Source organism: Desmodus rotundus, chromosome 7, assembly GCF_022682495.2.
Source record: "Desmodus rotundus isolate HL8 chromosome 7, HLdesRot8A.1, whole genome shotgun sequence".
Lineage (NCBI taxonomy): Eukaryota > Metazoa > Chordata > Mammalia > Chiroptera > Phyllostomidae > Desmodus > Desmodus rotundus.
The window spans coordinates 110,883,061-112,013,022 of record NC_071393.1 but is presented as its reverse complement, the minus strand read 5'-3'; the positions used below and the strand labels follow the sequence as shown (position 1 = coordinate 112,013,022).

At 45.6% G+C, this 1,129,962-nt stretch overlaps 10 protein-coding genes, 4 long non-coding RNA genes, 2 other non-coding genes and 2 pseudogenes across 42 annotated transcripts; 11 read left to right on the top strand and 7 right to left on the bottom strand.

The window, feature by feature from the left end:
- The first annotated feature begins 40,729 nt into the window (after nucleotides 1-40,729).
- Nucleotides 40,730-49,090, top strand: ZFP36L1 (ZFP36 ring finger protein like 1). Its single transcript, XM_024568027.3, has 3 exons — nucleotides 40,730-40,854; nucleotides 43,139-43,898; nucleotides 46,295-49,090. The coding sequence occupies exons 2-3, from the start codon at nucleotides 43,842-43,844 to the stop codon at nucleotides 47,252-47,254; spliced, it is 1,017 nt and encodes a 338-aa protein (XP_024423795.1). The 5' UTR covers nucleotides 40,730-40,854; nucleotides 43,139-43,841; the 3' UTR covers nucleotides 47,255-49,090.
- A 134,583-nt stretch (nucleotides 49,091-183,673) lies between these two features.
- Nucleotides 183,674-206,927, top strand: LOC123480528 (uncharacterized). Of its 3 annotated transcripts, XR_006656570.3 has the most exons (5): nucleotides 183,674-183,910; nucleotides 185,523-187,573; nucleotides 189,138-189,215; nucleotides 200,083-203,523; nucleotides 205,023-206,927. It is a non-coding gene; the product is annotated as an uncharacterized lncRNA (long non-coding RNA). The 3 variants fall into 3 exon arrangements; XR_008427403.2 differs by having other exon boundaries at nucleotides 200,083-206,927; XR_008427404.2 differs by lacking the exon at nucleotides 189,138-189,215 and having other exon boundaries at nucleotides 200,083-206,927.
- Nucleotides 206,928-213,454: 6,527 nt separating this feature from the next.
- On the bottom strand, nucleotides 213,455-213,585 carry LOC112312023 (U4 spliceosomal RNA; annotated as a pseudogene).
- Nucleotides 213,586-235,025: 21,440 nt separating this feature from the next.
- LOC128781417 (uncharacterized) lies at nucleotides 235,026-251,531 on the top strand. 2 transcript variants are annotated; one of them, XR_008427402.1, is made up of 4 exons: nucleotides 235,026-235,143; nucleotides 248,089-248,324; nucleotides 250,544-250,713; nucleotides 250,957-251,531. It is a non-coding gene; the product is annotated as an uncharacterized lncRNA (long non-coding RNA). The 2 variants fall into 2 exon arrangements; XR_011651447.1 differs by having other exon boundaries at nucleotides 250,544-250,717.
- A 51,952-nt stretch (nucleotides 251,532-303,483) lies between these two features.
- On the bottom strand, nucleotides 303,484-818,583 carry RAD51B (RAD51 paralog B). 9 transcript variants are annotated; one of them, XM_053928933.1, is made up of 12 exons: nucleotides 818,478-818,560; nucleotides 816,940-817,050; nucleotides 814,927-815,037; nucleotides 813,516-813,629; nucleotides 811,147-811,263; nucleotides 795,261-795,397; nucleotides 782,204-782,323; nucleotides 780,995-781,178; nucleotides 467,607-467,703; nucleotides 363,623-363,726; nucleotides 325,981-326,059; nucleotides 308,904-309,322 (listed from the first exon to the last, which is right to left on the bottom strand). In XM_053928933.1, the coding sequence occupies exons 3-12, from the start codon at nucleotides 815,008-815,010 to the stop codon at nucleotides 309,273-309,275; spliced, it is 1,086 nt and encodes a 361-aa protein (XP_053784908.1). In that variant the 5' UTR covers nucleotides 815,011-815,037; nucleotides 816,940-817,050; nucleotides 818,478-818,560; the 3' UTR covers nucleotides 308,904-309,272. The 9 variants fall into 9 exon arrangements, with proteins under 9 accessions (XP_045057828.2, XP_053784908.1, XP_053784907.1 ...); XM_045201893.2 differs by lacking the exons at nucleotides 308,904-309,322; nucleotides 816,940-817,050 and adding an exon at nucleotides 303,484-303,745 and having other exon boundaries at nucleotides 818,478-818,583; XM_053928932.1 differs by lacking the exon at nucleotides 816,940-817,050 and having other exon boundaries at nucleotides 818,478-818,583.
- On the top strand, nucleotides 417,775-423,641 carry LOC128781416 (uncharacterized). The gene is made up of 3 exons (XR_008427401.1): nucleotides 417,775-417,881; nucleotides 420,773-421,122; nucleotides 423,572-423,641. It is a non-coding gene; the product is annotated as an uncharacterized lncRNA (long non-coding RNA).
- Nucleotides 818,584-819,667: 1,084 nt separating the features above from the next.
- Nucleotides 819,668-879,373, top strand: ZFYVE26 (zinc finger FYVE-type containing 26). Its single transcript, XM_024567618.3, has 42 exons — nucleotides 819,668-819,739; nucleotides 820,224-820,500; nucleotides 821,959-822,037; nucleotides 825,572-825,661; nucleotides 826,973-827,501; nucleotides 827,864-827,994; nucleotides 828,580-828,744; nucleotides 828,889-828,977; nucleotides 829,912-830,075; nucleotides 831,239-831,442; nucleotides 832,440-833,051; nucleotides 833,293-833,379; nucleotides 835,701-835,769; nucleotides 836,696-836,847; nucleotides 838,888-839,089; nucleotides 840,204-840,467; nucleotides 842,246-842,365; nucleotides 842,460-842,624; nucleotides 843,184-843,402; nucleotides 844,012-844,114; nucleotides 844,946-845,691; nucleotides 847,036-847,232; nucleotides 848,391-848,495; nucleotides 850,019-850,141; nucleotides 850,529-850,705; nucleotides 852,080-852,326; nucleotides 853,031-853,129; nucleotides 856,106-856,269; nucleotides 857,525-857,661; nucleotides 859,601-859,632; nucleotides 860,257-860,393; nucleotides 861,330-861,550; nucleotides 864,092-864,239; nucleotides 864,479-864,688; nucleotides 865,139-865,357; nucleotides 869,450-869,647; nucleotides 870,346-870,545; nucleotides 871,382-871,523; nucleotides 871,816-871,875; nucleotides 873,618-873,800; nucleotides 874,404-874,448; nucleotides 877,314-879,373. The coding sequence occupies exons 2-42, from the start codon at nucleotides 820,307-820,309 to the stop codon at nucleotides 877,515-877,517; spliced, it is 7,632 nt and encodes a 2,543-aa protein (XP_024423386.2). The 5' UTR covers nucleotides 819,668-819,739; nucleotides 820,224-820,306; the 3' UTR covers nucleotides 877,518-879,373.
- On the top strand, nucleotides 822,279-825,380 carry LOC139441069 (probable ribosome biogenesis protein RLP24 pseudogene; annotated as a pseudogene).
- Nucleotides 834,355-834,483, bottom strand: LOC112312111 (U11 spliceosomal RNA). The gene has a single exon (XR_002975555.2). It is a non-coding gene; the product is annotated as a U11 spliceosomal RNA (small nuclear RNA).
- Nucleotides 879,374-884,204: 4,831 nt separating the features above from the next.
- RDH12 (retinol dehydrogenase 12) lies at nucleotides 884,205-902,700 on the bottom strand. Of its 6 annotated transcripts, XM_053928883.1 has the most exons (10): nucleotides 902,546-902,700; nucleotides 896,702-896,816; nucleotides 896,200-896,275; nucleotides 894,823-895,091; nucleotides 893,282-893,400; nucleotides 892,624-892,779; nucleotides 891,855-891,959; nucleotides 890,577-890,786; nucleotides 888,656-888,845; nucleotides 884,205-886,372 (listed from the first exon to the last, which is right to left on the bottom strand). In XM_053928883.1, the coding sequence occupies exons 4-10, from the start codon at nucleotides 894,888-894,890 to the stop codon at nucleotides 886,270-886,272; spliced, it is 951 nt and encodes a 316-aa protein (XP_053784858.1). In that variant the 5' UTR covers nucleotides 894,891-895,091; nucleotides 896,200-896,275; nucleotides 896,702-896,816; nucleotides 902,546-902,700; the 3' UTR covers nucleotides 884,205-886,269. The 6 variants fall into 6 exon arrangements, with proteins under 6 accessions (XP_053784858.1, XP_045057950.1, XP_053784859.1 ...); XM_045202015.2 differs by lacking the exon at nucleotides 896,702-896,816 and having other exon boundaries at nucleotides 902,487-902,700; XM_053928884.1 differs by lacking the exon at nucleotides 894,823-895,091.
- A 5,498-nt stretch (nucleotides 902,701-908,198) lies between these two features.
- RDH11 (retinol dehydrogenase 11) lies at nucleotides 908,199-920,698 on the top strand. 3 transcript variants are annotated; one of them, XM_024568249.3, is made up of 7 exons: nucleotides 908,199-908,361; nucleotides 910,683-910,801; nucleotides 911,138-911,293; nucleotides 912,415-912,519; nucleotides 913,083-913,292; nucleotides 915,609-915,798; nucleotides 918,870-920,698. In XM_024568249.3, the coding sequence occupies exons 1-7, from the start codon at nucleotides 908,294-908,296 to the stop codon at nucleotides 918,970-918,972; spliced, it is 951 nt and encodes a 316-aa protein (XP_024424017.1). In that variant the 5' UTR covers nucleotides 908,199-908,293; the 3' UTR covers nucleotides 918,973-920,698. The 3 variants fall into 3 exon arrangements, with proteins under 3 accessions (XP_024424017.1, XP_045057873.1, XP_053784793.1); XM_045201938.3 differs by lacking the exon at nucleotides 908,199-908,361 and adding an exon at nucleotides 909,139-909,235; XM_053928818.1 differs by lacking the exon at nucleotides 908,199-908,361 and adding an exon at nucleotides 909,566-909,590.
- Nucleotides 920,699-921,939: 1,241 nt separating this feature from the next.
- VTI1B (vesicle transport through interaction with t-SNAREs 1B) lies at nucleotides 921,940-964,435 on the top strand. 3 transcript variants are annotated; one of them, XR_008427278.2, is made up of 8 exons: nucleotides 921,940-922,452; nucleotides 935,128-935,186; nucleotides 936,862-937,053; nucleotides 939,681-939,854; nucleotides 941,284-941,345; nucleotides 942,973-943,269; nucleotides 948,853-948,995; nucleotides 963,041-964,435. XR_008427278.2 is itself a non-coding variant. In XM_024567619.4 (6 exons), exons 1-6 carry the CDS (start codon nucleotides 922,338-922,340, stop codon nucleotides 943,067-943,069), a joined length of 699 nt encoding a protein of 232 aa, XP_024423387.1. In that variant the 5' UTR covers nucleotides 921,940-922,337; the 3' UTR covers nucleotides 943,070-943,303. The 3 variants fall into 3 exon arrangements, 1 of the variants encoding a protein (XP_024423387.1); XR_008427277.2 differs by lacking the exon at nucleotides 948,853-948,995; XM_024567619.4 differs by lacking the exons at nucleotides 948,853-948,995; nucleotides 963,041-964,435 and having other exon boundaries at nucleotides 942,973-943,303.
- ARG2 (arginase 2) lies at nucleotides 943,258-982,868 on the bottom strand. The gene is made up of 8 exons (XM_045201377.2): nucleotides 982,629-982,868; nucleotides 981,075-981,147; nucleotides 951,820-951,997; nucleotides 948,581-948,740; nucleotides 947,433-947,527; nucleotides 947,150-947,254; nucleotides 946,039-946,175; nucleotides 943,258-943,738 (listed from the first exon to the last, which is right to left on the bottom strand). The coding sequence occupies exons 1-8, from the start codon at nucleotides 982,734-982,736 to the stop codon at nucleotides 943,533-943,535; spliced, it is 1,062 nt and encodes a 353-aa protein (XP_045057312.2). The 5' UTR covers nucleotides 982,737-982,868; the 3' UTR covers nucleotides 943,258-943,532.
- A 177-nt stretch (nucleotides 982,869-983,045) lies between these two features.
- Nucleotides 983,046-988,843, top strand: LOC123480512 (uncharacterized). Its single transcript, XR_006656549.2, has 3 exons — nucleotides 983,046-983,290; nucleotides 983,587-983,954; nucleotides 986,676-988,843. It is a non-coding gene; the product is annotated as an uncharacterized lncRNA (long non-coding RNA).
- A 310-nt stretch (nucleotides 988,844-989,153) lies between these two features.
- PIGH (phosphatidylinositol glycan anchor biosynthesis class H) lies at nucleotides 989,154-997,073 on the top strand. Of its 2 annotated transcripts, none has more exons than XM_024568072.3 (4): nucleotides 989,154-989,442; nucleotides 993,360-993,569; nucleotides 994,061-994,141; nucleotides 995,536-997,073. In XM_024568072.3, exons 1-4 carry the CDS (start codon nucleotides 989,263-989,265, stop codon nucleotides 995,626-995,628), a joined length of 564 nt encoding a protein of 187 aa, XP_024423840.1. In that variant the 5' UTR covers nucleotides 989,154-989,262; the 3' UTR covers nucleotides 995,629-997,073. The 2 variants fall into 2 exon arrangements, with proteins under 2 accessions (XP_024423840.1, XP_024423839.1); XM_024568071.3 differs by having other exon boundaries at nucleotides 994,058-994,141.
- On the bottom strand, nucleotides 996,977-1,050,130 carry PLEKHH1 (pleckstrin homology, MyTH4 and FERM domain containing H1). The gene is made up of 29 exons (XM_053928489.1): nucleotides 1,049,953-1,050,130; nucleotides 1,040,315-1,040,473; nucleotides 1,026,332-1,026,394; nucleotides 1,025,344-1,025,493; nucleotides 1,022,272-1,022,355; nucleotides 1,020,354-1,020,435; nucleotides 1,019,352-1,020,109; nucleotides 1,016,436-1,016,514; nucleotides 1,015,719-1,015,810; nucleotides 1,013,892-1,014,042; nucleotides 1,013,561-1,013,703; nucleotides 1,012,505-1,012,615; nucleotides 1,011,216-1,011,302; nucleotides 1,010,725-1,010,886; nucleotides 1,009,697-1,009,777; nucleotides 1,009,200-1,009,382; nucleotides 1,008,672-1,008,780; nucleotides 1,007,739-1,007,851; nucleotides 1,006,943-1,007,119; nucleotides 1,006,499-1,006,596; nucleotides 1,005,877-1,006,054; nucleotides 1,005,198-1,005,353; nucleotides 1,003,969-1,004,069; nucleotides 1,002,930-1,003,071; nucleotides 1,001,493-1,001,635; nucleotides 1,001,235-1,001,364; nucleotides 1,000,233-1,000,307; nucleotides 999,790-999,936; nucleotides 996,977-998,373 (listed from the first exon to the last, which is right to left on the bottom strand). Exons 2-29 carry the CDS (start codon nucleotides 1,040,438-1,040,440, stop codon nucleotides 998,212-998,214), a joined length of 4,083 nt encoding a protein of 1,360 aa, XP_053784464.1. The 5' UTR covers nucleotides 1,040,441-1,040,473; nucleotides 1,049,953-1,050,130; the 3' UTR covers nucleotides 996,977-998,211.
- Nucleotides 999,007-999,145, bottom strand: LOC112312099 (small nucleolar RNA SNORA1). Its single transcript, XR_002975544.2, has one exon. It is a non-coding gene; the product is annotated as a small nucleolar RNA SNORA1 (small nucleolar RNA).
- Nucleotides 1,050,131-1,092,328: 42,198 nt separating the features above from the next.
- Nucleotides 1,092,329-1,104,754, top strand: TMEM229B (transmembrane protein 229B). Of its 6 annotated transcripts, none has more exons than XM_053928741.2 (3): nucleotides 1,096,562-1,096,693; nucleotides 1,096,895-1,096,983; nucleotides 1,101,386-1,104,754. In XM_053928741.2, exon 3 carries the CDS (start codon nucleotides 1,101,404-1,101,406, stop codon nucleotides 1,101,905-1,101,907), a length of 504 nt encoding a protein of 167 aa, XP_053784716.1. In that variant the 5' UTR covers nucleotides 1,096,562-1,096,693; nucleotides 1,096,895-1,096,983; nucleotides 1,101,386-1,101,403; the 3' UTR covers nucleotides 1,101,908-1,104,754. The 6 variants fall into 6 exon arrangements, with proteins under 6 accessions (XP_045057808.1, XP_024424077.1, XP_053784716.1 ...); XM_053928742.2 differs by having other exon boundaries at nucleotides 1,101,383-1,104,754; XM_045201873.3 differs by lacking the exons at nucleotides 1,096,562-1,096,693; nucleotides 1,096,895-1,096,983 and adding an exon at nucleotides 1,092,329-1,092,465 and having other exon boundaries at nucleotides 1,101,383-1,104,754.
- The last annotated feature ends 25,208 nt before the right edge of the window (nucleotides 1,104,755-1,129,962 follow it).

Sequence of the window (1,129,962 nt, the reverse complement as noted above, 5' to 3'; positions counted from 1 at the left end):
GGCACGGTGTTGCAAGGGTTGAGGAGAAGGGGCAACTGTTCCCACCACGAAGTTTCCTAAGCCCAGGGGTCAAGCACTTCCATGTGCCTCAATTTCCAGAGGTGTGATCAATCAGCCTCCTTCAGTGCTCACTTAAAAAGGTGTTGCCCTGGCTGGTGTGGCTCAGTGGACTGAGTGCCAGCCTGCGAACCAAAGGGTCACCGATTCGATTCCTAGTTAGGGCACATGCCTGGGTCGCAGTGGGGGTCTCCAGTGGGGGACATGCGAGAAGCAACACCACATTGATGTTTCTCTCCCTCTCTTTCGCTTTCCCTTCCCCTGTCTTTAAAAATAAATAAAATCTTTAAAAAAAAGAAAATCAGTTACCAAGTTATTCTATTTACAACTATTAGAGAAATGCCCTTATTTGCATTTCTCAGTGTTCAAGGGTATTTATGTGTGTGCAAATGGCTATAGTTATTTTAAATACAATTTCAGTCTGTTAAAGGGGTGAAAACTTAAAAATCTAAAGCTTGTAAGGTCATCGTGCACATCTTGTTATATTGATAATGTATTTTTTCTGTAAAAATAAGAACACTCTTGCTTGTCCTAATCATTCAGACGTTTAACAGATTAAATTCCCCCAATTAACCCAGTTTACAAACATCGATATATTCCTTTAAATATTTTAAACATATTTCCAAGTTTTCGTGATTCTTCCCAGGACATCCCACCCCAGGCAAGATTCAAATCCCAACAGGAAGTCTTGCTCAGCACAAGGCAATTGAAGCAGAAATGGAGGAAGTCGAGTCCTCTGGAACAGTCAGTTCAAAGCTTTTCAGCGTTTCCTGACAATTCTCTGACACCTCCAGAATTGGAGTCACAGTCTCTTTCAGTTACACATTTCAGGTGAAAACCACACAGTTGATTGTACACACCAGGTTCTCTTATGTGTTCAAGCTCCCTAAAGCAGTCAGTCCACAGGTTGTCCTGATTTGTACAAAACTGCTGAGCACAGCAGAGTATTAATACTAAGAGTTTAAAATACTTCATTTATTTACTTCTCTACAGGCGACTTTCAATCCCCTTACTACTTGTCGCTGGTTTGGGGGTCAAAGGTTCAGAATCGGGGTACACTGTTAGATCACTTGGAGGTTCTAAACCAGGGCATGGGGGAGCATGATGCTGGTTCCGATACACGCTGTCTGCTGTCACCTGAGCCTGTGCCCTTCGTCTGGTATCTGTTTCTCAGCCCATTGTGTTGCTCACTCCCTGGGAATCTTTGGGATTTTGCCTGTGCTCAGTTTTCATTGTAACCGGCTCCAGTGTGCTTGGAGTGATTGGTTAGATGGAAGTCTCCACCCCTACCCAGGTGGTAGTTCATCGTTCCTGCATCAAAGGGATGCTTCGTTGCACCTCTTCCCTGCCTGTGTGGGGCGTGCATGCCTTTTGTATTTTTATCTGCCCCTGCCCAGGTGTTTGTAGGGCCTTTGTTAACAGCTCTGTGAAGGCCAAGTATAAAAATGGCTCCTCTCTGGCCTGTCAACTCTTAGCAAAATCCTAATGACCATCCCAGTATGAGGCTTGTCTTCAGGAGCATGCTGTCTCCTTCATCATTGGGCCCAACACATGCAAGTCACTAGGCTGAGTTACGGGCATTGAACAGGTTGGGGTGATGTGAGGCCAGAAGACAAGAATGCAGGCAGGCCCTCGAAGCTGGAAAAGGCAAGGAAGCGGATTCTCCCCTGGAGCCTTCAGGAGGAACCTAGCCCTGTGGACCTGTTATGGATCTCTGACCTCCAGAACTAGAAGGTAATAAGTGTGTGTTGTTTCATGCCACTCCGTTTGTAGTCATTTGTACAGCAGCAGTAGGAAACTAATACATACTCCATTGTCCAGGCCTCTGGCAACCCTGGCTGCCTCCCGGACTTCAGTGCCACACATTACAGGCTTTGGAGAACCCGCCCAGCTTCTCAGGCCTGAGCTTGCCACGCTGGTCCTTGGGAGTCTGCCTTAGAGCCCGTAACCCTAAAAATGCTAGTCCACAGGGCTGGGGAGATGGATGCTACAAAGCTCTGAACCCCCCAAAAGGCCAGAATGATGGCTCAGCAGAAGGTGGGTGGGCTGGTTAGTGGCACTGGGCTGAGGCACTGAGGGCTGTGAGCTAATCCCTGGAGTGGAAGGCCTCACATGGAGAAGGTCCCCAAGGTCACAGGATGCCTGCTCACCCCCAGACTAGACCAAACTTAGGGGGACAGAACAGAGGTACCTAAATAGCAGCACTGCCACCAAAACCCCTGACGGACCCCATTGCTCCGCAGTGCCCTGGAGATGACATGGGACAGACGCCTAACCAGCCCCTTTCATACCTGCCACCTGGCAAGCCACTACGTCAGAGCTGGACACGTACACTGAGGCCAGGAGGCCCCAGGTTTACAGGACACTGCCGGAGAGGGCCCTTCAGCTACACCACAGCTGCAGAAGCCACTTTGTGACCACTGAGGCCTTCAGTGGTCACAAAGTCCCGAGTGTGGTGGGAGCACTCTTGTCTGAAATGCAGTTAAGACCTGAGCCAACAGCTTCAGTGCTGCCAAGGGGCCCTTTGCCTGGAACACAGACTAACCAGCTAGCTCACAGACAAAGCAGAAATAGTATTTTGGGGTGTCACGGAACCAGAGCTAGATGGCAGCCCAGCTTCAGGTAGGGATGAGCTGCAGACCCCAGAAGCCCCTCAGGAAGCTGCGTTCTTTCCACCTGATCTCGGCCACTCCTGTGTGGCGGCTTCACTCCTCTCTCCTGAGCCCAGCTTTCTCTGGTCATGACCCCCACGGTGGGAGAGACCTACCTTACCATGTCCCTGTGTTTACATTTCCTCTACACGAGAGGCCAGTCTCAATTCCAAGTGTGCAGGAGCCACTTGGGCCAGTCTGGGCCGGTCTGGCACGATGGTGCCTAGCAGTGGGTGAGGCTTGGGGTTTAGGTGGGACAGAAAACCCAAAAGGTGGCCGTAGAAGGGCTACCTCAGTTTATCCATTTCCACGTCTCTTTGCTTGGGATGCAGTTCACAGCAAACTCACTATAAAATTAACAGCGTCTGGCCCTAGCCAGGTAGTTCAGTTGTCTAGAGCATCGTCCCTGTGCACCAAGGTTGTGAGTTCGATCTTGGTCAGGGCACATACAAGAATAAGTGGAACAACAAATCGATGTCTCTCTCCCTCCCTCTCTCAAATCAATAAAATAATTTTAAAAGAATGAACAGTGTCCTACCATTACTTCCGGTCGGCTGACCATATGATACAGGAATGTGAGTCTCAGACTGGCATTGAGGCCTTCCAGCAAGATCAAGCACCAGGAACCAAGCCGGCAGGATGGGTGTGCAGAAGGGAAATCGTGGAGCCCCACGCCGGGTCCTCACACAGTCTGGACACAGCCGCCTGTTGGAGAACACCCCCCTGCTGCCGCCTGGAGAAACAGCAGGTGTGAGGGAGGGGCTGCTGGCTCGGCTGCCTCCCTGTTTCTTTGCCACAGCCAGCAGCTGGCAGGCGGGAAAGAGGTACCTGCGGGAGGGGTGCGGGTCCTGGTGATCAGGCACGTGGGACTCAGAAACCTGTCCCTGGGCACCTGTGGGAGGCCCCAGCCTTTTAGGAACAAATTTCTCATTTTATAATTCACGGCAATGGAAAACAGGGTTCTTTATGTAAAACCTCTTTATAGTTTTTATTTTAGAACACCTCTATTCACAAAGGACTGCCTGGAGGAGGGTGGATGTAAGTGAAATCCTGGGAACAAAGCAACTAGCCCTGAACCCAGGAAGCCCCCATGAAAGCTTCCACCTTCCCCTCACAACTACCAGAAAATGCTGCTTTTGAGAAACTGGGTCTTAAAATGAGGTGGGTGGGTGCTGCCCTCCAGTGGCCAAATGCATCCTTACAGCGTTTCACAGAGCGGAGCAGGGAGCAAAATCACAGCCCTCAACCCTCCCGGCTTCCATTTGGCCTGCTCCTAACTGGTTCCAGCTGGGTTACTGCTGGGACGGTGAGAAGCCTTGATGTGTGCCACAGAGGGACACTGGCACAGGCCAGAGGCAACCAGGCACCTTTAGCAGGAGCAGAGCAAGGGCTGGCATTTGTTGAGCCCGTCCTTTGCACTGGCCCTGGTGTTGTAGGGGCCCTGTGCACTGGGGCAAGGGGCACAGCCTGAGGGCAGCATAGTAAGTGCCCCATCAGCCATGCACAGGCCTGAGGGAAGGTTTGCTGGACCTACAGAGCGGCAGCCCCAGGTGTCACTAGGGTAGCATCTGTCCTGGGATCCGGAGCCGCTGAGCCCTGGGAAAGGGCCCTGCAGGGAGATGAGGTGCTGTGACAGGCGGTTCGGGAGCCGAGCCCTGTCACTCTGGGGCAGCTTCTCAGGGGAGCCCACAGAGTGCTAGCAAATCAGGACACATCCTCCGCCGGGGAAGAGACACCGTGCAGGTAAGTCCAGTGTTCCTTTTTTTTTTTTAATTTAATCTTTATTGTATTTTTTCAATTACCATTTAATCCCCTTATGCTCCCCTCCCCCAGTAATCACCACCCTGTTGTCCATGTCCATGAGTCCTTCCTTTTTGCTCAGTCCCTCCGCCCCCAGCCCCGCCCCCTCACCACAAGTCCAGTGTTCTTATGGGGCAGGAACCAGAGCAGCGGGAAACCCCAAGGCGGGCTGGCAGGGGGAGCCAGCTTGCTCACAGCGGCCACTGTTGCACCCAGTTGAAGTTCTGGCCGGCCTAACAGCGAGTAAGGGCACCCAAGGGAGATGGGAAAGCCCTCTGGAGCAGTGGCCACAGGCCTGATGGCTTCCCAGGTGCAAGGTCTGGAGGGTCTTGGTGGCTTCTGAATAGACCTCCAGTAATTTGGGCAGGAAACGAGTCCTCCGACCCTGCTTTGTGGAACAAGGACTGAACCCCCTGGGCCGTGTGGGGGAGGGTTTGGCTCTGTCGGGCCCTGAGGGCGAGAGGACGATGTACCGCTAGCTTGTCCACTCCGACCCGGAGGTCAGGCCCTGCAGCCTGAAATGGCCTAGGTGTTTCTGTGGCTTGTGTGTGAAAGGCAGAGGGGCTTGGCATGGACACCCCACTGCCATGGAGGATGGAGCTGGGAGCATGAACAGTGTAATCCCAGCTTCTGCGGCACACGTGGGTGGCAGCTGCCAAGCTGTAAGCTTTACCTGGGGCCTTAACCCTAGGGGGCAAGGGTAAATTCTGCTACCCGGAGGGCAAGGGGCTGGTGGCTGATCCAGCTGCTCTGACACAGATGGTGGGTCCCTACGTTGGAGGCTTGCCTTCACAGTGATCCTTGCTTTGCTTCTAAAAACCAACAGGCCCTGGCTGGTGTGGCTCAGGGGATTGAGCTCTGGCCTGCAAACCAGGAGGTGGCCTGTTCAATTCCCAGTCAGGGCACGTGCCTGGGTTGTGGGCCAGGTCCCCAGTTGGGGGTGTGTGAGAGGCAACTGATTGATGTTTCTCTCCCTTTCTTTCTCCCTCCTTTCCCCTCTTTAAAAATAAATTAAAAAATATTTTTAAAAAGCAGGATTGCCCTCCCACTTCTCCTCTCCCCCGGGACCAGAGGGCTCCCCTCACTCCCCCCATAGTGCTCCTTTCTTTAGTGTCTGCCCCTCACAACTTCCTCTATTTACCTTTTTGTATTACCTGATTTTTGTAACTTTTTGCATGAAGCATGTGTTATTTGATATATATATATCTTTTCATTTGGGGAAAGCTACAAATTGCATGATCCTCAGAAAGACAGGCTAACTCAACTAGAACAATAATTTCATTTATAAGAAATACGTTCTCTTGGCCCTGACCAGGTGGCTCAGTTGGTTGGAGCGTCGTCTCCGCTGCGCCAGGGTTACGCCAGGGTTACGCCAGGGTTTTGGGTTCAATCTGCAGTTGGTTGGTCAGTAACATGCAATAGTCAGCCAATGAACACATAAGTGGGTGGAGCAACAGATAGATGTTTCTCTCTCTCCCTCTCTCTTTCTCTAAAATCAATAAATAACAATTTTAAAAAATATATGTTTTCATAGATTTCTAAGAAAACATCCCAGTAACCAGTTTGAGAAAATCCTAACTTGGAAATTTAAGGTTTTACTCAGAGTCAATGTCTTTTAAATATGAAATATCCATAGAAAACCTTCGTATTTAAAACTTGTAACAAAACCTTAAGATTATTTATGAAAACACAGAACCTAAGGATGCTTGCGGATCTGTGGTCCCCGAACACAGGCAGACCCAGGGACCGCGGTCTGAGAGGCACTGCCAGCCGGGCAACACCCAGAGCCCCTCTTTCTCCCAGTGCGGCTGAACCCTGGCCCCCTAACAAAGACGAAGTGTCGCCCGCAGTTGTGCCGGAAGAATCCTGCTGGTGTGGAGGGATGCTTGAAATGTAAGCCCAAAGTAAGATATAGAGGAAATAGATCATAGGGTTGAGAAGAGGAAGAAATGTGTCTTCCCTTCTGCCCTCCTAGGTTCTCAACTGGGGCCCTGTAAGGAAAGGCAGATAACAAGAGAAAAGCATGTTAATTTATTTAATGTAAGTATTAGGTGACACGGGAGCCTTCATAAGGAAATGAAGACCAAAAACATGGTTAAACCTGAGCATTTTTATTTCAGGTTTGATGAAGACCGGAAAGCCTAGAGAAATAAGATGGGACAGAGGGTGCAAGCTCGGTGGGTCAGCCTGGGGGAGCTCAGCGAGGCCATGTGTTCGGATTCCATCTTGTAGTTAAGCCCGCACCCCTCCTGGGGCACAGGGAGGGCCCCTCCCACGTGCCCTTGACGATCTGCTTCAGGGGAAGGTCAGGAAGTCCTTCCTGCACTTGCTGTCTCTCAGGTTCCTTCAGCTGGAATACTCAGTGTGCCAGGTGCCATATGACATAGCAAACGAGCCCTGTCATCTGAAAGCTCGGGCTCTGGGGTCTCACTGCGGATGTTCAACTTGAGGTCTGCTCCCAACTGCATGACCTTGGGCGACTTAATTAATTTCTCATGCGGTTTGTTAAAAACAAGACAACAGCCCCCAAATGGAGTCACTTATGCTGCTGAGCCCCATGTCACCAAACCGAGACTTAATTATGGTTTTGGCTCTCCCAGAAGTGGAATCTCACACCAGTCATCGGCCTGATAAGTCCCCGCCATCCCCCAAAGAAAGTGACCTCGCCATAGCCGGCCTGCCTTTGCCTGTGCCCCTTCCTGTCCCTGCCCCTCCTGCCTGTAAGAGAGTTTCACTTTGTGGAGCTTCTTTCAATCTGCTAGACTGGGTGGCACTTGATTTGAATTGATATTTGCTCAAATACACTCTTAAAACTTTTTAGCATGTCTCAGTTTATCTTTCAACAAGTTCAGAATAACGCTAATGGAGGCCCTTTAGGAGGACTGAAAGGGGGTGAGGGGAAGCAGAGCACCTGGGCCTCCATAGTAGATACATTCCACCCCCAGAGCGTGTTCACCTACCGGTGAATGACTGTGCAGAACATACACCCACAGTGCACAGTGTTTATTTCCGAGTGGCAGTATCGTGCTGACTTTAAGTTTATACTTTTTCAACCTCTTTATTAGAAAAAGTGTCTTTTTAAAATAAAAATTTAAAAAAATTAATCATTTTTTTCCTACAGAAAAAAGTAAATGGAAAAAACCGCGGGCCGTGGAATCAGGGGTGACGTCTATAGTTCCTGACTCCAGAGCTGCCTCAGCTCGTTTCAGAGGGAAGGGCGAGGGTTTTGCGGTCAGGCCTGAGTGAAAAGTCCAGCTTTCAAGGTCCATTTTCTGGTCTGTAAAACGGGAATAAGGACACCTGAGCGGGGTTCCTGGGAGGGTGCCGTAAAATACCCTATGCAGAACCGTCTGCCTGTCTGCAGATGCCCTTTTCACTAGGCATTTGCAATTTGCTTCACCAGACCAAATGTGGGCGCTGGGAGGACCTGGGCAGCTTCTGTGTGCCAGGGCTAGGTGGCTGTCCTGTCTAAAGGGTGCAGACTTGTGCCCCTCCCTGAAGCCCCAAAGGGCTAATCCTAGGTGGAACCCAGAAAGGCTGACTTCTAGCAGTCTCTTGTCCGCTGTGTGCCCCGCAGAACAGTGGCCGGCTGTCTTTGGGTCTGGGGATGGAGACCCCAGCTCAGCTGGAGGAGGCACAGGGGCCGCAGAGCAGTGGGGAACCCATCCCTTCCCCCAAACGCCCCATGCAGCCACTTGGGCAGCTAGACTGTGAAGGCTGCAAGGTTTGCTATAGAGAGAGACACTCGTACATATTCCTGGTGCCTTAGTCCTGACGCAGGTCCCATTTCTCCAGTGGAGATGGACCACGGCCCGGACTCCTGGGCTGCACCTCAGGTGACTGTCAGGGAGGATCGGAGTTCACAGTTGCTCCTGGCTGACACCTGTGGGCAGGAGGGCCACAGTGTTGCTTTGCGTGTCCCTGTTCACCCATGAGCTCTACTTCTGTCCCCTGTTCGAGCTGGTGGGGTTTTGTTTCACAAACCATCTGGGTTTCTTGCTGAGACTTTGTTTGAGGCTTTGTCAAGGCTCAAGGATGGGGATGGAGGGGAAGTGACTGGCTTCCAAAATGTCTTGAGAAACAGCTTTGCAGTGGGAACGGGGAATTTCCCTGTATATAGAGAGTGGCCTCGTTGGGTTAAGTTGCATATTGCCATGAGGAAGCCTTGCTCTGTTGGCTCTGAGCTCCTTGGCCGAGCTGACTGTGGCCCTGGGGCCTGAGGGCCATGTGGGGCCAGACCTGAGGTTCAGCTCCCAGGGGTGTGGGTCTTGGGCTGATCATGCTATTCGGCAGAGCCTCGGTTTCTTCATCTATAAAACGGGGTCGAGGAAAGAGGAGATAATGGCATGTGAAGGATTGTTGGGCATGTCCCTTATTTTTGAAAGTTTCAGGTCCAATTCCTCCCACAGAACCTTCTCTGCAAAGCTCCCACGACACGTCTACCATCTGCTCCCTGAGCCGACCCTGTAGTGACTCTCAAGCTTCTTTTTCATTTGTGCTTAAGTATGTGACAGAATTTACCATCACAGCCATTGTGAAGCATGAGGTCTGTGTTGTTAAGGACACTCACATTGTCATGCAGCCGCCAGCCTCATCCAGCTCTGGAACTTTCTCATCGTCCCTAACGACACTCTGCCTGCTCAACGTGAACTCCCGGGTTCCCAAACTTTATGGTCTTAAGATGCTTTACTCTGTTAAAGGGTATTGGAAACCCCTAAAAGCTTTTGTGTATATAGGATATATCTATCAGTGTTTACCATGTTATAAATGAAAATTAAGAAAAATTTAAAACAGTGAAGGGGACGGAGTTTGCCACTCAAGATATGCCTTTTAGGATATTGATTATTTTAAGCTGGTTATTTTCAAGAAACAGAAGACTCAGGAAAAGGCTTTGACCTTCTCCTAACTGACTGAAAGAATGTAGATAGAAGACCTGCTTCAGGAAGGAAGATACCATCACAGATTAATAGTTTGACGTGAGCTAGTGTGACAGACAAAGAGGAAACTAGCAAGGTCCACGTGACCAAAGTCCTCCCTGCGTCCCCTTGTGAAAGATGGCCCAGCAAACTCTTATTTTGTTTTCTTTTTAAAGATTTTATTTATTTATCTTCAGAGAGAGGAGAAGGAAGGGAGAAAGAGAGAGGGAGAGAAACATCAATCGGTTGCCTTTCGCACCCTCCCAGCTGGAGACCTGGCCTGCAACCCAGACATGTGTTCTGACAGGGAATCGAACCAGTGACCTTTCAGTTCGCGGGCCAGCACTCAATGCCCTGCGCCACACCAGCCAGGGCTTAGCAAACCTTTCTGTACCGAACATTTGCTTTTCTCTCTCCATGAGAACTGCCTTCCTGCCCTTGATGCTTCGAACCCCAACCTTCACTTTTCTCCTTAATTCCAGGTGGCACGTAAGCCTTCGGTGCCTGATCTGTGCTCAGGTCCCACGTGCTTATGGAACCCCCGTGTGTACATATGCAGTAAATTCGATCATTTCTTTTCCTATTAATGCCTCCCGTCAATTTGACTACTACTCCAGATAGGAGAATTTAAAAGGGCAGGAGGAAAAAATTCTTTTTCCTCTCCCACAATAGCATTTAATGATTAAAAATAACAAGGAATGTAACATTGTCACATTTACAATAAAATACTTCTAAAGAAAAACAACCTATCTTCCAAAACCAAAAACATTAGTGAGAAGGTCAGTATTTTATGTAGGTTTTTGCAAACCTCTTTGATGTCTTGCTTAGAGCCACATCTGGACTCCCGCCTGTGCTTCTGCATTGAGTCTACTGCCACATTTCACTCGCGCAGCATCTGGGAAATTCTCCTGCACGCTCATGAGGGAACCAGAGGGCAAGACACGAGTGTCTTAGGTTTGTTATCGACACAGTTTTGATCTCATGGATTTCTTGAGAGGGTCTCAAGGACCCAGTGGGCAGCATAGCAGAGCCTGCCCACTGGGGACTTAGGCTGGGACCCTGGTGCGCCCCCACCCAGGCCTCCTTGGCGGTCACCTCTCTGTGAGGCTAATGGCGAACTGCTCCCTCTCGCAGGCGGAGGGTCTTTCCAGGAGGTGGGAACAGGCTGGGTCCAAGCCCAGAGACAAGGCCTCCCCCAAGACTGACGGGTTAGTGGACGAATGCTCTGGCCTCCGGGGGACTCTGTGGATGACTGAGGACTGCTCTTCACTGTCTGCCATCCCAGGACGGAGCTCCAGGTGCCCACAGTGTCAAAACGGTCTGGGATACCCCCTCAAATAAGTCCCTTCCCTTCCCTGCCACACCACTGTCATTCCCAGAGGTCACGCTCCACATAAACCACGTGTCTTAAACCCTCGTCTCAGCGCCTGCTTAGCGGGGAGCCCATCTCAGGCTGGGGAAACCCACACCCAGCAGGCCAAGCACTGGCCCTCCCCCGGACAAAGCTCCCGTGGTGTCCCTCCTGCAACTGGCATACTAGTGCCCGTTCAACAACGTGCCATCTAGGGGGGAAAAGCCCTGGTTTGCAGCGCTTGCTGGTTTCTGCGGTGTAATACTCCCAGCAGGGCCGATTCTCATCTGCCGGAGGGCAGCATGGGCCGGGCCACAGAACAGAGAGAGGCGCTCCCTGCCGGGGCCCCAGGGCCCTGTGAGCCAGCCCTGCAGCGTCCTGTCACCGCAGCACCGCTCACCGTAGGCACAGATATTTGTGGAGCCACAGTGGTGGAATAGGTGAGGAGTGCAGGCAGGGAGGGGTGTCTGGGCAGCGGGGATCGGGACCCACAACCTGGGACAGCTGAAGGCTGCCCACGGGTGGCCTTCCTTCGGGGACTGGAGAGCCAGGCATAAAGATCAAGTCCACCAGGCCAGGAAGAAAGGCAGGAAGAAGCTGAGCACACAGGGGTCAGGGAGAACAAAGGCCAGGTAGGGCGCAGAGGGAGGGTGTGTGGGGAATGTTGGGGTCTTGGGGAGGCGGTGGGGAGCTATGGTACAGAGGAGGGGGAAGGAAAGGTGTCCCAATTTGGCCAGCTATCTACAGGTTCTGAGGCTGGGACCCAGCCAGGTCTTGCCAGGGGACCCTTCTGTCATCAAGCTGTTTTGAAAGTGTGAGCCCTGGTCCAACCACCCTCCCAGCCAGTTCCAGTTGGACCAGAGAACTTGCCACTAATGTCTTTTCTAAAACTGCCACCTTTGAGAGCTGCTATGGCCTCTTTACCTGGGGCCAGGGGTGGGCGGAGGTTCAGGGGACAGGCTGGTCAGTAGACCCAGTGGGTCTGGGAAGGCAACAGGAAACCCATAATTAGAGCAGGAGACATTAGGGCGTGGAGACAGGCCTGGGAGGCCAAGTTTACTGCACTCTCTAGAACTGTGCACCGGGCTCCCTGGAAGCTTCTGAGTGGGGAGCTGAATAATAAGGATGCAAACAGAGCTGACAGAGGTGACCTTCCTACCCTGGAGCTAATAAGCAGCAGAAGCAGGATTCAAAACCAAGTTCACTGGGCTTCAAAGCCCTATGTTTCCCACTATATTAACCTAGTTTCCTTCCTTATACATAAAGTGGGGGGGACAAGGCCAAACCAGTTTGCCACTTCTGTTCTCAGGTCCTGGATCGTTCTCCAGGGTACGAAGGTCACTTGTCAGCTCTGTTTAGGACATAGTGAAACAGGCGGCAGGTTCCATTGGCCCTGGCTGAGCTGTGGCCCTGACCACTTGTTGATTCAGGTGCATGGGGGCCTCTGTGCCTGTTGCCACCCAGACACAGGCCATGACTGGGCCCTCTCATCAGCTCTGCTCTGTCAAATGCTTCCTTGTAGTGCCTGACTCTGGACTTTACTTCCTTCTTGCCAGGCTGGTGACTATGAATCAAAAATGAATCAAAAATTTGTTTCCAAAATTATTGTTGTTTTGCTAATTTGAGATGTCTTGGCTAAATGGTTGATAGTTCTTTTTTTCTCCTGTATGAAAGTTATATCTAGCCCTGGCTTGTGTGGCTCAGTGGATTGAGTGCCGGCCTGTGAACCTAAGGGTCGCTGGTTCGATTCCTAGTCAGGGCACATGCCTGGGATGCAGGCTAGGTCGCCAGTTGGAGGCACGAGAGGCAACTGATAGATGTATCTCTCACACATTGAGGAGCCTCTCTCTCTCTTTCTCCGTCTCTGAAAATAAATAAATAAAATATTTTAAAAATATTAAGATTATTTCTTATTCTATTTAAATTCTTGGGTCAAATGTTGCTATGGCAACTGTGGCATGATGAATGCAACTAATAAATAATTTATTGAAAGAGTATGCATGCTCATAGCAAAAATATATATAGGACAAAGTGTATATAATAAAAATTTTCCCACCCCAAGAAGCAACAATTATTAGATTGTTAATATATTCTTTCAGAATTTTTTATGCATATGCAAGCATATATCATTAAATATGTACTTTTTATTTAGTTTTATGGAAGAAAATGTTACATATTATGCTTTGTGGTCTTTTTAAAAAATAGCTTTATTGAGGTATAATTTGCATACCACAAAACTCACTCATTTGAAGGGTACAGTTCAGTGATTTTAAGAGTAAATTTCACCATCACCACAGTCCTGGATGGGGCTTCCTCACTTAACACTGCAACGTGGAGGTGGGTCCGGATGGGCAGGTATGGGTCCCCATGGTAGTGTCCCTCGCAGGCCACCATTTACGTCACCAGCGCTATGCACTGACTGGTGGGTCCCAGTGCTTTGCCATTGCTGGTGGTGCTGCGGGGGCAGCTGTGCGCCTTTGCGCTCCAGGACGTGGACGTGTCTGTAGGGTTCATTACCAGTGAGGAAAGGGTTGCTGCCTCGGTGGGCATGGCTTTCCATGACTTGAGAGTTTGAAAATTGCTTCTCATTTTATGTTCCCAGGAGTTGGAGAGTTGAGAGAGCCCATTTGTTTACAGATGAGTTTAAAAACAATCTAATAGGATGAAACCTGCATAATCTGATTTGACTGAAGAAGTGGTAGAGATGGCTGGCAGTTAGATGTCTTAGTATATTTGTGTGTGTACAAATATATAACTGTTTCATTGCCTGATGTGTACAGAGTGTGTGTCTGGCCCTTTTTAAAAAAAACTGCTTTATTGAAGTTGAAAGAGCTGCAGATACAATATCTACAAAACGTTTACAAAAAGCTGTGGATGTTGAATGTATAGAATGTGATGTGTCTGTGTCTGGTATGTTTTAAGTCACAAGTTTATGTATGTGGGGGGGCAATCAACTGACATCACTGTTGTTGTGGGCTCTTAAAGTGGAAAGATTGAAGCTGGCTTGCGGGGCTGAGCCCCGTCTGCCTTCTTGTCCTGAGTGGGGGCCCAGGGCTGTGTCTCTTGAGGACAGTGCAGGGATCCTGCTTTCCGCCAGCAGATGGCGCCAGGGTCCCCAGTGGCCACCCGACTGTGACTGTGAAAAGGAACTTAATATAGTAACCCCACGTTGCCCTGAACATGTAATTTTCAAACCTCCTATCCCACCACAAGGAAAACCTCAGAGGATTTTCTTCTGGGAAGAGCAATTAGACTAACCTCTTAGGAGGAGAAATTGCCTCGCCGAGCTTGACTGGGAAAGTTAAATACCCTCCCTAAGTGGCCCTAGGTGGGCGGGGAGACTGGCAGAAGGAAGGCGCTGCAGGAGGAGGCGGAGGCTGTGGGAGGCTGGGAACAGCATGGCAGGGGTTAGGGCCTGGAGCGGGAACCGCCAAGGTCTCAGGACATCCAGTCCCCAGCCTGGGGTCCCTGGGTTGGGCCAGAGGGTGACAGAGGTGCTGAGGAGGGCACAATTAGGTGGGATGGGGGGAAGAAGGAGCCTTTCTCCTGAGCTCTGCTCCGACCTCTGGGACCCGTGGGACCCGGCCAGGCAGCCCCATCCCCCCATCCTATGGTGACTAAATGCCACTGTAGGTGAGCTGTGTCTCAGAGCCTGCGGAGAGGGGAATGTTTGGGGGGAGAGCGGAGCAGCCTTCGGTGGGGTCTTGTCCAGGTCAGGGGTGGCGGCTGTAGACCCTGGGCCCCTGGGGATTGAGAGGAGACTGAAAAGAGGGACTGGGAGCAGAGATGAGCTGGACCACAGGGGTGCCCTGGCAAAGCCTACACAGCTGGGGGACAGGGCCAGCTCCTGGGGGTCAGTGGGGGAGAGGGGGGAGGGAGCTCCAAGCTGTAGGCACCCACACCCGAGCCTGGTGGGAGGGGAGCGCGGAGCATTATGGCCCTGTCACAGGTGAGGCTGGGAGTTGCTTGTCGCTGAGCTGTGTCCTGTGTTGCAGACCAGGGCCTGCTCTGGCAAAAGCTGTGATGGGGAATGGGGGGCATTATCCTGTCCCTATCCTCAAGGACAGTGTGGTCTTGGTGGAAAGGGAAAACACGCTAGTACCTGTAAACACCAGGGCTGTTACCATAAGGCTGTCAGCAACTGGAGCCAAAGGAAGCACCCAGCTAAGCTGATGTGACCTTGGGTAAATACTTAACCCAAGGTCACATCACAAGTTCTCTCTGCCTCCGTTTCCTCATCTGTAAAACGGGAACAATATTTGTATTGACCTCATAAAGTTGTGAGAAGGATTAAATACAAGATAATGCTTATAAAGCATGTAGCACAGTCCCTGGCACCTAGTAAGTTCCCACAACTGATTGTGGTTTTAATCATTTATCATAATTACAGTTTCCATCTACTAGATGAGGTGAGCATCTCCTATCTCTAGGGCCAGGTAAGCTAGCTAAAGCTGAGTTGTAGGATTGTGATTGGTGTGTGGTAGGTTTCCTTGACACTGACGCATTTCCCGTCAGTGTGGGCTGGCTTAAGTTTAGATCTGTGTTGTGGACTGGGCCCCTGTGGCAGCCTACGTTTTGTGGGTCTGATGTGTGAAAATCCTTTATCAGAAGGAAATGTTCTTGGTCCTTGTTATTCAAAATGTGATCCAAGGACCAGCAGCAGCATCCCCTGGAGCTTGTAAGAAATGCAGGCTCTGAGGCCCCAGCCCGGGCCTGCTGGCTCAGAATGCGCATCTTATCAAGTTGTCCGTGTGATTTGTCTGGGTGTCGGAGTGTGAGAGGCATCGCTCTCAGCCACAGCCCACGGGAGTTCAGGGGGGCAAGAGAAGAGACTGGAGAGGCAGGCGGGGACGATCAGTATACTTCCCCCTGGATATTTCCACATGCAAGTCGTTAACTGGAATTTAATATTTGCTTATAGTATTTTTTCCTTTGAGGTAAAACTTATATACCACAAAATATTCATGTTAACATATCCTTTGAGTTTTAACAAATGCATCTACCAATGAAACCAGACTGATCAGGATATAAAACATTACCAGCAACTGGAAAGTTTCCCTGTGCTTCTTCCCATCCATCCTGCCCCTGACATTCTGGTTTCTTTTTTCCCCTCTACAGATTATTTTGCCAGTTTTAGAATTTCATACATATAGACACATACAATAGGTACTCTTATGTAACATTTCTTTCACTTAGCATAATACTTTTGCTATGTCCATGTTTGGGGAAGGAAAAATAATTTTCTTTCTACTCTTCTAAGTTCTGTTAGTGGTGCTGTTCGCTCTTGGTTCTCGAGTTCAGCAAAGAAAGAATTCAGAACCAAGAATTCTAGAGCAAGAGGAATCTTATTTAGCATGAGAGGTGAAAATACACTCAAAGAGAAGATTCAAGCAGGCTGCTCAAAGAGCTGCCTTGGCCTTTTGGAAAGAAAGTTACAGAAGGGGTGAGCCAGCTGGGCCAAACAGACTCAGGAAACAAGTTACAGAGGCAAAAGAAGGGCCCTTGGAGACAGGGTCAGGGGGTTATCCTGGGGTGAGCAGCCGCTGCCTGCTGCTCCCCTGGTTGCAAGTCTAAGGGTGGGGACCCTTAGAGCCTAAGAGAAAGAAAGTAAAGATAGATGCGTGAAGAGAGAAGGCATGGGGGTGCTAGAGAGAGAGAGAGAGAGAGAGAGAGAGAGCGAGCATGTGGGTGCACATGCACTGGGGTTTTGTCTTAAGGGTTTTAATCTGTTTTCTAAAGGCAGGAATTTTAGTGGAGGTCTCGGGAGAATCTCAATAGAATGTTCATCCATTTTCCAGGTGTATCCTTTAATACGCTGATTCATCAAAATGAGCATGATGGGTCAGGGTCAGGGTCTCTACTAATGGGTTTGTGCTAGGGCAGAGGGTCATGGGTCAGTGCGTCTAGTTCTGATACCAGCCATGGCATCCTTCCATCTGGTTTTGCTGCTTTTCTGGGCCTGGAGCTGAAACACAACAGGAGCTGAGGACTGGATGTTACCTCTAGTTTGACCAAAACTCTATGTTTCTGGTCAACAGACCTGAGGCTTTGTTCCTAAGATCCTCTGATGCTCATCAGAACCTCAGCGTCCTGAGGGCTTACTGCTAAAGCAAGTGGACCTGCAAGGGAGAAGGAGGCGGGTGCATCAGAGTGCTGGATGCGGCCAGTTTGAATCAGCCATCCGTCTCAGTTTCCCCATTGCACTTGCTGCGGAATTTTCCTCGCTTCTCATGACCCGGCCTTATTTATACTTCCACCAACAGTGCACGCATGTTCCAGCTAAACCCCCGTTAGCATGGGGTGGTTTTGCCAGCCTTTTTAATCTTAGCCATTCTGGTGGGTGAAGAAGCATCTCTGTGGTTTTGTTTTGCATTTCCTAATGATGACTAATGATGATGACTAATGATGCTGATTATCATTTTTATATGCTTCTTGGCCATTCACAGATCTCCTTTTGAGAGCATCTGTTTACATTTTTTGCTTGTTTTTAAATGGGATTATTTGTCCTTTTGTTACTGAGTTATACGAGCCCTTTCCAAGAGCTGGATACCAGTCCCTTTTCAGGTAGGTTTTGCAAATATTTGGGGGGAGTGGATTTTTACAGGAATCTCAGGTATTGGGGTTTAGCCCCAGGTGGGGCTTATGTGAACACAGTGCTGAATGTCGAGGGGAGCCCTGACTTTGGGGTTGTGTGTTGTGTGAGGCCACCCCCCCGCCCTCCGTGTCAGGCCTGGTGTGGAGCACAGAAGAGGTGACACAGGTAAGAGTCCTTTGTAAAGTGTACCAAGATAAGCAAAGATTTATCACTGGCCCTTTTCACCATGAGAGGAGGAAGAGCCATTTCCCTGCCATTTGTCCCACAGGGCAGTTTCTCTTGGGAGGAGACAGGAAAGAAAAAGCTTCCCCTTGGCTGGAAACAAGGCTTTTTGTTAGGATCTCAGCAGTTGGAGCCTAGAAAACAGCACGAGTTTGGCGTCTCACCTGCGTTCACACCCCAGTCACTATCTGCGTGCTCTTGTGCAAACCCCTCGTTTAGACTGAAAACGAAATAACAAGCCTCCCTCACTGGGTCATCCTGAGGATTAAAACAGCTTTGACCTTGGTGTCATTATTATTATTGTGGAACGCATTTCTAAAAGGGCTGCAAATGTGATGCAGTCCTCATAATGTCCTTTTGATATAAGTAGGACCACTTTCTTTATTTTTATTTTTTTAAGTAAATTGCGGGTTGGTTCTAAGATGCTCTTCTAGGCTGCTGGAGGCTGCGGTTCAGGCTGCTACTCAAGAGTCCTGGGTCAGGAGTGCGGCTCTATGCGCCTGCGCCACAAGGAGCCACCAGAGGGCGCTCGCCTTCTTCTCAGGGCCGTGCTGAGGCCAGGTCCCCCTGACCCCAAACTCTTGTCTCCCGCTTCAGCTCTGCTCCATGTGCAAACTGACCTCTGTGGCACTTTCTTGGGTGGAGTGTACTCTCCAGAAAGTCCCCGTTTGGGGGTAGGGGTATAACAAACACGAGAGACCCTGCACCAAAAGACCATACCGAGGGCAGTGCTGGTCTCTGTCCCCTTAAATAAGGTTTCCTGGAGGAAGGCCAGAGGGCACAGCAGAGGGAGCCAAGTGATCCAGCAGTTTTGTGGGTACCCTGCCCCCACCCTTCGCAGCTCCCTGTTACCTCCCTGGACCTCAGGTAGCCCCCACTGGGGGTTGGGATAAGAACTCGGGCCTGGGGCTGGAGGGAGGGGACTAAGCCTGAGCAGGCGTGGCCCCAGAGTTGAGCAGGGCCTGGGGCTTGCTCTCCTGACACTTGGGACCCCACCTGCCCCTTGCTTACTTCAGTCTCCCCCAGAGGGTTGGCTGGGGCTGTGCTGGGTGGGGGAGTCCTCTCTGTGCCCTTTAACTCATGCAATTGCCCTCGACTTGGTCCAGTTACTTTCTCTGGCCCTCCCAGCGGGCATTGGGGGCTAGGCTCATAGATCTGTAAGCCCCCCTGCTCAGATCTAAGATGCTAAGATACACAGCCCCCATTTAGAGCAACAGCCTCAGCCTGACCCCCTTTCTGCCACATTACCCCACTCTTGGGTCCAGTCCAGCCTGCCCCACCCCCCAGTCCAGAGCCCAAGTGGGGCTTGATCCCAGAAGAAAGGCCCTTGACCCTCCCAGAGCACAGCAGTGACCTCTTGGTGAGCGGTTTCCATGCCAGCTCGCACCCACCCCCTTAGGCAAATAGCCCAGGCACTGACCCTGGGGCCCAGGGGCCATCACGCAAGGTGCCGTCCTGGCCGGAACCACCTGCTGGATCAGGGCAGCATGGAGGGCCTCCCGACCACCCACCCCCCTTTCCCCTCAGGCAAGGACAATGGATCTCTGGCTCCTCTTTTCCCCCCAGCAGGGTACACAGGTCGATACCTGGTCCAGGGTCCTCTAAAGCAAGAGCGCTCTCAATGGCCCTTTGCTGACTGACCGGGCCAGTTCATTACTCGGTCACTGAGCCCCTTGCCCTGCAGACTTGCTGTCTAGAGAGATCTTGAGACCCAGGGGTGCTCTTCATGGTCAGCTGGCATCCCCAATGGGCCACTGAGTTTCTCAGAAGCCAGATCCCTCCCTCTGTCTCAGAGGCTACGGGAAGAAGCAGCATCACTTCTCCATCCAGCCGAGCCCTTTCACCATCCTGCCAAGTCCTTACTAGTCCTCTCGTCTACTCGTACCCTGTCCCACTCCCTCGCCCCCACATCTGCCCACTTGTTTGCTCTCTTGCCCGCTCACTCCCTCATCCACCAGATGTCTGGACATCTCAGGTACCAGGGCTGCAGCCCGCAGGGAAGCTCTAGGTGGTCAAGGGCAAAGTCTCTGGGGCCAGGACTGGTTGTGAATTCTGACCGTACTGGTTCCTGCGGGAGCATTTCTCAATTTTCTGAGCCTGTCTCCTCATCTGTGAAATGGGGACTTGTGCACCTTCCTCTTCCCAGGATGGGTGTAAAGATTAGCTTCTAGATTAATATGTGTAAAGTACATTAACCAAGGCCACCTCACCTGCCCCCGGCTACCCCTGGGACAGCCAGGGGCTCACCCTGCCTCTGGGTCAGGCTGTGTTTCCTGGGCAGGTGGCCCCCACACCCACCCCTGAAATGGAGTAGATAATCACAGGCCTTCCCATGCACCTCTTCCCTCCGCCTTCTTGCCCAAAGGGCACTCTGGGGTTGTGTGAGGTCAGCCAAGACACCTGGAAGATGCAGCTTGCTCCCTCCCCTGCCAAGGTCTCCACGACAGCTGTGGGAGTGGCAATAGGCCCAGAGCATCTGACCCCTTTGTCCTTCCATCTGAAGACTATACATGGCCAGGAACCAGTCAGCACCCTACCCCAGCTGCCATGGGGGCTTCCTGGGGGGCAGAAGGTACTTCAGGACTACAGAAAGGCTGGCTGAGTGGAAGGGTCAGCTGGGTGGGAGGGAGATGAGGGCCAGAGCATCACTGGGGGGGCTCTGGGTTGAGGGGTTTCCTCCTTCTCCCCCCAGCAGCCTGGCCAGAGTCTGCGCAGTGTCCGAAGGAGTGCCGTGTGCCAGCCTCGGTTGGCAGAGATGTGCGGGGCTGCCACGGGGGACTTAGGAGTGGATCAGAGCAGGCTATAGATTCTTTCATCGCTGGTAAAAGTCTTAGTGGGTTATGGGAGGCATGTGCCATGCTGAACATGCACCTGGGACCTAGGAGGTGCCCCGTTGTCAGGGGTGACGTCGCTGTAGGCAGTGGCTGTGTATTGGCCTGGGTGAGTCCCCTGGCCATGGAGCTCAGCCCAGCACCCCCACTGTTGCGTCCTAGAGTGAAGTGATGGAGGAGCTCTGGGGGGCTCTTCCCTTCCTGCCAGCCAGTCCTTAGGGGCACCTTTGGGAAACATTTTCTTTCTGGGGAAAGCCACCTGCACCCTGGTAGGGGTGTGAGTGTGGGTGGTGGTTAAGGAGCCCAAAGCCCTCAGACCCAGTTTTCGGCCTGATTCACTGCGTGGGCCTGCTTTTGGGGGGATCACAGTAGGCATGGGTTCGGCTGTGGGCCGTATGTGAGCAGGTGTGCCCCCCATTCCAGCTGCAGCTGCCCACAGGGCAGTGGTCCTGGCCAGGTGGTCATTGTTGGTTTCCTTTGTCTGCTCCCAAAGGACAGGGCCTTTTTTCTTCTAACCTTTGGATCCTTGTTGCTTAGCAGTGTGACCGTTATGGACTGAATGAGTAAAGTGAATGAATGGAACACCTACCTGGGGATGCCCCCGTTGGCTCATCCATGCCCAGGCAGGACACAGTCTTCCCTGTCCATTTATGTTCAGACCATGTGCCTGCCTAGTGCCCATTCAGAGTCCCGTGCCTGCCACCTGTAACTGAGGTGGGAGGTTGGTGAGGTGGCAGGTATGCAGCCTCCGTGACTGACGTCAGGGATTCCCTACGTCCTGCTCCTTGGTCCACTCAGCCCTCCATCTTTCTCTTCGCTGCAGGACCTCTTCACAAGCATCCACTTTTCTTTTAGGCGGTTGGCAGCTTCCTGAGAAAGGGAGCACCTTAAAGGCGGGGGCCACATGGCATAGAGTGGGTGCTGAACACATGCATGTTTATTGAAGTGTCGGCTTTCTGGCTGGGCCTGGCCGTTCTGCCCAGGGGAGCTGGCTGGGGACAGTGCCCCTGACCTGGCCTGCCTACCAGGTTGGTCCCAGGGTTGAGGGACTTCCCAACCTCATGACCCAGTTGAGAAGGAGGGTTTGAACCCTGGGAACCCTGGCTCGTGGGTGGCCAGGAGCAGGAATTGTCCCTGAGGAGGTGGCCTCTTGAGCCATGATTGCTTTGCCTGGAGCAGGCTGACTGGCAGGCCACCTTGCCCACCCCTGTGAGCCTGTGCTGGGAAGAGTCTGGGGACAAGTAGCAGCACCCGCCCCCAGCGGCAGCCCCGCCCCCTACAGGCTGTGCTCGGATGGGGGTCTCCGCAGAGCAGGGTCCTGCAGCCACATTGCCGCTGTGTGGACTCGGGTTGGGGTCAAATCCCTGCTCTGCCAGAAACTGGCTGTGACCTTCGCATGTTGCTTATTTGCCCTGTTTCCTCATCTGTAAAATGGAAGTGCTTACACACAAGGGAACACTATTCAGCCACAAGAATTGTTACAGTGTAGACCACTGCAGGGTGATGTGTTAGGGACCTCCTGCTTCTCGTATTTATTGTCTGTCTTCCCACAGATTGCAAGCTCCCCAGGAAGAACCCCTTGATCTGTTTTGTTCAGAATGGCATGTCCAGCATCCAGTGCCTGGCGCACAGTAGGTGTTCAGTAAGTGTCTGTTGAATGAACAAATGCACAAGCCATCACTCTTTACACAGTGGGTGCCAGGGACTGCCTGCACTGAGTGCCGTCAGTTAGTAGCCGAGGGGTCAGGTCTGTCATTATCCCCACTGCAGATAAGGACGCTCAGGCTGACACCCGCAATGGCTGCCCTGGGTCTGGGGTCTCCACCAGGCAGCCCAGCGTCAGAGACCTCGCTCTGTGTCCTGGCCTGGGAGCTTCTGGGCTGGGAGGCCGCCTGGGGCCTGGTGCGTTCTGCCCCTTCAGCCACCTGGCTCCTCCCACTCCCAGAACCTGGGCGGCCTCACGCCCGCCCACCGCCTCGGAGCCTTTTTCTCAGGCTCGCTTCCCTGAGAACCTCTGTCATAAAGCAGGCGAGGCACTGATCCGGCCTGTCTTCCGCCCCCGGGCCTTCCTCACCCCAGGCAACCTTGGTTATAAATATGGGGGTCACGCCTTGCATGTGTATTAAGCAGCTTTCATCTGGGGAGCTCCCGGCTGCTGGGAGGCTAATTAGCTGCTTTCTGGGAAGAGTGAGTAAGAGCTGAAGTCCCAGCCGGGACACTGGCTAACTAGACACCAGTTGCTATAGACTTGGGACTAGCCCTCCTGGGAAGAAGTGGGGACGCCATCAGCTCGGGCTACTCACCCCCCACATTTCACTTTGCTGCAGGACCTCTTCACAAAGGACCCTCTTCTCCGGTTATTAATGAAAGCCACCATTTGTGCAAGGCCTCGCTAAGCTCCTTCTGTCTACTGAACGTACCCATGTGCACAAAGAACCGGGTGCGGGCTGTGGTGAGCCGATAACACCGTGGTCCCCATTACAGAGCTGTACTCCTTGCCGGCATAAGGCAGTGCTTCCTCCCGCAACCTTGCATAATTAATGAGAAGCCCTTAGCTCAGTGTTTTGCATGGAATAAGCAGTTGATAACTGGTAGCTATTACTGTTAATCTTCAGAACAACCCTATGAGGTAAGTACTATGTTATCTCCATTTCTCAGAGGAGGAAGTTGAAGTTCAGAGAGGTTAAGACACTTGCCAGAGATCACACAGTGAGTGAGGAGAAGAGCCAGGACTTGAACTGGCTTGGTTTAACTTCAAAACTGTACCTAATTTTTCTTGTGCTTTTCCCTCCCTCCCTAAGAAACCCCAAGGAGGCAATAATCCCAAGGCCTTACTCTGTAGGGTCACCAGATGGGACACGTTCTTCTCACCCATCTCTCCAACAATGTGCCGGTGGGCTAGGCTTAGACCAACCTTGGGGACCATCTAATACAACTCATTCCCACCCCCCATTTTTCAGGTGAGAAAACTGGGGAAGGGAGTGACTGTGCAAGGTGACAGGCCTAGCGGGCAGATGCCTCCTCGTCACAGCGTGAGGAGTGAAGACACAGTGGGGAGCGGCAGGGGCTCACCCACCTGCTCCCCTGCAGCTGGTATGGATACTAAGCAACCTCACAAAGGAATACACTATCCCACATTTTTCAAAAGCTTGCCTGTTGCCACTTCACTCTTACAAAGGCCCTACATTAGCACGTTTCTGTTTTCGCCAACTGAAAGAAATCTGAAGAGGATTTTCGCTTTCACCAGGAAAGGTGAAACCTGAAAGTAGCGTTCAGCCTCTGTTTTGCAGCCAGCGTCATAGAGGCAGTGCACACCCTGAGCGGCAACAGTGGCGCCACCAAGATCCTGACCCGGGAACTACGCCTAGCGTCAAGTTGACAGAGGTCTGTGAGCATCTGTGCTTTATGGCAATTTATCTCGTGCATGCCTGATTTTACTGTATGTTACTTTAGGTTTTATGTGTTAGTATGATTTGGTAGGTTTTGGGGTCTGGGAACACTCAAAATATTTTCCATATAAATTAATAGTAATTGTTTTGCTCTACGCCATTTTGGCTTGTGATAGGAATGTTCGATTTTTGAACAGTGGGAGGAACCGGCACCTGGCTTTCACCTGCCAGTCCGGTCTACTCCCAAGGGGCTGCCACAGGCACCTTGGGCGGTGCTTGCAGCAGACTGGGGCAGGGATGGTGTACTTCTCTTACCTGCCCTGCAAGGTTCTTGGAGTGGAGGGAGAGCGCAGGCCCGGCCTCATGCCCTGTGGCATGCCTCCCCAGTCACCGCAGCGACTCCAGTACACACACACACACACAGGAGGCGCTTAAAATGCTCCCCAGAAAAATGGCCGTAGGAGAGGAAGGAGGAGAGGAAGTGCTGGGGGCACGGGTGGGGAGATGATACACCATGTCTTCCCACCATCACCTTGCAAACCTGAGCCGGTCAAAGGTGACTCTCCTTTAGGCCTTGGGAAGGAGCCTACACAAATCTGGTCCATGCAGCGAGAAGTTCATGGGCAACAGGCTGAGGTTCCCGAGGGGGGACACCATTCTTGGGCACTGAAGGAGGCGGCTAAAAGCGCAGGGTTCAGCTTGTCTCCTCCCCATCTCTGAATGTTGTGCCTTCTGAAGAGGCGGGTCTCTGGGTACCAGATGCATAGACCTCGGTGCTCTGACCCTCTGCCCCACCACACCCCCCCTTTTCAAATGGAATCTTATATATTTTTTAGATTATTTGTTGAAACAAGTCTGTCTCTTCTGTTAGTCTAAACCCCATTTAGTGGGGTTGGAATGTGGTCACGGGCACTTCTTGTCCTGCATGCCCACAGGTTCATTGCATTAGCAGCCAATGAGTGAGCGCCTAGTTCTGCGAATGTGGTCTCAGGAGCATGGGGCCAGTGGCCGCAGCAGCACCTGGGAACTTGTTAGAAAAGTAAGTTCTCTGCCTTTGGGTGTGGAACCCAGCAATCTGGGTTCGAACCAGCTCTCCAGGGGATTCAGGTGTGTACTAAAGTTTGAGAACCATTGGAGGAAGCAAGTCTCCTGCTGTTCTCTCAGTGTCCACTGTGGCAAAGGACAGCTGGGGACAAGCACAGCCATGTCTTCAAATGTAGCAGCCCACGTCTAAACAGGCGCCAGCCCAGTGTGTGGACGCTGGGCCATCACCTCTGGCCCCAAACGGGGCCCACGTGTGCTATTTGGTGGGTCGGCCACTGGAGGGCAGTGTGACCACGTCCATGGAGCCTGTGCAAAGACTTCAGGTGGAGCAGCCTTAGGAGGCCTGCCTGGAAGACCAGCTGATGGGGGGGCCTCAGCCAGGAGCCAAGAAATAGAGAGGGATCTGGTCCCAGGCAGCAACCTCGGCCTTGGCCCACTGGGCCCAGATGTTCTTAGAAGCTAAAAAGGCTCAGATGGTGTGTACCCCTGGACCTAGTGTCTCTGAGGGGCCCTCTCTGCTTCGCCCCTCCAGAGCCTGGCCTTGTGCTGGAGTTTGGCCCACTTTGGACCTGGAAGGTTCCTAGGCCCAGGACTGCAGGACGTCCAGGGGAGGAGACACTGTCAGGCCACCTGGGGCAGAGTGCCAGGGAGGGCAGCAGGACCTTGACTGCCTCCCCAGAGGCAAAGGGCAACCTCCCTCGTGACCCCCTCTGAAGTGCAAAACAAGTCGGCCATCTTCGAGGGCAACTTAACCCTCTCCTGGCTGGCGGAGGGCAAGCATAGGGCCTGGAGGCTGAAATGCCGTGGGAATGGGGAGGAATTTCTAAGCAGTTCAGGAAAACCTTGGACCCTGGCAACTTCCCCCGGGGTGTTTGGAAATCGCATTCCAGTAGCCATTAGGAGCCCGAGCTTTTGTAAGTGAACTGGTTTTTTTCCAGTCATCTTTCTTCTTGCCCCACATTCAAAGGACACAAAGCCAGAGGAAGCAAAAGTCGCTCCTACTGGTCATCAGGTGTGTTTGTCAGCCACCCAGTGTCAGGCCAGTGGATCACTTATCCAAGGGTGGTGCTCACAACCCAAAGTGCAACTCCTTTCCAGGTCCCCGAGTCTCTAAGCCAGGGGTCAAGGGCTGGCAGCCTGGAGCAGAATCTTCTAGGCTGACTCAACTTTCAGCCCCTCCCCACAGGAGGGCTTTAACATCCATTGGAATGTTATTTGAGGGGCCACAAGCCCTCCAGGCCACCCATCCTGACCTGGTTCACACACTGATAATATCTCTCTGTCATTTGGGTACTTTTCAGCTTCTAGAATATTGTTTCTTCTTAATATTGTCAACCCTTCAAGGTCCAGCTCAAATATCAGCTCCCCCAGGAAGCCTTCCTCAGTCTCCCTCCTTTGTTTCCAGTAGAATCTGCCGCTCTCCCCCTTTGCCCACCTGTAGTACTGGGAGCCTCTGTTGGAGGGCACTCTGTTTTCCCTGCTGCCCTGAGGGCACCGTGAGAGTAGGGACCCTGTGATACTGGTCTTTGTGGGCCTCACACCTGTGGGTCATTTAGGAAAGGGCTGTTGCAAGAGAATAGTGAAATTATTGAATGGGTTTTGTGCTGGAAACAAAGTCCCATCATGTTTTGAACCTTGGGCAAAGGAACATGGCCTGGTGTTTTCTTTAGCCCTGTAATGGAATCCTTTTGTGTTTAATTGCTTTAAGTTATTTTTAGTGTAAATATCAGGGTGCCATAGGAACAAAAACCTTGGGCTCTAGCTTGACCAAGAGGACTAACCACTGAGTCTTGTGTTGGTTACTTCCTCTGTGTGGCCTTGGGTTGGCGCCTGGGACATGGGATGGCTGTCAGCACATCAGGCCCCAAGAACCAGCCCAGGAAGGTCTAAACTGGGCTCGAGGTCTTGATTTTAAGCTGAGACCTTGCGGGGAGGCGGAAAAAAAGCAAGTGCCTTGAGAGTCTCTGAGGGAAGGCTGAGGCTAAAAGGAAGAATCCTTTTTTCCTTTTCGAGTCAGCCAAAAGTGCCCTAGGAAGGACTCCAGAAAACCCCTTTCATGCCTCACCCACAGATGATTTGCTGAACGCTCATTAGGGGGAAAACAAAGAGGTGGTTTTGTTTATTTATTTAAGAGGAAAAATAAATGAGCTGTGACAAAACAATTTGAAACCAGGCCCCTCCGAGACCTGGGCTTTCACTTCCTTGATGGGAAGTAAAACAGAGAATCGAATCCCCCTCCAAATAAAAGTGAAGTTAATAATCAGACAGCTCGAGCCCTGGCCACATCCTGTGTCAGCTCCCTCCCTCCCTTGGCTCACTGTTTATAGCAGCAGAGCCCTCCTCCAGAGTCCAGAGTGGGCTTAACTCTTTCCTCCCCTTCTCCGCGAAGCCCAACCCTGCTGAGGCCGGCAGGCTCCTGGCCTGCTCTGGGGCAGCCCTGTCCGGCACAGGGCAGCCGTCTGCCTCTGAGCCTCTGGCTCACGCCATGCCCGTGAGAAACCCAGTGAGATCTGAGTGATGTCCTCTGCCTGTCCTGCACAAAACCCAAAGTGAGCACAGGAGGGCTGTGCCCAGTACGGGTTCCCTCTCCCTGCTCCAGGAAAACACTGGGTAAACCCATCCTGCTCCAGACTTAGGTGGCTCCTCTCCATGTAGCCCCCATAGCCTGGAGGTTTACCTGAGCTGCTGCAGCTCAGGTAAAGAAGCACAACTTTGGGGGAGCTCTTGGTCTGTGTTGATAGCTGTATCCCACTCACGTCTCTGAGTGGCTTTCTATGAAAACTTTACACTTCCCTTAGTGCAGTTATCTCTCCGTGGACCTGTGGGGTCATTAGGAGCACATCCCCACTGAGCTGAGGAGGAGGCCTTGCTGATGTTTATGGAGAATTTTCTACCTGCCAGCCACTATTGTAAGCAACAGCTCTTCCCTATACAGCCACTGTCCTCCTCATTGCACGGAGGGGGAAACTGAGGTGGGGGGGTAAGTACCTTGCCCATTGATATAGGGCTGGTAAATAGCAGAGCTGGGATTCGCACCCAGGCTTGGTCACTCCAAAGCCTGTGCCCTTCGCCCCTGTCCTCAGATGGCTCTGTTCTCTGGAGCCAGGGGGCTTTTGGGAGTTTAGAATAATCCCATGAATGCGTGTCAAGGGTCCCAAGCCCAAGGACCTCTGGAGAACATTGGCACTTTGTCCTGGGTGCCCCTCCCTCCCTCTCATTCTTCTGTTTCTTCCTAGGGAAGAACGTACAGAGACTGTGCAGGGGTTCGGTGGGCAGTGGCCGCAAGAAGAGACTGGGCGTGGAGCAGGTTGGCATGCGACAGACCCCATTGCTCGCCTGAAGTCACAAATACTGGCTTCTTCCTAAAACTTGTCTCATAGGAAGCCACTACCCAGTTGCCTGGGGCAAGTGGCAAAGACTTAAAAACTGGCTGTATGGGACCCCTGCCTGGCCTGGGCTTCCTCCCTCGGCATGCCATGGCTATTTAGATTTGTTCGTGGAAATGTGTCTGTGGCCAGGTCACCTTGCCTAGCCATTTGGCGGGTCCCTGTGATCGGGAAGGGTGTGTTGTGCTGCCCCCTGCTGTCTGGAAACCTTCATGACCGCTTGCCCCCAGACTCAGCTGAGGAAGGCCCCAGAAGGCCCCTGTGAAGGGTGCTTCTGAGAACAGGGCCTGCTCTTGGTCTGTGTACCCGAACCCCCCTGGCTCCGTCTTTGGGGATGAGTTGATCTGCCGAAGGTCTGCTTTCTCGAAATGCATTTCACCATTCTAATCTGCGGCACCGCGTGAGTGGTGCCCTGTCCCTCATTTTTCCCACTCATTCTTCACCCAGAGAGAAAGCACTGGGCGCTCCATCCCATGTGGCCCGACCTGCCCCAGAGCGGGGGTGGGGGGTGGGGGGGGGGCTCCTCTGAGAGGGAAGGAAGACAGCAGTGACTTCTCTGTGACTCCTGGAGGGGCTGACATCAGGAAGATGCCTGCAGCCAGGTGAGCTCAGAGTATGTGTGCCTCGACTTTTAACGTAGATGTTCTAAGTGTAGGTGTCTAAGTTCTACGACTCAGACCGAGTGAGCGCCCAGCGTTTGCCAAAACCCCTCACATCAGACCCGCCCTTTGGCTGTGCCGACTAGCACTAGGGCGCTGTGCGCACATCTGTCTCATCAACCACCCCCCTAGAAAATGGGGGCAGGGTGATGGCCCCCCAATTTCCAGTTGAGGAAAGTGAATTTAGAAAGGCTGAGTAGCTTGCCCACTCTGCTGGGGTAAAAAACAGTTCACTGGGGTTTAAAATACATTGAAACCAATTTAAAAATCATTTTCACTCGGTTCAAAAGCAGTACAAAGTGGACAGCAGGCCCTCGGAATGTTTTTTCCAGCCTGAGGGGCCCCGAGGGGGAGGGGGTTGGAGGCGCTGGGGGGGGGCAGTCTGCCTGTTCTGCGGCCCTCCCAGCTCCTGCAAGACCTCTCCACACAGCCTCATCTCTCGGACAAGAGCACACGTCCTCAGGAAGTGAATATTGTGTTACAAGAACCAATAAGACAAGACTCCCTGAGTGACGATTCGTGCAGCTTCTATGAACTGAGAACATTTTAGTATGGAAAATTCCAAACGTACACAGGGACAGCATGGAACGATGACGCCCCATGTACCCATCACCAACTTCACCAAATCCTGGTCACACTTGTCCACTTCCATCGTCATCTGCCTCCCTGCCTCCCATGTAGTGTTGAAGTACTGTATTTTGCCATGTATAATGCACACTTTTTTGCCCAAATTTTTGAGGGAAAAATAAGGATGAGTATTACACATGTGTATAATGATCACATCCAACGGGTACAACAAACCCTTGTATAATGTGCACAAAAACCACTGGTGAGCATCATACACAGCAAAATACAAATCCCACACATCGGATCATGTCATTATCAACATTTCAGTATGTAGCTCTTTGGACTCATTACACTTAACCATCCTTATTGCAGCTAAAGATTAATAATACCACCTAAATATCACCAAGATTCAGTTGGTGTTCACATTTCCAGAACACTTTAAAAACTCTTGCCTTTTCTTCTTAAGGAAAAAAGGTCCAGCTCTGAAATAAAAATGTCTCAGCATCCGGGCACGTCCTTACAACCCAGTTCCTAAAAGGGCAGGTTTCGGAATTGGTGCAGACGTGCTCGGTTATTACGGGTCTGCGGCCACTGAGCCCTTTGTAGCTCACTTCGTGCGTTGCAGCTCTCTGCCCGCCAGGTTAGAGCTGCGCACATCGTGGGCCCGCGTGCACGGCACGGAGTTCCAAAGCCGGATGAACGGATGAACACCCGCAAGGGTGGGGCTGCAGCCCCGTTGAGCCGTTGAGCTAATGCGGGAGGACCACAGAGCAGCCCCCTGCGTCCTCCCACCCACGCGGACGTCCCGGCTGTGAGTGCCTGTCCTTGGCTTTCCGTGCAGCGCTCCACCCGCCAGCTGCCTGGGCCTCCTCTGGGACCTCCTTCTCTCTCTTGCTCAGGATACTTGACTGTGTTCCAGTGACTCTGTGGAACCCCACTTTGTGGGGCCTCCAACCTTCGTGGTCTTGCCAATTCACTGTTTAACATACAGCAACAGTTGACTAGGGGTGCCGTTAGGGAGGGAGGCTGCTCACACGTGCCAAGTGCTTTGCTCATCTGTCCTTACAGCAGCCCCGGGAGATGGGTATTACTGTCACTGCCATTTCACAGTAGAGAAGACTGGGGGAGGGCAGGTGAGCCCCTTGCTGGCCCAGGAAGTGGCAGAGCCAGGATCGGAGTGTGGTCAACCTGAGCACTGGGTGCTCTCCACTGCAGCACACAGGTTCCGAAATGCTGAGGCTCCTTCAGCAAACTGCTGGGCAACTTGGCCAAGGACCAGACACTCACCCTTTTGAGGACAAATCTTGACAAGTCGGGATGTGCAGTCACCAGGCACTTTCTTCCTGCGATGTTCACATCTTCCAGAACAGATATATTATGACTTCTTATTACACACACCCTTATTAGGAGATTAGCTCAGCCGAATGGAATAAATTTTAGGTCATTCAGCCTCTAATTTCCTGGTTTGTCTTTTTTCACGGTTAAATAATCGTTTGAGTCATAGATTATACAACCCAGACAGGTTTGAAGGTTAGGAAGGATGGGAAGAAACTGGGTTGAGTATCTAAGGCCACAACCTAGGCATCATCCCTTCTGTATATTTTGTCACATCTCTCAGTTTTTGAGAGAAGCAAAATGTGACTTACAGAAAGTACAGACGCAAGGGCAAGTCCTTGAGAATTCTTAGAGGAGAAAGGCTGGCGTGGGCACCATTTTCTTTGACCCAGTCGACCAGAGTTCAGCCTGAGTGGCTTCCCCTTGGCTGAACTCTGGAGGAGCAAGGTTTAGGTGGCTTGGTGAGGCTCAGACCCCTGTCCGTCAGGAGCCCACCGCACCCGCTGCAGATGGCTTGAGCACGCCAAAGCTGCGTGCTAGACCAAACTCACTTGCAGTTTTACTGCCTTTGCTTCTCAGTTTTGCCTTGGTTTGCTTCAGCTTTCTCCCCACCCCTGCTGCCCTGGAGAAACAGAAAGAGTGGGCGGAGGTGGGTTTGACTATGTACGGGAATGGAAGAGCCCAAGCAAAACCCAAGAAGAGAGGCATTGGCTAACTCACAGAAGAAAGAGGCAACAGAGGGCTGAACAAGGCCAAGCAGACAAAGAGAAGGGACCCAGTATCTAAGTACTCAGTTTGTGGACACAAAGTGAACTTAAAGTAACTGTTCGTCAGTTGCAACAATGGGAAAGCTCTGGCTATCTTAAGTCTCCTTGGCAATGCCTGGAAATTAATTTAAATCATCCAAGTTGTTTCCAAAAGTGGCACTTGCTGGGCTACCTCTGGCTGTGCATAGAGTTGGGTTTGCCAGTCTCCCTGCTGTTCCAGGATGTCATTTCTGTAGGTTGGTTTAGCCCTGGTCTGCAGAGAGGTGGCTGGATAAGCCCCTCCCTGGAAGATGCAAAGCCGGTAACACCCAGTTCCATCACACCTAGTGCTTCCCCTGCCTGACTTGGCGCTCCTCCTGCTCAGATGCTCCATGGGGCCCTCCAGAGGACATCTTGATGGAAGCTACCAGACTGGGGTGAACTGATAGGGCTTTCACCTCACCCCAGGAAGATCAGTCCTCAAGCTGCAAAACAGCAACAGTTGAGTTAAGTTGGGAAACTTAATTGCAGGAAAAGCAAGGGCAAGGTGGAAAGCGTGCTTTTCTAGGCCGGCCTTTGCTCAGTGTTCAGGAGAGACTGAAATCCATAAGAAGCCGTAAGACTCAGAAGACTCAGGAGCGTGGCTGGTAGAGGCACAAAGCAGTCGTTTTAAATTCACTGCTGCCTCTTTTTCTCTCCTGGGTCTCCACTTTTATTCTTCTGGTGTTGTTTGCTGTCACATTCTTCTCTCTTTGCAGAATATTTATAACTGCCCCCTTCTCCTTTTTCATTCTCAATTCCCCTCCCCACCCCACGCTGCCTTCTTAGCATACATTTCCTTTTCTTTTGGCCTTCCTTGTTTTACATCTGGATTCCCGGATGGTTTACTTTGTCTGTTTCCTGAATTTCCCTCCTCTCCCATTTCTTACAGCCCTCCCCCCACCCCACTGCCCTTTTCCTTCAGCTTCAGTTCTTTCCCCTGAAGACTTCCTTGGGCCACACAGGCTTTACTGTTGCTCATCTGTTTAAGCAGTGCTGGCAAGGAGGAGGCCACAGCCGGCAGGCAGGGCCACGGAGGCAGGAGAGGGCCTGGGTGTCTGAAGAGTCTCCCCCAGCCCCGGTGTCCTTTGAAGAGGAGCTTCCTTCTGGAGAGGGGCTCCCCCTGTGGGGGTGGACATTGGCTGCCAGGCCAGGGCTGAGGGCTGGCGGCTGGGGGCAGATGGTGTTTCTTCCACGTTGTGTGTGCCTGGGCCCCATTGCTCAGGGAAGCCACAGAACCCACCCTTCTCCGGGTGTACAGGTGGGGGATTCACTAGCTTCTACCCAGAGAGGCTGGGGTTCAGGGGAGGTGCACCCCTGGGCCTGTATCACTTGTGAAGCGCTGTGCTGTGGGTGGGATGCCTTGCTGCACAGGGTCTGCCTCTTGGGGGAGTCTGGGATCCTCTGATCCATGCTCTCTGGCTGAAGTCGGCCTGGGCATCTGGAGCTGTCTGCTGGGGAGACACAGGCCATTTTCCAGCAGAAGGTCCCTCCGTCCAATGCCCCTACGCCTGGCCAGTGGGCATTTTCAGGACACAGGGGGAATGCAAAAAAGGGCTGACGGTTGTGAGGTATCTTAAAGGCTCTTGGGAGCAACACAAACCCCACCTGTGAGAGGTCCTGAGGGTCAGCCCTGGTACTGCTAGAAGCAGGTGGCACTTCTGGATGGGTGTGGTGGCAGAGAAATCCTAGAAGTTGCAGCCGCACCCCTCCTGGTCTGGAGCGGTGGGGAGGGGTGTGAGGAGCGTCCCAGCTCTGCTCCCCAGCTGTCTGAGGCAAATTGACTGGAGTCCATCTGGCTGTTGCCCCAGGTCCAGGCTTGCTTCCCACCCCGGGGTGTCAGTGCCACTGGGCGCTGGCTGGGTCCTCAGCAGGCCCAGTTGAGGGGCGGATGCGTCAGTGCTCTGCCTGGAGCACACCTGGGGCTGCGTGGTGTCCTGGGGCCCTAGGGCACCAGCTGGACGCCCATCACGCTGTCCTTTTTTCCTGGGCGCTGTGATGACGGTGGCCAGATGCTTCTCTGCAAGTGCCATCAAGGGCCCCCTGGCCTTCTCCACACCTTGTTCTTTTGCCAGGTCCCATCCATTCCTCCTCTTCATCTTCATCAATGCACAATGTGCTCTGCCCCTTTAGAAAAACACTATCGATACTATAGAAGGCTGAGAAAAATCTTTGCTTAATTTTATATTCTGCTTATAGTTTATGTGTTTTCTAAGCCTTCCACCCTAGAGTCCAACTCTTGGAATCCAGTAGTCTTCAAGACCCTAGAACCATAAGACCCAGGAGCCCCCGGGCCCCTACCCCTGGGCCCTGTGGGTTTGGTTTCTCTCTGGTTCAAGGGTTATCCTGGACAGGAAGACCGGTTAGGGGACTGGTGATGCATTTTTTCTAATTCTTCCCTCAACTCTGCAAGGAGAGCTGGGGGTAAGGACCAGGTCTCTTTGATGTAGGAATTCAGGTGGAGATTAGGATCCCAGCCACCACTCGCCCTTCCCACCTGAGGCTAAAGCACAGGCTCCTTCAACCTGCGGTCTCAGTGCCGCCCCGTTCCTGCCACCTCCCTCTGCCTTGCCTCTTCCCACGCACCACGTTGTATAAATATTTACACCCCCGGGCTGGCAGGAATCTTTCTCCAGCTGCTTCCCTGGTTTCTGGGAGAGCTTGTTCTCTCACTGAACAGCTGCAGCAGATCTGGTTGCCTTTGGTCAGACAAGGGCAGGCCCTGGTTTGGGGGCCTGCAGTCCCTCTCCCCTCCTCCCGCCCCCGCCCTGGGGTGGAGGGTGCAGTTGGCGGGAGAAACTCAGATCTAAAGAAGTCACAGGGCTGTGGCAAACGTCCATCCTCTCTCCTCCGCCTGCTGCCCACGTGGCGACCCTCCAAGAGCTGTCTGATCCCTGCTATGGCTGGGGAGGTGGGTCCTGCTCCTCAAAGGAACAGCTTCCCAGGGTGGGGTCCGCTCCAGTTTGGACTGGGGGATCATTCCAAAGCAAACTGGCCAGGGTTAGGACAAATAGGAAGTTGGTTTACTTGTGAGCACTTTACAGTTTACAAGTATGTGCTATACCCTTGATGATGCTGAAGCAGACCCCCTAGTTTGGAGCAAGAACCCCCTGGAGATGCTGCATCCTGGGCCTCTCCCCCCTCCCACCAGTCCCTGTGCAGGGTTCCTGGGAGCCAGGGGAGTGAAAGGGACAGACGCTGCTTCTCCTTCTTTCTTGGTGATCCAGGAATCAAACCAGTATTTGCTAGGTTCCCATGGGCTGGGCACTGTGTGTGGTACTTCCCCATATTCTCACCGAATCATTCAAGTCTTAGGCCCAGCAGAGTTTTGAGCTTCCCTGTGCGTCTCCTCTTCCTTGCCGCTCTGTGGACACTTCATACAGTGTGCACAGAGCAGCCAGGTCCCACACCCGGGTCCTGCCTTTCTTTGGTCCTTGCAGGGGCAGCACCTCCTAGAGCCAGCCCGTGCACACTGACCTCACCTCACCGCCATCGGCGCAGGTCGCCTGCTGCCACCTCCCCTCCTGTGCCTCGGTTTCCCCCATCTGTGGGAAGAAATTGACCTGCGCTCCATAAAGTAGGCCAAATTCGGCACAAGAACAGGTTGTTTAAAAACAACACGGTGGTTTCATTGAACTCCTTTTTCTACACGGGGGCTGGGGGGGGTGGGTGACACAGGAGAAACTGTTGAGGCATCAGGCACGGAGAAGGTGTGTTCAGTGCTTTGGGGAGGCTGAGGAAAAGGAACACAGGGAAAAAAAGGCCTGGGTTTCATATCCAACAACTCCAAAATTCAAGTCGTGGAGCCGCTGCAGGTGGAGGGGTGGGACTGGGGAGGGGGTTCTGGTGGGGGCTGCGGACAAAGGCTCCAGTCTCCCTAGACCCACGCTTGTGCCATAAAGCAAACAGGCTCTATCTAAATCTCATTTTCTGCCTCTCTTTTCATGCTCAGACCCCTTCTGGGAATGGGAGAACATCTAGTGTCAAAGGTGTCTGCATGAGACTGCAGAGAAAGCCCTCCCCAGGGCTGGGGACAGAGGACCGAGAGCCATCAGAAGGCGAGGCAGGGGAGCAGTGGGCTGGATGTGGCCTTGGGGGGGTGGGGAGCGCACAGGGAGAAAGGTGGGAAACCACAGCTCAAGCCAATGCAGCTGTGAGATATTCCTGTTGCCTGCCTCCCCACCCCCGAAAGGTAAAACAAAACCCAAATAAAAGCCTGACCTGGCAGATATTAATACCCCAGAGCCAGGGCTGGTGTGCAAGCCGCCGCCCCCTTCTTCCCCCTTCTGTTTCTATAAGCGGCTGAAATAAATTTAGCGAAACAACCCCACCCGTCTGAGGGCCTAAGATTTCAGAGCAGGGGACTCTTTACCCTGAAAGCCCCTGTTTTTCAGAGCTGAGAGCTTTTTGTTGAAACTCCCTTTGGCAATGGAATGCTCTCAACCTAAAACGATTATTTTGCTGCAGTCCTCTACTCCTCTTGGACGAAGTCTTTGACACAGGACGGCGTGCTAGCAAGTGGATCTACAGATGCTCTACAGCTTAGCATTGTCGACTCCACGGGCCGATGCCGGTCGGATCCGCTGGACTATTTATTGCGAGGTTATATATTTTTCGTGATATCTCTGCAGTGTGTTCAGCTAAGATTTTCTGTTGTCTGTCACACAGACTGGCGGTTATGGCAAAGTTACTAAGGCAGAGAATTACTTATTGATGGCCTACTGTGTGCTAGGCACTGTGCCAGGCACTGAGGGTTGACTTGAGAGTAGAGACAGCCTGCTCTTGGAGAATACACCCTGGTGGGAAGGGAGATGTCAGAAAGTGAAATGATTACAAAACCCCGGCAATCATACTCAGTGGGGAAAGACTGAACACTTTCTCCTGGCAATGTGACGAAGGTAAGGGTGTGCCCATTCGACACCATGCCCATTCACTGGAAGTCTTAAACAGGGCAATGAGAAAAAGAAATATAATGTATAGTATTGAAAGAAAGAAATTAAACTATTCTTGTCTTGCAGATAATGATAGTCTATGTTAAAAAAACAAACATGTAGAAACAAAACTCAAACAATCTACCCAAAAACCTTCTTATAACTGAAGTGACTAAGATTATAGAGTACAAGGGAAATATACAAAAAGTCAACTGTATTTCTATGAACTGGTAATGAGAAACTGCGAAGGGAAATTAAAAAAAAATTACACTAGTTACCTCCCCAAAGAGAAGTATTAGGTACAAATCTAACAAAACATATAACATCTGCATGCTAAAAACTATAAGACACTGATGAAAGAAATAAAAGGAGACCTAAATAAGTGGACATACCATGTTCATGGATTAGAAGACTCAACATTATAAAGACGCCATTTCTTCCTGAGTTGCTCTATAGACTTAATGCAGTTCCAGTGAAAATACAAGTATGATTTTTTTTGTAGATACAGACAAGGGGCTTCTGAAATTTATATGAAGAGGCAACAGAACTAGAATAGTTAAGACAATTTTGAAAATTAAGAATAAAGCCGGAGGAATTACACCTAATTTTAAACACTTACTTTAAGCTACAATAACCAAGACAGTGTGGTATTGGCAAAGGAACAGACACACAGATCGATGGAACAAAATAAAGAGACCCATTCCGATATGCCCACTGAGTTTTGGCTAGGTGCAAAAACAAGTCAGTGGGAAAATGATAGTCATTTCAACTAACAGTGATGAGATTGGACATCCATAAGCAAAAGAAAGAAGCCGGTCTCCTCAACCTAAATCTCACATTTTACATAAAAACTAACTTCAAATGGACCATAGATACACATGTAAAATATACACTAGGAAACTTTTAGAAGAAAACAAACGATCTTGACCTAGGGTGAGGCGAAGAGTCTTTAGATGTGACACAGAAGGCATGATGCAGAGTAGATAAACCCAGCAAGTTAGACTTCATCAAAATTAACAGCTTTTGCTCTGTGAACACACTTTTTTGGGAGAATGAAAAGATAAGGTACAAACTGGAAAAAACATTTGCAAATCGCATTTTGACAAAGCAACTCTATCTCGAATATATAAGTAACTCTTAAAACTCAACAGTAAGAAGTCAAACAATCAATTTAAAAATGGGCAAAAGACTTGAACAGACATTTCACCAAAGGACATACAGGGGGCAAAAGAGCATTTCAAAAGATGTCTAACATTATTATGCATGAGAAAAATGCAAATTAAAACAATGAGATACCACTACACACCTATTAGAATGACTAAAATAAAAAATACAATTGTAAGTGCAGGTAAGGAAGCAGAGCAACTGGAAACTCTCAAGATATTGCTTTTGGCGATGCAAAATGTTATATCCACTCTCATATATGACCTGGCAGTTGTGTACAAATTCCAATATACTCTTACCATATGACCCAGCAGTCCTACTCCTAGTTACTTACCCTAGAGAAATAAAGATTTATGTTCCCAGAGAAATCTGGATACAAATGTTTCCTGCAGCTGTATTCACGATGGCCCCAAACTGAAAATAATCCAGTGCCCTCCAACAGATAAATGGCTAAAACATTGGTGGTATACACGTACAGTGAAACATTATTTTTCAATTAAAAGGAATGTACTATTAACACAGGCAACAACACGGATACATCGCAAAGGCATTCTGCTGTGTGAGATCACACGGACAGCATGATTCCATTGATAGAGCATTCGGGAACAGGCAGACTTACAGTACAGAAAACAGGTGGGTGGTTGACAGGAGAAGAGAAGAGGGATGAGGTGACTGGGAGGAGTGGATGGAGCTACTCTCTTTCTGATCAGGCGGTGGTTGCATGGGTCTATTGACATGTTAACGTTCATAGAACTAAACTGACCAAATAAAGGACAATTTTATTGTATGTTAAATTAAAAAGTCAGGCTTTATAGGAATGAATGTCTGTTCACAAACTCAACTACTTTGAAGGAAATAAACATTCTGTGAGGGCAGAAAAGAGAAAGCAGGCACCGTGCCTTGAAGGTAGGAGCTGGGAATCGAGAACAGTAGAGGAAACAGTGCTTGAGCTAGGTTCTAAAGGATGATTGCGAATTGATTTTGGTCAAAGGGAGCTCAGTTCAGATAGAAGAAATGGTGTGTGTCAAAGCCCTGGGGCAGGAGGAAGGAGGCTTCCTTTTCATCTGAAAGTGACTAGAGCACAGGGAGTAGTGCCCTGAGGGGTGGGAGAGGTAGTGGTGGGGAAGAGGAGTAGTAGAGCCGGATTTTGTTGGGCTAAGAATTTGGTTCTTATTCTAACAGGGATGGATGGCTAAGGGTTTTTGGCAATTGTAACACAAGATTAGATCTAGGTTTTGAAAAACATCACTTGGACTGCCCTATGGAGAAAGATTTGAGAGAGGGTGAGGATGGAGCCTAACTACCTATGCAGAAAGCTTGGAATTGGAAAAAAGCCCCTAAAATAGACTTTCTCAATCTTGGTACTACTGACATTTTGGACCAGAAAAATCTTTTTGTTGTGGGGACTCTCCTGTGCATTGCAGGGCGTTTAGCAGCACCCCTGGCCTCTACCCTCTTAAGTGCCAGTAGTACTGACCTTTCCCCCTCCAGCCGTGACAACCAAAAACCTCTCTAGACACTGCCAAATATTCCCTGGGAGGCAAAGTCACCCCTGGTTGAGAACCACTGTTCTAAAATAACTGAATCTAGTGTTTCTGGCTTCGGAATAGAATTATCTGAAGAGCTTAGAAAATACAAATGCTGGGCCTCGCCCCCAGACCAACTGCAGCAGAATCTTTCAAGGCGGAGTTAGGCAGGCAGTTTTTAAGAGCTCTCCAGGTAATTCTACTCAGAGTGAGGTTTGAACACCACCACTTGCCTAGTCCAACACTCTCTATCTCTACAGGTCAGAACACTGAAGCCCAGAGGAGAGAATGGTCCCCTGAGCCAGAGACAAAGCGGCTCTAGAATCCAAGATTCCTGACTTCTCGGCCAGTGCTCAGTGCTCATTCACCGGACCGCGTTGCTAGGGCCCTCTCTTCTTTCCAGGCCTCTGGGCCTGCCTCACCCAGGCCTGGGGGTGGGGTGAGAAAGTGACACAGATCAAAGCTCACAGTTGGCCATTTCATGGACAACTGTCCTGAAGAATCCTTTTGCAAAATGAATACTCCCCAGAATTTTTGTGGGGTCAGGAGGCCCCAAGAATGGTTTGGTTTACATACTATGGCTAGGCATATTAAAGATTTCAGCTAGGCCTGAAACTGGGTACTTTACTGGCCAATTTGAGGCCTATTATTATCCCTATTTTAGAGATGAGGAAACTGAGGCTTTGGTTAGTGTCTTGAAAAGTCACAAAGCCAAGGTTTGGATTCAGAATGGCCCAATTTTTAAGATTTTATTTATTCATTTTTAGAGAGAGGGGAAAGGAGGGAGAAAGAGAGGGAGAGAAACATCAATGTGTGGTTGCTTCTCACAACCCCAGACATGTGCCCTGACTGGGAATCAATCCGGGGCCCCTTTGTTTCGAAGGTCAGTATCCAATCCACTGAGCCACACCAGCCAGGGCTTTGGCACACAGATTCTTAAACCTTAGTGTTTGAGTCACTAGCAGAAAAGTTACTGAAATGCAGATTCCTGGCCCCACCGCAAACGTCTGATTCACTGGGCCTGGGTCCAACCTAAGGAATCTGCATTCCACAAGCACTAAAATTAAATCTAAACCAGGCACCTCTCTGGCAGCACCCTCCCCTCCTCTCTAATCCAGGGATTCTGCGGCTGTCCCAGGGTTTCAGGTAGCAGAGGTTGGGGTGGGGGGCGGGGCCCAACCCGAAGAATTTGGGGGATTTTGCGAATGACCTGAAGCCCGGGAGGAACTGTGACATCGCAGGGGTCTACGATAGCAGATCCTGAGCTGCAGCCTGGGCCAGGATGGGACTCTGGGGAGGGTGTGCCTGGAAAGCGCTGGGTGACAAGGCCTTGCGGTCTAGGGTTCAGCGGCCCAGCGCCCCACACTCTCACCTGCCACGAGGTGCGCCCGGGGTCCAGATTGGTCAATGGATATGTCCGTCGCGTTTCCCTAATTCCGAGGACTTTCACTTTCCCCCTTTCACAAAACCTAATCCCCCGAAGCCAAAAATGCCGGGCAAGGCCCTCTCCGCGGGGGGACCAGCTCCCAGCGAGCAGGGAGGACCCGGAAGCCCAGCCTGGGCCGGACGACCTGGCCCGCGGCCGCCCTCCGCAGTCGGAAGCGGCGGGACAGGTGAAGGGGCGGCCTCTGTGCGCGCGGCGCGGGTAAGGAGCCGGAGGGCGGGCTGCCCCGCGCCAGGGGTGGAGAGGGCCGCGCACGCCTCCCGTCCGCCTTCCTGCGCGGGTCGTGGCTCGCCGCGGTTCCCGCCACCAGCGGGGACTGGCCGGCTCGGGCCCTGCGACCCCCCGCCCTCCCCGGGCCTGCCGGACGCCGCTCCCCGCCCGCCGCGGCGTGGACGCCGGGCCAGCGAAGGGTTAAGGAGGCTCGCTCCCTCCCCTCGCCTTCCTCACCCTTGGAAAGTCCCCGAAATGACGTTTGAACCCGACAATTAAAAAAAGGGTTTAATTATAGAGGCCGGCTCTGAGCGCTGGAACAAACCCGGTCGGTCCGCGGGCCCGGTAAACAACTACGGGGCGAGCGGGCCCGGCTGGCCGCCGCCCCGCGGAGCCCGCGTCCCGGGGAGCGGCGGAGGGGGGCGCCCTCTGGGAGGTGGAAAAGCGGAGGAAATTCGAGGAATAGCGTTCTCTTTGGGGGGGGGGGGAGGCTTTTTAACTAGCCCGGGGCGCCCAGGCCGCGTGCGGGTGCTCGGGCCGGTCCCGCAGCCGCGGGGGGAAGCGCCGCCCCCCGGAGAGGGGGAGCGGTGGGTGCGGGCCCGGCCCTGGGCGGGGAAGCAGATTCCGCCCGCCTCGGGTCCCCTCACCCCGAGCTTCTCCACCTCCCCCCTCCCCCCAGCACGGCTTCTCGAACCCTCCAGAGTTAGAGCAATGGGCCCTTTTTGGGGGGCGGGGAATGAGAAACCGAAATAGCTTCACATCAGGACGCAGACTAACCTTGTGGTTTTAACGCGCGCCCTACTCTGCGCTGAAATCTGGAACTCATTACCTCATCCCCAAGAAACTGCGCGAAACCGCCTCCCACCCTCCTTCTTGGAGCTGGGGAAAGGGGCGAGCAAACATCCCTTTAAGAAAGAAACCTACATTTGATTGATTTAACTTAAGGTGGATGGAAGTTATTTCCCTTCCTGGCGCTTGCCAGATTTCAAGAAAAGCTGCAAAATGGGAGCAAAGGGAGGGAAGCAACAGGCGGCCGGACAGCAGCAGCAGAAAAAGCAGGGGGCAGCAGCCGGGTTAAACGCGGGGCCATCCCTTTAAGTCAAAGAAGACAGACCAATGAAAGCAGACCGGGCTGGGGGTCACGGAGGCTCGTCGCGGCAGCAAAAGTTGTGTGTTTCGCGAAAATGAGAAACAACCAGTTCCTAGAACAGTTGTGATTGAAAGTTTTGCCTGGGTTTGCCCGGAGGCTGACGAATAAATAAGAAATGCAGTAAACTGTGAGTGCGCGTGTGCGTGCGTGTGTGTGTGTGTGTGTGTGCGTGTGTCTGTGTGTGGCGGTAGTGGTGGTGGGAGTGCGACTCGAGCGCTCCGCTTGGCCCGCCCTGTCCTTTCCAAAGAAACGTGCTCATAATGGGGTGACCTAATTACATCGCAATGGAACCCGCTCTTAGCCACTCAGCGTACGGGGTTTCATAACAGAGCCGGCGGCCTCCAGTGCTGGGAAGAAACGTGCGAGGGCCGTGGAGGCGGCCGGGCGCGCGGGGGACTAGGAAAGAAGCGCAGCCCTGCGGTTTCCGCCGGGCCCCTCATCTCAGCGCGCCCGAGAACGCGCGGGGGCGGGTGGGGAGCACGTTAACAACTTTTTATTTGGGTGAGTGGAGGGGCATCCGAATATAGCCGTAAATAAATACAATTTTACAGTTTTGAAAGGAGTAACAATCTATCCGAGGCCTTTCGGTTTCGAGGATCCCATGCCCCTTCCCCCCATCCCGCCCAAACAGCGCAGCGTGACAAGCCATATGTTCCGTTCCGGAGGGGGCGGGGGAGGAACAACAATAAGTTAAGTGTCGCCTCCCCCACCTCTTTACCTTCGTTCTTGTCAAAGTAACTTTTTTCATTGTTCAAGCGTCTAGGCGTGTGTGCGTGCGTCTGTTTCGGCGCGGCCCCGGTTCAGAGCGCGCGTGGAAAGTTGTGTTGCTGGGTGGGTTTGGGGGGGAAGGAGGGGACGTTCACGAGGATTTAGGTTTACTTTATAAAGAAGTTTAAAGATTGGGTGCGTGAAATAAATACAACTCCCAATCCTGCTAAAATAAACAGTCCGCCTGGGCGGTGGTCGTTTTCGCTACCCCCGGCCTTCCCTACGTCCCCCACCCCCCGACACTCCCGCCAGCTGAAAAGAAAAAAAAAAAAAGCCCCCCCAACAAACGTGAAACCCTAGAGTTGAAGGCTGTGTGCGTCCCAAACTTCCCAATTTCCAATCTCCTCGCCCTGCCAGGTTTGCGGAGGGGAACTGAGTGCGGACGACCCCTCGGAGAGAGTAAGTCGTGCGGGGCCCCTGGAGAAGTTTGAAGAAAGATCTGCTCAAGATGGAAACAGCAGCGGGGCTCGGGACAGGCTCCTGCTCCCGCTTGCAAAAAGAGAAAGTTGAGCCCGCCTTCCTGCCCGACGAAAAACAACAACACAACAACAAGAACCCCGAAGAGGGAGGAATGAGTGATGTCACAGAACCTAGGTCGCGGGCTGACAAAGGAGGGGCGCGCGGCTGGGGAGCAGGGCGCCGGCTAGCGAAGCGAGCGGACTCCAAACTTTTCCTCTTTAAGAAAAAAAAAAGTTGAGCGCGGCTGGGAGGGTTTTTTTTTTTTTTTTTTTTCCCTCGCCTACTTTTCACGTCTCCCCTCCCCCTTCTTCTTTTTGAAAGTTTTTTTTTCCCCCGAGTTTGACCGCATGGCTGATTCAACTTCAGTGTCAATCAACTTTTTTTCCTCCTCTTCCTTATTTAAATAAGTTTAAACTCCTCCTCTCCCGATCTACTATAAATTGGTCTTCGCGCGCCGCAGCCGGTGAGAGTCAGAAAGGCGAGGGGCCCCGGGAGCAGGCGTGTGGGACTCCTGACCGGAGAGCCGGAGGCTGCGCCTTCCCCGCACCGGGACCTTCGCGACACACCGGATCCTCGTCCCTGCCCCGCGCGAGCGCCCACGATGACCACCACCCTCGTGTCTGCCACCATCTTCGACTTGAGCGAAGTTTTATGCAAGGTAAATTGGAACGGAGCGCTTACTTTTCAAAGATTTTCCCTTTTCCTTTAAAAAGAAAACCCCCAAAAGTTTATGTCTGGGAAAGCAGGGGGGAAAGGGAGAAAGTTAAGATAGTTTTCGAATTTCCGCCCCGTTCCCCCCTCCTCCCCACTTTGAAGGAATTTGGCCCTCTCCTCCCCACCATTGGAGTTCGAACAGTCCCTGCGCGCGGACTGCATGGGAATGTAACCCAGAGACCAGAGCTTTCAGGGGGGAAGTTTGTGTGATGGGGCTCCCCGAGGGGCGCCAGGCACAGGCTTGGATTGGGGCAACTTGGGGCGATCACGTGCTGCTCGAGCCCACTTTCGCTGGTGCTCGTTTCGCGGTGTGTGCCCCGGGCATCGCCACCATCGGGGGTTCGAGTCTCGTTGGACGCATTGCGGCCGCCGGGGTTGGGAAGAGGCTCCCTTGGGGAGGTGAGTCTCCGGGCGTTTTGCTGGGAGATTCTCTCCTGTTTTGAAAGGGGCTGGAATCCGCGAGAAAAAGGCCAAGAGTTGTCATTCGGAAGGATGTTGCAAAATTGCAGTGGGGCTTCAGTTGGCCCCAGCTCGGCCAGGCTTCCTCTTGGGATGGGCGGTCGTGCTGCGAACTTTGGGGGGTGAAAGTGGGACTTCGGTAGGCCCGCTTGCTTGCTTTCTGGCGGACTGCGGCTCGTAGATGTGGGGGGTGAGGGGGACACCATAACAAATGCCGGTCTGAATTCAGGGGTCTTCTCGAGGAAGGATTTAATGGGGACGTCCTTAAGCCGTGTAGCTTGCCAGCCAGTGTGAGAAAAGCAAGTTTTAAGCTCGGAATGTTCAAGGAGGGCGGCTTAAGTGTACATAGAGAAAAAAGCCTATGGGTGTTAAGTTTTTTCGCTACCTCTCCCCAGTTTTCTTCCTAAAGAAATAAGGAAGCTGCTAGGCTACTTTTAATTGCTAAAGTATTTTTGCTTTCTTTTAAACACGTTGGGTCATGTTGCTCTCTTTTCCCAGCTTGCTTCTCCAGTCGGCGCAGCTGCCAGGGCCCCAGGGCTGCGGGGTTGGGGTGCAGGGACGCCGAGGAGCTGAAGAGAAACATCAAAAATTTGGAATCTCAGCTTCTTTCCCTCCCGGCGCGTTCCGAAACTCCAGTTGCCCTGGCTGCTGCCTGAGTTCTCCCGCACTTCTCCCTTCTCTTCCCAGCTCTCTCGCTCTTTGATCTATTTCCCTTTCTCTTGCCCCCTCCCCCCACAGGACTTTTTAAATGAACCTCATTGTTGGGAACCGGCTCTCAACTTGGTTCCTGTAATCCGCTCTCCGTGGGGTGGTTGCTGTTACAGATTCCCGATCCCCCGCAGCTGATCCTAAGGGACCAACTTTAGAATTTGCACAATGACACCCACATGGGCCGGGAGCCAACTCCCAGGTCATTCGCCCTCCTCCCCCAGCACCCTTTCCAAATCTTGGGTACAGTTTGAGCAGGTGACCAGGGTCCCATTGGAGCAGAAGAAACCTGCTAGTGGTGGCTTTGCCCCCACCGCCCAAACCCATTATTGCCTGGCAGGCGGGTGGGGGGATTTGGTGCTTGCTTTTTCCTTCCCACCTGCAGCTTTGCGTTAAAGATTAAACACTGGTGCTCTTATTCCACCCTGCTCTTGGAGCCAGAAGACTAATTGCAAAGGCATCTTCTCAGTGGAGGGGAGTGGAGTGGGCAGGGAATGTTGGGGAGAGAACCGTGGAAGGCAGCTCTTTCCCGAGCATGGGGGAATGAGTTTTATTTTCAGGAATCACATCTCCTTGCCCAACCCCAGACAGGGGACAGGGGATTTCTCTCCTATCCCCCTACTGAACCCCCCCCCCCCCCCGCCGGCCCCCCAGCAAGATAAAAGCAAAGGCAGTCTGGAAACCTGTTGCCAAAGGAAGGGAGCACTTCTGAAGGAGGAAGTGAAGAGTCTTAGGCCAGGTTTGGGGGTGGTCATTTAAGCAGGGACAGGTCAAAGGGGGATGGGGCTCATGGGCTCCCATGGTTTACTTGCTTTTGTTAGGGGGAGGGGCAATCTGGAGAGGTCTACATAATGTGAGATGTTTTGAGCTTAGGAATCTATTTGGGAAGTAAAGATGGTAGGTTTTATGGATACAAGTGGTAGCTTTGGGTACAGGATATGGAGGGCCTTTTTTTTTTTTTTTTTTTTTTTTTTTAAATGCAGGGGCCAAAGTAAACCAGGTGGCTCCTCTGTGGGAGAGGAGGGGAGGGGCCTTGCCAGTGCATGGGCAGAGTGGTTCCTTAGAGGTGGGCGTTTCTGATTGTAGGGGGGCTGCCCTCAGTGGGTGCTCTCTCTGGGCCTGGTGGACGGCCTTGTCACTAACCATCCCCTCCCTCCTCTCTCTCTCCTCCAGGGCAACAAGATGCTCAATTATAGTACTCCCAGTACAGGGGGCTGCCTGCTGGACAGGAAGGCGGTGGGCACCCCCACTGGTGGGGGCTTCCCCCGGAGGCACTCTGTCACCCTGCCCAGCTCCAAGTTCCACCAGAACCAGCTCCTCAGCAGCCTCAAGGGAGAGCCAGCCCCAGCTCTGAGCTCTCGGGATAGCCGCTTCCGAGACCGCTCTTTCTCAGAAGGGGGCGAGCGGCTGCTGCCCACCCAGAAGCAGCCCGGAAGCGGCCAGGTCAATTCCAGCCGCTACAAGACGGAGCTGTGCCGCCCCTTCGAGGAGAATGGCGCCTGTAAGTACGGGGACAAGTGCCAGTTCGCACACGGCATCCATGAGCTCCGAAGCCTGACCCGCCACCCCAAGTACAAGACAGAGCTGTGCCGCACCTTCCACACCATCGGCTTCTGCCCGTATGGGCCCCGCTGCCACTTCATCCACAATGCCGAGGAGCGCCGCGCCCTGGCTGGGGCCCGGGACCTCTCCGCCGACCGTCCCCGTCTCCAGCATAGCTTCAGCTTTGCTGGGTTTCCCAGTGCCGCTGCCACCGCCGCTGCCACGGGGCTGCTGGACAGCCCCACGTCCATCACCCCACCCCCCATCCTGAGCGCGGATGACCTCCTGGGCTCACCCACCCTACCTGATAGCACCAATAACCCCTTTGCCTTCTCCAGCCAGGAGCTGGCGAGCCTCTTTGCCCCTAGCATGGGGCTGCCCGGGGGTGGCTCTCCCACTGCCTTCCTTTTCCGGCCCATGTCCGAGTCCCCTCACATGTTTGACTCTCCCCCTAGCCCTCAGGATTCTCTCTCGGACCAGGAGGGCTACCTGAGCAGCTCCAGCAGCAGCCATAGTGGCTCAGACTCCCCCACCTTGGACAACTCAAGACGCCTGCCCATTTTCAGCAGACTTTCCATCTCAGATGACTAAGCCAGGGTAGGGAGGGACCCCCTACCCACTCCACCACCCCACCCCATTCCCACATCCCCTCCCCTCGTCTCCCTGACCTACCCTACAACCTCTACATTAACAAGGTTAAGCTCAACCCTTTTCCCCTAGAACCTTGGAATGCTCCCCACTTCTACCCCTTTTATAACCCCCTAACATAAGGACAAGTCAATTTGTCAGTAGCTTCCTCTGGTTTGAAACCCCCTCCCTTGATTTTATAGCCCACTTACCATGCATAAGAGACAAGTACCATATTTGTCAGTAGATGCCTTTTCCCCCCTGGCTTAAGCCTTAAGTGCCAAATCACAAAAGAAAAAGCAGTAACAGTTTACAGAAGCAACTTAGTGCCTTGTAATCTAACTTTGTCACTGTGACTACATTACCTCTTCAGCGCCAGAGGGCACCCGTGGGCCTCCCAGAGCCTCTGCCCATGGGGGGGTGGGGGGGAGGGGACCCAGACCAGCAGCTCCCTCCACTGGCGACACAACTGCACCTTCCCGTGTTTCAGTCTCCCACACACTTCCTCCCCTCCCCAGTGAGCCCGCCCCACACCCCCTTGGGAGAGTTGTTGCCAGACTTGGGTTTTTGGGGAAACCTATCTAGACATTCAAACCCTTTTTCTTCCCGGCCTGAACCTTTGTTGACTAATCTTGCCTGGGTTCTAGTAGGTCTACAGGAAGGAAGACTGAAAAAAGTGGATGAAGATTGTGACAGAAGTGGGACTTTGTGATTTAATTTTTTTCTTTTTCTTTTTTTTTAAGTGGGGAGGAAGGGGAAGCTAGATGGACTATGAGAGACTTGATTTTGGTGCTAAAGTTCCCCAGTTCATATGTGACATCTTTTAAAAAATGACAAAAAAAAAGAGAAAAGCTAAAAAAAAAATGTAAGGGGTGAGAGTTAATGGTATTCATTCCACATACAATATCTGTGTAAAACGATTTCCCGTAGAAGTAGCTTTAATGGTTTTTGCTCTAGAATACCGTAGATCTACCCGTAGAGCACTCACGCCATGCTTTTTTCCCTGGGTTTTTAACTTCATATAACTTTCAGAAATTGGAGAGCAAAAATTTTGCTTGTCACTGCACATCAATATAAAAAAGCTTATTTAACTTATCAAAACGTATTTATTGCCAAACTATGCTTTTTTTTTTTGTTAATTTTGTTCATATTTATCGGGATGACAAATCCATAGAATATATTCTTTTATGTTAAATTATGATCTTCATATTAATCTTAAAATTTTGTGACGTGTCTTTTTCCCTTTTTTCCACAGTTTTAATATATTATTCTTCAACGACATTTTTGTAACTTTACACTTTTTTTGGTTATTTTATTTTAAAAAAATGAAAAATTAATTTAAAAAAATGCAAAAAACTGTTGGATTATTTATTTTAGAAATCTCCCCCCTTTGTGTTGGACTGCAAATTGAGTTTCTTTCTCTTTAGGCCTTTCACAACCAGGACTGAGAATGTATGTAGAAGTTCTGTGAGTACAGAAGGAAAACACCTTTGTATGTATAGCTTCTAAAAGGGGAAAAAACGAAAAACCCTTTGACTTCCACGTGCCCATCTCGAGACATTCCGATCGCAGATCTGAGGTTCTGGATTCCAGGTTTAGTTTTCCAATGTTAAGACAAACAGAACTGGCACACACACATTAAGATGAATGTAATTATTATTTCTCTTGCTGGTCACTACCGTCGCTTTCTATTTCTTTTTCTTTGTGTGAATTTATTTAAAAGAAAAAAAAACTTTTTGTAACGACTATTTGCAGTTTAAAAATCAATAAACCCCATTTTTTTTTTCAAGAAATACTGATGGTGAGGCTGGTTTTACTTGGTTTGGGGTTGTACTCTGTGGCTTTGTCTCCTATATCTGTTGCAGGTAAACGAATGGCTAGCTCCCTTGGTCGATGCTGGAAGTCTGCTGAGCTTAAAGAGGGTGGGGTGGGGTTTTATTGCAAAACAGTCTGTACTTCTGGATTACCTGCCCGGTGTGCTGGTGGTGGACCAGGGGCCAGCCTTGCCCACCCGTGTGGAGTCAGGTTCTTCAGGGCTGCTGAGGCACGGAGGCTTCTCTGCATAGCCTGGGGATGGTGTTTGGGGTTTCAAAATGGTAAAGGGGGAACCTAGCACATTGCACACCAGCAAACTTGGATTTGGATGAGCGATGTGGCTGCTTCTGGGCTCATTTTCACGGGAAGTTGACCTGAAGCCCTATCCTCAAAAACTACCTGGAGTGAATATGAAGCATTACAGGCTTAGTGCATCTAGGGTGGTGAGGGGCTTGATCACAGGGCCTTGGGGATCGGGGTGGTTTCACCTGGATCTGCCTTGTGCTTACGCATTGGGAGGGCTCTTGAGGGGAAGTGGGTATTAAGGCCAGCATAACAGGAAGTTGTCCTTAGGTCCCTCTCCCTTAGTCTGTGATAACCTGATGCCAGGCAGAGTAGGGAAACTCACCTTTGGAAGGGTGATGTCTCCTTGGCTAGAAGCAGCTGAGCCAAGGCCAGATGCCCCCAGAGAGCAGATGTTTTGCTTGCTGGAGAAGATGGGTCCTTCTGAAAACCCCAAGTCTGGTTCTTGGGATGATTTTTTTTGGAGGGGAGGTGGAGATATTGCTATTTGAGGCTCTGCTGCCTTTGGTTCCTTGCATTCAGTAAGTTTTAGGGAGTAAGCTGAATTTCCAGCTTGACTCCACCTGGCCAAAGGCAGGTAGGTCTGCAGAAGACATTGGCTGGGTCGGGGCTGTCCCTGAGGCTGGGGAAGGCCTACTTAATGCACTCTGCCAACTCTTCCTTCCCAGGCCAGCCGGTCTCTGCTGGGGGCGGTGGAGGGGGGCAGAGATATGAAGTAGAAAAAAGGGACACTTACCTCTTACGGGAAAGGGTGGTGGAGGAAGAGGGAGAAAAAGCAGCCTTCTGGAACTGGACTGAACCTCTGTCCCTTAAGGTGGAATGACAAACTCTGTGTGGGTTTTGGGTGGTAGTGTTGGTGGCAATGGCATGTGATCTTCCTCTGACTGAAAGCAAAAAAGACCTTTAATCACTCACCTTGAGCTCTTTCCCCCAGGCATAGATGGGCATATGGCAGACATCTAATTTCCTGGCTCCTGGTTGGGCTCAGAGGGGACTGAGCATGCCCACTGCCTGCCCAGACTTTCCTCCGCTGAGTCCTTGGGTGATGACAGTCCTTGGGTGATGACGGAGGAGCCCCTGGGTGGGGAGGGGGGGGCGCTGTGAAGACAAGGGGAGGCTCCCTATGGTCTGGGAAAGCTCTCTGTTCCAAGGGAGCTTGGTTGCCCAAGATCCTGGTTTTTCTACCATCTAGATCTTAAATAGAGAAGTGATAGGTCCAAAGCTACTTGTGAAAGGAAATGGCAGAATTTTGGTCCCATTCTGTGACCAGGATGTTAGAAGATGAGAGGGCCTCCACAGCTATCCTGTGCTCTGGGGCTGGCAGGGCGTCTAGGGAGGTGTGAGCCCAGCTGGCAGGGGACCTCCATCCTCATCTATAGTCTGGGGAGCATAGGAGCCATGCAGAGAGAGCTGGAGGCAAAGACTACACAAAGGGAAGTGGGGCAGGAAAGGCCAGGCCAGCCTCAGTCAGCTGACTTCCTGGGCCATGAGGCCTACTTCCCCATCTCCTGCCCCAGACTGTGGGGCATCTCTGGTTTGGGGGCCTGCACAAGGTCTGCCCTGGCTGGGCAGGGTCTCCGTGGCTGTCAGCCCTGCAACCCATGGACTGGCTCTTGGCTAACAGTCTTCCCTTGGAACAGCTCAAAGAAATGAGTTAGTTTGGCCACTGAGCAATGACTCAACCTTTTTAGGCCTGGAAGCTTCATTTTAAAGAGGAAGGCTAGGAACCTGTTGTTCCTCAGTGGCATGCTGGTAAAAGGAGGGCCTTTGAGAGAATGTAGGGGCAGACAAAAGCTGGGCTTTGCAGCCAGCTGGATCATGAAGCACTGGTTACCAAAGAGGCAGAAGGGTCATGGCAGGAGGAAGGAGGGATGTTGAAATCCTTCAACCAGGGTTCAAATCCCAGCTCCCCTTCTACCAGATTGTGCCTTGGGCAAACGACTCAACCTTGGATTTTCCCCTGTTATTTCACGTGGTTCAAGTGGTGATTGTGAGGATCAAGTGGACGTTAGCCGCGACAACTCTTCCTAAGTGCCAGGTAGTCTGAGAACTTCGTGTGTGTTGACTGGTCAAGTACTCAGTGACCCCATGGAGGACGTTCTAAACTATCCCCATTTTACATATGGAGAAATTGGGGTGCAGAGTTCACTAACCTGTCACACAGCTGGAAGTGTCAGGATGTGAACCCAGGCAGGCTAGTGCCATCATTGCATGTCACCACCGTGTCACGGGCTGGTGTACTGAACACATTTGGCGCAGTCCCTAGCACACAGGAACTGCAAGTTGACCTGTGTCAGTTCCTGTCTCTCTCGGCCTTTTGTGGAGACTTTGCAGGGACATGAGAGGCAGCCAGTTGGGTGAGATGACTCTGCACACACCCCTCCACCGACTGTCATGATCTCATGTCCCACGAGGCCCCGGATTGGTGTGTTTGGAGGATGGGGCCTGGGAGGAGGGGGCAGGCTCCCTCCTTGGACTTTCCCCTTCTCTGCCTGCAGCAGGGTGGCTTCGGTTAATGATCGACAGAAAAGGGTGCCCTGGGTGCCTGGGGAGTTGGCTCTGTGCCCTTCTTCCCCCGGGGTCTCCCTGCCCTGCATGTAGCCAATCATTTAATCATGTCTGGCTGGACCGACTGGAACTCTACCTGAGTTCAGAGGGGGAGGGGGCCAGGGGAGAGCAGCCAGGCTCCTTGCCACCTGCTTGCTGCCTTCCAGGCAGCTCTCCTCAGGCTGGTCTGCTGGGCAGGAAGTAGAAATGCAGAAAGTTGGGAAATGGGTAAATCACAGCCTTTTCTTGAGGTCAGGTCAACCCTGGGGGGCCCTGTGGTGACCACCCCTTGGTGGGTAAAGCTTGGGCTACAGAGAAAACTTCTAGCCCTAGGGCCTACAGTGTTTTCTGGATGAGTCCCAAAGGGTTACCTCTGAGTTAGCATTGTGGGGGATTCATGTCTGAGGAGCCAGGGCAGGGGCTGCCCACATGCCAGCCAGGTGCCCACCTCCTACCTGTGAGACTCAGCTGCTGGTAAAGGGACGAGGATGGCTCCACTGAATTTAGGCTATTTGCAGTTGTATGACGTGTTGGCAAAGGCCAGGTCTCAAGGTTCAGGGCTGTTTGTGATGACCTTAAGTGCGCTGTCAGCTTGGGGCACAGTGAAAATAAATATTGGCAATGGCCAGACCTGAGGCAATATTCTTACCACCTGGAGCCAGTCAGGTAGCTGCCCCCAGTCAGGTAGCTGCCCCCTGACTCCCAACAGTACTGCAGGGAGAAGAGCCCATGACCCCACAGGACAGAGTTCATTTCTGCCCTGCCCCCCCCAGTACTCCAGGGAGCGGGAGACTCTGCTGCCCAGGTAGGCAGTGGATTTTGGTGTTAGCGACCTGGGTTTCAGTCCTTGCTCAGAGTCGACCTCACTCTCTGACCACAGGCTAAGAATTTAGTAGGCAGCTCAGAGTCCCAGTCTCCTCAGTTGCAAAATGGGATGATGGTGACGATGACACCTAGTTCACTGGGTAAACTGTGGCGTAGGCACACAATGGAATACTGTACAGCTCTATAAAAGAATAGATGCCTTATATGTACAACAATGTGGACGAATTGCAAAAACATAAAGTTGAGTGAAAGAAGCCTGCCACCAAAGAGCCCATATTGTGAGTGCATTTACATGAAGTTCATAAGCAGGCAAGACTAATCTACATGGATAGAGATTTGATTAGAAGACAAAGTATAATGCACATAAAAATGATTTGAGCTGCATGCTGAAGATTTATGCACTTTATTGCGTATAAGTTACACTTCAAAAATAACAATGCTATAGAGTTGTTGTGAGGGTCAAATAATACACATAAGAAAAAAAAAAACACAAAAAAACTCAGTACCTGGCTCATTACAGGCACCCATTATGGCTGGTTTTTATAACAGCAACAACCCGAGGATGGTGGTACTGTTCCCTTCCCCGCAGGTCAGTTGCCCAGGTGAGGTGGGATTGGAATCCCAGCAGATTAGCTCTCAAGCCTCCAGAGCTGCCCGCTACCCTGGAGTCACCCTTGGTGCGCAGGTGTTGTTTCTTCGGAGAAGCTAAGTAAGTGGAAATCCAGGCTCCAGCAAGCTGGCTAATTAATACATGTAATCATTCACATTAAAAAAGAGTGCTCCTCTTTGCAGATTCAACATAAATCTCCTATAGCTAGTAGGTGCCTCGCACACTTTGTGTAGAGTAGGAGGAGGCCAAGTTGGGGCCCAGCTGGGCTCTGAGGGGCTGGAGAGAGGAGAGCTTGGCTGGGTGGGTCAGCGTCAGGTGGCCACCATCCTGGGAGGGGCCCCTGTGGCCTGCCTGGCGTGGCCCATCGCTCTGTAAGACTGATGGAGGCTGGCTCAGTCTGTCTTCCTTGACCCTATGGCTCAAGGGTGCGTGGCAGCCTCATGTGGCCGTAATGACACTGCTCCCTCCTGTTCCATCTCACTCTTGTGGGAAGTGTTTCTGGCAGCAGGGCTCTGGGAAAATGTTCTTGGATCCTGAGAGAGGGAGCTGCCCGGCCCGGCCAGTAGGTCTGGCCTCCCCAAGGCTCTGGGTGCAGGATCTTGCAGGGCTGCCCTGCAGGTGCAGTGTGCGCAGGCAGCACTACCCTGTGCTCTGGGAAGGGCCCGTGGCTTGGGGTCAGGCATCAGGGCAGAATTTAAGGAGGTGTTCACTCTCAGAATTGTGCAAGTGAGTTCCTCCTTAAATTCTGTACCCTGGCACCTCACTTGCCTTCCTCTCATTCCAGTCCTGTTAAGCAGGCCTGGGTTTGTGACTTTGCTGTGTGACCTCGGGCAAATCACTTGACCTCTCTGAGACTTGTTTTTCTCCTCTAAGCAGTTGCTCAAGAAGCATATTCGCCCTGCTCGCCCTATAGGGCTTGGTGAGGGTCAGATGAGATGGAGAGGAAGGGCCTTGGGAATGAGAAGACAGTGGATAAAGGTGGTATTGGGAATGTGGGAGCAGCTTGTGGTCCCAGGGTGACAGAGCCCTTCTTCCAGAGAAGGTTTAGTGCTGCAACCTGGCACACTAGGTTGCGGACTTACCGTACGTGCCAGGCAGTGGGCTTGGCCCTCCTCACATGGCCTCATTTGATAGCACCTCTCATTTGATAGCATCATTCTTAGATCCATCGTACAGGTGGGAAAAGTCAGGCTCAGGGAGAAGTCGCTACTCCCAACCATGACCAAGCCGGGCCCCTGGTCTGTCTCACCCAACACTCAAGCTCTCAGCCCCGACACTCGACTTGGGAGGGATGTCAGACAGTACTGGGGTCGCTCAGCAGGTCTGGGTTCCGATATTCACTGTCCCCTGGGGACCCAGAGTTATGGGAGAAAATGTGTCTCTTTCCAGCCCATCCCTCCCTGGGATGTTTCTATCCCATCTGGTTTCCCTCTCTGCAGCCCAGGGGATTCGGGTGGTAAGTGGGGGGTGGTTTGTCTTATGCCTCTTTTGCAAATGGGGAAACTGAGGTACACTATGGCACCTGTAGGGGGCTCACCCTCAGGTGTAGCAGCTGCACAGGAAACCAAGGCCCTGCTTCAGCTGTGAGGCTGCAGGGCCAGTGGTGGATGGCGTAACAGTTTACGACTCAGAGGGTTTCATCCTGCCCGATGAGAGATGGAGAAACCCGGGTAATGCAGCTACCAGCCTTACTGTCTACATGAAACTTGGGACCTTGGGGTCGCTCTGGGAGGCACCAGTTGGTGGCTGGAGTTGGAGTTCCTGATTTTGGTGCTTTCTTTTCTTGGAGCTGCTGCCCAGATTTATTGAATGGCAATTCCAGCATTCCCCCTGCCCCGGCCCCCCAAGGAAGTCATGTATTCCTCTTAATCCAGGGGTCAGAGGGAGAAAAATGGTCCGTTCTCAAGTTCCAGCTGCAGCAGAGGCCAGTGAGGGCAGGAGAGGGAGGCACGGCCAATCAACTATAGCCACCGCTCAAGTCCTCCCCAATTGCTCCAAGCTGGGAAGAGGAGGAGGGCTGGGGCTCTTCGTTCATTGGCTCAAGGAGGCCTGTGTCCTCACACATCTTTCTTCCTGCGTTACTAACCACTTTATTGCCCAGCCTAGAGTGCCCTGAGGCATTGTGGGCGGACTTCCAGACTCAGGTAAAAGCAGAAATACTTTTGGCTTCTATGATGTCCTTGACTTCCACTTTTCTGGCTGCATCCTACAGCTTTTGCCTTGGTTTGGGGCAGGACCTCTGTCTTTCTGCACAGTGGAGGGCCCTTGCAGACTGGACAATGCATGCCACTTGGCCCTTTCGGTGTGTCGTCACAGGTTTGGAAGGTTTCTGGACTGCCGGGCCACATGAAAAGGGAGCTAGGGGGCTGGGCTTTCTCTTCTCAAACATGCATTAAAAATCATGGGAGGATTGAAAGTTCGTGCCAACACGCAAGCAAACCTGGGGGTTACCATTAGTGCAACTGCCCACAGCTGCCCAGCCTGGTTTGGGGGCTGCAGGGGACATAACGTGCTGATAGACCTGGGTGGTCACTTCTTCTTTCCGGCCTCCCATTTCCTTGTCTCTGAAATGAGAAGGTTGGACCAGATAAGTTCTTGGTTCTATGATTCCATGAGTGTCTCAGAAAGCACGGAGCCAATTTTCCTTGGCCATGCCGAAGGATCGGGTCCTGGGGCCAGCAGTGTCTGGGCTGTAAAGCCCTGACTAGAGTTCTAGATAGAAGAGAGCTGATGGGTCTTGTTAATGATGCCAGGGGCTCACAGGGGCAGGTCTGGGGCTCCAGGGGTTGGCTGTCTTAGCCTCCTTTGAAGTGGTGGTTTGAAACACCGTTATGAACTGGGGGTTGGATGAGAACATGTACGTCATCTCCTTGGTGTGTTGAATTTTCCCCAAAACATCATTTTATTTGTTTGTTTGTTTATTTTTAGAGAGAGGGGAAGGGAAGGAGAAAGAGAGGGAGAGAAACATCAATGTGTGGTTGCCTCTTGCACACCCCCTACTGGGGACCTGGCCTGCAACCTAGGCATGTGCCCTGACTGGGGATCAAACCAGCGACCCTTATGGTTCGCAGACCTGTGCTCAATCCACTGAGCCACACCAGCCAGCCAAAACATCATTTTAAATTAAAACACTGAAGCAACTGTCTTATACTTTGCATTTGACAGGCCCTTTAATGTCTGTTAGCTGATTGGTTTCTGCGATGCCCACTCAGAGGACGAGTTACTGAAGCTGGAAGTACCATGAAGGCACATTTCAGCTGGGTCCCGGAATGGACGTTTTAGCAGGCTGAGCGGGCCATCAGAGGTAGTGAATTTCCTGTCGGAGGTAATTAATGTTCAAACCACCCCCATCCTCCCTACCCCCCCAGACAGGGACATTGCAGAGGGGTTCCCTGAACCCCATCCAGAGCAGCTCCCTCCTCCTCACTCTGTTGAACCATCTTGGTTTAGGATTTTAACACTTATCATTGTCTGAAAGTGTCGGGTCCGTGAATTTTTTTACTCGTCGATCATCATCTCACCAAACTCAAAGGTGTATCTGAAAAAGCTGGGGGGCCTGGGCCCTTGTTCACAGTTGGATCTCCAGTGCTTCGTCTCTTGGCACTTACTAGACACTCAGCAAACACTGAGTGGACGCAATTTTGCTATCCATGTAGCTTTATAGCTTTCCATTTTTCGAGCCCACCGTCCTGTGAGATTCGGACTGCAAGGGCCTGCCTGCAGGTGTTTGAAGGAACCCTGGTGTCTGGAGGTTAATGAGAGCGGAGTGAGTGGGGACTTGGTGTGTGCAGTCTCTGTCGCTGGCTGTGTGTCCTTGGGCGAGTCTTGCTTCATCTTGAAAGGAGAGAGCTGGATTGTTATTCTCTGCAAGGCTCTTCCCAGCCGGACTGCCTTGTGATTCAAGCACCCTGTGTTTGCAGTTACTCCTCTGGGCTCAAATTGTTTGCTCCACTCTCTTTTACTGGGGGTTCTAGGCCTCGTAAAACAGAATAAAAAAATTAAGTAGCCCTGGGAAATGAAGAGTAAATGCATCTGCAGATGAATTATTTTATGCTGCATAACAACGTACAAGGGCTACAGCTAGACCCCAAGAAACAGATGATGTAATTAAATAATCAACAGGTGAAAGATAGGTCATTCATCTCAGGTCTACATGAACAATTAAGGACTCTTTTTCCCTGATATACTTTTGTCACCTAACAGTGCACTCAGTCTCAATGTACCGAATAGTCTCTGATTTTAAATATACTTTATAAATGGAGACGGTTTATACAGCCTTTGTTCTCTCTGGCCCCTCTAGGAGGTGGCCAGTAAGCTGAGAGGATTCCATTTTACTGGGGAGAAAATGAAGAAGAAACTACATTGAAACAGCCCCTGCTGCAGGGGAGCACTGTGGCTGGCATGTGTTGACGTGGAAGGCGCAGAGATGGCCAATTTGTTTGATGTTAGATGCATTTAAGACTGGCTCCTACATAGTCCTCTTTCTTGGTGTTCCTGGGAGAGATTTCTTCTGTATCCTGAGGTGTTGCCACCCACAGTAGCAACGCATTCAGCATTACCTCTGTGATGGATCCGTCAGCATGGGGAGGGGGGCACGGGATATTAACAGAGTGTAAGCGGGGCTATGTGGTTCAAAATGACATAAAATGGGATCCCTGTCGTGAAATTGACCTGTTAGTTGGGGAGGAGACAAGACATACACTAATGAAACCATCCATTAATGAGACTCGATTTGTACTTTGATAGCTTTGTATGCTGATACAATAAAAGACTAGCTGGAGATAATGAGAGGATAGTAGCTTTGGTACTCGGCTAATTGGGTGGTACAGTTAGTGCCAACAAGACAGAGGAGGGAGAGACTGGAGGGCCAGCGTCTGTCTGGAGAGGGGCTTGCTTGAAGCTCCACTGGCCTGGCTCTGGAGGGGAGGGGGACCCTGCCATGCTCTGAGCCATTAGGCTCAAAGAACTGAGTGGGAATGGCGCCCCCTGGAGCTGTGTAGTGTGGCAGCCCGCATCACGGACAGCTCAGACTGCAGAGGCCTAGAGGTGAGCCAAGGTTGGGGAGGTAGCAAGCACCCATTACAATGCACTGTGCTCTACCCACTATTTCTAAATATTTTGAGCCAACACTTAACGCATCAAGAGATTTATTATAATAATCCATTTTTTTCTGGTATCTCTTGAAAACCCCATTGGGATATCTGGCCCATATCAATGGGATACCTAATGAGTTTTATATAATCATTTAAGACTCATACCTATGAGTCTTATATAACACTCATATACCCCCTAGAATCAATTGAGGCATCAGTCATGGGGTCGGTCAAAGTGGTGTCGGTGACTGTTAAGACATGGTTGTGTGCTCCAGCCTGCCCCAGTCCCCGCCACTCCCTACGAGTCCCCAGGACTGCCAAAACATTGTTCTCCTAATGACAGAGACATATTTCTCTGTACTTGATCATGAATGAAAAAAAAAAAAGGCCAAGAGGGCTGGGTGTATGTGTTTTAAAGCAATGATGAAAAGCCTATTTCTTCAGAGAAGTGAAGAAAATGCGAATAAAGGGTGGCTATGTTGAAGGAACTTAGCCCACCAGCCTCATTCATGTTCATTTCTGCGGGGCCCCATGCCAGGGGGCTTGTGGGAAACACGGTGGGTTGTAAAACAGAAAGTCACTACTTTAATAGTCCTAATAGCTAAGGTTTATTAAGGGTTTATATGTGTCAGGTGTCACCTCATTTAGTCTTCCCAGTAACACTGTAAGATGGCTGCTGTTACGTTCCCTGCCTCACAGGAGGAGAGAGACACAGAGAGGAGTTCCCCTTCGTCCATACAGGCCACGCACCATGTCCTGTGGCAATGGGCTTTTGCTACCTAACAGACCTCCCCACAACTTAGTGGCTTAAAATAACAGTCTTTTGTTTGGTTCCCAGTTTGGTGGGTGGGCAGTTTGGGCCAAGCTTAGCTGTGAAGTGTGCAATATTCTTTCAAATGAATTTCTGTTTTGCTTGAACCAGACTTATTTTTTTTTAGAAACAAGTCTTTTTATAAAAAATAATTTTTTAATTTATTGATTGACTTTAGAGAGAGAGAAACATCGATTCGTTGTTCCACTTATTTATACACTCATTGGTTATTCTTGTATGTGCCCTGACCAGGGGTTGAACCTGCAACTTTGATGTATGGCGACAATGCTCTAACCCACTGAACTACCTGGCCAGGGCCAAAGCAGCCAGACTTTTTGTCTGTTAATTGGAGCTAAGAACCCTATCTTGTATGGTGGGGGTGGAGAGGGAACATACAGAAAGAAGAGGTGAGGTTACAGAAAGGAGAAACTGGGTCTGCTTCAGTAGTTTGCCTGATGCTGGCCCCACCAAGAGTTGGAAAGGAAACCGGGTTAACTGTTTTTGAAAGCACGTCACAGTTTATTAATTAAAAAAAAAAAGAATTTCAGGAGATAACAGATTGCCCCTCTGCGAAGCCAGTTGGAAAACCAAGGGGTAACTGTCGAGAGAGGGGCTGACTTGGAGGATGTTGCATGCTTGGGTTTGGAGCCCTGGAGCAGATGGAAGTGGAGGCAGAGAACTGTGGGGAAGACTTGAAGCACAGTCACGGATCCCAGAGTAAAAGGACTGAGTGTGTCCTTCATTATTTTTCTCTGAAGAGACTGAAGGGTTGGATGGGGACACGCTGAATCAAGAACACGTAATTTGTATTTAGTGGTTGACTTTTTAAAAAATACATTTATTTTTAGAGAGAGGGGAGGGGAGGGAGAAAGAGAGGAGAGAGACATTGATGTGTGAGAGAAGCATCGGTCACTTGCCTCTTGCAGGTACCTCGTTTGGGGAAGGGCCACAGCCCAGGCATGTGCCCGGAACAGAAATTGAACTGGCGACCTTTGCAGGGTCATGCCCAACCAACTGAGCCACACCAGTAAAGGCTAGTGGTTTACTATTTTAAAGGCCTGTGCTGGCTTAGCTAATAAGCATTTTTTTTTTCTTAATAGAAGTATTTTTATAGAAAAATAGGTGAGTGAATTATAGGATGTTACTGCTTCCCATGGTTGATAAACCCGTAAAGTTTACTTTTGAGCTTAAGGAAATTCAGCAGCTGCTTCCGATGTAGGTGGCATCACCAAGAGGTACCAATTTACTTCCCTACGTGAAACACACAGGAAATATACTTACAAAAAGCCAATTCGAAGAGCCTCACCACAGTGTACAATGTGACCCTGCTGTTTACCTTGGGGGACCTAGCGATAGTTCTTGTCAGAGGTGGGGTGGAGATTGGGGGACAGGTGTCCAGCCGCGGTCTGTTTCCTGGGCTGCCTGGGGTCACACCTCTACCTGTGGGTCACCCACCTCTCCCCATCGCCCAGCCTGTGAAGTGCCTCCTGAAGAGCCCTGGCCGTTTCTCCTTCACTGCACTGCTGTTCCTGATTTACCTGCAGTGCCATGCAGAACCCCAGCGTGTTCCTTCAGCACCGTCAGGCTTGTCCGGCAAATCCAAGTGGTCCCCGAGGTCCGGGGCTACAGAGCCCGACCTGGCAGAGACGATGGAGACACAAGGTCAATCCTTCAGAGGGAGGAAGTCCTCCCACTCGCAGGAGCTAGATTTCTGCCTGAAGAAAGGCTGCAAGTCTCTGGCTCATCATTGTTCCCTGAAGGCGTGGGCTTGCTGAAAGATGGAGAACACCTTTGATATGAAGACATCAAGTCTGCGTGCGCCCTGACTGGTGTGGCTCAGCGGTTTGGGTGCCAGCCTGCAAACTGGCAAACTGAAAATTCAACGGTCTATTCTCCTGGATTGTGGGTCAGGCCCCCAGCGGGGGGCGCGCGAGGCACGGCGGATCGGTGTTTCTATTGCACGATGGTGTTTCTCTCCCTCTCTTCCCCTCCAAAAATATTTTGAGAGAGAGAGGAAGGGAGGGAGAACGAGGAGAGAAACATCGATGATCTTATTTATTTTTAGAGAGAGGAGAAGGGAGGGAGAAAGACGGGGAGAGAAATATCGTTATATGGTTGCCTCTCGCGCGCCCCCCACTGGGGAACTGGCCCATAACGCAGGCTTGTGCCCCGACTAGGAATCAAACCAGCTACACTTTTGTTCTCAGGCGGTTGCTCAATCCACTGAGCCACACCAACCAGGGCTAAATAAATAAATCCTAAAAAAGAAAGAAAGAAAGAAAAAGAAAGAAAGGAAAGGAAAGGAAAGGAAAAGAAAAGAAAAGAAAAGAAAAGAAAAGAAAAGAAAAGAAAAGAAAAGAAAAGAAAAGAAAAGAAAGACATCATGGCTGCAGCGATCGCAGTGCACGTCTGTTCTTCCAACCCAAGCAGCAGAAACATTCTTGCAGCATCTCTACATGGGACCAGCTGGGTGTGAACTAAGCATGCAGATTTCCAGTGTTCCTAGGTCAGGACTGATCTGTGTGAGTGAGTGGCCCTCACCTACAGTGCTCTCTGTGCATCTTGGAAGCCAAAGGCACCTTCTTCCTGGCTCTTGGTGCCCTTGACTGGGGCTCTTCAGATGCTCAACCATCCCATAGCCATTGTGAACATTGGTATAGAAACTCTTTACCTTGAAGGGCTCTCATTGCTTTTGCTCCTCACCACAGCCCCCATTTTATAGATGAGGAAGCTGGGGCACCTAGAAGTCAAAGGATTTGCCCAAGTTTACAGAGGAGTAAAGGGGGGAAACCAAGTCTTTTAGTCCCAAACCCAATTCTCTCTTTCTCTTTTTAAATCTGGAATTCACTCAAATATTACATCGAAATGATTTAGACATTTGTGAGTTGTCTTCCTACAAAATGTCAAACACTCGAGGAATTTTTCCAGCCACCTTTTTTTTTTAAGGCATCAACCCTGTGATGGTTAATTTTATGTGTCAATTTGACTGGGCTAAGGGATGCCCAGAGAGCTGGTAAAACATTTATAGAAACGTTTACTTCTGGGTGTATCTGTGAGGCTGCTTTGGGAAGAGACTAGCATTTGAATCGGCAGACTGAGTGAGGAAGACGGCTCTCAGCAAGGCGGGTGGGCATCACCCAAATTCATTGAGGGCCTGGATAAAACAAACAGGTGGAGAAGATGAGTTTGCTCTTTGTTTGAGCTGGGATATCCATCTTCTCCTGTCCTTGGACCTGGGTGCTCCTGGCTCTCAGGTCTTCAGACTCAGGATGGAATTTACCATGGGCTGGACCCCCTTTCCCCCCTTTCCCCCACCCCCGTCCCAGTTTCTGGACCTTTAGACCTGGATGGGGACTGGGGCTTCCCTGCCTCTCGGCCTTCTGGTTTGGTTCAAACTACACCACTGGTTTTCATGCACCTGATGTTTGCGATGACAGATTGTGGGGCTTCTCAGCCTCCGTAGTTGCGGGAGCCAGGCCCTCACCGTCAGTCTCTTTCTCTGTATCTCTCTATATCCTATTGGTTCCATTTCTCTGGGTTAGTTAGAACCCTAACTAACACAAACCCCAATTCCCCTTCCCTACGCTCTTCAACAAGGGAAAATTTGTTGCCGCCTCCATTCCACATGGCGCTCATGTTTCCCCGACAAGATATGGCCTGTGTCTCAGCACTCTTTCCTCTCCCCTCACCACCTTCAGGGCTGTTGGTGGTGGGGTATCAGGGAGCTTGGGAAATCGCAGGTCAACAGACCCATCTTCCCCTGCCCTCCACCCCCATCAATTTTATTGGAAACGATTTTGTGGGCGAATAATACTATAATATATAGCTACCTACTATGTAGAAGAACATATACTTTCAAGACTGGTGTTTTTTATCTTTCCATTTAATGTAAAGAAAATATATTTTAAAAAAGATTTTATTTATTTCTAGAGAGAGGAGAAGGGAGGGTTAAAGAGAGGGAGAGAAACATTGATATGAGAGAGAAACATCCATTGATTGCCTCTTGTATGTGCCCTTCCAGGGACTGAACCCACAACACAGGCATGTGCCCTGACTGGGAATTGAACTGGCAACCTTTCTCTTTGAGGAATGAAGCCCAACCAACTGAGCCACACCAGTTAGAACAATGCAAAGAAATCTTGCTTGCAACTGTTTCCAGACAACCCTGGGTCTCCCAGTGATGGCTCAGTCTTACTGGCAGGCTGTGGGGGTTTCTGCTGAAAGAGAACCCTCGTTATCTGTGAGGCTTACTGGGTATCTACCATATGCCCCTGGACAATGTCCTGAGCCAGTTTTTTCTTGTGTATTGTTAGATGACTTTTCTTGTCAACTTTGTTAGGTTATACCCTCCTTGGAGCTGTTGTAGTAATAACAGCAAGTACCTATTCTATGCCAGGAGTAGGGCTGGGACTAGGGTGAGGCAAGTAAGGCACCTAACACACAACATTTAAGGAGGTGCCCCAGTGCCAACCATGCACAGCTCTGCACCCTGAGAGAGGGTCTGTGGTTGGATTTTCGCTCCGCAGGCTCCTTGCTTGCTTTACCTCGGTCCTGGCCTGGCTAGACTCTTTAAATACATTTTCTCCTGTAATCCTCACAACAGCCTCATTTTATAGATGGGAGAATCTGAAGCCCACGGTGGGTAAGAACAGGCCCTAGGTCCCACGGCTGGTTCCAGTACACGGCTGGGTGACACTGACGTCATCTCCTTCAGTTTTACAATGAACCTGAGAATTGGTCATGGGTGTTGTTGAGTCAGTTATTACACCCAGCCATTATTAAATAGTCAATTATGCAAAACTCATAATGAAATAAATTATATTAAGAGTAAATGTAATAAACACCCCCATTCATCACTTCCTAAATCTGATTCTCCAGGATCAGGGTGGGATCCTGCCTTTGCCCCTCGCTGGCCCTGTGACTTTATGCTGTGAAGTCTACACAGGAGTGGGGGAGTCCTGTGAAGGATGGAGGGTCTGAAACCAGGCTCTCCAGGCTCAAGTCTGGCTCCACCCCTACTGTCTGTGTCAGTTTTCTCGTCTGTAAGTTGGGAGCAACTTACAGAAAAGGAAACTGACCCTGACGGTAGTGGCTGTTGTAGCTCTCACATGCTTTTTGTTTTTTAGTCTTCACCCGAGGACATGTTTGTTGATTTTAGAGAGAGAAGGTGGGTGGAGGAGTGAGAGAGAGAGAGAGAGAGAGAGAGGTGAGAGAGAAATATTGATTGGTTTCCTCCAGGACTATTCCCTCAACCCTTGCCAGCACCCCGTCCCCCGCCCCGCCCAGGGATCAAACCCTTTTGGTGACAGGGACAGGATGATGTTCCAACTAAGCCATCCGGCCAGGCCCCTCTCACTTGCTTTTGAACATTTGCTCATTATGTGCCAAGCATCATTCTAAGCCACTTGCTTATATTTTCTGATTAATGTTCCAGCAACCCAATGAGATAAGTATTATTTTTCTCCCATTTTCAGATGGGGAAATAGCCTCAGGACAATTAAGTACCTTGCCTAAGTTCACACAGCTGGTAGGTGGCCAAGCCAGAGCCCATCTGAGAGTCCCCTGTACCTAGGACATGCTCAAAAACTCTTCATTGATGGCTCCCCCAGCCCCCATCCAGGAAATGTCCTGGACCTCTGTTTCATTTTCCTGGCAGCTCCCAGGTCAAGTGTCAGAAAGCTTGGAGCTCCTTAAACTTTTCAGTTAGTGGGTTCCAAAGCTGGTCAGACCCTGAATAGGCAGGGGGCAGAATCCAGACCCTACACCCAAACCCTCTTGTGTTCCCAGCAAGACTGAGGCAGCTATTGCTTTGGAGCAAAATCCTCCTCTCTGAAGGGCGGGAAGAAGCGGCTCCTCCCTGTGCCAGGCGGAAGCTGCTTCTTCCTGTCATTCTCCAGGGCGGATACACTGTAGGAATCAGCCACTGAGGCCACAGGGAAGAAAAACACCCGCTTCCCATGCTCCCAATTCGGGTGATGGAAAGCTCCAGGCCTGAGCAGCCTGTGACCTCTCCCTGGGTCCCAGAAGAAACAGGCTCCCCACTGGGGTGATGCACTTTAGTAGCCCACAGGTCCTAAAGGACTAGACGAGAGAGGCTATTGCTTCAAGGCTAAGGAGGCAGTGGGCCTGAAAGAGGGAGCATGGCTTTGGGCACCAGCTAAGCCTGGGTTGAATCTTGCCTCTGCCTCTTACAAGCTGGGTGTGCTCAGTTAACTACTCCGAGCCTCAGTTTTTCCACCTGAAAAATGGGAGAATATCTACTTTATGAACTCTTATGGAGTAATGGTTTCAAAATCAAAGAAATGTGTGTAAAGCATATGAGAGGTAAATGGTGGAAGAAATGGAACCCGTGTTAAGTGAAAGCAAACCCACAGCAGTTGTATGCCAGGCACTGTGCTGGGCAAGAGAGAGTCTACTGGGGGTGGACCAGAGTCCAGGGCTCTGTGCAGAGGCAGAGAAACAATCCAAAAGAGTAGGGGGTGTGGACACGGTGTGGGGAAAGAGCAGGGACCATGAGACACTTCCTAACTTTCCCTGAGCAGGTAATTGCTGAGATCTGCTATATGCCTGTGGGCATTATGGGGGATGCAGCTCTGAATGCAATTCAGCCCTTTTTCCTCAGAAATAAAACCAATAGGCCTGACAAGTTCAATGACAATACAACCAATAAAAGCCTTAGAGACAAAGGTACAAGAAATCGTAGAGCTAGGAGTGTGTGTTTGGCTGAGCAACAGGGAGGACGCTTTGTTCAGGCTGGTAGGAGAGACCTGCAGCTAAGGGGCTTCTGGAAAGGCCTGAGTTCTTCTCCATCTTCCTTTAGCAAGGTGGAGGGGACAGAGGGGCCTGGGTCCCATTTGCCTTCTGCTGCCCTAGCTGGTCTTCCTCCAGCCTCAGCAGCAGGGCTACGTCTGCTTCTGCTGCTGCTCCGGGTCCCCCGGATTAAGTCAGGGGACCCTGGAGCAGGGAGCCACCTGAGGGCTTCCGGGACACTTCCTGTTGTGCGACTCCAGGAAGATCACCGAACCCCCTGAGGTGTGCTCCTCTCTGTGGTGGGAGCTACACGCCTGACCCATCTTACAGAGTTGCTTTATGTTGGGGGAGGGTCTGCATGATGAGGAGCGTGTGGTGAGTGCTCAATAAATGTTGGCGGTTTGGGTGGCTGTGGCAGGCTGGAGTGTAGGGGTTGGGCAAGGGACAGGAAGGTGACATCCATTTCCACGTGGCTGTGTCTGTGTTTCTCTCAGGAAGCCTGGTCCTGGGATGATGAGCAGCCGCCAAGGCCAGGCTGGTGTGTTTCCCTCTGTGCTACAGCCCTCCCAGAGGCACCCTCCCCGCTCCTTTGCCTACATCAGCTGGGCCATCGGTCACATTGGGTGGGTTTATGGCTACCAGCCATGACAGAACCATACTCATTTTGCAGCCTCCTCTGTCTAGAAGCTTAAACTCCCCCGTTCTGGGATTGTGGGGCCACCTCCTCTCACGACCTGGCCATGTTTTCATTGCTGACCGTCCCCGCTAACCCAGAGCACTCAGGTTCTGGTCTCCGGCAGAATCCCCAACACCTCCCACCCCTGCGTTGCTGTGGTGGTCGCTCACAGAAACCAGAGGCTGATATCGGATGACTGGCCAGGTCTGTTTGCTCGGTCCTTTTCTGAAAGGCCCCTCTGGTCTGGTTTTCTCAGCTCTCAGCAACATCAGTGCTCCTCGACCGTCTGTCTACTCTGGGCCACTGAGGGTCATTGCACTGAAGCTGGTGACCAGCTGTTCTTCATCTCCTGGGGACAAGCAGGGAGCTCAGGCCACAGTGAAGAGTGGAGTCAGAGAGGGGCCAGTGGGAACCGGCCTGCCGGGTTGTTGGGCTGCAGTGAGAGTGCTGGCCCTGGAGATCTTTCACAAACAGGATAGAGTTTCATCTCTCTGGAATGTGTCAGGGCAGCAGGGCCTACCCTTTCCTCCCTGCCCAGATGAAACGCGTCCTCCATGAAGATCTGGGCCCCACTTCCCAGCTCCCCAGAGCTCTGGGAACACGCAGAACACCAAGCACCACTCAAAGTCTCATCATACTTGAACCATAGCTTTCTCCAGGTATGTGTTTCTTTAACTCCCTTGAAGGTGCGAGGACCCCATCCCATTGATATCCACATGCCACTTATCACAGTCCTGGCCACTTATTAAGCATCTCCTGAAGCCTTATTGCAGTTAGGGGGCTGCTAATGAGAGCTGAGCAGAGAGGATGAGTCCCAGGACTGGTAGGTTTGGAAGAAGCTGTTAAAGGCCTGGAGTTTGGGGTGCTACTTAAGGAAAGGGGCTCCATGGTGGGGCAGGGCAGAGGGGCTCAGAACTGTGAACAGCCAGAGAGTGTAGTGGCCTGGGGAGAAAAGACTGGGGTAGAGAGAGAGGTGCTGGGACAAGGAAGGACCATCTTGGAAGTCCCCCACGTGGATCAGACCAGCTAGGCCTCTGCTGGATGGGAGGGGGTGCAGGGGGAGCATGAGTGAGTTGTGGCTTTGAAAGAGATGGGGACTTGGGTGGGTAGAAGCAAAGGACAAGCACCCTGGCCAGGAGGGACATGGGAGAGACTAGGCATTCAAAATGCCACAGACCAACCATAGAGTTTGCTGGGGATGTGGCCAGGCCCTGCATCCCTCAGGAGAAATCGAGTTCTGGGTTTGACAGAGAGTGAAGAATAAGCAACCGTGACAGTCCTTTATGTTTGTGTGGAGTTTCATAGTTTACAAAGGGCTTTCTCATCTATTAGCTCATGAACTGGGTGAGGATTGAGGAATTTCAGCTGCCTCCACCCCATATATTCTCAGGAGGGCCTTAACCTTGGCCCTCCCATCTCTCCCCTCCCTGCTTCTGGGACTGAGGACTTGTACTGGGCTATGCTGTCATATGCAGCTTTGTAGCAGGGTGGCAGGAGGGGATAAGCTTCTGGAAGGGTGCTTCTCCCAGCAGCCCCTTTACTGCCCCTTAATTCGGCCCCTTTCTTCTTCCCAGAGATGTGTCCCCACACCTGGCTTGCCTGGGTTCCCTGGAAGGCAAGGAAGGTAGAACCCATTTTCTTGTGTTTCCCAGAGGGGAGAAGCTCTGGGCTAAGAGGGGGAACAGAACTCCTGGACCCTGTAGATATCTCAGTAACCCCTGCTGCTTTCCTCACCTGTCCTACTGACTAGGTCCACCCATGGCTTTCCATCTTGCTCTGCCAGTGTTCTGCGGGTCTGCCAGCCATGTGAGGCAAAGGTCAGTACCTGTCTCCCACACTGACTCAGGCCTAGCCTCCTTCTTGCCAAATGGCACAGACAGCAGCCCCAATCCTGGCCTGGATAAACGCCCCAAATTCCCCCATAAGCACAACAATCCTTCCAACTTGAGGATTCTAGCTTTTGGACACTAAGCCAACATTTACAGCCTGCCCCGGAGTGGTCAGGAAAGTAACAGTCGGAAGAAAGGTGTGCAGAAGCCCAAAAGACAAATGTCATTGACAAGAACACTGGGGCAGGCACTGAAGAACAAGAATGCTGGCCACAGGGGAAATGGCTTCTCCTATAGAGATGGGGGAAGTGGGCCAAGGTGCAACCCTCCGCACGTTGAGTGTGGGATGAGGAAGAGAAAGGTCAACGGGGCACCGATGTGTGGGTAACATCTGGCTACATACAAGGCACAGATGAACTTGACATATATGGCTATGAACTAATAAGACTGACACATGAGGACATAGACATACTTCATATAACCAGTGGACTCTGCTGGAATTTTTAGGCTAGAGTATGTCAGTATGAATTAGATGTTCCATCTATTAAAAAATGTGATGTGACAACCCAGCTCTATGAGACATTGTCCTTTGAGAGTGGCAAAAGAAGGCTTGGGGAGCTGTGAGTGTAACAATCAAGCAGAATAAAGAACCTGGGAAGGCCTGTGTTGTACAGGAAGTGTGGTGAAGGGTCCATGCAATCTATGGACACTTTAATGTCATCTGCTAGAATTATTTTCCCAATGAGAGTCAGTGGGGAAATTAAAAAAAAAAGTCAACTTTACTGGGACACGCCTTGTGTACAAAAATGAAGTCAGGGTGCGCGTGGCTGGGCTGCGGCAGCCACCACAAAATCTTGACGGTCCACGATAACGAAGGTTATTTGTCACATGTGCCACACGTGCCACATGTCTGTTGTGTGCTGGCCGTCAGTCTGTTCAGTGGTTTTCACTCTTGGGCTGATGGAAGGACATCGGGACTTTTTGATACGGGACGCTGATGGTTTTCCTAGCTGAAGCAAAAGAGACTAACACGATGAATCACTCACTGATCCTCAGAACTCTGTCTGGAAGGGACACCTGCCACTTCTGTTCACTTTTCATTGGCCAAAGCAAGTCATATGGCCAAGCCCAATCTCCTCTGGGAGAGGGAAGTAAAATCCTCCTCTACTGAATCATAATAAAGTCTACCGCACAGAGGTCCCTAAAGTCAGTTCTGCGTTAGGCCATACTGGGGTCCAGCCTCATTCCTTGTGAGAGGTAGCAACCTCAGAATCTGGCTGAGGACAGATGTCTGGAGGTGGAGTTATAAACCCATCCCTGGAGTATAAGCTTCACAAGGGACAGTTCTTGGTCTATTTTGTTTGCTGGTGTGTCCTGAGGGCCAAGAACAGGCTCTTCAACATATATTGGTTGCTGAATGAATTATAAATGAGTTTAAGATGCAATTTGACCATTCCTGTCTCAGCCAAGGAGTATCTGTGTTCCACACTCTGGTATGTTTGGATGCGGAGACATACATACTCAGAGAACCCATAGCTCTCTGATGGAAGCAGGTGAGTTGGGACTTTACCTTCTGCTTTGGGATGCTGTGCTTTTAGCTTGTTTTGGTCTATCCCAGGAGTCAGGAACCTTTTTTTTTTTTACTGTAAAGAGCAGATATTAAATACTTTAGGCTTTGGAGGCCATGTTATATGTTCTCTGTTGCAAGCACTCAAGTCTGTTGTAATGCAAAAGCAACCATAAACAATATGTAAATCTTCGAAGTCTGTCTATGTTCCAATAAAACTTTATTTACGAAGACAGGCAGTGGGCCGGATTTGGCTGGTGGGTTGCAGTTGGCCTATCCCTAGTCTAGCCACAGGGATGGCCTTGCAAGCTGTTGCTTTCTCTAGGATCACTTTCAGGACCATCGTAGGGTCATACACTTACCACTTCACTTTCTTCTCCATAAAATGAAGGGCCACAGTATTGTATTTCTGAGACCTCCTGTTGTCTGCTTTGAGTGTTTAAGCTTTGGTTTATTTTTGTCCAGGGATTATGTTAATCTCTAAACGTCCCGGGCCTGGCCAGGGTTTAGGTCTCACGGTGCTATTGTAAATCCCAGGTGCTCCACTCCACCAGTACCCTCATCTATCTTGCGTTTGGGTCATGAGTTCAGTCGCTGTTTGATTTCTCCAAGGGCCCCCTAGACTCCTGTAGGGGGAAGACAAGGGCCTGTGGTTGATGAAGGGGGAGGAGCTTGCCTCTCCCCTCACAGTTCAGTTGGTCTGAGAAGTATAGCATCTATTTTCTTAGGGATGTGGCTAGATATTTTCATTTCATGGAACCTGATACCTCAGACTCACAGATTTTTTTCAGGCTGGAATGCCTCTGGTATAATATGACAGTCCGCAGAGTATTAGCCAGCCACCCCCTCTTTCTGGGTCAGTACCAGGCTTGTGTAATTAGAAGTCCAAGGAAGAGACAGGCAGACAGGCAGACTCACCGCTGCCAAGAACCTTCCCCCGCAGCCTTCTAGCTCGTAAGGGATTTTAGAGCAGGAAGAGACCTTGTACCTAATGAACTCTTGTCCATCTGATTCCAACTGGATCTTGAACATCGCAAGGACCCAAATGCAACCCTCTTGTCCTGCGTGCCAAAGCCAGAGCCTTTCCCCATGGGCACTCCACACCCTTCAACTAATTTCCAGACTGCTGCCCACCACCCCTCCCCATCTCCTCCAACAAGATAAACACATCTGCCACCCCATCCTGAGGGAGCTGGGAGGGAAGGAAGGCAGGAGGAGGGAGCCTCCCCAGTGCAGACAATCAGAGACACAGCCTTGACTTGGGCTGTGAAGAGAGAACTGCCTCCCTTCTCCAGCTGGCAGAGCAGGGACCCCAGGGAGCTCAAGCTGTGGGGGAGGAGAAATTGGCCAGGGAGAAAAGATAAAGGAGAAAAGGGGAGGAGTCTGGCCAGCTCCCACCTCCTGGCTGAGGGTCCAGCCAAGTGGCTGAGCTGGAGAAAGAGAACTGATAGCAGATAAGGGTGCTTGCTTTCCTGTGGCCTTGTTTACACAAACTTGGATTCTTGCCACTGGTCCACGAGGGTGGGAGCAGAGGAGCTATGTGGGTGGAGGACAGTGTGGCGTTCCTGGGCTGAGGCTTGCTTTCAGCTGGCCAAGGCCTGAGTGGCTTACATATTTCCCCCTTACTTCCTGCAAGAAGCCAGCTAGGCAATGGCTTGAGCTGCACCACAAGGATTTCCACACTTGGAGTGAGTCTTTTCACCAAAAAAGCAGTGGACGTGGTGGCATCTCTGCCTCTCATCTGGCCTCCTGGGTCTCTGGGAGCCTGGGAAAGGATTTCCAGCCATACAGAGGTTTATGGTAACATGCTTAAGTAAGCTAATTCTGCACTGAGTTTTCTGCATTGCATGGCTCAGCCTCCCAGAAAGAAACTGAATCTGAACTGTGCTGTATCTGAGGAGCTGGAAATGATGGAAGAGCTGCTGGTAGGTGCCAGTGCTGTGCTAGGGAATGGGGACAGAGTAATGAACAAAACAGACACAGTCCATGTCCTCATGGAGATGAAAAGCAATGAACTGATTATACAAATCATGGGCCAAAGCAGGATGTGCTGTAGAAGCATGAGGCAGGGACCTACCCTTCCTGATGGTTGGGGAAGACTTCTAAAGGGTAAGCAGGATTGTCTGTCTCCCAGGAGTATCCAAACTTTTGGCGTCTCTGGGCCACACTGGAAGAAGAAGAGTTGTCTTGGGCCACACATTAAATGCATTGTGACACAAAATCACAAAATAAATCTCATTATGTTTTAAGTAAATTTACGATTTTGTGTTGGGCCGCATTTACAGCCATCCTGGGCTGTGTGAGGGCTGCATGCTGCAGGTTGGACACCCCTGGGACTCTAGACATTGGAGAGGGGCCAGGGAAGGACATCTCAGGCAGAGGAAATACTGCAGATGAAGGCACCGAGGAAGTAAAAGGGAGCGGGCTATTCAAAAAGGAAAGAAAATAGTGGTGTTTCACGAGACCCAGAGGGGGAGAAGCAGCAGTGAGAAATGGGGCTGCAGAGGGCAGGTAGGGGCTGGATCTTGTGGGGGCAGAGAGAAGGAAGAAGGGGGGACTGGAGGGAGGGAAAAAATGGGAGCTTTGGTGGCCAGGTTGGAAACGGGAGGTGGGAGGACTCCAGGAGACTGTCCTCTACAGGGAAATGGGAGCTACTGTCATCGCTGAGATATTCCTAGAAGGTAACTCCTGGAGCCAGAAGTCCCTTCAGTCCTACCTGGTTGCCTTCCAGAGTCAGTGCTCAGCAAGTGCTTGTGGGCTTGGGGCTCCTTCCCGTGGGTGTTCCTGCTGGCCTCAGGCCTAATCTGTGAGAGGCACGTGTTGGTCCCTCAGCCCAGCCTTGGATGGTGTGAGATAACCCCAGACTGGTGATCTTGTGCTGGGTGGTCAGCATCCCCGAAGCACGATGGTCAGCGTCCAGACTGAAGGCTGAGCTGCAGCTCATCCAGGGAGGGCCTGTGTCCTCTGCTGCTGTCTGCATCTGCACGCCATTCCCATGTTGCCCTTGTAGAGTGGCAGTTAGAAGGATCCAGAACATCTTGCTGATGGCCAGCTCAACCCTTTCAGGTGTGTACTCACCCCCAGGACCCCCACAGCAAATCATCCATTTGCCCCCCACTCATCCCTTCCTTTCCTCCATTCCAGCCAATGGTTATTGCATGTTTTTGACTCTCTGGCACTTGCACATAGTAGGTACCTTCATTGGTTCAAACTCCATCCTTTGTCCCGGAAGTCCCAGAGCTGTTAATATTAAGTTAAATGGGTCAGGGTCAGGCTCCAATATCAGACCCTTGGGGTTCAAATTTCCTAACTATCTCAGTGACCTGGGGGAAATCGCTTTTGTACCTCAGTTTCCTCATCTTGAAAACAGGGAACCTTTCTACCAATTGCATAGGCTGTTGGTGGACTGAATGACAGCCTCCCTGTAGAGGCTTTTTGCATAGTAAGTGGTCAATGAACACTCGTCACTAGTATTATACACACCAGCCACTCCCTTTGCGAATGCAAAATTGTTAGGAAGGAACTTGTTTGGTGTTTTTTACTGAAAAGGTAACACAACAATATTATATTGAAGATCTCTACCTAACAGCAACTGTTTTTACTTTTTATATTCACTTCCAGTATTTATCGTGAGATCATAAAAAAATCCCGAAGTCCGTGGAGCTTTATGCTCTTTTCTTTGCGTGGGCTGCAGTCACCTGCTCTTTATAGACTCAGGAAGTGACTTCTGTATGTGGTCTGCCCTCACCCCAGCACAGAGGTGAGAGCCCTGGATGTGTATTTCTGTTCCCTCCCTTCTGTCTCGAGTGATTATGGATATGTTTCCTAGCATCTCGGAACCTGTTTCACCTCCTCTGTTAAGCGGAGATAATAATACCCTCTGTGGGTTATGGGAAGTAGCGCGAACATGGGCAAAGTGCCCGGCACGTAACAGAGGATTAGTAAATGCTCATTCCTTGCCCCTCCTCTGATTTAGTGTGGGGTTCAGAAAATGAGAGGTGCCCAGGGGCTGTTGTTATCAGGCAGCCGGAACCCTCCTTCAGCCTTCCCACAGGAAGACTAACCTACCTGAGACAGTGGGGGCTCTGCTGTGCCTTAAAGACCAGGGGTCAATGAGACTGACACCTGTACAGGAAAAGAAGGGGCTGAGCCAGCTTCTCCAGGGCTTCCCCATCAGCTGGCCCATTGCAGGGGGGGGGGGGGGGGAAGCTGGGACTGGGAGAAGGCAAGGGAAACCCTTTCTTGAGAGCCCTGGGTGGGGCTCCATTGTCTGTGATCAGGGTGGGCTGACAACTGTTGGGGAGGGGGACTGTGGGGGTGTGGGTAGGTGGGCTGAGAGTGCAGAGTTCAGAGAGAGCTGAGGGAATGAGCCAAGTACAATGAGAGAGAAGTTTCCATGACAAAGAGGGGGGCTCATGAAATCAGGCTGGAGGGAGCAACCTGGCCCAGTGATCCCGATCCCCCTCTAGTCCCTCCACAAAGGGCCTTTCTCAAATGCCAGGAGAGCATTATGTTAATAATGAGTAATTGCTTATGTTAGTAGGACACTTTACAAGGCCCAGCCTTCTTTTCCCTCCATTTTCTAATTTCATATTTCATAAAGAGGCAGAAAGGGGGATAATATTGTTTGACACATTAGAAAACTGAGGCTCCAAGGGGCTAAGAAACTTGAGCTGCGCGACCTGAAGCTGGGCTATCCAGGGCCAAGGCGCCCACCACACCCGAAGGAGGAGTAGGAATTCTCCAGGCAGCTAGTGAGTTGTCACTCAGGTAACTTAGAACTTTCTAAAAATAAAACAATTAGAACTTTATTCATTAGGATTTTTTAAAAATGAAAGTGTTAGCCAGCCCTATTCCTTCTCAGATTCTTTGACTCTTTTCTGACCGGGAGACCAAATCCCTGCGTGGAGCAGCTCTCCAGGGAGCAGAGAGGCACACAGTCCCCTGCAGGCGGGGGGATTTATGGCAGGAGGGTTTCAGGGCTGCCTGTTAATAGGTGACTAATTGAGGTTACAAAATCCTACCGTCTGGACATCCGCTGTCAGCAGCAGGATTAGGGGGCTCTGGTCCAGTTAATTTGTATCTAAGAGCTCACACCAACAAACAGTGTGAATGGGGGCCTTGGGAAGGCCCCCTTACCTCCCTGGGCCTCAGTTTCCCCATCTGTAAATGGATGAATCTTGTTCTCCACACACCCCCATCCGCCATCGCTATTACTTTAATTTGACTTTCTGTGTGCAGGTTGGTGGAACAAACATTTCTTGAATTCTTGGAAACCAGTCCGACTCTGCTATTACCAAATGGTGGCCCTGGACCTGTCACTTAGCTTTTGTGGGACATGGTTTCCTCATGTGTAAGATGTGGGGGTTAGGGGGTCCTTGGTTTTTTTCCTCCAGCATGGAGGTTGTCTGCAGAAGCCACATACCAGGGGTGGGCCTGGAAGGCTGGGAGGAAAGTGAGGCCTCGGGGCTGGTCCAGGTGGTTCTGAATGAGGGGGCTGGGCAGATGAGCAGGGGGTCACAGCAGCCAGGGGAAGGAGTCAGGGGAAAGGACCCAGAAAGGCAGAGTTAGGAGCAGGGTGTGGTGAAGAGGGAATCAGGGCACCTTCTCAGGACCGGCCCATTCTAATGGGCCACCTCAAAAGAGGTTCCAAGGTCTGGGTCCAGCCTGGGAGACCTCCCAAGGAAGCTGGAGTCAGCTAAGAGACCCTGCTCATGGATACAGGCTTTCTGTGCCTGGCCAGCTCTCTGCTGAGCAGATCTGTCTGAGGTGGGAGAAGAGAGAAATCTCCCATCTGGCCCTTGACGTGGAGCACAGCTGGGCTAGTGTAGGCTTAAAACCCAGCTCTCTGGGCAAACAGCATCTTTGCTAGCAGGTTTGGATCCTAGCATGGAGGAGAGGCGGAGTCTGTGGGTGGCCAGTTGTGTCCAGAGTGGCTGCTTAGGGCAGGGCAGTTGTGGGTGGGGTGCGGGAGACAGGCAGGCCTGCAGATAATGGCGCAAGTGTGTTCACTCTGGCTATCCGGTCTTTCTCCCACCAGGGTCACCGCCTTTCTTTAAGCAGGTGTCCTAGAGTCACCTCCAGTCCAGCTACTTTGAGAGACCTAGACACTTGTTCATTATTTCTCAGACAAGGGGGAGGCCTGGAGGGGTCTTGTCGCCCTGGATTCTTGGCAGATCATGGGACCTGATTTTAGTTCTTGCAACTCACTTCTGGCCAACCCACTCACCTCCCCTTTGGCAAGGCCGTTCCTTCTGGCTCATGAGGGTATCATGTGGGTATATGAGCCGCATGGTCATGGTTGTCACAGAGCTGTGGGTCCTTAGAGAGACCCTAGGAAAATGTGGAGGTTTGATGTTCAAGATGAGCCTGGTGGTGTTATTACTCATTAGGTCCCTGCCACCATACTGATCTCACCCGGGACGTGATTGGCCAGGCCCAGACTGAGCAGGAAGCCAAGGGCACTTCCTTTTTTTCTGGTACAGCCTCAGAAACTTGCATCTCTCAGCCCTCAGAGTCAGCTGATCCTCCTTGTCCAGCAGCCAGGGTGGGGGTGTGGGTATTGGTTTCTGCAACGGAGCCCCTGGGTCCTCCTGGGAAATAAGGCCTGGCTGTAATCAGCCCCACAGGCCATCGCCAGGTGAAAACTGTGACCGTGGGGCCATTAGCCTTGAGAGTTTGGCACCTTCTGCTGTGTAAGGGTAAGAGGTGGGGGAGTCGGAGACCAGTGTCCTACATCTGGAGTCCGTAGGCAGGTCCCAGCTCTGCTGTGCAGCAGCCCTGTGACCTCTCTCATGCACATCAGCTCTCCATGCCTCAGTTTCCACATGTCTTGTGGGGTTGGTGTAAGAATTAAACATGAACTAGAATGCTAATGGTGCCAGTAGAACATTTGGCACATCGAAAATACCCAGTAAGTGTTCTAGAAGGGAGAGAAGATAGAGGGCGAAGTAAAGATAAGCAGACAGAGAGCACGCCCTGTGCCCTTCCCCAGCCTTGGAATCCCTGAATGAAAATCGCTTGGGGTGGAAGTCCAGCAAAGATCCAACAATACGGCTGAGAACATCCATCCAGTGGTATCTGACCCAGCCAACAGCATTCTTTAGATAAACTTATTTGGATTAAGGGAACACGGGTTACAGAGTAGGGGCAGTTTCCTCCTCTCACCGAAGCCCACCAGCCGTTGGAGGCAGGTGTAGGGAGAGAGGGCAGGTTCTATGATCAGAGCCCAAGGCTGGGCAGGGAGGGAGACTTCTATTCTTATGGAAGTGTCTGTTACATCACCTGGAACAAATTTCTGAATCAGTTATCCCTGGGCAAAAGGTGAGGCTAGAGAATAGTAGGTCTTGCTGCTTCCGAGCTGAGTGACCTTGAGCTGTCATTTGACCTCGCAGAGCCACAGTTGCTCATCTGGGATGGTGATCCTAACGGAGCCTCCTTTGGATTGTTGTGAGGATGGAATGAGATCACCACGTGCACTGGCAGGTGAAGGGAAGGGATGGCTGTGAGGAGCAAGCTGTACTCATGTCAAGGGGCAGGGCTGGTCGCCACTGGATCCAGCAGGAAGGGATTCTAGGATCTCCAGCGGCCACAAGGCTGAACAAAGAGGGAAGTTCCCAGGTAAACTCTCCAGTAACTTTTTGGTGCCACCTTAAGAGAAATCACTTAGGAGTCTCAGTTCATGTGTAAATGGAGCAAACCCTACCGCCTTCCTAACAGAAGGGACAAATAAGAATTAATTAGTAAACGTGGCTGTCAAACTGTGGTCGGTGTTATTATTAACTTAATGTGTTTGTTTAAAAGGGGAGGCAGCTTGCTTCAGTCTAGGCATGTGAGCTGCCAGCCAGCCAGGTTTGATGGGAAAGCCTGGAGATTGTTTCCACATGGGAGTTTACAGCCCAAGTAATTCGTTGCAGCAGTGGAAGGCCTTGGAGGCAAGGCTGGGGGTTCTGATGACGGATTTTGCAGTCCTTCAAATAAAATGCAGAGGCGGTCCCTAAGGGGGGGAATTATTGTGCTGGGAGCGTGGCACCCCACGGGCTGAGGCACCGAGTTCTGAAGCTAGCAGACAGGGGGACCAGGGGGGCGGTGTGTGTGTGGGGGGAGCAGGGGATGATTAAGAGAAGACTGGTGCCGAAAGGCTGGTTTGTAATGAACAACAAGATCTTTCCAAAATGTGCTGGGGTGTGAGGGTCAGCTGATAGCATCTGTGCTCTTAGTGTCACTTTAACTGACTGTGGCTTCGGCTTCACTCACTGTTCTTTTCCTCTGGATGCTAGGTTCCCACGCTTCTTAGTCCTTTCTCCCAACACAGTACAGTGTAGTGGATACAAGCCTGGACTCTAGAGCCAGGCTGCTTGGATTAAATATTGACTCTGCCACTTACTTACTAGCTGTGTGACTTTGGCCAAGTTCCCTAGCCTCTCTGTGTCTCAGTTTCCTCATCTGTAGAGTGAGGGTGATGATATCTTATAGGCTTGATTGTGGGGACTGAATAAGTTCATACTGTACAGCTCTCAGACCCATGCCTAGCACTTGGTAAAGGCTCTGTAAAGGCTAATGAAGCAAATGAATGAATTCTCATCGCTCTGATCTGTGCAGAGTGGGCTGCTTAAGGTTGCCCGTATTGTTGCATTATTTCCTCTTCCCCAAGCTGTTTCAACACACAGTCTAAAAACAACATGCTTGCTATGCACTTGCCATTTCGTTCTGTGGCTCTTTCTGACACCCGTGGCAGCCCATAAGCTGCCCTGAGCTCACTATTGCTGTGAACAAATTTTCTTTGCCAGAACCCCCAATCCTGCCAGCTGCTGTGCTCTTTATTTTTTGAGAGATGATTTCCACTCATCAGGGAGGGTAAGCTTAGCCTCTACCTACACCCATCTCCCGGTGCCTCTGCCTTCAAGCGTCGGTCATTCCATGAATTGAGGAGAGCACTGTCTTTATGGCCCGGGGATGCGTGTGTTGCTGTGCTGCTGCGTTAATTTTCAGTTCTGGTTTGTATCTGGAATCCTGGAAGTGCCTGTGGTTATCTGCTGCCCTGGGTTTCCATGGGGTTAGGCTAGAGTTTTTTATGCATCAATAAAGGGCATTTTATTGACTGTTTGCTCATTTCTTGCCTACTTTATTGTGAGCCAACTCAATATTTTTGGTAATAAAGATAGATCACTGTTGAAAAGAGAACTGGAAAACAAAAGCTAGTATAAACCAGGAATATAGATAAGTAAATGGCCACTGACTTTTCCCTGAAACCTGAGCAGACTATGCTTAAAGATGTGCACAGGAGTGTTTGTGTTTATCAAGAGTCTTTTAATTAATTAGTTAATTAATTAATTAGGGGGAGGGAAGGGAGAAAGAGAGGGAGAAACATCCATTGGCTGCTCCCTGTGTGTACCCCAACTGGGGACTGAACCCAGGCACGCGCCTTTGTTTCGTGGGGTGACATCCAACCGACGGAGCCACACTGGCCAGGGCTGTCAAGAGTCTTTACAGGTTCACATCTTTGACCAAATAGTATCACTTTTGGGAAAGCATCCTGAAGAAAGGCTATAAAAGTGGTCAAGTGCTTTATGCACAAAGATGTTCTTTACACAGTTATTTATAAAAGCAAAAATTGCAAATGACTGAAATGTTCAGCATTGGGTTAAGGGTTATACCAATTTCAGTGGTTTTCAATTTTTTGTAACTTTTATCAGTTGCTTGAGAAGCTTATTAAAATGAGGATTCCCGGCCTCCACCCCTAGAGGTTGATTTAAGGGTTCTGGGATGAGATCCAGAAATCCGCATTTTTCACATACCCCATGTAATTCTGAGGCAGATGTTCTGCAGTTCATGTCTGAGAAAACTGATCAGCTTGCTGGGGTGCTTTGCAGTCATTTCAAATGATGTTTACAGAGAGATTATAATCACACGGAGGAAATGCTTTATATTTAAGTAAAAGGGTATGTAAGGTTGTGTATGAGTGTATAACTCTGTATCCACTTATGAAACATGACCATGTAAAACAAAGCAACAATGTACAAAAAAGTAAACAGAGAGTCATGGCAATTTTCTTTCCCCCACCCCGACATTTTCTATATTTTTCAACATTTCTAAACGTATATTTTTTATCTTAAAACCCCTTAAATTCATACCTTTAATTTGTCCTTGGAACAAATTAAAGGACCTCCTGTTTCCTGGGATTCATATACTGAGGGGTTTCACTGTATCTGTGAGCAGACTGGGGACCCTGAAGCAACGCAGCGCTGGTTCTTCATCTGCAGATGGGCTCAGGCCGCTCTGGGAAGGGCCCTCCCCACCGGCTTCTCCTACACACATCTGATAAAGTGCTAGAGTTATCCAAGAAGTTCCACCTAAAGAATTCTCAGTCTGGGTGGTACCACTGATTACTCTGCAGAGCTGAACCATCTTAGTGCACGTCTCTTGAGAATTATTTTGATGATGTTACTCTTTGTATGAGATAGCAAGGTCCTCTCTCAAGAAGTTGGAGATAAGGAAACGAAGCTGTGTTCTGAGAGATATGCATGTGAGTTTGCTAGGGCTGCCATAAGAAACCGCAGACCGGGTGGCTTAGACATAGAAATGTACGGTCTTAGTTCTGGAGGCTGGAAGCCCAAGGCGTTGACATGGTGGGTTCGTTCTGAGGGCTGTAGGGAAGGGAGGGTCTGTTCCAGGCCTGTCTCCTTGCGGATGGCCATCCTCTTCTCCCTGTGTCCCCACATCGCCTTCTTTCTGTACTTGTTTGTGTCTGAATTCCCTTTTTATTAGGACACCAATCCTATTGGGTTAGGACCTGTCCCAAAGACCTCATTTTAACTTAATTAGCTCTTTAAAGAACATATTTCCAAGTATGGTCACATTCTGAGGTACTGGGGGTCAGGATGTTAATATGTGAGTTTTGGGGGGACACAGTGCAGCCCATGCCAATGCCTTACTAGGCAACGGGTGATAGGAAAGCTGTACAAAGACCCCTTGTTTCAAGAATGAGAATGGGTCCCTGACACGTCAGATTTAACTGCTGGAATGTGTCAGACAGCTTGAAAATGAAAAGGTAGAGGCAATGCGGCCTTTTGTCACTGAGCCCTGGACCAAGGAGAGTGCGCTCTGGGCCCAGGGTGGCCACCTGTCTGGTCCTGGTGACAGGTGTGTGCCTCTGCAGTGGAGATGAGCGCATCTGCTTAACCTGATTCCCGTGTGGCTCACCGACTTTCTGGTCACGTAACTGGAGGCTGGGTCAGTAACCTCTCCGTGCCTTCCCTGTAGAAGTGGAAGTAAAAATTCCTGTCCTGCCTACCTTGCAGGCTGTTGTGAGATAAAGTAGCAAAGGCACTGTGGGAATTGCAAAGCTCTGTCTGTCCCCAACAAGCAGACAGAGCCGTGAACACCTTCTCTCACCTGGCAGCAGGTGAGCATGGTGCCCTCTCTGCCAGTTTCAGGTTCAGTCATGCTCAGAGGAGTATGGAACTTGAAACGGTGCCCCGGGTGGGGGAGATGGCCTTGACCCTGGTCACAGCATAGGTCTGTTGACACAACACCATGCCAAGGCTCGTCACCAAAGACCTCTGTACATGCTCAAAAAGAAAAAAAAACAACCTTATTATGAAAGTCACATATGTTTCTTATAGGAAAATTTATAACTTAGAAAAACAAGTGAAAGTCCCCCATTCTCTGCTCCTCTACCTCCTTCCACCCAGAGCCCCTCCCCTAAGTAACATAACATCTTGATGTTTCCCTATGCTTATTATATATATGTGTGTGCACATATACACATATATACACACACTTTAAAACACATACACAATTTGGTTTATACTGTTTGAAAACTTGTGTCTCTAATTTAATGAGTAATTGTTCATTTCTTCCCATGTCATTTGACATAGATGGGTCTTAACATTATTGAACTGCCGCATAGTATACCACAGAACAGCTAATTCTGACATTGTGTAACTAATTCTTCATTAATGGATGTTGAGGTTATTTTCAGTTTTAAAAATATTATTAAAATGACTACAATGCATATCTTTGCTCATGTATCTTTGAGTACTTGTGTGACTGGATATAATTCTAGACATGAAGTAACTGAGTCAAAGGGCATATTTATACATTTAAAATTTTGATAGGTTTGTACATTGCTCTCCAACAAAGAGTGTGTCAATTTATACTCCTTCCGGCAGTTTGTGAGACTTCCCGTTCCTCCCTCCTCGCCCGACCATGGGCCTCATGCGTTTTGGCCATGCATTCTTCAGTGCGTTGAGGCTGAATGTGATTTTGAGACTGTGTTCTTCCAATGTCTTCTTAAGGAGAGTTAAAATCATAATCACAAGGCCTTTTGGAGAGCAGCCCCTAGGTCTGAGACCGCGGGAAATTGTCAACAGATTTCCCAAGGAACCTGTGAGCACAGGGAGCTTATTCAAGGGTGACCAGGATTTTCCACCTGAACCCAGACACTGCAGCAACGCACGGAGAAGCTACACATCCACCATGCTTTTCATGGGAAGGGAAAAGAGAAACAAAGATGAATTTGAATATCCAGCTGAACCCACTGACCTTGAAACAGTTCTCAAGTTATTTCTATCTAGTTATCTCATGGCCTCATCAGCTTTTCTGCTTCTCAAAATAGAGTTCGGAAGGGGCGCCCCTATGAGATGCCCGGTCAACTCCTTCACAGTGGAAAAGGTCTGGGACATGGCAGACACTGGCTGCCACCTCACCTAACCCTGTGGGCAGACCAAGGGCCACTGTACCAGCAGGTCAGGGCAATGAGAAAAAGAAAATAAAATGCAGCTTTGCTCAAGTTATCCAGAATACTGTGTTTGGAAACATCTGGAGAGATGCAATTTTAACTTCAGCATCCACGCAAGCTTTGTGTTTAAGGAGCTTGTGTCTCTGCTGTGGATCACATTGCGGGGCGGTGCCCTGAGTTTAGAGTTTAGGATTTCTGAAGGTCTGAGCTGGCTCCTCCTGTACCTTCCCCCCACACCCAAGTCAGGAGGGATTGCGTTTGTGCTGAGGCTCTGGAATTTTCCAGGCCTTCCGGAGGCCCTGCCTGCTGGGTCTGTAGAGGTGGGACTGCATCTCAGCGATGTGTTTAGATATGGCGTCACAGGGCGGCGGTGGGGATTTCATCGGAACACACGCACATGGAGGCACTGGGAGTGTTGGTGCTCAAGCAGGGTTCACTGCCTCCCCTCACGATAAGCTTCTTCCATCTGAATCCCGGGATTAATGGAGCAGGACTTCAAAGACTTTAAGAAGTCCTTTATTGCTTTATACACAAAGTCCTAGAGAAACAAAAAGAGGGAGGTATGGAGTTGGATTTTCACTGTGTCCTCCTTAGGCTGTGGCACATACCCATGCCCACGGTAGGGTTCTTATACACAGTTTTCCACTGAGTTGAGTTGAACTGAATGGAACCATACTTGAATATGCCCTACCCAAGGTCAAATACGTGTGGTTCATGATGGGGGAAAAGTTCTACTCCTTCCTAAGGCTTCTTAATGTTTACCATTTCATTACCTATGGGAAACTTCTATTCCAAGTTGGAGGGAGGGAAGTAAAAATGTGCATTTCCATCAGGTGCAAAGCATAGTGCCACATTTTATAACTGAAGAACCAGAGTTTCAACCATTTCTCCCCAGGGCCACACAGGCGACCAGGGGCAGAGCAAGGATTCAAACCCAGGTCTGTTCTCACCTCACTTGCCACCTGCACGGAGTCGGCCTGGCCAGAGTAAGTCCATTTCAGGAATGTCGGCTCCTTACTGAGTTTCAGCTCTGAGTATGAACAGAATCCCCGGCTAACTAACGTACCTGCAGGTGAGCCCCGGCTTTGTTCGGCCACAGAACATCAGGTGGCTTAGCCTCATCGACCACCGCTGTGGGATGAAGCCATGTCATCCAGGCCACAGGAGGTGGGCACAGAGGGACAAAGGGCCCCTGTGGTGGTCATGGGGATGTGTAGCCTCCTGCATGGGCCAGGCTCTGATGACGATCCTTCCAGAGCCCCTTTCTTAGGAGAGATCCACCTTCTTAATTAAGCCCCACGGGAACCCAGCAGTTTCTTCCAACCATTGGTCCAGTGACTCTTCACTGAGGTCCCCCCTGCCCCCCACCCTTGAAGTAATGAAGGAAGTCGCTGTCCTCGCTCTCCAGGGGCTGGCTAACCAGGCGGTACTCAACAGTCAGCAGTCCCAGAGGGCATGTGTTGATCACAATTTTCTAAGCGTGACAAGGAGAAGAAGCTGCACAGAAATCTAGAGATAACATTTACGCTCAGACCTGAAGGGTGAGCTGACGTTGGCCAGGTGAACAGGTGGGAAGAGCATTCACTGAATAAACATACTAGGCGTGTTTTAGTGCCATACAAATACTAACTCAGTCCCATAACAGCCCTATGAACAGGTACTCCTCCTTTTACAGGTGAGGAGACTCAGGCACAGAGGTTAAATGACTTGTCCAAGGTCACCCAGCTGGGATACAAACTCAAAGGCACATGAGAGGTTCTCAGAGTGGGAGCAGGATGGGGTTGCCTGGGATGAGCAGTCAGGAAAAAGAGAAGCCCTGGAATGGAGACTGGAGTCAAGTGGATGGAGAACAGTAGCCAGGGAGGGAGGGTCAGAGATGGGGCGGTGGGAGAAACAGGAGGAAGAATTTCTGCCGAGAGGGAGAGATAGGCTGGCCCAGTGCTGCTGAGAGGTGGGGGAGGTCGCCTGAGAGCTGACCAGTAGATGCTGTTGTGACCCTTGGTGAGGGGCATGGTGGGGAGCAAAGCCCAATTGTAAAGGGTTCAAGAAATAAAAGGAGGAGAGGTGGTAGGCACTGCAAAAATCGATAATTCTTTTGAGGAATTTTATTCTAAAGGGGAGAAGAAAAATGGGGTGGTAGCTGAAGAGTGTGACCCAGTTCCAAATGATACTGTTTTTCTTTTTCTTTTAAGACGGGAGGTAGTAAAACATGTGTGTGAGCTGCTGGGAAAGCGTCAGCAGAGCAGAAACTGGCCGAGTAGACAGCACGCCTGGTGCAGCGCGGTGCCCTGGGCAACGCGAGGGGATGGAGTTTGGGTGGGATGCAGGGCTGATCTCAGACAGGGCGCGTCAGGGGCCACCGTGGGTAGGCTGACAGCCACCACCCTGTGAAGCCGTGCCAGAGCCCTGAGCAGCACCCCCTCCTGGGCAGCACCCCCTCAGAGCAGCATGGTTTGATTTTCCCCTTGTACTCACTGTGATCTTAGCAGAGGCACAAGGGGTAGGCGACAGAAGTGCAAGGGTGGAGGGGCATCTCCAGGCATTCTGTCCTGGGTGTCACCAGCATTGCAGGCTGAGAGGAGAGGGGCTGAGAGTGACGGGTGGGGGTCATGAGCCCATGTGGTTGGTCCTTGGGGGGCCGTGAGCTGAGTGAGTGGGAGAGGGTTAGCTACATCAGCGAAGGGAAGTTTTCCAGAAGGCTTGCATGGCCCTTGTTTTTCAGGGGCGCTGGGGGGTCCTGCTGTCACATCAGAGACTGGGGGGACACCTAGCATCGGCCCATTGGACAACCAAGATGACCATGAACTGTATTCCAGTAAGTTACTTAAACTTACTTTCGAGCTTCCAATGCACAAAATTGGCCAGTCAGCGACCTAGGGTGACTTTCTCTTTTTCAAGGTTTGGACGGACGAGCACAGCCCACAGTCGGCACCCCAGGTTCCGTCTCTGTCCTCCGAAGTGACCTCTCAGCCCGTGTCTGTTTAATAAATTAATACACAAACAAAAACAGGGGAGGAACTAAATTAGGAGATGTCAGAATGCAAAATCAGGGGATTCCCCATTTTAAAAAAGGCCTCTAGTTAAGAAAGAAGAATCGGGTGCATGAGGCAGAAACACCAGTGGTATAAGACCCCAGCATACCACAGGCCTGGTTACTTCATTAACCACATTCTCATTTCAGAAAAGAGTCTTAAAAATAATATGTAGGGGGATATATATATCCCTGATCCGCCACCCAGAGGAACTGTTCAGTTTCTCTTTCCCCCGATTTATTGTAGGTTGTATTATAAGTCATCTTGCTACAAGGTAATAAAATGTACATGTGGGTTTTAGGTTTGCTGATGTTGCGGGCTGGCTGAGTGTGAGCTCCCTGCCCATGGTGGGTGAAGGGCCTCTCAGGAAGCTGTGAGACCTGAGGGGGAGGCGGAGAGGAGAAGGAAACAAAAGTTCCAGTTTGAGAAAACTGGGATTGAGGGGTTTGTTGTGAGCTACAGACATCAGGGGACATCAGAAGTGAATCTATACATTAACCCTCAGAGGCAGGTCGGTTTAAAAAGGGCTGAAAGCAGTGAGCAACTCCTTAGGAAAATCTCTCCAGCTGCAGAGGAGAAGAGGAGGGGCTGCCTCTATTGGAAGGTGGGTGGGCCTGAGCTTGACCCCTGCTGAAGAGCCCTTGTAGAAAGGGGGCCAAGAGAGGGCAAAAGTGAAAGGCCAAAGTCCACAGTGGAATAGGATTCAGCCTGAGATTCCCTGTGGAATATAGTGGAACAGGATGAGGCTGAGGTTCCCCATGGAACATAGTGGAACGGAACACTGCAGGTCCTTGGTATGGGGACCCATATTTGCCCTGGCAGAATGCTGGGGGTGCCTTCCATGAGCTCATATTCTTTTAAACCCATTTTCCAATTTATAATGGAAATAGTGGTAAGAGAGGATTTGTATAGAAATTTGCTGAAAAGCAAATTGATTTGGTAAAATAAAGAATACATTAAGCTCCAGGATAAGATTCCTTCACAAAAGATGATTTGGGTTTCATATTTCTGGATGGAAAATCCAACTTTCCCTATACTCTTAAGTCAGGCTGGGCCCAGAGGGGACTCCGGGGCAGCTGGGGACCCACCAGGATGGAGGAAGGGAGGGACAGAAAGGGACGTATGCAATGGGAACGATGCTGTAACAAAACCATCAGACTGTGGAGAACCACAAAAGGAATAAGGAGGAGTTAGTAAGTGAGGTGAGTTAAGTGGACATAAGCTGGGCAGCAAAGCAGAGGAGAAGCCGGAGGTGTGCATTTGTAACTGTTGCCAGTTGGTGAGGGCCTATGAGGTGTTGCCACATTATAACCAGGGAAGTAGAAAACGTTATTCTTGCCCTCAAAGAGTTGACTTAGAAATCTGGGGCAATGGAGCAGAAATCAATGTAAAACGATCCCGGATTGTCCAGTGCCATCCCATGGGTTGTGGGGTACAAGGGAGGGAGTTAGGTCTTTGTGGGATAGTAGGGAGGACTTCCAGAGCCAAGGCTTCCTAGGAAAGAGTCATCAAGCACATACTACATTCCAGGTGACAGAGACATCCAAGTGTTAAATATGAATAATAGTGAATAATAGTGACCTAAAAATAAAGCTGGCTTTTTTTGTGTGTGTCAGTTTGGTACCAGATCTTATCTGGCAACAAAACTTGACCTGAACGGCGAGGTCTTTATTGTCTTTATGCCTCTCCAGGTGCGTATGGACGTGTTCTCTGCAGAGCCATGAATGTGTCCCACTGAGGGGCCCTGCCCGGGCGCCCACCAAGTGAGGTATGTGGGAGATGGTTATGTACCATGTTACCTGCCGAAAGAAGAAAAATCGAGTGCAGTAAGTCAAAGAAAGACAACTAGTGTCTGATCTTACTTATATGGGAATCTAGAAAAAAAACAAACAAACCCAAAACACTGAACCCACAGATAGGAGAGAACAGATTGGTGGTTGCCGGGTAGGTGCTGGGCAGAGTGGGTGAAAGGGGTCCAAAGTTATAAATTTCCAGTTATAAGATAAATAAGTCCTGAGGAAGTAATAGTCACTATAGTTAATAATCCCGTATTGTGTATTTGAAAGTTGCTAAGAGAGTAAGTAGATCTTCAAAGCTCTCATCACAAGAAAAAACAATATCACTTTGTGTGGCGATGGATGTTAACTAGACTTACTGCAGTGAGCATTTCGCAATATGCACACGTGTAAACTCATTAAGTTGTACACCTGAAACTAATATGATGTTATATGTCAATTATATCTCCATTGTAAAAAAGAAAAGTTATGACCTCTGGCCCCAAGGGTTTTGAATGGAGGATTGATAACCTGTATTCATCACATGCTAGACTGTGTGAAGCAGGCATTGTACCAAGTGTTTTACCCTCATTACCGCATTTCACCCTCACAGCAACCCTAGAGCCAGGTGCTATTATTATCCCCACTGTGCAGGTGAGGAAACTTAGACCAGAGAAGGGAAATAGCTTGGTCAAGGTCACAAACTTAGTCGTGGGGCCTGGCTTGAAGCTAAGGTGTTCCTGTTTGGACAATAGCATCTTGGTGATGGCCTTGGTGAGAACAGTTTAAGAATCAAGGTAAAGATGGAAGTCAGACTGTGGAGTCCTGAGTGGGAAGGAGCTGGAGGGGAACTGGAACCCCAGCACTGAGTTACCCATCCAGGTATTGACAACAAGGGAGGGCAGGTGAGGGTCTGAAGTGATGTCCAGGCCATGTGGACCCAGGTGAGTAGCCAGAGTTGAAGGCTGCAGGGGGTGGGGCTTCTTGGGAGAGAGTCTGGGCCCCCTGTGGCTGAGGTTTGGAGAGCACTGAGTTCCAGAGACCCTGGATTCTGGGTCCCCAACCTTGGCCTTTAACTTGTCACCTACTCTCAGGCACAAATGGCAATCCTCAGCCCACAGCCATTCCCCTTTTTGTTGAAAGAGGAAGCAGCCCCAGAAGGTCCCCTTCACCCACTCTCTGTGGTGGGAAGAAGAGGAACCTGAATCAGATTTGGAGTTTTTGAAGAAATCTTGCTTTGATGTAGACTGATTCAACTTCTTCATTTGCTAATGTGACAGGGACCTTGGTGTCTGTACCTCCTCAGGGACTGGCCAAGGGGACTCTCTCAGACAGGGACCCCTGAAGGTGGAGTTTCCCATCCTTGGGGTGTGTCCAATTATCTCCAGGCAAAATTTAAATATTGAAATAAATGTGCTGCAAAAATAGATCTATGGGGAAAAGAACAAGCCTATACCAACCAGTCTTTTTATGGAAAGGGAAGGGGAAAGAGAGCTATAATCTTTTTCTTTTAATTTGATTTCTTTTTATTTCATTGATTTGAGAGAGAGAGGGGGGAAGGGGAGAGGCAGAGAGAGAGAGAGAGAGAGAGAAGAGACATCGATTTGTTGTTCCACTTATTTATGTGTTCCTTGGTTGCTTCTTGTGTGTGCCCTGACCAGAGGTCAAACCTGCAGCCTTGGCATATTGGGACAATGCTCTAACCAACTGAGCTACCTGGTCAAGGCTGGCATAATCTGTTTTAAAGATGCCAGTATTCTAAAAACATGGCTAGCTAGGCACTGTGGGAAGGAAGGAAGGACTGGATTCTAGTCTTGGCTTCATCATTTCCTCACTGTATGACTCTTGACATATCCTTTTAAAGTTTTAATAAAATAGGGCTAAAGATGGTTTCACCAAGGTTGCTGGGAGGATTAAGCAAGATGGGGTCAGTGAGTGCGCTTTGTAGATTTGAAAGCACCAGAGTGGTGAGAGGGTCAATGCCGCCTGACCACCAACTCTGAGCAGAAATCCTGCCATCTTACCTGCATAGATTCTGCTTTCCTGATGGGGTGGGGAGTATCTGATAGGTATCCTTCAGGGTCACTCAGTATCCATATTTTCTTCTCTAGGCCTTGATTTTCATATTAGTCAGGTTAAGCCAGGCCGTGATGCAGTGACAAATGAACCCCCGAGTGCCAGTGGCTTACCGTGATCCAGCTTTATTTTCTGCTCTGATGAGGATGGATAAGACTTCTTCCATCATGTAGCCATGCTGTCAGATCATGTAGGCTATGAAGTCATAATGGCAGGGTAGAGAGGGTTGGAGGAGGTGTATCGCCTCTTCTCTGTTTGGCCCAGAAGTGACACATGTCACTTATAGTCTATTGGCCAGAATGAATCGCACGATTTCTGCTAACTGCAAGGGAGACTGGGAAATGCAGGGGGAGCACATGGATTTTCAGTGAGTATTAATAAAATCTGCGAGTTTCCTCAGCTCTAAAATGGGAGGGTTGGACTAGATGACCTCAGAGCAGACACCACCAGATCTGGCCATTGGGTTGGATGAGCCAGACACCTGGAAGAAGATGACCTGTGGCAGGTTTTAGCTTCCATGGGAAGAACTATATACCAGCCCCTCCCCACCAAATCAATTTCATTTTCCTCACTTTCTCCCAGACCCTTCCCTGAGCTGTTTCTTCTCTGCTGCCCCTCCATGAGCTTCCAAGTCCCAAATTCTCCAACCTGTGACGTACAATGGCCTTCAGGCGACCCAGATCAGTGCACGTGGTTTGCTTTCTGAAAGAAGTGGAGCCCGCCTTGAAGCAGGACACTGACGAAGAACAGGAAGCCAGGCTGCTGGCAGGCCAGGGCTGCTGGAACCACTGGGCCCTGGGGCCCCACCTTCCCTCTCGCATCTTTAGAGGAGCTTAGGATTACTTTATAGACCTTCTCCATTTGCTTTCTTTATCGCTCTATTGATCTGTGCACTGGCTACTTTCCTGTCTGGCGAGAGCCACACTGAACTCAGATGGTTAGAGATGGTTCATGTGCATTTAAAAGGCACGAGGATCGCTAGAAACTGGCAAGGATTCAAGGTGTGAATTGTCAGATCAGGAATATGCCCACAGATATAATATTGGGCTGGCCAAAAAGTTCGTTTGGGTTTTTCCATAAGATGGTTCTAGTAGCACTTAGTTGTCTTTAACTTCATCGGAAACAATTTTGTTAGATTGTATTGTGACAGCTGTCATATCAGTGCGTTACAAAAAACTTACTAAAATTGGTGAATTTTTGTGTAGCCATTTTAATATTGAAGATGGAAGAAAATACACATTTTTGGCATATTATGCTTTATTATTTCAAGAAAGGTACAAATGCAACTGAAATGCAAAAAAAGATTTGTGCAGTGTATGGAGAAGGTGCTGTGACGGATCAAACATGTCAAAAGGGGTTTGTGAAGTTTCGTGCTGGAGATTTCTCACTGGACGATGCTCCACGGTCTGTAGACCAGTTGCAGTTGATAGCGATCAAATCAAGACATAATGGAGACCAACGTTATACCACGCAGGAGAGAGCCGACATACTCAAAATATCCAAATCAATACAATTATTGGTGAAAATGAAAAATGTGTATTTTATTTTATGGAAAAAACCAAACAGGCTTTTTGGCCAACCCAATATTTTAAATTTCAGCCTGGGCACTGGGTAAACTCTCACGCATTCTCCTGAGGAGGACTGAAGGTGCGCAGCTGGACCTGTTGACAGCCTCATGTCCCACGCTGCTGGTCTGGCCCGGTGCACACCCCCGATGTGATAACTGGGCTTCTCTGCCTTTTTCAGGAGATCCACCTTGAACTTCTGTTCTGTTAGAGGGTCCTTGTCGTGGTAGCCTGGTCTGTAGTCCTCTCTGTAGGAACATCAGAGGCCTCCAAATATGGCTTCTTCTTGATTACTTCTCCCTACCGAGTAGCCTGCTGGCCAGAACGTACACCCTGACTTGGTTGGAGCGATGCCACTGTACGTGCTTCTGCACTTGGGTGCGGGCTCTTGGAGTTGCCGAGGCTGTTCTAAAATTCTGGGACACTTCTTCCATCCAGAGGTGGGGTCTGTGTTCCTCCCCTTCAATCTGATAAGTGTGTGACTGCTTTGACCAGTGGAGAATGGAGAAGGAGATCCTCTGTGGCTATCGAGGCTTGTGATGAGAGGCCCCACAGTTTCTTCCTGCTTCTCTTAGAGTGCTCGCTCTGGGCGCCCCGCTGCCATGCTATGAGGCATCCAAGCCACATGCAGAAGTCACATGTAGGTCTATGTGGGGCAGTCCCCGCTGAGCCCAGCCTCTGAGTCATCCCAATGCTGGTGTCAGACATGTGAGCCAAGAAGCCCCAGGTACCTTCAGTCCCCAACTAGTCAGGTCACATCCCCCACCACCGTCATCTCCTATTCCTATCTGAAGCCCTAGACGTGGTGGAGGAGAGAAAAGCCATTCCTGCTGAGCTCTGCCCAGATTCTTGACTCAGAGAGTTTGTGAGCCTAGGAAAATGATTGGCACTATCCACTGCCGAGTTTGAGCTGGTTTGTTCCATAGCGACGGATAACCAGGAAACCACCTGGTCCTTGGGGCCTTTGGCATGGTGATGAGGGGACCCATGTCAACTTCTAGGAGGGTTGTCTTTGGTGGTGGGCTGCAGGACCCATTCCTATCCAGCCACTTTAATGACGAAGACTTACAGGGCGCCATGACAACGGCAGCAGTACCAGCAGAGGGTTGTTTGGACATGGGGGCTGTCACACAATGAGGTAGACAGGCATGCCACTGGAGGGTGGGGTCCGCATCCTGGAAGATCTCAACGGGCTAAGCTGAACCTAAATCCTGCACTTAAGTTTTAGAATGCAAACGCGGAAGTACAGGGTGAAGTAGTTCGCCAGGTGGAGGGAGAGGCTGGCTATCTCAGCCCGGAGGGAATACCTGGGGAGATGGGTGAGGCATTGGAGTCCTGAGGGAGGGTCACATGGGTGCAGCACCGAGGTTGGGGAGTGACTCAAGTGGGCAGGGTCGTGTGAGTGAGGGCCTCAGGGCCACAGTAAGGAAGTTGTTAAGAGGCACTGGGACCTGGGGTCAGTCCCCTGGCATCCTTGCCCTTGGGACCGCGGGAGTCTAATGGACCTGGCTGTTCAGCATCTGGGTTACCAGTCCTCCCTGAAGATCCTAAAATGGAATGGAACTGGGTAAGCCAAGACGGCATCTAAACATACGATGCAGGGACCCAGGACCAAAAATTCCTGGGCTTCCCAGGAATTCATTATGTCAGGTTCTGTTGGGGTCTCCCCACCATCCAGTCCACCTATAGCTCGGGACACACAGCATGCTGGAGTGGCTGCAGGGAGAGACTGCTGGCCTTGGGGTGAGGGCCCTCCTGACCCCTTCCCTTGGGAACAGTCACCCTGGCAATGCTCTTAGATTATGTTGTCAGGGGTCCCCATCTCTCTTCAAGAAATTCCTGGAAATGCCGGGGTGGGGAGAACCCTGATTGGGGTGAATTCCTGGGACAGCCACGTCTGAGTCTGGAATAGGAGCACTGTGGACACCTTTTTATGCAGGGTCTGGTCTGGGTGAAGGGCCTGGGAAGGAAGGGTGAGTGGCCTGCCAGCTCAGAAGAGGACCGGCGTCCTCGGTACCAGTGAAGCACAGCACAGGCCCAGTCTGGCCTCTTGCTCCTTCTCCAAGCTGACCAGGGGGCTGTGCCGTATGCAGGCTCAGTCCTCCTCCAGGCCTGCATGCCAGGATTACAGAAGAAACTAGAAACTAGCTTGCTAAGCAGGCAGTGACTGTGTACAGAACAAGAGGCCCCCTCCAAACTGCCTCCTGTGCCTCGTGGATTTGTTTTTCCAGGGCCAGGAGGTGGAGGTACTTTTGGAGGCACCAAACAAGGAGCAGAGGGCCTTTTCTGTCCCCTGAAATTCAGGAGAGAGTGAGGCCTGCACTGAGACTGAGAGCTTGACTGGCTGCCGGATGTACTCCCTCACCTGTGGCTGCCACTCACCTGAGGCTCCCCAAAGCCAGCCCATGCACCGCCTGCCCGCAGACCCGGGTCCGCTAGGTACTGGTGCTTGGGTGCTGGGATCTGCAAGGTAGGAGGAAGAGACTGACTGTGACCACTCTCTGAGCATTTGATTATTCCAGACAGAATTTTTATAGTATCACTTAAATGTAGTCCTTATAGTAATCCCCTGAAATAGGTATTATTCCCATTTTGTAGATAAGGAAACTGAGACTCTAAGAGGTTACGGGGCTGACACGGGTCATACAGATTGTTCGGGGCTGAGCAAGGACACAAACCTGCCACCGCTTGACCCTAAACCCGGGTTTCATAACCAACACACAGTGGCGATTCTTTCAAGGGGAGCCACTGAACAGCGGGTGGAGACCCCCTGGGAACAGGAAGCAGTTGGGGGCGTCCAGAACTCTGGATCAGGAAGTAACCTCATGTGAGATGTGGAATGGCGGCCGGCACAGGCGCCCCGCCTCACCCCCACCTTCCCCACTTCCCACCTGAGCCCTGCAGTGGAGCTGAGGCACGGTGGATACCTTTTGACCAGCTCTCAGGAGTCACTCAACTGTGACTTGGTGAGAGGTGCCTCCAGGTCCGCAGAAGCTGATGCCCAGGACCGAACCTCCCCTTGCTTCCAGGCTGCTCAGGGCTGGGGGAGGGTGGGCGCTGAGGCTGTCAGTGTGGGCAGGTTTGGGGCTGGGAAGAGGACAGCGGTTCTGATGGAGGGCTGAGAAGGGCTGCGGTGGCTGAGGGGACCCTGGGGTGGTGGAGCAGCTTATGGGGTTTTCCCATAGTGAATGTGGCCCTGGGCATCAGCTTTTGCTGCCCCGAGGCCCACAGTGAGGGACAGCCAGAAGTGTGGGTTCTGGCAGTCGAGTGAGCTGTCCTGGGCCTGGAAGGGCCTGGTGGGAAAGCCTTTCTCCTAAAGGCTGAGGCCTGACATCCCCTTTCTTTGCAACATCACTTTCTCCTCCATCAAATGCACTGTTTTAAGTTCCTCAGAGACCTTGTTGGGTATGGTCCCTGAGGATGAATCTCCTGGGGTTGACAGAAGGTTTAAAGACATGTGAGGTGCAGTGGGGAATTTGAAAATAGCTCTGGGTTTGGGTGACAGGTTTGGGTGTGGAGTCAGATAGGAGTCAAGAGCTGGAGCTGGCCTGGAAGACACTTCAGGTGTTCCAGTCCTCAGGGTTCTCATCTCTTCCCCTCCCCTCCCCCCGCCTCTTTGTCTCTGTCCTTCAGAAACATATCAGGAAACTCCCTAGCTACGGATAGTGTAAGAATTCCAGAACACTTTGGGTGAAATAGCCCAAGGCACGACACTGTGTTAGTATGGTTTTATGCTACCTTGGTTCACAAAAAAGAATGGAAAAAGCAAATATCTATGGGTATATTTGTCTGTAATTATGTGAAGAAAGTCTGGAATGATGTGTAAGAAATAAATAAAGTAGCCACATGATCATAAGAACTGGACAGATGAGGGCTGAGGTGGGAGTGTGATATTATTTATCCCTTTTTGTTTTCATCTCCAACCACAGAATTGTACCCCTTATCCAATTAAATAAAATAAAAGGTCCTTTTTTAGTTCTGACCTACCCCTGCCCCCCGCCCAGCTCTTAGGGGAGTTTCTGGGCCACCGCCTGTCGTTTCCTACCCCTATTCCCTGCTCCATTTTTGCTGACTTTATCACTGCTTCCTCAACCTGACTCTTCCCCTCAGCCAATTCCAGGCCTCCTCGTCTAAAACAAAACAACAAGGCTTTCCCAACCTAAAACCTCCTCTGGGTGCTTGCCTTGAACTGAGTGGAGAGCGCCCAGGCAGTCGATCCCTTCCCCTCATTGGCTCCCGGGCTCCAGAACCTGATGGTCCGGCCCTCCTGGGGCAGGCGAGGCCGCAGCGGGCCTCGGCTACCTGCCCTGCTGACCAGTCATTTTCAGTCCACTCTGGGACCATCCACACCTCTGTCCCCGTTTGGCCCTCTGTTCTGTGGTCAGCAGGTGTGGGAACAACCCTCTGCCATTGGCCATCAGACCACCAGTCCTCACCGACTTCACGGTTCTCCAGTTGCTTCTTGGTCCTTTCCTCGCCAGGCAGACCGCTCCCATTCTCACCCCTATGTTTACCACCCAGTCATCATTACTCGCTTTCGTTTTTGTTTCAATTCCTCCAAACAGTTCTCTTAATTTTTATTTATTTTTTTAAAAGGATTAAAAAATTGTTTATTTTTAGCAAGAGGGAAAGGGAGGGAGAAAGAGGGAGAGAAACATGGATGTGTGAGCGGCTCTCGTGAGCACTCCAAGGGGGCCTCGGCATGTGTCCCAACCAGGAATCAAACCGGCGACCTTTCGCTTTGCGGGACAATGCCCACCCAGCTGAGCCACACGGGTCAGGGCTTTTCTTAATTCTTAGAGCCTCCATTTGATTCCGAGAGGGTAAGTCCTAAGTCCAGAGAGATCAGTAGAGAGATTGCTGTAGTTTCTCTCTGCCTCTCTGCTTGGATTCCTGTTGAACAGCCTTTCACATCTTTTACGTGACCTTGGACATGGCAGTCTGTGGAACACCAGCCCCTTTATCTCAGTCCATCAGATCTTCTTACTGTCTTACTATTTCCACTGATTCAGGCTAAGCGTGGTCTTTATTTAGATTATCTTTATCATACCTGTGGGTTGATCTTATAAGAGGACTTAGCACAGGTTTGCTTGTGGGTTTCCTTTTAAAAGGTCAGTGTGAAACAGGAAATGTGACTAAGAAAATCTTCTTCCTCCCTGAAGCCTCACTTCACTAACTGGAAAAAGGTCCCTGTCCCTTCTCCCCCAATACTTACTCATAGCCCAAACAGACACATTTCAAAAGAACAAATAGTTCCCAAACACTGAACTGTGCATACTAAGGCTCCTGTGTGGAGTAAGTGGTTATTTGTCAGAGTTGCTCTGTCCGGGGTCCTTCCTTGGGCCAACATGTACTGCCTGTCACTGTTCTTCCCAGAGTCCAAGGGCGGGCAGGGACCTGGGAGGTCTGGGAGCCCTTGCGGCTGACTGAGGAGGAGAGTGGAGCTTTGGGGCTGGAATGGTGGGCAATGCTCTTAGGGATGAAGGCCGGGCCAGAATGGGAATCGTGTCTCCTGACTCTCAAGCCACGTTTGCCCATCGAAACCACCTGCCTACCTCCTAAAGCCTTCAGAGGGGCCCCTTGCATCTTTCTTTTTGTACTCGATAAGCCAGGTGATGCTGCAGCGTGGACACAGGGTTGCTGGGAGAGGACTCTAGCCTTTCTGACTGGGCCTCCATGGGGCGTCTGGGTTATTTGCTCAGTATTTGTTGCACATGGGATCCTCCAGTTTGCAACCTTGCTTTGGTTTCCTCACCCATAAAGTAGAAAAAGAGTAGTCCTTACCTTATGGAGTTGTGAGTAGATATGAACACACAAAACCATTTAGAGTACTCTTGGTGTATGAGCACTCGGCCAGTGTGAGCTATTATTATTCTGATGGGTTGGTCAGCTTTCCTCCATTCTATTCAACTCAACAAGAACTTGGCACCAACCGTGGACTTTGCTGGGGCTGTGAAAATGGCCACACTGAAGCTCCACCTTAGCCCTGGCCGGTCTCCCAATGGCCAGCAATTTGTCTTAAGAAAGGCTGAAAAAATAATACAGATGGTCCAATGCATAGTCCACGCTGATGGGGGTACGGGTGTCTTTTCAGACAGGCATGTGGCAGGGAGCCCACCTCTGCAAGGGCCTGGCTCAGGGCTGCCAGCAGTGCCCACTCCTCAAAGACCTTGTGTGAGTGGGGCGGGGGGGCCCAGAGTTGATTCTGGCTTGGCAGCTGATACTATTCCCGGGAGTATGGCTGGAGATGCAGGAGCTTGGGGCTCCATGGACCAGGACCAGAGACAGAGAGTGGGTACGAGGTGATGTGAGGGGAGCTGCAGCCAGGCTCCAGGGTGCTGAGCCCCAGCTTGACTCAGCGTCCATCTGCTGCCGTCATGTTCAAGCCCTGTGTCTGTCTGCTGGGAAATTCCTGGGGGGGTCAAACCCCAACCCCGTAAGGCACGTAGACACTTCTCCAGAGCTTCAAGTTGCTTCATTGTGCCTAACAGCTTCCTGAAAATGTAGTCTTGCCACACCAGAGGAAGGACAGGCCATCTGCAGTGTGGGACCCCCCGCCTTTTGCCAGAAGGATTCACTGTGTGTTTGGCAGGGCGGGGGTGGGGGGGGGGGCAGAGCTGCAGCGGATTGGGTGAAAGTTAACAGGACTACAGTTTTAATAAAACTGTTATTTCTATGGCTCTGATGTTAATTATATCTTCAATAAAACAAAAAAACTAAAAACCAACCCCCAAATAGAATGCACGTGGCATACAGCGGGCATTCAATAAATACAAACATTTACTACCTAAAAAAAAAAAAAGAAATTTGCTCTATTTCTAAATAGGATCAGAACGATCCTTAAATTCTTTTAGGGATCCCTACCCAAAATCCATTCAATCTTAAAACAAAATGACTATGGGTTAGACTTCTCTATTGATTTCTAACTGATTGGCGATGAAATTAAATTCCTGAGAAAAAAGAATTTTTTGGTAAACTTACAAGTGGGGCTGCTAGGTGTTTTCCCATTATTAACCTAGTATTGAAATGCACTTTGTCTTGATTTCCCTGGCTTTTGCTTTGTCTGGGCCCCTCCCTCCTTCCGGAGTTTCATATGCAGATCTGGGAAGAAACAGCAGGGGGAGAAGAGCTGGAGTTGGTTTGGGGGTTTGAAATGGGGAGGAGGAGACATCTCCAGTTCCCAGCATTCCTATTTCCTGAATATCTTCTTAGCTCTTGTCCCCCCCTCTGCAGCTGTGCTTGTGTCTCCGCTAGCCCCTGGGCCTCAGTCGCAGGGGAGGGGTGCACCTCCAACTCCCAGCCTCCTGGGCACGGGCTTGGGGAGAGATGTGTGTGCAGGGCTGGGAGCTTCACACCCTAATGGGACCGAGCGGGCCACACCGCCTGTCTCTCCCAATTAGTTTCCCAAAGGGAACAAAGCCTTATTTCTTTCCTCTCTCTCTGTTCCCAGGCACTGGCTGGGGAAAAACAATCCTTGGCAGCTCAGGGGTTAAAAATAAAACACAGCGAGGGGGAAAACAAGCCAGGCAGCTGCAGCGGCTCCTCAGAGCCCACTCCAGGCTAAACAGAGGCCCCAGCAACTCCTTGGAGACTTGAACCCTGGGCGATGGAATTTTCCCTTTCATGGAGGCTATTGTCCCCGGGAAAGGGCCGGGGCCAGAGGAGGGCCTGGGGAGCACTGATCTCTCTGAGCCCACAGCCAGGGAGCTCCTGAGAGCCCAAGGGCTCCGTGCCACCCAGCTGGGGTTGGGTGAAAAGGCAACAGGGGTGCAGCCCACCCTCCCCCTTTGAGAAAGAGGGGGTGTGTGGCGAGGGGCTTCCCAGGGCCTGGGCACCAGTTGTTACCTCACTCCTCAGCCCCAACCAGCCAGTCACTGGGATGGAATAAAAGGCTTGGTTTCCTTGGCAACCGCGGGATCTATAGTCTTTCATGGAGTACAGGATGGGCTGGGGGTGGGGTAGGGTGGGGGTTGGGGGCACTGGCAGAGGGGTGAGAGGAAGAGGGATGAGCAGCCTGCTTACCAGCTCTGTTGGAGGGAAGCTGTTGTAGGTTCTGGCCTGGGAAGTACAGGATACCCTAAGTGTGTGGGACATTCCTAACTGCTTCCCAGTTTTGAGCCACAGGTGATGGGAAGGGGACTTCGTAGGCTTCATGTTACCTTCACTGATGGCTCAGGAGCGTTCAGCAGAGCCTACCTTCATAGGCACCAAGGCCTGGTCCTGCTTTATAACTGGAGACCCCTGGAAGTGTTGATAGATGCTCGAGGCCATAGAGAGCTATTTGTGAAGCAGAGATTAGAATAGCAGGCGCCTGTCTCCCGGGTCTGATCTCAATGGACTAGACAAAGCTATTTTTAATATTGAGCCCTGGAGTTGCTGAAATATGGACAAAGTGCAGAACCTGGGCTGACTCTGTCTCAAGCACTGACTTTGTGAAAGGAGTTAAAAAATCTATTCACATCCAAACAGATGCGTTTAGCCTCAGTGGAAACAGGTGATAAGGGACAGGAGACCTTGACCCAGGACTTTGGGATGAGCGGTCCCAGCATGTTGCCACTAGCACAGAGGTGTGTGTGGGACTCTCGGTGTAATCCTCTCTGAGGTTTTGGATTGTGAGGGTTCCCAACCTGGCATCCACAGAAAGTGCCTCTTACGATGCCCTTAAAAGTGTGGCATCTACCAAGTGGGACAAAAGAAGCAGAATCATTAAGTTGATCTGGTGGCTGAAGAAGAAAGGTGGATAGCATAAATCAGCACACTGTTCAGGAGTCTTAAAATGCTTTAAAAAAAAATGGAAAACGAAAAACCAAACCAAAACTCCTATCGGGTATAAGCAAGCAATTCTTGGAGACAACGAGTACCGGTGTCCATGGCTGCTTCTGGTGGAAAGCTTGCTCAACTCTTCTGCTTTTGCTGGAGGATCTGGGGGAAGGGAGGGGGGGGGAGAGGTCATTGTTTCCCTGAGAGAGTGGCTAGGGCCATTATCAGTGAAGTACTTCCTCATGCACACCAGGGCCAGTTCCTTCAAAGCTCAGCTCCAGTGGGTGGGTCTCATCTGAAAGACACAATGTGAGGAAACCTAGAGGGTGAGCCCTAAGATGAGGAAGCACCTGGGTGTCAGGTCCTTACTCTGCAGCTGCTTTGCATGCACGACCTATGGCCTATCCGATGGCCAGCTGCGTTCATCATCATCATCATCATCAGAATAATGATGATGACGATAATAAAAAAGATCAAGGAATCACTTATTACCTAATTAATTGACTTGCTGACTGGTGAATTGGCAGAGAAAAAGTCTGGGCGACATAGAATAACAACACATTTAGAAAATACACAGAGAATGGGAATCTAGATAAGAGAAACTAACATGAGCTCACAGTGTATGTGTGTGTGTATAAAATCTCATTTCAGTTTTATGACAATTCGATGAAGTCAGTGGGATTATTATTCCCATTTTATAGATGAGAAAACTGAGACCTTGGTAGGTAATTAACATGAGCTAGATCTCTAGTTGAAATGGAGGGAACTGAGTTTTAAGTCCTATCTGATTGTCCCAGAGCTATAGAACAGCCTCTTTCAGATACGAAATCTCAGTTGATTCTCCAAACTACTAATTAAGGCAGGAGATTATTCTTGTTTATAGCCTCAGCCGCTGAAGGTCACGGAGTTTACGTGACTTGTCCTGATCACAAGACCAGTGTGCGGTAAAGCTCTGACTGCTCTGGGGCTTTTCCTACAATGGCACGTAGCCTGGTCTCAGGTTCCATTCTCCTGTGTCCGAGAAGGTTTTAACGTCCACCATTCACGCATTCACTTATTCATTCCATCATTTAGCTAATATTTGCTAAGGGCCCACCATGAACAACACATCAAAGACATAGAAAACAAATTAGATGTTTTTAAAAAGTCCCTGTGAGTAAAAGGATTTTATAATCTCTCAGGCTTACATCTGCAGTCATGGTTGTCAATGGGAATTTTCCAAAATCAATGTGCTAACTGATGTGTCTCATTCAATAAGCTGATGCATTTACAGCAGGAGAACGAACACATTAAGAACTATTGAATCATGAACACTCCAGGAAACTACGCTCCTTAAAATAGACCGAGTAATTCAGCAAGCTTTGGCTGGACTCACAGTGACACCTGAGTGGAGGTGGAGGGCAATGAGTTTTGGCCAAGGCTCCCCTGGGCGGTCCACGTTTGCACAGCCCGTCAGCCTAGCTAGCATTCCTGTCTCCCCCCTCCCTGTAGACTCCATTGTGAGGTGGCCCCTCCCATGGAGAGACTTCCTTCCATATCTGATTTCATGGTCTAGCTACTTCCTGGACAGGACCAAACGCTTATCAGATGCCTAAACTTATATCAGCCCAAGTCAGGGTGTATGCTGGTCATATTTCCTACTTACCATCTGTACAGGATTACTTATTAAAGATGATTTCTCACACGGAACTATCCTGGGAAAACCGGGTCCCCCAAGTGGCAGCAGTCACCATAATATGTACAGGGGGGCGAGAAGCACATAGAAACAAGTGGGACGTTTCCTGTGAAGAGCATGCAGTGTCAGGCAGGCCCACGAACAGGTCCATATGGTAGATCCTTCCCCGTCCATATGCCCGACATGCATTAATTCATATGTGTCAAGGTGTGGGATTTCTTTAGAGTGCAGGGTGGCGGGGGGAGCTAAGGAGAGGTTTTTAAAATTATTTTTTAAAGGAAATTGGAGATCATCATGGACCATGGAATGCTGGGGAATGGCTTTTGAAGAGAAGTGGTTGATTCAGGTATTCAACAAATATAGCCCCTGAGCTCTTTCCCTGGGACCTGGTACTGCTCTTGTTTATGTGGTGCCTGGAGCCCAGTAGGTTTCTGTGGCCTGAGGATGGGAACAGGGTGCATAGGCTGTCTCAAGAATGGAGGGTGATCTCTGGGAGGGTAGAGGGTAGCCCAGGAAGAACCTGAGAACACAGGAGCTTTTAAGGCTGACGTTCATCCCTATCCCCCTGTCCGGGCTTTGGTTGCCGAAAGGCACCCAGGGAACACTCCTCAGGAGGCACTGTTACCTGCCGTGATAGGAAACAGTCTACATTTCAGAAGCTCGATTTGAAAACCTTTCACATTCTTTTTGGTAAACACTGATGATTCCATTATTTATAAGTGAGACCCAAACTTTTTTTTTTTTAAATCTTTCACATTTTGCTATCACTTTACTTCCTTCATTGCTCAGAGTCTCTGCCTCTTTTCCCTTCCCCTCTCAGGTAGGGCTGCTGAATTTAGCAAATCAAAATACAAGAGACTCAGTTAAGTTTAAATTTCAGATACAGCCCTGGCTGGTGTGGCTCAGTGGATTGACTGCCAGCCTGCAAACCAAAAGGTCGCCGGTTTGATTCCCTGTCAGGGCACATGCCTGGGTTGTGGGCCAGGTCCCCAACTGAGGCTGTGTGAGAAGCAACTGAGATGTATCTCTCACACATCAATGTTTCTTTCCCTTTCTCCCTCCTTCCCCTTATGTCTAAGAATAAATAAATAAAATTAAAAAATTAAAAAGAAAACCCAATCATACTTAAAAAAAATTTCAGATACACAACAAATAATTTTTTAGTATTATTTGTTGTGTATCTGAAATTAAAATGTAACTGGATGTCCTTTATTTTACCAGGCAACTCTGCCTCCAGCCTTCCACACCCACATCTCTTTGAATTGATTTTTATTGTGTGTGAATACGCAGCACTTCTCAGGACAAAAGGTTGCAAGATGGACCCTCTTCCGTGGGAAGCAGCGGCGTGAGTTGTAGACGCCTCTCTTCACTACGTGTTCCCTTTCCAGCTGTTTCAGGAAATGGTATATTTCTGCTGAGTTTATTTTTTTTACTGATTCTTGTGTGTGGCGCATCAGGATGATGCTCTAATGAACTGAGCTTCCTGGCCAGGGCCTAGTCTGTCTTTAATTCTGTGGAGGTCTGCATTCCCATTTGACTGTCCAAGCAGGAAAGTGCGAGGCACGTCAGACAGTTTTCACAGCGACTTACAGGACCCTCCCACCTTTTTGGTCACCTCTCCTCAGGTCTTTGGTAGAGGCTTCTGAATGGGTAACATCCAACAGTACAACTAATCCAGTTATAAAGACCCAGGGGGATTAAACATTGGCAGGGTAAGATTCTCTAAGGTTTGCCCCATTCCCTTGCTGTTAGATATCCCTACTAGTCAAGAGCTAAGTGTTTACTGAGCACATACAAGGTTGGTGAGGTCATAGGTAGCATAGGTCCATTTGATAAAATCCTTGAAGTCTACACATTTTGCATTTTTCCTGCTTCTCCATGTGTGTGTGTGTGTGTGTGTATGAGAGAGAGAGAGAGAGAGAGAGAGAGAGAGAGAGAGAGAGCGAGAGAGAGAAGCCTGTAAAACAAATGAGAGAATGAAGAAGGGACGGCAGGTGAGAAAGATCATATTGTGGTTTCGATGGTGCTTTCGTAGCAAGTAAGAGTACACCACGGGGACGGTGGCTGTGTTAGGAGGGTACAAGTATGATTTTTTTTTTACCTCTCTTTTCTGCTTTCCAAACTTAATGCAATGTTTCTCTAATTGCAAAAGAAAACATTTAAAAGAGTCCTTAACTTTTTATCTTTTTTTTAAAAAAGACAAGGTCTTGCTATTAAAATACCACTGACTATAAAAAAAACCATGGCGTTATAAAATTAACAAAACGTGTAAATGCTTTATAAGGTTTACATACTGTTTTGTGAGTAGCTCTCCACAACTGCACAGCTAAATGGCAGTGTTGCTGGAACTGGAACTCGTGTCTGCCTGGCTTAAAACCCAGGCCCCTCCCTCCATTATGTCATCGTAGGAACTTACCAGTTGGATCTTGAGGAATGTGTTCCTTCAGAATCTCAGGATCGAGAGTCACGTGGATTTTAGCATTTTATTACTTAATTATTTCTCCACACTCTGAAGTCTAACATTGCCTATCTACACAATGAAGATTTTCATTACTGGTTCTTCAGAACAAAGTTTCTAGAGCCTATGAATGAACCAGCAATGAAAAGTCAACTGTAACAATGACTCCTTTTCCTGGATGCCTTGCACCAGGTACTGGGGGGAAATTTTACTAATTTCATCCTTGCAAAATTCTGAGGTCAATTCTAGCCCATTTTAGAGGCGAGGATATGGGGATTCAGAGGTATTAAGATCGTGCAGCTGCAAGTCTGGAGGCTGAGATTCCGAATCAAAAGCCTAGTTAGGTGCAAAGTGTTTCCTTGCATGCCAATCCTTTAAAAATGTAGTCACCCTGTGGAGAGTAGTAACTATGCATCAGAAATGGAGACTACTTGCCCCCCATCTTCCCTCTCTAAACCGTGGGCCTTAAAAGAAGAGAATAAGATCCACAGGGTTGATTTAACCCCTTAGACGGATACAATTAAACTGGGGAGGCAACTTCCTGAAGGGTCTGCAAGTTCCAGATCTTTCTTATGCACCCCATTAAATTGCCCCTTCCCTCGGAGTTTGTGTTGGGCATGTTGCAGGGAAATCGGCTTCTTCATCTCTTCCCAGGCCTTGGTAGGATCATTTTCCATATTAACCAGAGCACCATACATCGCTGAGAACCACTCTCCCACAGACTGGTTTTGACAACCGGGAGGGAAGGTGGGGGGCCTGCAGGATGAGCGGCGTGGAAACTCAAGAGGATCGAGGAAAGCTAGTGCCAAAGAAGTGTTGATTGTGTCTGATTGTTTTTCAGATCCCTCTAAGGCTTTTCAGGGAGCAGCATTTATCAAAGGGGAGACACCTGGCTCTCTAATTACTTCCCCTCTTGTCAGAGGTGTGTTCAGAGGCCTCTATACCGTGATAGTGACCTGCTAACCCTCGTGCTTCTGGTCAAAGGTTTGTTTATGTGTTTCAGTGAATAGGTCGGGCATTTATCAACCATTACCGGTGTTTCACAACCATTCCTGTTGGTGTTGTAATTGGAATTCTTTTGCATTCTCGAATGTGGACAAGTGGTTATTTTTTTCTTAATAGGAAACTTTGGTTTCAAACTCATGCAATTTCTACCTTTGTGCGTTTGCATGGGAACATAAAAAGAAATTGGGGAGAGAAGGTTCTCCTAGGACTTTTTTTCTCAGTGTCTTCTTTCCAGTTTCTTAAAGCTCCACTTAGTATTCTTTTGGTAATCGATTTTGTCATAAGTTATAGATTTCCTTTCCTTATTATCTCTAGGGTAGGCATTATTCCCTATTTTATAGGTAAGGAAAGGGTATTGCTTGAAATCTTATCGATTTTGCTTTCCCACCTGAGTAGTACTTTTCATCATTATGTAGCAAGAATATCTACACAGATTTATTGGGCAAAGCTTCTATTCAAAGGTCCAGGTACTGATTAACACTGCTTGGCCCACTGAACAATGGGCGTTAACCTGGGCTTGATAAACCAAATAAGACCTTTGTCTTGTTTTGCTGGCTGCTCAAAATTGCCTCTACCATAAAATCATTCAGCCTCCAAGGAGTGGCCAGGGCTCTCTTTGTGAAGACCAGGTGTTTACTTCCTGTCTCGGACATAGCTGAATACAAGTGGGGGTGCTGAGAGGAAAGGCCTCCAGGACGCGCGTGGGTGTGTCTGAGCACATGCTCACAAGCACACTACTTCCCACAAGGGTCTGGGTTGTGGGGGACGGAATGGTGAAGCAGCTAGTTTCTGCCCATCAGGTGAAGCTTGGACATGAACTGTTTGTGCCAACTCTTGCTCTGAATTATCCACATCCTCTTGCTCACTTCCCCTGATCCAGGCTGCTTTGTCCCAGTGGATAAAACAAAGATCTGTGGAAGCTGCAGCTCTGTAGTTTCCTGAAAGAGCTCCTCGGCTATCCTCCGAGGTCCCTGGAAAATAGTTCAAGTGAGCACAAGTATGTGACTAGACTCACACAAACCCACCCTTCTCCTGGGGAAACTGCCTGGGCTCATTCCCGATTGCGGTCAATAGTGTCTCACTTGTTTCCTAAAAATACCTTAACTTGCTAAAAACTTTTTATAAAAAATAAAATCCTCTACACCCTAGTGCATGCCTTAACATCCCTCAGAAGCACAGCCTATACCTTTGAGCAAAACCTGAGTGGGTTTTCTGCCTCTATCAGCCCCTGACATGGACCTGGTTTCCTGACAAGGGAATGAAGCATTAAGAAGACCCCATTCCCGTGAATTCGATGCCTGGCCGTGGCTATGTTTTCTAACGCATTATTTGGGGGAACAGGGAATGCTTAGCCTGGGGGGAAAAACGCTCAAAAGGGATCAGGCTTGTGGCCTTAAAAATACCCAAAGATCTCTCATAGAGAGGAGCAAATATACTTATTCAGACTATGACTGAAGGGTGGAAGTTTCTGGAAGGAGTATTTTGGTTCAATATAAGAATAACTGTCTAACCATCATTCAACAATGAATGGAAATCTTCCTCGAGGTGCTGAGAAAGAGCAGAGGACAGCAGGGATGTCGTCATGTGAGTTCCAGAATTAGGCTCGAGGTTCAACTGATGACCTCCAAGGTTCTGTCCAGCTCTAAGATTATATGATTCTATATCTGTAACTTTCCATTTCCCTATTAAGAACAAATTTTCCACATTCAAAGTTGTTTTAGTATTTGATCATGTTTGTGGGAGGATTTCTGCTCTGTTTGCTTTTAACATGGGGCTTATTCTCTTGCCCCGTGGCTTAACAAGACATAAACACATCAGTGCTATTTGCCAGGCAGAGGAGATGGGAGTGCACTGCTGGGTGGGAAGGTCCTGTTTACATGGGGCCTGGCGTGAAGGGGTTGGGAACTCCATATCTTGACTCATATCCAGTCTCTGAAATTCCACCCCAAAAGCACCTGGGCACCTTAGCCCAGTCTGGATGGTGGATGTAGCAGAAGGGATCTGGAGTCTGACTGTGCCTTTCACCACCTGCCTGGGCAGTCCTCTTAGTATCCTCCCAGTCTGCCACAGTTCCGTAGCCTGCTCATGAAGCCTGTATGATAGCAACACCCTAAGGAGTCTCCTAAAACTCTTAACTCTCACATCACCTCTCTTTACTTGAGGACAGACCAAACTTTCTTTGAAAAATAACTGACTCTTTTTAAAATGCTCATTCCATTAAGCTATCAAAAAGAATAAAAATGTATATTTAAAAAAAAATGAGGGCCCTCACTTGTGTGGCTCAGTGGGTTGGGCATCATACCACAAACTGAAAGGTTGCCAGTTCAATTCCCAGTCAGGGGACATGCCTGGGTCGCAGGCCAGGTCCACCCTTGGGGGCATGCGAGATGCAACTGATCACTGTTTCTAATGCTTTCTCCCTCCCTTCCCCTCTCTCCAAAATAAATAAATTCTTTAAAAAAATTAAAAAAGTAAGGAACACTAACCTAAACACCCATTAAATACTATGTTATAATTTCACCTGGCTTACTGGTAGCTTTTCAGTGGAGATTTCTTTTATTTAAACATAGTTTAATCTTCATTTTGAAGGTTGACTGGTCAGTTTTTTTTCCCTACAGTTACTTTAAGAATACTCTTTTCCCCTCTTTCTTGGGTTAAGGACAGGTTGCAAGGAGAGTTCTAGAAGTTAGAAGTAAAATACCGATGATTTGTAAATGAATAAACTTCTACCAATTGATTTTATATCATTGTTCACTTCAATTAATAGAGCGTGATCAAGGATCTGGGCTACAAAGACCTCAGCCCTGATGGGACCCCATGTGGAACCCAATCCTCAGCTCTTCCAGCCATTGCCAAGGAGAGGTAATTATTAGCTATCAGATCCCTTTAGCTAAATTTCAAACTAAAGGCAATGAACAAAGGTACTCAACATAATTAACCACCAGAGAAATGCAAATCAAAATCACCATGAGATACCAGTACACATCCATCAGAGTGGCTAAAATTTAAAGAGACCAACATACTCAAGTGCTGACGAGGATGTAGAACAACACAGAACACTCATGCACTGCTGGTTGGAGCGTAAATTGGTACAACCACTTGGGAAAACTGTTGGTGACGTCTACTAAAGCTAAAAGCAACCCAAGACCATCAGTTTCACTCCTAGGAATATACCTAAGAGAAATGAGTTCTATGTCTTCCAGAAGAAACGTACAAGTTGGTTTTTTGTTAACTCCAAATTGGAAGCAACACCAATGTCCACTAGTAGGTGAGTAAATAGATTGCAGCGTATTTATACAATAGAACACGACACAGAAATAAAAAAGAACAAACAGCTGAAGCAACTGATATCACAATGTTTTTTGAGTGAAAGAAGCCAGGCACAAAAAGCTTATATGCTTTATAGTTCCATTAATATAAAGTTCAAGAACAGGAAAAGTAGTCTGTGATGATGCAGAACAGGGATAACTTTGGGTGAGGAAGTAGTGACTGGGAGGAGGGAAATGTTCTATATCTCATTCTGAGTGGTGACTTCATAGCTGTAAACACTTGCAAAAATCCAACAGGCTGTTAATTTAAGATCAGTGCACTTTAAAATCACAATGAGATATCCCTTCATTACCACTAGGAAGGCTAAAACAAAAAAAGACAGACAATGGGAAGTGGTGGTGAGAATGAGGGAGAATTGGAGCCCTCATAGATGGTTAGAAGGATCATAAAGTGGCTTTTATTTAGAAAACAATTTGGCAGTTCCTCATAGAGTTACTATATGGCCAACAATTCCACTCCTAGCTGCATATGTCCACACAAAAATCTGTACATTAATGTTCACAGCAACATTATTCAAAGTGGCCCAAGGTGGTAACAACCCAACTGCCCATCAACTGATGAATAGATAAACAAATTGTTTTATGTCTATATTGTAGAATATTGTTTGGTAATAAAAGCAATAACGTGCTGATACATGCTATTACATGAATGAACCTTGAAAATAGGCCATGCGAAAGAAGCCTGTCACAAAAGGCCACATATTGAATGATATCATTTACAGGAGATGTCCAGAAGAATAGAAAGAAGGTAGATGGATGGTTGCCAGGGGAGGGTGCCATGGGGACTGAGTGCTGATGAGTATAGGGCTTCTTTTTAGGGGGGATGAAAATGTTCTTAGATAGTGGTGATGGCTGCACAATTCTGTGAATGCAGTAGAAACCACTGAACTCTTCATTTTAAAAGGGTGAATTTTATGGCATGTCAATTACATCTCAATAAAGCTGTCATTAAAAAAAGATTAGTGCATTTTACTGCATGAACTTATACCTAAAAAGGCGGGGTGGTGGTGAATAGTAAAGGTGAATTCTTCAACTGAAAAACCAGGGAACGGGGTGTGGGTTAAGAAGAGAGGAGAAAAGAACTGCTTTGCTTGAACATCTCAAAGCGCCAAGTACTTTATAGTGGTTTTTTTCATTTAATTGTCAAAAAGCTATTACATATGTATTCCCAAGGTAAAGGTGAAGAAATGATCTTCCGTAATTTGCTAATATTTCCAAAGCTACAAGATGGGGTTTTCTCCTCCATCACACTGCTCTGCCTCTCAGATGCATTCCCACTGGGGGTTAGAGTTTGCCTTGGAGCTGACTTTGTCTGGAATGTCCATTCGGCAGCAGAGGACCCTGAGACCCCGACATTCAATGTGATGTGTACGGTCCCACGGGCAGCCTTTGGCACAGCTCGATGAAACCCTGACGTATCAGAGTAGAATTGTTTTGTTAATAGCTGATAAAGTTAATAGCACTAACCCAAGCACTTTATTAAAGAGATCTGTCTGGTCTAGTCATCCCAGAGAGCATTCTGGAAGGGTTCAGGGCCTCGAGAATGTGTCCACCTAGGGCACAAAAACCCCTCCAGAGACTCTCATGCAGAGCGGTTCTTGCGTGGGCCCTCAGCACATTCGTTTTGGCCTAGTTTATGGCAGCCTAGTTCTCCCTCGCCGAGTAAACAGGTAAGTCAGTTGTGGTGGGAGCACACGATGGAATACTCACAGCTCTTAGAAGAAGGGGCAACATGCATGTACCATGATAGGACAATTACCTTAGAGCTAGGAAAAAAAGCAGCAACCAAAGGCTATTCGGAGCATACCATTTTTGTAAGTTAAAAACACAACTCCCCACAAAATAATAGCACATAATTTACAAGGATTTATATATACCAAAATGTATCTAGAAGCACATTGGTGACCAACGGGGTGAGGACAATGCAATGGGCCTAGTGTTGCCACGAACAAGAATTAGCACGACTAACTCAATTCTCTACCCCTGAGGCCTAGGACAACATTTTTTTAATTGCAGCATCAGATATTTTATGGAGAAACAAATTTATCTCCTTTATTTCACTGACAGAGGCCTGAGTTTCCCTGAAAGTATCTAAGTCTAAATCTACGAACCATGCCTTTGGAAGTAAGAATAGGGAACTCCAAAGAGAGATAGATGGCCTTTAGCTGGGCGGTATCTGGGGATCTTCCGTAGGTGTAGCTGCTTTTCAAGGACCGCTCACAGCAGGCTCTTTACTGCTTCCTACTCTGCCCTTGACGTTCATTACACAGGTCTTTTTTAAGGCATAGGACCATGCTGTCGTTCTCAGAAAGCCCGCCAGCCTAGAAATCGGTTCCAAGGGAGAAAAACAGAGGCACAGAATTAGGACTAGGGAACATGATTTGGCCAAGACAGGTTTAATGGGCTGAATTGCACACAAAATTTGTATGCCGAGGTCTTCATCCCCAGTACCTCTGAAGGGGACTATGTATTTGGAGATAGGGACTTTAAAGAGGTAACTAAGTTAAAATGAGGCCATTAGGGTGGCCCTTAGTCCAACCCGACTGGTGTCCTTATTGGAAAAAGGGAAATTGGGCACACAGAGATACACGGAGGTGGGGCACGCGTGGGGCATGTACAGAGAAAAGGCCGTATGAGAACACAGTGAGAAGGTGGCTATCTGCAAGCCAAGGAGAGAGGCCTCAGAAGAAACCAAACCTGCTGACTCCTTGATCTCGTATTTCCAGCCTCCAAAACTGTGAGAAAATAAATTTCTATTGTTTAAGCTGTCCAGATTATTGTCAACTGCCAATAATTCCTTTCCAAGTGCCACGGGCCTGAGTAAAGATGTAAATATGCTTAATCCTGTGGATCTTGTTATGGCAGCCCTAGCAAATGAACACAGTAGGAATTAACAGAGCTGGGGACTCGCCTCACAAGTTTAAGAATAAGTCGTGGTCCCGGGTTCCCTGATTAGTGAAGTTATGCCGTAGGTCTTGCCTTAGTGAACAAAGCTCCGGTCAGGTTTTCCTAGTAAAGACACTCCATCTCTTGGGGGTTGGAAGAACTGATTAAGGTGGATCTCGGAAAGAACTGGAAGAATTCTATGAACTCATCACCCTACTGGGTAGTAGTTAGGGAAGCCTTGAGCAGCTGGCTGATGGGTAGGGCACCTGGAGGTTATCGGGCCCCAGGTGAGGGGAGTTGCCGCGCCTTGGGAGAGACATTCAGCTGGAAGTGCCTCTCAACCACCAGTAATTTCTTTATCAGTGCCGCAGGCCTGAGTAAATGTGCACTTCTCTTGCTGGGCTTTCCTAAAGACTGCTCAGTCAAACAGGCCCATTGTAGTGTTTGAAAGCACAAGGTCCTTCTGATATCAGACCAGAGATTATTGTTCCTTTATCAACGGATAAATGAAGTTCAACAAGGCTCAGGAATGGAGGGGCTGGGCCTGGGTCAATAACGAGGCTGGGAAGCCACACCAGCACTAAACACAGTGGGAAAATGTCCCAGCAGGGAGTGAAAATAAAGGCTACTCCTATATTCTTGAGGTTTAGCCATGACAAGGCAAAGAAATGCTCAGTGTCCTCGATGTAATGCATATTGGCGGTTGGCAGTCATTAGGAACCAAGGATTTCACTGGTCAAGGAGAATAGACATTATTGTGTGTCTGTGTACTTGTGGGGAGAGCTTCTGGCTGGGATTTGGGATATATGTATGTGATGGGAGGGTGGGGATAAAAATGGGTAGAAAGGAAGGAAGAAGGAATGGCTCAAGCTTCATCAACTTTCCTCAAAGATTTGACAGCCTTCTGAAACTTGGGCTCTTTCTCAACCAGCATGTGCTATTTAAGAGCCTGCTTTGATAAGGGCTTGCTACCGCCCTCCCGTTGGTCTGTGACACGCTAAGCCAAGTCCTACGAGGTTGAGGGCAGTCCAGGCCTGCCTGGGCCTATGTACTTGTTTGCTTGACTGGTCCAGTTAAGCCACTTGTTGAAGAAGTGTCTCAGCTTATCTTGGTTCAAGGGAGTTTCCATCCCTGTGCAAGGCACAGTGTCTGAAACCCAGCCTCCCAGTCCTGGGGATTCAGATTCTATGTCTACAACTTACCTAGTGTGATTCCTTGGTGAGCTGCAGAATGCTTGAGCCTCAGTTTGCCCAACCACAAAATGGGAGAATAATTTTTATTTAACCATGGCTGAGAGGAATAAGTAAAATAAGATTATAAAATGCTCTTGGCACAGGGTGGGCACTTAAAAATCTTAGTTGCCTTCTCTTCATCCAAATACCAGCTGGAAGTTTGTGCCGTTCATGCATTTATTCAACAAACGTTTATTGAGTGCCAAGTAAATGCTAGTGAATGGTGCTCCCTGCACTTAGGCGGCCTGGTGGCTCAGAGGTCCCTGCCCTTGTGAAACACATAGTCTAGTCGGTAATGGCCAAGTCAAGTCAGGTGTTAGGGAAGTTGTGGCATCATGTTTTCTCAGCATTGTTCTTTGATGTCTTGCCATTTGGCCATGAGGCTAGACGTGAACATGATGCTCAAGGGGAATTCTCTGAACTGACCATGAGAACAAGTCAGTAGTGACTAAGGACGGGTTCGTGTCTGGCAGCTGCAAATGAAGGGCTGGGGAGGAGGAGTTCAGGGAATCAAGCAGCTGTCACAACAGTCATCATCATCTTCTCTTTGTGTGGGACTCTTATCCCCTTGCAAGCTAAGTGCTTTATGCACATTACTCAGTAAATTCTCACGGCTTCCTCGTGGGGCAAGGAGGAGGCAAGGATGATTAGAGATGAGGAAACAGGCATGGCAAAAAGATAACTGCCTTGCCTGACATCATGCAGCTGACAGAAATGCTAGACCCAGAATAGGGTTGCCCAACTCATAGTCCATTGGCTCATGCTCTGACCATCAGGGCAATGAGGTCAGGATGCTGTGTGTGAGTGTGGGAAGCAGGACTTGCTGGTGGCGGGACAGCCTTCCAGCTTGTTCTGGTACTTCCTGAATACGGGTTCTAATTCTATGCTCTATTCTGCTCAGGTGGCTCTGCGCATTACCTTTAGAAATGCCCCAATGGTGGCCTCTTCCCTGTCCTCTGATACTGTCCTTAGGATGTTAATGTGATGGGGGTAATCCAACCCAATCCCCTTGTGCTATGAATGAGGAAACTGAGGCCCAGAGAGATGAAATGACTCCCTGAAGGCCACACAGATAGTAAAGGCTAGGCGAGATCTAGAACTCAGCTTGCTCAGCCACTTCCAGCCCAGGGTTCTTCCTCCTCCCCCAGGAAGGTTCCCAATAATGGCTTTGCTTCCAGCCCTCTCGGTTCCTGTCAGTAGCAACTCCTGACATTCCTTGTTGGAATTCCAAGCTTCCAGTTGTGCCATCAGGGATTTCTCTAGGAGTATGGCCTGCCTCGAGGGCTGTCTTGAATACTAGCTGCAGGACAGGGGCCTGGAATTGCAGTGAATCTTGGAGCTCCAAGAGTGGGAGGCTCAAGCTGTTCCCACTCCCGCTTTTTCTGCAACATCAGCCTTCTGAATCTTTCTCACTGAAGTGCAGACAGCACTTAGCATATGTGGGAATATTTTCCATTGAGAGGGATTTCTTCTCCACCATCGATAACATGTGTTATAAACTCTTCTACCTACCAAGCTTGTCACTTCCTTCCACCACACTGTCATACTACCTAGGAGGTCTCCATCATGCAGTCAAATTCAGTCAAGTGCCAGTGGCTCAGGCCTCTGTCTGCTGACTGTCCTGCCTCCCATCATTTGCTTCTGACCCTTGAGGACCAGTCAGCCAGATCTCGTTCCCCTTCTTCCTATGGCATTCCCACACTCGAAACCCTCTGGTGCCAGTGTGGGTAGATAGCTGTTGGTGGCAGTTCTGGTTGACAGAAAGGCGGGAAAAGAGACAGACAGGAAAGATCCAGGTGCAGAGGTGAAGAAAAATCGCTAATTCTGTTGATGAAATGAGCACCCCTGTCCAGAGGGGGACGCTGTCTCATGACACAGCTGCAGAATTCTGGAAGCATGAATGGCCGGCCTCCCTGGCGAGATGAAACGGAGGTGACCAGGGCTGTGCGGGTGCTGGTGTTGGGGGTCTGGGTGCTGGGAGGTGAGTGTTCTTAGCACACCCTTCTCAGTCATGAGACATCTGCTTTGGGGGCCTGCTGATTCTTCACGCATTCTCTGCCCTCTTGGGGTTATCTGGTGCTTCTCTTCCTTTATGCTCCAAGCTCTTCACATTTATCTCACTCATCTGTACACTCTGAGACATGGGGACGGGACAGGTATTATTACTGCCATCTTGCAGAGAGAGAAACTAGGGCATGGGGCAGGTGCGGCACATGGGTGGGGCCAGGCTGAGAACACGGGTCTGACCCCTGCTTGCGGGACATACTATGTCCTCTCCCATCCACGCTTTCCTCTAAATGAAACAGCAGCAGCAACAAAAACTGCTTCAGTGAAAAGCCTTTTATCTGATGGCAAACCTAATATATACTGATTATAAAAAACTCAGATGGTCACCAAATTTGGGATATGGGTTCTTCTGAAGGGGAGGAAGCGGGAGGGGTCATGGTATCAGGATAGTCTGGGGGCTTCCATTCTAATAATAATGGCCTGGGTTTTGTTTTGGATTTACTTTTTAACTGGTGAGCATATGGGTGCTATGTTTTTCTTTATTTCTTTTCTGTATACCTTAAATACTGCATACTAAATTAAAATCACTTGGACAATACAAAAAGTGTAAGATTATTGTTCAAAATAAAAATATTTTACTTATTATTTTCAATACCTAGGGCATTAAGGATTGGAAGGAGGTGGTGTACTGTTAGTGGGAAAGGGAGAGGAGCATTCATTATGAAGTCAAAAGTTGAAGGAGGCATGCCACAAATATTTAGTGAGGGCCTCCTATGTGCCCAGCACTGGGTTAGGTCCTAAAAAATGTAACACAGTTTCTTTTCTCATGCAGATTTGATTCCAAAGAGAAACAAAAGTAAAAATAGGTCAGTAGTCAGCAAATTTTGTACAAATTAGGCTGAAGATAATAGGAAGGGGCTTAGAGATAAAAGTTTAGAAGGAGAAGCCCTCTTGGAGGTGGGCATCCCCAAGTGGACCTATCTCTTGCTGCCAGAGGGCTCCTCAGTTATCTCCGTTGGGGAGAATGAGGTGAAGGCGGGGACAGAGCTGGTAGGAGGAGAACCTAGGAGGCCTACAAGCCTGAAACCTGACCAGTCCGGCTGCTGGTTCCACCCTGGGTGTGCCCAGGGCCTGTGCATTATACTCTAATGAGGGGTTGGGCCAGTGGTGGTGTGTTTCTTTCTTTCTTCCTTTTTTAACGTGAAGTGCTGTTTTGCATAGATAAATACTGTGATTGTGATGTGGGAACCAAAAGGCAGATCATTATGCAAAAAGCACCAGCAGAGGTGAGATTGTGAAACCAGTTCTGCTTCAGGACTGCTGCCTGAGCGTGGGAACTGGGAGGTGTCTGTCTGGGCCTCAACCTGGGCTGACTGGATGGTGGCCGCCCTCTCCAGCTCATCTCCTGGCAGCGGGGCTGGGATGGGACTCACTCCTGTCCACTTTTTACTTGAGATTCAGAATACAGGAAGGGGAAGTGGATGGGGAGATGCTGTCGTCCCCACCTGACCATTAGGTCTGCAGTCGGTGGGACCAAAGCTCTGCAGGAATCAGTCTATGGAACAGATTCCTGATTGTGGTAAAATAAGAGTGGGGGCTTCAGTATCCCACGTGAGGCTCAAGTTGGTCCTAGGCCTGGGAAGAGGCAGAGAACAGGGAAAGGAAGAATGTTCTTGGCTCTGAGTTTATCAGCTGACTTCTTAGCAGGGGTGGCAGGATCTCAGATGAGGAGGTGGAGACCTGAAGAGAGCCACTACTGGAGCAGCCAGGGATAAGAATTCAAGCAGGCTGAAGAGAGGTGCAGAAGGCAGCTGAGGAAGAAGAACCAGGGCTTCAGTTTCCAGCCGCAGGTGCTCCCTTGGTGCCTCACAGAAGGAGGACTCTGCGGCTGCCGGGGGCTCAGCCAGCTGACAAATGTACTGAACCTATTTTGTACAGGATGTTTCACGACAACTCTTTGTTGAACACCCACTATGGTGTTAATAAGACAAAGATTTTTGTCTTCATGGAAGTAAAATCAGAATAACCTTATTTTACACATCTGGAGAGCAACCAGATTGTTCCTCCTGGGTTTTCCCTAGTTCCTCAACACACTGTTACATCAGCTTTAAATGGGAAGTGAGACTTGGCTAATGGTCTTCATTATGTCCAGACTTCCATTTGTGTCTTCCACTGGTGGAGCAGCTGAGGGCAGGGTAGGGTGGGAATTGGGGGAGTAGGTTCCACCCTTTTCATAGTCTTGGGACTCAATGGGACACCTCTGGATAGTACCTAGACGTGCTGGGTGGTGTGTAGCAAGGAGTGTTGATGATGCAATTCAATTAGGGCAGGCTGTTAATGAGCTAAGTGTTGTATCTTTATTATGCATCAAATACTGGAACATTTTAATTACCTACAGTGTCTCAGGCCTTCCCGACACATGCTGCACTAAGACCATGGTTCTTCAGAAGTTCAGAACTCCTACTTGTCCAGCTTCTTCAATGACCTGACTTTAAATTTATCTGTAAAACTGTGACCCTTATTCTTAGGGCTCTGTGAGAGTGACTTAATAATGGAGGACCACCATATTCATGTGTCATATCATCTCAGGAATAATCTTTGGACCTTTTTTTACTCTGTTCTCCCTGTAGGGAACCACTGTAGACTCCTACCACTCCACTAATTCTAGTCCTAGAAATCAGTTCTAAGGAAATCATTTAACAGAAGCAAAAAACTGCATGTTTGAAAGTGTTCGTTGCTGCTAAAAATTGGAAACAACTTAGGACATAGGGGATATAAAATATTAGAGGACTAGAACAAATTAGAGCAAATCTGTATATCGTACAATCTTTAGAAAGGATAATAACACCTTTGCAGAATGTTGGAAAGTGTTTTTTATATGGTAGTAAAGGGAAAAGGTAGAATATACATTTGTGCATTTTGGCAATCTGTGAAGTATGCAGTCATGTCGAAGGCTGTTTACAAAAAGGATAATTGTGTTAGAATGGTGGGATACAGGTGATTTTATTATTTCACAAAATCAGTGTTAAGGTTAGATGTAATTTTAAAGCATGTCAAAAGAAGCCAAAATAGGCCACCTTAGAATATCATAGTAACTCTTCATGAGTAGCATTTCCCCTTTACCCCGAAACTGATTTTCAAAGTGAGGGGTGGGTTCTACCAGCATCTGGATGATCTTGGGACCATACTCAACATCCTGATCCCTGGGCCCCACTCTACTCATATGCAGAATCCCTTGGGGCTATAATCCAAAGTCAGCAATTCAGCCAAGCTTTGAAGTGATTCTAATGCACATTTACGTTTGAGAACCACTGTTCAGGAAGTTCTCAGAATCACATTATAACTGAGAAGAGGGAGAGATGGTTTTTCTCTCATGAGATGCAGGACAATTCTCTGAAAGCCAAGATACTCAGGAATCAATGCATCAATTCTTTTTTTAAAAGATTTTATTTATTTTTAAAGAGAGGGGAAGGGAAGGAGAAAGAGAGGGAGTGAAACATCAATGTGTGGTTGCCTCTCACACGCCCTCAACTGAGAACCTGGCCCACAACCCAGGCATGTGCCCTGACTGGGAATCGAACCGGTGACATTTTGGTTCGCAAGCCAGCACTCAATCCACTGAGCCACACCAGCCAGGGCAATGCATCAATTCTTTGAATTTACCAGATTTACCAAAATTGTTTTAGACAATAATCTTCTGAAGTATAGTCAATGAATATATTTTCCATGAACATCTGATTGTATTCTGCTTGAATATGTTAGTAACTATACATTAAAAATATATTCTTATTCGAGTCAATATATTCTTTTTTAAAAAAATTTTATTGCATTTTTTCCATTATCATTTAGTGCCTTTTTACCCCCCATGAGTCCTTTTTCCTTTTTACTTGATCCCTCTGCCCCCTAACTTTCCTTATCCAGAGCTGTCACCCTGCTCTCTATCTATGAGTCTGTCTCTATTTTGTTTGTTAGCCTTGTAAGTATGTTTCCTTGTAAATATATTCATAAGAAAAATAAAATATTTTCATTAAATAAAATTTAAAGGAAAATATATTCATGAGAAGAATATATTTATGAGAAAACTAAGTCATTCTAGGTCTCTGAACATTTGACAAATTAAATATTTCTTAAATTGCTGGTAAGAAAACATATTCATTGAGAATATTCAATACGTTTTTGTGAAATTAGTGAATTTGGCGAATTCAAAGAGTTGTCATTCAGCAGATTTATTCTTTGGAGATTCAACTGTTGTTGACTTGACCTAGAGTCCCTTCAAAAAGCCCAAGGGACCCCAGCCATGCTGAGGTTCAGGAGCAGTTGGGGGTCTGGGGGTCTGAGGCTGTGTTGGCAGGCTGCAGAGGGGTCTGGGGTGTGGGGTGTGTCTCTCACCAGGCCCGGTGCTCACCCTTTGAGTTCTAAGGAGGCCATTGGTAGCTCTTTCTCTGTCTACATCCAGTGGGGTATGGAAGCTACAAGCCATTTCATCAGATGGAAAGAGAGGAGCTCTTCCCATTCTTTTAAAGATGTGAGACCCATTCTTTCGGGAGCTTCACAAAGGAGGGTAAAGGTTTGCAGTTTAATTGGAGAAGGTGGGGACAGTCTGAACTCAAAGAGGAAGCCACTGCTCGTATATCTTGAGCCCCCCCTCACCTAAGATGGGACTTCCCCACCGAAAACCTCCTCTCTCCCTTGAGTGACCCTTATCTGTGATGCTGCCAGAGCTCTGTTCCTTATCAAAATTCACACATGACCACCACTTTGGGCTTTTTCCTAACACCCCTTGAAAGGGGATTGTGCTGGGGCCAACAGCCATGGACAGCCTCAATACCTTCACTCCGTGCTTTCCATGTAAGAGCGGTGCCCTCACCCATTTCCTGGTGCCGCCTCATTTAGTTCTCACCCTAACCTGCTAAGGTAAGTAAGTAAGTGCTCATCCCTGATTTACAGATTGGGAAGTGAGCCCCAGAGATGCTAGACCGTTGCTGGAGGCTTCACAGCCACTCTGCATTTGACTTGATCTTTGAAACCCGGCAAGTTGGCCCCAGAGCTTCTGCCTTCTTTGGTTAGTGAGAAACTCTCAAGTTTTATTACCTGAAACCCATCTGCTGACAGTGCAGTCTTGAGTACAAGTGTTTAAAGAGAAAATAGAAAATCAAAGGAAGAGGTGTTCTCATAGGTGGCCTCCTATGAGCTTGTTACAGATGTTCAGACGGACCAAAGGCATTTGAGTGGGCTCTGGGCCTCGGGGCCAAGAGCAGATGAAAGCTGGTGGTTCTCTGCTGAGTGAAAAAGGAGTTAGTCAACAATCCAGGTCCTGAGGAACTTCTCTGAGTGTCTAACCCCAAGGGAAATGGAAAGCACCAGACTTAGGCTTTCTTTGTTGGGTTGCCAGAGAAAATATGGGACGCTCAGTTACATTTGACTTTCAGATAAACAGCAACTAGATTTTTAGGAGTAGTGCATTCCAAGTATGATATGAGATATACTTATATGAAAAAATTTGGTTGTTTGTTGGAAATTCACATTTAACTGGCAGTCTTATATTTTTGGGGGAGACAGCTCACAACCCAGGCAATGTGTCAATAAGGACAGAGTGAGAAGCACAGGTAATGAGGCCTTCGGAGAAGGGAGAACTCTGAATTGAAACCCAAGGCGGTGACGTGATCTCCTGGGTAACAGACTCGGTGGAAGAAGCCTTGTGGTGGAAAGGCTTCCTGGTGGAGCTGGTTTCTAAAGATAGGTGGGAAGCATCTGGAAGGGTAGAAATGGAGGAAGGTCCAAGGCACACGCTGGGACAGCAAGCAGATGATGAAATGTCCAGAGGAAGTTTCATGTTGGGTAGGACCAGAGGTAGAAGATTGGTTTCTGGAGGGTCTTGAATGTCCTACTAGGGCTTTTGGACAATGTCCTTTAGACAAGAATGGGTGACCAATTGAAGTAGTATTTTAGGAAGGTTAATTTGGTGATGATGGCATGTACAATGGGTGGGAATGGTGGGTGGGGAGCTCATGAGGTGATAAGGCCTTGTGGGAAAGGAAGGGTGACCAGAAGGACATTCCAAAGCAATGGCCTCATCTTTCAGGTAGAGTATCCAGGTGTCCATCAAGAGAATAGGTGGTTTAAAGTGGCTGTCTCCTAGCAAGTGGGAGATCCGGGCCCTGCTGGGTATAGAAGAGGAAAAGGCAGCCATGGGTGCAGAATCTCAGAGAAAAGATTTTATGTTAGAGGTACGCTCTAAAGCCTATTGCTATAGGAAGACAGCTATAGGAAGGGAGAGTGTTACAGCTTGTTCTCTTCCACCCCCGTCATTGCAACACACAGAGACACACACCCCACTGTGTGCTTATTAGGTTTACATAGATTCCTACAGAAAGTGAAAGCCTGCTATAATGTCAAATAATATTTATTAGGGATGCAGCCTTTGGATTCTGTTGTGTTTCTTCCCTTGGAGCCAGTCTTTTAAAGCATCTCTTCTACCACCAAAGCTGTTACCTGCTTGGCATGTGACCCTTCTTCTCTGGGTCCTCCTACAGCTGGGATAACCCCTATTTCTTATAAAAGTTTTCAAGGTCTTCTAAAGAACTTCGGCAGCACATGAGACTGCCTGTCCTAAACATCCTGCTCAGCTGTTCTAGGTCTGCCGAGAAGAGCTGCCTGAGCAAGAAAGGAGAGGTCCAGACATGTTGGAAATGGAAACTGTTCCAGCCCTTGCCCGGGACTGGGTAGGCCGGGGCAGACCCACAGGGGTGGGGTGGGTGGGAGGAGGCTCCTCCAGCAGGGGCTGAGCCCTGGGTGCCCCAGCTCTATCAGATCCCTACCCTGCCCTGGGGTGATTGAGGGCTGGGCTTATAGCAAGGGTGACTTTCCAGAATGGCCTAGAGGAAAGGTGTGGCCCCAGTGGATGGGCCAGTGTTTGGTGAGGAGGGAAAACGTTAGCCTCCCAGTGGGTAATTGGTACTCAGTGAAAGTAAGGTGTTCAGGCCCTATCTCAAACATGCCATTTCCTCCTGCCTCCTGCCATAGGGCCAGGCAACTGTTACCTCTTCCTCCTGCTGGGCAGGGTAGAGTGGGGTTGGGGAGGGGGCTGGGTCTCGATGTCTTCCCCATGGAATAACCAAGGCCAAGTGTATTTGGGGTTAGGTCTCTTGTAGGAACAATGGCTAGCTTGCTCAGACCAGGACAGCTTGACCTTGATATCAAGGTGACCTGAATGTCAATGGTGGAGGCGGGGAAGCAGACTGCGCATTCAGCCTCACAGCCACCAGCCCCTTTCCCATGGGAAAGACTTACCCCATCCTCACACCCCATTGCCCAAGAGCTAAACTGTGCTGCCCACCACAGTCTGTGGGAATCCTATACCAGCCCCGCAGACCTGTGGACTTTCCCTGTGCCTTGGGCAGCCCTAACCCATGCGTGGACAGTGTACCCTTTCCCGGAATGCCCTTCCTCCACAGGCTTCTCCTGCCTGGTGAACTCTTCCTCACCTGACAAAATCTGCTCCAAAGTCACTTTGTACACCTTTTCCTTAGGGGTCTTTTCTGTCCCTTTGCTGGAGAGAGAGCTCTTATAAAAAACCAGTTGCTTTGGTGGCTTCGTGCACCGCGTCCCCACCCCCACCCAGCCCTGTGTGAGGCTCCTCATGACCTCCTGACTCAGCTTGGGTCCACTGAATGTTTGGGGTCTAGCCTGGCTGGACTTTCAGGGTCTCCGGGAGGCAGTGCCCAGCATCTAGGGCTCTGAGCTCCCTTTCAGCTCCAGATGGGCTCCCCAGGGGTGGACTGCTTAGCAAGCAGCAAGTGCCCAGGTTGGGGTCCACACATACCACCTGTGGCCTTGCCTTAGCCTCACACCCTCCTTCTCTGGCTCGTCTTTGAGGCCCTGGATTCTTTCTTTATCCCCCAGACTCCTCCACTGATGGCTCCCTGGCCCAGCACTGGCATTTCTTGCCGAGTCAGCCAGTCCGCTAATTGCCACCAGCTGGGCCAGGCGGTCTTCTTGAGATGCAGTGAGCTGCCTGAACTTGGAGGCTGGCTTTGGGCGGCCCATTTGCTGGGGAATTGGCATTGCTTCCTCCAATGAATGTTGGCAAAGGCACCTCAGCCTGGCCTGGGGGTGGGGTGAGGTGGTGGGGGAAGGCTTAGGAGAATGTAGGGAGATGGGAAAAGGACCTGGAAGGTGGGGGACCAAGGGGCCCTCCTCTACTGCCCATAGCCTTTCTTTAGATCAATTGCTCTCAACAGGGGCAGTAGTGATTTCCCACCCCTCCCCGGGCATTTGGCAATATCCAGAGATGTTTTTGGTTGTCACAACTGGCAGGAAGAGGGGAGTGCTACTAGCATTTAGTGTTAGAGTTTGGAGATGCTGCTAAACATCCTACAATGTGCAGGACAGCCCCCCAAGTTGAGAAGCCCTGCTTTAGAGAGAAGAGGCTGGGGCCAGTTGGGATGAGGAGGCCTCAGGCCTGAGAGGCGGTCTCAGGTGGCTCCCATGTGTCCAGGATGACTTGTTCTTAGAGCGCATGTGCAGCCTTCTCTGCCCCTTTCGAGTCCTCACATAGAGCCATAGTTCTGCCTGCAGCAGTCCTGCTCCTCACTGTCCCCGCCCCTGCCGCCCTCCCTGATCCAGGCCAGGGGACAGTTTATATAGCCAGTGGATGGTGATGCTGAGAAAACCTCTGACCTTTTATTTTGCTCCAGATCAGCCCATAGTTTCAGAGGAGCAAGGAAGTCTATACACCTACTCTATATAAATTTTTTCTTTTATCGCTATACAGTATGATAATAGTACCCACTACCACTCATTGATGCTTATTTTGTACAAGAACTTTCACATCCTTAATATATCATTGTTGCAACCATCCTATAAGATAGGTATAGGATTATTCCTTGAGAAAAACCCCAGCTGAGGTCCAAACTGGTAATGTAATTTGCCCAAGTTACATAGGTATGAAGGGCAGTGTTGAGATTGGGGCTGAATCTTGGCCCCCAAATCTGTAATTAAAACAGCCCTGAAGATTTGTCCTGTAGGAAGTCAGTGTCATAGAGAAATGTTTTAAGTGAAAAAAACCCACAAAGCCCCACAAGGACTCCCCTGTCTGGCTGGGTTGCAGGAGTCTGGGTAGTGGGGACTGGGAGAGAAGTTTCAGGCAGGTAACATGGGGGAGGGGTTCCCTAAGAAAGAAGAGGTTACTACAGGACAGGCTGATTCTTGAGAGAGGGTGATGAATGCCACAGTGAGTCAGCCTGGGCCTGGGAAGTGTCCCCTTCCTCCTCCCAGGCCCATGCCCTAACCCTGGGGAGGCCGGCCTATGCTCCCTAGCCCTGGGGTTGATTAAACTGCGTAAAAGGAAGGACCAGAGTGGCCCTTTCCCACCAGGAGAGCAGTCCTCTGGCCCCTCGTCTGTCCAGGCATCCATCCGGGGAGCTCTGGCTGGGCTGCTGCTGGAGCTTGGAGGCCACGGGAGGCAGTGGGTAAACAGGAAATGGTTAAGTAAGAGCAGGTGGAGCACAAGGGTGCTGGAGCAGGGCAGGAAATAGCTGAGCAGCTGAATGGACTCAAAAGAATGCTCTGCCCTCCTCCCCAGGCTCTGGCAAAGGCGCTGTCCACCCACTCCTCCCTGCCTCACAGTGTGAGACGCCCAGCGTGGCTGCAGCCTGATGGCCCCCCCTCACCCCCCCGCTCCTCAGCTCAGCAGGTCTGGGGGAGGTGCTGGGAGGACAGGGGCCCAAGGCATCAGGAAGTTCAGCCTGGACCAATGGGGCAAGAAGGAGGGAGTTCCTTCCCTTGCAGGACTGTGAGTCAGGCCCATCTCTAGTAGCCCAGGGGTGAGGGACTTTAGGAGGTGGGCAGAGAGGTCTCTCCAAGAACCAGGGTTGTTTTCCTCTTCCTTGTTCTTATTTCCTAGAGGGCCCTTTGCATTGACTGGGACTTCCAGGAATGCTATGCCTTACTCTGGGTAGAGCACACAGCCCTGTGTTTGTGTCCAGCAGCCAAGAAGGAAGGAAAGGTGCATGGGGTTCTCTGCTGCTCTCCCCTTTGCTCGTACAGCAGCAGGTGCCAGGCAGGGAAGTGTGCTACCCTTTAAGGGGAGATGGGGAACCTGAGCCCAGGGAAGTGACTTCCACAGTGAAGGGGAGCTGGGGCTTGAACCCTCGTTCTGCTTCTATGCTTTTCTCCTGCACTTCCCTCTGCTTCTCAGATTCAGATTTTCTTTCTTCTTTTTTCTTTTGCTCTGCCTGGGGAATAAAATCAGTGCTCTGGGTACCATCTTGACCTCCTTCTCAGAGGGTCCTAACCTCATGGGCAAACAGGACTCTGTTTCCCAGGGTCTCCTTGCATGCTGAGTGTGGGCTTCCTCCCTGCATAGCAGGTGGTCTAGTTGCTCTGGCCTTGAGGGGTCACTGACCTGTAGCTGTCTGAGGACTCCAAGCACCCAGGTATCCAGGTAGGAACTCTCGACTCAGGCCTCATCAGGCAGAGACTGCCCCATTGCTGGGCACCTGAGTGGACACAGGGATGCCGAGGCAGGGGATGGTCTGTTCCCACTGCTGCTGCTTGCTCCCTAGCCTGTTGCTCCTGGGAGCAGTAGTGCTACAATGAGCAGATGATGGCCTTGACCCTCGCCTGAGTGGGGGGTTATCAGTGAGGGAAGAAGCTGTACTCATATGTCTTCTTGACAGCAGTGGACACCGAGGGTATCTCAACCCCAAATGATGATAACAATCCAAGTTTGTTGGGTATACATTCTATTCGATGTACTTATAGTAAGTATGTACTAAAGTATGTACATCTGCTTATATGTGTGTGTGTGTGTGCGTGTGTATAGACTTATTTAATCCCTACAGCAACCCAAAGAAGAGGTGCTTTGATTATTCCCATTTTACAGATGAGGAAACTGAGGAACAGAGGAGGGAAGTTGCTTGCCCTAGTTGCAGGGCAGCAGTGGGTGGGTTCAGGTACTCTGAGTTCGGACCTGGGCAGCTGCCTCCAGTCCACATTCTGGCCACTATGCTGAATTGCTGATGTGGGGAGCCTTTTGAGGAGGCCATACTGGTTCCCTGGATGTCCCTAATGAGATCCCTATTCTTTAGGAGAAATTCCTATTTTTTCGGGAGCCAGAAGTTTCTGAGCATCCTTTTCCACTAGCTAAGGCTAAGAACGCCAGGGGAGGGGAAGAGAAAATGGTGGAAAGCTTATCATCTTTCCAGGCCGAGCTGTGAGTGTGGCATCTTCTCATGGTCAATGTCATGGGGCCCTGAGGAAAGTCTGCCATTGATTCCGTTCATTCAGGACCCATGTATTGGCACCTACTTTGCGCCAGGCTCTGGGCTGGGCATTGGGAGGAGCCTGCTAAAGTAGACACAGTATGTGCCCCAGGGGTGTTGGTTTAGGAGAGGAGACAGTCACTTCATGTGTCTATGGATTAAATATGGTAGATGCTGAAATAGGGGGATACATGGGTCCGGGGGGCGGGGTATGAAAGCAGGGAGCCTGACACTCAGCCAGCCTAGGAAGCGGGGGAAGGTGTCCTGAAGGTGAGCACGCCTCAGCTGAGTCTTGAAGGATGATCCAAGTTAACCAGGAGAAAGAACAGGGGTAGGGTGGGGCAGAGGCAGGGCTTTCTTGGCAGATAGCAGGCAAATGCTTGGAGGCCTGACATTGTGAGGTAAAAGCAAAGAACATAAGCACATCCGAATTCCTAGAGGCAGTGTGATAGGAGATGAGCCCGAGAGGTTTGCATCACAAGGGCCTGCAAGGCCGAATCAGGGCCCTGGAGCTTTGTCGAGCCTCTGCCTCCTGGCCTGAAAAACAATGCAACTAGGTGGACTCACACTCCCTGATTTCAGAGTTACTGTGAAGCTAGAGTAATCAAGGCAGAACTGATGGACATTTATAACAGTGGACCACAACAGAGAGTGCAGAAATATACCCACACGTGCTGGTCAGTTAATTTTTTACAAAATGCAAATGGAATTGAAGGGAGAAAGGGAAATCTTCAAAACAAAAATGATGCTGGAAAATGTATACATCCATATGGAGACAAACAAAACCCCACCTTGGCCTATAACTCAAAATGAGTCGTAGACCTAAGTGTGAAACAAAGAAGTTTGAAGGAAACATAAGAAAGTATAAATGAAAAAAAGCCCTAGAAGTATAAAAGAGAAAAACATAGGAGAAAATCTTTGTGACCTGAATTTGTCAGAGATTTCTCAGATATGACCCCCAAAACATGATCCGTAAAATAAAAAGTTGATATATTGGACTTCTCAAAATTAAAAACTTCTGTTTTTCAAAAGACATTGTTAAGAAAATGAAGACAAGCCACACACTGGAAGAAAATGTTTTCCAAACTTCTATCTGGCAAAGGATGTGTACATAGAATACATAAAAATTATCATAACTCAATAATAAGAAAAGAAACAGCAGGTTTTTTAAAATGGGCAAAATATTTGAATGTATACTTCAGCTCAGGAGAACTATGGATGGCTAATAAACACATGAAAAGATACTTAGCATCATTAATTTCAAAATTAAGTTTCTCATAATGAGAAAGCTCTTTATACCTTTTAGAATAGCTAAAAACAGACAACTGACAATAACAAGTAGGGAAGGGGATGTGGAGCAACTGGAACTCTCTTTCATTGCTGGTAGGAATGCAAAACGGTCCAACCACTTTGGGAAACAGTCTGGAGGTCAAGTGTAAGGTTACCCATACATTTATCGTATGACCCAGTAATACCCATCCTTGGGTATTTACCAAGAGAAATGAACACTTACATCCATGCAAAAACCTGTATGCAAATGTTTATAATAGCATCATCCATAATGGCCCCAAACTGGAACAACCCCAATAGCTTCCCATCGCTGGATGGATGGACGAACTGTTACACCTCATGCAGTGGGAAGCTGCTCAGCGATGAAAACAAACTGCCGATACACACAATAACAGGGATGAGTCTCCAGTTCAACCGGGCTAAGTGGAAAAAGTCAGATTTGGGGAGGCTTCATACCATATGACTCCATTTATACAACGTTTTGGAAGAGGCAGGACTACGGTAGGGACAACAAGCCTGCTGAGGGGTTTTCAGGGGCCGGGGCCGGGGGCGGGGTTTAACTGCAAAGGACACACTGGAGAATTTTGGGGGCGACAAAACTGTTCTGTGTCTTAATTGTGGCTATGGTTACCTGACTGCATAGATTTGTTGAAACTCATAGAACTATATTTTAAAACGAATGGACTTTGCTGTATGTAAATTATATTGTAATAAATCTGACTTTTAAAAAACAGTGCAACTGGGTTATAGAACCCACCTTGGGCCTGGTTCCTAATTGCTTTTCTGCCTTCTCAGACCCCGTCCTATCCTGGAAGGACCCCTCCCCCCACCAGCTCAGACAGAGACCTGGCTCCTCAAGGTTTTCCAGGGCTGCAAAGGGAAGTCTTTATTAATGAGCCCTTCCTTTGTCATGTGGGGATGCTTCTTTCTATTAAATGAAAGTGCCCCTGGGAGGGTGAATAGCTTAAGCTGAGGAAGGCTCTAGCACAATGAGAAAGAGGGAGGGGTTGGGAGGGGAGACAGTTTCCAAGAGGTTGGAGAAGGGTGGGGGTGGTTGGCTGTGCCCCCTCATTGGAGGCATGTCAGGGGTGGAGCTTAGGAGCTCTGTGGAAAGCAGAGCCCCCCTTCCTCCATCATTGTTTTTGGCTTAGAATGTAAAGTCCTCCCTCCCCACCTGGCAACCACAGCCCTTGCCTGGGCTTCCTTCCCAGCACCTTCCCCCCACCTCCTAATTATCCAATTCCAAGTACAAATTGCCCAGACAGGTTTGGGGGATTATTTCTTTACAGTAATCAAACACAAAAGACCTCAGCATCCTTTCTCAGTATATTTCCACTCCCCTGGGTCCTCAGGCCTTCAGATCACCTTTTGAGTTTCTGTCCTGTTGGGAGATTCCTGGCCAGGGAGAGGAGCAGAGGCCCTGAGTGGGCACCAAGGCCTCAGGCTGCCGTGGTCTGGTGCTGCAAATTACGGGGTGGGGCGATTGGATGGGGCAACTGTTAGGTCTCTGTAGCTGGTACTTGTATTTTTTTCTAGAATGCTTTCTTCAAATGTGCTCTTCGCCTCCCCCCCAATGGGGCCTGTGCTCATACTGTTCCTTGTCTCTGGGGTCCTTACCCTCTGAAGTTTGATCAAGCCACCGTTTAGTGTGCCTTGCTGGGTGCATGGGGCCAAGGAGCAGAAATAAGTAAGAGGGAATTCCTTATGTAAAAGAAGACTTTGGCGGGAGGAGAGTGGTGATGACGGTGGTGGTGGTGGCAGTAACAGCAGCAGCAGCAGCAGCAGCAATGGCAGGGCTATTTAAGGAACTTACTACGGGTCAGCCCTTTATGAACACAAGGTCATTCAAAACTCACTGCAGTCCTACAAGGCTGTCATTATTATTCCCATTTTGCAAGGGAGGAAACTGAGGCTCCGAGAGGTTAAGTCACTTGCTGAGCAGGTCCCTGACTGGAGTTGCCAGAGACGGAAGGGAACACAAAGATAACATTAATCTATCTCGTGTGACGCAGGCTGCAGCCGGAGGTGGCAGCCCAAGACTGTGGGCAGAGGAGGGCTGGGCCAGGAGGCTGCACCCATGGCCAGCCAGCCCCCGAGACCCTTCTTATTCATCAAATTCTTGGGGGACCTTTTCCTAAGGTGTAAAATGTAGGACTGGCTGTTTAGGGGTGACCAGAGGCCCCGGGAAAGTGCTCCAAGGATGAGCCTTCCTGACTCAGCACTCTTGCACTCCATTTTTTGAACTAAGGTAAGGCATGTGCTCGATGTGGGGCCCACAGTAGACCAATAAGTCATGCTCAGGGTCCCAAAGCCCTGGTTGAGCTCTGCTGTCTAGTAAACCAAAGACAACCATTTATGAATAATGCGGGTGTAATGTTGTGTAATAGTGGTGGATTGAGGGGTGACTCACTTCTGAGGTCCTCGAATCAGAGCAATGATATTTCCTTTGGCTTCCAGTAGACCCCACCCAGACTCCCCCAAACACCTGCCTCCATCGCTGAATCAGACTATGAGGGCTCTGGTTGGGGATGGAGGGCTATCACCTTACTATGACCCAAGACCAGTTAGAGAGAGACATTGTTGGGGACACGATGTCCTGGAGTCAAGGCTGCACAGAAAGGCTGGTGGGGCAAAGAGGGGTGAGGAGGCCCAGCCCCAGGGCAGGGCGTGTACATATTGAACCCACAGAGAAAAGGGAGTACAGCATTTTGATTGAAGCCAAGAAAGCTCAGAGGGAAAAGCAAAAGATGATCCTTGAGCATGATTAGATTTCCTTTGTCCCTCCCTCTCTACCCCTCCTGTCATGAGGAGGTGGACAGAGGAGAAGCAAAACTAGGAAAAGCCTCTGGGTAAAGACAGCCTTTGGAAAGGCCAGGGCTCCGTGCCCGCATTGCAGATGCCTTAAAACAACTTTGAGTGAAATAACTTTGACTGAGACCTGACCAGGCGGGGCCCAGAGCTGGTGACCAAGCTCAGCCTGCATGGGGCTGCCGGGCAAATAGCAAGCTGACTGCCCACAGCCCAAGGGGTGGGGATACAGCACCCCCAGAAAAGCAAAACAGGGAGACCCTCCACCTGGGGAAGCCCGCTGAGAGCAGGGTGGAGTCTTCCCTTCTCCTTCCCTCCCTCCCTCTCTGCCTTCCTTCCTCCCGTGCTTCACACCTTCAGTGCCTCCTGAGATTTGAATAGAGTAAGCACATGCTCCTACACGCTAAAAGGCCCAAAAGAGTGTGTGGAAGAAGACCTTGGGAAGGTGACTCTGGGGCTGGAGATGCTGGCAAGCCAAGGTGGAAGGGCAAGATTTAAGAGGGACGTTTGACAATCTGTGTAGGTCCAAGTGGGAGGGGTCCGGTCACACACAGTCGGTGCTCTTGTTATGGTCAGGGACGGTGCTGGCTTTAGGCAAATCCAAGATAGATGACAATTATCCAGATCGTATGAAAACACTGTACAAAAATCGACCCTTCCTGAGATATGTAGAATTATTACTTGTGAAGGGGAGCAAAGTCTGTGCCACTTTGGCATGTGGATTATTTTAAAGTGAAGGTAATCAAGACTCCGCCCACTCAGGAAAAACTTTTACCTTTCCCTTAACTGCCTAAAAGAATTTAGATGAGGGGGGGTCTGGTCCAGAAAGAGAGCTATTACCAAGGATAACTTTTCATCTGGAAGACTTAGCTGCACAGCAGGACAAAGTCATTACCAAGTATCTGCTCTTCCTACCATCCTGGGAAGCGCCCTCCTCACGTTTGAAGTCTCCGGCCCCCATCCCATTCCTTAGCTCAGGAGGGCATATGAGCCCCAACTGCCTGACTGCCTTTGGGGCTCATGTTTTTATGGGGCTCCTCTATGTATGGATTAAATTTATTTTCCTCCTGTTAATCTGTCTCTTGTCAATTCAATTATTAGAGTAGTCAAAGATCCTAGAAGGATAGAAGGAAAATCTTTCCTCTCCAACCCTTGAATCATACCGTTTTAACCCCCAGACAGCTTTGGGGAACATATCTATTGCATGAAGTCTATTTTTTTCATGTGAAATGTACAAATGGCAGGTCATTCACTTCTTGGTCTTGAGGAACATCATAAAAATGAGGACTTGGAGGCCTTGCTATGCTCTTTGTTTTGCTCCCCATTTCCTTCTGTGGCTTTGGAAGTCCCGAGATCAGGGTGATTTGCTTTGCAGAGAGCCTGGGCTCTTTCTAGGGGGCACAAGCTGCAGAGACGGGAGGCCTGCTGCGTAAGGTTTGCTCAGCCCCGGCTAGGCCTGGGGCTGGGGTGCTTATTGCCTTTGCAATAGGAAGCTAAAACGCTAACTGGGAGGGCTTCCCTGCTTCGGGGACCATTCTTGGCATCACAAAATGTGGCACTGGAAGGGACTTGAAGGCCCTAGTCCAACCCCCTCCAGCAAGTTTCTTCTATAAAATTCCAAAGGCTGCTCTGGGGCTGGTGTGGGGCATGGGCAGCTCTCTCATTCATGTTGCCCTACCTCCTCTCGCCCCGTTGTCTGCACACCTTGCCAGGCCTTGTGTCATTTGCTCTGAACCTTCCCTGTTTCCCTCACCCTCTCCCCAAAGAGAGGGGGTTTCACTCGTGTGTTCTATTGACGCTCCCGGCTCCTCCGAGGGGGTGGAGATGAACCCTTTCTGTAGCAAGGTCTCCCAGAGGACAGCCTGACTCACTCCCCAGTGGAGCTGGGTAAACAAAGGCAGGTGTGAACCTATGTGGCCAAAGAAACTAGTGGTGAGGGTAACTAGGAGGCCATGGGCTAGAACACTCCACTTGTTTCTCTTCCCAAACCATTTCTTAGGTCCCTCAGTACCCTCTTGAGTTGCATCTGCTCTGAAGCCCAGCCACAATTTCCAGGTGCCTTCGCATGGCCTTTGCACCCCCACTCCTCTGCCCTTGTAGGCTCACCCTCAACCTCCCTGCACATTCTTGTGTGTTGGCCACGCTGATCTGCTGAACACCAGCACCTGGAATGGGGCTTGGGTACCTATGTGCTCTTGCACCTGCTGTCCCCTCTGCCTAGAATATGCTTGTTTCTCTGATCAGCTCCTATTCATCTTTCACACTCAAATCAGATTCCCCACCTGAGTCTTCCTGGATCTAGGGAGTTAGGCAATCTCAGCATGCCTTGCCAGCCTCTTTTTGGGAGAAAGGGTGAATCTAATTGCATTGTATGAATTGTTGGTCTTACTGTCTAGTTCCCTTGCTAGAAGAGTGACCCATTCGGGAGCTCCTGCTGCGTTGGGCATGCAGTAGTCACTCAATAAATGGTCACGTGAGCGAATGAATGGAAAATGAGAAAAGAAAACGGAGGTGTACCCTGAAGGGAAAACCTGTCTCCGAGAACCTTACTGGGCTGTCCTCTCCGGGGGTTGCCTTGGTCATGGCTTCCCCTCCTCCCGCCCTCATCCTCGAGATGCCACGCTGCCTGCCCCGCCTCCGTCAAGGATTTCTTCGTTACTATTTGCCTGTGGTTTTTCTGGTCAATTCAGTGAAGGACTTGTGCATTTGGTGGGGACTTGATGCCCCAAAAAGCCTGGGAATCAGGTCTGGGTGAAATGAGAGGAAGGACCTTACACTCTGCAGGGAGCTCAGGGGCAGCAGGAGTCCACAGGAAGGAGGGGTTCCAGGGTTTGGGGATGGTTCCTTGGGGGACAGGAAACAATAAGAACACTTTATTGAGTTGAGGTTGGGTGGGAGGGGGCGTGGGGCTGGTGGCAGGGGTGGGGAGAGAGTGAGTGGGTGTGTGTGGGGGTGGATGTGGGAAGGAGGGTGTAGGTGAGGTTAGGAGGGAGCAGGTGACCCAGTGGCCCAGCTGTACAGCGGCTGAGTAGTAAGTGCCTGCACAAGTCTGAAGTGAGAGCTGGAGAAAGGAAATGAATCAGGGAAGCACAGGGGCCGGGGTCAGATGGAAGGGGCACCGTCACTGGGTCAGTGAGAGTCCTTGGCTTGGAATTGCTATGCAGGCCCAGAGGTTGCTCAGGGCACTGGTTAGGGCCCCCAGAAGAGGTAGAGGGAGCAGGAAATAGACATTAGGACTTGGTCAGTGCCAGGAATGGTTCTGTGCACCCCACTTTCCTTACAACACAGGGAACATCAGGGATTCGGGGGCCAGTCTAGTCCCCTGTGGGACATGCCCCAAGCTGCTGAGGACACCGGCAGCCAGTTTCTTCATCAGTCCCCTTCCGCCCCGACCCCACCCCCCAACTAGTTCCCTTACCCGGCAGTTTATGTACTAACAGCCCACAGCACTCCAGGAGGGGGTAAATCGGGATCCATTTGTTTTTCCAGGGTTTTTCCAGGGTTTGACCTCTGGGTAAAACTCTTCACCCAAAATGTGCCAATTTAAGTGAAAGCGATAAATCAGCCCCTTTGAAATGCAGAAGCAGCTTGGGGATGCCCCCTTTGATATGCAGCTTGGAACTGAGGCACTTAAAACCTGGGTTAATTCTCTGGCTTTATTGGAGGTAGAGAAAGGGAAGAGGAGGAAACCCAGGGCCAGTCATTAAGTCTGGGCACTTGAAAAGCCTGCGGCAGGGGCGCAAAGGGATCACGAAGGCCCGGCGGCCCTGGGAAAAGCGTCCTGGGCCCTGAAGAACTAATCCCGGTTCCCACCCAGACAGATGAGACGGGTTGAAGGGCTGTGGAGAGGAGGGGCGGGCAGAACTGGGGAGAGGCTCCCAAGGATGGGGAGGCGGTTGCTATGGAAATGGAGTGGGGCCTTGGGAAGGAGAAAGCCAAGGGCCAACTTGGCAATTTCCTGAAAGGAGCTGAGAATTCAAGTGAGTGTGTGTCCCATTCACTGGGCGGCTCTTGCTTTCAGAGGCTGGGGACTGCAGGCCCTCCAAGGGAGCCAGGGCCCAGGCTTGCCTGTTACCTGGGTGGGAGGTGGAGGGGGAGGCGGAGCGGGGAACCCTGGTCTGGTCACTCATTAGAAACATCTGTTCCTGGAGGCGCTCCTCATCACGGATCACAAGGCTGGGGGAGGAGTGACGCCTGAGGGCTCCACGCAATGTTCACACAGGGGTGGGGCTCTGAGGACGCTTGGCTCCCCACAGCCCACTCCCAGAAGGGTGTGGGGAGCCTGGGTGTGAACACACAAGAGGCCCCAAGGTCAGTTGGTGCTGGTGAGGTGACCCTGCACCCTGGATTTCAGGATGGTTCCTACTCTTATCCCTACAAGGGACAAGGTCAGGTCTTGGACTTGTTAGGCAAATGCTTCAGTTTGAGGCTTGGGTCAAGCAGCCCCTGTGACTTGACTTTGTAGCAGGATTGCCCAGAGCTCCTGAATGCAGCACCCACAGCTGGTGGCTGGTCCTGCCTCTTCCAAATGGCTGCGTGGGCCGCTTGTCTACCCCTGTTCTGCTTGGTCTGTGCTCTCTCTTTTGTTTTTGAGGCAGTTGGGGGTGGAAGATGGGAGCTGAGAAAAGAAAAACATTGACCCCCCCTTCCCAGGGGTGTCCAATCTGTGGCCCACAGGCTGCATGCAGCCCAGGATGGCTGTGAATGTGGCCCAACATAAAATTGTAAATTTACTTAAAACATTATGAGATATTTTTGTGATTACGTGTCGCAGTGTATTTAGTGTGTGGCCCAAGACAACTCTTCTTCCAGTGTGGCCCAGAGATGCCAAAAGTTTGGACACCCCTGCTGGAGCTTGGTCCTTCCATTTCAGACAGGCCAGGGCGGAGGATGGCTGCCAAGCGCTTGCCACCCCCGCCCCCTCTGACCTGGGGGTGCTGAATTCTGGGGAACGCATTGATCATGCAGTTGGGCTGGTATTTGCTGCACAGGTCCTGGTTCAATGGGCTTGGGGTTCACATACACAGACACTCAGGGTAAGCTTAGCAGCCAGTGACGGGGGCTTTTCCTGAGTCCCCAACACTACTCACCCCCACATCTCAGGAATTGGGAACCCACATCCATTTGGAGAAGTTTCTCCTCCGCCTGTGCCTCCCATGTAGACACCAGGCCACCTTGGGTCCAGCAGGGCCTCAGGGGCCTGCCCACCCTCCCAAAGCCTTTTCCCGTCAGGGTATTACGCTTATGACTGTGGGCCTCAGACAAGGCATCAGTTAAACAAATCACAGAAATAACATTTAAGCTCTTTTAAGTCAGGACAAGCTGAGAGCCCCTAGAAGGCAAGGGCAAAGCAGTGATTTATCTGTGTGCCACCTTCCACCCTCCCCCCCCCCCAGCAGATGTGAGAGAGGAGGGGCAAAGGACCCTGGGCAGGCCCCGTCCTGCACGAGGGGTGGCCCAGAGGTGGGAGGCTCCTTCAGCGCACTCTCTCACCATTAGTGTCCAGATGAGATGGGTTTACACAACTCCGGAGCACTTCACCTGAGTCAAAGCAGCAGGAGCTGAGCAACTTCAACCCAGTCCCATGGCCTTCTGGAAGTCCAGGGTGGAGGCACCATTTTGTTGTCTCCCCTCCCCCTACCCAATGCTGGGAAGGTTGGGCTTGGGAAAGCAGGTGTGGAGTCAGGCTCACAAAATGCCTGCTTGAAAGCAGAGCCAAGGGGGCTTAAGAAATGGGGGCAGGCCAGACGGTCTACCAAAGGCCCCAGAAAAAGAAAGAGGGCGGGTGCAGGAGGCACAGGGGTGTGGGGTCTGGGAGAGGAAGGCAGGAGAGAAAAGGCAGACCACAGTGGCCCAGGCGATGTCAGAGCCAGCCTGGAGTCAGAGCTAGTGAAGGCCAAGTTCGTGCTGTCTGAGGTTTGCTGGGAAAGGATCTGCGGCAGTGGCGTGCGTGCACCGCATGCCTTTGTGTGTGCACGAGTGTGCAGAGCTACAGGGCAGGCCAGTGCCAGAAACTGCTGCATTCCTCTTCACCCCAAAGCCAGCCCTCTTTCCAAAATGCTTTCTCATTATTCGCAGGCACATTTTTCCCCACCGCACTTGGCTCTTGTTTCTGTATTTCTATATGCTTGCTGCAGTTCAGACTCTCTCCTGCTCTGTAATGCAACTGTGAAAACACCTGCATTTTATTAATGCTGCCTGGAGCGGGCCTGGGCCTGGGCCGGCCCTTCTGCTCTCGCAGCCCCCCTCCCAGCTCTCCTCTTCCACATGCTCAGTGAAGCAAAGCCCAGGGGTTAACCCTGTGTGTCTGGGTCTCTGTCCTGGAGATGTGGGCACTCATGAGGGGGTGCGGAACCTGCAGAAGAGGTGGAGGTCTCCTCGTTTCTCTAGACAGCTTGGCAGGTGGTGTGGGAGCTCCCCTGACTCCATGCTTCCCTTGCCCAAAACTTTTGGCCTGTTCCTCTTATAACTGACCCTCAGTGTTTCTCTTCAGAATAGGAGGACATCATTCTGTTTTGCAGGGAATTATTGCAAAGTTCCTAGAGAAACTCCTAAGAAGGCTGTCCCTTTAAGCATCTACTCCATCCTTTCGCCTTTAGGAGCCAGTGGGACTCCCAGAAACCATTCCAGAAAAATAGCTGCTTTCCTCTTTAAAATATTTTCAATAAGGAAAGCATAAAGAATATAAAAATGGCCCATAGTTCTATCACCCTGAGAGTCTTGTTAACATTTCTTTCAATACAACACATGTGCACAGCTTTAAAAAAAGAAGGAAAACAAGTGTAGGAAGGTACAGCAGAACACTTGAGTTTCTCTCCTCTCAGACCACAGTGGCTCCTCCCAAAGATAATGATTGCTAACGGGGCAGGAATTTGAGTGGATACTGACATCTTTTTTTCATTAAAAATAAGTCTGAGATTATCACCGTATCGGCACATGGAGCCCCTCTTCGTTCTTTTTAACAGATGCATATTAATTCTTAGTATGGCTGTATCATAGCTTAATCAGGGTCCTGGCGATGGGCACGGAAGATGCTTCCAGTTGAGAGGTTTTACAAACATTGCTGCAGTGGGGGTCTCTGGACACATGCCTTGGGTGTACTTGCTTGAGTGTATCTTCAGGGAAAGTCCTATCAGCATAGTTGCGGTGTCAAAGGATGTGTTTATTTAATATTTTGTCTACTCTTTTTTTAAAACAGTCATTTGTTTTCCTGCCCTTCTCCATTTTTTTTTTCTACCAGGCAAACTCCTAGTCATCTGTCAGAATCCAGCTGAAATTTCACCTCCTCTGTGAAGCCTTCCTGGATTGATCCAGGAACCCACTGGCTCCCCCTTCCATGCTTACCTAAGCCTGGTTGTAGGTCGCTTTAAAAAGAATGTCTGCTCTCCATACAGGATCATGATACAAGCACATTGACATCATTTCTCCTAGGGCACAAAGTTTTTGTCTTTTAGCATCTTTCTTTCAGGGGACTTGAACATGTATTTGTACACCCAAGTTAATAGTAGTGGAAGCAATCCAAAAGTCCATCACAGTTGGACAGATAAAATGCGGTCTATACATACAGTGGAATATTAGTCAGCCTTAAGGAGGAATGATAATTTGGACACATACTACAACATGGATGAACCTGGAAGATATTTTGCTAAGTGAAATAAACTAGTCACACACAAACAAGACAAGTGCTATATAATTTCATTAACAGGAGGTACATAGAGTAGCAAATTCATAGAGATGGAAAGTAGAATGGGGGTTGCCAGGGGCTGGGGAGCGAGGGAGTGGGGAGATAGAATTTAACGGGAACAGAGCTGCACTGTGGGAAAGCGAAGAGTTCTGGAGACAGATGATGATGGTCGCACAATAGTGTGAGTGTACGCAATGCACTGACCCATACACTTAAAAATGGCAACTTTTACTTTTTAGTGTGGATATTTTACCAAAAGAAAAGTTTTTCTTTCTTCTTATGAAAATATACCATCTCATAGACTCCAAGTTCCTGGCAAGCTCCCTCCATGGGTCCGTGTGCCCTTCCCTGCACCTCAAGGCAATGCTGACCCATCCAGGGTTGGAGAGTACTTATCCTATTTTCAGATATTTCCAGGGAAGGGAGCCCATTACATTATTAGGCAATCTTTTCCAGTGTCTCAAAACCCCAGACATTCTTGGTACCAGACCTTTCCTGCTGCACCTGAAGTTAATTTTTCCTTGGTCAGTAAGTGCTTTGTCAGGCGCTGACTCCTCACACACTTGAAGGCTCCTGTTACATCATCCCCCAACTTGAGAACTGAGGCCACCGAGGAATAGGCTGATGCGCAGACTCTGAGGGCCTCACGGGGCTTCCTCAGAGGCTCTGTCCTCACCCGCATGTGCACTGACATTGCTGGGTTTTGATTCCTAAGCAGAGTCTGGTGCACAGGACACTGGGGCCCTGGGAGGTGAAACAGTTCTCGGATCTCTTCCCTAGTTTGGGGTGTGGTTTGCTGGGCACATAGAGCTCTTTCCTCTCGGCTCTCTATCTGCACCCTTCTGTGGAAGGTCTTTTGCTGACAGGGAAGAGCTCCCCAAAAGACAGGTGCAGAACGAGTGAGTCATTTCAGCGACCCCCTCTGTCCTCCAACTAGAGATCATAGGGCTACTGAATCAACTGCTTGGAACTTGTACCTGGCGGGCACGTTCCCACAGTGTGGAAGATGCTGACCTTGTCAGCTTAGAAACATCAAAGGGCTAATGAGAGTGGAATGAGGGCTGAGAAGACCTCCTCACCTGGTGTCTGTCGACCGCAGGCTTGCAGGGCCTGATGGGGCTGAGAAATGTTGTCACAAGCTTGAAGGAAGTGGAGGCTTCTCTGATGAGAGGACCTGTCCTCAGCCCCCCTTCCGGGGCACAGGAAGGGAAGAGGGTGCAGCTAAACAGTGGCCCCATGCTCAGTGACTCAGATGTCACTGCTACCACAAAGGGAAATCCGTGTGGGGGTGAGCCCCTCCAGAGACTTCACTCACCTGCCGTTCGAGGACAATAACATCACTTTTGTGTTCATGTGCCGGTCCCGTGAGCCTGGGAACATTGGTCGACGAGCCTGTGTTGACATTTCTGATTTCAACTCATGGTTTGTATATAGGACTTGGCCTCAAGAAGGAGCTGAGGCCCGAGGAAAACAACAGCTCTAAGGTACTTCCTGCAACAAAAGCTGAGATGAGAAAGGAGAGTTCCCACGGGTCAGTCCAGTAGCTGGAGTTTCATGTGAGCTAGGTGATAGGCATTAACGTTAATCTAGTTCATGAGTCATGAGGTGGTCTTGGTCCTTTCCATTTCCCAATAAGCTGGAATGTCTCACACAGCAAATTTCAGATGCCCTGGTAGAATTTTCATTATGCTGAGGTTGCTAAGGGACTGTGCTCTATCTACAAGCATTTGGAAATGCTAGTACTAGTATTTGGTTGTTTTGGTTCTTTTTGAAAAAATTGTGGTGTGTGTTTATTTTTTGTTGTATTTGTTCCTGTCCCACCCCTCAACCCCCAGGCTCACCCACTCAAATTGCTGGTTTCAGGAAACGCAAGAAATCACGTGCTGCAGAACATATGGGAGAGGCTGCCCAGGTTTTACAAGAAGAAAGGGACTGTCTTGGTGTTAGTCGCCATTGCGTGGCCAGTACCTTGCACATCGCAGGCACGTAGAGGCTCCGATGAATAGTTGATAAGTCTTGAGTGGAGGAAAAAATAGTCAAGAGAGTTCACTTGAATTGTCTGAAATTCCACAGCAAATCAACAAGAAACCAGGAGAATCTGTCCTTCCAACTCACATGCCAGTTCTTTGCAGGAAGCCATGCTGTGTCTCTTTTTAAGTCTCCTTTGCATGGTTTCAGGCGTCAATTTGCTCTCCCAGGGGAAGCAGCAGCCAGGGCTGGGTCTTAAAGCTCAGGGTGTAGCCATCAGATGGCATCAGGGCTGGCTTTGAGGCTGTGCCTCACACAAGATGGACAGGGCTCAAAGACCTGGAAGAGCTGGGAAGGGCTCTGATCTTGGTAAAATTGAGCCTTCCTGCAGCAATCCGTGTACGGATTGACTTGGTCTTTGGGACTGGAGTTCCCTCGGCCTGGGATTGCCAAGCAGCCAAATTGTTAGGACCTAGTCATCGGAGGTGTTTCTGGAAAGGGTCTTTTCCCAGCCTGGCCCTGTGGAGCTGAGGTGAGGTGGGCTCTCTCCTGTAGGACAGGCTTCAGAGAGCCCAGAACAAAAGGACTGTGCATCTACCTGCCTTGCTCCTCTCTGTTCTCTTTCTTAAGGAGAAAACTTCCTGCTCTTTTTTTTTTTTTTTTTTGTCAGCAGTATTCAGAAAGCTCCCTTCCCCATGGACAACTTTGACGGGATCAGCATGTGAGTAGGAGGGAAACCATAACTTTCCAGTAGTGCTCTGAGCTTAGACTGACCATCACTTTGTGTCCTGGTCCTGAGAGCCATATGACTGAGAGCATGAGACACAGGCAGTGTCTGCCCCAGGCTTTAGAACATCTGTTTGCTGTGCCTCAGTATCTACCCAGGGGCATGTCGTCCAAGGGTTTTGGAAGGCCAGTCCAGGAAAACACCCGAGGTTTTAGGCAGCTCTGGTCCTTCCCCAGGCCCTGCTGTTGAGAATTCCCCAGAGTCAGATGCCCTTCCACATAACTTATTGTTAAATCTATGGCCCAAACAGCCTAGGGCCTGATGGCGATTTTGCCGAGGCCATCAGAAAAGCTGGTGAAGCATGTTTGGCCACTGGCTGGGCTCATGCAGCACTCACAGAACTGAAATGGGCTGCCACAGGTTCCCTGTGGGACAATTCCCTCACCCACCTACAGTCCGCCAAAGGGCTTTTCACCCTCCCAGTCCCTTTCTGTTCATTTTTCCTCTCCCCTTGGGGCTGCCCTCCTCACACCCACTCCTACAGTCCCTCCTCTTCCTAAGCTCTTTCTAGGCACCACAAAGACCCTGCGAACTGGAACACCTCATGGAGCTTTTTTCAGTCCAGGCTCCGTCACTGGGAAGAGACTGAAAGCTTTTTCAAGATGAGTCGGGAAGAGGGTTAGACATGAGTACAGAGAAGTTGTGCCTGTTTCTTCCGTCTTTTGCTTTCCCCCTCTGGGGCTGAGAGACCAGGTCTTTTTTTTTTTAAACTTTTTTTTTTTACAGTACATTTTGGCAGGCCCCATTTTTTTCTGACAAAAAAAATAACAGGCATATTTTGGGCAATTACTCAACTGGGGTCCTTTGTGACAGGATGCGCAGCTGCGTGACTAATGGAGCTGGCTTTCTCCTGGCTTCCTTCCCCTTTCAGAGCTCTTGTTTACTGCCCTATACCAAAAAAAAAAAAAAAAAAAAAAAGCCATAAGCTACAGATTTTTATTTTTAAAAAAATGCTTTGTGAGATACTCAAAGGCAATAAATCCTTGGATATTCCATTTCCAGGGCTACAAACTCCACGCCCACTTCCACTTTTTCTTTTCAAACACACACGCTCTTGACTCATGACATGTGAATCTTCTTCTCCCACCCCCACGTCCCTGCTTTCTTCTGCACATATGCTCAGCAGATCGTGTGTGTATGTTGGGGGTGGGAGTGGGTGTGGGGGAAGGGAGCAAGATGGGAACCATATTTTTGGTGCTTAACTCAGCAATTGCTAAAGGAAGGAATAATGACTTCCAGGGGCCTCGGGACCTTTTTCCCCCCCAAGGCCTGTGTGTTTCCATAATCTGTGACAATTTTGTGCTGTAAGCAAAAGTTATTACAAAACATGGAACTAGCTTAATGAGGAAGGGTATGTTCCAAACAGGGAGGGGCTGTTTCTTTATAGAGGAAACTTAAGTTTGGCTGGCTTTGAAATTCAGGATCTTTGGGCTTCTCATAGAACTTGGGGAAGAGACTCTCTAGTCTGTAGCATTTGACAACTGGAACAGGCCTTTTGGTGTTTTTAGAGATCAATTGGCTTTTTATTTCAAAAGGTGTCTGGTTTATGGATGGGAAAAATTGACTAGCTTGTTAGGCTTGACAGAGACAGATTGGTATAGATGAGGAACAAGATTTGTGGCCAAGGGATGGGTTTGAGCCTCAGTTGTGATCTGGAGCAAATCATTTAACATCTGCAAGTCTCAGTGGCTCTGATGTTACATTTAGGATGGCGTCCTCTCCTCCTAGGTTGCTGGTGAGAAAAATGAGATGCTAGAAGTCCAAGACAGGGGAGGGAAATGTAAAATAAAGCATGCAGTGACCACTTCTCCTGCTTCCTCATCCAAAGAGCTAGCTCAGGCTTTGAACAGAGGAGAAAGGCTTGTTCTGTGAGAGCCACAATGTCATCTGATGAAGACAGGAGAGGTTATTTGTACAGCAGCCCAGGACAAGTATTCCTGGGGTGTCTGTGAGGTCGGTGTTACCTCCAAGTTTGCCTGCTCCCTAAGTCCTCTTCCCCACAGGTCTCAGAACCAGAGCTTTGGTCATATTCTTTTCCTACTCAGGAAACTGTCCCATCAAACCCAGACAAAAGGCACCACTAACCCCACCTCTCCTGCCTGTCCTGTAACTCACTCATGTTTGCACGTACTCTGTACTAGAGAAGTGAACCCTGGACACGGTTCATGCTCTAGCCCCCGAGCCAACATTTTTCACTGGACATTGCTTAGAGGCCCCCCTCTCCTTTATCTTCCTTCTGGTTTTCTTCCTGCCCTTCTCTATTAAACCTTATTAATCTATCATTTCCTATAAAATGTCATCTAAAACATGCCTCTCCTGGAGTGTCCACTGCCTAGGAACACATCGAGCGGATGCTCCAAACCCTCTACTAAACCCTGGAAACTATCTTTTTTACTCCCCGTTACTTGAGTCTAATGTCCTCGCCAAGGGCAGCTGAACTGATTTTGCCAGTGGGTAAACTGAGGCACCAGCCAGGCAACTAACTGGTAGAGATTACACAGCAAGTCCTTGACACAGACAGGAATAGAAACCCCACATCCTGATTCCAGTTTGCCTGAAGTCTAAAGAGGCACCTTAGCTTGGATATCCCAGAATAGCTTCTCCCAGGCTGACCAGCTGTGAAGTGATGTGTTGCAAGGGTTATTTTTTGCCTTGGCTTAACTCTTAAAAAAACAGCCCAAGCTCCTAAAATTGGCCTAAGAAAATCCATTTCTCACAATGTCATCTGCTTGCCAAATTTAAACCTAGTATATTACATCATGAACGCCTTCGGTCCTCACTCTCAGCTTACAGCAACGCTCAGGTACCTGAATTAAGTTCAGAAATCACAGTTTATTGAAGGAAACAGATCATTAAGTCACTCCACTGGACTGAAGCTGTCGACGTTGCTTATTTGGAGAAGCTGAGCACTGAATAATGTTTTCTTGATTTATGCGGACTAGGGCTAGCCGGAGCTATTTAACAAAGGGCGTGGCCATCACATGGCATGAGGTCTGTGGGGGCTGCTAGGAAGAGGCCGAGGAACAGTGGTGTTCTGCAGTTCGCTCGCATGGACTGGTTATTACATTTTCAGGAATTTTGCAAGCAGGTTGTTAAGCACAGCCATTATGACAAATTAAATGATATACACTTATAATTAAATTATACCAAAACCCAAAAAATAAATACTAAAAACAGATCGCAGCCTAATTATGTTGTTCCAATTTACCATTACCTGTGCTCTTGAGTTATATGTGTATGATATCAACATGGTGGGAATACACATACTGTGCATCTCTTCCCGGTTCCATACTCAGTAACACCCCGTTGGTTAGCTTAAAATCAGCCATGGTGAGAATATTTAACCACAGTAAATGCTACAAATCAGGGCTTGTTTTGTTGATTGCCTAGACTTAAGAAAGTGATAGAGCAAATGTTAATAAATAGATTACATAACATAAAAGTGTGTTATATCTGTAGCAATGACATTGTGAATTGAGGTAATATTCTCCCAGTGTTGAAAAATAGTTATTCAGTTCAGCAAAGAAATCATTCCTGTCATTGACAAGTGAATGAAATTCTGAAATACATCTTTCTTGTTTCATTTTTGCCTCACATATTATTGTAAATGAAATTATCCTCCAACAGGCATGTCAGTTCTACACTTGGAAAGCTGATTTTTAAATGTTTACCGTCATACTCCTGAAAAACAACGTATGTGGACTACTCCCTCGGGGTCTCTGCAGGAAGACCGTTGTTGCATACCTACAGCCTAGCAGTAAGAGGCACATCTGAGACACCTGTATGGAAGAGGAGATACTAATTGCTGGGAAGAGGGCAACATGGCCGATACCATTTAGATTCTGCAGCCAACCAGGGGTGTCACGCTCATTTTCACCGGGGGCCACATCAGCCTCGTGGTGGCCTTCAAAGGGCAGAACGTAATTTTAGGACTATATACATGTAACTACTCCTTAACAGTTAAGGGAGAGCTCAGTGCTGCCGCTGGGTAGAAACGAGGTGCCGAGCCATATTAAACAAGGTAGAGGGCCTGGTTGGGCCCGAGCGCCTTGTGTTCGCCACCTGTGGACTAGCCTGTCAGATCAGGAAGGTAGACAGTAAACTAGATAGGCTAAATTGAAATATACAGCTGGATGACAAGGTCAGATAGTAGAAAAACAACAATGACTTCTAAATTCAAGTTGAGGGTTAATACCGTATAGTCACAGTGCCTTAAAGTCGTAAAAGTTCTCCTTATACATGAGCTCATGTGACTTCCAGAACTATTAGCTATCAGCATCATACCCATTTTACAGATGGGGAACTGAGGCAATTGGTGGCTAAGTAGTTTGTCCATGATTATTCTTTCTACATAAATGGCTAAACTGGGACATGGTGGGGAAACAGAAATAGCACAGACTTTGGGGTCAGACACCCCTGGGTTAAAAATCCAACGTTGTCATTTATGTAACTTCGGTAAAGTTAACTTTACTTCTCAAAGTCTTGGCTTCTTTTCACTTACAAAATGGGGATGATAATGCCTTGGTCACACATTTGCAGTGAGGATTGGTTTAATTGAGATAATAGGTACTAGGACTTGGCAGGCCGTTAGTAAATGTTCATTTCCTTCTCCCTTCCACCATGATGTTTCATAATTATTTATATTTGATTTTGAAACACAGTATAAGGCTCTTTTGGCTAACATATTCACTTTCATAATTATAGTTTTTAGGATTAGATGAAATTACTCTGCGTGGTTTTAGGCCAAGCCAATTTGAGGAGGTCGAGGCGGGGACAGGGAGAAGGGAGGAAGGAGGAGGAGGGCGAGAAGAGGGCTAGGCTAGGTTCAGGTTTTGTAAAGAGCTCCTTTGCTCACTGGCTATTGGAGAGAATCCGTACACCCTACCACGTTCAGCAAGGCCGTTCTGTGCAACAGAGATAGAGCTCCAGACGGACCTCCCTTTTCCACACCTGGACCTCCATGTCACCACTGGCGGAGATGAGCAGGCCCAGCCTCTTACCCCTCGGTCCCCTAAGACACTCACAGCCTCATCACCAGTGTCTAGGCGGCCTGAGTACATCAGTCACTAGGTGGACAGTCTGTCTCCCGAATGGTCCCCCTGGGCCAGCCTGATTCAGGCCCACACATCCCTGTTCTACTTGGTATTTTAAATATTGTGGGAGCTCAAGGCAGTATGGTATATCTGAAGATATTTCTGGAATGAGGGCCAGGAGATTCAGTTTGAGGTTTCTGAAATTTCATTTTGCAACTCCCATTTTGAGCCTCAGTTTCCTTACCTGGGATGCAGGAGCTTGCTTAGCTCCTTCACAGGGTCAGTGCCACAGCCGGGTGAGGGAAAGGATTGAAAGTACGGGCCAACCTCACAGGCTTGTCTCTGGCCCGCCTTTGGGTCTGGGCGCTCTGCAGATCGCTCACTCCAGCGAGCCCACCAGGCCAGTGCGGCCCCACGAGAAGAGCAGAGCTCCCCTGGTTGACTCTGACCTCCGGCTGGCCTGCCTACAAGTGGAGACATAGTCCCTGCATGCTGGGTGGAGAGGCTTGTCAGCCAGTCAGTGCAGCTCAAGCGCCAAGTGCATGAATGGATGCCTGCAAAGCACTCCAGGCTCTTTGCCTGAAAGCCACTGGAGCGAGACAAAGAGTGCCTTCCCCTGCCGCATTCCTCAGTGGGGGGCGAGCCCCACCTGCCTCACCCAGAAGCACCTGTGCAGGTGTGGACATGTACACCTTCCTGGACGCTGGCTCTACCCTGATAGTGTGTGATGCAGTTGCATATTCCGCTCTCCTACAGCGACTTCCACAACTGTCGTGTGACACATAGCTCTCATCCCCACAGGTGTGCTTCCAGAGCAGCGAAGTAGCAGCCATAGACACTCTAAACCCTCCTGTCTGCTGGGAAATATTTGGAAAGCTTTAAGGATGGCTTTAGATTCTCTGGGACCTCTCTGGGCCAATCTGCCTTCCCCAACCAAATACAGCCACTCCCTTTGTCCTAGCTCAGAGCCTTTGGTGTCCCCAGCTGTCACCTGCTGTAAGGGTCTAGAGCCAGCCTGCAAGGAATGGGGTTCTAGCTTCCACTTGCTAGCTGTATGACCCTGGGGAAGTCACTTTAACCTCTCTGTGCCTCTACAAGGAGGAATCGTAATTGTACTTACCTCACAGGCTGTTATGGATATTGTGAGTTCATGCAGTTGAGTCACACGTTAGCATATGAGTTAGCACAAGTGTATGAGTTCATACAGTATATGTAAAGTGCGCAAACCAGAGCCTGGCACATAGCAAGACCAATTACAAGTGATAATAATCCTGTTGTTATTACTATCAATTTCTACCAGTTATTATCCTGGTCCCATTTTCCTGACTTTCTAACTACAGCCTCAAGGCCCGGCCCTGCCTACACTAGGCTGGCTACTACCATGAACACTCTAAAAGGCATGGAAGAGAGGTTGTGTAAACAAGTTGGGATGGAGGACTGAGATGAGGATGTGGCTCAAGGGAGGGAGGGGAGAAGAGAAAGGCTGTGGAAACCAGGATGGGGGAACAACACCTGGGCTAGCCTCGCAGGGGCCCGACAGCCCAGTGCAGTAGTGGAGTGTCTGTGGGATTGCTCCCCAATCTGGGCTCCGTCAGCATCTCCCTTAATCTGATTGTTTTAGTCACACACATACCATATGGTATACAATGAATTAAAGTCTCTAGACTTTGAGTTCATTGGGGGCGAGCCGTCATCTTTGCCTTCCTCATGCAGGTGGGAACTCAATTTGCTCTTGAGTTGAACTGCATTAGAAAGTCTATTTACCACTTACTCCTCCCTTGACGTAGACTAGAAGGTTGAGAATTACTGTGCCCTCTCAGTCCCAACCCTAGGCTTTTTCTTTGCCCTTCTGTGATGCCCCAGGAGGGAGTCAGGAATCCCCTCGACACCCAAGCACACAGTGAGGAGTGCGATCTCGTGCCCCTTTGCCTAGACCGTGCCACCTCCCTCTGTCGTTTCTAAGGTACCCCATGGGCCTTTGTTGAATCTGTGCCAGATAAACCCAGGAGACTTGAAATCTCCTCGAACTCTATCTCAGAACATCAACCGGATATTTTTAGATTTCCCCCAAACTCCCTCTAGATGTTAATAACACCCTGATCCTCAAGATATAATCTCTAGGATGGGGGACAGGAGAGGCCTAGCTTGTCGAACCACACTGCCTCTCTACCTCTCTCCGATGCTTTCCCTCCTGGCCTGGAGGAGCTGTCTACGCTCCCTTCCCACCCAGAGGAACTGCCCCCAGTCTACCTTCTGCTCTGTGACTTACAGTAAAGTCCTGTTACCAGACTTCTTGGCTTTGCTTTTGTTGTCTAAAAGCAAGGTTTTTAAATTTAGGAAATCTTTTTCCACAAGCCTCCAGCAACTCAAGAGAGTCAGTATAGACCCTTGTGGCTAAGCAGTGGCCCCTTGTCCCAGGTGGTGTCCCTCCATAAGAAGAAGGCATAGCATGGGATGACCCACAAGGAAAAGAAAAACACAATGGTTTGAGAGGATCATTGTGTGACCTCAGAGTAGTTATGAAATAAAACATATGGCATGATGCTGTATCTGTATATCTGACATATCATCTTATTCTTATGTGTGTATATTTTAAATAAGTGGGAAAGGCATATAGCAAATGAAAGTGGTCTTTCTTAAATAGTGGAAATAAACATGATTTTCACCTCTTTTGATTCAAGCATGTTTTCCGATTTTCTATAATTAATTAATATATGTTACCTTAGAGTAAAAATGAAAAGACAAAATTGATGATTTCTTGCATTTTATGTGAAATAAGCAAATACATATTTTGTAAATAAATATATAAAAATACATAAATGATTATATGTAAAAATTCTGTATACCTCTTTATATAATTTTACATTATCATACATTATACATATATTATACAATAATATGCACTATACATTAGTTTATAGGTGACTATTCATAGTGAAATACTGGAAGGCAGCACAAAAAAATACTAACAGTAGTTTTCCTGCTGTATTTTTTCTGCATTTTCCAAGCTTTTTGCATTGAGCATTTATTATTTTTGTAATTTGGAAAACTAAAACTGTGTATTTCACTTGGACAATACAAATTCTCAAGTTACTTTTACATCATTATTTTTGTTTTCCTGGTACAGGTTATTGGCTTGTCTTAGCATGGACGCAGGTGCAACTTTTTTAGACTGATAGTTTTTAAAACACAGCGGCAAACACAAGGCCCGCGGGCCAAACCTGGCCCTCCACCTTGTTTTATCCGGCCCCCACCTTGTTTCTACCTGGCGGCAGCGCTGAGCTCTCGCTTAACTGTTAGAATAGTTACATTTATACAGTCCTACAATTACATTCTGCCCTTTGAAGGCAACCGCGAGGCTGATGTGGCCCCCGGTGAAAATGAGTCTGACACCCCTGGTTTAAGATCTTGGCTCAGACCCTGCAATCACTACAGGACTTAATGTTTCCGTCTGGCCACATCTGACTTCTCCATAGAACTGGTCAGTGTGGTGGACTGTCAATGAGCATCCGGAGTTGTTTACACACCGTGAAAAAACACGCAGTAGAGAATGTTCTGGACTTCATTCCCATGCATGAAACATTCTGTTGGGCAGGCGCTGCCTGTGTGTGTGTGTGGGGGGGGGAGAGTGTATGGAAGATGAATCCAGAAGGCTGCTTGTTGCCTAAAGCAAGAGAAAGGTGGAACACCCTCAGAAGGGGGATTGCGAGGCTGCATCCTGGCCATTCAGGCCCCCGGGAAGCTGAACACGATGATCTCATGGTTATTTTCCATCCCCTAAGATCTATGGGACTTCCCTGATGCTTGTGTAGCTGTTTGTAATTTGTTCTTTGGCTAGTACTTTCTAGATTGCTCTGAGGGAAAACACTGATTTCTACATTTATATTCTGGGCCGTTGAAACAGCAGAGTTTTCAGTTCCCACCCTCTGTTTATGGATTTGCCTTAGGACCTTTTATCCAATATAAAGATGAGCTCAAGAGAAAGGAGGGTCTTAACTAGACTCTTCAGACCCTCTGGGCCCAGGTGGGCCCATCTGCCCACACGGACTTACTCTTCCTACGCCCAGCTGCTGCTCTTGGACTTCTCTGAGGGCAGATAGGCTCTTCTCTCTGCCTAGGATTTTTAAATTCTCTGATGGAAGATTTGGTGAAATGACAAATGTCATCTCAAGGCTTGAGAGTTTTCCACTCTCCAAAGCCTATTGTTTTCCACTCATCGCCAGTCATCCTTCTACCAAGCAGTTTTAAATCCTTCCTCAGCATTAGTAAGGATTGAGAAACAATAGAGGTTTCATGCTCTTGTCCAAACGGCATGGAAAGTTCCAGGGGATGAGGGTGGGAAGGATGGGGAAGAGAATGAAAACAGAATGTCAGGATCTCAGGATGTCCAGCTTAAAATATTAGCCTCCGGGACTCACTGCTTCAAACATGTCACTGAGTCTATAAATACCGTTCTCATCACCTGGAGTTGTAAAAGTAACGTTGTTTAGCTCCCTGGCTTTACATTTATGGTCTTGCTTGATTGCAGCATTCGTCCACTCAACCACCACCTTCCGTAGTCCTCTGTGGAGTTCTAGGACTCTGGGGGCACTGCCTAGAAAGGAAAACCTGTTACCCCACTGCCCTCAAGAAGGGACCACCTGAGTCCACACTCTGTTCCACTGAACATTTCTACAGTTCTGGGTTCAGCATCTTGCCGATCACTTAAATTCGTTTATTGTATAACCAATTGAAGTATTGTCTAAGGCCTGACAGTGTTCAGAGCACTGAGATGGGGGCATCCTTGGGGCAAGAATTCTGGTACAAGGGTGGGGACACATAGACTCAGAGATAGACAAAGGCCAACGCATCTGAAAGAGAACAACTGAGGTGGTCTTTGATAAAGAAGCAAGCTGTGTGAGGAGACCAAAAGTGCTGTGAGTGGAGAAAGAGAAGGGACGTAGTCTCCAGGCTTCCCAGAAGTTTGGTCAGGAGTCAGAGGTGGGGGGAGAGGAGTATTGGAGCTGGACCTCAGAAGACGAGCAGTCTAGATAGATGTTGTGAGCACAGGGAGTGCCAGGAGCCACACACCCCTTCCACTGGAAAGAGCAGGGATGGAGCAGGAGAGAGGGTGGGTTTGTAGGTCTGGCCAAGGTGGAATTCATGTGGGAGAGGGGATAGCAGGGCAGATGAGAAGCACAGGGCTACCTCATGGAGAGCTTCAAAAGTTTATTTTCCACTGTTCCTGTGTGCTTTTTTTCCAGATAAAGACAATGGCTTGTCCAAAAATCTGACATTTGCCTCAGACCTCTTCCTCCTGTCTTCTTCCTCATTTTGACTCACCAGTAAGCCCTCAGGCACCAAGCAACCCAGGATGGGTGGTTTGCCCAGTTATCGTGGGTGCCTCATGGGTGCCTCATGGGCAGTCCAGGCTGGATTTTTCTTGGCAGGGAGTTTCATTTTGCCAACAGAGCTGGACCAGGAAGAGGCTGGATCAAGGGTTTGGGCTATGTCTCCACAGGCTACCATCTTGGGAGGGCCAGTGGCAGATGCCAGGAGCTGGCTGGCATCAGGGTGCAATCTGGTAGCCACTGGAGAGACCCTCATCCCTGGAGGGTGTGTGAACCCACAGGCACCTGCTTGGCTCGCTTTGGCTGGGAGCATTTCCGGCTGAGATGAGTGGGAAATGGATGGCCGATTGAGAGCAGACAGTGAGAGGGATGAAAGGGTCTTCAGTGCTGAAATGAGATATTTGTGAGCCCCGCCCTATCTATATATGGACAAGGGCTGGCCTTAGAAAATGGCTCTGGCAACCTTGAATCAAGAAGCACTTCAGTGGATGATGAGGGTGGAATGGACCCACCAGGGCTGCCCCCCACGTGAAAGGGAGGATTAAAAAGAGCAAATGACGGGAGAGCAAGGTGGACCGTACAATGAGACAGAGGATATGAAGGGTCAGGGTGTGAGAGTCAGAGCCATTGCTAGCCACTGCTGGGGCCTCAGAGCTCTTAGGGATGGGAACTTCGGTCGCAGTTCCTGGGCCCTTCCCATGTCTGGGCTCCTGGCCTGCTGCCCTCTACATGGATTTATGAGACCAAGAAGCAAAAGTGAGGGAAGAAGGACTTCTCAATAGAAATGCCCCATAAACAAAGACTTACCCCACCAGCAGTGCTGCAGCAGGGGGGACACTTGCCACACCTCCCTGCCTCATAACCATGACTTTCTCACTCAGACCATCCATCTGTCCAGCCGTTCCGCCAAGCCCCAGAGCCCCATGCTGGTTTCCTTTGGAAGAGCCCCAGCTCCCGGGGCGACCTCGGCAACAGCAGTGCCCACGATGGCTCCAGTCCCAAACTTCCCATCATAGGCAAGGGTTGGCCTGTCCCGTGGAAGTTAAAATAACACAGTGGCTGTTTATGAGCAAGAGCCCTCAATAAAGTCATCGGGACAGTTTTCTCAGCAGCATGTCTAATCTTCTCTGGCTGCCTTTCTGGGCTCTGGGCTCCCGATCCATTTCAATTTTTTTTCTTTGACTCATTCTGGGACTTCTGTGCCATAAATCTGAGCCCCCTCCAGTGCCTGGTCCCATCAAGCAGGCAGACCATTCAGAATTAGCTGTGGTCATGGTTGTCCAAACTGACAGGCAGGGAAACTGAGGCACAGCAGGCTACAGGGCCTTGTCCCACCTCCTGCAGCGACCCAGCAACTCAGCTGCCAGCAAGGCCCAGGGTTCTGGCTGGGACTTTGACACTGGAGTTTGTGGGAAGGATGGGGGGCATGTAAGCTGGGCCACACTTGGCCGCAAATCCCAGAGCTGTGTGGCAGATGAAATTGCACTGGGTGTGTGTGTGTGTGTGTGTGTGTGTGTGTGTGTGTGTGTCTGGCAAACTTGATGATGGTGTTTGAAATCCTTCCCATGCCTGGAATTTGACAAGCACAGAATAAAGATGGACCAGAAAACCCAAAATAATGGGGGAGCGAGAACAAAGACATGGTTTAAGCCATGGTTTAAGCTGTGGGCAAATAGTCTTCCTGTTTCTCATGCAAAGCCCCTGCCCTCAGGCCCAAGGGGCTGGCTGGGCTGGTTTGGCCAGTCCAAGGCGGTGGCTGAACTCCTGATTCCAATCCCTCCTCCTGCCTCAGGCCTCCCTGGGTGCAGGCCTACGTGATCTGGAGAGGGGAGTCTGGAAGGAGGAAGGGGGGAGGCTGTTAGGGTTTCAGACACTTTCTAGGTGCCTCTGGGGACCTACATATTTCCTATGTAAAGTTCAGTCTGTTTGCAATTAGGCCTCTCTTCTTTGCTTATTTCCGGAGAGATTAAAAATAGCGAAATCAGCTTAATCTGGACTCTCTGAGATCAACAAGGCCACTGTTTCCAACAGTGTGAAAATACCAAGCAGCCCCACCCACATTCATGGGTAACACAGTGTGGCAGGCCTGGTAGGCTTTCTGTAATGAAGGAACCTTAAGTGGCATGAATTCTCAACAGATAAGACTGTTTTTGACCCCACCAAGGATATCTTCAACTAAAATGGAAGAGGTTTAGCCCTGCTGAGGGCCTGACATCCTCTCTTTTCTTCTAAATGAGCTCAAAACTGTGAAAGTCTACTTGGGGAAACCCACATTGTTTCAATTACTTCACCAGCTCTAGCCTTCCCTTAGGAATCTGGGCACATAGAGGATCCTGGGCAATTTCACATACAATGCACTGCTTTTGACCCATCACCATCAGCCCAAGTGTCCGAGGTTGTTTCATCAGAAGTTGGAAGAGATGTCACCGATCACCAGCCATCCTAGGGAGGAACACCCCCAATCTGTGAGATGGTTTGTGAGCTGAGGAGGACAATGGGTCAGAAGAATACTCCCTTTTTCTGCTCTGTATTAGTCAGAATGCAAAAGGCTATGCTGCAGTAACAAATACAGACCCATATCTCAGTTGTTAGGCCATCTGAAGCTTGTGACATCAAGATTGCTGGAGTCAGAGACAATCTGGAGACAGAACTGGAGAGTTACGGAGATGTTTTTAAGGGCCAGCTCTGTAGGTGGCTGACATCACTTTTGTCCACATCCCTTTGGCCAGAATCCAGTCATATGACCTTGACCTAACTGCAAGGGAGGCTAGGAATATAGGATTTTTGGTGCAGGCATCATCAAAGGCTTTGACTTGGCATCATCAGCCATAGGCACTGAAGCTTAAAGGACATTCTCAGCAAAACCTCTGATGGGGCTGCAGGCAGAGTGATATTGAGCACTGACAGGGCCTGCTGATTGTCCTCCCTCCATTCCCTCCTAGCATAGATGTCCACGCAAAAAATGGCTGCTTCAGGGAGGTATCTTGGAGTGTAACCCTGGGCAGAATGCCAACACGGAGCTCATAGCAGGTAACTGGAGAGAATACAAATAAGTACCTGAGTTATCAGTGTAAGTAGATGTATCCCAGATCATCGAAAGGCAGGGAGAAGCCCTGTAGTTGACAGCATGGGAATGGTAATAACTTGTTCGCTAGCAGGCCCAGGCCACGGGAAATATCGTCTTCATGTCTGCTTTACACAAGGCTCTCCCACAGGCAGCACTCACAGGGCAAATGTTTTCTCCCATTGGAAGTGCCTCGTCCTACCACCCCAACGCTATTCTGTCTGGATTGGGACACAGTGGATTCGTCCTCAGCCACTGGGTGCCATGGTAGGGCTCAGGTGCTTCTCTGGAGTAGTGGCTAGGAGGAGAATTCTACAAACAGTGACAAGAAAACGAAGGGAGATTTAGTAAGAACTGATTTACACACTCTAACAGCAACATAAATGATGAAGCTGTCGGTCCAGACTGAATTGAGTGACCATGGATTTTCTTACATGCTAGAAACGAATAGAGCTTTGACAAGGGATGTTATCTGTAGTGGCTGCCTAAGAATCCAAAGCTGAGCCCTCACTAATATTCAAACTGGATTTCTGATGGTTAATTTTATGTGTCAACTTGACTAGGTTATACTGCCTGGTTACTTGCCCAAACACTAGTCTAGATGTTTCTGTGAAGGTGTGGTTTTTTGTTTTTTGGGTTTTTTTGGTTGTGATTAACAATCAGTTGATTTTAAGTAAAGCAGATGTCCCTAGGTAATGTGGGTGGGCCTCATCCAACCAGCTGAAGGCTGTAAAAGAAAAGGCTGAGGTTTCCTGAAGAAGAAGGAATTCTGTTTCTAAAATGCAACAGAGAAAGTCTGCCCAAGTGTCCAGCCTTTGGACCCAATATCACCTCTTACATGAGTCCAGCCTGCCTGCTCCCCTGCAGAATTCAGACTTGCCAGCCCTTTAACCATGAACCAATTCATATATATATCTTATTAATTCTATTTCTTTGGAGAACTCTGATTAATACAACCAGAGGGAAGAAGATTAAATTAAATATATTCATGATTAATAGATGTTTTCATTAATTCACAGGGAAAGGGAGAAAATTATAGGGAACTACAAGTTGTGATGGTATAAACGAAGCAGTAATATTTATCATTACATGCAATGCACAAAGTGGGGTCTAACAGACTAAACCAAATGGGAATGGTGTGGAGCTTGCTGGGGAACTTCCTGTCTGGGTACATCCTGGTGCTGCCCGCTCACGCTGAAGTGTGTGATGAGTCTCTGTCTGTGCACCTGAGCCACAGACTTGGCTTCAGATTATAGGCCTACTGCTGGTCCTTCCTGCTTTCTCTTAGTTCCATCTACACTGTGTATGTAGTTTTAATCAACTGTCAACTATGGCTCTTTGTTTGCCAGGGACAGAAAAATCTGCTCCAAACTGCTTTAGCAAAATGGAAAGCTCATGGTTCATGCAACTGGAAGATCCAGAGTTAAGGTTAGCCTCAGACACAACTGGACTCAGGGCTACAATAACACGTTACCAGGGCTTGATTACTTTTTGTCTCTCAGCTCTGTTCTCTGCTATGTTGGCTTCAGAGGCAGGTTCCATGGGGCAGGAAAATTACAGCAGTTTCAGGTCTTACATCTCTCAGATTTGAGGTTCCAGGGAAAAGAGTGACTTTCTTTCCCAGAAGTCCTAGTGAAAACCTCAAGATATCTTTTTGGCTCTGATTGACCAGGTGCCCATTCAGGAGAATGGACTGCACTGATTGGCTTAGGTCTAGGTCATGTGCTTCATCCTGAGTTGGGGGTGGTATCAGCTGCATTGGAATCTCATGGACTGAGAAGAGATAACAGTCTGGGATTCTCCAAGAGGAAAATTGGGCATAGGTGCCAGAAAAGAGTAAATGAATTCTGAATTCTTAAAATGATGAATAAGAAAGATGAAACATTCATAAGCTACTTATTTATGGGGGCAGTGCCAGTGTGAAGTTGGTTCAGCCTGTTTTTGACTGCCCCAGGATCCTTGTTCATAAGTGCTTGGTACAATTGCCACTGCCAGGGTGATGCCAGTTCTATTAGTGAAGTATTTTTAAGTCCCTTTGCCAATACCCAGCTCTATTTCCAGAACCTGATTATAAACACAGTTGGGGAAAAGGTGGGGGGAGTATATTTCTGACAAAGTGATGTTTCCATTTTACACATATGACTAATAAGGAACTTGGCCAGGAATAGCTCTTTATACAGTTTTGGAAACCCTGGCCTAGACCATAAATCACTGAATCAAGCTCTATCCACATCCTTTAACTTTAAACTCAGTTTCTGTCTTCCCTATATCCTGCCTGAGGGGCGCAGCCACGGAAGTGCTGACATGGAGTGTCCAGTGGTGTCATCCCACTGGGACAGCCCTCAGGCCTGTGGAGAGGTCAACATTCCCATGGCATCACCCGTAGCAGCAATCTGGGGTCAGGCAGAAACTCTGAGCTTGATCCTTCACTCTCTTCTCCTTGCTGTTTTGCCAATACAAGCCTTAAAAGTCAGGAAAACATTTCTGTGTTTCTAAGTCAAGGGATTTTTGCAATGGAGGTTAGAGAGTGGGAAGTCACATAAGAGTATGTAGAAAAGCAGACATCTCTTCTGTGCAGGAAGATGCTTGCCCTTGGTGCATCTATGTGAGTAAGGGGAAAAAGGGGCTGAGAGGACAGAGGGAGCAGGGCAGTGCTTGAGGGGTCTCAGGAGAAAGAAATAGGTAGTGAAGAGCCTTGGCAGGGAAAATAAGTGTGTCTATCTTGAGAATCCAGGATCCTTCTTCAAACATTTCTATTAGGATAGACATCCAGAAAACAATAAGCTTCCAACTCAGGAGCCAGAGCATAACATGGCAAGAGATGGACCACAGGATCCCCTGACACATTAATAGTTCAACAGGAAAGGCTCAGTTGTAAAGGTTGGGGTTGGAATGGCAAATGAGCAGACCAATCCAATGTGATCTAAGGCAAGCAAGGCAGAGCCAGTGGAAGATTTGTTAGTGGTGAATAGATATCTTGGGGCAATGAAGGGGGGAATTGTTCTGTCTTCCAATGGGGAGAGCTGTATCCCTCCATCTTGGCAGAATTTCCACATTGCACAGGACCTAGATCTTTGGGGAACATTGTTTTGCCCTATGTCAGCTAAAAATAGTTGAGAGTTGAGTGAAATGTGACTGACCAGAGAACCTTTGCCCTCTATCAGGTTTAGCTTTTGGACAGAGTTAAGAGACTCTCTTCTGAGCCTAATTTTGGCAAGAGAATCATTTGGGGGTGGGATAGAAAGAAGCTCTGTAAGGGTAGGTTAAGAGGCATGCCATTTCTATGCCTTAAATCTGTAGGAACTGTACTTTGTGGTTGAGGGACTTTAAGAGCATGCCAAGAAAGGATAGGAAAGGGGTATCAGAATGTGTAAAACAGCTTCCTACTCAGCCATAAGAAAAAAGGAAATACTGCCACTTGTGACAACGTGGATGGATCTTGAGAATATCATGCTAAGTGAAACAAGTCAGACACAAAAAGTCAAGACCCATATGACTTCACTCGTATGTGGCATATAAAACTGAAAGCAACCAATGAACACACAAGACAAACAAACAAGAAAAAGCTCATGGACACAAACAACAAAATGGTGGTCCCCAGAGGGAAGGAGGAGTGGGGGAGGGGGAGTAACGGGTAAAGTGGGGTCAAACACATGGTGATGGAAGGAGATTTGACTTTGGGTGGAAAATACACGATGCAACATACAGATGATATATCGTAGAATTGTACACTTGAAACCTATATAATTTTATTAAACAATGTCAATAAATTCAATAAAAAACAGCTTCCTAGAACACTGTTTGCTAAAAATTTCTCTTGAAAATATGTAATAGACTTGAAAGCCTCTCTAGCTACTAAAATAACAACAATGGTAATGCTTGTGTTTTCTTTGTCTTGTAGTATGTGGGCAGATGACCTGGGGCCCCAATTCCCTGGTAGCCATAGATAGTAAAACCTTGCAGCATAGTGCTAACTTATCCTAGCACCAAAGCAACAACCTCAATGGTTAGATTCTTCTCTTAATAATAACCTGGAATACTCTAATTTACTGAGTGCTTATAATTGGTTTGATGATAAATGTGGTGCCACAAAACCAGAAAATGGAAGAGATAGAACTCAACCCTGGTCAGTTAGACTACAAATCCTGTGTACTTAACCCAAGTTAAGTCACCAATGCCTACACCCCCTAAGTCTTTAAGCAACATGATTCAAAATATGAGTTCACCATCAGCATCATGGCAAGAGAGATGACATATTCCAATGGGGGTAATGGGGAAGAATTTAGAATTTACTTACAGGTATGAGTAAGGTTAAAGGAAACTGACAAGGCATGGTGAGGTCTGCAAGGGCTAGTAGGAGTGAGAGGCATGAGAGGAAGTGCCTTAGGAGGGAGCCATCCAACAGGATCCACGGCCTCAGGCAGAGGGACAGCAGAGAGACACAGCTAAGCAGGGGCCAATAGAGAGACACCAGGGGGATACATACCCTGACCATACCTCACCCTCTTCTCTCTTGTTAGCACCTCCCATTGACTGAACCCAACTGAAACTAGAGGGCAAGGCTGCTCAGTAATGCAATTTGCAAGGTCGGGGGCACAGGTCAGGGGCACAAAGCAGGGTTAGAAGGACAGAGAGGGAATCTGAAGGAGAAAACAGACATGCCCAGCATAATGAGTTAACAAGTCTGGCTGTGGGAAGGCAGCTTCTGCTTTCATCTACAGGCAGAAGGATGGCTTCTGAAGACTTAAGAAACAAAATACTGATTACTAGGAATCAGCCTGGACTCACCGAGAAGGGAGATGGTCTGCCAGTTGCATTTGGGGGCGGGGCATGGCAATCCTAAGTTGGGAGCTCGTGGCATTGCAGTAGGCAGAACCATAGGCACCTTAACGGTGCTACTAGGGACAACGCGGGCTGGATGGCAGCACCAGTGGATGGGCTGGGGATGTGCTGAGTGGAAGGTCCTATAGGTCTGATAAACAGAAGAACATCAGCCTGGATGGATGGCCCCATCCAATGTCCCAGTGCTCCCCCATGGTCCTTACATTTTGACCATCCCATCAGAGACTAGGAAGAACTTTCAAAGGTCAGACTTACTTATTTGCTGTTAGAAGGCGCTGTAGCTCTTTCCTAACTGGCAGCCCCAACTCCATGGCCTGCCCCACCCCCCCGCCTCCCCGCCTACTAACTTTTCCTTGGAGACATAACCCACAATTTGGTGGCAGTGGGGGAAGTCAGGTGGGGTGGGGAGGTTGGTGGCAGTAGCAGGGTAGCCACTCTTTCTTAGCAGGCAGGCCCCTGACCCCCTGTTTTTGTGGTCTTGGGTCCTGATTCTACAGAGTTGTCCAAGGTGGGGTGGGAAGCCTTCTACTTTTGGGATTCATGATCGGCCTGAACAAGTGGGTATTCCACTTATTTTTCCAGGTTCGGCTTAAACACTGCTTCCTCTGGGAAGCATTGCCTGATTTCTCTGTCCCCTGAACATTTGTTGCCACATGACCAAGCACTGTCAAGGGTTAGTGTCATTTCCTGCGTCACTCTGTCTCCCCAACCACAATGCAAGCCCTCCAGGGCTGGGACCAGGTCTTCTGATTTTCTGAATCCATCATATTGTTTAGCTTCATTTAAGGAAGACAGTGGGTCCCCAATAAAAGCTTATCGTTTGATTCATGTTCAGCCTTCCCCTCACAAATCCCTTTGTTGAGAGCAGAAGGAGTAAACAGCAAGTTAGCATTCATCCGTCCATCCAACATTTTGCAAATGTCTCAAACCCATTAAAACCTGCCCACAGGCAGGCTGCATGTGTCTGACAATGTTGCAAAATTTAAAAAGTCCTGGAGATTTTATAGAAGACTCTGAATTTCTGGGTTGTCTTAATTATTCAGTTGAAATGAGTTGTGACTTCCCCCTTTCCACATGTCTGCCTTATTCAGGTCACGACTGTCTCTACCTTGCTTCCCTCCTTTGCTTCACTACCAGCCCCAGTAGGCATTGAGTTTAGTTTAAGAACTACTGACATCGGCAAGAATCTCATGAAACTTTGAGCTTAGAGACAACAAGTTTCCTGGCTTCATTCTCTGACCCACTGTAGGATGTGCTCCTCCAATACCCAATTCAGCCCAAGATTCTTTCTCCCTTTGCAACAAATCCTAATTCCCACCGTGGGTGCCCACGGCTCCCATCAGTCTTGCTGACAGCTCTGCAGGCCCAGGACCCTGCCCAGCTTATAGGGAGCACTAGGTGGGCAGGTGTGTGGCCCAGCAGGGCACGGCTCCAGGTTGGGTCCAGAGGGCCCCAGCAGCTGCTCCCCATGTGTCAGTTCCCAGGCAGAGGGAGGCTGTTTGGAGAGACCACCCACTCAAAGGCTGGGCTACTTCTCTAGAACCTCCTTTCAAAGACACCCTGGGATGTGACCCTCCGCTTGGCCCGGTGCAGCGACCTGAGGTTGCCCACACTCTTGGGGCAGTAGGGACCCTGCTGAGGTCCTGTTTCCTGCCCTCTGCAGGCCCAGATTTCAAAGCTGTCCATTCACTCTTCTTTCTCCTCCTGCCTGCTTCCCGCCTTCTCCTCCTCCCCAACATTCTTTGCTTCTTGTTTATATTGCAGAAAACATCTGCGAGAGTAAATGACTGAGATGAAAGATCTTGGCAAAGAGCTATTTTTCTTTGCTTGGCTTGAAAGGGGGGAGATGAAGACTTCAGCCTTCCCCTCGCCTCCCTCAGTGTGACTCCCTCCCCTACTACCCTGATAGGAGAGAAATGGGATCTGAATGAAGACAGACCAGAAGGTGGCCCAGCCGGCCCCAAGTCCCCAGGCAGTGTCGATTGTTTTTCCAGTGGAACAGGCTGGCCCGGAGGAAAAGACAGCACTGAGGGTGGAGGGAAAGGCGATCAGGCATGCTTCTACAGCTGGTTCTGCACACTGTTTTTCCTGCTGGCTCCCCACTCTGCCTTTACTCCAGGCAGCACGGCCACCTCTGCCTGTGGCAGACTCTTTGTTCTGGGCTCTGTGGCAGTTATGGAGGAAAGACCACCCTACTGGTTCTCTGGCTCTCCCCTGATTGCTCTTCTCTCCTGATGGCTCTGCAGTGTTGCAGAGAGTGACAGCCTGGGCTTCACACCTTCTCTCCCACCTCAAAGGAGCTGTGTGGTTTTGGATGTCAGTAACTTCTCGTGTCCTCAGTTTCTCCATCTGTGATATGGGGACAATGATATCTAGTTCACAGAGTTGTAGTGAGGATGGAATGATATAACAACACCTAGCATGTAATAAATACTTAATAAATGGTGATGACGATGGTGATGATGAAGGCCTGATGGGATGTAGGGTGGGAAGGAGGGAGAAAGTTAATGCTAAGTCTCTAGGTGACTTCCTAAACCTCCATCTTCTGTGGGGGGAGCTGCGTTCTTTCTGCCCTGCCCTTTGTAGAGGGACGGGGATGGTGAAGTAGTGCTCCACAGACACAATGGGGATGAAGGGTGACGGGGAGACAAGACTTTGCCATCCTTGACATAGTCAGGGTATTTGACTTTGTGTCTGTTGGCTCCCTGGCACTTGCCAGCTCTTCTGCCTGGCCACCGTCACTAGTGGAGGTAGGTCAGTGGCCCTTGTCATCTAGATGAACCCTGGTGTCATGCACTATGAGGACAGCTGGGGCTCAGTGTCTTGGTATGGCAGCCCTGGTTGACATGCCATGGTGGCACCAGACTTTCCAGGAGGCTGGCTCAGAGGCTCCCACAGAAAAAGGCAGAGGCTGTGGCTGCACTACGAGAGCAGCTTCTCCCACCCTGACTCACCTGAACCTGGTCCAGAACCACCCGCCTTTTCCACGTTGCCCAGCATTCCTTCTCTTGGAGGCCCGCACTGGCCATGGGCTTTTTGGAAAGGGCAGGGACAGATCTTCAGAGGATCAAGGCAAGGCAGTTGTCATTCGGGAAAATCACGAGCAGATTCTTACCAGGATAGGACATGGGACAGAAAACTTTTAACTCGGGTACAGGAAGAAGAAAAGTTGGTGCATGGACATGGCTTTGGAGAAAAGCAGCTGTCAGCTGAGGACCAGGGCAGGAAACTTCCGCTTTGCCACAGCATCGTCCACCCTGGGTCCCGCAGTCTCACCAACAGAATCCAGGGACGTTGGTTCATGGAAGGTCAAGCTGGTGGGTACAGAACAGAAGGTCCAAGCCTAGCGACCTGTCCTGAGGCTCCCAGACCTGCCCTGTCAAGTCTCCTAGGCACACAGGCCTCCCTGAGTGGAGAAATACAGGCTTAGGAAAAGGTCAGATCTGTCTCCTCCTCCTAAACTCAGAAGCCTGAAGCTCGCATTCAAGTCTCTGCTGGGAGAGGTGAAGGGGTGCACGCTGGCCATGGCAGCTACCAGCTCATCTCTGTTCCTGTGCTTGGCTCCCACCCAGCTCACTTGGTATCATTATTAATAAAGGGTACACTGACTTCCAAGAGTTTGAGCAACACAGGCTAGGCACACAGTGGTAAGTATAAGTTATAGTCAGGATATGAACCTGGGTCTGAGCGGCATCAAAACCTTGGTGTCTCCTCCTTACTATACCAGCACTGTCCAGTAAAGATGTCACTAGCCACAGGACATCCACACGTGACTTAATTAATTAAGCCAACAGTTCAGTTCCTTAGTCACACTAGCTACATTTCAGTGCTCAGTAGCCACCTGTGGCTAGCGACAGTATGTGGACAGTGAAGATATGGAACTTTCCATCTGCGCAGAAAGTTCTACTAGACAGCACTGTGGTCACACAGTCTCATCTGTCCCCAAGGAAAGGGTGGGAACTGTCCACACCCTCTGGGAATGAAGGGGCATACAGCACAGCAGAGGGATGGGTTCTCCACGAGGGCCAGGACCCGAGAGTTCACCTGTCCTCCCTGCCACTCTGCATATCCTATGCTCTGTCCGTGCAGAATTAGGGCCCAGCTGGTCCCTCCAAGGCTGGAGGGCTTTGGGGCCTAACTTCCTCCCCCACTGAGGTGGGCCCAAAGGTCACTTTGCCCGCCTGTGGTGGCCCTTTCAATCACTTCGCTCTCTGAATAGGACCCTGTGAGCGAGCTTCGTACAAGAGCGTAGGAGAAAGGGGCTCTGTCTGGGCGTCTGGGTGCTACTCTGAGCCCCGCACAGAGGGCAGGGCTGTGCAGCACTGCCCGGGGAGTCCGGCTGCGAGGAGGTGGCAAGCCCCAGCATCACATATCTGCCTCCCTGTTCTGATACTGGCTTGTGTGTGATGGACCGTAATCCTGTTATCCTCTTGGGAAAGGTGTCGGGGAGAGAGGAATATTAGGAGCAGACAAAGGTTGGAGATGTTGCCAAGGGATTTTGTGCACAGTGTTACCTGAGCCTCACAGCCATCCTCAGAGGTAGTTGAGGCCCCTGTGGTCATTCTCACTGGTGGATTGGGATGACTGAGGCGCACGGAGAAATGTGCCCCAGGACACTCAGCTAGGTCACAGAGGAGGAGGCTGCCTAAAGCCAGGTGAGCAATCACCTGGTCCCTCAGAGAAAGTGAAGAACTCAGATCTGGACTGTCCTGCCCACACTCCCTTCACACTGCTCTGTAACTGTGGGTTCTCTGTTAACCAGGGCTCCCAGCAGGCAGAAACCTTGTTCTGCTCGTTGCCCGGACTGTGCCTGGCACTTAGAAGGCCCTCAGCAGCATTAGATGGACAGCTGGGGTTGAATGTGGGTAAATGCATGGGGCAGAAGTGTCACCTGGCTTCTGTCTGCTGTGAGGCTGTTACCTGCCTCCCAGAAGGAGAGTTGATGTCAGAGTCTGGGAAAGTGCCATTTTTGTCCCTTCCTTTACACAGCACCAGGACAGAGAGAAGAGATATGACCAGTTTGTAAAACCTGGCCTATTGATACGCTCTGTGCTCCCAGATCTTAGGGACCGTCTCCACCTCCTCTCTGGCCCCTTGGCCCTGGCTGTTGGAAGCCAGAGGCTCCCTCCAGAGGCTGACTTCCGGTGAGGGCTCCCTGGCAGGCCCAGGGCTGGGCGGAGACTCTGTAACTGGAGTGGGAGCTGCGTGTCAGAGGGGACAGGCTACACAAGAAGACCTCAGCCAGGATGAAATAAATCTGCCCATCTCCCCCCACTTGCCTGCCCTCTCTCCCGACCTGCACAGGTTTGCAATTCATCCGCCGTCCTCAGATGCTGTTCCTGCTATCAGATGATGAAAATGGAGATTCGTCTTGAAGTAAGAAAGAAGTAGCTCGCTTTCCCCCTTCTCAGTCTATTTGAGCCCCCTCCCTCCCCCCTCGCCATGTGTTCCTGAAACCTGGGGCTGTTCCAAGTCCTAAATGTGCTGGAAAGTATATCCCTGAGCAGCTGCGAACCTGCTCAGGCTGCAGTGGCCTGGGGTGAATCAGAAACCAAGAGATAGGCAGGCTAACAAAGCAGCCCCTTGTTCCTGCATCGAGAGAGATCACCATCAGTGCTGGGGCTCCTGGGAGTGTGGGGCAGTGAGCTCACACACACTCACACACACACACACTCATCAGCACATACATACCCAAGCACTCACACCCACCATTTGCCTCCTGGCACCATCCGCCCACCCTGACCCTCAGAGCAAACACTGGGGAGACATGTCCCCTTGCAGGCCTGAGGCCATCATGACTGGCCAGCTGGGCTAACCTCTGAGTTGACTCTATCCCAGCCTCCTACTCTTTCCTTTCACTCTAACTTGACTGGGAGGCCGGGAGGGGAGGCAGGAGGGAGGGTTTGCATGAAACTAAAAGGAGTGGGCTTGCCTCAAAGCTTTGCACTGAGCTGGGGACCATGAAGGGCAGTGGGATGCACAGCCAAAGGGGCGTCTTGGAGCCTAAAAAGGTTTTGGGAAGACTATTTGCAGACAGCAGACACCCTGAAAAAAAGAATTTGCAGGCAAGTCTCAAGGCAGGCTTGGTCACAAGTTGGCAGCCACTCAAGGCCGCGGTGGAGTCAGGGGGCCTTTCCATCAGGCCTGATTACAACCACTCTCAGTCCTGGCCAACTGCAGGCATTAAGTGCCAAGTACCTACGGGGGTCTGAACCACCCACAGAAGCTGCCCTATTCACGCTCACCACATCCTGGCGAGGCGGGGGTAGTCTCCTCCAACCACAAATGGACAAACTGAGGCTCAGAGCCACCTGACTGCCAGTCACTGGCTGTGACAAAACTAGAAGCTCAGTTTTGGGGCTTAACCCAACTCCTAATGGTTGGATTCTTTCCACCAGTTATTTCCCATGAATCTGGTCTAAAGGCAGGCGAGGGAGAAGGATTAACAAAAAACTCTCCAATGTAAATGTAGCCCTAAAACCTCATCTTCTCATGTGAGGTGGGCACAGCCCAAATTCCAGAGTGTTTGCTGGCTACAAAAAGGCCTCAACTTTAGGACTGATGCAGAAGGATTCCATCCACCCTGAAGCATCCGGGTCATCTCCAGCTCTATTTTCTCTCTTTGTGCCCCGTCCACCGCGTGTTATGTCTCAGAAAGAACTGTCAAATCCTTCCCCCTCCCTCCACCCCCTCTCCCCAGCACCCCTGCCTTAATTCAAACTCACACCATTTCTTCCTGAATTACCACCCTAGCTTCTCCCGGTCACCATCCTGTTGTGCTGACAATGCACCTGCTCTTGATGCTCCCCAGCTTAAAATTCTCCCTGTTTTCTCGTATCCCCAGGATCAAGTGCAAGCATCTTAGTCACACAAGGCCCTTTGTAAACTGGGGCCAGCACCAATCTGTCCTCATGTCCTGTTATTTCTCCCCAGGCATACCAGGCACATTGAATTTTTCTGCTGCTCCCATGCCTTTGTGCACGTTATTCCCTCTTCCTAGAATATCCTCCCTCTAACATTGTCTCTACCCAGGAAACTCGTATCCACCCTTCAGAACACAGCTCAGGCGCCCTCTGACTCCATGCACAGTCCTGTGTTCATGTCTCTGCTATAGGGCTTCTTTGAATTGTAACCATCATTCATGTATTGTCCAGCTTATTAGACAAATGGTTCTCAACCCTGGGGTGATTTTGTCTCCAGCAGACATTTGGCCATGTCTGGAGACATATTTGGTTGTCACAACTTCGTAGAAGAATGCTACTGCATCTAGTGGGTAGAGGCCAGGGATGCTGCTAAACATCCTACAATGTTCAGGACAGCTACCCGCCCCCACCGCCCCCCCACCCCCAAGAATTACCCAGGCCTGAGTGCTAACAGAGCCAAGGCTGAGACCCTGCGCTAAGATGTATGTCTTCTGAAGTGAACTCTCATTTGTGTCTTCTCAATGCTTGGCCTAAGGAGCATGCAATAACTGTTGTGTGTGTGTGTTTTTTTTTAAATAAATAAGTGAACAGATGAATAGTTTTATATACTCTCTATCTGTAGCACGTGGGTCGCTTCGAGACCACCGAGTTAGAACTTAAGAAAGCTGACCGATAGTGAACAAGTCTGTCGAAAAGAATGGAATAAAATGCATATGTGAATCTAAGTTGGCTTTAGAAAAGGACCGACATTAACTCATTGGAGTGCATCTCCAGTTACTCGTGAAGACACGTTGCTGTGGTGCTTCTTTTTTTTAATTAGACAGGGGCCTGTGATTGAGAAGTAGTAGGTGAATTCCTCCAACAAAGTCACACAGCAGGAGATAAACCCTTATGAGGCCTGAAGACTCAAGGCCCAGCTCCACAGCTTACCCAGGATCTGGCCAACTTGGAGATGGTACAGACAGAATCCATAAAAATGATCAAAGCTCCAGACACCTAGGCCTGGTGAAGAAAGGCAAAAGGAATTGATATTATTTGACTTCAAGGAAGTGACCGCTGAGGTGTATCTTAGTAGCTATTCTCCAGTAACACAGGAGGTTGCTACGTGGATGGAGTGACCAGCTACTCTTTGGAGCCCAGGACCCAAGAAGAAGAAGCCATTGAGGGGGATGGGGGTTAAATGCTTTCTGGACGGAGCAAGTAAGTGAAGGAATGGCAAGGCCTCATGGAGGCTCATTGCTGAGGGTCTGAGAGGACCCTGTGTCCCTTGCCTCTTCCTTAGGTGATATCCCTACTTCATAACTAGCATTGTCAGAGAGCTGGGGAGTACCAGGACTTGCTTCTAGAACTTTCTTATGAATGGGAAAGCAGGAAAGACAGGAGGAGCCTGGGAGGCAGAGGGCAGGAGTATCGGGCAAGGGAAAAAAAGGTGAGAGAGAAGGAGAAGGGAAAGCAAGAGCAAAGAGGCAGCTGGAAAGACACCAGGAAAATGTCGGGGCCTCAGCATCTGGAAAACAGACTGGGGGCTATATTTAGACTGCCATGACTTGCAATAATTTGTGTGAGGGGGAAAAAAGGAAAATGTAAAGTTGGCGTCGTTTGGGGGAGGGAATGAGTTATAAGAAAAGAATGGTTGATAGGGGAGAGCAGTGCGAAGCCTCAGTCGTTGGACCTTAGGAAAGGACGTCGGAACAGCGCCGGCCGTCAGCAGTGAGTGATGGTGTTTACTCAGCCTAATGCAGCTCATGCCCCTGGCCCCAGATGGGCCCTGTGCTCCCCACCAAGAATGTGGGTGCATTCCTGGGCATGCCAGGCAGCCCGTGTGCCACAGCACCAAGACGTGTCTGTGATGATGCAGGGTGTTCTCAGGGGAAGTGAGGGCCAAGCCAGGGGCTCTGCGTGGGGGCTGAGGGCTACGTGAGCAGCACTCTGCAAATCCTAAGAATTTGTATACATTGCTGAGGCCTTTCTCCAGCTGGATTATAAATAGAGGATTAGTTCAAAGGCAGGCAGCCTTTTAAAGAGATGGTGCCAAGTGAAGCCTGCAAACCAAATACAGTAAAACCTCCTTAAGCCCCTATTGGTTTATTCCAAATAGCATATACGTCAAAGCAACAGCATTTCCCTGGCTGAGAAGGTGCCCTATTTTCTTTTAGGGAAAAGTCTAGAGAGTTCAAATGGAGCTACAGTAAATCCTCAGTTATCCAGAGAGAAACCTATCATTCTAGATACTGGAACTTTCCAGCTAGCTAAAGATTAGCCCTTTGAAACGTCACATTTAAAAATTTAATTATTTTGGATGGAAGCCTTTCTAAAAAAAAAAAAAAAAGTCACATACTTCCCAGGTTTTAAGATAGGATATACAGATCTTAATTTAACAATTTTGTTCTGCTTACGGTCATCTTCATAAATTCAGATACTATGCTATTCATTATTCCAGTAGTCCCCCAACCTTTGTGGTAACTAGTCATTTGTCTCTATTCTAAGTCACTTCATAGCACTATGCATGTGGGGTTTCTAGGTCTACTCTTTATCAGGGAGCGTGTCACCTTACCTGCAGTGAACTCATGACCCGACTTTTTCTTAGTCTGTTCTAAGTTGAGAAACCAGATAGGCAAACTCATTAAAATTCTGTGTAAATAAAAAGTAAATAGATTGTGAGTGAGGAACTTAGCCTTTTCTATCCCTATAGGATTTATCCAGTCTTTCTTAGAGGATAATAGTTCATCCAGCCCTCTGGGGACAGTTGCTTTGAATTATATGCTACTTTAAATAAACCAATATGAGCCTACACAGATCATTTTGGCTGCTTAGATGTCCCTTGGCTCATCTCCAGGTTCTGGTCTGATTTTAGATAGTTAGGTGTCTGGGAAGTTGTGTTTTGGGTAGATGAAGCCCTACTATATTCTGAACTCTATGTTCTCAAGGCCCTTCCTTGCATTTGAGTTAACTGTTTTTTTGTTTTGTTTTGTTTTTTTGCCTGCCTATCTTTGAGACTGGTAGTATGATTAAACCGAGCACAGGAAAAAGACGGTAAATAATGCTCCCAACCTCTTGTTCATTAATGTCTTGTTTTCTGTATTCTAGAAGATGATGGGGATTTCTGGGCAGGATGCTGAGCAGAACAGCCACATGTAGCATCCAAGAATGGGAGGATAGTGACGCAAAGGTATTGGGTGGTGTGTTGATTCAGGGAAGCCGGTAGAAACTGGATAATCAAAATGGATGAAAATAGGCCTAGTCAACCTGTGAAGGCCAAGGTCTTTGGGTTGTTTTTGGCATCTTCTGGTTAAGCAGGGAAATTTTGTCTGTGGCTAATCAGATTTGGTGTTTCGTAAAGCCCTCGAGTGGCTGATCTCCCATCAGCAAAGATCAGACATTACTGGCAATAAAATTAGGCTCCAACAGGGCAAGTGACTTTATAGTCTCCTAGGCCAATGGGCCAAGAGGTGACTCTCAGAGGCTCTGTAGGCCAGGCCTCACAATAGGGATAGGCTCACATTATTTCAAAGAGTGTCCTGTAGAAGAACCCAGGGGCAGACTTATTTTGTTCTCCTATCATTGTGGCCAGTCTGCCCACATACTGATCTGAAGAAAATCTGCCCTAAGTAGCCATGTTCCAGAGCACATGCCCCATGTCCTCTCCTCACGTGACCAGGGGTGGGAACTGGACCCTAGGGTGACCCACCAGTGGTGACCAATGATTGGGTGGCGTGGCTCAAAAAGATGAGCTAGGCTAAATGCATCTTATCAGGGGAATCTAGAATTGAGACTGGACAGATGAGGCCAGTTGGCCCTGGACAACAACACTGAAAATGTAGCTATAGAGCGGGGGCAGAGGCTGTCTGTACGCTGACCTTACAGTGAAGTGGAAAGTAGGAGTGAGAAGTGGAGAGCAGAGGTTCAGAGGGAGAACATGCAGAACATAAGGCGGTTGAAAGACAGATGTCTGAGTTCCTCACAGCTTGTCTGTTCCCATGAATCCTGGTTACACTCACGTTCCTGGAGCAGGCCTTTATTCTTTGCAACAAAGAGACCTTCATCTAAGGCTGCCGCAATCTCTATAAAACAGTTGCTCAAATGCCAGGAGCTCGAGGCTAGATTCATCTTCCTATGTCCTTCTCTAGCCCGAGGGATTCCACGTCTTGAACTTTTTCTCAGAGGACCCATTTTTTCCAAGGCTTTAATCCATATGTGTTCTTTCTCTGATCTGCCTAAAGATTTCCAAATCCTTCATGTCCCATTGCTCTGACTGGTGCCAGTGTCGCCACTGGGGACGGCCAGGATTGATTGTAGTGCTCGCTGAGCTTCTGGTCATCAACCCCAGAACTGCACTCTGTTTGATTTCCTAATGACAGAGCTGTCCTGCTGACTGACACGCAAATATGCTTCTCACCTAACCCGAAACCCCCCCAGGGTCATAGCTGTTACAAAATGTCAGTGCAGGAAGGGGCCTGGAGGTCATCGAGCACAACCCTGTCATTTTAGTAATGAAGTAACTGCGTCCCAAAGAGGCTACAGAACTTGCCCAAGGTCAGGCAAAGTTGAGTAACTTGCGTTTTTCTCACCGTGTGGATGCACGCATGCGTGGGTGCTTTAGCCAGGATTGAGCTTTATCCTACTAGGTTACAAATTCTCCTTCAAGCTTCAGAGGGCATTTTGAATTGTGCATATTCAGATTCAAGTGCGATGTCTGTGCTGCTCCATGACTGAGGGAAACGAGTGTAGAGATGTTCTGCTGAGCTCTGGATAGGTCTGGGGCAGAGTGTACCCACAGATACTCATCTTCTAGATGACTGCTCTCCAGAGTAGAGCACATGCAAGCTGATGGGTTGTGGTGAAGAAAAAAGATCAGAATGTCTATTTTTTAAAAATTTAATTTGGCGTGTTTTACAATGTCCTCCAACATTTTTTATTAATAGGCGTGTGCAATCCAGGCTAACACATAGTTTAGTGTCAGAACTGCTGTTTCACAAGCACCACATGATATAATCTGGTGTGGGGGGCACGTATGCACCCTGATTCTGCCTCATGCAATTTTACTAAGCGGGGATTATTTGTGCTTCAAAATTGGAAACTCATGAAGAATACGGATACATTTAATAAAATTAATTAATTATTCCTGATTTATTTTTTTGTTAATACCTCTTAGAAATGAGAAGAGGCAATTACTTTTGTAATACGAAAATTTTTTTTCTTAAATCAAAAGCCATGGCTTCTTTTCTTTTCTTTTCTTCCCTTCTTTTCTTTTTAAAGTTATTTATTTATTTATTTTTAGAAAAAGGGTAAAGAAGGGAGAAAGAGAGGGAGAGAAATATTGATCAGTCATCTCTTGCATGCCCCCCAACCAGGAACCTGGCGTGCAACTCAGGCATGTGCCCTGACCAGGAATCAAACCCACGACCTTTCACTTTGTGGGATGATGCTCAACCCACTGAGCTACATCTGTCAGGGCACTGTGGCTATTTGTTAATGGCATAAAACTAAAGGCATTCTTATTAAAAGTAGAGGGAAAAATAAGGATGTTGGCTATTACTTTTACTGTGTAGTTTTGTTATGTAACAACCATTTGGCTGTTTCCTCCTGTGCAATAAGATGTGATATAGCAATGAGAAGTAAAACTCCTGGAATGGGGATGAATAAATTTAAGTTTCAGTAAAACAGATTAAAATAAGACATAAGTAAAAACCAATACTGGAGCAAATTATGTCAATTACCTCCAATGATCCAAGAATAAATAAAAGTTTCTTCATATTTATAATATTAATTCTGGAGGAAATCTTAAATATGTATTTGATGAACAGTTAAATGTCATAAATAAGGTCACTTTTAAGAAAAATGGCTTTTTCCTTATGTATAAAGCTCAAGGCACCACAAATCATTAAGAAGGAAAGAATTTTATTCAGCAAATAGAACTGGGACAAATTAGAGATTTGTGCCAAAAATTAATTTATAAACTCATTGCACATCATTTCCAAATAAACTCCATATGGTTTAAAGAGTTAAATGTAAAAAACAATAAAAGGAAATCAAACAGCTTTCTAAAAGAAAATACAGGTAAATAGATATACCTAATCCCTAGATGAGGAAGGACTCTGGGCTAAGAGCAACAAAAAAACCGTGAAAGAAGTGGAGATTTGACAGGATATAAAATGTCAAATACCTTTACTTTGGAGAAGAATACAAGCCTGATTAAAATGCAAAAACAAGCTGGGACAAATATTTGCAACAAAATGTGAGAGGCACAATATTATTATTATCCTTTAAGAGTTCATATAGTTTGACAAGAGAAACAAAACGATTAATCAGTTAAGGACACGAACACCGTTTACGTTAAAGGAAGTGCAGAAGAGCAGCCTTCAGAAAAAAGGGTCAGCTTCACTGATAGTCAAAGCTTTATGAATGATCACTTTCTACCTTTCAAAGAAGCAAACTTCAGTTTCTTTTTAAATGAAATAACTCAAAGCTGCCAATTTGTGGAGAAATAGGCGTTCTTACTTACTATTGGGGGATAGAAAACTGACACCATTTTACTGAAAAGAACTTTGGCCATATGCTTCGAGAACCTTCAAAATGTTCATTGACTTTGATCCGTTAATTCCATTCCTGCGAATTCTACCTATGGCATGGTTGCTAGGTTTAGCAAATAAAGATATAAGATGCTCAGTTAAATCTGAATTTCAGATATACAGTTAATAATTTTTAAAAATAAATTTGTCCTCAGAAATGTTTTGGGCTATTTATACTAAAAAAATATTCATTGAAAATTCCAATGCAATAACTTGCTTTTTCCTCATGATGTGTGTGCGTGTGTGTGTGTACTTTTGCCATTATTGAGTTTTATCCCATTAGGTTAAAAATTCTTCTTCAAGCTTTAGAGGGCATTTTATCTGTCAATCCATGCTTATGCAAATAATCCAAAGTATAGCAAAGATTTTTGCATAAGATTTTTCTTCAGGAAGGCAGAGAAGTGACAGAAGAAACAGGTAGGTCCTGTGGCCACATGGGACAGGAACTACATCAGGGTCCTGGGCCACAGCCTGGGCGCCAGAATGGGGATAGACACCATGTCCCTGCACAACCCTCCATCATCCCTGAGACCTTAGGGGCAACCTTCACGTCTGAGCACTCAGTAGGTGCTCATTGCAGGGGATTGCATGGGGATTTAGATAGTTAGGTGAGCAGGTAAATCACGACGAGCAGGTAAATGCTTGTTGCATGAATTTGGATGCCAGCGATGCCCTGGGCAAGCACAAAGCAAGGCCTGGAAAGAGAGAGGGAGGACAGAGAACCCTGGGCAGAGGAGGAGGGAACAGATGGAGGCAGTAGGGGAGTGTGAGGCAGGTGGTGGCAGAGTGCCCCTCAACAAAGGGGAGGCAGCCCTGGGAAAGGCTGGTGGCAAGTGGAATGTGAGAGATGACAGGCTACCGGAGCCGGGGCTTTCTCCCATCTAGAGAGAGGCCCACGTCCCTCCATGTCATCAATTTCATGTTTCTCAGTTGTCCCCCTGCAGTGGTTAGGTTTCTGGCTTTGGGTTAGAATCTTGGCTCTCTGCCCCTTACTAGGTGTGTGAACTCTGGTGGGTTACGGACCTCTCTTAAGTCTCAGTTCCGTATTTGTAAAATGGATGTAAAAAAACAAGGAAAGATGATGCATGTGAATGTCTCAGCACAGGGCTGGCACGTGGTGCATATGCAATGCCTGGTAGGCATGATAACAAGTAGCCATTATTCTCATTACCACCGCTCTCACGGACCTCTGTCAGCTTGTATCTGAACTAAGTCTTGGGCTTTTTTGCCTCTAGTCTCCTCTCCTCAAATCTCCCCTCCAAATAGCAACCTGGGTAAGCTCACTATGTACACTGGACCATTATCAGTTTCTTTCTTAGAGCCCCCGAAGGTTACCTGTTGAGCAAGTCCCTTAATACCATGGATAGTCTCCAAGTTCAGAATCCTGCCTACATTTCCCATCTCATCTGCCATCCCTTCTGCTTCAATTTTATGGTCAGAGATGACAAACTCTCAGATTCCTGCACCTGCTCCAACACACACACTGTGCTGTTCTAGTGGTTCCTTAGACCCGGAAGCCTCCAGCCCACTCTCGGAGAACTCTTTTCTACTAATAGCTAGCCGGTCACCTCCCCTGCCAAACCAGCGCTGGGTCTCCCTTTCTAGGAATCCCTCGATCACTGCATATACCATGCTGCATTTGTATATTTTTTAAGAAAGATTTTATTTGTCTATTTTTAGCGAGAAGAAAAGGGAGGGAGAAAGAGAGGGAGAGAAACGTCGATTGGTTGCTTCCCTCATGTACCCCGACCAGGGACTGAGCTTGAAACCCAGGCATGGGCTCCAACTGGGAATCGAACTGGCAACCCCTCACTCTGTGGAATAACGCCCAACCCACTGAGCCACCCTGGCCAGGACAGTCCCCCCTTTTTTGGTGTCTCTGCAAGTGCTGACTGATTCTCTCTCTTTCTGCTCTAGCTGCCTCCTTTTGCTTTCCTTCTCTGGCTTCTCCTCCTCCTAACTCCTGTATGTAGACGTTCTCCCTGCTTCCCCCCTTCTCATTTCTGTTGCTGAAATACCCCTTCAGATCTTCGTCCTTGTCCCTGTCCTTGTGGCAGAGATGACCACCAGATTGTCCTGCTCCCAGGGAAGCTGGCCAGCCAGGGTTTACTCATCCAGGACCCCTGCTTGTGGGTGGGGCCATGTGACTGAGTTCTGGTCAATGGAATGCCTGGCTCATAAAAAACCTTCTTCAGCATCCTCCACGCTGTCCTGTGCCAGATGGATGCTAATCGCAGGGTGACCCCAGGGCCACATGTTGAAGATGGCAGAGTGCTATCCCCTCAGATCTGTGCCAAGTTAGTTTTTTGTGAGCAAGAAATAGACCTTTATTGTGTATCAGAGGTCTGCGAGTCTGTTGCAGCGGCTAAATTGCCTTAACTAACACAGACCCTCACTGATCTTCGTGGTCTCGGGCTATCCCCATCCTTAGAGGCTCCCCATTGCCAAGTCAACCTTCCTTCAATCTATCTGGGTTGCATTGCTGCCTTCCTCCCAACTCTTCAGTGGCTCCTCTTTATCTACAGACTCCAGGACAAGCCTCCGGGAGAGGCAGGGAGACCCAGGCTCCAAGACTCCTCTTCCTGGCACACTCTCTTTCACATTCTCGCACTCCCATCAAATCTGAATGCTTAGAGCTGCTCACATCTGTCCTGCCCAATCTTTGTCCAAATCCCCCCATTTAAATCCTTTTTTTTCTAAGATGGACTTTTCGGGTTCTCTAACCACATGGAAGGATTCCTCTAGGAAGGTTCCTAACCTTTTGCTTGTCTCTCACGTGGGGTCCATCAGCTGTCACCTTGAACTATAAGGATGTGTGCTTGCTCAGCCCCCCTCCCCTCTCACTGGACTGCCAGCCCCTGAGCACAGGCCTGGGTCTCCATTGTCCCTACCAGGCCAGGCACAGCCCAAAGTGGGCCCAGCTCTCCACCCCTCACCCAACAGTCCTCCGTCTTTCTTCCTTGAGGCTGAGGCCAAGGGATTGCAGAGTGTACACAACCAGCTCATCCATCTCCCTCCTCCCAACACACTGAGAGGACTAACTCTGTGACCTTGTGCATCTGTGGATTCCTCTCTCTCGTGTTTTTTCTTTTCGAGTACAAGGTCTTGCTCGGAGGCCTGGGCAGGCTGGGAAGAAGTTGGCTGCTCTGTTCTATTTAGGCTAGCAGAGACATCAATCTAAGCCTCTTTAAAAATAAAGTCCTGTTTCAGCTGGATCCCCAGGCATGTCCCCACCTACTTCTATAATAAGAAGTTCGATCGCCTCCTCTGGGTCCCCAGTCTCAATTATAGACTTTTCATGTGGCCCACACCTGTGTGAACGTGTGTTATGATGTCAACGAACAATTGCCCAATCTGCCCTCATTTAAAGGAGAATTTATGTCCTCTTCTAGGCCTTCCTTCCCTGGGCTTTTTTCTCCTTTCTGTCCCAGAAGACCTTGCAACCTTGTTGATGGAGAATATACTGCCACCTCATCTGGAGTTTCTGAGTCCCTCCCTGCAAGTTCTTTTCTTCATGGCCAGGGAAGAAGCAAACAAAAGACAAAGACCAAAAACTGAAGCTTTTGAAACCCTGAAGAAAACAGGGTTTGCAGTTGTGCTAGAAAGTGAGATGGGGGTCTTTGAATGAATGCTCCTTGTGGGCAGCCTGTGCGTGCGAGTATACGTGTGTACGTGTGTGACTGTATGTGTGTGCATGTGTGTAGCACACTGAGGATGTATGAGAAGCAGCACATGGGAATGCTGGGGCTGACCCTTCCTACTCCTTGACTTGGCTACTGCAGCCCTGGTTCTTTTCCATCCCCACTGATGAAATGCTTCTTTATGTCTTATTCACATCCTGTCTTGACTACCACAATTGTCTCCTTGCCGGGCCCACATGTCTCTCATCACCAATGGGATCCAAATGTTGCTGACAAAATAATCTCACTGTCTTTGTGCTGCAATCACATTCCTCCAACTTTTTCAAATTCTTCTCTGTCTCCCATTATGAGGGGATCACACACACGCACCACCATCCCTCCCTGCTTCTTCACATCCCCCTCACCGTCCCACCCCACCTCTCCCTGCCTTTCCTACCAGCTCGTTCTCATCTTCTTGCTAGTTCTAAAATCACAGCTTTTTGGGGACTGCCCAGTATTTCTGGCACGACCTTCTAGTATGATTTATTCCATCAGCAAATGTTTATTAAGAGTGGCAGGCACTATTCTAGGCACTGGGATGCTGCAAGAACAAAACTAAGGACAGTAGTCAACAAAGCAAAACATAATAGCATGTCTGAATTATAAGTACTACGAAGACAAATGAAGCAGAGAGAGCAGCTCTTACACGGGGCAGTCACGAAGGCCTCCCCGAGGAGGCCTGAAATCTGCTCCCTAACTTCCTCCGTTCGGGGTTCAGGACTGGCATCTCTAATGTCCTCCTGCTTTGCCAGAGGCCTCCCATCCCATCCTTCTCTTTGTTCGTATCATGTTTATCTTGATCTTCAGAGCGGGGGAAGCTCTGGGCATACCTCCGCTGCAACAGGAGTCCTGCCGCATTATTAACTCATTAGACGACCCGCTATGGGGAGAAGGAACCGAGCACACACAGATCCAGTCCTCTTCTGTCTCCCTGTCCAGAATGCAAATGGCCTTTCAAGTATAGTGTCTGAATGCTGAGTGGGAGCTCTTCCCGAGTGTCCCATCAATGTTCGAATTGTGTTTCCTCTTTCCTGGAACCAGGGAGCACCAAGTGGCACTGGTGACCCAAGTCCGGGTCTGTCTATTCCAGCCCCCACCCCATCCCCACCCCCTTTATTCGAAGTGCAGCGGAGCTCACAGCATAGACGCTGGATGTCAGTCAGCGCCGTCTTCGCTCTTAAACAGCCCACAGGAAAAGCACCCAGTGATAGAGCCTTCCATAAACAATTTTATTAGCAAGTAAAATGACAAACATTACATTAGCAGCAATAAAAATTGCTGCCACTTAAAAAAAAAAGCCATTGTGTATATGTGTGTTTTCCTTTCCTTCAGGGAAAGGCTAGGGGTGGTAGGAAGGTGAAGGCTGAGTCTCACCTTTGGCTGGGAACGAAGTTGTGGGTTGCTCATCTTCTCATAGAGCCCCTCTCCTGGCGGCCAGCTCCGGGGCAGCCGTGCCGCCCACGCAAGCTGTCCTTGCCCAGGCTTCTCTTCCTGGTCTCTCTGGATCTTCCCTGCCCTAGGACAGCCACCACCCACCGTGGGACACAGGACACCTGGAACGTCTGCATCCATACATGCTGTAAGTGTAAAATACACCGGCTTGTGAAGACTCAGTACAAAAAAGCAAATGTGAAATACCTCCCAAATAATTTTTATATTGAGTACATGTTGAAGTGATATTTGGGGGCTACATAAAATGTATTATTATATTAGTTATAATAAATATTCTATAAGTATTTAAAATTGTAAGTGAAATGGAGTCTTAAAATTAATTTCACCTGTTCATTGTTACCTTGGTCACGTGGCTGCTAGAGAAAATAAAATTGCTCACGGGCTTGCCTACGGAGCTTGTGTTAACATTTCTGTGGACAAGTGCTGGTCTAGCCTCAGACGTCTGGTTTTTAAAACATTGTTTAAGGCAGTTACACATCTTTTAATGGAAATCTTATGAAGAACTCCACTGTATAAAGCCGGTAAAAGTTGAGCTGCCCAGGTGGAAGAGGGGGATATTTGTAGGGAGAGGAGGTGGGGGTGCCTGGTGGGGGCTGGGAGTGTGGGAGGAGTCCTGTCCATTATCAGGGCCTGGTCTGGCTCATTTATTATTGGATTGGATCTTCCATTCATTTGAAATTGTGGGGAAAATACTGGAAGGAGGCCCCCCATTCAATCTTCCTAAGTGGAATCTGATCATTATCTTGGGATAAACATTCCAAATGGAAGGTGAGTGCTGGGAGATAAGGAAGATAAGGAAACCACATGGCCCTGTCCTAAGGCCTTATTCTTGAAAGGATTAATGAGTCCAAGGGAGGAGAGGGGTGTCATCTCAGTTGTGTTTTGAGGAAGCAAAGGCCCAAAGCCCCAAATAAGAACGTGAACTGTGCCAGGCTGGAAGAACTGGAACTCAAAACTCTTGCCTTTCCTGGAGTCTCCCCTCCCCACTGTGTCCATCCCTCTTCACAACAAGGCCCTCAGGCTGGTGGAAATGGAACACTAATCTCTAAACTGCACTCAGCATCCCAGGCCCCCCGGGGTTTGGAGTTTGGGATCTGGATGCTCCCCTACTTCCCTCCTTGATCTAGCAAAATTTCCAGAGATTCCACCTCTGCCTCCCCTATTTCCCTCATTGGCCGTAGGTGGCTGCCAGGGTGGGCACACAGGGGAGAGGGGGCTTTCCTGGCGGGTGGGGTTTCGGTGGTCCTGCTGGGCCATATGGCAGAGCTGAGAATTGACTGCCATGCGGAAGGGTAAGTAATATGAGCCCTGGAGAAAGGGGTCTGGAGCTGAGGGGAGGAGGAGACAGAGGCAATGCGCTTTCGAGCACGTTCTCTCCTCCCCTATGTCACAAGGCACTTCATCCTTCATTCCTCTGGCACTGCGGTCTTGCACAGCTGTTCTCTGACCCACAACTGGAGGCTGTCGAAGGCATTCAGTTTAAAAACAAAAGTGGGTGCTAAAAGCAGAGACGGTGGATTCACAATGGTGCTACAGCGGGTACTGATAAGCACAAGAATAATACAGAGAACAACCAGTATTCATTGCCGGCTCATTTTGTGCCAGTGCTGCCTTGACTGCCTCAATAAATACATAACAGCTCTATGAGGTAGTTGTCATTTTACCAAGGGGGAAAGAAACTGAGGCTCAGAGACACTAAGTCACTTGCCCAAGGTTGCACAGCTAGTAGGAGCAGTAAGAGCTAGAATCAAGAATCAAGCCCAAGAGGCTGAACTTTGGGGTCCAAGTTCTTGATGTAGACAGGGGCCCAGGACACAGTTATTCCTGTCGATTTTCAGCAGCCTTGGTCAGTGACAAGCACTTAGAAGAGACTTCCACCCATATTTTGGACCACCCTAAGTAACATGGCTGCCAACCAAGGGAGACCCAGCTGTGGCCTCACACTTATTTGGTGGGACATCCCAAGGCCACTGTTGTCCAAACAGCTCTGATGGAGAAGAGGCCATCCCCTTACCCCACACTCCCACTACGCTCACATCTTAGAGAGAGATGGGAACAACTGGGATGGAGGGGGAGGCAGGTGGCAGAGGTCCCATAGAGATCCAGCTACAGGCTTCCCCGCCTCAGGCTGGCCCTGGCTGATGGCCTCCATTTGGGAATTTTCTGTGCTCTGAGCACATATACACATTTGGAGAAAAACAAGAAAGCGAACAATAGAGGCTTGTGGGCTAGAGGACAGGGCTGACTTCCCCCGGGACTCGGCACTGTTCATAAACTGCCCCAGCTGCACTCTCAGGTTGGGATGTCACTGGAGCCTGGCTGAATGGCAGCCTTGTCCTCGCTGGGGGCCAGCTACTGGCTCCTTTTATATATGGTTGGGGGGATGCAAATGCCAGTGGGGGAGCCGGGCACTCTGGGGGAAGGCAGGCTTTCCTGCCTGAATTTTGGGAAATCACACAGCAAAGATGCGCCTGAGTCCTGGCATTGTACCTCTGCCAAGTTGTCCCCCGGCCGACATGTCTTGATTGGGGCTGTGTGTCTCACAGGAAAAGAATCAGCTTTCCATCGAGTGGGCTCTTGGCACCGCCCCAGGGAGCTTACGATCCTAAGGATCTGGAGAGTAAGTGGGACTCCCTGGTGCTGAGACCAGTGTGGATGGCTAGAGATGGCCGTGGTAGCTCAGAAAGAGGCCTGCAGGGTGTCATGCTGGGTGGGCCAATGGTGGGCTTCTCTGAGCTGCTCCCCTTCCTCCACCCAAGGCTTTTCAGATAGTGCCTCTCTTTGTCACAGCCCAGGGCCGCAGGGCAGGGTGTGCTAGGACGAGAGTCAGTGGGCGGAGGGGTGTAAGCCAGGGCTGAGACCCTTCCCCCTTCTCATTCACAACTGACTAGTGAGGCCAACAGAGACCCAGGCAGGCGAAATTCCCTGCTCGCCACACCTATCTCCCGGACCCCCAGAGAACTCAACTGTGAGGGGCTGACGCAGAGTGTCCCCGTCTGGATGGCCTCCCTGGAAAAGGCTGGAGTTTTTCTAAAGAGGCTGTTCAGACATCACATCACAGTCCCAGACGGCCGAGAGCTTCTTGCACTCCCTTGGCCGCTCTCCCTGGGAAATGCTTTGGATCAGACAGCACTTCTGGGTTGTTTGTGCCTGAGGAAAGTGGTAAGAATCAGCAAGAATCCCACAGTTGAAGAACAAGTCAGTGGATTTACTTACGAAAGGTATTTGTAAAGAACCATCCAGGGGGTGTGAAGGGCAGTGTTACAGGTGGGGACTGAAGACACCAGAGTGGGCAAGAAGGCCCTCGGAGGATGGGACTTTAGGGACACAGAGAGAGGAACTTAGAGCCAAGTGGTTTGGCTTCTGGAGAAGAATAAAAGCTTTTTTTTAGGATTTAAGAAGTTCAGAATGGCTGTGCAAGGCCACCCCTGCAAACACCAATCAGCAGGGTTGTGCTGAAGAGGTCTCCCTGAGGGTCCCCGCTCCTTCTGTCCTTCTGTCCCTCAGCAGACACATACTGAGGGCCACCAAGCCTGGATGCTGAGGGTGTACAATGAATAAGAAACCTCCTTGCCCTCAAAGCTCTCACAGGCAGCCGGTGATGGTTACGCAGTGTGGAAAGAGCAAGGACAGAGGGTGGGCAGAGAGAGCCCAGTGGGAGCACAGAAATGGGAGCCGGGGGTGGGGAGCTGCAGCCTGAGCTGAGGCTTCAAGGATGAGCTGGGAGTCAGCCAGGCATCTCGAGAGGAAGGACAGCTAATCCAGGCAGAAGGCACAGGCTGTGCAAAGACTGGGAGAAAGCATGCCCCACCCCCCAACCCCAGAGACAGCTGGGACAATGGCTATGCTGGGAGCTGGAGCCCGAAGAGGAAAAGGCTGGCCCCATATTCTTTGCTTTTGACTCTCATAATTTTCTGTCCACCGGGCAAATGTGGGCTGAGAAATTCTCCTGGCACAAGGGCCTCTGTTAAGTCCCATCCCTTCCAGCACATTAATTGAAGGCCTTGCCCATGGCTTTGGTGCTGGGTCACCCCCACAGAGAATGTGTCTAGAGAACATCCTCTCCTTTCCTACCTAATGCTTTCCTCACAATCGGCTGGTCTGACGAGCAAGAGGCATGCAGCAGGCATGCAGCAAGTTATAAGGGAAGGTTCTGTTCCCAGGAAGCTAAACAATATTATTGCTGTATTTTCTTGATTTTCAGTCTCACCTCTCCCTCACCCCAGCTCCAAAAATTTGTCATTAAATCAGTGCAGCTTTAGGATTGAAGTAATATGGGAAACCCCTAATCACACCCCACCTTTAGATACGATCTTTAACCAGGTACGTCCAGAATTTCATAGGTGCTCTCTAGTTTTATTCTCTTCCTTCACAATTGAGCACGCAGTCAACTGGCTTAAATCCAATGAGCATTTGATTGAAGCTAAAATCCCCCCGCTTTTGGCGTGCCTAATGACTTCCACCTTTGTCTCGATTCCGTTAGGTGTAGGGGGAAGTGCCCTTCTTATCACTAGCATCAGCACTTCATTTTTCCATTTGCCACTCATTCTTATAAAATAATAAGGTCAAAATGCAGTAAAATATTCAAAGACTTGCACAAACACCGCTGAAACTGAGCTGTTGGTGGCCAGGCCGCTTTCCCACGTGGTGGCTTAAATGTTAGTTATCAAGCCAGCCTGGGAGAGCTTGCAACCAGCGGTGCGCTCGGGGCTCTGGGTGGAGGTGGTGGTGCTATGGGTCAGTGTAGAACGTATTTTTTAAAAAAGGGCGTGCGAAAGTCAGACACTAGCCGAAGGTCATGTGGAATGATCCCACCCTGTGAGGCCCAGGGGGGTATATATTCTGTCGCCTCCTGGCCGAAGGGGCAGTCACCACCACACACTGAGGCTGTTGATGGCAGCTTTTCTCTGAGCAGTTCGCACTGAGTCACAGACGCGCTCCTGTAAATTTTCCAGCATCTGTGAGTTGGCAGGTGCGAAGGGAAGAGAGCAGGGAGAGGGGTCGTAGGGACCACTGTCCTACTTTACACCTGGGGAGATTCTGCACCCCCGCAGAGGGAAGTCAAGTTCTAGGTAACACTTTCCCATACACCTCAGCTGCAGGCTGATCTGCTGCAGGGGGGCTGCAGGCTGCTATCATCTCCAGATAGGGGGCTTACTGGCCAAAAGAGTGGTGAAAGGACACTTAGTGTTGCTTGAAGAAATTCCTCAGATACTGAAGAGGGCCTGGAAACAGACACCCAAGAGGGCTCTGCCACTTAGCAAGCCTGGCAGCGGAAGGTGACTTATATCTCTAAGTTTATAGTTAGTGTGGCGCTTGCAAACTCAGCGGTTCTAGGGGATATACGGAGAAGAGATGCCGAGTCTCCTCAGAGCTGCCTGCGTACCTACAGCCTTTCCTAGAGCTTCTTACTCTCAAACAGAGTCTTACATGGGGAAAGAGTTTTGTGAGGAAGCGGTTGGTGAAAACTCGGTCTTTTAGTCTGTGGCTGACTAGCACATAGGAGGAGAAAGAATTTAATCTTGGGCATAGGAGGCTTGGCTTACTCTCCTCAGTGGCCTTGTCTTATCTTTCTGAGTTTCTGGACAAGTTCCCTCGTTTGCAAAACAAGAGGGTTGATCTATACCATCTCTCAGCTCCAACCCTCAGAGTGCCCGTGAATGAGACAACATGTGAAATGTGAAAATTATTATAAAGTATGATTTAAAAAAATATGTCTCAGGAAATATTTATGGTCCTCACAGCTGAGAAATGTGCCAAGGCAATCAGTGTAAGTCCAACCCTAAGATTTGTAGCAAACCATGAGGGAGGATTTTGGGGTGCTCAGTTAGGCCTAGAGCCACCACCAGAAAACTATAAAGCCCTTTGCTTCTGAATCAAATCACCCCAAACCAAGTCCTCCCTCCTCCTTCACCTGCCCTGGGTGGGAGGGTCACACTTTTCCTTCAAGATTCTGAGGGGTATGGTAGCTTTCTTTGCAAGTTGGAATAGGAAAACCTCTTTCTGATTAAACTTAAGACCAAACATACTTTTCAGAGTTGGTACAGCTCACATTTTGTATTTTGCTTTAAATTTCCAACATCTAGCCAGAAAATGGGAAAGAGAGGTGGGTCTTGCCATTCTTATTTTGCAACCCCCCTGCCCCCTCCCCGCCAGAGTGCACGAACTCCTCTTTTGCAACAGCAGCAGGTAAACAAACACCTGAGCCGGGAAGGAAAACTACCTGGTAGTCTGCAGGGAATGCCAGCAAGACAAGGCAAGGGAGGGGTTGGAAGCAGGGCCAGCTTTCCTGCCAGCTGAAAGCCTACTTTTGTTTGAACCCCATCCCAGTCCTCACCTACCAACCCTTGGGAGGGAGGGGCCATATCAGGGGAGGTGTGACTTCCCCAAGGGGCCATTCCTAAAACGAGGTGGGACCTGAAAGCTGTAAGTGCAGAAAGCCCGTGGTGATGTCCTTTCCGCAGCGTCTCTTGGGCCCCAAACTTGGGGGAAGGAAGGATCCCCTGCCTCACCCTGTGCGGGTTGGTTTGCGCTGGAATGCCACGCGTTTCGAAGTGTGTGAGTGATTCGTACTTTCTAAATATGTACAGCCATGGACAGATAAGAAGTCCAGCGTCTGGCCTCGCGGGTCACGCTCTGGGGGTGGCCCAGGCGCCTGGGCTGCGTCGCGTCCCCCTCGTGCTTTGCTGTAACTCCAGCACCTCTTTCCAGGCCTGCTTTGGAAACCGTTCTGTTCATTCCCAGGGTCCCCATTTTCCAATTTTTACTTCTGGGACTGGGAAGAAGAAAAAAAAAAAAGACGATGAGACACCCCCACGACTCAGCCCTGGTGACCCAAATGGCTGAGTCAACCGGGCGAAACAGGAGCGTCCCCAACGGACCGGCCGCCCCCAGCCCCCTTCGCCCCTCGCTCGGCCCCACAATGCGCCCTTGTGCCGCGCCTGCAGTCAAGCCCGGGGATTTGGCGCAGGGACGGGGGGAATAGTCGTCAGATATTTAAAACAGAGCCAGTGGAACAAAGCAGGCCTTTGTGCACCGAGGAAGCCGCGAGCGGGGAGTCGGTGGCCGCGCAGAGGGCTGCCCATGCGCATGCGCGCGGCAGGCCGGACCGCGCTCGGGTGACCGAGAGTTTTCCACCCCCGGCCGCCGGGCCTTCGTTAACCCCTTCTCGGCTTGCTCCCGGGGGCCGACGGAAAGAAGCCGACCTTCATCTGCTGGTCGTTACATGTTTAATTGAAAAAAGAAATTGTCATTTTTCATGTTTCTACAGGAAGCACGGATCATTAAAATAAAATGACATACCAATTGGGAGCTCAGAGTTTAAATGACTGGGATTTAATGGGCCGTGTGAAAAAACGAGGCATTTCTAAAAGACGCCTTCTTCAGACACTAGCGAAACCTTTTTAAAGGACTAGCTTCTGTCTTGTGTGTGCTGGGTGACCGGCTGTTTCATTTTCCTGTTTACTGTCACTTGGGATTTGGAAGATATGTTGGTTATTATCAAGGTCTTGGCTTTTGTTTGGGGCTGTGGGATGGCCGGTGTTTGTTTATTTTTAAAAAATAACTAAATAGAATTGGAGTGTGCATGGAACAGAGATGGGATTGGGTCATGAACCAAGGAATACGAGTATATAATTAATCTAAATTACTCATGAGTTTCTTATAGAGAGAGGGAGGGAGGGAGGGAGGAAAGAAGATAGTGGTTAGTAAGCACATTTTGTTGTTGCTGGGGGAACAGACTGAAGAGGTATCTCAGGTAGGATAGACCAGGAGCAGTTTATTGCGGGGATGGGATGGGATGTGCAAAGTACCCCATCCTGTTTTATTCTGACAATAATTGTGCCTCCCCTACCCCCAAATATGTAATGGAGGAGTGATAGGCAGAGGCTGGACAAAGCTAGCTGCAGACTTGGAAGTGAGTTATTATGTTTGAATTCTCCAGATGGATGGGAAGGGCGGTCTCAAACGACCAGGTGATTCCATAGCCTTCCAAACAAGGCTCCTGGGCCCAAGTCCAGCAAGGTTAGATGGACCAAAGCAAGGCAGGGGTGGCCGAGGGAATCAAAGGGACATCACATGATGTGTACGTTTGGACTCTGCACCAGCCCACTCTGCTCTGCCTGTGTACACACATCCGAGGAATTTATGGCTCTTTCTCTTTCTTTCGTAGCTCAATCACCAGGTGTTCACAAGAACCAAAGAGATTTCTACATGACATCATCATGGCAGGAGGCTCCCTTACTATCCTTGACCTCCAGGTCTCCAGGGCAACCACTACTAGGACGTCATGGGTACCGGATTGTGTCCCTTAAAGGCCACACTGCAGCAAGGGCAGATAAACAGTTTTGCGGCCAGTCACATAGCAAACTCATTCTCAAATGAGGGCTGATGAGTTAGGATGACATAAGTGGGTTTTTTCCACTCTTTTCCACATTCTGGCCCAGAATTCTGGGCCTAAAGTGTGGTCTAAGAATGTACTTTGAGATGTGAAGTAAGAGAACAGTTTGGGAGGACTTGGAGAAGTACCTTCTTCTAGACAGAAGGACAGAGTCTCTTTCCTCTCGGCTTCCCCAGCCTGTGGTTCATTTCGTCTCCCTCTCCCAGCTCAATAAGGGAATGTTATCTTTTTATAAAGAGAGCTGTGGTAGACAGTCTCCAAGATGGCGGCCCTCAATCTTTCCCGCTGGGTTTTTGTGTGTTGTTTCTCACCTCTTGAATTTGGGCTAGCCATAGTGACTCGCTTGACCAACAGGATATGGTAGAAGTGACATTCCAGAACTTCAAGGCTTGGTTATAAGAAACCTTGTGATATCTACCTGGGTCTCTTGGACCCTGCACTCCTGGGACACTTGCTCTAGAAACTAGCCACCATTCTATAAGAAATCCAAGTCAGGCAAAGCCCCTGCTCTCAGGTTAAACACTGTCTGGGGAAGTTGTGTCTTAGGCACATCTGTCACCTATACGGGCAGAATCAGGGGAGCCAAGGTCTTCCCTCATCATTTTATCCCAGTCTTCTGGCACCATTAAAGACCTGGAATTCCCTATGCTTTGGCATGGTAATAGGTGTGGGCCCTAAAGCCACAGGATCTGGGTTCAAGTCCTGGCTGCACCACTTTATTGGCTGTGTGATCTTGGGCAAGATGTCTGAACCTCTAATTCCTCATCAATAAAAATAAAAAATAGTAACAGTGCTTCATCTCAGGGTCGTATGGGGATTTGACGAGATCCTGCTGGTGAAGTGAACATTTAGCTCCTAGCCTGGCACCTGTAGGTGCTCAGGAATTGTTGGCTCCTATCGTATGTACTTCCCACAAGGCACAGGAAGGCTCTCGGTGTGAAATTATCTGCTAGGTCCTGACAGGTGGTACAAGTAGGTTTTGTTTAGAAAAAAAACAAAAGGGATTATCAGGAAAGAGAAGGGAGTCTCACTTGGGAATAAACTTGGTCAGCCGAGGTCCTGGCTGCCCTAGTCATCTGCTTCCTGAGAGGATTACACAAGACCTATGTGACAGCAGTCTGATTTTCCTGGCCAAGATGCTACGTGTGTCCTGCCACCAAGAACTGTTCCTGTGTACTCTGAATTCACAAGGCCCTGGGAGCCTGGGCCTTCCTCAGGCAAGACGGTCCAGGAGACACTGAGAACTTGGGTCTATGAGGACAGGGAACTGAGGTTAGAGGCACCCCAGAGCCTCAGGAAGCATTTGGGATCCACCCCTTGACCCCACTTCCACCTTCAGCCTATGGAAACACACAGAGAAGCACTAGGAAAGCTGTGGCTTGCAGGGCCTGCTACTTGCTCATCTTTTGTCACTGCTTCCCCAGGCCATACCTCATTTTTTGACCTCCAGGAAGACTGGGCAGATGGGCAGGTACCAAAGGAGATCACACTGGGGAAGCATTTCTGAGAGGTGGTAGCTGTCCCTGCACATGGGTATGAGTTACCTTTATCACATGTCCCTGCAATGTAAAGCCACCAGCAAGGAGACCACAGCCCTTTCTTCTGCATCTATTGAGCATGCACCAGAACCCGAGTCCCTCTTCCCAGGAGCGCATCTGTATTGTGCCGCCAATGTTCATCTGGCGCGGTTAGCCGATCATCCTGAATGTGGAGTGTTTTTGCTGGTGAGAAGCCTGGCGCTTCCTGGGAAGGGTCATTTTCCTGAGAGAGTGCCCATTTTAACTCATTTTCCAAGGGCTCACTTCCTGACCAACAGGCTCAAGGTAAGTGAAGCTAGAGCCCAGAGTCTGGGAAAGGTTCCAGACCCCTGGTGTTTCCAACGCAGAGGGGTTATGTGTATTGTAAATCTTTACTCTCCTTAAAGTAGTTAAACAGAAAGCAGACATTTGATCCTTCCTTAGTACATCTCAATAGTTCGATTTTTACTGTCATCTGAACTCAAGACTTAGAAAAATAAAACATGAAGCCTTACCGGGCCTACTGGTTTATCCGTCATACTCTGTTACCTTCTAAGAAATCTGCCTTGTTAGCATAACTGCCACTTGAGGAACACCTGGTTAGACTGTGTAGGTGGTGGCAAGGGAAGGATTGGCTTATGTGCCTCCCCAGGTGTAATTCTTTGGGCTCTCCACCCAGGGTCACTGCTAGCCCATTTGGCACCTACATGCAAATTAGAAAAGGCACCCCCTCCTTTGTGTGGATGCAGCCATGCCAGGGGGCACAGCTTGGCAAGCAGAGTGAGGACTGGATTTCTGTCCCCACCCACCCTCTTGTGCCGAGAACAGCCTGTGTACAGTGACCCTGCCTCCAGCCGATGTCACTAACCCCATTTCTCTTTTGGGAGAGGTGCTTACTAGAGAGGGAGGGGGAAGAGGATGCTTCTTCCTGTACATAGGTCCCTGGAGGCCCAAGAGCAACACCTTAATGTGGGCGTGTTTTGGTTCTGGGAGAGTTGGGGACATTGCACACTAGGGCCCACTTTTACTGGGACAGAGAACGCAGTCTTTGAAATTAAGACAGTCCTGGGGGATGGAACAGCTGGTCAGTCTGCCCATAATCCTGCTGGGAAACCTCATAGCAACTAGCTCTGGATTTGCTCACTTGGACGCTTTACGGGAATTTCCAGGAACCCTTTACCCTCTTCTGAGAGAGAGGGTAGGCCCGTGGTGCTGTGCTCCCCTCGCCTCCTCTTGAGCTTTGGTCTGTGGTGAGGACATCTGGGTGCAGGGAGTTTTAACCCATCTCTGCTTTCAGAATTAAATCCAATCACCTGTCAAGGGGCTGGCCTTCCCTGCTTTGATGAGTCCATTTACAGAGTTCTCCATGGTGTGATTGCCCAGGAGGGGCGAGTCCGGAAGACTCCCTGTGGGATCTCAGGGGTATCATCTTCCCCAGCTGTGACCCAGCACACTCACCCCTAAAACAGAATGAACAGCACACAGCATGTCCATAACATGAATAGACCTCATGAGGACTCATGACTTCAAGTTTTGTTGGTTTTTTTGGTAAATGAGTACATTAATAGAAACAGCACCAAATCCTGTAAGTAACCAAGGGTTCTTAGGCAAACTAGAGATATTTGTTTGTTTTCTCATCCATTCATTTAACAAAGCTTTACTGCTCTTCACCATGTGCTGGCCTTGTGCTAGGCTCTGGGTGAAGAGGCTACTGAGAAAAGCACACTCCTGACTTCTGTTTAAATGCCGCCTCCTAAGGAAGCCTTTTCTTGATTGCCTCTTCCCTAGACTTGGACCCTCTGTACATATTCCCTTTTCATAAATAGCATCACACTTTAATTACTCGACCCATTTCTGTCTTTCCTCCTAGACAGCTTCAGGAGGATAGGAACCATGTCTACATTCATCAAAATGCATCTGCACCAATGTTGGCCTGATGTAGCCCCAGGTAATATGAGTTACCTGAATCCATTTGGCTCCTGCCTAGTGCTCTGGAGTCAGGATGGCTCCCTCTCCTGGGATGCTCCTGTGCTTAGGAAATCCAGGTCCTGTGGAGGGTCTAATTCCAGTCAGGCTTCCATCTGCTTCTGAGAGGGTTGGGACCAGATGATTGCCAAGATCCCTCTAGCCTAAAGCCAGTAATTCTAGGGCAGATGGGGCTCTGGAGGACTGGACAGTAAAGGGATAACCAGAGCATGGGGTCCAGGCCAGGCCAGGGGCATGCTTGCAGAACCATTCCAGATGACCAGGCTCCCGGTTCCCTCTTCAGGAAAGAAATAAAGATATGAACTGAGAACACAGCTCTGAGCAGGATCTCTCGGCCTAAGGCTGGCCTCTCCTTAACCCCCAGCCCATGTGCTCCAGACGGGGGAAACTGACCCCCCACAGGTCTGCCGGAGGCAGGAGGAGACAGGGGAGAGGGACGCAGGGCCATGGTTGCCCAGCCTGCTTCCTGCACGTCAGAGCCTTGGGTCTGGCTACACTCACTGTCACTGTGCACAGAACCCGGGTCACTGCTGGAGGGAGATTAGCTGGGACATGGTTGCCAGCAGCACTGTTTTATTTATGCTGGGCCACCAAATCCTGGCTCTGTTGTTCTGTTGTCAAGAGCAACAGGAGGAAAGACAGATTTTTCTGTGTTGGGAGCTTATGTTTTCTCCTATAGGATGGGCTATAACCGGCCCAGAGCCCCAGCATGGAGGTTTGATGCCCTGGGTGCCCCAGTGAGGCCTTAAAACCCAGATCCTGGTGGTCAGTGTGGAAAAGGTGAGCTTAATTCTGCCCCAGGCAACCTGGGGGTGGTTGGGGTGAAGGGGGCTCTGGGAGTGGGGAGCTATCAGCTCTTCTAGGACTGAGCTCAGCTGCCCATTTTACTTTTGAATGTCTACAAAAAATTCATGGCATTTTCCTTAAAGCATACAAAGTGGACAAGAGGAAAAAAGGAAGAGGAAAGAGGAAAGAAAAAAAAGAGGAAAGAGGAAGAGGAAAAAAGGGAAGAAAACTGAAAAGGAGCTTAAGAGTAGAAGAGAAAAGGATGCGGAGGAAATGGGAAATGGTGAAAGGTGTTTGTGGAGAAATGCAGTGATGCCATCAGCCACCTTGGGCGTCATCTGTGAAACGAACCCTAAGTAGAGTGACCCCACAGGCAGGGATGAAAACAATAGGGCTTTTCTCTGGCAAAGGGCTTTTGCTTCCCATTGGGAAAGAGCTGCCATGATGGAAGGGTGAATGGATGGATGAATAGGACAAAGATCAGTGGGAAGGGTTTGCCAGGAATTCAAGGAATGAAAAGGGGGAAGAAATAGAGTGAGAAGTGAGAGAATCCAGTGTTGGGGTGAAGGACTGTTACAATGTTGGTGCCAAGGGGTGATTTGGGAGAGCCTTCTCCCTTCCCCTTCCAATCTCTGTTTTAAATACACATGCAATCTAAGTGAAAAATAGTGTTTACTATACAAACATCCTGGATAAACCGCCCCCACCCGCTTCTGCCTCACCCAGCTTTACATCCCTAAGCCCTCGTTTGGGGAATCTCCAGAGCTGCTGCTGGTCAGCTGCAAGGCATTGTGTCTGATTTCACCTAATCACTCCCCAGACCAAGTGATTTAGCCTGTGGACAGACAGGTGAGGGCCTGAAACATGATTAGAGGAGGCGGGGGGAAAATAAGCTTCGGATTAGTTTGAGAATAGGAAGAGTTAAAGAGCCTTAAGCCTTCCAGTCCCTCCTACTCAGGGATTTGGAGTATTAATTACTCTAACAATAGCAAATCATTGAGTGGATTGTCTCTTCTCTCCCTTCAGTAAAAAATGTTGAGTATAGGCTTATTCCCAGGAAGGCTAAGGGAATGGTTCATTAGGGTCAGAGTCAAGGGTTAAGGGTCAAAGGGTAACACCCTCTAAGCCTTGAACCAATAGTAGGGGTGGCTGGCACAGGAGTGAGCAATGCTTCTTTCATGGAAAGTCTTTATCAGAAACTAGAGCTGCAGAGAGGGACACTGTGAGTCAGCTTTCAACAGCTACCCTTGGTGGGGCCAGGTCAGAGGAGGTATCAGTTGGAACTGTAGGGAAGGGGAGCCATTCTTAGGCCTCTACTACCCCTGGGGCCTACTGACTCACTCAGGAATCCCAGGGCCTCCTGGGCAGATCCAGTCCTACAACCTGCCTGGGTGTGTTCTCAGTTAAATCATGGTTGTCTTTAATGCCAACAAATAACAGGGAACCACTGGCCTTTTCTTTAAAAAGATGCAATGTTATGTTCAAGCCTATGTAAGAATAAGAGTGAGGAGGTCTGATTCCCAAGGAAGTCTAAACCTCACCTGAGATCTTGGAGGGAGCCTTAGGGGGAGAGGGGCTAATCCAGGAGTAGTGGTCTTGGGGGCTTTCCCACTGAGTCCCACTGTGAGCATTATACATGGGTCAAGGGTGAAGTGAAACTCTAGGAAAAGACATCAGCGCTGGAGAGTGAAAAGGCTTGTCGTATTAGACTCCTCAGAGGGGGCTTACGTGTTCATTTGATCAAGGAGAAGACACAAAGGTGCAGAAATGACCTCCCCAGGAAGGCAAGTAAGTTTAATGGGTTTCACAGAAGGGTGGAAGGCGTTTTATCTTCCCTCTCTCAGGACAGAGCTGGGGGCACTGGGCTGAGGAGTTACATGTTTGTGATCTTCACTGTGGCCTAATGTCTTTCAGTGCAGACTGCCACTAACTCTCGTTCTTCTTGCCCTTGGATCCCTTCCACCATTCCTTTGGTTTCCATTTCTAAATCTCTTTCTGCCAGGGGGAGGTAGCAGTGCCTAGCTCTTTCTAACTTGCTTTCTTGACCTCAGGACTACTTTTAAGTAACTCTATAATTTAAAAAAAAAATCATGACTTTTGCCCATTTATTATTTAAAATTTTGAACAGTTTTCTTTATACATGCTATTTATCTGTTTTCCTAGTTTAAAAATAAAAATAAATCTTCTCCAGGGAGCATGTCGTAAGAGGGGGAAAAGCTCCTTGAATGTTAAGCCCTACTGGCCTGGGCTACAGGTTGAGTAACTTGTATGAACTTGACTATGATCCCCACCTGATGGTCATCTCTATCAGTTGGAGATTACCTGTGGCAATCCTAGCTAGCCCTCACTGGGGGGAATCTATTGCTAAAATCTGGAAGGAGGTACTTGGATTACTTTAGGAGGCATAACAGCTAAGCCAGGAATTGTAGCGTGGGACTAGAAGATAGAAAAAAAGGTAAAGGATGGGGAGGGAGCACTATTTGCCCCAGAATACTGCTGTGGTGCAGCTTACTGAATTTGTACTTCTGATTTGTCAGGCCCCAAATAGTAGGGGCTAGGCCAAGAGCAAACTGAGGATAGAGACAGTGAAGTGATCTCCTAAGGTCATACAACCAGTGGGCAGCAGATTGCTCACATTTAGGGGCAGCATCAATAACTGTCGTATCGGTCAGGTGTAAAAAAGAGAATTTAGTGAGGAGATTATTTGGTAAGGTATGGGCAAGGTTTAGGGGAACTCACAAAGGGTGGTGTGATACTGTAGGTTTGATAAAATTGAGGAGGTATTACCACCCCAAAGTCTGAAGGGGAATGAGGAAAGAATAGTTACTAGAACACAGACAGAGTTCCTGTAAGTAGAGAGCTGCCTGACAGGACTTGTGCCATTTGGTGGAGAGACAAAACCAATCCACAGTAATTTGGAAGGGTAGGCAAGAGGGGAGTAAATGACCCTGTTGCCTTCAAGTTCCCTGCTGTTTCCTCCTTTGCCTGAGCACAACTGGAAACCACAGTTAAAAGAAGCCCTGTTGATGCAGTATAGACAAGCCAATCCCCAGGGTACAGGGCAGGGTGAGGAGGGGAGAGAAGATCTGGAGGAGCAAATGGAAGCAATCCAGCTACCTGAGAAAATAGGTGATATCTTTTTTAGTAGCCTCCACATTTTTTTTTCTTTTTTCTACATTGGCATACCTGTTCCTACATGGCTTTCAGATGCTAGAATTTTTCTGCTGTCTCCTTATACCCTGGAGTCCCTGGCCAAGTCAGCAGTGCCTAGTTTCTGGGTTTGCCCTCTTTCACTACTACTTCTTTATCATAATTAGTTCGTAAGATTTTTGCTTCTGGTCATGACAGAGCAATAGGAACAGATTTACCCTCCCGCCACAAGCAACTAGAAAACGAGACAAAAGTACTGATGGCTGCAGATGCTGCACGACAGGCAGCATAAGACTGTGATCTCTGACATAAAGGAGGTAAATTAGGTGAGCCCTATGATCACCTCCAATTCTGACTGGAGATAAAGTCAGGACTATCTAGCAGAGAGAGGCATCCCACACAGAGTAAGGCTGATTTGCTGAGTTGAAAGACAGAAAGTGAAGGTCAAAGAGACTCTGGATGGAAGTTGTAGGGAAGAGTTCTAGAAAAGAGAGCTATGTGGAAAAAGCCCCAGGAATCTGCATAATATTTCTCAGTACTAAGATGTACACAGAGAGTAAAGCTCCACAGGTCTGGGCAAAGAATGACCAGGAACTATAAGATGAATAATTCGTAAGGTTACAAGGAACTGAGAAGTGTTCAAATATCAACCAGCTTGATACCCAGGGCATTTAGTAGAGAACCCATAATGGTCATCCCTATCTAGTAGGAGTAAATTATCCCTAGAGAAAAAGAAACTTTAGACTCACTCCAACAAAGCTTAAAACAAGCCCCTAAAGGATCAATCTTACCCATAAGTAACCTGACAACCAGAAAAAAGCCCAGAACTCTTCGAAGGAAAATAACAGGACACTAACAATCAACAATGTAACTTTGAAAATATCCAACATTCAATCAAAAATCACTAGACTCACCAGGTAGCAGGAAAATGTGACTCATAAACCAGAGAAAGCTCAGTCAATACAAACAGACTTGAAATCGATGGAGTTGAGAGAATGAGCAGAATTAACACAGCTATTATAAAATATGTGCTCAAGAATTTAAAGAAAAACATAAATGTAATGAGGAAACAATAGAAGATATATTTTAAAACAATCAAATGGAACTTTTAGTAATGAAAAATATAATATCTGAAATGAAATGTAAGTGAAGTTTAAAGCAAACTGGACAATACAGAGAAAAAATAACTGAAATTGAAAATGTAGCAAAAGAAACTATCCCAATGAAGCACAGAGAGAAAAAAACAAAACAAAATAGAAGTAAACAGGAAAAAAATGAAGAGAATCTCAGTAACCTGTGGATCAATATCAAGTGGACTAATATATATATATATATATGGAGAGGAGAAAAGGGAGAGAACAAATTTTTTATGAAATGATGGCCAAAGTATTTTCAAATTTGATAAACACTAAAAATACCATAGATTCAAGAATCACGATGAAGCCCAAGCAGTATGTAAGAAAACCATACCAAGGTACATTGTAGTCAAATTGCTAAAAGTTAGTGATAAAGAACAAATTTTAAAAAGCAGCCTGAGATATTTCGTAGAGGACCAAATATAAGAAATACTACAGACTTACAATCAAACTATGCAAGCTGGAAGAAAATAGAAGGACATCTTTAAATGTGCTGAAGGAAAAAAAAGATCAACTTAGAATTCTGTATCCAGTAAATACCCTTTAAAAATGAAGGCAAGAATAGAGACTTTATGAGACAAATAAGACTTTAGAGGATTCATCACAAAAAAACTGCACTGTAAGAAATGTTAAAGGAAATCCTTCAGGCAGAAGGAAAATACTTGGACTGACACATAAGCATGAAGAATGCCAGAAATGGTAAACATATGGGTAAATGTAAATATGAAGGAGTTTTTTAAATGGAAAAGTCCCTTTAGAATATTAAAGCAAAAATAATGACAAAGTACTGTGGAGTTTCCAACACATGTAGAAGGAAAATGCATAACACAACAGCATAAAGGACATAAGACATGCAAAGAACACCCCACTCGAGAGCAGCAGAATTTCTTTTCCAGTTCCCATGGAACATTCATCGATACACTATAATTTGGGTCATAATGAAAGGCTAAACAGATTTTTAAAGTGTGTAATCTCTTCACAAAACAATTAAATTAGGCATAAAAGCCAAAAATGTTTGCAAAATACATATTTGGAAGTTAAACATTACATTTTAAACAACCCATGGGTCAAAGAAGACAGTGCAAAGATCATTTAAAATTATTTTTTAGTGCATGAAAATGAAGGCATAACATATCAAAGTTTATGAGATACCACTAAAGCAGTTTAAGTAGAACTTTAAAAACTCTTGTTAAAAAGCTATTTATTGAGGTCTAATTTATATAATATAAAATTCACCTTTTTTTTTACCCTCACCTGAGGACATGCTTATTGATTTTAGAGGGAGGGGAAGGGAGGGAAAGAGAGAGGGAGAGAAACACCGATTGGTTGTCTCTCATACATGCCCTGACTAGGGACTGAACCCGCAACTTAGGCATGTAGCCTGACCAGGAATTGAACCTGTAACCTTTTGGTTTATGGAACAATGCTCTAACCAACTGAACCACACCAGTTAGGGCTAAAATTCACCTGTTTTTAGCGTATGATTGAATGATTGTAAGTAAATGTATAGAATCATTCAATCACCACCACAATCTGGATTATTTTCCTAGGGTCCCCCAGAAACTACTGTTACATCGCAACTGCAATAAAGTTATGATCGTCAACTTCTTACCCACGCAACCACCTCAACATTTAAAAAATTGAGATATAATTCAGATAGCATAAAAAGAACCATTTTAAAGTATCCAATCCAGTGTTTTATCCTATATTTACTATGTTGGGAATCACTATATAATTCCAGAACATTCTCATCACCCCAAAAAGGAACCCCACACCTATTATCCCCTGGGAATCATTAATCCACATTCTTTTTCTTTGAATTTGCCTATTCTGGACATCTCCTATAAACGGAATCCTACATTATGTGGCCTTTTGTGTCTTGCTTCTTAGAATCCAGATGGTAATTTAAAGTTTTAAATGTTTAAATTAGAGAAGAAAGATCTGTTTTTGACATGTTTCCCAAGATAATTCAATAGGGATAAAATAGTCTTTTCAACTGGTGGTATTGAGACAAATAGATATTCATATGCAAAAGAATGAAGTTGGGCCTCTACCTCACACTATATACCAAAATTAACTCAAAATGGATCAAAGACATAAACGTTAAGAGTTAAAAACATAACCCTCTTAGATGAAAACTTCAGTGTAAATCTTTGTGACCCTGGATTAGGCAATGGATTTTTAGCTGTAACATCAAAACACAAGCAACACAATGAAAAATGAGTTAAACATCATTAAAATAAAAAAACATTTGTGGAAAAAAAAAACCCATTTGTGCATCAAAGTATACTATCAAGAAAAAAACAACCCATGGATTGGTAAAAATATTTGCAAATCACATATATGATGAGGGACTTATACCCAAAATATATAAAGAACTCTTACAGGGAAATAATAAAAAGATAAACATCCCAAATATTTAAAATATGCAAAGGATTTGAATGGACATTTCTCCAAGAAGATACACAAATGGCCAATCAGTACAGAAAAAGACCCCCAACGTTTTTAGTCATTAGAAGAATGCAAATCAAAATCAAATGAGAAGGCTCTTCACACCTACTAGTATGGTTGTCATAGAAAAGACAGACAATAACAAGTGTTGCAAACATGTGGGGAGATTGGAACCCTCGTGCAGTACTGACGGGAATGTGAAATGGTGCAGCTGCTCGGGAAAACAATTTGACAGTTCCTCAAAAAGTTAAACACAAATTACCGTATGCACAGAAATTCCCCTCCTAGATATGTCCCTATGAGAGCTGAAAATACATCTACACACGCACTTGTACACATTAGCTAAAAAGTAGAAATGACCAAATGTGCATCAGCTGATAAACGGATACACAAAACGTAGTATACCCACACGATGGAATATTACTCCGCCACAAAAAGGAATGAACTGATGTCATCCCAATACGTTTCATAAAAATAATAAGAGGAGAATGAAGTTCTCATACATGTTACAACATGGATGAACCTTATGGATGAACCTTGAGAACATTATTCTAAGTGAAAGAAGCCAGACAGAAAAGGTGACATATTGTGAAATTCCATTGATACAAAATGTCCAGAATAGGGGATTCTATAGAGACACACAGTAAATTGGCGGTTCCCAGGAGCTGGAAGGAGGGAGGAATGGGGAGTGACTGCTAATGGGTATGGGATTTCTTTCTGGGGTGATAAAAAATATTCCCCATTAGGTAGTAGTGATGCTACACATAACCTTGTGACTATACTGAAAACTACTGAGTTATAAACTTTAAAATGGTAAAATGTATGGTATGCGAGTTAAAAATATAAGGGTCCTAAAGGAATGACCTTATGCCCCAGTACTGATGACTGATAAAGGGTTGGTGTGCCACTCTTCTCACGAATGTCTGCTTCAACCTGGGCCCTCTGCCAAAGGCTGCCTAATTTATTTTCTCAAAAAGCCTAGTTCCTAGGACTTTTTATTTTATTCTCACCCATGGTTGCTACTGGGCCTCCTCCAAAGCCTGTCTTATAACAGGCAGTGCAGGTTTAATTTGTATTTGAAGATCTAGGCTACTTTCCTGCAGTAGAAATTCTTTAAAATTATTGCTAACTTGCTCCCGTGGGCAGGCTCAGTTGAAAGGATGAAAGATAATGGGGAGGCGCTTTACAGTTTATGAGAAGCATTTTCATACTCACCCCTCTTTTGATCTTAGGCCTTTACATTTAAATTGGGCATGATGACTGACCACCCCGTGGCAGGCCCTGAATTCTAGCCCCAATTTGTCCGACTCCAAAAATCTAGCTTTTCTTTGAACAGCCCAAATGCACTGTGGAACAGGTCATGGAGACAAGGCCTTCCATACCGCCCTCTCCAAGGATATCACGCGGGTTCTTTGGCACTTGAACAACAGTTTGCACCGAGAAGATGCCACTGGTCTGCGTTATGGGGAATGACCCCGCGTGAGTCACGGGGACTGCTCAGAGGTTAAGTATCGTGGCCCAGTACGCTCACCTCCTTGACCGTGCTGTTTGTGGATCCAGTCTCACTCCTGTGAGACCACGTACACCCACAGCATACTCGTGCACGCACACACACACACACACACACTTGTCTGCTTTGGGTCACGTGTCTGCTTTGCCTCAGCAGTGCTGTGACCAGGGCTGAGTTCCCACTTGTGTCTTCCCCCCACCTTTTTTATTGTGGTAAAACGTTTATACATATAACATACAATGTGCCCTTTTAACCGGTTTTAAGTATATACTTTCATGAGGTTGAGTATATCTCCACTGTCCACCATTCATCTCTAGACCTTTCTCATCATCCCAAACCGAAACTCCGTGTCCACAAAACACCGGCCCTGCTTTTCCCCCTGACCAGCCCCTGGTGACCTCCATTTTACTTTCTGTCTATGAAGCCGACGACTCGAAGTACCTCATAGAAGCAGAATCATACCATGTTGGTCTTTTTGCCACTCGTATTTCTTGATAGCACAGAGTCACCTGGTCCCAGAGCTGGCCCCTGGGACCCGGTGTCTGAAGGGGTAAGCAGCCCAGGAGGAGTGATAGGGGAGTCCAGAGCACAAAACAGCCCCGGTCGAAATCAGGGGGGCTTTCTTACCCTGACGACAGCTGGAAATTCTTTCTGCTCTTCTCTAAGTCTGATGTTACAAACAGGCGACTTTTCAAGTCCAATCCCAAACACAGGAATTCTCCCCTCGTCTGTCTGTCTCCTGGGCCCCAGAGAGACAGCTGGACTTCCCACGCAAGCGAAAGCATTCAACTGCCAGTGCCCTTTCCTAGGTCAACCTGCTCCAGCTTACCCGTGGGGAGAACAGAAGCTTCTTCAGAGCAACGCCTTCTTTTCTCTCCCAGGTCACATAGAATGTGGCATGGAGGACTTTCAAAATGTTCGTTGCTGCTACAAGCAGCAATTGAGACAATCTACGCCACCTCAGTTTGGCCCAAACAACTGTATTTACTCAGTTACTTGAATTTCACGGCAAGGATTCGAGTCTCCTTCAGGATCCTTCCACTGGTTTTTGTGAAGTTGAATGAACCCTTCCTTATTACTGAGACAGATGAAAGAGAGAATCCTTCCCTGTATTGGAGGGAAGGCCCCAGCTAGACAGGAAGCAAGGAGATTGACAGTGAAGGTGGATCTAACCGGCTCTGTGTGGTCCAGGCCAGAACGGTGGTGGAGGGTTGAGTGCGTTGTGTGTGTGGGCACCCAGGCACAAAGACTGAAAACCTTTGCCAAGTGAAAAAGCTGTTTTCTCCAGTTCCCCTATGAAACCTCATGTGTGATTACCCAGTGTGGACAGCAAGAAAGACAGGTGGTGTCCTATTGGAGTTTTACAAAACACACTAGTTTGTTTTTATATGGTACATTTTTTCTTAGGAGCTATAAGCCTTACCACGCTTCAGAAGTACTACGATGAAGCAATGCTGCAAGGTGGGCAGGAGAAGCCCTTCGCACCTCTGCTGGAGGGCCAGCTGGAGGAAAGGAGACACTGCAGCATTGAGGGTTGGGGAGTTGGGAGGCAGAGTAGGGAAGAGGAAAGAGAGATTTTTCACTGGAGACATTGTAAGGCAGTAACTTTGCTGAAGAAGGTGAGAAAGCAATTTCCCTGGAGGTTCAAAAAACAGAATTAGACTGTTTCGTATTCAGTGTGGATAGACCAGCTGGTGGGGGGCCGGGGGCAGGGTTTGGGGGGCGGGGGTTAGTATTAGGCAAAAAGGCTAGTGACTCCTGGCTGCTCATCGGAGGTCTTTCTGTTCTGATTCTAGCCTGCCCAGCTGAGGACCTTGGGTATGTTGTGGAGGACACGTGTAATCAGACCTTGGCAACTGAGCCTGAAATTCCTTATTTTCTGAGTATTGCACCAGGAAACCGGGAGACGAGGGCTGGGATGCGATTCTGCCCCTGACTGGCATTATAAGACATTGGGCCACTCTGGCCACCGTTCGATCATCTGTAAAATGAGGGGACGGGACCTGATTCAAATGCAACAAACTCTTTAACAATGTGTAGGCTAAAAATTTAGGTAAGAACTATTCTTTAGCTGGTAGGATCACACAACCAGAGGGATCTCTCTCTCTCTCTCTCTCTCTCTCTCACACACACACACACACACACACACACACACACACACACACCAATGTACACTTGGATGCAGTTGTAATAGGAAAAAAACACTGCTCTCAGGGAGAATGTGGAAGGGGGAGATGGGTGCTGCCTTTGGAGTCTTGTAGGTTTCTTGGAGGAGGCAGGCCATGAGCTAGGCTGTGTGGTTGCATCAGGTGCTGAGAGGGGATATGGGAGCAAAGAAGAAGAGGTGCCTCTGGCAGATAAAACAGGTGAACAAAATGAAGAACCAGCACGCCGGGTGAATGCAGGGTGGCAAGTTCTGGGAGTAGAAAGTAGGTGACGATGACCTGAACACACGTACACGTCACACAGTAGGTCCACAGTCAACATCTGCTGAGTGGTGATGGCTGCAGCGAGGACTGGGCTGGAAGGGCAGGCAGGGCTTCTCCCTGACTGGAAGCCATAGCTGTGCCGAGTCCAGATGGGAGGCAGACCACTATGATCGCGTCTGTGTCCGAGGACATGAGGCCCACAGCTGAGAGAACACGTCTAGGGGAGGGATGACGAGAGCTTGAATTTAGATAGCAACATTGAAGTGGGAAGGGATTTAAAAAACAGTGCTAAAGAAAATTCTGCAGGCTTTCAGAGGCTAATCAGATGTGCACGGAGAGGGAGAAGATGGAGATAACAACAGTGTTCAGGTTTTGGGGACCCGGGCAATGGGGAGGGTGGAAATTCGTGAACAGAGACAGGCAAGCTCGAAAAGAGAGATGGGTTTAGAGAGGATACGATCAGTTTAATTTCATGCAGGAAGACTTTGGGATGTCTGCAGGGAGCCTGTGCAGAGAGGCCAGCAGACACGTGGAATTGTGGCAATTTCTGTAGCTGGAGATTCAGGGCTCATGGTTGAGGATGTGGACATGGATGAGAGGGAGGGGATGCGGTGAGAGGAGAGGCTGGCTGGGCAGAGGAGCAGGTGAAGGCCACTTGGAGAGGAAAATGTAAGCCTGGCAGGAAGTAACCAGGGGAGCCCAAGGAAGGAGTTCGATGGGTGGGTGCGGCCCCAGCCACGTGAGGAGGTGGCGTAGGGTTGGCTCCCGAGGGAGGCCTGTGAAAATGCCTTAAAGCAGCAGCCAGATGCAAGGGCCTGAGGATTGGGAATAAAATAAGCAGGTGTAAGGGACCTTATAAAGAAGTTTGTAATAAAGACTGATAACAGGAAGATGGGGGCCTGAGAGAAGGCAGGGCCATTGGAAGCCATTTTAGGATAAGTGTGACGTGGCCATGCACTGGGGCCTTGCTTCTGCAAGTGATGCGCATTCAGATTGTCCAGAATCCTGTTAACATCAGCTTCTCATCCAGCCGTGAGGACAGGGACGAAACAGCATGGAAGAGACAGGCACCGATGATGCCAGCTTGGACCCAGGTAAGTCAGTAAGGTTTGCAAAGGGGCGGGGGGATATCAGTGGCTCTCAGACCGAGAGAAAGGAAACAAAGGGGTGATGTGAAGGGTCCATTTGGTGGGGGAAAGGAGACATAGGGAGTCCAGTGGAAAGGTCTGGCCCCTCTCAGTCAGGTGAGTGGTGAGAGACCTGCAGACAGAAGGGAAGCGGGGAGCTGGGGGTTTGGAGGAGAGTGGAAGGCTCGGGGACAGTGGTCCAGCTGACTTGCTGGCCCAAGAGGAGAGAGGGACCCAGGTGAGTTGTGCAGCCAGTGTGGTGGCTGTGTCCCTGCAGGGCCTGGGTGCTGCAGAGAGAGTGGGCAGTGGGGCCCATCAGAGGCTGAGGGGCCAGAGGGTACTTGGCCGAAAGGGAAGCTCCTAAAGGGACGTGGGATGGGGTATGGGCACGAGAGCTTGGGTGAGAGAGGAGGGCAGGAGAAAGGAAGTGAGGGGAGGAGAGTGGTTGGAGGTGTCTGAGGATACAGCAGAGTGGAGGGACGAGGAGGGATCCCAGCATGAAGGGGAGGGCTGGTCTCCCGGCAAGGTGATGAGTGACTGGGGAGGGACCAGGGCCCAGCAGCACCAGAAGGGGTGGAGCCCAAGGCCTGGCTGGGAAAATTGTTGTGGAATGTTCTTCTACTCATTAGCCACAACACCTGTTGGAAGCCAGGATGACTCCCAGAGGCAGAGGGGGCCTGCCCTGTTCTTCTTCACTCAACCCCCACTTCTTGAGGCTCCTTGAGGGAGGTTTTGGGCTGCGATGCTGAGGCTGAGTTTCATGCCTTTGGACATGGAGAGGATGGTGCGATGACAGGTGACTCTGTCAGCTGCAGACCCACCACCCTGCAGCCTGCTCAGGATCACTCCGTGGTCGCCCCAGCCAGCTACCTGCAGCTGCTCTCCCGGGTCAGAGAAGGTTAAAGCCCCATTCTGAGATCAAGCGCTTAGGCGCTGAGATTCCAGCAGTTCCCACTTTCCCAGCTCCTGGGACGCCCGCCCCTCAACCCTAGCCCCCAACTGCAAGGCCCATTTTGAAGCAGGTGAGTGTCCCCTGCATGCCCCTGAGCTAGGGAACTCTGCTAGGGAAGGAGAACAGGCCATCAGCACTTCCTGCCTCCAGAGGACAAGCCAAGAGCACGGCTGGACATCCCGCTCTCAGTTTGTTCTGCTCAGTTTGATTCTCTTTCTCTCCCTGGTGAGTCCCAGTTTGGAGTTGTTTACTCTTCATCAGCAGCTTATGGAAATGCTGGTGTCTGGGGAGGAAAGAGGAGAGGGAGCTCTCAGATGCTGTGCTGGTGCCCAGCCATGCTCGGGGTGGCCTCCATGGCCGATGCCCACGCCCAGCCCTCAGACCTGCGGCCCTTGTCAGACCGGCCCTTCAGTGTCCTTTCCAGGTCCCTGGGGACCGCTGACCTCATACCACCCCCTGCAGAAACCACCATCGGCCCCTTCCCTTCAAATCACAACCTTCCTTTCTTTATTTTCTCTGCTAAGGCCAGAGTTTCTGTGATTTTCAGCCTGGCTCTTCCTGCCTATGGAGGGAGGTCTTTGCAAGAAAGAGGCAGCAGGCAGGGCGGCTGGCCTTCCTCCGCCTTGTTGTCCCTGGACAGTCCTCCGGGAAAATCTCTATAGCTGGTCCTGTGGAGCCATCTCCTCTCTTGTTCCCAGCTCCACGTGGGACAGCCTCTGGCCCTTCCTGGTGTGTGCCTCCTCCACGTCTGTCCATTCGTCTGTCTGTCCCTGTGCTCCTCACCCCTTCCCTGTGCCCCTGGTTATTTGTCCGCAGAGGGGAAGGAACACTATGAAGGATTTATGTGGAGACCCTGGGCAGGAGAAGATAAATGGAATTTGCAATAAATCCAGGAGCAAAGTTGTAACTTGACTTAAAAACAAACAAAAGGGCCAGAACTGCACTTAAGCTCAGCAGAAGCTCATCTCCCAGTGTAAACAGAGCAGGGCGGATGGACGTGGGTGGAGGAGCCTCACTCTGGCCTGGGCCAGCCAGGGAGGGAGGGGTCTGGAGCAGCTGGCCGCCCACTTCCTCTGGATGGGATGGGTTGTGGGGAAGGTCTCTGTGGCCTTGTGAAAGGAGCAACGCTGGCACTGCTGTTGTTTGTCATTCACTTTTTCAGGCCTTACCCTTTTGAAAAGACGTTGTCAGGGTTGGGACTAGAAGGTTTTTCGGGGAGAAGTGCTTTCTTTGCTTGTTACTGTGGCTCAGGCTGGGCAGATAAAAGCTGGGAGCAGTGAAGGGCAAACTGAAATGCTGGATGTGAACTCCCAAGACCTTCGCCTTCTCTGGGACATCGGGGGTTCACCTGGACCCCTGGAGGGGCCACTCTTGCTGGATTCGCCATGGCTCACCTGGAAGTATCAGGCTGTGATTACCACAATTAGAGTGCGTTGCCTTTACATATAACTTTGAAGTGCTTCCACACAGACCCTCTGAGGTGGAAGAGATATCATCAGCACTTTATGGGCAGGAAAAGTGACGCAGAGAGGTACAGGGTCCTATCCAACGTACAGGGTCCTATTCAACATCACACAGCAGATCAGCAGTTGACCTAGTCAGCGCAGTGGCACAGGTGGAGCCCGAGGCCCAGTTCCCACTCGGTGAACCACAAGCTGTGTGATCTTGGGTGACTCATTTTACCTCTCCGTGAGCACAGGCTTTCCTCTGTAAGATGCAATTCCCTCCAAAGTTTAAACGGATCGGCTGCCGCCCCCTCTGACTCTCTGTGGCTTGGCTTTTGAAAGTCAGAAAACTTGGGGGGGCCTAATGGTGTGCCAGGGAATATACGAAGCCGCAGTTTAAACATGGCACATCTTTCTGGGGCCTCACGTCTATACTTGGATACTTCTGAAGGGAGCAAAGCCAGTCTTTTAAAAAAATTGCAGAACAAGATGGCTATGCTACAGAAGAAGATGCAAAATTCACACTTTAAAGTCGAACAGGAAACACTTCAAGGACAGTTTGTGCTTGCTGCTGTCTGGGTCAGGTCCCCAAGTATACATTCACTCTTTCCTGCAGCCTGGGATGAGGCGGGAATGCTTCCTAATGGGCATTGGGGAGCACCAGGCAGAAACCCATATTCCTGGTGAACTGGGGGTGGGGGGGAGGGTATGGTAAGGGGGCTGCATTCCCTTTCCTGAAGAGAGGTGTTTTCACAGCATCTGACACAGTTTTTCTCATTCCAGGCTTTACAGAGAATCACCTGAGAAGCTTTTGAGGCACACCCATGCCAGTTCCCACCCTGGCTAAGAGAAGCAGAATTCCTGGGGGTGTGGTTAGGGCTCCATGTGTTCTGAAGCTCCCCGGGTGATTCTGAGATGCAGTGTTGGCTGGATATACTGACTTGCCCTTCAGTCTTGGAGTCCAGGGAGCCCCAGCGTGTCCATGTCCAGGAGGGGAAACAGAGGCTGACAGACAATCTCCTACTCTCTGCCTCCCAACTACTGCTTAGACCAGTGGGCAGAAGCCCTTAACCCAACTGAAGGAAAGGACAGGGAGGTGGGGGGAGGTGAAGAGTAAGACAGAACTTTGCTGGGTGGGGCAGGAAGACTACCGGGTTGGATAGTGTCCCCCACACCCCCAATCATGTCTTTCCTGGAATCTCAGAAGATGACCCTATTTGGAGATGGGGTCATTGCAGATGTAATTAGTTGAGATGATAGGTTGGCCCCTAATCCAATATGACAACTGTCCTTGTAGGAAGAAGAGATGCACAGGAGGAACACCACGTGAAGATGGAGGCAGAGACTGGCTCTTGAGCGAGGAGGTTGGGCCAATGAGCACTAAGATTTCTACCGGTTCAGATATCCCGTCACCAGACAGGAGCAAGGAGGCTAGCCTGGTTGGGGGCCATCATGCTGCCACCAGGGCATTTTGGGGGACTGCTGCTGTCTCTCCCTGGGCCAAGCAAGGGCTGCAGGGGACACAGGCCTGTGAGGACGTGGAACAGGGCCCCTGCTTCCCTCTGTGGGCAGAGATGATGAAGCAGGCTTTACTGGAGAGCCAAGGCGGTTGAGGGCAAATGCTGGCCCCACATGGCAGGACACTATAGGTGGTGAGACAGGCCGTGGCGGCCACCACAAATTGTACGAGACTGAAAAATCTCAAGAATATTTTCAGCCCACTTGCACTTATCACATATCACACTGGAAAGCCCAGCAATTTGCTAGGGCCCTTTCCAGAATGAGGGGGATTTCACAGACTTGGCCTTGTGCAGGGTAAGTTTCTTGGAATTTCAGCCTCAGAGCAGACCTGGCTTCCTTGGTCTGATTCACCCACCCTCTCCCAGGGCTGCAGCCACCCCCAGCACACCTGGCTGCACTGTCCCGGTGACCTTGAGACAGACTCCCCAGCCATGGATATCTGCGTTCCTCTGGCACTTTGGTTTCCCCTTCACATTTTTGGGAATTCCGTGGCACTTGGCAGCCAGTGGTTCTGGCAGACTAAGAAATACAAAGTTCAGAGCCTGAGGCTGCTGTGGCCTCTGCTGTGGTTTTTCTGAAGCTCCATTTCATTTGGGCTAGAGGTGAACACTTCCCTCCGGAGACCCCAGCAGGCTGGGTCTGAAGCAAAGTTCAAGGAACAGTCGCTTCCATGGAGGCTGGGTGTTGTTCCTCTGGCAGAGATGCAGTCTGACAACATGCAGACAGGCCTGGGAGCGGCAACGAGGCCTGCAGACTGGAGGAGAAGCTCGAGGGGAGATGCAGGCTACCTGGCTTCCCTGTTCCCAGCAACGGCCTAACAGCAGCTGGAAGCACGAGCTCCCCAAATGCTTTTATTAAAAGTTCCATGTTATCTGATGCTTGAACATAATTAAAACAGAATAGCGATTTGTAGTCCACTTTATCTTTTCTGACCTCACGGATTTTTCAAGGATGTCCCAGAACACCATCTTTTCAAAGGGAAGCAAAGAGGTATGCTGAGGGCCTTAGGAACAACAGAGAGCAGATCCCGAATTTCTTCATACTCATAAATGATAAGAAAAAACATGAACTTTTTTTTTTAACTTTACAAAAGTTAACACATGGTCATGGAGGACAATTTGGAAGACACAGAAAAGACTACCAAATCAAGTAGAAGCCACCGGCAACCCCACCCCTAGAGACAGCTGTCACTGTCCTGGGGACATGTACTCTTCCTGAGTGTGAACATATCTCTTAACATCTGTACCTTAAAAATAAAAGTGGAAACAGATGTTGGCACTACAATTCATAACTTCATAAATGAGTCCCTAAAATCCTCTACTTAAGGTAAATTTGATATAGGGGTCAGCAAAAAGACTCAAATTCATTAAACCACAAGTAATCGAGGGCCTGCTTTGTTTGCAGCACTCCGTTAGGTACTGTGGGGGATTGGAGACTTGCAGCATGGCCCTGGCTCAGGAAGGTGGAGGGAAAAGGCAGAACGCGCGCGTTTGATATTTGTATCCTCAGCTTCTAGCTCAGCTCGCCATTGGGCCCTCAAAATGATCTGCTGTGTTGAACTGACTGGAGCCCATCACAAAGGCCCTTCGTTGAGCATTCACTCAAGTTATCTGCCACGTGACTAGGAGGAGCCTGGGGTGAAGGTGCTTTAGGTTTTAGAGCAGGGAAGCATCACGATGAGAGTGAGGACACGGGGGATTTATATGAGCTCTGGTTTACCGGATGGATGGTGTGATGGTTAATTATGTGGGTCAGCTTGGCTAGGTCATGGTACCCAGATATTTGGTAAAACTCCTGTCTACATATTGCTGTGAAGGTACTTTTTAGCTGTGATTAACATTTAAATCAGTGGACTTTGAGTAGAGCAGATGACCCTCCATAATGTGGGTGGGCCTCACCCAATCAGCTCAAGTCCCTCAGAGAAAAGACTGGCCGCCCCTGAGAAAAAGAAATTCTGTCTCCACACTGTGTTTGGGCTGCAGTTCCAACATCAGCTCTTCCCTGGGTCTCCAGCCTGCCCTGTGGAGTTCAGACTTGCCAGCCCCCACAACTGCATGCGCGATTCCTTACCGTCTCTCTCTGTGTATGTAAATGTATATGCACATGTTTGTGTGTGTGTATATGTGTGTGCACATGTGTACGTGTACATACAGGGTGGGGCCAAAGTAGGTTTACAGTTGTGAGTACACAAAATAGGGTGTGTTCTTGTATTATTATGTATGATTGTATTGTTTTCCATATGAACAAATGAAAACCTACTTTTGCCTCACCCTGTATGTCTGCTCCCGGTTCTGTTTCCCTGGTTTTGTGTCCCTAATACAGACGGGAAAGGAGAAAGACAGGAGTCTGGAGAAGGGGCTACGCGGACGGGGAGAGGGAAACCAGTTTCAGCCTGTCAAGTTTCTGGGAGGGCAGGAAAACGTGTGTGTGGAGGTACATGTTGTCTGTCTATGTACGTGTGTACATCTGTATCTACGTATAGGAGTACCTGTGTGTTTATGTACATCTACACACACACGTGTGTGTACGAGTTTGTATGCGTGTGTCCCTGTGTATGAGTCTGTCTGTCCGAGTGTGGCTCTCTCTTTCAGTATGTTTATATGCTTCTGTGCATGTCCGTCTGTATCTACACAAGTGAATATGTGTGTCTATATGTCTGTGTCTGTCAGGGAGGACATAGGCAGGGGGTGAGTCGGTCATGGTGCCCTAGGAAAGGACCTCTTTTGCTAGATGTTCAGTCAGTTCCACGAGCTTGCTGGGAGCAAGTGCGGAAGCTGGGTTTGGGAACCAGACAGGAAGGTGACAGGTAGGAAAGGAGGTCTTGTGGTGTATGGAGCCGGAGTGGCCAACAGCAAGGGGGTAGGAGACACCTGGGGGGGTTGGGGAACTGGAAGGCCACAGGTCAAAGTGGCACAGAGAGGTCTGTGTGGCATTCAGGGACATACCCATGTCGCACCTGCCTCGAGTCTAGGGGTTTCTTGGGCCAGGGGAAGGATTTGGCAAGGACCAAGCAGGCTGGGAGAATAAGGGCCTGCACTGAGGGGTGGTGATGGAGAGGGGGATCTGGAGGCTGGGCCCTACGAGGCTATGAAGAGAAATAGGCAGTCAGGGTAGGGATGATGATGACTTCAGTTTCGACCTGTTGGGGTTGAGGAAATCACAGAATAAAACTTCCAAAGATAAGGAGGAGGTACTGACCAGTGTCACACTCCGGAAAAGACAAGGAGAGTTAGGAGTAAGAAAAAGCCATGGGGCTTGACAGTTAGGTGGTCTTGGTGACCTGAGTGGAGGAGATGGGAGCTGGTGAAAGGGACGGAGGCAGTAGGCGAGCACGGGAGGAGGGTAACATCTGTTGGACCTGCTATTACACATAAAATGAAAACAACAACAGCACTAGGATAATAACATGAGTGGACGGCAGAGCTGAGTGATGGGAGCCCTGTGCATATCCGAATAAAGAACGAAACTCAGTCATCAAGATGTTCAGCCCTGATCCCATTAAGTACTTCCTCTAAGAGTTAGCAAACTATTATCCTTTAATCATGCCTGATATTTATGAAGGCCTTTCTCCAAAGAACTCCAAGTGCTCAATAAACAGTAATTATTTCGCTCTCCTGTTCTCCTTCAGGGAGAAGTCGGTGGCAGGTATCATCGTTATGTTTACAGGCACGGAAGCTGTGGCCCAAATGAGAATGACGCCGGCAACCCGGGTCACAGAACCAGTCGGGGTGGGAGTTATGGTACCTGGCTCTCCTCCTTCTGCTGCTAGATCATTCCTCAGTTCCTTACCCCTGCCAGGACCCCCAAGTTACTGGCGAGACTTGGCCATGAAAGCAACTCCAGGGTCCAATGCTTCAGGTGGAGGCTGCAGGAAAATTCCAGAGGGACCCCGGACCAGCCAGCTGTGAAAGGTCAGGGAATAAATCTTTTGGATGGTCAGTCCTGGCCACAAGGAAACCCAAGCAGCTTATTCTGCTGAGTCCTTAAGGGTCGCAGGCAAACGCTGAGTGTAAGCAACAACAAAATTGCCAAACTCAGGAAAGCAGGCAGTTGTTCCATCTGCTTCATGGGTGGCCTCACACAAGCGATTCACTAGTGGCCTCAAGAAGGGAAATAGCCCTAATCCTTATGCTTCAGGGTGTGCAAGGTCCAAGCATTCGCTCAGAAGCAAAATCATCTCTAAATGCAAAGGATAATCAAGGACAGCCCACTAGGAAGAGGATTTGCTCACCTTGGGTGGTGAGCTTGGGCTTTATCAGGCCAAGAAATGTAAGGAATCCCTGAGGTCCCAATGGCAGAGATGGTCCACACAGCCCCCCAGCTGTGGCTCCAGAGAGTGCAGAGGTAGGGACCATTCAAGCCACTCTGTACTTCCAGGGTGGGGGATGCCGACACCTGCTGATCCCTGAGAGCAGGCTCTTCGCTAATGAGGACCGGCTCTTGTGGGATCAGTTAAACGGTTCACATTCCCAGTCCAGTGTTTATGTCACTTGGGTGGACCTGGGAAATTCAAGGGGCCACCAGCACATTGGCCCAAAGCCAGGGTTTAATTTAGCCCTAAATCTCCTGTGATTCCACCGGGGGCCAGATCCCTGTGAGGCCAGCCAAAGGGAGATGCCTGGGATCGGCTTTTGAGTCCTCCCCTCAACCCATTGCTGGCAGAGGCCTTGCTCATTGGTGCGAGCAAATCTCCTCACCGTTGCTGGGCCTGCCTGCACCAGAATCACTTACCTACGGCGCCTATCACGGCAGGTGTAGGTCGTTCCCCACACCTGCGAGCTGCGGAATGTGGAGATCCATGAGGAAAGAGGGGCTAGATTAGCACAGTAACACTTTCATCTTGGGGTTTCTGTTTAAGAATCCCTGGTGCTTGGTGACAAATTACCAAAAATAGGTTTTGTTCAGGAATGGAATGACTCGGGCTGACTATTTGAACTGGAAGGCCCAGAAGGCCCAGCCATCCAGCAGGGCAGAGGCCTGGGACCCACAGGCCAGGCCTAATCTCTGGGGTCCCATAGACCCCTGGGAAGGAAGAGGAGGAAGGGGAGTGTCTCTGAAAGGAGGGAGGGCCTGGGACGTTCAAGGAATTGTCTTCTCCTCATGCCCCTTCCCCCCTTCACAGCCTCGCAGCAGAGAACTCCCAGCTTCCTACAGTGCAGGTGAAGAGGCCCAGCCCCGGAAGGGGCAATCACAGTGCAGCTGCCTCACGTCTGGTGGCCAAGGCTGAGAATGCCATTTCCACGAGCTGGTTGAGAAAGGACATGGGCGCCAGTGTAACACAGTTAGGCTGATCGGATGGCAGGCTGTGGGAAGAGAGCTGGGAAGTCCGGGCTTTCTCTGCCTTTCTTCATCTGAAGAGAGTGCTCGGGTTTTAGAGTCAGATGGCCTGAGTCTGCACCCTAGAAAATGCCCCTTGGAAATGTGGTCCCACTTGGTTTGGGGCCTGCAAGCCCCGTGGTTCCTCTACCTGCACTGAGGCCAACGGGTTTCCCAGAGAGGGCGGGGCTAGATTTCTGCCTCTTGGCCTCTCCCTTCTGCTGCAGCTGGGGAGGTAGGTAGCCTGCTAGCCTCTCGGGGGTTTATGAAAGGAGTTATGACACCGTGTTAAAACAGCCTCTGGCACACAGTGAGTTCTATGTGTTGGTCCGTCATCATCATCATTCCGAGCCTGGGGTTGATTGGACGTGGAGATGCGTCCCCACTGCGCCAGCAGCGGCAGCGTCCCCGTGCTCACGGAGTGTGGGAACAGGGTGCTGGCCTGTGTGTGACAGCCAGCATGGCCGAGGGTCATAAACCAGCGGCGGAGGGAGCGGCCAGCCAGATAGGGCGCTGGAGATGAAAGCCGCCGTGTTTGCCTTTCCAAAGGGCTGCTGTGTTCCTGAAGGCCTGCAGCTTCCTCTGCCCTGCTGAGTTTTTTTTTTCTTCTTCCCAGTTCCTCTCAGTGATATCTTAAGAGGCAAACTTCCAGCACTAACAGGAGGTCTTTTGTTCTCCTTTTCTCTAAGTGGACTTTAACCCAGTTACGACAGATGAGTCACTGTAAAAACAAACAAATAATAATACTCCATTTTCTTAAAGGACCTTCCATGCCTGCTGACAGAAAAGGGGGAACCTGATGCTGTGCTGGGCCTGTGGGGCTTCTCCTGGCCTCGACTTTCTGGAGGTGCCCAGGAGATCCTTCTAGAACACATTGGAGACCAGCACTGTGAAAGTACTCGGCAAGGTTCTGGTTGGTTTGGCATTTCACCTGATTTGGGGTGGCCTGGCCTCTGAGGAACTTTGGTCTCAGCACAGTTCTGGTTGGGATTTACACTCCTGGATCCGCCACACGCTAAATTCTGGAATTGCTTCCCTTTACACTTGAGTTTCTTTATATGTGAAACAGGGGTATTAGACACTCTTCGATTTTATCAGGAAGGACTTTGCAATAAAATAACCTGCTCTGTTAGAAGACTCCAAGGTATGCTAAGAGCTTGAGTGCAGCCTGCATCCAATCAATTCAAGTTTGCCAGACAATTAGGCACTGGGTTCACAGAGAAGAGAAAGACCCACCTCCTGCCCTCAGGGAGACAGGGGTGTAAATAAATGAATGCAGTGATTTCTGAGACAGGTAGGAGGGGACAGGTGCCAAGGGTGGGAGTGGGGTAAGAAAGGGGATGGAGGTTTGATCCTGGAACGTTGGGAAAGTCTTGTCAGAGAGGACGGCCTCCGAGCTGAGCCTTGAACCATAAGTAGCTGTTCAGTAGATGCTTGGGTGGGGCGGGGGGGGGGGGGTGGATAGGGCAGGCAGAGGGAGCGAGGGGCATGACCAAAAGACTGAGGCCTGTGGCCAGTTCAGACCCACCCTTGTGCAGGCCCTATCGAATCTTTGTCTAGGCATTTTTCCCTATGTGTTTAAATAGAACTGGACCCTCATTTTCCTGAGAAGACACCGCCCCTGGATGACTATGGCACTGGCCTCAGGACTCTGGTCCGAGATGCCTCTTGGCTGCATCACACATCAAGGCTTGCTTTGGGCCACTGAGCTCCTGGGATCACTGCTGAGGAACACAGCCATGCTCCTGATGCGGTGGTGGTGTCCACCGTCACTCCCTGGAACTCTGACACAGCGTAACACGTTCATGTCTACAGAACAGTTCAGTTGCCTGGAAAACTCCTTCTCACTGTCAACCCCACTTACAAGTCTCCTTGACTGTGAGCCACCCCCAGAAGCCATGGGCAACCTAAGAAGTTACTCACTTGCCTTTGTGCTCTGTAGCCCCTTCTTACTTGGCTTTGGGCTCTCACACAATCGATTACAATTTCAGTTTCCCTGAGTGCCCTCCTCCCAGGCTGTGAACTCCTGGAGAGGGTGGCAGGTCGTGCATAGCATTTGGTTCATGCACATACAAGGTACTCAATAACGTTTGTTAAACGGACATGTGAGTGAATGAATGAGGTTTGAGTTAGTGTGTTTTACATAGTCTAACAAGAATATCAGCTGAAAGCTTCACCTTCATCATCTTCTATAAGAAAATGGTAGGGCCTCAGGATTTCCTTCTGAGAGCACCACTTAGTGCATAAGCAGATTCTCTCCCCAGAAACTGCTTGCCCTAGAGAATTTAGATTTAACATCAGATTGAACCCACAGTGACACTCTACTAGGGTCCTCCATTAAATCTGTGCAGTTCGCAGCCCCTGAAATACAGTCCTTTACATTTCTGTGTAAACCACCTGAAAAGTGACATCTTCCCATCTTTTGAGCTGGAAGGATATAGTTTTCAATTAGCAATGATTGCACCTTGGATAAACCTCATTGGCTACAATGCTGCCACTGCGCAAAGCTGATCTGGAAGGATATATATAGTAGGGTAGACTTCCTTCAGTCTATCTATGTCTGTCTGCTGTCTGTCTGTCTGTCTCTCTGTCTGTCTGTCTGTCTCTCTCTCTTTCTCTCTTTTTTTTAAGGAGTCTTATCAAGGGCCAGGTGGTGAGAGCCTTATTCTATTATTCTACGTGCTCTTCAGCTGGCCCCTCCTTTCCCACTGTGTACTCTGCCACCCTCAGGTCCCCAGGCAATCAAGAGTAGATGACACGAAACGGTTTCGGTGGCAGGCCGAGTGGGTGTGGGCCCCGGACTCGGTGCGCAGCCCAGCCTAGCTGCAGCTTGTTTCTTCTCTGCTTGGGGAGAACTCAGGCCCCTGCCTCAGACTTTGTCTCCTGGGGTTGAATTACAGCTGTGAAAGGATGAGTGAAATATTCCAGGAACAGGCTTCTCAATGACAACAGCTGGTTAATTACTTCTGAGAAAATGGAAACCTTGGTCTCCTGACGGGTGCAGTGACAGGCACAAGGGGAGTTTTCCAATACAAGAGGGAAATGAATTTTCCAAGGACAGGGTGACTGACAAGAGCCACCATCTGACCATGCACCAGAGTTAGGCAACGTAGTGCCCCTGCAGTGGCAGAGTTGATGGGCTGGAACAGTGGACTGGAGGGACAGCAGCGTTCCCCAATACATTCTAGGTGCACCACCAAGATCTGCCACTGATGGGAACGGTGACTTCAGGACCGGCAGAACACTTGTGGTGTCATTTCCTATGGTGAAGTGAGATGACCTTGACTATTCTGCTTTGGAAGAAGGTGGTGATGAGGAACAGCTAAAGGCTAGACAGGGTCTTTAGACCTTTGCCAGAAATGGTGTGCAGCAAGGCCGGCCTCTGTTCTGCAGCAGCGGCCCGCCTGGTCCCTCCTCGGAGCTCATTTACTACTCCTTTCGTCCACTCTCTGGCACTTCTCTGTGCAGACCGCCATCCATGAATTGGACAAACAAAGCTGAATTGTCTCAGTCCCTGAGTTTGGTCCTCTCCAATGTCCTTCATCATTCTTCCATAGAAGGAGAAGAACCGTGGTTCTCCCAACCCCTTTCCCTCTCCCTGTGACAGCAAATTTTCAAACCCCCAAGGGACAGAATGCTGTAGAAAGGCCAAGGAGCAGGGGTGAATCACACTCGTGTTTGAAAGCCCACGGAGCAGCTGTTGACTTTTGTAATTGTCTTCCATGAGCCCCTCTCCACTTATTTATGATCTCTTGGAGAAGCTCATTCCCAATTAGGAAAAAAATAATGGCTTTGGTATGATTAATTCCCAGCGCTAGGTGAAAACAGAACCTTTCCAAAGCTGTTACTGTCGGGGAGGAATTCTCCTTGGCGATGCTGTTTAAGCACATCGGCTGCTCTGGGCCTTGTGCTCCATTTGTGTCTGTGGTGGGGAGGGCTGAGGAATTCGACCCTCCAACATACAATGGAGAATAGACAGAGGGTAAGGAACAGGAAACACATCTGCTGATCACTCAGATAATCTTTTTATAACATAACTTTTCCCTGATTTTGGAATAATAAATGTTCATGGGAGACAATTTGAAAAATGGAGACAACCCCCCCAAAAGAAAATAAAAGTCAAGCCAAATTTTATTACCCTGAGATAGCACAGTTAATGTTCTTATACATATTCTTTTAGTTAAAAACTGTACACAATGTTTTTTTTTTTTCTTACAAGGCTGCTATAGTTTGTGCATACTGCTTTATAATCTGTCTTTTCCCCTTAAAGGTATATTGTGAACATTTTCCCATGAGATTAAGCCTTCTTCTAGCACATAGTTCTAATGACTGCCTAGTATTCCATCATGCGGTTGTTCGTTCAGCTAATACCCTGTGGGTGAGCAGTCAGGTTGTGCCTATTTCTTGCTATTGTAAATAACATAATGTACACACTGGGGAGTCTGACTCAGTCTGCTCCATTGTTCTGGTCATAAGTCACTTAGTCCTTCCTCAAAAGCCATTTGTCATTTTGTGGGCCAGAGAGACTACATCACAGCTGACTTCACAGCCCTTGCTCAGGACATAAGCACAAACTTAATCTACCCAAGCTGGGAGTAGCCCTGAAATATCTCTTTAATTCCACAGAAATAGCCACCCATGGGAAAAGGTTGTTGTACTCAACACACTCATTCATAGATGCATTACTTCAGACAAAACAGGGTGCCTTGACTGGTTCCCCTTTGCCCCTAGGTCATTTTTAAAAAAAATTCTTACCCAAGGACATTTTTTCATTGCTTTTAGAGAGAGAGGAAGGTGAAGAGAGAAACATCAATGTGAGAAAGAAACATCGATCGGTTGCCTCTTGTATGTGCCCGGACTGGGATTGTATACTCCCAGACCAGGGATTGAATCTGCAACCTATGTATGTGCCCTGACTGGGAATTGAACCCACAACCTTTTGATTATAGGGCAACACTCCAGCCAACCAAGCCACATCAGCCAGGGCCTAAGTTATCTTCTGACAATGAAGGCAAGCTCATTGTAATAGCAGAGGAAGCTTATAATTAGCAGGGTAAGTCAGTAGAGGTAACTGGAAGCATGCATTCTGGATGAATCATCCATCATTTTGAATCGTCTTCCATGTGCAGTATTTTGGTGTCAGCGTTCTGCTCCATTAGAGTGGATAACCATGAGTGGAGCAGAATAAAGACCTGGGGCTCCATGCATGCCAAGGAGTTTCTCAAAAGACTGTGGTAGGCCTGGGCAGAGGGGCAAGATGGGCATTGAGCAAACTCTCAGTTTAGAATCTGAGGAAAAATCTAGGCCATCAGTTCCTAGTTCAGTTCAGTTTCAAGAAACTTAAGCTGTCACACAGGGTGTGCCTTAGACACCTCCTGTTTCCATATTATTGGCACTTAAGCCCAGCAGGAAGCCATGGAGGAAATACACTCTGAGGTGAGGGGCAGGTGCTGTACCCCTGTGAGGTTGGGTGTGGGTGGGCCGGATTAGCTGACCACCTCCCGTGCTATTGCCAACATCTCGCCTTAGCAGCTATGCACCCATCTTCAGCAGTCGTGGGATGATGAGATCTCGAAGGAAGAAGTTCTCATTCCAAAGTCCAGACCCTCTTGTCATCCTTGGAGGCCCCGAGGCTTCAGAGAGAGGCTGGTAGAGAAAGACTTCGTGAAGAGAGAATGAGTTCAAGGAGAATGTCATGGGAATGCACACTATGGTTGAAATATGCAAAAAAGTGTGAGAAACGAAAAATAGGTGGGGAAGGAATAGTGGCGTGCACACTCTCACAGTTTAATGGGATTTCTGGGAGAGGAAATTGTGGTTTCCGAAGTATATGAAGACTCCTAGGGGGACGCTCTCTAAAGAGTGTCGGGGTGAGGAGCTGGACGAATCACAAGATTCCTCTCAGGCAAACATGTTTGTCCCACTTTCAAAAGGCCGACCTCCATTCTCAGTTGCTCTCATATGTCATCAGACACCCTCACCCAGTCTGACAGTCCATGTCCCCAAATAAAGCGCCCCAGTGAGCCATTCCTTTCCCAAGCTTCTGAGGGGTCTTCTGGGGGTTAGGAAGGATTCTTTCCGGGCTGATCCAGCCCTGGCTGATGAGCTCAGCTGTCTCCTTTCCTAGCAAAGCAAGTAGGGCTTCTGGGAAAGATTTACTGTAACAGAACACGGCTGCCTTCCACCACTTGCCCCGGCCACCTCTGTCTTTCTTCCAAGCTGGAGACAGAGGTTGGGGAATTTTATAGAGGGGATGCCAGAGATAGACCAATATTCCTGTCCTGTGTGATTGAGAAGCTGTGTAAATGCAGTGGGAGCCTCTCTTCATGCCCATAATTGGACAACAGGGGCACCACCAAAAATGCCAGCCCAGAGAAATTCTTCATTTGCAACCAGCCCAGGGACCAGGCGCCTGCCTTTCGCTTCTGGCAATTAAGAAGGAAGAACCCCATGCCCATTTGCCAATCTGCTACACCAAGGGTGTGAATTCTTTTTCTATCCCATTAGATTTCATCTCTCCCTCGCCTTGAAGCTGACAGGGGCAGGCCCTCATTGGTTCCTTCTACAGTTTTCACCTCCCTACCACTGGTTCAACTTGGCCTCTACCTACAGCCTCTGCCTCCCTCAGCCTCAAAAAGCCAGTGTGACCATAGGCTGATAAGAGTATGGAAGCTGACCCAGAGAGCCATCCATGGTCTGGGCCCAGTTCTAAGGTCACCTCATGTGTTCACTCATTTAGTTCTCACACAACTCTATGAGATGGGTACTGTTATTATTCCCATTTTCCAGATGAGGATACTGAGGCCCAAAGAAGTTCATTAACTTGCACCAGTCACACTGCTAAAGAGGAACAGAATGAGAATGTGAACCCAGCAGCTTGGTTCCAGAGTCCTGCCCTTACAGCCCCAGCGCAGGTGGAATAAAATGGCTTTGGTTCTATCTGTCCTGCTGCTTGGGCCTCGGTCTGACGACAGCATGCTGTCTTGCTCCTCTGCTTGGGTTCCTGCTCTGGGGGCCTTCTGGCCTGCTCATCTGTCTAGGATACACTAGGGTGCCTATTCTTAAATCTCCCATTTCAAATTCTGAGATCCCACTCCAAGCCCATTCTGATAGTCACGGCAATGGGCTTGCTGATAGGTCCCAGAAAATAAGATCGTGTCTTACTCAACTCTGGATCCCCCACAAAGCCTCTAACAAACAAGAGGTGTTGAATTTACATGGAAGGAAATCAAGGTCAAAATACGTTGTGCCTCAGTTTCCTCATCTGTCCAAGGAGATCATGGTAAGTAGAGTTTTGCAAAAATAAATTAAGTAAATCTGTGTAAGGCACTCACAACAGTGTCTGGCACATGACAAGTGCGCCCCGGTGTGGGTGGTTATCATTACCACCTCATGTAGTTATCGTTGTCATTTCTATAGATGCGTAGAAGACTTTGGGTGCTGGGTCAGAAACCAGGGTTCTAACCCCGGCTCTGACACTTCTCACATCTATGATTATGGACAATTGACCCAACTTTTCAATGCTTATTTTCCCACTTGAAAAATTACATAACACTTGTACCTCACAGGGTTTGTGTGTGTGTGTTGAGAATATATTTGCTAAGGGCATGACACAGAGAAAGATCTCACTAAATAATAGCCAAAAATTATTAGTATTACTTTGTGATTATTTAAAAACTGGGATGCATATGTTTAAACCATTTGAGGCCACTCAGTCATCTTCTTGGGACAGATTCCTCTCTTCGAGAGTCAGGAAACACCTGCTCAGCTCCTCTCTGCTTTTCCTTGAACACCGCCCCCCCCCCGCCCCACTACACATACAAACACACACCACACAACTCCTCACACCCACACAACCATACAGCACACCCTCCCACTCTCCCCACTAACCCCCCCCCCACATTGTACCTCTACCCTCACATTCACTGTGCACTTAAGATCTCTGGGATTTTGAAGGTCCCTTCTCAGCCCATGAAAGCAGGGCCTTCTGATGTAGGGAGGGGATTTGACTCTTGGAATCCTGGAGAGCACCCATTTCCTCATTCTTGGTGCAGAGGGACACAGTATCACAGCCATCTGGAAAGAAGGGATTGGCCAGGTCCCTCAAACTTCGGTGAACAGAGAGAGTGAGCATCCCTTTGGCCATATGAAAGTCACTTGCCACCCGTGTCTTTGCCTGGTTCCACACAGTTCTACGGTGGCAGTTTCTCAGGGCTCCATTCTTCCAGCGGGATCCAGCAGTGACAGGAGACAAGGGGAGTGAGAGGAGGAAGTGCTGGGTGCCTGGGTGGCTGGACAGTCAGTCCCATCTCCAGGGCTCAGGCTTGCAAGCAGCACGCCTTCCAACAAGTGGGAAGGTGTCGTGGCAAATACTTGTGTGGGGAACCCTGGGGAGGAGCAAAAATGCAACAAGCAGTCCCCATTTTCCCCACAACTCCTCCACCTGCATTTACATGAGGAGGGCTTGGCACTGGCAAGGGGGAACACCTGGGGAAGGCGAGTGCCTGAGCAATGGGGCCATTGGTGTTGAGGTGCTTTTAACCTTCAGGAGGATCTCTGGTTGTTTCTGGGGAAGCATACATGCCGGAGGGGAATTCTGGAGGGACTTACAGAGGGAAAAGCCCAGGAGAGAGCCCCCCTCTTCCTTTTGTGGGTGAATGTGTGGCAAGGGGAGCAAACAGAAAGGGGCGTCCTCAAGACTTTGTTCGAGGAGGGAGGCTGCTCTTCAGCATGCCCCCCCTTCCCTGGCGGATCCTGGTGTGGAGGACCATCACTCTTTTCGCTCCTACTTGTGGGTCTTTTTCCGACCTCCACTTCCCACTGTCCTTGCGTGTGTCACCATACTCCTGGAACCCAAGGTCGTTTCACTGTTGCCTATTGCTCCGAGCAGCCTCCCTTAATCCACTGCGGGGAAGGTGTCACAACCCAGTGCCCAAAGCACTAACAGACTAGAACCAGGGTTTTAACTTGTTTCAGTAGGAAGGAAGAAGGAAAAGGGTTATGGGTGAGATGCACACGCAATGCTACCACAATGTGGAAAGGGGTGGCAGAGGCTGCTGGGCCCTTCTTGGGTGGGGTGGTCACCTAGCGAGGGCTCCATGGGCTCCGCTTAGCCACCCCCACTGCTCCTCTGGGAAGGGCCCTCATGGTGAGAGTGTTGAAGATGGGACATTCTGAAGGCTCCACCCTCCTCCATGGTCAACATCAGGATAGTCTGTAGTAGTTGATAGTTGTCAGCTCAATTCTGAACATACCCTGAGAGGTGAGCCTGTGTCATTAGGCACTCAGGCAGAAATGTTGCAAAGACATGGAGAAATTAAGACTGGATGCTCCTCAGGGCAATGGGCTAACCCCAGGTAAGGCAGCAGGTGGTGTCGACATTTAGCACTCCAGGTAGATGCAGTCGTAGCCCCAGTGGGGGCCCAGAGGACAAATCCAGGTCTGCTCCTCAGTCTTGGAGGCAGTAAGGGGTTCTGAACTCCAGGTGCCTACACCGTGGACAGACCTTCAGGTGAAGACTTGACGTTTTCAGGCTTTCTTTGCTCTGGGAACCAAACTCTGAGACAGGTGAACCCAAACCCTGCAGGGCAGGCGAATGGGAACACCTCACCATGCCAGCAAGCCGGGTGAATATGGGTGTTGATGTGAGGAGCGGCCAGACTGGTTTCAAGCTTGTCACCTAGCCGTGGAAAACTGGTTCCATTTTTTCACGACTGTCAACTTGGCCTCACCTGAGCCTGGGTAGCCTGGCTGGCGGGGCAATTTGAAGAGATGCGTGGAGATTGTGTCTCAGCTCTCACTCCATCAATCAGCCGAAACCTTCCCCAACCCACAGAGCCTGACGGACAGCAGGGCTCTTCCTGCCTCACTGGAAGGACAGGCAGGGAGATCCAAGGCCAGTCCGAGGTTTCAGAATCAGCATCTGGGAGGACACACCAATGGGTTGCCCTGGGGTGACGTGTGTGGGGACATGCAGGGGCTGAATGTGAGGTGTGGGTGGAGGCAGGGAGGCAGGCTTTGAAACGGGGCTAAGTCTAAAGTGAAACTGAATGTCAGTGCACGCGAACAAACACACACCATGAGCACAGCTCTGCACGCATGTGGAATGTGCGTGAATGTGTGTGTGTGTGTGTGTGTGTGTGACCTGAAGAACTAAGGAAAAAGGGAGGGTGGGGGGCGGGGGAGAAAAGAAAAAGGAAAAAAAACGTTCTCCCTATCCCTGTAATCATTAGAAAGAAAATGAAGTCCAAATTGCGTTCAGGGCTGCTGGGACAGAGGAAGAGAAGCAAGAATGGAAAAAACAGGCCATAAAGATGCCAGGGCTGCTTAAGCAGAAACATCTGTTGAAGTCATAAGACTAGAGGCCTGCTCAGGCTTCTAACAAACCCAGGAAGAGGAGAGTCTGTGCTGGATCAGGACGAACCTGGCCCACCCTGTGCAGGGCCCCTGGGACCAGCTTACGTGTGTGGAGGAGATACCTTCTCCAGGGCTCAGCCTGGGCCTGGCTTCCAGCAGGAGAGGAAGCGAGAGGGAAGGGAGGGAGAGCCATCCCCAGGTCAGGAGGGGCCTGCAGCAGTCATGGGGGCAGGGATGTGACAGCAATCTTGAGCGTGTATTTATTTAAAGCTTTAAACTCACCGGGGCAGCCTGGTGAGCCACATGTCTCAACTCCGGCAGCCAAGGAAGGAAAAAATGAAGGTGGGGGAGGGGACGATCTGTTGCTGACTTGCACAGACTGGAGAGGCTGGGCTTTCTGTTCGCAAATGGAAATCACTGTCTTACTTGTGATTTTCTACCTAGGCCAACTGTCCAAGGCCCATCTCTTCTAACAGAAATGGCAGCTAACATGGATTGATTGTATATCTCTCTCTGTACCACCTTCTTTGTAAGTATCGCCCCATTTAAACCTCCAGAAATCCCGTTTCTCCCGGAATAGGTAGAGACTTGCATGGCAACTTCAGGGAGGTTCTCCTATTAGCATTGTTATCCTAGGAGGAAACTGAGGCTTAGTGAAGTTAAATGACCCACCCAGCTGGCCAGGTCGCCAGCCAGCACATTCCAAAGAACACCCATGGGCTGTCCCTCTCTCTTCCCGCACCCCCTGCCCCAAACTAATTTGAAAAGCAGCTTCAGCCAAGCTCTGTTGGGAAAGCAGCTCTGCAAAATGAGCCCAGCATTCACGGAGACCTCGAGGTCCCAGCAGGCCCCTGTGGCTTGTCTCTCCAGCACTCTGTTACATTAGCCCAGGAAAGTGGAGGGAACTATAGCTACAGAACGCACCAACACAAAACAAAGGGAAGTGGCTTAGTGCCTCAGCCCCATGAGGACGGAACCCTATCGTCTCTAAGAAAATGCAAGGATGGTAAAAGAAATGAAATCCAGACTCTATACTACTTGCCCGTAGGAAATAGCCAACATGCCGTTTATAAGGCTCCATTACCAAAGTCAGACACTGTGTCTCCTCTTCCTCACGACCTGGACTGTCCACATTCACGAAGTTCCTTCACCCATAGCTATCCATCCTCCCCACAAGGGCACTCAGGATCTTATTTCACGTGGGGGGTGGTGTGACTGGAGATGAAAGGCTTCAGGGTTCATGGTCAGGGGTCTATAAATGGCCCCAGAAAATACAAAAGCGACATAGCAAGAGGGCTGGCCAAAACCCCAACTCCTGGGTGGCTGGCTTGGGGGAAGAGAATGATCTGACTGTTCCCTGAGCCACCAGCTCTGTGCTGCTAACAATGACCAGGGTTAGAGTCTGCTGGTGCCAGGCCCCTGCCTCACGTCAACCCTTTATGGTAGGTAACATCACCTCTGCTTTAAAGGTGAGGAATCTGAGGCTCACAGAGTGTGCTTACCTGACCTAACGTCACAATTACTGAGTGACAGAGTTGGAATTAGAATCCACGAGGTCGGAGATGGAAGCACCCCGTGTATGTTCCTCCCTGGGCTCTAGTGTCTCACCCACTAATGTGCCTCCGATCAGCTGCCCATCTTATTAAAATGCATCCCCTAATTCAGAAGGGGCCTGGGATCCTGCATCTGTAACCAGCTTCCGGATGATGGCCACGCTGCAGGCCCCAGGATCACACTGGGCGGAGTGAGACTGTGTTACCCATGCTTGCCTGTGCCGTTGGGGCTGGCACTTCTCTGCCTCTTCAATACACCTTTGCCACCAGAACGGACCAAAAAGCCATCTGTGCAGCCTGTTTGGCTACACTATGCACCTAATTATCGCTAATTGTCTCACTCTTCCCTGTTACTTGACTGAGTGTTAAACTCAACATCGGCTTTGGATAAGAAAGCCTGGCGGTGGCCAGTGGTGGTGGTGTGGTGAGGATGGTGGCGGAGGTCCCGCTCCTCCAGGGCCAGGGTAAGACTTTGATACGATTCTGGGCCTCTGGGGGGTGAACTGATGTGAGGAAATCTCTCCCTAACTCCCCCCACCCAGCTCCCCACCACGCTGCTGGCCTCTCTGGAATTTCCTGCTCAGACCAGCAGAGGATCTCTGGGTTTGCTCCTCCAGGGCCCATCTCAGTGGGAAAAGGAACAAAAGGCAAGAAGGCAGGCGCAGCTTTGGCCTGAGCCCAGAGAACTCGGGGTCCTGGTTCTGCTCCATGGGTAGCTGAGAGGGTCTTCTCTGGTTTTTTATTTGCAGTTCCCTGGGCTGGCTCCAGGGCTGTGAGTGCAGGTCTTTCAGGAGACCTGCATTCCACAGAAAGGAGGGGCTAGAAGAGGCTGGGGCTCAGGTTAGCTCAGGAACACAAAGACAACCTGGAAAACCCAGCCCCTGCCTCCCGCAGACAATGCTCCTTCTTTGTCTCTCTTTTCAAGACACATTGCTGAGGGCCTCCCATGCACAGGGCTGTGTGAACGCTGGCATATATTGGAGACCAGGATTCCCTGGCTGTGTCTCCATGGAGCTCACAGCTAGAGGGAGCCGACTTTAAACAGACCAGAGGAGTTCCACGGGTCAGTGCCGAGAAGGGGAGTGGCGGCGATGCTGGGGGTACAGGCTTTGGGTGCACATTCCCTGCCTGGCCGGCCGTGCTGATCATGTAGCCTGGCTGTCTCCTCTCCAAGATGAAACCATCACCTCTTTGGTTCCACACATCCCCCTCTCACACTGCCTTGCAAATGTGGGTCTTCCTTTCTCCCCTGACCAGACTCCACCTCCCCTGACACCACCCTTGCAGAACCTACTGGACACCTTGGTGAAAACCAGAGACACGCACAGGGTGCACTTCAGTGGGCATCTGGAACTTATCAGAATGAGGATTGGCGAGATCGTTCCTTGGAAACTCTGCAAATGTTTGCCTGAGTTAAGAACAAAGGTGTGTGTGGAGGGGAAAGGTCAGGTCAGACAGGGAGTAGATAAGAGTCCAGGCTATGTGTGCAGAACGGAGGGGCACTGGAAGTGGAGTGCCGATGCAGACTGGTTTGGCAGGGCTCCTCAGCCCCCAGCCTCCGGCAGTGCTGGGCCAATGGCTGCCCTTGGACCAGGACCATTGCAGCTCTGCCTCTGCCAACCAGACCAGACCAGCCGTAGAGAGCTGGAGCTGGATTGTAGCTCTTCTCTCCTTAATTATCTTCTCTTCCCCAGGTTACAAGGTGACAGGGCTGAGGGGAGGGAGTTCAGAGGAAAGCTGATGGCAGCAGATTCACTATTAAAGGAAAAGAGTAACGTGCTGTGGATGCTTTGCAGGGCGTGATGGGATCTGCAGCAGATGAGCAGTTGCCTTGGCGACGCTAATGAAAAGCAGGCCTTGGAGAGGTCCAAGAACCCCCGTGGGCTGAGTTATCTCCCCCCTCTGCCGCTCCCCTGGCCTCACTGCCACCATCCTCAGATCAAACTCCCTGAGTATTTATAAAATCTCCACCAGAAACAGAGAAAGTCAGCCGCCCAGCCAGGCGTCTGCCCACGTCCTTCCGGAGCTGCTCGGGTGACACTCTCCGACGTGGCTCATTATTCTACTTTTCTTCCTTGCAGTGAGCAGGGCGACCAGAGAGGGAGGAAGAAAGGAAAAATGTTTGCCCTACCCTATTCTGGCTGATTTTGAAGTGGGGAGTTTACTTGCGATTCAGGGGTCTCATTTTGGGCAGGTCACCCTGTCCCCAGAGCTCCCTGCTCTTCTGCTTCTACTCTGTTTTTCCTTGCTCCACCCACTGATAGAGCCGGGCTCCAACCTAGGCCCTCCACTCCGTTACTCCTTGGTTGCTCACTCAGCCTCACTCAGCCCCTTTCCCGTGGTGGCCACCAACCTTCTGCCTGGGGCTTCTCGTCAGCCCCGGGGGAAACCTGGAGGGGACACTTGCTAAGATGCCTTCTAGGCTTCCAAAATGAACACATAAGGGATTATGGTGACTGGCAGCAGGAGGAGGTGGCCCCTGCTGTGGGGGGGGGGCAGGAATTGGGTTACCCTCTCTGAAGAAACTGGCAGACCACAGGGAACTGGGCTGGCCTGATAAAATCTGGGTGACCTTTGGTAATCATTTTTTTGGGGGGGGCAGGTGGCTATTCAAATGGATAGAAAAGAACTTGAAAAAATGGGGTATACAGGGATGGGCTGCCACAGCGGGCTCTTTCCTGCCAGGTACCAAGGAGGCACCATTTGCTAGTCAATGACTAGAGCACGCGATTGCCCTTCATGACCACCGCCTCCTGTGGGTGACACAGATTGCAGGGTGATATGGGAAATTCCTGGATTGGGTCAAGAGGGTTGAGTGCAGTTTAAGTATAATTCCAGCAGGTTCAGTCTGGCTAAGTTATGAAACCTTTCTCTTCCTCGGTTTCATCTTCAAAAAATGAGGATTGGACTAGGTGGTCTTTAAGATCCTATGATTTTTATGTAACAAGGAAAGAATAATAATGTCATATGGTAAAAGTGCTACCATGAATATAACTCATGGGCTAAATGTGGGGTCCAGGTGGTAAGCAATACAGGTGATAAACCAGGGGAGGTGTTAATGGAAGTATTAGGAGTATCATGGAGGTGAAGCTTAAAGTAAGCCTTGAAAGATGAAAGGGATCTGGACAGAAATACAGAGAAAGTTGAGACAGGAGTAGATGGGCAGATGAGCAGATGTTAGGAGCAGGGAGAAGCCCAGGGGAGGAAGTGAGCTGGATGGAGTCGAGACAGACATTGGGACACTGGAAGGTAAATTTCAGCTGAGAAGGCTGGTGCATGCAGTGGGGGCGGAGCATGAGTGCAGGAGAGAAGAGAAGAGGCATGCTCTAAGCAGTGTAATAGCACCTGCTTCTTTGAAGAGTGATGAACCTGCTTTGAATGACTTCCACCAACACCCCAGCAGTGAGAGGTGACAGGAAACTGGGTCAGTGATTGGAGGTCAGGACCTTTGCCATTGCCTCATGTGGTCCAAAGGGGCTTTGCATTTTCCCTGAGGGATTTAACTCTCCAGAGACAGGTCCTTTGTCACCTTTCTGCCAAGGAGGCCAGCCAAGTGGCATAGGCTGGTGGGGATTAGAGTCAGGGAGTGTGAGAGGAGGGAAACAAGCTCCCTACTGTGTCAGGAGGTTGAGACGGTGACACCTGAATGACCCTGAGGCACGAGGTGTTGGGCAGACACCCAGCCCAGACAGGGAGGGGCATGGGCATTTTGAGGACTCTTCTAGGAAACCTCTGAGGCTCCTCCTTCCCATTTTCATCAGCTACCCTCACTCCCACCGGGCACTGGCCCCTACATTAGGGGTCTGCTCTGGCTCTCCTTCAGCCCCAGCCCAGAAGCCATGGGCCAGGCATCTATGGGTTAAAAGGCCATGTCCACCAAGAGCCCACATGTATCATGCTGCTAGACCTTGCTTTGGGTACTGGAGTTCCCTGCCCAGTTTCCTGAGCTTAACCCAAAGGCTGGTGCAGGTCTCTAACCCAAGTCTACCCTGCCAACAAGGGTGGACTGTGTTATGATGTACATACCTGTGGGCCTTAGGGTGAGCAAGAGGTGACTTTTAGGGGGTGGTGTGGATGTGAAGCTTGGACATGTGGGCTGAGTGTCCACACACGTGTGCGCAAGGCCCTGTCTAGCACAGGATGGAGCTGGGTATGAAGCCAGGCCAGAGCTGGCTCTTTATAGCCTGCCACGTTCCAGTGTGGAACTCCAAGAAGTCTGCCAAAAATTCAAACTTGGCCTTCAGCATGTCATGAAGGTATATCCATCAAGGTAAGAAGAGAGGACATGTTATATTTAATAATTTGTTAGCTTGACCAAATATTTAGACATTTAGAAGCTGGCCTCCACTGTGTTCTTGCCCAGACCCCTGGACAAAATCAGTGGGGGTGACTGAGGGAGCCATTCAGTGGAGCAGCAGCGATGGAGAACAACCCACATATACCTATAACAGTGTCTTCCTATGCTGGCCACTGTTCTAAGAGCCTCCCATGTATTAACTCATTTCATCCTGACAAGGGTCCCTGATTACAGGTGGAAACTGAGGGCTGGGGTGCTAAGTATTTTAAGGTCACACAGCTGGTACAAGGCTACAATGGAGTTTGAACCCTGGGAGACCAACATGTGCTAATCACTATATTTCAGCCAAACCCGGCTAGTCTGTGAGCAGGAGGTGAGGTTGTGGGGCAGAGCAGCAGGGCCTCCTGAATATGGTTTCCACCATTCAAAAACTGTCCATAAGATGTCCATGTCCAGTGCCTTCCAGAACACTGCAGGGACTGAAGAGGAAGAAGGGATAAATCCAAAGGGCTAATGAGACGGTACTGGAGCCCAGGCCCTGTTTTATCCTGGGATAGTGGGGCCAGTAGAGGCCTCGGGATGACCAAGGCAAGAGGCTGCTCTGATTTGGGAGTTGCTGGTGTGTTTGAACTGCGCAAATAGGGTTGCCTGATAAAACACAGAACACATGATACAGTTGGAGTTTCAGACAAGCAAGGAAAAATTGTTCAGCTTAGTGTGTCCCAAATATTTTATGGAACATACTTAAGCAACATTATTCACTGCTTATCTGAAATTCAAATTCAAATGGGTGATCTCTCTGTTTACTTGCAAAATCTGGCAATGCTACTCTCAAACACAAAGCCCTGGCCTGGCCCCTGGGGCTCAGACAGAGAGCAGCCCAGGCTGGTGCTCTGCCTTTGATCTAGGGGTCCTGCCTGAGTCCTTGTGCTGCAGGAATAAAAGAAATCTCTGAGCAGCCTCTGTTCATTGTCTGAGAAGCTCAAGTGCCGAGTGGAGAGGTCCCTCTTTCAGCTCGCTCTGGTGGGGCCTATGTCTCTGCGGGTTAGCTGGCTGGGGGCAGAGGGGGAGTCTGGCGGTTTGGAAGCAGCCGCACAAAGGTCTTGAAACAGAAGACCAGGAGCTGCGTCCTCACATGGAAGGCTCTGCAGTGACTTGTTTTCAGAACCTTGAATTTTTCAAAGTGAGTCCATGTGTGCAAAGGGAAATGGGTGGTGGTCTTTTTAGAGGGAAGCCAAGCCTACAACCCAGATCACTGAATACCCCAGTACTTCCAAAAACGTAGGGAGGGTGAAACACAACCTATTAGACAACCCTCAAGGGCATGCTCCTTTCCTCCTTTCTCTGTCAACCCTCAATCTACCACGTGTTGGCAGGCACGTGGGTTGGGGAATGATGTCTAAATCCAGGCCCCCTTCCTTGAAATTTCTTCTGGATTTTGGTCCTCATGGTCTTAGGACCTACTCCTTCCAATGGTCTCAGAGGTTAATTATCAAAGCCCTTTCCCTACAAATCGATATATCCTTCAAATAGGAAGATTATTAAAAGACATTCAGGACCTGGGGCTCAGATGTGAAGTTTTGCTTGTTTGTTTTTAACTAATTGCATAGCGGATCATGCATGAGGAGAGCTGGACTATTCAGAAACCTCTACGAAGGCTACTGTGTCACACACTCCATGGAGGGAAATTATTCATTTGCTTCTTTGCTTTCACTTCCATCAGCGACAAGTTCCAACAACCATCACCACATTCCACTGCATAGGCAGCAACATGTTTGACAGTATGCCAACGACAGACACACACCACGGAATTAGGAAGGTCAGTATGTTTTTCAGGAGTTTGCCTGATGGCAATGACCCAAGTGCTGGGCCAGCTTGAAGTCCTACAGAGCAGTAGACACACCCAACATCCCCTTTGCTTTGCACCTACCCTGAGGACTGTCTAATTTCCATTCATTTGTTCATTCAGTAAGTACCTATGGAGCACCCATGACACGGAAGGCACTATTCTAAGTGTTGGGGATACAGGTTTGGAGAAAATAGACAAAGCCTGTGCCCACATCATGTGTGTGCACGTGTGTCTGTGTGTGCGCACGCGTGAGGGGGAAATGATTAAAAAGCAAATGCAAATATATCAGATGAAAATAAGTGCTATAGAGAAAAATAAAGCAGAGGAGGACAGAGAGTGCTTGGTGGTGGCAAGGCTGCCTTTTATATAGGGCAATGAGGAAGGCTTTTCTGATAAGGTGATGTTTTAGAGACTTGGAGTGAGGAGCTTGCCATCAGCATGCAGGGGCTAGAACATTCCAGGCGGAGGGATCAGTGAGGACAAGGGTCCCGAGGTGGGACCGTACCCATTGTGTTGGAGGAACGCAAAGAGCAAGGGCTGTGGGGGAAGAGGGGTAGGGCCATACAGGCAGGGCCCTGCAGGCCATTGTAAAGACACTGGCCTGTACTCTGAGGGAGGATGGGAGCCCCTGAGAGCTTTGAGCAGAAGTGTGACTTGATTGGTTTATGTTTTGAATGCTCATGCTGGCTGAAGCGTTGAGAATAGATTGAAGGGGCCCTCGGGGAGGTTGGAAGCAGAGATCCAGTAAAGGCTTTCACAGTAATCCGGGCAAGAGATGATAGTAGCTTTGAACAGTGAAGCAGAAATCAAGGAGGTAAGAGGTTGTTGGGGGTTATTTTCAAGGAACTGCAAACAGAATTTGCTGAATGGCGTAGATGTGTGAAATTCCCAGAGGAGGCAAGGGTGGCTCTGTGACTTTTGGCCTGAACAACTGGAAGCGTGGAATTACCCTCTGCAGATACTGGGAGACTGAGAGAGGAACATGTTGGGAGGAGAATCGGGAGTTTGATTCTGGAGATATGAATCTGAACATGCTCAGTAGATATCCCAGGGGAGATGTCAAGTTGGCAGTTAGCTGTGCAATTCTGGAATTTAGGGGAGAGTTTCAAGCCAGAGACTCAATTTGAGAGTTGCTAGCTGACGGATGTCATATACAGCTATGAGACAGTGTGAGATCATGCAGGGAGTGAATGAAGATAGAGAAGAGCAAAAGGTCTGAGGGTGGGGCCCTGAGGTCTTTCCCTGCCGGTCACCAGCAATACCACAGGGCCATGCTCAGCATTCAGTGGCCAGGCAGGTCACCCACAGTAAGAGCTGACTTTTCTTTGGGTGTAGGTTTTCTAAATCAAGAATAGTCTTAGGAGTGAGTGATGGCTCTGAGATGGACTTTACACCTGTTCCGCTGAACCTGGAGGAGGAGTTCAAGGAGATGGGCAGATCTTCGTGAACCTATAGCCAGGTTTCCACCTGGCAAAGCAGGCAATGAGACTTAATGTGTACCCAGTGGGAGACCCTCTGAGGGCATGAAAGCCAGGCTACATAGGCAGGGCTTGCTTGGAGATGATCGTGTGCTGGGAACCAGAGGTGTGAGCCAAGCAATGTTTAATGAAGTAGATCCTAAGAGGGCAGCTGTGCTTGGGAGAGTGGGTGCTGTAGGGAAGGGTCTACACAGATGAAATGTGAGAAGGCAGAGAGGAACCTTTTCATGTCGTGGCTCTGAGAGTAGGCTCTGCTGTCAGAGACCTGGGTTCAAGCTGGGCAAGTTACTAAGCCATGCTATCGGTGAGGAGCTTAGCACTCCGCCTGCAAACAGCGAATGATCAATAAATGGTAACTGTTAATAATTATCCTTCATGATTGTAAGATCGTCTGTCTACATCCAGGCCTATCCAGGTCAAGACTGGAGTATAGATTTCAGAAAAAGCAAGGACAACACACTGTTCCTCTAAGACAGGCCAGTTTCTAGAAATGGCTACACTGAAGGTGAAACAAGGAGGAGATTGGTTCTCCTGAGGTGGGGAATAGCTCCCTTCCTGAGAAAAACATACCTTGGAAGAACCTGACTCTTGGCAAGAACACATTCTCGTCTCCAAGTGTGACAAGAAAGGGAAGAAGGTGAGGCCTGATTGTCTGCAGCTCGGAGCCACGAAGGTGGGGCAGATGGCTGCAGTTGGTCACAGTATTAGCCAAGAGGCTGACCTCAGCTGCGGGAGACGAAGGAGGTGCCACCAGACAAGTTCTTTTTAGAGGAGGAAGAGGGAGTGCACCTGGGGCCAGCTTCACCTTTCCATTTTGAGAGGAAATGTGTCTGGAGCCCGGACTCTCCGCAGGTGGGCAGAGGGGCTGAGGCCAGGTCCTGGGGAGGTGGAAGCTGCACAGTGGGATCCAGCCTGAAGTGTCAGGAAGGTGTGAAAGTGAAGAGTAAAAGGCAGGAACCTCGGCTCACGACCTGGAATTTAGAAGCCCATGGCAATGAGCAGCCCTGGATTAGGGTGTTTTTTTTTTAATTTTTTATTCTTAAGTAGAAATCACAGGAACAAGGGGTAAAATCACAAGCATAATAATTTTACATTTCACTATAAAACATCTAGACTAAAGGAGAGAGGATTTGTCCTTGGTTATTTCAAGTCTTGGCCTCCATTTTCAAAATGGTTAAAATCATGGACAAGTGCCACAGGACAAGAAGAAACCAGTGGCTTTGCTCTAGTTATCCTGTGTGTGGGGTGGAGGGTGGGACAGCCAGTTCCTTGGGTTCCCATGAACCTGGAACAAGCAAACCTGGCATTGCCTCCTCTCTCCTTTCCCCCGGTGTCTCCTCTTGAGTTACAGTCATCATGGAGATCAGTTTGGCTCTCTGGCTTTTAGGCTAAAGGTCGAGACCTGAACAGACTTGGAATCAAACTGGGAATTCTGCTCTGCTCTCCATGATTCCTTGTGAGCTTTTGAGCGCCTCCTGTTTCTGCAGGTGTTGGAGAGGACGCCGGGCTTCTTGTGTCCTGACATAGGCCCTGGCCTCCTCAGCTTGCCTTCCAGGGAATCTCAGCAAACCACAAATAGAACGGCACTGTTCGATCCTCCTTTATCCAGGCTTTCTTCTAAATATAAGAGTAAGAAACTTAAATGTTCTCTCATGCTCTGAAAGTGTATGTACGCTGGGCTCTGCTGGGCTCACACAGTGATGAGCTCAGCAAAGAGCATGAATTCTGAGTCAAAAACACAGCACCCAGCCCAGGCTCACCTCTGATTCTTTGCTTACATCGTTCCCCCGCCCTAGGTCAAGATCCAAACCAGATCTTGCCTCCAACACAGTCCATGCAACAATAGAGTTCTGAGGAGCAATACTGATCTAATAGTTAAGGGGTGGTTAAGGGGTGAGGATGTCTCTTACCCTAGAAACTCTAAGGTACCAAGGCCTGGATCCCGCCCTGAGAATGTTTCCCTGCATCCCTCAGAGTCAGTCATGTCCATGGCTTTAGTGTCTCTACTTGCAAAGGAAGACTCGTTCCTCATCACCAGGTGCCATGGACAGGGTGCCAGGAGACTTGCCTTAAAACAAGGGCTTTAAGCTTCAGGCATCCTCAACCTTTTTTGTGGAAATCTTGACATCTCATTTCCCGAAGCCTGGAGATCCACAAAGGATGAAATTGGCTTCCTACTGAGCAATCAGCCCGGGTGCCAGAACAGCTGCTAGTTTCTAGAAATTTCTAGAAGGAGCAGGACAGAGGGCCCTGGCAGTTGCTGAACCTTCCTCTGGGATAATTCCTACTCAACAAGGGTGTGTCTGTGTGTGTGTGCCTGTGCGGAGGTGGGCAGTGGAGGAGAAAACCAACAGAACCTGTGTTCTGGAATCTACCAGGCAAGATTTGGGGATTCAATGGTCAATTTTAACTTCCCAGATGGGGCTCAAGACCCAAAGAAGCAGCCGCTGAGTTCATTTCACTAGAAATCATCTGGATCCCAAACCTGTGTAGCTTCACAGACCTGGGGGAAAATGCAGTCGGCAGTCTGGTGTCCTCCAGAGAGACAGGAATCAGGGTGTGATGTATAAACTTTGAATTCAGACAGGCCTGAGTTCAGACTCTGGCCCCACTATTTAGAAGCTATAGAGGCTTGGGAAAATCATGCAACTCCTTAGAGACTCAATTTCTTCATTTTCCAACTGGGGATAAAAACAACTACGTACAGTGTCAGGTGGGTGCTAGACTTATTGGGGTGATCACTTCATAAGGTGTATCAATGTCTAATCCCTAGGTTGTACACCTGAAATGAATATAATATTGTATGTCGACTGTCATTGGAAAATAAATTAGTCAATTAAAAAATTTAAAAAGTTACCAGAAAAAACCCAAAGCACATCCTCCTAGGGTTGCTGATTCAGTAGTTTTGACTGAATACTCTTGGCTGGGCAGCTCCCAGTAAGGAGAGGTGCCGAAAGGGCTTGCAAAGCAGATGCCCAGTAAATGGTCCACTTGTTATTGCCTAAGCCCATCTTCACAGCTTCCCATTAGAGAACCAGTATTTCCTAAGGACCTTCTTAGAAGCCAAGGTGTTTTTAGTTAAGACTTAAGATAACTAGAAAACCAGTCACGGACACGTTTTCCTTTTCTCTAACCTTGGAGAGTGTTTGGACCAGATAACTTCACTTACCCACCTGCCTCTTTTACCCCTTGGCCTGTTTCTTTGGTCCTTCCACCCCCAGAAGCTCTTGAGACAAAAATCACTGCTAAAAATATTAGCAGGCTTTCACCCCTCTCTGAAGAGCTCTGGAATCGACTGGAGTTGCCTCAGGTGCTGCCTTGCCACCAGCCATGAGGAAAATAAAAACAAACTATGCTCTATACTCTGTTGGAGAATGGTGATGGGGGACACTGGCCCAGAGTCAACAGTGGGGAGGGGTGCGGAGTGCCCCAGATTCATGCAGGTAGCCCTCTGGGTGCCACCCAGACATGCTGCCGAAGTTCTGGGTGGGAGGACAACAGCTATCTTTTGGGGGGAGATTGACAGCGACTTCTCAGTTTGATTATTTTAAATGTCCAAGGGTGGGACAGGCTTTTGAGGGCTGAGAGTCAGACCCACGTGGTCAGCGGCGTTGTTAGTGAAGACATAGATGCTTGTCCCCCCGCCGCCAGCTTGCTGGAGTCCGGGTGAGGATAGAGGGAAGAGTTTGGGATTCTCTTCAACAGGTGAGTAAGCACCAAAAAAACACAACAAAAACAAAAAACCAAACCAAACCAAACCAAACCAACAAACAAAAAACAGCCATGAGAGAGAAGCGATCTTAGACCAGAAATCCGTGCTGCACGACCTTGCTTGCCAGGCTACACGGCGGGAACTGCACGCCAGGGTGAAGCTAAACCTTCATCTGTGAGCTGAATGGAGGGTCTTCCACCTGGTGGCCCAGGAACAGGCAGAGGTTGGGACCTGGGTTCTAGATGGTGGCTGCAGCCTCCAGGGAACTTGTTCCCAAGGGGAGTCCTGGGGCTTCATCCATTCATTCAACAGGCATGTGCTGAAGCTTTGTTCCCAGCGGGAAAGACCGATAATAAACAACAGGCACATATCTCATGTGTTATTAGGTGACAATTTTATGGAGAAAATAAGCTGGTAAGGGGCATAGGGAGCCTGTGGGTAGGGAGGTCAGCAAAGGCATGGTGTTTTTTTCTCTTTGTGTAAAGTGTCAACAAAGATCTCCTTGAGAAGGGAACCAGCCACAATATGGCAGGGAGCGGGGAGCAAACGGGGGAGGACTAGCAAGTACAAGGGCACTGAGGCAGGCAGGGCCTGGCTTCCTGCAGGAGCTGCAAGGAATGCAGTGTAGCAGGAGAGGAGGAGTGTCAGGGGGAGGGAGCAGGAGGTGATGGCAGAGAAGGAACAGGGTGAGGTCATTTGGGTCTGCCGGCCACTGTCAGTCTCTGGCTTTTAGTGAGTAAGACTGCAGCTACTGGAGGGTTCTGAGCAGAAAGGGGACGTGATCTTCTGTACACAGATCACATTGGCTGCTGGGAGCGGACGGTAAGCGGGGTAAAGTGGAAAGAGGGTGATAATAGCTAGAGTTCCGGAGAGGTATGATGGTGTCCTTCAGCCTGGGTTTGAATACTGATTCATCACAAAAGGCCTATGTCACCTTGGGTGGGCTATTTAATGTCTCTGTGCTCTGTTTTCTCACCTGCAAAATGGGCTAATACCCATTTTCCCTAGAGTTGTTGTAAGGATTAAATGAGGTAATACAGCCACAATGCCTGGCATGTAGTAAAAGCTCAGACATTAGCTGTTATTACAATGCTGATGTTGCTGCTACTGTAACACAGACAGTGTGGAGATGTGACGTCAAGGTTTACAGGTGCAAAGGGGTATCAAGATTGAAGTCACCAACTGGAAGGGCGGTCATGGAAGCCAGGGCTCACTGGGAGGTCGGGACAAGCAGCAGGTCAAGGATGTGTGGGCAGCCCAGCTCCAGAGGCCAGGTAACAATCTGCTGGTGGGCAGTGGGGAACACCCCAGGAGGTATCTGGGGGACTTCCCGAAGAGCAAGCCTCAGCTTCCAACAGGTAGAAGGCAGTGCAGCTGTTGCCAGTCCAGCTCGTAATATGTGAAGTTGGGGGGCCGTTGGGCAGGGGCCACTAGGCAGGGTTGGCGCTGATGTGGTAGAGAGACTTAAATCCACTGTAGAGTTGAGAGGCTCCAGGAGACCGCTAGACACTTAGCGGAACCCACCTGTGTATTTGGATTAGAGATAATATTCCAAAGGTTGACTAGCCATTTAAACATGGAGTACAGATATCCCTGCTTCTAAACCGGAGGACACTGGGCTGAGACCAAGTTTTTGTCTGAAGTATGAACTAGAAGTGCGCTGGAGTCCCAGGGGGTGTGTGGGCTGACAAACTTCTCCAGAATGGCGTGTTTTCTAGTTCTTGGGATTGTACTTTATAGATTTATTCTGGTAGGCAATGAGATAAAAATCAGCGTTTGCTTCCTGTGTCTGCCTCCAGCAGCTCCTACTTCCCCTTGAGACTGCTCACTCTTGCTTTTCCCTTCTTCTAACAAACTTGATTATCTGGCTCTTGGGTGAGGACCGGAGGGGCGTGTCTCAAAAAACAGTTAAACAACAAATAACCAACTAAACAACTAATAAATAACCAACTAAACAACTAATAACTAACCTACTAACCAAAACTGGTAGGCAGAATAATGGTCCTTCCAGAATGCCCACGTTGTCATCTCTGTAACCTATGACTATGTTACTTACAAGGCAAAAGAGAATTAAGTTTGCTAATCAGCCAGCCTTAAAATGGGCACACTGTCCTGGGTTATCTAGGTGGGCCCAACGTAATCACAAGGGTCCTTAAAAATGGAAGAGGGAGGCAGAGAGGAGGCTTTGCAGATGGAGGAAGGGGCCACGAGCCAAGGAGTGTATGCAGATTCTGAAAGTAAGGAAAGGGAAGGAAATGGGTTCTCCCCTGGAGCTTCTGGAGAGGAATACTACCCTGACAGCACCCTGACCCTAGCCCAGGGAGACTCCTGCCAGACTTCTGATCTCCAGCACTTTAAGATAATATATTTGTATTTATTTAAGGCACTAAATTTGTGGCAGTGTGTTACAACAGCAGAAAACAAACCCGCGAACCCTCCAAACTCTCTCTCCATCCTGCAGGGTGTAGCCCAGAGCTGCAGTACATGGGGCCCTTAGCCTGGTTCTCTAGCCGTAGTTCACATGGTCACCTGTCCTGTGCTCCAGCCAGTCAGGGCAACTTTCTGCTCCCGGACCACCCCTGCCTCTCCCCTCTGCCCATGTTGGAGACTCCTCCTTGAAGGGTTGTTAAGTCTTACACTTTCACAGAGCCATCAGGCTTACAAAGCCCCTTCAGTGGATGGTGTGAAGTTGAGAAAAAATGGCATACATTTGAGTTCACAATGGAAAGTGAACACAGTCACGAAGGAGGGAGAGACTTTACGTGTCTGTGACCCTCTGCCCATCCAGCCCGAGGCCTCTGAGGGCCCCAGAGCTTCTCCTCTTAGCAGGCTGCCCAAAGTGTCTTACTCAATGACATGTAAAATTACCCTCTCACTGGATTTGAAGCCTCTCTGAGGGCAGGGTTTTGGACTTAGTTATTTATCTTGGCAACTCTCAGAGGGAGAAACTTTGCTGGGGTAAAAGTGGGCATGGGGATGAAAACAAGAGGGTCACAAGGTCACAACAGGTGGCCAAGGGCATTGGCTCCGCTGCCTGGCTTGGTCACAGCCCCAGACTCAGACTCCCAGATGACTGGGCCATGCTTTAGCCCTTTTAGGTAGAATAGGCTGTTCAGTAAACAGTGGTTGGAAACCGATTTCTCCCAGTATCTTCCCCTGGTTTCTTTTAGGTCCTCCCATGAACTCCTCTAGATGCGTCTGGTCCTGGCTACCCCGGCCTGTCTTAGGCAAGGCAGCAAGACCAGTTTCCCACAGCCTTGTCTGATCCCAGGCCTTCATACCCAGAGCCGAAGGACCCCTTGGAGAGAGTCTTAATTCTGGGTCCTCTCTTAATCTCAGGCTCCCCCATAGGCCCTGTTCTGGTCTTTGCTCCAGGCAGGACAACTCTCTGGCTACTCTTTGTTCCCAGAGGTGAAGGGAATGGATGCCAGACAAGGAGCTGCAGGGCAGAGAGACCTAGGTCTGGGGACCAGGAGGCCACCAGGGCAGGCCCGTTCTTCCCTCTTGCTGGCACAGCCTGTCCCATTACTCTGGACCACTGTAGGTAAACAGGGGAAAGAAAACAATGATGGTTAGTTACAAAGCGAACCCATCAGGAAAGGGGTGTTATTGCCAAGTGTTCTCAGAGGGCACGGCAGACAAAGGAGGTGAAAACCTGTCTTTACCCTCAGGGCCCGCTTCTGACCACGGCCCCTGGCAGCCTTTCTATGAGCAGAGGCCTGGTGGTTCTGAAAGAGGGACCCTTTCTCTCTGCTTCCTCTCACTTTTCCAGGATTACTTGGCCTATTCCTTCAGCTGCTAGGTGAGGGACTCCTGCTGAACAGCCAGTTGGGGGCAGAGGCTGCTGGGACGCGGGCTGCTGTCAGGGCCAGCTGGGTGGCAAACCTGAGAGTCCATGGCAGTGTGGTTGCTGGCTCTGCCCTTTCAGCAGCGGCGTTCCCATCTCCAAGGAGGCAGCCGCATCAACACAGGACCTTCGGCACTTTGTCCCCTGGGCAGGCAGAGGTGTCCCATAGCAACTGGGGCTGTGATCTGCATAGGACAGCACATTGCATCTATTCACGACTTTCTTTCCCCTGCTTTCTTTGAAACAAGCTTGCCCTATATCCAAGTTCCCTGTGAGCCCCAAACAATGAAAACAGCAGTTGACAGGTTCCCTGTAACTCATGAAATCTGAGTGCATCCAAGGGGAGAAAGAGAGTGCTCATTACCGAAACACAAAACGAGCCCCTTTCAAGGCACGGCTGGTCGGCCCTTCAGTTTGCTGCCGCTGACCCCACTGCCCTTCCAAGCACAATGAGCAGAGGCAGAGCGAGGTCTTTACTCCGTAAGTTGCCAATTGATCACCCTCCTAACCCCTATGGGGGCTTCTTCGTCCAAACAATTCAGGTGACAGAGGTCAGGGCTGCAGCCCATTCCTCCGGGGAGATCTTAGCTCTCCCTGAAGGGACTTTCCCAGGTGAAACAAAGCCGAGCTCTAGAAGCCTCAAACAAACTCCTGCTGATGCCGCAGAGGGGAAACAGAGAGAGGGGAAATTAGAGGTGCCCAGAATCACAACACTGGCCCTCGGCCCTTTCATGCAGCCAGACCCCAACAGTCTTTTCTCACCCTGGGCCTGGGCCATGCAGTGTGGAAGTGCAGTCAGGTCTGAGCTCCAGCACAGAGGCCACTGACCGACCACCTAGCAGCCGGGGTGGAGAGAGGAAGCCAGGTAAGGGGCGGAAACTGCTCTATTTATGCCCACACTGGCTTTTAGCTGGTGAAACCAGATTTCTAATATCCAAAATATCAGAAAACTAGAAAGAAGAGGTAGAGGAGGCAGAGGAAGAGGAAAAGGAGGAAGAGGAAGAAAGGATTTTTGAGGTAGGGTAAAACAGTGCAAGCACCTACAGAAAGCCTGTGGAAAACTGCCCATTCCTAAGGCTGTCCCGTGAGGGCCCTGGAGGATCCAACTCCATTGCTGGAATACTGTCGGGCACAGTAGTATTGGGCACAAAACAGCACGGCATAGTGTAAAAGAAAAAAATACACTGGGACTCTGGGGCTTGTCCCACCGGTCCTCAGAAGAGCAAGCGATGGCTGAGCAGGAGAGGGCTCTATTCTTTGGTTTCCGATTCCAAGCAGTAACTGAGGGTGAACACACAAATCCCACAGTGATTTGGTACAGGTTTATTTGGGGACCACAGGTAATCATTTAACCCCTGGGCTTCCAATTCTATCACTGGGACACACACTGTACCACTTGCAAGTCTCTAACTACACCATGCACTTTCATTTTTCCAGTGCCGTCCCTTCCTGCTGGATGCCTTCCACCCACTCACCTACCTGGCAAATTCCTGCTGAGTCTTCACACTCCATGTGAAGTGCTATATTTTTCAGACATATTCGTATCTTAGCACTGTTCACATTGTATTATGGTGATTGGTTTACTTACTTTTCTGTCACAAGACTATAATTCTTTTGAGGGTAGAATTATTGTTTTATTAATTTTAGTATCGTTGCTGGTTAGCACATTGAGCTATTCAGTAATCACCTAAAGATGGAACTGAATCATGATGATGAGGTTAACTATTTCTTTTTAAGGTCCTAGGTTGGGTTTTATTCAATCACCAAGGACTTATGAACAAGGACTTATGCATAACAGCAGGGCCCCCATTCACATGTGAATGAGGCTCCTAGAGTTCTGCATTGCAGTGGCCCTGCTTACGGAACTCCTACTACGGGCCAGGCACAGTGCTAGATGCTCACTGTAGTTATAGAGACAGAGCTGATATGGAGATGGCACAGTTGAGGGCGGGCGCTGCAGGAGTCCCAGGAAAGGAGAGATCTGTGTGGACGACAGCCATTGGAAAGGGCTTTGTGAAGGAAGCAGAACTTGCACTATCCATGATGACTGGGTAGAAAATAGAATTATAAAAGGAAGGTGCGGAAAGCACAGAGGTGTGGGGGCAGTGAAACTCTTCTGTCTGATACTGTACTGGTAGGTAACCTGTTGTTATACATTTGTCAAAACTCAGAGAATGTACAACACTAAGAGTGAACCCTGACGTAAACTGAAGACTTTGGGTGACAATGATGAGTCGATGCGGGTTCATCGATTGTAACTAATATGCCACTGTGGGAGGGGATGCGGATAGGGGATTAAGCAGGTGTGAGGACAGGAGGTGGATAGGAAATTTCTGTATTTCCTACTCAGTTCTGCTGTAAACCTAACACTGCTCTAACAAAAGAAAGTCTATTTAATAAAATAAGAAAACAGAAGTACGAGCCTATTGAGGGATATGAACAAAAACAAGCACATTTAAAAAGGAAGACGCAGGAGACGACAAACAACGTGGCCTGACCGTAGACAGTGGAAGGGAGCACACACTGAAGGGTAATGAGAAATCAGGTTGGATGGGTAAAGTGGGGCCATACTGAAGAACACGGGAGGCCAAGCAGAGAAGTTGGGACTTGATTTTGGAGAATGCAAAAAGGCCTGATAGGCTTTAGAGCTGAGAAGTGATATAATAAAAATAGTGATTGTAGTAGTGGTGTTTGATGAAAGGTTAGAGAGAAGAGAGACTAGAACATTCTCTCAGTCATCCAGGTACCAGGAGTGTCTCCCAGCTCAGTGTCTGTGTGCTATGATCTCACGACTACTGATGAGCAGAGCTAGGGAAGAGCATGGTTGATCTGGCAGCAGTGGACGAGACCCCACAGTGCTCCATGAACATGAGCCGTCTACAAATGGGTCAAGGTCACATGATGAGTGAAACTGGCATAACAGCATGTGAGACAAGGAACACTCAAGCTTGAGGGGCTGGCCTGGCCTTGCTGCTTACTTGCTGTTTGAAATTTGGCCTTGATGTTCTTTTCCTAATATCTGACAAGGATGATAAATAAGACAGTTCTGTGGACAATGGCCCAGGCTTGCCTTCTTATTTATTCTTTGGATTTTTAGTACAGACTGTAAGAGATAAAGGTGTGGTTTTTAGCATCTTTGGAACCAGTCAGTCATTCAACTCATAGCTAGAGACTCTGAAGACAGAGCAGCAAAGAATATAGACAAACTCCCTGCCCTCCCAGAGCTAACATTTGAGTAGGAGACCATGTAAAGTTTCTCATCAGCTTAGTCAGGGGTGAATCCTGGAAATGCATAAGCTGGAGAAGCCAGGGGATAAGGTGACAAAAACCAGGGAAATGTGAGGGGTTGGCATGAAGAAGGAGCAAGCTTACCTTGTTCTAGGAAAGTAGTCCTGAATTTTCCACCCAACATACCCAAGGGATGCAAGCAGATGCACCTCCCTCAGCAACAGTGACTTTGACCACAGTGGTACTAGGGAAGGATGCGAGTGGCGAAGCCCCCCAAGGAAGGAGAGGCCCAGGAACATGCCCCAGATACATGCACTGGGACAGCCTGATGGAGTGAGACACATAAGGGAGCAGCACATTCTCTGAAAATAACATCTTTTCAGCAATATTTTAACAGATAATATTGACATGAAGATGTTAAAGCCCATCATGAAAATACATTAAGGTGAAACCAAGAGTCAGTCTGTCCAACACATAATCAAAATACTAACGGTCAGGTATGAGATGTAGAGAGAAGCAGAGGGAGGAGGGCTCAGCCTTTGCCGTGTGTCCGCTCTGCCTGATACCGGAATCTGGCCACACTCTGCCCAGCTCTCAACAATCACTGTAAAATGGAGTCAAAGGATCAAAGTCGCAGAGTGGCACATTCTACCTCAATATAAGAGAATTTTCTGAGGAATAAAACCTTCAAACAATGGCTCAGATGTCTTTACAAATAGTGTGTACCCCACCCCGGGAGAATTCAAACCCCAGGATGGTCATCTGTTGGAACATCCTGTACAGGCAGGAATACTGGATTCCATGACCAATCAAAGGCCTCCAAGGCTCCACATCTCAGATTCTGGTCATGGGAGGCAGAGGTCCGAGGAGTAGGAGGAATCCAAGCACTAGTCGCATGCAGAAAAAGAGAAAAAGCTCTCAGCAGCAATCATAGAAGCCCAAAAGGTCATTCTTAAAACAGTGTCAACAGAATTCATTACCTGCTCTTCACCAAGGGCTTGGCAGCCATTTCTCTGCACCATTATTTGCTGCTCAGAGGCATTTTAAAGATGGCCGAAGTGGAGTGGTGAGAAAGGGAAGGGCCTAGTTCAGAGGAGGGCCTTGGCTGGGACTCAAACACAGTGAGCTTTGCTCTCAAGGTTCTGTGCAGAGACTTCCCATCAGAAAGGCCTGGCTCTGACAGACTCAGATCTCAACTGCCCCTGGGCCCTCCTTAGCCTCCTCAGTTGGTTGAACAAATGGCTGCAAGTCACCTTTTGCTGGAGAAGCTTGGTTCTCACAGGAGGGCCTGAGATTGGCCCCTGATAAGGCAGCACGTCCTGTCTGGCTGCCCGTCCACACCCTTGCAGCTGGGCCTGCTGTGGATGTCACAGAGTTCAAAGGCACGGCTTCCCTTGGACCCACATCAAGGGCTGGAATGAGAAAAGGGTCCTCTGACCTTCTCATACTGAGAGATGGGACCACCTTTGTATAGTGTGGGGGGGGGGGGCTGGGGGGAGTGGATTTTTCCTGTCATTATTGTGTTTTTATGTACTGGATGTAGAATATCTGAAAACAATCATCGGAAATAGTCTTTCACCTACGGCCAGAGGCTGGAGCCTGGCCCAGGGTGGGGAGAGGCTGTGTTCATCCAGGGGAACCTGGTGGCCCATGTTAAGGATGCTCACTAGGGGGCATGGCTGGGCTTTCCCAGCCCCTGCCCCAAACATTGGTGCTCTGAGATTCCCTTGAGATTCCCTAAGATACCGACTAGGCCTCGGGCTCTGACTGGAAGTGCCTTTTGCTCACCAGCTCTCTCAATCGAGACATCCATCTGGAGGCCAAACCTTACCCTCAGACACATAATCTACCTCCATCTCCAGGTTTTCCACTTCAACTTCAACCCAATTGAATCAAGACCCTTCCAGGGCTGAATCCAGCTCTCTCCTGGGTGCCTAGGAAGGTGCCTAGTGGTGGTGGCAGTCACGTGGGAAGCCAGTAGGATTTTTCTCCCATCCTGAGATGAAGGGTACTGGGGGCTGGTGGTGGGGGCTGATGAACTCTGTGGCTTCAAATAAGAGAGAGGGAGGCTCCTTCAACCCAAGCCCCCCATTCAGGGTACCAGCTTCCACTCTAGGAAAGGGGACCACCTTCTTCTTGTTTCCCACATGCTGGTCCCAGGCTGGGACAGACAGCCCAGCTCCAGAGGCCTCCTGTTAACAGAAAGTACCACAGAAATGCTAACAGGGACTGTCCAGGCCTCTGCGGTGTGACCTCCCCTGGAGGGAGCCTGGCCAAGCTGTGGGCCAACACCCACAGGCCGAGAAGGAGGAAGGAAGAATGAGAAGCATGAAGAGTTGTACCAGAGGGATACTATGAGCCGCAATGGGCCTCTCTGCAGGCTTTCTCTGCCATTCTCCGTCAGCCACTAGGTTTAAAGGATCCGGTGAAGAAAAATTGGATCTCAAACTAATTATGGCCCAACTTCCCCAAAAGACACAGATTACCTCTTTTCTGCCCCAAACACCAGGCGGAACAAATGCTATTAATAACCGCAGCCCCTCCCCAGTCCACGCAGGGTATGCAGAGCTGGAGCCTGCTTCTCCGACACAGCCAGCTGTTCCGAAGCAGGTTTGGGAAAGTGATCTTTGGCACATAATGAAAAGGGTGTGTATGGTGTGGGGTACCCAAGAGTTCTCTATCAGGGCCAATATTATTTTTAATTGCCGAGAATCGGCCTGTGGCTGTTCCTCAAGGCTATGGCGCCCAGGCTTGCCAGGGATCGGAAACCAATTTCAAGGGAGGTAAGAAAGCATGTCTCAAGGACTGTTCATTACCAAGCTGTCATTTCTTATGGAAAATCAGGTGACGCCTCAGAGTTTATACAATCCTCTCCCTGCCACCTCTCCCTCCTTCTTTCCCATCTAGAAAGGGAATAGCAAATTTGAGCAATCTGGGAATTTTGGTTTCTGCCCTCCACCCCCCTGCCCCCCTAGCATGACCGATGGCCCGTTTTTCAAGCCAGATCTCACCCCTTGAAGGCAGCTGTCAGGAAACCACAGAGGTGCTTGGAGGAGCACAAGGAATGGCTGGTTCTAATCTGGAGAAAAAAATGAATTAACAAGGCAGCTACTTATGGAAGAATGTTTTCTTTTCTTCAGCCTCAGCCTGCATATTTTCACAACATGTGTACTCTGTTACCTTGTCACTTCCTTGTTTTCTTTGGGTAAATAACTGGGCTCTAGACTTAGGAGAAAAAGAAAGAAAAAAAAGCCAGCTCAGGAGTATCACTGGGACGGCCCGCTTGGCTGATCGGGAAGGGAAGACTGGGCGTGCACCGGGGGTGAAACAGGCTTGTGGCAAACCCGGCCTGGCCCGCTCTGCATGGCGCTTTTCACTGAACTCTGCAAGTCACAGTGTGGGGGTCTGAGAAGGGAGGGGAGACCTGTTCCCTGAGCCGTAGGGCTGGCATGCCTGGAGGCTGAGGGAAATAAAGAACTTTTCTCCTCAGCCAAGGCAAATGGGAAGCCCTCTCTGAACTTGACAGAGTCAACACGGCACACCGTGGCTCTTCTCTCAGCCTCTGCCTTCCCTCTGGCCCGGGAACCCCCAGGGTGGGGGAGGTTGGCTGGCTGGTGCTCCCGTGGTGAACGCTGGTAGGACCCAGGTGCTCCCATGGAGCACAGGCATGAGGTCTTCCACTGTGGCGACACATGGCAGGTGTTTGGATGTGTAGGCAGCGATCTCCATCTAGAAAATGCCCAAAGGTTTTTTGAGTCTGTGTTGCAGAGGTGTCGGTCTGTCTTTCTTCATTTCTCTGGCTCAGGAATACTCACCTTGGGATGTCTGTGCCACACACCAGGTGAGTACAAAACAACACCGTTTTCACTGGCAGAATACTCTTTAGTTATGCTCTGGTGAAGAGGGCCCAGCAGAATGACAAGCAGTTGGTTGGTTACTCTGCTAAGTTGGGTCTTTTATGGATAAAGCCATAGCAACTCTTACCTGCTTAGTCCTCATAGCGGATCACTTAGAACAGAGAGCCAATAGTCCTATTGCTCCTAATATCGCACAGTCCATAAAAGGAGTTGGTTTACGTTGTGCCATAACACACCTGTGGGTGCTGGCTCTGCCCTGCAGGAGGAAACCGAGGCAGCAAGTATGCAGAGGCTGAAACCGGCACCAAAGCCCTCATGGCTGATACCGGGGATCAATTGGGTGCAGTGTGGGCCTCTGTGAATGTTTCCTGTCTCCATCTGCTCAGGAGCCTTTGATTCCAGCCTGGAACTCCCTATCTCACCTTGTAGATCACGCAGCCTTCGTCGGGCAGAGGTTTGGAATTCAAAACCAGAGTTTTCAGTTGCAAAGGTCTGGCCCCCATCTGTTACGCGGTTCCTTCAGTATCGCGGGAAGGGCTGTAAGTGTCCCATGAGGTGGGGTCACTTGGAGAGGAAGGGGGTGCCTATTGCAAACTGGCACTCACAGGTGTTGAGGGCTTTCAGAGGGAGCAAAAGAGAAACCCAAAAGCTTTCTGGGAACAGGGAGACAAAGACATTCATGGGCCACCCAGATTATTCCTGTGGTCTAATGCTGCAGAAGACAGCTCCAGAGATGGGCTGTGAGGCAGATGGAAGGGAGCCGCTGGGAGAAATGGCAGTAGCTCCTGCTCATCCAGCCCTCGCTGCCTCCAGGACTGCTGGGTACTTTGCAGGTATTACCTCACTTAATTTTCTCAATCACCCTCTGAAGTGGGTGCTATTGTCCTCCTTTTCCAGATGAGGAAACAGAGGCACAGACAGTGTCTGTAACTTGCCTAAGTTCACTCAGAGAGACCAGACAAGTGACGATCACTCAGGCAGGGTGATTCCAAAGCCAGGATCTTTATTCCCCATGCTGTGCTGCCTCTGAGGAGCCACTTCCTCAGAATTATGGCATTCAGGACCAGCTCCTCAGAGGAGGCTCTGTAATGCCCACATTGGCCGCAGAAGATTTAAACATCTCTCCCGTTAATGTCCCAGTAGTTTCCATGTGGAGCCCTACAGTGCTGGTCCCTGAGCAGTCACACGTGGAAGTGCCTGCCCTTCTTCAATTCACCTCCCAGGCCTAATCCATGCCCAACCCATGCCCACACCTACCCGGTTTATATTGGTGCCCCAGTCTGTGCTCTCTCACTTTGGGTCTTTACTTCTTTTTAGTTACTTCCCCCTGTGGGAGGCAGAGACCCCATGTCAGTGCACCTGACCAAGAATGAAGCCATTTTTCTTCAAGGGGGGCCCCTAGTCTCTGAGCACCAGAACTCAGATTCTCAATAAGATTATCAACTATAGGACTGGATGTCTGCATTTTTAACACTCCTCCCACCCCCCCACTGAGAGAATCTGATGTTCCCTAAAGTTTGAAGCCTGCAATTTAGGCTTTTTCTAAATTGAGGTGTATTGAATCAGGCAGAGTCATCCTGAGCTCTGCCTCTTGTCCACTAGAGGCTGTGGTGCGGGCAATGTGCAAAGAGCTCAGGCTCAGTCTGGGTCCAGGCAGGGGTTTTTCAGATAGGAGGCTGGGGTGAAAGGAAGTGTGGAATGGCAGAGGAAGGTATAGGAGGGTGCACAAATCTCTGCCAGTTTGTTGAAAGTCCTGGATGGGCGAAGGTCATGGCAGAAAATTCTACAGCAGAGGCTGCAAGTTGAATGCCTCCAGAACCCCATGAAAAAGCATTCCTAATGTGGCCCGGTTCCTGGTGGATGATCCCAGCAAGCAGGATGGAGAAGGAACCAGGCCTGAGAGCTTGCAGAAGGGAAGCCAGCAAGCCTTATACAATGGAGAGAGCAGGGTTGGGGGGACCCAGGTAGGCCACCTGGGGCACAGCAGTGCTTGGGAGCCTGAGAGCCTTTCCAAGGCTTCTGAAGGTCATTTTCTGGGAGGCTCAGGAAGGAGGCAGCCCCTGAGAGACCCGAATCTCCAAATCATTGTTAAAAGACATCCCAGGCAGGGCACTGTGTCTAGAAAATGAGACAAAACTTTTGGTTAGTCAGTTTGTAGTTTGAGAAATTGAAAAAAAAAAGCCCCCAAAACCCTTTATAAAATTGAAAAAGGAAGTACCCCCCACCCCGTCTCACCCAGAACTCCAGAACAACTGAACACAAAGTACTTTAAACTTGGCATGTAGTAAGACCTCCATGAAAACAATTTCTCAGCTTATTTGAAGGGAAAATAGTGCTATTTTTGTGACCACCTATAACATTTGGGCATGCTCAGTGCAAGAAATTCAAATGAAAACCCAACTATTAGTTGGAAAAGTGGGGCAAGGAGGAGCTGCAGAAGGCAGCGGTGTGAGTCAGGGGCGCCTTTGGGGCATAGAGATGTGCTTCCACTTCTGGAACTGCTGTGCTTGCATGGACTTGGACAAACTACTTCATGTTTCTGTTTCTCCTCTGAAACAAGGTAGAGAAGGACTCTGCGTGGGCAGCAGAGTTGCTGTGCTGGTGCTGGGGACAGCCAGGCAGACACACAGCACCTCTCTCTATCCCACATTTGAGTCCTCTTCAGAGTCCAGCTGGACAAGTGCTGGTGTCTGTGGCACAGACAGACTTTTTCCGCCAACTCTTTAGTAGGAAAACCATAGGAAAAGCATTAAGAGCTGCTCTGTGGTCTTATACTTTAGATTAATAAAATGAGGCCATTACTCAGAATTGCTTTTATGATTTGTTTTCCTACAGCATCATGAGGTCTCTCCAGAAAAAGTCCAGCCATTGTTAATATACCAAGGATGGTTTGCACCACATTGATGTAACCCAGCAGCCAAGGAGAGTGGACTGGAATGCACATGTGTGAACAATGACGACTTCACTGTGCTAGTCAGTGGTGGTGGTTGACACTGTTGAGTGAGCACGTGTACTGTGTGGCCGTTGCATTCAAAATGACTGGGCCAGTACAGCAATGAATCTGCATCAAGGTTTGCATTAAGCTTGAACGTTCTCCATGGAAACTATTCAGATGATTGAGAGGCCATAGCTGTGGGCAACTGGTGATTGGCAGCTTCATCACAACAATGCACCCCCTCATGCATCATGTCTCGTGCAGAGATTTTTGGTGAAACATCAAATCACCCAGGTGGCTCAGATGCCCTATAGCTCAAATTTGGTGCCCTGTGACTTCTGGCTTTTCCCCAAACTAAAATCACCTTTGAAAGGGAAGAGATTTCAGACTGTCAATGAGATTCAGGAAAATCCAATGGGACAGCTGATGGCAATTGGGAGAACTGTGTGAGGTCTCAAGATGCCTAGTTTGAAAGGGCCTGAGTCGTCATGGTCCTATGTACAATGTTTCTTGTATCTTCTTCAATAAATGTCTCTATTTTTCATATTACATGGCTAGATACCTTATGGCTAGACCTTGTACATTTATTAGTATCATATATATTTATTTTATACCATTTATCACACATACAAATCACAAATACCTGTCATTTGTATTTACATAATGTCATATATATAGTGTCACATGTATTTATACAGTGTCATACATATTATATAAGTATATTATATAAATACAAATCATATTATATGTACATATAGGTAAACATCTATTATATTATAGGTATTTATATATACACACATATATGTATAGGTATTTGTGTGTATATATATGACATTATATAAATACAAATCACAGATACACACACCCACGTACACACACAGTCGCTGATTAAGTAACCTAAGTCTCCCCAATGTGGCCACAGACAGCAAGCATTTGACTCCTGCTGTGGGTTGAACTGTGTCCCAAGAAGATACATTGAAGTTCTTACCTGTATATATGACCTTTGGAAATGGGGTCTTTGCAGATATAACTATGATGCGAATTAAGAGGTTATACTAGAGTAGGGTGGGCCCTTATTCCAATATGACTGGTGTCCTCAGAAGAGAAGAGACACAGAGAAGAGAAGAGAAGAGAAGAGAAGAGAAGAGAAGAGAAGACATACATAGGGAGAAGACACAGACACACAGAGAAGACGGCCACGTGACAGTGGTGGCAGAGAGTGGAGTGACGCATTTACAAGCCAAGGAATGTTGTGGATTGCCAGAAGCCCCCCAGAAGACTGGAAGAGCGGGGAAGGAATCTTTCCAAGAGCCTTCGGGGCTGACATGGCCCTGCTGACATTTTGACTTCAGACTTCTAGTCTCCAGACCGCGCTAAGATGCATTTCTGTCGTTAAGCACCAATGTGAGGAACCCTGTTAGAGCAGCCCTAGGAAACTAGCGCCGCCCACTGCAGGGTGGAAGGGAGTCTTGGTGCCAGGCAGGCTTTTGCATCTGCTGAGCCCCCAGTTCTTGGCCCCTTTCCATGGCTCTCCCCCTCTCTGTTAGGAGAAGTGGGGGTGGAGATATTTAGCTGTTTCCAACTGAAACCAACACTTAAAAGGTTATGAAGGCCCCTGCACCCCCTGCTCCTCTGTGGTGATGGCTGATGGCTCAGGCCACACTGCCACCACCCTAAACCCAAGTTTGATCATCTGGAAATGGGGAGCTGAGAGAGGACGGCACATCACAGCCTCACTCTCCCTGCCCCACTCCCTCCCGCCCCCGGACAAGCCCTTTGAGCTCTCAGAGGGTGGTGAAAATTTATGGTCAGTGTGCCTCTAGATCAGAGTTCCTGCTGTTAGAGAGTTTTCTTTTTTCACTTTAATGGTACATAGGAATTCTTCCCTCCCTACCCCCCCCCCCCCCCCAAACAGCCACACATCTTTTTAAAATTTGCACCTTTTTTTTTCAGGCTGGTTTCCTATGGTGAAGGAGAGGCTAGGAAATGCCCAATAAATCATCTGTCTGTCCTCACTCAATTGAAAGGCAGGAAATGCAGAGAACAGTCCCCTTACCTTTTTCACTTTGCATATAACAAGAGCTATCAGGACCCTTTGAATGGCAGTGCCTCTGACAGCAATATGAATTCTTCAAGGCCACTGGAGTTGTTTCTAGGGACCAGGCCCAAAGGGGGCAGGACCGTTTGGGATGCTGACTGCCTAGGCTACCAGCCCCTTTCCCTGGCTGCCTCTCCGGGGCTTGCTCTGGGAAGTTGATTCAATCAGCAATGATTTAAGGGGTTCCATGTGCATGGCATAGTAGTAACTCTGTGCAGGTTAAAAAGAATTTTAATCCCTTGTTCTTGTCTTTAAAGGCTTTACATCTAGATGGTGCAACAGCTAAGTCAAGAATGTCAAGATAATGACCTCCATACAGGGGAGTTTATGGAAAATGTTCCAGGAGAGGTTGGAAGGGCATGTGGGGAAGAGCAGAAGATGCTTGCTGGTTGAAAGAAGTGGAGAAGGCTGGGTGGAGGCTTGAAGAGTAGGTGTGGTTTGGGAACACAAAAGAAGGAAGAATGGCATTGCTGAAGATGTGGGGACACCTGAGAACAGCAAGGAATGGGGGGTGAAAGAGGCGGGAAAGCATGTGGCTTGCACAGGAGACCGTGAGAAACTCAGGGCGTGTGGAAAAGGTTGGGTGGGTCTGGATGCACTTTCATGGTTGGGGTCTGTCCCCCTTACGTGATTGGGAGCCACAAGTCTGTGTCTGTTCTCTTCCCCAAAGCTTCTCCAGGCACCAGCGTGGCACCAGACACATGGTGGACGTTCAGCACACATCCACTGACGAAAGGAATGTCAGCACGAAGGGATGAGCATGTAAAAGTAACTCAGCAGTGCCCCATGGAAGAGAAGGGACCCTTTGTAACTCAATTGCAGGTGATAGGTTTAGGACACGCTACCCCCAGATATGGCATGTTGGCACATTCAGTATTTAAGCTGAAGGAGCCTGAGGCAACAGCAGAAGCGGAAAAGTCACTTTGACCTTCCCCTAGGCCTCTCCCCTGAAAGACGTCATAAAACCCTCAGGTGAGAGGTGTCGTTCCTATACCTGGAAATATACCTTATCTCCGAAGACAAGGGACACCAACAAGAATCCCAACCAACAGGCCCAGCTATGTTTCCCCCAGCTGACTGCAATCCCCTCGTGATCCTTGAACACCCATTTCCTCTGCGACTGTTCAGTCTTCATCACACCCAGGGGCATAAAAACACCCAGATCTGTTTCTTTGGGGCTTCATTTTCTATGAAGGCTCCCATGTCACAGAAAACTGAGAGTAAATAAATGCGTATGCTTTTCTGCTGCTCATCCGTCTTTGTCAGTTTAGTTTTCAGGCCCAGCCAGGGACCCTGCGAGGGTCGAGGAAAACCTTTTCCTTCCTTACACGGGACAGTGAGCAGAGACCCAGGATTCACCTGCACAGCTGTGGGTGATTGCGGCAACCCAAGTAGGTGGAAGAGAGGGGACCCTCACTCCATCGGGGTCCCTGGTCCTGTCTCCCATTTCCCTCGCACTGATGTTGACCTGGGTGGAACCAGAGACAGCATTGGAATTGCCCTCTGAGACCACACTTCCCCTCACCTCTCATTAGATGGACCAGGAGACCCTGGCTGGTTCAGGGTGTGACTCTCCCACTTGAGGGCTAGTGTGGGTTATTTTTCCCCTGCAACAGTTGCTTCATGGGCTGCATGTCAAGGCTTCACGGGTTATCTCTTCCAGAAGTATTTTAATTTTAAATGATGACTGTGCTGGGCAAATAACATTTAACACAGGGGAGGGGAAAGAGAGAAAGGGAACCAACACATAGGGATTCCCTCTTATGAACTAGTCACTGTGCTAGTGCCCTTAAGAATCTATAACTTATTCTAACACCTCTGCTGCCATTCATTCAATTACTTTTTGAGCACCTTGTATGTTCCAGGCATGGGGAAACAGCAGGGAGTAAAACACACAAAAGTCAGGCCCTCATCACACTTTCATTGTAGCAGAGAAAACAAATAGTAAACAAGAAAATGAATAGATTGCACAGTGTGTTAGAAGGTAATCAATGCTATGCGGAAAAATAAAGCAGGGAAGGAAGATAGGAGGTGTCAGAGGTGGGGGTTGGCAGTGGGAAGGGTGCAATTTAAAATAAGGCTGTCAGGGAAGGCACCCCTGAGGAGGTGACAAGAAAGCAAAGACTTGAAGAGGTTATGGAATGAGCCGGGGCCACATCTGGGAGACAAGATTCTGGGAGCAAAGGCAACAACCCTGCGGCGGGAACGTGCGTGGTCTGTCCGAGGCACAGAGAGGGGACCAGTCAGGTAGGTGGACACCGAGCTGCGCTCTAAACACGGAGAGCACTGGCTGTTCCCGGTGGGTCACCTGGGTAATTCATCTGCTCAGGTGGTCCAGGTCACAGACGTAGTATAGACTTGTTTTCCAACAAAAGTTCTCTTTCAAGGACAGGAGAGACTGTCACAAGAAAATAAACTAGTGATCATATCTCTGTCCTTCATGCTGGTCTGAGGCCCGGCTCCACCGCTGCTACCCGTGTGTCCTGAGGCCAGTCTTGCTCTCGGACACTCAGTTTCTGTTCTGCAAAAAGCAGGAGGGAGGGGGACGGTGTATTTAATAACCCTCCCTGAGAGATTGGGTGCACACAGTGGGTAAAGCACTTTGTAAATTGTGACATGCTATAGAAATTGTTCATTGTTGTTGAACCATAAAAGCAACGCAAGGTCTATGTCCAGCTCACATTGGCTCTGTAAAGCCACTTAGTGGGCAAACTTTTAAGACCTGTTTGCTCAGTTGCAAAGACTATTTTTACTGTTTTTACTCCGGTGTTACAGTAATCTTACTATTTTAGGCAGAAAAAGACTTCATGAGCCTCTCTGAACTTTGGCTGGATCTGTTAGGCCAATTCTTGAACCTGAGATAATCCTCCCCTCCCCACCCTCACCTCCACCCACCTCGGCTGCTGTCACTCAGCCTCCCTGGAGAGAGCTGCACATCCCTGCCAATGGCCTGTATTACGAAATCCCATGGTGTGACCTCCACTGGGCTGTCCATGTTGCCAAACAATTTCCATCTTTTGGTTAAGTCCTTGTTTGCTTCCTGCGGTGAGAACTAAAACCCAAGCCCCGGAATCCACATCCTCTCTCCCCGCTCCAGGAAGATGACCTGGCTTGGGCCACACTAACAGGTGCAAGTTCAACAACGTGGGCTCTTCCCTACTGGGACACTCCTTGCCAGACCTCAGTCTTCACTTTACTCTAGCTCCAGAGCTGACATCATCTCCAACACCAGTGGAAGGGATGATTCCTTCTTATGCGGGCAACCATACCACACTTTCTATAGAAATCATCAGAGTGGCCCATAAGGGTTTCTGAATAAGGAAGTTGGTTGCTGCTCTGTTAATCACGGCAACAACTGGGAAGCAACTGTACGTTCAACAAATGGGCATTGGCTAAACTGATTATGGGAACAGCCGTGAGTTGTCAAGGAAAACTTTATAGGCCGTGCAATCTCCGTTTTGCTAAAAGCCAAACAAAACTGCCAACAACAAATGCAAATACACACCTAGGGGAAAACATGACTGGAAGGAAATCTACAAAAATATTAGCAGTGATTATGTTCAGGTAATGAAAGGATGAGTAATTTTTACTCATGTTTAGTACTTTCCCATATTCCGATGTTTCTACAGTCACCATATAGAATTTATATAATTAGAACAAAGAGCAAAAATATTGCAAGCAACATTTCTCCATAGAAAGGCTGCACGTGACTTAGTTCTTCTTGCTGTCTCTTTAAACGCACCCTTCCCTGGGTGGTGTCTGGTTGACAGCTGCACAGTGACTCTCGTGACATGTAGGGACTAGAAGCAAAGAAAACCATAGCCAATTAACATTACAGCAGGAACTGAGGCATGCAGAATCGAAATGCCTCAACGGGAACGTGTTATTACTCATTTTTTTCCACTCTGGGACAGGTGTTTAGGGGAATGAGCTAAACTTGCTCCAGATAATTTACTTTTAAAAATACTATGATTGCTTTATTTCTCTGCCTCTGTTTTCATGGGAACTTTCAACATGCAGAACCATGCCTTTATGGGTGTTTTGTCCCAATAGATTGACCCTAAGGCCACCGGTGACATACAGGGTTATCTCCTAGTGGTTCCCCACAGGGGTTAGTGTGACACCCGCCACCAAGGGATTTGGGAATATGTGTAGAGGTGTTTTTGATCATCGAAATGATGGAAAGAAGGAAGGGTGTTACTATCTTAGTGCCAGGTTGCTAAACATTTTGCAATGTGCGAGATGGTCCTATGTAACCAAGAATTGGCCAATCCTCAGGGCCGACACCCCGGGGGAGAAACACTGAACTGCACGGTGCATGCAGACAATGTCTGGGAGGGACAGAGGGAGAGGAGGGGACATCTGCTTCTCAGCAGCAGCCTGGCATCGCCACGCTGAGATTCAGGGTCACTGGATCTCCCAAGTTTTCCAGCAAAGCCAGAAATGTAGATGATGATGTAAAATTTCCTGATTTTTAAAAAACACTGTGTAGGCCAAACAAAACACATCTGTGGGCCAGATTTGGCCCTCGGGTTGCCAATTTGCAGCCCTGTCTTTGGAAGAGACATAGTCCTGTCTCCGTGAAAAGAGCATAACAGAGCCCTTATGAGCTCAAGTTCAGGTCCTAGAGTGGACAAACCTGGGTTCAAATCACAACTCTGTCATTCACTACCTACAATTTCAGGCAAGTGAATATCCTCTGAACCTCAATTTCCTGCCACATAACAAACAAACAAACAAACAAACAAACACCCCAGAACTGCATGGGAACACTCAATGGTTTGTTATAAAGACTCATCCAGGCGGGAAAAGTCCTTGGTACCCTGCCCATGGGAAGTGTTTAACAAGGCAGAGCTATTATTATTATTAAGGGCATCACAGTCTAAAAGAAGCACTTACTGTATACAGCACATTGTGCTAGGTGCAGAGGGCTTGTAAATAAATGTTGGAGGAAGCCCTGGGTCTGGAGGTGTTTTCGTTCTGCAAAGAGGTAAACCCTGGACATAAACATGGTGAGCGGCCAGATATGAGAATGTGACCTACCTCAGACAGTTAAAGGAGACCAGAGAGGCTGGTGAGAGCCTCATGAAATCTTTTCCTCCCAAAATAGTGAGAGTACTGTAACACCAAAGTGAAAATAGTCTTTGCAGCCTCTCAAACAGATCTTAAAAGTTTACCTACTAAAATGGCTTTACAGACCCAACATAAGCTGGGTATACACCCTGGGATGCTTTTATGGTGTAATAATAACAACGAACAATTTCTTTTTTTAAAAAAAGATTTTATTTATTTATTTATTTTTAGAGAAGGGGAGGGAGAAAGAGGGAAAGAAACAGCAATGTGTGGTTGCCTCTCTCATGCCCCCTACTGGGACCTGGCCCACAACCCAGGCTTGTGCCCTGACTGGGAATCAAACCAGTGACCCCTTAGTTAGCAGACTAGCGCTCAGTCCACTGAGCCACACGAGTCAGGTTACAACGAAAAATGTCTACAGCACATTATGAGGAGGTGGGGGGGTGATGTCCAGACAGAGAGGGACAGAGAGGAGTGGCCTGAAGCAAAGGATGGGTTATAAAATCATAATAACAACTGAGTGCTTACCACATGCCACGCACACTCTCAGTCCTCCAGCGGGTGGTGAATATGCTCCTTGGCCTCAGACATATGAGGGACAAGGCATGACTCTGAAAGGCTTTCTCCTAAACAATTTTTGAAAAATTTGGAAGCAACTCTTCCTCTCGTTAATGTGCTGTTCTTTTCAGATCTCTCCAGAAAGCCTGCACTTACGCCCTAGCTGACCCCCTTCGGCTTCACTACAACATAGGTCACTGCTGCGGTTGCCGACGATTTGGCTGCAGCGAAGCCTCCAGAGTCCTGACCCACCAGGCCTGGCTGCTATTGGAGGCCTGTACCACATGTGACAGAAGGCTGTGCTTAGCGAATTCTGTGAAACAGTTTTTTCCAGGGGGAAATAGTTAATCCACTAAAAGAACAAGCTGTTTCTAAGTGCTCCAACACCATTCATGTTCCAACAGGCAAAATGCTGTTCTCACAGAAGGCCCATCTATTTTTCAAAGTTGACCAGGCCACACCTTTCCCAGGGAAGATTCTATTAGCCGTGGTTCTGATTTATGCCATGGGATGGACAGGCATGAGGCTGTTTCACTGGGATGTTTGAGGTCTGAGGCTGTTTAGACCATAACCTGGGTGAGTCCAAACCAGTGCGGGTTCATGGCAATGCATCGTTAGCATGAAACCTGCGGAGAATAATCCCTTACTCGCTCCTTCACCCCAGTAACTGTTGTACAATTGTCTGTTGAAAACACACACCTGAATGGTTCTCCAGGAAAAAAAAACCCTTGTGTTGATATTTCCTGGAGGAAAAGGAAACAAATGTGGTGTGTGGTGGCCAGACACCGCGTGGGCCAGGAGGGAGCACTCTGCAGCTTAGACGCAGGAGGGGAGGAGGGCGTGGGATGATCCTGCATGCTGCACCCTCAGAAGACGGCTGGGTCCCACCAGTTCTCTGGCCCCCGTCAGGGACCCCCGCCCCTCCTCCCAGGCCTGTCCCCACCAGGGAGACAGACGCTGGTAGACAGCAGAACAGCTCGCAGCAGGGAAGAGTCATCAGACAACAGCCAGAGCCGACCCATATTTTCCTAGGCTGCCTCGGAGATGGCAAATTTCCGTTTACAGCCATAGGCGAGCAAACCTCAGCTCAACGTCTATCAGCAGAGATAGCAGCGGGATTGCGCTGCGGCTTCCTCTAGGAATCAGAAACTGAGAAATACTGATCAGAACCCTTCTGTCCTTCTTCTAGAACCTTCTATAAAGATGTGTTTATGGCAGGGATGAACAACCAGATATGGGCTAGCAGTACTGTGGTTACCTGGCCCCTGATTTGGCGCAAGTCACTTCTTAGCTGCCAAATGGGGGTTTAAGGCCCAAAGAAATCTGAGTTGGCTCCTGGGCTCCAACATTCTATGACTTACAGATACTGGCTCAAACACTGGAACTCTTCCAACTCCCACTCAGAGCCTTGGAATTAGGATTGGCCTCCTGAGTGGAGGAGGAGCTGGAAGTTTATCTGGAGGCTTTTGAAGAGTCTGACAAGGCTCTGGGCTCAAAACCCTCTCGGCTCCCACCCTGCCTCCCCTGGCTTAAAACGTCTGCCTGGCAGTCGCTCCCTGGAGATCTGAATCCACCGACTGTTCTGTGTTCTGTTGGGGTGGGGGGTACTTTAATCAAATGCAAATTTTGCCTTTAAGCACCAAGAAGGTGGGAGGAGGGATTAGCCAACAACCCTGGGAGCACTGCCTGCCTGAGTCCCTTGGGAGTGACAGCCCCCCACAGGGAAGGTCAGGAGGGAAAGAACAAAAAGGAGAGAACTCTGGAAGGGTCAGACACCTCCAGTGGCCCCCACTTCATCCCCAGTGTGCCTGGAGCCTGGCCCTGGGTGGGAGGGGCTAATCCCCAGGCCTCTGGCCCTTGCATTGTCCTTCCGGGTCAGGACCCACACCCATGCGTCACTGGCTGCACTCCTGGCGCCTGGGCCATGGTGCTCCTTGCTAACCTGCAATTCTCCAGGCAGACAGCCAAGACACATCCCCTCTGTCCCTCTCACTCCTCCCAGGCTCAGGAGTCAGCTCCGAACACAAAGAGAGGGGGCCCCTGATGGGGCCACAGCTTGAAGAACAGGGGCACACAGAGAGTGGCAGAACCAGCTTGGAACCAGCTCCAACAGAGTAAACCAAACTGCTCTCCTCCCTGCCCTGCAACCCTTTCCAATCAGGGAGTCTAAAATTACCATATTTACAGCATCTGCAGCCAAGCCAGCACTAAGCAAGATGAATAGCTGTGACGCACGAGCTGGGTAGAAGTATGCAGAAGGGCTGGGCTGGGCACCAGGGTGAGCGAGCCACAGGGGGAGAGCAGGACGGGCCCAGGCAGGGTGGTGCACAGGGTTTGCCCAGCACTAACGGGAGGTAGGAGCTGGGTAAGGAAGCTCAGCATGTCAGTTTTCTAGAAGAGATGGAGCAAATGGAGCAATATACACACACAGAATATGAGAGGGGGAGAGAGAGAGAGAGAATGAGACCATGAGGCTAACTTTAGAAAGCTTCTCCCTTTCTTCCTTCCGTTTCCCACCCTAAGAGGAAACTGTTGAGGCCTCCATGACAGGATCCTGTAAATTTTGTGTGTGTGTGTGTGTGTGTGTGTGCTAGGGATGGAACAGCCATGTCTGGAGTCCTTTTCCCACACAGCCTTTTCCAGGGGAGCAGGGAGGCTCTGGTCAACCCACGCACACTGAAGGACTCCATTCACAAAAAGGGCCTGAAATTCTGGGTGACACAGTTCTGGAAGTGACCAGGTGGGAACGATCAGCACGTGTTCTGTGTCAGGTTGGCCCCAACACTCTGTCCCAGCCCTGCCTGTTCTTCTCCCGGGAGGGCAAATGCTCAGGGAAAGAGAGTGGAGACTCATGACCTGCAGACGCTCTCTCAGAGAATTTCAGAGTCAGGAGGGACCTAAATATAACAGAGAGGGGGACAGGGCTGAGCTAAGGCATCTAGGCCCACAGACCCCGTGACCTGTGCATTTCTCCTGCCTTCCAGGCTCACAGCAGAGGCCCTGGTGCGCTGGGACTCACTCAGAGCAGGACTCCTGGGCCCTACACGCCTTCCTGCAGCTAGAGCAACCCCACTTTGGCCTATCTACCATATTTTGCCACGTATAACGTGCACCTACATTCTTGGCCCAAACTTTCATGAAAGAAATCTTTCATTTCAATTTTTTAATTCAATTATTTATTTATTTATACTTGTGGTTTTTTGTATTATAAAGGAATTTTAGCATTTAGTTTTGAACATATTATGGCACAAGAAATTTTATGAAACAAATAATTACAAAACACAAGAACAGATACAAGGTATTTCAGGTGCCACCCATGTATAACGAACATCCTTATTTTCCCCTCAAAAATTTGGGCAAAAAGTGCACATTATACACATCAAAATATGGTAGATTCTGGGCTTGCCTTTAAGTTTTCATTTCATTTCCACAACATTTTCAGTGACTAAAGTAAGTGTGGAAACCACTGGCCTGTATTAGTAGACAGGAAGGCTAGAAGGAAGGCAGAATGAGGCTCCTAGAGAACCAGGACTGGTTGCGGTGGAGGACTCTGAAGAGAGGGGAGGGGAGGTTGAGGTCAGCGCTGACATGTGAACCAGTGCCCAGAGGAAGACAGCTCCCCCCAGGGAACTGGAACTAGCCTCTGTCTGCCCTGACCCTGCTGGAACCTGAACCCAGACCCCACAGTGGGGCCATTTGTTAAGCAACTGTCTTGTCCAGAGTGTGTGAGCCATTCTTGGTAGGAGGAGTTGTCTGCATTTGAGCTGAAGTTGCCCACCCAAAAGACATTTCCAAGCTGAGGACATCCTCCGGGAAGCACACCATTCAGTGCATAACTAAACCTGCCACCCACCCACTGCCACCCTGAGGGTCTGTTAGAAGGAAAAAGTCCTGATAAAGCACACAGATGTGTTTTTGTTCTCAGTGGCCCAGAGTCACTAAGACCTCCCTAAACCACTAGCATGGTAAGAAATGGGCAGAGTTAGCCACCCAAAATGACACCTCCTATTCACACTGCTCTGTCCCAGGTGGGGCCTCTATTTCTCAACAGTGGCCATGGGTCCCCCTCTCTTCTCTTTTCCTCCTACCTCTTAGACCTTGCCTGTGGTTCCTCCACTGGCTCCTCTTTCCTACCCTCCCATTAAATTGTATTTCTTCCAGGTTTGACGCTGTTTTCTTTTCAAACACTGATCCCCTTGAGCAACCTTAGTCTCTGCTGGCTTCATTCATCACTAAAAACCCATGACCTCAGCCCCAGCCATCCCCTGAATTGCCCGCATACATTTCCAACTGTCTGTTGAGCATCTCCAGTTGGACTTTCTCCAGTTGTCTCAAATCACACATGTCCAAAACTGATCTCGTTATCTACGCTCTCCTGATTCCCACGACGGGTCCCTCCTCGGGTTCCTCTCCTATCCTTTCTCTCTCAGTCAATGATATCAGCAGCCACTTAGACATTTCAATGGAAACCTTAGGATCACCCTGACCCTGCCCCCCACTCCCCTTCAAGGTCTGTCAGCATTGACTCTGATGAATCCTTTAAATGTCTCTCCCTTCCATCTATGCTACTGGAGCCCCAGACCAGGCTCTTAGAATCTCTCTTCTACTCCAATCCATCCTACGGATTCTCCCAAGCTTGGATCTCCCTCCACTCTACAGACAGCAGATCACTGCCTAAACACAGACCTAATCCAGAGAATATTTGCTGAAGGCCCACTTTGTGCCCAGAACTGGGCATGTGGCACTGAATATGACCCGTAGGCTCCCTGTCCTTACGGGCTCACATCCCATTTGGGAAGCCAGACAAGAAATTAGCACCAAACAGATAAGTGGATAAATACTTCTAAATTGTAGTAAGTCCTATGAGAGAAATAAGTCAAGGCTAGGGTGGGAAGTAATGGGGTAGGGGGCAGATGTCTGTGCCACCACAGCAGAAAGACCTTTGAAGGACCCTTGTCGCCTATGGAATGAGGTTCGTGTTCCTCAGCTTGGTATAGGCCCTTGCTAATTTGGCCCCAACTATTTTCCAGTTCCTTTTCCACCACCTCCTCTCTCCGGCCTCCCCTCTCCCCCATGCTCCCTGTCTTATTCATCTCTGAGTCTCAAGCCCCTTGTTCCTGGCAAATAACAAGCAGGTAATACATGTTCGGGGAACTGATGTATGGATGAATGAAAGAATGATGGATAGGGTCCTTTTTATAGTCGCAGCCTCTTGCCTGTCTCACATCTGCTCGTTGGCAAAGCTTATGTATAGCGGCTCCTACCTCTAAGTCTCCGTAGTGTTTCTCAGAGCGTTTCTGCCCCAGGTACCTATAGGACGTATTTGACTGGCTCTCCTGTTCAAGTGCTAAGGCATTGAGGACAAGGGCAGTTCCATTTAGAAAAGAATGCACATAGTGGGCCTGAAACACGCCACTAAGTGGACTGTGAAGAACATGAAGCAAAGGGAAGTGACAATTGTCCTTTTAAATTGTTTTCTGTTAAAAAACAAAAACAAAAACAACAACCCAAAACTCCAGTGGCCAGAATATTTGGGTGGAAAGAAGTAGTGTGGAGACCTCCATTGCCAAGTGGACAGCCAGAGGCACATGCCTCCCCTTGCTTGAGGAACAGCCTCGAAGAGCCCCTGTGTCACTTTATCTTTGCCTTGGAAAATACTGTTGCATAACCAAAGCCAAGAACAATGGAGCAGGTACATGACCTTGGAAGCTGATGCTCAAAGGTCTGCCTGTATCCATTTGACCAGAAACTCCCCTGGATTGGGAGTTGGTTCTAGGACTCAGCTTATCCCTTCACCAGATCTGTGAAGAATCAGCTCAATTTCCATCCTAGCAACCTAGGGTACTTGTTCTGTCCAAGGGCCTTGCATGAAACCTAACTTCTCTGCTCTTTCCACACCCCGTTTTTGGAACTCTCTAATCATTATTCCTTCATACCAGAATAATTGAACACAGAGGTCTGTTGGTCTTTGGCAAATACATTCAGAGTCCCTGCCTCCTTTGGTGGGGTGGTAGGGGTGGGGATGGGAGTGGAAAGTGGACAGGGAACCAATCATAAAAAATTTCAATAAAAAGTCTGATTAAAGGTAAGAATAAAAAAAAAAGAGGTAGATTTTTTGAATTGTTTTAGGCTTGGTGCCTGCTCTCAGAAAGGTACTGGGCATGTGCCAATCTCCAAGGCTTTTCTGAATCAACGTTGGTTCGTTCGAATTTCACACATGGTCACCTCATCCTTCTTTCTTTTTTTCAGTCTCCCCAGAAAACACCCCACCCCTGACCTGAGCATTTCATTAGTCCTAGGGTCTAGGACTAATGGTCCGTAGGGACCATTTGAGATTTTTCTTGACAGTCTTTTTTATTCACTCTGGTTCAAGGTTGCCAATCCAACTGTCCTCAGCCAAGCCTCCAAAGGAAATATGATCCACTTACTGCGTCAGATCATTTGGAAATAGATACGATTGGCTTGGAGTCACTCCATGAGGGGCTGTAAAATTGTTCTCTCTCCTTCTAAGTGGGTTGGTTCCAGCCCAAACTGGGGCGAGAGGTTTCCAAGGAATACAGAGCAGAGGAGTGTAGTAAGTGATGGTGATTCAGTCAGTGGTCCTCTTGCTTCTGAGTCAGTATTAACCTTCCCCTGGCAGCAAGTATGCGGAGGCAGCCTTCACAGTCAAACGGAGCAGTGAGGTCTTCAACCCTGGGGTGCATGAAGCATTTTACAAGGGTAGCGGGGATACAAGCTTGGTGTGAATCTCTTCGTTCAAGCCAAGTGCTAATTTAAATTTTTGTGTTTCCAAGATAAATGAAAGTTAGTTAAATTGAGTTTGAGATTTATGTATCTTATGCAAAGTTGGCCAGGTGTCTATACTTCCATTGGGCCAACTCCATAAAATACCCTTGAAATTCTCACATACATTGTCCTAAGGTCTCTTTGGAATTTTAAATGGGATTAATTTCTTCTTTGAGTTAATTTTGCACTGTGTCATTTTTGTCTAATTACTTGAGAGGCTGTCTCTTATAATGAAAGAGGCTAATTTTGGAATCAGAAAACCAGAGCTGAAGTCCCAGCTATCTTGGGGCAGGGCAAATCATTTAACTTGCCTCAGTTGCCTCATCTACAAAATGGGAATCGTGCCACCTGCTTTGAAAACCATAAAGCAACATAGAAAGATATGAAGGTTTTAGCCTCACCAGTGGCTGCGTGGTAGAACATGAAGGGAATCTCCAGGATCTGTTGAAGCTATAGGCCCAAACAAAGTGACAGGGACATGAATGTGGGTGGTCAGGCAAACAGGACACTGACTGCCATGTTAGAAAGCCTACTTCCAACTCAGGCCTAACCCTGTAATCTTATTATTAGAATCCTTACATAATTTTCTATTTGGGATAATTCTTAGAAGTCAGCCATTTAATCTTATACCCAATAAAACAATTTCTCTCTTCCCATCAAGAACATCATGATAATGCTTGACAATCAAGAACATGTCTTTAATGAATAGCTTCTAGGTCCCAGACTTCTAGCATCTAGGGACTAAGAAGAAGAGTCTTTGGCTTCAGGGCATTCAGTATTTTGGGGAAGACGTGTTTTAAACAGACAATCATGGAGAAAAAGCTAGGAGAGGGAGAGTTGAAGGGTGACAGGCTCTCCAGGGCAGGGTTGGCAAACAACAACCCTAGGACCAAATCCAGCCACTGCCTATTTTGATAAAGAAAGTTTTGTTGGAATGTAGTCACGTTCATTTGAGTGTGCGCATATTGTCTATAGCTGCTTTTGTACTACAATGGCAGTATTAAGTATCTGGGACAGAGACAGTATGGCCTGCAAAACTCAAACTATTTTCTATCTGGCCTTTTATAGAAAAAGTTTGCTGATGTCTGGTCTAAGGGAATCAGGCCTTTCAAAGATTTAACTTGGGTCCTCAAAATTAAGTAAGAATTAGCCAAGTAGAGAACAGGAGAAAAGCATTCTAGTTGGCTGAAACAGTAAGGAGGACGAGTGGAGTTATTAAAGGATGTTTCATGTTTAGGAAGCAATGGAAAGCCTCCATGGTGCATGACAGAAAACAATGGGAGACGAGGCTGCAAAGATGGGCTGAGGTTGGACAGAGAAGGTCCCTTTAAATCAATGCTAATGTGTTTGAAATTAATTCTGTAGACCTTTGGTCTCCAAATGGGATCCACACCCCAGAGTTGCACAAGGTGATCCATTAGAATTCAGGTAGAAATTATTAGAATTTTAGATTTATTTTCATCTAAGAAATTTGTCTTTGTAATACATAATATACATATGATGATGGGGTCCTCCCTCCCTCCATGGCATATGGCCACGCGTCGCAGTGGTTCATGAAATGGAGCATCCTGCAGCAAGACTCGGGGTTACCCATGGCACAGGGGTCGCTGGTGGTGTCCTGAGCCCTCGCTCCTCCCCAGGCTTTTAACAAACTAGGAGCCAGCACAGTTTACAGGGGTTCGGTTCATTAGATCACGAATAATATCTAGTCTGACCTAACATGCACAAAAGTGAACAAGGGGACTACATGAACACCTGCATAGAAACAACAGCTCCAAGGGGCATTAGTGGTACAAGCACAGATGAACGGTAAGAACAGTGGCACCGACACTTCTCCCAGAACGGGTTCTCTTCACCACATTCTAGTTGAGAACAAGGACCGAACCTTCAGATGTGACCAGAAGTCAAGCCAAAACAATCAGAAAATTCCAAGAAAACTATTAGACCCATGTATTTATATTCACCGTCCTTTATATTGAACCTTGGCCGATGTATTTGTTGTTTTGTGATTAGTTAACGATCACATGAAGAAGCCAGCATAATTAGCAAGATATTTTAAGCTATTGCTCACTTCATCTTTATTTCAGCTTTTAAAAATTTTAATATGTGTATATTTTATAATGTACATAATGTATTAACAAAGTGATACATGGGTATAATGTAAAAATAAATACACATATTTGGGAGTACATATTTAAAAATTGTTTACTCTTAGAAGGTTCAACAGAAGAAAGTTTGGAGACTATTTCTACAGACAACAGAGAACCAGCAGAGGTCTCAATAGAGAGACAGAGGGCTTTAGTTTTGTTTCTGAGGAAGGTGCCACAGGTTGCCATGTGGAGAGGGAGAAACCGCTGCCAAGTGGCCACGTCAGCCGTTTTTAAGTGCTTGGAGATCTTGAAACAAAAAGTGCAAATACTAAGAGCTGTTCTTACAAATTCCACTCTGCCAGCTCTATTTTTTTCAAAATGAATGGTGTTAGGTCCGAGCAAGGCCACAGAAGAGCGCACTGACAGCGTAGCTGTGCGACGAGCTATGTTAGCTGGGCGACATAAAAGCACGGAGCAGGTTTCGGGGGTGAGAAAACATACCCTAAGAAGACTGCATGCCATCCGGACTCAACTTTCCCCTCTGACCCGCATGAGTTTCCAAGGCAAAGGATTCCACAGTCAGGAGGGATGCAGCCACTGTGTCAGCCAGAGAGGGCCATCCCCGCTGCTGACAGGCATGATTAATTAATTCTGACAGGCAGACACAGCCTATCAAGACTGTGCCTGTAGGATGTGGCTTCTGGGAAGGACTATGGCTTTTCTGCTTGGAAAGGGGCCATTAACCTATTACAGCCCTTTCTCCTTAGCCATCTATTCATTGCCGCAAGGACCCCAGTTGCCAGATTTGAAGAACTTAGCCTATATCCTGCCAAGTCTTCAGGAAAAGAAGCAGCTAAAGCGAACTGGGCAGGGTGAGGCTCGGTGGGATTTCCGGAGGATACGGCCTGGGCAGTCCCTGAGAAGGAACCCGCATTGGTCTTGAGACTAAACCTAGAAACCCTGAAACATCAAAGAGAGTTTCTGTCTCTGTGCTCCATGAAGGAGGGCATGCCTTCTTTCTTTCTTTCTGCCTTTCTCTTTAAAGCACTTGCGGGAGGGGTGGGGGGCAGGGATGAAAATAAAAACAAAGCAAAAGCAACAGCCACCCCTTTTTATGGCTCAAGATGGAGTTAGAAAGGAAAAAAAAGCATGCACTGGCTATCACAACTCTACATCAGTTTGGCTTTACTCGGCAACTGAAATCTTCAGTCTTCTCCCTCACACGGATTCTTCATTTCAGCAGTGCCCATTCCCTTCTCCCAAACACACCATCTAATTTAACCCTTTGCTTGTGGTTGAAATTCTATTCAACCCTGGAGCACCCCCAAGCCTCTGCGAGCTTCCTGAAGCTTCCCTTGCTGCTCAGACCCAGTCTCTCTTCCTTCTCCAGGTCAGCCAGAGTCTCACCTTCAGTTAGGGCCCCCTGAGTGTTTCTCTAATCATTCCGGGTCTACCCAGCTGACCTCGTGGGGGTGTGGGAGGGGGTGATGTGTCATTATGTATTTCCATGCAAGCTAGAACCACGCTAACCCCAAATTTACACATACTCACTGTTTGACCACTCAGTTAATAGTAAGTGTCACACAGAGAAATGAATGATCAAGTTGGAGAATAAAAAACCCTCTCATTTCTGTTTGATGAGCAAGATCGGGGGAGGGTGGCAAGTGATTCGAGCTGAATAGGGGGAGGTGGACTAATAATTCTCCTGGTTCATGGGGTCAGAACTTATTTCAACTGTCAAGGATTTGTGGCTTTTAAAGACTTCTGACGAACCCCACACTGTTGTGAGGTCTGCAGTGAAACCCTAGGGTCTTGAACCTCAAAATGAGTGCGAGGAACTCAGAATCCTTCTCCTACATGTGACCTGAGCAGCTCATTCGATTCTTCTAGATCTCGCATCAAAACAAAACACAGGAACAAGATGGGGTTCACTCCTGACCAGGAAGCCCTTGGAAGGGGCTGAGAGCAGGCAGAGCTGTCTACGGACTCTCTCCGTCTGTGTGGCTTCGGTACAGCTGCTGGGGACAGATGCCAGCCCAGACATGCTCTTACAAGGACTCATCCTGCCAGGGTTACAGGGCCTAAAAGAAACATCAACACAGAAGACAAGCCTCACACCCTTTCTTAGTGCATCTGTGAAAAAAAGCAAATGAGCAAATGCGGGAGGCTTAGCCCACAGCAGCCTGGAGGAGGTGGGGCCCTGCTGGAGGCCACAGTTTAGCATCCTTTCACTCAGACGAGGGAAAAAAGTCCCTCCTTTCTCACCCCTTCCCCAAAATTAAAACAATGAAAATCAGTTCTCATTATCCCGATAATTAAGTCCCATTCAACTAGCTGACAGCGGCCAAAGAATGATTTTTCTGTGCTGCGCTGTGTGGCTGCCCTCCATGGCCCGATTCATGGGCCACTGTGTGCATTTAATCACCCTTAGCCGGCTGAGCTAATGAATGCTGGGGCCTTGCCCTGCCCTGACCCTGCTGCTATTTCTATCTGAGCTCAGCACGTCCTTTGCTTGACAGTTGCAACCGAACAAGCAGATTTTTCTCTCCCATCTATGGAGTGTAAAGAGCCTATTTTGGCAGCCTGTGGGGCTGCGGACCCTGCTGGAAACCCAGTGAATGTCCTTGGAGGTTAACTTGCAAAGCTGTTTTCCAGACTGATAGGCGGGGTGGAGGAGGGGGTCGAATGTTGAGACCTGAAGCCAGTGAGGACTGTGGCCCCCACGCACAAGGGAGGAAGGGCAGGGGCTCTTCTGGGGCAGGAAGGGAAGATGAGCCTAGAAGAGTAAGGGGCCACGCAGGGGGCCAAGCTGATTTATCCTGACGCAAACCCGAACAAAAGCTCTTTGTCAGTTATCAAAAATCTCCCTCCCTCACTGGGGTCAAAGTGAGAAAATCCATTCCATTTGGTTTCCAGTTCACATGGCCTGGTGGGAAGAGGGTGATCCCCTCCAAGACACTGCTCTCTTGAAATGCCTAGCTGTTGTTTTAATGATTCCCCAGGATTCAGAAGTTAGGGAACAGGATGCTAAAACTATAGGCAATTATCCAAACTGAAATTTAGGGAATTACACTTAGCTAATGAAAAAAAAAAGACAGTTTTCTTAGAGGAAGTTATAAAGAAGAGGCAAAAAAATGATTAAATGTGTTAGCATGGTGGGTTTACACCAAAAGAACATATCTCATGGACTTAAATCAGGGGCGACAAACTCGAATGCCCCCAGGGGCCAGAGAGGTCACCAAAATGAGCGAAGGGAGACAGGTGGGAACTGTGGCCAGTGGGAAAACATCTGTGCCATCCAGAGCAAGCAGTCACCGCACAGCCCCAGACCCTTCTGTCATACAGGTAGGTAGGCCCTGAACAACACGAATTTCTGTGTCTCATTAAAAAGAGAAGCCAGAAATCTCACCCTGGCTGGGTGGCTAAGTTGATTGGAGTGTCATTCCATTACACCAAGAAGGTTGCAAGTTCGATCCCCGGTCAGAGCAGGTGTGAGAGGCAACCAATCAATGTTTCAGTGTTCTCTCTCCCTCTCTCTCTTCCTTCCTCTCTCTCTAAAATCAATGAACATATCCTTGGGTGAGGAATTTTTTTTAAAAAGAGAGAAACCAGAAATCTCCATTCTTATATGAAATCTCCTAATTGTTAATGTTGGAAACTAATTCAAGATGTTAAAAAAAAAAGCCAACCCAGCATGCTGGCCAAGCAACTTATGTTGGCACCCTGCACGCCCACCCCTCACATTTGCAGAGCCTGGGGCAAAAGTACCAGTGGAGGCCTACACGTCATATGCCTAAATATTCAAAAAGTACAAATCAAGCTCACTAACTGTTAAAGGAAATATGTTCTGTCTGCCAGCAACGAAAAGATATGCTTTCTTAACAACCTGCCTGGAAGCCAGGTGTGCACTCACAGTTCTGGGACACCTTGGAGCTCCTCACAGAAATGGGGCAGTAGGGGGAGAGCTGTCTCCTGACCCTTGGCCCTTCTCTTTCCACCCCCAGCTCCATCCTGCATTCCCAGGGGCCTTGCACACCCATGTGGACACTTCAGCCTACAAGTCCCAACTCTGGCTATCCCCATCACCCAAAATGGTCGCCCCATGGCTATCCTTCCGGTTTAGGTCCATAGCAAGGGTGCAGCCTGCCCTTGAAAGGATGGACCCAAATGAGTTTGGAAAATTTGACAGACATCTCCTGGGACCCAGACTGTGGTCTAGATGGAGGAGCATAGGCTCTGGGTGGTCACTGCTCTTTGGCCCATGGGGTGAGAGGTCCTTTAAAGTGCGGGGTCCAAGGCAGCCCTCCTATCCAGCCACCCCCCAAGATCTAAGTGTGGTACTGGCATCCGTTTGAGATCCCTGACTTAAGTAATCAAGTGCCCACAAGTGAAGACATTTTGATTCTTGGCCTGGTTTTATGACTGACTAGCTACGTGACCTCGAGTAGTCACAATCTTTTGATAAATCAGTTTCTACCTGAATCAAATAAAGACAAATACTTTTTTTCACCTACTGATTTGAGAAATAAAAAGAGATCATGCAGTAAAAACAATACTTCAAAAGTAATAACTAAGTAGAGAAATAAGAACAACGATTAAGAAAATAACTGCCACAGACACAAATTATCAAGAGGGACATATGGGTCTCGCTCATAGTATTTCATTAAAATACATCTTAGAATAAGATACAGGCAAAGTCTAGAACTGAAATTATAGTGCTTTTCATTGAGAATCTTCCCTCTCAATGAAAAAAAAACACCCTAAAATTTTCCACAAGAACCTGTCCATAATAATTTAGGAATTTTGTTTGTAAAAACTTAAGGAAAAATAACATTAAACCACACAGGGGGAGACAAAGGGTAACTTGGTATAGCAGGGAACATTTATGTGACAGTAATTTTAAGAGTTCCTTCCAAAGAAATATTGCTCAATATTGACAATCATGTCAAAGCATCCCTAGCCCTGTACTAAAAGATATTGTCAGTTTGGACCAAACCGGGGCTGACTCTGAAAGTACAGCAGAGAGGAGATAAGATTTTGTGTCTTCTTAAATATCCCTGGAGAAGCTGGGGATCGTGGGTGTTTGTTGTGTTAGAACACCTAGCGTCCATTTCCCCTTCCAAGTAACACCCTGTTTCCCTTTTAGGGGGTAATCTTTTCCCTGTAGGATACAGTCTGTGAGTAGAACTTCTAATTAGGAAATTGGTGACCCAAGTTAGGCCGATCAGATGCTCCCCCAATGGAATGTGAGTTTTGAGCAGAAGGACGGAGGGAATGGAAACACTAGGAATGTCATCCCACCCAAGTGGTATGTCCTGACTAGACTTTTGTGACCTTTGTTGTGGTGCTTATTTCCTTGCTTCTTGGAGCTTGATTGCTTCTTGCCTGTTTCTGAGACTGGTTCTTCCAGTCTTTCCTTTATCTTGTAGGCCCTCTATATTCTTTTAAACTCGCTTTGGCTAATGTTAGAGGAGTTTTTGTTGCATGCAACCGAAGGAACTTAGTGGATACAAAAGCACCAATGCACCATGGGTAGTGACCTTCAGTCCAATTTACCAGATGCTTATTGAGACCTTCCATGTGCCCTGACCCCGGGAGAGCAAATATCTCATGAAGGGAGATGATGCAGAGGCTTAACACAGGAACAGTGACACTATCCCAGGCTTCCTGTACCCAGTTACACACACTCATTTTCTTTCTTGGTTTTCCTGACATGTTGGAATGTTCAGTGAGTTCTCACTTCATAGTAAGATGAGCTGTTCATAAGCTGGCCAGAAGAATCTCAGCGCTTCGAAAGGCGCTCCCAGAATGAGTATGTAGTTGGAATCGGTATGACAGTGAGTCATCCTGGTGATCCCAAGGCCTGCTGTAAGATCGATGTGTCAATATCACATGTTCAGAAACTCGGTTCCAATGCGCCTGACTGCCTTGAAAAAAACTTAGTGGAAAAGGCTGAGGTTTTTGCCAGGTGGAACTAAAAATAACGAAGAAGGGAGATATGAGGGTGGGGTGGGGTGTGTGAAGATGTGGAGGAAGGAAATGAAAAGAACTGGAACTGATAGCAGAGAGTGCCTGTGTCACAGTGGGAGATGAAAAAATATCTGACCTTAGGGACAATAAATGCCTTGTACTGCCTTTAGGTAGCTTTTGAAATCAGTAGTAATATTTATTGTTTAACTTTTAACCTCATAGCTATTTGGTCATTTACCATCACCTGGACTCTCCTCTTGATATATCTCTGTCCTCCAACCACAGGAAAGTGGAGCGATGTGGAGGTTAAGAATACAGGGACTCTAGAGCCAAACTACGACTAGAATGTGTTTGAACTTCAGCCTTGCTACTTGCTAGCCCTATAAACTTAAGCAAGTTATTTATCGTCTTTGTGCCTCAATGCCCTCATCTATGAAATGGGGTAAAAATAACAATACACACAAAGCACTTAGCTGTATCCTGGCAAATTAATGCTCAATAATTATTAGCTACCATTATTCACTCAAAAAATACTTATTGGGCATCTATAATGTTCCAGGCACTATTCTAGTCCTTGGGATACATCAGTGAACAAAACAGACAAAGATCCTCACCCTCACGGAGTTTATATGCTTGTGGGAGAGAGACAATAAAAAAAGTTGGTGCTGTTCTTAATATCTGACCCACTTATTATTATTATCTGACCCAATGCCTGCCTTCTCCACTGACCTTTCTAGAATTCCTTTAAATCCTTATCTTCATTATACGTTTTGTTCATCTTAGTTCCTTAATTTAAACCTACTTGGCCCTGAGGGTGTGGTTTTCCCCATTGCAGTCAAAAGTGGGATGTGCTTTCTCTCTCACTCTCCACAAATCCCAGAGCCTAAAGATACGGAAGTTTTCTTCCGTGCTTCCCACTGCTACTCCCATTCACTTCCTCCTCCTGATCCTCTAAAAACCACAGTTCTTTGGATGCTCACTCCTTCAGACTGTACAACTCTTCTCCTATCTGGTTGCTATCACCAGCCTCCCCATTACTCATTTACCGAACACTGGAGTGCTCAGCTCACCCTCCTCCCTTCCACCCCTACTTCCGTCATCATTCTTGGTGACCTTAACGTCTTGGTCTCCGAGTTTCTTGACCTCCTAACTTCCACTGACCTGTTCTTCCACCTTCCTCGCTCTTTTTAAATGACCATAGCCTGGACCTTTTCATCACCACTTTTCAAGTCTCAATTTTAATCATCATAGGATTCAATCACCAGTTTCTTTCCAGCCAACTTTTTCTGGTATTTCTCCTCCAATCAATTAATCTTACCTGCTTATTTATTTATTTTTGTTTGTTTAATCTGTTTTGGTCTATTTATTACCCTCTCACATGTCCTTGTTCTTCTCTTTACCCATCATCAAATCTTCAACTCATTATTATGAACACGGCCCACAAATACCCTCAACTCCTTCAACCCTCTGGCTTAGGCTACAATGGCCCTGAGCAGTTTAAAGTTAATGGAGAAAATAATACACTGAGTTGACTGATCATACTTTAAATCCATGACTACTGCGGTTCTCAAATGAGTACTCAATATTGACCAGAAATCCTACATTGCTTCCCTAGGAAGTTCATTCAAATTTTCCCAAGAGCACTCTGCTATGGATACTCTTAACGGCACCCTTCTTTTGGTTAGTATTTCCTGGTGTACGTTGTGCCATCTCTTTATTTTAACTTTCTGTGTGGTTTGGTCTATGCGTGCCTTTGGAAAATACTGCTAGATACTTAAAAATTCTAGCCCTAGCTGGTGTGGCTCAGTTGGTTCGAGTTGTTGTCCCATAAACCAAAAGGTCATGTGTTCCTTTCCCAGTCAGGGCATGAGCAAGAGGCAACCAATCGATGTTTTTCTCTCAAATTGATGTTTTTCTCCCTCTCTCTTCCTCTCTTTCCCTCTCTCTAAAATCAATAAGCATGTTCGCAGGAGAGGATTGAAAAATTCTAATCTGATAATTTCTGATTTTTCATACGTACATTTAATCCATTTATATTTATTGTGGTTACAGTTATATTTCACTTGTTTCTCCCATTATATTTAGAGTTTTCCATTTATCTTTCTTCTTTGTTTCTTCACTTTTCTTTCTTTCTTGCCTTCTCTTAAATCCATAGGATGTTCTATATTCTATATTTTCTTCTTTCTTGGTTTGGAAGCTATAGATTGAAGTTCTTTTCGGTTCATGATTACCCTAAAGTTTCACCATGCACATTTAACTGTAAATGTTTCAAAGTGTAAAGATTTTCATCATCTTATCCTCCTCTTGAACAGGCAAGGGTCTTAGCACATACTATCTAATAAATACTCCCTCTCCCATTATATTATCTTGATTAATATTTTGATTTAATCTTTATTTTAAACTACAGATATATTTATTTTTATAATCAGTTGAAGTGCATTTTAATCAATTTATTTGTGCCCACTATAGTTTTTTATTTGTATACCCTACTCAAGACTCAGTTTTCTTCTTGTTATAATATACTCTTTAAAGGCACTTTTAGTAAAGATCCAAAACTTCATTTTTTTTTAATTTCTAAAAATTCCCTATTTTTAAGTCACTTTTATATGCTAGTTTAGCTAGGTATCAAACTCTAGATTAACAGTTTTTCCCCTCAGATCTTTGAAGATACCACTCCACTGTCTTCTGGAATCTGTTGTTATTAAGATGCCTATTATAAATGCAATTTTAATTTCTTTATACATAAATAACTTCTTTCCTTTCTGGTAGCTTTAAATATTGTCTTTTTTATCTTTGAGGTTCTATAGTTTCACTACAAAACATATAGGTATGGACTTAATTTTTATTTATTCTGCTCACTATTCAATATGCATTTTTTCAGTTCATATCTTTTCAAATGTTGCTTCTTTACTATCCCTTCAAAACCTTTCTTCCAGAAATCCCACTAGACATAAAGTGGAGCTTCTCAACTATCTTCTATGCCTTTAACTCTGACTTTGGCTGCATTTAGGGTGCCTTCTTCAGTACTACCTTTCCACTCACTAATCCCCTCTTTATCTGTGTCCTGTCTAGAGTTTATCCAGTCTATAGATTTTACCTTTCTAATTGGTTTTTATTCACATTTAACAATTCTTGTTTCATTTACACCTGATTTATTTCACAATTTCCTTTTTAAAAAGATGTTATTCCTCTTTGAGTACTTAAACACACTTAAAGTCTTTGTCAGATTGTTCTGTTAGTTTCTTTTGGACAAAATTCATCTAACAAATGTTAATTTTGTCAACTCTTTCTTTTAGTGTTGAATATCTTTGCTTGGATGATAATTTGAGTGGGGAGATCTCTTTCTTTTTTTCCTCTTCATCTTTTCTCTCCTTGACATTTTTATAAAGGTCTCTGGTTCAGAACCAAGCGATAGTGTCAGGTTCTGCCTAGCCATACTATTAGTGGTCTCTCCCTGAGTAGTGGCCTTAGGCCTGTTCACCATTTCAACATAATCCACCAAGAAAAAAGAAAGTCAACTGCATATGTTGAATCAGAATAGGTTTGGGAATTATTTAGAGTTGTCCAGACCAGGGTGGCAACCACAGATTCATCACTTACTAGTTGGGAGACTGGTGGAAAGTTATCTAATTTCTCTGAGCCTCAGTTTTTTTCACTCGTCAATTAGAAATGATAATACCTATCTCACCAGATTGACAGGATAGAGTTTGAAACAGTTCCTGGCACCTAGTAGATTCTCACAGCATGCATTAGAATGATTATTAAACAATCATTTTAAAAGGTAAATATTTAGTCTCAAAGAGCTCCATATTCGCAGTCAGAATTTTTTCCTCACTAAGTACAAGAACTTGACTCTGAGACTTTCTTCTTCCTGCTCTTCATGCTTCATTCCTGGTACTTACTGGTCAAGATGTTTAATAACATGAATTTGACCTCATTTCTTTTTAAAAGAGATCAGGTAAAATTTCATTTATTTTGTTTGTACTTTATGATTTATAGCCAACTTTCAAAGAATTCTCAAGGTAGTTTACAACAAAAGATGCATGCATAGTAGGTTGGATGAATAAGAAAAAGAGAAATTGAAGCCATAGAGAAGGGAAAGAAAATAATTATGCCAAAAACCTGAGCTAATCATTACTGTAATTGAGCATTAAATTTGTTCAAGGTTTCTCGGCAGCTAAAAGGAAAAAAAAGATTGGGTGACATAACTCTCTGTTGTTTAAGTTTTCTCTTAAAGAGTTTAGTAAGGTCACAATGGGCTGGAAACCCTTTGGGGTTTAAGCTCCATTCGAGGCACCTGGTATAGAAGAAGAGGGAATTCTTTACAGGTGAGTGGTAGACTCTATCCTCTTGGCTTTAGCAACAGGTTGGACGACTCTGGTTTTAGATGGCTTATACAAATCTAACTGAAACCAGGAAGCTGGGATTGAGGACTTCTTAAACAATAATGTTTAAAATTTTTCAAATAATAAAAACTAACATTTTTATTGAAGGTTTGGAAAATAAAGAAGAAAAAAAGTCCTCATAATCCCATCATCTAGAAACAATTATTACTAAAACGGTGATGCATTTCCTTTCGGACTTTTTTCTGTGCATACTTATTAGCTGACTTCTTGCAGTTTTCTCCTAGTTAGGTGACTCTGTAAATCTGGTGGCCTTTGGCCCAACTGGTTGTTATATTCAATAGTAAGAACAGCTACTATGCACCTATTGAACACCTAATGTTCCCCATACTATATCATTATTTCCGGGCATTCTAACATGAAGTTTTTCCTATTTGCAGAGAGATTATGTCACTCGTCTAATTCACACACCATGAGAGGAGAAGCAAAATCACAAATTTGGGTGTGTGTTCTGTGCAGCGTGTCTCTTTCCCCTACCAGGTGCTTCTTCCCTGAGATACAGGTATGTCCCTGACTCCTGCTGTTCACCTGGGACTCCTGGCCATGGGGGACACCTGCATCTGACATCGGCTCAGTGTGCTCAGGACCCCAAATGGCCAACACAGAAAGCAGAAGGAGCTCATTCTTTCCTACTCTCTTTTCTCCCCTTCCCCTATGTGCTAGAGGTCAAGAAGCTAATTTGTCTAGGCTTCCCGGTTAGCTCGGGCACCTATTCTCATGGTTTTTGCTTTGATAAACTATTGTAATTCAAACCTCTTTCATGGGGATAAAGGAAGAGAAAGTCAAGAATCCCAGTTCTGTTGTTTTCAGTCTCAATGATACCACAGAGCACGGAGGATTTTTGTTTGTTGTTACTATTACTATAGTTTATAATCGAAGCTTTGTGCACACATAGCTTTCTTCTCTCTTGAGCTCCCTTATCTGCTCAGAAACTTGGCCTGAGCCACTCACAGACCAAGGTACTCTGCAGCAGCCCCAAGTAGCCACTGAGAGCCTGCTCTCTCCATACACACCCAGGCCAGAGCAGGCTGGCTGCCACACCCAGAAGGGACGGGCTATTGTGAGGGGCCTCTGGTCAACACAGGCAGTGTTCTGGGTACCAGGGGGAATGAAAGCTGGCTGGTTTTCTCCCTTCACTGTCTCCACTTTTGGGGACCTATGAGCTGAGTCTTGAAGAACCAAGGGGCCTAAATGACAGGGCTCCTGGTTGGCCACACAGTGAGCTGAGACTCTCTGAGTAAGTGGAGAGCTCTGAGCAGTCCGGATGAATCAGGCTGGGGTGCCAGTGGGTGTGAATCAGCCACTCAGATGCCCTCTCTGCAGGACACTTGCATAATAAAAACACAGTGTTGTCTTTCCCATCCCTCATCTGGCCCTGATGCACAAGTGCCTGCCTCCTGAAGGACTTTTTGTTTGCGGGAAAAGAGTTCTAGAACAGGATGTCACACACCTGAGCTTCCATACTCTGTGAGGTGGTAATTCATCTCAATTGCTGGAAGTATAATCCGTGGTGAACCATGAAGCTGGTTTTCCTGATGTGCCAAATGACTTGACCCTGAGGTTTGGGACCCATCTAATAATAAAACAACCAGAACAACATCATCAATAGGAATAACAAATAACCTGTAAACAGCACGAAATGTGTACCACACATTTATGAACTCGTGTACTTCCCCATTTTACAGATGAGAAAACTGAAGCACGATGACATTAAATAACTTGGCCAATGTCACAGAGCTAGTAAGAGGCTGAGCCAGAATCCTGGGAATTCTAGATCCTTAATCCAGTTCAAAAGTTTGACTCGGATGTTCTTGGGGGAGGAATGGTGGAAGACTGGAGAAAAATCACAAATTTTCCAAGAAAGCTTCTCAGACCCGAGGTTGTCCCCCGCACGTAGCCTGTCTAGGTTCTGTCATACTAATTCAATTTTCCAGAGCTCGAAGAAGTTGTAGCTGGCTATATGGAAGGGGAGAAAAATCCCCCAAACCTTGTGCTGGCCAGAAGTGTCTGGCCTTTGGGATGAGTGTGAAGAGCAGCGCACTGTAATGCCATGGGGTATCTGGACTACACTGGGGGAGGCCCCGGTGACACTGTGCAGAAGTGGAACGTCCCAGTTGAGAAGAAGCACAATCCAAGGAAAAGTCTAATGGCCAGAGTGCACACATGTAGATGGTGCTTGGCTTGGAGGGTGGTGAGCGTTTCCAGTCATTGGGAAAATGCTGAGGTGGCTCTCGTGGTTTTCAACCCAGTCACGGGACCTGGAGGAGGTTGTTTCAAGTTGCAGCTGTCAGCCACACCCTGGGTTAGTTTTTCTATGGTTTCTATAACAAATTGCCACAAATGTAGTGGCTTAAAGCAATACAAATTTATCTTACAGTTCGGGTGGTCAAAAGTCTGACACTAATGTCACTGGGCTACAATCAAGATATTGGAAGGGCTGTGTTCCTTTCTAGAGGCTCTAGGGAAACACAGATTTCCTTGCTTTTTCTAGCTTCTAGAGGCTGCCCACGTGTCTTGGTTCATGGACCCCCTCCATCTCCAAAGCCAGCAATGGCCCATTCAGTCTTTCTCATGTCACATCATGCTGGAGCTGACTTTTTTGCCTCCCTCTTCCACATTTAAGGACACTGTGATTACATTGTGCTCAACTGGATAATCTAGATAATATTCTTATTTTATTTTATTTTTTAAAGATTTTATTTATTTATTTTTAGAGACAGAGGAAGGGAGGAAGAAAGAGCTAGAGAGAAACATTAATGTGTGGTTGCCTCTCACACGCTCCCTACCAGGGGGGTGGCTTGGCCCACAACCCAGGCATGTGCCCTGACTGGGAATCGAACCAACCACCCTTTGGTTCGTAGGCTGGTGCTCAATCCACTGAGCCGCACTAGCAAGGGCTAATATTCCTATTTTAAAGTCAATTGATGAGCAACCTGAATTCCATCTGCTCCCTTAGTTCTCCCATCTCATATAATAAAACATATTCACAGGTTCCAGGGATTTGGACATGGATATCTTTGGGTGGCCCTTATTCTGCCTACTACAGCCTAGCGCCAGTGGAAAAGCTGAGAAGCACTCTCATGAACATTCACAGCCCAGCTGAGAGCCTGCCAAGCTGCTGGCAGTCTCTATTGCATGCTGGAGAAGACTCACTGGGGACCTGCTTCAGAGAAGAGGTTGGGAGATCGTGTACATGATGGTTAAAGAGCTACAGGGGAAGGCATCTTCTTGAGAAAATTCAGACAACTGGAGGTCTCGAGTTTCTGTGCTTGTGCGTATCATCAGAACCTTAATAAAGAACTATCCCATGGGGTCAAACCAATGACACAGGCAGCTGGAATCCTCCTGAACAATGACCGAGAGAGACAGTTTATAGGCACGAGGGACAGTTTACAGGAGAATGTGAACATTCTCCACAGTTAATTCAGCCCTAAAAAACCTAAAAAGTCTGTACCCAGGACATTTCTTAGTCGTGTGTTTTGGATCTGTCAGGCACACTGTATTTAAAGCCAGCTTGAGCCTGTGGACATGTCTAGCCCATCCACAACCTAGGACGGTAAGTGTAGTGCTTGCAATGTACCTGTATTTCTTGGTCTTGAAACAGCTCCTTCAGGAGTGTATGGGAGTGAGGACTCTAATTCCAACACTCTATGGGGTTACCCACTCAGGATTTACCCTCTCCACACACTTTGGTCAGACCGCCTGGAAAGGTTGGATTTTAAAATTTTAAGCATCTTGGGTTTAAAAAAAATTATTAAAAAAATTTTTTTGGTGTTTCTAAGACACTCTGGGGTCATGACGATAGCCCTCTCTGTTGGTCTGTCATGAGTACTGATTCTGTGTGTGATATTGGGCAGGTTGCTTGACTGCTCCCTACCTCAGTTTCCTTATCTGCAACACGAAGATAACGATAGCACATACCTCACAGGGTTGGAGCAAGGAGTCAATGAGTAAATGACGCAAAGCCCTTAGAACAGTGCCGGGCACTTGGTAAAGCTGTGATACATCGTGCCCGTTGTACTTATCAAAAGATCTAATCAGACACGAGCCTCTATTCTCGCAGTCACAGAACTGGCCACTTTGATGTCTCCCGAACACTGATATTCACCTCACCTTGAGCATAGCAGACACATTCCTAAGCAAAGTTCCTTTTTGCTTTGCTCTATGGGAATACTGTTCCCATGAAGGCCATTTCTTAGAGTTGAAGGGACACATCAAGGCCCACAGTCAAGTGGGTGAGTGACAGGCAGATGGAGAGCTGAGTACTCATGCCAGGGCCAAGAAACTCTCTTCTCAGCTTGGGGAAGGGGCACAAATACAGCATCGTGAGTTCTCTTGGGGCTCGTTGGTACCCACAGTCTACCTTACTCCATACTCAAAAGGAGCCTCTGGGAATAGTGTCACGTTGCCCTAACAGTCAACACAGTCCTATTAATTCAAAAGGCCACCTGGACAGTCCTTCTCATGAACAGATCTTGGCTAAAACCATCCTCACCTGGCTTCAAACCTCATGCTCCATCTCCACTCCCATCTCTGCACTTTGTGGTACGGTGTTGAACGCCACAGATCCGTCCTTAGGTTCTGTAAGGAAGCATGAGTCCCCAGGCTTCATGCCTCACCCCAGGGCTGCTTGCTGATCTCTGATCTCATGCCCAGTATTCTATTTTCCACCCTCATAGCCGTAGTCCCTGTCTCAGGATGGTCAGGTTCCACCACTAAGGCCAGAGAGCTTCAGGGCCAGAGAACCTTAATTCCCAATAGCACACAGGCCACAAAAATACCTCAGCTATGCACCCCCAACAAATGTGTCCTTGGGGATTCAGTTTATCTCACCGAGTTTCAGTGGAGGGAATAACATTCTAATGGCATGTAAGGAAAGCTGTCAGAGAACTGTTTTGCTTAACATCAAATGCATTCCAGGACTTATCTAATCAGGGAGTCTTCTTCACAGCTGATGCACAGGCTGCTGCTGCAGACAGCCCCTGAGCCAGGGAGAAGGGCCTTGATTTTGAATATAAAATAATGGTTCTTTTGGCTCAGGCAAAGTTGGTGGGCAGCTGGAGATTTGGGGTGACCCCTGACCCTCTCCCACAGTTCCTCCTGAGTCCCGCTGCACAAAACTAAGCCAGCCTCAAATCCCAGGCTCTAATTGGCTCTGGTTTGTTTTGCTTTTCTATTCTATCCTGAGCTTCAAAAGGCGCTTCCATAATTGTCTGAGGCATGAAAAAGGCAGGTTTCAGCTTTCCTAACTGGAATTGGAGGTAATTACTGTCTTGCACACACGGGCCGGTACATGCTTCAAATCAGATGGTTCTGGGTTGTTTTATAAAGTGTAGCTGGGCCCCTGAGCCAGGAGAGGGAGGATTATGGAAACTTCCAAAAGCTCTGTTCCAGAGAGAGAATTTGGACTTCTCAGAAACAGGCAGGGAGGCTTCCATGTTCTCCCGCAGTCTCTCCAAGCTCTGCCTGAGAGCTTTGGCCTGAGGAGGTTGTGTCCTTGGCCTCATCCTAGAAAATTCAGGAGGCATTTTTTTTTTTGGTCCTTTCTTTCTCTCAAGAGACAGAAGCTGACACCCCACACCATCCCCATCTTGTTTGTAATCAGCCACTCTGGACTTGGCCTGGGCTGTCCCCCCGCGAAACCTCAGAGCGGGGCCACATCAAGCCAGGCATAAGATCAGAGAACTGGATCGAGGATTCACTTCTGTACTCTCAGGACAGCAAACCCAACGTGGAAAGTCTCAGACTTACCTCCCACCCACACCAGCCTGAGTGGGGGCTAGGGAGCAAGTTTCAAATGTCATCTTAGTAGCTGTATGTCCACAGGCAGCTGACTCACATCAGTAATCCTCCATGGCTTCACCTGCAGATCAAGAATTGCGACTGGCTCCACCTCAGAGGGTTGTTGTGACATCCAAATGAGGTAAACCCATGCAAAGTGCTTGGTATAGTGTCTGTACATAGTGAGAGCTCATTAAGCATCAGGAACGGTCATGGCTGCCAAAGGAGCTACTCGGAAGGCGGTGGAGGGGTTCAAGACTCAGGATCCGGCAGTGCAGGAAGAAGGGAAGCTGCTGCAGGAACAATGTAAGGAAGCTGGGGGTCGGGGGGAGTAGAGTCACAGACCCCATCTCAAAATGTCTTCTCTCCTAAGGCCCTCGCCCTAAACATATCAGATTGTTGAACTTGAGGAACTACTGCAGCCTAAATGTCTGATATGGGGAGTGCCTAAATTATATTCAAGGATGTGACCAGCTCTCAGTTATCCATCCCAGTGGATAACCTAATAGTCAATGACCTAATAGTTTATAATGTCATAGCTTATAATCTTGAAAGGTTTACAGGATTCAGATTACATTTCTGAATTTGCATTAGGATATAAGGAGCTCTACTGGTTTAAGAGTCAGTACTGGGAACCCAGATGTCCAATGTCACTCTCCCAGGTGCCTTAAGGACTCCTATTGGGCTCCGCCACGTGCAGAAAAAAAAATACTGCATTGTATTCTTTTGTGAGGAAAGTGCTTTGGTCTTTTTCAGCCATAAGAATTGGGGTCCACCCGGCAGTTCTTTCACTTACTAGCTCTGTTTTCATGTCACATGGCCTTGTCTCTGTAGTCTCATCAATATCTACCTCCCAGGACTATTATGAAACGTAGCCAAGTTCTCAGGAAAAATTGATCTGAACCACTTCCTCAGGTAGATGCAAAATAAGTCACACGCAGAGCTGGGCCCTCCACAAACTTTCTGTTTCACATCTGAGAAAAGATGTGAAACATCTTCCCTTCTTCCCCTTCTCTTCCCTTCTTTTCTCCTCTTGTTCTTTCTGCCTTAAAGGACTCTCTCTTCCAGGCTCAGTGGGTTCAAGTAAACAAAGCCCTTGCCTTACAAACCACCTCGGACCGTGAAAGTTCCGGCTAATGCCCTTGCACGTCTGAAACAAACAAACGCTGTCCTGCGCCAGCTAACGTGGAGCGCTGGCCAAGGGCCCTCCCTGGGCTGCATGGCCCAGTGACAGTACAAACGATGGGGACTCTCTTCATGCTGCTGCACATGTCTGGGCACTTGCCTATGTTGCCTTGAATCCAAGTCTCAAGGTTGGAAAGCAGAGACAAACCGAGATCCAAGGCAGAACCGACTGTGTTGTCAGTGGGTGGCTGGGACCCCAGAGTTCCCACCTCCTTTTCTTGTCATGAAGTTTATATCTCGAGGGAAAACAGCTGTCCATTCTCAGGCCAACTGGGACTGAAGCCAGCTGTTCCTTCCAGATGCCAAGAGCCAGATGTACACCCACTCTTCTCTCCCACTCCCTAAGCCTCAAGTCTCAAACTTTATTGAATTTATTAATAACCATCAACTTGCTAAAAAATGCATTTCCCCAGGCCCCACGCCCTACACCCCCACCCTGCCGCCACAGCATCTGATTCAGTTAGTTCAGGTTGGCCAGAAAATCTGCATTTTGATAACACCCCCCACCCTTCTCTTTTCTCTAGGACATTCAGATATAATTAGTCTGAGAATCACACTTTGAACAACAGTCTCTATAGCGGAGGCACTGGTGCACTGGTAAATGTTTAACAACTAGTTTTAGAGGGGAGAAAGTTTGGTCTGCAGCCCTCTGATTTCTGTGATGTAAGTATTCCCACCGTGGTCCCCTCAACCTACCAGCATGGCAGGATGGTTTTAGAGCTGGGAAAGGGGTGTGCAGGCAGTCCCTACCAGCTCAGAGGGACCTCTCCCAGCAGCCCACTGGATGCCCCTGGCTGCTGGTTCCTGGGCTCGGGCATGAGAGAGCCACTGTCCAGCCCGTGATGTCTCAACCCTTAGTTCTTTTCTCCCCTCTAAGTCCTTAGCCCTTTGATTGGTTCATTTTGGTGACTGGCTCCCAGAGACCTCTGGGAGTTCCACACAGAGAGGACAGGGAGAGAGAAGGAGCTCCAGGAAGGAACATGCCATTAGTGGGAGATTCTGGCCTCAGCCGCACTGGCACCCTCCTCCCACCAGCTCTCGGCAGGGAGGAGGTTTTCCACCCCCTGTTTCTGCCTTCGTTTGATAAGCTTTTTGGTCAACTCGCGTAAACCTGATCCTGTTGACCTGGAGAATGATGAAAAGGCTGAGTGTTGGGGACCTGAGGGGATGAAAGGGACGGGGCAGGACCACGGGGTGGTCATATGACCCGGGGTCACCAGTGGCTTAGGGCTTCCCCTTTGTCCCCCTGCTCTGGCCCCATGTTGGAAGGTTTTGGTGATTTTCTCCAGGCCCCTGCTGGGCGAACACATGTGGAAAGGTCTCCAGTTCCCAGGGCTGTGGACACAAGCTCTTGTTGTTTCCGCCTGCAGATGGGCCCAGCGATCACAAATGGAACAGCGACACAGTCACTCACCGGAGTGACTGTGGCCAGTCTGGTGCATGGCTCCAACCTACTCTGAATGTCTGCAGCTAAAAGGGTGCGTAAGCTAAACTGAACAAGGGTGAAAACTAACTGCTGCCCCGCTGTCTTGCTCGAAGTCCACTGTACAGGGATGCTGAGGGACCTCAGGAGAGGCGATTCCTTTAGCTCTCCCACAGTGACAACTAGTTCTCTGGATGACATGACCATTTGAGCTCGTGCAGCCTTTTGGACCCTCACCGTGGGTACTGTGGATGTGAGACCTTTACCATTTCAAGCTTGGAGCCTGACGGATCCAGTAACTCTGAAAAAGACATGTTTTCACTGCTCATTGGATGAAAAGGAGAGAAGAAAAGGGTTACAAAGGAAAGGGTGCTGGTGTTAGCTTCTTTCATTATTCAGCACCAACAGACTGAGGAATTGCTCAGAGCCCAGCTTCCTATTGTTATCCACACACTTTTTATAAGTGGGACAAAAAAAAAAAACCCCGTAAAAAAGGCCCCTAACCTACTGTAAATAAAGAACCTGTGTCATATCTAGTCGACCCACAAGACTAAGCTGATGTCTAATGAAATGTTTTCTAGCTCATGCAACAAATGGTGGCCGTTACAACTTTGCACAAAGAGCTGGTTCGTGCATGTCCTAGCAGGGAGCACATTCACTCAAAATGCTCCCAGTGATGAACAGCACCCATTGCCCTAAAGCTATAATCTTCAAAACGAGGTCTGTGGTCCCCCTGGGGTCCCTGAGACCCCATCAGGGTATGCACAAGGGCAAAACTGTTTTCATAATAATACCAAGATGTTATTTGCTTTCTTCGCTGTGTTGACATATGGGGACAATTGCCGGCGCCAGACACTGTGCTGGCAGTCATCACGTTCTTCACCGCCACAAAGCTCCAGGACAAAAAGAAAAGAAAAAAGAGACCAGTTTCACTTAAGAATGTCCTATATGAAGCAGCAAAAATTATTAATTTTATGAAATCGTGTCCAAAATATTATTTTTACTGCTTCCTGTGGTGAATCAGAAGGTGAGTAGGCAGCATTTCTGGTGCATCCCCAAGCACAAAATTGTGTGGATCGAAAGCTCTTGTGAGAGAGTCGGGGCTGTGAGCTGAACTAGCCGCTTTCAGGGAGCGCCGTGCGTGCGGGAGAGGCCCCCACAGCTGAGCCACTCAGACTCGGCTATGCGACAGACATTTTCTCTGAAGTGAACAAACTGAGCCTGTCACTTTAAGAAAGATAATTGACAGTACTAGTTGCCAAAATAAGGCTTTCAAGCAAAAGTTAGAATTTTTGAAAACATGTCTTTGCCACAGCGAGCTTAACACCTTCCCAATACTTATGAAAGTTTCTTAGGAGCTCAATGGGGATAGCAACAAATGGGAATTTCTAGTTTTCATCATGAAATAGTATCACGTTTGAAAGATCTGCATAGTTTAGTGAAGAAATATTTTCCAAGTGACCCGTGCATAATATTACAAAATCATGCCTGAGTAAAAGATCCATTCAAAGTGCAAGACACACTAAATGGATTTTAATGTAACTGAGTACAAAAAGTTCATTGATATAGTTTCAGATTCCCGGTTGCAACTAACCTTTCATAACCTGTTTGTGGAGCTGCGGTATAGTGTCAAGGAAGAATACCCACAATCATCTGGAAAGGCTATTAAAAATATGCCTCCTTTCCAGGGATACATGTGTGTAAGGCTGGGTTTCCTTCACATACTTCAACCAAAGCAGCATTATCGCAGCTGATTGGATGCAGAAGTAGATACGAGAATCCAGCTGTCTTCTATTAAACCAGACATTAAAGACGTTTGCAAAAATGTAAAATACTGTTGCTCCTCTCACTACATTTTGTTCTGCTATGCTTGGAAAAACACAGTCATTTTTACAATAAGACTGTTATTTTTAACCTTCAAACAAATTAATAAATATAAATTAGTTCATGTAAATAAATATTACATGGATCGGCAAGTTAATATGAAATATTTATTAATGTTGAATGTTAATCTTAGTAATATTCATTTAATATTTAAAATACTACAATTTTTGTGTTTTAATATGGTAAATGTGTCATCTATGCAGATAGGGAAATACTCCAAAACCTAGTCACTCGAAGGAACGATCATCATCATCATCATCTCCCCTCAGTTGCTGTGGATCAGGAATTCAGGAGTGGCCTGGCTGGGTAGTTCAGGTTCGGGGTCTCCCAGGAGGCTAGAGTCCTCTGATGGCTTGACTGGGGCTGGCAGATCTGCTTTCAAGGTGCCTGGCTCACAAGCCTGGCCGCTTGCTTCTGCCTGTTGAGAGGGGGTCTCAGTAGGTCTCTCCATGTAGGTCTCTCCCAGTGTAGTCAAAACATGGTGGCTGGCTTTCTCCAGTGTGAATGATAGAATAGACCCTGTGGGAAGCTATAGTCCTCCTCGTGTCCTACCCCTGAAGTCACACCTTTACTTCTGTCATTTTCTATTGGCAACACGGACCCGCCTGGATTCGGCATAGAAAGAGAATACCTAAGGGGGCGTGAATGCTAGGAGACAGGATCTTGGGGGCTGTGTATCCTGGAAGCCAGCTACCCCAGGATTTCTCAATAGATACAGCCCACATATACAAAGGATTTTTAAGGTCTGCAGCAAATTTGAAGGGTATAAAGGAGTCTTTAAAGCAAAAAGATTTGGGAGCTGCTGGCCTGTAGGACTGCTCCATACGTTAAAGGGTCTTTCCCCATCCCCCTCCTCCTTTCTTTTGTCTTGTTGCTTATAGCTATACCATCTTTAGACAACTTCTTGTCCATTTACCCTCCATGAGCTTGAGGACAATTCCTTCTAGCTCTGTTTCTTCTGAATTTGAATTCATTATGGACTCTGTTATGAGTTTCACCTTCCCCACAACCTTGGCTTGCTGGGTTCTTGGTCTGCCAATGCTTGGGGCTCACCGCAGTGCTAGCCATTCTCAGATCAGGCTCCCTGAACAGCCACTGTCTCCAAGAGGGAAATCACTGGCAGGCAGACTGGGTCGCTGCAAAGATGAGCAGCTCCGAGCCCAGGGTCCCCTGGCACGGGAGAGAGAGCAGTGAACTAAACAGACCGGGTGCTTGCCCTCATGAAGCTTAAAATACCAGAAGTTAGGAGAGAGAGAAACAAGAAACATTACCAATACGTAAATTATGTAGTATGTTAGAACATGGTAAGTGCTGGGGGGAAAAAGGTAGAACCAGGTCGAGGTCAGCGGGAGCACAAGAGGGTTAACTAGGGTGGTCAGAGTGAGCCTCGGTGAGAAGGTGAAATTTCAGTGAAGACTTGAAGAGGTGAGGGGACAGCTGAAGCAAAGGCCCTGATGCAGACACATGTCTGGTGTGTTTGAGGACAGCAAGGAGGCCAGTGTGATTGAAGAAGAATGAGTGAGGGGTCAGGAGAGGGAGGGAAGGTCAGTATCAACAGGGGCCAGATCCTTTAGGGCAGGGGTGTCAAACTCATTTTCAACAGGGGTGACATCAGCCTCGCAGTTGTCTTCCAAGGGCCAAAATAATTTTAGAACTGTATAAATGTAACGACTCCTTAACAGTTAAGGAGTTGAAATTACATTTGGCCCTTTGAAAGCAGCTGCGAGGCTGATGTGGCCCCGGTGAAAATGAGTTTGACACCCCTGCTTTAGGGCTTTGGTGGCCACTATAAGGACTTTGGCTTTTTACTCTGAATGAGATGGAAGTTATTGTGAGCCACCTGGGGGTTTGAAGCAGTGGGGCGAACTGCTTTGGCCTGGCTGTCATCTTGAGAATCTACTATAGGGCAACTAGTGGTGGGGAGACCAGTTAGCGGAAAGTGGACAGAGAGAGACTGGGAGGAGGTTGTTGACCAGGGAAGAGATGGTGGTGGCTTGGACCAGGATGGTGGCAGTGCAGATGGTGAGAACTGGTTGGATTTTGGACAGATTTTAACAGCAGAGCCAATCAGATACCCCAGCACCTTAGAAGTGAGCTGTGAGAGAAAGCCTGGTCAAGGATGATTCCATTTAGGTTTTTATTTTTATTCATTTATTTTTTTAATTTTTTATAAATAATATATTTATTGATTATGCTATTAGTTGTCCCATTTCCCCCCTCTATTCCCCTCTGCCTTGCACACCCCTTCCCACCTACATTACCCCCGTTTAGTTCATGTCCATGGGTCATACAGATAAGTTCTTTGGCTTCTACATTTCCTACACTATTCTTACCCTCCCCCTGTCTATTTTCTACCTACCATTTATGCTGCTTATTCTCTGTACATTTTCCCCCTCTTTCCCCCTCCCACTCCCCTGCCATTTAGGTTTTTAGCCTAAACACCTTCAAGGCTGGAGTTGCCTATCACTTGAGAAAGTTGCAGGTGAAACAGTTTGCAGCGGGGAGGGGTTTAGACACTTCCATTAGATACACGTAGTCCCTTAGTTTTCCATAAAGCCCCAGTTGCATTTGCTCCCCCACATCCTAGGCACACCTCCCCAGGCTTGTACGGGTCCTTCTACCACCTGCTTCATAGAACACAGTAAAGGAAATCACTCACCGCAGGCAATTTTATTTAAAAGAGTACAAGAATGTTGTTCTTCAGCCTCTCACTCTTTTTTTTCTTCCCCCTTTGTCTTTCCTATTGGAAATGAGAGAAAATAGCCAGGGGAGATAGAATCTCAGGTCTAGAAATCCTAGCAGGTAATTTGGGAGTTGAAAACAAATCTCCCCTGAAATGCAGTAAGCAGGTGAAGGGGATTCCAACTTCAACTCTTAAACTACACCTTATCCTGGCCTAGAAAATAACTTCCTTACAGCCCCAGGCAAATCCCAGTTTCCACCCACCAAATGCCTGCAGTTAATAAACCGTTAAACAACAACAAAATCCCCAAGTGGAGAAAGGAAGACTGATTGGAGGCCAAGATACGAGAAGCTCTGCTTGAGAGCCTCTCCCTGAGGGCTGCACCCATGAGAAAACTTTAGGCCAGGAAGCCAGGGGACCCAGGACGTGACTGCTTTCAGAGCACCAGAGTGGCATAAATATCTGACTTGAGTCAAAATAATTATTTTTCTTGATTAAACTTGCCTCTTTGTTTCACTAGAGCTTTCAAACTCCTCAAAATAGCTAAAAATCTTCAGAATCCATTATCGAGCTACATTGTTAAGTTGTGCTTCCTGCTAAGTAAGGCAAGTTAGCTGAGAGTCAGCAAAGAAGTTCTCAGAGGTCCAGGGAAACCTGAGAAAGAGTAAGGGTCATGTTATGCTGCGAGGAGTACACTCAGCAGTGCTTATCATTCCCACTTTACAGGTCAGAAAACGGAGGCTCAGAGAAGTTGAATGACGAGCCCCGCAGCTAGCCGGTAGCAGAGCCGGGACAGATTCCAACGAGAATCGTGGTGACTGTCGATTTGCCGAGCCCCTAGAAAGAGACAGGCGAAGTGCTCTGTGCCTTGTGTGTGTTCACTTGTTCATTCTCATGGGCCGCTTCTTCTTAAAGAAGTGAAACTGTCCAATCGAACTTCCTGCCACGATGAAAACGTTCTATATCTGCTGTCCAGTACCATGGCAGTCACCCGTCCCACGTGGCTATGGAGTGCTTGAAATGTGCTGAGTGGGACGGAGGAACTGATTTTTTAAAAAAATTCATTTCATTTTAAATGTAAATAGCCACTTGTAACTAGTGGTTACTATTTACTGTATTGGACAGCACAGTTCTAGAAGGTTCAGTAGATTTTCCAAAAGCTTGTTAAGTGGCAAGGCAAGGGTTGCATCCCGGGGCTGCATGATCTCAAAGTCCATGACTTTCCCTTCTCCCTTCTGCTCCCCAGTGAGGTGGCCTGCATTTGGCCAAGTGAAAGGCCCTGGGAAGGAATCTGACCAGACTGTATACAGTCAGCCAAAGTAAAGCCAGACCCTCTAAAGGCTGGGTCTGTATTTGAGCCAGCTTTTTCTGAGTATGTCCGGCGGTCCCAATAGAGGCCCTAGCAGGCAGCCAAACACCGCATCTGGGGGCTTGAGACCCTGCTCTTGCAACTTCTCAGAGCCTACCAGTGATGGTCCGGTTGACCGAACATTCTATGACTCATGGGTCCCAACCCTGCTATTTAAACAGCAACATTTCCTTTGTTGGGGCTTAAGACTAACTGGTAGAGAGGAAGTGAGCTCCCAGGCCCAGCCTTGCCCCTGCTGAAACATGTAGCCCTCAAAGGTTTTGCACGTCAGGCACCACCCACGAGTGCAGCTACCATCTGCCATGTGTCTGAGTGCCAACGTTTAACTCGAGCCGGGCCATCACTGTTCCTCAGCCTCTCCACAGCCTTCTGATGTGCACCTACACCGCATCACTCCCCCAATTCAAGGCCTTCGAAGACAGCCGTGATGCTCAGAATGAAAGCGAATGTCTTCAGTCCTGGAGCTGGCCACTGCCCACTTCTCTGACCTTATGCCCCATTGTGGTCCCCATCACTCACTCTGCTCCAGTTCCAGACCTTGCTGTTTCCCAACACATCAAACTTGTCCCTGCCCCAGGCCTCTGCACTAACAATTCCTTCTGTGTAGAAGGCTCTTTCCTAGGATCAACCACGGCTTACGTTCTCCTCATTCTTCTCTGCCAGTCTCCTCTTTAGAGCAGTCTTCTCGACTCCACTCTGTGTGGAACAGTGCACTCCTCACACCGATCTCTTTACCTTGTTTTACTTTTTTCGAGGAATATATATAGTTGGTTGGTTGGTTTGCTTATTGCCTGTCACCACCACTACAAATTGTATGGAGAGTAACATTGTCTTTTTCACCCCGAATCTCCAGTGTCCAGAATAGAGCCTAAAACACAGGTGCTCCCTGAGTATCTGCTGAGTGAATCAATGAATCAGTGGATGCGTGCATGTGTGCTTGCTCAGCGTGAGTGTGAGGAGGTGGGGGTGGGGTAGGCTCCGGCTGGGCTCATTCTACACAGATCAGTGCATCCATGATTTGGGTACTGAGCCATGAGAAACAAAGAGATTTGTTGGCCTAATTTCTTTTGCCCTGGGAAAGTTAAAGATCACAGATAATCCAAAACTCTGTGCCAGGTTCTCTGATTTAGAATTGAGGAGTTGTTCACATAGAGGTAAACAAGAGCAAAGGCCCGACAAGTGAGCTGCAGCAGGAGAACAATGGGAAACAAACGGAGGGACCCACACAATCTACACGCCCTCATCTGGTCTGGGTTCCCACCAGCATCAGTCAAACGTGGACCAGACAGTCCTTGACAATTTTCACCCCCATCATCCTTTGGGCCAGATTTCCCAGGTGGCTGTTGGGGGTATGGCAGGGACTATAAGCACAGGCAGCCTAGGTTAAGTCCCATCCCTACATGACAATGAAACTTCCTGGCCATCTAAAAGGCACACCCAGAACGGAAAGTGTTTGCTGATGATGGCCAGGCTCAAACAAACAAACAAACAAACACATGGATTTTGGGGCAAAATTGAATAAATATTGAATGAATGAATGAATATACCAAGGCAAAGGGGAACCGTGGCCCAGGGAAGAATGGTATAGTTGAGCAAACCCTGATAGTCAGAAACCAAGGGCTGGACCCTCAACTCCAGCTCCAAGGCCTCAGTTTCCCTATCTGTAAAACAAAGGCCTGTGCTAGCTGGACTCACCTTTCCCTCCCAGTTATGACACACTCTCTAATTCTCTGAACGTGGATTCATAGCTTTGTCATGGACCAGGTCTTAACTTGTGTCCTACTGAAAGCAAGGCCTGGTGCTCTGGAGACCATCCATTGTTTTTAAGCACCAGAAGTTATTTAATAGCAATTCTCCCAGAATATTTTTCATGAAAGAAGGTTCTGGAAGGTAGCCATCATCAAAACAGGAAGTAAGCCAGGCCGGTGTTCCATTTATCAGATAACACAGACTTAACCAAAGTTCCTGTCACCCCATATGGTGATTCTGGGAGGTTGACCAGGTTTCAGAGGTTTATATTCAGAGTGGTAAGAAATCATCTCTGTGGCTTGTGGGATTTGGTACCTATTTCCCTCCTTTCCGCAGCGCAGGCCTGTGGGTGCCAATGACAGCTACAGTGGCTCTTCTCCTGCCAGCTCAGTGTCTGAGGAGAGCTCCAGCAAAACGCTCAGCATGGCCCGATTGCTTCCCTGTCCACCGCAGCATTTTATTTAGGCGGTATGTGAGTCTGACCATTTCTTCCCACTCTTAAAAGTGCCTCCCAGCACCAGTGCAGCGAGGTTGGACTCCTTCTCACCTTCCCTGCTCTGCTGGCAGCACTGATGCGCCGGGAGCAAAAGGTACATTGATCGGGAGTCCAAGAGTGGGAGTCTAGGCTGGCTTTGGCGGAGGCATCTCTCTGGGCCTCAGTTTCCTTAGATGGGAGGTCAGGACCGGGTGCTGGCCTGTCACCCTGACTCTTCCAGCCTTGTGACTTCCCCTGGGCCAGGAGCAGAGCCAGCCCTTTCCCACGAGAGAGTCACAGCATGTAGGTCACGTAACTTCCATAAAGGCGAGGGGCTCTTTGTCTTTCCTTTTTAACGTTCGCAGATACTCCAGGAAGAGAGCAAAATTTTGATGATCCCAGTCGCCAAATAATGTCATGAAAATCATGGCAACCATCTGTCTAATAAAACCCACAGTGGAAGCCTCTGCATTCCCAAACAAGACCCCAGGAATCCAAAGCTCTCTGAAGCCTGAAGGGGCCGGGCCTCGTGAAGGCCTGGGGATGCTGGCTGATGGCTGATGAAAGGGTTTTAACGCGCCACTGAAATTCTCTTTTCCAAAATAACCTGTTAATTACAGACACACAACCAGCCCCAACCTCCCCCGCCCCGACCCTCCCCGACCAGGACGAGGGCCTTTCACCAGGGAGAGCACAGCTCCAAGGCTGGCCGCTTCCATGATACTGCACATGCTTTGTGTTGGGTGAGTTAACTCCAGGATGAGAATCCAAATTAATTAAAACCACATGACCCCTCCCCTCCCCCCCAACCTCCTACCCCACCTCCCTCCCCTGGAGACAGAGGCCAGTTCAGTCTAATTTGGTCCAGTGTTTTTGTTTCCTAAAATCTGTCTTGGGCTCTGGGCCATTAATAGATTGCAGCTGATTTTGATCTATATGAATCAGAGACCTTGCTTCTTTGGTTTTAAGGAGATTACAAATTGTGTGTCCCACAAACGGGAAGGAGAAAGGCCCTGGGTGGGGAGGGGCGGGGAGGGGGACAGATCAAAACTCTGCTCTCCATTAAGCGGATGGGTTTGAGTGAGCCTGGGATATCTCAAAGCTGGGGGAGGGGAGTGGGAAGAAGGTGATGGTCTTGCCTCTGTGACCCCAAGGCAGGAGCACAGAACCTGGGCCTGTGGGAACTGAGGAGTCTCAGCTCGCTTCTCTCTAACAAGTTAGTTTCTCAAGGCTTGTTGGGCACCCATGGGGGCTAAAGCAGGGGCCGGGTCCCTGACAACCCCGCACTCTCATCTCACAGGGCCTTTGGTGAGGAAGTGAGTCACTTTGAGAAGCCACTCCTTGAAGGTCACATGGGAAACAGGCAGCAAGTTAGGAAGCGCTGGGCCTCTGAATTACAGAAAGACATTCTTCTGTTCAATGAAGGGAGCTGGGGGTCTTTAACATAATTCCACTCCCTTAAGTGTGTTCCACTGGCCGTTTTACAAGGTTATTTTCATGTCTGGTTCTACAAACCATCCAGTGAGGGGCTCAGGGTAATGCGTCTGCATTGTTGAGGTGGAGAACTGTAGCAGTGAGCATCAGCGGGTGGCGTGAGAACCAGGCCAGACTGTATACGCCCCCTTGAAAAGAACTGTTAGCCAAGGTCCAACAGTGAGTGAGTGCTGGGGGTACTCAGCCCAGGCCTTTGGGACCCTTGGTGACCCTCACTCAGTCAGGACCCCAGGCTGCACCCCCCCTCCTTTAAGTGTGCTTCTGGGACGGCTCTTGGCCTTCAGGGGCTGCCCGGCTGTCAGGGGAACACACAAGGAAGGGGAGAATTATAATTCCATGATAGGCACAGGGATGGAGGGGGGTGCTGGGGAGTGCAGAGGAAGGAACTCAACTCTTCCCTAAAAGCAAGCTCCTCCATAAGGAAACCTGAGCAAAGAGCCCCCAGTGCAAACGCTGCTGGCTGGAAATGCAATCAGGCCCCCTTCCAAGGCCTGTGCGGGCGAATTGCTGGGATCCTCGTGGGGACAGGCAGGGAAGCCTGAGAAATCAGCATCCTCTCAGGGACTCGTCTTGGCAGGCAAGCGGATGACCCCGAGAAAGCTGCTGCCTTGGATCAGGAAGGGAAGTGCAGGTCTCTTCCCGGAGGAACCGGTTTCCTCCAGGGCCAGGCCCGCTTCCAGATGGGACCTTTCTAGCCAGGAAAGGACATCTTCCCAGGCTGTGATCACGGTGGCTGGGAACACTCTGGAAGGTGGTTGTGTTGGGCCTTGAACAGAATCACAGACCAATGGGAGTGCCACCTCTTCTAGGTCAAGGTGCCAGCCAATAGGAGCTGAGAGTTTCTATAAAAGGACAGTAATGGTCTATACCTCACTGTCTCCATCTCTGCTGCCAGTCCAGGTCCCTTTTCCTTGACAAGTGTCTCCCTCAACTTTAGGCTGTGCCATAAAGCACTTTCAGAATCCACAGATGAGTCCTGAGTCCCAACCTTTAGAGTTGGGCTATTTTTCAAAGGTGTCCAAGTGACTAAAGATCATGAATTGCCTGGGGGTAACGGAGGGACTCGAATTGTGCGAGGGGCGGAATATAAAGCAAACCCTTTCACCATAAACAACTGAGGTCCTGCCCTGCACCAGGGCAAAGCCTCCTTGGGTCCCATCATTAATAAAGACTCTGTGCTCAGAAATAGCTTTACGTAGGGCTTACACCTGGGCGGATAGCCAAGGAAGAAGGTCTGTGTGAAGAAGCTACGGCCCCTCTGATGTCTAGGTCCCCGGGGTCCCCTAGCACATTCCCTGATGGGAACTCTACTTCCACCAGGCCAAACGGTTGCAGGTATCTTCCTCACAGCTCTGTTTTGTTGCGACTTGGTTCCCTTATAGGCTCAGGCTCCCTGCTCCCTGGAGCCGAACAGCTAGGCCATTTTTGCTACCGTGTCCTGGGATCTAGACTGGAGGAAGAGCAGAGGCTCATGACTCCCATGTGGGGGCATCGGGGCCCCACCGAGGCTGCCAGACACCTGATCCAGCAAGGTCCTGAGCTGTGCTGAAGAGTGATTGTCAGCTGTGTTGACTCTGGTAATGGCTTCACGGCCCTTGAGTAGATTGGAATGTACCGTGGTCAATTATCAGCCACTGAGCATTTCTTGTGAGCTGGGTGCCACATGGGTGCGCACACTGGCAAGACAGAGTCTGAGGGGGTCATGTGCCAAGGGGTTGTTTGTAGAGTGCCATTTCTCCCTGTCTGGAGGTGTTCAGAAATGTCTGCCCGTGTGCATGCCACGGTGGGGGGCGGGGGGGCTGGCCAAACTCCTTAACTTCGAGGTAGGTGCCAGTCCAAGAACCCCAGAGACCTGGGCCTCGTACAAAGAAGAGAGTGCTTAAGGCCAGCTCCCCCCTCTGGGCCACCAAACAAAGGTGAGCCAGAATAAAGCCAAGTGAAAAAGCTTGCAAACACTTCCTGGGGCTGGGCTGCCGGCCTGAAGAGTGGAGCGAGCCAGACCAGCTTAAAAACACATAAACACACGAGAACGTCCAGCTGCTATTGGCTGAGCAGACTGGGTGCTAAAATGGCTTCAGAGCATTGAAGGAGGACCGCATTTTAAACTTATTTCCTCCCCTTCTTGCCCGCCCAAGCTTGTAAGTGTGAGGATTGTGGATTAATATTGAAAACTGATTTCATTGGTCCTTCAAAAGACACAGGGCAGCGGCCCACCCTGTCCACTGTCCTTCCTGCCCTCTCGAAATAACCTCTTCCTCAACTCACCTCTGATACCTGGAGCTTTTGCTCTAAATCATTCTTCGTGTCCTGTATAAACAAGGGCTGGTAACTAGTACAGGAAATGAACTTCACAGGCATTGAATGTGTACCAACCTGTGGTGTGGGGAGCTGCCAGATTTTTTTCTGAGAATTTTCACAGACTCTTGAAACTTTCTCAGCTTCCCCTCTGCACACCTGAATGCGTGCACACCCACCGTGCACTGTGAATGGCCCAAGGGTGCTGGAGGGACTCCAACTGAGCGGTGTACCACATGCACACACCCACCAAATGCGAAATTTCCCCTCATTTTCCCCAAACACACGATCAGAGATATGTGCTTACATACAGACACACTCGCGTTCTCGAAACTTCCCCTTGGTTCCCCCCATCTATAAATTTGAGCGTCCACGCTTGTGGGCACTGCCAGTCACCCTCGCAGACACGTACAGAACTTTGTGTGCCCTCAGCGTCTGCTCGGCACACAGGAACTCTGCCCAGTGTGTTTGCGTTCACACGTGTACCCACACGCACAGCCACTTTCGGGCATTCACACGACAGAGAGGTTTGCCAGCCGTTTGTAGCATTTATCCCAGGCCGGTGTGCCGGTAAGGTGGCTTTTTAAAAGTATGTGTGGCGGCAGCCTGAAAAGCAAGGACAAAGGCATCCCTTCCAATCTCCGGCCTGAGTTTCACTGCTCACGAGCCCCGTTCTGGATTGTTGGGGGTAGGGGGTGTTTCTTTATTCAGCTGCAGAATTTCTGGAAGTCTTTGCTCAGGTTCCTGCTTTGCCACCTCTCATCACTCCCATTATTCTAGGCTCAGGATGCCTGAGGGCAAACAGTGCTTGGGTGGGGGTGGAGACCCCCCTCTACCCGCCCCCAGCAGCCCTGCACCAGCCAGATGAGCAAAGGCTAATTTGGGTGGAAACTAAAGGAGATGAAAATGGGCCCCAAGTGACAACTACCCCTCTGGGAACTTAGGCTTTAACGATGTAACAACAAAAATTGCACATGGCTTAATGTCGTGGATAGGTTCTTGGAAACTGTGACTTTAGGCAAAACAGTGTATAATGAAATCGATTTTACCGTAGGTTAATTGATATGAATAAGAATTACATTTCTACACATACTTCTGGTCACAAAAGCTTTACTAAACTTCTAAATAAAGACCCAAAACACTTGTGATATTAAACACTGAAATAAATGTGAGCCCTGCATAACATTTAAGAAAGATTAATAAAAAGAGTAAGACCATTGTTTTCCAGTCTGATTATTCTAGTTCAGGTTCTCAGGTGGTTGGCGCCTCTTTCAGAAGGAAGCTCAGGTCTCCAGCTGGGAACCCACCGCAGACAGGACACCATTAGGTCACAGAGCCCACGCATACCCCACTCACTCAGCCTGGGACAATGTAGACACACCGACACCCCCAATGTGCACATCTTTGGGATGTGGGAGAAGACCCACATGGACAATGGTGAGAATGTGCAAACTCCACAGAGACCGTGGTTCCATCTGGCAATCGATTTTCTTTTCCTCATTGACGTTAAAATGAAACGAAGTTGAATGAACTGACATTACCCGAGGACCTGCTGGAGAGACAATTTCCCACCGCCTCCCCAAATGGCAGTAAAGGTCGCACTGCTTCTACACAGTGGATGGGATGCCGTGTTTGCTTTGACAATTGGACTGGCTACCGTACGTGTTCCTTTCTTACTTCCAAGAGCCAGATGGACTTAATGCATCTAAGGAACAAACAAACCCAGGGCGCTGGCTGCGTGGGTCTGGACAGAGGGGATGCCTTCCATTGCATTGTTCACACGCCGCAGTTCACTCATGGTATACACAGCTGGGGGTGTTGCGGGGGTCTCACTGTGAGCCACTGAACAGGGACAAGGGACTGGCTAGAAGTACCTATACTTTGTTCTCAGCATTGCTTGTAAACTTGACCCCACTCTCCTCCCCAGAAGAGTCCTTTCTTCAAATAAAATCTTACAAGGAGGGGGGATGAGTTAGCTGCGTGTGGCTTCATCCCAGCTGGGGCTCTCTGAGGGGTTCCTTGGATTCCTGTTTAAAAACCACTACCAAATACAGGCTCTTTCTTGTAATAGTTATTGAACTTCAGTCCCCAAGAACACACACAATGACAAAGAGCCACTAGAAATGTGGCAGCCCTTCCACATTAGCCTTAACTTTGCACACTGTTGATCTGGGCTGCATGCAGCCCACATTTGGTGTGGTGTCCGGAGGTAGGGACCTTTGGGAAACTCCACGGTCCTCCACACGTCTGTGGCCCACCAACTGGGAATGACTGAGAAATGAGGAGAGGAGCAAGAAATGAGACTGGGGTCCTAGACGGAGTCCCACTATGAAAGGGCTCCAGGGTCCAGTGAAGGAATTTGTGTTATTTGGCAGTGGAGAGCCATTAAAAAGCCATGTGCAATTATTTCTGTTGTGTTATCAAAGCTAAGAAATGACACGGTGGGACATGAACCAGCAAAAAAAAGAATCACTCCTTTGGAATTAAGTCCCTCTTCCCAGCTGTCTGAGCCTCACGCCCCTGTGTCCTCCAGAAGCTGTTTCCCCAGAACTTCACGGGCAGGCGCCAGCCCAGGGTTTCCCAGCCCTCATCCCCAGGGTGCTTACTCCCCGCCATGGCTGTACCTACAGTGGGTACCCCAGGCCAGGCCTCTGGGCCGCCGTGACCGTGAGCACCCGTTGATGTGCACACTTGAACACATGCCTAAATTAAAGAACAAGCACACAATTATATGCAAAGAAAGAGGGACTGTGCAGGCAAAAGTGAGGCCTAATTCCTCAGCTCTGCCCTCGCGCATTTCTTGACCTTCTGACCCCACCTCCAAAACCCCTCCAAGAAGAACTTGGCTTCATTTGCTGAGTCAGGAAACACAATGAGAGGTGGCGGCCAACCGGGTTTGGGGAAAGAGGCTGTGCTCCTAGCTCCAGCTCTGGGCTCTGCTCGCCTTGGGGAGGATTGCTGAAGATTTTGGTGCCCAAGACCGTCCGTACCTAAACCGAGGGGGATGCGAACACACATGGGACGGAGATGTAATCGGCTCTGGGCTTCCTGGGTGACAGACATCACTGTGAAGTTTTATTCTCTCTCCTCTGCTTTTCGTTGTTCCAGTTCCCTTCTGCTTTTCCTGTTGGGGGTCCACGTAAACTTTATTAGGGATTAATCTCAGAAAAGGTCCCCTTGCACCTCAGAGCAGGATAATATTCGGTGCCTCAGAGAATTTCTTTCCGTAACCTGGACCCTCAGAGGTTTCCTCACGGTCAGGGTGAAAGAGGCTTGCGTGTGTTCAGTTCAATTTAACCAATGTTCATGAGGCATCTATTAACCTGAGCCTGGCCTGGACAGGCAGGGCAGGACTGGAAAGAGAGGGGCAGGTTTATGAACTTCGGAGCCAGGCCACCTGAGGGCCAAGTTCTAATGGACAGGTCTGTGTGTGTCCTCAGAGAGCCCTGGTCACTTCTCAGAATCGCTGTCTTGTCATTTGTAAAATGGAGACAATCTCATTCATCTCATGGGGCAAAGTCAAAGAAAAAAGGGTATAAATGTGGTAGTGAGCAGTGGCAGGAGTTCAGTAATTTCCAGACGTCTCTCCTTGTGAGGGTCCGGCCTTTGGAGAAGGGGAAGGAGACGCCTCTATCCCCACGTCTGTTTCTCCTGCCTGAGGCCCTCTGTCCAGTCCTGTTCATCCATTTTGGAAAGAATCTTGGTAAATCAGCAGTTCTGGAACATTCTCTTAGAGTCCTCCCCACTCCCACCTGCACACTCCTGGGCCTATACTCCTTCTTGTACCCAAATATCTCCAAGGCCTTCACACTAGCATCCTGCTCCTCCCTCTCTCCAAACCCGTTCCCAAGATGCAGAGAAGAACCTTCCCATTCTTTTAAGAAGAGGAGCCCAGTGGTAATGGCTTTGCTTTGTTGTGCCCACTCCAGAAAAGACCTAACTGTGGCTCTGTGAAATGCCAGTCCTCCAAAGGGTGGGCTGAGGCTGTCCCTGAGGGGCCAGTTCAGGCAGGACGGGCACAGTGTCTAAGGCAGAACCTGCTCACAGGTGCCCTCATCCCCAGGATCCAGCCTGGAAGATGCCCCTGGAACATCCCCTGGCAGATCCCTTTGTCCAGTCTGAGAGAGGCTCACTAAGGGCATCCATGCAGGGCCCTGTCCCTCCCTGAATGAGGCTTCTTGCTCTTTCTCAGGTTGCCAGAGAGGAGAGCAGATGCAGTGGGGGCTGGAGTAGGCACCACAGAGGCCAACACAATTTAAATTAAGCTTCAGATGCTTAGGAGGGCCAGGCTTCTCACAGTGCTCCCCACCCCTGCTCCCCCTCCCCCCACAATGGAGATTTGAGAGCATTCAGTCTGTTTGTTCCTTTAAAAGTGTGCCTGGGAAGCTAGGAGTTATTTGTTTCCGAAAGGTAGGCGCTCATCAGGTGGGTGGTCTTAGCATTTTCTGTGTGCTTTGATTCCTTGCCTCTTCTTTTCAGGCCCACTGAGGGGTTTATTTCCCCTTCTCCCCGCAGTGCTGGGGGTTTGGCTGCCCAGCGCATCTGTGCTGGCTTTTCCCACAGGCCCCTGCAAAGGCAGCCCGGTTGCCTTCAGAAAGCCCTGGGCGGCCCCTGGGGGAAGTGGGGCTGCAGCTGTGGGCCACCTCCCCTCTGTAGCGGGCTTTGATCAGTTTTGCGGGGGCTGCATGCAGCCTGACCTCGCATCTCCAGTGTCTCTCAGGTGGAAAGTTCTGTTCAGCTTGTCTGTGGCTTCAAAGGCTCTCCCTCCTTCGGGCTGGGACGAGACTGATAATGGTTCTCATTTTGTTGTCCTGTAATCTCCCAGCAGCCCCCGTCTTTCAATTCACCGGCTTCTGCTTGTTTGCTTGGGCTGCTCTGGCCAAACTCAAACCACCTTTATGGTTGAGAAAGCACATTGACATCCTCCCGCATTGAGGCTCCTTTGATGGCTCAGACGTGGCCTCCAGCCCAGACAAAGGTGAGCAGGCGGTTGTAGCAGGGCACCTGGTGAATCAGACTCTGGGCGTTGGCAGGGCAGACGTCCCAGAGGAGCAAAGGGCCCCCTCAGCCTGAGAGTCTGTCAGGGGGAACCTTCAGCCTGGCCCTTCTCGCTTCTGAAGTCCAGGCTGAAGACAGCCCATGCTTTCTGCTCTGATTCCCTGCAGGAATCTGGCTGTGGGAGCTGACTGCTCACACTGCCCCCTGCCCGTGCCTGAACCTGGGCCACAAGTCCTGAAGTTGACCACATTATCGAGCACTTGAGCTATTTACTGTCTTGAGCAGTGGGCACTAGGCCAGCCAAACTCGGGAAGTTCCTTTTCTGCCTATTATTTCCAACGGCTGTGGCCTTATGGCCTCAGTTCTCAGCCCAAAGGATAAACAACAAAGAACTAATGCACCCAGTCCAGGGTTCACTTCTGTTCCGGCCCCACACTGCCACTGACCTGTGCTCGGGCCTTCCAGGCCCCTAGTCTGGGTGAAAGGACAAAGGCTGGATGACCACAGTGGCTGTCGCAGGTTTAGACAGGGTTGCCGCCTCATCAGAGGCCCAGCATGGCCCACTGTGCCTCCCCGTGCGGATGGGGTTACGCTGCACATTGCCCTTCAGTTTCCTCATATTTAAAATGAGGGTGGCCAAGGGCAACAGGAGCGGTCAGGAGAGCATCCTTCTTCCCCAGCCTGATAGCACAGGGCTCTTCCTTCCTTTGATCGTACTCAAAACAACTCCTGCAGCAGAACAATGAGCCGGGAGGAGGCCGGAGGGGGATTTATTATGCTGTTGTCCTGTGGCACAGCCTGGTCTGGCTTTATCTTGAACAGAGGTCTGTGTGGGAGGAAATCTGGCAGGCTCTCCGGTCATCTCCCCGCTCCTGCACTCCCTCCGAAGTGGAATGCTGGAAGGACAGCAAAGCAGCTGCCATGTTGGCCACACCCTGGCCTCAGCTTTGGGGGTCAGAGGGGGTCAGCCCTGACTGTCTGAAACTCTGGTAGGACCTCTGGGAAAAGCAGAGGGCTCCTGACACTTGGAGCCTGCTCGCGCGCATCCTGTTAAAGACGGGCCCCCAACAGTGTCAGGCCTGCTGAACAGAGGGCTTTTCAGAGCCCTGCCCTCCAGCCAGTGCCCTCTCTTGGCCGTCCTGGCTAAGGCGATGAGTGACGCTGGGATGGGTTCTGTTTGCGGACTGCGCAGCTTCTCACACACAGCAGCCACTGGTTACGGGTTTCATCTCTTCCCCCACCATGGCTGAGGGAAGGAAGGCTCGAGCCTTGGCGCCGAGAGGGTCTTGATCAGTGTCAGCTCTGAATATGGACGTCTTGCTGTCCACCCGCTGCTGGCAGGGTCTAACAGGGCTTGCAGTAACCTTCACCTTGTCAGTTCACCGCCCAATGTAGTGCCAGTGGTGCTCATATTGGGAAACTGGACAAAGCCTTGCTTGTCAGCCAGTGGGTGTTGTGGGGGTGCTGTGGGGGTGCTGCAGGGGCGCGGCGGGGGCACTGCGGGGCACGGTGGGGCACAGGCCAACCCTCTTTGTAATGCTGTGGATCGAGCATCGGTGGACCTGGGCGCAAGGCCTGGCTCCACCATCATTCACTGGATGACCTGGAACAGGCTACATGACCTCTCAGAGCCTCAGTTTACTCACCTGTAAGATGGAATTGAGGATACTAACCTTGCAGGGTTGTTTCGAGGATCAAAGGGGATAGTGTATGTAAATCACCTAGCACGTGGTAGGCGCTCTGTAGAGTGCAGTCGTTACGATCACCCTTATATAAAATAGGTGTCAAGGGGCTCACCTGACCTCCTCCCACCTTCACGTGGGCTGTGAGCCCTGCTGCTTGCAGCCACGATGAGCAAACACATGAGAAACACAAGAGGGAACAGACACGCAGCACAGAATTCATGGAGTTCGCCTCAGACGCAGTGGCCAGCCCTGGCACTGAACTCAGTTTTCTGCCCTCCACACTCCCTTGCTCTCCAGTCACGTCATCTCTCTGGGCAGCCCCACCGTATTAGTTTCCTAGGATGGCCACAACAAACGATCACAAACCTGGTGGCTTAAAACAACAGAAGTGTATTTTATCTCAGTTTTGGAGGCTGGAAGTCCATGATCAAGGAGTGTTCAGGGCCACCTGGAGGCTCTCAGGGAGAGCCCTGCCTTGCCTCTTCCAGCTTCTGGTGGCTCCAGGTGTTCCTTGGCTTGGGGCTACATTGCCCCAGGCTCTGCCTCTGTGGTCACATGGTCTCCTGTTTATCATATGTCTCTCTTCTGTGTGCCTCTTCTAAGAACATTTGCCATTGCATTTAAAACCCACCGAAGTAATCCAGGATGATCTCAGCTCAAAATCCTTAACTGAGCTACATCTGAAAGGCCCTTTTCCAAAGATGGTCACATTAATAGTTTGCGAAAACTAGGAAATAAACATATCTTTTCTGGGGCCACCGTTCAGTCGTCCACACCCGCCAGCCCTACAACATCTCCTATTGGTTTATGAATAAAAAATCAACACAGGAGCTCTGGGGGTGATGAAAATGTTTTGGAACTAGATAGAGGCGGTGTTTGCAAAACATTGTGAATGTACTAATCGCCACTGAATTGTTTACTTTAAAATGTTGCCTGTTACATGAATTTCACCGCAGTAAAAATTAAAAATGTAAAATAAAAAGTTTAAAGAACAATCTGACCCGCCCTGGCCAGGTAGCTCAGTTGGTTAGAGTGTTGTCTCAATTCGCCAAAGTTGCTGCTTCAATTCCCAGTCAGGGCACATACCGGAGGCAACCAATGAGTGCATAAATAAGTGGACCAACACATAGATGTTTCCCTCTGTGTGTGTGTGTGTCTCTTTCCTTTCCTCTCTCTCTAACATTAATTAAAAAAATTGAGCTGGCCTTGGTGTTCCCCGCACACAACCCACTCTTGCGCTCGCTCTCAGCGTGCATTTCCTCCCCAGGAGGACCGGGGAGCCCATTTCGGTGTCGGAGCACCGCGTCGTCTGGTGGTGCAGATGACTGTCAGGCTTGTTCTGATCCCACTTCTGAGACACATCCTCGGAAATTCCATGACTAAAGCTGAGTCTGCATGGTAGCAGCCCGGCGTGAGCACGGCACAACGGCTGTGGGTGAGAACACCTTCGTAGCCAGGCTGTTGGTTGCCAGTATTTTGTTTTGGCGGTGGTAAAGTGGATTTTCCAAGCACGATGAATAGGTTTGTACACCTCTCTGCCTTTAAGAATGTCTACAGCCTGCAAAAGAAAAGAACAAAAGTGGCAGGAAACCTAGAAAAAGATGTGCCTTGGTGAAACCCACACAGGGTTCTCTTTGAAACTCTTGTTGGCTGAAGTGACAGGGGAAGAAAATGCTCCCATTTCCCAAATTTATTTGACGAATAGGAAGAGAACTTTTCATTTTAAGCTTCCAGAACAGAGAGATTTGGGACTTGGAGAAAAACACCTATAAGGAGAACTCGGGACATGGGGACTTCCCTGTGCCAACAGGGGCAGGAAGCTGTAAGCCTGATGACTGAGCTGCCATTCATTCACACACTCCCTCCCTCCCTGAACGCAGGCCTGCTGTGAGCCAGCAGGTGATGGGCTAGGCCACCAGCTAAGGAGCCAGAGGAGACTCAGTCCCTGTCCTTGCACATACAGCTCAGTGTGAATGCAGGGCAGCCACAGAGAGAGGGTCGCGGCCACACTACAAGTGCTCAGAGAGAGGGCCGCAGGAGCGCTGGGAGTCACCGCTTCCCAGAGTTGGTGACATCTGAGCCTAGAGTTGAAGGAAGAGTAAGACAGGGCATGAGCATGGCAGGCAAGTAAGCACAGCACCTGCACTGGCCCAAAGGCATGAAAATAGGAGGCACATCCGGGAACAGGGCACCGGCAAGGCTGGAGAGGGCTGCAGAAAGGAGAGCAGGCTGTCTGGGCAAGTCAGAGCCAGGCTGGGAAGGGCCTTGCTTTTGACCCAATTCTTTCTGCTGACTTCTTCCTTTTCATGAGAACAACAGTCAAATATTTATCATAAATCATTTCCTTTAATCCTGTATATAGCCCCTTTATACAGATAAAGACGGGGAAGCTCAAGGCTAAGCAATTGTCCCAAAAGGGGGTGCGCACATCACTGGGACATCTAGAGGATGCCCGGAATGACCGAGAGGTTGTTGCCGGAGAGGGTGGGAAGAGGACGGGTTCAGGGAGGACACTGGGGGCTTTGACTGCATCGGTCATTTGTTTTGTGAGCGGGGTGTGGGTGCAAGCGTGCTCTTTAGTATGCCTTTGTGCACGTGTGACTTTTCAATGGACTAGTCCACTTTCCACTGGACTGGTGCATTAGGGTAGCATCTCTGTAGGGACACTTGCCATGTGTGGAGACTGAGGAGCCCTTGGACGCACAGGAGTTGCCCTTTAATGTTCTGGTGCCTGCTGAGCTTCCCACTATGGCGGCATGTAACTTTCTATTTTAAAAAAAATTCCCTTTGCCAAGGTCCCAGAGACAACAATTGTATAGAAAAGCAGGGCAGAGAGAGGAGACCCTGGTTCTCAGGTGGATGGTTACTGGGACTGTATTTGCAACCAGGGTAGTACAAGGAGAGAGGACTGAGTCTAAGCCCCACTTCCTGTCCCCAGGGAAGGCTTCTCTGCTGCTTGATGGACAGGTGCTCCCAGTTCTTTTTCTAGTGAATTTCCCTTCAGTTACACTGTTTGTTTTTCCTGCCAGAGCATCCTGCCCCCTCCAGTGCAGTCCCTAGGAGGAGACCCAGCCCCTGCCTTCCTGATGTGTGGAGCTTAAAACAAGAGCCCTCTCTGCCCATCGGACATCCTTACCATTTCCAGCTATTGAGTGCAATCAGGTGTGCCAGGATCTGATCTCAAAGCCCAAAGCCAAAGGACTCAGAGGAATCCTCTCTCCCTGTTGCTCCAGTGGGGACTGAACAAACAGGATGTGCTGAGAGCTGCACAGAGCACTGCCCCAGCAAGCCAGGCGGGTGGGATGCAGGGCTTGACCAGGCTGCCGTGCGCTGGGGCAGTGGCGGGTGTGCTTCATCACGCCCGAGAGAAACAGGAGGCAGGACAAGAGCAGACACAGTGAGTCATCCGACAGCCTCTCTGGATGGTTCCTGAGAGACAGTCCTGCTCTTCCAGGCTCCCTGAGTTACAGAATCTGTGTCCTAGGACTCTGGCCATTGACCTTGTAGAGAATGTTGATATTTATGGAAACGAGAGAACCTGCCATGCCTTGTGGGGCAGAAGAGGAGCAATGTTCAGGATCGACAACTCAGGACTCATGGGAGGTGCGGGTGGAGAGGACCCATCGTGGGAGCCCAGAGTTTGGGTCCTGGTGAATCCATTTTTTCTGTCCCTGTTTCTATTTCTTTTATCCTACACTCTGGTTGCTGGCCTTGGGAACTTACATCTAGTAAACTCTCTCAATCATTAACTTGAAAAAGAGTCCAAAGTCATCCCAGAGAACAGGACCCTTCTTAGGAGGAGATAAGAATATTAAAACAATATTCATCAAGACAAGAATTGGCAGCACGCAAAGGCCAACAAGGGTAGGAAGCGACTTACTCTGGAAGGGAGGGGCCCTGGGCGTAGACCGATCCCCTTAAATTGGCGGCACTTAATGGGATCTGCCCCAGTTCACCGTGTTTTAGAGATACCGTCACTGATACATTCCAACCAGGGGCACTTGTGATGTGGCCTGCAGGCATGTCTGGTTCTCACAGTCACAGGGGGTGCACCTGGCATTCTGTGGATGAGGCGGGAAGGGCGAACGTCCTCCGGTACACAGGACAGCCCCGTACAACTGAAGAACTGCCCCAGCTTTTCCCTAATAGAGCAGTACTGTGGGCTTGGTCCTTCCTGACACTCAGGTGAAGCCCGAGCTTCTCCAACCTAGAGTCTTCGAACATGAAACCTTCGGAAAAAGTCTCTCCAGGCCACTGTTGGTTCTGGACGAAGACAAAAGCACCCAGAAAATGACAACCTGCCTGACATCTTCAGTTCATCATTACCTCTCAAGGCCACTCTGAAATAAACTCAAAAAGTTTCCAGGAGAAAATCTGAACCAGCATAAAACATCAGATTTACAGGAGTGCCTTCTCCTAGGGCTGGAGTCCCGGGAAGTGGAGACTTGGGTCACCTCTCAACTTCCATAAAATGGGTCTGGGCGCATAGGCAGTGGCTGTGTCCATAAACCGTGTACGTAGCTGAAGTGCTCCCCTTCAGCAATGGCTAAGAAAGAAAATTCCAGTGCAGAGTGGGGTATGAAAAGCACAATGAACGTGCCAGTTATAAATGGCTCTTGTTCATGTAACGAGATGACAGGAGTGGAGCTTATCCTCAGTGTGGCCAGAGTGGAGGCTGAGTGAGGGGTCCTCGGGGAATGAGCTGCATAAATGGACTAACAGGCTGTTATTTTGGAGGGATCAGGGGGACACATGCAGACACCATCCACATTTTTCTTAAAGGGACAGACTTGATGAGTCCATCATTCTACTCATAAGCAAATGATCTTCACAAAGAATTTAAATTCTAGGGAGATTTTGAGTCTGAAGTTGCAATGTCTTTCAGAACTTGATTTATGATTCAAGATGATCCACCACTGAACTCTGAGGTTATTCAGACAGGGAGGGTGAGCAAGGCAGGCCGATTAATCAAAAGATGGCAGGAGACCCTTCCAGGTGAGCTACCTAGACAAAGGGAGCCCAAGTGGAGAAGAAAAAGCCAGGAATGAAAGACAAAGCCCTCCCCTCATCGCCTGGTGTGCCAGGAGACAATCCTACTCGAAGGAAACCCGGAGGGATGGTCAAACCCGAATTCTCTCAGGAGACTGGAGCTTGTCTGAATACAATTGAAATTGTGGTTACTCACCTGTGTGACAACATTAAGCACGTTATCTGAACCTGTACCTTGGTCCCTCACTTGTTGATGGGGCTAATGATGACTGCCTCAGAGGGTTGTTAGGAAAATAAGCGAGCATTTATTGAGCACCTTGCACGTGCCAGGCTTGGTATGAGGTACTGGACAGACAACGGTGAAAGGACTGACAGTTTCACGAGAACACTTATGTAGTGAACCGGGCTCAGCTACTGTCCGGCACGTAGTAGCTGCTTAACAAATGTCCTTACACATTTTCTCCAGCCTAAAATCATTACAGTCATACTGATGGATCAGGTAAGGCTTTGCAGTGTGCTGATGGTTGAGCCAAGACCTGAATGAGAGCAAGGATCCAGTCCTGGGACCTCTGCCCCCCTCCCTCATCGCCCTCTCCCCCAGCCCCTCTAACAGTTGGGCTCTTGCTGTATACATTGCGCCAGGCCCTTGGGCCTCATGTTACACAGCACTTTACAGTTTCAAAACTGGTTTTACGTATGAGAACAAATGTCAGTTTTTAAACTTGCTCACTGGAGCACAGGTGATTCCATGGAGAGCCTGCAGCGATGGCAGCGATGGTGGGAGAGATTTTGAGCTCACATTTCCTTCAGCTAGAGCAGGCCTTCTTTGATTGCTTTCTCCTGAGAAAGAGCCAACCTATGTATTGAGAGTCCTTGACGTGCCTGTCACTGCTCTAGGGGCTTAGGATACTCAGGGAACAAATGAAAGACGTCTGCCCTCCAGAGCTTGGACCTCAGCAGTGAGGACACACAGTGAGTGACAGACGTAGTGATGTGCAGAATGGGGGTAAGGAGAGTGGGCTGAAGTTTAAACTGGGTAGGTCTCATGGAGAAGGTGCCATTTTAGTGAGAACTTAGAGGTGTGAGGGTGTCTGCCATGGGACTATCTGGGGAAAAAGCACTCCAGCAAGGGGTTCAGAAGTGCAAAGGATGCAGAGAGTGCCTGGTGACAGGAGGAAGGGCCTGGAGACAGGGGTGGCCCTAGCAGGTGAGCAAGGAGAGAGCAACAGGAGGCGGGATGGCAGAGGGCCTTTGCTCCAGTCTGCGTGGAAAGGGAGCCGCTGCAGCGCTTTGAGCAGGGGAATGGCACCATCTGACTTAGGTCGCAAACTGGAGGCTCGGTCACTGCAGTGACCCAGGTTTGGACTGCCTGAGGCGGGGGTCAGCTAGCCATTCACCTGTGTGGTCATCCTTATGGGTGTCAGGGAACAAAGAGTAGGCCAGTGATTTCTGTCCCGGGGCTACACATTGGAAATTGTGACTCAGAGGGGTCCCAGGAATTCTCTGAAGGAGCAAGCTGGAAGGTGGTGGGCTGGGGACTGATGTCCTCCAGCCTCCCCTGACTTGGTCTCAGATGGGTTGCTGGACTCCAGGAACTACTGCCCCACAGGGTCCACGTGAGTTTCTTGTGTCCTTGGGGACATTTCTGGTGCAGAGAAAAGACTATCAGGGACTGCATGGGTTTTTGAGATTAGTATTTTATTGATTGAAGTCACCCATTGGAAAAACCCAGTTTTCCCTGCAGCTTTAAAGTTCGCCTTACAAATCTTATTTTACTCTAGTTATAAATTGTAGATGCTCCATAAAAGTTTGTGGGCGATTGACTCACATTTCAAAAGATCCTTCCTTGTCTTATGCCCCAACAGTGAACCCAGTACAGCCCACCTAGTACCTCCCACGCCATCGACCCAACAGTAAATCACACCGGAAAGGAAGACAGAGTCCTGCTGGAACCCCGGGGTGGAGGTGTGACTGAGCTGGCAGGGACAGAGGACAGGCCCGGGTTCTGGGCCCGAGGCCTGCCCCATGGACTTCCTGCGGGGCTCTGCACTGCTGCGCGGGGCTCTACTGGCAGAACTTTCAAGAGGCACCTGAAGTTAGGGAAACGTTTCCCTTCCTTTATTCCCTCTCTCCGTCTTCATCTTTCCTGTTGAAAAAATAATTGTGAGGGCAAAGTGGTGAGTGGTTTATCTTCCACCGCCTTGATTAGCAGAGGCTCAAGGGGTAGCGCTGGCAGCACAGGCCCCTCCGTGGGTCTGCCACCGCCTCTGCATGGTTTTCCCTGCTGCTCCAACTGCTCCCCTCTCCCCTTTGCCTCTCAATATTCCAGTCTTTCCCCTCCCCCTCCTTCCCAGCTCCTTCCTCCCCTCCTTTCTTTGGGCCTCAGGAGCTCCCCCCACACCCCCTCCCCACATTTCCCTCCAAACCCCACACTCTTTGTTGCTGAATTCAAGGTTCTCATACAATAAAGCTTTGATGATTTGGCCCAATTGAGAAGGAATGTCAGCTTAAATTAATGAAGGGTCTGAATAATAGAATTTTCAAGCAAAGTTTAGTTGCTTTCACGTTGTGAGACATCCTTTCCAGGGAGAGTCCTTTGCGTTTAAATGCAGTAATAGCCAATGCTGAGAAATGGGGCAATATGTCTTAGGGACTCTTTCAAATACTTTAACAACAAGAGCCCTTTATACTTTCTTTGAATCTGAGTGTTTTGCTTCTCAAACCTTCCATTTTTATCACCATGATTTTCCTGGGCTTCTCACAGAATCCAGCATGGTTTCAACTCCTGAAGTCTTTATGACAGAGTCATTTCTGCATCCAAAGTCTCTTTAGACATTTTCAATTACATGAGCAATACATGAATGTGTATTCTCTTTGCAAAAATTAAAACCTTAAAAAAACAGTAAATGAAAATAAATAACAAAAGAATTTCTTGGTCCCAGTTTATACCACTTTAAGGTGGTAACAACACGTCATTTATAGCAAACTCTCCTGTACAAGTCTCCTCTTCAGGCTCCTATCCAAAGAGAACCATCTACAGCTGACTGGGCCCTGCTTTCTTGCAAAAACTGGGGGTTCCTGAGGCAGTGAAAACTCTCAGCTCTCCATCCAGTACCAATATGCCTCCATCCATCCCTGTTTCTTCCTGCATCTCTGCCACATCCACCCGCCACCTCTGCCAGGAACACTCACCGACACGAAGCACATTGGCAAAACCTAGCAACCATTAAATCTAGATAAGAGTGCTTGGGTGTTCATTATACTGTTTTCTCTATGCTCCTGTTTACAAAATTCACAGTAAAAAGAAATTCTAAGAACAGCAGAACAGCCACCTGACCCCCAGAATCAAAAGGAGGGACTCCAGTTACTGCTGTCCTCTTAGGGACCCCCACCTTGCACTGGGCAAGGCTGAGCTTCCTTTATGGGAACGGTAACAAAAGCAATGCATGGTGTATTGCTTAGCAACACACACACTTTTGCAAGCCCTTTCATAAATATTCTTCTCTTCCTTTGGGGGCTACGTAAGGCAAGTGCTGTCCCCATTTTACAGATGAGGAAACCACAAGGTTTAGTGATACTACCTGATAATATTGGCTCGGTAATTGCTTGGTCTGCAGGCAGCAGGCATTGTTCTAGGCTTCTGCGTGTATTAACTCCTGTTACCTTACAACAACTCTGACTTACATGCATAACCTGCTCAAGATCACAAAGCCAGTAAGCAGAGGGCTGGCACGTGAGCCCAGGAGGCGTACTCATGAGCCCGAGCTCTTAGACACCTACAGCCTCGTGTGGTGACGTTACAGATGTCTTTCTAGCATTCCTAGAGTGGAAATCTGACGGTCTCCAGGGTTCATTCAGATTGTAAATGTTTTATCACCCTATATTTTATCAATTTTGAATTGGTTGCCATATTTAAAAAATTATTTTAAAAAAGATTTTATTTGAAACATCCAGATTTCTGCCTTCCCTTGAAAAATCAGAAGTTCTGACAGCATTCGGCTTGTATCCCACAAGGTGACGATTGGCCAGAGCTGAGTGCATACTGTCCCTTTATGCAGGTCATGCTCTGCAATTTGGAAAAGTCCCCACTACTCCCTGATACTGCAAACTGGGCTGTTTTTGCAACTCTGTCACCTGTCAAACCTGAGCATTTGAGTTCGCAATCCCTGCAAACCTTAAAGAAATACAATGTAATGTCTTCCCTGTTGCCATCGATGTGCTACGAGTTGTATATTTATCCATCTGTATATTCATGCAACCATCTCCTCATGTATCCATCCACCACCCATTTTTCACTCTATCTCAGCCACCTTCCCCACCGAGCTTAGCCATTCTCAAACTGACTGCACAGAGTCACACCTGCCATTTCTTCAACAATATCTACTTTTCTCCCACTCCGAATGAGAAGGGCAGCATCGGAAGATGGGAGATGAGCTATTGAGGAAAACAGAGGTATGGCGGGTGTTGTGGACTGAATTGTGCCCCCCCATCCATATATTAAAGCCCCAACCCTCAATATGGCTGTATTTGGAGACAGGGACTTTAAAGGAAGGTAATTAAGATTAAATGGGGTCAAAAAGGTGGGACCCTAATCCAGTAAGACTGGCGCCCTTACAAGTGGAAGAGACACCAGGAGTGCACACAAAAAGGCTGCATGGGAGGACACAGCGAGCAGGTATCTGCAAGTCAAGGAGAGAGGTCTCAGGAGAAACCAAACCCACTGGCCCCTTGACCTTGGACTTCCAGCCTCCAGTACTGTGAGAAAATAACGTTCTGCTGTTTAGGCTGTTCTGTGGTATTCTCTTATGGCAGCCTTAGCAGAATAATACAGCAGGGAACTGTTTCCCATATGTCCGCCACCCACCATTTCCGCCTCCCCAGGCCCTATATCCTTTCCCCTGAATGCGCAATCACCCGACACTCAAACCCATTTGGGTTAGTTACTGAGAGAAGTTGTTGGCAATTCCAGTTAAGAAGGTCGTTCCTCCAGCGGTGTGAACACCACCAGCAGGATGGGCTGGGAGGGTGGGAAAGGGTTGGGAAGATACCACTGAAGAATTCTCCCAGTGAGACGCCCTCAGGACATTTCATTAAACCCCACGTACCCGAAGCAGGGAGATGCTGCCTGAAGTTCAAGGCATAAAGAACATTGAGAGCTCCAGGTTCACAGTTGGTTGGGTTTAGCAAGCTGTTTTGACTGGAAAGTCTGAGTCCAGCTTAAAACAGAGTGATGGTGAGAATAAATTACTGCAATATTGGCTTCATCTTAAGCCGTCCTATGAGTTTCCTCCAGGTGTTCTAGTTAGAGAGGCTTATGTTATTAACACAAAGATAGGTGGTTGCTGATTAACCCCAGAGGGGCCTGAAGAACTGGGAGAAAGCCAAACTGGCTTCTGCTTCATCTCTGCATCAACTTTTAAGATGTTGAAATGGTAATGACTCAAGAGTTGGGGTGATGGTGTTGGAAGAGAGGCTAGACAAACCCCAGATGGGTTCTCAGATCCCAGGGACAGCCAATGGCAACAGACTTCAAGCTGAGACTCTAAATGGAAGGAGCAGAAACCTGGAAGTGGTCCAGAACCGCTGGCTCTAGAATCCCACAGCAGCAGGTTTAGAAATACCGTCAGAACTGCCTTTTCTGCCATCACAGGGAAACTGCAAGTTTAGTTAGTAGATAAAAGTCATAGGACAAAGGTTGACCAGTGATTTAATCAATACGGACATACTCAGAGTTTAGGAAAGAGCAGAGAAATACAGGGTTGTTCAGATTTGCCTCTAATTCACTTCTAGCCTTATGTCCACTCAAAATGCTATGGAAGTACTGAAATCTCAACTGGGTTGGGTTGGTCTTTTAACCATCCGATGAGGTATAGACGCAATGGTCTCTAGTGAACAGAAGGTGACATCCAGCATCGTAATCCAGCTTTCCCCTTAATCCTGTCATTGATGTATGAATTCAGACAAAGCTGCTCTGATCCAGCTGAGACAGGGAAACACCACACATGACCAGCCCTCTAAAACACATGCACATTTGTGAAAACTGCCAACGGAGACCTTTGGGCATCTTAGGAGAGCACAGTTGGCAAAGACCTTATCTAAACAGAGGCCTTTACTTGTGTCCTAAACCTTAGTTTGATGGGGAATTGATTGGGACTTGTTATTCCAGGATCTGTACCCAGGGCTCCACAAGGCCTGAGGGTAGGGGGCCTGGGGGAAGGCAAGGATCTGGAATGGGGGCCATTCCAGACTCACAGGAGTCAAGGAAGGTCTCGGGGAGGAGTGGACTAGAGTATCTTCCTGCTCTGGTCAGTCATGAGGCCAGGACAAGCCACCAGCATGCTGAAGTTTTGAGTGAGCAGAACAACAGTCTGTAGTGCACGTCTGCTGGGAGAGAGAGTAGCGTCGGGGGGGAATGCAGAGAGAAGCAGAGACTCCAAGGCAGTGAATCCCCAGGGCTGCTTCTGCTTATAAAGGCTTTCCAACTGCAGGCCACCTCTCGCCTTAACAACGCCTGGCCCCTTGTACCCGAGATTCTTCTCCATGAGAAGAGCCTGTCCACTACTAAGAGTTTGTACAAGTTCCATGTAGGTAATTTGAAGCTGAATTATTATCTGAAGATATTTGCTTTGGGGAGAATGTGTAGGTGGGATCCCTCAGCAAATGTGGCCTCCCACCAGTGCTTACTTGGAAGCATCTTGGGGACTTGAGATTAGGCTTTAGGCAGGAAACGGTGTGACCTTATGTCTCCCTTTGTTCTTATGATATCAGGGTAGGCCCAGACTCTGCTGGAGTCCCAAAGACAGGAGGTCTTGGCATCTACCAAGAACTAGTCTGGCCTGAAGATCCAGGTCTACAAATATCTTAGAGGGGAGCTGTGAAACCATGGTTTTTACTTAGTTAAAAGCAGCGAAGAGGTGTGGCAGCCATGTTTGTTCACCAACAGGATCTTGTGAATCACTTCTCATCTCCGATTTCAGGCCTCCGGAGGGCTAAACTGGAAGGAAAACTGAGAGCAGCTCTTGTCAATACGAGCCCTCATCTATTACGTCCACAGCCTCTTGGAAATGTCCCCCAGCAAGGCTGCCATCAACACTTGACTGAAAACACATGGGAGCAGCCCACTTAGAGCAGGAACTCATTATTAGAAGAATAATAAGGGAAAGTTTTTTTTCTCTCTGCTGCTGGGAGAGCTGCTTTCTGGAAAAGACAGGGCTTGGAGGGAACTTGAATCACGTCTTGTAACGGGAGGAACGGAGGCGGAAGGGCACATTTCCAGGGGCCTTTTCACGGAAAGCACGATGGTTCCGGGCGACTCAAAGTGAGCTGTTCCATCATAGATGTATTACTGCAATCAGGCCATGGCTCTCTCTAACCCATAACTCTTTCCGAACATTACTAGTGCCTGTCTGGTAGCTCCACGGGAAAGGCACCCACAGCGGACTGGTTCTTCCTGCATCCTCTTTTTCAGAAAGGTCCATCATGTATTGGTCTCCTCTGCTCCCACATCTCTTCGGAGTTCTGGAGAACTAGTGCTCCATCTGAAACCCATTCTTAATGAAATTTAGAGAAGTAGGCAACGTGCTCTCTCCAACACTTAGGGAATCCTTCTGGGAAGTGGGATGGGCGTCCGCCTTCCGTGTGAACAAAGGGGCCGCTGCTGAATTCTGTAGTGGAGAGAAGGAGGCCCTTTCACAGCCGTGGGAGGACAGTGACACAGAAAAATAAACGACACCCCAAGTGGTTTTAATACCAGAGTTTTTAGGTCAGAATTTGATGTTTTGCACTTCTTCTTGCCTTCATTCCCCTTGTTCCCATTACCTAACCCTCATTCCCCATCTCCAGCATGGTCATTTGGCAAGTCTGGGTTTGCCAGCCAAACTTTTACAATCTCGTCTCCGAGCAGAAACTTTGCTCACAACATACAACATAAATGACACTATGCATAGAGTCCAGCACTGTGTTGGGTTAATCCAGAAACGTTCGCTCTGTGGGTGGACAGGGACCACACGTTTCTGAAGCCTCGCTGGGACCGCGGCACATCCACAGAGTAGCGGGGGTGCCAGCACACTGGGGGAGACAAAGTTGGACTTCGTCGTATGTGTGTGCATGTACACACACACCAAGAAGAAAAGCACTGCATCGCATCCAAGTTCAATAAAAGTAATTAACGATACAAGGCACTTCACTAGCATCTCTTGGGTGGTATCCGCGTGGCAGACTCTCAGCTCATGAATACTGCCTATGTCTGCTCTCTTGTGAACATTCCCTGGGGCAATGGGTCCTTATCTTTAATAATGGGGAAGAGAGAAGAAGGCAGTGAAGGGGCCTCTACCATGTTCCCAGCACCACGGCCCAGAAGTTTCTGCAGCGACTTCTCCCAGCGCAGCTCAAAACACTAGCGCTGTTCGGGTGATTCTTTCACTTGGAAAATACTCACTGAGTTCCTGTGATGCATATAGTGCTGTGCTGAGTACTTTAGTGGATTGAGGATGACCAAGAGAGGTGGTAACAGATATGAACAGAAATACGACATGAGTGAGGAGAGAGAGAGGAAGGAGCAAGACTGACTGCCAGGGCTCAAATCCACATTCCATCACTTTCTGGCAAGGGACAGAACTTTTCTTGCTCAGTTCCTCATCTGGAAGAAGGGATGCTAAAAGTCCTACCTGTCTGTCTATGAGGAATCACGCAAGCTCGGGCACGTGCAGTGTGTGTCAGACCTGCAGGAACACTCAGGAAGAACTGGCACGATGCAAAGACAGCACTTAGGCCCTGTCCTGGCAGAATGGTTTGTGGTGAAATGCCCTGCTGGGCCTTGGAGCAGGAGAGAACCATGACTGGCTAGTTCGTTGCTGGGTGTAGAGCACCGTCTTAGTGCGTACAGAGGTCAAAAAAAAAAAACCCCAGTCTCAAGGAGGGAGCCATTTAATCTTTGACATTTGTGATGGAGATGTTTTCCTTGCACCTTTTCCAGACACCTTTGAGCGCCCTGTTTTAAGATGTGAATTCTTTAGCTTTTCTTTCCTGGTGGACAGTGAAAATGGAGAGAGACGGAATGAATAGTTACAGCGAACAAAACAACTTTCCTAATTTCTCAAGTACTCCCTTGATGTTTGAAATCAGCCAATGCGTGTAGTAAGAATTCATGGAAAATTTACATTTAATCAGCTGCAAAAACTCAGCTTGGTTTTCACAAATGTCCTATTGAAGACCACGAGCTCTCAAAACGCACCTCACTCAGAGGGAGACAAAGGACCACAGTCTGGAAAGTCAGCCTCCCCCACCTCTTCTGGGTCTACCAAACCATTCTCGCCTTCCAATGCCCACAGCACCGTCTGCTCTCCAGGAATGCTGTCCCTGAATCTGTGCAGCCCAGTGAAGCGTTTCCTCTTTTGCTCTGGCAGCATGGGGTTTGCATGTGCGTCTATCATGTCGCTTTATTTTATTCTGTTTTATATTATTGCTAATAGAATGCGAGTCGTTTCCATTCCCTGGAACAGAGTTCTCCAGGACGATGTTCATATCCTGTGTTCCTGAGCTTCACCTTAGCACCTCATACGTGCTCAATAAATACTGAGCTGTTACAAGGACTTAGTTGTTCAGCTGTTCTTGGCCAGTCTGTACCTACTTTGTGCACAGCATTCTGTTAGGCACAAGCAGGAGACACGAGATAAGACAAGACTTGATTCTAGTCTCCATGGTATTTAAAAACCTCTGTAGGGGGAGCAGGTCCAAAGTGGTTATATAGAGAACAGCTTAGGGTCACTAACAGCTTGGGTAAGAGAGGTCCCAATGCCAAAGGCTGGGAAGATTTGATGCCTGGTTTTGAAGGGGCTGAAGGCTGCAGGCCTTGCCATAAACCAGTCTTGGAGCTTTGGTGGGAAGCCTCATGGCAGTAGGAGGGGGAGGCTGGGTGTTGTGCCGAAAGTGACTAAATTATCCTATGGGTCACCAATTGATTTATTTGCTAATTGACTGGCTCAGCTTGGCTTTGAATCTAAAGAAATCATTTCATCCTTTATTAAATACTGCAAGAATCTCACTCTTTGTTCTGCAGGGCCATACACAATATATTAGTGAAACTTGAATTTACACCATAATAGTTGTGCCACTAATGACCTCCCAAATGCCACTAATACCATACATGTTCCGCTTCTCAGTTGGATCCAAACCTGTCAGCGAATTCTTAGCCCATCGACCTCCCTCTGACGCGAGAGCAGACCCCCGCGCCCATGCCCGCCCCCAGCCGCCCCGTCTTTCCATGATTTCATCTCTGAATCAGTTACTCTGTGGAGACCCTGAGTCTCACACACCTCCTCTTTATTTGGTGGACAATACTTTATTCGGAAATGTTCCCTCCTGTAATTACAAATCCTGTTAGTCCTCCTCCTCCTCTCCCCAGGGGGACCGTGGGCTTTAATTAATGAATGTGGTTAAACCGCTTTGGTGCCTGGTTGAAAGGTGCTATATAAGTGCAAATTATTATTATTATGGCTGTTGATATCCCATGGCGGCAAAGCCTACCGCCCCATGCATCTAGAGGCCCGAACAAAGACGTCTTCATCTTCACTGTCCCTGCAAGGTCCGAGATGGCTGGCTCAGTGGCGTGAGGGCAAATCTGTTACCATCTCCACAGCAATCAAGTAATTAATCCCCATTACAGTGGCTTCCGTTGCCTTCTTCCGAGCCGTATAGTCCTGTTTCATTTCACAAGTCATGTCCCCATCAGCTCTAGACAAAGGTCACAGTGTCCTTATGACCTCTGTTGGCCTAAAGGAAAAAAAAGAGGGAGAGAAAGAAAGTTTGAAAAAAAAAAACCCCAAAATGTTGCCGCTGTGACATGCATGAACTTCTCACTACCAGTCTCAACAAAGCTGTCCTTCCAGCAGCAGTCTGCTCACACGTACACCTGTCCGTCACACGGCACAGGTGTGCGTTCAGGTCCCACAGCCCAGGCCTGACTGCCGATAGCTGCAGACAGAGGGGAGTCGTTCTGGGCTGGGTGGGAAGAGGTCATCCGGAGAAGCTGGAGCCCCTCTTCGGCTTCCTCCCCTACCCCCAGGTTTCCCCTGAGAAAGCCGGCTGCCGTCTGCAGCCAGGAAGTCCTCACAAAGGCAGGGGACCATGATTTAGATGTTTTGTGCTCCATCTAGCACAGTCCGGCCCTTAACAAATGCCCAGGACTTCCACTGTGATGGTAGCCATTGAAAGCAGCCCTGTGGGGGAGACTTGGCCTCTCGAAGGGACGCTGCTGACCAAAATGCTCCTTACAAGGTTGTGCCTCAGACCCTTTGTTAGCGTGGACGTGGGTGAGCCTCAGGGGGTCATGTCTTCATCTGCCTCCATTTATCCTCCCTATTGAAGGGCTCCTTCAGGACATCGGTCAGTCTCTGTGGGAAATGATTTGGAGCACAACAAAAGAACTTGGGCCCTTTGGGGGGCCTTCAGAATTCAGTAAACATCTGGACACGGAAGGCCAGGTTCTCAAGCAGTCGAGCTGGGAAGATGTCAAAAGAGAGAAAGGGCTGTGTGTGCAGGGCAAGCTCTTAGTTGTGTGGCGACGTTTGTTGCAGAGAAACACAGACGCCCCAGTAGGTAGATAGGAAGACTTTTCAAAAGCTCCTCTACGCGTCAGCTTCTGTGAGTGCCGTGCCGTGTCTGTTGGTTCGTGTGGCGTGTGTGAGGAAACACGAGTTTCGCATGGCTGAGCTGCAGCATGTGACGCCGTTCTGCTTCTGCTATGAATAACCCACAGCTGCGTAAGCCTGTCCCGGCTCTGGCTGTGAAGCGCTTCGTTATCCTAAAGGTATGTAAAGCACCTTCTAGTGAAGGTGACTTGGATTCTCGTCATGAGCACCTTTTCATGGACCAGACAAATGAAGTACTGAGACTAAGCGATTTATACTTCATGGTGAAGTTCAGGATCTGAACCCTGGACTCTGCCTTCCCTTTATTGTTGAATCGACCCATTTAGAACACATTAGTCAGTGTGATCCATTAGTCACATGGCACTGATCAGCATTCCCCAGTGTCCCCAAATCTGTCCTCAAACAGCAAAAGAAACTGGTCTCTGTCAAAGGGCAAAGCAATGCCACGTTCACCAGCCTCAGGGGCCGGCCGCCGGTCTCAGTCCCACGTGTTCTCGCGGAACTTCCTTGGTCGTCCCAGCTGGAACAGGCCTCTCCCCTCTGTCCTTCCGTATTCCATGTTTGAACCCCGATCCTACATGTCACAATTTAGCCTCGATTAAACTTATTTTGTTCGGAAATAACTAGATTAGGAGAGCATCACGCGTTGTAAAAAGAAGATGCTCAACAAACACCCGCTGAACTGACCTCACTGAGATTCGGCTGAAGTCAACCACCAGAGAGAACACTGAGTCCTTCTGGAAGAGGTCTGCAAAGATAACCAGCAACCTGGGTGCATTTAACATCTTTTGGTATTACTACCTGGGCATCTTCACAGATGCAAACTGTTAGCTCTGCAAAGACAGCCAAACGGCTTCCAGGGCCTACACGAGAAGTGTGGATTCAGATGAACTGTAGTCCAGGCCTTGGAACGGAGATTTTCTCTGTAACCTTATTCCAAGTAACATTTTGTTCCATGTTTTAACAAGTTGTGGAGACAGGAAAAAACATTTTGGGGAAAAAAAAGTGTTTAGTCTCTGACTTTGGGCTCAGATTCACACCCTGCTTGTGCTATTAGCACTAGCAGCAGTTGTTCAAGTATGTCTTGCACAGCACATAACAACCAAACGCATCCTAGCATTTCTGCTTGAGGCAGATCCTGTTTTGGATGGGGGACCAAGTTTTTTGGGTGCTGATCAGTGGTGTCACTACTGACTGTGATACCCCACTTTTCTACTCTGGACTCTGCTGAGGAGGATCCCGATAGCACTTTTAACACATAACAGGGATGCTGCACTTCGACATTACGCAGCGAGCCCAGACCCAGGGTCTGTACTGCTGCACCGTGAGACCTCATCTCTGCACCGCGGCTCCTCTGGAAGACACGTGTCATCGGGTATTCAGCTCCCTTCTCATGGGAATAGAACTGCCACAGTTAGCTGTACTCCTGGCCATCCCGATTAACAACTACATGTCCTCTGACCAGCCTTTCTACCTTTTGATATACACCCAGGGAAACCCTCATGCCTGCATACCAAGAAACATGTGCAAGAGAATTCATTAAATTAACAAAAAATGGAAATTTCCATCAATACAGGAATATTCCAGATATGGAATATACCAATGCAGGGTATATTCAGACAGTGGTATGAATATACCTGATAACATGGTATATTCAAACAATGGATGTGGATGCCTCAATTCAAGTGAAAGAACACGATCCACATGTAACATGAACACACAGCAGAAATGTAACGTTGAGGGACAAAAGCAAGTTATGGAATGATGTGTACAATAAACCATTCATGAAAATTTGGAATGCTCTCAAAACAAATCCCTCTTTGAGGCTAAAAGACAGAGTAAAAAAAAAAAGTAGAAAAGAAAATGAACAAAGCAGAGGGCCCGTATGGGAAGATGTCATGGAGGGAGGGAGTGTGAAATGAATGTTAAAAGAGAAGAGAACTGGGCAGATAAGAGTCCTTCCTCGTTTTCTCTGGGAGGCTCCACACCAAGAAGCAGGCAGAAGCTGCAAAGGACAATGCTCTAGCCTGGATGAGCTTTATGAGGCTGCAGTGGCACCTAGCAGCCCAGGGACAAAGTTACAGGCCTGCTCTGCCCTCTCTTCTGTGACCTCTTGGAGAGAAGTTCACTCTCTCTGCCCCACTGAATCCCAGGCTCTCTGCCCAGGCTCCCACAAGAATGCCAGGCTGTGCCAGGTGTGTGGGTGGTATTGACCAAGCAGACACTGCCATACCTGGAAATACATTGAGAATCTTCTGGGTCACTTTGAGTCCACCAGGCAGAAAACACTCAGATGGGTTACTGATTCAGACTGAAATCTGACGAACTCAGATGGTGGGTGGTATTTGGGGAGAAAGAATTTTTCAATAAATCATCCAGTTGGCTTAGTGACTAAGAAAATGGAGTAGAAGAAACTAACCCAACTTCGTGACAAGGGAACAAATAGAGGAGATTAATGTCTTTCCCAATATGCTTTAAAAGGCCATCAAACAACCACTCTGGATTTTATAAGAAAGATGAGGCACATAGCTTTCCAGCTCCTAAAACACCATTGTTTTACTTCTTTGTTTCTGGTTTCTTCCAAGTCCCTAGATTAGGTGGTTAGAAAAACAGGAAACTAGCTTTGTTTCCAGCACCTTCTCTGATCTATCTCGGGATCCCTTGGGCTCTGCTTAAGTTCCCCATCTCCATCCCAAGGTTATGCTGCTCACTCAAAGCAGCTAAGTAGAGGACAGCACCAGAGTCCAAAGGCAACCTGTGGTACCTGATCTTGATCTTTTTAAAAACAATATAAAAAAACAGTTCTGCCCTACTGAGACACTAAGCCATTAATTCTGTCCTGTTCAAAACAATCTCGCTTTTGTTTTTCCAATGCTCCCTAGATTCCTGAAGAAAGAGGAAGTGCAGCAAATGGAGTGCAGCCAATGAGGAGGAGCCCCCTGCATCAACCTCTTCGTTCTCTCAGGCCAACCCCGCTCTGGGGTCTGCTTCTTTACCAAGTGGGCAGGCCTTGATTGCAATGAGCCCCGCAAAAGCCTGGGTGGCTCCGGAGAGCTGGGCCCCTAGTTCTCCCTAGGCTTCCTGCAGCGTCAGCCACACAGCTTGGCTGCTTTCAACGACAGGATCTTTATTCCTGGCCGTGACACAGAGGCCCAGGGGTCCCAGCTGTGTTCTAGGTGCACAACGTTTGGGACTTCCTGGGGAAACCAAGGGCACGACCAGAGCAGATGGGAGTCAGGTTGGAGTCTGTGAACTCTCCCTTCCCTCTGCAGCCATGTGGTTGTGCGTCCACCCCATTAAAGCCCATTCCAAAGCCGACTCATGCTTTCTGCTCTCCCTTAGGTCCTGGCATCCCCTAGCCTTACTCTGGGCTAGCCAAACCTCTAAGCTCTCCGCTCGGTGGTTCTGGGGCTTTCATGGTGAACTCTGCGGACAAAAGGAAAAATGGATTAAGGGCACCTCCCCCCAACCCGTCACCTTTCCCACTTCAGTTGCACAAAGAAATTGAACTACCCTCCGCTGGGACCTGGTCCCTTGCAGAGTTGAACAGTCAGAAGCTGGTGGCTGTGAGCTCCTTCGCCTTTGGGGCCTAAGTATTTCCAGGGTCTTGGGCCCAACCCTGAGAGGCCAGGATCCCCAACAAAGAAGATGCAAACGGCGGTATTACCATGGTAATGGCCTGAGCCAGGCGGCCTCTAGAAGATGCAGGGAGGGTGGGTTTTCTTTCTTTTCCTTTTTCTTTTTTTTTTCCGCAAAAGGAGAATAGTTCCGCTCTCTATTTTACTACAACAATAGCATGGACCAGCTCCTTCAAGTGTTTCAAAAAGCAGCCTGAGAAATCTCTAAGCAAGCCCCCTAGTCTCTCCAGCCTGCCGTTTTATTGTCCGTCCATCCCAGTGAACAAAGGGGCGGGAAGGGTATCAGGCCCCCGGTTGCCGGCTGTTCCCAGCATCCTAATCCTTGAGAACTGGTGAGGGGAAGGGCCTGTGGAGTGGGAAATCGAATTCTGGCCTCACCTTTTATTCCCTCCCTGTGCCTATGCACTTGGGGGCTCCTCAGGTATTATAAAACCTCCTGGTTAGCAGGCCAGTAGGCATCTTGAGGCTTCTAAGGGGATAAAAGGCCCTGAGGGATCATTCCTGTACTCGCTAGTAGTCTCCTCCCATCCCTCCCACCTCAAAAAAGGTAGCCTGTTTGTGTTATTCTTTCCCACCACTCCAGCCTGGCTCCATTACCAGGGCTGAATGTGGAGCCACAAGTGGCGGGCCGGCAGCATCTCTTTCTGCAGGTACGACAGGGGCTGCCCTCACTCTCCCAGCCCTTCCCCTCTCCGCCCCCCCCCCACACCCCCCTTGCCTCTCAGGCACCAACGCCACACTGCTCCCCACTCCAGCTCCAGGTACCAACCTCCGTGCCAACCAGGGCTCTCATGCCAGAGCGACCCCTCCCACCAGAAAAGCTCACTGGCCTTGACTGCTGGTCCCTTTCCAAGGTCACTACCCAGGGATCAAAGGTTTCTTTACTTTAAACCTGGGGAAATGTGCAGGTGTTTTTTAGTTCAGTCATCTGGTAAGAGTGGGGGCAAAAATAAGCTTTTATGTTCCCACGTGTGGAGATCTCAAGGATACTGTCCTGGGCTGAGGGAGGGAAAAGCACACCACCTCCTAGGAGAATCACACACAGCTGACGCTGGGAAGGCCTTTAGAGTCCACGGAGGCCGTGGACGACAATCCAAGTAAGAAAAACATTTGTGTTGCAACCTCCACACAGAAATTCAAAACGCGCACACACAATCGCACAACAAATACTTCATGAAACAATACAATACGCTGGTTGTGACTCATTCGTTTCATTTTATCACCCACTAATGGCTTGTGACCAACTCGCAAAGGACTGAAACAAGGTCAACATTGTATTTTCAAGCTGACAAAACTAGTGTGACAGATTTTCTTAAGATCATACCAGAGCTGGAACAGAAATCCCAGGGCGGGGGTGGGGGTGGGGGGGAGTCTCTCTGATAAAGGAGGGGTCATCGTTGTTCCTAAGGATCACAGCTTCTTTTGGTTTTCCTGAAGTTCGGGAGCACAGAGCTAGAGGAAAGGGCCTGCCCTGAGGTTCGTGTTCAGTGGCTTTGCTGATAGGGGCAGAGGGTTTTGCTGCCTCAGAAAACCTCGGAGACGGAGGTGTAGCTTGAGGGAGTGGGATGGACAATCAGCTTTCAAGGTAACCAGGGGAGGCTCTGCAGTCTCTCAGACATTTCTATTTATTCCTTGAGTTCTTGGATCATTGGACACTCTCCTGAAATTTTTTCTTCCCTGGACACGCTGCTCCAGGTCAGCCTCCTTCAGTAACCCATTTTCTCTCCTGTTCTCCAACTTCTTCTAGTAGGCTTTCTTGGTTGTTTTTAAATTCGACCCATTGATGGTGATTTTAGTCTTTACTTTCTCTAACAACTTCCTCTTTGCTGTCAAAGCCACAGCTTTAGTGGTGAGTGTCAGAGAGGCAGCCCTGTGCACGTTGTTTCCACAAACACTATCCTAACAGTCACCCCAATCAGCTCCTGCTTAGAAATGCTATTCACCAAATGCCGAGACTTTCAATGCAAGCCTTCTGGGTAGCACTGGCTCTTTCCCCCCTGAAATTGTCCTATAATCTTCCATAGAATTTCTTGAAATCTTCGTCTAAATTTGCTATTTAGTAGACTTCTAATCTTTTCAGAAAGGCTCTAAAAATGAGGACCCCGAGCTCCACTGTGCACTGAGTAAATAAAACTGCAGCCTCCTGATTGCTTGTTAGTCATCCCCGCTCCGAGTGTGTGTGACAAAGGGGCCTCCTGCTTGCTTTGCTTAATCTGGTCTTAAAATCTCTGCTTCTTTGTCAGAAAACAATATTTGCAATTGTAAAAGAAATATTTACCAAGGAACTTGGATAGCACAAGTCAAAGGCTAAGAGCCAAAGGTCAGTAGTTCTTACCCCAAATTTCCCTGGACCCGAGTCCCTGCTGTGGAGCTCAGTTGCACCAAACAAACACACTGAGTTCCGGGTCCATTACAAAGTGGACGTTTTAGAAGGGGAAGGAAAGGGAAGGCTGCTGCCTGTTCCTCGGTCAGAAAAGCATGAGCTCTCCAGCCTGCCCCACAAAATTCCTGTGAGATCTCTGCAGTGCAATGGGTCTCCCTGGGGAGACTATAAGTACTCACCCTGTTTCACAGGCCTGGGAAAAATACTCAACTCACAAAATCCCGAAGGGCAGATATTCCCGCCATGGGCAGCAATGACAATCGGGTCCTCTGTGTTTCGGGCTCTATGTTCACCTATATGTCTGGATTGAACGTCCTGCCTGACACTGGGGGACAGATGTGTATCCTGAGCGTTTCTGTGGGGAAGCTTCTCAATTGACCAAGGAGTCTGGGACATCAGACCCTGTGGGCTAAGTTCAGTGGTGTTTGAACTGATCTCATGTTCACTGTTTTCTGGACAGACCTGCAGTTGGCTGCCTTTCCTCCCTAGCAGAGGACCCAGCGTCTGGGAGTGAGCCACCATGGCAGATCAGTGAGTTGCAGGTTGCTTCACCACGAGCCAGGCCTCACTCAGCTCCTTCTAAGCCCCAGACCCATGTCATAAGGTGCAGGTCAGGAAGGCCTGGTCCCCAGCTGGGACGTGAGCACAGGGAAAGGAATGGAGTCACCAGGAGGAAGCCGAGGAAGGCGTGCTCATGGAGCCAGACAAAGTGCCCCCAGGCTGCCGGGCACACGGCTCTGCAGTCTGCTGAGCAAGAGGGCTCTGAGGCGGTGTGGCGCCCACCACCCCCAGTCGGAGACTCACCGCCTGCTTCCTCACGCCAGAGGATCTGCCACGAGGGCTGGGGCGGTGGCAGTTCCTGGCTTGCTTGGTTTGACCCTCATTCTTTGGTCATCTCACCCTGTTAGAAACTTCGATGGTTCTCTCTGAGACCCACAACGACCTTCTGTCAACTTCTTGCTACAACCGCCAATCTCTTTCATCTCATCAGGGTACACACCACTGGCCAATTCCCCTTGGCCTTTGATTCTGTCCTGGAGTAGTTTGGGTGAGGAGCATACCAGTAATCATTACCAGCCCTGAGCAGCCCTGAGCACAATCAGCTTAAAGAAATGGCTTAATCCAAGGATCTTACCTTGAAGAACCAGGCCTTCCTTCCTGATGGTGTAGACAAATGAGGTGAAGGGAGCCAGAGGGGACTTGGCGATGAGAACCTGCAGATCAAGCACATATGTCCAGGGTCAGTCCAGGGGGATTCAGGATGAGCCCCTCTTTAGTCTCCTTCCCACGTTGAGACAAACTGGTCCCACGTGACTACAGGCCATAGCGCTTATTTTTAAAAAATTATTTTAGAACCAGATGAGTGTTATTCTGTCAATCAACTGATTACCTTGGAAGGCTGTATATTTATTCCGACTGTTCTGCCTCCAAGCGCCATATTCTTAAACCAGTTTTTCTAGAAATAAATTTTATTATTTTTGTCACATGCTTAATCAGGTATCTCTCTGCCCAATGATAAACCTAGCCTAATTTTATTCATAAACTTGGCTATTGTACAAAAAAATTTTCAAAGTTCCCTAAGAGGTAAAGATTGACCATCATTGTGGATATTCAAAACAATTTGCTAAAGGCAAAGCCATGGTGGGTTGCTTGGTTGGCCCCAACTCTTCACCAAGTCTGTGTTCCTACCTGTTGCCGTGTAACCACATTTCCTTTTAGTTAAGGTGCAGTGTGTTTCTCATGTCCCTGGACTATGGGTTTGGACACATGACTTGTTTTGGCTAATAGGTTGTGCCAGTTTTCAGCCTAGGCCTCAGGAAACGTAATATAACTCCACTTATTCTCTTATGCTTCTGCTACTGCCAGAAAAAAGAATGTATCAAAGCTAACCTGCTATCTCAGAATGAGGACAAGAGTCACGTGGAGCAGAACTGGCCCGCCAGGCCCATCCCAAATGGCGACCCCAGAAGACCCACATGCACATTGGTTAAATGCTCATTACCGTAGGCCCCTGAGATTTTAGTGGTGTTGTGGAGCATCACTGCAGCAAGAGTTGACTGATGTACCAGCCAACACAAAACACCAAGACTATTTTGGGCAATGGCATTCTCCTAAGAAGATACCTACCTTAAAGGGGATGGCTATTTGGTCATTACCACTAACTCATTATCACGGCTCATATGGTTCTACAGAACATAAGGACCAGTGCATTATTTTATTATAACATTTCTCCTAAAGGAAGACGAATATCAGCTTCCTGTTCTACAAATGACCATCATCAAAAATAGTGACCACTGGGCACAGAGCCACTTTGGTAATCAGGGAGACAAGGAAGAAGGAAGAAATAATTTCATATAACTAAATGGCTCACATGTAATAGCTCAGTCTATCTCAATTCAGCAAACATTTACTGACTGTCAACTATGAGAAATGGTGGAATAATGCGGTGAAAAGATCACAGGTTTTAGTCCTGGAGTTTGAATCAAGGTGCCTACGGCAAGGCTTGCAATTTCTGCCTCGTAGCCACCCCCCTTCTTCCTTTCAGCGAATAACCCCTCAAGCTCCAACAGTCCTCTGCCTCTTTTGCAAGTACGTAGGCCACATGACCACGCTTTGGCTAACAGAATGTGAGTGTAAGTGGCAGGTGGAACTTCCGGATTACATGTTCATAAGAAAATGGTGTGCTCTTTATTTTCTCTGTTCCCTTCCCGAGAACAGGAATTGGATCCAACCCCATGGATGTGGACATCCTGGGGGATGACAAAGTAGCAGAAGAGAAGGAAGCTCATAAAGCATCAATGCCTCCCACCTGGGGTCACCTGCCCACCTCAGGACAGAGCCACTTGTCTGAACCACTGTATCCTGGATGTCTTTGCTACTGTGGTATAGCCTGAATTCTAACCAATACTGTGGCTATACACAACCTAACTTTTTGGGGCCTCAGCTTCCTCACATGTAAAATGGGGATGATACCACCCATCTCAATGGGATTATTGGGAGGATTACATTAAGTACATAAAACGCCTGTTATTGTGTCCGACTAACAAGAATATTTCCAACCAACTCATCATACATGCTTCCCAAGAACTCCCTAACTTTCACTCCTCAGAAACCAATATTTTTGGTTTCCCAGAAGGAATTCAACTCAAGGTGAATCTCAATAATTTTTATACTTCCTCCAAAGTTATCTCGATAAACTAGCTCATCATTCTCAGGATCAATGAACAGATACGGTCATTTACATCTTCATGTCAAAAAAATCTCACTTTGAAAGTGGATTCACTTTCTGACACAGACAGTTTGGGGGTGGGTCAGTGTGAAGTTTATGGAAGCCCCTGTAGGGGAAGTTATGATAGAAGAGAGGGCAGTGCTTCTCAGGCTTTATTGTGGTGTGAATCTCCGTGTGTCTTGTTAACATGCAGACTCTGATTCAGTAGGTTTTGAGTGGGGTCTGAAAGTCTGCATTTCTAACAAGTTCCCAGGAGATGCTGGTGCTGTGGTCCATTATGAGTAGCCGAGTTCTAGGAAATTAGCCTGAATGAAGAGCCTAAGATGAAGAAACAAGAGATAGGGGTCCTGAAGCCAGTTAGGATGCTATTGTGATAATTCAGGGGTGAGGTGACAAGGGCCTAAACCACAGCTGTGTTAGAAAGAATGAGGGAAAATGAAATGAGGGATAAACACAATATAAATCCTTTAAATCAAAGAGCAATAGAAATAAACATATCCAAAACTTTAGATCTTTAATGTGTGCATGAAGCAGCTGGACATGAAACCAAAGGGTATAAATAAATAATAATCAATAAAGTATCATAGTATATTTTTGAAAATTATATTACCATTTTTATTTTATAAACTGCAAATTAAAATTCAGGGGGGAAAGGATGTGCTATTCCAATGCAACACAACAACGGCATCTGAGCCTAAGCCTTCCAGCTCAGTGGTGCTGCCACCAACATCCGACTGCTTGCGCACCCAGGGAGCACACACCCACTCTGAGCAAGTGCGGCGCCCTGGCCAGGAGAACCTCAGCCAGAGGGACCTCCCTTGTGGAAGGACCTCTTTTCCAGGGAAGCAAGGGGTGTGGACAGGCCACTGATGAATGCCGTGCCCTTCTCAAGCAGGGTTTAAAATGGGTCATTGAAAGGATGATTTGTGTGCAGTTGGGAAAAGGAAGTGAGCAGTTATGGCAGATGAATCCCACTTTCTTTTGGGGGAGGGAACTTCCAGGCTGATCAAAAGCAATCTGGTGAGGGGCAGCCACCTCTGGTAGTATGCACTGCAATGCGGCCTTGGTTCTATCACATTCAGCATTCTTACTGACCTGGATAAGCGCGCTGATGCATTCAACCACATCCATGCAACAAGTACGGGATCCAGTAGGGAACAGAACTTACGACAATTGCTACCCTAATAGAGCTTATATTCTAAAGGTGGCAAAAAAAAAACCCCAAAACAAAATGAATAAGTAAAATATATGGTATGATGGATTAGATGTGTTAGATGATTACATAATCATACCTATATGATTATATAATAGAGAAAAAAGGCAGAGAAAAAATATAGAATAGTTAGGAGAAGACCTTGCTAAAAAGGTGACATTTGAACTTCTGGGTCGTATAACTAAACCCACTGATGGGATGCTGACTAAGGCAACAGAACATGAAAAACATGGAGAAAGAGTTAATAGTTAGATAATCATAGTATCAAAACAAATCTTAATTTGGTTATGATATTGGGACAAATCCTACAAATCCTTTAGGATTTTGGTTATATTCTATCGGTTATAGAATGGGGAGATAAGATGTAGCATTCAGAAAATGGACCAGGAGTGTTAGTTATCTATGTTCAATACAAGTCAGTTGTGAGACACGGTTCACAAAAATCTAGTGTGGTCTCAGGCTATATCAGTGAAGACAGTATCTAAAACAAGGAAGTGATGATTCTGCTCTGCTCCTCATTCCGCAAACCTTGCTGGGTACAATGCATTCGGATCAAAGCCCAAATGCCAAAAGGGAAACTGACAGACAGAACAACTGGAGGGTCATCAAGGTGGTTAGACACCCAAAGCAACCCATGACCACAAACACTCCGATGCAGACATGACGGTGACGGTCCTGGCGTGAAGGTGCATATCGCTTTTAATACGAGTTTTCCGACCTGGACATTCTGTGGTGTTACACAGGAGAGAAGGGAAGCGTAATGAGCTTTCTGGCCTAACAGGTTTCAGAAAAAGAGATGCTTGCTATGTATCTCTGTGAATATAGATAGACTCTTCCTTGTTTCAGACTGGAATCAATATTCCATGCCCTGTGCATTTATGCCTTTCGAACTATAAGTTATCCTCCTCCAAAGCAAACAACCCTTCCTAGCAGATCATTTGGGCTGTTGCCAAGTGTCATTCTATCTTCTTCAAATAGATAAGGCCCTGCAGGGAGGGCCTGGCTGCTCAGTAAAACTCAAGGGCCCTGGTGAAAAACTTTTATCACACTGAAACCCATGTGCAGCATGTGAAATTGGCTTTGAAACTCTCTGAGGATTCACGGAAATATGTAGTCGGGCAAGAATGAGTGCAGACATGTGACTCAGAAAGCTCAGAGCTCTGCCAGGCAGGTGTGTGGCATTGTGAGCTGTTAATTCCACCTCCTGCAAACAGCCAGATTGTTTTTCCTTGAATATTTCCTTCGTGTCAGACCAGCTCGACTCTAACGACTCATTCATTCATTCAATCCCTCCGTCAACAAACATTTATTGAATACCCACTATGGTACCTACTATGGGCCAAGAAGATTCCATTTGCACTGTGTGAATTTACGCTTTATCAAGATTTCCATCTGTTTGACCTCAATTTATTTCTTAGATGTATGTTCTGAATTCTTGATAGGACTATGAGGGCCAGGGCATTTTCTTTGATCCCTCACCCTTCCCTTCTAGAGGGCCCAGTCCAGTGCGTTGCAGGTTGTGGGCTCCTAAAACGACTGACGGGCATTCTCCTCACTGTTTTCACTTTATCTCTAGGTTGCATGTGTGAAGGTGCCTCCCAGCTTACAAGTGAAAACACAGAGGCCTAGGTGCTCAGCACCAAATGTGGAAGGAGAAGGAGGCCTGTGGAGCGCACTGGCCTCCCTCGCCGACCCTCTTCTCCTTTCAAGTCCGTTCCTTTGGGTACTTGTTTTGCTCTGAGCAAATAAATTGTCTGCTGATTTTCTTTCATTCTAAGAGCTGACTTAAACCTTCCAGTGTTACCCTTTCAGGTGTGTTTGTATTTTAATATACTGTATTTTTCGGACTATAAGACGCACGTCCCCCCGCCCGCCCCAAATTTGGGAGGAAAATGGGAGTGCGTCTTATAGTCCAAATGTAGCTTACCTGGCTGGCTGTGGGGGTGGGGGGCAGGGGGGGAGGGCGGCGGTGGGGTGGGCTTTTTTTTCCTATTTTCTTCCTCTAAAACCTAGGTGTGTCTTATAATCCTGTGCATCTTACAGTCCAAAAAATACGGTAAGACTCTATGGAGAGTAATAAATCCAAAATGGTGGAAAGTCTTATGGGATCAGGTGGGTGAGGCAGCCTTCCAGAGTTCCCACAGTGTCGAAGATGACAATAAAAACCACAACAGCCAACACACAGTAGTCCTCTCAACAACCCTTTGAGGGTGGTGAAGCCCGGATTGCAACCCAGGTCACCTGGTCCTATAGACCATGCTTTTAACCAGCCTGAATGATGGCGGCCTGAACTCATCATGCACAGATCAACCCACTTCCCTGAGACAGGAAATCAAACGAGGCAGGACACTTAAGAGCAAACAGGGAGACTCCCCCTGCACCATCGACACTGCCCGAGTGAAGACAAAGGACTCGACAGGGCCTCCGTGCAGGCTGCCTCAGCTGTTATGAACTTCTGAATTGTCAGTCTTCCTTCTGCATTTCATTTCTACATGTCCACATCCTACCTACTCTTTGAACCCCCTGCAAATGTCACCTCTTCCAGAAAGCTTATGCTGATTTCTCTAGCCTAAGGTGATCTCTCCTGAATTCCATCATACTTTATCTGTACCTCTCTAATAGTAGTGCTTTACCACTGAATCTAGTGCTTTCTCCACTGAGTTTACTACCATGTATGTGAAGGCAGAGACCATCATCATCATTGCTGCTGCTTCTGGTCCCACCAACCTCTGGTATGGAACTATAAACATAATAGAAGCTCAATTATAAAATGCATAGATGGGCGAGTGGATAGATGCACCAATGGGTGACTTTCAGAAGCTCTAACTCATACCCATTTTGAGGACTTATCTGGCATCCTCTCCCTGAAGTTGGGGACTTAGAAGGTGCCATAGAAAAGAGCAGGCTGCCCAGTCTATCACTGCCAAGGTTCTCAGTTTGGGCCGGTCCAAAGTCAAGTCTTCGGTTTCAGCTCACTATAGCATCACATGTTTTTCCTGGCCTGATCCCACTTCCAAGAGACTCAGAAAGTGGAAAAGGAGCCATAGAACAGAGAGTGCTGGGCATAGGAACCTCAGGCCTCCTCCAGGATGGAGGGAAAAAGCCTGTGCCCTCCTTTTAATGTATGGCTGTCACCCTCATCTGGACCGACCCAGCCCATCCCTTCTCCTTCATGGGTGTCCAGGAAGGCCAGTGTGGAGCAGGCAGCACAAAGATGTCAGGAACCTTGGGCAAAGGCTGTCCCGGAGGCTCCTTTTATAGCATTCTGGCAGCTGCCATGAGTTCTTGCAATAGAGCCCCAAACTTAGGAAAAAGTGAGTTTTGCCTTTGTGGCCCAGGAAAGCAGACATGAGTAGGCAGCCGTGTGCTGACAGTAAGCTGGCACCAATCCTTCCACTTCTTTCCTCTAGTTCCTGTGCCAGTCAGGCTTCCTTTAACAGCGGTAATGAATCCTTCCTCTCTGCTGTTTCCTTCCCTTTCCCACCCACCACCCCAACTCTTACACTGGCCGGGGGTAAAGGGCAGACGGAAAGTGTAAGCAGCAGAATTTCTTCCTGTTGGGGCAGGTGGTGGGCCTGGTGTGTTTTCTATCCCTGCTCTCTGCTGCAAGATATGGAGCTCAAGATTACATAAGATATTCAGCTAAGACATCTAGGAAGCCATTGAGGTGCATAGTTCCGAAATATGTCCTTGCATCCATCTATCATTTCCTATCTTGCTGATTTTTTTAAAAACCCTTTCTCAGTCTCTCCCCGTGATCAGCAAGATTAGGTGGTTGTTGATGAATTCAGCGGCAGTGTCCTGGCTGAATGCTTCCAATACTTTCATCTGCGTGCAAGGGTGCTGCTGACGCCAAGGGAGGCAACCCACTGACTTTGAAATGTCCTGCAATGGGTATCCTACTATCTCACTTCAGCTGGATGCCTGGGCTAACAAAACCCATTGCTAAACTAAACAAACCTTTCCTCTAGCTGTGCCAACTGTCTGTGACAGAGATCCTTCATGCCAGGGATTTTCCTTTTTGTCCAAGACTCAGAAAAAGGTTGTTTTCTCAGCTGCTTTGAAGCCCAGGAAGAAAGCCAGGGAGGCGAACAAATAGCCAGTCTCGCATCAGATAATTCACAGGCTTTTGATAACCTCAAGTCTTCTGTCCCTTCCCCAGGTTGAGTTGAACTCTCCAAGCCAAGGGACAGAAGGGCCGGAAATGCTCCAGACAGGAAGATCTCTGTGGCTGGAAGGAGGCCACAGGATCAGGGGGGCTTGAAGTGTACCCCGTGATCTCAAAGGAATTCCCTAGTCATTGTGTTAAGAAGAGCTGGAGGGAAAGGTGGCAGAGGTCCAGCTCCCAGTCCATATCTGGATCCCATACTGATTAAAATCTGCTTCATCACTTGGAAAATCACTCTCTACGGAATACTGAAGCCTCAGTATGAAAAGTTCTGCAAGATGATGAGGAGCGAGTAGAGAATGAGTATAGTGGCATCTAAACTGTCTTCTCAAAATAGGGAGACCTGTAGAAGTACACAGTGAGGGACAATGACAGGGTAGGAAATGACCAGAGTGAGTGTGAATTCGTTTGTTTGTCTGCATGTGGCCTACTTCACAGCTCTTTCTATGCAAGTTGGAGACAGCAATTAAGTCTGATCTGCACCCCTAATGAAATATAATTCTAGACCCTGGGAAGTTTCTGCTAGAAAGTTTAACTCTGAGGCTAGAAGATCTTATTCCTCTGTAGAGTATCACTGTGCTTTTTAAAAATAATATCTATCTGGTGATTGCTTTAAAATATTTTTCTGTAATACATCAGATTCCCAAAGTATATAAACTAAAAGAGCTGGGTCCTTAAAGAAAACAGTAATTTCTTCAGATTGATGGGATATTAACTCAGTAAATCATGGGACTGTAACAGTTCTTGGTCAGAGTGGCATTTTCAGTGTATTTTCCCCCCAACATTTTATTATGAAAAAATTTAAAACATACAGCAAAGTTGAAAGAATTTTATAGTGAATACCCATAAACCTATCGAGTAGATTCTGCTATTAAAATTTTATTATACTTGTTTTTATCATTTATAAAATCATTGATCACTTATCACATCGGCCCATCCTATGTTGTTGTTGTTGCTGCATTTCAAAGTAAATTGCAAATGTCAGTGCACTTCCCTCAAAGAATGTTAGCATGTGTATAATTAACCATGAGCTTCACGTCTGTTCGTATGTTTTCAAAATCTAGTTGAGGTTTTTTCCCGTGAATTTTAGATGCGGTTTGAAAGAGTGATTTTCCCCAAATTTTACTAAAATCAGAGACAATTTAGTGACTACACATATATGATGGTATGCAAATTTTCAAAGAATATAGGTCATTAATTATTTCTAAATGAAGTATCAGATTTATTGAGATATAATTTATATGTATAAAATACTTTTAAAATATTTTGTGTATTTATTTTTAGAGAGAGGGGGAGGGAGTAAGAAAGAGAGAGAGGCAAACATCGATGTGAGAGCGAATCATCGATCAATTGCCTCTCCTAAGCACCCCGACCACGGACTGAACCCGCAACCCAGGCATGTGCCCTGACCGGGAATCGAACCTGTGACCTTTCACTTTGCAGCATGGCACCCACCCAAATGAGCCAGACCAGTCAGGGAGAATTCTTTTTTAACATAAACATTTAAGCCATAAATTTCCCTCCGAGCACTGCTTTAGCTGCATCACATAAATTTTGGTATGTTGTAACTTTGTCCTCATTTCCTCAGAGTATTTTCTCATTTTCCCTGTGATTTATTCTTTGACCTATTGCTTGTTTAGAAGTGTTTAATTTGCATTTGAGAATTCTCCAAATTTCCTCCTGTTATTAATTAATAATTTTATTCCATTGTGATTAGAGAAGTTTGCATGGCTTCATCCTTTTAAATTTATTGAGGCTTGTTTGTAGCCTCATATATACAGGGTGGGGGGAAAAGTAGGTTTACAGTTGTTCATATGGGAAATAATACAGTAACTAATAAATAACACAAGAATAAACTCTGTTGCACATACTCACTACAGGAAACCTACTTTTGCGCCCCCCCCCCCCCCCCCGTGTAGTCTGTCCAGGAGAATGTGGTGTTGCATATGTGTTTATAATTGTTATGTCTTCCTGAAGAATTCACCCTTATATCATTATAAAAGTGTCCTTTTTTTTCCCCAGTAATACTTTTTGTCTTAAAGTCTGTTCTGCCTGACATTAGTATAACCACTCAAGCTTGGTTTTTGATACTGTTTGAATGTTCTATATTTTTCTATCCTTATGCTTTCAACTGACAGTCTTTGTTCTGGCAACTTGAATACAGGAGCCCCCCCACACCCGCACTACCCAAAAGTCGATCATTTCCATGCAACCTTTCATAAGCTGAAATAGCATAAAGTAAAGGAGCAATTACCATTAATTTATATGGGAAAAAATCTGAGCATTCCCAGACTCAAAATCCCACGCACACACAATGACTTCCTTTCGTTCACCACGATCAAAATAGTTAATACATCCTGTTCCACACTAAGTGTAACACCCTTATGAACTCTCATAGGCTACTCTGATACCTTAGGACACATCTTGCTAATGGATGCACAAAATAAACTAAGATAGAGCTCAGATGCTTGCAGACACGGTCTGAAGCTATAGCAATTTGATGCTGAAATGCTGGGTGTAGGTCCCAGGGAAGGAGCTCAGTGGTACCACTCTCGACGCTTCCCTAACCGCTGACTGCAGAACCCATGCTGACCGCTCCTGTTGCTTTCAGCCTCTTGTTGGCCCTGCCTAGTCATGCAGCCATAGGCAACCATTATGGTAAGAAATTGCCACTGATTATTTTTGGCAAATGTCCTGTGGGTAGGACTGTTCACACAGACCAAGCTCTGAGTCGGGTCAAACAGTGACAGCTCTCTGGGATGGGGCTTTTGGAAAGCTCCAAACCTGTTCTGCCCCCTCCAGTGGCTGTGATGCTGTTGGCTTATGAAGCTATCATAGCGGCAAGACAGTCGGCTGGAGAGGGGAACATGGGACCCTGGAAAGTTAAAATGCCACAAATCTTGTTCTTAATGAGATTCACCTGCTTTTCTTGCATAGACATTCCTGATTGTTGTAAGCCTTTAGTTAATTTTCAGAGTCCTGAAAAAGTTGATTTGGACAGTTTTTGTCAGTGTTCTAGTTGCTTTTGTGGAGGTGCGGGTTTTGTATCACCCTCCACCATTCTGTACGCGGAGCACCCCCAGCCAAAGTTTTAAACAATTTGATTCAGTGTTCATCTTTGTCATTTCTCCCCTCTTCAACCCTGCCTCCTTTGTTTTCTGTCTGACACATTTTCTCAATCCGAGATGATTGATTGTTTTTGTTTTTAATCCACTTGATGTTTGTTTACACATGATTTAACATAGCAAATAACACCACTTGTGTTATCTTCCATCAGTGTAACTGAGTTTATGTCGCTGTCCTGTTTTTAATTTCCAGGAGCTCTTCATTGTCTTGTGACTATTTCTAATTCAGCATACCCCAATCTTGTCTTTGTATCACCTTTAACTCCCTGAGGATACTAATTATAGGTTAAGTTTTTGTTCTAAATCTTGCTTTACCTCTAATTCCTCATGGTTCTTTTGTTTTCTCTTTGGTGTGAACAAAGTCTGATGATCCTTGGATGTTCAGACATATTTAAATTATAAAATATATTTTACTCTAAAAATATCATCAGAAGCACTGTGTGTACGGACAGCACAGCGTTTGTCAAGCAGTGGGACCGCTGAAGAGCGATCATGTCAGTGCATAAAGACTCCTTCTCAGAGGCGGCTGGACCTGCACAGAAGAGAGTTCTCCAGTCTCTAATCTGGTTGGTACGTTCTAGAAGCAGGGCTGAGAAAGGGGCTTCCGATTCACCATTTGGCAGATGTAGTCCTTGGTTTAGCCGATGCCTCCCCTTGTCCTCTGCTTTGTTTGGAGTCCCACGTCTGAAATTCCTCTAAGTCATTTTTTCCAGAGATAAATTTTGGCCTTCAACCTGGGTTGGAGATTTGTTACCTGGCTGTCCAGGGTGAGGAAGAGGAATCTAACCACTTTATATATCTCATACACAATTTTCAACTAATCTGCTGTTTTCATCTTCTCGGCCTCCTGTGATATCTGGTACTTCCAAGTCCTGAGGAAATCTCTCGAGAGTTCTACTGCTACACTACACTGAAGGCAGTTTGATTTACAGTTTCCCCTGTTACATCTCTTCCATCCTCCATCACCTCCTGTCTTCCAATACTCTGTTCAAACCTGTTGATGTCTCAAAGAGATTCTCAATTGCTTTGCCCTTTTGGGATAATATATATATATTTTTTAAACTGCAATAATCTCACAAAGATGATGAAAAGGGATGGACATCAGCATAAATGGTCAAACCATCCACAGTAACAAGGAGCCCCCTTTGAGCTCTTGTTCTTCCGTCTAGAATCAGTCAGTGATTTGGTGGCATTATCAGCATGCGAGCTTTGAAGGCCAGTTACATACACAGATGTCATACCTCACACATATGAGGACTATAGACACCAAGCAACTCCTCTCGAGGGTGTGCAATCTAGCGTGAACTATCATTCTCAGAGGAGGCTAAGAAAAGGAGGCTCGGGGGCGAGTATCATCATTCTCATTACAAAATGTAGGACGCATGTAGCCCATCATGGCTTCAAGTCTTGGCTGTTTGATTTTGAATGTTCTCACCTCTGTAAGCATCACTTTCCTCATCTCTAAAATGAGCACAATAATACCAATCCCATAGGCTTATTCTGAGAATTAATGAGGCGAGTGGCATTCATGAAAATTGTGGCACTTCATAAGGACCCAAGGAAATGTTGGTTTCTTTGCACGGTGGTGGAGAAGAAGTGAGAACGCAGGAAGGTTAGTGACTTCCCCCACCCTGAAGGCTGGAGAGTTCAATGACCTAACTGCCTCTCCTTGCTGCCCATGTGAGAGTGTCTGTGTGAGGCTAGTGTACAATGTCACGTGCAGGCTGTGGCACTGGACATGGAGGTTTCCAACGAGATGTCTAGCCATTGCTGACGTACTGCTGATACCATTTGTTAATAGCACCCCTGGGTGTTGCTAAAGGAAGAAGCAAAAACCGACTGAATCATTACTAAGGTCATGCCATCATTACTACCTGTAAACGTTTTTTAAATCAAAAGTTAATGTAAGTAGCATCGATTTTAACTTTCAAATAAGTACATATGAACAAGTATGTGGCTTCATTGTCACATGAACTTGGAAATTTCAATCGAGCTCCAACCAAAGCAACCAGACACTGTCAAAGGCAATGTGAAGTGACAGGGAGCCTTCTCTTTCTCTACTCCAATGCAGGAGTAGAAAAAAGACCAGAAAAACAAGAGGCGCAGGAGCTCCGTTCAGACGTGAGCACTAAGCTAGTTCTGAGAACACCCAGAGAGGCAGGCCTGCTTCCCAGCACAGTCCGCAGACCCACAGGAAGCGGAGCTGGGTCTTCCCCTCCCGGCCGTAGGGAAGTGCAGCCAAGGAGAGGCAGCTCCGGCCTGCCAGGGTCACAGAAGGAAGGCTGTGCCTGGGCAATTATTATGGTAAAAGCGATGCCAGGAACTTGGAGGGTGTGTCGAATTCTGAAGCACACATCCCTGTTACATCATGCTTGGGCCACACGGGGTTTTCTTCAGTCTCGTGGGAATCGATTCGAGGAAGGCAACATGTTTCTATGTAAAGAGGCCGAACTTTGGGCTGGGGATATCCAAAAACAGCTGGTCGAGTGGGGCTGGTTTGTGTAATGCACCACATCCCAGCCCTGCTCCGATGGGCGGAGAAACCGTTTCAGTGGGAAAGAAGCACACTCTCCTCAGAGCACGACCGCATCGATTCCTTCTGTCACGCAGCCTCCTTTTTTATTTCCCTGAAACCCGTCTCCAGCGGGAAAGAAGGGCAAAGGACAAGAAGGAAGCACAAGGCAGGATTTCGGATGAGTTTATGGGTGTAACAGAGAGACAATAGTACCCTTCCCATCCTTTCCTTTAAGGCTTAAGCTAAGTCTCGTTTGAACGAGTCCCTGCAACAAGCCCTTAATGTTTTTCACGTGACTGTGTCTAAATCTTACTCTGTATATAAACATACAGTGACTCATTTACCAAGTATTGTTCAAGAATTAGGGTACCTTTATCCCACAGAAATAGGCTCACAGACTAACATAATTTTTTTAAATGGGGATCTTCAGGAGGACTTCAGAAAGAGCTTGGTAAAAAGAGAGAAACCAGATTAGATTTATAAGGAGTTTAAAAGCTATGCTCTCTTTTGGGAACCCACCAGATTTTCATTTGGGGTCTATTTCGAACATCGGGACTCTTGGCAGACTTGGAAAAACCATAGTGATAAGAGCTAACACTTATTACTTAAGCTCCTGCTATGTGCCAGGCACTGTTCTAAGCCATGAAATCCTCCTATCAGCCTTGTGAGGTGAGCACTATTATTATCCCCACTTAATCAATGAGCTGATTTAGCCCCAGGTCAAATGAGTGGACTGAGGAATTCAGGGGAAAGTCTGGCTGCCCAGGCCTAGAACTCTTATCTAGAGAAGGCGGAGAACAAGTGAGCCCACCTGGCAGCCACTTATGGGATCTGATTTGAGGGGTGTCAGAAGGTTCCTCGTCAAAATCTTCCTCCTCTGACTGAGTGGTCAGGCTCTAAAACATTCATCAGCGTCCCAGAGTTGGCCTAAATCTGTGTCATCAGGCAGTCTCCCTGGTTAACTCGCACGCACCACCAGGCAGAGTGCACTCTCCAGAATGAGTCAGGAGATGATCTCGCCTGAAACGCAGGACACTGAGGCGGAGAACACGGACCAACAGGGGTGTCAGAGTGGTCAGAGAACTTTCCAACAGGAGATGTTCCCAGGGCTGGGCAGTCTGGACCAGGGCCTTTGTGGGGAGTCCGGAGCAGCCTGGCACTGAGCCCTCAATGGAAGGAGATGCGGGGGGGATGCTAAAGTCTTTCTATTCTGCAACCAAGCTAAGGATTAGCCTTGCTCAGAACTTTGAGGGGCCTTTTCAAGTATCATAATCCCACAAGCACTTTGGAGTCTTACTGCTGACTCGACTGCATTGTGGGACCATTTCTGTGCCAGTCCCACCGAAAAACTGGCTTCCTCTCTCTTTCCCCACCCTGCACTAGGAATGTAGCTTTATGTTTTTATGATTATATAAATAACACATGTTCACTCTAAACAATTCAAGCAATAAAGAGAGTTATGAGGAATGAAGCAAGCCGGCCCCTTCTCAGCGATTCTGGGTGAGGAAAACTCTTTATGTCAGGAACCACAGGGCAGGGCGTGGGGTCTGAGCTCCCTTTCCTCCCCTAGAGCCCTTCAGAGATGGCACAAGAGGTAAGTCCAGAAGATTTGGCCTTAACAAGTCCTAAACTCTTTCTGGCCTCACGTCCTTCCCACGTCAGCTTCAATCTGTCACCCCTCGGCCCCTATTCTCCCACCAGGCAGGGAGCTGCCTCTGGACCGGCACACAGCAACCTTGGCTTGGCCCAATTAGGAGGCACAACAATGTGAAAAGCCTCTTCTTTGTTCCCCCAGGGTACCCATCTTAAATAACAGCGCTCCATTTTTTTCCTTCCTTTCCCAAGGAGTTAATCATGTTTTAGAAGTAAACTAGAGCTCTGCCTAATTACTATGGGACAAAAACTTTTATCACAAAGACAAGAGCCCACACACTGAAGTTTCTTCAATGCCCAGGCAGAGCTCTCCTAACGGCAATGAAGAACAACCAGAGGTCACTTCTCTAACGACAAGGCAGTTCCTGTATACACGGCCTGTCCCCGGGGGAGCCAGCCAGAGCCCTACAAGGCATGAGACACCAAAGGGGAAGAAAGGCAAGAAAAATGGAATGGAAGCAAAAAACAAAATCAAAAGCGGGGTTCGGCAACACAAGGGCCAGGAGACCTCTTCCCGCAACTGCGGCATCTCGGACAATTAGGAGTCACATGACGAGGGAGAGTTATCTTGCGGGCAGCTTGGGGGCCGCGCCTAAAGGTATCTCATTGTTCTGAGCTTGGATTCATGTGGTGATTTGGAGACGTTTCCTGCGCCATCTTCTCTTTTAAAATTAGGAGCAAGAGAGAGGACCAATTAAAGCGGGCCCTATTAAAAGACATTAATAAATAACAACTACATTTAAAGAGCCATTCAGTCCAGACCAGTACAGAACAACTTTTATGGAGTATTTGTATGTTTACTATGCTCTTTGGCATTCCTAGGTAAACGAGGTTAGACAAGGTTAACGATGAAGCAAACCATGCCTACAATATTAATAGACTAAGCCAGCTGTTTCTGCAATAAAGCTGTTGATTGCTACTTTTCTAGTTTGGATCAAGTTATTTGTTATTTCTTAAATGTGCTTTAAAAGAGGAAACTTAAAAGACTTTCCGATAGGAGTTTTTCACACAGTCTTTCATTCATTTTAATGTCATTATCCTCTTGACTACATTTCTGTGTATCCACACCCTGAAATACTACGCTGCTAGGAAAAAAGACTAGTAACTGTGCTCACATGGAAGAATTGTCTATGAGGTAAGGGTGATTTAAAAGGCAGGCTACAGAATATCATATATGTAAGCACATACACACATTTCACATATGCATGAACAATGTCTAGAAGGTTACATACCTCGGAGGATTTTCCCCCTACTCTGTCTTATCCTATATTGCTCGATTTTCTTTTCATGACAAGCATGGATTACTTTCATGTTTTCCATTTCAGAACAAACAAAAGCATCCTCTCCCTTACACAGGTAGGCAAAGTCATGTTAAAGAGAAGGAGCTCTCTGCCATCCTGAACCATCAGTCTGGCCAGGATGTGCCCCTCGCCACAGTCTGAGATTTCCTGTTGAGCAGGCGCAGGCAGTAGCTGAATGCCACTGAATGCAGATCACGCCAGGATGAAAATTCAGAACCTAAAAAGGGAAGACCCACTTTGCAATTATATAAAACCATATTTACAATACGTGTAAACGATGGTTACTTAGAACTGAATGACTTATTTCATGTTATACTAACTGAACAAATATTTACTGAATACCTCCTTGTACCAGGTACTGAGCTAGATAATAAGGAAAACAGAGATGAATAGGATGAGGTCCCTGCCCATAAGAAGTGAAATGGTCAGCTTTGAAGTAACCCAGAAGTCCTCGGAAATCTAGAAGATGACACGCTGAAACACACTTGCTTCCCAGCTCTCTGCCTAAGGGTGGACAGCAATCCGAGGCTTTTATGGCCTAAATGCCTGTGCTTCCAGCCTTCCCTGGTTCCTCCCATCAATTTATAAAAGAGGTATCCTTGTGCAGTGTACTGCTCATATATCTATATAATCTTAAAGTGAGTTTTCTCTCGCCATCAGACAAGCAAAACACCCTGCATATAAGCCAAAAGTCCTCAGCCCTGGACTGCCACATTTTTAAGCTCTTGAAAACCATTCCTGGCTCCCCAGTGTCTGCTTTTTAACTCTTTAACAGACCCTTCTCTACCGGGGGCCGACTCACTGCTCCAGTCTCCTAACTCACCTCTCCCACCCCTGATCACTCTCAAACCGACTCTGCTGATTAAATATGCCAGGCACTCCTTTACATGGGCTGGTCTCTTTTCCCTGAATGAACTTCTTTAGGGCCTTACTCACAAGTCCCCTCAGCTGTGAAGCCATCCTTCATCCCTTCTCTCTCTCTGCCTCAGGCAGGATGTTGCTCCCCCTCCCCTCCACTGTAGGAGACTGATGACAGAACAACTCCCAGCTCTTACTCAGCCCATTCCGAGTTGTTAAAATTCTGACATACTGCCATGCCCCTTGGCAAATAACTGCTGCTCCTAAGGCCCCCAAAGGCCCCATTGCTTCACCGGCCCCAGGACCCTCCTACATGGTCCAGTAACTAAGGGGGTGCTGCCCGCACAGGGGAGGGCGATGTTGCAGGGCCCCCTCCCCCCAAGGCCTGGCATCTGTCCTGCCTGGTTCCTTCCTGTGCAGGACCAGATGTTAAATATTTTTACTATCTTCCTGCCCAACACACTACATTATGGTCAGCGGTTCCTAGGCTTGTCGATCCAGCTAGATTTTGAAAACTGTGTTTTATTTGTCTTTGCTTTTTTCAGAGTCTAGTCTAGCACATAGTAGATGTTCAGTAAAGGCCAGGTTGCTAAATGGCCACAGGTCCAAAATTATTACTAATTTCATCTCAGTTACTTAACTTGATGCCACTTTTGAACTGGAAAGAATATTTTACAGGCCATCATTAATGATTAAGTAAGACTGAACCAGAAAATGTATTTTTGTCATGGAAGAAATGACATCGAGGTCTTTTATAAAGCTGGATATGTGGCAAAGAAGTCGTGGCTAACTAAAGTCCCAAATGGTTTTTTAATTGCCTTTAAGTCATTTGTTTTAATTTACTCTTTATCTGAACCTTTTCAAAGAGCCATATAACCAAGAAAAGTTGTTTAATGGAAGTTTCATGCATTTTTCTCTCTACAGTAGTAGAGGTGAATAATGAAAAGACCGAGAGAAAACCAAGGAGAGAGAAAGCTAATGTAAAAAGGAGAGGAAAAGCAAAGGAATGGAATCATCCAGAAATACCGAAGGTGGACTTGAATAATTGGAACTGGTCTCTACCTAGTGGGAGGATATGAACACCAATTTAACAATAAAATTTCTCATTAGAATTTTCTGGCATCACATTTGTACATAACTATAAGCATCTAATGTGCTTATTATTCAGTATTCTTTCTGTTGCAAGTCACAGGCATGCAATTGAGACAAAAACAAACAAATAAAAATTACTGCAGCATATAGCTGAATCTTCAGGGGTAACTGACCCATCAGGCATGGCTGAATCCAGGGCCTCAAATGATGACCTCAGAGCTTCCCTTATCCCTGCGGAATATTCCCTCTCAGTCTCTGGGTTTTGTTTCCCTCTGGGTTGATTTCATTGTCATTCTCCTGTGGGTTCCCCCTCTACAATGGCAAAGATGACCACCAGGAGCTCAGTCATACATTCCAATAATTTAGCAACACTAATTGTTCCAGAAAAAGTCCCGGATTTACTGTAATCGGCTTAGCCTGGGTGAACTGTCTACTGTAAACCAATCTCTACAAAAAGGGTACAATTCTTCCCTTGGTCAGACCAACAGCCAGTGGGTACAATCGGCCCTATCTAGATAACACAGGCTGAAAACTGAAGAAGGGTGTCTCCTTATAAGAAAATCAGGGTGCAAGTATAAAAGAAGGGGTAAGAGATCAAGGGCAAGCAAAAACACCAGATGTCTACCATGCCATTTGTGAAGCAAGACAACGTAGTGGCTAAAAATTACCTTAGAGTTGGCCCTGAGTTCCTCTCCTTTTCTACCACTCACTAGTGGTTTCAGATTCACGACATTTCTATTCCCTCGAGCATATCTCCCCACCTGTAAAATCAGGGTGATAATGCCCACTTCACAGTGTTATCGTTAAGAACCCACCTCATGATATACGACAACGACAATGTTTGTGTAGCTTTATCACACGCCTGTCACAGAAATGGCAGCTGCTGCTGCTGACAGCATTCTCCGGTGAAGCTGTGGGAAGCACAAGGGCTCCACCCCAGGGGCTCTTTCCCACAGAAAAGAGGAGGAAAGGAGGGGGTAGCCATGACTTACATGCAGACCATGGTGTGCAGCCTCACTGGAGTCCACCGGCTTGACCTTGGCCCTTGAACAGAATCCAATTCCTTCAACTCTTCTCAGCCCAGCATCACATTTGTTTTCCCTCTATGTACAAGTTCAGCAGGACAGGCAGTCCCACTTCTTTGCCAAACTGATCACTTCCTATATACCTGTTCATGACTTTGAAAAAGTCCTAATTCTAGGTTTCCCAGTGTAAGAATACTCTCACTTGAACATGGTCAATGTGTAGTTACAGTTTGTGAGCCAGCAATTAAGAATGCTAAGTACACTAATTCCAGTAATTGTATCATCTGTGGCCCAGTGATACGGTTTGAGGTGGCTGGCATTCAGGAAAGCCAGTCATTTGATGTTATATCGGCAGAGTTGTACCTTAAACTTAATGAATAGTAATTAATAACAGTGACAACTAATAATTACTTAACCTCTTTGTGCCTTAGTTCCTTCATCTGGGAAATGGAGACAACGGAACCTATCTACGAAGACATGTGATCATTAGGTGGATAGTTACATGTGTAACAGTGAGCGGTTAAGCACTTGATAAATTGTTGTTAAGCATGACTGAACTGCAAATCCGTAACTTAGTGATCTTCCCGGTCCTTTGACAAATAAGAGATCTTTTCCTTTTGAAAGGAGGAAAGTTTAAGAGATCTGGCCATGCTCACAGACGTAGAGCTGTGCACAGCTGGCAAGAGACTTCAGCAGTCTCTTCCCCTAACTTGTCTCTTTGTTGTAAGTCTTGTGGGCCAGCTCTTTAGCCTGCAAACAGACTGTGAACGTGGGAAGACATCCTGTAGTTCTAGTTTGCTGTTGGCTTTGGGCTCCATAATGAGGGTCCCTGCTCACCTCTGGACCTCATAAACAGAGCCTCGAGAGGAAAAATTTGCCAAAGTTCAATTGCATATCAAAGAAAGCCACAGAGCCAGAGCGCTCCCCGAGGACCCACACAGCCGCTTTGTCTACTGCCAAGCCATGGCCCTAATGCGTGGGTATGCCTGTAAGCCAAGAGCCAAAGCCACAGAGTGCCACCAGTTCACTTAGCCTTGGCATTTCAATGTACTGCGGGATCTGTCATTTGGGTTGTTGTCTCATGGTTAAGGGGTAAAAACAGAAACATCCCCGTCATCGGAAAACTGGTTTACTAAAATCACCACCACTACCCCAACCCCACCCCGACCGTGAGAATAGCTCCACCGTCTTGTGTGACAAAATGGAGCAAATGCCAGCTTCTCCCCACTGATGAACCCTGATCTGTCTGTGGTCACTTTTCCCCACTGGCTGACTTGGATGGGCCACTCTCTGCATTTCAGGGTAGAGTGGCCCTGCGGCTAATGCCACCAATGCTGTCTCTGGGCCCGGGGCTGCCTCTAACTCAATCCTTTTTCCTTTAAAACGAAGCATTCTCAATGCTTTAATTTCTATTCCAATAGCTTTTCAAATCTTCTCTAACAGCTTTCCCCCCAAAATATAGCAAAAGGATTCATAACTTCTCCCACCCCTGGGATCTGCTCGTTTCTTCAAACAGTCCCCCAAACCCAGTGACCATGACTTTTCTCCCTGGACAGTGCGATGTTTTGAATTCTAAAAGTACCCCCAGGTGGAAAGTGACATAAAGGACATACATGAGAAAATTCTGAAGTTACAAAGAGTAGCTTGTCATCTTTCGAGAAGTTCATTTCATTTAAGTCCGCAAATACTCGTGGGGCACCTGCTCCAGGCACTGTGAGAGACTTTTGGGAGTGAGTCGGCCCTGCCTTCTAATTTATCTGAACAGCTAATGTGGCAGGGAAGAGGCAACAGGTAAGCACAAGCAGTGGGGGACCAGAGAGCCACTTCTGTGTGGTGGCCGAGAAGAATGTAAATTAATGGTATCATCAAGGCCCGGCCATGGAGGAAAATAGGATTTCTTCAAGGGAAGGGCGTTCTAGGCAGGTAATGGAGTAGGAGCAAAGGAAGTAAGCCTGGAAAGTTCCAGGCACACACTGCAAAGTCTTCCTGGGAACATCTGAATTATGAGTAAATACTAAATTCTGAGTTTAAAAGAAGGTAAATAGCACTAATAATATTCTTATCTGTGAATTCTGTTTCAGTGCTCAAACTTCACCTCTCACTAGAAGAGCTCTTTTATTTGAAGAACACAGTTATTTTTTTAAACAAATTTATGTTTTTAGATGGGAGAATGCAGTGCTCGGGAAGAAGTGACTTCTGTGAGGCTTGCAAAGGTCAGTATCGTGAACTCTGCAAGTGGCCAGGCCGGAGGCAGGCCTCGGAGTTCCCGTTTTCTGTATTTCCATCAGACCACCCTGCCTTCTAATAAAACCAACCCCATGTCTTGGTTTAGAACATTTGAAAATGGAAAGAAATGTGACAGGTCAACATCTCAGATTCCCTTAGCTTTTTGATTACTTGCAAATCCACATAAGGCTCACATATCACTCTCCTCTCATTTGTCAGCATCTGAATTTGTTTGGTTGTCATGTGAGTGATGAAAACTTAAAAGCTATGTTGATAATGTACAGCATGTGGAAAACCACTCCCAGGTTCTCTCTGCCCTGGAAAGGCCAGAGGTGCATGTACACATTCTTATGCAACCCAAACAGACCTATTCGTCCACTTGTGCATACACTCAACATCACTAGACACTCATTTAAAAAACACAGCGTACTGTGTGCTGACTTGATGGGAAGCCATGGGCTTAGTTCTCAGACACTGGCCAAGAAGAGATGGGATCCAACCCATCCCTAGACCACAGGAAAAATACTTTCGACCACAGAGCTGGCTGCAAAATATTCTTTTTGTAGGAAACAAAATGTTTCCAGCCCTGGGATATTTTTTTTTTGTCCTTTCACTGTTATTGAGTAGGAAAGGCAAAGGCTTAAGCAAGAGGCCAAATAAACATCTAAGGAAACCCAAACCAGGCTCCTTTTCTGGGAGAGTGGAACGCAGGGTGAATAAGCCATACACTGGACGGGCCCCAGGTCTCTGGAAGCTTTGGGGGTGCAGCAAGCAAGGTGATTCATGTGTTTGCGACCCCAGTTTCATGCCACTCTGCCACAGCTCCGCTTGTTGACTAAGTGTACTTGGACAAGGTGCTTCCCTGTCCATGCCTCACTTCCCTGCGTGTTGAGTGTGAATAGTGATAGTACTGCTATCATAGGCCCCTGTAAAGAACAAAGGAAACATATGTGAAAGTTGCACATAGTAGGCACTCGAGAAATAGGATTTGTTAAGGTTCAGTACCTCTCAAAGGTCACTGGAAGACTGTTTTCATAGACTGTTTAGAACCCACTGATTCCCTAGAAATTTCTACTCTAGCCCCTCCGTTTTATAAATAAGGAAACAGTCCCAGAGGGATGACAGGGTGTGACCAAATCATCCAGTCGTAGGCCCAGAGGTCAGACCCTGCAGACCGGCTGCAAAGAGGAAAGAAGAGTTAAACTAGTTCATACCGCACAGTATACTATGTGCTGCCAGTTGGCAGTGGGCCTCTGACTTCAGGGTGCCTGAGAATCACCTGGAGAATGTGTGAAAATGCAGATTTCTAGGCCCACTCCTAGTGCTGCTGATTTGGTCTGGGAAGGCCTGAGAATCTGAATTTTAACAAGCTCAGCAAGTGGATTCCAACAGGTATTCCTCTGACCGCTGGTCAAAAAACACTACAAGAGGAAGTCATTAGCCAAACAGAGCACTGAGCAGAGTGTTATGGTTATATCCTATGGTTTCGCACAAACAAGGGATGTGGCAGGCCCTGCCCTAAATAATGAAGAATACTCCCATTGTACAAAACAGTAAATGAGGTATAGCACGGTGTTGCTTCTTCTAGATCATTAACTACTTTATAGAAGAGGAATCTGTGACTCAGTCATTTGCCCAAGATCATATACCTCATTAGAGACAAGGCTAGAACTTAATTCTAACGTACCATTATCTTTTTCACAATGGAGAATTTTATTTCTAGGTACCTAGAGGTGAAGACAGTGAGCTTATGCATGTAGATTATATGCCAGAATTCTATGAATCACTTTTAATCCCTGAAAGAACTTTAAAGAGCCATCCATTTCCAAATGCAAAAGTCCTCCCATATTTTTTCTGGGGCTGTGATTCATTCTATCAGTTCCCTTGTAGGCTAATGGAAGAAAATTGGTTAGAAGGAAGAAGTAACGATGCCATATAATGCTGGACATTTCAGAGACACCAGAAACTGCATTCTTATTGGTGCAAGCCACCTGTTTCCTTTTCATTAAAATCCTACTCTTCTAATATAAAACATATACCTGACCCCGAGGTCTATAAAATTCTGTGCGTCATCAAATAACCACATAAGTATCATACTTAGCGGTTACTATGGTAAAGAATTTGGGAATTTCCTAGACAGAGCCCAAATAAATCAGTATGGGATTGGATTCAGAGTCGGTCACCAAAGGATGGAGTTTCATCTGCACCCTGCAGTGACGGAGCACGTAAGAGTCTCGGCAATTTCTGGGGTTTTGTCCCCACAGACTAGAAATGACGATTACTTTCTGTTTCTTGGTGCAATACTAAAGGTTCTGAGAAGGTACACAATATAGCCCTTCCATGTCTACTTTTCTTGGACAACAATAACTTTCATCCTCCAACACAGCCCCTTTTAAAGTTGTTATAAGTGTAGGCAACAGAGCAAGGTGAAAGCCACGGCCTGTGTGAAGAAGCTGATAATCAAATTCTCCAGTTGGATGATGCTTATCCTCACAAGAATCTCAGAATGCTCAAATGCATTAAGTCAGTAACCCCGCCTTAGAATAGATTTATTATTATTTAGATCAATCTTACAACCATTATGATTGGCCAAAGAAGGGGACTATGGAAGTCTCCTATAGAATCTGAGGTGGACTGTGAATTAGAATCCAAATATATAGCTAACCATGCAGCTGACCCTGTAACCGCCGTTCCCCTCCTAGAGAGAATTCTGTCCAGAGAATTCTGTCCTTCAGAGCTGTGCCTCTGCTCTGCGTCGTCAGTGCGTTTAGACACGAACCCGTGAAAGAGTGGGAACCCATCCTGCATTGGACAAGGAGCGGCAGGGTCTGGGTGCTTGTATGCACTTCTTTCAGAGGAGGTTCTTTTGGTTTCAAACCCCCAGCCCCCACAAGGCATTATTTCCAGCCATTAAAATGTTTCCTGAGCTAGATACATCTGGAAAGTTTTGGAAAACCCCACAGGAAGGAGACCAGGCCAAAAGAGCTCCTTTTCTCAGGAAAGTACTGGGCAAAAGGTTTGCCTTCTAAGACAGCTCAGCCCAGGGACCCAACTCTCAAGGCTGGAGAATCGTGGTAGACAGAGAAGCCCTTTGGGGAACAAGGCCAGTGAAGAATATTTGGGGTCTTGTACTAACCACATGCCAACCAGGGAGCTTACTTATGTAGATTATATCAGTCAAGGCCCACCAGAAAAACAGGACTCACCCTAGGTCATTTAAGAGAGAGAATTTAATGTTGGACACTAGTTATACATGTGTTAGAAGACTTGAAAGGAAAATAGAGGACAATGAGGCAAACCAAAGATTAGTAACAGTAAGAAGCCACCGCATCCCTAGAGCCCAGAGGACAGAGCTGCCCAACTCTGGCTCTCTGTGGAGCTGACACCACAAGGCGGTCATGAAGGAGGAACTTATGTTACTACCTGAGATACCACTGGAAGCAGAGAGGGAGGCAGAAATACATGGTTCACCTCATCCTTCCGCCCTTCATCCTCTTTCCAGGGCCCTGAACCAAGCAGAATCCATGGAAAGGGAGCCTGAGAAATGCAGATTGCTGGGCCAGTTCCTTGGGATAGCAAGCAGAGCAGAGGAAAGGCAGGGATTCCTGAATCCCAATTTGTAGATGGAAATCTTTTAGAAAATCTTGAAACCTAGACTGGTAGTTCTCCCAATTAGCTACTGATTCCATAGCCTTGGACTTGAACTTTGCCAGAATTCTCTGAAGAGGGAGACAGCTACCCACAGGGCCCTCTCTTCCATGAGCTCTTTTGCAAAGCTCATTTGCATCTTTCACATTTTTCACCAGGGGATTCCAAGCTTTGTTTTTCACACTTTCTGATGACCAGCATTTTAAAAGAAGAAAAAAGCACTGAGGATGGAGAAGAAGGGAATGATCAGCTAGAAACAATGGGAAAGGGGGATTTTGACTAAAAATTCTATGCAAGAAATCCCTTTTGATCTCCCAGCTAACTCCTAATGGCAGTCATCGAGATCTGGGTGGGAGAGTGAAAGCAGCCGCACTGCCACATAATCAGGAAACTATGCGTGTCCTGAGCAAGGCCAGCTCTTGTCTTCCTCCCAGGCCTGCTCGTTCTCCTGCACTAGCCCATTCAGTGAGTGATAGATAATCTCGCCCACTCACCCACGTACATCAGAAATGGTCCCTCCTTCCACCCTCCTTTCTCTGTGTGTAAGTGCTGCTGATCCTGCCTCCTTACCATCTCATGTCTCTTCCTTCTTTTCCATCTCAATGGCCACTGCTTCAGTTCAGGCCCTCATTTTCCTGCATCCTATTTCAAACTCCTCGAAACCAGCATGGCAAACTCCTGCCTAAGAGAGGCCTGTAAAGTACAAATCTGAGTCACAGCTCTGCTGGGAGTCTCTCAGTGGAGCTCTGAGAGACTTCAGCATCGGGGCTGATTCGCCCTGCCTTCCCTTTCCTTGCTTTGGCTCTATATACGGGCCCCATTTTCCTTGTCCCTACTCATTATACAGACATCCACATACCCTTCCCGGTAGCACCAAAGACAGGCCATTTGCAGTTTCCACCTCGAAGTCTATGTTCATGTAGCTTCCTTAGCCTCCTTCCCCACCTACCTGGCAAACACTGATACACCCTTCAAGTCTTATCTCAAGTATTCTGCCTTCCTCTGAATCCTTCCCTGACCATGCCTTCTCTTCTAAGTGTTCTGACCATCCGGTATTGATGCCCATGCTACTCTGTTAAAACTCCCTCAGCCCCTTCTTGTATGTATTTACATGTCTGTTGCCCCTCTATGGGGTGTTTCAGGGCAGGAAATTGGGCTTCATTGGACTGTATAATGCCAGCATTTGGCACACATATCTACCCAGAAAAGATTTGAAAGTAGAAAAAGAGGAGATGGGGAGGGAAGAATGGAGTGAAAAGGGAGTGTCCAGCACAAAGAATACTTAATGGTCTAGTCTAGATAAAAATAGAAGAGTTATGAGAGGACCCGTGTCTATGGTTAGAGCACACAAAGGACTATTATTACAATTACACTCTCTAGAAGATTTATTGCTAAAGATTTCAAGCTGTAATATACACCATTTCTTAACTGAGGAAAAATATTAGATTTTTAGGAGATGAAAAAAGTGACCAGGACTTCACAGATGCTTATGGTAGTCACTCAGCCAACTTGTCTCAGTGGGTTTTCTTTGAAAATACTTGGCCTTTGGACAATCAAAACATGTAATGGGACCCCCTATGCACAGGGGTCCTAGAGACAAATGAAGCCTTTGGTAGAAATGCCTGCTGTTTAATTTAAACTGAGATTATAGGCTGCTTCCTGGGAAGGACTGACTTACTCAAGTCGATGGGATCCGATGGTGACATACTCTTAGCGGAGTCATCACAGGGATCTTGGAGCAAGATTAAATGAGAAAAGGGGGAGAGGGGTTGAAAAGGTAATGCTTTGCCAACATGGAGTCCTAAGTAGGAAACGGAGATCAGTCCCAAGGAGAGCCCTACATTCCCATGCAGGCCGGTACAGAAAAGTGTATCTGTAGAGAATACCGTATAAGTAGCTACAGCTAAGAGAACAGCTTGGTATAAGCATGGCTGTTGAAGGGCTGGAGGCCACACTGGATCTGCTGAAGCTTTGCATCGTAAGGAGGCTCCTGTGAGAACGAAGACCTGCCAGAGTTTCACCGTTCCACTAGACACTGACGGTCTTCACTGGTGTGCTGGGATAATACTTTCAGAGAACAGACAGTTCAGAAAGGTTTTAAAGGTAAACCATAAAATTGATTATAATGTAGGGAAAGTGACTTTGCAAGAAAAGGGGGTACAGGGAGAGATGTCACTTATATGTCATCTTGTGGGGGAAGGGTGTCTTTACTGGGTACATCACTGTACCTCCTGGCCCTGCAGGCTTTCACCAGAGGAGGTTATGGCCAGGTGGGCACAAGTCTGTTCTCACCATGGGCAAGACTCTGCAGAGATTCTCTCTTTCTCTTCTGACAATAAATGGAGAACACTGCAGGGGAACCCAGAACATGGAAAAGATGCTGGCCAGAAGGGCCAGAACTTGGAAGCTGAGAGAGGAAAGGCCTGGATATGCCTTGACTGGATGGTGAGGTTCAGAGGACCATGTCCCGTGGAGCTCATTCTTCCTCAAGAATATTCCATTGCCAAGCAAAGCCATACTCATAGAAAATAACTAATGGTTATTTAACAGAGAGAGAAAAAGCTCTCTCAAAGAAATGACTCATTCCACTCTTCAAAGGGATCATTCCACCTGCTACAGCCATTGAAGGTGGCTGCACTGGTGGTGGGATGGAGAAATTTTCCAAGCAGTATGTATGAATAGCTGCACATTAACAGGGGACTCAGTATCGGATAATGGCTAAAATCCAGGGATGGGGGGAAGAGTATATAGATGCACATGTGGGGGGCCCTTACAATCCATGTGATACACAGCAATTTTTAAAGCTGTATAAACCTTAATGTACTCATCTTGAAAGTATACCTAGTAATACCTACTTCATAGGGTAGTTGCAAGGTTAAAGCAAGAAAATACTCACAAAGAAACTTAAGAGTAATTGGCACTAAGGAAACGCTTAATAAATGGTTGGGTAGACAGAGCAAAGCAGTCAGAAAGCCAGGGCTGTGGGGGCTTTGGGTGATTTGTACTCGGTCCGTCCCAGACATACCAGGTGCCTCAGTTCTGCCTTTTTAAGGTGTGTAATGATGTACCTCATTCTGGAGGCTTGGTGTTCGGAAAGTCTGTTACTTAGAGTTGTGGATCTCTGTCCCAGCTCCATCTCTCAGTGCCAATTCTGAGTCAAGAATTCAGGAGGTAGGCAGTGGGGTACAGCCACTACAGCTTGGCTCTCTGAAGGTGTTCTCACAGTCATAGTCCCTTTGGTAACAATAAAGCAAGGGTCCAAGACTCAAGCACTTTGTCCTAGATGCCAGGACTCTCAAGCTCTGCCAAGCCAAGAAGGGAAACTTTCAGAAAGAGACCCTCTGTGGAAAAATCTGTTTCTAGCATTTGAACTCCAAGGCAATTGCCAGGAGCCATTGGCTGATTCAAAAACCTAGGCAAGGCTATTGCGTGTGGAGAGAGGGGCAACAGTGTAAGGAAGGAGTGAGTGTATCTACTCTATGGTAACAGGAAACTCCATATTATCAGAGCAGCAGAAGCCAGGAAGCTCGATGACTCATACGGCAGTTGACAACCATGCATGCATTGGATAGTGTTTAGCATACCTTAAAATATAATGGTAACATAGCCAGACTTACATAAATTCAAATCAAATATGCTAGAGATATACTGGCTTCATTTTCCCTCACACCTCTACCAAGTTAATCCTTTGTCTGCTTCCCATCCCCCTATACCTAATTCCATAAGCTATTAGGATTACAGAATGGCCTGAAGCCCCTCCCCACCCATGGTCCCAAACGTGCTGAAAGGCACACCAGCACTGTACCATGCTGTGACCTGCAGGGAGAGAAGCAAGGAGCAGCCTGGGCAGGGCACCATCTCAGGCAAGCAAACTGCTCCAGCAACAGCAACCAACTATGAATTCTCTGAGCTGAATCTGCTTAGGCTAATGTGTAGCAAGCTCCGCTTTGCAAATCACACACATAGACAGGGGAAGGGGCATTTCTGAATCAGAGCCACAAGCCAGATGTAGTTCAAAGGCAAATAATAGCAGGAGCCAGAGAAAAGCAAGAAGCAACTCACCATCTCCTTCCTAATGTCCCTGTCCCAGAGTGGAAGGTGCTGTTCTAATATGTAAGCTAAATGACATTCTAGGTCTAGTCATCCTTGGGCAAAAATTAGAGAGAAAGTTAATAAGAACCATTCATTGCAAGCCAAAAGAATCATTACTTAGTCGGGGCTCCATGTTCCAGTACCTCATTTTATTCCGCCCCCTCCCCTTTTTTAGAAGCTTACATCTCAGAGAACATGGGATAAGAAAAAGAACTTTGGTTCTGGAGGTATACAAACTTGGTCTCAAATCTTGACACCACTATGGAATACTAGTTACTTATTAGTAATACTAGTTACTTAACCTCTTAGCCCAGTTTCTCTGTTTGCAAAAAGGAAGATGGTAAGACCCGTGATGGAGGGTTGTTGGGGTAACAGAAATAACACACAGGGAGGGATCGGATGTGATGCCTGCAATCACAGGTATGCAATAAATACAACCTCCTGCCATCCCTAGAAAATAAAGAGGGCTTAAACTAGCACCTCCTGGAGCACTAGGACAGAGCAATGAGGTTCTTTGCTACCAAACTTGGGGACCCTGAGAGGGCAGGAAATGGGTCCCCACCCAGGCTGCCTCTAGACTCTTGCCTCCTTTCCTCCATGCCCAACTCTGATGCAAAGACTCAGAAATGCAATAACCATGGAGCCTCTCTCATGCTGAGAAGGGTAGACGAACGAAAGGCCAGGAAACTCCAATCCTCCCAAACCATCGTACACCTGTATGAAGACAGGTGACAGGAAGCTCAGGATTTAAGGGTGACCCACCATGGGCACAAATGACAACTTGCAGGACAGGGAGAGGAGTCAGCCCCGTCTGCAGGATGTTGCCCATAAGGAAAGTCATTTGGCTGGGAAGTCTATGCTCCTTGTAAAGTTCAACTTGGAAAAACTTCTTTACATGTCCGAGCCCAAGAATTTCAAATGCTTTTATCTGGTAATTCACTGCAATGTGGGGTAGGATGGTACCTTTTCGAAATATTTTTCTGCAGAGTTCTGTAGGACCTTTTTACAAACCTGTGGATGTCACAGCAGATATAAGTATCATATCACCTACAAACCCAGTAATTTGATTGGACTTGGGGACCTTTGTATCCAGAGTTTACCTACTAAAAGTCAGCACAATACAGTGAAAACAGCAATAGATTAGAAATCAGAATTGAATTCCAGTTCCATTTTTGTTTCTTACTAGTTGTGTGACCCCGACTAAGTCATTTCACCTCAATTACTTACCCCCATCTGTAAATGAGGGGCTATACCAGAGTGTGGGTCTGAGGACCACTCCTGTGAGAACCCCCGGAAGTGCTTATCCTCACGGAATGGCCACTGGGCCGGGGCCTGAGCACCTTCATTGTTAGCAAACCCCTGTGATTCTTAGCTCTCTGCAGTCGAGAATCACTGGGTAAGACGATCTTGAGAGGGTATCTCAGACGGGGGACATGGTCAGATCCTAAATGCCTTCTTTCTAGTCCAAGTGCTGGTTCAGTGGTAAATCATAGTTTATGTAGATATCAAACCCTTCTCTCCCCTTTGTTTTCTCACCAAAGATGTTGACCCATTTTCCTCTCACTCATAACTAACCAACCAAGGCTAAAATACAACATCCTGTCCAACCTTCACTCTCAAGTGAGCCAAATAAATGTCAGCGTCCTTGACTCTCAGGTCACTGCCTGTCCAAGAGATCTTGTAGCTGTTTCCTATGCTGTTTTCCAACTGAGAACACTTTTCTTCCCCAGCCCGACAATGAGGGCTTCAGTGTGGCTCCAAAGCCTTGTGTCTCTTCTACTTCCTGCAACAGCTGAGATTTCTCTAGAAATCTCTCATCCACATATTTGCCCTGGTTTACTTAACAAGTTAGAGCTGGAAGGGTCACTGCATAAGATTTTGTACCAGACAGTGTGTAAAAATAAAACTAGTCAGAGCCGGAGGAGAATGACAGAGGAGATAAAACACTGGTGAAATGAGTGGCCCGTTAAAGGGGAAGTCAGCTAAACATTCTGTGAGCAAACCGGCCGTCATTCAGGCCCCCATGGCCAGGGATCGTGATCCTCAAAGAGAGAAACAAGGATGTGTACTGTTTTCCATGAAAACAAATGTACTCGATTTACAGTAGCATTCTTTATTCACAGATACGTCTTCTCTACTTTTTGGTGTTAAGGTTCCTTTTCCTTTTGGAAATGGCGGTAACACTTAATTTTACAACTTTACTTGATGAAAATCGATATCTAAACCCTTATGGTGGTTCCCCCACCTTTGTTTTATTTTTATTTCAGTTTGAACTTGTATTGACCCCACGTGGTTGCAAATCTTCTAGGAAAAACTGACTTCCCCCCTCAGCAGAGATACATGGCCTGTTGCAGCCAGGGTTTCTGAAAGGGAGACCCCATCAGGACCCTGGAACAACCGTACTGATGCATTTTTAACTGGCGATTTCCAATGGAACTTCTGCAAGGGAAAGTTTTGTCTACTTGAGCCCATTCAAAAGCAGTGATTTTGTTTTTTTTAGTACACTGGCTTTTTTCAAAGGGAGCCCCATGACGTTCGTTTGTCAGTAGGTGGTGGGAAGGCATTGATGTTCCTGTCTCAGATGTAGGGGCAGAAACGGGAAGTGTGCCTGTGGGTATCCGCGCTGTTCTTTCGGAGGGAGCTGTCCTTACACCCTGTGGGTCCCAGCGCAGGGTGTGCACGTGCTCTTATTGCATACCTGCAGGTAGGATTTCCTCAGATTTTAATACATGTACCTAAAAACACATCTTTTTTTAAGAGTCACCCTTCTGGGTTCCCCTTTTATACATTGCCCCCATCTGCTCAATACCTGGTAGAGCACTTCTGATGGAAGAGTGTGGGCAGGGGGTTGGATTTCACACTTGAGCAGCTCTGAAAGGGAGTAAACATTTATACCCAAGGCAATGTACTTGGCTGGGATTCTCTGTTCCCTTTGCTATTTCTGCAGATATTTATGCTTAAAAAATAGTTTTTCCCACCCCTGCAGCCCAGCCAAACTTCTCCTCTGGCTAGATCCAGTCACACACACACATGCACACATGCGCACACATGTCTCCTTGCCTAAAAACAGCAGATGAGCTGGGGTGGAAAACAAAAGAACAAACACAGAGACCTGGAACTGTGTTACAAAGGGAGAAAGCTCATTTTTAAATGAGACGGCTAAGCCTAAACTCCTCCGTGAGGGACCTGGGAGTAGGGACATGCACGACGATGACTTACATCGGGTAAAACATCATCTCTGAGTAATTCTTTGGGTGAATATGGATATAGACCTGACATTCACTTTTTTTTTCAGATTTTTAAATTTACTTTTAGAGAGAGGGGAAGGGAGGGAGGGAGAGAGGGAGAGAACATTGATGTAAGTGAGAAACATCCATTGTTTGCCTCTCTCATAGGCAAACAATCGATGTTGTTTAACCAGGGACTGAACCCCCAACCAGGGACCAAACCTGCAACCCAGGCCTGTGCCCTGACTGGGAATTGAGCCAGTGACCCTTTACTCACCCAATCAAGTGAGCCACACCAGTAAGGGCTATGTGTGACATTCTGGTACCAAATCTACCCTTCAGCTTATCTGGGAGAAAAGATTTATCATTTTTTTTTCCTTAAAGTTATTCATTAAGCCTTTGCAACCACAGAGGGGAGAACTTAAGACTTGTGGAAGATGACAACAAAGATTGTTTATCCTTCCCCTCAGCCAAAGCCCCCATGCTGCCTCTTCCCTTGAAGCAGCTGCAGAATCCCTCTCTCACTCTGCCCAGCTCCATGTTTAGGGCTTGGCTCACTTACACAAAGGAATCCCAACTAGGATTTCAAGGGAAGCCCAGTTCCCGCTGTCCCATAGCCCCCAGCCGGCTGGCTCTACCAAAAGGTCGTCCTGTATTCAGTACCCTTACAGTGCTTCTATATAAGTATCTGCTTATAATTGTAAAGTTTGATGCTGTTCAAACGGACAATTATTAATACATTAACAGAACTACTAACTGCAAAATTCAGCTTCTGTGGGGAAGAGTGATTCTAAATAAGCAGTATGCCCTTCCTCAAGACTGGGTTCATGTGTGAATACAAGGAGTGTGCATCCTTCTTTCTTTTTCTCTCTTTCAAAATTAGTGTATTGAACGTGCATGTGCCAAGAGTTGACCTTGCCTCTGAGGGTACACAGCTTTGACTCAGTCACAGCACGCAAGGGGCCCATCCCCAAGGACCCACACACGCAGAACGCAGACAGTGCCAGGTGCCACTGTGGGCTGACCCAGGGAAGCGGGGCCAATCGAGGCTGGGGTGTCAGGAAGTCTCCAGAGTGATGGCGTTTACCTTTTAAAATGCAAAATGGACACTGAAAGAAGAATTATATTGCCAGAGAGGAAACACTGAATATTCCCAAGATGGGAAACAACCTAGGACTTTGAGGAAAGCCTAAGAATTCAAATAAGGATCAGGAGCTTGAGTAATATTGGCCCCATCAACAATTTATGTCTCTTATCAGTCTCTTCCCTGTAATGTCAGGGTGCCTTCTAAGTGGGAGATGAAAATATTGTTATAAAGCCCATTTAAATAAACCTTCTGGATGAAAAAGTCACCTCTTTCCAATTTGTTGAAATAAGAGAGTCATAATATTTATTTCATCAAGGGAGTATGAAGCTTAGTTGGGATTAATTTACTCCTTCTAGGGCACTTAAAAATTTACATAATCCCATATGTGGTTTGTAGGAATGGACTTCACAAGGTTTTGATGAGAAATAGTATGAATGGTTCATCAAGTTTTTTCATCATTCTTTCCATATAACCACCCTCACTCTGGCTTCCCCAGTCCCGCATTACAAGGCACCAGGTTCCCGTGCCAGCTTCCCCTGGAAAGGCCCCGGCCAGCCCAGGCTGGGTGCTGCTGCCTCATGCAGCACCACAGGACCTCCCTGGGCCTCTAGCGCACTTGACTCACGATGCTCACACACCAGCTACTGTGTACATGGTTATCTATTTCCCCAAGTTGACTGTGAACAACGACAGGGCATCAGCTTACTCATATTTCGAATCTCTTACAAGTGTCTTACACGGTAACTAGCGGAGAAGAGGTGATTAAATAATGAGTTTGTCAAGTGAATGGGTACACAGAGCCTATGCTCTCGTTGCAAGGCAAAAACCAACCCATGTCTTCTGAACATGTGACCTGCCCTCCTGGTTTTCTTCTCTTGCTGTTCATCCTCACCCTAGCACCGTCCCTTTCCTTTCTTAGTACCCGAATTTCACCTATTTCAGGCAGGGGTTTCCACACCGGGCTATATAGTAAAATCACTTGGAGCAACTTTACAAATAAAATATACACTGACACTTGGCCTCACAAGCAGAAAATTTGATTTAATTTGTCCAGGTGGGGCCCTGGCATCAGTGTTTTATAAACGCTCCTGTGATGGGTCTAACATGCACCCAGGCTTCAGAAACACTGATTTCAAGTGATCCTCAAGTCCCACCTTCTTCCGGAAAGACTGATGTGCCTCTGAGGAGCTGACCTTCCTCGGGATTCACGGCAGTTGCAGTTTTAGCCAGCCATTAGGTAACCAATCGTGTGACAGTCGGCGGTATTAGTTTGGCCTGTAGCTGCTGCACTTTGTTTTGAGCACTCGTGAGTGTATGTGCCTGCAGGTATGCATGTGCCTGCACACCTCGATCACCGCTCGTACTAGACCAGAAGAAACCTGAAGGCAGGAACTGGCTTTGACTTCTTTACATCCCCACGCCACACACATGGCGAACCAAATCATACTTTCAGTTATTTAACAACACCAAGCCACTAAAAAACAAAAACAAAAATCCCTAGTAGTGGCTGTTTTAATTCAACTCTAAGGACATGTCTTTGGTAAGAATAAAAATGTTGCAAAAAGGGTGGGGCAGGATTGAAGCAGAGAAGGAAAAGAGTAAATAAAAGTCAAATGGAAAAAAAGCTAAATTAGTCCAAAAGAAAATGCTTCCCAGCTTCTTAAGAGAATTTTTACAAACACTGAAGCAGAATAAACAAGAGAATTAACTTGGCTTGTGCCCTGATAAGGAGGTTTCTTCCTTGGTTATATAATTTTACAACATTTCCAGGGCGTAAAGAAAATAACCAGCCAGGGAAGAGTCCTTCCCTTGGACTATACAATTCATCTCCTGGGTTAACCAGCTTATAGATCTGCTCAGCTTGATCCGACCCTCTTCCAGCCCTGTGATCTCAGACTAAGCCTCACTTTCAAGAGCCCTGGCGCGAGCTCAATGCCATAGAAACACGATAAAACATAACCTTTGGTCCATAACCTTCATTCCTTGGTGTGGTGGCCTCTGCTTGAGCACTGAGAGAGAAAAAAAGAAGAAGAAGACAAAAGCCATACCTGGCATCTTTCCCTGGTAGCTGGTGTTCCACAGCCTGCCTATGGAATGATCTAGGCACATTTCCTTACTAAGCAGTGTTAGAAAGAAGTATTTTTGGAGCAATTACCTTAAACACACATATCCCACAAAAGGTTTATCTTCATCTGGCTTCTCTGCTTTGTCATGAAGTAAGGCCACAGGAAAGGCTCAATGAATCACTGAGCACACCCTCTGGTCAGGCAAGATCAGGCCATCAGGTAGAGAGGTGCTTTCTATATCGAACTTTGTCCTAGTCATCAGGCCACAAATGTAACAACTGGTCCCAAAAGGCAGGCAAATTTCTGTAGATGGATGAAACAGCCGTTCTTTTGCCTGGGCTGGCCATTTTAACGCTGGTCATACTTTACTTTGATTTCTCATTATTATTCCAAACATGATTCAAAAGCATTTAACTCTGCTATTGATTGATTAGTAACGATAGTAACACGTTGTCCTTTACAGACTAAGATAACACCACCGACCCGTCCAATAGGACATGAGTTGATAGACTGTCACTGATCCACCCACGCTTTGCTCCGGCTTCTTCTCGTCACCGGTGGCCTGCATTTGACCATATGATCCAAGAGCCAACAGCCACCAAAACATTCCAGTCACCAAAGAGACAAAAAATAATAGCATTTGTCCTACTAGCCACTTCCTATTGACACTAACAAAGTAGAAATCACTGGTGAATTTATTAAAACAAATGAAAAAGAAAAATATGGCTCTAACTTCTTTATTTACTAATAAATGTTAACTAGAATTAGTAAAACTGGCTCATGGGAGCCTGGAATCCATGATACCACATACAATGGACCGAATCACAGAATCAGCACGTGCCATCTAAAGTCTGAGCAGAGGGAAACTACAAGTTGTCAGGGAGTGTGGTTAAGGATCCCTGAAAATGACTGAGTCGGCGTGGGCGCACTGGGATCTCGCTTCCTCAGGTACGAGTTCGGGTACCGGTGCTTGATGATCCTTAACCATGTGCCTCGTAGCTGCGAGCACGGTTTATTTAACAAAATTTACAACCTAGGGCACAGACCAAAGGTCGTTAGGTCCTGCAGGAGTATTTTCGGATGTGTTCTGCTGAAAAGAGAAGTAGGTAATGAGCACGCCAGGGCCTGAAAACTCAAGAATGTTCCCCTAAATGAAAACAAGCAGCTCCATCTTCTCAGAACATGGCTGAGTCCATCATCGAGCTGGAATGTTATTTACACAGTCCCGAGCAAACCAGGAAGAATCCTCTGGTCTGTAACCAAGGGCACTTGGAAAGTTATGTCTGGAACAGGCAAAGGCTCATGTCTGTTTTTGATGATTCCTGACTCCTTGAAAAAGAGCCAATTTACCTAATGCAGGTAAAGGGCAACAACTCCCTTCCCGCCACCTCTGCTGGAAGGACCACCAGCGTAACAGTTCATGCCTCCTTAATTAATAGCTCGGATTTGTTATGTGTCTAGCAAAATAGGCAAAGTCGGGTTCTGTATTCTGCCCCATCCAACAAATCGGAATTATTACCCTGCCTTCCTTCTCCTTCCGCTTGCAGGGGAGGTCTTGGTGGAACCTGGTCCATAAGCAGTGTAAAGCTGAAGTGGGACATCAGGAAAAATAAGTTTCCTAATTAGGAGACATCTTAGCAAAGAGGTCAGACAGTGGTGGTCCTTTCTTTGGATGCGAAGGGAAGATGAAGAAAGGGACAGAAATTAACCCTTCCAGGTGAAAGGGGGAAATTCTCATTTGAGGCCAAGACAGAAACCATAAATAAGGAGTTCTGAGAAAGTCATCCTTTTGGAGGTCTCTCTAGCATCATCCAGTACTTTGAACTATTTGCTGGTTTATGAGTTCATGCCAAAGTACCCAGGATCTGGGGAAGAGTTTATTCACTTGGCAAGGTCTATCTCACCACAGGTTTTTTTTTAAGAAGAAGCACCATTTAATTTGTACATGAATTATCTAGCACTCAACAAACAGGGTGATCGTTCACCCTTTACACATAGAGAATTTGAGATCCCTAGAGGTATATACCTTGGTCACTTATAAGCTATGGGCCAAATATCAGGAGGCATGCTACCTCTCCGGGGTCTATTCTTACAGTTTTTCCCTCTGTGTGACTTGTCTCCCCACTTCATTTTAACTACTGTTGGAGCAGACAGGGATGCTGGGTTTCCCCAGCCCCCGCTACTTTCTGTCAGTGTTGGACCAGAACAGACAACGTGGCCGTGCAGTCACAGAACTTTGTCAAAGCACTCACCTGTCTTCTCTCTGAACCAAGGTGCTGGAAAATCAGCCGAGTAGTCACACTGTGGCTCCAGGTGTTTCCTAGTGCAGCTGTCACACAGCTGGGTCCAGAAGTGCCTGCAATGAAGCGGGGCATAACTGTGATTACGGATGCCCCTCTCGTGATGGTGTTTCACGTACACGCAAGTCCGGTCATTGCTCATTGCTTAGCAAGTTCCTGGAGGCTCAGTTCATTGCCACAGAAGTTGACAAATTAGGGAGGAGAGGGGCTAAGGAATATGAGACTGAAAATAAAAGGCAGCACAAGTTTCCTTCGGCCCACTGCTGGGCTTAAAGGAAACAGGTCTGTAACAGTAAGAGGTCGCACGGCGAGGCGGTTTGGAACCATTGCTCATAATAAGTCAAGTCACTCAACATCTATGGCAGAAAGGCAAAGTGGTGCTACATAGAATAAGAGCTGGTTATGAAATAGTCTGTGAGACTTCTTTATGGCTTGATAAAAATTTGAACTCAGTTTTCCTTATCAATATAGAAATGGTGGCACACACACCCGGAAGAGGAATCTGAAAGGTCTCACCATTTCTTATCTCTGTATTAGACATCCTTATCCCAAGAGAAACATTCTTTTACCATCTAAGACTTTCCTAAAAGGGGAGGATCTGAGGCAAACATCTGAGTTTCTAGTTTCCCCCACGCAGTACTTCGGCTACCATCGCATACCTCCAGAGCTACACTGATGCCTCTTGACATTACCAGGAGGAAACCATTTCTGCTCGCCTCCTCTTCTTCCTTCTTAGAGGCAGGTGGACAGGGGCCGTCATTTACTAGACAGCCTTTGCTACCTTATCTCGGTTTCCTCCAAACTTGGGTGCCCACTTTTGGCCAGGCCCTGGGAGGAATCCTAGTCTTAGGGAGGCATATTGTCCTTTGTGCGTGAGGATAAAATACTAAGTGTCAGACAATACTTGGTCATCTGCACCTGCGTCCTGCTCTGGCCCCGTCACTCTAAGCTTTCTCATTGGACAGTCTCCTCGTAATTTCCTGACTTCTCTGTTCTCAACCCCCCTGACCTCTTGTCAGCAGTTGATAAAGTCTCCCTCTCCTTTGACACCCAGTAGTCTGGCCTCTTCTGCTTCTCCTTCTACCGTGTTGATTGCTTTCCCTTCTATTTTTCTTCTCCTTCTATTCTTAGAGGGTGGACTTCATGAGCTGGCCATGATCAAAATGTTTCCTACATTTTGTGCCTCCAGTGACTAGGAAATAAGTCAATACAGAGGCCAGGTGTTTACATTTTTAACACGTAGACAGTCTTTACAACCACAAAAAAAGATACACACTCTTCCATTTTTCTTTAAAAAATCTCGGTCTATTTTTCCTTTTTCCTTTGATAGACACATTAATAGAGAAGCGTTTTCTGCTGTAAGAACACCAACAGTGCAAGGGCACGAGCAACTGATTTTCCTTTTGTGCATTTTTATGAAACAGCGTTATTGAGATAATTCACACATCATACAGTCTACCCATTTAAAGTTCAATGGTTTTTACTGTGTGCAGAATTGTTCAACCATCACCACAACTTTAGACCATGTCATCTCCCCAAAAGGAAGCCCCACACCTCTTAATGGTGAGTCTCTGGCCCTTCATTCCTGCTCCCAGCCCCAGGCAACCACTAATCTTCGTTGGTTTACTCTGAAGCGTTAGGAGAGAATGGGGAGTAGTGGAGACTGCGGTGAACTAGAGAATTCATCTCAGATCTCAAGGGGGAATCCCCTGTTCAGCTCCAACGGCTGTTATCATGTGAAAAAATGAGTTCATAGTCAGCCACATCTTTTGTTGCTTAAAACAGTTGCCAGAAATCAACATTTTAAGTACAATCTCCTGATTTTTAAATGTTGGCTTAGTTATTTAATTTTTTAAAACATGCAGATAAGCATGCTTATGAGTCAGGTATGACTCACTCTCACCAAGCGTGCCATGTCTGTGCCATGTGGATGAGCTCTAAGCCTTGGTCTCAGCCTCCGACTCGCCTCGGCACCTGTCCACCGGTTTGAACCACAAGAACAGTAAGCCTGACGTAGTGAATTTTAGCACTATAAATTCCCTATCTTCCAATAAAGCTCCCATCTTCCTGTAGAGACTTACTCTTCCTGTCCCTGTTTTAGGCCTTCCATTTAATCTGGTTTGAAACCTCAGGTCTATTTTTAAAATTCTCCTTCTCCCATACTCCTCACTTCCAATAAATGGTAAAGTTCTATTGGCTTACCTGTGAAATCTCACCTGTGTCCCTTCCCTACCCTCCATCTTTCCTACCCCAACCTTTGATCAGACCCACATGGGCTCTCACTTGGGGATGAAGCTCTAGCTTCCTACCTGAGCTCCACACCGCTGTCAGTCTTTCGCTACTAGAAGCCCATCCTCTGCTCTACTGCCTGGTTAACCTTCCTAAGCACACTACCCTGCCATTTATGATCAGCGCGCTCAGAAGCTTTCAACGGCCACCAAGTGCCTTCAAGTGGTTCTAAACTCCTAAGACTGGCATTCAAGGCTCTTCAGCCTATGCCCAAGCTGCCTTTCCACACTGTCCCACTTCACGTGGATTTTGCTCCAATTTACCACTTCTTCTCCACAGCCCCTCCACACCTGGAATGCCTCTGTGTCCACATGTTGTCCTCAAGATTACTTCCTTCGTGCCGCTTCCCTGATCATCACAGAAATAAGTTTTCCACCTCAAACCCCCATATTTTCACTCTCTCATGTTACTGCCTTTGCCTATTTTATGGTCTATAACTTGTGTGCTTTTCTAATCACCCCTAATATATATTTCAAGAGACCCAAATCCACGTCTGATTTGTGCTAGTATGCCTGAATCTCTTCACATGAGGTCTGAGACACAGAGGGTGCTTAATAAATACTGGCTGAAAAAATAGTTGTTAATAAGTTATTCTTACTGAAAATTGACCCATGTTATGGGCTTATTTTAGCAGCAGATCTACTTCTTAATTCTATCTTGCTTAAGCTAAAGTTAATAGGTTTGCATTTTTCAAGCAGACTCTAGAAGCTTGTTGCTTAGATGCCTGCTAAGTGATAGGATGAAGTGAGTCCGGGCCTTAAAGTTTGCCAAGGAAAAGCTACCTGTGATTCATTAGAAGATGCTAATTAGTTAAGCACTCAAAACTTTTTCTTGGTAATAAAACTATATGATAGCCCCAGGTTTGGAAGATGTTTTCAGAAATCAGAGCCACATTGGGCTCGTAGCCACTATTTAAAGAATTCCATGTTCCTAAATGGTGCTTAAAAATACCATATAATTTGCTGTTGTCTGCACAGGTAAATTCAGGTCCTAACGAAGGGCCATGGGGGCCAATGACCATGGAAAAGTCCCCAGTGGAAACCCTGAGTGGGCAAGCTTGAGGAGATAAGTTATCAGGAGTGCTTACAGACATTAAGCCACCTACAACAGCAAAAACAGCAAGGCCTTGAACGTTGATGATAAGGAAGGACAATATTTTTAAAGTATTATACGCTAAGCACTAGGTAAGCCCTTTATATGGGGAGCCTTTTATATCTTGTTTGAGCTGCATATCTTAGTTCCATCTTTTTACAACCTCACAGCCACTCCGTGAGATAGGTAATATCATCCCTATTGACAGACTAAGTCTGCGGGAGATTAAGTAACTACCCCAAGGTCACATGGTTGGGTAACGACAGAGCCAGCGTTGGAGACCAGGCTGATAGGAGCTTAACCTCTTCTCCAATGTGCGTTCTCTAGGCTCATTATGTCAAATAGGCTGCCACTTTGCTGGCCAGGCAGGCCCCCAGGAAGGGCCTGAAGAGCCCAAAGGCCCATCTTGGGGAAGACACTAATGGGGTGTGTTGTGAGCATCTTATCACTCAACTCCGCTGCCACTCAGGCTCCACACTCAGCTTCCTCTTCTGATGTGCAGTGATAACCCAGGGCAAGGGGCTTCCAGAAAGACGTGCATGTCCTGGCTTGACAAGGTATTCCATCTTGCTCACCTGGCCCGGCAGCTGGATGCATGCAAATCACGTGGCCTAAAACTGACCCTCTCTGGTTGAAGGTTTAACAACCTGATGGCAATTAGAAAGTTATTTCACTTAATAGGGTCTCAAATATGGGAAACAAATGAAGGGCGCTGACAGGTGGTGGAATCACTTGAGTGAGAATTGGGAGAAGGGAAGTGGGGAAGCTGTCAGTCACTATACACTTGTAACTTCTTTTCCAACTGGAAAACAAAATGGTCTCATGTCTTTGCAGCGTTCCTATGGGAGGGCTGGTATAAATGATCATTAATGCTGTTTATGGGAAATTGAAGGTAGAAGGAATTTGCTTACTGGCTCTTAAGAAAGGTGATTTCCTGCCCAATGACCTAATTGGTCAGGAAATAGATAAGTGAATCTTGTCTATGCTCATTTTAAGCGGAAATTCTAGAAATTGGGGCACTCACTCCCTCTCTCCTTTCTGATGACTGTGATATTTAGACCTGCCAAGGCAATATGACTTCATTGTGCTGGAATTAGGTTGATTTCAACACAAATTAAAAAGTCAAATAAATGAGCTGGGTTTTAAAAATATTTTCATTATTGGGGATTTTTCATTGTCACAGGGTTGAGCCTGCAGTGTCTGAATAAACGACGCAGAGAAATCTCATTGATTTCCTGTGAAGTCAGGTCTCTCCAAAGACTGTGGGAACATTCATTCCCCACTCTCTCAGAGGCTCTTTTAGGTAAGTCAAAGCATGTTCCCGTTCTGTGTTTGCTTACCCATCTGTAAAATGTGAATAATAACTCTTGCCTCCAGGCAACCAAAGGTTCTTGGTGACCCTTAGTTGAAGATACTCAGTGTGTATAAATGACAGAAACAATGACGATCAAACCCTACAGATACAATCTGGGAAGAAAAGGAGTTTAATCATCATCTTCTACATTGTTTATTCTGCTAATAATGAGGCAAGCTAGTAAAGTTCTGTAATGAAGTGGTTAAAACAACAGGATTTGGATTCCAGAATCTCTTCCGTAACTACATACTATCTTTTGGATCCAATCCCCTACTCCTTTGGAGTGGGAGTAGGTGACGAAGACAGATTTCTCACAAGGCAAGGGGCTTTCTCTCTGCTATGCACACACAGGGTGTGTAGTCTTGTGCAATCAGAGTGGAGGAGGATAATCAGGTTGCTATGCAGCCTTGATTTCCAAAAAGGTAATGGGCCTCTGGTACCAACCTGTGTCAGTATTTAGAAGGGGCCTGTTGGAGAGCCTTCAATGAGGAAGCTTCTTCTCTGAAAACATTTCAATTTATGACTCCTGTGGCTAAGCATTTCTACGAGGTCAAAGTGAATCTCTAGTACATAACATAAAAGTGTCTGCTGTGCAGAAAAAGGGTCAACTTGAAAAGAGTAGGCTTTTCCATGTTAAAATAAATTAAAGCGTAAACAGAGCAGTGACTCCCAGAATAGGAACACGAGGGAAGGAAAAGTTCAGGGCTTAAGAGGGCTGGATATTCTGGACATTTGGTCCCTCCTGTCCCTTCAGATGAAAGGCGACTTAATGAGACTAGAAAGAGGAAATTTAAAAGAAAGACAAATAGTTTGAGGACTGAAAAGGAAGATGGTATGTTGCCATTGGAACTGACATTCTCTTTCTTACCTCCTGTCTTCCTGTTCTAAAGCATGTTCTATACAGCCCACGACCGCAGTGGTCAGCTGTTGGCTGGGAGGCAGGGCCCTGGAGTTCTATTTCTGGCTTGGATGTGGGCCTTTAGCGAGACCAGGTGGGAGAAGCAGAGCGATCAGAGAACATCAGAGTAGGCCCTGGTAATGACCAGTATTTTTACCTCTCTGGCCTCCAGGTCCATGACAAGAAACGTTTCTTCAAAATGATCTCAAAAAGTGCCTGCCTGTACTAAGAACTTTGAATCTGTGGAATTTTGATGACAAGAAATTAGTTCCTCATTCTGGACCTCCCTTTTTCCAGGAAGTTTAAGAATGCTCTACTCCAGCAATTTTCAACCTTTTTCATCTCATGGCACACATAAACTAATTACTAAACTTCTGTGGCATACCAAAAAATATATTTTTTGCCAATCTGACAAAAAATGAGTATACTTTTAATTGATTTACAAAAACCATAATACTAATTACCTACCATTTTTGCTCCAAAGTGACTTTTTAAAAAATCAGGTGCCTATACTTCTATATAAGGATTTCTGTTACCAGGAATTAATCGATCAGGTGCAACCATATTATGCAGCATGACCAGTAAGCTACAGCTCTATAATATGGCTTATGTATTTATGGTTCCAGACAGGGCATTTGCACTGATTGGCTATTGTTGCATTGGCCATTGTCACTTTTTTATCTGACACTCTAAGGGAGGTCAGTGGCCCTGCCTAACAGTCAGGTATTACATGTTTTAAACATTTTTGTGGCATAGAGGTTGAAAATTGCTGCTCTACTCCACGTGCTATCTTTGAATGGCTGTGACCGACCCAGCACCCATTTAAGCCTGAAGAGAGAACGGATGCGTAGTTCTTTTTCTGGGAAATTTCTCTCCAGATGAGGCTGTTTCTTAGTCTGTCCTACCTACTAAAACCTTGTGATGGGCGAACCTTTGTTGGCCAGTGGCCAAGACCTAGCACACACAACTTCATAGTAACAAAGCTTAAAGATGGGAGTTTGAGCAAGAGAGCAGAGATCGGAAGGGAATTATCGTTCATTAAATCCAGTTCTCCTGCTTAAAACCAGGGCTGTGGAACTGCTGAGCGTCAGCACATGTTTTTCGGTGGGTCATTCATCTGAATTGGGGAAGCGACTGAGAATCTCGGTTAGCCCCAACGGGAAGATGAAGTAGGGAAATATTTAGAGCTGCTCTGTCCTAAATTTCCCAGAGTATCCTAGACTACCTCTGTGAGTGGATCATTAGCTCTTGTTCTACTCAATGCAGAAAGGCAGCATTTCAGCAACCAGTGTTAAAGAGGGTGGAAGGGGTGTAAAAGAGGGAGAAGGACTGCCTGGCATGGGCTATTTCTAGAAGAAGCACTCAAGATGACTTCACACTCTGAGAGGCCATAGGACAAAGGTATCACATAGGCTCAGACATCTATCCTCCAGCCAAGTGAATTTCCTCAGGGGCCTGTGGTTCACTAACTGAACCTGTGAACCAGCTGTATTTAGTGTGCACTCTACTTCCTTGGGCCTCTAAAATTGACAATGGTCTGTAGGTCAAGTTCCAACGGAAGTGACATTTCTGACCTAGCTCTATAAATAGAGCACTGGAAAAAACCCATCAGCTGCAAATGGCCCAGGGACCACACGCTATCTATTAAGCAAGTAACCGCAGTCTTTGTGCTGCCATTTTAGATGAGAAAAAAAAAATCTTTTGTTATTTATAATCTTCAGAGCTTTGAGATCCTCAAAATACTTTAAAGCTATTAGTTTTCTTTCAGATTTACAAATAAAGGATCTGAGGCATAAAACCACATAATAACTGCCTCAATATCATCTGCCTCCTGGGGAAGGCATCTGGCCTGGTAAAGAGTAAGTCTCCTTCACTTTGGTAAAGTGGAAAATTTCATTTCCAGTGTCTCTCGGCCGGAGGTGAACGCAGCTCAGAGTCTTTACTTACACAACACACCTAGACCGATCCAAGTTTCCATACAGCTTGTTACTGAGGACGGTAAGAAATGTGAAGAAGACACGAAAAGGCGGGGCAGTCAGAACCTTTGGAACGCAAGAGCCAGGGTTGGATTACTCTTCTGCAGCAGAAGGTAGAGACAGGGTTAGCTAATCACTGGGATAGATTGGTATGCACCAGCGGAAACACTGAAACCACTCAGGTGGGTTTTGTGGGGGGAGAAAATACTCTAACTTTCCCAGAGTCTTAGAACGGTTATAAAAGTTATTGTCCAACCAGGACACTTTTGAAAGTGAAACTGGGATATTTTGATAATTATCCTGGGGTGACAGATACATCAGGAGTATCGTGGGCAAACCAAGATGTACCGTCACCCTACAGAGGTAGCATGTAGCAAATGTCCAAAATCAGCATGAGGATGCTCACCCTACAGGAAAATGGTCAGTCTTGCCCCAGCTAGTGTGGCTCAGTGGATTGAGTGCCAGCCTGTGAACCAAAGGGTCGCAGGTTCAATTCCCAGTCAGGGCATATGCCTGGGTTGCAGGCCAGGTCCCCAGCAGGGGGTACATGAGGGACAACCACACATTGATGTTTCTCTCTCTCTTTCTCCCTCCCTTCCCCTCTCTCTAAAAATAAATAAATAAAGTGTTAAAAAGAAAGAAAGGAAGAAAATGGTCAGTCTAGAATCCACCTCATTTATTGACCAAAGGTTCTACAAGGCGTACTGTGTGGGACTTCTCTGCTACTTTTGCTGTGACAGGACCATCTTTGAAGATAGCTAGGAAAACAACAATAGGCTTGAACTAGGGTGTCTGAAGAGAAAGAAGCAATTTCCTCTCCACCTGGCTCAGCTTCCAACGTTCCCCAGGAGGCCAAGGCTCTGAATCCTTTCTCTAGTAATAACACAGCTTTCCTCCTGCTATCTTCTATTTTAGGGGGAAAATATCCTGAATGGTGACCTTGTAGCTCAGTCTCCTGACCCTTTGAAAAGAACTCTTTAATTAAAAATAAATTCACTTGCTAGAGAAAACACATACTATCCTTAAGTAAACACTAACAAAATAAGACAAAGAAAGCCAAACCCCAACCCTTTAAGGGAATTAAGCTGCAGCATTTTCTTTTTGAATTTAGGCCTCGTTCAATGTAAGCCAGGAAGACGCTTATGTGAGGCGGGTTTTCTTTCACAACGGCGCGCTCTGCCTGTTCACTGTATGTCTCTGAACCCCTCCAGTCGTGCCCATCAGTGGTCACGGCACGAGCTTTGCTTGTCTACTCCCATTGCAGAATCTGAGGCAGCTAGATTCTGATATGCTCATCATCTCATTTGTGGACCACCGGGCATTTTTTCAAGTGACTTTTTTTTTCTTCTGGCTGCAGCGGAAGAAATACTTATTCTGATTTCAGATGGTTTATTGTCTTGACTTCTGGGAAAAGAATCACATTCAGATGCGTGCAATCAGGCCACGGCCTTCGGAGAAAGCTGGGAAGAGGAAAAAGTGGCATATCCTTTATCGGTTTTAAACTATCGTGGAGTAATATTTGGTAGCTTTACATAGCCAAGGAATGGGTCTGCACAATGAGTAAGAAGGTGATAGCCCACTTGACTTAGGGGCAAAGGAGCACACTAACAGTCATAAGGGTCTGTCTTTGGGAAATCAGCACCAGGCAAGCCTAGGACCCGAGAGGCCTTGGCTGACGCATGGCTGGGCCCAGGCACATCTGCTTTTGCTTCAGGCTGGCCCTGGATCACTGCCTCTTTGCAAGTAACAGGGACAGAAAGGAAAAAGAAATGCTGCTTATCAGGAAATCTGTTCCTGAAGAAAAACATTTCTGTGAAAACATCAGTGGCTTAAAATATCATTAATGCGGAAAGACATTTCAACTCAATGCACTGTCTAATCCTAGACTGGACTCTAGATCCAAAAAAGAAGGCAAAATTGCCAGAAGGACATTATTGGGCCACCTGGAAAAGTCTGAATATGTCTGGTGAGTTAGGTAACAGTATTATATTAATGTGAATTTCCTGGGGGAGATCACTATGTTGCAGTTATGTAAGAAAAGTTCTTGTTCTTTGGCGATAGATGCTAAAGTATATGGGAATGAAGGGTCATGATGTCTACAACTGACTCTCAAATGGTTCCGCAAAGATAGTAATAAATTAATATTATAAAAATACATTGATAACAATGACATGGGATAAAACAAATGTAGCAAAATGTTAACAATCTGTGTGAAACGTATATGGGAGTTAAACTCTTAAAAAAAAAAAAAAGTAGGTTGGCCTACCCTAAGAGTTGACCTGGGTCTCTGATATAAAATTAGGACATGGGTCCGAGCCGGTGTGGCTCGGTGTGTTAGAGCATCATTCCATGGATCGAAAGGCTGTGGTTCGATTCCCCATCAGGGTACATGCCCAGGTTGTGGGTTTGATCTCTGTTTAGTGTGCATGGGAGAAGGCAGCCAATTGATGTTTCTCTTTCTCTTTCCCACCCCCTCTCCCTCGTTCTCTCTCTCTGTCTCTCCCCCTTCCTTTCTCTCTAAAAGCAATGAAAAAGTGTCCTCAAGCGAGGATGAGAAAATTAAACCAGGAGATGGGATTGGCTCTCTGGAGAAATTTCTAGGGCATTGTTTTATATGTGTCTTTATGCATCAGAATTACCTGGTTTATTTTAAAAAAATGCAGACTCCTTGCCCCCATCCCACTAAAGAATCAGAATCTCTGAGGGGTGAACCCTAGCAGTCTGTTCTCTCAGATGATACCTATATGCCCCAAAGTTTGAAAGAAAAACGATCCACTAGGCATTTGCTGTTTTGCTTGCAGCTGTCAACTTCTCAGACCCCGTGGATGGTCCGTGCTCTGTCGCGGGCACGTTTGCATTAGAACATCTCCACCTGGTGTCTTGTGATGCGGTTCTGCATCCTTTTCATTGCAGAAGACACTACTCTGGTGAATGCTCTCTGGCCCAGTTGTTAAGACTCCTGTCTGCCAACTTTATCCCTCAACCCTCCTTCTCAAGGGGAATAGAGGAGAGAGGTAAACCCTCTTTTAAGATGCCATAATTCATCTGGTCAGAGTTATTCTTAGAGGAGCCACCCCAAACCCTAATTCACAAAGTGGAGGAGAGGCAACTGACAGCCTGTGGCACGAAACAGGGTGGGGCTAGTGATGGGGCCCCAGTTCCTGCTCAGGCAGAGACCCTCATTAAGGTCCCTCAGTCAGGATCCATGACCTGCATTTCTTCTGGATGGCAAATGTAGCTCAGCTGTTGGAGTTCAAGCTTTCCTTTGTTTCTTTAGTGACAAAAGGAACAGAGTGTAAGTAAGTACAGGAGTGAAGGGAATAAAGTGGGACAGCAGATAGAAGCCTCCAGGTGCCTTGAAAACTCCAGAGTGCTTAAGTGCACCTGATGAGTTCCACGTTAAGTACACGGACACATACTGCTTCCCTCTATCCCGCAACACTGGGATAATCCCTCTTCCCATTTCGTAGACAAAGAAGTGACTTGACAACCGGAAGCCACCTGGCCAGAGGCAAAGCTGGGGCCCGCACCCAGGAATTCTATGACTCTCCACTGTCCCAGCTGCCTCCCTTTTGGCATCAGAGATCACATCATTGTGGAGAATGCTTTTAATTATCACCTTGCCCAGAGCGCAGAGATTTATGGTTATGCTTTCCTCCGGCCCCATCTCAAGCACCCCTTTGGGAAGTGGAACGATCACGATAGAATGAGGATATTTGCAGGCGTGGGCGGGAATGGAATGCTGGCGTTGCACGTTTGTTGCCCCTGGAGGCTCTGAGCCGGGGGTGGGGATGAGGGTAAGAAGTAGACTGCTGAAGGGCCTGGCCAGGCATCCCAGGGTCCTCAGCACCCTAAGTTGCCAAGGGTTCTTTGGGTTTACTTTCCCAAACTGGTGAATTCAGCTTGGCTGCCAAGTTTCTTCATTTCAACTTGTGTTTCCCTGAACTCTGGGGTTAAGAGAAACTAAGTCAAAGCTGAGAGAAGCTGCTGCCCTTCTCCCTTTTGGGGGTGTGTATACACTCGTGGGCACATGTAACGCGAGCAACGCCCCCATGGCCGTCGTGCCTACGTAAGGCTCACAACAACCTGGAGGCTCGGGGAAGGGGGAACGCCGATTACGGCAGGGATTCCCAGTGACCCCCAGACCCCAAGCTGCAGGTCTGAACAATGTGCAGATTGAAGGGTGTGGGGGAATCTCAGGCAATGGAGTTAACTTTAACTCCCTCGAGTGTTCCTTCACCGAGGGCCCCAATTCCCAGGGGTGCAGCCTATACTTTCAGGCAGCAGACACGTGGTGGGAGAGGGACATGATGAGCAAAACATGCTGACGCTAGCAGGGCTATTTACACGGGGGGGACATGGTTTGGTGGCAGCAGGCAGTCAGTAGACATTTGTGAGGTGTGAGTTCTTAAGCAAAGCAATTTCCTTTTTCCTTGAGGGCCACTGGTTTTCTAGAAATGGGGAAGAACTCTAGGTTTACTGAAAATGATTAGATTCAGCAAAGTGATCGAGACCACCAACTCAGTGTAACTGGCCCCACATCTCAGGTGTCAGCTGATACAGGACATGACAGCAGCGAATGAAGAGGTAGCAGTTTGGGATGATTGGGTTCCAGGCACTAGGCTCGAGGCCTTACACACAGTATCTCTGTGAGGGAGCTCCCATCATCATGCCAGTTTTCGAGGGAAGGAAGTTGAGCTGCAGAGAGAGTGACTGCCTAGGGTACTCGGCAAGAGGCAGAGCAAGGACGTGAACCCGGCCGTCTGACTAGTCCCTTCTTTCACTGTTTTTTAGAAGGTATTACCAGAATGACTGTTCACCTCCTTCTCTGGGAGCACAGACTCACGGAGCCCCTCTCACCCCATTTTCTGGGTCCTCGTTTTCTTTTCTTTGCTAAGTTGTAACACTGAATTTCTCACTCAGAGTCGCCTGGGCCTGTCTGGAAAAGCACACTTGAGTCATGTTCTGTCCCTGTTGTCGGGAAACTCTTTGACAAATTATAGGTTTCTAGAAATTGATAACGAAGAAAAACAAATCCCCAGGTTCTGTAGATTTCCAACTAAAAATATGTAAAATAACTTTCGTCGCCAAAATCGTGACTGGCTTTCCTTCTGTGACTCTCATCCCCACATCTGGTTCACCTCCTGTGCCAGAAGTACAGGATTTATTTATCCTTTTTATATTTTAGGGTGTTTCTACATTTTATAACATTTCTATGTAGAATTGCTGTGTTACTCATCCTTGCAACTCCATTGACAATTACATTGTTTCTTGTATCAGCATTAACGCTCCAAAGAAAAACGAGCAGAAGATACACGCGATAGGGTCAGAGGAGCCCTGCAGGGAGCCAGCGGGTCCATTTTCTCACCTGCGATGTGGAATGTGTTCACGGGTCGGGATGGGGGGCAAGGATCACGGTTCGCATTTACACGCGCTGAGTGCAGCGTGGCCAGAAATGGTTCCAGGTGCTTTCCACGACCAAAATCTCTCAGTTGTCTCCACAACAATATGAGGTTGGATACTGTGATGGCCCTTACTTTACCAATGACGAAAGTTTGCCCACACTCCGTCAGTGAGCAAGCGAGGGAGGCAGGACTCACGCCTGGACAGTCGGCCCAGGTTCCAGCTTCCCGTGCGTGCGTCTGACAAGCTGCCAGGGCTGGGAGGCCTTGTTCTAGCCGATTCCCGGGGTCAACAGCTGAGTCTGATGTTTTGCACTGTACGTGCATTTGCGTGGATTCTGATAATGTCCTTAGGCAAGGAGGGCCCGTGAAGTTTTTAAGACATTACCACAGACTCATCATGTTTATGAGACAGCGTAATGGTACAAACAGAAGAGTCACAAATTCAGCAATTTTTTTAAGCAGAAGATTTTATCATCGTTGTTCTGAAGGAAAGTGACATGCCTAAGGTCACACACTTAGTCACGGGTCAGTACGGGTACAAACACCCCTTCACATACACTGCTGGAGCCTCGGGACCCGTTGCTTTTCCCAGAGGACATCACGGCCTCCCGCCTGCACAGGCACCTCCGTGCACAGCTCCGTGTAAGACCAGGGATCACTGTGGCCGCTTCGCAGCAGCCCTAGCTCTGAGTGAAAAACGGCACACCAGCAGCGCTACGGCAGCAACCAGATAATCACAAAAATAAATGGCGGAAAAAACCTCTGGGTTTCAAAATTTCCTCACACTGATCATCAAGGGAAGGAAAGGGAGGGTTCCTTCTTGAAAGAGGCGAGTGCCTGCCAGCAGGAACCTAAACCATTATTATTCTGTGTTTTCTTTTTTGCAGGACTGAGAAGTTTTTCTATCCTCCCCCTTCCCATCCCTATCAAGAGAATATCCCCCAAGACAATCACAAACTTGAAAATCACCAACTCTGGCTTCAAAAACATTTTTTAAAATAAAAACTCAAAACCCCACAGTGGTCACAAAACAGCTTTGTGGGAACGAGGGGCAAGTTTTCTGTTAAGACAGGCTAATTTCATTGGGTTGGGAAAAGAGAGAGATGAGGGGGAAAGGGTGGGAGCGCAGAAGAAGGGGAGGCGGGAGAGGAGGGGATAAAGGAGGAAGAATCGCTGGCTTTAAAAAGCAACATTGTCCAGAGAGGTGAAAGGGAACAGATGGCCGTGGAGAATGTGGCCCTCAAAGCCGTGAAGAAAGGGGCGACGCTGACAGATCGTGCTGTTTCCCATTGATGCCTGAATGTTCTAGTGTGGGGAGCCGAGGCCAGTGCAGGGGACAGGCCTCTGTTCCCAGAGGCTCACAGGGGCACTGGCGTTGAGGCTCACTGAGAAAAAGAGCAGGCAAGGGGGGCGGGGAGGGCAAGCAGCTGTGGCCACAGAGGGGAGGCGAGTGGGGGCGTGGGGGCTTCCACAGGCTTCTCTTCTGGCTGGGCCGGGGAGGTCAGCCCAGTGCTGGTCTTTGCCCTGGCAGAGGTGAAGGAAAGGACAGCAGCTGGGGTCCCAAGTGTCGGCATCCTCTCCTGAAAACACTCTGGGGGTGGGGGGAGGGGGCGTGCCTGGAACAAAATAGATACCTTGGGAGAGGAAAATGAAGAAAACATCCCAAATGCTTTTAGGGGGTTGAGATTTTCAACTATAATAAACAAAACATTTGGGTCTTTGAAAGAGGTCAGAAGATCCTGCCAAGTAAATCCCATGCTATTTTGCGGAGTCTCAGGGCAGCGAAGCGCTCTGCCGAGGAAACACAAGACTGAGCTGGTGGCAGACTCAGCGAGGAATCCAGGGGTTGGTCTCAGAGGCCTGAGTCAGCCCCAAAGAGGAGCTGAAGTCAAAGTGAGGCTTCGCCCGACACAGCGGGATGACAAGAGGGGCAGAGCGGCCGCTGGCGCCCAGGGCGTGTTCACATGTGCCCTTGGGACAGGCATCTGGAAGGACTTTCGGGCTCATCGCCTGGAGTGGCACCACCCTGAAGGGTGGCACTGAAGACTTACAAGTCACCACAGAGTGACACTCTGGCCTCTGGGGTGGGCGGGGAGCCTCACAGTTTTCCAGGGCTTGCAGATGGAGGCCTGGAACACTCGGGCAAAGAGGGGAAAGGGTTTGAGGGATTACGAAGAGGCCCATAAACTTCAGGGGACAAAGATGAAATCAGTGTAATTTCCTTAACATAACTTTGATCTCAAAAATTTTTCTTCCAAATGACCTCTTGGCTTCTCCGTACAGCCTCCAAAGGACAAGGACAAACTTCAGCCCTGCTCCTGACCGCAGAGGAGGGAGCCACATTCTTCCAGAGCTGCACGCGCCCCAAACCTCTCTGGTTCCGAGTTTCCTTTCTCTTCTCCCCCGACCCTGAAAGTGAGAGAGACCTGGACTGGGGCTCAGGGTCTAGAAACAGGGGGCCATGAGTTTGGAGACACAGACGCTTCGTCAGAACGATCACTTGCAAACATTCTCACGTGTCCCAGGCCCCCAGCTAACCCTCGGTGGGAGGGAGGGGGGCTGAAAGGTGGCTCTCAGAATATTTAGGGATCTGGCAAGGTCAGCTGTACCGGGGCTAGGTCTCTGTTTCCACGTGAAAGAGGCTCTCACAATGGCCCTCGCGGCCCACACTTTGTACGTACATCTGAGTTACTGGGAAAATTCCCAGGAGAAGCATAGTAAAAAAAGGTCAACCGCGATGAAGACTTTGCCTTTTATTTCCCTGCTTCATCCAAAATGCTCCCCGGGCGCTTTAGATGTAGAAGCCCCGCTAATCAACCTCATAAACAGTGGCCCAGCCACCGCACAGAAATCACTTTGTACAGCTCCTAAGTGAAATTCCCCCGGGGGAGAGAAGATGCCCTGGGCTTTCACAGTCACAATGGAACTCAGCCTCAGTACCAGAACAGAAGACGGGTACGCTCCGCCGTCCCAATTGAAACTCGCGGCTGAGTCCGACAGAAGAATGTAATTACCTTTCCTAGTCTGACGGTACACTAAAGAAATTGGAGAAGTGGAATACCTATTAGGTCCCCACTAATCCTCCTCCTAAATTCAAAGCAGGCCTAGTCCCGGGAATTCATTTCTGAGTATTCTTACTCTCCACTATTGTTAACCAGCTCAATTGATAAGTGCTTGCAGCTAATAATGCTTTCTACCGAGCTCACCCCCACCCCTTTCCCAGCCGCTCAAAGCACTTTACAAATATCACCTCATTATTCTTTATAACACTCAAGTGAGCCTGATAGGTGGGAAGGTTCATTATCTTCTGACGAATAGGGGAAACAGACAAAGGAAGAAGTGACTCGCTTGCGCCAACAAAGCGGAGGCAGAATTGGAACTAAAACTCAGCATTCTCCTGACTCCAAATGCGCACAAGTCCTATGTCAGCTTGTAAAGCCGCTCTGCTGACAGGGCGGATTTTCTAGCTGCGGGCTGTGTTGTAATCAACAGGCCCCCGGCACCAGGGCACTGGCTGGAGGGGAAAGGGCAGGAGTCCAGATAGAGAAGGCCTCGTTTGATGGCCTGAACTAGTTTGGACAAGTCACTTCACCCCTGAGTCTCAGCGCCCAGGAAAAGGAGGGGGTTCGATGAGAGGATCTTGAAAGTCCCTTCCAGCTCTTAGATAATCAGAAGTGCGAGTTTCAAAAGTGGGGCTGTACTTGTCACCAGCTCCTTGGGACTGACTGCCTGGGCTTCAATTCTCTTGTTAAACCTGAAATAGCATCCTTGTCACTTTATGCTCTGTGTCACCCATTGTCCACCCACGGGGTAGAGGGGGTCCAATCAGTCAGCGTGAGGTGGGAAATGGAGAAGGGAGTTCTAGGGCATCAAGGCCAAGGACAAAAGAGAGAGGCAGAGAGGCAGACAGGCAAGGAGCAGGAAGGGAGAGAAGCCTGGAAGAGCCATAAAGAGAAGAACTGGCAAACAACATTGAGCTGGGTCTGGCCCTACCCAGGGGCACTCCCTACACTCCAAGGAACCAGTGATAAGTCCTTCAAAGCATAAGAAGGCCCCAAAGAAACAGGGTTTGCTTTGGTTTTTCTAAATATAGAACTCACTTGCCAATCCCAAACCCATGCAAATAATGCCACAACGTACCCTGAAGTGGCAGTTTTCCATTGAAATGGAACTTTATTTTAATGAAATAACATTGATGTGACTTCAATGTTATTGAACCGATAAAACAGTGAATTAAAACCAGTTTTACAGGTGGCTTGCTAGTTTAGAATGTGTTGCTTGAGCCTGATCTACCTGGGCCTTTAGAAAACCCGAAGTATCTACTTTCTGTGATCTTTTACACTTTCTTTTCCTAAATGATGCTTTGATACTTTGTTGCCACAAAGAGAGCTGGAGAGAGAGTACATTTAGTAAAGTCAACATTTGTTTGTCAGAAAAGCAGCCCCCGCAAGCAGAATAATGACCTTGGAAAGAGTTTTGGGTGATGGGCCGATCATAGCGACTGGATATAAAGGACTGACTGTGCCGTTGCCAGAGAGAAACACATTTTTGTAATATCTCAGTTGTTTCTGTTGGCCTGGCCATCCTTGCTCTCACCATGGAACCGAGTCAACAAGTTTACTTGCTTTTATTTCAGTCATTACAGTGTATTCTTTTCTTTTTTCTTTTCCTCCCTCCACATACAGGGGGAAAAAAGGAGAAAAGAACAGATATCTCTAGAAAATCAAAGGTTTGATGATCCAAAAAAAAATGGGTATAATTTTATTTATTTTCAAGTCCAGCTGTAAAAGCGACTGCTGCAAGCTTTATTCCATCTGTGCTCCCTGAGGACCTCAGCCTGACCTTGTGGAGCCTTCTTTCTGGGAAGTTAAAGAATTTCCAGGATTAGCTCAAGTCCCGAGGCTGCCAACTGTGACAATCTACAAAGCTCTCTTAGGTGATGATTCAGACCCCATTTCTGCTCAAGGCCAAGACAGTCCCTAATGAGTCGGAAATATTCTCATTCCCTGGACCTCGACCAGAAGGCAAATTGACCCCGGAAGAATTTCAGAGGGGCAAGCTCAGTACCTCTGCATACTAGAGACTCGCTTACCTGTGATATCAGAAATGTAACTGAAGATTACGAGGTCATCAGAAACAACTTTAAAAAATAATACTAGAAGTAAGGAACTGGAGAGAAGGAAGAAGGAAGGAAAAATTGAAGGGGAGAAGGAGAGGGGAAGAAGTAGAGAGGTGGAGAGGGAGAGAAAGAAAGAGAAAGAAAACCTCATAAATTTAACATTAACTATCTCCACCGCTTGATTCTGGAGGAAGGCACCTCCCAAACTGAGCTTTTAAATGCTCCGCAGGAGGCCAACAGTGATCTGGTAAAATGCCAAAGTCCTCTCGCCGTCACAACCCTAAGGTGAGGGAAGAGGTAGACTGGGTCAGTGCTCTCAGTTTATTGTCAGGAGGCCCGGAGAAGGGTAAGGCTTTAGATGCTCCCAGGATGGCACTAGTTTAAAGTCGTCCAGAAGTCCCCTAGTCACGCCTCAGACACTGCCTTTCCCTGGATCCTACACAGTGCAGACATTTGGGTGGTCGACAGAACATCGAAGTAAACTCCCAACTCAATTCCGTGACCTCCTTAAGCCTCAGTTTCCCCCATTTGAAAAATGAGGGAGCAGCACACCCTCCCCTCTCTGAGATGCCCTATACCATCGAATCTCTGCATAGCGGGGGGGGGGGGGGGGCTCCAGCATTTGCCCCAGCTGCAGTGTACTTCCTGTCCTTTAAGTTTCATCCAGTGCTGGTCCCCAGGGGTCCCTGACAATGTCTGAGGGGTCTCGGGTGGCGGATTCAAGCTTTGCTGGCCACCAGGAATATTTATTTTTCTTCACTCCTGCCGAGGAAAGTTAACATCAGACACGAGTGTTCCAGGCGACCTCACTCAGGAACACCCAATGGCGTGTGCCAGTAGACACAGTCCAGAGTGGGCAAGGATAAAGGCCCAAATGGGAAGACTAGCACAGGAACCCAAACTAGCATGCAACTGGGTAAGCACCGAGGGTGAACATCTAGGAAATACATGAGTAGGTTTCAAAATAAATAACTGGAACTTTAAGGCTGTTTCCATGGCCCCAGACCCACAGTGTCGTTATGACTCCACTCAGCAACAATATCCATGACAATGGGTTTCCACGGGGCTAGTTGAGGAAATTTTAAGAACAACTCCAAGGAACTTTTCATTCAAGGACTGAAATGTTATGTAAGTATTATTTCTTCTGATACCAAACAGATGTGGAAATGAGACCTTCCATCTGAGAAGGAAGGAACATTGGTACAGACTTGTCTCAGGTTATAGAGTAAGCTAGGACCTGAGCAGAGCCTCCAGCAAGCCACTCTCAGAATTGTCTGGATTCCTTATTATTAGAATACCTGGGCTGAAAACAGTAGAGAGAAAACTCAGAAGATTCCCTGGGACACAGGGCCCATCTCAGTGTTGAGTACCAGGCCTTCCTGGTGACTCACTGGGCACTCGCTTATCTTTACTCAGAAGCCTGACCAGGATGGGCCAGGCCTATTAAGATGACTAATACAGATACTGATGTGTATTCCAGATTTTTTGGAAAAAGTAAGTTTCCACTTTTCTGTATTACCTTTCTGGTCAATTCAGAATACAGCCTCCTTAAGATAGACTAACGTTTAGAATACTTTGGTAGATCTGACACATGAAACCAAAAAGCAAATCACAAAATCGTATGTACACTATGGTCTAATTTTTAAACACAATTTACATAAGTATTCATATGCATAGGAAAGTGGCTGGAATTATAAACACTGGTGTCTTATGTTATCTTACTGTAACAGCATCATAATTTTTATTTTCTTTCTTGGCAATCTATATTTTCTGTTGGTTTACACAATAACATGGATAAATTTTATAAACATAATCTTAAGAAAAATAAACCAGTACCAAGGAAAACCTACTATGTGGTTCCTTTTATAAGAAGTTCAGACATAGGCAGAACTACTCTGTGGTTGTGGGAACCCAAACAGTGGTTGTGTTCGGGGGAGGTGAGGAGGGGGCGCCAGGGGCCTCTGGGGAACTACGCATGCTGCATGTTCTAATCTGGGTGCTGGTTGTACATGTGTGCTCACTGAGAAGGTTTGTGGAGTTGTGCATTTACGACGTATGTCATTGAAGTGCCCTGATTTGTGACTGTCACCGTCCTTCACACCTCCCTTGACAACACCATATTAATGGGGACTCCGGAAATCCAAGTTTTCATCTGACTCAGGCTCACCGTATGGGTTGATGGCTCAGCCTGGACCATGCGGCCACACCGAGAGGCGCACTTCTGCACTGAGCTTACGTTTGTAAAACAAGCTCCAAGTGGCTAAATCTGCTAGAAGAGATGCTTTGTGAAGGCCCAGATCTTGTAACCCCAGGACCTAATGCAAGACCTGCCACAGAACAGGGTCTCACTACATATTTTTGAAGTGAGTGAGTATGTAAATTCACTTCCAAAAAGAAGAAACTGTTTACGGCTCCAGAAGGACTTCATGTGGGTGGCAAAGGGACGGGTAGAGGAAGGAGTATGACTATACGGATTGGTTGGTGATATGGGTCTCCGATGTCCCTTCCGTTTTCCTCAAGTAAGTCAAGTCAGGCTAACTAAGGCCTGGGGAGATTTGGGTTGCGGTAGATATTTGGCAAAGCCATTAAGAACAGCATTGTCCGATATAAATATAATGCAGCCCACAGATATAATTAAAAACTTCTAGCCACAGGAACAAAAAATGAAAAGGTAAAATAAATTTTAATATATTTTACTTATGACAACACATTCAAAACGTTATCATCTCAACATGGAATCAATATGAACATTACGATAGCCTACATTATTTCCCCCAGTCCGGGCTTCTGAAATCCAGTGTGCGTTTCATACTTACAGCACATTTCCAGCGCTTGCTTCCAGCCACACGTCTCGGGGCTACTGAGCCAGCAGTGCAGGTCTGGGAGGACACCTATCTGGCGGAATTTCTTTCGGAAAAGGTGAATGGGCTGTGTGTGTGTAAAAGAGAGCTCGAGAGGGAGAGGGGGACTGGCTTTGTGGTGCTGAGCACGGGTTCTACCCGTTCCTTAGTTTCTACCATATGCCAGTGTCCTTATGGTAATTCCCACTTTCAGCGTTGGCCACTTCGGGGATGGTTTCTGCCACGTGTGATAAAATAGCCCTAACTCACAGAGGACAGCAGAGAGGAAGCCTGTCCGGGGGGCACCCTGCTTTCCAGGCACAGTGTCTGTCAGAGAGCTGACACTGAATCAGCACTGCTGAATTCTCAGGTAGAGTTATTAACAAAAACCCTGCTCGGAAGGGTTTCTGTCACTTGCTGTAGGTTGCAATCAATCTGTACATCCCTTCTGAGAGCAATGAACCCAAGTTTAGCTCCAACTTGAAGTATTCCAGGTGCATTTTAACTGTAAATTCTGAAGCAAACAAGAGTTTACTAAGGTGCAGGTGCTACAAGTTAATCGGGCGCTGTCCACCCGAGACCCTGCAAGGTAAAAGAAATGAATACAACAGCTTTCCTATCGGCCAGCATGCCTCCTGCTTCATCTCAGGGTTTGTCTTCCTACCAACGCACATCTACATCTGTGCTCTTCAGCTAAACGTGGAACTGAAGTTTGAGGGAATGGGTTAGTGGTTTTACTTCGCTGAGGAAAAAGCAGCAGTCATCCCTGATGCCGCTGTGACTGAAATGCCATAAATAAGTCCGGTGTTTGGTACTGTCTTCTATTCCACTCTATCAGGTGCAGACACGCATGGAACAGGTGAGATGAAGGAACATACAGTTTCATCTGATTCCAATTTTTCCATGTCACAACCCAGTCCTCGGACATCCTAAATTGCTTATGCTGCCACCGTGCCTGAGATTTCCTTGCAGGCAGTTTAGTGGCAGTAAGCTGGAAAGCTTACTAAACTCCCACTGCTGGATGGGAAACCACGTGTGGAACTGGGAAGAGAGAGACACTGAATTCCATGAAGGGGAGCCCTGGACTGGCTTTTAAAACCTCCAGTGCTGAAGGCACATGCGATCCCCTGAGACTGGAGGAAAGGCCGATGGGGTACTAAACAGTATCAAGGCAGATAGGAAGAAAGGGCCAAAGAGCAAGCTCTCTGTCATCTCCTGCTGTCCACATTCCTGGATGAGCCCTGCTTGGACTGAATGTGGGAGGAAATTTGCAGGTTCCACTGTAACTCCAGCCATCCAGAGAGGTGTAAGATATGTAGTAGGGGCCTAACAGCAAGGAGAGGAATGGGGAGTGGTATGTTATTGCCACATCTGTATGAGTCATAGGCTTGTAAATGCTTTATGTTCTGCAGAGATCATTCAGCATTTTAACCCAGTTAAACTTAACTTGGGAACTTAACCCAGTTGTCTAAGGAGCTGTGCCTGATTTGCCCTGGTGGAAGGTTAAGGAGGTCAGAAAATCCTTAATCTCTAATACTCGAATTTCTTGCTCATCATAATTATGAGCGGGAGAGAAGCTTTACAGACAGAGCCCCAGCAGGCAGGAAAGCAGGACTCCTGTGTTCTGCCAATAGCTTGTGTGTGGCCTTATGCAAGAGCCTGCTTTTATCTCAGTGTTTCCATTTGTAAAAGGGGGCAACAATAACTAACTTCCAAAGGAAATTGCTCTAAACGCTGATGAGAGCACATCTGAGGAACCTGCAAGAGTGCTGAGGAAACAGAGCAGATGGAGTGATCAACGGACCCCCTAACACGACCACAGTAAGTGGCTGAAAGCATAGATTCCGGAGCCCACCCTTGAGTGTCAATTCTGGCTCTGCCACTCATTAGCTGTTTGCCTTTGAAGCAACTGCTTAACCTCGTGGTACCTCAGTTTCCTCATCTGTAAATCAGAGATAGTAATAGTACCTACCAGTGTGTGGCACTTATACAAATGCCAGCAAACTTTACCATTAATGAGAACTGTATACTTTCATCCTTTAAGTTAGAGAAGACTTCATAAACTTCTAGTCCTTCTCAGAAAAACACCCATTCATGGATGAGAAAACCAAGGGCCAGAGATGTCAAAAGAAGTCAGCAGAAATGATTTGCATATCCTAGCCAGCTCATCAGCAGAGACAATGACATTTCTGAGCAACTGTTCTTAGAAAGTGACATAAGTGTCATCATCGGATGATCTTTATGCTAGACTGGGACCAGAGGTAAGACATGTCCCTCTGGGTACAGTCCTGGGGGACAAATTAGGCCTCAGTCATTCTCAGCTGCCCGGTGGGCCTTTCTGAGAGACACGGAAAGCATGGGTAACACTTGGCTGGTGGCAAATTTTCAAGGTGGTCAACCTGAGACTGCCAGTTGCCTTGAAGGGGTGCTGAAAGGAAGGGAGGGAGGGGGTGCTAGGGGAAGAAAGACCAAAATCTATCACACTGATAGAGAGACTTCTGGTGGGAAAGGCTAAGTCCAGAGGCTTGCATTTCTGTTGTGAGGGCTGGGGGAAGCTTCACCTCGATATGATGCAGCCGGGGAGGGTGGCAGGCCTGGCAAGCGGCCCGCTGCAGAAAGGCTGCGGCCCAGCTGACGGGAGAGTCAGCCTGAGCCGTGCCACGATTCCCTGGAGGTCTGGATCAAGCTCATAGCCAGGGGAAGTGCGGATTAACACAATGTGGTGTCCGAGCTAATGAGTTAGCAAAACAGAGACAGATGGCAATTGCGGTAACTTAACTCGCCCATCTCCGTTTGCAGTGCGCTCCCACAGGCGTCTCCTCTGTCCTCACGCTATCCAACCCTGCCCAGCCCTCTCCGTCCATCCCGGAAGATCATGGTCACAGAAAAATTATCCTGCATGAAAAGGAGCTATAAAACTGCTTTCTAAACACGACTGTCACACACCAGCAGGGCACGGTGGTGGGGAGGAGGTCTTTCAGATGCCTGGGGGAGATGCTGACCTCTGGTTCTAGAGGAAAAGCAAAGTTGTTTTTATTGAACTGGTATGTTATCCTTGAGATATACGACTGCTTACTAGGAATACAGCTGCATAGGAGAATGCTAAAAGGGGGTGTACCACAAAGAGGGAACCTTTATTCTGACCCCAGAACAAGTTTTCTGTAGTCAGAACTCTAAGCTGTGGAGTAGGTTCCTTCACAGGCACTAACTACCGGTGATAAGCGATTTAGTGCGTGCTTAGCCGGGACACGCCAGTCTTGCCACCCCGGGGGGCAAGCTACCGCTTCACAAGTTATCTGCTACTCTGTGTCTCTTTCAGGGGCTTTTCTGCTTCTTTTCCAATGGTCATTGTTTCCAGGTGGCATTACTGTGCCAGCTGCTCGGAGGCTCACCTGGCACCAAGGTCAGCCAGGACAGAGCTCTACTGGAAAATCCTGCCTGATACTTTTGAAAATTGGTTCATTTTTTTAATAACAGAAGTCTCTTTGATAACAAAATCAAAGAAGTCCATGTAAACAACAGAAGACTTTCAGGAAGAAAAGGAGGTTTAAAAGAATTCCCGATTCATGCAGGCTTATTTTCCCCCTATTCTACCTCGTTATTTCATTCAATATAGTAAAAAACTTTAAAAATTAGGTTAAACTCCATTGATGCAAATGGGTTTTGTTTTTGCAAAGTGAAAAGCTGACTAATGAGAAGAAACTTAAGTGATTGCTGAATTATTCAATAGGACATGCACCCAAGTAGGGATATTGAGAAAGAAGCTTGTAAGTAGAGGTCTACTCCTCATTTTCACCCCTACACTTTCCCACCCAGTGACCCTCATGGGCGCTACCTGCTCACCTCTATCTTCTTAGAACAGAGCCGTGGGGCTGACACGGAATACAAGAGCTCAGCTGTAAGAACTTGCAGCTTACCAGCTGGCAGGGTCAACTCTAGACCAAATGATGTCTGAGGAAATATTTATATTCTTCTCCGATCACATGCCTGATAATAAGGGGGAACAAAATGTACTGGTGGGAAACTTGAACAGAGAGTGTGGAGAGTAACACTGTGAGGAACCAGAAACAACCTTCCCGGGAGCAGAAGTGCATTGTGGAACCCACTCTCCAAGCCCAAGGGTCATGGGAAGTAGCCAGGCACGGCCCCGTGTTGAAAGAGGAGGGCAGCCTGAGGGAGTGAAGCTGGTAACTGACTGACATTTAGGTCAGTGCCCTTCCTCCCGCGTGCGTATCTGGGCTGGGTTTACACCAGAGGGTTCTTAACCTCGGCACTGTTGGCAGTTCGGGCTGGATGAGTCTTGCTTGTGGGGGCTTCTTCTGCATTGTCGGATGTTCAGCAGTGTCCCTGGGTAGAAGGCCAGAAGCATTGCCCTCCGGTTAGAACAACCAAAATGACATTGCCAAACGTCCCCTGAAGGGCCACATCCCCCGGGGATGAGAACCACTGATGCACTAGCTAACGATTTTGAAAAAGTGAAAATAAGACATGTCATAATCTTATGGTTGCTACTTTGAAAAGTTAACTAATGAGTTGTAAAATATATTCCTATCTTGCTCAACGAGACTCCGGCTCACAGGTATCCAAAGATATGAAAATACTAAAGGGGAATTAGCACCAAATGACAGGAGGCACTGGTTCTTTCCAATGGGGAAAAATCTAAGAGCGAATTAAGAACTAATGATTTTTTTTCTCATTTGGTTTCTCATCTAGAAACGGATCAGCGTAAACTGAAGAACCGTAATGAATGTAAACAAGGCTGATGTCTGGAAGCACGGTGGTCCGGTCAAAGACGGACAGGGCTGGGCCCAGCTGGGCCAGGAAAAGCCACGTGCTAGTGATTTCTTTTTTCCTCACTTGTCCCCAAGAGTCCTTTCAGCTCCAACCATGCCACCTTCATGTCCCAGGAAACTATCAACATACCATCAGTAGGATATGTCTTCAAACTGCTGTTTTAGAGGAAACAGGGGACTTCTGTGCTGGTCCAGTCAGTGAGGTGGCGGGTCCAAGTTAATGCCAGATAAAGGAATACAACCTCATAATCTTAATTTTCTTAGCACCGGTGAGCAAACCAACTATACTGAGTAGATTCTAAGGAGTACTAAGCTCTGAGTCCTTGCAGAGCCAGTCTGTCTTTTCATCTAGACTTAGCAGAATGCCCGGCACAGGGTCATCTGAATAGCTTTTCTGTTGACGAATGAACAAAGAGATGGTTTTAGAGCTGGAGTATAGGGAAGGTGTACTCACTCTATGGCTTTTAAGCAGAAATTCACCATGATCAATTTAGGGAAATTAGAAAAGACATCAGTATTTCTTTTAGTGAAGCTCACACTAGTAAAATCCTTCAAAGAAATAGGTAAAAATAGATTTCCCAGGGATACCTACTAGGCGAAGTGAACAGACTGGAATGCTGGGGAGCCAGATTCTAACTAGCTCACTCGCTGAGTGATTCTGAAAATTCACTTACTGTCGATGGGACATGGTTTTGTTGTCCAAAATAAGAGAGCATTTCCTGCAGCTAAATTTGGTGATTGATCTGATAAAGACAGGAGAATATATAGGGAAATTGGAAAAAGTGAGGGATTTAGAATAAGTACCCAACCTTGGGGACCCTGAGATTGCCACGGAAGACTGGGGCTTCCATTCTCCCTGCGGCGGGCCAGCCGCCTCCCGAGGCGCCGATGGCACAGACACGGCCCAGAGACCTGGCTTTCTTCCGTTTCTCTTTCAACGGACGACTCTCACTGAGGCTCTTCCAGCCAGTGGTCCCGCCCCCATTCCCCACACCATCTCCCTGTGGGGAATTCTAATATGATTAAATACTCTTAATTACACACACACACACACACTGACATCCTGAGGAAACTGATGAAAACTACCTGGCAGAAAGCAGGGGTGTGTATTTATTCTAACCATCTGGGGCCTGCTGGGGCACTAACCGAGATCCTTGGCGTTGACTCCCCAAGTGAGATGTCATTTCGAGACCACGTGTGTGGTCAGTTCATCATGTGTGTTTCATTTGGGCTGGGTGAACATGCTCTGCAATTTCACTTTGGTCCCCTCGCATTCTTAGCTTTTCAAGATGACCAAAATCCCCTGTCAGAGAGGAACGACTGGGAGGGGAAGCAGCCTCCTCCTGGGCCCGGCAGAGCCAGGCGATGCTGCAGAGTTCCCAGAAGTTACTTAGAAGCACGCTGGAAGCACAAGAATATCCCCAGAACCCTGGAGCTTTGAGAAAGTGACAATTTTAGAGAATGACAGTGAAATGAAAGCCTGGGATTTCAGCAAGTGGTTCCAGGGACAATGAGTATATAAAAATAAAGTGGAATGACCTTTTCCAGGCAATCCACTCTCATAATAGTGCAGTCAAATGATAATAACTAGCATTAGGAATATGTGATACACAAAATATGTTTAGAGACACCACAGCCCCCGCCAACAGCAGAAGAGGAGGGCGGGCCCCCTGTGAGCAGTGGCCTCCCTTTTCACCCTGCTATAACTTCGTGACACCCACGGGAGCCAAGTTCACCAGCTCAGCACGAGCTGCCTTGATTAAAATGTGATGCCCCTGGTCACTAATAGTTCTCTTGGGAAGTGAAGGGAAAGTAGCCAAACCACGCTCTGGAAGGAGCAGACAAAACATCTCTTCCCTTTCCATTCATTCAGACATACCTGACCACAGAAACTGTCTGCCCACCAACTTTTCTGCTCTCCATCTTGACCTTCACACTTGATGACAGTTATCTGCCTTTCCACTCACTCTCTCACACCTCCATCTTTCCTGTCCTCTCCGTATGGTGGGGGCAAATATTCCAGTCAGCTCCAGGAAGGCCGGGTGACACCATTTTCCCTATTTGCTGTGAGGCCTAGGAAACCGATCAGGGACAGGAAGGTCGGCGAAGCCGGTGCGGGGATTTCCTCCGCTGGCCTAGAGTGTACCTCTCTCAGCAGTTCCTGTCTTTTCTCCTTAAAGCACCTGGCAGTCTTTGCGCAAATCACGACTTAGAACTTGAAAAAAATGTTGGCATAAATCCGTGCAGCAAAAATCACCTCCAGTGTAAAAATTGTAATCAGAGGGATGATTTTGGGGAGCTTACTCATGTACTTACTCATTATCCAATAAATATTTATTGAATAACTTCCATGTCTCAGGAAATGGGCTGGGTGGGACCAGCTAGGTCTTTTAATAAATAATGGCATGTGACTAATATCAGGGTGAGCAAGCCTGCCAGTGTCAGTCTACCCTTGAATGAAGAGCTCCACTCCCACAGTGGAGCAGCACAGTGTGGCAAATAGCCCGTCACTCTATGTATGTTGCTGCTGTTGGATGAGAAGCAGTGTTGGGAAGAACAGATAAACTAAGTCAGAAATCTGGGCCTGAGTGTCTTCCTCTGTAAAAGGGCGACCACACAACTGGCTTCATTTACCAAAGACACTGCAGAGAGAATCGAAAAATACCATCTATATGAAAGAAAGCACTTTGAATACTGCAGAAGTGGAATGCACACATAAACTACCTTTACGATGACTTAATCTTGAGCAAGCTGGTAAGGGAAGCTCATCTCTTCCCTTTAACTGACCCAGAAGCCTTTATAGAAGAAGGTGGTCTCTATCAGGTTAGTCACCGATAAATTAAGTCATCTGAGTCTTAAAGGGAAAGGGAAGTAGCTATTGGGAGAAACATGTTCTTTATAAATTAAGATAGAGTGACTGAAAGCAGAAACTATTTTGGTTATGAAACAAAGGAAGTCCATATGCTAAAAGACTTAAAATATACTGGGGTAATCCAAAAGTAATTAGGTTGAGTAGTATGAGGATAAGAAAGTTAAAGCTAATATGTTGTCCCACCTCTACCACCAGTTTATAAATAGATGGAAACAGTCTGGTGTTTCTCAAACTACAGTGATAAACAGACTCCTTTTAACGGAGAACATAATTTGAGACATCCAAAACACATGTAAAAACCTCCAGGAGACCTTAGACTGAGTCTAGGCAACCTTAGACTGAGTTTCAGAATCACCAAATAAGGAGACTTAAAATTTATTTTTGGAAAACATCTTTTGATTGCAAAGTATTGTGTTTATAATTAAAAAAATCTTTGAAATAAAAACGTAAAAAATTAAAAATCACATAGAACTTGCAGACCTCAAGTATCCACAGCCCCCAGTTTGAGAAATTTTGATTTTTGCCTTTCCCCTTCAAGGAGACAAAGGGACTACCCTAAGCCACACAGATGGCTATTAGCAAAAGCAAGCCAAAAGCCCGGGTTGCCTGACTCGTGGAGCAGAGCTTTTCCTTCTTTAGACAAGGCCTCCTCTGTTTGTGGCAGAGCTCACTATCTGCTCCAGACAGATAGTGGTATTGTGTCAGCCCGGAGACAGCGAAGCAGATGGAGTGGGAATGCTGAGAGGGGAGGTGATGTGGGTGTGGCCGACACAGAACATCACTGCAGCTGGGCGGGCGATCGGTAAGAGAGACCTTTCCAAGGCTGGATTCTTCTACCCACCATTGAAATAAAAATACTTTGGGTAAAAAACACAAGCAGTTTTAACAGCGGTAGCATTTCTGCCGAACAAGTTTGGGCAGAAAAGTAGGAAGAATATTGTCTTGAGCTAAAAACCGGAGAGGAATTGCAGAAGGTATGAGGTTATAATTCAGGGTGGCCAATTTAATCAGCTCATATTCATTAAACACCCACAAACACATGGTGCTTTACAACAAACCCCTTTCCTACTCGGAAGCATCCACAGGCGTGTTTTAAACGGGCCACCCTGTACATGTTGGGACTCTGGCCAAGTGTTAAGGCAACTGCTTCCCTTCCTAAGAAAAATAGGGTAGATTTTTAGACAACCACAAGTGAAGGTTAGAGCCTCTGGTTTTACATCCCATCTGAAAACTGGGAAAGATTTGGGAAATCTTTTTTCCAAGAATCTGTTTGAAAAACTCTATACATGAAACCTTCTATTTCAGACCAGTAATATCCTATACTATCTACATTCCTAGACTTTTACCCTGCAATTTCCCTGGATGCATTTCCCCTCCTTCTTGGAGCTGAACTCAAGTGCTTTATGAATAGTCCCACATAATGACTGAAGCATTATGACCCTTGCGTTCCGTATAATTAGCCAATCAATGATTTTGGTCACTTCCGGCCCTCGGATAATGAACTCATTGTAACTACAGAAAGCATGTTCTTACCACTGCCTGTTTAAACTGCCAAGAATATTTTCAGCCTTACTGATTTATCAAGAGACTTTTGATCACTATCTGATGAGAGGACTGACTGGGCCTGTTCTCTTGACATGCCCTAGGAGGTGGGCCCCGCAAGAATACCAGGGCGCAATGCGCCATAGGTCATCCCACTTGGGTCCCTGCCCAGCCGTGCTGGCAGGTGCTGTGGCTTTTCCAACATATCTCTGACACTTCCAAAGACTGTGACCTGCCCAGGAGGGCATCGGGTTATTAGGAAAGACTAAACAACTGCCCTCCTGTCAGACCATCCTCCAGTAACTTTCCCTTTCTTGCATGATGACAGCCACTAGAAGACACAGCTCAGGACAAGACTCGGGGCATTCTAATTATAACTCATAACACAAGCACACAGTGGGCGTTCGCCTAACCATCACAGGTGATCGGCTGTGTCTCGTTTTTAGTTTGAGTTAGGTTAAATGAGCGGTTCAGGAAAGTGAGATGGGTCCAAGAGGTAGAAGATGCGCAAAGAGAGACAGAATGGCTCGTCTGCAGTGGCTCTCCTTGTCTCCCAAGAGGTGAGCAGAGAAAAAAGGGCATTTTTCAAGGCAGCTGGCTGAACAATCATAAGATCTTTACAGTGGTAAGGCTACTTTAATAATACCCTCGCTTTTTACAACATCCTCAGGTGGCCCTGACAGCTTTTCCGTGGGTATGGATAAAATAAGTAACAGGCGACTTATTTGGCATGTTCCTCTGGTTCAGAAGTAAGTCTGGGACTCTTGGGTCCCTAGGAGTCCCCAAGATTAAGAAATAAAACATTATCAACATTCTTGAAGCCTCTTGTATAATCCCTCTCTAAGAGCATCATCATCTTTTCTCCCACCCAGAGTTAACCCTTTATTCTAAACTTGGTGATTTTTTAAAAATTGATTTGAGAGAGAGAGAAATATATCAATTTGTTGTTCCACTAACTTATGCACTCATTGCTTCATTCCTGTATGCGCTTTGACCAGAGATTGAATCCGCAACCTTGGTGTATCAGGATGATACTCTAACCAACTGAGCTACCCAGCCAGGGCTAAACTTGGTCATTTTTATTTAAGCTATAGTCAATATTTCAAAAATTCTATCAATTTTACATAGGATAAGGCTTCCTGAGCCAATATAAGGGACAAGTTTCTTTTATTTTTCACTGAAATTAAATCATCTAATTCATTCTACAAATGCTGCTTGAGCACCCACTCTGTGTCCAGCAAAGACTTTAGCTGTGAATAAGATGGGCAAGGTCCCTGTCCTCATGGAGCTTACACACTAGACACACAAAGAGTTCCACAAATGATTAGTTATGACTGTGCACAGGGCGCTCTGAGAGGTGTAACTGGAGGCCACAACCGAGGAGTGGCCACAGGGCCTGGGAAAGTGCTCCCCCAAAAACTGTGGGAGGCAAGACAACCTCCAGCACAGTGACACTGGGAATTAACAAGAAAACCGGTCTGTTATCTAACCATTACAGTTTGCTCCCGAGGCCCGAAACTTCAGAATGCAGGGCCTGTAAAGAGAATCATAAGAAACAGTGAAGAGTTTGGAAACTACTACTCCGGAGTAACTAACCCATGAGCCACAGAAAGTGGGATGGAGAAAACAAGAGTGTTAGGAAAATTCAACCACCACAAACAAGAAGATTAAAGACGATACTTGCACCCCAGCTCCCCAGCTCTTTCCCGAGATCAAGCAGCAGGCTGGTCCCAAGTCGAAACAGGGTAGCGCGAAGTTTCGGCTGTCAGAGCAGTTCCATCTCCACTAACCCTTACAAACCATGACTGTGTCAGTTTTTCCAAGCAGGAGAAATAGATGGAAAGCCAGGCCACATCTTAATAGGGCCCCGGTGAGCTAATGGGTGTGATTATTTCATTGTCTCGGATTCACGCCAGCCGAGGCTCATCAGATACAGGCACAATCCAGGAGAAACATGACCTCACTTTCGACATGGGACCGTGCACTCAGATGCCAATAGGAATTTAGCGATCCCTCAGCGCAGGTAAAACTGAACTCTTTATGGTTCCAGCTAATGAGAAGCATACCAACGTTACCTAAAACAGTAAAGCTAATATTGACATTAACATACTAGATACTGTTAGGGTAGGGGAAGCCAGGAAAAACTTTGGAGACCATCTGTGCTAAGTGTGTCCCATTCATAAGAAGGTGCGTATGTAAGATAAATTGCCATCTCTTTAAGTGATTAAGGACCAGGTTTACGGGAAGCTGTGACCCCACCAGGACCACAGGGTTGTTAAGTGGATAGGGTTGTAAAGGTGAGAATCTCAAGATTTCAGTGGTGCCACAAACTGTCTACTCGCTGCCTTGCAAAGCCTTCTCCAAGGAAACTCTGCCCCTCAGTGTCCCGACAGAAGAGCCGCTCGTCCGTCACTCACACTGCGCAGTGTCTGAGTGAGAAGAGCGTCGCTGCTGCGATCAGAAACACACGTGTGCTCACGGATCCATTTTCAGAACCGTCCCAGTCGCATCGCGTCGACATCCAATGGACGAGTCCAGAAAGCACGACACGAGGATCGACGCACTCAAACTGCAGCTTACAGCACGTTCAACCGTTATTTACTCAGTAAACTCTTCCCAAGCACCTACTGTGTGCGAGTCAGACCCTGTACTAGACACTAGGGGTAAAATAGGGATTCAAAACAGACTCTCTCACTGCTCCAGTGGAGCTTGGATTACACCGAGGAAAACGCTGCGATTGACTCCCAGCTGCTTCGTGAGCGGCGCCCTGGAAAGTGCGATTTCCTCATCTGCAGTTACTATGGCCGTCTGCAGTGTGAAAGCGCCCAAAGTCACATCTGACCCATAAGGCGTCCAAAAAATGTTTGTTCCTTTGTCATCCCTTTCTCCAGTTCCCAAAGATAATAATGCTTACAGAGTGTCTGTAAAAGGTATTTCACAAATACAAATGACCAGGCCATTCTTATCATTGATTATATATAACAGGCCGTGTGGTGCAGTGGAAAACGGGCTGCCTTTGGGAAACACGAGACCAGAGCAAGATCCCTGACCCTCCCACTTACTGGACATGTGGCCTTGACCTAAACCTCTCTGGGCTTCCATGCCCTCATCTCTGAAATGGCAATGACAGCCCTGACCGTGTGGCTCAGTTAGCTGGACGTTGTCCCACAAAGTGAAAGGTCACTGGTTTGATTCCCAGTCAGGGCACATGCCTGGGTTGCAGGTTCGGTCCCCAGTCAGGGCACATACAAGAGGCAATTGATTGATGTTTCTCACTCGCATCAATGTTTCTTTCCCTTTCTTCCTTCCTTTACCTTTCTCTAAAAATAATAAATAAAATCTCTAAAAAATTAACATGACAGTGACAGAGCAGTCCTGAGGATTAAATACGTTGATAAGTTCAATCCAGAAGCAGTGGCAAATAACTGGGTGATTAGCAAGTAATGAGGGCAGAACACACACGGAGCCGTCTCAGTGGAACTGGTCTGATTTGTCACCGTAACACTATTTGTATGTACTCTTTTCTGTTTACCGCATTTACTCACGGAGATACAAAAACACGTAGCAAAAGCAAACACCTCGCCCTGAGCACAGGGCGCCTCACCGCGGGACCCCGGGGAGGAGCAGTGAAAGAGTCTGTGACCACCTTACGGAGGGAAGAAGTGCTCTTGTGTTGCCACTCTCTCGGGGGCTTCAGAAGAAAAGGAGGCACCTCTTTTCATGTCACTGTTTCTTTTTAATCATCCACAAGCCCAGCTTTTTTGCTTCCTAATTATCAGAACATCCAACAAACATCTCAGAATATCAGAATTCTAAGTAAGCCCAGCAAATGGACAGCCTTTGAGCAGAACCCAAATACCTGCCAGGGAACACAATAGATAAACACCACCTGGAAAGTCCTCCGGTCAATATTCTCCTTCCCTCAGCACCCCCGTTCGGTCTGTAGTACATGCAGCTAGGACAGCCCTTTCTTTCACAAATGTGAGAGAGGCACACTGTGGGTGTGGAGTGACTGAGTTTGTTTGGTCAGTGTCTCAGAGCAACCCGGTAAGGGACAGAACAAGTTGGGTCAACGATGCCCCTGGGAGAGCCAGGGGACATGCCCCAAAGCCCATGACTTCAGCCAACTGGGGCATCCTGGAAGAAGGCAAAGGCTGTGCTAGCCTCCTCGCTGCACACACCCTACTGGTGGGGGGAGGTAAACAGGGGCAGGGAAGTCCTCAGAGGAGGTTCACTCCACAGAGACACCAGCCTTTTATCCTTTCTTTATACGTCCCACCTCCCCATGCTCCCAGACCCATCAGCCACTGCGGGGAGTTCCGGGGCCCACTCTTGAGTGATTACCAAGTCTAGACCCGGGACCTGCTTTCTCATGAAGTCACTGAGGAGTCAAAGGCAGTGGTGGCAAAGTATAAAGATTGTCTGACTAGTTCCTGTCTTCTTCGGTCTCCACCATTCCCTTGCCTTTCTTTCCTTTCCGCTGGCCATCTTGTGTCTTTTCAATGAGGAAAGTGAAGTTGTTAGAAAAGAACTACCTCATCCTCACATCAAATCTGCTAGACTGCCTGCGTGTACATTCATGTAGCCTTTCTTCTTTCCCGTTCCCATGGATAAACAGTCCTGCTTCAACCTGGGGCCGGCCCATCTGCTGGGACCTGTATCCCATCCCTTCTGACACCCTCCAGGTTTTGGCAGTAGTGCATATCCTTTTGTCTCTACAGCATTATCACATTTTTCCTTTCTACTAATCACGTACATCATAAAAAATACAAAATAACACCTTCGACTTCTCCAGCTACCACACCATCTGCGTGTTTCTACGTGTAGCAAAACACCAGCTCAGAGTTGTCCGTGCGCTCTCTTTTTACTTCCTCTCCTCTGATTCTGTCTATAAGGGGCTCCAGTCACGCTGCTGCCCCAAACACACCCCTGCAACCAGGCTTGTCAGGGTCACCGTTGACGGTAGCTTGCCAAGTCCACACCATTGCCCATATCATGCCAAATCCAAGGCTCAATTCTCAGTCCGCATCTTACCCGATTTCTCAGTAGCATTGAGTCTGGCCCCTTCCTTCTTGAGATACGTGCTTCACCTGGCTTCCAGAAAATCACATTCTCATGCGTTTCTTCACCTCCACCTGCCCCCTCCCTCCCAGTCTCCTTTACAGATTTCTCTTCTTTTCCACTTGTAAATATTGCTGTATCCCCAAGATCAGTCCTTAGCCCTCTTCCCATCCCTAGTTCAACCCATTCCCCTGAGCTCCGGGCTCACGTGTTCGGCTGCCTACTTAACACCTCCACTTGCATGTTTAGCAGACATTTCAAACTCAACTTTTCCAGGACAGAACTCCTAATCCCTACCCTACCTCCACCCCAATCTGCTCTTCGCCCCAGCATTCCTAGATTTTGAATCTAAAGAAACTCCATGGGACTCCATAGGGGAACCTCCCCCCCACCCCAAAACACCATTCCCAGAGTTATCTTAGACTCTAAAATCTAGAGAAAATTCTTATTTTTAAAAAATATTCACATCCAATCTATTTTCAGGCCTTGTAAGCAGTATTATCAACGTTTACCCTGAACCTAACCACTTCTCACACCCTCCACCACCATCGCCCAGTCCAAGCCACCACTGTCTCTTACCTGAATGATGTCATTTTTCTTGGCTCCTGGCTTCCACTCCCACCCCTTATAGTCTATATTCCATACAGCAGGCTGGGTGACCTTGCTAAAATGTGAATCACGTCCTCTCCATCCCTGGCTGAAACTTTGTATCACACTTAGAATAAATCCAGACTCCTTACCTTGCTTCGCATACCCTAGCAGTGCTTACTACCCCACTCAACTTACCAGCTCAACCAGGTTGCTGTGAATATAAAACTAGACATACCAAGGAACCTTAAGATTATTAGATGCCAGAAGGAAATGATGTTGCTGTTGCTATAGCTATTACTGGGTCAGTTGACCTCTGGAAAAGAGTTTTAAATATGTCTTCTAAACATAAACTGTAATTCCTGCCAATGGCCATATATTATTACAGATTGTGTAACAGGCAAATCCTTTTGCTCTTGTTAATAGGTTCAGTCATTATCCTCCTGCTATATATTTAACTTTGTCTTTTTCCCCTTCTGGATATGGGATGTCCCTTGCAGGAAACAGCAGCTGTGTCACTAACCCTGGACACGGTCCAAGGCCATTTCCATATCCTGTGGGAGAACCATCCCCTCAAAGTTTGTTTTTGCAGCACAAAGTAAAGATCATTTTTAAAAATATACATTGTATACAGCACTTTTTCTCCAGAAGTGACTTCTACGTGACCCAGAGAGATGGCTATGCCATGGTCTCCAATTCTGCAACTTGTACCGAGCTAGCCCTCACAGTGATGCCACCCGCTACTTCAACGCGCTGGGCTCTAGAGTGGACTCCAGCAGCCAGAAATAAGGCATAATGACTTGGGAGGGAAGACGAAGGATGTGGCACCATTTTGAAAAACGTTGGGAGCCCTTTTTCTTTTTTGCTCGTTCCAAGGAAAAAGGACACATGGACATGGACAACAGGGTGGAGGTTGTAGGGGGGAGGGGAGGATAAAGGGGATAAATGGTACATGGAAAAAAATACAATTAAAAAAAAAAGAACAGGAGGAGTTTGTGGAAGAGGAACGTCACTGACTAAGTTGCACCAAAATCCCAAAGCCACACAGCTAACACTTTGTCCTTTCGAAGAGTGTTCCAGTGTCACATTTACCTGAGAAGGAGCAATGGGCGGAGGGCAGGACCGAGAGGCTACAGCCATCTTTTTGGATCCCCAGTACGAACTACTTCCTGAGGGTTTACTTTTCCTGGGGAGGTTTTCCGTAACTCAGCCCAGCGGACCCAGCCCGTGCAAGAGTTGGTGTCCTGAAGCGCAACCTGCCAGATCTGATGCAACGCCAAGAAAATCCTGAGGGTGGTTTCCTAAATGGGTCTCTAAACTCTACAAATAGCCAACCCCACTGGCACTAAGCTATTTGCCTTAAGTGACTTTTATTTTTAGATAAAAAGTCAACAAACTCATGAACAATCTGGGGATTCAAGCAATGGGCCCAATGGGTGATATCAAGATGAAACCACCTCTCATCTCCCAGGAGGCATGAGTCACTGGCCTATCTGCAGCACAAGCCCGTGCTGACTGCAAGGGGAGAGCTGGGCACTGGCTACACTGCACAGCCAAGGGACGCAGGAGGCTGTTGCTTTTTGTGGTTTGCCATCCCACTACACGCGGAGGGGGAAAATACAATAACCCTAAAAAAAGAAAAGAAAACAGTAAACAGATTCAAACAGCTACCTTGAAATGAGCCACAAAAATCCCAACTTGATTTTGCCATCACATTTCAGAAGTTGGTAATCTACTTCATTTAGCTTTCTTCAGGCTTCCCCTCTGAATTCTTAGATTGAAAATCTCTCTTATAAAGTCTCCACTCTTTTTCATTTCTTTATGCGCAGCAGAATGTCTCCTAGTTTGAGAGGTAGGCATGGCTTTCTTGCATTTGGACTTCAGATGATTTATCTCATGCACTACTTCAGGGGTGAAGTACATAGCCCACGTGCCACCGCAGCCCCAGTACAGCAGTTGTAGCTAAGCAGTTACAATACAGCAGTCCGAGAAGCCACTACTGGTCATCTGGAGTTGAAAGGAAGTTGGAACCTATTCGCCACCTCTGGCTGGATACACCCAAGAATTAAGAAAGGAAAAAAAGGGAGGAAGGAAGGAAGGAAGGAAGGAAGGAAGGAAGGGAGGAAATGAAACACATCTACTTTATAGGAAGAAAAACATGGTCAATGACAAAAACCAAACAAATGTGAGAGAATTCAGAGTGTCTGCCTTTACTGAAGGTTTAGCTGTGACAGGCGGGAGTGCGGACAAGGAGGGTGTGGGCTTTGCCTTCACCGGCTGGGGGCTGAGGACTGTGCGTAGCTTCCCTCAGGCTTTCCCACGTGACTGTGCAGGTTAGACATCTGCATCAGAGTTTTCTATAAAAATTATAGGATAAAAATGAAAACAAATCCTTAGCTCATGATTCAAGTTAGTTACTTTTCTGATTAGCTTTCTGGTATTCTACTTCTTAGAAGCAACTCTCCCCAGCTATAGCAATATTTTCTTAGTAAAAAAAAAATACCAGTTTTAAGGTGAATCAGCAATAAACAAATAGCAGGATTCTGCTAACATTTTTGGCATCAGACAGATCTACAGCCATTAAGATAAGAATGTTCCCTCATGAGCTCTTCTTTTCTATGCGGTTGCCAAAATTCTCAGAATGTCCATATCTTTGAAGATACATTTCAAAACAACGTATTTTTCAGAGGTTTTCCTTTGTTTCCCTTTTCTACACAAGTTGTGATCCCAATAGTTGCCTCCATCACTAATAAACCCGTTTCCTCAGGCCTCAAAGAACCACTTTTGACCCTTCTGCTCCAAGAGAAAACTGATGATGTTAGCCTGCATCTTCTGACCAGATTAGTCATCAACCTAACCTTTGTGAAATCTCTGCCTGGAATAGTCTTCGCCATTTCTCTGCCTCATGGACTCACCTCTTGTTACCACCTTTAGCCCAGTCAGAACCTCCCCATTCCTGAGAAGTAAGGAATCCTCCTCATGTGTTCCTTCAATCCTTATGAAGGACTATGAATCCAAATATCTGTCCATGGGTCTCCCATATATATATGAATGTATATGTATTTCATATACATATATGAATGTATATTTCATATATGTGTACATATAAATTTCCATTTTTTTGGTTTGTTTTTTAAATTTTTCAATTATAGTGGGCATACAACATTATATTAGTTTCAGGTATACAACACAGTGATTAAACATTTATATAACTTATGAAGTGATCACTCCAACAAATGCCTTTTTATTCTCTCAAGCCTGGTATATAGTAGGCATTAAGTAAGTATTGAGTAAACAAATAAGTAAATAAAAATTTTAAATTCCTCATCTTCTCAAATGGCCCCATACAACCCACACAGGGGTCTGGGGTGAGATGTGGAGTCCTTTCACTCACCTGTAAGAAATAGGAGGACAGGGAGCCTGACGCACATCTAGTTTAGTCTAGGTAACAAAACTGTGACCGAGGAAATGCATATAGAGCACAGTTTATAAAACTATTATTGTCATTGTCTTCCAGCTCCCATCCTACATCTCACGAGCAGTTTCATTAAGTGGCTGCTTTGCGGAGGCTTTCAGGTGGCCTGCCCACCAGACTGGACCACAGCAATTACAAGGACCCCACAGCAGCCTCAAGTCCCTCCCTGCATTTTATAAAGAGCACTTCAAAATACCCTGGAAAAAATCTGTTTGTATGTCCTAAAGCTCCTGAGAGTGAAATGTTACAGTTGGAAGCCGCCTGAAGCTCATTTTTACACTGAAGTTATTAATCCCCTTCTTATATGTTTGATATAAGCCCTGGGGCACTTGGGAGGGTGATCCAATTACCCAATTCAGAGAACTGCCCTTTTCTTTCAACTGGGTTCAGAGCGCTGAAATTTTGTTCCTCCAATGACTTTTTGTTTCAGTCAAACAAGGTCACAGAAGAGGCCAATATCTGCCAAGGCCAACAGGGGTTTCATTTACATGCCCACTAATGTGAGCAACACAAGAACCTCTTGAGAGCATTAAACTAGGGTGTGGGACAACAGCCTGTTATTTCCTTACCAGCTCCCAAAGCCACTGCTGCCAGTTTCTTGCTATTCCACATTTTTGGTTACCATTTTGGACTTAATCAAACTCATCGTCTGTGCCTCTGGAAGATGCAGTGGAATTTGCCAGTAGGCAGGGAACCTTTAGGGAGACGTTCAGATGGGCTGAGAGGGGAGGCTGCTTGAGGCCAGGCCAGCCGGCACAGTCTGCACTTTGAGTCAAACTTTTCCAAAGGGAGCTTGTTAACGTAGTTCAGGAGTTTACTTTTGCTGCTCACCATCTGTCACACCTTGTATCAGTGATTTTTATTTATTCACTTTTGTTGTTTCCCTTGCAATGAATACTAAAGCAAGAATCACTCTAGATTTAGTGATGGCCGGAACAGTTCCATCATGGCCAGAGAGAAGATGGTCTGGCTAGTGTCCTATCGATGTCAAAGACACAGGCTGTCTGTTGGAGTGGACTGCAGTGTGTTTGTTATTGGAAGCTAATGAACAGTGGAGAATAAGCATTTAACAGATGGTCCAGAGAAATAAGGCAATAAGTCAATCCACTTGCCCAAACTTCTGGGACTCCCAGCTCAGAATTCGTGAACAATTAAAATGACACTCAGGTTGTTAAGAGTTAATCTTAGGATTGTTTTTTAAACTCAAGTATAACTAGTTATCACAAAAATGTTTCTTCAATTTCCCAAAAAGCGATACCCGTCTTTGAATTACTCTGGGCAATCAACAGGAACATCTGGAGAACTCTCCTTCCTGCCCAAGTGCTTCACAAATGCATGAGAATCATTCCCAGGAACAAGTCAGGAAATAAAAAGGGAAGGGAAAAATGTCACTATGTCCTCCAAGTGGCCCAATCATAAAGCAGTTTTTGAGTTGACATGTTAAAGAGGCGACAACATTTTATAAAGAGTTGAAGGAGATATGACTTACTAAAAAAGGAAGATCTGTTTTAAAGGAGGAAAGGATAGTTTTAAAATATAATTTAGATATCGCTCAGATGAGAGAATGTCTTGATTGCCTTTTTTTTTTGGAACAAGGAGAAAGAATTCATAGATCACAGTGATTAGTTAATGATCTGGAAACTAAAGGACCTGGGTTTTAATCTTAAACCTTGAAGTGAATTCATTATGTGGTTCTGGGGAAGACTTGAATCTGTCTGAACTCAGTTTCTCCATATGAAATCTCTAGGTTACATGATACAGCATGACTCACCAAGCAGAAAGCCGTTAACATAATAATGCTCACACATAAAAGCTCGTAGGTTAAACTACCTCGAGCAGTGTGAAGACCTAAAACGCTGGAGAGCATTAGACAAACAGGGCAGCTCTGTGTTTTCTAGTGATGTTATCAGGGTGTGAAGAGAAATGGCCTCATGTCTTTCCTCACTAAACAGCTACACGGGGCCTAGAACTAGAACCTGACCTCTCTTTACTTCCTCTTTATAGACGGCCCTTTTCCTTTCCCCATATTTCCCTGCAGCTCTGACACGTAAGCTGACGGTCTGTTCTGAGTGGCCCACAATCTTCCCGCTTCACTTTCATCTTGCTGCGAATTCCAGAGCTGGACACCCAGGCCCACACACTTTCTTCGGGCCCAGGACAAGACGGGGGATGTGCTGCAGCTCCAAGTCCCTGGTGCACACACCCCAGGCAGCCTCGCCACAGCAGAGGCCATCGGCTGCCAGCACGGGGACAAGGCCACCTCTTGGGCCCCACACCTGCCGGTTCCTGCCTGACACTCTCCAGAGGACGATGCGGTCCAGACGGCGTGAGAGGGAAGAGGGTAACTGGCAGAAGGGAAAACACGATCGTGGTCTCAAAGCAGCAATAAAAAATAAAGTTAAACCCTCACACACACATACATATAAGATGCTTCATGTCTTCAATTGAAGTTGCCTGAGTACTTCACACTGGAACTACGTGCAAAAGGATTTTCTGAAAAAAACAAGCCGCACACACAACAGACCTTGCTGCTCCCTTGAAGGAGCTTATTTAAGGCAAAACAGGCCTCCCATCATTCCTGTGAGAGATCATTGTCCCCCTGGTCGCCACCAAGCCCTGCGAGGCTGTGGGAAACAAACGACCTCAGAGGCACTGCCGTGTGTGTCTCTGCAAAAGAAAGGAGAAGCGAGGGGCCGGGGGTGGGAGGGGGGCTGCTGGCCAGCAAAGCCGCCGTGGCCGCCGTCCTCCAATGACATCCCTCCAGGCACAGCGGGAAGGAGGCTGCAGGCCCCAGGGGCCTCCAGCCAGCCACTAACGGGATTAGGCTCCCATTCCCCAGGAGCCAGGCATCTTCCCGGGGATCCTGCTGCTCGCCCTGGCAGCCCGGCCTCTCAATGGCCTTCCTCACACAGTGATGAGTGGGGTAGCTGGGGGTGGGGACGCACGGGGCAAACAAGCAAGTGCCATCCAGAGAGAGGGAAGATGGGGGCAGAGGAGGAGGATGGTGAAGCAAAGCTGAAGCGAATACCGAACAGGCATTGATTCTGCCACAAACTGTTGCGGGCACTGGAGAAGGAAGCCCACCATATCCTCGTTCTCACTCAGGGTGGGTGCCTAAGAGCAAGCAGGCGGCCCAGCCAGAGTGTGCCTTTGCACGGCACAAACCTCTCTAACACCTCATCGACTTCACCTCTTCTTCAGGGATCTCTGTGAGACAGAGCAGTTGGCGCAATTTCCACCCCGCGGATGGGTGCACGGAAGCACAGCAGTGAGGTGTGGGCTAGGGGTCTTACCTTGGTGCCTCTGCCTTCAAAACACACACACGCCCCATCGCCACGACCAGTCTGTTCCCAGCTCTGCCTGGCAGATTACAAGGCTGCTAGAAACACTGGTAGAGCATCATCTTCAACATTCAGAGCCCTTTGCCCCCGGCCCTCCTGCTGGAGCCGCCCTGTTAACCTAGGGGTGACACGTGGAAATGGGGAAGGAGGACAACAAGGGCCCCGGGAGAGCATGCTGGGTGAGCAGGCCTGCCTGGGTCAAAGCCTGCACGCCCGAAGACGTTCTGTCTCCACACTGGGGAAAATTTAGAAAACAGAGATAAGCAGAAAGCATCAAACTATTATATATTAGCCTATATAGACACAAAACTGTATCACAGAGTTTAGGGATGAAATTCCTTTAATGTATGTATTGCCTATGCAAATATGTAGTATATGGCTGTGTTCACTTCTTTTTACTGACTGTTTAATCACTTCTGCTCTTTTACCAAATATTTACTCTATGCATAGTACCAAGTTTTGAAAAAAGTTGCAAAAATTGTGTTTATTCCTGGAATTTGTTTTGGCCTCTGTAAACAGGGAGACATGGTCTTTTGCAGTCCCAAGGGTAAATGAGAATGATAAAGGTAGCTGAAAACAGAAAACAATTTTGGAGCAAAGATCTTTCCTCATGAAACAGCCTCAGCCGTGGTAACACGGATTTATTTGTGCCAAGCTGGCAACTGGGAAATAATGGTTTGGAGAAGGTGGGTTTGGTACATAGGTGCTGCTGGGTGGCCCCCCTCCTCCTGGTGGGGCCTGGGAGCACGCAAAAACACCAGAGGCATGGACTTTCACAAATACACGCACTCCCATGAAAACGCAAGTGAGAGGTAAGGATGGGGAGGAATTGATACGTAACATTTCTATTACATTTCTTTTAGGCCTGGTGCTTACTGTTTTTTCAGAGCAGTGATGATTATGAAAGGGGGTAGGCTCCAGAATCAGAAACTTGAACCTGAGCTCCCCAACTTAACCTCTCTGTGGTCCCCACCTCCTTACCTGTCAAATGGGGCTGGTGATTATACCCCCATTATTTGACTCTTAGGAGAGTTAAGTGAGTTAGTACTGAAAAGTCCTTAAAATAGTGTTGGGCACATAGTAATAAATATTAGTTGGTGTAGTAATTATTAATATTAATTAATGTGCCTCCATAGTCTCAGCCCTTTTAGGAATTTCAGTACTCCAGTCAAAGATTAATAAAAATAATGTCAAGTGCTAACATTTTTTTTTAGAATTTGCTATGTATCAGGCAGTAGTGGTCATTTATATGCATTTTATGTATTTAATTCTCACAACAATTCCACGAGGGAAGTTTGTAGACATCATAAGGCCTCTGACAAAGGCATTGTACTAATCTGAACCATATAATATGGCTGATTTCAACAGTTTTTGATCTATAAAAACAGTGACTTCATTTAATTTGGCCTAATTTTTGGGAGGTGACTAGACAGACTTCAGGGAAACAAAGACTAGTTTAAGGAAAGAGGAAACATCTTCACCCCACCTTACCTCCCCCAGCTACAGGAGAAGGATGATTCTTAGCGAAAAGCAGGAGACAACGGTCAGATCTAGAAGAGGGGGGACCCATCAAGGGACCAAGTGTAAATGCCGTGGCTCTTGAAATTCCTGGACAGATTTCCCCAAGCTCAGCACATAATCTCAGGGCCATTCATTTAATCAAGAGGCATTTATTAAGCATCTACCATAACAAGATGTCCAGAATGAGAGGGGAAATGAGTAAGAACCTGGACTCTAACTGTCTGTTAGTAATGCGGCCTTGGCTGAGTGTCCTAACTTGGAAGCCTCAATTTCCTCATCTATGAAATGAAGGTGATACCTCTTATGACCTAGGGTTGTTGGGATGGTTAAAGACCGGTGAGAAACACCTAGCACAGTGCCTCGCACATGGCACAAACCCAATAAGGAGTAAGTATTACTATTATTAGTACTGCTTCTACTAACACTACTGCAGCTAATACTAACACCACTGCTGCCACCAGTACCACAGGCATTGTGCTGGACACCTAAGGCTGGGGCCTGCTTTCAAGGATTTCAGCCAGTAGAGGGAAAGCCCATAGATGCCAGGAGGACCTCACCCAGGGAAAGGTGGGGTAAAAGCATTCCAGCAGGGAGTGGCACCTGCAAAGGCAGAGAAGCCCGAAAGGCAGGCCCTGAGCTGGGAAGCGCTCAGCCTGCTCAGCCCTAGTGTCCCTGGGGGAGAGGGAGGAGGGGGAATGAGGGAAGGCCTGGAAGCGTGTGGCTGGGCCACAGGGTGGAGAAGAACTGGTGAGTGCATTTTCTTCTCTGTCTTCACCAGGAGTTCAAAAACAAGGAGGACTAGACAAGTTTTAGGCGATTCTTCTTTTCACTGCCAAAGAATGTATTTCCTTTTTGGATTTAGCGTTTGTTGTTGGAGATGCAGGAGCCCAGCCCAGGCGGACCAGGGTTCCCCTGCAGCCTGCAAACATGGTGAAAGGTCAAAAATAAACAAGCCAAAAGTATCCAGGCCAAAGGCAAACCAGAGGATTTTTTTTTTCTTTCTCCTTCTTCTAGGCTCTGAAAAGATTGGTCTCTAAAGTCTCAATTTCAAACAAGAAGAACAGACAGTTCCAGCTTCTAAATACTGGCAGAGAAGAACAGCTACTCTTTTTAAAGAGAGAAAAAAGCATACCACCCACCACACACAACTTTCAGCCACATTTTTGCCAGCAGCATTCAAAACAATTCCTGTGGATTAGCCAAGAGGAGCCCTCAAAGGTGAAAAACCTCGCAGCTACACACGGCTTCTGAGGGAGGTGCCGGCCACTAAAACGAGGGGCCCAGCCCCGTGCGTGCATCCAGGCGGCAGCTGTTTGTGTTTACCGCTCCCCACCTTGAAGCAGGGAGAGAGGAACTGCGTTTTCATTCCCCCCACTCCCCCGTGATTGCCACTCTCCTTTTCCCTAGCTCCCCCAGCCCCCTCCCCAAAGAACCAAGCAGCGCTGCCTCCCCCGAGCCGAAGGAATCCAATCACCCAGAAAGGGAGACTTTATGAGCTTTCTGGGGCTCTGGGCGGATGGAAAGGATTAAAGCGAGGTGTGCTTTATGTCTTTTGTAGTTCACTCTCCGCTGCCCCATGGAGTAGCCAATTCACCAGCCTTGGACAGGTCTGCTTGTTCCTCTTGGTGGGTTCTGTTTTTCTTTCCTCCCCCACGGTTTTTCGTGAGTTGAAGGGAGGAGGCAGTAAAAGTTCATTTCAGATGCATCGTAAAACTCGGGAGAGGCTGGCCTATGGCAACTTCGAGCAGGTGGGGTGTGCTGGGCTGTTGCAGCAGCTCCTCTGCGGGGTGGCATGAATTTGGAGAGGTTTCCAAGAACTCTGCCACGGCTCGCTGGGACCGCAGCAGAGGGGCACAGCCCAGTCCCACCTTCTCTAGGACTGGCGTCTCCAATTAGCACGATGAATTTCTTCTTTTGTTAGGGACACTCAAACGCCATGGTATAGTTATTCATAAAACAGAATATTCTTAAGACAGCTTTCTAATGAGTTTGAGATTTTCCCTACTATAGGCTTTCACATCGTGCAGTCTAACTGAAGAATAATTCCCAGCCCAAGTCCCGCTTTCCGTGGACCAAGCAGACCATAGCCCTCCTGGAGTTTTCAGGCTGGAGTCACTAAACCAGCAAGTCACAACAGGAGAAATACAAAACGATGGTCGATCTCTCTAGTAAGCAAAGCACATATAAGCACCAATGAGACACTGTTTTCACTTAAGGGATTCACAGAGATTGAAAAAAAAAATAACCCCCTGTGTGAGCAACAGTATGGAGGATAACGAATTTACAAACACAAAGGACGGGCAGGCAGAGTGACACCTTCCCGACGGGCAGTCTGGCAACACACGCACACACAGAGAAACCCGCCCATGACCCGCCCGCATCGCTCCGGAATGCACCCTAAGGAGATGACCAGACAGACTTGGAGATACATCTGTAGAAGGATGTTCATTGCAATGTTTACTTTTCCTGACAGTAAAAACCAGAAAAAAACCTAAATGACCAACAAATGGAAAAATGGGTAAAGAGGTAATGGCAGTTATTGAATGGCATGTTGTGTGAGGCCACACTAATTAATGGTGTCGTTCTTCATTTCTGAATGGAGAGTTACCCACAACGGAAAGCTGAGTGAAGCAAACAAGGTCACGAGCAGCCGGGACAGTGTCCTCTTGCTTTCTAAAAATGGCACGTGTGAATGCGCGCATGCACACGCTGGGAGACACCCGGAGCGCCGCACGCCACAACGCTACCTCTCTCAGTGGGATCGCTTAAACTGACCGTTTCCTTTATACTTTCATTTTTTTTTTTTTAATTCAGAAAAACCAATAATGATGTCTATTTTCGTCTTAGGGAAAAAATAATCCCAAACCACTGGACTAATCTGAGTGTTCAAACTGGGACCAGTAAACCCCATGGATTCGATCCAGTTCAGGTCTGGGGAGGTCGCTACCAGAACGACGACCACGGCCCGGATGACGGCACCAAGAATTAGTAACATCTGGAGTGGGAGTGGGGAGATGCAAATCCCCAGGGACGGGCGGTGGATTTAGCTGGAGAACCTAGTACGCTTCCAAGCCCAAGTTCTTTACTTTCTGTTGTTTCCACAATCGGGCAGTTATGAAGCTGGTAATAAAATAGTGACCTAAACTTTCCAGGCAAATTGGGTTTTAGAAAACATTATGGTGAATTTTAAAATGCTCAACTGACTTGGAGGATATTGGAGCTAACCCACCATTCAACGAGATTTGTATCGATGTTTTCTTTAGGCAATATAAGAGTTTTAAAAAATGTCTCCATAAATAGGCAATGTAAGAAATGGGATTAAAAAAATACATTGTACTCCTGATACCAAAGCGGGAGTGCCGTCCCTAGTGTTTCTGAGCAGCTGCCTGCACCCCTCCAATGACGAGATGGTACTCTTCCCTGTGCCTTTTTCCCAAATGCTTAAAGGTACTCAGATACTACTGTAGTACTGGGGTTACCTTCTCATTTTACAGAAAGGAAAACTGAGTCACAGTGAGGCCAAGAGCCTTACACAAAGGCATTTCAGACCCAGAGCTTGAAATGGACCTCCCAATTCAAAATTCAGTCCCGAGTCCACCATTTCATGTTCTTTCTCATTCTCAAACCATGCGTGAGCCCAGAGGCTGGCCTGTAGCGTCCCAAAGGACCCGCCTGCCCTGCCAGATGGCCTAAGATCTCTGGGCTTTTAAACTTCCGAGTGCCCAGGAGTGACTAAACTACATTTTTTCTAGTTTAAAACACATCAGATGATGCAAAAGTTCTTGTAACAGGCATGCCACCTACATAGCACCACAAATAGTAGTAACTATGGCTCGTTTTTCTAATATTCTTTATTACTTTACAAGTAATCTCTTTGTCAGGAAAGCATTACCACTGTAGTCAACACTTCTAAATAGCGTTTGGTTTCATGGAAGTGGTAATGAGAAAGGATCACACATTTGTTTGTTTGTTTAACGTCATGGGTGGTTCTTATGTTGTGTACATGTGACTTAAGTACGTGTCTTACAGGCCCATGAGCTGGGGGCACCCCACGTGGTTTCACCAGTTGGGTGGCCTGAGCTGCTCAGAAACCTCTAAACAGAAGCACAGCTATGTGGACACAGGGAAATTCTTCCCAAACCATTCCCCTAAAGTGGCAACTTTTCAGGAAAAATTTAAGCGTCCTGTTGACAATTCCATGTTCTCCCCTTGCTGTGACAATCAATCCAACAATGACCCAGACCCTTTCCCCCAATACCCCACTCTATCTGTCATCATAACTTGTCTCCATGTCTGCTTCCAAAGTTTTGTCCTCTCTGCTGTTGACCCCACAGCTGCCTGGAAACCCACCTTCTTCAACCCCGGTCCTTGACACCACCTTGCCCAGTGCAGGTCTGAGTCCCCTGTGGCAGACCTGGCTGTGGAGGGGGGAAGGGACAGGAGAAAAGGTGGGCACACCTCGGCGGAGCACTCCAGCCCCACCTCCAGCACTTCTCATGGGCCCTCCCCTCTGCTACCCATCCCTGCATCTACACACGCACAGGCCCAGCCCAGGTCCTGGGACTAAACACCGAGGAGGCTACTCTGCTGGCTCATGGTCTCACTAAAATGCAAATAAAGATGACTTCAATCCTTTCTGAATGCTCTGTTACTATCAATGCATCACTTTATCTTTCTCTGTGGGGCTAAAGTGGGCAGCCATATTTTGTCTTCTAAACTTTTTTAAAGGGAAAGGAAGTGCTAATGGCTATTATGCCAAGACGCCGGGCACAGAAAAGGACTGACCTCCGAAATGGGGGTACGGGTTCACCCCAGGTCTAAGGGAAACAACACAACGTAAGGACAGGCTAGGGAAGAGGCCCAGAGAGGGCTGTTCTGCTCTCAACTTGCTTTCTGACGTTGTTAGTAATAAAAACCCTTAGACATTTCCAAAGAGCTATGTGCTTGCTTCAGGAACTAGAAAGATGAGGAAAAGTTTTATGAGAGTACTTATAGGCTAAATATGGCAAAATTAACAGCGGCCCCCGTCACTCTCCCCCATTATATTGTTCTCCTCACTCCTGACTCCACCAGATTCCCACGTGCTGGTAGTAAAAGCAAGAAACACAGGCTGGCTGATCCTTGGGGGTCCTCAGAAAAGATAAAAGGGGAGTGAATGGGTTCAAATGCAGATCTACAAGAGCCTCGGGGGGCTTGTACTTGGAGGTGTCCCAGAAAGCCCTGGAACGCCCTCGCTGAGTCACTAAGCCACTCCCAATGACATCAAGGTGGACAGCCCTGTCTTCCAGTGCCTGGCAAGGGGGATGGGAGGAGAGTGGAGAAGAGGCCCCAGGCCCATGCCCAAGGAAGCAATGGGAGAAATCTGTCCTGTTACCCCGAGGTCCTACTGAACATCACGTCTCACAGAAAGAACCTTGATCGAATTCGGTCCCTGGTGGCATCAGTCTAGGAACATAGGTGCTTCTTTGGGGAAGAGTGTTTTACAGTCCAGACAGCCATCTTTTGTGTGAACTCTTAGAACCCACCCACCAGTAAGTTGGAAGGGTGAGGACAGGTGTTTCCCTGGGGACAAGGTGATGGGCCGGTCACTTCCCAGGTTCCTGTTAGCTTTCAGAACATGTCCATATAAGGCATGAGAGCTAGCCCTAGGACAAAACAGTCGATTATCACAACTGGTACTAGGTAATTACAGAGCTATAGCACCGAACAGCTGTTGAGGCCCTCTTCTTACTCTATGCTCTCTCCTTACCCGATCTCATCCATTAATTCGTCCTATCATTCATTCACTCAACTAACATATCCACACTCATCGCTCAGTTGCCATCTATGGGAAGAGGTCTCTGAAATGTGTATCACCAGCCCAGGCCTTTTCACTGGGCTCCAGACTTTCTTTCCCCCCCCAGTATGTCTTCTCAGTGTCTCAAAGGTGCTTCAAATTCAATGTCTCCTTCTATAATTCAAGGCCAACTTCATAATTAGACCTTGAATTCATTCCATTCTCCTCCTTCCCACCACTGTTACCCAACAAACAGCCATGTCCCACCTGGACAATCATATCTGCCACCCAGTACACTTTCTGTCCCCTTCTTTACACTTCTAATTCATTCTCTCCATTGTAGCCAGAGTGCTCTTTCCAGAAAGCAACACTCATCACCTCATTCCACTCTTCACTTGAAACAAGTCGATGGTTTCCCTTTACTCTTGGAATAAAGACAAAACCCCACCATGGTCGGCTCCCTGACTGTGGTTAACAGCCGACTCTGCAGCCAGCTGCACCTAACGCGACCCAGGTCCTCACTCCGGCAGTGTCTCGCATGTGCTGCGTACACTCTGACCCTTCTCCAGGCTGCGGCCCTCTAGCAGGGCCTGCTCTCCCTTCACACTGCAGGATCTCTCCTCAGCAAAGCCCTGGAAGGTGCACTGGACTCTCCTGTAATGCTCTCTCTTGGCCAGTGCACCCCTCTCCTTTGAGGTAAGGGTCACAACTGTAATTTGCCACTTACTTCAGGCTTCTTCAATTCATGACTGTCTCCTCCTCTAAACTGCAAACTTTATGTGGACATAGGCGTTCACTCAACACTGAGTAGAGGAAAGGGAGAAGGGAGGGAGCAAGGGGAGGTCTCACTCCCACCCTCCCTCTACACGTTCTGTACTTTCCTGCGTTTGGAATTTTGTTCGTGGCGTTCCCTTAGTGTAGCCGAGTCTTCTCCCTCCTGGTAGTTAAAACCCTACTTCTCCCTCAAAGCCCAGTTTAAATGTCACTGTCCCGTGGCTGCCCTTCCTTTGTGGTATTCCTTGAATCTGGTCTTGCTTAGGGTGATTTAAATACATAGTCACTTTTCAAGAGGGTCCTGGTCTTATTTGTCTCTATATTCCACCATCACCCCTGTCACCAACCTCTGCGCTTAGGACAATGCCTTCATGAGTTTATTGAAAAAAAAAAATTAAGTTCAATGGAGGCCCTGTTAATGAGGTTGGAGCCATAAGGGAAAAAGAACCCCTTTTCTAGAGTTAGGGGGTGCCCTGTCGTCTAGTGCCACTGCTGCCCAGTGCCACCCTGTTAAAGCCTTTACGGAAGCTGGACTGGCAATTCCACTAGATGTTAAAAAAAAGAAAAAAAAAGTCAAGCAAATATAATTTCTTCATTCCAATACCCACGATCTAAAATGGAGAATGCTAATCAACCAGACATTTAAATGTCGAAGTGTCACTGTCACAGTGTTCAGTGGGTGGGATGAATGGAGGTGGAGGGCGCAAGGTACCCTCGGGCAGCCATCACCTCCCCTTCACTAAATCAGGGAAACGTCTATCTTCGCTGAATTCTATTTACTTAACATGAGCCTACAGAAAACTTGTTTTACTTTATCCATCTGTCTCATGGTTGCCACAATATAATTTTCAAGTGAAATTTCTAAATGCAGACCACACACGACATTTCGGCGGACCTAGCGTTGATTTATGCTACGACTGGAGGACGGGAGGTACCCTGAAGAAAGATGCTTAGCCAGCAGTTTCCTGACTGGCAGGCTTTGCTCGCTCCACTATCGTGGCAGGCGGATCTAGTTTAGTGTCTCAATTACTTCTGGATTTGGCCTGTTCAAGAGTCATATTATCTCTGCTGTACCAAGTAGGCATGAAAGTCAAAACTGTGATTCCTAAGACAACCATGGTGATAGAATATAAATTAAAAGGCCCTTGCTTGCTTAGCCTTCATCTGAAAACATCAGAATGCAATTTGTTGGACAGATTCTATAATCTGCAGATGAAGGCAGTTATAGGGCTCAAGTTTATCCCGCGTTAACAAGCCCTAATAGTCTAGTTCAGCTCAGACATAACAAACGGAAATGGCTTTAAATTATCCTTCCCTAGAGACATGATTTCATAAGAGAACAAACTCTATATGAGCACAGAGAGATTTCCAATGTAAACATGTGGTGGAAGCTAAAAGCTGCAGCCCAGTTTCAAGCCTGGATATGCCAATGGCAGGGTATTTGATTTCAAAGACACCGATTTCCTCCCAGTGCAATAGCATGCAGGCTTTTTTTTTTTTTTTTTTTTTTTGCTGACTACACTTTGAACTGCAGAATACACACAAGCTTGCATATATGTGTAATTTTATAGTTTTCTTTCTAGCTAGGATATTAATAGATTTCACTTAGCCTTTTCCATGCATAATTATGAGCGGGGCACAGATGCTTGAGGGATAAAGTTCCTCATGGAAAACACAAGGCTCACTCATCACCTGAGCCGTCTGAAACGGAGGCCAGCCTCTGACGCCTTGGGAAACGTGAGGTGAACAACCTGGCTCTTCCGTGTTGAAGAGGGACATCGACCCAGCTCCCTGTGAATATGGGAGAGTGAGGAAAGGAAAATTCCCTTGCCTGATCCAGAGAACAGAACCTCCTAGCGGCTCCTTTCGGGCAAGCCAGGGCGAAAAAGCCTAGAGCACGCCTTTGCAATGCATAATTGCCCACTGTCCCTCTGGGCCACGTGAGGCCTGCTACCTGCTTTGGAATGGCTCACAGACTAGGACAGTTTTTACATTCCGAAACAGTCAGGAAGAAGACGAAAGAAAAAGAATATTTTGTGACGTAGAAATTATGTGAAGTTCAAATTCAGTGTTCCTAAGCAAAGTGTTGCTGGCACACAGCCGTGCTCATTTGCTCATGTGTGTCCATGGCCGCTTTCACCTGCAATGGCAGAGTGGGGTGGTTGTGGCAAAGACCAAGTGACCTGCAATGCAAGGGCTAATATACTTCTTATCTGGCCCTTTGCAAAAAGGTTTATTGATCTCAGAGCTAAACTGTGAGACCAAGGCAATATTAATCTTCCATTGCCATTTTAAAAAAGCAAACCTATATATGATGCTTGGAAACTCAAGAGCGAGTTAAACATCCTTGCGTGCGTATGAGAACCCACCTACTTAAAGTTTCCCTAAGACCACTAGGTCACGTGTGAACTGTTTAGACCTGAGACCACAAAGTCAAATGGATTTAAAAGCCAGGAAGAAACCACAAGTAAAAAATCTTAATTTTTATTAAAAATTTCCTGAATTTGAAAATATTGTTTGACTCTGGCCCACTGGGCATCAGCTTGCAATCTGATGTAGCCCGTGAGCAAACCCTGGACTTCCCTCTTTTTGACCATTATCAGCTGTAAGAATATTGTCTGTGCTTTGCTGAGTATTTCATATTCCTAAATAACTTAAAATGTAGTCTACACTGACCATCAGACCCTATCACAGGACGTATGTTCACTGTTGTGACATTAATAAGCCTGGACTGTAAACGCCTTGAGGGTTGTCCGTCTCACTTAAATTGTGGCTGTGCCCCACCACACAAGCCGTGCAAGGTCACTTGGTAAACGCTTGCCGACTTTACCACTATGCTTCGCTTCTTGACTTGATTTTCAGAGCCTGCGTGGAAGATCGAGCAGAGTCATTTATTTCATCACTGCCCCGGAGAGGTGCATATTTAAACCACTCCAGAAAGATGAGGCTCTCTAAGGCTTTAAAGCCCTCTGTCAGTCCAGGCAAATGCCCTCTGCTTTCTGTGTGTGGGCGTCCATAAGATGAAGACCAAAAGTGACCCACAGCCCTCGGAGCCCCGCAGGAAACAAAGGCTGCTCACATCAGTCGCTGCAACTACTGTAGGCAGGGCCTGCTGCTGTGCACAGCCTGCTCCTTAAAGCCAAGTCTTTGCAAAAGACCAAAGCTCCCCTCCAACCATTCCGTAGGAGCAGCTAATTTTATATCCTCCAAGTTGTAGGAAGCAAAGGAATACTGCTAATGAAAATTCTTAAACTGCTATTCGCTCACGCATATAAACATGCATTTAGTCACAAACCCTTCTGGAGCCTGCTGAAGTGTCGGGTACAGCGCTCTGTGCCAGACAACAAAACCAGCTCGACTTGTCCTCGGGCCCTGGCATCTTTCTGTCTTCTGGAGGCAAACAGCATTACAAAAAATTCATGGAAAAGACATGTGTTAAGGACTAGAAGTCACAGAGGGGCACACGAGGAAGAGAGTGCTTGAATCTTCCTGAGGGTAAGTTGTCCAAAAACCTTCGGAGAAGTGGTGGCACTTGGGTTGCGTCTTGAAAGCTGAGCTGTTCTTGGAGGCCGGCAGGGGTAAATTATAGGCAAAAGAGCAGCAAACACAACCCAGAGACGTGAAACAGCCTAGCCCCTAAGAAGTACTCTGAGTACTTCTCAATGCCTCTAGTGTAGGGGTTTTGGGGGAGGAGGGGTGATGGAGGAATGGGGCTGAACGAGAAGCCATCCAGACAGACGTGGCTGAGAGTTCGGCAGCTGCCAGGCCCTTAGGTCCTGTGTGTACACCAAGGAGTTCGGACTAAATCCTAGAGCCAGGAAAAAGCCACGGAGGGATTTCACCCACACGAGGAACACAATCACACTGCTGCCTTAGGACGAACACTGGCTACGACACAGAAGAGGGAGTGAAGGACCGCAGGGTGGGGCTGCTGGACGGGCAAGGTGAGAGGACATTCAAGGCGTGAACCCAGACACTGGAGGTGGATCTGGACGTGAGAGGAGGAAATCCGGCGTGTGATGGTGTGGTGTATGGAGCGCTGTTTGGGCGAAGGGGCAGCAGAGAGGAAAGGGGTCCAAGCTGATTCCCGGGATTTTGGTTTGGTGGTGGGGTTAGCTACTCATCGTGAGAAGGAACAGAGGAGGAGGACTGGCATCTGCTTTGCTTAAAAACAACCACAGTAAACAGGGCCTTCAGGGTTATAGTCCAGGCCGGGGAACCATATCACATGAGGCCAGGGCGTCTCGAAAATTCCGTCCTTGTGTCTTTTGACTGTCATGAACTAATCACCATGAAGTCACGTTAAATCCCTTTTGGAAAAAGACGAGATCTAAATAAATGACATATAAAGTGTCAAAATATTTACCTTTTAAATTCATTCTCTGCACACATCGAAAAACAAATATAGGATCTTTCTAAAGCCTTTTGTGAGGTTTGAGGGGACCATTACATTATACATTTTTCCCACACCTGAATTTTGAACCCACCAAAAGAAACAGGAGGTGGAAGATACGTCTGGGGGCACAGCAACGGGGGGCTTCCCCCAGACTGGCCTGCGCGGTGGACCCCTCCTCTGGGGCTGGTGTAGGACCGTGCCCGAACGTGAGCCGGCCCTTCCTTACCCTCAGCTCACCAATCACACGAGCCATTACACTTGCCCAGCGGACGAGTGGTGAAGAAGCCGAGACCAGCCAAACCCTTCTTCGTGGAGAATAAGGACTGTCCCTTGTGACCTTGTCTGACAAACGTTTCATGATTATTATTTCCCTAACTTAAGCAGTACATAGCATAGAACCCAATTCCAATCAATAAGCAAGTGGCTTCTGTGTTCCAGGCACTGGACTAGGCACTGGAGATGAAGAGATAAAAGACGGGGTTCTGTCTTCAAATGTTCGCACCCTGTTTAATGGAGCTGGATCTGTAGGAGGAAGGCAACCGAGTGACACGGTAGAGGGGCAAGCGTCATACTTGGAAGCAAAGAGGAAGCAATAATTACGTGTACCCTTGGGAATTGGAGACAGTATTAGAAAGCACCTTGAGTTTTTTCTCTCACTACTTACAATATTTCAAGCTGTCACTTCTTTTTTATTAGTGAAGACTTTTCATTTGCCACAGGATGTGAAAGTGCCTGGCGAGCAATTGTGTCATGTGTGGGTGGACATCTGTTCTTTCTTCCTATTCAACACGTCTTCCCCCTTCTCCTGCCGCAGAAGCCTTCCTTTCCTTTGGAGAATTGCCCCAGCCCCTCCTCTGGGGCCCTTGTCTTCCTGCCACAGGGGTCAGCAAGTGATCCAGTGGGCCAACTGGACTCTTTTTGGGAGTACTGACTTAAAGGCAGAAAGAAAAAGGAACTCATGCCTATTCAGATCCTAAGTGGCCCCCATGTGGCAAAACGTACTTAGAATAAAACCAGCAGGAAGAGGGCCGGTCAGAGAGATGAAAATAGCGGCAGAAACGATGATACTGTTGGAAAGCCTGTTAGACCAACCCCTTAGACTTCCCAATTACATTAGCTAATAGATTCCACTGAACCTGTTACTTGTAACCAAGAGTGCTGGATAATACAGTATTTAACATAAGCTAGCAAATTACTTGAAAACATTTCTTATGGATTGTTCCTGTTGTACCTTTGATGTAAGATACTAAAGCTGAGACTTCCACAAACTTTGCAAAGACCCTCACTGCTTCAGTGCTATGTGTTCTGAGAATTGCCAATTAGTCTACAAATCACAGTGCTATTTAATGATGAAGCTACTCTGATACAGTGTCACTGATCAACTCTCACTTTTAGTTTTTACTTTTCCTGTATGTCATTCTTATAGCTCAACTTCCACTGATACACATATCTCTATGTTACCCATCGCACATTTTTTTTACATGACAATTTGCTGAAATATAGTCCTGTTTGTTCTCATGGTCCTTTAGAGACCAAATTCATTTTCAATTCTAACTTAGTCGCTAACATTGTGCTTTATCCTAACGTGCTCTCCACCCCGTTCATCTAGTGGTATCTGCAAGGTTAAGGCACCATCAGTATGTGGAAATCGCTGCTTTTCACATTCCCTGAAGGTGAACGTATCAGTCAGATTAGAATTTTTAAATTGTAAAAATTTGTAGAATTTTTAAATTGTAGGAATGACTGACCCTCTCATTGTTTACTCAGAAGTAAAACAGAGACAGCAAACTTTATTTTCCTCCTCTGAGCCTGTACGGACGAACGGGACGTGGGAGAGCATGGAGTGATCTCTCGAGAGCAAGGCTGGGGGTGTTGTGCATCGCTATTTTGTATTCTATTCTATTCTATTCTATTCTATTCTATTCTATTCTATTCTACTCTACTCTAAACTATTTTATTCAATTCTATTATTTTTTTCTTTTGTGTTAAGCTTGAACATTCTTCCGTGGAAACCATTCAGATGATTCAGAAGCCTTTTGGGGACGATGCAATGAGAGCCGCACAAATAAAAGTGTGGCACAAGTGCTTCAAAGATGGTCGAGAACCTGTTGAAAGTGATCCACGTTCTGGAAGGCCTGCCACAAGCGGAACACCTGAGAATGTTGAACGTGTACAGGCTGCAATCAACAAACATCGGTGACCGACAGTGCGAGAACTAGAAGCTGACCTGGAGATTCCAAAAACTACTCTTTCTGAGATTTTGACACAGGATCTTGGCATGAAACGTGACATGACAAAATTTGTTCTGCGGCTTCTACTCAGAGTAGAAGGAAGACTGAGGTATAGTTGCGAATGACTTGATTGAAACTGCTACCAACGAACCACATTTCCTCGAGAAGGGCATAACTTTGTATTTTACTTACTCTACCAGATTTTTATCTCTTAGAGAGCCAAGTATTGTGGATATCTTTGGCTATCCCACACAGGCAAGATGATGGTTAAGATGATAAAAAGGAAGAATAAAAGCTTATTTATTTTCCTAGGTAACTCATTCCACTATTTCCAAACCACCTGGAAGTTATTTCTAATAAATATTTCTAAGCAAACACTATCAGCAAATACTACTGAATACTAACCCTGTGCCAGGCACTATTTATATTCCCCTCTCTTTTGAACCCTGTGTAGACAAAGAAAAGGCAGGAGCCTTTTCTGTACGAGATCATTACAAGGCCACATATCAGCCTTGTCTGTGATAAACTACCTCAAACCTTTTAACCATGCTTTATTGTGATGACTAAAGTTACACACACCATGGGAAATGATGGGGCCATTCAATGCTGTCTTCCTCTGCTAGAGAGAGGCAGCTTTCCTGAGGCTCTGCGTGTCTTAGCGTCATAACTGATTCATATTCATAAGAGGGAGAAGTAGGCACAGAGAGAGACAGTACAGTCAACGTTTCAGTGGCATTTGTATGATTAAATCACCCAATTTGTAGAAATTGTTGCTTCTCACATTCCTTAAAAGGTGAAAATATCACAATGAAGCCGAAATCAGAAATGAAATTATTTGGTATAATTGCATAAGAATGTAGCAAATGCGGAGAAACACTTTGAGGTAGCCAATCAGCCTCCAGTCTGGACTCACACATGGGTGGGCGCTTGGCAGCCACGTTGAACCATGTTGTCTGCTGGCTTAAGGAAGGGCGGACACACCACCCACGTAGGCCAATCAGATCTTCTCGTAGGAATTTAGACTGAGAGATGCTAGTCAGCCTGAAAAGGGGACAGATGAACTTGGGTGCCATGTTTGGCCACGTGGCAGTTGAAAAATAAGGAAAGGAGCTCTACAGAGAGAAGCAGAGCTCGGGATCCACAAGGATTTGAAGGGAGCTAGGCAGATGGGGACACACACCGGGGCAGTGGCACTTGCTGCCTGGGTCCTCATCAGTGCTGCGGTTCCAGACTTGGGTCTCTTGGGAAGCCTGGGTGGATCTCATAACCTTGAGCTCTATGAGATTCTCCTGCTCCCTTATGACAAATTCCTCTTTTTTGGTTAAGACAGTCTGAGTGGGTTCCACTTATTTACAAATATAAGATTTCTAACCTAGGCAGTAAGACAGTGGTCCTCAGTTCCTGTTGAGCATGAGAATGCCATAAAGAGGTTTTTAAAAAGGCAAATATCCCTGCCCTGGCTGCTGATTCAGCAGGTCTGGAATAGAGAGAGCCCACGGAGGTGAAATATTCAAAACTCCACCTGAGAACTATTGCTCATAGAATGGCAACCAGTACATAGCAGCAGAAAGCAAGGCATCAAAGGGAAAATGACGTTTACACGAAGATAACAATGGCACAAAGGGAAGAAATAACAATAGGATGCAAGAGCACACATCACTTCCACAAAGCTGCATGCTGTAAACGTCTAACCTTAGCACCTACTTCCACACTGAACAAACTGTGGTCAGCTTCAGTCATTTGTCTCGAAAGAGATTTAAAATTCCAAGGGTTTGAATTATTCCAGGTTTGATATACATACCAATAAGCTATCTCCTTTAGCTCTGAATTTAAATCGTTCTGGTACCTGGAAGCATCAAATCTTAAAAAAAAAATTACTTAGCTGGACAATTACAGGTTGTGGCAAGAGGCTAAGCACAAATGAAAATAAGATGTGGGTGTGTGCAAGCGAGGCAATTAAGGGGGGATTTGGTACAGAAATTCTCCCCTGCCCAGGAAGAAATTGAGTCCAAAAGTTCATTGTATTCATCTGACAGCAAGATTAATACCCAAATTATGGAATAAATTAGTAAGTAAAACGACAAATGAAACCATCCTCTTATTACTTTGACAAAGGAATTTATCAGGTTTAAAGAGTGGATCTTATCTGAGGTAGATGAGAAAGATTACTATAATATTTATTTTAAAAACTTTTCAACAACCATAAAAGGGAAGTTTGTAATGTACTCTATAGAAATACATCTTGTAAGAACGATCTCATTTGGTGAAGAGGCACTGGGAACAAACAAGGTACAGTTAGCTGTCTTGCAAACCCTGGGAAGGGATTCTCCACCAGTGTGTGGGTTGGGGTCCGACAGGCACATCAGGATTAACATACAACAGCAGGAGTTTCAATAACTTGATGCAGAGAAAGAGGATCTGATCGGGGACTTTGAAACCTCCTCTGCATAATAGACTCAAAATTGGCAGGGCGTAGGACTCTGTCATCATTTTATGTTAAGTTCAAGGCATTTCCATCAAAATGACTATAGGAATTTTGGGGCTGCTGTATTTTTCAGACTACAAGACGCACCGGACCATAAGATGCACCTAGGTTTTAGAGGAAAACAGGAGAAAAAACACTCACTATACCGTCGACCCCTTCCTCCCCCCCCCCCACCCCGGGAGCAAGGTAAGCCACATTCGGACTATAAGACGCAGCCCCATTTTCCTCCCAAATTTGGGTGGGGGGAAGTACATCTTACAGTCTGAAAAATAAGGTATTTCTTTCTTGAAAAACTTTAAGAACTTGCAGATAATTGATTGGAGAGCATCATGATAGCAATCTGGGTACTGAAGGACAAGACCCAGGAGGACAGAGTCCTCTGCTCCGATCATCAACTCATTGCTCAGTATCTCCCTGGTGTAGCCCCGTGTGTACCAGGGGAGAATAAGGGTTGAGTGAAATATAATAAGAAAAAAAGATAGTCACTATCATACATTTATGACATCGTTCTGGACAAATAAGTGATCTTACCTTTTTGAAATCTGCTTTCTTAACTGCAAAACCAAGACTCATCCAAATCAAATACAAAGAAAGATACTAATGACAACTTTGAGAGATAGGCATAAGGTTTAAGGCAAAATATGGCAGGACTATAATTAACTGTTCAGTTTGCACAATAGTTTCTTGTACATATGATGCAATAATAATAGCTAACATTTGTCGAATGCCTATATCAGACACCATTCTCACGTATTACATTATTAACTCTTCTAACCCACATTATAGTCCCTGAAATAGGTTCTGTTATTATTCTCCCTTTACAGAGGCACAGAGAGGTAACAGCCAAGGTAACAGAGTTGGGAGTGGCAGAGCCAGGATATACACCCAGGCAAATGTGACTTAACCTCTATGCTGCACTGCTTCACAGAATGTAGTGACCATATAGACTTTTCACTTCTGTCCTTCCAGTCTCTTAAAGTATTGCTGGCCTAAGGGCTACTTCCGTAATGCCAAACCCAGGGTGGTACCTGCTTGTCCACAGTGAAGGCTCTGTGGACAGGATCTGTACAGCTTTCATCAGTTCCCATATGTGAATGTTTTGTCGCTGGAAAATCAGTAGTCAGGGATTCCGGTCCCTCCTACTCTACCTTTAATTAGCCAGGTGAATTTGAACAAGCCTCTCAAGGCCTCAACTTCCTCATTTAAATAAAAGAATTACATCAGATTATTCCCGACGCTATTTTCCAGCTCTACAAAATGCTATGAAAAAAGAAGATTCCAACCTCTTCTACAGGTCTCCAGACGGTTGGGCCTTAGCAGCACTACCTTCACGGGGCTCAGACGCAGCTCCAGGCAGATAAATTAGTTACGGTGCAATCTGTTAGTGTCCTAAAGAAAGGCCACGGGCTTCAGGACTGGCAAGATGCAATTCAGAAAAGTGCTGAGGACCGAATAAAACATACTGATCACATTAGTCAAATGCACGGCGGCTATTTTCTTTTTTTAACTTTGGAAAAATTTTAAATATGGAGAGTATAGAGAAAAATATAACAAGCATTGTTTCTCCATTTTCTTCACTTTTTTTCTTTGTCTTTTTTGACTTGTATATTAAGAAATATATCAAGATGAAGTACTACAATCACATTTCCTTCTCTAGATAAAAAACATTTTCAAGAATTTGGTATTCCCCTCCTAGTCCTTTTTAATAGGTATAAATGTAGTCTTTTGCATAAATCTTATCTTAGAGCACAGAGTCTATCTAAGGCACACATCTAGAATTGTATTTATTGGGTTGTGGTGTTTGTGCCTGTTCAGGACCAAGTAGATGCTGCCAGATTAGTCTTCAAAGTGGCGCTTCCAATTCCCTCTCCCACTAGCAGTGTGAGTTCTTGTTTCCTCACATGATTGGCAACATTTAGGGGTTTTAAAGTTTGTTTTGTTTTGGGTTTTTGGTTTTGGTGGGGACTTACTTAGGCGGGGACCGGAGGGCAAGAGTGGCATCTCATGTTTGTATTACTTTTTGTTTCCATAATGACTTGTGAAGTTTTAATACTCAGGTTTCTTCTAAACATTGCCAGCTGATAGCCTTTGCTCATTGGGTCATCTTTTTCTTATTTTTTTATACAACATCAATATGCCTAACTTCTTAAGGCTACAGAGTCATAGTTATAGACTAGTTCGGGAGCCCCTAGTTGGTCCTGATTAGGCCAGTGGGCCACCCAATACGTTGGCAGGCTTCGTAGCAGGGTAACATTCAAGCGCAGAAAGGGTGAGGTTGTGCTCTTCAGGAACTGGCTACCCGGTTACTCAGCTGGGTGTGCAAGTGGTAGACAGAACTCGAGTTCTTTTTCATTTGCCTAGCCGTTGTCCTGGTCGTTCTGCTACTCTGCACGTCTAGTTCCTAGTCATTAGGAAGGAGAAATACATATCAGCCTTCTCATTATCTCTTATGGGTCACAGAATGAAGAGGAAAAACATCTGGACACTCTTGAGCTGTCTAAAGAAAGGTTTCCCATAATTGAGATGATTTAAATGTGTTCCTTCTCAGCTTACAAAGTGTTTAAGAAAAGTCCAGATGAAACTAAACTGAAATGAAATAAGAAAAAAAATACTTAGTGTAATTTCTCTCCACCTCAGTTTTTTCTTTTGAGAAACAGGGAAATATTTTTGTTTTCTTTGCCCTGGGGCTAAGTAGAGACAGACTATAGTTAGAAATACAGCAGATGTAAGTAAAACGTTCTCTTCTGGGAGGTGAGTGAATATACAGCATAAGCTCCTTCCCCAAGAGAACTTAGGTCTTTTAACATGTAGGCCCGAGGCTGCTTCGTGGTGCGGTCCTCCAGCTTTCTTGGTGGAGAAGAGCCACACACCCTACAGAGGTTTAGAAAGAAAACAATGCTATGAAAGGGAGCTTAGTCTCTTTGGGTTTTCTTGAAATAATGATCTCGTGTCAAGGCTTGACTGTTAAAATGAATTATATTTTGATTAATGACCTTTATGCTGTTAAAAAAATAAATGACCAAAGTGTGTGTTTATGTATGCAGAGATGTATATTATACGTGTGTGTGCACCTCTTTTGCGTTTGTGTGTATATGCCAAGAGTGAAAGAGCCAGCTGTTTTAGCCGTTTATATTTGGGGATGGGTGGGTAATACAGTAAGTTCTGCTGAAAGGAAATTTTGGGAGAGAATCTGATACCCTGAATCATTCAACAAGATGGGGTTCAGAGGGCAAGTCAAGTGTGGACTCAGAAACTAGCTTCCTGTTTCTAAATCAGTTTTCCAAAAGGAAACACATAACGTGAACTCTTTTTGGAAGTTAGGTTTTGGTGGCTGTTGTTACTTGGAGGTATTTTGTTTGTTTGTTTGGTTGGTTTTGGTTGTTTTGGTTCTCAGTTATTTTTCTTGCATAATTCCATCAGGAAGGAGTAGGGAGGGGCTATTGTAAGGTCCCTTTCTATCAAAATCACCATCTCCAGTAAATTCTTCCTCCAATACTTCCAACAACATGTTCGTGGACTTGCTATTCCTCCCTCTTCTCGATTATTTCCTGTAACTTGCAAAATACAGGTATTATCATTTGAATTTATTTAGAATAGCTGATTGTGAAGTCGGTCGACCTCTGCTTATTAGCAGATTCACTTGAAGGCTGGAAAGCCTCCTGGGTGAATCACTTTGAAGTGACCACGTGGGCTCCATGAGGGGAAATGGCTGCTGCTGCTTCGTGCAGCCTCTCGGCAATGTGGCCATGGAGACGGCAGACCCCAGTTGTGAAGCATCTTAGTGGATACATGGATGCGTGAAAACCATAGTCAGAGGAGCTCCCCCTTACACGGAGCATCGTGAGTTGTTACATAGTAGAACGTAATGTAATGGCCCAAGTAGTGCAGGAAAAAAGTGGCGCAACATATGGCTTTTAATTATTTTTTAATCCTAACTTTTAAATAAATCTACATCCATCAAGAGCAGTACTCATGCCAAAGCTATTGTTCTTTAGAATAGCTTTTCCATATGTAAAAGTAGAATTGTTTCTCTAAGTTAAGTCCATTTTCCTTAGTCTTGATTTGAAGGCTCTGGATCCCAAATTAGACTAGTCAAGTTACAGTAGGGCACACGCCAGATGCGTACCAGCACCAGCATTAAACGTTCCTGCCTCAATATGGAGCCCACACGCTTGATTCAACCCCTCCGGAAATACTGGCACCAATGCCGAGCTATCCCATGATTCGTCTCATTTATACAGTTAATGCAAAAACTAACTGTGACTTGCTGCCTAACGGCAAAAATGAAGGAGGAGAAGATAGAAATACTAGCGTTTATCATTACTTTACCACTGGGGTTTTCCATTTTGCCCCCCTGATGTGCTGTTTGTCCACACACAATATTTGCTTCTCCACAGGCATGTCACGAGTGTTGAAGTAACTCCCGGGCCGAACTACACCTAAACCAAACCAGCCAATGTTTGTTCACCTTAGCTTGTAAGACAGGCAGCATGTCTGTCAGTTCTTTCGATAAGCAAGTTCTCAACTTAGTAATCACAGAATCTTAGTGAAGAGCTATGTTAAAGGACACCTAGTCCCACTCTCAACCAGGACAAGAACCCTGTCTGCTTGAAAAATCCCTCTTTTGTACAAACGAAACCTCTAAGGCGATCTTCTCTTCACATACTCAAGAGGAGGAGGAAAACACCGGCCCCTTTTTCTTTCTAAGAGCTCTTTCTGCACTTAAATACCGTGTTCTCCCTTCAATCTTTTTTTCTTTAGATTACATAGCCCACTTTCATTGTTCTTCAGAGATCTGATTTTCCATGCTTTTAATCATTTCAATTACTTTCCACATCCTCTCAAAACGCAGGAGCCCAAGCCGGGCATGGCTGCTGAGTGAAAGCTTTGCTTCCAAGTGTCTCGTTAGTGCTGACTATGCTGACTCAGTTTTTCACGCCAGGCCAGCACCCTGTTGTATTTTAAAGTGTGCTTAAAACATGCATATAAATACACACACACACATGTGTACACATACACACATATATGTAAAATTGATCCTTTACTTTGAGCTCTTTAATTATATTATCAAAAAACACTTTAAAAGTGAACTTGTTTAAAAGTGAAAAATCCTCAAATCACCCAGAATGGTTTTTTCCTAAGGTGAAACCCAGCCCTCACAGGATTTTGACAGAGGTAATCACCGATGCCACACACAGCCGGTAATGCGCCTTGCTGTCAGTCCCAAGTCCCCTTCTGGGATGCCCAAATCCCACGTGTGCATTGACACGCTCTCTGGAATCACAGAAAAGGAACAACAGCCTGTGCGGCCCTCTGGGACCCGTGGCTTGAGCTGACCACTAACGTTTTAGTAGCTGTGGCCTCCATGGGGCTGCAGGTTCCAGAAAGTGTGGACTTCTCAGATGTGTGGGTGTTTTATACCCAGGAGTCCGGGTTAAAAGTGACAGAGCACCTACTCAAAGTGTCATAATGGGCAAAACAATAGGGAGGGCCTACTAACGGGTCACACTACCAAGGGAGCTGCACCTGAGCACTTGAAGGGTGATAAGAATGTGTCTTTCTCCACTTTTAACTCTGCTTTCCTGTGTGTTGGCATTCTTAGGCGGGCTCCCCCTAAATGGTGGCCATAGGCTTATATTCTACCAGGTTAGTGACCCTAGCAGATGGCAGGAGGCCTTTCCTGGTGGCTCCAGCCCAACTCGTGTGTTGAATTTTCATGTCCTCAGCTTGGGTCCCATATGTATTCCTAAAGCGATCACCGAAGCTCTGCTTGGTCTGCTCCAAATTCAGAGCCAACCTCTAGAGCCGGAGGGTGGCATCAGTGTCGTGTGAACCACGCAGATGGAGACTAGGAAGGGGGAATTCACTGCAGGAAAATTCAGGTGCTTTTTCCAAAAGAAGGGGGAAGGCAAGAACACAGGACTTTTCTACTCATAGCCTTTCAGGGTCTCCTCATAGCTTTCGGGGGGGCCCACAAGCAGCACAGCCTGTGACCCACAGTATGGAATCAATCAGTAAAGGCTTGAAGAATGAATGTACTGGCTAGCAGCCTGGCCCTTGGGGACCACTGGCCCATTACCAACATCAGACCTCAAACACTTAATGGCAACAGCAGCGTTGCCGGGCATTGCACGAGAGAAAATGCTTGCCGGGGTGGGATGGGGAGAGGAGGGGAAGGGGAAAGAGTTGAGAGGATACAGCCTTTTCTGAATGATTTCAAGGACGACAACCTGAGAACCAGAGAAATCTCTCTCATGGATCTAAGAAGAAGCATATGCTTAAAAGCCTTAATGAAAACTCCCTTAGCCATTTCTTTGATCCCTGATTCAGTGAGGTTCTGACCAATGCTTTGCAGTGCATCTAGGGCAGCTCAGGAAAGCAGAGGGATGGCTAGAGCAACGAGGCTGGATGAAGACGCACGAGGTCACTTATGGGAAGGGAGGAAGAGCGGGGGCTCCACGGGGAAGTGAGAGACCACGGGGCTCTTGGCAGAGGTAGGACGGCTGTGCTAGGAAATTACCTACCTTTTGAAATTGATTTAAGGGCTTTCTCGCTCAGTATCATAGTAAAATGAATACATATTAGTGAATAATTACAAATTTCTAAGACTCACAAATACTGTGCTGAAATGTGCCATAATCAGGTTTATTATGGCACAGTGATTAACTCCTAAGTTCCAGTTCATTTTGCCTTTTATAATCACAGATATTCCTTTGCAATTGTGACTTGATATTTAATTTATGACTGTTGTATATTGTGTTTTAATAATAGCTTCTCAAAGATGCATATCCACTCCTAGTGGTTAGAACTTGAAATAATTACAGTCTGTTTACCTTTGGTTCCTTGTTGGGTCTTAAGCTAATTATAAAAATATTTGTAAGTAATAAAAATAACCTCGTTGGTTAATATGGGCATTGGTTTTAAAAGCGAAACAGAACCAGGAAATTTAGTTGGATTCCCAGAGGAGCCTTTGGTTGAGCAAGTTTGGGAAGCACCACACTCGATGCCTCCAAGTGTAATATACTCTTGGCCTAAGTGTGGATGGAGAAAGCAGTGGAGAGGAAAAGAGAGGAGAGATGGAACAGCTCTCTCTGCAAAAAGAAAAAGTCTCTGAAGAATAGCATTTTTATTCTCTGTGTGCTGTGGAGGAAAACAGGCTAATTTACACACAACTTCCCCTTTTAAAAAAAAGGGCTAAACTAATAAGACACTGAGAAAAATAACTGAGATCATCAAATTGATGGAGTAATAACTATGGGAAAAATATTTTATTACCTATTAAACATTTAGCTTGCCAAAACAGAAAAAAATGGAAATACACACCCTCACCTCTAAAATCAACCACGAAAAACATGTTTGCTGGGTATCTTCCGGTGTGTCCTCCAGAACCTCTCTTCATCCCCCTCCACCCTGCTCTGTGCTTCGGAACCTGGCCTGTCGGACCACGTCCAGGGGACCCTCTCCTGGGTCTGGCCCCTGGGAGCACCAGCAGGATGCTGGAGATGGTAGAGTGGACTCAGGCTAGGGCTTTCCTGCACCTCTTGACGGAAGGTCTCATATCCTGCCGGGCAGCCCTCCCAGTCTCCTGTTTCCAGAATCCAGCCCATCCCTGGCCCTTCCCAGGCCCGAGGGAACTAATGAGCCCCACTATTAGCCCTGGAACACCGCACAGGCCCTTGTGGCTTCCCCACCCCCTGCCCACCCCACTGAAAGTACCCCTGTGAGTGTTCAAGTCTCCCGAACGGTCCAAATGAAAGTGTGTCATCTCGCTCGTGATGGGGTTCTGACTGATGTAACGTGTAATATATGTGGTTGAAGAGAAAGCAATTGGGTTATAGAAAAAGTACTAATGGCAACCGGTGCCTCATTTTATTTCTACTCTTAACATTTACTATTTACTTTTTTATTAGACCTGAATGCAGGCCAAGCTTAGGCATAAGGAGGTTTACGACCAGAAAGTCTTCAGTCCCCTACTCACGACTAAGACATGGACACAGAGTGGGCTGGCACGGGGACTGCCCAGCTTTGGTCACACCAACATGACCCTGGTGCCTCCTCCTCGCTGTCCTCAAAATTCCTCCCTCATCCTCACCGCCTGTGCCCTTTCCTTCCTAATGGTGTCCAGGAGAGTGCTAGGCACACAGTTAAGTCCAACTGGGGAGACGTCTTACTTATTAATGACACGTAAGATGATTCCATTAGTATTTAATAAAACATGAAAGGAAATTTCTATGACCCCATGCATCTCAGCAACAGGAACGACGTCTCAGTCACGCTTCTGGTCCCCACACCTAGCACAGTGCCCACGAAAACACTTACTGAGACGAATTAGTGTTAAATTCTAAGGGGCTGTGGATGGTGAGTGCTATGAGTAGCCACACTGTGTGTCCCAAGTGTACATTCCTACTGTGTGCACAGGTTCCCTCTCATTCCTCTTCAGAGAACATCATCAATGTCTCCCTCAGTGATATGTGACCTATTTTGGGCCGTGGACTTCCCCCTTTGAGAATCTAATGAAAGCACAGCAACAGATAAAAATATAGGTCAAGGACGAAGGGGGAAAATACTCTTAGTTAACATGGTCTGTACAACCCTGAAGTGCACCTGCTCCCTGCAGAGGAAAAGGGCAGGGCACAAGGAGCTCCACCAGGAATCCGAGAAGACTTGGCAAGAATGGAACCGAGGGGAACTTTCCTCATTCAAACCCAACTTCTGATGATGAATGCCTGCGGTTGTTGCTGATGATGGGACTCACAAGGGCCGGGCACTGTGCTAAAAGTGCACATCTTACCTCGCTTAGCCGTCACCATATCTTTATCGCGTAGGTTCTATTGTTATCCTCATTCTTATACGACAAAGCTGAAACACAGGGAGTCTTAGCAGATTCCTCAAAGTCACAAAAGCAGTTTGTGAAGGGACTAAGATTAGAACTCAGGTAGTTCCCCTCAAATCCTTGAGCTCTTAACTCATCCACTATTGCTCCCTCACTGATGAGCTAATACCTGCTCCTAACTCCTCACCACCAACGGAACTTCGTCAGCACGTATTTCCTGAGCACCCGCCCCAATGAAAGGCACTGTGTTTGCTGCTGTGGGGGAGGCGGAGATGTGAAAAACAGAGTTTTGCCCCGACTCAGGTGTGGCTCAGCGGGTTGGGTGTTGTCCCACAAACCAGAAGGTCACTGGTTCGATTCCTGGTCAGGGCACATGCCTGGGTTTTGGGCCGAGTCCCCACTTGGAGGCATGTGAGAGGTAGCCGATTGATGTTTCTCTCCTTCTCTTTCTCCCCCCCTCTCTAAAAATAAATACATAAATAAAGCAGAGTTTTCCCTGAAGAAGATACACGTGCTGGGGGGCGGGGGCAGTCAGGTTGGACACCTCATTTGCATTAATAACACCACATGGCACAGGTGAAGAAGAACTGGGGCAAAGCCTAAGTGCTGCTGAGGTGAAGCCCTGACCAGATGGCCAGACGTGGCCTGAGAGGTGGTACCAACTACAAGGGAGAAGGCAACTTGGACAGAGATCCGGATGAAATCGTGAAGCGACGGGTAGAAAAACAGTCATACTCTAGAAGGAAAAAGTGTATTCAGTAATAATCTATAACATGAAACACAGAAGTTTACTACTTACATGTATTGTTTATGTGATATAACAGGAAGAATGTTATAGAAGTCAGGTCTTTTATGTCATGAGAAGATACCACTGAAAAGCAGGAAAGCTCAGAATGCAACATGGAGGGACCGAGCCCACTGCCAGGTTGAGCTTAAGAGGCCAGCACATCCAAATGGTCTGGGCCTGTTTCTGTCTCCTTGTGTGCCAGGCGCTGGCGCACTTACCCTCAAGAATAGGGTACTTCCCCTAAAGACACACACCACTTACTGGAAATACAAGCTGCTTCACAATTTACTACCAAACTTTGTGACACCCGTGATAACAGAGGGACGAACGAGAGTCTGTACAAGGTGAAGGCGGAAGGTTCATCAAGAGTCACCTGTGCCCAGATAGGCAGATTGGGGGCAGATGATTTGTTCAACCTGCCTGGGTTCCGATGGTCCATTCAGACACTATGTGAGGCAACTTTTGAACATAAAGCATGAGATGATTTGAGAACCACCACAGCAGCACTGTAAGTAAACTACACACAACTTACTGATAGGCTGGGCATTTATAAACAAATTACATTATGGACAACTGTGCTTGTGGTTTCGTTTGTGGTCCTCTGAGAGCGTTACTAAGGTCTTCCGGCCACTAGTGACTGGAGGTGCCTGTCCTAGAGCCTCTTCTCAGCTTCTCTTCCTGCCACTCCTGGCTGTCATTGTAGCTTGTAAGCTACAAGCTCACAATGGTACACCCTGGTCAACAGCATTCTCTGAACCCCTACTGCATGTCCTCTTAGTGTCTAAACATCACGGTTGAAGGTTAAGCTCGAACTCTCAGAAAATGTCTCTGCTTCTGCTTCTGCTTTCCGGGTACGGGGCACCTGAGCATCACTTCCTCAAGGCGGGGGGTAAGCTTCTGCAGCGCTTTCTAGTTTGTATTGTGCCGCCTCTCAGTTCTCTAAGGGACATCACCCTTAGCTGCCAAGGCCTCGGACTCAACATCACAAGTGGGGGCTCAGCCCAGTATCTGGCACATGATAAGCACTCAGTAAGGTTTATGAATGAAGAAACAAGCAGATGAAAGCTCACATCCTGGGCCCCCTGAGGGACCCTTGCCCTTTGCTGCATGGGCAGCAATGCTCAGTTGCCACAGACTAATTGACTGTCCACCCCTTAGCTAGTCCCAGTCTCCCCCTGTCCATTTCCCCCTTCCCATCTGCTCCCACTCCCAGACCTTTTGGTCTCCTGGTGTCCCTGTATTGGGGTGAGGAAGGCCTACTTACCTTGTCCCTGGGCTCTCCTTGGACCCAGCACTTCTGGGCCAAGTGCTACTGGGAAGACTGCCCCCTAGGAACAACAGCTGTTCTTCCTCTCTGAGTTCTGGCTTCCCCTTTTGAAATTCTCACAGTTGTCATATCAACTAGTCAAGGTTATTAAAACCTTGGGGCATCTGTGAACATCAAACACTACCCACAAATACGGAAAGAACACAGTACTTTTTAATGCTTCTGTCTTTGCCAAATGTGTCTCTGACGTGTGAGAGTTACATGGCCATGTGGCTTTGTGTAAATACATGTATAAAAGTGTAGACATACATGCCACTATGCCAGAGGATTTACTTTTGGGAAAGTGTTTTCCATATCATTGTGTTTATCCATCCACCTAAAACTGCACAGGATGCAAAAAAGTAGCACGCTACTGTTTTATCTTTGTAGAGAGGGCCACTAATGAATATGCCAATTTCTGCACTTTGCTCCGACCTATATACCTTTTTGCAAAGGTGTTGTGATGCCTCCAGCTCTGGGTTTAGTCATTTTTCCAATAGGCCTGCGAAGTTGGAAGATTTTCAGAGGCAGCTCTTTGCATTATAAAAAGTGTATTTTAATTATCTCTTTTTAACCAAAATTTTTCAAGGTGCCAATTAAAAAGCATTCCTGGTGATTGTGCAAAGCCAACACCGTTTGGCCGTGGGCCTGCAGGCACTCTTTACCCCACATCAGCATCCCAGCACGCTGCCCCGCACCCCTAACTTTACAGTGGTTGGGTCTGCCCTGGCCTACACTGGAGGCTCTTGTCATCCTAACGAGAATCAGGGAGTTGGCATTTCAACAGAACACATCTATGAGACCTAGAGGCAAGATTTGACTAGCTGCCACTTAGCTCTAGGCCAAAAGCTCAAACTGGCCAATCAAGACACATTTATGGAGTACCACTTATGTACAAGCATGAAGAATGATACACAACCACCAGAAATGTGGCCTTCACCCCTCCAAAGGAGCTTATGGACTAGAAGAGAAGGCTTTGCATTTCAACAGGCACCCCAAAACACTGGCCACGGAGGTTGACAGCTAACATGAGGCAGCAAAGGCAACTGGCTACATGTGGAGGGGATGGGGGAGGAAATTGGAATGGGGAGCTAGAATGAAAAATAGTCAATCGGTCTAGCCAAAATACAGGTGAGAAGGGGTCACTTAGGAGCAGGTTGTCAAAGTCCTTGTGAAATTGGAATGTGTTATTTTGCAGTCCTTGCAAACCACCCCTTAGATTTATTTTGGACCTTTAAGGTGTCATACAGAAGTTGAATATAATTATTCAGGCGTGGATCAAAAGAAGGACATTATTACTATTATTACTAGCTTTGTTATATTTTCTTATTGAATTAGGGTTTACTATGTGCTAAGCACTGTTCTAAGTGATGTATAAATATTAACTCATTGAATCCTCACAGCAATGGTGTGAAGTCAGGATGACTCTTACTTTGCCTCTTTTATAGGTGGGGAGACAAAAGTGCAGAGTTTAAGTGACTTGCTAAGGTCTGTACCTGCCCACAGCTCCTGCTCCAGAGGAAGAGCAGGTTACAGACCATGTGCTTCTGTGTGCTGAGCCTCTCAGAGGCCAAGAGCAAGGGCAGAGACTGACTAACCAATATGTCTTCCTGGCGCTTCTTTTGGAAACTTCTAAGACTATCACTTCCTAAATTATTCCCGAAAGCCCCCATGGCACCAGCACTCCATCATCCAGAAGGAGGAAAACACAGAGGTTGCAAGTTTTCCCAAGTGCACAAATTGACTAGGTTAGACCCGGAGTAGGGAGCGGGGTTCCACAAGGAAAGGGGAATGTAAGGAGGGAGAGTGACAGAGAAGGGAGTGGCTGGGCCGCCCTAGTCCGGCTGAATAGAAAGATCACTTTTCTCAGACGTGCAGGACTGGGGCAGAAGATTGTAACATCAAGCCCCCAACTCTGCTGAGAAATGCAGCACACTGGGGACTAGGAGACAGATTAAGAGAGTGCAGAGGCGAGAAGACCCAGCACGCTGCCACATGGGGAAGAAAGGAGGTGTGTGGGCAGAGAGAGGAGAAAGACTGAGATAGCTTCTCACACAAGGAGTCGATGCTGCAGTGTGACCTGGGAAAGAAACTCTCCTGGACCGCTGGGTCCACGGGTCACAGCGTGAGAAATGCCATGGGGACACTTGGTAGACCACACCCACTGAACCATTCTACACTTAACAACCGTGGCCGCAGCAGACGATGGGAATGGAATGACCAACTTCATGAACTTTCCTAGCTGGAACAAATAAATAAAACATTTTACTTCACGAGCTCAAAATGCTGACAAATCATGTTATGTAAGGAGTGAACCAGGAGGACCATGTGCTGGCTCAAAAAGAAATTGGTGTCGACAATATATTTTTGCTACTTTTTACCAAGAGGAAGGTTGGAGGAGGGGGTGGGTGGGGCGGAGGGGCCGCTGCCTCTGCCGGGACAATTGGCGGAGCACCGGAGCAGCTCCATTCCGGAACGCTCCTGTGGCTCCTCTTTGTACGCTCATCTTGGAGCTGTTGGCTCTTTACAGTCTCATGCTTGAAAGTCTCTTCAGGCTCTTTAAAGATATTAAAATGATGACACATTTTAAAATGTTGTAATTAAGTTTCTGGGCTTTCTGCCCCCACTGATTTAACCATTTTCATGTAAAACAGAAAGCATCCAAAGTTAACAGCTCCCAGGGCCCAAAGCTCTGCGTCTCATGCAGGGCTGCACGCCACACAAAGACGAAGATGACTTAGGGCTGATTGCAGATGGCAAGTTCTCTACTGATTCCTGCTAGTAAGAAACAAGGAGAGAAGGGGTCATTACCACACCAGGTGCACCTGGGGGCTTGGGGAGGGCGTGGAAGAGTGGAGGGGCCCGTCTGCAAGGGCTCGGTGCGTAGGGGTCAAGCAAAGGGGTTGTGGAGTCAGACTGACCTGAGTGCCAATGCCGGCTCTGCCTTTCCGGTGGCTCTGTGACCTGCACCAAGTTACTGAACCTTCGGGGCCTACATTCCCTCATTTGTAAAAGGCAGGCACAAGTGCCTGTCGCACAGGCTTGTTAGGAGCAGCGTGAACTCTTGCAGGGCAAAGTTGGTAGTGTCGTAAAGCATCGGCATGTGTTAGGCACCCAGTGAATGACAGGTGGTGTTAGTCTTAGACACGTCTAGTTAGTGCGCACTTCATTAGCCCGAACAGGAATTTTATAGGAGAACTCAAGAGGGTCCAGAGCTACCTGGGTCGAGTACTTTGGATTTAAAGGGAGCCCCGGTTTTGAAGGGATCATCTGCGGTGAAGCTGGAAGGAAGAAGCCACCTAGGGGATCTACAAAGTGTGACTCTGAGCAGAGTGGATGAGGAAGGGCCACTCCCAACGTGAACGAACCCTCAGGGCTCGCTACTTGCGGATAAAGAAACGAAAAGGGGCTCCGTTAGCCTCTGTGTGCCTGACCGGATTCGGTTTTCATTTTCATCGCATATATTGTTTTGTTTTGGTTCAAACCCGATAGTGACCTTCAGTAACCATAAAAACTCCCAGTCTCCTTGGGTAGCCTTTTTATTGTAGAAGTAACGTAGGGTTACCAGATTTTGCAGATAAAGATAAGGAGGCCTAGTTAAAATTTCTGATAAACAATGAATTTTTTTTTAGTGTAAGTTTGTCCCAGTGCGATATTTGGAAAGTAGTTATACTTAAAAATTACTCGTTTACCTAAAATGCAAACTTAACTGGGTGTTTTGTATTTTATCTGGCAACCTTAAACAGTGGCCATGAAGTTGCCCTTTCTAACCTGCAAAGTGTCAAAGCAAAGTCACTTCCCACCAATAATTAGTACTACGTTGGAAAATAGCCCCTCCCAACCCCCCACGGTTTCTAGGCTATTCCTTCTCAGCAAATACAGTTCTAAATTTACAGGCTTTAACAAAATATATCATTTCTCTGCTCAGGGATTTTTTTTTAAGTATCTCAATCTAGAGGAAAAAAACACAATGGAGGGGAATTTCCCCTCTAGTGGCATGTAAAGAATTATTGGCAAACTGACTTTTAAGACATGATGCTTATAAAAGTACTGACCTCTTGCTTTTTTAGCTTGTCTAGCAAGATCAACAGGCTACATTATGTTCTTCCCAAAATCCTCTCTTTTATTCTTTTTTTTTTAAGATTTTATTTATTTATTTTTAGACAGAGGGCAAGGGAGGGAGGAAGAGAGAGAAACATCAATGTGTGGTTGCCTCATGCGCACCCTGACTGGGGACCTGGCCCACAACCCAGGCATATGCCCTGACTGGGAATCGAACTGGCGACCCTTTGGTTCACAGGCTGGTGCTCAATCCATTGAGTCACACCAGCCAGGGCTCCTTAATTCTACACGAAAAAAAATACACATACAGAAATTGTATTTTCCAAAAAGAAGCAGCATTTTCCTTGACAGTTTCAAAGCCACAAAATATTGGATACTATGAAATTAACCTCCAGTGCCTGAAGGGCAATGCCCAACAGTGCTGGTTATGGTCTCTAGCTACAGCTGCAGCCTGATCCCAGAGGGAAAGGCCAGCCATCCCGTGAACAAGGCCACACAGTAGGTGGACCATCCATGCAAACAAACAAATGCAAAACTCCCTCTTCTTTAGTTATATCAAAACCAACTGGGTTCTTTCCTCCCTGATTGAAAGCCAACAATATTCCTTACTTTCCAAAATATCCAAAAACAACCCCAGGTTCAAGGTCCTTAGCAACTTAAGTTTGGAAATAGGCTTACCCCGTGGAGACCTGGGAATTTAGCAAATGGTACCACTCTTCTCCTTTTTTTTTTCTTTTCGGGCACCCCTGCCCAATCCACTTCCTAATTCTACTAGGTGCAGAAATTATCCCTTCAAAGAGTAGCAGCCAATGGTTCAGGTTGTTTGTTTGTTTGTTTGTTTGAATCTTCTTGAAAGTATTACATTAAACTTCTGGGCCTGGGGCAACAGGCCTATGGCCAGGCTGAGCTGGGCAAATGAATGGAACTGGTTCTAGCTCACCAACCTGGCACAAAAATGTGCTAGTCAAAGAAGTGTTTTTTATTTTTAAATTATAGTTTATTGATTATGCTATTACAGTTACCCTGATGTCCCCCTTTACCCCTCCTCCATCCAGCATGCACTCCCTCCCTCAGGCAATCCTCCCGTCATTGTTCATGTCCATGGGTCATGTGTATAAGTTCTTTGGCTGCTCCATTTCCTATACTGTACTTTACATTCCCATGGCTATTCTGTAACCACCTATTTGTACTTCTTACTCCCCTCACCTCCTCACCCATTCCCTACACACCCCTCCCATCTGGCAACTATCAAAACACTCTGTATCCATGATTCTGTCTCTGTTCTTCTTGTTTGCTTAGTTTGTTTCTTAGATTCAATTGTTGATAGATTTGTATTTATTACCATTTTATCGTTCATAAGTTTTGATCTTTTTCTTAAGTAACTCCCTTTAACATTTTGTATACTAATGGTTTGATGATGATGAACTCCTTTAGTTTTTTTGTGTCTGGGAATTTATTTACCTGCCCTTCAATTCTAAATGATAGCTTTGCTCGGTAGAGCAATTTTGGCTGTAAGTCCCTGCTTTTTGTGTCTTCAATATTTCTTGCCAGTCCCTTCTAGCCTGCAAAATTTCTTTTGAGAAAGCAGCTGACAGTCTTATGGGAACTCCCCTGTAGGTAACTAACTTCTTTTGCTGCTTTGAAGATTCTCTCTTTATCTTTCACCTTTGGCATTTTAATGATGATGCGTCTTGGAGTGGGCCTCTCTGCATCCATCTGGTTTGGGACTCTCTGTGCTTCCTGGACTTGCATGTCTATTTCCTTCATCAAACTAGGGAAGTTTCCTTTCATTATTTTTTTCAGACAGATTTCCAATTTCTGGCTCTTTCTCTTCTCCTTCTGGCACCTCTATGATGTAAATGTTGGATCTCTTAAAGTTGCCCCAGATGCTGCTTATACTTTCCTCATTTTTTTGGATTCTTTTTTCTTCTTGTTGTTCTGATTGCTTGCTTTTTGCTTCCTTATGTTCCGTATCACTGATTTGATTCTTGGCTTCATCCACACCACTATTGTTTCCCTGTAAATTGTTTTTATTTCAATTAGTGTATCCTTCATTTCTGACTGGATCTTTTTTATGCTGCTGAGGTCCTCACTGAGTTCCTTGAACATCCTTATAACCAGTGTTTTGAACCTGCATCTGAGAGATTGCTTATCTCCACTTCTTTTATCTCTTTTTCTGGAGTTTTGATCTGTTCTTTCATTTGGGCCATGTTTCTTTGTCTCCTCATTTTGGCAGCCTCCCTGTGTTGGTTCCTATGTATATCTAGAGATGTTTGGTAGTGTGACCTAATGTAGTAGGTGTCCTATAGGGTCCAGTGGCACAGCCTCCCTATCACCCAAGCTGGGTACTCAAGGTGCGCCCTTTGTGTGGGCTGAGTACACCTTCCTCTTGTAGTTGAGCCTTGTTTGCTGTTGGCAGATCAATGGGAGGGATTTATCCAAGTCAGTCAGCTGCAAGGACTGGCTCTGACCACTTAACACCAATCTCCACCCTCTGTGGGGGATCAGCTATGTGGGGGCAGGGTGATAGTTCTCCGATGTGGTCTATAGCTGTCCACTGGGTGTGCTGGCCCTGGGGTTTCCTGTGTGGCACAGGCAAAGGTCAGCCCCCACCTGTGTTTTGCACGGGGTCACCTTTCCTGAGCTATAAAGCAATCTGATTCAGATGCTGCTATTTGTGCTGGGCTTGGAGATTCCCAGGTGAAGCCAAGCTATGAAACTAGGCTGGCAGGTGAATGTGCCGGGCCTGGGGCTCACTAGGCCAGCTGTTGTTTGTTTGAGAGGATTTAGGAAGATTTGAAGCATGAGCCAAGACCAGCCATTCATATGGAAAAAAAGCTTGGGTGGGCCCATAAATTGGGTGGGGCGGAGTCTCTGGGGATCTCCAGGGTGGGTCAAACAGTGTTAGCCAGGTTGATGGAGTCTCAGATATGGCACCAGCTTGCCAGCTTTGTGGCTCTGTGGGTGGAGGGTTTAGAAAAGGGACAATGGCTTCTGCTCACCTTGATTCCAGATACTTTAGTTTCTCCCAGTATGCCACTTGTGCCTTTCAAGCTGCTACCCTGGTGCTGCAGCTCAGCAGGCATGAGTCTGAGTAGGTGAGTCCATTGTGTGGGTTCTTTAAGAGGAACTGCTTGGGGCTCCAGAAGTTTCTTCCACTGACTCAATCCCCACTGGTTTTTGCAGCCAGAAGTTGTCAGGACTTATCTTCCTGGCACTGGAACCCTGGGCTGAGGAGCCTGGTGTGGAGCTGGGACTTCTCACTCCCAAGATATCTCTCCTGAATTTTTATCCATGACACATAGGTGAGGGACCAGCCTGTTCTGCATTTGTGCCCCTCCTACCCATCTGGATGGATGTGGTTTCTTTAATTCCATAGTTGTCAGACTTCCATTCAACTCGATTTCTGACAGTTCTGAGTGGTGGTTGTTCTATATTTTAGTTGTAATTTTGATGTGGTTGTGCAAAGAGGCGAGCCTTGTCTGCCTAATCCTCCATCTTGATGGAAGTCCCAAGAAGTGTTTTTTTAAATCATGAGGAACCACTAGTGAAAATCCACTAGTGGTTTGTTTTGGCTCAATAGGTGGTAGCTCATGATGAATCATGGAAAAAAAAAACAGCAGAAGAAAATGAATCATCTTATCACCTTGCATAAAGCATACAGAAGGGACAGAGTGAGATGAACTGCTTCTCTGGAAAGCCTTCCTTGATGGAGTGGAGAGAAGCGTGGAGCTTGTGATTCACTTGCCTTGCCTGGTTCTGACACAGATACACAGCCATAGTTTATACTGTCTGACACATGTATCAAGCTGTCTTGGATTATTCACTCCTCTCAGCACACTTCCCAAGCTCTCCTGCCCCTGGGCCTACTTTCTTCAACACTGCTTCCCAACTCTCACCCACACCTGCTGAAATTCTAGCTATTTGTCAAAATTCAGCTTCTGAGCTTTTTCAGACTTTGGGCTACTTCTTCTGGGAAGGTGTCCCAGAAATGGTCTCTCTTTTGCCTCTAAATTCCTCACATCTTTTGCTGTTTCCACTTTTATGCAGTTATTACATCTACTTGGAATTATGCAGTAATGGACTTATCTCCCCCACCAATTGTGAAGCCCCCCGAAGGTGCAGACCAGATCTCACTGAGCCTCGGCCAAATGGAACAGAGGGTACTTGATCTGTCGCAGCAGGACTGATGTGATTATTAATCACATCTTTGATTTCTTAGTAATAACTTCTTTAGGAAATCTTTGCTGATGACCTTTCTGATACCATGCAGTGTTGATCGCTACCGCGGAGTTTATGACGTCATATTGAAATTGTCTGTTACACATAAGCCCCTGGACTGTAAGGCTTTAAGGCAGGGGTATTTCACTCATCTACATGTCTGCAGTGCCTCACATAATGCCTGAAGATGAGCAGGCATGTAAATAAATACGTAACGAGACGTTCAAAGTGGACTCTAAGCTCTGAGAGGGGAGGGTCCACATGTTCTCATCTTCTGCACCTTCTCTTTACAATCAAGAAACATTCATTGATGTTGATAAGTGAGGTAGGTTCTGTAGCAAACATTTTCTTGGTTCCTTGATATAGGTGATAGCATTAGATGAGCAAAAATATAAAAAATCTTCCCAAATATAAATGCTAATCTGAAGGCTTCATGTACTTTAAGAAACTTGAAGTACAAGTATTAGTTGTTTAAGTTAAAACAACTAATAGTCCTCTTAGTTGGACAGTCCTCTTCCCTAGCCCGATAGCCTCAAAATTTTCTTTTGCACTTCAGCACGATCTGCCTTCCTATTACAATCATTATTTGGTAGTTTCAAAATAAGTCCAACTGAAGTTCAAAAACTGGATTGTGGTGATGGTGATATAACTCTCTAAATTTAGTAAGTATCACTGAATTTGTTAGACTTACAATGGGTGAATTTATGATATGTAAATTATACCTCAATAAATCTGTTTAAAAAATCTGTAAATTAACTGAGACAATTCCCCAACAGGGAAAACATCTCATTCTTCATTCTGACCCCCAGGGTCTACCGGAGTAATAGGCAGCATGCCTGTTCCTTGTTAGCCAGGAGGAGCATCACGCTGGCAGCAGTGCCCAGGCAGGTCACCGAACGTAAACAACGCTGCAGAGGTCACCACAAAGGCGCCGTTGTTCTATCTCACAGCCAAGGAGGAACGGAGTCACCGTGGAGTATCTACTCTCTCTTGCATCACTAATTAGAAACATGTGAAAGAGGGCCCACCCACAGGTCAAATCAGCCTTTAGAAAGGCCCTGTTTCTTCTGCCTCATGTTGCATGTTGGCTGAAGTAGACCTCTCCCTGGGCCTGCCAGGAGGATGGTTTCAAATGATAAAAGTATCTCCAAAGGCCACCATCAAAGCACCAATGGATTTCCACTAGTGGTTCCCCATGATTCAAAAAACACTTCTTTGTCCAGGACATAATTAGTGCCAGGTTGGTGAACGGGAGCCAGTTCCATTCATTTGTCCAGTTCTGCCTGGCCCAGGGCCTCCTGCACTCTGGCCCAAAGTATATACTGCTCAGACCCCTGTGGGTAGGTGAAATGCGTAACTTGCAACATTTAAAAGCTCTAGGCAGCATCTTGGCAAAACAGATCACGCAAATGTCTGCATGCTTTCTTATAATCCATCAAATTTGAACTTAATACTTTGGCCCTTTCCATTTACTAGATGGAGAATATAGCACCAGCATCCAAACTGTCTCAATGATATGTCAAGAAAATGAATGAGAGATTATATACACTCTATTTGTTAATGCCCTCAAGAAAATGCCCTATTAGTCTAAACTGTTATTTATTGTAACACTACCCAAAGAGCATTCAGAAAAGCCCCACTTTTCTTCAAACTCTGGGAGACAGTGACTTATTTTAGTAGTAGAAATTGATATAAAGTCAGCGCAAGTGAAATGCAAGTTTTGCTTTGGGTTTAAAATGCTAAAAATACTGGCAGACATTATTTAAACACATTAAAACTGGTCTTAAGAAAGAGGTAGCAGTACAGGCAGACTGCTGTGCTGGCCCAACATGGAGCCTTTTGCAAAGATCAGATAGTCCAAGAGGCCCACTTTGATCTGACCAAAACTGGTATTTAATCTCCTATGTGGAAGAAAGCTATAGTTCTTAGATTAATTACCCGGCCACAGATCTGCTGCCAAACTGCTCCAAGTGTCTCATCCTAACGTGAAATAAAATGACCATTTACTTCAAACCACGTGGTCGAGCCAGCTGTGCCAGGGACTATGCATTCCTTCCCCACTCATTTACAGATGCATAAAAGGTGAGTGCATCACTCATGTGCATTGGGAGCAGCAATCCACCACTGTGTTTAAGTTTGCCAGACAGGGAACCAGAGGTTGACAGTGGGTGATTCTTGGAAAGAAACTGAAAACTGGAGGAAGGTAATTTTACATGTGAAGAGCTATCTTCTTGGGTGAAATGCACACGCAAAATGAGACAGAGACTGAAGGACCTTCTGGGGGAACCCAGGCAAAATGTCAGCTGGGGTTCTGCAGAAAACTGACTGGGTTCTGGCAACTGAAGGGTGGTAGCAGTGGGTGGGGAGAGGGAGTCATATTTAGAACCCACAGTTCCAGTCACTGTGGTCACATGCTGTACAGGAAAGTGATCACCATTGCCTGTCATAGGGACAGAGGATCAAAACGTGGACTTATTGGATGATCCTGAAGGAATTTCTGACCCTCCCCTGTGTCTCTGCTGCCCTCAACTATTAAAACATGAATAAATATACCCACCCACCTTGGTGTGAAATGAGGTTGCATCACCTTTTTGGCTCCATAATTAAGACATGTCGTGTTAATATTCTACTGCTTTGTAGAACCAAGTGTGTGAAAGCATTGGGCTTTCAATGTACAAATGAATGCCAGTAACCAAATGACCAGCAGCCAAATGTGAAATCAGATTCTCTGAAGAGAGGCAAGCATGTTAGGTCTGCCTTTCAAGAAGCTGCAGCCCCACCCAACTACTAAGGCCTAAAAATTGAAATGACTTAACGCTGCTGGGCTGCATTTTCTTTGGCTGGCTGCTGCCTCCGTGACCACCTCTGAGAGAGGTCTGCACAGGGTGAGAGATCTGAGCAAGCGCGCAGGGGTCAGAGGGCTGCGGGTAGGGAGGGAGAGGGCACAGTGCGGTGGGAGCAGCCTGGGCAGTGGAACTGTCCTTCAGTCGTCTGCCCTTCTCGAGACAGAACGCTTACAGGGTGTGTGCTGTCAGCGCTCCCGGAACTAATCGTCCCAGACGCTGGTCTGATGAGAGAGTGACTCTGATCAACCCCTCCCCAAATCAGAAACTGAGGAGGTGGAAGGAGGCATTTTAAAAGCCAGTGATGTACACAGAATTCTCAGTGGGAAGCGAGATTCACCCCTCTGGCACACAGCCGTTGCTAGCCCCTAAGCTGAGGCTGGTAGGCCTAGAGCAGCTACCACAATCAGGGGCCACAGGGGTCTTTAGTTCCTGGCTCCTCCATTAGCCAAGGGAAAAAGGAGGAAACCAGTCACTAGGAATCCTGGTACTGAACAATCCTAGCTATTGTCACACCATTCGGCTTGTCTTCTCTCAGCAAAACCATTTACATCACTCCAGACCTATCCCCGACCCCTATAATCTCCTTGACTGTCACTCAACCTATGATGGTCCCTGGGCAATCGCAGGCCAAACGTGAAGGATTTCTTTGTTCCCATCTCTATGATAGGATGGCATGTGGTCCTGAGTGCCAAGGTACTGAGATAAGAAGGGTGCTCAAAATGCCCAGATGGCTGGAGAATGAAAACCCAGAGCACAGAGCCAAGTTTGCACAGCAGACAAGGGCCACTGTGGCCAGGGCTGGAAGTGGAGTCCTTGTAGTCCACAGGCAGCAGCGGAACTAAAGGGGAGCCATCCTCCGACTCAGCTGGTGGGAGTTGGGCAGCATCCCAGCTGGAAGGGGCTCTCAAACACATCCCTGTAAGCTACCCATGGAAGACAGAGATGCCGTTAAAAACAACAAACAAAAGGAGCTGTTAATCAAGGGCGACTTTAGACTTAAGAAGGGGATTCAGTCATCCTTCCAGAAAGATACATGTCTGGGCCAAGGCCCAAGAGCATGACATTCAGCTGCCGTACCCCTCTTCGGGGCCCAAGCTTGGAGGCACTGAAAGGAGAAGAGATTCACAAAGGAGGCAGATGGGAAGACCCCCACACGCATGCAGGGCCTTCCCTTAAGGAAGATTAGAATTCACCAGGTATAAGCAATCACAGTTGTAATCGCCTACCGGGAACTGAAAGAATGTTTTTGATAAGAAACCAGCAAAGACCTCAAAACTTCTATCATTCCCTTTCCCTCGAAACTTTGGAAGTTACAAACATTTGGTGGTTGACGCACAGCGCTGGAACCACCCCAGGTTCTAACTCTTCCAGACACCCCAAGCAAGGGCTTTTTCTGTGGTTGAGAAGACAAAAGGATTTTTGGGCAGAGATGGCCCAAGTGGCTTGAATTCTTCTCTTCTAAGCTCAATACTTCTCACAAGGCTACCGTATTTTTCGGACTATAAGATGCACTCCCCCCCAAATTTGGGAGTAAAATGGGGGGTGCGTCTTATAGTCTGAATGTAGTTTACCTGGCTCATTGGGGGATGGGACGGGTGGCGGTGGAGCAGGGTCACAGGAGACAGAAGTCGGACCGCATTTTTTGCTTCAAAATTTTTTTTCCTATTTTCCTCCTCTAAAACCTAGGTACATCTCATGGTCTGGTGCATCATATAGTCTGAAAAATACAGTATTTTGTTAACAATGGCTCCTCCCTCCAATTCTTTCCTAATATATTCAATATTATCCAAATTGTTCATAGCTATATTTTATCTTCCACTAATTCTTCAAATAGAAAAGTGACATATGTATCTCTCAAAGTCAACCAGAATAAGGCAGTGGAAAAGAGAATGGCAAAAGCTTGATGCTGCTGCTGGCAAAATCCACGAACTGGAAGGAACTGCTAACAAGACATTCTAGTTTAATTTGGCTTTGAGAACATTTAAACTGTTTCTAGGGTTGGCCTGCCAACCCCCAAATTCCAGCTGCCTTGTTTCAGGGGGTGGTAAAGGGTGTACCTGCTGACCCAGCCCCCTCAGATGACACCAGGTTTAAGACTGAGGGATCGGCATGGTCTGTGAACACTGGACCTTCCCACCAACCTTGCCTTGCTGGCTGGATGGGAAAGAAGTAAAGCAGTAGAGTCTTCTCCTGCTGGACTTTAGTTTGCAACATGTTTTAACCTGGCAGACCGTGGGGAGGCAGAACAGTGGATTGCTTCTACATTCTGCTTTCAGCGTACAGGGGTACAAAGCAACTGAGTGGCCCCAGGGAACCTCAGGCTGCTCCTCCCACTTATTTAGGTAGCGTCAGGGAAGACTAAGTGAATCAATCTTGGTAATCAGAAACAGCTGCCCTGTTTCTAACTTACCCCTGGGCACACACCTCTCACAGCACTGTTGTTTTTTTAAATTCCACATTTCTCCTCCCCTGTGCTACTATCCTATGTGGACCTGGGCTTGTGTGGATCAACAGCACTCGGTTTCCCCCACAAATGGACGAAATAATGTTTGATTTATACAACATGAGTTGAAATAACAGCGGAGTTTCAGTCAATTTGCTGAATTATAATATGTTCGGGGCCCATATCCAGTTACTTTTCTTTCGCTCTGCTCCCCCCACCGCCCCACCCCGTGACACCAACATCTATGTGCAGACCCTTCGGACCAGCCCTCGTGCTATTTTAAGCGTGGTAACGTAGGGGACGAAGATGACCTTGAGCAGGAGGAAGGCAATAGGAAGAGGATACCCTTTGAAAAGAGAATGCAAGTGCTTCTTTAGAGCAAGAATCCAGGACGTCCTAGGTCACTGCTGGTGGCGCAGTCATTTATCACTGGCTGCAGAACACAGTGGCCAGATTTCCTGGAAATAAAAAAAGGCTTTTTTCCTGAATTTTCTCTTGACGCAAACCATTATCTGTTTGCAAGAGATGAGGGGAGAAAAGCATACACATAGGTTAGAACTTCAAGCCTTTAAAATAGTCATTGCCTGCTTCCCAAATGGCCTACTTAAGTCTCATTTATTTGCAATTATTCCCTCTTCAGACACAGCTGCCTAAGGGTAGTCTGTTCGAATTGATTTTGTTGGTTTCTCTTTCTTTTTTTTTACTAGATTGCATGTTGGGCTGCAGTTAAAGTAGCCCTGGTGCCAACACTTTAGTCTGCATTCCTCCACTAAAAGAAACTTTCCGAGTTTCATGCATATGAAGATGAGACGCGCAGGCCTGGAAAAATGGGAGATGAGGAGCTAAGAGGCAACTATCTCAACAGGTTCATCTCCAATGCTGGGAGAACAGCACGGCTGGAACTTTCTCCACGGGGGAGGCTGCACATGGCTGCCATGTCTTAAGGAAGTCTGTGAGAGAGGAAGTGAAAAGACTTGCAAAGGGGTTTAGTGAGAAAAGGCAAGAGAAACAGCTGGGGCCGGGTTCAGGGGGCAAGGCTGCTTACCGTGCGGTAATGTTTATTTTTGTTTTAGACACACTATCTTTCTTGAGATAGAAAAGTGATCTGCTTTTTAAGGACCATCCTCTTCCGCCTCACATCCGGACTGATTGTTCCCACCTGAAGCAGTCAGACCTCTAACAGTTCTGGCACCGGTGTGGAGTTCTCCTCCAATACTCATGTGTGGTGATCTTACTGGTTGTCATAGGAGGGATGTGGCCGTCCTCATGAGGCTCTACAACCCTCCCCAGGAGGCTCTATGAGGCAACTGGCTGATTAAAATCAAACATATTTCGCCTTGGCCAGGTGGCTCAGTTGGTTGGAGAGTTGTCCTGCACACCAAAAGGTTGCGGGTTCAATCCCTGGTTGGGGCACGTATGGGAGGCAACCAATCGATGTTTCTCTCTCACACTGATCTCTCTCTCTCTCTCTCTCAAATCAATAAATAGCCCTGGCTGGTGTGGCTCACTGGATTGAGCACAAGCCTGCAAACCAAAGGGTTGCTTGGGTTGCCAGATCGATTCCCAGTCAAGGCACATGCCTGGTTTGTGGGCCAGGTCCTCGGGAGGGGGCATGCAAGAGGCAACCACATATTGATGTTTCTTTCCCTCTTTCTTCCTCCCTTCCCCTCTGACCAAAAATAAATAAATAAAATCTTTTAAAAAATCAATATATATTTTAAAAATTAAAAAAATATTTCGAAAGCCTTGAGTTATAGAAAACAGGAATATAACCAAAATAATGTCCATGTCTATTAATGGCTCCAAACTAACATAAAATATAGCGAAATCAAGTAACACCTTATGAAAAACTCTCATGTTAATCAAATTATGTTTTCCCATGATGGCCCGTCCAGGTGACTTATATACAACATCCTGGAACATCTAAGAATATGCCTTATGTTAAGCCATCACATTCTACTGAAATCCCCTAACACCACAGCTAGAATAACCATTTCCATGGTTATTCATTTCTCGTGGTCAGAAGAACTGACTGTTAGAGTCCAACACCAGCGGTTGGTCCCCTCACCACACCTCTCAGACAGGTTTCCTGACTCTACCGTTAAGTTAGAACGTTCCACAGCAAACAGTCCTGCGTTTCAGGATACTTCTGTAGGGGGATTTTATAAAAGTGATTACAAGCGTCATTATTTTTGTCGTTGTCGTTGTTGTCGTTAGGGAAATAGCTCGTGGCAGGTTCAAAGTGCAGCCCGAGAACTCCGCGCCCTTAGCAGAGTGGCCAGCGGCAGCTGCTTTCCAGGCGCCCTCACCCACCCTCTGACTGTCATCGCCAAACATAATAACAGCTAAACTAGCAGGAGTCATTTGGCTTCAGGATCTTGGAAAATGCAGTGTTGCTTAATGTCCAACCGGAGTCATCTCTGCCCTTTACCTCTCTTTGTATGTGTCTGTAATTCTCCTTTCTCGATGCTTTAAAATAAACGTCCTTTACCTCGCGCCTACCATTTGCTGCTCCAGGGCTCTCAATCGTGGTGCTAGCGATGAGTGGTGACCTCACTGTGGCTCATCTCACTGCCATCTCAGTGCCATGGACTTGGTTCTGACTGTAATAGCAGGAATGTGGAAGGCGGTAGACACCCCCATTTGATGAGGCCACTGTGCCTCAAATGCTACCTATCAGAAAGGTGAATAGCTGCCTTTCTTGGTGGAGAGCATGGCCTCTTAGTTAAGGAAGGGTCTTGCTGTAAGAATAGCTTTCCCAGTCCATTAGCAACGTAATTCTTCGCTGAATAATCTGTTCCCATTTCTAAGAACTAAACATGGAATCGCCAAGTGACACAGGAACATCATGAAGTGGAGTTTTGCTGCATCAGAGATGTCTTCATGGGGCTAACGGTGAAATAACTGGCATTACGATATGACAGCAAGGATTTCTTCCCTGTCTGTAAGCGCCATCGCTCTTAGTATCGTCCGTGAGCCGAGATCAATGGCAGCTTTTCCAATAGAAAGTGCATTTGGTTTCAATTCACTTTCATAACAACAGAGACTAACCCTTAGCAAGATGGGGAACATTAAGCTCCATTGTTCAGGCTGAGGATGACTGACTTGGGTGGCAGGAAGCAGAGCGGGCCTCTTCTCTGGAGAAGACAATGCCTGTGGGTAGCAAATCTCATTCCCAAACAGCCTCATTTTCCTTTCCTTTCCTTTCCTTTCTTCTTTTTTCAAATGACAATGAATGAAATGAAAGAATCGTCTCAAATCACAGAACTGTCAGGGACCTCCAAAAATCTTCATCTGGCTCAGCCTCCTCCAGAAGGTTTTGTTTCTTTAATAATTATAGAAACCCCAAGGCATTGTTATTTAATAAGGTCTAAGGGCACAGCAAAGAATTTCATAAATTATTTTACTTAGCCCCTTGTGGAGCCTTTTATTATCTTAAATAATGAGAAAATGAATGAGATTCTTTAAGACTTGGCAGCTTTAAGATTTTAGAGGTTGTTAAGTGGAAAAGGTAGGAATAGGATCCGAGGTGTGTTCTTCTGGCAAAAGGAAATACCCGCATCACTGGTTCATGTCTCAGATAATCAGAAACTCACTCTCATCATTGCAGTTTTTCTGAAATACCAGTGACATTCCCTTTTCTCTCCCTGACAGAAAACAAGGCATATCAGATAAGCTATTACAATGGAAGAATTTTGATGCACAAAATGTCCTAATGAAGGGTCCTTCAGGGAAAAAAAAACAACAACAACAAATGCCAAAATGAGAAATTATGTAATTCTACCCGTGATACTGTTTAGAAACAGCAGGGGGAAAATACCATCCACTGTATGTTCCTCGAGAACCTCCAATCAAGAGCTCTAGCAGTTTAAAAACATGTTTCCTGGCTTTAGACTGGCTATAAATAAATTTAATAAGGATGAAAAAAAAATCACTGCATCATTTACAGTTCTCTCTCAACTCCAGCTGACAAAAATCCAGTCCAGATGTTTGTTCTGCAAAAACAACAGCAGAAGGGTGAACTTCAATCGCGAGTGTGAGAGCCCCAGAAGAAGGGGATGTGTTTGAAGAGAAAGGGACAGCGCGGCTGGCAGGGAGGGTGTGGACAGACCTGGTTTCATACTGATTTAACAGAAACACAGTAATTAATTTATTTTGTGTGTAAGAAATCCACTTTATTAGCCTTTCCCCTGTCTCATCGCCACTTTCAAAGCCACAGGGGCTTGGCTGGTGAAGCCTGAAATGGTCGTTTCATAACCTTTGCTTTCAAATTAAACAAATGACCTCAGATTTTAGAGCGGTTGTTGACTCAGGGGAAAGTATGCCATTAAAAGTGTGCCAGAAACAGATTTAATTGGTACAAGTCCCAAAAAAGTGCTCGAAAGAGCACAGGCTTCCCGCATATAGATTTCAGGGAAATTACTCAAAGGCCGCACAGCTTTGTCAGAATTTGAGATGTGAAACAAGGCAGCTGAAAGACTCCGTATCAAAAGGGTAAATTCAATTCAGGAGATATTAATCTGATTACCTAAGTAAGGCCGAGAATCGGATATGCTCCATTGTGCGCTCTTGTTCAACCTGGACAGCTGGAGGAGCCAATAGCTTCCTTTTCCCTGACATATAATTAAGTTTTAAGAGACTATCAAGTTACGGATACAAAGTTTTAAGAAATATTTCATTCAGGAGTGGCATTTACAGTGCTCGCCTGTTGCAAGAGACATTGTTCACTTTATTTCCTTGAGCCGTGCTGGAGAGTGTGTGGATCAGGGCCTAGGGGCTTGGTGTTTGTGTTTCAGGCTACAATAAATGCCCTCTGTGCACCTGCCTGGAGGAAAAACCAGTCCAGCCGCCTCCCAAGACAAAAGGGCCCTGTACTACGTGCTGAAAACCCAGACGTGAACTGACCCTGTCAAATTCCAGGTAAAAAAAAATCAATATTTTCAGCCAGTCCAAGAGAAGCTCTCATGTAGGTTTCTGGATTTCCTTTCTCATCCCCACTGAGCCTGAACAATGGTGGCTTGTCAACAGGAGTTACCTCCTTTCTCGTGCGTCTCCTCACCTTTCTAGATTCCTTTCCCGATGGTGCAGTCCACTACGTGGTACGCCGCACTCTGTCCTCCAGTGGGTAACATGCCCTCTCCTGCTCAACTTCTTCCACCAGGCCCTTCCCACTGGAACCCCTCTTTGGTCATTAAGAGCATGTAAGCACATCTTCCCGATAAACAGCATTACTAACTTACGTGTTTTCAAAGATTTCCCAAATACACACTTATCGCAAACCCCAGGTACATTTAGAATTGCAAGAATGTTTATCAGTAGGCCAAAAGGTCAAGATTACGGTTCCTCCATGCCCATCGTGGTTCTGATTTCAGTTGGCCAAAGGCCATAATGGGTCGCACGTACCAATTTTAGGTGACTTCTTCTGGGAGAACTGCTCAGCTCGGCCTTGTTGTAATTCATGTCTGGAATCAATCATGCCAGTCTCAGCTGATATGCAACTTCCCACGAAGGAAGGTGATTTCTCACAAAATTTGAAACCCAACTGGATGAGGTTTTATTTATAAATTTCAACAGATACATGGTCACAGAAGAATAAACTGAGAAGGGCAAGGTTATTACTCCAACTTGAGAGTGCAAGATGGTTACAAAATCAGAAAAGGATTCATGAATTACAATCTCCTACTTCTCCAAGCCAACCCTGAGTGAAGGACAAAATTAATAAAATCATGATTTTGACCATTATTTAAAACTGCCATGGCTAGTAAGGCTTTGGCTGCAAACCGCTTCTGAATATATACGGTGATAAAAAGCTAACGTTTAAGGGTTAACAGCTTTCTCAAGGTTGCTTCAATGATTTCTCCAAACTCCAGCCCCAAGGGCCAGGAAAACCAGACGATCAGTGCAGGAAAGCCAGGTTCCCTAGCACGGGCATTGCAGCAGGATGTACTTAATTGTTTGTGTCTGCAGAGAGCCTAGGAGCCAAGCGCAGTTTATCTGATTCGGTGCGCATTAAACGGCTGGCCAAGAAAAACAGTCGCCCACCACAGGTGCTTAAACTACACCGAGCTACCTTGGCCCGCCTGGTGCGTTCTCAGTGAAACATGTGGCTGATGTACTGCCCGCCAGTTCACAAGTGGGTCTAACCAAGGGATGGAGGTGGTCTGTTGGCTGATGCCCAGAGCTCTACATACTCCGAGATTCAGGACAGACCGATCAGCAAGTCCATCCTCGTTCCGCCCCAATAGCCTAAGATGGTGGCCCAGCCCCCCAAAGATCATGACGCTCCCTTCTTTCCTTGAGTGCCTCTGACATTAAACATCTGCCTCCCTTGTTCTGTCAATTCACAGGTACTGTGCTCTAGTGTGGCTTTACCTCTTCCAGCCTTCCCTCATTTTATCTTTCTGTGCTACCCACTGTGATGCAATGCACCCAGGCAGTTCAGACGCCAGGTTTAGCTGCACCGTAGTATGCAGGGAGTCTAGCGTTCCAGCCAGGTAAGGATGACAACAATAGAATTAGGCCGTAAGTTCTAGAGAGCCGGGGCCAAGCCTGATACTATTCTTGTGACCTGTGAACACCCAGCAAGAGCATCACACTACGGGTGCTCCATAGCTGAATGAACGAACAGCTGAAAGACTGAAGCCAAGGCTCAAATTTGGGATTTGGCCTCGCTGCTCTTAGGACGGTAGAGAGCTCTGTAATGAGAACGAGGCAGGGAGAAGTTCGAACTTTCCCCGACATCAGTGACAGGCATACGCGTCATGACTCATTGGGATGTGGGAAGAAAATACCAGAGCCTATCTCATTATGAAAACATCTCTATTTCTCATGCGTTTTACATACCTTAATGGTCCAGTGGCACTGTGTTTTACAGACAGCAGTGTTACTTGTGTGGGGCAATTCCATGCTCAAAAAGGATGGGGGTAGATTTGAAAAAATGCGGACTGCCGCTCTAGATAACCAATGTAACAACAACGACAAAGGGATGTACCACAGTGCTTATAGGGGGGTTGGTCCGGCCTGAGGTTTGCTTTGTTCATCTCTAACAGAGAAACAGAAAAGTCTGCCTGAGGCTTAAAAGAGAAAATATCAACCTGCCCTGTGAGGGCATCACCTGATGTATGTGGCCCCCCCGTGTATGCTGGTTGAGGGAACTCAGGCCAGAGAAATTACATGACTTGCGCAAAGTAACAGTTTTGTGGCAGAGCTGCCACTTGAACACAGGTCCCCTATTTCCAAATGCAGTGCTTTCTCTACTGTGCAAACACACGGTTTTCTCGAACGTCCGTCTGTAAAGCCATTTCAGGGTGAATGCAAAGAAATGACCACAATTATTACATTGAAGCATGGAATCCTCTCAGCTCCGGTAAGGGCAGGAATACGATCGTAAGCTTTAGGAGGTGGTTGTATGACTGTCTTGTAGAGCTGAGTGTAGGTCAAGAGCACAGACCCTGAGCCAGGCCCTGGAGGTTTAAATCCCCAAGTAATCAGTAGTTAGAGGATCATCAGCAAGTTATGCAGGCAGTCTGTGCTTCAGTTTCTTTGTTTGTAAAATGGGGGTACACACTGAGCCCCACACAGGCTGTTGGGATTTTTCATGCATAATAGACACTTAATGTTATTATTATAATCACTAGCAAAAGGAATATAAAAGTGTACTTATTTCCATAGCGCTGCTTAGTACTTTAAGTCACTTGATATTTTCTCTCACCACCCAGCAGAGAATTACAGATTCTCAGCCGTTTTTAACTGTAAGGTACCTTGATAAGTCGAGAACTCATCTGATGTTACTCAGAAGCCTAGTGCACCAAAGAAATCTCTCCCAAGTTAGTGAGGTAGAAATCCAAGCCAGATCTGGCCACCAGAATTTAGAATGGTAAAAGCTGATTATAAAGTTCCCAGTACCTTAAGAAACTCAGGGATAGCCCCATGCAAAAGTGAATCCCTTTGAAGATATCCAAATCCAAGGTCTCCAGTTACCTCCGTCCCCGCTAACCTGTTCATTGCTACCTGAGAAATCACTTTGGATGACAAAATGATTGTATCCGTTTCCTGTTTCAGTGGCTCCCCACCATCCTCAGAAAAGAATTCAAGCTGACTAGCGGGCTGGGTAAAACTTGTCACAATCTGGCCCTTGCCTATCTCTACAGGCTGACCTCCTGCCACTCTCTTCCACGCCAGCCATGATGGACATCCCAGAGGTCTCCCACTACGGCCTGCCTCTAGTCCACTATCTGGGCTTTACGGTCCACCAGGAGTACCTTCCCCTCCTCTTTCTGCTCTTGGGAACTGCTACTGATCCTTCAAAACCCAGATCCAGGGTCTCCTTCTGAAAAGCCCTCTTACAGAGCTCCCATCCCCAATCCAGGACTCCTCCGTGCTTCCCCAGCAATATCCTGAATGTAGAGCTATCGTAATGTGCTGTATATTCTCGTCCGTAACGATTCCCACCACAGCCTGACTGTGAGCTTCACGAAAGCCGGGACTATAGCTTTTGTCTCTGGATCCCGAGAGTCTGCCTAGCACAGAACCTAGCAGAGAGTAGGTACCTGATGAATATCCTTACTGTAAATCAGACTACACTACTTCAGTGGCCACTCCTGGGTGAATGCCGAAGTTTTCCCCTTCAAAAGCACAGCTATGAGGCCCCTGGTCTTTCTTTCCTGACACTTTCCCTGAGCTGCCCGTGGGTGTTTACCACATACGGTCAGTGCAGGTGCAGAGTTAAAGCTGACTGCACCCTGAGGGAACTTTGGGGCATACGTGATACATCAGTTTCATGCTTCTTTTAGGTGAATATAGGCCTAAAGCTTTAAAAAATTCTTTGACTGTCCTGCCTTGTAGCTACAGGTGCCTCATTCATTTACCAAATATGTACTGAGCAACTGCTATTACCAGGCACTATGCTAGGTGCTGGGGATCTAGCAGTAAACAAACGAGGAGAGATTCTTGTCCTCAAGGGGCTTATATTCTAATGATTCTAAGACAGGATTAAGTTTTTGTAAATTTACCTTAATGTTGTACTGTCACATCAAAGTGCAAGTCATTGCCCTTGGTTCCAGTGTGGTCCTTGAAGGAACAGGGGCGTTCTTCCTGGCTGGATGCACTCTTGGGCTCTGGCAGCCCCATACTTCCTGATGTCCGTTTCCTGGGCTATACCTTAAAGATTTCAAGGATTTATTCTATTTCTGGTCTAGGGCTCTCCTGGGGGGCATGTTCTCCTGGTCATTCAGCTCCAAGGCAATTTCTTTGACACTTTTCTAGCTTCCTTTATCTATATATTATATTTAAAAACAAAACAAATCCCGGCCCCCCTAAGGTATCCTCCAGCATCTGTGGCTGGAAGTAATGCTTCCAGGAAACTTAGGTTCTCTTAGCAGCTGATGTGGGGCCATTACAGAGAAGCATGGTTAAGAAAATCCACACCAGAACTTAAAAAGAACTCACTGTCTTGCTATTAAAATACAGAAACCCCTCGCCAACACACACACACACACACACACACACTCACGCTCTCTCTCTCTCTCTCTCTTACATTTAACCCATAAAACTGAGACCGTGTCCTGAGGGTAGGGACTACTTCTGCTCAAGAATATAATAAACTGTGGAAAAGATGTAATTTACAGTTCTCCAATGCAAATATTCCCATTGTCCAGCTGCCATCTTGGTTTCTTGGGCCTATCTCCTCCTGAGTAGTGGTGAATAAAGGCTGAGGAGCGTGGGACACGGGGCTAGTGAGCCTGTCTGTCTTATGTTCCTGAGTAGGAGGTGACTTACACACAGGTAATTTTAGGCCTCACATCTTATCAGATAATAACGGTTTAGAGTAGGTAGTGGATTCTGGATTAACAAAAGAAATCTCTCTCTCTCCCCTGAAGAGAAACTCTACAGCTGACTATGGGTATAAAGAAAACCAGAGCTGGGACTGGAAAAAAAAACTGTTTTCAAGTTTTTCCTTAAATCCAGTATATTGGCTTGAAGACACAGACTAGTAATAGGAAGATAATGTCCACATTTAGATGGGGAAGGAGGGGAGAATGCCGAGAATGGACGTGGCTGAAGGGACAGAGGTATACAGACCCTCTTAGCAAACTTACAATAATACCTGCTCACCTGGACAAAGTCCTCAACTAGATGTTACGTTGGGGCATTCACTTCATAGGCTGTCCCTTCTAAAGAAATCTGCCCTTTTTGCATAACCCTTTAAAGAAAAGATTTTATTTATTTTTAGAGAGAGGGGAAGGGATGGAGAAAGAGGGGGAGAGAAACATTGATGTGTGAGAGAAACATCGATTGGTTGCCTCTTGCACACACCCCAACTGGGGACCTGGCCCGCAACCCAGGCATGTGCCCTGAATGGGGATAGAACTGGTGACCTTTTGCTTTGTGGGCCAATGCCCAACCAACCGAGTCACACTGGCCAGGGCTGTGTAAGCCTTTAAAAGGGGAAATGTTTCCTATCCATGAACCCTTCTAAAAGAATAGAAGTACTGGCCATGTTTTTAATACTATGACTTCTTGGCCATGCCTCACTGGACCAAAGCACAGCCCATTCAAAGAATCACCAGCGGTGAAAAGGTAAATTGGGCCAATCAGATCATAAGGTCAAGGGTCAGTGCCATGGAAAGCTGAAGCAGACATAAGAAAAACAAAGAGAATGACCCAAGTTTCAGCCTTTCCCATGTGGTCTGGCTGTATTTTAGTTCCTATTTGCCCACGGCCTGAGAATCCGAACTGTACCCTTACAGAAGGACTTAGTGGATACGAGTGTAAGTTTTGGAGCCAGACTCCCTGGGTCGGAATCCTGGCTCTGCCAGTAATTGTGTTGTTTTCTAAGCCTCATTTCCTTCATCTATAAAATGAAATAATGATTACCATCCACCTCAGAGTGTTGTTGTGAGGATTAAATTCAATAACAGATATAATGCCAGGCACACAGTACATGGTCCATAAATGTTAGCTACTGTTATTAATAGACCGAACTTAAAAAAAATAAACTAGAGTGGCTTTTTGTTTCTTACTACTAAAAGAGCCCTAAAACAGTTCGGTAACTGCTCCACCCCAGGTCTGAGACAAAGCCTGCAGACAACACCACTTGTGACCTGATGAAGGCGTACGGCCATGGAGGCCTGCCGTCACCCCTTCTCCACGCCTGCCTCCTCTCTTAGGATAGTGTCTCCTCGAGATCTCAGGTGGAGATTGGTATTCCTGGTGCCTAACACAGGTAAGGACTTCAGGGAATAAAGCAGTAGTTCTCAAAGTTTGGTCTGTACACCAGCAGAATCAACGACTCCTGATAATTTGTTAGAAATGCAAATTCTCTGACCCGTCCCCAGACAGAGGGAAACTCTGGGAGTGGGAGTCCAGCAGTGCATGTGTTAATAAGCCCTCCGGGTGACTTGGCTGCATGCTAAGGTTTGAGAACCACGGGAACAAAGGTTCAGGTGGGGAAACACAATCACTCCATATCCTCGACTGAAGAACAGCCCTACTCTCTCCGGGGAGTCATCCATCTTTCTTGATTGAGCATGTGGCTTTGGAAGGGATGCACATGGAACTATAAGGAAAGAGAAACATTCCTAGCCAGTCAAATAAGCCTCATCAATCTTGTTGATCGAGGAAATGATGTGCTGCCAATGGATTATCCTCATATTCTTCCCACAGAGGCTCCAGAAAAAACCATAAGCCCCCTAAGCTGGCAGGCCAGACGTCCATGCTCCACACTGCCTACTCCCCAAGTCTGACCCTCTGTCGTCCTCCCCTATGGCCCCTGCACTGCCGGTTGTACAGAATGATTGGCAGCGCTTCAAAGGGTTGCGGGTTTTGCCCCCGTGTCTTTGGTAATGACAGATCTATCTACAGTGTCACCTCTGCATCCTCAGCACGAATTTGGCTCCTGGTGTACAATGGGTGTCCCATTTTCCTGAATATCTGACGAGTTCACGGTCTCCTTACCTCAACCTCCCCATCCCTAAGCCATCTGGCACATCTCACCCAGACGGTCTTCGGAGTGCGTAGTTATAATCGCTTTAGCATGAAACCTAAAAATTCAGTCTGCCATTGTAAAGTCTGACCCCGACCTAATTCTAGATTTATTGCATTTGATCTCCCTACATTTACCCCAAGCCCCAGAAAAATGGGGCTCCCTAGCCCCCTTCCCAACATGCCCCGCATTTCCCTATGACATAGATCCTATATTATTGAGTACCCTCTAGGCACTAGGGGCTACAAAAGCGATCAAGACAAAGTCTCTGCCTTTTAGGGGATCATATGAAAGCAAAAGAGGCAGACCATAAACCCACAAAGAAATTTATAATGCACGTCAGGTAGTGATAAGGGCCATAAGGAAAAATGAAGCCAGGAGGTGGAGAAGGAGGGAGAGAGGAAGGGACACCTCTTGGAGGAGATGACACTGGAGTGAGGCGCAGTGAGGGAGCAGGCCAAAGGGAGATCAGGACAAACGCTCGTCAGTGGGCATGGCAAATGCAAAAGCCCAGAGGCAGAAACACAGCAGTCAGTGTGAGGGACAGAAGGGGAGGCTGTGTGGCTAGAACAGCTTTGGAGAGGGGACAAATGAGAGGAGACAAGGGCAGACATGGCCCATTGTGAACTTGATGCCTTTGCTCATAGCATTCCCTGACCTTTACTTCAAATCATATCCATCCCTCAAGGCCCATCACTTACATCTTCCTCCCTGGACCCTTCAGATTCACCTCTGCTGAAAGAGCCCCTCTTCCTAAATCCTGGAGCCTTTGAGGCATGCCACACTGTCTGAAAGTGCCGCACGCGTTCTCCAAATATTGTTCTCCTGTAGCATTATTCTCAAATTCCACTGTAAATATCATGAGGGTGGGGACCCCATCTTCTTCATTTCTGGATTTCCTGTAACATTAACAGGGTGCGTATGGTAGGGGCTCCACCACTGATGAAATCAGCAGGTTGAAAGGCACTCAAAGGTCTATTCATCTAGCCAAGAGAAAATCTGGGGAGGGACCGTAGCTCTAAAACTATGCTGATATGTGCAGGAATGCAGCTAATGCACAGGAAATGTCCGTATGACTCAATGAAATACAGTTTACTCCAACTAGTATTTATTGAGTGGCTTATCAGAAAAATGAAGAAAAGCAAAGCCGTCAGAAAGATTCAAACCTAGGTCAGAGCTCAGCTGGACTATGCTCGGACCAGATCACCTTGGCAGACTTGCTACAATCCTCCTCAAATCCTAGTAAACATCAAAAATGCATGCCGCGTTCCAACCCAAACTGTTACCACCTGGCCACCACTCCTGGAAACCAGCCATTCTTCCTTTCTTCATGATCTCTCACCTAGACGCCTCTCGTATTGGGTATAGGGTTCTCTTCGATGATGGTAAACAAGGATCCCTTCTCAGAGAACGCTTCCAGCTGGAAGCCCGCCGGGATCACACCACCTCTTGGCATCCCATTCTCTGGGCTTTTGGCCCCCACATCTCTGTCGTTGAAGCAATGAACAAAATTGGCTTGGGTGTTCTCGTCCCTTCTGCCTTTGTGACTGAGATGTTAACATGTGCAGATCTGGGACATTAACCAGTAAGTTCTAAAGGGTGCAGAGGTCTGAGGGCAAGGGGAAATTATTTTCAAAACATCTCGCCCAGCCCTCCCACGACCATCTCAAAGACTGCTTCTCAAAGACTACCCTCTGGCTCCCACCTTATTTGATCGGGCTTTAAATGTGTCTCTCTTTGGCAAACTGTCACCAGCAAAACACAGCTCCTGGCCAGGAAGCACCTCCCGGTGGCGGACTTTGATGCCTCCTTTCTCACTGGATCCCTTGGCCGTGGTGCTCCTGCCCCTTGGCCTCCCTGCTGAAAATCCTCAAGTGCCTCTCCCTCTTGAGATTTTCAGCCATTTGTAGGCTGTGCCCAATTGCTCTGAACTGTAGCCACCCCCAGAGCTCACATGATATCTAGGCTTTCTTTAGCTAAACACCACGGGTTTCTGGTGCTTTTAATCTTTTTCTATGAATTAGGTCTCTCATGGCATCTGAACAGTGGCTGGAGGTAAGTTGTGTGCTGTCATATGTCTGTGGCTTTGGAATCAAAAATGGAAAGGTCCCCAGGACACACATTTTTTCCCCAAACTCACTCCTAAGAGGCAGCAGTGCCCACATGCAGGGTTTTGAGGGAGGGGCTCCGCCTTCTGCTCCGGGGGACGCCGTCTCTCCCTCACTGTGCGGCCCCGGAGCAGTTAGTGCCCTTCTCTCCCTCAGGCTTCAGTTGCTTGAGATAGATTAAGTGAGTCATCATTTTAAGGCATTTTACAATGCTACGGAAATTAATGTTAATGATGTTGATCACAGTTGTTAACATTAACCACATGGTGACACTTTATGTTTTCAAAGTTCTAATTATAGGCCACCGGCACCATGCTCCTGAGAGGTGCATGTTTTCACGTTGCTCCTCCCATGCCCGCTGGCACGCGGTCCTCCCACACCTGCGAGCGTTAGGTTCGGGCCTGGGCGGTGGAGGGCCTTGGAGCTCAAGGGTGGAGAGAGTTCTGCTAACTTGACCACCCCACCCCAAAGTCTGCGGTTAATGGATTACAAATTTGGGTAATGCTGGACAATAAATTACGACTGTAATAATAAAGCTGAAAGTACACACAATTTAAGCAGAAACACCAGTGTTTTTTATCGGAAATGAAAGAAACCATTGATCACAGCAACTGTCTGAGATTAGCAGGGAGCCACATTTTCAAACATCCTGCAGTAAATCCAGAGCAGATCCAGCTGGAAAGCAAGAGTGGAAATAAAACTTGAAAATTCATACCACGCTTTGAAGTCTGCTTCTTTCACAACCACGAATCCCTGATTCGCCCCAGCCATTCTGGGCTGTTGTTACTTGGTGAATTTATTTTAGAAGAGACACAAGCCACGCACTTGCATATAATCTTTCAAATGGACTCCAGCTTTTTGCAGGGATGGTTTCTCAGGGAGTATGAATCCTAACATACTTTCTCCTGCACATCAATTCAACCGAACTAAAAGGCCTTCCAGTACAAAAACTGGAAGCCACTCCTGGTTCTAGTAAGTATTGCTTTTTTTCTTATGTTCTTTCCTTGACCCATCCATGCACTTTTCATTTTTAGTTTTGAAGTGCTGTTATCTACCAGAAACTATTACTGCAGAGAGAAGAATACGGACATGCCAGATGCAGGGGATGCCAGGATGGCAGCCTAACGAGGTCTTTAGGGTCTCCTGGGGCAGCTGGAATGGCTACGTGACCACACTGAAGAAACTGCTGTCCCGTTAAATCATCAGAGGGAACAGCGCTGATGATCTAGGGGGAGCAGAGCTTCAGTCTCACACAGGGCCCACTGTCGCCGTTCTTCAGTCTCACCCTCCAACTGTGCCTGGTTGAAGAGGGGTTCAGTCCTTCTGTTTGAACCCCAGATGACTTCAGAATAAGATACGGTGTCTTCCTCAGCTGGACTGTGAAGTCCTTTCCTTGCTGATCACCATGGGCAAAAGGGGTATTCCCTGTGACCAAGATTCAATCATCCTTAGCATTTTCGGACCACCAGGAAGAACCAGCAAGGGCATCTGAGGACCATGTCCTTGGCCACAGAACAGTCACGATACCCTAGTCAATAACCAGTCACCGAACTCTGTAACAGCCTAGATGCCTGAGTTTCCGTCAACAAAACAAAAAACTAAAGAAGAAAATATTTTGACTCACATTGCCTGCTCGAGAACCATGTAGATTATCAACAACTACAACAAAAAAAAATCTTGATTTCTGCCCTTAGGTTCACAGAATAACTTTGGTCAATTTTCATCAAGCCTTGAAATTTCAGTTAGCCATTCTCCTAACTGAATGAAATAACATTTGGGAAAGGCAGGCTAAAAATTGACAAGCACACCACGCACATGAGGAGGTATTTTAACTAAACGGGGGAAATTCAGTTTGTCCTGTCATTCCTTCTCAAGGCACAAAGCTGTGCGGTAGGAGTGATGCTGGGCCAGGCCTTGGCCTTTGGGGTCCTCTTCTCCCTCTGCGGCTCTCCCTCCTGGGAGCTGGGTGGTTCAACACAGACACGAAACCTCAGTGAAGGGAATCATCCCACGGACCCAAGCAGTGAACACGGGTCTACATAATCCCAGCGACAGCCTAGCCACACATTTAGTAAGGGAAAGAAGAAAAAAACAAGCAACACTAAAACAAAGAACTCTCAACTTTACAAACACTGGGAGGGCAACAGCTGGTCAGCCGAGATTAAAGGAGCGTGAGAGAGCACCTCCCCACTCCTGACTTCTCCTCCCCTACAGAGGTCCCTGAGCCAGCCAGGGCTAGCTTTTACAGCCCTGTGCAGATGACCTTGCTCCAGCTAAGATAGGAGTTCTTTTGATCTCAGCAGGCAGACGCTCTGGGCCTGCAGCTGGCAGATATTAATAGTACAGGATCCGCTGGGATGGAAGAGATCTCTCAGCTGGGCCAGGTCACTTATAGTCCGTGCTCTGTGTCAGAGCAGAAGGGACTTCATTTCCCGAATCAGCCCCTGCTGGGTACGCCTCTCAGGTCAGCTCGGACCGTTTTATCGCTGACTGCTCTGTGGCCCCTTGTTCCCACCCTGCAACTGTTTTCAAGGGAGCACTGTTTAAGCTGTGCCCTCTGGGCTGCAGATCAAATATATTACAGGACAGGGTGGACCTTGAGCTCCCTTGTTAGGGTGTGTTTCTCACTTGCACGGGTTTGCATGCACTTCTTGTGTGCACACTTGTGTGGAAGAAAAGCAGAAAGAGCAAGAGATAGACAGACAAGACCGGAAATGTTTAGAGAGAGAGAGAGAGAGTGATATGGGAGAGGAGACTGTTAGAGGCATGCCAGAGGTATCGGTGCTAAGATTTCTGAAGATCCTTTCTATTATGCTTAATCTAGGGCAACAAAGTCATTCATCCCACTCTGAAAAATCAGAATTTAAAAGCCCATCACGTAGGGAATGCTCCTGATCTTCGGACCCGCATCACGATCTTACAATGTTAGAGCGAGAAAGACTTTGGCAGCCGTGTATCCATCCAACCTGTCATTTAACAGGAAAACCTGAGGCCACATGACCGAAGACCTGCTCAGGATCACAGAGGTAACAAATGATGGCAAAGCTGACACCACAAATGCCTGAAACGGCGACAAAGCAATTTATCCATATTAATCATAGTGATATTAACAAACACTGTCATATATTTGAAGAGATATACATATTCCGAGAAACTTGTCCGTTTTAATTCACTGGTAAGGAATTTCATTATAGACTTCAGGAAAAATATTTCTACAACCTTGTTACCTAGGCAAGAAAAAGATCTAAAAAAAAAAAAATCAATTGTTTCCCTTCTCCCTTGGATTTCGTAACGAGAAAAAGTTGTGGAAGAGTGAGCCGGTAACCCTTCCTTTGCCATGAACGTGACTTTACCACTTTCTTGAAGCGGTTACACTGGAGCCCCCGAGCAGTGTCCTTGGTTAACTGTTTCGCTCCTCTTCTGTGCTTGAGGGAAACCAGGAGGCCCAGACAAAGCAGAGCACTCTTCCTTACTGATTTTCCAATAAGGAAACAAGATACTTTCTTCTTTTCAGAGCTGAATTACTCTGTGTGTGTGTGGTATGTGAAATAATTATAACAATTTTTAATGATGTTCACAGGTGTTTTGTGTGATTCTCAGGGTTGCTGTTCTTACGAAGCATTAACTACAGCATTCGTTCAGCATTTATTTACAGCCTACTGTGTGCCTAGGACTTTGCTAGTCCGGCACAACGTGGACACAAAAAGTACACAGGATAGTCTGTGTCCTTAAAATATCTGCCAATCGAGTCAGGAAACCATGGAAAGTTAAGTTAATTTTTCTAGACCTTTTCCTTATATAGCAGAGCAGTAGAGGGACCACAGAGGAGGAATAGAGAGTGAGACCAAAGCCCACTGGAGCAGGCAGGGAGGTTTTGTGGAAGAGGTGGTCTTTACACAAACCTTGAAGGAGTGGGAATGGGAAGGAAAGAAGAGGTAGAAGTGAAAAGGGGAAATGCTATTCTAGACATGGCGAGCTGTCCCTGCAGAGGCACGGGGGCAGCCATGGGGGCCACAGGCAGCAAGTCGGCACACTTGGCATCGGAGCTCCAGCCTCGATGATAGCAAAAATAGAGGCTGAACAGGAAGGAAAGACCAGACTGCGAAGCATTAAGAAGCATTGACTTTACCTAGTGGTGTTTGGGAAACAGATCCGTGCAAAAAGAAGGAAAAAAACTCTGATTCTTAGCATTTGCTGATTTCCATGAGAACAAATCACAAATTCCTGACTAGTTTAAAATTAGCTTATTGATTTTAGCTCATTCTCGGAAAAAACACTGAAAGACTCTGAGCTTCCTTAGGAGGAGAGTGGCGCAGTACAAGAAAGCCAGACCAGGTGAGTCCCACATGGTAGTGGCAGAATGGAAATGGTCGAGTCTGGAGTCGGGAAGACATTTTGGAATTTTATTAAAATAATCCAGTTGTGAGTTTAGTAAGTCAGCTGATCACAACACACATTACAGAAAAAGAAGGGACGCCAGATACACGTGGGAGAAGAACCACGGAGACCTGAGGGTGAAAGGAATGTGCAGCGGGAGGGACATTAAACGACTCGGGTTTTTAAGTCCAGGCGACGGGGGGCACGATAATGCATCACTAAATGTGGAAACAGGGTACAGAGTGCCTTTTACTATTGCTTCGAATAAGGAATTAGTTTGCACTCTGAAAAAAACACTGCCGAGAAGCAGGGGTGTAGTCCTTGTAATCTGGGGACCAAAAGCTGAGGACGACCCCTGGAAGACCACCTGGACAGTCGGTAAGCCTGGAAGGCCTGGGAACCCCATGTATTCCATCATGAATGATTCTCAGAAAGAGGAAAGCTCTGAGGGGCCCAGAACATCCATGCACATATATGTAGGCCCATGGCATTCTGCCCTGAAAGATTACAACTAGCAGAACTCAGAAATGTCAAGTAAGAACTTTCAATTAAACTAGAAACCACCCACTGGCTCAGTGGTGTAATTCCCCTAGCTACGTAAGTCATAGCCAGCCTGACCTTTGCTAACATAGGAGGACAGAGAAAGTTTTGCAGATTTACCAACACGAGCGCTTGTCTCAATCTTTCTGTAAAGCTGATAGGGAATGCCATATCACCGGCACATCATACTGGTCTGAAAGTACCCAGCCCAGAAAAAGGGCTAAATCGCTGAGAGACCACTGATAAAGCCAACCTTTGAGCATCAGTCTCAAAAACCGCATCAGTTAGCAGTTCACCCGGCCCTCATACTACGAACCCAAAACAATCTATAGAGGAGTGATAAGCCTCAAGGTGGAGGTGACGGATGCCTATTAAGATGACTCGGGTGAAAAAGGAAGCTCACTTACAGTGACAGAGCAAGAGACTCTCCAAATATAAGGGACTAGATGCCAGGAAAGGTGGCTGAGCCTAAATCGCCAGGCTCCGGCTGGGTTCACTGGCCAGGGCCTCTTAGCTGCGTCGCCTAGCTCCCAACAGTGGGCAGAGAGGTGGTGGGGCTGTATGAGTGTCAAGTTTCAGCCTCTCTAGGACAGATCCCTTACCTTCAGACAGGGACAAATCATCAGCTGGAGACACCAGGTCTGCCTGAGAAGCTAGCGCTCTGCTCAGATGGGTTGTAATTTGATTCGTCAAGATAACCTGTGAACAGACAGGGAGAAGGTGGGGGCGGGGGAGGAAGAAGAGAGAAGACCAAATTAATTATTACAGCTATCAAAAGGCAGACTGTGGCTTAGGGGGAGACTGATAAGTACACAGGTAGGAAAGCCCCAGCTCTGACTTTCATCAGCTTTATCTCTAGGCCAGAATATCTGGCAAAGCCCACAGGTCACTCAAAACACAGAGAACTGAGGAAACAGGCTGACTCTTTTTCAGAGCTTCAACCACTAACCAACCCTTCCTAAGGGCTAAGTAAATTGGGACTGAGAGGTGTTGTCACATTAGCTGCATAATAGCTAATCTGAAAATTAATATGCACGTGTACACATTTTCCTAAACTTTAATTTTTAAGATTCTATCCACAACCCAGGATGTTACTAGTTCTGAATAAGAGCAATAACTTAAAATTTGGATGCCAGGGGCTTCTTCCCTTTTTAAATCAAAAGTCAGAGTTTCATTTTCAAATTTGTGAAATTAAAATAAGCTTCATTCCTAAAGGGATAACACTCTTCTTTTAAATTACTTGAAGCCTAAAAAAAGAATTCCGAAGTCACACTATATATCTTAAACACAAACTAATATAATCCTACCTATTCAAAATAAAGTTCATAACACTTAAAATTCCTAGAGAACACTCTAAAATTACCTAATTCACATGGTCCACTGCCACACAATATTTTCACATTTGGTTCAGTCAACAAATAATTAGTTCCTTAAAAATTCTCACTTATAAAATTTACCCTATTGTTTAGAAACCTAGAGGAAGAATGGGATACAGATTCTCTTGTGGAAAACTGCAACATCACTAATGCTGATCACTTCCTAGGGTTTGCGTGTTCCAACCACGAGTAGGAAGAAACTGTGGGCATCTTGGTCCATCGGAGAAAATGTACCTCCTGGAAAGGTTACGAATCATTTATATGCAACTGGCTGGACGGTCTTGTTCTGTCCCGGGGTCAGTTATGGTTTTGTTATCACGCTGGCTTGAACAGAAATGAAAATCATGTCCATTCTTTATTGTCCCGCTTTTCAGCCACACCTCTGTTGCTGTCTCTTGAATGGCCAGTGACACCTTATAAATCCTAGACTAATGGCAGCTTAACTGAGGGCCGAGAAGGAGCACGCCGGCAAGGTCAGCGAAGGAATGGAGTGATCTGTGAGCGAAGACCGCCTTCCCCAGGCCTTTGTGTGCCAGCTCAGCCCCCGGGGTCTCCAGCTATTCCACAGCGAGGGTCAGATGGTGCTGCGTTCCACTGAGCGTCTGCTAATCTTATCGCTCGTGTTCTTTTGTGTTGCCACTTTTCACTTGGACCGGAAGGAACTGTGTATGCGATGCCTTCCACTAAAATGGCTGGAAACGGTCAAAGAGTCAGAAGCCAGTAGTCCTGTTCATGAGCGTGACTGAGGGAACGCGTTCGTTTCTCTTTATAATGTCACATGGGGCTCGGAGCTCAATAAAACTGGGCTCAAATTCTGACTCTGACACGGTCGGTGGGCCTTGGAAAGGCACTTAACCCTTTGAGCTTACTTATTCATAGGTAAAATAACACCTATCTTACAGAGTTGTTTTGAGAATTGAATGAGATAATCGATGTAGGGCACTTAACACAAGGTCCGCACGTGGGAACAGTCAATAAACAGAAGCCCTGGTTGTCGTTACTTCTGCCGGAGAGACATCATGTAGGGAAGGAAGTGAGCGTGTCTCCTGTGCCCCAGACAATTGGATAGGATAATAAGACACTAAATCACAATTCTCTACATCAGGATATACTTTCATACTTGACCATTTCTACCAATCTTAGTACCAAATTTTCTTTAATTGCAAAGAATTTGTGCAAAAATCCTAGTAAGAAGAAGATAGTCATTATTTAAAGCAAGGTCAATAAGACACTAGCACGGTTCTGGAAGTACTATGTGCTTTGCCTACCAGTGAAGAAAATAATGTCTGTCTGTCCCAGTTTAAAAAAAACGTGGAGCTTCCGAGAGATCTAAATATGTAAGTTCTGTCTTCAAGGGGGTTCTTCTAAAAGATGGCTTGGTGATAATGAATAAAGCTCTAATGATATACAACAGTAATAAGAGAAAAATTCAGCGAATACCTACAATGCGAAGCATGTCGTCATACCAGCACACACAGGGAAAAATACAGATGTAGAAGTGCCGTATGTCCTCGCTAGAAACTTGCATGCTAAAAGATAAGGCCCTTACTCAAATATTCTGACCACTTTTTCTCAATTATTATTTCATTGGTCCAGGAGTGGAAACTTGTTCTGAGGGGGGGTTTTATTGTACCTAACTATAAACGGGATGCCCTGCAGAACCTAAAACAGAACTACGGTACACGTACACCACAAAAGATAGCCACTCTTCGTTCCACTTCCAGCGGAAGAGTCGGTGAAGAAGAGAACACTTCACCCTCCAATGGCAAGATAACAAACTCCTTACTGGTTTTGCTAATAATCCTGGCCCTTTTTATATTACAACTTTAAAATCCAAATCAGTGAAGCTGTACACAGCAGCCAAACTCAGGGGGTAGCTAATCACACTATCTTACTGAATTGCATTTTTCTAAATCTGAGTATAGCAAAATGATAGGATGGAAACTTTTCCAAATAGTATGGATGACAAATAATCATGACTGGGCAGAAGCCAGTAGCTGCGTTGGCCTCTGAGGCAACCTGGACACTTGAAAACTACATCCTTAAAATAACTGACAAAATACTATTGCAAGTTACGAACAGAGTAGTAACACTATCTGGTTTCTAACACTGAGCTCTGACCGACACTTGAAGGGGCATTCCTGCTGCTTCGCCTCCACTGGGAAGGTGGGAGCTTCTCTGCTTGGTACCAAATTTATGCGAGAGCAGTTGGCACAGTGATTAGGGTCAGACAGAGCTGAGTTCAGATCCTGAGTTCGACCACGTACTAGCTGTGTGACATTGCGCACGTTTCATAACCCCTCTGGGCAGGCTAACGCTTCACTCGCAGAGTTTCGAGGGTTAAACTGGATAATGTGAATAAAGTCCTTAGTATACGGTGTCTGGCCAATGGTAAATGCTTAATGAAGGTTAGCCTCCATCATTGTCTTTCATTACCCTTTGCTGATCTGCTCGCTTGGTTACATGGAAAACCCCCGCCCGATCCCCTGTTTGTCCAGCATGTAGCCTACTGCTGACAGAGAACAGATACTTGCTGTTGATATGTTCCAAAAGCAACCAAAACTGAATTGAAATGGCACCTGCTAGTTTTGCCATTTCCCTAAAAGTACGGCTTATTTACAAAATACACCACCCCCCGCCCCCGCCTCAACACTACCTTCTACTACCAATCCGAAAGCCAGAGTGAGACTCTTGGACGAAGGCGAAGAAATATTTTCTAAAAAATAGTTATGACTACATCTGAAGCCAGGAGGAGATGGAATCCAAATTAGTTTACTCTTCAGGAAGAATACCATCCACATATTGGGGGGAACAGGCAGCCTGTAAGTTGTGAAGTAACAATGGTCTCCACGCAGCTTCAAGTACAGAGAGGCCACTTACTCCCAGGCCTTCCCGCACTGCGCTCTTGGCTGCGGGAAGCTTCAGGCACACTTGAGCAGAAAATGGACCCTCGTGTCATGCCACCAGACCCTGAGTCTCATTTTTGGCACCCCCTCCCAAGGCAAAATGGGGGTGAGGGAGGACTTCTCCTTTCAAACACCGTGCACCTAGGCCCAAGTTTTCCCTTGCGTTTCCTAGCTTTTCTAAATGTATCCTACTCGACTCTTCTGCGTACAGTAGGTTGGCATCTATATTCACTTTATGGGGACAAGGACATTCTCTGAAGAAGAAGGAACCTCAGGGTGCGGATTCATAACTAACCAATATATATATTATAAGCTAGAGAAAAGAGATGAAGAGAAAGGAGCCAGTTAAAGACCAAATGACCTAGTAAGGCAGACAGAGGGTGGGAATGAATGCTGCTCTGGTCATTCATGAAGAGGATCCTGGGGATGAAAAACCAGCACACAAGCAGACAAAAATATATGACTCATTTCTACTGAGTATCCAAAAGATAGTTTGTGAGAGCAAATTATCTCGAGAAAAGAGGGAAGGCGCCAAGGAAGCTGGTCAGCAAGACCATCAGCCCCAAGGGTCAGGGGCTTGGTGAGCTGGAGCCCCCCGACCAGTTAAGCCTGACTCTCCGCTGGTCTCCGCGTCTAGTGTGGGCCACCCACCTGCAGTGGACCCGCCTCTCCTCAACTACGCCGTGACCAGACTACATCTAGGCCGTATCCACAACCTCTTCACACCTCCTGCTCCTGGTCCAGACTACATTCTACCTTCCGGGGCCACGGTATGTGTCTACATTGAAGTATTTGGGAACATCTTGGTTAGGGCCTGCATGAATAGCTACTTAGTATATTCAACTCACTGCGAGTACTGGAAAATGGTGGACAGAAGAGAAAATGGGACAGCCATGGAGAAATCAGAGTGGGGAACTGCCAGGCCTCAAGGAACAGCCTTGGATGGAAGAAGCTCCTTTCATTTGACTTTTGGAAGGTGACAGAGAAGAGGGAGTTTGTGGTCAGCCAGGGACAGGGTACACTGGAACAGGATATTTTGCTTGGCAGAACAGATATTTAGGGTCAGCAAAACAACTCAATATTTACAAGTAATAATTTTTAAGGACCTAAGAACATATCCTCATTCAGCTTTCTGTGGGGACAGGTAAGAGGCAACTTATAAGCTGCACCTTCCATAGAACGAATTAGAACCACCTGAGACAATAGTTAATAATAGGCAAGAAGAGGGAGGTGCAGACCTACCTGCCCACTCTCCCTCCTGAGGCAGCACTGGGCAGAGGAGAAAGGAGAACCCTTAGCCCAGACCCATGGGCAGGTGACCTCTCCAGGCCTTGATGTCCTGGTCTAGAGAACTTGATCTATACAAGTAATGAGCAGAGGGCTCTAACATCCCAGAATACACTAAAAGATTATCAAAGCGCTGCGCTGCGACAGGCCCGATCTTACGACAAGGGTCCTTCTGGATTCTGACACTAATAAATATCCATAAGTCAAACAGGTAAACAGCATCAGCTTCTGAGACAGTGTCCAGCATCTTATGTGAATTCTGCCAGTCTTTTTGGTAGTTTCCGGTGCCCTCAGAAGCATGTGGCTTATCAGTTTCGAGACCCAGAGGAGGCTTGGAAACTAAAACTCTTCGCAGAACTCCTGTCTGCATGCAACCAAGGTTAAGGGGTAGGCTAGGCTAGAGGAATCATGAGGCAACCTCAGTCGTCTCAGAGACATTTCTCTGCCCATAAAAACACCCGCTTCCTCCTCCCGCCCACTCCCTGCCAGAAATCTGCCACACTCTAACACAGAGAAGCAGGGAAGTTTCAGAATCACTTAACTGGGTGCTGAGGCCAGATGCACTGATTGTCCTGATACTCACGGCTACGAAGTAAACAGGCAGCCCACTGCCTAACCTGGCCATCTCCTGAGGCAGCGGTCTCCAACCTTTTTGGCACCAGGGACCAATTCCGTGGAAGACAATTTTTCCAGGGACAGGGGCATGCGGGGGGTAGCAGGGGTGGTTTCGGGATGATTCAAGTGCATTACATTCAAGCTCATCTCCTGCTGTGTGGCCTGGTTCCTGACAGGCCACCAACCAGTACCACTCAGAGGCCCTGGGGTTGGGGACCCCTGCCCTGAAAGGCAGAGAGACTCTGGGGGTGGCTGGCCGCTCACAAACTGCCTGCCTGCCACTAAACCTGGCACTCCGCAACTGGCAGGGCTCTGCTTTTCATCGGCTCTGAGGGCATCGTTAATTTTTTCTCTTTTTGTATTAAAAATGGCCTACCTGTCCTGGCCAGTGTGGCTCCGTGGATTATGCACCGGCCTGCAAACCAAAGGGTCGCCAGTTCAATTCTCAGTTAGGGCACATGCCTGGGTTGCAGGGCCAGGTCCCCAGTAGGGGACGTGTGAGAGACAACCACACGCTGATGTTTCTCGCCCTCTCTTTCTCCCTCCCTTCCCCTGTCTAAAAATAAATAAAGAAAATCTAAAAAAAAAGAATTATAGAAATAAAAACGGTCTATCTGCTCAAAGTACACCTTTTGTCAATGTTACTTTGGGTAACTAACATGATCCTGATTGACGGACATAACAGGGACCTGCGCCTTCTATCCAAGCAGAGGCCTGGAATAAGTCAGAAATTCTGAGGTTTAATCCTGTTCTGTTACGGATTGCCGCATGTCTTGCTTTTAAGGAGACATAGGCCGGAATTTTCCTGTGAGAAGCTGTTGAGGTTCAGTGAGTCCTTTCATCACCAAAGCTTGAGAGCAAGGCCCTGGAGTGGTTTCCACTGTACTCTCCTCTTGCCTTCCAACCGCGAAGGTCTGCCCCAACCCAGCTGCTGTGATAGGAGCTGGGGGGGCAGGGCGGGCAGGGAAGGGTGAGAGGCAGAGGGAAAAGGACAAGAGTGGGAGGGGGCGCTGAATGCAGTGTGGGAACAGGGGTGCGCCGCCCCAAAAGTGGGTCTAGAAAGTCATCCTGGCAACTCCCCTGACAACTCCGCGTCCCACTCCCTTCCCGTCGCTCCCAGCTTTGAAAAGTGATATCCAATATTTGTTGTGAGGGGAAGTCAGACCAAACATTTTGGAGCTGAGCATCAGAAATCTGGTTTTACTATTCACTGGCTTAGTTTTGCCAAGCTCTGAAATAGTATAAATCATTCCATTATGGAAAAAAATAATTTTTCATTAGCTTCAGCCCAGAGAATATCAACTGACAGTTTGAGAATAAAGAGCTGATAAAGTGTAGTATTGCGGCCTGCTCTTTCCATCTTGAAGGTATGCGTGACAATTGTTTTCTGGGAAAATCTGAAAGGCTATGGGGGATTTTCCTTCTGAAATATTTGTGGTAAAAGGATCGCACTTCAGTTTGGCGTGAAGAAGGCACTGTTGTGGGAATCAGGCAGCTGCCTTTTATTTCTGGCTCTGTCACCAACCTGCTGTGCGATTCTGGGAAATGCTCCTAACCTCTCTATACCTGAAAGTGTTAGGTCCACAGAAAATATAAAGAAAATGAAATGCACCCTGGCCGGGTGGCTCAGTTAAATGGAGCATTGTCCCTACACCGGAAGGTTGTGGGTTCAATCCCCGGTCAGGGCACATACAGAAGGCAACCTATCAATGTTTTTCACACCACTGTTTCTCTCTCCTTCTCTCTCTCCCCCTCCCCCTCTTTCTAAAATCAATAAAACATCCTTGGGTAAGGATTAAAAAAAAGAAAATGAATGTGTCATGACTCTGAATGTAGCAGGCTGCTATGAAAAATGTTACATGTTTCAATTGGTGTTATACTTAAATGCTTCTGTTATCATTGATTCTCATCATCTTGCAACCTTAAGAAATCCACCCTACGCAGAACTAATTGGCACTGGCCGAGGAAGAGAGGAAGGGAAGAAAAAAGAAGGAGGGGAGAAATCTTCATAAAATTCACACCTCTTTGGGGGGACTGGAGGGGAAAAAAATCTCTTTTGTAGATTTCACTGTGAAATTCACACGCACAGCTATAGAAACACTCTGCCTTGTAGAGGTACCTAAAGAAGACACTGACCCAGTATGAGGCAACATAGACGGAGGAACAGAATCTCCACTGCTCTGCACAAAGGCAAACACAAACATACTCAGTCACAAAGGGATAGATAATAATACCTCTGCCATCTCATGTTAGCCATTGCCCAGACCACTGAGTTTAGGGGAAATATTGGGGTAGGACTGTCTGCCATTTGGCCAAAATAAACCTAAGAAAAAACTGTGTGGCACAGTAGGGCGACTTTCCCCTTGACCTACTTTTCCTGGGGTGCACGTGCGAGGAGGTGCAGTGGAAACCTGGGGCAAGCAACTATCGTGCTGCGGACGTAGGCGTGAAGAGCTCCGGTTCCCGTGTCAGCGCGCTGTTCCACTGACCCCGATGGGGCTGAGGTTAACACGTGGTGGTTCCGGGTCTCCAATGGAGCAACAGTTGTAACAAGGCCACAAACTGCAGGCTGGTGTGCTCTTTCCACCTCCAGCCCAGCCTCGGCAGCATCCTGTCGGTGCTCTCGGGCCAGCTGCAGGAAACAGCACGCACCGTTGGTGAACGGCGACAGTGCGTCCCCAGTAGCTTCAGATGGTGCATTCAGCAACTGTGTGTAAGCATGGGGCCAAAAAGGTCTCTGGCCCGATGGGGTTTGGACAAGAACAAGGCTAACTGTCAGATGACTCTGAGGTTCACGGACATGGAAGAAACCTTCCTATCAGCCTTCACTGTACTGTACATTTCCTGTGGCCTCTTTGGCTTTTGAGTGAAGTTCTTTTGGTTGTCTTCACCCCCTCCCTTACTGCCCACTGAACCTCACAGACAGGCAGAGGTGAATTTCCAACAGCCCCCTGAGTTTCTGCTGACCTTTTTAGGTGTTTTTGTTACTTAATGGTGTTTTCTATTCATGTGCCCTCCTGGGCTCTGGGGATTCCCCTCCCTTTGATTTGTAAGGAGGATTAGAAAGACACAGCTTTATGATTAGCCCATCACAGAAGGCTGCTATTAACTGATTTCCCCTCCTTAGACTCATTTGAAACCAAGAAAACAGTTCTGTTGAGTCACTTGCTCCCTTTGGGGGTGTGGGCCTGAAAATACTGCTCTTGGGGGAGTCCAGCCTGATAAAACACCGACTTTGTTATTCTCCAGCCCCGGCCACACAGATAGTGGCTTGTAGGAGGGAGAAGCGGAAGCCCAGAAAGGCCTCTGGTCTCACCCCGCCAAAGGAGGATGAGCCAACGCTGGTCTGTCTCCTCGTGTCTCCACGCCACCGCAGCAAGTGGCATCCTACCCAGCATGGCTCTCCAAACTCTGAAACTGGATGTGTGCATCCGATTCTATCCCCAGAATGTATCTGTGGCATAAAATAGGAGCAAAGGTCACTCACTATCTGTTCAAAAGGAGGTCAAAGGTCTGCCCAGGAACAAATTTCCAAGGCAGGAGCCTCATCAGATATGCTTTTGAACAAAAACTATTTATTTGATATCCTCGAGGAAGTGATATTGTGTAAGGTGTTATTTTTTTAAAGGGGGGGGGATTGGGAGTGGAAGCAATGCTGTCTGTGTCCAATTATAACCTACAATTAAACAGAGTCAACATAGGAGAGACACAAGAATAGGCCCAGAACAAATACATTAAAATGACTAAATATTTACACGGTGAGTAGGGGCAGGCTTCCTTCCACAGCAATGCCCTTGGAGTGGAGATATTCCGTCATGGTCCCTACCAAGTCCCAGTCACGTGCTACAGGCCCATAAAACAGTTGTCCTAGCCAAGGACAGATCACAGTCAAGGCACAAGCCCTAATCCCAGAAGACAAATAGGTTTCTAAGTCTCTGATGCCCACTCTGGCGGCTTGGGAGCAGCCACCTGCAGCACGGCCCCAAGAGGACCTGGGAGGTTGTGTCAGGTCTGAGCTGCTAGAGGGGATGGTGAGGCACAGGTGCAGCTAAACCTGCCCAACGGAAGTGCATGGGCATGCTCTCCGGTAATTTTTCCTCCCTCATTTTCAGCTGGCTATCTTGTTCACCTCTCGTCGGATGTCATTAAAAAGAATGATGAGTGACACCATTTTACGTAGGCATGGTGCTTTGTAATTTTCAGAGTATGTTCACAGAATGATCTTAGCTGACCCTTGCTTCCTTGTGAGAGCAGCTGGGAAGTACCCCAAGCAGCTGATGCGTGTTAGGAGGGTGGGCTCTGGAGTCAGACCCCCTGGGTTTCCATCTCAGCTCCACCACCTGCTAGCTGAATAATTTCAGGTAGATTCCTTCTTTAATTGTGTAATTAGCATAACAATAGTGCCTATGATGGGCCTATAGAGCACACAGGACAGTGCTGAATACCTACCTAGCAGGTGCAGGTCACTTCAGTTTTTCCAGTGGGAAAGTTGACGCTTGGGGCCCTGTCATTCTATCTCTGTCTTTCTTGTGGTTCACGGGGACTCTCATCCCAGCCCACGTGTCCCAGTCTGAGATGCCCTCCTTTACTCCTCTTTAACTTTCCTGTTTTTTCTGGGGTCAGTTCAAACACTGCCTCTTCCAGGAAATCTTTCCTAACCGTGCGAGGCCCAACTGACCTCTTAGTTCTACGCGCTCCCACTTTAGGATCAGTACCAAGTAACTCGGTAGGAGAACTTTCTTCTCATTGTGTCACGTAAGCTATTTTGTCTCTCTACCTCCAGTGTAAATACGATGAGACTTTTGTGCACTTCCGGATCCCCGCCCCCATTCTGAAAGAGAGAGGGAGAAAGGAGGACATTAACATTTATTAAGCACTTCTCACGTATCAGACCCTGTGTCAACATACATGAGCTCATTTCATCCTCACACCTCAGTGACGTAAACATTATTATCCTAGTTTTGAAGATGAACTTTGAAACTAAAGTTCAGAGAAGTAGAGCAATTTTTTGAGACCAAATAGCATGTGGGAGGGCCAGAATCAAACCAAGTCTGTCTGGCTCTTCAGCCTCCACTGGATTTACCACAGAAAAGATTCTCCACGTGAATACTCACAGGCTCGTGGATGTGTGTTGATTAATTTCTTCAGAACAGAGCATTTGCTGATATTAGCCTGACGAAGTCTCATGTTGTTTAGTGCAAAGTCACACACAAAGGAAGATGAAACAAAATGTTTAAGGAAAAGACAAATCTTCAGCAGCGAGGAGAAGCCAGTGGCTTGTCAGAACGCTGCTTGGCAGAGGTGGGAACGCTGCCTGCAGGCTGGGAAGGAACCATGCTCCAGCAGGTCTAGCAAGAGAAAGGACGCCAACTCCTGGGGTCTATTTCTGTCTCCGCCACGAACCACGCTGCTAATATTTTCACTTCTGCTAATGTGTGATGACAAGAGTTTCAGAAGAAAGGTTGCCACATCAGAGCCGAGTGAGAACAGGCAGTTAGCTGGTTAAATGTGGTAAAGCCACAGCCGACACTGGGGTCTGGAATAGGAGTCAGAGCTGGGGCGGATTCTGTGCGGGCATCTGTCTTCCCAGCTTCACGTCCACTCAAAGGGAGCAGCCCTGGGTATCGAGTACTACTTAAATTTACGTTTTCAAACAAGGGCTAGCTTTGATTGACTTAGCACCCCCACTTGACTGACTCAAGAAGTTTGTTCTTGTTGTCCTACTTGAAATGGTGTTTGTTTTATTTTCAGACTGGTCACTCCATACAGTGGTGCTACTAAATAAAAAAAACATTAATTGATTCTTAGTATATTTGATCATCAGTTCATGGAATGTATTAGTGCCTCTTACATCCTGATGGAGCCCCTGGCTTGGTGGTGAAAACCCAGCTGGGATGGAGTTGGCAGGGACAGGGGTTTGTTCTTGGTCTTTGAAGTCATCCAGCCAAGAGGCGAGGCCTGCAAAAACCTAGGCAGGTTCCTGCGGCCCTTTACAGTACAACAGGATCCCTTAAAAAAAAGGGAGCACAGGACCTATGGGTGGTGGATATCCATTTCCACACATCTCAAAGTCCCACTGAATTCAGAATCCTGGAGCTGTGGGCAAGTCTTGTGGAAGACTTCCTGCTTCCATTAAGGCCCGGAAAGGGACCGCGGTGGAGAACGGATGCACAGCTGCTTCAGAATGGGAGGACAAGCAAGCTCTTTTCTTCTGCTTATTTCCAACACAGCGTTCCTTCGCGGGACTCCTCCTGCCCTTGCCAGGGCCGCACGGACATGACTAACTCTGCCTGTCGCTCCAGTGAATCCAGGCAAATAAATAAGTCAGTTCTCTTTAAGCTTGTGGTCTCGACTCCTTGTTGGTTTATTGCAAAATTAAAGGGCACACAGAGTAGAACTATCAATCAGTAACCAGCAGAGGAATAAGCTCTTTGTGGAATGTACTGAGAAGCAGGAAAGAAGAAGAAAAAAATGAAAAGAAACCTCACAAAATGGCCATTTGTTAGGAGAACAGAGAAAAAAAAAAAAAAAAAACCCGCACTGCACATGCAGCATCATTTAGGAAAAGTCTGATTAACGGTTTCCTATCTTGCCAGCAGAGCAGGCACAGGAACGCAAACAAAAATCCCTCAAAATGCTCTGCCATTTATTAGTGCCGGTTTCTTGTGGGTTTTGCTGTATTCCATAGACACAGCCAGAGATCACAGGGCCGAGGGGCTGGAACAGTGACTCAGCAGGCTCAGGACCAGAGGAAGGAGATGAGATACCACTATTGTTTATTATAAAATAAACAAACATAACTGGCTTCCTGCGCCCTTTACCCCAGTCTGACCTTCCCTTAGCACCCTGTTCAAGTAAAAGCATCGAGTACTAGGCCTTATGTGGAACTCTTAGTCAATGCTATTTGGTGAGGGTAAAATTGAAGAGCAGTATACAGTCTAGAGGAAGAAAACTAACACATACTGAGTGCCCACTGGGTGCCAATCCCTGATGGCTTAGTCACATAACCTTCTTTAATCCTCAGGGCAACCCTTCGCAGGAGATGGTGCTGCTCTTCTCCTTTAAGGATGCATGCATTCAGCGGCGTGCCTAGCTTGCGTCAAGCAGCAATAGCTATGGGACTCCGAAATCGCTTCTTTCAGCCAGATACGCCACGTTCAAGCACTGCACCGGAAAACTGCTGGGGTATTCTGAATCTTTCTGGACAAAATTCAGTGGGTAATATTGGAAATGGCATCATCAGCAGCCCTTGGCCTGCTTCGCACACCTTCCACTATATGTAAGTTTCTTGTCTAGACAACTAATATTCTCGCCAGTTTCACAGGAAAGGAAAGGAGGCGCCCGGAGGTATCGGGAATTGTTCGCACTAGCGAGCAGAAGAGCCCTTAGACCACGGCATGGCTCCGGTTCTCACCCACGCAAGATGTAGCCTTTGAAATAACTTGGTTTGGCGAAAATCCTTTATGTCACTTTAGAATAATGGAGGTGATACGCATTGTATGTAATTTATATATATTACACACACAAAAGCTCATCTGGACCTCCTTAGCATCTAACAATAATGCAGATATGGCATCTCTGTCCACACCAGAGGGGAACGTAACTAGCCTATAGTTTACAGCGTGTAAAGGGGACCTAAACCCGAGTCTACTGACTCCAGGTCTCACGCTCTTTATTCTGCTTCTCGATGCTGAAGGGGCGCACGCCCCTAGGAAAGATGCAGACTGATGGTGAAGGAGTAGGCACCATGAGAAAGCTGGTTCTTAATGTCTTTGGAACAAGGACAAGCTGCTTATGAAGTGGTGAAGCCCATGGCAACAGGATCTTGGGTTCACTTCTTTTCTCTGCAGAGGTGATCATCACTGGTGTGAGAGCCTCTGTGCTCTCTCTGAGGGTGGTCCTCCACTTTCTGGGAGGTTCCCTGTAAGTGCTGGTTATGGTTTATCAGAAGTGGCCCTATTCATCAAGGAGTACCCAGCAGAGAATCACAGAGGCAAGAAGGGAAAGAAAGCCATGGCTGGGACTAGGCAGACTCTCAGGGCAAGACTGCAAGGAGGTTAAAGAGAAAGGGTACATTTAAGGTTCCCCCCGCAACTGCCACCATCTCCTCTCTGCCCCGAGTATCCCCTGGGCTTTGTCCACTCACCCTCCCCAGCACAGCCACAGTGGAACCCCCAGAAGACCTCCTTTCCCCGGCCAGCAGCACACGGAAAGGCTTTGAGAACCCAGCTCCATCTCTGTGCCATCCACCACTACTCATGAATCTACGCCGTCCTTGGTTTATCTCCTTCCGTCCTCCCAGGGAACTAAACCGTGGATAAGTCTTAGGTGACTTCTGCTACTGGTCTTCACGTTGCCGGAAAGCACCCCTAGTGAAACACCAGTTCTCTAAAGCAGCGACTCTGAAGTGCAAGAGGGGAGGTGTGAATATGGTCCCCTGACTCCCAAATCCACATTAAACATGCTCCACATCCTTTTCCTCCCTCTTCTTTTTTAAAAAAATTATTTTATTTTTGTTCAATTACATTTGTCTGCATTTTCTCCCCATCCCTCTACCCCACCCCAGCCAAACCCACCTCCCACCCTGCTTCCACCCTCCCCCTTGGTTTTGTCTATGTGTCCTTTATAGTAGTTCCTGAAAACCCTTCTCCCCACCGTGCCTCCCTCTTCTGAAATAGAAAGTCTGGCTTGTCCTTTGACTGAGAGATTCCCCTACAGATATCTGAAGCATAGTTGAAATACAAGTGGGATATCTGACAAAATAGTTACCTAAGTAATTTAATTATTAAGGTTTAAGATGATAGAATATTTGTTAAACACTACTCATGGTCAAAACGAAGCGAAGATGGATGATTTTGCATTAGAAAGGAGAAGCAGCAGTAGCATGTGAACAAGTTGCAGGGAGAGGGAGCAAACAGTCCTGCCATTAGGGTGCAGAGAGAGTGGGGCGTCTGGGAAATGGGGGGATGGCATCATCCGGGGAGCCCAAGGGAAAGCGTCATGTGGTCTGGGCCTTGAAAGAAGGGTGCAGTATGGTCATTGAGAGTTATGTGGAAGATCGTTTCAGATGGCAGAAGAGACCCCAATATGATAATAATTTGGGTCTGCAGAGTATTTCAGAGGACTTTCAACTCTGGAATAATGGAAGTCACTGAAAAGGTGACCAATCTTTATCTTTCTAGGATCACTCACAGGCATTTATCCCAGGAACTCATCTGTCTCTAAAAAGAGGACTCTGATAAAAGTGGAAATGCACCCTGCCCCCCAGGCTGAGAGACACTGGAGAGTTGTCTCCCCTTCATGTGGCTTCTCTTGCCTGCACAGCCCACCCTGGTCGGAAGGAGATGCAAGTCATCTCCACGGTCCTGCCTGCTGCTGTAGTTGGGTCCTACAGAGTGAGCCGAGAAAGTCAGTGTGTGTGTGTGCGTGTGTGTGCCTAACTGTTCAAACTGCAGAGCTAAGTTTCAAACTGTATTTAGAAGCTAAATTCTGCTAAAACACATCAAAAGGTACCAGGCCCCATTACAGAGGACAGGAAAAGCCCTAATTCATATGCAACAGGGTTTAGGAAAAATCTTTATGAAAGACTTCTTAGCAAAGTTGGGGAGTAAAAGCTAAAACAAAACAACCAAAAAGTCCTCAAATGACTGTGCACCATCAGTGTCCGTTCTGGTAGCTTCCCTCCAGTTCCCGCACAGGAAGACCCCGTCAGGCTGCAGCGTTTTCCTGTGCTGGAGCAAGGAGGCATTATAAGGCAAAGCTGAGTCCTCGGATTTGTTCCACTACTGAAAAAAAACAAAACAAAAAAAACACATTTTTTTTTCCAGCCAGTAAATTTTCAACATGACTGACAAGAAAGTTTTCCATCTTTCTATTTATGCTTTAAAGGCAACACCAAAGCTCAACTAGATGTTTAAATAGAAACCTCCATCAATACAACCTATATTACTTTCATTTAAATTCAGTCTGTTATTTGGTAGTAAATTGGGGGAGGGGGTCAGAGAGAAGTCCCCTGACCCCAATCAAGACTTGGAAATAAGGAAAATAAGATGGCTTTCTGTAATTAAACTAGGCAATCGGCACTTACTCACTGCCTTGGAGCAGAATCACAAACGAAAGGACAGATTAGTGCCCCGCAGAACGAAGGATCTCGGTTAGGGCATCACTGGGGGAAAACTGTTAGGGAGCTCTGGCAATGGAGTGATCCAGCTGCCATCTTCCGAACCCACTGATCAAATTGATATCATTAAAGGAGGTTACCCAGATATTACTGCGTCACGGCATGATAAACAGGAAGTAGACAGCATCGCCTATAGAAATTTTTTGTCTAAAATAAATCTAATAACCACTAATTCATGGGATAAAGAAGAATAAGTTAAACAACACCTTGAGGAAGCTATTGGCCAAATCTAGAATGTGTGGTATTCTACATGCGATCTCTCCAACAATTCAATGTCACAGATAAAGGGGAGGGGAGAATGTTACCGAATAAGAGAAATTCAGAAAATGTAACAACCAAATATAATCTGTTTCCCTTATTTAGATCCCTATTTAAATTAGCCAAGTGTAAAAGAACATCTCCAAGCCATTCAGGGAAATTTGTATATGGGCTGGGTATTAGATGTAGGGATGAATTGTTAAATTCTGCTAGGCGTGGTGAAGGCATAGCAGCTATGATTTCAAATGCCCTTACCAATTTAAAGATGGAGGATGGGTGGAGAAAAATGTGTTTTAGAGAGAAATTTAAAAACACAAACAGGAAAGGAAGAGAGGCAGGGAGAAAGGGACAGGTGGAGGAAGACAAAACTCATGCTATATGTGGAAAGTCACCACCAATACTTACATTAGCATAATAATGTAAATGCTAAATAGGGTTTTAACTAAATATCAAGATATGACCGCACTGGAAAGAAGCTGAAGACATCATCTTCCATTGAAAAACTGAGAAACAGCAATTCAAGCACTTTACTTGGAAATATGGAAGTAACTAGCAGAACCAGCAACTCAGTGATTTGAAAGTAGCTGCTTCCAGAGAGGAAGCATCAAAGGAGAGGAGACCTGGGGCAGAGAAATGCTTTTTTTCAGTTCAGTGATACATGATTATTAGATTTGAAAACAAAATACATGTTTTACCTTGATGAAAAATAAAATTTAAATTAAAAAAATACATCAGGCCCTGACTGGTGTGGCTCAGTTGGTTGGGCATCATCTGGCAACGCCAAGGGTCACCGGTTTGATTCCTGGTCAGGGCACATGCCTGGGTTGCGGGTTTGGTCCCCGGTTGGGGTGTGTATGAGAAGCAACCAAGCAATGTTTCTGTCTCACATTGACGTTTCTCTTCCTCTCTTTTCCCCTCTCTCCTCCCTCCCAAAATAAATGAATAAAATCTTGAAAAGAAATATATCAGAAGGATGTGGGAAAGAAGTCTGTTAGCCAAAAAGTTATTACAAAGGGCAGTCGGAGAGGCAAATGATGGTGGTGCTGATTCCAAGCCCAACTACAGCTGCCAGGGAGCCCGGCATAACTCCAGTGAGCACACAATCTCCCAACGGTGGGTCTGGACTGTGGGGGTAAGGGCAGCGGGCTAACCGGGCCCGATCCCACTGACATCTGACTCGCTCTGCTCCCTTATTCACTCCCTACTTACCAAGTAACCTGCCAATAACCTGACTTATCATTGAACTTGTCTTGAAGGGGAAAGGTGCTGGTTAGACAGTTGTGCCTCTCTGGTGCATAGAACAGCTCTTTTTCATCGCAACATTAAAATGCTGGCCTTCTGCTTTTATAGCTCAGTCTGTCCCGTGAGATCTGGGACGAAGAACAGGGCTAAGGTCATCCAAGTGCAACAAGCTCTGGGTCCAAACTGGGCCCAGGCCAGATCACCAAGTAGAAACCACCTGGCTCTGGCTGGCAGCCCCTGCCCCACGCTGCTCTAACCTCAGGGTCCTCCCCCCACGTTGCCTCGAGCACTTTCGCAACAACCCAGTTCATGACTGCCATCCCCACGGTACCACACTAAATAATCGGGAGGCAACTGCGTTTGGCCACTTCCAGAAAGACACAGTGGACACCTGTGGCTCTTTTCATGCGAAGCTATTCTTCACCAGGTGCTTGCAGGATCCCACAGGACACTGTGGGCAGAAGCTAAACTCCAGAACCTTCAAAATATGCGAAGCATTCATAAACCTAAACTATGCAGTAGTAGACTACTGTAATTTTAAAATAAAGAAACACAGTAATAAGCATTCCTGAGTACTTTTAAATACCTTTACATCTGATATCTCATCCGGTCCTCACAAAACCCTGAGACAGGACCGCTCTGTTTTCCCCTACTTATTTACAAAGGTGAAGAACAAAGGCACAGTGAGTCTGAACAATTGGGTCAGGGTCGCACAGCAAGATGGGCCACACCGCTGGAGGGTCCTGCGGAGGTGAAGTGTCTAGCTGGGACTCACACAGCAATTGTGAAGAGCAGAGCTGGGAAGAGGCACCTCGTGTGGAAAAAAAGTGGAAGCCAACGGACCTCTTGAGACATCACTATAACCCCAAACCATGGCTACTGGAACCAACTCCCTTAGCTCTCAAAAGAGCTGGCTGAACACCCAAGATGCATAAAGTCCCCCAATGACCACCGGACAGAACAGAGTCCCTGTGGCAACTGAACCCAAACACTTAAACATAACCCCTGACATTATGACAGAACTGGCTGGTTACAGGTCAAAGGATTTTATGGCACATATTGTTTGCTGTTCTATTTTCAAGTTAAAACAAATACCTCATAAAAATTACAGGCATTTGTTTTATTACCCCTAGAGAAGAGAAAATGCAAAGAAAAGCGGCATCATAAATTTCAAAGTTCCCAGAGTTCTAACAATATTGTTCTCTTATCTCAAACCACCATTTATTGAGCAGTTACTACGAGTGAGCAATGGGGCTAATTTTCATCTCTTCAAAATAGTTTAGCTTAATGGATCCCTCACTATGAGCTGGTCACCTGCTAAGCACTTCACATAGATTATCTCCTTTAATCCTGACCACTGTCCTAGGAGGCAGGCCATAGTAGCGCATTCCTTTCACAGGTGAAGAAAGTGAGCTTAGAAGGTTTATAAAAATCGCACAAGGTGATGGGAGAGCAGACCTTGAAGCCAAAGCCCGGACCCCAGACCTGCAGGAATGCAAAGCCCTGCCTCTTGACCACCGTGCTCCACCACCTCTTCAATCGTCTCTTTTGATCTTAACAACACACTTTCAAGGTTAGAGTTGCTGCCGATGAGGAACAAAGGCTGCGAGAGGTTAGATCACTTTCTGAAGACGCACAGCCAATAAGTGGCAAAGCTGGGATTCAAATCTAGGATCATTTGACTGCAAAGCCCAAGATCTCCATCGCTACACTGCATCATCTCTCCATTCACTGGGATGCCAGCTCCTTCACTCAGCAACTACTCATCAGGGACTTCCTGTGCACCAAGCACCATCCCAGGCAGGTAGGACATGATGTGAATAAACAACTAGAAATCCTTGTGGAGTCTCTATTCTAGCAGTGGGAGGCAGAAAATGAACAAAATAAGTGGTAAATGATACAGTACGTCAGAAAGTGATCGTTTCTATGAGAAACAAAAAACTAAAGTAAGGGGTTTAGTATAAGGCACAATTTTCTACCCTTTTCATCTCATGGAATACACAACTAATTATTAAAATTATGAAGCACACCAAAACCTATATTTTTGCTGATCTAACAAAAAAATAGGTATACTTTTCATTCATTCACACCAGTTGGCTATTGTTATGTTGGCTGAGGCCATTTGTTTGTTTGTTTGTTTTGTGTTTTGTTTTGGACAATCTAAGAGAAAAGAGGTCAGTGTCTCTGACTAAATAGTCAGGTACCGCATGTTTAAAAAATTCTTGTGGCACACCACTTGAAAATTGCTGGTATAAGGTACAGGAACAAGTTACAATTTTAACCGGAGTGGACGAGAGAGGCCTCATATGAAAGGAGAAACACGAAAGGAGGGAACGGACTTAAGGAGCTGCGGGCAGTGGGCACGGGGTGTCAGTCAGTGCTGTATCTCCACACCAGAAACCTTTAAAGGAAAATCCTCTAACTCTTTAACATCTTAGTTCATGTAGAAATACTAAAGAAACAAAAACGTCGAAAACCCAAGGGCCTTGGTGTTGTCACCTATATGCCAAAAATGTAAACTGCAAGGTGACAAGAGAATATACATACAGCTCATCTCCCATTACAGGTGGAAATGGTAAGATTGGGTGGCCATACCTAGGCAAGGGGGGAGACAGGCCAAATATTTCAACTATCAAGAATCAGCTCCCAAAGCGGGTGGCCTTCCCCAGGCAATCGGGGGATGTCTTCATCAAATTCCGTCTACAGATGTGAGGATTATGGAACTACTCCCATAAAACTGCTCTGTGCAACCGTCACAGACTGGCTGAACTCCAGTGACCCAAATGTGACAGCTCCAGAAACACCAACCAGGGCAGCCGCGTCACCCCGTCCGCGAGCACAGAGGCAGGCCATCCTGCTGTACGAACTCATCACGCTGCGAGGGTCATCTGGGAGTTCAGCCTAGGGCTGTGGGAAGTTACAGACAATGTTTCTTACTAAAAAAAAGGAATTCCTTTATTAGGAAAATTCTGAGAATGCATCCTTGTAGTCAGAACTTTCTAGTGAGGAAGAGTGAAAGCTAAGAACTCCATTTTGGTACTTGGCCTCCTCTATGAATGGTCCCTGGTTGACCATCTTCCCTTTCAAGCCCACAGCACATTTCTTTGGAAATATCTGAGGATCAGCACGGATCTTCTAGGGCCTCTCCTGTATTGGGCTAGATTGCATGGCATCCCACAAAGTCAGGGGCCTGAGGAAGCAGCAGTTTGGTAAGGAAAGTTAAGGTTGAAAAGTTATTAGCAGAGTTAAGGTTAGTAAAGTACCGCAGATTGCTTGGAATTCTAGTTTTGATTTCCTTGTTGACCAGTGGAAAAGAGCGGTTCTACAATAGCTGCTTCCCATTGGCAGCTGTGTGTCACCAGGAGCTTCAGATCAAAGGACAGGGAAACACAGAGCCCTGATCTGGGGCCTATGCTCCAACGTCAGATCACACTGCTTTTCATGGTGCAGGTCCTGCAAAACACGAGAGAGAGAGAGAGACAGACAGACAGACAGACAGAGACAGAGAGACAGAGGAAAAGCCAAGAGGGAGGTAGATAACTTCAGATTCCATCCCTCACTGAGTCCACACGTTTGTTATATGTTGACTGAGCACCCACTGGGTGATGGGCGTTATTCTAAGTCCCAGAGCGGTAACAGAGACAGGACTAATAAAGCCTCCGTCTGCCCTGTGGCATGAGTGCACACAATGGTGAGAACTCAACGACCTACAAGAAAACCAGGAGATGAGCCAGCCAAGTTCAGATACGAGGAGTGACATAAGGAAATAAAACATGGTGTGCAGAGCTCCTGTTGTAACAGTCAGAGAAGGCTTGAGAGAGGACATTTGGGTTGAGACCTGAGGACAGCTCTGGGTGGCAGAGAGTTCAGGGCAGAGTCCCAGGCAGAAGAGACAAGCAGTAAGGTCTTGAGGCAGACACAAATGAGGGGTGCTCTAAGAACCCAAGACCAGAGAGGGCAGAGCCTAGTGGGTTAGAAGAGGGGTCAGAGAGGTGGGTAAGGGTGAGTCAGGCAGCATCCTGGAGGCCAGCACAAAGGCTTGGGGTCTGGTTTTAAGGGTCGTGGGAGGCCTCTGGTAGGTTTAAGGCTAGAGACTGACATGATCTGGTTTATGGGCTGATTCTGAGGAACTGAAACTCCAACATTTTAATCTCCTTTGTGAAGGTACAGATTTTGTGTTCGGTGAAACCCACTTGAAATATCCATGAGAGTTTAGTCCCTCTTGGTGAAAGAAAGAGGAGGAGGGAGTGAGGAAGGGAAAAGGGGGGCAGGGATTGAGAAGGGAAAAAGAGAGCAGAAAAGGAGGAGGGGGAATACATCCACTGAAGCTCTTTTTCAGGCTGCTAAGGGCTGGGAGAGGTGGAGAGGCCAAAACAAAACACAAGGTCTCAAAAACACGCACAGTCGAAGATAAAGGTCTAAGCTGGAGTCAGGGGAATGTGCTCACAGTCCCCTCTTCTCCTTGTGGCTGGAGGGTGACACCTGTGGGGAGAAGGTGCCTGATCACACGGCTCCAGCTGAATCTTAACAGCAGCAATAGCACTGAAGCAGAATATTTCCAGCTGAAAACACCTTCAAATGGAGTTCCAGTTCATCCAAGGCAGGCTGTGGTCCCAACTCTATCGGGTCAGCAAGTACTCATATCTCTACCAAATGCAGTGTAGAAACGGAGAAAGATGAAAAAGTAACGTTGTGCAAATGACAGATGCAGTGTGCCTTTGAGGATTTGAAAGTCTCATAGGGAAGACAGAAGAGAAGGGGGAAAATGTCCACTGTGGTACATAAAACTCTCTCTATATACATTTAGAGGTTCGGCTCAAACCCAGGTCTTTGGATTCCTGGTTCATCACAGTCTTGGGTGAAAGAACTCACAAAGCCCGTGGTTTATGATTCTAATTGTAACGAGACATGATCAGACGTTCTGCCAGGATTCCGTAAGTCCTCCTGCCGCTACCCCCAAGAAGATAAAGGTCATCCATAAACAGCCACTTGGCTGAATCCACTTCAGCAAATTTCAATCTCTTCCAGCCCACCATCGGTTTCACTTCCCTATGGGGAAGCTACAAAATGTACACAGGAGGAAGTGAGAGTGACCAGCTGGTGATCATTTGTCTTTTTTGAAAACGCACAGCCTGCACGTGATACATATGCACACAGAGGCAAATGGCAGCATGATGTGGGGCACACACACTCATGCATCTTAACAGCTCATGCAAGAAAAATGAGCAAGACCTGAATATGTCAGGTGTGTCCACAGAGCGTCCACAGAGCATCCGCAGGGCTATCGCCCAGAGCGGGAAGATGAAGTTGGTCTGGTTTCTCTGGCTAGCTGGAGCGTCTGTTCTCTTCCTGCTGCCCAGAGAACGCCAGGCCTCAATTGGAGGAGCTGTTCTACGTGTTAGTCTCTACTCTCCACTCAACAATTTTCAACAAAAATGGCATTTAGATCGCTTGTTTGAAAGAATGGCGATTTATAACAGCAGCGAATGTATGTCACAGGTGGCAAACACAAGGCCCTCGCGGGCCGAACCCAGCCCTCCACCTTGTTTCATCCGGCCCGGTACCTTGTTTCTCCCCGGGGGCAGCGCTGAGCTCTCGCTTGACTGTTAGGGAGTAGTTACATCTATACAGTCCTAATTACATTCGGCCCTTTGAAGGCAACCGTGAGGCTGATGTGGCCCTGGTGAAAATGAGTTTGACGCCCCTGTCACTATGTGGAAGACTCTGACATTACTTGACACCCCAAAAGTTCAGTTTTATCTGTGTAAAGTGGGAACTTCAATGGGGAGAGTATACTAAACACCACTGAATTAGGCATTCAGAATGGTTCATTTTATATAATGCCATTCTTCCTCTCAACAACTGACATGCCTCAGAATCAGGGCAGTGGGAGCTTAGGCGTGAAATAAACTGCGTAATTTATTATGAAAGGCATTAGGAAAACAGCGGCCACTGTGAACATGTTTATATTATATTCATACCTAAAGTGATATATGTGAAGGATCTGATGTTAACCCAGACACTTCACCTGAATAGATTGTAAGCCTCTCTTGTCAACTAGAGAGACATGAGACTCAATTGTGGGCCCATAAGCCAACTATTTCTCAGAGGCCCCTCTCTAACCGGGGAGCACTCTCCCTCGGGAATCCGCGCAGGTGCTGTCGGAGCTCAGGTATAAAAATGGCTCCCCTGTAGAAGTGCCATACTTCTTATTAATATTAACATTTGCTAAATAACTCATCAAATCCTAATTACCTCATTCTCATCTACTATCTTTTTGGATTTTTCATAGCAACCTCATGAAGTGTACAGAAAAGTGTTATTATCCTCATTAATATGATAAAACCTAAGTTCAGAGAAGTAACTGGAACAGCACTTCCTAAAGGAGGAAAGATTCTAACCCTAAATTTTGATGGTGTCCACCTATCATCACTTCTGTTAACCAGCAAAATATAAATTAAAGTTAAACTTTAGTCAAACTATAGCATCAGAAGGCAGATCAGCGTTTGCCGGAGGCCAGGGAAGCAGGTGTTGATTGCAAGGGAACATGAGGGAACTTTGGGGGTGATGAAAATGCTGTTGGCAAGTGGACACTTTTGCCGAAACTCATCAAGCTATACACTGTTTGGTATGTTCATTAAATTTTTCAAAATTTGACGTTAATGTAACCTCCCAATTTTGCTTTCTGTAAATAAATTATTGGTCTTCCTTATTCTCTTTCTACTGCCTTTGTCCAGAAGACTAATCATTTTATCCAAACCCTCTGGTGGTAAACATGTTCTCTCTGTCATCATTTCTTTGATGTGAAATGCTATGACATTAAATTATGTTTCCAGGTTTGCACAGGGGAATTTTTTTTTATATAGTGCCATATGTATTTGCCTTACCTTTGTTGCCTAAATTAAGCTATGTTTTTAATATTTGTGGTTCTCACAGTTTTCCTTTTATTAGGTGTACTCTTGAGATCTGAATTAACTGGAGTACTCACATTCAGAGCTCAAAACCCAAAGAGCAAAAGTTTCTAGGGCAAAAAAAGCAATGTGTTTCCTGAGAGCACAATACTCTTCCCCTTTTCAAATGGCCTTTCACCGAGCTGAAGAGCACGCCAGGTCACTGGGGCATTGCACCGAGGTACACTGGCAAGTCGACTATTCTTCAGGGTAAGCGCACTTAGAACTCAAGGCTTTGGTTTCCTGTTTTGGAGCTGATTCAGAATTCTGATTCTGTTTTCCTAAAAGACGGGTCCTATATCTCTGTAGCTCTGTATAATACATGAACTACATAAATAAATGGCTGGCTGATGTTTTTGGTTCAAAGGCCGGTGCTCGATCCACTGAGCCATACCAGCCAGGGCTTGACGTTTTTGATAAAATAATAATATTTACGTATTTTCGCGCCACTTTCGAAAGTGCGTTGACATTTATTAGTGCACTCGAGGCAACAACCTTGTGAGGTTGGCACCGCTGCTGATCCTACTCCATACAGATATCGGAGTCACCAGGAATATATGCAATTTGTCAAAGACCCTGAGTTCCTAAGTGGCGTGGTCCTAATTCGGTCCCATACCCTGTCCTCTACCCAGTTATACCACATCGCCCCTGATAACTGCGTTTAGGTCAAAAAGCCATCCCATTACAGGGAAGGAAGTATCTACAGCCTATTGCCAATAGGGAGAACACTGATCGCTTTGCTAGACAGGAACTTCCTCGTGAGCAGGAAGAGAAATAAAGAACATCATCCATCCACCATATATAAATCCAGTACACACACTTTACCCAATCTGGTAGCACTGTATTTCATTGACGGTGCATTTCCAACATCACTATATTTATAATCCATATTTGCTGAGCATAATAATATCCACCCCTTAAAACACTCGCCATCCCACTCTGTTCTCTAGGAGTTCTTCACTGACCCTCTAGAGTGAATTGTTTTCTTCCTCCGTGCCAGTTGACTCGTACCAATTGACTGGCATTTACTCTCGCACACTGTAGAGTTGTTTTCAAACCAGTCTGTCCCATTTGTCTGGGAGCACCTTCAAAGTGAGGACCACGTCTCATTCACCTCTGTGCCAGGGCACGGGACCTGATACAGAGCAGATCCCTAGGAAGATCCCCAGATCATTATGGCACCTAACACTCGTTTGTGATATTCCTAGCCATGAATGAGTGATAAAGTTTAAGAGACCAAACTTTACTAAGACCAAATCACTCTGCCAAAGGCACAGTAACTCTGCCATGATAACCCTACCTCCAAATCCAGTTTAAGAACTCTACTTTAACCACTGATAAAAGTTACCATAGGTCTCCGGTTCATAAGGGTCTACTCACTCCAGACATCAGGGTAAGAGGAAGCCCTGTCAGTAAGGTGAACTGGATACAGGATAGGAACCTGGAATCGAAGACTCTCCCATTCATGCTGAGACATCGGGCCACTGGGCCAGTATTCCATCTAATCCACTTGACCTAGATTAACGTCCCATTCATTCCACACGGAACCAGGTGGGAAGTATTGTGTGCCACTGCTGAGGCACAGTTCCAGCAGACAAGGCCTTCAGACTCCATATCCCACGTTTCCCCCACTACGCTATGCAGCCTCCATACACACACCTTCAGTCTAAGACAGTGACACCCAGACAAGGCAGATGAGACGTGGCCAAGGAGGTGAAAACGCAAGGCTAAGTCCTCGCTCTCGCCTCTGCCATCTACCTCCCTTGGATCCTGAAATTTTCTAGTATCTTATTCCGCACCCTGCAACCCCTACGACAATCCCCTTCTCTGACTGAACTAGTCCCTGCCTCAACTCCTGGCCCTGATCGCTGTCTCAAGGCTCCACAAAACTTCCAATAACCAACTTGTATCTACTTTCCCTTTCCTCTCTTCCCTAGTCTGTAAAAAGGTAAATACCCTATGAGATGTCTCCCACACCTCTGGCATTTCCCACAAATTGGTAGGGTCCCTGAGTCTCCATAGTATCTCTTACTGGCTCACCCAAAATCTTCTCACAAATCCCCCCGCCATCTGAAATGCTAGCCGCTCAGAAAACTTCCCCTTCTTTCCCACTCTGGTAAATCTTACCACTAAGCTTCTCAACTCTGATAATGTGCCAGGAGTCTGGTTCCATCTCTGCCTATAAGGCATCCCCACTCCCAGAATTCCTAGAAAACTGGGAACTTCTTTAGGCATTCAGATTTCCTTTAGGGTGGTCAATGCCCAGTGCTCTAGGCACGTTAACCAGGATGACATCCCTAACCCTGATTAGCAGGAGAAGATAGCCAGTCAAGACAGTCCCACTCATTTAGGAGCCACAGTTCTGCCTAAATACAGCCCTCACCCCTATTCTAGCAACATGCCCGGGGCCCTAGAGCTCTATCCGTGGTTTTCAGTGAATGCAGATGGCGTGGCAAGGAGAGCACAGGTCAGAGGGTGTGTCTGCAGAGGCATCTCAAGGGTTTGCCACAGTGGAACAATCACCCACCGCTGTGTTTGGGAGCCTGGGCTTCCCCAGAAGAGAGTATGAGGCAGTTAGAGGGTGAAATTTACATATTAAATACATTTGCCGCTGACTTTTCTTTGCACGTTGCTTTTTGGCATCCCTTTCACCTACTATACATTGTTTATGGTTTTTGCATTCTGGTTTCTGATGATCAAGGCTGTCATTAGTGCTCATTTAAACCAGATGTTTTCCACAAGAAAATGTCAGATGAGGGGGAGGGCTGGGCCCGTTATGAAAGAACGTAGGCCTTACAGCTTTCCTCGGCCAGGAGGCTGCAGATTTGACTCAGGTTTCTGAATTGAAAGCCCGACATATTCTTTTTTGCTTAAAGTAAAATGTAGTTTTATGTGTTCAACCGAGAACTAGTGTCATAAAAATACATTGTGCAATGGGCTAATCTTTACTGTATGTGTAACCAATATCAAATAAATGTAAAGTGTAAAGTTAGAATAAAGTATTCTTAATGAATATTATTATAAAATAAGATGGAAGCTTAAAACCCTTATTTAAACTTTGGTTGAAACCACGTCGGTATCGTCAGGGGGCCGTCTGCCTGTGAGCCCCCCTGCCATCCCACCCCTTCTGTGTGGCCAGGGCCATCCTCCGCTCCCTTTCACTCCATCGGTCTTCTGATTTCGATGTAACAAGAAATTCTGCTTTTTGTACAAGCTGGCTAGGTTTGGGTTTTTATCACTTGCAAGAAAGAGTCTTGACTAAAATGGCGTATTCTGCATTAGATTTTTTGTGTTCAAGCTCCCTTGCTGGGGCGGTTTGTGCAGCAAAGGTCACAGGACAGTGCTTGCAGATGTCTCGTTACTTTCACTCCCACAGGGCAGCGCCAGGTAAGCGCCCTCCCGTCCAAGCGGATGCGAAAACCGAGGCTCAGAGACTTGCTGAAAACGAATGGCCAAGAGTCCAGGGAAAGATTCCAACCCAGGCGGATAGAACTCTGAATTCTATCCACTCCCTAAAGGGGTTGGGTGAGGGGCAGGCAAAAATCCCACAGCAGGGGGCCATGAGTATATATTTCAGCTGCACTCAGTAAAAAGTTAAAATGGTGTGTTGGGATAGGTTGTTTATCTTTCTTCACTACCAAATCCAAATGTCTTCTGCGTCTGATTAAACAGACTCTGCCTTAGGGGTGGGGTGGGGGGAGGGAAGGGAATAAGGAACAGGACTGCAGGGAGACCTGGGATTCTTGCTGCAAGGTTCACACGATTTTGACCTTCCATTCCCTCCGCCCCCCCATGACCTCAGGGCCCCCCATCTAATACTGCCTCAGCCACAGAACAATAAAGGCAGAACTTGCTCCTAAAACCTCAGACTGTAATCCCTCATGCCTCCCTGTCTCTTATTTCCTGCACTGTTGCTTTTCCTCCTACTCTGTGTACAACATCACGAATACACACACAGCGACATTCCCCTGGAACAAGGCACAAGTAGCATCATTACAAAGTGAAGGGATTCTGGGGAACAGCAGCAACGTCCACCAGGCAGGGGGTGCCTCCTTGGCTGGTGCGAGCTCTGCGCTCACTAGAGGAAAGAGTCTCCTCCAGGAACTGTCCCTCAGCCCCCTTCTCCTGACCGTGGAACCCCTGACCTACCGCCTCCTGCCTCAGATTCCCTGGCTCTTTTCTCTTTTCTGTTTGAATCTCACAAGTTCCTTCTTCTTCCTCCCTATTCTACTCACAAAGTCCAATCCCAATCCTATCCCTGTTACGGGTTTGAGGGTGATGGGTGAATATGAGCCCCTTTATTTTGGAAGAAGCAGGGATTTGAAAATACTGTATTTGATACGGAGGGTTGTGTTTTACGCAGGGATTACAGTCTAGAGTCGGTGTGTAAGGCAAAATTTACATAGTCAAAATTACCCTGGAAAATCCCTTAAACCTCCCAGCACAAAATATATAGTTACAACACTGCACAGTAATACGTGTAAACAGTAAATTGCATAGTGCTGAATTAAAATTAAGAGTGCAAAATACAATTCTGCAGTATTTTTAATTATAGACAAGAGAGAGGGCGCGTAATTGAACCCGCATACATTAAATGGGACGCTGAGGCTACCCTCCGGATCTTTCACCCCAACACCCACAAGCGTTCCGCACACTTCTAAGTAGCTTTAAGGGCTCCATTTACATGAAAAGACCGACAGCTCCGGGAACCTCTGAGGCCATCTCTTAAGATACACAATCACCACAAAAGGAAAAGGGAGAGCATTCTTTCACACAGATCTCTTTTCCTGTTTTTGCCTTGTGGCAGGAACAAAAGATTTCTGAAAGAGAAAGCCAGTTGACACTGCAGGCAATAACTTCTATACAAGGCTGTGAAAGATGCCTCCTTAAACTGCAACATCCACAGACACAGCCTGGAGGAGCCCAGGGTCCTCCTGCCCAGCCGGCCTTTGGGCTCTGAAGGATGCACCAACCTTAGGAGAAAATCAACGCTGAGAAATCATGTGGAATAGATAAGAAAGGTGCATTCCAGCTGAAGTCTGGGGTAAAACAAAAATTACATTAGGCACTGATAATTATTGGAAGATTAATAATTTTTGTAAATATGCTTATTGTTTTTTGAGAAGTCCTTCTTTAAGTATATTTTCAAATATAGCATCAATAATTGTCAGCTATTGAATATTCTTATGCATGTGAGAAAATAAACTTATCTCATATCACTGCCCCCACTATCCCCCCGCCCTCCCTGCCCCATACATATACACAATGTCCCAGTCACACTGGTTGCCCCTTTGTTCTGGAATAGTCCACTCCTGCTCTTACCCCAGGGCCTTTGCACCAGCTATTTGCTTGTATCTTGATTATGTTTTCCTCATGACTGGATCCTTCTCTAACCACTCATTAGGGGGCAGCCAATCTCTCCACCCACCCCCATCTCCCCCATTAGCACCTACCCTGGTTTTATCTCCTTTGTCACACTTACCACTATTTGAAAAGACCTTATATATTTGTTCTTTTACTTACTGTCTGAATCCCTCCATTGGAATGTAAGCCCCTTACGGGCAGGACCTCTGTCTTGCTTTTCACTCTCCCCTCTGTGCTTAGTAGATGCCTGGCTCACGGTAGATGTCCAATACATATTTCATGAGACAATAAACAATTTGCAGGCAAAATAACCATAAAGTTTTGGCCGCAGAGACTTACCCTCCCACTTGGACCACAGCATCATGGGAAAGACACCATGACTAACTGGTGCCTGATACCTTAAAGCACCAGGAACAGGACAAGAGAGAAAATTGAGCTTTCTTTTTAAAAAGATTTTATTTATTCACTTCTAGAGAGGGGGAAGGGAGGGAGAAAGAGAGGAAGAGAAACATCTAACAGATGCCTCTCGCATGCCTCCAACTGGGGCTTGGCCTGCAACTCAGGCATGTGCCCTGACTGGGAATCGAACCAGCAACCCTTGGTCTGCAGGCCGACGCTCAACCCACTGCACCACACCAGCCAGGGCAGAAAATAGAGCTTTAAGAGCCTAAAATGATAGGGAGTTAAGAATTACCATAGAATTGGTTAGTTTGAGGTTTCTCTATATACTATTTTGCCTGCCTACCTACTGAAAGGAGAAGAGGAAGATCAGAGGTGCAGAACCATCACCTCTCACGAGTATTACCGTATTTTGCCGTGTACAATGTGCGCCCACGTTTTAGTACTAATTCCCATGTAAAATTTGCACAATACATGGGAATTAGTACTATCCATGTGCAATGCACATCCTTATTTATCCCTCAAAAATTTGGGGTAAAACTGCTTATTATACACAGCAAAATATGCTAGGTATATCCCTGTGTGAGATCTCCAACAGAACCAAGTTCCTATGGCATTAACCAAGCCCTAGGCTCCTTCTACCTGGCCCAGCCAGACTCGGTAGGAACACAGGGTTCCCATCTAGAGTCTTATTGGGGAAGCAGCAATGGTAACAGCATAACCTTTACACTTGTGACACTTTCTTCCGTGACCTTAAGAATACACCTACTCCTTTTTACAGCACTTGTTGAAATTCAATTCAACAGACTTGACTGAACACCTTGTGGACCAGACACTGCACGGAGTGTTACGTGGGGCTCTGAGATGAGAAAGTCAGTAGGCTCAGCACTTAACAACTTAAGAATGGGAGGCATAGGACAAGCATATATACTACAAGGCTGACCAGAAATTCCAGAAGAAGCCCAAAGAGCGCTCGCTTCAAGAATCATTTATTGCTGTAATGAGCAATCCACTAAGAAAATACATAGAAGGCAGGGGGAACCAATAATAACAGATTTATGTGTCCCTGTAACCCGAGCTATGAAAAACACGGACTAGCTAACTAGAGAATCAGGGATAGAGGAGCACAACAGTAACAAATCATGGTGAATTGGGTAAACAAATATTTCCCCAAGTGCCTTCTAATGAGCAAGGCATCATCCTAATCACTTCTACATGGGCTATTTCATTCTTATTAAATGATGTCAGAGAGATATGCAATTTGTATCCTTGCTTTTTCACATGAGACTGAAGCTCAGAGAGATGCAACCAAGGGAATAATGTGGATACATCGGGACTGGAACCCAAATCTCAACACGCAGCGTCCAGACCTCCTTTCGTTTGCCCACAACCATTTCCTTGATCAAGATATCACATAACCCGTCCTCGTGAGACACGAAACCGCACGTCAAATGAGTTTTCCAAATCCAGCTTTTTTGGTGAAAACTACTTACACTTGCAAATTAAAAACAAATTTCTAGAAGGATGTAATTTAGGAAAGCTATAGATCCCAGAAGGCAATTTCTTTTCCAGATGGCAGAGAAATAATGATAGCAATTTTGAGCTATATCATCTATTTTCCAGAAATTTTTGGTACAAATATCCACTGGAAAGTATCTAACTAAAAATTTAAAAGACTAAAGTCAATGCAATCACCGTCTGCTTACGGAAACGTCCTAGGATGACCAGGGCATTATCTGTTTCCCGGAACAGGCCCAAGCGGACGTGAAAGAGCATCGGGGCACTCGCTGCGCTTGGCCACCACAGACCGTGCGATCCTTAGTTGCTGTCCGTCACGCTTTGGAACCACGTGAAACTATGCTCATTTATAACCACATCGGCAGATTGCAATGGGCAGCGCCTACTTAACCTTGTCTAGTTGTTCTTTAGTCCCTAAAAAAGGGCAAATGCCTTGCTGTGAAATCACATGTGATGACCCCAGCAAAGGCCTTTTAAGTGCTCTATTTGTGCTCTGGAAGCTTTTAATTCATCCTCCTTTCCTTTACGTCTTGTTCAGTTTTCCTTTTTCAAAGTAGCAGGGAGCAGGTAGGTCCACTGGGGTAAAGGTTAAGTGGAGATGACCAGCATCCCCATGGCACTCTCCTCCAGGACTTCCTGAAACCCTGATGCTTCGTCAACATGTGATTTTCAGCGTTTAAAAACTCATTCACAGACATCCAAAAGCAACATTCGGACTTCCTGGAGAACATGGAGAATTTTAGTAGAGCACTCCAATCATGTAATTTCTAGGCATGGTAGATATGAAAGAGATGGAGAGATCCCGTACATTGACTGAATGGCTGGTATCCGTTGATGACAGCCCAAGAGGATGCTCATTGAGCACCCCTCCTTCTTTTGTTGAAAAGAGACTCACATGTCATTCATGGCATATCATCCCACAAATATCTATAGAGCACCTTATATGTGGCAGGCTCTGTTGTAGATGTCCAGATTATAGCAGAGGCCAAAACAAAGTCCCTGCCCCAGCGGGGCTCACATTGTAGCAGGGCGAGTATGTCGGTGCATTGCTTGGGGGGTTGACAAGTAGGCAGGTGCAGCTGTAACCAAGAAGAAATCTGCTGAGAAAGATGGGAGACCATGCAAAACCTTGGAGGCCATGATGAGGGTTTTGAGTTCTATTCTGAGAAAGATGAGAAACAACCGTGGGTTTTTGAACAGAGGGGCAATAGGACATGATTCATGTTTTAGAAATGCCACTCTGGTTGCTGGATGGAGAATAGATTGCTGAGGGCAAAAGGAGAAACAGGGGAGCCAGGCTGCTACCATTGCTAACGCTGTTATTGCCGATGACTTGGTTAGCATGGTCGGGGCGGGTGAGAAGATAATGGGGTTCAGGGCTTATTCTGAAAGTAGGATTGGAAACTTGTTGAAGGGTTCAACGTGGGAGTGAGGAAAAATGGAATCAAGGATAACCCTGAGGTTCTTGGTTCTAAGCAACTGGGTAAACGGTACGCCATTAACTGAGATCATAAAGAGTATAGAAGAATTGGCTTTGGAGAGAAACCAAGAGCTCTGTTTTGAGTATGTTAAGTTTGAGATGCCCATTAGACATTCAAGTGGCAGTGTTAAGAGGCATTTGGGTATATGAGTCTAGAACATGGACAGAGGTCAGGGTCGGAATCATCCCTGTACATAGCTGATATTTAAAGTTAAGAGACAGAGTATAAGCAAAGATAGAAAAGTAAAAAGGTTAAGACCCAAGCCTTGGGGTACTCTGAGCTTGGAGGAGGAGGAGATAGAGAGAACAAGGTATTTAAAAAAAAGAGAAAGAGGAGGGGCATAGGGGCAGAGGAGGAGGAGAAGGAGAAGGAGAAGCGTGATGGCTCAGAAGCTAAACCAAATGGAGAAAATGTTTCAGGGATCGAATGTGTCCAACGCTATAGAGCCTGCACATAAGGTGAAAACTGAGAACTGGCCACTAGAATCAGTTGGGTGCAGGTCATTGGTAACCTTGACAAGAGAGGTTTTAGTGAGATGGTAGGAACAATGAGAGTGGGCTGAAAGGAAATGGATGATGATTTTACATAAGACTTTTGAGTTAAGTGAAACAGGATCACTAGAGGGGAACTGTGAAGTCTGTTGTAGACTTTAATGATGGGAGTCATTCCAGCACGTTTTAATGCCAGTAGGAAGTGGACAGGGAAAAATGAACAAGGGAAGACAGGTGTGAGGTGTGAGGTGTTCGAGTAGGTGAGAGGGAGTGGGTCCAGCGCATAAGCAGAGGGCTGGCCTTAGACAGGAAGATGGCTTCCTATCTTTGCTAGCGGGAGGATGAGGAACAATCTCTTCTGATTATTTCCACTTTCTTCATGAAATTAGAAAAAAAAATATCGGGGAGGAGGAGAGAGGAAGGATTTAAAGTTAGAGAAAGGAGAAGACATGAAATGGTTATTTCAGAGAGGGAATGTTGGAACTGCGGGACAGGACTGGAGGCATTCGAGTAAAGATTATGAATATAAATCCAGGCCGTATGTGTTTTTCTTCAGTGAAGGCAGGGTCGACAAAGAGGTTAAACTACTATAGAAGTTTTGCTTTGTCCTGGCTGGTGGCTCAGTGGATTGAGTGCCGGCCTGCAAACCAAGGGGTCACCGGTTTGATTCTCAGTCAGGGCACATGCCTGGGTTGTGGGCTGGGTCCCTGGTTGGGGGAGTGTGAGAGGCAGCTGATCAATGTTTCTCTCCCTCTCTTTCTCTCTCTCCCTTCCCCTCTCCCTGAAAATAAATTAAAAAATAAAATCTTTTTAAAACAAATGCCTTGCTTTAGTGAGTACGATGAAAGGCGAGGAAAGAAATTGAGGATGTACAAAAAGCAGTGATTTGCAATGGACAATGGAGTCAGTTTTGGGTAAGGAGGAAACTGAGGAATTGAAAATAATTAAAAAGTAGTATAGTTATTGGTTTGGGGATCCTGATGTGGACAAAGTGCTGTTGGAGTGGGGGGAACAGAATAAATAAGCTGTAAATACAGGAGGTGGGGGTCAGAGCAAAGGATACTTGACGTCCTGACTTTGTAGGAGGGGACGGTGAAATTGGTAACATCAGGTACAAGGTAAGATCATCAGAATAAGTTGTTGAAGTAAGACGAAGGGCAAGATCCTTGCAGGAGAGGAGTCATCTTAAGAAGCCAGAATGCTGGATAGATTATCTACTTGGGTAATGAGTCATCAAGAATGATTATAAGCACAACGCGGAGAGAAAGGGAGCTGGGAGCCTAGCAGAGATCAGAAAGCTGATCGACGACTACAGTTTACAAAGTGACACAGTTCATAAATCTGATCTCCTCCAGTTTAGGTCCTGTATGTTTCCCATCTCTAACTGGAGTCTGACTCTCACCTCTGAATGAACTCAGAGTCTAAATATGGGTCTAGGTATCAGTAATTTATTAAAAACAGTCCAAAGTGCCTGAATAAATTACAGTATCTGTCTTCTGTCCCTACGCTAGACACTCTGGCCCTGCCACAGCTGCGCCTCTTTCTAAGGGAAACCACTACTCCAGTCCCTCTGCCAGTGTCGGTACGAGGCACAGCCCTTCCCTCCTCCTCACGTTCTCTGACATAGACAAATAAAACTTTCTGCAAATGCAGCATCAAATGTCATCCTTCCTCCCTCTACCCTGTTGCTGCTCTTATGGCTTCCTATGTACAGTTCTAGAGCCTTCGCTGCCAGTGGCCTAGGCGGTCATTTTCCAGACCAGAACTGCCGATCCCCACTCAAAGTTGACTAGGCAGGAGTGAAGCAACTGAGTCAAGGCCAAAGAGTGAAGGGAGAATTTGCCAGTGGGTGGCGGGGCCAGGAGAAGCTGCTCAGACCTTAGCTGAGACACATCAGTGAGTGAGGCCTCACGACTTTCTGCTGCAGATGTCCAGCCCCTGGTGCCGGCCTCCATGAAGCTCACACTACCATGGCTCTTGTTCTTGAATTTCCAGGAGGTCCTTCCTCACTTACTGTAACCTTTACTTTCATTTGAGCTAGCTTGGGTGGGTCTTCATTCCCCACAGCCACAAAAGTTTAATTCAAATAGTGCCAGTGTGTGCAGGAGGGAGAATAATGCTCTCCGGTAAACTGTCTCACGGCACGGTCATGAGCTGCCCTTGGCCTTGAGTGGGAATATAGTGGGAAAGGTACGTTCACTGGTTGACCAACCACACACACACACACAGATACACAATCGGACCTCATGGTCTGCATTGGGAATATCTTTGAGATGACAGAGTTTTGTAAAATAATTATATTTTTAAGGAACTACAGAAATCATTCTTAGTAATACACAACCATGCACACACACACACATGCTGTTTTATTAGTCAGTGAACCCAGAGCCTTTAAGTTTTATTAAGACTCAAAGCCTATGGAAACTTTCAGGGTCACAATCATTTATTACTGGCTAAGGAGATGTTTCTGGATAAGAAAAAAAAACAGTGAATGAAAATCGACAATTGATTTCAAACCATACTGACCTCGTTCTCTCACACAGCTCGTGTTTCTGAATTTCAGATTCCTTATCGTCAAAAGGAGTAATAACTTTATCTTGGGGTTTTATTAATACTTAAATGAAAGAAACTATATTAACACACAGCATTGTGTCTGCCACATAGTAAGCATTCAAAAGATATCAGTTCCATCCTTAGTCTGAATTATCCTTACTTTCCTCCTAATTACTAAATCTACCCATTAAGCAAAAGCACTGACTACCTACTGCGTGATTCCCCAGCGTTTCAAAAGCACAGGGTGTGGAAGCAATAAAAGACGTAATGGACTCCGCTTTTGCGGTGCTTACAACTGAGCTAGCTTGCATCAGAGAAAACGGCACCTAAAAACCCCAGTATATTTATATAATAAACTTTAGGGTTTCATAATACCTTTATGATGGAAATCTTGAACTAAAATAAAATGACCGGTCCCACCATTTTAACGAAACAATTGTCTTCACGTACCCATCTCTCCTTCCCCTCTTGGTCTACACACGCACATTTTTACAGCTTTACATTCTGCTTTTATTGCCGACCATTATACAAAAACCCTCGTCGATGCATAGTATTCAAAGTCGTCCTTTAATTTAAACTGTTATGAACTCATAGAAGCACAGTGTACTGTGTATGTATATTATAGTTTAGTCATTCTGCTGTTGTTAGACATGGAAGGCATTTTCCCCTTTCTAAAAAGGCTGCAATTAACTTGATTGGTGCATTGATCACTTGTAACGCTTTTTAAATTCTGTATTTTGCTACTTTTCCCCAGGACCTAAATGCCCAGCAATAAAATGTTAAAATATAAAGTTTGTTCTTAGAAATATTGATTATTTATGATCTCTTTAATATACCTTATATGAATAAAACCAGATCTTATATCAATGAATTAGCATTTATCTGACTCTATTCCACTGCTTTCCGTACCAAAAGTTTATCTTTTTGTACCAAATGTCAGATCTGTCGCAGTTTAGCAACAAGAGAGATTGGTAAAGGATTCAGACAATAGGAAAGGCTCACGGAGGAGGCAGGATTTGCGCCAGGTTTTGGAGGCGTCAGAGGAAAGGGACATTACAGATAAGGAAAACAGCTCAAGGGGAAACACCTAGGTATAGTGACTGAGCGGCAAGACCAGACGTGCAGGGCGACTTCCCTGACCGGAGTGGCGGTATTGCTGGGGAACAGCTGCAACAAGCCCAGCTCAGCACAGAAGGGCCATAGCACGGGGACCTGAAAGCCAGACACGAAAACTGAGACTGCCCCACTTGGAACTAATTCATAGTCATCAAATCAGATAAAACACTTAAATGAACTTTTGATGTCTTTTCTGGGGGTGACTTCAGATACCCAATGTACCAGGCAGGATGCAAGAGAGACGTCTTACTCCTTTTGACAGACAGTGTGTAGTAGACACCAGGTGGTGAGAGGCAGGACAGAAATGGCCACTGAAATAGCCACTGTCTCTGGCCAGGACAGGCAGCAGAGGTGCTGTAACTCCAGGTTACAGCTCCAGTTATAAGGGCTTCAACTCCAGGGACCAGGCCTCAAATTCAGTGCCAAATAGGGTAAATCTGCATCCACTGACCAAACGCAGTGTGCCACCTGACCAAATCTAGTCAGAGGTAAGGTGCAGCACATATTTCTTTGGTTGACCACAGCATAATGCCCTGGATCCAGAGGCACTTTCTTTGCACAGTATTTATTATTCGAATAAACCAACTGGAATGTTTAGAGATGACTGAAGCAATCTGATTGGCAAACTTACAGGACATTAATTCTTCCAAGGTGACTGGTGCATAAAGAGTGAAACTATAGCACTCATGTAAACAATCCATCTGCCTCATTTCCCTCCCCTAGGCACCTCTAGTTTTCAGCTTATGTTAGCTGTAAGACGAGCTAATGTTTTTAGTGTAGAAAAATGGCATTATCCCAGATGTAAAACTTACTTTAAGAAAAAGAGGAAAAATTCTATAGCCACACAGGTTGTATCAATAGGCATCCATGACCGATGACTAAGATGAATCGCTATTATACTTTGGCAGGTAGGTGAGGCTGTGGCACAGGCATCTCAGAAACTAAACACTAACTTATTCCAGGCATCAAAAAAATTCCACTTTAGGTGACCAAATCGTGTGATAACTTTTGCACACACACACACACTCTTTTGAATTAATCCCTAAGAAATGACTACAACTCAATAACACAGTCTAATTGTCTCATTCTTGCAAAACAGGTCCCTTCCTGTGGGTACTTTAAAAATTATGAGGCAAACAACTTATAAAAGAAGTTGGAGGAGTCAGATATGAAAGAAGGACTTGGAACTATGGGGCCAGAGCCAAGGCGCACAAGCTCTTTCCTGGAGCCAAACGAACCAGGTAGGTGCCCTCTAAGGTCAGGTCTTAATTATCTCCAGGTAATTGCCTCATGCTTATCTTTGGCAAATCTTGCTTTCAACTTCTTGTTGATATTATTAACTCTTCCTATCAACCCTTTGTTTATCCCTGTCCTTGAATTCATTCTTAGATTCAATAGAGAAAACTTTTTTTTTTAAATAGCTGAAACACAAATTCCTTAAGATATTGATGTTTTTAGAAAGTACAGAGAGAGGGGTAGGGAAAGAAAAGAAAGGGAGAAAGAGCAAAGTGAAGGAAGAGAATGAGAAAGAAAAGAAGGAGAGAGTGGGGAAGAAAGAGAGGTCCTAAGTGAAATGAAAAGGGGGTGAGGAGCGGATGAAAGGGGGAGGACAGGAAAGACGGCAAGGAGTTCTGTGGAGGCTGATAAAGAGAATCCAGACGTGAGAGCATCCATAGGGAGGGACATACTGGACTGTTTCCAGCTCCTCCCAAATCACCTCTGATCACTCAGTACCCAGCGAGTATTCATCAAGCCCAACGGTATGCCTTGTGTTCGAACAGGCGCTCTCCGTGTGTTTATACCATGGATCCTTTTGGTGATTTGAACCCTTTCTCAGAAGATACATAGGATTACAAAGGAAACCAATTTTATAGAAATCCAATTTTCAAAATAATTTTTGAGTAGGTAAAATTTAACAAATATGCCAAATCTAGTGGTGGGTCTAATACAACTACTATAATGTCAAAGTAGTAATGAATGTAAAGAGTATTTCAAGATATCTGGAACAACTGAAATGTAATATTAAGTATCTGTAGTTTAAAATCACAGGTACTGCTAATACTACTGTGGTTTGTTGCCTACATTCAAAATTAAAGGAAATACTAAAATTTGGTTAAAGGTGAATGAGAATGGAGATGTAACTTTTTTCTTATCCAAGTTCATGTATATTCTGATTTGGGGGGTGAAGGGGAAGGGGAATGGATTTGCTCTAGGATAAGAATCTCATCCTATTCTTATGTAAAGAATAAAAACAACTTGAAGAGTCAGTCTCTCCTCTTTCACGAATCTTCTACTCTAAGAGCACCACGAGATCCCACACAGTTACGCAGACCAAAGTTGCTGAAGAAATCAGCAACTCTGAAGAAATATAACTGAAGAAACAGCTAACACAAAGTGGCAGCAATTACAAAGGTTTCTTGGAAAAGGAAAGTCCTTTCTAAATTCCTAAAGAAGTCTTAACATACTGGGGACATCAACCAATTGGAAAAATTATATATGAGCCCTACTTCATACCACACATCAAGGTGTGATTCGGACAAATTAGAAATAAATATATAATTAAAACTGTTCAAAACACTAGGAGAAAATGTGGGGATTTTTTTTTTGTTTTTAGTGATTATTGAGCCAGAACAGGATTTAGTGTTGTGCCGTGGGCTACCCAAATAGACCCGTACTGCCTATGGCAATGGAGCGATGTGGGGAAGAGCATGGGCTCACGGGCCAGAATGCATGGGTTTATGCCACTTCTATCTGTGTGACTCTGATGGGTGAAATGGAACTGGTGTCACCTACCCCATAGGTTTGTTGCAAAGAGTAAATACATATAAATTTATACACATAAAACAGATGACATGGTAGCTAACACTAAAAAACTGTTGTCTATTAGCATTGTTATGGCTTCTCGAAATTACTTTCAAGTCTAAAAGAAATTATAAAGAAAAATACTGACACGTGATTACTCGAAAATTTAAGACTTTTGTATATCAATGGTTCTGCAAACAAAATTAAAAGGTAAATGAAAAACTAAGAAAAATAATTAAAATGAAAATGGGAGACAAAAGATTAATAGCCTTACTATATAAAGAATTCTTACAAATCAATATAAAAGCACATGTTAATATTTCAGTAGAAAAATAAACATAAGACATAAAATGGACAACTCACAAAAAGCCAAAATACAACATATAAAAAATTTGTTCAAAAGAAGATTTAAGGATGTGAGAAAATACCTAAAGTAAAATGTGAGGTAGAAAAAAATAAAACCAAAATTTACATAGCATGTTACAAATATTATAAATATCCACACAAATACATTGAAAAAGCATGGAAAAAAATATATCAGAATGTTAAAAGTATCTCTGGATAGAGGATTATGAATAAGGGATTTTTTTTAAATATATTTTTCTGCCTTTGTGAATGGAGAATTTGAACTTACAATGAAGACATTTCCTTTTAATAGAAAAAATATGTAACACTGCAGCATTGCTTGAAATAGTGAAAAATTAGGAGCCGTCTAAATGTCCATCAATATCAAATGAGTCTAAAACAGACATCGTATGTACTCATGTGTTCAACGTGACTTCATTGGCAGCTGTTAAAAAAGAATAAAGCATATTTTTTCTGTAATGTTTTTACATAAAAAGAAACAAGTTGCAGAACAGTTTATTTAAGTATGACCACATTAAAAATAATGTGTATATTTGTCCATTATTTGGCAAAGGATGTGCGTGTGTGCGTGTGTGTGTGCGTGTGTGTGTGATGGAAGAACCAGAGGTGAAGGAGAAGTAGGAAAACAGAGTAAGGCTGGGGGGAGTACCTTGAATTTCCAGAATCTAAGCTAGGACTATATTTAAATGTAAGTTCAAAATTACATATCCAAGCTAGGTTTGCATTATTTTATTTTATTATTATATTTTAAAATCCCCACCTGAGGACACATTTATTGATTTTAGAGAGAGGGGAAGGAAGGGAGAGAGAGAGGGAGAAACATTGATCAGTATGTGCCCTGACCAGGAACCAAACCCACAACCTAGGCATGTGTCCTGATGGGAATCGAACCCACAACCTTTCGGTTTACGTTCCAACCGAGCCACACTAGCCAAGGCAGATTCACATTATTTTAGATGGCTTCTAGTTCCCCATGCCTCGTTCATATAATTTCTCAAGACCTACATCTGAGTCCCTACACAGACTATTTCTGAGAAAACCAGGACTTAATCATGTTCTAAAGTTCAAACTTTCCACAGCTCAAAAACAATAAAAAATGTTTATTAACACTGTGTTTTGCTGTTTTCATGGGTTAGCTGCCTGGCTCTTGGTATACTCAATTCCTTCAGGCTGTAGGATTAAAAGAGGAATTTGAGCTCTTTTTTTTGTGGAATCTGCAAAAGACCCTTTAGAAATAAGGGTCTCAAGAAAAAAGGCAGTGAAAAACACTCCTTTTAAATTCTCAGTAAAACCCAGTTCCTTCCTGTGCCTTATAGGTTATGAAGGTTATACAGGCTTCCCCAAATGGCAGACAGGTCGGTTTTTATGTGCATGGCTGAGATAGTGTAGTTGAGAACCGCTTTCAGTCACAACAGACACAAGTATGTTTCCTAGGACATTAGAAAATAGGGAATTTTTACATAAATGTATTAGTATATCATCTTCCAACAAGGCTATTCTTTCTCACATTCAAAAGTAGTATTTCATACTTATAGGGGCTGAGCTGAGAAAGCACAGCCATAGAGTCTGAAAAAGTTCAGCAGGGCAATGAGCCGCGATGTTGGGCCCAGCAGACGTGGAGGGGCTGCGGTCCGCTTGCGTACACGGAGAAAACAGACGTGACGCTCACAGGGCGCTGCAGAGAACACAGCCATCATGGGAAAGTCTCTTCTCGTGAAATTATTTCCTTTATTTTGTTTTCCTAAATCTGAGAGTCAAGAAACTACTCCCCCACATTCCTTCAAAAGCTTTAACAGGTTTTAAGCTATTTACCAGCATTTGAAAGAGAAAAAGACTGGGACCTCGTCCCTTCTGTAGCTCCACTCCCCTCTAAAAAAACAACGACGCATGCTTGGCTCTTTCACCTTGTGCTTTTAAGAAGGAATTTTAATGGGATGAAGCTCTTCAAGGTGCACAAACTTAGGAGGGAGGAGCACAATAGTAAATTATACCTTACAAAGGAGTCTGAGCCCACTGGCCACTGCCAGCGATGTTAAGTCCATAAACAAAATCTGTCTTTAAAAAAAAAAAAATTCCTTCTTGAAAGGTGCAACAGAAGAAGATGAATCGCTCTTTTTCTCCGGGTCTGTCATAGAAGAACCAAGGACTTGCCAATGACTCCAAACAGCAGGGCCTTGACAACTAGTCCAAGACGAAGTTGTTTTGTCCAGCGTCTCTCTTTGCTCTGGGAGCATTTTCTTCCCAATTAATATAAGTTATGAGGCTGCACTGGAGAGCTCAATAAACTGACATTCAAGAACATTAGCTGTTTTTTTGTTTGTTTGTTTGTTTTTACCCTGAAAACCATGGCAAACTGGTACCTACAGCTTGTGTCCGTGAGGGTAGAGGTGCTGAACTTCTGGTCACCCTTTGCTAGAAGCCTGCATTGTACTGGGGCTGAACTCCAAGCTCACCTCTGTCATCCAGTTTTACCAATATTCTCTCCCCTCCTGTGAACACGCTCTACGCCCCGTTTTCTTCCTGCTAGACTGCAGGCCCTCCGATTGCTGGTTTTGACCTGTCATTTAGATGGAGGCATAAGGCCCGCAGTGAGCTACTGCTGGTGTTCTAGGGCCATGAGCAGGCCTGGGCAACACGCAAAAAGCCTGTTCCCTGAGAAATGGGGAGAAGATTTGGATTTGGGGGCATGCTTTTTCTACCTGTGGATAAAAATAATAAAACCACCGCCACTATGTTGTTCATTTGGGAAATACAAAGCCGAAGAATTCTGGAATATTTGAAAACATCTAATTAAAGGAACTATGTTTTGGTTGTTTCCCTTAAAAGTAAACCAACAATATAGCTCTATACGTTGAGCATTATAATGAGAAAATTAGGCTTCTTGACTCAGAAACAAATATAGAAACAAACCGTGACTCATTTTTACCATTGTTTTATTCCAGAAATGTAAAAGCACAGCCAGCACGGTGAGGACCCACAGAAAAATGCACACATTTGCCAATGTCCTAAGAGCAGAAGATACCAATTAACTGAAGGGTGTGAAAATAGAGCTGGGACAAATGTGGGGGGGCGTTGGAGAGGGAGGAGGCCGGAATAACAGCAAAAATATCATAAATCAATAATCCAGAATGGATGCAAAATACAAAAGTGGGAGCAAAGCCAGGCCCTAGTTCAGAGACTAAATCTAGGCTTATTTTGTGCAACACATTTATTCACTAAAGCACCACAACAGTTATTAGAGGAAACAATAAAAAGGTCCCCTCCCCCTGGAAATTTGAGTCCTGCTTTGGAATTTTTATGACATTTCATTCTTAGCAAACAAGGTCTCACAACCTTCTCCTGGCTTCAAAGAATCACTGCGGTGGTGGCCGGTGACTGACACCCTCCGTCTGATTTACGTAGGTTGTTTCGGGTATTCTCCAAAATTCACTCATTATGGAAAGATAGCAGCGCTGGCCAGCAAACAAACAAGCAAACAAACCCCCATGTCCCCAGCTTCCAGGCTTCACCCTGATGACTGTGACTCACCTGGGTCACACGAACAAGACCCCTTCAAGCCCACAGTGCCTTGTCCGCAAAATTAGGCACTACCAGCACCCCCAGCTACAAACCAAACAAACGCCCTGAGACTCCCAGGTGGAAAATGGTGGAGGGTGTGGTGTGTGTGTGTGTAAAACTACAGTCCAGTTTGTCTTTGTTTTATGCAACAAGTGGGTTCCTGCAAAGTCAAGGTTTAAATACTTCTCTTTTTTTCTCTCTATTTTTGTCAATGGAATCATTTACCATTCACGTCAGGAACTTGCTATTTAATAAAATCCGATTGTGGTTCTAGTTGTAAAGCAAAGAATGCTTTTGTAATTGAAATAAACTCTTTTTGTTTGACCAACTTTATACACGCAGACTCGGTTTTTTACTGGAGTTCCTGAACTAGAGCACACTTAGAGCATCACCACGATTCCTGTGTGTGCACTGCTTTGAGTTAATGCTACTCTTTTCCTTTTCAGCAAATAGCCAAAGAAGTATTTCCACATCCCAAGTTCACAGTCGCCATGACAGGAAAGGACACAACTGGAGCTGTGGCTTTACTTAGCCGTAGTGCGCCCTGTGGCACGTGAGGCATCCAGGCTAACAGACGCGCTGGGAGCTGGGGACTGAGACACCAGTAAGTCACCGGGAAAAGAAACTGGAGGCCATGTCCCACAGCCTACGCAGCAGTGTCTCTAAACCAGCTCGCGAGCTGTGTGCCACGGTCAGGAAAAACAAAAACCCGTTGTGTCTACCTGAGTTAGGGAGGCCAGCACCTTCAAGCCCACCCGCTCAGCCCCTGCCGTGCCTCTGCCTAGAGCGCCTGACGCCACTCGGGGCAAGAGCTCAGGCCTTTCCCGCACTTTCCATGACCCACCAGCACAAAGGGCAAGAGTGCCAGCGCCACTGGGCGCATCCCTCCCAATCTGCTGTTTCAAAGCAGCTGCCTGCAGGCCCTGCCTGCCCTCTGCTACACGGGTGCAATGGCGCAGAAAAATTAAAATGCTGGCGAGCTGGGGGGAGAAAAGAAAGAAAGAGGAAAATCTTAAAGACAGTGTCTTGGAAGCATATGTTTTAGAATCACTGCAGCCAGTTCCCTGTCAAGAAAATATTGGCCAGGTTGGCCGCTCCGATCTTTGCGGCCCCAGATGGTTTCTGCCTGACTATTCTGTCCCCGCTCTGGGAGTAGCGAGGAACAAAGGGTAGCATTCTTTGCGGTGTAACTATTCCGCCACCTAGTGTTACGCATGAAAATAAACCAGTAACATCTTCAAAAATACTGCTTGTTACACAAGTGAAAAGAATCAAGAACACTGCTAAATTGTATTTTTTTTTCTTTCTAAAAAAGAACATCCTTCATTTATGCTGGCAGCCCGGGGAGACACCGCATTTATGCTGGCAGCCTGGGGAGACACCGCCAACAATTACAACAGCCCTTCTCTGAAGGGAAGCCAGAGCATTAGGTCTGAAGCTGAGGATGTGAAGGAGAAACGAGTATAACCTCAAAAACCCACCTTAATGATTTTTAAAAGGCCTGGCCCCTCCATGGAAGGTAAATACCACAAACACAATAATAGAATAATAGAATAACACATTCCAGGAAGTGAAACCACCTGGAGCTGGACAGGGAAATGGAGCCATCGCAGTTGCTGCCCTTCAGAAGAGAGACAAAAGTAAACCCAGAGGCAGGGATTGCTATACAAGGCCTTATCACTTCTGTAGCCAGTGCAGCAGGAGGCAGGTAATGAAAGAAGCTGCAGGCTTAGAGTCAAAGCCTGGGTTTGAGTCCCTGTTCAGGGGCTTCCGAGCTCTGCTGGGTGAGCTGCTCAGTACCTCCGAGCTGTGCTTAGACCTGTCTCCCTGCTCTCGCAGCTGTGTGAGCATCATCTAGACGGTGCGTGGGAAGGCATTCTGTCAGCTCCAAAGCACCATGAAGACCGTTCCACTCTGTTGTCCCCTGCTCCGGGTTACGGCTGTCCCTTACATGTGCGTGGCCCTCTGTGTAAAGGCCCAAGTTTGCGAAGTGAACTTGTCCTGGAGTGCCAGTGTTCATTCTCGAAGAAGCGCTTTTATGGCGAAAGAACTAGGAAATGGGAAAATGGTCACGCAACATATGCAAAAATTATTCCAAATGTTTCTCCCTAAAATTAGGTCCTGTTGAAAAATGATAAGGCTATCTTGATTAGCTGTTTCTACTAAAATTGATAGATTCGCCCAAGTTCTTAAGGTCACAGAGAACCTGAACTGAACTTTCCTTCTTGTGGGCAGAACCTACACTGTGATAATAAACCAGGCATCAGGAAACAGGAGCTTTTCATTCTGTTCCCACGCCAGTTAAGCTGATGAACTTCAGGCGAGCCGCTGAACTCTCAATTTCAGTTTCTGAATGTGCAAAAAGTAGGGGGTAAATTAAACAACTGCTCCTCCCAGTTCTGTGATGAAAAGTTGTTCTTCCGCAAAACTCAAGGAAAATTCAAAGATCGTGTCAGACTAGCTTTAGTGTAATTCTCCAGAAAAGTCCTAGAGGTCGTATAAATTCTCAGCCACAAGGTAGGAAGGACAGCTGCAGGAGAGCCGGTTGCTGTAGGGTGGGTGGGTTGGTGTCTTCCATCGGAATCTGTTTAAGCTGCTCAGAAACCAGTGTGAGCTTAAAAAAAGAAAAAAGAAAAGAAAGAGAAAGGAAGAAAGAAAAGAGAAAAAGGAAGAAAAAAAAAGGAGCGGGGGAAAGACTGCAAGAAAATGCTTACCCAGCCACCTACCTCAGCTTTCAAAATCCCAAAGAAAGACTTGACTTTAGCTCTGAAAACACCCTTTGCTCTTTTTAGTAATATTTTTAACAACGCCAAGAAAGGAGTTCTATTTATCCAGATTTCCTCTCTCCCTACAAATGTCAACATTACTTGAGAGTGCAGCAAAAACAGCCTGGAGTTTTCCTGACCAAAGTCACACTGCAGAAGAATCAACCTTGGAACACGAGTGCCAATAAAGGATGCAACCCATGCCCCGAAAATCCCAGCCGTTGGTTTCCCTTTCGGAAACCACAGCTGCACGGGGCTTGCACGCTCTTCTTCCATATCAAGCTCCTGTTTGAAACGCCCCAGAATCCCTGTCCCTTAGGATGATGCCAGACCCTAGTCCTGTAAAAATGCTTAGCTTTGCTCCATCTCCCCGCCTGCTGTTTGTATACATCCTGGCACATTTAGCCAGGAGGACTGACTCCTTTCCCTTCCCCCATCTCCTGGAACTTCCACCCCCTGTATCAAAAGGATTTTGTCAGGCCTTTCCAATAATCTGCTGGAGGCCATGGAGACAGATGTAATCAGGATTCTCATCAATCTTTTTCCACTGGCCAAACAGAGCCAGAAGGCTATGTGGAAAGGTACTGAATTATTTTCTCTAACTCAAGACTCTGTCCGGAGAGCTAAGGGCCCACTGTGTGTTCCTGGGAGCTAACACGTTTTCCTGGGGAAAGTTCAGTGATTTCACTTTTGCCCCCAAACCAAAATACACATGAAACTTTAAGTCTAAATTCCACAGAGCCTTTTAAAAGCCTTGCCTCTCCTTGGCTTACAACAGCCCCGAAGGCTTGTTGTATCTCATTCATTTTGGCAGTTTTCCAGAGCAGCTGACAAACTGAAAATAAGCACACTGCTGTTGCCTTCCCCTCCGCCACGTCTCGCCCCCCCCCTGCTCCCTGACAGCCCTACCAGTCCTCACACACCCGGGACAGTGGGTACGCTCTGAAAATGAGACGCAGGTGAACCGGCCTCTGCCTCACTGCTCAGAGTCTAATATCAATCTTGAACATTCCCGGCTTGAGATTTCGAATGTTAAGTCATCCTTGATGTAAATTAGGCTGTGGAATTAGAGCCCTAGTCACCATGGGAGAGCAGGAATTCACCCTTCGGGGACGTGTGTCTAAGGTCGAAAATCTCCTCGGAGACGTGCCTACCTCCACTTCCAAGTTGGCGAGGGGGGACAGTTTGCAAAGCCTTCCAGTAAGAAGCACTCTGATAAAGTATGGAATGTATAGCCACCCGGTTTGCCAGACCCCACCCTGGCTGGGGATCCTCTCTAGATCACAACAGAAGTAGAATCAGGGCGCCCTGGGACCAGGACAGGGACTGACTGGCCTAGAGAAGACGGAGGAAACAATGAGGACCCGGGTCATGGTTCTGCCTAGGTGTCTTCACCTTGGTGTCAATCAGCACATCTCAGTTCTTTTGTGTCAGGGCATTCTCCAACTCCTCCTTCAAAGGCAGAGACCACGAGCCTTTCATACAGCCCTCATGCCTCTACCCAAACATTAGGAGATTATTTTCTTTATGAAGTATGCCGATTAATTGCCAAGGCAACACCTGTGCATCCCCTTTTTGGCCATGGGAAGCATTCTAGGAAATCCATGTACGAGACCGCCCCGAGATCACCCACCCCGTGGCTTGGAATGCAGTGTGACCAAAGGCATTTCCAGAGAGCTCGCAGGGCACAATGGCCACGCATGGGTGGGTCTGCTGGATGGATTAGACAAACCAACCGCAACCTTTCCATCTTTTGTTTAGGTTCCTTCCAGTAGATTGGCCTTGTTACCAATACTGATGCCAAGACTAGCAATTGCTTGCAACAAAGAATTGTTGTTAACCCCTACCCCCTGCTTCATTCACCCTAATTATTCTCTAACAATACAATGGCTTCAAAAGGCCTCCAACTGTCCAACAGGCACTATGGGCCGGAGGAACCACTGAACACAAGCAGCCTATCAATAAAAGACAATACTGAAGCAGCTTCTGTCTGGGTATTTGCCCCATCTTCTCGGAGACAATGGGAGCGAGAGCTCGGGGAATAAAAAGGAAGTCCTGCTCTACAGATCTTTTGTTTGTCTGCCAACGCTGTATCTGTTCCAAGTTCTTGGGTGTGTCCTTTACCACTCCCAAATACAGGAAAAAGCCTCCATTTCCTAGGAAGTGCAGCTTCTATGTTTTTGATGAATACTTATTATAGCCAAAGCAGACCTCCGTGAAGATTCTGGTTAAGACTTTTTTTCTTTTAAGGTCAAGCACGTCTTATAGAGCAGAGAGATGTTGGCCACTGAACCAATTCATAGCAACAGTAATAACATAAATAGTTCTTTCCATAACGTTTTAGATAGAAGCCATCAACACATCAGCATTTTTGTTTTGTTTGTTTTTGAACGGATAACATGGGTGGACAGAGTAAGTGAATACAAAAGAAACAGATTGGAAACAGGCCTGTGTGAAAGGAAACCTGTCTGAGGAATGGAAATTGATGATCCTGGAGATTTCCAGAACAGGAGAGGATAAAGTAAGCAGAAAATGAAATGAGAGGAAGCCCCTGTTGATTACAGATCAACACATAATTACACTGGGATGCACCCATGGTGATGAAATGCCAGCAAGAATCAAAGGTCAGTTGTTCCCAACAGTCAGTGCTGTCAGGCCCGTGTCGAAGGAGGACAGACCAACACTGTACGCAGGACCTGCAGGATACCCCAGGACAAAGGGGTTCACTACAGTCTCTCTGAGTCGTCAGGTAGTGTGTGTCCGTGTGTGGACGGCACACGGGCCCCAGATGTGCACTGTGTCAATTACTATCGAGCAGCTGAAGCTATAAATACCAAGGTTCCAAACCATGCCCACAGCAGAGCTATAAACAAATACACAAAGGGAAACTGAAGTCCCCAAGGAAGGAAAAGACTGAGCAAGATTTCCCTAGCCGGGTAGCTCAGTTGGTTAGAGCATTGTCCCAATATGCCAGGGTTGTGGGTTCGATCCCTAGTTAGGACACATACAACAATCAACCAATGAATGCATAGCTAAGTGAAACAACAAATTAATGTTTCTCTCTCTCTCTTTCTCTCTCTCTCTCTCTCGGCCTCTGTCTCTCCTTTCCCCTCTTTCTCTTAAAAAATCAATAAATAAAATTTTTAAAAAACTGAGCAAGCTCTAGCCAAGGCTGTCTAACCTGCGGCCTGACCCAAAATCATACATGTACTTAAAATATTATGAGATTTTTTGGTGATTATGTGTTGCAACATATTTAATATGTGGCCCAAGACAACTCTTCTTCTTCCAGTGTGGCACAGAGATGCCAAAAGTTTGGACACCCCTGCACCTTTGAAAATACAAAATAACACCAACCATGACAATTTAGAAGTAATGTTACTCAATAATTTTTACATGCTAAATGACTTAACAAAAAAGATAGACTACTAAAAATATGAAGTAATATGCTAAAAATTGTTCTTTTGCCTAAAGGTTTTGCCTAAAGGTTTACAAAATATAAGAAAAAAATCTGAACAATATTATACAGGGGAAAAAAAAGAAACTTCAGTTTACTGAAACTCTCAAAGGTTAAAAATGTAATAATCCTGAAGATACATCGTTAACTAGAAAACAGGGGTAGTAGCTCAGGGGAAGTGTTTGGTGCATTTCCAGAAATTATAATACCAAATATTGTGGCTACAAAACAGAAAAAGAAAAAAAAGAAACGTCACTGATTATCATATGTGAATCAAAGCAATGAGTGATTTGTAGGCAGCAAGTACTGATTTGCTTAAAAATTTCTGGTATAAATAGTCCCAGCTCTTAGATGTAAATTAATTCTGAAAACTACATCTTAAATTAATAACAGGGAGAATAATGCATGAGGTACCCACTACTTACGGTCGTGTCTCAGCTGGTAGGTACTGAAAGTGCTGTGAAAAGGCCCTTTCCAGGAAGAACTAACCGTCCAGCTCTGGGGAGTACGGTCAGCAGGGGGCCTCCCATCTCAGCCCCTTCAGGGTCAGCCTCAGTGTTCGAGGGCCTCCTAGCCCAAGGCCCTGTCCTTCCAGAAGGGGGTGGATATAAAGTCCACGGCAAGTTCTAGCGTGAACCTGATTATGAACTATAATTAATGCTAGTTCTTCATTAGTCTAGTGGGTGGCTTTTTAAGTTTTTTATTTTTATTTGCTCTAGAACTAACTTGCCGCAGGGCTGGCTGAAGCTCTGTTGAGTCTGTATCACAACTCAGTCCCTCCCTCTGCTCAACCCACTCCTCTCGCTGCCTTTCACAGGGCTGATCCCTACAACATCTTGCACCCCAGAGTCCACCTCAGTCTCTGCTTTTGCGGAACCCAACCTGAAACAGTTATCTGCTCAACAATTCGCCCATTCATTTAACATGCAACAAATATTTATGAAGCACCTATTACGTTGCAGGGCCTATTCTACATACTGAGAATTCAGTAGTGAATAAACCTCTACTCTTGTAGGGCTTCAATCCTGGCAGGAGAAAACAGACAACGAATATATACACAAGTAAATGTGACCTAGACAGACAGTAATAAATGCCCAGAAGAAAATAGAGCGGGGTGGTTGGGGTAGAGTGTAGGGCGGAGGTCAGGGGAGTGGAGTGCTACTTTAGCCGGGAGTTCAGGGAAGTCTCTCTAGAAGACGACTCTCTAACCAAGGCTTGAACGATGACACGTGCCAGCTATGTGAACACAGGGGTGACAGCATTCCGTCAGGTGTGGGGACTGTTGTAGGCACAAGGGTCCCGAGCGGGAACAAATGTGGCCTGTGGAAGGGACGGCGGGAAGATGTGTGTCTTATTTAGCTGGTGAAGAGCACAGGTTTGGGGGCTGCATCCTGGGTTCAACTCCTGGCTCCATCGCTGCTGACTGGATGGGTAACCCTGAGCCAGTTGCTAACTTCTCGGGCCTGTAGCTTATTTACATGATCATACTTTTCTCTTAAATTTGTCATGCGTATTGAGGTCATGTGAAAAGTGTTTGTTCAGCATGGTACCTGGCACCTAGGAAATAAATGATAAATCGTAGCTGTAGTTACTAATTTAACCGGAACAATTAGCACAGTTCCTAACATTGAGCAGGTACTCAGAAAGTGTATGTTGATGAAGTGAGGCAAGATCCTGACTGCATCTATACTCTCCTCTCCTCTGACGTCACATTAGAGGAAATGATTATATTCAAACCGAGGACACAAAGAGGCGACAAAGGAGGCTTTAGTACCTATTCGTTCAGCAAATATTTATTAAGCAGTGGTGTGTAAGAAAACGCACACTTCCTGCCTTCATGCAGCTCACAAACGAGAAGGAGAAACAAGACGTGCTAAACAAACCACCCATGCACAGACTATCCAGGAGTTCAGAGGTTGGAGGTCACCTCCCACCGCTCCCTAGTTAGGATGGCTATGGAGGGTACCTTGAAGGTTGATGGGATTTCTGACGAGTAAAGACGAGAAAAGGAACTCATCCTGGGCAGACAGGATAGACTAAGTTGCGTGGGACATGAAGAAACACGTGCATCGTCAGGGAACGATGAGCCCAGGCCGGCCGAAGGTTGGGGGTTTATGCGGAGGTGCGGTGGAGCAGGCTGGGAAGGGCAGTGCGGGCTAGCCTGGAAGGACCTCGGGTGCCAAGGCACAGCGGGGCGGGGACCAGAGAAGCTCAGAGACAAGGTATGGCCAGGCTGAGACAAGCTGACCCCCGACAAACTGAAGGACTCCTGCCAGCTGTGTGTGGGGTAGACCCAAGTGGGAGAAGCCTGGAGATGGGGCGGACACGACGAGGTCATGTGATCCTGATGACAACCCAGAGCGCTTTGTCAGAAAGTGAGACTGAGGCAGTGTGTGCCCGGGGTTGCACAGCTCAGAAGTGATGGGCTACCGACTTGGTCAGTCTGACTCCAGGATTCATGAAGAGGGAGCCATGCTTGGGCAGGGGGACCATGTGACGGCATTTTGAATGGCGGGGTGTTTACACTTGAGCTGACCGACTGGGGTGCGGTTGGGAGAAGCAGGCACAAAGTACAAGTTTAAAAACAATAAAATCTGAGAACCAAAAGAATTTAAATGTAAACGGAACCTATATTTATTAAACTTAACCAAAATGACAAACCAAATATTTTATCATGGCATATGACTGATAATTTAAAAAGAGCATAAATATATTTTTCTCACAACAAAGAAAAAGAAAAAAATGGAGAGAAAAAGAAGTTTGTTTGATGCTAAGCTGTGATCCTGAATAGCAGCTTACAAGAGGGAAGAACATGCAATTTGGGTTTGTCAATGTACCAGAGCAGCATTTTAAAGGGAAAGGGACACAAAGATGTCAGAGAACAGGCCCTGGTGGGTCTCTGGGGTTAAAGCCACACCAATATACCACGAGCTGCAGGTTAATGGAACAAGCGATAAACAAGCACAGACGGTGCGCTCCCTGGAATTGCTCTTCTCAGCAGGCACGTCATGGCAAAAACGGGCTTTATTTTAATGACGAGCACAGCTAAGCCAATGCTAGTCCCTTCCTTTTTCCTTCTCAGCTTCTTCCCATCCTACAAACAAGATAAGGCAACCTTTCTTTCTCTCATAGCTTAAGCTGGAGAAATAGAAAACAGTTCTGCAAGTCTTCAGAAAGAAAGAACAAGGCAAGTTCCCGTGGGTTAAATAAAGTACTTGAGTTCTGGCATTACCTACGCGTGAGTTAGGATGGGTCTGGGAATACGACCTGTTTCCTTGAAAAGTAAATGAAGGCAGAGGCAGGAACAAATATCAGGCTGCAGGGGAACAAGTGGCCTTTTGTACTCTGGACACTTTATCTCATTCTACCAGTGATTCACCATAAAGAGCAAGTTCCATGCCAGTTGAAACCTCCAACTTCTTCAGTTAGAGAAATAATCCTCCTTTATCACCGTTTACCTCCAGGCAACTGATGAGTAAAGCACTTCTAACAAAAGATTGGGTAAGTAAAAAGTACTGATTACATGTACACTGGAGAAGAAGTACACAGGACAACCACAGGATCTTTAAGTCATAACGGCCGAGGGAAAAAGGCTACTGCATACCATCTTTCTCTCCCCGGCTTCCCTGACCAGACCGGCACCAGAAGTTCCTGTTGACGGTCTGTCCTTCCCGCAGTGGCTGTGTGTGGAAGAGTGGAGTTGAGGCTGGCAAAGGCTTCCAGACCCTGGGCGAAAGGTGCTGTTTTAGGTCATCCCTCTCATTACAGATGGAATGGGCAGGGGCTGGGGCTCTAAGTGCTCCACGAGGTCTGTTCTGAGATGAGGGAAACGGAAGATGCGAGGCAGTCTTTATTATTGCAGATACGGCCCCCAGGGCAATGAGGGGGCCCTATAAACGCCACTGCTGCTGGCAAAGGGGGGCTGGGGATTCCTGGACAACTTCAGTGTCACACTCTGTGACAAGGTCTCTCGCTCCAGATGCCCATGTGGATGTGCCTGTGGTCAGATGTGGCCTTCTGGGTAGACTACATAAAAATGACGAACAGTGTGGCTAATGTGGCTTTTTCACATCCAACCTGAGACCTTTCGTTTTTTAATTCAGATATTCAATTACACTTACGGTGGCCAAATTTTCTCAACTAAAAACCTTGCCAGTCAAGTATATTTGAGGGGACAATGGAAGAGGCTATTGGAATGAGACTGGTGGAACATCTGGTAATTATGTCAGATTCTGCTGGACCAAGAGGCCTCATGTGGTTCTTGTGGTTCGTGGTGACAATAAAGGAGGTTCCGGAGTCTCAGGATGGCATGGGTGCCACCAGGCTGCGCTGATGGGTGGGGGAGAGAAAGAGTGAAAGAAGAGAGCAGGGACAAAAGAAGAAAACCGGGTATCAAAGTCAGGCACGGGAGCAGGGTCCTGGGCTCAGCGCGGGGAAATGAGTACGAAAAAGCCCGTCTTCTTGAGCAGACGCAGCACCTGAGCCTGGAGCAGGCCAACTGCCTCCCTCTGTGGAAGGTCATTGTCTTAGTCTGTTCAGGCTGCCCTCACAAAGGACCATTAACTGGGTGGCTTGCAAACAACAGAAACTTTTCACAGTTGTGGAGGCTGGGAAGTCCGAAGTCAGGGTGTTGGTGCAGTCGGGCTCTGGTGAGAACCCTCCCCCCTGCTGCAGACTACCATCTTCTCGTTGTGCCCTCATGTGGTGGAAGGAGCAAGAGCGTTCCCTGGGGTGTCCCTTAGGAGGCACTAATCCCGCTCACGAGGACTCCACAAACCATAAACCGGGAATACGCTGCATTACCTGGCACGGCCTGGGGTAAGAGCTGAGACCAAGCTCAGTGGTCTCAACTTGCCAAAACTTGTGTACAAACGTTCATAGCAGCCTGATTTATAAGAGCTACAAAGCAGAAATAGCCCAAATCCATAGAGACAGAAAGTAGATTAGTGGTTGTCTAGGGGGGAGGAACGGTATGAAGGGAAGGAACAGGAAGTGACTGCTAACGAGTTCAGATTTCTTTTTGGGGTGAAAACGCTCTGGAATTTGACAGTGGTAATAGTTGTGCAACACTAAATACACCAGAAACTAATGATTTTTTTTCTTTTAAAAAATACATATTTTATTGATTATGCTATTACAATGGTCCCAATTTTTTTCTCTCCTTTACCTCCCCTCCGCCCTGCACCCCACCCATCCTCCAGCATTCCCCACCCTCTTAGTTCATGTCCATGGGTTGTACACATAAGTTCTTTGGCTTCTCTGTTTCCTATACTATTCTTAACCTCCCTCTGTCTATTTTATGCCTACCAGTTATGCTTCTTATTCCTTGTACCTTCCCCCACCCCACATTCTTTCCCTCCACCTCCCCACTGATAACCTTCCTTGTGATCTCCATTTCTCTGATTCTGTTCTTGTTCCAGTTGTTTGCTTAGTTTTTGCTTTTATTTTTTAGGTTCAGTGGTTGATAGTTATGAGTTTGTTGTCATTTTACTGTTCATAGTTTTTGACCTTCTTCTACTTCTTATTTAAGTCCCTTTAACATTTCTTAAGGGATTAGTAATCATGAACTCCTTTAACTTTATCTTATCTGGGAAGGACTCTATCTGCCCTTCCATTATAAATGATAGTTTTGCTGGATAGAGTAATCTTGGATGTAGGTCCTTGCCTTTCATAACTTCATATACTTCTTTTCAGCCCCTTCTTGCCTACAAGGTTTCTTTTGAGAAATCCAGAAACTAATGAATTTTATGGTATGTGAATTATATTTCAATAAAACTGTTACAAATGTTTCTGAAACATCATGCTAATTTGTACGTGTTCTAAATAATTTTGCTAGTAGAGCCTACAAAGAAAAGCCTATAGGAGCAACATATATGAGTGGGGTGGGTCATGTGTGACCTTGACAAATGGGAGGGGCATGCCCACTCTAAAGGAGTCAGAATTGTCAGCCTGAGAGAATGCAGCCCAATGTTGCCGGATCTTCCATGTTTCAAGAGAAGTCAGAAACCTGGATTTTTACACCTCTCAGTGTTTTAACACTGCCACTGAATTCACACTTTCTTAACGACATCATTGAGAAAGGTAAGTAAAATATGTCTGTGGGCCAGAGGATCCCTTGATAGCCAACTCATGACCTTGGGTCACTTTTTGTTGCCGTTAGTAAAGCTGACTGCCCTGGAGGACCTCAGAGGCCTTTGTATAACATATTAAGTTACTTCCACACCTTAGAAAATCCAACCGGTTGACAAACACTTATCAGAAGCCTCCTAGGTGTAAGGCACTCGAAGTTAGGGGCAGTGTGACACCAGAGTGGAAGTCCCAGACGGCAAGTGTGGCGTTTGTGAGGGAGGTGGCCCCAGCAGCCTGCACAAGGCGGTTATGCACACGGCATTGAAACCAGGCTCCCAGTCCCAGTACCCTGCTGGCCCCTCTCGTGGTGCGGAAACCGGCTCTGCACTGTTGGAATTGTTTACGTTGCACTGCTTCGGCGGACAGCAGGAGGAAACACACCCAGCGTTTCCCAGTGTGCTTACGAGCGCCAGTTCAAGAGCAGCTCGTTCTTCCAGAGTCAGGAGGGAATAGACACTGGAGTCCAGGTGTTCTGTGGGCTGGAAGAGATTTAAATCCCCGAGTTGGCTGGAAAGCAGCATATTTTTTCCAATACTTCTCCCCTCCAGAAATTTCCCAGGGCAGGGAGTTTAGAGGCAGATATATCACTGCTCACATAATTGAAACAGCAGGTGAATAAAAGGGGGAGGGGTCAGCTGACTTGATGAAGGGTCATACAGGTGTCCTTGAAAATAAGCAAGTACTGGAGAATTGATTTGGATGCTTTCTCAGAGACATAAGGAACAGATTGTACAGTTAGTTAAGGGGCTGCATACAAACGACACTCCTTTTGTGCAGATGTCTGCAAATCCCCACCGAGCCAGCAGTCACTTGGAATCCAGGTCAGCCAGGGAAAGCCGAGTGGGAACATGTCTCCGAGAGTGGCTCTCCGACTCCTCCCAAAGCAGCACACTCAGATGGTGGCCTAGTAGGGTCAGTGTCCTGTAAGCCTTTGACTGCAGCTCCCAACCTCGTTACGAAATACATGAATCACATGTAGGGATATAACAAACTCCAGAGTGTGTTCTGCCACAGAGACAACAAACACGGTTGTGAAATACCCAGTCAGTGATTCTTAAAACTCTCTCTCCAGGGTCTGAAGCGATTCCTGATCCACACTCTTAAACAGAACACACCCTCTGCTGTCCTTGGCCCCCTTTCTCTTCTGTTTAATCGATACAACCAGCTTCCAATGCTTCCAGTACTTCTCAACTGATCTCTTTCTGGACCCATACTATGATTGCCTACGGGACTTCTCCCTGGAATGTCCCATCTCATTAGCACCTTTACTTCAACTCATCATGTCACAAAGTGACCTCATCATTCTCCAAGGCTCACCTGAGTCCCTAACCTGGGCATCATCCGAACATCAACCCCCGTATCCAACCAGTCACTGTGGTCTGCCCATTTGACTTCTAAGGTGCATGTCTAATCTACGCCCTGTAACTCTGCCCCTGCTACTACCACTTCTAGACTATGCAATAGCTTTCTAGCGGGACTCTTTTCTCCCACCCCACACTATCAACAGAATTCCCTTCTGAAAACATAATCAAATGAAGTTATTTTTCCTTAGGAACCTCCATAAGCCTCCTCCTTCAGTGCTTACAGGATAATGCCTTAGTGTGCTATACAAGGCCCATCACGATCTTACCCCAGCTTAACCTCCTCCTTCAGCTCACTTTTTTGCCACAACCCCATTTTTTAAAATGTCTTACTGTACCCTAAACATGCTATGCTCTCTCACACCTCTGCATTTACACATGCCATTCCCCCTACTGATGATGTTCCTCCCACCTTTGTCAGTCGGGAGAATTTCTACATGTCCCTGAAGTTCCAACTCAAATGTTTCCTTTGCAGAAACGTCTGCTGCTTCTTCTGTGCTTTCCCAAGTATTTTGCTCACACCAACCGCAAAGCACTAATGTAAGGAATAACTTCAGGTCCCAGGGGATGTCTTGTTCACAAATGTATCTCCAGTGTAGTATGCCGAGGTGCTTACTGTTATGAATGTCTGTGAACTGAATGTATGAACCAGGAGATTAAAGCATTACAAAAGCCAGAGACGTGGACTTGCCATTGTAAAGTAAAAGCATAATCATGAATCTAAAAAGGAACATTTCTACTACAATAAACTTCTGGATGAGGAAGATCAGCCAGAGGAGATCATGGAATCACAATACGTATGGCCTTGGCCTAGACCGCCAGCACTGATTCCTCAGTCCTACGAACAGGGTCCGTTAGGGAAAACAGTTAGCGCAGGACCTGACAAATAGCCGCCCTGTCCGTGTGTTTACTGTTGTTATCATTATTAGAGGGCTATAATCGGACCACTAGTCCATCTAAATAGACGTAAAAAAGTTGTCATAATGGCATTCGGCTGTCTAAGTAAGTAGCCTACAATAGCTGACCGTGTGTTAAGAAATTAAAATACCCACACATACCCACGTTTCCTAATGTGCATGAAAATACCCTGCTTCAAACACATGAGTGAGCCAATGGCCTTTGGCCACCCATCCACATGCTAACATCTGAGGACAGTGCGCACAAATGCTTTTGGCAATATCTTCTAGGATTTTCTATAAACCAACATCAAGCCAGTTTATCTGACCTCCTTGATCTGCACAGCCATCCGGCACCTACAGCTATTTTCTAGAGGCCTGAATGAGTCAAAAGAAGAAAATGACTAATCAACTTGCCGAGATTTGAAAGCTGGAAGAGAGCCATCCTGTGAGCAAAACCTCAGAGCGGTGGGACCACAGCCACTGGAAAGTTAGGGGATTTCCACAGTTGAGAACACTTGGCCGGTTTGCTAGGGTCCTCTGACCTCGCAATGAAGACAGAACAGACTGAGCGGGGTGATTTACCTCGGACAATGTCCTATGTCTACCGCCTTTGGCTGTTCTCTCTGACTTGACCAAACCAAAGTTATTCCCCCCGAGGCTTATGACTTTGGAAGTGGCTCAGAAAATTCCCTCTGCTTTTTCCTCCCAGTGGAGGTCATTCTCAGCCCTTGGCTTCTCTTTTATGTAGAGTGAGGCTTAAATTAGAAGTTGTGTCCAGCAACTGACACAGTACTTGGCAAACAGGAGATAGGTCTGCTCTGTTTTAGGCCAGGTTGGTCTCCCAACACTCAGGGCAGATAGCTGCACCTTGCTTTTCCATTTTGACAATTGTTAACCTGACGGTGCCATTTAAAGTCACTTCTCCTGCTGAAGGTTCCTGTCACTTGCCACTGTTCCCCATTTCATCCATTTGGATTCTTCCACTCTTTTTTTAAATCAGGGGCTTGATTTCTGAAGTCATGTTTTTTAAGACACTACTCTAATCTTTGTCTAGTTTTTATTTCCCACAGATACTTCTGACACTGCATCTGAGTAGTCTAATTGTATGTTCCCCGTTTGTTACTTAACAGGCAATGTGTTGTTGGTTCAAGGAGAAATTCCCAAACGTCTGACCTATTTGTCTCTGCCGTATGTCTCTTCTTCCATTTTCTTGCCCTTTCACAATATATGCACTGCCCTCTTCCTTCTCTCTTTCAGTTAAACATATGAATCACTTGGATTTTATTGTCATTATTGCCATCTCTCTCCTGGTTCTGCTTTCTCTTAAATCACTGCATCTAGGATACATTCTTCGTGTCTGCTATCACTAATGTGTCAGCAGGATACACTAACGCCTGGTTGTTTATCGGGCTCTTGTCCCTGGTTTTCTCTTTAACATCATCTACTTTCCTTACATAATTTCTTAGGACCTCATCCATTAACTTAATAAAGAAATAAACTCAGGCAAAACTTTCTGCTTAACTCTGTTCCCTGCCAGAAAAAGAAAAAAATCCAAATACCTCTCCACTCAGCAAACTGGCTGCTTGAACGTTGTCATATATCTCAAATACACACACAAACATATTTATGTCAACTCCCCCTGACAGGGTCCCTATCACTGACGGGTGTGTCACAAGGCACTTGTTGAGCAACGACAGCTGTTGCTTTCACCGCGCTGGCTCCCAGGGAGGGCCCTGGGGATTCTGCCTTTTGGCCCACAGGTCAGTAAACACACTGGGGATTAACACTGAAGAGATAAGCAGCTTGGGAGTGGGGGACTAGAATGTTCATTTGGAGGAGGAGAAAGGAAGGGGATTTCAGGAAAAGGAACAGAAATGATGGACTGTAAGATCAAATAAGGAAAAGAAAGGGGGAGATGAAATAGGGTTAGAGAAAAGAAGATTTAAAGGGAAGACACAAGGTTAGAGAGGGGAAAGTGGAGTGGGTAAGGAAAAGAAGGAAGTCAGGAACAGAGGCAAGGAGGAAAGAAAAAGGTGGCTCACAGCTGGCTATCCCCTTGAAAAAGAAAGCATGAAGGAAAATATTTAGGAGTAAGCAAGTGCAGATGAGGAAACATTCCCAATCAATGTGTCATCCTCATTTTAAAATCCCCTTTGTTATTCTAATCTACTATCCACAATATGGCTTCTTGTTATAAATCCCTCAGCCTATGGAACCAGAAATATCTGTCTTGCTCATGCGTTTGAAGTCAGTCACTCTCACCAAAGCCCTCAAAGGCTCAAACCCTGCCAATCTGCAAGACTGTCAGTGAGAACTCAGGCACTGAGAGGTTCTGATAATTTACCTCCAATGACTGACGGGGCTTTATTTTGGCCTTCCCTGTGTGATGATAATGACAGTGGTGATTTTTATCACATTCCCAGAATTCTTAAAATACGTTTTGCTACAGGCAACTACAATAACCAAAGATGCCTCTTGCTAATTACTGGTTTAAATGTGGAAAGCGTACTGAAGACAAAAGGACACGAAAATTACAGCCAAGCACTCCTAAACTGGATAAGTATCTTTATGGCAACTTCTAAGAAAAAGAAATCCCTGCATAGCTGCCCATTTCTTTGGCTTTAAGGATTCACTGATTCCCACCCTGTAGAATCCAGTGAAACAGGTTTGCAGTGGAGACCTGCTGTCTTTGAACCTCCTCTGATTTGGTAGGAGCATCCGGGTTTTAGGAGCTAACCTGACCTTTGTTATAGGTGGTGCTGGTGGGACTGCCAATCAAGGGTCAGGGACTTCCCCCACCTAAGAGGTAGACTTACAACCCAAGCCAAACAGCCAATCCGAATCTCTTCTGGAAATGTGAATAATTAGCTGCACAATAAAGATCAGGAAATGTGTGGACTGGATGTATCCCAGAAATGGGACTATGATCTAACCATTAGTTTCTGTTTCCTTTTCCTGGAGCTATCCTGATCTAGAAATCTGTTGGTTCTACTTTTCCTTCAATTCTATGACCTATTCCACATCCATAGAAAATTGCTGTTCTCTTTTAAGTTAGCCACAGTTAGTTCTGTCTCTTAAAATCAAAAAGTCTCAACCAATATAATCCATGTTATGTTGCATCAGAAAGTCATCTGTGTGAGACTATTCTACAATTTGATGCCTTTTGTAACCTCTCAACTAGCTACAAGCCTGTTCTCTGTACCTTCTCAGCCCCGGGTACACAGTTGAAACACTTTAACTGATGCTGAAGAGCAGGGGCAAAATGCTTTGACATGATAGAAATAATGAGTTGCTTCAACCTCATCAAAGTTGAAATTTTTGTATGAGATAAGGATGTCATAGCCTGGCCAATAATGGCACCAGATACTGGTCAAAACCATTCTGTCAAACCCTAAACCACTAATGTAGACGTGGCAATCCAGAGAGCAGGGTAGGATACAAAGATACAACTGGATTACAATATAGCTGTGATCCTGGCCCCAAGTAGAGGGCTTGTGTAACCAAAAGACATGGCAAGCCCCACCCTGGAGCTGGGGATACTTGCTCGGTTGGTTACAGTTTTCGGGGCCAGCCTCTCTGTCTGGAGCCAGGGTGACTGACAGACTGAAGAAGGAGCCCTGTCCAGCATGAGCAAGGGCCTGGCAGGGATGAGGCTGAGCCGAGGACCGGAGATTGGGTGCTCGTCACTCGTCACTCGCAGCATCGCGGAGACTGCTCTACTCAGAAATGGGCTGTGAGCAGGTTAACCCTGACTTCACTGCAGATGTCTACTCCATGGGGTCATTTCTTGGTCACCCTGCCACATATAAGACCATGAAAGTGGCAATTCCTGTCATAGTGGAGATGAGTAAGCCAGAGGCATCTTATATAATGTCACGCTCTTACCTACATGAAAACTGTCCAGAAGTTTCAACATCTTGTTTCTTATCACACACCATTCTGAAATGCAGTGAGTGTGTTGCTCATCTTATCCACGCAGGCCCCTCTGGGAAAGAGTTTTATAAGAAGTGCTAACTGCCAAGAACTCCACAGGTGGGCCAAGAGCGCAACTAGGCCAACAGGGACTAGGTTCCCTGGTTCCTGGCCGTGGAAAGGGTGAGCCTGGCCAGCAGGGCAACTGTAAATCGGTATAAAAGGCTGAAATATGTACAACGTACTTAATGTAGGAGAAAAGAGCTACTTCTCAGCTGTCCATTTACAAATGAGCTTTCAATTTATGAACTTTCAAAAGTATAAAGCTATGTCTTAAAAGGGGCCAGTCAATTTTGCCCATCAACACAAGAGATTAGCTCTTGCATGAAGTATCTCTTTGGGGGCTTAGCAACAAGTAGACTTTTGGAACCTGTATCTTTACAAAGGGAACCTGTAACCCTTTTAGAGAACATTAGGTTTTCTCCCCAAATCTGCTAGCTGCTAGGGCTCCAGATAGGTCACTGAGAAAATCATACTTGATTCCCACATTCACAATCTCCTACAGAAAGATACGAAAGCTGAGACCTGGAAGGGACCTTAGCAATCACTTAGATTAAATTCCATCATTTTGCAAAGGTCAAACTGCCCGTGAGGTCCAACCACGAAGTAATTACCTTGATCTTCTCCATGTTCCCCCCACCCAAGGAAGCAGTTACTTGATGTAAGTCACACAGCCGGTCGGTGGCCAGGCTAAATCTAGCACACAGATCATCCGACTTCTGTCCAGCGCTCAGTTTCACTATGTTAACTGCTTTAAAACAAAGTTACTAAATTCTCATTCATTCATTCATTCATTCAGCACAAATTTATGAAACACATCTGATATGCCAGGAGCTGTTATAGGTAAGCACAGAATAATGAATAAAACCAAGTTCCTTTCAAAATATAAATCAACCCTAACTGGTGTGGCTCAGTTGGTTGAGCGTCGTCCTGCAAAGCGAACAAGAAGCAACTGATTGATGTTTGTCTCACACATCGCTGTTTCTTTTCCTCTCTTTCTCCCTCCCTTCCCTTCTCTCTAAAAATAAACAAATAAAATCTTTTAAAATAATAAAATAAATCAAAGTTGGTTTCTAAAGGTGATACCTCCCAGCGTTTTAGAACATTTCCTCACTACGGTAAAGGCAAGAGAATTGAGACAACGACGAGAAAATGTTGTGCAATCCTAGAAATGATGATCCGACATCAGTTAAGCAGTACGTGAATTGTTTTGATAGTAAAAGAGAACGTTTTCACTAAGTCAATAAGCTCAGGCCTGGAAAGTATTCCTAGTAAGGCCAAGAAACCACTATGACCTGTAGCGCTGGCCTAGACGTGAGGCCTCTAGTCCTGCCTCGGATGGCAGACGGGGAACAACGGTGAAAAATAACATGGGCTTTGGGCTTCAGAGCTGGGGAAACCTGGGTTTGAGTTGTGATTCTGCTGGTAATAGTCTGTGACCTCAGACAAGTTGTTAACCTTCCCTCCCTCTGAATTTTGTTCATCTCTGAAATGAGGATGAAACCACTTATACTAGATGGTTTTCGTAAAAAATAGACATAATGTATGCAAATTGGCTCAGTGCTGGCATAGTGTACATCCTTAATACATATTATCTATCATTATTATCACTAGTAAAACAGTTAATGGCATAAAAATATGACCTGTGGAACAATTCTATAGGAATGAAACTAAATACGTGAATGGCCAGCAGACAAGCTTCAAAACCTTTACAGAGGCACGCCCACCACACTTACAATAGAGTTTTCTCCAGTTAAACACTGGACCAGGGATTTGAACTTAGGTTGGTCAGACTATAGAACCTGAATGTGGGGCCACTCTGTACATGTCTCCAAACAGGAATACACCCTAGTGACCGCCAGCCCTCGGGAAGAAAGCTCAGTCTAACCAAGAGGACCTGGGAGGGTTTGGTCTCTTCAGAACGAGGTCGAAGGGACTGTTGGTGAGGAGATGAGAGTAGCACTGCTTTCCGGAGAGTCAAAACTGCAAAACCTTACTGAGTGCGAACACCTCTTGCTTTCTTCTTCGTAGTAATCGCAACTTCATTTGTATGGTTTCATAATCCTCACAAAAACCCTCTGAGGTAGACATCAATATTACCCCCCTGTCACAGAAGGCTTAAGGGACTAATCTAAGGTAAGCAGTTAGTGAGGGGCCAAGCAGGGACTGGAATTCAGGGGGTCTTCAGGGCCCCAAGGGGAGAGGAGAGGTGTGGTCCTGGGGCTCCGGAACCTGGTCCTGGCAGTTGGAAAAGTTCTACCTATGCCTCAGCCATGCTGAGGTCCTTATCAGAGGGCATGGGAAGGACAAGAAAAGTGGGACGTCTGTCTCTGCCTCTGACCACTGACTTGGGACAAGGAGGCATTATTGAACCATGAAGGTATTTACGGGCCTGGAAAAATCCAAAAGTCTCTTTCACTACCTGCAACACTTTCTCTGTGCATTAAAAATCCTTGAAAGCTCACATCATCAAAGTTCCATTCTGTCTAGCCAGCACCTAGCACAGTGCCTGCCGCATTAATAAGACACAATAAACACTTCTGGAAGGAGGACAGGGAAGTGGTTAGGAAAAACTAGAAAGGATTCACAAATATGGTATCATAGAGTGATTATCAGCGCGTGGCTCTTTAAAAGAGCGCCGGCCTGGGAGTTAGGAGGTTTGGCTTCTACCCAGCTCTGAAACCAGTTGTACAAAACTGATAAGTCTCGTATTCAATCCAGCCCTCCGTTGGCTCATAGGTGACATGGGTTAGATACGATGAGCCGCAAGTGGATAACATGTACGAGTCTTGCTCAATGGCTGGTCTAGAAGAGGCTTTTTAAAAACCTGTGTTTCCTGAATGTGCTGCTTTCCATCTTCTAAACCCCACTCTCACTTAGCTTGTCTCCCTCGTTTTACAGATGAGCAAACCAAAGCACGGAGTTATGGGACAAGTCCAAGATCACCCAGTTAATCACAGTGCACCTTAGACAGCGTCCCTCAGCTCTCAGCATCACACTGCTTCCTAACCTGTTAGGGGTACTTGCTTCTCTCCTGCTATCCATGAAGAAGCTTTTAAAAATAGTAACACCATGTGATTGTCTGGAGCAAGACTCATCACGGAAACACCTAAAGAGAATGGAGTCCCGTATATTGCTGTGTATAATGCGCACCCACATTTTTCGCCCAAACTTTCAGGGGGGAAAAATCTTTCACTTTAATTTTTTAATTCAGTTATTTATTTATATGTACATACTTGTTTTTTATATTCTAAAGGAATTTTAGCATTTATTTTTTAACATATGGATATCATTATTGCTTTCTAGAGTTACACTTTTAATGAATAAGCATAAATAAAAGAATTAAAACCATTTATATAGATGTAGAATTAGTACTACCCATGTATAGTGTGCATCCTTATTTTTTCCCTCAAAAATTTGGGCAAAAAATTATGCATTATACATGGCAAAATATGGTATATAGTTTTTAATCCCGAGATGGAAATTCTACCATATTTCTCCGTAGTCTGCTCCAGTTTTGATTATTAGCAGACACTTCCTTATGTCTGTCCCATATCCTACATCCTGCAGTTTCAGTTTCGTATGTTATCCTCAGGTGAGGCGACAAACACGGGCCACTAGGCTCTGCTACGTGTTTTTACCTACACAAAGATTGCTACTAAATTGCCCTTTATCCTCCTTTCTTTCCAAGCTGCCCAGTACCAGTTTCTTTCAATTCCCTCATAGTTCTTTCCCAACCCTTTAATCACCCTTGTGGCTGAACTCTCAGCCACCTCTAATCTCAACCCCTCCCCATTAATTCCTGATGGCGAACTGGGCGCAATCTCCAACTACAATTTGAATGTGGATCAGGAAGCCGATTGTGTCGTGGTTCCTACTGGAGAGTTCCCTAAATTAGCAATCCAAGATCATGCTTTGGTTTGTAAGACTATAGGCAACCTTAATTTAGGCTGAAAGTAGATTATTTGCATCTTCTCCAAAGTAAACTTAAACTTCAACCAGCTATCTCCCAAGTCTCAGCATGCTTCTGATTGCTTCCCCTCCGAGCAGTGGGGCAGACTGGCTTTAACAAGAGCCCAGGTAAGACATAAGAAAGTAAGTTAGCTGAACAAGAACCCTAAAATGTGTATCAATAGAAATATAAGTGGGTTTAGGTTTTGTGCACCAATATTCCTGCATTAGTATGGATAATTCAGCGGTAACTAAGGAGTAATGAGCTGCAGAGGCACAATTTACTTAACATGTATCATTTCTACAGTGTTTTATATTTCTTTGCACAATTTTTCTAAATTTACAATATTTTAGGAAAAAAATTTTCTAAATTGCACAATAGTATGTCTGAATTTTTTCTTTAACAGACATATATTTCTCCTACATTTTCTATATATGCTGTCGAGGCTTGAAAAGAATACTCTTTAAGATGTCTTTTGTTGTTTACATAAAAAATTACTACCATGGTGGTATGAAATTAGCAATCTCCTGAGCCATTTATTAACATCAGCTGGAATATTTATCAGATACCCACCAAGCACAACAAGGTACTGAGAAAGCGGGACAGAGTATGAGCAAAGCATTAATACAAACCTGAAAGGCTTCCCAGAGACAACACGAAAGCTGTACACCGAGGAACGGGTAGGGTTTGGAGTGACGCTCAGGCTGAAGAAACACACACAGAACTAACAAGGAGCAAAGGCAGGCAGAACAGCATCCCTCACACAGCTAATGAGCCACTGGCCAAAGAAGTGATTGGGACAGAACCAAACTGGGTTTCAGAGAGATGTAATTTTTTAAAGCATATTTTATTGATTATACTATTACAGTTGTCCCAATTTTTCCCCCTTTGCCCCCCTCTGCCTGGTACCCCCATTCTCTGTAGCACCCCCGCCCTCTTAGTTCATGTCCATGGGTTATACATATAAATTCTTCGGCTTTTCCATTGCCTAGACTGTTCTTAACCTCTGCCTGTCTGTTCTGTACCTACCTACCCAATTACACTTCTAAATCCCTATACCTTTCCCTGCCAGCTGATAACCCTCCATGTAATCTCTATATCTATGATCCTATTCCTATTCTAGCTATTTGTTTAGTTTGTTTTTGTTTCTGTTTTTTAGGTTCAGTTGTTGATAGTTGTGAGTTTCTTGTCATTTTAATGTTCATAGTTTTGATCTTCTTTTTCCTAAATAAGTCCCTTTAACACTTCATATATTAAGGGCTTGGTGATGATGAATTCCTTTAGCTTTACTTTGTCTGGGAAGCACTTTATCTGTTCTTCCATTCTAAAGGATAGCTTTGCTGGATAGAGTAATCTAGGTTGTAGGTCCTTGTTTTTCATGACTTTGAATACTTCTTGCCAGTCCCTTCTTGCCTGTAAGGTTTCTTTTGAGAAATCAGCTAACAGTCTTATAGGAACTCCTTTGTAAGTAACTCTCTGCCTTTCTCTTGCTGCTTTTAAGATTCTCTCTTTATCCTTAATCTTTGACATTTTAATTATGATTAGTCTTGGTGTGGACCTCTTTGGGTCTACCTTGCGTGGGACTCTCTGTTCTTCCTAGATTTGTATGTCTATTTCCTTTGTAAAATTAGGAAAGTTTTCTTTCATTATTTTTTCAAATAAGTTTTTAATTTCTTGCTCTTCCTCTTCTCCTGGCATCCCTATGATTTGGATGTTGGCCCTTTTGGAGTTGTCCCCAAGTTTTCTTAAACTCTCCTCATTTTTTGGAGTTTTTGTTTCTTCATTTTGTTCTGGTTGAATGTTTATCTCTTCCTTACATTCCAAATCATTGATTTGAATCCCAGCTTCATCCCCTCCACTGCTGGTTTCCTGTGGATTTTCCCTTAGTAGAGCCTTCATTTCTTCCCCTATGCTTTTGCCGTATTCACTGGGGTCTTTGAGCGTTCTGACCACCAATGTTTTGAACTCCGCATCTGCTAGGTTGGCTATCTCCACATCGCTTAGTTCTTTTTCTGGGGTTCTTTTCTGTTCCTTCATTTGGGCCACATTTCTTTGTCTTCTGATTTCAGCAGCCTCCTTGTATCTGTGTACTAGGTAGAGCTGGGTTGACTCCCTGTCCTAGCACATCTGTTAAGCTGTATGGGGCGGAGCCCTGGGTGTTCGCCAGGGTAGGGCAACTGTGGCTCTGTGGGGGTGGTCAAAAAGGGGACAATGCCCCTGCTGGCTGATTTCTAGGGGCCTGCCTGGCCCTTGCCCCATTTCTGGACCAGAGATTTGAACTTAGGTTGGTCAGACTATAGAACCTGAATGTGGGGCCACTCTGTACATGTCTCCAAACAGGAATACACCCTAGTGACCGCCAGCCCTCGGGAAGAAAGCTCAGTCTAACCAAGAGGACCTGGGAGGGTTTGGTCTCTTCAGAACGAGGTCGAAGGGACTGTTCACTTCACCCACTTCCCATATGCAACTGGCATTCCTCCAGCTGCTGTCCTGCTTGTGGATTCCAGGGTGGGTGGGTTTGCATATGTACTGGCAGTTTCTTCTGTCGCCCCAAACCCCACAGGGTTTAGAGCCGAAAGTTATGAGGCTTTCTTTTTTCCCCGTGTTGGAGCCCTGGGCTGTGTGGTCCGGCCTGGGGCTGGGATCACTCGCTCACAAGGTGTCTCCCTGATTCTTATTCACCACATGTAAATGTGGGGCTGCCCGTTCCACTCACCCCCCAACCCCCCACAGCCTCACTGAGTCCTCTCTGCCCTGACTCCCTGTCTCCATTCCCCTACCTGTCTGGATGAATAGAGCTTCTTTAAATCCTGGGCGACTTCCGTAGAGTTCTGGGTGTTTTTACGGGTAATTTTCTAGCAGTTCTGTTTTTTTTTTTTTTTTTCATTTTTAAGTTAGTTTGTGTTCCTTCTTAGGGTTGTTAGTGAGGCAAGGCGTGTCTACCTATGCCTCCATCTTCACCAGAAGCCTCCAGAGAGATGCTATTTTTACAATAATTTTTCCAGCTAAAAGCTGTTCTTGGGAAGTCATCCAAGTACTGTTAACAATCATGCCACTTCAGTGTGATCTCAGGACAAGAAAACAACTCATTAACACAACAGCCTTCGTGCAGGGTGGAGACTGCATGAAAGGAGGCAGCTTAAAAGGCCAGGCAGTCCGGGGAAACAAAGTCATTTGTTTTTTATGGTTTCAATAATTTTGGTTTCACAATTTGTCTTCATTCCATATCAGGGTCGTTTGGTCCCTCTTGGCAAACGCGGGACTTCTTTGTCTGTTCACGTGTGTTTCTCAGCAAGAAGAACAACAAAAAGAAGAAATGTGGCTGAGGCTGATCTGTAATTTTTTACTGTGGCTTTGAGTCATGGATGATATCAGCACAGCTACAGACATTGGGTTTGTCAGTTAAGCCTCCCTCCCTGCCGGCTAAGCAGCAGAGCATGAAACATAAACCATAAAGAAACAATGGCAGGGCTGGGGGGGCTGTTTATTGTTGTTTTCCAAACACACGTCAGTGACAGAATGGAAAATGGTCAACTGGGAATCCAAACTACACTCTCACCATGGCCAAGAAAGGGGGGTTCTTAGAGTAGGATTTTCTTTTCTCTCTTTCCCTTTTTTTTACTTTCTGAAAATTTGTGAACAAAGGAAAAGGAAAAGGGTTGAGAAATGCCTGAGAATAGTTTGGCAGAGTGGAGTATGTGGCTCAACTAGCCAGAGGAATTTTGAGTTTATCATGGCAGAACTCTCGATCCACATCCCCTTTATAATTGTATGTGCCTATGGGCTTGCGCTATATAAGAACCTCCCCAATAAACTGAGGCAGTTAAAGGGAATTGGTGCACTTGGAGAACTCGTGTGAATACATGTATGTGCTCAAAGGCATATACATGTGTTTGTGGGTATATGTCCTTTCAATAAAAAAATGAAAAGCTATAGAAAAAAGTGCCTATTCATTAGACATTTATGAAAAACACGCACATCCTGGAGTGAGCCTTGGGCTAGGAGGGGATAATAACAAGTAATGAGAAAGAGACCCTGTCTTGGAGGGGATCCTAAACCAGAAGGAGAAAGAGGAATGTAAACATTTTCGACTGGATGTGGGTGGTAAGGGAGAGGGAGAGTTCCTATGGCCCAAAATTGTGACTTAGGAAACTATGTAGATAATGACTTTCCCACTAACCAAGGCGGGGAAAATGTGAGAGATGGTCCTTTTTGGAAAGAGAGACTACCCAGCTGGGACTTGGGCATTCTGAGTTGTGGGGAGCTGTACGACGTCTAGGAGGAGATTTCCGGCAGACAGCTGGGCGCACAGTCCTGGAGCACAGGCGAGAAGTCTGGGCGAGTGTCACAGACTGGCCGGGGCGTGGGTGGGCTCCACAGGCACGAAGGAGAGCTCGCCCGGGGAGAACGGGCAGCGAGAAGGGAACCCAGGGTGGAATCTAGACTGCTGTAACGGGCAGCAGCCCAGGAAGCCCCTTTGGGGTAACTATTCTGTGAAGCCGTTCCGTGAGGCACGTCCAGGCTTCGAGAGGAGACGCAGCCAGAGTTCCAGGAAATGGAGGTCACTGCTCTCAGGAGTATTTCAGAAAGTCAACATTTCTTTCTTGATATCAGTGGTACTTCTCCTACGCTAGTCTCCAAAATTTACTAAAGTGACCTACGAAGACATTTTAAGCTTTCTATACCTCCTCAGCATATTTTTTGTAAGTTTTGTTTTGTTTTCAAATGTAGGGTTATCTACTGTCCATTTTGTATCTGCCACTAGAATACTAAGCTCCTTGAGATCAGAGGCCACTATACCATTTAGTTCTTTTTAAAATCCTCAAGACCCCCTGTGAGAACAATAACTATTACACACTGAGCACATGACACGGGCCAGGAGTTATTTGTAAGTGCTTCACAGACGCTATTTCATTTACACGTCACAACAACCCTACGAGGTGGGCATTACTGCTCCATTCCAGAGACGCAGCCGGCGGAACCAAGACACCCAGACGTGCCTCGTGTTCACAGGGGTAAACCCACGCTCTTAAAAATGTCCTCATGCTGTATCTACTCCTCCTACAAAGGGAACAAATGAGCACCATCGGTGACAAGAGGGGCGTTTTGTAATAGCCGAGGATCTGCCATCGAACCCTGTGGTCTAGCCCTGCCTCCTCCCGGGGTGCCTTGGGAAAGCAGCTGGCACACTTTGAGAAGTGCTCTTCTCTAAGACTGTTAAGTGAACGCCCAAACTTTTACGAATGAGAACCTGATGAATGAAAGGGGGTTCTTGTATCCATTGCCATTACATAATGAACACGTCTATTTCAAAAGAGAGAACAAGTAACGTTGTGTGCAGTTTGCAGGGTAGCTTGGGGCCTGCTCTTCAGTTTGTAAATAAACCACACTGGGCAGTAAAATTAGAGATTCCAAGGTATCTTATTAAATTGAAGAATAAAGAATTGAAAAGCTAAATAAGATTCAAAACCTCAAACTGGACAGAGTATCCCTGGGAGAGGAACACAGTATTATTTGGCATTAATGTAACCCTGAGTTTAACAAGCAAGAAGAAGCAAAATGTGATGTGTTCATACAATGGAACATTACTCAGCTATAAAAAGGAATAAAGTTCAGCCATAAGAAGAAAGAATTCCATTTATATGAAGTGTCCAGAATTTCCAAATCCATAGACACAGAAAATAGATTAGTGGTTTCTGAGGGGAGAGGGAATGGGGAATGTCTGCTAATGGGCTCCGGGGTGTCTTTTTGGGGGTGATAAAAATGTTCTAGAATTAGATAATGGTGACGGTTGGACAATCCAGTGAATATACTAAAAAAAATTAAAACCCCACTGAATTATGACTTTAAATGGAAATATGGTGTGTGAATTTTAGCTCAATTAAAAATTGTAAGTTAAAAATCAAGCAAGACAATGGGATTCATGGAAAGGAGTGCTTAGGAACCAGAAAATAATCTTTTTACTGGAGAAGCGGCCAGGCCCTGCGGACGACAGCATCGGGTCTGGGATCCAGAGGGTTTGCAGGGCAGCCGTGAAGCTGGTTGGACTGGGGAAAGAAGACTTACATGGAATACTAAAGAGATGGGAAAGAGTCTGTCTAAAAGTCCAAAGTCAAAGGGGTGATTTAATAACAGTTTTCTCATGTATATGAGGATTCTTAAGCTGAGAATAATAACCAGCTGCTTTCCTTCTCCTCTGAAGCCAGAGCAGAAAGAAGAGGCTCAAGAGATAATACCGCGGATCTAGGACGGGCACTGGAAGGGTACACGTACAGTTTAACACAAAGCGATGCCGCTCGGGGAGGCTGTGGGCCCTCCACCACCTCCGAAGATCCCTTCAAAAAGTCAGAGGCTTCAGGGTTTCTTGAGACTGTTTTCAAAGCCACATTTGGGAATCTGTCACTATGGGACTCTAAAGGGGGTGCCCTTTCTACTTTAAGGTAACTCAGTGGGGTAAAGGGGAAGACGTAATGAAATCCAACCAGGTTTATGTTAAAGTAAATTTCTTCGGAATGATTACAATTTCCTACTGTTTTCCTCCATAAAGTGTCCCCCTGGAAGACAAAATATATACGAAGTTCTGTTTCGAGGGAACTTAGAAGCTTCGACATCCCAGGTTCAGGTGCTCTGTCAACCACACTCACACGCTGGGCGTTTCACCTACGTAGAAGTTCCCTTTCTCCGTATCAATCTTTGTAGAACTTTGCAGCTTCCCCCCAATTCTGGAAGTGTCTCTGCTGTCGGCCCCACATCCACCGGTCTGTCACCCTGCAGGAATTTTCCCACCGCCCTGTCGCCAGACTCCGTGCTTAACCGCAGCGCGCCCGCTCCCAGCCCACTCCGCAGGCAACTTCTACTTTTGGCTGCACGCTCTCCCTCGTCCAGCAGTGCCAGGCTGGAGCCCTGGGCCTTGCCAACTTATATACACACCGCCACCAACACATCATGTCTTCGGACTGGGAGTTCCACACAGTCCAGCTTTTGAGTTATGCTGTGAACTGTGTTTGCTGCCTGCTTTTCAACATTGAACTTTCTGGAATGGTGAGGGCAGCTTTTCACAGTTCTTAACTATTGTTTTTCATCTCTGTACTGATGTCATAATTATACCACTGAAATTGATGAAACAGATATAAAGGCAACGTTAATGCCACATCATTAGCACTCACGTTCAGGTAACAGCAAAATCAGGTAGTTGCGGACACCCCGCACGCTTTCCGACAAGCACGTTTTTCTCCAGCGCCCATCCTCCGAGAGTCGCAAATATTACTGGCAGTACATAAACTGTCAGAAAATGTCCTCCCACCTGCCAGTGATACTTAGCAAAAAGTAGACATCTCACCTTGCTGAAGCCAGAATCAGAGTCAGACCAGAAGCAAATCAGGCAATCTTACAATGTTTTTCCTAACCCATAGTCCTAACTTGGAAGTGAGATGGGGGTGGGGAGACAACAGCAAATAATCCTCACGAGTCAGAACAGAACAGGTCTTAAAGCTGTTTTTGGCTCCACGGCCTCTGGGTCAGCTCCCGAAACAGAAGTCAAGCTGTGACTTACAGGCTTATATTAATTTTCCTTATGCCGCTTAATTTCAGTAGCATAGTTTCCACATACTCTAATTTCTTGTTTGCGGTGTTGTATGACATGTCTTGTAAATAGTGTGAAGTCGGTTTAACTGCACAACATTAAAGTTATATCCCCATTAGGTCTATAATCCAGAGAGCTGGCTGCTGCTTATAGATAAGGAGCGGTTCTGACCTCTGGGAACTACTGAGAATTATGGAGAAATCCAACAAGGCTCTCTCACGTGTTTGCGACGCACCTTAAACAAGAAGCCTTTGCTGATTTATGCAAAGTTGTCCTTTCAAAATTGGGTAGAAATGCACTTCACACTCCAGACCCTGAGTCCGCCATGACTTCCTCTGTTTTAGAAAGATATTCTTCCACGTGAGTGCCCAACTCTCTGCACCCCATTTTTTCAGATCCTATTCCTCCCAAAGACTGTGAAAATGAGGTTTATGCAAATTCAATTTGGCCCCCCACCCACATAGTCCCACCAAGTAAAATATCTTCTGAATAGCCCTCTAGCCCCAGGATTCTACGCGTACACTTTCAATGTTCAGAACGGGTCCAGTAGCACGCCGCAGACATGGTGTCCACCCGGCGACAGGGCTGTCCCTGCACTCTGAGTGGGTCAGGGTCCCGGCCAGGCCGAGCGAGGCTGAGCCCACCACTTCCCCTGTCTACCCCACCCCATCAGACGACGCTGACCACGTATCTAAAAATGCAGTTATGTCCTTGGTCAAGGGACCGTCCGCAAAGGATCCCTTTGTGAAAGAGACACGAAGAGGCATCTACATTAATCAGCCACAAAAGACTTGCCCTTACACCACGCAGGGTTAAGCAATCTGAGACCTCTGTATTAGTGACAACGTGGGACTCAAAGCTGGAGGGGCTTTAGGAAGAAGGAAAGGATACGGGTGTGGAAGGAGCAAGGAAGAAAAGGCCAGTGGTGGGACACTGAGGAAAATAGAACTGTCACCACCTAAGAGGGCAATATGCTCGGGAGACAGACACATTTCTGTGAGAGTGAGGAGGTGAAAGGAGTGTCCAAGAGAGGTGGGGAGCACAGAGTTTGACGATGCTGGATTCCAAATTCGAGGGGACACAGGACTTGGGGAGAAGTGGAGTAAGGGGTGGAAGAGGGGAACTAATGTTTGGGAGGTAAAGGATTTCCTACATTTTGGACCTCCTCTGGTGACATCTAAACTGGGCTCTAAGCATAGTGGGATTAGATCTACATTACTGGAGGCAGAGACTGCTGGCTCAGTGAGGGACAGCTGTCTGGGTCCCCTTGGCCCCTGTTGGTGGAGGGGAGGAAGTCCAGGGAAATGAGATCCCATCCAAGTATTTATGCCTCTCTTCATCCCTGATGATGGAAGCAATACGTACATCCATAGAGCAGAGGAATATCATGTACACTTAAAATATTTCCATGTAATTATAGATTTAATTCTATGATAACAAATAAAAAGGTGAAGAAACAGCTAGGATAATAGAACTTAGATGGGATTCTTTAAGAAAACTTAGCCTTATTCAGGAAATCTTTTGGGGAGACTTAGGGATATTTCGTGGCCTTGGGGAAACTGAAATAGGCATGTTTGATTTGAGGCCCTTGTAAACTTTTACAAGACACTAAAGTAGAGTTCACTTTGGGAACATTATAAAATCTCCTTAAGATTCATTTTCCTTATCTGTCAAATGGTTGGACGTGGGATGATACCTAACAATACCATCTCACTGGGCCGACATAGTGATTAGGTGAGGTTAGGTGTAACCACAGCACCTACCATATACTACCTGCTCAATAAACATTTATTTAATTTAATTACCTTTTTTGTTCATTCTTTATAACAAACCCATGAGTCAACTGTTATCTCCAATTTTGAAGTGCATAAATAGATTTTTAGTGATATTCAGTAACTTATTTAAGGTACCTGCTTTAGGAAGAAGCTGAGCTGGGATTTTGAGCTCCGCTTGGACTGATCCCAAAGGTGAGTCTGCGCTCTTCCTGCTGAACCTCATTGCCTCTCCTATCTGTTTTTCTGCTACAGTTAATATCGGAACTTCCTAAAAATTGGTTCAGAATCATCCTGCTTCTACAAATGCCAAACATGGTAAAAAAGGTGCACCAGACACAGGACCACAAGAATCACTATCGGACCAGAACCACCTGCACTTGGTGGTGGTGGTGGTGGTGGTGAAGAACAAACAATATGAAGAGAACGTCAAGCACTGAAAAGTGCCATAAGTGCCTGATCTTCTCTTTGGTTCTAAGTGGGTGTTCTGTGTTATAAACGCAAAATCTGGCTCAGCTCTCATTTGTTTCTTCTTTATGTATTGAAAAGAACCAGTGTGGCAGCTGCAGTATAGAGTAGAAAATGCACTAAACAGTCTGCAGACATAGATTCGGGCCCTGCCTGGGCCACCGGGCATCCAGAGGGCCCTGGGCAGGTCCACACCCTCTCTTGTGGTAATAATCTATTGACTGAGAGCATGGATTTCAGAATCCAAAAGCCCCGGGTTTGATTCCAGTTTTTCCACTTAGTGCTGTGTGACCTTGGGCAAGTTACCCTCTGAGCCACAGCTTCCCCATCGCACACTGGAGACAAGTATGCCTAATTTGCAGAACTACTGTCACAAAGATTAAAGGAATTATTGCAGGCAGTTGGCACTGAGTGGCACTCAGAAAGCGTCGGTTGCAACTCACCACCACCACTTTCTGAGTTCCACGTTCTCGGTTTCTAAATGGGGCAACAACACCCGTCTTGTCTCCCCCGAACAGGGTTATTTGTGATGATTATCCTGTGTAAAATAGCGTTTTGTAAAATGGAAAAGATTATATAAGAACTGGGTTATTATGATTATCACTCAGGAGAGAAATGAATATACTGTCTCTGCCATCTGAGGTGACAGGGATGATTAATCTTCTTGAAATTTTTGGAAAATGATAGCCAAATCCTGAAAGTCCTAAACATCTGACTTAGGAAAACAAAGTGTTCTTCACGTTCTTAGAGCTCTAAGTTCTTTTTTCCATAATACGACTGGAATCCCTAAGAGTTCATTTAATTCGTGGTATAAATGCAAGACAACAACAACAACAAAGTTGAAATAAAGGGAAGGATGGTTGCACAGATCACCCACAAAACTGGGACTTGTTACTACAGCACAATGCAATAAAGAGGCTTGCAAATTGAGTCCTGGGGGAAGGACTTCAGCTCTATTTGTTACATGTGGCTATGAGGCCAGAAGTTGGCTTTTTCTATTCTGTGAAGTGCCATGGGCATAAATTTGTAGACTGTCATTCCCTTCAACTCAAAACACTGGGAACAAAGGGTTGGAGCAAAGCCACCTCCAGAACACGACCAGCCGCAGCACTCAGAACACTGACGGCCTCTCACCGCTCAGACGAACTCAGCTCTCAGCCACGGACCTGCTCAACTCGGAGTTGTGACTGTCCAGTGTGTGGGGAAGTGGGTGGGCTGTAAAGGTCATCTAGACCCCAACACTCCCAAAGCCCAAAGAGTCTTTTTCACACAGATGTTGGACATTTAAGGGGCAACAGTGTCCCACTGGCGTGGCTGCCCCCTGGAGTTACAGTTGACAAGTACCAGGGGTAACACAATTCCCTCTCCCTAAGGCTTCCACGAGGGGCCTCCTGCTATAGTAACATCACACCCTTTTCTGCAGCCCTTTCCAAGGATTCCAAGGATTTTTGTGCAGACATGAATCTTGTTCCCTTCTCATTCAGAGTACAAAAGTTATTGTTCTTTCTTTTCTAAGCAAGTACACGACAGTGTTGACTCACTTTGAGTTTCTCATCCACGAACACACTTAAAACTTTACCTACCACTTGCATTTTGTTAACCTCATTGTAGGACTTCACACTGACCTCTAGAATTTTGACTCACTGGTTCTAGCAGCATTATAGTGGTTAAGAGCATGAGCTTTGGTGTTAGCTAACTGGTTCCTGTCCCAGCTGTGCCTCTTACTGGCTGTGGGACTTGAGTAAATAACGTAACCTCTCTGTGCCTCCCTATCTACCTATCACATGGAATATTAATAGTATAGCCCTCAGAGGGCGATTGTGAGGATTAAATGAGGGAATCCATGTAACACGATGTTCTGCCTGGCACACAGTAAGGGCCCAATAAATGTTTCCTGTGGATATTATTAACAAATCCATCCCATCAACCTACACAGATCTTTCTAAAATCCTGACTGTCTGATTGGATTGGATGTGTGAGCCATTTCTGCCAACGCTGAGCCAACCACATGTTATGATACACATCTGTGCTTTCATTACAATTTCTAAATGAGAAAATGAGACAGAAGAGCATTCAGCAAACAGATTCCTGAGGCTTACCATGATGACCTCCTTCCTGGTGGACATCAATCAGCTCCAAGCCTCTTGGTCAACCAAATATGAATCTTAATTAACCCCAACTAGAGAACCAGAACATCATGAGAAACCTCTGCCATAGTCCTCCTGAAAATAAAAATCCGCTTCATGACATTCCCACGACCAATCAGAGGAACCGCGAAAGAAATGAAAGCACGTGAGAAACAGGAATGCTTTGTTCTTAGTGAGCCCCCATCGGCTCTTGATAATCATCATAAGGTATCCTTTGCATTGGTGGCGGCGGTGATGATGGCAGCGGTAGGTGAAGCTTTCAGCCAAGCATTTTATATGGATTATCTAATTTCATCCTCAAAATAACTCTTTTGAGGTTGGTGTTATGACCATCACTCTACTTTTTACAGAGAAGGAAACAGGCTTATGTCACATAGTTTGTAAATGGCTGATCTTGCATTCAAACCCGGGCCAATCAGATTCTAGAGCCCAGACTTCCATCCCAGTGCTGTAGTTTCTCCCCCTGGAACCAAACCATACCTACGGCTGCATGAGCTGGGAAGCCAGGGTGCAGTCCCAACCTTGCAGGCGCAGAAGCCTGACACTCAGTACCCCAGAGTGGACTAGACTGAGACATGGTGCCTCGCCCTAATAAAACTCACACTAAACTGGCACGGCCAGCCAAGATGCCAGGTTCCAATAGTGATGTATCTATTACACAGACCAAGTACTCACAACAGAGTAACCGAAGCATCTTCCCCTTCAGACAGTTCTACCTACAGAGGCAAATTATAACCACAAGGCATGAGTGTAAGAGGAGTTTGCTATAGGAGTGACTGTTAGATCGAATTTCCCACAAAGGAGGGGGACTCTTGCTAGCGGGACTGACACTCTGAGACCGCCAACACCTTCATTCCTATGGGCATTTACTCGGGGCACAGGGCACAACCAGTGTCTGACTCTGGGTGTTTCTGATGGTGACCAGCTCCCTTTCTGACACGTTTGTGCTTTACTTACGTTTATGCCAGGCTGTGGCCTAGAGACACGCACTCCCTTTAGGTGACTTTGCACAGCTCAGCTCTGACCCATTCTTTGGTAGCTGAGTACATCATTCCCCAAGTTCCTGAGTCACCCCCATGCTCTAGATGGCGAGGAGCTCTCCTGCTATGTCTCTTATTTTTCTTTTTCTTTACCTCTTAAGACACAGCTACCATATTCAGTTTGGTGAAAGTAGTACAGAAATAGAATTTAAGGTGTACTTTTCTCTGTTTCCTGTGAACATTATTTTACCTTCTCCAAACATTGGTTTCAGTGGGGAAATGAGGTATAGGGAGGGTAATGTGAGCAGAGAGAATAGCAAGAAAAAGGATTATTGACTTAGTCAATGTTATTTTGCTATAAAATACATGTGTTGTGTTCATGGTTAAAATTCCAAATCAGTTTTAAAAAATAAAAGTGACCAGTTCAATAATATAAATCCTCTCTACAATATACTCCCACTGGTTGTCTAGTTTGCTCTTAAATACTTCCAGGAACAGAAACCCAGACTCTTTTTTAGAGATTTTATTTATTAATTTCTAGAGAGAGAATAAACAAAGTGAGGGAGAGAAACACTGCTATGAGAAAGAAACACCGACTGGTTGCCTCTCATTTACGTGCCCCAACCGGGGACCAAACCTGCAACCCAGGCAGGTGCCCCGACCAGGGGGATCGAACCAGCAACACTTCACGCTGTGGGATGATGCCCAGCCAACTGAGCCACAACAGTCAGGGCTGAAAACTCACTCTTGAGGCAGTTCATTGCATCTTTGGATAGCTCTGTTAGAACAATCTTCATACTGCCAAGTCAAAATTTGTCTCTGTGTAGCTTCTGCCCATGGCCTTAGTTCTATCACTTGGGGTCCCAAAGGACACATCTCATCCTATACTCTCCTTTGACACCTAGAGGCCTCACACCAGCGTAGACAGTAAACAAAGTGTAATCCTACTTGCTTGGCTTTTCTTTTAGGCTAAATATTTTCTTTCTTTTTTTTTTAGATTTTATTTATTTATTTTTAGAGAGAGAGGAAAGGAAGAAGAAAGAGAGGAAGAGAAACATCAATGTGTGGTAGCCTTTTGCACACCCCCTACTTGGGACCTGGCCCACAACCCAGACATGTGTCCTGACTGGGAATTGAACCAGCGACCCTCTGGTTCACAGGCCAGCACTCAATCCACTGAGCCACATCAGCCAGGGCTAGGCTAAATATTTTCTAGGGTTTATGAGAAGGATGCCGAAAGAAGACAGAAAGATATATGTTAGGCATCTTTTCTAGACCACAATTCCTGAGATTGGGCCAGACAACCTTGGGTCCTCAAGAGTCTCATGGAAGGTTCATGGCCTTGTTATAATACTCTCACTTATAGAAAGAAGCAGGTACCGTGGCACTAATAAGGGCTCCAGAGCACAGGACACGGGGGAGGCAGGTCTTGAACTAAAAATGGAAGTAGCTCTATGCAAAAGCAAATCAGAGTCACCAGGCTGGGAAGGGTTGCGGGGGGGAGGGGGGGGCACAGAAAATGTCCTGGGCTAGGCCACCTGCTGAGTTTAGACATCCTGCCTCGGACGTGCACCACGAGCAATGCTCCCGTTCTGACCACAGTGCACAGAAGTCGGACAAGCAGACTTCTCGAAGAGAAGAGGAAGACAATGCAAAGTTGTAAGTGTGGGAATATCACCACCACTAACCCAAAGCTTGAGAACTTGAAAGTGAAAGTGACTGGCAATGAAGTGAAGCCATTTGCTGGTAAAGAATGGAATGTGAAAATGAACGTTTTAAATGAAGCACGCTTCTCATTGCCCCCAGTTTACTCAGTGACTCAAACGGAGAGTTTCTGTAATACATACAGAATCCCGTTTGGTAAAGCCACCTACCAACTCTCTTTTGACAACCTCATCATGAGTGTCTGGGGAGTAACTCACTCCAGGCACAGTGATAATGATCACAAGCACAGTCCCCTGCTTCTGCACAGTGCTATGGAGATTACGAAGCACTTCCCCAAGTATTTTCTCATTTACTCCTCACACAGACTCTGCGAGATGGAGATTACTATTCATTTGTTACAAGTAAGGAAACTGCTGTAAATTCAATTCTCTTTTCCACGGTACGAGCAGCTTGGGCTGCTGCCACAGCCACCCAGACTTCACTGAAGGCAACCACCACACACAGGAGCGGAGGCCTAGTCATCCAATCAGGCGGGGCCAGTTTCTGCAGTGATCCCGGTGTGCATGCGCAATGCCGTTATCATCCCTAACATCTTTAAAATAAGGCGCATGTGGACACAAAGGTGTTTCAGGTGGTCCTACGTAGGTGCCCCTGGTATGCCTGAATATGGCTGCACACGTACTGACCCCGTTATCGGCTTCACACGTGGCACAGAAAACCGTGGCTCCATTGTTACCTGGCTTCAACGCGTCTAACTGGAGAGCTATTTTAAAGCTATTCCTAGAGTGTGTTTCACTCAAATTAGTACAGCCCGATGAAATTTCAGCGCCAAATAAGGAAAAGATCATGTGCCACATTCCTTGGAGGTATATTACAGCCTGGCAAGCCGCTTCCTGCCATACCCATTTTAAAAGATTAGCAGGAGGAAGAAAACCAAGGTTACAATAAAAGAATTACCACGGAAAGTTCCAGTATAATTCCTTTCTTTGAAGCCGAAACACAGCATCTTCTGACTGGAGGGCGGCTAAGGCATGTGCATCCAAGGGCGGTAGCATCCTGAGAGCACAGAGTATTTTAAAATCATCTTCTCAAAAGTAGATTTAAAGGGGATTTTTTTACATTTATCAGTGTAGTCAACCTAAATATTTTCCCTTCTCCTTGTCCTCACTTTGGATCTTTCAAATGTTGAAGAAAAATGAAGTGAATAAAACAACAAAGAAAAATTTTAAATTCTCCTGGAAAACCTCATCTTGTCGAAGGGAACCCCAGTGGGAGGGATAATTTCTCCTGAGGGAGTACCAGTGAAGCTGGGAAAATGCGAGGCCCTGGGAGCCAGAGACGTCACCCATCGAAGGCCCCAGCAGGGTGTTCAGCAGGGGCTGCTGTGCACGCTCTCACGGCCCTGAATTTAGGGAGGAGGACGAGCAGCTCTCAATCACCCTTATTAGGCTCACGGTGCCTAGCATGGTGTGTGGGTCACGCAGGGTTCAGTATTTGCTCACCGAGGCCGGATGAAATGGAACAGGCTCCCCTTTGTCCCACAGTGTCAGGCACTAATGTACTAGAGTAGAGTTGTTCTCCATTGGAAGTAAGGAGAAAGAACTACCATTCTGAATTGAATGTCCTTAAGTCTTGCAATATGAAGGCTGAGAAAATCCTCCTGGTCCGTTAGAGTCCACAGACTGAACTATCCATCATGAAAGAGCTTTCACCTTGCCCTGACCGGATGGCTCAGTTGTTTGGAGCATCATCCAGTACACCAAAAGGCTGCGGGTTCGATTCCTGGTCAGGGCACACACCTAGCTTGCAGGTTTGATCCCCACTCAGCACGTACAGTAGGCAACCAATAGATGTTTCTCAATAAACATATCCTGGGCTGATAATTAAAAAGAAAAGAAAAGAAAAAAGTTGGGGGGTAGGAGTCACCAACTTAAGACAAGTCTATCAAAAATCTTCACAAGATTCCATTCAATTCAGAAGAGATTTGACTGCCTGTAGGGTTTGCTTGTGGGGTGCTGGCCGCCAAACTACTGCTAAGCACAGTCAACTCTACTGTAGCGCAGCCTGTCACAATATCTAGGGCGTGGGTACAACCCCGAAGGGGTTTGGGTGTTGCATGTGGGTGCTGCAATGTGTACGGCACAGCTGCAGGCCTCGGCGGAGGGTCAGCTGGCCTGACTTCCAGCTCTCCCACTTTCCAGTTGAGGGGCTACGGACACACCCTGCCTCTCCGAGCCCTGGTGCTTTTATCCGGGAAGTGAGAGGCTGAGAGCGGTTGACCTCAAAGATCCTTCCTGACTTCTTGCACTTCTAATACTCCACAGTTCTGTGAAGAAGAGCAACTCAAATTAAACCTTTTATTGCTTATATGCTGCAGAGAAAACAGGTTGGTGCATCAACAGGTCACGAAGACATGGATCCTATTAGCACACGCTTTCCCCTTTCTGTGGCTGAAAGGAATGAGGGGAATATTTTGGCTTTCAAACTGGGCAGAGGTTTGGTTTGGACTTCCCTCTCAAAAGCAGCATGTCTCAGCAGTAGAAATGGTGCCAGTAGCCACAAGCTTGGTCGCTGCGTTTAGAGAGGGGGGCCCAAAATGCACAACACAAATTTCTTAATTACCATTCCTATAACCTTTACCACACCTTGTTTTTCTTGGGGGCTCTCCTGGTCAGGTAATCTAAGTTAGAGTCAACCCAATTTATAAAAGTTGAGACTTTTCCCACTGTAGGTAAGATTACATGCTATTTTAAGAAACCTCTTGGGGGATGAGGAAATATGTTGTTTTTCTTTTAAATATTATACTGTATATCAATTCCAAATGTTAACTGAGCTTTTAAAGAAAAACACGAGTTCCCTAAAAATAACCTGTCTGCAACGCCTCTTATATTTGGGCCCTCCCTACACAGAGCGTAACTCGCCCAGCATGCAATTAGAAACAAAGTAACAGTTGGCGAACATAGCTAAAATCTAAATGTAAACGTCCCCAAAACATCCATCAAATATTAATTAGTGTGAGTTGCCTTGTTACTTATAGTTGTACACTCAAATAAGCTCCTAAATCCAGTTGTAAAAATCTTTGGTAACCAAATATCAAATCCATGGCCCAGTTTCAGTCTTCGATTTCCCGGACCACTCTGAGGTATTTGCCGAAAATCCTTCCAATCTCGACCGTGTCTCTCTACACAGCATGGCCCTCCTCCTCCATTTCCGCTTCATTTCCTGCACCTTCTTCTCTGGGCCACTCTGTTCGTCTCCTTCTTCTACCACTTCGTGGATCTCGAAATTCAGTGGCCATCTTCTGCACCTTTCGCTTTCAGTATCTTTCTGTTACAGTCTCGCCTTTGGATTTGGCACATTCTGGTTGTATTTACCCCTAACTCTGTATGAATAATGTCCTAACCTTTCATCACTGAACTTGCCCTCTCTGAGTTTCAATCTCCTCCATTGCGCATGAGACATCTTTACCATTTTGCCTCATCATTCTTTCAAACTTGGAAGCGATGTAAAACTGAATCAAGCAAAGAAAAAAGCCTATTGGAATGGACTGAAATTGGAGGTATCAGGATGAATTTGTGATTTCTCAAATATAAATATGTATGTATGTGTGTGCATTTCCCAGCTCTGTCTACTGGAAAGGCCAAGAAGCAAAGACTCCTCAACCATGAGGAACACACTTACTCCCCAAAAGCTGGTCTCCAATACCACTTCCACTGAGAAAGAACTGAGGATTCTTGGAGAAATGGGCAATTTGAGGGCTGAGAAAAGATGGGTACAAGATGAACTTAGGATAGCCTATTATGCCAAGAAGTAAGGAAGTGCTTAAAAAAAAAAAAAAAAAGAGTGGTGGGGATATGACACAAGAATGCAGGGGCTAAGTCCGGGGCAGTTTGAACACTAAAACGATTCAGTGCAGTTTTACCCAGGGAGGAGACTAGGGATCCATGAGTCCGGAAGGTGAAGAATGAATCAATGGGTAGATTGATGAATAAATGGTTGGATAGATGAGAAAAGAGAGCTCTCTTACTGAGAGGAAAATGTCTAGTCATAACTGGCAAACATGGAGGGATGTTATAGTTGGAAAATCATGAACAAAACATCACCCAGTTGGAAGAACAAAACATCACCCGGCTGACAAGGCATAAGTTGAATCTAATCATGAGGAAAGAGTAAAGTTTTAAAAGGCATGGGGGTGGGCCCCAGCCAGGGTGGCTCAGTTGGCTGGGCATTTCTCCACAGAACCAAAGGTTGCCAGTTCAGTTCCCTGTTGGGGTACATGGCTGGGTTGGAGGTCGGGCCCAGGTCAGGGCACCTACAGAAGGCAACTGATCAACGTTTCTCTCTCGCACTGATGTTTCTCTCCCTCTCTTTCTCCCTCCCCTTTCTTCTTTCTAAAATCAAAATAAAATAAAATTTAAAAGACATGGGGGGACCCATATTCTTCCAAAATGTCAAAGTTGTAAAAAATAAAGAAAGGCTATGGGTCTGTTCCTGATTAAAAGAGGCTAAAGAGACATGACAACTAATTGCAATGCTTAATTCTAGACTGAATCCTGTGCTAACGGGAAAAAACGCTATAAAGGACCCTATTGTCTTACTGGGTCAGTTGACAAAACTGGAACACAAATGGTAGATTAAATCACACTTACTGAAGTTGAGAACTCTACAGTGATCATATAAGAGAATATCCCCTTTCTTGGAAACACATGCTGATGCATTTAGGGGTAGAGAATCTAGATGAACGTAATTTATCCTCAAATAGATCAGAAATATATGCACATGTAGAGAGATGATTGACAGGTAGATAGATCAAATAAACTGTAAAGCCAATATGATAAAAGATTGGCAATTTATGAATCTGGGCAAAGGTATTTGAGTGTACTATTTTGATTCTTTTAACCCTTTTGTACTTCTAAATAAAAATTAAAAAAAAAAAGACAAAAATCCCCCCACAAAAACAAACCGACCGACCACACAAGCAAACCTAGATTGAAACTGTGTATCCTTGAAACACTGTGTGCGTCCTCAAGACTCGTCTCTCTCACCCCTCAGAGTCACCGCACCGTATCCTGCAATAGCCTCCATCGCGGTTCCCACCTGTCCCTTCCTTTGAAATCCTTCCGCCACCACCATTTCATACATTTATCATTTTACGATGCATGAGTAGTATGGCTACAATCTGCAGATTCGTCTCTCCAACACCAGGCTCTCTCTACGCTAAAACATCCTACATTTATTCATCACACTTGTTCCCCAATAATATGATTTTTACTTTGTCACTCTTCTACCCAAAGTTTCAGAATGGACTTTATATTGCCTAAAATAAATGAATAATTCCAACAACAAATAAGTGCCTAACTTCTTAGCCTAGCTTAAAAAAATTAGTTGCAGCCCTGACCAATGGCTGGAGCATCATCCAGTAAACCGAAAGGTTGCCGGTTTGATTCCTGGTCCGGGCACATGCCTGGGTTACAGGTTCAGTCCCCAGTTGGGGCATGTACGGGAGGCAACCAATTGATGTTTTTCTCTCACATCAGTGTTTCTCTCCCTTCCCTTTCCTCTCTCCTTAAAAGCAATGAAAAAAAAGTTCCTTGGGTGAGGATAAAGAAAAAAAATTAATTGCAAAATAGTGTGTTTTTATTGTAGAAAACAGTTGAAAATATCAAAGAGCAGAAAGAAGAAAATCCAAATGACTCAGGCTCAGAACATGAGCATAACCACTGCTAACAGCTTATCGTGTACCTCTCCAACTTTTCCCTCATAGTAAAGCTACTGCATAAAATTGTGACCATACTGTGCAATCTACTTTATAAACTACATTTTTCCTTCCTCTCTATACCATGAATATTTCCCCATTTCAATACATATTTTTAAGCATGTTTTAATACCTACAAAGCTCTTGTTTTATACTTGTAATTAACTTATTTAATCAGTCCTCTGGGTTTTTTTCCAATTTTTCATTCTGGTAAATAGCACAAATAAAAATATTTTACATATATTTTTGTACTCATCTCTTAATGATTTTATGATAAATGGCTATTTAAAAAAATGTCCTCACCCAAGGACATGTTTCCATTGATTCTGAGAGAGAGAGAGAGAAACACTGATCAGTTGCCTCCCACATACACCCCAACCAGGGACTGAACCCACAACGTACGTATATGCCCCTGACCAGGAATCGAACGGCAACCTTTAGGCGCGTGGAACGACGCTCCACCGACTGAGCCACGCAGCCAGGGCTAAATGGCTGGATTTTTCAAACTTAACTTGAATCACATCTTCCGCTGTGCACTGTACACGAACACACTACGGGTTTTTCACCATTCACTCCCTTTCTCATGTTGCCTTCCTGTCTCCCCTCTACGCCAATCCAGATCAGAAGTGGGCAACATGTCTTAAATATCTTTGCATTGAAGTCAGAAAAAAACTGATCTTTTTGATCATTTGATCACTGTGATCATTGACTGACTACACCCTACGTATTCTCCCAGCCTCACACAAGTCTCCCCTCTTCCACAGAGCCGTCCTACAACCTCTACAGGCCACAGTATCACTCCCTCAGGCTTACCACTGACACAAAAAAAGATTGATATATTTTCTTTCATTGACAAGCAGGTGACAAGTACCCACATCTCCACCTGGCAGGTAGGAGAAACATGATATAAAAGGCGACTAACTCACCAATGGTCTGGTTTTGAGTCTCTACGTAGGTTCTATTGTACAGCCTGCACCACACAATGAGCCATGAGAAAAGGGCTCCCTGGGGAATTTTTTGTGGTGTTGGGCCTGTCCTTGTTAGGCCCCAGATGTCTGAAGAAAGCACAGGTTGGCCTGGTTAGCTTAAAGTTAAAACCGAATGGCTTAAAATTAATTATATGCATGAGTACTTCAGGTTAATAAATTATCTTCCCCAAAAGAACTGTCCTTTTCACTGCTTTCTGGTAGATGTATTTCTGAGAACTATGCTAAAACGTCCAACTGAGAAGGGGCTTTAGAGAGCCTGCTTGAATAAACAGGTAAGATCACCATACTGTATATTAATAGGAACTTCTAAAGTGTATGAAGATGCTTGAGAAAAGATTTTTCTCTTAGTTTCAATATGGAACTTCCTATATGATTTCATTTTAAAAACAGATTCATGCAGAATTAGAATAACAGTGAAGCTCCAATACTTAGTCAAAGCAGTTAGGACCACTTTGGGGTGAAATCTTAATACTACTGTAGCTGTTGCCTTCATACACGTAGGGAGAAAATCATTGTTTTATTTTACCCAATTCCTCCACCTAAAATTTTAAGCATAAATTAAGTCATGGGCAAAGCCATCCATGGAAGCTGCTTTTGAGACTCATGAAAGGAAAGGTTTCTGAGGATTAAGTCAGAAAACATACTTGCAAAATTTTGCTCCTCAGAATTTTTTGGTCTGTTTAAGAATTTTCTGTAGTAAAGTTCTATGCACATTATTTATAATTTTGAAACAAATTTGTCATGGGTAACACATAAAATAAAAAAGCAAGGACACAGTGCTGCCCAGCACTCTCTCGGAGATGGACATCTCCAAGACAAGCCCCATCTTGTCCCGGGGGTTAGAAGGAAGTAGGCGGTATCGCTGCGGTAATCCCCAAATCAAAGCCTCCGTCTGCCGGCCTGTGTTCTCAGGCTCCCTCACGCTGGACACCGAGATTGGTTTCATGGACGAGGAAGGTGCCACAAAAGAAATGATTAAAAACAACTAGAAGACGATTACCCCTTTGTGGCTCCTGCCTGAGAGCCTGAAATCTGAGCAGAATTCATCTCAGTTTCTCTAATGAATTCCTCTGCTGCTGTCATGCGGTTAATTCTCCACATTTTCTACTACTCTGATTATTAAAAAAAAAAAAAAGGGGGGGGGTAAAAAGGAAAAGGAGCCAGCCAATATAAACATCAAAGTGTACTCCCACTTCTGTGGCCTTCAGATATTTTCCAGAGCTGGATTGCGGGGACAAAAGAGGTTGTGGGAAGGGAAGGGGGAGGAGGTTGCTTTCTGTTTTCTCTGGGAGACAATGGGCCAAACCTGCCCCCGACAAAGCTATGGTGGAAGTAGGTGGCGTGTTTTATATCACTGGGCAGCACAGGTTTTCTCGGGGAAGCCAGAGGTTTCCTCGGCTCAGCCAAGGCAGCCCCCAGCTCCTGCTGACCAGCGGTGTGTGGAGGCCACGCGAGCGTGGGCCCTCCCTCAGCTCAGAGTCTGGTCGCAGACGTCCTCCACAGGGCCTCAGCCCAAACACTGGAGGGTGGGAGGGGTGGGTGGAGGGAGGAGGGAGGCAAGTTGAGAAACTTAAAACCAGCATAACTTTTCATTTCCTGAGCTTAAAGCAAATAACTGTTTGTGGTATTTACTAGAGTTTGAGTTTTTTTTCTTTTGCCAAGTCTGGTAGACTCCACAAACGACTGAGTAGGAGGTTGGTCTGAAGTTAATAAGATAAGGCTGAAGGGGAATAAATGTAAAAATCTAGTGCGTGGACACAGGAGAGGAGACTGTCACATGCCTAAGTGGAGGGTGGGAGAACGACCAGGCTGAAGAGGAGTTCACGTGAAACAGTCCCAGGGGCCGTTGAGGACTGTGAACACTGCATCAGCCAACAGTGTGACTTGGCTGCTGAGAACTCCAACACAAGTGATGGCCAGATTAGCAGAAATGTAGTGTTCAAAGTATGGAAAAACCAACCCCCCCTCCCCCTGCGCTCACACTGGTCTAGACATAGCTGGAGTGCCGTCTGCATCTGGGTGCCAAGTTTGAAAGAACACACAGAAAAACTGGCGCGTGGCAGGAGTGTCACGGGAAGCGAAAGGGTGTGGAAATCATGTCACATGAGGAATAACAGGAGAAATGAGGATTGCTTCAACTGGGAAAAAGAACTTCTTGGGCAGGTGAGCTATCTGGAACTCTCTGGCGAACTGTTCTGGGGAAGAGAGAGGAAACTTATCTCCATGACTCCAAAGGGCAAAGGGGCAGAAAAACAATTCAACAGAACAAAAAAACTTCTTAACAAGTCAACTGTTCCAAAATGCAAGAAGCCGTTTTGCGCAGCAGTTACTTCTCCCATGTTAGAATGAGTCAAGGCTACGGACGAACACCTGCCAGGGATGTTATAACTGAGTATTCCAGCACCAAGTGGGAGACTGGTCTCCAGCCTTGTTAGACCCTCAGACGCTAAGCCTGCGACCTACATAATGAGACAGCAGTAACACTGACAGTAAAAGCCACCTAATGTTTGCTTAAATCCTTCTATATATCAGTGGTGAATTCATTCACAGTCATTCAATCATACCACTACAGTCCCCTGCATTTGTATTATGAGTACATGAGGAAAGCCTTCCTCCAGTCAGGGTCTCAAACTAAAGGAAGCACTGTCTGTAGGAATTCCAGCATTTAACACCCTTCCTAATATGCTTAGGAACCTGTGGTGTCTTTTAGATATCTCGTCTTCGGACACGCTAAATGCCAAAAAAGCCAAACTCCTTGAGAGCAGGGCGTATGCCTTACTGACCTCTGCACCCCTAGGGCCGAGCCCAGAGCTTGACACAGCAGACGCTGAGACGTACTGGCTGGCTGTGCGAGGTGCAGTGCATGCAGCACCCACAACAGACCCGGCCTTAGCTATCGTGGAACTTAACGTCCAGGGGGAGCCGTCAGTGCTAAACAAAGCGTTTCACAAAGAAACACATACAATGAAACTATAATAAGTACATTGAATAAAAGATAAAGAGAAGAATGAGGGAGTATAAGGGAAATCTAATTTTCTTAAGGGAGGGGTCTTCACACTGAGTCGCGAAGAACAGGACTTAGCCAGGGAAGACAGAGGGGAGGCAGACTGCGTCTCGGAGCGTGGGGAGGAGCCTGTCTAAAGGTGCTGAGAGGTGGGCAAGAGCGAAGCAGCAAGGCAGGGCCAAGCAGGGCCTCGCAGACCACGCTATTATTTCTGGGTTTAGTCCTAAGTGCAACCGGAAGCCAAAAAATATTTTAAGCAGGGAAACAATAGAAGCCCATCACCCTGGCTGCTGCACTGAAAAGGATTGGAACAGCACATTTAATCCATTAGCGGGGCATGATCATACCCAGAATGAAAAAGGAGTAGACTTTTAAAAAAATATCGAAGTGCATCACACAGAGTAAAGGTAGGTATCAATCTTTGGCGTCAGGTTTACTTACAGAGACGCAGTATCTACACGTATGTTTACGTACTAGGACATCATAAATCACCGTGGTTTTGGACCATAAGACGCATCTAGGTTTTGGAGGAGGAAAATAGGAAAAAGGTTTTGCTCCACCGCTGCCCACCCCCAAGCGAGCCAGGTAAGCTACATTCAGACTATAAGACGCACCCCCCTTTTCCTCCCAAATGTGAAGGGAAAAGTGTGTCTTATAGTCCAAAAAATACGGTATCTTCTGTGTGTGTGTGTCTCACAGAAAAGTTTGCAAGCTGCTAACAGGAATCAAGAGTGAAAACTGGGAGGCCAGTTAGGAGATAAAGGAAGTAGTCAAGATGGTACCTATGCTGAGAAGTGGACGACTGAGCACATCCTGGAGAGAGGCATTGGACAGGACTTGGCGATCGTATTTCCGGGGCAAAGGTAGGGACATGTCAAGGACGACTGAGGCTTCTGGCGTCCATTAACTCCAAAAATGAACGAATGGGTGACTGAGCAAACGAGCTAATGAGGACGGCACAGTAAATCGAGCTCCAATTACAGTTTTCCTCAAACATTACTGTAGGGGGAAATCTGCCCTGTTTGAAACACTAAAAACCTCGTTTTTGTTTTGCCTTTGTTTCTTCAGTCTCCTCATGAGATTTTTAGAGCGAGGGCCCTTGTCTTCTCCAACTTTATACTCCCAGGTGCCACCACAGGCCCTGACACAGATGCTCAGCAATTACCCGCTAAATGAGTTAATGAACGGAGCGAAGCAACAGTGAGGAGGTAATCAGTCTTATGGGGAAAGGCAATGTCCTGTGTTTCTTAAAGTCAAGAAAGAGTAAATAAACTTGGCATAGACTTTTTTCTCTTTTTTTTCACATTTTATAAAACTAAAAGAAAAATCTTTATTATAACCATACTATAAAAGCACTCTTACTCCTCTTACTGCTGAGAGTACTAGTAAATCTTCAAAAGTCTCCTTCTCACTTTATGTCCACTGACTTGCAAGAGACTCAGAGGTCAACATTCACGGTCGGAACATTGCTCGGATTATTCCCATGTACTTGGTGCAGAGATAGAGGGCAGGTATAATCCTCGGTTTAAAAGAAAATAAATGAGTCATAGAGAACATCCAAGAAATCTAAAGCCACTGAGCATCAGAGTCCTCAGTAATTCACTCGTCGCCTTCTGGTTTCCAGTCGTCCATGTGCGCTCTGATGACACCCTGCCCGGCACCATCCTTCGCTGACCCTGGTACATAGCAGCTGTCTATTAGATTCCCACTCCCACGGGGGCAGACACTGCTCCGTCTTCTTTCACTGTGCCCTCCACGATGCTTAGCAGTCCTGAACACAGTGGACACTTAGTATTTCTTGACATGCTATTGCCCAGGGTAAAATGTGTTGCTCTTGCTTGCAAGCTTTATCTCCAGACATCCTAGCCTTCCAGGACCAAATAGCAATGGCCTCTTTTCAAAATGAAAAACATTTTCCATTGTAAATTACACTGGCAGCTGTGATGTTGAAATACTCCTCAAGCTCAAGCGAAGATTTTTATCTGTGCTGCAATCGGGGAAAGTGTAACTCATAAGCTTAATTCTTTAAACAAATCCAGTCACCGCTCCTTTGGTCCCAGACAATCTTAGCTTGTTTGTTTGTTTGAATGTCCCACGCTGTTTCCTCTGGAGTTCCTGGTAATAAATTGTCCCCTGAATGTGATCACACTAAGACAGACTATTGCTGGTGTAATGAGCATGATCCCTATTATTTCTTAGTGCTCACGTGCCATCCCCCACAAAAGGCGATACAAGTGGGGAGAGAGCCCGGGGTTAAGAAGCTTGAACAGGGCCTAAACAAACACACTCAGTCGGAAAAGCTCACTGCCGCAACCTGACTTGGTCAACATGGGGACTGACGGCAAATACCGCCTTTTAGGAGGGTCAACTGTCCACGGTGATGTTTAGGTATCTTAGAAAAACGCAGATTGTTATGCCACATATCTGTCACTCAAAACTGGAGGTACTTACTCATTTTGAGAGAAAACGACTATTTTTAAGAGAAGTTTGAATTTGACCACTGTTTTACTGACAGTCGCTCAGCCCTTCCTCATAGCAGTCCTGAGAAATCTAAATATCATTGTTCCCACATATTTATAAGACATAAGAGATGCATGCAACTTTGTGTCAAGCCAATCGTTTGCTTGAAGTTCTGGTCCTGGGCCTCAGTAGGTTTGCCCTCGAAGAGGAGGCCAATGTGCACGCAATCAATTAAAACACAGGTGGAGTGAACTGAGTGCTTCAGTAACAAGTCAAATAAAGTGGTTCAAAGGGCAGCACTTCAGACCAGCTGGAAAGCAGGGGGCAGAGTGTCATGATGGAAGAACCACTTGAGCTTTGTTCCAAAGAACGTTAAGTATTGTGGAAGGAGAAAACAAGACCAGCCCAAGTAACAGCGCCGTCCAAGCCGCAAAGGTGTGTGCATGTGTGCGGTCTTCGGGGCGGCGATATGAAACCTGTGTGGCTGAAGCAGAGGCTTCGTGAGGGATCGTCAAGTGATGCCTAAAAGTCCTCGTGCATAAAATCCACCAAAAAAAGCTATCTGTAAAAAGTAAATGTGATTTTAAGGTTTGGAACTATTTTGAGTGCCTCAGAGAAAAGCAGGTGCACCAACTTCAGTGTTACAAATCCAATTTAGGACGAAGCTGACAGATCAATAAATCTGAAAACAGAAACTCTTACTAAATGCTTAGATTAAAAAATCCATTCATTTAACTGACTTATTCCAAAATTCATTCACACAATGATCCTATTCAAATCCCCAAACAGAAACGCCGCCACTGGTAACTCCCAAGAGGGTTCTCACACTGTAAGGTAGGATTTAAAAGTTGAGAGAGACATCTACAGTCTCATCCATCAGGCAGGGGGGGTGGGGAGGGAGAGCGGGGGGCGGTGGAAAGAGCTGCCTGGAGAAATCTGGGCTGTTCCCATGAACATCAGCAGACATACATGGCTAAAAACAGACAACCTGAACTCTGGATCCCAAAATCTGTTTCCAGAGAGCCAATGCACAACTTTTGGTGTCTGACCCACATTTCAGAACGAATCAAGTTTGGGGCCAATTGAAAGGAATTATCTGGAGAGCACGGGTTGACTGTTTCTACGGTCATTAGCTTAAACATAAAGAGTACAATTTGTTCCTTTAAATTTGGAACAGAAAAATCTGTTTTCAGAGAGGCCGATATATAATATTCAATAACTTCCTGCAAATCCTCTTCTTTTCACCAGGAAAGAGAAGGAACACCCAAAAGGAAGACCTCATGCAAGGCTCCTTGCCAACAGAGTCCCTTGCTGCGTCCTCTTGATTAGAGATTCATAAATAAAAGAACACAACAGCTGCAACTTATGATTAACCATGACATAGTAGTTCAAACAGTGAATGACATTATAGTTATTGCAACCAACAACACTCCTTATGTTGTTGGCTCAACACACGACCTTGGTTTCGTCTGGCCTGTATGTGACCTGAATTGAAGAGAGAAGTCTGGGTTGAAATTTAACTCGGTGTCTGAAAAGCTGTATCATGTGGCTGGAAAGTCAGTCATGTTGCAATTTCAGGGAACCCCCGCTCCTCTCAATGTGACTGGATGGTATAAAGGTGAATCTGAGAAAAGCAATGACAAAGAAAGCTGATTGGTCGGTCCAGGACAGCCCTTGAATGGTGTCCAAACATTCGCAAACAGTCTGAGTAAACCACTCCGGTTATTCTTAAACAACCAAGGCAACCTTACTAAGTGCCCTCTAGATTAAGGTGGTAAACAATTCTCGAGTGAGTAATGGCATACACTCTCTGCCCTCTCCTGAAGGCAGAACTCTCTTAAGGAGAAGAGAAAAAGGCTTGGCCTCTTGATTGTCTGCATTGGAATCTATTCCTGTGTAAGGCCTGGGCTCTCGAAATAGAGACTACAGCAGATAAGGAAGAAAGGGTCTTCTGTTACCTCTTTCCCTAGAAAGTGTGCTCTGAAAAGTGGCCCGTGTCCCCCAAGACTTAGTGAGATGGGTTCAGGACCTGATTCTAAGAACTTCTTTCCCCATGCCCACAATAGACGAAAACTGAAGGAAGAGCTCGACTTTTCTCATTTCAGTTGGTAAGTAATCACCGCACTTAGTACCTGGACAGTTTCTTATCACGGGGGCTCAAATGACCTTTTATTGCGTTGTCCTACGGAGTGGCCTGATCATGTAATAGTTTTAAACTCCGTTACACAGAAACTCAGTTTCCATGAAGCAGATCTACGGTCCCTATAAAGTGACGATCAAGACTCATGCTGTTAGTTTTTATCTGTTCATCGCTACTTTGTATCTTGACACAATTTAAAGTTTAAGCATTTACATTTCCACTCTCAACTCTGTCAACAAACTACTCAATTCCTCTAAAAACGAATAATAACATTTATCTAACATAAACACATTCTTTGTGTATTTATAATATCTTAAAAAGGATATTGTTAACACATTCTTTGTGTATTTACAGTATCTTTTTTAAAAAGGATATTGTTTTTTAAAAAGGCTTGCAGTGATCTAGTATCAACTAAAAGTACTTAGACAATTAATATTGGGAACTAAGGAGATACATATTTCCCAGGAAAGAGGAGATTGCTTGAATTTCATGATCACGAATGAAATACATAACATCAACCACATGAAGAACTTGAAATTCGTAAGTCATTATTTAAATCAATGGGATAATTGCTAGCGTCTACAGAGATTATGGATCTGACCTTGAACAGTACCGAGCAATAAATCCTAAATGGACACTCATCAGACTAAGCCTTAACCACAGGGAGTAAAAACTAATTTTTAAAAAATAGAGTTGAAATAAATTTTAATCTAAACTTGGCATCTTGGAATCTCCAGAGTGCAGAGTACCTCGTATGTAACAGGCGTCAATAATGGCTGATTATGTGAATGAGTGAGTTGACTGACTAATCAATTAATGGAAGGAAGACAGTTACATAATAAAACTAAGCAAGCTGAGAGGGCATAAGGCCACCCAGGTCTACGGGTAGTAGAAAATAATGTCCATTTGGTGCTATTATTTGCCTGTTTCTTTATCTTTTAAAAAAGAAGAGTTTAAATTCGAATCAGTGCAAAGTGATGATATTTCAGCTTGGATTTTCTAGCACAGAAGAGGTAACCGGGCCAGCCTCATTTTAAACAGGGAAATGTGTTTACTTCCTTAGAGGGCCCAATGAAATTAAAGAGATTGATTTCAGGATCACCTTTCAAGGAAGACTACTAAACCCCTTTGTTCAATCAAACTACCCCGAGCCAGTTTTCTGTTATCTGGCTTTTAAAAAATGCATAAATACCATTTCCTTTAACACGTCAGCAACTTTCAGTGGGAGAAGTAATCTGAAATTAAATGTCATTCCATTTCTTAAGCAATCTAAACCTAGATTCATTAATTTAAGGGAAGGGTTAGTTGTTTTTTTCTACAAGGAATAAATAATAAGGGAAAGGCAGTTTGATCCTAACTATATCTCTCTGCTGCCTAATATCTTAAGTCTTAAGGATTATAGTTTCCAATAAAACTTTATCACATGGGTAGAAAAATGCATGAAATTTGTTTCAATTCATGGATCCACAATTGCCATTGAAGGGATCAGTATTTTAGGTTATAATCTCTTAACTTTTGAGGTTAATGGCAAGGAAATTAACAAATGTTACTTGGTTCCACAGTCTTACAAAAAAAAACACCCTTTAATGTCCTTTTCCCATAAAGAAATCTACACTAGGGGAACTGAGGAAATTATAGTGGTCACTCATTCATTCAAGCACTCACTGAGTACCTCTGGAAATACAAGAATTACTAAAATATGGTTCCTCAATTCTGAAGGCTCATAGTCCAGGTACAAATTCAGGCATCACAAATTCATCAACTATGTACTTAAGATTTGTACCTCGATAAAAAAAATTAAAAGAAAGGATTGAAACAGATAAGGTAAGTTAAACTAGAGCATCAGAACCACCATAATATAGGCTACCAAAAAGCGTCCTAGCAGTGAGTAAGTCAATGCGAAGAGACAAAGGTAAGGGACATCGAGGAAAGCAGTGTGTCTGAAGCACATGTGCAGGGAATGGGATGCTGGGATCGAGGCTGGAAAGGCGAGCCGAGAAAATCTGATGTACTAAGTTAATGACTTTGGATTCTATCCTGTAGAGGAGAATATGAGAGAGGTTTTTTAATGGAGAGTGACTGGATCAATTTTTTTCTAGGTGGATAACTCATTCCATCTTTCCAGAGCAGATCAACATCACCCATAAATTTTACTAGTGTTCACAAGCTGATTGCTGCAGAGAATGCCAGGGCAGGAGGAAAATTGTTTTCCTGAAGTCATTAATTCAGGACTCACACTATCTATGCAACAAGGACCAGTAATGGGTTGGCCAATATGAAAATAGAGCCATGGTCACACTCACAAAGCTCTTGCAGAAGGAAGGAAGGAAGGAAGGAAGGAAGGAAGGAAGGAAGGAAGGAAGGAAGGAAGGGAGGGAGGGAGGGAGGGAAGGAAGGAAATTTAAAGCACACAAAATTTTCACATGGCTAATGAGAGTCAAAGCTAAGGCTAAAACCCACGAACACTTTCTTTCACAGCAGGAAGTCCCTTTCTTCTTATGAATCTGTCCCTCTTTCAAAATGCCCAAGCATCATAAAGAGGAAACTTCGTACACAGATGTCGATACGTTCATGTTTTGTTTCCATGTTCTAAGTACACTTATCAATGGTCTTTGGAAAAAAGCACCTCTCGTATTAAAACAGTTGTCAATTCAATGATCTCTAAAATTCTCCAAAATCTCTGAAACAATTCTAATCTTCTCTGAATGAAAAATGGCCAGAGGGCAGGGTCAAAATTCTCATCCTGATGGATATCACATGTGGGCAAGTTAAGTGAGTCAAAATCCCCCAAAGCAGGAGTTAACCAGGCTAGAATCAAATTCACAAACCACTGACATACCTGGAACAAGGGTCAATCAAGGGGAGGAAAGAAATACAAGTCTGCCCTGGCTGCTGTGGCTCAGTGGATTGAGTGCTGGCCTGCAAACCAGAGGGTCACCAGTTTGGTTCCCGGTTGGGGCACATGCCTGGGTTGCAGCTGGGTCCCTGGTGAGGGGTGTGTGGGAGGCAACCACACATCAATGTTTCTCTACCTCTCTCCCTCCCTCCCCCCCCCTCTATAAATAAATAAATAAATAGATAAATGAAAGACAGACAGAAATACAAGTCTGGAAGGACGAGGCTGAACCAACAAATACATTGTCAGAGGTTGCAGGCTGATGACAAAACCTGTTTCCTCTTCTTCCTGGACACAGAGCTACATCACATTTTCCAGTTGTCCTTGCAGGTCAGTGTGGCCGTGTAAGTCCCAGGCAATGGAGTATGGATGGGAGTGGGAATGATAGGAGACGCTTCCAGGCTTGGCCCCTAAAAACCTCCCATTTGCAGTCTTTCATGCTCTTTCTTTTTCCAGGGTGACCTTACAAGTCATTTGGTGAACATGGGGGAGCCATAAAATAGAAGGAGCCATACGATAGAAGAAATTTCTGCTTGGAGAACAACCTGCCGCAAATAAAGAACATCTAATTAAACTTGATGGGAGCAAGAAATGAATTTGTATTTATTAAGTCATTGAGATTTGGGGGCTATGTACAACAACTAGTGTTACAGGCTCGCTGACAGGTGACATATCAGCACACCACGTGGGCAAGGCCAGACTCTGACATAGTCGTGCACCAGCCTGTCTTCCTCTGTCTAGGGCCATAGCTGCTGACCAGGCTTTGATGGACAAATGCCGGCAGCACGCTGAATTACTTTTTGTCGGTGAACTTTTATTCTCAGTTTCACATAGATTAAGAAAACCGAACGACAGATAGAATCATACGTGTGTTATAAGCAAATCATGAAAAGATTCGACAAAATCCAAATACCCACTCAAGCTTTGAGAAGACTTTGATAGCTTTTGATGGAGAGAAAAATGTAATTAAAACATATTACAGCATGCAGATCTTCTAAATCAATACGCAAAAGTGAGGTGATAAAGTTATGAATTATGTTTTATCTCCCCAACATGTATATGTTGAAACCCCAACCCCACTGGGATGGTATCTGAAGGTGGGGCCTTTGGGAGGTCATCAGGTCATAAGAGTAGAGGCCTCATGATGGAATCATTAAGAAGACACGTGGGACAACTATTCCCTCTCTCTGCTCTCGACCATGTGCGGATAGAGAAGGTGGCTAAGGCAGAGGGAAAGTAAAAGTAACATTTATTGAATGTACTATGTTTTAGAAGCTGTCGCATACATATTGCTAGTTAATCTTCACAACAGATCTGTGTGGTAGTTAGTGCTATTCTCACTTTTACAGAAGAAGACACTGAGGATCATAGCAATAAAGTAACCAAGCTGAAGTCCACATTTAGGAAGTGGTAAATTTACTAGTTTATCTGACTGTAAAGCTCACGTTCTTTTCACTATTCCTTGTTATCTTGTCCTTTGCACACCTCTCAAGAGATTTGCAAAAGTTCCCCTGGCTCTAATGCACGTCCCAGATGGCCCCAAAGGTGACTGCCCCATGTCTCACCTCTCCAGATGCACAGAATCAATGCCCTTTAAATCTCTAAGAAACTAAGAGGCAAAGGACTCAAAATTTGCCTGGGAGGTGACCTCTTCCAGCATGCTCAGAACACGCTCAGTACCTTAGAACTCGTCTCCGCAGCAGATGTTCCTCCGGCTTCTGGTCGATGCTAAGAAGAGTCGCATCTCTGTGGCTCTCTTTTAGCACATTCACAGCCACGTGCACGTGTATGAGTGCACACACCCACACTTGCACACGCACACAATTTGCCTGTCACCTGACCTTCAAGTCCGATCACCCACAATCAGAAACTGGCATATACAAGGTGGGGCAATTTCGTTTACTGTGGGCACTCGAAACACAGAGTTTACTCTTGTATTATTATTTATTCTTATATATTTCTTCCATACAAACAGCTGTAAACCTCCTTTTGCCCACCCCTGTATTAAGAGGACAGATGAAGCAGAATCCAGATGGAATGGGATATTAGAATGTAATTTACAGAACTTACATATTCCCTAGTCAAGTGAATCCTGCTGCCCTCAACTCTGCTAATACCTGTGTCTATAATATGCTAAACCATTCCACTGGCAGATAAAGCTAAAGCCAACGTGCTGATCTGAACTAATGGGCAACAGACTGAAATGCTTATAGCAGTCAACACTGGAAAAAGTAAATCACAGGCTTACCCAGTACACCTCATAGCTCTTAATTTAGCTTTGGAAAAATCTCTCTTACAGGGGAGCTTGTAAAAGGAAGCCACAAGACGGCCTGAATAATGGCAGTGGCTGGTAAGGGAGGCCGATACCCCACGGGAGCGCAGGGACCACATGACAGACGGGAGGGCTTCTCCAGCCCCTTTGCACCTCACCCACTGTTGTCATCACGGCCAAATACCTTGCAATGCTTTCAGGCTCCAAAATGTACTCTATCGGGCACACATAATTATATTCTTTAGGATAGCATCGGGCCTAACTGAAAAAATAAATACATGTACTGCTTAAAGCCAACTGTACTTATTAGCCATATAAGATTGGAGAAGAGGACGCCTGCCTTTTGCTCGGAGTTTTCCAGTGACTCACTGTGTAATTCTGAGGACACGGCCCTTTGATCTTTCGTTCCTTCGCCCACAACCAGAGTTTTAAGTTGTGCCCCCTCCCCCGGCCTTTCGGAGGCGCCCACCCCAGCTTCTTTTGCCCTCGGATGAAAGGATCTATAGACGTGGAAAATTGTTGTTTGGTGATTTCCTATATCCCCCTTTCTAGTATTTCAGCCGTTCTCCTTTTACATCTGAGGGACACTGCAGAGAAATCACTGCTGTGCGCAACCGAAGCCACAGGCTTAAAATTTCACTGTTGGAGAGGCAGGCTGAGGAGGAACAAGTCTGGCTTTAACACCACACATATCTCCAATTACCAAGTGTGGGCCGAAAGAACACAAAAAACAAGGAGAGATAGAAAGGGCCTTGGTATTCTTCAAAGCTTCCCTTTTGGGATGAAAAGTTCTTCTTTGAGGCTTCCAAGGCAGAAAGCTTGGGCAGCCTGCACACCTGGAGTGCATTAGTGAGCCCTGGACTCGAGGGGAAACAGGAGGAATTTCATCTCTAGACGCTTCCCACAATCCATTCTCATAAAAGCTCCCAGTAATTTACCAGCTTAGGAGCACAGCATGGTATTCACGGAGCGCTGAACCCTGGGATTACCTTCCAGAGTCACTGGATAAAGCCCGCTGCTCATCTATGTAAACACACTTTCATCTCGATTACCTTTAGCTCAAGGAGAGTTTCATTTTGGTTGCTGTGGCCCAGGGTCAGGACCGAAACCCACCCTCAGCTCATTCTCATGCCTCTCCTGAGAAACCTTTTAAAGAGCATCCAGTGTTGATGTAGCTAATGAGTGAGTTTTCACGTAGGCTATGTGTTCATCTAAATACAGAACCTTGATGCCTCCGCTGTTTGCTTCCCCTTTATCACCTGTCTTGCTGGTTCTCCGCCTTAGTATCCCCAACGTGGACAGAGGAGAAGTCTTGCTGTAGTCACCAGGCAGGCTCCAGCCTCTCCGTGACGTCCAGTATGGCTGCTCCCGCCCAGAAGAACCCTTTGTCTGTCCGCCATTCCCAATCTCTTTTCTGTACCTCCTGAAATGTAACTCAGCATAGGGCTTGCCCAGCCACTCTGGTTACTGTATTCTGTGTATCCACTCCCTAAGGCATCTCTCCCCATCCACATCTGCTTATAGGGAAGGAGAGCATTATAAGGCCACAGCCTCTGGAGGTAGGCATTCTGGTTTTGCATTCTGGTTCTGCAATTCACTACCTGCATGACCTTGGAAGAGTTACTTAGCCTGTCTTTGCCGCAGTTTTCTTATTTGTAAAATGGGGGTAGTGACAGTAGATACTTCATAGTGTTATTATGAAGATTTAATCCTCGGTCCTAGAACAGTGACTAAAATTTTGTAAAGCATTCAATGAGCATGATGATCATTGTGATCATCCTTTATCAAGGCCAACTACTTTCTTTAAAAAAAAAAAAAAGTACCACTCTAGCTGGCCCTAACAGTTTAATTCCCTGGTCTGCCAGGGGGCAGGGTGGCTCCCTACTCTCCAAGCACAGCTGGTGAGGGCAAGTGGAGGCATCTGGAAGCATGCTACAGGGTAAACAAGTTTGGGGGGTACCACACAAGGACAAAACAATGGTGAAGGAGATGGAGCTGTCAAAACACTCTGAACACCATTAAACCAAATGCTCTAAAAAGTAAGACTATTGTTCAGAATCTACCGGAAGTTGGGGTAGTTGGAGGTGACGGGTGATAAAACTTCTTTCCTTGACCGATAGGATGGCTACTTGAGTTAGGCAATGCTCTGACCTATGCATGTTCTTCATGGCTGACAAAGGGTTGGTGCCATAGGCCCAGCTCTAGACACAAAGTGTCAGATCACAGTAAGAGGTAGAACGTGGAGCACACCCATTTCTACCACTTGCATAAGAACCACTGTCTCGAAGTAAGACCTGAACTGGCTAGGGTCCTACTGCTTGCGGTGCTTTACAAGCCATTCGTATCCCCAGCATGCTGCCAGGCGTAACACTCGTCTGGGGTGGAGGCTGTGTGGTCTATTTAGCCCTGCCACAGACCAGCACTCCCACACAGGAGCTCTCTGGCAGAAACAATTGTACAATAACAATGTAGCATAACGTTTTTCGAGTTGTACGCCTCTCTAAATTATGTTTGTACTACAGATGTTCTTTGAAAGATATATTCCACGTGCGATATAAATGGCCTTGATTTGTACGTGCACCATGACACAAGAAAGGTTGTGAAGCGTTGCTCTAGATTAATGTCAGAAAGAACCTACTATTCAATACGTTCCAAACAATTACTAAGAACCAAGTAAGTATTAGCCATGTGATACTATGGTTTTAACATCCTGTACTTTGTCTATCTGCAGGTAAATGATAAAGTAAATGTGTTTGTCTCAGAGGGTTGACTGAGGGTGTGTTTTGAAATTTTTAAATAAAGCAAAAAATGAATTTCAATATTTATTTTTGATTTGCTCCATAAAATGTGTCTTATCCCCAAGCAGATTCTTGCCAAAAAAGAAAGAAAAAGAAAAGGTAACAGAGCCTCATCCTAAAAACAAAGCCTGAAATCCAGGGATTATACATGAAGAATATCTACCACATGCTAGTATAACAAGGAAAGCACGTAACAATAAACAGTAATTTAACTGTAAAAAGGAATGATAGCACATGCTGGAAGCAGCTCCTTTATCTTCAAAGGGGAAGCATTAATGAAGGAAGCAGGGGGTTTAGAGTGCTTTGCAGGACGGGGCATTGATCTCACCTGCTTCTGTGTCAGAAAGCAGCGCAGAAGCCACTCCCACAATTCCTCCACAACCAACACGTGCCGTTCTCTGTGCTGCAGAGCAAAGCACAACTTACAGCTACACATCTCCTTCAAAGTGTTTCCTGTTTCAGCTTCTTCAATGCAACCAAATACTCTGCTCCAGTTCTGACCTCAAAGAATCCTGTATTAAGTCTGCCTTTAAAAATGGGGCAAGTTTTTTTTTTTTACAACCCAAACGACGTCGGTGGCCAGTCCTCCAAAACAGGCGTAATGAAATGGATGTGCAGGGGAATTTTCATGGTGCTTTACTGAGAACTCCCTACTCTCTGACCCTGCATTCTGCCCATTTCCAACATGCTAACTGTGAACCAGAGCTGGAAAGCGGTCAAAACCCTCCAGACACAGCCTAAAAACTCCTTTGTTGACCTAAAGGAATAAGAGAAAAATCAAAATTCCTGACCTTCAAACTTTGAACAAAGGAAGAGCTGAGAAGGAAAGGGACTGACAGGCTGTGCCTTGCTCGATTACTTGGTTGGCTGGAGCCTTAATTGACTCTTTAATACCAGTGCGTATGGTGGAGTAGCTAACACCGTTCCTTCATTCACGAGACCGGAGAGGGGAGACAGGGAGGACAATGACAGGAAAAAAAGCATGATCGGCACACTGAAGAACAGAAAGTGGCATATAACTAAACTAGCGACAGAAGCACCTAGAATAACAACAGTCTTTCCCCCGCAGCTTCAGAAAGAGCATTTCCGTTACCTGGGTCAACAGGAAACAATTTTATAGAGAATTTTGATAAATGGGTCCAAAGGTCAAATGATTTTAAAAAGCTACTTATTAATGAATTCATTCTGGATCTTTGTTCTACGAAGAGATAGGAGTTTCAGTTGCCACTTGCTTTTGACAAAACAGTCTCAGGGCAGGGAAGGAAGGTGAGAAAGGAGAAAGGAGACCCTAATTACTGCAAAATGAAGAAGGCAACATAGTCACCAGCTCAATATTAGAAAAAGAGCATTATGAATAAAAGGCCAGCATAACCTGGTATTCTACCTACTTGGGGTGAGCTGCCTCCTTTCAGGTAATGCCAAGGTCATGTGCACTGAGCTGTTAAAGATACCTGAGTAAGGGAAAGTTTCCCAGCAAAGTAATTTTTTTTAAGGTGCGCTCAACACCTGGTCATCTGTTCATCTCAACAGTGGCTCAGTGATCAATAGACAGGACAGGGTGAAAGGTTAGTCAAAGGTCAGAAGGTCTGAACCTCTTGGCTGGAGAGTTAAATTCTTTAGACCTTGAAAGGCTTTCTTAAAGCAAATTTATTTATATATGTTGCCAGGAGTTTCAGCTGACTTTTTTAAGTTTAATTGCTTTTCATTTCAATTTCTTCCCTTTGCCCTCTCCTGCACCACGCCCCCCCCACCCCCCCACCCCCGCCCTCGGCCTCCTGTTCCTCCTGCCTCTCTCTTTCTTGTGAATTTAGAGTTGCTTGGGGAAGTTTCAATGATAATGCAAAAATTTTAAGTTTCATATATTTTCTCCTTGTGAATGAACTTCTGCTCTATCCCAGTGAGAGAAAAGATAACCACAGGTGATTAATTGCATATTTTTAAAGAAAAAGCCATTGAGCAATACTAATTAAACTTCAAAAATGGATTTTGGTAGATAGGGTCAGGAAAGCATATACAGGGTGAGGAAAAAGGAGGTTTACAGTTGGGAGTGCATGAAACACAGAGTTTATTCTTGTATTGTTACTTATTAATTATTGTACTATTTTCCGTAGGAACAACCCTGAACCTACTTTTGCCCCGCACTACACAATTAGATCACTGTGGTACTGGCCCACAACAAGGATCGCTCCAGAAAACAGGAACAAAACACCCGGGCGCCTTCGCGTGTGTGTGCACACACGCCCATGCACACGCAGAGGCAGCTGCTGGCAGGCGGTGTGCCTCCCTGGCACCCAGGAAAAGGTCGCACTTTGCAGTTTCCAGGAGAAACATCACTGAGTAGGTTTGTGCTGTTTGCCCTTGTGGGTAGAGACAACGCACATTCAGTGGCGTTCTAGAGTCTGGAAGAAAAACCTTTCACAGAAACAAGCCTTAATCCTCCATGTTAGCTCTCTTGGCTCATCCTGGTAGTTACGCTCTGCAAAACAAATCTCCTTTGCTCATTTTGTGACGTGCCTCATTTGTGGATGGCAAACGTGATGACAATATTATGAACAAAGTGATTTAGAACAGATCTCTAGTAAAAAACAGAACTCAATCTTGGCATAGTGCAGCTGATTAATATGCCCTGGGCCCATGAGATACATCTCTTGCTGCTAATTGAAACAATCCAGAAGGCTTCTCTGCTCGTTACCTGGGTGATCCCGTTCCATCATCTTACCCTCTTTGGACACTGCTAACATTTCCATGTTGGTTATCATTTAATTCCCAGAATCGGGATATTCACAGTCCAAAGTTTTGCATTTGAAATGGACGTGCTCAGAAGTCTTCCATATGAAATGTTAACACTGTGAATTCCTACAATGTTCATCCTCTCTGGAGACGGATGGGCTTTACTGATGCTATTTTCTTTCAGTTTCTAATACTTACTCTACCCCCTAGTGACAGACAGCGTGATCCTCATTTCCCTCACGGAGGAAATCCTCCAAGGGAGACTGAGTTGCCTGAGGCGAAGTCGTTGGTGAAGCTTAGAAGGAAAATCTACATTTCCTGATCTACTATTGCGGCACTAGATCTGATTATTTTATTTTTAGAAATGATGAAGGATTTGGAGCTCACTCTTGAGAACAGCATGTTGATTAAGAATACTGGTTTGGAATTAGCTGGAACTTGGTTTGAATCCCAGTTCCACTATTCACTGCTGTGGATCTAGGCCTCACTTTCTACCCACCCATCCAAAGGCCCAGAAAAGGAGATAGCTGTGGGTTGGTCTCTTTCCCAAAATGCATACCTGAGAGAGAAAATCTGCCTCTCCACCTCTCCTAGAGGTGTTTTAAGGATGAGACAGATTGACGAGTTGGCACACACAACACCGAGGGCCCAGCTAACAGAGCTCAGCACCAAAGGGAGCCCAGCTCAGCAGGACGAGCCAGCCTGTTGGACAGCACCTCTGCCACTTTCTAATGATTGCAGCAGGCAGGCTGCTATAGCACCTAACGTGATACACAAGCAAGGGGAGGGGAGCAGGCAACACTTGGATGACAGATACTACAAATCCTTTGCAACTACTGTAAAAAGTGAGTATGTGGTTGAGAAATGGGGAGGCCACTGTCTTGGAACTGTCAGATTTTACATATGAGGAAGCAGAAGCCCAGAGAGCTTTACTAAAGAGAACTCATACAATATGAGGCGGTAGAAAGACTTGAACCCAGGTTTCAAAGACTTGAACCCTGATCCACGTTTTCTACCAATACTCTGAACTTACGAGGAGATAAGAATCCAATGTGTAAAAGTTCACTGTGAAGCCACCTGAAATTTAGATAGACCCCGGAATTCCACACCTTGAACTCGGTGCTACTGCTGTGGCACTGGCTCTCGAAGGGCCACGCCCCGGCACTGATTCAGACTGAAGAGCATCACGGAATGAGTCAGCAATGGCTCATCCTGTACAGCCCCATCCAGCTGCTTCCTAGTTAATCTCTACGTAAAGACTCTCTGCTGTCAGCCATGTTTATGAGGAATGACGAGTTCAGCCCAAACACAGGTGGGAGGGCCACGGACAAGGGCGCCTTCCACCTCTTTATAAGCCATACCTACAACGAATAAAGTGGAAGTAATCAATCTGACACATTTAATACCTAAATTACCCTGCATGACTGATGAAACTCAAATACTGTGCCTACTTGATATGTTTTATTTCTACTTTAAACACACCAACTATCTTTAAGTTCAACAAATGCACCTTGAGTTCTTTCCCTCATCACTTATGGCGAAAGGACGGAAAAAGGAGTTTGAAGTTACAAACTTTCAATGAGGAAAAAAAAGCAGGAAAGAAACAAACGAAATAAAATGTGGTATATCAGTATATACAAAGACCACATGTTTCAACTAAACCAGTCTGTGGCTTTATTTCATTTCTAGTTTAGTCTTTCAGGGAAACCCTGCTCACCCGACTTCAAAAGGAGGAGGGGAGAGAGCATCCTGCTCGCCTCTCCTGGGCTAATATTATTAACATTTGCACTAACTAAATACCATTATTTGCAAAGAGCACTAAACCAAAAACTAGGATGTAGATTATACCACTAGGTTCGCCATCTACAGCATTACATTTTCTTGTATAATGCAGGATTAATCAACACGAGGTTTCAATGAACTCATTCAATTAACTGCAAGTTTAACTGTGTCGGTCGGAATAAATGTGTAGGTGTCATTGAGAAGGTGACATTGAAGCAAAGACTTGAAGGGAATGAGGTGGTTCGTTATGCATGTATCAGGGAGACGAGCATTTTTGTCACTAACCTTGATCCACCCTAATGCCCCTGGTCTTGCCCGCACTGAGCAGAGTCTCAGCACATGCCCGTGGCTGCTCCAGCACTGCTCTGCTTCTCCGCCGTGTCCTGTCCTGTGCCCGTACGCTTTGTTCTTCAATATATTTCACTAAGGCTCAAAACTCTCAGTCTAGCTGCTCTTTTCCTAGCCTGAGGTCACTGAAGCCCACCAAAATTATATCCTTGTCTTAGTCAAAATGATATTTTTCTCTTTCCCACTGCTGTTCTTTATTCCTTGACTATCTTGGACTCTTAAAATCTATCAGAAAGTGGAGCTTACCAGCACCTCCACTGAAGTCTAAATGCGCAGAGTAACGCCTAGCACGTGCAGAGTAAGAACAGACAGACAAATAGGGAAGAGTCACCAGGAGGATGAGAGGGGTGGAGTAATAATAGGCAGCTGCTAGTCACATTATGTAGTCGGCACTAAACTGGAAACTTCACGATGAAAGAACCCCAGGCTGGGGCGAGTCAGTGCCCTTAATTACAGAGACACCCTGCAGAGTAAGTTTCTAGCAGCTGAGGTTTCAGTGGCTAGAACTTTCCCCTTCATGGACCAATATGTGGCCACAAATGTCAATATAAGGACCCATGTAGGAGTATTTTGTATATTTTATCCATCTTAAGACTTTACTCTTTCAATGCTATGCATTCTTCCTTGAATAAATATTTATCTACGCCGTCCAGTGGTTACAGCCCAAGGAACGGAGCCAAGAAACATGGGCACTGCCCTATATTCTGCTATTTTTCGTTATGTCAACGTAAAAGTCATTTCTTCTCTAAGTTTCTTCTGCCGGGGAACCGAGACCGTCTATGCCCCTGAACCAAGCTCTAGAGACCTTACACAAAATTACTCATATTCCAAGTGGTTCTTATCCCACAAAAGGTGTGTATCCCCTGGAATCTAAATCAAGGAGTCAGTCATCAATCACTCTGTTTTTGTCACCTCTGTGATCCTGATTAGGACTTCCTGTTCACCCAAGGAAAATCTACAGCCCAAGGTTCCCCTCTCGTTAGGTCTCCCCGCACCTACTGCTGTCTTGGAGAATATTGGTTTTAAGGTCAGATTTCTCCCACAAACAGTGTGGCCAGATGGCAATCAGCTCTCTGCAAAAAAAATGCAGAGAATATAATTCTATCTTAAGTCTCACCTAGGCTTCAGTGGCAACAGATTAAACACAAACATTTATTAACCGCAAATGACTCACGCCAGCCCTACTTGGCTTACAAATAAGAAACAGAAATACGTCTCACTGAGTTAGACACTGAGCTGAGGCTATAAGAGTGTACACACACCCGTGTGAGTCTGTCACCGACTTCGGTCAAAACTTCCCTGAGTCCACCTTCCTCATCCGTAACATTTTTAAAAATGAGACTTCACTAACTGGGTTTCCACAAGCAATAAACTTTAAAATGCCTTTGAAAAACACAAATGCCTAGAGCTGTATAATTAGCCACATCATCTTCAGAATAAAACAGAGGCCCACCTCCCTGTGATCCAGTGCCTCTATACTCAATAATAAGAGACCTTGGAGATTTGGCTCAGAAGCGAGTAAACAGACTACAATACAGGAAGGGCAAGCTACTGGGGAGGGCAGCCAATGCAGGTTAATCATTCACAGGATTAAGTGTCTTATTTCTCTTTCATAACACAGGCTTGACTAGCTGGAAACATACCCAGCCAAGCACAAAAAGCTATCGGCGGTTAAAAGGAAATAATCGAATGGGAAAGGAACCATGGTTCAGGTCACATCACTTTAATTCTCTTAAATTCTTCTTTTGAGGACTTTCTTCACTTGAAATCGGGGAGATATCAGTTCTACTTAGATACACAGATATTCAATTTTCTTATCTATACAACCTCTTATATGCTGTGTGAATAAGCCCTCATAAGCTTTGAATTCTTGCGGACGAGTTTGGCAAGAGTTCTCAGCCAAGCTTCTTGCTGTGTGACTGAGACAAGTCTCTTCATCTGAGGTGGGGCCTGGCTAGTAAAGGGACGAGCCCATCAGTGCCGGGTTCTCCTTTCCATAGGTAACACGTCTGTACTTTGCCACGTGATCAGAGGTCCAGTGAGTAAGGACAGGACAAATATACATGTACTGGGTGAGCAATGTAGTGACAGAAACACATACAAGACCTACTCCCTCCTCTCAACAACTGACAGAGCATGTCCTTACCCCTTCTGAATGAGAACTGGGCACAATATGGAGAGAAGGACGGGTACAAAGTGAAATCGGGGGGAGATACTGCTCAATTGAAGACCAAACAGAAGCTAATGGAAAGAAGTGCATTAAAATCGGCTGGTGGATATACACATTTAAACGGGGTTATGATACACAGGAGTAAAGGTTTACATATTTTCATCAGCCTAAAATAAGAATATGAAATATGGTGAATAAGATGAAATGTAATCACCACCTAAAACACTGCATTTAATTTTTTATTTAGAAAACAGTAAAAATAAAATTTCTCATAAGAGACTGTAGAAAAGGTTCTACTGCAGAAATGTCTTATTTCTTTTTTATTCTGTAAAGCTCTATAGCAAAAATAGAGGAAATGACGAATGATCAAATAAGGCAGAACCTCCTCAAGAAAAAGCGAACCTCTTGTATAAATACATGGACTCTATCAGGCTGAGAACCTGCCCACCTGTGCACACAGGAAGGCAAGAGACTCTTGCTACTTGTTGGGGGCAGAGCTGGGGGTGCTAATCTGTATGTTGACCTAAAACTCTCGCTGGGCAGGTGGCACTTGCCCAGTGAGTGACTCCTGATAAAAACTCACATGGTGCCACCCAAAGGCTAAACCGAGACACAAAGCTTTTATTTCTGGAAGCCTTGGTCTAAAACTCAATGAGGACATTACTCTCTGCATGTTTTCTTTTTATTTTTCACATAAACCCTTTATGCTTAACAATGAGAATAAAAGGTTTCATAGCCTTTCCAAAATGCGACTTGCTATTTACAATTGTGAATAACAGACACAACTTAAATGTCTGTCATCTAGAAGCATAGTTATGGAAATTGTTATAATCATAAAATAGATCATTATGCTGACATTAGAAGTCTGTTTGCAAAAAGGTTTTAATAGGATTAATAAAATGTTTGTGGTAAAATAAGTGAAAATACTACATTAAAACTACATGAAATATGAGCTAAACTATGTGAAAATTTAAATTTATATAAAACAAGACTGGGAGGAAATATAACAAAGTTATTAACAGTAGACATTTCAGGGTATAGTTTTAGGTAATTAATTTTTTATAACGGCTTTGTGGAGATATAATCCAAATACCAAACAATTCACCCATTGAAAGAATCTTAATGATTTTTAACATATTTACTAAGTTGTGCAACCATCACCACAATCAATTTTAGAACATTTTTATCACTCCAAAAAGAAATCCTGCGCCCTTTAGCTATTACCTGCAAAGACCCCTCTTCCCATCCCTCAGCAACCACTAGTCTGATTTCTGTCTCTGTAGATGTCCCTGTTGTCGGCGTTTCATATAAATGGAATGTGTGGTCTTTAGTGGCTGGTTTCTTTCACTTAACATAATGTTTCCAAGGATTATCCAGGTTGTAACATGTATCAGTACTTCTTTTCATTGTCAAATAATCTTCCGTTGTACAGACATGCCACATTTTGTTTATTCATTCACCCATTTAAGCTGTTTCCACCATATTTAAGCTGTTTCCACTTTTTGTATTTATGAATAATGATGCTGTGAACATTTGCATACATTTTAATTTCAATAATCTTAGGCATACACCTAGGAGCAGATGGGTGATTTTTAAAACATTGTCATGCTCCCAAAAATTTCCACAAAGTACAAATACTACTTTTATTAACAAAGAAAAACAGTAGCAAAAAAATCATCTTGAGTTTAGGTTTCCTGTACACCAATACTTTACCCAATCTCTCATTCACTCCTAAACCCAAGCCAGAAGTTTTGTAGTTAATTAACTAAAAAGTTTTTAATGAATGCTTGCTCAGAAGTGGGCCCTGTTCGAGGCACATTAGAGGATATGAAAGAACTACAAGAAAGGGACGCTGCTACACAGGAGGGACAATGTTTGCGTGCAAAGGCGCCGACAGTAATGGAGGAAGTGAGGAATGCGGCATATTCGAACGGGACGGGCTCCGTCCTGCGCAGGAGGGCGAACCACTCCGACGCTCCACACAAACCCGGAGCACCCTCGTTTGCCTGTGCTCTAATCAAGAAATCAGAAAACTGAACTTCATGATCTTTACAACTCTGTAAGAAAAATATTTTCCTAATGAAGAACCTAAGGCAGAGACATGGTTAAAAGGTTCTTTCCACCACAGCTAAGATTCTATGGCATAGTAGTTTCTTCTCTTTTCTGTGTACATGCGCACAGACATACAAACGAGACTTATTTCCATGGAGAAAAGGCCGTGTTGGCAGGGCAGTGCAAGCAAGTGGAGAAACGGCATTGCTGTAAGGCGAACTAGGAGTCCATCTAGGCCGTCTGGTTCAAAATGCGTCCCTCCTGACGAACTCCCAGGAAGCCTCCCTGGTGTGAATGTGTACGGGGCCGACCGCCTCCCAGGCCACCTGGGCCACACGGGCATTCAAGCCCGGACTCAGCAGTATCCACAGAGTTATTTGTAATACAGGACATCACATTGAGGGAGGGGATAACTTTTAAAAACATAATGTGCTACTTAAAATAGATTTCACAGTTCTGAAGAATAACATAATATGTGTTCAATTTAAGATACAAGATATTAATAAGGTGTATTTTAAGAAAGAGATGAATAGAAAAATCAAATTACCTGAAGTTAGGTGACTAGCCATAGAATAAGAAGGCTATAACCACCAACAACAGGTTGAGGAGTAGGGTTAAATAATTTGGGAGTAAAACATATGAATCAGGCACTAAACAAGTAAGTGAAAACGAGGTACTTCAGGACAATATAACTTGTCCCAAACACGACTCTGGCCCAGGCCCCGCTTTGCCCTCCTATACTGTAGCCCCCTTGGGAACCACGCTTCTCCCGGGGTGCCTGAGGAGCCATCTGTTAGAAGAATGAAGAAAACAGCCTGAGATGAAAAAGAGCAGAGACCAAAATTCATTGAGCTTCCTCTGCATGCTGGAGTCTTCAGGGAGCAGGGGCTGTATCAGCTGCTGTTACAGTGATTAGGAAAACAACAACAGCAAGAATAACTGTTCCTGAAAACCGAAACAGGAGAGTGCCAGGAGTGAAATGCTTCGGTGGAGGTATGCCCACGTCCTAGGACCAGAATAAAAGAGGGTTTCAAAGGGCATGTCTGAAATATACTCGCTGAACACGGCCTGCCTTGCTAAGCCTGGTTCTTGTCACGGCTATTATGCCCTCAATTGCATGGACATCGTGTTCACTTGGAAAGAAAAAACTTGTTTTAGTAGTAATTGCACATCAATACAAGAGCCCTATTATTTCTATTAAGTTAATTAACCTATTTTTGAAAAGTATACAAAATAGGACACTTAAGTGGGTGTGACCTTACCCAGTGAACTATGCTTTTAAACTGTCTCCAACTATTAAGATTTATAGATGCCTTTATCAACATCTTAGTTTGAAAAGGCTGGCTGAGTGAAAGGCATGCAGCACCAGGCAAAAGCAGCTTTGGTCCCTATCAATCAGCCTATTATAGCTTAATGATATTTAGATGATGTGATTAGATTTTCAAATTGAATGCTGTTTAATCTAAATTCCAGAGTGCTTGTGTAATCATGCCATATTTTTAAGGTTCGGGCAAACAGTCCAAAGGACAGAATTTGTATCCGAGGTCTATAAAAAATGATGTTCTTCCTGGACTGCTAAGGAAGAAAACTGCATTACCAGGGTATACTGTACATGGGCAAAACTGCTTCTAAATCACCACCACCACCACCACCACCATCACCACCACCACCATCACCACCACCACCACCATCACCACCACGATCACCACCACCACCACCACCACCACCACGATCACCACCATCACCACCACCACCACCACGATCACCATCACCACCACCACCACCACCACCACGATCACCATCACCACCACCATCACTACCACCACCATCACCACCACCACCACCACCACCATCACCACTACCACCACCAGAGGCATAAAAGGCCTCTGCAAAACCAGCACTATTCTAGCCAACATACAAAAGTTTTGTCTTGCATTTTGGTCCTAATTAGGTGGCATAGAATCCCAGGAGTCAATTTCTATTATATTTCATAAAATATCATTTACAAAGTGATGATGTCCTTTCATCTGAGTGTCTCTGGTTCCGTGACCATGCATCCACCCCAAGGGGAGACACCGGGGCTGTAACTAATAAGCTCTAGTGTTGAGATGCTGGGAGACATTCCCAAGCTCTCACATCCTAACAAAACAGTTTCTTATCAGAGAGGTGCAGGTCACAAAAAAAGAACATCAAGCCTCCCAGGCATGACAAGCTTCTTAGGCTCTGTGAGCTCCAGTCTTATACATACGGAGTCTTTCCCCACACGAGAACTCAACAGAAAAATAGTGAATTGTGTCAAAGTCACAGAGCAGGAGCCCAATCTAATTCTTTTTTAAACCCACATTAGTAATTTAACAGATGCTCAAAAACTATCTTAATAAACAAACAAATGAGTATGCAGGAGCTGGCTCTTTAACTCCTCCAAAAGAAAGTCGAGGCTTCTTAGTCTTGGATGCCTTAGTCTCTGTACCCACCTTTATTTTTCCTCTAATACAGCTCTTTGTGTATGCTTCACTCTAGGTAAAGTGAATTGTTGGCTATTTGCTATTCACTCTGTTTTTTCTTCCAACTTCATGTCTTTGCTTGCATTGTTCCTCATGCAGAAAGATTTCTTTGCCTCCTTGTGTTCAAATCCTACCCACACTTATTAGTTTAGATGTGACGTCCCACACGTACTTCAGAGGTATATTCCCTGGAGAAACAGATCCAAAGGGTTCTGGACTCAAAGACAGGGTGGGGCCGGAGGAGGCACTAAATTGAACTGAATTGAATTGAGCTGAAATGAAAGATTAAGTAGAAGTCTACATGCTGGGAGAGATGACCTCCCATCTCTATCCTTTTCCCTTTCTTCAGCTTCCTAAACTCTGGCAACCAGCTGTTTAACCCTAAAAAAGAAAATTAGAAGATTCCTCCCAGGACAAAGAGATGAGTTATAGAGAACAGACACGCAGCCAGTTGGAGGTCCACCAACAGAATGGTGGGATTTCTGCCAGAAACCTTCTAATGAAGACACCAATCAGTGGAACTGCCATATACCTAAGCTACCCGTGTTGTGTGCGTGTGCACACGCACACACGCACCTCTTGCTCATCAGCATGAATGATTGTCAGACACCAGACTTCTGAAAGGAAGTCTCCGACGTGAAAGACAAAGATCAAATCATAACCTGATTGGTGTTACCTGTGTCATAAAAATGTCTTGTGTTTCCCAATGAAATAATTAAAGATTTTTAAAGAATACATCTTGGGATATTAATGATATGATTTTCAATATTCAACATCTTGTACTTTGATGAGATCTGAATGATCATCACTATAATGATGAATAAAACTTCACTGCACCTTTATTAAGGTTAAGTTAAAGTGTAGTTTAGCAAAGTGATGAATTAAGAAATACAAATTTGGTGCGTTTATGTTAAGATCACGTCCATCCTAGTGGACATCCCACTGTCACAGCCAACCAAAGTCCAACCTCCCAGTGCTTGCCTCAGTCTCCAAAATCATCTTCCACCTCTTCTCTGTCTGTACTACTTCTTCCCAATGTAGAAACCAAAATTCTTATTTCCTCAGAATTCTGCGCTTGGTGAGCTGGCATGGAGGAAGTGACCCATGTGACTAATATACACTAAGGTATTTAACTGCTAATAAATTTGTGTTGCCTTCTAAGGCAAGGGGCTAAGGGAAAGAGGACTCTAGAGTCACTGGACCTCGGCCCCAACCCAAGCTCCGCCATGAAATGGAATGACCTTCAGCAGATCAGTGACTTGCTTTGATGTTATATTTCTTCATCTCTAAAGTATATATGACAAAATCTGCCTCATAAGTTTGTTGTAAAAGTTAAGTAATGCTCATGGAAGGACTTTGTAACTATAAAGTTCTAAAAGTACAGGGAATGCAGGTGGAATATCAGAAGCCTAGGTAGATGTAGGAGTTATGGAGCATTCTTCTTGGCTCTTCAATCATACCAATAAAGTAAAGACATAGCCTGCTTATAAAATCTTAATCTGGGTACTTTTTAAGGCCATTTCCATGCAACACTGAAAAGGGAGTGGGATTTGAGCAAGGATATGGTCATAGGACTTTACTTCATCCATCCATCCATCCATCTACCCATCCATCCACCACCAATGAACCAACTCCTACCTCTGTGCCAACCACTGACCTGGACATGAAGACATGATATAATCCCTCACGTAATCAAGTATGAAGAGAAGGACAGAGGTCTGTCCAGAAGGTATCCAGCCATGTAATATGAAAAATAAAGACTTTTATTGAAGAAGATACAAGATACAGGAACATTGTACATAGGACACTGACACCTCAGTTCCCTTCGAAGTAGGCACCTTGGGACCTCACACAGTTCTCCCAATCACCATCAACTGCCCTGTCCTGTTTTCCTGAATCTCTTTGATAGTCTGAAATCTCTTCCCTTTCAAAGGTGATTTTAGTTTTGGGAAAAGGCAGAAGTCACACACTGCCAAAACTGGGCTGTAGGGGGACTGAGTCAGCTGGGCGATTTGGTGTTTTGCAAAAAAACTGTACATGAGACATGATGCATGTGCAGGCACATTGTCATGATGCAGCTGCCAATCACCAGTTTCCCATAGCTGCGGCCTTCTGCATCATCAAATAGCTTCCGCAGAGGAGTGTTCAAGCTTAACGCAAAATGTGAATCAGACTTGTTGCTCTACTCACTCATTTTGAACGTGATAGCCACACGGTGCACATGCTAACTCAATGGCATCTACCACCACCACTGACTATACCATGAAGTCGTCGTTGTTCACACCTGTGCATTCCAGTCCACTCTCCTAGGCTGCCAGGTTATACTTTGTTGCGGAAACGGTTCTTGTTATAATAACAATGGCTGGACTTTTTCCAGACAGACCTCTATATCAAATGAATGTCATAGGTTTCACAGGAACAATGTAAGAAGTATGCACAGGGTATGATGGGAAATAAGGAGGGAGTAGCTAATTCCATTTGAGTCATATATGGACATCATCCTGGAATTGGGTTCTAAAAAATAAATAGATGTTTGCCGGTCAAAGAAGTGGACAGAGAATGTGCAGCATGTACAACAACAGGGATGTTTAGGAACCCACAAACTTCCAATGTTCGGCTGGGGCATAGATCACAACAGGATTCAAAGTAAAAATCATGAGACCTCGATAATTAATACAAGGAGTATAAATGTTGCCCTGTAGGGCATTAGAGGCCACTACCAATTTTTTAAGTGAGAAAGTAACTTTATGATTTGCATTTTGTAAAGGTTAATAGGGAAATGGAATGAAAGTAGACTGTGATTGGATAAGTCTGGTAGCAGGTGGATGACTGCAGCTGTCCAATGACAGAAAAGCAAGAGTCTAATGTAGGTAGTAACAGGGGAATAGAGAAGAGGGTCATAAAATAAGTACTAGTTGAATTGATATACTTCAAGGGTAAGGGGTGAAAGTTTTCTGGCTTGAGAGATAGGTGATTCCATTCACAGAGAGAAGATTCTGAAATAGTATGAAGGGGGGCCCCAGAAAACCCAGGATTATCTTCTGGAGGGCGGGCCCCTTGTAACACAGGCTCCCCCCACAAGGCAAGTGTTCTAGGAAACCACTGTATCAGTGTGCCGGCTGGCGTTGCTGTGGGAGGCTGCATTTGGCTTCAGGGAATTTTTTTTTTGAAGACTCTTTCAACATGTTTGCCCATTTCATGAAGGGTGATTTACTAGAGCACCTGCCCACACCGCGCTGAGTGTTCAGCAGTTTTTGACCAGAAATGGCAATACCCCATGCCCCCCCCTCCTTATCCACCCAATCTCACCCAGAGCAACTTTCTTTTGTTTCCCTGATGAAAAAAGCCCTCAAAGGGAAATGTTTTGCTGATGTGGAAGAGGTGAAACAAAAAAAACGACAGAAGCACTAAAAGGCATCAAAATCGACAAGTTCAAAAACTGTTGAGCACTACAAAACCATCTCGATAGGTACGCTGCATCAAATGGAGCTTTGAAGGTGACTGAAGTTTAAACATGTAAGAATAAATACACAACTTCTTATAAGTAAATTTCAGGGTTTTTTGGAAAAATTACTTATAAGTAATTTCCAGGGTCTCATATATTAACTTCAGTTATATACACGTTGAGCTAGAAATTATTATAGGCCATACAGGTAGAGTAGTTGCCTACTTACATGGGTTTATGGGTCTAGAACTTAGGAAAAGCATCTAGAGTAGAAATATAGATTTGAAAATAATTAACATATTGACACATTGGACTTATAAATTCAGCAACAGTTTTCCGACACTCTCTTCACTCCTACGTTACCCAGCCCATGCCACCAGGTAAGTATTCTCAGATCATTTAAAATCAAAAACGTTTTGAAGATCCAACTTGATTTACAGCCAAAAATACATTATTTAATTGAAGAGTTAGTACAGATTACAAAATAACTACTTCTGAAAGGCACGCTATGGATTTTATTACCCTCTGGGTCTAATTAAACATGAAAAACCATTAAATAAATGATTGTTAAACACAAGATTGGTAACAATATTATTTAAAAAGTTTACTCCAAGGGCTTACTCTTCTAAACTAAATAATATCTTCTACCCATTGGTTGTAGCACCTCTTTTCCTTCAGACTCTAAGAGCTTTTATTTTCTCTCATTAGTTTTAACAACATGCCTGTCAGGTAGGTACATGGACTACGACTTTATCTTCCTGTGAGAGCTGGAGAAACTAAAGCATGAAAAAGAGCAGAAATAACGTGGCTGTGATTGCCCAGGTCACTAAATGAAGGTGGAGACAGAATACCGATACCCAAACCCCTGGCTGTCACTCTCCCCTCCACACTATCATCATCATCATCATCATCAATCACCTTTAGGACATTACAGCTGGGAACCTGGCACTATATTCAAGGCACTGTGCCAGGCCACCCTCTTATAGAATAAAATATCAGTGCAGAAATTACTAGAGGGGTGGGTGAAGGTGTAGGTAAGGAATTTTCCCTATGGCCTTTCAACTATTTCTTTTATGGACCATTATTACTAAATGAAGTGGATAATAATACATGGCATGCAAAACTAAAAAGAATTTTATAAAGTACTTGCAACCTCAAGTATAAAGCCAATGCAGAAGATAATATATATATATAAGAGAGTTGATTTTGTTGAGTCTCATTACTTAAAAAAGAGAGTTTAATGAGGGAGACAATATGACACAGAGAGCTGGCGTGAGGCTTGAAGCCCTGTACCACCAGGACACCAGTACGAATCTAGCCCATGCTTGATGGGGACAGAAATTGCTCTGATATAATAGTGCTTTCTTGGCTAGTGTGAAATAACTGGTTGGTTTCGTACCAGTTCTCCCAAAACAAGCCTCTACATCACAAAATAAACAGCACTTCTGACCGTAACAGGGCTCTTCCCAAGAGATAAAAATCTGGATAAATACAGTCTGAATTTCTACCTACCTACCTCCTCTCTCCCCCATGAAAGCCAATCCCTCTCTCACTGCTCCACCCAAATCAATAACCTCGGTGTCCAACCACAGCCCACAGGCTGCACGCAGCCCAGGATGGCTATGAATGTGGCCCAACACAAAAACGTAAATTTACTTAAAATCTTTTTTTTGCTCATCAGTTTTCATTAGTGTTTGTGTATTTAATGTGTGGCCCAAGACAACTCTTCTCCCGGTGTGGCCCAGAGACGCAAAAGGTTGACACTGTCGCCCGAGACAGTCACTCTCTCTGTCTGCCAAAGCTTCATGCCACTGTGCAGTCTTACTCTCCTTCTGAGATGAACCACGGAGGTTTCCAGGTTTATATACTTACTGGTGCTAAGTTCCTGACGTGTTACTAATGGGACAAAAGAATAAATTTCATTTTAAAGTGATTTTCAAATTCCCCTGCAGAAGGACATCTGAAAGCACTTAAACACACTATGTCCCTAGCGGTGGAAAGAAAGAAAAAAGAAAAAACTCTGTCTTGCTCCATAAAGGTTATTGAAAATACCACGCGATTAATGCTCTTTATATGGCATTGAGCTAAACTCGAAAGGTAACACTTAACCATTCTCTGTTTACCAAGTTAATCTACCAGATTTGTTTACTTTGTCTGATTTACTAAGACAAATACGTTGAGTGTCTGAAATGTTTCATCTGGCCCTGGGAAAGGAAAACTAAAGGAGCGTTGTGCTTTTATTAATAGATAAGTGCAAACAGGCCCTATCCTATCAAATGAACAGCTAGGACCTTTGGCCACTGTTTACTGAAAATAAAATTAGCCTTGGCTGGCAGGTACTTATCAGATCTGAGAATAATTAACTATCCACATCTGGTACATGTTACTGAAAATGCTAGTGGGAGTCATTAACTTTGGTAGGGGTTATTTTTCCTGAACAGTTAATACCCCCCTAACATACCATCGGAATGCACCCTTTCCTCCCGAGCATGCTCACAGCAGCACCCAAAGCAGTTCCGCAAACTGTTTTCCCATTTCGACTCAACAGAAAAATGGTTCTAGAAATCCAAAAGAAATGATCAAGACATGGTTGTTTCCCACCACACTCCACAAAACTCACCAGTGGGTTCGCCCGCCCCAGGAAGCACAGGGAGCTTTGCAGACAAACAGGGCCATTTTAAGTTAATCAATAACAACATTTCGCTCTATTCTGCACCCCCTCGCCCGCAAAGGGCTTCAAGCAACATCACCAAGGAACGACAAAATGAATATAGTTTTCTCAATTCCAATGGAGACAAAAAGAAAGGAAAAAGAAGAAGAAAACCAAAACAAAGATAAAACAGAAAAAAAAGATACATAAAACAGAAAAGAAAAGAAAAACAAAACAAAAAAGGAGAGCCTAGGAACCAACATCCCCCATTACAAGCCCTCTGAAATGGCGGTAACCAAATCCAGATACATGGGTGCCTAGTTCATTTCTTTCCTATCCTAACAATTTACTTACCAGGTAATAGTTTTCATGGTTTTATTAAAGGAAAGTGAATGCTCTAAGGCACCCCTATAAATAAGCAGTGCAAAATAAACCATGTTTTGTTTATGTCGTGGGAGTAAGAGACAGAAACTCAAGGGCTCTGCAATGAGCTTGCTGGGAAATTCTAAACAAGCCAGCTGACTTGTTATTAGGAAAGTGGCCTCTCATCTCTCTGCTCTACAAACCTGGGAATACCAACCTACATCACAAAGAGAGAAGCAAACTTCTGACAGCCGCAGGAAAATGCTTATAAATAGAAAGATAAGAAACTCCAAATCTCCAAGAACAGTTCTCAAGGAAAATAGAACTATATGAATCATAAAAACCCAGTACCATTTAGCAAGGTATTTTTCCAACATCTTTTTGTAGACAAATATCATTGCCCCTCCTAGTGTGACAAAGGAAGTGGCATTCTGGTGACTAAGTCCTTGGGTGGTTTGAAGATCAGCAGCTGGCTCATTTCCAAGGAAACCGCACACTGGATCTACTAACAGCGAATAGATGGCTGACCCGCACACAACACCTTACCATAATGCGCTGGGTGGGTAGACATCAGACACCTTAGTGGAGGAGGACAAGAGAGAATGGGGAAGTCTAAGGACATGCAGCCAGTAAACAAGGCTTGGGCAACTGAAGGAGGAATGGGCAAAGCGGACATACAACACAGGGGAGGGAAGAAAGGCCAAAGAACAACAGAAGAAATACAAAAAGCAATGAGTGTTTTCTGGACTAGGTAGCATGGTCAGGTGAAGAAGAGAAGCCAAAGCTTGTGGGGATGACAGGCACGACTCAGAGGAGCCTCAAGTGATGAAGAGATTCGAGGAGGGTCAGCCACGTGAGATATCAAGGCAAGCAGGAATTCTTTGGTTGAAATCAGAGAAAATATTGTTGATCTGGGCTGGGTCCGATGAGGCTGACAAGAACCAGAGTGAGGAATGAATTTGTAATTCCATGCACACACAGACTCAGTGAGGTCTCTGGAACATAATACTGAAAAATTATTTGTGTAAGTCAGCAAAATGAGAAAATGTTCAGCCCCAAATCCTCCTACTCCGATAGTAAATTTGATTTGCTGAATTGTGAAAGCTCTCTTATGTGAATGCCATCTGTAGTATCCCCTCTAATCATTCGGTTGTTCTGCTGGAACACCATCTGCGGTTCGACTACACGGAAGCACAACTTTCCTAGGATGACTCAGATTCGCACGGTGCAGAAACCACTTGCAGCCTCAGGGAGGTAGGCAGTTCAAACTATTTTCATGTCATTAAACAAGAAGGTTGATGTCTCTGAAGTGTCACATCCCAAGCTAATAGCTCTAGTACATTAAATGCACTTTTCTGCATTCATTATTTGTTCCCAAAGCGCTTGCTTGGAGAAAGAAGATTGTTGTATATTTTCTAGTGCGTTAAATCTATTATCAACAGAATGTTTTAAAAATGCTTTGGCTGAGAGTTTTAAAAATAATTATTTCCCCTGGTATAGAATCTTCTATTTGAAATGTTTAAAAGGCTTCTGAGATAAACATATATTTGTTTTTTTAAAATATTTTTAAATTCTATATTTAGTGATACCAGAGAGAGAGAAAGAAAGGAAGGAAGAGAGAGAGAGAAACATCGATGAGAGGGAAACATCAATCGGTTGCCTCCCCCAAGCACCCCAACCAGGCATCAGGCCTTGACCAGGGATTGAACCCACAACATTTTGGTATATGGAATGATGCTCCTACCAACTGAGCCACACAGGCCAGGCTAATGTATTTGTTTTAAAAATATTCAGTATTTGATTTACAATATCGCTAGATTTATATTTTAAGAATAATTTTTATGACTTTGGAATAAAAAAATTACACCTGGGAAGTTGAATGAAAGAATATTTTTTAAAAAGGAATGTAGATGCTTTTTCCATTTACCCATTAAACAAAAGCACTCAGTATTCTAACACTGGCTGCTATGAAAATAAAACAAAATTCCCCTGAATCGAGAGGTTACTGAATTTTACCTAGATTTGAATTCTTTCAATCTTGCTCTGCATTACATCTTTCTTTCAAAATTCATGTTAACAGTAATAGGCTGGAAATGGGCCCTATGAAGCAGGGTTTCGTAACCTGGGCACTGCTGGCTTCTTAGGCCGGGTGATTCTGCGTTGTGAGGGCTGTCCTGCGCGCTGCCAGATGTTTAACAACATCCCTGGGTTCTGCCCGGTAGCACCCCTCCGACCTCCCTGCCCTGTTCCGACAACCAAGAAAATGTCTCTAGACACTGGCAGATTTCCTCTGGAGGCAAACTCTCCCCGCCCCGTCCCCAGCTGGAAACTACTGCTGTAAAGGAATGGCAACCATCTCAGTCTCAAAGAGGAGGAGGAGCACCGTATGCTAAGGGATACACAAGGTGTGGGGAAAAGAGGGTGGGGTTTTGAGTTAAGCAGATTTGTGTCAAAATTAGGACTCTATTACTCATTAGCTGTGGAACCTTGTGAAAATTAACTTAATTAAGCCTTGACTTCCTCATTAATGAAATGAGAATAACATCCTAGTAGACATTTGGCTTTGGCATCCAGCATCCCTTTTGGGGGGAAGTGGCTAAGAAGTCCTTTCCTCCTTTGGGTTCTTCCACTCTCGGTCTAGCCCCTGCTCCAGGGCTGAGTATGTGAACCAGACTTAGCCAACGCAGTAATTGCATCCCTCAGGCCTTAATAAGTAAATGGTTCAGGGATGGGCATATGACCCATCCTGGGCCAACTGGACTCAATTCAAAGGCTGTCGCTAGAACAATCAGATTTATTCCCTTTCCACTGAAGTTGCTAAGCTAAAAAGAATATAAGCCTGGAGTTTCTGTGTGGGAAAAGCCAACCCAATGGAAAACACATTCAGGAGATGCAGAGAGACCAAGACCTGATGAAATGATGTGTATGTCACACCTGAAGTCAGATTTACCCTCAGATTTTTCAGTTATGTCAGCTAAAGAGTTCCATTTTAACTCAAGTCTGTGTGAGTTGGATTTTATCACTTGGAACCGAAAGAATCCTATCCTGTAAATTACTTATCTCAAACAATTGTTGAGAGGACCAAATAAAATAATGAACACAATAAACCTATAAAGAACTTCCTTCCCTTGATTTTCAATTTATAGAAATGAAAACAAACATAATTATGTAAGAGTTCAAAACACAATACAGGCAACTGTATTGTGAAGGGCCAGACAACTGGACCCAATGACTTAGATTTGAGCTCTTTTCAATAAACTGGTAGACACTCGAACAGAGCTTAGCTCCGTGGAGCCAAACATTTCTGTACTTTGTTCCCTACAATCAGGTCCATGAATAGCACACGCAAGTGCTGGTGTATTTTGTCGCCGTTATTTTTAGGTGGCCAGCAGTAAGGGTTTGCTTTGAGTTGAAAGGTTCCATAGCTTATGATTTTATTTTATTGCCAGAAGGCTGAAAGAGCGATTTATAGAGTTAGTGGATTAAATCAAAATAGCGGGGCTGGGACTAGGATGAATCAAGTAAGGCACCTGCCTCCAATGTTAAATTTGAGAGGCTGCCCAAAACTCAGTTATCAAGATAAATAATATTTTTAACATTCAAAAATGTCAAAAATCCATGATGAAGAAAATATCAGAATTTTAAGTAATGATAGTATCACTGATTTTTCATTTTACCTTGGGCTCAAACGTGGCTCAGCTGGCATTGCAAAATAGAGCAAAACTTCTAAACTGTAAGAAGCAGAGACTTATCTAGTGTCCAGAAAGAATATCAAGGACTTAGATGCACTTGAAAGACAATCTAGTGAAGAATTCTGAATAGAAAGCTATGGAACTCAAGTTCAAGTTCAAGTTCTGCCAGTACTAAGGTATATAACTGAGCAACTCACTTGGCCTCTAATCCTTCATTTTTTCTTATATAAACTGAGCATCCCAGATGATTATTAAGATCTTTCTTAGCTCTAAAGTTCATTAATTACATTCTAAATTTCATTTCCTTTGATACCTAAAAACAAATGAATATCGAATACGTTATAGTTTAAGTGCAGCATTTGTGTTATCTACGAGCTTATGAAATGACAAGTTTGAACCATTCGAGTCTACCCGTGAGAATAACCCAGGTCGAGGGTGACTTTTCGGTAGTTTAATGTGAGTGCTCTCACAGGTTCCAAATGCCATTCAGTTACCAGATCCTCCAGTGGGGAGGTCGGCAGCTTTCTGTTGTGGGTAAAGGGTAGCATGGTTGATCTGCGTCTCTAAAAGCTAAAATAATTCACACGGCCACCCACTGACAAGTCCACTGAAGCATAAAGTAATCGGATTAATAAGTGACTGCTCATAATTCCCAACAATTTCCAGAAATAGGAAAATGAAAATCTAAAATCAACAATGACAAAGAGAAGGTGACAAGCATTTGGAATGGTAGTTAAAAAAAAAAGTAATCTCTCAAAAAAATAGCATGTTAAGTAAAAACTGCTAAAAGCAGGAAGTGGCGTGGAAAGCACTGGAAATATAAAAACTGAGTATGAAACACCAAAGCGTCTCTGGGCAGGGCCATGCATAAAATCGTTTTCAGTCTTTTTGCTGAACTCTAAGAAATAAAAAATTTCTCCATGCCTCAGAGATAAAAGGACTCCGGTAGCTTTTAAAAAGGAGTTTGAAAATAAAAACAGGGGCTATTTTTAATCAATATTTTTTTAACTTTGTATTATGCAAAATTTCAAACTCAGACAAGGTATACAGGATAGTATAATGATCCCCACATACCCATTAACAGCTACAATAATTATCAACTCATGGCCAATGTTACTGCATCTATACTCCCACTGATTTACCCCAATTCCCATAAAGGGCTATTCATTTTAAGTCTCAAAATGAACACATCTTTTGGGGCTTTAGTTTCCTTGTTTGTAAAATGCAGGCAATTACACTCACCTCCTTACCTATAAATGAAGTTATGAAAAATAACCTAACCTTCCGAGCCCTTTCTAACACTCGCTGTGGTTTTTGAACTTAGAACATGGATAGAACATGGAATCAACTTTTGTTTAAGGAAGTCTTTCTTTGAAGCAGCTCTAAGTACTTCAGGAGAATTTCTCTTTCATTCTCCCAGCACCTCTGTGTGGCAAATGAAAGTATTATTCACCTTTAGAAGACACTGAAAAGAAAAAAGAAATTATTCGAGCCAGATCAAATGAAAAATCAACAGTCAGTGCAAAAACAAATCCCCATGTTTCGGGTCCCCACGTTCTGTCATTAAAATAGGCCACTTCTAACATTATTACAACCCAAGTGGATGAAAATGATCGTTTTATCTAAATGAGAGGGACTTAGACTCTGTTAAGGAGTTTGTATACTTGAAAGAGTAGTGTTATATAATATGTAGGTATTCAAATACATTGACTGACTGTAAAGCCCACCTGGTGGATTCATACAAGAACACAGTCCTTGGTTAGTTGGGTCACCTACCTAAAGAAGACAGTAAAAAGTAAAGGAGGAAAATTAAATGCACCAGTGGTTCACTGGAATTGAACAATCATGGCTTGCCATTTCATAGGTTTGAAATCTAAAATATTTACTTGGCAGATGAAAAATGACTTCAGTATTACACTGGAGAATTATACCATTTGGGCCCAGTCCATAGTGCCACAGGGTGGATGATGCAACTTCCAACTCAGTTACAGAGTATTTGTATAGCACTTACCAAGTCATTATAACTTCACATATTTAAAACATTTTCCTTCCGATTAATACCATGGTTCCTGTTCATTGCATTTAGTCAGGGCAGGTTGGAATGGGATGGGAGAAAGGGGAAAAAAGCTAAGGGAAGCGTATAGTGATGACAGTGTGTCATGAGCTAGGCTTCCCTAAATGCTGCCTGTTGTTCATTATTCATGGGCTACATCACAGCAGGCTCCTCTTTCCATGGCCTCCAGAACAGCCAGCTGCAGCCCAAGCAATGTCTTTGAGGACTATCACTTTGAGGACTAGCAGAGACCACAACCACCTGAACATTCAAATGAACAGTTTAAATGTTTATATAAGAAGAGGGGGAAGGGTTTTCAGGAACATGCATTAAGGACACATGGACAAAACCAAAGGGTGGTAGGATCAAGGTGGGGAAATGGGGATTGGCTGGGGTGGTGGGGAGTCGTGGGGGGATAATGGAGACAACTGTACTTGAACAATAACAAAAAATGTGAAAAAAAAAAGAAGAGGAGTCTTCTTCAATTATTTCTGTCCAACTTTAAACATAATTTTAGAGGCCATGCCCTAGACAACACCTGGCTCCCTCCCTAAGACTTTGTGACAAATCAAATAAAAATAAACAAAAATAAATTCTGTTTTTAACATAACAGTTCCTTGTTGCTGTTATTACCGTTTTTATTCAGGATGTAGAGCTCAGGTGGATGGCTGCTTCTAAAATAAGGCAGAAAACAGAATTAAAACAGTGGTACCTCAGTACCTGTCATGAATTTGTTTTGGAACCCGTGGCGAGTGCCAAAAGCAATGAGTACTGAGCAAGCGACGAGCGACGAGGCACTTTCTCTTGTGGGGCAGCATCGTGACTCATACAGGTTCCCGCAAGTGGGACGGTCCCCAGCAAGCACCAAGGGCCGAAACATTTTTTTCTTACCAAAATGCGATGAGCTCAGGGTTTGACGAGTTCTGAAGCAGACGAGCACCCAGGTATGGACTGTACAGTAAAAAGAACAGCGAGGTGGGAGTTAAGCACCCTAGGTTCTCTACACTAACTAGCTCTGTTGGGCAAGGCTAGTATCCTTGAGGACATTAGTTTCCTCATCTGTCTGATGACATACATGGTCCAAGTGATTTCTAAGATTATTTTTAGTTCCAAAATTCTTAGATTACCTACATAACTCCATATCTTTTATTCTATTCCTTCTATGTAGTGTCCCCCCATCTTTCACTGTGCTACCCCTGTCATATGACATGCTTAAAAAGTTAATCTCTTTATTGATTAGCCCACAGAAAAAGTTTAATCTGAAGCAGAGAAAAAGAAGTGTTCCTATAAAGTGACACTTTAATAATACTCTTTTGTAAGAATAGGTTGAAAAATAAGAAGGTTTTCTAGTTTTGCTCCAAATCCCACCTAATCAGTCGGGCCATTGTCTGCGATTCACAAATGGCAGTTTATGAAATGATAACTTATAGCTGTCTGGCCCAGCACCTGGCACACAACAGACACTAGGTAAATATTTGCATACCTAATTCCTCCTCCTTGATCCCCACCTCCCCAGCCCACCTTATTCTTCTACCAAAAGGGAGTCTTTTATAAACTACGACACCTTCTTTAGATCAGCGAAACTTGGAACCAGACTGAGGACTCAATTATGAGTAAGAGTTTATACCTGTATGTAAAAGAGTTCAAAATCTTACCAGAAAAAAAAGAAGTTATCAACATTTCTTCCCAAATCACCAAGAATGACCTTGGGTGCATCATTAATCAAAGGAAATTTGTAAATAAATGGAAATCATCATAATTCAGACATATTATATATTTTTCCAAACACTTGACAAATAAATGTCACTCTGTATGACAAACTAAGACCCATGCGGAGACGGATACGCTGCTGTGACTTTCCTAAGTGCCAAAAATAGTTTTTCTAAAGTGCTTTCTCAATTTAAAAGGGGAATCCACCTAATAACAAAGTAAAGGGGAGAAAAGGGGCGACCAGTTTTCCCCCACAAATAGGCAATACCAAGACTAGGAATAACAATGTAATAGAAAAATATTCCAAAATTTTAAAACTTGAAACACAAAAGCCTTTTTCTGTGGAGATGAACCCCTTCCATTCTCCAAGAACTCTATCAACATCCTCAACCTCAAACACTTGGCTCACACACACACAAAAGTGATGCAGGAAATTGTCTGGAAACAAACACATAAACAACAACAACAACAAGGAAAAAAGCATTCTCTTCCTGGGAAAAGAGCTGCCTCCACAGAGCAGGTAAGCAGCCCGCATGTCAGGGCTTCATTCTCAAGTCTGTTTAATTGTTTCATTCCAGTTCAACAGTCCAAGTCCCTCTTTTAAGAAACACAAGTCAGGAAAAAAAAAAAAAAAAGTCTCACAAGAGATCTAGTTCTCACTTCTCTAGCCCCTACTGAAGAAACTCTAAGTGCTCATTAGCCACGTAAAACTCGGCAGATGAACTCCCAGTCTTGGGCATTACTAGTCAGACTTAGAAGGGTCTCCTTCTACTCTGTGGGTCTAGTCAATATGAAACTCACACTAGCAAACTGCATCCTAAATTCACAACAATATTCTCATCACTGTTGTTTATCCGTGAACTTTTTCACTTTTCAAACCCTCTATAAAAGGATAAAGCAGTTGCGGCAGCTCCCTTATCACACTCTAGCTGGATTTTGCAGGCATTTTGACTTGGCTGACATGACAGGGGCTGTAAGAACAGGAAGGAAATAACCTACATTTCTCTAGTATTTTTCTTAATCCTCACCCAAGGACATTTTTTCATTGCTTTGTTTAGAGAGGTGGGGGTGGGGGGTGGAGTGGAGAGAAACATTGATGCAAGAAAGAAGCGTCAATTGGTTGCCTTCTGTACGTGCCCGGACCAGGGATCGGATGTGCCCGGACTGGACGGAACCCGCAACCCAGGCATGTGCCCTGATCAGTAATCAAACCGGCAACCTTTCGGTTACAGAACGATGCTCCACACCAACCAGGGCCATTTCTCTAGTTTTCCTGGAACTTTTTCCTGCTTCTTTTCTTGCCAAAAATCATTTGGATTCCCAATGAAGCACAAATAAATAAGCGAAACAAAAATCTCACAGCTATTTTCTGATACAGTGAAATTAAAATAACACCAACTCCGTTCCCTTTGCATCATTTCCTTTTTACGTTATGTGTCCTATGAAACTTACAAATCTAGTAGCTTGTGTATCTGTTTCCCCAAAATTCAATAATCTACCCACTGACGTGATCAACAACGTGGTCAACAGTTCGTACAAGGGATTTTGTTATGCAAATGTTAGTGAAGGATATCAATGGGAAGAATAGATAATGGTAATTCTGAGATTAACTCTCTTTCTAAACTTTCAATTTATGATGAAACACCACGGCTATTTCAGTTAAGAGACTCCTGTTTTGCTACTGGTCACTTCTATAACCACCACTGAAAACTTCAACGAAGTTCTTTTGCTTCTGACCAAGATGGAGTAAGAGGAGCCACATTTACCCTACTACCTATCACAACCCCTTACCCCCCAATTTTTTAAGTCAAAACATGACACAACCTTTCTTTTTCCAAGACACTGGCGATCAGGCAACGAATGACAGCGATCCCTTACACACAAGAAACAAACAGGGAGAGCTCTAGCACTGCCCCAGCTTACTGGAAAGCTATGATGTGAGGGGAGGGAACCCAGGCAGAGTACCACGAACTTCCTGATTTGAGGACATGCAGCTTAACATCTGGGCAGAAAGTAGCTATAATTCACAAGAGAGTTCTGCGGAGAGTCTCCCTCAAATATCCAGCACTGATTAGTGCATGCTGTGAGGAGACCACTTGAGCCTGGGGAAGGAAGATGCAAGGGGAGCAGAGAGAAGAGTGCCTGGCACTCACCCAGGGCCAGGAATAACGCCTATTCCTGCCAACCAGACTGGAAAACTTCATCATTCATGGAGCCCAGGGAGGAGTACTCAGAAAGGTCTTACCTTGATAGCGGAGAATAATTATCTTTAAACTGAATGGCTCCGGTCCTGCCACGACAAAGCTTAAAAGCACGATCCAAAAAGATCAAGCCGTTTCCAAGTAATTTCACAGCATCCCAAAACAATACTCAAGATTTATAGGAATACAAAATAGACTGTACCCAAGAAGGTAAAATCACAGTGTCTGGTATCCAACAAAGATAACCAGAGAGGCAAAGAATCAGGAAAGTAAGACCCACAATAAGGAGAAAAACCAACTATTGAAATGGGCTTGGCACAAACACAGATGCTAGAATGAGCAGACAAGGACATAAAATAGTTACTGTAACTATAATTCATATGTCTAAAAAGTTAAGTAGAGACACTAAAAAGACCCAAATCAAACTTCTAGAGATAAAAACTACAATGTATGACATTACAAATACAGTGGATGGTATTAATTACACATTGGAGAACTTGAAGACGTAACAACAGAAACTATCCAAAATGAAAAACAGAGGAAAAAATGAAAAAAGCATCAGTGAGCTATGGAACAACTTCAGATGGCTTATTATATGTGTAACAGAGACAGAAGAGGAGAGAAAGAGAAAATATTTTAAAATATAATGATCAAGATTTCTTGAAATTTGATGGAAACTATAAATCCATATATCAAAAAACAATCTCAAAAAATAAAGCTCAACAAACTACAAGCATTAAAAACATTACACAAAGGTCCTTCATAATTACATTTGTTCAAAGCCAACGAGAAAAGAAAAGCTTAAAAGAAACATGAGGAAAAATACGTGATGTGCAGAGAGACAAAGATGAGTGCAGTTTCCCGGTGGAAGCAATGAAGTGAAAACACAGCGAAGCAACAACTTTATAAAACTTGAAGAAAAAAACTGTTAACCTAGAATTCCACTCCCAGCAAAACTATCTTTCAAACACAAAGGTAAAATAAAGACCTCTTCAAAAGTACAAAAACTGAAATAATTCATCACCGGCTGACCTACACTATGAGAAATGATGAAGTCCTTCAGGTAGAAGGAAAATAACCTCTGGAACATTCTTTCAAACAAAAGAATGAAGAGCACTGAAAATGCCAGCTACTGGGTAAGTGTGTGACATACCTTCCTTATTATTTAAATACACTTGAAGGTAATTGACTGCCTAAACATACTGTGCTGTAGGGTTTAGAACTTACGTACGACATGTAAGTCATACATACGACAAGCACTGTAAGACTGCTTTGAGGTTCTCATACTACCTGCGAAGTGGCACAGTATCACCTAAAGATAGACCGAGGTAAGTTAAAGATGTAGACTTCAAATTCTAAAGCAACCACAAAAATAACTAAACAAAGAGTTACAGCTAATAAGACGACAAAGGAGATAAAAAGGAATAAAAAAAAATAATCCCAAAGAAGACAGGATACAAGTTTAATTTACCAAACTCAATTACTTCCCTACATATTAGCAATCAACCGGAATTTCAAATTAAAAACATAACTCCACTTATAGTAGCACCACAAAAAAGAGAGAAGTACTGAGGTTTCACCTAACAAAATATGTACAAGATCTATATGCGGAAAATTCCAAACTCTGGTTAAAGAAGTCAAAGAAAATGTAGATAATGGGGAGATATTCCATGTTCATGAACAGGGGAGACCCGATATTGTCAAGATAGTGGTTCTTCCCAAATTTATCTATAGTTTCAGTGCAATCTCAGTCAAAATCCTAACAAGTTACTTTATAGACATGGACACACCGATTCTAAAGTTTATATGGAAAAGCAAAAAACAAAAGACAACCCCCCCCATAATAGTCAACACAATCCTGAAAAGAAAAACAAAGTTGGAGGACTGAAACTACCCAATTTCAAGACTTACTACAAGACTACAACGTTCTATACAGTGCGGCATCGGCGAAAGGATAGGTGACTAGATAAGGAACAGAACAGAGAGCCCAGAAATAGACTCACGTAAATATACTTGTGTCTCTGTCCATAAGTTGTTTAAAATATAAAGAACTACTCCTTCATTAAAGAACTCTATGTGAGCCAGTGGACTGGGGCACTTAAGGGAGATACAATTGGATGATGCAGGGTAGATGCCAGGTGACCCGGGGGAAATAATACCGATGATGATGAAGCGCAGTGGCCGGTGTGGATTACACTGCTAGGGTATAAAAAGGCTCAGAGATGATTAAACAGGAAGGCACATTTTAGGTCATGTAGAGCTCTTGCCAGAAAGTTTTTCAAAAAATGGCAAGGTTAGTATGTCAGAATTTCAACCAGATACAGAAGCCAAATACAAGTTCTTAAAGTCAGATTCTTTTATAATCTTCTCATTTAATAAACTGCAATATACTCAGTCTCAAAGGGAGGATATGAGGTGAGGGGAGAGCTCACTTTAAACAGTGGATTCCAGGCCACACTTACTCAGGGCATGTCTTCTGCATGAAAATTATGGAAACACATAGTCCCAGTATCACCTAATTTATCCTAAAATTTATCAGCTTTGGCACTCTTCCGTGAAGGAACCAGGAATCTCTGGCTGTCACGCCTAAAGTGGAATAAGACTCCTGGAGAAGTTATTTTGCTACCACAACTATTTCGGTGCAGTTCTAAGCGATGAGTCCCAATGCTTGACAAATTCCTCTGGTTTGATCCCATCTGAATGAGCCCAAAATATAGCAAAATAGCACCTCTGCTTCCTGGCTATATTTGATTGTCCAGTATTCCTCTAAAAGGTTGCCTACTTTTATTCTAAGGACCTTCTGGCCTACAGTTCTTACTCTAATGTGTGATACTAGGTACAAACAGGCACAAGGAACGTCCATTTTGCTCTCCATCACTGCTGTTCTCTTTCACTTTCTCCTCACTGAAAAAATTATGAAGAAACCCCTAAGAGTGTTTACAGCTTTTACATTGCTAATCCCAGTTGTGGACCAAATTATGTGAGCTTGAAAGTTCCTTGGCAAGTAAGGGTCCCGTAAGGAGAAAAGCACATAGTGCCTCTTTCTACTTGCACTTCTGTCTACAATCTAAGCCAAAGCTCTTTCTCCCAAGCCCTCCGTTTATTAGAGAAGCAAAATTCTTTCTGTCTAGTGTCTCAAGGTCTTTATATCAACTTCAAGCTTAAAGTACATTCCAGTCAGCCAACGACATCTTTGCAATCTGAAAAGCCTTCAACCCAAATTCCCCCTGAATCACTTCTTCTGAAGCTTCCAAACTTTCTTTTGTTGCTTCTGGCCTTTGTTAATTCAGTCTTAGCTTTTGTTTGTAACTGATTCCTTCTCCCCATACTATGGGGTTCAACAATGTCATTCTGCTTCCTTTTAACAGAACAATCTTGGGCCCCTTTAGGTTGAACATAACTTCTATTTGTGCTTCGCACAGGTACGTATAATTTCACATCGAAGCTGTTCATCACACAGTTCAGTGAGTTTCAGAACAACATGAGGCATCTCAAACCTCTAAAAAATATGAATGTGACATTCCTTACAGATTATATTCTAGATTTATGTCCTAGTGTTTAGCTAAATGAAAAGCAGGGACCAAACCCAAAGACACTCCAGATGTCTTCTTTGAATGAGTTCAACTTGTACAAAAATTTTTGGACAAGATACACTGCAGCTAAGTACAGATGAAAGTCATAAAGAAAAGGGAAATGCTTGAATCTCAGTCATGGTATAAATAACTTTTAGGAATTCATTTCCCGACAACTCCATTCATATTTTAATGCAGAATTTATGAGAATACTACGGAATAAGAGAGGTTCAAAATAGCCAATTATGAAACACCTATTTTAAATTGTTATTATACATATGATATAACATTTTCCTATGATCGACATATTTTTATAATAATTTATTGAACACCATATAACAGGCACTTTATATATAGATTATATAGTTCAACACTCACAATAATCCTAAAGTATTATTCTAATTATTCCCATATTACAGAGGCAAAGACAGAGTCCCCCAAAGCTTTAGTTACCTGCCCCGCTTACCCTGCCAGCAGGTGTCACAGCAAGATACTCAAACCCAAATCTGTCTGGCTCTCCAACCAGTGCCCTTTCCAGTAGGATGCACTCCCTCTCCACTTGAGTATTTATGACTAGTCTGGTGCTTTGGAAATTCCTCCCCCATGGGCCTGGGGGAGTACAGTGAAAACCACCTGTGAGCCTAGACTCTGGCTGACGTGTGACTTGGCCTAATCACGCTCCTTTTGTGGGCTTTCTTTTGCTCATGTGTAAAATGAAGAGCTTGGGTAGCTGACATCTAAGGGCGCTTCTCACATCAATGTTTATCACACTCTGATTCTACAAACTACAGACAATGCAAAAACGTGGGATGGAGACAAAGGAGGACAGACAGATGGGTGAACTGGGCAGTGGTGACGATGTGGCCATACAAGTCTGGGTTTGAGGCGAGAGGCAGAAATGAAAGCAGAGTGGCTTTGTAGTATTATACTCCCAATATGAATAAAAAGACTTTATAAAATATATATAAAGTTTGACAAGATCCTACCACAAAAGAATTTATCAAATAGACTCACCTGTTTGAATTTAACATCAATTAACATATACATTATTTGAAATAAAATACAAAATACATACAGACATGGGACACCATCAGACCAATCCAAACACAGACACGCTTTAAGTTTCGTTTTTTTAACACAAGGTTCTGAAGACCATGAAGGGTCGCCCTTGTGTGAACAGACATATGGGCTGGCGGTGCCAGGGGTGGTGCAAGAGAACTGATGGCATTTCTGGAAAGAATGGCAGAGAAGAACAATTTGTGTCTACAAACACTCTCCTCCAATAAAAGACAATCCTGTACCAGAAAAGACGATGGCTGTGGAGTTTTTCTTTTGTTTTGCTTTCAATATCCAGGCCAGCAAGGTCTGGACCTAGTACAATGATTTAAAACCTTCATAAAACATGGCTTCTCCTTATTCAGCCAAGATTCTTCAATCAGATTTCCTGATTCCTCCTCAGTTTTCTAAAATGATGGGAACCAAGTGCCTCTTTGCTCAGTTGCCATCACTAAGAGCTAATATGAGAAGTACGCAGACAAGCTCCGTGGGAAAACACCACGGGCCAGAGGTGAAAGGACACCAAAACTGGCCGGGGCCAGACAGACACGGAGTAGCGAGGGGCCCTCTGGGCCTTGGGAGACCTATTGGTTTGGGATACTCCTAAGTCAGAGATCAGAAGAGGTCAAATCTTTAGGCTTGTGAGAGGGCACGGAGACTCTGGTTATCCATCCTAAGCTCTCTAGATAGATTAATGTGCTTTATGTGGAAAAAGAAAGAAAAAGATGAGTAGCCTGGCCAAAGGACCTAAGACAAACCAAATCTTCCACAGGATGTTTGCAGACAAAAAGGCTGAGGAATGTAGAGGGGGGAAAAACGCCCCAAAGAGGAAGGGAGGGGAAAGAATTAAAGCCATCAGTTCTGACATTTGCTAAGGAAGGAGAGGAAGAACACTGTTCAAACGGCCTATAAACCAGGTAAAAGTGACTGCTGGTTCTGACAGAGTCCACACACCCCGGCAACGCCCCACCGCCAAGGCCACCACCCCCGTGCTCCCACTGAAGGCTGCAGCTGCTCCTCAAAGCCCCCAAAAACAACAGGCAGAATGTAGTGACAGCTGAAAGGAAGGGGCTTAGGCAAGGACTTGGCATGAGTAGAAGTGTAGCCAAAAGGCACAAATATGAAGGAAGACAGACGATTTTCCTGTGTGGTTAGTGTGTGTGGTACGAGGGGAGCTCAAAATAAGAGTTAGCCCAAGTTCTGGCCTTGATTGCCTGCAGGCCTTGGCAGGCCCAGCCTTTCTCACGGTGGGCGGGCCAGGAAATGCAGCCTTCAGCTGCCTGCTTCAGTGTTTTCCTCACTGTCACCATTTTCATGCTCAGCCCCTGGCTCGTGTGCATTTTCTTCTTCTTCGGGGATTAGCACGTAAGTGTGGACAAAATCCATTTTGGTTATTCAAGACTGTGTCATTTCCTCCCACCACGTATTTGTCCACTAGGGCCTCCCAGAACGTGAGATCCTGACGAGAGCACAAAACAAACTGCAGAATTAGATGGTCTGCAAGGGACCTTGGAGACCCTCTGGTCCAGCCTCCTTTTACAGGTGGGGGAACTAATAGTAGTGGAGGGAGGTAAGGTGATCTGCTGAAATCACTCTGGTGTCTAGAGAGCAGTGAAGTCAGGGCAAGCGCCCTGCTGTCCCATTCCCATCCAGCCAGCGCCCTGTCCGCAAAAATTGGTGTTCCTTTCGACTCCGTCTCAGCCAGCGTGCTAAGCTGCCCCCACCGATTCTTTTTATGAGGACGTGGTAGGAACTGTAATGTGTTCTCTTTCTCTGCTTTCTGATCAAAAATTCACATGTAAGTTTTAAGTAATTATCCCAAAAGTGTTGAGAAAAAGAAACTTGAAAACTCATAACATTCAGAGAAAAATAACCAAGCTGAAGCCAAGCAGAATGCATGTCATTAACAACTAGCTACCTAAACGTAGACTTGGACTTTGATGTAACTGCCACTATTATTAAACCATGAGGGTAATGCTACCCCCAAAAGCTGTGGCCTCAGTTTACCCTGCCACATTGGTTTTACAAAATAGCAGGTTAATTTCAGGCCTTGGAGACATCGTTTAAATTCAATTGAGCAAGTTTTTTTTTTTTCTTTTTCAGAAAAAGTAGTGTTTCCAGCTTAAGGAACAAATTTAAAAATTGGAAAAGAATATCTTCACTTGAAAGTAAATAAGAAGCCCTGGCCAGGTAGCTCAGTTGGTTAGAGCATCACCCCAATACGCCAAGGTTGAGCCTTTGAATCCAAGTCAGGACACATACAAGAAGTGACCAATGAATGCATAGGTAAGTGGAATGACAAATTGATGTTTCTCTCTCTCTGTGTCCCAGGAATGGAAAACAAACAAACAAAAAATTAGAAAACAACAAAAAAGAATGAAATGCTATTTATGACAAAACTGAAACTACATGACAAAAATTTCTCCCTTTTTGCCAATGGAAATAATTTCTGATATTGAGAAAGGTTTATACTCTTAGAAATAGATAACCTTCAAAGGCTTAAAAGATTCTGACTCTGAAAGGAGTCTGAGAGTGTGGAGGGGGAGGTGGATACACGAGTGTGTCGGTTTATGTGTAAAGTCATAATGAAACGACCTTCTTCTCTCAAATGATGGCTTCTTCTACTAAAAATAGCTTGTGACACTATGGAAACCATTTATATAACATCAAAAAAAATAACTTCATCTCTTTCTGCTGCATCTACTGTGACAACACTATTCTCAACCATTAGACCTGACATTCCAGAAAGTGTCCACAGTTACTGTGAAGGGTCCCAGAGGCACCCTGAGGACGGACTCTAGTCACAGCAACGTAGGCCTCAGTCTCCTTGGAAAGGGCCTCCAGGTCGACAAAGGGTGGAGAAATCAAACAACTGGCTGTGGTTCGCATGGTCTGTAGTCATGTACCGGACATGACCGAGGGCATTCCGTTGGGCTTCCGTTCCAAGATGAAGTCTGTGTATGCCCACTTCCCCAGCAACATCGTTATTCAGAAAAACAACTCTCTGGTTGAAATCCAGAATTTCCTGGGGGATGAGGGTGGGGGAAGAAACATACACAGGGTATCTCAAACCCAGAAAGATGAGTTAATTCTTGAAGGAAGCAACATTGAACTTGTGTCAAATTCAGCTGCTTTGATTCAGCAAGCCACAACACTTAAAACCAAAAGTATTGAAGGTTTTGGATGGTGAAAAAAAGAACAGTTCAGCAGGCTGATAAATAAGATGTAAAAGTTGTCCAGCTATGGAAACAAGATGCTAGATGACTCCAAAGGCATTTTAAAGATATAAGAAATGAAAAAAAAAAGATATAAGAAATGTCCTCTATTGATTGGGGTGGGTGGAGGAGACACTTCACTCATTGGTGAAATCAGCTAACTTTTCCTTCCTTCTGTACATTTTAATGTAACAGATATTTTTTAACTGTTTATCCTTTACCAAACACTATTCGATTCTTGGAGTATGGAGATTAAAGACACTATTTCTGACACAAAGGCACTTAAAGTTAACTGAGGGAAACCAAAGTGTACATGGAATGACCAGAGTAGCACGTCCATGATTAAGGATACTTCAGAAGGACAAGGGCGGGGTACTAGGCCAGCCTGGGAAGGTTCCGGAGGGCTAACCTAAGAAGGTGCCGAGATGAAGGATACACAAGGATTAGCTAGGCTTAATGTATATCTTCTATCTAGCATACTTGTTTCATAGGAGAATTTGATCTATTTCATAAAACTTTTGAAGAAAACAATGACATTATTATACCAAAATAAAATTTTTAAAAAAGATTTTATTTATTCACTTTTTGAGAGAAGGGAAGTGGGGGAGAAAGAGAGGGAGAGAAACATCAAATGGTTGCCTCTTGTTCGCCTGCAAATGCGGACCTGGCCCGCAACCCAGGCATGTGCCGGGACAGGCAACCGGCACCTTTAGGATCTCAGTCCACTGAGCCACACCAGCCAGGGTTCAAAATAAGATTTCTAACAGAGTACTAGAATGCTTTCAATAGCAATGACTTGTAACCAACTAAACATTAATGTTAATGTAACACCCAAACATGAGAGAACACGGTACCTTGTCAGAGTTGTCACGGGAGCTTCATCTACCCATGTTGACACAGCGCACTGACTGTATGCAAGGCATTTGCTAGGTGCTGTAGCAGATGCAGTGAATATAAATGAACATAAGGAATGAAGCTGGTCTCTCTCATCAAGGAGTTTATCATCTCCCTCTACCTGTACGCTCCTCAGGGAGAGAGGAAGGTCCAGAGCAGCAGTTCTCAAGGCTTTTGGTCTTGGGACCCATGTATACTCTTAAAACTATTGAGAACTCAAAGAGCTTTTACTTATAAGGCATGTATTTACCTCATCAGAAATTAAAACTGATGAATTGTTAAAGCATTTATTTATTCATTTCCAAGTTAACTAATAAAACTATAATGTCTTAACAAAAATAATGTGTTTTGATGAAAATGATATTTTCTAAAATAAAAAAAAACTTAGCAGGAGGGGTGGCATTGTTTTACATTCTCGTGTACCCCTTTAATGTCTGGCTTCAGAGAGGACCGTTAGAACCTGTATCTGGTTTTTCACTCAAGGTGTTATAAAGCATATTTCATATGTCCAGGAAATGAGAATACAAAGGCAAATAATGTCTTAATATTACAAAAAAATAGTTTGACCTCGCAGACCCCCTTGAAAGGATTTCCTGGGACCCTGAGAGATCTCAGACCACATTTTAAGAACCACTGGTTTATAGCAATAACAGCAAAGTTCAAAACTTGATAAATGAAGAGTGTGTATTCCAGCTTGCTTTGAGGTTTGAACTTAGGGATATCTTGCCGTAACATTTCATTACTCAGCCTGCTCATTCTACCAGCGGACTTGTTTTCTTGTAACTGGGACGACCGGTGCTGCACGGATGGGTCCACCCTCTGTCACTGTGAAAACTAGCTCCTCAAAAGGCTTGGGCTGGGTGGGTCTTGGCCCAGTGATGAAGGTGGGCTCCTTTGCCTGGGACAGTCCCAGTCTATTCCTGTTGTCCAGAGTGATCATTAATAACGCCCCTTCACTCTCAAAAGTGTCTCAGTTTGAATGATAAATTCTGAGGCCGCTGTGACAATGCCTGGCAAAAGCAGTGCTAGCGTTCTGCTTCTTCCCACGCTGCGCGCAGGTCTAAAAGAAGCCGTGCTGCGTCTGCTTCACAGGGTAATATGCCGCCTACTCCTCCCAAACCGCAGCCACCCATCGGAGAAAACTCTCGGTTTCTGCGTCTTCTTTTGCTTTCTTACACTGTGACAACCACCATTCTTGACAGTTCTGTGTGGCAACCCATGCTGCTTGTCCTCTTGCTATGCACCTAGTTCAGAAACTTTAGGATGTCATTTTGCCCAACTGTTTCAAATTGGTGGAAATATAACCTATAGATTGAGGGCTGCAAATTAACCAGACTGGATGAACCACCAGGCTAATAAAACACCAGGCAAAACCTAACACATAGACTCAGCCAATCACCAGAAATTGAGGCAACTCAGTAGGACAAGAGCCTTCTTTGAAAAAGTATTAAGTCTACCAGGCCTAACCCCGTGAGCATGGCGGGGGGCGGGGGGACGGGGTATGAAAAAGGACTGGAAAAGAAATGCTGTAAATTCTGATTAGTGAACCCTGAAACTGACATGAATTTGGCTCTGCAGCCTGGAGTGGCAGAGAAACCTCAGCGGTCATCCAATGCTTTTAGAGACTAGGGTAAAATTATAAGAACATTTTTACGAGTTGTGGCTGGCAAGCCCTAGCCTGTTAAAACTCTTCAAAAAACCAATGCCTTGGTGGAGGTAACATTTACTGTTTACTGTAGCTCTGGTTGTTAGGGGTTATTGCTAAGGTCCCAGCTTTCCATGACATCAGCAGCATTCCAAGGGAAGTGTGTGTCAGTGACTTTCAGTAATGACTCCCTTTTCCAAATGTTCAAAGCTTCTGCCAAGCTGCCCTACACCTGCACACCAGCTGAGTTAGAGGAAAAGGAAAAGTAAGATAGATTAAGTGGGATTTTTGTCTGGGTTCCTTAATGAGACTAAAGGCTTTCTTCTTTCAGTGTTTGGTTTTGTATAATAAATTGATGCCAATCCTTTTAGGAGTGACATGACTCATCCTTAACTTTACATAAACCAGTCCTGTCGTGACCTCTCGCCGTCATACTCTGGAACAGCTTTCCGAGAGTGAGTTTTCTTCTGCAGGGAAAGTTTAGGGCTTTGTGAGATGACGAGCCCGGCATGCCAACACTCCGGAAGGGTTTCTGAGGGAGGCATCTTCTGCTCCCCAAATTAGCAGGCAACAAAAGCAGTGGGGAGACATTACTGTGTCGCTGCTTTAGGGATTTCAACACTTCAAACCAGACGTGTAGTCCCAGGGCAGCAGCAGACCCCATTCCAGAGACCGTGCGCACCAAAACGGGGATCCGGTGAACCCAATCCGAGGGTGCCTACTGCCCACTCAAGAAGCTTGTGACTGGTAATGGGGCCAGTACTAATGGTGAGCTTATACAAGACCTTTCTTCCCAAAGGGTCACAGCTTTCTATCAACATTAAGTTCATCATCATCCATGACAGCCCTCTGAGAGGAGGCAAATATTAGTTCAGGTGGGAAAAGTTGGAGGCAGAATTGCAGAGAGTTAAGCCCTCTGTTGAGAGTGAAGCAGTAGGTGAGCTCTCGGTGCCCTGCCCCCACAAATTTAGCCCTATGGTAACTGACCCCTTTCAGGGTTGTGAAAAACAAGCATTGTTGTTAATGAGGCAAAGCTTGAGGCTGTCAAAGGAAAACAAGAACAATTTTCTGTAAAGACACAGAGGAAGGTCCTCTTCAGGGTTTTGATGAGATGGCTTATGCACCAATACCTCCAATACCTCCTCCTCTGATCGACAACGCCAGAGCATTCCCTCCGCACCTCGGTCTCCTCGTCTATAAAGGCTAAAAAAATACCATGTAGAGTATTTCCAAGAGATGTTTAGAAATTTGTATAATTAATGTTTTGAATGCACAAAGATATTTGAGGGAGGATCTATGAAGTGCTCAAAACACCCTTTTTTACAGTATATTGCACAGTTTTAGTGGAAATTCCTTTAATTACTGGTATATTTGTTCTTAGGAACTAGAAATAAATTCACATGCCTTCGTGTAATTCTTTTTAAAAATAAAAAACCTCTATAATTACAAAAAGCAATCATCTTTGTCTTGCAGAAACAAGGAATTTCTTTTTTAAAGCGGCAGGGGTGGCATCCTCTGTGGCTTAAGGCAGCCACAGATAACATACTAACCGAACGGCTGTGTTTCCCAGTTTCTCTTAGACTTCACCAAAATGGGATCCAAACATGAACAAGCACTAGCAGACTCATTCTCATTCAACCGCAGATGCCAGATTGGACAACACAAGTCGTGGGTTCAGATCCTGAATTAAACTATAAAAATCTGTCCAGTGTGATCTCACGTTAAGTGTTGAGCCTCAGTTTCCTTGAGCAATTGTTAAAGGGGGAATTTTACAATTGTGGCTTGTTAGCGAGAGACTGAGCTATTCCCAACTAGAAAACAAGTCTTGGAGTATATACTCCGGGACATGGAGTTAACGAAGTTATCCCCGAGACTAAAATCCACAAGTCATTTTCATAAATAGGTAAAGGAGAGAGAGAGGTTTTTTTTTTTTTTTTTAATCCAAAACGCTTTCTTAAATCTTAAGAAAGGAGAATTGAAAGAGAAGTTTCTTTTCTTCTTGAAGATAAAAGATTTAATGAGCTACTAATCCCCTCAATAAAGTTCCTTTGGTAATCGCCCTATTCTAAGCCACACTAATTTTGCTAGGAGCCTTTGTGTTAAAAGATGTTGTTTTATTATGTTAAACTACACACAAAAGTAATGTAACAAAATGGAAAAATATGCTTCTGATTTTGTTATTCTACCAGCCTACACTTATCCAGAAACTTTAACCGCCAAGGGTCTTTTATCTAATGCAGACTTCATCTTTCACCACCCACCATTCACCGCATGAAGTAACGATGTCATTAGGAGTGGAAAACTCTGTGGGAATAAAAACCTGAGCCCTGGAAAAAAATACTAAATGGGAATCTGCCTCCAGCTCTGCAGATTTTCGAGCTTGCCCTGGCCTCTTGGGTCTGGAAGCTAGACTTCTGTGCCCAGAATATGGCTGGGTTGGAAGGCAGTCTCAAATCACACCCCGAGGGCCAGGGAACAGAACACACAGACTACAGTCCTCTGAAGACAGTTGAGGGCTTGGGCGGAGGAGGACCTCTTCTCATTGGCCCTTGGTGATGTCATGCCCATGTCTCCAGGGCCCAGGAAATGCACCATGACTAATGGAGTGCCTCATTTTCTGTGAATACACATTCCCCCTCGGAGGGGCAGCAACAGGCAGAGGTTCAAGACCCCCAGAAGGCCCAGTTGGAGAATGCCAGTCGGCCCGGCACAGAGGGCCTTCAGTAGTCCTGAAATAGACTGCTCTTGTTCACCTCCTCAGAAAACCCTTCGGCAACGGACTGTGCGCCTGTGGCCTGGACTTCTGCAGGACAGAAACCCTAAAACGGGGCTGTTTTGTTTTTTAAATGGCTCTCTTTAAGGAAAGAACGTGGCCACTGTAATAGGGCAGACATAACTTCCAGATTCTTAATGAATTAAGGCAAGGGTTAGCAAACTTTTTCCGTGAAGGACAAGATCATACAAATTTTTGCCTTTGGGGGCCATAGGGTCTCTGCCAAAACTGCTCATTTCTGCCCCTGCAACGCAAACGCAGCCACAGACAACACCTGAATGAAGACGCATGGCTCTGCTGCAATAACACGATTTACAAAAACAGGCGGCCGGCTGGCTTTGGCCCACAGACCGCGGTTTGCTGGCCTGTGTATTAAAGGGGCCAAACCCCTTCCTCTGCCACATACCTGGGCCAAAGTCATCCCACACAAGAGCGTAGTTACAGGGAAAGATGTGAGGGAGGTTCCACAATATACCGGTGAGAACTGTCCCATGTGGGGCCTGAAGAGAGTTTACTGAGAGGCAGTCTGTTTCATGCGTTCAAAATGCAGCCTCTGGACCAAACGCCTGGGTACAAATTCTTACTCTGCCACCTCTGAATTTAAGGTCTTAGACGAGTCATTGTACTTGATTCCTCTGAGCCTTGGTTTCTTCATCTGCAACCTGAGGTTCCAAATCATTCTTGTTCAATAGGGTTAATATGAAGTTTGAAGATAACAGACAAAGCTTAGCACAGTGCCCAGGGCACCATCGTGCTCAATAATCCTCTGCCATTATTGTTAGATTTTTTAAAAAGTGACCACAATTACTGCCCCGTTTATAGTACCCCAAAGTGCAGAGGCATAAGTCGCCACAAATGCTAGTACACTGTGAACGTCTTCCCGATTCTGCTAATATCTAGTAACACTATTATCATCATCTTTAGTAGTTGCCTAGACTTCCACACGGAATGCACCCTAACTGAACCGAATTCCTTTGTTCAACATTTGTTTACTGTCTTCTGCCATCATACACAACAGTGTAATGAACATCCTAATCATGCCCCTTTGAACATTTGTTCAGGTTTGTTCCTTGGGACAAAGAGTTATACATGTTTTAAAGAATTTGTAATTAGTCCGACAACTGGTTTCTACCTGGACTGGAAGAGAGGACCTGCTTCCTAACATTCTTGACAACGCTACAACCACTTTGTTTTCCACTTAAAAACTAAGACGCAGAAGGGTTCAATGACTTGTTCAATCTTAATGAAAGTGCTTAATATGTAACTATCAATAATAATCCCATTTTATGATGAAAAAAAGCTGGAGCCCAGAAGCATACTCAAGACAGCCAAAGTTCTCAGATAACGCGAAGGATGTAGGACGTGATCAAACTGGAAAGAAACTTCATCCTATTATTGGGCCACACAAACTCACCATAGCAGGCAAAACTTAATTTTCAAACATCAGAGAAATATACTGCCTTCTTAGTTAAAAATTCACTTTTTCTGTGTTTTTGCAATTAGCTAATCCAAACAGAGCCCTTTTATTTGTGTGTGTGTAAAACTAAGTAACCCCATAAACCAAATGTCCTCTTCCCAAAGGAAAAACTTAAAAACCCTGAGCATTTGACAGGAAAGTCACAGGTCTAGGCATTTGTTAAGATTTACTTCATTCGCTCTCTCCTATTATCTTGCTTTATTTTCTTCTTAACACTTAATCACAGTTTGAAGTGTATCACGTTTTGTTTGTAAGTTCCCTGAGGACAGACACTTAGTCCTGTTTACTATCATTCAGCACCTAGAACAGTTCTTGGCACACAGCAAGTGATTTATAAATATTTATTGGCTGAATGAATCCTCCGAGATGCCACCTTTGTATTTCCCCACCTGTCCAATCTCCAAGGCAGGCAGGCTTTAACAGTATACGTTAACCAGAGTTGCCGTTCCCTATTACAACACAACACCAACTAGCTCCCTAATGGAGAAGAGTAGCCTGTTGCTCACCAGTATTTAGCCAGTTACATCCCATCAAACCTCCATGCCACCACATGCTGACATGTGCCAGGACACCATGCTATGGCACCTCACCCCTTCACCCAGGAGGTTCTGCCATGGTCAGCCCTTGTACACATAAGTGCTGGTTCTAAGTATCTGGTTGGTTGGTTTGTCTCCAAAGGAGCTCCCAGGTGGGTCAGTAATTATTTTAAAATTTTAAAGACAAATACACTACCTGCCTACTGTCTTAGTTAAAGATCTAATGAGCATGGTAGTTACCTACTCAACATCCATTCTATCCCAACTGACTGATATGGTATCCACTAGCCACATATGGTTACTTAAATCTAAATTAATTTAAAAACCTCATTTCCTCAGTTGCACTGGCCACATTTCAAGTGCGCAATGATTGCCATGTGTGGCTAGGGGCTACTCTATTGGACGGCGCAGATATAAAACATCCCCGTCACTAAACAAGTCCTGCTGGACAGTGTGGGGTCTGGTCAAACATGGCAACCCCATTCTCCTTGTCGGAAACTGGTCTCAAGGTGTGCAGGTAACGCACAATAAAACACATGGAAAAGGCTGTCAAATGGCTTTTGGAAAAGATTTCCTTGTTCCTGAAGAAGTTACACGAGAGACGGTCTCTCCTCTGTGTCTGGACAGCATTGGTTCAGAAGGCGACGGAAATGCTGCAGCCGTCTTCTGAGCACGAGGCAGCCAGTCGAAGGGCAAAGCCTCACCACTGAAGTGGCAGAGTAGAGCCATGGGAGGAATGTGAGTTCTCAATAAACCAATGAGCTGCTTAATGGGTACCAACTCTGTATCCTTGTGCGAGATCACAAAGTGATAAATGTCCTACTGTTTAAATCACCTGGAGTTGAAGTTTTTGTAACTTACAGACAAACACAACCTAATAACAGAGCTCGTTTCTATTTTTGTTTTACTCTCTAATAAACAGGCTTTCACCAGTCTGAATACAACCAAAACCCCAGGAGAACTCTCCACCTCAGTGCAGGTCCCAAAGCTTGGCTACAATAATGCCACAGAACCTTAGTGTCTTTCTCCCTGTGTTACTAATTTCTGTTTATCCTCTCACCTTTTCCTCTGAGAATTTAAGACTAACATGCAATATGAACAATATTTCGCATTTGCAAACAAGATTTCCGCCGTGAAAGCTCTACTTCTGATGAAGGCAACAAGAACTCGGGGCAGGATTAGATATGTCCGCAGAGCTGGAAGTGTCCTCAGAGATCACCGAGTTCAGCTCCTCCATTTATAAGTGAGAAAACTGAGGTCCACAGAAGTAAAGTGGACCTCGCTTTGTTCTGTCACCTGTGGACTTCTAGAGATGGCTATTTTTAATCCCCCAAATTCATCACTAGTTAATGAACATGGTAAAAGGGATTTTACAGAGTATGTGTTTAAATTAAGGATTTTGAGATGGATACCTTAGGTTATCCAGATGAGCCAAGTGTAGTTATAAGGGACCCTATAAGAGAGAAGCAAGAGGGTAAAAGACAGTAAAAGGACATGTAACAGTAGAATCAGAGATTGGAGCGATGATGCCCTTTGAAGATGGAAGCAGGGGCCATGAGCCAAGGAAGGCAGGTAGCCTCTAGAAGCTGGAAAAGGCAAAGAAATGGGTTCTTCCCTGAAGCTTCCAGAAGGAAGGCAGCCCTGCCACCATCTTGACCTCTCACCTTCAGAACAAAATCTTCATTGTTTTATGTCACTCCAGTTGTGATCATTTGTTACGGCAACAATAGGAAGCTAATACACGTAGCTGCCTCCACTCCGTTACCCCGCCTGGTTGGTAATACCAGAACTCAAATCTGCTGACTGTAGGCCCAGTGTGTCTTCTGCCAGGACTGCCACGCATTACTTCCTTTTCCATGCTACTTTCTCAAAGATGGGGAGATCTCAGTTCAATGCCTGCCTTGTGTTATAAGGAAAAGGAATTGATTAACTACAAGAGGAAGCCGTTATGTAGTGGTGAATAGCATAGCCTCTACAGCCATACGGACTTGTTTTGAATCCTGACTCTGCTGCTTATAAGTGTATGACTTTGGATAGATACACCATTGTGTGCCTCAGTTTCACCATCTGTAAAATGGGGCTACTAATATCATCTAGTAATACGATGATAACTTAATTAGTAAATATTTATGAATGCCCAGTGCGGAGTAAACAGTATATGTTTATCACAATAAACTTTTTAAAATATGGCTGATCTATCTACAACCTGTCATATGGGAACCTGCTCACAATGAACAAAATGTGAAAGGCTATTGGGAACGAAACACTTAACTCAAAATTAAATCTGCAACTCAGAATGTTTAATTTTGCTTTTTAACCAACAGTTTAGATCCTATTTTTGAATTTTCTTTTATGCGTGGGCAAGTTACATTTAAGCCACACTACCAATAAGTCAGCCAACTTACAGATAGGAAAAGTATCTCATTTACAACATAAAACCAACATGGAATCGCAGTTTTTATAAATAATACAAGAACAGGATGTTTAAAACCATGGAATACCCAAAAGGAATTTGGTGAACTGGCCATTCAAATGGCTGGGCCTCATTCTATAGAGTAAGGTGAACTGCAGCCTTTGAGATGTCTCATTCGGCATCTTCAGTCAGGCTCAAGGTTAACTGAAGGCTCTGCCAAAATTTTCCCTATTGGCAAGAAAGTAACTAAATATGAGGATACTCTCCTCATAACGTAGTCTCGTGTGTATGCTTGTAAGTAATACTTGCTTGGCTTGGTTTTCACCTTAATGGAATGCAGCCACTCCCAAAGCACTAAAACCATTCACTGAGCTTTAGACACACTGTATTTCAGATGAGTGCGAATGATTCTGTAAATAGAGATGGGGAATAAGGATCTTTCATTGGATCAGTGAAACACTGACAGACAACACAAGCCTAAAAGAAGAACAAGTAAGAATGAAAGTGTAAGCTCCATGAGGGCAGCCGTTGTGTGTTCTACCCTGTTCCCCACTGTAACCCCAAGCCCAGCACACCCTGACACCCAGGGAGGTGTGCAGTATCTGTGGAATGAACAAACGGACTGATGGAAGGAGAAAGCACGGGCTAAATGTGTAGACACAAAGCAACATGTAATGTTGCTGCACTGTCTGGTATGTTTGGGGTGCATGGAGAGGGAAATATTAGCAATGTGGGGTGTCTTTATTTGCAGAAGTCAGTGGTTCAAGTAGAATTAATTACATGTCGTCTTTCCAGTCTGTAATGAAATCTCACTGAAACTCATAATGAAACTACCTCCTCAACACAGGTAAATTTTCTTTGTCTTTATTAATTCAAATACCATTAAAGAGAAAAATAGGTTTAAGAACACACAGGCATTTCACTACACTTGAACACTGTATAATGGATGATTTGATTCATCTTAAATGTAATCATGTCTAAGCTGAAAACAGAGAAGATGGAGCAGGTAATTTAGCAATCTAAATTTCTTTAGATCAACCACAAATATGCAAAACCTATTCTTTCATTACTTCAGATAGAATCTGTTTCATCAAAATTTAAAACTCGAGCCCTGAAAAAGACCTCACTCAGAGGATGAAAGACAATTTACAGCCTGGGAAAAACTATCCATACACCCCGTATCCAACAAAGTACTTCCATCTAGACTATGAAGAGAATTCTCAGAATCCCATATTTAAAAACCAAACAATCCAATTAGAAAACGAGCCACAAGATGGGCACAGACATTCCACCGAAGACGCCGCCCAGCGGGCAGGGAAGCACAGGAAGGTGTTCGGTAACGTTAGCCACCGGAAAGAGGGAAACCAAACCACTGTGGCATGTCACTAGGTACCTATCAAAGTGGCTACAATGAAAATTAGCAACAACACCGACGCTGACGAGGACGCAAAGAAACCAGATGACTCATCCGTGCTGGTGAGAATGTAAAGTGGAGCGACCACTCTGGAAATAGTGTGACAGTTCCTTTTAAAACTAAAAATGGATTTACTACATGACCCAGGATTGTACTTTTAGGCACATATCCCACAGAAATGAGAGTTTATTTTCATTTAGAAACTCATACATGAATGTTCCTAGTAGCTTTAGTCATAATATCCAAAAATAGGAATCTATCCAAATTTCCTTAAAAGGGTGAATGGTTGAGCAAACTAGGGTGCATCCATACCACTGAATAATATTCAGCAATAAAAAAGACTGAATGTGGGACGTGAGGGTGGGTAGGGCAGGGGAGAGTAATGGGGGGAAATGGGGACAACTGTAATTGAATAACAATAAAAATTTTTTTTTCAAGAGTAGCAGAAAAAAGAAGGATCAAATACTCCAAAAGAAAAAAAAAGAAAGAAAGAAAGAAAGTGAGAAAGAAAGAAAGAAAGAAAAAGAAAAAGGAATGAATTTTATATCCATGCAACAACTTGGACGAACCTTAAGGAAATTACACTGAGTGAAAAAAGTCCATCTCAAAAACATACATACTTCATGATTCCATTTACATAACAATTGCAAAATGACAAAATTACAGAGATGGAGAAGAAATCAGTGGTTGCGAGAGGATAGGGAGCTAGGGATGCTGTGGGTGTGGACACAGAGAATCTTGGGGTAACAGTACGTTAAGTATTTTGATGGTGTTGGTGGTTACATGTGATGAAACAGCACTGAGTTACACACACAGACACACACACACATAGCACTGGTGAAAACTAAGTACGTCCCATGGATTTTTCCAGTGTCAGTTCCCCTGGTTCGATATTGTCCTGGAATCGTGCAAGTGGTTAATGTTAGGGGAGGCTGGCTGAAGGGTGCAGGAGACATCCCTCCCTGAGCACTTCTTTGTTCCTTCCTGTGGATCTACACTTGTTTCAATATTCAAAAAGTCAAAAAACTGTCTTAGAATAAATCATTCAGATCTAAAAGTGTTCTAGCCTTTTGAAGGCAACCTATGTGATGTTAAGTCCCTAATGTGATGTTAAATCCCCAGGTATCTTTACTTATTTTTTAAGTGTCATGGCTCCTCCTCCACTGGACATTCAATTTTTAATAATAAAATATTTCCTTCCATTTTCAAACTCAAAGAAATAGTTGAATAACTAACTATTCCTTTGTTTCCACCCAGAGTAATCCTTGAGTTAAAATACACACACAAAGATAATTTCAGATAGAACTCAAAACCAGTATGCGCCTGCCTTATCTAAAAGCAGCAGGAATCTTTGCATGTCCAAGCTGGAAAGAACTCAGGAGTGTTTCGGTTCAGATTCCCACCAGCCTGAGAATCCTCTGTAATATCTCCGACTCCTCCAACCTCTGCTCGAACGTGCACAGCGGCAGAGCACTGGGCGCTAATGCTTGCCTGCCCACCGCATTCCCGCTGACAAAAGCATCCCTCTTCCTCCTGCAATCTGCTCTTCTCAACTGGGGTTCTTCCCGGAGCCAATTTTCCACATCCGCTAGGTCAGTCCAGAAAAGGCGCTGGAACCAAACTGAGTGCACCACTCCTTGGCCGGGGTTGGTTTACCCAAAGTTGGACACTCGTGTCCAAATCTTTTCCCAAGATTTGTCTCGCCAAATGTGATAGCAGAAGAGCTTCCCTGCAGCGGTGTGAGATACGAAACTCGGGCACTTTTTCACATGAAGCCCACGGCAGAGAGTGTGCAGAGAGAGAAAATGAAGCCGCTACTCGGAGAAACAGAGATGAGAAAAAGAGAAAGCGGGCCAGCTTCATCTGAGCCCCCACTTCTTGATGCTTCTGAGGCCCAGTGGGAGGTCTGCCCTTCCCACAGTTTGTCTGGCCAATCCTCTCTGTGTTCACATGAGTTCAGATATTCCTGGTATTTTTCTAATAATTTTCTCTTTTCACCAGGCTAGTGCAATTCAAATTTCTGCCACATGCAACCAAAAGAATCTTCACATAAATGCTTAAGTCCACACCCTGACAGTGCAGCCTGTTAACAGCTCCAGTTGGGAGGATGTTCTTGCCCATGCTGAAACACAGTAAGCCCTGCCTGACATTCCAGCCCTGCCCTACATCCCTGCCAAGTCCACCCCTTTTCTAAATATTCAAAGACCATGATCACATAACCTGTTGTGGACATTAGTACTTTTAGTCTGTGTAGCATACATGTCCCTACTATTATACTAGCAGCACCCTAGTTCTTCCAGAGAAATTACTTCTGCCCTACTGCATATAGTCTGGTAAGACCGAGCGTCCAGGTGCCTTCCTCGAGCCAGACAGTGAGGGTATGGCCCCAGCTAGAGCCCCTCGTTTTCAGTCATGACAAACATGCTGAATGGTGCTGGAGCATTATTATTCTGGCAGTGAAGCCCTGAAAAACATGCTTACCTTTCAGCATCATCACTGGCTTAACTAAGACCTCTGAAGCATCTCTGGCCCCTTTCCTTTCTAATTTCTAAGCCTAGTTCTTCCACCTTTTTGACTCTGTAAGCTCCTTGATACCCTTCCAATAAGGATGTTACTATTTAAGTTAACAAGTTAGTTTAAGTTAGGATTCTTTGATGGCATAAACATAAACGTATCTCTTTTAGGCTAAGTAATCCCAGTTTGTGTGCATTACTTCACGTGACTTGCTTTCCAATCTTCAATCTGATTGATTACTCCCAAATAAAATGACTTAAATCAAAATCATTCTGGAGAGTCAAACAAAAGGTGGTCTAGCCAGAACGGAGACAGGGATACGTGTCCACCTTTGGCCTAGACATGTGCTTATGTTAATGGAGCTATAAAGTCCGTGTCTCTCGCATACAAGGCTCATGGCAGATTCTGAATCTACAGACAACTAAAATTTTAAGTCTTTTTCACATTAACTTCTATAAAGTTAAATCTCTCCAGCCCTAAATTAGATAGCTGACTTTTAAAGTCTCAGCGACATTTCCACGTGCTGGATTCATGCAGTTCATTTTGGTTTCACCTGCAAAGGCTTACCATTATGAGTGTTCTAATCTGGTTCTCACCGACTTTAGGAATGGACTCAAATACAGCCAGAGCTTTATCTTCTGACAAGGTGAGGCCACCCTAATCAGACAAAGAAATGAGCTAAATAATCCTGATTACCAATCTTTATTAAAGGAATATAGGAATTCTGTATTTGGATATTCAGGTTGCAGATAGGAGTCAGTTAATTAAATTTGTATGAAAGGACCTCTTGGCCATTGTTACTCAAGTAAAGCTAGACTTTTCCTAAGGAATGAAGAAACATTAGGCAAATGGAGGTAACACACACACACACACACACACACACACACACACACACACACACACTTAGGCATATAGACCAGGCGTTAGAACCCTGTGGATCACAAAGCCTTGTTTGTTAACTCTCAGCCATTCACCACTGCCACGCCTGCCTCCCTGGTATTTGCAGGAATTCTCACGGGAAAAGAAGTGAGGCTGCCACTTTTTCACCTTTAAATTTTTTATTTTCAGGATCCCACTTCAGTTCAGAAACTTTATATTGCTTGGAAATCCCACGGCTTCAGTAAAAGAATCAATTCCCACACAAAAAGAGTTTGGGGAAACTGGCTAAAGAGAAATCATTAGATATTTTGTTTGAATTTCTGAAAACTTTTACATTTTACTTTTAATTATGGCTACAAACAAGGATATGCTACATAATGGAAAGTTTGAAGAACAGGTACCATTGTGAAGCAGAATGGTTGCCGGGTCGGCTCCCCAACATTTGTTCTCATCGTGGTGAGTTTATTTTTATCCAGCATCTGAATCTCAGCTAATCAGTCTCAAAACCCAATCTGTTCAACACGGCAGGAGTGGGGCCCGGTATTAAGAGGAGATCCACATGAAGTAAGTTCACAGAGGCTGATGTACATAATCAGGATGCTGATTTATTAATCTATGGAGAGAAATTCAATACTACATAAACCAGGAACACTTGAGTCAGCCAGACTAGCATATTTCCTCTCGAATGCAGCCTGTATGGACCTGAGAGTGACCTCCAGGAGTTGAGAGCAGTCCCCAGGTGAAAATAAGAAAACAGCACTTCAGTCCTAGAGCTGCAAGGGAATTAATTCTGCCAGTAACAGAAATGAACTTGGAAGAAGACTCCGAGCTCCAGATGAGGATGTTGACAGCCAACCCTTGATTTCAGCCTGAATCGAGAACTCAGCCATGCTGTCCCAGAACTCTGACCTCTGGAACTGAGGGCCAATAAATAGGTGCTGTGTTAAGCTGCTATATTTGTTTCGGCTTAGTAATTTACACAGTAAAAAACTAATATATCTATAGACTAGTAATTCTCAAAATGTGTATAGTTCTCCAACCAGCTTCAGAATCATCTAGGAACTTGTTAGAAATGCAAATTCTTGGGCCACATGAATTTGGATGTAGGGCTCAGCAATCTGTGTTTTAATCCAGCTAATTATGAAGCACACAAAAGTTTGAGAACCACTAAATACCTGATGCTTCAGTAAGCCCGGGCGACCTTGTGATTCGGCCTTACCTGTGCTTCAATAGCTGCCCAACATATTTTCTGACTGACACACTGTTGGGTATGTTAATACTTGGTATTTAGTTTTGCAGTGAAGTCTTTTTTGCTTTGGGATTGTACTCTTTAAGACACTGTAATTATCCACTGCAACCCAGCACTTACTGATTTCTAGTTTAACTTTCTAAGGAAAACCTCATTTCCCTCATTAAGTGAGAGGCACCTCATTACTGTTTCATGTGGTGTCTCCACTAGTAATGTCTGTCTCTAATTAAAGAATAATGTAATGTATTTAAGTGTTTACATTTTAGCTGTATGTTGCCACCTAAAACTCTCAACTCATACAACTCTGAGAGTTTCAGCAGTAAGTGTTTGCCTGGAAGTGAGCATCCTGCCTCACTGAATAAAGAAAGCCTATGAGGCACAGTAGAAACGGTCTTGAATGAGCTGTCCAGAGACTTAGGCTGCAGCATAGGTGCTACCAGGACTAGCTGTGTAATCTTATGCAAGTCAATTAACATCTCAGAGCCTCCGTTTGCTCATATGTAAACCAAGGAGATCAAAATGGATGACCTCTAAGGTCTCCTGCTGAGCAAGGTGCTCATTCACAGCACATTCCTCCAGAAGCAAGGCCAGTGTCCATGATGACAAAAGCAAGATATAAAGTAGTAAATGGTATTGCAAGTGGCTAAGTTTATACAATATCTCACAAGAAGAGAAAAAGACTAGATACCTTTCTATCTCTAGGAAGTTGTCTCTGGGAGTAAAAAGACGTTCATTTCAGTGACAAACTGCATATTTACTTTTTCTTTTCTGGGTAAAATTTTTTTCTTTACATATTAACTTTTAAATAGAGGGTTACCAAATCTAGCTTGAGAATTTAAATTAAAAATTTTCAATGCCACTTTAAGAATAAGGGAATAACTTATTATGAAGTTTATACTTAATAGCAACTTCATACCATGTGAGAATAGAGACCCAGCACAGGATCTAGAAACCTGTTACCAACAAAACCTGTACTTGCGTTAGATTTGATCGGCAAATTATAGGACATCTGATTGAGGAGAAAATTTATTCTTCTCACCTAATTGACTTTTCCTCACATTACCTTTTCTGAAAGTCTATTTCTCTGGCTGAAAATCCAAGAGAGAAATGGGTAAACAGATAGGATTAAGCTTCTCAAGGACTGAAGCTTAATCTTCTAAAGGAAGAATCTGGCAACCACCAACACCAGCCCATATTCTGACTCGTAAATACCTCCGTCTTCACAAGGGTTCACTACATCTTTTTAAAGCCATTTGGTCCCAGAGATTCCTTCCAAGCAGGAACAAGAACTTTCATTCTGAAGTTAAGGCAAAAAACTTGTATTGACTTTTCTAGGTGGATCACACATTCAGTTTTATATTCATAGATATGTATTGATTGTCTACACTCTGCAGGCACCTCGTCAGGGCCCTGGGGATAAGAGGCAAGGTGGCTGCACTCAGGAGCTTACACTCCCAGGGGACACAGACTAATCAACAGGCAGTTACATCAACAGAAACAGTGAAAACTCAAAATTAAATTCTGAATCAGGTTACAGAGGGGGGAAAAAACATAGCCATCAATTCTATTTAAACTGCTCAGAGATGACAGATTACCATCTCTGGGTTTTGAAGCTAAAAGCAACACATTCTTCCTGTCACGATGATATGAACATAATGCAGCAGAATACTTCTTTGGTTCTTAACAGTTTTCCAGGGATAAGAAACACTATCGCACGCGCAATTGTTATTTATGCCTTATTATTATGCAGTCAAGCTAACGTTGGAAAATGGGCCCCTATCTTTTCCATTTATATACTTCAAGGTCACTGTTCACTGAGTAAGTCCAACATTCACTCAATAGGAATTTAATGAGTACTCTCTGTGTCCCAGCACTGTGCTAGGCCCTGGGGAAATACAGACGGAGGGCATAGTCGTGTCCCCATGAAATTTACAGTCTAATAGAAGAAACAGCTATGTAAACAAGTCATTGGAATAGTGCGTGAATAGTGCTTTAAGAGCACATAATCCTAGCAGCGACCTGGGAGCGAGCACAACTTCCTAGTGGAGGAAACCAGGTGGGTTGGGGTGGGGGCTTGATTTGTGACTACACTCAGGGGTCCAGGGTAGCAATAGAGGGAATACAAAAATTAGCCAGGCAAAATCCCTACCCTGATTTCAATAGTAGACAGGGAAAAAATAAAACATATAATTAGAGGCAGATTGAGATGTGAGATACGCACTTTTAAGGAAGTGGAAAGTGCTTTGGAACAGCGGAGCAGGGGAGGGCTACTTACTTTCTTTTCACAGGGCATTGAAGAAGGCTTCATAAAGGAGGTGGTGGTATTTGAGGTGGCTCATTGGCTTATACTCTGGAAGGTTCTATTCATACCAGCAGACATAAGTGATTTCAGTTCTGAGAGGTGCTTTTAGACTACCCTTACTTACTGTAAAGTCTTTACAGAAAAACTGCAATAAGCAGATATATTTTCTACAGAAGGAATCCACCCAAACACCTTGACATTCTCATTCCACATATTTCACACATGGTATCTTTTATGTCTGGGAAAGTAGACTAGGAAATGTTTCAAATACCCAAGGGCCTCCAAACATATACATTGGAAAGTATACCTAATTTCCAAAAAAGGTCGAATTGCAGAAGAATCCCTTTTGATTGGAAAACAAGCTGTTCACTTCTGGGTATAGAACAGATGCTGCAGTTCAAAGCACGAAGGAAGCAAAAAGCACCTCTGCTCCCAAGGCCCCTGCGCAGCCTCATCTTCAGCCCAGCGGCCATCTCAGCCTCATCGGGTGTCACAATTTAAAATACGTTTGGGGTGGGAGAGTAGATATGAGGGGGCACCCCCCAAAACCCCAGAATTATCTTCTGGAGGGCGGGCCCCTGGTAGTACTGGCATCCCCCGCTAGGTGAGTGTTTGGGGAACCCATCTGTACCAGTGTACCAGCTGGCCTTGTTGTGAGAGGCTGCATTTGGCTTCAGTGAGGTGTTTTGGGGTTTTTTTTTTAATTTTTAAATTATTTTATTGTTGTTCAATTACAGTTGTCTGCATTTTCTCCCCACCTCTCTACCCCACCCCTGCCAAACCCACCTCCCTCCCCTGCTTCCACCCTCTCCCTTGGTTTTGTCCATGTGTCCTTTATAGTTGTTCCTGAAAACCCTTCTCCCCACTATTCCTTCCCCTCTCCCCTCTGGCTATTGTTAGATTGTCCTTAATTTCAATGCCTCTGGCTATATTTTGTTTGCTTTTTTCTTCTGCTGATTATGTTCCAGTTAAAGGTGTGATCATATGGTATTTGTCCCTCACCACCTGGCTTATTTCACTTAGCATAATGCTCTCCAGTTCCATCCATACTGTCACAAAGGGTATAAGCTCCTTCTTTCTCTCTGCTGCATAGAATTCCATTGTGTAAATACACCATAGTTTTTTGATCCACTCATTTGCTGATGGGCACTTCGGTTGCTTCCCGTACTTGGCTATTGTAAATTGTGCTGCTATGAACATTGGGTGCATAGGTTCTTTTGGATTGGTGTTTCAGGGTTCTTAGGGTATAATCCCAGCAGCGGAATTGCTGGGTCAAAGGTCAGTTCCATTTTTAGTTTTCTGAGGAAATTCCATACTGTTTTCCACAGTGGCCGCACCAGTCTGCATTCCCACCAACAGTGCACTAGGGTTCCCTTTTCTCCGCATCCTCTCCAACCCTTGTTTGTTGATTTGTTTATGTTGGCCACTCTGACCCGTGTGAGATGGTACCTCATTGTGGTTTTAATTTGCTTCAGTGAGTTTTTTTGAAGACTCTTTCAACATGTTTGCCCATTTCATGAAGGGTGATTTACGAGAATACCTGCCCACACTGCGCTGAGTGTTCAGCAGTTTTTGACCAAAAATGGCATGGTCCCCGGGCCCCACCCTCCCTATTCACCGGATCTCACCCCAAGCAACTTTTTTTTTTGTTTCCCCAGATGAAAAACGTCCTCAAAGGGAAACATTTTACCGATATGGAAGAAAGGGGTAAAACAAAAAAACAGCAGAAGGAGGACTAAAAGGCATCAAATTAACAAGTTCAAAACTGTTTTGAACAGCGGAAAAAACATCTCGATAGGTGTATTACATCAGATGGAGAGTACTTTGAAGGTGACTGAAGTTTAAACATGTAAGAATAAATACACATTTTTTAATAAATAAATTCCAGGTTTCTGGGTCCCCACTCATAGTTTTGTACAGTTGTTCAAAGGAGTAGAAAGCACTGCTGGCTGCTGCTTCCAATCTTTGCTGACAGTGATCTAGAACTGGAAGTCTCGGATATAGAATAGTCCACAGAGAAGAAAGTAACTTTTGCAACTGCTGAGTATACGATGCTTTTGCCACACACAAGAACTACATGGTTCCCCCAGAAAAATAATATGAACAAAAACAGCACCAACATAATGAAAGTGATCAGAAAAATTAGGCCACACAAACTAAAAGCTGTGTATGAATATTTAACAACTGATAAAAAGTATGATTTTTTTGTTACTATGTGAAAAAAAAGTTATTATCAGCCTAAAGAAACTGAATGGCTATAAGATGCAGATGTACATAATTCAATCTCCAGTGCAATACAATTATCGCAGCCACATCATTCATGTCAGACCTAGCACCAGAAACGCCATGGGAAAACACCAGGTTGAATTCGAGCCCCCATCAACAGACATACTGCTAGTCACTATGAAGATCAGGTAAGGGGACATGTTGCTTGGACTTCATAAGTATCATGTTAGTAACTCCTTTACACGTACTGTTTTTATAGGATCCTATGGGACCCTATTTCATTAACTTCTAAATGACCCCAGGGGAACGGGTTTTGATGCAAGGACAGTTCTAGGAGCAGAACCTACCATCAAATTTCCTGGCAGGCTGCATGATGCTGAAGACCAACTGGTCACCCAAAAAGAGGGTTACCTTAAAAAAAGTACATCTCTTACATATTGAAGTGGTTACAATCACTCCAGAAGAGAGACAATGATGCCTTTCCCAGGCATATGCACCCCTCTGGGCAACCAGACTGACCAAAGTCCAGTTGCGCAGATTACCGCACAGCCCTGGGTGCGTGCACGGCTCACAAAGGGCTCGGCCACCGTTCTCAGGTAAGCTCAGGGCACTGCAATTTGTGTTCACGAAGCCCCAGTTCTAAGAGTTATCAGACTAAGTTCACATTCAGAGGAACACAGGGCGCTGAGAGCTGCACAGCCAGTTACTTAACAACGCCTGCATGTGCTTTTTCCATTGCCTCTTTCTTCCAGCTCGCATGGAAACGAGCACCGCCGCAGGCCCTGGGTGCGCCGGCCGAGCCCAGTCATCTGGCAACCATGACTGGACTCGGGCGTCTGAGAAGCACATCAACTACAGAAAATGAGAGGATCAGAAAAGAAGTGAACACAGACCATCACTTCTCACCCCCTTAAGTTCTGCAGTTCCACTTGCTTGACTCGAAGTTAATTTTGTTTTGAATGCTACATAAATAAAGGCTAGAGCTCTATCCAACTTTCAGACCACTCTGCCATGTGCCCAAAGGGGCTTAGTAACATTACTGCTGGCATTGAGAGCTCCGCAAAGCCTATGACTCACTGATATAATATTTTAAATAAGGATACATTTCTCATCCGATATGACATTATGTGGGAAAATTTAGCTTTGTCACCTGTTGGTCATGAGACCTTGAGAAAGTTACCTAAGCTCTTTCGACTGTACCTTTTTCTCATCATTAAAATGACAGTAGGAAAGCCTGTCTTCTTTTTTATTATTAACTCGTGAGGCCCATTCACTATTCAAAATAAACAAAAACAATTTGCAAACGCAGAAACATCAAGGAGTTAGTTCACTGTTCCATCACAGGGGCACTATCTGATACAGCCTCAAAGAAGACTGTCACACGAAATAGGTAAGCGCCAAACCCACCCGTCTCGTATACAGAAGTCCTTTTTGTCTCGTTAGAAGTTTGAAGCTACGCAGTCTCATTAACCTGCCACTCTCTAAATAAGAAAGGCACCAAGATGATTGCTCCTCCATTAGGAATACAAAGGCTTGAGGTCAAAACTGAACCAAACTGCCTGCTGAGTGAGGGTTGCCCAGTAGTTCCATAGCAGGAATGAAAAAAAATAAGGCTTGATTTGCACTACAGGACATTTATTTAAGAACATTCCTTCTATTTAAGGATATTTCCAAAATGATGGCTCCAATCGTCACATGTGCTCATCACACAATTAGTTACCATTACAAAATTAAATTTTTTTTTAGTGAGGAAAGAATTCTACCCCTAAACATCTGTTTGGCTAAATGATTTAAATAGCATACCAGAGGTCTCTGACCTATGGACCACTACTCAGAGTCCAAGGGAGCTAATGCATCATTTTTAAATGAGAGATCTCACATACACACACCTTTTTTCCCTGATCCATCCAGAGCCGTGACTGAAAAGGGCGAGTTTTTTCTAATTCACCCAGTCTCAGCTGTAAGTAGAGGTCTCCCATTTAACCTCCTCTCTCGCCTGAGCCACGCTTTGTGTCTTATTCCCCGCCAGGGCAAGTATGTCATGGGCTCGTTAGAAACCAGGCGCTAGTTCCCTAAGGGTTTGCAGCTGTTCTCAGGGGAAAACACTCCTCAGTTTTTCCTTCTGGCCTATAGTTACTTCTCTTCTTTTATCTCCAGCTGAACCATGCTTTAAAAAGGTAGATTTTATATTTTAAAACATAATATACTCATCTTCTAACATATTGCCAGAGGTAGAATGATAATAACCACTTCTTTAAAACTTGTACAACGTAAAAATTGATAGGGAGGAATGGGTTATAAGAAAGTTAGTATCTCTGAATTCATGGCATCAGCTCTTTACCCCGTGAAAAGGTATAGACTTCTCTCGTTTGTGTATTCCATATTAGGACACTTCTTATTATTATCTCGTAGATGAATAACGCTAGCTACAACTCATTATTACTGTATACCAGGCATTTTACATAGTTATCTTTAATCATGGTAGTAACTTTGCAACCATGACTTATTATTAGCCATATTTTATTTTTTAATAAATTTTATTTTTTGAATTACAGCTGATGGGTGATATTTTATTAATTTCACGTGTACAACCCAGTGATTAGACATTATATAGCTTACTAAGTGATCATCCTGATAAATCTACAGCCCATCTGACACCAGACACAGTTACTACAATATTCCTGACTATATTCCCTAGGTTGCACTTCACATCCCTATGATCATTCTGTAACTTCCTATTTGTACTTCTTAATCCCTTCAGTTTTTTCACTCAGTCCCCAAACCCCTCCCATCTGGCAACTGTCAAATGTTCTCTGTACCATGAGTCTGTTTCTGGTCTGCTTACATATTTAGTTTGTTTTTTAGAATCCACATATAAGTGAAATCATATGGCACTTGTCTTTCTCTGTCTGACTTATTTCACTCAGCACAATGCTGTCTAGGTCCATCCATGTTGCTGCAGGGAATAGTTTAATGAGCCTCTGAGAAAAGATTTCCTTTTTATTTTCATGGCTGAGTCATATTTCATTGTATATAGGCACCACTTCCTCTCTATCCATTCCTCTGCTGGTGGGCACTTAGGTTGCTCCCATACCTTGACCATTTTAAATAAGGCTGCAGTGAACATGTGGATGCATGTCTTTTCAATTTAGTCCTTTGGGTTTCTTTGGATCAATATCCATAAATGGAATTGCTGTGTCCTTTGTTTTAATGTCTAGTTTGTTTGGTATAACTACTGCTACCCAGCTTTTATTTTCTTCATTTCCACTTGCATGAAATATCTTTTTCCATCCCTTTACTTTCAGTCTGTGTGTGTCTTTCGATCTGAAATGAGTCTCTTGTAGATAGCATGTGTAGACAGCATCTGTTACCCAGTCAGCCACCACATGCCTTTTGATTGGAGCATTTAATCCATTTGCATTTGAAGTAATTGTTGATAGATATGTATTTGTTGCCATTTTCTTATTCATATTTTTTAATCTTTTTTTCCCTTCTTCTTAAAGAAGACCCTTTAACATTTCCTGTAATGTTGGTTTGATAGTGATGAACTTCTTTAACTTTTTCTTGTCTGGGAAGCTTTTAATCTCTTCTTCAATTTTAAACGTTAGCTTTGCTGGATAGAGTAATCTAGATTGTAGATCCTTGCTTTTCACCACTTTGAATAATTCTTGCCAGTCCCTTCTTGCCTGTAAGTTTCTATTGAGAAATTAGCTGACAGAATCACAAGAGCTCCCTTGTACGTAACTAACTGCTTTTCTTTTGCTGCTTTTAAGATTCTTTCTTTGTCTTTAATCTCTGGCATCTTCGTTGTAATGCGTCTTAGTGTGGGCCTCTTTGGGTTCATCTTGTTTGGGACTCTGCACATCCTGGACTTGTTAGGGAAGTTTTCTGCCATTATTTTTTCAAATAGTTTTCAATTCTTTGCTCTCTCTCTTCTTCTTCCAGCACCCCCACAATGCGAATGTTGGTATACTTGAAGTTGTCTCAGAGGCTCATTAAACTATTCTCATTTTTTGGATTCTATTTTCTTTTTCCTGTTCTGATTCGGTATCTTCTGCTTCCATATCTTCCAAATCACTAAGATCAGCTGCTTCCAATGCCCTGCCCAAGGCCACCCAGCAAGAGCTGAAGAGCGATCTGCACGTGGCTGCTGCTCGTGCTGGATTTGGAGGTGCCTGGGAGAGGTCACTCTGCAAACCAAGGTCAGGTGCTGCCAGTGCCAGGCCCAGAGCCACTTAGAAAGAGGTGTGGGGAACACAGAGGCCAGGTGCCACTTGTCTGAGGTTTATGCACCTTTGAAAGATTTTAGGAAAGTCCAAAGCATTAACCAAGACTAACCCAGTGGAAAAGTCACTGGAAACAGCATTGGTGGACTCAAAAGTTGGGTGGAGCAGTGTTTCAAGGAATCACCAAGGTGGGACAGTGATTGTTAGCCAGGTTGATGGAGACTCAGATATGGCACCCACTTTTGGCAGAAGGGTTTAGCAAAGGAACAATGGCCCGTCAGCACTTCTGTCTGGGAGAAAACTGACCCTCAAACTCTTGCCCCAAAGAGAGAATTCAGTTTCTCAACATATGTCTGTGGTCCCTTTCAAGCTGCAGCCCCAGCACTGGAGCTCAGAATTAATGAGTCCAAGTAAGTCGGTACAGGCCTTTAAGAAAAATGCCTGAGATTTCAGAAGCCCTCCACCTCACTTAGCCACAATCTCCACTGGTTCTCATAGCCAGAAGTTATGGGGACTTCTATTCCTGGCACTGGAACCCTGGGCTGGGGAGCATGGTGTGAGGTGGGACCCCTTACTCCTCAGGGGTACCTCCACAGCAGAGGTATCCCTCTTGATTTTTAACTGCCACATGTTGATGTGAAACCAGCCCATTCTGTGACTTTTGTTCAGCGAGACTTCAGCTCAGGTAGTTCTGAGTGATGGCTGTTCTGTAGTTTAGTTGTAATTTTAATGCGGTTTTTGGAGGATGTGAGTACCACATTCACCTGTGCCACCATCTTGACCAGAAGCCTTTTTTAGTCTTATTTTAAAAGTATAGAAACTAAAAGTTCTGGCTAAGATGGAGGCATAGGTAGAAATGCTTCACTTCCTCACACAACCAAAATATGGGTAGCAACAAATTTAAAAACAAAAAACAACCCACAGTGCCAGAAAATCAAACTGCATGGAACTCCAACAACCAAGGAGTTAAAGAAACATTCATCCAGACTGGTAGGAGGGGCAGAGATGGGCAGCCAGGCAGAGAGGACACGTGGAAAGGCAGCAGACCATGAGGGTGAGGTGGGGTCTGGCTAACTGTGTGGTCCCACATTCGCATGCGGATAAGCTGGGAGGAACAATGGAAGCAAGACAGACCATAAACCTGGGGTTTCAGCATGGGAAACTAAAGACTCAAAACCTCTAGCTATAAAACCTGTGGGGGTTGCAAAGGCAGGAGAAACTCCCAGTTTCACAGGAGAGTCCGCTGGAGAGGTCCACAGTGTACTAGAACATACATAAACCCACCCACCTGGGAATCAGCACCTGGAAGGGCACAATCCACTTGTGGGGAGCAAGGGAAGTGATAGAAAGCGGGGTGAGAACTGAGCAAGTGGTGTTGTTCCCTCTCTGCCCCCTCCCCCACAGAGTGCCACAACACTGCAAGAAGGGTTGCCCCGCCCTGGTGAATACCTAAGCCTCTGCCCCTTAAACGTAACAGGTGCACCAAGATAAAGAAATATGGCCCAAATGAAAGAACAGATCAAAACACCAGAAAAAGAGCTAAGCAATAAAGAGATAGACAACCTAGCAGACGCAAAGTTCAAAACACTGGTAATCAGGATACTCACAGAAATGATTGAGTATGGTCACAAAATAATGAAAGAAATGAAGGCTAAACAAAGTGAAATAAAACAAAATATACAGGGAACCAACAGTGAAGGGAAGGAAATGGGGACTCAAATTAACAATTTGGAACAAAAGGAAGAAATTAACATACAATAAGAACAGAAAAAAGAAACAAGAATCCAAAAAAATGAGGAGAGGCTTAGGAACCTCTGGGACAACTTTAAACATTCCCAAATCCGAACCATAGGGGTGCCAGAAGGAGAAGAGGAAGAACAAGACATTGAAAACTTATTTGAACAAATAATGAAGGAAAACTTCCCCAAACTGGCGATGGAAATAGACTTCCAGGAAGTCCAGAAAGCTCAGAGAGTCCCAAAGAAATTGGATCCAAGAAGAAACAAACAAAGGCACATCATAATTAAGTTACCCAAGATTAAAGATAAGGACAGAATCTTAAAAGCATCAAGAGAAAAGGAGACAATTTCCTACAAAGGAGTTCCCATAAGACTGTCAGCTGATTCCTCAAAAGAAACCTTGCAGGTAAGAAGGGGCTGGAAAGAAGTATTTGAAGTCATGAAAAGCAGGGACCTACCTCCAAGATTACTCTATCCAGCAAAGCTATCATTTAGAATGGGAGGGCAGATAAAGTGCTTCCCAGATAAGGTCAAATTAAAGGAGTTCATCATCACCAAGTCCTTATTGTATGAAATGTTAAAGGGACTTATCTAAGAAATAGAAGAAGATCAAAAACTATGAACAGTAAAATAACAATAAACTCACAACTATCAACAACTGAACCTAAAATAAACCAAAAACTAAGCAAACAACTAGAACAGGAACAGAACCACAGAAATGAAGATCACATGGACGGTTATCAGTGGGTAGGGGGAAGGGAGAATGGGGGGAAAAGGTACAGGGAATAAGAAGCATAATTGGTAGGTACAAAATAGATGGGGGGAGGTTAAGAATAGTCTAGGAAATGGAGAAGCCAAAGAACTTATATGTATGGTCCATGGACATTAACTAAGGGGGGGAATGCTGGAGGGAGGGGGAGTGCAGGGCAAGGGAGGATAAAGGGGAGAACAAAATGGGACAACTATTATGCTATTGATTATAGCAAAATCAATAAAATATACTTTACTTTAATATACTTTAAAAGTAAAGAAACTGAAAGCCAGAGTATTTATGAAACTTTTCCAATGAGTCATGGTAGTAAGAAGCTATAGTAGACATGTTCTATGTATGATACCTGCCTACCTACAAGCTCCTAGGGGGTGTTAGTTCACCTTGCTAGGGGGTAGCAACCATAATTTATACCATGTGATTCCACCCCCATGTCCTCACCAATTGGATAAAAGATACCAAACTTGACCTAAGAATCTACAATCTGTAGACTGGTCGGTGCCCTCTTACTAACCTTAAAGCTAATCTGGACTAATCAACACCTGGTCTTCAACTATGCCAGTGGTGGGTTATCCTTAACAGTCAAATTTTTCCTTTAAAAAGTGTTAGAAAAAACAAAAAGCCAAAAAATTCTAAGTGGTCAGAGTCCTAAGAACAAGTGGCAAAGGATTATGTTATATTGTTTAGCTCCCTGCTACATTTAACCTTGTACATGCAGCATTTCTTACTTAAATAAGAATTCCAGTTGACCTTGAACAACATTGGGGTGAGGGGTGCCAATCTCCCACACAGTCAAAAACCCATGTACAACTTCTGACTCCCCCAAAACTTAACTAGTTATAGCCTTATTGATAACATAGTTGATTAACACATATGTTGTATGTTCTATGTATTATATACTGTATTCTATACTATATACTATATTACAATAAAGTACGCTCGAGAAAAGAAAATGTTATTAACAGAATCATAAGAAAGAGAAAATACTTTTACAGAATTTATTGAAAATAATCTGCATATAAAGTAAACCTGTGTAGTTCAAACCCGTGTTGTTCTACGGTCAATTGTACAGCCTCACTGGAAGTACTGTAGTTAAGGAACAATACAATAACTTTTCCCACAAAATTACTCAACTGCTTTATTAAATCTCAATATTTATAGTCCACAGGAAACAGGAGAAAGAGCCACTATTGGAATTGGTTAACTTTAAAGCATCTGTATAGTATCGACAAAGCCCCTTACTGCATTAGAAAAAGCCCAAGTCAATTATAGAAATGCACTTTTCCAATTTAATTATTACTAATTAAGACATTTACTTATTTTATACACACACACATGCATATCTACATACAGACACACACAGGCATATCTACACACATACACACACATACTCATGCCATGTCAGAGCTGTGCTGGGTGTTAGGGGCAGAGTGGCGAACAAAGGGGCTGGTTCTTGCCTCCACGGCATTTACATTGTAGCAGGAAAAACAGACACTGAACAAATTAATGTACAGATAATTACTTATAGTAGCAGAAACTGCTATAAAAGGGATATTAGATATCTAACAAGAGAATTAGAGAATGAGGAATTAGCATAAAAATGAATCTTACAGACAAATCTCACTTATTATGAATACAAAATTCTAAATAAAATATTAGGAAAAAGAAGCCAGCAGCACTTTGAAGAACTAACTAATAACCATGACCAAATGGAGTTTATGCTAGGAATGATGCAAGGACTGGTCAATATTAGGACATCTGTTATGGGAGGGGATAATGGGGGGGAAAGGGGAAGGGTTTTCAGGAACATCTATAAAGGACACATGGACAAAACCAAAGGGGGGTGGGATTGAGGGTAGGAATTGGGGATGGCTGGGGTGGGGGTGGGGGTTGGTGGGGGAGAAATGGAGAAAACTGTACTTGAACAACAATAAAAAGTTTAAAAAAAATAAAAGATAAATCTGTTAAAATAATTTACCATATTGGAATACCAAGAGAAAAATTACCACCTCTATACTAATGAAAAGCACTTTATAAAATTCCCCATCTATTCTTAAATAAAACTCTTAGTTGAAGAAGAACATGTTTTTATTGGCTGCTTACCACATTCTAGGCACCTGTTTCTGCATATCTTAGATTTATTCTCACCAACCCTGTAACTGCATCTCCAGATTTTTTAAGTTTAAGTGAATTTTATTTTTCAACTACAGTTGACATACAGTATTGTATTAGTTTCAGGTGTGCACAACCCAGTGATTAGACCTTATATAACTAAGTGATCACCCAATAAATCTAGTACCCATCTGACACTGTACACAGTTATCACACTATTCATCACTACATTCCCTACGCTGCTCCTTACGTCCCCCTAACTCTCTGTAACTACCAGTTTGTACTTCTTAATCCCTTCCCCTTTTTCAGCCATTCCCCTGACCCCACCCACCCGATAACCATCAAAATGTTCTCTGTATCTATGAGTCTGTTTCTGTTCTGTTTGTTTATTTTGTTTTGTTAGATTCCACATATAAGGGAAATCATTCTAGGCACTTTTCTAAGCATTTTATGAGTTCTAACTGCTCTAATATTTCCAAAAGCTCTATGAGGCAATAATATTACGGTCTGGTCATACATGGCTTATACATCTTCCTCAAGATTTTGGATAGCATCCTAAGAACAATGGGAAGCCACTGAAACAGTTAAACAGAGGCACAATGTGATTGGATCTGCATTTGAAAATATCACTCTGCCTATACAAGAGCAGATGTGGCTCCACCAATTAGGGAGTCATCAGAGTAATCTCAGTGATTAACAGAAACATCAGAGCCACTGATTTAAGAAATTGGAAAATTATTAAGAAGTTAAACTCGGGGAGAGCTACAAAGAGTTACTGTCTAGAGAGAGAATACACATAAAGAGGCATTTTTAGATGGACTGGAGCGGGAAGGGGACCTATAGCTTAAGAAAAAAAACAAGAAACCATTGCAATAGATAAAGCATGAGGTAGTGAGAATCTGAAATAAGGTGACGGCAGAAGAAGTGGAAAGAGGCAGAGACGCAAGAGACTCTGAGCATCGCGAAACCAGCTTGACGTACACCTGCACCATGGTTACAGGTAGGCTTGCTGCCTCGTGTACTGTGAGCTCCTTTGTGTCCAGGCAAATCTTCCTTTTCTTTTTACTGCAGCATCAGCAAAAACTGGGCACACGGGAGGCTCACAACTCCCACGAATGAAAGAAAGGACAGACAAGACGGAGACAGAGACACTTTTGGAATCACATTCAGAGTCTAAGACTCTTTCTCCTTTTGAAGGGAGGGGGAGGACAGGCTTTGCTTTGGAACGTTCTCGTTGGGAACTGTCACAGATTAGAAGACACTAAGAAGACACGAAGACCAAATACAGTGTGGGAATCCCGGATTACATCCTGAAGCAGAAAAAGTATATTAGTGGGGAAAACTGGAGAAATTAAATAATGTCTATAGACTAACAAATATTATTTTATTGATGTTACTTTCCTGGTTTTGATAACTGTACTACGCTCAAGTTAGATGTTAACAGAAGGGGAAGCTGGGTGAAGGATATACGGGAACTTTGTACTATTTATGCAACTTTTTTGTAAGTCTAAAATAAAAAGCTAAAAAATAAGTAAATACACTCACTGATGGCAAGTCTTTATTTTTAAAGTATAAAACTGCTTTCGAACACAAACAAGAAAAGAAAGATGAGCGCAGGACAAAGGCTGGTGGAAAGGTCAATAATCCATCTGGGTAATGAGCTTCTTCCCAGGGGAGGGGCTGACCAAGAAAACATGGTGTGACTTTAAGTAAATACGAGACTGTTTTCTTTTACAGTTCATAAATGGCTTCTAAAGGGGATTCAAAAGGACGAGTTCTACAAATATTTTTTGCAGTGACAGCATCATTGGACTTGTGTAAAGAGTGGCTCTGTTGAAGAGTAGCTCTCATTTAAAGAGTGTACCTTAAGGTATATTTATTTTAAAAAATCACTCTTCATTACCTTATGGTCGCACCTCAGAGTGTTAAAGCAGTTTCTGTGCACCCGGTGAGTAAACGAAAAGTTAATTGAATGCAATAATTTATCATGTTTCCTGCTTTCTAATGCAAGAGTCTGGGTAACTTTTTAATCTCTTCTGTTATGGAAGATTTTCTCATTTTACCTTTTTAAGGGTATGAACAAACGTATTACTCTTTGCCATAAATGTACTGTTCTTTGGGGAGAAAAGGGAAGCACAAAGGAAAACAGAGTGACAGAGAGTGAGCCACCTCACGCGGTGTGTGGTTGACAAGGTCACCCCACCGCTGGCCTCCCAGTGCGTCCTGTCTAGGTCAGTACCCAGCACCCCCTGGGCGCATTCGCCGGCCTGTTGGTCACCACAGCTGCAACATTTGATTGAGAACGTTTAATCCAGAGTCGCATCCATCAGTTAATAAGCTTAGATATCCAGTCACTGAAGTTTGTGTGGGAAGGCCTTTGAGCCACATAACCAGAAAGTGTAAGAAAATATATAAAATTATATAAATATTTATAAACAATTACCCAAATAGGCACTATGCCCAAGTCTATACCAAAACAGAAGCATTTTAATTCTTTAGTTCCCTAATGAAGCAACATGGTACACAATATAGGTCCGTGCCTTAGAATCGATGTCTTAATTTCTCTTCCTTTTTGCCATTTAATTTGCCTATATTTTGCCTGTCTTGCTTATAAAACAGATGTAATAACATTGTTACCTTCCAGGGGACTTATGTAAATTAATGAATATGGCTGTAAAACATTTTGCTCACATGAAGTGTTACATAAATACTTACTAATTCCTTGAATGTGCTCATTATATTGCCCACTTTGAACCTTAATATTTGCTTATAACTCTACACTTCAGATTTCCCCAAGGAAGAAATTCCAACTTTACTTGCCTGTGGCTTTATAGACACTTCTTTATATAAGCCACGTCCAATTCAACAGGATGCAGAACCAGGAACAAACACAACTAACTGAAAACCAAAGAGTATTCACAAATGTTCGAAGCCTGTGAATGTACAAAACGCACCCTAGTAACAGCTAAGCACATTCACTCAGCATTTTCAGTTAGGGACTGAAACAGCAATGTAACAACTTACAGAGTCAGGTAAAAAAAACAAAGATTCATGATCTAATCTCACGACTCTCAATACTCTGCTTAAACATAAGACCATATTTTCTCACTCAGGACAGAATCCTATGAAGGCAGAAGGAGAATCTTGTATCTGAACAGGAGTTGAATCATTTAGCCTCTGTTGCTCTAGTTTTATGCACTTTCTGAGTGAACCACTTTAAATCAGTGCCCCTGCTACTCATGCTTTACTTAGCCAGCATGACACGATCACCCACTTGAAAGTAAGTTTTAGCACGATGCTGCGCTAAGATGATTAAAGGAGATAGTGCACGAAGTATTCTGCACAGTCTGTGTTACGTACTAAGCACACAATACATAGTACTTATTAAAATGATACACAGTTAATAATAATTAACTCTGACATATCCATTGGTGTCCGATAAAAATGATGTTGTGGAAGACTTAGGGAAATAACAATACTTCTACTTGTACATTACGCCCATGACAATGAAACTCGAGCTAGTAATACTCAGCCCATCGTCTGATAGTAAGAAACCCATCACGATGAGAGTAGCAAGATTAAGAAAAAAACACTCTTGCCAAAGCAATTTTAACATGTTGCTGTATTGTAGAATATAACACAAAAACCATCATATATAACTGCCAAACTTAATGACAAAATGCTATGTATATTCCTCAAAAGCTTCAACTAGAAGAGTGACTATCACACCAAGATGGTAGATGAGGAAAGTGACTTGTCATTCAACTGCACTACACTTGGATTGCATAACTGAAAGATTAATATTATGGCCAGTCAGTATGCAATCTATATAAATGGATCTATACTAAATAATCTTTCAGCATAAAACAAATGGTTTCCCATGTTGTAACTTGGAACAATTTCTATTATATAACAGAAAATAATCCTACTCCACCTTAACAGATTCAGCTATAAAGCAGAAAATGTGATTTGGTGCAAAGCATGCTGTTCAGGGAGGCTGAAGGCTCTACCCGACTCGAGATTGGATGGCTGTCACTCACAATGACCACAAGTTTTTAGGATAAAACAGTCAGGCAAGCATGGTCCCCAACTGCTAGGGCATCCGTGAGTTTACACAGGAGAAAAAAACACATACATGTGCTGAACGTGGGAAAACCCTCACCAAAAAATTAAGACCTCTTTCATACCAGACAATTCTCACTGGAGAGAAACTGTCTGCACGGAATGTCTGCAGGCCTTCAGACAAAAGTCAGAGGTGATCACCAACCAAAAGATTCACACTGCAGAGCAGTCTCATGGATACAGTATCTGAAGGGAATCTTTTGCTAGGAAATCACATCTTCAGCTGCATCACTAAACTCATACAGGAGAAAAACCTAGACCTACGTATGAACTAATTGCGAGGAGGCTTTCACTGACAGGTCAAATACGAAGACACCTTAGGATGCTCATACTTAAAGCCGATGGATGCAGCGACTGTGCTAAGGCCTCCATCCGGCTACCCTGACAGCCAGACCCCCGGTCTAGTGGGCATCAGAGCATTCATACACCAGAGAAAAACCATGTGTTTTTTCCAAAGTGCTAAGCCTCCTCACAGGAATCCGACCCAATTGTAGAGCAGAGGTCCCATGCTGCGGAAATGTAATATATGCGAGAGTCTCTGACAAAAACAGTGACTGTACCAGTGACTCGAACAAAGCCCGCTCAGGAACCTTACGTTATTTCCACCAGTCTCACTGAGTCTTACACCTTTCTGTTGACAGTTTAATGCACCAGGAAGAGCCTTCCCATAGAAGGCAGTAAAATCTGATTTCTTTAGTCTTATTGAGGTTATTATTGGCAAGTTGTAGTGTTTCATCTGTAAACTACCTGTTCAAACTCTTGCCTAGTTTTCTTATGGGTTTTCTTTAATTGATTTGTACAATTCTTAATATATTATGGATATTAGCCACTCATTTGTTATTCATTGCAAAAATTTTATTCCAGCTCTCACAGTATCATTTACAATAGATATAATGTTGATTAATGTAATTTACAAATAATGCCTGTCTTCTAAGAAAGCTAGAAGTAGCTAATGCAAATTCTGGTGAGAATTAATAAAGTCAGTAAACCAAATGAATATATTTTAAACAGAAGTGTGTTATTTTACCCAAGAGAATCTATAAAAGATTTTCAGGCAAAAATGAGACATCATATGTCAAAATCTTATGACAGTACAGAGAGCTTTAAGACAGCCAATCTTAAGGGCATATCTTTGCAATTTAGGGGAACATACTGCCTAATGAATTATGTAAGGTAAACATACTTCCTAATGTAGTGGGTTTATTGAATTTGTAAAGAAGAAAGAGATGATGACATGCCCACTAAACACGCACTATGTTCTTAATACCTTTTCACTGAAGTCTCACTTCCTGAGTGTTAATTGCACGGGCTTCAAAAACACGTGGCAGGTACAACCAAAGAGACCATCTCCTGGGGCTGGGGAGCCTGGGGAGCTGCCACCACTTTCCCCTCTGAGCACAGATCCACAGAACCAGCTGGGACACAGCTGCCGCCCAGCTGTCAGCTTTGATTTCCTGTGGCTGCACTAAAAACAATCACCCCAGCTGGATCCCATGATAATTAAATCTGAATTACCACAGCTAAGACTCACAACATTAGACATTTAAATTTGCCAAGAATTCAGAAAGACTGTCTGCATACAAAACTAGGTTGGTGGCTGTGTCATTGTATGACCTTATGCACGTTTTGTCACCTCATCTGAGGTCAGGTAGACAAAAGGGCTGACTGTATTTTGTGAAAGGGATAAATATATCGTCCAAATAAAGAAGAGAACTACATTATTAAGGCTTATTATTGACTGAAATGCCACTAATAGCAAGTAATCACCATATCAACACTCAGAAAACACTTTCCTCACCACAGCCCAGCAGCCCATAAGCTCTCAAGAGCGGAGAACTCCACCTGCCAATTTTTCAGACAGCAGTCCTCCCACAGCGCCTAGCGTATGAACAGGTACTCAGTGAAGACCTCCTGAATGAATGAGGGAAGCAGCTGGCCCGAATATGAAAGTAAGTCAGGTGATAGTTAAGTCTCTAACTAGGTGACAGTGGGGCAAGTCTGATGACACAATTCTCTATGTGACACGGAAAAAATAAGCCGACTCTTCCTAATTTCCATGGACTCTGCCCCTTCTAGCCACAACTCCCACAGAATGAGTGCTCAAGAACTTCCTGATTCACAGAGGAATAGTTTTGGCAGGTACTCCGGATTTTCACCAGGAGGAAAAGGAAGAAAGCATTCACAGGAGTTAACCCGAAGCACTTCCAGACCTGAGAAGCAAATATTTTCACCAAGAAAATCACTGTTAAGTTCACAGAGTCCTTTCAGTAATGACATCTGCTTCAGTAAATGTCATTTTAAAGACGGGGAACCTTGCTCACACCTCTGACCTGGGGCCTGCCCCCTTTACTTTGTGGAGCGTAGGAGTTGTAATGTGATTGATGGGAGGCCACTGGCTTATTCATATACGGCAGGTCCTCCAATACCATTTAGTTCAATGGCTCTAGAAGACCTGGGCTCAGGAAGTCCAGGGGCAGGGATCCGATTATACACTGTGACGAGGTAGGTCGACAGGGAGGCAGGACTGTAGATGGCCGTGCTATGAATCATGTGGTTCCTTAATCTCAGCCAAGGAAGAGGCTGCATTTTGAATCAGAAGAAATAAAGAAGGTACTGAGGGGTAGCAGGCGAGATCTCAAAGGCAGGCAGTTGAGACTGGGCCTCAGTGAATTATGGAAGACCATCGTGAAAAAGGGTCAAAAATGTAAACATTCAGTGTGAGCAGGGGCTCCAGAGACTAAGGCTGCACTAGTGCAATGTTATACTAAGATTCCTAATTTTGAATGCTAACTGAATTTCCTGTATGAGGTTATGCTGTAGGTAGGCTATGCTTCAATAGTAAAACACCAAAAGGCTTTTTAAAACATTCCTTTAAAGGCAGCTCCATGTGTAACACTGTATCTGCCGAGGAAGGGCCCAGCGGAGATCCCACTATGAGCCACCACCCAGCAGGAGGGTTGGAGAGACGGCAGAGGGAAGCCTGTCAGCAGTGAGAACACAGGCCCAAACGATGAGCAACGAGGTCTTGCGGGGGGAGGAGGGAACATCGCACAGGTAACATAACCTGAGTGCCTGGGAAGTGCAAAGAACAGTCACCAATCAAGGCTTTAAAAAGTTAAAATACTTATCACCTAGGTTACCATCTGCGCTTGGAGTCTGTTTTGGGATACAACTGCCCCCCTCTGGCTAGTAGCCATTTTAGGAGACCCTGGTGGCACCTCTGGCAGCCACTGGCATTTGGGCAGGAACAAAGAGCTGCTGGATAAAGGAAGTGGCTTGGTGAGCATTACTGGGCTTGCAGTATATCCAAAACCAAAGTACTTAGAATGGCATTGTAGCGGGGTGGCGCTGTACTTACTTCTCAGAAAAGAAAAGAACTGTCACACAGTCGATACGTGAAAAGAAGCCTTGAAAGCAGACACCTACTCATCAGGAGCAAATGATAATTTAAGAAGGATGAACTGAGGAGACACGCAACAGCACAACCACAGGAGAGCTTTCGTGTATGTAAATTTGCTTGCTTTGTAAGCCACTGATATCCTGTTTCTGAAAACGTATTCCCAGCCTCTATTCTCCCCTAATTCACCCCAATCAGTGTCTGACAGCTCCTTCCCAAACAGCTGTCTTCCATTTAATTTCATTTGGTGTGCAAACCGTTTCATGTTGCATGTGCAGGCACACTGTGAAGAATTCATTTTCTCTAGTTTCCTGGCGACGATAAAAGAATTTAATAATAAAAAAAAAAAGTTGAACTTTGGCCCGAAATGTTGCTGTCCTGCTGAAATGGTGAATTCTACAAGTGGAAGTGATCCAAAGGTTATCGGGTCCACCCCCTACCATGCAAAAAGAGCCTAAACAGGCCCTTTCATGTAATTATCTTACTTGTCCTTTTAAAATCTTGTAAGGAAAATTCTACATTCTCACCAAAGAAATTTGGTCCAGACCTTGATAATTTGAAAAATGAACTTCCCTGGGGATAAAGGCACGGGCTGGGGGAGGATGCAGAACTCACAAAGTGGAACAAGTTGGAACATACAATAAAAAACAAGCATGACCCTAGAATGCACACGCAGGAGAATAGCAGGAAAGACTTTGGTACAGGAAGTTGTGTTCTTCAAAGGAGAGAAACACACAACAGTTTAGAACATGGGCTTTAGAGTTTAAACGCCATGGATTCAAATTCTACCAACGCTGTTCTAAGATCCAGTTCTCTGATCTCCAAAATGATCATTAATATTTACTGAGCTCTTACTATATTTCAGGCACTATTCTAAGTGCTTTACATGTATTAGCTTAGAGAAATGCTTATATTATAGAACTGTACAGATCACATAAAACAATGTGCTTAAAGTGCTTACCACCATTCCTGTGTTCAATAAATGGTAATAATTATTATTGCTACTTTTGCTCATAAAACCCTAAATTGACCATCAACAAGATGTTGGCACCCAAAGGCCTAAAAAAAGAAACTAAAATAAGTCTCTTTGTTCCCTCCCCACTTCCCTTCCGTCCAACGTAGGAAACGACCTTGAGATAAACATGGGAAAGGAAGGAAATTCAGTTCTGTCCTTTCATTTAAGTAATAATGGTAAGGAGAAAGGATTATGGAATAGTGTGAGTACCTTCCATTTCTTTTAGCACAGTTAAGAACCGCCTCACCCTCCACTTCCTTGCACTCCTGCCCCTCATGTTCACGATACCATTCTCTGAGTTTCTAACGCACCAGGGGACCTCAAATGCCAAAGGGTGCCTCAAAGAGCAGGCCTGCTGTCCCTTGTACGCAGCTCTGCACCATCTTAAACTTTCACTTTTCTCAGAAGACACACCAAACTTACTTTTCCCATTCTCAGTAGCTCCTGAATATAACAGTCCTTGGAAACAGCAGATGTCTAGTTATGAACTTCAGCAAAATTTGGGCTTTCGAGACTCTAACACTTAAGTCTCAGCATCTCTCCAGGCAATAAAACCGGACTTCTATGTACAGTTCAAGCACAACTTGAACTCAAGTGTTACTGTGAAGCCACTTGTCCAACAGATTTTTCCCTATTTAGGGGAGAAATATTTAGTATAAAGTAGAGAAGAATGATTTGCTTCAGGTTGAATAAATTCAACATCTACCTCATATGAGAAAATTGAATTAACCTTCCAAAGGAAATCAATTAAAAAATTTTTAAAGCACAATTTCACTGATAGTCAAAACTGGAAAACTTTGTAATGAGTGATCTAAGAGGTTTTCAAATTTGCTTAAGATTGTTAGTTTCCTAGGATGATTTTAGCTAAAGCATTCTGTTATGAAGAAGAGGGCGAATGATACCTCAGAGTCCATTAATTATATTTTTAATATATCTTCTTGATTATGCTATTACAGTTGTCCCAATTTTTCCTCCTTTGCCCGCCTCCATCCTGTACCCCCATTCCCTCTGGCAATCACTACCCCTTAGTTCACGTCCATGGGTTGTACATATAAGTTCTTTGGCTTCTCCATTTCCTATACCATTCTTAACCTCCCCCTGTCTATTTTGTGCCTACCAGTTATGCTTCTTATTCCCTGTACTTTTTCCCCAACTCTCCCCTCTCCCCCACCACACTGATAACCCTCCATGTGATCTCCATTTCTGTGATTCTGTTTCTGTTCTGCTTGTTTGCTTAGTTCGTTTTTTAGATTCAATTGTTGATAGTTGTGAATTTATTGCCATTTTAATTTTTCATAGTTTTGATCTTCTTTTTCTTAAATAAGTCCCTTTATCATTTCATGTAATAATAACTTAGTGATGATAACTCCTTTAGCATTACCTTGTCTGGGAAAGACTTTATCTGCCCTTCAATTCTAAAGGATAGCTTTGCTGGATACAGTAATCTAGGTTGTAGGTCCTTGCTTTTCATCACTTCGTATACTGTTTGCCAGTCCCTTCTTGCCTGCAAAGTTTCTTTTGAGAAATGAGCTGACAGTCTTACAGGAACTCCTTTCTAGGTAACTCTCTGCTTTTCTCTTGCTGCTTTTAAGATTCTCTCTTTATCTTTAACCTATGGCATTTTAATTATAATGTGTCTTGGTGTGGTCCTCTTTGTATCTGTCTTGTTTGAGACGCTCTGTGTTTCCTGGACTTGTATGTCTATTTCCTTCACCAAATTAGGAAAGTTTTCTTCCATTATTTTTTCAAGTGAGTTCTCAATTTCTTGCTCTTCCTCTTCTCCTTTTGGCATCCCTGTGATTCGGATGTTGATACATTTGAAGTTGTCCCAGAGGTTCCTTAGCCTGTCCTTGTTTTTTTGGATTCCTTTTTCTTCTTGCTGTTCTGGTTGAATGTTTTTTTCTTCCTTATGTTCCAAATCATTGATTTGATTCTCAGCTTTATCCCCTCCACTGTTGGTTTCCTATAAATTTTTCCTTACTTCACATAGTGTAACATCCATTTCTGCCTGGGTCTTTTTTATGCTGTTGAATTACCCAGTGAGTTCCTTGAGCAACCAACCTAATAGCCAGTGTTTTGAACTCTGCATCTTACAGATTGCTTATCTCCATTTTGTTTAGTCCTTTTTCTGGAGTTTTGTTCTGTTCTTTCACTGGGGTCATATTTCTTTGTCTCCTCATTTTGGCAGCCTCCCTGTGTTTGTTTCTATGTATTAGGTAGAGCTGCTTTCATTCCCTGTTTTAGTAGCATGGCCTAATGTAGAAAAGTGCAGCGTAAGTTGGATGGGGCAGAGCCTTAGGTAATTGTCAGGGCAGCGCAACTGGTGTGAATGAGGTTGATGGAGTTTCTGATATGGTGTCACTGCTCTGTGGCTCTGTGGGGAAGGGCTCAGAAAGGGGACAGTGTCAATGCCTAGCCCCTGGAGTTTTGTCTAGGAGGAAGCTGTCTCCCAGCACTTGCCCTGATGCCAGACACTTCAGTTTCTCTCTGTATGCCACTGCTGCCCTTCCAGCTGCTGCCCTAGTGCTGGAGCTTAGAGGGAGTGAGTCTGCCTAAGTCCTAAGTCTGTCGTGGGCCCTTTAAGAGGAGACATTTGAGAATCTCCAGTTTCTTTTGCTGCCCCATCCCCCACTGGTTTTTACAGCCTGAAGTTATGGGGACTCATCTTCCTGACCCTGGAACCCTGGCCTGAGTGGTTTGGTGTGGGGCTAGGATCCCTCACTCCTGAGGTATCCATCTCGATTTTTATCCACCACACCTGGGTGTGAGACCTCCCATTTCTCACAAGAGGGGCGTCGCCACCCCTCCTACCTATCTGGAATAATGTGACTTCATTAATTCCTTGATTGTCAGGCTCCCATACAGCTCGATTTTCTGACGATTCTGGGTGATAGTTGTTTTGTAGTTTAGTTGTAATTTTTGCTGTGGTTGTACAAGGAGGTGAGCCGTGTTTACCTATGCCTCCATCTTGACTGGAAGTCCCCATTTAATTCTAAGATGGTGTAATAATTAGAATATGTTTCTAGCATGAAACCTTTTTTTTTTTTTTTTTTAGAAACTCAGGTGAACAAATATCCACCTTTAAAAGTTGAATAGTTTATTCTACTTTAAGTAAGATGCAGCACTTTTAAATCTAGGTTTAAAACTGCTTTGAAGAATAGAAGATAAATTTTTTAAAAATATGCCAACTGACTGTAGGGCCACTGAAAGCAACAACTATAGGGTCAGTCAGGGATTAGAGAGGTGCATTTGGACATTGCTATCGCTTGAATTGGGCAGAAAGACTAAGAGGCAAAGAGGAGAAGTTGCTGGTGAGTAGGACCAATATAAAAGAGTAGATTAAACTTAACAATTCAAATATGGATGGAAACTGAAGCTGCCTTAGAGAATCATCTCCATGTATGTCGATGACTTGGCAGGCAATAGCTACAGGGATATTCAGCATGCAATTTGACAAGAGGCTAAAATCTAACCTATTTTGAAAGAAAAGACCAGAATGAAAGTGACGATGCCAGTGCCTCACGTTATCAAGTGCTGCCACCCACTCCTTCCTGTCCAGCACATGCTGCCATTACTAGCAAGTAAGCCTGGGCCAGATACCACATTCAGAACCATGGCTCCTTGCTGTCTATACTCCAAGCCCCAAATAACTAGTTTCTTTATCCAATCACCCTGGATAAGGGGAATATTGTCTAGCAACCCAGCAGAAGATTCCCCAGGCACACCCTGGGAAAATGCAATGGGAATATCAATGGAAAAGAACTGTCCCCAAGCAAAGATTTTTATCTTCTCTTCCTACCAAGCTCCTTATTTCTCTCAGAAAACTTTGCTTCCTGTTATATAATGCTTTGGGTAGGACACTCATATTTCTTACTAGCACCATGCCAGAACATTCAAGAAATAAAACCTACTTCAATTTCATGTTTACAAATAAAAGAGACATGGACCAATTCATACCACGAGCAGGGCTCACAGCCACATTATAAAAGTCATATTCAACCAGTCTGCACTTTATCAAACCATGAATGATTTTTACACTGACACCCACCCACCCACTCACCCAAAGGCTCTTGTGGTCTGGCCAGCAAGCATTTCAAGTGTGTGACCATCAAATACCACAGTCACAAAAAAGCAGTTTCTAACTCAAATTCATACTCTTGAAAATAAACACACTTCCAAGTGATGTAATTGCAACAATATGCCATTCTTGGTTTGAAAATTAATATAACATTAAGGTTTTTTAAAAAGGGATAAAGAAGGAAGTGTAAACAAAATGACATCTGTAGTAGTTTTTGCCTGTGTAGTAAGGCTAGTTGGTATAAAGTAGGCCGATACAAAAGGATAAAAATAAAGAAGAGTAAAGGTCCTCCTGGATAATAAAAGTCTAGATTGCATTGTACTTACTCAAATTGAAAAACCTCAAACACAAACAGATAATTCATTTGAATCCAAACCCCCCCAAATAAAGTCACAGATTTTTAAGAATACATATAACAGTTTTATTGACAAATGATTCACATACCATTACATCACTCTTTCCAAGTACGCAGTGTTTTCCAGGATACTCACAGAGTTGTGCAGCCATCATCAATACCTGAGTCGGGACCATTTCCATCACCGCCCAGAAGAAACTCATTAGTAACCATTCCCCATATTTCCCTCTATCTATATCCTGGCAACCACTAAGTATTTACTGTCTCTATAGATTTGCCTATTCTAGACATTTCATACTAATCAAATCATATAATAAGTAGCTATTTGTGACTAGCACCTTTCATTTAACATAATGTTCAGCCATGTTGCAGCGTGTATCAATACTTTACTCCTTTTCGGTGCCAAATTCTATTCCATTGTGTGGATATACCACCTCATTTATTTATGGATTCACCGTTGAGAGACATTTGGGTTGTTCCCACTTCAGGGCTATTACGAATAATGTTGCTATGGATATTCATTTAGAAGTCTTTGTGTGGACATGTTTTCAATTCTCTTAGGCAAAAACCTAGGTGTGGAATTGCCGGATCATATGCTAACTCTATGTTTAACTATTTGAGGAATGCCAGTTTCCCAAAATGGTTACACCATTTTACATTCCCAGTACTAGCAATGCATGAGAACTTCAATGTTCCCACACCTTACCAACAACACATGTGATAGTCTGTCTTTTTTGTTAGAGCCATCCTACTGGTATATAGTGATACCATGCTTTTGATTCATATTTCAGCACTGACTAATCCTGTTGAGCATCTTTTCATGTGCTTATTGATCATCTATATGTCTTCTTTTTTTTAAGATTTTATTTTATTTTTTTAGAGAGAGGGGAAGAGAGGAAGAAAGAGAGGGAGAGAAACCGCAATGTGTGGTTGCCTCTCATGTGCCCCCAACTGGAGACCTGGCCCACAACCCAGGCATGTGACCTGACCGGGAATTGAACTGCGACCCTTTGGTTCCCAGGCCAGTGTTTAATCCACTGAGCCACACCGGCCAGGGCCGTATGTCTTCTTTAGAAAAATGTCTACTAAAATGTTTATCTGTTTTTATTTGGGTTATTTATCTTTTAATTGTTGTGTTCTAAGAGTTCTTTACGTTTTCTGAATACTAGATTCTTATCAGATATAAGATTTGCAATTATTTTCTTCCATTTTGTGGCCTCTCTTTTAACTTTCTTGATGATGTACTTTGAAAAACAAAAGTTTTTAATTTTGATAACATTCAATTTTTGGTTGTTTTTGTTTTGGTGTTATACCTAAGACACAAGTGCCTAATCCAAGGTCATGAAGATTTACACCTATGTTTTCTTCTAAGAATTTTTTAACTTATATTTAAATGTCTATATGGTATGTCGTGTGAAGTAGGGGTTCAACTTTACTCTTTTGCATTCTCATTACTATTTATTGAAGAGACTATTCTTTCCCCCACTTGTCTTAGTAACAATGTCAAAACTCAGTTAACCATAAGTAAAAGTTTATTGTAGACTCTCAATTCTAATTCATTGATCTATATTTCTATCCTATACCAGCATCACTCTATCTGGATTACTGCAGCTTTGTAGTAAGTTTTGAAATTGGGAAGTATGAGTTCTCCAACTTTGTTCTCTTTTTAAGATTGTTTTGGCTATCCTGGGATTCAGTGAATTTTAAGGTCAGCTGTGGTTTTGATAGGGATTGTGTGGAATCTGTAGATCAATTTAGGAACTAAATATCCATTTTAAGAATACTGAGTCTTCTAATCATGAACGAGATATCTTTCCATTTACTTAAACTTCTTTAATTTTTTCAATGTTTTATAGTTTTCAGTGTACAAGCCTTGCAAAATTTTCAGTTAAATTTATTTCTAAGTATTGTATTATGTTTATGCTCAATTTAATAGGTTTTAGTGTATTTCTAGCTTTCTTGAAGCAACAAGGTTAAAAAGGAATAATTATATTCATAATCAAGCATGTTTAGACCAATCCTGGATGTTTATAAATGTCTTTAATGAAGAAGGAAATAGTACTGATTATCAAGAGGCAGTAGAATGGATCAGAATGCAGACTAGAATCAAATAAGACAGGTTCAAACTCAACTTGATCATTTACAGACTACAGAATGCTGGAAAATGTTTTCCTTCTCTAGTCTCAGCTGTTTCATTTAAAAATTAAAACAGTATCTACCTTACGCGATGTTCTACAGATTAGAAACAATATGTGAAACACAGCTTCTTAAAGGTTTTGTCTTATTCACTATTATATCTTTAGCCTTGAGATAAATGCCTGGGCATAGAAAGTACTCAGGAAGTACTTGCTAAGATGAATTAACAAAATGTCTAATATAGTATCTAGCCAAATTAAGGGCTTAATAAATGACAGCAGTAGTTACTATCATCATTTTCATGCAATGATCAACATTAGCATAAATACCCTAAGGCTCCAAAGAAATAATAAGTAAACCAAATTATAATGTACTATAACCTGAGTGAAATGGAAGTACAAATAAATTTAGCCAGAGATAATGTAAATCTAATAAGAACAAAGGAAAACCTGAACAACTCCAATGTGGCAGTTCATCCTTAACTTTTGCTTAGCTGCTATTGTTGAATATGGGAAAGTCTAAAATACACTGGGCCAGATATGGGAAAATATTCGAGGTTTGACAGAACAATTGGAAATAAAAAACTCACCATGTCTATATTATACTAATTATAACATTAATCCATTAACAGTGCTAAGAAGGTCCTCTAAAATTTAAAAAATAGAATGGAATGTTCCTAAGGTTTTCATTTTCTGTAAAGTCCATTTTTTTTTTCAAAAAGAAAGATAAAAACAAAAAATATCCCTTAACATGCCAGGCTAAAAACATCTAGTTTCAGGGACTTCCAGTCAAGATGGCGGCATAAGCAAACATGGCTCGTCTCTTTGCAAAGCCACATAAAAATTACAACTAAAATATAGAACAACTATGACTCAAAACTGTCAGAAATCAAGCTGAATGGAATTCTGACAACTACAGCATTAAAGAAACCACATCCATCCAGACTGGTAGGAGGGGTGGGAGGATGCAGAACTGGCTGGTTCCTCACCCATATGTGGTGGATAAAAATTTGGGAGGGGTATCTCAGGAGCGAAGAGTACCAGCCCCGCACCAGGCCCACCTGCCCTGGGTTCCTGTGCCAGGAAGTTAAGTCCCCACAACTTCTGGCTGCAAAAACCAATGGGGATTGAGTCAGTAGGAGAAACTGCTGGAGCCACAAGCAGTTCCTCTTAAAGAACCCACACATGGACTCACCTACTCAGACTCATGCCCTCTGAGCTCCGGCACCAGGGTAGCAGCTTGAAAGGCACCAGTGGTATACAGGGAGAAACTGAAGTGTCTGGTATCAAGGCAAGTAGAGACAATTGTCCCTTTTCTATCCTTCCCCCGCCCCCACAGGGCCAGTAAGCTAGTATCATATCTGAGACTCCATCAACCTGGCTAACACTTTTGTCCCCCAGAGACTCTTCCCCACCCATCTTATGAGCTCACCCAAGCTACTTTTCCATATGAATGGCTGGTCTTGACTCATGCTTTACAACTTCATAAATTCTATCAAATAAGCAATAACTGGCCTCAGTGAGCACCAGGCCTGGCATCAGCAACAGCCAGCCTAGATTCATAGCTTGGCTTCGCCTGGGAATCTCCAAGCCCAGGACAAGTAGCAGACATCTCAGATGGCTTTATAGCTCAGGCAGGGTGGCCTTGGGCAAAACACAGGGCTGCACTGACCTTGGCCTGCACCACCTGGAACACCCCGGGGCCAGCGCACTCAATGGACACCTACAGACCGCGTCGGAGCACCACCACACTGCCCCCATACAGATGATCCTCCATGGAGGGCGGAGGTTGGTGGTTCATGGTCACAGGCAATACTTGCAGCTTACTGGCCTGGATAAATCCCTCCCATTGATCTTCCAGTAGCAACCAAGGCTCAACTACAAGAAGAGGGCATACTCAGCCCACATGAAGGGCGAATCTTGAGTGCCCAGCTTGGGTGATAGTGGAGGCTGTGCCTCTGGACCCCTGCCCAGTAGGGACAGGACATCTACTACATTAGGCCATGCTACCAAGTCACAAAGCCAAAGCAGCTCTACCTGATACATAAAAACAAACACAGGGAGCCTGCTAAAACGAGGAGACAAAGAGACATGGCCCAAATGAAAGAATAGATCAAAACACCAGAAAAAGAGCTAAATGAAATGGAGATAAGCAATCTATCAGATGCAGAGTTCAAAACACTGGTTATAAGGATGCTCAAGGAACTCAGTGAGGACCTCAACAGCATAAAAAAAGATCCAGTCAGAAACAAAGGATACACTAATTGAAATAAAGAACAATTTACAGAGAAACAATAGTAGAGTGGATGAAGCTAAGAATCAAATCAATGATGGAACATAAGGAAGCAAAAAACAACCATGCAGAACAACAAGAAGGAAAAAGAATCCAAAAACATGAGGATAGTATAAGCAGCCTCTGGGACAACTTCAAGAGGTCCAACATTTACATCATAAGGGTACCAAGAGCAGAAGACAAAGAGCAAGAAATTGGAAATCTATTTGAAAAAATAATGAAAGAAAACTTCCCTAATTTAGTGAAGGAAAGACATGCAAGTCCAGGGAGCATAGAGAGTCCCAAACAAGATGGATGCAAAGAGGCCCACTCCAAGACACATCACAATTAAAATGCCAGAGGTGAAAGATAAACAGAGAATCTTAAAAGCAGTAAGAGAAAAGACATTAGTTGCCTACAGGGGAGTTCCCATAAGACTGTCAGCTGCTTTCTCAAAAGAAACTTTGCAGCTAGAAGGGATTGGCCACTTAGAATCAAAGGGCAGATAAAGAGCTTCCCAGACAAGAAAAAACTGAAGGAGTTCATCATCATCAAAACATTAGTATACAAAATGTTAAAGGGACTTATTTAAGAAAAAGATCAAAACTATGAACAATAGAATGGCAATAAATACAAATCTATCAACAACTGAATCTGAAAAACAAACTAAGCAATCAAGAACAGAGACGGAATCATGGATACAGAGAGAGTTTTGATGGTTGCCAGAGGGGTGGGGAGTGTAGGGAAAAGGTGAGGAGGTGAGGGGATTAAGAAGTACAAATAGGTAGTTACAGAGTAGCCATGGGGATATAAAGTACAGTATAGGAAATGGAGCAGCCAAAGAACTTACAGTCATGACGCAAGACCCATGGGCATGAACAATCCCACCACTGGGGGGATTGCCTGCGGGATGGGGCGCACTTGAGGAAAATTAGGACAATTCTAATAGCATAATCAATAAAATATAATTCTAAAAAAAATCTAGTTTCTGGGTTCTTACAGTTTCTCAAAATGTCATAGAAGCATCTATAAACATAGGGGAAAAGGACAAAAACTAATGCTGAAGCCAAATTCAAGTCCAGTTGCCATATGCAGTCTCTAAAAATGCCTTTGGTGTTTCAGCAGGCTCCCTTTTCATGTCCTGTAGTTTTACCTTCTAAAAAGATTGCAGGAGAGCTACCATTTTAGTTAACACTGGTAATAAGACAGACACTCAGCTTGGCCCTCCTCGCTACTAGTTGGTTTGAAAACCAATATTTTTCCAACTCTTTCATTCCCACTGCTGAAAATCAAAGCAAGAACATGCTAGAAACTGTCGCAAATAGGATAAAGAAATAATAAGATTTTCCGAGAACCAAATACATAGAAGCTCGGTAATTCTGTCATTAACGTCGCTAAGCTTTGCTTCTGTGCTTTTGAAGCCGCTGTCTCATCAAACAAAAGCAGCTGTTGTCATTGACAGGCAAGATTTAAGACACCTTTCTCAATATAATAAAAGCAAAAATCTACTGATAATTTCAGATAATAAATACTTTAAGGTTATATAAAATATTTGGATCTGAAATTAAATTCCAAATATTTTTATCCTGGTATGCATTCTGTAATGATTTGAGTCTTCTGTTTATCTTTTGAAAAATAATAAAACCAATTAAGTTTTTAACTTTTAAACAATAATGGACATAGTAAGAAAAAAATATATTAGCTAACACACAGTATAAAGTGAATGTAGAATTCTCCCACTCTTATCCAGACACATTGTCCTTCTCCCCAAAAGAAACCACTAACTGTATCTTATTAACAACCTGAAATTTTTCATGCACTGGAGAGTATAAGCTATCATACAAACACAAAAGACAGTTCAATTCTACTACTGACAAATATAAATCATCTCCTTTATTAAAAGATAAAAGTACGCATGTATCTAATTTTTTAAATTATCGGTCTACGATTACAATACACTAATTAGAGAACCTAGGAGCTTGGAGCAATGTTAGAGAGCGCTTACCAATATCCTTGTTCTATGTTCAGGAAACTGAAACTCAGTTTCTTAGCTAATTTGCTCCAAGTTAGTTAACTACCAGAGCTATTCCTCACTCTCACTACCCTAGTATTTTCTTCCTTGCGTGATTTTAAAGATATTAGTCTCCTAATGGACCTTAGAACATTTCTCAAATTGAAAAATAAGTTTCCTGAAGTTTAGTTTAAACTGAAGAAGATACAAACTGTTCAGGTCTCTCCCACTGTTTCACTCCTCTCACTCCATCAGGGGCACCTCATCTAGTTTCGCCCACAGCAACAGCTCTGCCACCTGGGCAGGCTCAGCAGCCCTGTGCACATCTGTACTCTTATGCAAACAAGCGGAAATAAAGGGTGAACCTTATGAATTCAGCTAACTCCTATGAAAGTACAGTGAAATGATGGATTTGATTTTATCAGTTGAGCGCCTAAGAATTCAGAGAGCTAACAAGCCCCAACCTGTACCTTGAGTAATAAACGAATAAAGGATATCTCAATAAGGAGCTCATCAGAGAATGTTCTTGGTTGCATCAGAAGGGAATTAAATCTACCATGGATTCCTTGTAATCCACTGACCAGAACCATGTGGGCCAATATTCACCCAATTGGTATGTGAGCAGAGACATGATGTCATCAGAATCTGCAGATAACCTTGTTCCAAAGCCACCCTGTTCACTGCAAAACTCTACAGTGATGAAAAGCACTTTATAGCAAATGCTAGCGGGATAAGCCATGGAGTGGGTAGATTAGATAACTGAGTTTTAAGGCACAGAATCGCTTTGGTCACACCATGTAAGCCAGGCCTATCTTCTAAGTGTTTTGTTTCTCTGTTTACCTGCTTTTTAAATTGATCACAAAAGTACGTATTGGTTGAAGAGAGAGGTGGGTTTCAGAGACTTTTTACAAGCATAGGCCTTGCTCAAAGAACCAAAAACCATACTGCTCTTTTGGAGTTCTTTTCATTAAGAACAAGAACAAAACTAGAAGCAGTGGTTCGCCTCCCCTCATATCCTTGCAAGGCTCTATGGAAGCCAGACTCTGCATTCCCTGTTATCTGTTATGTAATCTTTTGCTGATTCTTTAAACCCTTCAGAATCACACAGCTATAAAACCATCCCTTCTGCCTGACCTGGCACTAAATACTGAAACTTCTGTAGATTGTTAGCAGTAAAAGTGCCAAACAACAATCTCCCGGATGTACTCTCTCGCTCCGTGTATGTTGGTACCTTGAGTTTCTGGGATTTGTCTCCAACATAAACAGTGCTATTGTCACCCCGAAGGAGGTTACATCAGTCTGAAAACTGGGACTGGGTGAGCTCTAGTCCCTAAAACAAAGACAGAAGGACGGCGGGCCAGGCAAGCCACAACTGATGCTGACTGTACTGACAGCCAGCACCGACAAACGCCGACTGCCACTTCTAACAGGGAACAACATATATTGAATCCGCACAATTCCCTAAGTTTTTACGGGAGTAATTAACTATATTTTTTATTCATGAAGCCCCTTTCTCTTGAGGACTTATTTGATACTAATGCATTTTTTAAAATTGATTTTTAAAACAATTTGTTTGCTCCCTGTCTGAAGTGGCCTGTCAAAGGCAGTCAATAATATATTTTCCTCTCCTTTACCCTAGCTGGGACAAGGACCCTTCCGTATTCAGTCTATCTCCTAATAAAATCTAGGAAGGCTTCCCTTCCTCGGTTTATACTAACACATTAAATTAATTTCGCACACTGGGGAAAAGAGTATGAGAAATCACTGCAGGTTGTGGAGACAGACATGAAACATTATAACAGTCACAGCGACCCACACTATATTTATAGGAGTAATAGTTTAGAATTTCTATTATTGGCTCCTAATAACCTAATACCTTTGGGTTTGTTCTTCACCTCCCGGTTGCCAAACTTTGAGCTATTTCATTTTATTTCTTTTTAATCACCATATTCTCCACAGCAGGAAGAAAAACACAACAAATAGAAACCCAACACACTAATTTATTTCCTAGTTGCTCTCATAAAAACTTTGATGGAAAAAGAGATTGAAACCATTATGGTGACTCACATGAAATTTTGAATTAAACAAGGAATTCATTTAACTACTTTATTAATTATTCTTTATAAGTCAGTAAAGTAAACTGCTACAGTTCTCACCATTGTACGTAACACTGGAGCCTATGCGGCTACACAGGCATGCGCTGGTGCAGGAATAAAAGCATACTGGGGCCAGGGTCTAGTTAGAGCCCCTGCATTTGTCCATTTGCCGGCTGAATGCCCCTCAGCAAACCACTTAACTTCTCTGGGCTTCAGTTTACTCTTTGCAAAGTGGCACGGACAGGTCAAATAATCTCTAACGCTCTATAAATGGATGAAAAAAATGAATTATTTTTAGCCAATTAAATATCCATGGTCCCTCTGAGGTAGGTCAAGGTCAAGTAAAAATTATTCATTAAAATTACAAGAAAATAAGTAAGGCACAGTGGCAGGATGAGAGATGAGATCAGGGTCTACACCTGGTAAGTTAGAGGAGTTAAGGACCATTTGACCTTGAGGTAGCCCACTGAACTTAGCGCAGGGGCCACACTGAAAGTCACAAACTTTTCCTGAAGAAATCACAGACTTTCAAAATTAAATGTCTGTGTGACAGGCCAGAGTATTTACACGTTCCATAAACAAACGAGCATTCAATGTGATTTATAAATAGTTTTAAAAGCCATTTTTTTTCCTAATAAGGACATTTGTATTTGATCCTTGTCCTCTACAGTTGGGGTTGTTGAAAACGTACTTCTATCTCCTTCTTTCCCTACCAAACTCACACATGTTTACAAGGGCAGGCTCTAATCCGAGCGTGAACGAGGTCATGAGACAAGAGTCTGATCAGGAAGAAAGGCGGTGAGAACGTCCCGCGCCCTTTGAAATTTTAACTCCGGTGCAGGCACTCCCACTCCCCCCACACTCCTCTCATAAAGTGTGGTATTTATTTATCTTTGATTCTCCTCAAAGGTGTCCGGAGAAGCCTGTCAAGGGAGCCGCCACCTTCGAGATTTCATAGGTTTTCCTCAGTTGCTGGGCTGCGTTAAATGCAGAAACCGAAAAGTCTTCCGCCTGATTGGGCTTTCTCAATACAAGAGCTAGCACAGCCTCACACAAATATCATCTAAGCGTAACAATAACAATATTAAGTTCTCTCCTATCACAATGGCCCTAGTGTTATTTGGTTGGGTTGTCATTCCACCTGTCAGCTGCTGCCAGAGAACAACAAATTTGCAAATTGACAGTTTTCTTAGGAATGTTCTTTCTTTTTTTTCCTCTTTGGACTCTATGTTTCTATAGCTCTTATTTTTTTGATGGCATAGGGGCTTACTTAAACATAGATTTTTATAACTTAACTGGAAGGGTACACTTCTTACAAGTGGAAACTGCCACAAAATAGACTTAACTTAGGCAGTCAGCAGGAGACAGAGCAAGCAATAGCATCTAAAATTATGGTTTCTTGTCTTACTGGGGCAAAAGGGTCTAAGAAGCTTTTATCCAGAGTCGTGGGCTGAGCTAGGGGCCTGGAAAAAAGGGAACAGTAGGTAAGGGAATTTTACTCACATCCACAATTCAGATCAACTCAAAGACACTTTCACATGTCCCTGAACACCATGATTAAATAAGGACATATTGGAGAGCTGGCCCCTGAATCAGTACCCTACTGTGTTAGGAGCCTCTAAACAATAAAAATCTATGGGCTCTTCTCCCAGAAAAAAAAAAAAAAAACAGTAGAAAGTGAAAGACAGGGAGAAAAAAGGGGACTTTCCCACGTTGGGATTTTTTCCAAGCAATTAAAGAAAAGTATGATAAATGAGGTCTGTTCGGAACAAAGTCCAGCCATTGTTAATATAACCAGAACGGCTTGCGCAACATCGATGTGACCTGGCAGTCAAGGAGAGTGGACTGGAATGCATATGCGTGAACACTGACACCTTCACTATACTAGTCGGTGGGGATGGTAGACACTGTTGAATGAGCACGTGTACTGTGTGGTCCTTGCACTCAAAATGACTGAGCGAGTAGAGCAACAACTCTGCATCAAGTTTTGCCTTAAGCTTGAACATTATTCCATGGAAACTATTCAGATGATTCAGAAGGCCGCAGCTATGGGCAACTGGTGATCAGCAGCTTCATCATGACAACACATCCGCTCACACATCTCATCTTGTGCTGAGTTTTTTGGTGAAACATGAAATCACCCAGGTGACTCAGCCTCCCTACAGCCCAGATTTGGCACCCTGCAACTTCCGGCTTTTTGCAAAACTAAAATCACCTTTGACAGAAAAGAGATTTCAGACCATTGATGAAATTCAGGAAAATAAGAAGGGGCAACTGGTGACAATTGGGAGAACTGTGTGAGGTCCCAAGGTGCCTGTTTTGAAGGGGACTGAGGCGTCATTGTCCTATGTACAATGTTTCTTGTATCTCGTGTCTTCTTCAGTAAATGTCTCTATTTTTTCATATTACATAGCTGTGTGCCTTCTGGACAGACCTCATCTATCTACTTGCCCACTTGTTAATTGTCAGGGTAGGTACCATTTCTGTTCACTGCAGAAACCCCAGCCTCTCAAACAGTATCTGGCATTGAATGAATACATGATTAGACTGGAATAAAACCTACAGACTTGTTCTATTCCATAGTCAGTCAATCAATTAGCAATTATTGGTGATGCACTAAGTGCTGGAGACTGTCTAGGCCAAAGAAAATATGGTAAGAAAAGGCCCCTGGGTAAGGAGGTCATAACAGTTTAATATGGGGCAGCCATGGCACTGTGTATAAAGGGATGTGAGGGCATCTAAATCAGACTGGCAGAGTCAGTCAAGTTCTCCCAGTGAAGCTGCAGCATGTGGGAGGAAATGGAATATGCAACCACGTGATAAAACTGTAAGGTCTGTTAAACGGTGGGGAGTAAGACAAATAAGATGCAGAGGAGTTAGCATGAGGGGCCTTGATGCTAAACTAAACGTACTCCTGGAGGCTGGAAGAAGTCATCGAAGGTTTTAAACAGAAGAGTGGCGTGATCTGACTTGCATTTTAGGAACATCACTCTGACAACGTTAGTAGGGACAAGGAGAGAGACAGGAAGACAGGATTTTGCAGTAGTCCAAACAGAAACAATGAAACTAAGACAAACCATCCCTGCATTCATTATTTCATTTCTTCAACCAAGAATTCTTAGTGCACTTGGAATAGGTAACAGCAATGGGAATGTAAAAGTGCCAGTTTTAAAACTGTGAAGTAGGTAAAATATAAAGAACCACGTGACTAACTAGGAAATTCTAATATGACTGCCGTGTTTATGGTTTGGGTGACTAGACGCAGAGTCATTCCATTCACCGAAATAGACAATAAAACAGGTAAGTGTGAGGGGGAAATGATGGAAGTATCTAACGGGAGAGGTGATAGTATGTGCCCTTTCAGTTAATCTGCAGTACAAGTTCGATGTCCAATTAGAGATGCCTATCAGGCAACAGACAGGGAATTCACTACACTCATGAGAACAAATTGAAAAAAAAATTCCCTTCTGTATAACCTCTCAAAAACTTCTACAAGGGTACTCTTTTGATACTCCAAATTTCCCTGCTCTTATTCTCAGATAAAAACCATAATCAAATTAGTTAAATTTCTTTCTTATATTTTCATAAATATTAAATTTATACCTTTACTAAAAATATGAACTTAGAGAAACACAAATTAAAAGACTAATTTTTCAGAAAAATAACTATTGCCCTGGCTGAAGTGGCTTGGTTGGTTGGAGCGCTGTCCTGTAGCTGAGGGGTTGCAGGTTCAATTCCCAGTCAGAGAACGTGCCTGGGTTGCGGGTTTGATCCCCGACCCCAGCATACGATCCCCAGTCCAGGTATTCGCAGGAGGCTACCGGTAGATACTTCTCTCTCGCATCGATGTTTCTCTCTCTCCCTTCCTCTTGCTCTAAAAGCAGTGAAAAATGTCCTCTGCTGAGGATAAAAAAAAGAAAGAAAAAGAAAAACAACCCTTTATGTTGATACTCAACAATAAAAAGCACTACTAAAATTCTACTAATCTGTTCATCAAGGGGGGAAGCCATAATAAACATAAGAGAACATTAGTAGGAGATAAAAGAAAGGAGGAAAACAAATGAGAAATATGAGCGTGCGCGCATGACATTCCTGGCAGGAATGTGATTGAACCGGCAAGTCCGGAAGCCTTCAACTGATCGTACACACACCTGTGCACTTGCCAAATGATCTGCGGCAGTCTGTGCAAACACATTCGACACACACAAATAAACGAGCAACGTGAGATCCACGAGGAGCACGCACAGGAAGGAAAATCATGCCAGAAGTGAGATCAGCACACTCATGGACACTGTTTATGCCTCCATAGCTTATTAGAGATGGTCTGCAGTTTGGTTCCAATCTTCCTGGTTATCAATGTAAAGAACAAAATACAATCAAATACACGATTCCTAATAGCGATTTTTTTTTGGAAAACAGAATTCCATCTCCAGGCCTCTCAAAGATGAGGTGGTGTGGTGCACCAGAGGCCCTCCCCAAATCTCCGTCACAGGCACAACAGCGAATGGCACCCAGCTGCTTGCTGTAACAACCACCGCTGAAGGCCAGTGGTTTAACAATAGTCCATACACAGGTTTTTGAGTAGCTAGACAGCAGAGAGTTTGAAGTTTGAACCTTTCCAAAAGAAACCTGAACACAGATCTGCCTCTGGTGTAATGTTGAAGTGCCTGCATCCTTTAGCATAAATAGCTGGAGCAGAGGATAGGGTGACAGTCCTCTTTCAAAAAATTAAGCAGCTTAATGAAGACATCCCACTGTACAAGTATGGATTTGTAGACGATACTCCATGAAAAATACAGTGTAATTAGCAAAAAGATGAGCTTCAGAGTTACACTTGACTTCAAATCCTGGTTTTGTTACTTATTGCTGTATGACCTAGAAAAATCACTTAACCTTTGTGAGTCTGTTTCCTTGATCTATACGCAAGTTGAAATGAGATAAAAAAAAATATATAGTGCTAGTATAGTGCTGAGTATGTGGACATAATAACTGAGGGGGTGCAGGGCAGAAGACCAAGAGTACACGTGATATTCAGGGGAGGGAAACACGGAACCCGTGTCCAGCAAAGAGAGACCCAAGTACACTGTAGCACGACTGTGTGCGGCACCAAGAGAGCACACTCCCATCAACGGGGCTGTGTCACAGTCCTCAAGAGTGCCGGTGGGTGGAAGGTAAGTTGAGAACACAGTTTTAAACCAAGACCGTTTTTGCCTCCTTCCGTTGCATATAATTAGTCAGCGTCCAGTGATTGTTATAAATAGGAAGAACCTATACATCAAATGATAAAGGCCAATCAAATAACTCATTCATCTAATTTCTAAATAGCCACCTACATATCACTTCTGCATGTCATCAAATTTAAGATGCAGCCAAAAGAACACTTATGATAAATGACTTAATTATAAACCTATACTTGCCAGGAAATGAATTTTAATTTAATGAGCAACATAAAAAATAACCAGAGCCTGTTATTCTCAATAGTAACTACTCATTTTGTGCTACGGCGGGTGTATACACACACTTAAAAAGCACCATCTGCTCTCCTTCTCACAGATAACTTCACCTAAGGAAAAAAGAGAAATTCCTGTTTCTCCCCAAAATGCTTTAAAAGCCAAAAAAGCACAACCAGATGTGGTTATTTAGGAGTATTTTTCTTCCTTACAGGCATCTTACTTAAGAATCATAACACTTAAAATATTGTATTTTTATTTTCATTCAATTAGCCTTTATTGGCTGGTTACCTAACCTATTTTCTGGTCATCTCTCCTAAATTATATTCACCCCACCCCCAGACCACTGGGTTAACCATGCTTCTCAGTCCAGAGAATACTATTAGTATCAGTCTGTGCAAGGCACCTCCCTCGCACAGACTGGGATTATTTTTATTATACTTTAATCCCCCTCATCTTTATCTCCAATTATTCTCTCCTCCTACATGAGCAAACACTTAATTTTCTGGCATCTCTCTTTGGGTAGGAAGTATTTATTTGAAAAATATAAAGTGTTGTTTTGCATATATACATGTTTTTAAATTTTCACATGCGGTAACGTACTATGCATAGCCTTCTTTTCTTTTTCACGAAATCATCTTTCCAAACTGTACCCATGATGCGGTAAGGCCCTTTAGTTCAGACCAAACTGTTGCATTGTATTCCAAAGCATGAGTCTGCGACCTCAAACAACGCTGCTTTATCCAAAAGTGACCTCCAGACGCATTAAAGTATAAGTGTAAGGCAGAGAACAGAAAAAAAGTATCAGATCAGAGATCAATCCTATGGCTCTGAATCCTAAAAGCATAAACTGTAAGGTTAAAAAAAAAAGAAGAAGAAAAGAAAACATGATATATTTGAAAAGCTCAAAATTAAGGTCTCCATCAACATAAAGCCTTAAATCAAGCCACGATAATAAAAAGCCCAATAACTAGCATATAAAGACATGCTTAACTTCATTAGTAATCAGAGTCATGTAAATTAAAATGAAGTATCACTTTACACCCAACAGTTTGGAAAAATGAGAAAGTCTAAACATATAAAATCCTGGCAAGGAGCATTCATTTCCTCTTGGTGGGACGTAGACGCTCCAGGAAACAATCCGGCAGCGCTGGGCAGGGCGCGTGTTCCCGCTGGTGCTGCGCTCCCGGTCCTGAGCACAAACACCGCGGGGACAAAGATGGCCCCCCGCACCATCGTCCCGAGGCAGCGGAAAAGAAGGGACCGTCCACTTCTTTCTTATGTAATGCAAAATTCTGCAGACCCAGACTAGGACAATATAGATCCCTTATCTTGATAACTTCGGTAGAAAATTAGAGCATGCCTGCAAACCCGAAGTACAAAACAAAAATATCTCACGTTTGCGAATGTTTACAATATTCCTATAGAATCAAAGGAATTTTTCTTAAATTAACTAAATGCTTAATACAAAACCCCTAAATATTTCATTCAATCTATATAACATTATTTAAATATTATAGCAATGGACTTTGAGACTGTATTTGAGAAATTTAGAAAAATTTATTACCCTGTAGCTATGATGTGATAATCAAATGATAAGAAAATTGAGTTCTCTGAGGTTATACTCGTCATTTAACAACAAAATGTTCCTATTTTTATTTCCCCATGCTGCCTTAAAAGTAAGCATACTAATCGGTTCCCAAGAATTATCACATGCAGGTGCCGGAAGGTGAACAAGGCACAAGGCTGCGGGTGCTGCAAGGGCTTTAAAGGAAGCTTTGACGGACACTGTGGCTCACGTCTCACTTCGTCAAGGACTTCACTCACACACGTGGCTCTGGAGTCAGCGAAAGTTCTCCAGGTGCCTGAGTTTTAAATAAGACAACAATTTGATCACTCTAGAAAGTTAGGAAAAACAACTTGAATTATAAATATGGAACTCATTTTTCTATAGCATCTCTAGTTTTCACACATTTTCCCAAACTTTACATATAAATCTGAAACAAAGAACACTTGGGGCATAAAAGCCCACGAATATTTGCTGCCTACCTTGCTCCTAAGAAACTACTATCCTGAAGTGTGCTTCAAATTCAAAGGGTCCTTGCCCAAAGCCTACATTTTCACACACACAGAGAAACATTGACCTAACACAGAGGCTACCAAAAGAAGCACATTCAGAAGAGGGGGAGAGCTAGGGGTGGGAGGGCCCTGTGCAAAATGCAAGAGAGGCTCTGGGCAAGGATGGCAATTTGAGAGGCCCAGGCAGATTGGGACGTGGGGCTTTGTTCCATCAAAAGGTCGTTTGAAGCACAGGATTTTATTTTTGTAGTAGGGTATTGAGTTCTGAGATCTCTGATACACCCCAGGGAACCAGCAAAAGCTGGTCTCAGCACTGTGCCAGCCCCCTGCCAGGTCACTAATGAAAGTGGAGAACTGTGAGTGCACCCAAATAAAACACAGGAAAAGGCGAAAACGGACTCCGAGCTGGGTCCGTTCCTTTTATTTCAGAGGAGCAACCTTTTCTGTACTTAGGGACTAATGAGTCATGAACAGGAGGTGGGAACAAATCACACAGTGCGTTACAGGGAGGGACAACACAGGTTTGGCTTTGTGTTCAGGAGCCAGTTCAGTTTTCAGAGCATTTCCCAGCAAGGACCAAAAGCAAGTTGAACAAAGGAAACGGAGCAGTTAGATACTTGAAGTGTCTCCATTAATACTCCAGAGAATTGGGTGCTTCAGAGTTGGAGTGATGGTGGAGGTAGGGGGGTGGGTAGGTATAGGCAAGGGGCCCAGGGAAATCAAATAAAGATGACTTTATCTGAAAAGTACATAATTTTTTCCACTGTTGTTACTTTGAACTTTATCTTTTCTAAGGGATATGAACTCCAATTCCCCAGCAGACTTTTAAAGGGAGAACAGAAATAAAGCCTAAGAAGGTCTTTTATTTCTCCATCCTCACCACTTAATTAAGAAGAGCCTTTACAGCATTCAAGGTTTTAATTGCCTTCTCCCCCTTCTGACCCCCTTCTTCAGTTACACCCACAGAGCAACAGAGCCAGAGCAAAACAGATATCTGAAGCGTCTCTCAAGGAGGAAAAGACATGACCAGCACAATTACCCTAGACCCTATCTCTGTCCATGCTTCCCTCCAACTTTTACCCCCCACCCTCTCCTCCCCGGCCAGCTCTCCACCTCTCTTAGGTGCTCACATCCCACAGCATTCCTGGTGCACAGACAGGAAGCTTCCCTGGCATGATTGACCCATTGAGGTAAATACTGCGGCATGAGAAAGCTCCCAATAATCTGAAGAAAAGGAAGAAGAGGGAAAAGAAAGGAGAAACGAGATATTAAGCAGAGGAAAGATGGGTTGAAGAAGCTAAATATGTAAAAACTAAATAGAAAAATGAGATACATTGATGAAAAATAACAGGAATCCAATAAAAATGTTGATTTATTTCCATATACCTTAAGAATCGAGAATTTTAATTCTTTTATCTTTATGTGCTATAATGACATGTAGGCCAATAAAAGATGTTTTTAGGCCCAGGATTATTTCTGAAATTTTCTGTCCCTCCCAGGTCAGGCCCCCCAGTAGGGGGTGCGTAAGAGGCAGCCACACATTGATGTTTCTCTCCCTCTCTTTCTCTTTCCCTTCCCTTGTCTCTAAAATAAATATTTTATTTTAAAATAAATAAATAAATAAATAAAATTTAAATATCTAAAATAAATAAATAAAATATTTAATTAAAAAAAACGAACCCAGCTCTACCCTGAAGAATACCAAATCGATGCACCCAAGGCTAAACCTGTCTCCATCTCCATTCCTGGAAATGCAGACTCCATCCAAAGAATGGACGTTTCACTAAGGAACAAAAGACATGATTCCTGCAATTCCCAAGTTCATTGTCTAACTCATCCTCTTAGAGGTCTCAAGACACCTCCAACTGAAAATGTCAAAGGGGGAAATCAATATGTGTCCCACGCCTAAAAAACAAAAACCATTCTTCCCACTCTATTCCTCATCTGAATGAATGCCACCACTTTTCACCCTTTTCACTGAGAACCCTGGGAATTATTCTGGACTCCTCTCCTCCCTTTTGCCAATCAATCACAAAATCCTGATGTGTTTACCTCCTAAAGATCTCTATATAAAATCTTTTCTCATCATGCCCCTGTCACTACTCAAATCCAGGCAACCATCATTTTTTTACCTATATTACACCCAACAGCTTCCTAACTGGTCTACCTGCAAGCTGACTGCCCACCATCCATTACATACAGCCACGTAACCACACCGCATCACACAAGCCACCAATATTGAGACTGATCTATAGCAGGGGTTCCATATATTTTTGTTGAATGGACAAACCTATCAATTAATCAATCAATGAATCAAACAACCAATTCAGAGCCCAAGGGCTAGCTTTAATGTTTCCTAAAAATTCTTCTAAAAATTGAGTGGTGGTTTTAGGGAAAAAAATGTATTGCCCCAATCTTGTGTCTTTATGTTGCTGTGCTGCTCCAGATTACTAACCCTGGGGAGGCGCATCAGGCCGAATATATCTTGAATGTGGTATGGGACCCATATTTAAACCTGCGGTGTAGCATCACCAGGTATTTCTACAGTAGTGGTTCTCAACTGGGAATGTTCTTGCCTCGCGGAGGGTGTTGCTGCTGGCCTCTAGTAGATAGAAGCCAGGGAGGCTGCCAAATATCCTATGATGTACAGAACAGTCCCTCACAAAAAGGAATTATCCAGCCCAGAATGTCAAAAACGCCCAGGTCTATAGTTGCAAAAACAAGGCACTACCATCATAACGTTAGTTCTAAATGCTACCAGGATGCCACGATAAAAACTTATCTCCTCTGAACAAAAAATATGACACATTCCACTAGGGTAAAAACCAATGGATTTCTTCAATTTAAAAAATGGAAATAAAATTTAAATAACAGCTTGACATTCCAGCTCTGGGTAAAATATATACATATTTGTAACAAGTTCTGATATGACTTATTTTTTTATTGAAGGCTTTCTTTCTCTACTCACAACAAAAATAAACACTAACGAAATGCCTCAACAGGTATGTGTACACACACACATTTTATCTTTGCTTTTTTATGGTTTTGAAAAACAGAAAGATCGTTCCTCCCTCACAGCCCCTGTCTATTTCCTCCACTGTATTTAACCAAACATAACATAGTTGGGAAATACGTTTTATTGTCTGTTGTACTGATTGATGTTTCCTATTTCTAAGATAAAAAATCAGTAAGTGGAATTCGTTGTATTTCTCTCAGAAAACAAAAACCCTAAATCAAGATGCTTTGCTTGTATCAGGGGTGTCAAACTCATTTTCACCAGGGGCCCCATCAGCCTTGCAGTTGCCTTCAAAGGACTGAATGTGATTTTAGGACTGTATAAACATAACTACTCCTTAACTAGGGGCAAGGAGCTGCCGCCGGGTAGAAACAAGGTGCCGGGCCAGATAAAACCAGGTGGAGGGCGGGATTCGGCCCTCGGGCCTTGTGTTTGCCACCTGTGACCTATATGAACAGAAACTGATTATTTTTGACAATCGAGAAAGAAGAAATATTCTCCATTTTTATCTTAATCGAGTGGCCATCAAACCAATGCCACTGTGTAACAATTCTAATGCCTTTTTTACTATTAACTGTCTTTCCTAGGTACCACATTCTTAAGGCATCTCATTAGAGGGCAAAATTTTTAAAAATTCTGTAAGAGCCATATTAAAGTGGTAGAGACTTTATAAAGTGAACTCTTGACTTCAAAATCTACCAGAACAAGGGAATTATCTCCAGGTCATGTTAGTGCTAAAGGACACTGAGTCTTTAACTGCCATATTTTTCGGACTGAAAGACACACTCCCCCCCCACAAATTTGGGAGAAAAATGGGGGTGCGTCTTATAGTCCGAATGTAGCTCACCTGGCTTGCTGGGGGAAGGGAGGGTGGTGGTAGAGTGGGGTTTTTTTTCCCCTGTTTTCCTCCTCTAAAACCTAGGTGTGTCCTATGGTCCGGTGTGTCTTATAGTCTGAAAAATACGGTAAGTACTTTGCCCTCACTGGACTCCATAAATCAGATCAGGGCCGGGTTTTCTGCACAGCCTTATAAATGGTTAGGCATTATTTTGGCTCTGACGTTCAGTAAAATTCTATCAAAGAATAATTTATGTCTAAGTTTCAATGCCCTCTTTTTCTTTTACTTACGTTGAAATTTAACTGTTAATAGTTTATATGTAATTGATGGTGACACCATATATTGACTGCTAAACTATGTTTTCTTTTTTTTCCAATCCGTACCCCACAACCCAGGCATATCCATGCTGGGGATTGTGGGGAGGCATCTGTTCTTCAGGTGAGAAATCAGACTTCTCAGGCAATGCTCTTGGACAGACCTTCACACTGAAACCTCAGCCATGGCGCGGCTTCATAAACAGTCATCCAGGTTAAAGGAAGGGAAGGCATCTGAGGAGGCCCAAGAGGGTTTCAGAAAAGACTGAAACGCTCACCCTGCAACTATCTGCACTTCAGACTGGGGACACCCCTCTCAGTATATACCCTTCAAGGGTCTGGGGCTTGGGTTTGGATAGACACTTAAAAAGCAAATGCAGCTATTCAAACATTTGCCCATATCTGAAAAGAACCTTGAGTACTCAAGTTCATTATGGAATGTGATTAATATACTTTGATCTTGAAAAATCCTCAGAGAAAGAAAAGAATGTAAATAAAAGAATTTAAAGTATATATATATACATATATTTCATTTTTTATATATAATGAAATCAGAAGTGTGGGCAGAAAATATACAAATAAGATTAAGTCAGCATGTCAGGGGAGGGAAACACTAGCCTAGCCTGTCCACGCCTAAATTATCTATGAAGTAAATGGGAAGCAATTGTTTCTTTATTTTGTAAACAGAAATATCAAGGCATGAAGCAGGAAAGTAAAAATGTGGAAAAAATTACAGGTTTACAAAAGTAATGATTGAGTAAGAACACTAAGGCTAAGTTTCCTGATGCCATACTCCTGCTTTCAATGCACTTTGACTGTCTTAACCTTTTCTTACCCCCAAAAGATCCCATTTCTTGTTTCTACCTGTTCTTCAGGACATTTGTGAACTACTTAATAACCACCAAATAATAAGTAAGCATCACTTGCATGCACACAGAGTATAATTTTAGCCAGGTTCAAATGAGGTGGGAGAAAGAGGGAGAGACATGGTCTTTGATTTCCAGGACTGTGTGTGTGTATGTGTGTGTGTGTGTGTGTGTGTGTGTGACAGGCAGGCAGGCAGGCATGGAGCAAGGGAGACAGAGAGCGAGAGAGAGAGAGAGAGAGAGAGAGAGAGAGAGAGACAGGCATGGAGCAAGGGAAAGAGAGAGAAAGAGAGAAACACACCTGCAATCTTTAGGGAAACAAATAGGGATAAATAAAATTCATTTTAAAATAGATGGCTTAGATGTAGTCTAATATCATATTCAGTGACAAAAAACTTTGCCTTTTTACCTTTCATATTTTCAATGCACTTTGACTAAATATTCAGATAACACTGGATGCAGCAGCAACAAAATAAAAATCAACTAAAGATTTAGATTTCACTGAGATAGGCAGGCTCATTTGAATTCTAAATTATTTACTTACGTTGTTATTAATACACAGGGTGGGGCAAGAGTAGGTTTATAGTTGCAAGTATGCAAATCACACAGTTTATTCTTGTATTATGATTTATTAATTATTGTGTTATTCTCCATACAAACAACTGTAAACCACCTTTTGCCCCACCCTGTATACTACCACTATTAATGAAGGGAAAAATACTGCTCTAATACCCTCTTCTTTCTCAAACATACCAGAGTTTAGGCAGAAGTATATACTAAATATTCAAGATAATTGGAATGACCTTCATTTTCCATAAGCTTGAAATATAGACTTTCAATTTTATAAACTAGATAATGGATGAAACTAACTTTTTAAGAGTATTTGAGGCCTAGAATGTAAGAATTATAATATTCTGACTGTCAAGAGAATACCGTATCAGACAGTGGCATCTACTGCAAGCTATAATACTGTGACTCCAACAGAGTTAGAGTATTATTACTCCATAGAGTAACTCCAACTACTACTGTAGTACTGTGATACTCAACTCCAGTAGGCACGATGGACATCCAGAAAGTGTGTGTGTTTATCTTCCCTTTTTATAAAGCATAAGATATAACCCTGTATTTTAATATCCAGCAAAGTTTCTGTGTCCAGCATTGACCTTGTGCGGCTGTCATCACATGATCGCTCTCCACCTCACACGACAGGACTCCCCAGTGAGGCCAGCTGCTCCTGGACGTGGTCTGTTGGGGTGTTTTTATTACAGATTCAATCTCCTTACTAACAATTGTTCTATTCAGATTTTCTATTTCTTCATGATTCAGTCTTGGTAAGACCCTTTATATTTCTAGGAATTAATTGATCCATTTCTTCTAGGTTGTCCAATTTGTTGGCATTTTAACCTCATCTCAGAACCACTTTTAGGGGAGAATTATTGCCTTTAATGATAAAGAATTTCTTACTGCAGGTAGTAAAAGATATAAACTAATACTGTTTATCTGCAGATCAGAAATACCATCAGAGTTCTTGGATAACCATATCATATATAAGTACATAACTAAATCAATAACCGTTCATCCCCTGGTGAATTTATTAAGGAGGAAACACTTCCAATATCATCTTACTAAGGCCAACGTTACCCTGATACAAAACCAGAACACTACAAGAAAAGAAAACCATAGACCAATATCCCTAATTAACTAAATGCAAAAATCTTCAACAAAATATTAGCAAACTGAATTTAACAATACATTAAAAGGATCATACACCCTGATCAAGTGGAATTCTTTCTAGGGATGCAAGGATGATTCAACATCTGCAAATCAATCAATGTGATACACCACATTAACAAAATGAAGGATAAAAACATGATAATTTAAATAGATGCAGAAAAAGCATTTGACAAAATTCAGTATCAACTCATGGTAAAAACTCTCAACCAAGTGTGTATAGAGAAAGTAACCAAACACAATAAAGGTAACATGACAAACCCATAGCTAATATCATACTGCAAGCTTTCAGGAACAAGACGAAATGCCCACTCTCACCACCTTTATTCCATATAGTATTGGAAGTCTTAGCCAAAGCAATTAGGCAAGAAATAAAAGCCATTCACATCAGAAAGGAATGTGTAAACTGTCTCTACTTGTAGATGCCATGATATTAAATGTAGAAAACCTTAAAGACTCTACCAAAAAAACTGTTAGAACTAATCAACAAATTTAGTAAAGTTGCAGGATATGAAACCAGTATACAAAAATTAGTTGTGTTTCTATATACTAATAATGAACTATCAGACAGAGAAATTAAGAAAACAGTTCCATTTGTAATTGCATCAAAAATAAAGAAATACCTAGGAATCAATCTAACCAAACAAGTGCAACACTTCCACACTAAAAACTCTAAGACACTGGTGAAAGAAGTTGCAAATGACACAAATAAATAGAAAGACAGTCTGTGTTCATGGGTTGGAAGAATTAATATTGTTAAAATGTCCGTACTACCTAAAATAATCTACAGATTCAATGCAATCCTATCAAAATTCCAACGGCATTTTTCACAAAAATAGAACAAGCAATCCTAAAATTTGCATGAAATCACAAAAGATCCCAAATAGCCAAAGCAATCTTAAGAAAGAATAACAAAGCTGGAGGCATTACACTTCTTAACTTCAAACTATATTACAAAGCTATAGTAATCAAAACAGTATGATACTGGCATAAAAACAGACACCTAGATCAATGGAACAGAATAGAGACCCCAGAAATACACTCGTGCATACACAGTCAACTAATTTACAGCAAAGGAACCAAGTATATACAATGGGAAAAGAATAGTCTCTTCCATACAAGATGTAGGGAAAACTTGGTAGCCACAGAGTCACCTCATTCTTGTCAAAGACTTGCCCAGGCATCCCTTTCCTACCCTTATTCCTCATTCCTGCTTCATCATCTCTAGTCACATGCAGATCTCTCTACTCGTTTTATGTGTTAGTGTCTTCCTTTTATCTTTCTCACTTCCATGCCTCCCTGTCATGTGAACACCAAATTGCCTTTTCTGCCTCTTTTTGCTCTGTGTCTTATCACACATTAGTTTTACAGGAAGCCATATTTATATTTAACCTACCTAAACTTGCTCTTCATCCATAGAAAAAGGGAGATCTGCCCACTGAGCTGGAAGGAAGGTTTCTTTACCTTCATGTTTAATTGAGCTGTGGGTACAACAGCTTGGATGGACCTGGAGATCATTATGCTAAGTGAAATTAGCCAGTCAGAGAAGGACAAAAACCATATGATTTCACTCATGTGGAATCTAAGAACAAACTGAACTAACAAGCAAAACAGAGACAGGCTCATAGATAGAGAGCAGGCTGACAGCTCTGGGGTGGGAGGGTAGGGGTGCAGGGATTGAGCAAAAAGAAAAAGGACTTATGGGTGTGGCCAACAGTGTGGTGACTGCGGGGGGAGGTGGGTGGGTGCAGGTAGAAGAGGGTGTACTCCACTGTATACTTCATCTAGGCATTGGAGTAGTGAATACCCAACAAATCCGTCCGTATCATTTCCAAAGCAGCATTTCTTCTGGGAAGCCTTCCTCACAGCTTAGCAGTTGTTGACACACGAACCACTGCAGATATGGTTTCAGTTAAAAATGCCTTATTTTTTTAAAGAGGGCATGTTCCTTTTCCTTCCCTCCAAAACAAAACCTCAAAGACAGAGGGAGAGAGAAACACATACACACACACACAGAATACATGAAAATGTGTAGCTTTCCTTCCTGTTACCTACATTCTCGCCAAACGGTGAGGCCCACTTAAAGAACCCAACTCATTTACAGACCTTCCCGGAAACACGAGCTCAAGGCATGGTAACACCTACCCTCATGGTGTTGACGAGAAGAGGTCATTGTAAAGCGGTGAACACGGTGCCTGGCACACTGTAATTACTCAGGACGGAAACACAAAATAGTGATCCACGAAAACAACAGCAGCCCAAGACTTTACTCAGCTTAATTTCAACTATATTAAATTACATGGAAAAAATATCAGGAAGACATACAGGGTCCGGCACAAATAACGCCCCCCCCCTTTTTATTACAAAATCATAAGCATGGAATTCTGTAACATAACACTATCACACTCAAGCACAACATATGACATTTTAGGTGAAATGTTCAAATTAAAACTATAAATTATCACACCCATATTGTTACCCTACCAACCACACTCTAGCAGGCCTTACTTCTGCCGGACCCTGTACACTAAAGAGTTAAGAGTCCACAGCAAAAGAAACAATCAACAAAATAGAAAAGCAACTATTGAATGGGAGAAAATACTTGCAAATCACATATCTGATAAGGGGTTAATATGTAAAATACATAGAGAACTCATACAACTCAACAGAAAAAAAAAATAGCCCAAATAAAAAAAATGGGCCCAGGACCTGAACAGACATTTTACAAAGACGTACACCTGGCTAACAGGTACCTGGAAATGTGCTCAACATCATTAATCATCAGGGAAAGAAATGCAAATCAATACCATAATGAGATATCGCCTCACACCTGCTAGAATGGTTATTATCAAAAAGACAAGAGGTAACAAGTCCAGGCCAGAATGTGGAAAACAAGGAGCCCTTGCACGCTGTGGTGGGACTGTGCATTGGCACAGCCACTATGAAAAATAGTATGGAGTTTCCTCAAAAACAAAAATCAAAATGGAATTACTACATGATGCAGCAATTCCACTTCTGAATGTGTATGCAAAGGACGAAAGAACTGTCTCGGAGAGATAACTGTACCCCAAGGTTACTGCAGCATCACGCACCGCAGTCAACGCACGGAAATGACCGGTGTCCACCAGGGGAGGAGTGGGTAAAGACAATGAGACAGAGGATATATACATAAGTTCAGCAATAAAAAATAAAGAAATCCTACCACTTGTGCCAACACAGATGCACCTTGAGGGCATTATACTAAGTAAAATAAGTCAGGGAGAGAAAGACAAATACTCCCGACTTTTAACTGCTTTGACTTCTCTGCCTCTCCCTCTCTTGACTCTGTTCAATTTCTCTTCTGTGGAATCTAAAAAAACCGAATTCATACACAAAGAGCTGACTGGTGGTTGCTAGGGGCTTGGGAATGGGGGTGGTGGTGAAGGAAGTGGAAGAATACCAACTTCCAGCTTTAAGATGGATAAGTCCTGGGGACCTAAGGATAGCACAGGGACTATAGCTAACAACACTGTAGTGTATATTTGAAAGTTGCAAGAAAATTGATCTTGCAACGTTCTCACCACAAAAAAAATTATAACTATGTGAGGTGATGCATGTATTAACTAACTTAGTCTGGTAATCCTTTCTCAATATATACATATATTGAATAATTACATTGTACATCTTAAACTTACATAATATTATAGGTGAATTATATTTCAATAAAGATGAAAATGAATCAATAATTGTATTAATAAAGTTGTGCGACTCTAAGAAAAGTTAAGAGTCATTATCTCAGATGGTAGTGTTAGGTGGTTGATTGCAGTTTCTTCATTTTTACTCATTCTTTTCAAATTTCACACAATGGGCACACTTTTTTTTATAATTATAATGTGAAAATATGTAACGGTAACAGACCGTCGCACAGAGGAGGGACCATGAAAGGAATCCACTGTCCTTGGCGAGGAGACACTGATAGAACTTTGTGCCTCTGTGGGACGCCTTGACTCCCTCAGTGGCAAAATCAACTTCTTCTCACAAACTTTATTTTCCTCCCATTGTTCCTTCTGTTTCCTTGAAAGTTGTCTATCTACTACTCTTTTATTTTTTGCTTTGTGACCTCAAAAAATAGAAGTTTTTAATGACTAAAAATTGATTCTAAAGAAGCACACATCTAAGTAGAAATCTTTCTTATGTAGATACGTGGCACACTTTAATAAGCCTCCAGGAGTCAGTGTGTGATGGGACAAGGCCCCTTAATGTGGTGGAAATATAAACAATGTTAGAGTAAAAACACAACAAGCCCAGAATCCTATTATCCTATTTTGTGAACTTTTTTTAAATGCACACATATTAGAAACACTATACTAAAATGGGAGACCTTTCACCCAATGAGCTGAACCAGAGCATAATTCTGATTTGTAGAGAAGTGTCAATATCTCATTTTTTAATGAAAATCACAAGGTTTGTAGATATCTTCAAAAGTTTTCTTTTTTTTTAGTTTTTTCGAAGCAATGCTCCAAAAGGCTGCAAGGTAAACAAGTGAGTGCACAGGACCTCTTCCTCCACAAGGAGATGTGGCATTCTACAATTTCCGTAGGAGGAGGCTAGGGCTTCTCGTGGTGCTGCTGCGAAATCTCAGAAGAGAAAAACAGAAAACTGAGGGAGGCCTCCACTTCCAGATTTGAAAAAAATTTTAAATATTTATATTTTTTAAACCTAATAATTTAAAACCCTTAACAAATCTACAAGGCTTTTCTTTTGAAGCAGTTTAAATCATCATCCATGAGGGCTTATATATCCCGCTCTCCAGTACAGGCTGAATGTGCCCTCCCCCCAAATTCCTATATTGAAGCCTGAATCCCCAATATGATGGTATTTGAAGGTGGGGCCTTTCAAAGGCAATTGGGTTTAGATTAGGTCACCAAGGTGGGGCCTTTGTGATGGCATCAGCGCCCTTATAAAAAAGAGGAACGCAGAGATCTTGCTCTCTCCCCACATACAAGCACAAAGAAAGGCCATGTGAGTACAGAGCAAGAAGGCACCTGTGCACAGGAAGGAAGAAAGCCCTCCCCCAGAACCTACTCTGCAGGCATCTTGATCTTGGACTTCCCAGCCTCCAGAAATACGGGAAATAAATATCTGCTGTTTAAGCTACCCAGCCTAAGGTATTTCGTATAACAACCTGAGCTAAGACACTCTCATTTCTCCTATCCCATATTGTCCCCAGGCACTAATACCCAGTATAAAAAGCAATAAACATAGAACTAAGATATTTTTACATTATTGTTTCACATATTTACTCATGAGAATGCTTTACTCCTTGATTTTAATTTTAAATGCAGATGTACAGAACATTTTATGCTTCTCTCTAAAAAACAAACAAAAAAATAGAAACCTATAAAAACGAAATTAAGCCCTGGCCAGTTAGCTCAGTTGGTAAGGACATCATTGTCCCAAAACACGAAGGTTGCAGGTTCAATCCTGGGTCAGGAATCAAACAATGAATGCATAAATACGTGGAACGACAAGTCAATGTTCCTTTCTCTTTCTCTCTCCTTCTGTCTCTCTCTCCCCCCCTTCTAAAAATCAATCAATAAATAAAAATTTTAAAAACCTAAATTAAGATATTTTTTACTTATATGACTGGTTTTCATTTCATGTAAAATTAATGGATTTTTAGAAGAAAATACTGTCCACCACTCCAGGATAACATATTAAGATACAGAATTAAATGATTTTCCCTTATACAAAAACATCAACTGGATTAAAATCAGTAACAATTTTTTTAAAATTCAGCCTCTCCTATGTAAAGGGCCCTGTGGGAAATAAGAAGTATAAAACAAGAACTGCCCTTCAAATGTTTACATTTTCTATTACCAAAACCTAACATAAGCCATCAACAATATCACAAATCATTTCCATTTTCTAACAAGTAATAGCAGCAGACTCATGGGATCCATCCTTTCCTCTCCACACAAATCCTGCCTGCTAGAACAGACAGCAGCTAGGCAAAAAATGAAATGTCACAAAGTTCCCACTGCTCATCATAAACATTCACTAATTAGAGTATAACCGGTGAGAAAGGGAAGGAGGGAGGGACCCAGAGGGAGAGAAAGAAAAAGAAAGAAAAGGTTATCTTTGCTAATAACTTGTCTGTTTTAAAGAATTAGGACCAAAGTTTAAGAAGAAAGACATGGTTTTCTTTCTTATACTGTGAGGAACACTTAGAATTACTTACAGAAATACATGGAAAGTGGGTCCAAATGAAATATTTTAGACCTACATCAGTGTGGATCTCTACAGCCCACCCAGTACCCTCACCAGCTACACAAATGCCAGGGTAAAGTCAAAGATCGTCTTGCTTCTATGGCATTCTAAACAATTTAAAGAAAATGTGGATTGAGGGAGAAGAGAAAACCATGATATGCTTATAACCTCCTGCACCCCACTATTTGAAGCAAATAAAAGTTCTGTATCACTGTGTCCTTCTCCTTACCACACTAGTTTGCAGAATTCAGAACTAAAATTTCCCAACACTTCCTACCAGTTGGTTTCAAAATAATTGGAACGTGAAACATCCAAGTCAATTTGCTTAAAATGCTTCTGCTGAATGCTTATCTGCACTAATTTTTCTAGGAGGTGGTGAGTAGTCATTCTAGTTGCTGGCAATGCTTTATCTGGGTCTGTTAGAAAAGATAGGAAGCTGACAGACAATGAGAAACCTGTTTTTATCATCATGCTTTGTTGCAACCTGATGGGCAGTAAGAAGTTTGGTGCCATACTTAGTCATGTCCTTACCCTGTTCTTTAAAAAAGTGTATGGCTTAGTCCTCAGATGTGTAGTCTCAGCACGCTTCCTTCTTTTACAACCGTTTCTACAAACTGTAATGGAAAAGCTACTTTGTGGCACCTTATATAACTTTAGCCCTCTCAGGGGTTTTGTCATCCCGGGTAATTTGGCCTTCAAACCAAAAATCTCCCCTATGCTTAGTCTCCCTAGGAGGTTGTTGTGTTAGTCCCAAATTATTTCCCCAGAAGGGGGTTGCTCTCTCTACTACTTGCTGAAAACATTTTTTTAACATTAATTTTCAATTTAAGTGTTGGTCCAAGGTTGCAGATTAACTCTGTAACTTTTCTAAAGATTTACAGATCAAGCCAGAGAAGTAGAGTCTAGTTTGCTTTTGTGGAAAAAGTGATACAGACAGATTTGGAAAATACTACTTAAAGATTCCAACTTCCAAATCTTACTGAAAATATTTGGGGCTTAAATTGCATTTTTATCCCCGTCTAAGAAAAAATTTGCTACTAAAAAAACTGTAAAGTTCCCAATAGTTCTGTTGCAAATATCTTTTCCAAAACAGCATCTGATCAGTAAAATGCAAATGAATTAACAATAAAGCAACTAAATTCCACCCAAGATATTCTTGTACTAAAATTCAAAGGAAAGTGCTTGGCAAAGTGCATGTAAGTATCTGCCAAACTCCAAACATTTGAAAACAAATAATAACCGTAGCTCCGGAAAGCCAGCGGCCATCTCTCTTTGGGAGCGACCATCTTCTACTTAAGCCCCTGGGTGTCAAAGGTCAAGAACCACCAATGAAAGAATTAATAAAGCTAAAGCTCTAGGTAAATAAACCTCAAATTCTAAACTCTGTCAAATAGATTTGCATACAGTTCATCTGTTGAAAGAAACATTTTTTTTTCCATTCCAGGAGCATTTTAGCCCCAGGACTACCTTTCATTCAGCTAGGATCACCTACATTCTAACTCTCGTGGTTATTAGAGCAAATCATGGGGTGTTGAGAACTTGGCTTCCTCCATCTGAATACAACAGTTCACCTCCTAGAGGCAGCTAATCCCTGGAAGGCTTTGTGATCCCATCCCCTGACATGTTTGATAAATATGGAAATTGTAAAATGTTCTGACTTGTTAAATTTTTTTAGCCTGCTTAACGTGCTCTTTGGCCTTAACACGCACACAGTGCTGACTTGGCACGCCTGGGGGCCTCCACCACCTTCTCCACCGTGTGTACACTGACAACCCCTGAAGCATAAATAAGCCACACTTCACAAAGACATGTTTATTCTGCGCTCTGAGAGAGACTCTCCCTTTCTCAAAGAAACAAAAGTATGGCACAAGGGAGGGAAGAAGGGTGTGTACAAAAAAATGTGGCAGAAAGGAGGAAAAACCCTTAATTCTAAATGATTGCAAAGCTGAAGGCCATTAAAAAAAAATATCTGGGTTGGGATAGGTGTGTCTGCAGTTGGCTGATAAACAAATCTTTCAGAGTCTGAAATCACTATGTTAAGAAACAACTATTTCTCTTTGTTTCTCGCTTTACAAAATGTAATGAATAAAACAGTTTTCTTTCAGTACCTCGTATAATTCAAATGAGTCAACTCCCCTTTAACACTATTCAAAGTTGAGAAAATAAAATACTATTATAACCTGTAAGGAGCTGCCAGTGAGCAGGAAGGCAAGCTCGGGTCCCATGAATCGGTCCAACTTCCATTCATCTCAAATAACTAGTCATTTTGGAGATTGAATAAACAACTACATAAATACCAAGAAAGAGGGCCTATAAATGTACAAACTGGGTGCGGTGTCTAGAAACCCTGCCGACTGCTCCAGGCATAGGATTCACAGGAAAACTCTGAAGAAACCACAAAGACAATACACGGACAAACGCTGACGACACATTGAAATACTTCAAAATTTACAGCCCGCTACGATCGTCAGGCACAGCCATTCCTAATGTTCCCAGAGCCAGCCATCAAATTCCCGACACTCTGACCATTTCCAGAAAGTTGTCTTTATGGGCTCTCCCGAGGCTGCTGTGGGTATTAAACTGAAAACTGTGAGAACAACTGTAAGAGTGAGAGGCATGGTAGAGTGGAAACAGAGGCCTCACCAATGCCAAGGCACACCTTAGTAAAAGGAAAACAGGCAGTAAAACAGCTGAGTGGCAGAGACCAGGAGCATGAAGTTAAGAAGCCAAGAGTCACGCGGGTTTTAATACATACTATTAAAACCATCCATGAGTCCTTTCTCCCTTTTGCTCACGGACATGGACAACAGTGTGGTGATGGCTTGGGGGAAGAGGGGTCTAAGGGGATTAAATGGTAATGGAAAAAAAATACAATGAAGATTAAATCCAAAAAACAAAAATAAAACCATCACAGTATATGGAACATAAAAAAATATATATGATTAGCCACGTGTACTTTAGATTTGGCTATAGATTCTTACTTATGACAACAAAATATGAATGGCAAGAAATTAGATAAATTGAATTTCATAAAAATTAAAATATTTCATTTTTCAAATGGCACCAAATGCCATTTGTTAAAAAAAGAAAAAAGAAAAAGAAAACTAGTTGTAGCTCTACAGACGTTTTTCAGGTCCTATGAAGATTTGGGTAGGCAGGAAAAGGACCACAATGGTCAATGCAAAGGGCAAGAATTTGATCTGTGGAAGCTGGGGAAGGAAACAAAGAAAAGAGTGGAAATGTTGACCTCTCAGCCTAGCCTTGTTACACTGATTAAGGAAAGAAGGAAAGTATACAAAAGATGACTTTAAGAGAGAAACATAATCAAAATGATTGAGAATATTCTTCTACCTGCCCATCAATACCAAGTGTCTTAAAAATCGTTGTGGCTCAGAGCAGCGAGCCATGTAGGAAATAACAGTTTGGAGACAAGGAGACCAGCCAAACCAATGGCTGAGCATCCATCTTCTCTTACAGGAGGCGGAAGGCTCTGAAGTCTAGATCAAGGCTTCTCAGGCTTTACTGGGATGAGAATCACCTGGGAATCTTGTTAAAATGCAGATTCTTACTAATTAGGGCTGGAGTAGGGCCAGAGCTTTCCCATTCCCAAAGAGCTCCCAGGTAAGGCTAAGACTGCCTCTCTGCGCACCATGCTGTGAGTAGCAAGGGTTGGCATGGATCTTGGTCAGCTACGTTCTGGCTTGCCTCATGACCCTGAACAAGTTACTTAAATGCTCCAACCTCTCAGTTTCCTCATTTATTAAATGGAGATACTAAGGCCTACCCCATCACGTTGACATGAGAAATAAGACTATTTAGCCTAATGTCTAGTTATTCCCATCACTGGCACAGTAGTTCCCTCAGTGTGGTATGAGTTCCATTGGTGGTACCACACTGCCAATGACAAACTTCTAACATTTGTAATCATTAAGCAATATTTTAATATGTGTTAGAAAAAAGGCAACTGTTACCTTAAACTCAAGATTTCATGGGTATTATCACTTAAAGTTAAGATGAAAAGAAAAAGTCTTTTCTTTTATTATTAAATAAATGAAGGTACAAGAAGTACATGGATATGACAAAAATAATGGAGGTGATACTCAACTGACTGAAGTGTGGGAAACATCCGTTAACACAGGCTTACTAAATTTCTGAAGGCAGGGGCTTGACTGGATTATCCCATTACAGGAAGAGGTAAGTGACAGAGTTCTGAATGCGTTTCGAACTGGCCACACTTTAACCAAGTGATATTCTTACCCACACTTCCTTCTGCATAGTGCATAACTACACTCTCCTGGGTCATCCAACTATCCATAAGACTAAGAAAAACAAATTCTGTGGAATGAAGCCATTTCCCCTTTATCTTTTTTAATTTTTATTTTTTAATTTATCGATATTTAGAGAGAGAGAGGAAGGGAGAGGAAAAGAGAGAAAGAAGCTTCAATTTGTTGTTCCATTTATGTATCCATTCATTGGTTGATTCTTGTATGCACCCTGATTGGGGACTGAACCCTACCTAGTCAGTGTATAGAGATGATGCTCTAACCAACTGAGCTACCCAGCCAGGGCCATTTCCCCCTTTAATACACAAATTAACCAATTTAAACTACTTCCCAACAGTGAGCTAACTAATAGTATTATGCCTCCAGGGAAGGAAAACTATGATTTCATAAATCCAGTATTATGATGTTTCTATTTTCCCATCAACATTTTGTAACACCATCCTAATGTAATTTGTGGATATGAATGAATGACTGCTTCGCAAACAAATTTGTCAAACCCTTTAACAACCTTTAGAGCAAAGACAGGAAGTCTGAAGTCATATGAGTTGGAAAAGGGGCGGCATGTTTGTGAGTAGCATGGTTTTCAAAAGAGAACTATAAAAGGCTTCCTGATGTATTAGCATCTGTTGTCTGGTGTGCTTGAAACAATACATCATTCTTTTAATTCTGCTGTAGTTAGTTGGTTTTGTTCAAGCTAATGAATAAAAAAAAAAAAGAAGGGAATACAGACATATGTCAGAACTTCACTCATTCATTCATTCATGATGTGAACCCCTTCTTTGTTGAATAGGATAATGGGTTCAAATACTGAAAGAATATGTTCTCAAGTCTTTCGTGTGCAATTCAAAGTATAATGGCTATACACATGATACACTTTTAAGTTTAATCTGCACTGTTAACTTTTTCTCCATCACTTTCTTAAGTCTAGACAATTAACAAAACAATAAATCAAGCCTTGACTTGCTGTTTTTGCCAATTTCCGTGGTGTTAATACCTTGCTATGACTGCTTTCAAGCTACCGACACACATCAGTGAGCACAGAGCTGGGGGAGAAGTGCAATCCGACACGTCAATATATAGTATTTCCAATACAGATACAGTAACCATAAATAATTTCAAGAGCAGAGATAATAGTAAAATGTGGTAAAAATAATTATAAAGTGATGAGCTTTGAATATTTTTTATTTAATTGTAAGCTCATATAGTTTAATTTTTAATGACAACTGGCTCACAAAATTTCTGAACATTTCGTTAGCTGGTTCTTGGGAGCTGGTGGGGGCTGGCTCCAGCACGTGCTGGCCACACTCCACCTCCCACACAGTACTGCTAACACCGCCGGATTTCCATGTCAGTTGAGTTTTAGAAGTGAAAAATCTCTTGGAGAAATGTGGTGAAGTGTGTGTGCTAAGGAGACGACAACAAAAACCCCATAAGATAATGTAACATGCATTTTGTACACAGCCCGGTTTGTAGCTAGCAATAGGAAACTTATGAAACATCTATGCACCAAAACCTTTAGGAAATCAACAAACAAAAGCAGCTTTGCAACTTGAGGGAAAGAAATGCAGGCAATAGATACTTGTTTGGGTTAAAAAAAAAAAAAGGACATCAAACTAAGAATAAAAATACGTATCTGCATCAATTTTCACATATAAAACTGGTCAAAAAGGGAACCCAAAATAAAAGAAATAGCTGCTTATAAATGAATCATAAAGATTCTATAGACAAACAACCACCATAACATAAATGTTTTAGAAGCCATCATTACATGTCAATACCAATGTTTTAATTTGTAAAATATAAAAGGGGAAATTATAAGGAAATCCAAAGCTATTTCACTAATCCCTCTAGCCAAAGTAAACCACTGAGAGAATGAAAGAATTTATTACATAAAATGGGTCATTTATAATATTAACTAGCACTTTTAAAGACTTTCAAAAACAGGTCTGTATGCCCGGGTAAATCTTTGAAAAACTAAAAGCAGTTAAGTTGCTCTCAATCCCTTGAAAAAGCTCACATGAAAAGGGTGAAAATTCACCCTTCAATGAACCAGTTCACATGAAAACGGTGAAACTTCACTACCTTCCTTTTCATGGAGAATACACTTACGTGAACGGCTTTCCAAACCGACTGTAATATCCTATGGAATTATTTATTTCAAAAGTAAGTCTTCAAAGCTGAGGGAATTGTACAGTGCGCACACACTGTTTATCTGTACAAGGTGGAGCATATGGAAAAACTTAACAACTGTCAAGTATTATCACACTGCAAAACAAACGCGGACGTGGGCCACAGGGATAATGCGGTGAGACCAGTTCACAAACTGGGGCTGCTGGAGGCACACGGAGGAGTTTACACAAACTGCAACATTCGGGAGATCAGGAGGACGGTCGTGCTGACCTGGATTTGCACACGGATCGTGTGCCAAAGAGTCCACCGTTGTTTCTGAAATACAACACAGGCTTAGACATGCGGGTTAATTTGAGAAGTAGCCCTTAAAGAAAAGGAAAGAAGAAAAACAATTCCTGTATTGTATTAAAAATTCCAAATGAGCATTATGGATTTGGAGGAAGGAAGGAAGGAAGGAAGGAAGGAAGGAAGGAAAGAAGGAAATAATTAAAATCATAAATTAAATAGCCATTGAGGGATAAATATTCAAATAAAAATACTGTTGAAAATCATTTAAAAAATATTTATTATAAAGCAACCAATTTAGTTTATTAAAAACTTTAATGTATACAATATAAATGACTAAATTAAGGCAATTTTTAAAATAGAACCTATTTTCACAAGGGCTTTTAGGCAAAAAAGAAATAAAGGCACTAAACCTACATTTTAAAGTGCAGAAATTTGCAGTTTCCTCCCTAAGTCCCCTTTCAAGTGGTCTAGTATCGAGATATACATTATTTTATAAGTCTAATTTTTACACATGAAGCTTTAATAAAAATTAATAATTCCCACTAAATTTCTGAATATCAGAGGCCATGAAGAAAACTTCTAAGTCAAGTATAAAGACAGAAAAGTAGTCCCAAGGAAATAAAAGCACTTTCCGTCCAAAGCTCACATGCACTAAATACAGAGGCTGAAATGAGGCTTGGATGTTCTTCCCATTTCCTTTAGTCCTCTAGCCATTACTTTAACAGGCAAAGAAAAGCTAAACAAGCAGAGCTCTTTGACGGAAGCACATACTTTCCACACACTCCCAGCGTCAAAGGCCTGTTTAGAGAAAGGCCAAACAATCTACTGCATCTTAGACACAAGGGCCAGAATTAGGTTATGCTTCTGACTGAGGAGTCTATTTCTGCCTCTGCCAAGGCCTCATTTTGTAACCTCAGAGAAGAGATTTATCTGTTCCTCACTTGGCTTTAAAAATAAAGATGCATCCACATAACCTCTACTTAGCTCCTTAGAATACTGTGAGGCTACAATAAATAATGCCCATAAAAGCTTTGATCTCTTCAGGAGCAAAAGAATGAATTCTGACGTAGGCAGGAGAGGCCTTAGCATTTCCTGAGAGAGCTGTGGCTAAGTCAAGGTGGAACACAAGGAGCAGATAAACCACCAATCCCTGGCAAACGCCTGTTAACCCTTCTTATTCATTTTCCAGGTAAAAAATGGTCTTTGAAACTAAGCCCATAATCTGCCATCTAGATCATATCCAATTTTCATTTCTTTTACATCCACTTATGCCGTCACTACAAATTATAACATCTGAGCAGGTAAGAGGCAGCTAGAGTAACTAGACTCATGATTGGAAAACCAGAGGAAAAACCAGGGTGCTTGATTTCTAGGCCTAGCTCGTCTCCTGACATTAAAAAAAAAAAAAGAGAGAGAGAGAGAGGAATTAGAAAGTTAGTTTAAAAAATAAGTTTCAGGCCTCTTTATAGTCCCATCTGCCTCTCTCATGAGAAGTCATCAATATGGCTGCCAAGATTTCTTGGTGGAAAAATGATTTTGCGTGATGAAACAATTGCATTTAATTGACCTTAGTATTGGATATATGCCAGTATTTGCATTGAAGTTACTGGGCACAGTGGTTCCAACTGAAACTTCTCTCTACAGCCTCTAATGTCTGTAATGCACATAACTTCTATTTTCTAACTATTGCACATATAATGATGGCAACAGTTTCTTTCTTTCTTTCTTTCCCCAGACACTTGATTCACAATAGCCACACATTTCAAATGCCAGATTCTTACTAACATACTATATGACAACAGAACAGCATTTAAAGATTTATAATGTGACATGAAATTGCCCGGAGCAAAAAAAAAAGGGAGAGAATAACTGAGTATATAAACAATCTTAGCAAAACTTCTATATTTTTGACATAGTCTGTGTTTGTTCCATTGACCACAGTCTTAATACTTAGGGTTTGAAAACTACCATGTACTCAATCACCTTCTTCTAGGAAGGAGTAGGAGGTCAGTTTACATTCTTCTAGCTTTAACTGATTCTGATGTGTGTGTGTGCGCGTGTGCACTACAAGGACGCCTGAATGTGGTGTTACGTTATCTTACAAATCTTAGCGTATGTCATTAACAAACTGGCATCAAGGTCAGTAATAGGGCAATGATAGTAATGTACCTCTGCCTCTCAAGGTTGTGCCTTCCTTTTTATGCTCTATAATGGGAGACACAGCTCTACCTGATGAATAAAACTGAAATGTCATAACTTGTCTCACTCAATTTCAAAGTCATTTAATCTCTCTGAACATCACAAAAGGCAGTTTGCCTAAGACTAAACACCAAGTACATTGCAGAACAGGGACATGAGCTTCAAATGTCCGTGTTTCTTCCGCTGTGCTGTGGGGCCTCCCACCAGCGTGCAGTATTCTCCGTGCTGCCACAGGAAGGCACAGCCCTCTCAGTGCTGAGAACACTGGCAGACTCTGCCGCCCCGACCCTCCCTGTGGCAATCACGCGGAAGGAAGTGATGAGATGGGAACACCGTCTGGTTGCTCTGCCCTACCTAACTCTGGATGTAGGTCTCCCACGTAAATAGAGTTAGCTTCACAAACGGCGACTAGAATCCACCTTCCGTAGTGTCGCAGCTGTGACAGGGTACCAGGGTGAGCTTTCCTGGCATGTGAATACTTAAAAGGGGGAGATCAACCTTGTATTTGCTTGATTTTGTATCGCACCCAAGAATATGACTCAAAATCTGTTAACGTGTGAGAAAGCAACTCTTCACTTTTTAAGGACTTGAATTAATTTTCCTGTGTGAGCTGATGTTTTCACAGAGCATCTGAGCATGTACAGAAAACAAAAACGGCTCCTTTTTGAACACTTTAAAACTGACATCCTGCCAACGTTCCTAACATACAAACACCTTATTTTTTAAAAAGATAAAGAAAAAAGAAAAAAAAATCAGCCTCTGGAAATGAGGAGATAAAATGGTAAAATTCATGAATATAAACTCTCCAGTTTAATCTACATAAGGAAAACAAACTGGGGAAATCATCAGACTCCAAAAGAATCTGAGATCACGTTGCAACCAGGAAGCAGATCTATCCCTAACAAGAACTTAGAATGTATTAACCTTAGAGACCCCCAGTTCATTCCTTTCAGTCATGTCCCCTTATGGCTTCGGATTTATGATAAATTTGCCTAATTTGCAACATTAGGGATCTCTAGGCCTTCGGATGAGCCCTCCGGGTTCTCTGGGCTTAGGCGATACCCAGAGAACAGTTGGAAAGAATGGAGTGGCTTATTCTCCCTCCCTAAAGGACATTTTAGTGGCTGCGCATAACCTTTCCCTGGGGGACTTCACAACAACTGATTCACCTTTTTTTTTTTTTTTGCTAAGAGTGGTATCTCAGTCTGCCTGAAACTGTGCACAAGGGACAACCATTATTTAATTAACTCTAGGTGATGATCATTTTGTATCAAATGGGGTTATATAAATAAACTAACTTCCTAACATTCTTGTTATAGATTAATTTAATAGCAAACAGTCATTACTGATCTAAAAACAAAAGCATAAACTGTGCTGGGCCAGAGAAAGAGTTCTGACAAATCCTATCTTCCAAAGGTATGAAAGGCCCAGTAATTGCAAGGTTAGGAATATTTCCCTGTAGAATTTTCTAATTATGTTTTTGATCCAAGATGCACTAAAAAAAGGAACAAGAGCTCCCCAAACTACACTATCAAACTGTCAACTAGCAGTCATATTAGTAGGCAAGGAAAATTAATGAATAATGATCTATTTGTATCTCAGATAAAAAAGAAAGACATCTTTCTTAGGACCAACACAATCAAACACACTGAGTATCAACTACCTTCCATAATAAAGCTTTTGTAAATAAACCTGAAGAACATGCTGCTTCACTAGCAAGCTATATTCACCCAGGTCTACCCAGAGTATTCATTTTTCCACGTCAGAGATGATTCAGCTCCACTGCCTACTTCAGCCCAAAGGTGACAGGGAGGGAAGGACAGGATCCTCAACCCATCAGCAGGCCCCCCCAAGCAGTCCCCATGAGCAGCCTGTTGTATTGGCTACGAAGAGGCCAAAAAAGACGATGTCCTGGCCCTCTGCCCTCTGCCCTCTGCCCTCTTAGTGCCTTCTATTTAGCTTGTTGGAGAACAAGACAGTTCAGAAGGGTTCATTATCTTTTAGGATGCACAGAATTGAAAGCTGCATAATTTAAAGTCAACTTTGAGTTGAAAAATTTCACAAAATTAGCCATGGAAATGCAAATGTAACTGGAAGACTAAATAAAAGTTGGCAGAAGTGCTGACGTTAAGTGGCATTTTACTCAAAAGCATCCAAATGGGGGACAGGGGTGGGGGATTTGTATTTGTAGTACAGACTCAAAACAAACATTAAGAAACTTCAAAGAGGGAATGTGTGAGGATGGAAAAATAAGAGCATGTGTTGAAGCAGTCTTATTATTTTCCACACTGACTTACATTTAAATAAATATTCAAAGCCAAATACAGGAATATATATGTAGCTTCACACCCTAACAAACATGATATAGGATGTTTTTTCTCCTCAGTGAATAAATTATTTAACAACAACACTTGACAAAATTTTCCTGAGTGTCTACTATAGGCCAGGCTCTGTACTGAGAAACACGTTGAGGAACGAAAGAGTGTGGCTCCCGCCATCAGGGATCTGTGACTCTGATGACAGGGCACTACGGGACAGACCACAAGGACACCAAGACTACAGGCAGACCTATTGGAGAAAGCGAGGTTTAGGTTGAGACCAGAAGGCTGTGCAGAAATTAGACAAAACAGAGGCGATGAGAGAGGCCGGGGAACAGTATGGGAGACAGCTCAGAGTTCAGAGCCAGCTGAACAGGATGCAGAGGCGTTAACTCCAGCAGGGCTCAGGCACGGACACGGGAACAGTGGTGCAAGATGAAGCTGAGGAGGTAAGCAGAACCTGACGGAGAAGGGCTCTGCCCTGAGGAGGACCAGAAGTCGCAGCAATGTTTAGAAAGGGAAATAACATTACCAGCTTTGCATTTTTTTTTGAAAGATCACCCAATCTACAGCGCGGAGTAGGAGTAGTGCGCTGCAGGAGTAAGTGGTAGGCAGCTACTGTCACAGTTCTGTGAGAAACCACAGCTCCTTGGCCTGGAAGGGTGGGTTCTAAAGCCACAGAGATGAAGAAAAATTCAGGAAGGATTTAGGAGGCAAACTTGTTGGAATTCTGCTTGGTAAGGGAATGTAAGGAGGGAAGGAGAAGGAGGAGCGAGGGTATCTTCCTGGTTTCTGGCTTGAACCACTTCGGGGAGATGAAGTCATTGCAGGCAGGATAGGCTTGGAGGAGGGGTGGGAAAGTAATGAGATCAGGATTGGGAATAAACCTTGAAATGTTTGGAAAGCCAGACTGAATGGGTTCCAAACTGAGTAGGAGGTAAAAAGTAGAGAACAGGTGTAGTAGGGAAGAAAAAGATTGAGTGGTAAATAAGTAGCTGAAGTAGATCAATTTTTAAAGACAAACTCAACAAGCTTAGGAGCCAGTAGAAGTGAGACAATGATAGCGATACAAGGACCTTTCTTCCTGAGTACGTTGTACCGGCCATAGAACTTTGCGCTTTAATGGTATCATCTCTTTTCATCTTCGCAACAACCCTATGACACTGGTACGATTATCCCCAACTAACACACAAGGAAACTGAGGCCGAGAGATGTTATATAACTGCCCGAGATTCCATAGAGACAGACCTCAAATTTGAACCCAAGTATGTCTGATTACAAAGCCCAATGCTCATAATCTCTAGGTTGCATACAAGATTTAGGAGAGAGACATCAGAGAAACACCAAGATCCCTCTAAGGTGAAAAAGGATAGGACCCAGACTTTAAGAAATAAGGGGAAACCTTTTTCTGTAGCAGATGGGACAAAGGAAAAATAACCACAAGGGAAGATTCGTACTTTAGATGGCAGACGAGGGAGTTTTCCATCTAAAGATGATTTCTCTTTCCTACTGACCTAAAACCTGTCATTTGCTGAGTATCAAGACAGAATTAATGAGTAAGACATTTAAGAAGAGTAGAAAACAACCAAGATCACCATTTATTCAATGAACAAAAGTTTTTCAGTGCCCACTATCAAAATAAGAAACATTCAAACCTGCAGAGAGTTTTTGGTGCGTTTATTGGAGCCAAAGTGACAACTGCCAGGAAGCAACTTCTCGACGGATTGAGAAATGCTCTGGAGAAATGTAAGGTGCCAGCCCAGCACCTTACTTCATACACTAGAATCAAAGGAGGAGCCATAAGGGGTAACATGAAGTGCACTGGTGATAGATTAGGGGAGGCAGGAGAAAGCAAAGCGGGGAAACTCCCTGGGATTGTGTAAAAGCAAATGATAGACACATACTTCTTTTACATAGGTGGGTAAAGATAGTTAACAATCAACAATTAATATAACAACAACAATGAGGGGATTTGTGGTCTCAGCTTGTGCCCAAGGGGTTTGGGGAAAAAAGGGAAGTTACTTTGATATTCCAAAGGTATGTTATCATAGATGCAAAAACAATAGACAGGCTTAGTTAAGGTAAAGACAGACCTTCGTTAGGGAAAAATACTGGCGTAAAACATGATTACCCACCAGGAACTGCTTTTAGTTAATAAGTTTTCAATTTAGCCCATCCTTTGTGGTTACTTTAGGTCTCTTGAGTTTGTAAGGCTGCCTCGAAGGCCTCCCCTGAGCTTGTCAGGTTATTATGTGGCTCCTTTTCTTCCACACCACTATGTATTGGGTACTATTCTAGGCACTTGGAATCGTAACAGGCTGCAGCCAAGGGGTGGGGGGTGGGGGGCAAATAGGGATTTGTAACAGGGTCCGGAACTCAGGGTGTTCAGGAAATATTAGAGAAAAATATATATATATGATGGCCTCACCCCCACCAGTCTGAGCTGGGGGATGAGACACATGGAGCAGGGCCATTGAGAGCTGTTTTGTACAGCAACAGCTTTGCAGCTAACCTCTGGCGTGATCATTTAACATATCTATAACCTTTAACTGGTTTCATAGATATGTTAAATAGCTGTGGCCATGCTTTGAGCCAAGGGGATGGGAGTGACTTCAACCTAGGATGTAACTGGGAAGCAACTTCCCCTGGTTCCAGTGCCTGCGTGAGAGCTTGGAAAAGGCTGGCTCCATGCCATGGGGCCACACCTGCCCTGACTTACTATGGCAGCCCAGTAAAGCTGGAAGAATAGGGAATGCTGGCAGGTGCAACTGATTGTAGGAGGAGTCAGAAATGGGGCTGCAGAGGAAGACTAGCATGGGAATTTAAACCCAGGTGCAGCAGCCATAAGAGAGAGGACCACTGGGCTTTGGCGGAGTAGGCTGGGACCACGCAGCTTGGGTAAGAGTGAGGACCATGCGACTTTGGGGTGCTCCCTTTTGCCACATGGCTTTGGCAGCAGGAGAGACTTTGCCTGGAAGAAAAGGGGAGAAAGGACTCTTGCCAGTGGGCCCTGAGAAGGTGCCACATGGCTCTGGATTAACTGGAGAACGAGGCGGCGACAAAGCTGATGGTGCCGGGAGCCTGAACCACAGACTTCTACTTCTTTTCCTGAGATACGGTACCCCGGACTGGGCACAGGGGAGAAGGAAGGACTGCGTGCGTTTGTGGGTATTCTAAGGAACTTTAGTATTTTAATGAAGACATTAAGTCATTACTCTAATTCTGTATAAGCTATAAATAAATAATTCCTTTCCTTTTCACCAATCTCTGGCATTAAGAGACACCTTTCCTCTGGCGGCAGGCAAAGTGAACCTAGTAGGTTGGGGGGAACCCCCGGAGAAAAGCAGGGGGGCCCTTTTGGTAATAGTATATCGTTCACTTCCCCTCGCCCCCCAGGTCTGTTCTGTAACAGAATTATAGCAGTAAAAAAATAAAATAAAATTCCTATTCACATGATCCTTAATTTTTTTGTAGGGGAACACATACAGGAAGTCAATAAGCAAATCAGATAAGTTCACATAGTGACACTGTACTAGCGGAAATTAAGCGCAGTAATGGGACTGTGTTTATGGAGAAGTGCTTCACTTGAGGTGCTCGGGGGAAGGTTTGTACAAGGCATAGACATTACCTGAAACCCAAGAAGCCTTAGGTGAAGCACGTTGTCATGCAGAATGGAGGACAGAGTTATTTAGGTAGTGAAACAAGATCGCTGGGTAATTCTCAGAGAACAGATGGGGCGGGTGCCCTTGTATTTACAGTGATGTTACTGAATCTGCCTCACTGTATTTTTCTCCAACTGAAGTCAGTAGCTCAGGAGCAATCACTGGCAAAGCTCAAAGCTACCCACAGGTGGGAATGTACCAGGCAGATCTGACTGCGAGTGGGGTGCAAGAGTTCAGTAAGTTAAGAGAGAAGTTAGATATGGTCCATGGAATCTCAACTGAAGAGAAAGGACAGCGAGGAACTTGTCCCATATAATTGCCAGTCCCCATAAGGCTGAAGATTTGGCACATAAACTGGAAAGAGAAATTATGGTCAAAGAGGAAAACATCTGAATTTCAGGAGACAGGTGAAAAGAGGGTCATGGAAGAAAAGGGTTTCAAAGATGTGGTTTTTTATTTTAACGGAAAGACAAAGGTATTAGAAGAAGAATGGGACAAGTGGAGGTACAAATACTGTAGTCCCGTCTTATCCGCCGTTTCACTTTCTTTGGTTTGAGTTACCCCCAGTCAACAGTGGTCTAAAACTATTACGTAGAAAACTCTTAACTTTTAAATTGTGCCCCATTCTGAGTACCGTGATGAAATCTCACACCATCCCTCTCCATTCCACCTGGGATATGAATCATCCCTTTTGCACGTGTATCCATGTGCTACCTACCCCTTAGTCACGGAACAGCCATCTCGCCGATCAGGTCGACTGTCCTGGTATCACGGTGCTTGCGTTCCAGTAAGCCTCGGAGTAGCCTGATGCTGCATCACAGTGCCCGTGCCACTCACCTCACTCCATCTCACCACGCAGACACTGCCTCACCTCACACCAGCACAAGGAGAAGGCACGCGGTACGATACATTATTTTTGAGAGAGAGAGACAACATTTACACAACTTCTTCAAAATATATATTCTAGAGAGAGTGAAGGGAGAGAGAGAAACATCAATGTGTTGCCTTCCACAAACGCCCCCGCCAGGAACTGAACCCACAACCCAGTCACGTGGCCTGACTCAAAATTGAACCCACAACCTTTTCAGTGAGGGGATGATGCTCCAACCAACTGAGCCACACCGGCCAGGGCTCACACAACTTTTCTTATAGTATATTGTTATAATTGTTCTATTTTTATGATTAGTTATTTTTTAATCTCTTACCGTGCCTAATTTATAAATTAAACTTTATTGAAGATATATACATATAGGAAAAACATAGTATATGTAGGGTTTGGTACTATCTGTGGTTTCAGGAATCCACTGGGCGTCCTGGAATGTATCCCCCAAGGATAAGAAGACAAAGAATGAAGCAGGGGACGTGATAGCACAGAAGAGAAACAGCAGTTGGTGCAGCTAACTAACAAAAGTGTACTCAAAGAAGCAGAGTATTTTGCAACAGGAAACGGTGGTCTGTAAGCGGCGGGGGTACTTAGGAGGACGATGGTCCTGTGACAGTGAAGGTGAAGGAAAATGAGAGCAGCCTCTCAGAAAGGCTGTAGGGGAAATGGCTTCCCGGGGAGAGCCAGACCTCAAGTCAGGAGAAAACCCTTCCTCAGAGTGGATTACCAACGCTGAAATTTCAGACGAGCCTGCCATCGCTGACATCTGATCCTTGTGTGAAGGAACCATTTCTCAGGGTGGGATGTTCTCCATCTACACTTCTCTCTTGCTGTGATTCCTCTAATATGACATTAACGTAGTAGGGAAGAAATCCAAGAGAACCACTAGTCTGGAATAAACATCCTTTCAGACAAATTTTTAAAATTGTACTCGGGGAAAAAAAAAAAGCCAGGCTGCCATGTTGACATCAGAACAGTAAAGCAGTTTATTTAGAGAGTCATTTGAACAAGGCAGACACAGTTGAAGGACCCAAGGGGGGTTTTCAGTTTCCACCATCTGGTTATTTCCCCAGTCCGCTGCCATGCATCACAAAGCGCTCTGTGAATCCACTTAAAAAGGAAAGGGCAAACACTCCTTTTTATTTGCTTTAACACTGCCCTCAATAAAAGGTGGTACATCCAAAGGATAAAATAAATATTTGGCCACAGAAATCACAATGCAAAAATGTATTTATTTATGTGGAAAGGGGTTCTCTTTTCATTGTTGAGTACACAGAGCAGATTATAAAATAAGATGTTGAATATGATCTCATTTGCAAACAATAAATTTTTTTATTGTGGTAAATTACATATAACATAACATTTACCATTTTAACCATTTCCAAGTGTACCTTTCAGTAGCATGGGACACGTTCACACTGCTGCGCAACCGTCACACAATCCACCTCCAAACTCCCATCTTCCCAGACGTAACCTCTGTACCCACCACACAGAAACAATGCGTTCTGACGCACGAAGACCGGATAAGCCTGCACAGGCATGTACCAAAGTGGTTAATGGTGGACAGTGCAATTACAAGTAGTTTTACTTTTCTATTGTTAGTCCTATATATGTCTTCTGACTTTTTTCTAAAAGAAACTGCATTTCTCCTTGGCCAGATAGCATCCTGATACACCAAGTTTGCGGGTTCAATCCTCGGTCAGGGCACATACAAGAAACAGCCAATGAATGCACAGATAAGTGAAACAGCAAAGCGATGTTTTCCTCTCCCCCCCTCTTTTATTCTCTATCTCTCCTTTTCTTTCTCTCTCTAAAATGAATAAAGAAAAATAAATAAATAAAAGAAATTGCATTTCTAGGGTAATTAAAAATAATTTTAAATTATTTTTTAAAAAGACATTGAAAGTTCAAAACAGACTGACAGCTATCAGAGGGGAGGGACATTGGGGGCTGGATGAATGAAGGTGAAGGGATTCAGCAAAAACTATGTATATATAACACATAGACACGGACAACAGTGTGGTGTTAGCTGGAGGGAGAGGTTCTGGGAAGGTGGGGGTAGGCGGAGGTGGGCAACGGGTGGGAAGACAAACACGGACAGGGACTTGGCTTGCGGCGATGGGCCCACGATGCAGGGTGCAGATGATGTTTTGTTGAGTTGTGCACGTGAAACCCGTATGATTTTGTGAACCAATGTCACCCCAATAAATTCAATTTTAAAAAAAAAAAGACAGTATTAGGGTCCATGCTCATCATCTTCTGTAGGTCCAGACTAGTAACTAAAGGGTGTTATTCTATGAAGGATCTGAAGCAACTCACAAATTTTCTATGTGTTTTTTAGAATGAAAAAAAGAAGCCAACACATTATCAACTGCCTAATAAATATTGAAATACTTGAAAATAAAAATGATTACTGTAGCATAGATAAATACATTAACTTCCTCATTACCCATTTTTCTCGTCTTCCTAGTAATAACCACCCCAATTCTTAGCTGGACACATTAATGCCCAACCAATATTTCCCGGCTGCCACTCTTGCAGTTAGTTGTGGCCATGTGACTAGATTTTAGCCACAGAGGAAGTGCTCTTAAAGGGAAGGGGCACATTCTTCTTCTCTCCTTTCTACCTGTAATACCGGACCAGGAGGCAATATGCTAGGAATGAGGAACCAGGGAGCAATAAGATAGATTTCTCTTTGCCCTGGCTGGTGTCGCTCAGTGGACTGAGCTCTGGCCTGTGGACTGAGAGGCTGCCGGTTTGAATCCCAGTCAGGGCACATGCCTGGGTTGCAGGCCAGGTCCCCAGTTGGGGGCCTGGGAGAGGCAACTGATCACTGTTTCTCTCATTCATCATGTTTCTCTCCCTCTCTTTCTCCCTCCTTTCGCCTCTCTCTAAAAATAGATAAATAACATCTTTTAAAAAAATCTCTCTTTTTTTGTTACATGCAGTCAACTTAATGTTAATTGATAAAATTACCTTCTAAACTGTTTTCCTTCCAGCCTGCCTTATATTCAGTCCTATACCTTTATCAACAATGATGATTTTAAAAAATACCAGTGGAAACTGGTAAATAATAAACATGACCAAATTCAAAGAATACCAGCTCTCAACCTTCTTCCCATTTGAATTCTGTATAAAATTTGCCACTGTCAATCACGCCAACTTGCTGAAGCTCTTTTTCTCCACTGAATCAATACTTTCTAGAGTTTGCTTCCATCTCTTTATTTGCTCCTCCTCAGTTTCCTTACAAGGCTCCTTTATCATCTTATGATGGTCAATTTCTCTAAACTGTTTTAACTATAATTACATTTTTTGTATGTATTTAATGGCCCTTTTAGTAATCAAGAGTTCCCTGAAGCAGTCCACTATGGATTTAATAATGTCTCTCCAAAATGTGTTGAAGTCCTAACCCCCGACTTGATGGTACTTAAAGATGGGACCGCTGAGCTCTGTCGAGTTGCCTGGAGCATTGTCTCATAAACTGAAAGCTTTTAGGTTCAATCCCCAGCCAGGATACATACTAGGTTGTGGGTTCGATACCCGGTTGGGGCACATGGAGGCGAACAGTTGATGTTTCTCTCTCTCCCTCTCCCTCTCTTTCTCAAAGCAATGAAAAAATGTCCTTGGGTGAAGATTAAACAAAATTTTAAAGAGGGGACCTCTGAGAAGTAATTAAGTTTCGATTAGGTCTTGAGGGTGGGGCCCTCATGATGGAATTAGTGCCCGTCAGAAGAGACACCGGAAAGCTTACTACTTCTCTCTCCCCACCATGTGAGGGCACAGTGAGAAGGGCAACCACATGTAAACCAGGGAGAGGAACCGAATTAGCTGGCATCTTGATCATAAGCCTCTAGAACTGTGAGAAAACACATTTCTGTTGTTTAGATTCCCAGTCTATGAGATTTTTATAGCAGCCCAAGGATACTAATACACAGTCATTTATTCAATCATTACTGAACCCATAATAACCAATTACATATGGAATGTCTATTATATGCTAGGAATGTTACATATCTTTAATCTTCTCAGCAACCCCGCAAGCTAGAGATTATTATATTCATATCAGAGATAAGAGGCCTGAGGCCAGAAGGAGAATTACCCAAGGTTCCATAGAGGGTAAGTGAAGGTCAGACTTTGGACCCAGTCTTACTCTAAAGTTCACTGCTCACTACATACCCCATGGCAAACACAAGTGTCTGCCTCCAGGAGTTTGTGGCGTTTTGGAGAGAAGATCCAGACAAATAAAAGCTGAATAATTCAAAAGATTAATAATAGTACATGAGAAAAACACAGAAATAACAAGAAGTACAAGGAGGGAAAGATTGCTAAGTATGAGAGATCGTGAAATGCTTCAATTTCTCCTGCATGAACATACAGAAAATTACCTTTAAACCAAATCCTTCTTGAAACCCATCCAAACTAAGTAAATGAAGTGGTAAGAGATTACAACTTTGAAATAAAGATAAAAACCTTAATAGAACTTATGTTGACATTTAAATTAATACCTTTTAAAAGTCATCAGAAAATCAGTTACCTCCTATAAGGTATTCCACAGATTTGTTTCATCACATCGTAATCTTTTTTTTTTTTATCTTCATATAATTTTTTTTTTAATTTTATTGTTATTCAATTACAGTTGTATGCCTTTTCTCCCCATCCCTCCACCCCACTCCAGGTGAACCCACCTCCACCCTCCCCCTTGGTTTTGTCCATGTGTCCTTTATAGTAGTTCCTGTAATCCCCTCTTCCCACTGTCCCCGCCACCACCACCCCCCCCCCCCCCCCGCCCTGGCTATTGTTAGATTGTGTTAAGAATAATCTAACACATCGTAATCTTTAGGGCAAAAAAATCACACAGAAGCTTAGTTTTTCTGAATTGTCTACTAGATCAACCAATTACTGATGAAAAAGGTACAGGAAAATTTTAAATTCTTTTCTGGAAGTGTGTGAAATTAGATTATCTGCTTGCATTTGAAGATAATTTGAAGAGGTCTGAAAAATTTCTTCACAAAAGAAGACCTATAAGTGGTTAAATAAAACTTTAACAACACATAGATTAGACAGAAATATGGGATTCACAGGACCCAGCCTCAATTTTGGAATAATATACTTTAATTTTCTTAAAATTATAGTTACTTAACTACTAAACAGTTTTTTAAATAGATAATTCCAGAGTTTAAAATCTTAATGTAGGATGCTTTTATGAAAATTCAAAATCTTCAGTGGAAATCTATGACAGCCTGTACAATGTAGGGGAGGAAATCCAGAATTAATCCATATAAGTAAATTCAATTTGTATATCCTATTGGTCGTTCAAAGAAAATATTTAACTTCTAAACCAGAAAAGGTCTATTTTAATAATGTCTTTTAATTCAACAAAAATTTAGAGCTATAAATTATAATTTGATTTTGTGACAAAAATATTACATTTTCAGTATAAATATAAAATACATTCATTACTGGAAACTTGGAAAATGAAGAAAAGAATAAAGAAAAGAACATAGCCATATCCTCAATACCTCCAAACACTAACATTTCCCTCATATAGCATATTTTTTATCTTTTAAATTTTGATCATTTTTTATAAGTTAGATATTCAGCATTCTATCTTTTCTTTTTATTTTTCACTTAACCATACGGCATTTTCCCACATTATTATAGAGACTTCAAAGAAGTCACATTTAATTTTAGTCAATGTAATCAGGTCATTCACATTCACAGTAGTACAGGTCTCTCTTACATCTCTAAATCTAAAAATATAAAATAAGTCAGGCTTGGATGTGCTACGTTTAGATCATGCAAATTTCTACATGTACTCCTGATCAAATATGTTTTTAAAGAATATCCCAAATTTGCCAATTAGAAAGAAAAATAAAGATTCAAAAAGAATGTTAGACACTCCATTTGACTTTTGATAATCTAACAAGGATACACTTTTCTTATCTGTACGTTATACCTGTTATATATCTTTATAGGTAGTAGAGACTAGGAGATAAAGTGTAACAGTGTCACAATTGTACAGCGGGTGAAAGTCACTTTAGCCCGCCCTTAAAACAACACTACTGGGTTCCGAGGGACAAATAAGATAGAAAAGCCCCCAGGCAACTTGGCCAGAGAGAGACTGCTAAATCTCCACGCGGCAGAATTGACCAGAGCACGAAAACACACGCAGGGCTTGAAATATGCCCAACGAAAGTGTGCCTTTCTTAAACCCAGTTAAGAAATAGAAATATACATTTGAAATATTTTTAAATGTTTAAATAAATAATACTACGTAATGTTAAAAAAATCACAGTACTTTCTTTGTTATCCTTCAAGGTCAGAGAAAATTGTATTCTAGTTAATCCAATATTATGATTCAGTTTGTTCATCTGTTAAATGAGACTGTTATGGATTAAATGAATTAATATTTGTAAGATACTTGGAATAATACTTGGCACATAGATTAAGTGCTATATGTGTAATTAATTATGTGATATAATTGTGGTACATTAAATTTCCAAAAATGTCCTCAGGCATATTTCTGGTCCTACATGCTCTTCAAGAACCTTACCACTCCCCTTGAACCTAGATGGACCTGTGACTTGTTCTGATCACCAGAGAAGGATAGAAATGTTGTTCTGGGACATGCAGAGAGAAACGAGAGCTTTCCTAGCCAAGAACCAGCAACAACTGCCAAATATATGAATGAATGATCTTCAGATATCCCATCTCCCAGCCTTTGAGTGTTCCAGCTTCAGGCACCGTGGAACAATGAGAAGCCGTCCTTGCTGTGCCCAGCCCCAATTTCTTATCCACAAAATCTGTGAGCATAATAACTGATCGATTTATGCCACTAAATTTTGTGATAATTTGTTACACTGACATTGTTACCCTGCTATAAAATTGCTACACTTAGGACTTGCCTTTCAGCTGCAATGAAAAAGATTTTGAAGTGGTGTGGAAAGATGGGAGTTGTATGGAAAGAAACTTCATTGTGATCTGATCATAAATTCCTAAGTGGGCAGGCCCTGGTGGGTAGTCACACTCCAAGCACATTGTTTAGTAAGAGGTCTGTCTTTGCCTTAAGCAAGCCCAGTCCACTGTTTCTGTGCATCTAGGTTAATACACCTTTTGAAATGTTTTATTTTTCCAAACCCCTCAGAAACCACCTTCAAGAGAGGACATGATCTTGTTAATTATCCGGTAATCCAATCCCCAATTAAGTTTCTTCCTTACATTCCCTCTTTAATTCCCAATGCTTAACCAATCCAATGCATAAAAGAAGCTGCAAACTGTCATTCTGGGAAGCATTTTTCACAGTCTGTTACAAAATTAAATGTTATGCAGACAGGGCTGAGATAAAACAGAAGAGAGACTCAAAGCAGAAACAACTGTCAGGAATCCAGCATATTTTTATAACAACGGCAGTAATTGTTACTGCCCTCTATGTGGAAAGAACTACAAGGAGCCATGATTCCACACTCCTAAAAATCCTGCGAAGTTGCTGTATTATCTCCATCTTATATCTCACATGCAAATCAGAAATAAAACACCCCAGGACTAAAACCATGAAAAACCTAGTTTCTTCTTGCTTTGTGGACTCAGATGGCACTCTTCGAATACCTGTAAGATCATCTTATGATTACTGCCAATATAAACCAGGGGTTGGCAAACTTTTTCTTAAAAGCCCAGATAATAAACACTTTACTCTTTGGGCTACATACAGCTTTATCCCATATTCTTCTTTGTTGGTAAGTTTGCCCACACACAGCTTAAGCAACCAAATTTGCAGCCGTTAACAGGCTGCGCCTCTGTATTTCAGAGCATGTAAACAAATCTCCTAATCAGAACAAAAGCAGGTTCAGAACCTAGTTATTTAAACTGGAATTGGTACAGACATGCCTACCTGTCATTAAAATGACTGTCGCGGAGAATCATAATCTTAGCAGAAAAGTCGTTTTCCAGTTTCCTCAAAACTACACAGATGCTGCTTGGCAATTTCATTTAAAACTGAAGTTACATGACCTCATTTAAGAATAAGATGTCCAGTCTAATGCCAAATCACACACACACGTTTTCAAATTGAAGTTCCAAACTAGGAAGAATCTAATTACTTATATTCAAATTGGAAGAGGAAAGATTTTTCAGAGCCTGTAAATCAGAAGGCCCTTGGAGACTAGAATGAGTATTGGAGTGAAGAAATGAACTTATGTATACATATAATTTTTTAATCCTTTTTCTTAGAAATGCAAAAGTAAATAAAGTTTAAGTAAGAAATAATAACTATAGGTTTATAGACAGCCTTCTTTACAGTCTGAGAATAGATATGAATTGATTACTAGTAGTTAAGGTGTTAGCCATATTATGTTAACGGAAATGAGTTGCCTTGCTAAATTAATTAGAACAGTCATCAATAAAAGTAACCAATCCAATCACTATTTAGGCAGAGCTAGCCAATTTGCATCCTCTATTTTTGGAAATTCCTGAAAAATTAGATGTATTATTTCAAGAAATCTGATATTTTTACTATTATATATTGCTCTCTATATTTCTTGCATGCAAAGACAAAGAAATTAAATTTCTTTGTATCATGTACAAAATAGAGCAGTTAACCCTACAGAAAAATCTGTCCCCCATAAAAATAGCACTTTTTAATTTATATTGCTACATAATTGACAAACTCTATTTATTATAAGTTGAGCTTAAACAACGCCATACTCTGTTTGAAACCTACTTTTCATGATAGCTACTCAAATGCTATAATATCTGCCAAATTCTACTTTTCCTCAAATTATTCCAATATGACTTCAAACTAAGTGTCCACAGTAGAAGCCAATCAGAAGAAACAACTCAGGTATATACGTCTTCCAAGGGCTGGGAAGGGATCCAATAGCATTTAAAAGAATTATATTTAAGCAGGAGCATCTATTTGCAAGTATCTGAATTCTGACACAGGAAATATTTCTATACCAACAAAACAGAGTCTATTACTCTAAAATCTTAAATAGTTGTATTAGAAAAACAAGGAGAAATTTGGTCTTGATAAATAAATAAGTGTTACAGGACCCCAAACAACCATAAGTTTCTCCAATGAAGTTCCATTTCTGATGACGCAAGGCTTCAACGATCTGCTACTCTGAACTCCATCTATAGCATCTGCGGACTAATCACGTGGTCAAGCGGTTGATTACACTACACAGGTTTGTATTGTTTTCAAGGAATTTCTTATGATACTCTATGTCTTTAAAATCTTTTGAACCTCATATCCACCCAAACATATCATTAAGCAAATCTTATGAACTACAGACTTCCTTAAAACTCTCTTTAGTGCTGTGGAAAGGTGGGTTTCAATGAGATACAGAGAGCTTTGAATACCGACTTAAGGATTTACACTTAATTCAGGCGATCATGGCAAGACACTGAAAAGGAGGAAAACAATTTTTTGAAGAAGAATAATCTAGATGGTCTCGTGAAGATTTGATTAGAAGGTTGAAGGACAAGAGGGGGGAAAAAAAAACAAAATTAAGAAACTAGTCAGTTATCCACAAAACAGGTGGATATCCACAGGTGGCCAGTGCCTGAACCAGAATGATGGAGGGAAGTAGAAAATGGGCATAGAAACAAATAAATAGATTGAGGGAGACCAAAAATAAAGTTACAAACTGGTAATTTATTAAGTATGAAAATACGATAGAAAGAATTGTTCAAAAATGATTAGTTTCAGTTCAGCAAACATTTGTAGAAACCCAACTTTGTGCAAGGCACTCAAAAATACAAACAATTAACTCTCAAGGTGCTCAAAATCTAGTAAGGGAGACAAGGTCCCTAAAAATAATGAAATTTGGCCACAATGAATATTTGTATAAACAACAGGCTATTGTAGTCCAGAGGATTACACAATCAATCCTGAGTAGAACTAGGAAGACCAACATTTTAGGCCTGAGTAATGGTTGGAATAGTGATACTTTTGTAAAAAATGTGTATTCTTTCTTCAAAATGTATCTTAATCTATCCCCTTAAATCTCTTTCTACTAACAAAGTCCGGGCATAGGTCGTCTTTTGTTTGTAACACTTCACCAGACTCCCAACACGAAACATAATCAATCACGCAGTTGCTCCTCACTGGAGCAAATAAAACCCCGAAATGTTAGCAGACTGCTTCATCACGCTACTCTTTCTACTATAAGGAGAGGACTTTGGTGACTTCCAATGACTTTGAGGGTCAACCTGTTGCCCACAAAACAGTCACTTCTCTAAGGGCTCCCATCTGACCTTTCATCTGAGCTCTTCTCATTTTGGTCACAAAAGCTTCACATTCCGTTTTTATCCTGGTCAGAGACGTATCCTCACTGTAAAGAGCATCTGAGGAGCACCTGACTTCTGCACCAGAAAATCTGAGGCTGCATATTGGCTCCGCCACTGCCTGGTTATATGATATTGGACAAGTCAGTCTGCACTCTTACTGCTGTATCTGAGGAAATAAAGCCAACCTCATGGGGATACTTGAGGATTTATGTGAAGTTTTTATAAAGTGAGAAGAGCCAGGATATAAACTTCTATAAATATGAAGATGATTGTAGATCCATATTGGGTAAAGGCAGTTCTTTACCTAGTTAATGATCAGTCCGAATGGTTCAGAGCCTAGATCAAGGATCGGCTCCGGGTTGCTGACTCCATTTGTTTGGCAAGCCAGGCTAATGGCTAATGGGGGGAGGGAGGCAGCGTATTAGATAATTTTAAATCTACATCCATAAAGTGATCTCCCAAGACTGTGACGCCTTTGGCTGGTATCCCTACCCTAGTCAAATGAACTGAAGTTTCCATCCAAAAGGAAAACAAAAGCCTTACTGGCCTTTTAAAGCTTGATTAGTTCAGAATTCCCAATAATTGCTCCCCACTCTGTTTTTCAAAGCATTGTTAGTTTGGGAAACATGTTTTTTTCACTATTCTCTTCTTCTTTCTAAATATTTTGCGGGCGTCCTCTCTCTAGTCATTCACTAGCCTTCTGTAACAGTGCCGTCCAGTAGAGCGGTCTGCACGATGGCCGTGTTCCATGTCTGTGCTGTCCAGGGTGGTGCCCACTGGGCCCCTGTGGCTTCTGAGCACCTACCATGCAGCTAGTGCCTCTGAAGAATGAATTTTTTCCTTTCAGCTTAATTAATTCAAACTTAAATGGCCACAGATATCTCCTGGCTACCCTTTTGGACAGCTTAGGTATACGGCATGTGGGCCACAGACAGGCCCATTAAATACTTGTAAAATCCACTGATAAGGCTGGTAGCCAAAGTGTCCACAACACCCTAGTCATAAATTCTGCTGGTGCTCTTCAGAGCTGGGAGCTAGGACATGGTCCTTTACACAGATGCGCCTGTACAGCCACGATTCCCATCATTGTTCATGGTGTTCCCCCGGCTCAGAATGCCCTTCCCCCAACTGTGTGCCCAGAACTCTCATCTACCTTTGAAAGCCAGTTCAAATGGTACCTTCCCCATGAGGCTCCTTTGATATTTTTTTGAAAGCAACTTAATGAGAGGGACTACAGTTTGAATTCCTGAGATAGCCCTTAGTAGCCAGAACTTTCTAAATTCTGAATACATCTTTAGACTCAACTTCCTCATCCATAAAATAGTAATAAAAATACTAATATTGAAACATTAAAGAGTCAGAAATTCTGAGCAACATTGTATTATGGCCAACATTTGTTATATATCTACTTGTATCAGTCACCATGAAAGTGAAACACTTTGATTATTCTATTTTATTTTCATAGCAACCCCATAAAGCCAGTTATATTCCCTACCTATTCATCCACGTGTTCGATAGTTTTATTTGTTTATTCATTCAACAAACGTCTGAGAGCCTAATATGCCTAGTGAGAAACTGAGGATAAAGGGGTAAACAAAGTGCAGGCACTCACAGATCTGATGTCTAGTGGAAAAGACAGACAGTAAGAAAACCGACAGATGTATAACAGATCGAGAGAGTTGGTGTTACGGAGAAAAATAAAGCAGGATAAAACAGAGAAAAGGAGAGGATGCTATTTTATGCAGGAGGTTGTCTAGCAAGGCCTCTCTATTTAGGTGACACTTGAGCAGGGAACTAAGCAAGCATGAGGATGCACTCTGTTACAAATACGCAGGAAGAACGCTCCCGGAAGGAACGGCAGTACCGGGAGCCACTCTGCTAGATGTTAGAAATACATTAAATGAACCAGACAATGTGAGGTATTCCAAGATGTTATATTATTGTGAATAAATGAACAAAACCATAATATCTTGGAAGTGGAAAACTCACTGAAGAAGAGAGACAAATATAAGGAAACAGAGCAGTGATTTTCAACCTTTTTCACCTCATGACACACATAAACTAATTACTAAAATTCTGGAGTGTACCAAAAAAATCTATCTTTTGCCAATCTGACAAAAAAAAAAAGGTATAATTTTGATCCATTCACACAGGACGGCTATTGGGTTGGCTGCTGTCATTTTTTTATTTGACAGTCTAAGGGGAAAGGGGTCAGTGCCCCTGACTACTCAGGTCGTGCCTGCTGTAAAACCTCCCATGGTGCCCACCCCGTGTGCACTGCAGCAGGCACACTGGGCGAGACCGCCAAAACAGGGTGATGGAAGAAATTACTCGTATTCCCGCTGTACAGATAAGGATACTGGGGGGTAAAATAACAATCTAGTACTTAAACCCATAAAGTAACTCATTCTTTAAATTACTATGCCGTTCTCTCCCCCCATATGATAAAGTCTCTACTAGAATCACAGTCTCTTCTTTGTTATATCTTTATATCAGTACAGTGGCACATAGGAGTGCAAAGTAAGGTGGAATTAACTCAGACTTATACTCTAGATATATGAAAACTCTATAATAATTAAAGGGACCATGATGAGAGATGGCTCTCCTTATTTACAGAAATCCTATTTGAAAGTTCGCAACAATAAATACAATGCAACATTTAAAGGGAAAAGGGGTAAGTTTTGGGAGGGGGTTAGAGTGAGAGAAAACTGCCCAAAAGATGCCTAGTGCTTATTACTGCAACACTGAACTGTTTGCAGGGGCTTAGCAGAGGGTGAAGCTAGGACACTAACAAATGGGGGAGAAATAACAAAGTTATCATTACACAGATGTTAACAAATCAGTGACAAGTTAGCAATATATGTCAAAACTTACTGACATGATTTGCCCCTATATTCTCTTCACTGTAAATTCGTAGGACTTAAAATACTCTCAATTTCAGAGCTGCTTCTATTGCTTTGCAAACCAGTTCACCTCTGTGGGCACTCCGATCCATGGACCAGGGGAAGAAACCCCGGGCCACATGGAAAAAGTTCTCACCAAGCCATAATACTCTGTTTCATCTGTGTGAAAACATCCGATTCATAAGTATTGTTCTTTTTTTCCTAATTAAAAAGCAATACATATTTATTCTTGAAAATCTGGAAAATTTCAAAGTATATAAATGAGAAAACTTCAATCCCATCACCCAAAGATAAATTGTCCATGATAGAATATTTCTTTCCAATATGATGGATATTTACTTTTCCATATGTATATGCATGTATGTGTCCAATGATTTCTGTGTGGGTGGTTGTTTTTGATAGAACTGGTGTCATACTTCTTGCAAAGTTTTGTATCCTGTTAGTTTTCCCTTAACATTAACATTACATGAAGAGCAATGTATTCATATTATAAAACACAAATTTTAATAATGGTAAAATATTCTACTGCATGCAATTAACCATCTCTTTATTGTCAATTCCAAGTTTATACCATTAAAGAAGATGCTGGGATAAATGTTGTGTTTAACCTATATTAAAAATAACAATTATTTTGTCAGGATCAATTCCAAGTAAAACTACTAGGTTTAGTTATGTAAATGTAGTATCTCAAATTTAGAAATGTTGTCAAATGTCCTCCATACAAGTAATGCCAATTTACATTTCTGCTATGGAGTTATCTGAGTTTCACTCCATACTCACGATCACAAGGCGTATAGTTGTTAAATATGCAAGGCAAAAGAATAACATGTCAGTATTCTAATTCGCATTTATTTCATTAATAAAGATAAATGTTTTTCTCTATTAGCCACTTGTATTTCTCATGCAAATTCCTTTTTAAAAATATATTTGGCCGTTTTTTATTAAGAGCTAGCCTTTTTTCTCTTGTTGATTTAAAAGAACACTTTATATAGAGAGATATTTGCCCCTTATCAACATACATGTTACAAATATTTCTACCTCTTTCTTTTTTTAAAACAGATTTTATTTATTTATTTTTAGAGAGAGGGGAAGGAAGAAGAGAAACATCAATGTGTGATTATCTCTTGTGCGCCCCCTGTTGGGGGCCTGGCCCGCATCCCAGGCATGTGCCCTGACTGGGAATCAAACCAGCAACCCTTTGGTTCACAGGCCAGTACTAAATCTACTGAGCCACACCAGCCAGGGCTCTACCTCCTTCTAATTGGCCTTTAAAGTTTTTCTAATGTAGAGGTGTTTAAGTTTTTCATGAAGTCACTCTTATCAGCAGCATTTTCTTGTTCATTTGCTTCATTACATTTATGCTGGAAAAATTAATATCTTTCTCTTATAACTTGGCTAAATCTACCAAAAGTTTTTTATACCTATAAAATCAGCTAGTGAAATTCCAGCAATATGGCAATATGGGGAAATAATATGACCTAAAACTCTCCAATCATACAACAGATATATAATTACTTTCTCTTCTCTTCAGATATATAGAAATATTAGATAAAATATGAACATTTTTGTTTTAAAAACATAGATGAACCTCAAATAAATAAAGGAAAATCCTCAAATGCCCAGGATAAAGAATGGAAATCAGAAGGGAACAATATTATACTTCTTTGGTTAAATTTATTCCTGAGTGTTTTATTCTTTTTCTTTTTATTATACATGGAATTGTTTTCTTAGTTATACTTCCACATGTCCATCGTTTGTGTATGGAAAACAACTGATTTGGGTATATTGATCTTAAATCCTGCAACCCCCTAGAACTCATTTATTATCTGTCTCTAAGTTTTATTTTCCTTTGGGAACTTGTTGAGGGGTCTCTATAAGATCATGTTATCTGTAAAAGGAGATAGTTCTACTCTTCCCTTCCAATCTGCCTAACTGCCCTGACTATAACCTCCAGCACAATGCTGAATAGAAGTGGCAAAAGCCATTATTGGAAAAATTTAAAGGAGACCTAACAACAAATGGAAAGACATCCCATGTTCATTGATTGGAGAATACTTAATATTATTAAAATGGCAATAGTCCCCAAATTGATCTAAGAAAAAAATAAATTAGAGTTCATTAAAATTTTGTAAATTTTGCTTCAAATGACACTATCAAGAAAGTGAAAAGAGAACCTACAGAACGGGAAGTTGGAAATCACACATCTGATAGGGATCTACTACCCAGAATAAAGAGCTCTTACAACTCAACAATAAAGATGAACACCCGGTTAAAAAATAAGCAGGGATCTGAATAGACATTCTCCAAAAAAGCCATAAATAGCCAATAAGCACATAAAAAAGATATTCAATATCATTAATTAGGAAAATGCAATGTGTAAATATATGTATATATGTGTAAAATAAGTGCTGACAAAGAGGTGAAGAAATTGATGTGAAGAAGTTCCCACCTCACACATTGCTGGTGGGAATGTAAAATGATAGAGCTGGTAACAGTTTGACAGTCCGCAAACAGTCAAACACAGAGTCACTATATAACGCAGAGATTCTACTCCCAGGTACAGACACGAGAGAACTGAAAGTGTATGTTCACACAAAAGCCTGCACACAAACACTCACAGGAGCATTATTCATGAGAGCCAATAAGTCGAAACAAAACAAATGTCCATCAACTAAAATGCCGTATCTCCATACGACAGAGTATTATTTGGCCATAAAAGGAATGAGATGCTAATACATAGTAGAATATGGATGAACTTTTGAAAACATACTACGTAAAAGAAGCCAGACACAAAATACCACGTTTTGTATGATTCCATTTGTACGAACGGTCCAGAGTAGGCAGATACAGAGACAGAAAGTAGATTAGCCAATGCCAGGAGCTGGGGGAGGGCAAGGGCCTGCAAGTGAGTATAGCATTTCCTTGGGGGAATGATGAAAATGTTTTGGAATTCCGCAGTGGTCGTGGTTGCACATCTCTGTGAAAACCCACAGAATTAAACCATTTAAGAGGATGAATGTCATTGTATATGATTTAGATCTCAATTTTTTAAAGATTTAAAAAATTAAAAACAGAACAATAAACCTAAAAGTTAACCCTGTACCAGCCCAGGAGTTAAAGAGGCCAGATTGCACTTTACGAATTTATCATCACTGCAGCTGTGCTTGTTACGGCAAAAGACTGAAAATAATTCAAATGTCCATCAATAGGAGATTGTACAAATATATTTTACATAATATTATTAAATACTATGAATCTATTTTTTTTAATAGGGAGATATACACATACAGGGTCAGGCACAAATAACACCCCTTTTTTATTACAAAATCTTTTATTACAAAATCATAAGCATGTAATTCTGTAACATAACAATATCACACTCAAGCACAACATATGACATTTTAGGTGAAATGCTCCAATTAAAACTATAAATTACTATATTCATATTATTACCCTACCAACCACACTCAAGCAGGCTGTGCTTCTGCTGGATACTGTATATATATAAAAGCAAGGCTTTCCAAGAAATACTGTTAAGTGAAAAAAACATAGTACAAAATAATATGTAGAGTATGCTACCCATTATGTTAAAAATACACACACATACTCACATGTGCTTATATATGCAATATTTACACAGAGTGACTGAAAATTTTCTGGACTGAAACACTTTATATCAGTAAACTTGAAAACAGATAAATCAACAATTTGCTAGAAGAAGTTATTAAAATGACCTCAAAAGAAAATAGAAAATTTAAATAACTATTAGAAAGGGAAAAACTCATTTCAAAGCTGCCCATACAATAAGATATTTGTAGTATATAAATATAAGAAAGGTTGGCATCTGTAATATATAAAGAACTGCGACAAGTCAACAAGAAAAGCAGACAATCCAAATGGACAAAAACTTGGACAGGCACATCACCGAAGCAGTTATACAAAAATGATCAACAAGCACATAGAAAAGGTGCTTAGTGTACTTAACCATCAAGGAAAGGCAAATTAACAGCATATTATATACTAAACATACCCACTAGAATGGATAAATTAAACAGTTCGATACCAGCCTCAGTAAGAATGTGGAACAATCAGAACTCAAACACTGCTAATAAAAGGTATAAATCAGTTCAACAACTTAACTGTTTGGCAACATCAACATATGCAGACCCTATGACCCAATAATTAAACTCCTATAGTAAAGAGAACGTGCAAATATGCTCACCAAAAGACATCTATAAGAATGTTCATAGTAAGTTCACAGCAGCCCTGTTCCTATTAGCCAAAAATTGGAAAGTACTCAAAAACCCATTAATAGTAGAATACTACACAGAAAATAGAATGAATGAAACAGTATAAATGTCACAAATACATCGTTGAGTAAGAAACACCATATGCAAAAGAATTCAGGATGACAGCTATGGGGGCAGAGCAGAGGTTAGGGGCTGGAGGGATCAAGCAAAAAAGAAAAAGGACTCACGGACATGAATAGCTGTGGTGATTGCAGGAGGAGAGAGGGGTATAAGCGGGCTAAATGGTAATGGAAAAAAATACAATAAAAATTTTTTCAAAAAAGAACTCATCCTGAATGATTCCATTTATATCTAATTCAAAACCAACCAAACCAAAAGCCCCTAAACTATGGGTTAGACATTACAGTAGCAGTTACCCCAGGGGGTGGGCTGAAAGGGCACTCAATGAGGACTTCTGAGGTACTGGTAACTGTCATTTTCTTGATCTAAAATCAGGTTACATGGATTTGTTGAGTTTGTTAAAATTCATTGAGCTATGAATTTATGATCTGCGTACTTTTCCATATGTATTTTATACTTCATTTTTTAAAAATCTCAACGAAAAAGTCTTCTACCTAAAATTACCACCAGGTACAGAGAATGTAAAATAAGTTTTACCATACCTTCAGGAAAGAAATAAATCCAACATTATATAAATTTTTCCAGATAATAGAAAAAGAGGAATCTACCAAATTTATCCTATGACCTAATAAAAGGTATAATACTAGAAAGAAAAATTACATGGCATTACTAAACCAAATATTAACAAAAGAAATCTAGCAATATCTTATTTTTAAATAGCCAGACTGAATTTGGGAATACAAGAATAGTTAAACACTAGAAAATCCATTAACTTATTTTACTACATTAATGGAATAAAAGAGAAAACCCAAACTCATGATTATCTCAGTAGCTATAGAAAAAAAATATTTGTACAATCCTATATTGGCTAACTACTTTTAAAAAATGTCCAACCATCCAGAGACAAAAAGAAACTTTCTAACACGAAAAATATGTTAGGAGTCCCTTTAAATCAGGAACAAAACAAGGTCCCACTACCACTACTTTTATTCAAGAAAGAAAAAGAAAAATTGCCCCTGCATATGTTACAACTCTCTCCCTGGAAAAATCCAAGAAAATCTACAAACCATTCTTGTAACAAGTAGAGCAAGTTTGCTGAACTCAAAATCTACATATACAAATCAGTTTTTCTGTGACAACAACCAATTTGTGCAATAAAAAATAACTCCCATTTTTTAAAAGAAAACTCTTAAAAACCCACGAATGAATTTAATAAAAGAGGTGCAGGATCGTTGGGGACAAAATTCTATCAATATCATTGAAGAAGATCTAAATAAATAAATAAATAAAGAGAGAGATAAATCATTTTTAAGAATGAGAAAACTCAATATAAGAAATAAGTAAATTCTTCCCAATTTAATTTATGAACTCAATGTAATTCTAGTATGAAGAGTTTTTTCTGATAACACATCACAGAGTAGAGGGACAGACTTCCAAATGATTGGTATTAGAGACAGGCAAAGAACTTTTTAAAAACTGATATCCTGATTTCTGAATTTTTTCCCCATTTCTGGTCTCATCATCTTTCAGGAATAACAGCTCTTCTCCATGAGCCTTATTTTTCCTAAAACATTCCAGAGTTTCTGAAACCAAACAAAACAATATTAGAATAAATATCTAAAGGTCAGATAAAAGCTACCCACTGGAGAAATGAAACAAACTCAGTCCGGGAAGCCATTTGATTCTTGTTAGACATTACAAAAAATAATAATTTAAAACAAACAAAAAACCCTCATTAGGATAATCTTAACCTCAATGAAATCAAATACTTAAGTCTAGAAATCCCCACCAAAAGAAATGTAGAAAGTACATTATATATTTTACTAAGCCCTTGACAGTACTCCTTATCAAATGTGAAAACAGAAAGACATTCCAGAGTCTAAGGAAAGGTTTTTTAGTATTTTCACATTATCAATCTCTTAGAAAACCTAGGGAATCAATTTTTACAACATGAGAAAGAAAAAAAAGGAAGAAACCCAAGGAAATAGATAACAGAAAAAACAATTTAGCAAACCCTTGGAAACTTGGGGACATGTTCTGGAGTCTAGTATTAATGGCATGATCAGCTTAGAATATCAACTTAAAGTAGTTTTGAATAGTGGTTAGGAAAATATCAGCCCACAGGAATTTTCCACAGGCCTTCCCAAATTTATTAGTCATGGCAGTAAATAGGAATGGCCTAAGGAATATACTTTTACTATGGGTTATATTTTGTTTTGTTTTTTCCTTCATTTTTACTTTCCTACTACTAGGCTTTTTGTTCCTGGTGATGGTGGTGGGTTGTTTTGTTTGTCTTGTTTTGTTTTTGAGCTCCAAATGGCTTTTTTAAGGCTCTGGGCTATGCTAACTTTCGTAAGTATATTTGCAGGCTTCACCTCCTTTTACACCTTTGAGCCGCTGCTCATTCAGTTCCGTTAAAGCAGAGGGTCCCTAGAACTCATCGAACAAGTATCGAAATCCTACTGGACCTTCGCGGCACAATTTAAATGTCACTTCCCCTCTACAGAATTCTCCATTAATATTTAAGTGCTCCTCTGTGTGTCAAGTGCTCTATAAAAAAATTTATTTTAATCTTCTTGACATCCTGCAAAGTACTATTTTCTCCAGTCTGCAGAATGGGAAGCTAAGGCTATGAGAGGTCACACAGCGCAATAATAAGTCATGGGTTTGAGATTTAAATGGAGCCTATCTGAGTTCACAGCCATGGACTTTATAGGACTTCATGCTGCCTCTGTTATAACCTTTATCACAGACGGACTCATAATGAGTTCTTACGTTAGTCCGCTTTTGCAGGTTAAATGATCTTTGAAGGCAAAGGCTTCAAAGGCTATTCAGGTCTGAATCCTCCTGTGCTAGCAAGTGGCTAGCATGCAGTACATAAAACCCTCTAGTAGTGGCAGAAGTAATGTGAAAAAATTAATACAATGTTCATTTTTCTCAAAAAATTAGTTCTCATGTGACCTTAAGGCCATAAAAAATAAGTACCGTATATTTCAGACCATAAGATGCACCTAGGTTTTAGAGGAGGAAAATAGGAAAAACATTTTTGAAGCAAAAAATGTGGTAAAATATTTAATAACATAAATATCATGATATCCCCCCCCCCCCCCGCCGTGAGCCAGGCTACATTCAGACTATAAGATGCACCCCCATTTTCCTCCCAAATTTGCAGGGGGAAGTATGTCTTATAGTCCAAAAAATACAGTACCTGGCTTCCAGACAACAGGGTAACTGAGACCACAGTTGTCTTCCTATTACAGTGAGAAAATTGGACAAAATATACATAAGAAGTATTGTCACACATTGGACAAAAGTCAGTGTAGGACTATGATCCTTAAACAAAGGAAAATGAAAAAGGTAATTCCCCCAAAGGCCCTGGATGTCTGTCTGGAAGCATTTCTAAATGCAAAACAGGACGTGGAAATCCAAGCAGAGTAGAGAGGTCTTGTTGAGTTGGGGTGGGCAGAATTCAGAGTTTCACCGTGAGGAAAGATGGCGTCTGCAGGACAGAGTATGAATGAGAAGGGAGTCATCCAGAGAAGAGCTTGAGGAATCTGCACAGGGGTGAAAACCAAGCTGCATGTGCATAGAGTAAATGCCACCCAGTCAGGCACAGTACCACGAGGGGCAATCTGAACAATATCCAGACGGTGAGACATGTTGACCAGCTAGAGACCTTGATTACCTAGAGCATTGCATAGAGATGCTAGAAGAGTCACATACTACTAGCAAAGCTAAACTAGCTCTAGAGTAGTGATTCTTCCAAGTTAGAGCACACCAGAATAACCTGGAGGGTTTGATAAAACAGACTGCTAAGCATCAACCCCGCAGTTTTTGTTTCCGTGATTCAGGAGCAAAGACCTGGAATTTGCATTTTGAACAAGTTCCCAGGTACTACTGAGGTGGCTGATCTGGGTACCATACTTTGAGAACCGCTGCATTGGAGGAAAGACAGCTCTTGACACATTCTAACAAGCTTCAAATGAACTGAACTCAACTCCAACTAGTACTTGCTATAACTAAGCCTGACACCCTATATAAAAAGACAATTTCAGCACTCAACACTGTAACATTCACAATATCCAGCATCCAATAAAAATGATCAGACATGCAAAGAAGCAAAAAAAATGAGACCCATAAACAGGGAAAAAAATCAGTAAATAAGACAGGCATGTACAGTAAGTGACAAAGACATAGAAATAGTAGTAAATACTTGTAAAATAACTAAATTTATGCTCATGAATGTAAAGGAAAACATAGAAATGAGAGAAATTAAAGATACCCAAAAACGAACAAACAAAACAGAGGATCTGCAGTGAAAAATTCATTGGGTAGAATTAATTGCAAATCAGACACAAGATCACTAAATTGGAAGCACAGTGGAAATTATTCAAACCGAGGAACAGAGGAAAGAGACAAAATTAACAAAGGTTCACTATCTGTGGAATGATAATAACTTGCTTAACATACATGTAATTAGAATACCATGGGTGGAGTCAAGGGGGCAGAACGATATTTGAAAAACTAAACACCAAAGGTACCATCTATCATGAAAAATATTTTTTAAAAAACAGATAAAAGAAGCTCAACAAACAACAAGCGACATAAACATAAAGAAAACCACACAAAGGTACATTATAATTAAAACACTTAAAAAAGTTGTAAGAAAATAATTTTAAAGCAGTAAAAAAAAAAAAGACATTATATACACATGGCTAAGAATTCCACTGAATTCTCATCAAAAACAATGCAAGCCAGTGTACAGTGGAATGACAATTTTAGATTGCTACGAGGAAAAAACACAAAATACTGTCGGGTTAAAATTCTGTATCTAGGAAGGATATTTTTAAAAAATAAAGATAAACTTTGCTGTACACCTGAAACTAATACAGGATAATATTGAATGTAAATTATAATTTAAAAAATAGCGTTACCGATCACATAAAATGAATTGCAAAATCATTCAACAGGACGAAGCTTTACTCATGATGAGGAATATCCAGATCAAATTTAAAAGTTAAGTTGCAGTGTTGCCAAATGAAGCATTATTTTGAAAGAGTGTGTTAACTCCAAATAAAGATTCCTTCAAATAAAAAAGAGGTAAAATAAAGATTTTCTTTTTAGAAAAACAGACTGAGAGAATTTATTGCAAGCGTGTCTGCAGTATAAGAAATGTAAAAGAGCGTTCTGTAGCCTGAAGTTAAACGATACCCAGTGAAAACCTGGATCCACACAGAGGAATGAAGAATTTCCTGTTTCCCGTTCCCCCTGCCCCTGGCAACCAGCATCGCACTTTCTGTCTCTCTGAGTTTGACTGCTCTAGGTACCTCATGTAAATGCAATCGTATAGTATTTGTTGCTTTATGACTGGCTTACTCACCATAATGTCTTCAAGGTTTACTTATGTTGTAGCATGTGTCAGAATTCCCTTCCTTTTTAAGGCTGAATAATATTCCACTGTGTGTATATATCACATTTTGTTTATCCGCGCATCCACTGATGGACATTTGGATTATCCCGCCCTTTGGCTACTGTGAATAATGCTGCTATGAAACACAAATGTACAAAATATCTCTCCCATTTCTCTGCAAACTTGAGATGATTACGGGAAATGTCAGAGAAGACCCTAAGTTGCAGATGGGAAGGTTGATGGGCAGGAGCTAACATTTTGCCAAAGAATGCTGGTGGACTACAGAGAAGGACAACAGGGCAGTTGACAACAGCCTCAGACATGCCTGGATGACTTAAAGATTAACCAGTGGGGACCCTTTGCTGCCTTAAACCCTGCTTGGCTATAGTCACAGGCAAACACTGGCTTCTCATTTTATATTTCTAATAGTAAAACTAGGCACTACTAATCTACCCTACCTGGATGTGATAATGACTTATAAGCTAATGTTCATAGATGTATTTTTAAGATAAAAGACAGAGGATAAACCATCTTGTATTAAAGTAAAATAAAGATAACACTTGGCAGTATAACCAGGGAATATGTTCAACTATTAACTTATTCTGCAGGCAATGCCTTTGTTGGCTTACTACTTCAAAAGCTTTCTTTTTTCAAGATCATTCTTGTCTACCTAGCAATAACACACACTGAAATTACAACTGGCTGAAAACATTTAGCCAAGACGCTAGAAAGGCTTTTTTCTTCAACAGCAACAACAAAAAAATAGTGGTTAGTAGGTATTTTTAAACCCCTTACACAACATTTTACTTTCCCTTTCGAAGAACAATGTGGAAGTCAAGAGTCTAAAAAAGAAAAAGAAGAAAATATGTAAAACTCTGATATTAAATAAAGAGAACCCTGAAAAACTACATTCTACTCCAGAATCCAGTTTCCAAGCACTGTTCCCACTGAGAATGTACACAAAGGTGTGATTTTTGTACGAATCCAAACCACAGTTAACATACACAGTTAGACTCAGGGTTTCCCAAGGTTTCTTGTATCCTTTCCTCTGCAGTTCGTATCATGAAAAAGTTAAAAAGAGTGACACTTGTTTCCCATTTTAATAAAAGTGCTTCCCAGCACATTGTGAGAAACAAAGCCTATCAGCAGATTCTTAATCAGAGAAATTACAGTAAATATCAACTTCCCAGCACCGAGCAGAGCGTCCAGCACTAGCCAGGCAGTCAAACAACACGAGTGAGCGAATGAGTAAAAGAACAAATGAGTGAACAAACCAATGAGCCTGGTGATTCTGCTGTGTCTGTGTGTCCTTGCTTCACAGTACTGGCTTCTAACAGCTGCCACGTGGTGGATTTGGGTGCTGGTGCTAATGAAAATGTGCCGATTATGGAAATACTGGTTCCTGGAAACAACATTATTATCCTTTCTAAATTCCTACGTTAAGTACTTTTAATTTCAGAAAGATATTTTAGGAGTAGACAAGAATAAAGCTCCATGCAAAAGCAACAGGCTTTTTTTTTTTATAATAAGAGATGACTCCTACTTCTCAATATGTGGTCAAAGAGATTCTCTTCTTAGCCAAATGACAAAAAGTAAGATTAGTTACAAACAAATAGAAAACATGCAACCCCAAAAAACCAGACTGTGTCTTAAAAAATCAAGTAGTTTTAGTCCCTATCTGATGAATAAATTTCTTCTACTACCACAGGCCCAGAAGGCAATTCAGCAGCACCCTGGAAAATTCACTACTTAATTCCCAGTGCAGTCCGTTCTGCTTTTTTGGACACATTTCAGGATCACAGAACTCTTCTTTACATGAAGCCAAAATCTCTCTCCATATCACATCTAACCATCGGCTCTCATTTTGTGTCCTGGAGCCGCATGGATTCATTCTAACCTCTCTTCTATAGGGCTGCCCATCAAATATCGGACGATGGCTATTATGACCCTCATGGGTTAGCATCCCTTCTTTCTTTAGCCTGCTTATATAAAACATCCTCTTACTATTTTAGCCATTTTCTTCCAGAAGTGCTGGAGGCTCGTTACTCCAAGTGTAACAATCTAGTACAATATAGTCTGATGCACAGAGAGTAAAGCAGGACTCTCCCCAGGTCTACTCTGGACACTCTACTGATGTAGCTTAAGCTGTTACTGTGTTTTTCAGAAAGGAACATAACAAAGTCGTTCATATTGAATTTAGAGTTAACTTAAGGATGCTGACTCCTCTTTCCCTACTCCTACATCTCAGCCAGTTCTCCCCCGTTCTGAAATACATGGTGTTATATATTACATTACAGACTTGTTCTTAGTAAATTTTATCTTCTTGGTCCAACTCGTCATTCTAGTATATTTAAACCTTTTTTTGACTCCTGGGTCTGTCACCTAATGATGTTAGCTATCCTTCCCCAATTTGTATTATCTACAAATTTGATCAGTGTGCCAGCTATATTTTCGTTTAACTCTTTGCTTATATAACATGACACTGAAGACTGATTCTTAATTCCTGTGGTATTGCAGAATCTTCCTTCCAAGTCAACACTTTTTCTTTTAAACTCTCCATATGGTTGTTAGACCAGTTACAAATCAACGTAACTGTATTATCATATCATACCGCTCTTGTCCATTTTACCCACAATGGTATCACGGTGGGCCACGCCAAAAAGCTGCATAAAATTAAGGCACAGGTATTGTGTGATTAACAATCTGGTAACCTTCCAAAGGAGAATAAAATTAGGTTAATCTATAATAACATTACTTTGTAAACTTAGCCTGGCTGCTGGAGATCAACATGTTTCCTTCTGAGTACAACACAACCATCTGCTAAATCATCCACCCTTAATTTGTACCGAGGACTCACTTCAGATTCACCAGTGCAGAGAACAAGAGAGGGAAAACCCAGCGAGTTGAGGGAAAGCTCAGTGAGTTGTTCTCTCTTCTCTCCCCTCATCCTTCTGCCTGAAGCTCTATCTCAAAGGATCCTGACCGAGCTGCGGATGGAGGCAGGGGGAAAAAACACCGACAACGGGTTTTCCATATTTAAGTGCCCGCCCAGTTCCTGTTCCCAAACACCTCTCCTATATTTTTATATAAGTAAAAAGGAGGAATCATCTACTGTTTTGACTTACCTGTACTCCTCCATCAATATATGAAATATAGTTAACTATCTTGAAATGGTTTATATTGAGGTTTCACCTTTCCACTCTCTAAAAGAAACAAATGCTAAAATCTTAACAGCAATAGTCTGTGATCAAGAAAGACAATAGCCTGAGATGCATCTGTTTGTTAGTACCTTACAGCTTCTGCTTCTCACCCTGTCACCTCCTTACAAATAAGATATATGTATAGGATGTTAGCTTTTAAAAATCCCAACGTACTGTATTTTCCGGACTATAAGACACACATTCCCCACCCCCTCCAAATTTGGGAGGAAAATGGGGGGGGGGGTTGCATCTTATAGTCCAATAGACGGGGGGCAGTGGAGCAGGGTTTCTTTTTCCTATTTTTCCTCCTCTAAAACCTAGGTGCGTCTTATGGTCCCAAAAATGCAGTACTCCCAGATAAAGCGTACTATGATCCCTCAGTAAAAAGAAAACAACAAAACTAAACTAACCCAAATATAAGTACCAATACTTAGTTCTTAGGCAGTAAATAATCACATTCAATAATTGTGTGTGACAAATCAGAATTTAAAGTAGTAAATCCTATAGTCAATTAAAAAAGAAGAAAAAAATACAATTCATTTGTCCTACAAAGGTAACTCTAGCGTTCATTAATAAGCTTCCTAATTTCAAGCATTAATTCAGTCTAAGTCTTTCAGGTGTACATTTGAAAAATGTTTCTGAAATTGCAATTCACTTAAATATTTGAGTTTCTACCACTTACCTACCACTACCCATGGTTCTAGAAGGCCCTACCCTTAGTTAGGTTTCTTACAATGGAAAACATCTTAGTAAGTTAGGAGCTGGTTACATGACAAAGATAAAGAAAAATCAGGACAAAAACACATAGAATATTATGCTCCCTAATGATATTCTCTAAACAACCACTAGACTGAAGGATTTTGTTTGTTTAATCATTTTTACTTTTTTAAAAAATTGATTTGAGAGAGAGACAGACAGACAGATTCGTTGCTCCCCTCATTTAGTCACTCGCCCGCTGCTTCTTGCGTGTGCCCCGACTGCGGGGGCTGAACCCACCCCCTCGGCGTACCAGGACAACACTCTACCCAAATGAACTACCCAGCCAGGGTTTGCTTTTGTTTTTTGCCTGATTGTCCCATTAGGAACTTTGGCAACATTGATTTAAATGGTGTTAAAGGTCAAATCACTATATCTGGCTACCATTCAAAAAGAAAGAATTATTTTGTAATTTCCTCTAGAGAATTACAATCAGTTTAAACTCTTAAAGACATGTCATAGATAGGGCATATAATTGAGAAAAATCCAGAGCTTGGCATGTAAATGCAAGTAAAGCAAGCAATTTCAAAGAAAGGCATCATATCCTCAAGGCTAAGGTGATGGCATAATACAGGAAATTCCAAATGCAACTTCTCTCTACAGTTGTGCCCTTATAGTGGGGTTGCCTACCGATCCTAATGCCCCTCCCCAGCAAGATGAAAAAGTCACTGTGTGTGTGTGTGTGTGTGTGTTTTAAGTATCTCATTTCATATGAAAATACAAGATCAAAAGCCAATAACTCATGCAATTTTTTTTAATCTTTCTTTTAAAAAATGTGTCAGGGATTTCTATTGTATTCTGAATTATGTCAATCATGGGCTTTTATAGAAGAGTAGAATCATAGAATTTCAGAGTTGAAACCTGTGAATCATCTAGCCTAAGGCTTTCACTTTTCAAAGGTCCAGAGCACCTAAGTAATTTGCCTAAAGTCAAGCATCCAGTTAGCAGGAATAATAACCACACATCATTCTGTCACCTCCGTAAAACAAGACACTAGTCGCAACAGAGCACCCTGATAATCCTTACCACACAAGCATCACACTTTTCCTGACACCCAAACACTTCATATTTGACGTGTCTACTAATTCAGAAATCTAATAGTTTCCACATCAACAAAGCTAAAATATCTCTGCAAGCTACAGAAACACGGGGGCTGAAGTTATATAGTACAAACTACATTTTACAAACCACATTATAATTGTCTAAGTGTACAGTAATCAAATGTCATCACATATAATTAAAGATAAACGCAACATGTCAAAACAAAAGATCAAAGCACTTTCAACACTGCAGGGCCATCATTTTCGGTGGCCTGTTTCCCTTGATCGGGCCTTTAATTCACACAATTCCGTGAGTCACAGTGCTTCTTCCTGCTGTAGTAGGAACAAACCTCAAAAAATTCTGTTTTTAAAAAACTGACAAACACATGAAATATTCCCAAGTCATGTCTGTGAAAAGATTAGTGTATCACCACTTTTCTATTAAACTTGATCCTGAAAAAAATAGACAAGATGTTTTTCATTCTCAAAATCAGATTCTGATCTAAGCATACATTTCTGAGTTACAGGACATGTTCTTGGCCTAACACTGTGGCAAGAAAGTAGGTCATCTGAACTACCTGGCATTTCCTGTTTGTTGGTTGTTGTTGGTTTTTCTTTGTTTGCTTTGCATTGCTTTGTTTTTAATACCTTCCAAGGCCATGAAACACTACCTACTACCTGAGCAATTAATTCAATAAGAAAGCATCAAGGATAGTATCACTTGGCATTACACAACAAACTACCACTTTGGTTGTTTCATTCCTTTAAACTTTGGCTGAACCACTCTGACTGTTACTTCACTGAGGAAGTGATTGCCAAGTTATCCACAGGCACATACACAGAGACAGACCACAATATGGAGAGTGTCAGCCGTTAGTCCTAAGAGTGTCTTCCGTGAAGTATGTGCTGAGTAATGTGGGGCTGCTCGGTAAGTTCAGATAAATGTAGAGTTAGAATAGGCCTTCAGAGATAAACAATCAACTGGGATAATAACTGTCTTTAGAGGAGTTATGAAAGTCAATGCTAAGAAAACCAGTATATTAAATGTTCTTCATCAAAACAAGAGGGAACAATGTTCCTGAAATCTTACCAACTTAAAAATGCTAAGTAATCCTAAATAACAATTCTAGCTTCCTCCGAACCTTTACAAACAAGCAATGGGTTTCAGACCTCTAAAATGCTCTTTGCAGGTGCTGACTTCAAAACGAAAAATTTCTGACTTGTGCTTGTCCCTAAAACTCTGGATAAGTCACTTTCTCCTAACATTGCTTACTTGATAATGAAAGAATACGGATAATAAAACACCTTTTCTTGACAACCTTAGGCACTTCCGATCTTAAGAAGCATATTTTTTAAAGTCTAAGATCTTTATGCTAATTTCAGTGCCCACTGAAATACCAGGTCAGACGCAAATGCTGCTTTGGAACTCTGTGTATGGAAAAGAGGTTGAATATTATTGCTAAGGGTTTCCTTAGAGGAATGATGAAAAGAAATTACACATGTCAATTAGTACAGGACTCACAGTGTTCTGTGCATGCCCCATATTATATTACACTCTGCAGCAGCCAATTTCCTTCAAGACTCTATAAAAGGAAATATAATGCTTCTATTGTTGCCATGGCATGCTTTGACGTCCTTAATTACTGAGAGTTAATTAATCTGACATATTCTTCCCTGTATGTTTTAAAGCATCATTTTAACCTATAGAATGGGTAAGGACTTTTGACTTAAGAATATATTTATTTTTTATTATAGGCAAAGTTTATGTGGCTTAAAAACATGAAGAACAAAAATGAACAAGATGAATCATTTTGTGTCCAAGGAACTTTACAGCCTCGTTTGGAAAGAAGACGTACACATGTACGCACACACACAGAGAGAATTAAACTACAACAAAGGGGAGGAGCTGGGTATAGTGGAAACAGGCAAACCCAAATGAGACATTGTACAAAATTAAGGACCTGTACTCTTCACAAGCGTCAATGTCAGAAAAGACAAAGAAAAGGTAAGAAGCTGCTCTAGTAAAGAAAACTAGAGACATGACAAAAAACAAGCAAACAAAAAACCTTATGCCCCAATCTTTGGATTTGGTGGCGGGGGGGGGGGGACAGCCATAAAGGTCACACTGCGCAATAAAAGCCAAAATTTGAGTATGAACCACATCTTAGGTAATAACATAGTCCGAAATCTGATCAACATACTGTGGTTATGTAAAATAGTATGTTTGTTCTAAATATACGTGAGCTAGAGTATTTAGGGTGAATGGTCACAGCCTCTTCAACTTACTAGCAAACGGTTCTGAACAAAAGTATGGGATGTGTGTGTGTATATGTGCACTGGAGAAAGAAAGAGGAAATGCGACACAATGTTACAGCAGAGGAAGCTATGTGAACGGCATATGGAAGTTCATTACACCAGACATGCCCATTAGATTCCAGTCAAAAAGAAATCGAAGACAGTATTCTACCACACTAATGTATACTTAGAAACGAAAGAACACACATACAATTTTTTAAAAACTTCGATAAACCAACATAAATAAAATAAAATAGGTGTTAGTACTGAGGAAAAACAGGGCCAGATGAGATTATCACAAAGCCTCCTTACAGGAAGCTATAAATCAGGCTTTGGGAGAAATATTGGTGAGATTACGATAAATGAGATCAGTTGATGGGAGAAGGCACGATGTTCCTTACGGAAGATCACCCTACGGTACCAGGCAGGACAAGCTGAAAGGGAGAAGGACCCGTGTTCGGGAGATCAGGGAGAAGACTGTGGCTCTGATCAGGCACGAGGTGCTGGGGGCCCAGCCCAGAGCAGCGGTGATGGAGACAGATGCCCTGAGACACACAAAGAATCTGAAAGCGAAAGGAGTTATTTAAAATGTTCAAACCCGTTAGAAATCAGAGTTTAATAGTATATGCTAACTGTATTTGAATACTTTACAACCATATACAGATCACAACTGCTTTTTTAACAACTGACCTTTGTGGGGCAAAAACAGCCCTGCACACTCGTCTTGCACAGCAGCGAGGCCTCGAGGCTGCGGGGTGTTTGCAGGGGCTGCCACTGCCACACCAGCCCGCACTGTAGCCTCGTGTTTATAGGGCGGCAGGTCAACAAAGCACGTTTGCCTTTCCTTCTCCTTCCGCAAAATGAGGACACTAACTTTCGGCATATGGAAGCGTTTTCATATGGCCAGTTCTGGTGGGGGTGGGATAATTTGCAAATGCCTTCAAATAAAATGTGCACTTTCAAATGAGGCTGATTAGACAAGATTTCATGTGGCAAAAGTTGTGTTCAATAAGTTCTTTCCTTTTTTTTCAAGAAGGGAATATTTAAATTTGTATATAATGCAGCAGAGTGATCGGGAAGATGGAGACAACGCAAAACCCCTGAGTTAGGGTTATAAGGACATCATTGGAGATTTTCGGAAAAGTGCTTTTATTATTTGAATGTTGAGGCCTAATATTTAAAGAGATTTGTTTAATGTTCATTTCAAACTCATTTTAGAAACTTGAAAAGGGCGGGAGGAACAGGACCGAGGCAGACTAGGGCAGCAGTGAGAAAAGGCAGCCAGGCCTTTGGGGACGACCTCTGGGGGCTCACCCTGCCACCAGACCTTCCTTGTTTGGCTCTGCTGTTCCCTGCCTCACTCTCTCCTCCCACTTTTTAGCCTCTTCTGCCTTTAAATACAGCTGGAGGTTGCTCACTGGGTAGATGAGTGGAGTATGTGAGAAGTACAGGATGAATAAAGAAGAAAACTGAGAATGTAATAGGGCTATTACCACCGGATTGGCATTACAAAGCGGCCCTTAGGTGCAGGGGTTCCAGAGGGAGGGATGCACAGACAGGATGTATGAAATGAAGTTATCTGGGCAGTAACCAGGTAAGTTCATAGCTGATATCCTTTATCTTCTCCAGGGCACGCATCCAAAAGTTGTAACTGGAAGGATAAAAGGCAAGAATCAAGAGCTTTAACCTTGTCAATTTCCCTAAATTTCTCTAACTGAAATATTCCGGGACTAAATACAGGACTCTTGACTGAAACACCTATGTGAACAAATAATAAGAGGTAAAACTTTTTTGTACGAACCCCAGAAATTAAGCCACAGGGAAACCAAAACTGTGCAAATCATAACCTCAGCACATACCTGATATTATAAATAACCCTACAGTACAAACCTAATAAGATTTTGAGATAGTTATAATGAAAATGTGAATGTTCCTCTTATATTCTAACCATGACCAAACACCTGCCTATGGCTTTAGGGGAGAAATAACAGAAGAGAAAAAGAAAGAGAGAGAGAGAGGGAAAACAAGAAAGTTCTAAGTGGGTAAACTATAATATTAATAGAAACCGACAATGTTAATAGTGTTCTTAGCAAAAGCACAGAGCTAAAATTAAAGTTGCCAAAAGAACACAGGCCTTAGTTCCCACCGGCTCTCAGGCCTCATTCTCCAAGTCTGGTACAAAACATACCAGGAATACTACAGAATACGACTAGCCCCAACACTATTTTCAGGCTATATGTGTACTTGTGATCCGACTAATATTATTGTATTGCCTGCCTTCAATTTCTCCAGGTGAATGAGAAGATGCTGATACAAAATTTTAGTTATTGCCCTTTCTTTGTGAATTGAATCCATGAAACTTTCGAGAGAGAGAAGAAAAAAGTATATTCCTTGTTCTATTACCTATGCCAAAGGGCTTTGGCCAGTGCCATTGCTAAAGCAGGCGAGGGATCAGAGACCTTGAATTGCTTGCTACTTAATACCTGCTGTGCCCCAGGCTACACTGAAACTAGCTTTGATAGTTCAAGGCTAAAAGCCAGTTTTGATAGTAGGCCAAAGGGAACCTATTTTAAAAATTAATCTCTTCATACAGCAATGCTCCTTCATGAAGATGATGAAATGTAGTTACAAACCATCCTGAAGTCCCAGTTTATCCTCATTTATGGCTCTGGGAGTTAAAATTCACCCAGCGGCATCACAAAGAGAATTTTTTACAACTGAAGCCAAGTTTTCTAATTTCCAGCCAATCAACCAGCATGTCCTGATAAAGCGCAGTACAACAGAGACAGAAGAAGTGAAAGGGTTTTGCCCTGAGATAACTGGAATTCTAGTTGGGAAGGGAAATTAACTCAAACTAAAGTTAAAGATAAAGAAATACACTGTTTGATATTGAGCTCAATCCTATAACAGCATTTCAAGAGTAAAAACTAGTGAGCCAGAAAAGTCCAAAGTGGCTTTATGATAAAGGCGAAAGGAACATAATGAGGAATTGAGCTAAGAGAATCAGTAAGACATGAAAAAACAAGGAGAGTAAGCCTTATAGGTGAGGGAGAAAATCAGTAATAAAGGCAAGACGTAAAACTGAATACAGTATTAGGGATGGGGATGGGGTTGGTACAAGGTATAAATAACCAGTTTGAGTAAAGTAGGTGTTTGTTAAGAAACATGGTTGAATAAATAGGTACATGGAACATTCTGAATGCCAAGAAGACCAATATAAACCTAAAGAGTAAGTCAATGAGAGTCACACTTGGTTATCGATCAGGGAAGCGGCGGCACGAATTTATGCAGAGAGCGTAGTTTAACAGCAGCGTAGGGTAGAGGTTGGAAGGCAGCAAAGAAGTTGGTGGAGCCAACTAGGTTTGAATGATGAGAACTTCAACAAGAATAATTGCACCCATATATGAAGCATTCAACAATGTTTACTGACTGCATGTTTATCCTGTGACGGTAGGTAAGATAGATATGGCATTACTGGCCCACAGAAACTGAGATAATAAATACTTGCCATTCTAAGCCACTAAATTTTAGGGTAATTTGTTATAGCAATGGCTAATTATGCAGAGGTGAAGCCAGCAAAGGGGACACAAAGTAAGGTTAGAAAGCAAGACAGGAACCGAAAACACACTGCCATTGAAAATCACGGCGGGGGGGGGGGGGGGGGGGGGGGCGGAGTTTCAAGAAAGTCACACAGTCAAGGTCAAATATAAAACAGGAATACAGGATGATGAAAGCCTTAAAAAGTGTTATTGAACTTGGTATAGTTCACAACTAATTAAAATGAAATTACGTAAAAGAAAGTGCTTAGAATAAATTATCCTATTGTTACTTTCTTCCTGAAGAAAAGAATGGTAGGGAAGTAGTATAGTCAGCTGACAGACAACAAAAATTTAAACAATTTATATTCTTCAATCTAATGGATCAACTAGTAACTGATTAAATGGCTAGTGAAAAGTATGTCTCATGTACCGTGGTGAGTATCTTTTTTAAATACACCTCTGTTTTGATCTAATATCCTAACTGTAATCCTATACACTCCCCATAACAAAATGCAAAGCTTTGAACTTATTCAAACCTCTATTACTCAACAACATGGTGCTATAAATTATTATTTACATGTTCGCCATTCCTGTCACACGTAAGTTCCTCCAAAGTAGGAACCTGTAACGTACTCATTTTTGAAGGCTCAGTACCTAGAACAATACCTAGTCCGCGGCAGATGTTCAGTTGCCAACAGAAAATTACTAAATGTAGTAGAAAAACAATGTTTTTCGAAATGTATTCATAGATCATAGATCATTTGGGAGGAATTAAGATTTTTCTTCCATGTCTATCTTTGCTAGATAGTATCTCTTCATTGTAATTTTCTTAGCATTTGTCCACCTTAGAAAATTAGTTGAGGTCCTTCTACATGTTATCTTCTAGATTGATATTCTGCATATTTCACTTCTAATATCCTTTTCCTAACCAAGTTAGTAATATGCAGTGAATTAAACTAAGTATTTGCTCAAAAGATGAATCTCCAGAAAAAAACATAATAATAATTAAAGACAGGGAGATGAGTGAAGGATATTGCTACCACTTGTTAAACAACAATCAGATAAGGGGTTCCTGTATCAGCTTTTGCGTAGGTCTTTTGGGTTTCAATGTCTTCATTTCTGTAAATTCAGACTCAATCCTAACTCAATTCTAACTGAAACTTCCATATCAATTATATTGAACTGAACAATATTTTTTCATGTCTTTCTCCCCCAGTTATTCCAGACATCAAAATATTTATTTGGGTACATCAAAATCTAAAATTTTGTATTTTCCTGCTTTCAAACTGATAATTACCTGAATAAAGTAATTAAGAGGCTATTTTGGGGAGAAACTTAAGTAGAAGCATAAGAAATAAGAAAATGAGGTGTGGTAGTAAAATAATTTAAAAATTAACATTTAAAATACACATTAGATGTTTAATTTTTTAAGTCTATTTAAAGAACAAGCCAACTGAATTTTTACTTTTAAAAATGGCCCTGATACACCAAATTAATCTATAATTTTGCCTATTAAAATAGAAATAGACTACTACTAATCTTAAGGAGTTATAATCAGGACAAATTCTTACACTGAAAATGTTTGTGGGCATTCACGCAGAAGAGCTGCCACCCAGGATGACTAAAATAACACAAATTAGATGTAATTGAGTTAAAGGACCACACCAGGTTTGAAATTCAATTTGTTCTGTGTGGTTTGGGTTTGGGGTTTATTTTCCCCTCCAGCAAACCACAGTTTGAAAACTTCATCAAGGGGAAGCACAAAGGAATAGGAATATATAATGCAAATATTTAGCACAAACAATTTACATAAAATCTACTATAACAGTTTAGACAATGTTTTTTAAATAAAAAAGCCTGAATGCAACAAGCACTTATTTAAGCTTCCTTTGAGGGTCTTATTCACTAAAACTCCTTACCGCCCATTTCTCACTCTGTCGTAATTCATCCTAGTTGTAAGGTATTGTTTTGATCTAGTTTCTTCACTTCGTACACCTTTTACCTACATGTACAGTGTAGGTTCCCGGTTAGATTCAATGCCACTTACAGAGTTCAGTCCAAACCCCTGAGGGCTGTTAATGTGACTCAAGGGTAGGCCCAGAATTTGACCACAGCAGCCTTAGATACAGTTGATTACTCACTGCTGATAGATGTGGCTAATCACCACTGCGTTGATCATTTTTATTTCTATGGGTCTAGCCAGCACAGACCTATCCCTAAAAGAATGCTTAGATAAGATGTCCTGAAACTAAGCAATCCCAAATCCTTCATGGGAATCTACTCATACAAGGCGATTTGATCACTGAGGGATTTTTAAAGAAAAGAGTTTAGCTTAGAAGTCTGTTGCCTCTCACGGTGACCTTTCCGTTAGAAGTAATGGATGTGAAGCAAAATTTGAGGTGAAGAATTTCCCAAATAAGTAGGTTGCACAATCAGCTCTCAATTCACGCCATGATAATAGCTCCACCTAAAGCCAAAGGGTCTGATGTAATTAACAGGCTTCGTTTCAGAAAATCCTGTTTAACGAGATATCTCTGATAATTATGGTTTAAGCAGAACACAGCCATAGGAGTGTGTATCAACTTGTAACCAATCAGAAACAAACCCACCTTTTGTTGATATTGATTACTTATAAATCATTTGGACTCTTGCACGTACTTAAAAGTCATTTTGCCCTGGGAAGAGAACATATGAAAACTTACACTGAGATAAACTCTTTCCTCTACAGTTTTTTACTGTGGCAGATACAGACATGAAAGGCACCTGGCCTAATAATTCTTCCTTGCATAACACTCCAGAACACACCACAAGCCTACCCCCTCTAAACACTAGCTCTTCCCAGATTTCCTAAGACACTAAAACCACACCCAAGAAGCTTTAAGCCTCTTAGCTTGCTCAGAGAATAAAGTTATCAATCATTTCAAATGAAGAGGGAAAGCATTTTTTAAAAGATATTTTATTTTAACAATGTTGGTATCAAGTGGACACAATTTTTCTAAACTAAGAGAGGTAGCTCCTTAGTCTTCTGCCTGCTATCTGACACCACCTGAGGTGTACCATAAATCTTCCTGAAAGACAAGGCCATGAAGGACTGCTGGCTGATTATAGAGGTCTCATGCACAAAACAGATGCTGAATTGCAAGATGGTTAAGATTACTGCCAGCTAGAACATGCATAAGGCACTCAAACTATCTTGGGAGCCTAATCATTATTTTTATGCAAAAAAAAATGTGTTCCATTCTTAAAGGTAAAAGAATGCACTATTGTGGCAATTCACAGTGAAATTCATTCACAGTGAAAGTCATCTCTGAAACTTAAAAGGAGGTCATCTCTGAAACTTAAAAGGTTTGCCTCCACTGAATTAAATAAATCTCAAATTATATAGCCATTATCATTTTACAGATGAAGAAATGAAGGCAAGGTGGAGTGATGTGACTCATCCAAGGCCACGTGTTAAAATCATATTGTAATTGGAGACTAAGTATACCTCTTCCCCCCAAGGCAGGGTAGCTCTTGCAGGCATACAACACATAACATACAACATTCACACAGAACCAAGAGTCTCCTACGGGAAGTCTGGAATACAGCAAGAACTATGTACTCCTCAAGACTCGGGGCAAATCCTACCTATTACAGTTCATTCCCCTCCATCCATTTTCCAAATTTTCTATTATGCTATTAAACTGTTGTTATTTGAATAGTAATTTTTTTTAAGTACAAAGCTGCATTTCAGCTGAAGTTTTCAAGCAAAGAAAGGAAAAACAGCAAAAACGCAAAGCATGCCCATGGTATCCTCTCTGATTGCCCTTCTTGGTTACTTGACTGATTTGAATTCTGAAGTTCAAGAGGAATCAAAAGAGAAACTTTTTTTTTTTTAACCTACAAAGCCATATTCCAAAGCCAATTCTACTAAATTTACAGATAGAAAGAAAACACATTCTATTGGCATAACAAGCATAACAAACTTAAATTGGGAACTAAACCAAACACCAGCCATCTTTTAAAATTCACAAGAAACTGCTGAACAAGGAAACAGACCCTTCCTTACCAAATCAGTTCAAAATGTCCTGCCTCGACTGAGACTGGTCTGCAGCACTGCAGAGCAGTTTACCTGCTGGGCTATAAACAGGGCTGTTCCACTTCTCATAGGTTATACATAGACCAAGCTCCAAGTGTTTATACATACGCTGATTGTGAAATATATACTTTAAAAACTGCAATCTCAATTTCCCACATCATAACAGAATAGTCTCCAGGGGCAGAAAGCACGCAGCAAGCGCTGCCGGACCCCCACCACCCAGCGTCAGTTTGTTCACCAGCTGGGCTCTGAGCTCTGAAAGGGTCCTCACAGCCCCGCGGGGACGTCAGTTTGGAGAGCAGGCATTGAGAACAGAGTGCATTTCTTCAAACTCTTCCCTCAAAAGAACTGCCTCCTTTCCTACAATTGTTTTTTTCTTTAAAGAAAAAGTTTACTGGTGTTTTGTATCAACCAAAGAACAACAGGTAGTTTTCAAGGAGGTTAAGAGTCTCTTAGATGTTTCTGATAACAAAGAGCAACCAACTACAAGAAGGTGAGAAGTGTAATTTAGAGAGAGAGCCTGACACAGTAACTCTACAGAAAGGTTTAGAATTCAAGTGGCAAATTTTACAAATGGCTTTCTATTCCAACAACCTCTAAATGGCCGAACTCATGAAGAATATTTGAACAACATAAAATACAAATATACAAAAAAAAACCCTAAAATAAAACATAGGTTGCTGACTTTAGTAAAGGCACCCAATGACTCAGACATTACAGTTAGAGTTATATCCAGCACTGATGGGCCCCTACAGTGTACAAACCTTTTACTTTCACTGCTCTATCAGTTTTCGGCATTGTTCTGCCTATCGCAGCGCACTCTTGGCTGACCTGAGAAATAATAAAAACTTCAGGTGACCTATTCTGAGTACTTTTGTTACCGTCAAGAACTTTCTTTCAAAATGCAATAACCATCATACTGCTGCCATTACCTTATGCAGAATCTTTACCGAGGAGCACAAAATAACTGGCAGTGACTATCTTCCTTTTTTTACAAAACATCCCTGGGTAAGTTAAGAGCCAGAAATATCTATTACATGTTCCAGAGGAAAATTTAAGAGCAAGGAGTGACCTGCAATCACAAGGAGAGTCAGTGATGAGTTGGGACTGACTCCCTCAATTCCTGACTCCTAACCCTTAGCTCCTGGTATATAATGGTACCTCTTAAATCTTTAAATAATCAAATCTATAATATGCGCAAACCTCCCGTTCACTTTGACTCCGTCCTATACTTTTTTCTGTCTACAACTTAAAAGAATCCTAGAGGTGCAAAGCCCTAAAAAATTTAATCCCCTCACTTTACAGATTTCAAATTTTTTTCTTGAACTAACTTGGGAATTTAAGTTAAGTGCAAAACAGAAGCAATTGAGAAGGGAGGACCTTAAGCATATGGAAAAGGAAAAACCAGATGTATACATACCGCAAAGATTGCTGGTTACGTTTAATTTCCAGCAATGCCAGTAACGGGGGGAGGGGGAGGAAAAGGAGGGGAGAGGGTGTTAATGTCAGTGATGTCCTTTGAACTGAGTCCAACAGTGTTTTTAAGGCATTCTAATTTTTAAGGAAAACATTCCTCCCCCAGCCAACAATGGCAAGCTTATTCCTTATGTAATTGGCATCACAATCAATACTCGCTCCTATAATTTTTTTCTCTTTGACCTTCTAATTGTCCATATGAGACTACCAAGGGAAGAAGGAAAAGTCAGGCTAGCACTGAAGATGTTACCATGTGGTAGAAATTAATTTAAAAAATGTGCTAAATCATCTGCATGTACTAATATGAAGAGATCTCCAAGATGTATTGTAGAATCTAAAAAGCAAGATTGCCGAACGAGAGGCAGTAACCATACAACACTGCTTTTGTGGGAAAGAACACACAAACACAAACACAAAGCAATAAAGCAAAACTGCATGTCTTTCATAAGCCTGTTTACCAACACATCTACTTCTCAGCCAAGCACAGAAAGGTCGGAAGGATACACCCCAAACTGAAAACCGTCATCCTTTCCTGCTGTTGGTGAGGAGGCAACTGGGAATGGGGATGATGGTTGTGAACTTAAAGTGGTCTCCATAGATATTGCTTTCAATATATTAATATATTACTTACCTAATGAAAAAAGTTTAAACACTCAGACATATACAAAAAAGACAGAAGTTAATCAAAAACGTGCAAAGGTTAGGTGGAAGCATGCGTAGGCGCAGCGTGGGAAAGCCCCTGCTTCACCGGGAGCTCCAGGTGGACAGCTGCTCTTTTCCCCATTCCGTTCACTCCTTACACCCAGTCTCTGGCTCTACTGTGTTGACTAACAATGCGTCAGTGTGAAGACTTAATCCTGTGGTTTCCTACCCATTCTCTACTCCCTTGCAAAGTGAAATAAGGTAGGAGTAGCAGGCAGATGCAGATAATGGGTTTTCTCTTTTATTTATTGATGAGAGGGAGAGAGAGAGAACATGGCTTTGTGTTCCACTTATTGATGCATTCACGGTTGATTCTTGTATGTGCCCTGACCAGGGATCAAATCCGCAACCTTGGTGTATCGGGACAACACTGTAACCAACTGAGCTACCTGGCCGGGGCCAGTAATGGGTTTTCTTGAGCTTAACTGCTCCACCAGGAATCTACTATGGCTCTTTCCCTCTATCTTCCAGCTATTACAATAAGAGCGGGTTCTTGACTATCTGCATTACTAGAAGGAGACATTCATTTAATACCATTACAAACCAGTTTCGCCACTGCTCTGGCTCCAGTACCTTATAGAATCGAGTCTTTCCTCCTGGCTGGCCTCGGAAGGACGTAGTCTGCATTTCCTAGTCTGAACTCTTTCCTAACGGTTGTGCCGTTTGCCTGGTTCTGTACACATGGCGTGTTTCTTCTGTCCTATTTTGTCAAGCGTAGTCTTTGTAAAATTTTGGTTTCCTCAGCTTCTCCATATGAGCTCCAGCAAAGAACAGTATGATCAAAAGCACAGGAGAAAGCAAGCTCAAGGAACTACGAGGGAGCTGGTGGGACAAGAGTAAATGTGCATATGTGTTTGGCAACAGAGAGTGGGGGTGGGGAGGGAGGAATGTGGCAGAAAATGAGTTGCGAGTAAGCAGGAGAGGGCCAGACTACGAAGCACTTGCATGACAAGCTAAGAAGTTTAAACTTTATCCCTTAAGCATAATGTGGACCCATCAAAGGTTTTTAAGCAGGAGAATAGTATGAGCAGATCTCTCTTTAAAGAAAGAGATTTGATAGCAGTATGGAGGATGGACTGGAAAATGGAAAGCCTGCAAGGAGAAAAGCAGCTCTCCTGAGAAAGAACTGAAAGATTAAATGGGGCAATGGCTCTGAGAATGAAGAAAGGAAACAAACATATTCAAAAGCAATTTTGGAGATAGAAGAGACAGCACTTGTTGATAGATTCCTCGTGGAGACTAAGGGAACATAAGGACTCAAGATGAACGTGAGGTTTCCAGCTGAGAGGGTGGGGAGGCCATTAAAGAAACAGGGAACACGGGAAGGGAAGGGGTTGTTTAGAGAGTGTGTGAAAAAATGAGTGAGGTTTGTTTTGGTTTGTTTTGGATTTTTTTGAGAGATACAGGAAAGGGGAGAGAGAAGGAAAGAAACATTGATTTGTTGCTCCACTCATCCATGCAGTCATTGGTTGATTCTTGTATGTGCCCTGACCGGGGATCAAACCCTCAACCTTGGCGCATCAGGACAACACTAACCAACTCAACCCAGCCAGGATGAGTTGGGGATTTGCTGCACTGCACGCTAGGACATCGACTCTCTGTAAGCTCCAAAAAGATAAGAATCTTGCTTGCTAATTTTATCTGTGTCACACCTAGTGCAATGCCATGTGCATTTAATTCAAGTTTGCGAGGATGACGATAATGATAACCTATCCCAGGATAATTAAGACTTCACAATATTTAAGGTATCTCTTCAAAGTGCTTATGTAGAAAGGAAATATGAGACAAAGTGGTTTATTCTACTTTTCTGTCAAATTTCTCCTTTCATAGTTTCCAAAATAAATTTCCAATAATAATAGGGCTTTTAACAAGAGGGTCTATTACTAAGAGCAGCCTCAGGCAAGCCATAATACCTCTCACAACTTTACATTCTACACATTCCAATAAGCAAGCCACATCACCTTTCATTCTCTTTCTTGCTCAGGAACCTGTACTACAACTTAAGATTCTAAAACCTGCCACACCTAATAGTCAAACATATCAAAGACACTTAAACAATCTGAAATAAACAAAAAAATTTAAAAACACTGCTGTTTTATTTGAAAAGCCTGAAAGGGGGGAGGGAGATTATAGAAAAAAAGCACGATTTCTTCTGGTTCATGTTGTTGTGCATTGTTTTCCGGGGTTTGCCTTGTAGGCATGTGGAAATCATAACTAAATAAATCAGCCCTGGCAACACAAAGAAACAATGTTCCCTGCCCCCTCGGACGCCCGAAGGAAAAATGGCGTCTTCTCCAAGATGCGCACACACTTTGGAGCTGCTTTGTTTTTAATCCTCTGCCAAGTCAAGTTTTAGTTTTAGTTTAATCTCAGTAACCACAGTAAATTCCAAATCTTTGACAAGTAAATGCTTTTCTTTCGTCCTCGCCAGAATCCCACTCACTTTACTTTTTCGAACTCCTGGAACTTAAGCGTTCAGCAAATGCCTGCACTGCTGATCCCCTTCCACGAGGAAGAAAATAAATACACTATAAATTAAGTACGCTTCCTGACAGTTACGAGTTAGTCTACACGTGAAATAGGTTAAGATAAAACTGTCTCTCTCTTGCCTATCATTTAAATATATATTTACATGTGCTGTAGGAGAAAGAGCAGCACAGGAAGTCAGCAGATCTGGGCACAAGTCTCATTCATTTCAGTCAAGCAACTGAAACTGGCTTCCTTGTATCTGAAAGGTAGGAAAATTGACTGGACGACTTTTATATGACCCTCCCTTTCACTTTAAAATTGGGACTCGAGATCATGGCTATTACCTGAATTTTTTTTTAATGCATGGAAAACACTCAAAAAAATATTCTGAAGGAAAAAAAACCTAGTTTTTATGGTGTTGGAATAAACCTCAGAAATTACCTAATTCGTTAAGCTTTGAAACTATATTCCAAGAGTTATAAATTGTCTTATTTATTGGAATGCTCTACAGTTTAAAGAAAAACATTGCAAACTACTAATCTAATCCAACTCTGTCATTCCAGATGAAGAAACTGAGATCAAGATCGGAAAAAGCAATAGAACACATCCATAAAATATCGTGCAGCTATTAAACATGATAGCAAGAGAAACGGGGTCAGGGAAATTTTTAAAAGACAGGAGGATATATAAAACTATGTATTAAAAAGCATAAGCATACATCCATTTTTCAGGGTAATAAATTCATCGTTTCACTCTCACTGAAACATCTGCACTGTCAATATTCAAATAATATAAAAACAAACAAGTGAAAAATGCAGTACGTGATCCAGAAATCTCACCATTGAGAAATACTCAGTATTAATATTTAGTGAAAATCACTCCAGACAGCTATTTCACATATATGGATGGACAGAAGAATGAAGAGAAATATATATATATAAGTATATATATATTACTTGAAACTAACAGAAGCTAAAAGAAAACAGGAAAATCTAAACCTTAGATAAATTCTTCACTCAAAGAATATTAACTGTAAAAGTCCCTCTAATTCTGAGGAAAAAACGTTTTTAAAAACTATATAGAGTAGATTAATATTACTTAAAATTATTTTAAACTGTATTGATTGAGTTGGCACTACGAAAGATAAGGAGATTAATAATTTCCATTTCCCTTCTACCTACCTCTGAATTTTTTTTTATTTGATATGACGTATAATACTTACATTCTGTTGTTACCAGTTTCTAAATCTTAGATCGATATATAAATTCATTTAATATTCACAACCAGTTTTTATTTTGATTCATCTCTTGGTTGGCTAAATTTAACCAGTAGATTTTCCAGTAAGATTTCACAGATGCTATATTCTCTGAATTCTTTCACATTTGAGCATTACATGCCTGTTGCCTCTATTCCTCAAAGACGACTTGACTAGGAACGATGTTCTTGGGCCCCACTTTCCTTCCTCAGAGCCTGCCCGACACTGCTCCTGTAGTATTGTACTTGGTCGTGAAGTCCGAGACCAGTCCAGTTTCCCCCTGCTTTTTGTGAGAATGACTAACAGGATTCGAGTAGCTACTGATTTTTCTTTACCAATTTCAGTATTCAATGTATCTTTTTGATCTGCAGATTTCGTTTTCCATTTCAATGCAGTTTTGCTGTATGGCTTCCCTAAGAACGTTTTGTTTCATGGGTTGGGCCCTCTTCCTCACAGACCTCAGTAATCCTTTTCCTGACTTCGCTCTGTCAAGTCTGTCATTGTTAACTAAATTGCTTTAGTATTTTATCCCTGTGTTTACTGTGATTAGCTCAAGCTTTTGCTCCAAAGCAGTAAATTTTCAGCCACTTCTATTCTACTCCTTACTTGTTCTGTATCACTTATTAGTTCTTTAGTGGTGTTCTGCTAGTCTTCAATTTATTTCCTTAGCTCTAGGAAATCTCATTTTTCATCAATATGAAGCTATTTTTTAAAAATCTATTATTTGTGCATATCAAAAATGTCCATCACAATTTACACAAAAATATTGAGACCAAGGTGGTGAAATAATTTGTCTAAACAAAGTTGGTGGGATGGTATCCTTCAACTGTACTATGTTGTTTCCAAGATATTTGCTTCTGAGTGGACAGCTACAGTTTTAAGAGAACTGAAGTGTCTAGTCAAGGGCTAAACATCTGTACGTCAATGATCCAAAATGCACAACTTTCCAATAACAATAATCTTCCTCAGCTAGGTGTAGTTGTAGTCTTGAAAAACCAGGAGAGCAGTGAGTCAGCTGTCTGGTCACCAGCACACAGCCTGTGCCTCACAGACACGCAGTGCGCCTGAGCCAAAATCCCTCCTACTTTCTTCTCGACTGGTTTAGCTCTTCTGTTTCAGAGGTTAAGCAATTATAAACCTTGTACAATTTCTCTATCAGAACTGAATCTGGAGGAGGAAATTCCTCTCAGAGTCTAGTAAATTATTGATTAAGATGTCTAGGCTGCATTTCCTCTTAAGATATATTATGGGTATATTGATATACCTATACTCATTCTGATGCTATCACATTCCTAAAATCTTGGGACAGGGTCCTGGAACAAAAACCTGTTTTTTCAAAGTGAAAGATAAAAATTACAGGCCTTCTGAAATGTTAAGCTGGGATGGGGAGGCAGGGAAGCCTTTACTGATGGTTAAGAAAACAAATGTGGTTTACAGAAAATGATCATTAAAAAGATTCAGGTTTTGGGTTTTTTGGGTTTTGTTCAGGAAGGGGTGAAAAGATATCATAGGAAGATCAAATGGAGTCAAAGCATTTTGAGTTTGAGTCGCAACTCTTACCAAGCTGTGAGACTTTGATTTAACTTCTCTAAACTTGATTCTTCATTTGCTCCATGGATGATCGGTATTATTTCTGCCCAGTAGTACATTTATATAGTTAATATAGAATATTAACTTTATATACTTCTATAAAGTTTACAAGTGATTTTACAAAGAAAGCTTTATTCTTGGCAGGAATAGGCAGATATATAATTGATAAAGAAAAGTTTTAGTTACATATATATATAAAGAGGACATAGTCTAATAACTTTAGACAATTTTATAAACTAATCATTAATCATCTAATAACACTTAGAGATACAGCGCCATATTTATCCCCGGGCTACCTTTATTTTTCAATGCTAAAATAAATTTCAAATGAAAGTATTGGCCGAAGGAACCCAGGAGAATCAAACAGAAACATCGTGAAATAACAAAATTCATAATCTGAATTTCAGGATTGATGAGACTGGCAGTTGATTCCCACTTTATATATATAAACCTCAATAGGTTACAGAATAAAATGTAAAACTGAAGAATCTAGAAATCAAATAATACAAGAAAAACTGACTCCAATAAAAGATGTAGCCAAAAAAAAATGTAGCTAGTAACCTCTGAAGGTTCTTTGAAATATAATAGAAAAACTCATGCTAAATCCAGATAAAGGGCAGAATAGGCAAGATAAGGGGAAAAAGAAAGGATTTCAAGGAATTATTTAAAACCCACCATTGTCAATTAGGAAGTTTCTTTTTAGTGTCTGGAACATTCTAGCAAAGAAAACTAAACTTAATAATTGTATCCACATGATGACTTTGGGTGTCCTGTTTTATGATTTAGTAATGCTAGTGAAAACATGGTAAGTTTGAAGGAAGATAAACTAGTAAAATTTGTTTCAACTAAAACAAAAGCTGGAGTATCTTCAAAAAAATATTGAGACCTTATTCACTTGGCTCCAGATCCATTTCGCCAAATTTACATTCAACTCTCCAACACTATTCCAGAAGCCTGTCCCAAGTAAAAATAGGGATGAAAATAAAGAGCAGAATTTCTTCACTATAGCTTTTATCTGAATTTTGTTTACTATATTCAGTGTTGATTTCATACCAAGTTTATCTGACAAGCACTTGGTGGTAAAACTAGACACCAGATTTTTCCTTCATAAAAACCAACGTGGGTGGCGGCTTTGTATTTCTCATCCTTTTATAAGAGGGCACCTCTCTGCTGTGGCATGAGACCTCGTGGAGCTGTGTGAGGCACTCTGCTGCCCAGCCTGACTAGGCATCCGACAGTTAAGGCCCCCTCTCTGTATTCTACTGGACTAATAGTTATCAGCCGGTTTGGTCAATCTGAAGACAGGAAAGGAGACAAATGCATAAAGAAAATCATCATCAAAAAAAATAAAGTTTCAAGTATAGAGCTTTATGCTAAGTGTTATGCGAAATAAATAGACATGATTCCTGCCTTCCAGAGGCCTCCTTGCAAAGGCAGATGATGTTGACACAGAGATATAAACAGACTTTCACAATGCAGAACAGAGACATGATGGCAGCCAGGAGGGCAGAAATAAATCAACAACAGCTAAATATTTACAAGATGTGAAAGATTTATTATGTGCAATGAATTTTGTATAATACATCGAATAACCTCTGGAACTGGTGAGGGCTGAGTAACGATACAATTCTTTGGTGTCTGAGATCCTACTCCATCTCTGACTCCTTGTGTGACCTTAGCTTCTAATCTTACAGTGACCGTTTGTTGCCCTATAAAAATGAAATAATAGAATTTAAGGTTCTTGCAGATTGTATACATCATAAGTGCATAGACTCATGAGACGGTAGCATGGAAAATTCCATTATGATTTCTAGTGAAGTGAATCAGGATAGAAATTCAACTTTTAAATTCCTCGTCAAAAATATTATCCTATAATATACTTCATAATACCCAGTTAACCATCTGGGGACATGAACTTCTGAAATGGCTGACCTGAACTTTTGATTAGAGACACGGAGTCTGATCGCTGTATAATTGGTACTGTCATTCCCCATCAAACGTTACCTGTCTTACTTCTCTGAAACGTCCTCTGCCCTCTTCATTTCCTCATTCCTTCTTTTCTCCAATTTTGTTTTCCTTTTAACTTTTTTTGTCTTCCTCTAACTGTGGGATCTACAGATGTAACATAGCTGTAAGAAGCTCCCCAAATAGTGGGGGTGGTGGTGAGGGGGAACCAGGGACACTTTCCCTCCAGTTTCAAAAAAAAGGAAGGAGCCTGATTTTTAAATATTTTAAATACATCATAAAAGGACTCTGAATTAAGAGCCCTTAGAGATTATCCAGTCACGTGAACACCTCTCAGTACCTAAAATGCGCTGTGCTCTTTTATATCCGGGAGTTTACACTGGCTGGGTCGTCCTCTCACTCACTGTCTCCAACTTAACCAAGCCAGTATCTACTCACCTCCCATCCTTTTCTAAAATACGTTCACAGCCTCCTGGACTTCTCCTCCTACACTGGCACATATTACGTCCTATTTTATTCACCTATTATCTCTATCATCCACAGGACTGAAAGGCCCATGTGGGCAGGAAGTGGGACTTTTCTTCATTCCCTGGCTCTAACACAACACCAAGCACACAGAAGGCATTTAATGAAAGTTGCTGAAGAATAAATAAGCCAGTCATGTGACCACAACAATTAAAGTATGTCTGTACCTCTGAAGTACTCCCCAAGAGAGCTTTCTGCAATAATAAAAATGTTCAATGTCTGTGCTGTCCAGTACAATATCCACTAGTCGTGTGTGACTACTGAGCACTTGAAATACAACAGTGTGACTGAATTTTTAATTTTACTTAGTCTTCATTCACTTCAGCAGCCATGTGTGGCTGGTAGTAAACATATTGGACAGTGTAGCTTTAGAATCACAATGGGAATATAAAATAATTATGCATAACTTGGTTTGCTTACGTGGTTTAATATACTGGACATTAAAGCAGTTTGCTCAAATAAATAAAACTTCTGCAGTATAAATTCTCCTAACAGAATATACAATTTCTGAGGCCAGGATTTTTATCGTATTCATCATCATCTTATACATAGTAGCTATTTTAAAACGTTGTACAATTAAACTGAATGGAGAAGCCAACTGCTCAAATGTAAAGACCTTGATGTCTCTCTTATTTTCTTTCCAGTTTGAGAGTAGCAGGTAAAACCAAAAACCAGACACTACCATTACAGTAGAACAAAGAAAAACGGCGTTATGTCACCTGGACCGTGTCCTCCGCAGTATCAATAAGCAGCTACCCATTTTCTTTACCAAAAGCCAACTCTTACTCCAATCCCATCTTAATCTGCCCAAACTCGGTACGTATTACAGGGTCAAGTTCACGTGCCACTCCTTCATGAAGCATTTGCCATGACAAAAAAGCATGGGATCTGTCTTACCTACAAAGTCCTCTCAGATGATTCAATTCTGCTTTGTTCTGTAGATATCGGTCAAGTTCATTAAATACAACTAATGTTAGCCACATCGAATTGATGTTTCACTTTTCTGAACTATCACCAATACCTATATGCAACGTTTCATTTTTATGATCACAAATTTTAGAAATTAAAAGTCTTCTTGGATTGAGTCGAACATCTTTTACCCATCAGGCTGTTCTTGATCTGGTGAATTTCCAAACCTAGAGAACATGTTTCACGGGAAACAGAGGAAATCGGAAACAAGAGGGGCCGGACACTGTGTCATGCAAAGCCAGCCACTGAGTGGCAGAAGAGATATCCTTGGCGAATTCCCAAGTTACATTCCTAGAACCAGTCCCTGGAGAGATTCTCTTTTCTTATAGCACTTGAAAATATCTTCAGGTCTTAAGTGTATATTGCTTTTTTGTGGTCCAGCACAAGCAGTAACAGTACCATCATCACTTATATTTCTGAATCCAAGACATGTGCACCACATAAGCTAGCTGACAACAAAAGTCTTCACAGTTCTCTTCAATAGTAAAGCCATGTTACAAGCCTGAAAGACAAGGAAGTCATTAAGGTCCCTGAAAAATGTCTCTAAGAAAAGAGAAAAAAAGTCTTCACAATTCTGAGTGCAGACTTGCATGGAATTTTCTTCTGTTGCTTTAAGGGGGGGGAGGGGGGAAGAACTTTACTAAAGAAAGGCAGCAAGAAATCAACTGTTTATCCTCAATGGCATCCTCACTGAAACTCAACAACTCATCTCAACTATCACTGCAACCACTCCAGCTCTTTTCTCGTCTCCTTTCTCCGCATCCCCAGACAACGGCCTCACCTTTCTCTAATGAGAAGTCTGAGACCATAAGGCATCTCCACCCACAGCACCTGTCCTCTATTCCAGGAAGCTCCCTGTACCTTCACCCATCTTTAGTACTCTCTCTCCTCTGATCTCTAAATATTCCCTCCCAATGGCAATACCTCAACCCATATACTTGATCTCTTTCTTTCCAGACCCTTCCAAGACCTGTCAATCAGTTATCAACCCCCTATTCTCCAGTAATTTCTCTCCCTCCTTCTACAAAGGCTCTTTTACCTCTGCCTATAAGTATGTTCATTTTCCCATTAAAAAGAAAAAAAGAGACAAGGGGGGAAAAAGCCTTCCTTTCACCCCCGTACACCTATAGCAAACATCTCCTGAACCCTTGAAGAGTAGTTGACAATAGTTAAACTCATTCTTTACAATTGACTCATTCTTTGCCTTCCTGGATTCTTCCACCTACAACACTGTACTAAAACTATCTCCTCAAACACCACCTGTGACCTCAAAACCAGCAAACCCGAAGGTGTCTTCTTAATCCTCATCTACTCCCCTCCATCTCCCTCTCCCCAGTCTTTCAGAGGACGCCTTTACTTCACCTCAGTGCATTTAATGTAAGGTTGTGATGTCGCTTTTTCTTTTTTTTTCCCTTGAAGACAGCAGCTATACCATCTGTCCTTCCTCAAAAGATGTTTTTGGGCCAAGCCGAACTTCAAGATGTCATTTAGGAACAGGTTTAGACCACAAGACGCACATCTTACTGCGGGATGTGTTCTATTTCTGGTGAGCGCTCTGGCCGTGTTCACACGCGTTGTCAGAATGTATGACAGTCTTAATCTGACTTCTCCCCAGAGAGCTGGTAATCCATCAGTATTGCAGAAACACTGCCTTCTCCTCCCGTGCACAGACTTTATCTGCTTAGAATCTCACAGGGCTATGCACTTTGATATTGACAATGGTAGTTGAAAATGATACTTTCAGAAGTTCGAACTTTCTAAAATTTCCAGTTATGATTTTCTCTATAATGAAGCCGGCAGAGTTTTCTACCTTTGGTTTGGGCTGCACTCAGTAACCTGAGGAGATGACTATAGTATCTTTTGTGATGATACTGATACTACAGCAGCAGTAAAAGTTTTTTTTAATTCTGAAGTTAAACCACTGTAAAGAGTGACTAGTCTTTACCATTCATTCTAGTCTTCATTCCAATGAAGAACTTTTTTAGTTGCTATATATTAGTTTGAACATTCTAATATCATTTGGAAATATCTATTGCTTTTACCAACATTTGTAAATCACATAGGGTTATGTGCTCGAAAGAACATGAGATACAGAAGTGTTTTCATGTGTTAGAAAACAGTTCCATCATTTTAATAAGACAGGAAAACGGGGTTTGTTTTGCAAATAAACACTAAGCTACAGAAGGTGCCCTTATGAGAAGGATGTAACTTCAGGGTTACCTGTGAACAACTTTGCAGCCACATGAGATCACCTGGCAAAACAACAGAATAGTAGTCATTTATGATTTATAGAAGTTTTAAAAACATGCTACCACGGTTAAAATGTAATTTAATATTCTAGTTCAAATCAACTTGAACTCTTGTCTACTGATAAAAAGATCCACTCTTTGTGACTCTTGTGATCACACAACCAAGAGGACACAGGCTGCAACTTTGTAGTTTCAAAACTTTCAGCCGTTCTTACTCCTCTCTGTCCAAGTGTTTTAAACAAAGAGGACAATGCGTTTTGGGAAAAAATTAATGCTTCACTAAAGTCTAGAGGCAGTTGCCCTAGATGGTTAATAAATAATTCATTTTCAATTTCTATTTTTTGGAAAATTTTCATAAAAATTTCACTTAGCCATAGCACTCTACCGTAGAGAAAAAGACCAAAGCCCTTTGACAACCAGACGACATTGTTATTACAAACCCACCAGTGGATACAAAAACCACAGGCTACCCGCTGCATATACTGTAAGCAAATTTACCACAGAAAAAAATTCTGTAACACTGCACACTGAATAGCATTTATCTCCAGACCCTATTCCTGCTGCAGGAGATCGATACTGTCTCTGCTCCGTCAGGAAGATGTCCAGAGTTTGCTGTCTATTTGCAGGGAATAAGGAGACAATATTTCTATGACCAAAGAAGACAAAATGTCCCCTAATTGGAACTCAACCTTGGGTGATTCTAGAACCTACCAAGCCTGATGAGAGTCCATTTTTCCAAAGGTTTGTATCTACAATGCCCCTGCAGACTGTAACGAACTACTCTGGGCCTGTGTGTATCTGACTCTAGTATGCAATGTGAATACTAACCCCACATGTCCAATTTAATATTTAATTCAAATACAGCTCCAAAAGACAGAGAGTATTTCCCAAAATGATTTACCTAACTTAGTCACAGTGGCCATACTTCCCTATGATCAGTATTCATTTCTAAAAAATGTCATGTTTCCCATACTTGTAAATGTTTTTCTAGTCTACGTAAAGTTCTCTAAAATAGGAGACACCTTAAATATCTCTTTAAAGATACAGCTTTTTAGGCAGCAAGTTTTTACATTATCAATTATACGCCAGTACACAAGGTAACTTAAGTATTAAACATTAGTGATTGTGCCCTGGCTGGTGTGGCTCAGTGGATTGAGTGCCGGCCTGCGAACTAAAGGGTCTCCAGTTCAATTCCTAGTCAGGGCACATGCCTAGATTGCGGGCCAGGTCCCCAGTAGTGGGCGCACGAGAGGCAAACACACATTGATGTTTCTCTCCCTCTCTCCTTCCCTTCCCCTCTCTCTAAAAATAAATGAATAAAATCCTATAATAAAAAAACACATTAGTGATTATCTGATATATGTATACATGAATGAAGATCAAGTTTTTTGGTTTTTAAAATCAAATATTCACCTTTCTACAAAAAACATGTTAAGCCTGAATATTAAGGTGAATTAACTCTTATCTCCAAGCAATTTGTTTCAAACAAAATAGCACCATCCCTAAAATATCTGTATTTTAATCAATAATTCTAAAAGAGTCACATTACTCATGTGACTCATTAAAAAGTCTGAATATGGAGACAGCAACTATTTTGAAAACTGAATGAAAAACAAGAAAACATAGACAGAAGACGACAAATATTAATGGAATACCAACCATGGTCCAGACAGTACAACAGGAGCTAACAACACAAGTCCCTGCCCTCACTGAAGCTTACATCGACTTGAGGACACTTCTCTTTTCCTCCTATCCAAAGGCTACCCACACTGTCATCAACCCACGAATGAAAGCTAACCGTGCCTTGCAGGACACTCTCTCCTAACTCCTGTGATAATCAGTTCCTCTAGACAAGAGGCTAACCAACTTGACCTTCCCATTCCTCTGTGTCATTAGGTGATTTTACTATTTATGCTTTACGCTATACATTCAGTCATGAGATTGTGTCATGTATGTTATTCGTGATGATGATGACAACAGCAATGGTAACAGTTAACACAGCGAGCACTTACTGCATTCCAGACCCTGCACTAGACATTACATTTATTACTCAGTCTTGCCCCCCCACCCATACACTATGTGGTAGGTACTGTTACTCTGCGTGACAGGGCTAGTGTTAAAAGACCACTGTTTAATCCAAACATATGAGATCAAAATAAGGGACTTAAATACACCAAACTGGAAAACTACTTTTACTTCTTGACTTTTCTATCTAGATCACAGGTAACAGCGTTATCAGAAATATACAACTGTAAGTTTAAGTTATAATTACCTACTCTCGAGCAGCATATATGCAAAGATTAGGACAAGGAAGAGAAAAATATATGTGTCCCCTCCCCCCTTCATTCCATATCCAAAAAAAGTACAAAATCAATTTGTGTTACCAAATGACTCATACCAAAGACTTTGGTCTGATCTAAAAGAACTCTTTTAACCTGTGATGGAATTAAATATCTAGGAATTAATTTCTTTAGTTGCTTATTCCTCTGAAAAGATCTAACAACTCTTCCCTTTCCTGCTTCTTTCTATTTCATTTTCTAAAAATAACCACTCACCTGATTAAAAGGTTGAATTGGAAAGAAGTAGGTTTTTCAAATTCCCCAGAAGGATCCCTTTATTCAAATCAGGATATCTGACTGAGATTTGGGAGTTCCAAAACCCCATTGTTAAACACACACCTTCAAGTCCAGATTCACACAGAATCTCAAAACTGCTGTCCTCAAAAGGATCAAAAGCAGCCCCTCTTTCTCCAAGATGCCCATTTGGGAACAAACCTCTCTTTCTATGACCCTGAATTGGAGTGAATCTAGCAGACCCCTTTGGGTAAAGTCCTAACTACAATAATTCTTCACTTTTTAGAGGTCATAGAACTTTCAGAATCTTGTGAAGGCTATGGACGTTCTTCCCTAATAGTCCCAAGTACTTACAGAGAAAATTTTACACAATTTCAGGTGTCCTATAGACTTACCGAAGCCCAGTCATGGACCTCAATTTAAAACTCTTGGTCTGTATTTCCTGATCAATTACATACCTTTCTACCTCACAGGAGCTTGGGGTCATATGTGAAAATTTAATAGAGTGAAAGTTTTTGGAAAAAAATTTAATCAAAAGAAAAATATTAAATGTCCCAAGATGAAAGGGGTCCTTAGCAATTCCAAGTATCACTAGCCTGGTTGCACACAGAAAGTTTTCACCAAACGGCACGAGCCCCTAGAAGCCACTGTCGTCTTACTGTGCGCAAACTGCGCTAGTCCCGCAGACTCCTACTGACCGCCAGCTTTGCTTTAGACACTTCAATACCATTTCACCAATGGAAAACTTTGACATGCTAGTATACTCATATTTTCTTTACTCTTCCTGGTTCTTACCTGGAAGACAGTTTAGCTCATGTTGTTTTTTATTGCTGATGTTATGATTTAACTGTCAAGAGTTGGAAAGGAAAAGGAGGTCTTGCTTTTCCCGTGGCTACAATGAGTACACCTAAGTAAATATTCTAATACAGTAATCCATTCAAGGCAGGTGTGGTGCTTTCTCTTTGGTGACAGTGCTCCCTGGTCTCTCCAATAGTCACGGTGACTCTGAACATATCTTTGGGTCTCCACGGCCCACCTACTTCCAATCCTACAGATTTCAAAGAGACTCTATCAAGTACTGAATAATCTGCAAGGGCTGTAAGGGCAGGGCCCCTGTCAATTTCAGTCACTACATAATGCCTAGTGCTTAGAATGCCTGGCACACAGTAGGTTCTCAAAAAACGCAACTTTAATGCTTGAATGTAACTCTTAAAGCAGCTACTAGTTCAAACACTAAGTATGTGAGCTTGGCAAGTTCCTATACATCTCTGAGACAGTTATCTTTTGCAAAAGGGAGTAACAGTCCTCATAGAGTTATTATTAAGATTAAGATCAAGAAAAGAAAGCACAATAGAGTAGTAACAAAAGTCCTGTAATTATCCTTTAATGTAGACCTATATTTTAAGGCCTATTAGAAAAACTATAGCTGAATTGTTAAACACGACTACATTTTTATAAAATAAATAATAAAGGGCAAAAAACTAAGAGTGAAAATATTAAATACCAAGACAAAGTGGGGGGGGACTCTCATAAATAAGGCAGTATTTTAAAACAAAATAACTTGCCTACATATTTATAAACTGAAAACACAACTAATACTTTTGAAGTGATAAGCCTGGCCCAAACATAGCATCTAGGAGAATTATTTTAGCTAAACGTATTATCCAGTTCTGTCAGAAAAGTCCTCACTTCTTAGGGACACGTACCCCAAGATGAAATCGTCTTAATGGTAGGGAAAAAAGCCCGTTTGTATGTGCTTCAGTTTTCTTTCCCCTCCTGTACTGGTTTCTTTAAAAACTAAGTCTACAGCGCCATCTACTGTGTCTGTTAGGGTTACATCACTTCTGTTGGTTTTATCCCAGAGTGCTGCAGAAATGCAAAATACAGGGAATTTAGAATCGGTTACTTTAAAATCCTTTGCCACAGAAATTAAAGAGGGTGTGCTATTTTACAATTACATATTTTATACGATATACTTAGATGTCAATGCACACCTACACATTCTCCTACCTGAGCACAGTTCCTGCTTTTTTTTCCACTTTCTTCTTAAGTAGGCCTGGACCCTTTACTAAAAGCATCGCAATAGTAACCAAAATGCTTACTTCTATAAATTAAAGGTACAAGTAATGATAATAGCAATTTTTATTGAGGGCTTTGTGTGCCAAACAGTATTTTATGTGCTTTTCATTCGTGTCTCATGTAATCTTCACAAAAACCCAGGTGCCAAAGGACAGGTGCCATGAATATTGCCTTCATTTTACAGATAAGGAATTGAAGCACAGAGGAATTACTAAAACTTTGCCCAAGGTTATATTATACTGTTATTAAGTGACCAATCTATGGTTGAATCCAAACATTCTGGCTCCAGAATCCACCTGCTAACCAAGCTTCCTATTACTCTCAATGAGTTCAAAGATTAATCACACTCCTGCCATCAGAACTGCCTAAGAAAAACTCTGCATCATGTTTTATTTCAATACGTTCTAACAGCATCCTATCTTTAGGCTTTTTTTGTGTATAATATTTAGAAGGTAATATTTTTATGCAGAGAAAACTTGTTAAAATACCAGGGCCTTGCTCTGGAGATTCTGATTTGGCGTCTGAGCTGGAATGTGAAAGCTTTGTTTCCCCCAAGTTCCCCCCTGACTCTGACACGGCCCGCGTGGGGCCCTGCAGTCAGGACGTGGAGCTCTGCAACATGTTTACTCTTGGGCTACTCGCCTGCTTTTAGAAGTTCTCCTAGCTTTTCTCTTATTTTAAGAGTTTAAATATAGAGAACTATAAGGGCAAAATATGTGAGGGATTTTATGTTTGTGCTGACTTTCAATTTAGGGAAGCATAGGATTGGTAAACAAAGATGTTTTTATTTTGTTTTAATAATCTCGGAAGAGTAAAGACAAATGACATGTCTCCCTAGCTGCTTCTGTACACAAAATCTTTGCTGACTCTCCAGATGACTTATTCTCTGAACTAGTGGTTTTCAAAAGTGACCCCAGGGATTTTCACTGAGGGAGAAAAGAGAAGACAAGGATTTGGGGTCATTCCCCTCTCACCCGCACTTAATTAAAACAAAGTTCCCATGGATGACACTGAAAAACCACTGACTTACTCGGCTGACACTGGTGCATGAATATCCTCCCATGTAAATAAAACTAAGCATTGGAGGCAAAGGGTGGCAACTCGATCTTTGGAAGTGGATGGATAGATGGATGGACGGACGGACAGATGGATATAGATGGCCAGCCCTCAGCTCCTGTGACACTGGTATCTAACTTTCTCTATTAACTCACAGGGTCTTTTTCATTACACAGATGCAGGCTCTCGCAAGAAAATGTCAATGCATTAAAGGAATCGCCAGTTACACAACCTCCCGCTTCCTCCCTAAGAGTACACTGGGAACACAGAATTCTTAACAACTGTAAAAAGAGAAGGTCACTTCTAAACACGGTGTCTATAATGCAGTGAAACAGGCATTTTAACAAGCCTCCATCACATATCGAAATGAATGATGTTTGTGAAATAAATCAACCAGGAATTTACCCTAAAGGAAATCCTGCCATTTGTGACAACGTGGATGGAACTGGAGGACATTATGCTAAGTGAAATGAGCCAGACAGAGAAAGACAAACACTGCATGATCTCACCTACATGTGGCATCTAAACAGGAGAGGCTCAGAGAAGCAGAGAATGGAGGGCCCTAAGAAATGAAGACCTGCCACTACAGGAAAATAGCCAAGGGAGTGTACTCGAAGCTCTTCCCCTCCACAAAGGAGCACGTGTAAAATGAGTACCTGATTCTCTGTGACCATTGCAATGGAAACATCTTTTATTTGGATGTACTACCGCAGGCATTAATAAACTCAGACACCATACTTTTCAAACACTACACTTTATAATCACAATTATTGGCACAGTAGCTTCCATTTTCTATACATCGAAATGTTCATTGTCCTAAGTCTTCCTTTCACAGGAGGAGTCAAGGCTAAGTCCTTCACAGGGACTCCACAGTCTCCCTCTTAGAGGACTTGGCCGGCTTGGTATTGCACTTCTGCTGCTACTCCACGCAAACCTTCACTTCAAGTTCAGTGTGTCTGCCACCACATTGCCCAATTCTCCCACTATTCCAAGTACTGAAGAAGTTTCCCAGAAATCCCTGTTTGGATCAGCAAAAATAATCTGGTGTCATCAGCAGATTTCACCATTTCCTTCTGGAGTCATTAAAACATCAAACAGGCATGATCTTGTTATCAGCCCTTGGGGTTCCTACTATGAACCGCTCTCCAGCCGAAGTCATCCATTCTCTGCTATGTTGTCATTCCCATCCTAGGACCGGGATGTGTTTATCCACTAAAAGTTTAAACTGTGAAGGATTTTTTAAACTGAAAGTTGCAAAATGCATTACAAAAGTAAAGGGGAAAAAACTCCCAAAGGAGAGGCCAAAATAACCAGCAAAGAAAACAGCTCCTGCTTGAGTGGTCTTATCCAAACACTCAAACCACTTCATATTCAACTGATCCCGAAACCTCAACAGAATTTTGACCTTTGCCCACCAATTATTTACTTCTTTTAAAATCATATGAGGAAACTTATTGAGCATATTTGAAAATTCTATATGAACTATAACTAGCAGTTCCAACTATTTTATTAGCTTTTTCCCCTCTTTATTACATTTGAAGGGGGAAAAGCAAACAGTCCTTACCCAGAAAGTAAAAAAGCAAACAACTTTCTCCTCAAACCAGTCTGTACTCTGAACAAGAGAAATCACTCTTTCTTTTATTCAAGTGCAAATCTGTTTGAAGCTTTCATTCTGCTTTCCCAGCCTGCTCTCTGCAGCTGCATAAAAGATGAGATGTGGGAATGAAAGAAAACTAGACTGGGGCCAAAAAGCAATGCTGTCCATATGCAAACTCATTCAAGAGCAGCATGGCTCCTGTACATCCCTGCCCACTTTTTCCATTCCAGCAGACCCCTAGCCAAAAGGAGGAGGTGCTGAACCATACCATATCCAGTCCTGTGTAAAACAGCAAGCCCGTCCTGACACAGCGCCTCAAGTGTTCTCAGGGTCAACCTTTAGCTCTACAGCAGGTGGAATGAGGCAGGATCAGGGGAGTGACCTCACAGGTCTCTCTTAAGGTGCCTGTAGAGCAAGCGAGTGGCAGAGGTAAAGCAGCAGTGAACAGAATCACTTTACCTACCTTACCCCATGCAAAATCAAGGCAAAAACCTGCCCCTACAAGCCAAATCTGCTGTAGACTTTCAAAAAGTCTGGCGACCAATCAGCCTGCATGCGAGGGTATCGGGTAACCTTACAATCCCAGTAATCTACTCAGGCCAACAGTGAACCACACGATTGAAAAAGTCCACCAACAAAATCAAACTCTGCTGGGATTCGAAACATATTCTCAGGGGTTTTGACTCAGATGTCATTTATAACTCCATATTATTTTTAATACTATTCTTTGGATTTTGCCCCACACAGAATTCCCAAGTCACAGGAGGACCATGAACAATGTCCAGATATATAAAATACAAAAATACTTCCCTCCTACTCGTGCATTCCAAGATAAACACCACGAGAAGCACGTGTGACTGAACTCAGAGCCCATTCCAAATCAAATACCGCATCATGTGCACAGTGCAGGGCTTGGAAAACAAAAGTGCACAAACATTCTGCACGGCGCATAAGCCAGACTTGGGCAAGCACATGACCACGGTGTAAGAAGAAAACATGAATTGGAGTGTAGGGGTAACGGGTGAGAAAATTCTCAGTCACGACCTTTCCCAGAAAATTGGTGCTATTTTCAGAACACTTGTATACTATGGGACATAGATGAAAGAGGAAATAGTATTTTTCTTTGTTTTTTTTTCCTACTGATGGCCCTCAATTCTAAAACCACCCAGCAAATAGGAAAACCCTACAAAGATTTCAAAATCCCTTGTTAAGCCATGCACAAACATTAGAGAGCGAGAAAGAAAGAGAGAGAGGGAGAGAGAGAGAGAGCCTGGGAGAGAGAGAATGAATGAACACTTAAACGTCTGGCTGGCCAGTCCAGACAGAGTCCTTTTGACCTACAAACTGAGCTCTGGATAGAGTGCATGGAACCGGAGTGGGCAGGAAAACAGGACATTCGGGTCATGAGAAAAGGCTTCTACATTGTCTTCATTGTTTCAAAAATCAAAGTAAAAAATAGAGGGATGGATGAATAAACAGTAGAAAACAGAGATAGTTTGGCTGAGTGAGTTCTTCTCCCACAACTACCCTTAGGTGAACGAAAGCTTTTAATAAATTAAGATGGGGAAATGTTTACTGAGCTTTCTTGTTTTTTTGAAATTATGTAACGTTTGATAGATACAAAAGAATATATACAGGGTGGGGCAAAAGTAAGTTTACAGCTGTTCATATGGAAAACAATACAATAATTAATATGTAGTAAAAGAATAAACTCTGCTTTGTGTGCTCACAACTGTAGACCTACTTCTACTCTGCCCTGTGTATACAACGTAGGTTGTGCAGCGGCATAGTGCTGCGCAGGTATGCATGAAAATACATACATACCCATGGACTCACCACCTAATTTACTAATTAGAATATTCCCATCCCCATGAAGTGACACGTGGTCCCCTCCTGAATCCCACCTTCCTGCCTCCCTCCCATTGGCCATCACTGTTCTGAACCGTGCGTTTATTTTACTCTTGCCTTTTATAAAAATAGCTTTCCCTGCGGCTGATGGAGTGTTCACATGTACCTGTGACTCCTCTCTGTGTATGCTTTCACACCAGGGAGGAAAATGTCCCTCCCCAATCTGTGAAAAATAGTACCTGCTTATACGTCTCCTCTTCCCCCAAATGTATCTCAAGATCAGAAATTATGTTTTATTTGTTCCAACTTCCCAGTACCCAGCAGAGTGATAGGCACAGAATAAGTGTCAAATAATTATTTTTCAACTGTCTTTCAGATTAGAGCCCAAACGCCTTAACTCTTCCACGGTCAGAGCCGGCCAGCAGCAACACGACTCTTCTGATGGCTCCCTTCCCTCTGGCAGCTCCCCTGTCCCCACGCCCCCGGCCCGAGTTTATCAACCATCGCCCTAGACTGCCGTCACCTCGTCACACACAGACAAAATCCTAAGTGGCAGTGACGATGTCACATGAGACCACTTCCTCAGGACTCATGGAGTGCTGACTACAGAAGTTTATCCCACCAGTATTGGAGCTGTACTTAACCACAGAGGCTCGTGAGACATGGAGGAGTCAACTGTTTTCCAGGCAAGGACAGCACCGTCTACAACGAAAACTCTGTACAAAGGGACTGAGAAGTCCCTGCTATTTGACAGCAAGGACTTTCACAACCACCTTAAAATAGCTTTACATTATGTGCTGAACACAAGTCCCTTGGGGGCTATGTTCTAAAGGATAAGCCCACACCCTCAGCTATGTCACCATTATGCAATACGCTCGTGATTACAAATTTGTCCATCAGCCTGAAAGAGTAAACTGACAGTTGATGCCCTTTCAGATTAAAAATTATACGTGCGACCTCCCCCAGAAGTATTAGTGTTAGCACACTTCTCTGACTCATCTCTCCATTCTGATCAAAGCACAAGATTAAGAGTAAAAAGATCCAAAATACCTTTCTGGGTGTGGAGAGGAGCCAGAGAGAATGCCCCTGAGGAACTTCAACCAGTCATAAGACATCAATCTAAGGATTTTTCTTAAGGGACAACTCACTGTAATTCTGAAAGGTTCATCTGTTACACTTTAGGAAACACAGGTTAGGCAACTGTTCACATAAATGTTAACTCAGTCTGCGATTAGTTCTTACACTGTAAAAAAAAGAAAACTGTAAAAACGTAAAAGCAGGACAGCACATGCCCACACCTCTGCAGCGATGTGGCTGAGAGGTCCTGGTCAAGAGTCCACAATAAATTTGCCAGACCAGCCCCGGGGAAAATCTTGACAAGGTGAACATCTTTCTCAGAAGGCTTTGAATGTTCTATTTCAAACTCTTAATGAAAAAAAAAAATCACTCATCTGTTGCCCATCACTTGTCAGAAGTGACCACTTCTCAATTTATCAAGTCAACCTAAAAAATATCTTCACTACTGCCCCTGTATTGGACGTCAAGCTGAAAGTTTGGTAAGGAGACAAAGAATTCTCTCGAAGGTACTACTCGAAGGAGCTGGCCAAAAAGATGGGCAAGCAACTCGTGACCATCTAGGTGTTTCGCTCCATGATGAATCACACTGACAGGGAAACGCCTGCAGCCAGGCTTCGGCTAATGCACATCTGTTCTCTCCACCTACCTCCTCTCCACTGTCTGAATACGACTTTGCACCCAAAGGGTTACTGGCGCTGTACGTAAGTTACAGAAAGACCAGAGCTTGTAGCATTACAGTATTGATTAATTGTGAAGGCATTTCTCCCTTGGTGACCTAACAAAAGTAGAACTACTGTAATCTCTGCTGGAATCAGATGGTCCTTTATTGTTTTTGTTTTTATTTTTAGCTACATCTCTAAGAGTGTATCTTGCATGAACCACAAAAGAAGGAAACAACTATTCTCTCCTCACTATCCCAACCCCTAGCATCTCTCTACTGGTGTGGAACTGGGATGACACAGACAGAATGAAGGTGTATTCTACGCCAGAGGGCATTACGCTTCACTCTTAGCAGGTTAGCTCTTTGGGGGCCTCCTACAGTAGCATTCCATGAGGAGGCAGGGAACAGCCTTGAGTATCGATAAAAGACAACTGTCAGCACCCTGTCCATGCCCTTTCACGGCAACCTACGTGATACACCCGCACACACTCACTGCAATCAATCTGAGCCACCTTATTTCATTGTGTTGTAAATACTGCCCGTTTTAGGTATGTAAACATAGTTGTGCTTCAAAGGAGCAAGAAAGTGAACAGACAGAATGAAAGAAAACATTTGAAAATCAAATATCTGGTAAAAGACATATCCAGAAAACATAATGAGTTTTGTAATTCAATAATAAAAAGACAAGCAATCCAATTTAAAACGTGCAAAAGATTTCAACAAACTTTCCTCCAAAGAAGATATACAAATGGTCGAGGAAAACATCAAAAGGTTCTCAACCTCATTATCCACTAGGGAAATGGGAATCAAAACCACAAAGAGACACCACTTCATACCCACTAGTACGATGGTTATAGTTAAACAAACAAACACAAAAACAAAGACAAGTATCGGCAAGGATGTGGCGATGGAGTATGGAGAAACTGGAGCCCTTATTGCTGATGGAATTCTAAAATGGTGAGGCGACTTCGGAAAACAGTTTGGCAGCTCCTCAAAATGTTAAACACAGTTACCACATGACCCAGCAACTCTACTCCTGCCTACATAAACACGAGAAATGGAAACATATGTGCACACAAAACCTTGCACATGGACACTCACAACTGCATTCATTATTCATAATAGCCCCCCCAAAACAAACCAAATGCCCATCGACTGAGGAATGGATAAACAAAATAAGGATATCCCCACAGTGGCATGTTATGTAGCGATGAGTTACTGACTACATGCTACAACATGGATAAACTTTGAAAACAACATGCTAAGTGACAGAAGCCAGTAAAAAAGACCACATATTGTACGATTCCATTTTTATGGAATCTCCAGCATAGGCAAATCCCTACAGACAGAAAACAGTAGTTGCTAGAGGCTAGGAGAGGTTTTATCTCATAGGAAGGTGAAATAGCAGATGTAAAACAAATAAAACTAAAATTAAAAAGTATCTTTCCATATTATTTAATACACTCTACAAAGAAGGGATCAAGATTTTTAAGTTACCTATAAGCTCAGAAGGTAGTGAGAACATCTTTTACCACAGTATCCTTAGCCATGACTCTCATTAAATGCATGTCGAATAACTGAATAACCAAAGAAACGAACCAGCAACAAATGCCATAGGAGCCACTTTCCTGAGGCAATTGACAGCATTTGACAACTTGCTTCACCTGTTTCCTTTCTTCTTTTCTATTTTTCCTTCCCCTCCTACTTCTTTTCTCTCTGTTTATCCTTCTCTCTTATTTTAAACCTATGTTTTAGGACTGCCACAGCTGTTCTCACTGGCCATTGCTTTGCTAGATTGATAGAGCAAAAAAGCACTTTCATTTTCTAATTATAAAGCGCCACCTAGTGGTCTAATCTCCCTTTACCCAAAAGGTACCGGTTAATAAGACTTGAAAACCTGAAAGTTAGCTAACATCAATGAATTCCAGGTCTTCTGTGATGCCAGATGGTCTTCTGGGAACATGAGACACACTGAACCCATGTGTTTTCATATATACAACCAAGCTTTCAGAAGTTACTAATGTTCACATCGTACAAAGATTCATAGTCATACATATATTTACTTTGTTTTTTACCCTAAAGTAGACAAATTATGTTACTTCAACTCTGATAGAATTAGCAAAGGTACAATTCCATTAAGAGATTTTTTCCAATTATGCTTAAACACTATGAAATACAAATCTGATGTTATTTTCTGCCACCTACAATGATGTTTCCTAAACTTCCCTGATCATAATCTAACAAGATGTTAAGTGGCATTCGTCCTGTTGTCCCAGAATTGGTGAGGAAGGTCTACAGTGAGAGCAAGAAGGAGTAAATGCCCAAATCTGAGGGAAAGCACCCCAAATTATGTCCATATATCTCCCCCAAGGTTTGCTAAGTGGCTGGTGCATTCAATCCAACCCTCCCAAGCACGAAACTAAGGCAGGGAAAGGGAGAGCCTGGAAGTCTAGACTCACGGGGGTGGCAACATTAAGCAAGCACTTCAAGAGAGCTGGTCACGCAGACTCAAGAGAGCACTTCCTACAGACTGGGAGGTGAAAAGGTCTGCAGGAGGAGACACTGGCAGCTTGGGCCCAAGCTGACTGATTAATGGGCTGCAGACCTAAGAGCACCCAAACCTGGAGATACATGTAGCTAACTGTCTGGAGATCTCTGAAAGAAGAGCACGAGCTAGAGCAGTCCAGGCCCAAAGCCCAAACCCCAACGGCAGAGGCGTGAAGGAAAAGGAAGATGGACAAAGTGGGTGCCTAGGAGTGTACTCGCCATAGGAAGAATGGAGCACTGACAGGGACCAGTGTGGGGAGCCATGGTCCCCTACTCTGTGAGGTTCCTCACCAAGAGAAGGGGTCTGGATGACAGTGGACACTGGAAGGTTGACTGATTGATTGATTTATCATCTTCACCGAGGATATGCTTATTGATTTTTTTTTTTTTTTTTAGAAAGAGAGCAATGTAGATGGGTTGCCCCGCACTCCTCATACACACCCCGACCAGGGGTTAAACCTGCAACCCTTTGGTGCACAAGACGATGCTCCAACCAACTGAGCTGCCCAGCGAGAGCTGGAATATTTAGAACACTGCCCTCCACCGGCCACTCTGAAGACCTGTAAAGCCCCTCTCCCCATACTCCACTGCCAATACAGAGAATCTGCACCTTGAAAAGGGAGGGCACTGTCTCTGAGGTAGACCACACGCAGCCTGAGTCACAGGTCTAGCCTGCAGCGGGAGAATCGAGTTCCCAAAGTCTTATGCAGGCCCAGACTGCTCTAATAATAACAAAATATACATGCATACACATGGGGGTGGGGGGAGAGAGAAATTGTGTGTGCTCTTGCTTGAAATCTTACATAGACTAGAAAATTTTGGAAACAATATTTATGTATATCCTAAGAAACTGAATTTTCTCAATAAATTGGTTATAAGAACTACCAGGGCACTTAATTAAAAACACAGATTCCCAGCCCTCCTCTGAAGATTGTGATTTTCCCAGTCTGAGGAATTTGGCTTTTGTTTTGCTTTAACTGTCTAAGCAATTCTTATAATCACACGGGTGCGAGCAACACCGCGTGGGAGGAACGGATCACACTCCGGAGTGCGGCGCGCATGCTCTGCGAGATGGCCCTCGCGTGTTTCCCCGCTCGACTCCACGCTACAAGCAAACAGAAATGTTTGCTATTTCTGCAAATAGTATTACATGTCCACATCTGTCTGCTTCATACACACTTTTCTTAGGGTGACCTTCCATCTGTATTCACTTGGTAAATATTATCTATAGCGATTATAACTCTCTGTTGCCCCTATTTCACACTTCTTTCTTTTGGACAAAGAATTATTAGAGGGCAAAAATGACATCATAACTTGTCCCGTATCCCCAAGATCTAATACAAAGCTTACCATACCAATGTTTGTTGACTGGATTAGCTAGTGTTCCTGTACCCTGGATGACTGTATGTTACAGAAACTTAACTACAATCAAATCTTGCGCAATATTACTAAGTAATAATCTTCATTTGGGTTATCCTTTTCTCCCCTTGCAATTTTTCTTTATAAACTTGCTTAATTTATCTGAGTATATATTAACTGACCAAATGACAAAAAGATGAGATATAAACAGTTCCACATTGATATGAAAAATACTGATGTAACAAAAAATTACATTTTATTTTATATTATAAATAAAGTTACACAAAGGGAAAAAAGCAAAATTTAGGCCAAATGGTTTTATAATTAATTAGGGAGCATAATTCATACAGTAAAATCTTAACTTGTCTTTAATCAATCTCCAACCACAAAATAACTTTACAGTGAGGAACTCCGTAAGAAAAAACCCCAGTATTTTATCGGGAGGACATCACGTTATTGGCATGAGTCACTGGGAGATAAGTCATCCGGGAGGGTGAAGTGTATTATTATTACACAGGAAACGCAGTTTCTCTCTATACTAAAATTACCAACTGAAAGTTTTTCCCTTGCACTGCTGTACAATCATTTGAAACGTAAGATTTCTTATAAACATGATAGTGTCATACATACAAAAATAAAAACAGACAAATGCATATATATGTATATACGAACTTTAAATTCTTTCAACTCATAATGAACAATGGTTTCCCTTGCCCAACCCCTGAAATAGAAAAAAAAGTCTTTAACCCTCTTTTCTGGAGTGCAGCAGGGACTACTGTTCCTCACTAATCCGACAGGCTGCCCCACGCTGTCGCTCTGCCCGTCCAATTACAGATGCTCACGGAGCTAAACACTAGATTTCTAAGCCTCCCTTCCAACCGTGGGTGGTCTAGGAACAGCGTACTAACCTTTACCAACCTGGACAGAACACTGAAATTGCCTGTTCCCTTGTGGGTGCCCCTACTGCAGTACAAGCTCCTTCAAGTTAGAGACAGTCTAGGCCCTAACTCTCTGAAAAAGCGATGGAACCCTTTCAGAATGGTCAAACACATCACGTCTCAACTCAACGTGCTCCTCAGTGACCTCTCCCTGGTCTCCCGTCCTCCTGCTCCCATGTGCCCTGGTCATCTCCGGACCGCTACCCACGGTCACCCTGGACCGCCTTTCATCACCGTTCTAGGGGTCTCCTTCCTCTCTCCCCAGCATCAAGCCCCGTTTTCCACGTCTTCTTTTTTCTTGCACGTCTCTCATGTCTTACCTCTCCTTCGGATTCCTCAACACCTTCCTGAGGAAGGAAGGATAGGAGATAAATTTTTGAGAACCTGAAGTTGAAAATATCTTTATTTGACCCTCATACTTGATTGGGTGTTTGGCTGGAGGTAGAAGTCTATGTTTGTGATAATTTTCCCTCAGAACGTTCAAGACATTGCCCCACAGTCTACTAGATTCCAGTGTTACTTTTGAAAAGTCTGACACTCTGCTCTTCCCTGTTACTTTGTGACCTGTTTTTACTATCTGGTGCTCTGAAATGTGCTGGTAATATATCCCCTTTTTTTTTCCCATTCATAGTGGTTAGCACTTTCAATTCAAAACCTCATGTCTTTCAGTTCTGGAAATTTTTCATGTACTGCTAATTTCATTGATAATTCCTTCCCTTCCATTTTCTTTGATCTGTCTCTCTCAAAGTCCTATTAGAAAAGAGTTAGACTTCCTTCATGGATTCTCTGTTATTTTTAATATTTCTCTAATATTTTTGTATCTCTTTGATTTCTGTTTTCTGGAAGATTTCCTCCATTTTTCAATCTATTGTTTTTAAAGTTCTCCTATTATACTTTAGGAGCTCTTTTTCCCTGAATATTCCTTTTACAACCCCTTATTCCTGTTTCATGTCACAGTATATCCTCCGGTGCCACAGAGGTAATATGTCAGGCACTGTGCTAAGTGACTTACATTCACCGTATTTAATTATCACAACGCACCTAGAGGTAAACATCACTATCCCTATGGAGATGCCTAACACACATCTCAAACTCAATGTCCACACAGGACTGGACTCCTGAGCTCCCCCTAAAACCTGCTCTATCCACAGTCTTCCTGTTGTCAGTTACCAGCAACTCCATCCATCCAGTTCCTCAGGCCAAAAGCCTAGGCCCCTCTTTCTGTTTCACTAACATCTCCAAATCATCGGAAAATCCTGTTGGCTGAACCTCCCAAATATATGCAGAATTCAACCCTTTCTCACAACCTTCTGTGCCACTGCTCTGAGTCACCAGCATCTCACACCCAGGTACTAGGAAGGCCTCCTAACAGCTCTCTCTGCTGGTATCTGTCACCCGCTACAGTCCATCCTCCAGACTGCAACCAGAGTGAGTCTTGGAAAACCTCGCTCAAGTCTTTGCTCCCATGTCCCGTTCTCGATGATGCCACCCTGACTACTCTAACTCTGCACCTGCTCTCCTCCCTAGTCCACATCTCTCTGACCCTGCTCTACTTTTACTCTTCTTACCGGAATTACTATCTTTGACATACAATTACTGTCTATTGCTTCTCCCCCCACTAGAACATAAGCTGCACCAAGAAAGTTTGATCTTCATTGTTTTCTTCACTGATGTATCCCCGGCACCTAGAAGGTGATTAATATTAAATATTTGTCAAATGAATGAATGATTGAATACCTATTTTATATATGAGAGAAATGAAGTCTACAGACACTCAAAACATAAAAAACCTGGTTAGAACCTATGCTGGCCTGGGGCCAAAGTCCACATGTTTAAGTTAGACTGCCCCTCGTCCATGTCTGTGATTAAAATGAGGTGAATTATCCACAGACTTCCAAGGTGGGGGTGGAGGAGTATCATATTTCTAACACATACAAAATATATATTCCTTTGTATAAATTCAGAGGGAAAGTGTTTATGCAAATCTGTGAGGCTACGGAATGTGATGGCATTTAACTCAACACAAAATGTAGAAGATTAAACAAAGCTGGAAATTTCTTTTAGCACTTCAACTACCAAGATGGGAACAATGTTGCCACAGAAACTTCTAAGTGAGGACCCCCTGACCCCCTGTTAGGATACATACTGCTTCCTCCTTCTTTTACTTATTTAGTAAGGCATGCCTTTGAGGCATATGATGTATGACTTTATCCAGGATTTTCCAATCTTTCCTCCAAAGATTTACTTTAACCACATGCTATTATGTATTTTAACTGGACTATTGAAAAGTTTTTGGCTATTTCTCCTATTCCTATTCAAACATCTAAATTACATATTCTTCTTAATAAGAGCTAGGGGGGGGAAAAAAGCTTCAGGCTCCAAAAGGAAATACTAGTTGTGTGTTTTTTTTTTTTTTTTTGCATTGGCAAGCTTAGAAAGCAAGGATAAAGACTTATTACATGCAATTTTAGACAATAACTAACAAAGAAAATCAAACTCCTGTGGTACAAGTATGTAATTTGATAAATATTCTGTGTGTTATGTAAGAATGACAAATTTCACCCCCTGAAGTCAAGACGAAAGCTGGGACGAGGCCTTTCATGTGTCTTTGGCAGCAGGTCTGGTAGGCAGCACTAAAGCTACAGGAAAACAGGACCCTTACACTTATTTTCCTTCACACTCCCTACTTACCTGATGTCATTTCCCTCCAGCAAGGATGATAGAAGCCCATAAAGTACAGGAATCAATTCTGGAAAAAAACAGTTAGCTATTGCCTAAAGCAAGGGAGAAAGCAAGCAGTCAGGCGTCTATTCCTAAAGGATTCATTTGGGCCCTTTTCTTTGTCCAAAGTACCACCATTTTTTTATTCACTATTAAATTAAAGTCTATCCAATAAACCTTGCAGCAAACACTTGTTAGTTATGCCTGACTAACATCTAATTCCACCTTCTCCTGGTAAATATACCTCATTTCTTCTGGAAACCTTCCCTCCAGATCCACAGTCTGCATGTTTTAGGAGATGCTGCGTCCCTAACAACAGGGGCAGAGCATGCCATCCGGGTCCAGCAGAAGCAACAAATCCCCCAGCCACAGTGGGCATAGGACCAGGCTAGTCCAATCAGAATGAACCTCAGGAATGTGTACAGGAGCTAAAAGGAAGAGGCAACATAGGTCTAAAGCAATTTTGCCAAAAGTAGACCCCAAGAATAAGGGTAACACTGAAGGTAGAACAGAAAGATCAAGAGAAAGAAGACTGAGTCCTTATGGAATCATTTGAACCCTCTGGATTAAATCTCACCTGAAGCTCACTACTCCCAGAAGAATAAGGGAAAAAATGTGTGTGTGTGTGTGTACACACGTGTATATATACATGTATATGCATGTGTGCATATATACACATGCATATACACATGCTCTAATATGAGGCAGTCAACAGACATTCCCTGTGGCTGCTGGGAGCTATGCAAATCGCATTTGATTTCTGGACCAGCCAGAAGTTCAGAGATGAGACAAAGATCAATGTTCAGGGTTAAAACTGTGTAGGTAATCATTATATTCACTCAAGCTGCTAGCAAAGTCCAGAGGATGGTAAAGGGAGAGTGTATGCAATACTTTTAGAGTTATTTCTACTTCTTTATTCAGCAGACGTTCAGCCTCAGATTAACCAAGTGAATAATAAAATGTGGTATCAGTCAAAATGCATCCTCTTTCTCATTGAGCCGTCTTTCTGATCCTTCCAACGCTTCTTCCTTCCTTATTTGCTTCCTACTTCTGTCCACTCCAACTCCACTTCCTCCCGCTGTTAGGCACCAAGACCTTCCCAGCACTAAGTTAGAATATCATGTACCTTCTGATATAATACTCTGAAAAGAACACACATTACTTCTGTGTTGCTCTTGCCAAAAAGAAGAGTATATTCTGTATCTGATCATGAGAAAATTCAAACTGAAGAGCTTTCTGCAATTTAGGTGCATACTTAGGTAAATAGGCATCATGTATATTCAGGTAAAGAAACAAAACAATCATACTTAACCTATTCAAAATTTATCCATTGATAATTATTATTTTTTATAATTGTATGTGCTATACTTTAAGATTGTTATTTATTTTTTAGAGAGGGGAAAGAAGGGAGAAAGAGAGGGAGAGAAACATCAATGTGTGGTTGCCTCTCATATGCCTCCTATTGGAGACCTGGCCTGCAATCCAGGCATGTGCCCTGACTGGGAATCAAACCAGCAACCCTTTGGTTCGCAGGCTGGCACTCAATCCACTGAGCCACACCAGCCAGGGCCAATTGATAATTATTGACTAAATCAGTGATTTCTTTTTTCCCTAGAGATCCCAAAATGATGATCTATCATTCCTTCCCTATTTGTTAGCTAGGATTCCTGTGTAAAGGGTTACTTAATTTCCCTGAAATATAGTCAATACAAAAGATATGGTAAATGCTGAGTTCTTTCTTTAAATTGTCACTTTTCAGACTAAGGAGTTAGTACCCCACTTTCTTCAATGGTTTCCAAGGAGATGTTGAATATTTTCCTTTTATTATGATATACATGATTTTTATGTATTAAATGTGTCTCAATTGTGTGGGGGGTGTATTTTTGTTTGTTTGCTTCTTGGTTGTTTTATTTTTTCTAACTCACATTTTCTCACCTTTGGCCAATAGGAGCTACACATACATTTGAAGTTCAGTTTTGAGCATGAATTTGAAGAGCTTCTGGAACATCCAAGAAGACAGACGTAGTAGACAATCAGACGGGCTATGAAACAGAAGACTATCACCCGCACCCCGCAAAAAACAAACAAACAAAAAAAACACCTACTATAAAAATATATTCTTATTCCTAGGACATTCTATCCACCTACAGGGTTGTGCCTGGGAGAATTTTTTAAATATAATTTTAAGATTTTAAGATGAATATATTCACGGAATGGTTGTTTCATCTGTCTTTTTTCTCCTTTTCTTCTATTGACAATATGATGGTAAGTCTGCCACAGTCTCTTAGACAAGGTTCTCACCCTCCAGAGCGCTAACAGGAGCTATCCATCCGGTCATCCCCAGGCCTGTCTACCCGGCATGCCCGGTGACAAACACAAGTCAGTACCAACACATCTCAGAATAAAATTAGTGGTACAGAAAAAGAAATAAGGGATCAGATCCAGCTAGGGTAATATTGAAATAAGTACTATTTAAGTCAGAAGCAAAGGGTGATTTTGGTGAGTAACATGAAGAAAAGCACGCCAGGGAGCCGCAGGAAAGGGCAGAGGGTGTGGTGGGGAGAGCCAGTGCAGGGAAGGGCATGTGAGGGGTGCTGAAAAAGGAGAACTATGCGGGGTGATCTGGGGACAAGGTGAACAGAGTGGGCTGCTCATAAGAACAGCACCATCTAAAAGAACTTTCTACAATGTGGACATGTTCTGTGTCTGTGCTGTCCAGTACAGCAGCCACTGGTCACATGTGGCTATTGAAGACTTAAAATGTAGCTACTGAAATCTTTTTAGTTTTAATTAATTTAAAACGCATAGCCACCTGTGGCCAGTGCTTACCGTATTAGAGAGCGCAGTATCAGAGAGAGAACTCAGCGAGGTCAGGTGGTTTTGTTTGGTGAATGAACAAATGAGTGAAGGCACACTGGGGGCACACTCGGGCAAACATTCCAAAGGGTGTGTCTCAGGAAATGTGGAACGCACAGTGGGAAAGTATGTTAGGGCCAAATTATAAATGGTTTTGAACACAAACTTGGAGTTTGAACTCCATTTTGAACTTTAGGTACAAGGAACCACTGATATTTTCTCCATCGGAGAAGCATAATAATTGTTTTAGGATAAGTAATCTGCAGAAGTGAGCAGCAGGTACTGACAGGACAAACTCTGAGAGAAAGACAGATGGGAAGCTGTTTCTAACAGCCTGGTTTAAAGATGCTCAACTTGTTGTTCTCAAGACCAGCCCTGCATTAGTTTTGAAGGCTACCATAACGAAGTACCACAAATGGGGTGGGTTGACACACCAGAAATTTATTCTCTCACAACTCTGGAGGCTGTAAGTCTGAAATTAGGTACTGACACTCCCAAAAGTCCTAAGGAAGAATCCTTCCTTGCCTCTTCCCAGTTTCTGGTGGGTCCCAGCCAGTCCTTGCTTTTCCTTGGCTGTACCTGTATCACTCCAATCTCTGCCTGTCTTCATATGCCATTCTTCCCTATGTGCCTCCTCTGTGCCTCTATATCCAAATCTCCTTTCTCTTTTAAAGACATGGGTAATTGGATTTAAGGCCCATCCAAACCCACTATGACTTCATTTTAACTTTAATACGTCTGCCAAGATGCTATCTCCAAATAAAATTACATTCACAGGGACCAGGGTTAGGATTTGAACATATTTGGCGGGGGGAACACTGAACCTACTACAGACCCCTTTACACGCTTAAAATTATTGAGGCTCCCAAGGAGCTTTTTTATATGTGGGTTACATTCCCTAGTATTTGTGTTGACATAAGAAAAATCCAAGCCTATAGAGAATTTTTGTAAGAGTTTATTTGAGCCAAACTGATGAGATGCCAGGAAGCAAGATCTCAAATGCTCTGGTGAACGACAGTTTTACAATTTATTTTATACATTTGGAATTAAGGAAGGAGTAAGGAAGATTACGTGAACCTGGGAGAACGCAAGACAGAGAAATCTCTGTGATTGGACACAAGGGTGTCCAACCTTTTGGCCTCTCTGAGCCACACTGGAAGAAGAAGCGTTGTCTTGGACCACACATTAAATACAGTGTCACATGTAATCACCAAAAAGTCTCATAATGTTTTAAGTAAATTTACGATTTTGTGTTGGGCCGCATTCACAGCCATCACCAGCTGCACGCCGCCCACGGGCCGCAGGTTAGATGCCCCCAGACAGGAGAGTTTACAAGATTAACTCTCCTGTCTAAAATGAAGATCTTCCCAGTGCTGACACTCTCATGAAGGTGGTTATGCTTCCAAGAGGTCTGAAAAGGAAGCATTTCCAGGCTGTATTAACCTAGATGCACAAAAACAAGGGACAGGACTTGCTTAAGGTAAATATATACCTTTCATAGGCCTGGGAGGGGACTATCCACCATGAGCTGCCCAACTAGGAATTTATGACGGATCCCCCCGTGAGGCTGCTTTTGGTCAGATTGATTACAGAGCCCCTTTTCATCCACTTGTGCCATATTAGAAATTAAAACAAATTAACTGCTTGAATACTTACCCATTTATGTTAGGGTAACAGTATTAAACTCTTTCTATTTTATCTTAAACAACACATTATTGCAAAATATAACTGTATTTTTTAAGAAAACTCATGAAAAGAATGGCACTGTTTTAAATGTCTGCAACTCACAGTACAAGACAGCTAGATTCTCACTTCTACTTCTGCAATCTGTTCCAACGGACAGTTTTGGTTTAAGTACCTGAAGATAATCTGGCCTCACACAGATATCTGGCTGGAAAAATAAGTGTTTCAATGACTTATTCTTCCTTCAGAGTATACCAAAACTCGTGTGGTCAGATTTTAAAGGCAGGTTGCAACCTGGACTCTGGAGCTTTCTCAGTGAACGTTCTGTCACATTAAAACCCATTGTTCTAGCTTGCGCTTTGAACGCTTTTATAACACCATGCACTGGTCATGTGGAGTAAGTTTGTTATGAAGATCTTCCCAATGTTGACACATTTCAAGCCCCATCGGCCTCATCAGAAAAGTCTTTAAGTATTGGAAAGTTTTCTGTATTTTCATTTTTGCTTGAAAGCTTAAATTTTATCACTAGCAATGAGAAAATTGTTTTTGTTCATTTGGGGGAAAATTTCTGTCAAATATCAAAGTCTGAAAAATCACGGTTTGTTTAACAGTCATGGTGTTCCATGGAAAAAAAAAAAACCCTGCAAAAATGCTGCTCCTTGAGACAACCACCGTACTGCAGAACACACAAGTAAGCGCCTGATGAGCATTTACACCGTCTAACAGAGCAATAACATAACATGTCCTCAGGGACACGGCTCACTGACACTATGATTTTTACTGACTAAGAACATTCTCAAGCAAAATGACATGTTTCCACAAGTAAGTGGCGGTGAAGACCTTTATTTGTGTGAGGCACTACAAGTGCCAGTGTCAGCACAGTGAAAGGCAAATTACGTCTTAGAATAACTGTGAAAATAGTTACCACTCCGCAGACCCCCAGGGTCTCCCCCCGCCACTCAGGGGTCCCCAGATCAAATTTTGCAGACTACCGCCCTAGATCAGTGGTTCTCATCTTTGGTGTGCATCAGAATCACCTGTGACCTTATACTAGCGAATCAAATCTCCAGGTCGACAAAGACCATTAGATGAATCTTAGGTGCACCAAAGATTGGCAACTACTGTTCTAGATGCTTCCGTCAGTGAGAGATGGAACTAGGACGATGGCAGTGACACTGGACAGTCGGAGACAGCAAGAAACCCCATTAAGAACTAAAAGGCTTTAAAGATGGATGAAATGTGAGAATATGCAGAAAATTAAAGTATCAAAGGTTTTGAGTTTTGAGTACCAAGAAAATGGTGATATCATTAACAGAGTAAGTCAGGTGGAGCCTATTAAGGAATTACAGAAATAGGAAAGGAGATAAATTATTTTTTCCTGATCTTCCCGGTCAGATTCATGCCCTCCCTCTTCCTCTAAGCTCTCACTAAATAAAGCTGTTTGTTTCTCTCTCTTTAATTTTACTGCATCTCACATTTTCTCCCAGTGAGCTGTTTAACACAAGTCAGTCTCCCGCTCAGCAGGCAGTAAGAGCCTGGAGGGCCTGTGTGGGCTTGGGGGCACCCGTCCTGGGCTCTAACCACATGACCTTAGGGGTGTTACTCAATCTTTCCAGTCTCAATTTTATCATGTCTAAAATGGGGATAAAATCACATACGTTTTAGGATCAGAGATAAATTTTCATAGTAATTAGCATAATGCCTAGCACATAGTATAAACTCAACAAGTAATAATAAAATAAAATCAATCAGCATAGTTCCATTTCCCTTAAAAGCACTCCTTTTAGAAGTAAACAGTTCTGAGTAAATACAGACCTTTAAAGCACACCACAGACATAGCTCACTCCCAGTTAACTACAGAAATAATCATCTAATTTGTGAATTGAAATCACCTAGTTCATCCTGCCACAGGCTTATAAAGGCCTTTAGAAAATGGGTAAATGAGAATTTTATAATATGTTTTGCTTTTTGGAATGTTGCATCTAACTCTGTATAAAAACTGAGAAAATTCTCTCAAATAAAATTCCTAGATTGCTACTGGATTTAATTTACTCATGCTGTATTTAATGCTTATATGCACAGATAATTTACAATTTATAGCAGTGGAACAAAATTCCTTTCTCTATTCATGTGACTGAAATACACATCTGGTCTACAAGGCAGCAGTACATAAGAGTCACTCCCCAGAGGTTAATGGTTCCAGAATAGAAATACAGTACAAAACTCTATCTAGTTGAAATAGAAATGGAGCTGAGGAGAGAATGAGAAGGAATAATCCTAAGGGAGATAAAATCCAACTCCCAAAGCTGGCTTTCAGCCAGCACTGCTAAGCTCATATCTCCTGACTTGCCAAAAATAACATTAGGGTCTTTTTGACCACAAGTAATAAGGACTACAGTTTTAGGTTTCATCTAAAAATAACTATAAAAAGCAACACCCCCAAAAAACCATATATCAGTCAAAGTGTGATGAGACTTTTTAAAAAATCTATCATGATCCAATAAATGCTGTTTCCAATATAATCAGAAATGGTGCTCCCCGCCACCCCCCGCGACAACATTATTTCCATGTGGCATGCTTGAAGGAGATATAACTCAGAGAAAAAACTCTAGGACGTCGTATCAGAATGCTATCATTAGTGAGTAAACAAAAAGCCAATTCAAAGTGGCTTAAAATAACACTTCTCCAGCATTTTTGTGCATATAATTCATCTGGGGATCCTATTAAAATGGAGATTCTGATTCTGTAGGCCTACGATTGGGGCAGAAATTCATTTCCAACAGGCTCACAGGTGGTGCTGATGCTGCCAGTAGTAAATGGACCACAATTTCAGTACCAAGGACTTAAACCACAAGGAAATACACAGATTAACATACCTGGAAACTCAGAGAAAAGGCCATTCAAAAATTTCATGAATGACCCATAGCTTTTCTCTCTCTCTCTCTCTGCTCTACCATCCAAAATGTCAGCTTCATCCTAAGGCTGGCTCTACCTTCTTGATACAGTATGTCTAATCATAATAACCAGCTCTACCTTCTTGGATACAGTATGTCTGACAATAATAACCAGGGCTATACACTTCCTTCATCACGTCCTACAGAAGATACAAAGTATCATCCCACAGATCTCCAGTAAGTGCAAGAATATTCCCAGAAGCTTGAAAGACTTTCCCTGTACCCTATTTTCCAGAATTAGGTCAGGTGTTCACACCTGAACCACTGACTGGCAAGGGAGAGTAGATAACCTTTGGGCCAACAAGGCCTACCCCTGAACTGAGAGTGGGATCAAGTTTCCTGATGCTTACTGGTTGCACGGGAGAAATCATGGGTCCGTTAGGATGGAAGAAAGAGAAACTGATGCTCAGCAGGCAGTAAACGACATCCAATATAAGTAAATGTTTTCTTCCCTTATCCCATCAAAGTATCATTTTGTTCTGAACCCACTGCATCAACTTTTTCTGATTTTAGAAATCTCATTTATAATCTTTACTATAAGATGGCTTATAGTATTTAAAATCATTCTTCAAGGTGGCTTCTAAGCTCCTTCATCTATTAGCATTTTTTGTTCATATTTGAGTATAACTATAATTTCAAAATACTTTTAACAACCTAAAATGACAGAGAACTTAATTATTTCAGAATCTATAAGTTCTAGCATAATAAGAATAAAAATGGCAACAGAATACATAGTAGCCTAGAAGTAAAGTAAGAAAGAAACTCAGCCCTGGCTGGCATACTTCAGTGGATTGAGTGCCGGCCTGCAAACGGAAAGGTCACCAGTTCAATTCCTAGTCAAGGTACATGCCTGGGTTGTGGGCCAGGTCCCTGGTTATGGGCATGTGAGAGGCAACTGTTTTCTCTCTTGTACAACGATGTTTCTCTCCCTCTCTGTCTCCTTCCCCTCCCCTCTTTCTAAAACTAAATAAATAAAATTAAAAATATAAATAAATTCATATTGTAGGATATATAAAGAAAGAAAGAAAGAAATTTGGGCTTTGCTTATGAATCCATCTTTGCATGGAAATAAAACTTCCCCCTAGGGTGAACTTTGTGATATGTCTCTAATAATACAGAACAACTTATAGAGAAAAATATCTAAAAAGGATTTAGCCACATGTGTCACAAATGCCAAACATTTGCCACTTAGTTTAATCAAAACTCAGGGTCACATAAACTGCATCGGAGATCCCTGAAAGCAATACCACCAAAAATGTGGGCTGTGTGATCTGACCCTTAACGTCGTTCTGCCTCACAGGGCTGAACCCAGGAAAGGCGATGCTCTCTGCAAGCAGCCCTCCGTGCCAGTGAACGGACAGCAAAGGCTGGGGCCAACTGTATGGGCTCAAATCTTGTGCAACACTTGCTCCTAGGAAAAAACTTGGCAAACATCTCAGTCATAATTCACTAACAGATGAGAAATTTTTGTTTAAACTAGTAATCCTAAAGGAATGTGATCATTTTACAGACTGGGTTCACTATTTCCAGGTCTACAATGCACAATATAAATTATTATACAAGGCTATCTTCCAATATAGATCCATGCTTTTCAACTTGAATTCTAATTGGTTCCTAATTCAAGTCGCTGCACTAATCTGGCACGACACAAATCTAGTGAAATGTAAAATTTTAAAGGCGCTATTCACAATAGCTGAGATATAGAAACAGCCTGTGCCAAGTGATGGATGGATAAAGAAACACACAGGAATATTACTTAGCCTTAAGAAAGGGGGAAATTCTGTCATTCGTGACAACATGGATGAAATCGGAGGACATTACATTATTGAAAAATGTCAAACAGAGAAAGACAATGATCCATTTATATGTGGAATCCTTCTTTTCTTTTCTTTTCTATCCTCACCCAAGGACATGCTTATCGATTCTACACAGAGGGGAAAGAAGGGAGAGGGAGGGGAAGAAAAACACCAATGTGAGAGAAACACTAATCGGTTTAGAGAAAAACACTGATCAGTTGCCTCTCTATGTGCCCCAACCAGGACCAAAACTGCAACCTAGGCACGTGCCCTGACTGAGAGTCAAACCTGCAACCTTTCCATTAATGGGGACAAGGCTCCAACCAACTGAGTCACACTGACCAGGGCTATATGTGGAATCTTTAAAACAAAAAAAGTCAAAATCATAGAAACAAAGGGTGGAATTGTGATTAAGCAGGGGAAGGGTGGGCAAAATGGGGAAAGGTCGGTCAAAGAGTAAGGCTCCGGAAGTCCTAAAAAAAGATCTTCATACCTTTCCTGCCTGCATGTATTTGTTCATAGCATTTGTAATACTTCAATCGTATCATCTACCCCAAGTTCCACCTCTCCCTTTAACTTAGCCCTTAGGGAGCCACCCAGGTGATTCCTATGAATGCTCAAGATTGACAACCACGAAATTTGGTAATTATGATTGGCTGTAGAAAACTAAAAACCTATCTGACACTATCCATTAATTATTAGACTGGTGTCAGATGGGTGTGAGATTTACTGGGATGATCACTTAATAAGTTCCATAAATGCCTAATCACTGGAGTGTACACCTGAAACTAATAGAGTAATGTAGGCTAACTGTAATTAAAAAATAAAAAATAAATTTTGGGGGTGTGGAGATGGGTGGAGGTGGAAGAAGATACAAGGGGAATAAGTGGTAATGGAAAAAAATATAATTAAAAAGTTTAAAAAATACCCTGGCTGGTGTGGCTCAGTGGATTGAGTGCTGGACTGCAAACCAAAGGGTCTCCAGTTCAATTCCCTGTCAGGGCGCATGCCTGGATTGCAGGCCAGGTCCCCAGTGGGGGTCTTGCTAGAGGCAACCACGCATCGATGTTTCTCTCCCTCTCTTTCTCCCTCCCTCCCCCTCTCTAAAATAAAAATAAAATATTTTTTTAAGTTTAAAAAATAAAAATAAAATAAACAATTTTTTAAAAAAGCTAAAAGCCTTACAATAGTAATTTGAACAAATAGCTACTTATTTGCCTCACAGAAGAAGTCTGGAAGCAGTTAGTCCAGGGCTGCCATCCAATGATGTCAACATCCTCAGCATATTGGTTTGTAACCTCATGGGTACAAGGTGGCTGCTGCTCCTTCAAGGCGGAAAGAAGAAATACACAACAAAGGACCACGCTAGAAATATCACTTCCCTTTTACCTGGGAAATAAAGACTTTCTTAGTAGCTTCCCCCTCCCTACTAATAAGCCTTCCCTTAAATGTGGTGGCACCTGTATTTTTCAAAGATGGCCATACAACATATTTATCCCACCCCATGTGTTCTTTTTACAATGTGACAGGCACTCCAACTGAAAATTCATGTTCTCTCCCTTTGAGTCGGAGAGGGTACCGTGATAGTCTCTACCAACGGAGTACAGCACACTTCTGAGGCAGGGCTGCAAAAAGAATACAGCTTCCATCTGGGGCTGTGTCTCAGGAAGCTCTTCAAACCCAGTGACCATGTTGAAACCATGAATGAATGTTCTAGCCGGGCTCCCAGTACATACAAGCATTAACTGCCAAACAGCATGAACAAGCCTTCATGCTATTCCAGCCCCATCTTTGAGTCTTGCAGCTGAGGCCTCAGACCTGATGGAGCAGAAACAATCTGTCCGCAGTGGCTTTATGTGAATCCCTGGCACATATGGGAAACAATAAATGGTAATTGTTTTTGAGTCAGTACATTTTAGAGTTATTATTATAAATAATATTACATTAATATTACATTAATAACATTACATTAACAACATTACATTACTATTATAAATAATAATACAGAACTAAAACAAGTATCATTGGGCAGAACTGGGTCTCATCGCCCACCTGCCACTGAAGAAGAACGTGACTGCCACAGACTTTTGGTTAAGGTGGGCACATTGTCACTAAAAACCACCAGGGTCCTATTAACAAGGGGAAGATGGAAATGAGCACTGGGGAGGCAAATAACAGTACCTGCCGCAACTACTTACTTAATACTTGCTATCTACTAGCTTGTATCATACTGATCGTTTCTTAAATGTGTTGTTCTCCACTAAGAAATACAATAGAGTCTTGAAGGCAAAGACTGTATCATTACAAAATACCTTAAATAATGGTTACTCTAAAAATACCTATTTAACTTCTGAACAGAAACATTTAAGTTACACTTTAGAACTTTTAGGTCCTAGAAACTTTGAGGTTCTGAAACAAACAGAAAAGGTTTTGTAATTTTTTTCTGGAGTTTTTCAGAATAATTTTCCTGAGAAAATGCAAGTGCAATTGAACAACTGAATAAGCTTTGAAGATCCCTTATACTATACAGACAAATATCAACTAACTCCAGAGTTAAAATAAGCCATCACAACCGTGTCTGGAAATCCCGCACAAAATATAAAGATAAACATTGGAGTGGGCTAATTAACAACTGCAGGGTATTTTGTAAACATAAAGTTCCTAAATATTTATGCTTAAGTAGTCACGTTGATTTATCCCTCAATGACAAATGTACTCTTAGCAGAGCAGGAACCTCACTGTGGCTCCCCACAATGATACTAGCCCCCACGTGCCCCTGACCACTCACCTCAGGACTCTTACTGAGCCACTACGTCTATTTCTTTAAAAATAAGGATAATAGAGAAATCAGACAGATGTCAATCTTAATTTTAAAATAAATCTTAAAGCATTCTAAAACTATTTTAGCTAAATAGGAGCTCATTATCTGAATTTAGAAAACCCTGATTTATTACTGAAATAACTAAAGCTGAAAACAGCCGCTAATTCGGGTTCAGTGGGTTATGAAAACATCAACTAATATTCACATAATGCTTCAGAACTTACGACGTGCTCTCACACAGATATATCATACAGACACAGATATAGATACACACGCAGCCATCCCTTGGCGTCTGTGGGGGACTGCTCCAGGACGCCCTGCAGACCCTAGTCTAAGGGTGCTCAAGTCGTTTACAGAAAATGGCATAACATTTTCAGTTAACCTACGCACACCCTCCTGTACACTTTAAATCATCTCTGGATTACTTATCATTCGAACTACAACGTAAACACTACACAAAAAATCATTTATACTATGTCGTTTAGGGAATAATGACAAGAAAAAAAATTCTCTACGTGTCCAGTACAGATGCACCCATGGTAGGCCGAAGGACACAGTACACACCAGCAACAACGTAACACTGCGGTTTCTTTTTAAGTACTTTTGATCCCAGGTTGATAGAACCCACAGATACAGAACCATGGATATGGAGGGTCAACTGTATATTTGTGTGTTTGTATATCTACATATGTTTATCTTCCTATAAATTATGATACAAAACTGCTTTGCAAACTGTAAAAACCTCCACAAAGGTTAGTAATCTAGCAATATACAGACAGGGTCCAGCAGAAGTAACGCCTGCTTGAGTGTGGGTGGTAGGGTAATAATATGGGTGTCAGAATTTATAGTTTTAATTTGAATGTTTCACCTGAAATGTCATATGGTGTGCTTGAGTGTGAAATTGTTATGTTACAGAATTACATGGTTATGATTTTGAGGAAAAGATTTTGTAATTAACAGGGGACATTATTTGTGTCAGACCCTGTATATTTACTATTATGCATCTACTTATACTACTAGCAATAATAATAATAAACCTTACGAGGCAGGAAACTTCATCCCCTGTCTACAGAGAAGGATACTGAGGCTCAGAAACGAGAAGTGACTGGTCCACAATCGCACAGCTGGCTGAGATACAGCCCGTACTTAAACTTGTATCTTCTGACTTGAAATTCTGGGTACTTTCTACTGCATTAGGCTGACTCAGTATAATGTTTACTTTTAAAAGCATGATTCCTACAGATTGGAAGAGAAAAGCGAAAGAAGAGTCTATTGTTGGGCACAAAACTGTCATTTCTAATGTTGCAAGGAAGGCCAATCCCATATTATTGGACGACCCAGTAAACTAAGCTAAAGATCACAAAGAAAAAAAAAAGATTCATTATAATACAGTCTCAGAAATGAAACCAATTTTAGTAACTTAAAGCTAGGAACAAAAGAAACATTTTTCACATTATAACATTTTCATTATTTCTTTAAAAGAGTGCACTTTGGTCCACACAACTGCAAGCATCACTTTCCAGTTCACGTCAGAACTGTCCCTCCCTCGAACACATACACCAAAGACCCTTTGAGTCATGATGCTTATAAAAACTACCTTAAGTTTAAGTTCCTTGGACTTTTCATTAAATCCACGAACAGTGATTTTACTGGACACATCTGGCAATGCATGAAACTAGAATGTCTCCTGTCCAGTTGCAACACATATTAAGTCTTCATTAAACCTCAAAGCAGAATCTTAGGAGGTTGTCTGTACTTCAGATGTTCCCCAAAAGAGGTCCAAAGTACAAATATTTAGTAATTATTTTCCTAAGACAGCAGACTTATCACAGGACTTCAGCTACAAGTTTGACAATTTCAGCTTTAGAAAACAGATACCCAACAAATCTTTAATATATTGACTGGCAGATAAAAGGCATTAATTTTAATCTTAACATACACATATGATTTCTATATAAGTGAAAATGCAAACAAAGCTGCAAGTGTTCAAGTATTTCTCTTATTTGAAATACTGGTACCACTAACAGAAGCAAAAGCAACAAAGCATAAAGCAAAGTGTGAAACTTTTCACTGAAAAAGGACTGGAAGAAAGAATTCTGAGTACTGAATAGCTTTTAGTCAGTAAGAGGCAAGGGAGCAGAATAATTCTGACTTCTGCACTAGGAAGCGATGTCCTGTTGTGAATAAGAGCGCGGATGCACCGGAATGAAACAGATCTGAGTACAAACCCTACCCCTTCAACTTACTAGCCACGTGGTTCTGGGGAAGTTACTTCACCCTGATAAGCCTCAATGTCTTCATCTATAAAACAGGAATAACATAACCTACCTCACAAAGTTATTTAAAGTATTAAATAAAAAATGTTTTAAATGCATTCACTGTAACACCTGGAATAAAAGTAAGTATTAAGTAAGACACAGCTATTTATTAACAGCCTTTTAAAACTGTAGATTATTAGCCCTGGCTCTTGTGGCTCAGCTGACTGGGCATCATTCGCAATGTAAAAAGGTCGCCTGTTCGATTCTCAGTCAGGGCACGTGCCTAGGTTGTGGGTTCAGTTTCCAGTCAGGGTGTGGACAAGAAGCAACCAACAGATGTTTCTCTTCCTCCTTCTCCTTCCCTTCCCCTCTCTCAAATAAATAAATAAATAAATAAATAAATAAATGTGGATTATTTAAATAAGATAGAACAATTTCAACAACTACTTACTTTTGCCAGTAAAACAACACAAATGATGCTACAACTTTGAGATGCTAAGTAAGGTCCCTAATCTTAAAAGGGACTTCAAATCCCAATCATTAATTCAAATCAATCATTAATGATTCTGTGATAGGGCTTAAGTGGTTAAGGTATAGGGGAACTCAAGATTTAAAGATTTTAGTTGTAGTTTGAGTTGATAGGCTTAAGTGAGTAATGAAGGTGGAAAGGTGTTATTCTAGGAACTGGAATGAGTGACCACAGGAGGTCTACAAGCAATTCAACCTCCATGCCCCAGGGGGTCTGCAATGACATCTGAGCCACGGTGCTGTAAGGAGGGAACTTCTGTGATGCAGATAAAGAATTGTTGATCAGCAGATAAAGAAATACTAGGAAAATCCCTGCTGGACTGGGACTCTTATCTGATTAACCTTTTTATCCAAACCCTTACCTAAGACAATTTTTTTTTTAATTTTTATTGTTACTCAATTACAGTGGTCTGCATTTTCTCCCTATCCCTCCACCCCACCCCAGCTGAACCCACTTCCCTCCCCCTTGATTTTGTCCATGTGTCCTTTATAGTAGTTCCTGTAATCCCCTCTCCTCACTGTCCCCTCCCCACTCCCCTCTGGCTATTGTTAGATTGTTCTTAACTTCAACGTCTCTGGTTATATTTTGTTTGCTTTTTTCTCTTGCTGATTATGTTCCAGTTAAAGGTGAGATCATATGGTGAGGGTACACAATTCACCATCTTCTCAGATTACTGGCATCTGAATAGAGCTCCCATAAAAATTCAATCCTTGTCTCTATTTATTGGCTCTGGTAGTGACAGGCAGCATGAACACCAACTTTTCCAGTTTCAGTAACACTAAAACCTAAGAGCCACAACTTCCTTTCATTTCTAATTTTTTCTGAGCAACAACATGGGAATTATGCTTGTGCTTTAACAGTTTAACCACTATCTGTCTGTCTCCAAACAAGCACTCTCTTTCTGAGTAAGAATGGACAGCAAGGGTCAAGGTGAGAGATAATAAAGAGTTTAACTAGAGTCCATGAAGATCAATGCTACCTGCCTTCATTTCTCTGTGTAATCTGTAGTCCCAAGAAAGGACAAAGAAGTGGGTACCAAATTACTTCCATATCTGCTAGAAACAGAATAAGAACAGTACACAAGACGCTTATTTCATTCTCCATTATATCACAGAAAGCTAAATATTCATCACCTGCAATTAACTTATTTATAGAAGCCTGAAGGGCAAAGACTATGTTTTATTCATCTTTATGATCTCACAGTACCTAGCACTGAGTTTTGTACACAACTGCTGAGGGTGGAATTAAAGACGGAAGGTCAGAGATCCAAAGAATGAGTGAGTTTACCAGGTATAGGAGGATCCGGGCAGTACAGTATCCATCAACAAAACAGCTAAAAGGAGATATGACAGCGAGTAAGACATGATTTGTCCTTTTGAGGAGCTTGAAGCCTTGTGAAAATAAGTATTAGGAAGAGAGAGATAAAATATACCAAGCATCTGGAATGAGGTAACTACTAAAATTAATAATTAATGGCTACCTTTTACTGAATGTGTCAAACATTGTGTAAAGAACATTACAGACATTATCTCATTTAATCGTCACACCCCCATGAGTCAGATATTGTTATTCCCTGTTTCAAGTGAAAAACTAAGAGTTGGAGCTAGGATAAGTAATTTACTCAAGTTCACACAATTAGCAAACAGAGAGGCTATGGTTCAAACCAATAGCCAATTCCAAAGCCAGGACTCTTGGCCACCAGGGACCAGAGGACTAGCACGGAAGGTGGTGGTAAGTAATCAGGTACTGAATGTATATTGAAATGGAGTCAACCAGATGTGCTAAAAGACGCAGAGCAGTGTTTAAAGTAAAGAGGTATCAGGTAATGTCTGTAAGACGGACAACTAATTGGATGAGATCTAATGCATCAAAGGTTAAGTCGCCCTCTGGCCCCTACTCTCCTTCTCCAGATGCAACCAGCAGAGTTTCTTCATGAGCTGCCAGAGCCGATGCATGCATGTGAATTAATACAATAAGCATATGTACTTTTTCATCAGTCAACTATATGTTTTTAAATTCCCCTCTTCTCCTTTGATATGAAATATTTTTTAATGTTTATTTCTTTCTTTCTTAGAGGGGAAGAGAGGGAGACAAACATCAATGTGTGAGAGAAACACTGACTGTTGCCTCTCGTACGCGAGCCGACCGGGGACCAAACACGCAACCTAGGCATGTGCCTCGACCTGGCCACCTTTCACTTTGTGGGAAGAGGCCAACCAACTGAGCAACACTGGTCAGGGTGCTATAAAATATTTTTAGATTCCCTTATTCTCCTTGACCAGGGAAAACATGAATTTGAGTTATCATTTTAAGCAACGACAATAAAATTTAAAAGATAAGCATCATCCATGATAAACTTTACTGTACTTGACTTCACCAGGAATTACATCATATAATCTAAAATATGAATTTAAAAGCCACTAATATGTGCAAAGCCTTTTTGATGCCACATTTTCTCCCTTGACCCACTGCTTGATTTCATAAATCTCAAAGGCTGTGTGGTAGTTTACACTCTTGGTGCATATTGTTTATGTTATAAGGCCCAAGATTTTAATTTTCCAAACACACAAATCTGAAAATTATAAAATCATAACTAAATTTTATCTCAGTGTAAGGAATTCTTAACTTTTGTTGAGATGATACATGGCTAAAACTGAAAAGCCTGACAATACTAAATGTCGGCACAGCTGAAGAACAAGTAGAACTCTCCCACACACTGCTGGTGGGAGTGTAACTCAGTAAACACTTGTATCAGCTTCCCTACCACAAACTCTTGCAATATATCCTCATCTTCATTCCTGATCACAACCCCCACTACTGAAAGTCAAGCCAGCAGTAACGGGCTGATCACTTTGTAGGCTACATGACTGTCTGATCACTATGTTGTACACTTGAAACTCATATAATACTATATGTCAATAAGTAAATAAATCCGCTCCAGGCTCAAACTGTAAAAAGGAAAAGATAATCTCCATAAATGAACAAATGTAATAAGATGATATTTGCTGTAGCAATTAGACTAGGCTCTTTGGACAGGCTTTACATTTCCTTCTAATTATATTACTTGATATTATGTCGGTGAACTTAATATTAAAAAAAGAGAGAGAGAGAGAAAAAGAAAAGAAGAAAAACTCACTGGGATTGAAAATTCCTCAGCCAAATATTTCAAGGAGGCTGCTTCTCTTGCCAAGAACTTGTTCCTTTCTCTCATGTTGCCCTGAAGTTGTGTATCAAACTCCTTTCTTACCACAGACGCAACAGAGTCAATAATCACAAGTTTAACACCTTTTGAAATAATTTCTTCTTCTAAGGATTCAATCCTGTAAAAGTGGAATTAGTAAAATAGTAGAAAAGTTTAAGTAATAATAAAAAATAGGGCATTGCAAAGGTTGACCAACTTAAAAACAACAAATTGTTCTTTCCTTAGTTATAGTGATGACTGCAAGTATCCAATAAACATAACTTATTGTTATGTATTTCTGCTATACATATGGCACTCTTTTGGAAATAAACCAAAATGTTTTCATTCCTTAGTTCTCCTATGACATTGCTAAAGCTCCAATTTTAGGGTAAAATTCTAAATTTGTGGTAGCCAGTCTCCAAAATGGCCCCCGTTTACCCCCAACCCCTGTTCCTCTCACACTGTACCAGAGTTGGTCTTGTGACCAACAGCATACGACAACATGAGGGTCCCGCATTTCTGAGAGTACGTTATAAATGACTACAGCGTCCATCCTGGACTCTCCATCACTTATCCAGTCTCTCTCAGATGATTCACTGTGGGGGAGGCAGGTGGCTGCACTATAAACAGCCCTGTGGAGAGACCTACAAGGTGAGGAACCGAAGCCCCTGGCTAACATCTGGGAAGAAGGGAGACCATCCAGCAACTACATGAGTGACCTTGGAATTTTCCAAGATTCTCCAGCCCCAAGCAGGCCTTGAGACAACTACAGCCCTGGCCAACAGCTTGACTGCAAGCGTTTGAGCAGCCCTGAGCCAAAAATACCTAGCCAAGCCCCTCCCAGATACCTAACCCTCAAAAACTATGTGAGACAACATACGTTTTCCATTTTAAGCTGCTATTCTTTGGGATAATTTGTTAATGAAACAATAATCAATACACCTCTAAATTAATATAAACTATTTTACTCATTTCATTTCCTTTTTTCATTTTTAAAGAAATACTTCCACAACAAGCCATAGTGAATAAAGAAGAACATGGCAATAATTATTTCCTATAATCCTAAAATGTAGGGACTTTTTTTCACTCAGAAACTGAAAACATGAAAAACAAAAACTAAATCTTCAAAGTATTACTAAAATACCAAAATCTAAAATGGCATACCTTTGAAGAACTTCATCACAGCTGAGTTCCCGATAAAGATAAACTTTACTGCTTGTCAAAAGTAATTTTTCCTCAGTGTTAAAATATCTGGGGAAACGAGATTCTGCTATCTCAATCAGCCTGTGGAATTAAAAAAAAATAGCATAAGTGAAAATAGCCAATGACATTTAAGGCCACATGGCTGAACCTCTAATGAATTTTACTTCAGAAATTCTTAAGTCACAAGGAACACCAGAATAAAAAAAAATGCCTTTTCAATAGAGCAGGTACAAGCAAAATGGCTTAATATACAAGTTTGCAACATAAGCACTAAGAGAGGTTAGCAGACAGAGCATGAGACCAGCAAGGGCTGTTAGATCCCATCGAACGTTGAGCAAGCGGCATTGCCTCTGAGAATAAATATGTTTCTGGGAATAAATACTTTTTGTAAATGACATTTTGACTAGTAGCTAATATATGTTTAGTAAATAAGAAAAATGCTTCTATTTTCATGAGAAAATATATTTTAACAAATGTAGAATATTATCACTCTAATAATCAAGTATCAGTGAGTCTCCACATCTCAGACCAAAAAATATACATACAAAATAAATGCTATTCAGTACATCCTTGGTAAATGGAAGATTATTTTCTATGCAAATAAATGTTGTCCAATATTTTCTTAGTAAATAAAAAAGTGATTTTCTAAACACTGAATTCCAACCTCAAAACTAGAGCTAATACTTGGGGTAAGCACAGGACAATGACAAGCTGACACAGATGCAATTATCGTCATTAATAGCACAAGACATGGAGCAGGGAGAGCAATACTAGAAACTTCAAATATTTCTGGTTAAAAATGTAAAAATGTAAGTCTTTGAGTATAACTATTTAAAACGATACTTTATCAGCCCCATACTTAACCACCCAAGGGCAACTGGGAAAAAGGACTGGAAACACAAAAACCATCCTATATTGTATGCTCCATTTAAAGACACAAAGTACAAAAGAGCAAGTGTTTCCATTTCTAGATAGTTAATGAGTTACAAGAAGAGGCTGAGAACTTTAAATAGATCAACAAAGTAAGTTCCTCAATATGCCACAATCAGAAATGGAAGAGAAAAATCTAAAACAGGAAGAGGGAAACATTAAAGAATCTAGTCAATAACATTTGTAAAGCATATTTTAAGCAATTTGAAAAGAAGAAACATCATTAGGTTGAACAAGATGAAGAGAAGTTATTTTAGGAGTAAGGACGTGTAAAGAGAACAAAATGGATCAAATGACCATTCAAGAGAAGTTCTTGAGAAAGGCATGGGAATTGGGGAAAACGGAAATGAGGTGACAAGATCAAGAAAAGAGATGGCACTGGCAAAGGCAGGATGGGCATACTTGGGGGTCTGGGAAAATGTGTAAATTTTCTGATTGGGGCAATTATTTGCTGAGTTTAGTCAGAGAAATCAGCTAACAAGCTCTGGCACTTGGAACTCACTGATTTTTGAGGATAGGTATGACAACACCTATCAGAAACACAGAAGGTTTTCAAAGTTTGGACGCTCAGTTGATCAGGAACCAGACTGAGTAACTAACTCACTGGCAACAGCTGCACTGCTGGCGGACAATAATTTTCTGCCTCCAGCACTCAGCTGGATTTCAACTAGGGGTGTCAGGCTCTGGAACTTATCACTGCTCTCTCATTCCAGTGACATCCCTCAGAAGGAAGGTGGCCGCGACATGGACGTGAACTTACTTTATTCATAGTTATCATACTTTCCTCCTTCCCTAATGCTTTGGTGAAGAGCAGGGTTAGTGGCAATATCTCTAGTACCATGAAATGTAAAGTCCACAGTTCTGCTGATGTCAAAATTTACTTCTAAATACTAAATATATCACATACTCCATTACTAAGCAATGGGAGTATTTTCTCTTTTTATCCTGAAAATGCACAATTTACCTGGTTTGGGATGAAATAAGCTAAACAAGCCTTACTGACTTTAATAACCACTAGAAATGGTAGGGAAAAATAAAATTGTATATGGTTTTTGCCAAAAGTTTTAAGTGGGATGGTGGTGCCTTTAAGGTCAAGCTTAATGAGCTTAGACAAACTTAAGGTCAATAACCTTACAAACTTAGGAATTGTGTACAGAGATAAAAAACAATAACTGTGTTACCAGGCTAAATAACTGTATCAAATGGTTATTAACAGTCCAATATGCTCTAACTTTCTGTAAGTTTCTTTAAATGTCTTTTTAATTTTAGAAATCTAAAAATGTACAAATATACAAACATAGCCCTGGCTGGTGTGGCCCAGTAGATTGAGTGCTGGCCTATGAACCAAAGGGTCGCAGGTTCAACTCCCAATCAGAGCACATGCCTCGGTTTGGGGCTAGGTCCCCGGTAGGGGGCGCACAACAGGCAACCACACACTGATGTTTCTCTCCCTCTCTTCCTCTCTCCCTTCCCTTCTCTCTAAAAATAAATAAATAAAATCTTTTTAAGAAAACAAATGTAGATGTAGTATTCTATATGCCTCACGTTAATCATAGCAATTTCTCATGACAATCTTTATCACAAAGATCTGTTTTGTCTGGAGCAACACAAAAGAATCTATCTTTTGCTACCAGACATTAATTATATAAAGTTTGAAAGCAATGCCATCTAGTGGACATCTTTTTTATAAAAAGTATTCCTTTCAAAGGACACACTAAAGATTCAACAAATATTTATTGAGGAACTACTGTAATCCAGGCACTGTTCTAGGTGCTAAGGATATGGCAATGAACAATGACAAAACAAAACAAAAGCCTTCCCTCATGGAACTTACATTCTCCTGAGAGAGACAAGCAAAGAAATACAGTATATCATACATCAGATCATAAATGCTCTAAAGAAAAGTGAGCCAGGATGAGGGGACAGACTGTCACAGAGGGCAGTGCGTGCCATTTTACGTAACGTGGTATGGGAAAGCCTCTTTTCAATAGGTACCTTTGAGCAATGTTTTAAGGGAGATGAAAAAAATGAACCATGTGGATACCCAGCAGAACAGTGAACAGGAAGAGAGAATTATAGCAAGTGCAAAAGCCCAGGTGTAAGAAGATGCCTGGGGTGTTTGAGGAATAGCAAGGAGGCTGATGTAGCTGAAACACAGGAAGCAAGAAGGAGAATAAAAAAGAAGTAAGGTCAGAGGGCCAGCCAGGAGCCAAAATCACACAAGATCCTTAAGTCTGTGGGTTTTAGTGGATTTCGTTTAGTAAAAGCCTAGGAGTAGGATGGGACATGACCTGACTTCTTTCTAAGGAATCACTCTGGCTACCAAATGAAGAAGAAACTGCAGATGGGCCAGGGTGAAAACAAGATCAGCTAGGGCAGTAGCCCAGATAAGAGATGGGGGTGTCCTGACCTAAAGAACAGCTCGTGTGATTACCGAACCCAAGATGCAGTTCAGAAGAGGAGCTGAAGGGGTTTCCTGACAAAATGGGTCAGCATCTGGAAGACGGAATTAACCGTTCATTAAAGTGAAAAAGAATGGATTCGGACTAAGGTTTTTTGTTATTAGTTCCCCGTTACTTCACAGCTCTTGTATAAAAGGAAAGTTAAAAGCTTTACATTAGTGACCACATGCCAACTTGAAACAAAACATATGCGTAATGTAAAAACAAACAAAAAGTCTTCCAAAATTCTACTTGAAATATTGCATCATAAATGTGCTAAAATAAAAGTGTATGGTTTTTCAAAGCTCCTTATACATATGTAGTATTTTCCTGTTCATTAATTCAATATGTGCTTGCTCAGCACTGTGGGGTTACTAACCATAATAATGTGAATCTATTAGTTCCTTACAGATTCCAGAAAATCCCAAAGTTTTGTTTTAGTAATAATAAGTGTGTACTTACAACTAATTTCCATTTTCTATCTGAAACTCTTCAGGATAGAAGAGTTTCACCCAATGAATTCACCTAGATTCACAAGTGATAAGGCAGCTGAAGCTGGACTAAGGAAAACATACCCAGACTCATGAAGCCATCTAAAAAAAAAATGGTGAGAGGGAATTTATTTCCCCTGTCTACCCCTGGGTCAAAGATCCTGGATTTGTACAAACTAGCAAATAAGTAACTAAGACTGTAATCGGGCCTTGAGCTGAAAGTCCCCCAAAATGGAGAAAACCCCCATAGCAATCACTTGGGGGATGAGGGAAGTGGAGCAGGGCCATTGAGAGCGACTTTGCATATTTATCTAAAGAACTCCGTCAGTGGTTTAATACTATTACAGCTGTGCATGCACTGGGAGCCAGGGAGATGGGCATGACTCTAACCGGAGATGCCATGTAGCCAGAGAGGCTTCCTGCGCCTGCCTTCGAGAGAGCGGCTTGGAGGCAGCTTCTGAATCACCAGGTCACGCTTGCCCAGACTAACAATGGCAGCAGAGAAAGGCAGAAGAAATCAGACTACTGGCAGGTTTAACCCAGTGTGGGAGGAGTCGGAAATGGGGTTACGGAGGAAGATCCACACTGGGATTTAAACCCAGGCATGGCAGCCGTCCTGGGGCTTAACTACATTGTTTGGGAGCAGAGAAGGAGCTCTCTTGACCACTGGGCTTTGAAAGCAGGAAAGCAGAATGTAGCAGCCACATACAGCTCTCTCCCTTGGCCATGCAGTTTGAAAGGATGAAGGATTCCCTGGCCCACCATGAGGACATGGTTTTGGATTAAGAAGGGGCGCCTAGCGGAGCTACGTACTTCTATTACAATACCCCTGACTGGCTTGGTTTGGCAAGGGGAGGCAGGACTGTGTGTGTGTTTGTGGGTGTTTTAAAGGGACTTTGGGATTTAATCGCAACATTCTGCCATTACTCTAAACCTATGTAATTTTTAATTAAATAATTCCTTTCCTTTTTACCAAACTCTGGCATTGAGAGCCACAACTCTTACCAGCAGCAGGCAAAAAGAATCATGGAGTAATAAGACCCCCAGAAGTGGGGGGCGGGATTTTCTATAACAAGACCACACTGGTATTGCCTTCAGAATCAGCTAAAGTCATGGCTGCCCACTACCCCTCTACCTCCCTCTGGATACACTGATTCGTAAGTAGTGACACTTTAAATAGTTTGGCAGGAATCAAAAGGCACTGGCTCAGGGGCACTTGACAGCTGCAGAAGTGACTGCAGATCTGAGCCCCTGCTTTCGCACAGCACACCTCCGCTGTGCATACTCAGTTACAATTATTATCATTTTACATTTTTTGATTATTTGATTAATGTCTTTCTCCCCTTCTGACTAGTGTTCAAAGCTTTTCAGATTTCATGACAACTCAGGAATGTCTACTTCTACCTCCTAATATTCCAATTCTATATCCTACCTCCCCTTCCAGAGCCCTGGGTCCTATCTCTGCCTCAGTAGATCCTTCAGTTTTCATCACATGTCCATTTGTAGTCCTAAGACTCGGCTTTATTTTCCTTTATCCATTTTATTTCTCCCAAATTTTTACTTTGAAACCTCTATTATTATTTACCATTCATGCCATCTTCCTTTTTTTCCAATTTGAAGTATTTGTTGTTTTTTTATTCTTAACCTCCAGTTCCATCTTTTTCTAATTATCTCCAACAGGAACAATATAGTATCCATTCAATTCATGGGTCCTGGAATTCTCATGATTGCCAAATTTTCCATAAGCAGATCACTAGATTAATCTATTTATCCATACTATTCAAGCATATACAAGTGCACAGCAATTAAAACTATATTGGATCTTAAGTATAAATCCAATAGGTAAAATATAAGAAACTATCCGTGTGGCAGTGGCGAATGTAGCCCAGCCCGATTCAGAAAACCAGCAGGGAGTGAGTCAGCACACAAGAACCAAGCCCATGGATTGGTTTTCCTGTGGGGAATCAGGCCTGCATTGTACCTAGGCTGCTATGAGACTTGCTTTTTGCTAAAACTCCCTCACCCTGAATTGAGGCAGCAAATGTTTACTGCGTATCTTTAAAGTAACTTCCTAAAATCTATGCTAAACCTCCCAAGTATGGAGTGTAACCAGTTCAACCACCTTTCCCCTTGCATTTGCAAATATCCTTTCTCTTTGTAGTAATTAGCAACTTCCTCTCCTTTGTTATCTGTAAAAGGTAATCACCTAAAGCGAACCTGTGCATAGTAAATGAGGACCATCCTCCATGTAATGTGCCCAGAAAAGCAATAAAAACCTGTCCAGGCAGGGGGCGGGGCCCTCTCTCACTCAGAGAGTGGCAATGCTGTCCCTTTGTCTCCACAGGGCTTCTGTAGTCCGTGTGAATTTGGCCCTTGCAGCCAGAACACATGGACCCCACTGGCTGGAGTCCCCATCAGTAAGACAAATTAAAAACAGGCTATTTACTGAATCAATCAGAATTTGGTCTCCTTAGCATTCTCCTTTCCCCAAGGCAAAGCCTGAATACCCAAGGGTTTAGCACCAGGCTATACTATTATTTAATTACTAAGCAGTCTGAGAGATACAATTACAGCTCATGATAAATAAGAATGATTGATATACTATCTTAAATTATCTTCTCAAAGACATGTAAAAATAAGCTACTTAGTGCATTGCTTTTAAAATTATAACTACGATAAAAAAATTTAGAAAAAAAATATGTAACTAATGTTGCCCTGGCCAATGTGGCTCAGTTGGTTGGCAGGTCATCCCATAACCAAAAGGTTAGGGGTTCAATTCCCAGTCAGGGCTCACATCTAGGTGGTGGGTTTGACCCCCCTGTCTGGGTGTGTATGATTCCCCAATCCCAGTGCCTACAGAAGGCAACCAGTCGATGCTTCTCTCCCACATCAATGTTTTTTTCCCTTCTTCTGTCCCTTCCTGTCTCTCTAAAAGCAGTAAAAAAAAAAAAAAAAAAAAAAAAAAAAAAATCCTCAGATGAGAAAAAAATAAATAAGTAAAACTAATCTTTCTAAACTGCTTTTAAGTATATCACCCACAAGGTTTTCTCTTTTTAAGTACATTTTAAACAAAAATAATTTTTATTTATTCTTCCTCTGTTTTCTCCCTCCTTCTTAATAAAAAGATATCTTAGCAATTTATTGGCAGAAATTATTTTCCATTTTTATCACTTACCCTAAGTTCTCAAACTATATGTGAATCCTTTAAACTTCCCTCATATTAATCTTTCAATTCACTTTCTCATTTGTGTTGATCAGACCACTTGCTTGTAAGTACAAAATGGAGACAATGCTACATATAGAGTCATACTGAGAGCTAAAATATACTTCTTTTTGAGTCTTATATTTTCCTGCTTTATCTCTTCTCTAAGTCCAGAAATCAACCCAGTTGCGGCAGACACTATTAATTACCTACCAATATCCACTCCACTTCTTCCTTGCTATGAGAGCCCTAATTTTATACAGGAAGTAATATTAACCAGCCCCAGGACACTCATCATGCTTGTTACAACAATCTTTCCAGTGACTTACCCCTCCTCCCTTGCGTATAGGGGTGACTCAGTGAGAAACCTGCAGGATTCCAGAGGATGGACAGGAAACTGGCAGAGGGGAGAAAGTGGCTACTCTGAAGAAAGTAGTATACTTTCCGGATAAAAGATATACCTGACCCTTTCCCTTCTCATTGACTTGAGCACAGAGTGGATACGATGCCTGAAAATGCACCAGTCCTAGGTCTCTCTATTATCACTGAGCAACAGAACCAAGGCCAGCAATCACCTACTCAGGTCTTCTCGTTATGTGAAAAAAATGAAACTCTTTTCGTTGAAGCCACTGTTCTTCCCACAACCACAACAAAATTACAACTAAGTTACAGAACAACCATCATTGAGAACTGCCTGCAGACTAGCTGAACACAATCTTATAACTAAGAATATAAAAAAGAAGCCATGTAGAAACTTTAATTGAAAAAAATTTTTTAATTAAAAATAAATTAAAAGTATGCAATGTGAAGAGAGCAATACATCTTTTAATCCAAAGGTTTCCCTCTAACCCTTTTTTCCCAGCAGTTTTATTTATTTTTTAAGTATGTTATTGATTATGCTATTACAATTGCCCCATTTTTTTCTCCCCTTTTTTCCCCTCCACCTTGCATTCCCACCAGCATTCCCCCCCTTCATTCATGTCCATGGGTCATACATATAAGTTCTTTGACTTCTCCATTTCCTGTGCTATTCTTAACCTCCTCCTGTCTATTTTGTGCCTACCAATTATGCTTATTCCCTGTACCTTTTCCCCCATTCCCTTCTTGCCCACTCCCTGCTGATAACCCTCCATGTGATCTCCATTTCTGTGGTTCTGTTCCTGTTCTAGTTGTTCGCTTAGTTCGTTTTTGGTTTTTTTAGGTTCACTTGTTGATAGTTGTGAGTTTGTTGTCATTTTACTGTTCATAGTTTTGATCTTCTTCTTTTCTGAAATAAGTCCCTTTAATATTTCATATAATAAGGGCTTGGTGATGATGAACTCCTTTAACTTTTCCTTGTCTGGGAAGTATTTCATCTGCCCTTGCATTCTACATGATAGCTTTGCTGGATAGAGTAATCTTGGATGTAGGTCCTTGCTTTTCATGACTTTGAATACTTCTTTCCAGCCCCTTCTTGCCTGCAAGGTTTCTTTTGAGAAATCAGCTGATAGTCTTATGGGAACTCCTTTGTAGGTAACTGTCTCCTTTTCTCTTGCTGCTTTTAAGACTCTCTCCTTATCTTTAATCTTGGGTAATGTAATTAAGATGTGTCTTGGTGTGTTCCTCCTGGGATCCAACTTCTTTGGAGTCCTCTGAGCTTCCTGGAGTTCCTTGAAGTCTATTTCCTTTGCCAGACTGGGGAAGTTCTCCTTCATTATTTTTTTCAAATAAGCTTTCAATTTCTTGCTCTTTCTCTTCTTTTTCTGGCACCCCCTATGATTCGGATGTTGGAACATTTAAAGTTGTCCCGGTGGTTCCTCAGACTCTCATTTTTTTGAATTCCTGTTTCTTCATTCTATTCTTGAATGTTTATTTCTTCCTTCTGCTCCAAATCATTGAGTTGAGTCCCAGTTTCCTTTCCTTCACTGTTGGTTCTCTGTATATTTTTCCTCATTTCATAGCCTATTATTTCATTTCCTATTTGCATAGCCCTTACTTTTTCCTCTATTTTATGCGAGCATCCTGATTACCAGTGTTTTGAACTCTGCATCTGATAGGTTAGCTATCTCTTCATTGCTTAGTTCTATTTTTGGAGCTTTCATCTGTTTCCTTTTCATTTCTTTCCAGTCTGGATGAATGTTTCTTCTTTAACTGCCTGGTTGTTAGATTTCAATACAGTTCAATTTTCTGGCACTTCTGGTTGTTTCTGTTTTTAAATTTGCTGTTGTCCTTCTTTTGGTTGTGCGAGGAGGCAAAGTGTATCTACCTATGCCTCCATCTTGGTCCGCTAACTCTTTTTTTAATCTTAACTATTTATTTCTTACAAAACCAGATTGTTTATTCTGTCATTTACCACAGTTTGGTTTTTGCTTGATTGCATCCCTCTGGTGTATTTTAACATGTACCTCTCTTCTCTGTATATGTTGTAAACTGGTAGTTGGCTCTGAAAGCTTGATTATAGTCAGGTTTAATTGTTTTTCCATCAGGAGGTACCACAATGACTGGTTGTCTTTTTGTGATGCTAGCAGGCTTCTATGTTTATGAACTGTTTTTACTCATAATACTTCTGACACCAAATGTGTGGGTTTTCCACCCTAAGCAGTTCTCCAATTCCCTCTGGACACCAACTGAGTGTCCTACAAGCCAATTCAATTCTGACACTAACTACTGGTGGTTAGCTCAGACCCCACAGATTAAGGGCTCAGTCCCACAAGACTGCCCTGATGTCTGACACCAACTGCAAGTCTTGGTCCTCTTGTACTGCTGACTGACAGGCTAAAAACCAGGGATTCCCACACACTTCTCCTCAAGTTCAATAATTGGCTAGAATGTCCCACGGAACTCAGGAAAACACTTTATTTACTATTGCCAGTTTATTATGAAGGATACAACTCAGGATCAGCCAAATGGAAAAAGGTATTGAACTACATCTTGGGTTCATTACTTCTCATCACATGAGTTATTCTCTAGGTCACGACAACAAGGATGCTAGCTTGTCCAGCATCACCATCCTCTAGACACTGCATATGCTGCCTCCCAGGGACAGCAGACTGATTTAGACTTCGAAAAATCCCTCTTCCCTGTGTGAAGACTCCCCTTCCCTTTTGTTCCTTTCTTCCTTTGGCAGATAGGAAGAGCCTCTGGGCCTGGGAAGAGATAGGACTATGACCCTTGATAGCAAGAAGCAATTACAGAAGATGGGACCTTCATCAATTTACCCTTGTAAGATTATAAGGCCCAAGGTCTTCAGGGGGGAAATGTTACCATATGTAGTTAGCTAGATATTAATAAAAGAAGGAAGCAAAGAGAATCAGACATTGTTGAGCATACTCAATCAGGGAGCATAAGCCTGCTTGCTTAGCAGGGAAGCTACCTACAGCTTCACACGTTCCAGTGGATCTCAGCATTGCCCCGCCAAGGATTAACACCCCTCCATTTCCCAATTTGGTACCAGATTGTTGGCAGGGGATACGGGGAGGTAAGCACATGCGCAACAGAACTTAAAGTGGTACGGGGGAGATGCTTGACCATAAAGGCCTGTCAGTCTAACCTGGGAAAGGGATCAATTGGCCAGGGAGTGGACCCATTAGAAGCCTGCAAAAGCTTGGGAAGTTGGTTACTTTGAAAAAGCGCCTGGTCCATCCCAAGCCTGAGATAACATAACCCAGTTTAGCCAAGAAGCTCTCTCTCTCCCCCAGGAACATGAGCTGGACCCATCCATTCATGCATTCTCTCCGTAATAATTGTGGGTCTAGCAACCATATGGTTGGCAGCCACACAGACTCCAAACGCAAGCTCCAGACTGGAGCCTGGGTACAGCAGCACAGCCAGGAATAGGGCTAAGCTACCTGGACAGGGACTGAAACTTCTAATGCCGGAAAAAAGAAACAGAAACTACGGACACTGGCCTTTGTTTTGGCCTTGCTAAAGACACAGTGGGACTTTTCCGTGTCAGGACAGAGACAGGACACAGGGGCAACCTTCTACTTCCACCCAAATAAATCTTGCCATGCTACAATCTCCCATGAGGGGTTCTCCTGGAACGCTCTCCTTGCAACACTGCAAGAAACCCACTTCCACTGGCAACAGTATTCTCTCCAAAGAGAATATACAGATGGCCAATAGACATACGCGATGTTCAATGTCACTAGTCATCAGAGAAACGCAAATTAAAACCACAATGAAATATCACCTCACACCTGTCAGAATGGCTACCATCAATAGATCAACAAACAAGTACTGGTGAGGATGTGGAAAAAAGGGGACCCTAGTACACTGTTGGTGGAAATGTAAATTGGTGCAGCCATTATGGAAAACAGTAGGTTTCTCAAAACATTTTAAATGGAACTGCCTTATGACCCAGAAATTCCACTTCTGGGTATATATCTGAAGAAACCCAAAACACTAATTCAAAAGACACAGGCACTCCTATGTTCACTGCAGCATTATTTACAGTAGCCAAGATATGGAACCAACCCAAGTGCCCATCAACAGACAAGTGGATAAAAAGTAGTGGTCCATATATACAATGGGAATTACTCAAAGCATAAAAATGAAATCTTAACCATTTGTGACAGCATGGATGGACCTAGAAAGTATTATGCTAAGTAAAATAAGTCAGAGAGCAACAAATAAATTACGACTTCACTTATATGTGGAATCTAAAGAACAAAGTAAACAAACAAACAATAGAAGCAGACTCATACAGAGAACAAACTGATGGCTGCCAAACGGGAGAAGGGTTAGGGGGCTGGGTAAAAAAAGTGAAGGGATTCAGAATTACAAATTGGTAGTTGCTAAATAGTTACAAGAATTTAAAGTACAGCATATGAAATATAGTCAACTATGTATCATGCCAGATGGGCACTTGAAATATCAAGGGGATCATTTTGTAAAGTATATGACCGTCTAATCACAGTGCTGTACACCTGAAACTAATATAAAATAATATTGAGTGTCAATTGTAGTTAAAAAAGAGAAGAAAATATATCAGAACTTCACTATCTGAGAGTAACACCTGTCCATTCATTTATCAATATTTTCTGACGTTTTTATGCATCAGTCACTGGATTTGGCTTTAAAGATACAAACCTAACACAAACTCAAATTGCTGACAAACCAGTAGCATATACTTAGAAAGAATAGATAACCAAGAGATGTAGAACAAAGCAAATAAACTCTACACAAAATAATTGATGTGGAACTTATCTGGTCAAGGAATATGCTTTGATTTAAATAGTATTCATTGAGAGAAATGAGGGAGAGATCTGATTCATAACGACATAGAGACTCGAAGGCCTATACTTATGCTATACCTTGACTAAGAGAACAGGATAGAATCAGAGTCTAAATATACAAGCACTCCCACTTATGAATAGCAATCAGAGCAGAGAAGGATGAGGACCAAACTTATTTTCAGGTATGTGGAAATACACAAATGACCAAATGCCTCTCTTATAGTATGGTAAAGGTCCTTTTCAAACTAAGGAAATCTTTTCTTTCCAAGCAAAGATACACTTACTATCAGTGTGTTTCTTAGAATGAATACCATACTATTTCAAAGATTAGAGTGAAATACTTCTCAATCAAAAAAAGTGTTTGGAAATTTACAATTTTTCTATTCACTAACATTTTACTTCCAACTAGAAATATGTTACAAAGCAGCTTACTTCCTCTCTTTCTTATTAACTTTCCCTCTTTCCCATTTTCCACTTACATTTCTCTCTCTTACTTGAACTTCTTTCTTCCTGACTTTCTCTAAAACACATCTTATTCAGGAACCCCACTTAAACCAATAAACAGACAAGATAAAAAGAAATGGCTTCCTCTGTCAATTTTAAAAGGAAAGTTCCTTTAAAACAGTAGCATTCTGTGTTCTCAAAAAAGAGTAAATGTTAACCTATTTGAAAATGTTACATACTATATATAAGTTACAAAACTAAACTACTATAATGCGAAATAACAACATCTCCTACCTTTCAGCACTAAACGCTGATTCTGTGTCAATGTATGCAACAGCTCCGTCTAACCCTCCCATGCTGGTGGGTAAGGTGGCCAAAACACTCATCATTATGCAAAACTGAGTTTTTCCACAACCTGGTGGACCTGTAATCTAAAATAAAAAATTTGAAAAAAAAAGTTATTTGTATAAACATTACAAGCTAGTCAAAGCAGAATTCTTTAAAAACTTGCCACATGCACAGTCCAACTAAACTGGATTCCTAGAGATGTTCAGTGTATATAATGAATTCACTTTTCCCCTATGCATGTAGATAGGTAATAGTTACGGACCATCCTTGGGAGAAATAACAAAATAGTCATTCAAATCATCCTGTGTGTTCTATAGTTCAGGTGAAAAAGTTTGGTTAAGAAAGGCTGGAGGACTCATTTATATATTCATAACTTTTCTATTCCTCAGCAACACATTTATAAAAGGATCTTGAAAATACTTAAGAGGTTGCCCTGGCTGGTGTGGCTCAGTGGATTGAGTGCCAGCCTGCAAACCAAAGGACTGCCGGTTCAATTCCCAGTCGGGGTACATGCCTGGATTGCAGGCCAGGTCCCTAGTAGGGGTGCATGAGAGGCAACCACATATTGATGTTTCTCTCGTCTTTCTCCCTCCCTTCCCCTCTAAAAATAAATAAATAAATAAATCTTTAAAAAATAAAATATTCAAGAGGCTTTAATAATTGGTTTAACATTTGCTAAGAATTGGCCTTTCAGAACAATTTAGTACTAGTACCCTTAAAAGCTACTCTGAGCTTTATTCTTAGGCATACAGTATTTGGGGGTAAGGGTACTAACGTATACAATTTACTATCAAATAGTTCAGCAAAAAAGGTGTGTATATGTGGGTGTGTGTGTATGAATAGAAAGAGATAATACAAATATAACAAAATTCAACAATTGTTGAATCTAAATGACTCATACTTTGAAATGTTTGTTTTGAAATTTTAGTTGGTAGAGAGGTATTTCAAGATTATAAAATTTGAAATCAAAAGGGTATAGACAGAAAAATAGAATATTAATCAATGCATATTCCAGTCCAACTGGAAGTAGTTTACAAATATTACTTTTTAAATGCTACAAATGTTCCCTTTAAACATGTCACATGGGCTGTGGCATCCCAAAGGTAAGAGCCAAAACACTATCCCTCTTGTGAAAATAACACTAATGAACAATGTTTCACCACAGGGAGAGGAAAAGGAGGAAGGAAGGAGAAGAGAAGAAAATCTCAGGTAGAGATGAAAAAAGTCTGGGCTAAGACTGAGACAGACCATAGATAGGAAGAAACTGTCTCAGATAAATCATGAAATAGGAGAAAGGAATGGCCCACCAGTCTAAATCAGTTAGGCCAGTGGTTCTCGAACTTGAGCGAGCATTAGAATTATCCAGCCCCCTTGCTAAGCAGTATCTCTGGTTCAATAGGTCTGAGATGTGGCCTGGAAATTTACATTTCTGCTAAGTTCCTAGGTGATGCTGGTGCTGCCGTACACTTTTTTATAAAGATTTTATTTATTTATTTATTTATTTATTTATTTATTTATTTTTAGAGAGAAGAGAATGGAGGGAGAAAGAAAGGGAGAGAAACATCAACGTGAGTGAGAAACATCTATTGGTTGTCTCGTATGCACCCCTACTGGGGACTGAACCTGTAACCCAGGGACGTGCCCTGACCAGAAATCAAACCAGTGACCTTTCACTTTGTGGGACAATGCCCAGCCAGCCAACTGAACCGCAATAGTCAGGGCATGCTCTACACTTTTGAGAACCACTGTTTTTGGAATTTACACTAAAGCTAAATTTCATTTATCAAGGCTCCACATTAAAAAACAAAAGCTCATGAGTTAAAAACTATATGCTGATTTGTAATCTAGAAAACAGTGACTTAGACTTTAAGGATTAATAGTTGCTACTACCAATAATAGTTTGCCAGATCATGAGTGGTCAGTGAAAACAGGTCTCCAAACTGTGATTACATACTCTGACAAACCAAACAAACAGAAATTTAGTATGGTCCTCCAATATATGCACATTTATTATATACATACTATTTTACTATGCATTCAATACAGTATTGCAATATAGAACATACATAGAATAGGGATTAAAAAGAATGAAAGGTTACAAGCATTTAAAAATAGTTTTACAACTGAGTTGTATGGTAGGCAGTCAGACAGACACCAGCAGAGCAAGGGTGATAGACAGGTACAGAAGGTCACCAGATGGAAAGCCCTAGGTGCTGAGCAACTGGCAAAACGGGGAAAACAAGGACCTTGCTCCCAGGGTGACCTTTCTTCCATAGCATGTCGCTGGTCATGCGGTTTAACCCCCCTGACATTTCATAACATTGGCAGTGGGGTTTAAGACTCTCCTGACCTTCCATATCACTGGTCATGCAGCTTGGACCCTCCCCTGACCTCTCCTCCCCTGGCATGTCACTAGTCATGCAGTAGACACCACTGGAGGAGGAATAGGGGACCGAAGGGTGGTCTCATGGGACTCCCATGTGGGCCCTGGCACAACCACTCCCTTAAGCATTAAACCTTGAAATAACATCTAGGTCTCAGTTGTGTTTCAGCTCCAGGAGCAGAAAAGCAGCAAAACCAGACAAGTGACTCCATGGCTGACATCAGGATCAGATGCACTGACTAATGACCCCCTCACCTAGCAACGACCAATCAGTGCAAACCATGGCCCTGACGGGCAAACCTGGAAAACTGACGAATATTCCATTGAGATCCTCCGCAGGACCTCCCCTGAAACCCCACCTTTCGGGAGCAAATGAAAGCCTTCAAGACGAAGAACCCAACGGGGCTCTCTCTATGAAGCACTCCCATGCCTTTCCCCAGCCTCTTCCCTCAGGCATGTTTCCTTGCCTCTCCTTCTCCTAAGCTCCAAGGGCCCTTCTTTTGCCTCTGTAACTTATTTCCTGAGCCCATTTCTTCTATGGCTCAGTTCTTCTATCTCTATGAGTTTCTAAATAAACTTTATCTTATAATTTGAGTCTTGACTCTGAATTCTTTCTTCGCCGGAACTCAGGTACGGAGGTTGCTAAACCAAGGTCTGATCTGACTCCACCAGTCTAATTAATACCCTATGCCACTCTACCACCAACAGTTGTAGAGGTCTTTCCACTCCCATAAAAATGTATTAATACTGACAGCGGAGCAATGATAATTTTTAAAATAAATGAAATTATATTATATTTAAATATTGATTTAAATATTTTGTAATTAGGTGATTAAAATGTCAGGTCCTAAATTCTGCTTATTTCAGCACTTAATTGTAATGGCTATATAGTAGAGCAAGGGATAACTGCAAAAATGTGAGGACTGAAATTAAAGTAACATATCATTTTTGTACTTTGTAAATCACTATTTTCATTTTTCAATAACTCCCATCAGTTCGTTTTTGTTGAATTTTATCTAATAAATTTCTATCTTCCCTCCTTTCAATTGTTCTTGCAAAGTAATCAAAAGATACTGCATTTTTACATTCTTAACAATTGGTTTAAAAATTAACTGAAATTACTTGAAAGGTTTTCAACAGTATAGAAAATATTCTTACAAGTTGTTCACAGGGTGCAGACAGCAAAGTTTTCATTAGACACATGTATCTCTTACAAGAAAAATCACATTATAAAAGAAACATTTCCAAGCAGTGACAAAAAAACACTCTCTCTTTGTACTTGAATCTCTGTCTTTAAAAAGGCAGTTACTCTGTCACTCATTGTTAAAACACCATCTTTACTTTGAGGGGATGAAGTAAGAGTATTCCGTTGGTTGGCTGGTAGGTTGGTTGATTTTTAATCTGCTATGAAGCCTGTCGCATAGCCACTTTCATAAAGAAAAGATCAGCAAATTGGACAAACACTGTCTTTGCATTAAAAAAAAGGCTTCACCATCTTTAAATTCAACAATTGTTTTACAATCTTTGCTGTGAGATAACTAAAGAACCTCTTGTAATTCAACTGAACTTCAAGGTCACTCCCCACTTCATTAGAGCACTATAAAAACTCTATGCCTTATGTAAAGAGGTTGGCTTTTCAAGATGGAGGCATAGGTAGACACACTTTGTTTCTTCACACAACCAAAAGAAGGACAACAACCAATTTAAAAACAAAAACAACCAGAACTACCAGAAAATCGAACTGTATCAAAGTCCAACAACCAAGGAGTTAAAGAAGAACATTCATCCAGACTGGTAGGAGAGGCAGAGACAGGAAGCCAGGGTGGAGAGGATACGTGGCACAGAAGTGGCTGGTGGGCCAGGCGGTCCCACATTCGTGTGCAGATAAACCAGAAGGAACAACTGGGGAGCAAGACAGACCATGCAACCCAGGGTTCTGGCACGGGAAAAGAAAGCTTCAAAAACCTGGTTGTAAAAACCTGTAGGGGTGTGGTGGTGGGAGAAACTCCCAGCCTCACAGGAGAGTCCGCTGAAGGGGCCCATGAGGTCCCAGAATGTACACAAGCCCACCCACCCAGGAGTCAGCAGCAGAGCAGCACCTCGAAGGATGCAATTCGCTTGTGGGTAGCGGGCAAAGTGACTGAAAGCAGGGTGAAAGCTAAGCAAACCTCATTGTTCCCTCTCTGACCCATCCCCCACATGCAGCACCACAATGCAGCCAAGTGGGTTCCCTGCCCTGGCAAATACCTAAGGCTCCGCACCTTACAACGTAACAGGTGCACCCGAAGAAAAACAGCCCAAATGAAAGAACAGATCAGAATTCCAGAAAAAGAACTAACCAACAAAGAGATAACCAACCTATCAGATGCAGAGTTCAAAACACTAGTAATCAGGATGCCCACAGAAATGGTTGATTACAGATGTAAAATAAAGGAAGAAATGAAGACTATACAAAGTGAAATAAAGGAAAATATACAGAGAACCAACAGTGAAGGGAAGGAAACTGGGACTCAACTCAATAATTTGGAGCAGAAGGAAGAAATAAACATTCAACCAGAACAGAATGAAGAAACAGGAATTCAAAAAATGAGGAGAGGCTTAGGAACTTCTGGGACAACTTCAAACTTTCCACCATTTGAATCATAGGGGTGCCAGAAAAAGAAGAGAAAGAGCAAGAAATTGAAAGCTTATTTGAAAAAATAATGAAGGAGAATTTCCCCAGTCTGGCAAAGGAAATAGACTTCAAGGAACTCCAGGAAGTTCAGAGGATCCCAAAGAAGTTGGATCCCAGGAGGAACACACCAAGACACATCTTAATTACATTACCCAAGATTAAAGATAAGGAGAGAGTCTTAAAAGCAGCAAGAGAAAAGGAGAAGAGTTATGTATAAAGGAGTTCCCATAAGACTATCAGCTGATTTCTCAAAAGAAACCTTGCAGGCAAGAAGGGGCTGGAAAGAAGTATTCAAAGTCATGAAAAGCAGGGACCTACATCCAAAATTACTCTATCCAGCATAGCTATCATGTAGAATGGAAGGGCAGATGAAATACTTCCCAGACAAGGAAAAGTTAAAGGAGTTCATCATCACCAAGCCCTTATTATATGAAATGTTAAAGGGACTTATTTAAGAAAAAGAAGAAGATCAAAACTATGAACAGTAAAATGACAACAAACTCACAACTATCAACAAGTGAACCTAAAAAAACCAAAAATGAACTAAGCAAACAACTAGAACAGGAACAGAACCACAGAAATGGAGATCACATGGAGGGTTATCAGCGGAGAGTGGGCAAGAAGGGAATGGGGGAAAAGGTACAGGGAATAAGCATAATTGGTAGGCACAAAATAGACAGGGGGAGGTTAAGAATAGTACAGGAAATGCAGATGTCAAAGAACTTATATGTACAACCCATGGGCATGAACTAAGCGGGGGTGGAGAATGCCACAGGGAATGGGTATACAGGCAGAGAGGGTTAAAGGGGAGAAAAAAATGGGTCAACTGTAATAGCATGATCAATAAAATATATATTTAAAAATTGTATTTTTTAAAAAGCTCTACACTTTACCATTCAGCTTTTTATAAAATCAACATTGGTATCCTTTTAAGCACTCATCACACATCTGACATCTAGATAAAAGTTAAATTGTATTATTTTTTCAGGTTTACATAGTAGGTTAAAACATTTCAACATTAATAATTTTTAGCTTCAGATAGTTTAGCTCTGAATTCTAGCAGCCAAACCACAAAATTTCAAGTTGTGTTCAGTTCCCAGGTTCAGCTCCAACAGCTTTCTCTGGTTAGAAAGAGAGAATATGCCAAACCAGAATAGTCTAAGTTATTTGCTTCTTGGAAACTCAGAATGAATACAACATTTACACACAGAAGACACCAGTAAAACACGATTAGCTTCAGAGAATTAGAGCCTGAGTTTCAACCCTGCCCGAAAAATGTGAAAGATCTGAAAGAAAATAAAAAGTAGTACAGGTCACTCGAATGTCGACAAGGAAGCAATGCAGGGTATTAATGACTGGTTTAATTATCGGTTTAAAGAAGCAAGAGAATTTTTCCTAAGAAAGGAAAGTCTACTTGTGCTAAAGTAAAAGTGAAGCCTAGTCGTTTTAATCTTAAATGAGACTAAATGGTTGAGATGAATGTGAAACCCTGACCGGTTGGGACCTAAAATCTACCAAGTTAATTCTCCTCATAGTCAGGTGGGGCAACAGGGTGGTGCAAACTTCCCACCCAATACTTTGCAGAAGACAATTTACGGACTGCCTGGTTCTCATCTGAGAAAAAAGCATGTGGAAGCTTCGCATCTCTTTTTTTAATGACCACCCCCAAACCTCCAGCCCCTACCCAGCATCTATGTGTGTCCATTTGCTCTACAATTGTGTAGAAATATGATTAGGTCTTCAGACCTACAGAATTCATTTTAAAAATAACTAACTTTCTAAATCCTGAAATAAACATATGAACCCCCAAAAAGCCAACAATCTCAGAGAAGCCAGAAAGCACTTTGCCTTGATCTTAAATTACTCTACATCAACATGTGGAAGATTTTATAGCTTGGATTCACTGCACTGTCCCTCTCATATTGAGAACTGCTGTTTTTGAAGTAAATGGGAAGGGAGGGAAAAAGAAAAAGAGGGGGAACAAATCTTTTTAAAAAGCAGGAGGACATGGAAATGACAAGTGTCCCAAGTTTCACAGTTAAAATAAAAAATGTAAACGGTATCAAGGGATATAATCGTTCATTTAGCAATCAAATAACATGTGACATATGAAAGACTCTACAAAACCTTTATGGAGAAAGATGTTAAATCAGTTGGTGAATAAAAAATTGGAACTATAATCCAATCAACCACATATGCTAAACTCATACATTAGGACCTGATTATCCTGCCTTTCAAAACACTGGGGAGCAGACTATGGTCAAGGAACACCAGTGAGAAACCTCTCCCTAGTTTCCCTATGGCTGCTGTTGCACACGGAGTTCACCTGAACCTGGCTGCAGCTGGAAGGAGACAAGACCCACCTCGACCGACCTGCAGACCTATGAGCAAGAAAAATAAATTTTGCTGTTGTTGTAAGCAGTGTAAGCAACCAAAATTAACTAATGAAATGGTATGTCTTACACCTCACTGTTATGCATTTCTATCACATGCCCAGCCCGTGCAAGCATTTGAGTTTACAACCCTTGGGATCCTGTGGGCGACAGCAAACTGTCCATGGAAAGAAAAAAACTGGAACATTCAACTGTTCTGAGGAAAGGTTAGGATGCCAAGATAGGACTCTGTCATCTTGCCTCTACCTGTTTGGGACAGGACAGTCACTTCTAAAGCAAAACTGCCTCACTCAAGGAGGACCATCTGTCTCCTGCAATCATGAACAAAGCATAGAAATACAAACAATGGAGAATGTGCTACATTGTTTCTTATTTTGGGGTTGGCCAAAATGTCCGTTTAGTGTTTTCTGTAAAATAAAAGACATATTTTTCATTTTCACCAATAACTTCATTGATGTGGATAGTTTGAGCACGTCGGCTATCTCCCGTGTGATATAACGTTGACTGTTCCCAATGTCTCAATCTGATCGCTATAAACTTCAACTGGTCTACCCGACCGTAGAGCATCGTCCAGCGAGAAGAAAGTTCACAAACCCGTTTTGACACCTTCAATCAGTCATAGCACCTTCTCCATACACTGGACACATCTCTTTCTTAATTTTTTGCATTTCAGTTGCATCTTCACCTTTCTTGAAATAATAAAGTGTAATATGCCAATAATGTTGTTTATTTTCTTCCACCAATATTAAAATGGCTACACAAAAATTTACCAATTTTGATGAAATTGCATCAAAATTTTTCAAAATGCATGCTAGTATGACAGCTGTCACAATACAATCTAACAAAATTGTTTCAAATAAAGTTAAAGACAACTGAGCCCATCTTACTAGAGCCATCTTACAGAAAAAAAAACACCAAACTTTTTGGCCAATCAATAACACTTAGAGCAAGGACCTGGGCATAATCATCACTCTTAAACGTTACAAAGGTTTGACCGTCCTTCCTGGGTTTTCTAGGGATGCTCTTGAACTAAGGCATGCCAATGTTAAATCTTTCTGTTAACTTGAATTTGGGCTAGTTCTCTAGTCCTGTAATCTCTGGATTACAATATGAAAATACCTCTTTTGATGATCCCTTCAAATACAATCTTAATTTTACCCAATCACATTAGAATCTTTGTTGTGCATTCCCAGCAGGGGTGATACTAACCACAAGGATAAAACCTGGTTGATTGGGGAGTGGGATAATTTCACTGTTTTTATGTAGAAAGCACAAGTATACATACTGTACATAAACTTACATACAGCCTACGTGTGGTATTCAAATCTCCTGGTGGGGTGATTAAGGAAAAAAAGGTCTGTGAGGCCCTTCAGGAGGCGATACTGAAACAGGGGCTGAGAAACACTGATGTGATCTATGTTATTCTCACATGGCCAGGCTACCAGCACTTGGTTTGATCTCCACATAATGCAAACTTTCAAAGTTTAAGCTTCAAACGTATCTTTGCTACCAATACTCAGTTAGAACAGATGTCGAATTATCTGCTACACATCCCACAAGTGAGGAATGTGATGTTGTCGGGGAGGGGACAGAGCCCTATCTTTTCACTTCCATCAGTGACTCAGCAGAGCTGGTCCCTCTTTGATTTCTCCTCTGCTGCTTCGGCTTTGGGCACAGGCAGCGCTTCTCTAGCTCCACCTTTAATCTTGGTGCCGGAACTGAATAGACACAGATTCAGTGAAGTTCACATAAATCAAAACTGATGATAAATAAATTAGGAAGCTTTGAAGTGGAGTCAGGAAAGAGCAGCTATACAAATGACAGCAGAATGTTTCCAGATTTATTCTTACTCCCTCGGTCATCTCCTGGCCCAAGTTTACTCAGCCGGTTGCCTTACCCCTCACCTCCACCAGAGCTAAATTCTACCTGATGTCTGGACTCTAGGTTTGGCCTCTTAACCAGAAACAAAGATCACGCAATGCAATTATTTAGCCAACTCCAGTGACATCTGTGTCAGTTCTCTATTGCTATGTAACAAGTTACCACAATCTGAACAACTTAAAACAGCACCCATTTTTATCTCACGACTCTGTAGGCTAGTAGTCCCGATGGACCCAGAGTGTCCGCTGAGCTACATTCCTATCTGGAGGCTGAGGGTGGGGGAGTATCAGCATCCAAGCTCACTCAGGCTGCTGGGAAAACCCACTTCTGTGGAGCTGTGGGGCTGAGCTCCTGTTTCCTTTTGGCTGTCATCTGAAGGCTGCTCCCTGCCCCTAGAGGCCCCTACATTCCTTCTCATGTGGCCCCTTCTACGTTCTGAATCCTCATGTTTTGAATCCTTCTGGCTTTCTCTTCATCTTTAGCCAGAGAAAGCTCTCTGCTTTTAAGGGCTCATGAGCTTAGACTGGGATAATCTCCCTATCTTAAAGTCAATTGTGCCATAGAACATACCATAATCATGGGAACGATAGCTAATCATATTCACAGGTTCCAGGGATTGTAGCAGAACATCTTCGGAAGGACATTTTAAAAATTCTACCTACCACAAAGTCTCAAGGAATAGAGAGGCAATAAATTAAAGTTTTTAAAAAACCATACACACACACACATACACATACATGTATGCTTACATACACATATAGAACACACGCACACATTTATAGTACTAGCCAGCCTCTAAGAGGGACCCCACAATCTTCACTTTGGTATTCGTGCCCTCCCACCCTGCACGAGGTATGTCTGTGGGAGGGACAGAACACGGCAGAGTGATGGTATCTGATTCAAGGCTGAGCCATAAAGACACAGCCATTTACTTCTACTTCGTTCTCTTACATCACTTACTCTAGGGAACGTCACCTGCCACGTCACGAAGACACTCAAGCAGACGTGCGGCGAGGTTCCTGTGGCCAATAACTGCTGGCAGCCGGGACCAGCCACGTCAGTAAGCCGTCTCGAAAGCATCTCCCCCAGCTCCAGTCAAGCGTTCAGGTGACTGCGCTTCCGCCAGCATCTTGACGTAATTTCATGGGAAGTCATGACCAGAAACACCTAGCTAAGCCACTCCTGAATTCCTGACTCACAGAACTCTGTGAGATAAATATTTATTGTTGTTTGGAGGCACTAAGCTTTGAAATGATTTGTTAAACAGCAATATATAACAAAAGTAATACATAAATGTGTAGATATATAGACTTCAGAGACATATAACTTTAAAAACATATAAGAAAAACCTTCTGAAGTAAAAGAATCACTAAGGTTCATTAATTAAAAAATCAATTAAGCCCTGGCTGGTGTAGCTCAGTGGATTGAGTGCGGGCTGCAGACCAAAGGGTCGCTGGTTCAATTCCCAGTCAGGGTACATGCCTGGGTTGCGGGCCAGGTCCCCAGTGGGGGCCACATAAGAGGCAACCACACATCAATGTTTCTCTCCCTCTCTTTCTCCCTCCCTTCTCCTCTGTCTAAAAATAAATAAATAAAATCATTTAAAAAATCAATTAAGTAGAAAAATCATATTCCTTAAATGTACTACTGAATATTTTGATAATTTGAAGAAACAAATGGCATACCAGTGAAAACAACACTGTAAAGAAATACTCTGGAACAGCAATAATATTAAAAGTTCCTGAAGTTTAGGTTATTCCAAGACAAAAAGGTAAAGTGTAAGAGAAGCAGTAGGAACCAAAGCATTAATAATAAAAAAGCACCACAGAAGTGCTAAAAAAAAAGAGCGCTGGTTGGTGTGGCTCAGTGGATTGAGTGCCAGCCTGCGAACCAAAGGGTTGCTGGTTCAATTCCCATTCAGGGCACATGTCTGGGTTGTGGACCAGGTCCCCAGTAGGGGACACACAAGAGGCAATCACATATTGATGTTTCTCTCCCTCTCTTTCTCCTCCCCTTCTCCTCTCACTAAAAATAAAATCTTTAAAAAAACAAGTGCTAAAACATAAATAAAAACAAATGCATTCATTCAATTAATATTTGTTAAATATCTAATACTGTGGATTTAATAATAAGAAGAAAAAGACCTAATCCCTGCCCACATGGAATTTATTCTTCAATGAGGAAGACATACATTAACTAATTACACAAACAGCAAAATTGTAACGGTGACAAGTGCCACGTAGGAGAATATGGTTCAGTTCTCCAGGAATACGTGACAATTCTAAATGAGTTAATTTAACACAATAAAATAGGCTCAAAGCTCAGTGATTGAGCACCAGCCTGCAAACCAAAAGTTTGCTGGTTTGATTCCCTGTCAGGGCACATACCTGGGTTGTGGGCCAGGTCCTTAGTTGGGGGTGAGAGGCAGCCCATTCTTTCTTCCTCTCTTTGTTTCCCTCCTTCTCTTTCTCCCTCCCTTTCCCTCTCTCTAAAAATAAATAAGTAAATTTTTTTAAAAATAATACAACTACAAGTAAACTTAACTCAACAATATAATGGACTATTTTAACTACCTTACCTGATAGACTGAACAACACCAAACTTTAAAGTTCAAAAGCTACCATTAAGAAAATGAAGAGACAAGCCCCAGATTGAAAGAAAATAATTGTAAATCATATAGCTGAGAAAGAACTTTGTATATCCAGAATATATAAAAAACTTTTATAACTCAAAAAAACAAAACAACCAACCAATTAAAAAATAGGCAAAAGATTTTAATAGATATTTCACTAAACAAAATATACAAACGGCCAGTAAGTAATGAACAGATGTTCAATATCGTTCGTTAGTCATCAGGAAAATGCAAATTAAAACCTCAGTGAAATACAACTACACAACCCCTAGAACAGCTGCAATCAAAAAGATAATACCAAAACCCTGGCTGGGTGGCTCAGTTGGTTGGAGCATAGTCCCATACACCAAAAGTTGTGGGTTTGATTCCCAGTCAGGGAACATACCTAGGTCGTGGGTTCAATCCCCAGTTGGGGAATGTTCTAGAGGCAACTCATCAATGTTTCTCTCTCTCATCAATGTTTCTCTCCCTCTCTCTCTAAAAAAAATAAATAAATACACCCTCGGGTGAAGATTAAAAAATACAGATTATACTAAGTCTTGGTGAAGAGGTGGAGAAACAAACCATCGTGCATGCTGGTGAGAATGTAAAGTGTTACAGCCAGTTTGGAAAGCAGTCTGGCACTTCCTTAAATATTAAACACACCTATCGTGTGACCTAGCCATTCTATTCCTAGGAATCTACTCAAGAGAAACAAAAACCTATCTTCAGTCAGATATGTCTGTGAATGTTCACAGTAGCATTATCCCCGACAGACAAAAACGGGAAACAGCCCAAGCGTCCACCGACTGAGCAGTGGCATACAAAATGCGCCACAGCCGTACAGTAGAACATTCACACTCAGCACTGAAAGGAGAAAACCACTAATGCATGCAACAATAGGAATGAACCTCAACCACATCACGCTGTGTGGGAGAAGCCAAATACAAAAGACTACATGCTGCATGATTCCACTTAGATGAAATGTGTAGAAAAGGCAAATTTATTAAGACAGAAAGCTGATCAGTGTGGGTGCCTAGGGATAAGGATGGGAGCAGAGATTAACTACAAGGGGGCTCAAGGGAACATTTCAGGATGATGGAAATGTCCTAAAACTGGATTATGGTGAGGATTTAATATAAATTTGCTAACTGAATTATATAGTTAAAATGGTTGAATTTTATAGTGTTTAAATTGAACCTTAATAAAATTATTTTTTTAATAGCCAAATGATTTAAGAAAATACATTTAAGCTCATTAGTAATCAGGAAAATGAAAATTAAGGTTACAAAGATGGGCAGAAATTAAGAAGTTGGATAACACCAAGACACGAAAATAGGGAGCAAGAGGAATTTGTGCACATCACTCATAGGAATGTAAACAGGAACGACCACTCTGGAAAACAGCTTGCCCTGATTCTGCAGAGTTACACGTGCACATAACCCATAACCAGCAAATCTCTCCAAAGTGGGTGCCCTAGACAGGGGCCCGACAGTAATATTTTAGGCTTTGTAGACCATGAGGTCTGTCACAGCCAACTGGACTCTGCCTTGTAGCCACAGACGAAATGTAAACGATGAACACAGCTGTGTTATAGTAAAACTGTATTTGCAAAAACAGGCAGTGAGCCAGATTTGACCACTGGGCAGTAAGTACGTCGCCAATCCCTGCCTTAAAGAAATACCTGTACATGTGATCCAGGAGGCACGTGCAACAGTTTCACAGAACTTGTTTACACTAGTAGCAACTGGAAGCAACCCAAACAGTCACTCACAAGAGAAGGAATAAATGGATTGGAGCCTATTTTCAAAATGGAATATGATACAGCAATGAATGATACTCTTGCTAACTTCAACAACATGGATAAATCTTAGAAAACAATACTGAGTGAAAGAAGCAGACAGAACTATATGATTTAACCACAGATACATGATATAACAGAGCTAAAAATAAGCAAAACTAAATAAAATGTTTTACCTCTTATGTATGTAGGTGGTGAAGAAAACTACAGGCATAAGATACTACAGGGGAAAAAGTAGAGGAATGGTAGAAATTCAGGGTGGACATCACCTCCCAAGAGAAGGCCAAAGATAGGGTCAGGGAGGAGTCCGCAGCTAGTTTTGATGGCTTTGGTCTGGTTCTGGCCCTTACATTGGGTCATGCGCTCACAGGAGTCCACAACTTACATATGCAGGATATACTTAATTCTGTGCACACAAAATAACTACGAAAGTTTTGTTTTTTAACAAAAAGTAAATAGAAATGCTCCCTGTAATCAGCTGAAAAATCCTAAGAAGACTGAATAGGCTACCTGTAGCTGAAACAGAACACAGAGAATTTGCCCCTAATAAACAGAGATTTATATCCCAATTCAGCAAGCAGGTTGTGACAAAACACTGAAATGGCTTGTAACTACTGCTTGGATTCAGGAAGAATTTAAGTGAAAAGGTTGAAAATTATTCTAAAACTTAAAAAATAAGTAGTTGTTGGCTAATCTTCCTTACGTTCAGTTTTTTTGTTTTTTAAATAAGTTTGTAACTGTGGTTCACTATTGTTAAAAACTTGAGCAAAGGTCCAACTAAATGACAAAAAGACTATATGAAATAGCATTCTGGCTCCATCTGGTGGCAGAACTCTGCAGTAGCAGGTTTTTGTTCGTTCTTTTTTAGATTACTGTATTCATTTCTTTACCAACTACCTAGTACTGGGCATAGTTGGCAAATACTGGGCATAGTCACACACATTTTTAAACCTTTCTCGGAAGGAAGGAAATAAGATAAGGTCTATTATCTAAAACAGGGTTTTATGTCTTCAAGGAAGAATTTACAGTTAAATTTAAGACTATCAGTGCAAGAGTCTGCTGTCGTTTGGAGGTTTGCTTGAAGTATCTACACCCCTGGAACTCTCAGGCGAGAAGTCCCTCAGGAGTGTGTTGGTAAATACAGTCTATGGAGTCACCACATCAGGACCAGTACGCACACCAATGCTGTTTTCAAGGAAAAGACCTGTGGTGGTTTTTCAATGTCCTCGAATTTTTTCTTGACGCTTCTTCCCAAGGGTAGAGCCTAACCGCCCTTTCCTTGAACGTGGGCTGGACTTGATGACTCACTCTGGCGAAGACAATTTGGCAGAAGCAGTGATGTGTAACTTCCACATTAAGTCATCAAAGGTATCGCCACTTCCATCTTCCCCTCTTTTGGATCCCTCGTCCTATTGCAAGCCAGCCATCATGACATGAGAGGACCCAAGCGGCCTGTGGAGAGCCCGCCGGGGAAGCAACCGCGACCTCCTGTCCACAACCATATGAGTGACCCCCGTGGAAATAACCTCCAGCCCCACCAAGCCTTCAGATACTGCTTTCCTCGCCAGTATCACCAAGCTAAGCCACTCCTAAAGAAATAAAATCAGTGTTTTCTTGTTGCTTTAGGCCACTTAGTTTTAGGGTAATTTGCTATGCAACAATATATAACAAATACCTATCACTTCCTGGAACCAAACTCTATCCATAACAGGAAATAAAAATAGCTCATTTCAGTTTAATACTGTAATTTTCCCAACTATTAGTAAAATTTCAAATTTTCCTCTCTAATACACTAAGTAACAATCCTTTTTTCATTCTCCCAAATTGTTTAATATTATTTCATAAGATTCATCATTTTCTACATTAATTCAAAGAGCAACCAAAGCAGACCAGTCAGTCAACGAGGATTTTTCTGACGTTTTTTTGCAGAGCAACTACATTAGACGCTGAGTAGAGGAGCATGCCCTGAGGTGCTTGTAATTTAATTCAGATTAATCTCCATGAAATAATAGGCTTTCTTAACTAAACTTTTCCCCCTCGCTCTGAAAGTAATGGAATGGAAGAAAGGTTTGGAAAGTGGCTCCGCTACCTCCGTGAGGGATCCGCAAGCCACACCGCCGTGCAGGGCTTCGTCCAGCACAGACAGGGTTGTAGGCAGGAAGGCAGGGGAGACAGCAGCAGCCCTCTGTGCCTTCATCTCGTAGGCCTGCACAAGAAAAAGATTTCGATCTTTTCAACATCAAAGCTCTTCAAAAGCATAAACCAACTCTAAACCTCAAATTTTAGCAGCTAGAACACCAATTCCAACTTTTTATTCTCTATCATTTATTTGTTTGACAAATATTTACTCTTTGCCAGGGACTGAGCTAGTCTACGGGGATGTGATTTAACAGATAGAGCCCCTGCCCTCACAGTACTTACAATCAACCATCAGGACTAGAAACTGGGCAATTACTACACAAGTAATAAGAGATACTGTGATAGGGAAAGTGGAAACATAAAGACAGTACGCCTGACCTCGACTCTGTGATCCAGGAAGACTCCGTGAAAGAACTACACTAAGCTGAAATCTGAAATAGCTGTTAGACAAGCAAAGGAAATGTGCATGTTCCTGCCAAAAAGGAGAGTGTACAGAGAAAGGTCAAGAAGCAATAAAGGGAGGAAATGAAAACTAACAAAAACTACAAAAAAACCAAGGAGTTCATTTAGAAGATGGAGTTCAAAGATGGAGTGTGGCCGTGGTGTGGCAAGCAATGAGGCTAAGAGGTAAGCAGGGGCCAAATCATTGAGAGCCTTGTTCAAGTTCAGAGTTTATTGCCAAGAGCACCAAAGAGTGACATGATCAAGTTATCACTTCAGACTGAGGTTGGTTTGTGAAGAATAGCTAACGGGTAGGTGTGACAGGCTGAGAAATATCCGTATCAAATCCTTGGAACCTGGGAATGCTCTTATTTGAAAAAAGATCTTTGCAGGTGTGATTGATGTGGTTATATGCTCACTGGTAATACATAAGAACACTTGTCTCTTGCAATCTCTCCCATTAAAGATTTCATTTTTATAAATGAAATTTTGTGAATGAAATGAAAGCATAAAAACTCATTCAATAAATTACAGTGCCTGTTGCCTGCCATATACTATGATAGGCTCTGGGAATAAAATGGTAAAGTGAAAGATGTAGTTTGTTTCCACGTAAAGTTTACGATTTAATAAATCTATATCTCAAATCCAAGGCTCTTCTGCCTCTGGGAGGATGTAGGAAGACCAGCATATTAATATTTATGAACCACAAATGTACCCACTCCTCTCTAACCTTACCACCCAATTTTTCAAAGCAAAAATCAAGGACTCATCTCTGACACTTTCCTGTATTCGCTATTACCCACAGACAATCACCAACTCCTATTCTACCTCCTAAATGTCTCTCATATTAATTGACATTATACCTTCTGCATTAATACCACACTGATAATCCATGTCACAATCACTTTCTGTCTGGAATATATTAATAGATATCTACTCTTCACTAATATTTCCTTGCTCCTTTTCAACTACATGTCTATGTTCAAGACTGAGTTTCCAAAAACACATATTTAATTACACCCTTTTATGGCTTCCCACTGCCCCAAGAATAAAGCCCAAAATCCTTAACATTGTCCGCAGGCCCTAAAGGTCTGACGCCTGCTTGCTTTCCTGACTTCATCCCCTGACACTCTCTTCCTCGCTGCACTGTTCCATTCACAGCAGCCTGACTTCATGGCCAAGCAAGCGCCATTCTGCGGCTCTTCACAGAGCCTTCGCGTTTGCTAGCCCCCTGCCTGCGGGCCCTGCCCACGCTCACCTCCCTCCCCCACTCCTTTGCCTCTCCCTCCCCTACTCATCCCTCAGGTGTTAGCCTAAGTGTCGCTTCCTTGGGGGAGCCCTTCCCTAAATTAAGTAATGCCCCCTGTTATTAAGTTTCAAAACTCCTTGAACTTTTCCCTAATAGGACTTACCACTGCTGCAATTTACTAAGTATTTACGTAAATATTTGTTTAATTTCTGACTTCTCCTGCTAGTATAAGCTACAAGAGGGCAGGAACATTACCAGTCGTGTTCACTACAATATCCCCGCTACCTGCCAAAGGACCTGGCACATGGCTGGCACTCAATAAATACTGGTGGCAAGAATAAATGACTGAATAAATAAACAGACAAAAAAGTCTTTCTTGAAGGAATGAACTAAGGCTAAGCCAATGTTAAGGCAGGACTCAAATCAAAAGAATGCTACAAGACTGAATATAAAATAAAAGAGAAAGCTAAGTTCTTGAACTGGCATTTGGAATGGCATTGGGCTGCAGCTCAAGTGGCAATGTCAGTGGAGACTAAAGTGAATTCCTGCCCATTCTCTCTTGTTACCTAACTAGAAATATGTCATACACGTTGACCGGAAAGAATGGCAGATGTCAATTATACACATACCGTTTGCATCTGTGGGGCACAGGCCCTGCTGACCACACGCAGAAGTTCATGGACGCCTCGATAACTAAGGCCAGTGATCTTCATAAGCTCCAGTGGGGATAGACATAAAAAGTCCTAAAGAATCATAAGGAGAATATTTTGAACATATGTGTAACAAAGACATTGAAATTAAAAGGAAAATTTCAACTGATATCGTCCATGTATAGACAAAAGTGAAATTTATCACCGGTCAAAGATTTATATGTTTCTTATAGTACTTTCCCCTCAAAGTATGCCTTAACTAAAAGATGATGATAGCTTTATCTTGTAATTGCCAACTGAGCTGGCATGTGCCAGAGGTCACACCAAGCAACATCACAGAACAGCAGCATCCAGCCCGTGTGTCTCTGAGCACTACAGTTGGACCTGAAACAGTCTGGACACCAGTGAGGCCCAGAAGGTGTCAGGCTGCAAGGTGCTTCTTCCTTAACTACATGATATTCGGGGGCAGTAGTGGATAACAGACAGAGAATAAAACTGACTATGGAATGAAATGTTAAATTTCATACTTTTAAGAATGTTTAAAAATATGCACATGAGATTATTAAACATATTAACCAAGAAACCAAAGATACCGTTAACATACAAGGTAATTTTTTAAAAATTGCAGCATGTTCTGAAAGTCTACGGAGTAAATCCTAATCTAAAACCTTAAATCTCACTTAATCTGAGAGATTTTCTTCACTATTGTGCTTAAAAATGCAACACCTCTCTATACATTTCTCTCACTCCAGCACTAGGAAGATAATCCAAACTATTAATTTCTCTTGCTTTCCAGAGGAATTATCCAGTGAACACCATCTCCTCATTTGAGTCATAGTTCTCATAACTACAAAATTTCTCCTAAGTAGGTACAACTTCTCGACAATCCCAAATAGATGGCACAGGCGTCCTTTACCTTCTGCCATGAGCATCCATCCGCCCAAAATGCAAAAATACTGAACTTGGACAAATGAAATCATATTTGGAAGTTTAACCCAAGTGACTTATCATTTAAAATTTATCTATGGAGTCCTGGCTGGTGTGGCTCAATGGACTTTGTGCTGGCCTACAGACCAAAAGGTCGCTGGTTCAATTCCTGGTCAGGGCACATGCCTGGGTGGTGGGCCAGGTCCCCAGCTGGGGACGTGCAAAAGGCAACCAATTGATGTTTCTCTCATACACAGATGTTTCTGTCCCTTTTTTTCTCCTTCCTTTCCCCTCTCTCTAAAAATAAATAAATATTTTAAAATTAGTCTAAACTAATTTTAGACTATCATTTATCCTTTTTTTTCATATTTCAGGTTTATTTAAGAGTTATAAAGGTATACATGTATTTAAAATTAATTTACACTTAAAGTTTCTCATTGAAAAAGAATTAAATAAAACTTACCTGACAGGCAAAAATCTGATGTCTGTTCAGACGATCACATAGCTCTTGGGATAAACCCACTCGTCTTAGTTTCCTGCTACTCATGACTCCAGATTGGACAAGAAGAACCACCTTGAAAAAACATTGAAAATAGTATAAGCAATAATAGATGGCTATTATCCAAATTACTCTCAAAAATAAAAAATTACTCAAATTTTTCATATGCATAATGAAATGTATAGTACTCAAAATATTACCTACAAAATAAAGGAAGGCTATAGAACCTTTCTAAATGTTTCATTTCTAAATGTTTTAAATAAGGGAGACAACTGTTTGTCAAACACACACAGAGAAACAAGGTAAGATGAGAATATCCATTTCACACCATCCTTTGATACTTATTTCATGAATATAATAATACTACTTGACATTTGTAAAGCATCTGGAGCTCTTCAATCCATTTATAAATTTGGATTATAAATAACCTGCAAGACATATTTTGAAACAGGACTCCTAGAAAGCCTTTACTTTCACTGCACTGAAACAACAAATGTATTGAGTATCTACTGTACTGGGCGCTGTTGCTATACATAAATTATCACCATTAATTGTTTCAACAGCCCTATAAGGAAGGGTATTAACCCAATTTTTTGCATATGAGAAAACAAAAGCCTGAAAAGCTTAGCTATTCTATTATCACCAGAAAAAGTGGGGGTGGTTCCAGATTTCAAACCCAAGAGTTCTGACTCTGAGGTCCATCCTCCTAACCATTACACTCTACTACCAGTCTATAATCATATTTCACTTCTTTTTCTGAGTCAGGGCAAATCTTCTAATCAAATGTTATTTTATTACTCCAGGTGTTATTTACAAGCTGAATTTTGTTTATCCTACCAGCTGCCCACATTCCTACATACTACACTAGCTGATCACATTCCCAAAGACTATTAAATTTCTCTCTTGTTGCACCTCACTAGGGCTAAATAAGGTTTCTGAAATAATTGCCTTAAGGGAGCTAGAATAGAAGCGCTGTGATCCCCTTAACAATGTATGCAAAGATAGGCTTTGTATCTCACTGAGATGGCAAAATATCCTCTGGAAAGAGTAGAAACAGGAACTTTCTTGTTCCAGGGGATAAAGCAATATAATTATCAGAAAAGTAAAATTTTGAAAAAATACATACTGAGAATATAGATATTCTCTAATACCATGATCCAAATTCCTATTTAACATCTAAATTCTCTGAATCAGATTGAGTATCTCTGTCTATCGGATCAAACCTCTATCTCTCTTTCTACACACACCTCCCATAAACACAGAATACATCCCTCTCATTTCTCTTAATGGGAATTTGTCAGTATTGATTTGTTTCCCCAGTAGGAAGTTTACTAAGTGGCATGTCCTAAGTCATTCCCTGGTGTCTTTACAGATCAGGTAGTTCCAGGAAATGACACCATTTAGACTGGTAAATTCAATGAAAAAGACCTGTAAACCCCAAACAGCCTGGACTTTAACAAAGACTGACTCGGCTATTTCCGCCTTTATTAGGGCCACTCCCATCACTTGCCTGGACTATTGCATACATGTGGTCACTCCCTGCCTCAGGAGAAAAGAAAGTCCATTCGTTTGCTCCTTCTGCAGGGGTTTGTTAAGCACACACTCTGCTAAGTTCTGGAGTACAAGTGCTAAGTCCTGGGGTACAAGAATCATTTAAAGCCCAGGCAAGGTAGCTCTGTTGGTTAAGGCATTGTCCTGATAAAACAAGGTTGCAGGTTCCATCCCTGATCAAGGCACATACAAGAATCAACCAACGAACACATAAATACCTGGAACAATAAATTGATGTTTCTCTCTCTCTCAATAAATTAAAAAATATCTTTTAAAGAATCATTTAAGTATATTCCCTCCCCTTTGGCAACTCACAGTAAAAGATAAAAAGTGATGTATACAGCCCTGGCTGGTGGCTCAAATGGTTGGAGCATTGTCCTGTACACCAAAAAGGTGGCAGGTTCGATTCCTGGTCAGAGCACATACCTAGGTTGCAGGTTCAATCCCTGGTCGTAGTGCGTACCAGGAGCAACTCATCAATGTTTCTCTCTCACATCGATGTTTCTCTCTCTCTTTTTCCCCTCCCTCTTCCTTTCTCTAAAAAATCAATAAACACATCCTCAAAAGAAGAAAAGTGATGTATACAAAAATAACTCGTCATGCAATAAGTACTGTCAGTGGTATTTAAATGAGCTATGGACAGGAAGAAGCACAACACTGGCCTGCAAACATCAGGCCATGCCATAAGCCTGCCAGAGTGAGCTTCTCAAAAAGTTGCTCCCATCCTGTCACCTTCATCCTTTAAAACTGCCCATGGAACCGTCAGACTACAGGATACATTCCACACTTCCTAGGATTAAGCCCCGGCATAAATTGGTTCCTCATTTCCCTCTCATTCCTACATCAGACTGCAAGGCCCAGATCCTGACCTTTCTAGCAAAGTTACTGCACATCCCACTGTCCTATAGTTTCTTCAGCTGTAACACAACAGTAATTCAAATACCTACTCCATAGGAATGTAATGAAGGTTAAAGGATTTCACATAATGCTCAAGGTTAACAATCATTATCATTATCAATTCACTGAGCAAAAACATCATTGGCAGCCTCACTCGACTGCTTTCCAGCCACACCAGTATATTGGTAGGCCAGGCAAGCACCATCCTGCCTCCCTGACTTTCCTTCACAAAGCTTTATCCAAACTCAGTCTCTTCTTCTCCAATGTTCTCATCACTTTGTACATATTCGCCCGATGATTAACTCTTATTATGGCTTGAACGTTTGAGTCTTCCACCAGAGACTGTGAGCTCCTGCTCTGTATGTGTGTGCACATGCTCACGTGGATGGGGAATGAGGGAAGATACTCAACCCTGGAGACTGACCCCTCTCCGCCTCATCATGAAAAGAAAGAAAAATCCTCCTTTAGATGGTCAATGAAAATTGAGAAGTAACAATAATAGCTAATATTTATTAAGCCCTTATTAGGTCCCACACTGTTCCAAGCCCTTGGGATGTTTTACTCCTTTTACAGATTAAAGAGATACGGAGGCACTGAGTTGAAAGCTTGCGCAGTCTGATAACAGCTAGCATATGATAGAGTTCGCTTTCGAATCCAGGGATCTGACTCCAGATTCCACGCTATTATCCACCTCTCCTGCAACAAAACCTGAATGCGGGCAGACCCTAAACTTCCCCCAATCACGGGCTTCCCTACCTAGACACCAAGCTGCCCGGAAGTGAAAGAGGGGGAGGGGAGCTTGAAGAGGCAAAACACTACCCCAAACCCCCCTAAAAAGAGCTTTTTCAACAAGGACCAGGTTCGTTGCAACCCCACAAAGACAGGAAGCCCATAAATCTGCGGCAGGTTCGTATTAAGATCCCTACCGAATTAAGGGGGCGAGCCCTGCACCCAAGAGAGACTCTCCGCTGTCCCAATATCAATACCGCAGGCCCAGAGAGGGAGCAGACAATAACGCGCGCGTCCCACTTCCCCACAACCACCCCCAAGATGAAATTTTCCAGTACCGAGTCTGCAGCATCCAATTTTCAAAGTTTCCCCCACCCATCACACAGTTCCCCGCGAAAAGCGCCGCAAAGCAACAATCAAAGCGCTGGTTGGTTCGTCTCCCGGCGAAATATCCAATCAGAAGCCGGCAGAGCCAGGTCGGCTCCGCGGCTTGCTGGGAATTGTAGTTCGCCCTTTATAATAAAGCTGTAAATCCCAGTTTCTCAATCTAGTGATTATCAAAATGGGTTACAGAAATGTCAGTAAGGAGTCTATGAGGCCAGAAGAAACCTTGCTTGAAGTTTTCGCTTTTCTTTCTTTTGTCACTACATTTAAAAGTTGTTTAATGAATCAGAGAGACCATTTTAGTGTTCTGGAAATAGATGAGAATCCACCTATCATAGGAAAGGTTTTGAAAGGAGCTTTTGGTTTGTTTGGCTTGTTTTCTTCATCACCCTTTGGTGGTGAAATAGTTTGGGAAGTGCTGAATAAAATTGCTCAAACCATTACTTTCTCAGTTTCAGATTATTATACATGCAAAAAGTTTTGCTCATTCTTTGCTCTTACCTCTCCTGGGCATACCTGTATCTTAAAATTTAGCGTACTTTATCCTAAGTATTGACTGGCACCCCTCAGTAGACTCTGAGCTCCTTGAGGACAGGGACCACAACTTAGTCAGGTTCTCAAGGCTAGCACACCACTCAGTTAACGGTTGTCGGATAAATGAGCAAATGAATGAATAGAGTTAAATAGAAGAAAATGTGAATTCAGAACGTAGGGTTCTGAGATTTAAAAAGAGCCCAAGCGTATAGAATAACTATGGAAGTGGATTCAGGTCTCGATCTGAGTATCCTGACCAAGGCCGGGCAAGGCACTAACACCGGCTGGAACTCAGTAAACGCTGACTTCAAACTCTAGAAAAAAAGGAGAGCGGAAAAACAAAATGAAGGAACATAGCTATGACTGCCACCTGCTCAGCGGAACGCAGAACAGAAGGTATCAAGTAGAGGAGCTGTCAAAACTGAGAAGGATGTTCCTTGAAGGTAGCTGATTTACTCTTGGAGCGAACTAGCTACCGCTAGTCCCTAGAGGTGGCCTCACGTGACCCAAACAAATATGGCACCTTATTTGCATCTTCCCTCCGTTGACCAATAGGAATGACCGTTGTCATTGTCAACTCCTCCCGCTCCCCACCCCGCAACCACCCGAAAGGGATCTGTCACCTGACTAGACTCAAACATGGCTGCGCTCAAAGCATTATTTCTCTGGGCACCGGGAGCAGGTGAGTGTAAGGCACCCCAGAGAAGGCTCTTTAAGACCCCTGTAGGGAGCGCCCATGTGCCCCAACTCCCACTGCCCTCCAGTTCTAAGACAGTTCCCCTACGGATCCTCAACCCTCTGCCTTAAGGGAGGGCTCAAACTAGGGAGGTTCCTGCTGAATTTCTCGTCCGTAAGGAGGCGACCACCTGGGGATTTGGAGCGGGACTGGGTTTAAAGTTTAGGAGGGAATACGAAAGTGGAGTTATGGATCTGTGTCCCGGGCTAATATGACCGTTAATATTAAATGAATACTGGATGCTTGTAGAGAGGTGAGATCCACCCCTTGGGGAAACGTGGAACCTCTCGGAAGACAGTAGCATGTCAAATCAATCTTACAATGATAACTAGGAAAGTAAGTTCCCCCTTTCCCAGTCGGACTATTAGTTACTATTTATCGAAACACAGCTCCTTTTATTTCTTCTTAGTCTGGTGTATATTGTTTATAGGAGGCGCTCCAGGAATGAGAAAATTGACTATGTGTTCTGCGTAATTCATCTCTTTATATCTCCCTGCACTCGGTGCTGGGAAAATGCATCATCCATTTGGAGAAGAGGAAACTGCTTCCCAGAAGGAGCTTTTTGGATTTTTCTGTGAGTGCCTTCGAAGAGGAGAGTGGGAGCTGGCACAGGCATGTGTACCTCAGCTACACGAGGCACAAGGGGATATCCCAAAGAAGGTGGAGGATATACTCCAGGCCCTCGTAGTGTGTCCAAATCAGATGAGGTAAGAGATCTTTCTTCCTGCCATGCAGTCACAGTGGGGGAGACACGAGGTTCAATATTTGGGCTCTGGTCACTGTGCCTCATTCAACTTACCCTCTGAAGAATCAGCAGAAGAAGAGTGTATTTCACATGCTCTAAAAATTTACCTCTGTAATACATGCCTATTACTTAATCAGTATTGGCTTTAAATTATCATTCGGAACTGTGTTTAAGCCTGGCCAGCAAACTGTGCCTGAAACCACCGTTTCTTGTTTATTGTCATTAAAGTAGGTGGGGGCTGCATTGAAAAGCATTTTCTTTGCCTCCAAAAAAGCAAACCCTGCTCTCTTCTTGCTTATGAGATTGAAGTGAGTTCACTTCAAAGAAATGGAAGTAAACTCACTTAAATCTTTTTATTTTGAAATAATTGCAAGACTGACAAGATATGCAAAAATAATACAAAAAGTACCTTCTCGATAGCATCCCCCAGTTGTGACATCTTGTAATAGACACAGTACAATAGCAGAACCACGAAATTAACGTTGGTAATTACTGTTAACTAGAATGCATTTTTTAGTCTGCATTCATTTTTGTGTACATAGTTCTGTGCAATTTTATTCCTGCATAGATTCATGTAACTACCACTGTAATCAAGATACACAGTTTCATCACCACAAAAGAATTCCCTCACTCGTTGTATTTTGACCCCACCTTGCCCCTTGACAACCACTGTTCTCTACCTAAATTTTTAATGAAATTCTTCCAGCAGTGCTAATAACTAGTGGTATAGGAATTAAATGTACTGTTCAGTCTATCCCTCACTTGTCCTTACTTTATGTTATATTGTTTATGTGCTATATTAGCATATACAGGGTAGGGCAAAGTAGGTTTACAGTCGTTCATGTGGAAAGCAATGCAATAATTAGTAAATAATAATACAAGAATAAGCTCTTTTGTGTCCTCACAACTGTACACCTACTTTTGCCCCCTGAATAGAGAGGAGACTTAGGTGGCTCTTTTCTTCCTTTATTTTTTCCCCTTAAACTTTGGTTCTAGCCTGTTATTATCTAATTTAAATTACTAACTTCAAAGAATGACTTATGAATTCCTATAACCCTTTTTTTCATTTAGAGTTAAAAATAAATTTTTATCAAGTTCCTTTTTTTCTTTAAGACTACTTGATTCAGTTTCTGTTTTCAAGAATACACTTTGGATAGCTTTGCTTTTATGGCTTTCTATGTAACATTATTTTGTTTAAAAGTAATAAAGAGTAGATAGGGAGGTAGAAGTAGGATTACTATCTTTTTCTTTATTTTTTTATGAAAGCTTCTAGCTGTATTCTGGTTCTAGTTTTATTGATCGTCTTTCCTGTTGGCGTTTAAAATAGACTAAGCAGTGAAATCTAAATTTTGGACGACAAAAGAGAAAAAGTCAATGGAAATTCTTCGTCTAGAAATTCTTTTCTTTTTACATTTTTCAGATGTGGACAGGACATCAACCCTCAAAGATTAGCCTGGGTCTGGCTTCTTGTACTGGAAAAATGGTTTGCCCAGGAAAAGGTAAGTAGGTTTCTATTTCAAATTTTCTCCTGAGGCCGAGACTAAGAACAATTTGAAAGTAGTTATGAGATTTCCCTTCTGTCTGTTAACTTCATTTATTATGAGGTTTGTCATATCCTCTCTCCATGTTGACAGTGACAATGGCTGAAATTGTTACTGCTGTCTCCTTACCTAAATTCATTCATTAATTTCACTAACATGTAATACCATGTGAAGTGATACCCTTTTGTTAAATACCATTATGAGAGTTGTGCCTGAGCAGAACGTTGCAGGACTCCATGAAAGTGACAAGTCAGGGAATGAAGTATGACCCTCATAATACTGAAGTAATGGAGAGTGGACTGAGCTGAACCTTGGTTGTTCTTCCAAAAATCATATTTTAACTTGTCCAGGACAATGAAATCTTACAGATTTCAACCTCTAATAATTTAGTAACTCACATGAGTTGAATGATATTATACCAAATGAAAAAACAAAGTAAGCAAATTAATACTGAAAGCAAACTTGTAAGGAAGTACTTTTTCTCAGAAGAAACATTGCCACGAAAAGCCTTTTTAGGAAGTGTGTGATAGTTATCAGAAATTGATACCCATTAAAGGTATTTCTCTGAGGCAGTTTTGTGTTAAATCTCGGGCTTTAAAATTTAAGTGAGGAACCTCTGACTCTGAAGGGAGATGACTGGCCTAAGGTCACACCGTAAAGCTGGCAAAACTAGAGCTGGAACCAAGAGCTCCTGACTTTGAGTTCCCATTCCTCTGCTTTTTCCACCCCAATATCAGTTGCTCTTAAGCCTTCATGGGCTTTAAAGAAAGAAACCATAAATTCTATTGAGTAAATTTCTATAACTGAGCCTAATTTTCTTCTTTACTTCCCTCAGTCATCAGGATTCATTTTGTCTTTAGTTCCAGTTTTGCTCAACACCTACCCTTCTTCACAGAGCTGTCAAAAAGTAACAGATACTACTAATCTAAATGTATTTCTTATCTGAGCTTTAAAGTCTAGGAGGAAAGAAAGAGAAGCAAAATTGAAAAATACCCTAGGATGATTAAGAATTAGCTATAATTTCAGATTTAAAAGAGAAAAACTTGAGCTAAAATATTTAGTAGTATCTTCAAAGAGAAAAAGTATAAATGTTTTATTGTTATTGACTGAAGATATTTCCGGGACAAACACGGAACTTATCAAACCAGATGAATTTGCCCCTCACTAAATGGTATTTGATTACTTCATGGCTGACTGGTGGCTTATTTTGTAGACAGTTGCTCAACCGCATCAGGAGGTGGATTTTACTTCCCCGATTCCTTAGCACAGACTAAGAGTTGTTCTTGTTTTTGCCGGCACTGAAGATCGTTTGGTCCAATGCCTCAGTTATTTAAACAGTTGTGGGACTGTTTTAAACTTTAAACAAGGACCTCAGAGATTTTTAAAACTTTATTCAAGGACTAAGATTTCAAGTGAATTCTTGGAGTAGTTCTACAAGGCCCGTCATTGTCCTGGAGTGGCTTTCATCTTCTTGAAACTTGCTGGCTTCCTATCCTTTTCCAGTCTCTCACCTTGTGCCAAAAGTTTCCTTTTTAATTATTAAACAGTGATTCCTTCTTCCCTTTCCTTCAGCCACTTTTGCCTTCTGCATTTTTATCTTGTAGCGACTATCTCTACGTGTGTAAATATGTGTGTGAAGATTACATTGCAGAAATGTTCACTGCCCTGCTGCTTCAAAAAGAGAAGCATTGGATCTGGTGTTGTAAACTCCCCTCACACACACACACACACACACACTCCTATAGGTATTTCTTGCCTTGAGGTAGGGGACCTTTCAATAAAACCCAGCTTCTGGAGGCTTTAACCAGCTACATGATTTACAGGTGTCTCTAATATAAAGCTGTGTTTGTCAGGATTATCTCCAGACTTTATCTCTTTGTACGAGTATCTGGAGAAAGGGAGATTATAATTTTACTTTTAAGAACCAGGTAATGGGAAGTAACTGTGAAACAAGAGGTACCGAAAGAGAGGCTCTGTCCTCCTTTATACATTAGCCTTCTCCCGTGGTGTGTCTCATCAGCAAACACTAGGATCACTTTTTCCTTTTCATGGTTGAAATAATTAGAAAGTACTTTCTAACTATTTCATTTTTAGTAAAGATTATTTTTAAAAATATCTACTTAAGACACAGGTTTCTGTGATTTAGAGATTAAATGATATTTTTAAAAAATGCAAAAATGTAGTGCATAGCCCTGTCACATAATAAGTGTTTAATAAACATTAGATCCTTCCAGTTTACTTTTGTTTTCCAACTTATAATAAATACCAAAATCCAGGATTTGGACCAAAAGAGGACGATGTGGTCCACACCCTCCCAGGCTTACTCATAACTGGATATTTTGGTCACTGCTGGAAAGAGTTTTGGAAAAAGACTTCAAATGACAGAAAAAAGTCACATGAAATTAGCAAACCTTGAAGTTTGAGGCTGATCCGTGTGGGATTTAAGTGTTAGCATTTAAGAAAGGTCTGCATCCAAGCTTAGTAGTTTTTGTTTGTAAGGAAAATTATCTCAAAACTTTTCTAGAAATGTAATGGTTATCTTAGAGAAACAGCAGAAATACAAGTAGCTGGAGACATCGAGAAGTGTTACTTCTGTTTCGGGCCCACGTACCCCGGCCACGGCATCATGTTCATCCGCAGCGGTTGCAAGGTGTTCAGGTTCTGTAAATCCAAGGGTCAGAGAAGCACAATCCTCGCAAGGTCAGGCGGACTAAAGAAGTCCGTAGCTGATAAAGAGTTTACAGTAGATAATTCATTTGAATTTGAAAAACGTAGAAATGAACCTAGGAAATACTAGCAAGAGCTGTGAAATAAAACAATTGATGCAGTGAAGAGAGTCGAAGAGATCAAACAGAAATGTCAAGGTAAATTTGTAATGAGCAGGTTGAAGAAAAATAAATACAGAAAGCTCAGGACATCAAAGAAGTCAATCAAAACATTTAGCTCATCTGGTCCCCTTTCCATGCAAAGAAAGCAGCGGGAAGACAAACAGGCACAGAAACTCCAAGAGCAGTTTGACGTGGAAGTTGTTTCTGAGAGCCTTACTGTTTAACCATTTTTATGAGCATATTGGAAAATCTCTTCTAGTGACTTAGAACCTCGAAGTTTTTGATTTATTTCTTTACGTAAACTGACTCAAATGAAAAGGTGAGCAAAAGTACATCTTTTCGACATTGCTATGTGCAAAACATCAGACAATGTGGCGGATAGAGCGCATCTCAGAGTTAAACCTTCACCGGTAGATGTGCTTGTGTAAATCATGAAAGTTCTGTAACTGCAGAGTGAGCTGTGGACGTAAAATGACCATGCCACGTGGATAATGGCATGTGGCGGCATTTATGTAATAACGAATAACAAAGATTTACGGCTGGTGCTATATAAAATAAAATTTTTTGCAGCAAAAAAAAAAGGAGTAACTGGAGAGAATATTTACTTACAATTTGTTAACTGAAGCATGCTAATCACTGTGTTTCCTTCTTACGATTTTTCTAGAAGTTACTCCCAGCTGTTTTCCGGAGAAAGCTGGAGTTTCTTTTATTGTCAGAAGACCTCCAAGGTAACATTCCGGAGGATATCCTCAAGGTGAGAGAAGGCTCTGGAGCCGTCTGCCCCAGGTCGCAGTTACTCAGCCACTTCAGTTTCCAGAGGTCCAGCAGAGATGGGTCCCCAAGGGGTTGGCAAGACCAGGCTACATAGTAGCCCCTCAAGGGGAGGTTAGAATTAGGACAAACTTACCTGATTTTAGAATTCTTAGAGGTGGATTGTCCAGAAGTACTGAGTATGGCTGTGATTAAAGTTTTTTCATTTCATGTAAAAGAGATACATAACTTGGGCTTAAACTAGGTGTTTGAATTTCTCACCAGTATATGTTAGGAGATGTAAAGGGAGAAAGGACTACTATTTGTTGAATATTCCTTCTGTAACAGGTACATTGAATATGTGAGTTAATTCTCACAGCAACCTTCAGGGACCACATTCAAACTAAGTCTTAACTAATCTGTACTAAGTGCCTGAGGTATGCTCTGAGGCTCAGTACTTACCTTCTTCATCACCCTATCATCTGCTAATAAAGACATATTAGCAATAGGATTTAAGGTACATACTTTCACTTATATTAAGTCAAGGAGTCATGGTTCTGTGACCATATTGGAGGCAGTTAATGAAGAAGCATCCCTGAACACCTTCCATAGGCATGGTACTAAAGCACCCCCTTTCTCCCTCTGCCCCACCCTGCAAACAAATTCCAGGCAAAGAGGTTCTTGCCTCTAAGGGCTTAGTCTAGTCGGAGCAGAAGGACTAATAGACACATGAGACAATTATAAACCATAGGGTACTAATCTGTAGTACACTGAAAGCCCAATAAAGAGGGGTAGTTGTATGGGTTGGAGGTATTGGAGAAGGTTCTATAGAGGGATGAGGAATGGGCTGTACCTTAAAGCATGGCTAGGATTTAGACCAAGGATTAAAAGCTGGTGTGTAATATTCTTTTAAAAGTTGAATTTAAATGCCTAGAGTTAGGCACAAGGTCATATGCCTGTTGTTACCGCTTAGTCGATGAGTTTGCTGTCATTGATTTAGAGTGGCAGTGTGCCCTTGGAGGCAGTAAGGAGGACAAGCTTGAGCATGGAAGCCTTGGGCAACTGAGTAAATCTCTTCGCCTCAATCTCCTCATTTGTAAAATGGGAGTAATAGTAGTGTCCTCCTCTTAAGGTGGTTGTAAGGATTGATTTGATTTTTAAAGGGCCTGGCACATAGTAACTACTGCAAAAGTGTTTGCTGCTGTTACTAATAAATACATACACACTCGTACTGAAAATAGGAGAACAGAAAGGCATACAGGTGATGACATCCTAGACGTACGTGCTCACCGTACACCCCCCATCCTCGGTTTAGGAGCTATATGAGGCTTTATCCCAAGACACCGACTCCGTGGACCCTGTGCTTGACAGAAATCGGAGGCAGGAGAGCTGGACCCTTCGGCTCAGTTCAGAAACTATCTCTGTGCTCTTGGATCGTCTGAGCCAGGCCTCCCAGCCAGCGCAGGCCCTGCTGGAGCTTCTGCTTAGGGAAGACGATGGCACCGGCCTCTGTGGCCAGCCTCTGCAGAAGGCACTGGTGGACTTCATTCGAAAGGCCCTGCGAGCTATGCAAGACCCTGCCACTGGGCCTCCTGGGGGAGTAGATGCCATCTACAGAGCCCTGCGGACTCTACGCTGCCCTGCGGAGCCACTGGGGGTTGAGCTGCGCATCCTGTGTGAGGAACTACTGGAGGCCTGCAGGAGGGAAGGGAGCCCCCTGCAGGAGCACCGGCTGCTCAACTGCCTGCTGCACGAGGCTGGGCGGAGCCTGCTGTCCCTGTACTGCCAGACCTATGCAGAGAAGGCCGCAGAAAAGCCACCAAAGGCCACCTTGTCGGGAAAAGGTGTGTTCCCTTTGCTGCTTCTCCTGGTGTGCTGGTAATTCCACTATGCCTAACCTCTCTGGAGTTCCTTTCATGTTGCTCAGGAAGACTAATGGGAAAGGCTATGCAAAAAAATGGTGAGATCTTCTTTTGTAAAAGCACCGACTTTGTAGTCTAAAATGGAGTGATGGAAAAAAATATATAAAGTAATATAATAGCAGCAAAGAGCTTTTCAGAGGCTAATGAGAGAAGGAAAGAGTCTTTAATATAGAAGTATGGGAAACCTGCTTTAAGTTTTTAAAAGAGTGAACTCTATCAGTTGGTTTTTCAAATGTGCTTTAGAGCTCCAGTTCCCCAGTAACCCTGTCTGGGTTGATTTTCAGTCTCACCAGATCATCTGGATCCTGAGCGAGCAATGCTGGCCTTGTTCTCCCATCCTGACCCAGCCGAGTCTTGGAAACTGGCCTATTTCTACTGCCTGAGCAGCAGCAAGCACTTCCTTGAGCAGATCCTGGTAGGTCAAACGTAATTATTTTCCATCACAGAAGTACCCAGGGACTCTCTGCAGGCTTTTTCGTTTCCCATTTCTCTCCCACTCATCCAACACAGAGAAGTCTAATTAATGGGAGGCATTTGGTTCTGTCCATCCCTTAGTCCCAGGGGACAGAAGTCTTTCAGAACCAGTATCACTTGTAATTAGAACTGTAGACATTTAATATTCATCATTTGGCAAGAACTAAAATGTTGGATACTTGTAGGCTTTCCAGAGGGTACAAGATAAATAAGATAGTGGTAGCAGTATGTTGCCTAGCTGACAGGGATATAATTACTCTAACCGCCTTCCAGATTGCAACTGAGCTTCAGATTAATTCAACAGATATTTATTAACTTCATCCTATGTGCCCTGTAGGAGCTGGGATTACAGCAGAAGTCAGTCCCTGCCTTCACTGAGCTTATAGTCTAGTTTTTTGTGGACCTTTTTTACTCAGCTGGCCAGTTCTGTCATTGGCAGAAATCTCCCTGCTATGCCAAAAAGCTGCTTCCCCTGATGAGCAGCAAGTCCACACAAGTGCCTACAGCAGCCTCCTCTGACTTACAGGTGACAGCTCTAACATTGTTGAAAGAGGAAGACTTCCCAAGTCTTGGCTGCCTGCTAGATAGAGAATTCAGGCCTCTCAGTCGACTGCTCGTGCTCCTGGGCTGGACACACTGCCAGAGCCTCGCATCAGCCAAGAAGCTGCTGCAGACACTCCACAGGACCCAGGTAACTCTTGCTCTGCAGCCTGAGCTTCTCAAAAGTGAGTGCCGTGGGACTTTGGGTTAGGGCAGAATGCAAGGTCCTGAAGTTCATTGTAATCTCTGACCCCAGATGCCTGGGTCACCATCTCTTTCTTCTGTGTCAACACAGGACCGAAGTTGTGACAAGCTCCTCAGGGATGCCTGTGATGGGTTGTGGGCTCACCTGGAGGTCCTGGAGTGGTGTGTACAGCAGAGAAGGTACAGCCCAGGGCAGCCAGCGCCCTTCCCACCATTGGGCACACTTGACCCCACGTACTACTATGCATGTGACCATTTCAAGACGTCTTCCCTAAATGTTTTGAGTTGACAATGTTGACTGGCAACAAATAATTATTCCAACTATTAAACCAGGAAAGAAACATACGTAATAATTACCTTCACCATAGCCATAAGGTTGTAACTAGAGGATAATTCAAGGATGACATAAAAGAACAATAGCTCACAATTTCCTGAGCACTTACCACGTGCAAGTCATACCTCCAAGCTCCTTATGTGGATGATTTCACTGAGCTGCACACTAATCCTATGAGGTAGATACCAATATTATCCTAATTTTAAAGGCGGGGCAACTGAAGCCCAGGGGTGTTAAGTGACGTGCCCAAAGTGACACAGTGACTGTGGCCCACATTCTTAGCCATCTGTTATCCTGGGTCACACTTTCATTCAGTAACTGCCTGTTGAACTGTGATTGAGCCATGTGTCCCTGAGGACTTAGCCTTAGGTCTTCCCCAGGTCCGGGTTCCTGGTTTGTTCTTCGTCCACTTCAGCAGTGCTTCCTGAAGTAGGGTGGGCAGAGTGGGAAGCAGTGAGAGGCCCTTACTCAAAGTAAACTAGAGAAGCTTGTGTCACTTCTTAGCTAAGAAGAGTACAGAAATTGGGAAACTTAATCTGCAGGCTTAACTGACCAAAATGGTCCTTTCTAAACAAGAAGAGCTGACTTGATGGATGTACTTCCCTGAGGGTAAATAATTGCTCTGCTATATCCCAAACCAACTGAAATTTAGTGTTTGGGGAAGTGAAACCTGCAGTGTTCTGGGCCAGAGGGAAAGAGCAAGAGGGAATCGAGACTGGTCTTTCTCAGAGTGGTTACATAAACTGCCTCTCCTTCCATTTTCCCGTCTTTCCCTGTCAGCCACCCCATACCAAAGAGAGATCTCTTGTGTCATTTGCATGGTGGAGACAGCCACTCAGTGCTCTACTCTCTCCATCACCTCACAAGCCTTCCAGCCCTTGGCGAGGAAGATGTTCTCAAGCTCTTACAGAGGGTGCCAACCAAGGACCCCCAGCAAGAGCATGGTAAGTTGGCAGTGGAGTCACTTGCCCAAGTTTCTTTCAGCACAAGATTTATCTAGGTGTAATCTGTCCAAATGGGTGGTCTAGCAGGTCCCCTCTAAATTAGTGCTGTTTGCCCCAAGGAGATGACAGGCTGTAGGAACAAGCCTCCCCTTTCTTGATGAAGTGTGGGGAACCCTATGAGAACAGTCCCATAGGAACCTTTGTCCTCATGAAACCATCTCAAGAACCACTAGCGCATCCTCCTTCCACTGAACCGGGACTAGGAACTGCCCTCAGAATTCACGGCATTGTCTTTGGCCATCAGTATTTCTGTCAGTTCTTGGTAAGTCTCTCCACTCTTCATAAACCTTCTCAAAGCACACTTTCTGCCTGCCTTTCTTTCCCATATCTTCTTCATTCGCTATTGAACAGATGAAGCAGTTTATCCCTGGTTGGTGTGGCTCAGTGGGTTGAGTGCTGGACTGCGAACCAAAGGGTCGCCAGTTCGATTCCCAGTCAGGGCACATGCCTGGGTTGCAGGTCAGGTCCCCAGTAGGGGGCATACAAGAGGCAACCACACATTGATGTTTCTTTCCTGCTCTCCCTCCCTTCCCCTCTGTCTAAAAATAAATAATAAAATCTTTTAAAAAAACCTCCCTCTACCATTTGTTGATTCTTGTATGTGCCCTGACCAGGGATCAAACTTGCAACCTTGGTGTATCAGGACGACACTCTAAACAACTGAGCCACCTGGCCAGGGCTTCACTGCTTTTATAAAATATGAAAGATTTTTTCAAAAAAATGTTTGCTTCCCTTGCTCTTATTACTCAATCTAAACACGTTTTAAGCCTGCCTCTTAGATAGTGTGGCACGAGGTAGACTACACATTTGCTAAGTTTTAATTTTTTAGAAAAGGGGAGCCAAGATTTTAAGAAATTTAAGGAGAAGTCTCATTAAATAGCCATAAGGGCTATGTCGAACAAACACATAGAAGGGAGGTTAGTAGGAAAAGGAAACGGAGGGGCCTGCAAGTTGATGACGAGTGGAGGAAAAGGCCTGAAGGGCGCAGATCAAACTGACAGGAAGGACAGAGAAACGCAGCATCTCTTTACTTCAGCCATCTTTGCAGCCCATACCTGAAGGAACCCGCTCTGAAGTTCTGCCTGTTCCTCTCTGCAATCCAGATTCAGCTCATGCCCTGGTGCCTGAGCCCCTGAGCCAGTGCCAGAACCTGACACTCTACCAGAGCTTCTGTGCCATGAAGTATGCCATCTATGCCCTCTGCGTGAACTCACACCTGCACACCCAGTGCCAGGAGTGCAAAGACAGCCCCTCTGAGGACCTGGCTGTGGCTACAGAGCCAATGAATGAGTCTGTCCCCTCCTCAGGTACAGCAGCCCCCCCCATCCCTGTATGAGCTGGGAACCTGTTCCAGAGATTTCTTTATGTGGGAACCCCTTTCCACCAGGATTGGGGGAGTGGCCTTTGGTTTTATTATACTCAGGAATAATTTCTTCTATATATGAGCCTTCGCTAATCAAAGAGACACAGAGAAAGCGAGTGACTTGCCTAACTTCTGATAGAGTCTGATCACCTAGTGCAGTGTTTTCCAAATGCCTTTTCTTTTACTATAATCCACAAAAAAAGTAGCATTTCACATTACACTGCAGTCTGCATGTCGTTATGTAACTTGTATGTTTTTGTATGTATGTATATAAGTGATATATAAACTGAAATCAGTTTTGAGAAACAATATACTCACCCTTCCACACACAGTATGCTCTTGATTACTTGTTGTATTTCATTTTTTTAAAAATGCAGCCTCTAAGTCAATGTCATGAGTCATAGCTACCATGTAAAAGAACCTGTGTCCTATCCTCTGTCATTTTTCTTAACAACTTAAAAATGTTAAGTTGCCAAGTGTGACTGCTGCTGGTCTGTTCCCTCTCCCTTGTAGCTTTGTAATAGACCTTCACCTCTGAGCTTGGTCATTTTTGACCAGTGAGTATTTCTTAGGAGGTCTAGGTAGCCCCTGATCCCCGTTAGTGTAACAGCTAGTGAAAGTAGAATTCAGGAGTAAGGAGCCTGTGTACTGGAGTGCTCGTCAGAGATGAGGAATAATGTAATATATAAAAAGCTGAAACAAAATAACAAGTATTCAGTGAGCTGTACTTTTAACTAAGGTAACAAAATCTTTCTGCAAATCATGAAAAGACATTGCTGAAGAGTCTCTTATTCTTCTGACTATGACTGCAATTCCCTTAGTCATTAAAACATAAATAAATGAGTTGTGAGAATGTTTGAGTCTGGCAAGTAATGTTTCTAATGCCTGCATTTTCTCTCTTCTCTTTCTCTGCCCACTTCTCTTAACATATGCTTCTTTAGGTGCTTCAAATCTCTTCTCAAAATACCTGGCCAGGTGTCAGCAGTATCTGCGCAGTATTCCTGACTCTTTGTGCCTGGAACTTCTAGAAAACATCTTCTCATTGCTCCTCATCACCTCTGCCGATCTGCACCCAGAGCCTCACCTGCCCGAGGACTACGCTGAGGAGGAGGATGTTGAGGGGAAGGGCCTACTGGATTTGAAGTCCCCACCGGAGAGCCCTCAGCACATAGCACAACCTGAAAGGAAGTCAGAACGGGGTTCCCTGGGAGTCCCCAGGAACCTTGCTTACACAATTCCAAGTTGTCTGAGGACAGAGCCAAAAGACGGTTCCCCAGGACCCCATGGGCACAGCTTTTTGGACCTAAAGCACTTTACTAGTGGTATCAGTGGGTTCCTGGCTGATGAATTTGCAATGGGGGCCTTCCTCAGGCTTCTCCAGGAGCAGTTGGATGAGCTCAGCAGCCACACACCCCCTGAGGAGCCAAAGCTGCCAGAAGGTCAGAGCTGCTCAGGGAGCAGAGATGGACTGCAGAACCGCCTGCACCGCTTTTCCAAGGTTCTCTCTGAGGCCCAGTGGAGATACAAGGTTGTAACAAGCAACCAGGGCTCAGGTGAGAGGAGGTAGCAGAATCAATGGTCCAAAAAGTGAGGAGGGAGAAAAATCCCAGGAATGTGAGAGAGCGAGGAGTACATGGGAGTTACACCACGACTCAAGGCATGTTACCGTAGCAAATAGTGTCAGAACCACATCTCAAAGCCCAGTCCAAGTCTTCCCCTACCTGTTACCCCAGGAGGTGGGTCAAGTCAAAATTGATCACTCTGCCATATGACATTTTGGGTTTGCTGTTTCAGAGGAGCAACCTTCCCGAAGATACCGGCCCGTTGCCATGCGGCACCCTAGTCTCCGCCGGGGTCGCCGGACGCGAAGGAGCCGGGCAGGTAACCTGATGAGCTCTCCTCATGCCTCATTCCTATGCACCAGGCAAGTGGTATATTGCCACTTGTCTAATATTCTTTAAGATAAAGCGCATGGTCCAAACAAACAGAAGCGATCTAAGACTATCCTAGTCCCATTCTACCAAGGTAACCCATGCTAAGAGTTTCCTTCTAGATATTTTCCATAGAGTACAATTATGTAATTTTATATATGCAGCTATATCATTGAGAACTGTAACTTTTTTCGCTTATGTCCTTTTATGTATACAGATGTATCATACTATATATTGAGAACTTACTTTTTTCACTCATTTTGAATGCTGCTTAATATTTCATTATCCTATGTACCCTTCTGTGGTCATTTAAATTGTTTCCAGTGTTACTATTATAAACAGCGCCACAGTAAGCAACCCTGTACAAACGCCTGTGCATACTTGTGCGAGTGTATCTATAGGAAAAGACTCTAGCAGTAGAATAGTAAAATCTAAGATAAAATGTGGATATAAAATTAAGGTATTACCAAATTGCCTTAAAAAAAAAAGATGGGCCAATTTACGTTCCCACCAAATGTTATGAGTGCCTATTTGCACATACGTTCATTAAAAATGAGTCGTATCAGATTTTTTCAAATCTTTGCCAATATGATTAATAGAGCATTATATGTCATTATTTTAATATTTGTTTTTAGAGACTGAATGTTTTCATATATTTATTGGCCATTTCTATTTTTTCTATGAGCTGCCTATTCATGTCTACCTAAGGTCCATATTCTCTATTGGGTTCATCTTCCTTGCTGAATTGTAAGAAGCTCCTTATACATTATGGATAATATTCTGTTATTATGTACTAACATTTTTTTCTCCATTTTGTCTTTTGACTTTGAATTTTTCTTAAATTTTATACAGGAGTGTTAAATTTTTAGGTAATCATATTTCCATTGTGGTTTTTGGTGCTGAGTTTTTGGGGTTTTTTTCCCCCACAGTTGCCAGGACCAACGATCACTAGCTGCCCAGGTACCAAAAAATTATGCTTCTGAAATCTCTTTGATTCCTCATGTAGAGCAATCAAGCTGCCCTATGTATGCTACTCACGACAGAAGCCCTTTTTTGGTTTTTAAATAATTAATAGGAATTCATAGGAGTTTCCTATGTCCTAACCAACACTAGGTATCTTGAGGGAAGTGCATGAGACATACATCAGGACTTTGCCTTTAAACAATTTATAATTTATCTTCATAGATGGTTTATATGAAAACCTTAAACTTTACTGAGGCACTGCCTGAAAACAGAAGATATCTCTTAAGTCAGAAAAACAGATTTTATGGAAAAGTTGACTCTTGAACCAAGCTTAGAAGAATGCAAAGGCTCCAGCTAAGTGGCCCTGAGAAAAGTGAGCACACTGGGTAGAGTGGAGAGTATTATGAGAGAAACCCGGGAAACCTCAAGGCTGAGTTGCTAAGGCCCTTAAGCTGCTCGATTAGTTGGTTTGAGTTGAAGGCACAGTTTGCGTCCATCTGACCCATCTACCCCAAGAATGCACAAGGAACCTTTCCTACGGCCGCGTGTTCCTTTCCAAACAGTGAGCCGAGAAGACGACCTCACGTAGGGCTGATACTACCCTCGAATGTCCACACTAAGGAATAGTGAGCCCCATTCACTAGGAAAAGCAGGTGTTGAGAAGAAACTTTTCCTTTGTAGGGGGTGTCCAACCTGTGGCCCAACACAAAATCGTGAACTTACTTAAAACATTATGAGATTTTTATGTGATTACATGTTGCAATGTATTTAATGTGTGGCCCAAGACAACTCTTCTCCAGTGTGGCAGAGACGCCAAAAGGTTGGACGCCCCTGCGAGGGCTTTCAATAACGTGGTCTTTAGCAGACCAGGTCTTACTCAAGTATGAGAACGACTTTTTTTAGGTCAGAAAATTTTGTGCCCTCCTTCTGCAGCCTACTACTACTACTACTTTCTAGACATAATAGTTGTAGTGCTTTTTTTCCTTCAGAATATCAATAATGCTTAGTGAGCAGATGAGGGTTGCTGACCCCTAGAAGTAACTTGGAAGCCCGGGGGCTCTGAGACCCACAGGTTCGAGACCACTGGTGTAAGCTACTGCCCGAATGAGCATCGAGGCCACGCTAAGCCTGCCCTTCCCCTTTGGTCCATAGGAACTTGTGTTTGGCTATAGAAGAAGCAGTAGGTGTAATAGTTAACTGTTATCCTCTCCCTCTGACTACCCAGCTCTTGGTTTTCAAGCCAGCTTCTCACTTTCTCCATGGAAGGACTTGCTGGTTGATTTTCTCTCTTCTTCCTAACACCTCCAGATGGCCGGGACAGAGGCTCCAACCCTTCCCTGGAAAGTACCAGTAGTGAGCTGAGCACGAGCACTTCAGGTACAGGCGTCCCGACCAGTCGCCAGCTTCGAGCAGCTTTGCCCTGAGAGGGAGTTGCCGTGCACCATGGTGTGCAAACCTGGACCGAGCAGTTCAGGGAGGTTGTGTTCAGGAAGATACGAACTTCCGCTTGTAAGATAAAGAAGTTCTGGGGACGTAATATGCAGTATGGTGACTATAGTGAACAATACTGTATTGTATATTTGAAAGTTCCTAAAAGTAGATTTTAAAGGTTCTCATCACACACAAAAAAATGCAACCATGTGTGATGATGGGTGTTAACTAAACTTTGGTGATTATTTCACAGTATATAAACTCATTATGTTGTGTACCTAAAACTAATACAGTGTTTCATGTCAATTATATACCAATTTTTTCAAAAAAAGAAGTTTGGTTCTTTAGATGGCCAAACAGATTTCCATAAGGAAAGGGCTGTCTCACTATCAATTTAGTTACCTATCAGCAGAGAGGACAGAAGTGAATACCTAAGAATGGTACTTAAGTCTTGTATTCAAAGACGATAGTGTACATAGGTTTGCCCTTTGACTGAGGAAAAATCAATATCCATTTACACACCTTTTTAAAAAGAAACTTGAGCCCTGGCTGGTGTGGCTCAGTGGATTGACCGAAAGGCTGCTGGTTCGATTCCCAGTCAGGGCACATGCCCTGGGTTGCAGGCCAGGTCCTCCTTTGGGGGCGTGAGAGAGGCTACCAATCACTGTTTCTCTCACACATCATGTTTCTCTCCCTCTCTTTCTCCCTCTTTTCCTTTCTCTCTAAAAATAAATAAATGGTCTTTAAAAAAAACCAACCAAACAAACAAACAAACAATCTTGAAGATATCAGAGTGTGGTGGGAGGTTACAGCAGTAGTTTTTCCTCATCTGCTGTTGCATCCATGGCCCCCACGTTCTTGTGTCCCAACAGAGGGAAGTCTCAACACTGTGTCTGGAAGGAATGAGTTGGATGGTCGGTTGCAGCCCCAAACCCAAAGTTCATTCATCCCCATGATGTTCTCCCCACCTGAGTCACTGCTGGTATCTTGCATCCTCCGGGGGAACTTTGCAGAAGCTCATCAGGTAAGGGGCTGAGCGGCAGGTGTTGGTACCTAGGCCTCCCCTTGTCACAGTAAAGAATGTGAAGGCAGCCCCTAGCTGTCTGGAACCTGCTGGGCCTTAGGTACACCTGGACACTTGTGCAGCCAGAGCCACTTGGGAAGGTTTGAGGGGCCACATCCAGCAGGAGAAACAGGAGAGAGTTTGCATGGACAAGGCCCAGTCCTCAGCATTGCAGAGTTCAAGACCCAACCTGGAGGAGGCTTAAGCTGTTGAATCATTGGCTTGTTTTCTTAAATAGTGTTTTTAAAAGATAAAATATTCAACTACAATCTCACCATTTAAAATACAGAAATATTTTTGTTTCTTATAAACCTTCTCTGAACAAATATATGATTTTATATAGTTAAAAATCACGATGTAGACAATGTTTAATAATAAATAGAATGCCAGTTCAATATACAAGTGTAGGGGATACCAGACTAAAATATTCATGTTGTATAGGAAAAAGCACAAGAAGAAATCAGAAAGACTTACCCTCCCTGAGCTTCTGTATCCCCATATGAAGATTGGAGTTAAGTCCTGACCAGCATAGCTCAGTTGATTGAGCATCATCCCACAAAGTAAAAGATCTCTGGTTCCATTCCTGGTCAGGGCACATCCTGGGTTATGGCCCGGTCCCTGATTGGAGGCCTGTGAGAGATACCCGATCCATGTTTCTCTCCCTCTCTTTCTCCCTCCATTCCCCTCTCTCTAAAAATAAGTAAATAAAATCTTTTTTTAAAATAAAGAAAATTGGAGTTAAATATAATACCTGTTTGTCCTACCTCATGGGCATATTAAGAGGATTCTGTACAAACTGTGAGAAATATAAGAATCCTCTGCTCTTGTTAGATGTAATAGCATAGAAACCTACCATTCTAACTTTTGGAACTCCACTGGTACACGTGTATTTATCACACCACACTCATCCCTTAACATGCGGATCAGGACTTTTCTTTCGCGCGAGTTCAGTTGTTGAGGAATAAGTCAAGGAGAAATCTAGGCGATAGGAGAATCTTCGCTTAGCTTTTGGTCATAGCTATGTGACCTTAGCTTCAGGTCCCATACTTTCCTAATAATGCTAATTCCGACCCTCTAGGGAGGCCCGGGCCCTCCCCCGCCTCTCTTACCCTCAAGTCTGGAGGAAGTCAACTCTGAGCCCCCTCATGCTTTACCCTTAAATGTCCTTATTTCCTCTTCTTTTCCTGGGCCCTTGGTATTTCTTTTTCATAAAAGCTTTATGTTTTTTAACCTCATTTGAGAATAAGCCACGTGTATTATAAGTAAATACCAAAAATATTAAAAAGAAAATAATATTATTGTAACCCTATTGTCCAGGACCAATATTAAAGGTGAAATATATTTTTTGCCTTTATTTTTCCAAGATATATGCAACCTTTATATAGCCAAGATTATTTTTAATTTAAAATTTTATATAATGCCTTTTTAACATTCGCCTTATAGTTGATTTAATGACTTTACCGTAGTCTGATCAAGGACCTGCGTTTGACCATTCTCTTGTTACTCAGCGTTTAAATTATTGTCAGCCTTTTGAATTATTTCCTTAAGAAAGTTTCTCGTGAACATTTCGGAGTCAAAGAATATAAATGTTTTTAAAGCTTTATGGCTTGCCATATTGCTTTCCCAAAAAGGCTGTGGCTGTTCATTTTACCACCACCCCTGAGCGTTTATTTGTACACTTTGTCATTGCGATAGATGCCAAATGGTATTAATAGAACTTACGTTTCCTGGATTACTGGAAGGCATAACATTTTTCTTCTACCTATTAGTCATATGTATTTTCTCTTTGAAACTGTCCATGTCTTCTGCCAATTTTCTAATGGGGTTTTGGTGGCTTTCTTGCTGGCTTGAATAAGTTATTTCTATCTTTGATCTACTCTTCTAATATGCAGTGTTCTTCCCACCCTACAAAGCAGATGTTCTAGGGTCATAGTCTAATGACAGGCAAGACCCCAACTCAGTGGGCTACCATGACCCACACTGCTCCCTTTCCTGTACCAGGTGGTGTTCATGTTCAACCTGAGGTCCTCGCCCAGCTCAGGGGAGCTGCTGTTCATGGAGCGCTACCAGGAGGTGATCCAGGAGCTGGCCCGAGTAGAGCACAAGATCGAGAGCCAGAACTCAGACGGGGGTAGCAGCACCATTCGAAGAACAGGCAGTGGCCGCTCAACGCTACAGGCCATTGGAAGCGCTGCGGCGGCAGGTCAGTCTTCCCCATTGCCACCATAGGTAGTGAGGTAGCTGGGGAAGGCGGGTCTCAGGAGAAAAGCCACCCAAATGCTAGGCTCATCGTGAAGACGAGCTGAAATCCAGAGCAGGACACTTGCCTTGAAGAGTGGCAGTCCTCACACAGTGAGAGTCAGTTTCTACCTGTGCCCAGCCTCCTGGATCATAGTGGTCACATACCTGCCACTCGAGCTACACCTTTAAGCTTGTCCTGTATGACCTAAACTGAAGAATGTGAATGCTGTTTCTACGATGTCTTTTGCTGGTCACTATCTTGGACTTTGGGGGATGGTTAGGAGTTTATTTCCTTCCCCTATAATTATTCAGGGATAAAATATATTCTTCTACGTTTCTGTAAAGTGAAGAAGTTGTGTATAGTACCAATAGCCTGCAATTCACAGATCTCAGTTCTCAGCCTTGGCTGCCCTGCAAAAACTCATCCTTTTGTTCGTTCTTTCTTTTTTTTTAATCCACTGTGCCTGGCCTCTGGGCAGAGGCCAGACGGTGGTCCAGGGCCACACTGTGCTCTGACGTGGGGCATTACGAGAGACCCAGGGCAGGCCTGCCATAAATTCAAACTGTCGCATTTTCTCAAAAGTGGAATCTCACCCCATGCCTTCCCGTTATCTTACTGGTCTGGGCTCTGTGTGTCAAATAGCGTCACGCGTGGCTCTTTCTCTGTTCTCCCAGAAGTTTTCAGTAGCTATTCAAAGACATACATGCACTTCCTTTTTGTTTTTAATATAAATGGGCTCTTACAACAAGTACTGTTCTCTACCTTGTTTTTTTTGCAGTGTATTTTCTTTTCTGACTAGCACACATATCCACCTCATTCTTTCCCAGCCTCCTTTTACGTCCCATTTGAAAGAAGCCCTCACTGATCTCAGCCATCTTGAGCTTCTCTTGGTCTTCCTATCGGTGCCATTGCCTTGATGCCATAGGAATGGGCCGCAATGATGGCACTGAGGCACATAGAAGATGCCCTGTGCAGAAGGACCTCAAACACTTTTTAAATAATTGCTTTTCACAGTGAAGGTGGTGTGTAGAATCACTTTAACCTCTTACTTTTTCCTCCACTGCTGGGTGTCCAGGGATGGTGTTTTACTCCATTTCTGATGTGACGGAAAAGCTGCTCAGCCCCTCTGGGGACCCCGTCCCCACACTGCAGGAGGACTTCTGGGTAAGCAGCACGCTGGTGGAGCCCACCGACCCCCTGAAAGAGGTTCTGGAAGACCTCAGTCCTCCTGCCATGGCTGCGTTTGACCTCGCTTGCTCTCAGTGTCAGCTCTGGAAAACCTGCAAGCAGCTCTTGGAAACGGCTGAACGACGTCTGAACAGCAGCCTTGAGAGCCGGGGTGAGTGTGCTTCCTTAGCTTTATTCCTTACTTCTCAAATGGATTTCCAAGATACCTGATAAAACGTGCAAGAAGAAAGTACTTGCTGGGGAAGGGGGGACAGGGAGAACAGAGTGTTAGTTCATTTCCTCGTGTCCGATCTGATGGCAGAAATAGTCTGTTGAGAGCCTTGCCTTCTTACTAGACATAGCAATGTGCAATCCTTTGGGGAAATTCTTTTCTGATTTACAGATAAATTCAAGGAATAAATATACATTCAAAAATGATATAAATGGAATTTGTATCTTTAGATTGCATTCCCCCTCCTGAGTGAACCCCACTTAACCTATAACCTGGGGGTGGTCTTGAGTTTGTAAACCAGGTATAAGGGAAAACTTAGTGCATCTCAGTTGGAGGAAGGATTGTACCTTGAGGTAAATGATATCAAAATATGTACATGCAATTCTTGGAGGAATGAAGGTAGAAGAATATGAAGATAGAATTAGGCAAAGTTCACACGCCAAACATTGGAAGAACTGACCAGTGAGGGAGAAAGGAGTATGTTCTCTCTCAGTAATATGGAGGCAGGAATGGTGAACAGGTTATAATATGAACAAGTTCGGGGATTCACTAGAGAACTCGCAGGACTCAGCATACAGTCATACTCATGGCTAAGATTTATTTCGGCACAAGGATACAAAGCAAAATCAGAGGGAAGAGTTCATGGGATAGTCTGGAGAAAACTAGGCAAAAGGCTTCCAAGAGTCCTCTCCCTGTGAAGTCACACAGGATGGGCTTAATTCTTCCAGCAGGGGTTGTGACAAGGGTGAAGTGTTGTCTGTAGGGAAGTTCATTAGAAACACAGTGTCCACAGTTTGTCACCAGAGTCTGGTGACAAAGGCACCCTCCGCCCATTGTGTACTGAAACTCCAGGCTCTCAGAAGGAAAGCAGGTGTTCAGAGAGGGTAGGCACAGTGAGCCACTCTCGTCATTTAGGGCAAGTTTAATATCAGTCTAGGAAACCACTTACCAGTCAAGTCCACAGGAAGCAGCCAAGGGCCAGCCTTGTAAGCATGCCTTTCTAAGGATAGACACCTCACGTCTGCTGTGTTAACTCTTTTCTGCACACCTCCCTAAATCACACCTGAGCTGTTGGTTAAAATGTCCTTTAATGTTCATATAGTCCTGCTAAGTAAGTATACTGTGACACACAGAATTCTTTTTGGGGTTGGGGACAATTCCCCTCCCCTTTGTCTAGCACTTATATTCTAAAATGAAAGGAGATACAGTATTATCCAAACTCTTAGTAGCTGAAACAGTTTCAGCTCAGTCAATTAGGAATTAATTTAGTACCTCCTGGGTTTCCAGACTATACCAAATATATGGGGGTACAGGAGAGGTATAATGAGTAATCTCTGTTCATAAAATTGCTTATAGTTTAGTCAAGATCCTACTTAAAGCAGCTAAAGAGGAATGTGATCTCAGGTCAAGTCCAGCTGAGGGCATTTACCAAGGCAAGTCCACAAGGAGTACCTGACTGGCTCAGGACAGCAATTCCGTAGGCGCGCCAGAGATTCTCAGCCTGCTCCTGCTGACAGCTAAGGCATCTGCAGGAGGGAGCTCTGGAACATCAGGTGTAGAAAGTCCACATAGGCTGGTTGTCACCTAAAATGGCACAGCATATATGTCCTCCTCAATATTAGAGAAGATGAGATTGTGCGAGTAAATACAGGACTGAGTAACAGTCTCTGAAAGTGCCGTGTGTTTTCTGCATTCCCTCTCCCTTCACCCATGCCCAGGTCGACAGCTAGACCATGTCCTCCTCAATGCTGACGGCATTCGAGGATTTCCGGCTGTTCTTCAGCAAATCAGTAAGATTCTCAATTATTCACTTGTGTCAGCCGGACAAACTAAATCAGGTGAGTTGCTTTTCTCCCTTTTTTTTTCCTCCTGGACTCAGAACATCAGGTCAGCATCAGACTTCACTTTTTCTTTCTGATTTGCATTGCACAGAGAGTGGAGAAGAAAAAGGAGGAGGTCCTCCACGGTGCAGCATCGCTGAGCTGCTCCAGATGTGCTGGCCCAGCCTCACTGAGGACTGTGCTGCCAGCCACGCCACCCTCTCCCAACAGCTGGACCAGGTTCTTCAGTCGCTGAGAGAGGCACTAGAGCTGCCAGGTACTGGCCCAAGTGTGGGAGCAGATGAGGACTGAACCAGGGAGAGGAAATGGCTGAAAATGAAGGAACACTTTGGAGCAGAGGCTTAGGGCGTCAGCAGTGAGCCCTCCTAGCCGTCTAGTTAGCCAGATCATGTCCCATAACTAATTCCACCTGGTCCCCTCCCTCTCTAATGAAGGGATGGTTAACACTCCATTAGCTGATACATCTTTCTTATTCCAAATGAGCAGTGTACCCCAAAGTTGCTCAGGAAATATTGATCAACCTTTCGCCAAAAGATTTATGTGCTCTTTATAAAGCCGTTCCAACCCCACAGACACTGGGGTGAAGACAGCACCATCCAGCCTGATTTCTCCAGACTCAAAGCTCTTCCTGGCTGGGAGTCACTTGTACATGTGACCAACTTAGGATTTTATGGCTGCCTTGTAGGTGGAACACCCAAGCTATAGGAGACTCCTTCTAGTGTACAGAGGCCCCGTTCACATAGTTGTGTTGGAAATTGACCCAAAGCTGGATGCACAGACTAAACCCAACATCCTTTCTGCGTTACTCCTCTCAGAGCCCAGGAGTACTCCGCTGTCCTCCCTGGTGGAGCAGGCGGCCCAGAAAGCTCCGGAGGCAGAGGCCCACCCTGTGTACATCCAGACTCAGCTCCTCCAGAAGAATCTGGGCAAGCAGGCCCCAGCAGGCAGCGGGCAGACTGACTACATGGGCACCTTCTTCAGTTACTGCAGCACCCTGGCTGCAGTTCTTCTTCAGAGTTTGCGCTCTGAGCCCGGTAAGTAGCAAGAAAGAAGAAACAGTCACAACTGGTTTGCAAGTGTTTAGAGCAAAGAAGAGCAAAGACACTCAGTTAAGAGGTTCTGGGCACAGCAGTAGCCAAGGACACTAGGTTTATAAGGTCTTCCCTTATTCTTCTGTGTTGTATTTAGCTTCGCCTCCCCCATAATAGTGCAGCTGTAAGCACATGGGAGCGCTTGATGAGTTTTGACGGCATGTGACTCAAAAATACCTCTCAGACCTTCAGTCCGCTGTGGACTGAGGACCAGCAGAGGGCTCAGGTCTCCGCTCTGAGTGCCAGAGTGTCACTGGGGTCTGCAGAGCAAGTGCTGCATGCACGGCAGTCGTGCTGGACAAGCCGGATGAGCTGCTGGTGCCTGGACCTGCCCACGGGAGTTCGTCTGTAGTGGGAAGTGTTTGCAGCAGTAGTGGCCAAACTTGTGGTCAGGGTCATGCTGAGAATACCCTTTAGCTAAAGAAACACCAACAGAAGGGCAGGCAACATAGTCTCTGTCCCGACACTACTTTTGTATTGATTCTGGAAATCGGGGCTCTGAACTGTTGCACTCAGTGGTGCAGACCAAGGTCATTGTCCTTACATTTGCAGATCCTGTGGAGGTCAAAGTAGGAAATCCCTTTGTTCTCCTGCAACAGAGCTCTTCCCAGCTGGTGTCACACCTCCTGCTTGAGCGACAAGTTCCACCAGACAGGTAGGAGCTGCCCCTTGAGAGGCAAGCACGGGCCTTCCTAATTGTTTCATCAGGGGAACCGAGGGCTCCGTGGGGCTGTGCTTGGGTTCAGTATACAGTGTGGGTGTTCTTCTAGACTTTGCCCTTGGTTCGCATTTACTCTTATACAGCTACATTCAAATTCCATGTGCCCCCTTTCTCTCTCTCTTGCTACCATTAAAATTTACATTGCAAATATAAAAGTAAGGGAAGACTCTTCACTTAGGGATAGGCAAAAATCTGAAAATTTGATAACAAAGTAGTTGCCCAGGCTGTGGAGAAACAAGCATTCTCGTAGATTGCTGGTGGGGTAGAAACTGGTGCGAGCCCCTCTGGGAAGTCAGTGTGTCCACATCTGCTAAAATGACAAGTTCACGCACTCTCTAACCCAGCAGTCCACCCTGGGGGATTCACCCTGCGGCTTTCTCATCATATGGAAAATGACGTATGTACAGCGTCACTTTACTATAGTCTTATATGTAATAGCAACAGATCAGAAAAAGCCAGCATGCGCTAATAGGAGACCAGATAAATTACGGTTCATCTCCATAATCGAATACCATGTACTTGTGAAAAGAAATGAGGGGCCTCTTTGTAGAGGAATATGGACAGATCTCTCAGTTATGTTATAAAGGAAAAAAGCAAAGGACAGAGCATATGTCTGATATCTACATTTCGTGTTTGGAAAAAGTAGTGGGAACGATTGAAGAGCCTGCATTTACATTTGCTTGTGTAAACACAAAGAAATTCTGAGATTAGGTGATGGTGTCCATGTACTCAGGCTTTGCATTCCCTCTGCTTCTCTCCCTCCAGGCTAGCAGCCCTTCTGGCCCAAGAGAGACTCAGCCTGAGTGTGCCACAGGTGATCGTCAGCTGCTGCTGTGAGCCCCTCGCCCTTTGCTCTTCCCTGCAGAGCCAGCAGACATCATCTCTCCTGACCCACCTGGGCATCCTGGCTGAGCTGCACGCCTCCCACTGCCTGGAAGACATCCCGCTTTCTACACAGAGCTCCCCAAAGCCACCTGAGAACCCCACATCAGAGAAAAAGCCCCGCTCCTCCCCAAGGGATTCATCACCCTCCACCCTCACCTCCTCCACCTTGGCCTTCCTTAAGTCCCGCTCAAAGCTACTGGCTACTGTGGCCTGTCTGGGGGCTTCCCGGGGAACAAAGGTCACCAAGCCCAGCTTGTCGTGGAAGGAGCTTCGTGGCCGCAGGGAGGTACCTCTGACTGCAGAGCAGGTAGCGCGGGAGTGTGAGCACCTTCTGGAACAGTTCCCTATGCTTGAGGCCTCCCTCCTGGCTGCCTGGGAGCCGCTGCGTGGATCCTCCAAGCAAGAGCAGAGTGTGGCAGCGAGTCTCTGTGGCCAGGCTAGTCTCTCTACTGTCCTCCTTGGCCTGCATTCTCCTGTTGCCCTGGATGTGCTCACCGAGGCCTTCAAGGAAGCCCTGGTGGCCGGAGACTGGCCCCGGGCCCTTCAGCTCACGGAGGTGTACGGGCGAGACGTGGACGGCTTGAGCAGCATACAGGATGCAGTCCTGAGCTGCGCTGCGGCCTGTGGTGAGTGGAAAGCTCTGCCTCCCCCCCCCCCCCCGCCCCGCAGTACTAACAGTAGTTAGCGTTCACTGAACGTATCAGCACATTTGGCCCTCGCCATAACTTTAGAGAAAGGTGCCTCCATAAGGGTGGGAGACTTGTCCAGGATAGTGAGTGGTGGAGCAGCGCTTGAAACCTAAGTCTGTCCAACTTTTGGACACATATTCATAACTGACGTTCTCAGCCCTGCATATCAGAATCATTGGAAAGTTCTGTAAACCACGAATATCTAAGCTCCATCCCCAAAAGCATGGGGTGGAAGTTAGGCAAATGTTCACTTTAAAACAGGTGCAGATGTTTTCTTTTAAGGCATTGAAGGCCATAGAGTCTCCATTGAAACTACTCAACTGTTCATTGTAGCGTGAAAGCAGCCATAGATGATATATAAACTAATGAGCGTGGCTGTATTTTCACAAAACTGTTTATAAAAACAGACTGTGGGCCTGTTTGACAACCCCTATCTTTTTAAATATTTATTTATTTATTTATATTTAATCTTTATTGTATTTTTTCCATTACCATTTAGTCCCCTTATATCCCCCGCCCAGCAATCGCCACACTGCGTGACAACTGTACTTTAAAAGCTCCCAGGAGATTTTGATGTGTGCCCAGAGTTGAGAGCCCATGACCTACAACACTCCACCAGGGGGAGCAAGAGTCCGCGGCCCATGGCGAATGGCTTCTAGGCTGAGGGCCTGGCTTCCCTGTGGAAAGGAGAAAAATTGCCCTGGAGAAGTCCACTGGCTGACTGGTTATGCAGTCGTATCTGCTTGGAGTCTGTTTTTTAGCTCTGAGATGGTGTGGGGGACAGAGAGGGAAAGATCTTCTAAGTAATAATGATAGGATATTGAGGGAGTGAAACTAGTTTGCCTGAAATAACTTTGAAGTCACTATGTATGTCACAGAGTGAAAGTTGCAAGGAAAATGAAAAGTTCCACTGACTCATTGCGTCTGAAATGTTGCTGTATGTGCAGCATGCCAGAACATGGAGAGAGTGTCATCTGTTCTGTCTTTTTATCCTTCTTCTCCCTTCCTCCCTATTTCTTCCTCTCTTTCTCCTTCCGCTCCAAAAAGTCTCACGACTCTGCCTAAGTTTGCACAAAGAGAAGCACAGGGGCATAACACTTCTCCTTGCCATATAGTGATGCTTCCAAATGTAAAAACTAGTTAAGGTCAGGTGGAACTTAAGGATCCTCCAAACTCCTGTTTCACGAAATTGAACAAAGCTCTTCTTTTAAGAAGTAGCCTGGACTCTGGAGCTCTTTGGGTGCCAGGCTTGCTGCCTCTGGGCATCTTTTTGTCTTGTAGACAAAGAAGGTTGGCAGTACCTGTTTCCTGTGAAGGATGCGTCACTGAGAAGCCGGCTAACCCTAAAGTTTGTGGACAGGTGGCCCCTGGAGTCGTGTCTGGAGATCCTGGCCTACTGCGTCTCAGACACAGCTGTCCAAGATGAACTAAAGTGCGAACTACAGAGAAAGCTGGCGGAGCTGCGGGTGTATCAGAAGGTATGGAAGGCATCAAGAGAAAGGAAGTGGACTATGCACCCTGTTACCAAATTTGCCCAGTCCGTTCTCGTGTGACTGGGTTTTAAGAAACAGAAAGCTAGGCCTGGCTTTTGCTTTGCATCTGGCTTCTGTTCTTAGGTGAGCAGCGAGGAGGCCTCCATCTGGTTCCTGTTTTATTTACTCCTATTATTTTAAATATTTATGCATCAAACAAACAAAAAAATTCACATTGGATGATGCTTTATAGTCCACAAAGCCTTTTCACATATACAGGGGATGGGGCAAAAGTAGGTCTACAGTTGTCAGTATGCAAAACACAGTTTACTCTTGCTTTATTATTTATTAATTATTGTATCATTTTCCAGGCAAACAACTGTAAGCCTACTTTTGTCCCACCCTGTGTATTTGAGCTTTGTATATGTTTTATGTCCACTGCATCTTTTATTGTTCTTCAATAGTTTTTATAGAGCTTACCTCATCATATGTCTTTTTTAAAGATTGTTTCAACCTCTACTGAATTTCAAGAGCTATTTGAAAGGATGCATGAACATGATGATTTCAAAAATGAGAGTCTTGTAGGATATGTATTACATTCAAGATCAAGAGGCTCAGGGGGACAGATTCAGGTGATAACAAGTATAAAACTTACGCCAGTTTTTCCATGTGTACTTGGAACTGAACTGAGTCGAGAGCCCCACCAGGGAAAGGCAGGTGAAGTTGGCAGGTCAAGATTTTCTTCCCAGCCTTGCTCAGTTTTCGCACAGAGCTAAATGCTGCATGAAAGGTGATCCCACAGAGCATCAAGTCGGCAGACAATCTTGAGTAGAGTTTTGAGATGGAAGAGGATGGGACGAGAGGCCCTAGAAGGGAGAACAAGCTGTAAAGTTACAGAAACCTCTGAGAACTGTCCTCGCAAGTGAAAGGCTCCAGTCCTGCCCTCCCCACTCAGTCTCCCTGGTTGTGCTTCCCCAGTAGGGTCACTGTCCTCTCAACAGTCTTTGCCCCATTTGCTCCATTTCCTCCTCTCTCCTGGCAAGATATGACAGCCCAACTTCGGGAGAGAGACCTAGGGATGGCTCATCCCCGCAAACTCCAGTGACTCATCCGTGGAGGAAGATGCTGCATTGTGGTTTGATAGCTTTTCCTGTCTTTCCTTAGATTTTAGGTTTGCAGGCTACCCCAGTGTGGTGTGACTGGCAGAACCTGAGAAACTGTTGCGTTGAGGACCCATCAGCTGTCATGGACATGATTCTAGAAGCAAAGGTACCATTTTCCTGGGCGGTATTCCCCATCCTCCTCTTTCCAGAGTTAGAGCTCTTTAACTACTTGTGTGCACCCCTCCCCCATATCACTGCCCCATTTTTATAACTGCATCGCATTCTCTTCGCTTTTGTGTGTGTGTGTGTGTGTGTGTGTATGAATTTACTGACGCAGAGAGAAGTGTAGAACTGATACCAGCTGATGCTTTTGCACTGTCACCTTGCACTCATACGTGCAATTTGCTACACTGTATACACAGGGTGCAGGGTGTTTGTGTAGCCGTGGAACTGCTATGTCATCGGGCATGAGCATCTCACCTTCACTGAGATGTCACCAACTGCCCTTCAGACCAGTTGCCCTGGTTACACTCCCACTCACAGTGCCTTTGCTCCATACCCTTACTCACGTTTGGTATTGTCCAACTTTTCACCTTTTGCCAATAGGACATATCTTGTCGTTTTACTTTTCATGATTAGTAGTGACCTTGAATATCTTTTCATGTCTTCATCGAGCACTTGAGTGATACGGAGAATTTATCTACCTTTTAGGAGCTAATGTACTATAGTTGAGAATGTACATATGCTCATTCAGATGTTCAGTCATCCAGGAAGCATTTCCTGAATACCTGTTACTTGCTAGGCACTGTGCTAGGTGGTGTTGAAACAAAGATGATTAAGCTTAGTCCTTGTCCTTGAGCAGCTCACATTTTGGGAGGTGGGGCTGTGAGAGATGTATTCCTAGGTAATCATTGTGTATCAAGTGTCAGAAGTAAGCCAGTACTGTAGCGGGCGCACCAGCAGGGGGCCTAGCGTGGCCTGAGAAACGGGGAAGCATCCTGAAGAAGGCAGCACCAGGCGGAGTTGCAGGGAGAACGTTTCAGGCGCCGCCATGTCAGAACTCTTGACAAAGCCCTGGAAATTCTGTCCTCTGAAACTTAATCCAGGGTTCACAAATAAGGGGTGGGAGGGTAGCAAGGGAAGACGTGGGCGGAATCCAACCCAAACACGTTTGTTTGGCGCATGCAGTAGTAGTCTGCAGAGTTTTTATTTTTTATAGTGATTTCATTGCCAGCATTGTAAAATAGGGACTTTTTTAATTTAATTTTTTTTTTAATTTTTTAAATTCTAATAACACTGGGCCCACATGTTCATATGGCCACAATCAAAGCTGAGTAGGCCTTGTCTCCTCTGGATAGTCTTCTCTGTCTTCCCCACCTCCATTGTATCTCCCAGGCAGACACCAAGTGTCGGTCACTGTGTGTCATCTGCCCTTCTCTTTTATAATACAGCTGAGATGCCAATCATGTCATTAACAATCAGCCTGCTTCCCTCACCTTCATAACTTAACTTGCCACTTGAGTGTATGATCCCACTTTAATCCTGTAGTGAAGTTCCCACCAGCACTTACCAAACTTTCTGGGGGACTGGCAGACTCGATTGCAGAGAAAAATCAGGCAAAAGCTGGATGGGTGCCAAGGCCAGTCATGGAAAGGGACTGAAGGTGTGTGTGTGTGTGTTTCCTTCCAGGAGTATCAGCTATGTGAGGAGTGGGGCCACCTGTACCCTATTCCAAGAGAAGATTTAATCAGCCTGCATCAAAAGCATCTTCTTTACCTTCTAGAAAGAGGAGATCATGAAAAGGCTCTGAAAGTAAGCCTCCAACTTTTCCCATTTTGGGGGTGGGGAGGGACAAGAAGATGAGTCACACCACATGGCTTTGTTCCTGCTAAATCTATGCAAATATTCGCAATCTCAGATCTGCCCCTTCTTGTCCTTCAGGAGCTGGTTGTGATCTGAATCTTGAGCAGAAAGTGCCTAGACTTGCATTAAGTGCCAGAGGGGCAGCGGGTCCAGGATTCTGCTGAGCTCTGGTCCTGTCAAAGCCATCATTTATGAGGCCATAGGGGTGGGAAAAAATGAGTGCAGAGAAGTTGTTCGTCCAAAACAAATAAATGTCTTGTTCTCAAACAAAATAAGTCAGGATTGAGTGTTCTTCTACAGGCTTTACCTTTCTTCTCTACCCTTCTCCTGCAACAGCTTCTGCGAAGAATCCCTGACCCCTCCATGTGCCTTGAGGTCACAGAGCAATCCCTGGACCAGCACCCTAGCTTGGCCACTTCTCACTTCTTGGCCAACTACCTCACCACCCACTTCTATGGAAAACTGACCGCTGTTCGACACCGGGAAATCCAGGCACTGTACATGGGGTCCAAGGTAAGGAGGAAAAGCAGGTGCTGGGAAAGCACACTTGAGGGGGAGTCTGCTGGCCCAGCTCCCACTTCAGAATTTTCCCTGTCCATGGCTCTTCTTCCAGGCTCCTGCCATCTTGGGCCTATGCTAGATAAAATCTTTCCCCTAGCAGCGCACCACAGCCTAGCTGAGTCCCTTAGGACTTGTCATTCTCTCACTGCCCCTCCTCCTAAGTGAGTTGGACCCGACCCTCTCTTTATGTTTTCCCTGGCATCTGCTGTCTCAATTCTGGCCATGTATTAGAATCACCTGGACTTTTCAAAAATACCGGTAATTGACGTCTTTGCCCCAGATCGATTAAAACTGAGTCTCTTGCAACAGGGCCTGGCTATCTTCCAAAGGGAGTCTGGTGTGAGAATTTAAACTACTGCTTGCTAAAGGATTAAATGTCTAGGTAATAAGATGAGGTAATAGGCCTTTAACTTTGATATATAACCTTGGAGACACTAATAGAAAAATAATTTTAAACACAAAAGAAGTAATCCAGAGAAGGAGTGTTTGGAGAGAGATGGGGCCCTCTGACCCTCTTCTCATAATTCTGATTGGCAGTCGGACATGCTGCCCACAGACAGAACGATGAGTGTTGGGAAGCCAGGAATATGACCACTGGCCCACTTGCTGAGAGTTCAGCTACATAAAATGTTTCTAAAGACAATACCCCCCCCCTTTTTTTTTAATCTCGTTGATGCACTATACCTAAATGGGGGCCTCCTTGAAAACTGGCAGTAAACAGAGCCAATGAAAATCTTTCAAGCCTAGGGATAACCATCTCTAGAAGAAGTTTAGAGTCATGTTTACCTGTAGGACGCTGGAGGTGCCAGGTTACGCAGTCCACTAATATCACCTTATATTGCTCATTCTAATAAAGGCCCAGATGGACCCAATGGCGGCTTTAAGTTCAAGCAGAGCTCAGCCACTCCTGGAGGGTCTAGGCCAGAGGTCAGCAGCCTACCACCAGTGGGCCAAATCCACTCTTCAGCCTACTTTTGTAATCAAGATTTACTGGACAGAAGTACTTGCATTCATCTACATATTATCTATGGCTGTTTTTCCACTCCATTGGCATAGTTGAGTAGTTGCAACGGAGACTTTATGGCCCAAAAAGCCTAAAATATTTACTGTCTGACCCTTTCAGTAAAAGTTTGCTGACCCCTCCTCTAGGCGAAGGGCGTATTTGTTGATTGCCACCAGGGGGGTTTAGGTAGGAGTCCACCCTTGCTTCCTAAAAGACTACTAGCCAGTTTCGGTAGTTAGCCTTGTACCCTTGGTAAGAATCTCAGCTTTCTTCTCAGGTTTGTGTACTGTTTTCTTTGCTCTGTGGCTATGCCTCGCAAACAGGTCCTGCTGACCTTGCCTGAGCAGCACCAGGCCAGCTATTCCCACTTGTCCTCCAACCCCTTGCTCATGCTGGAGCAGCTGCTCATGAACATGAAAGTGGACTGGGCCACCGTGGCCGTGCAGACGCTGCAGCAGCTGCTGGCCGGGCAGGAGATCGGCTTCACCATGGACGAGGTCGACGCACTACTTTCCAGATACGCTGGAAAAGCCCTGGACTTCCCGTACTCTCTGAGGGAGAAGCGATCAGGTGACTGCCCACACCCCAGAGGGGGGTTTCACGTGGAGGAAGAAGTTCTATGCTACATCCTTAGTTTTAATTTTTCCTCTTCTATTATTTTGAATTGATGGAGATTGAAAGAGAATAGGAGAGATCTTGGTCTTGAGGAAGTAGCAAGCTAACCAGAATTTTAAAATGGTAGATGACCACCGCGCGCTTGATAACATAAACGTTTGGGAAACGAACATACCGGAAGCGGTCTCTGTGTGGCCGTGGTGCAGCGGCCCCTGAGTGCCATTGTTTGTACTGAGGGTGTGCTCCATTCCGGCGTCTCTCAGCTGTCCCTGGTATGTGAGCTGCCTCAGCCCCTCCAAGAATGAAGAACAGGAGTAAATACGGGCTGGTGTTCCCAGCCAGCTCCTTTTTCTTACCCCTACCCTCCAAAGGCATCTTCTTCCACTTCCCGCTGGCACTTTTCAATTTATTTTGTAAAATCCTAACATCTACTTTATTTTTCGCATGTGCCTTTATAAACTCACCTTGTTGAGGACTTTACGAAGCACTTATGCTACTGGCTTAGAAGTACCTGGACCGTTCCTTCTATAGGAACGATACCTGGTAGAATCGTGGGACGATAACCAGTGAAACCAACAGGGCTTTATACTAAGCGCCCAGCGCAGTGAGTAAAGGTGCTCGTGGTAGAACGATATTCTGACAGCACTTTCCCTCTGCAGATTCTGCGCTTCACCTCCCGGAAGTCATCAGTCAGGCTCCAGACCTCGAGACCTTGACAAGGTCCCCATCAGCAGAGTTCTCTTCTGCTGCTGCGCCTGGTAAGAACAGGTTCTGAGAGTTACCCAAACTTTAGCTCAATCTTGCTGCATTCTGACTTTCTGATTCTTCTACCCCCTTTTTTATTTCCAGTTACAACATCCTTGCTGTTTTTCTTCACTTGTCAACATTGTATACCCCAGAAAAGTCAACATACAGTTTATTCTTGGTTTTCGTGGGAGTGTATCTTTAGTTTCTACAAACACTGACTTAGTGACTACTGAACCATTGCTGCTAGGGAAAATATGTACGCATGTGTCTGTAGATATATATCACATATATATGTTGTATATACTTATATGTGACTTAGATGTATATCACGTACATGGATTAGAGAGATATATTACATAGATTATAATATTAAACTGAAAACAGTTTGTACCAGTAGATTCTATTTTGCAAAAAATAGAAAGAGGCTCGGCAGTGTTAAGTGTTAAGGGACTTGCCTGAGGCCGCCCACTGTTGGTGCCAGAGTCAGAAAGCAAACCCTGTTTAACCAGCCCCGGAGCCCGAGCCCAAGCTTCTTGCACTGCACTACACTGTCCCCTACCTTCTCCGTCAGCCCGTTGTCTCTGCGTGAGCACTAAAATGGGAGAGCAGACTGTCACCTTCCCAGCCTTTGCTGAGAACCACAGTCGGGAGACTTAAGTTACCCGCCACTCTGCATGTCTGTGAAAGCAGTATAAACATTGAGTTTGAGGTCACAAATGAATTTTAGTGAGGAGGCACATTTGCAGATAGGGAATCTGTTAATAAGGAGCATTGACTGTATTTAGTCCTCATGTTTATTCTGCTCCTAAACTGCACCTAATTGCTTACGTCTGTCACCCATATGGGGCGCAAGCTCCTTCAAGGCCTCAGCTCTGCGTCAGTTGCCCCTTTTTGCCGTCCCTCCTTTCCCTCAGTGTCTGGCCCCTTGCACGATGGCCTCCGCTCTAAAGAAGCTCAGCAAGTGTCTGTTCTGACAGCAGTCAGAGCAGGATACTGGGGAGAGATCTGAAGCCTCTCTCTCTGGGTACTGCTAAGGGTCACTATGTTTTTCAGTTTCCTTTTTCTGTGACCAGCCAACATTCCTCTGCAAGGTGACCAGAAATCTCCCTAGATACCATAGACCAAAGACTGTGGCATTTCATGGCCATTCTTCCAGAATTAGTCATGGCTCATGAAAACCATCGGACCTGAGGGGCGGGCTCAGACTTAGAGGCATATGAGCAGCTTCACATGTCTGCACAAGGCAGCCTGAGCAGCTTTGGTTTATGTTGTTAGGGGGGTGGGTTTTATTGTGGAAAATTTCCAAAACACAAAAGTAGAGAGAATAGCACAACGAAATCTCACATACCTGCTGCCCAGCTATAATAATTATCATTTCACCCTGGTTGGTATGGCTCAGTGGATTGAGCTTCCGGCTTGTGAACCTAAGGATCGTGGTTTGATTCCCAGTCAGGGCACATGCCTGGGTTGCAGGCCAGGTCCCCAACAAGGGCCATATGAGAAGCAATCACACGTTGATGTTTCTCTCCCTCCCTTCCCCTCTCTAAAATAAATAAATGAAATCTTTTAAAAATAATAATTATCTCATGATGGCCATTCTTATTTGATCTATGCCCCTGTCCTTCTACTGGATTATTTTGAAGCAAATGCTAGATATAATTTCACTTATAAATCTATCAATATATGAGGTCTGTCCAGAAAGTATATCATATGAAAAATAGAGACATTTATTGAAAAAGATACAAGATACAAGAAACATTGTACACAGGATAATGACACCTCAGTCTCCTTCAAAGTAGGTACCTTGGGACTTCATATAGTTCTCCCTGTCACCATTAGCTACCCCATCATATTTTCCTGAATCTCAGACAGTCTGAAGTCTCTTCCCTTTCAAAGGTGATTTTTGTTTTGGAAAAGCCAGAAGTAGCCAGGTGCCAAATCTGGGCTGTAGTGGGGCTGAGCTATCTGGGTGATTTGATGTTTTGCCAGAAATCTCTGCACAAGACAAGATGCATGAATGGGCTTCTGGTGATGAAGTTGCCAGTCACCAGTTGCCCATAGCTGTGGCCTTCTAAATCATCCAAATAATTTCCGTGGAGTATTGTTCAAGCTTAATGCAAAATTTGATGCAGATTTGTTGCTATACTTGCTCAGTCATTTTGAATACAACAGCCACACAGTACACATGCTCACTCAACAGTGTCTACCGCCCCCACTGACTAGTACAGTGAAGTTGTCATTGTTCACACATGCACATTCCAGTCCACTCCCCTTAGCTGCCAGGTTACATCAATACCATGCAACCTATTCTCAATATATTAACAATGGTTGGACTCTTTCTGGACAGACCTTGTCCATCTCTGTAAGTAAGGACATTTATAAAATAAAACCATGACATTATTTCACACCTAAAAAAATTAACAATTCCTCATTATTCTCAACTACCCAGTGAATATTCAGATTTCTCCAGTTGTCTCGTGAAGATTTTTTTAGAATTGATTTTTCTAGAATCAAGATCTAAGTAGTGTTCACATATAACATTTAGCTAAAATATCTCTTAAATCTCTTTTAACATTAGGTTCCCTACCTCTTTTTCCCCCCTCCCTCTTTTTTATTTGTGGAGGAAACTAGGTCATTTGTCCTAAAGAGTATCCCACATGCTGATTTTTGCTAATTGCTGCCCTGTGGCAGTCTGGGTCTTTATCCGCTATATTTCTGGTATCCTGATAGCAATATCTAGAAACTTGATTTGATTCAGGTTTAATATTTGGGGTATGTATATATGAGGGAAGGGTGTGCGCCTCCCATCAGGAGATACACAACATACAGCTGTCTCTCTTCTTGTGAAGCACTGATGGCCACTGACTGGCTCTGTTACTCCAGTAGGGATTAGTAAAATGGTGAAACTCTAATTCTCTCATTGCTTCTTCATTTATGAGCTGACCTGTTGATCACCTTTTACTCTGACTTCTGGCTCTGACTCCCAGGTGTCTCCACTGTGCATTCCCCTGGTCCGAGGGAGAGGCCCGATGCACAGAGTCAGCCCCCACTGCAGTTTGTGCCCCCCGCGACGCCCCCAGCCAGGCACCAGTGGGTACCGGACGAGAGCCAGAGCGTCTGCATGGTCTGCTGCAGGGAGCACTTCACCATGGTAAGCAGCGTCAGTCTCCAGCTGTTTCTGAAGGAGACATTGAAGGAGAACTCTAGTTCATGAGCCTGAGTTTGTAGTCACCTCATGGCCCCAAGAAGATATTGGTATTTTCAGAAAAACTACCAAATCCAGACTTTGGATTTATGTTTGACCTGACCAGAATGTATTTTCTGGATTCAAACAGGTAGGAGATGCCCACAAATAGCCTTAAATTCTAAAATCTTTGCCATTCTCACAAAAAACCAAAAAAGAGGCAGACCAGTATAGCAGGAGGAATCGCCAGACATCAGGCCTTGTTCCCAGCTCCCCCGTCTTTCACAGTCAGACAGGAGCCCGATAGTGGTACGTGTGCTGCCTCTGGAGGCCGAAGCCCTAGTTTCTAAGCCCAGCCCTGCCTCTTACTAGCAGCGTGACTGCAACTCTTCCAGTCTCAGGTACTCGCCTGTAAACTCGGGATGATATGTTACTCGTGTCACGTCACTGAAAGGAGTGATAACAATAACAGATGTTAGCACACTTAACGTAGTGCCTGACTAGTGTGTTACTCAGTGCTGATGAAAACAGTGATGGTGTGATTTCTCGGTGTCTGTGCCCTCCTCGTTTATAAAAGGTAATCTCATATAATGAAATGAGACATACTTGTGAAACATTTTGAAAAAGAACTCTTTTTCATCATCATTAATACTATGTAGAAATCTGATCTGCCTTGGCTGAGAAAGTCACCCTTCCCCACTATTTTTTGCTATATCTTTACATGTTTTTTCCACAGACAACCAGGAACCATTACAAAACTGCCCATGACTTGGGCACCTTTGCTCATCAGCCAAGAGATATCTTTAAGTCTTAGCTTCTTAAAGGCAAGCACTAGTGTGTTCTTTATCAAAAGACCTTCAAGCACCTGGTGTGTTTTTTTTTTTTAATATATATTTTATTTATTTATTTTTAGACAGAGGGGAAGGGAGAGAGAAAGAGAGGGAGAGAAGTATCAATGTGTGGTTGCCTCTCACTCGCCCCCTACTGGGGACCTGGCCCTCAACCCAGGCATGCACCCTGACTGGTAATCAAACTGGCGACCCTTTGGTTCACAGGCTGGCACTCAGTCCACTGAGTCACACCAGCCAGGGCATCACCTGGTGTTCTTTATCAGTCACAAGGACTGATACCAACGATAAATGGGTTGACAGTTATACTCAGTTCCCAAAATCTCACCTTCTCTTCCTCCCCACTTCCTCCTCTTTCCGCTGACACTCCTCAGTTTAACAGACGTCATCACTGTCGCCGCTGCGGCCGGCTAGTGTGCAGTTCCTGCTCCGCTAAGAAAATGGTTGTGGAAGGCTGCAGAGAGAACCCGACTCGCGTGTGTGACCAGTGCTATAGTTACTACAACAAAGAGTGAGTGTTCTGCAGCGGGGCTGCCACTGTTAACTGACCACTGCACCCTCCAGCAAGTCCTTACACTCCCAGGAGACTCACTATGAAGAATGTCTCAAATCTGGAACAATTACAAAAAGTTTTAACTTAACACTCACACTGAAATGCCATTAACTCTACAGTGAAATGTTAGACGTTGGTCAGAGGAACTTGTAAGAAAGGAAATAGGGGTGAGAGGAAGCCAAGTTCAAGGCTCTTAAATGATGGTCGCTCTGAGATCGAGACATTCAGTTCTACAGCCCATCCCTTGAGTGCAGTCACTGATAGCTCATCAAGCTCCTCACCTGTTTTAGAGCCACATTTGCTCCATTTGGTTTCAGCTGGATTCAAAGGACACTTTCATACCTGCTAAATGTTTGGACATCCCTTTCATCAGCTCTAATCTAGTGAGTCATCCTGGCTTGTTATCCATAATTAGAAGAGCCTTTCCACTAATCCTATACTTTCCTACACACAGTTCACTTGATAACAGAAACTGCTCATACTTCTGACAAGACAGATCAGGGCTGTGTTGGCTGGCCCAGTGTTGCTCAATTTTTTGCACTACTTCCTAGCAGCAAAGGAGGTGGAACTAAGACTCCTAGAGCATATGAGCCAAGGCAACTATCCAAAAGCAAAATTACTTTGAATTCTTCATGTTTTACTTACAGGCTTAAATAGATTTTACATTCTGCTCAATAGTGTAACAGCATTTTGGGGGGAGAGGGGTGGCATTATTTGCCATGATGATTACCGATCTTAAAGGAAGGAAGATGTGCCCGTGCTTGTACTGCAGTTTCGGTGACCCTGGCATACCACTGCCTCCCTCAGGTTGGGCATGGAGGAGTTACCTATCTACCATACTGCTGAGATTTGAAATGAGCAGTAGTATGGATGGGAATTCTTTCATTCAGTAATCACTCAGCAATAATCACTTTGCTCTCAAGGAAACCCCATTTTAGTGGGAGGATGGCTCACAAAGTCATTGAATAAGTATAGTGGTCACGGGGGTTTCTGAGAGGTACGGCACCTGATCTGAGCCACAGAGGATGAGAAGTTACTGGAAAAGAAGCCCAAACAAAGCATGCCCAGAAATGGGAGGGACAACTGCAAATGTAAGAGTAAGGGTAGGAGAAAGTATGGGTGGTTGTTGAGAAAGTGTAAATAGGTAGGTGATGGGCTAAGGTTCTGACCAGCTTACCTTGGACTCAGAGGCTGGCAGCTGAGCCAGAAGGATTTAGGAATGGCACAAAGGCTGGGAGCTTGCCCTTTGGCAGCATGGGTTGGGGTTGACCAGCAGGCTTCTAATGCAGGTCATGATTTATGACCCAGGTCAGGATTTGGGCTCCAGTTTGTGGAATCAGGACTACGTGCTTGGTGGCACTTGGTGGTGCCACGTGCTTGACCACAGTGGCAGAGTGGAGAGGACTTTTATGGGTTGAGCATAGGTCATGGATGGCAAGAGATGGTCTCCAAAGGTAGCCAGGTCAGGTCACAAGGGGGCTTTGTCTGCCAAACTGCAAATGTGGAACAGTTTTACCCTGAGGAGCTACTGAAGAATTTTAAGCTGAAGCATAATTTGACCAGATTTGCATTTTTGAAAGCTTACTGTAGCTGCGGAGTAAAGAATGGGTTGGCAAAGTCAAGGAGAGCAGTTGGGAATCTATTGAAAAGGCTTTACCAATAAATGATGAGGACCCTTTCTGAGGCGAGGATGAAGAGAAAGAGGGGGACATTTAAAGAGACACTTAGGAGCTGGAGTGAACAGGAAATGGTGGCTGTGACAAGTGAGGGAGAGAAGAGTTTTGGGTAATTCCCTGATATCTCACTCAGGTAACAGAGTAAATGTCAATGCTATACAACACGCTCAAAACAAAGAGGAGGAGATTCAGGTATTTAATTTTTTTCCCTCTGTTTCTAGTGTGCCAGAGGAGAATCCAGGACAACCAGAAGGTAAGGCCAAATCACATTCCCTGTGACTTTATCTGCTCAGATTGGCTTTTCCTTCAGTCTCAGCTACAGCTGATACCCTAATGGCTATACAGTCCAACGGGTTGGCCAAAGAAAATTCTTAGCATTGGAATCAAGTGATTTCCTTTAAAGTTTGTCATCATATTCACCTGTCATCCTCGCCGATTAGCTTCCAGCATTGAGAAGGCCAGTAACCAAAGAATTTGGTCCATAACTTTTAGTAGGTTCTTTCTTTTTTTTTTTTAACCCCTAGATTCCTATTCACTATCATCCTACCTCCCAAAGCTCCCCCCTTCCCCCTACTTAGTTACTATTCATAGTTTAGTCTATATACATCCACAGAAGGGTAGTTTTTGAGTAGCCAGTGGCTCAGCCCTCCTTTCATGGTTGTACGAAAACACTGTAACACTCATCCCAGGTCACCCTTGGGTAGAAAGTTTGAGGTGCCTTATTGAAGTCTCCTAAAGGAAATAAAAAGGACCAAGGAAAGAGAAAGGGCACTCCCATAGCAGGCAAGGGTCTGCCTGCAACTCCCACCGGCTCACTGGGCTGGGCCAGGCTGGCCCGCTGGCCAGTCACTGACAGGGATGGCACTTCTCATCTCAGCACCGGACAGCTCCAAGAGTGAAAGCCCTCCATACTCCGCGGTGGTGAGAGTCCCCAAAGCACCTGAGGTGGAATGGATCTTGGACCTGAATGAGGAGGAAAATGAGCTGGTGCGGAACGAATTTTACTATGAGCAGGTAATAGCAATACAAAGTAATGGCCATTAGAGTTCCTTTATGATGTGTATTAGTATGGTAGGGAATGCATAGGTAAGTGAACACAGCCTGACCTTTACTTGCTTAGTGTACCAATATGGGAGTTGAAACAAGTAACCCAGGTAAGGCAGAAAATGAGGAGCATCTTGGGAAATGCAAAAGAGGAAATCAGGAAAGGCTTCATGAAAGAGGTAGCATTGAAGATGAGCCTTGGAAGAGCAGTAGGAGTTTGACAAGCAGAAATGTGGGGGTTGTGAGGGGAGTGAGGATAGGGGAAGGCCAGAGAGTATAAAACTAAAACATCTGAGTACAGTGTCAGAAATTGCAAGGCATGATGGGGAATTGGAAACGGTTCTATTTTGAGGGATAGGATGCTAGTAGAGACGTAGGAGAAGGTAGAATTGAAATGGGCTAGTGATGTTTAGGGACTTGAATTCTGCAGTAAGGAATATGTACTTAGTTGGCATCAGGAACCAGGAAAGGTTTTGGAATGTGCTTTTGGAGCATTAATTTAGCAGCAGCGTGTCCAGTGACTTGAAGCAGAGTCTTCTCCAGGAGGTCAGACAAGCACGGTGGGTGTCGTAGTCCAGGCCAGTACTAAGGAAGACCTGTGTTAGTAGGACAGCCAACTGGGAAAAGGAGGGACCTCTAGACAGTCCCAAGAAGTAGGTAAGACAGGAACACTGCTGCTTTCTTCCCAGAAAGGTGACAAAACCTAGCAGCCAGAGCCTTGGTGGTGCTACTTAGAACATCTGGAACTTGTTTTGTTTCACTTCTGCTTCACTGTGGAATTTTGGCTCCTTCATCGGTGTTTTTCGAGCTTTGTGCAGCAGGAAGAGTAACTCCCACTATCTGCACTTGAAGAATGCTCCCGTCCCTGGACTCACGGGGTGTTTCTCCCTCCTCTCCACCGGCCAGGCCCCCAGCGCCTCCTTGTGCATCGCCATCCTGAGTCTGCACCGGGACAGCACTGCCTGCGGCCACCAGCTGATCGAGCACTGCTGCGGGCTGTCCCAGGGCCTCGCCAACCCGGAGGTGGACGCAGGGCTGCTCATAGACATCATGAAGCAGCTGCTCTTCAGCGCCAAGATGATGTTTGTCAAGGCCGGCCGCAGCCAGGACCTGGCTCTTTGTGACAGGTATGTGGGAACACGTGTCTGTTCTTTTGCATGGCGGTCATTTCTTTCCAGCTTCTTTTCCTGACCCCACTGTGAGTTTTCACCTCACCACCCTTTCTGACAAGACGTACTGACACGTTTGCATCTCACTTTGGTGTTAATGTAGTGCTGTCACCAGATCACACGTGGTCTTCTTCACCCTACCTTAGCAGTCTCTGTCCTTCTCTTTCCCTGAGTGGATCCTCAAAGCAGAGTGCTCTCTAGCTATACCCAGGCAGGAAGACTCCAGTTGACTTGTACGTGATACCAGTTTAGAGCAGCATTAAAGACTCTGGTTGATGGGTCGTTCAGGGGAGCACCTTTAATCTCTGTGGGACTTTCTGGCTTTTAAAGATGTGTCCTCCCTGAATGTCCAGTGCTTGCCCTTGACCAAAACTCTGCCCCGTCCTTGACCAGATTCAGACTGTGGCCTCAGGAGGCTCTGAGTAACTGACCTATAAAGCACACCAGGGACTGACGTATCCCTGTGTCACAGGGAGGAATCTGAGTCATAAAGTAGAAATCTTTCTGGGAAATGTGTGATTAAGCCCCGGGTCCCTGCACAACCTGCTCTGCCTCCATGTATTAACTTGACGATGAAAACTCCCAGTTCCCAGCTTGTCCGCCCAGGTGTGACTCATGCTGCGTGTTCCCAGCACTCAGTCCTAGCCAGATTTGGGAGCAGAGAGCCTACTTGTCTTCGTAGTACCTTTGGGCGCTTGCTCAGAGTCCTCGCCTGCAGACTCACCAGCTAGCAGAGATTGCAGTGAATCTCGGCTTCACCACTTCCGAGCTCTGTGACCCTAAACAAGTCCGTTACCCACTCTGGGCCTCAGTTTCCTCCTCTGTAAAATGGGGATGATGATAACACTTATCTCATAGGTCTGTTATGAGGATAAAGTGAGAATATCCATGTAAAGGGCTAAAAACTGAACCTACATTTCAAAAATGTTAGCTTTATTATTTTTATTAACAAAAAACAAAAAGTTGAGAAAGACAGAAGAAGGCAGGACAGAAAGTGGAAGGAAGTATTAAGGAGTTAATTTCACTCTTTTATATCAAGAGGCATTAGATGCTACATCATTTTTCAAGTTGATAAATGAATCCATACATATAACATCTTAAGTAAAGTTTTTTAAATAACCATGAAAAGCATCAGAAATGGAGAAGAGGGGGAAAGAACAGAAACCCCTCCCTATAGCAAAAAAATAAAATTTAAGGCAAAAATAAAAATATATCTAAATATAACTTGAATATCAGTAATGTAAGTGGGGTAAAGTATTAAAAGAAAAAGATAGATTGGGTAGGGGGGGCAAAATTAACATGAATTCCTATGCTTCCTTCAAAATCTACAGATGGAGGAAATACCCGCTTCAGGCCGAGGGCAGCAGAGATTAAGGGAGTCCTTCCTTCAGCAGGGTTCTCACCCACCCCAGGCACCATGGCCTTCAGCAGTGGTTTCAAATTGTGCATCTCTCTCCCCTACCCTGGGCTCAGATACATCCACTCTGCTGTCTCTGCTATTTGCTGAGAGGAGTGAATACATCTCCCATATGTGTTTAGAACTGGTTTACAGAGTATTTTTCTACTGTTTTTAACTCTTACAAAACTCACACCACCTATTACAAATGAATAATACCCAGTGACACCAAATTTGCTTTTACACACTATACTTTCCTACTCCACTCACGCTAGGTTGAGCATCACTCACACCCTGAATCCCTTTTCAGGGAAATCGGTGGACAAGTCGGGACCCATGGGGTTTCTTGCTAGAACTGTGATACAAGATTTGAGAACCCTGCGTTCAGGCAGCAGTAGACAGAACAATCCACCCCTCTGGGCTTTCTGTCACTGTAAGGTTTTTGCAGTCACCAGGTACCAGGAGCACAATAAAGGTGGCAGTCCCAGTGGGCTGTCATGAGAGCCCATTCTTAGCCCAGGGAAAGGAAGTCAAGTCCAGGAGACTAGAACCCAAGGGAAGGACCAGGAAGCCCCTGCCCAGTAGCGCCTCCAGGGAACGGTAATGATGTGACCTCTGCATGGACCAGGAGCGCAAGCCATGGATACAGCCTCTCTGCTCTCTCCTGCGCAGGCAGGGTTCAAAAGGACCAAAAAGCAAACGGGTCACTTGTGAGCCTCCAACATTCAGTGTAAAGGCCATGCCGCAAACAGAAGACCTGAGTGTCTCTACCCCACGTGTCAATATCTAACATTTAATGAGTGCCTGCAAAGTTCCAGACACTAGCCTAAGCTCTTACCTAAACTCTGGGTGATTTCATTTTCATACTCATTTTATGGATGAGTAAATTGGGACAGAGAAAGGTTAACTAACTCTCCTAAGATCATAGAGCTGCTAATTGAGGTTCAGAGTCTGACTCCAGAGCCTTGGTTCCTAGTGTCTGTGTACATCCCGATTCTCATTACCCCATTTCACATTGGAAAGGAAACAGGAAACCTGTAAGCAGCAACTATTCTTAGTAAGACTCTGTGGAGCCTCATTGCCTTATCCTTTTCCTCCCGTAGCTACATCAGCAAGGTAGACGTCCTGAATATTTTAGTTGCTGCTGCCTATCGCCACGTGCCATCTCTGGACCAGCTCTTGCAGCCGGCTGCAGTAACCAGGCTGAGGAACCAACTTTTGGAAGCTGAGTACTACCAACTAGGCGTTGAGGTGAGACAAAGACAAAGCTTACCCTACCGCACTGTAGTGAATTGCCTCTGCCTAGCCATGCAAGCAGGGATTGCCATCTCTCAGTTGCTCTTGGCCATGGGGAAGTATCTAGGGCATGACCAGTTTGCAGAGGTTGGGGGTGAGGAGAGATGATGGCAACAAGGGGACTTAATAGGTCTTGGGGACTCTCAGGCCTTGACAGAGGTACCTCTAGCTAAAAGGAGCAATTTTTCCTCCAGGTGTCCACAAAGACTGGGCTTGATACCTCTGGGGCATGGCATGCTTGGGGAATGGCCTGCCTCAAGGCTGGGAACCTCACTGCGGCTCGGGAGAAGTTCAGTCGCTGCCTGAAGCCCCCCTTTGACATCAATCAGCTGAGTCATGGCTCAAGACTGGTCCTGGACATGGTGGAGTACCTGGAGTCCACAGTGAGGCCACTCCTGTCCATGGTAAGAGCACGGCAGGCAGAGGGACCGCTCGGGGAGGGAGGCACAGGAGCGGTAATGACCTGGGGAAAAGATCCACTTCCGCTCAGAGCTGCCAGGCTTGGATTTTGTTCTTTCCATTATATTTAGTTGGATAAATGACTATATATGGTGAGATAAGTAATACAGAATCCTTTTTTTTCAAAGCAAACTACAGAAAACTTTTAAATAATAAAAATCACATATGATCTCATACCCAGACTTAAGTAGTATTTGGATTTTGGTGAATTTTCTGTTATGTTTTTTAATGACAATTGGTGTTACATAGTATTCTAATATATAGAATTTTGCATCCTGCCTGTTTTCCTACCCTTAAAACTATATCGTGAGCATTTTTCCATGTTGTTAAATATTGTTTGAAGGCAATAATTTCAGGGGCAGCTGAAATTTTTCCCTCCCACTCTCTCCTATCAGCAAGACGATGATTACTTGGCCACCCTGAAAGAACTGGAAGCTACCCTTCGGACCCAGAGCCTCTCTCTGGAGGTGATTCCTGAAGGGAAGATCACGAGCAACACCTACTACCAGGAATGCCTCTTCTACCTGCACAACTACAGCACCAGCCTGGCCGTCGTCGGCTTCTACGTGAGGCACGGCTGCCTGCGGGAAGCCCTGCTGCACCTGCTCAGCAAGGTGAGGCGCAGGCGCAGCTCTCAGAGGGCAGGGCCTGCTGTACCTTCCTGGTTGGCCACTCAGGTTTAGGGGGCTGGTGGGGGGACCGATAACCCCCTTACACTAAACCCAGTGTTGAGCTGTGAGATCACCTCTGGCAGAGCCAGGTCAAAATGGAAAATTCTGTCTACACAAATCATGATTTGATGGGGGTGCAGCCAGTCCTAGCGGGGATCCCAAATTGCCTTCTGACTGGCAGTGACGAAGTTCAGTTCTTCTCCCAAAGCCCACAGCAGAATCAAATAGCAGTTCGGAGTCTGGTCTCCGGAATCGGATGTTTGGGCAAATTGCTTTACCTCTCTGTTTGCACACACGTCGCACCTGCCCTGGGACTGTGTCCTCCTGCTGACCCAGCTGCTCGTCTGCTGAGCGGTCACCACGAGGGCCAGGAATCCCCCATAGCACAAACCCTGTATTCGAGCCCCAGTATCCAATGGGAGGAGGCTGTGCTCTCCTTTCCCCTGCTGGCATCGCTGCCCTCCTCCCAACAGCAGGCTGAGGCACCCTGAAGGACGTTTCATCTTTGGAGCCATTGTTAAGCAAAATTAAGCCAAGTCTGGCCTCTGTTTCACCATGACCCTGTGGCACTCCCTCTTTTACTGGACTGTTCCATGAAAACTTTACGAGGAATTGGCTGATTCATACCAAATTGCATATAAAATTAAAGGACCTCAAGGTATACTTCAGTTTCAGTCTGCCACCCTAATTCTAAATGGCAGCCAGTAAAAGTGTGCAGACACAGGCAGGTACCTTGGAGGATTGCTCCAAGTGAAGTCAAGAGTTCCCAGGGTCATAGTCACTGTACCCCTACAGGACAGCGAGAGGGAAATGCTTCGCTGCACCGACTTAGCTACTAACTGGGCCTTAGCTATGGACCAGGTCTCAAGAAGAATGTGAAAGTTATATTATTTGGAGTTTAATTGCTAACTTTTTCCTTTCCCTTGTTTCCAAATGAGTCTGGAGGTAAATCTGCTTCTCCCAAGCACAGACAGAGAATGGAAGTCACCCAGTTCCATTTCTTCTAACTAATGACTAGTCCAGAGGGTTAAGCGGCTTACTTACTTATCTTACAGTGAGCTGACCACAGCGTTCCCGTCCTTTACATTCATCAGAGCCAGGATGGAAGCTTCCTTTCCATCCCCTGTGATCACAATTACCCTTGAACTGGAATACCTTGCCTCCGTTCTCAGGCAGACTGAGGACAACAGAAAAACACATAGTGGTAACCGTAACTAAGTGCCTGGGTCTCAGAAGGTGTATGCCCTTTTCACTCCTTTACCTACCACGCTGACCCAGAATGAGCTTCTAAAACATAAACACGTGTTGTTTATGTTGCACATGCTTCATGCTGTTCTCCTCCCTACAAGGCCTTCCCCATGGCCACAGGACGAAGTCCAAATGCCTTGGTAGGCATGCAGGACCCACCAGGATTAGGGCCCTTATTTCTCCAGCGTATTTTCACCACAGATCCTACCTATACCCTATATTCCAGATTTGCCAAATCACTTAAATTTTTCTGATTGTACCGTGTACTGCTTTATTACCTCCACGAGTCTAAATGTGCTCCTCCCTCTACCCACAATGCCCTGGCCCCTCCTTTTGTTCTTTGAGGACACTCGTTTTATCTCTTCAGACCTCCTCTGTTGCATGTTCACAGAACATGCAAATAATGTTAATAATCTCTTCCTTTTCCACACCTTTGTAACTAGGTCACAGCTCTGTTACTGCATTTTTCCCACAGGATTGCGACAGTTTGTTCACCATTGTGTCTACCCATGTGAACCGAGAAGGCCTGTGCTTTACTAATCTGTATTTTCAGATACCTGGCCTGGTGCCAATTTGATGGATGAGTGAGTGGATAGATGAAGCAATGAAGTGGAAGTCCTTAATGTGTTGCTCCTCGGAGGAATTCCATCTTTCCTATGGAGCTGATGCTTCTGCTCCTTAAAGTCTGTCCTACAACGTGTAGGTTAGGTCTGGGCTTCTCAGGTAGGAACAGCCAGAATCAGGAAAGAATCACCCTCTGTGGATGTCCTCAAAGCCCAGGTCTTACCCGCTTCTAAGCAGCTGGTGCCCGGCGCTACTGGGCCGCCGTGGTTATACTCCCATGAGCTTATAGCCATCTTTTACTCTCCATTAGTTACTCTCCTGACCTAAAATCTAAATGCCATAATGATTGTCTTTTCCATGACTGTGGAATAGGGGTTTATGGCTCAAGGTCTCTGACCCACAGCTGAGCTTCAGAAGGAAGGGGGTTAGTATATTGTGTACTTTCCTGAGGAGTTACATAGTGTTTATCATTTATCCATTTATCCAAGACATATTTGTTATAGCTGAGAACTATTCTGGACGCTAAAGATACAGCAGTGAGAAAAACAGACACAAATATCTGCCCTCGTAAAACTTACATGATAGTGGAAAGAGAGACAATAAGCCAGAGAAATAAAATACATGGTGTAGGTCATGAGTAGAACACGAAAAATAAAGCAGGGGAAGGGGTGGGCTGTGCAGTTTTAGACAGGGTGCCAAGGGAAGACGACATCTGAGGAAAGGCACAACGGAGGTAGGAGTGAGCCATGCCGACTGTGGAGGAAGCACAGTCCAGGCGGAGGGACTAGCGAAGGTCGGGGTGGCTGGAGCAGACTGGGCTGGGACGGGTAGGAACACGTAAGGTCAGAAAGGCAACAGGAGCCAGCTCACATAGGGCTTGGTAGACATTGTAAGGACTTGGGCTTCGCACTGAGTGACAGAGAAAAGCATGGGAGTATTTTGACCAGAGGAATAACGTGATCTGACTTACGTTTTACAGAATGACTTAGGTTGGATTGTTGGCATTGGACAAAAGAGAGGCAGAAGTGGAGGATGGGAGCCAAAGCACATGCTGATGATGGCTTGGGCCAGGGTGGTACCGTAGAGGTGGCGAGAAGTGGTCAGATTCCTACGTACTCTGTATGTGTTTTGATAGCACAGCCAATAGAATTGCTGATGAATTTTGCGTGGAGGCAGGGGATGACTGAGGATTTTGACTGAACAACTAGAAGAACGAAATCTCCACCTGAGAAAGAGAAGACTGCAGAAAGAGCAGATTTAGAAGAAGCAATTACCCGCACAGTTTTAGATGTAGTAGGTTTACTAAGTACCGAAGAGGATGTGTTGAACAGGCAATTGGACATCAGCTGGGTGCACAGTGCTGGAGTTCAGAAGGAATGGACAGGCTGGAAACGGGTTTAGGCACAGTCGACAAGTAAACAGTGTTTAAAGCACTGACGCTATATGAAATCCCCAATAGGTAGAAAAATGAGAGATTTCTCCTAAGCCCTGGGGAGATGAGGAGAGTCAGCAAATGAGACTGAAACTAAGTAGCCAGAAAAGTAGAGATAAAACCTGGAGAGGGTGGTGTCCTGGAGGCAAAAATAAAGAAAAATTTTCAAGGAGGAGGAAGCCATCAGTTGCATCACAAGCTGTCAGTAGATCAGGCAGAAAACAAGGACAAGCATTAACTTTTAGATCTAATACAGTAGAGGTCACTGGAAACCTGAGGGACAGTTTCAATGGAGCCATGGGTTCAAAACTAGGTAAGAGTGGGTTCAAGAGAAAAATCCCAGGAGATAACAGGAGACAGTGAACACAGGTAACTCTGTCAAGGATCTTTCAGTGAAGGAAAGGAGGCAATGGGATTCGTGAAGTGGGATTGAGAGTCGGATTCGTGAAGACTTCTGTGACACCCAAAAGATCTAGAACAGGGGTGTCAAACTCATTTTCACCGGGGGCCACATCAGCCTCGCGGTTGCCTTCAAAGGGCTGAATGTGATTTTAAGACTATATAAATGCAACTATTCCTTCACCGTTAAGCGAGAGCTTGGTGTTGCCGCCTGGTAAAAACAAGGTGCCGGGCTGGATAAAACAAGGTGGAGGGCCGGGCTCAGCCTGCAGGCCTTGTGTTTGCCACCTGTGGTCTAGAAGGATCCAGAAAAAAACTCAGAATGAGCCTAAGTCCAGTCAGCGCCAGACCCGGGCTCAAGACTTGTGACTTCCTGCTTTGTCCTGCTGCAGGAGAGTCCCCCAGAAGTCTTCATAGAAGGCATTTTCCAGCCAAGCTATAAAAGTGGAAAGCTGCACGTTTTGGAAAACTTGCTAGAATCCATTGATGCAACCCTGGAGAGCTGGGGAGAGTACCTGCTCGCTGCCTGCCAACATTTACAGAAGAAGAACTACTACCACATCCTGTATGAGCTGCAGCAGTTTATGAAGGTGAGAGTGGGCCCCAGCCTGCCTCTGTCTCTGTCACTGATGCCCTGCCACGCGCCAGGGGAGACTGTACCGATCAGGGGAACAGGAGTCATTCCTTCCCAGCCTTGCTATTTGGCTGATGCTAGAGCAAATCTGAGTTGCCCTCTAGCATTGTTAAGTAATAGGATTGCTCTCCCCACCCAAAAGAGGTAAACTTTAATCTTGTCAGTGGTGGCATTCTTCAGAAGCCAAGTAATGTAAAAGAGAAAAAAGAGGTAGGTGGTAGTTTCAGGGTAAACATGAGGCATGAGTGCAAAATTCATAGGAATGAAGGAGTAAGTGTTTTTAGAGAAGACGCATGAAGGGAGAGGAAACAAGTTTCTCCCAATCTGGCTGACGGCTGCCAGTACTAGATCACAGGGAAACTGAGTTATTCAATGCCACCGTGAGAGTGAAGCCAAGGTGAATGGCGAATCAACAGTATCCTTCTAAAGATCTCTTCTGTGGTGGAACACTGTCCTACGCGAGGGCTCAGCCGGTCACTTCGCTGTGGGATCTCTGGGGCCCAGGAGTGACTGACAGAAGACAGCAGTGCAGCTGCCAGTGGGAGGGGCGCGGGCAAGCAAGCGTCAGAGGTGGGGATCAGATCAGAATTCTCACACCCCCATCCTCCACTATCCCTGACCTCCTTTGCCCTGAACTCTTGTTTTCCCTTGCAGGACCAAGTCCGGGCAGCCATGACCTGCATTCGGTTCTTCAGTCACAAGGCACAGACATACACGGAACTGGGAGAGAAGCTCTCATGGCTGCTTAAGGCCAAGGACCACCTGAAGACCTACCTCCAAGAAACCTCCCGCAGCTCTAAAAAGAAAAAAAACCCCTTCTTCCGAAAGAAGATGACTGCAGCGGATGTGTCAAGGTAGCTCCGGGTTCAGGAAACAAGCCGGGCGGGGCAGAAAGGGTAGAACTGAGCGACTGTGGGGAACCAGCTGCTCTTGCCCATGCCTAAACCCTTGGGTGGGGGGTGGGAATATACTCATCTAAAAGGAAGCATTTCTCGAAGATGTGTCTAGTAGAAGTGTGGAATGCCTACAGAGCAGAGTGAGGGGAGGGTTGGGATCACATGTTACAAGCACACGAACCTCCAAACCCCTCACCATAGGCAAAAGGGGCCCTGCATGATCTGGCTCCTGCCTGTGCCTCCACCTCCTCTCCCAGCTGCTGTCTTCTTGCTGAGCATCAGTCACGCCGGCCTCCCAGGGACTCCTCAACATACCCAGTCCTTCTGCCCTCGCAGCCCCTCTGCCTGCTGATCCTGCTGCTTAGGACACAACATCTAAACACACCACCGCCATCACTTACCGCCTCACAGACCCAGTTGCTGGTTATTTTCTGTGCTTGCTCATCATTCACCTCCCCTCAGCCGATGGGCTCGGTGAGGACCGGGTTCATGTCTCTCTTGACCTCTGTGGTTGGCAGCACACAGGTGCTCCGAAAATACTTACTGACGCAAGCACTGGGCCTCATCCGGTTCCACGAAGCACCTTCACTGTTGTGAGTCTGTGCAGGGCACCAGACCGCCCGGGTTTGTCTTCTCATAGTCGCTCTGAGGGTATCTTGCTGTTTTCTCCTTCTCCATCATTTCTTTTGCCTTTTCCACTGCTCTGGTGTTATGATTTCCCAGTCACCCAGCCCTCATCACGTCACTCCTGAAACCCCTCAGGAGGCTAGACGGTGGCTCTCCTGTCACCGCAGGCACATGAACACCCTTCAGCTGCAGATGGAAGTGACTAGGTTTCTACATCGGTGTGAAAGTGCTGGGACCTCTCAGACCACCACCCTGCCTCTGCCAACCCTGTTTGGAAATAACCACATGAAAATGGATGTTGCCTGCAAGGTACGCACGATGTTTCAGGCCCCCAGCAGACTGTCCCCTCTGAGCGTTTATCACAGTTGTGATCATCTGATACTGTTTCTGTTGTTCGATGGCTGCCACCCAGCCAGAGTACGAGCCACAGGCCTGGAGAGCAAGTCCACGTTGATTACTCCCGTATGGCTAGTGCCTGGCTCCTAGTACAGTCTCAACAAGTATCTGTTGAATAAATGAATAAGTGGGGGCCCTCGCTCTTGTTTGAGGGGCTACTCCCGGAATCATTGCTCCTTTAAGCCCATTGCCCTCTCCTTTGCAGGTCATGCTAGGAGGGAAAAGCGTAGAAGACGGCTTTGGAATTGCGTTCCGCGTTCTGCAGGTATGACTTGGATTGCTCGAGATATGCTGAGGGCGATCAGCACCTTACCGGTTCCATGAGAGACTATTTTTCGGAAAATTTTTATCTCCAGGAAAGTAGATTTACATGCACATCAAGGATGAAATTAAGGAGGTGGCTATTAGAGAGCTGGGTCAAATTCAAGACCCTAGGCCACTTCACCAAAAGCCAAGTAACCAGTGACAAATGCGTCAAAAGCTAGCAAATAAATACCTGATGCAAGTCGAGGCCACGTCCCCATAACTGTTTACCTGCAGAGCCTCTGCTCAGCCCCTCAGGGAAGTGTGACTACAGGAGGTGGCCACTGAGGGGCGGGTGGGTCCTGCTCAGCAGGGGGGGCCACTGGCAGCCAGGGCCACCCCGCCACCCTCCACTCGCCCAGGAGCCGGCTTGATGAGAACCGTAATTTGCTGTGTGTAACTCGCTCCCGTATATAATGTGCACTCACATTTTGGCCCAAACTTTCAGGAAAAGAATCTTTTGTTTTAATTTTTAATTCAATTTTTTATTTACTTACATTCAGAAACAAAACCAATTATCTTATTCCAGGGTATTATTTTGCCTACAGATATCATTATTGCTTTTTTAGAATTACACTTTTAACGCAATGAGCATAAATAAAAGAATTAAAAACTTTTTTATAGCCCTGGTTGGTGTGGCTCAGTGGATCAAGCACTGGCCTACGAACCAGAGGGTTGCCAATTTGATTCCCAGTCAGGGCACATGCCTGGGTTGCGGGCCAGTGTGGGGCACGTGGGAAGCAACCACACATTGATGTTTCTCTTCCTCTCTTTCTCTCTCCCTTCCCCTCTGTCTAAAATAAATAAATAAATAAAATCTTTAAAAAAACATTTATATAGATATGGAATTAGTGCTCCCATGTATAATGTGCATCCTTATTTTTTCCCTCAAGAATGTGGGCAAAAAAAGTGCGCATTACACACAGCAAAATATGGTACGTTTTCTGTTGCCTGTGATTAGAGGACCCAGGTACAGCTGTGCCCCTGGAGCAGAGTGGCTTCTCCAGACCAGCCCCTACCGCACAGCTGCATGCAGACACCCTGGGGACCCCCACTCTGGCTGGCAGGGTCTTACACTCAAGCATTATGCGTGTCTCATGGACCAGTGGCTTCATGAACAGTGGACAGATTTCTCTCTTCCCACCCTTTTCCGTGTTGGACAAAGCTCCCCACACACAGATACCCCTGGTGATCAGGTAGAGCAGCAGCTCCTCCCAGACCCTGTGGCAAGGATGGTCCTAGACCAGGCTTAAAGTTAAAGTGCTTGTCGGGTAGCTTCCAACAAATCAGTCTTTCGGTGAATTGGTCTGTTTCCAAACACTAAGGCACCTCCTAACGGCACCCAGGGCAGCACCTACCTGCACCAGCATCCGTTTCCCAAGAAAAGGTGACTCAGAGACAGCATGAACTGCTATTATGAACTTGATTAGAATCTTTTCATAAAGTGATACAACAGCATGTGAGATGTATCAGTTTCGATGTTAAGGTTAAATTTTTATGGTTACTTCTTAAATGTCTGCTTAACTCCAAAAGAGGAAAATTTTGCTTACTTTTTTTATTTGTCATATGTGTCTTCTCTATTGTGACTACAATCAGTATGGCTTACCTGCACCAGGCATAGTGGGAGCTTTTTAAGTGCTGCCTTCTTTCCCGCTGCCCATATCCCCTGACGCCCTAAGCCCAGCATCCCATCTTCTGTTCTAGGACTTCCAGCTGGATGCTGCCGCAACCTACTGCAGAGCCGCCCGGCAGCTGGTGGAGAGGAGCAAATACAGTGAGATCCGACAGCTGCTCAAATGTGTCAGTGAGTCAGGCATGGCAGCCAAGAGTGACGGGGACACCATCCTCCTCAACTGCTTGGAAGCATTCAAGAGAATTCCACCGCAGGTGCACTCACTCCCAGACCTCTTGGCTCTTCCCTCTGTTTCAGTGTCTTTACACCCCCCCTTTCCTATTTCTGTTCCCCACAATGCACCTGAAGCTCTGCAAGACCCCTTTCTCTTTCTGACCCTTCTGTAATAATGAATGGCCTCACTCTAATCAACCTTTCTCTGGGAAGAAAATTCGTGGTAATACCTCTCTACCCAGAAGGTAGCCCTCGGCATCCATTTTAATGTTGTTCACACCGGGAAGTGTCCATGGATTGTTGGAGTGAAGCTCCTCCCTGTCATTGTGGAGGAGGTCAAGGCGGGTCTGCACATGGCCTTTGAAGCATGTTGCCTGTGAAATTGTCCCCCTGTGACAGAGCCACATTGTTTGTGAAGGCCAAAGACAGGCCTCTTGAGAGCTGTTCCTTCTCCTCAAATTCGTAAGATTAGTGTTATCATTAGATTTTCTTTGTTGCCCTTGCAGCAGGAGTTGAGTTTAAACAAAAGAGTCCGGCATCCGCTTCCTGGAGTCGGAAGAGCTGGGCCGACACTGGACTGGGCCCCAGCTCTCGCACCGGGGCCCTTCCCCCTCTCACGACTGCTGTCTTTCTGTTCTGCACAGGAGCTGGAGGCCCTCATCCAGGCAATACACAACGATGACAACAAGGTGAGCGGAGTTTTCTCCACACCCTGGCGGTGCTCACAATGATCACCGTACACTTGCCTTGTCATCTTTACTCCTTGCTCCGCATGACAGTTCCATCCATCCTGGCATCTCAGCTTCTTTGTTCTCCAGAGCCGGAGCTGGGACCCGGATCTGGGGCGACGAGAGGGAGTAGATGCCTGAACATTGACCGCATGAGCCTTTGCCCTCCCATTTCTTTCTTTTTTTTTTTTAATTATTTTGTTGTTTAGTTATAGTCATCTGCATTTTCTCCCCACCTTCCTGTTTCTTTATCCCCAAGACACACATGTCCTCAGCTGCTCTTGAGTCTCCATTTTCTGTGGAGGTCTTCTGTCAGACAGCCCTAGGAAAGCCCTCACTTCCACCATCAGGTGACTGATTGAATGAGGCTCTCAGAGTGGGCAGGCGTTTCTTTTTTAAAATTTTTATGTATTGATTTTTTTTTTCTTATAGAGAGAGAAACATTGATATGTTATTCCACTTATTTATGCATTCATTGATTGCCTCTTGTATGTGCCCTGACCAGGGATTGAACCCACAACCTTGGTATATCAGGATAATGCTCTAACCAACTGAGCCACCTGGCCTGGGCTGGACAGGAATTTCTTTACTCTGAAGGGAAAAGGGTACCATCTACAGTAGGATGAAGACCCCACCTAACCCTTAATGAACACATACCCACCGGGGTCTCATTGCCTGGAACAGTCCTTTCTCCTCTGCCCCCTTTGAGCTCTTCCCTGTTTAGCAAGAAATCAGTGAACCTCTGCGTCACATTGCCTTTGTAAGGAGTGCCAGCCAAAATAAAATTATTCCCAGCTGCTTCTGACAGACCCGATCCAGCTGCCATTAGAGGAAGGCCCACAGGCCAGGAGAGGCATGGGAACACCCAGCCAGACGGCGTGGCCACTAGCAGTGGGATGACCCGGCAGCCGAGTGGGAAGGACACCGGTATCGGGCAAACAGCTTCTTACACAACCACTGACCCACTCCAGGGGCGGTACTGCTCATCCCTGGAGTAAATTTTCAGGGCATTTTTCATTTAAGGGGTTAAGGCAAATATGTTCTTAACATTTCTTTATTTCTGCAACACCTTGATGAGTTCCTGTGGCAAGGATGGAATTCTGAAACATGGAGAGGCTCACTTTTCTAGAACCCAAGTGAGTACCTGCCAGCCAGGCCAGACACGCAGACTCCCTGAGTCCCAGACTGCGGTCCTTCTCCACGCCTTCAGTGAGTCTCCCACTCAACAGGACAGGGCCTTTGTCCCTGCAAAAGTCATGCACTAAAATCTACAGTCATTACTTTTAAGGGTTGTTTCTTTTTTCAGCAGCTGTTCTACACACTTAAGTAATCTCAGGCCACAAAATCTTACCCAAAATAGCTTCATTCGGTTCCTATTCCATCCTTTCTGGCAAAGTGCCCTCCTTCTCCAGGTAGGGATTTTGCCTGCCAGCTTGTGTTATGGATCTAACGTACACATGGGTACCAAGTGGGACTGAAGACCTGGGTGAGAACTGATGTGAGGCAGCAGGCAGACACCAAAACAGCAGGACCTGATGATCACTTTAGTGAGCTCAGAACACGCCAGACTTCTAACTATAGATGATGAGTAGGACATGATGACTGAATTTAGGAAAGAAAGACTTTAGCGACCAAGACAAAAAAGAATATGGAGCACTGAAACACGCAGAGGGATGCGTCCCCTCCAGCACCAGGAGGGCCTGTCACAGCCGAAAGGCAGCTTCTGGAGAAAGCTCTGAGGCCTCTTGCAAGGGCCTCACTGTTCGCTGGCCTGGAACACCGGCTAGTCAGGGAGGTGACAGTGAGATTGGGACCTGGGAAAAGGGGTTCCCATCTTCACCAGGCTGGGGGTCCTGAGATTGAAGGTGTCGGAGCGTAGGAGAGACAACCCCCATGTCCAAAACTGAGCTTCCTCTGATCCAAACAACAAAAGTTAGGCCTTTTCTTATTATGTTTATAAGTTTCATTCCCCAAATCTCTGTTAAAAGATTTTAAATTGAGAAGGTTAAAAACAGAAAAATCAGTCCTAGCTGGTGTGGCTCAGTGGATTGAGCACCAGCCTGTGAATCAAAGGGTTGCCGTTTCGATTCCCAGTCAGGGCACATGCCTGGGTTGCAGGCCAGGTCCCCAGTGGGGGGGCGTGTGAGAGGCAACCACACACTGATGTTTCTCTCCCTCTCTCTCTCTCTTCCCCTCTCTGTAAAAATGAGTAAATAGAATCATTAAAAAAAAGAAAAGAAAAATCAAGGAGTGGGACCTGTGTGCCCATCGTGGGGGACAAGGTAACTGTCCATTCAGTCACTCGTTATTCATTTGATGCGTACTCACGGAATCCCCACTACATGCCAGGCTCTGTGCTAGGCACCAGGAATGCAAGGGTGGAGAGAGCAGATGCTATTCCCATCCTCGTGGATCGTAAAGTCTAGTCAAGGAGACAGACACCAATCAAATAACCGCCCAAGTAACTAAAGTCCCAACGTGTGGGCAGTGAAGCCAGGAGGAAGCAGAGAGCCCGGGACGGTGGGGAGGAAGGCCTCAGAGGAAAAGGACAGAGGCCAGACTCTGCCTTCCTGCTTGCCTCCTCCTCTTTGAAATTCTTTGTATTATCTTCTTTGTAATAACTTTTTACACTATAAAATAACACGGTGTACTAGCCTGGTGCCCGGGATATTCAGAGAGTGCTATGATGTAATAAAAGGTAAGAACCCCATGGCTGGTGTGGCAGGCGAGACGCGAAGGCGTGGGCGCCTGAGCTCCGGTGCGGTGCTGTGTTTCCTGGCGACTGCTCACTGATGTTTCCCCTCTGTTTCCTCTGCCCGTTGCCAGGTTCAGGCCTACCTGACATGTTGCAAACTGCGTTCTGCCTATCTGATTGCCGTGAAGCAAGAACACGCACGGGCCACGGTCCTCGTCCAGCAGGTGCAGCAGGCCGCCAAGAGCAGTGGGGATGCTGTAGTGCAGGACATCTGCTCCCAGTGGCTTCTGACCAGCCACGCCCGAGGCGCCCTTGGCTCAGGCTCCAGGAAGTGACCGCGGGCAGCGGGCCCTGAGAACCGTGGGGCAGGGTCGATGGAGATGCTCCCACCTCTTTCCTCCTGAGCAGTGAGACTTCCTGGCTCTGCCGGGTTGGAAGGAGCTGGGTCGGACGCTACTTGCCGGCCTGGGCAAGGGCAGGCCCTTTCACGCAAGTGCCACGTTTCTAAAACTGCGGAATCCGTGTGTGTGTCTGGAGACGCCAGTTCTTCCTACCTCAGAGTGAGTGAGTGTGCGTGCACGCCCCTGTGCACTCGTGTTTACGCCCAAGCATTTCTGAACAAACGCAACTCTTCCCCTGCTGAAGAGGCACTTTTACTTCAGACTACTGCTGTCTGAAAACCTTCCCTGCGTTTTGGTTTTTAACCCGGGTCATCCTCTTTGTACACAGTGCCCTCGGTGTGGAGACATTCCAGTAGCTTCTCGTGATTAGAAGGGTTTTATCGGGAATCATAGAGCAGCGCCAAAAGGGTTGCCTCTTTTCCCTGCTTTACCTTCCCGACATGCAGAGGGGGCTTTGGAGCAAGTGCTTCCTGTGGAGTAAAACTGCTCCGAGTGTCTCCTCTCAAAAGCACAAGGAGTTTCATGAGTCTTTGGATGGTAGTCTGAGCAGAAGGCTCCTCCCTCAGGTGCTGGCGTCTGGAAGCTGTGGCTGCACGTACAAGTGATTGGGTCTGGAGCCCCAGACACGGGCAGGAGGGCACCACTGCACTCACCCCGCAGGGAGAGAAAGGCGAGCCTCTCCAAACGGGAATGCAGGGGGGTTGCTTACAAGCACAGAGCTGGCTTTTGTGAATATCCCTGCTGCAAAGTGAGAGGACGTGGCTGCCTCAGTGAGAGGCTGGGGAGAGGAATGGTAGGCAGGATCCTAGAGTGAATGGGTAGACCTTTCTATGTGAGCTACAGTCCTATCAGAACCCCTTAAATTGGTTAGGAAACCACTTCCTCTTCTCTCCTGCTTCCCTTCAGTCTCTTCGGGACCCCAGGACAGATAGGCAGAGACCTTGGGTCGCTGAGAAGGCAGTGAACTTCTTTGTCTTAACAGAGGGAGTCAAGGGTTTGCTTTGGAGGTGGGCCTGCAGACAAGAGTCAGACGGGAGAGCCATGAATCGGTCCCATCCAGTTGGTGAAAGCAGGTGATGTGCCCCTTTAATATGGGGTTTGTCTTCCCACCCAAGATGTGACAACGTTTTGGAAATGGTCTGTCATACTCAGTGACTTGGATTTGCAGATGAGAGGCCTGCCACCAGCTCTGAGCCTCCCACCAGCCAGAGCTCAGGCTGTCGATCTCACATTTGCCGCTGAGACAAACAGGAGTAACAGCAAAGTCAGCATCTCTGGTGCTGAGAACCCTGTGGATGCCTCTCCTAGCTAGGTGTTTTGATAGGAAAATAAACAACTATTTTGGGCATCTGTCAAATTCAAAGTTTTTTTTTTTTTCCTGTTAGTGGAAAGAGTGCAAACAAAATACTAGATCCCTTTGGGGGGAAGTTTGACAAGTGGCTTTTCCTCCTTTGAGTCATAGAATACATCTGTCTCCCAGGAAAGGCCATCCCCTGGCGTCTGCTTGCCTTTCTGAGTCTGCCCTTTTTGCACTGAACATAAGCACTTTATATGAATGGTTTGCAGATGGTGCAGCCCTTACACTGGGATGTTAAACCAGATTCCCCTGACTTTTCCCTGTAACCAAAACAATAACCATTGACTAGACTGACAGAAGATGAGGATAAAGGCCTTCGAGCATCACACTGTGGTCTCCAGTGAAAAGAGAAAGAAACAAAAAAACCGAATGCACATGTTGAAGGGTTGGATGTCTTACCACAAGCAGCCACAATAAAGTCTCTGTCCCAGCAGTGCTTGGCTTTGTGACTTCTTGGTGATGTTGCTCTCACCCTTCCCTTTCTTTTTGCTCCATATTCTGTGCGGAGACAAAAGTGGGTGGGAAACGTCAGGTGGCTTTCCTTTCTTCAGTGTCTCTAAGTGATTCCCACTATAACTAATGACTTTCTCTCAAGTTTCCTGTGTGTTCAAAACTAGTAGTGAACTCCCTACTACTGAAAGACTTTTTATTTTATTTTATTTTTTTGCTGCTGTTGGAGTAAAAGGGGGAAACCAGTTACACATTTATTAAGTGAAAAGTCCCTCCTGCCCCTGTCCCCTCAGCCCAGTCCCCTCCTGGAGGCCACCGGTGTCAACAGTTTGTTGTGTATAGTTCCAGAGCTGTTTTATACATGAACAGCAGGGCTAATGAAGTATTATTCTGTGGTGAAGATCTGCCATAATTACTTAGCCAGCCTCTATTAATGGACATTTTAAGTCTTTGTCATCCTTTGCCACTAGAGAGTTATACTACAGTGAATGATCTTGCCCAGAATAACCTGGGTGAGAGGAGACGTGCATTTGGTGAGTATTGCCAGCTGCCTTCCAGAGGTCACAGCAGATAAACGTCCCCGCAGTGTGCGGGACAGTGCCTGCTTTCCCACGCCCTTCCCGCCACAGTTGTCAAACTGTGTAGTTCCTTGCCGATGTAACGAATGAAAAATGGTAGTCTGAAATTTATTTTAATGCTGTTTGTCATATTTTAAATTCCATATCTTTAACATCAACCGAATTATGAATCTTTGAAAGCAGATGTCGGATCTTTGGGGAAAGCAGGACTCAAATTGTTTTCTCCCCGCGTTCTCAGAGCGAGCGGTTGCAGAATGACACTTGAGCCGCGGACCGTGGCGTTGCTGCCATTACTCCTTTCCCCAGAAACAAGATCTCCTCCAATTTCTCGTTAAACACACACACACACAAAGTACTGATAGAAGTACTCCTGAAAACCACCTGGTGGAGACATGGCACAAAGACGTGTCACCACAAAGAACACTGGAACACCAAACTGAATCTAGGATAGAGGACTAAGATAGAGGACCACGACTAAGCCTAGTAACCTGAGACTCCCCAAAGTTACCAGATATCCTTGGCAAGAACCTAAGTAAAGCAGATCAGATGCTATTAGACTCTTCATATCCGAGCCACCAAATAGTAATAGTCACAGTAACCCTGAGGGAAATGGCCTTTTCTTAACCATCATCCTCTCTTCTACAGTAGTGATGGTGACTAACCCATCCTGGAATATTCCAATCCTTCCCCCACAAATTCAGTCAACATCTGGTTGCGGAGTGGCATCGTTGGTGGAGTGCTGCTCTGCCCCCTGTCTCTGCACGTTATTTCTGCTTGGAACCCCTCCCTCACCACTGCCTACCCCACCCTCCCGTCTTCTGTTGTCAAAACTCCCCTTCAAGCCCATTGCAAGTGCCATCTCTACAAATTACTCGCTTCTCTGGCTGTACCTTCTCTGCTTTCCTCGTGCAGGCTGAAATTCTTCAAGGATCTATTTTCTCCTGACACTCTCACACTCTCCCAAACAACCCCATAGTTTCAGCAATCATCTTGAGTTCTAAACCAGATTTTTCTGCCTAAATTCTTCTCCACATCAGACCTGCCTTTTGACAGCTTTCTGGAACTCTCACCCACATGGTTGACTCACACCTAAAAACATTAGCACATCCAAAATTTAACACATCATAATCCACCCATAAACTTGACCTTCCTCCTTCAGTGGATACTAGTATTCATGAATGTTGTTACTGCTACTGAGCATGCTGCCCAAGTTACAAACCTCAGGGGTTCTCTGCATTGACTATGTCTTCCTCCTTTTTCAACAAACATTCCAGTCCCTACTATGCATCAAGTTCATACCCAGTTGAAAGCCATGTCCTATCATCCTGCCTTCCCAGTGGGAAGAGCCTGGTCCTTCACCTTGATCACCTCCTCCCCTGACTGCCACAGAAGCCTCTTCTTCACCTCAAGCCCCTATCCAAAAAGTATACCTCCTACCAACCCCATGTGAACAAATAATACTTCTAGAAGAATAAACAGACTTCTCTGTAATCTTGAGGTATGAAGTCTTCTTAAGCAGATACAAACCCCAGCATCCTTGGGCCATTTCATTTTTTTATGGTTAAAATATACATGGTATAAAATGTACTCCTTTCACCTTCTGTGCTGCGTAAAGCTCTCCTGCCCTGCCCACTGACGGTCGGTCTGTGCTTGTTATTTGGTCACCTGGCAGACCGTAAGCTCCTTGAGGACAGGGATCATCTCTTGCTTACCTTCGTGTTACGTACAAATTATTTGTGCATCATTTGCCCATAAATAAAGATTTGTTTACTTAAACTGTACAGACTATAGTATATCCTGAATCAGCAAGGAAAACCTGGCAGAGTAGAAGTTTGGCCAGAGTAGCGTGTTGGAAGAAGTTAAGGTATGTAAGGAGCAGCGAGTTCATGTGACAGTAAGCTCTCTAGGTGTGGTCCTTGTCATGGGAATGGGGGACTGACGAGGAGTGAATGCGTTCAGTGCTGAGGGGATCAGGGAACCAAGTCCGAGTGGACGTGCGGCACACTTTCGAATACCAGTCCTTTGGGCAGCCCGTGTACATCCACAGCTACCTCACCATTCCCTGAGTCTCCCTGCGGTGCCATGTTGTTGTCTGGATTGAGATATGTACTGTGTAATCATACTCTCATACACTTTATGAGGCAAAAATTATCATATGTTCAGTAAACACTCGATCTTGCTTTCCTTCCAGATTGACATTAAACCTGTAAGGTAGACAGGGGTCCAGGCACGTGAAAGAGGCCTCTTTTCTGGCAATTCCCGGGGCTGGGCTCCCAGTACCCTTGCCAGGACTATGTGAACAGTGATGCCCTTAGGCCCAAGCAGGTAGGGCTCCTTTCCTTGGTCATGCACCTTAAAAAGCCCCACATTTCACAGAATATAAATATTTGTTTGAGAATATAGTACATTTGTTTGAGTGGGCATCATCTCTGTTACTGACGCTCTGGCGCCCCGTTCTGCCGTATCACAACCCGAGAGCCTAGCCGTCTGCTCTCCTCAGTGACCAGTCCGTGAAGGGGTAGGATCGCCAGCTTCTTTTCCTCAATTCGGGACAACTCAGTTCCACAGCTTCCTGTGGTATCGGAGTCACCTCTGCCTTTGTCGTCACCACCCCCCAGTTCCACTTGCCTTCTGCCCCATCCTACTTCCCTTACCCTCCCAAAGGGTACTCCCCACAAGCTTCCTGTGTGCAAGTGTCCATCTCAGAGAAAGTCCATTTCCCAAGACACCTGACCTTTGCTAAGCCGATCACATTAGCAGGCAGCCTGGCAAACATGAGGAGGTGTAAACTGCCACGGTCCAAAGGGTTCCCAACACACATAATGTAAGGATTCCACCTGTTTTAAAAACAATCGTTTGAATGGGTTAGCATTCTGTTCTCTCCAGAAAAGAAAAAGTTCTATAGAGAAAAGACCCCCATTTAATAAAAATGACTGTGTTTGAATGGGAACGTGGAAGAGCCCAGCCCTGTGAGCGGCTTTATGCAGAAACCCTATGCAACCAGTACCAATACCAGCCCATGGCCTCGATGTGGCGGCTGGAGCCAGCTCCTTGCAGCCCGAGCATGGCTGTCTCTTCTGCCTACAACCAGCCGTCTCCGACAAGCATAAATCCCCCGCCCGAGCCCACGCCTCTTGCCTCAGTGTTTACGGGACCTTTGCTCTCCGCTCGTGGTCTGCTTGCCCTCCTTGCGGCACAGGCAGCGGCCCTCACGGGCCTGGGGTTTGACGTTGGCTCATTCCGCCAGCCCAAGGAGACATAGGATCATCGGTGCAGTGCGTGCTCTTCACCAGCCCTGTCTCCCACCCTTGCGTGGCCTTTTCCTGTTCCCCCACGCTTCCTCTTTTCCCCCTTGTCACCAGGCGTCGCAGTGGACCCACAACCTATGAGGCAACAGGTCTCAGGAGTGAACATATATTGATTGCTTACCCAGAATTCCCCCTCACCCCCGTGCCCCTTGGCTCATGCACGTTGCAGGAGTTTTCCTTAAGGGAATTGGTTGCTGCCTCCACTGCGGGGAGCTGTAGGGCAGGGGTGTCCAACTCATTTTCCCAGGGGCCCACATCAGCCTCGCGGTTGCCTTCAAAGGGCCAAATGTAATTTCAACTCCTTAACAGTTAAGGAGTCGTTATATTTATACAGTCCTAAAATTATTTCAGCCCTTTGAAGGCAACTGCGAGTCTGATGTGGCCCCTGGTGAAAATGAGTTTGACACCCCTACCGTAGAGCAGGGCTGTTAAGCATGCGGGTGTTAGTCAGACTACATGGGCCTGCTCTACCGTGTATCAGCCGTGTGAACCGGGCAAGCTGCTTGACTCCTCTGGGTAGTAAAATGAGGACAGCAACAGTCCCTACCCCAGGGGGTTCTCTGGGGACAGCTAATCCTGATTAACCCAGGGGCCTTAATTCCCCACTGGGTGGGGTAGGTGAGATGGACCCCAGCTTCAGGTGTGGGAAGTGATTGGCTTAAGCCGATTAACATAGCCCATCAGTTGGCCATAGTGATTTGTTTACAAGGGAGCCAGTAGTTATTCCAGCCAATGAGGCAGGAGGAGATTTGTGCCTCCACTTTTTTCAGGAGAACCGCTTCTCTTTCCCTGACTTGAACACACTAGCAGTAAAAAGACTTTTGTGAGATAACCAGGGAAACTTGAATTCCAAGTATTAAATGATACTCAGGAATTACTAATGTTGCTATAAGTTTCATGTTGATGTAAGAAATATCTGAGCCTGTAGAGAATTTTTATGAGTTTATTTGAGCCAAACTGACGAAGTATGATGGGAAACAAAATCTCAACAGGTTGAAAAATGCTCTAGAGAATGGCAATTTTATGGCTTATTTTATACATTAGAATCAAAGGAGGAGACATAAGGGGGTTACATGAAATCCATGGGTGGTGGCTTAAGGAGGCGGGAGGAAGCATGGATGAAAGGCAACGTGGAGAAACACACTTACATGGGTGGGTAGAGGTCAGTTAATAACGAGCAGCCACAGCACGCAGAAACGGGATGCAGGGAACAAGATAACAGACGGATTCTGTGGTCTTGTGCTCTGGTGCTGGTGGTTGTGCCTACGAGGAGTCTAGAACAGAAAATCACTCTGACACTTCAAAGATACGTCATCCTGGATGCATAAGAACAATGGGCAGAGCTCACGTGAGGTAAAGATTGACCCTTGCTAAGGAAGCTGTAGACCAGGGACATGACTACCTGCTGTGACCTACCCAGGTAGGGCTGTGTGATCAGGCCATTCTGTGTGGTTTCCTCTGATCACTGAGCTTGTCAGGCTGCATGTGGCCTCCCTGAACTTGTCGTGTTCTTATTTAGACACACACTAAAGTACTGATTGGTGAATGTGTGGTATCTGGATATCCTGCTGCACCCCCCAAAAAATGTCATGGGGGAAACACAGATGAAACAAGATTGACAAGATGTCAATGTTGAAGCTGGATGACAGGGCGCTTGGCGAAACTATTTGCTCTACTTTTGTCTATTTGAAAATTCCCATAATAAAAAGGGTTTTTTTTGAAAGTCTACTTGCTAAGGAAGAAAAGGACATTTTCGTCACCAGATGCCCTTTGGATGCTTTAGAACAAGAACCGATAACATGACATCTTCGGTTAATAGGCTGACAGGTTAGGAACATCTCTCTGCCTCTCCTTGGTGACCTTCAGCACTTGAGGCAAGAAGCAGGTCACCCGAGGCCACAGCACAGGAGAGCAGGGAGAGCAGCAAAGAGATTTCAGGTAGAGAGTCTATCAGGGCTTGGTTTTTCTGCATCCACGTGTCAAATTAAATGAAGTCCCACATTCCCTCTGGCCTTAGTCTACAGTGAAGCTCAGCCTTTGTGTGACCAAAGTCACTTCTATCACTTCTTAGATGATAAAATGTGAGCGCTGGAAGAAACTTGAGAAAATGCCCAACCAAAACATCTTATTTTACACCATCTCAATAATGCATTATGAGAAGTGATATTATAAAAAGGTTGTGGGTGGTGAGCAGGGTGAGATACTGCTCACTGAATGAGAAGGCTGGCTTCCTCACCTTGCCCCACCTCCCTCTTGCTACCCTGAGGAAACAAGAAAACCAGGAGATGTGTAGTCTGTTGCCTCTGCAAACTGAGGTAAAGGGGATGCTTTAGGAAAGGAATCCATCTGCATGGTTGAGCATGGGAAGGTCCAAACTTACGCGCTGTTACATATCAACGATGTTTCAATAAAGCTGGGGAAAAAATTAATTTTTAAAAAAGAAGTGGAAAAATAAACTGGGAATGTCCAGCTTCACACAGTGGCCCCAAGGTGCTCAGAGAAAGGAACTAAAGCTGGCCACGGCTGAGCTAAGGTTTTCCTGAGTTGGTCCAGACTCCAGAGTCGTGACTAGTGTTTCAGAGAAGAAAAGGATCAGTCAAGCGTTTGAGTCTATAGTCCCTAGAAATGCATAATGTCGATGCTCCTACGCCTCAGCTGAGCATGCTGGCTGGTGTTTCTGGTACTGACCCACAAAGAGCCAGGCTCTTCTTGCCATCCCTATGCTCACCCTGGCATCTGCACCCTGGCATCTGACACCCTGACCTCCTTCCCCACGAGGGCGGCCAGCTCTGCAAGTCCTGGAGCAAATGCTCTGTAGGTGTGAACATCCCCTGCGGTGAGCCAGCCCCATGAGAGGGTGGTGTACAAAGGTCTCCGGGAGGGTCAGGAGAATCGGAGGAGGACAGGGTTCACAGACAGTCCTTCAGGGTTGGCCTTCTCCTTGGTCCCCTTTCATTATGGCGCAGACAAGACTTGTGGCTCTTCTGCCAGCTCTACTTCCATTGGATTCCTAGAAGCTCACAGCTGACGTCCCACAGACGCTCAGCCGTCTTGTTGTTTCGGGCCCTTGGAGACACCCAGGTCCTCTTGCAGTCACTGGGGGGCAGAGAAAGAGTATAAACATCCAGGAGTGGAAATGGACCGTCCGGAAAAGCGTGTGGCCTCTTTCTCAGAATATGTTTCTAGATGTATAAAACATATCGGATGAAAAGAAACTGATTGTACTGAAATGCACTTTTTAGATATTGTAAAGAATCCGTGACATAGTAATACATGGGCTCCTTTATTAACAAGAGTCAGCACTGGGCCTAATAAACACCGGATTTCAAAGTAGTGGCGAGCAGAAATGACATTTTAAGAAATCTGCAGCAACTGAATGCGACGTGAAAATATTATACTCTTACTGGTGACAAAGTCACAGGTATCACTACCAATCCTGCAGTTCATTGCCGGCATTCACAGAAAATGCAGCACCGAGAAAGAAGAAAAGCCTGTGAGTTCCTGACTTTTCCTTGCACTCTTGTTTGCTTTGTTTGCACGAGTATGTAAATAGCTCTACAGCCTTTCGCTCTTTAATACAAAGCTGGGATTGTACTGTATCTATTTGGGGAGGAATATCTTTCTCTTGTTAAAAATATATATATTTTAATTGTACAAGTAATCAATAAATATATGATCTTTAAATTTCTTTAAATAATAAAGAAGTACATGGAGTAAAGAGTGACAATCCTCCTTCACATTCCCTCTGACTCTCCCTCAACGTCCTTCAGAGTAACCACTACTACGGCTTGCCGTGCATCCTTCCGGATGGGCTTAATTGTATTTACAATGATAATCATATAGTTCTGTATTGCAGTTGTTCCGACGATATTATATCACCAACATTTTCTCACTGAGTGTTATTTGGAAATATTTCATTTAGTGAGGATGATATTTTTTCACATATTTAGGGCAGTGATGTTAAATTTAGACTCTAGAGTAGCATTGTCTAATAGAAATATGATGTGAGCCACAGATTTTAAATTTTAAATTTTCTAGTAAAAAATTTTAAAGTATATTTTTAAAAGTAGCCCTGGCTGGTGTGGCCTAGTGGATTGAGTGCCGTCCTGTGAACCAAAGCATCACTGGTTCGATTCCCAGTCAGGGCACATGCCTGGGTTGCAGGCCAGGTCTCCAGTAGGGAGTACGTGAGAGGCAACCACACATTGATGTCTCTCTCTCTCCCTCTCTTTCTCCCTTCCTTCCCCTCTCTAAAAATAAATAAATAAAATCTTTTTTAAAGTATATTTTAAAAAGTAAAAAATAAATGGGTGGAATTAATTTTAGTAATATGTTTTATTTAACCCAATGTAGCCACATCATTTCAGCATGTAATCACCATAAAAATTATTAATTATTTTACATTTCTATTCTCATAATGCGGTGCCCATTTTACACATATAGCACATCTCACTTTGGACGAGCCACGTCTCAAGTGCTCAATAGCCACATACAGCAAGTGGCAACCATACTGAACAGCACGGCTCTAGAGCCAGACTACCTGGGTCTAAAACCCAGGTCTACCGCTATATGACCCTGAGCAAGTTAATTATTCTGTGCCTCAGTCTCTTCACCTATAAAATGGGGGTAATAATATCTACCTCATAGAGCCGTGATGATTATATGAATTAATACATGTAAGACACTTGGAAGAGTGCCCACCACTTTGTAAGAGCTCAAACAACATTAGCTATTGTTTATCCATTCCTCTAGTGTTGGACACCGAGGTTATTTCCTATGCTTCACTTATGAATGGTGCACCAATGAACAGCCTTGAACAAAGTGAGACAAGAAAGCAGACTGGGCAAGATCAAGTCACAGAAAAGGAAGTTTTAATCGCAGGCTTCCCTTTATTCCCAAACTGACTTTGTGATAAGACTCAACGCTGAGACGTCTATTTCTACATTCCAGCAGATAGCGCCGATCTTGGCAGCATGGGGGCAGTGGCCTTGCCCTGACGCTTTGTGCTAAGTAGTGTTAAAGAACACATGAAAAGTCAGCCGAAAGCTTCAACGAGGAGAAAAATGACCCAGAGAGCCTGCTAATGTCCTTTCCAAAGTACAATCAACAGAGACAGTCTTCTCTAACAGCTCTCAGAAAGCTACAAACCTTTCTCGGAAACTTCGCACACAGGTACACAATATTGACACCAAAGCAACTCTTGCCAAGTTTCTAATGTAAGTTCCCCGGGAAAAGTAACAGCACTTGGTTTGCAGACCCAGCTCAAATCAGGATTCTGCTATGAGGCGCAAACTCGGCCACCTGGGGTGCAAAGCCCAGGGAGCCCTGTGTCTCACCCGCCCACAGGCTGGGGAGAGAGCCTGAACTGACTCCACGCACCTGAAGTACTTGCCGCTCAGGGGCTCCAGGCCCTCGGCCAGGGCGCAGTGCAGGCTGGTCTGCGCCCCCTCCCGGGCCGACTTGACAAAGGGTGAGAAGAGCCGCCAGAGCAGGCACAACAGGAAGGAGTGCCGGACCAGCTCCGAGCGCACGATGCCTGGGTGCACTGCGTAGGTGGTGACCCCCGTGCCTAGGGCCAAGAGAGCACAGTTAGCCCAGGGACACACTCTGAGTCCCGAGAAACAGCTCACCCCCTGCCGCGAGATGCACAAGTGCGAAGAAGGGACTCGGGGAACAGAACCCCACTCCTAGCCAGGTACAATCTGACTAGTAATTAATCAATCTCTTCCAGAAAGATTTATAGTTTTCTCAGCCTTCTGTGCTCCAAAAGGAATGCTTGGTTGAAGGTCCTTCTATGTCAATGTCACCTTTCTCTGTGGCTTAAATATTAGTAATAGAAACGACAACATGTACTAGTTGCACTACTAATACTACTACTAGTAGCGGTAGTAGCATCAATTATTGACAGCGGTGTCTTGGGAATTTCTACAGGACGGGCTTAACTGGTTGAAGCAAACTGGCTGAGAGGAGGGAAGCTAGTGCGTGGAGCTGCATTTGCTGGGCAAGCGCACTTTAGGAGGTGCTGGTGGAGATGACAGGGATTAACACTCCCCAGGACGCCCCTAGTGCCTCTACTATGTTTAGTACTTACTATGTAAAGTGCCTACTATATGCTTTACGTGCATTATCTCGTTTGATTCTCAAAGGGGCTTGTGAGGTAGGTTGTATGAAGATGCCCAGGCACAGCTGAGGAGGCTCTCACAGAGAGGTTAAGTAAATTGCCCAAGGCCATTGCCTAGCAGGTTTCAGGGCCAAGGTCAGAACTCTGATCTAAGTAGCATGGACTCCAGAGCTAGATTGTCTGGATTTGAATCCTGGCTCAGTTAGGACACTTGCTTGGTCAAGTTTCTTAATCTCTCTCTCTCTCTCTTTGTAGGCCAGGGGAAAAACAGTAGCACCTGCCTCAGGAGCATTGTATAAATGAGTTAAGCCATGTATAGTACATGGCAAACACAAAACTCTCAATTATTGCTGTCATTATTATTATTACTTCTTTTAGTGATTACCCTCGTCTTCTACCTTCTGTGTTCTGATAGTGAACACCATTGTTCCCAAACTCTGGCTTGTTCAGTGTGGCAAATGGTCCCCATGGTTTGCGGATGTCAAAGGCAGCAGCTCAAGGAAAACTCCAGGAAATCACAGAATCATAGGATTAAGAGAGGCGTCACTTCATTTTAGAGTTAAGAAGGTAAAGTCAGGGAAGGTTAGAGGGACCGTACACAAACACACACACATATATTCACACATATATCCATATACACACGTGGCTAGTAGGTGGTAGAGCAAGAACTCAGACCCAGGGGCCTGACATCCAGCCCTGGCTCCCCGCAGTGGCACCTCTGTCCCTCACTTCACCGTGTGAGCCTCAGCAAATGGCGTGCAGAAGTAAGCACCCTGGATTTAAAGCAGAGTTCCCACACTCTGGCCCTGACTCCTTCACTTGCCGTGTAGACTTGGACTGAACACTTCTTTAGACCTCAGTTTGGACCCATGTAATAGTAATACCTGCTCTGCCTGTTGCAAGCAGTTGTTTGTGAAAAACAAAATGAGACAATAACTACAAGAGTTGACATACGTGTAAGGTAACTTTATAGGTTGCTAACCCTTATTCAATTTGAAGCTTCCCAAGGGCAAGAACTCTGTTTTTATTTTCTTTATAACCTCATTCTCCTTAGTACATAGAGCTACCACCATAATGTGCATGCTTGACGTCCTGACTTCAGAAATTTCTGTGAACCTCTAATCTGGACTGAAAGCCCTGCTTTTGCTATCCAAACCCTGGCCCTTTTTCCAGACTTACCTTGGAGCCTCTTGGCCAGCTCACGAGTGAAAAGCACATTGGCCAGCTTGCTGTGGCAATAAGCAAAACCCCGGCTGTAGCGCTTCTCACCCTGGAGGTCGTGGAAGCGAATTTTGCCAGCAACGTGGACCACCGATGACAGGTTCACCACCCGTGCAGGAGCAGACTCCTTCAGCCGCTCCAGGAGCAAGTGGGTGAGGAGGAAGTGGCCTGCAAGGAGAGCCAGCAGGGCAGACAGAAGAGTGGAGGGGCTGCCCACGCTCAGGGTGCGGGTGCTAACGCCAGGACTTCAGCATTAGTTCACTGTCTTCTGGGCATGAACAAATTTGTACGTAACTCAGTGCTCAGTAATGGTCAGGCAGTCTGAGTTAGTGGATTCCTTAAGGCGAGGACCAGAGCCAGACCAGCAGTAAGGCCATATAGACTTAATCTGTCCTTGTTCGAACCTCTGCCCTTGACCCAGTCGGGAGATATGCTACCTGCTGGATTCCAGCCCCACCATGGCTGTGATCACACAACTGGGGGTCCAGGCTTACCTGTGTACAGAGGGAAGAGTGGGATAGTTGGGGAAAGTAACATTTGTCTCGGATCAGACGATATGTTCCATGATCTCCTCCCTTAGAGCCATCACCTTGAACTCTGAACCCAGCTTCTCTCATACCTCAAGTCCTCAAGGTTTGCCTCCTCCATCAACCAACTCTTGGCTTTCTTAGCCCTCGGTTATAGATGTGACTCCCCCACCCCCAGCCAAACACAGATACCTGCAGCCCCATGCCTGGCCCTGCTTGGCAAGCCTCGTGCTACCACAGCTCCATCCAAGAATGGCATTTTTCTTCCTGGTGTCTCCAAAGTTTGGGATTTCTATTTTTTTTCTTTTTCTTTTACTCTTTTACTGAATTTATTGGGGTGACACTGGTTGATACAATTTTGTAGGATTCAGGTTCAAATTCTATGATACATCATCTGTACACTGTATTGTATGTTCACCACCCCAAGTCAAGTCTCCTTCCATCACCATTTATCCCCCTTAAACCCTCTTGTACCGCTCTCCCCTACTCCCTTTTCCCTCTGGTAACTTCTTAATGGGATGGATAGAAGGATCTCACTTTTTTGGACTACTCAGGAGAGGGGCAGTGAACAAAAAACCAGTATGTCCAATCTGGAACCCTGGCCTCTAACAGGACTACTGGCGATTCTCAGTACTGGTATAAGGTCCTCTATACCTACAGAGAGCAAGGTGGGGTCAGCCTCGCTGCCCAGCCACTCAAAGATACTTACCCAGGTGGTTGACTCCCAGGTGGGTTTCAAAGCCATCAGCTGTCTTGGAATATGGACACATCATCACTCCTGCGTTGTTGATCAAAATATGGAGCTGCTTTTCCTCTATAACACAACCAGGGAGAGATCCTGCAGTTTGCAAGGAGTCTGCTAACCGTCTCTCACAGACCTGAGTATTTACATCTTGCCTTTGGACCTAGCTTTAGTTACCGCTGTCTTCCTGGACACCGTTCATTCATTCATCCTTTCTTTCAGCAAATAAGTCCTGAGTACTGACTCTGGGCCAGGCCCACACTGCTGGGCACTGGGCATACAGTGTAAAACAAGACAGATATTGCTCCTCTTCTACATGGATTTCATAGTCATTGGTAAAAGCTGTCTATTTTTCAAGATACAGAAAAATTTTGGCAGCATCACAACCCCATTTGGTGCCTGTGGCCATGAAAGTTGCTTCTCAGGATAAAGAAGAGAGTGGCATCAGGGCAACACCTTGATGCCAAGGTACAAGCCCAGACTGGGAGTTGATAACTTCAACATTCCCACTGCGGAGGAACAGAGATGATAAAGATCCTGCCCAGCTTATCCACCTGCCATCCCTTTGCCACTTTCCTGCCTGGCTGGTTCATGTGGCAGAACCTGTCTGGTGGAAGCCACAAGAGTTCTCATGTAAGGCACCCTAAAGCATCTCTGATGTAAGAGATGCTTTAGGGTGGAACAATCCCTCCCACACCCAGCTGCTTGCTTTTCTAGCTACCGACTAGGGCTTTACCTGCCAGAAAGCCCTCAGCAAAGGCTCGGATGGATTTGGTATCCGATAGGTCCAGTTTCCGCACCAGAACCTGGGAGTTCTTTGTATCAGCTCGGATTTCACTGGCAGCAGACTCCCCCTTCAGTACATCTCGGCAGGCAATGTATACTCGGGCTCCTGGGGCCACAAAAAGAAAAAAAAAACAAAACAAGAGGGCAATGGGTTCATGCCCTAGGCTGAAAAAGAGTTTAGTAAGTGAGCTTGGGACTGGTAGACAGAGCATCCGCTAGCCCTCCCTAAGCAGAGGGTAGCTATATTGCCACTTCGGGATCCTCACTGCGGTACTGCTCATTCTTCTGTCTATCAGCTCAACTTCAGGCTGGGAGCCCTGGTGTTTACACTCAGATATTTAATGTTGCTTAGCATCTCCTTTTAGAGTAACAGACTTGACCAATACTATACACAGACATCACTGCTTTTCTTACTTTGTATAATAGGAAGGGAGCAGGGAGGGAGGAAGGTTTAAGGCCACACAGTAAGCTGGTGTCACAGTTGGACTTGAATCCTAGGTTCCTTGAATTCCTGGCCAGAGCCTCCAAGCCCAGGAAAAAAGACAAGGAAATGTGGGCAGAGCCCGGGGAGAAGGGCTGCCCGTGGGCACAGAAGTGGAAGAACTTGCCTCTGCGAGCGAGCTCTCTGGCCGTCTCCTTGCCGATGCCTGTGTTGGCGCCGGTGATCACCACCACCTTCCCCGGAAGCTGCACGTTTGTTTTACAAACCCCACCAGCAAAGAACTTCCTACGGGCAAGAGAAACAAAAGCATTCATGCACCATCCTCCCCAATCCCAGACTGAGAAACATAAAATTCACCTGGCTTCAGAGAAGAATTTCTTTCCATTGTCGTCAGGAGACCTAAAGAAGCTGACCTTCAGGGGACACTTTCCCAGTGGGCAGGGGGTCTCCGGCTCGTCAGCTAAGGTTGGAAGGTCATATGTCCAAGAGCTACAAATGGTCATCTGGGCAAACAGAGTAAATGCTCTTGAGCCGGGGCCAAGGGAGACCTTCCTTATTAGATAACAAAGATAACAAAACTCTTTTCTCTAGAGGTTCCCAGAGGCCAGCTTCCTCCTCTAACCTACATTTTTTTTTTTTTAATGTGCAAAGAGCATTAGTGGAATCAGTAGTCCTGAGGGCTAGGTTTTCAAAAAGCACCAACAGTAAATAACTGATGAATGAAGGGGTCCCACAGACAGATGTGGCTCTGGGGCTCCCTCTCCAGTTTTAGAAAGCCAGCCTCTTCAGAGATTTTTTGCCATCCTCCTAGAGCCTCCATTCTAGCCATCAGCGCAGAGAGAAAACCTCCTTTTTCAGACCTTTGTGCGGAGAGCGTCTGTTTACATAGCGTTTACTTGAGAGGTCCCAAAAACAGGATGGGAGGGGACACATGATTTCTGAGCTTTATTTGCCAGGCCCTTTCCATAGGGAATTTATTTAAATTCTCTCAACCTCTCTCTTACTATCCCTATATTACAGTGGAGAAAACTGAGGCTCAGAGAAGTTCAAATCACTGGTTAATGGTAGCAAAATTGAAACGTGAGCCCAGGTTTCAATGCCAGGTCCTAGAGCAACACCCCGTCCCTGATAGGTCCATTCAGCCTTTGTTATCATCAGCAGTTTAAAAATTCTCTACTCAGAACACACATTTCTTTGGCACCTCCAGAAACCCCACATCAAAAGAGCCACCCCAAAACCTTCATTAGTTGAGGGAAGAGAGTTTGTTTCCTTCCCCAAATGCCTGGCACTTAACAATGAGTCCCTCAGCAATGACCACCCATGGTAACCCAGCAGGGATACCTGAACTAGAAACAATGAAGAAAGGAAGAAAGGAGGACCTTCCGAGGAACCCCAGGGAACAGAGTGAAAGAGCAAGGACTTCTACATAAGGTGTCTGTCAAGCTACTTAATAGTCATCTGGACGGCCCTCCACTAGCATCAGAATTCAAATCAGCCCCTCCACTCCCAGCCCCAGGTGCTCCTTTCTTGTTCTCCTTCACGGTGCCCATGATTACCTCCTTCCTTTCAGCTTTTTTTGCCCTCTCTCTCCCATGACCTCTATCCCTTTCTCTTCTTTCAGCAGCTGAGAATTCATCTCCTTAGAAATTCCATGGCTCTCAATTTAAGACTTTGTAAAATTACTGAACTTACTGAATTAAAACAAACCTGATGGATGGAGCTATCATGTACAGGAAGGAAAAGAAGGAGGTGAGCAGTCCCAAGAAAACCATCATCGTTTCAACTTCTTCAGTTGCTGCTCCTTTAGCAAAAACAACTTCAGCTCTAACTCTGGCTCGGGCTCCTGGCTGCTTCTTGCTTCTTCTCCCTCTTCTAGCTCTTCCTGAGCTCTCAGCAACAGCCTGGCTCTAAGCATAGCCCAGAATCCTATTTAAATCCGAGAGCTGTCAGAGCACAGCCTGCTGGGAGATGTAGTCCTGGGGGAGGACAACAGAGGAAGGAGTAAAACCTCACACTGACCAGCAAAGAGAATAAGGGAAAATGGAGCAATTGTTCCTAACTTTCCCACCCTCGATTATTTCTTTTATTTAGGAAATGTGTTCTCTCCAACCACCCCCACCTCTACTCCTGCAAGATGGAACATTTTTAGCTTTAGCAACAGACACCATGATACTTGAAATACAAATGTGATCAAAATGGAAAGACAAGGAAGAAACCCCCAGAAAAATGGTGAGAGAAGCCAGGACAGTGGTTTCCGCTGATGGGGAAGGGATAGAGATCAAGAAGATACGTGCTGGGAACTCTGGTGAGTGCTGAGTCATACACTGATTTGTGCACTTTTCTGAGTTTTATGTGATACTTCAATGAAGTTAACACACCCGTGTAAATGCCAAGGAAAAGTACAGTGTTTCAGTGCTTGGACTTCAGTGCTGGTTCAAATCCCAACTGATCTACTTAACAAGCTCCATGACCTTGGGCAAACTACTAAGCCTCTGTGTTAACTCAGTTTCCTCACTTGTACAAAGAGCATGACAAAAAGTACATACCTACCTGTTTTAAGTATTAAATGGGTAATGAAATGGGTAGATAATTTGAGACAGAGACTAGCACATATAAAACACCTGTAAGAATTGGGAACTGTACTTGAATAACAATAAAATTAGAGAAGAAAAAAAAAAGGAATTGGCTGTCATAATTAGCTGTATTTATTCCTGCCTCCCTTGCTATCCCACTTGCTTTACCCAAGGGTTTGGTGTAGAAAAGGGGGAGATAATGAATGAAGGTGATGTTTCAATTGAATGCTATTAAAGAAGAGAGGAAACACAAGGGGACAAGCTAGCAGGAAGTCTCACAACCCTCTGGAGATGGAAAGTAGTGTTTACAGTGCTTGCCCACCTGGCATTCCTCTCCTAGACAGGACAATGGGCAAGGAATTAAGACAGGACCCCAGTGACCATTCCCCAGTTCTGCCCCTTCCTGTGAAGCTAGCAGAAGTTCCAGGAAGACGTGTATGATGACTCCTGTGGCATGCAAGTATTCACTCTCTGTCTTGTCAATCCATCCACCCATTTAATCTATACTTACTGCATACTTCTTGGTGCCAGGCATTGTGCCAAGTACTTCAAATACACGATTCCTGCTCCCTTGGAATCCCATGGATCTGATAAATAGAACAAGGAGCAATCAGTAATTTACAGACAGAATCTCTCTGGATTCCCAGGGCCTCTCCTATCTTTTCCCCCTTCTCTTTCTCTGGCTCCAGTTCCCTGCAGAGACCTACAATGTCAGTTGCACAGACCTCAAAGTCCCAGAAGCTGCTGACATCTTGTGGCTGGAGCCTCCTAGAAGTTGATGTCCACTGGGCCAACACGGTCCTGCTGATTGGACAGAGTCCTTTTCTGCCTACCACCTGGAGACACTGACCCTACCACACCTTATAGATTATGTGTAAAGACAAGATATGCCGGTGCTTTATGCTTCGAGTCCTCCCTATCCCATGTAATCGGGGCTGCAGTCAACCATTGGGACAGAAACAATGCTGTATCATGCAAGGGACAGTATATCTAATAACCTCAAATAAGGGTACCTTTGTACTAATGTCTTCTGGGCTCCCCCAAGATACCCTGCATTTGTAGAGATGATGCTCAATTTATCTCGAGTTTGTCTACAAGGCAAAGAACCCCAACAAACAGGATGCAGTGCTCTACAGCAACATAGAGAAGATATTAGAAGGCATATAAGACATCTAGATTGTGGAAATACACAAATAGTTTGTTAAAAAAAACAACCATCAGGTGATTGATTATTCTTACCAAATATTAAATTATATTACAAAGCCATAATAACTTAAATGGTGTGGTATGGACAGATGAATAGTCAGGCAAATCAATAGAACAGAATGGAAAACCAAGAAATAAACTGCAATGCATATGGAGATTTAGATGTGATTAAAAATGCCATTTCAAATCAGTGCTGGGGGAAGATGAATTAGTTAATAAAGTATTATAATACCTGGCTATCCAGCAGGGGAAAAGTGCACTTGATTCTTACTTACTCTTTACACCAAAATTTCAAATAGTGCAAAGATATAAATATGAAAAAATAAAACCACTTAATTAAGACCTATTGGACAAATTTTAAAATAATTTAGAGTGGTAAGACCTTTCTAATAAGATAGAAAACCCAGAAATTGAAAAAAGAAAATACAAACTAAAATCTTCATGAAAACAACCCTCCATACACAAGGCAAAATGAAAGAGAAAGTGGAATGGGGTGAAGAATACTCACAACATGTATTGTAGACAAGAGTTATTTAGTATATAAAGGACTGTTACAAATCACTACGAAAAGAATAAACAACCCAATTTTCTGTAAATTGAAATAACAGCTTACAGAAAAAGAAATATAAGTGGCTCTTCAACCTAACTCAGAATAAGAGGGATGCAAAGTAAAATCACTTATCAGATCAGCAAAGATCAAAAAGGCTATCAAAAATGATGGATTTCAAAAGAATCCATTGACAAGGGTGTGCAGAAACAGTGATGCACTGCTAGTGGGAGAGCTGACTGCACAGGCTTGAGAGAGAAGTGTGGCGACATCTGACTAATCAATGCACGTCCTCCTTGACCTGAACATTCCACTTCCAAGGTTGGCACTGCACCATTGTGTGTAATAGCAAAACTCTGGAACCCTTCCAAATGCCCAGCAATTCTACAGCCATCAAATGACTTCTATGTAGCTGTGAAAAATAGTACTCTTTAAACATACTGATGTGGAAAAATCTTTGAGACATATCAGGGGTGTCAAACTCATTTTCATGGGGGGCCACATCAGCCTTACGGTTGCCTTCAAAGGGCCGAATGTAATTTTGGGACTGTGTAAATGTAACTACTCCTTAACTAGGGGCAAGGGGCTCGGTGCTGCCGCCGGGTAGAAACAAGGTGCTGGGCCGGATAAAACAAGATGGAGGGCCGGATTCGGCCTGTGGGCCTTGTGTTTGCCACCTGTGTATCAGGTGAAAAAGCAAAAAGCAGAACAGAGTTTATAATATGCTACCATTTGCTTAAAAAATAGAGGGAATAGATGGACATATTTGTATAATAAGATAACAAGGAACAAGGTAACAAGAAAGGGATAACAATGGTTGCTTCTAGAAGAATGGAGACAGGAGTAGGAGGCTTTTCACTGAATGTACCCTTTGGTCCTTGTGAATTCATAACCTATGGCTTATTGAAAATTAAAGTGTTTAGCAAAAAGAACCAGATAACTCTGAAACAACCTGTTCATTTTTTAAATTTTTAAAAAAGATTTTATTTATTTATTTTTAGAGAGAGGGGAAGGGAGAGAGAAAGAGAGGGAGAGAAACATCAATGTGTGGTTGCCTCTCACACACCCCCCACTGGGGACCTGGCCTACAACCCAGGCATGTGCCCTGACTGGGAATCAAACCAGGGATCCTTTGGTTCACAGGCCAGCACTCAATCCACTGAGCCACACCAGCCATGGCTGATTTTTGTTAAATTAATCATTGTGATATCACAAAACAAGGGGATTTCTTAAATCCATATTGAGACATTCTTAAATATGTGTTGCAGAATAAGCAAAGCCATTATTACGACCTACTTCATCACTGTAAATGACATCAAAGGGATCGCAGACCGATCTGAGGCCTGATTTTTCAGGGATGTTCAGCCTGAGATAGAATAGGTATATGCAATAGAGCAAAAGAAATGAAAACACCAGAGGAGCCAGTGCAGGAACGGACCTGAGGTCACCAATGAAGAAGCGCTCACCTATCACTTACAGCAGAATAGGGAAGCGCTCTTCATAGGTCAGAAGGTAACATCACCTTTGGAGGCGAGGGCGTGCTGTAAAGCTGGAAAGCTGCTCCATGCTTTGACCTTTGGTCTGAATTCCAGTGGGGTCATAATCCACTGGCCACCTGGTCATCCCTGACCTGGTTACTCCAGAAAGTTGCCTCTTACAAATTAGAGCAGGAGAAGAACTATAAACCTCTCCTTTTCTCCCTCGCCTCCCCTCCCCTCTGCTGCTCTTAAAATAACACATTTCTGTGAATTCCTGGGGCTTACACTGTCTGTATAGTAGACTTCCCAAAAAGGTTTAGGAAGATGAAGAGGGTTTACAGTTTAGCAACATAAATGGCAATATTAAACTTTAAATAGTACTGTTCTTGAAGTACTTTAGTCACCCTGTCACTGAACATTTTTCACTAGTCACTTTTATTCATAAACTCTAGGGCCTGGCATTTTTCTTAACTCTCTTTTTTTTAGCTTTAATGAGGTCTAATTGACAAATGAAATTGTAAGATATTTACAATGTGCGACAGATGAAGACTAGATTTGGGGTGTCAGCACACAATGCAGAACTGTGCACCTGAGACCGGTACGATTTTGTTAACCAGTGTCACCCCAGTGAATTTAATAAAAAGGGAAAAAATAAAGTGTACAACATGATGCTTTGTTAACTCTGTTCTTAAAAGTCTTCTATCCTTTCTGGTTGTTCACCCGAACTCTACAAATTCCTTTATTTTTCTCATGTGAGGCAATTTACCTATCTCTAAATTTAGCGATGTCCAACTATCAAACTGTCTCATCTCCTCCTTCCTTCCTGAAGCTGCTATAAGCATATTTTCCCAAACTAAGACAGCTTTTAACTCTAAAAGAAACTGTTTTCCAGCCTTTAAATGGCTTCTCACCCAATTTCTTACAGAGAGTAAATAGCAATAAAACAAAATTTGTACCACTTTGTAACAGGCTTCCTGCATTCAAAATCCTGACTTTACTTCATTCAACAATAAAATGATAAGTAACCTGCCCTGGCTGGTGTGGCTCAGTGGATGGAGTGCTGGCCTGTGAACCAAAAGGTTGCCGGTTTGATTCCCAGTCAGGGCATATGCCTGAGTTGTGGGCCAGGTCCCCAGTTGGGGGCATGTGGGAGAAAACCTATGGATGTTTCTCTCTTATACTGATATTTCTCTCCCTCCCGCCCCCTCTCTCTTAAAATAAATAAATAAATAAATTTTTTAAACGAAAAACAACCCAATAAAAAATGGGCAAAAGATCAGAATAGACATCTCCAGGGAAACGTTTCCAAAAAAAAAAATGACTTACAAGTACACAAAAAGATGCTCAGCTTCATCACCCATCAAGGAAATGCAAATAAAAACTATAGTGAGCCCTGGCAGGTGTGGCTGGGATTGATCACTGGCCTGTGAACTGAAAAGTTGCTGGTTCGATTCCCCATCAGGGCACATGCCTGGGTTGCCAGCATGCAAGAGGCAATCAATTGATGTTTTTCTCCCTCTCTTTCTCCCTCCTTTCCCCACTCTCTAAAAACAAGTAAATAAAATCTTTAAAAAACAAAACACGATGAGATAGCCCTCCCTCCCACTGGGATGACTTAAATCTACTGGCAGATTTAAGTGTTGACAAGGATGTAGAGAAACCAGAACCCCACACACTGCTGGTGGGAATGTCAAGTAGAATAGCTTCTTTGGAAAACAGTCTGATAATTCCTCAAACAATTAACATGACCTAACAATTTCATTCCTAGATACATCTTCTAAATAAATGAAAACACATACCCACACAGAGACCTGTACACATATGTTTATAATGACTTCATTATCTTTACAGATGAGCCAGCAACTCCCCGGACCTTCAAGCCCTTGACCTCCTCGTCTCCGGGAACTTTCTCCTCCACCTCATCCCTGCCCCTCAGTCTGTCAGCAGGTGGAACCACCTACCTCTAAAGTCCTACATGCAGACCCCCCACCCTCCTGCTCACCTAGCTCTCTCCGGGCATGAATCCCAATGCAGCAGTTATTTAACCCCAGGGGGACCTCCAGACAATTTATAAGTCCCTCCTGCCGTCACTTCCTTGAATTATCCAACTGAGAGTTCATACTCATCATTTCAGTCATTTTCTTGCCAATATCCTCAGCCCCCTGGCCCTCTTGTCTTTCTGCCCCAAGAGCCTGAGAAGCCCCAACTCTGGATGAACCCATCTGTCTTTTTGGTGCAGCTGGCTGATAAGAACTGCTAAAGAAAAAACCACATCACGTTTCATGTTGATGCCATTACAAATGCAGGGTGGGGTAAAAGTAGGTTTACCATTGTGAGTACGCAAAACACAGAGTTTATTCTTGTATTATTATTGATTAATTACTGCATTATTTTCAAATGAGCAACTGTAAGCTTACTTTTGCCTCACCCTGTACATAGCCACCAAAATCACTTCAATAAAACTGTCAATATTTTTTTATTTCCTTAACCTCCACAGTAATTACTTCAAACATTTGCTACCCTTCTTAAACTTTTTGCTTACTCCCCTCAATTTCAGCATGTTTTCTGGCTTCTTCATACACACACACACACACACACACACACACACAAATAGGGACCATCAGAAGGGAAACTCTTCAATATCCTGGTACCAAGTTTATATGTCTATTTGAATGTAAACTCATCATATCTTCCTGTTTCTCTTAAGATGAATTTCTCTCTAGCCCACCCTCTTCTGCTTTCTCCGGGACCTTACTCTATCACTCATCTCCTATCTCCCCTTTATCCTCAACTTTTCCCTCTTTAAAAATGCTCCTACTGTCCCACCTCCCACTCCTGATACTAACCTCTTCTCTCCTTTCCAGCTTGAAAGAGTTGGCTACACTTTCTTACTTTCTACTCACTCCTCAGCCTGGCCCAGTCAGGTTCCCACCCACCATTTCTCTGAAGCTGTTTTCCACAATGTCACCAGCGGCTTATACGATGCTAAATCTAGTGGACACATTTCAGTTCTTATGTTTCTTGACTTCTCAGTAGCATGGCACACCTAATCAGTTCCTATTCCTCCACTTTTAACTGCTGTAGTGAGGTGTAAATGACATGCAACTCTCTGCACATGTTAAAAGTATACAATTTGAATTGAGAGAACCAAGATGGCGGCGTAGGTAGACACACTGCGCCTCCTCGCACAACCAGAACTGACAGAAAATCGAACGGCAAGGAAGTCCGACACCAAGGAGATAAAAAAGAAACATACAGCCAGACCGGTAGGAGGGGTGGAGATGGGCACCGGGGCGGAGAGGACTCGCGTGGCCGTGGCGGGACCGAGACTGGCGGAGTGTGGGACGAAAGGGGCAGGCAGTCTGACCACTAGCAGGCCCTGCAGCCCCACATTTGCACAGATAAACCCAGAGGGCCGGACTCAGAGTGGCGGAGAACGGAGCAGGCAGAGCGGAGGGTAGCACCCCGCAGCCCCACATTCAAGCACAGATAAACCAGGACCAACTGCGGGGAGCGAAGCAGACCGCGTAACCCAGGGCTCCAGCGCAGGGAAATAAAGCCTCAAACCTCTGATTGAAAACACCCGTGAGGGTTGGAGAGGCAGCAGGAGAGACTCCCAGACTCACAGGAGAGGTTGTTGGAGAGACCCACAGGGGCCTGGAGTGTGCACAAGCCCCACTCAGGAACCAGCACCAGAGGGGCCCAATTTGATTGTGGGTAGCGGAGGAAGTGACTGAAATCCGGTGGAGAGCGGAGCAGGCGCCATTGCTCCCTCTTGGCCCCTCCCCCACATACAGCGTCACAGCCCAGCGTCACAGCGCAGCAACCAGCATTACCCAGCCCCGGGGAACACCTAAGGCTCCGCCCCTTAAAGTAACAGACTCGCAAGACAAAAAAAAAAAAAAAAAAAAAAAAAAAAAAAAGGCCCAAATGACAGAACACTTCAAAGCTCCAGAAAAAATACAACTAAGCGAGGAAGAGATAGCCAACCTATTGGATGCACAGTTCAAAACACTGGTTTTCAAGATGCTCACAGAATTGGTTGAAGCTGTTCAAAAACCAGATGAAAAAATGAAGCCTATGCTAAGAGAAACAAAGGAAAATGTACAGGGAACCAATAGTGATGCGAAGGAAACTGGGACTCAAATCAACGGTGTGGACCAGAAGGAAGAAAGAAACATCCAACCAGAACACAATGAAGAAACAAGAACTTGGAAAAATGAGGAGAGGCTTAGGAACCTCCAGGACATCTTGAAACGTTCCAAAATCCGAATTATAGGGGTGCCAGAAGGAGAAGAGGAAGAACAAAAAATTGAAAACTTATTTGAACAAATAATGAAGGAGAACTTCCCTCATCTGGCAAAGGACATAGACTTCCAGGAAGTCCAGGAAGCTCAGAGTCCCAAAGAGGCTGGACCCAAGGAGGAACACACCAAGGCACATCATAATTATATTACCCAAGATTAAAAATAAGGAGAGAATCTTAGAAGCAGCAAGAGATAAGGACACAGTTACCTACAAAGGGGTTCCCATAAGACTGTCAGCTGATTTCTCAAGAGACCTTACAGGCAAGAAGGGGCTGGAAAGAAGTATTCCAAGTCATGAAAGGCAAGGGCCTACATCCAAGATTCTTGTATCCAGCAAAGCTATCATTTAGAATGGAAGGGAAGATAAAGTGCTTCTCAGATAAGATCAAGTTAAAGGAGTTCATCATCACCAAGCCATTATTATATGAAATGTTAAAGGGACTTATCTAAGAAAAAGAAGATAAAAAATATGAACAGTAAAAATGACAGCAAACTCACAGTTATTAACAACCACACCTAAAACAAAAACAAAAGAAAACTAAGCAAACAACTAGAACAGAAACAGAACCACAGAAATGGAGATCACATGGAGGGTTATCAATAGGGGTTTGGGAGGGGGAGAGAGGGGGGAAAGGTACAGAGAATAAATAGCATAAATGATAGGTGGAAAATAGACAGGGGGAGGGTAAGAATAGTGTAGGAAATGTAGAAGCCAAAGAACTTATAAGTATGACCCATGGATATGAACTATAGGGGGGGAATGTGGGAGGGAGGAGGTGGGCAGGATGGAGTTGAGTGAAGGGGCGGAAATGGGACAACTGTAATAGCATAATCAATAAATATATCAAAAAAAAGTATACAATTTGATAGGTCTTGTCATTTGTACACACTCATGAAACTATCACCACAGTCAGGATGGATACACATCCAGCACCCCCGAAAGTTTTGTCGTTTTTTTTGGTAAAACCCTCCCATCCCTCCTTACCACCTCCCATCCCTGGGAAGCCAGTGGTGTGCCTTCTCTCTACCATCTACAGTTGGCATTTTCTAGAATTGTATATGATTGGAATCATAAAGTATGCACTCTTTTTTTTGGTCTGGCTTCTTTCACTCAACATAACTACTTGGAGACTCATTCAGGCCCACGAGTGCATCAAAACTCTATTCCTTCTTCCTGATGAGTAGTATTTCATCGTGTGGCTATATCACAGTTTGTTTATCCATTTACCTATTGATGAACATGTTGATTGGTTCCTGTCTTTTATCATAACAAATGAAGCTTCTATGATCATTCATGTACAAGTCTTCATATAAATAACTTTTATTCCTTTTGGAAAGTTCCTAGGAGTCACAATAATAGTTGTATGATGAATATATATAAATTTTGAGAAATTGCCCAACTGTTTTCCAAAGTGGTCCCACCATTTTGCATTCTTAAAAGCAATGTATGAGAGTTTCGGTTGCTGCGCATATTCATCATTACGTGGTGTGGTGAGTCTTCTTTATTTTTGCCATTATACAGGGTCCGGCAGAAGTAAGGCTTGCTTGAGCGTGGTTGGCAGGGTCCGTGAATGTCTCACACGAGATGGACAGCAATTCGAACATTTCACCTAAAATGTTATACGGTACGCTTGAGGGTGATATTGTTATGTTACAGAATTCCATGCTTATGATTTTGTAATAAAAGATTTTGTGATAAAAAAGGGGTGTTATTTGTGCTGGGCCCTGTAGTAGGTATAGAGTGGTATTTTATTATGGTTTTAATTTTCATTTCCCTAATCACATAATATTGTGCCTTTTTTAGGTGGTTATTTTCCATCTCTATATCTCCTTTGGGGAAGCATCTGTTGAAATGGTCACTTGACCATTTAGAAAATTGGGTTGTTTTCTTAATCCCAAGTTTTGGGAGTTTTTAAAAATTTATATTCTGACTATAAATCCTTTATCAGGTATGTGTTTTGCAAATATTTTCTCTCATCTGTGATTTTATTATCTTTCAAAGAGGAGAAATTTTTAATTTTGCTAAGGTCTAACATCAATTTGTTTTATGAATAATGCTTTTTGTGTTGTGAGAACTGACTTCTTGAAATACCTTTCAACACGTTTTATTACACTATATTCTCCAGATTACCTCCTGTGCCAGGTATCAATTTATTGCCTCTCAGCTTCAATTCATTCTTTTTGCCTGTTCTGTGCAAGTGGAAATGGACTGTTTATTTTTCCTTTGCCATCTGGCCCCATGTTAAGCTTCGTCAGCAGGTGGCACTGGAGAGACATTGCTGGGGAAAGGGGTGTGCCTCCTGGTCTGGCGGGCTAGCTCTACACGCTCGGCCCCTGGACCACTAGGCTCCTGCAGTGCCCACAGCTTCTCCGGAGCCGACTCCATCAGCATCCAGCAGCAGGTGGCCTCCCCCAGCAGCCGTCCCCCTGGGGGGTTTGCAGCAAAGTGCCTCCTCCAGTGAGACACTCTGTGGACAGCTTTCCCTGACACCCTAGACAGTAGATTTCCAGCAAATTCCACTGGTGCAGCACCACAGCGACTTCTGTGGTTTACTGGGTGCTATTCCTGTTCCTCTCCAGCAGGGTCTGGGGCTCAGGCCAGGAGTGAAAGGGGTCTGTCTCTTCCTTGGGAGCTCTATCTCAGCCCCGATAGTGACTATATCATGTTGTTTATGTTATATTATATCTGCTTTTAAATTTTTTACATTATATCTGCTATTATATTTTTATTATATCTGCTCTTTTTACCTTCTCTTGAGTTCTCTTTACTTCTTACTAGCCCATGGGCTGGCAGACCATGGCCCACAGGTGAAATCCAGCCCACTGCCTGTTTTTGTAAATAAGTTTTATTGGAACACAGCCATGCTCATTCATGTACATATTGTCTATGGCTGTTTTCACGATACAACAGCAGAGCTGAGTTGCAACCATATGGCCCCAAAGTCTAAAATATTTATTTTCCTTTACAGAAAAAGTTTAAGAACCCCTGTACTAGCCCATCTCTCATTACTCCAATCCCCTATTATGATTAATAATTCTTTATATTAAACTTTCCCTGTTCAAGTGCTGTGTGTTTTCTCCAACGTGATTGGACTCAGACTGACACAACTCCAATCTCTCTGTCTCCTTTTTCTCAGGCCACTTTCAGGCTCCCCTTCCTCAACAGAGGGCCTCCCTTCAAGGGCCTCCTCTCTGCCTTTTGTCACCACCTCTCTTGCCAACTCGTCTGTTTACCCATCTCCAGTTATCGGGTTTAAACAGTGGTGGTTAATCTGGGTTCTACAGATGAAATTGTGTGCCTGTTTCGTGTGGATGTGCAAATGTGTCTATGTCTCCAGCCTCATCTTTTGGCAACATGGCTCAGTAGTTAAGGACACAGACCCCGGGTAGAACCCGCTTATGTCTGAATTCCAGCTCTGCCACTATGACCTGGGCTGACTTAGTTAACCTTCCTGTTGCCTCAGTTTCCTTGTCTGTAAAATAGGGGAAATTATAGTACCTACTTAATAGAGTTGTTATGGAAATAAAAGGATTATATAGTTATAGAGCACCTGGACATGGCCGGGCACGTAATAAGCCACTTCTGGCCCTCCGTCCTGCGCCATGCCTCAGCCAGTCCAATGCTCCCCATCGTTCTCACCTGCCTGCTCTGCCTCTGCTCAGAGCACTCTTCCCTGCGGGGTTGCTTGCCACTAACTTCTGACCTTCCCTCGGGCTTCAGCTCAAATGTTTCCTCAAAGAAGCTGCTCCTGATCGCGAGACCAGGAGGGGCCTCCTGCTATGAGCTCCCAAAGCTTTCTCTTTCCGCCCTCATAACCCTAACCTGAGCTATTTATTCACAGTGATCACTTGTTTAAGGTCTCCCCTGACAGGCCAGAAGTCATTTCTGCCTGGCTCCCTGTTGGACCTCAGCACAGGAATACACGTGAAGCAAAACATGTGAAAAGCTTTTAATTAAGGTGTAAACCCTGTACAAATATTAGGTAACACGATAATGAACATGTGACAAAATTGGGCAACCTAATGTCCAATCAGTAGAAACTTGTATGAAGGAAACCCTCTCTTCTCCAGTTGATACATCGATTTCAGTTGACCTTGGAGTCTGTGTTTTTCAATCAAATGGAAATGAATTATCCAGAAGAAAGATCCAGAATACATTTGTATAGTGCAATAAGGAATCACAGCCAGATATTGACCAGCTAACCATCCCCCATCTTTACCTCCTGGAAACCACATCAAGTCCTCAGACAGCAGAGCTGCAGGGAATGACTGAACAGGGAACCTTATTCCCATAGAATTTTCATGGCCTTCATTCAAGACGGGATCAAATACTTTCATGAGTTGGCAAAAACAGCTGAGAAATTCATTACTACTTTGGGGTTAATATTAGTAACCCAAGTCATCAAGAAAACCATATGCTATTACCAAGCAACCGTCAAACATCAGGAAAACTATGATAATTACCATCATAATTCAAAATAGGCACAGTAAAGTGATTCTCCTGGGAATGTGTTCAGGGACCAATTGCTTCTGCTCCATTGGAATCCCTAAGGAGGAAGAATTCTCACCTCTTCCTTTCTTACCAACTGTCAGGCGCCAACTGCTCCTTTCCTGTGTCAACGGCCTTAAAACATTTCCCAGGTGCCAATATTTGATCTCCAGGAGAAACTATGTGGTAACTGCCTAACGATCATTGGGGGAAAATGAACCGGGGTCTAGACGTGGGCATCGGGAGATAGAGGTCTGGGGAGATTTCCCGAGAACCGCCGGTGGCCAGGAGGGCTGGGGGAGAGCTGGTTGGAAGACCCCAAAGGCCCTGGACCCTAGATGGTTGGGGATCTGCAATTGACCTGGCGTCCGGTTCAACTTCTCTCCGCGACTGGGAAGAGCATGCTCCCTGCCTGTTAGCCCACGCCAGGCTTTGGACTACATTTCCCAGACGGCCTTGCTCCCCGGCTTTGCAGTCCTACTGGACTAGGGCGTGTTTGGGAAAGGAAGCCACTTTCGGTGAGCACTGCGGGAGCATCACCCTACGTGGGTGCCCCGCCGCAGCTGCTGCCCCGCAAGATGATTGGGGTCCTGCTCCTGCTTCTCCTCCTCCCCCTTCTCTTGTACATTGCTGCACCCCAAATCAGGTCTGTGCAAGTCTACTGCCTTCTCTTGAGAAGTCTGTGGGGGAGGGAGGGCGGTAAAAATCCTTAATGAAGCTCTGTTCTTCAACAGAAGGAAAAGGAAACGTCCACGTGGGCCGGGTTAGGTTGGTCGGGGGAGGTCCGACTGCTCTAGACGCGCGGAGGGTGATACCACCGGACCCCAGGCCGTGGGAAGGGACTGCAGACCGGAGCTCCCTGCTTTGTTTCTCCTGGTCCCCTTTTCCATCTGAGCAGCCCTTGCTTCCGGCTCCAGCAAACCCCGAGTGCCAGGCTATCTCAGACACTTAAGTTTACAGCTTTGGGGGTTTCAGACCCCAAAATGAGGTGTGGACCTCAAGACTGTTTTCTCCATAGCCCCCACTCCTTGAACCAGCTCTGTTGAGCCTCTTGCTTCCAGCCTTTCAAGTACAATGGGGCGATTCAACTTTTCTGCTTTCTGAAACTGGTTCGCGACGGGAACCCAGACTTCTGCATCTCCATTGCTTGCTCCCTTGTTATCGTTAGATTCTCTGTGCCTCTGGGCGATGTTATAAAGGAAGGAAAATGATAACCCTGCGCCCCTTCCCGCTTTCGGAGCAGAATTATCGGGATCGGAGGCGTGCCCTGGGATTTCGGGTACCCTGGGGCGGAGAGGATGAGGGTAGCAGTCTCCCAATCAGGTGGTCAGTCAGTCAGTGGCTGGCTGAGTGCCCCGAGAGCATCGGCAGCGAGCTGGACGACAGGCAGCCCGCTGATTGGTTGTGAGTAAATCACCAGTGGTGACGGTGAACCAGAAACTGAAAGGACACGGAGGGGTGAGGTGAGGTGATGCGGGTTGCTGGATGCTGGGACAGTCACCGTCCCACGGAACTGGCAGGTGCGCTAGATTACACCGTCATTTCTTACCCGGTTCACCTCTTCTTTCCCCCCTCCCCACCTTCCTCGTGCCTCTCATCCAATTATATTTTTCCTGTCCTCTGAACACTCAGTGCTCCCACCCCCAGGCACGCTAGGTGCCCGTACTCAGAAGAAAACGGATGTTTTTAAAAATCTTTCCACCACAAGATCCTCTTATCTACATAGAATCTCACTGAGAAATTGAACCTGAAATGAAAACAGTGCTCATTATCTCAGCGAGATTTTTCTGAGGAACACAATACCCAAGAGTCATGGGAGCTAGGACAGAACTGGACTTTCACTGTTGACTGTCCCCTTCATTCCTGCTTGTTAAGGTAAAGAAAGAGCTGAGTAGAGGTCCTGATACATCGCCCCTCCTGGAGCTGAAGGGATGTGGGAAACTAGCGGAGGAGGCTTATTCTTATCCGCCTGGTTGCACTAAGCAGGTAGCTTTAGCGGCTAGGAGTGTGTGTAGCTTGCAATTCCAAGTTCACTGAAATGCCCTTTAAAAGTGCATCACCTCATCAACAGATTCTTTTAACATGAGTTTCAAGATTGTCAGAGAACGATCTGAGGCCTGCTGACTCCCGTTTGTGTATTCATTCTTTTAAAAAAGGATAGTACAGTGCTTCAGAACAAGGACTCTAATTAATTAAACCAGAACTTGAATCTCAGCTCCCTTTTGTACTTATGTTTTCTTTGTCTTGTTTTTAATAGTATGTGTGTGGTTTTTTTCTGTTTCTTTTGCCCCAAATTGACAAGCTTTCATAATTTTAACTTTTTATGTTGGACTAGCTGTTTATCAAGGCCATAAAGGTTCCAATTATTGATATAAACCGACTGGCATGAGTGGACCAGTTCTTTTTTCTTCCAGGCTGAGTCTTGTGATTTCCTAAGCCTATAGAAGAGCTCAGAACGAAGTCAGATTCCCAGCTAATCAAATATTCATCCAGTTCTTATATAGTAGGGAGTAGCTCTAAGCAATTATTATTGCCTTTGTAATAGCCTCACTTTTATTCTTTTTTTTTTAAGATTTTATTTATTTACCTTTAAAGAGAGAAGAAGAGGGGGAGAAAGAGAGGGAGAGGAACAGCAGTGTGTGGTTGCCTCTCGCACGCCCCCCACTGGGAACCTGGTCCACAACCCAGGCATGTACCCTGATGGGGAATTGAACCGGTGCCCCTTTGGTTCACAGGCCAGCACTCAATCCACTGAGCCACACCAGCCAGGGCCTCACTTTTATTCTTAAGCGAGAACAGAAAACTTGTTTTCTTTCTTCCAGCCTTCCTTAAACCTATGAAAGGACAGCGGTAGAAAGAACCAAAGCAAACCCCATCCTTGGGGCCTGAAGACACAGGGGGTTGCAGGGCCCTCTGGTTGAAACAAGGAAAATGAAGAACTGATGAGCTCTCCTCCTCTGTCTGCAGGAAAATGTTCTCCAGTGGGGTGTGTACATCAACTGTCCAGCTTCCCGGGAAGGTGGCTGTTGTCACCGGAGCCAACACAGGCATCGGGAAGGAGACAGCCAAAGAGCTGGCTCAAAGAGGCAAGTTTATCTACTTCTGATTTCCTCCTGCTGCTGCTGTTTTACCTCCCACAATGGGGACCATTCTCATTTACTTCCTCCAATCTTGGAATTCAAGAACATTCCAAGTGCCCCACTGGTCTGATGGTCTGAATCTAGTACAATGCTTCATATATAATGGACACTTAATGAATGTTATTGATTTATTTTTCTTTCCTACTGTACTCATCATATACCTCTGTTGAGAAGTAGGGGTAAAAAAAATAAAAGAGGAGAAAATAACATTCAGCAGCAGTATCAGAGCTATAATACCCACTCCAAAACAGAGCTGACAGTTTCTTATATGTTGATTGACAGGGGCCCGTGTGTACATAGCTTGCCGGGATGTGCAAAAGGGGGAGTTGGTGGCCAGAGAGATCCAGATTGTGACAGGGAACCAACAGGTTTTGGTGCGGAAACTGGACTTGGCTGATACTAAATCTATTCGAGCCTTTGCTAAGGGCTTCCTGGAAGGTGAGTGGAGAACCCGAGACTGTGTTGTGGGTCTTGTGATTGATGTGGCAGATTTAGCTAAAAGGAAAAGAGTGCTCTCCCTGTCTAATATATAGAAATGCCGTATCAAATATAACCAAAAGCTTTTGATTCACAGTTGAACTCATTAGTAACAAAGAGGAATGCTCAATAGGCAGCAATAAAAGTGACCTCAAAAAGTCATAGCAGCACGTAAGAACTAAAGCCAAAAATCTCACAGGAGTTTCAGAGCTCAATACGAGTTTTAGGGTCTGGAAATGAGGTTTCAGGTCCTTGAGAGCTGCTGAGCTGTATCTGAGGCTCCACATAAGGTTGGGATTCACAAAAGGCCATCTGGTCCCTGGTACAGGAGATTAAAAAAGCCCAGGCCACCAGCTGAGGGACATGACAAAGAAGCTTATCATCTCTTCAGGACAGAGATGAATAAATAATTGTCTGCAAGAAATTAGAACCTCAATCTGGCATCATCTATGGGGGACAAGGTAGAAGTCACACCTCCAAAAAGTACAAGAATCTTAAGCTGAGAAATTAACATAAAACCTAGTAGTATCACATGAAAAACAAATCCAAGAGCCTTCTGTAGGCATATCCTCTTATGGCCCGGGGAACCAGGCCTCCCAAGAAAAACAACTTCCACCAATATGAGCGCGTAGTCAGAAATTACTAACCACGTGAGAAAATGAACCATGAGAGAAAGTTGGCAGATGCAACAAAGAGGTGGAACCAGTATTTCTTTTGGGGCCTGACTCCCAGTGGTGGCGGTGCATAGAAAATGTCGTTTTTTCTCTTGCTTTGGAATCTTCCCATTCAGCTGGGAAGTCTTTCTGTTGGGAAAGGCGGATGGAACACTTCCCAGAAGCAGTAAGTAAGTAGCCCCTGAACTGGAAAGATTGAAAAGGTCATTTGATAGTGTAGGATGGAATTTGGGCCTGTAGTAGAAGTATGCAGGAGCTTCCTAAAGTCTTAGAGTGAAAACAATACAAAGTAAATATAAAGGGAACACGGAGGAAAGATTGAAGTCCTGCATCTCCATTTCCAGAACCTGGGTGTGAGGCAGAGGTCTGAAATGTCATAGCTGTGGTTCTGTGTCCTCTTCCCTGCAGAGGAAAAGCAGCTCCACATTTTGATAAACAACGCAGGAGTGATGATGTGTCCCTACTCCAAGACAGCAGATGGCTTTGAGATGCACATAGGAGTCAACCACTTGGGTAAGAAATCTGGGCTCATCGCAAAAGCTATAGGGAACCTAAAGTTCTCCTTGGAAAACTTAGGGACCAGAATGAGCCTTCTTTGTGGTGTGATTGGACCTCTGGGCCGTAATAGACCATAAGTAAATAATACATATCATCGTCCTGCCTGATAGCGCAGGGATGAACTTGAGGCCCACTTGGTTCCGCCCACTTTTTCATCTGTGATTCAGATTCAGTTTACCTTGGGACACTTTGATCAGCCTAATCATATTGGGTGGGGGTCCTTGTGGCCAGTGTTAGGTAGAGGCTGCCTGCTCTTAAAGCGTTATATTAATCAAAGTTGGAGAGAGACAGGACATCATGTTCATATTCACATAACCCAGACCTACCTCACAGAAAGGTGTCTCGTGTCTTTGACTGTTTCTGTTTCCTTAAACGCTGGCTGAACTTGATCTGTAGGTGATAGCGAATTATTGAGGCAAAAGGCCTTACTCCTGAGTTCTCTGCTTCCCATAGCAGAGTCCTGCTCACTTCACCACTGCCTTGTTCCTGAACTCAGTTAACTCTGTTTTTTCTTACAGGTCACTTCCTCTTGACCCATCTGCTGCTAGAGAAGCTGAAGGAATCAGCCCCATCAAGGGTAGTGAATGTGTCTTCCCTAGGACATCACCTGGGAAGGATCCATTTCCATGACCTTCATGGCGAGAAGTTCTACAGTGCAGGTCTGGCCTACTGTCATAGCAAGTTAGCCAACATTCTCTTCACCAAGGAGCTGGCCCGGAGGCTAAAAGGTAGGCTTAGAAGAGATGAGTGTGGACACAGGAGTCAGGGAAGTAGCTAAAAACCCACAGAAATAGTGATTTTTTTCTGGAGCCTGTCCTCTGGACAGCACCTGCTTCCATGACTGTGTCTGGGCTTAGTTTGGGGAAGCAGCCCACAGCGGAATTGTTGGAGGTGACCCAGGGGACGGGGAAATTCTGGCTGTGAGTCTGAAGGCTTGGCTTTACCACTTACTAGCTGTGTGACCTGCAGCAAGTTACTTACCTTTTCAAGACTTGACTTCCTCATATGTAAAATGGGACTGCTTCACAGATTATTGTCATAATTAACTCAGGCTTTGTGAGCTAGCCAAGGTTTTTTACTCACAGTGAAACTAAGCGGAAGGCAGGGACCTGAACCAGCACAAAATGCAGTTATTAGGATAAAACAAGAGCTGGGATGGGGCCAGAGGGGCGGTGTCTCCTTAACAGCAAAGGGTCCGATAGGAGGGAAATGTATGCTTGAGGAGGGCAATCTCCGGTCACAAATAAACAGGGTTCCTTTGCACCATTCACTCTGGATTTTCCAGTAAAGACAACGGAATCCAGGCTGGATAGTTGCAGTTGCCCAGGAGTTGAAGTGTGCAGAACTCAGGCTTAAGGAATCAGACACAAGTGCCCCATTGTTGGAACAGGATCATCAAACCACTCAGACCGCTCTGAGATGAGGCAGAAGGAAGCTGGTGGTCAGTTCATAGGTTCCGCCCACATGACATTCTTTATCGGCTCTATCCAAAGAGTTGGTCAGAGAGCTAGAGTGGCCTGGAGGTGGAGAAATGGGCTCAGGATCAGAATGAAGCAGAGGCTGCACGAGTGAAGAAGACTGATAGATGGGAGGACTAGGTGGGAAACGGCTGTGGTGCAATGAAAGAAACCTGGGCATTTCAGAAGGGTCGCTGAGTCAACCATTCAGCAGACAAGCTTTCGGTGCCTGAGCTATTCTATGCACTGGATTCAGGGCTTGGGGCTGGGGTGGTGCACAAGGCAGGTGCAGTCCCTTCCTTGATTTGGTTTAGATCCAATGGGGGAGAGATAATTGACAAGTACTTATACAACTGTCACAGGTAAAATCAGTCTAATAATACATGAAGAATTTTCATTGTAGAAGTTCAAATAACGTGGAAGTACATACAGTTAAACATGAAAACCCCCCTTCACTTATTCCCCTCTCTCCCCACCTTACTTTCCTCTCCTCAAGAAACCACAGCCAACAGCTTTTAAAGTACACCTCTCCGATCATCTTGGGCGTTTACATAGTACATACTTATCATACATAAGGAACTGAAGTTCCAACATGGTATCTTAGAGATCCTTCTATGTGGTACATAGCGGTTTACCCCACCCCTTTTGCTGGCCGTGTGGTGTTCCAGAGTATAGATGTGCCTTAGTCTATCGATTCATTTCCTAAACAACATCTAGGTTGTTTCTTTTTTGTTGTTGTGTAATTACAATTGTGGTAAATGCTACAAAGGGGAAGTACAAGGACCGGTAACAGATTTGCAGGGGGCCTTATTCAGTCTGAGGGACCAGGGTGGACTTTTCTGAGGAAGTGAGTTGCAAGCTGAGCTTTGCAGGGTGATTAGAATTTAGGTGGGTTGCAGCGCGGGGCACACGAGGAACGCTGCGGGGAGCGGGGACAATGTGTGAAATGTTGCGCTCAGTCTGAGAAACAGAGAGAAGGCTGTTATGGTTGGAACTCAGAATGTAAAATATGGGTCATGTAGAGCAGAGGTCGAGTTGAAAATAATACAAGTCCACAATCCTTTATCTGCAACTTGTAAAATCCACGAAGGCCTAAAAATTCATTTTTTTAAATAAGCTTGACACCAAAACACATGGGGCTACAAAACCTCACCTGTAACAGGGAGAGTGGGTAATAAACAGTATGTGTGTATGTATTATATTACCTTTATAACACGGAACGAAGTTGGAAACATTTCTGCTCCCAAGGTTTCCAGTGAGGAAACCGGAACCTGAAAGAGCGTATGTATAAATGCCATTTCTAAATGTGTAAACGCACCAGACACTATTCTAAGCTCTTTTACATATGAACTCATCATTTAATCCTCAGAACGATCCTGTGAGGTGCAGCTATTATTATCCCCACTTTACAGATGAGGAAACTGAGTCACAACATCCAGAGCTTGCCCAAGGTCACAGTTAATGAGGGGTAGAGACAAGATTTGAAACTGGGCAGTGTTTATTCATGTCCTCTGCTCTCTTTGGCCATTCATGGAACATTAAGTCCTGCCTTTCCCTCTCTCTGTGGCACCCCCACCCCCCCATCAGGCTCTGGCGTTTCGACATACTCTGTACACCCTGGCACGGTCAAGTCTGAATTGACTCGGCACTCGTCTTTCATGCAATGGATGTGGCGGCTTTTCTCCTCCTTCATCAAGACCCCTCAGGAGGGAGCCCAGACCAGCTTGTATTGTGCTTTAACAGAAGGTCTTGAGATTCTAAGTGGGAATCATTTCAGGTATGAATATATTTGTTGTTGAAGATGGAATTTTATTGCCTAAAGGAAGTAATTTGGATTTGTTTGGTATACCGTATCCTTTTTAAAAAGCGCATTGCCTCCCTGGCTGGTGTGGCTCATTGATTGAGCACCAGCCTGTGAACTGATGGGTTGCTGGTTCGATCCCCAGTGGGGGCACATGCCTGGGTTGTAGGCCAGGTCTCCAATAGAGGGCACATGAGAGGCAACCACACATTGATGTTTCTCTTCCTCTCTCCCACCCTCCTCCTCTGTCTAAAAATAAATAAAATCTTTTAAAATAAATTAAAAAATTAAAAAGTGCATTGCCTAAAATAGCTTTTGTTCTTTAGGCTTTTTACCTTTTAATAGGAAAATTTGACCCATTCACATTTTTTTGTGGTAACTGCTAGGTTTGGCTTTATTCATGTCATCTTTTCTACTGACGATTATGCTTTCTGGTTGTTTCTTTTATTCCTGTATTTTGTTATGTCAATTCAGTTTTCTTTGTTCCTTTTTGGACTTTTTTTTTTTATATTAAGAAGAATTTGAACCTGTATTTCTCTACTGTCTTCAGGACTGAAATAGTATCAGTGGACTTCTTTCTTGAATGAGTGAAGACTTTTAAAATTTTTTATTTTGGAGAATTTTGAATATGCATAGTAGTTGACAAAATAGCATGTTAAATCCCCACATACCCATAATCCAGCCTCCACAACCCTTAACTCATGGCCAGACCTACCCCATCCCAATCTGCAATCCCTTCCCATATTTTTTTCACCCCATGTTATTTTGAAGAAAATCTCAGGTATCACATAAGATCACATTCTTAATGTGTTTTTACCTCTACCTTCAAAATTTTGTGGAAATGACCCAAAATTTTAAAGAATGGACTATACATAAATTTGAAGTAGAAAAAGACATAATCTGGTCTGTGCTTTACAAAAGCATCCCTGTTGACTTTGTTTAATGAATGAATAAGTACCCTGAGAGATAATGAGTTCCTGGCTTAGGGTGATGACAATTGGAATGAAAAGAATGGCTAGGTGAAAAGGCAGAGTTTTTACCACTTGTTGACCAACTGAGTGAGGGAATCAGGGAAGATCTGGTGACTTGGGTGGAAGCCTGTGCTATGAGGAGACTGGTGGTGACATTAACTGAGACAGCATGCGTGGGGAATCTTTTACCACACTGATTAACCCCCCTGTGAATACAGCACCGTGGCTGTGCGTGTGCCTTACCTACACTCAAGTAGCTCTTACTGTAGAATTTGAATTTTTACAGCGCGCCATAGCTTACAAGGGACTCTCATGTCCATTGTGTCATTTGCTGTTCACCGTAAACTTAGCAGAGTGTGAGGCATAGTGCAGCGGAGGCTGCAGAGGCTTACAGAGGCCAGGTCATTTCCAAAGTCATGGAGAGCTTCTGCTTCCCAGTGATGGGACTTCTCACTCAGAAATGGCAGGTTGTGCCGGTGAGTTCCCTTAAACAGAAGTACTATACTTATAAGGCTTGTTTTTTAAATACTTCATTTATTTGTAGAGAAAGGAGGGAGAAAGAGAGGGAGAAAAATATCAATGTGCACGAGAAACATCGATCTGTCGCCTTTCACACACCCCCAACCAGGGACCTGGCTGGCGGCCCTGTCATGTGCCCCAACTAGGACTCAAACCTGCAGCCCCTTGGTTTGCAGGATGACTCCCACCCGCTAAGCCACATCATTCAGGGCATACAGCTTGTTTTTTAAATGCAAAGATTTCTTTAAGTGGTTTTTCTCAAACTTTTGTGCATTTAAGAACCATCTGGAGAACTGGTTAAAAACAGATTCCTGGGCCTCAACCCCAGAGATTGATTCAGTAGGTCTGGGAACGGGCACTGCTGACGGGTTTCCAGGTGATGCTCCGGCTGCTGGTGCACAGCCCACACTGAAGTGGCGCTGTCGTAATGGACACAGTGGGAGGCGTTTGCTTCACATGGTCATTCCAGACTTGTCAACTCAGCCTTTTACCTTCAGAATTTGCTTAGAATGTCCAAGAAGCAGTTTTCTTGAACTAGCATAGTTTTAAAAAGTGCTTTTTATATGATTTCAAAGATTGTGATCTGTTTATTCAATGATTTTTTAAAAAAACCTTCATTGAATACCTGCTGTGGGCTAGATGCAGAAGAAACAAGAATGAATAAAAGAATTATCCTTGAGAAAAATTTCTGGGTGCTGCAGAGTTGAGATACAACTCCTGCATTTAATGGGCACCTACAGTAATTAGAATTACAGCAATGAAGAGAAGGCATGTGGAACATTGGGTACCTTGTTACCGTTTCTTTTCTGCCTACATCTCTTTCTTCTCTCATTATTTATAAAAGTGACTTTACTTGTTCTTCCAGTTTAAAAACAGGTGGACCAGAAACAAGAAGTGTTTTGTGTTTTTGTTTTGTTTTGTTTTGTTTACTCTGAGCATCTCTGACCAGTGTACATAGCAGGACCTAAGCTACGTAACACTGTAGTGTCCTGTAGAGTGGACCTCAGAGACTTATTTGAACAAGATGGACATACACATGTTAGGCAGGCACTGATATTACAATTAAATACATACATTAAAGGGGGCTATTAAGACTAAGTGATATGCATTTATATCAAGCACAGCGTTCTGATCAGAGGGGGTCCAGTGAGCTCTAAACTGGAAATTACATTTTCTCTGGGGTAGAGATTGGAGAATGGAGACACGGGACAATCCCTGGGTCTGCGAAGTGCCTAAAGGACATGCCATCCCTGGGTTGGTTTTCTGTTATATTTCCTATCCCAGGCAGAGAACAGACTCCATTCTTTTCTTTAATTTTTTAAAAATTTATTGATGCTAGAGAGAGAGGAAGGAAAGAGAGAGAGAGAACCATCGATTTGTTGCTCCACTTATTTATGCATTCATTGGCTCACTGGTTACTTCTCGTACGTGCCCTGACCAGAGGTCAAACCTGCAACTTTGGCTATCGGGATCATCCTCTAACCAACTGAGCTACCTGGCCAAGGCCCAGACTCCATTCTTAACCCTGTGCTTTACACCTCTCTCTTTCCCTTCCAGTGACTGCCATGTGACATGGGTCTCTGCCCAGGCTCGTAACGAGACGATAGCAAGACGGCTCTGGGACGTCAGCTGTGACCTGCTGGGCATCCCTACGGATTGACAGGTGGAGGCCGCTGGACCCAAGAGAAGTGTGCAGTAGACTACTCAGTACTCCCTGCCAAAATGATTCTCCTTCAGGATGGCCAAAACCTTGCGCACAAAGAGAGCAAACCTTTCAGACTCGCCAACTTGACATCTGACAAAAGCCCAGCATACACTGCCAAATTCATCAAAACGCCTTGCATTTGTCCCGATTTACTTTGCTCCTGTTATTGCCAGTTACTAAAGACACCATAGGATAAGTACACCTTCATTACCCACAAGCTCATGTTTTCCTTCTGACACCTACTACCCAGGAGAACCTAAGCTAATGGCAGGGTTGGTTTGTGGCAGCTTTGTTCACAATGTAGTTCCTCCCAAGCAACCAACCCTCACTTTGAGAGGGCCACCCCGCAGCCTCCGCCGAACGCCAGGAGGCACAGTGGCTTGGCACAAGAGCAGGGCTTGTCCCTCATCTCCTAATAAAACCATCATGGTGCCAGCCTCTGGATTCTTTGGGGAAATTTAACCAAATCCGGATTGTGGCACGGCTGTATCTCTGACAACCTAAAGCCGCTGCTGGTAAGGCCCTTTCCCATGCCTGGCCCGTGGGAGAACTTCCTTTTCTAAGGGGTTAGTGGGTTCTGGAGGATGGCAGAAATGAAAATCAATTTAAATTCTCATTTTCCTGCTGTTTCTCCGACCTGCAAGGAGATAGTGAAAGGAGCCATTTGAGAGGGTAGGCCTCCTGACTTCAGTTACTGACCTCAGGCCACGGAGGCCTCCTTTCGGTGCCTTAGTTTCCCTTAGAAAACCAGAAGATGGGAAAGGCTCTCTGGTGATGGCTACTGAGTATGTGTGTTCCTGGGAATTTGTGCAGTTGTGAGTATTTTCACAAATTCAAAATAGCCCTAAAGGAGCAGTGTTAAACCAGAGCCTGATGCAGGCAAATGGTCAGAGATGGAGCCAGCCAGTGTCACACAGTCTGATGCGATGGGTAGAGCTGCAAGGGGAAGCAGACTGTTCATGTCGGGAACTACCCACCAAGAAGCACACAGGAAGCAAGAAACAAGTTCCAAAAAGAGAATAAGCCTGGAAGATAATGAAGGGACTAGTTAAGGATTAAAAAAAAAAAAAAGCTGAAGATGCTAATATCCAGCTATAGAAGAATTAAGGGGGAGCAGCGGAGTTAGCAAAGCTGATTGGGGCACTGTCGTAAGTCCCGGTCAACCAAGGTGGCAGAAAAAACCGCCAAAACGAAAAACACCCCTCAATTTTTTTAGCAACATTAACTTAAGGACTGATATTGGTAGTTACAGTCGATTTAATAACCTCTTAGGGCATTTGCTTACATTATCTTGACAAGATTAAAAGGTCTATTTCCTAAAAAGAATCTACACTTTATTTGGAGAACTTTTATCAAAAGTACTGTTGCCAAAGGAAGTGTGAGAAATTGGTAAGGTTTCCATCACCTGTTTACAGTATGTTATCCTGACAGAATTTGTGATTTTCTTGGACCAACAATTGTATGTTCACTTTGGTGGGGAAAAGAGTTATTGGACCACAGTCTTCTCGTATTTGTAAATTAATAATCTTTTGTTGAACTTGTTTTGACCATTGAACTATATATTTGGAAGTGGTTATTTTATGTAAAAACTGGAAAACTTGGTAATGGTGCAGTGGAATAACTGAATTCATATTTTACTTAATTGAACTGTCAATGACAAATAAAAATGTTTGATTACTTACCATGTTTTAATTTACCAGAATAAAAACTACAAGAATTAAAGGAAAGTTTAGAGTCAACAGAAGAAAAAAATTAAATGAAAATTTAATTATAGTCAAAAGAAGAAAACACTTCATTGTTACAGTTAAGCAGTCATTTCTCATTCTAAGAATAATTTGTCCCAAAGTCTAGCTACAGTATAGTCTCAATTGAGATGCCATTAACTTCAGTTGTGTAATAATTTGATCATTCAGTTACCCATCTTCTGCTTTTCTTTTGTGTTGCTGTTCAAGGATTACTTTTTCCATCCCAGATTACTTGTCTCCTTTTTGTACTTGCCCCTTCTGTAACAATGCTGTGGGACTTTACAGTACACTGCCTGACACCAAAAATCTCAAGAGTTTGCTTTTTCTCTATGCTTAACATTAGGAGCTTAACAAGTTTCTTGAATCAATGGTTACTGAACTCACTCTAGTAAAAATAAGGGTCCAGGAGATATAAATCACAATCATTTCCTCCTGAACAGTCATATATTTCTAAATACGTGTGGGCAGTTTTAAGTATTGGGCTGCTAAGCAAACATTCCAGAACCAGCTCCACAGGCAAACCATGTAATCAATGAAAATAGGAATTCCCTTCCAGTGAACGATGGAAACCCATGGAATGCAGGAAAAGACTTTGTTACTGTTAACACATTACGCTTAGTAGGAATGGGACTTGCAGCCGGGTCCCCCACGCTCACCACATTATAAATTACCCAAGCGCCCAGAGTGAATCTTTTCATCACCAGCGTGTGCCCAGACCCCCGCACAGTGACTGTTTAACACTTACAAACATCTGCGGAGTGAACGAAAAGCCCTAAGGCCATCCGGCCGCTAAAGGCTGAGTACATTTTGGGTGGTCACATTGCCCAGGGAACGCTTCTGAAAGCAGGTGACCCTGGTCGCTTGACCTCCCCAGGAAAGGTGCTTTACCGCTCGAGGGCAGGCAGGAGCCTGGCCCGACTACATTTCGAGGGCTGAACGCTAACATTTGGTCAGGACACGAACTAAGGAAGTCAAGGGGGACCCAAAAGTGCTATGACAGTGAGATGACGTCCAGACACACAATGATACCAAACCAAGACGCTCAGACTCACTCCAGTGTGTTCCGGCGCAAGACCGCACCCCTCGACGCGTGACCTCCGGTAAGTGCGCTTTCCTGGCCGAACTACAGCCCCCGGCATGCACTGCAGCGCCCGCCCGACACTGGGGGCGGGGCCCCGGGGAGAGGCGGCCGCGCTGCCAGTCCCGCGGGTCCACATAATCCCTTCCGTTGTGGCGGTCCCCCGAAACCCGCGCTGATTGTATCCGGAGGTCTTGGACTGCTGCTGGCAGGGGCGCGCCGCTGCTCTCACAAGATTCTCCCGGGCGGCGCGGTGCGCGCGACCTTTCCCTAAGGCTTTCGCGCGCGGCTCTCCCTCCGTGACGGCGATGAAGGGGGTGGGCGTTCCGGGTCGGGAGGACCCAGCCGCGGCCCCGGAAGCGCCTCTTCCAAGGTGGGCGGTGGCGCTGCTGGAGGAGTTCGCGGTGATGCCTGCGGAGCTGGGCGGCTGATAGCTGTGGCAAGAGCGGGCCCAGGGTGCGAATCTCGGCGGCCGCTGCTTGAGCCCTGCCTGCGCCATGGCCACCTCCGCCGCCTCTTCCGAGCATTTCGAGAAACTGCACGAGATCTTCCGCGGTCTCCATGAAGACCTACGAGGGGTGCCAGAGCGGCTCCTGGGGACTGGAGGGACAGGTGAGGCGGAGGCGGGCCGAGCCCTGGGTAACTCAGCTCCGTGCGTTCTGGGAGGAAAAGCCCTCTTCCCAGACCTGGGCTCTTTTCTCTTCTCTTCAAACACGTCCCCTAGACTTGGCTGGACCCGGCGCTCAGGATCTCTCCCTGCTTCCACTCAGGGTGCTCAGTGATGGACCCTCGGAGTACCGTTTCCTTGGGATTGTTGATTCTCCGATTGCCTTCAAGTTTTTCTCGTCTCATTCTCACTGTGGCAAGAAGAGCATTGGAGACTTTAAATCTGCGGTCCTCTATTTCAGTAGATCGGATTGCTTTTGGAGCCCTCTGTATTTTGTTTTATGCATTTAAATGATTATTCTCAAGAGAGGTACATAGTTTTCACCAGACTGGCAAACGATCCCTAGCACCAAAATGGTTAAGAACCCAAAGGAATCATAGCTTTTGGGGTTGGTAAATACCGGTTTGGGGAGTTTGGTCTTTAAAATCAGGATTGTGGCTTTTAGGTGTTGTCCCGTTATGAACTTTCTGCTTAGACTGTTTCCTGCCGCAAGGTTTCAGAATTCAGGTGGCTGCAGTCTTTGCCTGGAGGAGCTTGAGTTGTCCTGTTAAATCCATAGGAAGCACAGTTCTTCGCCTCATAACGAAATAGATCTTGATGGCAAGGCGGATAAGACTTTGTTTTACTGTTTTTACTTAAGGGCCAGAGCTTGAGGGTTAGCTCTGTGAGTTACCCAAAGTTGTATGAATCAAATGACTGGTGAGAATGAAAGTCATGTTTGTTTAACTTGTACTTACTGGGACAGGTCACTGTGTGCCAGACACTGCCTTAGATGCTGTTAACATTGTAAATTACAGTGAAAAGACCTACAAATCCTCATTTTAGCCGCATGATGACGTATAAACATTAAGAGGCCATGTTGAGGGCAACACAGGCATACTTTGTTTTATTGCAGTTCCCCCTTTTGGCTTCACAGATGTTGTGTTTTTAAGAAATTTAAGACAAGATCCTCTACCTGCAAAAAGATTACGACTCACTTTATTGCAATAGTTGCTTTATTGCGGTCCTCTGGAATCCAGCCCACAATATTTCCAATGTATGCCTGTACAGGAAAATAAAGCAGGGCAAAGGAGTAGAGAGAGGGGGAGCACTCTGATTTTAAATGGGGGTGGGGGCTGTGAAAGGCCTATTTGAAAAGATGGCATTTGAGCAGAGGCATGAATGAAGTGAGTAAACCATTCAAAAACCTGGGAGAAGTGAGTGTCAGGAGGACTGACTAGCACTGCAAAGGTCCTTGAGCAGAAATGGGGTTGGCATGTTCTAGGATGAGCAGGAAGGCCAGGCCAGTTGTGTTGGAGGTGGACGGAGCACAGGAGATAGCGGTAGTACACAAAGCTGGAAAGAGGTAGGCAGGACCAGATCGTGTGGGGTCTTGTAGACCTCAGTGAAAGTTTGCATGTTGCTAAATGAGATGGGATGCAGTTAAAGGATACTGAGCAAGAGAGTGATGGGATCTAATTTACAGGGTTGAAAAAATACAGGGTTTTTGTTTTTTTTTTTTCCAGCCAGGTGCTGAATTTAATTTTGCAATACCCATTTATTTAAGGTTAATTAATGCATTCTGTTTGAAAAGTAGAAAACTGAGTTAGTTATATTCACTTTTGTCATCTACCTAACCTTTTCCTCATTTCTGCAAAGAGGGCAATCAAAACGATGTGAATTTCTACCCAAGCACAAAATACTCTAACATAAGTTGTTGGTCACAGACTCAGTTGTTTAATGGGTAAGTAAATACAGCATACACAAATCCTCAGGTTATAACAAGAATTTCAACAATTTTCAATCTCCCTGTGCACTACTTTGTTCATACTACTCAATGAATATTTTTTGAATAAATTGAATTTAATTAAGTAAACACACCAGGCCTCATCTCTGATTCCTTATTTCTACTTCAAGGACTACTTCATAAGCTTTCCTAAGCTTTAATTTCCATCATGAATTATTAGGCGCTGAATAATGCACATAACATGGCCCTTGCATTTAGCTTATGTGCTATAATTGAATTCAGTCATTTTTCAATAATGTTTATTGAGAATTATTATGTATCAGTCAGTGTCCTGGGCCCTAAAGAGTTCCAAGAGTTCTTGCGTTAAACGTGAATCAAGAAGCTGTGTATAGTTGTATATTTAACAGCAGGGATTCTAGAGCCAGACTGCCTGGGTTCAATTCCTACATTTGCCGCTCAGCAGCCGTGTGACCTTGGACAACTAACTTTAACCTAACTAGTTTGCCCTGCAAAATGGGGGGCAAATCATAGTATTTACTTCATAAGAGTTTTATACGAATTAAGTAAGTTAACCTATGTAAAGCCCTTAGAATACTGCCTGCCTGACAATAGGAAGAGCGATTAGCCATTGATACTGTTATATGGGGAAGTGGATATTTTATTTAAATAAAACATGAGAATACTAGCTCTGTATACAACTACTCTTACCTTGTTCTAGTTTCCCATTTTTCCCTAGAGCGCCTCTCTTCTAACATGCTAGACACTTTACTGGATGTATGGTGTCTGTAGTACAGGGTCCGGCACAGATAACGCCCCTTTTTTTAATTACAAAATCATAAACATGTAATTCTCTAACATAACAGTATCACACTCAAGTACACCATATGACATTTTAGGTGGAATGTTCAACTTAAAACTATAGATTATGACGCCCATATTATTACCCTACCAACCACACTCAAGCAGACCTTACTTCTGCTGGACCCTGTATATTATTTGTCTTCCAGTAGCATGGCGGTTTTCAAGGTGTGGTCCTTGGACCACAGCATCAGCATCATCTGGGAACTTGTTAGAAATGCAGATTCTTAGGCCCCCCAACCAGTCAGTAACCATTAATTGTTTTAACATACTATCTCTTTTAACAGCCCTTCAGGGGATTTCTGATGTGTGTCAAGTTTGAAAGTGGCTGAGCTAGAACATAAGGTCTATATTTTCTCCACGTTCTTGCCAGCATTTGTTATTTCTTGGTCTTTCTTATAATAGCCTTTCTAACAGGTGTGAGGTGATGTCTCATTGCGGTTTTGATTTGCGTTTCCCTGGTGATTAGTGATGTTGAGCACCTTTTCATGTACCTGTTGGCCATCTGTGTGTCTTCTTTGGAAAAATGTCTATTCGTGTCCTCTGCCCATTTTTTAATCAGATTGTTTGGGTTTTTGCTGTTGAGTTGTACGAGTTGTTATATTTTTTGGATATTAGTCCCTTACCAGGTTTATGATGTGCGTATATTTTCTCCCATTTGGTACATTGCCGTTTCATTTTGTTGATGGTTTCCTTGGCTATGCAGAAACTTTTTAGTTTGATGTAGTCCCTCTTGTTAATTTTTGCTTTTGTCACCTTTACTTTTGGTATCTCATCCAAAAATCTTTGTCAAGACTGGTGCCAAGACCTGTTTTCTTCTAGGAGTTTTATGGCCTTATGTTCAAGTCTTAAATCCATTTTGAGTTAATTTTTGTGTGTTGGGTGAGATAGGGGTCCAGTTTCGTTCTTTGTATGTGGCTGTCAGGATTTCCCAACACCGTTGATTGAAGAGACTGTCCTTTCCTGTGAGATGATAGAAAAAATATATATTGGTCTCTGCCCTTAGTCACTGGCACGGAGCTCCTAAACCCCTTGTAATTTCCTAAATGATAAGAACACTAAGAGCATCTTGTTCTAATGTTTGGTCTTTGACTCCGTCCCTGACACAGGGCTCCTAACCCCCTGTACGTGCCTCCGTGATAAGAGCACTACGAGCATCTTCTGTTCTAGGGAGGCAACTCTGGGTGGGCTCTTGGGTGGCTCCTCGGTGGGGGCTGATCACCAGAAAGACCAACCCATGATTCGAAGCTTGATATTCAACCCTGCTCCCCACTTCTCTAGAGAGGGGAAAAGGACTGGAAATGGATTTTAAAATTGATCATGTCTACGTGAGGAGGCTTCCATAAAATCCCAATAGTATGGGATTCAGAGAGCTTCCAGATGGGTGAACACATTCACACCAGGCGGGTGATGCACCCAGCTCGGTGGGGACAAAAGCTGTTATGCTCAAGACCCTCCCAGACCTTGCCCTGTGTATTTCTGCATCTGGCTGTTCATCTTTGTCCTTCACCATACCATTTAATAAACTGGTAACCCTAAGTAAGTGTTTTCCTGAATTCCGCGAGCTGCTCCAGCAGATTAATTGAGCCTGAGGAGAGGGCCCTGGGATCCTCCAGTCTGTCACCAAACTGAGCAGAAGTCGTGGGTAATCTGAGGATCCCCTACCTGTCGTTGGATCTGAAGAGGGCAGGGAGAGGCAGTGTTGGGGGATCTGAGCCCTTAAGCCATGGAACCTGATGCTGTCTCTGGGTACAGAATGGTGTTGAACTGTAGGGTGCTCAGGTGGTGTTGCAGTTCTTGGTGGGGGGAGGCCCCCATGTATTTGGTGACTAGAAGTGAAGTGTTCGGTGTGAGTAGTAAAGGAGACATGCAGGAAAGAACCAGGAAGAAGGACTGGGTTTTTTCTCCGTACAGGGGATAAAGACATAAGAGGGGGAAAGATATGTACATTTTCCTGATATGTACATTTCTCCATTGTGTAGTCTTGGCTCCTCATAAATTAATTGGCCGTGTATGTGGGTTTCTTCTGGGCTCTCTGTTCTGTTGATTTTTGTGTCTGTTTTATGGCAGTACTGTACTGTTTTGACTACTATCACTTTGTACTATAGTTTGAAGTCAAGAAGTGTGATGCTTCCAGCTTTATTCTTTTTCAAAATTGCTTTTGCTACTCAGGGTCTTTTGTGGCTCCATACAAATTTTTGGACTGTTTGTTCTATTTCTGTGTACGAGACTTTCACTTCCTAGCTTACATTTCTTCCTGTTTTATTCTTTTTGATGCCATTATGTCATTGTTTTCTTAATTTCTTTCTGATACATTATTAATGTACAGAAATAAAACAGATTTTTGTATACAGGTGCTCCTCACCTTATGATGGGTTATGTTCCAATAAATCCATTGTGAGTTGAAAATACAAGTCAAAATGCATTTAATCCATCTAACCCAGCAAACATTGTAGCCTAGCCTAGTCTACCTTAAACGTGCTCAGAACGGTTATATTAGCCTACAGCTGGGCAAAGCCATCTGCTGTTGGCGCCAGAGGCACAAGAGTGTATTGTACTGCATCTCACTAGCCCATGAAAGGATCAAAATTCAAAAGTCAAAGTGCAGTTTCTGAGTGCATATCACTCACACCATCAAAAAGTCCAACTGGTAAGTTGAACTATCGTAACTTGGGGACTGTACATTTTGTATTCAGCAACTTTGCTGAATTTTATTAGTTCTAACAGTTTCCTGGTGGAGTCTTTAGGGTTTTCTATATATGATATCATGTTATCTGCAAATAGTAACTGTTTTACTTCTTCCTGATTTGGATGCCTTTTATTTCTTTTTCTTGCCTAATTGTTCTGGCTAGGACTTCCAATACTATATTGAATAAAAGCGAGAGTGGACATTCATGTCTTCTTCCTGATCTTAGAGAAAAAGCTTTCATCTTTTCGCCGTTGAGTATGATGTTAGCTATGGGCTTATCTTATATGGTCTTTATTATGTTGAGATATATTTCCTTTATATCCATATTTTAAAGTTTATCATAAATGGAAGTTGAATTTTTTCAGATGCTTGTTTTGCATCCGTTGAGATGATAATGTGATTTTTAAAATTGATTTGAGAGAGAAACCATCGATTTATTGTTCCATTTATTTATGCATTCATTGGTTGCTTCTTGTATGTGCCCCAACTGAGGATCGAACCCACAACCTTGGCATATCGGAACGACGCTGTGTGAGCTACCAGGCGGGGGCCTGATCATGAGTTACAGTCTTCACTTTGTTAATGTGGTTTGTCATGATTGATTTGTGGGTAACCATCACTGATTGCATCTCTGGGATAAATTCCACTTGAACATGATATGTGATTCTTTTAATGTATTGTTGATTTCCATTTGCTAATATTTTGTTGAGGATTTTTGCATCTTTGTTCATCAGGGATATTGGCCTGTAATTTTCCCTTGTGTGTCCTTGTCTGGTTTCAGTATCAGTTGAAATGTTCCTTCCTCATATGTCATAAGTTATGTATTTTCTTTTGTTTATTTTGTATCCTAGGCACCTAGAACAGTGCCTAGTACATACTAGGTGTTCCATAAATATTTGCCAAATGATTGTATAAATACTGTGGATTGTTAGGAAGAAAATAATACGTGATTGGGTATTGAAAGAACCATCTTCCACATTTTCATCACTTTTAAAATGGATGTGTACATACCTGTTAAAACAAAGGATAGCAGACACAGTGTGTCCAATTTTAGCAAGTTTGTATGACAGTGACAATTTATTATATGTGATTATTAATCTGTTTAATATTATATTAATATTGTTGCAAACAGCTGTGATTTCTAGTCTTAGTTTTGAAGCATCTGAAAAGGTCTCTCCAAATATTCAGAGTGCTGTAAATTCTTACCCAATTAATATAGTAAGTGCCTATAGTCAGGGTTTTTGTAGCACCATAAGGCATTTCTCCACGTCTTACTGAGTGTTGTAAGATTGAAAGTTTTTCAGTTTAATTCACAATATGTATATGTGAGACCTCAATATGTATATGTGAGACCTCATTATTTTGTGAACCAGAAAAAAATAACAACTATGGAGGACCTTATGCAGCGGGTTGGTAAATGCCAATTAGTCAGTGATTACAGACTTTTAATTTTTGCAACACTCTTCACATTGTTTAGTGAATTTTACTTTTGCTCTTAGTTCTTCCTTAAGGATTTACTTTAAAAAACAATGATAGTTGCTATTTATTGAACCGTTAATACACCTGGCATTTGCCAAGTACTTTTTATGTTTATTATCTCTTGTAACCATTTCAGACTACCCTACGAGGTGAGTACTTTTGTATTTCCTATTCGTACAGGAGAAAATAGGCTGAGAGGAATCTGATGCTTTCAAATTCTCCCTAGTGTAAGATTAGGTAGATCATAGTGGTCTACAAATGGAGGATGTAGGTCTTAGAAATGCCACAGTGGGGCGCCAAAAGCAAATTAGTCACAGATTTTAAAGGTCCTGGTGAGACCCAAGTTATTTCCACAGCTCTAATGGACCAGAATTCTGGAGCTGCTAACTCAGACCTCCTGTGAGGAAGAGAGGGTGTCACCCTGCTGACCATTAAGGCGGGCTTCCTCCAGCTGTCTTTCAAAGCTGACTACATGTGTCGTGTTCCTTGTCCGGGACAGGGTGCTGCCATCGCCCAGTTTACCAAAGAGAATCGGTCTCGAGTGCATAACTCCCATGTGACTGGCTTGGGAAGACGTGAGTGGAACAGATTTTACCTGTTGCTAAAGGCTGTACCCTGGGGGCACAGGAATGCCCGCCAGTGCTATAGTGTATAGAAGCATTGGATCGGGAGTCAGGAGACTTGCACACTCCTCCTGTGACCTTGGGGAGGGTAGTTTCTCCAGGCTCTAGTTTCCACAACTGTGAGATGAGGTCAGACCAGACGGGTGATCTCGGAGGTCCATCGCAGCCTAGCTGTCATCGATTCCACAAATCCGCGACTGCAGGGTAGAGCGGCGCTACTGACACCGCCCGGCCGGGTAGGGTTCGAGCTCGTGCCAACCCCGAAATATCGGCCTCCCTGACTTCATCATCAGAAGGGATGATTTCCAAGGCTGTAATAAAAAATCTTAGGATTACATAAAGGAACTCATGTGGTGAACTGAGTATATTACTTTTAAAAGTATATAATCTGTACCACACTCCTAGGAGAATGTATATCTCATGAAATCGGGTAGCGAGTGGGGTATTCCAACTCCACAAAGACGGAGAATAGCCGAATCATGTAGAGAAATTGAAGAGTCAAGATTCTATGGGTTACCTCTTTTCTCCCTACCTATTTTTATGTAGCTCTTTTCTTTGAATCATTCTAGAATTTGCCCCTTAAGAATGCAGACTTTCATATCCTTTAGCAAAGGAAGCGTGTAGGAAGGGACTTCGTGACTGACAGAGTCGTAGGAAAATCGGAGCCGGGAAGGGAACGCACTTACACACAGACCGCTGCTGCTTACTGTCCGGCCTGGGTCAGGAGGGGTGTGCTTGAGTTTGGAGATGGGCCCAGTCAGGGGACTGGTGACCCTTGGCACTTCTGTGACACAATACAATACCTTTCCCTGGAAGTAGCCGTTCTTGATTGCAGGCGTTATTTCACTGCTAGTGGCTGGAAACACAGCCACTCAGGGGTAGTAACGGCTGCTGTGGTGCTTATTTCGTCAGGATGGTCGAGGTGCGCACCATTTGTCATGGCTGAATTTTCTTTTCTTTTTTTTAAACAACAGATCCTGGTTTTTGTGAGTGGTGTGGAGTAAGAAATAGTTCGCCTGGAGTGCCTTGTATATATTAAGGGGATGTCACGTGACAAGGGATGAAGCATAATAAAGAGTTCATTGTCAGGTTTAAGGTTCTAAAAATTGTGAGACCTATAAAAGAAAAGGTAAATTTCCCTGTTCTGGAGGAGCTTGATCTCAAGTTGAGACTATATTAGAATGTTCACATCCAAAATAATTTATAATCGCTTAAAAAGCGGCAGACAGCTGACATGGTAGATGCTATTGTGATTACCAAAAGTGTAAATCCATATGAAGCACAATGGTGATACTACATTGGATTGGGTTTGAAAATCCAGGCTCACGGGGAAAGTCAGGGTAAACAAAACTATCTAGGAAGATTTTAGGGCAGCGTACTGAGTACCCACGTCCCCCCCCTCCATAAGCCCAACTCAAGCTGTTTTCTTTGGCATTGGAAAAGATTGCTCTTTCTTCAATGGATGGAAGTGCTGGCTTGTATTTAGGAGTCACACTGAATGAAAAATACATAGCTTTAAAAGACTGTGGCCCCATACATGCTGCAGCATGGGTGAACTTTAAGACATTATACCAAGTGAGATAATCCAGACACGAAAGGACAAATATTGTGTGGTTCCTCTCATACGAGGTGCCTGGAGTAGTGTAGCTCATAGACACAGAAAGTAGAAGGGGAGACAACCAAGATGGCGGCGTAGGTAGACACACTGCGCCTCCTCGCACAACCAGAACTGACAGAGAATCGAACGGCAAGGGGGTCCGACACCAAGGAAATAAAAAATAAACATTCATCCAGACTAGTAGGAGGGGCGGAGACGGGCACCGGGGTGGAGAGGACTCTCGTGGCTGTGGCGGGACCGAGACTGGTAGAGTGTGGGACAAACGGCCCAGGCAGTCCGAGCACTAGCAGGCCCTGCAGCCCCACATTTGCACAGATAAACCGAGAGGGCCAGACTCGGAGTGGCGGAGAGCGGGGCAGGCAGAGCGGTGGGTAGCACCCCACGGCCCCACATTCGCGCATAGATAAACCAGACGAACAGCGGCTCCCCACACAACCCAGGGCTCCAGCTCAGGGAAATAAAGCCTCGAACCTCTGATTGAAAACTCCCGTGGGGGTTGGGGCAGCAGCAGGAGAGACTCGCAGCCTCACAGGAGAGGTTGTTGGAGAGACCCACAGGGGCCTAGATTGTGCACAGGCCCACCCACTCGGGAACCAGCACCAGAGTGGCCCAGTTTGATTGTGGGTAGCGGAGTGAAAGACTGAAATCCGGAGGAGAGTGAGGCTGGTGCCATTGCTCCCTCTCGGCCCCTCCCCCACGTACAGTGTCACAGCACAGCAACCAGCGTTACCCCGCCCCGGGGAACACCTAAGGCTCTGCCCCTTAAAGTAACAGATGCACTAAGACAAAAAAAAAAAAAAATGGCCCAAATGACAGAACACTTCAAAGCTCCAGAAAAAATACAACTAAGTGAGGAAGAGATAGCCAACCTATTGGATGCACAGTTCAAAACACTGGTTTTCAAGATGCTCACAGAATTGGTTGAAGCTGTTCAAAAACCAGATGAAAAAATGAAGCCTATGCTAAGAGAAACAAAGGAAAATGTACAGGGAACCAATAGTGATGCGAAGGAAACTGGGACTCAAATCAACAGTGTGGACCAGAAGGAAGAAAGAAACATCCAACCAGAACACAATGAAGAAACAAGAACTTGGAAAAATGAGGAGAGGCTTAGGAACCTCCAGGACATCTTGAAACGTTCCAACATCCGAATTATAGGGGTGCCAGAAGGAGAAGAGGAAGAACAAAATATTGAAAACTTATTTGAACAAATAATGAAGGAGAACTTCCCCAGTCTGGCAAAGGAAATAGACTTCCGGAAAGTCCAGGAAGCTCAGAGAGTCCCAAAGAGGCTGGACCCAAGGAGGAACACACCAAGGCACATCATAATTACATTACCCAAGATTAAATGCAAGGACCTACATCCAAGATTACTGTATCCAGCAAAGCTATCATTTAGAATGGAAGGGAAGATAAAGTGCTTCTCAGATAAGGTCAAGTTAAAGAAGTTCATCATCACCAAGCCCTTATTATATGAAATGTTAAAGGGAGTTACCTAAGAAAAAGAAGATCAAAAATAGGAACAGTAAAAATGACAGCAAACTCACAGTTATTAACGACCACACCTAAAACAAAAACAAGAGCAAACTAGGCAAACAACTAGAACAGGAACAGAACCATAGAGATGAAGATCACATGGAGGGCTGTCAATAGGGGAGTGGGAGGGGGAGAGGGGGGGAAGGTACAGAGAATAAGTAGCATAGATGATAGGTGGAAAACAGACAGGGGGAGGGTAAAAATAGTGTAGGAAATGTAGAAGCCAAAGAACTTATAAGTATGACCCATGGACATAAACTATAGGGGGGGAATGTGGGAGGGAGGGGGTGGGCAGGATGGAGTGGAGTGGGGGAGGAATGGGACAACTCTAATAGCATAATCAATAAATATATTTTTTTTAAAAAAGAAAAGAAAGTAGAAGGGAGGTTACCAGAGTCTGGGGTTGGGGGCAATGGGGAATTAGTGTTTAATGATTCTGGAGTTTCATTTGGGGTAGTGGTGATGGTTGTATAACAATGTGGATGCATTTAATGCCACTTAACTGTATACTTAAAAATGGTCAAGATGGTAAATTTTATGTATGTGTGTATATATACACACATATATATTTCCACAATTAAAAATAAGACTATCCCCAAATTGTGAAGGTAATTCCAAAAGATGAGTTCAAAAAACATTGTAAGCCACAGTAACTTTGTGGTAATAAGTAGATTATGTGTAGATTTCTGGGAGAACATTTGAATGTAGACATTAAGAAAAACCAAGCTCCTCACTAATAGGGCTAGTTTTTGCTTGTTAGATGATGAAGAGAAGACCTACCTCACTTTATAGCCAAAGAAAGTCAGGTCTCAGAGAGATGGAGAATTGTCCAAGCTTACGCAGTAGGTCACGCCCAAAGCTGGGGCCAGGACTTGGTCCCCTTTCCTCGCCAGCAGTTATCCCCTGTCTGGTGTTTACCAGGTGGCAGCGTGCCGGGACCCCCTTCATCATTTTTGCCATGTCTGGGTACCGTTTTTACTGTTACTTGTTTTCCTTATATCAACTCACTTCACGTAAAATACATTTATTGAATACATGAAGTTATTTAAAAGGAAATTTTCTGTCATTACTTTAAAGATTATTTATTTACTTATTTTTAGAGAGAGGGGAAAGGAGGGAGAAAGAGAGGGGGAGAAACATCAATTAGTTGCCTCTCACACACTCCCAAACGGGGAACTGGCCTGCAACCCAGGCACAGGCCCTGACTGGGAATCGAACCAGCAAACTTCCGACCTTTAGGTCCGCAGAGTGACGAGCAGCCCAACGAGCCACACCAGTCAGGGCTATGTCACTACTTTAAATGGGTGATGTGTAGAACCTATCTAAATGATCAGAAAAAATACAGGGAAGGCAAAATGATGCTGTTTTAGTTAGATGTTAATTGCTTTGAAGCTGAAGCCTCTTCGATTTTCGTTGACAAGGGGAGAGTAGTAATTTTTAGGCATTAAAGACATATTAGCACCAAGAGGACATGATATGAAGGACTGAAAGGGAATCAGAAGGGAGTGACTTTCTATGGGTCAGTTCCGTAGTACCGCCAGTGGTACGGCAGAGAGGCGTGCCACACCGTGTAGCTTCCCCAGCGAGCAGGTGGGTGGGCTTTGAATTTGTTCTGCAGAAAAGCAGTGAATATGGGCTAAATAGAGAAGTGATTCATAGTGTGGGTGAAAGTGGAGACCAGGGTTTCAGAAACCAGTATTGGTTAAACATTCTATTCATGTGCCTGGTCTCTCTGTTAGGATTGGGGGTAAAGATTGGCAACACTTAACTTAGCCATGAAGTGTTTCTTAGTAGGGACATCGTTGGCCTTCAGGGCCAGATTATTAGCACGCAGGACTGTCAATACCCATGGATATTCTTGTTCCCTGGGTCCTAAATGCCAGTAGCAACACCCTCCCTCTCCCCTTGCCCCAGTCATCGTGATAACATGATAACGAATTCCCATACATTTCTAAGTGCCTTTTAGGAGTGATGAAGCACTACTACCCCCAGCAGGAGAGGAATGGGGAGTGTATTCTACACAGAGGGAATAGGCTCTATAAATGTTAGGAAGCAGGACTGAGCATGTGAAACTTGTCTTGTCTTTTCCAGAAGAGAAGAAGAAACTTATCAGAGATTTCGATGAAAAGCAACAGGAAGCCAATGAGACGGTGAGAACAGGGAACAGGTCCTTACTTCTGCCTGGTGTTCATCTTTTCCAAAAGTAATGCTATGTATGATCTGATCACAGGTTCTCTTCCTGCCTGTTCCGACTTTGATTATTTCTGACTAAATGAGGCCAGTTTGGGGGGCTGGGGGGTGGGGTGGGGAAACAAAAACAAGCGGGTAAAGCTTGAAGCCTCTCCTGAAATGAGGCTTTGACAACACATTCCTGATGTGAGTTGTAAAGGGCATTCTCTTACCTTTCCCTGGGTGATCTTTTAAAATCTCATTTAAAAGCTGGCAATTTGGATCAGTTATTCTTCTTTCTTTAAACTTACTGTCACAGAAAATGTAGCTCAGAGGTGGCTCTAAGCCACATTCCCTGCTGTTTTAAAAGACAGCGTAGTGGCTGGACCTCGTATCTTGACATGCGTGGGCAGGATGAGTTCCTAGGCAGAACCCAGAACCCAAAACTGGCAGAAGTTGGTCCAGGTTTCTGAGCATAATCTGTGGCAAAAACAAAACAAACAAAAAGACCTGCTTTTACCTATTCGAAGAGTCCTACTGTGTCTATTAGGCTCTAGCTTCAGCAAACCCTTCAGGAGTTTGGGGCTGAGATCCAGCTCCCTCGTACTACTCTAGAAAAATAGTTGCCCCTCGTTTTTACTTCCCTGGCATAGATTAAGAAGAAAAATTCCTTTTAAACCAGAGAAGTTCCTTCTTGCTTGTTGAAGAACAAACAACTTGCCTATTCCGGTGAAATTTGGAGAAGCTGAGCTTGTCTGCACCCTTTCCCCTGGAGCACATCAGTTTTAAGGAGGATCAGCCCACTGGACTGCGGAGGCTGTCTCCTTCATGATGGCAATGCTAGAAACTTCTCAGTATCTGTGTACACCTGCGATATCCATGATACCTGTTCCAGAGCCAGTCTTCTTCTTTGGTTAACATCTTAGTAGCATTTTTAAAATCTTTTAGCAAATACCCATTTGGTGCTTGCCTTCTTTCTCTGAAGCTAGCAGAAGTAACCAGTCCTACTCTGCCTATTCTAGGCAGATGAAAATAATGTATGGCCTCTTGTGAACGTGTTCAGGTTTTATGTTTTACTTATCCCAGAAAAATGGAAATCTGACGTGGAGACAATTGATTTTCAGAAAGAGGAGGAGGATTGGGAGAACCTTGATGCCAGACCCTTATCATTTTAATACAGTAGACCTGAAAGCGCCTCCTTCAACAATAACAGGCTAAGAACTAGGGGTACTGAAAAGAGAAGTTGAAGATTTGGAATCCCGATTTCTCTTACTGTGTAATCTTGAGCAGTTTTCATCAAGTCTTATGTTTAAAAAGAAAATAGTATTTCCTATCTTGGTGATTTGCTGTGAGGATTAAATTAATGCATATAATTTAATGCATTAACTGTTCAATAAGCTGTAAGGTACTTGTTAGTTTTTTCACCCATTCATCACCTACTTTTTGAGTGCCTGTTCTGTGCTTGATGGGCACTGTGCAGACACCAGAGTAAGGGAGTGAACATGTTACATGTGGTCCCTGCCTTTGTGAAGCCAGTGGTTGAATAGTACTCGGGGTTGTCTGTGGTTGAATTCGTCCAACCACATACGGTTGGACTATGCCCAGATGAGACAGGAAAAAAATCAGGCCGTCTACTCACTGTTTTCATCTTCCCAGCTGGCAGAGATGGAAGAAGAACTGCGTTATGCACCCCTATCTTTCCGGAACCCCATGATGTCTAAGCTTCGAACTTACCGGAAGGACCTTGCCAAACTCCACCGGGAAGTGAGAAGCACCCCTCTGACAGCCACACCTGGGGGCCGAGGAGACATGAAATACGGCACATACACTATAGAGAATGAGCATGCGGTAAGCGTCAGCTGTCCCCACCCCCCCTTTAGGGCCTGTAGTACAAGAATTAACCCTATTGTGGAGTATACAGTTCATGTTACAGTGTATACTACACTGTTGTTTTTCCCACCTCATCCTCTTTCCTGTATCTAGTTCCCTTCTCCCCTTGGATATTTACCCCTGCCGTTTTTTATTTGTTTTTCAAATTATGGGAAAGTTTAGAAAGTTGCAGTGGTAGAAGCGAGCCAGCTGGGCTGTGGAGGCTCAGGAAACAAGTTACAGAAGCAAAAGAAGGGCCCTTGGAGCTTAAGAGAGGGAAAGGGGGAGGTAATGTGCCTGGTGGGAGGGAGAGGGAGAAGGGAAAGGCATGGGCCTGATCCCAAGAGGGAGAGTGCTGACCCCTACTGGATTAAATGCAGATCTTTCCAAACCGTGCGCTTACTTACATTTCTTTGTATCCTTTATATATAAAGCAGTGCTTAGTGTGTAGTGGTGGTAGACAGGTGTTAGCTAATCTTACTACATCTGAACTCTGTATTCTCACCCATTGGTCCAGTTTCCTTCTCACGTGTGCCCAAAAAACTTTTCAGAGTGTCGTTACAAAATTAACCCAAGCTTTCTTTTACATTTATATCAAGATGGCCCAGTAGCCCAGATACCGGAGAGAAGGCCGGCTGCTTCTTAAGCAGGGGCTAATGCCTTGTGCTGTTATAATAGAAAATGAGCCACAGGTTGCTTCTCTAGCCTCCAGTATTCTGATTTATAAAGTTAGACTGACTGGATCGAAAACCTATATACTGAAACTATCTAGAGAAGCTAGAGAATTAAAGAAATAAAACTTCAGAAAGCTTAAATTGAATATATTGCATTTGGGATTATATCCCATAATACAAAGCAGAAATGGCCTGGGAAGTGGTGTAGGAGAGACGTGGAAGCGCAGGCTGCACGTAGGTGGAAGGGCTGGGGACCATTGTAAATAAATCCCGTGTCACGACACGTCCTGATTATAGTGGAAGAGACATTCGAATGCTGCTGGCCTGACGTTGCTGATGTCAGAACTAGAGTGTGTGAGAACGGTGTGAGATTTTCACAGTTCGCTTGTGAAGGGAGGGACTGGAAAACAGCAGGCAGGCGGAGCTTGTTAATGAGACAAGAGGTGTAAAGTGACTTTGGTCATTTATTCTCTCCCCCGAAAAGACCCAAAACAACAAAAGGGCAAGTAAGTCCAAGGAATAATTTTACTTTAAAATTATTAGTTTAAGCCCTGGCTGGTGTGGCTTAGTGGATACAGTGCCAGCCTGTGGGCCAAAAGGTTGCTGATTTGATTTGGGTCGGGGGGCGCATGCCTGGGTTGAGGGCCAGGTCCCCAGTTGGGGGCACGTGAGAGGCAACCACACATTGATGTTTCCCTCCTCTCCCTTCTCTCTAAAAATTAATAGATAAAAATCTTTTAAAAAATTAAATCATTAGTTTCAGAAGTTATAAAAACAATTTAACTATATATACCACTTTTAGTAGAATTAATTGTTATAAATCTGGGATTGATCTTATCATTTTTTCCTATTTTCTCAACCTGATCAGTTGAAAAACCCCATCTTTTATTTTTAAAAAGCTTTTATTCCTGCTTCTTTTAAGCCGTAACTGGGGTTTAGTTCAACTTTATTCAGTAGTTTCCTTATCCACTGGTCTCTGTACCATACGTGAAGACTTCTTGTCACTTCTGATCTGGGGACCCGATTTTGGCTTGATGGTGGTGTCTAGTGCTTCGTAATAGGTCTGCAGACTGCCCCTTTGCATGTGTATGTGTGTGTTTGTACATGCTTTGAATAGCTAAGACCTTAGAGCCGCACCCACTTCTGTCGGGGGTAAATTCTGGCCGGACAACGGCCACTTCTGTCCTCATGTCTTCTGTACTCAGGATGATAGGTGGAGTACAACTTGGTGGGGATTTAGAAAATTGGGGCAGCTAGAGCACCTTATTGGCCCCAAATACCTCCTTCCCTGAGAGCAGATCACCAGTGTGGCAACTTCAGAAGTTTTGTTTTGTTTGGCCTGAAGTGCAATTCTTTGGGGGCTTACCAGTAGTGTGGCCACTTTTTTCCAGAATGTGGCAGTGTTGTACCCAGATTTCTATGTGTACCGAAAATGAATAACTTACTCATGGTCCCTCAGTCCTCAGTACCAATCAGGTAGGAAGCTTCAGTGAATTACTCTGTCCTGTGGCTGTAGAATTTAGTTGGTTTGGTTGCTGCCCATCCAAGTTACAGGCTATATGCATTTTCAGGTAGCTCCTGCACCCCAAAACTGGGCTACTGCCTCTCAGAAGTTGCTAGTCCAGCAAGCACATAAACCAGTTTAAATTCATCACAAACGCAGGAAAATGCTCTGATATTTTCAACCCTTTTGACCTTGCCTTAAGGTAACAAGCACTGGAGTGGGAGGTATTGTGAATCCTGTAATGAATTTCAAGTGCTGCTTTAGTCTGACCTTAAATAGGATCTTACAGTTCATTAGCATCTTTCGTTGTCTTAAAATAATGGAAATTCTTGCACCCTATATCCCTTCTTCCATAAGAGTGGTGGTAAGGGTTGTGCTGACAAAGAATATGGAAGAAGTCTAACATTTCCCTTTCATAATCCCGTCAGAATCAGCTCCAGTCTCAACGGGTGTTGCTTTTGCAAGGCACCGAGAGCCTGAACCGGGCCACCCAGAGTATTGAGCGTTCTCATCGGATTGCCACAGAGACTGACCAGATTGGCTCAGAAATTATAGAAGAGCTAGGGGAGCAACGCGAGCAGTTGGAACGTACCAAGAACAGAGTAAGTCTGGGCCGCTGGGGAAAGGGACAAGAGTGGGCCGAGTAGGTGGGCCTTGCTACTGCAGTTCTGAAATTGGGGTATATGGCCTGTTAGGTCCTTACCTTTTCTCAGTTTTTAGTTTGCATCACTGAGAGATTTCCTTTGGAATAATTTACTCCTAAGATTTAGAGATCATTGGAAGGGGGAAAAAGATTATGAAGAAACTCAATTTCTGCATTTACTAAAGATTGTCAAATAAACATAAAATTGCAGCCACTCCATCCTTTTATTCCTGTATTACGAGTCTGAGATTTGTATTTCTTTTACATCTAGTGGAATATTCTGCTATCCTTATGAAAGCATCATCTACTGAAAATATCCTAGCTTTCCTGTCACTTACAGACAAGGCTATTTCCATGTGTCATAAAATAGCACCACTGACAATCTATAGCGGTTCAGTCCTGGACTACACCTCTTTACTGTTACGTAAGGTATGCTGGGTCCTGTGGGAAGAAAATGGAAACAGGGCCTCTAATCTGTCATTTTAAGAGGCTCTGAAAAATAACTTACTCCTTCCTTTCCATATATCTGCACAGAAATTTTGAAAATAGTACAACTGGCCAATGGAATGCTGTGTTCTTAGCAAATCCAGACGAAAAACATACTGTGGGCAAGACTTGGGAAAATACTAGTTCAGTATGGGAGTTTGGGATGGTTTTCTCTTAACAGCTGTAATTCTCCATTCTTAAAGTAAATCAGAATGATGCCCTTCTTTCAGTAGAAATTCACAATAAAGCACTGAATTTAAGGTAAACTGCAGAGACGGCAACTTACAGATTGCTTGAACATCAGGTAGATCAGCTGAATTTAAAAGCCAGGAATGATCTGAGATGAATTTACCAAGGTCGCTAGGGATCGGGGGCAGATGGCAGGTGCCCTCTGTTGACATACCCTCCAGCTGTCTAGATTAGCAACAGGCAATCAAAAGGGAAAGGTTAAAAAAAAAAAAGGCTTTAAAAAGATTAATTCCTTTCACAATTCAATGAAAGTATCTCTTAAAGGAGTAAAGAAAAAATAACCATATCCCAAGAGTGGTAATCTACCAGCCTACAAAAACAAACTCACTCAAGAGGCTCTCCTGGAGTTTGGCTGATGAAATTCAATTCTGAAGTTGCTTCAGTTACTGGCAAGGTGCCCTTGAAGCTGCTCTGTTTGCATAGCTAAGGACTAGCTCTGTCTGTCCCAGAGGTCCCTCGCAGCAGCCATGGCATATAGTAATTCCGAAGGCTACTTGACAAGTACTATAGTATCTTGTTCTCTCCAGTTTCTTCTAATTACACTCTGAGGCCACCATACATCCCTAATGCTCACTGTCAGTTTAGGAATATTCAAATTCTACAGTATGTACTTTTGAAAGAAGGAGGAAATAACTGCTATTTTCTCTTCTCAGCTGGTAAACACAAGCGAAAACCTGAGCAAAAGTCGAAAGATTCTCCGGTCAATGTCTAGAAAGTAAGTTTTAAAAATAGTCACGGAATTAATTTCTCTTTAACACTAATTTCTTTCAACCAAGAATTTCAAAGCTTTAATTGTGACTCACAAAGATCCTAATACAGCTGAAGAAATAAAGAAGACTGCCTTGTGTAAGACAGACTCTTCCGTTAAAAGTGCACACTGCTCCGACTTGGAGCAGTGTAAAATTTGCCCACCGGAAGCACTTTTACTTCCAGCTTACCTTCCTTAAGGAAGGCAGCACAGGGGAGTAATAGAGTCGCATTTGTGAAAGCTCGATTAGAAAACTTCTCACCACTTCTGCTTAGTACTTGCCCTTGGCTCTGCTTGCTCTTCATGGGAGTCAACCCATTACCTGCGAGTTCTCTCGTTAGCAAGAACTCTAAAAAAAAAAAAAACAAAAACCCTTGACTTAAGTGCTGACAGCAACAAAATCAGGGGCAAAGGGGGGCAGCATTGCCAGTGAGGATGAATTTGGGGTAAGTGGTAGTGTGCATGAAACACAACCGTAGCTGAGCCGTGGGACTAGCAGGAGTGTGGGATTTCCTGAAACAGCAGTAAATTCCTTGTGGGACAGAGAGAAACCTTTAGTTTAGAGGGAACATGAGAACCACAGCGGGGATTCTTTTTTATTGGCAAAAGACAGTAAGTTCTTTGTGAAGCTCCCACATTGCCTTTGTAGAGCTCTCCATTTGGGTTCATGGGGGGAGAGAAAGTACAAGAGGCATTACCCAGCTCGTGGTTACTTAGGGCCCATCCCTGAGCTGGATGTCAGCACTGGCGCGTTTCCCACCAACACGTCTCCCAGCAGGTGCTCACAGCTGCAGTGTGTAAGCACGCGGCTCTGTACGGTTAGATAAGGGGATTGATAAGAGTAGTTACTGCTGTTTTGACATAGGATTCAACCTGCCTTTAGGAAATGGTCTATTTTTTCATATTATATTTAATAGTTTTTTTTTCCCTAACTAGGCCCTCCTAGAAAAGCTAGTTTTAAAGTAAGGAAGTAGCTACTATTTGAAGACATTTTAAAATAAAATTTAAAAAAGAGAACATTTTTATCCTTTGTCCCAGTTTATTGTGTACATGGTCCCAGTTTTCAACATTTCTGTGAGGTAGGTAGTGTTTTCCCTGTGAACAGCTAAAGAACCTTACACAGGCCTACTTTTAGTTACTGTGCTTTGCAAATACGGCGTTTTTTACAAATTGAAGGTTTGTGTCAAGGAATTTATCGATGCCTTTTTTCCAGTAAGCTGAGATGATGGCTGGCATTTTTAGCAATAAAGTACTTTTAAATTGAGGTATGCACATTGTTTTCTTTAGACATAATGCTATTGCATAATTAATAGACTGCCGTCTACTGTAAACATAACTTACACACACTGGGGCACAAAAAGTTCACGTGACTGGCTTTGTTGCTCTGTTTGCGTTATCGCAGTGGTCTGGAACCAAACCTGCAGTATCTCTGAGGTCTGCCTGTGTACCTTGTGCTGAGTGGCCATGAGGCCAAACAGAAATTCAGTCTGCCTCACATTCCCTAGCCTTGTCCCTAAGTTGGACCTCCCTGTATCAAGAGTGGAGAGAAATAAGGCCCTCCAGACTTCTGATTACTCTTTGCTTCTGTTTGTAGAGTGACAACCAACAAGCTGCTACTCTCCATCGTCATCTTACTGGAGCTAGCCATCTTGGGAGGCTTGGTTTATTACAAATTCTTTCGGAAGCATTGAACTTCCTGCAAGGAAGGGTTTGTGGACCAGAACTTTGGCCTTGTGAGTGACGGGTGTTAAAGATGTGGAGTAAGCATATTGCTGCTGTCAGCTAACGGTTCAAGGATGCCCGGTCTGTCCACACTGTGGGAAGAGGGAGGGAAGACAGACAACCAGTTAAATGTGAAGGAACTGCACCGAGACCAGTGTGGTATACCAAGGTAATAAATGCCGTTTATGACTTCTTTAAAGTTACATAGTTCTTCAATATGTTAATACCGTGTGAACTGCAAAAGATCAAATATATTTACAGTATAATTATTGGTCACTGAGATGGAGGAGGAAACTTTACAATTGTGAGAATATGCGAATGTTCTCATTAAGGCAGTATTGACCCAGATGACCATGTAGTATCTGTCCCCTCAAACACCGCACAACTCTGGAACGCCCAGTGTGACAAACGTATGTCAGCATACAGCTCTTGCTAAATTCTCACACGTTCTTCACTTTCTGATTCGTGTGGTGAACTGGGAGTAGGCAGCTGGTCATAGACGCTGTGCCCGCCCTCCCTCGTCTGACCAAAACTTGAAGCAATCACATCCACTGCCAGGCCGGCTGTCGCCCTGGCTTCTTCCTCCGAAGCAGCCAGCCGAGGATTGACTTCCACAAGGTCCAGTGCTGACAGCAACCCTGCAAGAGCGAAGTGTGACAAAACCTCAGCAAAGTCCCAGCTGCTACTTGCAGTGAGAGCAGAGTGAGCCAAGGTTTAAAAAAAAGTCATTTTCTACTATAAAATTAACCACTGTCAGGAAGCCCCTTACTCCTCATCCTCTTGGGCATGAATTTATTAAAACACTGCTATCTTAGAGTACAATTGAAAGAAACCTTTAAAGGAAATAAAATCAATCAACCCACTTCAACTAACATACAAGGCACAGCTGTCAGGCTTTCTGGAGAGAAGAAAGCGTGAGCTTGGGGGTTGGTAGGGAAAGGGGCTGCCAACCTGCTTGTTGGGGAAATGTGTGCATTTCCAATATTAAGGAACCTTCCAGACGCCTGCCTACAGGTAGCTGTGTGAAGGGAACCCCCACTTCTCACTTGCCAGAACTCTGTTCCCACTTTCGAACTCTGACGCTGTGCCTGCATCTCCTAAAGCACCCCATGCCCTGAAGTACAGTTACAACTGCATGTCTTACTGTCGCCCGTGCAGGTCCCAGCCCTGCGGGCGGTTCCACCGCTGACTCTGTTTTTAGGTCTCCCATCAGAATGGCCCAGTATCTTGTATTTGGTCAAGGGAGGACCTGGCTGTACTTTAATTTGGACTCTACTTACCATCTCTGAGGGTTTGAGAAGGGAAGATTAGACTGAAAGAACCTATCCAGACCCGCCTTCTCTCTCTCCCAACCCCTGCTCCCCACGTCAATGGGGTAGTGAACTTTTTAGTTCGTTATCCTGAGGGAAGTTAATCTACCTCTTCAAGAGTTCCCCGAACAAACTGGTATGAGAATACAAGGCTGTATCTGAGAACATTAGGGTGGCCATAAAGCCTGGACACACGGGTGAAGTGAATATACCTAGTGGTTGATTGATAGTACATTACAGTACATGACATGCTCGCTGCCATCACATCTGTTCATCAGTGTGCTGTCCCTCATTAGCAACACATAGCTCAGTGCTCTGTGCAAAATGTGGTGAACAGGCACGTTACTGTAGCATTTCCAACAGTTCCTGCACGTGCCATCTGTGTCTGATAATTTGTGTGTCTGAATTCCACTGACGGACACTGGGCCTTCGGCATAGCTTAGAAGTAACCAAGAAGGTTCGAGCTATTAAAAATATACATTACCCATGTTTCCAGATTATCGCCACCCTATCAGTTAGTTTAAACGAACTGTTTGATGTATCTAGTTGACAGTGTCATGATAGATAGTCTTGTAGAACAGAGTAATGTTACAGCAGGAGATAGGGGGACAGGGTGTGCCCACTGCTCCATCTAAGGCCAGAGGTTTCTGACCCCTGGTTCCAGTGGTATCACTGGGAACCAGAATGGAGGATTGAACTCCCAGGTTAACTGGCCACTAACCCAAGGACAGTTAACCAACATCTAAGAATGTGGGTCTGAGACGAGACTACTTGGCCACAGTCAGATCTGATAGACAAGCATCCCTTTCCTTTCTGTAGTGCCTAGGAGTCCAGTGCGTTCCGGAGCCAGAAAACCATTCCTCAATTTCCATATCTATCCTAAATTCTCGAGGGTTTCCCATAAGCCCTGGCCCTTTCAGTCTGGGGTCTCTATGCTAAAAGACCCTCATTTCATGAGATGGTATTGAAGTATCCTGTGGTAGTTTAAATTTTGTAATTAAAGATCATTTAAAGTAACCTTAAAACCAGAAGCTTTCTGACAGAAATGGAAACTGTTTGCAAGCAAGTATGAGTTTCGGGACAGTGACCCCTTGGTAGCCACTCTTCGTAATCAACCTAGCGTTCATTTTACTAATCTTTCCGTTAGCCTCTCGTTTAAACCTCCTATTAACAAGCTCCAGTGTAAGCTTATCCTACACGAAAGGACCCAAGGTATTGTAGCATTAAAATAGCTCCAAGAGGAGCTTTAATTCCACCTTCCCAACTCCCAGTAAACCAACCTCTTAATTTAAGGTAAAAACTACAGATGGCCTTGCCTTTTAATCTTAATCTGCCTTTAGACAGTTCAGATGCAAAGAACTGTATTAGTTTGGCAGGTTATTCTTGTATTTAATAAGTGTTTGAGGAGACATAAACAACTTTGTATTCAGTATCACCTTACCATATTTTGGTATGAGGTCCAAACATACCTCTAAGTGACTGTCCCTTATTAGTTTGACCACATGACTTTCAGCTGTAACGAGTTTAAGCAAAAACATGTCTACAGTGATGTAATAGAAAAGATTCCCCTGGCAGACGAGAGGCTTCAGCAAGTTTACTTATCGTAGTAAACAGTGATCACTACTGACCTGTATTGTGTATTTCCTCAGTAATATACATGCCTTCTCGATAGGTCAGTCCCCCTACAACAGGGGTTCCTGTGGCCGGAGCCAGTGTCGGGTCAAATGCATCGATGTCAAAACTCAGGTGGATTGGCCTTTGTCCTCTGGCAAGGAGAAGGATAAGACAATAGTCATCTGGTTGTGCCTGAACCTTCATGCTTCCTACAGATGCAGCTCTTTGATTTCGTTGCTGTTAGTTTGGGGACTGTGTTAGTACAGCGGATTTCCAGGTTTCCCGTTTCAGAAGTTACTGAGTATTTGCATTTAGCTTTTACACACCATTTCATAATTTTGCCATTTGTTCTGTGTGCCTTAGTCTAATTCCAGTTTATATTTCTGACTTACCCTGAGCATTAGAGCCTCTTATATTAACTGTATATAGAGAGAATTCTTCACTTCTGTATGACTTTGGGCTCTGATAGACTCTTAACTTCATTTGCTGATTATAGTTGCTTTTATTCCTCAGAGTGTAAACAGCAGTTGAACTTAACTCTGATTTTATGTCTCCAGCCCTACCATCTCCCAGTTCCAGTTTCAGTTTAACCTGGTGTCCAGTGGCTGAAACTAACATGCAACGCCTATATGCTAAATAACTAAAATTTTTAACAGGTGGCAGTTAATTACTGGGTCATCCAAAAATACAGACTCAGCACTGGGAAAATGCTCTTAAACTAGCATTTGATTAGCATTCATCCGCCTTCTTTATCTACTATCAAGTTTTGCTTAATAGAGAACTGCAGTCTGCATTCAGATGAAGAAATAGTGAGGCTGGGAAGAAGGGGGACAGTTGGAACAATGGGTGCTTCTCATCTCAAAAGACAAGCTAAAGAGAAATTCTGGAGAGAGAGAGAGGATCTGGGCAATGAATTCCGGGAAACTCCCTCCCAACCTGAGGAAGAACAGGACTTACGTTTTATATTCTCCCTTTCTAAATTGTTTGAATCTTTAATTTGTACATTTTGCTTCTATTTGAAAGAAAAGCTACTATCCTCAAGAGAAAAGCTAAAGTATGCTGCCCACTGGGAGCTGCTTTATTCCCCTGGGGACCTAGACACAGATATCTGTCATAGTTACTTACTTGCCAATCAGCAGATCGAATGTCTGTTCCATGACCTTCTGTATACCAAGTCTGTCTATGTCTCTCATGGAAAAATACTGGATATCATAATTCTTTAAAATAAAGCTGTGATGAGATATGAAGGAAGGAATTCTTAGTTTAAATAGCATTTTTAATCCAATACACATATAGAGGGGGTTTTGACTTTATAGTAATCTTCAACAAATTAAGGCAAGGAACAGCCTGTTAAATGGAACATAAGTGGGTGGGATAGACCCCGAGTTTAACCCTAAAATCAACTTACTGTTCAGGAGGGTCCACATCTCTTAGACCAATATACACAATACTTGGGGAAGAGATGCAAGGTTTGATCCAGGAGAATCCTGGGAGCTGTGGTACCTGTGGAGAGAGGAAGGAACAGGACTCATCAAGCATTGTTGTCTCCTCAAGACCATCGCTGTGTGCGTCCCCTTGTATGCAGCCTGCTTTCTCCCCTCCCCGCAGGGCATGCTCAGTGCAACAGGACACACTTGATCTGGAAAGAGAACTGATACAAGTGGAGGTGGTTCAGAGAGGCAGCTGAGGAACACCATAGAGCTTTCGCGAGAAGAATTAAAAAAATAAATCGCGTCTCCTAAAGTGGTCTCGGTTTCTCATTCTTACCTAAACAGCAGGAATACTGCTGACTAACCCTGTACCGCACTGAATTATTTACAGATCGGTTCTTGAAACAGAGCCCAGTTGTCACCCAAGTTGCTGACAGCCAGGACAGGCATTCTGCCTAATGAGTAACCTTCGTTATTCCTGCTTTAACTTGGTCCCTCACTGAGGGACGGAATAAACAGACTCTAGTCTATGCCTGGGCTCCCATGTCTTTTGAACAGCCTAGAAAAGTAGAGGTAATCATGATTTTACTTGGACTCTTAGACCAGGGGTGTCAAACTCATTTTCACAGGGGGGGCCACATCAGCCTTGCAGTTGCCTTCAGAGGGCTGAATGAAATTTTAGGACTGTATACATGTAGCTACTCCTTAACAGTTAAGCGAGAGCTCAGCACTGCCTCCAGGTAGAAATAAGGTGTAGGGCCGGATAAAACAAGGTAGAGGGCCGGATTCAGCCCGCGGGCCTTGTGTTTGCCACCTGTGCTCGAGACCAAAGGGTCTGAAAGTGAGGCCTGGGAGCCTCTAACTAGGACTCAGTCTGTGGGTCTACCACTCACTAGAGTTACCTAGTACCACCTGCCTTCCCATAGACAATATGAACCCCTGGGAGCAAGGAGAACCTTTCTGTCCCTCGCATCGAACAGTCTGCCTGGCCCATAATGTTGGATGAACGAATGGAGTGGTAAGCATTTCTACCACTGGCAACCCATCCTTCACAGAAATCTCACTGAACTAGCCCCTCACAGCCCCTGCAAGCCATTCAATGTCATTTTCATTTTGGCCTACTGACCTTGTCCTGTAGTTCTCTGAGGAGAAATGACACCGGCTGGCCGTGGAGACATCCAGATGAAGTGGTGAGTGGGGTATTGATGTCAGCATGGGCGTCCACCCAGATCACACAGAGGTCTGGGCAGTGCCGGGCGTGGCCACTAATGGTACCAATTGCCAGGCTGTAAAGAACAAATATACTTGACCCTTGAATAACATGGTTTGAATTGCATGGGTCTACTTCTACATGGATTTCTTTTTCAATGAATACTTGTAACTATTTTCAACCCACAGAAGGCTGCGGGTGCGGAGGGCCAGTGTATGCATTGATCTGTGCCGCTTTTCGATGAGGGGCTTGAGCAGGCACTGATTTGGTATCAGCAGGAGGGTCTTGGAACCAGTCCCTTGTGGATACCAAGGGACAACTGAAGTTTTTGGTGAGTCAAAAGCTGTAGTTGGGTTTTCAACTGTGCAGGGGGGTTGGTGCCTTTAACCCCTCAGTTGTTCAAGGGTCAACCATACAAGAATTTCCAAGGCCCTCTGCTTGGCAAACATCACCAGTAACAAATATCTTCAGCCACTGGAGCTCATACTTTGGCCTCAGGGCAAAGTCAGGGCCCCAGACTGAGGCTGGATTTGGATGAGGCAGAATCCCTGGGGCTGTCGTTCCCAAAGATTAAGCTTCAGTGAGTGAGGGGGAAATGGAAGGCTCCAAAGGGTCAAAGCTGACCACTGGTTATCCTCTTCACTGTTGACAGACGTCATTACCGCCCCCAAATCCCTAAAATGTGATCCATTAGCCTGGCCCAGAAAAGGACCTTAAATATTTGTTCAAGAATGAAATCCAGTTAAAGAATATGGTCTATATGTAACTCACAAGTATTGCTTGATACCTCTTAAGGGAAGTCAGGGAGAACTAATTATCACTTTGAAAGAATTAACTGCATTAACTTTTTAAAGATAAAAATCAGCCTTATAGCTTTTTAAAATATTACGTACTTTCTAAAAGGAAAAATCAAAGTTGTTAAGTCTTTAACAAGTCTTTAAAGTAACAGGGCAACCCAATTAAAGACCTCTTTAGAACATTGAATAAAACAGTTTATTTGCATGTTATATACACTAGCATGACATTCAAATATCATTTTTTTTTTTGCCTTTCCTTGTCTGTGGTCTCTGCTTGGTCAACTGTTTTGTTTCAATGGTAGGAATGTAGCTGAAGCGATAGTGGTTGAAAAGCTGCCCAGCTTCCCAGTAACTAAAAAATTGGACATAGATGGGAAACGCAGCTTCAGCATCTTAGGATCTGACTGTATAGCCATCCTTGGTCAATATAGCACGAGACAGCTCTTTAAACTGCATGCTCCACATAGGGCCTTTTTGAGAAGAGAGCATGGTCTAGTGCTAAAAGCAGCGGATTAGGTCAGAATGCTGTCCCCAACCACCCCACCTCCCCACCCCATGTTCCCCCAGGAAGAGCTGTGTGATCTAGGATAGGTCATCTAATTTCTCTAGACTTCAATTTCCTTTTCTACACAATAGGGATGATAATCTCAGCCTGTTTAAGTCAAAGTTGGTTGATGATTAAGGTGGTACTGTATGTTATACTGTGTAAAAGGAGCAGAGTAACCTAAAAATGCCTCCTCCTTTAAAATGTTCAATAGCTATTCAGGTTTTACACTCATCTCTTCCTGTCTAGAATCTTCCTAGGTAGCCTAGGCTTTAGCACTGGGAAAACGGGGGGGGGGGGGGGGGGGGCGATGACAGGGCTGCAATATGGGTAGCTCCAGACAAAAGAAGAACCAAGCACTACGATAATCACATAGATAATCGGTCCCCAAATTGTGAGACAATGAGAAGATAGACAATATAAATGAACTTTGAGAGAGCACTGAGCTAAGAGGCAGGAGGCCCACACTCCGGCTGAATCTTAGTAGGGAACCTGGGACTCCGTCCTTATTCTACCTACAATTTTGTTCTTGAGGAATCTACCTGCCTTTCTACTTCTAACAAAGATTTAACTTCTGTTAAATGATCTGAAAAGTTCTCTAAGCACCTTAAGGAAAGTTGCCAGATTGCATCTCAAAAGAAAAGTTCATTGCCTATAAAGTCACATCAGCTTTGAATCCCAGCTCTGCACCTTGGGTAAGTTACCTAAACTCTGACCCTCGGTGTTCCCAGCAGTAAATCAGATAAACTATATTTGCCTCATGTCATTAACATGATGATTAACTGAAAACATACATGAAGTACTCAATACTCCTAGTACTCAGATGCTGTTTTTCCCCCCTAACAAAACCCTTCATTGCTTAGCTCAAATCATACTCCCCTATGAAATCTGACTACACTAGCTCAGACTCATTTCTGAAATTCTGTAGAATTTTCTTTCATTCCACATGCATTTATTTCATCTAGGCCCAACAGATCACAAGTTTCCCACAATCCTTAGTGCTCCTTGAGAACACACCAGAACAGCGCTCCATAAAGTCCATGCTGGGTCACTGAGAGAGGAAGGCTCTACTGTTCAGTCACCTAGGGCAGTTACTGTGGAGGCAGAGGACGTATTCATGTGCCAAGTGGGGAATTTGGAGCAAACCTATTAGCAGAACTACTTAAAATAAAAAAAAATTAAAAAAAAGAAGAAGAAGCCCCGATCCAGCCTATCGATGGATCCTTCCAGTTCTCCCAAGAGCCAAATGAAAGTCGTAGAGTTTCTCAAGAAAGCGTGCCAAGAGGTAAGCATGGAACACTGCGTGTCTAAAAACTTTGCTTGGCCTTCCTCTGAACTTGCCCTCCTACGGCACGTGTCCTAACAAAACCACTTGTGTCTCCAGCAGCTCATGAGCTTAGACATCAGAATGCTATTATGCACACTGTTGACCTTAAACAAAGAGCCAGATTTTTCTCTGGAAAACGGGTTTCTTCAGGGACAACAGAGAATTGGAACTCAGAACATGCAAGCATGGAGGGCCATATGCAAGTCCACTAAAAGAAAGGAGAAGAAATTCTTTTATAGAGGGGAAGAGAAGTTGGGAGGGCTGCTGACCGTTCCTCCCGCTGTACTTCAAGGCCAACTGACAGGGCATGAGAGTTTCTCCTCCTGGCCTCCCTACCTCACTTTAAATGAGGTTTCTGTTTATGAATTTTTTTCATCATACCCTAAAAACTCTGAAGGGTACTTTACTCAGGAAACAGACCAGCTAATTGATCAGCCCCAAACACCATGCAGTCTAGCCCCACCACCCGCCCTGGCTTCCAGCTTACCTGTGGTCTCCTCCCACCGTGACACAGCTGTAGCCGCCCGACACTGCTCTGCTAACCACCTCAGCCAGTTCCTGGTTGGCGAGGCCCACTGAGCGAGGATTCACTATCAAGTTGTTGTAGAGATCGTCTTTGGGGACTGGGGTGAAACTCAAATCTCCAAAGTCTTTCAGGCGGCAGCCTAGAAACAAGCGGGGAATGGGAAGATTAATTAGAAATGTTGTTCTAACTCTTACTGGCCTGGGCCACAAACAAAACCTTGTGACAATGTACACATCATCCTCGTTTTCTCACGGTGAGATTCAAAATGTGGCGTGACTGGCAGGGTTGTCTCCCAGGAGTCCTGTGGGGAGATTCTATTAGAAACACAACTTTGCGGGTAGAGAAGGGGTTTCGGAAAGTGAGGCACAGAAATGTTAACTAACGATCACAAATTGTAGCAATTAGGCCTCTATTCAGAGTTCTAACATGGAAGTAAAATACTAAGAGTAGTCAACAGGATTTAAAGAAAGTTAATTTAGGACAAAAGTACAGGAATTTTCATGTTATAAACATAGCTGCTATATGTCAGAATCAGGATCCAAATCTGGGCCACCTGCCCCCAATTTATATTCTTAACTAGGCAGTTATCTCCCAAAGAATCTCACTTGATTACAACACTTTAAGAACGAGACGGTCCTCTCCGAAGAATGAACAGGATGCTAGACGTGGAGCTGGAGCAGACAGACCTTCCACAAGCTCTCCCACCATGGTGTGCACCTTGCCCAGCTGCTGGACATGGCCTCCCAGCAGCTGTTGCAGCTGCACAGCGCCCAGCTGCAGCAGCACAAGCGGCCCTCGAAGCACCTGTGCAGAGCCAACCAGGAGCCACCACCCACATAGAAGCCAGCGGGGTGAAGGTGCACCTGTGGGACAGGATCCTCCTGCCTGAGGCAATGCACAGGGACAGCATGGTGGGCGGCTACAAAGGCAAGACTTTCACCCAGGTGGGGATTAAGTCTGAGATGATCAGCCACTATCTGAGCGAGTTCTCCATTGCCTACAAAAGCCTATGAAGCAGGGCTGGCTGGGCAGCAGGGGCCACCCACTGCTGCTTCCCCCCGCTCAAGTAGCTTGTTTGGCCAATAAAGGCACTGACTTCTCTTTTTAAAAAAATATTTAAAAAAAAAAGAGCTAGTGATATATTCTGACAGTAAGCTGTAACATTTTCCAACCCAGTTTTCACACATTCCAGTGAACTGTGACATCAGTCAATACATGTTGATTTTTTATCTTTGGTGTAAGCACTTGCCTTTGCATCTTAGCCACATTGAGGGTGAGGACTCCATAATCCAAATCTATCAGGAAGGGATCTGAACTACCAGAGAACACAATTATATCTCTAAGACCCTGCTGCTTCAACTGGAGTGCAGGTATGTTGGAGAAGGAGGGGAAGTGGTCACAGGACAGAAATCTTAATATCTGCAGAGATTTGTACTAAAGATTCGGATTCAGACAGACCAGCATGGACCCATCTTGAACGTAAGTTGTACAGTTGTGAGCTATACTTCTTGAATCCAAACTCAACCCAAAGCCAAACTATTGATAAAATGTTTAAAAATGCAAAAATATAAAATGTAAGATGAAGCAGTGGCCTATAACCCAAGCCCAACAGTGACCTGGAACATAAGGCCAACCAAGGGGTCACCCTCAAAAGCACAGTGGAAGCAGAACAGAAAACCTTATCCCATTCCCAGTTAAAGGGCAGATGCACCTGCAGCTGGAATCCTCTATGTATCTTTTGGTCACTGCATTTTCAAATGTAATCATATAAAATGCCCTGAACCAGAGATGATCTGGACAACTAAACACGAAAGGGAGGAAGGTGGTGAAGGTAGAAGAAGGAGAATATGACAACAGGCCAAACACAGTGGGATGAGGGGGAAAAAAAAGACTAAATAAAACACTTACAAAAATCTTAAAAAAAAAAAAAAGAAAAAGAAAAACAGCCATGAGTAAAACCATTATGCACTTCCAAATCTCAAAATATGTGAGGATACTTTAGATCTAAGAGAAACGAAGTTCTAACGAACTTTCGGGTCAGTGTCGGGCCTTGCCACTGTCGGCCGGGCAGGACTTGCATGTCAGTGCCTCTACTTCCATGTCCAAGTTTATCTCAGCACCTCCTTAAACCGCACCAAGCATTTGAGTCCTTACTAGGTATAACACACCGGGCCCTGCCTAGTGATTAATATGCGGTATATAATTTAAAAAGGTTTATAATCTAATTAAATAATGTTAGTATTAACTAACTTTTGAAAAACTACTTGAATTCACTTAATCTTTACATGCCCAAGAAGTACATGGAAATTAAAGCGATTGACCTAGGGGGTGACAGAACTTGGGGAACACTCAAGTCCAGCCATGGAATCTAGGATGTAGACTCAGGGAAGTGTGACGGAAAACAGCACTGGACTTACTATTATTCATTCATCAGAAGGCGGCTGCAGAAAGCCTAAAAAGGAACCTAGAAAGAGTTTGGCAGTCTTATAGCAACACTCTCCCAGGAAGAGAGACTGAATTTCATAAAAGGATTTTGGTCATTAAATGTGTAACTCTGTGGAGTGGGTCACTAGATTAATTCACAGGCTGGATGGTGGGTTCTTCAAGATTATGCAGCTCCATTTGCTCTGATTCCTTGCTCACCAAACAGCCCTCTGGTTATTACTTAGTTTCCCAGTTGTGCTCGTAACAGCAAGAGGGCTTCCTGACAGTGGGTGCTGGAAGGGCTGTTGCCCACCGTGATTATGCACGGGCATGTGCGTTACACATGATGGTTCGCATGAATCTCTGGGTCTAAAGCCTGCTAAGCTCCACACGTATCAGAACTTCTGTTCTTGGAGGACCACACCCCCTGAAGGGATTACTTTCTTGTGAGGCCCCTCTGAGTGGCCTACCCGACAGGACTCCCAGCTCTGCTCTTTAATTTCCACAGCACGTCCCAGGTAAGGACGAGGGGGAATGAGTGCTAAAGGAGGGAAGGGAAATTCAGTGACAATTGGGGTGGCCAAGGAATGACTCCTACAAGTAAAGTTCGTGCCAGCACTGTTTTGCTATTTTTTTTGTTGATTTCTTCCCTTACTGGCAACAGAAATTTTTTATAACATTGATAAGGAATTGTCTAACAGTGAAAGTGCCCTGTCCCACTCCCTAGCTCGACTACTCTCTCCTGCCAGACCTTAATGCACAAACATCATCCATACCACTCTTTTAAATAAGGTTGTTGGATAGGACGAAGTGCTGTAACGAAGCCTCCCCAAAACAACGGCTCACACCCAGTAAATTGCTTTCTTGCTCATTTAACATCCAGATGGATATTCTAGGTCAGCAGGAGGCTTTCCTTCATGCAGTGATTCAGAGACCAGGCTCCTTCTGGCTTCTGGCTCTGCCATACCTAGGGCTTTGCCATCTGTGTGGCCAACCAGGTCTTCCCAGGTTCACGGCAGCTGAATCAGCAGCAAACACTGCGAAGGCACACTTCTGCTTTTAAAGGTCCCGGTCTAGCAAGTGCTACGTCACCCGTGCTCACGTGGCCCTGGCCGGCAAATTCAGGTCTAAGTTAGGTCCAGAAGATGATGAGAATGGATTTTGGCAGACAGCTAGCAATCTCTGCCACAATGAGTACTTTTAAATTCTACTGACTGCTGTAACCTGTAAGTGATTCAGAACTCAAATACTTACGTTTATGATCCTAACTAGTGGTAACCCTGACTATTCTAGTTCATTCCAGAGCTGAGTCAGTGAATATACTACACCATCCTGTACAGCCTCTTGGGAGCTTCCTCCACTAATGCCCACTGTTCCAAAAGCATTGTAGCATCCAAAGGACTAGTGAAGTGGAGCCCAGCACTGGTTTCCAAAGAGTGAACAAGAGCCTGAGAGAAGAATTGTACATGCCGTGTCTGGGAAACACTTGGGCAAGTTCATAGAAATGAGAAGGTTGCACATTGGCGCAACGCAATGTGAGGTTGTAGAGAACATGACTTGCAACCCACAGGCCAGAGTTTCTGAGGAGAGGGGAGGCTGATGGGAGGTGATTTTATTGCAAGAGAACAATGAACTGAGTAATAATGAAGCTATGACTATCAGAGTGCTGTGTGTGGCAATTCTAGTTCAAAAGGCACAAGAGCCCTGGCTGGTGTGGCAGCCTGAGAACCAAAAGGTTGCTGGTTCAATTCCCAGTTAGGGCACATGCCTGGGTTGTGGGCCAGGTCCCCAGTTGGGGGCGTGCGAGAGGCAACCAGTCCACATATCTCTTATACATCGATGTTTCTCTCCCTCCCTTCCCTTCTCTCTAAAAATAAATAAATAAATATATATTTTTTAAGGCACAAGAAATGGTCTAATTTTTTTTTAGGATTTTATTTATTTAGTTTTAGAGAGAAGGGAAAGCAGGGAGGAAGAGCAGGAGGGAAACATCAGTGTGTGAGAGATTAGTTGCCTCTCTCACCTGCTCCAACCGGAAGTGGGCCTGCAACCCAGGCATGTGCCCTGACCAGGAAACCAACTGGCAACCTTTTGCTTTGGGGGACGATGCCCAAACAACTGAGCCATGCTGGTCAGAGCAATCTCACCAATTTTTAAAAAATCTTAGAGTAATAGTGAAAAAAACAAATTCTGTAGTTTAGAAGGAATACCTGCCCATCATGCTTGAGGGCACTGTCCCTTTCGTGAACTTTTTTGTGCTTCAGGTTAACTCATCTGCACGTTAAGCTCAGAGGAGACATAACGTTTCATCGCTGCCCTTTCCTCTTTTAAGATGGCACTGTAGGACAGAATGAACCCGGAACTTCAAGGACGCCCATGGCGGACGGACTTGGAACCAACTGGAAAGGGCTCTCCTGTGGGACTTGCAGTGGGAAAAGCAAAGCCCTGCACAGACTAACACGGCCTCTTGCTTCTCTCCCGGGGCTGGCAATAAAAATACACCGAATACTATTAGGACCTTTTAGGACGAGATGTCACCTTTGGCCTCGATAAACATCTCCAGGCTCCACTGGAGTGAAACAGGAACACAACTTCATCAACAGAATGATGCAACCAGCTGGTGGGGAAGAAACCAAAACAGCCCGACCTGACCTTAGCAATGCCTGTGGACAGCACTTCTATTTAGGGTCCTGATCACTAGTGAATCAGAAGCCAGTGACAGCAAAGAGGGAAAAGGAACATGATTATCTGCTTCCGCACACAACACGATGCCTGAGGCTTTACAGATAGCTGCCAGATCCTCGCATCTTCTGCTGGTTTCGCAGACTTTGGAAGGAGAAATTCAGCAAAGTTAAACAGTGCCAACTGCTTAAGAGCCAGCCTGCTTCATGCTTTGGTTGGAGACTCACACAAGACTGTTAGGAGTGAGCAGCCATTTTTCAAGTGCAGCATAAAGGTAACTGCACTTTCCCTACTGCTCTGACTTCCACTTACGGGGAACTCCAGCTGCTCCCAAGGCCCCCAGCAAGTCAAGAGAGATGGGTTTTGAAGTGGGCTGACACACGGGAGAGTCCGCCGAGCCCCAGGGAGCCCACTGGCAGAGTAACAGATTTGGAGGAAACTTAGGGGCCCATCAGTGTCAGTTTTTCTAACTGCCTGAATAGGACAGTGTTTATGACTTGTCAGGAATAACAAGTGTGTGAAACCTGGAGAAAAACAGAGACGCTGACATTATAGACTCGGCCCTGGCTGGTGTGGCTCAGTCGGTCGGGTATGGTTCCGCAAAGCAAAAGGTCGCTGGTTCAATTCCTGGTCAGGGCACATTCCTGGGTTGCGGGCCAGTCCCCAGTTCGGGAGTATTCAAGAGGCAACTAACTGACTGATGTTTCTCACCCTCTCTTTTTCCTTCCCTGCCCCTCTCTCTAAGAATAAATAAATAAAACTTAAAAAAAAATAAAGTTATAGACTCAAACATTCTACATGGCACATTTAGCTCCATGCAAAGGGATTTTCTAGTATTTTAAAGGAATGCTCCTGCTAATTCTTAAAACCCTAAAGCTGTACCTGGAAAACCAGCTTATAGAAAACACAGCTGCAATGTTCCTGGGGGTGGTCTAAACTAGGAAAAGAATGCCCAAGTCCATTCAGGCCCTTTGAAGTAAGCAGAATTTCTCTCATCCCTGAAATGTGATTTGACTAATAACCTTGAAGAGACTGTTAACTTAAGGTAAACTCATTTGGTTACCACCAATAAAATGAAGAGGTCTGAGTTTTATTTAGTGCATTGAATTCCCCAAGGCTGTACAATCTCAAGAACCTGTGTCCTGGGGTGCCTAAAAATCAGCTCTTTGCTCCTTCAAGCCCAGTCTCCAGCATGGTCGGTACCTTCAGGAAAGAGATCCCATCATGCAAGTACACATATTTGTTCTTGTCCAGTTCTTCCGAGTCCCTGAGAAGACTCCGACCGGCAAGCTCAACACCTCCTTCCTCCCCACCCCGCTCTGCTGTTGCCTCTGCAATGGCTAGGTGTTGTCGGACACAGTGAGGCTGCCGCTGAGGGAGGCGGGTGAGGAGACGGGCACCCGGAGCTTGAATGACAGACAGACTTGGAACCAACTGGAAAGGGCTCTCCTGTGGGACTTGCAGTGGGAAAAGCAGAGCTCTGCAGACCGACGCGGCCTCACTGCTTCTCTCCCAGGGCTGGCAATAAAAATACGCCGAGTCCTAGTAAGATCTGTTAGGCCCACATGTCACCTTTGGCCTTGAGAATAAGGTGACCCTGGGCATCCTGGCCAGTGATTTCACACACGTCCTTCTAACATATACCAGAGTTAACCGCAAGATCAAATGATACAAACGTAGTGTTAATAGATGCCTTTGCACAGATGTGATCCTTGAGTAAAAGAATGAACTTGAAAACTTGACCCTAGACAGGTAACTGAGATGACTCGCAACACCATTAACGTTTCCTGATAACTGCTTCTCCAGCTACATCTTCCCCCCTTTCCTAAGGAGAGCGGAGAGCGGAGAGTGTCACCGTCTGAAGGCAGGCTTAGTGACGTGTGCCGTAGGAACCGCACTCAACAGTCCTCTCTGCACCTGAGTCACCGAGAGTCATTCGCAGACTGACGGTCAGCCGACCGCACCCTCGCACCTGGCTTCAGCACAGGCAAGGAGGTAGGAGGAGCGCTCCCTGGGTGTCCTGAGTCACCACCACAAAGCCAGTTTCCCTCATTTAGGGCAAGACTTGAGCTGCACTGAGAAATGGTCTGCTGACAAAATGTCAAGCCACTCCCACACCCAGCCGCAGGAAGAGACGGCAACAACCCCTGGGAGGAAGTACTGCTCTTCAGAATGTGACCTTTTCTGATCTAAACTCTTTGACACTCCACCTGGTTCCAGAAAGCTCTGAAAAGGAGACACATCAGGCTGGTGGCACCGTGATGAGTGTTCCCCAGGAACCTCACATTCGACAGACCGTGTCCCGTACTGCTCTGGGCTGCAAGCAGTGCGCTGCCACATCGCCCGCCTCTTGCTGTCTTGCCACAGTGGGTCAAGCGCCACAACAGACACAAAGGGAAATTTCCTGCCATCTGGCCCACAACTTCCTAGGAGAGTCAAGATCTCCAGCCAAGTACATTTTCTAAGCTTTTCCTACCCCCCACTGTTGTTACAAGGATTAAGTGAGATAAGAAAAAGCCTACACGGGCCAGGAGTTGCATTAGTTCAACTAGATGAGGCATCTTTGTGGTTCTTCCTGCAGGGGAAGAAAACTTCTCCTTTCTTCCCTTCTAGGTTCTTCCACTGGTTAAATTGACTCCCCCAGACAACTGGAGAAGGGGTTAGGTGACTGGGGCTTCAAAGGGAAAGAAGACAATTTACAGGAAGATGGGAAGAGCAAATTTTTGGTTAACAAAGGCTTGCTCTACCAGGCGGAAATAGAGGACTTTGGACTTTGAACAAATGGGACCTGCCGAGCTCCTTCCAGCTTACCACGCCTAGCCCGTACTCTTCGCAGTTAGTCCGGTGATACTCTCTTCCTGGACCAGGCTTTCTACCTAAATGCATTCAGGCAGTTCAAGGGGAAACGAGAAAGCTTTTGCTGAGCCTCCTGGGCCTTCGCTGACTTCAGCTGAAAGTAGTCCAAAGTGGCACATTTGGGGGAGGCTTATTCCAAACCCCTTCCCTCACATCCTACCCTTTTCCTGTTATTTGAAACTGATGGTGTAATCTAAGACATCCCCGAAACCTGTTGTGATATGACTATGTCATTTTTAAGGACGGGCTTCTTGGTGAGAATTAGAAAACAAATACAGGTCCACTGATTTCTCACTGAAATGGGCCCTAAAGAGTCCAGCTCTCACACACAGCTTGAATTTTCTACATTCCCTGTAAAAGCATATACAGGCGAGGCCATGTGGATGGAAAAGGGGCTCTGTAATCAGTCTGACCACAGTGACAGCACAGGGTGATGACACCATGAAATTCTAACTGGGCAGGTCATGACGGGTAGTCAGGCCAGGACCATGAAAGGTTTACCTTTGCCTTCAGCGAGCCCTGTCCAATCTTCACGCGCTTTTGAAATGACAGAAGTAATCTCTTTTCCGGACCTCCTTCCTCTCACCACCCTTAAGGGCGCATGTAATCTTAGCTCTCCTCTACCTTGCTTTCTCCCACTTCATGTAATTTTCCTTATTTCCCTCCTTAATTCCAAATGTGTAAGAGAAACTGCTAAACTGTCCTTCACCAGAGCATTGAGATCTCGCTTTCCAGCGTGTCACCAGTTTGGCTCAAATAAACCCTTATAAAAATTTTCTGCAGGTTTGGACATCTCTGACATCAAAATTTACTTGGCGTCAGCAGGATTCTGAAGAAGCCCGCCCAGGACCACCCTGTGGGCTGGAACCTGGTGCTAGGTACCAGCATGGCCCGCTGTGCCCCACCAGCTCCCTGCTTTGCACTGGGGGAATGAGGGTGAATTTTCTCTTGGAATTCTAGCCCTCCCAGTGTTAACTGGCAGGTTCTGACTTTATTTGAGCTGTTCTTATAAAACGCTCAAGGTGGGTCCTGGCTGGTGTAGTTCAGTGGGTTGAATGCTGGCCTGCAAATTGAAGGGTCACTGGTTTGACTCCCAGTCAAGGCATGTGCCTGGGGTTTGGGCCAGGTCCTAGCAACCAACTGATGTATCTCTTGCATGTTTCTCTCCCTCTCTTTCTCCGTCCCTTCCCCTCTCTCTGAAAGTAAAATAAACAAAATCTTTAAAATCCTCGAGGTGGATAAGGGTTGAGATTACCCAGAGAAAGGGAAAAACAATGGGTGACTGCTGCTTTTAATTTTGACTTTTAATTGGATTGCTTACTGAGAATCTGAACAAAGTCTTTGCTGGTTAAGTGAGAGACTGAACTTGCTTTGGCTCTGAAAGGGATAGGACTCTGGCTTCCACAACCCAAATCTCAGGTGTGTGTAGATGCCTATGAATCGTTGTGAGGTTGCCTGAGGACAAGTGTCCTGTGGGTCCTGGAGCAGTCCTAGAGGGGTAGCCCCACATTGGACTCATTCAGAGACTTGCATATAAAGGCTGGTTTTCCCTAGGCGTGTGTTCAGACTCCATGGATCTCAAAAGAAACTAAAATTAATGTGGGAAATCGTGCCTCTAAAGCCAACCAGCCTAACCACAGTCAGCCTCCCATTAATACTCCTGCAGGAAGATTCCTGAAATAAGGATCCTTTGATACCTCTGAATTCATCTTTTGCACACACAGTTAGAAAAAGCCAGCTATAAAATGAGGAAGAATGAATGGAAAGCATCTTTAATTGGTATCTCAAAACTTTAAAAAGAGGATTTAAATAAGTGGATCAACTTATGATGTTGTTCACATGGCAATCCAATTCTTTCAAGGAATTAAAAACAGCTGTCAGTTTTAAAAGGGGGAAGATCATTTGCAACTTCCTTGACTTGTCAAGGACAGACACAAATTGTAAGTGTCTTCTTATCCCAACTGCCAGAACAAAATCTGGATCCAAATGTTTATAAACTAGTGAGCTTTTCTGTGGGGAACCGTTCCAAGCATGGGAAATGTGGCTCAGCCCCCACTTGGAAAACCAGTGGGGAGCGAGGTTGGCGGGCAGGACCCACGTCCATGGATAAGTTCTCCAGTGGGAAATCAGGCCTGCATTGTACTTAGACTGCTATGAGACTTGCTCTTGCTAAAACTCCCTCACCCTGAATTGAGGAAGCAAATGTTTACTGAGTATCTTTATCTTCCCAGAATCTGGGCTAGACCCTCCAGGTATGGGACATAGCCCTTTCAACCATTTACATTGCAAATGTGCTCCCCCCTTGAGGGAGTGGCCAAGGCGCTGAGAGGTGCTCTCCTCTAGAGAGAGTGGCCGCGCCGAGCCTTTTCCCACACAGGACCTTTTCCCCCCACAGGACGTCTGTAGTCCATGTGTATGTGTATTGGAATACTGAAACCTCAACAGCAGATCTTGTGGGCAGAGATCTGCATCACTTTTCCTCAGGGCAAAGGTCTCTGTGTGTCTACCTATGTATGTTGTAAAAATGTGAGATAATTTTTCTACCTTTGGATGGTATTGTTGAAATTAATTTGATACATTAAAATTAACTGATTTGAAGGCAAAGATTGTAAGGACTGGGTTTTATAAAATTCTCAAAATAAATAAATAAATAAATAAATAAAATAAAGTAAAATTCTCAGAAATACAGAAACCAACTCAAAAGCTTTTCAAGTTCATGTGATCTAAGGTTAATCCTTAGTAAATTAAAGTTAGTTTAAGTTTGCTGGTTTAAGTAGAACAGATATATCTTTTGACTTATTGATATTAAATATAATATTTTATCCAGGCTTTACAAAAATAAGTCCATGTTAATAATTAATGTTGGTTGATGTCTAGGAAGTGTTTCCAGAAGTTATAAAATGTCTTCATCAATTGGCCGAGCTAAAAAATGCTAATTGCTTACTTCTTAGTTTTCATTAGAAATTGAAGTTTTAAAGGTTAAAATATCAAATACATAGGAATAACTTTGTGGCGTGAAAAGATTTCTTTATGTTAAATTCCATGGGAAGCGTTGTAACTGTTAAAAAAATTCTAGGATATACAGTTTGGGTAAACAATGGGTGTAAATTAAACAAATAGTTGGGATATGGGAAACCCAAAATAGCTGCTTGGTTCTTCTGGGCTACCTGGCTAACCCCCTCTTTTTTTTTTTTTTTTTAAATTCCTTTGTACATCACAGTGAATTTAAGCTGGACTTAAATTAGATGAAGGAACCTATGAGCTGACATTACTAAAAGGATAAACCTTACACTATTGCCAAGGTTTTATAAAGTCCCTTTAAGAGAATACCAACTAGGTAACTACGTCCTTTAACAGAGAGCTCCCAGGATACAAGGACTTTAGAGATCACTGACTGCCACCTGGAGATCCTGTTTATTGGAACGCACATCACATAAAGTAACGTTCTCCAACCTCATTGTAAGGGACGTATCAGGCACCTAACTGTGAATGGACATCTGCCCCAGACTCTGACACTCACCTCCACCTACAGCAGTCACCGAAGACTTCACAAGGACAGGAGTCCACCAGCCTCAGAGGTAGCATCTGTCCCAAGACATTGACGAGGCCTGTTTACCCACAGATGGATGTTGAACTCAGAAACCAATTGCTCAATTGTTTTTACCTGTCTGCTAATGATGTTCGTCATAATAATAGTTATACTTGTTCTTTGGGTTTTTCTATACATTCCACCTGGTGATGATTACTGAGGATGTGTAAGATAACTTTTAGTTCTCCCGTTATGGCTTATGTAAATGTTATACTAGATGCTTTAGATATTTTTCTAAAATATAGAAAAATGAGAAAGGTGACAAAACAGACCATGATAATTCACAGGAGGGAAATGACCTAGAGTGTTTTTTTTGTTTTTTGTTTTTTTTAACAAAGAATGATAGAGACCTGATTATCATTCCATTGGTGACCACATCACAGGGGAGGAGGAGGAGGAGGAGGAGGTTGCCCGAGACAATGGTAAACAGTCTAAAACAGGATTGGTTGAGAAGTTGAATACCTCCAAAAGAGCATGGAATTCTGGGCCAGAAGATTTAAAATAAAAGGAGGGCATGCCCTGGCTGGTGTGGCTCAGTGGTTGAGTGCTGGTCTGCTAATCAAAGGGTCACCGGTTCAATTCCCAGTCAGGGCACATGCCTGGGTTGTAGGCTAGGTCCCCAGTAGGGGTGAGTGAGAAGCAACCACACATTGATATTTCTCTCCCTCTCTTTCTCCCTCCCGTCCTCTCTGTAAGTAAGTAAGTAAATAAATAAAGTTTTTAAAAAAAAAACAAAAAATAAAAGGAGGGCAGAAACTGGCTCTCTGGCTGTGTTCCTTGGGGATGCTTGGGTGATCATGCTGCAGCTGCCTGTGTTTCCCAAGGGACGGTATTTTGGATGGGAGAAGAAATTCCAGGTGCAGCCTAGGATTGGGCTGGCCTGGCAGAGTGGCAGGGTTATTCTTCTTTGGGTGTTCTAGAGGGGACAGGCTCTGAGGAGGAAGCCTGCCATTCTTTCAAATTGTGTAGCTTTTGTGTCTTCTGTTGTTTTAGTTTGTAAACTAATCCTATAGAAGTAAGATAATTTCTAACACGGAGAATCATAGAGAAGCTCACGTGTTCTCAAGATTTTAGCCTTAATTGATAGATTTAAGTGATTACACTGTAACCAAAGAGTTTAGCCTTAGCGGATAGGTTTAAGTGACTAATGCGTGTGGAAAGCTGTCATTCCAGAATCGTGTTGCTTTTGAATAAAGACTCTTTTCCTTTATCACCGAATCTTTGCCTCTGGAATTTTGCCCAGAGGGTGGTGGTGGGCAGCAGGCCCCCACTTGCTGTTCAGTAACATGCAGACCATGAGACCTCTCTGCCTTCCATTTACCTGCCCTTTCTTTTTGGGAAAATGTGACAATATGACCACAAAATTGAGACTTCCTAGGAATGAGCCTTCCTAGCACCGTGAGAACACACTATCCAACCAAAAGGCTGGTCATTGATGCATCCTTGGGACTGAGTTATGACCAATAGGAGGAACTGTGGATGAAAGGGGGCTCTGTAGTAAATCTGACCAAAAGTAACACATCATGGTGATGTGATCATAAAGTCTTAACTGGGCAGATCCTGGTGGGTCATCACACCCCAGGCCTCTCAGAGGTTTATCTTTGCCTTAAGCAAGCACTGTCCTTTCTTCTTGTGCATCTAGGTTCCCGTGCCTTTGGAATGACAGAGTAATTCTCTTTTTACACTTTCCCACCCTCAAGGGAGCACATAATCTTGTTAACTATCACGTAACCCAGTCGGAGATCCCCCACATACACACCCCACCGACCTTTCCTCTCACATTCAGGTAATCCTCCTCACAGCCCCGCCTTAATTCCAAATGCATCAAAGAAACTACAAACTGTCCTTCTCCAGAGATCTTGCTTCCCAGCAATTGTCATCAGTTTGGCTCAAATAAGCTGAACCAAACAAACCAACAAAAACTACAGCTCAACCAACAGCCAGTTCACCCTAAGCCCTAACCACAGTGCCCCACCCTGCAGTGACCCAATTCTTGAGTCACACAGGAAGGTGTTTCCTACTTCTCTTCCTACTCAGTGGTTCTGGCCTCCAGGGGTGAGGGAGGGAGCCAGGAAGATTTCGTCTTCATTATATTAACACACACTCACTCTCACTACCAAGAGTTTGGTCATTAATAGAGAATAAATTTATTCAAGAGTTAAATTATCTAGATCAACCACAAAAACTCCTTAGGTTCTGGGCCTCTGACTTGTGCTATTTTGGCTATTTAAAGAATAACACAATATCTAAGAACTAGAGGTCAGCCTTACCTGAAGCAATCATCATTAGCTACTCAGGTCTTGGTTCAAAAACATGTTTCAGAAAGGGGATAAAAACTGGCCATTATCATCTACTAACATTTAGCTTGAATAATTCATCAACTGGTAGCCAAACACCTTTTGAGAATTAAACAGTTTGATAAATGACAGTTAAAAGAATAACTGTCTCAATATCAGTGTCATCTGGTCGCATTCCCTTTGAGTCACACATTCATAAAAATCTGGGAAACCAGATGGCTTCTAAGAAGCAACTCATTTTAAGAGAAAGGAAAGAAACAGTGATCTGTGAAAATCCCATAGATCACAATGTGAAGTGTGGACAAAAAGCCTCCAATTAAGCTTGTTACAGAACAGACCTGGGGCGGGGGGTGGGGTGGGGTGGTGGTGAACAATATACTATTATGGAAAGGACCCTCCCTTTCTCTCTGGGGGTCCCCCCCAACACCTACTAGGTTCACCTTGCCCGTCACCAGAGGAAAGACGTCTCTCAATGCCAGAGACCGCTGAAAAGTAAAGGAATTATTTAAAAGTTATACAGACTTAGAGTAATGACTTAATGTCTTCATTACAGTACTTAAGTCCTTTAGAATACCCACAGATGCACACAGTCCTTCCATCTCCCTCTGCCCAGTCCTGGGTACCGTATCTCAGGAAAAGAAGTAGAAGTCCATGATTCAGGCTCCTGGCACCATCAGCTGTGTTGTTGCCACGGAGTCCCCACTCTGCCAAAGCAGCGTGGTTCTCTTCCCCTACTCCACCAAAGTCACGTGGTCCTCTCCCAGGTGTGGCTGCCGTGCCTGGGTTTAAATCCCAGCGCCAGCTTTCCTTTGCAGCCCCATTTCCAACTCCTACAATCAGTTACACCTGCCAGCATTCCCTATTCTTCCAGCTTTACTGGGCTGCCATAGTAAGTCTGGGCAGGTGTGGCCCCATGGCGTGGAGCCAATCATCACCAAGCTCTCAAGCAGGTGCTGCAACCAGGGGGAGCTGCTTCCAAGCTACATCTTGGGTGGAAGTCACTCGCATGTCCCTGGCTCAAAGCATGGCCACAGCTATCTAACATACCTATGAAACCAGTTAAAGGTTATAGATATGTTAAATGACCATGCCAGAGGCTAGCTGCACAGCTGTTGCCATACAAAACAGCTCTGAATGTCCCTGCTCCATGTGTCCCTTCCCCCAGCTCAGGCTTGTAGGGGTGAGGACATCCTATATATATTTTCCTAATACTTCCTGGACACCTTGAGTTCTGGACCCCATTACAAATCCCTATCTGGGGCCCTCCTCTGGCTGCACCCTGTTACAAGCTGACAGGTCCAGTGACAGAAAGTAATCTCACAGGGTGATCTGATCATAAATTCCTAATGCCCCAGGGATATAACCTCTTTAGTGAAAGGTTGATGCTTTAAACAAGTTTCCACTGTTTCTGTGCATCTAGGTTAGCACACCTTGGAAATGCAAGAGTAATCCTCCGTTTTCAGACCCCTTGGAGGCGTGACCACCCTCCAGAGAGCACAGAATCTTAACCACCCTGTAATCTACTCCCTTCCCCCACCATCATGTAATCTTCCTTATGTTCCCTCCTTAATTCCAAATGTATAAAAGAGGCTGCAGATGTGGGGGAGGGGTCCGAGAGGGAACTGCCGCAAAAAAAGAAGAAGGAGAAGGAGAAGAAGAAGAAACTGCAAAACTGTCATTCTCGGGAGCATTTTCTCAGTCTGTTGAAATCTTACTTCCAAGAGTGTCCTCTGGTTGGCTCTGTGGGGGTTCAGAATGGCCACCCCACGATGTACCTCAGTAGTACATAGATTGTTTTGAGCTAAAGGAAACGTTGGCTGCCCTCAAGAGAAAGTTGTACCGCTCCCTTCACCACCTACAAGAACTTACGTTAGGGGCCCTGCCTATAAAAGATAACCTCTTTTGCCCTGTCTATAGGGCAGGGCAAACTTCTATTAGGGATCATCTACACTTATCATTCTGAAATGACCTTTTGAAGCCCCAAGGCACCTCACCTCATCCCCAGCTCAGAATGTCTTTTACACCCATTTCCCCATCTTTGAACCTCTTATGTTTGTGGGGTCCCTGACTCATGTATGTGGGGTTCCCACACATACGTATGTAATGAAATCTGGTTATTTTCTCTTGTTAATCTGTCTCATGTCAATTTGATTATTAGACTGGCGGAAAGAACCTTGAGGGTTCAGGAAAGTTTCTTCCTGTCCCACAACTCAAATTCTTATAAAATTCTTCTACAAGTTTGGATGTTCTATGTCAACTGAAGTTACAAGAGAAAAGTAGCATGTATTGGGGAGGAAAAATTCCCTCTACTCTTCAAGGTTCTTCTGACTGGTCTAATAATCAAATTGACGTGAGACAGATTAGCAGGGAAAACATGTATGTCTCCTGTACACATGGTGGAGACCCAGGAACATTGAGTTTCACCAAAATGACAGAAGCCACCATCTAAAGACCACCTTCAGCTAAAGACAAAAGATGTGGGGGACGGAGAGGGAAAGGACACAACCAGTGCCATTTGCTATGGTGGCACCATTTGCTGCGGTGGCAGCACTTGCCAAGCAGGACTATGACCTTGTTAAACATGATTGCCATTTTACTCTTTGGAACTTATGTCCCCAGGACTGGAAATTACTGGAAAGCAAGAACAGTAATAGGACAAAAGCCCCTTTGTCAGGCCCTCTTTGCCAGAGCTAGCTTAACTGACTCACATTTTACGAATCTCTATGCTCAGTACTAGAAAATTACTAGAAGCACCCAGAAGGTGCAGAGGTTCCGAGAACTTACAAAACCAGATGTGCTAGACCTCAACACTTGGACCCTGCGCCCAAAGATAACATCAGAACAAGCTGCCGCCTGTGTAAGACCAACTGAAATGTCTTGCTCTACAACCACCCCAATTAGTCAAAAAAGCCCACAGCCCTTACATTTAGCTGCTGATGTATTTCTCCACACCATGCCCCTTTCCCCTCTTGGAAAGTGAATAAAACTTTGCTCTCTGCCTTTCCTTCTCTTTGTGAACCTTTTCACAGCCGACATCACCGACCACCCTTACAGAAAGTAGACTATAGGAGGTTACTAGGAAAAGCACAGTAACAAGAGTAAGATTGTTGTGAAGATTTAAGTCCCTGCCTTCTACAGGAACAGTGAATGCAGGCCTGCTACAGAAGGGAAACACCCTTACAAATGTAAATGTGCTTTTATAGGAACTAACTTCTACATGGCTTCTCCCATGCCTGCCACTGCTTAAAATTGACAAGCTGAAATAATCAATATCCCAAAGAGGCATTCTTTGGCTAGAAAACTCTGCTCTCCCTTCAGATGCTTTGCCCCCTTTCTTCCTTCAACAAAAGCTGACTGTGTGCTTACTATGTGCCTGGAAATCTGCTAAGTCCTAGGGATATAAAGTTTGGCTGCAGGCTTCAAGGAACTCATAGCCTGGTGAGAAGACAGGAAGGGAAAACACATATGGTACTGTTATGATGCAACTGTGCACAGGGTGTGGTGGGAACAGCAGAAGGTGCTGACTCAGACCCAGGAAGAGCAAGGGGGACTTCTCAGAAGAGGCAATACCTGAATCTTGAAGATTTTAGCCAGGAATCAAAGGGGAAATGGGAAAGGCTTTCCAAGCAGAATAGGCAAATGTCTTCAGCCTTAAGAGAACAATTCACAATCCCCCTGGCCCAGGGTTCATCCAGGAGGACTTTGGAGACATGAGGGAGGAGGACGGGGTAGGGCCCAGATTCCAAAAGCACTAGGAAGCTACTGCGGTTTCCAAGTCAGGAAGTGGCAAATCAAATCTGCACTGTAGATCCAGTGACCTGGTGTCCTGTGGAAAATGGACAGGCCTGGAGAAGACCAGCGCCCTGACACAGCAGTGGGAGAGAACTAACAGATTCCGGCAACACTTAGGAGGTGGTGGAGAGAGAACAGGTCTGCCCTCCAGCTTTCTGGCTCTCTGACTGCCAGGTTTCAAAAAAGACACAGGGGAAGGAAGTGGAGATCTTAAGTTCAGTTTTGGATATGTTGCCATTGGGGTGTTACATTCTGTTGAAAATACATGGAAATGAGGCAAGATAGTGAGAAGCTAGGAAAATTCTTTGGCAGGCAGAACGGGGAAACTGAGATGGATGGCTGATTCAAACTGGCCTGAACCAGCACCCTGACTCACCTACCTCCTTCTCCCTTAATCATTAAGCCCTTGGGACACTGAGGTTCTGACCAGCACCATATAACCTTAGGGACAAAGCATCGGGTCTGTTGACCACAGAGACAGAGATTTTGATCAAACTAGAGGTAGCTTCTAGGCCTCAGCTGTATTTCAGCTCCAGGCCCAGAAAAGCAGCAAAACCAGATGAAGCAACATCATGGCTGGCATCAGGACCACATGCACTGACCAATGACCCCCTACCCTAGCACCAACCAATCAGTAGAGACCATGACCCTGACCCCTCTAGATGCTCGTTTTTTTTATGAATCAGCATATTAAAGGGCACACCTGGAAAGGTGATGAATATTCTATTGAGATCCTCCCGAAACCTCCCCTAAAATTCCTGCCTTTAGAAAACAGATAAAAACCCTAAGACGAAGGACCCACTGCACATGTGTGCGCTCTTGTGCCCACTTTCTCTCTCTCTCACACACACATACACACACTCCCATGCCTTCTCTCTTCAGGCGTCTATCTTTACTTTCTTTCTCCTAAGCTTTAAGGGTCCCCAAGAGACTTGTAACCAGGGAAGCAGGAGGCAGCGGCAGCTCATCCCAGGATAATCCCCTGAACCCGTCTCCAGGAGCCCTTCTTTTGCCTCTGTAACTTGTTTCCTGAGTCCGCTCGGCCCAGCTGGCTCACTTTGTCTGCCTCTGCGACTTTCTTTCTAAAAGGCCAAGGCAGCTCTCACTTCAAGACCCTACTTTCAATGTTTGGATATATGCCTGGAGTGGAATTGCTGGGTCATATTTTCATTTCTTGAGGAACCACCATACTGTTTTCCACAGCGCCTGTACCATTTTACATTCCCGCCAACTGCACAAGGAAGGGTTCCAATAACCCCACACCCTCACCAACACATTATTTTTTTGATGCTAGCCACCTAACAGGTATCATAATTTGCTTTTAACAGATTAAGAATGATACAATAGCAAGAGCCTAGCACGGTGTCTATGTTAGATATCAAACTTTGAAATGAAAGATGTAAGTTAAATTATTTGCTGCTTTTATAAGCAGAAATAATGTAGTTATATTGAAATTTGCCAAATCCCAATAATATCTGCAATAGACTCGCCTATATTCAGGCACACCACCGGTGATGTATGCTTTTGCGAAGGCATTAGTGCATTACTAACTCCAGAACAGCTTCATCACACTCCAAAAGGAAACCAGTACTCACGGGCAGTCACTCCCCATTCTCTCCCCGCAGCACCTGCAAACCGCTAATCCATCTTCTGTTTCTATGGATCTCCGGACATTTCATATAATGGAATCATATAATATGTGGCCTTTTGTGCCTGTCTTCTTGCACTTAGTATAATGCTTTTTCAAGGTACAGCCGGTGTTATTGATTAAGTTAACAATTCACTGCTTTTTATGGCTCAATAATAGCCCATTGTATGGATATATCACTTTTTTAAAAAACAACCCAAATCTCCCACAAAAATCCTGACTTCTGGCTTTTCTTGCAAAACCAAAGATAAAGGAGTAGAAGGCCCTCCCCCGCCCTGGGCAACCACTGCCATGGGCTCCTTACCAGCTTTTTGTTCCCTGAACACTCCAGGTACCGGTTATCTCAGGGTCTTTGCATTTATTGTTTCCTCTGCCTGAGATGCTTCTCTCCCAAATACACACACACGGCTCCTGTCCTCACCTCCCAAGGATCTGCTCACATGGCACCTCCTCAGGGAGGCCTCGCTCCCTACAATACGCACTGCTTACCTTCTCCCCAGTACTTGCTTTCCCCTGTCCCTTACTTTCATTTCCTCGACAGCACCCATTACCATCTGATTCCTATACGTTTTCCTTACGTCTGCGTCAAACCACTCCTCGTTAGAATGAGAGTTCTATGAGAACAGGAATTTCTGTTCTGTTCACTATTGTCTTCTCAGTTCCTAGAAATTAGTAGGGCTCCAGTTTCTTGAATATACAAAGCAGTGAATGAATGAACATGATACAGTTTTCAGTGATGAAAAGCTGCTCCTAGGGAAAATAAACCTGAAAAGGATGTTTAAATAGTTTGATGTATACTTTACATTAATTCGCATTTTAAGTTCAATGAGTTTGGCATATAAATATACATACATTTATTTATTTATTAATATTTGGCATATGTATATATTCCTGTAACTGCCACCATGCGTAAGATACAGAACATTTAAAATGATGTGCAGTAACACAATAAGGTAGGTCTGTCTGTCTACTGCAGTCAGGTAGGCCGGGAACTTGCACACACCTTTAATTAAAACTTCAGGCCGTTGTTCTCAGAAGTCATATGAAGGAACATGATGGTTCAAAAATCAAAGCACCAAGAGAACAGAGAATCAGTAAATTCCAAAGGGACTAAACCATAGTCCGAAATTCACTAAAGGACAAAGTAACAATAACCTAATGAGTTATATTAACTTTCAAGAACATTGTGTAACGTACTAGAGAAAAAAGCAAACAAAAGAACAAGGATTTATTAGTGAAGACCTGGGAGAGAGGGCTTGGAGGATTCCAGTCCAAGATTTTATTTCTCATTGGAATTTGTAAACTGTTCTATCATCAATTCAGGCAACAGAAAAGCAATCTGTTCAACTTGTCTAAGTCCCAGAATCTGGTCTAAAGGCCACACTGCCAGACATAGTGGCCCCAACAGTCACACTGCAGGACGGTACAGTGAAGATATTATGGCTGCTCCCACCTCCACTCCTAGGGAAAGGCACTGGCAGCCTCGGTGGCTGACCCTGCTGACGCTGGACAGAAGCTACTGCTCAACTGCGGCCATCCCTGCCCATCACAAAATGAGTTCTTTGCCTCTGCCCTTTCTTGAATTTCAAATCAAAGTTTAGGATGGGTGCTTCAGTTGATGGAGCCGAGGTCAAGTACCCACAACACTAGCTGCAATGAAAACAAGGTGAAATGTGGATGGAAACAAGTCTAAAGGGGCAGATGAGGGTCAAATTATGGAGGACCTATTCTACTGGTTGTTAAGTGTGGAGCACATACCATTAGTGGTTGAAGGACAAACATCAAAATATAAAATTAGCCCTGGCCGGGGAGCTCAGGTGGTTAGTGTCGTCTCAACACACCATGGTTGCAGGTTCCATCCCTGGTCAGGGTGAATACAAGAATCAACCAATGAGTGCGTAAATAAATAAAACAATAAGTTGATGTTTCTCTCTCTCCTCTCCTCTCTCTCTCTCTCCCTCTCTCTTAAATCAATCAATACAAATATATAAAACTATTAAAATGAAAATGTATTAGAAAAATGTATCTAGCACAAGCCTGAGATTTCATTGTTTAATATAGGGGCTAGTTACATTTTTAAAAATTTTTTATTTTAAAGGCTTTATTTATTTATTTATTTAGAGAGAGAGGAAGGTAGGGAGAAAGAGAGGCACAGAACATCGATGTGAGAGAGGAACACTGATTGGTGGTTGCCTCTGGCACACGTCCCATCCCGGGACCAGGCCCACAACCCAGGCATGTGCCGTGACCAGGAATCAAACCAGTGACCTTTTGCTTTGCAGGATGATGCCCAACCAACTGAACCATGCCAGCTAGAATGAGGCAGGTTACATTTTAAAGTATGAAGCTTTAGACCTAATTAAAAAAAGTAAAAACCAAAATATATATGGCAAATTAGATGACTATGACTAAGTTTTCTCCAGCTAATCTACATATTTTGGAAGAGTCCATGACCAAACTCTGCAGCTAGAGATCCGGGAGTGTGCTAGGAAAGAATTCTTGCCTTGCCTGCTCATTCTAGAGGCTCTTTCCACTGCAGGAGCTTCAGCACCAGCAGTGCCTAGCCAGTGAGGTATCCTATTCATGATGCCAATTGCGGGGGCAGAAGAAACTTCCTCTACCCTCAAGGTTCTTTCAGCTGGTCCGATCATCAAATAGCCTCTGTCACAGTCTTCCAAAAGGTTGAAGAAGAGGGAATACTTCCTATTTTTATGAGGCCAACATTGTGCTGACACCAAAACCAGGCCAAGTACAAAACACAAAAAGAAATTTGCAGGCTACAGGATTCTCTTTGCCGAGAATCGCCATGGTTTCCTGCGTCAATAGTGCTTGAACAGAACCTGGCGCTCGACCCTGCGTCTCAGCCAGCTGCCCAGATCCATCCTTCTGCCACCTCCTCACAGAGCCCTTGGACCGCCCAAGGCCCCTGCCACCACTTCAGCGCCATGAAGCCACCTGTCCTCAGCCACCTATCATGTCAACCACGTCCACCTTTTCGGTGCGTTAGAACTACCACCAGGACTCGGAGGCCACCATCAACTGCCAGATCAACCTGGAGCTCTAAGCTTCCTACCTCTACCTGTCCATGTCTTACTACTTTGACTGCCGTGATGGGGCTTTGAAGAACTTGGCCAATTCTTTCTTCACCAGTCTCATGAGAAGAGGGAATGTGTTAAGAAACTGATGAAGCTGCAGAACCAACGAGGTGGCCAAATCTTCTTTCAGAATATCAAGACACCACACCATGATGACTGGGAGAAAGGGCTGAATGCAATGGAGTGTGCATTACACTTGGGAAAAAGTGTGAATCAGTCACTACTGGACTTGCACAAACTGGCCACTGAAAAAAAATGACCCTCATTTGTGTGACTTCATTGAGACTCACCACCTGGATGAGCAGGTGAAATCCAGCAGAGAATTGGGTGACCACATAACCAACTGGAGCAGTTGGGGACCCCTGAGTGTGGCATGGCAGAGGATCTCTTTGACAAGTACACTCTGGGAGACAGTTAAGAGAGCTAAGCCTTAGGCTGCCTTCCCACGGCCACGGGGGTGACTTCCCTGGTCACCAAAGCAGTACGTCCATGTTGGAGTTACCTTTACCTTTTCTATAACCTGTACCAAATCATACACTTATGTCCTTCATTTGTACCACTCCTTCAAATAAAGTAATTTGGTACGCCCTCCAAACAAAGAAAATTACAGGCCAATATCTGATGAACATAGATGCAAAAATCTTCAACAAAATACCAGCAAATCAAATACAATACATTAAAAAAATAATACTTCAGGATGATTAAGTGGGGTTCCTTCCAGGGATGCAAGGATGATTCAACATATGCCAATCAATTCATGTGATACACATTAACAAAGTAAAAGATAAAACTCATATGATCTCATCAACATGTTGTGAACCTCCCTGCCTGGTTTCAGAAGCTATAATCCCCCTTGGCTAAGGCTGAGTAAAGAGACATTGGGACCATAAGCCACTAAGGAGACAAAGTGTATCCTTTTGGCCTCTGCCCCCTTTACTTCACCCTGCTTGGCCCCAGGCAGATGACTGATTAGCCAATGACTGGTAAGATTCCTCAAGGGAGGGACAACCTAATACAGGCATGGTCACAAGGGGGTCATCAGGGAAGGACTTGGGGGACTATAGAAAAGGGGTGATGGACCCTCACCTCTTGGCTTTGACATAGCCTGAGTCCTCATTTTATCTATAAGAAGCCTCCTATCTCTTGGCTGCCTTACTTCCCCTGCCTGACTTAAAACAATGCCAGAGGTGGGTGCGGCCCTCTGTTGGAATGGGCAGTTTGGGGGTGGGGAGGAATCAGGCCTAAGAAAGAATGCATAAAATCCTATGAGACCTGCTTTATTAAGAATACCCTCAATTTAAATGATAAGGGACCAAGCATAAAATGAGTTTGTTTCCCAAAGTTTTATGGCCCTTTGGCTATCTGACCCTGACTCAGAATAAGCCCTCATAGTTCTGTGAATGTTGTCTATTGTTTAATCATTACTGCCTGACAATGACTGATGAGTTTTATGTATATGCCCTGTATTCCTATGCAAATTAAAACCCAATAAAAGCCTGTGGTGGAACAGGTTCAAGGCCCTTCTCCTCTGAGAGACTGGCCACCTTTCCTCCCCAAGCAGATGATGTCTTGGTAGACTTATTCTCATCTCCGGCAGCCCAGGGGAGCTCTGCTGGACAAAGCTTCCCCACATCAACAGATGCAGAAAAAAGCATCTGACAAGACATAACATTCCTTTATGATTAAAACACTCAATGAAATGGGTATAGAAGGAAAGAATGTGAATTTAATAAAGGCTACACATGACAAACCCTCAGTTAATGTACTCAATGATGAAAACCTGAGAGCTTTTCCTCTAAGATCAGGAACAAGACAAGGACTCCCACTCGCACCACTGTTATTCAACATAGCACTGGAAGTCCTGGCCAGAGCAATGAAGCGAGAGAAGGAAATAAAAGGGATCCAAAAGGGATCCAAACTGTGAATGAAAAGGTAAAACTGTCATTATTTTCAGATGACAAGATTCTATACAGAGAAAGGCCACACCCGAGAGACTATTAAACATAAACAAATACAATGAAGCTGTAGGATACAATATCAATAACCAAAAATCTGCTGTGTTCCTATATGCTGATAATGAAATACTGGAGAAAGAAATGAGAACAATCCCATTTGCAATAGAAAGAAAAAGAGTAAAATACCTAGGAATAAACTTTACAAAGGAAATGAAGGACCCATTCACTGAGAACTGTTGAAAGAAATTGAAGAAGACAAAGAAATGGAAAGATATTCTGTGTTCACGGACTGGAAGAATTAACAGAGTTAAAATGGCCATATTACCTGAAGGAATATGCAGATTTTATGTAATGCCCACCAAAATTCCAATGGCATTTTTCAAAGAAATAGAACAAAGAATTTTTCAAATTTGTGTGGAACCACAAAAGACACCAAATAGCCAAAGCAATCCTGAGAAAAAAGAACAAAGCTGGAGTTGTTATACTCCCTGATTTCCAATTATACAACAAAGCTTCAATAATAAAAACAGTATGGTATTCGCAGAAAAACAGACGTACAGACCAATGGAATAGAATTAAGAGCCCGGAAATAAACCCACACACATATGGGCAACTAATTTTTGACAGAGGAGCCAAAAACACACAATGGCAAAAGGAAAGCCTCTTCAATCAATGGTGTTGGGAACATTGGAAAGCCACACGCCAAAGAATGAAGTGACTGTTATCTGACAGCATACAGAAAAATTGAACTCAAAATGGATTAAAGACTTGAATACAAGATTTGACACAATAAAATACATAGAAGAAAGCACAGGCACTAAACTTACGGACCTTGGTCTCAGAGGGGTTTTATGAAATTGATCCCAAGAGCAAGGGAAGTAAAAGGAAAAATAAATGAAGGGGACCACATCAAACTAAAAAGCTTCTGCACAGCAAAAGAAACCATCAACAAAATAAAAAAGCAAACAACTGAGTGGAGAAGATATTTGCAAACAATACCTCTAATAAGGGGCTAATATCCAAAATATACAAAGAAATCATACAACTCAGCAACAAAGAAACCCCAAACAATCCAATTAAAAAATGGGTAGGGGACCTGAATAGACATTTTTCCCCCAAAAGACACACAAATGGCCAATAGATACATGAAAAGATACTCAAACTCTCTAGCTATAAGGAAAATGAAAATCAAAACCACAATGAGATACCACTTCACACCTGTTAGAATGGCGACTACCAATAAGGTAAGAAATGTGCTGGGGAGGATGTAAGAAAAGGGAACCCTCGAACACTGCTGGTGGGAATGTAAACTGGTATAGCCTCTGTGGAAAACAGTATGGGAGTTTTTCAAAAAATTAAGAATAAAGCTACCATATGACCCAGCAATCTCTCTTCTGGGTATCTATCCCCCAAATTTGAAAATACTTACGTGTAAAGTTATATGTACCCCTCTGTTCACTGCAGTATTAGTCACAATGGCCAAGATATGGAAACAGCCTAAGTGTCCTTTGGTGGATGACTGATAAAGGAGATGTGGTAAGTATGGGTGTGTGTTTGTGTGTGTGTGTGTATACATATATAAATAATGCACTATTACTCAGCCATAAGAAATGATGAAATATTGCTATTTGTGGCAACATGGATGGATCTTGAGAGTATCATGCTAAGTGAAATAAGTCAGTTGGAAAAGGACAAGAACAATATAACTTCACTCACATATGGGATATAAAGCAGAAAGCAACAAATGAACAAAGAACACAATCAAGCCCATAGGCACACACAACACTATGGTGGTTACCAGAGGGGAAGTGGGTGGGGGAGGATGAAGAGGGTGAAGGGGGTCAAATGTGTGGTGATGGGAGGAGACTAGCGTGGGGGTGGTGAGCACACAATGCAATGTACGGATGTTATGTTATAGAATTGTATACCTGAAACTTATATAATGTTACTAACTAATGCTACCCCGGTAAGTTTAATAAGTTAAAGAATAAAAGTATGAAGCTTTAAACCAATTAAAAAACACCAAAATAAATAACATGGCAAATCAGATGGCATATGACAAAACTGAGAAGCGTGGGTGCATGTAAAAGAGATCCATCAACATTTGAGGGTTGGGAAGAGGAAGAGGATCCCACAAAGGCAGGGCCAGAGAGGGGAGGCTCAGGGGAGAGGAAATTCTTAACTAACAGAATATTGCAAGAATAAAGTGGTCAGTTGTGCAATAGACATGTCCAGTAACATAGCATCTGATAAATCAGTGAGCTTGCTCAAGCTGGTTTCGGTGGAATGGTCTGACGGGAACCGGGCTGCAGCATCACTGTCATTCAACTAAGCTTGTGATTGCTGACATTCTCCACCAGCCACTGAAAGCAAACACAGATCCCTGATCTCATACATTGATCTGTTCCAGATAAACAGCTCTCGTAAGTCAGATCCTTATGTTAAAAACAATTCTCTCAGGCCCTCTTGTCAATTCGTGCTGAAGCAGATCAGATTCTTGAGTCTCAACCAAAGAGATCCCTGTTCCTTTGATGGAGCACCAATGGAACAGAAAGAATAAATGTCCCAAATTGGGACAAATAAATGGGAATAGATGTCCCAATAGGTTAGGATAGCTCTCAAATGACTTCCTAAACTCCAGGACTCTTAGCCTGGTCACAGTGTCACATGAATTTTGATAGTTGTGCCAGAGGCTGTCACCTCTTTGAAGTCCAGGTCAAATTACCACAACTACAATGAGACAGACCTCAAACTGCTAATCTTAGTGCACAGCTAGCTATATTTCCCCACAGAAGGAAAAAGGGTGTCAGAGCTAACGGGAATCAGGAGCAGATTGCATCTGAGCTTTGCCAGAGCAATTGCCTCTTTATTTCTCTCCAGTTCTCTTTATTATATTTAAGTGCTTACCTGAGCCAGGAACCCCTGAGTGTCCTACTAAATCCAAACACCAGGTCAAATACATTCGTTTGAGAAAACAGGAAGTTCGGTACCATGGCAACACTGACAGCCTGTGATATCAGTGCAGAAGGCGAGGAACAAAGGGATCTGGAAAAGTTACCGTGCCATGGGTCTTCTCTTTCTCAAAATTTGACGCATGCTGCTGCTTTGGAAGTGCTCGAAGGACTTAAGTGATCCTGGTAGTATTGGTGTTTCAGAATAGGGCATTGAAACTCCTCTCCGTGCCTTTCTCTAAGATGTTCCTGGAGTTTGGCCCAACCACACGCTAGAAATCTGCTGAGTGCCACAATCGTTTAATATGCAATGAGATTCTATTCCAGACTGCTCACCAGCAGTCTGGCTACCGATTGGGCTACCATCAGCTACAGGGTAAGAATATAAGTTATAAAACTAAAACTATCTTTTTAATGAAAGGGAAGACCAAATAAACGGAAGCCTCACCATCATTTGAGGTTGAGCATTTACGGAGGAAGTACTGTTGTATTTTAGGGAGAATGGCTGCCCCTGGCTGGAGTGGGAAAGTACCTTGAGCTGAGACAGGAAGGAAGGTCTACAAAGCTCCAGTAGGACAGGCGGCTGCAAGGGAGCCCCTCCCCCTCATTGGGCAGCCTTAACTGAGTATTGTCTCCTGTGTGAGAGGCCGAAAATGACTCTTATCAGGAGACTTTGAAGGCAGAATCCAGCAATGAGCAGGCAGTTCCAGCAACGGTAGGCCCAGTTCATCAGACGGGCTGCATAGGTTTATCCAGTATTAAAAAACAGTGATTACCAGAGATGGCTGTCTTCAGTGTAAAATAATGCTTTTAAAAAGGCAGAATGCATATAACTGATTTAAAGGGGCAGTATCCTCATTTATAAGCAGGAGTAAAAACCTTCTCCGTTAGGTAATGAGTGACACATTAAGACTAAATCTTAACAATTTGTCTTTCATATTTGGTGGTGAACCTTGGAGAATAATTAAAGTGGTTAAGAAGGAACTGCAATTATTTAACAAGAAAAGTTTTGAGCAGTCAACCCAACACCGTAGATCCTGTATTACTGTCTCCAGCGTCTCCAGCCTCCTGGCGCATGCCTGCTGCACTGGTAGCTCCAGAAAACATATGTGAATAGTCCCAACCCGAGTGGAGGAAATGGCCCCTAACATCCACTAGAAAAACTTGGGTTAGATATAAGGAAGAACCTTCCCACCATAAAGGTAATGGAATTTGGTGTCTTACTACTGAAAGAAGGGTTCTCCATTCCTACACAAATGGCATTTATCTTTGGGTCCCACTGCCTTCTGCTTCTGTAAATTTAGAGTACCATCCTAATTACAAGACTGCAACTTTACTTCTGATTGCCTGGGGTGTTTGTGAAAAGGCACTTGTCTGGGTCCTGCCTCAGTGCCAATGAACCAGAATCTTCCATGGAGGAGCCTAGAAATCAGTATTTTTAACAAGTAGTCCAAGTGATTTTCATAATCAGGAAAGTTTGGAAAACACTAAGCTAAAGCTCTGCTTATAGCAATATAAAGCTATTAATCCTAGGGAAGAAATGAGCGACCTGAAGGGGGAAACTGGCTAGACTGATGGGCCATGAGCACCTCATGATTGGGTCAGCAGAGGTGGAATTTTAGGGGGAGAGGTTGACTGCAGTTAAGAGTTGGAGCTCGTATTCTTAGAGCCACTCTGCAGTCACCAACAGCTTGTCCCAGGCCCTGCCTCTCTCTTCCTCCTTGCCTTCCAAACACTCTCTTTTTTGCAACAGGACTTGGCCTGAAGACTCTGATAGATCTTAAGCTGCAGAGGGAATTCAAGGGAAGACGAGAGACACTTCTTGAGGCCGTGCACAGCTGACACTGTGCGGTCCCTGGATGTGACAGAGAAGACTCTGAACCCGCCTGTCACCACCCCCCACGAAATCTCAGATTCCCCCACTTACCCAAGTTGGAGAGCCTTTTCATCAAGCCAGCTTCTCTTACGGCAGCAGGGCCATGTTCCACCCCTTTTCTTTTCTGTCACATAAATTACACAGTGAGGTGTGAGGGAAGATGACTGAAACAAGACTATAGTTCACAAAAATACAGAAATCTGCTATGCTATATGGCAATCCCCCCCTTATCCGCAAGGAATACATTCCAAGACACCCCCGTGGATGCCTGAAATTGCAGGTGGCACCAGACCCTGTGAAAAATTTTAATTTATAAATTAGGCACAGTAAAGATGAACAACAATAACTAATAATAAAATAGAACCACTAGCTTAGCACGCACTGAGATATCTCAACAGTCAATCTTATAACTAAGAGGGCTAAGAGACTGCGCGGTGGGTGGTGGTCGCAGCGCGCGCGCACACAGGACAAAGGGATGATTCTGGTCTCCGCTAGGACAGAGAAGGACTGCTAGAGATTTCATCATGCGCTCACAACAGCGTGTGATTTTAAACTTGCGAACTGCGTATTTCTAGACTTTTTTATTGTTTTCTCTTACAGTTGTGCCAATTTTCCCCCACGGCTCTCCCCTGCCCCTTCCCGCCCCTCCCACAGTCAATCCCCGCCCTGTTGTCCTTGTCCCTGGGTCGTTTATACTTGTTCTTTATCTAGTCCCTTCCCCTACTTTCCTCCTTTATCTCCCTCCCCCCTCCCTCTAATCCCTGTCATAGACTTTTCTATTTAATATTTTCAGACTGCGGTGATCATGGATAACAAATATTGGAAAGCAAAACCGAGGGAGGACTACTGTACTTAGTTCCCAATAGAGCCCTCTGAAAACCTGACATTATTATCATTATTTTCACCGGAGGTCTGGTTATTTCGAACGCTTGCAGGGACGGAGGGGAAAACAACAATCACTGGAATCAGATTAACCTTGCAAGCCCTTTGTGTGAAGGGCAAGCGGAGGCCGAGACGGGCTGAGCCAGGTGAGGGTCTGGCTGTCGGGTGCGTGTGGCAGGCAGGGGCCAGATCCCGGACTTCGCCACCAGTGAGCTCTCCACGGCGGCGGGTTTCTTTCATTGAACAGCCCCTCCCGCCCTCCCGCCGCTGGAGCGGCCAGCGCCAATTTCCTTCCCAGTTAATGCTCTGAGAATGGATCCTGAGTTCTTAGATCGCCTTTTTAACCTCCGTCCACCGAGGATTCATGCCGGTTTCTCCTCCTCAGCCTCTCCGTGGAATCCTCTCCCTCCTTCCCTCTCTCCTCCATCACCCCAAGTGGGACCCACTACTTTCTGGCTCCTCCCCGGGGGCCGCAGAAACCCGCCAGCTCGGAGCACCCGGTCCGAGCCGCACAAAGGGTACCCTCCACCCCCTCCCTCCTTCCCCATTTTCTACCGGAGAAAATCCCACGTGCTCTCCCGGTGTCCAATCGCGGGAACCCGCCAGTACGTCCCCACCACGTCTCTCCCCATCCTCTCCTCGCTACTTCGCCCCCCACCCCGCTCTCTCGGGTTCTGCGGAAGGCGGAGATCCTGCCCCGCGGTGCCGGGTCCTCGCTCTCACCTGCCCCTGTGAGAATGGGGCTCCAATCACAGCCACGGAGTGGACGGACCTTTTCAGCACGAAATGCACTTGCGTCCGGAGACTCGAGAGGCTGCTTCTTAGGGACATTGTGAGCACCGCGGGATGTTGCACAGCGACAGGCTGCTCAGTGCGGCTCGCCGCCTTCAGTGAGCGTCGCCGCCGCCCGCAGCTACACCTACCTACCCGCGCGCTAGCGGAACACCACCACCCGGAGACGTCACGGCCCCGCCCCGCCGGCCGGGCCCCCAACCAGCCCCCAGCACACCTTCCCGCAGGCCCCGCCCTCTGCTCCTCGGGGCCGGACACGCCCTCACTGACGTCACCCCACGACCGGGCGGGCTTTCCCTCCTGGGACTAGACCCTGCAGGCTTACGTCCTGAAGCCAATATCAGGGTCTGGCCCTTAAAAGCGTGGTTACGGACAGGTGTGTCCCTTAGCGGGGAGCGGCCGTCTCTTGCTGACCGAGGAAGCGCTGACTGGGCTGGGGTTGGTCTGACCCGACCCTACGTGAGTGCCCTGCCAAGACCAAGCCGGCTGCATCTGCTCCCGTTCCATCTCAGAGATCAAGGTCCAAGAAACACACTTACCTTTGGGAACTGAAGGCTAGGAGATCAAGGCTAGGTCAGAGCTCTCGGGGACAGGTACGTTAATCAAACCCCACCTATTTTAGGTTGGGGAGATTAGCATTTCAAAACAATTACTTTCTAGACGTTTTCAATTTTTACCTTAATAACGGGAGCACTGGGTGTTAAAAAACAAACATAGCAACGTATCTGGACTATTTCTAAATTTTAGACTAAAAAGCTGAAAGTAACAATTAACTAGAGTATTAATAATATCTTAATAATAGTAACCAGCAACGGTTCTAAGAACTTTTAGCTTTCTAACAATTCTATAGGGTATGATAATACCTCCTTATCCTAGTTTTGTTTCCCAGGTTTCAGTTAACCACAGTCAACCATGGTCCAAAAAGATTAAATGGAAAATTCAAGAAATAAGCAATCCCTAAGTTTCAAATTGCATGTCTCCTGAGTTGTTGATGAAATCTCCACCATCCTGCTCTGTCCTGCTGGGGACGTGCATCACCCCTTTGTCCCACATATCCACTGCTGTACAAGATACCCACTAGTCACTTAGTAGCTGTCCTGGCTATCAGATCAGCTGTCTCCGTATTGCATCATCTCAATGCTTGTGTTCAAGTAGCCCTTATTTTACTCAATAATGGCCCCGAAGTGCAGGAGTAATGATGCTGTAATTCAGTTATGCCCAAGAGGAGCTGTAGAGTGCACTTCTGTTAAGTAAAAGGTATGTATGGATAGGAAATAACACAGTATATGTGGGGTTCAGTACTGTCATTGGTTTCATGCATCCAATAGGGGTCTTAAAACATATCCCCTGGGATAAGGGGGGACTACTATATGGACTAGTTTAAAGGCAAGGAATGGGGATCAGAGAAAATAAGGGACTTTCTCAAAGTCACATAGCTTGGAAGGTGCAGAGCTCTCTGAGTCCAGATTGCAAATTCTTAACCATGACACTATGGCTTGTAGGAAGCTGGGTGTTAGTCCTACCAAAAAACACTTTTATGTAAAAACCTGAAAAATATTTCACCTGGTGCCAACTTAGATGCTGCTTTCCAAAATTTTGCAGAAGTCTCCATGGCAATGTCATAACTCCTAGTAGCTTTAGTAGTGTAAGGCAGTGTATTTATTTTTAGAGGATAAATTTTATACCTGTCTCCCCCTGCTGGTTTAACAAAGAAATGTCTTTGAAGTCAGCAAAATAAGGAGGTATGACTGTAAGGCAGCAATTTTCAACCGGGGTACCGCAAGATTTTTAAAACATGAATACCTGACTATTTAGTCAGGGGCACTGACCTCTTTTCCCTGAGATTGTCAAGTTAGAAAATGACAACAGCCAACACAACACTAGCCCTCTTGGTGTGAATGCCCTGCTTTGAACCATAAATATATAGGTCATATAATAGTGTTGCATCTTATTGGTCACGTCACATAATAGGGTTGTGTCTGACCGCTTAATTCTTGGTACCAGAAATGCTTACATACAAGTATAGGCACTTGATGTTTTTAAAAAGTCACTTTGGAGCAAAAAGGGTAGATAATTACTACTATTATTTTTTTTTGTAAATCAATCTAAATCATACCCAGTTTTTGTCAGGTCAGCAAAAAATATTTTGTGTGTGTGCCACAGAGCTTTAGTAATGAGTGTATGTGTGCCATGAGATGAAAATGGTTGAAAATCGCTGCTGTAAGGCCATGGTGCTGAAAGTGTGGTCCCAGACCAGCAGCATCAACATTTGCACACTTGTCAGAAATGCACATTATTGCGTCCTGTCCCAAACTTAGTTACTCTGGGGGTGGGGCACCAGCCACCTAAATTTTAACAAGCTCTCCAGAGTGGGGAACTGTAGGAAAGAGGAGGGGTGTGGTCAGGGATTCACAGTCACTGTTACTGTCACACTTGGGCAGATCCTTGGGATTATTTTGGTACCTTCTTCTTGCCCGTTACCCATCCAATTCTCCCCCCTTTCCTGTGTTTTCTGAAGTTGGTACTGGCACAGACGACCTCAGCACCTCCTGAACTATTGTAAAAACCTCTTGATTTTTTGAGCGCTTACTGGGAGTCACCAGCCTGACCATTCTAAATTAATCCTGCATGTCACTTACAGTGTTTTTCCACTACTCATGGTTTAGTCAGAGGCAAATTGCTAGTTTCACATTATTATGCAAGAGAGGAGTGAACAGTAGATTGTGATGTTACTATTATCCTTCAAAATTTGAATTACTTCTATATGCCTGAGTATTTTATGTATTTATTTATACAGAGTAAATTACTTTATTGATCAATTTCACTCAGTTGCAACAGATTTTAAATTAATTTTCATTTGCTTTTTTTAAAAAATTGAGAAATAGCTCTGGCTGCTGTGGATTGGGTACTGACCTTCGAACTGAAAGGTCACCGGTTTGATTCCTGGTCAAGGCACATGCCTGGGTTGTGGACCAGGTCCCTGGTGCAGGGCTTGTGAGAGGCAACTGATTGATGTATCTCACACATTGATGTTTCTCTCCCTCTCTTTCTCCCTCCCTTCCTCTCTCTCTAAAAGTAAATAAATAAAATCTTCTTAAAAAATTGAGATATAAATTAGCAATACTTCTCTTTTTAAAAGCCTATTTGGGATTTCTTTATATTCATTTGGGTCTTTACTTTTCCTCCCTGATTGGTAAGTGGTCCTAAATAGGAGACCTACTCTCAGTTAACACAGTAGCAGCAATCATTAAATCTATATTATGAAAAAGTAAATATAATAACAACTACAGTATAAAACAGTATTCTTAGAACCTTTCAATCCATGAGAGTAAGCAAATACTAAAAGGTTTTTTTTTAAGTTTTAAAAAATCTTTATTTATTCATTTTTTAGAGAGAGGGGAAGGGAGGGAGAAGAAGAGGGAAACATTGATGTGAGAGAAACACTGATGTGAGAGAGAAACATCTACAGGTTCCCTCTCATCCACGCCCCATCCAGTCCTATCCAGGGATGGAACCCGTAACCCAAGCATGTGCCCTAACTGGGAATAGAACAGGAAACCTTTCCCTTTGCAGGATAACGCCCAAACAACTAAGCTACACTGGTCAGGGCTAGATTGTTTTATTATTATGCATATTCATAGACTCTCAGGTTCCAAGAATAACTTCACCAGTAGAAATAATTACCCATCCTATCAAAAGTCAGTCACATTAATCCTCTGTACTGCCACTACGATGCTCAATTCACTCACATGTATTTGTGGTTCTCGTAGCCAGAACTCTTTGAAGAGTATAGCAAAGACGGACTAGCTGTTCATCCAATCTTTTCTCTTTCCTCATGGGGCTTATTGAGAGGCCCTGTTTCCCAGCCTCCTCTGAAGTTAGGTAGAAGCATATTGATGAGTTCTGGCCAATGGAATGTAAGTGGAAAGGGTGGCCATAACATCCTGCCATGTATAATCCTCCATTCTTGCCCCTCAGCTGTTGGCCAGATGCAGAGGATCCAATGGAGAGGACCATAAGGAGGTCCCAGGGGTGGTGACGCCACTAGATCGAAGGAGCCTGGGTTTCTGGATCACCACGTGGCAAACATCACCAGCTCTCTGACCAGAAGCACCCAAATGGCATTGTGGACAGACAATACCTCCCCATTTATTGTGGTGAACCACTCATTTTTTTCAATAGCAGTTAGCCTACCTTGACAAACACCAAGTACACATGTTTCCAAAGCTTCCTTTCTCTGCTTCTCCACAATAGAATTTACCAGGGAATTCGTTGTGGGACTCCTTCAGTGCCCCTGCAAACAGATATTACACCTCCGGGGGGAACTTGCCAACTGCTAAATCTAAGTTCTTTTCATTAGCTGCCCTTCCTTGCTGATATAGTCCACTGAACTTTTGAGGCTTGCTAATACTCTGAAGTCCAACACTGAGAGCTTAAAGAATCACCCCTTGCTGTTTTCACAGGGTCATGATCAAGACAACTTGTCACGTCACATCCCAGGTGGCTTCTAGGTAAACGGCGAATACATGGGTTTCTATTTCTACTGAGGTGCCTAACGGTGTAACAGTTACGATGCTGCTGCGATCTGACAGAGCAAAGTGGTTATAAAGATTTTAGAATTATATTACCATACTATTTATCCCTAATAATTTAATATTCAAAAAATTAAGTGATTTTGTTGTCTTTTTTTTTTTCAGTGACTCTATGTTATGAAACATCTGAGTCTGCACAGATTCTTAGCCTCTTTGTGTGTTACAGACCCTCTATAATTCTGGCGAGTCTAAGGGACCCCTTGTTACAATCATGTTTAAAAAGGAATAAAATACATAGGATTTTAAAAAGCTAAATTAAAATGAAGTTTCAAAAATAGTTTTTTAAATGTTATAGTAATGTGTCTCTATTGACACATTAGCTAACAAGATCTAGTAGGGGGTCTAATTACTGCAATTTTGAAGTAGAGACAAATGGAAATCACATTTTTAGATAAGTAACATTTATTGTGAAATGAAAATATCTGGGGTTTCTATCACTGCCAAAAATCACAAGTATTGTTAATACTAATTGGTTTGTTGCCTATGTTCACAACCAAAAGAAATGTTGAATTTTAATTGTAAGTTAATGAAACTAAAGACGAAACTCCACTCTTCACCCATGAGTCCAGGCTAAGGACTCCAGGACTAGAGGTTCCTCCAAAACATGGACAGTGGTTATTTCTGAATGGGGAAAATATTGGTGGTTTAAATTTTTCTTCTTTTCTGTATTTTTCAAAACTTCCACAGTATCCAAACATAACTTTTATAATCATAAAATAATCACATGATATTTTCCAAAATGAGAGGGGTGTCTTGCTTGGTAAGATTCAGAATACACAAACTGGAAAAACAAAGCAACACTTGAAGAAAATCTTTTACAAAAAAAAAACAAAACAAAAACAAAAGCTCAGATGAAGATGGAGAAACTTAACCTCACTTTCATCAGACTTAGAGCTGGTGAGACCGTTATGTGGTTTATCTTTACACACAAAGGAATCAATTCTTTAATGCATGATGCTGACTCAGGCCTGAAGCACCATAACTCTTTAACAGGCCACGCTGCCATTCTTGGGCTGTATCCTAAGGAGAAAGAGGGAACCCGCAGGCCACAATTACTCATAAGTTTATTAATTTTATTATCCATCATCTGCATCTTCCACTCTTGCCTACCTCCAAGCCAGGACTTGTCTGCCTACTCAATGCTCCATTCAGTGGTTTGGGAGAGAGAACTCCCGGAGAGTAAAATCCAAACTTCGTTCCAGGCCCTACAAGACCCTCCTGGATCTGACCCTTGCCTGCCCACCTCCCCAACTTCCAACTGCATTCCCCATGTGTCAGCTTCTCCGATCTTTGATTCCTCCTATAAGACAACCGTGCTCCAGCCTCAGAGGCTTTGCTTTTCCTGATCTGCCTTCCGACAGTTTCCTCCTCTAGTGCTCCTGCAGAGCAGTCTGGCTCCTCATCCTTGTATCTCCAGTGTCCTTCCTCAAAGAGCCTTTGTCTTAAGTTCCCAAGCCATCCCTGCCGGCCATAGTATTGCCAACAGCACTCTCTGAACTTATTTCCTTATTGTCTCTCTTATCAGGAAGGAAGGTACTTGAAGGCAGGGACCTTCTCAATATTGTTCACTGCTGTACCCTCAGCACCTAAAACTACCTGAATGAAGGAATGAGAATGAATGAATAAATGATTCACCTGTGGCTTGTCTCCTTGGGGTGTACTCTGGCTTAGAAATAAAAATCAGTTTATCAAGAAAAAGCACGTTAAATTGGTTTTAAGCTGTCCGCTGGATTGCCGGCCCCCTAGCTGAGGCTTTGGAGTAGACAATCCTAGAATCCCAGCCGAGACTGAGCGAACAAAACTTAAATCGCAGGAGCGCGCTGGAGCTCTTGGAACTGAGGTTGCGCGGAGCGCGGGAGGGGCGTGGCCTAGCCCGCTCTCCGGAAGTGGGCCCGGAGCCGGCGGGAGGACTCGGGCTGACAGCGGGGCTGGCGGCTGGAGTGGCAGCGCGACCCGGTGGGTTCCCTCCGGCCATGGAGGACGAGCTGAGCTTCTCGGACATTTACGGCGGCCGCCTGGCCCTGCAGCGCCGCTACTACTCCCCATCCTGCCGGGAGTTCTGCCTCAGCTGCCCTCGGCTCTCCTTGCGCTCACTCACCGCTGTCACCTGCACCGTGTGGCTTGCGGCCTACGGACTCTTCACCCTTTGCGAGGTAATAGCTCCTCGCCCATTTCCACGGTCGGTGTCCGGGACTCGATTTTGGAAGGGCCTTTGGGGTCTTGGGATAGAACCCAGACCTCTCGCGGGACCCTCCTGCAGTCCTAAGGCCGGAGGGCAGGAACTCGCTGTCTCTGGGGACGCCGTTCCGCTGCTGGACAGCATTTTAAATTACATTTAGTGGAGCTTGGGCTCCTGTACTTTAGCCCTCACATGGGTCGCTGTGTGGTTCCATCCAACATGCATCCAGTCCTTGCGTGACAGCCTCAGACTTTCACTTGCATGTGCTCTATGTAGTGCACGCTCACAGTAACTCAGTTCCGAGGGTTCGGAGAACTAAGTGGATCACCCTCACTTTCACTCCTCAGCGGAATCACTGCTAACAGTGCCTTATATATAGTGTTCCAGCAACTGTCATTGTCTCTACTGTGTGGGTTTGTGTAGCGTGTGTATATACACACACAAGTTCCCTATTTAAGAGCTTGACCTTGATGGTTCTTCCCAATCTCTGTTTTTCAAGGCAGCCTAAACCCCCCTCCTCCCAATCGCTTCCCCAACTTCAAGTGCTTTCAAGAAACTATGAGAGTTCGGAATGGGTGCTTTCTGTGCTCAATTTCCAGACTCATTCCTATTCTCCAAGCCTCAGTTTTCACATCTCTGAAATGGAATTAATATCTGCCGTGGCAGCTCCAAGTATTGTGAGGGTCCCATGCAGGAGTTTTGTGACAGTTCTGGAAGAAAAGGGATCATCCTAATTGCCCTTCTCAGTTTCAAATGTAGTGCCGTGAATTGAATATGTTGTTCGAGGAGTAATCTGATCAGAGCCAAGTACAGCAGGGCTATTTGTTTCTGTAATTGGGATATTGCTTCCATTACTGCATCCATTAGCTTTTTCGCCATCACAGCGTATTTCCGAGTATGGCAGTTCAGCATAGGTATATGCATAATTAAGACTGCCCTAATGTGTACCAAACTGTATCTAAAAAGTTCTTTCATAAGTCATTTGAAATGGTTAAGTTGCCAGGACTGCCCTTCTGCCCCAACCCTCCCCAAAAGGTTTAATTTATAATATATTGAATTTTAATACTAGCCTGGGTTCTGGCCATGTGGTCATGTGAGGAGGAGGGGACAGTACTCATTAAATGCCCGCCGAGTGCCCGCTGCCTTACTGAATGCCTCATTGTAGCCTTAGAAGAAAACAAAGGCTCGGAAAGACTAATAACATCCAAGTCACAAAGCTAGTAAGTGGCATCCTTCGGCTTCAAACCCAAGGCTGTCTGATCTGAGGCTGAAACCCTTTCTTTTCCACTAAACTATGATGTCTCCTCCCTGGGGAGGGCTTGCTTAGACAGAATTTTTAAACAGAGAAGTGTGTTTCTTATGCCAGCTCCCATTTATACTCGTCTCTCTCATCATGGTGCCACTTAGCCGCCTCAAGTGCCTGGGACTCAGGAACCTCCTCTTCCTTCAAACTCCACTGCAGCACTGCTTAAGGGCTCTGTGTACCGAAATTTCTTATCTTTCCTCCTATTCAAAACTACTTGTCAGAGTCATGAATCTCAGGAATCAGAAGAAATCTGATGGAGGAATTCATTAAAACATGGCTGACTTCAACCTAAATAAATATTGAACTGTTAGAAAAATGAAGTATTAAAAATGTAGGTAGGAATACAGTTTGGACAGGGATTACCTTCCTAAAAAGCTGATACGGATCAAATTTCCTAAGCATTTATTGCTCTTCAGCCCTTCTTCTAGTTTTTGAATTCACGGTTCTATTAAAATTCCAGGTTTTTACCTTATTTATTCCAACCTAGAATGTTGTTCTTTCCCCCTCCTTTTCCCAGTTAAGTATACGTATCGATGACCACCACCTCCTCTGCACCAGTTTAATCTTGCTTTCTTGGAAGTCTTCACGGGACATTCCTGTGTGCTTTAATTTGCCGCTGCCCTCAACCCCCTTAATGCTTTCTTGGGCATTTATGGTCAGTATCATAGTGTTCTCCAAAAGTATTTTATATATGAATTGATCTTTCCTCTAATAAATCTTTAAGGGCCAGGACTGAATTTTATCTCTGTTCTTCCATAGTGCTTACTCAGTGCAAACTATGTACAAGACACTGTACTAGATACTAGGCATTTAATGAGCTCAAAGTAGATATTTCTGGAACATCAGACACGCAGTATATAGATTTCTCCATTCTCCATTCATTAATCAAAAAATAGTTATCCAGCACAGAGGTCAGCAAACTTTTTCTTTAAAAGGCCAAACTGTAAATATTTCAGGCTTAACAGGTAGAGACCTGTCTCATATTCTGTTTCTTTTTCTTTTTTTTTAAACAACGCTTTTAAAAAATGTAAAAACTATTCTTAGCTCAAGGTGGACCAGACAAAAAGAAATCACAGGCCCAAAGAGTTTGCAGACCCCTGATCTAACATTTAGTGTATCTTAGGTAGAAGAAAGTAGAAAGGTATTTTCAAAGAAAATCAGAGCCCATCAGTAGTTGAAGTGGTAAAAATAGATTTTATTCAGAAACTATTGCAGTAGGAGAAAAGAGACCTTGGTATAGAACTGGCTCAATTCTGAATACAGCAAAGACAAGTGAGAATTTATAGCCAAGAAGCAGGGTGATGGTCAGTGGATGGGAAATTACTAAAAGGAAACCTCAGAGGGAAAGGGGGATTCTGGCTAAACTGATTTGCCAGGATTCGTGCTGAAGACAGGCCAGGGTCATCAGACACTAAAGGTGGGGGTTCTCTTAAACTGACTTAGCGAGATTCTTGCTACACTGAGGTCCGGGGCTTAGAAGAGCTTGACTAGAGTTAGGTCAAGGAGGGCATCTTGTCAGTAACAATAATAGGACACTTCCTGCCCTCAAGGAATGAGCCATAAATTACTGAATCTCTTGATTCTAGGTCAATGATTCTTTTCCTGTGCCATCCTTCTATATAATAGCTTTACGGAAAAAAGAAAACAATACCACATGAAAGAAACACACATCAATAGAAAAACACATTTCAATCAGAAATGATACAAAGTAGCAAATGGGTCTTAGAATCAAAGGAATAAATACCATTTTGAGTCCTTAATACCTCAGTTAGTCATAGCAGCTAATCAGTCAGCCTTAACACAAGTTAGTCACAACACAAAACAACTAAATGCTGTTTCTATTATTTAACAAAACAAGAAGTCAGGAGGTAGGAGGCCTCTAGGGGGCGTAAGAGGCTCAGTAGACTTTTTTTTTTTTTTCTATCTTGGTGCACCCCATCTAAGCCTAACTTTCCATGTGGTCTGACAGAGTCCATAGTAAATAGTTCAGACATCAAAACCTCAGGATAAAGGGACCTTATCATCCTTAGATCTCTTTTTAAGATGGACTTAGTTTTCCAGAAGCCCCTCCAACAGATCTCCCCTCACATCTCATTGGCTAGAGTTGTGTCCTGTGTCCATTTCTAAACCAGTCAATGGCGGGAGTGGGAACCAATCATGATTCACTCCAAGTTCTATTAGGAAGGAGAGTGGTTACTGAGTTGCATCTATTACACTGTGCTAAGCTTTTTATTGTTGTTCAGTCTGTGCTTTTGCACTGTGCTTCTGAGGGAGAGTGAGAGGAAACCGTCTGAGTCGTTAAGTTGCGGTTTTGGAAGAAAAATCAGAGTGGTGTGACGGTGGATATGTTGCTGGTGGAGGTTCTCTTCCACAGACCTGCCCATTTGTTGTCTGGATGTTTTAAATCATCATATGCTTTCACAGAACACAAGGGTGACCTCGTCCTCCATGCGTGTCCTTCTCATCTGTCCCACTCACAGCAGAACAAAGGCTTTTTTCTGCATTGCCTGGAGTTGACTTTTTCAACAGCAGGCGTGTGCAGACTGCTGGGTAATTGTACTGCCTGTGTCTGGCTCTCTCTTCAGAACAGCATGATCCTCTCTGCTGCCATCTTCATCACCCTGCTAGGCCTGCTTGGTTACCTCCATTTTGTGAAGATTGATCAGGAGACTCTGTTAATCATCGATTCCCTTGGCATCCAGCTGACTTCATCCTATGCCTCTGGCAAAGAAAGCACAACCTTCATTGAGATGGGCAAGGTGAAGGATGTTATCATTAACGAGGCGATTTATATGGTAAGTTTCTAAGGGGTCATGCAGGCCTCTCTGGAGGACCAACCCCCTGGGGTGTGCTTGGATCTGAACTGTTTTAATACATAAAGTATTAGATGCCAAACAATTAAACTTGAGGACTCTCTGTTCCAGTACTTGACGTGTTTCTCTTTGGGCTGACCTGTCTAAAAACCATAAAAGTGAAACTTATATTGGAAAAAGATACGTCCCTTTATGTTTAAAGAGACACGGCAGGTTTTCATGGATAGGGAGTCAGCATTCACTTTATATTTTCTGGGTCAGCTTCAGAATCATCTCTGGTTGTTGTCATTGCTGTTGTTTCATCTGTTTTGCACTGAAAGCACAAGAATATACTTCTCCCTCACTTCAAAGTCTATCAAGTGTTCTACTACTTAGAGATAACCGTTCATGAAAAAGTTTAGCCGTCCCTTGATGAAGAAGAAAAAGTGAGTTTTACTTAGATCACTGCTATTTGGTTTATTTTCTTACAGCAGAAGGTGATCTACTACCTCTGCATTTTATTGAACGATCCGGTGGACCCACATGGGATATCACAAGTAGTACCTGTCTTCCAGGTGAGCACTTGGCTTAACTCTCTTCCCCACAGAAACCCTCTACCTTTCCCCCACTCTCTGCACAGCCGCTGCTGCTGGGGTAGCAGTGTGCACTTTTCTTGTCCCAACATTTGAAGACACCTGACAGCTACTTATAGTCAGAGTTAGGATTTCAGAAGCTCCCGAGGCAAATATACTTTCAGCAATACCATGAATACAAATTTTAGAGAAAAAATAAATAGGTAGCAAATTCTTCCTATAAATCACCATTCCTCTCCAGTGCTTTGTCAGTTCTACAGTGTGGTTGTGCAAAGATGTAACTGAGCTACACATACTGTTCTCTGTTCTGTGTCTTCCTTTTAAAGTCAGATGCGCATTTTCATGCATCTTTTCAAAGGCCATTTCACTTACTATTATAGAGAAGTATGTCATCATGTTGAGTATCAGTTTATGCAGCCACTCTATTGCTAGCTTTTGAAATCACATCCAGGTTATTTTTTGCCTTGCTTTTATTAAAAAACACATACAATAGATTAGTTTGTAGGTGTATAATTCAGGTATGCAGTTATCTCTGCCTCACTGCCCTGTTTCACAGAGGATTTAAAGCAGCTAAAATTCTTTTGCATTATAGTTCAAAATTATTTTATTAAAGCACATGAATAGTTTCATAGGTTTTTACAGAGTTTGAGATTGGGCTGCAGACATGGGACAACAGTACTCTGGGGAATCTGTGCTTGTTTTCCTCCAGTCCTGGCTAACAGTAGGCTTATTTTTTAGTTTATTGTGCAGGTAAAGGAATTTAAAGTTTTTAAATTTGTATCTTTAAATGACACAGACTTTTCATATTTCCTTGTATTTACCTATCAGTATCTCCTCTCGTTTTAAACTATCCATTTCTCCTCTATTAATCAAGTAGAATCTAGATATTGATGATGCATTTGTAACAATTTATATGTTTTGGTAGTAAACTTTCATTAAATATGATTTCTACACATCTTTTTCCCTTTGTGACTTTTAATTTTGGTGGTATTACATTTCATTATACAAAATATTTTTCAATATCAAACTGCCCTTCTTGTCTCTGAGGACTGTCTCACCGTTGTGACACTTCCCTGGAGGGTCTCTCCTTGGTGTTCCTCATGCTTGCTCTTAGATGGAGATCATGGAATTTGTACAGATTAAAAACGGTCTTTCGAGACCCTGCTTCACACAGTTCTCAGGCCGGGCCATGGGCCTAGTTAGGGGCTCTGCCAGCAGGCCGCTGTGGGCCTGAACTTCCACCTTTCTCAGCCCGCCCCCCCCATGCCACATTGACCCCCTGGTGGGGGTGAGATTGAGGCTACACATGGGCGCAGCACTGCTAAGCACTTTCTTATGTCCATCTTGACTGTGCATTTCTCCCCTTTGGAATTCAGAGTGCCAAGCCCCGACTGGACTGCTTGATTGAAGTGTACAGGAGCTGCCAGGAGATCCTGGCCCACCAGAAAGCCGCACCCACGAGCCCATGAGTCCCAGCATCCAGAAGGCCAGGACTGTCTTCCATGGGAAATGGCTGCTCAGCCGTAGGGACTGGTGCACTTTCTGTGTTCTAACCGTCCTGTGGACGTGGTCCTAGCAACCAGGACGCATGCGGTGGATCTCAGAGCGGGTGACTGGAAACCCAGCTCGCTGCGTGGTGTCGAGCAGAGCATTTCTGTGTATTCACTGCTCCCCTTGTAAGGTACTGCCTACTTCCCCAACTGGGGGGGGGGCTTAAAAAATGGTATGTCAAAGATAACGTCGACAAAAAGCACTTTGTGAAATTCCTAAGCACAATTCAAGTTCCCTTTTTTGTTGAAATTTGTGGAGCAAGACAATGGGAAACTGGTATCGGACCTACCGGGGAAGACAATTTGCAACTGTGATAGTCAAGTCCTTCAGGTACTGGGGGAGCAGGAAGAAATGTCCTACCAAAGACAAGTCTCGTCCACGTAGCTCCTGGGTCTGTACAGGGTCGATTTAAGGTGACTCTCTTAATAAACAGCTCTCCTTGGCAAACACACACAAGGGCCTGATTCCCAGACGGCTGCGTTTTATTGACAAACACGGATGTGGCATTCCGGTCACAGCGTCAAGCACATTGATGCTCTCCGTTACTCAGCGTTGAGTATGGTTTCAAAAGCTGCTTTTGCCAAGAGAGAGGAGACAAACAGGCCAGACGGAAATTCGACTTTGGCTTCCAGGCATGTTAAAGAAGGATAAACACGCAAACTACAGAAGACTTTGTTTACAAGGCAGTTTCTTCATAAACTAAGGGAGAGTTCCTGAAGGGCTGGGAAGGAGATAAGAGTGGGGGAAGTAGCCTGACCTCCAAATTCAGTATGAACACAGCTCCATTCTTGCTTACTTTTTCTTCAGGACCCCAGTATTTTAAAAACTCCCAGCTAGATAATATCCTCATGGGCCTTAGAGACATTCGGGGTACTACAAAACCAGAGTCATCATTTCTGCCTTTCACACCGTGCTGGAGGGGTTCTTCAGAAGCCTGTGGTACGTGAGACCTGTGGACCTGTTTGAGGTAGAAGTGTTCCCACTAGATCCCAAATGCCGGGGGAAAGGCAGGCACAGAAATGGGAGACAGCTATGAAACTGCCAGCCTTGCAAAGTCAAGTCCATGTAAAAGGCAGACACCCTGACGTGCTGCTTTTTAATCATGCTTGTCAGTGTAAAGGGTGAGGGGAAGCGTACTGCAGCTGGGGTGCTCACATACACTGGTTCCGGCCGTGCAGTTTTGCGTCGCGCGCGCGCACACACACACACACACACACACACACACACACACTTCGTTGTGACTAAAGGCATGGTTCTTGGATGCTACTGCTAAAACCATAGGGTTTTCAGCACGTCATTGACATGGTAAGACTGCCTTAGAGCTGTGAAATAAAACTCAGTTTCTCCAGTGTTGGAAAGTCAAGAGTACCAATGGACTCTTCTGTCCTTTTTCCTACTGGGGGGCGGGGTGGAAACAAAGCTCATCTCCTCTGTATGCAAGAGAAGGTCTCACTTGGAGGTCTGGGGATACTGGTATCATTAGGAAGGCAAAAGGCGAAGGAAACCTTCAATTTCGTTCACCTGATGCTCTTAGGCTAGGACAGGTATCAGGTGTCCTCTGCCCTCAAACTAATGCCCGGCGGAAGTTCGCCGAGGTCGAGGTCGTGAGGAGCGAATCCAGGCCCATGCACCTGGAAGGGTCTTCTGTTTTTGACTGTCTTTGGTGGCTCACGGAGCAGCAAACAGCGGAGTGCATTTGCTCGGTCTTTCAAAGAGCGGGGAGACAAGTGGTGACCACCTTGTCCTACAGTAGCGAAGTGAGCACAGCCTTCACTGAGCCCTGTCCAGTAGTTAAAATGAGACACAGAGGTCAGGTGGGACCTGCCCCTGCCTGTGCTTGTGCCCTGTAAGTCCAGTGTAAGGGAGAACAGCTTCAGTCTCAGCAGGGACAGAGAGAGCTCCTTGTCCTGCAGAGACAGGAGCCACGGCCCAGAAGGGGCACTGCAAAACACCTACTCATTTGCAGTGGGGGGAGGGGAAAGATGACCCTCTTCCTTTCCCCTCCGAATGGGAAAGGAAGTCCAGTTTTAGTGAGTCTAGGCTTTGGTCAGAGTTCAGGTGAATTGGGAATTTGAGTCCTATTCAGGGATGTTGGGAAAACTTCAAGTATAAATTCCCACATAAGGACCATGTACAATGTAAAGAATACCAGCCTCCCAGGGGTGTCAGCGGGGAAAGCTCTGACTGATGCCCTTGGCAACCAGGGACACCCCTGTCTGTGTCTAGAAGCAGGCAGCATTCAGAGCTCAGTGTTCTTGGGGTGGGGGGAGGAGTGGTTTTTATACTAGGTCTGGATTTTTAAAAGTTGGGCACCTGAAACATTATAAGGCACCTAGAGAGTAAAGGCTTCACAGACACTGAAATACACATTTCACAGAACAAGCCAGGGCGGGAGTGAGGGGAGGGCTATTAGCCCCATCACAGTAGTATCATGCCCCGGGACACACATCTCCAACCCCAGAGGTACCAGGTGGCGGTGGGGAAAGGGGTCGGAGAAACATTCACAGCAACGTTGGCCTCTTGGCAGCACGTGGAACAGAGGCAGAGGACGCCTGTCCACCCAGTTGCCGTGGCTGGTGGGTAGCAGGTGGGTGGGTGGGTGGGTTCACAGTTACGGAACAGTGGTTCATGTAGCTGGCCGTGATGAAAGTAGCCTCTGCAATCTAAGGAGACAACAGAGAAACAAAAGAATTGAACTAGCCTTGGCTTGAGTGCTGGCTTTCTCACCAGAAGTTAAACACGGTACATAACCTTCCTGGGCTCCACCCAGGGGCCAATGTCCAAAAGGGATCATTACTGTGAGGTTCCGGGGTCCAAGGAAATGGGGTCCTGTAGTTCTGGAGATCCTCTGAGACGCACAGTACCCTCCTGAGGACAGGAGAGGCGAGGTTCCACTCCATGAGCTCCACACTAAGGGCGGGGCCTCCCTGGAGGACAGGGTCTGCACAGCCTCCCGTTTGGCAGGGATGGTATTGAAAGGAGGAGATTTGGCCAACTCCAATTTTAGGATCACAACCGGAGGGGTTCCAGGTACTCTCAGAAGGGAGTCAGGAACTATAAATCAGGACTGAAGAGTTCTGAGTCTCTGCAATTCTTATTTTTGCTAGCCACCATTTCCTGTCCTAGGTGGGAATGAAGCCCTCGAGACAAAAGAGGTCTGCCTGGAATTCACGCCTGAAAGAAAGGGGCGCATGCGCAGACCGTCCCACTTTGTGACTAGTTTGGGACAGGACAGTGAGAACCTTTTTTTTCTTTCATTTTTTCTAGTTTTCCTTTTCCATCAAAAAAAAAAAAAAAAAAGCTACAGAGGTCTCATTGTCACCACCGCAATACAACTGCTGTGATGGAAGTACAACCTGTGTCTCATGTAGCCCCATTAACAATTTCTGGGCACCATGCTCAAAAACAGCGCCTGTTTTCATATAGAATGAGGCTTAAGGTGAGAATATCTTGAGGAGGCAGCTGCCCCGGCCCTGGGCCTGCTGCAAGGAGAACAGTGAGTGTGCGCCCTGACCCTGACTCAGGTCTGCACAGTGCTGAGGCTTGAGGGAAGTAGGAGAGATGGAGAGCACAGGAGTTCCCTCCCTGGCCGGCCCCTCCCCCACCAGCTCAACGTGGCTACGGTTGTGGGCTACTGACGTGCAACTCGAGATGCAACTCGGCCTGAACCTTTCAGGCTCATGATCCTGGACAAGGCCAACAGTTTAACTGGAGACGGAGCTCTTGTAGAATATTGTCATAATCCCAGCTTCCTTTCTAAATCCCAAACCCACCTTTTTTTTTTTTTAATCCTCACCTGAGGATATATTTTTATTGCTTTTAGAGAGAGAGGAAGGAGGCGAGAGAGAGAGAGAGAGAGAGACTGATACGAGAGGGAAACGTCCGCACATTTCCTCCCGTGCACATCCCAACCAGGGATCAAACCTGCACAACCTAGGTTTTGCCCAGACCAGGAATTGAACCCGCAGCCTTTTGGTGTATGAGACAATGTTCCAAACAAGTTAGCCACCTGCCTCGGGACCAAGCCCATCTCTTCCTACCAGAATAGAGGAAAATGCTTTAGTAGCTCTCAGACCCACCTTGGGAGCAGCCATCTGGAAGATCAACTTCTCAATGTGGCCCTTCCCAGAGCTCTGGTCCGGAGTGGATCTAATCACAAGCATGAAGTCATCACGGCAGCCGCCAAAGGTCATCACTGAAGAGTAGGGGTAAGTGGCGTGCACTTGCTGTGGGAAAGAGCCCGTTAGTATGAGGGAAACTTTCCACCTGCCTCCTGAGCTAGGAACCAGCGTCCCCGTCTCGTTTAAGCACAGGTCTCCTTAACCAGGAAGGGGGACTCTGACGTGGTCGTAATCTCTACACCTGCACCTTCCACGTCTACAAGCTGTGTTGAGACTGGAGGACCGCGGAGCCTGGGTAGGGGTGGGGGTAGGAGGACCATGGTCACTTAACTCAGGCCCTTGAGTCCAGAGAGGAGGAGACAAGACTATTCAGGAGGAGGGGTCAGGGAGCCAGCCCTCACCATAGTGTTGTGGTCCAGGATGCTGACACCGTCCTCGTTCACAGCGATCCACACCAGAGTGTTCTCCTTGGCAGTCTGGGAAAACAGGAACATCCCATGAGACACATCCGCAACTAGGGATTCTGGACTACGAGAGCTTTGTGAGGAAGAAGACTTCCAACCTTTTCTTCACCTCGGAAAACATAAAAGATGGCATTTGTACAGGAGGTATCTGGCCTTGGGGCTCTGGCTACCTCCTAACAATCCCGAGGTGGGAGGAGGTCACTTTCTCGGGGCACCTTTAGCCTATCCTGTCAGGGCACACTGGTCGGGGAGCTCCGTGCTACAGAACGCAGCACCGCTGGCTGCTCTGTCATGGCCGTGGAGGGCAGGCTGTTGCCTCCCAGCTCTCAGAAACCGACAGCATTCCACCCAGTTCCCCCCACCCCCAGCTGAAGTGCATCTTGCTTCAATCACTTTCCTAGGGGCTGTAAAAGAAACAGGAAAGCAAGAATGAAATCGCACAGGCCTTAGGCCCTACCCGTAAGAAAAGTGACGATTCAATGGACAATTCCTAATGTGCACTGCCAGGGCTGCAGAAGGGCAATCCAGACTTCCTATTTCCTAACTAAAAGGCTGGGGAGGTAGACAGGTCACCCTCTTCAGAAGCTTTCCCCAACTTTCCAGACCAACTGGGGCCCCCTGTGATGTGCCCTTATAATTAGTTGATCCTCTCTTTTTTCCCCAGGGGTAGCATTGAGAAAGAAATCAATAAAGGAAAGAGGAGGGTCACCCAGAAATAATCCTGACCCCAAAGCAACAAATGAATTACAACCGCTCTAGAAAGGGAAATGCAGAGTAGGCCAGAAATGGGTGGAGAGACAGCGACCTCTGGTGGTTGCTGGTTTGCAGGCCAGTGCTGTAGCCTGGACTCGCGATCAGGTAGGGCCAGCAGTTCCAGGAGAAACAGGACATTCCTGAGTGTGGTCACCACTCCGTCCACTGGAAACCACCTGTACTTACCTGAGCAGCAAAGAGCTTAGCACCAAAGAAGGGCCATTTCCGGGCCACCGTCAGGTAGATGCGGATGCACTCTGGAGAGGAGCAGCCTTGCAGCGCAGCCCACTTTGTGGTCAGCTGATCTACCAGGTGCCTGGATGGGACAGACAGGGAGAAACAGTGCCAGGGAAGTGCCAACACAGTTTCATAGCAGCTCCGAGACCTCCCCAGCTCTGCACCCACATCTCCCACAGTGACTCCCCACGAGACCTCGTAGCCTACCTCAGCTGTTCAGGGGGTGCCCCGTATCTGTAGCGCCTTGGGTAGAACCTGTCTAGGACCTGCTGTAGGTGATGCTGAGCCTTGGAAGGGGGTGTGCCCCCAGGACTTGGTGGGAGGGGCCTCTCCAAGTCCCCGAACTCTACCTGTGAGAGAAGCACGGGTGGCACAAGTCAGGAGCCTGGATGTGGAGGGGCTGAGCCGGGGGGAGGGGTTAGGGCGGGCTGCTGAGAGAGAAATAAACAGGTGAAATAAATCATCACTTCATAACTTTATTGGTGAGGTGGGAATGGATGTGAGAAAACACTTCTTGTGAACAGACCCTTTATTTCCAGTTTCACAGACACTAGAGAAACAACTTTAGAGTCCTAGTATATTAGAGATTATGTAGACCAACTTTCATTTTCCAGCCGAGGTTAAGTGCCTTATCTGAAAAAGCTAATTAGTGGCAGACAAAGGAAAACAATGTAGAAATTTTGGCTGCCAATCCAAAACTATGGGATACAGGATTGAAGATGCCACAGATCCCAGGTCCTTGAATACAACACTGATCTGTTCAATGTCATTCATTATAACATGGATGAGATAGTTTTGCTTGAAGTTGCAGAACTGGGTGACGATGTTACATGAGGACTGACTGACTGCAGAGGAGCAGACTGTTCCAGATGTGGCCTTCGGAGTCAGACACCTGGCTCAAATCCCAGCTCTGCCACTTACCAGCTTACAACCTGGTCAAATTACTTACACTCTCTGAGCTCCAACATCCTCATCTATTCCGTGGGGATGAGAATTAAATGGGATAATACATATAAAATATGTAGCACAGGGCCCTCTCTAGAGTATTCGATAAACTTTTATTATATTAAAGATCAGCTATTATCATTTCCCCTTCCTTTTCAGCGTGCAGATCCACGCGGACCATCCGGTACCCAGACACCTTTGGCAAGATGGCCTCCTGAAGGTAACCGGGAGTAGAGTCAAAGTCTGAACATGTGTTCCTTTTTCTAATTCTAGGTGAAATATTTGGCAGCTTTAAGTACAAATTTTATCACATACATTATGGGATATGCATGATTTAAGAATCATACTTAGTACATCAACCCTGTAGGGCAGGTGCGGAGGTACTTTGGCTTTCCGTCTACACAAATGGAAACAAAAGCATAGACAAGTGATGTGACGTGGTCAAAATCTCACAGCAGGGAAATGACTAGGACTCAAACCCAGATTCCATGCCCAGAGTTCTGCCCGTGGCCTGTGCCTGCAGTGAGGACCTCTGCTGGGTAAGGAGTCAGTATCTCTCCACAGTCAGGGACAGCAAGGCCACCCTGTCCTCTGGCACCATGGGATCTGCAAACCTCCTGTCTCAGGCTGTGTGGTGCGTTCCACCTGTGAGTCCACAGATGGCACCCTGACCCCCCCGATTCCCGAACAGAGCCTGACCTGGGCCATTAGGGCAGCCATCTCCAGAGCCAGCTCCTTGTTGACAGGAACCCTGCCTGCCACGATCTCGCCACTGGTTTGGAAGGCAAGCAGCAGGCGTTCTCGCTCCGTCTCCCCTTTGACTTGACTCCGAAAGTACAGCCTGCAGGGGAGAGTGAGAAGCAGGTCCGCTGGGGTCCCAAAAGGATGCGGTCATCCTGGCATCTGTTTACCTTGATTTGCAAAGACAGAAATGACTCTTTTTCTACCATTCGTGAGCCTGTTTTCTATTGCCTCTAAAAAAACTGAAGTAGGCATGACACAGAACGGACATAGGGCTATCAGATCTCAGAGCAATGGTAGCGCGTGGTTAATTCTGGATACACGATCAGATTTACTGGGTTTGGTGAAGGGAATCTGGTACTGGGAGTCATAGCTTATCAGGGAACTGGATGAGTTAAGAATCCAAGAGACGGATGGAAAATTATTTGCCTGGAGACATAACTGGGATGGGATTTTCTTTCTTTCTTTTAGATTTTATTTATTTTTAGAGAGAGGGGAAGGGAGGGAAGGAGAGGGAGGGAAACATCAGTGTGTGTTTGCCTCTCATGTGCCCCCTACTGGGGATCTGGCCCATAACCCAGGCATGGACCCGGACTGGGAATCGAATGGGTGACCCTTTGGTTAGCAGGCGTCACTCAATCCACTGAAGCACACCAGCCAGGGTGGAATTTTCTTATTCAAATTGATACAAAGTCAGGATGTCTACTTCTGTATTCCCTGGAATTGGTATAAGAGCAATTTATTTTTAGCCTCAAGTATCTAGTGCTTGTACAAAATTTTGCTCTCCTAAGATAATGCACGCGGCCACCTTATGAGGCTGGTCTGTGTTCTTGGTGTGTGTGTTTGTGTGTGTGCACACGCTGCCCGAGAGCCTGAGCTGCCCAGTGGGCCTGGCTCCAGCCGATGAGCACCATGCGGCGCTCTTTCTGGGGGGCTCCTGCCAGTGCACCCTGTGGCAGCCCTCAGGCTCGGCCCACCCCATGCCCAGTGCCCAGACCTGTTCTTGTACATCAGCTTCACGACACGAGTGCCGCCCTCCGACTTCCCAGAGTGCAGCTCCTTCAGGGCCTGCTCCCACTTGGAGATGGCATCACAGATCTTGAGGAGGCAAAACAGGGAAGTCAGAAAAGCGCCTTTTGAGGGGAACCAGACCCAGGCAGGGCTGGACTCAGGCAGCGCAGCAGGGCCGAGCTGAGTGACTGTCTTCCATGGGGGTGACGTGCGGGGCCTCCCGCTCCCACTCCCAGGACCCTAGGTTCCTGCCACCTCCTCACAGACAGAGGTGGAACCTGGGCATGGCGTGAGCAGCAACGCACAGCAAAGCTGCCCCTCTTGTCCTTAACATGTGAGGGGCCTCCCCAGAGGCAAGGTGGGTCCCAGTCAGACACCACGGCCTCATGTCACCAGCTCCCCTTCTGTTCCACTGACTGCCGCTCCCCTCTTCAGCAAACACACCCAGAGACCTCCTGGGTAACAAAGCCTCGCAGACGCCTGGACATTTACAAAGAAGGTGGGTGGTACCGTGTGCCCAGGCCATGGTAAAAGACTGTAGAGGCCTCTGCCCTGTTGCCGTAAAGAAAGCAGACACTGGACCCAAACATGCAGCCCATCACGTGTGACAGCACGTTTCCACGAACGCCATGAACCATGGCTCTGATTCCAGACCGCGATACCAGGCAGGCCCTTAGTCCCATTGAAGGGCCTTTAATACACAAGTACCGTTAGGCTCTATCTCTGTAAAGCGTGGCTGAGCCTGTAGGCATAACACAGGCCCTGGCAGACAGGGTAAGAGTGAAATGCCAGCTTAGGACACAGCATCCAGTGGGTCTAGGCATACAGCTGTCCACCCACATGTGTGTGCATGTGTGTGTATGTGCACATGTGTGTGTGTTTGTGTGTGTATAACTGGCAGGCTTGGCTGGGGCTTCTGCTGAGACGTGCCTCCCTGTCCTTCCTACACCGGCTGAGAAGCAGCGTTCCCCTGGGTGCTGCACAGCCACACAAGGGAGACAAGGATGTAGAGATCTTCTCTCCCAAGACAAGGGCACAAACAACTTTTCATGGCACAGAAATGGGGGGAGCAGAAATGGGGGGAGCACCTTGGGCTCAGCACCAAACAGGCTGGGAAATAGGCACCCCTCAGACAGGCTCTTCCCCACCACCGAAACCCCGGGGCCAGGCGGGGGCTCAGGAGGGCCTCCTCTGGCCTAGCGGGGAGGTCATCACCTTGACATTCCCCTGCAGGCAGTGTTCCAGGTCCCTGCCAGAAGGGTCGTCTGTGAAGAGGGCAAAGCCAGAGCGAGATGACTTCCTCATGCCTGTCTCCTGGTTCAGCCGCTGGAGGAACTCCTCAACGGTGGAGGAGCCATCGAAGCCGACCACCTGCAGGGGAGAGGCCTTAGTTCCAGAGGGGTCTCATGGGGGGGTCTGCGTCCAGAGGTGGAAAGGCTGGCTGCAAGGAGCGAGGGTGAATGGAAGAGCCAAAGGAAGACTCCATTCCGTGTTCACATGCAGAGGGTGCGTGCCTAAGGTGTGAGCCCGCCCACTGGAAAGTGGAATCAGACAGAAGCTCTGGTTCTCCTTTACGGCCCCTTCTGCAGAGGCCATTTCAGGCCATCTTCTTGGTCAGTATCTCAGCTTCCCTGTTCACACAGTGGGTTCAGGAGATCTACTTCCAGGACATCAAACAGTGGCGTGCTTTTGCGGTTCAAGCTCCCTTCCCCTGCTGCACTGGCACTAACCACCCCACTCCCAACCCCTAAGCCCCGTGCCCATCCTTTTGCTGGTTTGCCTATTAAGAACCTGCTGATCCTAAGGAGGCTTAGCACCCACCTGGCCCTAAGGCACCTCCCCCAAGACAGGGATAGGAGAAGACTCAGGACAGGGTACGTGCCCGCCCCCTCACCTGGTAGGTCCCGTTGGCAAAGTGCACAGGGATGCTGAAGGGCAAGGAGTGGTGGAAGGGGTTCCGCAGCAAGATGGACATCACCTCCATGCGTGACGGCCTGGCTTCCCGCTCCCCCATCTGCAGGGTCCGCTCCACGGCCCGCTGGCAGTAGATGGCATACTGGCCAGTTTCATTGCTAAAAAGACAGGCGAAGGAGAAGGGACTACTAGGGAACCCACTGCTCCTGCCACTTTGACAGCCCGGCTCCCACAGCCAGGACCACGTCGGCAGCTGGGGCAGGCCGCGTAAACACCCTGAGGCCTGGCCTGCAGCATCGATTTGCCATTCTGGGCCTACATGAACACGGCAACAGGGAATGAAAATTTGGGAATGAGCTGCAGGCAATGAGCCCCCACAAAACACCCATGCATGTGTGAACTGGTGTGCAGACAAGCCCAGGCATGCCCAGGTCTCCATCCATGTGCCCATTTGTGTAAACCACAATGGGTGGAGTCTCTGTGAGCACTGAGCAAATCTCGGAGGGTGGGGGGTCATGTGATCCATCCTGGTCTCCCCTGTGACACTTAGTCGTGCCACAGCCAGGAGGGACGGGGCAGCAGAGGAAATGGCGCCCACTCACCTGGGGTCTGCATGGCGCTGGAGCTGCTGTTTGATGTACCAGAGGAAGTGGTGCTGAGGCAGGAAAAGTGGGGCGCACAGGGCCAGGAGCTGCCAGCACTGCAGGGGAACCGGCAGTGTGGGGTGAGTGCTGGGTCAGCCCCCACGGCCCTGAGCCACAGGGCCTTCGGCACACTCTCTTCACCAGAGCCCCCCACCTTCTCTGGGTGCTGGGACGGCCAGGTTGGTCAGGCTGTGCCCAGAACAGCAGTCGCCCAATCTGGGTACATAGACACCCAGAAGGGACGGTGAGAGGGCAGCTGTGCCCAGGCAGCTTTGGGCGCTGAGGCTGCCCACTGGCTACCAGGCTCAGACGATGCCTGCCCCATCACCTCCTCCTGCTTCCCACCTCCCGGGCAGCCCTTGCCGATGGCTCCTGTCAGCTGGTCGCCCTGGGAGCCCCTACCTGTGTGAGTGAGTGCTTCTGAGGCGGGCGGCAGCTGGCCTGCTTCATGAGCTGGCAGTAGATCTCGCTCTGCAGCTCGGGGTGAACCAGGCAGACCTGCAGGGCCCTCTGGGCCAGGGATGCGTGGTAGTCCACCGAAGTGGCTTCCACAGGCACGTTGATGAAGAGCTGGCAGGACTGGCAGGGAAACGACAGTGGGCACAGGCAGCCCAACAGCTCCGACCAGCCCTCCGTGACAATGGACAAATGGGGCCGCCCCCCCCGGGCTCAGGGAGGCTAGATCACTGCAGAGAATGTTTCTAAGGGGGAACACTGCTACAGCTTGAGAGCAGCTTGCTTGCTGAGAAGGCTACTTAGGGATACAATCCTTCCTTCTTTAAAAGTTTCTATTACGTAAGCAAGACATTCATTTTTTTAAAGGACGGACTATTCAGACAGGCACAAAGAACATTCTAAAATAGGTGGGAATCTCGCAGGCCCAGAAACAACTTGAACCTGTCCTTCCCTGCTGGTCACTACAGGAGGTGGGGCGCCCCTCCGGCTTCCTGCGAGTTTCACAGGTGCTTCCCCAGGGCTCGTGAATGAAGTCCCAGAGCTTCCGGCCTCCCTGTCCCGCAGGACATGGTGGCGGCCCTGTGGGGCTCTCCCTTCCTCTTAAGATCCTTCTGTGGACCACCCCCTAACTGCATGGGTCCCCTCCCCCAGAAGAGGGGAAGAACTGCTTGGGGCAGGGCCTGGGCACACCGTGAGGGCACCCGCCACCTGTCGGCAGAACTGGGCTCCGCTCCGGCTTTACCTTAAAGAGCTTGAGGGCCTCCGTCTGCAGGGCCTCGGAGGGCAGGGTGGTGAGGGAAGTGTACAGCCCGTCTTTGCTGTAGCACAGCACGGGGTGCCTCCAGAGGGGGGAATCTGCCCGAAGCACAGCAGCGGAGAGCAGCGGCCGTTACCACTGGTCAGGGAACCTGCCCCCCCCCCCCCGCCCCCCGCCCTGATCTGTGAGGAAGACAAGGGTTAACTGTCTGGGACACGCAGGCCATGCTGGGTTTATATCTAGCCTGTGGGGCACACAGCTGTGCATTGCACTGAGCGCACTCACAAGCACAGCTGATAGGAAGGAAGGTGGCTACTGCTTTGCTCGCAGGGCTGCAACAGGGACGAGAGTGCGAGGCGTGGGCATCTGAGTGCAACGCAAGCGCGTGTGTGCGGGGGGAGCCCCTCCCTCCCTGCAGGGGTGGCTCTGGATGGAAGAGTGTGTGTCAGCCTGAAATAAACACGCTGCGGAGCCGCAGTCAAGGGGGGGCGTGTGTGTGGTAGGTGCTGTTAGTGCCTCCGGCTCCTAAAAATCAGTAGCAAAATAAAGACCCCAAGGTACCCCAGGTCCAGGTTAGGCACCACGTACTGATTAACAATGCTAACTATAGATTAACCAGCTACCTCCTTTCCTCAGTCTTCCTCCCAGCCAGCAAAGCTGTGGGATGAACAAAGTAAAACATTGACCCAGGTCCCTGGAAGGTGTGCTTCCCAGCAAAACTCCCCCGGATATAGAGTGGTCACCTTAGCAGCTTCACCAGAGACAGGGGCCCTGGAGCTTGGGATGGGAATGCCCTTCTGAGGTTCAGGTGGTTTTAAAATAGTGTCGAGGTACAGCAGTGCTTTCTCTGGGCCCCTGAGCAAAAGCTGCCCAGCCCCCAGCCCCCAGCCCAGGCCAGGATGGCCATGCTGGCCTTACCTGGGTCTCCCTCACCATCCATCAGTTTGCCAATGAGCTGCTCATAGGCAGTCCCAACCCTGGCACTGCTGCCACCTGCAGCCACAGTGAGATGATAAAGCCACGTATCCTGGAAGAGGACAGAAAGCCATCTGATGGGCAGCGGGGGGTGGGGGGGGTGGGCAGGGGGTTGCGGGGGAGGGGAAGGTGGAGGCAAGAGCTCCTGGCAGGCTTCCTCGAAGGGGCCAAGTCAGGGTGGGGTCAGCTGGTTTGGGGTGCACAAGTCAAGGCCACCGTCTCTAGGAGGAAAGACTTGGGATCAGGTGAACACGAGCCCCAGTTTCTAAGCCAGTGGTTCTACCTCACTGAAGAGATGGTCGCGGGGGAGAAACTCCGTATCAGGAATACTCGTAATCAGGGACTACCAGTCACCAAATGTCCAGGAGGGAAATAAACAAGGGTGTGGGAAAGATCAGGGGAAAGAGAGGAGGGGAGATGGGAATCACTGGCCCCGGAGGGGGCCAGCCCGGGGCCCAGCCCCTCCCTCACCTTTTCGTGCTTGGTACCAATGAGGAGGTAGGTGGGGCTGCGCTCTGGGGACTGGATCACCAGGGTGCAGTGGGAGGAAAGCAGCCGCCGGGTTCCTCCAGCCTCATAGTCCTCGTCCGAGTCGCAGGACCGATCCACTTCCTCTATGAGAGCGCCCTGCACAGGCAGGTGGCCCAGGGGCCGCTGTGGACATGAGCCTTCCGTGAATGGGAGAGCCAGCAGGGGACAGGGGAGTCTCCCCTCTTGGAACCCCGAGGCCCCAGGATGAGGCGGGGAAAGGATGGCTCCCTGGCTGAGGCCTGCTTGGGAAGGTGTGGTCAGACCCCACAGAGGGTTTGCGGGCCCTGCACCCTGCAGGGAGCCAGCTGGCGGGCTGTGTACTTGTCGTGGGCTTAGGTGGAGTAGAGGAGTAGATGGGAAAGCTCCATCAGGACGCAGAGCAGCAGGAACGGGGTGTGGGGGGAGGAGAGCAGGTGCTGTGGGAGGTCGGGGAGTACCTTATCCTCATGGCTCCGATAGTAGTAGAAGGTTCTTGCAACAAGAGCACACCACACCAGCTTGGAGTGGCCATGCTTTACCTGAAAGACAGCAATGAGCCAGCATTACTACAGCCAGGTGACCCCAGAAGTACATCCAGGACTGGCACAGAGAAGCCACAAGAGGCATATGTCAAGCCCCAGGTCAAACTCGGGACCTTAGTGGAGATGCCATTCACACTCCCTACTACCAGAACCAGCCCTTCCACAGCCAGGGGCCACAACACTGTGTGCTGTGTCACGCCCACCCATCCTCACGCGACCTTCCATAAAGAGATTAACCAGGCCAATCAGATGGCCTGTCCCAGGAGTGTGAATGCGGGAAGGACACGCTAGCCAGCAGAGCTGGAGTTGTAGGGATGCCGAGAGGGAGGGAAGGGCCATGGGGGGCAGGTGTGCACCGTGCGGAACCACAGCTGCACACACAGGAGACCGAACAGGGGAAACAGAGTCGGAGAGCCAGCCCACCAGCACTGAGCTCGCTCCTATTGGCCACTTTGCTTCCTGACGACATTCAGGCCTGGTGAACGTGCTTCCTTGTTAACTTGCCTTTTCCTTGGGGTTAACTTGTGCTCCTTGGCTCCTTGCAACCAGCAGAGCCCTAACTAAGACGCCTTCAGGGCAGACGTGGGATACGTTTTGAGTGGCCACACCTACCTCACTTAGGTCACAGTTTCTATTCATACTGCTGGGTACAGATGAGGGGGTAACCCCTAATGACCTCAAAATAGGGACAAGACAGTCCTTTCCTCCCTCTGTCATGAAACAGCTGTTGTTCTAACAACCCTGACCCCTGTTCCCAGGGAATCACTCACCATCCCCGATGTGGTCAGACCATATTTGAGGCCAACGAGCTAAGCCCTGTGGGGAAATCCCTAGAGAAAGGGGCTGTGTATGACGAGGGGACCCAGTGCCCCCGGGCACTCCCGCTCCTGGCTGCCCTGGCTCTCAGAACGACCACATTCCCCCTCCTCCAGCCCCAGCCATACCTTGGTCAGCCAGCCCTTCACGGTGGGCTTGGTGCCACCCTGAGACAGGGCTAGAGGCCCAATGGCCTGGACCTTCAGCAGGTTCTGCAGGACTCGGATCCACTCCTCCAGCAGGCTGGGTGAGTCGGCCGTCAGGTAGTAGGTTTTCTTCTCAGAGATGAGCTGAGGAGTGAGGGATGGAGGGGAGCCAGGAGACGGGAGGTGGGGGCAGACAGAACAACAGAAACCTGGCTCGGAGGTGGTGCGAACCCCTGGTCCACGCCCCTCCTCCTCCTCCTCCTCCTCTTGTGCTCCCTGTTTTTTTTACCTTCACTCCCTCTCACATTCTGTGTCCTCTTCCTTCCTCGCACTCACACATTAGGATCAAACCCCAAGGTGGACATAATGGCTTTCACTCATGCCTGCTCTGCCCCGTCTTGGTCTCCATCACAGCCATTTCCAAACCCTGCACCTCTGCTGTCTAAAATTCCAGCTGCCGGGACCATCCTCACCTGGAATGTCTGTGCACCCTCCCCTCGAACAATTTGGCAATGGGAGTTCAGTTCCACTTGACCCTGAGGTTTCCGGATGACATCACTCTGTAAAGAAAGGAATGATCTTATTCCAGGTCACAGGCAAAGGAGTGATTCATTCCCAAGCCTTCCTGGGCTGTGTGATGGGTAACTCGTTCTGCACTCCGGTTCTAGCTAAACGGAGCAATGATGAACCATGGGTCCCTCTGACCCAGTTCACATTCAATATTATTCTGAATTAGTTTCAGGTGTACAGCATAGTGGTTAGACAATTATGAAACTCGACAAAGTGTTCCCCTGACATTTCCAGGGCACAACTGTGTATTAACAGTCTTATTGACTGTATTCCCTATGCTGTGCTTTACATCCCCATGGCTATTTTGTAACCACCAGACTGAACTTTTCAGTCCTTTCACCTTTTCACCCAGTCCCCCAACCCCTCCCCTCTGGCAACCATCAGTCTGTTCTCTGTTCACTTTTTGTTTTGTGTATTTATACTATTCTTTAGATTCTACACATAAGTAGGATCATGTGGTACTTGTCTTTCTCTGACTGACTTATTTCACTTAGCATAAAACCCTCTAGGTTCATCCATGCCATCACAAAGGGTAAGATTTCATTCTTTTTATATTGAGCCTTCAAAACTGGGTCAGAAGCCACCAGATTATGACTAAGCTACACAGCCCTTAAATTCTTCCTCCTACATCCTTTATATCACGTGTGGCATATAAGTGACATATATATCACCATTCCCATTTCCAGTGCCACTGCAGACATTACTAATCAATCAGACCATGCCTGCCAATTGGGCAATACAGGCTCAGAATCCTTAACATGGTGTTTGAGACAGCCACTATCAACCAACCAGATGTGCACAAGAGTCAAGGCCTTCTCACCCTCTTCAAACCATTAACATTAGTTATTGACCAGGGAGGGCCTGTCAAAGTAGGCCCCAGCATCCAAGGCTCCCTAATTCCAAACAGTGAAGGAAGGATGGGGAGGAGGTGATGGGCCACCTGGTAGAACAGTTTTTTTTAAAGAACCAGAAGAACTCGGCTTCCGAAGGAAGAAGGAACCTCCAAGCCAGCTCGTCTGGAACTGCCATTGCCTGCTCGGTGCCAGATTTCACTGTGAGATCCAGGGACCGGCCTCGAGGTCTGTGTGTGGCTCAGAGCCGCTCCCCGCGGGCCAAACCTCTGCCCTCCACCCATGGGCCATGCTGCCCCTCTTCCAGCACCCCCCACAGTCCCGGGGGAGGGGCATCTCACCGGGGACTTGTAGTACAGAATCTGCCCCTGTCTCAGGACAAACCAGCGCCTCTTCCACGTCTTTCCCCGGCTCCCCATTTTCAGCAGGTAGCCTGACTTCTCCAGTGGCTCCTGCAGGAGTGGAAGGGTGCAGAGGAGGAGGAAGGTGAACAGAGAGAGGGAATCCCTGAGGCTCCTGGACGTCACACAGACCAAAGTGGCCCTGTTGAGTCACTGCTCTGCCATCAGGTAGAAAAATATTGAGTACCTACTGTGTGTGCTTTCAGGGCACATGTCTCGCTAAGGGATCAGAGGGGACAACATAAAGCATGGGCGGCCCTGCTGCGTGCCAGAGGGTCCTGCTGTCTGGGGAGCACGCCTGACCGTGAGCAGAAGGCCGGCCAGGGGCCACAGGGGGAGAGGCTGGCCAGGAGGAGGAAGGTAGCCCTAGGCAGCAGGGAAGGGAGAGGTCTGAGGAACAGTGACCACATCAGCCAGGCTTGGAAGGAGGGTTCGGACAGAACAGTGGTGCGGAGCACGGGCTGGGGGACGAGACATCTGGCGTCACTGCTGGCTCCCACATGTAATGGCATGTCTCCGAGCCTGAGGCTTCCTGTCCACAAAAATGGGGTAATAACCTTGAAAGGACTACGAGGACCAATGAGACAGTACGTGAAAAGCATAGATCACAGTGCCTGGCACAGAGGAAGGACCCAATAAATGTCAGTGCCCAGCATTCCAGGGTCAGCACAGAGCTAAAACGAGGGGCTGTGTGTGAAGCCCTGGGGCTCAGTGAGCTCAGTGAGCCATGGTCTCTAACTGGCTGTTCCTAGTCTAATGCGGAGCTCAGCAGGCCTCTCTTCCTCATGGGGTCTGTGTGTGTCTACTCTGTAACTGCACCCCTCCGCCCTCACCCCATCGCCTCACATCCGTGGCAGCCCCCTGGCCCCGCCTTCCCTTCCCCCATCCCAGGAACCCGTCCTCTCACAGCTGCTGCCTAGGGTCTAGCACGGAGGGCCCGGGCAGGCAGCTCCCACCTGCCCTGCCTTGGTCCCACTGGGTGGGCCCCCCACTCACCATGCCCAGGCTCAGTCCCTCAGTGGAGTAGGACGAGGTGCGCTGCAATTTGTGCTCGGGTTCTGAGTAGTCGCTGTCCAGGGAGCAGGCGTCTGGGGGGATGGCGTAGTCCCCCTCAGAGCTCAGAGAGGACATGGAGACACCTGGTCAAGAGGGAAGATTCAAGGCCTGTGTCCCATGCCCCGCCCCAGTTCCTCACCAGCCTGGGACCCCAGAGTCTGGGGCTGAGGGTCACGGGCAGAGATCGAGCAGGGACCCCATGGATGACTGTCCATGAGGGGGTGAGGGGCCTCTTGCTGCCCCACACCTCTCTTGCTCCCGTTCCCCATACCTCTCTTGATAGCCCGGGGGCTGCCCAGTGCACCAGTCTTCCTGGACTCCGAGCAGGAGAATGAAGTCCGGAAACTCGCCTGCGAGCTGCAGTCGTCGTCCGACCCAGAGGAGTCGTCCACAAAAGGTACACTGCTGATCTGTGTGGCTCTCTGTAAGACAGACCCCTTCCCACTGCGGCTCAGGCTGCAGAGCAAGCTCACCCCAGCTGCACTACACTCCAGCTCCAGGTGCTCAGCGGGCAGCCAACACAGCTTGCTTGGGGCCCATGGGCGCCATCACCTGGCCAGGCCCCCCAACAGACCACTGTCCCTTCCCGACCTTCCTCCTGCATCCCAACCCAAGGCTCTCCTTAGGCTGATGGTGTGGTCCATCAAGGAGCTGCCCCATGCCAGCTGAACACCTGACCACTGTAACCTCTACTTCCTGCCACTAGGGGAGCAGAAAGCTACACCATGGCCAAGTGTGAGACAGGAGGGGCAATTATGTGTGTGGGGGGGCGGGTAAGGAAATGAGAGATCAGCTCAACTGACAGACATTTTGAAAGTCTGATTATTTCGCCATGGCTGGTGTCGCTCAGTGGGTTGAGCACCAGCCTGCGAACCGAAGGGTGGAAGGTTCAGTTCCCAGTCAGGGTACATGCCTGGGTTGCGGGCCCCGTCCCCAGTAGGGGGTGCACAAGAGGCAACTGACTGATGTTTCTCTCACACATCATGTGTCTCTCCCTCCCTATCTCCCTCCTTTCCCCTTTCTCTAAAAACATAAATTAAATCTTAAAAAAAAAGTCTGATTATCTCAATGTTGGTGACATTGTCAAGACAAGGGTACTTTATAGTGTGACAGTTTTTTTAGAAGCTAATTTGGCACTACCTATCAAAATTTAAAACATGTATATATGTTTGCCCACAAAGTCCCCCTCTAGCATTCTGTCCCACACAACTATGCGGGCACAAGTGCACCGAGATGTATTTGCACGACGGTGTCCATAACACCATCTATTTCAGAAAAAAAAGAGACATGACCTAAACTGCCAATCAGTGCAGGGCAGGTTAAGGTAGTTATGGGGCATCTAAGCGAGGGGTGCTGGTCAGCCCCTAAAAGGGGAGGAAGAGCTGGCATGTGGCTGGGTGAACAAGCAGGGGCAGAATGACGTATACGACATGATCCCCACTGTGTGCACGCAGGTGTGCGTGTGAGCAAGAGAGAGCGCGACACAGGGGATGTTTGCACACGCATCTCCCAGCGTGGCAGAGGGCCTTACCGGGTCGGCCCCCGACCACTGGTGCCAGCTGCCTCTGGGGCTCGGGGCTCAGGACAGCAATGCGAGAGGCAACTTTACTTTCAGCTTTTTATTTTTCTACAAAGAGTTTTACGAAGTGTATGTAACTTATGATCTCAAAAACTACTAAGAAAAGATGACAAAGATGTATATAAAAATATGTCGCACTGATGTCTGATTTTTGTTTTAAAAAGTGTAGGGATGTCACGGGAGTGTACATGGGAGTGTGCATTTGAACACATAGAAAAAATTGCAGGAGCCACACTGCCCTCTGGGGCATGCATGTGACAAGATTGGGGGACAGGCGGAGCAGCCATAGGTTTAACTTTTTACTTTGCCCACAATCATATTGACTCAAAGTTTTGTAAATGTAGAATTTTTCCACTAAAAGTCCAACAAACAAGAACACTGAAATGACATGCAGAGGGCTGAGCTCCCTGCCCAGAGCTGTGCGTGCAGAAGCCTGGCCCCGGAGCCCCGCCCTGGCCACTGATGGACGAGCGGCCTGTCTGAATGGGGACACCCCCGCCTGGGACAGCAGCTTCTTACCCCCTTCAGGGCTGTGTAGACAGGCGCTGTGCAGTTCTTGTAGACAAGGCCAGAGAAAGGCCCAGGGGACCAAAGGGTGGGAGGCCTTGAACCTGGAGGGGCAGGGGAGAGGGATGAGATTAATTCTAGTGCCTTAGCCCAGGAAGGGGTGTGGGGGTGGCAGAGACCTGGGCAGAGTGAGGAGGAGGAAATACGCAGACAATGTTCCCTGAAATAGTACTCGGGGTGGAAGACTGGGTGACAGATCTTAGGATGGGGGCCAAGGCCTTCTTCAGTCCTGCTCTTGCCAAGGTGGGTTACCAGTTGTGCGCTGTGTGGCTTCACGTCACTGTGGCTGGACCGTGACTTAGGAGACACTAAAGGGGGCCCATCTAACAAGGTATTGGGGGCTCCTCCTACCCACAGCCCTTGTGCTGCAGAAGAGAAGCCAGTGCAGGTGGGGGGCTGGGCTGGGGGACCCTTCCTTGGAAGTCCCTTCCAGTTCTGTAATCAGCTACAACCCTGTTCCAGGCCACTCCCGCCCAGCAGGTGATGGGCTGAACCTGCACAGCTTCCTTTTCTCTCCCAGGTGGCCCTAGCTGTGTGATTTCACCTGAGCATTACCTACTGGGGGAGGGAATGGGGTGCCAGGTGACCCTAGCCTTGGCTGTTGCTCAGAATCCTCTCCTCCCCTGCACGCCCACCCTGCTCATTACGGGCACCCTACGTGGCACTCACCGCAGCAGGTGGCATTGCTTCTGGGAGATATGTCCGAGAGATGCATGCCTGACGTGGCCACAGCGTAGATCCGGCTCTCCTGGAATGAGAGTCCCAGGAGGGTCAGAGCCCACGGATGTGCTCGCCCCAGCCCCTTCCGGGTGTGGAGGAAAAGCCTGGCTTTGGAGGCAGCCAGACCTGCGTCTGCAGCCAGGCCTGGGCTCATGATACCCACCTTTCAGGCTGTTGTGAGAACCCAAATGACATCATGTGATGAGAACATCTAGCACCTGATCCAACAGACATTCACCCTCTCTTACACCCACCCTTCCCTCAGGGAAAGGAGGTTCCAGAGGAGAGGGGTCACAGACCTGTGTCTCTGAACCTGACCCATTCTCCAGCTCTTGGGTCTCAGGCTCACCTTTAGAAATGGCAGGTTGACAATGAGGAAGTCAGAGCCCCATGGGGAGGGCATGACCTTTTTTAAGCCAGGTGTTTGGGACACATTATTTTTTCTATGGTCGTAACGTTACATCATGGTTAGGCTTCGGTCCAAGCTACAGGCCTGTGCGGCTCACCCAGGCCCAAGGACCCCACCATACAAGACCCTTGGATGGGGAACGCCCGCCCTCAACTCTTGCCTGGCCCCTGGATAGCACCCCCCGCCCCCCCCCCCTCCCCCCCCCCCCCCCACCCCGTCTGCACTCCACCCGCAGGCCTGGGGAGCTTTTCTAATGGTGTTGGTGGCTCCCTAGCAACCCACAGGCCCTACCTATGCTTCTGTATATTTCTTTTCTCCACTCAAGATAAAAGGACAACAAAGGCCCCTCAGGTAGCTGGTGACTCACAAGGACCAGAGAAGGTCCTGGCTCAGGGCAGTAAGGCAGTGGCAGCTGAGGCACCTGGGGGAGGGAGGGAGGGACTGGGAGGAGATCCTGGGATGAGGGCCTGGGATGGCCAGGTCCGAGACACGGGGCGGCGGGGAAGCCCCAGGAGGGGCACTGCAGTGGGCAGAGGAATTGGGGCCAGTGAATAAATTGGGCATAAAAAAGATTGTTACCGTGTGCAGTGGCGGAAAAGCCCTCACACCTCACAGGGGATGAGATGAAGCTTGGGGAATTTAAGTTCACCTTCACTTAGGGATTCAGGCAACTATCATTAAACAAACAGGAGTGTTTCACCAAAGGTCACCTAGTGTCAAAGTCAGCTAACTCACCTAAGGTTATTTTGGAGGTCAACAGAAAAAGGGCTCAGCAAACTCTAAATTGGCAAATAAGTCTACCTGACTCCCTCGGATGGAGGAACGTTGTTGGAATTCTAGTCTTGGCTTTTCCCCCCAGATGGTCACTGAGCAGTTGGTCTCCCCTGAGAAGAGAGGTTGGGCTCCCCGGGCCCTGGGGCTTCCTATGCTGACAGGAGAGACCTAGGCTCAGGGCCCAGAAGGAGCCGAGCCCCTTGCTGAGAGTGCCCTCACTGCCCACCCCTGTGCTAGGGTCCCAGTGCCTTTGTGTTTACAAGACAACAAAAGGAGAAATGGTTCGGAGGGCATTCCACCCTGCCTGGCCCTTCCTCCATTTTCAAAGCCTCTCCACCTTTGCCCCACCTGCGTCTTTACTCCTTGTCTGCCTGCTGCTCCCTTACCTTCCTCCCCTTCCTCTCCAGAAGCAGCTCACTGTGGCCCTCCCATGACTCTGGGGCTTCAGGGACAGGTAGGTCAGCAATCCTTGGCCCGAGACTAGCTGGCCTGGGGACCTCCCAGCCCTCCCCTCAGGCAGGGCGGTGTTTTGAGACATCCAGGTCCCCTGAGGCAATCACTGCTAAGGCTGTGTGGCCCTTAAGCCGGGGTGGTGAAGCACTGGGAACTAACAGCATTTCAAAAGAAGACCAGGAGAAGAGCAGGAGGTGCTGCTGAAAAGGCGGGCCTCCCAGGAAGTGGTGTGCGGTGGTGCCCCCCCCCAGTCCCCAACTCCCTGTGCTGCCAGCAGCCTCACACAGGGCAGCATCCAGGGCTCAGACCTCCAGTAAGAGGCTGACAGCTACTCCCCGATGTCCCCTCAGAGGCAGGTCAGCTGGAGCGTTAGCGCCGGGGTCTGGGGGCAGCTGAGCCTACCCTGAAGACTGGCCCCTCACTATTACATGACCTTGGGCAAGTGACTAAGTTTGTGGGGAGAGCAGTCTCCTAATCTGTAACAAAGAAACACACAAACAGCCACCACCAGCGTCTAACCCCTCGCATGGGCAAGGAGTCCAGCCCTAGCGGCGGGCTCTGCGCGAAGCTCTCCACATCTATCTTGCCTCATCCTCACCGCCGACCTGCGCAGCCTTACTAATGCCCACCCCACCCCCCTTTGCACTTTAACTTTCTATCATGGAAAACGTCAGACACGAAAGTGGAGAGGACAGAATAAAGTAGGACTTCGTCACCCAGCTCTACACAGATGCGTGTGTGGCTGGTCTGGTTTCATCAGTGTCCCTGCCTCAGGTCACTGATTCTGAAGCAATCCCACCACTGTATCCAATGGGGCAAGCGAGGAAGCTCAGGCTCAGAAGCAGTGCCAGCCCGCACTTACAGGCCACTTCCTATGACCCACTACTGCAAGTATTTACTGGATTATCAACCCTACAAAGGAGGCACTATTATTCCCTTTTACACATAAGGAAACTGAGGCCCCGAGGTATAGTAGCTTGCCCAGGGTCACAGAGTTAGCAATTCAAGCCTGGTGAGTGGCACACTCAGGACATGGAAGCTGGCCTCCACCCAGACATCCCTAATCCTGGCCCTGCCCCCTGATGGTGGGGTGTTCTGGGCAGGCTCGGTGGAACCTGCCTCCCAGAGGCACCTGGAGGCACCGCCTCGTCCCAGGATCAGTGAGTGGCTGTGCTCGGCTACCAGTGGTCACCGCGTCAGCTCTGCCCAGCCCCCAGGTGGCCTCTTACCCAGGATGGAAACCGGTGCAAGGGGGGTGTGGGTGGTTTGCTCCCCAGATCCACTTCCTCCACCTCAGCTCCCGGGGCCATTGGGCCCCCTTTTTCCTCCTTCCTGACGCCTGGGGGTTGTCCGTCCGTCTCCATCTTCTCCGGTTCCTCCTGGAGCTCAACTAGGGTGGCCACGTCGGGAAGGCCGGAGGGGTGGGGGGCCGAGAGGGTTCCAATCTCAATGCTCACCACGTGTTTGAAGCGCCCAGGGCCCACATGTGGCTGGCTGTGGTGCCGCTTGGCCAGCTGGACACTGTCATGGGGGCTGCTGGGAGCCCGCACCTTCGGCAGCGTCAGGCTGCAGCCGGGGCCGCCTTCCCTTGCAGAGGCCTTTGTCCCAGGGAGCGGCCCTCCCTGAGCAGTGACCAGGCTCTCATCCCAGGAAGCCAAATCACATCTGGCAGTCGGCACCAGCTGGTCAGGAGACCCCTTTCTTTCTAGACGAGGTGGAAGGGTCTTGGCCTCTGATACTCCCCTAGGACGCACCATGATGGACCTGGGCTCCTCCACGGGGCTTCTCACTTTGGGGACAGGTTTAAAGTCCCTGCTCTGCAGAGAGACTGGAGAAGGTGCAGGCAGAGCCGCCTTCAAAGCATCCTGGGCTTGAGGACCACTGTCCTGCCATACCAGCTGGGCTCCCGGCCCTGAAGGGATAGACTCCTCCTCTGGGGCTCCCTGGGGGACCACCAGCAGCTTCTCTGCAGGTGCCATGTGAAGAGCTATGGGTGGGGCAAAAACGGGCACATCAAAGAGCTCCCTTTATTCAGCTCCGCACCCCAAAGTGTGCACATACACCCCAACACACACCCCCCCCCAACATGCCCCCACACATGGGCACATATACATACCTGGCATGCACACACACAGCCTGACACACACACACCCTAATATACATACCAAACACACCCACATCCAAACAGGCACACCCACACCAACACAGCCCCCCGTCACAGGCCCCCTTACCTTCTAGAGCATCTTGAAGGGCTCTCACCTGCTCCACCAGGTGACGATTACAGCTTTTCAGGTGCTGATTCTCCATCTCCAGCTAGGCAAAAGGAAAAAGGAAGATTTAGAATACTCAGCTTACAAGTTTAGACATAGAATTCAAAATAAGGCGAAAATCCTTTTTAAAGATGAAATCTTTGAAAAAGAACAGTGCTGGCCCCGACTTCCTGCCTCCATCCGCGCTGACCAGTTTTGTTTGGGACAGAATTCTGTTTGACAATCCCTACACCTATTTTTCCCTAGCTTCATTTCTAAGCTTTTAAAAATTGAGAAATGTACGTACACAGAAAGCTGAATACCACATCAGTGAACAGCTTAACAAACGATGCTGAAATGAACTCTCATGTGACCACCACCCAGGTTAAGAAACTTGCCGGCACTCCCAACAGCCCTGGACTTGCCCCTTTCTGGTCTCTCGTCCCTCCCTCCCCAGAGGCAGCCACTCGTCTAAGTTTACAAGCCCTTAGACTCACTTCCTTGTGTTCTGGGTTTTACCATCTAAGTACGAATCCTTACACACACTGGCTTTGCTGTGCCCATTTTTGAACTTTATATAAATGGAATTCTGCAGGCTGTCCTTAGAGAGTCTGCAGGCTTCTTTTAAACACATAACGTCTGTGAGATCCATCCTCCTGGTTGCTGCATTTTCTTTTAAATGAAATCCAACACACCTTTTAGCAAAAGGTCAGGGCTGTGCCATGTGGAGGCATCAGCTCTGTCCCCAAGAACCTTCAGTCTAGGAGGTGGCCTGAGAGGTGTGCCCACAGAAGGGGACAGAAGGCAAAATAAGCTGATACCCCTATAGGCGTGAGTTGTATGTGTCAATGCAGAGGAAAAAATAGTGAGTCTTCATCCTTTTCCAAACTTCAATTCCTTTTCCTTGTATGTAGAAAGAAGAGTTTCTTGCTTTGTTTGTTTGTTTGGCTAGTAGCACTGTAGCTTCAAGCCCCAAGTCTCATAAACAAAGCCGTAGCAAGTGATGAACTACAAAAATGGTGGAGATTCTAGAAAGCAGACTAGGATAGAGGTTGTCAGGTGCTGGGGACGGGGAAGAAAGACCGGAGTCAGTATTTAATGGGCACTGAGTTTCCATGTGGGGCACTGAAAAGTTGTGGAAACAGACAGTGGTGATGGTTGTGAAAGTATTTAATGCCACTGAATTCTACACTTAAATAAAGCTATATATATTACCTATCTATATAATACATATTATCTGTTGTATTACCTATCTATATGATATATATTATCTATTGTGATATCTATTATCTATTGCATATATAATATATAATATACATATAGACATATAATATATAGATAACCTATATATAGATATATCTGCATCTATATATCTCTATATATCCCTATATATCTATATCTATATCTATATCTCTATATATCTATAGACATAGAGATATATATTATGTATAAAACATATGTGTATGTGTTTATATATAATCCTCACTGAGGACATTTTTTCATTACTTTTAGAGAGAAGAGAAAGGAAGGGGAAAGGGAGGGAGGAGGAAAGGGGGGGAGAGAGAGAGAGAAAGAGGCATCAATGAGAGAGAGAGGCACCAATGTGAGAGAGAAACATTGACTGGTTGCCTGCCATGTGAGGCTCATTCCTTTTCCCCGAACTGAAATACAGCACGCAGCTAATCAGGGGCTCTAGGGAAACCCAACCATGACAGAGGATGGGGACAGAGAAGGGAAGGGTCTCAGTGTTTAAGCTGAATGAAGGACAAATGGTTAACAAAGTGAAGGTCAGTCAAGGCCCCTCCAAGTGCAGGAGGCAGAGAAAGGCCAGGCGCGGGGCAACCCCACACGCAGGACCGCCCATCCCATGCTCCCCTCCCGAGAAGAGTGTGGGACTCACCTCTGCTAACTTGAGTGTCACCCATTCCTTGATCTTTGCAGCTTTTTCTTGTACATTTTTTGCTTCCTCGGCTCTCATCTGCTTCTAAAAGAAAAAGAGGGCGCTGAGCCCACGGGTTTGGTGGGGAATGGGAGGCAGGATGCCCTGAGAAGAAATGTCAGGCAACTGGATGGGGTGGCCTGATAGAAAAAGATAAATTCCTTCATGACTATTTTTAATATTCTTAAAGTGGGAAAGGCCTTCTAAAGCATAAGAGAAATCCGAAAAAGTCATGAAGGAAAAGACTAATAAATCTGTATCATCACTGTAAATTATTATCTAACCAAAAAAAAAAAATCCCTCAAACAAAATCAAAAAACCAACAGGAGGCTGATTTGCAAACACAAATGACACACACACACACACACATACATACATACACACAAAGGGCTAATTTAAAATAAACTATCCAAAGGATATGAACTATATTCTTTACCACACAAAGGACATGGACTCTACAAAGGATATGAAGAGGAAATCAACAGAAAAAGTAGCAAAGGGAAAGAAACCCACGAAAAGCTGCTCATCCTCAATCACAACTCTAAGAAATTTGACAGAAATGAGACATCGTTTTCCTCTATCAGTCTAACACAATTTAAAGGTTTGACATCAACCCCTCTGACACACTCTGGCAAAGCCTTTTGGGGAGCAATCTGATAATATCAGTCAACGTTTTACATGTACATAGCACTGAACTAATAAACCCACTGCATAGCAATCGTTAGTTACAATCTGACAAAGTGGCCAAAACAAACCCCTCAAAACTGGAAATCACCTAAATGCCCACGAACTAGGGCTCGGCTGGAAACACAATGTGAAGGCGGAACGCTGTGCTTTGACACACAAGAAACAGTCACAGGGCACGTGGTTAACAGTGAGGAGCAGAAACGAAGGACTGGGGACAGAGGGAACATGTTGTCACTTTATACGCCTCAGGGGGGGTTGTGTTTTTTTACTATACACATATATTATCTTTACAGTTAAAACCAGAAAATCATGCTAACTTAGCACAAGAGTATAGCAATTCCCTCAAAACAATGAAAAGTATGTAAGGCGATTGAAGAGTGAGGTGTGTATGTAAAGCATAGCAGCCTAGGATAGAGAGAAACGCAGGCTTTGGGGCTCTGACTCCTGTGGTTAGGGCAGTGCTTATCTGCCGCTGTAGACTCGGAACCCTTGGGGCCTACCTGTACTCTAGAGTGGGGGATGATAGAGCTCCCCCTGGAGCCCTGGAGAAGGAGGGACACAGTGCCTGAGGCACAAGTAATCAACCAGTTCTATAATGAGTACAAGTTCCCTGATCTAAAATGCAAGGAAACTGGTATTTTCTGGAGAAGTTTAGAGACCAGCAGTAACAACTTTGGTTATACTTCCAGGGAAAAACTGCGCCACCAATGGAAGATGATGGCTGTAAGCGCGGACAAGCACATCTGTGCAGATAAAATGGGGTGTGACAGTGTCAGACTCGGTATTTCAGAGCAGGAAGGGCCCGAGGGTTATCTGGTTTGGGGGTTTGTGAGCCGGCCCACAGGCAGAATCTAGCCTTCCACCTGCTTTTCCCCCTCCCTATTTTTGCAAATACAGTGAACTGAAGCCAGCCATGCCCCCTCATTTATATACGGCCAGGGGCTGCTTCCATACCACAACAGCACAGCTGAGTAGTCGCAACAGAGACCACGTGGCCGGCGAAGCCAGAAATATCTACTATCTGGCCCTTTACAGAAAAAGTCTGCTGACCCCTGATGTACTCTGACACCCTCTTTTTGTGTCTATGGAAACTGAGGCCCAGAGGGGAGAAACGACTTGCCCTGGTCCATTCCTGGCACAGCTGGGACTGACTTACAGAACAGCATTCCAGCATTCTTTCCAGTCTGATCTTGACCTATGATTATTGTAAAATGATTTTTTCCCCTGACCTAAGCTTTAGGAGAAATCATGTTGCCCACCAATCCCCACACGCTGCCACTCCTGTGAACCACTCAGAAGAGAAGAGAAGGCATCCTCTGAACAGTGGAACTTCATTAGATTCCATGTGTCAAAATTCTGTTTTCCCATCATTTCCAAGAATACGTGGTGCCCCACAGATCACAAAGCCACACCCCGCGAAGTTAATGTCAGTGAATGCTGATGAGTGATTATGAATTTGCCCGCGATGGTGGGAAGGTACACCAGGATTAGTTGGGACCTTCTTAAAGAATTAAAAGTCATGTGGCCACACCACAGAATCGTTTGCTGGAAATGATGGAGCCCCGGCACCAGGAAAGGTTGGGTAGCCAAGGCCAATGGCAGAGGGAAGGGACAGAATTAGGATGAAGTTAACGAGGCCATGAAGGGGAGGAGGCTGGGCATAGGGAACTGGCGGGGGATGCTCCAAACGTCCTCTCGGGAGTAAAGGGGCTCACTGTAGCGGCAATGCTGGGCAGTGGCCTCTCCTGGGCTTCCAAGTGCTCAGGATAGGAGGCCCCACTTTTCAGAGGAGGCAGTAATGTTGGTCTCTGCCGATTCGGATTCACAGAGAAACTTTGGCCAACCAGCTGACCAAGGCTGCCGGGCCAGCTTGATGCTGCTCTGACACCAGGGCCAAGTGTCAGGTCCCTCGCGCTAGCAGAGCAGGAGGCCAGGGTGGAGAAACAAAGCTCTCCTTACCAAACACCAGCCTCATGGCTGATGCAACACACAGATCACTGAGTTCATTCTCCTGACGGCTCTCTGATGTATGACAACCTCTATTGTGTTGATGTGTAAAATGGGAATCAGCGACTTGAGTAATTTGCCCACAGCTCAAGAGCAGCAGGTGCTAGAAGTGGGATTCAAACCCAGATCCTTCTGCCTCCAAGGTCCTTTTCCCGCTGCACCCCCTGCCTGGCTCCTAATGCACCTGCCAATAATGAAATCTCCACGTGAAAGAACAGTCTCAAGAGGGAGTGAGCTCCCCACCAAGCAGAGGGGCTCTTTTCAAGAAACTGCGGCCAATGGGTACAGATGTTGCAGAGGGCACGGGCGCTCTGCGCTCTGCTGCTGGGTAGCCCTTACCTGCTTCTCCAGCTGTGCCTCCAGTTGGCCGATAAGCTCATCTTTGCCCTGCATGGCTTTCAGCAACTCTTGGTACTTCTGGTGCAGGCTGCCTGCTGAACCCACATCCTTCAGATTGCACAGTTTCACCTTTTCTTCCATCACACTCACCTGAAAAGGACCAATTGTCTTGTAGGGTTGGGACGTGACTCTTCCTGATACCCCAAACTGTGATTCCCAGACAGAGTCCTCACCCAGGGCTGTTGGGTCAATTAATTCAGTGACCATTTATTAAGCCTCATCTTGGGGGGAGGGAAGGAACTGACAAGGTGTTGGGTCCTCTAATTCTGGGGTCCCTAGCAGGGACAAGCTGGACAGGACAACAGCCCTGGGGAGGAACTGCTCCAGTCTCGCTGTGGCACAGACATTTGCTGCTCACTGCATGTCTACATGCTTCCGCTATTTCCAGCCCTCCTATCGTTAGATGGGCATGCAGTTCACTCCAGCCAATGGGCCTGAGAGGAACGACACAATATTTCTGGGCTCAAGGGCGTCAGAGCTGGTGCATGAGCACCCAGCTCTTTCCCTACCATGGCACCCAAGGAGGCTGTGTGTTCCAGATGCTCCAGTTAGCGGACAGGGCACTCCACCAGCCTGGATCCCTGAATCACCGTGTCAAGCAGGATCCTCAGCTCACCCTCAGTGGAGAGGTACGATGAGTGAGGAGTAAATGTGATAAACCGCGAGATGTCACGCTTAATTTGTTACCCCAGCATAACCTAGTGTATTTGGACTCATCCACTCACCCACTCACTGTACCGACACTTAACCACTCATCTGTACCCATCGAAAGCTCCACACCTTAATTTGTTCAGCAGTTCTAATGCATGACTGCTGGTTGTCCTTGTCCCTGTGAGCACCTCTTCAGTGGGATGAGTGTATTCAAGAGTCCATGGGAAGGGGCAGGAAAGGCCAATGGTCACTCTTCTCAATCCCCTCCCCCAGTTACCTGGGTCTCCGCGTTCTCTGCTCTCTGTTCTGCCTCCTGCAGCCTCTGCTCCAGCTCCTGCATCTGCTCAACCCAAGACAAAGAGGAGACGTAGGTATGGTGTCCCCACTGTGCCCAGGACATCCAGGCTCTGCAAGTGAACTGTGCACACACTCCTCAGGGGCTGGGCTTGAATTGCCCATCTCAAGTGGGCTCAGGGGGTCAGGATAAAGATTCCATGGCAACCATTGGTGCTCATATCCTGAACTTAGGGGAGGGCAAACAGCCACGGTGCTGTCCTCTCTGCTGAGGGAGGAAAAGCCTCATTCTTGCTTTCTTGTGCCAGGCACCCAGAGAAGGTCGGCGGAGCTGCTGTAGTTCTTCCTGAGGCACTCCCACCCCGGTCTCAGTCCTGCCTCCGTCTCCTCTCCCTGATGCCTCCCTCCTCTCAGCGCTGATCACAGGCAGTGCCCTGCCACTACTGGCCCAGGCACCTGGCATGGAACATGTCCCCTCACGAGCTGCCATCACGTCATCAGTGAGAGAATATTCCTTCCCACCTCAGAATAGCTCCCTGGCTGGGGACAGAGACTTCCTCACCCCGTCAAGGATGCCTCTGACTCTAAACGGCATTCATAGATATCACCTTATTTGATTTCTTTTAGTCTTAAAGAAGTAGAGGAGCTCAAGACTCATTTTTAAAATTCTACTTTGCTACCAGTAGAGGTATGTCATTCAGGTCTGAGGAGGCTGGTAATTCCGGAATCTTAAGCCCACGCAAAGAGACCAATGTTCTTATAGATGGAAGCCTGTCAGGGACCAGGATCTAAGCTGAAGCCTAAGGCGCTGCTCACCGGCCCACGGCCCACGGAGTTCATGGGATGGCAAGGGGAGTGTGGCTGGATTTCAGCCCCCACCTTCCCCTGTTCAGGGCTCAGCTGTGCGCAGCCCTAACCACACAGCATCACACAAGGCTGCAGAAGCAGACTGAGCATGCATCCAAGTCTCCTGTCAAAGGCCCCGTTCCAAGGCCCAGTCAACCAACTGCTTCCTCCCCAACCCGCCCTGCCCCAGAGCAGCACAGATGCATTCAGCGTACATCAGAGGCACAATATCCTAGCCTTGTCCTCTGTGAGGCCGGACAGGTCCCTGCTCTCTCCCAGCTCTGGTCCAGCCTATGCCCACACCCTCTCTGCAGACGTGGCCTCCGCTCCATGACTCAACCTTCTCCTTTTGGCCTGGACTCTGGCTTGACAGTCACCAATGAACAGAGCAATTCCTTCTCTTCCCCAATCTCTCGTCTTCCCAGCTGAAATTCTCCCTTCTACCCCTCATTAAAGGGTGAAGAAGAGGAGCCAAGGAGAGTTACCCGGGGGTACTTCACGCCTGAGAGGCTGGGGCACCTCTCTTCTCAGTGCAGCCCTTCCTCATCCAGCTGTTTCTCCTGCTTGGGACTGGGGAGACACAGGTGCTTGCAGTACACATTCCTCTTGAGAGGATCTGAGGTTCCCAAGCAAAACTCAAGATTTTAAACAAAAATGCCCCTAGGGCTCCCAATGGACAGCACCACCTGTGACAGGTATTCATGTGCTCAGACCAAAGAGGCCTCCATCTCTTCCTGCCTCTCCTGGGTTCAATAATCACGATCAAACCTCTCAGGTCAGGCCTGAGAAGGAGGGTTCGTTCTGGCCAGAAACGTGCAGCAGAACCAGCTGACCTTTCCACAACCAAACAGTCCTTGGGCCTGTCTTACAAGAGTCCCTTGACCTTCAAACATTTGCTTGAAGCTACAGGGAAGATAACGACACAGCACAAACCAGTATTATGGTCACAGGGCGGCTACCCAGTGCAAAAGGAATTCTACTCGGGGGCAGGGGGAGGGCTGACGCACAGCGGTGGCCTTCAGTGGCCAGGTTCGTACTGTATAACCCTCCCCACTGTGACACCAGAGCTGGTCAGTCAGGTTCTCTTTCCAGGAATCTGAAAATCTGGGATCAAAAGACAAGAGATAAGAGCCAGAAAAATGCAGCAGAGAACAGACACACCCGTCACCAGGTCGTGATTATCAGGCGGTTCCTTCAGTTCTGTGAGCTGTCCCAGATCCTCCAGGTAAATTCCTGGTTTGCTTAAGCCAGTCCGAATTGGAGTTTGCCCACGTCAAAACCAACTCTAAATAATGCAATTACCAGAAGCATTTAAGAATACAATGAAATACTGCATGGGAAGGCTCTGGATTCTTGATAAGTCTCCTAGATGGACCGTCAACTAGACCATTTAGATGTAGCATCTGCTCTGTAGTTGGGAAGACACAGGCCTCCCACAGGAAGTGATAGTTCATGTTTGTGACCTTCATGTTTGTGGTATTTTCTAACTTCATCTGATGGAAACATTTGTCTTCCTATTTTACAAATGGAGAAACCAAGGTAGAGTGAAGAATAAAAGATATTTGAGTCCTACCTCTCAGCTATACATTTCCTTTTGGGTTAAGAGTGGCCAAGGATACTGCTCAGAGCCAGAAATTGCTCTGTTATTGACAGTGTAGTGAGCATTTTTCCCCTCGAGATTTTAATATCCCTTTAAGGTATGCTATCACCGAAGCAGATAGAAAGGAAGGGCTCCTCCCAGCCCTGGGCCGGCTGCCACAGGGTCCCCATTGCTGCCGACCCCCCCAGCTGCCCTTATCTTCCCTGCAAGGACACTGCAGACTCAAAGCCTTTTGTACCCACCCCCATGCTGGAATCTTCTTTTTCCACTAAAACTAACTTCGAATATGGAAAACATTTTGAACATCTGAAACTTTTAAAAGGACCATCTATATATCCATCATTGCGCTCCAACTATTACCAACACTTCGCCGTTCTTGTTTGAATAGAATATTTTTAGCATCGTGTTTCCCTCCACTTTTTATGAAAGCACATTTCTCCACTGCCGAGGCAACTACCAGGTGTGTCTGTGCCAGAACACCTTCTCTCAGTCCCAGCATCGGTGCCTTTCATGATGGTAGATCATTCTTCTTTACACTCGCTGAAAGGGCCGTACCTGGAGCTCTGAGATGCTGGAGCTCGGGGTGGGCCACCCCTCATTTCAGCACTGTTTCTTCTCTCAGAGGGCTCCTTAGGGCTGTGTCCTCAGCTGTCCTTTTAGTCTGTGGGTCTCGGGTGACCCACCAGCCAAGGAGGTGTCGGGTTTAGGCGGCTGACTTTTAGGTAGGATCCACTTTCACCAGCTGCGACTCACACATGAGACTCATCAGCTGCCTGAGAACTGGCTGCAGCGACCCGATGAAATGCACTTGGCACCGACCTGGTATTCAATCCCCATCCATGTCTGCAGCTCCTTGTAACCCTTGGTGATGCTGTGAAACATCAGCGCCACGACGGTGGGCGGGCGCAGCGAGAGCTCCCCCTTGCTCTAGGCACAGTCCGCCATGGCAAGCAGCTGCCTGAGCCAAGAGCCACGCCGTCCTGGGTCTTAGCTTCCCTTTGAAAAGAGGGTTTGATATCCTTCCCTAAGGCTCTGGAACCCAAATGGCTCTGCCATGGTGTGGCTTTAGATAAGTCCCTTAACCTCTCTGTGCCTCGGTGTCCTCACAGGTATAAAGAGTTATCGAGTCTCCACCTCCCAGGGTGTTGCTGAAGATTACACAAGATGCGTCCCATAAACTCGCGTGGACCGCCTGGCACTTACTGAGCAGTTTACAGACAGATGTCACGTAATGGTTTTTCGTATACAAAGATGGCACTTAGGACCAGGGACATCATTTGCCTGGGACAGTCTGTTCATCTGTCATCCGTAACAATTAGCAACAGGGTCTTCCTTCTCTTTCCAAAGTGTCCTGTTTAGATGATAAGTTATATGGTCATCCTACTTAGGATCCATCTACACAAAAGGGTGTCAAACTCATTTTCACCGGGGGCCACATCAGCCTCGCGGTTGCCTTCAAAGGGCTGAATGTAACTTTAGGACTGTATAAATGTAACTATTCCTTAACAGTTAAGTGAGAGCTCGGAGCTGCCGCTGGGTAAAAACAAGGTGCCCGGCTGGATAAAACAAGGCAGAGGGCGAGATTTGGTCCGTGGGCCTTGTGTTTGCCACCTGTGATCTACGGAAAGAATGGCTTTAAGCCGGAGGTTTAAAGGCCAACCATTAGCCTGCAGAGGGTCTTGTAAGACCGACAGTGCTGTGGGCCTCTAGCCGACACAGATACAACTAAATGAGGCCACTGCTCTGCGTCTGCCATGGGCTCACATACTTTACACGTACTAACTTGTTTGGTTTTCATCCCAATCCTAGGAGACAGGTACTATTATCCCTGTTGTACAGATAGGGAAACTGACTAGAACAATTAGGTAATGTGCCTAAGGTCTCACAGCGAAGAGACAGAGCCCGATGTACACTCCGGAGGACTGGCTCCAGAGCCTATTGTAGAGTCAGGCGCTGTGCCTCCCACGTGCCATGGAAAAACCCAGAGCCCACAAACAATCCCCGGCTTCAGCTTCTCTGGAGAACTCAGGAGATCTGGACACACTAGGGTTATATTTTCTTTTGGCAATAACCTCTTCCTCTTCTAGCCAAAGCCCAGCCCTTGAGTCCCCCCGGAGTCCCCTTATCTAAGCTACCTGCAAGCATCTGGGTCTGCAAACCCCAGTTTTAGCTATTAAATGATTCTAACTGCTGTAATCAAAGACGGTGGTTTTCAGCTTTGTTTCTGAGTAGATCTTTTCTTCTGTTCAACTGAAAACATATGCATATTCCCCAAAATATAACATACACGACCTTGGGGCTGCCCCCGTGTCTGACTACAGAAGAGGCAGGAGAGAAAGGGCGCTATGTCTTGTCTGTGGGTTGCACTGCACTCCCACAGCCCAGAACCTCCTTTGGGCACACGGGGCTCAGGGCGCCCACTAGGAGAGCCGAATGGGGCCCTGGGGCAGGGCCAGGCAGGCGTTTGCAGTGGTAGATCTCAGACTATCAGGGTGCAAAGATCCATGGGGACCCCATTACAGGCAGATTCCTGGGCCTTGCCCACAGAGCTTTTTATTTGGCAAGTCTGAGGCATGGACCCAGGAATGTGCTTGAGAAGAAGATGCCATGTGATCCGATGCAGGTGGTCCACAGACCACATCCTGAACAACACTAGACTGGCCACAGAATGCAAAGTAAAGCTAACTGATTCCTTCGGGGAGGCATCCCCAGGCCTAACCCTTCCGCACAGGGTTCTGGAATGGCTTCACAGGAGTCCGGAGCTCTACCGACGCTACGGGTCCTGAGGAATACTGTCTACAGTGGGCCTTATAAAAATGGGGCAGTCAGGAAGACAGTAAAAAAATCTCTACCACACACACACCCCGGCGTGCACGCTCCTATGCTCATACACAGTGAGGAAAAGTTCTAGAAGGCACCTGCTTCCAACAGAGATCTGCTAAGGCTGACTGTGATGACTTGGTGCTGATTTCAACACATTTCCAAACACTCCTCACAGTCCTAGTATTCCCCTTTTACAGTCCCTGGCCTTTCCAAAAATTCCAAGGTCTTCACTGGGCCTCGTGTTTGATCCATACGTTGCAAACCTGGTGCCTAAACTGAACTGCGGACTCTGTATAATCCACAGTCAGAGGGGGGAGGAGCGATACTCATTGTTCTTCTGTTTAAGGAAACTGAACTGAGTCACTTATACATTCAAAACAGGTCCTGAGTTACAAATTGTTGACATTGACACATAAATATAAAACTGAATGTATTTCAAAAGCTTGGTTAACAAACTTAGTAAGGGATTCTAAAAAACAGGAAGTGCACACGGTCCCATCAGAACAGGACTTGGGAAAAGCTGCTTCAGTTAAAAATATTCAATCCAAAGTGTGAAAATTGTTTTATTAGTTAGATCTTCTTTTTAATTAAGTCCACTCAAATCCCTTTTGGGAACAGGTAGGAAGTAAATAAATGAAAAATGTAAAACCTGTATCAGTTCTAATGTCAATGCCATTTCGCCATGATACTTCTTACAAAGCTCTTTTGTGGATAGATACATCCCAGTTTTCTGATGGGATACCTGAGGCACAAGTTTAGCAAGAACAAGGAGAGGCCAAGGGACTTTCAGTAGCCATCAGCACGGCCTCTTACAACAGCAGCCAAGTTTTAAATTGATGTGACTCACTTTTGTGACCTCTCAGCACACCAAGGAAGAGAACTGGGGAAACGCCTGCCAGGGAGCAGAGCGCAGGTGAACTCTGAGACACTAGCCAAGCCCTTGACTCCTGTACTGGATGGAATGTGAACCCCCAACTCACCTGGCTCCAGAATGGGGTGGCCCTGGCCACCATGACAGCCACACACCAGACCTTGAGAGGTGCGACAGCAGAAACAGGTTAGCACTGTCTCCCCGCTCACCCTTCATCTCCTCTCACCCTTCAGTGAGGGATTATCTGGCAGCCTTGACATTTTTTCTTTAAAAAGGAATTATTTTTAGCTCAGATTATTCCAAGTGCAGAATGGCAGTTCTGCAAGAGGAAGTCAGGTATGAGTAGGCTGCGTGGTGGGGAAGGAGGAAGGGCACACTTCCGAGCCTCAGCAGCCAGTGGCTGGAATCTGATCCGGGGCAGGGCTGTCCCCCTGGCAAACACTCAGGCTTGGCTAGCCTTGCACGACAGCCAGCAGTGAGTGAGCAGCCATCAGTCATCCAGGCTCTGTACCTTGCCACAGATGAGCAAGCTGTGGGGACAGGTGGAGGGGGCAGAGGGACCCCACTGACCTGGCTCACCCAGGTGCACCTGGTGGGTACTGACGATGAGTGACAAGTATGCTCTGGGATGAGTGACAGAGACAGGACCTGGGTTCAGCCTCAACGGGAGCTCTCCTGAGAAACCCAATCACCTCTTCCTGGGATTTGAAACTTACCTTACTACACTGTGGAAAACCTCTTGGCTTGGGAGTGATTACACAGATCAGGTGACAGGTGGGATCGGGTGACAAGCACAGATCCCACAAGGAGCAACACGGTGTTTAGAGCCTGAAGAATTGCCACCAAGAATTCCAACACACCTCTTCCTTAAGTCTCAGCCCTCTTGCTTACTTATGTCTCCCAGCCCACGATCCCTACTTAAGGTATCGTCCTCCCCTCTTTCCTCCTACACTCCTGGTCTCTTCTGCCCTGTGTCCGCATGCTCCCCTTTCTTTACCCAAGTCCCAACATTTTTCTGAGCTCCCAATATTTTTATGGGAGGTCATTCTGGTTACAGGAAGATCAAAAGTGGACAGGAAGAGAAGGAGCTAATATTATGAGAGTTCAAACTACCCAGACCCAAGGAGCTGAGGAAAAAGAAGGTGTTTATTAATAATGTGTTTAAGGCGCCTGGGGATTAGGGGAGAGAGGCACTTCAAAACATCTCTTAGTTTGAAATATTTCAGGCCAACAGAAACATGTACAGAACCATTTTTAATAAAACATGTATCCCCCATCCAGCTATGCCAAATTTTAATTTTTGTCAGAAATGGTTTTAGAAATGGATCATCACAGATAGCCAAGGCCTCCTGTGTACTGCTCCCCAATGTTACTCCTCTCCTGGTATTTACGATCTGTATGTACCCCTAGACAACAGACACTGCCACTTTTCAAGTTTTAAAACTTTACACAAACTTTATTGTTATATATCTCCTTCTGACCTTTTTGGTTCAATGTTGGTTTTTGAGATTTATTGAATTTACCAATGCGGTTCTACTTGATTTATATTTAACAGAAACGTCGTGTTCCATTGTACAAACATATCAATGTTTATCCATCCCTGGTGGATAGACATTTAGAATTTTTCCCATTTTTCATACATCAGTGCTGCAATGTACATTCTTGTATATGTCTCCTTATGACCAATATATTTGAATTTATTTCTACTGTTGCATTTGGTGCTTACTTTTTTAAGTATATTTTATTGATTATGCTATTACAGTTGTCCCATATTTTTCTTTTATCCCCTTCCACCTGGTACCCCCATCCCCTCCAGCATTCCTCCCATTTAGTTCATGTCCATGGGTTATACATGTAACTTCTCTGGCTTCTCCACTTTCCAGACTATTCTTAACCTCCCCCTGTCTATTGTAGCTACCATTTATGCTTCTTATTCCCCTGTACCTTTTCCCTCATTCTCCCCCACTACCCGCTGATAACCCTCCATGTGATCTGCATTTCTGTGATTCTGTTCCTGTTCTAGTTGTTTGTGTAGGTTGTTGTTACTGGGTTTTTTTTTTTAGGTTCAGTTGTTTATAGTTGTGAGTTTGTTGTCATTTTACTGTTCATAGTTTTGATCTTTTTCTTAGATAAGTCCCTTTAACATTTCATATAGTATGGACTTGGTGATGGTGAATTCCTTTAACTTGACTTTATTCAGGAAGCACTTTATCTGCCCTTCCATTCTAAATGATAGTTTTGCTGGATACAGTAATCTTGGATGTAGGTCCTTGCCTTTCATGCCTTCAAATATTTCTTTCCAGCCCCTTCTTGCCTGCAAGGTTTGAGAAATCAACTGATAGTCTTATGGGAACTCTTTTGTAGGTAACTGTCTCCTTTTCTCTTGCTGCTTTTAAGATTCTGTCCTTATCTTTAATCTTGGGTAATGTAATTATGATGTGTCTTGGTGTGTTCCTCTTTTGAGTCCAACTTCTTTGGGACTCTCTAAGCTTCCTGGACTTGTAAATCTATTTCCTCTGCCAGATTAGGGAAGTTTTCTTTCAATAATCTTTCAAATAAATTTTCAATTTCTTGCTCTTCCTCTTCTCCTTCTGGCACCCCTATGATTCGGATATTGGAACATTTTAAAGTTGCCCTGGAAGTTCCTAAGTCTCTCCTCATTTTTTAAAATTCTTGTTTCTTCATTCTGTTCTGGTTGAATGTTTATTTCTTCCTTCCGGTCCAAACCGTTGACTTGAGCCCCAGTTTCCTTCCCTTCACTGTTGGTTCCCTGTATGTTTTGCTTTGTTCACCTTGTATAGTCTTCAGTGCTTCCTTTATTTTACGTCTGTAATCAATTATTTGTCTGAGCATCCTGACTACCAGTGCTTTGAACTACGCATCTGATAGGCTGGCTATCTCCTCGTCACTTGGTTCTTTTTCTGGAGTTCTAATCTGTTCTTTCATTTGGGCCATATTTCTTTCTTTTGGTGTACCTGTTACATTGTAAGGGGTGGAGCCTTAGGTATTCGCCAAGGCAGAGAAACCACTTCACAGCATTGTGGCACTGTGTGTGTGGGAGGGGTCAGAGAGGAAACAATGCCACTTGCTCAGTTCTTCCTCTGTTTTCAGTCACTGGCTCCACTACCCACAAATGAATTGCACCCTTCAAGGTGCTGCTCTGGTGCCGATTCCCAGGTGCGTGGGCTTGTGTATGTTCTAGGACCTCGTGGGCTCCTCGAAGGGACTCTCTTGTGAGACTGGCAGTTTCTCCTGCCACTTCAACCCCCACAGTATTTTACAGCCAGAGGTTTGGAGTGTTTATTTTGTCTGCATTGGAACCCTGGGTTGTGTGGTCTGTCTTGTTCCCCAGTTATTCTTCCTGGTTTATCTGCATGTGAATGTGGGACCGCCGGTCCTCCAGCCACTGCCTTGCCACGTGTCCTCTTCTGTTCTGGCTGCCTGTCTCTACCTCTCCTACCAGTCTGGATGAATGTTTCCTCTTTAACTCGTTGGTTGTTGGACTTCCATGCAGTTTGATTTTCTGGCAGTTTTGGTTGTTTTTTGGTTTTAAATTGGTTGTTTTCCTTCTTTTGGTTGTTTGAAGAAGCGAAGTGTATCCACCTACGCTTCCATCTTGGCCAGAAGCCTCCCAAAATAGGCATTTGGTGCTTTCTATTTACTCCTCTTTTTCTATACTCTTTTTTTCCTCTTCCTGCCTGGATTTAATAGACTTCCTTTATTCCATTTCCCTGCTCAATTAATTTGAAAGTTATATATTCTATATGTTATTCCTATTATCCTAAATTCAAATTCTAGACTTACCAACTGCTAAATGTTCCCCAGTTCTGCTCCCCATCTGTTCTCCCCTTCTCTCTCATACAAATTGAACTTCCAACTTAGTAGAGCCCATGGTTATCCACAATAAAAACTCTGCTTTCCAATCTTCCCTGCAGCTGGGTAACCAAGTTTTTACCAGGGGGATGTGAACAGAAGAAATGAATGCAACCTGCAGGTCGTGAACTTAAAAGCAAGGGTTGGGTGGACATTAGGATGAAGCATCTTCAAACGTGCAGCAGGTATCAGTCTAGAGTTAGACTGCTTAAGTCTGAGGTACTACACGAGAAGAAAGTGAGGCTCTGTCTGATAGAAGCCATTGTTATTTTGGGTTCTTGTTTTTCTTATTTAATTTTTTTTCTTTTAAAAAAAATTAATTCTATCGAGAAGGAAAGGGAGAGAAACATTGACGTGAGAGAGAAACATCGATTGATTGCCTCTTGCACACAGCAGGCTGGGGACCAAACCTAAAACCCGGCATGTGCCCTGACTAGGAATTGAACCCACAACCTTTTAATTTGCAGGACGACACCCAACCAATTGAGCCATACCAGCCAGGGCTGGGCTCTTTCTTACAGCAGCCAAACTATAATCTAGCTAGTATAATAGACATGGATTTAAAAAAATTTATCCTGTTTACATTCATTCTGCTTCCTCAATCTGGGACTTCATGTCTTTCATCAAGTTCAGACAATTTTAAGCCATTATTTCTTTGTTAATGTCTCTTCTTCTCTCTCTGCTCCACCTCTGGAATCTTATATAGGATCTCGTAATTCTAGCATCCATGTCTCAGCTTCTGTGTCTTTCTTTCTCTGTGCCGCATTCTGCATGGTCTCCTCAGGTCCGCATTTCTGTTTGTTAAATCTGTCATCAGTGGTACCTAATCTGGTGTTTCATCTATCCACTGAACATTTCATTTCAGTGTTCTGCTGGGTTCTAGCAGTTCTACTGGGTTCTTTTTAAAGTCTACCGGATCTTTTTGAATGGTGTCTTGTTCTTGTCTCATGTTTTCAATTACTTCATTATGTCTTCAATAGTCTTTTTAAAAGATTTTATTTATTTATTTTTAGAGAGAGGGGAAGGGAGGCAGAAAGAGAAGGAGAGAAATATCAATGTGCAAAAGAGACATTGACTGACTGCTTCTCGCACACCCCAACTGGGGACCTGGCCTGCAACCCAGGCATGTGCCCTGACTACAAATCGAACCCATGACCTTTCAGTTTTCAGGCTAGTGTTCAATCCATTGAGCCACACCAGCCAGAACTGTCTTTGATAGTTTTAAACTCATTTATTTTATAGTATCTTGCCAACAGTTCAATTATGACTAGACCCCCATGGTCATTGTATATTTGGACTCTCACTCACTGTAGATTATTTTCTCAGTATTTAGTCATTCTGAATCATATATTCACCTTCCTTAAGGCTTATTTTTTTTCTTTTGAGGATTCTGTAGGATCTGGGTTGAGGTCTGTTTCTCCAGAGAGGTTCTGTGCCTGTTCCAACAAAGTTTCCCAGGGTTATTTCTGCCCCAGCACTGAGGGTTTGTAATTCATACAGTAGAAATTCTAATGTTAAACCAATATCATCATCAGGTTTCCATGGAACATTTTTTTTCTTTCCCTCTTTTTTTTTTTTTCTTCCCTGAGCCTTGGCTCAGTATGAGAAGCTGTTCTGTCATCTCCCTTGCAGGCGGATGATTTTCTTTTCTTCGTCTACCTTCATTTAGGGCAAGGCCCTTTAATAGTCCTGACGTTCCATGGAAGTTTCAGTGTCAAGCCCAGCCTCCAAATGGCCAGACCTCACTTCTCTCTCCACAGATGTTAAAATTCAAACCTCGAACTTTTCATTACTGAAGGGAGGCCAGCCACATACCCCATCCCTCTCAACTGCCAGAGTTGAGCACCACTTGGGTTCTTCCTCTTTATTTTGCCCGCTGAGTATCCCTTTTTTTTTTCAGTGTGCAGCTCTAAACTAAGAAGGATATTTTAAATATTTAATCCAGTATGTCTAGGTGTTTCCCAGTGGTCATTTTTTTAGGTTGTTTCATTGTCCATATTGCTAGAAACGGAAGTCTCTTGCCTCTGAGATGTGTTTAGACTAGCTGGCTGAGCCCTACGTATCCTTACCTTCCCTCGCACACCTTCCCCAATACCATAACCTAAGGCAAGGTTCTCAAGTTTCACAGTGTGTGAAATCCATTTCTGGGAGCTTGTTAAACATGCAGGTTATGAGCAGCACCCCAGGAGACTTGAATCAGGAGGGTTGGGGGGCCAGGAATGCACATGCTGAACAAGCACTCTGAGTTTCTGGCATAGGGGGTCCTAGGACCACTGCTTGAGAAGCACTATCTAAAGCCTGCTTCCCGTTCCCTGAGGTGGTAGAATTCTACCCTTTCTATTTGCAGGGCCTGAACCACAAACGTAGGAACCCTGCCAATCTGTTCTGCAAAGCCTGAATGAGATGGCAATGCCAACAGACCCAAGGTTCACGAGTTCTAGTCCAGGCTAGTTCAGGGCCCCTCCCCTCAGCAGGGGAAATGCAAAGCTGATGCCAATAACTTATCTGCCTGGACTCCAGGCTGTGGGCCTATCACTAAAGCAGGTCATTTATTCAGGCTTTACTAATCAAGACTTCGACGTTACTGGGAGGAAGGTGGCCTGAATTTTACTTTTGTACTATAAAAGAAGGGTTTGCTAAGCAGACAGATACTACAAACAAAACTATACAGAGAATGGTTGACTCAATTAAGATTATTTTTATACATATGGTTTTAGTGAAGGTCTCTACTCTCTAGAGGAGTTATGTTCCAAAACACCACTGAAAGCCATTTCGAAGCTTTCTGCCTACAGAAACATTATGAATGGTAGTCACTTTCCCAGACCAGCCCACCCAAGCCTGTAAAAATAATAATTGTTCCCAATTAAGACCTATTCTATGCCAGAACCTTTGTATATGTCATCTGATACAATTCTCAAAATAACTCCAAAAGGTAGACATTTGTGTCCCTGCCTTAGAGGTGAATGGACTTGCCCAGAGTCACATAGGTAATAAGTGGCAGAGCCATGTATGTCTGGCTCCACAGCCTGTGTTCTCGTCACCAGGAAACCAGGCTGCCTTCCATGGCTCCTATGCTTAATGGAGGGTGAACAGTAGGGTGGAGATTTCCAGTCTCCTCTCCTAGAACATCCTCCGTCCCCACATGGAAGAGATGTTAATGGAATATTAGAACCTCGCCTGCAGCCACATGTGATGCAGGAGGTGATGGAGGACCAAGACAATCTGTGTCATTTCTTTGGTGTGCCATGCAAAGAAGCAGAGCAGGGGGATGCCAGAGGACAACAGCTTAATAAACTACTTTGATTTTGGTCTTAAAAAAGACTTCCTTGGGTGGGTTTCATTTTGCATGTTTGAAAAGCATCTTATAAAAATTCCACCTTCCTGTAATGAGTAGGAAGTACGCCCTAAGGATCAAATGGGCAGTAGAGTGAATATGGAGAACTTAATCATTCCAACCACTGAAAAGAAATGACATCCCTGGCTGGGAGGCTCAAGGGGATTGAGCGCTGGCCTGTGAACCAAAAAGTTGCAGGTTTGATCTCCAGTCAAAGCAAATGCCTGGGTTGTGGGCCAGGTCCCCAGTTGGGGACGTGTGAGAGGCAACCGATTAATGTATCTCTCACACACTGAGTTTCTCTCCCTCTTTCTCCCTCTCTTCCTCTCTCTCTAAAAAGATAAATAAAATATTTAAAAGAAATTATAATATTAACACAATAGAGCTAATTATCCCTATGATGGCAGCCATATTACAATGTATAAACGTATCAAATTAACATGTTGAATACCTTAAATTACACAAAGCTATATGTCAAATATATTTCCATTAAAAATACGTAAATAAAACAACAACAAAAGAAAGTTCACCTTCCCCAACTCTCTCTCTCTAACTCTGGCCCCCTCTGACACAGACTTCTACAGTGAGGTTAGGCAGCCACCTGCTCTCCAGAACTCACCTTGTCAGCAAGCAGCTCCCTTATCTTGCCGGCTTGTAGGCGGAACCGGAAAAGCTGGGTTTCTAGGGCCAGGCAGCGTTTCTGCCAGTCCATGCTGGCCCGTGTCTCCACCTTGAGCTCAGCCATGATGGAATCAACTTTTGGATATTCCAGGGAGTCCTGAGAACCAGCACACAGAGAGAGAGGGAAAGATAAGTAAGCGTGGGAGGAAGAGTTATGTTGGGAGAGGAGGAGAGGAGACCAAAGGGGGGCAGAGAAAACAGGGCAGGGGTAGGTGAGCTAGTCCCTGCTCTCCCTCTGTCCTGTGGCCCCCCTTTCTTAGCTCAGTGTGTCTCATTCTATCACAGGTTAGCTGAGCAACCTCAGGGGATCACAAAACCTGAGAAACTATAACAAGAATCTAGTCCCATTTATTTTTTTTATCCTCACCCGAGGACATGCTTACTGATTTTACAGAGAGGGGAAGGGAGGGAGATGAAGAAGGAGAGAAACACTGATGTGGGAAACATCGATTGGTTGCCTGTTGTACGCACCCGTATCACCACCGAACCTGCCACTCAGGCATGTGCCCTGACCAGGAATCAAACCAGTGATCTTTCAGTTTACAGGATGATGCTCAACCAACTCAGCCACACTGGCCAGGGCAGGGCTCATTCATTTTTTCATTCAATAATTGCATTTAACAAATTTTTATCCATTCAATGAACATTATGTGCCAGACACTGTTCTAAGCACTGGAGATGCAAAGATAAATAACAGAGGTCCCTTGTCTTTGAGTTTTTCAAGGAAATCTAATAGCAAAATTACAATGCAGTCACAATAGCGAATCAATATACAGATCAATAGGAGCAGGGAAATGGGGCAGCCTGTGGAGAAAGTCACAAACCTTTGGAAAACACTTTATAGAAACTCAGAACAAATCAAATAGACACCTATAATTTCTCCAGCTAGGAGAATTTACCCAGACTCTCCTGGACATATCCTAGAGAAGAAAAAGAAAATGAAGGGTGTATGTGTGCATGAGAGAAGTGATACAGGCACAGATGAACACAGAGGAGGGAAAGGCCGGAAGGCACAGCCACCAACAGGACTTTAAAACCCCCGCTCTGGGCTGCCACTAGTACTTACGTTTGGCAACAAGCAAAAACTTGGTCTGTCCCAAACCATGACATACAGTCACCCTAGTATTAGGTAATTTTAAAGAACAACCGTACTTTTTTTTAGGTTGATATTTTTAAAATGTCATCTGTTAGAGATACATGTGATATACAGGTAAAATGACATAATGTCTGTGATTTGCTTCAAAACACGTCATGGCAGGGCGTGAGGAGTGGAGGGGAGGGAGATACGTGAAGTAAGATTTATCCAAATGTTAATTTTTGAAGCTGGGTGAGGGGTACGTTGGGGGTTCTTTACACTGGTCTCTCAACTTGAATGTATCCCTGGAATTTTCCATAGCGCACATTTGTTCTTTTTCACATCCCCATTCCCTTTTCACAGGAGCCACGAGGCCTCAGAAAACCCTTCCACCTCCTGTACTGCCGCCAACGATTGCGCAGGTGCACTAGGGAGCTTGTCTTCCATGGGTTAACCACCAATGTTGCTTCCCGCCTCCCATTTGACTTTTATAAGTATCTTTCTCCCATTACATACCACAAATAGCAATCATTTATTTGGTTCTTGCTGTATGCCAGGCACGTGCGGCCTCTTTAATCCTTATAACCCATGAGTTAAGGGTAGGCAGTGGTCCACTGTCCCACAGGAGGACACCGAGGAAGAGGGAGACTGGCCGGCTTACACAGGGAGGTCTGCACCAGGATCTCATTCCAAAGTCCCAGTTCTTAGCCACTGTGCTCTTTATCCATCTAGAAACTGGAAGGAATTCTGATTTCACAAAGACTGAGGTAGACTGTTAAGAGTGAAAGAAATATTTTATAAGATCTTTCAGGATCGTGGGCACTAAGATGAGCCTATATTCCAGGTTTTTCAGGGTACTCTGGTCTTAACTATTCTGACACCATAGACTCCATAAGCACAGACAGTTATCACATGTCCTGACTTTTCATTTAAAAAACAGGGTCAACAGGCCTGTAGGGAAAGGCCCAACAATTAAACCACTGATGGGTCTGGTGTCTTAAGTCTTTTGGTTCTGGGCTGCTCAGAACACTGGACCTATGATCTCAGCCCTGCTCTCCCGGAAGTGTCACCGCAAACAATCCCGACATTGTGACCTCCCAGCAATCCCCACCTCAAAGGACTGGGACCAGCAGGAACGGGCAGAAAGACAAAAGACAAAAGCAAAACATGACCTCGGCTGAGCTAAGATCACAGCTGAAAAGACAAAACAAAACCTTGTGGGGGCCCCCAGAGAAGGCTTTGAGTCCTCACATCTGATTTGCTTTGTCCCTTAAGGGGCTTTTGCTTTTCCGCAGATGAATTTTTAAAAAGTGGTACATTTGAAACTAGGATCTGAAAGTCTTGCACCTAGCCCAGAGCTACGAATTAGCCCTGAAAGCATCCAAGTGAAAACAAGGGGCAGAGAAAACAATTGTTTTGTGGTGATGAGTTTGGTGGATTTTAATTGTCTCTTATTGATTGTCAAAGGTGTGGCTCAGATTCCATGGGGAGTGGAAATCCAAGTTATCAAAATCTTTGGAAATAAAATGTGTCATCGGCCTCTGCCTGGCCCTGACATCTAGGATTTTACCTAGACTGAAGGGAGTGCTTCCCCTGATCAAGCATCTTCATGACATCATGGTTTTGAACCAGTCAGGTGCCTGCTAATCCTCTCCTTGCTCTTTGGGATGCTGGCCAGAGGGCTGGCATCACGCTAGGCTTGTCTCCACATGCGGAGAGCTAAGAAGTTTCAAAACAGATCTGGAGCAAGGTGCCTGTTGCCAAGTACAGGGCCCACTCAGAGGCTCTTTGAACAGAAGCAGGTGGTCAGAGAAGCAGCTATAAAACCCAAGATATAAAGGGAAGATACCATTAAGTTGAATCTCACCTGCTAAGTCACCTTGCACTTGAACCTACCATAAAGATGCACAAGGATGAGCAGAAATAAACTTACAGAATGGTTCTTAACTTTTCAAAGCATTGCCATGAGCGTTATTGTTTCCTTATCCTCTCAGTATCCCCGAGATGCAGGTCAATGAGCAGATGAGAAAACTCATCACATCTGTGACTTGCTTAGAGACAGTTAAGTAGTACCAGCACTGGGCCAAGAATCCTGATTCCTCAATAGAGAGAACATCCTCTTTCCATGAAGATGCTTCAGCAGAGGTGGTAGAGTCTCACGCCAACAGGCTGGTTTAACCCAGATACAACATTAACGGCAAAAACAGATGGGAAAATAAGAGACAGGACATGAGATGGAGACTAAAACAAGCTCATTTTTTTTCTTTTTTTTCCTCATAATTAGGGAGAACAGTACAATAAATCCCCATGGACCTACCGTCCCCCCAGTTACAATTATCAACTCATGGCCACTCTGGTGAAACCTAGTTCTCTTGATTCCCACTAGTGCCCAGCATGCTGAACTGCTAAGCAGCGCAAGTCAAATGACTGCCAAGGGCTAGACACCAGCTCTGAATTCGCTGAGTCCTCTAGCGCCCCAGACTGTCACCTCACAGGGGTCAGCAGAGATCCCCCTCGGAGGAAGGGGCTTCGGGTAGGGTGGGTGGTGGAAAGAGGGCACAGTAGTTAGGTGACTTCAAACTTGGGGCCTGCATCAGAGAAAACACAAACTTGGCCTGAGATACCCTGGCAAGTTGAGGAATTTGACCAGAAATTGACAAAATGCTGAGATTAAATTTAATTCAACCAACTTTTGTTAAGTGATTCCTATGTGCGATGTTGGTCCCATAAAGATGAATAAAGACTGGTGGCCCGCAAGGCTCAGCTCTCCAGTCTGCATATACTGGAACTTCTCTGCAAAGGTGGCCAATCAACACAAGAGCCTAAAAGAAAGAGGTCAGAGGTCCCTTCAGGGGGCATCAGAGGGTAATGGGGACACTGCTCTGGGTACAATTTCTACTGGGCTCTCTCGTATCACCTCACTATGGTTCACTCCCTGAGTGTGAGCACCTTTTGTGATGTCCTCTTGCTGGTGATGGGCTACCTCCATCTTCTGAAAGTGCTCCGCTCAACTAGCCTGACCACCTGCCCAATGGTGGGAGAGGAAGAACTCTGTGCCCCCTTTCTGAGGATAAACTGTGGGAGGGTGAGTGGACACAGGGACACAGCTCCCTCTGAGCTGGCCTCATCATTTGATCAAGCCAACAACACGCATTTGACCCCATTTGTGTGCTGAGCATCACATTTCTCAGCCTTGGGGGAGAACAGGAAAAGATAAGTTCCAGCCTTCCGGGATCTAAATACCAAAAGAAGGGGCTCGGACAACCAGGAGTAGCATCCCTAAAGAACAAAACCAGCAAAGAGCAACAGCAGAGTATAGTAAGGAAGATCCCGCACTCAGGCACCAAACAGACCTGGGTTCGAATACTGGCTCAGGCACTAATTAATCCTGTGACCTTAAATTATTTGCTCAACTTCTGTGAGCCTCAGTTCCAGTTTGAAACTGAGGGCAATAACATTAATTTGAACCATACAAAAATGGTAATTTCGTAGACCACGCTATGTGGATTTTTTTGAGAATTAAAGGGGATATTACAAAAGCCTGGCACACAGTGAGCATTCAATAAATGACAGCTGCCATCAATAAACAAAGGCAAACCAGCAGCGCTCTGGGCGGATGAGGAGATGTGGCCCGCAGATGTGCTTACCACCTGATCCACCTTGGGGAGAAGGTCAGGGGATTTTTAAAAATGATTTTACCTCTTCACCTTTGAAAGTTTAACAAAAAGTAAAGAATGCAAAGTAAGGATTCTTCTTACCCCTGTACTTCATCCATAGTTCTAGCCAGGAAACCATTGTTACGGGTTTCCATGTCTTTCAGAGACACTAGGAAACCACCGTTACGGGGTTTTGTGTCTTTCAGAGATAGTCAGTGTATAGACAAGTTCATATATATGTTGCACACACACACAGATGGTGGCACACTAAACACACTGTACATAATATAATGTAGAGATCATCCTGTAGCAATATACCCCGTTTTCCCTTCTTGCTTTTTAACATCTTTATTGAAATCTATTAGGTGCTACATAACAATGTTTCAGTCAATGATGAAATGCATATGCAATGGTTCCCAAAAGACAATGGAGCTGAAAAATTCTTATCTCCTACAGTCTCCACAGCCGATGTAATCTCATAGCACAACGCATGCCTCACATATTTGTGGAGATGCCACTCGTAGAGAAGAACAGCGCATATTACGTACAGCACATATTTTTAAAAATATATTTTATTGATTATGCTATTACACTCGTCCCATTTCCTCCCCTTTATTCCCGTCTACTCTGCACCGTTCCTCCCACCTGCGTTTGCCCCCCTTAGTTCATGTCCATGGGTTGTACATATACATTCTTTGGCTTCTCTATTTCCTAGACTATTCTTAACCTCCCCCCTGTCTATTTTGTACCTACCATGTATGCTGCTTATTCCCTGTACCTTTTCCTCCATTCTCCCCACTCCCCCTCCCTGCTGGTAACCCTCCATGTCATCTCCATTTCTGTGATTCTGTTCCTGTTCTAGTTGTTTTGCTGAGTTTTAGGGGTTTTTCTTTTTATGTTTGGTTGTTGATAGTTGTGTTTGTTGTCATTTTACTGTTCATAATTTTGATCTTTTTGTTAGTTAAGTCCCTTTAACATTTCATATAATAAGGGCTTGGTGATGATGAACTCCTTGAACTTGACCTTGTCTGGGAAGCACTTTATCTGCCCTTCCATTCTAAACAATAGCTTTGCTGGACAGTGTAATCTCGGATGTCGTTCCTTGCCTTTCATGACTTGGAATACTTCTTGCCAGTCCCTTCTCACCTACAAGGTTTCTTCTGAGAAATCAGCTGATAGTCTTATGAGAACTCCTTTGTAGGTAACTGTCTCCTTTTTTCTTGCTGCTTGTAAGATTCTCTCCTTATCTTTAATCTTGACTAATGTAATGATGCTGTGTCTTTATGTGTGCTTCCTTGGGTCCAACTTCTTTGGGACTCTGAGCTTCCTGGACTTCCTGGAAGTCTATTTCATTTGCCAGGTTGGGGAAGTTCTCCTTCATTATTTTTTCCAATAAGTTTTCAATTTCTTGTTCTTCCTTTTCTCCTTCTGACGTTCCTGTGATTCTGATGTTATAGTGTTTAAAGTTGTCCCAGAGGTTCCTAAGCTCTCCTCATTTTTTTGAATTCTTGTTTCTTCACTCTGTCCTGGTTGAATGTTTATTCCTTCCTTTTGGTCCAAATCATTGATTTGAGTCCTAGTTTCCTTCCCTTCACTCTTGGTTCCCTGGACATTTTCCTTTATTTCACTTTTCATAGCCTTCACTTTTTCCTCCATTTTGTGACCATACTCAACCATTTCTGTGAGCGTCCTGGTTACTAGGGTGGGCGGGGATATCCCCCTGGCAACCTAAGCCCACCCCTTATCCTGTCAAAGATGTCAGAATATTAGGATGGGCGGGGGATATCCCCCTGGCAACCTAAGCCCACCCCTTATCCCCTAAAGATGTCAGAATATCAGGATGGGTGGGGATATCCGACTGACAGCTGGAGCTCCAGGGGAACCACCAATGATGGATCATGGCTTTGTTCCAGGAGACCAATCCCCAGCCCTCAAGGGGAGCCAATCAGAATTTTGGTGTATAAAGCCCCGCCATATTGGCCGCAGGATAGACTTCCCCGGCCGCTCTGTGGACCAGGCAACCTCGCCTGGGTGCACAAACCCCAATAAAGCTCTGTATTGCCTAATTCTGTGGCTGATTGGCATTTCTTCCTCGGTGGAGCCTTTCGGTTACCAGTGTTTTGAACTGTGCATCTGATAGGTTGGCTATCTTTTCATCGCTTAGTTGTATTTTTGGAGTTTTGATCTGCTCTTTCATTTGGGCCATCTTTCTTTATCTCAGAACAGCTGTTACGTAGTATGGGGCGGAGCCTTACGTGTTCACTAGGGCGGGCCAATGTACTTGGCTGGGTTGTGGCGCTATCTGTGGGGTAAGGGTCTGAGAGGGAACAATGTCGCTTGCTCTGCTCTCTGCTGGCTTTTAGTCACTTCCCCTGCTACCCACAAGCAAGTTCTGGTGCTGATTCCCAGGTGGATGGGTTTCTGTACATTCTAGGACCCTGTGGGTCTCTCCAATGAACTCTCCTGTGAGACTGGGAGTTTTTCCTGATGCTGCAACCCCCACAGATTTTTACAGTCAGAGGTTTTGAGGCTTTATTTCCCCTCATGGAAGCCTGGGTTTCTCCCTCTGTCTTACTCCCTAGTTGTTCCTCCCAGTTTATCTGCCCACAAATGTGGGACCCCTGGTCCTCCGGCCACTGCCTTGCTGTGAGTCTTCTCGGCCCAGCTGCCTGTCTGTACCCCTCCTACCTGTCTAGATGAATGTTTCTTTAACTCCTTGGTTGCTGAACTTCCATACAGTTCAATTTTTTGTCAGTACTGGTTGTTTTTTGTTTTTAAATTTGATGTTGTCCTTCTTATTGTTGTGTGAGGAGGCACAGTGTGTCTACCTATGCCTCCATCTTGGCCGGAAGTCCAAACAGCATAACTTTGATTCTAGTACATAAAACTTGATGATAACAAACAACTATGTTACTTGTTTATGTATTTACTATAGAATACTTTTTATTGTTATTTTAGACTGTACTCTTTCTACTTACTAAAAAAACCTCTCGATTGCATCATTTGTTTTGTGCTTGATTTAATTTTTTTTTTTAACAGTAATATTCTGCACAGGTTTGTCATCTAGGAGCAATAGGCTACACTACATAGCCTAGTATGTAGTAGGCTTACCACCCAGGTTTGCTAAATGTACTCTACGATGTTTGCACACGACGGCATCACCAAACGATGCATTTATCAAAATGTAACCACATCATTAAATGGTGGGTGGCTGTATTTAAGAGTCCCTTATTGACAGACATTTGGGTTGTTTGAAACCTTTTGCTAAAATAAACAATGTGGCAATGAATATTCAATGACTATACATCATTTCATACACATCAGAATATATCTGAAGAATAAAGAGTCCTAGAAATGGAATTGTAGAATTAAGTGATATACATTTTTAAATGGCCAAATAGTCTAAATTGCCCTCCCTTGTGGCTGTTCTAATTCATACTCCAGTCAGGAAAAAGTGCCTGTTTCCCTGGGGAGGAGGACAGTTTTGCATTAGTTTTTTACAGAGGGGAGAGACCACTCTTCAGGAAGGTGGCTCAGCAGTCAGCTTTCTATGAAGTTACCTGGATCAGGAGTGAGGGAGTCCTGGCACCTTACCGTCAGCATGAATAAAGCACTGTGCAACCCAGAAGGAGCACAGACTTGGCACAGACAGTATGCAGCCTCCTAGAGAGAAGGGACCACTTAGTAAGGAGGGGTGCAGAGGGAGGAGAGAAGTAGAGTGGGAGGTACAGACTTCTTCCTCTTAGCTGGTGATTTCTGAAGAGGGCAGAAGGGGCACCAGAGGTTCCCCAATGTTAGTTTCAATGAGTTGGGGAGCACAGGATGTACCCCACCATAACCCGGCTCTGAGCAGACCCTCTCAGCAGCCTACCATGGAGGGAGGGTGACTGGACAGTGGACCGAATCCTTTGGAATTTAAGACGGTTGGATGTCTCTGGCCTCTTCCACTTTTTAGCTATATGAACTTGAGCAAATCACAATTTTTCTGGGTCTGTTTCCTCTTGTAAAATGGAGATAATAATATGCAGAAATACTGGAATTAATGTTTTATAAAGTGTTATGCCATGTTACTATATACAGTGTCTGGCGCTTATCAGTCCAAAAAGTCTTATGAAGGAACCAATGACTTTTCCATTGGAATTGTTACTAAAATGACCGTTCACGCAGAAGTTTTAGCTGGAACTAAGGCTCTGTCTGGAAGAGTTTTATGAGGTGGATTCATAGTGGAAGCTTATGGAGATGACCCAACAGAGAGAAATCAACAGGGTGCGGATTCTGCTCTCTGATGAGGGTCTTCACTGCCTCTGCCATCCCCCCATTAAGGCCCCCTGGCCCCTAGTGACCGATTCCTCTCTGAGGTTTCTAGGACACAAAGCTCCTGGTGTCGTTCGGCGCCTGACTTGTTTTCTTTTCGCCACCGCTGACCTGCCTCTAGGAGTCGAGGCTGAAGAGAATCACCGAGAAATCACAGAAGAGAAAAATCTAAGATAAGGTGGGGAGGACAGAGGGAAGAATGAAACCAAGCGAGAGCACAGGCAACGCGGTGGAAAGCCTGAAAGTACACTCCGAGGGCCTTTCCCGTGAGCAACTGGATCCAGCCGGTCGCAAACTCCCGGTGTTCCCTAGAAAGTCTACTCTTCGCCTCCTGGTGTGGGTACCTGAGCCTAACCCGCGCGGCTCCCAGCGCTCCCAGCTGCTGGAAGCTCGGTTCCAGGCTGGGAGGCACCTGCTCGGGAATCGCCCTCCGGCCACAGGCGTCCGGTCCTCTCTGCCCAGCCAAACACCTTCCAGGCCAATGCACACCCCTAGCCCATCCCTGCCCAAGGGGCGCATGGTGCCACTCACCTCTAGCGAGCTCGCGGGCGTCCCAGCCGCGCACCCGGCACACGGCACAGGGCGGGCACACGGGCACCCTCCGCGTGTCCGCCGCTGACCTTGCGTCGATATCGTCTGAGTCCACAGCAGCCGCCGGGTCTCCGTTTCCCGGCAGCAGGGGTCGGGATGGGCGGGGCAGGGAGAGGCTGGGGCCTGGAGGGGTGCCCGCAGGCAGGCGGTACAAAGGCGAGGCCAGCCGCACCTCCCTGCGCCCCATTCAACGCTCTGCTGCGCTCCCTCCCTCCGCCCCGCCTGCTCCCCGCCCGCTCCTTAAAGGCAGAGCTCGGCTCTCGGGCAGCTCGCGGAGAGGCACAGGAAATGACCTCAGCGGGCTCCAGCTTCCCACCTCTCCGCACCGCTGGGCTCGTCTCTGGGGTGACGGGCCCGTGGACATTGAGGGTCTCCCGGGCTCCGGCCCCCACCTCTCTGCGGAGGCCACACAAGCAGTCACAAGGGACGGTGTGCGTGCCCTTGGGTCAGCTCTGCTCCCGACAAGCGTGGGACCCTCTCAGGGGGGCAAGACCAGACCCTGACCCCCACCACCAAAGGAGGTTTCAGCATTTGTCTGGCAACCTGTACAAACTTTAACACCCGGATATTTGAAGCAGAAGTTCTTATTTCAAACAACCTGTCCCACTGGGGTACAGATTGATTTGTAATATGGATGAAAAAAAAAAGTCACCGCAGCCCAGAGGGTAGCTTGCTTGCATATGTGTTTATGTGTATGTATGCGTATGTATGCATGCGTTACTTACTTAAAGGAGATGCCCAAGAGGGCAGAAAAGCAACAGGACACAGCCTGCTGGGCAGTTTGCAGGGCTGGCTTCAGTGCACCCTTGTTCTTCAACGGCTTACAATCCCTCAGCTCACCAGTGTCATCCTACACACACAGGGGTTGGATCACTCAACTTTTGGTTAGGTGCGTATGGGGTAAAACTTTCATCCCCAAACGAATGAACAGGCAAACACCACCAGGGCTGGCTTCTCCAAAGGAGCTTCAGAAGACTCAGGCCAGGTGGTAGGGAAGGCTCCCCTGGCTTCAGCCCAGGTCTGAATCTGAATCTCTGGAGGTAAGGCTGGGAAATTGGCCAGCTAGCAAGCTCCCCAGGTGATTCTCCTGCACAGGTTGAGAGCTCAGACTCTGTGAAAAGATGGTCCCAGGAGTTCAGGAGGCCAAGGTGGAAAGTTAAACTGGGCCAACTGGACTCCTGGGGCTGAATTGCAAATAGATTCAATAGCTCCTGGGAATTGGGATGGTCAGCCCAGTCTGTGGGACACAGGCCTCTGGAAATTGCCTAAGGAAGTCCAAAAGCAAGTCCTCTGGAATTTGTAAGGGAGGTTTATTCATTTATGCATTCATTCACTTTAAATTGGTAATCATGCACATAGAATAAACTTCAAATAATATAGGACTCACGATGAAAAGTGAGTCTTCCTCCCACCCTCTCCCTTGCTCCCCAGATCACTCCTCCCCCAAAACAACTAATGTTGTGAGTTTTTGTGCGTATCCTTTCTAGATACTTTATGCATATGTAAGTATCCATGCCTTCATAAATGCATATGTATTCATATTCCCCTTTCAACACTAAGGAAGTATCCCTTGCTGTTTTCCCTCGACATTACCATTTGTGAACTCTAAGTGTGACATATCAGCACACTTAGAGATGCCCTTATTTTTAATGGTTCCCTGGTATTCTTAATGATGGATATTCAGGATGTTTTCAATCTCTATTACATACCTTGCTACGGTGACTCTCTTTGTAGATACTTCTTGGTCCACATGTAAGTCTTTATGGTTTAATACATAGAAGTGGGATTCCTGGCTTTAACACAATGGGAATTTAAAATTCCAATAGATGCAGCCAAACTGCCCTCAGAGGAGCCTGCGCCAACCTACACTTCTATCAGTGTGTGTGAGTGCCTTTTCATTCCCTCTCACCTGTGCCAATGATTGATTTATCACAAAGTGCCCAGCTTTCAGAAAGGAGAGGAGCAAATGAGTGGATGTGCACGGGCAGCCTTACAACACGGGCTAGCACACGAAAAGCCTCGAGGAAGTGTTAGCCATTAGTCTCCCAGCCACATTCCCCTCTCCGATGGCTCCCTGCTCTGGGGTTAGTTTCAAACCTGCTCTGTAAACTTGGGCCGGTTCCTTGGCCTCTCTGGGACCCAGTTGCCTTATCTTTAATATGAGAATCATAATATCTGTCTCTGGAGTTGGTTTGAGGATTAAATCAGATAAAAGAGATGCATAAATTTTGGTATCCAATTATTTAATAAGTGATAGCTATTTTTTTCCTTCAAATTTTCCTCCCAACTTTTTATTTTGAAAACGTTAAACCTACAGAAGTTCCAAAAAACAGTACATTAAATACCCATATAGTCTTCGTCTAGATTTACCAATTATTAACATATTGCCACATTTTCTTTCCCCCCGCCCCTCTCTCCCATTTGAGAGTTACTTGTAGACAACTTTTTTATCCTTTATTTTTTTACACAACCTTTTGAGCTTTTATTCCTGAATGCTTTAGCATGTACTTTCCTAAGAACAAGGATGTTCTCTAAACATCACTCTTAGGAAATTTAACATGGACACAATACTATCATCTACAGTGGAGGACGTATTCTAATTTCCTCAATTGTCCCAATAATGTCCTTTATAGCTGAGTTTCAGAGCTCCTTTATTTATCATTATTAGTCCCGACCGAGCACTCACAGAATGAATGGATGATTAGAGGAGATTGGGTGCATCCCCTCCTCCACTCCAGGGAGAGAGTGACTCCCACAGCCCCAGACCCTGGCATGCTTCCGGGGCTGCAGGTAATCAATAGCCAGGCACAAGGCATGCTCACAGGCAGAGCAGGCCTTCCCATCTACTGCTGGGGACTGTCCTTTGCTGAAGTTGCCTCCTCTGTCTGACCCCGGCCACCCCATGCTGGCAGCCCAACAACTCCACCCCACCTCCCCACAACTCTGGTTGGGTTCCTGGTGCCCCCTCTACCTCCCCCACCCCCCTCACTGGTCCCCAATCAGCAGAAGCAGCTGTTCTGGCTCCAATGAGACCTGGCTCCCATGTCACTCTGAACCACAGCCCCCACACTCATGGCACCCTACCTCAGGGATGGGTCCCTATGGACCTCCAGGCTGGCACACCCCAACTTACCCCTGAGAGTAAGGGCTGGAATGACTGAGTCACTGTCTTTTCCCCATGACCTTTCTGCCTTCTGGCACTTTCTACATATCCAGACAGTGACATCAGCTGACACCGACATCCCTCTCTTCTTCCCTTCCTCCCTTCCTCTCGTTCATTCGCATTCATTCATTCATTCATTGTAGCTGACTTTTAAGCTGTTCCAGGCATGCTATGAGATGCCCAACTGTGAGCCTGGTGAACCATCTCCTTGCTTCCTGCCTCACTTTGTCCTGTTGTAAAGTGGAGAAATTATTTTCTCATCTCAGCTACCCTTCCGTTCAGAGGATTTGAAATTTGGAGAAAAGGCAGGATTATGAGGGAGTCACCACTGCAGAGGGGGACTTTGTAAAACTGAAGTACAGAAACAGCCATCTCAGGCACCATCTTTGGGTGGTGCTGTAGTGGGTGGGAGCTTGGGGGCTGGGGGCCTGGGAAAGGCTCTGACCCCCAGGCTCCTGCAAGGGCCCATGGAGAAATGGTGCCCACCACACCTACAGCTCATTTCTGTTTGGCCTGAGAGCCGGGAGAGAGGGAGAAAGCCACCACATGCCCCAAGTCTAAGGGTCATTTGGGTCACTGAAACCGAGGACCTCCTTTTCTCTTCTGAAAGGAGGGTGAGGCCTGGATGGGCACTCGTCGTGACCAGTCTGGACCAATTTGGCCCTTTGGCAACTTTCAGGTTCTTATATTTGCAGCCACTGAGATGAGAAGTGTGTGGAGGTCATTTGTTCCCTCTTCCATAACCTCCTGCAGGTAAGATATTAAAAAGGCCAAAGCCGTAGTCTGCCAAATATACAAGCATTCATTAGCCAGCGGGCACAGGAAGTCCCACAAATTGCTTCAAGGGAGTCAGGGAGTTGGCCTGTGTGGCTTTTGCACGTCATTCATGAGAGGGCCCGAATCATCTTTCTGGCTTCGTCCGTATTTTGCAAATCCCTTATCTCACCGGTGAGAGATTGTTTCTAGCATCTCTCCAGCACATGCGGCGCTGGTGCGGATTTGGACGGCGGTTGGAGCGTTTCTGTAACCGCCTTCCGGTGCGGGCTCCTGATGAGAGCGCGTCAGATGCTCGCTAACCTCTCCAGGGGGGAGAGGAGAGCCCAGGACTACACGCACGCCACACGGTTCAGACTGAAATGGTTAAAAATAAACTCCTACACAGCAGTAGGACAGCATTCCAGTCTGTGCCTGCTTCCCTGGGCAGCACCGTGGGGAAGAAGGGGGACCCTGAAACTGACCGGACCTCCGTTCGAGTCCCGGCTCTACCATTTCTGTGCTGATGTAACCTTGGGGCACTTGCAGAAGCCTTCTGAGTTAATTCCTCACTTGCAAAATGGCGATAATACTTTTGACAGTTAGGGTCGTTGAAAAGGTTCAGTGAGGTAGTGTGCTGTCTGGCATAGTAGCAAGTTATGTATATAGAGTCGCTTTCGTTATTTACTCCTTGAACAAATATTTGCTGGACGTTTGATGTCTACCAGGCATCTACTGTGTCAGAGGTGGTACCTGTCCCAAGGAGCTCTCTTGGCTGTAAGACTGCCATGGATAAGCAAGATGGCTTGAGAGACAAAACTAACTGGGAGAACTGGTGAAATGTTTGGCACTTTATCTTCCCCGTGTTCTGGGCTTTCTAGAGACCCCACTCATTTTCTCTGAGCAGGGCTCTGGGCTCCAGGGAGACCCTTCCCGCTTCACTGGAACCCTCCCAAATGAAGCATGCATTCTCCTGCCTTCCTGGCCTGGTTCTGTTGCAGTTGGAAGGACAGTAAAGGGCAAGAGGGAGAGGAAAGAGAAGGGAGAGGGTTTTCAGATGCCCAGGAGCCCTGGGCCCGTCCTGGTGCAGCCTCCCACCTCAGGAGCTAGGAGCAGAGCTTGGTAGCTCTTGGGTTACAAAGAAGTCAGGAGGCTAGTTTCATTGCTGATCCTCTGGGAGCAGCCAGGGCAACCGCGGGCTGGGTCAAAGAGGCTCAGGGTCACCATCCAAGTGGGACTGGAAGGGCAGCGTCAGGTGTGCAGAGAAGTGTAGGGTACAGGGTAGGAAGAACTCGCAGTGGTCCACAAGCAGAGTTCTGTGTGCGTGTGCGTGTGTGTCAGGCTGGGGGGGGGTCCTGACTTTGAGCACGGACTCTTTTTTCATTTATTCATTCAGTTACTCCTGAACAAATACTTGTCATTTTCCAGACACTGTGTGAAGAAACAGAGTGTGACAACTGTGAGCCATAAACTCAGGGCACAGGCTTCAGACCACGATATGAGGGTGGTTGAATCCTGGCTCTTCCCAGAAAGGATCACAGGTAAGAACTAGTGGGACGACTGCGGCCCATAAATTCCGGGCACATTCTTCAGAACGAGATATGAGGGTGGTTGAATCCTGGCTCTTCCCAGAAAGGATCACAGGTAAAGAACTGACGCAATTACCACTTGTATCACTGCAGACAATCTGTTCAGTGCGCTGTGGGCTCTGGAGGCAGAGGGCCAGGTGCCTGATGTGGGGGAAAGGGGGTTCTTGTGTAAAGCAGGAATCAGAATTCTTTCCTTATGGGGTGGTTGTAAAGGGGATAGAGGGTCTGCCCCAGCGCCTGGCGTATTTTAGGCACCTAGTAAGAGTTAGTGAATGAAAGTATAAAGGAATAAAGGACTAACGAGATGCCCAAAGACCTAGGGGCTTGGACACTAACAAGGAGGAGTGGGTGGAAGGAGGGTCTGGTCCAGAAGGGCTCCAATGAGGAGGTAGGCAGTGATTCCCTGTCTAACCTCATGTCATAAAATCCTGGGAGCACTGATTAAAATATGGACTCAAACCCCAGGCTTCGGGATCAGCAGGCCCAGGGCTCTGTATTTTCATGATCCTTAGGACCAGTAGGGTACCTGGTAGTGACTGGTTTGTCATCCATCATACTCCAATACTCCAGTGACCTCTCAGAGAGCAACAACAGTGGAGGACCACAGGGCAGAACTGACTCAATTACAGCACGTACCAGTGCAGAATGTTCTGACCAGGGCAGCTGTGGGCTCCCCAAGCAAATGAGAGCCAGGAGGAGGGGGCTCACTGGAATGGAGAAAGAGAAGATGGCGGGAGGGAAAAATGAGACTAAGCTGGGAGCTGATGGGACTCCGGGAATGAGGACCAGGGAAATGCAGCCTTCTGACTGGGATTCTAGATCCTTTTACAAATTGTGACGTCATGGTTTTGCAGCAGCTGTCTCATGTCCATCAGCTTTCATCACACATGGAAACAATGGTGGCTCACATCAGGGCACAGGAGGGGCCGGGCAGGGCCCAGATCACGTAGCTGGCTCATTCTAAAGCAGCCTGGAGAGCACCCGAGGGAGAGACTCTGGGGCTCTAAGCAGCCAAGGAAATTCAGGCCAGTCAGGGAGCTGGTTATGGCACCTGGGCTCCTTTCCTGTGGCACGTGTGTAGCAGCTCCAGACACTTGAGTTCTCCAAGTGACAGTGTATGGTCCCTGGGGTCCTACTTCCAGAGTTCGATCCCAGCTCTGGCTCTTAGCTCACTACTGCCATTTAGTAAATGCTCAGTAGATGCTGGCCATTGCTAGATCTCTTCAGCTGATGACAGGCCCAAGCTGAGAAAAACAAGAGTCTTCCTCCCACCCCTACCTTACCCCCACACTCAGTTCTGCCTGAGTTTCCCACCAGCTCATCTCAGAGTTGAACTAACAGTGTGAGAGGTTCTATGAGCCAAGGTGCTGTTTTTTGTACATTTAATACACATTTGGGGAATGTCTCCTGTGGGCCAGGATGTAGGGGAGGGAGAGAGTGGAGGAACAGGTGGCTCACCTCAGGGCGAACAGGACCTTGGAGGGCCTCTGGCCTCCCCTCCTGGAAGCAGCCGCTTCACCTGACAGGAAGTGGCCTACTGTCTGGGGTGAGGACCTGCACGTAGGGCTGTGAGTGTGAGCTTCCTCTGCTTCAGGGATACAGGCGTTTCTCTGCAGGGTGCCTTCCAGGCTGAGGGGTTGCTGTAAGAGTGAGCCAACAAGTGCTCCAGGACTCACAGAGAAGGGAAAACGGGAAATATGGGAATAGACTGAGAAGACATCGCCATTGCAGCTCTTCCTTCCTCTTTCCCTCAGGGGCCTGGCATGAAACCGATAGGTCTGTTATCTCCTTTGGTCAATCGGGCCTTCATGGTGTGCTTCTGATCCTCTCGCTCAGGCTCAGGATTTTTACAGAAGTGTCAGGGCTCATCCTATTGGAAACTCTCTTTGCCAGTTCCTTTTTGTGAAGGGGTTTTAGTTCAGATGACATAACCTGTCTTTCCTATCAAAGTCCTGGTGGTAGCCATTGACCTCTCAGGACATTTGAGGCTATCTCTCAGCGCCATCTAGTGGTGAAAATCGTTTGTTACATTTTTTTTTCATTTACAGTTCACATACTATTATTATATGTTTCAGGGATACAACATAGTGATTAGACATTTATATAACTTAAGTGATCACCCCTATAAGTCTAGAACCTCCCAGATGACACCAGGTTGGCTTATTTTCTTAAAGGACCCTGTGCCCCAACATTTCTACTCCCATCCATACCTGGGGCCAGATCTGTTCCCTTTTGATCTGGCCACTGCATGCTTTCGTCACCTCAGAACGTGGTTAATGGGGCTTTAAGCTCTGCCTAAGGTGGAGACTTTAAAGTCTGCATACTTTGTTTCTGTTCAATTTTGCACAGTTTCAGGGAAGGGGGTTGAAAAATTCAGTGGTATTAAAAGGCCAGGGTGAAGTGGGGAAAGATGGAAAGAACAATCTCCCCGTCCCCAGCTCTGGACACCTGGCCCCAGACCACCAGCTGGGCACTTATTCCATGTCAGCCAGATGCGCCATGAGAGCAGGGGGCTGGATGGGCATCTTCGACGCAAAGTCCAAGCTGTGGGCTAAGGATCATCTTTGCTCCACCGCAGGTTACATGATAGGACATAGAACTGGAACCACACTGCTCAACTCAGAACACTGAGGGAATCCGTACACTGGGAGCTTCGTTCATGCAGAAGTGAGCTTGGGGGTCTACAGAGAAATGGAATGCACAGAGCACCTTTCCCAAAAGGAATCTCCACATATCCGAGTTCTGAATTTTGCGGCCTAGGTCCAGAAGAGGGAATACTGGTCCTTTCCCCTTTATGGAGTGGGGCCCACCCAAAGGAATCTCGTGGAGCTCACAGACAGGTCTTCTACATCAGAAGGGAGGTCGGAACAAATGGCACCCCACCTGGACTCCTAGGATGGGGACCAAGGAAACTGACAAGCACTGCTCTGCGGGGACCTGCGGCTGCTGCTCCTTCCAAACAGCACACATTGCCACACCGGGGACACCCTTACATGGCTCTGGAAGGGTCTGATCCCCAAAGCAGGAATTTCCCTGCAGGGCATGGGGACAATCCTGTGTAGACCCAGGATCTCTGGAACAAAGAATGCTCCTCAGAAGAGCATGATTTTTTTGGAAGCAGAATATTAGCGTTGAAAGAAATCCACTGGCATATTCAGAGTAAGGAGTTTCCCTAAGTACACTTGCCGTGCAAAGCCAGTGGGGTGGTAATGCACATGGGCAGCAATGGTCATGAGATCGGAAGTCATTCCTACAGGTCAGGCCGCTGAAAGTTTTCTAGGGCCTTTCCCTCCACTCTGAATTCCTGCTTTCCCCGACATGGTCTCATGATTCTTGTGTGCTTTCTTGAGCTACACTACTCTACATTTCTCACAAGTTGTGTTAGGAGAGGAATGGTTGAAAGGACTATCTTGTCCTTAATATTTACTAGCAGCAACAATAACAAAATAGAGAAAAAGACACAACCTGAATATTTATCAGTAGTGACCAAGTAAATTAGTATGATTCATCTGGAAAATAAAATACTGAGCAGCCACTAAAATTTATAGGGAAGAATTCTATTTAGTGACATGGAAAGATATTCATTTTTTCACTTCAAGGGACACAATTGCTAGAAAAGTATGTGTAGCATGACTTATTTTATGTAAAATTATATATATGTATATACATAACGATGTATATCTATGTAAATAAATATAGATAGAAGATTTTTTTCAAACATTAACAGTGATTGTCTTTGGGTTTAGAAATTTGGTGTAATGTTTTTAGTTTTTGCTTTTTTTCTATATTATATAAATGTTTTATAAGGAGTATGAATCATTTTTCTAATAAAGCTATTAAAATGTTTTAAAAGTATTGATCTCTCAGTAAAGTAGAAAGCTGAGATTCAAGGAAGTTGAGAAATAACTCAATAAAGCCACAATCTGCCAGTCAAAGAGTCAGAATTTGCCCTCGTAACTTTCCATCCTTCAAATTTAATGCCTTTTTAAATTTGAGAAGGACTCAAATTTAAGTCCTTCTGAGTAACTGCCTTTAACTGGTTAAAGTCTTGGGGAGGGATATGGCCAGTGGAGACCCGAGGGAGTGGAGGGGTCAGTGTTCAGATCAGAGGGCACTCATATACTTTTGATATTGCTGGATCTCTGTTACCTGGTCAGAGCAATTAATGACCACAACGGCATTACTGGATTCCTATTATACACTATGTTCTCGTGGTCTGGCAGTTGTCCAGGTCTAGAAAGAGCAGACACAGGACTGGAAACAGAGTTAAGTTGGGCCTAGTTCTAACCCAAACCCATTTTCCATCCTGCAAGGGAAATGCCATATTCAGCCATGTTCTCCTCTTGAGGCAAGAAGGACGGTGAAGCTAGTTGAGTGTAGTCCAGAGGCTTGACTTTGTGAGGTTCCAGGGGGAGCAGCATAGTAAATGAGTTCAAGGAGGAAATCTGGAGTGCCTCTTTCTTCTCTCTACCCCTTTTCCCTCTTCCACACCCAACCGCACTCCTCCACACTCCTTTCTGTGGTACTGGAGACCCTTATGACCCTTGCTTTGACATTCTTAGAGTTTTGGAACATCATCCAGCTCTCTGCAGCCTGGTTGGCAAGTAGCAGTTAGGACAGGGAGGGGGACCCCCTGGGTCCAGTGTCTTCCTAGAACATGAAGTTTAAACAGGGGATTTAAATAGGAAAGGCTCAAGGATATGCTATAGTATTTATTTCCATCACACAAATGCCCTTAGGGACACTGACTGGATCAAGATAAGTTCCCTGAGCAACCGGTTTCCTTCTCAAGCTATGCACCGAACACAGCCACACAGCTTCCAAAAAGAGCTCTCAGCACTTCTGTGTTCTCCGCTTGTGTCATTGGAAACCCCACTATTCTTACCCTCCAGTCCCCAGACCCCCTGGGAAGGTCCAGTCCTGAACACCTGACATTACTGCCCACAGATATGGAAAACCCCACCAAAGATGGCTCTGCCCTCTTCCCAGGTCTGTGTTTTGCTGAAGGATAGAAGAGAAAGCAAACCTTGACCTCAGCTGTGGGCAAGAAAGAGGGGCAAAGATTGTTTTGACAGAAAAAGGTGTGTAAATTTGCAAATACTGATCAATTTTCAGCCAAAGCCTGAGAGTTTACTTTATGAACAGAATGTGGTAGCCCTGACCGGAATGGCTCAGTGGGTTGGGTGTCATCCTGCAAACCGAAAGTTTGTGGCTTCAATTCCCGGTCAGGGCACATTCCTGGGTTGCAGATTTGGTCCCTGGTCAGGGCACCTAGGAGAGGCAAGTGATTGATGTTTCTCTCTCACATCAATGTTTCTCTCCTTCCCTTTTTCTTTCCCTTCCTCTCTCTTTAAAAATAAATCAATAAAACACAATGAAACAAAACAAATAGAGGATGGTAGATGTAAAGCCCGACATGCAAACAACCCCGTCATAGAACACAAGTAATCACACACACAGCTTCCACAGCACGGGAGGTGCAGCATTTAAAGCAGTCACTAGGAGCTCGTGGTAGTGCTTCGTCACAGACCATTGTACGTTGTCCTCATTACCCATATGGCAGGTCTCAATCTTTGTACGCGTCTGACCCTAACCCTTAGCACAGTGCACGGTACCTTAACAGTTGTTGAATTGAATGACAAGTTCTTTGCAGTCAGGATTCCAGTCCCCACAAGGGTGCAGTGCTGGGGAAGAGAAGACACTAAAGACATACTTATTAATTAATTAGCATTTGAGACTAATAGGACACCTCAAGTGAGCTAATTCCCCGGACGAGACAGAGTCCCTGGGATCATCAATTTGTCAGGCTTGTGCAGCCTTTCCTGAAGGTGGCAGAATTCTCCTAGAAGGGCCAAGAGCAGGAGGGGAAAAAGGACTGAAACTGGTTTTATCCTACCCTCGGTGAGGCAATACGCACCCTCACCCCCACCCCACCCCCAATCTGGGCTGCCTCTCAACCAGCTCCTAAGGAGAACGCTTTTGACTCTGATCTACAAAAAGAAAGAGTTTTCCACTCTAACCCATCAGTGTTCCAACAGTGTTCCAGGACCTAGTGGGGCCAGGAATTGGGACTTGGATAAGATGTTGTGATAGAAATTCTTAACCTATTAATGTTGCCAAGTCCCCAGATAGCTTTCTGCAATCACTGCGTCTGGCTGAAATTTCCCTTTGAACTGATACAGCGAAGTTGGGACAGGCACGCAGTGTCCCCCTGGGCAGAATGGCTTAGATAGCAGCACGAAAGCTTTTAGTTGCAAAGCCTTCCCATAACCAGGCTCCTCTTAACAATACTCCTTTGTCCCGCCTCAGACGACTAAGCTCCTTGTATCCTGGCAAAGGGAGGCACGGAGGGGAGGTGATCAGCCTGGAGTTTGGTTTCTAATCTCTAGGGCAGAAATTCTTTCAAATTTGCCCAGCACCTGGGCTGACTACTGAGTTAGAAATGAGAGCTGCAGGGAAGTGGGGGTGAGTCCCTCCATGATTTCTAAGATTCATAATCAACTCTATCCTCCCAAAATTTACAACTTTCACAGTGAAGCCCATGCTTAGAAGTAAGAAGTAGCATAGTTTTAATGTATATTCATATTTTCACTAATTTTTTTTAGCATTGGCCTTTCCCCTCCTTAACTTACTGCTAGTCTCATGAAACTACACGAATTTTCAGGGTTTTTGTAGTGCACACACATTAACGTCTTCATGCTTAATGGATGAATTCATTTTTTTCCCTCAATACCTCCAGGTTATTCTCAGACCAGAAAAGACTAAACAAGGACGAAAGGGGCCAGGGCCGGTGGTGAGCTCATCAAACCTGAGCCTGGGTTTATTGCAAGCTGATGGGTCTCAATCCTGGGTGTGGCCTGGGGCTGCAGCTCCTCTCCACCACAAGGAGCCTTTTTCCCAGAGGAGCCAAGTGTCCGAGGCTCGGGGCTGTCACTGTCAGAGGACGACCGAGGGGACGAGGGGACACCTTGTCGGTGCGGGGGAGACTGGCCAGCCTGGGCTGCCGTCGGGCGAAGGGCTGGCTCTCAACAATTGAACCCGTCTGTTTGCTAAAGTTTCTGCTGTTTTGTGGGAGTGGCCCTGACTCGTTCAGACGCCAGCGTCAGGAAAGCTCTCCTCAGGGTCACAGCTGGATGGACTCCCGTTATTGCAGGCTGGTGAGTTCTTCCTTTTTAGGTGCAAGGTGTTCACAGATACTGCACAGAACTTCCCCACTGCATTTTCATCCTGACGACTGAAAAAAGAGAGAGGACATGACTTTTAAATATCCCCAACGTAGAAACACACGCGTTCTTTTGAGAGCCCTGCGAACGTACACACCCCTGGCCCACATGGACAGATGGACAGCAAACGTCCTGATAAAGCTGCAATCAACTTGACCATTTCTCCGGGGGTCCAATTCCTCTTTCCCCCTCTGCTGGTACCCCTTTCCAACCCTCTGAGGCGATTTGTAAACATTTGGGGACATCCTTAACAACCTTTTGCGCTTGCTTTCCTTGTCACAGTTCACCCGTTCCTGGGCACAGCTCAAGCACCACCAAGTCCGTGAAACGCCCGTCTGCCTCCAGCTCGGTGCCAACCCCAGCACCAGCGGCGGCTTTGCTCAGCAGGCTGTGCTTTCTGTCCTGGCACTTTTCAGAGCTTCCTGCTGCTTTCTTGAGGCTTATGCGTTTTTCCCTTCACCTTCTCTCATAACGGAGAACCTTTCAGGTACATTTCCTGAAAGCGGACATTTCCTGTACCGCCTGCTCCCCGCCCCGTGTCGTGAACATTCACTTTGGGGGGGATGTACAGCAGCTTTTCTCTTCCTTTGCATAACAACACTTTAATTTCTCTTTCTCTACTCACCTCTCACTCATGACATGGGGTGCTGGTAGAACTTACATCAGAGTACTCCACTGGCCCTTCCGTGGCCAAGAGGCGGATGTGTGACTCAACTTAGGCAAATTTGACTCGGTTACACTTGAGCAGAAGTGATAACAAGATTGAAGTTGTTCTGGCAGAAGAGCCCCGAGGAGACCTTCAAATACTTCCCATTCTCTGGGCTTGAAAGCTGCCCTGGTCCTAACGTTTTCAAGTCCATTTTGCCAGCATTCCCTTAAGATCTATAAGCCACTTGATCATATCCTTCCAATAAATTCCTTTTAGATTTAAAATAGCTAAAAATGGCTTCTGCTGCTGGCAACCAAAGAATTTTAAATGACAACTGGTTCATGCTCCTTAGCCTCTTTCCTTCCTGTTTCAAGAAGGGGCTGTTACAAAGAAACTCCCCCATTTTCAAACTCCAGCAAATTACCTTGACTCCCTCTCTTACTGCCAAGACTCTATCTATCTATCTATCTGTCTCGTCAACACTATTGCAGATGTCCTCATTTTGTCCCCCTTCGCCCCATGCCCATATTTTTTGAAAGACGAGAACTTCCCTGCCATTCTAAAAAGCAATCCATCCATAGAAGGGTTGCCCTTGTCCACAATAAGTAAGTTTCTTGATGACTTTTGGGGAAACAGAGAGATTTCTGCATGCATGTTAGGGATTCCCGGGGGTTCCCCCTGTTCTCTCTCACCCAGCTTGTTTTCATGTAAAGCTGGCTCAAACGATTTCAAGCTCAAGATTGACGCCAGCGCTTCCTCTGCTCCTACCTCACTTCTCTCTTTCTTTTCTGGTATTTGGGACAGACTGTACATCGTTGTCTCCTGGCTTCCAATTTCCATGCTTGGGCTCCCTACCAGGTTCTTCCCCAATTGGCTGCGGACCCTGTCCCTCCTCTGAAATCACCCTCACGAGCCATATCTCTCCTGACTTATGGGCAGAGGGCAAGCCCCAGGGAGCCAATCCGCACTAACAAGTATACAGAAAGCCATAAAGAATATCATGTGTCACGGACAAGAGCAACCCCTTCATGGATGGTTTGCTTTGTAGAAAGGCAGGGAAGTTCTTGTTTTTCAGAAAACATGACTAAGAGCCTAATGTGTGTGCAAGGCACATTGGAGACGAAAAGGCATTTGAAGGTCTCTCTTTTTTCCTGCTTGGTGGTAGGAGAGAGATGTGAAGAGAACTACCACCAACTGCCTACTGTGGCAGGGACAGACTTTTAACTATGCCTACGTGCCTGGCACTATGCTAAATACCTAACATGGATCATCTTATTTATGCTCCCAATAGTCATGGGCTTGGGTATTATGGCCACTTCCATTTTGCAGATGAGAGACTAGGCTCAGCAAGGTTAAACAGACTGCCTTAAGCCTTCTGGCTAGGATATGGAGTCTGACTCAAATCCAGGCTGCTTTCATAAGACAAAGGAGGGGATGGCATCCTCTGGGGCCTTGCTTGTCCCGTGGCCCTCCAACCTGACTCTGTATTCAAATCATCAAACTGCTACTACCATGCCTACCTGCTCCCAGGGCCCCCTCCTCACCCGTTCACACAACACTGTGTGCACATCTCAGCCTTCTGTGGGTGAAAAGCCAGGGAGCCACTCAGTGCATTTTTACGTCTGCGTCTGCAGCAGACTGCTCTGGCCTGCACACACTGATCTTGTTTGAAATCCTCTAGGTACAGCTGAAAAGGACCTCGGATGGGGTGCCGGGAGACCTGAGTTTGAACTGCATTTTGCCTTTACTAGTAATACAACCTTGACCAAAACATATAATCTCTCTGAGTCTTGATTTCTTCCTTTATAAAATGGGGATAAAAATAGCTATCTTACCCAAAGAGAGAAGATATGTCAATTGTAAGGCATTGCATACATTTTTGTTAGGAAGAAATGATTCCTAATTTAGGAATGAGGAAAACCCAGATCATGGAGTTAAGGCCCTGGGAGAGCTGGATAAAGTAGAGACTCGCTGATGCCAAGCCTTGTGCCTTAGTTCCTCACTCTTCCTTCTTTCTGCTTCTGTATCTGGCACCTTGGCTTGTGTATGCTATGGCTTCTATACCAAGGATGAAAATGTTTATCATATATGAAAATATTTTCCTAGACCTCAAGGTTTATTTTTTGGTCTCTGATTTTAAAAGAAATTCAAACATTTTTGTGGGCCCTAAAATACTGTAGGTGCTAGGCACTGCACCTCCTGTGCCTAATGGGCAAGTCACCCTGAATTCAGATCTTCTGCCTTTCCAGCCCATTATGCTTTCCTCTATGCAACACTGCCTCCCAGAGTCCAGGAGGGAGCCAAGTCAGCTGCCAATCACAGACTGAGAACTAGAGCAGGAGCACAGGGCCTCCAAGGCCAGGGGCACAGGGGAGGTTCCTCTTCAGCAGGTGGGCTTTGCTCTTAGATTAACTAAAGCCACTTCCTGCCAAGGTGTTCCTCAGAAGGGGCTGTCTACTGCCTCTTTGACAGTGTTCTAGGGACAGCTCTCCTCCTCACTGTAGCCTTGACCCTTTCTCTTCACGCCCTGCAGAGGAATCCCCGCAGAAAACACTGTTCTGTTATCGAAAGCCTATGCATGATGTTTCTGAGTCATCAACATATACTTATGAAATAGGCAATATTATCTTCACTTTACAGAGTAGGAACTAACTCAGGGAAGCCAAGAGCTCTTGACATAGCTGTATACTTCCTATACTGGTTTGAGAAACCTGATATAACTCTTTCTGCCCCCTTGGGCTTTCGTTGTGGAAGTGACGCAGCCGGCCAAGAACCAGGTGTGTACGGGATGGGCTTAGAACTCCTTGTCCACATTGCTTTAGTTTGGGATGTACCTTTGAACATCCCGGCCAGGGGCAGGAGGTTGATGGAAGACCCAAGTCCCCATCAGGCAGCTGGGGAAAGCATAGAATGGATTAGGTACAGTCAGTAGGAAAGCAGACCAGCTTCTCACCCAGAGTGCGGCAAGACCAGCTGGATGAACCTCAGGTTCCTTTTCTTAGAAGACTCCGTGCTGCCTTAGAACTCTGAGAACTCTTTGTCACCCTGGCATGTGATCAAAAGGCAGAGAGCTAGGAGAGAAGCAGTCACCAGCCCTTGCAATTCAGGCCTTGGCACACATCAGGTTTGTGTGAGAATTAGAAAGGGTGCCTCCTTCGGAAGGATTATTTACAAAAGGACACTCCAGGAGGCACGTAAAATGTTTTAAACGTCCCTTTCTCCTGGCTGCGGCACCCAGCAGGAGGAACCAGGCTTGCTGTGGGGGTGTGGGTTAAATTGTGACCCGCTGGCTGCTCAGCCTTTCTGCAGGACCTAGGACCCACCTGAGTGACCTGTCTTGAGTCAGGGCCCTCTGTCAGGATACCCCACCATCCACATTCCAGAATCTCCAGGCTTTCCAGATGACGTCCAATATTTTACACCTTCCAATAGAAGTATCTAGATCGACCTCAGAAAGAATAATCTTCTGTTTAATCTTTGCTGTATAAACCAAATTGTGGGCGTTGGAGGTTTCAGGCCTTGCCTTAGGCAAATTCCTTAACTTCCATAGGCCTTAGTTTCTCCATCTTGAAAATGGGGCTAATAAAACAAACTTGCAGGGCCATTTCAATGGATGGACTGCACAGAACACAATGCTGGCACACAGTGGGTCTGCAACTCCTTGTGGCCCATGGCCTTTGGTTAGTAGCGGCCTGCAGGATATCCACAGCAGATTTTGTGCACGCAGTCCCCTACAACACTGCAAGCCAGGCTAGTCCTCTCCTCCTGGCTCCTGCAGACATCTCAAATGCTGGCGAGGTGGCGGGGGCCACGAGGACCAAGAAGCTTTGCACTGCAGCCACCTGCGCAGCGGCCAGGCTGTGGATGCGCTTCCTAGCGCCCCGCGCGGGGCGGACTCCAGGCTGTCAGAGGCTGCAGGGTCAGCGAGGTAGCGCACTCGGCGGTCGACCAGGCGAGCAAGGAGTTAAGCGGCGCCGGAGGCAGGGCGCCTGTCAGACGCGAGCATGTGCAGTTTGCATCGCATCCGTACTATGGGTGAGTGCCGCCGCCGCCGGGGGCTCCGTTTGGCCGGGGCAGCAGTGGCTGCAGCCCCCCAGCCCCCACGCCGTGGTGGCGGGTGCCGACGCACAATGCGGGACTAGGCACGGCGCGGGAGGCCGGGCGGTGTGGGGGAGGCTCGGCCGGCAACTCTGCGCGGGGGGGAGTCGGAACGCCGGGCGTGGGGGCGGGGAGCAGGCGGCGCAGGAGAGCGCCCAGAGTCCCGGCGCGGGAGGAGGAGCGGGAGCGAGCCGGCGAAACGGCGCTCCTGGCCGCACCTGCACCTGGCAGGCGGCCGGCCCAGCCCTGTCCCTGCCCCTGACCCTGCCCGCGGCCCCAGCCCGGCACTGGTAGGTGCCCCCGATGCCCGCAGAGAGGCCCTTCCAACACCCAGAGGGGTGGCCGCACGGGGCGGCCAGCGCCAGTGCAGGGGGTACAAACGATGATACGGTTGGTGATGGGGAAAATCGAGAGACCGGGCTGGGGGCGCTGCCAGATCCTGCTTCCTCTTTGCTTTCGGTTTCGGAGTAGCTGCCCCAGCTAAAGAGCTAGCCGCAGATTAGAGGGTGCGCCCAGGCTTGGGTTCCCTGAGGGGGATGGGCGCACAGGGGGGCGTGTTGGCAACTTTCCCCGCCTGAAAACAAAGGGCATTGGGGAGATGCTAGAGGAAAGGGCCAGCCGGGGATCTCCGGCAGTGGAAGGTTGACACCCCCTTTCCAACAGGCGGCGAGCGCCGCCCGCCCTCCCAGGCCTCTTCGGGAGAGCGAAGGGGGGCACAAGTCTGGGTGGAAGCTAGGGAGCCAGGGCTTCGGAGTAGAAACCACAGACCCTCCGGAGTTTTAGGCTGAGGACCTTCCATAAGGGGATGACCCTATTGCCTTCTCTCGGGGATGCGTGGAAAAACTAGGGGATGCGTGGAAAAACTAGGCGATGGTGGACTGCACACCCTCGGCCCGGCCCACCCCCTGGCTGCCAGCTCTCCAGCTGCCCTCTCTTATCGCCAGTCCTCGGCGGGAGATGCAGGGCTCTGAGATGAGGACCGTTTCATCCCGGTTGCCCGCAAGGGCAGAGAGACGTTGGCCTCTTTCCCAGGTGTCTTTCTTCCTCTCTTTCTGTGTATGCCCAGTCAGAAACTGACCCCTACCCTTCCTTCTCAGGACTAGGTCTGCCTTTCCCCCTCTTTTTCCTTGGGCGGGGGTGCGGGGGGCGGGGGATGGAGTTGTTTAGTTGCCCCAGGTACAGAGAGAGCCTAGGGTGGCAGGTTGTTCAGATGCTGCTGCATGCCCACCCCGGAGGAAAAGAGCAGGACCCTGGGGGAGCTGGGCCAGTATAACCTTGGGGGCTCTGCTCATCAATTCTGCTGTGTTCTCACACTTAGTAACAAATGAACTGTTACTCTGGCCTTCAGACTTGGGTCATCAGGAGGCCTGGGTTCTGTCTTTGCTGTAACCAGGAAGATGGATAAAGGGGAAGGCCGAACGGCCTGCCCTGGAGGTGGTACAGTGTCTTTCTCTCTAGAAAACAAATGGGCCAGGTTCCAGGTCCCAGATCTCGACCTTGTGTCTTCAGAAATGAGGTAACTCCAGCTCCAAAGCCACCTGCATTGTGACCACTGGCTTCTGTCCTGTGGCAGGACTGCCCACTGCCTTTCTTTCTCTCAGAAAGGACAGCCCTTTGAGAGTGGGTTTTTCCCCCTGGCTGCAAGGCGAGAGCTTCATCTGCTTGCTCGAGGAGCCAGCAGGTACAGGGCAGGGGTGGGAGGGGTAGCTGGTTTGCTGGGTGACTCTCCTGCCTGCTCCTGAGAATGAGCTAATGATACAAGTGATTGGGTGAGGGGTGGGCCTGCTGGACATCTTGGTCTAGCAAGGCATGGAGGGATGGGCTTAGGAGAAGCTTGGCCCTCCTTTGCAAGGCTTTGTCTCTGGGGACAGAGGTGGGTAACTGGGGAGACAGTGGGGGCAGGGCCAATTTATTGGATTGGCCCAAAAAATCCCTTTAGTTTTCTTCCCGTAAAATAAAAGACACATTTTACATTTTCACCCATAACTATTGATTTGGAAGTTTTGAGTATATCGGCTATCTCCCGCTATTGGCTTCTAGTGGGGAGAGGCCAGGGGTGCTGCTAAACACCTTCCAATTCGCAAGACAGCCCCACAGCGAAGAGCTATTCGGCCAAAATATCAATAGTACCAAGAAACTTCACAAACCACTTTTGACACACTCGATCAGCCACAGCACCTTCTGCACACACTGCACACATCTTTTTTGGTGTGTTTCAGTTGTGTTTTTACCTTTCTTGAAATAATAAAGCCTAATACGCCGAAAATGTTGCGGATCTTCTTCTATCTGCAATATTAAAATGGCTGCACGAAAATTCACCAATTTTGATGCTTGTTTTAAAAATGCACGCTGACACGACAGCTGTCACAATACGATCTAACAAAATTATTTCGAATGAAGTTAAAGACAACTGAGCACTGGTAGAGCCCTCGCACGGGAAAAACTAAACGAACTTTTTGGCCAACCCAATATTTATCTGGTCCTTGTAGGGAAATGACAAGCTGATTTAGTGTTGACTTTGGTCACTTAAAGGCATAAGAGTGAGGGATGTTTCAGGACCCCTAAGGGGCAGCAGGAGAAAAAGAAGTCCCCTGAGCTATCTGTCTGTGGTTCTGGATCTTGTGGCTGGAGTCCCGTGCGGGCTCTAGACCAGAGGGCACCACCAGTCCCATTTCGAGGGCCCTTTCCCCTCTTGATGGCAGGGCAGACGTTGCTCAGACCCCGTTGGGTTTACCAAGCTGTTTATTCAGAGCTGAGGATACTGACGGGTGGAGTCCTGACCTCTCCACCCCCAAAGATGAGCGAAGGGGGTTTTTCACGGATTGCCCCTCACATGTACTGACATGGGAAAAGGATGCTCCCTCTGACTCCCTCTTTTAAAGTGATGAGGCGTGACGCTTTCCATTTCTAAAGTGCGTAGGGGCCTCAGGCCCTTAAATGAAAGATGTTAAATGAGTTAGGGAGCCTTATACTGTGTGTTTTACTTGTATCTGATATACATATTGTTTCTAAAAGGAAAGGTGTCATTTTTGCAGGAAAGGGCTAAGTGACAGCTTTGTGATCGGGGAAGCTCAGTGTGGGTTTTAAAAGTATAGTTTTTCATCAAAAAGGCACTTGCTGTAGCACATGGGCAGCCCCTGATTTTCTGCCTTCCTCTGCTCTCCAGATACCTGAGAGCATCGTCCTCCTAGGGTTTTTCCAGGTAGACGGTGTCCAGCCTGCGCGTCAGGGACAGTCAGTCACCCTCCAAGCTCCGACCGGGAAGGGTCGCCGACGGTGTTGGGGACATTGATGTTATAAGTCGAGATCTGGGTGAGGGCGGTAAAGTGAAGCTGCTGGGTCTTATCAGCAACCATGTAAGGTCTGGCTGCCCTTGAGGGAAGGGAAATCTAACCCTCTGACCGCCTGGCTGTTTTCGAATTTCTATCTCTTGACTTTTCTCCTCCCTCCCTCTCTCACCCCCAATTTACAGAAGAGGCAGTTTGGGTTTTATTTTTATTTTTTTTAATTTTTTCTTTGCGGGAACATTCCTTTTAAGATGTGGATAATTTCTTACTTGGCAAACTCTCAGCTCCCTTTGTGGCAACACCTGGCTGGAAGGGATTCTGATGTTCGAGCAGGAAGAGATGTAGCCTTTCTGGTCGGGTCTTTTGCTCTCTCTGCCTCCACCTGTCAGACATTAGAGGCTCTGTATCTGGGAAGTAGAGGGTACGCTGATTTCTGGGGAAGGGCTAGGAGGTGGCACTTTGAGTCACACTGTGAGCACGCTGGCTGTGGTTTGAATGAATGTCTGTGTTGGGAAGTTTTCCTCTCCTGGGATTTAAGAATGTTTAGACTCAACAGGGCAGGGGAGAGCAACTGGGGGAAATCGGGACAACTGTACCAGAACAACAATGACAAAAGAATATTTAGAATCAAGAATCGGAAGAGACCCGGGGGTTGCACTGTTGTCCTTGTGAGTCCAAGAGGCACTGATGGAATTCAGGCACCTATGTGTCCGGTTTCAGATGTATGTTTGCCTCAGACTTTGAGCTGCGGGCTGCTCTGTGCTGCTGTGACTTAAGGAAAAGGTGTGGTTTTCACCCCTGCCACTCACATCCATAGATAGAACGGAGGCTGAACAAGTGATCTGTCACATTTCCAGAGAGAAAGCAGGCCTTGCTCCCTTCCCTGTGCCCACGTCGTCCTGCAGGAGTGGATCCCGCTCTCCTCCACCCCGAGGCTGTCCTCAAGGCCCATTTTCACATCAGTCCCCCTCTGTGTAAACTTGGGGGGGTCGAGGTCGCAGAGTGATATTGACCTGCTGCTCCTTTGAAGGATGGTTCAGAAAGGTCACTTTCCACCCTCCACAGACATTGGTGCTTCCACTGTGGGGGTCAGTTACAATCCAGTGTGGCAATTTGAGGAGTAACCAAAGTCATTGCCAAGTTCTGTTTCTGAACATCAAGCTCCCCATTATCCTTTACTCTGCTGGCTCCCCAACAGGGAGTTTGATATCTTTTCAGGGCTCTTGGCTCCCAGTGTGCCTGGCATTGTAGCAGGAACAGCATTGAAATTAGGGCACATAGTCTACACGGGCAGGACTTGGGTCCTCAGTTTGCTCCTTCCTGCTGCTTCATTCTCCAGAAGCATGGCAGTTAAAGAGAGAGACAGACAGACAGACAGACAGACAGACCTGCATGATCAAATTCTAACTTAATATAGGAGAACCTAATACACTGGGGCCCTGATCAGAAAGCACACTTTCTGCCATTCCTTCCCGTGCCAGAAGCCCTGCAGTCAGATGCACTAGCCATTTCTCACTGATTCTGTGGGTGGGCTTGCCTGACCAGTGCCTCCTAGCTAACTCATTCATTGATCGTGCCCTTTCAGTTTTTAAGGGGTGTCCCCTCGCGTGAGTTTCTGGAATGGTTCATTTCTGTCAGAAGGGTCACTCATCCTGAGTCCTCGCAAGGCCTGGACGCCAGCCCGGAGCCGCTAGGGATGCCTGCCAGACAGGAGAGGGCCACGAAGGAGAGGCTTCTTTTCTGGGCTGCTGAGGGGTGGTTCGTGCTTCAAGATAAGATGTGCTGCCTGAGGCTCCATGCTTTCTTGCTTGCGCCAGCGGTGGAGGGGCAGGCCCTGGGGCAGCGGGAAGCCCACCTCGTGGACAGTCACTGCCATTCTGCGGAGTGGGGGTGGGCCCTCTGCTTAGCCCACTGCCGACCCCAACTTCTTTTCCCTGCTGTCCTTAGCCAGACCCTGTTTTCATCTCTAGTCCCGAGGACCCCTCACCCTCTTATTCCCGATCAGAAGTGCCTTTCCCAAGCTAGGAATAAGGCAGCCAGGGCATTGGTCCTACTTTCATTTACCTTCTTCAATGTGGACAAGAAATATCATCACCACGGGGCAACTCAAGCAAGCAGCAGCTCCGATTGTTGTTTTTTAATTGCGTTTCTGCCTGCCATGGAAAAGGAGATGACCTTCCTGCTGTGATCTGTGGAAGCCTTAAAGCTTTCATATAGCCTGCATGGTTTCTAGCACATGGTGAGGGCTTATTAAATCATCAGCTGTGGTACTTGGATGTGATCTGATACCCAGATTTCTAGGTCATTGGGCAAGGATGTTGTTTGTGTAGGAGCTGATGGGTGGCAAAGGCTTCTGGAATCAGGAAATCTGTGATCCCTTCCTGACTCACTGTGTGACCTTTGACAAACCATCTCAGCCCTCTGAGACTTAACTCCACACACGGAGCTGCAGCCGGCTTTGGGGCTCATAGCAATAGTAACAGTAACAGCCACCATTTATTGAATACTTACTATATACCAGGCACTGGGCTTGATACATGTTCTTCTTCTCTCATAACAAGGAGATGGCTTCTTATTTATCCCCATGTACAGCTGGAAAAACTGAGCCTCTGGAAGTTAAAATGGTTGCACATGTCACACAGCTCGCAGAGGTCCAATCTGGGGTTTGATCTGAGGTCTGTCCGATTCCATCGTGTTCTGTGGATTGCATGCTGGGGAGAAGGTAAAAGTGGAGGTAGTGTTAGTTCAGCTGTAAGGAGACGTGGTGTGGGTTAAACACAGCCAGTTCAAAGGAGTTGGAAGTCCAGGTTCCTATTTGAGAAACGTCCTGGTGAATGCCCAGGAAGAAGAGAGAGGTCGGTATCCCGCCCTGGGGAAGTAGACCGGATGGCCTGGGAGTGACTGTAAGGAGGATACACTGTGTTTGGCACAGGATGTATCTCATACACCCCATGTCATTTTGATGCCAACTTTTCCCCTCTTGCTTAACAGACTCTCTGGGTGGCATTTTTCTTTCTATCACGTTACTGTCACTAGTCGTGGCAGCTTATCTTTTCAGATCCTCGACTCTGGTTCTCACCCTCCGACCTCGTTTCTGGGCCTCTCACTGCGCATTGTTACAGCTCAGCTGTGGGGACTGGATCGTGCCTCTGGGCCCCAGGCACACTCTGCAAAGTACAGCAGACCACCCCACTCTTCTGAGAAAGGGTTTGTGGCCACTGGTGACTCCCTTCAGAGGTGACCAGCTATTCACCGAGATGGGTCTTGTCTCTGTCATCCTTGTTCATTTCAGGCAAGTTAACTCTGAGGCTCTTCTACCACTTGGAGGTAATTGTGGGAGAAGAATGAGGGTTCAGGTGGTGGCCTGGAGGAGGCGAGCTAACCCCCTGGAGAGGTAGCACGGTGGTGTCTAGTGGAGCATTGTGCTCGGGGTCAGGACACTTGGGCCCTTGCCTCAGCTCCGTGACTCTGGGCATGTCACATGAGTCCTTTAGTTCCTTATCTGTAAAACAAGAATGTTAGAAGAGATATTCTCTAACAACTCTTCTAACCAAAATACTGGGTGATCCAGTAGAATCGGGTTAATTTGGTCCTATCTCAGGGAATAACTCCGCTGGCCTGGTCTGTAGGAAGACAGAGCTGGGGAGGCGGGGGGTGGGGGCAGTTGAAGGAGAAACCCCAGAAGAAAGAAGCCAAATTGGAAGCTAAGGAACAAAGTCAGAGCTGGAGTAAGTACCTGTTTGTGAAGGGGACACCGGGCCAGGTAATTCTTCCTGTGACTATGTAAACGGGACAGCGGAGAGGTGTATACTCTACATTTCTTAAACCACAGGGAGCACCCCTTGTATCTTGTCTTAAAACTTAAACTTCACCCACGCCCCGCCCCATGCTCCAACTGTCCCCAAGTGAAGGCATTGGCGTATGCTTTATATTCTGCACTTGGATTTGGCAGACTCGGGGGACTGGTGTGGCCCAGGATCCTCCCAGGGCTCCAGGACCTGGGGACATTGACCGATGCTTTCCAAGTGACACCGTGTCGTGAGAGCGTGCCTCTTCCCTGCTGCTTTTGCTCAGCCTAAAAGAGCAAGAGCACATCATAAACTCAGCTTAGAAACCCAGGGAGTCACAGCTTTTCTGTACACGGAATCGAGCCATCTGGATTTCCCTTTGAACAAGGCTGTTTGTGCAGGGACTCACGGATTCCGCTATCCATCGATACACCTTCTATTTTCATTTCACCCTATTCGCAGCTGAGGAGTAAATGAGTTCCCACTGAACCCAGCAAAAAATAATCTTTTTCTTTTGGTCCCTGCCTGTCTTACTTTCCCCCTTAGTTCCTTATTGCCGTATACCACTTATTTCTAATGGTAGTTACTATACCGATGGGAATACGAGAGATGATTTCAGCTGGTACAGGGACAAACATTCCATTTTAATAACTGTGTTTCTAATTAGGATAAAGAAACATGACTCATTGGGATGTGCTCATAAAGCGACTTAATTTTGTCTCCTACCGTCCCTTTATGTTTCTCAGCGAGAGTAGTTCTTTCCCTGCCCTGGGAGGAAAACCCAGTCAGTCCCCATCCTTTTTTCTGATCATTCTTAGGCAGTAGAAGGTCCTGCGGTCACTTTAAGTCACAGTTCAGTATTTAATATGTCTAGTCCTTTGTCAGTGGGCTGGGGAGGACAGGAAGGGGTTCGCTTGGCCAGCACCGCTGGCTGCCAGCTGCCAGCCCCCTGGGCCTGGCAGGGATTTGACGCCAGTTCTTTCTCTCGCAGCCATGTCCATGGCTTCTCAGAGGCCCCCCCACCCCCAATTGCTGGGGTCATTCACTTCCCTTTGTCTCCAAAGAGCAAATAACCCTCTATGCCAAATCATTGTTCTTCCCCGAGTTTCTAAAATCCAGTGATTCATCTCCAGCCCAGGTTGGCTAAGGTCCTTCAGCCTGCCTGAGGGGCCCTTTCGGACAAGGGGGCCTCTCTTGCATGTGGCCCATATTAGTCCAAGGAAACGATCACACATCATTTGGCACAGCGACCCCCCAGCACAGCCATCTCCCTCGGCTCCTCCGACAACAGATGGCCAGCCTGTGTCTCGTGCCGGGGGTGTCTCAGGTGGTGGCCAGATGCCAGTCTACCCTGTTTGCCCAGTTGCAGGGTCACACATCAAGTTTCCCGAGTGGTCCTGTGGAAGCCCCTCTTACCAGCTTGGCAACATCAGACCTATTGTCCTTGGTGCCTTAGTGAAGACTATGTATGTATATTTTCCTCACCCGAGGATATGTTTATTGATTTTAGAGAGAGAGAAACATCGATCGGTTGCCTCCTGTAGGTGCCTCTACTGGGAATCAAACTGAACCTGCAACCTAGATATGTGCCCTGACCGGGGATCGAACCTGCAAACTTTTGGTGGCAGGGGTGTCCAACCCGTGGCCCACAGGCCGCATGCAGCCCAGGATGGTTATGAATACGGCCCAACACAAAATCATAAATTTATGTAAAACATTATGAGATTTTTGTTTGTTTTCCTTACTGTTTGTTTCCTTAGTATTTAATGTGTGGCCCAAGACTACTCTTCTTCCTCCAGCGTGGCCCAGTGACGCCAGAAGGTTGGCCACCCCTGGTTATGGGATGACTCTCAGACCAACCAATCTACCGGCCAGGGCACCAAAGTTCTTTTTAAAGTCAGAGCCCACCCCTGCTGCCGAGGTGCATGTGGCCAAAACCACCTCAGCTGGGGTCTTTCGTGCCTCTCGTAATTTCATCGCTGTTGGCAACGATTGAGCAAGCAGCAGACGAGGGGCAGTGCAGGGCAGTTAGCTAACCCCGATTCTGATCTCTTCCTGCTGTTAACTGCCTGGTTTCATCACTTTTAAAGTGTAGCTGTGGGTTAGTTCCCTTCAGTTGTCAATATCCTACGTTTTATGTTTACCTCCCTGTCCCTCCTACCTCCTAAGCTCCCGAGGGCTGGAACTGGGTCTTGTATGTCTTAGTACTTCCCAGGATTGTGTACAGGATTTATGCATAGAAGATGTTTAATAACCCCTGTGGGCTGGCTGGTGGGAAATGCTGTTGCCCTAAGTCTGCCCTGGCCTTGACCAGCGTTTAGAAATCACCTTCTTCTGGGGGCTCACTGGTGCGGACTTTGCAGAGGTCTTTTCTGCGTAAGTTTATCACAAAAATGTTGGGTCCAATCTGCTGCCTTTTTTCTATAAGAAAGCTAATGTAGTGCTGTTAAGACTCACACTCTGTCTATAGTTTCAAAATCCAAGACGTGAAAACCGAAAGCTTTTCTGTAACTCGTGTGATGGCAAAACGTGAGGCCCCTGGTCATCTGTTATGCAGAGTGTGACCGTTTGTAGAGGTGGCTGCTGAAATGTTCTTGTGTTTGATGGGAGGTGCTGCCCCGGACCCCGCTGTGGAACTGTGTAGTCTGTGGGATGAGCTCTACATTACCGTCTTAAAATTGTTTTTAAAAAGATTTATTTATTTATTTTTAGAGAGAAGGGAAGGGAGGGAGAAAGAGACGGACAGAAACAGCAATGTGTGGTTGCCTCTTGCATGCCCCCAACTGGGGACCTGGCCCGCAACCCAGGCATGTGCCCTGACTGGGAATCAAACCTGAGACCCTTTGGTTATCAGGCCAGAACTGAACCCACAGAGCCACACCAGCCAGGGCTTAAACATTTTTTCAATCCTGAATTCCAAGGGCTTTGGATAAGAGGTCGTGGTGCTGTGTGGTGTTTCGCCACAGAGGTGTTATTGGCACCAGGGGTGGACCAGGGATTTGTTATGTGGGACTTTTCCAACGTCACAGAACCCCACCTGACCCCCGTCTCAGTGGCCTGGTCCTAATCCTGGCCCTGGTTCTAGTATAACTATAGGCTGCACCTTAGTTTACCAATTTGATTCTGTAAAACATGACATTACGATATTGTATATCTTGATTCCTAAGCCTTTTTTTTTTTTTTTTTGGTACACCTTAAATTTAAATTTTGTGCCTGAAGTGAATGCCTCTGTTGCCTCACGCTAGTCTGTCCTGGCCCTGCATGACTCCTAAACCTAGAAGGCTTTCCTTCTTCCCACAGCCTTATCTCTGAGATGAACTGGTGTGCCCTCAGGGTGGGAAGTACCGCTGGGGTGTTCCTATTTTGAGGCAGCATGGGTGGGGACCCTGTTGGCCCCTTAGCTGAGTCAGCTCCCCAGAGGGACTTGTAAACTGGTTCCTGGACGCACTTCCTACCTGTGGGCGTGCCTTTGGAGCCCCAGGATCCTGCTTCCTCCCCTTACCTCTGAGAAGTGATGCAGCTGTTCATTGGAGGGTCTGTCTGCTTGTTAAAGTCCCACAGCTGCTTTGATCTGACGTTTTAAAATTCTTATAAAGACACAAATGCACCTGGGAAAATATGAAGACAATAGGAAAATGTACAGCGATGGAATTTAAAGTCTTCTGTTGTGTTTTATTCACTTTTTGATGAGAAAATTGAGAGGAGAAGAGATGAGAGGCGAGTGTTAGTAGAAGCGCTTGCTCCGAGAGAGCGAGAGCGGGTCAGGGACATCCTGTTAGCACCGCAAGCCAGCAGGGTGCCCCTTCCTCTCTCCCCAGGCCCCTACATCCTCAGGTTGGGGAGGTTCCCTGAGTGAGTTAGCTATCCCCTCTCAGTTGAAGGACATAGTCTTTTTTCCCTGGGTCCCTGATTGGCAGTGCCCATGGGAATTTATACCTCCTTACCCCCCTCACCCCCCCATTAAATAACCAGCCCCTCTCAGAATCTGATCCCTGGGTATTTCTGGCCTGCCTTTTTAACCTATGGGAGGTCCTCTGAGATCATTTCTCTATCCCTATGCCTGTCCACGGTTCTTCACGAGATAGCATTTTCCATAAATACATTTCCCCAAGCATCCTCTTACAAACTGTTTACTCATCTTCCCGTCCATTAAGAAGATATTCCCCAGACCAAGCCTGGCACCTATTGCTTCGACTTCTTCTAAACTCATCTTCGCCTCTGGACATTGAAACATTTATCATTTCCCTGGCCCATGCGGATTGACTTGTGGTCTTTTACCTCTTGTCATTAAATGCTGGAAAGTGCTGAGGTAGGGGATAATTTAAATTAATCATAGAAATGAAATTTCCCAAAGGTGCCCACGTGAATAGTTTTCTTAAGCCCCGCAGATTTACCATGTTGCCAGTATACCCATCATCCATGAGCTTCACGTCAGCGATCTGTAAATGACCACGAATTTACTCTGTGGCATCGATCACTTGAAGCCACCCTGATTCCGCTCGCTCCTGCATTTCCCTCGGCATCGTAGTTTCTCTTGCCTCTAGGTGCACGTGATGTGGAATGGTGCCCCCTGTTATTTAGCAAATATTAGTAATGCCTCCTAATTACCATGAACGGAATTTATAGATAATATGATCTACCTACTTACATACGTTTAAAAACATCAGGAAAACACCTTGACTGTAACAGAAGAGAGAAATAAAGAACAAGTTAGGTATGATGCGGTATCACGTTTGCTTGAACACGGCTGCACGGAAGACGGAAGGAAGAAGTCAGACGCTTGAACCTGTACACAGAGTCACTGAAGAAACAGCAACCACGAACACGCCCACGGCCCAGGCATGCTGTGTGGGTGACTCGAGCGCCAACAGGGATGCTGCTGAGCTCGACCTGATTGTCCCAAAGGGTGAACCACTGTTGGTAAAGTTCCAGAGAACATAAAATACAGTATCCCCTTCCTTTGTATCTAAGGCAACAGTCCCCAACCTTTTTGGCACCAGCCACTGGTTTCGTGGAAGACAACTTTCCCACGACTGGGAGTCGGGGGGATGGCTTTGGGGTGGTTCAAGCCCACCTCTTGCTGCACGGCCCGGTTCCTAACAGGCCTGGACCGATACCAGTCTGCAGCCCAGAGCTTGGGAACCTCGGCCCTAATGGCATTCCCGGACAATTCAGTCCATGTTAAAACTAGGCAAAACACCTCTGTGTTTATTTGAAAAAGAGAGTTTGGTTCTAGATGCAGATGATTACAAATGGGCTTTTCACCTTTGAATGTCCAGCAGACCATTCTGAAGTCATGTGAGATAGTTGTGTGTGCTGCTGTGGGAGTTTCTGGGCATCTGACAGTACTGGTAGCCCCCCTTCCCCCCGCGGTGCCTATAGAGGGGCCCGCGCACTCCTAGTCTGGAAGAAGGACCAGAACTAGAACTGGGAGACCTGTGCCCTAGGTCTGGGCTGTAGTGCCTGAATATTTGTGTGACCTTAACTCTGCAGGTCAGTGTCCCCTTTTTGTAAAGGGGTTTAATGACACATGTGTCCTGCTGGCCTTCAGGACTGTGTCTCCTTGTGCTCCCTCCACGACCTCAGGACAGCCCGACCATCCGTGTGCGCCCCCCAACATATAGCCCATCCCCACGCTCTCCCTCACTGCTGTTTTTCTTAGCATTTAAACATCCTTAGGTCTCTCTCATCCAGGAAAGAAGGAAGGCAGGGAGGGAGGACAGACACCCTCTCAGCTCTGCTTCTCTGGCAGCTTTCTCCCTCATTTGCTTCACAAGCAAATTTCCCAAAGGTTGCGGTGCACACAGCCTCGGTCACCTCCCTTTGCAGTCAGTCACTCCTTCCTAGATGGCCCCCAGTGACCTCTGTGCTGCCAAATCCCTTCAGTCCCTGTCGGCCCAGCCTCTGCACTTGACTGCCACCCCCACGCACTCCTGCCCCCTCTTCCCTGACAGGGTCCTTTCCTGGGTGTCCTTCTGCCTCCTTGGCCCTTCCTCAGGCCCCTTCACACCTTGTCCTCTGCCAGCCCTGGCTGTCGCCCCTCCCACCTTCTCCCCAGCATGCTCCCGCTCTGTGCTGCTTCATCCAGTGGGGTCCCAGTCCTGCCCCAGGCTGGAGTTCCGTGGACTCCCAGACGTAGAGCACGTGAGACACGGCAGCTCATCGTGAGTCACCTCCAGCGTGGATCCTTTTCTCAGGGAATGACGCCACCATTGCTCAAGTCAGAAGTCAGGGTGTCAGCCTCCACCCCCCGCCCTCTCGCCCCGCCCCAGTGAACCCCTCACCCAGTCCTGCTTTCTTCAGAGCCCTTCACTAATCTGAGTTGCCTGCTCGTTGGCATCTGGGATCGCCACCTCTACTTTCTCTCTGGGATGGGTGACAACTCTTACAGGCCCTCAGTGCTGAGCAGATTAGGCCCCACAGGTAATTAAGAATATATCAACATGGTTCTGAGTTATAATATAAAATGATGGTTTTAGAAACAACAGCATTTACTTGTGCAGTGAAGCCACAAGAACTTTTCGATTCTTTCTCATTTTTTCTTATCTTTGAAACAGTTTTCTTTGGTGCCCCATGGGGGGCGGGGTACCCTAAGCATGTGTCTAGTGGGGCAGCTGGGCCACCCAGGAGCACCGAGAACGTCAGCCCCCTGTGGCCGGGGCTTGGCTCTGTGCCTCTGGGGTCTCTGCGTGTATCTGGTGACATGACACAGATACTATTATTTAATGAACATGAGGATGAATGCGTGAATAATGAGATGAACTTGAAAGGACTCAAGTAAAAAGCAGTGCCAGAATGTAAGTTATTATTATTATTAGCTTTCTGCTGTCTGACATTACAGTAGAAGTTCCGATATGTTATATTTCCAATGTGTTAAAAACAACCCGCCCCACTGTTGTGCTTCAGTTTTCATACCCAGCCTACTTGCCTGCCCATGAACAATGCATATAAGTGTTTCTGAATTAATAAGTAAATGAATGTGTACAACACGATGGCTTGCTTGATTCCATTTAGTCCGCAGCGAGGCCACTTAAAGAGACTCTGTCTGGCTGAGAGTTATTTAAAGTGACCACAGCCAGCTGTGGCAGACCGTGAACCTGGGGAGGGAGGCCGTGCCTGTGTGGGGCATGCGGGGGGGTTACTTTGGGGTTACGCTGGTGATGGTGGTGGTGGTGTGGGGAATGGGGCATCCACCCTAGAAAGCCTGCATGAGATCTCAGAAAGGAGGAACGTGGCCTAAAGCCTGGGGTGAGCAGGCAGTAGGAGCTGTATTAGGCACAAAATTGGAGGGGAGTGAAATGCCTTATAAAACCCAGAAGGCTTAATAAATATAGCTTGCCTCGTTATTCTGGGCTCGTGGACAAAATAGGTGTCAAAACATTTCTAGAAGTGTTAACTATGTATAAGAATATACCCAAAAGGTTATCAGTCTCGTCCTCTGGTATTCACAGGGAGGACTCCTAGGAGCTGCGGATCTTGGGAGAGGAAGGGTAAATCGATGAAGAGTAAGAAAAGAGGAGACCAGACTGGGAGAGGAAATGTGCCCACCAGGGGCGTCTTGACGGAGCAGGAAGTTTTGAGCCCAGTGCAGACGTGTGATGAGCAGTGTCCTCCCCAGATTCGAGCCCTGTGCCTGCCCCACCCCGCCCCCGTCTAATGGAAGACCCTTTTGTTGTTTTTCCCCCAAATGTTTTATTTGGAAATTAATTTCAAATTTACAGAAAACTTGCCAGAATAGTACAAAAACACCCATTTGCTCTTTATCCACATTCACTCTTTTTAACATTTTGCCTCGTTCACTTTATCATTTATGTTTCTTCTCTCTCTCTCTCTCTCTCTCTCCCCCTGTCTCTGTCTCTCTCACCAGTTAAGAGTAACTTGCCTCCATCATGGCCCATGAACTCTGAATGTTTCAGTGTGGGTTTCCTAAGAATAAGGACATTGTTGTACACAACCTTCAACAATCGAACGCTCCAGGACGCTTCATCTGGTCTGCGGGTCGTATGGCGGGTTCGTCAGTTGACCGGTCATGTCCTGTAAGGCATTTTTCCTCGCAGCTCCGGGTCGGTCTGGGGCCCCAACTGCTTGTGGTTGACATGTCTCTTTAGCCCTTTCATCTTAAACGGTTCCTCATGCTTTCCGTGTCTGTCAGGACACTGGCATTCTTGAAGAATATAGCCTCCTCCTTCTCCCTTAGGAAAAAAAAGATTGTTCTCTGTGGATTTGTCTGATGTCGCCACATGATTAGACTCTGGGTTACACACTCCCGGCCGGGGTACACAGGGGCCATGTGCGTGTTTTCGGGACGTTACATCCAGAGGCACCGGTCGTCGCTCCGCCCCGTGCGTGTGCAGTTGGATCGCTCGGCCAGGGTGGTGTCCAGGGTCTTCGCTGTGTATTTACTGTTCTCCTTTGCTGCTGGTACAGAGTCTGTGGGGAGATACCTTAAGTCCATGTAAATACCCTGCTCTTCATGCATATTTCACCTCTGGATTTAGCAAACCCTCTGGGTTTGCAGGTGTTTCTGGATCCCACACAAGGTGTGGGAGGGTACAGCTGTCTGGGGACCAGGGAGGCCACCGAGGGCCTCGCCCATGTGCTGCGATGGGCCCTGCCCTGTTGAATAATCGCTTCCACAATAGTTTCCCTCTTCCTACTCCCACCAGGAACAGAAGCTCATTTGTCATTCACTCAACTGACATCTGAGAATGTTCTTGCAAAAGCTCCTCAGCTTTATTTGGGCAGAGAGGGCTATAAAGAGAAGGCTGGCGCCCTCTCAGTGTCTTTGAGGAGCCTGCCGTAGCGTTGGGGAGGCAAGACTGGGTGGGGCTCACCCAGAGGCAAGGGGCGTAAATGTTATCAGTGCCGTGACCCCCTGGAACAGTTCCGCCAGAGCCGTCCCGTGATCCTGGAGAAGTAGGTGCCCTTCGGAGACTGGGGGAGGAGGGGTCGGGTGGGTCAGGCAGGGTGATCTTTGAGTGGGCATGAAGGGCAGGCACTCGTGCGGAAACAGAGAGGAGAGACAGGCCCTTCCAGGAGGGGAACCGTGTGCTCAGAGACCCAGGGAGGGGCGTGGGGATGGTGCGAGGTGAGGGCCAGCCTATCTGGATAGGGCCAAGGGCTGTTGTGGGGTCAGAATCTACGTGCTTTTGCTTTACAGAATAACTACTTTGCAACCAAATCTTATTGAGCACCGACCTCGGGCCAGACATTTCAAAAAGAGAAACTTTTCCAATTCTAAAAGCAACGTATGTTCAGTATAGGAGGTTTAGGAAAGTAGAAATATGTAAAGAAAAAATTTAATGAAGTCATGCTGTTTTGCCCCAGAGATAACCAGTTACCTGTGGTGTGCTCCCTCCATTTCTAAGGTCTTTAATGGTTTTCAGCTGACAGCCTGGTTTTGTTTCATGGATTCAGTAGCCCCTCTTGCCCCACAGAGGATATGAATTGTACTGTGAAAAACATTTCATTCTGCTGACTTTGTTAATTTTGTCCTCTAGCTAGAACTTCTGGTCGTAGACTTGGTGCTTCTTCCGTGGCTTGGCTTCTGTTGGGTGTTTGGTGAGTCTGGGCTGTGTGCTCTTCTCTCATGTTTGAGGTTCCCCAGTTGCCTCTCAGTGAGTGTGATTCCGTGCTCCAGAGCCAGCCGCCACTGGTTGTGGCTGGAGGGTAGGAGACGCCTGCTGGGGACGGGCAGGAGCTGGTCTAGGTGTCCCCTTGCCTTGCTACCCCAGTGTCCAGGGCACAAGCATGCTGAAGAGATGGGCAGGGTCCCACTTGCCCGGCTGCCCTAAATCCACTCGGGGCTTCTCCTGGGCCCCCCAATCTGCTGGTTCCAAACTTGGAGGCCCCAGAGCTGCTCATCTGACTGAGCATGGAATCCCCAGCTGCACTGCTTGGGTTCAAATCCCAGTCTTGGCACTTACTTAGCACTGTGCCTGGGGAAAGCTGGGTAACTCAGGGTCTTATTTATAAAGTGGGGATAATAATAGTCTCTGTCCCAAAGGATTTTTGTGAGGGTTAAATGAGATAATATACGCCAGAGTTCTTAGAACAATGTCCGGTGTATGTCTGTGCTGTAAAGGTGTCTTTCATCATTATTGTTATTATCATCATGATTTTATTTTGGGGAATTGTGCTTTCTCCATGTTTATTCCCATCTGCCTTCCATTTTCAGGGAACCCATATAATTCCTTCTTGTTTTATAGGACTGTAATGGATTCGTTCTTCGTAGAAAATGCCTTTTCTGTCATTCTCTAGGGCCTTAGGGGAGGCGGGCATACGCCCCTGGCCCCCCATCTAGAGACTGCCATGCACTTCCTTCACGTTCTTTCTCTCTGACTGTGTGCAAGTGTGGTGTTGTTACCTTTAACGCGGCCATCAGGGCGTCGAGTGCATCAGCACGGCCGAGAGCCCAGCCCAGCCCTGGCCTCTCCTCCTGGTCTGAGTTCCCCGCTGCTGACGCTGGCCTGCACAGGCCTGGGAGGGGATGAGCTCTTCCCGGCCTTGCTCAGGCTGTTTGAGGCCGTCCTAATGAATGGATTGGGTCCTCTGTTTCCTTTGTCAAAGGGAATGTTAATTATTTTCAGCACTCTAATTACGTGGCTAATGAGAAACTGAGTGAGATAACATTCCCTTTAATTACTCTTGCTTAAGTGCTATTTGAAGCCATATTTTGAGGATGTTGCGAGGCTCAATACTTCAGAGCTAGAGGGAGCTGCCCAGGGAGAGGCTGAGCGAGGAGCCAGGGTTTCCGGGCCGAGGCTCACGGGGCCAGGGCCTGGCTGCCACAGTGCCGGGCCCAGCGCATGCTGACCTTCCCTCCGCGCCATTCCTTAAGGGACTGTCAGACTGGGTCAGGTGCAGAGCAGACAGCGTCTTCACAGCTCCGCCAGAACAACTCTCCTTCCTCAGTCTGTGACCCAGTGCACTTGCCCTTCAGGCTTCTCTTGGCCAGGCCCCCTCACTCTTGGGGGACTGTATTTTGCCTTTTTTTCCCCATTCGACACTTGGATATTGAGTCTCTACTGTATGTCACGTTTTATCCAGGACATGGGCGCAAAGATAAGGAACTCATGGTCCAGATGGCTTTCTGAAACGAAGTTGTGACCGTGCTCCTCCCCTCTCTGCCCGGGAGGAATGCTGCACGTCCGTGTTGTGACCCCTGCCGCCTTCCCTGCCCGGCCTGTGCTAGGGCCCTGCTGTGGTTCTGAGGTGATGTCTTTCATTACCTGGGCCTTCACGGGCAGACGCTTGGAAGGTGGCTCTCCCAAGCCCCTGGGTGGACTTGAGGCTGGAAGGGGAAGCTCACATGAGACTGTCTGCCATGAGACCCTCTTGCCAACTGTAGGGGTCCCGTTACCACGGGTAAAGTAAGTCTCTGATTCCCGTCCATATGTCTGCATCTCTCATGAGGGCGCAGGGAGGGAAAGTGCCGGCCCTCCCATTAACCTCTTCAGGCTTCTCTTGCCTCCTGAGAAGTGGGAGTTGCTGTCTGCCTCACAGACCTGCGCGGGCGGCTGAGGAGATGGTCGGTGTGAAAGCTGCCTGGCACGTGGCTGGCGCCCAGTACACAGTGGGGAGTTTTGAACGCTCGCGGCAGCACCCCTGGACTGAGTTAGAGCCAGAGACCCAGAGGCTGGCCTCATTGCCTGGCAGCCAGGGCCCTCTCCTGGGCTCGGGGGTGTAAGCCGCCCTTCAGACAGTGCACAGTGACTTTCAGGAGACAAGGGTTGACTCTCCCTCCAGCTGATAGCGGCAGCCCGGTTACCCTGGCCTGAGCCTGAGGAAGAGGCCGGGTGGGGGTGTCTGTTCAGAAGGAAAGGGTTTCTAAGAGCAAGGAGGTGGAGCTCAGCTTTAGGTCTGTGTGTTTGGCAGCCTTCTGGTCACCCTTGGTAGGGTCTGGCTCTGTGTCGTCGTCCAGCGGGACTTTCTGCCGTGATGGGTGTGTTCTGCATCGGCACCGTCCAAAGTAGCAGACGCCCCCCACGTGTGGCTACTGAGCACATGAATGTGGCTAGTGCAACTGAGGAATGGAATTACTCACTTTTAGCTAATTAAAATTTAAATGGCCACACATAGCTAGTGGCTATCAAACTGGATAGTACCGCTCTGGGGTTTGTAGAAAAATAAACTATTGTGCACTACCTATTCTCGCCTGGTGCCTTGCTCTAGGCTACTAGTTTCCGTGCATCCTGTTTGCAGAAGATAGCTAAGGTGTGAGAGGTTGCTGGCGAGAGTCAGGTGAATCATCCTCTGCCAGTCGAGGGGGCAGGACAGTAGTCAGAAGGCAGGGCCTCCAACGCTGTAGCCGCCTTGCTGGCACCGCCCAGCCTTGCCCGGCGTCTGACCCATCTGGTTCTCGTCCCGCACGCCCCTGCCTGCAAGGGGCAGTTTCCACAGCAGCAGAAGTGGCAAGTGGCGCTTGGATCCGTGATCCTCGTGCCAATTAGGTATGTTCCAGATGGGAGTTGCTTGTGTTAGTTAAGATTTTCTATTTTTTTTTTAATCCTCACCCAAAGATATGTTTATTGATTTTAGAGGGTGGGGTGCAGGGAGAGAGAGAGAGAGAGAATCATTGATCGGCTGCCTCCTGTACGCACCCCATCTAGGGAGATTGAACCCGCAACCTTTTGGTGAATAGGATGATGCTCAGACCAACTAAGCCGCCTGGCAGGGCAAGATTTTCTTGATTGCAAGGGACAGAAAGCCCAAGAAACTAGCTGGCGTAAAAGGGAATAGTTACTTTCTCATTAAAGTGAAACACCCGGGCCAGAGAGGGCCTGGTGAAGTTACTTAAACTCCTTTGATCAGAAGCAGATGGAAATTACGGGCCATCGGTCACACCTCTCCCGTTGCCTTCATTTGTTAATAAACTCAGAGCCAAACAATAGCCCAGGACGAGAACCCACAGTTCCCAGCCCCTGCCTGCTGGGGGAATCTTCGTTGACTGGCCACGTTCCCTTGGCAACTGGGGGCTTTGCACTGGCCCAGCTGGCATTGCAGGGACCATGAGAAGACTTTTGCAATAAGGGGCAGGACGTGTCTTCATTATACCTACCCCAGCTCCTCCTGCCCTGCTGTTTCTCAAACCTGTTTAGCTTGCTCCTACCTCAGGGTCTTTTCACTGACCCTTCCCTCTGCCTGGAATGCTTTTCCCAGAGCTCTTTGCATGGCCTCTTCACATCTTTCGGATCTCCATGCCCAAATGTTACCTCCTTGTAGAAGTTTAAGACTCACGCTCTAACATCCAGTTTTTTTCCGTCCTCTGTCAGTTCTTTCCCCTTCCCCGTGGCCCAGCATCAGAAATCAGTGTGCATTGGCTGGCGTACCTGTCGTGTGTCCCCCGCCAGCCTGTGAGCTCCAAGGGGGCGGGGCCACTGTCTTGTTCACACTGAGTAGGGAGCCTGACCTTCAGCGGGTACTCAGTAAACATTTGTTGACTACTGGAATACAATACCTCGAATTAGCAAACCAGCCTCCACAGGGCTTCTTGGACTAGGTCTCCTGGTTGTTTAGAAACCTCTGGGGGGACTTGGCTGGAGAAAGCTGTGAAAAGTCGGGCTGTGGGTGTCACTCTGTTGGGGAGGTCCTGGCTTGTCCTCCACTGGGGAGACAACAGAGGGACAGGCTCCCCGTTGCTCCAAAGGCATGGTGTGGGGGGTATCGTGTGGGACACCCTAAGGATGTGGCAATGATAGGGAGAACCCAGTTACATCAATGTGTGGTCACTTTGTCCGTGAGGCTGTGAGACAGCTGTCTGTCCCTCTCCCGCTGGCAGGAGGAGCCTCATTGGTCTCATGTGACTCGGATTCTTGGGCCCTTCAGCTGCCGCCTGATGGGATCTGCATAGGGGATTATTGATGAAGGGGAGGTGAGGCAGCTCTTTACAGTAACACGTGCCTCACTCCGGGCCGGTGGCCAGGCAGCTAATTAGAGAGCCCAGCAGCTGTCCAGCCTTTCAGCCAGGCAGCAGGCGGCAGTTCCCAGTGCCAGGAGGTGGGATGGGAGGGAAAGGAGAGGGGCTCAGGGCCAGAGACCACCCCCCCAAGGTATAGGGGCTGGGCTGTCAGAGTGTGTGCTGAGGAGGCATTGGGGGGGGCATGTAAATAGGGTGGGCTGGATGGGAAGAGGAAGGGAGGAGAGGAGGGTGACAGGAGACGGTGGCCTCTAGGAGAGACAGAAGGCTGGTGGCGAGATGTTCGGCAGACAGGAAAGCCCAGATTCCAAGCCCTGAGTGAGGGGCATAGAGTAGAAAGGCATGGTCAGGTGAAGTTCATCCCCTATCTCTGCCCACCTTCCCTATGCCAGTCAAGTCCCCAGGAGGAGCCGAGGAGACACAGCCTTTCCCCTAGAGGGATTTGGAATTCCAATTGCCTCCGAGCTTGGTCACTCCTTGGTTTGGGAACCTGCCAAATCCACTTGTGTTTGGGGTGGTCTTACTACAGGACGAGTAAAAGCATTTATTCTGGGTCACCTGGGAAGCACTTGGGGGGCTTTGGGTAACCGGAGGACTCCCCAGCGGACTTTTGGGACATCTTCTTTTTCCTTTGTGGGTGCCTGGGGTGAAGGAGATTCGGGGAGCGTTAAGGAAGAGGAGAGTGAGAGAAAGAGAGAGAGAGTTTTGCCCGCTGCTTCCTGGCTCCAGTCTTAGGTTCTGGGCCTCGGAGGTGAGGGCAGGGATGAGGTTAGATTTTGGTTTTAGGTTCTGGTCAGGGAAGCAGAGATTCAATCCTGCAAGCCCAGCTTGCCCTAAATAGTTATAGGGGAGGAGAGTGAATGGTACAGAAGGAATTTCCTGCCAGCAGCTGCTAATTAAACCTCTTTGGGAAATGAATGCTGCTTGCACGAAAACTGGATGTGCCTTCTGAGTGCCAGCACATTGTAGACGTAACAGAATAGGCATTGTTGTTCTCTGACCTGAACCCGACCTTGGCCCTGTGCCCACGCAGGAGCCTGCAGTGTCTCTGGCTATGCCAGGGACGCTGTGATCCTGCCCCAGACTTCCTTGTGTGACATGTCTTCTGGATTGTCTGGACCCAAGGCTCCCACCTCGACCTCATCTCTCTGCCCCTCTCAGTCCAGGCGATGGCTCTTGGAGGTGGGAGAAAGGAGAGTGAGTACTCTTTGTTTCCTCATCTGTGGAGGCAGCCCTGACCATGAGAAACCACTGTTGATGGTGCTTTGTGGAGGAAGCCCTTCCATGATGGAAGCCTGCAAAGGAGAGAAGATCCCCAGCCATCACTGTGTTTGGTTAATATCACTGGGTGGTGCAATCACCCCCAAATTTACCTGGACCCTTCTCTTCCTTGTCTATCCATCCAACAGAAGTTCCATGGTCTCAACAAATTCATTATGTGGAAGGGAAACAGATACATAATACGTTTCAACAGAAGGATGTTCAAAGGCCTGTGGGAACATTGGCAATTGAATAGGTGGGGGACTATGGGAGATGGTATCCCCATCAAAGGAATGGGGAGGGAGCAGGGTCTTGGAGGAGTGGGTGTGGGCTGCGGAGGAGGGCAAGGAGAGAGGGCTTGAAATCGCAGTGGTCTTTGCTCCCTCAGGCTCCTAGCAAGCCCTGGCAGGTTGATGGAAACGCCGTATGGACAGACTCGGCTGGGTGTTTACAAATAAGCAACTCACAGGGTGGACTGAGTGGATTACATGGAACGAAGTGTGTGTGTGCAGACATGTGCCTTCAGAAGGAGATTTGGATGGAAGCAGTGGAAAGGCATGCTGTGTGGGGCAGGGGCGACCCCGAGCCCGAGGGCCAGGGTTCGCATTGCATGTGTGGATTTGGCCTAATTTCCTAATATCTTGAGACTCAGTGTTTTCATCTCTAAAATGGGAGTGAGGGGGGATCGTTCCGGCCCGCCCCCCGCAGGAGTCCTGGCAGAATCGTGGAGGTGATGTATTACTCAAAAAGGTCTAACTTCTACCCACGTGTTAGTCGTTATCAGGGCTCCTCACACATTCATATACTCTTAAAGCTTCTGCCTCAGGCCGTGCAGTCCGTAGAGGAGCCTAATGCCCTGTGCACCCCGGGACCTACTCTCAGGGGTAGGGTGTGTCGGAGGGGCTGGTCCCCTGCTATACCATCACCTCCCCGTGGAGCCCCGCCAGCTCCCCGGGGAAGAGCCTGCAGACCAGGGAGCAGGAGGTGTGCAGCGAGAGGCTGGCTTGGGAGGGAACCTGTTTTCACTGCTGCGGCTTCATCTGCCAGGGTGGTACCTCGGCCAGCAACGGGCTCCCAGGGCTGCCTGCAGCGACCAGCAGGCTGTGGGGCCAGGATGTGGGCTTTGGTTTCTGTTTCAGTTTTGCTCTGGACTTGGGCTACTGATGTAGTCTGCTGAGAGCCCAGGGAAGGGGAGGGGCTCATGCCTAGGGGTGGATTGAGCTCTCCGGGCCACAGGGTCGTGCTGGTGCTGGGGTTGTCGAACATGCCCCATTAAAGCCCTTTCTCGAGGTGATAGGTACGTGCTTTGGTGACCCTCGCCCACTATCAGGCAGGCAGGGAGACAGGAGGAGGGTGGACGGGTAGGGCAGGGTTGGAGGCTCCTGTTCGTGGAGGAGCTGGGGAGGGACAGGGGCGAGGCAGAGCGCAAGAGCCTGGAGCCCTTGGTGCCTTCTGTCCCAGGGGTGCACACCGTCCCCGCCCGCCAGCACACGAGCACACCCCGGTTTTGAGTCCCCAGCCCCAGCCCTTCACTTCTCAGCTCCCCTGGTACCTTGCAGGTTGTCAGCTTAGGGAACAAAGGCCGGAGTCACCCCTGCTCAGAAAGCCTGGGGTCGTGGAGGAATGAAGGTGACTATGGGTGTCAGCACAGGGTGGCCCCTTTGTGCCTCACCCTGCCTGGCCATCCACGGGGGGATGGTGCCAAGTCCCATCCCCCAGTCACATCCTCTTAGCTTCTGAGTGGCCAGTGCATCCTTCCACGGGGCCATGCCGGCCCTGTCCTTGGGCTTGTGCGGTGGTGCTGTATTCAAGGGGCTTTCAGGGAAGCTTCAGCACCTTCATATAAAAATGAAGTATGTGGCAGACTCTATCAAATGGTCGGGTCTTGGGGATTTGTTAACAATACGTATGTGGCAAAGGACGTCTGGTTGGCAGCTTGTATTCAGTTACTGTTGTTAATAGGAAGGGCGTCAACAACAATAATGATAAAATAACAGAATGAAATAAGTATTAGGGTGGCGGGATTGTGGATAGAGGGTTTTAGCACGTATTGTTGGTGTGCTTGTTTTTCTGTGTCGTTCTTAACTTCCCAAATGCTGAAACAAATGTCCTACGTTGCCTGTCTTCTGTGAGGCTCTCGACCGCCCTTGAGAACAGATGTAGCCACTACAGGGTGAAAGTGAGAGTGTAATTTGAAGCTAAATGAGAACGGAGCCGGGCTCTAAAAGTATATCCCCTCTCAGACTGTGAGTGAGCATGCATTCCCTCGTGGTGAAAGAAGCCCTAAATCCTGGTCCCACATGTGACTTGGGACGGATCCCAGGCTCTCATCACCGGACTAACCAGACCTGAGCAAACAGAACAGCCTAGAGGAGGTGGCAGGTTCCAGGAGAGGCGTCAGGTGGCCTGGGCAGGATGAGTGTCTGCTGCTGAGCCTGGAGCCGGGGCCTTGTGGTATTTGCCTTGGGGCTGCTTCTCTGGCTGGCCTGGTAGCTTAGAGGTGGGGACAATTTAAGCTAAAGAACACCTCCTTTTATTCCCAGGGACACATGGAAGCCGCCCACCCACTAGCTGAAGATCAGCCGAGCCCCGGGACTAATGGTTACCCACACTGCTGAGAATGGCACCGTTGCCCAGCCAGGCACCAGGACAAAGGATGACCCGGGACACTCCTGGAGAGTGATCCTGATGTCTATTCTGAGCTGCGCATTCAAGGGTGTGATAAGTGAGTATGTTACAGGCGCCCTGGGGATGGCCGGCCCTTCCTACCTCAGCAGCATGGGCCAGGTCTGGAAGTCCTGGTTCTGAGCCCGCTTTTCGTCCGAGGGCCTGCCAGAGCTGTCGTACGCTTTTGTCCAGTGACCCCCACCCCCCTTCCGGAATTATGCATTAAGAAATAGTCCCAGAGAATAGGGCAGGGATGGGAAGGGAGTGTCCAGCAGTCTCAGGCCATGTCCTTTGCTGGAGCCATCTTAGAGCCACTTGGCCTCTAAGAACTGGGCCAGACCCAGACTGCCGATGCGTGTGATGGGAGACACCCAGCACAGAGGAGACGGCGTCTCCCCCAAGTCCCCTTCTTGTCGGTTGGCTCGTGGATGCTTGGGCCTTGGGCCCTACTTGTGTGCAGTAGGAATTGCTCCTCACCTGGGACTTCGACTTGGTCCAGATGCCATGAGCAGTTTCTATGACAACCCTGGGCAAGGCATCTAGGGGAAGGGGAGGGATTTGTGGCACTTGAGCTGCCATAAAACCGGCCGCCAGGGGGTCTGCTGTTTTGTCCCTTTAGCTGTGTCTCCTCCTCAGTCCAGATAAGCTCCATGTGAAGTGCGAGGCCCCCAGCTGTGAAGTATCGCCTGACCTCAGCAGCCTTCCTTTCCAGGCTGGGCCTCTGGCTTTTCCTGGATGATGCTATAAAAAATGACAATTGGCTGCATTTACAAGCCCCGGAGGCCTGTTTGCGTGAAGGCTGTTCTGTCTGTGGGACCAGACACCAGCAGGTGGAGCGCTCCCTTGGAAGGCAGGGCTGGGAGCAGGTGCTCTGCACTCCAGACTGGACAGGCTTTTAGGGGCAGCTGGGCTGCTCCATGGGAGCTCAGAGCCTTAGATTCCATGGACGACTTTGCAGGGAGGGAAAAGAGTAACTAGGTATTTCTCAGCTTTAGGTAGAGCTTGACTCTACTGCCAGTGGAGAGCTTAAAACTCAGGGCTAGAATCTATGTTCACTGAGCCCAGGCTTGCAAAATCAGCTTGTGATAGGAGGGTCTTTCAGGAAGTTTGTTCTTGGGTTGAGTTGCAGCCGGGGTGGTATGAGCGCACTTGGACGGCGGGAGTGGCGTGGGCATAGGTAGACGGCCGCGAAGCCCACTGTGGGAACACGGCGGCTCAGTCCGGAGAACTCTTCCCCACATTCCACAGAACTCCCCAGAGCAGTCCACACTGTCCACCTTAACCGTTGTACCCTTCTGCGCAGTAATCCCATTTCTGGCATTATTCATTAACAAGCAGTCCCAGAGGAGAAAAGGGGCTGAATTCTTTTGTCACAGGCATAAAAAAGACGCTTCTGGTGGTGTCATATAACCGTGGGAAGGGGAACAATCTTATCCCTTTGGTGGCCACCTGTGTTAAGCAAATTATAGTTTTCTACTTGTAGAATATTACACAGCCATTATAGTGACGAGCACATAGGCAATGTATCAGCTTGGAAAAATGATCGTGACGTAGTAAGTGCTAGTGTTAAGTTACAGGATCAGCACATTGTGGTCACTTGTAAAATACTCACATGAGGAAAGACTGCCAAGTGGAAATGACCGTGGCTGCTAGTTTAGTGGAACTGTGAATGCCTTTTCGCTCTATGATACATGGATTTTCTTCGAAAACTACATTTAATCTGGATGAATACACAACACACCATTAATTGTGGCTTTCTCTACCATGTGGGGTGATGGGGGGACTTTGCTTTCTAAGTCATTCCGTTCTGTACTGTTTAAATTTCAGCTGTGAGCACATTACATTTGTAATCAGAAAAAATAATGTAGTTTAAAACACTAGAATTAAATTAAAAAAATTTATTATTATTCAATTACAGTTGTATGCCTTTTCTCTCCATCCCTCCACCTCACCCCAGTAGAATTAAAATTTTAAAAAAGGCTACATATCCCAAGAAAGAGGAGAACAGAAAGGCTGAGCTGACTAGCTGTTTATGCCTGCCCTCATCAGAGTTGACGGGCCTGTGCCTGTTGGGGCCCATTCATTCATTCATTCATTCACTCCACAGGCATTAGTGGGCCTTCCTGCCAGGCACAGGTTACCTGGCAGCGAATGGGACAGAGCCCCTGCCCTCGTGGAGCTTTCATTCTAATTGGCAGACACAGTGAACAGCATCAAAGTGTCCGGATGCGAGAGCGCTATGAAGAAAACAAGGCGGGAAGATGTGAGTGACAGGAGGCTGCTGTGGAGTGCAGATCAGAGGTCTCCAAGGGGCGGTAGCTGAGCTGAGACCTGAGTGACAACAGCGAGGCAGCCGTGTGAGGTCTGGGGATGCCCGGCCTACAGGCTCCCTCCCCAGGGTGCCCTTTGTTGCTTGAGCCCTGGGGAGCCTGTGCCAGGTCTGACTTCGTGTTCCAAATGCAGTTGGGATTTGCTTAGTGCCTAAGACCCTCTAAAGCCCTCCCCTGCCCACTGGCCTATGTGGATTGGTTGGTCCAGGCACAGGACTTCTCTGGGCAGCCTGCACATTGGCCGCGGCCCTTGGCTGGCAGGGCTGGGCCATTGGAGATTCTCTGCAGCCTTGGGGTGGGCTGGCAGTCAGGGAGGCTCTAGGTAACATGTGTCCTGGTGAGGATTCTTTGAAGGGCATGTGCCTTGAGGCCCTGAGAGGGTCAACTTTTGACCATGGGGGACCTTCACGTGGATCCTGCCAGACCTTGGCCTCAGAACAGAGCTTGGTCTCTCAGAACAGGCTGAAAGCCTTTGGTAGTTCTGACACCCAGTTCTGAGCTTCCTTGATGATCTACCTAGAAGCTTGTGTCCTCCCTGTTTCCTGTTGTCTCTCCATGGACTGTCCCAGGTTTCCAGAAGCAGAAACTTAGAAAATGGTAGTTCCCTCAGAGGAGCTATAGTTGGACTCAGGCAGTGCAATGTGCTGGTTGGAAGTGAAGGCTCTGGAGCTGGGTTCGAATCCCACCTCTGCCTTCTATGGCTGTAAGAACTTAGGCTGCTTATTTAGCCTTTCTCTGCCTCAATTTCACCATCTGTAAAATGGGCTTAAAGGTTATTTGAGTTAATACATGGAAAGTGCTGAGAAGAGTGGCTGATTATTAATATTATTGTTACTTGGGAGGTGGAGGGAGGACCGTCCCAGGGGGCTTTCCTAGGGGATGCCCACAGCAAGAGAGGGTAGAACTCTGGCATCTGGGCCAGCCAATGACCACAGGTATTTCCCCCCTTTGCTTCCCTTCTGGCTCTGAAGCAAACTTGCATTTTGCCCCCCACCCTCAGCTTGCTGACCACAGGGGAAGTTCAGGATGGTTTCAGACCTTGCGTCTTGCACCCAGATGCAAAGGTAGCTCACTGATTCCACTCACTTGCAGCGCAGGGTCTACCAGGGGACTGGGCTCCCAGTCACTCAAGCTGTGTCCCCACTGCCTTGCCCTCAGGGCTATGCATCTCCCCAGAGCATAGAACAGAAGTGATGTTGGTACCTGGAGATGAGGAGCAAAATTTGGGAAGTAAATAGGGTGAAAGAGGAAGGCCTGCCCAGCCTGGCCACATGGAAGGGAAGCCCAGTTTTCTAGCAGGCTGCTCTTCTGGACAAAAATTTCCAGAGTCATTGTGTTGTGGCACCTTAGCTTCCTGGAACAAGATGGGGGAATTTTTGGCAAAACCAAGGACAATCATCTCATCTGGGTTTGCTTCCAGCCTGCCTTGTACTTTTATTGCGTTCTCTTCACTCCTCTCAACTGCTTTCTCTGCTCTTTGCCACCCTAAGGAATAGCTCAGCAGTCCCTGAGAGCAGTAGGTGAGATACTCCTAGGCCCTGGGCTCTGAAAGCCAGCCCCTCCCCTCTAATCACCTGTCCCTTGGAGGGGCGGTGCCCTTCCCTGATAAGCCTCCTTCAGTTCCGGCCATTTGCTGGAACTCTGTGTTCTCTGGCCCTTTGATCAACAAGTGTGAGGAGTTTCATTAACACTTGTACTTGAGTGTTCTTCCCCCAAATCCCTCTTGTGAAATTGTCCACTGCTTTCCAAATTTTTTTCTCCTGCCTTCAGTCTTTCCCACACTCTCCTCCTCTTTACTCCACCCTAAATTTTCTTTCCTGGGCTGTCCCATTTCTGGGTAATAGTCCTGAAGACGGTGTGTTTGTCACCAGGAGAAAGAGGCCAACATCCCGTGTGCTGCTGATTCTTCCTGATGTTGACTGTCCTCGGGTTCTGATCCCAGGGCTGAGCAAGGAGGTAATGGAAGGGTCCAGGGCAAAGGGCTCAGGTGGGGCAAGTCCAAGGCAGGAGTAGGTATCTGTTGGGTCTAGCCAAGGGTGGGTGAGCTCAAGGTGTGAGCACAGCTCCTGTGGATATCAGACATGGGTTTGGGGAGTGGCTTCTGGAAACCTACCCAAGCCAATGCCTACTCTACCAAGAATGTCTCTTCCCCCACAGTGTGAGCTGCCATCCCAGCTGACGACACTGTCTCAAATCCCTGTTCCCGGTCTGCACCCCCACCTCCTGGCCCCAGCCAGGACTTCCAGGTACCCCCCCTCCATTGTCTTGCATGGACCAGACATGTTCTCCTGGCACAGCACCTCAGACACGGTCTGACCTTGCCTACGTATGCTTCCCCTCCCTTTCTTCCAGTTCTGGAAGATTCCAAAAACGGAATCCAGGCCCCTGGCACCTCTCCTTTCCCCCATCCCCACCCTCTCTTCTGTTCAGCAGCTTACCTTCCCTGTGACGGCCACCTCTTTAATTTTGCTTCTGCTCGTAGGGTTTAGGAGTCCAGCTCTTCCAAGTCACCTGCTCCGGGGGTGACTGGAGCCTCTGATTTGTTACCAACTGGTACCATTCTTGGCTGTTTCAAAAGATGAGACCAAGAGGCAGCGAGAGCAGGGTTTTAAAAAATCAGCATCAGGATGGGGGCTGCCCTGGGTGGTGAATGCAGTCATGCAGGGCTGCTGGATGGGAAGCCCCCTCCCCAGACCTTGTGGGGTGGAGGAGCCCGGGGTCCGAGTGCAGCTCAGGTGGACAGCTGCAAGTTCAGAGGGACCCGAGTGAGCTGGAGGCAGAGTGGTCTGTCTGGAGTTCAGGATAAACGAGGGTACGAGAAGCTGTGCCAGGAATGCCGGCCCTTTCCTTTCGGCCTTCTTTTCCAGCCAGGCCTTCAGAGGACAGGCGCCGAGACCCCCTGCCTCTTGTCCACCTGAAACCGGGAGCTCACACTGACTCTGCTTGGCTGAGGCCTTATTCTTGGGCTGTGTATACAGTTACCGTTTTCACAGGGTGCTTTGGCTGCCAGTTTGGTGCTGTGGGTGGAGGTAAAGACCTGACCTGCTTGGCAAAGAAGGCTGCCCGGCCTCTAGTGTGGGCAGGGCCCAAATGACCCTGCCTCCAGTAGAAGGGGGCACTCCAGGAGGAGCTGGTGAGCGGGAAGCCTGGCTCTGTGCCAGCCATGATAGCCACCCTTCCTTGAGCATTGGCTGTACTCTCAGTAGGGTGTCTTTTAGCTCATCCCTCACTGTCCCACACGACCCTCAGGGATAGTGAGCTATTCTATCCTCACTTTACCTATAGGGAAACTGAGGCAGAGAGGCCAAGTGAGATGCCCTAGACCCTGCGGGTGGAGGGCATCAGCCAGGATGCAGACCCAGGCAGTTTGGATCAAGTTTCCTTAGGTTCATTTGCCTGGCAAATTTATTGAGCATCTTCTATATACAAGGCACAAAGATGACTGATACATATTCATTTAATACTTTTTCCAGATAAAATTTTTTTAGAAGAGTTATGCATCCTTGTTAGAAAAGTACAAAGGAGGAAATAAGAGTCACTTATGTAATCATCCAGAGATGATCGTGGTTAAATTTTTTTATATACTTACATGTATGTATGCCTTTGCCAAATCAAAATCATATTAAATATTCAGTTCTGAGTCCTGCTTTTTTCTCTTAACATTGTGTTAAACCAGCGTTCATTAGGTGGCTGCAGTGCTGGCCTTCAGATGGATTATGGTGAAGCTGAGCGTGAAATGTTGCCACAGGGGCAAACCGGTTGTAGATGTGGACACAGCGTAGTGGGAGGCTCTGAGGTGGAGGTGCTTAGGAAAGCCTTCACGGAAGAGGAGCTGGGTCTTGAAGGATTATGGGATCATGGGCTGTGGTGAGGTGGGGTGTAGGGGTAGCAGTTGTAAGGGCACCCCAAGTAGCAAAACCAACCATGTAAAGATCCAGAGGACAGGATCTGAGGCAGAAGGGGAGTCACGAATGGCTTGGGTAGCTATCCCTAGGGGTTTGAGTCCCACGATGTTAAAGATCCACTAATGGGCTTTAAGTGGGGAGAAACACTGGATTTGCACTTTAGAAAGACTGCTGTTTGTATACACTCTTGGATAGTGTGATGAGTGCATCCGAAAGGAAGTGAGGAGGGAGATGAGCTGGGGGACGATTGGATTCACCCAGGTGAGCGATGAGAAGGGCTTGAACCAGAGCAGCAGCCGTGAGAGAGGAATGAAGAGGATAGATTTCAGAGATATTTAAGAGGTAGAACAGACAGGAGTTGATGATGGCTGACTTGGTGCTTTGCCACGTGACTTGCTTCAGCCAGAGATGTTAGTGGGTGTAATCTAATCAGAGTCTTGAAAAGCGCTGGTGCCATTGCCCTTGCCCTGAGAAGAACGTGCTGGGGCCAAATCCCTAGGCCCAGGAGGAGGATGAGAGACAAGCAGAGCAAGAGCCACCCCAAACAAACATTGGACAGAGCCCCCAGAGGACTTGCAGTCTCAGCATGGAAGCCCTGAGTCCCAAGATGTGCCAACCCATGAAAGGACCTGTGAGCTGTAATAGTACATGAGAGTAGGTTTAAGCCACTGAGTTTTGGGATGACCCGTTATGTAGCAATTGCTGACCGATAAAGGCATGTTCTTTGTTCTTCGTTCTTGTATGGAATGCTTACCGTGTGCCAGGCACTATTCTAGGCACAGGGGGTACACAGACAAGTCCTTGCTGTTAGGGAGCTCATGTGAGAGTGGGGATGCGGCAGAGGAAGCTAGAAAGATGCCAGGGCTTCTGGCCGCGAACTGGGTGGAACTGGTACCAGCAATCCGAATGGGTCATAGGAGGAAAGCAGGTTTTGGGGAAAAGATAATGTTTGATCGAGGAAAGGGGTTGGAAGTGCCTGTGGGACATATAAGTGGAGGTAGAAAAAGAAGAGGAAAGAGTGAGGTAGGCAGGTGTAGAACACAGGAAAGACATCTGGCTGGGGACCGCAGGTTACCAACAGGAACTGAAACCACCTGTACCGGAGACAGAGTAAGTGTTGTGGATATTCAGAGGAGGAAGAGAGGACTGGTGTCTGGGAGGATGGAAAAGCGTTTGATCTGAAGGGAACCTGTCAGCTGGGTTTGCACTTGTGGAGGTGAGAGGAGAGAGGCCGCAAACACAATGGGTAGGCTATGCAAAGGCATGGAGGTGAGAGAGCGAGCCGTGAGAATAAGCCTGGAAAAGTAGATTGGAGCGAGATCACGGAGGGTCTTGAATGCTAGGCCAAGGATGCTGTGGGGTTTCACTAGGAAGTGGGGAGCCATTGAGTGTTTATAAGCAGGGGAGTGACATTATGCTCTCATGTCTAGGAAATGGGCAGTGGTATGTAGTGGGGGCAGTTTTGATGTAGAAGGCAAGAAGTATGGGTTCTAGTCTCAGCTCTTCTCTTCACTGGCTCTGGGATATGGGGCGATTGACTTACACTCTCAGAGCCCTAACTGTCTCTCTTTAAAAATGGGAGCAAAACTACTTCCCCTTCACGTGGATCTTAATTAGGTAAGAACCAACGACAGGATGTGAATGAGAGTGCGTGGAAGACCCCAAGGCCATGCACAAGGGTGGGTATTTTGTGACTGGGACTGCTGCGGCTGAAGGATGAGAATGGGGTTCCTAGACAGACGGGCAGACTGCAGATCCATCTTGCTAACCTCTGACCCTTCTTGCACCTTGGAGAGGGCCTGACAGCAATGTCGAGCCTGGTGACCACTGGCAGCCGGCAGAGCTGGGATTCGTGTTCTCGTGCTCCGCCTTCCTGTTCCTGATGCAGCCTTGTGCTCCCCCATCCCTCTGCCCACGTGAACAACACGTGTCCTCCAGAGAACGCCTGATCAGGGAGGCCTGTGTCATGGGAAGAGCCGGCTGTGGAACAGAAGGCTGGGGGCATTTGCTGCCCTCAAGGAGCATCCGGGCTAGTTGGGTCAAAGGGCACGTGCCTCAAATAGTAGATAGGGTGGCCCTTGATACAAGGCCACATGAGTGGTCCAGAGAGTTGCTGGTGAAGGGCGAGGAGAAAGCAGTGAGGCCTGTGGGCTGGTCCTTGAAGACTGCGTTTAAAAGAAAGGAGGGGGAGGGGAATAGAAGTGGAAGGGAAGACTCTCTCCTCTGTCAGCCCACTGGTTTCCTTTTCACATTGAAACAAGACACCAAAACCCTGCTTAATGGAGCAGTTAAGGACAAATGTGACCACAAGGAGCTGCCACTTCACACCCACTAGGATGGCCATCATCAGAAAACCAGCTAGTGGCCTAGAGATGGGGGTGACTGATGGGCCCGGAGAGCTGACTTTTTCACAGACACCAGGTCATCCAAAAAAGTTATTATAGGGAGGGTAGTAGACACCTCCTTCCAAGAAGCATTTGAGTAGAGTTACTCAGAAGAAGCCATTGGGGTTGTTTTCTTCATTTCTCATGCTCCCCAGCTCAGGTAAGGAATATGGATTAAAGTAATGAAAATGGAATAAGATCGAGATTATGGCTGGTAACCAAAGAGAAGTGGAGAGGCAGGTTTGAAATCCACTCTGCCCTGGTTACATCAGACTTGAATAGGACAAGTTCAAGACAGCAGGAGAGGCTCAGCTCTCCCTCCCTCCCTCCCTCACCTATCTCCTTTGTGTCCCCAGCAGCTGGCCCCAGTAGGCACCATGGCTTCTGCAGAGCCCCTGACGGCACTGTCCCGCTGGTACCTATACGCCATCCATGGCTACTTCTGCGAGGTGATGTTCACAGCGGCCTGGGAGTTTGTGGTGAACTTTAACTGGAAGTTCCCGGGGGTCACGAGCGTGTGGGCGCTCTTCATCTACGGCACCTCCATCCTGATCGTGGAGCGCATGTACCTGCGCCTGCGGGGCCGCTGCCCGCTGCTGGTGCGCTGCCTCATCTACACGCTCTGGACCTACCTGTGGGAGTTCACCACCGGCTTCATCCTGCGCCAGTTCAACGCCTGCCCCTGGGACTACTCCCAGTTCGACTTTGACTTCATGGGCCTCATCACCCTGGAGTACGCAGTGCCCTGGTTCTGTGGGGCCCTCATCATGGAGCAGTTCATCATCCGGAACACCCTCCGCCTCCGCTTTGACAAGGATGCCGAGCCTGGGGAGCCTGGAGGCCCCCTGGCCCTGGCCAACGGCCACGTCAAGATCGACTGAGTAGGGGACTTCTGGTGGGGGGGGGTCGCTCATGCACCCTGTGAGGAAAGGTACCAAGCTGGTGGAGCCACCCCTTCTGTACAGCACAAGCCCTGCCCCATCCCAGCCTCAGCCCCATGGGGCCCACACAGCCCCCAGGCCCTCCACTGTGAGCTGGTGTTGGGAGGCCAGCTGTCCAGGCAGCAGAGGTACTTTGGGAATGGTCCATGGATCTCAGCCCAGCTCAGAGGTGGCAGCAGGGGGTCTGAGGCTTGCAGCAGCCAGGCGACATGGGTGACTTGGAAGCGGCAGGCCCTGTCCTGGCTGAGGAATTCTTGAAAAATGGGCAAAAGGTGGGAGGCAAGGTCTGAGGAGGCTTGGGGGTGCTGCCTCGGCCACCTGGCCCCCTCTCACCTGGCTTAGTTGGGCTTTGGCGGGTTCCATTAGGCAATATTCAGGTGCTTGCTTGCAACCAATACCTCCCTGGGGCCGCTGAGCTGCAGCCTAAGGAGAGACTGGGCAGCCAGGAGGCTGCTTGGCAGCTGTGCTGTTCTGCAAGGGCTGGGAGGCCTTCCCTTGGCTCCTCTCCCCTCCCCCAGGGCCCCACGCTGCTTTCTTGGCCTTCTGGGGGCCCCCTGGTGCTGGATTCCCACCAACCTTGGGCTTTTGGAGGTTTCAATCCCTGTGTGTTCGGTGGCGTTTCCCCCTTTTCTCTCTTATTTTCAAGGCCTTTACCACTCTTAGCCCTGTATCCATGTCAATAACCCACCAATCCCCAACTCCAACTCCCCAGCCAACACAGCAGCTGCCTGAGGTAGAACCCTGAGACAGACCCCGCCCACCCTCTGCAGCCTCCCCTCTGCTATTACCCCAGCTGGGCTGTGGCAATGCCCCTGGTGCTCTCCTCCATCCACACCCCCTCCCCACAGTGTTCCAGCTGAAAACCGTACCCACAACACACATTCAGGCCAAGGTGGGCCCCACAGATCCACAGTGGGGACCTAGAGACAAATCAGTGGGCGGGAGGGGTGGGGGGGGCTGTCGGGACGCAGGTAAAGGCACACCTGACTGGTTTATTTTCAATCCATTCAGTGGCAATCTAGCATTCTAGGGGATGGGGGCGCACTATCGAGTGTTGGAGACCCATGGAGAATGAGTGAGGGAGACCCTCCCATCCTTGGTGGGAAGAGGTCACTTCTGGCTCTGCCATAGCCCCAGCCCAGTGGCCAAACTTCCTCAGGGCCACCCCTCCTCACCCTTCTTAGCAAGGCTGACACTATGAGCTTGCCCCTTAAACAGTATTACCCTGCCACGCTCATGGGCATTGTCGTCTTGGTTGCCCTGCCTTCCCCCGGGACAGGTCCATTGCTGGCAGTGGACAGGTGAAACCCTCACTCCAGCCCACTTCCGGCTCTGCCCCCACTCGCCAAGGGGAGGGGTCCATCAGAACACAGCGGATCCCATGGTACATGGTCTCCTCTTGACCACGCTATAACTCTGAGGTAGAAATTAGCCTTTCCCTTTTTATGGAACATTAAAAAGTGATAATGCCACCTGTGGAGAGAATCTCCTCTTCCTTGCTCTGCCACAGCTCCTAGACTGTGCAGACAGCACCGGCCCAGGGAAGGCGGGCGGGTGTGGGCAGGAGGGGTGTCCCGGGTTGGGAGAAAGGCTGGGAGACTGTCTTCTGCAGGGTTGCTTTCTGCAGTTGACCCCATCCAGGACAGGATGAAGGGCATGTCCCAGCCTCTGTCCGGGTAGACTGTCACATGCAGGCACGAAGCACATTCTGCCAGGGCCAGCCCCACCTTTGATTTTCCTGCAGCCCAGCATAAGGCCTCCACAATGCTCAGCCTGACCAAGCCCCTGGATGGCCCACTGGATCTGGCTGCTCCAGATGTTGCCCCGTGGGCATTCCTTGGCACCATCCTTTCTCTGGACCCTCTGGACTCCCAAGTGCGGGAGGCCCTGGAGTAAGCCTGCCCCCCTGGCAGTGTGCAGAGCACTGTGTTTCTGCTTCATTCAGGTGCCCCATGGCTCCTACTGTCCCTCATAGGGCACAGAGCCCCCGCAAAGGGAGGCGATGAGCCAGGGCTTGACCACAGGGTCTGCAGGCTCAGAGCTCACTGGGGGTAGCCCAGACTTCCAACTCCTCTTTTTTGGGTATCCTCAGGGCCCCCATTCCTTAGTGCCCAGGGACTCAAAGTTTAGGATAATCCCAGCCCTGCCAAGCAGTGGGGGTGCTGGCAGAGAGAGTCCGCTTGCTCTTTATGAACCGCTGGTGTCCTGGGCCTCTCCGCTGGACATCAGCAGCATCTCTGAGTTACACAGATTGCCACGTGCTGCCCTGCATGGTTGAACTGCTTCCATGTCTGCTAGGTATCCTGTCCCTTGTGCCCTGTTCCCTCAGATGCCAGTGAGTCATAATGGCATCACAATGGCCTATGCTTATTCTCAGCAATAATACCTAGGGAGTGCCCCTGAGTCCTTTTGCCCTGGTCCCTTGCCCCTCTGCATGGGTCCCCTGGGGAGGCAGCCACTGAGTGGGTCAGCTCCTGAGAACCAGTATTTGTGAAGTGCTGGGCTATGCAGACATCATCGCAGGGAATGTGGAGGGAGGCCCAGCCCCCGGTGGAGCTATGGCTAAAGCAGGGAGAATACCTTCCACTCTGAGGCCATCCTAGACCCGGAGGAGCTGCAGGTCCTGGTCTGCAAAAGGGCCTCTGAGGCAGGTGGGACTGTCTCCCAACTGTGGCAGCTCTTCAGAAGGACATACGGCCGGTTTGTGCACCCATTGCCTGCTCTGTCTCTGTTGGTCTCTGTCTTTTCACGTTTGTGCACATAAAATATATTGGTGTTTGTGTTCCAGGACTGCCTCTGCCCATCTCTGTTTCTTCTGCTGTGGAGCCCTTTTCTAGGGCCACTGGAGGCCGCGCTCTTCACACCCTGGCATCCACACCCTGGCATCACACCTTGAACCAAGAGGCTGCCGTGTGAGGCCACCCTGTGCGAAGGGCAGGTGGCACACACTGCCAGTCCTTTTCACTGTCTCTACTCTGACCCTGCCTGGTAACCTGAATTCTCCACCCAACCCCTGAGCACCCACCAGTAGCATAGTCTGGTCCAGGCCATACTTTGGTCCCAGGCTGCAAGGTAGCTGGGGAGTCCTGGGCAGTACCCAGGTTGGTTATAGGTTAGCAGCATCTGCACAGGAGATGAGCCACTCTTGAACATGCCGTCTGTGTGCTGGGGTGTCTCATGAGGTGGAAGGGCACAGGGTCGGAGGCTGAGGGCACCTCCAAGAGCTGGAAAGCCAGACTTCCTACTTTCCATTACGTTGAGTCACACCTTGAAGGTACAGAGTCCTGCCCTGCCCCCACAGCACTGCCATCTCTGAGACGTGCATTTGCAGGAAGCAGTCTCTCCCTACTTTGTCTACCTCTGCTCTATCTAGCGGCCCTTGTCTTCCCCTCCTCCTTGTTCTCCTGCCCACTTTCCTGCTTCCAGAAAGAGGATGGAGGGTTCAGAATTTGCTCAGTCAGTCCAAATAAACACCATGGCTTGACCCCTCCCACTGGACCCCATTTCCTGACCCTGCCACAGGCTGGGTTTCTGGATGGAGGGGCAGTGTGCTCTCTGAGCACTGAGAAGGCCCTCTACCTTCCCCACTCACCTATTTATATCTTTGACTGAGAGATTTTCCCCTTATAAAAACAAGCAAGTATAAAGCCCCAACAGTCATTTTTATGTTAGAGTAAACAAATCTATAAGGCAGGTTTCTATAGAAAGAAAGAGTCAAGCATAATGAAATAGGATCTACCTTATGGAACTTCAGAGAAGAGGCGAGAGGGGGGCTCAGAACAAGAAGGCTGAGGGGACTCAAGATTCTACTGGCCGGCTACCGCTGTCCTCTACTCAATGGGTGCCTTTCTTCCTTTTTAAGACTTTATGTATTTTATTTTTAGAGAGGGATAGGGAGGGAGAGAGGGAAACATCAACGTGTGGTTGCCTCTCACATGCCCCTTACTGGGGACCTGGCCAGCAACCCAGGCATGTGCCCTGACTGGGGATCGAACCAGCAACCATTTGGTTCACAGGCTGGCACTCAATCCACTGAGCCACACCAGTCAGGGTTGCCTTCCATTCTTGCTACATTCCTTCCTTACCTCCTCACACAATCCAAAAGGACCTTCTGATGACACTGTATTGAGAGAAGTTCTCTAGGAAAGCTAAGGACCTTGGCTGCATCTTATGAAATCTGCCCAATGTTGGTGAAAGCCTAACGCGTCATTAAGAACAATGAATGAACGACCACAGCCTTGCCTTGTCTGCTGAGGGTACCTGTCTCAGCAGGGTGTGTTGTTTGTACTGCCCCTGGTGCAACCCAGGCACAGCTGGCTTGCCTGTGTTTGGTGGACAGAGAAGCAGGTCCAGCAAAAGGAAGTGACTGACTCATCACACCACAGGTCAGAAAAGCCGGACTTAATTTTAATAACAGCTGCGGTTCCGACCACCGTTAGCCCCATGACGCCGTGCACCACCAGTGCGGCCAGGCACTGCCCCGGGGGCTCAAAGGCACGTTCGCATCTTCTCCCATCTGAGGTGGGCACTGTTACTTCCCTGTTTTCAGAGGAGGTCTGGTGGCAACCAGTCTGCCACCCGGATTTGCCACATCACTCTTGTTTAAGTATAAGCAGAGACCCTTTGGGGAGGAACTGTGATGAATCAGGTAGCCTTTTGCACTTTGATGAGATTACTAACAACGTTAGAGTCCAACCCACCCAAATGCTATTCACAGACAGGACTTCACGTTTGGGAGTGGGGGAGCTGGGGGAAGAGACAGGGCTCTAAGGAAGGAGGTGGGGGGTGCCACCTTAGCCAAGACTTCAAACACCTGGGACAAGAATCCATCCCTGGGGAAGGAGGGCTGTGAAATTTTGGCCTTGTTCAACCCTGGGTTTGGGATTGATACCTCTTCCTGCCTCATGTCTTTTTTTTATATCCTGAGTCTTTTTCCTTTGATCCTATTTCATTTACTTGAGATTAAGCCTGGGCCCCTAACTCTATGTCCTCAGAGGGTTTAAAACTACCAGATGAAAACTTTCCCCTTCTGAAAATTCAGATGGGCCTGAGAATTGACCTGGTTAGTTCTTCATCTTCTCATTGGACACCTACAGTGAGCCAGGGACCAGGCTAGTTTCTGGGGTGCACACAGCTAGTGGGGGAGAAAGATGCTGTGCAGATGCTCCCCACGATTGTTCTATCACTACATTGCTGACAGTCCTCCGAAGGAGAAGCCTCCAACAGAGGAACCTGTCTTGTCTGTAGTTAAGGGTTCCCAGGGAAGAGACACTGCAGACCTGGAGGTCGGGTACCAATGCTTTCAGAGGTAGGCCGGCTTCTCGCCATCTGGAAATGCAGATGTTGACTGTGCTCCCGGAGGTGCCTAGAAGGATGCAGTACAAAACAAAGCCGGCGCACAGTGGGTGCTTTCAGAAACTCTTGATGAAGTTCCAGCAAGGGTCAGCCCCAGTTACCTACCCTAAAAGCCAAGCTGAGTGTTCCAGAGCACCAAGGCTCCTTTGGGAACCTGAAGCTAGGAATCCTGTTTGAACAACAACCTCCCTGCATATCTGTGCCCACCACCGTAGAGCAAGGCACTGCCCTGCTTTCTCTTTCCAAACCATTAGTCCCCGCAGAGCCCTGCCAGCATCCCAGCATCACTCTCAGTGTCTCTGGGCCTTGGCCAAAGAGCGAGCTCTGTTGATTTGCTCATCGCTTCACCCTGGGATACACTTTCTCGGTGTGGGAGAAGTTATCATTGAGTGCCAGTCAGTGCAGAGAAGAAGGACCCACTGCTAGTCTGCTCTGGCTCCTTGCCTCTGTCACAATCACACCTTCCAAAGGAAGTTTTTTGGTGTATAAAGGTCCATTGACGACGAAGGTTCCGAGAATGAAGCTTCCTAGTTCGAGAGCAGGGTTGTATTTTTTAGGGCTACTAAAACAAAGTACCACAAGAGGGGTAGCTTCAAACAACAGAAAGGTATCCTCTCACGGTTCTGGAAGTCGAAGTCCAAAATCTAGGTGTCAGCAGGAGGCGCTGGAGGCTCTAAAGGAGAATCGCTCTCTGCTTCTTCCAGCTTCTGGAGGCTGCGACATGTCTTGGTTTCCTAGGCTTGTGGCAGCATCACTCCAAGTTGTGCTGCTCCTCTTGTGTCTCTGTCTTCTCTGCCTCTTCTCAGGACACTTTGTCATCGGATTCAAGACTCACTTAGGAAATCCACTATGATCTCATCTCAAGGTCCTTCATTTTATTACACCTGCAAAGACCCTTTTCCAAATAAAGTCACTTCCACATTTTCCAGGGATTTTGACGAGGACACATCTTTTGGCGGACCACCATTCAACCCTTCACGGGAGTTAAGGAGGGAGATTTCTGCTGAAGCCCTTGTATCCTGCGCCCATTTAGGAATTCATTAAGAATGAGAGCTGAAGTACAGTGTGCTGTGACTTGAGAAGGAACTCAAGGACTTAGGTTGAGGATGGAGCTCTCTACCCCTAAACACCCCCTATAGCGGCCGTGATTTCTGTTTCGATGTAGATCTGACCATTTCACTCCCTACTCCAGACCACTTCGATGAGTTCCCATTGCCTTTCGGATCAAGCTCACCGCCTTAGTGAGGCTTCCACAGTCCTTTGTGGTTTGGCCTCATTTCTCGCCTCCCCCTCAGACCCATGCAGTCCAGGGAGAATGACTTGTAGTTTCCCCATCAGCTCCTCGCTCACTGCCTCTGGGCCTGCAGTCCCTGTGCTCCTGTTCCTGGAACACTCTCACTACTTCTCCGGGCTGACTAGAGACTGAGGAGCTCACGTACAGCCTGCAACTTTGGTCTCTATTTACTTCGAGCTCTCCCTGGCCCCAGCTCTCAATTTAGTTCAGCAAATGCAGGATGGGAGCTGTCGCCCTGGAAACTCTCCGTGTGACAGCTTGCAGCAGCAGTAGCTAAGTCCTTCCAGCGCAGCAGTGCCGCGGACTTTCATCTGCCCTGGCACCGGCCCTGCAGCAGGGCCTGCACTAGGCTTGCGGGACGAGGTTGTACCAGGCAGACTCAGTCTCTGCCTTCCCTGCGTGATGCCTTCACCTGAATTACAGGGGGCCAGGAACTCTGATGAACTGACTTAGAAAAAAAGAAATTAACTTGATTTAGGGGGTCAGGAACTATTTCTGTCTGCTGCAGCCAGGAGATGGGGTGGAGTGGGAGGTGAAGTGAATGAAAAGCAGGTCTCCAGGTAGAAAAGACAACATGTGCAAAGGCTGGGAGCCCGTGGGTCTGCAGAAGCAGCCAGGGGTGAATGGTGGAGCCCATGGGAAGCCAGGCCTGGGTCAGGAAATGTCTGTAAGCCAAGGCAGGGAGAGACGGGAGATCAACAAGAAAAAAACAGGTTGTGATGCATTAAGAACAGAGTGCTATGTAAATGAATCGGAAGCTCATTAGATTGGATAGCCCTTAAAAGGTCTTTGGGAAGAGATGATATTTGGGCTGAATCCTGGATAATGAGGAAGACCAGCCATGTGAAGATGGGGGAAGAATATTTCATGTAGAGGGAACAGCTAGGGCAAAAGCCCAAAGATGGATTGAGTGTGAACATTTTGGGGAGCAGATAAAAGGCTGGTAAGGCTGGAGGTTGGCAAGAAAGGGGGTGAGGAGCATGGCATGTGAGTGAGAGAAATGGGCAGGGATCAGAGCGTGCGGGGCTCTGGAGGCCTGGGCGGGAGGAGAGTGCGGGGAGAAGAGAGGGATATGAGAGATTTTTAAAAAGAGAATCGGGGGCCTGGGAATCCCTCCTGAAGGGCAGGACCAGGCAGGGGAAGATGGTAGGCAGGGCCTGAGGTCCTTTGTCCCCCTAACATTTGTCCTGTCTTCCTAGAGGCTGGATCATGGATCGGGGCGAGCATAAGTAAAACTTGGGTCTGTTTGGTTCCTGGGAATGCTCCTCCTTACCTGTCACATAAGCACACCTGCCCTCTGGAGTAGCTTGCACCAGGCGGGGTCCTGCAGGGCTTTACAAACTAAATCTCAACCTGTCTGTCTGTCTCTCTCTCACACACACACACACACACACACACACACACACACACACACACACACTCACAGTGTACACCCTAACCTTTGTGAGCGGGGCCCGCAAAGGCCGTCCTGAAGCTACCTGGGAACTCAAGCCCTCATTCCAGTCACAGGCCCGGGAGTCTCTGGGGCCTTGAAAGTGTTAGGACACCCAACAGTAGGTCAGGGAGAGGGGGCAAAGGCACAGGCATTGAATCAGACAGGCTTTAATTCCTGCCCTGCCTCTGCCACTTACTGTCTGACTTTTGACAAGACACTGAGCCCCTCTGGGATTTAGCTCAGTGGATTTAGTGCAAATTGAGTCAGTTTATTTAATTGACTGGGAGCACATTCTAGCCTCCTCTCCTCCATGGCTGAATGTAGGAGTCACTATGTGGAAGGTTTGGAGCAACTAGAGGGGGGTAGGTTCCAGTCCTGCACAGTAAACATTTTAAGATGAAATGCCCCCTAGACACCTCCGTTATTAAAAGTCTTGTGAGCCCTGACAGGTGTGGCTCAGTGGATTGGGCATCATCCAGCACACCGAAAGGTCACTGGTTCGATCCTTGGTCAAGGAACATGCCTGGGTTGCAGGCCAGGTTCCCCTTTAGGGGTGTGTGAGAGCCAGCCGATCATCGATGTTTCTCTCCCTCTCTTTCTCCCTCCCCGTCTCTGTAAAAATAAATAAATAAATAAAACCTTTAAAACAAAGGTCTTGTGAGCATTGCCCTTGGGGGAATTTTCGCTGGCCAGCGCAGCCCCCCGGCCCTCTGGACCCCGCCGGTTGTAGGGTGACCAGCTGTGCCAAAACTAAGGGGCTTCCCAGAATGCAGGACTTTCCCTGCGGAAGCCAAGACAGATCTGATGTAGGGGCTCTGCTTGTCTGCAGTGGGGTCCGCGGGAGTCCTTTCGAGGCAAGCAGTTTGCCAAACCTCTCTGGGCACACGGTCAAGGACGGCAAGTGCCTGCCACCTCCCTGGCTTGCCCAGTCTCTCCTGTAAACTAAAGCCAAGGGTCAAGGCAGGAGGCAGGGCCCACTTTCTCCTTGGATAACTTGAGATCTGAAAACAGAATGACGTGAGGCGTTATTTCGCTGACTTTCACTCAGTCTGTCTCCCGGGATCTCAGGCCTGCTGACCGGCAGGACCAGATGGCACCTTTGCAGGAATACCTCATCATGTCTGCCTCTGTGTACACCCTGAACTGCCGAAGAAACAACTTTTTTCTCCTTCTGATTGACATATTGGTGCATTCCTTCTTGTTATTTACGTATTTTCTCCTTCCCATGACTCTACTGAAAGCGCCTGACACCAAATCCTGGCATACACTTCATGCCCCTGAGGTGACAGCTGACCTTGTTGTCCCAGAGGAGGAGGGAGAGTGAGGGTAAGGGAGGGGGTGGGGCAGGGGAAGGAAATGGAAGGAGCCCGATTGCTCCACTTTTATAACTGTCTCAGTCTTCCCAGAATGGGGCCCTCTGCACTTCATTTTCCCATGGGAACTTCCTGATGGCCCAAGAAAACATGCAAATAGCTTTAAAGTCATTAGACCTGAGCTGGAATCCTAGGTCTTTGACTCACTTGAGTGTGTTACAATACCTGCGTAAGCCTCGGTTTCTTCATCTGAAAGTGGGACCAACAGTCCATACTTCCCACACCGTGGAGATCAGAGGAGACAGTGCTTGTCAAGTGCGTAGCGTGCAGTGAATGTCCGATGCCAGGAGAAATGTCCTCCTTTGTAAGCCTCCCAAATCAAAAGCGCTAGTAAGCATTTCTGGACTTGGGCCACTTATTATTACTAGGAAGGCAAATTAATCTCTATACACACAAGTTTTCTCAACTGTAAGGGTTAAGTTAAATAAAAGGATATGTCCAGTATGCTTAGTACAGGTCCATGATTTCTTACTTCAAACCCATGGGATTTTGTCAGACTTTTTGGATTTAAGAAAAATAAAATTCGTACCCTATATATTTTGTGAGTCAGCGCCCCATAGTCAACATAGGAAACCTACATGGAAACCTACGAATATCACACTAAGTGGGGGAAATAAAGACTTTATTTGCAAATAAAGACTCCTTACCTCATGAGGCAGGCAGGGCACGTGTTAAAATTCCCACTTGACAGATAACAAACTAAGGGTCAGAATAGCGGGCTGTTCAAGATCACATGGTCCATACTCAGTAGCAACAGGACTCCTGGGTCACCTGGCCATCTGTCCCCGGGACTCTTCCCATCACATCACACAGTGTGATGAACAGGACCCTGTCACAACCATTGCCTTTGCTAAATGAATTTTGTAAAAAAAGCTACTAAATATTCAGGTTTTCTTCTCTCTTTCCGAGCTGTGTACATAGGTATATTTGTGCACTCTTCTCACCTCCTGCTTTCCCACTGTGGTACCTGGAACATACTTCTCTGTATTGCATCGTACTGTATTGTAGTATAGTGTATTGTCATTTTAAAAAAATCTATAAAATCTTCCAGAATCTGAATATAACCTGGTTAGCTTAGCTATTCCCCCATTGCAAGGTATTTGCATGTTTCCAGTTTCTCACTGTTCAAAAATAATGCTCAGTCACTCACTTTAAACTTTGCCTCGGGGATGAGCAAGCACATTGATCCAAAAACACCTGTCCCTTGAGCCCCCAGCTGGCAGGCAGCCTTTGGGAGATTGTGTTTCCAGGCACTTTGCCTATGTATTTGTTGTTCCTAATCAAGCAATCAATTGGGGGTTATTGAGTGCCTGTGTGGGGAACAGGGTGCTCTTTGGTGCCTGTAGGCGGCACAGAACCACAAGTTATGTCACTTACCCTTAAGAAGCGTGTGGGTCCCCTGGGAAGCCTTTTAACTTCAAACCAAGCTGGGTTTGCACCCAGCCAATGCGGCTTTCTGAGAGGGCGGGTCAAGATGGATACCCGAGTGTGTGGCCCGAGTGGTGAAAGCGAGAACTTTAAATAGGCCTCCGATGTATCCCCTTGCCTGGCAAGGGCCTTGCTTATGCTCAGGAGCAAGGTGCTAAAAATGAAATAGTGAATAAGGAAAATAATGAAGCCTTCCCTCACTCATCAAGTCACACTTTTTTAACCATCAGTGTGAGCCATTAAAAATCAACATAAAGTATGCCTTCCCTGATTCCCCTTGTGGGGCCAGGGGGCAGTCAGTGAAGGACTACGCAAGAGTTGGTTGCTGTCCCATCTAACTCCTTTAAGCGAATGACCGAACCCTTCTCTGCCTCCTCCTGCCCATCCGTCGTATGGGAGTGACGGCGATGCTCCCACAGAACTCACCGGACTGAGAAGAAGATCACTTGAGATCCTGACAACTACTTTAGAAAGAACGAAGTGTTGCTCAAATGATCTGAGGGGGTCTGGGGACCATGTCTCATTCTCTGCCACATCCCAAACACCCAGCACAGGGTGGGTCTGGCATATAGTACGAGCTTAACAAGCTTTGTTGAGTGGACGAGGGGAGAATGGGCGGGTGTGATTGTGCGTCTATAAGGGCAGAAAACCTCACATCATTCCATCAACTCTGAGCCTGAGGAGGAGGCCAACTCCACTCCAGCCCCTCCCCAACAGCTATCACCCTTAGAGCCCTCCCCACCCTGATCCTCTCACCCAGGAATCCACTACGAGGAATCCCTCACTCAGGGCAGCAAAGGGCCACGCCTAAGTTCACCACCCTCCAGGGAGCAGAGGCAGGCACTGACCTCAGCCTCTCTCCTCAGGTTTCAAGGGCTGCAAGAGTCGTTGTCACAAGAGACTGACCAGCTCCACTCTCATCTCCCGTGCCTGGCTTCTGAGGCAGGGAAATGTCAGGCAGCCAGCAGAAGCTCTCTGGCCAGCTGAGGACAGCTGGCAACAGAGAGCAGCCATGCCCTTACCCACCACCAGACAGGATTTCAGGTCTCCAGGCACAGCTAGCTTGCCACTCCTGAGCATTTGGTGCCAACGACAGAGACCCCCTGGCCAGTATGCGCTGTAGAGCCAGTTCAAGGGGCTAACACCTGGCCCAGCAGCTGGACTTTCCCAAGTTTTCCTGTGTTTCTTAAGTCAATGTCATCCTTCTCTTTGTGATATCTTAGAAGATAAGACAAGTTGTGGAAGTCTGCAGCTGTGGGGTTGTGAGAACCGGTCATTCTCCAAAGTCTGATTCTTTTCCTTGATTTATTTGTCTCTTTATTCTCTGTCTTCACCACCCAAATATAAGGTCCAGAAGGCAGGACACACCTAACTCATCCCAGTGCCGAGAATTGTGCCTGAAGCAAAGCAGGTGTTTAATGAATATCTGTGAATGAATGAATGAACCAACAAATGAACTCTTTTCCAATGTTTATTATATATGTGATAATTATTATAATAAGCGATTTTACATGATTTTAAAAGGAGGCGGTAATTTTCATAGTCTATGAGGAGTAACGTACACATTGTCCTGACTTATGATTCATTCAACCCTGTGTTTGATCTCTAGGAGAGACGAAAATAAAATAGCCACATGATGTGTACTTCAGGGCTACAAAATAGGGCACAACGTTTTGTGAGCATCTGTGATGGGAGCGTTTGACCTCATCGGAGAGGTCGGCGGAAGCTACCTTGGAGGAAGTCCCGTGTGAGCCAAGATCCAGAAGAAGAAAGTCATTTCCTGGGAGCCAAAGTAGGGAGGGAAGAGTGCTTCAGGAGGAGGGGGTGGCAGGGGAAAGTCCTGGTGAGGGGGGGCAGTGTGCAAGGAGGAGAAGCTGAGGGACAGCCGGCAGTGAGGGGCAGTTGAGACTGGGCCAGCCCCCTTGGTGAGGCCAGAGCAACAGCAGATGGCCAGCAGCATTCAGATGTGCTCAGTAGGTGCCCTGGGCCAGGGCATGGTGCCCTCCAGGAGATGTCACCTCCTCCAGGAGACTGTCCTCAACCCCTCAGCCTAGGTCAGGGCTCCTCATCTGTGTTCCCATGGAAGCCAGCTTTCTCCTATCATTTAACTTACAAACATCTACTTTGGTCATCTGTTTTCTTACTTTTTGGTCTCCCTGTCTCTCGATTAGTGAGCTGCTTGAGGGCAGAGGATCTTGGCTATTCATCCTATGCCACCAGTGGCTCACAGAGTGCCTGGGACATGCTAAGTGTCCCATTAGTGTTTGATGAGTGAATGAATGAGTGAATGAATATAGTGCTCTCAGATCAGGGAGGGCACTGGATGACTGTTTGGATTTCTACAGTCAGGAAGCCCCAGCTAAGCTCTGTTGCAAACAGGAGAGTGTGGACAGGGGTCCCTGCTTCCTTTTGGAGGGGAGGGATCCAGAAGGATAGAAGAGAAAGGTCAGGGGATGCTGTGTAGAGAGGGCCACATGAAGGCGAGAAGGACTGAAGGTGCTGTCTTTACAAAAGGAGGGCTGATAGCTTCGAGGAGTACTTGTTTACCAGTAGCCTCAGGGAATTTTGACAGGTAAAGTCCCATGCATTCATAAGGATGAATGAGAACGTAGGCTGGGTGTGTAGCAGACTCTTGCTGTATTATGCACCAAGCACTGTTCTAAGTGCTTTGAAAGTATGAAGCCACTTAAATCCTCATAACAACCACATGAAACATTTAACTATGACTATGTCTGTTTTACAGATGAGGAAACTGAGGGGCAGAGAGAGTTAAGTACACACCCCAGGGCGGAGCAGCCAGGAAGTGACGGAGCCGGGCTCCGAACCCCAGCACTTTGACCCGGAAGCCAGGCCCTTACCCCGACCCCGCACTGCTCTCCAGCCAGTCCTTGCTCTTGCTGGCATACCTGAGGGATTGCAATCTTTTTAAAGATCCTCCTGAGAGGGAGGTATGATTCTTCCCCATTTTGCAGAAGAGAAAACTAAGACTCGGAGAGCTTAACCTACCGAAGACCAGCCAGCAGTAAGTGGCAGAGCCAGGAGCTTTGATAGCAGCCACTCCCACCTCCTTCCGTGTCCCCCTGGTGCTCTCGGCCGGGCTCTAAACCTTGTCCTTTCTCTGCCATGCCCTCTGCGGTTCATGGGCCTCAGCCAACGGGCCTGGCAGATGGCCGCGCCCCGTGCACATTTCTGACTCAGCAGCCCCTTCCCTGTCCCCAGCTTGCCGTCCCAGCTGTGAGTTTCTAACCCATCATGACCAAGATGGGGACACCCTCCCAACCTGGCATGGATTAGGAACAGCTAAGTCCATCAGCAACTTCGGGGGGAAAAATAGGTGCAGCTAAAATTATTTATACACCCGTCCTGGACAGGAAGGCGACAGCCTGACCTAGGGGAAGGTGCTTAAGGATTCAGCCAGTCAGCATCCCAGGGACCTGCAGGCCCACGAGAGGCCTCCCAGGCAGGGCTTGGAGCTTCAGGCAGACCCGCCCTCTCACCATTTGGATGCCAGTATCCTCTTCCTGGTGCTGCCCATCCCTGCTCTCCTGCTCCATTGTCAGGGGCTGCCTATGCCCAGTGGCTCACGGGTCTATGACGCACCTGAAACCGGGGAGAGGGGTAATTGGACCCCACCCTTGACACAGAGCCCTAGGGCCAAGCACAGGCCCGGGCCCGTCCGGGGCTTCCGAGCAGCTTATGAGCGCACTGGTCACTTTCACCTCAAGAACCTGACCCAAAGACATCTGGTGCAGGCTTCACCACTCACATGTCACTGTGACGGTCTGTGCCTCAGTTTCCCTATGTCTGAGAACAGAAGCTTTTCAAGCTTCTAGCACATACAGGCTTGACCAAGGGAGCCCTTCCCGAGACAGTAACAGAAAAAAAAAATTCCCCTTTCTAAGCTGAGGAGGGCAGCACGGCAAGGGTCGGGGACAGGAGGAGCTTGGTGTTCCGGACCAGGCAGATCTGGATTCAGATACCAGATCTGCCTCTTCCTGTCTACATGGAGTCCATGGGGATCTTTGCTCCTTGGAAATAACAACCAATCCAATTCTCAAAACAGCTCTCTGAGGTAGGTGCTCTCTCCAGTCACAGCTTTTATTTGAGAAACTGCGGCGCAGAGGGATAAATTGATTTGCCTGAGATCGCACAGATTGTAAGCAGAAGAACCTGGTGGCTTCACTCTGGCCTGCGCCCCTCATCACCACCCTACCCTGCTCCCTATGAGACCCTGAAGAGCAGAATTCTGACCCTGGACCTGCCAGTAATTTAAGGCACACAACCACCTGGGCCTTATCTGTAAAATGAGGGGAGAAGACCCTGATTCTATACCATGTGGCACTATCTTAGCTTCCAAGTTGTTTCTGAGAGTGTTGTCTCTTCCCATTGGCCCACAAAGTACTGGGACAGTTGTCAAGAGAGGGTGCCCCTTGGCTACCCACATGGATGGCATACCTTGCCTCCTAGCCTTGGCTTCGAGGACCAGCGACAGGGACCGTGAAAGAGTGTCTTCAGGGTCTCCTGAGAGCCCACACAGGCCTCTTCTAGGCCCCAGGGCACCACAAGGGCAGCGGCTGGCTTCTGGACAAGGTGCACCGTGCGGACAGGTTGTAGCCTCCCCTGCATTAGAGTTTTCTCAGCCTCTGCGTCACACTGGGACCAATTTAAAGTAATTCTGAGCATCTCAGTATTGGAAAGTAGAGGTAGACAGGAATGCCAGAATCTCATCTCCAGCAGTTCTCACAAAGATGGCTAGTGTCAGCCAGCTCAGCCCTTCCAAAGAGCGGCTGAGCCCTTCCTGGCTGGCCAAAATTGTTAGGAGATCTTCCTGAAGTTGGACTGCAATCTGACTTTTCTGTCAGATCCACCTTCTGGGCCTGGTGTGGCCCTTTGGAGGAGAGTCCCTCTCGTGGGACAGTCCTTGGCCAACTTGGAGGAAGTCCCCGTGCCCATGTCAAGTCTTCTATTTTCTAGATTAAATATTCCCCACTTCTTTCAGCTGTACCGCTTAGGTCAGAGTTCTTCAAGGCTTCTTCCTCATCACACACCCCCACTCCCCAGTTTGTTCTCATGGATTTGTCAGCAATCCTGACTCAGGATCCCTTTCAAAATACAAGATCAGAGCATGACACTCTAGCGCTCAGCGGGCCAGCACTATTGTCCATCGCCTCCCTTTGTCACGCCCCCCTCCATCCCCTCCAGCTCCCCGGGCCTTCTTCCGGAAACTGAGCCCTCGGAACTGCACCCGTGCGGTCCTGGTAGGGGCGGCCATGCTCATCCACGATTCTGCCCCCCGGGAGAGTTGGTGGGCCAAGAGGTCTGGCACTACATGTGAGCTGCTCCAGTCAACTCGTGTTCTGGGTTGTGGGGGCTTTCAGTGGCCCTCTGGTGACTGGAACTGTGAGATGTAAAACTCAGTGGCTACTGGCTCCTCTTTGTCCAGGATAGAGGAGGCTATGCTGTGGAAAGGAATCAACCCGGAAGTGCTAGTGGCTTCATCTAACAAAAATGCATTTCTTCCTTATGCAAAATTTGATGGGGGTGGGTACTTCTGGGAAGCTCTCCTCCAGGGAAGTCAGGGATCCCAGAGCCTTCTACCCTGAGGCTCCGTCCTGTAAGCATGTCTTTCACTTTGAGCTATGAAGAAGGGGTGAAGGGAGTGGAGGGGTGGGAGGGGTGGGGGGGTGGAGAAGCCCACCTGCTCTGAATGGCTTCTGCCTGAACTAATACCCGTCACTTCCACCCCCCATTCCTCGGTCAGATTTCAATCTATAGCCTCACTTAACTGACCGCAGGGGAGGCTGGGAGAGGTAGACATCATCTTTCTATGTGCTGAGGAAGAAGGGAAAAAAACAAAGACTGGTGAAAAGTAGCAAGGTAGTGACGGAGACTTGCAGTCGCCACGGTTTGGCCACGCACAGAAAGCGGGTCTGAGGGAAGCAATCACAGGCAGAAGAGGTGAGAGATGGAGAGAAAGTCCCGATGAGACTTTCTGAGACTCACCCACCTTCTCTGGGGCTTGGTTATCTGTGAGTTACCACACCGTCCCTCTGATACGTTCCTCCTGAGATGAGCTAATTCATATTAGTTTTGGTCGCTCACCTCTGAAGGAGACTGATCTGTCGAATACATTTCTACTCTTAATGTTATAAAGCCATTAATGCAGACTGAATAGTCACAAACTCAAAAGAAAACAAAAACCCTTTATACTTCAAATCTCCCCATCTGGACTCCCTTGTCTAGTTCAGGGGTCAGTCAGGTAGCACATATTGCAGACTTTGGGGACCACGCAGTCCCTATGCCACTGTGGGGTGAAAGTCGACACAGACAGGATATGAACAAGGGAACGTGGCTGTGTTCCAATGAGACCTAGTTTCACACAAACTCCTTCAGGCTGGATTTAGCACACAGCCATGGTTTGTCAACTCCTGATCAAGCTGGTCTTCCTGATGTGAGCCTGGGATTTTCATGTCTCTGTGTTAAACATAACCTTGTCAGCTTCAACCAATCTTTCAAGTCTTCGGGCATATTTCTGAATCCTGATTCTACCACCCAGCACAGCAGCTCCGTGTCGTGTGCATATCGAACGAGTTTTCATTGTGTTGATGGTGCATCAGACTAGCAGGCTGAGGCTGAGGGAAGGGTGCTAGGTGGTGACTGTTTTGCTCTCCTGGGAAAGCGCACACTGGGGAGAAGCCAGGACCACAAAGAGCAGAGGGCATCTGGCAGGGCAGGATGAATTTTGAGGCTGGTTTCTCCTCTGAAAAACTCTTTAAAAAATTGTATTGATTTGAGAGAGAGAGAGAGAGAGAGAGAGAGAGAGAGAGAGAGAGAGAGAGAGACATCAACTTCTTGTTCCACTCATTTATGCCTTCATCGGTTGCTTCTTATATGTGCCCTGACCAGAGATCAAACTCACAACCTTGGCGTATAGGGAGGAGGTTCTAACCAAATGAGCTACCAGGCCAGGGCCTCTGAGGAGCTCTTTTCCTCAACCCTCATTATGCAATGTGATAAAGGCCCACACCCATTATTTTACTGTGTCTTCCAGCAATCCAGGGCAGCCTCCCTGAGTTAAGGCCTCGCTATTCCACTCTTAGGGCTGAGTCGGTCTTAGCATCATCTAATCCAGTACCCCTCATTCTACAGATGAGAAAACTGAAGCCCAAGAAGGGAATAGTGTGCCCAAAGGCATGGAGGGCATCTGTGGAAGGGCCAGGCTGAGCCCAGGGTCTTGCTCCTTCTTTCCCTTCCCTTCCAAAGGGAGCTGCCTCCAGTGAGATTCCAGCCACGAAGTCCCTGGAGCCCTTCTCTTATACCAGTCCTGAGATAGAGAGGACAGGGACTGGGGGTACTCATGTATCTGGGCCTCCTAGCGTGCCATTAAAATGAACAAAAGATCTAGATTTCCCCTGGGAAGACCTTTTTTCTGGACTGTTTCTCATAGGCTTGGCTTTAAAGCCAAAAGTACTTTGCAATAGCCAAAAGCAAACTGGGAAATGCATGAGCTGCTTTGTAATTTGTTTCCCTTAAAGCCGGTTGATGCTGTTTCCTTGTGAATTGTCATTTCTATGTGCAATTTTTTCCCTGACTTCAAATGTATGTGTTTTTTTCCAGTATCAAATATGTATTGTTTTTCTACGTCAATTCTCCCATTCTCCATCACCACCTAGGAGTCCAATAATTCAGTTCAATTCAGTTCAACTCAATTCAGTTCTGACACCATCTACCTGGGTTTAGCCTCAGATGCCGTGAGTTAAAGGACTCAGTCCCACAAGACTGACCTTACTTTAGGTGCAGCTGAGGTGGGACCCCCAGATGACCCATACTTTTGCCTGCCCGATTACAAATAGGGGATTTCCCCATCTGCCCGCTCCCAAAATTTGATAATTCACCGGAATGATTCACGGAACTCAGAAAGTGCTCTGTTTACAATTATCATGCAGGGGTGTCCAACCTTTTGGCATCTCTGGGCCACACTGGAAGAAGAGTTGTCTTGGGCCACACATGAAATACCTTGCAACAGGTAATCACAAAGAAATCTCATAATGTTTTAAGTAAATTTACAATTTTGTGTTGGGCCATATTCACAGCCATCCTGAGCTGCTTGCAGCCCACGGGCCACAGGTTGGACACCCCACAGGATACAACTCAGGAACAGCCAAATGAAAAAGACACATAGGGCAAAGCAGAGGAGCTGGGGGAGGGGAGAGCTTCCACCCCCTCTCTGGGCACATCACCCACCTAGCACCTCGAAGTGTTCACCACCCCAGGGGTTCTCCAAATCTCCTTGTTCCAGAGTTTTTGTAATTCAGTTTCCAGCCCCTCCCCTCTTCAGAGTCTGGGAAGTGGGCCTGAAAATTCTCACCCTCTAACAGCGTATTTGGTCTTTCTGGTGATCAGCCCCCACCCTGAAGCTGTCTAGGGGTGTCACCCAGAACCACTTCATTAGCATAACTCCAGTGTGTTATGCTAATGAAGGGCTTGTTATGAATAGCAAAGTACGAGATGTCGAATTATAGTCTTGTACACCTGAAAATTATGTAATGTTACTCACCAATGTTATCCCAATACATTTAATAATAAATAAATAAGCACATAAATAAATAAATAAAAGGAAGACACTCTTATCAGGCAATTCCAAGGGTTTTAGGAGTCTATATAAGGAACCTAGGACAAAGACCACATTTTTAAAAAATTATTTCACACTGTGCCACATACAAGCATATAGGTTCTCAGTCAGCTAGGCTGTTCCTAGTTAGAGCCCTGAAACCCAACTCCGGACACATACTTTATCGTGTGCATCATTAAGAGGCCATCCTCCACCCAGGAGAGGCAAGGATACTCCTTTTCTTGGTACCCGGTTCCTCCTTGAGGCTCAGGGGCTTGGCTGGGGCCACGCCCTTCTCACACTCTTCTGACTAGACAGGACTTCCTGCCGTTCCCAGAGCACTGGCCCTTCTCCCCCTGCCTGCACCGTGCCCTCTGCTTGGAATGCCCCTCTTTTTCTTCTTCCCTGTCGAACTGCGGCTGAGTGAAAAGGTTTCAGGGCACAGTATACTCTATGGTGGTGGTGTGTCTTCTAAGACAGGGTGCTCTTAATTTGCATTTGTTTCTCTCTCTCTCTTTTTTTTTTTGGCCGGAATAAATCATTTTACACTGTTACAGAACAAACAGAGTTGTACTTTTTGGCTTACAACTTACAGAACTCAAAGTAATTTTTATTGGTCCTATCAAATTTCTGACCATCGCCAAAAATTCTTCCTAATGGGAGGTTGGAAAGACATACACCCACCCTTCCCTATTCCCTGGGGCTACATGTGTGGTCAGAAATCATATCCATTTTTCTACACCCCGGTCAATGCCCTTCCCCTGCGAAGCCTTTGTGATCCGTCCATAGCACTCACCGTGCGCTCCGTGCTCTTCCTGCAGGTCTGCAGGCTGTTTGCCCGCAAGGGCTGCAAGCGCCTTGTTTACCCTTTTCCTGGGCAGTGTCCGACACACCACGCAGGCTACCTATTCATTCCCAGTCTGTGCGAGCGAGGTCCACCTGATTAGACAAGAGCCAGGACAGGGCACAGGGAACTTGTAGATAAAAGCAGCGAGGGGTACTCGTGGGTAGTCATCCCCTTTTGAAGTAGAAGCTATTGCTATTGTCTGCCTGGTGCTGGCTTACTCTGCTCTCTGCACTGCTAGACGCATGCCCCACTGCAAATACACGGAGTTCTATTAACAGACACAACTCAAGACTGACAGCTCCAGAAGTAACCTACCTCTCCTTCAAGGTCAGTGCAAGTACAAGGCCATAGAGACACCATGCTGGTCAACCCACTGAACCAATGGGTGGACATTAGCTCCCAGGTAAAAAGACCCCGGACGCAAGGATGGGGCATTGCAGAGTATGAGCAGGGTCATGTTATGACTTTCATAGGCTTAAGGCACTTGTGCCTTCATGGGCATATTACTCTAAAAATATATTTTAAATTTATATTCTACTCCACATTTTATTCATATTTATTTTCCTCCAAAGTAGTTCAATAAAAGGTGATGCTCCATTTTTACCCCGTGGCTTCATTATGCCTGGACAATTGGCCCCTTACTTGGAGAAAAGTGCATTAGAGAGAAAGGCTGGAGGCTTTTTGTCAGGAACTAATGACACTATAGCGGTTAAGACCGAGAGTCTGCCATCTTTCCTACCCGCTCTTCCATCTGCCCATTCGCCAGACGGAGGAAGGCCTGGGGAAGCATGCGCATTTGTTCAATGTGCCGAGGCAGGAGGGGAAGTGTCAGAATCAGGGCAGCGCCAGGGCAAACTGGGCAATTTGCCGAGTGTGTCTCCCAGGCTCTAGGCGTGACCGGGGGGCAGGGCAAGGCAAGAGAAACAGGTTTTACAGTTCAGGTTTTCCGAGCAAATCTTCCTCACCTGTGTATTGGAACTACAGACCCCCGTCCACGTAGTTCAGGTCCATTTCATGTGACTCTATATCCATATCAAGGAGGTTCGATCTTTGAGAAAATGAACATTGACCCAGCTTCAAGCAAGTCAGCCCTCCTGCTATTTATTTTTAGTTCTTTGGCTGTGTGCAGTTCATCACCAACACAATACAGAAAATGCAGATGCTTCCCATAATTGCCTAGCTAATAAATCATGGCTGAAAGGCTGCTGGGGACAGTGTGTTCTGATGACCTTTGCTGGGGAGGTAGCTGTCTCTGCAGAACAAGGAAGATGGGTCGGATGTGGGGGGTAGGTTAGGTACTCCTGGCCAGTCCATCCTGAGACAAGGCTTCAGTCAAAGAATGGGCTTACTCAGAATGAGGTGCGTGTGTGTTTGTGTTGTGTGTGTGGTATGTATGTGGTGTGTGTGATGTGTGTGGTATATGTGATATGCGTGGTATGTGTATGGTGTGTGTTACATATGAGGTCTGTCTGGAAAAAGTCAAACCATTGTTAATATAACGAGAATGGTTTGAGCGACATCAGTGTAACCTGGCAGCCAAGGAGAGCAGACTGGAATGTGCATGTGTGAACAATGACGACTTCACTGTACTAGTCAGTGGGGGTGGTAGATGCCATTGAGTGAGCATGTGTACTGTGTGGCTGCTGCATTCAAAATGACTGAGCAAGTAGAACAATGAATCTGCATCAAATTTTGTGTTAAGCTTGAACGTTCCTCTACAGACACTATTCAGATGATTCAGAAGGCCACAGCTGTGGGCAAGTGGTGACTGGCAGCTTCATCACAACAATGAGCCCACTCATGGATCGTGTCTCGTGCAGAGTTTTTGGAGTGAAACATCAAATCATCCAGGTGACTCAGCCCCACTACAGCCCAGATTTGGTGGCCTGCAACTTCTGGATTTTCCTAAAACTAAAAGCACTTTTGAAAGGGAAGAGATTTCAGACTGTTGATGAGATTCAGGAAAATACGATGGGATAGCTAATGCAATTGGGAGAACTGTGTGAGGTCCCAAGGCACCTACTTTGAAGGGGACTGAGGTGTCATTGTCCTATGTACAATGTTGCTTGTATCTTCTTCAATAAATGTCTGTATTTTTCATATTACAGGGCTGGATAACTTCTGGACAGACCTCATATGTGGTGTGTATTTGTGTGTGGTATGTGTGATTGTGTAGGGGATTATATGTGTGTGTTTGCGGGTTTGGGGAATAAGAAAGAGACGGGGGTTAGTCTAGTGATGGGTTTAGAACCGGAGAGGGGAGACTCTGGTTGTGATAAGGTCTATTCCAGGAGGCTAATGGGCATCCAATGTTTTTTTTCCTGCCAAAAATCTGTTTACTCTTTTTCAGGTTGAAATACTTCTTGGATTTTTCTTTTGCTTAAGCCAGTTTGAGTTGGGTTTCAGTCACTGGCAGGTAAAAGAGTCCTAAATAGGCCTCGATTAGGGGCCATAGAAGAGTCCAGTGCAAAGAGCATGGGGCAAAATGTCAGGAGACCTCCCTTCCAGCCCTGGCTCTGTCACAAACCAGCCTTGTGACCTTGGGCAAGTCACCCCTCCTCCTGCACTCAGTTTCCTCACTTGTAAAATTGTTTTTCAGGGAGAGGAGGGGAGACAGGTCTGATGGGGTGGGTTGCAAATGCGACTCTGAGTCCCAGAGGGCTTATTTCCCTGCAGGCTGGTCCCTGAGGCATGGAAATGCCACTGTAGCTTTGCTTCCCGCAGAAACCCCTGTCCTGGACCCTACAGACCCACTGTTGCCCAGAGCCTTGGGGCTCCTTGCCAGGACCTGTGGATGTCACCAGATATTATTGTCCAGTCAAGGTTGTCCAGACTCTCCCAAGTATGTAAACTATCCACTCAATTCCTGTGACCATTTATCAGCACGGGAGCCGGATCCTGGCTTTTTATAGTTATATCAATTGCTTAGTTATTTTGGATAAAAAGCTTTATTTGCCACATGTACTTCTCCCTCCTCTATGGCTTTCATTTTTGTATTTGCTTTATTACTTTCTGTGGCACAAAAGGCTTTTAAAAACACATTTAGCTCCATCCACCCTGTCCCGGGTGTCTGTTTCATCAACAGACAAAATGTTTTCTCCTCCTCGCAGTTGAAACACACTGGCTTTTCCGTTTCCTTCTCTGGTTTTTTATGACCCACTTGAAATGTATTGTAGTGCATGGTGTGAGAAATATGGATGTGAGCTAATTCTGATCCAGGAGGATGTCCTACCATTTAGATGACACTTATTAAACAGTGACTCTTTCGTCGAGCTTTGTGCCGATGCTGTTCATCTTACATCAAGTCCTTAAATAAGATGAATCTGTTTCTATAGATTCCATTCTATTCCCCTGGCCAATTTTTCTTGTCTTCTCCTCAGTAAAATATAGCAATGGGTGTATAGTTATTCCAAGTTCATCCCAAACAATTTTTGGCATTTTGTCCGCTTATATGCCAAATGAGTTTTACTATTTATTTTTTAAACCCTGTGGTGCATCTCATGGTGTCTTTAATTTCTGTTCCATTGCAATGGTAACTTTACTTAGATTTCACAAGCAGAATCACAGGGTAACTCTTCATTCATTCACGATTTCCTTTACTCTTCCCACTTTAAAATTTTCCTTGAAAAAGTATCATGTACTCCAACTTAAATTAATTCCCCACTAGTTACTTGGTGGGGGGGAGGGGTAGTCATTCTTATGAATAAACCAGCTTTTTTCCTTCCCTCAGTCCTGCTTTTATTCTCATGCTCACTAAAACATAAGCATTTTGACCCAAAGCCAGGTGGATAAAATGACACACTCCCTGTCCCCAGGCCCAACATATGTTGCTTCTTGGCTTCGGCCAGAAGCCTGTGAGTGACTCTGTGGAGACCTCTGTCTGTCTTACTCCTTCTCTCCTTCCCTGTAAGGCGGGCAGTGTCGTTCCAGCACCGCCGTTCTGGGTTAGGACACAGCTGGCTAAGGAAGGCGCAGAGCGTTCTGGAAGTGCCACCCCTACTTGTTAAACAAAACAGGACACACATGGGTGAGAGTGGGCCCCAGATCCAACGACTAGTGTCTTTACAAAAGAGAAAAAAGAGACGCAGACACACACACACACAGACGCACACGCAGGGAGGAAGAATGTCAGGGGAAAGGAAGGCGGAGACTGGAGAGACGCTCAGACAGACCGCGGAACGCCCAGGATGGCTGGCGGCCTCCAGAAACTGGGAGCGGGGCCTGGAACAGACTTTCCCTGGAGCCTCCAGAAGGACCCACACTTGCCAATACCTTGATTTCCGACTCTGGCCTGCAGAACCGTGAGAGAATAAATGTCTGTTGATTTAAGCCACCCAGTCTGTGGTATTGTGTTTGGCAGCCCTCGGAGGCTAGCCCACGCAGGATCCTCAGTCTCGCCCAAAAGCTTCCCCAGCACCGACTTTTAATTGTAGGAATTACCTTAAATACAGAGAAGTACTCTTGTAAACAGGCCCCAAAGGGGAGGATGAACAGTCCCCTCTGGAATGTAAATAATCAAGAAATGATGAGAGTTTTCCTAGTTCCTGACCAACCACAAGTCTCTCTTTGTAGCTGGCGAACTATTTATAGCATGCCCCGAGTTCTGAGAACCCAGGGCTCTTTCGCGGAGGGAGGCAGGGTGGTATCATTCAAAGGGCTCAGAAGCTGGGCTCCCACCACCTGGGTCTCAGTCTTGGCTCTGCCATTTCCTAGCAGTGGCATCCAGAGCAGGTCACGTAATCTCTTGGAGCTGGACTCCCAATCTGTGACAGGAGACAATCAAGATGTTATCCCTAACATATTTTAGGGAGTTGTTGCCGGGATCCAATGACATAATTTGTGGGGAATCGTTGTATCAACTGTAGTGCGCTGGGCAGATGTGACCCTCAGTAGTGGATGCCTGCGGGGCAGGAGGGACAGGGCGAAAGTGTGGGAGGGACACTCACTTCTCACCATATCTCTTTTTGTTTCATGTATATATTGGAAATTGTGTGTTAGAAAACCATTTCTATGTGCAATGAAGGGGAGACTGTACATGAACCTGCGTGTCTGATTCCATCTGTGTGTCTGAACATCTGCGTGTCTAGATGTCACCCAAAGATGACATCTAGAGTTGTGAGCGCTGACGGTCCTCGAGTGGGAACCTGGGTCTCCCCCTGGGCTTCCAGTGCGGGAGCCTCTGGGACACCACCCAGCTCTCACCTCCTCAGCCAGTTCCCCCCTTCCTTCTGTTAACCCAGATTCTGGAAACTAGAACTGGGTGTCCGGGTCTGCCACGGATTTCACACTGTCTGATTTATCTTTCTGAATCTAGAGAGAGCAGGGACCCTCTTCCCTAGTGGTTGGGCCAACTTACAGGATTGTGTGGAAAGACACGGCATATCTGGAAGACAATTTCCCAGAGTGTTCTGGCGTCTCAGGCACATCCCAAAGGCAAAGCCAGAAATGCCAGCTTTGATCAGAATCCCCACAGGCTCAGAAAGGGAAGCTGAGCCCTGAGGTCCGCAGAATAAGGATCTTTGACCCACTCCTGCCAGGAGATGGGCAGGCCCTCCAGGGTCTTGAGGTCTCATCAGGGTCCTTCCCCTTGATTCTGTGTCCTAGGGCCGCAGCTGACACTTGCACCAGCCCCCTCACTGCCAAGACCCCAACTCCTCCCGTGTCACCACCGGCCTCTGGAGCTCTCTCCCCTTGATGCCATCTACACTAGCCAGTCAATATGACCCTCCCCTCGGGTTGCCTCTCTGCCAGCAGAGAGAGGCCCCCCTTCCTCTTTCTTTGGGCTGGGAGGCTTACAGTAGTCCCTTGAGCCCCCAAGGGGAAGGTCCCTTCAGCTCTGCTGATCAGCCCTCTGCTTCGGAGCACACAGACGTTCCAGCCGGGCCCTGGGCACGGGGCCAGCGCAGGCTTCCACCAGAACCACGGCCACTGTGGCTTTGTTTCTGAGTCAGGGCCACCAGGCCAGGACCCTTCCTCACCCACAGCTGCTTCCCCTCCTTCTGCCCTCATGTTAGTCCCCGTAACCTCCCTTTCCCCAGCCCCAAGTGTATACTGATGCAGGCAAACTGTACACGGGATTCGGGTTCTGTCCCCTGGGTCAGGTGGGGGGTTTGTCAAGCATAAGAGGGGACTAGAACGTGTGATCATGCCTGTCTCCACGTGCTGTCATGTCTGAGCCTTGGCTCCACCCAAGACGTTACCCAGCTTGCTCTGCTTGGCGGAAGTTTAACGAGGATGCCGTGATGCCCTTTCCACTGCAATCGTTCAGGGCAGCAGCTGTGGAGTCAAAGACAAGCCTGGGTTCAATCCCAGTTGCTCTGGCCCCAGGCCATGCCATCCTGAGCACATTACTTAATGTCCCGGAATCTCGGGTTTTTTCATTTGTAAAATGAAGATAGACCCGAGCTGGGTTCCAGGGCTGTTGAAGGGAATGAATGAGACAAGGCATGTAAGGGGCTTAGTGTTGCTGCCTGGCATGTATAATCGTCGATGGCTAATAAATGTTAGATACCATAGATGTTGCTGTAGTTAATAATGGGACGATCTAGTTTCTAGCTGTGGCTTCAGCCCAGCTGAGCTTTGTGACCTTGAGTAAGTTATTTTCCCTCTGCGGGCTCTTTTTTGATGTAAAATGAGACAATGGGCCTTGAGCCATGACATTCCTTCAGGCTTTATGATCCTGCAATCCCTTTTACCCTAATGGGGTAATTCCTGCCATTAGTGCCATCAGACAAGGGGGCTACCTCTAGGGTGAGAAAAAAGAGGCTGCCAAAGCCCACCTGGCTTCTCCAAAACCCAAGGCTATCTTGTCTGCATCACAGGGCAGTGGTGGGGAGGGACTGGGGGGAAGGGGCTGCGGGGAGCGTTTCTGAAGGAGAAGCCTAGTACACAACTAATCCTAAAGGAAGCAATGCTGGGCCCAGGCCTACCTGAAAAAACAGAGATTCTGAGATTGGAGGGAAGGGGTTGAGCTGAGTAGGTCAAGAGTCTGAGTAGGTCACACTGAGTCTTAATGAGAAAGGAGGTTGGGAGGAGAGGCCAAGAATACAGTTTCCCAAGCTCTCTGAAGAGGCAGCATGTGCGCTGGTTAAAACCTGGCTGCGGAGCCTCACGCCCTGGGTTCGAATCTTGGCTCTTCCGTGCACCAGCTGTGTGACATTGGTCAAAGTACTGAACCTCTCCGGTTTTCTCAAATTTCTCATTTGGGAAACTGGGTAATAATAGTAGTTTCCCCTGCTGGTTGTTGTGAGAACTAAATGTATCTAAGTACTTCAGAAAGTGCCAGGCATGTAAGTGTTATGTAAGTGCTGGCTGTGAAATGAATATTATAATAACCAAAGGGAACAAGACACTGCTTTGCGCTTTGTGTGGGGGAAGCCAGGGTCCCTTTAACATTGCGGTAGACACAGGCACAGCCATCTCCATGCGGACTGTGGAGTTCTGGGGTGTAGGTGGAACACCTTCATGCCACCCCTGGGAAGTCTCAGAAATGTGTGTAAGAGATTTTCGGATGGGCCCCCAACGATGGCAGAATAGGGCAGGAAAATATGGTGTCTGGCTGTTACTACAAGCCCTCAATGCAGGGGCCTGCGGAAACTCAGGTTACACCATTATTATTAGTGATCAAATCCCTGGGATGGACTAAATAGTGA

What these genes read in the sequence shown, in the direction of transcription:
- ZFYVE26 (XM_024567618.3), top strand. Translation starts at nt 820,307, where the DNA reads ATGCATCATCCATTTGGAGAAGAGGAAACTGCTTCCCAGAAGGAGCTT. An exon ending in ACATGATTCTAGAAGCAAAG is followed by an intron (nt 848,496 to 850,018) that starts GTACCATTTTCC and finishes GTTTCCTTCCAG; the next exon opens with GAGTATCAGCTATGTGAGGA. An exon ending in ACTACCAACTAGGCGTTGAG is followed by an intron (nt 864,240 to 864,478) that starts GTGAGACAAAGA and finishes TTTTTCCTCCAG; the next exon opens with GTGTCCACAAAGACTGGGCT.
- ZFP36L1 (XM_024568027.3), top strand. Translation starts at nt 43,842, where the DNA reads ATGACCACCACCCTCGTGTCTGCCACCATCTTCGACTTGAGCGAAGTT. An exon ending in TGAGCGAAGTTTTATGCAAG is followed by an intron (nt 43,899 to 46,294) that starts GTAAATTGGAAC and finishes TCTCTCCTCCAG; the next exon opens with GGCAACAAGATGCTCAATTA.
- ARG2 (XM_045201377.2), bottom strand. Translation starts at nt 982,736, where the DNA reads ATGTCCCTAAGAAGCAGCCTCTCGAGTCTCCGGACGCAAGTGCATTTC. An exon ending in ACGGTGGGAGGAGACCACAG is followed by an intron (nt 948,741 to 951,819) that starts GTAAGCTGGAAG and finishes TGTTCTTTACAG; the next exon opens with CCTGGCAATTGGTACCATTA. An exon ending in TTCGATCTGCTGATTGGCAA is followed by an intron (nt 946,176 to 947,149) that starts GTAAGTAACTAT and finishes TCTCCTTGCCAG; the next exon opens with AGGACAAAGGCCAATCCACC.
- VTI1B (XM_024567619.4), top strand. Translation starts at nt 922,338, where the DNA reads ATGGCCACCTCCGCCGCCTCTTCCGAGCATTTCGAGAAACTGCACGAG. An exon ending in AACAGGAAGCCAATGAGACG is followed by an intron (nt 935,187 to 936,861) that starts GTGAGAACAGGG and finishes TCATCTTCCCAG; the next exon opens with CTGGCAGAGATGGAAGAAGA. An exon ending in CTCCGGTCAATGTCTAGAAA is followed by an intron (nt 941,346 to 942,972) that starts GTAAGTTTTAAA and finishes TTCTGTTTGTAG; the next exon opens with AGTGACAACCAACAAGCTGC.
- RAD51B (XM_053928932.1), bottom strand. Translation starts at nt 815,010, where the DNA reads ATGAGTAGCAGGAAACTAAGACGAGTGGGTTTATCCCAAGAGCTATGT. An exon ending in CTTGCGGATCCCTCACGGAG is followed by an intron (nt 795,398 to 811,146) that starts GTAGCGGAGCCA and finishes TTTTTATTTTAG; the next exon opens with ATTACAGGTCCACCAGGTTG. An exon ending in TGTGATGAAGTTCTTCAAAG is followed by an intron (nt 781,179 to 782,203) that starts GTATGCCATTTT and finishes CCACTTTTACAG; the next exon opens with GATTGAATCCTTAGAAGAAG.
- RDH11 (XM_024568249.3), top strand. Translation starts at nt 908,294, where the DNA reads ATGATTGGGGTCCTGCTCCTGCTTCTCCTCCTCCCCCTTCTCTTGTAC. An exon ending in ATTGCTGCACCCCAAATCAG is followed by an intron (nt 908,362 to 910,682) that starts GTCTGTGCAAGT and finishes CTCTGTCTGCAG; the next exon opens with GAAAATGTTCTCCAGTGGGG. An exon ending in CTAAGTGGGAATCATTTCAG is followed by an intron (nt 915,799 to 918,869) that starts GTATGAATATAT and finishes TTTCCCTTCCAG; the next exon opens with TGACTGCCATGTGACATGGG.
- PLEKHH1 (XM_053928489.1), bottom strand. Translation starts at nt 1,040,440, where the DNA reads ATGGCTGAGCTCAAGGTGGAGACACGGGCCAGCATGGACTGGCAGAAA. An exon ending in AGGCACAGCTGGAGAAGCAG is followed by an intron (nt 1,022,356 to 1,025,343) that starts GTAAGGGCTACC and finishes TTTTTCTTTTAG; the next exon opens with AAGCAGATGAGAGCCGAGGA. An exon ending in TGAAGGGCTGGCTGACCAAG is followed by an intron (nt 1,009,778 to 1,010,724) that starts GTATGGCTGGGG and finishes GCTGTCTTTCAG; the next exon opens with GTAAAGCATGGCCACTCCAA.
- TMEM229B (XM_045201873.3), top strand. Translation starts at nt 1,101,404, where the DNA reads ATGGCTTCTGCAGAGCCCCTGACGGCACTGTCCCGCTGGTACCTATAC.
- RDH12 (XM_045202015.2), bottom strand. Translation starts at nt 894,890, where the DNA reads ATGATGGTTTTCTTGGGACTGCTCACCTCCTTCTTTTCCTTCCTGTAC. An exon ending in ATGATAGCTCCATCCATCAG is followed by an intron (nt 893,401 to 894,822) that starts GTTTGTTTTAAT and finishes TCTTGCCCGTAG; the next exon opens with GAAGTTCTTTGCTGGTGGGG. An exon ending in GCTGGCCAAGAGGCTCCAAG is followed by an intron (nt 888,846 to 890,576) that starts GTAAGTCTGGAA and finishes TCTTGGCCCTAG; the next exon opens with GCACGGGGGTCACCACCTAC.
- PIGH (XM_024568071.3), top strand. Translation starts at nt 989,263, where the DNA reads ATGGAGGACGAGCTGAGCTTCTCGGACATTTACGGCGGCCGCCTGGCC. An exon ending in TTAACGAGGCGATTTATATG is followed by an intron (nt 993,570 to 994,057) that starts GTAAGTTTCTAA and finishes ATTTTCTTACAG; the next exon opens with CAGAAGGTGATCTACTACCT. An exon ending in AAGTAGTACCTGTCTTCCAG is followed by an intron (nt 994,142 to 995,535) that starts GTGAGCACTTGG and finishes TTTGGAATTCAG; the next exon opens with AGTGCCAAGCCCCGACTGGA.